The sequence below is a fragment of the Ambystoma mexicanum genome, chromosome 12 (assembly GCF_040938575.1).
Source record: "Ambystoma mexicanum isolate Mex_15411 chromosome 12, UKY_AmexF1_1, whole genome shotgun sequence".
NCBI classification, from domain to species: domain Eukaryota; kingdom Metazoa; phylum Chordata; class Amphibia; order Caudata; family Ambystomatidae; genus Ambystoma; species Ambystoma mexicanum.
In genome coordinates this window covers 878,946,489-880,099,921 of record NC_090936.1, presented here as the reverse complement: position 1 = coordinate 880,099,921, position 1,153,433 = coordinate 878,946,489, and the positions used below count along the sequence as shown (strand labels likewise).

The following is a 1,153,433-nucleotide window of genomic DNA, read 5'->3' as shown; positions in this document are numbered from 1 at the left end:
ATTGTGAAACTAAGTGAAGTGAACCCTGCATCATAAGAAGTGTTCAAAGAATTGAGTGATTGACATAGTTGGCAAGAGTGAACCCGAAGGAGGGATTCTGATGAAGAGGGGGTAAAGCCAAAGGTCCTGATAAATAGTGTTTTGACAAGAGTGAACCCGGCAGAGAGTTGTCCACAGTGAACGGTTTAAAAAGACATTAAGATTTGTGAATGTCACAGAGGAGATTGTGTTGAAAGCTGTAGTGAACCCGACGGAGGGAGGCTAACATTCGAGAAGGGTCTGAACCCGGAAGAGGGGGCTTCAGGGGTGAAAAGGCATCACGCAATGTACAAGCATAAAGGAACTTTTGTTTGTTGTTTGGAGCACATCAGGTCCTCCGAGGCAAGAGACATTTTATCTAAAAGAGACTTAACCACTGACGTGCTGGGAAAGCTCAAGCGTGTGCTGTGCTCAGGAGTCCCGCCTTGTCCCGTGCTCAAAATGTGGGGAAGGAAGACCCCGACTAACGCATCTTGACTTATCATTTGTGAACACTTCTTTCTTTCTTCTGAATCTTATCCCACACTCTTTTTAGTATTTAGTTGTAAGGATTGGCAATATTTTTCTTTAGTATAGGCCGTTTCATTTTGACAAGACGCTGCTAGGACTGCCTTATTTTGGTTTGTTGGTCGTAGCTTGCTCCCATCTTAGATTTAGGTTTAGATTAGGTGTGTTTCCACCCTACCTATACAGTTTAATAAACACCCTTGCACTGTGATCACTTGTGTATGTCTATTCTTGATTCCATGCCTTCCTTACATATGGTGTCAGAGGTGGAATGTGACTCAATTGAAACAAATTGGGGAACCCTACAATTTCAAAAGCTTAGAGAGCCTCTAACCCTTCCATTGCCACCATGGAATCATTAGGGTTTGATAGCCGCAGTAGTAGGGAAGCTATTATCCCTCCTGGGAAAAGAGGAATGATTGCTACAGCCTTGGTCCTGATACCCCCTGCAGGGTGTTACATACAATTGTCCCCAAAATCTGGCCTAGCGTGGAAGTTCGGGATAGACGTCTTAGCAGGCGTTATTGATCCCGATTTCTGTGGAGATGTGAAGGTCGCGTTTTGGATACTTCGGGGGGATCAAATTGCCTAGGGAATTTTGGAAAGAGCTCTATTTCCGCAATTTAAAGAAAGTGAACAAGATCAAACCGAAAGAGGTATCTTAGGCTTTGGGGCAGCCGATAAATCTCTGAACATCGAAGAAAGGAAGGGATAAGGACCCACCATCTATCCCGACCTAGCCTTTGCCGAGCGAAATGATCCAACTCTTGTTGAAGCTTTTCTACAAGCATTTCTGGAAGGAGAGGGCTTAGTGAAGGGAAGTCCTTTTTTCTTCTTAAGACAAGGATTGCTTTATAGAAGGGAGACATCTACAGAACACAGCTGGTAATACCCATAATGGATACGGGAGGGGGAGCCCAAACCAGACTCAGGACTAAGGGCCATTAACAAATGTGTACAAAAAGGGGGGTTGTCCTGACTGGAGAAGTCTAAGCTGGCTGCAGTTTATTCATTGCAGTGTAATTTTAAAGACAATCAGCTATCTAAGGGTGTCACAATTTATATAATTACCAAAGATAGCAGTACATGAAAAGAACTGTAATAAACCACATGTGCTAAATCATTAGTTTGTAAAGGACCAGCTTTTATTAAGTGACTGTCCTTATTTCTTTAAACATTTTGTGAAAGAATTGTAAGTATCATATATCAGGGTGCACATACTTCACCCAAATCACACAACAAAATACAAACAGGTATCGGTGCAAAGCATGAAACAAAAAGTAAAGTCAGTACATACAGGCACGTGCTGTGTGTTAACATTGATCCAAAACAAGATAATAGTATAAAGGCATCATGTTTGCCACTAATACATTCTGTTTTGCTGTTTTTCTAATTGTACAATGATTCTACCCAACAGATTTATAACAGGTTTACCCAATGCAACGTGTAACTGGTGTAACCTCAATAATCCTAAAAAGATGTAAAGACCTTGGATGGGTCTATCATAGCCAGGCTAAAGGGTGACCAAAAAGTAGTTGATCGACGTCACTTAAGTAAATCTCAACTAAGATTTTAAGGGGGATCCTGCCACACCACTAGGGTGAAGGAGTCCCCGAACGTTTCGGCTTTTGGTGGGTCACAGCCTTCTTCATGGAGCCAAGGAGTGGAGTTCCCTTTGGATGGTGCTGCAAAATAACCCCATTGTGGTTTGCTGCTGCTATGCAAGGTACGGGCTAGAAATGGCGTGCTGGAAGGAACCTAGCATGCTGGATCAGAAGGAAGCTGCAAGCGTCTGCCTGATACTGCCTGGAAACTCATATACCCATAAGTCACTAAAAGGCTGTACTGGAGATTGCACAGTCCCATCTCACTGGGGGGCATATAGGATAATGTAAAAGCCAAGTGCATATTAGTGGGCAGTTTTATTGAACCGGTATCCACGCTGATATAAAAACGTACACACAAACATGCGAAATATGCCAAAAGATCAGCACGCACATCCCATTACCGTCCCCTTTGAATCAGTTGCCGATCATACAAGTCCCCTTTTCAAGAATCAGTATGGACATAATCGGACCTCCTCTAAAAACATCCAGGTTAGGCAATAAATATGTCCTTGTGATTGAAGATTATGCAACCTGACATCCCGAGGTATTACAAATGCGAAATACCACACAGCAGATCCTTAAACACCTTCTAACGTACTTCTCCAGGGTCGGCTTTCCCAAGGAAATATTGACAGACCAGGGTTTGAATTTTATGAGTAAGCTTATGGCCGAAGTCAAAAAGCTACTCCACATTACCACCATGCAAACTTCTGTATACCATCCCCAAACCGATGGCTTGGTGGTGTAAGAAATTCATGTTGGCAACAAGTAAGACAGAAACAAGTGATCACAGTTCAAGGGCGTTTATTGCAGGGTGGAAAAACCCAGAATCTAAACCTAAATCTGAGATGGGAGCAAGCGCAGACCATCAAATGAAAAATAAAGCACTCATAGTAGCGTTGTGTCAAATAAAAGGACCTATACTAAAAATCGTATTGCCAAACCTTACAACTAATACAAAAGAAGTGTGGGATAGGGTTTCAATATAGAAAGAATTGTTCTGAAATAATAAGTCCGGATATGATTGCCAGGGGTCTCCCTTCCCCATGTTATCAGCACGGGACAAGGTGTGTCTCCTGAGAACCGCACTCTACTTTCCCAACACGAGTCGACAGTTCCGTTCCAGCTAGCACGATGCACGCTCTAGCTTTTTTAGCATGAGCCGACAGTTGCATTCCAGCTATCAGGTTCTTCAATGGTAAAGTCTTTTTGCATAACAAGTCTCTTGCCCTCGATGTCCAATTTATTCAACAAACAAACAAACACAAAGTTATATTCCACAGTTCACGTTGGGTGATGCTTTCACCCCTGGGTCCCCCTCTTCTGGGCGCTGACCCTTCACAGTTTTATTCCACAAATCAAATAGTTATTTTCTGACTTAACTTTGGGTGATAGCTTCACCCCTGTATCTCCCTCGGTCTGGCTCGGGCCTCTCTTGACTGCTAGTACTTGGGTGATGGCATCACTCCTGGATCTCCCTCGATCGGGCTTGGACCCTTCTCAAATGTAAATGGGCCTCATTACGACCTTGGCGCTAAGTGAAAAACGATGGCGGTAAATGGTTACCGCCATCGTTTTCCGCCAGGGACGATTATGACCCGTGACCATTAACTACGATGCCATTAGCGCCATCGTAGTTAACGCTGCCGCTAACTGCACCAACGGAGCGCGCACGCGACCTCCCACACCGTACTTAGATCCATGGCGGTAAGGTACGCGAATGCCGACCCGAGCGGACATGCACCTAACGCCATCACCCAGGCCGTTAAGTACCTTACCGCCATGGTGCTAATTACGCCATCGCGAACCAACCGTAAAGGGACATGTAAAGTGAATGCAGCTGCCACAGGTGCACAGAAACAGCACAGGTGAAGGCAATACAGACTCAGGAAGTACAAAAAGTGCACACCCCACCCCTTCCCACACCCAGTCACACTCCACAATGATACCAATACGACTAGCAATGTTGGGGCTGGAGGACCTGATAGCAATGCGAGTGCTACAACTGCAGCAACAACAACAACAACAACAACAACAACAGGCTGCACGGAGGAGACGCAGGAGGAGAAGGAGGGCAAGGCAGGGCCAGCTAGCCCCACCAGCACAGCCAGTGGCACCACGCAGGCAGCCCCCAATCCCACGCATCAGAGCCAGTCCATTCAACCTCACTGCAGAGCAGATCCATACCCTGTACCGTTTGGACCGGGACACCATTATCGCCATCGTAGACATGACACACAACGACATCGTCAGCATGATAGAAAGTCCAACCGCCATCCCACCCCTACTGAAGGTAGTGTCTGTACTCCACTTCCTGGCCACAGGCACCTATCAGCACACAGTGGGGCACTTGCATGGAATCTCACAACCATTATTCTCACGTACGCTCATCCAAGTGCTCGATGCCCTCCTCAAGCACACAGATGACCACATCTCATTACCACGGACTGCCCAGGAGATTGCAAACACCAAAGTGGGATTCCATGCACTTGCAGGCATACCTGGTTGCATTGGTGCCATCGACTGCACCCATGTGGAATTGGTTGTTCCACGTGCCATGGAGGTACCGTACCGCAACCGGAAACTGTACCACTCAATTAACGTGCAAATGGTCTGTGACTCCAACAAGATCATCACACATTGTTGTGCCCGATTCCCCGGATCAACCCATGACGCAATGGAACCGAGGAACTCCACAATACCACGCTACATGGAGCGACATGCAGGCCCAAGATCCTGGCTACTCGGTGAGTCCAATGTCATGACCATGGAAATGTGAAGTGGGTAGGTGAATGACGTACCGATGCATACTCTACCTGGCTGAAAGGGGGGGGGAATGATGCATACTCCACCTGGCTGAAAGGGGGGGGGAATGATGCATACTCCACCTGGCTGAAAGGGGGGGGGAATGATGCATACTCCACCTGGCTGTGAGTAGCAGAGAGAACGGAGATAGATGATACCCTAGAGCAACCCAGACTCCACCCAACGCCAGTAAAGCCAATACCCAATGTATGCAGCCCTCCCCTGTGAATGAGGTCGTGCACCAACCATGACACAACCATCTGCATGTGCATTTTACCAAATCAGACCCCATTGCCAACAATGAAGAACACCTAAATGCACCAAACACCATCAACCGACAGGCCTGTCCCCGACAACTGACCACGAAGGAGGCACATGACGGACAGAAACATCAACACACCATTACACAGACAGCAGGGCCCCCAAAATGGCCCTGTCCACATCACCATCGCTCACTGGGGCCATGATGAGGCGCACAGAAATGTTGCAATGATGTGCGCATTGCCATTACAGGACATGTGCCAGGCCAACTAACCAAACGGCATGAACGGACACAGTGGATGGGCACTCACAATGCACTCCACCCCACTGCATACATTGGGTGATGGCATGCAAGACAGGCCATGGGAGACATGAGCATATACTTGTTGCATTGTGTGAATTGATCAGTGCATGTAGGAGTGATCCAAAGTAACAGTTGGATACAAGCCATGGTGGCACATCATGTTTTTTGTCATACGTCATGACTGACACATACAATCTCGCCCAAATACAGGTGATGCAGGCTATCCCCTGAAGAGGTGGCTCCTTACACCAGTCCGGAACCCGCAGAACCAGCACGAGGAGGACTTCAACCGTGCACATACACGTACCCGTGTGGTCATAGAGCAAACATTTGGCCTATTGAAGGCACGGTTCCGATGCCTCAGCAGGTCTGGTGGTGCACTCCTGTACCGCCATGAGAAGGTGGCAAAGATCGTCATGTCATGTGTCATGCTACACAATATGTGCGTCAGACGGAATGTGCCCCTGCCCCCTGACGCAGAACTGCAACCGCCTGACGATGAGGATGAGGAGGGTGCAGATGGGGCGGCACCCTATGGAGGAGGCGATGCCCAGGAGGGGCGTGCAATGCGCCAAACTATCATCGACCACTGCTTCTAACACACACGGCTGGTGTGTACCACATGGAGACTGCACTTGGGCCACTGTGTGTTCCTGGGACATGCACACTGTGGACTGTACACCAATAAAGCACACATATGCAATGAAAATGTCGACACAATTCATTTTGGAGAAGCAAAAAGTGTATTTCGGAGATAACATGTCGTGGCACACCCCCTCCCCCCTCCCCCCTGAATACCCCAACACACCCACTCCCCCCTCCAACCTCCCCCCTGAATACCCCAACACACCCACCCCCCCTCCCCCCTCCCCCCTGAATACCCCAACACACCCACTCCCCCCTCCCTTTTCCCCCCTGAATACCCCAACACCCCCTGTGATCAAGTGGCTGATGTATTATTGCACCGGGCAGGCACTATTGGCAGCCCCCTCTCCCAGACCCCGGGGCACCCCTGCCTGTGCTCCGCAGGGTCCTGCCTGATCGGCGGACGGGGCTGCTCGGGGTGGAACTGGCAGCGGAGGATGTGCTTGGCTGCTCAGTTGGATGCATGTCCCGAATTGAGCGTGCAAGCTCAGACAGCACGCGCCGCATGGCAGCAAGTTCGGCACAAATGTCCTTTGTGGAGGACTGCATGTCAGCCCTCAGGGTCTCGGAGGTTTGCACCATCGCTGCCCTCAGGGTCTCGGTGCTTTGCACCATCGCTGCCCTCAGGGTCTCGGTGCAGTGTTCCATTGATGCCCTTGCACCCCCACATTCCGTGACATGCTCATTAAGGAGCGAGGAGAGTTGCTGCTGGCAAGTTATGGTCTCCTCCAGGCTCTGTCGTTCCCTCTGTGCCATGCCTATTGCCTGTGGTGTGTCCATGGGGCTGCTCCCCTCCTGCAGACTTACAACAGGGCTTGGGGGGGATGGCCAATCGTCATCATCGATTTGCACCTGTGTGGCATCCTCATGTGGGCTGCTTTGGGACAGGGTGGGGGATTGGAGGTGGGCAGTGGGGGGTCCCACATCAGTATCCTCTGCATCCCCTGCATCACTGTCTGAGCAAGCTGGTATGGCAGCAGTTACCCCCATAGTGCTGCTTCCTGCTGAACCTGTCCCCTCTGTGGGAACCATTTGGGGGATGTTTACTGCTTCTGCTGCAGCTACCTTGCTACCTGCTGGGGTGCCGGTCAGTGGCCTGTCCTGTTGTCTGGCACCGGCTTTTGGCTGCTGTGGTGTTTTTTTAGCTGCAGCAGAGGTGGAGGGTTGTAGTGTTGGCCCTGTGGTCCTGGCCCTCTTGACAGGTGTGGTGTCAGGTGTGTCCTCATCATCGGGTTCTGAGTTTGAGCCTGTGGTGGAGCAAAGGAGGAAGAGTGTTATTGATGGGTCTGCGTACATTGCGCGTGCATCGTGATGGATGACATCATTTGGGTTACTAGATGCGGCACATTTGAGGCAGGGGCATACAGGTTGTCTCACTTTTGCGTGGAAGTAGCATGGAGGTATGTGGGTGCCTGCAGTTAGGGTGTGCATACTGCATGCGTACTGGGTGGAGGTCAGATGTGGCTCTAGGCAGTGCCCTGCTGATGTGTTGCATTTACACTATAGGGTAACATTGGGCTTCACATGAATGGACTTCAGTGACTCTAGCATGGCTTCATTTGAGGCACCTACCTGCATCGCCTGATGCCGGTGCTCCTCGCTCCATCCCTCCTACCCCTTCAATGGACTCCATCCCGATTGTTGAGGCGCATATTTCTTCCCAGGGCTGTAGTTTGATTGGGGACTCAGATCCTCCCCCGGTCGCCATGCCCATGTTGCGGTTCGCCGAGAGGATGCTCCTGACGCGGAGCCGGAGATCGTCCCAGCGCTTCCGGCACTGCCTTGCGTTGCGGGGGACGGTCCCTACCGCACTAACCCGCTGGGCAACTAAGGCCCATATGGCCTTCTTCTTCACAATAGCCGGCCGGGTCATCTGTGTGGAAAAGACCACAGCGGAATTCTCCTGTAGGGTCTCAGCAAGTATGTTGAGCTCCTCCCTTGTGAACCGGTCTTGCCGCTGCCGGTCACAGGCTTTTCGGACAGATTTGGGCATTTTCGAGCAGGGAAATGGGTAGGTATTGGTTTTTGCAGGGTCTCAGGGTCAGATGTCGAGTGGTTGCGGAGGATGCCGATTGGATTGTGTTTTTCAAGATGGCCGCCGTGCTCTTTCCCGTTCCGGCGCGATGGCGCTACTTCCGGTTCCGCTTATTTACGGTGACCGTAAAGTACGCTGACCGCTAATTACGGTCACCGCTAAGTACGGTGACCGCTGAGATGGATGGCGGAAGTGTACCTAGCGCGGCGGACGACGCCGGTGAGTGCCGTTTTGGGGTCATTTCCGCCATCGCGTACTTTACATTACCGCCATGGCGTAATGCTCGTGCCCGATGGGTCGGAATGAGCCGCACTTTACGCCATCGGGCAGAGCCGTAAACGCTATTTACGCCATGGCGGTAATGTCCGATACTTACCGCCAAGGTCGTAATGAGGCCCAATGTCTTTTATAACAGTTCCAGTGGGCATCCCTCAGCCAGGTTCACTTTAGTCAAGACACTGTTTCTTGGGACTTTAGACTTGCCCCCTCTTCTTCAGCATCCTTCGGTTGGGTTCACTCGTGCTAAATTCACATTTGACTTTGAAGTGGTGCAGAATTAATTTCCCTTACTTTCTCTCAATGCTGGATTCACTTCCCTTGCTTGCTTTCTCTCAAATCAGGATTCACTTCCGTTACTTTCACACAGTTTGGTGATCAAAGTCTTTCCATTGTACGGGGATTTTACTAGACCTCCTGTATGACCACTTGGACCTCTTTTGGCGGCTCTCCTACGCCCTTCTGATACTTGTAATTTTCTCTCAGATGGGGATCGACCAGAGTCTCTCGTGCTAGCACCCACATGGTGCCGATTTCCCTCTGCAGCTGGTCTCCCCTTAACACTTTTCACAGTTCATTGAACTTGGTTCAAACTTGCCACTTTGTGATCTTCACTCAACACAGCCCGGATCTTATCAGATTCTCACCTCGACTCACCGGCTGTGATGAACCGCTTGGGTTTCGGCTTCCTTGGAGTCAAGGCTGCTACCACGGTTGCAAGAGCTTCCCTCGCTCCTGCTTATTGGTGTAGGATTGTCCTGTGTACCGTTGACATCTGCTGCAAGACACTTGCGCTATTGTTCGCGGTCTTATTTCCTCTTCCACAAAGGTTCTGCAGGCCTTGTACGAAAAGGGCAAGATCACTTCTCCCCTTGCCACCCTCTCAATTCCTGCTGCCTTACTCCTTCTCTTGAACTGCCATGCCTGGTTAGCTGTGCCGTTGTGCTTTCTGCCTTGCTCGTATTCCGCTCTCTTACTCTACCTTTTATCCCTGTGAGGAAAAGGAAGGACTGTCTGGTGTGTGTGATACAGGTTAATTGCCTGACTTTGCCTGACCCTTGTGTCAGGACATGACAGGTAAAAAGTTTTATTACAAGTCCATTGTTTTCTACATCAGGCAAAAGTGTTGTTGGGAGTTGTAGTCTTCAGATTTGGGAGGGGTTGGAATGTCAAAGTATCCTACACAACGGAATAGGGAAGGTTTGAGAAATGGACGAAAATGACCGGGATGGAGAACAGAACATAGGGGATTGTGGGAATAGTAGTGTTCTGTCCTAATAGATTGGGTGTTTGCAAGAAAATAGCTAGAGGAATGTGAAAGGGTATGCCTGGGGTTGTTTGGATAACATGCAAGTGGTCTAGAGATCTTAGAGGATGAGTTTTGTACAGTGGCTTTATTGGATCTGGTTAGGAGAGATTTCATGGGAGGGGGAGGCCCATGTATTGTAACATCTGAAGGCCTCAGGGATCTCATCCTCTTCCTCCTCGGTCCCGTACTGCGCCTCACCTTGAATATCCTCCCAAGTATAACCCTTGTCTCCCTCACCCAGGTGATCCTCTCCCACTGGTCCACCCCCAGGACTTGGATCCAACATCGATGGCCGTGTCGCGGCCTCCCAGATAAGGGATTCCTGTACTGGGCTCTACCTGAGAGAATACCTTCAGGTTTCTCATAGTGGAGAGATTCAATAAAACCCTGAAGCTAATTTTACAAAAATTGGTAGACACGGATGGGAAAGACTCGGACCGCATGATAGCTTGGGCACTATTTGCAGTGAGGATAACCCCCCAGGCTTCCACAGGTTGCTCTCCTTTCGGGCTGCTCTATGGTATAGAACCTAGAGATGTCCTGGACATTCTCTGGGAAACCTGGGAAGACCGAGAAAAGGCCCCCATTCCCATCTGGCAGACCGCCAGCAGAATGAGAGAACATATGAGATTGGTTTTATTGGGGAGGAGCCAGCGCCTTGGCTAGCGCATTCCTGCACCCCTCAAGCGCTTTACAATTAGGCAAATCTTCTAAGCACTAAAGCGCTGAGAAAGCTTTTTTCATGCAAATATAATCACATACAGGCGTGGCCAGCTACTAAATGAAAATAGTATAAAATATAAAGTGCAAATAACCATTTGTTGAAAACACTTGCAAATGTTATTCTGTGTAGTTTTAAAATCAAATCTCAAAGCAGGCTCTCTGCAGACGGAATGCAGCCTGTGCTAAAAGTAGACTACAGGCAGGCTGGCAGAGCACACAGTGGCTGAGCAGCTGTTTCTGTTCATCAAAAGCCCATGCAGACTAAGAATAGCAGAATGTACGTGCTCATCCACACAACGCAGCAATATGTAAACATAAGGTGTTTTTATAGAAATTACTGGACCAGATGAAATATAATTATGTTGAGTGAAGTGTTGAGCGAATGGCAGGAAGATATGTTTATGTATGAATGTTTATAACATAGCAAATGATGCTAAGTAAGAGCTACAATGTATTCCTGCATAGGCAGCATCCCTTTTAAGGAAGAACAGTTTTGGATGAGCTCTGCCGGTCTCCAGTAACCAAGTCAAGAGTATGTACGCTCCAGGCCCAGCACCAGTCTTCAGGACCTGGGAGCCAGCCAAGGAAGACATAATGCTGGTCAGAATGGCAGAGTCCTCTGTCTTTCCCACCAATCCTCATCTTTGTAAAGATTAAAGTTTGTTATCGGAGAGCTGTGAGGAGGTGCAGTCTGGCACCAAGCTCTGTTTCTTTTTTCCAGTGAGAAGCCCAGTCTTTCTTTGCCTTTCATTGAAGGCAGAGGGTTCAAAAACCCTTTTCGGCCGCGGAGCGGCCGCAGAGAGCTACGTGGAGGTGCCATCTGGCAGCAAGCTCTCTTTCTTTTTTCCTGTGAAAAGCCCAGTCTTTCTTTGCCTTTCTTTGAAGGCGGAGGGTTTAAAAACCCTTTTCGGCCGCAGAGAGCTGCGAGGAGGTGCAGTCTGGCAGTCCGGCAGCTGGGCAGGATGGCAGCCTTGACCGACAAGTTCAACTTCAAGGAGAGCATGACTGAATCGGGAGAGAAGGTCACCGTGAGAGAGAATAGGAACACGAAGAAGGGTTCTGCACTGGAAGACGCACCAGATACACTAAAGGATTTGGGTCGCCTCTTGAGAAGTGGCCGCTACACAACGAAGGACATCCCGGAATGACCAGATCGCAAAGCCCCCTACGTACAATATAACTCTTATTCACCTCCCCCCTCCTCGTCCCCTCAGAATCAAACCAGCGACAACAGAAAAAGATCCGACCATTCTGAACCACTTGTCATCAACTTTAAACAGAACAGCGACTCTCTGTGGGTCAAGTGCTCCCCTCCAATTCCCCCCCTGAGGTTACCTCACAAACACAACCTACCTCGAGGTGGCCGCTCGACTCGCGCCCCCGGAGGCTCGGTCTCCTCCGATGATGAACCGTGCTCGAAAGAGAGCAGTTCCCCAGCAACAGAGAGTGACCAATCGGAGGACTCAAAGATTGCCGTGGGGGCGGCTGTTAGCGCGGAAATGGGAGAGAGCGACAGTCCGCCCCCTGGAAGCCGACTCTGCAAGCCTTCATCGGAACATCCAGGCTCTACCCCCATGGAGGTGAAATGTCCGAGCACATCGAAGGGAGAGGACGATGGCCAACAGCGACCAGACCTCTCACCCCCCTACCACAGTAAACACTAAACACTAAAGTCACAGCAAAATCTCTTACCGAGCAGTGCACGAACATGCTGTCTGTCAACAAAGAGAAATTGTTTAACAACTTTCCAAACTTAAAGGAAACAACCGACGACAATGGAATGGAACAAGCATTATCCAATCCCTGTCCAACTCTAGAGAATGAAGTCCACCCAATAACAGCAAGGGGCGAATTATCGAGCCCACACCTCGACCTAACTGACTTTAAAGAAAACCATCTACTAAATGTAACTAAAATCAACTCAGATGACCATGATGACCCAGACATAGACAGTCTCAACATGCTAAGAGAACATAACCGGGTAAAAGTCCTGATCAACTCTGTCATAGACAAACCTGAAGGGGAGATCATTCCGGTAGGGCTTAACAGTACATCGAATCTCTTACCCCCTGGGCATAAAAGTGAAAGAACACTTATGAGTCAAAAATATACAAAACATTTGAAGTACTTAGTCCACAACGACACAGATTGACAAAAAACAACAAAAACTTCTCATTAACGCCACACCAGAGGGTTGTCATGAAAACCCAATTCAGAAAACCTACCTCAAACACGTCTTTTACAAACAATCCAATCAGCAAGTTTTTCAATAAAATGGGCAAAACTCCATCCATTAATCAATCTGAAGAATCAGACACAGAAATACTCGAAGGGATACCACCTTCACCGAGAGAGAAAACTTCCAGGAAAACAGATACGGAACTGACAACTGCAAGTGGGTTACTACCTACCCCAGTACGATGGCATTTCGGACAATCCAAGACATCAATTACCAAAAGTGAGAATTCTCACTCTCAAGCCCTGACTGAGACCCTGGGACAGAAGGGGGGTCACCCAAGAAACAAAATCAATAGATCTCCACAGCAATACGGCCACTAAGGATCACGACAACTGAATGGCCAATCAGGATTTTCAAAAACAAGATATCACACCAACAGCCAAATTTCCCCACATGGCGGGTCACAAAGAAGCCAAACCGGCAGAAGTCACTCCAAACAACAAAGAAGTGATAAGGTGAATTATCACCCCAACCTGACACTGCAACACTTTAGAGAAGATTCTCCTGTGGACATATCTCGATCCACACTTTCTACTCCAACAAAAGGGATATCAGAAAGAGACACCTCTAAGGTAATTGAAAAAAACTCGCTGGGCAATATTTGGACATCTTGTCGGCAGTGACCATAGTCCTGGCCCCCGTGGAAGCCTGGAAGTGGAACACAAGAGAACAAGGCACAATGACTGAGAAACCACAAACAGCCATCAATTTGCTGGATCAGCACAGACAAAAGGTTTTCCAGTTAAAAAATAATGTTACTACTGGAACTCAAACTGAACAAGTTCACAATTCAGAAAGAACCAAAGAGAAAGACCAAGTAGTGGAGATCAAGGATCCCAACATGCGAGACAGTCGAGTGAATCTCCAACATAGGAACTTGGAGACACTACAAGAGAAGAATACTTATAAAAAGAAGGAGAAAACATTGATAGAAGCAAAGAATACAGAAGGTACAACCAAAGAGGAGCAATCAGAACTTAATGCCTCAAAGGTACGACAAAGTAAGTCCTCTAACCTTAACCAAAAAATACGGTCACAAAGCCAATAGTCCGGATCAGAACAAACATAAATCTAAGCAGAATCAAGGACGTAATAGCAGAAACCCAAGTCCGTCATCAGGAGCAAAGCAGAAAGACAGTAATCCAACTGTACTGTCGCATTATAGAAAACAGACTCCAGCTCCAGTGACCAGTAACCCTAAACTGCCACATGGTAAGCACCAAATGGGGAACACTGTTAAGACAAATGAAACCCCAACAAAATGGGTAATCATTCTTGATAAAAAAAACTCTCAGAATCATGAGAATCTACTGTCCCTAAGGTGCGACAGAAAAGAGCCCTACGAAGAACTCGGAGACAACACGATCGACTTATCCAAAATCAGTGTCTACTCCATAGAAAACTCGGAATCAGAAATTCCCCTTCCAGCAGTGAAAAAGAGGAAGGTGTCATTTTTGGACGATGAACCTCCTCCGCTAGCTCGAAGGAAGAATCGATCAGGAGATCACACAGCATCACTAAAAGTGCCCCACAAAAAAAACAATGACATAATCCATGAAAGAAACCGGATCAGTCCAGAAAGGAGAATGCTCCACCGACTGTCGGGCTTGAAGTCAAACAAAGGCATGTCTAACAGGCAAAGAAAACAGAGTGAATATCATCCTGTGAGTCCAAGAAGAGGAACAACCCGTCGATCAGGCGGCTCAAAGCCTAAAAAAGAAACGCCTAGCAGCGAAAGAAAACACAGAGAAAACTACTCCACTAGCAAGAAAAACAGAGAGAAACTTAACTGCTCTTATGACCAGAGAAACACCACTCACACCAATGGCACCTGAAGTCTGGGGACAAAACCTTTTGATAAAAGAAATCGACAAAACCAAAGAAACCCACGTCCTCCTTCACACTCAGCCTCCAACCAAACACGAGCTTCAGCTCTGTTCACACATAACAGCCAATCAACAAGAACTTTAAAGCTAGAAAGCCGCTCAAACACAGGAGAAACAATTATCTTAAACAGAAGAGCAACGTTGAGGCTGCTTGACAGAATCATGAACGAAGGCCGGATCCGAAGTGAAGACATAAAGGTTGTAGAATTTGCCCATAAACGGCGCACTGACAGTATTTTTCTACACATTACATCTCAAACAATAAAGAAACTTTTTCTCCTGACTGCCCGTGAACTTCATAAGATGGGATACCATCTCTGTGAAATAACATCGGAAGAGAGAGGACCCAACTCACAAAGCACAAAGCAAGATGTGAGAAATCGGCTTTACGAGTCCAGGGGAGATGGTGGGAAAGATCTTATTAACTCAACATCGATCGCCAAAAACCAACCACGCCAAAAATCAACAAGTAACTTAACATCGGGCAAGGGAGATCAAATTAGAGACACAGAGTGAAATCCAAACCGAAAACCGGCAGGTCCGAGTCGCATGTCTAACAGCAACGAAAAAAACAGGGAAAATTCAACCTCAGCCCTTACAACAACAGGGCAACAAAAGAACACTGACAAAGACTCAAAAAGGTGGGCATGGATTCCTGCAGCATTGGCTCGTTACACCAGGAAATAGCAACCATCAACAATCTCCATCAGTTCCAATAGAGGACCATCCAATGGAAAAACCATACAACAAAGACTTACCATTGGATCATGGAACACCAGAGGCCATACTCACCTCACGCAGGTTGGTGAGATCAATATAGGCCAATTCATCCTCTTAAGCCTACAAGAAACCTAGCTTCAGCTTCCTCCAAGTATAAATGGCTTTGAGACCCTACTCTCCCTGGCACACAAAGAAACGAAAGGTCGCCCGACATCAGGCCTCCAAATAGCAGTCCGCATAGGAGGGAGTTTGCGAATCGAACGCAGCTTGGTTTCGACCTTCGCCATCCAAGCCATTCTCTTGGAATGGAAAAAAAATCAGAAGTCACATACAAGCATAAAGTTTGAACTTATCTTACTACTAAACATCTACTGGAATTTGACGGTACATTCCACTACAGAATTTCTAAACGACGTAGAAACAATACAAACGGAAGCAACAGCCATATACAACGTGGACCACATACTGAAATGTGGTGATCTAAATGCTACCTGCCAGAAACTGGAGGGGAAAACAAAGCAACTTCAATCAAAACTCATCAGAGTGCACAAGCGATGATAAGAGGCCGAGCATGGACTGACCTCATGGATTCTCGAGATTTGCACAATCTAAATTCACTAGACAAATCCTCACCACCTGTCCCGACCTGGGAAAGCAAAGGTCACAAGAGCACCATTGACTACATTTTTGCCTCCAAGGAATTACATTCACTCATCGAGTCATACGAGGTGATCAAAACTACCCTAAGTGACCATAATCTCCTAACAGCAACGTGGACATCATTTAAAGACACACCTACAGCAATGCTGTATCAGGTCGAAGCTAACTCACAAGGGACCCGGCTAAAGCTGACAAAAGAAGCAATCCGCTTCATCACGACTGCCTATAATCAAAAGAACGAGTCAGATGCCGAAGACTAGAGAACAATAAATTTGGATTACCGCCCGCTTCTCGTTCCTTACTTACATCACAGGCCAATAAGAAGCGGTCCTGGAAACACACATCTTCATAAACACAATGAGGAATTAAGGACGAGGAAAGCAAACTCGAGAAAAGCCTCAAGACGTGCTCAAACATATCCTAATCGAGAGAACGTAGCCCTCGTTACAAATCTTGGTTAAAGACTTCTCAATGGAAATTGTATCAACACGACGCAGAGACAATGCTACGAGCAGTTTGTAGCAGGAACTCCAAAGACTTTTGGTCCATAATCAAAAACACAACAGCATCCACAGATACAGCCATACTAAATAGTGTCAGCGAGGAAAAGTGGTTGATGCGCTATACTAACCTGTTCAAACAGCCAACAGCCAGTGAACCCGAAGTGGTAAACCACGTCTCTTGTGACTGGACCATAACATACAACAAATCAATCATTCTGAAAAAGATAACGATGCTGAAAAACTCCAGAGCACCGGGCCCTGACGGAATCTCTAACATTCATCTAAAGGAGGACCCGGAAGATTGGACAGTACTGATCCTAGAGATCTTCAACAGATGTCTCGCCACAAGAAACATCCCTGGATCCTGGAAAACGGCTAACATAGTTCCAATTTACAAGAAGGGACCAAAGAACGACCCTAAAAACTGAGACAAATAGCTTTACTTGATGTTATAGGTAAGCTATTTGGGGCCTTGATCCCAGACGAATTCAAGGATTGGCAGAAGGAGGCAAAAACAGCCGACCCGTACCAATCAGGCTTTGAAAAGAACCTCGGCACATCTATTCACATCATGCTGATCAGCATTCTAAAGGCGAGAGTGACGGAAGGTCACCCAAAAATATTCATAGCCTCTATAGACCTGGACAGGCATTCGACCGTGTGAACAGAGAAAAACTTTGTGATAAATTGGAAAAATCAAGATGTCCACTTTCCATCTTGGCACCAATCAAAGCACTTTATAGTGACACCTCAATGAGAGTGCGACTAAACGCAGCAGTCAGACCCAATAAAGACAGCTAGAGGGGTTAAGTAGGGCTGCCCTTTGGCTCCGGTGCTGTATAAAGCTTACGTGGCCGACATCGTGGACACTGAAAATGATACTCAATCCTTCCCTCCCACAATAGGGGAGTCCAAGATTACAAGACTCCTCTACGCAGACGACATAATTCTCTTGGACCAAAACTACCTTGATCTTAACACAAACAAAGCTAAGATCATGATCATCTAAAAATCAAAAAAACTGACAAGAAGACCAATACTGGTTCATAAACTCAGAGAAACTGGAAATGGTGGAAAGTTTCACCTACCTGGGGGTCAAGATTTCCCGAAGTAGCACTGAAATCACCATGCAGGAGCACCTTTTCGCAAGGACAAAATCACTTGCAGCCCAAGCTTCGACTTTGGATAGAAAGTTTTGTAAATGTTCACTCTTACCAGTAATAAACTTCTTCAAAGCAAAAGCAACACCAGCAATAACATATGGCGCAGAGGCAATGCCTCAACTTCCGCCCATACTTTGGGTAAAACTTGAAGGACTATTTTGGCGCTATGTCCTGAAACTCCCAACCTCGACTCCCGCGGCAGTAATCAGATGGAAGCTGTGTCTGTCATCAATGAAATCTGTGGTCGAGAGGAACAGCATGCTTTTCCCGGGGAAAATCCTAAGAAAGCCTCGGCCAATAATTCTTGACATCATCCATAAAGAAATGACAAGTGGGAAAAGCCAGATTATGGCTGCATGGTCAAAAAGCCAATTTGACCTGGTGGAAAAAATCGGAAGCTTGCAATGGGACCTTGAACGCATCCCTGATAAAGTTAAAGAAAAACTGAAACTCTGGGACTGGATTGAGACATTAGAAAAAGCAAGGGAGTACAAATCATTGGCACACCTGACACTCAAAACGCAAAAGGTGGACTTGAAGAAGTTTCCAGATAAATTACTCCGCACAACTTTCTTGAGAGCCCGTCTAAACGTTCTGAATACGAACAAAGTCCTATTTTTCTGGGAAAAAAATCTAAGGACAAAACACGCTGCTACTGTATGATCACGAATAACATCAAGACAGTGCAACACCTTCTCTTACTATGCCCAGGGACAGCAAAACTCAGGTTCCATACATCCGACCACACAGACTCAAACATCTCACATTAAATGAAGAAAACTGGTGGAACTGGATGATGAGCAGAGACTCCACATACTTGACTATAGCAACAGCCATATTCCTCCAGAGTTTGGATCTAGAAGGAAAGGGTACATCCTTAGCTCCACAGGAAGAAAACACAGAAGACTGATCGAAGAGGCACAATTATGACACACACTGTCGTTTCATTTGTAATAATTGTCTAACCACAATTAAACAAAAAAAAATAGTTTGTTATCTCTTGCAAGATAGACTCATGGCCTTATTTCCCTAGAGGGGTGTATTTACGCTGGTTTGAGCGTGATCAGGGGGTACCCCTATGTATTTAAGGGGTATAATTTAAGGGGTGCAAGTATGGCCTACCGTTCAGTAGGGACGATCCAACGTGTTACTTGGTTTTTTGCCCCTGTACTTTGTGAATCCCCAGGCCAACCAGCCACACCCATCTGTAGTGACCAGATTCCTAAATCAAAAAACCCATGTATTCTGAGCGACTTTAGTAGAAGCCATTTTGAAAGAAATCCTTTCTGCTCACTGAAGCAGGGCGTGGCTCCAGAATTACAGGCCAGCATGGAACTTTGTAAATGGAGGAAAAACTCAAGTGAACAACGCCCACGTGAGTATACTCTTGCAAGTGATAACAAAATGAGAACATGTATGTATGATATGGTGATGTGAACTAAATATTTGGTGATGTGAATGATGCATGAGGTCAATGGAATAGATGGAATAGGACTTGGTGATGTATTATGGCAGAGGACTTTTGGTGATGTAGTATTGGTGATGCAGTATAAAATAGGACCTTTGGTGATAAGGGATATGATTGGATGGGATAGATTGGACTGGATTGGATTTCAAGTGATGCGTAAAGGAGTAGATTGGATAAAAAGTGTGTCATGTATTGAAATTGTCATGTATTTCTGTTTTTCTACTTTTTATAATGGAAAGGGAACCTCAGCATATATAAAAGACTGAGATGAAAGGGATCCCCAGCTTATAAGGACTGAGAGGTAAGGGATCCTGATCCATAACAGGTTGAGAAGGTAGTACCACACATTATTCTTCTTATGACGATAAAAGCAGTAAGTGGTATTACAAAAGTAGTGGCTCGGTATAAAGGAATGGGCCTGGATTTTAGTCCATAATTTTTTGTATATTTCCTCTTGCTGTCTTTTGTGGTAAAAAAGGAAGGAAGGTGGATGAGTCGGGGTGTGTGTGTGTGTGGGTGAAATCAAAGTGAGAAAAAGTAAGGGGGTGCGTGAAAAAGTGGGTTGGTCTGTATTTTTGAAGCACGTGCAGCATAGCAGTAGGGTTTAAGTGAAGCATTAGGGAGGTGTGCAACATTATGGAGAATGAAACACCAATAAAATACATGCATAGGGTTCTGGCACTGTATTGTGACAGAATAAATAAACAATTGATAGTGGAGGGCGTCTTCTCCTGCCAGAGCAGGGCTCCCATAAAAGAAACATGCTAGAATAAATGTCCTTCTTTGTAGCACCAAAATATGAAGGGAACAAGTACCAAAAAAGAGAAGAGATTCTAGATCTCTGTCAATTAGTTGAGGATATGGAAGATCAGGAAGGTGAAAAAGAGATCCAATGTAAGGGGATATACCCCGTAACGCCTAAATCTGCAGTAGAGTATAAAAACCCAGTCTATAAGCCTCCAGAGGTAGAGAGTGTGTCAACAGGATTATCAGGATTAGCAACTAGGGGGGTACTCGAGCTTTTGCACCTCCATATAACCCATCCATGAGCTCTAATATGCCTGTAGCATTGCATTGGTGTACCCAGAGGGTCCACAAGTAGACATAGACAGCGAGTTAAGAGCATTACAGGAAAGGTTGGTCAGGTTACAAGAACCCAAAGAAGTATCACCAGAAATAAGGGTACCAGTGCAGAAAACGGGATTGAAAGTCATGAGATTTTTTGTTTAGGTTTAACCTTGGGGCAGTAAGAAATGTTTGTGTTGAAAAAGATGATGGGCAGAGGGTATGGACGGTCCTGGGGCAAGAAGTAGAACAAGCAAGGGAAAATGGAGGGGAAGATCAAGGTAGTAGAAATAATGAAGAGGCAGGGCAAGAAGGAGATCAAGGAGAGGAGGCAGTGAAAAACCCATCCCTGCCACAAGAGGCAGTGGGGAGGGACAGACCAAGAAATAGACCAGATTTAATCATGGTAGTTCAAGATCAGAATAATACTAAAGGGGTAAAAAACAAAATAGATATGCAGATGCCTCTGATACATAAAGAAGTAGGGATAATGTGCCTTGGCCTCAAATGGACAAAAATAATTTCAGTAAAGCTCTCCCCCAGCTTATAGCCGGAGCTAGTAAATGGATCTATGAATTTGAAAAACAAACAGCAAGGGTAGCCTTAGCACTAGGAGATTTTAAGAGTTTACTGTTCACCATAGCTGGGGACCAGGCTGGGGACATATGGGCAAGGGCTGGGGTAAGTCTTGCAGATAATGAACATGATGGAGCAGCCTTTGATGAGTTTAGGGCAAGGGTATGGGCTGCCCTACGAAGGATGTACCCAGATAACCCTGACTTACATTTTTTAATGCAGTGCACAATGGGTGATGATGAGGACTCAGTTTGGGTTATTCTTAAGTTACAGGAAATGTGGAGAGCTGAGACAGTACCATTTTTCGATTTTATTGTAAAGAGGGGGACTACCAAAAGAGGTCCAGAAGGCACTAGATAAAATTGTGGGAATTGAAGCCAAATTGTGGCAGAGATACAAAGTATAATAGTCTGCAATTGTAAGAGAATCAAGGAGCGGGCCAGGGAGCCAGCCCAGAAGCGGTAAACTGATGAGGCAAAACTAGTGGGAAAGAAACTAATTAAGGTTGGCATTCAAGCACCAGTGAAGGCACTGGCTCAGTGGGAAAGGACAAGAGATACTCAACAAATTGGGAATGCTACAACTGCGGCACTATGGGGTAAAGGAGGACAGGGACAATGGGGTGGGGGGCCAGTGCCCCAACCCACAGTGGCAGTATGAAGGAGCACCAAGGGGAAAAGGAGGATTTCGAGGAGCAAGAGCAAGAGGCTTTGGGGGGAAAGGGCCCCCAGGGAGGAGGATTGGAAACATTGCAGTGCTGGTATTGCGGGAAATGGGGGCTTTTCTCAAGGGAATGCGGGAACAGACCTGGGATGAGATTTAATTATGGGCCATCACCTCCAGGGCAGGGATTCCAAGGGCCTCAAGGAAGGAGACAACAGCAATTTGGTGAGGCAGTCAAAATCAGTTCCCTTATGGGGCTGGCAGGTAAGGGCAACAACTACAGCAGGGTGAGGAAACACAGTTTAACAATGGCAGGCGGAACGGGCGCCCCATTCCAAGGAGTTACAATGACGGGGGTGGCCCTTTTTCATTCCCCGGGACAAATACATATTCTGATTAGGACCGCCCACAGAAAGCACTCGCATGTCCAATCCTATTGATAACTGCACACCCTGAAGAGGAGCCCTTGGTGGAGGAGGAAATAGGAAAACGGGCAATTTATATTTTAAATTTAGGTGCAACTAAATCATGCATCATGTAGTGGAACTTTCCATTATCAGGTAAAACTTTGCGTGCAGGGATTCAGAGAGTTCCCCTGTGAATGTGTTGGGTAGGGATCTGCTCAGTACAATAAATATAACTGTATTATTCACAGATCAAGGGGTAGTGTGTTCCACTCCATGGATGTGTTTAATTCAAGCAATGGTAATAATCAATGCAATAGTAAGGGAGTCAGTAGTACATGGGGTTCCTGTGGTCCCAGATATATTTTTTGTTATTGTATTAAGGTATTAGTAAATGCAGCGCCTCAAATTGTGACAAAATGTTGGCAAGTACCTACAGATTTAATTTTCCGACCCATGGTGCCACCTGAGATGGTGGCAGGGACAATATTGTCATTAGATTTCCAAGGACTAGTAGTATCAGACAAAGAGTAGTCCTGATTGGAACAGACCAAGACGGGTGCGAGTGGCGCACAATATTATGTATAGACCCGACAGTACAATTAAAAGGAAATGACCAATAAGTAGTTATTCGAGGACAGTGAGCAAAATGTGGAGATTATTTTGGGAATCTGCATCCCCTGTGATATCATGGTGCAGTATAGGGAGGTACAGTGCCCTCTGATGGCAGTGGTAACTTAGATGTTTTTATTTTTTTAGGAGGACATGCGATATGTGCCAGCACAATTATGGACTGTTAGTCCACATGATGTTGAGTTACTGAGAGCTGTGACCCCTGTACAGATTACATTGAAGTACGGTGCTTAGCACAAATCATCCAGTATGTGAATGATCGGTTGGGATGTAGTGAAAATTAACATCAGTACAGGAGGGATTCTGTTGCATTATTGTAATTACTGGCTCACAAAGGGTACAAGGCAGATAAAAATAAGCTATAATACTGCCAACAAGAGGGACTATACTTGGGCCAACTCATTTTTGTATTGGGGAAAAAAATTATCAGATAGGGTGGCGGCGGTACGCACCACCCTAGGCTCAGTACTGTGAAGGGAATGTAGCAGTGTTTTGGGCTTATGTAATTATTGTAGGGCATGGATCCTAGATTTCACAGTCTACACAAGGCCACTGTTACAAAGTTTCAGGGGAGGAAAGAGGACTTAAAAGTACATTTGAATGGATTGACAAAATGACTAGTCAATATGAGGACTTAAACTATTTGCACGGCCCCTGTTTTAGCAACTCCAGATTATATATAGGAGTTTTATTTATTTTCCCACTGATGAACGGCTCACTTATTGACAGAAGGAGACATATTACATGTTGATGGTCGTAAATAATTGACATGGGGATGGAACGGAAGCACACAGGGGCGGGAGTGGGACACGGTAAAGGGGGGAGAAATAGTGACCACCCCTGTAGAAAGCAAGACCATAGTTCCATACACAGCATTGCCCATATTATAACTGGACCATTCTAATCTGGGGAACTGATCAGCCCCAGGTTGAAAGGTCCATATGAGGTGGTGTTCTGTACTCCTCTCGCCGTCCGTATGAAGGAGTCAGATATTGGGTGCATCTCTCGGATGTCCAAAGACCACCTGAGACAAGGCAAAGTTTAGTAAGGGCATAGCCAAAGAAGAGACATTTTTGAGGATCCATGCCAGGGTGGTGTGCAGTGGCACACACCTGTTTTTTTTTTTTGGTTTTCTCTTTCTTTTTTTCATTTTTTTGATGTTTTTTCTTTTGTCAATTTTTATTTTTATTTTTCAATTATTTATTTTGGGAAGGTCCAGCACCCGGTCGGCCCTGGTGGAAAAAGGGTCTCCCTCTTTGCCTCTCTCTCTCTCTTCCTCTCTCTCTCTCTCCCTCTCCCTCTCCCTCTCCCTCTCCCTCTCTCTCTCTCTCTCTCTCTCTCTCTGTCTCTTTTTCTCTCTTATGTTGTTTTGTATGACACTGGTTGTGGTTGTTGGGGTGGATGAAGTTATGTTTGTTATATGGGGTGGCCATAGAAAGAAGGGGATGGACAGTTGGAAAATAATGTTTTTATAAATATATCTATGAAACAAAAACACAATCACAAAATGTCTCACTTTTTGCCGGCCACGCCTACAAGTTTTCTTAGACGAATGAAACAGGAAGCATGAATGACGTATGATTTACATCAGGGGTTGGGCTTTGACAGTATTTCTGACGTCCAGAATGTAGATGTCACAACCTAGGTATTGGTATCCCAGTTGTCGCAGATATAACTCTTCCGGTTATGGAAAAGTAACTTTCTGTCTTCAAACACGAACGTCTTTAACGTGATATGCCAAAGACTTCCCCCCCAAGAGCTCAGCCTACAATGAATCTATCCCACCTGTCAGGCTGAGGGCTTGAGTGAAAAGGCAGGAGCAGACTCGGCAGAGCTAAAGGAGGAAAATAAAAACAGAGCAGACGTTCAGTATACAGCCAGGTATTACCGTATTAACAGCAAATGACACCCCCCAAGTACCCACTCTTACCTGGTCCGTAGCAAATATATACCAGTAGCCTACTAGTAGTGGACACAGAGAGGAACTCAATTATCAGGGGTGATGGAGGGGTATACCAGTGCTATAGGATCTCAGTGCAGCGAAGCGTCCCAGAAAATATCCACAGTGTCCAAAGTAAATTGCAGCAAAGCGTCCAAGAAAATATCCACAGTGTCCAAAGTAAATTGCAGCAAAGCGTCCAAGAAAAATATCCACAGTGTTCCAAAGTAAATTCAGCAAAGCGTCCCAGATAACATCCAGGAATAAATGATGGTAATAATAAACAGGGAAAAAGAAGTTAGCGTTACTTCACGCTGGTTCCCTTAAATAACGTACTTGAATACCAAAAGCGTCACAGCCAAAGGACTTATAGAAGAGGAGGTCGAGATGCAAACCAAGTTCAAGGATTCCGGGAAATCAGTCGAAGAACAGGACGGGAAGGGCAGGGGCGAAGGCTCGGAATTAGCACAGGGGAAACAGGAGTCAGTAACAAAGCTCGAAACGAACACAGTTTAGGAGCGCCGAGCAATCAAACAGGCAGTACTATATACGGATTTCAGAAGACACGGCAACGTGGTACGTGCGTGTCACGTGACTAATATATCAGGAAATTTGGGAAATGTAGTTTTCAGTGGGTTCTGCGTGTTGAAGAGCGCTCATGTAAAGGCCATGGCAATTTCCAACCATAACGGGATGTGACAGTACCCCTCCACAAAGAGCGATTTCTCCTGTGCCCGCGCAAGCGATGCAACCAGAAAGTACGCAACAAACGGGGCGCATTTAGATTAGAGGCTGGTTCCCAGGACCGGTCCTCTGGGCCATAACCTACCCAATCGATCAAATAGGACCGAACTCCACGGCATAGGCGGGTGTCTAAAATGGCACGTACTTCGTATTCGTCCTCGCCATGAACGGTAAGTGGAGCTGGGACGGGAGGCAATCGGGTGCCGGGTACAAAAGGCCGAAGCAAGGAGACATGAAAGACCGGGTGCACTCTCCAATGTGCTGGTATGTCCAAACGGACAGCAACAGGGTTGAGACACCTCAGTATCGTGTAAGGACCCACAAAACATGGTAAAAGCTTTCGTTTACCCCGGATGGCCAGGTGCTTTGTTGAGAGCCATACGCGGTCCCCACAGGAATAAGGAGGAGCCGGAGTACGCCGTTTATCCGCCTGTATCTTGGTGCGATGTTGTGCAGCTTGTAGATGTGCCAATACGGACTTACGGATGGCAATTAATGAATCCCCAACTGCATTGACTGCAGGGACGTGCCGTAGGGAAGGCAAAACAGGTGGAAGGGTCCTTGGATGCAACCCATATAATGCATAGAACGGGGAACAGCCTACCGATGAGTGTAATGAGTTGTTATAGGCGAATTCCGCGGCACCTAAGACTGACAACCAATTAGATTGATGTTGTAGGCACAGACATCGAAGAAACTGTTCCATAGTGCCATTGGTACGTTCGGTCTGGCCATCCGTTTGGGGGTGATAGGCCGAAGACAAGCGGGCATCAATACCCAATGAGGAAGTGAGAGTGCGCCAAAACCGCGAGGTAAACTGAGACCCCCGGTCGGAAATCAGTATTGTAGGTAGACCAAAAAAGCGTACCACATGGTCAAAGAACAAATTTGCTAACGTGGGAGCGTTGGGCACCCCCGAACATGGTATAAACCGAGCCATCTTAGTAAAAACATCCACTACCACAAGAACTGTGGACAAACCCCCGATACAGGGGAGTTCTACCACGAAATCCAGGGTCACCGTGTGCCAGGGGTGCGGTGGTAAAGGCATACACATTAGAAGACCCACGGGTTTACCCGGTTGTCTTTTACACTGTGTACATACAGCACACCTACGGATGTATTGTTCGGTATCTTTCTTCATTCCAGGCCACCAGCACCAACGGTGTAAAAGATCGTAAGTTTTTGCCTGGCCAGGATGGGCTGCTAACGGAAGGTCATGGGACCATTCAAGAGCCTTTCGTCTGGTTTGGTTGTCAGGTAGGTATAGTAAACCTTTAACGTAGGGAAGTCCGGAAATTAGCACAGCATCCATTTTCTTCAGGACAGAAACATGATCCCTGGCCCATCTCCGTAAACTGACTACTATTGACGGAGAGACTGAACAAACACATATAACAGCCCCTGATGGTAATACTGGTGTGGATTGTTTGACAGTTTCCGTGTCAGTACCAATGCGAGATAAGGCATCTGCCTTTCCATGTAAAGGACCAGGGCGATACGTCACCGTGAAATCAAACATGGTAAAAAACAAATGCCAACGTATCTGTCTGGCGTTGGTGCATTTCGCGTGTGACAAGGCCTGAAGGTTTCGATGGTCTGTATACACAGTTATCGGGTGTCTTGCGCCCAAAAGATGATGCCTCCATTCCTTGAACGCCACTTTGATTGCAAGGAGTTCCCTTTCCATAATAGTATAGTTTCGTTCTGCTGGAGTAAGTTTTCGAGAGTGGAAAGCCACTGGATGTAGGCGTTGAGTAGCAAGGCAAACCTGCGAAAGGATAGCCCCTACTGCAATAGCAGAGGCATCTGCTTCCACGATGAATGGGAGGGCAGGATTGGGGTGTTGCAACACAGGAGCGGTGGTAAAAGCATCCTTCAGGTTCTGGAAAGCTAATTGCGCTTCGTCATCCCACAAAAAAGGAACATTAGGACTAGTTAATCGGGTTAACGGGGCCACTATTTCAGAGAATGAGGCGATGAAACGCCTATAAAAATTGGCAAAACCCAGGAAGGATTGAAGTGCTTTCACTGAGCTCGGAACGGGCCAATCCAAAACTGCCCGAACCTTGGAAGTACACATGAGAACTCCTTTTTGGGAGATCTGAAACCCCAAAAATTCTACAGATGATACATGGAATACACACTTTTCTAATTTTGCAAAGAGAGAGTATTCCCTGAGACGAAGTAGAACAGAACGCACGTGCTGTACATGTTGGGGCAGAGCGTCTGAATATATCAAAATGTCATCTAAATAGATGACAACATAGCAATCCAGCATATCCCTGAAGATGTCATTTACAAAATGTTGAAATGTCGCCGGGGCATTACAAAGCCCAAAGGGCATCACACAATATTCATACAGCCCATATTTCGACTTAAAGGCTGTTTTCCACTCATCTCCCTTTCTCATCCTTACCAAATTGTACGCTCCCCGCAAGTCCAACTTGGTGAAGATAGTGGAGGAGGTCATTTTGTCGAGGAGCTCAGTAATAAGTGGCAACGGATACTGGTTTTTCACCGTGATTTTGTTAAGGGCGCGGTAGTCCACGCAGGGGCGCAAATCCCCTTCTTTCTTTGGCACAAAAAATATTGGGGAGGCCGCTGGTGAACGGGACGGACGTATGTGTCCAAGACGTAAGGCGTTGTCGATATAGTTCCGTAAATACTCTTCTTCCTTCTGTGTAAGGGAGTAAATCCGACCATGGGGGATGACTGCCCCAGGTATCAAATCGATGGGGCAGTCATAGCATCTGTGTGCGGGCAGTTTTTCTGATAGCCCTTTATTAAACACATCAGAAAATTCACGGTATTCCAACGGGAGTACCGAAACGGGGTTAGTTGACGTGGCGTTGATAGAAGGAAGGCAGTCTACCATCGCCAAACAAGGGGATAATACCGCTACAGTACGGGAAGTAAAGCACCTCTGCATACAAAAAGAGGAGGAAAACCGTACGGTTTGTTCAACCCAGTCAACTACAGGATTGTGTCTTTGCAACCAAGAAAGCCCTAGAATTATGCCAAATTGAGGGGCCGTGATAAGGTCGAAAGTGATGGATTCCGAATGTCCTTGTAATGTGGACATTTGTAGTGGACCTGTTTGATCCGTTACATGTCCAGACACTAAATGTGAACCATCTACCGCATGTATCTCCTCGGGTCTTGCTTTGGGAACTATAGTTAGCCCATAACGTTTAGCCAAATTAAGGTCCATATAATTCCCACTAGCCCCTGAGTCGATCATTACCGGATTCGAAAAGGTAGTGACGCCGGGGGCCGTAAAGGACATAGCAAGGTACACATGCGAAGACGGAAAATACTCATACTCACCCGGGCCTGGGATCATTTGACTCGTCCGGAAGGCCCGGTTTAAGGGCGAGTCCTGGCGTTTCCCGACGACTTAACAGGTCTTTTAGGACACAAACGGATGTAATGGCCTGACTGTCCGCAATAGAAACAGAGATTATTCACCATCCGTCTTTCTCGTTCGGTCTTGGACAAAGGACCCCTAATTGCCCCGATTTGCATAGGTTCGACTTCTCCCTGTGAAACAGATGTATTTCCATCTGATCGAGGGGTGTTGCGAATATCGGGATAGCGACGTTCGCCACGTCTTTGTGGAAGTCGAGCATCGACTTGTAAGACTAGGTCTAGTAGTTCGGGAAAGCCAGATGGAAGAGCAGGTACCACTGATAAGGCATCTTTCAGGTCGTCCGACAACCCTTTATAAAACACAGCCGATTTTTTCTGTTCTGGCCATGTGGTTTCCGCTGCTAATTGATTAAAGCGGGCAAGATATGTCAGGAGATCCGACTTGCCTTGACTAATAGCCAAAAATTCCAGATCCGAGGATTGTGCTTTATATCTCATGTCAAAAACACTGTTCATGGCTTGGATTAGTCTATCGAAGTCATACAGAGCCGGATCATCTGCTTCCAGCAATGGATTTGCCCATGCTGCAGCAGTACCACCCAAATGGGAAAGAACAAATGCCGCCTTTGTAGTAGCATCTGGAAATGCTAAGGGACGACAAAGAAAATGAAGGCGACATTGGTTCACAAAGGTCCGATACATTTTGGGATCACCCAAAAACCGTTCAGGCGGGGCCAAAGGGAATGGCCCAGGGAGGACTACTGGAGCTGGGGCCGGAGGTGGTACTGGAGGAGGCGCGGCAGCCGCAGCGTCACCAAATTCCTCGTCATGGGGTAGAGGCTGCACAAAGCTCTGTAGAACATCCATGCGTTGATGTAATGTCGCATGTGCTGATGCCATATCGGTACGAAGAGCAGAAAAAGCCTGCATGAGGGCTGCTAACGGATCTGCTGCAGCCTCCATAACCGAGAGACGGTTAGGCTCCTAAATCTGTCACAACCTAGGTATTGGTATCCCAGTTGTCGCAGATATAACTCTTCCGGTTATGGAAAAGTAACTTTCTGTCTTCAAACACGAACGTCTTTAACGTGATATGCCAAAGACTTCCCCCCCAAGAGCTCAGCCTACAATGAATCTATCCCACCTGTCAGGCTGAGGGCTTGAGTGAAAAGGCAGGAGCAGACTCGGCAGAGCTAAAGGAGGAAAATAAAAACAGAGCAGACGTTCAGTATACAGCCAGGTATTACCGTATTAACAGCAAATGACACCCCCCAAGTACCCACTCTTACCTGGTCCGTAGCAAATATATACCAGTAGCCTACTAGTAGTGGACACAGAGAGGAACTCAATTATCAGGGGTGATGGAGGGGTATACCAGTGCTATAGGATCTCAGTGCAGCGAAGCGTCCCAGAAAATATCCACAGTGTCCAAAGTAAATTGCAGCAAAGCGTCCAAGAAAATATCCACAGTGTCCAAAGTAAATTGCAGCAAAGCGTCCAAGAAAAATATCCACAGTGTTCCAAAGTAAATTCAGCAAAGCGTCCCAGATAACATCCAGGAATAAATGATGGTAATAATAAACAGGGAAAAAGAAGTTAGCGTTACTTCACGCTGGTTCCCTTAAATAACGTACTTGAATACCAAAAGCGTCACAGCCAAAGGACTTATAGAAGAGGAGGTCGAGATGCAAACCAAGTTCAAGGATTCCGGGAAATCAGTCGAAGAACAGGACGGGAAGGGCAGGGGCGAAGGCTCGGAATTAGCACAGGGGAAACAGGAGTCAGGAACAAAGCTCGAAACGAACACAGTTTAGGAGCGCCGAGCAATCAAACAGGCAGTACTATATACGGATTTCAGAAGACACGGCAACGTGGTACGTGCGTGTCACGTGACTAATATAGCAGGAAATTTGGGAAATGTAGTTTTCAGTGGGTTCTGCGTGTTGAAGAGCGCTCATGTAAACGCCATGGCAATTTCCAACCATAACGGGATGTGACAGTAGAAACATCGAATAGCTGGTACTCTGATATGCGCATTACAGAAAGGAATATAATCAATGAAAGATGTTACCTGTGTGCACTTATCCCGCACACATCAGGGGCTCCTAAGGTTTTTAGTTCCACATCCAGTCCCAATTACAGAGGGACAATGCTTGGTTTATCTTGCACTATACGGGATAAAGGGCACATTCCAGGCACATAGTGTGCAGTTGAGGAGCATTGATCTAGACCCAGCGTTATGCAATGGCAACACAAAATACCGCAAGTGTCTAGAAGGACCGTATTTTTCCTTGGGAGTTTACTCAAGTGACAATGACAAAATGGCAGGGCACCACAGTGATGTGCCTGGCAGATGGGCTGATCGAGTACAGCGGAGAAGCAATATCCCAAATAGAGACTATGTGTGCGCAAATACGTTCTCAACACATCACAAGGCTGACACGGATTGCAACAATGAAGAAGCCAGTGCAAGTACATAGAGCCATAGACTCAATGAAGGAACAGTTCCTGGTGGCGCACAGTGCAACGACACGCTTGTGATCCCTGGTTCGATGAAAGGTACAGCAGCGGTGATGGATTACTACTGGGTTTGTGGCCGACAAGCCTACCTGCAACTCCTACCATCTTGGAGAGGCAACTGTTCACTGGACACCCTGCACTCAGTGCTACTAGTAATCCTGGAAGAACACCTGAAGGGAGAAGAAATGCCTATCGAGGTGCCAATAGCCACTGTAGCACCTAAAGAAGCAGAAAGATATGCTGCCATAACTGCTCAGCGGAATACCTGATGAGTATCAGCTTTGTAGATCATCAGAGACTTTCTTTTTCATCTTTTATGGCTCCTGGGGTACAAGCAGCTGCTGCACTTTTATAGCCCTGGAGGATGCTGAGAATGGGTCACTACCCCACATCATCAAGGTGGTGCACAATCTAGGTGTTCAAATGAAGAAAGAAGATGGAGTTCAGAACACAGATTGGCTATCGCTTGCCTTTGATTGGGTCTCGTCATGGTTGCAGGTAGCAGTAAATATATGTTTCTGTGATCGTGTTCTTCTTGGTTCTCTTCTGCACATGCCAATGGGGTCTCTGATGATGTGTTCCTATAGTCCCTAATAGTGCAAAAATGATGGTATCAATTGGGGGATCTAAAACACCTTGCCATACAATAAACAGCAAAACTCAAAAACAAATATTTCTGGGGTCGTAGATATGTGGGGTGGGGATGAGTTTGTTACTGTAGACGTAACGAAAGGGGGTAATGTTGGGGAGGAGCTAGCGCCTTGGCTAGTACTTTCCTACACCCCTCAAGCGTTTTACAATTAGGAAAGACTTCTAGCACTATAGCGCTGAGAAAGCTTCTTTCATGCAAATATAATCACATACTGGCGTGGCCAGCCACTAAATGAAAATAATATTAAATATAAGGTGCAAATAATCATTAGTTGAAAACACTTGCAAATGTTATTCTGTGTAGTTTTAAAATCAAATCTCAAAGCAGGCTCTCTGCAGAAGGAATGCAGCCTGTGCTCAAAGTAGACTACAGGCAGGCTGGCAGAGCACACAGTGGATGAGGAGCTGTTTCTGTTCATCCAAAGCCCATGCGGACTAAGAATAGCAGAATGTACATGCTCATGCACACAATGCAACAATATGTAAAAATAAGGGATTTTGTAGAAATTACTGGACCAGATCAAATATAATTATGTTGAGTGAAGTGTTGAGAGAATGGCGGGAAGATGTGTTTATGTATGAATGTTTATAATATAGCAAATTATGCTTAGTAAGAGCTACAATGTATTCCTGCATAGGCAGCATAATGTTATGTAGCTTGTTCCAAATGGAACCCAGCCATGCCAGAAGGAAGAACTGCACCATCCCTTTTAAGGAAGAAGAACAGTTTTGGATAAGCTCTGCGGGTATCCAGTAACCAAGTCAAGAGTATGTAAGCTCTAGGCCCAGCACCAGTGTTCAGGACCTGGGAGCCAGCCAAGGAAGACAAAATGCTGGTCAGAACGGTAGAGTCCTCTGCCATTCCCCCCAATCCTCATCTTTGTAAAGATTAAAGTTTGTTATCTCTTGTAAGATAGACTCATGGCCTTAATTCCCTCGAGGGGTGCATTTACTCTGGTTTAAAGGTGATCAGGGGGTACCCCAATGTATTTAAGGGGTCCAAGAATGGCCTACCATTCAGTTTGAGACTTAGTTTGTATGCATATAAAAAAGGTCCAGAGCCAACAAAAATCTGCTTGTGATAAAAAGATACATTTAAGATCATTTTCCATAGGACAAAAAGTACTGGTCTTCTTATTCACCTCGGAAAACAGACTTGTCTCCAAATGGTACAGGCCTTATGAGATAGTAGAATGAGTGGGAACCTGCACTTATAAAGTAACCCAACCAGACAGAAGACAAAAGATATATTTATAACACATAAATCTCTTGCAAGAGTGGAAAGAGAACCTGTCAGCCACATGCCAAAGTACTAACCTGTCTAGGTCCCGAAGAGATAGATAACTTTGAATTCATCCCTCCCGGGCTATCTATCCAACAACAAGAAGATTTAAAAGACTTAGTGGTCTCATTTGCCGATGTATTCTCAGAAAAACCAGGAAGACGAACAGTTACCTACCACTATATTAATACACCTAAAGGGAAAGTGGTTCATTTAAAACCGTATCGACTCTCAGAATCCCGTAAACAGATAGTGATCGAGTAAGTCAACGAAATGTTGAAAGCCAATATTATTGAAGCATCTTCAAGCCCATGGTCTTCTCCTATCGTGTTGCTCACTAAACCTAACAGTTCCAGAGATTCTGCATAGACTTCTGTCAAGTTAATGTCATCTCGGACTTCGATGCATATCCCATGCCTCGCATCGATGACCTAATTGATGAACTCGGAGTAGCCACCTTTCTATCTACCCTAGATTTAACCAAAGGGTACTGGCAAGGCCCCGCATACGGCCAGATAAGGAAACAAAGTGGTTTCATCAGCTCTAGGACTATTTCAATTTAAAGTCCGGCCGTTTGGCTTACAGAGGGCACCAGCCACTTTCCATCGCCTCATGGATCACATTTTACAACCCTACTCTGATTTCTGTGGAGCTTACATTGACGATATTGTCATTTATAGTAAAACCTAGGAGGACCATCTCTTCCATCTTTATATCTTCATGAAAGTCCTCAGAAAAGCTGGCCTTACTGCAAATCCAGCTAAGTGCAGTTTGGCCCAGTCAGTCGTAAAATACCTAGGCACCTTCGTAGGGAATGGGAATGTACAGCCCCAACATGAGAAGGTAAAAGCTGTCTTAGATACACCAACCCCCAAAACCAAAAGAGATTTTATAGCTTTTCTCTGGTTAATAGGATATCGCAGTAGGTTTAGCTCCAACTTTCTGGATAAAACAGCCTGGATAACAGATAAACGTAAGAATGCCGAACCACAGAAACTTCATTGGAATGACAAGGAAAAGATATGCTATAACACCTTGAAACAGACTCTGTGCCAGAACCTGATCCTAAAGGTAGTCAGCTTCTCTAAAGAATTTGTCTTACAAACGGATGCCTCCTTTATAGGGTTAGGAGTAATCCTGTCCCATGTTAACGATGGATTGGAACACCCCATATTATTTACCAACCGCAAATTGTTCCCACGTGAAAAAAATGACTCTGTATTGGAACTAGAGGCCCTGTCCATCAAGTGGGCCATAATCCATCTAGATACTACCTATTAGGACTAAAGTTCACACTTGTCACAGACCACTCACCCCTAGTTTGGATTAGCCAACGCAAAGACTCCAACCCTCGCATCATGCAATGGTTTCAAGACCTTCAACCCTATTGTTTCACTGCCGAATACCCGAAAAGGAAAAGACCAGGGAAATGTAGATTTCCTTTCCCGGTTCCCCTGTGAAACAAATGTGGCTACATCGCATGGAGGAAGGGTATGTGAGAAACCTGAAGGTGTCTCCCTGACTAGTCTATGGGGTCTGTCATTCAGGTGGCCAGGACAATGCCATCGCAATTGGATCCAGTTCCTGGGGGTAGACCAGTGAGAGAGGATCACCTAGGGTCTTCGGGGAGTGTAAGTGGGATACCGATGGGTGAGACGTGGTATCCCCCTTTTTGTAACACCTTTCCCCCAACCTACCATGTAAGATACTCAAACACTCTAGTCCCCGCCCCTTTTCCAACACGAACACTTTCGCACACTACAAAAGACGACGGACAGGCACAAAAGCCGTTTACCTGACATGTCCCAACACAAGGGTAAGGCAGAGACAGGTAATTGAGCAGGATCACACACTCTTTTCCCTTACTCTTGGAGCATGAGAGCAGAATAAGAGCAAGGTAACCGCACAGCGAGAGAGCTAACTCATCAAGGCAGTTCAAGAGGAGGATAAAGACGGCGCAAACCGAGAGGGTGAAAGGAGAGAAGCGACCTTGCCCTTTCCGACCAAGGACTGTGAAACCTCCAAGGAAGGAATCGTAAAACCGCGAACAATAGGCAGCGTGTTTTGCAGCAGATGTCAACGGTACACAGGGCCCTCCTCCACTTATAACCAAGCTGAGGAGAAATGCTTGCCACTGTGGTACCGGCCTTGACTCCAGAGACAAAGATAGCCAAGTGGTTCATCACAGCCGATGAGTCGAGGGGAGAGCCGATAAGAAACCGAACTGTGTTGAACGAAAGTAGCAAATGACTGATTACAGAAAGTGCAGAGAACTGTTAATCTGAAAGGGGAAACCCAGCTACAGAGGAGTCAGGCACCACATGGCTGTTCACTCAGGAAACTCTAGGCGATTACCCTATTGTTGAAACTACTGTTACCAGAAGGACTTGGGAAAGGCAAGAGGAGGGTCAAAGTGGTCATACGGGGGGGTCTAGTAATATCCTCTGTACAGTCGAAAGTCTTTGACGGCAGATAATCGTGAAAGTAACGGAAGTGAATCCTGCATCATAAGAACTGTTCAAGGAATTGAGTGATTGACAAAGTTGGCAAGAGTGAACCCGACTGAGGGATGCTGATGAAGAGGGGGCAAAGCCAAAAGTCCTGATAAATAGTGTGTTGACAAGAGTGAACCCGGCAGAGGGTTGTGCACAGTGAACTGTTTAAAAATACATTAAGATTCATGAATGCCACAGAGAAGATTGTGTTGAAAGCCGCAGTGAACCTGACGGAGGGAGGCTAACATTCGAGAAGGGTCTGAACCCGGAAGAGGGGGATCCAGGGGTGAAAAGGCATCACCCAACATACAAGCATAAAGAAACATTTGTTTATTGTTTGGAACACATGAGGTCCTCAGAGCCAAGATACTTTTTATAGAAAAGAGACTTAACCACCACCGGCCCTGATACCTAAAGCGAAACTGTTGTCGTGTGCTGGGAATGGTCGAGTCCCGCCTTGTCCTGTGCTCAAAACGTGAGGAAGGGAGACACCGACAAACGCATCCTGACTTATGATTTGTGAACACTTATTTCTTTCTTGTGAATCCTATCCCACACTCTATTTGGTATTTAGTTGTAAGGATTGGCAATAGTTTGTTTTAGTATAGGCCCTCTTATTTTGACAAGACGCCAGTAGGACTGCCTTATTTTGATTTGATGGTCGAAGCCTGCTCCCATTTTAGATTTAGGTTTAGATTAGGTGTTTTTCCACCCTACCTATACAGTTTAATAAACACCCTTGAACTGTGATCACTTTTGTCTGTCTATTCTTAATACCATGCCTTCCTTACACTACGCAAACGTCATCAGCAATGAGATTATCATCTCTAAACCCCATATTCATGTGTTTAGGTGTAAGACAGTGAATCCTGCCACCTTTTTAGCAGAAATGCCTACTACAGAGGACCTGATGGGGCACAATTGTGCCACATATGAGGGGGAGGAGGATGATACTCCCAACGCAAGGGACTGTGTACTGAAAGAGGGTGAGATATTTTTCATTGACGAGTCATCAATAATTGATCAGGAGCAAGGACAGCGACAGACTGGGGCAGCAGTGGTAGGACTTGAGAGAGGGGAGTACAAGACGGTCATGAAAAGGTTGCCTACACACTATTCTGCACAAGCGGCAGAACTTGTGGTACTCATCGAAGCGCTGAGAGTGTCACATGGGTGCCATGTCACAATATACTCTTACTCAGCGTACGTCACAACAACGTACATGCCGGTCTCTCCCGTTAGAAGAGGAGGGGGTTTTGGTGGGCGGATGGATCATCAGTGCAGCATGCAGTGTTGTTAGAAATGCTGATAGAAGCGTTATCGCAGCTGTCTGTTGTGGCCGTCATCAAATGCTCCGCCCATACTCGGGGGACAGATGAAATATTGAGGGGGAACGCAGCCATTGACATGGCAGCCAACATGGCGGCGTACTTGCCAAATGAAGTTGTAACTGTCCCACCGGAAAACAAACATCCAGTGCCTTACACAGCATTGCCCATCTCCCAGATTATTGAACTACAAGGAAGGGCACCTGAGAGGGAGAAGGAGTTGTGGTTAGGGAGAGGGTGTAAGCAATCTCTGACAGATTTGTAATGGAGGCAAGAGAACTCTGGGAAGACAATGATGCCCCAGGAACTGCTAGCAGTAGCATTTGAACAATTGCTCTACCCGTCTCACAGTTCAAAACAACACATAGCTGCAGACATACAGGAGGACTAGTTCAAACCAAACATCCACGAAAGCATTACAGATATGGTCATGCATTGCACCACATGTCAAGGTTTTAGTACAGTGATGACACTACGAATGCTACAGGGCCCCTTGCCCCGCCCTACTGGGCTGTTTTGTGAATTACACATAGACTACGCTAATATGGGTGAGCGTTGTAATGGATCCAGGTGATCTGTCCTTGCTCAAGGTGGATGGAGGCAGGGCCATGTGGGCACCCGGATGGCAAGTGTGCTGCGAGGTTTCTAGTGCGGGAGGTTTTCCCGCGCTGGGGTGTGTGCAAGGTTTAAAGGTCAGACAATGGCACACACTTCTTCAATGCGTTATTTCAACACGTTACAGCGCTTCTTGGCGTGAAACATCAGATGTGCTCAATTTATCCCCACAGGCCAATGGTGTTGTGGAGAGAATAAATTGCCTCCTCAAGAGTAAGTTATCCAAGTTGTGCACCACCTTGAAGAAAAACAGGGTGCACTGATTGCCCCTGGCCCTTTTCAGTTTACACACGCAGCCAAGAAAAAATCATCATCTGTCACCACACTTGGTGGTCACTAGCTAGCATATGCATACCCCCATATCGCCTGAGAGATTGCACCTCCCAGGATTGTGACTACGGAGACGCCCGATGCTGCACAGATAATGGGGACAGATCCTGAGCATATAATAACTTGACCACTGCGGCTGGGGGGACTATATCTACATTCGCAATTTTTGCACAGGTAGAACAATCCTCGTTCCAAGGACCGTACAAGGTGGTGTTTTATACTCTGCTAGCTTTGAAAATGAAGGAATTACGCTATTAGGTTCACCTCTTTAACGTTCATAGGGCACCTCCAAAGAGCACACTGGTGCATCAGTTATCTTAATCACAAGGGGTAACAGTATGTGTACCCTGATTACCTCACCAGCCTGTCAAGGGGCAATACGGGTGTGGTAACATGTCTAAGTGGCAGGCTAAAACTTAGCTGCTATCTCTGCATTTTTGTTTTTCTGGGAGCACTTTTTTCTCCCTTTTCTTTTCTCTCTCTCTTTCTCGCTGGTGTTCATTTCTGTTAAAAATCATTGACATGGCACTTACCTTCAAATACAGACTTACCTAGAGACTAATAATCTTCAGGGGCTCCGGCAGTCTGGCTTTAAACCTAAACATGGCACAGAAACTGCCTTGATCGATCTGAAAATCCAAATGCATGTGTTAAAGGACAAAGGGAAACTGGCTCTCCTCCTTCTACTAGACCTCTCTGCCGCTTTTGATTTAATGGACCATAAAGTGCTCTTCAAATATGTGTTCACAGCTGCCCACTTCTCCCCTGAAGCGACGGCCTAGATTCAATCCTTTCTGGACAATAGCTCCCTCTGCATCAGCGGAGCCAGCACCTATAACTTGTGGAGTACCACATGGTTCGTGCGTATCGCCCACGATGTACAATATTATCACTAAGCCTCTGTTCGATGACCTAGATAATCTGGGTGTCACCTACACTAACTATGCAGATGACATCCAGATACTCATACTTATGTATGGCGATTATGGCACTGACTCAGCCCTTTTGAATAAAATGTATCTCATCATTCAGACATGGATGGCCTATCACGGCCTCTGTCTGAATGTTGAAAAGACTGAGCTCCTGCTCATTGGTGCACCAGCCAGACTCAACAAACATAAGTTACCAGTTTCAATCATTTAACATTGACGGCATAGATATTAAAGTCGCCAAGGAGATAAAGATCTTGGGCTTCCACCTAGATTCAGCCTTGAACTTACACAGGCAAGTCAATGCCACTGCCTCAGTGACTGCATATGCATGCAAGTTAATCCATGCCTGCAAACCATTCCTCTCTACAGCCAGTTGCATTAGCTAGAGCACTAGTTCTCTCAAAATTAGACTATTGTAATGCACTCTATCTTGGATCAAGCAAACAAAATATTAATAAACTACACATTTTACAAAATAATGCTCTAAGAACTGCGTTAAGCATTCCAAGAACGCAACACATCTCGGAGACTAGACGTAACACTAATTGGCTCTCAGTTAAGGTTAGAATACTATTCAAAGCATTAACCCTTACCCACAAATGCCTAGCCAATTCGGCCCCCAAATACCTAGTGGATACATTTGCCAAAAAAATGTCTGCACGTCCTACCAGGACCCAGCATTCATATTGTCTTAAGGTTGAATCAAAATGGATTTAATGACTCTAATATGCAGAGTATGTCTGTGAAGCTAGCAGAGAATAGGTTGTTTACAAGAAGTAGGGGATTGTCTACCACTATGAAACGGTATAATGTTATTTCTGACAGTACTGCTAAATCGTCCATTCTTGAGAATGTGTATAGAAGGGTGAAAAGAGAAGTACGACAAAAGTATGACACGTATCAAGGGCTGGGTTTTGATGTGATTGAAGATATTTATCACCCCAAGTTCACTAACTCATGGTACTCTGATATGAGTGGTGGGGGGGAGAAACGCTGTGAATGGGGCTGTTATGTGTGTTCACTCATTCCACACGCCTCAGGGGCTCGCAGGGTGTTGGGACCACAATCAGTCCCAATTATAGAGGAACAATTCCTGGTTCATCTTGCGCTATGCAGAATATAAGGAACTTTCCAGGCACACAGTGTGCAACTTCAAATGGTGGGCCCAGATTTTGCAAAATGTTCCGAAGACCCAAAAAATATCAAGGGAGTAAAGTTACTCTATCTGATGGTGAAGGGGCGGAAAAATGTCAATAACAACTGGCATGAAAAAAGACCTTGGCCGTGTGGCCAGCGGTGCGGGCTGCACACCCTTATTCCACTACTCAGTGGCGTAGTTCAAAAATAATCGTACAAAAAATTCTTGAATTGATTCCTTTTTTCAAAGAGAAATTTTTAATAAATCAAACTTCATTCGCTTCCTTTAAATCAAAGATAAATTATAATGGCAGAATTCATCACATCTGCGGCCTATGCATTTCAGGTCGAAAAACCCTTCTTCAGGGCCTGTGATTACACCTTTTCTTATAATACTCGGTCTCAACTGTCTTCACATAATTCCATATTGCGAACAAATCAACATTGCATTAAACAATCAAACACAAATATCAAAATTCACCAACATCAATAAAACATTTGCATATCAACATATCAGGTGCATATGTCAAAGAAGAAAAAACACAGTAGCAATAGTACATTACCCCATTTTCATTCGGATGATGCAAATCCCATGAACCATGTCAAGGTCGGAAAATGTTGAAAATAAAAAATAATAACAGAAAATGAAAATAATGTAAAATCATAATAAAGAAAAAAAGAAAGTAATCATCAGTGCGGTGTCCACAGTATACCTCAATGTATCCATAACAATATTTAACTCTCAATACGTCTGCCAAAACGGTATCAGTAACCTTCAAAACGTCAGAGCTCAAAGAAAAACCAGCACGTCCACCCGTGCGGAAAGAATATCTGATCAGCAGTCGTCTCTGTAACGAGAACGGCCGCGTGTTAGTTAATACATTCCGGCTACAAATTCAAAACAATACAATGTCTTCAAGTGCACCAGTTACTTACATATTTCGTTAACCAACTACATTCTTCAGGACCTGGTTGGTCCGACTGTATGCTTGCCACTTTCCCATGCGGTCATGTCTGCAGGAGCCTCTTTCTGGGCTCTCAATTTCTTCATGTTTCTGTTTTGGCTTTTGGTGGGTATAACTTCCAGAACTGCAAACTTGAGTTGAGCGACAGTGTGTCCACTGTCATGAAAATGTCTTGCTACTGATGATGCTCTGTTGTTAAGTCTGATACATGATTTATGTTCATTAATGCGAACCCGTACTTTGCGTGCGGTTTCTCCTACATAATACTGGGCACAAGGGCACTTGATGGCATATATAACGTTCTCTGACAGGCATGTTGCATGATATTTCAGCTTAATCTGCTCTCCTGTTCGAGGGTGGGATATGAGTGGTCCTTTCATTATGTTATTGCAGTTTCCACAGCTCATACACTGGTATGTACCCGGATGCTTATCTTGCATTCTCTGTTTGTCTTTTTGCTTCCCATGCGTATCAACTAGTAAATTCCTTAGATTGTTACTCTTTTGGTAGGCAAAAACAGGTGGGTTCTCAAACAACTCTTTGGTTCTGTTGTCATTCTGCAAACACTCCATCTTTTCAGGATACTGTCCTTGATTTGTCGGCTCTGTATCGAGTACTTAGTGACAAATACCAAGTCTGGACTCTCTTTCTTACGTTTGGTAATTAACAATTGTGCACAATCTCGTGTGTCTGTTTTTTCTCTTGCTTTTTGAAGATCTTCGTCTGGATACCCTCTTTCCTTAAGTTTTTCATGTAACTTATTAAGTTCCATATCACACTCCCCTGGGTCACTTACAGTTCTCTTAATGCGCAGCATTTGCCCTAACGGTAAGTTTCGCAGAATGCTTGGCGGGTGAAAACTCATCCTGTGAAGCAAATTATTTCTGTCTTTAGGCTTGGTGTATACCGTTGTGGAGATCTTCAAATCCGTGACAATGATCTGTACATCCAGATAATGGACGCTAGGATTGCCTATTTCCATTGTAAACTGCAAACGACAGTCAATGCTGTTTACGAAGATTAGAAAGTTATCTAACTCATCTCTGCTCCCCGTCCAGATTCCAAAGACGTTGTCTATGTATAGGACCCACTTCTTAAGTTGTTTACTCCATTGTGGATTATTAATGATATGAGTGGTTTCGAAGTCAAACATGAAGCTATTAGCATATACTGGTGCCATTGTCGCTCCCATGGCCGAGCCTGAGAACTGATTGTAATATACTCCATTGTATTCAAAATATGAATGTGTGGAGATGAAATCCAACATTAGGAATTCTTTGTTCGCTCTTATTGGTTCAGTTTGTCACAACAACTTTTCAACCGACCTTTGCCCTAGGTCATGTGGAATACTCGTGTAGAGGCTTGTCACATCTATAGTGAAAAGAATATCTTCAGGTGTCAGCGTGACTTGATCAAAAATGTGTAGAAGGTGCGAAGTGTCCTTTACATAGGTAGATGTTTGTTGTATTAGTGGCTGTAGAAAGTAGTCTATGTATGTCCCTAGGGGTTGTAGCATGCGCCCAGTGGCCGCTACGATAGGTCTCCCAGGCGGATTGTCAAGTCGCTTATGTATTTTCGGCAGAGTGTACAGATGCGGCATTTTGGGATACGGTGTCCATAGATAATCTTTGGTCTTGAGACTGATCCATTCATTTTCAACAGCTGTGTCCAATAGTTTTTCCAGGTCTTCCTTCATGCTTTTTGTTGGATCTTGCATTATCTCTCGGTATGTAGTCTGATCAGCTCATTGTCTAAGACATTCTTGTTGATATTGTTCAGTATCCTGTATAACCAGGGCTCCCCCTTTATCGGCCGGTCTAATGGTTATTCTTTCATCCGAAAAAAGGGTTTTGATAAGAGACAGTTCTCCTCTACTTAGATTGTATCTCCTTGGTTGCCGAAACTGTATCTTTTTAAGATCTTTGAGCACCATACTGTGAAAGATATCAATTGATGGAACATTAATTGGTGGACAAAATGTACTTTTTGATTTAAATTCCTCATACTCTTTTTCCGGTAATGTCTCCATTTCACCTTTGCCTGTCTCAGCAAAGAAAGTCTTCAATTTTAATTTCCGCATCAGTTTGTACAACTCAATTTTGGTGTTGAAGATACCGCTGCTGTATGTCGGAACAAATTTAAGGATTTTCTCGAGTGTTCTCACCTCTTTTATTGATAGAGTTCTCGAAGATAAATTAACCACTAACTTCGATTCATCTGCAGCCTCGTTTTCATTCCTGGCTCTTTTCTTCTTTCCTCTCCTAGTCCTCTTCCTCTTTGGTCTAAAAAATCTCTCCTTTGTGCGTTTCCTGGTTGTTTAGGTCTTGCACTGCTTGATGATGTGCGTCCTCAAACGACCTGACTTGCTTGTTTTTGTACATGTTTCCAAGTCTGGTGCAGCCTGCCTGCTTCCATGATGAAAATGCCTTCGGGTCCATCCCCGGCGGGAAATCGGGGTTGTGGAATAGTGGCGTAAACGGAGAGGGATGTGTTGTTAGATTTCCTCTCAATACTGCCGAATCCCATGCGTTAAGGGGGGCGCCCACTATTTCGCTTATTCGCATATTCGGGTGCCTATGCTTCTTACGGGACCACAAGAGGTTCGAAAGTGGGCCCCCAGCCACCGCTATGTCTTGAGCTGCCCATTTAGTCTGCGGATACTCTGCCACCCATTCTTTTATGACATGCAGTTGAGCTGCTTTGTAGTAGCGTTTAAAGTGCGGGAAGGCCAAACCTCCCTCCCGAATCACTGCTGTCAATGTGGTCATTGCTACCCTCGGTCTTCTGCGCCGCCAAATATATGCTGATGTCATTCTATTTAGCGAACGGAAGAAAGACTTAGGAAGCCTTATTGGGAGAGCCCGGAAGCAGTACAGGACTTTTGGGAGGATAGTCATTTTCACCGCCGCAATGCGCCCCAACCATGATGTAGAAAGAGGTGTCCACCTTGACAGCAGCTGTTGGAGGTGGAGGAGTAGGTCGGGGTAGTTCGCAGCGTATAGTTCACTTATCTTGGAGGTGAGCTTCACTCCCAGGTAAGTAATTTTGTCTCTTGCCACCTGAACACTCTGCTCCTTGGCTATCTTGGAAATAGTCTCGGGATCGGCAGAGAGATTCAGGATCTCCGATTTCGTTTTGTTAATTTTGAGGCATGCCACCAGCATGTCGTCAGCGAAGGCCATCGTTTTGGGCTCGAACATTCCCATCCGCACCCCCTTGATGAAGGGATGTTGTCGAATCCTGGCTAAAAGAGGTTCCAAGAACAGGGCGTACAGGAGGGGGGACAGGGGACACCCTTGCTTTGTGCCCCTCGTCTGCGCGACCGCTCCCGACAGGAAGCTATTAACTGCGATTCTTAGTGATGGGTTTCTGTAGTTCGCTTTCAACATCCCCAAGTAGGATGCCCCAAAACCCATATGTGTCATTGTTCGATAAAGCTGTGACCACTCGACTCGGTCGAACGCTTTTTCAGCGCCTAGGGTGATTAGAACCGCCTCCAGATCTGTACGTTCAGCTTTTTCTATTATATGGCATACCCTCCTTGTATTGTCGGCCGCTTGTCTCGCTGGAACGAAGCCAGATTGATCTGCATCAATCAGAGAGGACAGATGCAGTGATGGCCTGTTCGCCAGAATCTTCGTAAAAAGCTTTGCATCTAAGTTGATGAGAGCTATCGGTCTGTACGATCCTGGAAGGGTAGGGTCCTTTCCCGGCTTCAGAAACAGTACCAACTTTGCTTCATTTATCTATGCTGTAATGTTGCCCTTGGATTTAAATGTGTTATAGAGGTTTGTGAGTCTTGGGGCTAAAATGGAGCAAAATCATTTGTAGAAAGTTTCAGTGTATCCGTCTGGGCCCGGAGCTTTGTTGTTTGGAAGTTGCTTAATGGCTTGGAGTACCTCCTCCTGGGATATGTCCCGGTCCAATGCCTCTCGGGCCTCTTCAGACAGTTGCGGAAGGGATATCCACCGAAGGTACCGCTCTTGATCATCCTCCGATGGGCCACTAGTCGTATAAAGATTCTGGTAAAAGGATCTCATTGTCTCGCCCATCTGGTCATTAGATGTTTTCCCGGCTCCAGAAGAATTGACAAGCGCAAGGATAGATCTTTCTCTGGTCGTTTCCCTGAGTTGCCTGGCCAGCAGAGTATCCGCCTTGTTAGCAAGGAGGTAGTATCTTTGCCTCGCTTTCATGAGCGCTTGACCCACTTTTCGGGTGTGCAGGAGTTCCAACTGACCTTGGATGTGATGCATAGCCCGTTTTTTAGCCCTGGTCAGATTCGCTGCGGTTTCTCTCTGGGCATCCAGCAATTGCCTCTCCAGATCCCTCTCCCATTGCCCCAGTTGCTTCTCTTTCTTGGCCTTCATTGCTATTAATTCACCTCGTATGACTGCCTTGAAGGCATCCCACAACACATCTTGGGGGGTCTCCCCCGTTTTGTTTTCGATGAAATATATGTCAATCTAGTTTTGGAGATCTTCCACCAAAACCGGGTCTTGTAGGAGCTCTGAGGGGGAAACGCCAGGTCCACACCCTTGACTCTCTTGTCTTCAGTATTAGGGACAGGATTAGTGGAGCATGATCTGAAAGAACAATAGGGCCCATCTCAACGTCTCTGATCAAGCCCAGAAGGGGCATGGAGACCCATATATAATCTGTCCTCAATAGTGAGTTGTGGACGTAGGAATAATGCGTAAAACCCTGCCGGTCTCTGAACTTTGCACGCCAGGCATCGGCCAGGGAGAGGGAATCGAATGCCTTCTTCAGCGCCTCGGATGGGGCCTTTGAACCCCCGCTGGCCCTGCTTGACCTATCCAGCGAGGGATCCCAGGCTAGGTTCAAATCCCCACCCAGGATAATTTACCCTGTCGCAAATTGCTCCAGTGTACCCAACACAGTCTTAAGGAACGTATCTTGGCTCACATTAGGGGCGTAGACCGATGCAAGGGTAAGTTTCTTTCCCTCGACTGTAATGTTCACGAAAACATACCTCCCCTCTCCATCATATTTGTGATCGTGGATCTGGGCCCTCAAGGTATCCCTTATTGCCACCAGGACCCCGGCTCTCTTCCCCTCCGCATTGGATTGGAAAACATGCTTCGCCCCTCTTATTTTCGTGCGAAATTTGTCGCTCTTCTTAATATGCGTTTCCTGGTAGAGTAGAACATTTGCCTTCTGTTTCCATACCTGTCTAGCCAGTTTAGCTCTTTTTGCGGGAGTGTTCATACCTCTTACATTCTGGGACAACACCGTCACCGGGACCTTATATGTCGTGTTCATTGTGGGTCTGGTGGTACGACTTGATTCAACTGCCTCTCATGCCAGCCATACATAGTGTCCTGCTCACATGTTGTCCCAACGCCTTTAACCAAGAAAAAACTCCCATTTCCCCTCCCTCCTAACCATTCCCTTGAGGTCAGGGCCGGGTTACTACCTGCCCTTAGACGAAGTGTCCAGAGCTCCCGGCTCATGCCGTCCCTCTTAAACAAATCGTGGGGAATCCTAAACCCCACTAGCGATTCCATCTAGATTTCTTTTGTTCCTCCTCGGGCCTTCTAAAAAGCCCTCGGACATATCAACCGCGTTGCTTTGTGTCCATTGCCACCTCGTCAGCGGGGTGCCGTTCATTCAGGACTTGGAGTGGTCTTGGCTTGCCCCCTTGCGTGCCTGGGCTTCCTCACTCTCCCTTTCTTGTGGGCCGTTTCCCAGGTATCCTGTCGAGCTGGTCCTCTAAGTCTCCCCCGGGTGTCCTGACGCGCTCCTTCCTCTCCACTTGATATGCCTAGTATTTTTTCTCCCTCATCTCAGGACGTGATCCTGTGTTGGATCCCTTCCCATGTGAAAAGGAGACCAAATGGGAACGTCCATCTATATTTAACCTGGGCTGCTGAGAGATGTCGGACCACCGGGCCCATCAACCGTCGTTTTACCAGGGTGGATTGAGCCAAGTCCTGGTACAGTTGTACCTCCTGACCATTCACTCTCATCTGGGGTGTGTGCCTGGCCTTTAGCAGGATCTGTTCCCTCTGGGCATAGGAAGCCATGGCCACCAGCACATCCCTGGGTCTAAGACCCGGCTCAGCCCCTCTTGTGGGACCGATTCTGTGGATACGGTCAATCCCAATCGCAGGATCCCCATCGTCGGCTAGAATCTCTGTGAACTAGTGCGTGACTAGATCTCAGATCCGAGTCCCCCACGGATTCGGGCACATTTTTAATCTTGACGTTGGACCTCCTTGACCTATTTTCGAGGTCTTCACATTGCTGCTCAAGGAACAGGGTGGTCTGGGCTACCTTGTCCATCATCTCTGCCGACTTGTGGGAGTCCTCTTCTACTTGTTGGAGTTTTCGCTCTAGGGTATCGGTCCTCTCCCCCAGCTTAACCACGGCTTGTCTTATTTCTTGGATGGATTGCACCAGCTCCCCCCGCAGAAGTGAGAACTGCTCTTGGACAGAGGCGAGTAATTGCGACTGCAGGTCCTTAAAACACGCCTGCATGTCCATTTTATTCACAGTAGACTCCTCCATGCTGCCTCTGGTCGAGATAGGGCCCAGCGGAGGGAAGTCTTCAGCTGTGGGTGTGGATCCAACCAAGAGGTGTTTCAGGTTCTTGCTTTGGGATCTGGGTGGGGAGGGCCACGCGGAGGAGCCCGCCCGCGTCTTAGACATTGACGCTCTCTATAACAGGGATGCTTGAGATATGTCTCTTGTGGTCCGCCTCCCCCGGCCCTAAAAACACTGCGGCGTGTGGACTCCGAGGGAGGTCCGCTGGGACTGCCACCAGCCGCTCCCGGACCAGGTCCAGTCCCAGGTATCGGTTATCTTGCCCCGCTAAGTCCTTGCTTCCTGTACGCCCCTGGGTGTCGGGGGCGCACTCGTAGATCGCTGGTGGGAGCAGGAGTATTACCCAGATGTCGCCCAGAGCGGACCCGTCAGGGTGTCCCTATGCAGGCGTCCCCCCTTACTACTCTCCTCTTCATTGTGACGAGATGACAACCAGTGGAGCAGTTGAACATAACGGTATTTCTCTGTCCTCCCTACTCCGATTTCCTGCACGCAGTCCTCAAACGACCTGACTTGCTTGTTTTTGTACATGTTTCCAAGTCTGGTGCAGCCTGCCTGCTTCCATGATGAAAATGCCTTCGGGTCCATCCCCGGCGGGAAATCGGGGTTGTGGAATAGTGGCGTAAACGGAGAGGGATGTGTTGTTAGATTTCCTCTCAATACTGCCGAATCCCATGCGTTAAGGGGGGCGCCCACTATTTCGCTTATTCGCATATTCGGGTGCCTATGCTTCTTACGGGACCACAAGAGGTTCGAAAGTGGGCCCCCAGCCACCGCTATGTCTTGAGCTGCCCATTTAGTCTGCGGATACTCTGCCACCCATTCTTTTATGACACGCAGTTGAGCTGCTTTGTAGTAGCGTTTAAAGTGCGGGAAGGCCAAACCTCCCTCCCGAATCACTGCTGTCAATGTGGTCATTGCTACCCTCGGTCTTCTGCGCCGCCAAATATATGCTGATGTCATTCTATTTAGCGAACGGAAGAAAGACTTAGGAAGCCTTATTGGGAGAGCCCGGAAGCAGTACAGGACTTTTGGGAGGATAGTCATTTTCACCGCCGCAATGCGCCCCAACCATGATGTAGAAAGAGGTGTCCACCTTGACAGCAGCTGTTGGAGGTGGAGGAGTAGGTCGGGGTAGTTCGCAGCGTATAGTTCACTTATCTTGGAGGTGAGCTTCACTCCCAGGTAAGTAATTTTGTCTCTTGCCACCTGAACACTCTGCTCCTTGGCTATCTTGGAAATAGTCTCGGGATCGGCAGAGAGATTCAGGATCTCCGATTTCGTTTTGTTAATTTTGAGGCATGCCACCAGCATGTCGTCAGCGAAGGCCATCGTTTTGGGCTCGAACATTCCCATCCGCACCCCCTTGATGAAGGGATGTTGTCGAATCCTGGCTAAAAGAGGTTCCAAGAACAGGGCGTACAGGAGGGGGGACAGGGGACACCCTTGCTTTGTGCCCCTCGTCTGCGCGACCGCTCCCGACAGGAAGCTATTAACTGCGATTCTTAGTGATGGGTTTCTGTAGTTCGCTTTCAACATCCCCAAGTAGGATGCCCCAAAACCCATATGTGTCATTGTTCGATAAAGCTGTGACCACTCGACTCGGTCGAACGCTTTTTCAGCGCCTAGGGTGATTAGAACCGCCTCCAGATCTGTACGTTCAGCTTTTTCTATTATATGGCATACCCTCCTTGTATTGTCGGCCGCTTGTCTCGCTGGAACGAAGCCAGATTGATCTGCATCAATCAGAGAGGACAGATGCAGTGATGGCCTGTTCGCCAGAATCTTCGTAAAAAGCTTTGCATCTAAGTTGATGAGAGCTATCGGTCTGTACGATCCTGGAAGGGTAGGGTCCTTTCCCGGCTTCAGAAACAGTACCAACTTTGCTTCATTTATCTATGCTGTAATGTTGCCCTTGGATTTAAATGTGTTATAGAGGTTTGTGAGTCTTGGGGCTAAAATGGAGCAAAATCATTTGTAGAAAGTTTCAGTGTATCCGTCTGGGCCCGGAGCTTTGTTGTTTGGAAGTTGCTTAATGGCTTGGAGTACCTCCTCCTGGGATATGTCCCGGTCCAATGCCTCTCGGGCCTCTTCAGACAGTTGCGGAAGGGATATCCACCGAAGGTACCGCTCTTGATCATCCTCCGATGGGCCACTAGTCGTATAAAGATTCTGGTAAAAGGATCTCATTGTCTCGCCCATCTGGTCATTAGATGTTTTCCCGGCTCCAGAAGAATTGACAAGCGCAAGGATAGATCTTTCTCTGGTCGTTTCCCTGAGTTGCCTGGCCAGCAGAGTATCCGCCTTGTTAGCAAGGAGGTAGTATCTTTGCCTCGCTTTCATGAGCGCTTGACCCACTTTTCGGGTGTGCAGGAGTTCCAACTGACCTTGGATGTGATGCATAGCCCGTTTTTTAGCCCTGGTCAGATTCGCTGCGGTTTCTCTCTGGGCATCCAGCAATTGCCTCTCCAGATCCCTCTCCCATTGCCCCAGTTGCTTCTCTTTCTTGGCCTTCATTGCTATTAATTCACCTCGTATGACTGCCTTGAAGGCATCCCACAACACATCTTGGGGGGTCTCCCCCGTTTTGTTTTCGATGAAATATATGTCAATCTAGTTTTGGAGATCTTCCACCAAAACCGGGTCTTGTAGGAGCTCTGAGGGGGAAACGCCAGGTCCACACCCTTGACTCTCTTGTCTTCAGTATTAGGGACAGGATTAGTGGAGCATGATCTGAAAGAACAATAGGGCCCATCTCAACGTCTCTGATCAAGCCCAGAAGGGGCATGGAGACCCATATATAATCTGTCCTCAATAGTGAGTTGTGGACGTAGGAATAATGCGTAAAACCCTGCCGGTCTCTGAACTTTGCACGCCAGGCATCGGCCAGGGAGAGGGAATCGAATGCCTTCTTCAGCGCCTCGGATGGGGCCTTTGAACCCCCGCTGGCCCTGCTTGACCTATCCAGCGAGGGATCCCAGGCTAGGTTCAAATCCCCACCCAGGATAATTTACCCTGTCGCAAATTGCTCCAGTGTACCCAACACAGTCTTAAGGAACGTATCTTGGCTCACATTAGGGGCGTAGACCGATGCAAGGGTAAGTTTCTTTCCCTCGACTGTAATGTTCACGAAAACATACCTCCCCTCTCCATCATATTTGTGATCGTGGATCTGGGCCCTCAAGGTATCCCTTATTGCCACCAGGACCCCGGCTCTCTTCCCCTCCGCATTGGATTGGAAAACATGCTTCGCCCCTCTTATTTTCGTGCGAAATTTGTCGCTCTTCTTAATATGCGTTTCCTGGTAGAGTAGAACATTTGCCTTCTGTTTCCATACCTGTCTAGCCAGTTTAGCTCTTTTTGCGGGAGTGTTCATACCTCTTACATTCTGGGACAACACCGTCACCGGGACCTTATATGTCGTGTTCATTGTGGGTCTGGTGGTACGACTTGATTCAACTGCCTCTCATGCCAGCCATACATAGTGTCCTGCTCACATGTTGTCCCAACGCCTTTAACCAAGAAAAAACTCCCATTTCCCCTCCCTCCTAACCATTCCCTTGAGGTCAGGGCCGGGTTACTACCTGCCCTTAGACGAAGTGTCCAGAGCTCCCGGCTCATGCCGTCCCTCTTAAACAAATCGTGGGGAATCCTAAACCCCACTAGCGATTCCATCTAGATTTCTTTTGTTCCTCCTCGGGCCTTCTAAAAAGCCCTCGGACATATCAACCGCGTTGCTTTGTGTCCATTGCCACCTCGTCAGCGGGGTGCCGTTCATTCAGGACTTGGAGTGGTCTTGGCTTGCCCCCTTGCGTGCCTGGGCTTCCTCACTCTCCCTTTCTTGTGGGCCGTTTCCCAGGTATCCTGTCGAGCTGGTCCTCTAAGTCTCCCCCGGGTGTCCTGACGCGCTCCTTCCTCTCCACTTGATATGCCTAGTATTTTTTCTCCCTCATCTCAGGACGTGATCCTGTGTTGGATCCCTTCCCATGTGAAAAGGAGACCAAATGGGAACGTCCATCTATATTTAACCTGGGCTGCTGAGAGATGTCGGACCACCGGGCCCATCAACCGTCGTTTTACCAGGGTGGATTGAGCCAAGTCCTGGTACAGTTGTACCTCCTGACCATTCACTCTCATCTGGGGTGTGTGCCTGGCCTTTAGCAGGATCTGTTCCCTCTGGGCATAGGAAGCCATGGCCACCAGCACATCCCTGGGTCTAAGACCCGGCTCAGCCCCTCTTGTGGGACCGATTCTGTGGATACGGTCAATCCCAATCGCAGGATCCCCATCGTCGGCTAGAATCTCTGTGAACTAGTGCGTGACTAGATCTCAGATCCGAGTCCCCCACGGATTCGGGCACATTTTTAATCTTGACGTTGGACCTCCTTGACCTATTTTCGAGGTCTTCACATTGCTGCTCAAGGAACAGGGTGGTCTGGGCTACCTTGTCCATCATCTCTGCCGACTTGTGGGAGTCCTCTTCTACTTGTTGGAGTTTTCGCTCTAGGGTATCGGTCCTCTCCCCCAGCTTAACCACGGCTTGTCTTATTTCTTGGATGGATTGCACCAGCTCCCCCCGCAGAAGTGAGAACTGCTCTTGGACAGAGGCGAGTAATTGCGACTGCAGGTCCTTAAAACACGCCTGCATGTCCATTTTATTCACAGTAGACTCCTCCATGCTGCCTCTGGTCGAGATAGGGCCCAGCGGAGGGAAGTCTTCAGCTGTGGGTGTGGATCCAACCAAGAGGTGTTTCAGGTTCTTGCTTTGAGATCTGGGTGGGGAGGGCCACGCGGAGGAGCCCGCCCGCGTCTTAGACATTGACGCTCTCTATAACAGGGATGCTTGAGATATGTCTCTTGTGGTCCGCCTCCCCCGGCCCTAAAAACACTGCGGCGTGTGGACTCCGAGGGAGGTCCGCTGGGACTGCCACCAGCCGCTCCCGGACCAGGTCCAGTCCCAGGTATCGGTTATCTTGCCCCGCTAAGTCCTTGCTTCCTGTACGCCCCTGGGTGTCGGGGGCGCACTCGTAGATCGCTGGTGGGAGCAGGAGTATTACCCAGATGTCGCCCAGAGCGGACCCGTCAGGGTGTCCCTATGCAGGCGTCCCCCCTTACTACTCTCCTCTTCATTGTGACGAGATGACAACCAGTGGAGCAGTTGAACATAACGGTATTTCTCTGTCCTCCCTACTCCGATTTCCTGCACGCAGTCCTCAAACGACCTGACTTGCTTGTTTTTGTACATGTTTCCAAGTCTGGTGCAGCCTGCCTGCTTCCATGATGAAAATGCCTTCGGGTCCATCCCCGGCGGGAAATCGGGGTTGTGGAATAGTGGCGTAAACGGAGAGGGATGTGTTGTTAGATTTCCTCTCAATACTGCCGAATCCCATGCGTTAAGGGGGGCGCCCACTATTTCGCTTATTCGCATATTCGGGTGCCTATGCTTCTTACGGGACCACAAGAGGTTCGAAAGTGGGCCCCCAGCCACCGCTATGTCTTGAGCTGCCCATTTAGTCTGCGGATACTCTGCCACCCATTCTTTTATGACACGCAGTTGAGCTGCTTTGTAGTAGCGTTTAAAGTGCGGGAAGGCCAAACCTCCCTCCCGAATCACTGCTGTCAATGTGGTCATTGCTACCCTCGGTCTTCTGCGCCGCCAAATATATGCTGATGTCATTCTATTTAGCGAACGGAAGAAAGACTTAGGAAGCCTTATTGGGAGAGCCCGGAAGCAGTACAGGACTTTTGGGAGGATAGTCATTTTCACCGCCGCAATGCGCCCCAACCATGATGTAGAAAGAGGTGTCCACCTTGACAGCAGCTGTTGGAGGTGGAGGAGTAGGTCGGGGTAGTTCGCAGCGTATAGTTCACTTATCTTGGAGGTGAGCTTCACTCCCAGGTAAGTAATTTTGTCTCTTGCCACCTGAACACTCTGCTCCTCGGCTATCTTGGAAATAGTCTCGGGATCGGCAGAGAGATTCAGGATCTCCGATTTCGTTTTGTTAATTTTGAGGCATGCCACCAGCATGTCGTCAGCGAAGGCCATCGTTTTGGGCTCGAACATTCCCATCCGCACCCCCTTGATGAAGGGATGTTGTCGAATCCTGGCTAAAAGAGGTTCCAAGAACAGGGCGTACAGGAGGGGGGACAGGGGACACCCTTGCTTTGTGCCCCTCGTCTGCGCGACCGCTCCCGACAGGAAGCTATTAACTGCGATTCTTAGTGATGGGTTTCTGTAGTTCGCTTTCAACATCCCCAAGTAGGATGCCCCAAAACCCATATGTGTCATTGTTCGATAAAGCTGTGACCACTCGACTCGGTCGAACGCTTTTTCAGCGCCTAGGGTGATTAGAACCGCCTCCAGATCTGTACGTTCAGCTTTTTCTATTATATGGCATACCCTCCTTGTATTGTCGGCCGCTTGTCTCGCTGGAACGAAGCCAGATTGATCTGCATCAATCAGAGAGGACAGATGCAGTGATGGCCTGTTCGCCAGAATCTTCGTAAAAAGCTTTGCATCTAAGTTGATGAGAGCTATCGGTCTGTACGATCCTGGAAGGGTAGGGTCCTTTCCCGGCTTCAGAAACAGTACCAACTTTGCTTCATTTATCTATGCTGTAATGTTGCCCTTGGATTTAAATGTGTTATAGAGGTTTGTGAGTCTTGGGGCTAAAATGGAGCAAAATCATTTGTAGAAAGTTTCAGTGTATCCGTCTGGGCCCGGAGCTTTGTTGTTTGGAAGTTGCTTAATGGCTTGGAGTACCTCCTCCTGGGATATGTCCCGGTCCAATGCCTCTCGGGCCTCTTCAGACAGTTGCGGAAGGGATATCCACCGAAGGTACCGCTCTTGATCATCCTCCGATGGGCCACTAGTCGTATAAAGATTCTGGTAAAAGGATCTCATTGTCTCGCCCATCTCGTCATTAGATGTTTTCCCGGCTCCAGAAGAATTGACAAGCGCAAGGATAGATCTTTCTCTGGTCGTTTCCCTGAGTTGCCTGGCCAGCAGAGTATCCGCCTTGTTAGCAAGGAGGTAGTATCTTTGCCTCGCTTTCATGAGCGCTTGACCCACTTTTCGGGTGTGCAGGAGTTCCAACTGACCTTGGATGTGATGCATAGCCCGTTTTTTAGCCCTGGTCAGATTCGCTGCGGTTTCTCTCTGGGCATCCAGCAATTGCCTCTCCAGATCCCTCTCCCATTGCCCCAGTTGCTTCTCTTTCTTGGCCTTCATTGCTATTAATTCACCTCGTATGACTGCCTTGAAGGCATCCCACAACACATCTTGGGGGGTCTCCCCCGTTTTGTTTTCGATGAAATATATGTCAATCTAGTTTTGGAGATCTTCCACCAAAACCGGGTCTTGTAGGAGCTCTGAGGGGGAAACGCCAGGTCCACACCCTTGACTCTCTTGTCTTCAGTATTAGGGACAGGATTAGTGGAGCATGATCTGAAAGAACAATAGGGCCCATCTCAACGTCTCTGATCAAGCCCAGAAGGGGCATGGAGACCCATATATAATCTGTCCTCAATAGTGAGTTGTGGACGTAGGAATAATGCGTAAAACCCTGCCGGTCTCTGAACTTTGCACGCCAGGCATCGGCCAGGGAGAGGGAATCGAATGCCTTCTTCAGCGCCTCGGATGGGGCCTTTGAACCCCCGCTGGCCCTGCTTGACCTATCCAGCGAGGGATCCCAGGCTAGGTTCAAATCCCCACCCAGGATAATTTACCCTGTCGCAAATTGCTCCAGTGTACCCAACACAGTCTTAAGGAACGTATCTTGGCTCACATTAGGGGCGTAGACCGATGCAAGGGTAAGTTTCTTTCCCTCGACTGTAATGTTCACGAAAACATACCTCCCCTCTCCATCATATTTGTGATCGTGGATCTGGGCCCTCAAGGTATCCCTTATTGCCACCAGGACCCCGGCTCTCTTCCCCTCCGCATTGGATTGGAAAACATGCTTCGCCCCTCTTATTTTCGTGCGAAATTTGTCGCTCTTCTTAATATGCGTTTCCTGGTAGAGTAGAACATTTGCCTTCTGTTTCCATACCTGTCTGTCCAGTTTAGCTCTTTTTGCGGGAGTGTTCATACCTCTTACATTCTGGGACAACACCGTCACCGGGACCTTATATGTCGTGTTCATTGTGGGTCTGGTGGTACGACTTGATTCAACTGCCTCTCATGCCAGCCATACATAGTGTCCTGCTCACATGTTGTCCCAACGCCTTTAACCAAGAAAAAACTCCCACTTCCCCTCCCTCCTAACCATTCCCTTGAGGTCAGGGCCGGGTTACTACCTGCCCTTAGACGAAGTGTCCAGAGCTCCCGGCTCATGCCGTCTCTCTTAAACAAATCGTGGGGAATCCTAAACCCCACTAGCGATTCCATCTAGATTTCTTTTGTTCCTCCTCGGGCCTTCTAAAAAGCCCTCGGACATATCAACCGCGTTGCTTTGTGTCCATTGCCACCTCGTCAGCGGGGTGCCGTTCATTCAGGACTTGGAGTGGTCTTGGCTTGCCCCCTTGCGTGCCTGGGCTTCCTCACTCTCCCTTTCTTGTGGGCCGTTTCCCAGGTATCCTGTCGAGCTGGTCCTCTAAGTCTCCCCCGGGTGTCCTGACGCGCTCCTTCCTCTCCACTTGATATGCCTAGTATTTTTTCTCCCTCATCTCAGGACGTGATCCTGTGTTGGATCCCTTCCCATGTGAAAAGGAGACCAAATGGGAACGTCCATCTATATTTAACCTGGGCTGCTGAGAGATGTCGGACCACCGGGCCCATCAACCGTCGTTTTACCAGGGTGGATTGAGCCAAGTCCTGGTACAGTTGTACCTCCTGACCATTCACTCTCATCTGGGGTGTGTGCCTGGCCTTTAGCAGGATCTGTTCCCTCTGGGCATAGGAAGCCATGGCCACCAGCACATCCCTGGGTCTAAGACCCGGCTCAGCCCCTCTTGTGGGACCGATTCTGTGGATACGGTCAATCCCAATCGCAGGATCCCCATCGTCGGCTAGAATCTCTGTGAACTAGTGCGTGACTAGATCTCAGATCCGAGTCCCCCACGGATTCGGGCACATTTTTAATCTTGACGTTGGACCTCCTTGACCTATTTTCGAGGTCTTCACATTGCTGCTCAAGGAACAGGGTGGTCTGGGCTACCTTGTCCATCATCTCTGCCGACTTGTGGGAGTCCTCTTCTACTTGTTGGAGTTTTCGCTCTAGGGTATCGGTCCTCTCCCCCAGCTTAACCACGGCTTGTCTTATTTCTTGGATGGATTGCACCAGCTCCCCCCGCAGAAGTGAGAACTGCTCTTGGACAGAGGCGAGTAATTGCGACTGCAGGTCCTTAAAACACGCCTGCATGTCCATTTTATTCACAGTAGACTCCTCCATGCTGCCTCTGGTCGAGATAGGGCCCAGCGGAGGGAAGTCTTCAGCTGTGGGTGTGGATCCAACCAAGAGGTGTTTCAGGTTCTTGCTTTGGGATCTGGGTGGGGAGGGCCACGCGGAGGAGCCCGCCCGCGTCTTAGACATTGACGCTCTCTATAACAGGGATGCTTGAGATATGTCTCTTGTGATCCGCCTCCCCCGGCCCTAAAAACACTGCGGCGTGTGGACTCCGAGGGAGGTCCGCTGGGACTGCCACCAGCCGCTCCCGGACCAGGTCCAGTCCCAGGTATCGGTTATCTTGCCCCGCTAAGTCCTTGCTTCCTGTACGCCCCTGGGTGTCGGGGTCGCACTCGTAGATCGCTGGTGGGAGCAGGAGTATTACCCAGATGTCGCCCAGAGCGGACCCGTCAGGGTGTCCCTATGCAGGCGTCCCCCCTTACTACTCTCCTCTTCATTGTGACGAGATGACAACCAGTGGAGCAGTTGAACATAACGGTATTTCTCTGTCCTCCCTACTCCGATTTCCTGCACGCAGTCCTCAAACGACCTGACTTGCTTGTTTTTGTACATGTTTCCAAGTCTGGTGCAGCCTGCCTGCTTCCATGATGAAAATGCCTTCGGGTCCATCCCCGGCGGGAAATCGGGGTTGTGGAATAGTGGCGTAAACGGAGAGGGATGTGTTGTTAGATTTCCTCTCAATACTGCCGAATCCCATGCGTTAAGGGGGGCGCCCACTATTTCGCTTATTCTCATATTCGGGTGCCTATGCTTCTTACGGGACCACAAGAGGTTCGAAAGTGGGCCCCCAGCCACTGCTATGTCTTGAGCTGCCCATTTAGTCTGCGGATACTCTGCCACCCATTCTTTTATGACACACAGTTGAGCTGCTTTGTAGTAGCGTTTAAAGTGCGGGAAGGCCAAACCTCCCTCCCGAATCACTGCTGTCAATGTGGTCATTGCTACCCTCGGTCTTCTGCGCCGCCAAATATATGCTGATGTCATTCTAATTAGCGAGCGGAAGAAAGACTTAGGAAGCCTTATTGGGAGAGCCCGGAAGCAGTACAGGACTTTAGGGAAGATAGTCATTTTCACCGCCGCAATGCGCCCCAACCATGATGTAGAAAGAGGTGTCCACCTTGACAGCAGCTGTTGGAGGTGGAGGAGTAGGTCGGGGTAGTTTGCAGCGTATAGTTGACTTATCTTGGAGGTGAGCTTCACTCCCAGGTAAGTAATTTTGTCTCTTGCCACCTGAACACTCTGCTCCTGGGCTATCTTGGAAATAGTCTCGGGATCGGCAGAGAGATTCAGGATCTCCGATTTCGTTTTGTTAATTTTGAGGCATGCCACCAGCATGTCGTCAGCGAAGGCCATCGTTTTGGGCTCGAACATTCCCATCCGCACCCCCTTGATGAGGGGATGTTGTCGAATCTTGGCTAAAAGAGGTTCCAAGAACAGGGCGTACAGGAGGGGGGACAGGGGACACCCTTGCTTTGTGCCCCTCGTCTGCGCGACCGCTCCCGACAGGAAGCTAGTGTTAGGGAGAATTCTCTGTTTAGGCTGAATTTCCCTACCTAGTGAGTCCCCCAGCAGCTTTGCTGGATTTCTGGGGTTTATTTTTTTCTCCTGCCAGGAGTGAGACCCTTTTACCCTCACTCTTGGGCATGTTGAAGTGTGTTTTCTTGGTGAAACCTTGTGTTGAATGGGCTATGGGGTCTTTTACTCCATAGGGCCTCATGTATTTTTCGGATGTGGGTTACACAGCACCCTCTGTGCCGTAACCCAGGGGTGTCCTAGGGACTCCCCAACATAGACTCCATACCCTGGGACTGACTACTGTCTCCCAGGGCATGTAAAGTCACCAAAGACTTTACTAGTCTTAAATCCTGAACAGAACCAGTACAAACCATCATATTGTGGACGTACTGGCTGGGGCAATTCGATTGCCCCAGGGTCTGTTAGTCGAGGGGGCACGTCTCCGTCCCCCCTGATCGAGTTTTGGCTGGTGGCAGTGGAAACTACTTTTTATATTCGACCGCAAATATTTTCCTATGGGATTTCCCATTGTTTTAGGCTAACACCTTTAATTATTTATTTACAGTAGCCTTAAACATACCGCCGGTTTATATATTTATTATTATAACTCCGGTTGGGATTTTTTGCCAAAACTTGATACTAAAATGGCGTTGGCGTTCGCCTCTGTAACTCTAACCCAAAGTGGAGCCCTTTGTCCCACTTTTGGCGGGCTTCTCCACAGAAGCCCTCCAAAGTGGTGCCACTCTCTCTGGGGTACTTAGGAGGGGTGGAGGGGGATTTAGGCACCCTGGACTGAGTTACCTAGGTAACTCAAGTCGCACTCCGTCCTGATTGGCCCAAGTGGTGAGCCGGCCGGCTCACCACTTAGTATGGTTGAGTGACAGCTAGGCTGGGTGAATGGGGGTTTGCTGCATAAAAGCAGGGCTTTGGGGACTGGAACTTCAGAAGTCGCCACAGGACCTAAGAATCCAACGAGGGACGAGCTGAGCTGATCTGCTACGACGACACCGCCGGTGGAGCCCTGCTGAACCATCTCACCACTTTTCCCGACGACCGAGGAGAACTCTTAACGGAGTGGCTCCTTCCCTTGACTGGTGGGGACAACCAGTTTTCACCTTCTTTCCGTGCTTCGAGGTATCCCGTGGCCGCCTTGCCAGTGCCAAGCACCCCGGCAACCGGAACCCCACCACTTTTACCCCAACCGCGAAAGTCGGTACAACCCTTTAACCGGAGGACTCCGCGGCTGGTTTCTTCCCGGGCAGTGCAACGACCTTCTTCTTCTGCTCTTCAGCGAGATCTTCTTCTCCCCTGACCGACGTCGAGCCTTGCTGCCACTGCCTGGAACAACTGCCCCCGCTGGAGGATCCTTTCCGTTAAGGTACCGTGTTCCGCCTGGCTTCCCTTGCCACCGACTGTACGAGGTAGTTTTAGCCCTCGGCTTTCGATCCTGGGATTGCCTGGGACACTTTGGCTAAACTTTCTGAGCCTCTCTAACTCTTTTCCGAACTCTTTTGCAAGACTCTGAATCCCTAACAACTGTGTGATCTTGGGCACGTTTTCGCTCTGTCTGCTCTAAGAGTGGGCCCTGCTTAGTGACTTTTGCTCACCTGTGACTTTGTGCTTCTTTGAGCTTACCAAAAGTGTTCTTGACCTTAGAGTGGTGTGTTTATCCTAATTCTGCTCTTTTTCCCTCCCTTCTTTAACCTACTAGAGTGTCATCTAACGTTAAGCGCTCACCTCTGTTTTAATTATGTGGTGTTAACCTAGAGTTGTCTAGATAGGAATAAGGATTGGGACTGCTTTCCATATAACTGTGTTTGGAGTGTTTTATTATATTTTGCTAGAGTTTTTTCAATTTGTGTGTTCTTAAAAATAAATAACTATATACTTTTGAAACCAAGCTCTGGTCAGTGTTTGCTTGTGCTATTGTGCCTGAGTACATATTGTGTATACTTTGCATACTGCCTAACTCTTCTTGAGGGAAGTCTGACTGCTCAGCCACAGCTACCAGGTAAATCTGGGTGGTGCAGACTGCTACCAAGTGGGTTTACTGCTATACCTGTAGTCTTAAATCTTTTGCAGTGTTCCCCAAGGGAACTGCACAGGTTTCTGCCTAACAGCTATTAACTGCGATTCTTAGTGATGGGTTTCTGTAGATCGCTTTCAACATCCCCAAGTAGGATGCCCCAAAACCCATATGTGTCATTGTTCGATAAAGCTGTGACCACTCGACTCGGTCAAACGCTTTTTCAGCGTCTAGGGTGATTAGAACCGCCTCCAGATCTGTACGTTCAGCTTTTTCTATTATATGGCATACCCTCCTTGTATTGTCGGCTGCTTGTCTCGCTGGGACGAAGCCAGATTGATCCGCATCAATCAGAGAGGACAGATGCAGTGATTGCCTGTTCGCCAGGATCTTCGTAAAGAGCTTTGCATATAAGTTGATGAGAGCTATCGGTCTGTACGATCCTGGAAGGGTAGGGTCCTTTCCCGGCTTCAAAAACAGTACCAACTTTGCTTCATTTATCTATGCTGTAATGTTGCCCTTGGATTTAAATGTGTTATAGAGGTTTGTGAGTCTTGGGGCTAAGATGGAGCAAAATCTTTTCTAGAAAGTTTCAGTGTATCCGTCTGGGCCCGGAGCTTTGTTGTTTGGAAGTTGCTTAATGGCTTGGAGTACCTCCTCCTGGGATATGTCCCGGTCCAATGCCTCTCGGGCCTCTTCAGACAGTTGCGGAAGGGATATCCACCGAAGGTACCGCTCTTGATCATCCTCCGATGGGCCACTAGTCGTATAAAGATTCTGGTAAAAGGATCTCATTGTCTCGCCCATCTCGTCTTTAGATGTTTTCCCGGCTCCAGAAGAATTGACAAGCGCAAGGATAGATCTTTCTCTGGTCGTTTCCCTGAGTTGCCTGGCCAGCAGAGTATCCGCCTTGTTAGCAAGGAGGTAGTATCTTTGCCTCGCTTTCATGAGCGCTTGACCCACTTTTCGGGTGTGCAGGAGTTCCAACTGACCTTGGATGTGATGCATAGCCCGTTTTTTAGCCCTGGTCGGATTCGCTGCGGTTTCTCTCTGGGCATTCAGCAATTGCCTCTCCAGATCCCTCTCCCATTGCCCCAGTTGCTTCTCTTTCTTGGCCTTCATCGCTATTAATTCACCTCGTATGACTGCCTTGAAGGCATCCCACAACACATCTTGGGGGGTCTCCCCCGTTTTGTTTTCGATGAAATATATGTCAATCTAGTTTTGGAGATCTTCCGCCAAAACCGGGTCTTGTAGGAGCTCTGAGGGGGAAACGCCAGGTCCACACCCTTGACTCTCTTGTCTTCAGTATTAGGGACATGATTAGTGGAGCATGATCTGAAAGAACAATAGGGCCCATCTCAACGTCTCTGATCAAGCCCAGAAGGGGCGTGGAGACCCATATATAATCTATCCTCAATAGTGAGTTGTGGACGTAGGAATAATGCGTAAAACCCTGCCGGTCTCCGAACTTTGCACGCCAGGCATCGGCCAGGGAGAGGAAATCGAATGCCTTCTTCAGCGCCTCGGATGGGGCCTTTGACCCCCCGCTGGCCCTGTTTGACCTATCCAGCGAGGGATCCCAGGCTAGGTTCAAATCCCCACCCAGGATAATTTCCCCTGTCGCAAATTGCTCCAGTGTACCCAACACAGTCTTAAGGAACGTATCTTGGCTCACATTAGGGGCGTAGACCGATGCAAGGGTAAGTTTCTTTCCCTCGACTGTAATGTTCACGAAAACATACCTCCCCTCTCCATCATATTTGTGATCGTGGATCTGGGCCCTCAAGGTATCCCTTATTGCCACCAGGACCCCGGCTCTCTTCCCCTCCGCATTGGATTGGAAAACATGCTTCGCCCCTCTTATTTTCGTGCGGAATTTGTCGCTCTTCTTAATATGCGTTTCCTGGTAGAGTAGAACATTCGCCTTCTGTTTCCATACCTGTCTGTCCAGTTTAGCTCTTTTTGCGGGAGTGTTCATACCTCTTACATTCTGGGACAACACCGTCACCGGGACCATATATATCGTGTTCATTGTGGGTCTGGTGGTACGACTTGATTCAACTGCCTCTCATGCCAGCCATACATAGTGTCCTGCTCACATGTTGTCCCAACGCCTTTAACCAAGAAAAAACTCCCATTTCCCCTCCCTCCTAACTATTCCCTTGAGGTCAGGGCCGGGTTACTACCTGCCCTTAGACGAAGTGTCCAGAGCTCCCGGCTCATGCCGTCCCTCTTAAACAAATCGTGGGGAATCCTAAACCCCACTAGCGATTCCATCTAGATTTCTTTTGTTCCTCCTCGGGCCTTCTAAAAAGCCCTCGGACATATCAACCACGTTGCTTTGTGTCCATTGCCACCTCGTCAGCGGGGTGCCGTTCATTCAGGACTTGGAGTGGTCTTGGCTTGCCCCCTTGCGTGCCTGGGCTTCCTCACTCTCCCTTTCTTGTGGGCCGTTTCCCAGGTATCCTGTCGAGCTGGTCCTCTAAGTCTCCCCCGGGGGTCCTGACGCGCTCCTTCCTCTCCACTTGATATGCCCAGTATTTTTTCTCCCTCATCTCAGGACGTGATCCTGTGTTGGATCCCTTCCCATGTGAAAAGGAGACCAAATGGGAACGTCCATCTATATTTAACCTGGGCTGCTGAGAGATGTCGGACCACCGGGCCCATCAACCGTCGTTTTACCAGGGTGGATTGAGCCAAGTCCTGGTACAGTTGTACCTCCTGACCATTCACTCTCATCTGGGGTGTGTGCCTGGCCTTTAGCAGGATCTGTTCCCTCTGGGCATAGCAAGCCATGGCCACCAGCACATCCCTGGGTCTAAGACCCGGCTCAGCCCCTCTTGTGGGACCGATTCTGTGGATACGGTCAATCCCAATCGCAGGATCCCCTTCGTCGGCTAGAATCTCTGTGAACTAGTGCGTGACTAGATCTCAGATCCGAGTCCCCCACGGATTCGGGCACATTTTTAATCTTGACGTTGGACCTCCTTGACCTATTTTCGAGGTCTTCACATTGCTGCTCAAGGAACAGGGTGGTCTGGGCTACCTTGTCCATCATCTCTTCCGACTTGTGGGAGTCCTCTTCTACTTGTTGGAGTTTTCGCTCTAGGGTATCGGTCCTCTCCCCCAGCTTAACCAAGTCTTGTCTTATTTCTTGGATGGATTGCACCAGCTCCCCCCGCAGAAGTGAGAACTGCTCTTGGACAGAGGCGAGTAATTGCGACTGCAGGTCCTTAAAACACGCCTGCATGTCCATTTTATTCACAGTAGACTCCTCCATGCTGCCTCTGGTCGAGATAGGGCCCAGCGGAGGGAAGTCTTCAGCTGTGGGTGTGGATCCAACCAAGAGGTGTTTCAGGTTCTTGCTTTGGGATCTGGGTGGGGAGGGCCACGCGGAGGAGCCCGCCCGCGTCTTAGACATTGACGCTCTCTATAACGGGGATGCTTGAGATATGTCTCTTGTGGTCCGCCTCCCCCGGCCCTAAAAACACTGCGGCGTGTAGACTCCGAGGGAGGTCCGCTGGGACTGCCACCAGCCGCTCCCGGAACAGGTCCAGTCCCAGGTATCGGTTATCTTGCCCCGCTAAGTCCTTGCTTCCTGTACGCCCCTGGGTGTCGGGGGCGCACTCGTAGATCGCTGGTGGGAGCAGGAGTATTACCCAGATGTCGCCCAGAGCGGACCCGTCAGGGTGTCCCTATGCAGGCGTCCCCCCTTACTACTCTCCTCTTTTGCGCCACTCCCTTCTCCTTAAGGATATGGGGGAAGTCCTGGACTCTGGGGGCTAAGCTTCTGCCGCTGCGGCCGCAACCTTTTCCTGGGGGGCCCCGTTTCCAACCGGCCCTTGAATGCCAGAAGCAAGACTAAATGTTCAACGCTGGGGGGGGCGTCCCCTCCGTTGCCCTCCTCTCTCTCGCTGGGTCAGTGAGCTCCGCTCCTCCTCAGGGAAGCCGGGCCCCCGCGTCACCCCGAACAGGGGCTCCTCCTTGCCTGCTCTCGCTCTGGTCCTGCTAACAATGCGACTCTCGGGGCCACCATCCGCTCCAGCCCTCACCCGCGCTCTAGCTGGACCGCGTGGGGAGAGCGGCTCGCCTCGATCTCATTCCTGAGGAGGCCCGGCTTCGACCGCACCGGCCGCCCGCGCTGCTCTGTCCTCCGCTTGGGCGATGACCACTTGACTGGTCCCCGCTCACAGCCTCCCGGGATACAGCACTCCCGGCGTAGGCACACCTGTGTCCACCTTGCGGGCGCTGCCGACGGGCTGACGGTCTCTGCCTCACCGCGCACTGGTCCACGTCTCGGGCCGGCACCTCCCCCGGCCACCGCTTCCGACCTGGGTGCCGCACAGGGCGCTGAGCTTCACCCGCTTCGTGCCGTTTTCCGTTCTGAGAGGGGGCCGCCCTCAGAACGAGCCCCGCTGGTGCTTCAACGGACGCGGGATTGTCCTTTAGGCTCTATTGAATTGCTGCGTTTTGCGGCCCACGGAGGAGAGACGTTTATACGCGTCCTCTCACGCCAGCCGCCATCTTGGAATCCACCCCTAGACACTTTAAAGTGATGCAAGATGCATTTGAGGCACTGTGATGAGCCAGGGGGTCAACGAGAGGGGCGCCTTTGCATCCAACAGGACCCCATGGTAGTATAACCAATTATAGTTTAACTACATGGTGTGGCCCAAGACGCGGGCAATCTCCAGTCATGCCCGAGCTCCCATGAGGATAGTTTGCACCCCCACCGTTCCCGTTTGCTGCTTGATATTTGTTTTGCATTTTCTGGTCCAACTCCTGCCCCCCTCTCCGATTGGTTGCCTTGGCTCAATGGCTGCAACCGGGAGGCGGGAGCCGGCCACAGCATCTAAGGCCCACAACAAAGGCCCTGTCCACCCCGATACGCTGCCACACTGCCCACCACCCCATGTGACAGGTTGTGTGCCCCCCCAACCCCTGTGATGGATTGTGTGCCTCTTAACCCCCATGATGGATTGTGTGTCCCCCAGCCCCCGTGATGCATTGTGTGTCCCGCCAGCCTCTGTGATGGATTGTGTGTCCCCCAGCCCCCGTGATGGATTGTGTGCCTCCCAGCCCCCGTGATGAATTTTGTGTCCCCCCAGCCCCGTGTGATGGACTGTGTGTCCCCCATGCCCCTGGTGATGGATTGTGTGCCTCCCCATCCCCCTGTGATGGATTGTGTGTCCTGTCCTCCCAGTCCCCGGGATGGAATGTGTGTCCCCCGTGATGGATTGTGTGTCCCCCTAGCCCCCGTGATGGATTGTGTTCCCCCCAACCCCTGTGATGGATTGTATGCCTCCCCCACCCTCACTCTTTATCCTTCTTCTCCTCCTATTGTTTAATTCCGCCACTACCTCAATTGCCTTCAGGCATAGTAATTGTAGCTGCCTGTTCTTTCTCTTCCCCCATAAAGGTTGTACCTATATAGGGTCCATCCAATCAGCCGTGCAGGTTTTTTACTGTATGTATTATGTCATTTGTGACAATGTTGTGCTTTATAAGATTCTGCTTGTACTACTTTTCGGCAGAACATTCTTACCAGCAGAGTTCTTTGCTGTTGCTCTCATCTGTGTGTGAGATTAAACTTGTTATCCTTACAAAATTGATTGGGCCTTTCTTCCCTAGCGGGCTGTATTCTGTCTGGTCTGAGTGTTCACAAACTCGCCTTCTCCACAGCAGCAGGAGGAGTTAATGCCGGTCCTGAGAGGGTGAGAGGTGCTCAAGATTTCCTCTGCAGAGGTCACGCAGCGGAAAGTGCACCTGTTTGTAACTTTCCCTGTTGTAAAGCTTTCACTGGTGGCAGGCGAGCACCAGAACATTGGGAGAGCCTTGAAGGCTCTGGCTGCAGAGGTCGCGCATCAGAATGCACACCAATCTTTCCCATGGTAAAGAGTTTGCTGGTGGCATGTGAGCACCAAAACGCTGGCAAAGCTTTGAGAGTGCTGGAAAGCAGAGCCGCAAACCGCAGGAATCCGAACAGGGAGGTTCCCGGGCCGCGCAGAAATCACAAAGCAGAAGTGCTGGAGGCAGCGAGTAAAACAGACACGCACGCCTGATTCGGTGAGTTCACTGTTATATTGTGACCCCGGAGCGCTCAGTGATTGCCCGATAGCCCTATCCAGCCCAATTTTTGAATGAAATTATATAAAAGAAATGACCAATTGTGACGCATACCAAGCTGATTTTAATCAAAGTAGTCGCATATTGGGAACTTAAATATCCAAACTGAAGGCTGACTATAGTATATCGGGTTACAGTAGAAGTCCAGCACAAAAAGGAGCAATACAGCAAAAAAGGAACGCAAACCAATATTGCCAATGCCAACATAGACTCATACTAAGGCAATTGATAAATAACCAGTGTTACCCAAGCCAAAAGAAGATCATTGCGAAGTGTGAAGGAGGAAAAGAGTTCTTATCGGCATTTGGTTAATAATACAGTGGTGGAACAAGAGGGCTGCCCTTCTGACAAAAGAGGTTCAGGAGGAGGAGACCATTGCCTGCCTTGCATGTGGCAAACACATAAGTGTAGTGAACAGCACCAGTGTGATTCTTGTTTCCCTTTCAGAAGTCCTTCAACATCCTTGTGTGAAGCAGAAGACATTGCTTATACTTTTGAAGTTGACCCTTACCACAAAAGTACTTAGAAGCAGTTGTTTGGTCTGGTAAAGGAGTATACTAGACCATAGAGCTTTGTGCAAATTGGTTTGTTCGGGCAGGAGAGTATATCTGAACAGAGAACCGCATTAGTTTGTCTTGACTGGCAAGACAGAATACAAGGTCAAGAACTTTTGTAAAATTGGTTTTGTTCTGGCATGGGAGTAAACCAGGTGAATGTTGTTGAAGTACTGTGGTGCGAAAAACTCATGAAGAAGCACTTGAAGTGTCACTGAAGTGTTGTGGTGAAGTAATACTGAAATTAACAGTGGTGCCAAATTATCATGACAAAGACGTGTTTTAAGAAACTAATGAAGCTTTGATATAGACACTGTGGAGGACAAGAAGCTGTTTCAAGACATTGAATACACATGGAAAGAAGAAAGATTTATTTAAAAATTGTGACTCACCTTTGAATCCAAGTTGGAACTTTGTGTTATCAAGTTTTTTTTAAGTTTCTTGTTCTTTATTGTGCATTTGGCGATAAAACAAGCCTTTATTGTGCATTTGGCTATACAACAAGCCTTAAGCTATTTTTCAAATAGAATCTTAATCATCAGTAAAATACAATATTTAAATACATCGCAAATTGATTTTTAGCATGGATAAATTAAAAGAAGATTAAACATTTTGTATTTCATATTGTTAAGACAATATCTAATTCACTAAATATAAAACTCTACTGGTTAATGTATTAACATCATTACATAAAAATGAATTAAGAAATTGTACGAACCACTGACAAAGTGTCAAATAATGTTAGGGCTTCCTTCCAGATGTTATAAGCAGCCGCAGTAATTACAATAGAGTGGGCACCAAAAAGTGTGCACCAAAATTGATCCGTTTAGATCTGTTCGATTTCGTTGACAATTTTACAATAGCCCCTAACATATTGGCCCTCATTACGACCCTGGCGTTGGACCATGGTGCTATTAGCACCATGGTCCATGCCGGTCTCCGCCATGGTGGATGGTGGAATTACCGCCCCCATCACAAGGTTGGCGGGGCGGTAATTCCCCATTCACCATTTGCCCTTCCCCATTCACCATTTTGCCCCATAGGGCATAATGGGAATGGGGAAGGCGATAATTACGGCACCGCTAATAGCGGTTGCTGTAATTATCGCCAAGGTCCCTTTGCGGCACCCACTTTAATGGCTGGTCTACACCAGCCGTTAAGTACGGGTCCCGCAAAGGGACCTTGTAATCAGGCGGTAATGGTATAACGGCGCCGCCGTCTTTTACGGCGCCGTTAAACCATTAACGCCTGGGTCGTAATGAGGGCCATTGAATGTTTAGTGAACTGCAGGCTCATAATATGTGGCAACTTGTTTCTATTTTATTCCTACAGAGATTACATACTCGCTCTTCTTTTTTTGTTGTAAATTTGTCTTTATTTGGTTTACAAACATGAGTCACGGTACGAAAACTATTTAAAGCATGGAGTTGCAAGACAAATCAGAGGGATTCAGTATATTTACCCTTTGTATTTTCAAAGTCATTGCCCCTGATTAGGTCTTGTCGAGTACCTGACTTCCCCCCACTTATTGTCTTCTCCCCCCCCTCACTCCCTTAACCCCATTTGGTCGAGCAATTCTTATCTCAATCGGAGCAGAGCTTTTCAGATAAAAATCACAGTCTCTGTGTGTTGTAGGGATCACTTCTGTGGTGGAAACACTCCAGTGCAATACCATGGCTTATGTTTAGATTTTGGTCAGGCCTTCACGAGTCGTAGCATTGGTTGAGCCATGGAAGAGCCCACCGGGGAGATATTTATTCTTGTAGTCCATCCATAGGGCCTCAGTTTGTGCTGACCTTCCGTGCAGTGATGCTGTTATGTGCTCCATTACACATATATTGGTGGCGACATTAGTCCTTTCGTTTTTAGAGGGTACTGAGGCGGATTTCCATTTCATAACGAGTACAACCCGAGCTGCCAACAGCAATTGTGGGGCTAAGTCTCTTACTCTTGATCCATTCATCTTCGTTTTTCTCAAGGCCAAATAATATGAGGTAAGGATCAGGTGATCTAGTAATGCCATCGATCTCTTTTATCCAGCCTAAGACTTCATTCCAGAAAACTTTTATTCGGCTGCAACCCCACCACATGTGCCAGTGATCAGCGTTCTCTGCGCATCCTCTCCAGCATTTTGGTCTAGTTGTTTGGAACATTTTGGATAGTCTGGCGGGGTCGTATTGCCATCTGTGGAGCAATTTAATTGCATGGAGTTTGTATTGGTTCGAGATGGAGATTTGTGTTGCCGCTTTACAAATGATATCCCATAGATCAGGGGTGATCTGTTCACCAAAATCCTTTCCCCATCTGTCTCTCAGTGAGTCTGTGGTCCCCCCCCCCCCCCGCCTCCTATCAATTTTTTATACATTGCCGAGATCAGGCCCTTCATGTCCGTCCTTGAGTCTAATATCTTTTCAAAGGGCGTGAGATCTCTCATTAGGTGAGGCTTCCACATTGGTCTCGTCAAAATGCCTTTTATTTGTATATATTAAAAAGTGGATAGGGGGCTGATTCCAAGGGCATCCGTTAGTTCTGGGAGAGATATGAAGGAGTCCTTTTTTTGTAGTTGCCCAACCCTCTCTAGGCCGGCTTCGTACCATGCTTGAAACCTCCCTACGTTCGGGATTTGATCATTAATTCCAGGTGACCATCGATGGCTTAGGGGTGATGGCCATGTGCTGATGTTTTGCATGTTCTTGCCCCTTGTCCAAACGTCCCATATAGTGCTTAGTATCGGGTGATCTTTAAGTTTTCTACAGATCCTTCTCTTGGGAGACCAGAGCCATTCAGATACCGTGGCCGGTGAGAAGTAATGATTGTCCATGTTGACCCATTGAGTGTTTGTAAGGTTGCGTAAATGGGGAATCAGGACCCTAAGTTGGGAAGCTTCGTAGTATTTTTTAGGTTAGGGAGGCCTACCCCACCCCTCTCTTTAGGGAGCATCAAAGTCTTGTACGGAATCCTCGCTTTTTTCCCTTGCCAGAGAAATTTGAGGATAGCCCTTTTGGTTTCAGCAAAAAAACTGTTTGGGATTTTAATGGGTAACATTTGGAAGGGGTATAGGAATCGGGGGAGGGATACCATCTTGATCGCGTTGATTCGTCCCAACCAGGATATTGTGAGTTTTTCCCATCTCGCCAGGTCAGCTCAGAGCTGTTGTAGTAGGGGGGGAGTTAGCTTCATAGAGTTCATTTAATTTGTATAGTAATCTGTATCCCTAAGTACTGTAGTTTTACGTGTTAAATTTTAAGGCCCAGTGTGGAAAATTTAGCAGTGTTCATCTCCTCCTGTCCTTGTAAGGGGAAGAGTGTGGACTTCTGTTTGTTCACTTTAAACCCTGAAAGTTTACCATATTCGTCTAATAGAAGGAGAGCACGGGGGATCAAGGTCGTAGGATTGGTAATGTGGAGGAGAATATTGTCTGCGTAAAGGACTACTTTATACTCAGTTGTTCCCACTTGGATACCCTCCACTATAGGGTCAGCTCTCATTGATATTGCTAAGGCCTCTAGGGAGAGAGCGAAAAGGATAGCGGAGAGGGGGCACCCCTGGCGGGTTCCTCGTTCTAAGTTGAACCATCTAGACTATTTGCCGTTCACGAATATTGATGCTTTGGGGTTTGTGTATACTGCATGTATTGCCTTTCTAAACCTTGGGCCCATCCCCACTTTGTGCAGTACCGCCCTCAGGAATCCCCACTCGACCCTATCGAAGGCTTTCTCTGTGTCTATGGATAGGAGAAGTGGGTGTTGGTCATGGTTTGGGATGCGTGGATTAGGTGCAGGGTCTTACGCATTATATCGGCCCCCTGCCTCCCCAGTATAAACCCGACTTGATCAGAATGTATAAGTTGTGGCATTAGTGTTTCCAACTTAGCGGCCAAGACCCTTGTGCAGATTTTCGGGCCAAGGTTAGCTAAGGAAATGGGGCGATATGATCCGCATTTCGTGGGGTCTCTCCCGTCTTTAGGGATAACCGTGATCAACGCCTTCGTGAAGGAGTCGGGGGGTATCCCAGTATCTATTATTTCATTAAAGAGTTCCGTTAGGAAGGGAGTAAGTAAGGTGGTAAAGTTTTTATAGAATGCTGCTGTGTAGCCATCCTCCCCTGGAGATTTACCTATGGTGAGTCTCTTTATCGCAACTTGGACTTACAGTTCTGTTATGAGGGATTCTAACAATTCGATATCTAAGGGCGGTATACGGGGCATGCTTATTGAGGACAGATAGGATTCTATTTGTGGTTGGTCGGGATTCGTTTGAGAGGAATATAAGGCTTTGTAAAAGTTGGCAAAGCTCTCTGGTATAGTGGGGTGAGCGTGTGAGTTGGTGGGAGTATCATCGATTATTTGTAGAACTCTCCGTTCGGCTCTTTGTTCTCGGAGCCTAGCGGTAAGGAGTGCGTCCGCCTTATCTCCCTTCTCGTAGAATTTCTGTTTCAAGAATCTCAGTTTGCGCACTATTTGCTCATGTTCTATCAGCTTCAATTCATTTCTCTTCTTTATGGCTTAATCCAATTTTGCTTGGTCACTCTCTGTGTCTCCTCTGTTATTGCCCTCTAATTGTGAGATTTCAGTTCGTAACCTGTGTTCAATAATATTTTTCTCCCTTTTCTTTGATGCACCTTCTCTTAATGGGATCCCTCTCCAGGTGGCTTTCCCCGCCTCCCAGACCATTTGCTTGGATACTTCGCCATTATTGGTTATTTCGAGGAATTGGGAGATTTCAGTGTCCATTTCGGCTTTAAAGGCTGCGTCTGTACAGACCATGTCGTGGTCGGACCAGGTGATCGGGATTATTTCTGAGCGTGATGCTGTCTCAGCAAGTTCTCCGGATAAGTATATGTAGTCAATTTGGGTGTACGTATTGTGGGGGATTGAGTAGAAAGTATAGCCCTGTGCGTCAGGATGGCAATCTCTCCACACATCTCTCATATTATACATTTCCATCATGCTGGCCAGTTCGGTTTGGTCGGTTCTGTTGCTGAGGTTCACATTTGGGTTGCCGGGTTTACGGTCTTTGATGGGATCTGCCCATTGGTTGAAGTCGCCACCCAAGATAATGTGGCCCAATGCCTCAAATAGTATTTCCGGAATCGTTTTTGCGAGGAATCTGGCCTGACCCGTATTTGCAGAGTAAAGGGTCGCGATTGTTACATCTACCTTCCCTATGTGGCCATTCACTAGAAGCGCTCTGCCTTCAATATCTGACCATGTCTTGGTGGGTGTGAATTCGATGCCTCTTCTGATGAGAATCCCCACCCCCCCCCTTTTCTCAGTGGGCCGGAGCCCCAGAATTCTGTTCCAACCCGTTTCGGTAGGATTTGTCGCTCTTCCCCCTTTATGTATTTCGTTTCTTGTAAGAGCAGAATGACAATTTTGGCCCTGCGGAATTCCCTGGCCACCAGTGACCGTTTCGTTGGGGAATTAAGCCCTTTAACGTTGAGTGTCCCTACTCTCAAAAGGGCAGCTCGCCCTGCATCAGTATTTGTAGCCATTGGTCATTTTCACAGAAAGGTATCTCTTACTGGCTGTTTGTTGTTGCTTGTGCGCCCTAAATCGTGCACTGCATCGATTGTCTCGCATGAAAGTATTTGTTGCTCTTACCATTCCCAAGTTCTTAAAACCTCCCTTGTGCATCCCATTTCCCCCTCCCATTCCCAGTTGGTGGCGTTCGATCAAACCCGGTTGACTGCACCGAGTTAGTGACGAATCACCTTTGGAGGCCGTTACATCACACCCCTTGTCCAATTGTACCATCTCTGTTTAAGTTGAGCCCTTCCGTGGTCGCCCCCTAATTTTCTTCATTAGAGTAGCGGAATTGTGTCTATGCTAATGTCTCTTTGAATGTACCACATAATTAACTGTTTTGGTTTGGTCTTACCGGTATTGTAGAGTTTCAGTTATCCCCCTCCGGGGAGATGTTACCTCTTCGGAATTTTCACGATCCCTTCACTTTCTTTCTCCGAGCACCCTGGACATGCCATTCTCGATCTTCTCTTTGTTTCGTGTCTCGATTGGCGTCCTCATATGGGGGGCCAAGAAGATCACATATGCAAGTCTTTGTTCTTTTTCAGATCTTAGTCTGTATCTGGTTCCTTCATATTGGAATGTCAGTGAGAAGGGGTAGCCCCACCTGCATCGGACATTTTTCTCCTTGAGATTCGACCACACATCCTCCTGAGGGCTAGCGTCAAAGAAGATAGGTCCTGATATATTGAAATTTGGGCTCCTCCCAGTGTGATCATATCACTCCTTCTTGCCTTTTCAAGAATTTGAGCTTTATCTCGGAAGCGATAAAATCAGGCAAGGACTGATCGTGGTCCACCTGAGGGGCCTCCGGCTCTGTGAATTCGTTCTGTTATTGGTTCGTCCACAGCATCGTCCGCCGTCAGGAGCTTGATAATATTGTGGAGTGTTTCCTTCAGATCGGCTTCCGTTTCTCCCTCTCTTTCCGGAATTCCGAAAATGCGGATGTTATTCCGTCGCTCTCGTTCTCTAAATCATCGAGCATAAGTTTAAACTCTTCTTCTCAGTGTTCCAATTCTGTCATTCTCTGGTCCAGTTGTGCCTCAAGTGTGTCGATGGAGGCCTGATTGTTCTTGACTCCTTCAAGTCTATCCTCCATGTTATCAAGCCTTTGGGTGATCCTGTCTATTTTGCCTCCTATGTTGGTGCCCAGGTTCTTGATTTCCCCCAAAAGTGCTGCAATGTCTCCTTTTGTTGCCGCTGTGAGGTCATTTCCCATGGTGTTGCTGTCCGCCATCGTAGGTTCGGTAAATGCGGGAGGAGCAGGGGTGTAGGCAAAGTGTGACAGCTTTTGTTTGGTGTTCATATGGTCCTTTGGCGGTGATATTGGGTGGGCGGTAGACGGGATGGGAAGCCCGGTACCGTTCTCTGTCGCAGGTTCGCTGGTAATAATTTCAGGGTACGTGTTCAGCCGTAGGGTTCCGTTGAAATCTCTTGCAAGGTTGCATTCAGTGCATGCTGGACGTCTAGAATCTGTGGAGGTATCCTTGTCAATGTACGGGTGTTTTCACTTGAGGTATGTAGGGTGACGTAAACTGGCGTGAGATCGCTGCGTGAGAGGGTGTACTTCTGCGCGTGCTGAAGGGAGGACCCAGGGCGCCACACCTTAATTTTGGTCCGGTTGCGTGGGGTTTTCACCTGTATCAATTAGTCCACAGTACCACAGGAAGGAGAAGTCACAAAGCCCCAAATACTGGCGTGGCAGTAAATGGGAGGTGTGCAAGGGTGCAGGTAGTTATTTCACGGAGTGAGTGGGCCCTCTTACCTTCTTACTTGAACGGGGTGGAGACTATACAAACGTGATGGAGTCTCTTAATGTTGTTAAAGGTTTCTGGAAGGCTGGTTTCTCCGCCACTGGATTGCGTGGTGCTTGGAGAGTTCCCCGTCCGTATCACTGTTCTGCCCTTTGGGATGGGCGATGGGTGTGGGCTTCAGAGGTGTTTCGCCTTCCCTAGCGGCCCATCGCAATATGAGGGCGCCGTGGGCCTCCAATATTAGATCCTGCAGGTTCGGGGAAGTTCAGGGTAGAGGAATCGCTGAGAGCTGTGTATGTGTTCCTCTGCTCTATGCGTTCCTCTGCAGGCGTGAGTGTTGCGGCATCCGCCGGGACCGGTAAACTATACAGCGGAGGGAGGGCCTCAGGGGGATCAATGTCGTACCTGGAGACTGTGGTTAATGTTCCGGTAAATGGGGAGGCGTCCAGCCGAGGGGAAGTCGCTATATGTCGGCAAGGCAGTCTGAGTGTCAAGTGTTGTGGTTGCCAAGCAAGTTGCATGCGGTGGGGGACCTGCTGTGTTGGGCGGGCTGGCAGAGCTTTGGCGCGGCTCTGTTCGGGGCCTCTGCCTCTTACTACCGGGGGTGCGGGACTTCCCTCCTTTCCCCCTGTGATCAGGGGGTCGGCTGGTGTTCGGTTCCCTGGATGAGCGGTAGCTGTGCCGCGTAGTCTAATTTCAGGCCCTCGAAGCTCGAGTGTCTCCCTGCGTGCGAGTGTGACGGGAGTCCAACGCCGGGTTCCGTCAGTGCCGCAGGGCCTTTGCTTGTCTTCTCAATTTCCGGGGTTGCGGTGGTCCGATTTTCTTCAGGATTTTTCCCTGGACCGGGGGGGGGGGGGGGGGGTGTTTCAAAAGCAGAATCCCGTTGCACTTTCACGGGGGGTGCCGGAAAGAGGGGACTCAAACCATCTTCCGGGGTGATGTGGACGGTGCTCAAGTAGAGAGCCTGTTCATCTCTGCGCCCCCCGGTGGCCGATCCATACTCGCTCTTCTAAAGGAACTTTTTTTGGCCAAGCCACAATATACTCCATTGAGGGAAGAATATTTAAGCGCAAAGATAAAATAAAGCGCTTTAAATCCATGAAGCAAAGTTTAGTTAAGCATGTTTGGGGAAGAGGGGTGTGGCCAGCGGGGATGTGAGGTGGACGTGTTTTCTCTGTGCTCCCTGAAGATCCTAAATTGATGAGCTATCCTGTGTTGATTTACTCTGCAAATCCCCCTGAGGGGTGGTGTGAAGCTGCAGGGTGATCCATGGCACTTCAAAACATGGGTCAATCACGAGAGATGGCCGCACGGTCCAGGGGGAGAGAAGCGATCGGCCTGGCTGCATCCAAAGTGGTGGGCGTGGCCAGGAAATCCTGATGGCAGACACAGAGACCAGCGGAGACGAAAGAGCAGCGACCTAGCTCCGGGGGCAGAAAGTTGCAGCGCTCTCACAGTAGAGCCAGGGAGACAGCAAATGAGCAGCCAAAAGTGTGCAGCTCCAGGGCGGGCTGGCTGGGCTACGAAACGACAGTGCGGGGACGGAACATACCGCAGTGAAAGGAGATGGAGACCTGGCTGATTCAAAGAGAGACAGGGAGCCCACGCCAACAGCAGCGCAGCAGCGTTAAGCAGAGGGAGCACAGGACCAAAATTGGAAGAAATTACTGGTAGCTCATGTAAGAGACCCCCAGTGACAGGCAGATCTCAGGCTGGGGCGGCCTGGAGAAACCCTCCTCCTGGAATTTGGTAATCAAGGCAGGATTTGAGGGGGCAGGCGGCCCGTCTCTGTCGGAACTGAGCTAGTACACCAAGCTATATCAAAACAGGGCACTGAATAGCACTCTTTATTTATTTATTTTTGTAAAGCCCTGCATACCCTCGGATCTCAGAGCGCACAAAGAAAAACAGACAAAGACCACAAGCAATCAGGCAGGGGGAGTTCAGTTAGGGAAATAACCCGACAGCTGAATTAAAGAAGAAGTTTTCTTGAATATGTACAGAGAGATGGAGGATTTGGTGGAAGGGGGTAGAGGGTTCCATTCTTCAGAAGCCCGGACTTCAAAGCTTGTGCCTCCAAACCTCTCTAGACAAAAGCAAGGGTGGATCAATGAGTTGGAGTTGTTAAAGCGCAAGGTTCTGGTAGGATGTAAGCAAGAGATTCTTCTTTCCAGGGATTGGTGCACAGCAGTATTTTGGCATTTATATGTCAAACATAGAATCTTGTGTCCGACTCTCTCTCTTTAACAGGCAGCCACTTGAGTCTCTTCCTAAGATCCCAGACATGATCACCCTTGGCTAGTCCAAAGATTGCCCTAACTGCACCATTCTGTGTGGTCTGCAAGCGCTTAAGATTGGCTTTAGAGGTGCCTATAAGTAGGCTGTTACAGTAGTCCAATCGCAAGTTCATTAACACAGTGGCAAGGATTTTTATTTGTAAGCTAGGGCCTGATCTGGTGGCGGAGTTTAGTAATGTATCCAAAGAGTGGCAGACATTAGAAACATGCTATTTCATAGCTAGTTCAGAGTCCAGTGTTACGCCTAAGGTTTTCACTGATTTGCTGACGGGTATCCGATCACCCATGATAAAAAAGTGGGAGTCCTTGACGTCGATTTTCCTGAGGCGAGGGCCTGATTAAAAAAATAATGAACTCGGTTTTGTTGTTATTCAAGGCAAGAGAGTTATAGGCCATCCAATTCTGGATTTCTTTGTAGATGTTATTCACAGTTTTGGAGTCAGTGGCGTGGATACCAGTCAGTTCAAAGAGGACCTGGGTATCGTCAGCATAGTTGGCTTATTGGACACCCAATCGGGAAAAGAGTCGGCTGACCCCATACCAGTTCCCATTGGTGTTCCCCAAGGGTCTTGCCTATCGCCCACCCTCTATAATGCCTACACTAAGCTTTTATTTGCAGCACTGGATGCCATGGGTGTCATCTACACCAACTTCGCAGATGACACCCAGATCCTCATCCCGTTATCTGGCAACTATGAGCAGGATACCCTGCTCATCAATCAAATCTATGCACTAATTCAAAACTGGATGGCCCACAATAGTCTCTGTCTTAATGACGAAAAACAGAACTGCTCATAATAGGGTCCAGAACCAAAATCAGCACGTTAATACAGCCTGATTATGCAATTTTCAATATTGATGGTACCACAATACCAGTACTCAACCAGGTTAAAACCCTTGGTGTCTACTTGGACGCTAAACTAACAATGACAAAACAAGTAAATGCCCTATCATCAGCAACATCTTACATGGCTAAATGTATTGCCCTAAGCCGTCAATTCCTCATGCCTACAAATTGCATCACCCTAGCAAGAGCCTTAATACTATACAGGTTGGACTACAGCAACATACTCTTTCTAGGCACTTCCAACACCAACCTTGCTAAACTAAAAGTCATGCAGTACAAAGCACTATGTGCTGGGCAAGAATTAAAAAGGTCTGACCATATCTCACACATTAGGAGAGAAACCCATTGGCTACCTATAAAGCCAAGAATTATTTTCAAAACCTTATGCATTACGCATAAATGTATTGCCAATAAAGCCCCAAAATACATCAATAACTCAGTAAAAAAAAATCCTCAGCTAGAACCCTTAGATCTAGCAAAAACTCACTCCCTGAAATCCCACGTTACAAAAGCTCCAGAGCTGGAGGCAGCAGTTTCAAAGTCCTGGCACATAAACACTGGAACACACTCCCGACTAACGTTAAGAATGAAGAATCCTTTCAGCGCTTTAAGAAATCACTATGAACTTTGTTATTTAACCAATTTTAATAGACCAAGCCCATCCTGACCTCTCACCTACCCTTGCTTGACTACCACGATACCTTCTCTGCTTATGTAATGACTGTGTACCTCTGATTTGATGAAACTATTACTGTACTACTGATTGACCTACGGATTGCTTAATTTTAAGAATCTAATTGTCTGTAACTACGCCGTGATACCTCAGAGTCTGGGCGTATAATAAATGTAATAAATAAAATAAAATAAATAATACATTCGTCAAGGAGATCAAGAAGTGGTCTTGTGCAAATGTTAAATAGAGTCAGGGATAGGTAAGAGCCCTGTGACACACCGCATGATGAGAAGAAGGGGGAGGCTTCAGCTTTCTCAACAGCCACCCAAGATGTTCTAGGGCCCACAAAGGAAGTACTCCAGTTGGCTGCCTTCTCTGAGCAATTTGCGATGTTCAACAGTCATTCACGTAGTAAATCGTGATCAATTAGGTCAAATGCTGCAGAGTGGTCCAATAACATAGAGTAGAGCAGAGTGACCTAGTTCTACGATACCTGAGATGTTAGATTTAAGGTTCATTAAAGCAGTCTCAGTCCTGTGTTGTGCTCTGAAGCCTGACTGGTGAATGCCCAAACGTGTTTCTTCTCTACAAAACATTGTAGTTGCAATTAGGCAACTTCATCAATGATTTTCATTAGATAAGGTACATTCGTAATAGACCGATAGTTTTTGGCTACAGCAGGATCCAAGGTGTTCTTTTTAAGCTAGTGGGTTATCCAGGCATTCTTTAAAGAAGCTGGTACCATGCTGTGAGAAACCAGAAGGTGTCTCACCCACTAGTCCATGGGGATCTGTCATCCAGGTGACCAGGCCACGGCCATTACTTTTGGATCCAGTTCCTGGGGGTGGACCAGTGCGGGAAGATCACCTGGGTGACAGGTCTTCGGGGAGTGGGAGTGGGACAGCGGATGGCGAGATGCAGTATCCCCTTCCCTATAACACCTTTACCACATCCTACCAGGTAAGATATTTAAGAACCCCCCCCCTTTTCAACACAAATACTTTCTCACAGACAGCCTGCTATGAAAGAAAACTCGAGCCGTATACCTGACGTGTCCCAATACAATTTTCAGGACAGGTCAGGCAATTACTGACCATCACACACACCTGACTTCCACTAAGCTTCCCCACACGGATAAAAGAGAGCACATTCTGAGTGAGGCAAAGCACATGAGGAAACAGCAGTTTTGAGACGGCAGCTAAATGATAGAAGACAGACGGCAAAACCAAAGAGGATCACAAGCAGCGAAGTTCCCTTGAACTTTTCAACAAGGAACCATTATTTTCAGGAAACCTCGAGAATAGAAAGCATAAGACCAGGAAACCAGGCTGAAGGATCTTGCATTGTGTGTTGGAGATACCCGGGACCCTCCTGCATCAATAATCAAGTCGGGGACAAGCATGAGCCACCATGGTACCGACTTTGGCTCCAAGAAAAAAAGCGGCATCGGTGACATCAACAAAGCCGGTGAGTTGGGGAGACTGATACAAGACTGGTCTGTGTTGAAGCCAAGATTGCAAGCAGCAACATTGTTACACCATATCTATGCTGGTCATTTCTGCAAAATAAGAGGTTGTGTGGAGCTTTACTACGAGAGGCATGCAAGATAGCCGGGGATCTCGATTACGAGAGTCGCAGCAGTCTAGTTGTTTCACGCTCTCAACAGACGCGATCAGCGGGTCACGTGACTTCATTTAAAGATCGAAGAATCTGTGTTCGAAGCGTTGCTACTGCGTTGTGTGACGCTCCGTAAGTTCGTGTCTAGGGCTTATCTATTGCCTTTGATGTGTTGTTGTTTTCTGTCCTAACCCCTCTCGTCCGACTGTTCCCCTTCTTAGCAATCCTCCGGAGCGCCCCTTTCCCGCTGTGCTCCCGACTCAATTCTCTCTGGCTTACCTCTTACTCTTCGATCCTTACCCATCATTCGAGGTACCTACAAATAGTGGGAATCCCGTCCTTCGAGAGAAAGTGAGTTCCTGTTCTGCATTCGACACCTAGTTTCCTTTCTCTTTCCAGTTGTTTACTCTCTCTCGCCTCCTAGGAACCTCCCACTTTCCCTCTGCCAAGAATACGGACCTGTTAGCTGAACCAAGCTGACCCTGTCGACTTACTTATCGCCCAACCCGTTTAAGATTTAACAGTAAGTGTGAATCCATTCCCTTGTCCTTCTGCTTTAGACTTACTGTTCGTTCTCCTACACTTACCTGTCCTTTTTCTTACTCTGTAGACCTTGTGCCAACGTCCTCCTTTGATCCTGCTCCCGGAGGGCTTCCATCCATTTCAGAAGTCGTTTTTTGACATCACCCAGGGTTTTTTCCCCCAGAGGGTTTCCCTGGGGTTCGTGCTTCTCCCTCACTGGTAGGTTTGTCCTGGTGAAGGGGGAAGGCAGGATCCTCCGGGAGATTCTTGCATTTTGCGGTTGCTGCTTCCATGCTTGCTGTCGGACCAGGTTAGTGACTACTACTTGGTATATAATTCTGTGTAAGAGTTGCTAGTTACAGTTGGTAATTGAATTATCTATAACAGTTAGCAACGCCCTATATATATAATATCCTGATTTGACAGCATTAATATGGAGCAGCAAATGCAGCAACTGATGGCAGCAATGCAATCCATGTCTTAGGAGATGCAGACTCTTAAACAAGATAACGCACAGTTAAGGCAACAGGTGGCCTGTGCATACTCTGAGACCTCCGCAGTAGCCTTAAACACGGGCAAGTTTGATGGGGATCCCCATAAATTAAAAGAATTCCTGGATAGTTGTACAGACCAATTTACCTTTAAGTCCCGGTTCTTCCCTACGGATAAGGACAAGGTGGGCTTTCTAATTTCACACTTATCAGGCCCAGCCGTTGCGTGGGCTACTCCATTAGTCACCTCGGCAATGCCATTTTAGAGTCTTACCCAGCATTTACCAATAGCTTGAGAAACATGTTTAGTCGGCAAGAGATTTCTGTGACCTCACAGGAGAGACTACTGGACCTTAGACAAGGTAATAAGGACCTCATGGCATATATTACCCAATTCAAGCAATTGTCTTCTGAAACACGATGGCCAGATGATGGATTGCTGACTCTATTCCGATGGGGTCTCTCGGAGGAACTTAAGGATGAGGTTTCTAAGGTTCCACGGCCGGCTAATTTGGCAGAGATGATCACCCTCACCATGCAAATAGACTACCGTCTCCAAGAAAGTACTCACGAGAAAAAGAAGTATAAAGGGCTCCGTTCGCATGTCGACCCTCCTCCAATCACAAGTAAACCTACCTCAGTCGAGAAACCCATGCAGATTGGTTCAGTAAGGGGACCCATTTGAGCCGCAGAAAGAGAACAAAGGAAGTCCGTAGGGCTGTGTATGTACTGTGGATCGTCCTCATACATTTTACGCGATTGCCCGATTGTTCCTCCTCGCCGATCTCGAACTCTAGTATTGGGAAACGCCAAATCCCTGCTGTAGGGGGAACCATGGCAGGTGTTCTTAGTAAGTGTTCCCCTCACCGGCTCCGATTATCACTTGAACCGTCCACTATCAATCACTCCATGATAGTCCTTTCCTTAACCATCATTTTACCTGATCATGTGTTGCAGGGAATTCCTGCATTACTTGATTGCGGAGCTGCTGGGAATTTTTTGGATGATCAATGGGCAGCTACAAATGGGATCGCTAGAATTTCCAAGTCTTGTGCCACTCCTATTCGAGTTGATGGGAGTCCCTTAGTCTCTGGGCTCATTCGGGAACAGACCAAACCTGTGACATGCATGATTGCCTCTCATAAGGAAATTTTGGTCTTTGATTTGATAAAGGCTGCTCATTTCCCTGTTATTTTGGGTCTTCCATGGTTACATACTCATAATCCCTTTATAAATTGGAAGGCAGGAACTCTCTTTTTAGGCTCTGAATATTGCATATCTCACTGCCCATCTCAAAATGCTGTAAGTGTTCAGATTCCTTCTGAGACAACCGACACTCCCGAAGTGCCCTCCATTGGTCAGCTAAGAATGATCCCAGAATGTCACCAACAGGGTCTTCTCAAAACCCATATTTCTCCAGCATGGGGTCTGGCATGGATTCACATGCTCATGAATATTCCCCGTCGTCAGGCTGGGAATCCTCGGTACAGAAAAAATCAGTATCAGTTTCGTTTCTGATCTGTCTTTCCTAGTAGTAACCAATCACTGATCTCTGGGTCATACTGCCCACAGCCAATGACTGCCCTCTCCCTAAGCCCCGCCCCTGGCAGCCATCCTCAGATTTTTACTGCACGTTCAAGTGTTGGGAGTCCTCGTGCTATAGCTCTCGAGCTTTTGCTGCGTTTTCGCGCTTTTTCAAAGAGAAATTCTAATTTTTCGGTTAAATCGAGCCTCAAGCTCCACCGTTTCTACATCCGATCAACGGGGACCCCTTTCGGAAGTTTCTACGCCCCTCAAGGGTGAAGATTTCGTCAAGCGACGCTTTTGGAGGATCCCAGAAGTTTCTGAGGCCTACCCCGGAAATGGCCCAGGAGAAAGAGAGCTCGACGCCCGGGAAGCTGTTCATGGCCTGCCCTGGATGCCAGCTGCAGAACGTGTTCAAGGAAGACGAGCATTCCTTATGCCTCTACTGTCTTCACAAAGACAAAAAGCATGTGGAAAAGGACTGTGCGTTTTGCGGGAACATGTCGGAGCGGACCATGAGGGATCGCCATCTTCGTCTCGCCAACTGGCTAGAGGGAAAAAGCCCGTCAGGTGAGAAGAAAAAGAAGAAATCCGAGCTGTCTTCTAAGTCCTGTGAGGGCGCCCCGGCGACGGGGGCCCAACAGAAGGCTAAGCACCGCGAGTCCGCGGGCACCGGGAGCGCCAAACGGTCGGGCTCCTCGGCTGCCAGGCAGGGCGCATCCTCCCCGGCGCCATCGACCACGAGCCAACGCTCTGGCTCGGGTAAGAGGAAATCCGAGAACCCAGCCAAGCTTCTAGAGAGGCCCTGGTCGATCTCGAACATTTCGGCAGAGGGGGAGCGAGGCGAGGAGCCCTCCCCCAAGGTGAAGGCCTCAAGCACACAGTCGGCAACGAAGGCCTTGATTCACCCAGCCAAGGACTCTATCGAGAAAGTCGCGGCAATCCTGGCGCAGCCTGTGGGGGTTCCACCAGTGGTAGCGATCTCGAGGCCCAGAGTTTCCCTGCCACCTCAGAGGGAGGCATCTTTCAAGCCCATCGAAAGAACCCCCACGAAGCCCCCGGCAGAGAAAGAAGGGGGGGCCAGTGGCCGTCGTGGATACAGACACAGCCTCCGAGGAGGAGCTGGTCGAAGTCCTTGAGAGCCACGACGCGGGCATGGAGGAGGACCAGCCCGTAGAGAGGCATCCCGACGACGGGGATGATGAAAGCGACGGCGGCGCCGACGGGACCCAAGATCAACCGTCGCGCCTGTCGCAGCCAGTGCCGCAGGACAACCCGGCGGCCATTTTGATGGCCATTCAATCCTTATGCACTGAAATAAGGACGAGATTGCCTCTACCCCCGACGGAGGAGCCGGAACCAGGCCCGACGGAGGAGCCAGGGGCAGGCCCGTCGGGAAGTCCACCACCGAAGAGGAGAAGGACACATCCTCCTATGCCCTTCCAGCACCCGATGGCCTGCTCAGCCGTCACCATCGTCCATGGTCCACGGGGATGACACGGGCACGGACACGGCCACGACGGGAACGGACGACGACAGCGGCGACGACCGGGTGGACCTCCTGTCGTCCCCCCTGCCCCGGGCTCCCCCCCCCGATGAGATTGGATTCTTCCATGCAATGATCTGCAGGGCATCCAAGCTTTTCCAGCTCTGCCCCGAAGAGAAGAAGAAGAGGGGGTTCCTCTAGCAACGTCGCGAGGCCAAGAGGAAGACGGTCCTCGCGTTACCTCTACTGGATGACATCTGGGACGAGGGACTCTCCCTCCTCAAGAACCTGTCCACGACGCCGGCAAAAAGGCACCGATACAAAAAGAAGTACCGGGTCCCCAACGCGGCTCCTCTATGCCTTAGAGCACAGCCGACCCCAGATTCAGTCGTCTCTGCAGCGGCCAGGAAGAAGGCGGGGGGGGCATCAGCCTCAACATCGACTTCCCCACCGGACGGCGAGGGAAAGAAGCTGGACGCGATGGGACGACGATTAAGGCGGCCAACGCCTTGGCTATTGTTGCCCGATACGACAGGGAACTATGGTATAAAATCGCTCCCTTGTTGGACTTCCTGCCGGACGACAAGAGGGCAGAAGCCCTGGAAATCTTGCAAGAGGTAGCTTTGGACCACGCCATAACGGTGGCGACGGACATCGCTGACACCGGTTTCCGCCAGTTGGGAAACAGCGTTTGCCTCAGACGGCGCGGATGGCTTAAGGCGACGGATTTCCGCCAGGACGTACAAGCCAAAGTGTTGGACATGCCCTTCGATGGGAACAACCTGTTTGGGAAAACAGTCGATGAGTCCCTGCAAGCCATCAAAACGGACACGGAGACAGCCCGGGCCCTCGGAGTACTCCAGCAACGACGGCCGTCCTTTCGGAACACCGGAGGCAAGCAAGGGGACTCCAAAGGTTCCGGCAGCGGCTCCTCTACCTTCCATCAAGCGGCCCGTTCCCCGTCACAGGAAGCCTATAGAGGACGTGGCAAGTTGGGAGGTTCCCGCCGCCGTCTCCAGGGAGGTCAAGGTGGCAAGACGGCCTCGAAGCAGGACTGAACCGACCGTGGCGTCGGGCCCCCACCGAAGCACCTCGGTGGAAGGCCGGCTGGCGAAGTTCGTCAGCGTGTGGGAGTCCATCTCCACCGACCGTTGGGTGCTGGAAACCCTGGCCCAGGAGCACGCCCTCGAATTTCTAAAGAAGCACCCTTGCGTGCCACCCGTGGCCAGGAAGGAAAACCACGTAACCCAGCTGCTGCTGGAGGTAAGGGCGATGCTCAAGAAAGGTGCCATTGAGCTCGTCCCAAAGAGGCTCCGGGGCTCCAGAGTCTACTCAAGATACTTCCTCGTAAAGAAGAAGACAGGAGGATGGCGTCCCATCCTGGACCTGCGGCGACTGAACAAGTACATCAAGGCTCAGAAGTTCCGGATGGTCACCCTCCAGCACGTGCTGAGACAGCTGGAGGAGGACGATTTCCTGTCGTCGTTGGACTTGGAGGATGCCTACTTCCACATCCCCATTCCAAAAGGACACAGAAAGTTCCTCAGGTTCGTGGTCCAAGGGCGGCACTACCAGTTCAAGGCCCTCCCGTTCAGATTAAAGTCGGCACCCAGGGTGTTCACCAAGTGCCTAGCACCAGTGGTGGCGTGGCTGCGCCTGCAAGGGATCCACATCTATCCCTACCTGGACGACTGGCTCATCCGAGCAAGGAAAAGGGAGCTCGCCGTAGAACACACAGCGAAGACAATCCAACTACTCATGGAGTAGTTGGATTCTCCATCAGGACCTGGGGTTCTCCATCAACTTCCCCAAATCCCACCTGGTCCCTTCGCAGGTCGCTCTGTTTCTGGGAACCAAGCTCGACACAGTGGCACGGCTGGCCTCGCCGTCGGACGAAAGGACGAAGGCCATCCTGGGCAAGGTGCAACGCCTGCTAGCCACGGATGTAGCCAGGGTAAGATCCATCAAATCCCTTCTTGGGATGATGTCCTCCTGCATCTATTGGTACGCCTGTGCAGGCTTCGAATGCGCCCACTGCAAGAGTTCCTCGACGCACGCTGGATCCAGGCGACGGGCAGCTTCGAGGATAGGATACCTCTCAACGAGACCTTCCGACAAGCGATCCGGTGGTGGGGCACCTGCACTCATCTGGCGGGCGGGCGCAGACTTTCAGACCCCAGATCACCAGGTAACGGTAACAACGGATGCCTCCCTGGAAGGGTGGGGAGCGCATACCAGAGATCTTCACGCGAGAGGCCTTTGGCTCCCGGAGGAAAAACAGCTCCATATCAACATTCTGGAGCTCCGCGCAGTGTTTTGGGCCCTCAGGACATTTCTTCCATCCCTCAGGGGCAAGGTGGTGAGGATCTTCACCGACAACACCACCACAATGTTCTACATCAAGAAGCAGGGCAGAACCAGATCCCCAGCCCTATCCAAGGAAGCCCAGGATCTGTGGCACTGGGCCATCGACCAGGGATGTTTCTGGTACCCTTTCATCTGGCAGGGATAAAAAACACCATCGTCAACTCACTCAGCAGGGAGCTGCGCTCGTGCCACGAGTGGGAACTACGCCAGGATCAAGTGGATCGACTCTTCCGGCTGTGGGGCAGACCCCAGGTCGATCTCTTTGTGACGGAAACAAACTCCAAGTGCCAGAGGTTCGCCAGCAGGTTCCCCCAACTGAGGGGCATGGGCGATGCTTTCTCGTTCCCCTGGGACAACCTGTTCCTTTATGCTTTCCCGCCGTTGCCACTGCTACTCCGGCTCGTCAACCAGCTCAAGAGGTTCCAGTGCAGGATGATCCTCGTCGCACCGGCGTGGCCGAGACCGATCTGGTTCCCGGACCTTCTGGACTTATCGGCGTCCCCGCCAGTCAAACCGCCCGCGGACGTGGACCCGAAGTCACTAAACTTGCAGGCTTGGCTCCTGCAGCACTAGAGTTTGGAGGATACGATATACCGGCCGACTGCAGAGAGGTTCTTGCAAAGGCAAGGGCGTCCTCAACTCTCAAGTGTTACAGACACAAATGGAAGAGGTTCTCTGTCTGGTGCCGTGCACAGAAGATTATCCCTCTACGGATTACGGCCCCTCAAGTACTGCCGTACCTGCTGTCGTTGGCCAAGTCTGGACTAGTTCATGCCTCCATCAAGATACATCTGGTTGCCATCTCCAGATACATCAGGACAACTGGACGGACATCCTTGTGGTCTCATCGCCTGGTGAAGGAATTTATGAAGGGACTATTCCGCTCCTTCCCGCCGGTGAAGGCTCCAGCCCCGGCGTGGGAGCTCAGCGTGGTGCTGTCTAGACTCATGGGGGCCCCATTCGAGCCTATGCATATGGCACTGTTGAAGTTCCTGTCGTGGAAAACAGCTTTTCTTGTGGCCATTACATCCGCACGGCGCGTGGGAGAGATTCAGGCCCTATCTTGCAAGCCTCTATACTTGACTTTTCACGATACGAGGGTAGTGCTCAGGATGCATCCCTCCTTCATGCCCAAGGTGCTGTCGGACTTCCACCTCAACGAACCCTTGGTGTTACCAGTTTTCTTCCCGTCGCCTTTGTCGCCGGCCGAGAGGACTTTGCACTCGCTGGATGTAGCTAGAGCGCTGAAGTTCTACTGGACCCCACGAAGAGTTTTCGGAAGACATCACAGCTTTTTGTGAACTTTGGACCTGTGAATCAAGGGAAGGCTCTCTAGAAGGCTTCCATTTCCAGATGGCTCTCCGGCTGTATCATGTACTGTCACCGGTTGGCAAACCGACCGCTGCCCGGATGTCCGAGAGCCCATTCGACTAGAGTGATCGCTGCTACCACAACATTCTTGTCTGGTGTGCCCCTGCTGGACATCTGCAGGGCTGCTACGTGGAGGTTGACGCACACCTTCACGAGATTCTACTGGGTCGACTGGGATTCCAGGGAGGAGTCCAGGGTCGGCCAAGCAGTGCTGCGCAACCTGTCCGCCTGAAGGTGGGCCTGGTGAGGAGGTAAGAGTTGCTTAATGTTGTGTTTATGTGTTGCTTAATGTTGAGCCTTTTGCCACCTCCCGTGGTTGTGCATGTGTTGTACTGCTGTTTATTCTTATATTCATGAGCATGTGAATCCATGCCAGACCACATGCTGGAGAAGGAACAAGTTACTTACCTGTAACTGTTGTTCTCCAGCATGGGTCTGGCATGGATTCACTTGCGAACCCTCCCTCCTACCCCTCTGTGGCTCTTCATTTGGTCATACTGCCACTTTACGTGCTACCAAATCTGAGGATGGCTGCCAGGGGCGGCGCTTAGGGAGAGGGCAGTCATTGGCTGTGGGCAGTATGACCCAGAGATCAGTGATTGGTTACTACTAGGAAAGACAGATCAGAAACAAAACTGATACTGATTTTTTCTGTACCGAGGATTCCCAGCCTGACGACAGGGAATATTCATGAGCATGTGAATCCATGCCAGACCCATGCTGGAGAACAACAGTTACAGGTAAGTAACTTGTTCCTTCATACTGTCTTGGCCTTATTCCCACTACGGGAGAGTCCCTTATTGTCTCTCATTGCGGGGAGGATCGTGCTGAATTGGGGGCGCTTCCTTTCAGTGGTGACCCCGATAGCGTGATATCTCCAAACTATTTTTCCTAACTCCCTCTTAACGACCCCCTTGTGGCACGAGAATCTCCGGTCGAGAAGGGATACGCACGGTGAGCCGTCTCCGGGAGGCCGCCCGCCAACGGCGACCGGCACAATAAGAAGTGCGCACTCAATGAGAAAGGGTACGGGATCCCGATTGGAAAAAAATCCCCTTTGAGTGCCGCTCGCCGGAGCCGGGGGCTGACCGTTGAGTTACTGGTGACGCCGCCTGGACGGACCCAGTTTCGGAGAGTATCGGTTCAAGACGGGCACGTGAGTACCGAGTGCGAGTGATCGTCAAGGGGAAAAGGAGGGGAATTGGGAATAAAAGAACGGGGAAAGGTAGAGGAGGAGAATTGCGGAGGTCTACTAAAGACGGGTCTTGAAACTTTCTTTATTCTTTCTTTGCATATGGCCATTAGGAGTAAGAAATAAGTGACGTGGTAGAAGTGACGGAAACCTAGCTCCGAAAGGGGGTGGAAGGCGGCGCCGCATAGTGCTATCTAGACTAGTACTGGGAATATATGAAGAAGTGAGAAATAAGTTATTGGTGTCTAGCAAAAGGAGACACCGGGAATATTTTTTAGTGATTGTGCTCTCTCTCTATTTCTTTTTTCCATTTCCACGGGGTAGGGGGTGAAAATGAGAAGGGTATAAAGTAGTTAGACTTGTAGGGAAAAAAAAAAAAAAAAAAAAAAAAAAAAAAGAACATCTTAAAAAGTGGGGACTCAGTAGTGGCACGTACAGACGTGAACGCAGTAACCTTAGCAGGAAAACAGGGACAGCTGGCTAGGGAGGAAAGGGAGGAAAAAAGACAAAAGTGTGAGTGGAAAGCATTGTGAAGGGTGCGCGCACCGTACGAGTGTTGGAGACGAACGGGTGGCCGTGAGGTGGTGCCAGAGAGTGTGGCCATAACCAGTACTTGATCAATTGCAAGTGAGATCACATAAGAGTGCCTGGGAATGGGAAGGAGATGAGATATGGTGAGTGAGAAGGGATTTGCACAGTGAATAACAGTGGGTGATAATTTTGAGAGGTCCGCTCTTGTCTGTGCCATAAAGGTATACATACGCATATCTACACCTAACCAAAAGTAACGAAGGCGAACGCGGTAGCGCTAGCGATTTAGAGGATGGGGGCTGAAACTCCCTTGTCACACATTTGTAAGAGCTTGCCGGGATATGCTGAACGCATAAATAAATATCATGATCAATGGTTAACAGAATTGAAAGGGGAGGGGTTGCCCCAGATTTGGCCAGAAGGAGGGTCTTTTGACAAAAGCGTTCTTGATATGGTATGTACATGTATTCGCCTCAAGTATAAGGGGAAACAATGGCAGAATAGGAAGGAGATATTAGATCTCTGGAGATTGTTTGAGGAAGTACCCCCACCCAAAGCTCCAGCACCAAATATTGATTTACCTTCCACCACAGATAATCCACTAATGATCCCGCGAGAGGAAAAGGAACAGCTAAGTACAGAACAACCTGCGGAGGTGATTATGTTGTACCCAATATTACCTAAACCAGCCCCTGCAGCAGGATATAGCGACCCGATTTATGTGCCTCCCCCTTCGACCAGCACACCACAAAGACCAACTGCACCCCCACCATACGAAAACACCAGAGAGCGCGCCCAGGGAGGCACACAGAGGGTGGATATAGAGAAGTTAACGAGTGACTTAGAGTCGAGGCTTACAGTGGCAAGGGATGAACTCTCAAGAATAAAAGACATATGTGAACGCACAGCATGCGCCCCTACACAATCTGGACGCACGTCTAGAGCGTCGAGCGAAAATAGACAAATTGAGGAGGGATGGAAAAAGGGGGAAATACTGTTCAGAATTGAGGAAGAACCGACAAGAATAATAGAAGTGGGGACAGCAGAAGGAAGCATTGGTGATGTCTCACGAGAGAGAGGGATCAGAGAGGATTTGTTATGTGATGTCAGAGGAGGGGTGGATGAGAGTGATAGATTGAGCATGGCAGTAGGAGGAGAAGGCGAGGAGCTAGATGGTGCATGTTCACTGGGGACTATAGAAGATGAATGGATGGGACGACTAAGAAATAGGGTGGGGAAGATGGCGTCATTGGAGTCAGCAGTGACTAAGGAAAAGGAAGCTGCAACGGCAAAAGGGAAATTACAACTCCCATTACTCCACAGAGGGGGCGGGAGGCCAAACTATATACCGTGGGCTCAGATGGATAAGGCTAATTTAATGAAATTACTACCTCAGCTGTCAGGAGGGGCAAGCAAGTGGATATATGCATTTGAGAAAAATACCGCTGGTATACCGCTGGCAGTAGGCGATGTGAAGAGCCTACTAGTGTCCGCAGTAGGGGATCAGGCAGACAGAGTATGGGCTAAAGCGGGTTTTCCAGCTGTAACTTTAGAGTGTGATCGCCATGATGGGGCTTCTTTTAACACCGTGCGAGCAAGGGTGTGGGACGCACTGCGGGAAACCTTCCCAGATACCCCTGATTTGCAGTCAGTAATGCAATGTACCATGAATGACGGGGAGGACGCTATGGATTACATTCTCCGGGTGCAGGAGATGTGGAGAGCGGAAACGGGTACGCCCTGGCACCAATCCACATCTCTATTTTATTTCATCATTAAGAGAGGGCTCCCAAAGGAAGTGCAAAAGGCACTAGATAAAATAGCAGGCGTTGAGGCAAAAGGCTGGCCAGAGATCCAAAGCATAATAGTACACCATTGTAAACGGATCAAAGAAAGAGAGAGGGAAGTAGCACAGAAAAGGTTGGCGGACGAGGCAAAGCTGGTGCAATCAAAATTGGTGAAGGTCGCAGCAGCGGTAGCGGGACTCCCACTCATGAGGGAGGGAGAGGAAGGAGAGGAGGGGCAAATAGCAATACAAGGAAGAATAGCAGCGAATTGGGCAGGACAAGGGCAACGACAGTGGACAGAGCAGGAGCAGAACGGAGGTCCAACGTGGCAAGAGTGGGCCCCAAGAGGGGGAAGAGGTGGGTACAGGGGTCGAAGGGGAGGACAAGGGTATGGAGGAATGGGAGGAAATGGGTGGCAGGGTCCCAGAGGTCCACAGGGGAGCTGTTGGAATTGTGGGAGATGGGGGCACTACTCAAGAGAATGCAGGAGCAGACAAAACAACGGTTTCCAAGAGACAGAACAGTACAGACACCCCCATCCAGGAAGCCCCTACGGCCTCCCCATGGGACAATACCAGCAACCAGACAATATAGTACAAAGGAGTAACGCACAACTACACGGACATCAGTACCGAACACAAAACAGCCCACAGAATAGTGACAATGTGCACTACACGCCTGGTAACACTTTCGCCACAGTAGCTAATGGGGCACCCGCCCCCGCACCTTACAGTGGAGTGTCAGTAGTTTCGGGGAACATTTTCGATCAGGGGGGGGCAATGAGACACCCCGCATAGGACAGCCCACAGAGAGCACTTGCGTGTCTAGTACTATCTACGACCCACAATGCATCAGAGGAACCATTGATAGGAGCGCAGATAGGAGACAAGCAATTCATATTCATGGTGGATTCGGGAGCGGAGAAATCATGCATTAGAGAGGGCCGGTTCCCGTTATCTAATAGAACGTTAGAGACGCAGGGGTTCTCTGGGGCTGTAATTGAAGTTCCTTACACAGAGGTATTGGATGTGACAGTAGGGGGTAAAACAGTGAAAGCACCCTTACTGTACTATGAAAACTCTCCCATCAACTTACTAGGGAGAGATCTCCTAAGCAAACTAAATATGACAATATCGTTCACAGGGAGCGGCATCGTATGTTCGACGCCAGGCATATGCCCCCTCCGCATATTAGCAGTAATACACGGCCACACAATCATGAAAGAGATCAGAGGGGTACCAAGAAATGAGGAGATGTTTGTTGAAGGTATGAGAACATTGGCTCTCATAGTACCAGAACTAAAAAGGGTGGAGTGGAGGATCCCAGCAGAATTCCTTTTTCGTCCCATAGCAAGCCCTGACACTGCTCTTGGGTCAGTACTATCGTTGGATTTGCATGCAGTACATGTATCAACAAACAGAATATGTGTGATTGGTATTGACATGGAAGGATGCGAGTGGCGGACAGTATTGTGTACAAATGCAAATATCCCGCTGAGAGAGCTCCCGGACGAGGAGCTATTTTCTGACACTGAGGGAGATGGTGAAATAGTGATGGAACTAGCAATGCCCTGCGACATTGTAGTTACAGCCAGAAAAACTAAAGTTGAATTAATGGCGGTAGTAGGAGCACCGCACACATTTTTTGATGAGGACATGAGTTCAGTACCCACTAACTTATGGACTAATGGCCCCCACGATGTAGGGTTGCTGCATGAAGTTCAGCCTGTGGTGATAAAATTAAAACAGGGAGCAATACTACCCCGGGTGAAACAATATCCACTGTCGCGAGAAGCAGAAGAAGGGATCAGAGAGACAATAGATGCACTGCTAGCACAGGGTATAATAGTGCCCTCAAACTCCCCATGCAACACATGCATTTACCCAATCAAAAAGGCGAAGGGGGGTTCATGGAGGATGATACAAGATTTACGCCCACTGAACGATGTGGTAATGAAGGAGTTCCCTTTAGTCCCGAACCCGGCGACAATACTGTGCAACATCCCAAAAGTAGCATCACACTTCACAGTAATTGACTTAAAAAATGCATTTTTCTCGATTCCCTTAGCAGAAGAGAGCAGGTACTTGACAGCATTTACATTGGGAGGAAGGAGGTTCGAACACTGCAGACTACCACAAGGATATTGCGAGAGCCCAAGCATATTTAACAGGGTACTACATGAAGATCTGGGGAATTTGTCTGTAGGAAGCACAGTGATTCAGTACGTTGATGATTTATTGGTTTGTGCACAGGCTGAGGAAGAGTGCAGAAAGGACTCGATAACACTCCTGACATTATTGGCCAATAAAGGGTACAAGGTGGACAAGGGGAAGTTACAATACTGTCTGACAGAGGTCCTATACTTGGGTCAGCTGATATCAAAGGATGGCAAGCGAATTATACCAGACAGGGCACAGGCGATTAGAACAATTGGGGAGCCCAAAACAGTAAAAGAGATGCAGAAATTTCTGGGTATGTGTAACTATTGCCGAGCATGGATATTGGACTATGCGGCGTACACAAGGCCCTTGTTACAGGCACTGAAAGAAGCACAACAAGAACACAAACACATAGAATGGACAGAGGAGATGAACACAGCATTTAACTCACTAAAAGAGCTGATATCAAGCGCTCCAGTACTAGCAAATCCAGATTATGGGCGCGAATTCTTCTTATTTTCACACTGCAAAGGAACACTGATGACAGCAGTACTGACACAGAAAACATCTTTAGGGCACAAACCACTTGCTTACTATAGCGGCACCCTAGACGCAGTAATGCAAGGTCATTTCGCGTGCGAGCAATCCCTAGCTGCTGCCGCGTTCGCAATTGAAAAAAGTGCCACGATAGTGATGGGCTGCCCGGTGACACTGTTCGTGGAACACTCACTTTTTGCAATATTAGAGCGAACAAAGAGCACATTGACAACACAACGCGCCACAGCATATGAGATAATATTGTCCAGCGCTAACATCCATATAGTAAGATGTAAAAGAGTGAACCCAGCCACATTCATCACAGAGGCATGCACCGTAGAGGACATGCAAAACCACAACTGCGCCACGTACACAGGTGACGAAAGTAAGGATCAAGTGATTTTTGAAAATGCCCTGACCGAGGGTGAGGTGTATTTTGTGGACGGGTCAGCATCAATAGACATGGAGACAGGAGAAAAGCATGTGGGTATGGCAGTGGTACGATTAGAGGAAGATGAATATGAGATATTAGTACAACACCGCCGCCCATCACACTATTCAGCGCAAGCAGCAGAACTAATAGCGCTAATAGAAGCATTGCATGCCGCCAAGGGGTGCGCAGTGACCATATATACAGACTCAGCATACATGACAACAACAGTTCACGGTGGGTTGGCCCGGTGGGGGCGGAGAGGGTTTCGGCGAGCAGACGGAACGCCAGTCCAGCATGCAGAATTATTGAAAGAACTGATTGAGGCCCTGCAAGACCCCACGGCAGTGGCCATCGTAAAATGTCAAGCTCATACCACAAATACAGATTTTATATCTTTGGGGAACGCGGCAGCAGACGCCGCTGCCAAAGCAGCTTCATATTTACAAAAAGGTGAAATAGGAGAGTACATGTTGCACCACACAGCAAGCCAAGAGGTCCCCACAGGATACAACATGATGTCCACACAGGAGATAATAGAGCTGCAAGAGGGAGCTAGTGCAGAGGAAAAATTGCTATGGACTAAAAGAGGATGCAGCAAATCACCGACTGATTTATTGTGGCGACAAGAGAGTTCAGGAAAAGTGGTAATGCCAATCACGCTGTTAGAAATAGCATTTCAACAACTACACTTTCCCGCACACAACACAAAGAAACACATAATGGCGGAGATACAAGAAGATTGGTTTGCACCTTGCCTCCAGGAACACGTCACAAGGTTAGCTCTAGAATGCACGACATGTCAAATTTACAACTCAGGTATGACATTGCGCACACTAAGGGGTACGATACCAAAACCAAGTGGCCCATTCAGAGAGCTCCACATTGATTATGTAGACATGGGAGAAAGGTGTAACGGGGCTCGATACATGATTGTGGTTGTATGTCCATTTTCGAGGTGGGTGGAGGCAGGCCCATGTGCCCGCCCTGACGCGAAGGGCGCCGCGAAGTTCCTAGTGCGGGAAGTGTTTCCGCGCTGGGGAATTTGCGACGTTATTCGCTCAGATAACGGGACGCATTTTGTTAATGAACTATTTAAAGAAGTGACTACATTATTGGGAATAAAGCACAAATTATGCTCGATTTATCATCCTCAAAGTAATGGCGTCGTGGAAAAGATAAATGGGCTGTTAAAAAGCAGATTATCAAAACTTTGTTTTTCCCTTAAAAAGACTTGGATGTACTGCCTGCCTTTGGCCTTGTTTGAACTGCGAAACCAGCCAAGTAAGGACCACCATTTGTCCCCGCACGAGATCGTCACGGGAAGAAGAATGCACACAGCGCATTCGCCTCTCCGTGAGCGTTCTGATGCACACAGAAGCGCAGCTATATTGGGGGAGGAGTTCACAGAATACCTGCGAAAACTGACACGGGCAGCGCGCGTAATTGCAAAGCAACTAGCCCCCCCCTCTACAAGAGAGGAGGGGAACGCGACTGAAGCAGACAGGTTGCCTGAAAAACCACTACAGCTAATGCCTGGTGACCTTATATATGTCAGAAGTTTTGTGCGGAGGTGGAATGCACCACGTTTCCATGGCCCCTATGAGGTAGTGTTTTGCACGCCCACAGCAGTAAAGGTGAAGGGCCTGCGATATTGGGTGCATTTGACAGACGTACGTAAAGCTTACAGCGCTGCGGAGAGTGAGGTGCAGGACGAGGCACAGGCAACAGCGGACGATGAAGTTGTGCGGAATGAATGATTGGAATTTTGTGTGCATTATGAGATGAACAGTGAACACAATTGGCGCGCAACAAATATCCTGGACTAAACATGTACATATGTATATGCAAATTTTCTTTTTTTTATTACAATTTTTGAAAGTTTTACGTGGGGTTTTTCTCCTGTGCTCTTTAAGATGTTTTTTTTTTATTGTTGTTGTTTTTAAACTGTCATTTTTTCTTATTATTTATATATATATATATTAAGTAAGGTACGAATAATGATGATTGAAAGGCTACCTTGTCTGTCAACACACCCCCTCCCTCACCCAATCCTATAGTTTATCACCGAAACGTTACAACGTGGAAATGTTTACATGCTTGTACTTAATGAACTCTTGTGTCTCAAACAGGATTTATCATGGCATCGAATGGGCAGCCTGCAACTAATAGATATGTTAGATTTAGAGAAATGTTAGTGGCTAGATTGACATATTCATTTGAATGTGGTTTATCAATGTGTGCTATTGTGTTCTTCATCTCAATGTTTTGTCTAGTATTACACTGGGTTATAGCGTTCATCTCTACCGAGATGAACGAGGGGGGAGGGGGGAACAACACCACCCTTGCTCCTGGAACAAAAACAATTCCGACTGTAGGTATCAAAGAAGGTGATTTCTTGATCTGGGATGGATCACACTTTGTGTGGGGATACTATACTACACCACCCACTGCTGTCCTGTCACAATCGAGAACCAAAAATGTAAATAATGACACAATGTCCCAACCTGGAACATACAACAACCGCACGATCCCTCCCGCCCCAATTTCAAACAACGATCTCTTGTTTATTAAGGAGGATGGAAAAGTGATTATGATGACAGAACACAAGTCCCTATATGAAGAATTAGAAAAGGGGGGTGGGAAGGAGGAAGGGGGGCCTGGTTCTTCACCTACTATAACGAAAAAGTACAGAAGAAGGGAGAAAAGTAGGCGGAGAAGAGAGACTGGTGGACAGGGGTATGATGAGTATTATGGGCTAGGGTTAGACAAAATGGAAGACCCACGACACCCTCACCAAGCAAATAAATGGTATGCAGATATGAGCACAACAGCAAAACAGACAACCAATGAGAGCTGCTATGTCTGCTCGCTTATCCCCCATGCATCAGGCACACCTAAAGTGTTGTTGCCACGAGAATTGCCCATTGTGGATGCCCAATGTCTCCTTCATCTCACGCTGTGCAGAATAAAGAACACTTTTCAAGCACACGATGTCTCTTTCAGAATGCTACAGAACAACAAAACGTGCTATTCACAAGCGTCTGGAGTGATCTGTCTTAAAGAACCTTTCTTTGCAATACAAGGGACACTGTTTTCCGAAAACAAATGGAAAGACGAAGAAGTACTGTGTAAGGCAGAAGCACTGAAAGGTGTCCAACCGGACAAGTTGCGGTGGATGGAAAGAACGTGCTTGCCAATATGGAAAGAACACATCCCTAAACTAACATGGGTAACAGCGATGGAGAAACCCTTCAAGCTACAAAGTGAAATACAAAACGAACTATGTTTCAAGGGAGAAGGAAAAATGGCAATGGGAACGAATAAGAACTGTAACAAAACTCTCACCATCCCAGATATGAAAAAAGGAACAGCAGCACTAATGGACACATACTGGGTATGCGGAAACAAGGCGTACTTGCACCTTCCCCAATCATGGAGTGGTAGCTGCTCAATGGCCACTTTGCATTCAACACTAATGGTGATTCCAGAAAGCCACATTGACAGAAGTAACATGATGAAAGGAGGCTTGAACCAGGATGTAGCTTCTCCAACTACACAAGCGCACCTTTATGTCCTGTCCTCCGGAGGGAAAGGAGAAGAGTTCTCACGGAACAAGCGAGCCTCGAACTACATATCGCAAGCATCATCTGATTTATTGGCACAGATCCCAGACAGGTATCGCCTGTTCAGCTCCGTGGAAACATTCTTTGCCTCGTTAGTATCAAGTGTCCAAGCAAGAGCAAATGCAAAATGGCTCCAGATCACACGGTGGGAACTGATCCAGTTGGCCAATGACACTGAAGAAGGGTTCAACATAATAAAGGTGGAACTACGAGCTCTGCGACTAATGACCATGCAGAACAGGTATGTTCTAGACCTGTTAACAGCGATCGATGGAGGTGTTTGCCGAAAAATAGGAAGTGCGTGCTGCACGTTCGTACCTTCCGAAGACGCAGAAAATGGGTCCCTGTCCCACGTTATTGAAGCAGTACATAACCTGGGCGAGAAGATGAAAATGGAAGGTGGAGCTGAGGATAGCTCATGGTTCGACAATATCTTCTCTTGGGTTCCCTCATGGCTTGGAGTGACAATGAAGTTCCTGATACCAATAGTGGTGATCGTCCTTGTGATGTTCTGCCTGTGCCAGGTGGGCCTCCGATGTTGTGCTAACGCAGTTCCTAACGGTGCAATGATGATGGTGACAATGGGCAACTCTGGTGGTACAATTAAGGCAACACAAGAAGTACATGTGCAGACAGGAACAGATAACACCCCCAGGTACCAGTTAGTGCCTATGTGCCGTGATAAGTTCATAGTAGATAAACTATGGCACACCACTATCAAAGAACCGCGAGACGTAGAACTGGAATGGTATGAGGAGGTCTGGGTAGATCTGGAAGAAACTGGCGACTGTATATATTTAACATGTACACCAGACGAGTATGCTAGGAGAGGTGAGAGTTTAAGGGGGGTGTGCAGAGCATGGATGCCTATAAAAGGAACCCCTGCATGGGATGACGCAGTGATAGAGGAACAAGAATGTAGAAGATTGGAAGAGCTAAAGAATTCGTTACTTTAGTAACGAAAGGGGGGAAATGTAGGGGAGGAATGGCCGCGAGGCCCTCCTCACCTACAGCTTTCTCCCCAGGTGAGGACCATGACTCGGTGGGCGCCCCCTCATGCCACCCGGGCCCAGGTGGAGGAGGATTCACCCGCCGACGACATTGCCCACACGTATCCTTTCCTTGCATTTACCAAAATTTAGTTAGGCCTAGACGCCATCTTGTCTAGCAAACATGGCGTGAGTTCAGCACACTGTAACGAGGCCCCCACCTTTGGAGGGCCTTTCATGCATCTCTGCCGCCTCAGCAGCCCTGGCAGATCCGCTGCGAGCGCGTTCCCATGAGAAAGTCGGAGATGAGCTAAACCCGAGATGCCAACACGGCAACATTCTATCAGTCACAATGTAATATTGCACCCCGTATGACCCAGACCGCAAGGCCGGGGTGACGGGGAAAAAGCTGAAGCATCACTATCTGAAGAAGGTAGAAAACGATTCAAGTATTGGTATTAATGAACTACCTCTGTTTAAAATGTGAATAAACTATAAAAATGTAACGTTATATGATATCCCTCCAGGTCTGGACTAGTGCTGCTATAACCACGGAGAAAGATGTTGACCAAACGTGTAACCTCTATCTGTAAAAGTGTTTTTCAATAGTATGTAGAAACTTGAACTCATATATGTTTTCTGAATCACCCAAAACGGCGAGCATCAATCTCTGTAGGCCATAACCTAGATATCCCTCGTATAACGTCCAATGTACATACAATACGCACACAATGTAGTGAATATAATGTTAGGTAATGAAAAGGTACTGGAATGAAATTGAAATATATATGTGTGTCTAAATAACGTCAAAATAAGGCGGAACAGTATAAAACTTCTGCATTCACTGATCAGCAACGCACGAGGAAAATACCTTTGTGGATATATGCAAGGCCATTCCCTCTCCCACCCCACCAAGCCTGCCAGATAAAAAAGCTAAGACTTGTGCCGCGCTCCCTCACCTCCCCCAACCAAGCTGGCGTTACTTCAGAGAGTCAGAGGCCCCGGCGCCGCAACCAAGGCCACAGCCCGCCACCTGTGTTATTTACAGCACGGTAATAAACCCACGGTTGAACCCACTGATCTACCAGCACCCTCTCATAAATCCCACGAACCTCCCAAGAATCCTGACCCCGCGCAAGGACGATCCCCATCATTGGGACAAGACACAGAGACCCATCTATATAATAACTTCTAACGTAGCAGACAGACATGTATCATTCGGCCCAGGCCCCAGAGCCCCGTCCCGCGACCTAAAATACCGGTCAATAGGACACAGGTAAATCTCACCCCAACCGACAACCACCAGACTTCTCACGAGGTGCATTCCTCATGTGTTGCGTTTATTTTATAAGATAAGCTGCTGAAGCGATTTATTAATGAACTTAAAAGTCGTTTTCTGAATAACTGCAGTGTGCATGGCCTAGGGCAAATGAGACAGGAAAGGTATTCGTCATTGTCACAGGCTGCCCCAGCATACCAACACCGCGCGGATGACCTCAAGCCGGCCTGCCAGGCCCAACCCAACCCACGAGGCTGACCAGTGACGTCGTCACGCCAAGACCAACCCCGCTGCAGCAACACCTATAGTTAGTCGACGCCACCCAATCCCAATTAACTTGTGCCCCCTATAGTGTTTAGGTGTTGATGACGTTTTTTGTATTAGAAATACGCCTGTCTTTGCTATTGTCAGACAGAGCGCTCTCGTAGGTTGCAGAGTTCTTTGCATGCCTTATTTTTGGATAAACTCCCACTTACGCTCACCCGCACTCTGTCTTGGCCTTATTCCCACTACGGGAGAGTCCCTTATTGTCTCTCATTGCGGGGAGGATCGTGCTGAATTGGGGGCGCTTCCTTTCACAATCCTATCTATCACTAGACTATTAAAGAAAGGGGTAACATTCTCCTGGGATTCGCAAGCCTTTGAGACGTTGAAAGGATTGTTTACCTGTGCATCGATTTTAATCACTCCCGGTCAGTCCCGACCATTTATCATCGAAACCGACGCTTCTCACCATGCGTTAGGGTCAGTCCTCCTGCAAAGGTCGAATCAAGGGGATGAAAGACCCGTTGCCTATCTGTCAAACACGTTTACTTCCTCAGAAGAACATTATTCTGTACTAGAAAAAGAACTATTGACTATAAAAAGGGCCTTCGAAGAATGGAGGCATCTTTTGTTAGGCTCATCCTTTCCGGTGGAGGTCCGCACGGACCATCAGAACCTCAAGGTCTTACAGCAAGCTCAAACTACTAACAGCAGACAGGCACAGTGGGCTCATTTTTTTTTACCGTACAGGATCGAATTCACATTCCTGCCAGGAAATCAAAATTTACGAGCAGATGCTCTGTCTCGCAAGAATCCGCAAACTACCAAATTCTGCTCGGAGAAGATGTTCCCTAAGGCCAAGTTTGTTGCAGTAATCTCCGACTTTCTTCAAATCCTCAAACAAGAAACTTCTCAACAACAACAGCTGTGCGAAGATCTGGCTTTAACTTACCACCTAACTAAGAATCAAGAATTGTACTTCCATGCCGAACAAGTGCTGGTTCCTACCCCTTCTCTCCAAACGGAAGTGCTCCGGATGTGTCATGACTCCCTGGCTGCTGGTCATCGAGGCATTCAAACAACCCTCGATTTTGTCAAACGCCATTTCTGGTGGCCCACTCTCCAACCTGATGTTAGTGACTATGTTGGAGCGTGTAGTACGTGTATTCAATGCAAAACTGTAGGAGCTCCCCCTTATGGTCTACTTGCCCGCATGCCAATTCCAGAAAGACCACGGCAAGTAATTTCTACTGATTTTATAGTGGATCTTCCGCCTTCTTCGCAGTATACCACCATTATGGTCACTATAGACTATTTCACGAAATTAGCCCACTTTACCCCTTTATTCAAGATCCCAGGTGCTGCTCAGATGTCCAAAGTATTCATTTCCGAAGTATTTTCACAACACGGTCTTCCCGACACTATTGTATCAGACAGAGGGCCTCAATACACGTCTCAATATTGGAAGAGGATATGCCACATTCTGGGAATCAAGAGGGCTCTTAGTTCAGGATATCATCCCCAGACCAACGGGCAGACTGAACGCCTCAATCAGACACTGGAAGGCTACTTACGTTGCTTTGTATCTGCCGCACAAGACAATTGGGTGGATCTTTTGCCATTGGCAGAATATGCATACAACAACGCCAGGCATTCGGCTCTTAAAACTAGTCCTTTCCTTTGTTCCTATGGCTATCATCCTTCTTTTATCCCTACTGTGTCCTCATCCTCCTCCAGGTTTCCCGGCGTAGACAGTCTTGTAGCTAACATCCAGACTGGACACCGGATTGCTCGCTTGGCACTGCAAGCGGCACAGAACCGAACCAAACAGTATGCTGATAAACATCGTCGAGAGATGCCAGCCTTGAACAAGGGAGACAGTGTTTGGCTAGCATCACGATTTTTCCCGAGACACCTGGTTCCTTCCAAATTATCCCCCTATGTTTTTTGGTCCCTTCAAGGTGGTATCTCGAGTAGGATCTACCGCCATTCGCTTGGCTTTACATCCTTCCTGGTCTCGCATCCACCCTGTTTTTCATCTATCCCAGATCAAGTTATCGGTTAATGATCGTTTTCAACGGTCTACTAAAGCTTTACCTCCTCCGGTAGTGACCGATTCTGGAACTGAGTTTGAAGTGGCTAACATTTGTGACTCACGATATCACAGGGGTCGCCTCCAATTCCTCATTGATTGGAAGGGTTACTCACCAGCAGAAAGAACCTGGGAACCAGCCTATGGGGTTCACACGCCCCGTCTGGTACGCTGATTTTTTCGTCTCGATCCCAGGGAAGGCGGGGTCGCCACCTATAAGGAGGGGGCATACTGTTACACCATATCTACGCTGGTCATTTCTGCAAAATAAGAGGTTGTGTGGAGCTTTACTACGAGAGGCATGCAAGATGGCCGCGGATCTCGATTACGAGAGTCGCAGCAGTCTACTTGTTTCACGCTCTCAACAGACGCGATCAGCGGGTCATGTGACTTCATTTAAAGATCGAAGAATCTCTCTTCGAAGCGTCGCTACTGCGTTGTGTGACGCTCCGTAAATTCATGTCTAGGTCTTGTCTATTGCCTTTGATGTGTTGTTTTCTGTCCTAACCCCTCTCTTCCGACTGTTCCTCTTCTTAGCAATCCTCCGCAGCGCCCCTTTCCCGCTGTGCTCCCGACTCAATTCTCTCCGGCATACCTCTTACTCTTCGATCCTTACCCATCATTCCAGGTACCTACAAATAGTGGGAATCCCTTCCTTTGAGAGAAAGTGAGTTCCTTTTCTGCATTCGACACCTAGTTTACTCTCTCTCACCTCCTAGGAACCTCCCACTTTCCCTCTGCCAAGAATACAGACCTGTTACCTGAACCAAGCTCACCCTGTCGACTTAATTATCTCCCAACCCATTTAAGAGTTAACAGTAAGTGCGAATCCACTCCCTTGTCCTTCTGCTTCAGACTTACCGTTCGTTCTCCTACACTTACCTGTCCTTTTTCCTACTTTTTAGACCTGGTGCCAACATCCTCCTTTGAACCTGCTCACAGAGGGCTTCCATCGATTTCTGAAATCGTTTTTCAACATCACCCAGGGTTTTTTCCCCCAGAGGGTTTCCCTGGGGTTCGTGCTTTTCCCTCACTGGTAGGTTTTTCCCGGTGAAGGGGGAAAGCAGGATCCTCCGGGAGATACTTGCATTTTACAGTTGCTGCTTCCATGCTTGCTGTGGGACCAGGTTAGTGACTACTACTTGGTATATAATTCTGTGTAACAGTTGCTAGTTACAGTTGGTAATTGAATTATCTATAACAAACATTGTATGGCGAGTGCTGGAACGAACATTGTTAAAACGTGTGTGATAAAAGACGCAAGTAAAGTTGAACCGTTGATGAGTAATTGAACTTTCAAAGCAAGATACAATACCATTGACAGAGTGGTCCGGCACCGCGTGGGTGCTCATTCGAAGGTCTCTGTAAGGTATTCAGCTGAGAAGTGACAAAAGTGAAAGTGAGAAAGAGGTTATATCGAGAAGAGGGCGAGTAATTGTGAATCAAAGTGGTCCTGCGACGGGTTGAGCAAAATCCTGCGCCCAGTTGAAAGTCTTCGATTTTTGAAGTAAAGAAAGCTTAGCACAATAGATAAAGTTGGTCTGAGCCCTGCAGAGGGAGATCAATTGAAAGCTTTGTGTTAAAATGGGTCTGAGCCTGGCGGTGGGGGACCCAGGTTGAACAGAAAATCCCCGAGAATTTGAACATGTGAAATCCTAAGAAGAAAGAAACTTTGATATCTGTCGTATTGCATCAGGCCCTGGAGGCGGGATCCAACGGCTTAAATATCCTGACATATCCTTTCTTGAACACTTTTCTTTTGCATAACATTGTTTCCCACACTATCTGTATTTAGAAGTAAGGATTGGCAATAGGTTGATTAGTATAGGCCTTTTTATTTTGACAGACTCAACTAGGACTGTGTTATTATTATTTGATGGTCGCAGCTTGGTCCCATCTTTAGATTTAGGATTAGATAGGTTGTTTTTCAAACCCAATTGAAGTTCAATAAACACCCTTGAACTGTGATCACTTGTGTCTGTCTTACTGTTTGATACCATGCCTTCCTTGCAATGCCCTGCAGAAAAGACATATTGATAATCGTAGTGATCCACGGGATAAGAGTGTCCAAGGAGTCTTTCTGGATGTTAGTAGGGCAGGGATCACCTGCGCATGTGGTGGATTTAAGGACCCTGATAATGTTGTAAACCTCGGTTTCAGTGCAGCATTGAAACTCAAATTTGGGTGTAGGTGGCATAGGGAAGTCTTTTATAGAGATGTTAGGTAAAGATACTTCATTGCTCGCAGCTAGTTGATTACTTTGATTAGCGATGTTGAACTGATGGCTGGAGGTCTTTGCCTGAAATGTATCTTGAATGCTCTGACACCAAGTTGTGTCTTTAGTAACCGGTGGAAAAAGTGAGGTGTTATTTTCAAATTCTTTAAGAATTTTAAAAAGTTCATTGGATCATGATTTGGCTTTGTCAAATTGAAGGTTCTAGGGTTTTGCCATGGCTTCAATAATGGCATTGTTATATGCCTGGGTGTCTGCTTTGAATTTGCTGAGGGTGGTTGAATGAGGTTTTTTTGCCATTCACGTTCCAAGGCTCTTTTTATTTTTCTAGATTGAATGATGTTATCACAAAACCAGGATTTCTTTATGGTTTCCGTTTTAACTGTCTTAGTTTTTTCAGGAGCCAGGGTGTCAATGGTGACCTTGATGGCTCTGGAAAGATGGTCTACCAAGTCAGTAGTGTTATCAAAATATTCTCTAGTGTCTAATTTGGTGGACACAAGCACAGAGAAGTAGTCGTGGACACGATGTTTTTCAGATCCTGACATTTTATTTTGATCCGCTGTTTGCTATCCAGTCCAAGTGGAGCAGTAGGTAATGTGGACTCCAGTTTGACTAGAAAATGGTCGGACCAAGGACAAGGTTGAGAATAGGTATTGGTGTTATGTACATTTTGGGTCTGGATCCAATCAAGGGTCCGACCACCTTTATGGGTTGGAGTTTTGACCAATTGAGAGAGGCCAAGGGTTTTCAACGCTGATAGTAAGGATACTGCTTTACTATCACTAGGGTCAATAGCCCATAGATTTAAATTGCACAGTAGGACAACTGGTGCATTACATTTTTTAATACTATTCAACAGGGTAAGAAGTTGTTTCTCAAAGAGAGGTAGAATTTGATGAGGTCTGTACAAAAGGAGCATGATAACAGAAACATTATCGTTAACTATCAATTTGAGAGCTATATTTTCACATCCCTCAGGGTAAGGGACCTGTACAAGGGGGCAATTGAGGTAGTCCTTCACAAGAAATGCCACTCCACCTTCCCTTTTTTCAGCGCAGTCTGCTCTATACAATTTATAGCCTTCTGCGGTGGAGTTATCAGCAGACGCCTGGGCTGCTTCATGCAGCCATGTTTCAGAAAACTGCAAAGAAATCTGCTTTATGCATAGCAATGTAGTCAGCAATTTCAGTGCCATGTAGACAGGCGGAGTTGGTGTTGAGAAGGTATATAGAGAGCAACTCTTGAGGGGGAGTTATGTCAAAGTTTTCCCTGGGTTTGAGAATAGGCTCAGTTAGTGTTGTCGTGGTGGATGAAGGAGCAACGTTCTTCATGTGAGGCTCATGTGACAGGCTAGATAGTTGCACATTTATCTCTTTGACAGAGGCAATGGGAGACACAGGTTGGGTACCTTCCTGCAGTATGCACTGGCTGGGAGATGATGAAGCTTGTGTAATATGTGTGTTAGTAATGTTAGTGATTGAATTTTCGTGGGGAGGATCCCCATGAATGTCAGCATTTGTGGGATTAGGGTTAAGTCCTAATGCGAGGTATTTTGCCAAGATAGCGGCCCGTTTTGATTGGTAGCGGGTTGTTATGGGTGCGGGCAGCAAACTTACCAAGGCTAGGGACTTTCGACCGTCAATAATCCTGCAGCAGGATTCCTGACTTTTCCAGTCAAGAGCCTGCAACAGAACCAGTGCACAGTGCATAAAAAGCGACCGCAGGCCGACTGGCGCAGGAAGGACCCAGAGGAGTGGAAGGGCCATAGGAGACAAGTCCCTTAAAAAAACGTACCTGTGTCGGGGGCAACATTCTCCAGGAGCATCGGAAGCAGACTGGTGCTGACAAGGAGGACACAACCTGAGGCTCACAGTCACAGGAGCTGCGAACGGGCAAGCACTTATTCTAGAGGGGACTGTGGTACGCTCCCCACGAACACATGTCGGAAAGAAGGGGTTGGGGGGAAACCCCAGCAAAGCCACGGCAGACAAATATGGAAGCATTTGCAAAAAATGGGGAACAAAAGCAGGACCATGCATACGCTGAGACACAGCAAAAGGTGGAAAGTCAAGGGCATGCAGTGGGCGGAACTGACGCTAGGGTATTTGAGGCATTAGCAGCCCTAAGGGCGTCAGTGGAATCTCGCATTGATGAAATAAAATGGGACATTGGCCTTCTCAGACAGGATGTATGAAATTTAGCAGGCAGAGTGGGGGAGACCGAAGGAAAGGTGGAGGAGATGTCTGTCAACACAGAAGAGCTGCAGGAGAGGGTCCGGGACCTGACAACGAAAGTGTGGATACTACAAGACTGGGCCAAAGATGCAGAAGGAAGGGTGAGAAGAAGCAACATTCGGATCCTAGGTCTGCCGGTAGACGAGGAATTTAGAGACCCCACCACATATGTAGAGAACATGTTGCTCCAAGAGATTGGCCCAGGGTCGTTGCCGCAAGGATTTACTGTTGAGAGGGCCCAGAGGTCGCTGGTGAAGAAACCTCCCCTCCCCAGAGCACCTCCCCAACCAATTATTGGCAAGATTCTAAACTTCAAGGATAAAGAAAGGATGCTGGCATTCTCCGGAGAAATCTGTCGAAGGTCAGCCACGTTAGCAATTTTCCCTGACTATACATTGTAATTTCCGAGGCGGAGAGGCCAGTTCGTTCCCACAAAAGAAAGACTGAGGCGACAGGGCATAAAATATATGCTCTTAGGGGGGCGTGGCTTGGACGCCATGTGAAAGGACGTGCCTGAACGGGAGCTCCCGCTGATCCGAACATTATCCGGCTGAATCCGCGCAACGGCCGCTACGATGTGGCATAGACGGTGATGACTGTAAATGCGAGGCTTGGCTGCACATGTGGGTGCATTCTCATACGGGATTGTGCAGCGCTTGTGTACTCAGGAGCCGCGTGAAGTTTTGGGGCCGGAGCTTCGCCGGCAGACAAAATGGCTGCCGTCGCTTGATGTTGGGACAAAATATCGGGGACCGGGATTCTGGAGGCGATTCCCTCAGTTCACGTTCAGCGCGATCCAGCGAGAGCAAGCTTGACTGGAGGTAGCCGAAACTGTGTGGCGACGGGGGGACATAGTGCCCCCACGCCTGGGGCCTAAGCGAGATCGAAGGGACGCTCCTGATCGAAGATATGTCGAGCAAGCTCCTGAGGGCGAAGAATAAACAGCCCACGCTCGACGAATTTGCCAAGACATCGCCTGGCACCGAGGGGACCAGGAGCAAAGAGAAGGCCCAGTCCAAGGAGATGGCCGCAGGAGGAACGAACCAGGAGGTCCTGGCAGCGATCGCTGATCTGAAGGCGACATGGGAGACCAAACTCCAACTTGCGGTGGCCGAACTGAAAACTGCGATGGAACTTCAAGTCGGGGCGGTACAGGAGGATGTGAACCTCCTGAGGCAAGATGTGCGAACCCTGGCCGAGCGCACAGAGTCCCTGGAGAAGGAGATGGGCCCGACTGTGGCGGAATGCACCGCGCACAAACGAGAGATCCATGCCCTGGTGCAGAGGGTAGGCAACCTGGAAAGCAGGGCTGAAGAGGCAGAAGGTCGGGCCCGCAGAAACAACATCCGGATTGTGGGCCTACCGGAGGGAGCTGAGGGCCAGAATCCCACAGATTTTATTGAGACTTTGCTGCTGCAGGAGATCACCGGAGGTGCCCTAACGCAGGGATTTGCAGTGGAGAGGGCACATAGGGCCCTGATCAGAAGGCCACCGCCGGGTAATCCGCCCAGGCCCGTGATCGCCAAGATCCTCAACTACAAAGACCGGGAGAAGATTCTGGAACATTTTCGTAAAGGGGGCACCATACGGCGAGGGGAGGCAACCATCACTGCTTACCCCGACTACACTCTACAAGTGCAGCGCAGTCGGATGAACTTTGGGGCGGTCAAAAGGCGCTTGCGGACGGCCGGTTTCAAGTATATGTTACTCTACCCAGCCAAACTTAAGGTCTTCTTCAAGGCTAAGACGCTGTTTTTCGACACCCCTGAGGAGGCCATGGAATGGCTCGATGCGCAGAACTGCCCTCAAGAGCCTGATGAGCAGATGGCGGACGGAGCAGGGAGAGTTAAGTGAAACAGTGGGCCCGGCGGACTTTGAACATTTGGACTGGAATATAGTCTTTGCCACTTTGTGATGGGGATGCACTTTTTAACTGTTTCGAACATGGTCCGCGAGCGCGGATATAAATGTGTAGGGGGCATCCGAGGGCCGTTTTATTCGTACCCCAGTGTGTGGTTAGGTTAGTCACTGTGTGGGGTGTGACACCCTGTCGGGTTCTCTACACGGGCTTCCGGAGAGAACCGAACACGGGGATGCCTGAGATCCAGGGATGGAGCTGGGCAGTTGGTTGGGTTAGGGGGGTGGGGGGTGTTAGTTGTTATGTGAGCCTGGGGAAGAAACTGAGAAGGGATGTAGTCGGGACTGGGGGGAGGCGATCAGACCAGAGGGGGAAGTGGGAGCTACGGATAAATCATGGGAGACCTTAAGGTATTGACATGGAATGTTAGAGGGTTGAATAGCTACCTGAAGCGTAATAAGGTCATGTTGTATTTGAAGAGGCAGAGGATAGACGTGGCCTTGTTACAGGAGACGCATTTGACACGGGATAAACTTGAAATGGTGCGGAGAAAATGGAGGGGGACAGTGGTTGGATCCACATTCTCTGCGTATGCCAGGGGTGTGCTGGTTTGGGTTGCACCACATGTCCCGTTCAAGCTCTTGGGGGAGGTTGTGGAGTCGGACGGGCGGCTGGCCATGGTTCGGGGGCTTGTGGAAGGTAGAGTTGTCTGTATCATAAACACTTATGCGCCCAACCAGGACACAGCGACTTACTTTAAGACACTGTGCGCGAGACTCGGTGAAGGGATGGGGAGCACAGTAATCTGGGGTGGAGACTTTAATTGTGTGCTTAACCCCAGGGAGGACAGGTCGGATGACAAAATGGTTAGGCCCAGCCCAGCGGCCAAGGTGTTGCAGTCGCTGCTAACGGATCTAGGCCTGGTAGACGTGTGGAGAGCGAGACACCCGGGTGGGAGGCAGTATTCGCACTATTCGGCTCCGCACCAACTGCACACGAGGCTCGACTACTTTTTTGCCACTCCAGACATTCTTACGGAGTGTGAACAGATTGACTACAGGGCGAGGGTCCTCTCGGACCACTCGCCCCTAATCATGCATTGGCGGCTGCGCCCCCCACGTGCACGGATTCCAACATGGCGCCTTCGGGCGGAAGCGCTACGGGATCCGGTATTCAAGGAGGACATGAGGGAGGAGATAGTCGCGTACTTTGAGTCGAACACAGGGAGTGTCAAGTCGGCTGGTACTTTGTGGGAGGCTTTTAAGGTGGTGATGAGGGGAGTTGCTATCGCGAAGTCCAAGGGATTAATGGGCGGAATCCTGACCGACCTGCGAGAGGCCGAGATCGAGCTGGAAAAAGAATTGGAGAAGGGTGGGACCGATATGGAAGTAGTTACTGAGCTGCAGCAGCGGTGCTCTGGGCATTGGGACAGACTTTGTAACCTGAATTATACGAAGTACATTGAGAGGTTGCATGCGGGTGGGGACAAGACAGGCAGGCTCCTCGCTTGGCTATATAAGAGCGAAACCCCTAGGGCTCCGATCCGATCGGTCATCACCGAAGGGGGTGCGGAGATCGATACGCAAGAAGGGGTAAATGGGGCATTCGCAGAATACTACCAAACATTGTATGAAGATCGGGAAGGGGGGAGCCGAGAGGAGATAGATGAAGTACTCGGGGATATAGGCCTGCCCAGAATCAGCGATGAAGAGCGAGAGGAGATGGATGCTCCGATCACTCTGGAAGAGCTCAGAGAGATAGTGCGACAGCTGCCCACTTGCAAGGCCCCGGGGGCGGACGGGTTCCCCAGCGAGTTTTATAAGGCGTATGGGGAGGAGGTACTCCCACCCATGCTGGACATGTTTAATGAAGCGTTTGAGCTGGGACAGCTACCAGAATCACTCAGGGAAGCGGTCATAGTGCCACTCCCCAAGCACAATACACCGGGACACGGTTGCGGCTCCTATCGACCCTTGTCGATGCTGAACCAGGACAGCAAGATCCTAACAGCTGTCTTGGCGGCTAGAATGAGGAGAGTGATAGGCAAGCTGATTCACCCTGACCAGACGGGCTATGTCCCGGACAGGAACATTACCCACAACCATAGACGCCTACACAGAGTGGTCGAATGGGGATGTAGCAAAGACGGCGAAATGGCGATAGTGGCGCTGGATGCGGTCAAGGCGTTCGACTCTGTTCGTTGGCCGTGGCTGTTGGCGGCACTGGATCACTTCGGAATGGGGCCAGGGTACAGGAGGTGGGCCGAATTATTATATAGCGCGCCTCTAGCCAGCGTTCGTACGGGGGCAGTAGTGTCGGATAGGTGGCAGTTAGGTAGAGGCACCAGGCAGGGATGTCCTTGGTCCCCAATGTTGTACATCCTGGCCCTTGAGCCCTTGGCAATTTACCTCCGGCAACAGTATGACCCGGTGGGCATAGAGGTGGGGGGGGAGAGCCATCTGATATCCCTGTATGCCGACGATATGCTGTTGTACCTCCAATACCCTGAAGAGAACTTGCAATATGTCTTGGAGGTGATGGAGAGGTTTGCTTGGCTTTCTGGCATAGCGGTCAACCCTCGGAAATCCACTCTGTTCCCGCTGGGCGGCTATGTGGGGATACCGACTGAGAGGTTGCCAGTATTGCGAATCCCATGGGCGACAAGCACCTTTCGGTACCTTGGCATAGACGTATACCACACGACCGGGGAGGAACACAGGCACAATACTGAATTGGCAGTGGGGAGGATCGAGAAGTGCATGAGGTTTTGGGAGAAACTACCCTTAGCGATGATGGGCCGGGGCGCTATGCTTAAGATGGTCGTGCTACCTAGGCTGCTGCATTATTTCAATAACATTCCATACATGATACCCAAGGGGTTTTTTGCTAGACTACATAGGGTATGTAGAGATTTCTTATGGCAGGGCACGCGTAACAGGGTCGCATTGTGGAAATTGCAGAAGGCTTATGAGAAAGGCGGCGTGAGGCTGCCGAATTTTGAGGCCTACTACGTGGCAGCGCAGCTGCAGTACGTGGCCAAGTGGCTTTCGGACGACGAAACCCCGGAACATAGACTGTTGGGAAAGGACTGCTCCCCCTTCTACCTGCGAGAGATTATTTGGGTATCCAGCACATGGATGAGGGGGCGTCCTAAGATGCTAGCGTTGGGCAGGAACATGTGGCGAAGAGCCTGCCGGATGATGGGGGATCCCCTGCCGTGCATGCCGCAGCTGCCGCTGGTGGCCTTGGCAAGGGAAGACGGGCAGTTTAGGGCCATCCTGCGAACATACTGGGAGTCAGTGGGGCTGGTCACTTTGGGTGACATTTGGCAGGATGGGGCCTTGGCGGAGTTCGCAGATCTAGAGGCGGGGGCGGGGCTGCATGCGGGGCAATACATGACGTTCCACAGAGTGGTCAGGGAGGTCCGGAGCACTTGGCCCGAGACCATATTGGCTGACGAGCCGGATGCGACGCTGGAGATTATGTATGACGCATCCGAGGGCGGGCATGAGGTCTCCAGGCTGTACGATATGCTGATGGCAAAGGTTGGGAAGGATTTGGGGTACCTGAGGTTGGAATGGGAAACAGAGATGGGGGCCCCGATGGCAGAGGGGCAGTGGGAGCGCGCCCTGGGGTACCACAAAAAAGTATCGAGGAATGCCAGGTTTAAACAGATACAACTATATATCACGCATAGGGCATACATGACCCCCCTGAGAATTTCCAGATTTCGAGACGCTGGGCGCCAGGCGTGTCCCAAGTGTAACACAGAGAACGCTGATATGATTCACATGTTCTGGGCCTGCCCTGTGATTGCAACCTACTGGAGTGAAGTGGCGCAGAAGCTGGCAGGGAGGGGCATTGTACTTAAGACAGATTCGGCCTGGGCCTGTTTGCTTGGAGGGTACCCCAGGGCGCCAAGCTTCGGCACGTGGAGAAGCTTAAAGATTTGGCTTATGTACTTGCCAAACGCAGAATAGCCATGGGATGGAAGAATTGTCAGAGGCCGCGGGTGGAGGTATGGTGGCGTGACCTCCAGAAATGGGCTGCCGCCGAGACGACAGCATGGTGGGAGGCCAGCAGGGCGGGAGGGGAGGAAGAGGTGAGCTCCCTCACGGCATGGAAGGTGCTATTGGCTGAACTGTTTAGTACGGGGTCGACCTCGGCTGGATCTGAGAGCGACGGAACCCCACCACACGGAACGGACAATGATGGTGGACACCCTACAGGCTCATAGGGGTGAGGGAAGGGGATTGTTAAGTTAATTCTGTTCTGCTTTTTCTTTCTTTTCTTTCTCATATCTGTTGTTTGGCCTTTGTTGTGGCTTGATGTGTTCTATTTATGTTCTGTTGCACTGTGTGGTCGTTATAAAATAAAATACATTTTTTAAAAAAAAAATATATGCTCTTATATCCGGCGAAGCTGAAAGTGCTTCACAAAGGGAAGACCCTGCTCTTTGATGCCCCGGAGGATGTGAACATCTGGATGGATGCAAACCGGGTGGCACCCATGAAGGACAAGAGAGATGACACCTGATATGTCACCATGGGGGGATGGACTGTGAACAAGGGGATACACCGAATGCACAGAGATTGCCTTGCAGGGGAACTGCATTGAACTGCACGTTTGGTTGAATTATTAATTCTTTTTGCTTTAGGATTGAGCAGTTTGGAAAGGCTGGAGATAGCCAGTCTACACGACTCGTCCCTTAGCCTCTAGGTAGGGATCTAGGTACTGGGCGGTATCCAACCGTCAGGCTCCAAAAGTGAGGGTGGGACAAATGGCAGTGGCACCTCTACAAACAAGTTCTGATGGGTGGTTAGTTAAATTTCAATACAGTTTGTTAGGGTTACAACACAGCTTGGCATTATATGACTGGGGGAGCTGGGGAGTCAACGGGGAAGGAAGAGAGACAGCAATGGGGAGCCCCTTGGGTTCAGGCGATAGGAAAGGGGGGAGGGTTGGGATAGGACTAAATGGCTGAGTTGCTCAAAGTGTCTTTCTGGAATGTCAGGGGACTGAACAATTATGTGAAGCGAGTTAGAGTTGCCTCATACCTCCGCCGGATGGGGATTGGGGTGGCGATGTTACAGGAGATGCATTTTAACGTGGAAAGAAAGGCCCGGGTTCTCTGGAAATGGGGAGGTGCGTGATTTGGGTCAGGCTTCTCCACTTACACAATGGAGGGTACTCATTTTGGTGGCTGCAAGGGTCCCTTTCCAGGTGGAGGAAGTTTGTACAGACAATGAGTGAGAATGGTCTTTGTCCACAGGTTTTTGGACAGGAAGGAAGCGTGCCTCATAAACACCTAAGCTCCCAACCACGATGCATCTACTTTCTTCTGCTCCTTGTACGCCAGGTTAGCCCCCTTCCGATGGATGGCATGGATCTGGGGCAGAGATTTTAACTGTACCTTAAACCCAGCATTGGACCGGTCAGATGGCAGACGTAGTACACCATCCCTACAAGCAAAGCTCCTGGAGAATTTACTGCAGGAATTACAGCTGCGGGAGGTGGGGACCAAGAGGGAATGTTTATACTACTAAGGTGTACATAAGGTTTATACGCGTATTGACTACTGTTTGGCAGGGGTGGAACAGCTTGGAGAATTTGTAAGTGCCTTGTACGAAGGCAGGATGCTTTCTGATCACTCCCCCTTAGTTGTGGAATGGGTAATGAGTAGTCAACCTGCCCCGGTGCCAACATGGAGGCTGTGAGTAGAGGCTTTACTAGATGGGCCATTCCGAGATCACATGGCGGAGCAGATAGAAAATTACTTCGAGGACAATGAAGGGAGTGTCAGTACCCCAGGTACCTCATGGGATGCTTTCAAGGTGGTAGTGTGAGAAGCGGCTATTGCCAAAACAGGGGGGATTCAGAGAGAGATAGAACGGGCGCTGGGGAAAGCAGAGGAAACAATTGAGTAAGAGGAGGGAACATACCCCAAAAAGGGAGACTGTGAGGGGAACCTTTTTAAACTCAGGCAAGAATGCCTGGAACACTGGGAGCGGCTGGGAAGACATAGCTCTGCTAAATACACAGAGAAATTGCATGGGCAGGGAGATAAACCCGATAATTATTAGTGTGGCTTTGTTGGGAGGGAGGGAACCGAGAAGGGATCACCGGTATAGAGGATGATTGTGGGGAGTTGTGGAGGTTGCAGAAAGAAATCAATTAAGCCTTTAGGGAATTCCTCGGGAGGCTCGGGAGGATAGCTCAGCAGCAACGTGCTCGCCTTGGAAGATCGACACAGAGAAACACAGGTTTGATCCCCAGGTCCGCGCTTAGAAATCTCGGGGTATTAGGCGCGTTATAAATAACCTATCATATCATATCATTGTACCAAGCTGAGACGTTGGGTGCACCACTCACGATAGAGGAACTGAGGGCGGTGATTGGGGCATTGCCCACGGGCAAGACACCGGAGGGGGGTTGCCTACCGGCTGAGTTCTACAAATAATTTGTGTATAAGACAGCCCAGAGGCTGCTGCAGACTCTGGAAAAGGCATAGGAGGTGGGCTGCCTACCCCCAGTATGGATGAGGCCCTTATTGACCCGATACTAAAACCCGGGAAAGCGGGGTGATATTGTGAATCGTACAGACCAATGTCATTGATTAACCAAGATAGTAAAATCCTCACAGCAGTTCTAGCGGGAAGATTAAAGTGAGTGATCGGGACATTGATCCACTCGGATCAAACTGGTTATATCCCATGCAGTCATAGATAGAACGCTAACGTGGTGAAAGAGTTGCGCATTAGTGGCGTTGGACGCAATTAAGGAATTTGACTCTGTGGGATGGGAGTGGTTGCATGCCTCCTTAGAAAGATTCAGGATGGGTGAGGGATTCATGAGATGGATCCGGATATTATACTCCACGCCAGTCACAAGGGTACGGACAGGCAGATATGTGTCTGAGTGGTTCTGTATACGAAGAGGCACGAAGCAGGAATTCCCGCTCTCCCCTATGCTGTATGCATTGACCCTGGGACCCCTTGCAGTGATTCTGAGGAAGGAATTCAAGGACACAGGGCTCCTGGTGGATGGGACACACCATGTGGTTATGTTATACGCTGATGACATGCTATTGTACATGTATAGCCTGGAAGACACCTTAGCGCAATACCTAGAGGTGTTGGATAACTTTGTGGCACTGTCTGGTATATCGATTAGCAAAGCGAAGTTGTGTATCTTCCCACTGGTGGGATGAGTAGGGGTTGAGGAATCACGCCTCCCAGACTTGGGGTTACAGTGGAGAACCCAGACGTTTAGATATTTGGGGGTTAACATATACCATGATATCAAGTTGACCCACAAAGAGAACACAGTGAGGGCTAAGATAGGCGTGGAGCGCTCTATTCAGTTCTGGAGGAAATTACCCCTGTTGGTGATGGGCAGAGTCGCGGTAGTGAAGCTGGTTGCCTTCCCCCGCTTGTTGTATCACTTCTTAAACATTCCATACCTGATACTGAAGCCCTTCTTCAAGGATTTACGCTCAGTAATAGGGGGCTTTGTATGGGGTCAGGTAGAAGTAGGATGGCCCTAGGCACGCTAAGCAGGGACTATGAAGAAGGAGGAATGTGGATCCCACACTTCAAACTATACTATTTAGCAGTACAAATGCAGCACGTAGTGGGGTGGCTTTCAGAAACGGTGACGCTGGAACACGCTTTGTTGCAGACGATGACCGCTCCTCGTTTGTTGAAGGAGGGGTTGTGGTTAGAGAAGGGTAGAATTCAAGACCCCCCACCCCCACCTCTTGTGGCTGGAAAGGAAGGTTTGGGCCAGATCCAAGGCGTTGTTGAAGTTGAGAGACCCATACTCTCCTCATATATTGCTGGCAGCAGTTTACATCGATGATGCTCAGGACCTGACACAGGCGAGGTCCCAATGGGAGGAAAAAGGGTTGGCGGCGATAGGGGATTTAATCTCCCCCGGACGGCTGTTAGAGTTCCGCCTGATTGAAGAAAGGTTTGGGGTGTGGACAGGACAGTTTCTGATATATAGCAGATTGGTGCACAAGACATGGCAGAGATGAGGATAACACACGTGGGCTACTGTACGATGTATCATGCAGGGTCCAGGCTATGCTAGTGACTACTTGCAGCATGGTCAGAAGATATTACTACTTTTAGGCGCAAGTGGGAATCAGACATAGGCATGGAGTTTACGGAATCGGAGTGGTCCAGAGTGAAACTATATTTCAAAAATGTTTCAAGGAATGCAAGGTTTGAACTGATTCAATTGTATGTGCTTCACAGAGCCTCTATGACTCCACATGTTGTTTCACGGTTCTTGCACCTGACAGTGGGAGAGTGTCCCAGGTGTAGAGAGAGGGGGCTGATATGATGCACCTGTTCTGGGTGTGCACATTAGTCCATAGGTTTTGGAAAGAAATGGAACTGAGGCTCAGAAAAGGGGGCTTAACTAAGTATACTTGATCACCGGAGGCTTGTTTGCTCAGTGTCTTCCCACGTCCAAAGAGTGCTAAGCCAGTGAACAGGCTGTTGATCCTAGCTTGGGTGTTAGCGAAGAGAAGGATCGCTATAGTATGGAAGTCACGAGAAGGTCCAAGTATAGAAGGGTGGTGGATTGACCTGCAGCGCTGGTCTATAGCCGAAACTGCAGTGAGTGGTATAGTGCTATGCAGGGAGAATCAGAGAAAGCTTGGAGAATATAACAGCCTGGAATGGCCTGGTCCACACACTGTTCAGCTGATCGGATGACAAACCCCCCTGAACCTTGACTGGGAGCGGGATTGGGATGATGAGTTGAGGGAGGGAGGAGAAGAGAAGACAGAGGACTGATTGAGGTAGACCCAAGGAAGAGGGTGGGAGTTTCCCAGATGAAGCTCCTGTAGGTTGCAAACCGTGAGATATTACTTGTTTTGTTAAAGTTATGGGGGGGGTTTATGGAGGGGGAGAGTTTTTTTTCTGATGACTATATGTTGACATTAAGCAATTGATTGCTAACTGCACAGTGATAAAATAAAATGCAAATAAAAAAGTTTTTTTAAAAGTATGTCTGGGGAATATTTAGTGTAAAACTCTGGTGCGAGTTTTCGTTATACTCTTTTTCAGAGATCATTTTTCAATGTTGTTTACTACATCCAGTTTCTTCGACTTGCTCTTCGGGATTGCTTGTATATTTGGAGTAATTAGTGCAGTTTTGCGCAGTATTTCTAAAAGTGTTAAATACTGAATTGTACTCTGTAGAAATCGGAAATGTAAGAATGTTTATCACCAATCAGAGGTTTCTTACCTATTGTAGTCAACAATTTGTTTGAAGGTTCTTTTGACAATACTAACTTGAGTTAAAGCAGTGTTTGTTGCAATTACCACATTGAGATAAGTGAGTAAAGCCAGAATTCCATTCTAAGAGCTTCAACAGGAACAAAACAGGGAAGGTTTATTAATAATCATAGAATTCTCCCTTCAGTCTTATCAAGCCAACCTACATGTCTGTGTGATAGTACAGCTAGACCATACATTATACTTGGTATGATGCCGACACGGTTGATTTCCAGCAATTCCTCATTGTTTTGACCCCCTCTATTATCTATGAAACGCTTTACAACCATCCTTTTTTCCCAATCTTTGGAAAAATGAATGCACCATGAAAGCGTGTAGAAGGATTTAATTTAATTGGAAAACCCAAATATGTTTAGTCTTCTACAACTGTTAATTTACTATTGTTCAGTTTCCAAATGAATAGATGTTTTTTGGGAATATTTCCTCTAAGGTACATTATTTTAGTTTTTGAGATGTTAATTACCATGGAGTTTTTTGTTGCGTATTTAGCAAGAGCGTCAAGAGAGCGTTGTAGTCCGATCAGCGTTAAATCAAATAAGATGGTGTCATCAGCGTAAGCCAGCCTCACCATTGATTTTCGGAGGGAAGTTATTTGCAGTATTGATGGTGTCAGCAATGTCAGCTACATACACGTTGAACATTAAAAGTGCTAATACACTAAATAAAGTATTCTGCAAAGTCACCAAGTTCTAACTAGCTTGCTAGTTGACTCAAACGAACAGTAACTGCTGTGTTCGTGTATAATGTTTTGGTAAAGAACAAGAGGTGGGGGTTGATTCCCCATAAAGCTAGCTTTTCCCATAAAAGTGGTCATAAAACTAAATCAAAGGCCTTGCTATAATCTACATAGCAACAAAATAAATTGTTGCTAGGGCTGAGAGGGCCTCTGCCATTAGGTACTGGATAGCACCAATATTATTTAACGTACCATGTTGCTTTCTGAATCCTGTCTGGAAAGGTTTTAACAAATCTCTGTCTTGTACCCATTTGGTGAGGTTTTTTAACAGCATGGTTGCAAATATTTTTTGACTAGAATTGAGCATTACCAAAAGGAGATAATTAGTCAGATCGAATCTGTCTCCTTTTTTAAAGACGAGTATTAAAATGTAATGTTTCCACTAAGCTTGATTCTAGTGAAAATATTTAACAACACTCTACCCCAAAAATAAGGGTTAGCCTTAAAGAGAATGTTAGGAATTCCATTCTGGTCCGGGAACCTGCGAGGCCTTAAGATTCTTAATGATGGTAGTCACATCATCCAAATCAAACCCAAGTGATAGAACTTTTGAACTATTAAAATGAGGAGCAATGTCATAGCTTTCTCCTTCTGGGTCAATATAGAGCTCTGTAATATGGGAACCTCATGAAATTACTGAGACAGGATTTAATTCCGGAAAGAAAGGAGCTGCCTGAAATTAATTAAAGTAAAACCGAATTTATGATTATCGTTTGACTTTAGCAGACCGGCCATCAATTTCCAATTTGCATTATGCAAATAATATGTATGCTGACGTAGCCAATTCTTGTAATGAGTTGCCAGGTTTATTAAATTAGTCTCTTTTCCATTACTAATCAAATCAAGTCGCCCTCTAATCTTAGCACTAGCGTTACGATAGGATAGTTTTTGTTGGTGAATTAAAATATCAAAAGGGGCCAGATGCCCACTACAAATTTTGCCAAAAGTGTTTAGGTTACTATAATCTCATACCAAAGTATGATTGTATCACCTATTAACTTTTGAATACTTTTTGAATGCAAACCATTAGGGGGGTCATAGACATTGATTATCAAGATTGTGGTTGCTGAATTTTGGGAAGGTGAAAACATAGCTGACAGAAAGAAGGGAGGCCCTATAGTGCCCGGAAAATGTTCTAGCTAGATTTTTGACTTTGTCCCAATCGCCAACCCCCCACTGGCTCATCCCTGAATGGACAGCATCGCTGGATTGTGTAATATAACATATCCATCAAATTCAAAGCACTTAGTAATCCACGTTTCCTGTAAAATAAATAATTCAGAGGCCACTAACAAGGAAAAGCCGATTGGATGAATCAGAAAGGACCTGTAGCCCTTTGTTTCCATGATAATCAATTTAAAGATAATTGAGTGAAGAATTGTCAATTTGCCCCTTCAGTAACCCGTTCTGGAACCCACTGTTCAATTCCTCTGCAGTTTTCCGCTGTTTGTCCATTATATAATTGGGAAGTTCACAGGATGGTTCGCTCAGAGTGGACAATCTGTGGCCTGGATGTTTGCTGTGGTAGATTGAGAGGTTTCTACAGATGGTAGTTGTTTCATTTTACGACAGATGGTCAATGAGAAACGTGTTGTTTCCAGAGCTTGAGCATTGATTTTAACAATGACACCATCAACGGGGAGGTAAATTCAATGAGCACCCAGTTAGAAGCACTACCCATTATTGGCAACTCAATCTGGATTATATCAGTGGAACAAATCACACTTAGACATCTGATTTTACTAAATAGTTCCAGTATGTGAGTGCGATTTGAAAAGGGCCTATAATTAGTGGGGTTACATTCCAGAATTACCCATTTCCCCATCCAGCACATATCATGTTCACTCATGTGATTATTTCCCAGAGTGGATATCACAGGTCTCCTTCCAGATGACATTACCGTTGCAGGCTCATTTTGTTTTTAGCAACGGTTTTGCTTGATTTTAAGTTACTATAGGGGAGGGATGGTATCACAAGTATGACACGGACACAATAGGTACAATTTGTAAAACCTTTATAGAAGTTTAGGGGGTTGAGAAAACTTCTATAACTAAAATGCGAGTAGTCTCGACCATCAAATGATAAACAAAGCAGTCCTATTGGAGTCCGTCAAATCAAAATGGCCTATGCTAACAAAACCTAATGCCTGTCCTATCTCGTGTACCAAAAAGTGTATAAAGTAGAAATGTATGCAAAGGAAAAATCATAAAGGTGGCTGAATCAGCTCTCCTCCCCATGTTAGACCATGCAGAGTAAGGCTGTCCCTGTAGGCAGGATGACACACATTGGCTTGGGTTTTTAGCTTTTCTACTTCCAAATAATGTTTCAACAAAATGTTCACTTAGGTCCCCCTGTGTCGGGCTTAGACATCTTCAAAACACAGTTCATGTGGGTCCCCCTCTGTCAGGCTCAGACCTTTCAGCACAAAGTTCACATAGGTCCCCTCTGTCAGGCTCAGACCTCTTCAGAACAAAGTTCAACAAAACTTGCAAGGGGGCTCCCTTCCCCAAGCTTATTCAATTTCGGGTCTCCCTCAGTCAGGCTCAGACCTCTTTCGGATGTTGAAGACTTTCGAATGTTCCATGGCTTTCTTTACAGACCTCTGCAGAACCACTCTGACTAAAAGTTCAAGGTTCAACATTCCCTCTCCCCTTCTCTAGGAGTTAATTTGGCTTACTTCACTTTTTCAGTTCATTCGCTTTATCGTTACAAACAATGTACTTTTCACAGAGACTTTTGATTGGGCTACTTCCTTTTGTCAGACCACTCTGTTACTCTGTATCACCGATTTCACAGCTGTTGTTACTTCAAAGTTCATTCACAGGTCTGCCTTTCTTCACCTCTCATCCACTCCCATGCAGCCTGTACTTGCGATATAATGTTGCCACTTCAAACTTTCTTTAACACACCAGTCTCTCAGGTTGCTTACAACTCATCGGCTGTGTGCGTTTCTTTCTTGGTTTTACAATTTCCCATTGATGAGTCAAGGTTAGTACCACAGGCTTGGCCTCACCTCCCCAACACTACTGTTCACCTGGGAGGGTCGCTGGCGCACTTGAAACACATTGCAGCCTTCTGTTGTGGGATCTGGCCTTCTCCATGTGTCTTTTGCGGCCTGTCGGAGGCAACAACCTCCAGTAGGAAACTGTTGGGGTTTTTGACCAGCTGCTCTCGTCCCTTCGTCCGTCGCTCTGCTTCAGTAGATTTGCCTTCGCCCTGGAAGTTCTGCTCGCACTCGTGTTCAGCCTTGCTCAGAGTGTGTCTCTAGATTCTGCCTTTTATCCGTGTGAGGAGAGCTCACTGGTATCAGGTGTATGCACTTAAAGTTAAGTGCCTGACTTTGCCTGACCCGATTAGCTGGACATGTCCAGTACAATGTATGAAAGTTAGTCTTGTTACTCTGTCACCCTCTTCCATGGCCCAGTGTTTGTGTAAAAAGTTGGGGGGAGTTGGGCCTTCGGAGAATCCTAAAAAATAGGATGGGTTAGATGAACAGAAAAGGGGGGAATACCGCATATCGTCATCGGCTGCCTCACCCCCACTCCCCGAAGATCCCTCACCCAGATGATCCTCCCACAATGGTCCACCCCCAGGGTCTGGATCCAAAGGTGATGGCTGTGCCCTGGCCACCTGAGAAAGAGATCCCCGGGTGAGACACCCTCTGGTTATTCACATTACTATGTTCTTGTAAAGGACCTGAAGTAAGTGGAACAATAAGCTGTAATGGAGCTCGTACTGATGCAGTACTTGGGTTAAAAGAAACGTAGGTGTGCGTCTGATAATGAGCATCCGAAGGAGTAATGGAAGGAAGATGTAACCATCGGTCTATAGGGCCTTTAAGGCCAACTTGCCTAATTGTTTCATCCAACAGCGTGCTAGTTACCAATGTTTCAGAGTTTTGGTTACGAGTTTTAATAATGGATCCATACTCTGTAAGACCTGTTACTGGCTTGTTAGCCTCAAGCTGAGTTTTGGCAATTTTTTCATCTTATTTTTCTACTTGGCCTTTGTGGCAAGTGCCATTTTTGCAGGCTTTGGGCTCTCAAATATTCTTATAACAACTTTAGAAGGAGGAATATGAATCTCTTCATAGTCCCATTCAGAGGGAATAGGAGACTGTGAATGCACTACCGTAGTTTTATTTTCTGTAGGACAGTGGGGTTCGTTCCTCATCTTTGCCTTAGCTAAACTGGCAAAATGGATAGCAGGCTTTGGGTTTGTTGTCAAAGGTTGGTCTGGAGAAAAGAACAAACATGGTGGCTGAATTGTAGGAAGCTGTTGCCGATCTAGAACTGGCTCAATGGAATTTGCCAAGATAACATCAACAACTTTCGCCAAAACGGATTTAATGGCTAACTGTTCTTTTGCAATAGTTGCGGTAGGGCAAGGAGAGCATTGCAACTGTGTTTGACGCGGTAGCATAAGAAAGCTCCTGTGCCGCAAAACAGGTTCGGAGTGATAGGAAAATTCGTCCTCACTATCAATATCTGAACATGAATAGTCTGAATAATCAGAAGATGATAACAAAGTTGTTAGGTCCGGGGTAGCTGAAAGATTTGTTCTGATTATGTTGTTGGTGCCATTAATATGAGGAAGAGACTGTCCCCCATCTAAAGAAGCTTGCAGTAAGCCTATGATCATATTTAAAAGAGAGTTGTTGTCGATAATTGGAGAGAGACTCTGTGACATATTTTCAATGTTAGGATTGGGAGGCAATGAGTCGTGGTGTGGAGCAATCACAGACAGTGGTGGAATAGCATCAAAAGATCCTGTAATGACGAGCTGCGTTCCATTTAAATTTTTAAGCCTGCCCTTTTTGGTACAAGAAACATCTTCCCTGAATGTATGATCAGTGGCTGAACTCCTGGGTCTTTTGCCTGCACGGGCCGCTGCGCTGCCTAGCCTGTATTTACGGGTTAAAGAAGGTTTCATGACAGTAGTTTTAAACAGTGGAGGGGGCTTACCTGTCAGTAAAAGCCTTATGGTCTCTCACCCTCGCACCTCTCATCACGAGATACCAGACACGCTGCCTCAAACAGTCAGGTTATGAAGAGGGTCTTCCAGGCAGTAGGTGGAGCTCCGGCTCACTGAGCAAGGTAGGCTCAATTCAACAACCCCAGAGAGGATGAGCAGTTTGAAACTCAACAAAATGTAGCAGAGTCCATTTCCTATGGCACCAGTAACACCAGACACTCTTCCTCACTCAGCCCCAATGACGGGCACACTGACGTGCAAACAGGCAGGTTATGAAGAGGGTCTTCCAGGCAGTAGGTAGATGTCTGGTTCACCAAGCAAGGTAGGCTCAATTCAACAATCCGAGAGGATAAACAGTTTGAAACTCCAGAATGTAGCAGAGTCCATTTCCAATGGCACCACCAGTAACACCAGACACTCTGCCTCACTCTGCACCCACTACACGCGCGCTGATGCCCGAACAGGCAGGTTATCAAGAGGGTCTTCCTGGCAGTAGATGAAGCTCCAGCTCACCGAGCGAGGCAGAATCAATTCAACAATCCCAGGAAAGATGAGCAGTTTGAACCTCCACAGAATATAGCTGAGTCAATTTCCAATGGCACTAGACTTTCTGCCTCACTCAGCCCCCACGACACGTGTTATAAATTGGATTAAAAGAGAACTGAATTGGAACTATGCGTTTGTGAGACAGGATTTCCTTATCCATTTTGAAAAGTTAAACAAAAGCCTGTTTGAATCTGGGGAAGGGAAGTTCGCCCAGGTCATAAGAAGAAGCAGCTATTGTGATGTGAGTCATATTGTTGTTGTTGATTTGCCATATATTTCCTTATTGATTTGGTGTGTATACAGTCCTCCAGATAAGATTTTGAAGAGGAAGTATTTTACTCCCTATTTTTGAAAGTTGGGAGTAAAATAATTTTTAGAGAGTCAAAAATATGAGTTCCGCCCCAATGAGATTATTTTATAAACAAGTAAAAATATGTTCAACTGTAAAACAGAAATATATCATGCACATTAAAAGATACATTTGACCTCTTCCATTTAGTTGTTTCTTCCTGTGATACTACACAAACCACTGGTCCAAACAGATCCATGGATCTGTTTGGGTGAAAGCAGAGGCCAAAGCTCCTATGTGTCTATTTCCCATTTTTTTATTGGGAGTATGTTTACTCCTTATTATTATTTTTGGGGAGTATTTGCCTATTTTTAGGGAGTAAAAGTGGCTGATAGACGCCTTATCTGTATGGATGTGACTATATACGTGTGAGGGACAGAAACCTTTTGTTAGAGTGTTTCCTTTAGTTTATGTTGGGCAGCGAAATCCTCATCAGGGTAGGGATAGTGAGGCGTTTATTCAACCTTTGGAGTTCATAAAATGGCATCTTTTGAAAAACCTTCAAAAGGTTGTCTGCTTCACATTTCTGACCCCTCACAATATCCCCTCCATTTCTCATGCCGTTAGGCATACTGTGACAATCTCCTTCTGCCACCCTTGAAGCCTACTGATGACATCTTTCAGTATTCTATGAATAGAATGCCAAGGACCACCTATCATTCCCATGTACATAGAAACACTGGGACGAGGGGGCTGAATGGAGCAATGAGGATCGGTAAAGCCTGGAAGGCCAGGAAGCGCTCTAGTGGTTGCGAGCATATGATAGGTGCCGGGACATTTTAATACCCTGACCAAGGGATTGCTGAGCTGCAGAGAAGAATGTGGAGCCTGGAGGCTCAGGGAGAAAGTGGAAGGAGAAGAACTGCTGGAGCGGGTTTGCTGTGCTGGGACTGTAGCAGGAAGAAAGGGAAAGTCTTCCTGCCGGACACTCGAACTGAGAAGCAGTACCAGCGCGCCCGAAAACAGAGACAGGCTGAGCAGCAGAGCAGGAGCTGCAAAGGACGTGGAAGCTGCCAGGTGAAACCGGTAAGCCTGTAAAGTGGAGACGGGACACAGAGCGGTGCATCACGGTTACCGTGGGAGGACTGCAGTACACCACAAAAAGCCAGTGAGTCCTGACAAGGGAAGCAGGGACAATGGGTTGCTTCGGCAACGCTCTCAGGGAAAGACAACAGCCAGTGAAGTGAATGAAAGGGATTTGAAACCTGATGTTTTAAAAAGGAATAATAACAGAAGTCAAGTTTGCAAGTTTATAAAGTGAACTCTATGAGAAAGTCCTGGCAGGAGAGTATACCAAGCAAAGTCAGATTTGCAAGTGTGTAAAGTGAATCACAGGAGAAAGGCCTGGAAGGAAAGTACACCAGGCAAAGACAAGCGTATGAGCCAAATTGCAATGAATGTGGATAGGAACCTGGCAGGGGAGTATACCAGGTGTGTGCACACGTGTGTGTATAGGCGCTATGCAAATAAACTATCAATATCAATATAAAGAACTTAGATTGTCTTGTTGATCTTTTGTATTGGTGAAGTGAAACCTGGGGAAGGGAGCCATTCCCTGGAACTTTCAACAATTTCCTTTGGGAACTTTTGTATTGGACTTAGACCTTTCTTTTGAACTTGAACATTTGTGCACTTTCAAGGCCAAAACCATTACCCTTTGCACCTCAGAGTTACTTTCAGAATGTAAAGGTGTCACTCGCAGTCGCGGCCATCGCCGTGACTGGCGATTTCTTCCACGTTGGAGTTTGAGGAGACGCAGAGGAACGGTACTTTAGTCCCTTTTCTGTGTTCGCTGCCGCCGCTCCAAACGCGGGACGCAACGCTGCCGGGAGTATTTAAATCCCCGCCTCCCGGCAGGTCGTTGCGTTGCAACCCCCTCTGTTGTTTACCTTTCGACTCTGGGTCCTTCGCTCTTCCTCTGCACCCCGCTTTGGAATTACTGAGGAGTTTTCTCCGTGGTTACTTTCTCCGGTGTTCCTGTTCCCGGAACACCGCACTTTCGTTTTCCGTTTCTCTCCGCTGCCTTCCCTGGGTGGCGCTAGCTGTGCCTTTTTCTCCGGCGGTCGGTTTCTCTCTCTCTCTCTCTCTCTCTCTCTCTCTCCTCTCTCTCTCTCTCTCTCTCTCTCTCTCTCTCTCTTTCTTTCCCTTGCTCTTTTGGGTCCAGACAGCGTGGGGTTTTCTCCCGTGCTTCCCCGCAGTGCTTTCTTGGAAGATTTGCTACCTCCGCCTCAGCCGTCAGTTTCTACCTTCTCCGCCTGCTCTTATGGCCTAGTACTACCATTGGACTTGGACGTTTTGAGGGCCACTACCTCAGTGTTGGAGATCCTCCGCTTCCTTCTTCATCTGTGAACAACTGGCCTTCTGAGACAAGTCTTGGCACCTCTTATCAGGGTTTTTTTTCCCTTGCGGGTTTTTCCCTGTATTTTCTGGCTTGATTCCGGAAAGGAGGTCACTGTGCCGCTGTTCTCACCCAGCGGCCACAGTGGCTTTTCTCCGTGACAAGCCCACGCACCAGAAAAAGGAGAGAGACTACCTGGAACGCCGAGGCCTGCAAGATACCATCGACTCGGAAAGCTCAGGTGAGGAGAGCGTGTGCACAGGGGGGACTCAGCCAAGGGTACCGTTCAAGTCACAAAAGGTTAGGATAGGATTTCGGACACAGGTCATCATGACACAAGACAGATCCTTAGTTTTGGTAGAGGTAGGGAAATACCTCTGAAAGTAGGGACAGCATTTTCCAACCCCTTTTATTATTTTGAATGAAGATTTGTAACCGCAATCATGAGTCCTCTGTATCTGTGTCTCATTCCTGGCTCCTCACATATGGTGTCTGTAGTGGGATCGGGCTGAGTTGATACAAACTGGGGAACCCTCAGATTTGTAAAACTTAGCAACTGAGCCTCCAATCCATCAGTAGCTAATCAATTGGGTTTGATCTATGTATTAGCAGGGAAGAAATGGTGCAACCTGGAGACAGAATGCTAATACCCACTGATCTGGCCCTAGTACCCCCTACCCCAGGCTTTTACATTAGGTTAGCCTCTATGTCTGCCCTCGCTTGGCGGTATGGCCTAGAAATCCTAGCAGGTGTTATAGACCCGACTATACAGGTGATGTGAATATCTCAATTCAAAACATTGGAAAGAACTCATATCATATAAAGGTGGAAGAGAAAATAGCTCTGGGGATCCCGAAGAGAGCACTGTTCCCAAAAATGGAAGATATTAAGAAAGCCAGTAAAACCGAGAGAGGGGGAAAACGCTTTCGGGGGGCGGGGGTCAGATGAAGAGCCATCAATTACATCTGAGGTGGTAAAACCAAAGCCTGTTAGCGAGGAAGCTGAGATTGTTCCTGATTTAGAATTTGCTCAGCGGAAGGATCCTTTGCCAGCAGAGGCTTTCCTACATGTATTATTAATAGAAGAAGGAAGTGTGAAAGTGTGACCATTCTTCTTTTTAAGGCAAGGATTGGTCTACAGAGGAGACAGTGACCCCAATGGGACTCCTAGATCCCAGATTATGGTGCCAAAAAGCCATATCAAGATGGTGCTAGAGATTGCTCATTCCCACTTGACAAGGGGTCACCTGGGCAGGGTTAGAAATTGAGATTCGATGAGCAGGAGCTAAAACCAGCTCCTGGGTGTCAGGCATCACTCTGTAGGCAGGAGCTACCGCAGGGGAACCAGGAGATACCTTAGATGCTCCTTTAACCTTTTGTCCATATTGTATGACTCATTATGTTTAAATGTGTATTAGATGTTTTCTTATTCTTCTTTATTAACATTGGGAAATACTGAAAGTTAATGTCACACTTACATATTTGGAAGTTGCAAGTTGGCCCTAGGAGCCAAAAGTGTAGCTCCTAGTAGCTGTTGGTTTCAGGGTAACCAGGCTCTACTATTCTGGAAGCAGGAGCTAACTAGCTCCGAGCTCCCCTCAATTTCGAACCCTGCTTGGGAACAGCTAAGACACAGGGGCCGTAATAAATCAATTTTATTGGCATGGAATCTATGCAGATGTTAAAAATGTTGTACTTACCTGTGCTTTGTGTCAAAAGACTAGCTCCCAAATACCTCCTCCAGCTCCGCTCCAAGCCTTACCTATCATTGATGTGCCTTTTTCTCGCATTGTCATGGACGTGGTTGGGCCCTTTGAACCATCTAGGTTGGAGAATTGTTACATCTTGGTAAAAGTACACTATGCTTCATGATACCCCAAGGCTTTCCCATTACATAATAATATGTCCCTAACAAATTTTGAAACATCTTATTCCATTTTTGTCACAAGTTGGTTTCCCGAAGGAAATCCTAACCGATCAAGGGACTACCTTCATGAGTCGGTTGATGGCAGAGGTGAAGGAGATCTTACATATTAAAACTCTTAAGACCTCTGTCTACCAGGGAGGAAGGATAGCTCACTGGCAATGCTTTTGTCTCGGAAGCAAGACAATGCAGCACAACACAGGTTCGAATCCTGATCCTTCGCTTAGAAAACACTTGTTGGTATTAAGCATTATAAATGAACAATTATAAATTAACTATACCACCCCCAAACGGACAGATTAGTGGAGCGTTTCAATAAGACTCTTAAGAAAGTCATGCAGAAATGGTTGAGGTTGACGCAAAATCTGGGCTGTTAGGATACCTTGAGCCCATTTTGCCGTTTGGAAAACACCACAGTCCTCCACTGGGTTTTCCCAATTTGAGTTACTGAATGGTGTGAGAAACCTGAGGGTAATCTTTCGTCTACTCCCCAGTGTGAGAACCTTATGGTGACAACAAGTAAGACAGACACATGTGATCACAGTTCAAGGGTGTTTATTGAACAACGAATGCTGTATGCAGGTTGGAAAAACGCCTAGTCTAAACCTATATCTAAGATAGGAGCAAGTGTCGACCATCAAATGAAAAATAAGGCAGTCCTACGTGTGTTGTGTCAAAATAAAAAGGACCTATACTAAGAAACCTATTGCCAAACCTCACAACTAATACAAAAAGGGGTGTGGGATAATTCTCAAGAAAAGAAAGATGTGTTCTCAAATAATATGTCCGGATGTGGTAGCCTGGGTCTCCCTTCCCACGTTTTGGACACAGGGTAAGATGGGAGCCTGAAGCACACTATAGTCTCAGGCTTCTCCAGCACGAGACGACAGCTCCAATGGCAGTTCTCAGGATCGTCGATGGCTAAGTTTTGGTATCTTGAAAGTCTCTTGCCTTGGAGGACCTGACTTATTCAACTAACAAAACAAATACACAGTCTCTTCTCCGTGGGCTTTCGGTGACGACTTTGACCCATGGATTCTCCTCTTCTGGGTACCAATCTCTAGAAAGTTCTTTACTGATATCAAGACCCTGGATAGCTATGTTTCAAATTTTTTTAGGGCCTCTCCGCTACCAAAGCAAAGTTATTTTACCAAATGAGTTTGTTTTCAATGTTTACTGGGTGATGAGTTCACCCATGGGTCCCCCTCTTCTGGGTGCTGACCCCTCTCATTTGTTTACCAGTTTCAGGTGGGAGGATCGCTTCACCTCTGCGTCCCCCTCTTCTGGGTGCTGACCCTTCTTTCATAAATCTTAATGTCTTTTCAAACAGTTCTAATGACATCCCTCTGCCAGGTTCACTCCTGTCAACACAGTTTCTTGGAACTTTAGACTTGCCCCCCTTTTTATTAGCATCCCTCCACCGCGTTCACTCTTGATATGATATGATATAATATGGCATTTATAAGGACCTATACACAAGTGTTTCAAGGCGCGACGCAGCAAGGGAGGGGGAACAGAGGGAAGACCGACAACAATCCTACTAGGCCAGGTGTCATTCAGATCGCGCAAGTGAATGGGAAAGGGGAGGGGGAAAGTGCAGTACATGGGATAAAGAATAATAAACAATAAGTAACATACGGCCAGCTGGAGGCAAGTGCAAGGGTAGTGCAGACATCAGGTGTCAAGTGCTGGTGGTGGAACAGTAGGGATACAGAAACTGTTGCTGTTTCTTAACTTTTGTTTTCACTTCGCGGGGTGACAACTTTCACCCTTGGATCCCCCTCTGCCGGGGTCCGACCCCTCTCGATTCTTAGCCTCCCTTCTTTGGGTTCCCTTGTGGCTCTCGATCAGGGTGGTAGTGGCTAACCCCTGGGTTCCCCTCGTCTGGCCGCTGACCCATTTTTACTTTCACAGTCCTAGAGATATACAGTTCATGGTTTGCAGGATTCACTTTCCTTGCTTTCACACTGCTTGTAAATCAAAGTCTTACGATTGTAGAGGGATTTTTTTACTTGACCCTCAGTATGACCACTTTGACCTATTCCGCTGGCTGATCTATGAGCTTTTGGTATCTGTAGTTTCTCTCATATGGGGCTTGACCAGAGTCTCTTGAGTTAGCACCCACGTGGTGCCAATTTTCATCGGCGGCTGGTCTCCCCTTCAATACTTGTTACAGTTTCTCAATACAGTTAATTAATCTTGGTTCAAACTTGCCATTTTACGATTCTCTCACTCAACAGAGCCCGATTCGTACCGTTTCTTCCCTCGACTCACCGGCTGTGATGAATGGCTTTTGTCTTTCCCGGAGTCAAGGCCGGTACCGCAGGAGCTTCCCTCTATCCTGCTTATCGACATAAACTTGCCCCGTGTACCGTTGGCATCTGTTACACGACCCTTGTGTTATTATCAGCAGTTTTTGGCTTTCTTCCTCAAAGGTTCTGCGGGTCTGGGATGAAAAGGGCAAGGACACTTCTCTCCTTGCCACTTTCTACATTTCTGCAGCCTTTCTCTTTCGTTTGAACTGCTAAGCCTGCTTAGCCATCCCGACGTGCTGTCTGCCGTGTTCACCTTGCTCGTACTGTGCTCTCTTGCTCCACCTTTTATCCATGTGGGCAAAAGGAAGCGCTGTCATGTGTGTGTGGTTTGAGTCAATTGCTTGACTTTCCCTAACCCTCGGGTTGGGACAAATCAGGTACACAGTTTTATTCAACCATTGTTTGTGGTGTGCGCAAGTGTTTATGTTGGAAAAGGGGAAAGTTTGAATGTCAGAGTATCCTACAGAATCGGAAGGGAGAAAGGTGTTGTAGGGGTTCATATCCTTCATATTTGGGTTTGAGGTGCTCTCGGAAGGGTAGGTTTTGGAGGGTGTGTTAAATGGACGAGAATGACTGGGATGGAGAACAGAACAGAGGGTTTGGGGGAACGGTAGTGTTCTGTCCTAATGGATTGGGTATTCGGAAAATGACATTCGGAGGGACGGGATTGGTAGGGTTTGCTGGTGATTGTAGTATTCTATCTGAACAGGTTGGGAGTGCGGAAGAAAGCAGTCAGAGGGGCGAGAAGAAGAACAATTGGGACTATAAAGATAGGGGACAGAAAAGCGAGGATTCTGAGAAAGGCGTTTTTTTAATCCTGATAGGGTTCGTGCTCCTAGGCTGTGTATCGGATGTGAATGGGTTGTTGGTTTTATCTTTGGGTAAGGGATATTCAATAAGGGATATTCAATGGGTGGAAGAGATGATGAGTGGGAATAGCTTATAAAACAGCGATGGTCTCCATCTATCTTTGTCTCTGTTCCATTTCACGCAGCTGCTGCAATTACCATGCCCAATGTGGCGGTGGTCTGCGTTAGTGAGGGGATGCGTTGTCGTGGCGTGCTGGCAATAGGGGAGCCAAAGGAGGGGGTGTCTGTGTCTGGATCGGGGGTGTGCATGTCCCAGCAGCGTGGTGGGGTCTGGGGGCCCTGGCTGTGCTGTCAGCCACGTGGCTGCCTCTCCGTTGTGTAGGAGGATTGAGTGCGCAGACTGCGCCCTGGTGTTGCTGGCACTGCAGCATGGTCGGAGTCACTGCTGCTGTCAGCCAGTTCCTCCACTGTTACGTTGACTGGTGCAACTGGCGTGCTCCTGGTGGGCTGGACCGGGGGTGTAGGCCTACTCCTGCAATGGGGTGTGGTTGACTGTGTCTGGTGCCTATGGGTTGCATGTCTGCCCATTTGTGGGGTGGTGCTGGCTGAGTCACAGAACTGTGCACTCCCAGACAGGCCAGCTGTCTCTTCCTCCTCCGACGCCTCTGGCGTTGCCTGTGTGCCTGTAGGGGATATAGGTGATGCCGTTATGGTCACATTAGCCCACATGTTTTTGCATGCATGGCCTTGTATAGATGTTGATGAGTGGTGGCCTGGGGTATTGATCCAAAGGCCAGGCCTGGTCTAGGGCATTTGCAGGTCGATTGACAATGATGGCAGCCGGTGCAGAGGGGGGGGCATCGAGTTTTTGCATTTGAACAGTGTGGGAATGGCAAGATTTTGTTGCTGGGCCAGTTATTATTAGGCTTGCATGCCTTTGATACCCAGGCACCCACCTTGCCAACACAGGTGATATTCGAGGAGTGGCAGGGTACTTGCAGTTCCCTCTGGGACACTGCTGTGCTGCTGCCATGGCTGTGTGGTGCATGGCACTTGGATGTGTCCCTTGGCTGCCCTTGCCACTGCTCTGACTCCCAGGGGTGACCTTGGTGCACTGGCACATGGAGGCTGCGGTAGGTGCCTGAACTGGTGCCCACTCACTGCACCCAGTTGCAATGAGCGGCTCATGGGTCTGTCCACTGGGGCATGCTGTGCTAGGCTGTCATTGTTGCATGCACATGATTGGGGGAGGTTGAATCACCTTCTGCCTCCTGGCTGCCTGCACCCACCTCTGCACCTCCAATGTCCTTGATGCCTTCCATGCCCAGCACCAAGCTGCTCTTTTCCTCCCATGATGATAGTGCAAGTGCTGCACTGTCCCTCCACATGTAGCCATGCTCTCCTGCCTGTGCTGGATCAGCAGTCACCGGACCTGCACCTGCAGGTCGTTCCAACTTTTCCTGCAGTCTTCGCCATCCCCGGGAACACAGGCAACTGCAATGACCTTCTGGCTCACTGTCTGCTAGAAGCTGTGCGACACTGGGCAGAGGTTTTAGGCTGCCTCGCACCATACAGCTCCTCATGGTGTGTCCCAACCTCATCCACAAGCATCACCAGCTTCCCCTCTGTAAATTACAGCTTTCTGAGGCGATCTTGTGCAGCCTTGCCCCTGACTCTCTCCTGAGACCTTCTGGATGTTTTGCTGGTGTGGATGGCTGCAGGACGTGGAGATTTGGAATGGATTGTGCTTGCCAAAATGGCTGCCGCTAGGCTTTTCGTTCCGGTGGTGATGCAATTTCCACCGATGCTATTAGCGTTGCATCTCCAACGCCGGTTTTCCAGCGGTAGCCCTTATTTGGGTGCAGTAACCGCTGGGCGCTAATACCGTTTACGTCGGAGTCTTGGTGGTTGTGTACGCCAGGTTGTGATGCAACGCAGATACCGCTGCATAACTCGGCAGTAATGCTATTTGCGCCCGGTGGTAATTGTGCTGAGTTTCCGCCAAACTCGTGATGAGGCCCTTAGACTTTCTTTAGTCTTCTTTAGGATATAAAAATCCACACATTATTTATAGGGCAAGTTAGGCCTTACACAATCCTGACATTCTAATAAAGATTGTCAAAACCTAAGTTCTGTTGTCTGTGTCGTGGCGTCACTCTTGATACCATGCCTATCTCACAATGGTAGGGAGTCCCGGATTTCCTTGACATGTTAAGGGAGACTTGGGAGGAAAGGGAGGAAGCCCTCTTACCACTCTCACAATCTGCCCATTGTTTGAGAGAACATATGGCTAATGTGAGAGCGATAGTTCAAGCACACCTGGCTAAAGCCCAAGAGGCCCAAAAGACCTCTCATGATAAAAAGTCTCTACTTTCTATTGGACAAAATGTTCTGGTTCACTGTTGTCTAAATGGCATGGTATGAAGTGATTGAACAAACAGGACCTTATAACTCCTGAGTCTCCCAACCCGATCAAGACCCATAACTATGGTGGTTTATGCAGGGTCCTTTCTTCATTCCTTAAGGAGGTTTATATGATAGATATGTCCCATATATATATCATATAACAGGAATGGAGAGAGGACCCCTTAGAAACCACCATAGTGGTACTGACTAGTTTCTTAACAGAGGAGTTTGATAAAAAAAACACCTTGATTCCTTCACACTTATTACTGACCCAGAGACAAGACCTACAAGATTTATTGGACGAGTTTCCAGATGTCTTCAGAAATTAACCAAGGAGGGTAAAAGGGGTCTTTCACTACATCTGGACACCCCCAGAAAACGTTGTCCATTTAAAACTGTATCAAATCCCTGAAGTAAGAAAAGAAATACTCATGCAGGAAGTGGAGAAGATGTTGCACTCTGATATTATTGAACCATCCTAGAGTCCTTGGTCCGCCCCAATCATACTCGTTGCCAAGCCAGATCAGTCTTGGAGGTTCTGTATTGATTTCAGGAAGGTGAACGCGGTATCCCAATTCGACAGTACTCGTACGTCCCGTCCCCTTTCCTCCATACTTGTGGGACATCTCTCCGTCCTGTGGGACGGGACCGGAGCACTTTGTAAAAAGCATCCAAACAAAATGTTTTCAAAAATGTGTCCTTCCTCTCTTTCTACGCGGGGCCCGGCACGCGGCCGTAACCCCGCCCACCTTGGGTCCACCCCGCGCATCGCCCATCAGTCCTTTTCTCTGCTCGATCGGGGCCGGACGCACTTGCATCCTCGGAAGGTTTTCTTCCCTTTTTTCCTCTCTGGCTCTCGCTGGCGTTCGTTTACTAGTGTGTCTATGTCTTTCAAATTAGACTTTCCAGATTGTTCATCGTGTCACCGTCGCTTCGCGAGGGCGGATCCCCATCCTCTTTGTTTAGAGTGTTTGGGTCCGGAACACCGTTGGGACTCCTGTTTTTACTGTGACTCTCTTTCAGTCTGGGCACTTCAACGTCAGTTGGAACGGTGGGAACTCCTCCTTCGCATTTTCAGGCGTTCATCGACGAGAAGAAAAAAACGCTCAGTAATTTCTTTACTTTTCAGAGCACCCCGGCCGGGGGATACCTTTCCGTGTTCCTCTCGGTCCAGGAGGGGCGTTGTTTGCTCTGTCAACGGGGTTAGCCCTGAGGTGCCCGTTGGGCCTAATAATTCTACCAGAGTTTTCTCCGAGGGTCTCCCTAAGGGGCCTGTGAACACCGGAGTACGCTCCGATGCCCCTTCTGTGGGGGCTGTTTGTAGACCCAGTTCTACTGAGTCGTGGGGTACCGGAGTTCGCTCTGAGGCCTCTCTGTCGACTTCCCTCAAAAACAAAACCGGGGTGCGCCCCGAGGCCTCGGCTGGGCTTGCAGTTACCGAACGGATGTTCGAAGCCCGCCCAGAAAAGGCTGTTACCGGGCCTGGGTCCGAGGTCCCTCGTACAGAGGCTAAAGCTACCAACAGTTCTGAGAAGCCAGTCAAGGCTTTGTCGGTGAAAGCGCACCGTTCCCTCTCTTGTGGTGACACTGTCATGATGCCTACCCCCAGGGACCCAGACCAGGGCCAGCAACCCCGGAAGCAGGCATCAAGTTATTTTGAGCAAGCCCAAAAACCCCTGCTAGGGGCTGTTTGGGTGCGGTCCTGGCGCCTATGGCGCCAGGCTCAGATGGAGAGTCAGTCCTGGCGCCTATGGCGCCAGGCTCATAGAGTAGAACTTACCTGATGCAGACCATGCTGCAAACTTACCTGATGCAGACCATGCTGCAAGAGCTGCAAGCCAAATGAGGCTTGAAAGGGACAGTTTTAACTTGGGACTATTTTTTACTCGGGTGGGGCTGGGGAGGAATACTTACCTGGGACTACTTTGGAGGCTATTTAAACCACGCCCGAAGAGCAGCACATGCTTCGCGTTATTCTGCATCCAGCAGCGTAATGCTCACCGTGTCTGCAAGCCTACATCCAGTCTTCTGCCACGCCCGCCTCGAGTCTGCAGCTCCTAGAAAAAGGGGGAAAACAGAAGGAGAAAAGGTTAGAACAAGAGCAATACCTTCGATCCTTACCTGAATTCCGGATCCACCGCGCCTCCGAGCTGGAAGAAAGAAGTATTTCACGCGCGCCGCCTCGCCTGCTGTAGCGCCGCGCTGCACTCACCGGCCTTCGCAGCATTCTCACGATCCTTCTGCACGTTCCCACCGCACTCTGGCACCTAAGGGGAATACAAGAACAGCAAAGGTGAGCCAAGGGAATAAACAGAGGCAATAGTAACTACCCCCATAGACTTACCTGATTTACCGCCGGGGGTACTATTCCTCTTCACGGGTCGGCGCAGTCTCCATAGCATCCTCGCCGTACCCCGGCCTCTAAGGGGAACAAAAGGACAACAAGGTGAGACAAAGGGACAAACAAGGGGAATCCTTCTCACCACAATAGACTTACCTAATTTTACCGCCGGAGGCATTATTCCCCGAACTTCATATTTTCTCTCCGCACCTGAATAAGGGAGAAAGCAACAGGTTACATTGAACTGTGTTGGATAAGACAAATCCTTACCTGAACTTCATCAGCTACCACGAGGAACTCTTCGCTGGGGTCAAGCTGCAAACTGCAAGGAACCGGACAAGAGTGAAAGTCAGACATTTAAATTCTTACAAACTACAATGTTCTGAAACTCACCAATTTCTTCTAACCAGTGAAGTAACTGGTTATCGACGCGCCCCTGCGCTCGATGCAGGATGGAGTGCTCATCCTTCCAAACCATCAGGTGAGACTTTAAGAAGGGACATTAGAGGCGATCCGTGGGGAGAACAGCAGGGGAGGTGGGGGTTAACTCGCAACTCCACGGGTGGTTAATTCCCTTTCTCCATTTACAGAAGAATACTCCTACGGGCCAAGCAAACCAAGCTGGGTGAGCCAGTCCAGTCTGTCATCTCGGCACTACACGTCACATGGGTGGAGACCGCAGCTGTCCAGTTCGGATCGACGCCCCTGTGGGAGCCAGGTGAGCGTAATAGAACGTGAAGCCTACCCACAAATTCCCACCGGGGCGTTATGGAAACTTCAGAAACTGATCAATTGGCCCCACTACTAGGGTAACTGAGGGCAGAAGTGCATTCCGCCCGTCAAGAGACCAATGCTCTTAGGAGAGAGCTGATTTTGTCAAAGGAGCGAACTGATGATCTTGCTAGGCAATTACTGCAAAGCCAGGCTGGACCAACGCCCCTACCAGGACTCGGGGGGAATCCAGCTCCTGTTTCCTCGAGTAACCCTGTGCAAATAAACCTACCAGGAACTATTCCATTAGCTCCGCCCGAACGCTTTGCCGGGGACCCTAAAAGGTTTGCTGTGTTCATCAACCAATGCTGCTTACACTTTTTATGCAGACCTGGAGCCTTCCCAAACGATCAAGCCAAGGTAGCCTTTGTATTGTCATATCTCAGTGGCAGTGCAGCTGAATGGTCAATTCCACTAGTTACTCAGGATGACCCAATTCTTCGAGATTTTCAGGGCTTTCAAACGAGCATGGAAAGACTGTTTGCCTGGCACTCCCAAGGACAGGCCCTGGATAACGAACTTTTGTCCCTACTACAGGGTAACCAGGACCTTCTATCCTACATCGCGACCTTTAATAGGTTGATAGTGGAAACTGGATGGCCTGAGGTAAAACGAATCATGTTATTTCATCGAGGGCTTCGAGGAGAACTCAAGGATGTCTTGGCTCAAGTCGTGAACCCACCTCAAGACTGCGCTGAATATATAGACTTACTGGTCCAGTTAGATCACAGACTTCAAAACAGAAAGGCTGATCGAGCCAAGTTTGAGAATCGGGTGTTGGTTAAAACCCACGCTAACTCCAAAGGAGCAGATGCTTCAGAACCCATGCAAATCGGAGGGGTTAAAGGACCCTTAACCCAGAAGGAAAGAGAAAGGAGACGGCAAATGCAATTGTGTCTATATTGTGGAACTTCTGGGCATTTTCTACGGGATTGCCCTGTGAAACCACCCAAGAAGGTGGTAGGAGCTGCTGATAAAAGCCATATGGAGTCAGACTCGGGAAACGACCACGTCCGACAAGCGTAGAGGTCCGCTTGCCAAGCTTGAAGAAGGATACTCAGACCTCGCATTTCATCATACCAATGGTCCTCGTAGATCCAGGGCAGCCATTGCGTATGCACGCAGTAAGGGCATACATTGAAAGCGGGGCCATAGGAAACTATGTGGACTACGAATTGGCTTCCAGGATGAATCTACCTCTCTGCCGAAAAACCACCTCAGATGTCATCACCACAGTCGATGGAACTGAAATCGCCTCTGGGCCTGTGACTCATTCCACCGCAGAGATGACACTATTGGGTCAGGATGGGCATCGAGAGACTATTGTGTTTGATCTAATCAAAGCCCCACAGTTCCAAATAATACTGGGGATACCTTGGTTGGAAACACATAATCCTTGTATTGATTGGCGAGAGAAGAGAATAACCTTCCTGGATTGTGCACAAACTTGTTACCCAAAGAAAAATCTGAACGCAGGCCTGGCCACAGTAACCACAGGAGTCATGCAACTACCTCCAGAATACCAAGAATTCCAGGATGTCTTCCAAAAGGAACAGGCAAACACCTTACCTCCTGACAGATCGTACGATTGTCAAATTGATCTTATACCCGGTGCACAACCCCCTTGTAGCAGGATCTATGCCCTTACGGAACCTGAGAACCTTCACTTACGACAATACTTAGACCAGTACCTTGCCAATGGCTTTATTCACCCATCCAAATCCCCTGCATCTTCAGCTTTGTTCTTCGTGACCAAAAAGGAAGGTGACCTCAGAACATGCACAGACTACCGAGCATTGAACCAGATAACTGTTAAGAACCGATACCCATTGCCTCTGATCCCTGAACTACTGGACCAAGTGAAGGACGCTTGCATATACACTAAATTAGATCTCCGGGGGGCATATCATCTGGTACGTGTAAAAGAGGGCGACGAATGGAAGACTGCTGTGACCAAAAAGGAAGGTGACCTCAGAACATGCACAGACTACCGAGCATTGAACCAGATAACTGTTAAGAACCGATACCCATTGCCTCTGATCCCTCAACTACTGGACCAAGTGAAGGACGCTTGCATATACACTAAATTAGATCTCCAGGGGGCATATCATCTGGTACGTGTAAAAGAGGGCGACGAATGGAAGACTGCTTTCCGCACTAAGTATGGGTTATTCGAATACCAGGTGATGCCTTTCGGGTTGTGCAATGCACCAGCAGCCTTCCAATACTTCACGAACAATGTCCTTTGTGAACTCATTGATGTTTGTGTTGTCGTATATATCGATGATATTCTAGTATACTCCTCTTCAGAATCTGACCATGTGAAGCACGTCCGAGCAGTCCTTGAGAAATTGCGCCAGCACAAACTATATGTAAAACTGGAAAAACGTGTTTTTCATGCCACAGAAGTTGAATTCCTTGGGTTTATCCTGACCCCAAAGGGAGTCCAAATAGACTCACGAAAGGTGGACGCAATCCTTAAGTGGCCATCACCAAGTTCAGTTAAAGGAGTACAAAGCATGCTCGGCTTTGCCAATTTCTACCACAGATTCATCCCAGATTTTTCACATGTCGTACATCCCATCACAGCACTCTTGTGAAAAAATAGATGCTTTATGTAGACTGAAGAAGCTGAAAATGCCTTCCAAGAGCTGAAAGCGAAATTCACGTCTGCACCTGTATTAAAGCACCCGCGCCCTGAACTTCCATACATAGTGGAAACTGATGCATCCAGTCTAGCCATGGGAGCTGTACTGTCTCAAAAGGACCCTGAAACTGGCCAGCTTCACCGAGTAGCATTTTGGTCCAGAAAGTTCTCGGCACCCGAGTTAAACTATGCGGTTACTGACAAGGAGTTATTAGCCATTAAATCTGCCTTCAAGGCTTGGCGGCCCTATCTTCTCGGTGCCAGGCATACCATTACTGTGATCACCGATCACCAGAACTTACAGTATTTAAAAACAGCCAAGGCCCAATCGTCACGTCAACTCCGATGGGTATTGTTCTTTGCCGAGTTCGATTTCGTGATAACCTATCGACCAGGTTGTAAGAATGGTAAAGCAGACGCCTTATCCCGAATAGGGATGGGAGAGGCAGAAGTGAACCCAGGACCAGTACCTATAATTTACGAACAAAGGATTCTTGGCATGACTACTCTACAGACACTAGAGGACATTCAGGTAAAGATCCAGCAACTCTTTGATCCTACAGCCCTGCAGGACTGGGTAAAGAAAGGCCCAGACTACTCTGTCACCCATGATCTGCCTTATTACCAAGGGCGGCTACTTCTGCCACACAAGGAACTACAAGAGCTAGTCATTTTCCGTTATCATGATACCCTAATGGAGGGGCACCCAGGCATTGCAAAAACTGAAGCTAAAATTAAAAGACAATTCTGGTGGCCCACCTGGCGAAAGGATATTAAATCATTTGTGATGTCTTGTGGCATTTGCACCCAAAACAAAAGTCAAAAGGAAAAACCAGCTGGACTCTTACAACCTTTAGACATTCCGCCTGCACCATGGCACACCTTATCGTTAGACTTTATTACTGATCTACCTCCTTGTAATGGATTTAACACCATTCTAGTTATTGTAGATCTTTTTTCCAAGATGGTCCACTTTATTCCTTTAAAAGGATTACCTTCAGCCTCAATCCTGGCCAAAGAATTCCTCAAACATTGGTCGCATACATGGATTTCCGTCCGTGTTGGTCTCTGACCGGGGCAATCAATTAATTTCCCATTTTTGGAAGAAATGTTGTCAATTGACGCAGATCGATGTGAGATTATCGACCAGTCACCACCCCCAGACCGATGGTCAAACGGAGAGGACCAACCAGACTCTTGAACAATACCTGCGTTGTATGTTACATCAGACTGAGAGTAATTGGAAGGACATTCTTTGGATTGCCGAATATGCATACAATAATTCAGTACATTCTGGAACTGGACAAAGCCCCTTTTATACCCTAAATGGGCACCATCCTCGAACCTCAGACCTTGACTCACCCCATCACTTAGAAATGCCTGCAGTGGACCATCTACACGCTACGATTACACAAGCCTTTAAGGAGGCAACTGCACATTTAAATCAAGCGAAGGAGAAATATAAGAAAGATGCTGATCGGCATAGAAGTGATACTCCCCAGTACCAGATAGGGGATCAAGTATGGTTGGCCACAAAACACATACCTCTCAAGGGAACGCGGACCTTTAACCCTAGATATTTGGGACCTTACTCTATTAAGGCCATTATCAACCCGGTGGCCGTCAAGTTTGACTTACCTGCTAATATGCAAATTCACCCCGTCTTTCATGTGTCACTTTTGAAGCCAGTGCAACCAGGGACAAGACTAACCAAGCCACCAGACCCCATCCTTATAGACGGGGAACCCGATTTTGAGGTTATGAACATCCTGGACTCCAAGATGGTGAAGTTAAAACTTTTTTATTTAATCGACTGGAAAGGTTACGGACCACAGGAAAGGTCTTGGGAACCAGGTGACCACGTGCATGCACCTCGATTGGTGAAAAGTTTCCACCGAAATTTCCCAGACAAACCAAAACCACGGGGAAGAACGACTTTAGGAGGGGCCTTGGGGGGGAGTGCTGTCATGATGCCTACCCCCGGGGACCCAACCAGGTCCAGCAACCCCGGAAGCAGGCATCAAGTTATTTTGAGCAAGCCCAAAAACCCCTGCTAGGGGCTGTTTGGGTGCAGTGCTGGCGCCTATGGCGCCAGGCTCATATGGAGAGTCAGTCCATGCGCCATAGGCGCCAGGCTCATAGAGTAGAACTTACCTGATGCAGACCATGCTGCAAACTTACCTGATGCAGACCATGCTGCAAGAGCTCCAAGCCAAATGAGGCTTGGAAGGGACTATTTTACCTTGGGACTATTTTTTTTACTCGGGTGGGGCTGGGGAGGAATACTTACCTGGGACTACTTTGGAGGCTATTTAAACCACTCCCGAAGAGCAGCACATGCTTTGCGTTATTCTGCATCCAGCAGCGTAACGCTCACTGTGTCTGCAAGCCTGCATCCAGTCTTCTGCCACGCCCACCTCGAGTCTGCAGCTCCTAGAAAAAGGGGGAAAATAGAAGGAGAAAAGGTTAGAACAAGAGCAATACCTTCGATCCTTACCTGAATTCCGGATCCACCGCGCCTTCGAGCTGGAAGAAATAAGTATTTCACGCGCGCCGCCTCGCCTGCTGCAGCGCCGCGCTGAACTCACAGGCCTTCGCAGCATTCTCACGATCCACCGCATCCTTCTGCACGTTCCCGCCGCACTCCGGCACCTAAGGGGAACACAAGAACAGCAAAGGTGAGCCAAGGGAATAAACAGAGGCAATAGTAACTACCCCCATAGACTTACCTGATTTACCGCCCGGGGTACTATTCCTCTTCACGGGTCGGCGCAGTCTCCATAGCATCCTCGCCGTACCCCGGCCCCTAAGGGGACCGCACCTGAATAAGGGAGAAAGCAACAGGTTACATTGAACTGTGTTGGATAAGACAAATCCTTACCTGAACTTCGTCAGCTACCACGAGGAACTCTTCGCTGGGGTCAAGCCGCAAACTGCAAGGAATCGGACAAGAGTGAAAGTCAGACATTTGAACTCTTACAAACTACAATGTTCTGAAACTCACCAATTTCTTCTAACCAGTGAAGCAACTGGTTATCTACGTGCCCCTGCGCTCGATGCAGGATGGAGAGCTATCCTTCCAAACCATCAGGTGAGACTTTAAGAAAGGACGTTAGAGGCGATCAGTGGGGAGAACAGCAGGGTGAGGTGGGGGTTAACTCTCAACTCCACGGGTGGTTAATTCCCTTTCTCCATTTACAGAAGAATACTCATACGGGCCAAGCAAACCAAGCTGGGTGGGCCAGTCCAGTCTGTCATCTCGGCACTACACGTCACATGGGTGGAGACCGCAGCTGTCCAGTTCGGATCGACGCCCCTGTGGGAGCCAGGTGAGCGTAACAGACACCAGATCTTTTGAGGGGGCAAAGAAGCAAAGTTCTTCTTTTACCGGCAGTGCCGAGGTCCTTCCTTCGAAGGCTCAGTTGGCGGTTGGTATGTCACAAAAACATTCCAGGCTTCATAGTACCGGCTCGGCCGAGGTTCCTTATGTTAAGGCTAAGATTAAGACCCCTGATCCATCGACAGGGACCCCTGCCTCACTTCCTCACGTGCCGCAGTTCCCCTCAGATGATGGCAAAATGGCGCCATTTTGGGTGCTACCCCTACAACTACGCCATCGGCCTCAGGTGTAGGGCTTGGCCCCTTGGGTGAACATAGAGTCCCTTGTGCGCATCCTTATCGGCCAGTTTATGACTGGAACGCTCGGATGCCTCTTCCGCACAATGTTTCGTTGCCCGCGGGGGCGGCTCCTTTGATTTATGTGGATATGTCGGTGGAGGGGCTGGTGTGGCACCCCTCCCGGTTACGTCCCTGGATTTGTACTCCTCATGAGAGGCCTCCTCAGATCCCGAAACAATCTCCTGAGGAGGCCTTTTTCGGTAAATTTCAAGCGCTTATGCGCACCTACCCCATGAGGGAATATTTCAAAGGGCTTTTCAAGGAGTTATGTCCACCGGCGCCGCCGGCTCCACCTGTTCCTCCGGTGGTTCTGCCGGTGCCTCCCTTGCCCGTGGTGCCCCCCCCCTGCTCTCGCGCCTTTGCCTCCATTGTCCCCAGTGGACAAGGCAGTGCCTGACACGGCTCAGCAGGATCCTGACCTGTCAGAAAACCCTCAAGGCGATCAGGACAACAAGGACCTTCCCCGCTCTATCAGAGCCTTTCATGACCGGGTACTCGACATGATGAGTTTCTTAGATGTTCCGGTGCCCGAGGCACCCGCTCCGCAGGAGGGCGTGCTTTCTGGGGCATTCACCCTGTCTCCCTTGGAGCGTACCGGCCTGTTCCTGCAGAAGGACGTTCTGGCCGAGGTCTGAAGAGTCTGGGAAAAGCCACACTCGGGACTTTTCGTCAATAAAAAGATTGACGCGAGGTACAGGCTCATTCTTCGGAAGAGGTGGCTCTGTCGTCTTGTCCGCCTCCCTCCTCCACAGTGGTGGCTGCGGCCACTTTGCAGTCCAGGCCTGCAGCATCCTCTTCCACAACGGCTACTCAGGTTCTGGGAAAGGAGGACAAGCTCCTCGACTCCCTTCGGGAGGAAAATCTTCGCCAACTCGGCCTTGCAGCTCAGGCAGGCCAACGCCGAATTGATATTGGCGGGAGCTAACATGCGGATGTGGAAAGGTCTGTCGGAGTTTGAGGAGCACATCCTGGTCGAGAAGTTGGAAGACTTCAAAGGAGGCCTTTCCGATGCCAGGGTCTTGGCCCAGGATCTCCTGGAGGCTGCGGCTCACCACGTAGACACCTCGGCTCGGGGCCTGATGCTTGGGGTTGACACCTCATGGCAGGCGTGGCTGCACGCTACTAAATTTTCTAAGGAAGTACAAGACAAGGTGTTGGACCTTCCATTCGATGGTAAGGAGCTTTTTCATTCTACTACTGATGTAGAGCTCACCAAGACAAAGGATAGCACTCAGACGGCTAAATCATTGTCTGTTCTGGTCAAACCTCCTTTCAAATCCCAGAGACCGTTGTCGCAAAGTCCACCCTCCTCTGGTTTTAGGGGCTTCCTCGACCGCAAATCCCGCAGAGTGGATACTCCTGCGGGGAATAACCGCCGTAGACAACAACGCACACGGTTTCTCTCCCGCTCCTCAGCCTCCTCATCAGGTTCAGGTGGCACCGCCACCGATAAGCCTGCCAAATGAGTGTTTTCCGTGCTCGCACGAGACCCCGGTGGGAGGACGCATTGCGTCTCATAGGGAGGCGTGGCAGACCATCACAGAGGACAGATGGGTCTTGTCAGTCGCTCGAGTGGGCTTCCGCTTGCCTTTACCCCCACCCCACAACCCTCCTTTTCAGCTGTCGGGCTCACCCTCCCTCAAGGCTGAAGTTCAGAAACTTCTGGACCTCAGAGCTGTGGAACCCACTCCCCTTGGGGAGCGAGGGGAGGGCTTCTACTCCCGGCTGTTTACGGTTCCCAAACCCAACCAGGCTGGCCTGCGCACCATCCTAGACCTTTCCCAGTTCAATCTTTTCTTACCCCAAGAGAAATTCAAGATGATCACGCCCAGCAAGATAGGCTCCTCTTTGCAGAAGGGCGATTGGCTCAGCGTGGTGGATCTTCAGGATGCGTACATGCATATCCTGATTTGGAATCCACACAGGAGATACCTTCGCTTCTCTTTGGGAGAGGAGCACTACCAGTTTCGGGTGCTTCCTTTTGGCCTCAGCTTGGCACCGCGTGTCTTCATGAAGATGTCGGTGATTGCGGCCTATCTTCGTCTTCAGGGTATCCATATGTATCCTTATTTGGACGACTGGCTCTTGCGCAGCCCTTGTCCGTTGGCAGCAGCGGGCAACCTCCAGTCTCACCTTCAGCTCCTGTTCCGTCTTGGGCTGTCGGTGAACTGGCAGAAATCCTCCATGACGGTCTCACAGGACCTGATCTTCCTGGGTTTTCGTTGGAACACGATCAACTGCAGAGTGTATCTGACAAGGGACAGAATGCCGGATCTGTAAGCCACGTGTCAGATGTTTGTGCAGTCGGAGAGCATGTCGGCCTGGTGGTTCCAGAGGCTTCTGGGCCTCATGGCCTCGTGTGTACTGGCTCTTCCTCTTGCTCGTCTCAAGATGAGACGGACCCAGACGGTTCTTCGGAGTTCCTGGCGTCAGGCTGTGGACTTGGATTCCAAGCGGATAATGATTCCGGATTCCATGAGAGTGGACCTGGACTGGTGGTCATCTCTCAGAAACCTGTCGGTGGGCGCAGGGTTTCAGGACCCGGCTCCCATGGTGACGATCACGACGGACTCCTCCCTTTTGGGGTGGGGTGCGACGTTAGATCTTCTTCAGGTCTCGGACCTCTGGTCGCCTCAGGACAAGCTGCTGTACATAAATCATTTGGAGCTTCTTGCGATCTTTCTGGCGCTCAAGGCGTTCAGACCGCTCATTGTCAACAAGGTGGTCCGCATAAGAACGGACAACGTGGTATCAATGTATTACATAAACAAGCAAGGGGGAACAAAGTCTCCCCCCCTCGTGGACCTGTCCATCCAGATTTGGGAGTGGGCCGCGCTTCATGGTGTCTGGCTGATTACAGTGCACATCCCGGGCCAGCTGAATGTCACAGCGGATGCCCTCAGCCGGCGGACAGTGGTCAGCTATGAGTGGGAGTTGAAGGCGGAGGTCCTATCATGGATTTTCTCGCGTTGGGGCACACCGGAGGTGGACCTCTTCGCCACGGCGGTGAACAAGAAACTTCCTCAGTACGCCTCCCTCTCTGGGGGATGCTCTCGAGATTCCATGGCACAACCTGAGAGCTTACGCCTTCCCGCCTCTGCCTCTAGTTCACCGTGCAATTTGGAAGTTGAAGAACTCTGTGAACTGTTCTCTTCTACTGATAGCCCCGTGGTGGCCGGCCAGGTTTTGGTTCTCAGAACTTCAACACCTGTCGGTGTATCCGCCGATCAGGTTACCAGTAACTCCCGATCTTCTTCACCAGGGGGAACAACAGATGTGGCACCCCTCCCCACAATCGCTCAGCTTGGCGGCATGGTGCCTGAGTTCAAGTCTTTCGAGCATCTGAGTTTGTCAGTGGATAACATGCGCATTATCCAGGCAGCCAGGAAACCCTCGACCAGATCCCAATAAAGTAGTAAATGGCTCAGGTTCTGTCATTGGTGTTTGGAGAAGAAGTTGGATCCGAGGGTGGCCACGATTGACACGGTACTGTCCTTCATGTCCTCCCTAGCAGAGTCAGGGGTTCATGTTCTGTCATGCAGGACTTACCTCTCAGCGGTTTCCGCGTACCTTTCTACAGACCTTTGTTCTTATTCTCTAACTAACCCAGTGGTGAAGAGGCATTTTGCTGGCCTGACACGCCTCTACCCTCCGGTTCGTAATCCGCACCCGCCATGGGACCTAAATGTGGTCCTGACGGCGCTGTGCCATAAACCCCTTGAACCAATGGCTACGGTAGACCTCAAGTACTTGTCTTGGAAAGTGGCCTTTCTGGTCGCCGTTACGTCAGCGTGGAGAGTGAGTGAGCTCCAGGCATTGTCGGTGGAGCATCCTTTCTTGGTCTTTCACAAGGACAAGGTAGTCCTTCAGACAAATCCGGCTTTTCTACTGAAGGTGGTGACCGAATTCCATCTGAATCAGTCGATCTCCCTTCCGGTCTTTTTTCCGAACCCTGCCTCAGAGGCTGAAAGGGTTCTACACTTTCTTGATGTCCGAAGAGCTCTTAAGTTCTACCTGGATAGGACTTCCGAGCTTAGGAGTTCTTCTCAACTTTTTGTGACCTTCGGTAACCCCCAGGGCAAGCCGGCATCTAAGGCAACTATTTCTAGGTGGATTGCCGCCTGCATCACAGAGTTTTTCACCGTCCAAGGGCTGAAACCTCCTAAGGGTATCCATGCACACCTGGTGTGGGGCAAGGCAGCCACGGTTGCTTTTCAGAAATATGTCCCCTGGGAGTCCATCGCTAGGGCAGCTACTTGGGCCTCCCCATCTGCTTTTTGTAAGCATTACTGTCTCGACATGAGCTCAAGAGCTGACGCTCAGTTTGGTCAGGCTGTGCTGAAGAACCTGTTTCACTAAGGGGTATTTCCATCCACCCGTAGTTCCTCTAAGGAGTGCTTGGGAATCTCTCACAAGTATGGAGGAAAGGGGACGGGACGTAGGAGTATTACCAGGTTACTCACCGTAGTGACCACCTTACTCCTAGTCCATAGTCCCCTCTCCTCCATACGCCTGCCCGCCGTTCCCTCTAATAAGGTTCCTCTGTTATTGCTAATGGGTCTTTGACCTGGCGATAGAAAAGGACTGATGGGCGCGGGGCGGAGCCAAGGTGGGCGGGGTTACGGCCGCTTGCCGGGCCCCGCACAGAAAGAGAGGAAGGACACATTTTTGAAAAAAAATTGTTTGGATGCTTTTTACAAAGTGCTCCGGTCCCGTCCCACAGGACAGAGAGATGTCCCACAAGTATGGAGGAAAGGGGACTATGGACTAGGAGTAAGGTGGTCACTACGGTGAGTAACCTGTAATTATCCTATGCCAAGGATAAACTGCCTGAATGATCAATTGGGAGCTGCTGTATTCCTCTCCATGATTGATCTGACAAAAGGTTACTGGCAAGTACCTGTTTATCCGGAGGACAAGGAGAAAACAGCCTTCTCCACCCCTATTGGACTATTCCAATTTAAGGTATTACCCTTTCGACTTCACGGGGCACCAGACACATTTCAAAGGTTAATGGATAAGGTCCTTCAGCCATACTCCTTCTGCAGAGCTTAGATCGATCAAATAATCATCCATAGTAGAACATGGGAAGAACACATGCACCATCTCTATTTAGTGCTCAGAGACTTGAGGAAGGCCGGCCTTACCGCAAACCCAAACAAATGTCACTTGGCACAGTCAGCAGTCAAGTATCACAAGTTGTTTGTGCAAAATTGGCTTGTTCAACCCCAAGGTGAAAAAGGTCAAAGCTGTGCAAGAGACTCCAGTACCCAAAGCCAAGAAAGATCTGAGAGCACGTTTGGGGTTAGTTGGGTATTATAGACGATTCATCCCCAATTATTCTTCCATTACCTCTTACCTCACTGATAAGCTTAAAAACGCGGTACCACAAAAGAGAAAGTGGAGTGCAGAAGATCAGAGCTGTTTTGATGAACGTAAACGCATCCTTTGCAGTGAGGAGGTAGTGAAAGTATCTAATTTTAACAAAGGATTTATCTTATAAACAGATGCCTCCCATGTTGGGTTAGGGGCAGTTCTTTCCTATGATCATGATAGCATCGAACATCTGATTCTTTATATCAGTCAGAGGTTATATCCCAGGGAAAGGGACTATGCCACAATTGAGCTTGAGGCCATAGCCATGAAGTGGGCCGTCTCATACTTAAAACACTGTCTCACTGGCGGAAGGTTTAGACTGATCACTGATCATACTGCATTAACATGGATGAGCCTCTGCAAAGATACCAATGCATGAGTCATGCGCTAGTTAATAGATATGTAGCCCTATTGTTTCACGGTAGAATACTGAAAAGGAAGAGATCAGCGAAATGTAGACTTCCTTTGCTGTTTCGCAATAGATGCTGAGAGAACCTGATGCATTAGGGGCAGGGTATGTGATGAATCTGATGATGTCATCACTCCTTTCCCAGAGGTAGCCTCTTCACATGTGGCCAGGGGACGGCAGCCGCTATATGATCTTGACCCTGGGTGCGGCTATATGAGGGAGGACCACATGAAGGGAGGCGAGCCTCGGAATGACCCAGCATCATTGGATGAAAACACATATCACCCTTTGAAGTCTACTAGTGACATCTTTCAATATTCTGTGAATAGAATGACAAGGACTACCTATCATTCCCATGTATATAGAAACTCTGGGATGATCGGGCTGAATGGAGCCATTAGGATCAGTGAAGCTGAGAAGCTCAGGACGTGCTCTAGTGGTTGCAAGTGTATGACAGGTGCTGGATCATTTGAAAACCCTGACCAGCATGGAAGAGGGATACGCTGTCTGGAGAATCTTTGTCCTCTCGATGCTGACCAAGGGACAGCAGAGCCGCAGAGAGGACTGTGTAGCCTGGAGGCTCAGCGAGACGGAGGAAGGAGGAGGACTGCTAGAGCGGGTTCGCCATGCTGGGACTGTAGCAGGAAGAAAGTTTAAGTCTTCCTGGCGGCCACAGGAACTGAGAAGCAGTACCAGTGCCGCCCGAACACGGAGAAGGGCTCAGCCGAAGAGCAGAAGCCGCAAAGGACGTGGAAGCCACTAGGCGAGACCGTTGAGCCCGTAAAGTGTAGACGGGACGCAGGAGCGTGGCTTCATGTTTAACGTGAGAAGACCAGGGAACACCACAAAAAGCTGGTGAGTCCTGAGAAGGGTGGCTGGGACACTGGGTTGCTTTTGCAATGCTATCAAGAACAGAAAAGAGCAATTGAAGTGAATGAAAGGGATTTGAAACCTGATATGTTAAAAAGGAATAATAACAGAAGTCAAGTTTGCAAGTTCATAAAGTGTACTGTACAAGAAGTTTCTGGCAAGAGATTATATCACGCAAAGTCAATTTTGCAAGTTTATAAAGTGAACTATACCAGAAAGTCCTGTCAGGACAGTATACCAGGGAAAGCCAAGTTTGCAAGTGTGTAAAGTGAATCACATGAGAAAGGTCTGGCAAGAAAGTACACCAGGCAAAGACAAGCTTGTGAGTCAAATTGCATTGAATGTGGCAGGGGAGTATACCAGGTATCGTGCAAGGCTGGGACCTGCATCCAAGTTGTTTTGCATCAAAGTATTTTGTTGAGCAAAGAATCCCAAGGAAGACTCATGCCTTTAGGATTCTGAATTGTTTGAACAGACCTGGGCAAGGGAAACTTTTCCCTAGGAGTGGAGTGCAATGTCAAGAGGAGGGAGTTACCCCCTTGGGCTATGAATAACTTTCTTTGTCTTGTTGGTCTGTTGTGTTGGTGAACAGAAACCGGAGGAAGGGAGCCATTCCCTGAAGCTGTGAACAGTATCCATTAGGGACTTTGTGATGGAGTTGCACCTTTCTTTTGAACTTGAACATGTGTGCACCGTCAGGGCCAAAGACATTATCCATAGCACCTTATAGTTTCTTTTAGAATGTGAGGGCTAGGATAGGATTTCGGACACAGGACAGACCCTTCGTTTTGGATGAGGTAGAGCAATACCTCCTAGAGTAGGGACCGCAAGGTATTTTCCAACCCCTTTATTTTTTTTAAATAAAGGTTTGTAACCACAATCATGAGTCTTCTGTGTCTCATTCCTTGTTCATCATAGTGAACACATGATATCACATTGGGCTTGGAAACCAACATAAATGCTAAAGTGCAAGGTTGGCACAGATTTGCAATATGTTTGTGAATCAGCACCATCATCATTCTCAACACTGATCATGTAAGGCAGGCTGCCTTTAAATCATGCTGCTGGGTCACACATAGTGGTGGAGGTTCTTCTTCGGCTATTTTATTTTATTTTTCTTTTATTGTTTAAAGTGCTGACCTAGCTCGAGAGCATCGAGCGCTCTACAGAGTGTGGATAGCCAGCAATTGGGCTGGCTTCTTTTAATAATAGCACTGTACTTCGAGGCCTGTTAGTCTATTGGATTTAGTCCTTTGGTCAGGTGTTTTTGAAATATCCATGTTTTGCGAGATTTGCGAAATTGGAGAATTGTGGGGGCATGCCGAGCCGACACCAGGATTGAGTTCCAGAGGCTGGGTGCATGACAAGAGAAGGATTGTTTGCGGGTCCTATCTTTGTGAGCGAGGTGTGATTCAAGCCGGTTGGTCGATTTGCTGCACGAGACGCTTGTGTCTCCTGATATGTGGAGATTAGTTAGTGAAACCTGACGGTGTCTCCCTGACTAGTCCGCAGGGGTCTGTCATCCAGGTGGCCATGACACGACCATTGCTATTAGAACCAGTTCTTGTGGGTGGACCAGTGAGGGAGGATAACCTGATTGGGGGGTCCTCAGGGAGTGTAAGTGGGACACCGACGGGTGAGATGCGGTTATCACCCTTCCTGTAACACCTTTTCCCCATCCTACCCTGTAGGATATACAAACACCTCACCCCACCCCCTTTTCCAACTCTAGTACTTTTGCACATCACGAAAGACGACGGACAAACGCCAGAGCCATTTACCTGACTGATTGCAAAGCGTACAAATAACTGTTATTGTGAAAGGGGAAAGCCAGCTGCAGATGAGCCAGCCACCATGTGGGTGCTCACTTGAGAACCTCTGGACGACTACCTTATTGTTGAAACTACTAGTACCAGAAGGCCTTGGGAAAGGCGAGAAGAGAAGTGAATTCCATATCACAAGAAAGTAGAAGGAACTGTGAGATTGGCAAGAGTGAACCCGAAGTAGGGATGCTGATGGAAAGGGGCAAAGTCTAAAGTCCCAAAGAACAGTGTGTTGGCAAGAGTGAACCCGGCAGAGGGTTGTCCACCTTGAACTGTTTAAAAAGACATTAAGATTTGTGAATGTCACAGAGGGGGATCCAGGGGTGAAAATGCATCACTCAACATAAAAGCAGAAAGGAACTTTTGTTATTATTTTGAATACATCTGCCCCTCGACGGCAAGAGACTTTGGGCCTCATTAGGACCCAGGCGGTAAGGGGTTTACGGCGGCGTAAACAGCGCCGACCCTTACCGCCTGATTCCGAGGTCCCTTAGCGCCATGGAGGTTTTAACACCTGCTTTTAGCAGGTGTTAAAATCCATGGCGCTAAGGGACCTTGTTGTTAATTATGCCACCGTAATTTACGGTGGCGTAATTAACGCCTTCCCCACTCCCATTATGCCCTATGGGGCAAAAATGGGAATGGGGAAGGGTAAATGGGTTAATGGGGACTTACCGCCCCACTCACCTCGGAATGGGGCGGTAAGTCCGCCAACTACCATGGCGTAAACATAGTTTACGCCATGGTGGTAAAGGTACGACCCAGGCGGTAACCGCCTGGGTCGTAATGAGGCCCTTTGTACAGAACAAGAGACTTGGCCATCGAATATCTTGATAGCTGAAAACAGAACTGTCGTCTCGTGCTGGGAAAGCTAAAGCGTGTGCTGTGCTCCAGAGTCCTGCCTTGGCCCGTGCTCAAAACGTGGGGAATGGAGACCACGATTACCGCATCCTGACTTATTATTTGTGAACACTTCTTTATTTCTTGTGAGCCCTATCCCAAAATCTTTTGTATTTAGCGTAAGGATTGGCAATAGGTTCTTTTTCTTACTATAGGCCCTTTTATTTGACAAGACACCACTATGACTGCCTTATTTTGATTTGATGGTCGTAGCTTGCTCCCGTCTTAGATTTAGGTTTAGACTAGGTGTTTTTCCACCCTACCTATACCGTTTAATAAACACCCTTGAACTGTGATCACTTGTGTCTGTCTATTCTTGATACCATGCCTTCCTTACATTAGCCACCAGGAATGTTGGTGTGCTACTCTTTACTGCTTTGTAGATGATACATGCAGTCTTGAACAGTATCCTGGCTTAGAGTGGAAGCAATTGTAGTTTGCGTAGGATGGGGCTAATTCGGTCAAGTTTCCATGCTCCCATAATAAGACATGCTGCAGCGTGGTGGAATGCTTTTAGGGGAGCCAAGTGCGCAGCTGGGAGCCCTGTCAGGAGAACATTTCCCCCAATCGATGTGGAACACCACAAGAGCCTTCACTATGGTCTGGAAGTCCTGCGGTAGGATCAAGGGTTTGATTTTTGAAAGTGTAGAGATTCTGAGCCAGGCTATTTGGGCCTTCTTGGCTATGTGTTTCTGGAATGACTGATTACTGTCAATGGTGAAGCATAAGGATTTTGCTGAGTCTCAGAGTTGTGGATCAAATCCTTCTAGGCATATATCTTTGAGCCATTGTTGGACAAGTTATTTTAGCGGGTGGACCGATGAGGACAAATTCAGTCTTGGATGGGTTTAGTTTGAGGTAGGCAGTCGACATCCAGGATTGAATGATGGCTAGGTAATCTTGGAGACAAATGATGTCCACCATGCTGTTTACTCTCATGTAGAATTGAGTATTGTTTACATATCGGTGGATAGCTATATTGAGATCTTTGTGTAGAGTGTCCAGAGGCTCCATGTAAAGGTTACAAGGGATTGGTGAGAGGATGGGGCCTTGGACTCTGCGGGGGACCTGTAGTTGGTTAGTACGCAACAAGTTCATCTGGACAGCCTGGTGTATACCTGAAAGGTAGTAGGTAAACCAATTCAGACAGTGCCAGAGAAGCTCATCCTGTCAGCAAGGAGGGAGAGAAGGATGTTGACAGTGTTGAATGCAGCTGAGAGGTCAAGGAGGATGAGGAGGCATGAGTTGCCCTTCTCCATGATTTGGAGAGCATCATCTACCACCTGGATGGTGGCTGTCTCAATGCTACACTTTGAGCGGAGCGCTGATTAATAGTCATTTAGGAGGTGTAGTTGTTCGATACTGGCAAGTAGTTGTGTAGCAACTACTTTGTCTAAGATTTTGCCAATAAACAGTAGGTTCTTAATGGGCCTGTAGTTGGCCAGGTTGTCTGGATCTAGGGTTGGTTTTTTCAAAAGAGGTCGTATGAGATCAGTCTTGAGGGTATCCGGGAATTATCCTTTTGCGAGGGAGACATTGATGATGCTGATGAGTGCATTGATCCCTGGGCCTGTCAATTGTCTCATGATGGAGGTGAACCTATGTTTTTTTTAGTATTGTGCATGCAATGGATGAGGTTCGCAGAATAACGAGTCCAAATAATCAAACCAACTCAGGAGGATGGCAAATGTTGCTGTTTTATTAACAATTATCCAAAACAGGGGGCGCTGTTGCGCACGAGAGGACATGGTCGCTCCCGTGTGAGCTCCGGCGTGGACCAATGCTATAATGCTGACATAAGCGCTTCTGAAGACCGGTGCTGTCATGATGCCTACCCCCGGGCATCCCGATCGAGTCCATCAGCCCTGGGAGCAGGCATCCAGATACTCATTAAAACCCCAACAGCCCCGGCTGGGGGCTGTTTGGGTTCAGTCCTGGCGCCTTAGGCGCCAGGCTCATAATAGAAATCAGTCCTGGCGCCATAGGCATTACTTACCTCATGCAGACCATGCTGCAACTGAATCCAAGCCAATGTGGGGAAAAGGATGGGACTATTTGATCAAAACTACAAATTCCCACAAACCAGCTTCCTATCCTCTTTGCTAAGAGTGAGTATTCACAGATTCAAACGCATAATGTCATGTTCACCCCCTACTCAAAAAAGGAGCAATTAACTGTGTGATTTATCAAAAATATACATATTTTAATTTTTCAAAAAACATTACACTTAACAATCATATTTTAAAAAATGTTTAACAAAGACACCATACAGAATTCATTCCTATGCTTGTATGTGTATTATCTACCTGGAACACCAGTTCTTATACCAGACCCCTTCTATACCACACTGTGGGGTATATATCTTAACCCTCAGTGATGTGATTGATGCCCCTCCTGATTTCTACGGGCAACGAGGCTGTGCCAACACTCTAAACATGTGTTTCTAGAACCAGCATTAATCTCCATTTCAACACAAACATATACATGAATTCATCCCTAGTATATATTCTGCTGGTTCTGTCTTCAGGGCACTTAAATCTTTCTTGTATTCTTCCAGTTGTCACACATAACGTTACGTGCTACCAGCCATAGTTCCAATATCTCTAAAAAAATAAAACATAGACAGTCTAAAACACATGGTTGTGTAATTTATAACATAACATTTCATACATTTATAGCATAACATTTCATGCATTGAACCTGTACCAACTTCATCTCTATTCTCTAATGTCAGCAGAGGGATATATTGCATCGTGATTTCTTTGTACACCACTAGATTTTCATTTCTTAACATACAATTTTACAATACTTAGCACCTCCCAGTCTTCCTCTGGGTGCCATTGTCTATATTTGTTATCCAGTATTTTTATCACAACAACATTTCACCAACAAATTTTTCACGGAAATATACTCTCTTCCCTAACCCCCCTGTCACCAGATACTTTGTGTAGGGGGTGTATACAGCCCGAAATCGTTTATGGCCTGAAATAAGTCCAGGTACTTCAACGAAGTTTACCTAAATTTGTCTTGTTCTACCAAAACGATAGGTGGCTTGTGTGTTGAGTCCGCCATCAGCGGAAAAGCGTTTTCTCCCACTCTATCCAACACGACTGTTCCTACTGCCTATTTATTGTCTCCAGCCGTGTGATTTCTAAAAGGAGAAAAAACAAAAACAAAAAAATGTTTCCCTGAGTTTTGTTACTACCTCATGGTAAAACTTCAAAGTTACACCCTGTCTTATTGCCGGCTTACCGGTTCAGGAGATTCCAAAGTTTGTCTTATTGGGAGGGTCATGCACTGGGAACTTCACTTCCCGGCTTAATTTTAAGCCTTCACTGTCTCGATCTACCGGTGGTCACGATGACCTACTGGAGCGAAGGAGATAGGACAAATCGGGTATGTGGATCGCGGGAGATTTACGCATTCACTGACCTCTCTATCGCTATTCTTACCTTTTGCCGGCTCGGTGTGCTCGCGGTGTGTAATCCGTATTCAAGCTGTCATTGGTCGTCTTAGTGCAACCTGGCTCCCGAGTGCTGATGTCGGGTGGGTTTAAATGCGCCAACTTGCACTTGACGTATGCGTACGTGTACGTGCAGTCTCACGTGATCTACAACCCTCTTTCTGACCTGCGCCTCCGCCATCTTGGAACGGGAGGTTGTACCTTAGGTGTATTCGTCTCGCTTCACAGATACCAAATCCTCCCTTGGTCTACACGGGCTTTCATATTGTCAAATATGGGACCAGGCCCAATTCTAAGGTTCGTATGTGGTAACAAACACAAAGGCTCAGAAAGGATACAAGTGGCGCAGAGAAACCCTATCTCAGCACAGTTCGTCCAATTGGCCGCTATGATCACCCAAAATGGATAACTGTTCTCCCCTTTTGTATACCACGTTAAATGCGGGCCTCTTGTTTATTTCTTGATTTCTTATTTTTTATGATGGATAAATAGAGCCCATTCGATAGAGACATTCAAACCATTTTTGACAGTGTCTAATGAATAAATCCATTTCTGTTCGGATTGTCTGAGTCTAAGGTCTCTGTCACCTCCTCTCGGTTGTGGAAGTATAATTTCGATGATAAACCAAAACATATCGTCCGCATTGTGGTGGGCACCTTTAAAATGTGCCACCAGAGGTTTTTCAGGGACCTGATTCTTAACACAGGACCTGTGTTCACAGATCCTTTGTCTGATCGGCCTCTTGGTTTTACCGATGTATAACAACCCACAAGGGCACTTTATTTCATATACCACCCACTTGGAATTGCAGTTGGTAAAGTTTCTTAACTCCCATTTCCTCCCTTTAAGGTCTACCTCCTTCATGTTAGATGTAAGTTTGCATACTGAGCATCTTCCACAGGCATAATGGCCCACTACTGGTGGAAGTTGCCACAATGTAGACTGGGTCACTAGCCCAGTTTCTTTAGATGTCTTGTAAGTGTGAACCAGCTTATCTCGCAGGTTGGGCATTCTACGGAACGCGAATCGAGGTTTGTTAATAGAGAAATCGTCAGTGTTGATAATACTCCAATGCTTGAGTATACACCGTCGTAGATCATTGCTAATAGGGGAGTATGTTGAGACACATGTTATCTTATTTTCAGCTACACGCACCTGTGGGACCAGACAATCCTGTCTTTGGGTATTTTTAGCTCTCTTCATCGACCTACGTCCAATGAAAGGTGGATAACCTCTTGCATGTAATCTGGCTGATAGATCTTTGCTATTGGTATCAAAATCTTCCCTATGGGTACAGTTTCTTCGAATCCGAAGGAACTGTCCGAATGATAGGTTCTGTCGTAAAGACTGGGGATGGAAACTCTCAAATAACAGAAGTGTGTTCTTATCTGTAATTTTTCTGAACAGGGTCGTACTGAATGTATTGTTTATATCTTTAAAGATCTCAAGATCTAGAAACGGGATCTTACTTGTATCTGAGTTCATGGTGAATTTAATGCACTGGTCCTGTTGATTGACCCAAATGAGAAAGGATTCAAGCTCTAGTGCAGTGCCTCCCCATAACAAACACATCATCGATGTAACAGACCCATAACTTCATGAGATGTTTAAACTGATTATTTACTGAATAGACTGAAAGCATTTCCAGATTGTCCATGAAGAGATTCGCCAGATCTGGTGCAAAGGTCGAACCCATACTCGTACCATGTTGTTGTAAATAAAAAGTGTTCTGTTCAAGGAAAAAGTTATTAGTGAGGGCCAACCTAATGCATTCTAGAATAAATGCCGATGGAACTGTTTTGTCCTCTCTTTGTTCTAAATATTTACCCATGATATTCACACACTTCATTTGAGGCATATTTGTGTATAACGCTTCGACATCAAGGGTAACTAGGATGTCGTTGGTTCCCACATTTATGGTATCTGGTACCCTGATCATTTGTGTGGTGTCCTGAATGTACGAGCGCATGGTTTTCACGAACGGTCTTAAGAAAAAATCAGAATATACTGAAAGTGGTTCTAAAATTGAACCAATTCCTGCCACAATGGGACGGCCCGGGGGATTTTCGATGTGCTTGTGAATTTTAGGGAGACAATAAAATGCGGGTATGATAGGATGTTGTTGTATCAAAAAAACATTCTCGTCTGCATCTATCCACCCTTCACCTTCAGCATGGGTCATTAAACTCTTGATCTCCTCCTGGATTCTAGGAGTGGGATCATTAGGTAGTGGTTTGTAGAAAAGCACTCTGTTTAGTTGTTCCTTAACTTCTGCGCGGTATTTCTCTATACCCCACAGGACTACACCTCCACCCTTATCTGCTGGTTTTATCACAAAGTTGTTATCAGCTAGACTTTTCATCGCTAATCTCTCTTCTTTCGATAAGTTATCTTTGTGTATGTTCTTAGTCTTCACCAGTGTTTTCATTTCTCTAATAATCTTGTTTTCAAAACTTATGATCTCAGGTGAGACTAGGGATGAATTCATGTATATGTTTGTGTTGAAATTGAGATTAATGTTGGTTCTAGAAACACATGTTTAGAGTGTTGGCACAGCCTTGTTGCCCGTAGAAATCAGGAGGGGCATCAATCACATCACTGAGGGTTAAGATATATACCCCACAGTGTGGTATAGAAGGGGTCTGGTATAAGAACTGGTGTTCCAGGTAGATAATACACATACAAGCATAGGAATGAATTCTGTATGGTGTCTTTGTTAAACATTTTTTAGAATATGATTGTTAAGTGTAATGTTTTTTGAAAAATTAAAATATGTATATTTTTGATAAATCACATGGTTAATTGCTCCTTTTTTGAGTAGGGGGTGAACATGACATTGGGCCTCATTACGACCCAGGCGGTAAGTTACCGCCTGGGCCGTGACTTTACCACCATGGCGTAAACTACGTTTACGCCATGGTGGTTGGCGGACTTACCGCCCCATTCCGAGGTTGGCGGGGGCGGTAAGTCCCCAATCCCCATTTACCCTTCCCCATTCCCATTTTTGCCCCATAGGGCATAATGGGAGTGGGGAAGGCGTTAATTACGCCACCGTAAATTACGGTGGCGTAATTAACTCCATGGTCCCTTATTGCCATGGATTTTAACACCTGCTAAAAGCAGGTGTTAAAAGCGCCATGGCGCTAAGGGACCTCGTAATTGGCGGTAAGGGGTCGGCGCAGCTAACGCTGGCGTAAACCCCTTACCGCCAGGGTCGTAATGAGGCCCATTATGCGTTTGAATCTGTGAATACTCACTCTTAGCAAAGAGGATAGGAAGCTGGTTTGTGGGAATTTGTAGTTTTGGTGTCTAACCGTCCTCACCCACCCAGTCCCTAAAAAGAGGACTTTGTGTAGCTCACAAGTACGGATGGGACTATTTTATTACAGGGACTATTTTTTACTCGGGTGTGGTTCTGGGGAACTTCTTACCTGGAACTACTTTGGAGGCTATTTAAACCACGCCCGATCAGCAGCACAGACTTCGCTTTATTCTGCATTCTGCAGCATAACGCCCACCGTGCCTACAAGCCTGCATCCAGTCTTCTGCCACGCCCTCCTCGAACCCGGAGCTCCTAGAAAAAGGGTAAAAGAAGGAGGAAAGGTTAGATTACGAACATCATTTCTATTCCTTGCCTGATTCCGGATCCAGCACGTCTCCGAGCCTGGAAAGGACATTATTGTAACACGCGCCGCATCGCCAACAGCAGCGCCGCGTTATACTGACCAGTCCACAGCATCTTTCGAGTCGGCGCTGCCTCCATCTTTTTCTTCGTCGAACTCCAGCATCTGGGAAAAACAAAAGAAACAGCAAGGTGAGCCGGGAAGCCGACAAATACCATCTCTACCATGGACTTAACTGATTTACCACCGGAGGCATTACCCTTTGACTCGCCACATCTTCATATGCCGCACCTATAAAGGGAGAGAAAACAACAAGTTAAACACATGCAACTTTTACCGGACAGTGTTGGGAAATACAGACTCTTACCTGAACGCCATCAGCTACCTCCAGGCAATATTCTTTCGGACCCAGCTGCAATTCAAAAAAGGGAAATGGAACAACAGTGAACATCGGACATATTGAACACTTTTGAACTTTATAAGCCCCGGAGTCAATAGCCGGAACTCTTCCAGTACCTTCAAGCCAGTGAAGTAACTGGTATCTACGCGCCCCTGCGTGCCACGTAGGATGGAGAGCTCATCATTTAAGAACATAAGGTGAGCTTACTAAAAGGCAATATCAGAGGTGACTAGTGGGGAGATCGAGAGCGGTGGGGGGCCCTCACTAAAATCCACGGGTGGCTAAATCCCTTTCTCCACTTGCAGGAGAATGCTTCTTTGGGTCAAGCAGACGAGACTAGGCGGGCCAGTCCAAACTGACACCTCTGCACTACGCTTCACGTTGGTGGAGATCGCCGCTGTCCGGGTCCGACCGACGCCCCTGTGGGAACCAGGTGAGCATAACAGAACGCGAAGCCTATCTACAAATCCCCACCCGGGCGTAATGGAAACTTCAGAAACCGACCAACTAGCCCAATTGTTAGGGGAACTTAGGGCAGAAGTGCATTCCGCGCGCCAAGAAACTAATGCCCTCAGGAGAGAACTGATAGTCTCTGATGATCTGGCTAGACAACTGCTGCAAAACCAAGCTGGGCAAACACCACTACCTGGACTCAGGGGGAATCCAACCCCCGTTTCATCGAGCAATCCTGTGCAAGTGGTTCTACCAGGGAGAATTCCTCTAGCTCCACCCGAACGCTTTGCTGGGGACCCGAAAAGGTTCGCCGTGTTCATGAACCAATGCCGCTTGCACTTTTTATGCAGACCTGGAGCCTTTCCAAACGACCAAGCCAAAGTAGCCTTTGTCCTATCATACCTTAGCGGCAGCGCCGCGGATTGGTCAATTCCATTAGTTAATCAGGATGACCCTCTTCTTCGGGATTTTCAGGGTTTTCAATTAAGCATGGAAAGACTATTTGCCAGACACTCACAGGGACAGGCCCTGGATAACAAACTTTTATCCCTACGACAGGGTAACCAGGATCTGCTAACCTATATCGCAACCTTCAATAGGTTGGTGGTGGAAACCGGATGGCCTGAGGCAAAACGAATTACATTATTTCATCGTGGACTTTGGGGTGAACTCAAAGATGTTTTGGCCCAAGTTGTGAACCCACCTCAGGATTGCGCAGAATATATAGACTTAGTGGTCCAAATATACCACCGACTTCAGACTAGAAACGCTGATCGAGCTAAGTTCGAGAATCGGGTATTGGTTAAACCCAACGTTACCCCAAAAGGAACAGATGCATCAGAAGCTATGCAGATCAGGGGGGTTAAGGCACCCTTAACTCAAAAGGGAAGGGAAAGGAGACAGCAGACGCAACTGTGTCTGTACTGTGGGGCCTCAGGACATTTTCTACGGGATTGCCCTATAAAACCATCCAAGAAAATAGTCGGAGTTGCTGACAGAAACCAAACAGAGCCTGATTCGGGAAACGACCACGCCCGACAAGCGTAGAGGTCCGCTTGCCGAGCTTAACGAAGGACACTCAGACCTCGCACCTAACCATACCAATGGTCCTTATTGATCCAAGGCAGCCATCACGTATGCACGCAGTAAGGGCATACATTGATAGCGGGGCCGTAGGAAACTATATGGACCACAAATTGGCTTCTAGGATGAATCTACCTCTTTGCAAAAAGACCACTTCGGATGTCATCACCACAGTCGATGGAACTGAAATCGCCTCCGGGCCTGTAACTCATTCCACTTCAGAGATGACACTGGTGGGTCAAGTTGGCATCGAGAGACTATTATGTTTGATTTAATCAAAGCCCCGCAGTTCCAAATAATACTGGGGATACCTTGGTTGGAAACACATAATCCTAGTATTGATTGGCGAGAGAAGAGAATAACCTTCCCGGATTGTGCACACACCTGTTACCCGAAAAAGACCTTGAACAAAGGCCTGGCCACAGTCACTAGCCCAGCTGTGCAGTTATCTCAGGAATATCAAGAATTCCAGGATGTTTTCCAAAAAGAACAGGCAAACACCTTACCACCTCACAGATCATACGATTGTCAAATCGATCTTATACCCGGTGCACAACCTCCATGCAGTAGAATCTATGCCCTTACGAAACCTGAAAACCTTCACCTACGACAATACCTGGACCAATACCTTGCTAATGGCTTCATTCGTCCATCCAAGTCCCCTGCATCCTCAGCTTTATTCTTCGTGCCTAAAAAGGAAGGTGACCTCAGAACGTGCATAGACTACCGCGCATTAAATCAGATTACGGTGAAGAACCGATACCCATTGCCTCTGATCACCGAGTTACTAGACCAAGTAAAGGATGCTTGCATCTACACTAAATTGGATCTCCGAGGGGCATATCATCTGGTACGTGTAAAAAAAGGCGATGAATGGAAGACTGCCTTTCGCACCAAGTACGGATTATTCGAATATCAGGTGATGCCCTTCGGGTTGTGCAATGCACCAGCAGCCTTCCAGTATTTTATGAACGATGTCCTTCGTGAACTCATTGACGTCTGTGTTGTCATATACATAGACGATATTGTGGTGTACTCCTCCTCAGAATCAGACCATGTTAAGCATGTTTGTGCAGTCCTCGAGAAACTACGCCAGCATAAGTTATATGCAAAATTGGAAAAATGTGATTTTCATGCTACAGAAGTTGAATTCCTTGGATTCATCCTCACTCCAAAAGGAGTCCGAATGGACTCTTGAAAGGTGGACGCAATTCTAAAGTGGCCATCACCCAGTTCAGTTAAAGGGGTACAGAGCATGCTTGGATTTGCTCATTTCTACCGCAGATTTATTCCGGACTTCTCACACGTTGTACACCCCATCACAGCACTTTTGCGGAAAAACAAACGCTTTTTGTGGACCGAAGAGGCTGAAAAAGCCTTCCAAGAGCTAAAATTGAAATTCACGTTGGCACCTGTCTTAAAGCATCCACGCCAGAGCTTTAATACATAGTTGAAACCGATGCATCCAGTTTAGCCATGGGGGCTGTCCTGTCCCAGAAGGATCCCGAAACCGGTCAACTTCATCCAGTAGCATTTTGGTCCAGAAAGTTCTCGGCACCTGAGTTAAACTATGCGGTTACCGATAAAGAGCTGTTAGCCATCAAATCCGCCTTCAAGGCTTGGCGGCATTACCTTCTCGGTGCCAGGCACACCATCACTGTAATCACCGATCACAGGAATTTGCAATATTTGAAGACAGCCAAGGCCCAATCATCATGTCAACTTAGGTGGGCATTATTCTTTGCAGAATTCGATTTCATGATCACTTATCGACCAGGTTGTAAAAATGGCAAGGCAGATGCCTTATCCCGAATAGGAATGGGAGAAGCATACTCGAACCCAGAACCAGTACCTATAATTTCAGAAGAAAGAATTCTTGGCATAACTACTCTACAGACTCTAGAAGATATTCATTTGAAAATTCAACAACTTTTCAATTCAGCAGCCCTGCAGGACTGGGTTAAAAAGGGCCCAAATTATTCAGTCATCAATGACCTACCTTACTATCAAGGGCGTCTATTCTTACCACACAAGGAACTACAAGAACTAGTCATCTCCAATTACCATGATGCTCTGATGGAAGGGCACCCAGGTATCGCAAAAACGGAAGCTAAAATTAAAAGACAATTCTGGTGGCCCACCTGGCGAAAAGACGTAAAGTCATTTGCACTGTCTTGTGGCATCTGCGCCCAACATCTGCGCCCAAAATAAAAGTCAGAAGAAAAAACCAGCTGGTCTTTTACAACCTTTAGACTCTCCACCCACACCATGGCACACGTTGTCTTTAGACTTCATTACAGATCTACCTCCATGCAATGGATTCAACACCATTCTAGTTATTGTGGATCTTTTTTCCAAGATGGCCCACTTTATTCCTTTAAAAGGATTGCCTTCCGCTTCAATTTTGGCCAAGGAATTTCTCGAAAACATTGTTCGAATAAATGGATTTCCTTCCGTATTGATCTCTGACCGAGGTGGTCAGTTCATTTCGCAATTTTGGAAGAAATGTTGTCAATTGGCGCAAATCGACGTAAGGATATCAACAAATCACCATCCCCAAACCGATGGTCAGACGGAGAGGACCAACCAGATTCTTGAACAATATCTACGTTGTATGCTTCACCAAACCGAAAGTAATTGGAAGGATATTTTATGGATTTCTGGTTACGCATACAACAACTCAGTACATTCAGGAACCGGACAAAGCCCCTTTTATACCATATATGGACACCATCCTCGAACCTCAGAACTCGATTCGCCCCAGCACCTAGAAATGCCGGTAGTGACTCATCTGCACTCAACTCAAGGAGGCAACAGAACATTTGAAACAAGCGAAAGAGAAATACAAGAAGAACGCTGATCAACATAGAAGTGAGACTCCACCATACCAGATTGGGGATCAGGTTTGGCTGGCTACAAAACACATTCCTCTGAAAGGAACTCAGACTTTTAATCCCAGATATTTGGGACCTTATACCATTAAGGCCATTATCAACCCGGTGGGCGTCAAATCAGAATTACCCTCTAATATGCGGATTCATCCTGTCTTTCATGTTTCACTTCTAAAACCAGTTCAACCCGGGACAAGATTAACCAAACCACCTGACCCCATCCTAATAGATGGAGAACCTGAATTCGAGCTAAAAAACATCCTGGACTCTAAGATGGTTAAATCTAGACTTTTTTATTTAATCGACTGGAAGGGTTATGGACCACAAGAAAGGTCATGGGAACCTAGTGACCACGTTCATGCTCCTCGGTTGGTGAAAAAAATCCATCGGAACTTCCCGGATAAACCAGGGCCAAGGGGAAGAACAACTTTAGGAGGGGCTTTGGGGGGGAGTGCTGTCATGATGCCTACCCCCGGGCATCCGGATCGAGTCCATCAGCCCCCGGAGCAGGCATCCAGATACTCATTAAAACCCCAACAGCCCCGGCTGGGGGCTGTTTGGGTTCAGTCCTGGCGCTTTAGGCGCCAGGCTCATAATAGAAATCAGTCCTGGCGCCATTGGCGCCAGGCTCATAGACATTACTTACCTCATGCAGACCATGCTGCAACTGAATCCAAGCCAACGTGAGGCCTGGATGGGACTATTTTATTACAGGGACTATTTTTTACTCGGGTGTGGTTCTGAGGAACTTCTTACCTGGAACAACTTTGGAGGCTATTTAAACCACGCCCGATCAGCAGCACACACTTCGCGTTATTCTGCATTCTGCAGCGTAACGCCCACCGTGCCTACAAGCCTGCATCCAGTCTTCTGCCACGCCCGCCTCGAACCCGGAGCTCCTAGAAAAAGGGGAAAAGAAGGAGGAAAGGTTAGATTACGAACATCATTTCTATTCCTTACCTGATTCCGGATCCAGCATGTCTCCGAACCTGGAAAGGACATTATTGTAACACGCGCCGCATAGCCAGCAGCAGCGCCGCGTTATACTCACCAGTCCACGGCATCTTTCGACTCGGCGCTGCCTCCATCTTTTTCTTCGTCAAACTCCAGCATCTGGGGAAAACAAAAGAAACAGCAAGGTGAGCCGGGAAGCCGACAAATACCATCTCTACCATAGACTTACCTGATTTACCACTGGAGGCATTACCCTTTAACTCGCCACATCTTCATATGCCGCACCTATAAAGGGAGAGAAAACAACAAGTTAAACACATGTAACTTTTACTGGACAGTGTTGGGAAATACAGACTCTTACCTGAACGCCATCAGCTACCTCCAGGCAATATTCTTTCGGACCCTGCTGCAATTCAAAAAAGGGAAATGGAACAAGAGTGAACATCTGACATATTGAACTCTTTTGAACTTTATAAGCCCCGGAGTCAATAGCCGGAACTCTTCCAGTACCTTCAAGCCAGTGAAGTAACTGGTATCTACGCGCCCCTGCGTGCCACGCAGGATGGAGAGCTCATCATTTAAGAACATAAGGTGAGCTTACTAAACGGCAATATCAGAGGTGACTAGTGGGGAGATCGAGAGCGGTGGGGGGCCCTCACTAAAATCCACGGGTGGCTAAATCCCTTTCTCCACTTGCAGGAGAATATTTCTTCGGGTCAAGCAGACAAGACTAGGCAGGCCAGTCCAAACTGTCACCTCTGCACTACACATCACGTTGGTGGAGACCGTCGCTGTCCGGGTCCGACCGACGCCCCTGTGGGAACCAAGTGAGCGTAACAGGTTTGTGACAAAAACGTTATAAAATTTGTGGCAACATCGGCGGAACAATCAGGGAAAGTTTGGAATCTTGACAATGAAAGATCCCTGAGATAAAGCACCATCCGAAGCCTACGTGCAACGCGAAGCTGTGCCTGAAGACACGCCGAGGATTGGGTGGAGGAGCCTGGCATGCAACTACACTGATACCCACTGAACAACGGATTGGCGCAGCAACCAGTTTAGAAAGGCAGCGGGCGCTCCGCTCCTCGTTGAGTGCCTGCGAGCGATCCTCTACACCCCCTGCCTTCCCCGCTCTCCCCCACCCCAGCGCGGACACTCTGCGATCACTGTGCAGCCAGTAACCGCTATCCCAGGCAGGCCCTGTGCACGGATCGCGCATGAGAAGGGTGGTGCGCGGGACCATGCAGCCTGCAGAGACCCGGAGAACGCGAGTCTGGAATTCAGGCAGTCCTGGCACAGGTAAGTGGGGCGGCCATAACGGGGGGAGGTATAGTGGGAGATGTGATCCCCGGTGTGGATAAAGTTATATGTGCACTCCATGAGCGAGGAGGAAAGACCCCTCCCTTCCCCCCCTACGGGGATTAGACACTTCCCAACAACCGGTTCACCCTCTGCTGTCCCCGAGGAAGATTGTACTCTGTACCTGGACACTAGCGAACTATGTGTGCCTAACCACACGGTGCTGAGACCTAATCTGGGGGGTGCATACAGCTGGGGGTAGGGTGCCAAGGAACTCTCATGCGGTGTGTTTAACCCTCTACAGACCCGCCCCAACACCTGCTAAAGCAAGCTATCGCGCAGAGATCTCTCGGCATAGTGGAGGGTGACAAGGACGCCGCACAGGGAGAAAGGCCGGGCACAAACGCTCAAACCCAGTTGTCTAAAGGCGGCTGGCGGTTGCGACATTCACGGCGTGATTGTACCGAAATACCTAGTGCAGACATTAAATTATTGCCAATCAGTGTCTTAGCAACGGAGAATCATGCTGACAACGAAGACTGGTGTTGAGATCCGATAATACCCTCGTGAGAAGTACAGATCAGATGGGAGCCTGTGCAGGTTTTTCGGAGACAACAGCATCCCGGGTACTGCATAATAACAGCAACGACACCCTGTAAGCACGAAACTCGACAGAGGGACACAAGCCAGGCCTGTTGGTACATGGTCCTGAGGCCTGTGACTTCTTCACATCTACAGGAGGGCAGGTGGGATCCCTCACCTGGCGCGCTCCATTGTAGTACGGAGGTAAATCAGTAAATCGCACTGCGGATGTGAGGTGTATGAAAGGGCGTACTGCATTTCATCACTCAGAAGGGCTCATTCCGAGGAAACAATGCCAAAGGGCTTTGGCCCCAAAAAGAGTAAATGATCCATTGATAAGTTCACGGCACCTCTACAGAAAATACCTGACGTAATAATGGCGGAGACCACGCCCTTGCACGAACAACAGACCTCCACAGCCACGATGATGGAGCCCCAGGCGGTCTTCCTCGCCATGCACCAGGGCTTTTCAGCCCTTAATGACAAGCTAGATGGGATCATTGCGAATGTGGCGTCAATCAAAACGTAACTGGACAAAACGACCTCGCGCATGACCGAAGCAGAAACAAGAATATCGGGCACGGAAGATGCCCTTGAAACCCTGAAGACCACGGTCTCAAAGATGGCGATTGACTGGGGGACTGTGAAATCAAAATGTGAGGATTTAGGGGCGAGGTCGAGACGCAATAACATTTGCATAGTTGGCGCTACGGAGGAAGCAATGAAAGGTTCCATGGAGAAGGCAGTGGAAGATCTCTTGCAAACCCTTCTAGATGACCCAGGGTGGTCACCGATGTTCATTATTGGGCGGGCTCATAGATCCCTTGCCCCGAGACCGAAACCAGGAGCCTATCCTAGACCTATAATAGCTCAAGTGATGAACTACAGAGATAGAGATTTAATTTTGAGGGCTGCAAGAGAAAAGCAAGAGTTACGATGGGAAGCCAATATTATACACTATACTATTATACATTTTTCCGGACTTTACTCTTGCGTTACAATAGGAGAGGAAGCTCTTTACAGAGGTCAAAAAGCTGCTACGGGAACGACAGATTCAGTATGCTATGCTGTACCCGGCGAGACTCAAAATCCATTATCAGAACAAAACACATTTTTTCACGTTCCCAGAGGAAGCTGCAAACTTTGTGGAAACGCACATGCCTGCTTTGGCTGGTCTCCCCAGGATAGAGGAGACTTAATGGCAATTGTAGTTATGAAATGAGCGGGCAAGTTTCTGCTATGTAACGGAAACATTTCGAAGCAATGGCCACCCCCCCCAGGGGTGGCCCTCATAGGGGGCATATATGATTGCATTTACAGGTATTGTTAAATTGTGTGACCCCCACAGGTTCGATATAGGTAAGAGCAACAGAGTTGAACCGGTCTATCATTCACCAGTTTCAAGATGGCATGGGCATTAGGACATGCCACAGCCCCCCCCCCCCCCCCATGTAGCAAGTGCTTACCCAGTGATGGGAAGGGAGGGTTGGGATCCTAAGAGCACAGTTGAAGTTGGGGGAACTGTGAGGGTGGGGGGAGGGGACAGGTTGGGACTGTTGGGTTTGGGTTATGTTAAGGTTGGTAGTAAACTAAAAAGCACACAGTAGTAAACTAAAAAGCACACAGGTAATGAACATGATGACTATCACGCCCCTAATAGAGACATTCTTTTTTGCACATATTGATAGTTGCTTCATAGAAGATGGCTGAAAACATCGCCGATGATATAAAAATATTAAGTTGGAATGTCCGAGGCCTGGGGTCCAAGGTTAAGAAGAGGAAAATCTTAGCATACATTAACAGGCAGGGCCCAAAGATAATCTTTCTGCAGCAAACTCATGTGGGACCCCTCCAGGGGGAACAGCTAGTCCCAAATAGGGGAACACATCAGTATTTCACAACATACTCTAAACGGGCAAGGGGGACGGCAATTCTGGCACATAAAACTCTGCAGTTTAAATGCATAAATGTGGAATGCGACTCTGAGGGGAGATATGTCCTACTCCATGGTGTACTCTGCAACAAAGAGATAGTCCTTCTGAACCTATATGGGCCAAATGTAGATGACCCAGAATTTTTCTCCAAAATATTCGGGAAGCTGGCTGCTTACCCCACGGCACATTTGATATGAGGTGGAGATTTTAACACCATCTTAGATGTCCATACAGACCGCACCTCAACACACACTAGGGCAAAAACCAGAGCAGCACAGACTATAAGCACACATATGGTAGACTTAGGTTTGAAAGACGCCTGGAAAACATTAAACCCCTCCAAGAGGCAATATACTTATTATTCTACGGTGCACGATATGCACTCCAGGATAGATTTGTGGCTTGTGGATTATGTAGTCCTGTCCTGGGTCATAACCACACAGCTTTACCCTAGAACATATTCTGACCATTCACCGATCCAGTTAACATTACAAATCCCCGGCATTGTAGCAACGCGACCAATGTGGAGATTTAAACCTGCACCATTGCGTGATCTGGTCTACAAGAACGCAATGGACCAACAAATACAAGAATATTTTGATATCAATGAAAATTCGGTGCCTAGTCAAGCAATAGTGTGGCAGGCATTTAAGGCTTATATAAGGTGAAGCTCTATATCGACTGAAAATGGAATTCTTAAAGACATCAGGGGCAGATTGAATAGATTGGAATCGCAAATAGCATTACTTCAATCTCACTATACACAAACTCCATCAGCTCACCTTGGTTCTGAAATAAAGGTAAAACTAGATGAATATAAAGAGACAGCAGATCAAGAAATCCGATATTTTGATAAACCGGTTGCAGCGCGCCGATATGGGGAGGGTGAGCGCCCTGGGAGGTTGCTGGCTAGGACAGTGAGGGGGGAGAAGGGACCAACGACCATACCGTGCATACAAAGGCCGGATGGTTCAGTTACCACTGACCAAGGCAAGATTGAAGAAACATTCCACACATTCTACAAAAGTCTTTACTCTGCACAATCCGACGTCACAGATGCGGAAGTTGAACAATATCTGGCACAAATACCGACGACACTGTTGTCCGTCGATACTAGGGAATCATTGGAGATGCCGATAACCGAGGCCGAAATGTTTGAGGCAATAAAGGCATTCCCTAACGGGAAAGCCCCAGGCACTGATGGCCTGGGGGCTGAGTTTTATAAGGAATTTGGTACCCAGATTAATGGCAGTGTGGAGTGAGGCCCTACAGAAGGGAGAACTCCCCGATACCACTAGGGAAGCAGTAATCACGCTATTTCTCAAGACGGGGAAGCCCCCAGAGGAGTGTGGGTCATATAGACCATTGTCATTGATAAATACCGACGCAAAGATCCTAGCCAAAATACTGGCAACTAGACTAACACTGTTGATGCCGTATATGGTCCATGAAGACAAAGCATGCTTTATTAAGGGAAGGTCCACTGCAACCAACATCAGAAGATGCCATAAAATTCTAGCTACGACGCCCCCCGAGGTCCAGGCCATAGCCGTCTCCTTAGATATGCATAAAGCTTTTGACACAGTCTCGTGGCCCTTTCTCTTTGGGGTGTTATGTAATTACGGGTTTGGTCCTAATTTTCTGAAATGGATAACAATACTATACACATGTCCACATGCAAAAATAAGAATCAATGGGTGCCTAACAGATAAACTGGAACTGAACGGGGGAACTTGTCAAGGATGCCCATTATCACCATTATTGTTCGCATTAGTAATTGAACCCTTGGCAGATATCCTTAGGGCACGGTACAGCACAGCAGGACTAAAGTTAGATGGTAAACTACACATCATAATTCTATATGCGGATGATATTTTGTTATATCTAAAGAATCCAGATCGATCCTTGGGCAAGGTACTGGCGGAGGTTAAGCGATTTGGGGAATACTCAGGTTTACGTGTTAACTCCAGCAAATCAGAGATATTCCCAGTCACAGAAAATACATCGCAACCTCAAGACCTATATGGTCTTGTTTGGATCCCAACCCATATTCTTTATCTGGGCGCACACATTGCCAGAACAGCACAGCTCTCCCGTGCCTTGAACTGCAGTGTATTAGCTGGTGCTCTATGCGCAAAAAATTAAACGGTGGAGCGCCCTCCCCATATCTCTGATGGGTAGGGTAGCACTAATCAAAATGATCATATTACCAAAGCTTTTTTATTTATTCAGCACAATTCCAGTCTGGCCGGGCTTCTCTTTATTCACCATACTGACTGGTGCATGCACCTCGTTTGTATGGGGAGGACACCCTAGAGTGAGCTGGAAGGTGTTAACGGATACATACCCTAGGGGAGGAATGATGGCACCTGATTTGGAATTATATTATCTAGCTGCGCAAGCACACCACGTTTCCCAATGGGCTACACAATTCCTCAACCCTGAGACGCCAATACCCGGGACTAAAGAACGCGAAGCGGTAATGGCACTCTACAAAATGAGTAAACCAAGCCCCAAACACTATAACACTATAGAACCAGCGAAGGTGACAATCACTGTTTGGGCCCAAATAGCCGACATGTTCAATACTGACAGGTTATACCATCCGAGTATGCCGCTCTGGGGAGATCCCTAAACACCTTCCAGCACAGAGGGTGAGATTGCGATTCATTGGACCTCGAAGGGTATCACCCAGTGGGGACAACTGTTCCTGGGGCAGACCTGTATTCAGATGGCGGATATTAAAGAGGTTGTAGGAAACACTAATAGATATAAACTGCAATACACCCGAGTGCGAACGGCAATACAGAGAGCATGCCCCACCTTCCCCTTAAATATGGGTCTGGGTTACATGTTCACAGGGGGGTCTCAAAAGATCTCGGCAGCAGCATTGTATAGGCTCCTACTCCAGACGCGCCCTGTGAAGAATAGCAAAGCTAAGAGTAAATGGGAACAGGACTTGGGACAACAGCTAGATGAGCAGGAGTGGTCACAGATTTGCTTACTCACCAAGCAGATATCGTGAAACTCCAGGTATAAGTTAATTCACTACAAAATAGTGCATAGAATGCATTATACCCCTGCAAAACTCAAAAGACTATATCCCATCATGTTGGGAACCTGTCCTAGATGTCAGGCAGAGGATGCTAATATTTACCATATGTTATGGGCATGTTTGAAGCTACGGGGCTACTGGGAGGAAGTCTGCGCTGCACTAGATGAGATGGCAGACCAACCAGTGGACTGGTCACCTAGGATATGCTTGCTGGGGGTAGTGGGGAAAATGAATCCGACCTGGCGTAAACTATTGAACTTGAGCCTGCTAATAGCTAAGAGGGTGATTCTGATGAAGTGGAAAAGTGCATATCCTCCAACTAATGCGGATTGGGACAAGGACATGTTATGGACTAATGATACAGAGGAACTTTACATAGACTCGGTGCTACCTCAATCCAGACCAAGGAATATATGGGATAGATTCAAGCAATATCTGATTGATAAGACCGTGCGTGAGGACTCCGGATCAGAAACGAATTGAAATTGAAAACTGTAATGAAGCGATGTGCAATATATGTATGCATTTATGTTACCTGTGTGCAAGAAAAATAAAGTTAAAAAAATATATATCCAAAACAGGAAGGTTACAATGGACATCAACAGACGTTTGTTCAGTTCTCAACACATTTCACATAAAAACATCCTTATATGCAAAGAATTCATCAGCAGTGATGTTAGACTACGTGGCAAATTAGAAAAACCTACGAGGGATTGTGATACGTTCAAGGCGAACATCTAAGTATACTTTCTTTTAGGGCGGGATTGTGATTGGCTGTCTACTCTCAGGTGGACTACTTAAGCCTACCTCTAAAACATGTCATCTTCAACACTATTAGGGACACAGTATATCATTGGCTCTCAAAATATAAGGCCCTTCGTTATACAGCCTTCTACAATTGGTTGGCATGCTCGTGCCATGTCTGGAACATTCCGTTCACTTATCAGCACGCAAGCCAGGTGGTGGACTTGACTTTACCTCCCCACCCAATCAGCCCAACATCTCTCATCACCCATGCCTTCTGCCATGCAGATTGTCTTTGAACTTGGCCTTGCAAAGTATCATTGTCTGTAGGAATATATGGGAGCACAGGCTTTCACTATTGTTGTTCTAGGAGTCCAAGCTCAACTCTATTTACCGTTACAGCTCCCGTGACAAGAGACCATAATTCTGGTCTATTTTGCAGCATTTAAATGTCTTAATTGAATAAGACTTGGCACTCTTGGTGTTCTTTCTTTTCCCCTCGATAAGTGATGATTCATCCTTCTAACCTTTATTGCTTTCGAGAATAGACAACCCATCTTAGCTACTTTTGTTTTGATGGCAGGCCAGGCAGCCCTGCCAGGCTCTTCCAGGATTTCAGCTTATTCGTGCTGCGACACAATTCTCGGCCTTTCGTCTTCATGGGTTTCACCTTACTAAAATTCATGACACCGATGTCCAACTTCTATGCAATAACGAATTTGCCTGCAGTCTATTCACTACGTATAGGCAGCTTTTATGATTACTTAGTCTACTTGCATTTCAGCGTTTGTACAATCATTGAACGGTTGCATTTCTATAGCACTTCGCATGCATGCAATCTTCTTTTGTGCATATTAAAGTTTACTCGATTCTTAACTTCGTCATCAGTTTCCGCAAGATCTATACATTCTCTTCAATCAGTATTCTCAGTGCGTCACACTCGTCTCCTTTGACGTCAGCAGCTTCTCTTTCACTCTTTTTCATATTCCTTCAGGGAGTTCCTCCCTCAGATTGTTGTCTCTCCAGGGATACATTCAATAGGGTTTTCTCGGGATACCTTTTCTCAAACACTTGCTGCAGAATTGGCACAACTGCTAGTGTCAAACATGGTGCAGTCTCTGACTTCCAACATATAGGAGGCAGGGGGCCAGGATTCCCTGCAGAGGCATGCAGCAGCTCCTCTACTTTCCACCCTCTTGTTGAGTCATCAACCACCTCTTCAATGGTTTCCACATCTTGATATTTTCTTTTGAAGGAATGCTTCTTCAGAGTCCAGATCTTCATCACCCCCCTCAGGGTGCCGGCTGATTTAACATGTTCATCCATACTCCAGGTCATGCAGTTGCACTGTCCATTTGGATTACAATAGACCCATCATCTCACATACTACTTGTGATTTTTGTGATACAGGCACTTTGTTCCCTCGGGTGCTGCAATGCTAGCCTCTATGTATTTTCTGACGTCTTTATCTGTCAATTCCTTGGGTCCAAACTCTGATTCGATATCGATCATGATCTTCATTCCTACTGCCTTCTTTGCTTTCTTCTAACATTGTGAAATTATCCTGATAACACAGAATCCAAACGTCACCATGACCAATAGGATCTTAAATATGTTTGCTAACCACTGCGGAATACCATGAGAATATGGAGGCAAATCAACTGTCATCCATGTAGTCTCGTCTTCCATCTTGTTATGCATGTTTGTTAACAACGTTATGGCCTCTGTCAAGGTCCTATTCTCGTCATCATGAGAAGGTATGAATGTGCAACATCAAGGCCCGATTTTGGCACAAACTTCTCCTTCTATCTCTGTGATCATATCAAGAACATATCTGTTCTGCAGGGTCATAGTCATATGGCCCTTATCTCTTCTTTGATAGCATTGAATCCCTTTATGGTGGTATTGATCGTCTGCAGGAGCTCCCATCTTGTTATCTGCAACCACTTAGCGTTGGCCATCCTTTGGATCGCAGGCATGAAGATAGTCGTGAAGATTGAAGCAGTCTTATAAGGAATGGCATCAAATGCTTCTATTGATTTGGCTGAGAAGTCATTCTCTCTGTTGGTTCGATTGAGAAATTCAAGTGATCCTCTTTTTCTCAAATGGGCATCTACATTTGGAAATTCTCCAATGTTCAGGTCACTCTGAGGAATCACTAATGCTGGAACATGGATAAGCACCAAGGAGCATATTCCACCCCAATCCTTGGGCAACTTCATATAGGCCCTAACCCACAAGCCCAATATCGATCCATGAGGACAGCTATCCCTTCTTCTATCCTGGAAAAGTCAACTGTAGTTTTGCAGCCTTTATCTCCCACACGATTCTTTCCATGTCTTAGGAAACACAATGTCGCATTCGCCAATGGAATCACTACCATTGGACGTGATTCATCTTCTACCCATGTCAGTAGTTTGGCATGTTTAGCCCATGACTTCAAATATCCATTGTTCACTCCCTGCACCTCTTGTACATATTATGACTTCAGTAGATGAGTTGCACAGGACATCAGTCCTCCTTCCCATCCCTTCTTGTACTTCACTCGTCCATAGACTAAGACTTTAGTTTGTTCTCAACATCCAGGCGATCCAGCTATTTCTGTTTGATCAGGGCAATCCATTCTGTTCATGTCTTCAATGACTACCTCTTCCTGTCCTGCTGCAGGATACACAAACATTGTGCTCTCCTATACAGGTTCCCTTTCCATCTATGTAGTCTTGATATAATCATCCTGGAATGAAAACAACCATTTTGATCTCCATCGTAAAGTGTCCCAACTTCCCTGAAATTTTCCTCTGGTCATGCATGCTGCAAGATGAATGAGGCACCTGGCATCGTGTTCTGGGACTTCTCTGGAGATGAAAGTTCATACTGTATTCATGGCATAGGGTATGAGAGAGCAGACGTAGCAACTCTCTTTAGATGTTCTATCTCCCACCTTTCTCATATGCTGATACCAAATGTTATTCCCCAAATGTGCTGCATTATCTATATTTATCCCCTCACTATCTTCCTCTTCATTTCTCCTGTGTTTCCCAAATGTTGTGTAATACTCACAAAGCAAATCAAAAGTAGATCTCATAGTGAGGAGAGCCTTAGGGACCTCTTGCTCAGCAGAAGTACAAACATGATAGAGAGTGTGGAAGAGGAGGACGAGAAAGACAAAGAGAACAATCATGCAACCATATATTATGCATAAGAACATTGGCATCCATCTTTCGTGCCATCTTACTACTCGTTGCACTTGTTCTTCATCTTGAACCGTGCCGCTTTCCTCTTTAATCATTTTTAATACAATTTCATCCAGATTCTTTTATACTTGTAACTGTAAAATCTGCTAAATTATTGCGATGAGAAACCTTCTTATCACTGGGTCATTTTTAGGATCCTGTAAAAAAAAGTGTGAATATCGACGTTTCTTCTCACGAGTGCTGGATAAACTTGGAGTATAAACACAAAGACAGCAAGCAAAAGTCGATGAACGTCACTATCGGTAAGCACCATATGATTAACTGCTTAGAACAGGTAATCTGCACGAAATGAATCTGGATACTGATCTCTTTTCCAATTTCTGATCAAGAACTGACGTTTAGGCATAACTATAATGCTTCAATGTGTATTTGTAAAGTTAATTTTCAGCCTACTGAAATTCTCTGCAGGTCTTTTCAATCACTGCTAAAATATCTATAAGGAGTGTCCTTTTGAATTTCAGTCCAAGATAAATCTGTATTATCCACTGGTAGTTGCTTTATCATCCTTCTTCGTCATTGATCAGGTCTGCACATGCTGAAATTCTTCTTTTTGTCTTGCTTCTGAATCGGCAATGGTGGGAGGGCTGGTCTCACCTTTGTAGGCCTTTACATCCCCTAAGTGAAGCCAAGCTCATCTCCCTTGGACTTTCACAGCTGAAAGAGTTATATTCTCAATGCAAAAGCGGCCATTAAAACGTGGCTCATGCCACCTTCTAGTAACATTCTTGATTAGGACTAGGTCTCCAACATATAATTTAGGTGCCGATAATAAATGACTTGGGTTGGTTGTTGAATTGTTTTCTTCTGTGTTCTGAGATCAACCCTCCTTGCGCTTGACTCGATATGAAATGAGAGAGAATCTAGAGGTCATACATTTCAAATGATCATGCATTTCATCACCTAATGTTTACCTACACTCTGGGCATCACTTCTACTCCTAGATGGAGGTGTAAGGGGCATTCCCATATGCCACCCTGTCACTAGTTCATGAGGGGTGAGGTGATGGTCTGATCCTGGCTGATTCCGAAGGGCATACAAGGCTAAAGGTAGGCAATATAGCCATCCCTTCTTCAAAGTAATTTTAATCTTGGCAATCTTTTCTTTAAGGAGGCTGTTGAGTCTCTCGCATATCCAGTTTGCTTGCTGGTGATAAGCAGAAGAAAACGTATGTTTAATGTTCAATAGAAGCCCTATCTGTTCAAATAGCTCATTTACAAAATGTGGCCCATTGTCGGATCTCAGAACTTCACACACGCCCCATCTTGGGAAGACTTTACACACTAAAAACTTTGCTGCGCAAGTGGCATCACGGTGTGTGCACGGACCTGCCTCGATCCACATGGAAAAGAGATACACCACCACTAACAGATATCCATTACACACCTGCAGCATATCGACATAATCGATATGTAAATGCTGAAACTGACCATTCGGTCGAGGTATCACCCCTCTAATCGTCCTCAGTGTATGCCCAGCAGTAAACTTTTGACACATGATGCAGTTCACCATAAATAATGCGATGTGTTCCAACAAATTCGGAATTAACCAGTCTTCCGCAATCGTAGCAGCAAGACTTTCCCTAGTTACATACGCAGGGAAATGCAGCTGTTCAAGCATGACCTTCAATAACGCTACTGATATCACTGGCTTTCCAGTGCTATCTTGTCACCATAATGCTTCTGTGGGGGATAAAGAACAACCCCTTCGCTTCCATAATTCCTGCTCTTCCTGCGTTGCACTTCCTTTAATATCCATTAGTTGGGTCATCGATAATTCATTAAACCCCTCTTGCACAACATGGTTGTACCTACTTTTTCTTTAATATTCCCAGTATCAAAACTCGACATATCTGGGGAATATGCAATACTCTTGGCTTCTTCATCTGCGGCTTTGTTCCCGCAAGAGATCAAATCTGTTTGCTTAATGTTCGCTGCGCAATTTAACGACTGCTATGGCTACTGGGAGTTGTAGTGCCTTCAAAATCCTATCCAATAAGGATACATGCTGCACTGGAGTGCCGTCTGCCCAGAGGTAACCCTCTGTTTTCTAATGTGCTAACCATGCGTGTACGGTTGAAGTCACGTAGGCGGAGTCACTGTACACTGTCACTTAGTGTTTCTTGAGCACAACAATGAGCGCTACCAATTCTGCAACTTGCGCTGAAAAGTGAGACTGTAGCCTTGCACTTGCTACAACTTCAAATTCTCCATTTAATCTATGTCCACTACTGCTGCGCCTGAATGCCTTTCCCTACTAGTCTGATCAATTTTTGAAGAACCGTCAATAAAGAGAATCTCCCCTCCTACTAAAGCATTCTCCTTGAACGCAGGGTGTATCTTCATAAAATTCAACATAATTAGGTCAGTCATGCACATGATCACCTTCTTCTATTGGTTCAGCTATAAACATGGCAGGATTCACTATTTTACATCTTACAATTTTAATCATTGGTTTCGAAATCATTACCTCATATGCTGATGCTCTTTGGGATGTCAATGTACCCTTGTGTTTCTCTAAAATGGCAAACAGAGCATGCTCCACAAAGAGAGTCATAGGGCAGCCCATAACAATACTTGTAGACTTCTCAATCGCGAATGCGGAAGCTGCCAGTGACTGTCCACAAGAGAAGTGTCCTTTCATAACTGGGTCTAAAATCCCACTGTAATATGCAAAAGGTTTGTACCCCAATGTATTTCTCTGTGTAAGCACTGCTGTCATGACTGTCCCATTTGTGTGCGAAAACAAATAAACTTCCTCAGCATAATTGGGAATTCCCAAAACAGGGGCTGTACAAATTGCTTTTTTCAGTTCCTCAAAGTCTTCCTCCATTTCTTCAGTCGATTCTATTTTTACTTTTTCAACCTGTGCTTTCTTTAAAGCTTTCAGAAGTGGTCTTGTATACGTACTATAATCAAACACCCAGGCTCTGAGAGGGGCATGGCCAACGGGAGAGCAATGCGGACGTGAGTCCCTGAAGCTCTCACGGCTGCCTAAAATAAGAATGTGAAATTGGAGGAAATGCTCTTGATTGAGCAATAAGCTGCGGACGGCAGCCCATGCAGGTGAGGAAAGACGTGCAACTCAGGCTGGCAGGGATAGGAAGCAGGCTCAGGGAACAGGGTAACAAGGCTAGCTGGAATGGCAGCAGACCCAGGGAACAGGGTAGCAAAGCACGCTGGAAAGGCAGCAAGGCTTGGGAACAGAAAACAAGGCAGGCTGTTTGGAAGCTGGCCCAGGGGAACAAGGGAACAGGGCTGGCAGGAAGAAGGAAGCCCCAGGGAACAGGAAAGGCAACCCAGTCAGAGCGAAAACACGATCCAAAACATACCGCGTTGAGATGCGATTAGAATCCGGTCTCCGCCCCCTTTATAGGGCCACCAGCACCTGAGAGGCTTGAAACGCAAGCTGCCTCGTTCCCAGGTGCTGGTGAGCCCGAAACGAGGCTTGGAGAGCAAGCCTTCAAAGCGGTGAGAAAGCGAGTATGCGGTCGCCCGTGCATGCGCAGAGGAATGTCAACACGGACCCCGGGAGCCCTCCGAAGTACGGAACCCCCAGAGCGAAAGCGAGGGTAGATCCACCAAGAGGGTGCAGGACGGGAAAGAATGGAAAACAACAGTCTCCAGGTAAGTGGCGTGACACGATGACCCCTCCCAGAAAGGCCCGGGGCCCAAGCCTTCCAGGGAAACTGACGATAGAATTCACGAAGAAGACGGGGAGCGTGCACATTCCTGTGAGGTCCCCTGGTGCGATCACAAGCTGGGTACCCCTTCCAATCCACCAAAAAGTGAAGCACCCCCCGACGTATGCGAGAATCGCATATTTCCTGGACCTCAAATTCGGGAACACCCCGCACCTGGACAGAAACCGGACGAGGGCAGGAACGATCAAAACTGTCATCCACATAAGGCTTCAAAAGGGAGACATGAAAAACAGGGTGTACCCGCCAAGAAGGGGGCAACTGGAGGCGAAAGGCCACAGGAGACAAACGTTCGATGACCCTAAATGGACCAAAATAGCGGGGAGCCAATTTAACAGGCAGATTATGGATTGGCAGGTTTTTAGATGATAACCAAACCCGGTCTCCCACTCGGAAATCAGGTTCCGTAATCCGACCCCTGTCCGCCTGTCTCTTCATGCGCTCCTGTGCCTCTGCCAAGGCCCTATGTGCCAACTCATGTTGTCTCTGTATGTTAATAACCAATTGATCAGCAGAAGGAACCGCACTGGGTAACACAGGGCCAAAAGGCATCATCTTGGGATGTTGTCCGGTAGAACAGTAGAACAGGCTGACTCCTGTGGAGGTGTGAACGGTGTTGTTGTAGGAAGCCTCGGCAAGATCTAGATGAGCTTTCCAATTGGATTGAGTGGCGTTAGCATAGCATCGAAGATAGTTCTCCAAAGTCTGATTTGTTATCTCACTTTGGCTATTGGATTGCGGATGGTAACCAGAACTCAATGCCCTACGAATGACGAGATGACCACGCAATTTACTCCAAAAGGACGAGAGGAACTGAGAACCTCAATCCGAAATGATATTTTCTGGCATCCCATGTAGCCGATACACCTCGTGCAAAAAGGCGAAAGCCATCTGAGAAGCAGTGGGTATCTTGGCAAAAGGAATGAAATGGGCATATTTAGTGAAACAATCCACCACCACCATTATGCAGGTATTCCCTTCAGAAGGAGGTAATTGGACAATGAAGTCGATGGCGATGGTGTGCCAAGGGTAAGGTGCTAACTCAGTAGGCCGTACCAATCCCAAAGGCCGCCTCCTGCGAGCCTTGGACTGAGCACAAACTGGGCAGCTTTCCACGTAGATCTTGCTTTCTTCAGCCCAACCAGGCCCACCAAAACTGTCTGGATACCAGTTCTCCAGCATTGGATCTTTCATGAATTCACATGCTTAGAATATTCCCCGTCGTCAGACTGGGAACCCTTGGTACACATATAAAGCCGTTTTCCATAGGAAAAAACTTTGACACTTTTGTGTCCTATCTATGTCGTTTCGGGCTGCTTATGCATGCCCCAATAGGACGGAGCGGTATAAATGCCCCGCCCCCGCGGCTCCCTTCAGATTTCAACCGTTTTCCAAAGTAGTGGGATCACCTTGCGTCTTCTACTATTTTCACTAGGTTGTTTCGTTGTGTTTTTTCCTAATATCTGGAAAAGCTCTTTTCTGCCTGTGCGCTACATGCGGGCTAAAGAAAGTGTATGAGGGAGATGGCCATATGGACTGTATATATTGTCTGCACCCTCACCATTCTGCAGACAAGTGTGACATCTGTAAGGGCTTCTCCCAGAAGACTCTTAAAGACTGAAGTCGGCGGTTGGTGGCCTGGTTAAACGACGGAGCGGGTGCGTACCTGCATTCGGAGGTAGGCTCCACGCATAGCTTGGCCTCGACAACAAAATCCTTGGGGGCCCCACCGCCGTTCAGCATCGGCTGAACCCCCGGTGAAGAAAGCATGCCCTGCGGCGAAAGGGTCTTTGGAAAAGCATTCCGCAAGAGAAGCTTCACTGAAGAAAACCTCATCGTCGTCCTCATCGAAAAAGGAGAGGAAAGAGAAGTCGAGATCCTCCTCAGGTGATAATCATAGATAATCCTCGAGTCGAGAGTCTGAGAAACACAGGTCAAGTTCAAAAAAGGCGGGAACGCCTGCAGGAGCTGCGCAGATACCACCGTCGTCGACTCCCTCACTACCAATGACGCAGTTGGTTTCATCTGGTGCTCTGCCGCAGGTGGCGGCTACGACGACTACGATGACGATGGCTGGCCAAAATTTAGCATTGTCGACGGAGATTCCACAGGAGGCCTGGCTGCCGGAAGTATACGACCCGGTTTTGCCGGAATCCTTGCTGCAGCAGGAATGGCCTTGTCCATATCCTCTGTGGACGACGAGTGTGAGCAGGTAGCTGGACCTGCAGAGCTGGGGTTACAAGGGGTTAGCAAGCTGACTCTTTCGAGCGGGACAAGTATCCCGGTTACATCCCTGTTGCTTAACCTTCAGACTGTTCTATCTCTGGAGGTTCTGTCTACATTGCAGACCTTATTAAGGAAATTGGATGAGAAGTTACCTCAGGTGGCAGCTCCGACGATACCGGACATCGACGAGCCCGGTCCTTCCCATCGACCAGCTCTGACGGTGTTGACGGCAATACCGGCCCGTGAGTGCCTCCCATGTACACGCCGGAGGAAGGAGAGCTGCTGGACTCAGAATCAGATAGGAGGTCCATATCGGATATTTTGTTATTCCCTTCTAGGGATCCAACCTGGGAGTCGGAAGCAGAGTTCGAAGCTCCAAGGAGCCCATCTCAGCCGTCGCCCCCGGACGACATTGTGTCTTTCCATGCCATGATGAGTAAGGCTTGTACTGAATTCGGATTGGCCCATGAGGAGGGGAAAAAAAGACTGTTTTCTGTTCGACCATATGGGGAAGAGCAGGAGGTCAGTGTTCTCAGTCCCCATCCTAGATCATGTGTGGCAGGAGAGTCTACAGACGATGCATCATCCCTTCTCGGAGCCCGCAATAAAAGGTAGACCGGATAAGAAATTTAAGGCTCCAGAATCCACTCCCAAATGTTTATCCTCCCAACCAACCCCAGAGTTGGTGGTGTCAGCGGCTGCGGCGAGAAAAGCAAGGTCCCAGCACAAATGCACGACTCCTCTGGAGAACGAGGCCAGGAGACAAGATGCCTTTGGCAAGAAGGTGTTGTCGGTGGGTGCAACGACGGTGAACTAGGCCAACTCTCTGGCTATAATGGCCAGGTATGATAGATGTGGCACTGGTTGACCCCCATACTAGAACATCTCCCAGAAGAACACAGGAAGGCGGCGATGTGACTTGTCCGAGAGGGGGAAGAGGCCTCTAATCATTCTATAAATATCGCTGTGGACCTCGCAGAATTGGGGTTTAAACAAGTCAACAACGGGGTGGTTCTATGGAGACAGACCTGGCGTAAATGCACCAACTTTAGACCCGAGGTGCAATACAAGGTGCTGGATATGCCTTTTGAGGGAGACCTTCTTTTCGGTGAAAAGGTGGACGAGGCCTTAAAGGGCATGAAGGAGGACTCTGACATGGCACGTTCTCTGGTTGCCCTCCAGAGTGGAAGAAATGTTCGTTCATTTCGCCCCTTTAGAGGAGCATCAGGAAACTCCTGATTCTCAACATCAAGGGACCGGGCTTTCAATAGGCCAGTGTACTCCTCGCAGGGCTACAGGCAGGCTCCTCAGACCACGAAAAGACGCCGACACTATCAGGCCTCTAGGAAGAGGACGGGCTACTCCTCGTCGTCGAAAGATAAACAAGCCAAAGACCAGCAATGACGGGCGTCAGAACGTCCTGGGAGGCAGGGTATCTCATTGTGTCGACGAATGGGAACAAATAACCACTGTAAAGTTTGGGCATTCCCTGCAATTCACAAGCAACCCCCCACATGTTCCACCAGCGTTTTCGGCTCAACCCCACCTGAGCGTGTCGAAACATGAGGTACTGCTTATGCTACAAAAAGGGGCTATAGAATTGGTACCTGCGTCGCAGAGGGGTCAAGGTGTGTATTCCCGATACTTTGTAGTGAAAAAGCCCAACGGAAAATGGCGTCCCATTCTCGACCTTCGAGACCTCAACAAAACGTTGAAAAACCTAAAATTCAAGATGCTCACACTTCAGGAAGTGATCCGATCTATTCAAGAAGGGGACTTTCTGGCATCGCTGGACCTTCAAGACGCGTACTTCCACATACAAATGCGCCGACGACACAGAAAGTTCCTAAGATTTGTGGTCGGGCGGTCTCACTACCAGTTCACAGTGCTTCCTTTTGGACTAAAATCCTCCCCCAGGACGTTCACGAAATGTTTAGCTCCAGTTGCAGCATGGTTGAGAAAGCAAGGGCATCACGTTTACCTGTATCTCGACGACTGGTTGGTGAGGGGATCGTCCCCTATGGCAACTCAAGCAAGTTTACAGGCCACCATGCAGCTTTTACGACGACTAGGATTTGCAGTAAACTTCGAGAAGTCCTCGTTGACTCTGTCGAGAAGCTTAGTGTTCTTGGGTGCACAGTTCGAAACCCAGTCAGGGTTGGTAAGACCATCCGTCGACAGAATCCACAGACTCAATCAGCTGGCAAAACAGTGGAGGGTCAATACCAAAGTATCGGTGAGGAGATATATGTCAATACTGGGCGCTATGGCGTCGTGCATCCCTTTGGTGAACAACTGCCGCCTTTTCATGAGGCCAATTCAAGAGTTCCTGGCGGACTGATGGACCCAGACCCAGGGACTGTGGTCGGACAAGCTGATCGTCGACGACGAGCTCCTGCGAGCTCTTCGATGGTGGCAAGGCTTCCAGAACCTATCCAGGGGGTTACCCCTGCAAGAACCGGAATTCCGCGTGACCATAGTGACGGACGCGTCGCTGACTGGTTGGGGAGCACATATGGGCACTCTCCAAATGCAAGATCGGTGGTCGCCGAGGGAATCGCTCCTGCATATCAACATACTGGAGTTGAGGGCAGTGCGTTGGGCCCTGAAAGCTTTTCTACCGCAAATAAAGGGCTTGGTAGTGAGAATATTGACAGACAACACGACAACAATGTTTTACTTGAGAAAACAGGGAGGTACTCGTTCCAAAACCCTTTCCACCGTGGCTCAGAAAGTATGGCAGTGGGCTCTGAAACACAACGTAACCATCGTAGCTCACCATCTCCCCGGAGTAAGGACCGATCAAGCAGATTCCCTCAGCAGGGAAATGGACCAAATACACGAATGGGAGCTGGACAATCTTCAGTTGTCAAAGATCTTCAGAAAGTGGGGGCAGCCTCCTCTGGATCTCTTTGCAACAAGGGAGAACAAAAAATGGGAACTGTACGCCAGCAGGTGGCCGCAGATAGGCTCGCTGGGGAAGCGTTCTCCTTCCTGTGGACAGACAAGTTTCTGTACGCCTTTCCTCCGTTTCCTCTCATACGGAGGACCCTGCAATGGATTCACAGATACAGGTGTCGAGTGATCCTAGTGGCTCCTTTTTGGCCGAGACAAGTGTGGTTCTCCGACCTGCTACAACTGTCAATAGCACGGCCGATAACATTTCGGAAAGTCCCGAACCTCCTGTCCCGGGACAAGGGAACAGTGTGGCACCACGACCCGGCTCCTGACTTCTCGGAGTTTGGTACCCTGAGTATTGCGTCGGATTGCCGGCAAATCCTGCAGGCCGCGCGGGCTCCGTCCACGAACACTTCGTTTGCATGCAAGTGGAGGAGATTCTGCGCGTGGTGTCAAAATCAGCCAGGATTACAGCCCCTGAATATAACTCCGGAACAGCTTCTACCATATTTGCTGCATTTGGCCAAGAGTGGGTTATCCATTTCGTCGATAAGGGTACACCTAGCAGCCATTTCTAGATTCACGCGGAGAAGACAGTCGTCTCCCTTGTTTAGTGATAGGCTGATAAAGCACTTCATGAAGGGTTTATTCTGTACATTTCCACCGATTAAACGCTTTCCACCGACCTGGAGTCTTAACTTGGTGTTAGCGGGGCTAATGAAAGCTCCCTTTGAACCGATGGCCTCCTCGTCTATGAAGTTCTTATCGTGAAAGTTGGCTTTTCTAATAGCTATCACGTCAGCACGACGGCTCTCAGAGATACAAGCATTGGTCATAGATCCGCTGTACTTGAGGTTCCTTAAGGACAAAGTAGTGCTGGCGACTAATCCTCATTTTATTCTGAAAGTTCCTACTATTTATCATAAACATTTGTCAATTGTTCTACCTACCTTTTTCGCGACTCCATCGGCTGCGGAAAAAGGGTGAATCGTGAAAGCCGATGGGTGAATCGTGAAAGCCTTGTAGTATGCAATACTTTGGACGTGAAGAGAGCTCTAAAATGTTATCTTCATCGGACTCAGCAATTCAGGACTATGCAACAACTGTTCGTGGTTTATGGTCTGTCGACGAGAGGAAAGGCAATCTCAAAACAAGGACTAGCTCGATGGGTCTCGTCGATGATTGCTTTTTGTTACTCCAAGGCGGGGAAACCGCTAGGACGTCCGAGAGCTCATTCCCCTAGATCAACTTCGTCTTCGGCGGCGCTGTGGAGAGGGATTCCGCTGACAGACATTTGCCAAGCGGTGTCCTGGTCGGTGCCACACACATTTACCCGCCATTATTGCCTCGAACTGCAACATGCGGACAATGTGCAGATGGGACGAGCAGTCTTGCACCATCTGTTAAGGGGGAGAAATATATGCTTATTATGATGTTGGATTGCATTCAAACAGCCATATCAGGGTTACTGCTATACAATCTATTCTAAGCATGTGAATCCATGAAAGATCCAATGCTGGAGAAGGGAATAGTTTCTTACCTGTAACTCCATTTCTCCAGCATTGGTATCTTTCATGGATTCACATGCGCCCGCTGGCCTCCCCTGAATGCAATGTACATGTTTGTATTCCCACCATGCTACTTTGGAGGGGTTACAATCTGAAGGGAGCCGCGGGGGCGGGGCATTTATACCGCTACGTCCTATTGGGGCATGCGTAAGCAGCCCGAAACGACGTAGATCGGACACAAAAGTGTTGATGTTTTTCCTATGGAAAACGACTTTATAAGTGTACTGAGGGTTCCCAGTCTGACGACGGGGAATATTCCAAGCATGTGAATCCATGAAAGATACCGATGCTGGAGAAATGGAGTTACAGGTAAGAAACTATTCCCTTCTTGTGTAGCTCTGATGCCACAATGCCCTCCGATGGGTGAATCGTGAAAGCCTTGTAGTATGCAATGACGAATGACACCTTTGGGAATGTAAAGTCTCCTCTGAAAGAAAAGAAGTCCATCACGCTCTGTAACTAATGTTCGTCTTAGGAGAGCGGCCCGTCTAGGATCAGTCTGAGTCTCATTCAAAATGGTCTGAAGATGAGGCGACAGCGTCAACAGGAAATGTTTTGGCGAGATCAAAGGCAAGTCCCGATTGAGGACATCCTCCTTCTTTTCCAGAGAACGAGACAAGGCATCCACTTTCAGGTTAGAAGTACTTGGAATGTAAGTTATGTGGAACACATAAGAGGAGAAAAAGAAGGCCCGCCGGGCCTGACGAGGCGTGCGACATTGCAAGGAAGGTGGAAACTGCAAATTACGATGGTCTGTACGTACTTCCACTGGAAAGTGACCCCCAAGTAAATGATGTCTCCATTCTTCGAATGCAGACTTTATGGCCAACAATTCCCTCTCAATTACTGCGTAATTTCTTTCGTTGGAAGTGAGTTTGCGTGAGAAGTAGGCCACTGGATGTTAAACGGAAGTATCGGGGTCCTTCTGCAGAAGAACGGCCCCCTACAGCAAAATCCGAAGCATCAGCCTCAACAATATAAGGCAACTTATCTTGTGGATGACGCAAAATGGGTGCTGTACTGAAAGAGATTTTCAAGGAATCGAAATCTTGAGTGGTGTGTGAATCCCACTGATACGCAATCTTGTTGCTGGTCAATCTTGTGAGAGGAGCTGTAACATGAGAGAAGTGTGGGATAAAACGCCTATAAAAATTGGCAAATCCCAAAAACCGTTGTAGAGCCTTTACATCATGAGGTGATTTCCATTCTTGAATCACTTGGATCTTTCTGGGGTCCATCTGTATGCCAGTGCTGTTGATGACATAACCTAGAAATTCCATACTGTCTTGATGAAAGGAACACTTCTCAGCCTTGGCAAACAACTGATTCTGTGATAGACGATGAAGAACCTCACGTACATGTCTTACATGCTCCTCCAATGAACAAGAGAAAAAAACAAAATATCGTCCAAATAGACCCAAACCGAGATGCCAATCAGATCGCCGAAGATGTTATCCATGAGATGCTGGAATACGGCTGGGGCATTGCACAGGCCAAAGGGAATAACCCTATACTCATAATGCCCAAAAGGAGTTTTGAATGCTGTCTTCCATTCGTCCCCATCTTTAATACGGACCAGGTGATAGGCTCCACGAAGATCAAGTCTGGTAAAAATCTGGGCTGAATGTAGAGTCTCCAAATTGCTGCGGATCAAAGGCAACGGGTACCGATCCTTCAAGGTAATGTCGTTCAATTGCCGATAGTCTATGCAGGGACGTAACGTTCCTTTCTTTTTCTTGACAAAGAACAAGGGATTTCCTGCGGGTTCCCATGAGGAATCTCGGTTCCAGGAATCAGGTCAATAGCACAGTCAAAAGACCAATGAGGTGGCAGAGGAATGTCCCCAGGCTCAGAGAATACATGTTCAAAGTCAGCATATGCTTGTGGAATTTGAGATATGGAGTAAAGACCAGACATATTGCCACTGGATTCCAAAGTGGTTGATGTAGCTCGAGACAGTGCTGGCAAACTACAATACTGAGAACAATAGGCAGAAGAAAATAACAAGGTATGAGTCTCCCAATTGATCACTGGATTGTGACGTTGAAGCCAAGGTAATCCCAAAACCACTTTATATATGGGAGACTTGATCACATCTAAAGCAATGCGTTCCTTGTGTTCAGCAACCTGAAGTGATAGTCCCACAGTGTGGGAACGGATGGGCCCAGAGGACAAAGGAGTTCCATCGATGACCTCTACCGGTAGAACTGTGTGTCTTGCAAAAAGCGGTATCTTATTAATGGCAGCGAATGCTTCATTGATATAATTTCCAGAAGCACCACAATCCAACAACCCATAGACTTCCAGCGATCTGTCAAGCCATTGTAAATGAATCTTTAAGGTCATTAAGATGGCTGGTTGCATTGGATAGAGCACTGAACAAGAGTGGGAAGGGTCTGAAAGCAGAGTAGGACCTGTCGTTGCCCCTCCATTACACAACAGGTCCTCTAGTTTCGCACCTTCTTTTGAGGACGCAAAGGACACGTACCCAAGTAATGACCAGCAGCCCCACAGTAATGGCATAAACGTAGGCTTCTTCTTCGTCTCTTTTCTTCTTCCCATAAAGGACCCCTTATGGCACCTAATTGCATAGGTTCAGTTCCAGGATCCATTGATCCAAACGTACCAGCAGGAACACTGGGCATTCTAAGACTTGATCTCTCGAACCGACGTCTCTCTGCTTTCCGTTCGGCTAATTTTTGGTCAATCCGAAGTACCTGTTCAATGAGACGTTGAAAGGTCTCTGGCTCAGGAATGTGCAGCAACTCATCTTTATACTCCTCTCTTAGTCCCCGGCGAAACTTTCTGGGTGATTTCTGGCCATTGCGAATCAGTTGCTAATTGACGGAAATGACTTATGTAGGATATTATGTCCGCGTTTCCCTGTTTGATGTCCATCAATTGGTTTTGTGCTGCCGAGGCCAAATTGGGAGTCTGAAAAGCCTCCAGAAATGCCTTTTCAAAGGCTACAAAATCATTCAAAATGGGGCTATTTGTGGCAACTAGAGGTGTTGCCCAAACAAGAGCATTACCTGCTAAATTGCCCAGGATATATCCAATCTTCGCCTTGTCGTTGTTAAAATGAGTTGATCTAAAGAGGAAATGTATCCGACAATGATTGCAAAACTCAGCCACGCATCGAGGATCCCCATCAAAATTGATCGGTGCTGTATGGGCTAGTGTACTTTCACCTTGAGAAGCTCCCACTGCTCTCTGCGTTACCATTTGGCGTAATGTTTGGTTTTCCTGATGTAGCGCAGACATTTCTGCTCTGAGAGCTAGTAACTCATTTCGTAATTCCTGGTCTTCCTCCATCTCAGAATCTGAAGGCAGGCGTCTCAATCTGTTAAGGTAAATATCACGAGAATGCTCAATACCTGCTTGTTTAGCCGAGGATCTTGACGTAGCTGCCAGACTGTCTGCTGTATCCAGACGTTTGTATGTCGCAGGGAACTGGCCCAACCCCAACCCAAGATAGGTACTGGGCGGGAGGTGAACCAACTCCCAACGTCACGATACACTCTCCCCTGATTTCCGTGATTTCAGGACAGTGCAAGCACTGGCAGGGGAGTGTTATGTATTGCTGTCCTCCGATAGGCATGGTCGAAACAGGTGAAGATTAGGTCTGGCACACCGGAGAACAGATGATAGCAAGATGTTGATGGTTGGCGAGGAGGTGGACCAGAGAGAGGCGCAAAAGCAAGAAGTCCAGAGAGGTTCAGGAAGGAACAGGAAGTAGGCAACTCAGGCTGGCAGGGATAGGAAGCAGGCTCAGGGAACAGGGTAACAAGGCTAGCTGGAATGGCAGCAGACACAGGGAACAGGGTAGCAAAGCAGGCTGGAAAGGCAGCAGGGCTTGGGAACAGAAAACAAGGCAGGATGGTTGGAAGCTGGCCCAGGGGAACAAGGGAACAGGGCAGGCAGGAAGAAGGGAGACCCAGGGAACAGGAAAGGCAACCCGGGCAGAGCGAAAACACGGTCCAAAACAAACCGCGTTGAGACGCGATTAGAATCCGGTCTCTGCCCCCTTTATAGGGCCACCAGCACCTGAGAGGCTTGAAACACAAGCTGCCTCGTTCCCAGGTGCTGGTGAGCCGGAAACAGGGCTTGAAGAGCAAACCTTCAAAGCGGTGAGAGCCCAACCTACTGCGCATGCGCGGAGGAATGTCAACACGAACCCCGGGAGCCCTCCGAAGTACGGAACCCCCAGCATAAAAGCGCGGGTAGATCCGCCAAGAGGGTGCAGGACGGGAAAGAGTGGAAAACCCCGGTCTCCAGGTAAGTGGCGTGACAGTGCCCAAAATGGCTGTGATCTCAGTGCTGTAGACCGAGACCGAAAAATCAACCGCGTTGCGCAAAACAGTGGTAGCAGGTCTTGACCTGTGAAAGCAAATCCAGTGCTGGCTACCGACTGGCGCTGGCTGCGCGTCAGTGATGGGGATCCAAAGTACTGACCACTGGCTGCTGCGGTGCAGCGTTCACCTGCGACACAGCGCTACCCTGCATGATATCGACGGGCCACCGGTGAGGCGCAGCAGACTGTGGGAAGGGGCTGTGCCGCCCTGGTGTGGAGAAGATGCGACACTGGAGAGCTACCTGTCCGGTGGGACCCAGCGGGAACGAAAGTCTGATCTGGCCTCTCAAGCCCAGATAAAGAGGTGTTGATCCCTGGCTGCCCCCTGGCACGGGGACCCTGGAGTGCCCTTGATGACCAGTGGGGGATTTCGGGAGCCTGGATCAGTGTCACGCTGTCCCAGCCTCAAGGGCTGCTGCGGGTTATTCGTGGACACGCAAAGCGGACCGGATGCAACAGGGATGCAGTGCTGTGTTATAACCCTTTGACTGCTGAACTGCGTGGCCCCTAAGCCCGACCTGGAGAGGCGACTAAGACATGGCAGCAGTCTACACCAGCTGGACCTGCTGCATTGCAGGGCTGGTCCGGTAAAGTGAAAGGGCACCTACAACCGCTGCGCCGGCCTCCCTGAGGATTACTGATCCTTTTGATCGCCGGGACCCCCGATCTGCTCGCCCTGCGCACCGTCCCAGTGGTGAAAGCTCAGTTAGCAGACACCAGCGAATGACCGCCGGCCCGCCCTGGTTTGAACCACCAGAACTCCCACTCAATGCGACGAGGGGCGTGACCAACCGGACTGAACCATGCTTTGCAATGGATGTGCCTCGACAGCTGGGGCAGCAGTGGCACCGCAGTGATATGGGCGGCGGTGAAGCTGGTGAGTGCACCATGCGCCCTGTTGACACCCTGACACTAGGGCCTGAGAACTAACCCTGAGAGCCACCTACCCCCACCCCTTTTTTGTTGGATTGGGATTTCTTACCGGTTGGTAGTGTGACCCAAAGACCCTGGTGAAGTGAGGGCCCTGAGCTCTGCAAAGACCCTGGTGAAGTGAGGGCCCTGAGCTCTGCACCGGCTGGAACTGAACCTGGTACTGCAATGTGGTGCCGTGCGTGTACTGTCATACATTAGAACCCTCAGGCGCACACCACGGAGACGCTGCATAGGTACGCGAGTTGGCTGTCCCCTGAGACAGCCGCACAGTGTAAGGGCAGCGACCAACCAGGATCCCCAGGGTCACCACCCGCAGAGAGAATATTGGCGATGTACCCCTGCAGACCGACGCTACGACTCAGACTATCCTATCACTGTGAATGCAGGCTGTATGACTGAGCTCCTGACGTGGTCAAATGAGGAGGCAATAGGGCTGGAACTCTGGTCCGACAACACTGGGACCTTGTTCATCGGTCCTGACACAATGTCTGCCCCCTGAGACTGGGGGGACGATGTGTGGAGAGGAGCTGGGCCGGATAGGTCAGGTGTCAGGACCCTCGCACAAAACCCCCTCTGGCAAACCCATTGGCCAGGTGGAGTCAGGATTCGGGCCTCTAGAGCCTGGCATCCTCTTCAAAAGCCCTCATGTGGCCAGTTCTGGCGCCTATGGCGCCAGGCTCATACACCATGAACAACAATGTGCTTAGGAACTACTTTATTGTATTGTCAGCCAACATGGAGGCATCCACATAGCTTGGTTCCTAAGAACCAAGCTATGCGGTCTAATGTTTTGGGTGTGGCAGGCCTGGAACTACTTTCCCTGGTACTACTTACCTGTGCTATATAAACCACACCCTGACTGCAGAACCTGCTTCGTGTTACTTTGCAGCTTGCAACGTGACGCTCACCGTGTCCAGCTATTCCCTCGAACCTCGGAGAAGCAGAACCTGCAAGGAGACAAAAGGAACATCATTAGCAGCAGCATCTTATCTGCAGTCTTCATCTTTAAACACTTGCAGCTACTGAGAACAGCTTACGCGAATCTGCACGCCTCCCGGACAGAATGACCTGAAAGAGAAAGATAGAGGCAAGAGACATTTACAAATTACGAATTGCTCAAAAGGCTTACCTGGCTGGTCGCCTCTCGGCTGGCACCACTCCAGACATTCCACTTGCGCTGAAGAACACTGCGACCTACAAGGAAGGAAAACACAGGTTAGCAAAGGCAAGACTTTGCAGAGCTGCGCATAGCGCTTACTTACCGCATCATAGCGCTCTTAATGCGCCATCATTTACCAGCAGGGCTCAACCAAGCCAGTTCGTCGCGCTGAAGCTCTGCATACCTAAGGGAGGAAAAAGAGACATTTTAAACAAAGAAAGGCATGCAGGATAGCAACAAAACTAAAGAACAGCAATAACACCTACCTGAACAATATCAAACAGGCCGGTGTCAGTGAAGTAACTGGGCCGCACTCGCCCATGAAAGACAACACGCCCCTGCAAAGAAGGCAGGACGGAGAGCACGCCTAATTCTACCACAAGGTGAGGAGAGGGTGCCAGAGGGACTGAAAGCATACGGGGGTGGAGGGAGGATACTTACCCCAGTCGGTCAGTCTTGAACACAGTCCTGTATTTTCAGGCAGAACCTTCCCCGCAGACCACATCAGGGCAAAGCTGAGAAGCATACCAGCGAGTAACCCAGCTGGGTGGCGTCCCTGTGGATACCAGGTGAGCGTAACAGAACACGAAGCCTACCATAACAAATCCACCTGGGAGCCATGGAGACATCAGAAATGGACCAATTGGCCCAATTACTAGGAGAGCTTCGTGCTGAGGTTCATTCTGCCCGACAAGAGACTAATGCCCTTCGGAGAGACCTAATAGTGACCAAAGAACGCACTGAAGAGATTAGCAGGCAATACTTGCAATCACAGGCAGGACAGACGCCTCTACCTGGAAGCAGTCTAACGATGCAAAACCCCGCCATACCACCCACTCCGGTACATATCACGTTACCTGGAACACTGCCCCTGGCACCACCAGAAAGGTTCTCGGGCGACCCACGGAAGTATGCAGCATTAGTCAGTCAGTGCCGCCTTCATTTTCTTTGTAGGCCTGGAGCATTTCCAAACGACCAAGCTCGGGTAGCTTTTGTCTTATCATACCTGAGTGGTGGTGCAGCAGATTGGTCGGTGCCGTTGGTAACCCATGACGATACTCTATTACATGACTTTGGGGGGTTTCAGAGAGAAATGGAAAAACGTTTTGCTCGCCATACCCAGGAACAAGCAGTAGACAATGAACTCTTGTCCCTCTGACAGGGGAATCAGGACTTGTTAACGTACATTGCTACCTTCAACAGACTGGTTGCCGAAGCTAGTTGGCCAGAAAACAAAAGAACCACGTTATTCCATGGAGGCTTACGAGGCAAATTAAAGGACGTCTTAGCCCAGGTGGTTGATCCACCCAGAGACTGTGCAGAATTCATAAATCTGGTCGTGCAGCTAGACCACCGGTTGCAGGACCGAAAGGCAGAACGTTCTAAGACGGACCCTCGGACCGTGTATGTTCGACCAAGGGAAAACACACCCTGTGTACCTGAAAATGCTGTAGAACCCATGCAGATTGGAGGGATACAGCCTCCATTAACAAAACAAGAGCAGGACAAAAGACAACAACAGCTTTGTTTGTATTGTGGGAAACCAGGACATTTCCTGAAGGACTGTCCAGTAAAACCCCCAAGAAGAACAGTCGGGGCCACAGAGAAGGATGAAGCTAAGGAATCGGGAAACTACCAAGCTCGACAAACGTAGAGGTCAGTTTGTCGAGTGAGAAGAAAGCTGCTGGCCTCGCACTTTGCAATACCAGTGATCTTAATTAACCACAACCAGTCGTCAAGAATGCATGCCGTTGAAGCATACATCGATAGCGGAGCAGTTGGAAATTATATTGATCAAGAACTGGCAGCAGAGATGGGGCTTCCTTTGTGTTCTAAGCCAACTATGGACAAGGTAACCACCGTGGATCAGACAGAAATCGCTTCTGGACCAGTAACCCAGTGCACAGCCAGGGTAACCTTGCTGTGTTAGGACGGACATCAGGAGTCTATTTCATTCGATCTCATCAAGGCACCTTAGTTCAGGCTCACCTAGGGATGCCATGGTTGGTTGCTCACAACCCTTTGATAGACTGGCGGGCACGAAAATTAACCTTTCCCGGTGACTGCTCCCCTGCCTGCTATTACCAAGAGGAGAAACCCGACGTCTGTATCCCCATGACTCCCGGAGCGACAGTATCAACCCTGGGAGCAACTAATACCTTGCCAAGTGAATACCATGATTTCCAGGATGTTTTCCGAAAGGACCAAGCCAATACATTGCCGCCGCACAGGCCCTATGACTGTCAAATCGACCTTGTTCCTGGTGCACAAATCCCTTGTGGCAGGATCTACGCTCTCACAGAACCAGAAAACCTTCATTTGAAATCCTTTTTAGACCAGTACCTTGCAAACGGATTTATCCATCCTTCGAAGTCCCCCGCAGCCAGTCCTTTGTTCTTCGTACCGAAAAAGGAAGGAGACTTGAGAACCTGTATTGACTACCGCGCATTGAACCAGATCACCGTGAAGAACCGCTACCCCTTGCCACTTATCCCTGAGATGCTAGACCAAGTTAAAGATGCCCAGATTTATACCAAATTTGACCTTCGAGGAGCGTACCACCTGGTCCGAGTCAGAAAAGGAGATGAATGGAAAACCGCCTTCCGTACTAAGTACGGCTTGTTTGAATATCAAGTCATGCACTTCGGGTTATGCAACCTCTCCTGCGGCATTCCAATATTTCATGAATGACGTCTTAAGGGAGTTAATTGATGTGTGCGCCTTAGTGTACATAGACGACATCTTAGTATACTCAGCATCGGAACAAGATCATGTCAGGCACGTTCGTTCAGTCCTCGCCAAGCTCCGTCAACATCGTTTGTTTGCAAAGCTTGAAAAATGCTTTTTTCATGTCACCGAAGTAGAATTTCTTAGTTTTATGCTTAGTCCAGGAGGCATCAGAATGGACGTGCACAAGGTAGATGCCATTCTGAAATGGCCTTCACCGACGTCTATGAAAGGGGTACAAAGCATGCTCGGCTTTGCAAACTTCTACCGCTGGTTCATCCCAGACTTCTCTCAGGTTGCGCACCCAATCCCAGTTATACGAAAAAACAATAAAAAGTTTGCTTGGACCGAAGAAGCAGAAGAAGCCTTTCAGGAACTTAAACGAAGGTTTACCTCCGCTCCAATCCTGCGACATCCTCGTCCAGACCTCCCTTATGTCGTTGAAACTGATGCGTCCAGTCTCGCAATGGGGACTGTGCTTTCACAGATAGACCCGGAAACCGGCCAGCTACATCATGTGACCTTCAGGTTGAAAAAGTTCTCGCCTCCATGGATTAATTATGCCATCACGGACAAGGAACTCCTGGCTATCAAATCCGCCTTTAAAGCCTGGAGGCACTACCTTCTGGCGGCCAGACACACCATTACAGTCATTACAAACCACTGAAACCTGCAATATCTCAAAACAGCTAAGGCCCAGTCCTCGCGCCAATTACGGTGGGCCCTTTTCTTCGCCGAATATGATTATGTAATCACATTTCGACCAGGAGTCAGAAACGGAAAGGCGGATGCCTTATCTCGCATGGGCATAGATGAAATAGTATATACAACTCCAGACCCAGTACCTATTATACCTGAAGACAAACGCTTGGGTATCACAACAGCCTTAACACAAGCAGAACTAGGAAAAGAAATCCAATGGACAATGAATCCTGATGCCTACCTCGCATGGCAAAGTCAAGGAGAACAATATACCATCAAGGACCACCTACCCTTTTTTAGGGATCGCCTATATGTACCCAAGAAGGAATTACAACAGCATATTATTTCAAACTATCACGATTCACAGATCGAAGGGCATCCTGGGATCGCCAAATCCCTAGGTAAGGTGAAAGAGAACTTTTGGTGGCCTACCTGGCGTAAGGACATCATTCAGTATATTCAGTCCTGCGGTGTCTGCGCACAAAATAAATCAGAGAAACAAAAACCATCTGGTCTCTTACAACCATTGGACATTCCTCCAGTTCCATGGCACACTCTTTCCCTTGACTTCATCACTGATCTACCTCCAAGCCAAGGGTTCAACACCATTCTTATAGTTGTGGACTTATCCTCGAAGATGGCCCATTTTATTCCTCTCAAAGGCCTCCCAGATGCAGCCACTTTAGCAAAAGTGTTCCTGGAGGGCGTGGTTAAGCTACATGGCTTCCCTTCGGTTCTGGTCTCTGACCGAAGCAGCCAGTTTGTTTCAAACTTCTGGAAAAAATGCTGTGCAATGGCGCAGATCGACGTTCGGCTATCTACCAGTCACCATCCCCAAACGAACAGCCAAACCGAGAGAACCAATCAGACACTCAAGCAATATTTACGGTGCATGCTGCACCACGAACAAAGGAATTGGAAAGACCTACTATGGATGGCCGAATATGCATATAACAATTCTTTGCATTAAAGCACGGGACAAACGCCCTTCTATACCCTTCATGGCAGACATCCACGTACCTCTGAACTAGACCTTCCAGCCAGCTTGGAAATGCCAGCGGTAAAGACTCTACACACAACCATTACTCAGGCTTTCAAAAGGGCAAAGGAACACCTTATTCATGCCAAAGAAAAACAAAAGAGATTCGCTGACCAACACCGGAAAAAGGCCCCTGATTATCAAGTAGGAGACAAAGTTTGGTTAGCCGCTAAATTCGTACCCATCAAGGGAAACCGGACCTTTCATCCCAGATTCTTAGGACCCTATACGATTAAGGCAATTATCAACCCAGCAGCCGTGAAACTGGATTTACCACCTAATCTACACATCCACCCGGTATTCCATGTGTCCCTCCTGAAACCAATGCAACCCGGCACACAGATTGGGACACCACCTAAGCCCATACTTGTTGACGGAGAACCAGAATTCGAAGTCAAAGATATCTTGGACTCTAAATACTCTAGGACCAAGCTATATTATCTCCTCGATTGGAAAGGATTTGGTCCACAAGATAGATCCTGGGAGCCCAGTGAGAATATCCACGTACCACGTCTAATCAGGAAATTCCATCGGAACTTCCCAACCAAACCTGGGCCAGACAGAAGGAACACCATGGGAGGGGCCTTAGGGGGGAGTGCTGTCACGACCCTCGCCCAAAACCCCCTCTGGCAAACCCATTGGCCAGGTGGAGTCAGGACTCGGGCCTCTAGAGCCTGGCATCCTCTTCAAAAGCCCTCATGGGGCCAGTCCTGGCGCCTATGGTGCCAGGCTCATACACCATGAACAACAATGTGCTTGGGAACTACTTTATTGTATTGTCAGTCAACATGGAGGCATCCACATAGCTTGGTTCCTAAGAACCAAGCTATGCGGTCTAGTGTTTTGGGTGTGGCAGGCCTGGAACTACTTTCCCTGGTACTACTTTACCTGGGCTATATAAACCACACCCTGACTGCAGAACATGCTTCGTGTTACTTTGCAGCTTGCAACGTGACGCTCACCGTGTCCAGCTATTCCCTCGAACCTCGGAGAAGCAGAACCTGCAAGGAGACAAAAGGAACATCATTAGCAGCAGCATCTTACCTGCAGTCTTCATCTTTAAACACTCGCAGCTACTGAGAACAGCTTACTCGAATCTGCACGCTTCCCGGACAGAATGACCTGAAAGAGGAAGATAGAGGCAAGAGACATTTACAAATTACGAACTGCTCAAAAGGCTTAGCTGGCTGGTCGCCTGTCGGCTGGCACCAATCCGGACATTCCACTCGCGTTGAAGAACACTGCGACCTACAAGGAAGGAAAACACAGGTTAGCAAAGGCAAGACTTCGCAGTGTTGCGCATAGCGCTTACTTACCGCATCATAGCGCTCTTAATGCACCCTCATTTACCAGCGGGGCTCAACCAAGCCAGTTCGCCGCGCTGGAGCTCTGCATACCTAAGGGAGGAAAAAGAGACATTTTAAACAAAGAAAGGCATGCAGGGAGACCACCAGGGGGCGCAGACGCGATGGTCGCTTGAGCCACCGTCTCCCTCTTCAACCCGATAAAATCACCTTTTCGAGCAGTGCAGGGGAAACTAAAGCTCAGAAAAACCAGCAGACGAAGCAGATAAGGCGTCCTGGCACCCACGCAGCCATAACCCAGGTGACGAGGCTGCGAGGAAAGGCAGAAATCAGCCTCCGATCGGGAGCCCCCGGGCAGCACAGAAGGCCCGTACTCAGAAAAGCGAGGAGAGGGGAGAAAAAAATGGCCGCCGTCATCTGAGATACGCGCCGCGCGCGTAAGAAGAAACTTGACAAGGATTGGAACAGCCCGCCAACAGCATCCTGCGCCCAGCGAACGGGAGAACTCCAGCCCTACAACGAGGTGCGGCAGCTACGAGAACAGCCACAGCGGTCCGGCTTGCCGGAGGAGGTCGGGCGACCGGCCAGGCAGGCGGCAACCTGAGTGAGCGGCCCGGTGCGGGTAAGCAGTGCCTCAAGCGGGCCTTTCCGCTTGGGTGCCAGCCCCCCCCCCTCTCCATCGGGGCCAACTCCTAGGACCCGGCAGTCACACTCTACGGCGCGAACCGCAAGCGAGGGTCCTATCCCTCTACCCACGCCTCACCTCAACACACGCGAGCACACTCGAGCCACGCCGCACCTCCGCCCAGCAACCCTCGCGGGCCCAGGCATACAGCGGCTGGACGTTCTCCCCACCCTTCTCCTAGGGGGCCGTACACGGCAGTCGGCCATGGACACCAAGCCGCCCGCGGAAGGAGGCCCGTGTTTCCTTCGCCCAACCGAGGCTCCCCCCTCCTCACCAAGCAACAAGAGAGCAGAGCGGCCATTCCCGCAATCCCAAACACAGAGTGACCACAGAGCCTACCCCAACAGCTCCGACCCGCCGCTCCCACACCGCGGACCCCCACGAGTACCAAACCCTGTGGTAGCTCGTCACCACTAGCGGAGCCTCGCAGCCAACCTAAGGACCATCAAGGGCCCTCCACGCACCTTGCAAGGCGCGGAGACAGCCGTGCTGCGGGGCACTCGACTCACTCGAGCAGTGCTTTGGGGGGTGGGGGCGATACTGAGTCCGCACCGGAGTTACTTAGGGCAAAAACGCTGGCAACGTGCCACGAAGTCCGGGGCAGCCCACCACGGAGCTGAGAGAGTCTCCACCCGAAGATCCAACCAACCACAGAAACACGATCGTGGGTAACAGCACACCCCGGCACGGCAGTCCTTGCCCACTGCAACAATAGCCTGGAGCCTCCATAGGTAACAAAGCTGGATCCACAAACCTTGGCAACCCTGAGAAAGTTTAGACGTAACAACGCAACCATGGAAGCGGAAGAAGCCCAAAGCACGTCAGACATTCCAGGCAATGACGGCGACAGCGCAACAAAGTCGGACATCCGTCTGCTGCTTGGGGAGATTAGATCAATGAAAAATAACCTAACTGAAATAGTATCAGACCTACAAACGAAAGTGGCCAAAGTTGAGGACCGCCTGGAAGCGGTTGAAAATAACCAACAATCAGGAGACATCGCCACCATGCAATACGAGGCTAGACTCCTAGACCTCGAGCAGAAGGAAAGGGACATGGAATCAAAAGTGGACGACCTTGAAAATCGGGAGCGACGCTCCAACATTCGCATAATCGGTCTGGAAGAAGAGCGAGGAGAGACACAGTCAAGCCTGGAGAGCACGGTGAAATCCCTAATCTTGTCTCTCTATGATGAAACCGTCCCCCCGACCCTCGAGTTCGACAGGGTGCACAGGGCAGGGGGCTCAGCGAGAGGCCCTCGATCGGTCCTAATCAAATGTCATTACTACACGCAAAGGCAGGACATTCTACAAAAAGCAAGAATAAAGGACACGATCAATTTCCGTGGCTCAACAGTCAAGATATACCAGGACCTCTCAGCGATGACCCTCGCAAAAAGAAGAGGGTGTCGTCCCCTCACGATCTGGCTCCGAGAGAAAGGCGTGAAGTACCGATGGGGCCACCCATTTTCCCTCACATTCGAGTTCAACAGCGAAGAATACAGGCTTACCTCGGTGGAAGAGGCGGAACGAGCTCGTCGCCACCTACAAGGTCCAGCAAGAGACTCGGACGCAGAGGGCCGAAGAGAACCAAAGGGCCCGCGCCGAGATCCAACTGAAAAGCCCTCGAGAAGAGGCCGTGCGCAACAGAAATGGAAATTTAAACGTTTGAACACTCCTTGAACTGCCTACACTGCACCTTGTGTCTGTACACTATTTAGGTGCTCTAACTCTGGCCGAAATGGTCGCCATGGAGCTCCATTGAAGTTTTTTCTCTTTAAAGTTTGTTTGCCTAGATGGGGTTAGGGGCTTGGAGACCCTCTAGGTCTTTGTCCACCATTACGGTCTCCTATGCATTCCGTCCCTGCACAAAGAACAAAGTTACAACTAGGGCTTGAAGAGGGGTTCTCCTAAAGTGGCCCTCTTTGGACGAGGGCGTCTCCTTTCTTTTTTCTTTACTCTTTTCCCTTTCCGTGTGGTGAGGATGTCCCGTATAGCATTCCACACTAGGGAAGGGGCAGAGGGGACGGGGGGGATTCAATTAGCCACTCGACAAAGCAAGCTCGTGAAGCACAAAGACCCAACTCAAAAGTACCACAACACAAGGCAGTTTTTCACTAACTCTAATATGGAACAAAGGGGTCAAGCAAGCCACAATACAAAAAATGCTATCCAAACCCTAGAATATGGCTAACTCACAGGGCATAGTCTTCGGCTCCCTCAATGTCAAGGGCTTAAATTCCCCGCAAAAGAGATCAATGCTAGCGAGACAGTTCGCGCAATCCAAACTAGATGTTCTCTTCATACAGGAAACAAAATACATCAAGGGTGGAGAAAGAAAGATCCTAGGGAGAGACATAGGGGAAGCATTCTGGGCATCTGGACCGGAGAAGAAGGGGGGCGTGGGAATTTTGCTGCGTAGGTCCCTGGGAATGCAGGTTCTTCATATACACAGAGACACGCACGGGAGATACGTCGCTCTCAAGGGGACACTGAGAACACGTACCATCACACTGTGCGCAATCTACGCCCCCAACCAGGGGCAATCGAGCTTCACTGACCCCCTGTTCGATTTCATTGAGGAATGGAGGGAGGGTTCACTAATTTGTGGGGGTGACTTTAACGTAGCTATAGATCGTGAATGCGATTGGCACTCAGCTCGACCAAATTCCCTACCCCCAAGCACGCTTCAGGGCGACAGGTTCGCAAGCCAGCTCAGGGAACATCACTTAATAGATACCTGGCGTGTAACTCATCCAGGGGAAAAAGCCTTCACTTTTTACTCTCCACCACACCACTCCTTCTCCAGGATTGATTACCTACTACTGGGGGCGGAAAACGAGGGTGACATCCTAAGTACATCCATCCAAATAGTAGCCTGGCCAGACCACGACCTGTCCGCCCTGGACCGCCGGTGGCGATGTAACGACCGTTATGCAGAGACCCAATTTTCAAGGACTTCCTTTCGGAAGTCATCACAGAATACTTTGACATCAACGACACTGACGGTATGTCACTGAACACAGTGTGGGAAGCAGGTAAAGCCACATTAAGGGGCATTCTTATATCTGAGGGGGCCGCCAAAAAAAGACTCCGGCTACTCAAGGAGAAAAAACTTAAGGAAGAGATCACTCGACTGGAACGCTCCCTTAGGGAGCTCCCTACTAGCGATATTGATACAGAAACGAGAATTAGGAAAATGAGAGAGGAACTAAAAGATATATGGAAAGGCAAAGCCCTCACTCAGATTAAATACCTCAAACAGAAGTTCTTTGAAAAGGGGGATAAAGCGCACACCATGCTAGCGAACAGACTCCGCAAACAGAGGGCAGATAGAGCAGTCCACAAAGTAAACAATGAACAAGGCATCCCACTCACAAATCCCCAAGACATAGTGTCTCGCTTCTCCAATTTTTATGCAGACCTATACGCTGCTGAGACTGATGGCACCTCTCCCGACATCAAAGAATACCTAACCAATATGTCACGCCCACCCATCACGGAAGAACACCTAGAAATGCTAAATGCCCCAATCTCGGCAACAGAGGTGCAGGGAGCGATCTCAGCCCTCAAGGTAGGCTCAGCCCCGGGACAGGATGGCTTCACGCCAGCCTTTTATAAGAGAAACGCCGGCACACTTGCGCCATTCCTCGCCAAACTATTTACTTCCATCTTAGAATCGGGTCGAGCTCCCGACTCCTTCACTGAATCTATTATCATCGTAATCCCCAAAGAAGGTAAAGACCCCATAGAGTGTACATCATACCGGCCAATTTCCCTCATAAATGTAGACGCAAAAATTTACTCTAGCATATTGGCCGCCCGCCTCGCCCGGATTCTCCCGCAACAAAACCACACTGACCAGGTAGGGTACGTAAGAGGCCGGCAAGGGGCAGATAACGTAAGAAAAACCCTGGACCTCATGGCAACTCTCCGAGAGGCCGGCGAGGACCCCCTCTTGTTATCAGTAGACGCCGAAAAGGCTTTCGATCGAGTAGAGTGGTCCTTCTTGGGAGCTGTTCTAGAGTGGGCAGGGTTGGGACCCGCATGGACACAAGGAGCGAAAGCACTATACCGATCTGCCAGGGCCAAAGTATCAATCAATGGTATCTCATCGCGATCCTTCAACCTTACTCGAGGTACAAGACAAGGCTGTCCGCTCTCCCCTCTCATTTATGCCCTGGTCATTGAACCCTTCGCCCAAGCCATCAGGTCCAACCCGAGCATCAGAGGAATCCCGCGAGGCGGCAGGGAGTACAAACTGGCGATGTTTGCCGACGATATCCTTTTATACCTGACCGAACCCTATACTTCTATCCCCGCTTTTTTCCAAGAGTTGTCGAGATACGGACCCCTATCAGGCTTCCGGGTCAACCTACAAAAAACTATAGCTGTCCCCTTGAAAGACAACACTGACCTAGCGCAACGTTTAGAGACAGATTGGAATTTCAAGGTGCAAACCGACTTAGTCCGCTACCTAGGGGTTAATATAACGGTCTCCCTGTCTGACCTTTTCGAAGCCAACTACACACCACTGTGGGTAGCCATCCAAAATGACATCTCCAGATGGCGCAAACTCTCCATGTCATGGGCGGCGCGTTTTACTGCCATCAAAATGAACATTCTCCCACGATTCCTATTTTTATTTCAGTCCCTCCCAGTCATTGTTCCCGATTCCTTCTTATTAGAGGTAAAGCGCATACTATTAAGATTTCTATGGGCTGACAAACGAGCAAGGATCCCATATTCCACACTGATCCAACCTAAGGAGGTGGGGGGCATGAGCTTTCCAGACCTGGGAGAATATTATAGAGCGTCACAACTCCGCATACTCCCGGATCATCTGTGGGAGAACCCAGAGAAACAGTGGGTGGCAATAGAGAACGACATCTTCAATCCGGTCACCCTGGGAGAGTGGTTGTGGGTCCCGAGATCAGCCATGACACAAAGGATTAAACAGCACCCCATTCTGAAGGTATTATGGTCTCTCTGGCGTCCATCCCGGGCCATGCAGGGTATCACAACATGGCCCTCTCCTTTGAGTTGTATCTGGTCCCCACCTATTCAAAACTCACTGAGAGCAGTCCAGCAATCACAGTCATGGTACGAGGCGGGTTTAAGTCGGGCGGGACAGCTTTGGAAAAATGAGGTGTTTACAACCCGGGAGGAATTACAGGCTGACTTGCAGGGCACGAGTGTCTCCCCCTTGTCCTTCCTCCAGTTGCGAAGTGCCATGCACGACCCAAGGTGGGGCAACTCGTTAAAACGCCCTTTGACACCATTCGAGCAAATCTTAAGCTCCCCCCAAGCATCGAGAGGCCTCATTTCAAAGTTGTATAGAGCACTAATCACGAGGGGTCACAGTCCACGCCCACCTTCAGAAGTGAAATGGGAAACCGACCTATCCATAGAAACCCAAGGGGAGGTATGGAAAGGAATATATAGAGCGGTATGGTCATCATCGGTCTCCATGCAATACAAAATGCACAATGTGCGATTACTGATGAGATGGCACTACACACCCCTTTGCCTATCCAAAATGTTCCCCGGGACATCACCCTATTGCTGGAGGGGTTGCGGAGAGCAATGTGACTACTGGCACCAATGGTGGGGTTGTGACAGAGTCCAGGTGTACTGGCGGGAAGTGCTGGGCTGGATTCGAGACATAGATGGGGTCCTCAGAAACCCAACGCCCACACTAGTTTTGTTTGAAGTTGAGTCGGAGGATGATGAAACATACGAATCTCTAATGTACCTACCACGCAATCTTCTATTAGCAGCCCGAGTGTGCCTAACCATAAAATGGAAATCGATGGCCTTAGCATCAAAGAGAGAATGGTTAATAAAGGCCCACGCAATATACGAAATGGAAAGCCTAACGGCAGCGGTAAATGAATCACGCAGAACGTCGAAATGATTTGGTTGCCCTTTCTAGAATATTATACGACATATTGGGAGCCCACAGACTAAGAACACTTGTTTACCATCTTAGCCAATCAAAGGAATCAGGGCAATGCCCTATGCCACCGGACGATTGCTTACCCCAAGCCCTGTAGGGGCTTCTTCCTTTCTTTCAGTAGCAACTTGCAGAGCACACGCAATGCTGTAATGCCTATAGTGGTTTTGAACTTTTATTCAGAGTTGTGTACAAAGCGAACGAGTCGAGTGGAGAGGGGGTGGGGGGAGGCTGGGGAGGGGGAGGGAGGGGAATCAGAAACACAAGACAAGAGTTCATCATTGCTTTGCACTTCTCCCCTCTCTATGTTTCTTATATAAATGTTACATGAAAATAATACAAGGGAACTTTGTTGTTGCAACCAATATTGCAATTGTCTTGCTGTTGAAAATGCAAATAAAAACATATTTAAAAAAAAAGAAAGGCATGCAGGATAGCAACAAAACTAAAGAACAGCAATAAGACCTACCTGAACAATATCAAACAGGCCGGTGTCAGTGAAGTAACTGGACCGCACTCGCCCATGAAAGACAACGCGCCCCTGCAAAGAAGGCAGGACGGAGAGCACGCCTAATTCTACCACAAGGTGAGGAGAGGGTGCCAGAGGGACTGAAAGCATACGGGGGTGGGGGGAGGGTACTTACCCCAGTCGGTCAGTCTTGAACACAGTCCTCCTGTATTTTCAGGCAGAACCTTCCCCGCAGACCACATCAGGGCAAAGCTGAGGAGCATACCAGTGAGTAACCCAGCTGGGTGGCGTCCCTGTGGATACCAGGTGAGCGTAACATCAGGGCTGCGTGGGCAGAGACCGGGTAGTAACAACTGGGACACCACGCTTCCCACGAGAAACCACTAGAGATGCCCGACCTGAAACAAAGAGCTTCCCCCACTCCCTCCCCTCACTGGGAACCCAAGAGCTACTGGAGGAAAGGAAACGGGTCAGGGGTTTGACCTGCCCGGCTACAGCTACAACCTGCAGGGTTTGACAGGCCCCTCCTCGAGTTCAGCTACAAGTGCATCATTCTGGGGTCTAGCCACAAAGATCCGGGTGAACCTTGACGCCAGGGCCACGCATCACATGTCACACTCTGACTCGTGTCTCACCTGTTTGTCCTTTGATGTCTTCTTTCTTGGGTTTGGAGGTCTCTCTTTTTTCCTGGTCGTTCGAGACTTGTACAAGAACGGACGAGTCTCCTCTGTCGCCAGTATGCAGGTGTATATATGCAGTCCGGATACCTGCCCTGATAAGATGGTAAGGTAAGACGTTCAGTGTTCCTGGAAGGGTCAGGTGAGTATTGGGCAAATGTCCAGGAAGGGTCCAGGAGCCAGGAAGGAGCAGGGAACTCGCACAGTTCCATGAGACTGAAATGCGAGGAAAGGTTTCAGATCAGAGCTCAGGTCCGGGAAGAGTAGGAGACTTGCACGATTCCATAAGCGGAGTGTGCGAGGAGCGGTACCGACTGGATACCGGGAAGGAAGAATACGGTACAGCTGGAACCAAAGGGAAGAAGGAAGCAGGTGTGGAGGAAAAACAGGGTAACGTACTTGATGGTAACACGGAAAGTTAGCGTTGAGACGCGCAGAGCCGCTGGGGCGTGTCTGTTTTCTAGGAAGTGGCAGACATAGCTGAAACACTAGACAGCGGTCTGCTTAACAGTGCCGGCCATTTTGTTAGTATACTGAACATTATATTACGGTGCTTGATAGACCACATATTCCAGAAGGGGCGGAAACGGTGAATCATTACAGCATGCCCCCTCTTAAACTTCGATCCACCAGGTTTACCTGGATAAATCCAGTGGAACCTCAGCATCAAACGGGGGGCGTTCATGTTGGACACAGGTTCCCATGTTTGTTCGCTGGGAGGGTACCCTTTCCATTCCACCAGGTTTTGAAGATGACCTCTCCTATATCTTGAATCACATATCCTGGAAACCTCAAATTCTACCTGATCGTTGATGAGAACAGGGGGATGTTGAGGAGCCGTCCTGGTTGACTGAGAGTAGGGTTTGAGTAAGGAAGTGTGAAAAACGGGATTAATTCTCTTCCAAGACTCTGGTAATTGAAGTTGAAATGCTGCAGGGTTAATTTTTTTTTTTTTTTTTTTATTTTTATTTGGTTCAACTGTTTTCACAGTTTTTACAAATGGTGCAACCCGAAGAATTTCTGATCCCGAAGAATTCTGTTCTGTTTTGTTTTGTTTCATTGCGCTTCTGTGCTTAGACAGTTAAAAATGTACTTTCCCAATTGCTGTCAGATTGGATCTTCTTTTTTCAGGTTTATATTCTGAAAGAACTGGCCGACTGCGATTACTGATTTTATGTTTCCACCTGACATCAGGATGTTCCACCAATATTCTTCCTCCCCGCATCTGCTGTTTTTCGATAAGTGGCCCATATGTATCATTCTTTTAGCCGCTAGTTCCGGGCATGACAGCAGGAGATGCCTCAAGGTTTCAATTGTTTTGGGTTTATTGCAGAATCTACAGAGGTTGTTAGCAGCAGAGCCTCTGATGAATAGGATTTCTTTCGTGTGTAGGAGATTCAGCCTGGCCCTTAGAAATGTGTTTCTAATTTGCTTACTCGGTCCTTGTAGTAAATAGCTCATGGGTTCATTTTGTTTTTGATAATTGACTGGTAGGTCCGCAGCCAGTTTGTATTTAGCGGCCTCTTCCAGCGTTTTAATCCAGTCCATTTGTTTGAATTTTTTTACTGTTTTAGCGGGGTTGTTTTCCAATTCTTCCCATGAACTTCCAATTTCCTCGAGGGTTTCCCTGTTTCTTTGCTCCCAAGAGGCTAGGGTGCTGTTCTCTCCTGTTTTAAGTTCTTCCTTTATAACCTTGAAGATCTTCTCAGGGGATAGCCTAATTTTCCGATTCAGCATTAAGATGTTTAACTTGACTCTTCCTTTTAGGGAGATGACGTTGATTTCTCTACGAATAGATGCCATCGGAGTGGAGTTTGGGAGCATTAGAATTTTCCTCCAAAATAAGCCTTCCAGCTTCTGCCAGGTCCGCTCTGGGATCATGGGCATCGCTTCTGCACCATAAGTAATGGCGGGTACCGCTTTCGCTGTGTAGAAGTTCAGCACTGGTTTCAGTGAGAATTTTCCGTATTTTTTGTCCATGAGTCGAGCTTGTGTTATCATAATTTTCGTCTTGGCAATCAAGGATTCCTGCATGGGGGTTTCAAAGCGATTTGCGCTTATCGTCACTCCCAGGTATCGGAATGATTTTACTTTCTCTAGTTTCTCTCCGGCCAAGAACCATTTAGATTTTTCTTTTTGTGTTGTGGGTTTTTCCAAAGTCATTATTTTTGTTTTTGATGAGTTTAGAATCAGATCGTTGGCCTCAAGATATTCTGCGAGCGAAGTAAGTTTGCGTTGTAACCCTATGGCAGTTTGATCCAGTAGTAAGATATCGTCGGCATAGAGTAGTCTGCCAACTGTTTCCTCTCCAATTCTAGGCGGAAATGTTCTGATAGTGGGGTCCCAGTTTTGATAATCTCCGATGAACGCATTGTACAGGGCAGGGGCCAGTGGGCAGCCTTGTTTTACGCCTCTGTGAGTGGTGATCTCCTCTGAGAGTTGGCCTTTTCCATTGAGTCTGACCCTCATGGATGTTCCGGAGTACAGCTCCATGATTGGGTTCAGAATTGCTGTCGGGCAGTTCCCTTTCCTCAGTTTTGTCCATAGACACTCTCTATTGACCGTGTCAAATGCATGAGAGAGGTCTATGAATGCCAGGTGTATCTTTGGACGTCCCTCTAGCACCTTGGCTTTCAGTACACTGATTAGCATTATGTTAGCCAGTGTTCCGATATTTTTTACAAATCCTGTCTGAAAGTCATCGTGTAATTCGGAAGTGGCAGCCCAGTTCTTAAATTTGTCTAGAAGAAACGCTCCGAACAATTTCCCAATGGTGTCCAATAAGGCTATTGGGCGGTAGTTTGCTGGGTTGCCTTTATCGCCTTTCTTGAAGATTGGCACCACGTTTGCTGATTTCCAAGATTTCGGGATGGATTGGGTGTCCGCGCATTTTTGGAATATTCGGGATATGAGAGCGCCCCATACTTAGGTGTTCATTTTGAGATCCACGTTGGAGATTCCATCTGGTCCAGGTGCCCGGGAGTTGTTCAATTTCCTTATTTTTTCACAGATTTCCTTTTCATCTATTCCAATGTCCCATCGATTTTTTTGGGGCCGTATTGATTCTTGGGTGTTACCCTTTGGTGGGGCGAACATGTCCGAGAAAAAGGATCTCCAGTGATTCTCTCCAATTGAGTTTGCTAAGGCCTCGTTTGAGTTAGTTCCTTTCGGGTTGATCAAGGCCCAGAAAGTTTTAGATTGTTTCCCACTTAGAGTCTTTAGCATGGTCTCAGAGTCTTCCTGGTACAAAATGGCACGGTGAGACTTAAGCCAATTTTTGTAAGACTTTTTCGCAGATACTGCAGCCTCCTCTGTTTGTTTTGAGGGGCAAGATTTCGCTTTACGTAAGATTCTTCTCATTTCCCTTCTTTTCTCCACCAATGGTTTATTATGTGTATGATTTGTCTTTTTGACTGAAGATTGAGCTTTCCTTTGATGTTGGTAGGGGATCAACAGGGGATAATAGTCAGGTGTGTTTGCTTCCCCTGGCACAGCTATTGTTCTTTCGTAGGTCCTTGTAATAGTTCTTATTGCTTCATCAGAGAGTCTTAGTCTGGTCCCTGCATCATTAGTAAGAATTGAGGTGATCATTTCCTGTCGGCTTGCCTCCGAATTCCGTTCTGGAGCTGACCATGAGGCCATCAGGAGGTTGTGATCACTGTTTTGAGTTCTTATGACTTCGTATGCAGCTATCATTGCGAGCAGATTTCTGGATACATATATGTGATCCAGAGAGGCCTTGCGGGAGCCTTGTTCCCAAGTTGGAATGTAGTTTGGTGTAGGAGAGGTCAAATAATGGAGGTTATGGAGGTCTAGTGCGTCCATGAGCGATTCCCATCCTTTACCTCTCAAGTCTGATTCTCGAGTTGTCGAGTAGACAGTGGGTGCCAATGCGGATTGTAAATCGCGATTCGATGTAGTTGGGCCAATGTTAGGTAATGTCAAGTTTAAGTCTCCGCATACTATGATGTGATCTATTGTCATCGTGTTAAGGCATGTTTCTATCGTTTGGCCGATGATTTCAAGAAGGGCTGTTGCTTTCACGACTTTTGGGTTCCAGTATGTGTTTATCACTAGGTACGATACTGGTTTTTTCCTGTTCTCCCACTCTCCTGGCTTCTGCTCTGATACCAAGGACGCCAGAATTGACATGTTAGCTGTAATTGTTTGTTTAAGTTGTAGGCCACTGCCAATTCTGACTGCTGTTAAGAGGCCTGAGGAGGGCCTACCCAACGCTCCTTGTGTGGCTGGGGAGAAGTCGATTTCGAAGCCGTCTATTGTTGGCTTCCTGAGGAGCCACGTCTCCTGTAAACAAAGAAGGTCGAAGGTCCCCAGTTGTACATCTGAGTTGAGTGTCAAGTGAGCGAATCCTCTTGTGTTCCACGACCCCATTTTAAGTTTGCTTGCAGTCTGGTGAGGATTACCGGTATCTTCCTTGACTCCCGTCGTGGACGCTTGTGGCTATCTTCTTGTTTCTGTGAAGAGTCTTTCCGGCGTCCAGGACCTTCTTTTTTTTTCCAGATCTTGCCGATAGAGTCGTGAATGGGTGTGTAAATCGCTTGACCGGTTTCTGGGGTGAGCTAGGTCCTTTGATGACTTCCAGTTCTCAGAGGAGCTCTTCTGGGCTCGATCTGAGCCCGTGTTACTCTGTTTTTCGTTGTGTTTGCTCCTGGTGCTACTCAGAGCGCTTTTGTGCCATTGTTGGATATTAGTTGGAGTACGCTGTGATTCCCAGCTATCTCTGGAGATGCGGGTTCTTCTCGTCTTGGGTGCCCTTCCTTGCTGTTTACTGAGTGGGCTCAGTTCTTCGTGGCCCCCTGTTCTGGTTTCCTCGAGGGTATTATAAGGTCTATAATGTGAGACCCGATGTCGTGTGGGTTCGTCTTGATTAGCATCAGATGTCTTCCTTTCGCTCCAGACTGAAGTTTTTGTTCCTGAGTGGAAATTGGGAGAAGCACGACGTGAGGCTCGGTCTCTTGGAGGAGAGACTATCTTGTATCGAAACATACGGTCTCTGGTGATTGTAAGGTCTCTGTCCTTTAGTCCTCTCTGTGTATTGCTGAGGCTCTCCCTGTCGCTGTGTAATTCTTCCATGTAGTAGCCTAGTTCTTTAAGGGCTCTGGCCTCTTCCTTAAGTTTGAGTCTCGTGCTAGCAGAAGATATGTGGATGTACACGCTGTCTATGCTGTGGGGGCTCGAGAATTCGATGACGTCTAGACAGTCTGATGTTACTGATCTAAGAGCCGGGACTTGATGAAATAAGTCCAGTATAGCGGTTCTGTTTAGAACCTGGTTATGCTTAGCTTTACAATTCGGCTGCAGGAAGAAGGAGCGAGTTGCCGTTGTTCTGTTATTTCTCATTAAGCTGGAGCGTTTCCATTCTCTTTCGCGGGTTTTCCGTGGGGTCCACTTAGGGCTTTCCCTTTCTTGGCTGCGTTCTCTGTAGTCTCTTTTTTGTTTCAAGTGCACTCTAGTTTTCCACCTATTGGGAGTGGGCTTATGTTTCCCGGTGGAGTCTTCCTCCCATTTTTTGCGGCTTAATGGATGTTTTTGTTTGATCTCTGCCGAAGACACGTCTTCCACCCTGTGTGGTGCTGAGGGTTTAGGCTCCCACTGTCTGATTTTCTTTGGAGGTGTGTCTTTATCCTGGCTTCGTTTAAAAGACACCATTTTTCTTTTGGCTCCCCGATTGTTGTCTAGGTTTGGATCTTTGTCCCGCCATTGCGACGCAAGTTCCAAAGCGTCTTCCATTAGATCGCTTTCAGTGGAGGTGGGAGATCTGTTGATTTTTTGACTGTCACTATTTTGCTGGCTGGATTTTGAGGTCAGTGGTTTGGTGCAAATTTTGATATATTTTCTATCTGACGCTGGTGAGGATTTTTTCGAGGTCTGAGATTTGGCCGTGGCCGATTTAGGAAGGGTAGGTGGACCGCTTTTAACTTTCTTTGTTGGAGCCAGAAGCGTGGATGGGTCTTCCGGGAGGGCTCTAAGGTCTTGTTCTTTCTCGTTGACGATGCAACCATTAGTTTTTTTTGTTATGCTCTTGCTCGATTGAAGTTTGGAAAATTTAAGAGTGCTTTGGTTTCCGTTGCTGTGGCCTTCCTGTGGTTTCTTTGTAGGCTCGAGGTTGAGACTTAGGAGGGGTGTTTTTATGCTCCATTTGCCCGGGGCCGTCACCACTGCTGGGGTGTTGACGTGATCCTCCGAACTAGAGTTGGCCATCTTTTCGCCAGTGCCTGCTTTAAAGTAGAATGTTTTCTCCGACAAGGAGTCCGTCTGAGACTGAGCTGCTTTCGTTTCTCGGTGATGTTGGTCCTTTGTTTGAGTGCAGGCATGTTTTCCAGTCTTCCTGTTTTCAATTTTTGAAGTGATGAATCCCTCTAGAAACGTGAGTTTAGTCTGTGTTAAAGCCGCCAGTGATGCTTGGTCCTTTACAGAATCATTCAATGATTCATATAGTTTTGTAAATGGGGCTAGAGCTATAGTGATAGCTGACATTATCGTCATTAAGTCTGGCTTTTTGTTTGGTGTATCTTTTGTTGAGTTTCCCACAGTGTCGCTTTGTCTCCTATTCTTTGGCTGTGGGCTGGACATGCATGGTTTAAAGGTTTGAGTTTCCGATTGTCGCCTGATCGTAGGCGTTTTGAGCGTTATCGAGTGCTCAGAATGAGCTATAGCTTGTGTTTGCTTACATGGCAAGGGTTGCATTGTAGGTCTCGTTAGGTTAGAGTTTGTTGGGTCTGAGTTCCTGGGTGGCGAACTGAGACTGTCTGATTTGGCTACTAAGGGTGTGGCATCTGCCACCCCCCCGTGTAAAGGGTTTTCTTTGGGTAAATTTACCTTGTTGGAGTTGTATAATGGGACAGAAGACTGTACGGGAGTCTCTGTTGATGTAAGTTCCATAGGCTTCGCTGGTGGTTTCCCAAAGTGCCATCTTTTGTTGATGCACTGCTGAGGACTCGAGGTATTGGGGTTCGGGTGGTGTGCGTTGAAAGTAAGTCTCATTGGGATAGCGGGAGAGTTGAGGTGAAGTGATTCTTCTAGGGAACCCTCCAGGAGGTCTGCGTCTGAGATCTCACTTTTCTCAATCTGATTTCTTTTTCCTTGTTTACTGAAGAATTTGTCCAGGGTGCCCACTAGGGGCTTCGTGACATCTTTGCTCCGCTTAGTGGTAGCTAACTGCTGGTAATTCTTAATTGTCTTAGGTAAAAAGGGGTTTGTTTTGTTTGTGTTTCCTGAGGTAAGTCTGTCTTCCTTTTCCAGCGCTTGTTTGTTCTCCTTTGGAATTGGGTCTTTGAGCGGCTTTTTGTCGATAATAAGTGAAGGGACCTTCTCGGGGAACTCCATTGGCACTGTCTTTGAGGTATCTGGTAAAAGCACTGAGTTTTGGTTTAACATAGGGTCGTTTTCTGAGTCCTCTATTAATGAGCAGGAACAGTCGTCCGACCAGACTGTTTCCAAGTTTCCCAAGCTGGAGGGAGGGCTAACTAAGTCCTCTCTTGCTATTATAGGGTGGATCTCCAGTTCGATTTTGATTTTGTTGGATCCGTCGTGGGGTGCATTTTTGTTAAGCACGTTTTTGGGGTCAGATCTCTTGACAGTCTCGGGTGTAATGGGGTGCTCACAGGTCTTGGATGAATCTAATGGTGCCGCTAGAACTGACGCAGCGCGTCCTCCCTCGTATCTGGGGCTCTGCGTTCTCAAGCCCGCTCCTATGGAGCCGGACCGCGCCGGGGGGCTCACGCCCGCTGCCCCTTCGCTGGCGTCTCCTGAATCTGGGTGACCGCCTATTGAACTGTTCGCCCCAACCGGAGAGGCTTCGCCATCTACCGCTGTCTCCTTGGAGAGTGCATCGCCTCCGGGGCTTTCCTGCAGCGGGGAAGTCTGTTCACATCTCGCCGGTAGAGCCAACGTGTCCGCCCCTCCAGAGATCGATGAAGGTCGATCCGGCGTGTCCGAGCCATTGGAAAGATGCAGGTCGGACTTTCTAGGTGGGCGATCCACTCTATCTTCCCTTTTGCCAGGCGCTGCAGTTGGCGGTCGAGCCGACGCTCCCAAACCGTCCTTCGTTATTGTGGCGTCTTGGTGCGGCTGGGTTGTTTCCGCGGTTTCCTTGCCCTGCTCGTTATCTTCTGTAGGTCAGGCAGGGCCCGCATCCAGGCCGTCCCAGGACGGGCTGTGTACTGGTGCTGTGGAGTTCGCGCCCTCCACGACTCTGTTTTGAACCTCCGTGCTTAGCGCTCGAGTCGCTAATTCCTGGCCCATCGAGGCTTGTGGGAGGGCTGTGCGAGAATTGAGAGCAGCATCCTGTGACCCCCCCTGTTCCTCCAGACCTGGCGGACGAGCGGACACTCCCAGACCCCCCTGGAGTTGGGGGGCGGCCCAGGACTGCCTGTCATTCTCCGTCTGGGCGTCCCCCTGCAGCGCCGTCGCTGTGTAATGAGCCGGTCTTTCCGAGTGGAACTCTGCTGCTTGCAGGTGCGCCTGTGGAGTGGCAGGCAAGCTAAAGGCCTCCAGTGGCCCTCGAAACCCTTGACTTTGTAGGTTTGTCGAGGGTTCAGGCTTCTGTTGGGGCGGGATTGGCGGCCGCGCGTCTTGTGTTTTCTTGCTTCTTGGGAAGTGTTTATGAGGGCTACGGTGCTCAAGCCCGCTATCTTCACTACGGGTTCTCTGGCTTCTTAGCCAGTGTGTTTCAAATTCTGAAACGTGTGCCGCTCGATTCATCTTGTCCGAGTGTAAGAGCCGCCCCTGGCGGTCCTGGCTCGGACTGCCACGGACTGCCTTGACTCTGCAGCCTCGACTCCGCGGCCCGCTCCGCGGTAGGGTTGATGTCTTGTAGACACGCCTTGCTGTAGCAGCAACTGTAGAGAGACTGCCACGGACTGCCTTGACTCTGCAGCCTCGACTCCGCGGCCCGCTCCGCGGTAGGGTTCATGTCTTGTAGACACGCCTTGCTGTAGCAGCAACTGTAGAGAGACTGCCACGGACTGCCTTGACTCTGCAGCCTCGACTCCGCGGCCCGCTCCGCGGTAGGGTTGATGTCTTGTAGACACGCCTTGCTGTAGCAGCAACTGTAGAGAGACTGCCACGGACTGCCTTGACTCTGCAGCCTCGACTCCGCGGCCCGCTCCGCGGTAGGGTTGATGTCTTGTAGACACGCCTTGCTGTAGCAGCAACTGTAGAGAGACTGCCACGGACTGCCTTGACTCTGCAGCCTCGACTCCGCGGCCCGCTCCGCGGTAGGGTTGATGTCTTGTAGACACGCCTTGCTGTAGCAGCAACTGTAGAGAGACTGCCACGGACTGCCTTGACTCTGCAGCCTCGACTCCGCGGCCCGCTCCGCGGTAGGGTTGATGTCTTGTAGACACGCCTTGCTGTAGCAGCAACTGTAGAGAGACTGCCACGGACTGCCTTGACTCTGCAGCCTCTTCCTTCACTGAAAAAAAAGCTGTAGAATCGAGGGGCCAGTTTATTGGGCCATAGCTGTCGAGGCAAAAGTCTAGAAGAAAGCCAGACCTTGTTGCGATGGCATAGATAGGAGCAGGTCTCCTCCTGGTATCAGCATGTCTTTTAACGGCCATACTGGCTCTTTCTAGATGTCTTTTTAGGTCCTTATGTACAGTGTCTAAATACTCTATCCAGGAGTCAACCGAGGGAACCGGGGTGGAGTGAGGCAGGAGAGTAGGCAGAACAGACGATGGAAACCTTGACTGCCAAATAAATGGCTTGTTTTGATTGCGGAGTGGTCAGAATTATTGTATGCAAATTCAGCTACTGGGATTAGAACCAACCAATCGTCCTGGACTTTGGAAGCAAAGCATTGCAAGTATTGTTCAAGGGTCTGGTTTACTCGTTCGGTGATTCCATTAGACTGAGGATGATATCCTGAAGATAAGGCACGTTGAATACCCAACATTTGACACAGGTGCTTCCAGAATCGGAAATGTATTGGGGCCCGCGGTCTGAGATGATTTTAGAAGGAAGACCATGCAGTCTAAAGATGTGGTTCAGAAAAATTCCAGCCATTTCTTGTGCCAAAGGTAACTTGTTCAGGGGAGTGAAATGGGCCATATGAGAAAATAGGTCGATGGTAACCATGATAGTGGTAAAACCCGTGGAAGGAGGTAGGTCCACGATGAAATTGGTGGCAATTACCTCCCACGGGCGGGTTGATGGAGTAATCCAGCTGGTCTTCTATTGTCGCATTTGTTCTGACTGCAGACTGCACAGGCTTGGATATATGCCTTTATATCATCGATCATTTTAGGCCACCAAACATTTCTCTGGATGAGCCGAAGGGTAGACTTAATGCCCCGATGCCCTGAGTGGAAGGTATCATGACAGAGGTTTGTTATCTTGGTTCTTCGGATCTGTGCAGGTATAACCAATCTCTTGTCCTTAAAAAGGTAACCATCCTTAGCAATTAGGGACCATTGATTGGTCATGGAGTAATCCTTCCAGAGATCAGAAAGTGGAGTCTCTGTCCATACGTTGTCCAATAGTGAGTTGGCCTGGGTTTTGAATACACTGTAGGGAAACATCTTGGGGAAGGCACAGTCTTCATCCGGTTCGTAATCAAGGCTTCTGGATAATGCATCAGCTATTATATTGGTTGTCCCAGGTACGTGTTGAATGCGAAACTGATATTGGGCAAAGAAAAGGCCCAACAGGCTTGATGACTATTTCTGCATTCCAGTCATTGTAGGACCTGTACGTTCCAATGATCAGTTTGTACTTGTACAGGGAACTTGGCACCCAAAAGTAGATGACACCACTCTGTAAAAGCCTGGCGGATGGCAAGTCATTCTTTCTCCAGGACTGAGTAATGTGTCTCACTAGGATTCAATGTTCGAGATAGGTATGCAATGGGATGTTCTTCTTTATCCTCGGATTCTTGCTTTAGCACAGCCCAATAGCATATTCTGAGGCATATGTTTCTACCAGGAGGGGTTTAGTAATGTCGGGTTGAGCCAGGATGGGTCCGTGAGTAAACCTTTGTTTTAGTTCTTGGAAGGCGGTTTCCTGATCAACCGACCAATTGAAGGGTGTGTCTTACTTTAGCAATGAAACTATAGGTTGAACTATAGCAGAGAATGTAGGAATAAACTTCCTATAAAAATGTGCAAGTCCCAGGAAATATTTTATTTGTTTAACTGATATGGGAGCAGGCCATGAAAGAATAGATTCAACCTTGGCGAGATACATTGCTACTCCTTGGGGACTTAAAACAAATCCCAGGTAATGGACTGTAGGGACATGAAAAATGCACTTCTCTGGTCTGGCCAGCAGCTTATTCTCCAGTAGGCATTTTAAGACCAAGGTAACGCGTTCCTGATGTAAGATGCGGCCGTTGGAATATATCAATATGTCATCCAGGTAGACAATAACAAAAAGGAATAACATATCTGAGAAGACTCTATCCATAAAGCACTGGAATACCACTGGGGCATTGGCAAGACCAAATAGCATAACCAGATATTCAAAGTATCTGAAGGGTGTTCTGAAGGCAGTCTTCCACTCATCGCCCTCCTTTATGCTGATTAAATGATAAGCACCCCGCAAGTCGAGTTTGGTAAAGATTACAGCGCCATGTAAGGCTTCTAAGATGTCAGAGATGAGAGTAATGGATAACGGTCCTTGAGAGTACACTGATTGAGACCCTGATAGTCCAGGCATGGTCGGAGCTCCTTGGTATCCTTTTTGGGCACAAAAAACAAGGAAGCCCCAGCAGGAGACTTGAAAGGACGAATGGTTCCATTGGTGAGATTGGTGTCCAGGTATTCTCGTAGGGCTCTTTTTTCAGGTTCTGAAAGAATAAACATCCTTCCAAATGGTATAACTGCAGAATCTTCGGTATCAATAGCACAGTCCTCCGGTCAATGGGGAGGTAGTGCCTGAACAATAGCTGTTGAGAATACATCTGAAAATTGATGATAGTTCTCAGGTACCTGAGTAATGTTGGAAACACAGATAGGTTGTTGTTCTGGGATCTGGGTTTCCGTGGATATGGTTTGCAACGCATTCTGGGACAGGCAATGTGAAAGACAAAATTCCGATCCTAAAAATAAGGACCCGGCAGCCCAGTTGATGTATGGATTATGTCTTTGTAGCCAGGGCATGCCCAGAACCATTGGGTAATGAGCTGCCTTTATTATGTCAAAACGTAACATCTCCTGGTGGTTGTTTATAGAAAGCAGTAATTCTGATGTTTGCTGAGTTATGGGTCCTGGAGACAACGGCTTCCCATCTATTCCTTCGACCGCCTGGATGACTTCTTTGGACACTCTGGGAATATTGTGCTTTAAGGCCCACTCGTGGTCTAGGAAGATGCCCATTGCACCACAATATACTAGGGCCAGGATGGAATGGTTCTCTTTATTGGCAGTCGACAGAGATAACTGGAGTACCACCAAAGTGTTCTTATGATGAGAGTTGAAGGAACGAGAAGAATCGGAGCAAGTTCCTTTCTCCCGAAGCTGGGCTCCGTTCAAGATCGGTAGCCGGTGTTTCCCGAATGCCGAGGTGGGTCTTTTGGGCAGTTTCTTACCAGATGGCACAATACATACAAAGTCCAGTGTTGATCCAACGAGACCTTTCCTGTGAAGAGATAGGTCCCCGCAAGGAGCCGAGTTGCATAGGCTCTGGATCCGAGGGGTTAGGTGTGGCTGATTCTTTAGGACTAGGATAGTCCAAGGAGGCTTTCTGTGGTAGTGTCCGTGTCTTCCTCTTCTCTGCTTTTCTCTTTTCAATACGGAAGTCAATTTGTAAGGACAAGTCTAAAAGACCCTGAAAGGAACCTGGATGGGCCACTCTAGCTAACTCGTCCTTGATTTGTTTGTTTAACCCACGACAAAACAAGGTAAAGCATGCCTCAGGGGTCCAATCTGCTTCCTTAGCCAATTACTTAAAACAGGTTACACAGGACAACATGTCTTGGTTTCCTTGTTGGAATTCCAATAGCTTCTCTTGGGACCTGTACACTTGTTCAGGACGGTCAAACATGGTCTTGAAGGCGTCCACGAATCCTTCATAGTTGTCCAGGAGCGGGTCTCCTGCATTCACCAAGGGAGTTGCCCAGGCTAAAGCATTTCCAGAAAGATGGGAAATTATAAAACCCACCTTAGCCCTGGGAGTAGAAAAATAGTAAGGTTTGAACGTGAAATGCACCAGACATGAATCAAGCAAAGAACGCAGTGTCTTGGAGGTGCCATCGTATTTGTCCACTATTCCCCCTACCAGGGCACTTTCCTGAAATGCTGAGTCCCTAGATAACACAAGTTGTTTTAGTGCTGCGTTTTTGGCTTTGAGGTTCTGAACTCCTGTCGATAATTCTTGCATCCCTCTCATGGGATCCTGTACAGCTGCCTCCATGTTAGTTTCAATATCAGGTTTTGGGCGTCTCAAACGGTCACACTCTGTCGCTTGACTGTCACACTCTGACTCTTGTCCTACCTGTTTGTCCTTTGATGTCTTCTTTCTTGGGTTTGGAGGTCTCTCTTTTTTCCTGGTCGTTCGAGACTTGTACAAGAACGGACGAGTCTCCTCTGTCGCCAGTATGCAGGTTTATATATGTGTTGCGAAGACACTCACGGACACATGTAAGTCTTCAAGATCTAAGTATTTATTGAGATAACAGGCAAAGAGACCCCGAGCAACAGCAGAGGCCCCCTTACTAATCATAGGGCAACTTCAACTGACACTACATAGAACACTGCAAGCAAAACAAGTAAACATATTCTATGACCTCACTAGAACTTGAGGTAGTCAACGCTCTGTAGTTTCCAGCATCACTATACATAACAGAGTCTCCATGTAAACAACATCATAACACATCTTCCTCTTTTTCACAAATCTCCTTCACAATAAGTCCTGCTCTTCACACCTGACATCTTTTTACTGTAGCCACTCTATCTTTATTCCAAACCTGACCGCCGGCCACACGCACCGCACCCTTCAGATCAGCAATCACTCTGACCGGATCTGAATATAGTGATTCTCCCTTCTTCTTTACCACGCCTTTCTTTATTCTCACCCAGTCTCCACACTCCACATGTAACTCGTTTCTGCCTCTCCTTTTGTTTTCTCGCATGACCCATTCACTTTTCTTCTTTTTGAGTACATTTCTCACCTCATCAATAACAACATCCGACTCTCTACTCCTCCCTACCCATGGAGGACATGCCATCGAGAAAGGTTTCTGATCCCTCATGAGTTTGAATGGACACAGGCCAGTGGTCGCATGAGGTGCCATGCGTAACGCCCACATCCTATTTTGAATCGTAGCCAATTTATCAAATCCACATTCTTCCCCCATGCAAATGCTTTCCATCACGCATCTGTTCAACCTTTCAACTATCCCGTTGGTTTTGGGATGATAAAGGGCTGCCCTTTTGTGTCTCACACCACACTTTTTCAAATATGTAGGAAAATATCCTCCGGTGAACTGAGTACCATTGTCAGTGAGGACACTTTCTGGAAGTCCCTCACTCGCAAAAATCTCCTGCAATACATTTACCATACTTTCTCCCGAGATTACCCGCACAATTTTGAAATCTACCCACCTGGAAAATAAATCGACCACCAAAACGACAAACCTTCCCCGACCATACCCTAGATCAACAGGTCCCAAAATGTCCATGGCTATGTTGCTCCAAATTTTAGACGGAACACCAACATCAACTAGAGGCTGCTTTCTAGCTTCAACACCCTTTCCACTCCTTATGCATATCTGGCACTCACCCAACCGATTCTCAACCTTTTTGTCGAACACCGGCCACCAATAGTCTGATCTTAATACCCCTTTGGTTTTGGTAATGCCAATATGGCCACTATGTGCCACGTCAATAATTCTGTTGCAAATACCCACTGGTGCTACTGCTCTCTCCCTCCTGAACAGTATGTCATCCGCAACTGAAAGTTCATCTTTCACCTCCCAATAAGGTCTCTCCCCCTCTGCCAGCTCTGATTTATTGGGCCAAACCGAGGTTACCACATACGTGATCACCTTGTTAATTATCTAATCTTTTCTCATTTTCTCCAGCCACTCCTGTTTGGACACAATTCCTTCCGTGTTCACAAATACCATTTCCATATCCTCATCTTCCAACCCTTCCTGACATGCAACTCTTACCCTTGACAAATTATCAGCAAGCAAATTTTTCTTCCCAGGTATTACCTCGATTGTAAACTTACGAGTTTGCATCCTAGTGACCCAGCCGGCAACTCTGTGCGATACCTTGTCTAAGCCTTTAGTTTCAAAGATAACCTTCAAAGGTTTGTGATCCATCCGGAGCACAAACTCTACACCCCACACAACATTTCTAAATCGCTCAACAGCCCAATAACATGCCAGGGCTTCTTTCTCAAGGACCGAATATCGTAGCTCTGCACCCTTCAGGCCACTTGATGCATGTGCTATCACCTCTTCCGATCCATCTTCTTGTTTCTGTGAAGGAACGGCACCCAGACCACCCTCACTGGCATCAACAGTAATGATAGAGAGTTGTCATGCTGCCGGCGTCTAGTCGCCGGTGGGGGCTATGGAACACCTGCCGTTGGCGGCGCCGTTAGGTCGTCCATTGTTTTCCTGTCCATTTCCGGGTTTTCCCGCTCTAGTCTTTCTCTGTCTCCCTGGTTTCGCTACTTAAGCACCGCCCACTTCCGGGTTCGGTGCGTTGCAACTTTGTTTCTTTCCCTTGTTGCTTGCTCCGTGTGCTTTTTCCTCCGTGCTTACCTTGCTTACCCTTGGGCCTCCAGTCGGTGTCTTTTCGCCGTTCTTTCTCTCATTTTTTCTCGCCCGCGGCGCTCCTTCTCCTTTCTGGTTCTCCTGTCTTTCTTTCCTTTTCTCTCTTTGCCACTTGCCCTCTCTGGCTGATTTTCCACATCCTCCTCTCCTGGAAACTTCTAAGGACTTACCTCGCCTTCCGACACCTGCCCAGGATCCTTGCTTCAGTCGTCCTTCTTCTGACATCGGATCTGCAGATTTTCATCACTTCACTCTCCGGACCTGCTGGACTGTTATCTTGTTCACCGAGGTTTTTTTTTAAGCATCCGCTTTTTTCCCTCGTCTATTCGGTCCCTGCGGGAAGGAAGCCTCTTGCTTCCCTTGGCAGGGAATCAGGGTGGCTTCCCACCGCGGACGGCCCTACCTCTTCTCAAAGAAGAAGAAGATCGGAAAGAAGGCTAACCGCCGCGAAACTTCTCCAGAGGACTCAGGTGAGGAGGAAGGGTAGGAGGTAGTGGATATAACTGATACGCCTTCTAAAGCTGCGGAGGTTGACAGTTTGCAACGCCCACAGTTAAGAACCATGGCCTCTCCTGAGCAGGTGCAAGAACTGCTAACAGCTGTCCATAATCTCACTCAAGAGTTACAGATAGTAAAGACGGAAAACACCACCCTTAGACAAAGGTTGGATCGCTTCGAGCAGTCCCGCAGTGACCTTCCTCCTATGCCATTATCCTGCGGCAAATACGACGGATCACCTAACAAATTTAAGGAATTCATGGAGGCTTGCGTGATTTATTTCACATTTAGACCTCAGTCTTACGCTACAGACCAAGCCCGAATAGGGTTCCTCATCTCTAATTTGACCGGAAATGCCCTGTCTTGGGCAGCCCCTTTGGTAACCAGTGCCAGTCCTCTCCTTCAGGATTATGCTGGGTTCACCGCCCAGTTCAAACTGGCATTTGAACAACAAGAGACTACATTAGTAGCCAGTGAACAGCTACTAGATATCCGTCAGGGAAGCATGGACCTTTTGTCCTATATCCCCCGCTTTAAAAGGGTGGCCGCTGATGCGGGTTGGCAAGAGAACGCTCAGTACACTATTTTTCGTCGAGGTCTGAGAGAAGACCTTAAGGATGAACTTGCTAGGGTTAGCCGCCCTTCCACACTCTCGGGGCTCTGGGCTACTGCCTCCAGCTCGATTTTCGGTTATCCGAAAGACGGTCTGAGCGGCGGAGACAACGTGGGTTCCCCATTTCTGCTAACCCAGCTCCATCCTGCTCCGTTCCCTCGGGCTCAGCTAAAGACGAGCCCATGCAGATTGGAACCACCAGGGGACCTCTTACCCCCGAAGAACGGAAGCGGCGCAGAGACCTCAATCTATGCATGTACTGCGGTTCCAACACCCATGTCTTAAGGGACTGTCCAGACGTACCTCCCCGCAGGTCGGGAAACGCCATACCTCGGAACTAGTAGGGACCAGTTACCGAGGGGGCTATTCCGGTCCCTACGTCTCTCTGTCTATCACACCTACCATCAACCCCTCTGAAGACAATCGCCTCATGGTTATTGCAGTCCAGTTGAACCACTTACATCAGACATTCGAAGTCCTAGCGCTACTGGACTGCGGGGCAGCTGGATGCTTTATGGACGTCGTCTGGGCTGACAAGACCGGCATCAGTCGTCTGGAGAAGGAGGAAGACCAAAAGGTTGAGGGCGTTGATGGTACACCCCTAAGCTCTGGTCTCATCACTCATGCTACCTCTCCCATGATCATGAAGGTTCTCCATCATACTGAGACCATCCAATTCGACTTGATCCGAGCAGCTCATTTTCCCGTCATCCTGGGGGTTTCCTGGCTCCGGAAGCATAACCCTACTATTGATTGGACCAAGAATCAACTGTCTTTTTCTTCTAGTTTTTGCAAGAAGTTCTGCTCGATACAACCCTTGGCTGCAACGATCCATACCCTTCCGGATCCTCCTACCCTGACGGATGTTCTATCCGTGAACAATATTCCTAAGGAGTGTCTTCGTTATCAGGACGTTTTTCAGGGTGAAGGTCCTCAAGAACTACCTCCACATCGGCCTGAGGATTGCCATATCACCCTGGTGCCCAATGCGGTGGTACCGTTTGGCCGTATGTTTTCTCTTCTCCTCACTTTGCAAGAGGCCCATAAGACTGCCATCGATAGTCTACGGGCTAGTAGCCAGCGCTATTGTAATCAGACTAACCCCAAGCACTTGCCCTCCCCCGCTTGGCAGAAGGGGACTAAGGTATGGTTATCCACCAAACACCTCCCGCGTTGGCTTCACCCCTCTAAGTTGTCTCCCAGATTCCTGGGACCTTTTCCCATACTGCGCAGGATCAACCCTGTTGCCTATCGGCTTTCTTTGCCCAAACACATGCACCGCTTGCACCCTGTTTTTCATTCCTCTCTTTTGAGGGAGTTTAGGCCAGATCCCTATCACCGCTCCATTCTGGCTGTGCCGCCCGAAGTTGGTTTGCCCCCGGAGGAGTATGAGGTGGCCTCCGTTTTGGACTCCCGCTTGCGGGGTGGTCGTCTGGAATATCTCATCCATTGGAAGGGGTACCCCCACTCTGAGGACTCCTGGGAACCTGTCTCCCATGTCCATGCCCCGTCTTTGGTTCAGCGGTTTCATCGTCTCTTTCCGGGCAAGCCGGGGGGGGTTCTCCATTGGAAGGGGGCATACTGTCATGCCGCCGGCGTCTAGTCGCCGGTGGGGACTATGGAACGCCTGGCGTTGGCGGCGCTGTTAGGTCGTCCATTGTTTTCCTGTCCATTTCTGGGTTTTTCCGCTGTAGTCTTTCTCTGTCTCCCTGGTTTCGCTACTTAAGCACCGCCCACTTCCGGGTTCGGTGCGTTGCAACTTTGTTTCTTTCCCTTGTTGCTTGCTCCGTGTGCTTTTTCCTCTGTGCTTACCTTGCTTACCCTTGGGCCTCCAGTCGGCGTCTTTTCGCCGTTCTTTCTCTCTTTTTTTCTCACCCGCGGCGCTCCTTCGCCGTTCTGGTTCTCCTGTCTTTCTTTCCTTTTCTCTCTTTGCCACTTGCCCTCTCCGGCTGATTTTCAACGTCCTCCTCTCCTGTAAACTTCTAAGGACTTACCTCGCCTTCCGACACCTGCCCAGGATCCTTGCTTCAGTCGTCCTTCTTCTGACATCAGATCTGCAGATTTTCATCACTTCACTCTCCGGACCTGCTGGACTGTTATCTTGTTCACCGAGGTTTTTTTTTAAGCATCCGCTTTTTTCCCTCGTCTATTCGGTCCCTGCGGGAAGGAAGCCTCTTGCTTCCCTGCTTGGCAGGGAATCAGGGTGGCTTCCCACCGCTGACGGCCCTACCTCTTCTCAAAGAAGAAGAAGATCGGAAAGAAGGCTAACCGCCGTGAAACTTCTCCAGAGGACTCAGGTGAGGAGGAAGGGGAGGAGGTAGTGGATATAACTGATACGCCTTCTAAAGCTGCAGAGGTTGACAAGAGTTTTCTTTTGTCAAAACATCCTAGTGGTCTAGCCATATCTATCTCTTCCTTGTGAACTCTAAATAACACTCATGATTCCATATAAAATCTGCACCTTTCCTTAAATTTTTTTCTCATTTCCAGCACTTTAGTGGCATAATTCACTACGAATTTTTGATAAAATTCGGTCATACCCAAGAATGAACGTAGTTCACTCTTGTTAGTTGGTCTCTCAATTTCCTTAATGGAATTTACAATACTCTCCTTGGGTTTCACCCTCTCGGATGACACCTCATGACCTAGATAGTCCACCTTGGATACAGCAAACTTACACTTCTCTTGCCTTAACGTAATACCCCTTTCTTCAAAAATCTTCAACACTCTATTCAAAATTCTGTCATGTTCTTCTAGCGTTTCACCACAGATCAACACATCATCTTGGAAACAAAAGACTCCTTTCACACACCTGAGTAAACGTTCCATGATCTTTTGAAACACTGATGAGGCTGACGCCAATCCAAAAGGCATTCTTCTGAATTGAAACACACCCTCATGAGTTATGAAGGCTGTAACTTTTCTGCACTCCTCTTCCATTTCAACTTGGTGATAGGCAGACGCCATGTCGAGTTTCGAGAACACCTTGCCTCGTCCGACCATGGTCAACATATCACACATGTTTGGCAATGGATGCATATCGACCATCACGCACTTATTGAGTTCGCGCATGTCTATGCACAATCTCAGATCACCAGAACTCTTTCCAACCACTACAACCGGGGATACCCACTCAACTCCTCCTGCTCTCAATGACGCCCTTTTACAACAATTTCTTTAGCTCACTTTTGACACCCTCTCTTAAAGAGAAAAGCACAGGCCTAAGTTTTGCAACGACCGGTGAACTATTTTCTTTTAGGATGATTTGGTGTTGGAAGCCCTTTACTCTCCCCAAGCTTTTATCAAACACCCTACCATGCTCAGCTACATACTTGTTGGTACTTGTGCATGGTAATGACACCTGGAGAACTTGTTCTGCTTGATTGGGATCTAAACGGACGGTTAGGTTTTTCTGCTCCCTCCATCCGAGTAAGGATTGACCCTTCTTAGTAATGAATACCTTACCATCACATTTCCGACCCTTAAATTCGAGTTTGCCCCAAGCATAACCCAGCAATTCAATTCTATCCTGATTGTACCCACCTGTGTTTATATCAGTTTCTAACAAGTCAGAAACTACACCTTTCATCTCCTTCTCAAACACACTTCTGGATACCAAAGTAATCTTCGAACCAGAGTCAGCCATCATGGAAACTTTGACCATTCACATTCAACACCGCATACGGACGCTCACAGTTATCCACACTTTCACCATTCATAACAACATTGATGGTATTAACAATGACATTCTGCGTTGGGAGTGTCATTTCCTCCTCTGACGATCTCCCATCTTCTTCCTCATTCACGTAGAGAACCTTCTTTTGACCAAATTTTCCAAATTGGTAGTTCTTATAACAGTTCGCGAAATGTCCTTTCCTTTTGCACTTTGCACACGTGGCTCTGCGACCTGGACATACAATGGAAGAAGCAAAATGCGTACTACTTGCGCATCGAAAACAAAGTCTCTCATCCCTTCTTTCTGTCCTTTGTGGCGGGTCATGGTTTCTTTTCTCCTCCACCGCAACTCTATTTGACTGCTTGTTCTTCCCTCTTCTCTTGTTTTTCCCATGCACCACATTTAGGATTTCGGTCTTGCCTTCCTTTGGCTCACTGACTTCGTTCTTTGATAATTTGGCGACACATGCTAACAAATGTTCCACACGTTTTGCAATGTCTAACACTTCATCCAAATTGGGGTCATACCTTAACCATAGTTCTTCGCGTATCTTATTGGAGCTATGTGTGTCATGAATTGGTCGCGGATGTGTTCGTCAAACGACTCCTGAAATTTGCATGTCAATGCTAAGTGTCGCAGTGCCGTTACGTACTCCTCCACCGATTCACCGTGAGCTTGCATCCGCATGCGGAAATTATACTTTTCTAATATTGTGCTAGTTTTAGGGTTAAAATGCTTGTCCTGCTTCATCAGCGCCAAATCAAATTTATTAGCATCATCACCGCTGCCGTCTCCCACAGGTTGGGGAAGGGTTTCATAAATTCTCTGACCTTCATAACCTAGAAAATGTAATAGCAATGCCAATTTCCTTTCGCTAGAGTATGATGTCCAACCGGCCGCCTTCATGTAATGTAAAAATCCCTTGCGCCATTGAGCCCACAGACTTTTTGCTGGGCCTGGCACTGGCATAAATATTGGTGGACCAGCTATTCCAGGTAGACCCGCCATGCACCTGTGGTTGTGATGCCTTCTCTTCTCTCTCTCGCTCAGTTACAAAGAAAACACCTTGCAAGAAGAACAGGTCGTATATACTGGGGTTTTATAGATCTGCAGAAATGCGGGTTTATTTTCTTGTAAAAATCCCTTCTTCACGAAACTGTAGCCTGAACCTCAACTTCTTGATATAATTTCTCTTCAGGAATTTCTGCACGCGAAGTAAAACTGAGACTTTTAACCTTTTAACCCTTGTGGCCTTAGGGTTTAGTACTTGTTGCTTCTGGGCCTCTGCTTCCCCCTCTTTCTATGCTCTTTAGTGCTCGTTTATGCCGGCTTAGTCTTATGTATTTCTTATTTCCCTGCAGCTTCGGTCCAAACAGATGACAGCAACTGCTTTCTGGCACGCAGGATTACATACAGATTTCCCCCTGTTTCTGGTGTGCTTCAATTACTGAGTATACGGTAATCTTCTTCCAAGCTTCACTAAGCCCTCCCCTTCAGGAACACCACGTCGGATCCCAATAGTCGTACAGAGGAGGCAGAGTGGCGTTGCTCCGAAACCGTAGCCTCGGGGCTGCTGCGGTCCTTCCAGTGACGCCCCGCCGTTTTATGTGAGGGCGACTGGGACACTGCAGTGCGCAGCAGAGCTTACGGGGTTGCAAGTAGGGCGGCGCAGCACTTACTTGTCGTCTGATGCAGCCAAGCTTCGTTAGCTGACCGCTGCAATGCCGGAGGCAGCAGAGCAGTCTACCTGTCGCAAGGAGGAGCACAACCCGTCACATAGTCTTTTTCCCTCGGCTGCCGCTGCTACGCTTGGGGAAAGCGTAGCGGCTTGGCTGGGATCACTGCTGGGAGTCTTCTCTTCTGGCCTTCTGTTATCATCCCATCCTCGTCGCCATTGTTGCGAATACACTCACAGACACATGTAAGACTTCAAGATCTAAGTATTTATTGAGATAACAGGCAAAGAGACCCCCAGCAATAGCAGAGGCCCCCTTAGTAATCATAGGGCAACCTCAACTGACACTACATACAACACTGCAAGCAAAACAAGTAAACACATTCTATGACCTCACTAGAACTTGAGGTAGTCAACACTGTAGTTTCCAGCATCACTATACATAACAGAGTCTCCATGTAAACAACATCATAACAATATGCAGTCCGGATTCAGAGTATTACCCCGTTATGGCTTTCCCCACCACCTCATCCAACTAATCAGGCTTCTGTACATGCGGCCTACAGCTGCCGTGATCACATATGGCATGGCCTCTCCCGTATTTGAACTACAATTGAGCACACGCCAAGGGTACCCATTGTCGCCACTATTATACGCCCTCTCCATTGAGCCAATCGCAATCAAGCTCCAGACCGATAGGAGCTGGTCGGGCATTGTTCGGGGAGGTGAGGAGCACTGTGTGTCCTTATACGCTGATGACATGCTTCTTTACATCAGCGATGGTCCCAAATCCCTCCCATACATTTGCATACTCCTTAGGCAAATAGGCCCGATGGCAGGTTAGAAAAATTAACTTTAGCAAATCGGAGGTTATTCCGCTGCGGCCAGACATCCCTTGGGACCCTGGTGGGGTAGCCCCCTTCGTATTACAGACACATCACATAAAATACCTTTGTATCCAGATCAGTGCCTCTTTAGGGGACCTCAGTGACCTAAACTATCCTCAGAAAATATCGGGGGTCTGCCAGGACTTGAAAAGATGGGATACTTTGAACCTCTCTCTGACAGGGCGGACTAACGCGCTAAAATGAACTCTTTCCCCAAGCTCACATACATTGCAATGATGATCCCGGTCTGCCCATCAACCGCATCCCTTAAAGAACCGAATAAGGCAATATCTAAATGTATCTGGCATGGGAAGAAAGCGAGAATTCGCCTCCAAACCCTCCAAGCCACCAAGCTGAACGGCGGACTGGCAGTCCCCTCCCTCAAGGCGTATCATCAGGCTGCCCAGGTGTGCTGGGTGAAACGCTGGCTTGATACATCAGATAATTCTAGCTGGAGGTCTATGGAGATCGCATTGATGAAACCTCTAAACCCGATCGAAATTATGGCCATTCCCCCTGGGAAACTGTCACCCGCAATACGGGCACACCCCATAATCGGGCCCACGCTCACCCAATGGTACAAACTTAGGACCGCACAAGGGATTCAAATTAATCTGGCACCTCCATGGTCTAGTATTAGGACGGTCTTATCCTACGGGCATGGAGGCATACTGCACCCCAAACAAGGCCAGGATTTGGCTGACGTTAGGATAATAGACATACAGGAGGGGGCGGCGTTGCAGGAGTTCCAGGACGCTCGCGCTAAATTGGGCCTGGGGCAGGGCGATTGGCTTATATACCACAGTATCTGCACCATTCTGAGGCGCCACACTGCACTCTCCCAGGACCACGGGACCCTGGCCCCCTGTGAGGCAGAAATGGAGCGCTTCGTGGACGCCTTCCCGCGCATACGCACATTTTATCAAATGGCAATTCCGAATAATCAGGGGTGGATTTCCACACTTGCACACATGTGGTCGGAGGACCTAGGGGCCCAAATTGAGGCGGCGGATATCCTAGGGTACTTTGCCACTATACTTCTAATCTCTGCCATCATTCGGAATCGAGAGATCCAGTTTAAAATAGTGCAGCGGCTGTACCTCACTCCCTCCACTCTTTTTAGGATGGGGATCTCAAACATGTACAAATGCTGGAGAGGTTGTGATGCCTTGGGTACTTTGGGTCACGATCTTCGGCAGAGCCCTAGGATTACTAGTTACTGGAATGAAGTGCGCAACCAGATAAGCAAAATGAATGGGGCATCTTCCTTGTTCACGCCCGAGATGGTGCTCCTTGGGGCGACGCCGATGTTTGGCATTCAGAGGATCTCATGCGCAAATTGATAGGGTTAATACTCTTGACGGCTAAAAATTACTTATTACCAATGGAAAGCCATTGACCCACCAACCACCGCCGCGCATCGCGCACTCCTAGCGAAAACCTGTAGGCTGGAGTATGCGGCTATCTTGCATCAGCATCCGAAAAGCCCTCAAAGTGCTGTGAGGGCGCTATAATTCAGAACACTGACTGATTCATATACCTAGTCGCAGAATCGGTGGGGAGCCCCCAGTCTAGTCTAGAATTCATCAACACCTTACCTACCTCAGCATGAGCAAATGGCTCGCACTGCCGTGAAAAGGGCATCCATTGCATCAGAGAGCCGATCTACTATCTGTTTGGACACTGGACCTTGATTTGCATCGGAAGAGCTTCACATTGTTGGGGGAGGGAAGGGGGGTATTGTTGATGTTCTTATTGATGTTTATTTAATTCATTTTGGCTAACTGATGACACACGTTTACCCTCTACACTATGGTTTTTCGACAACGGGTTGTGTTAAGTTTTATGGAGCATTTGGCACTCCTGACATACCCTTTCGTTACTGCTCGCACATTGTACTTAATTGTGAAATGCCAATAAATAAAATGTTAAAAAAGAAAAGTGAGGATTCTCGGACCTCACCCTGTCAAGATGTAACAGCACAGTGCTATTACTGATTTTTGCCAGCAAACCTTGAAAAACCTCAAGACTGCCTATAATTCTGCAAGGCTCTCAGTCAAATCTTGGAAAAAAACATTTTTATCAGGTCTAAAATTAACTGTTTATGGGAAGGTTTCCTGCTAAATAAGTTTACCAGGTGGCCTTAACTTTTTGGAGCCTTCCCCTATTGACTGGTCTGTTCCCTGATTTGAAAGTCATTAGATGATTAAGTTAAGTCCTGTCCAGGGACAAACTGCAATATTAAATCAACCCATGCACTAAAAAAATATAAATAAAATAAAATGCCAACGTGTTTCGGGAATAAATCCTTCTTCAGGGCTGATACTGCTGTGCTTTGTTTACAATTCAAACTGTAGATGTGTCTTTAGATAACACATAGATACGGTATTTGTCAGTATGTCATATAACATATCAAGAAATACTCAACGACTCAAAAGAGATATCAGGAGTAGTGGGTAAAAACCCAAGAACAACAAACCTTCTGTCTCCTTGACAGAACATAAACTTGTTTAATCCGCTGAGGGCAGTGATTCAAGGAGTAGTGGATGACTGTGAGGGCTGTATGTAGCATGGCTGTGAGTTATTTGACTCTCAGCTTCCCAGGGGTAGCCTGCTCATCTGGTTGGAGAATAGCGAGCTAAAGAAAAAGTAAAGAGTAGGTGTCACTGCGTGTCACTGCTGCATATGTCTGTGCAGTGCTGTATGTTAAAAATATTCAATCTAGAACCCAGCGATCAATATTCTGTCTAACCTTGTGTCTAAAAATATCTTGCATAGCGTGCCTATCATCATCACTGTAATGTAACTCCACAAGCGCCCCTATAATTCGTATAAGAATGGACCAGATACGCATCGTACGACCTTGCAGTATCAGCTCGCATCTTGTCTAGAAGTACTCTGTTATGTTATAAATACAATTCCTGATGTAGCGATATCTACACTACAAACAGGTAACCATCATCAAGGATCCACGTATATGTCATTCCTAGCGATGAATGAATAAAAAGAGAACTTACAAGAGCGGAGGTTTGTCCGCCGTGTGTGCGACTGCTCGCTAAGCCGAACTGGAATGAGACGCTGGTTGATAAAGGTGGCATGAATACAGTCGCGCATGCGTACCGTGTCGCATGCGCGCCATATTGGTGTAGGCAAAGACTATTTGCATCAGAAACGTAATGAAGTTACCAGTCTAACCCATTACTGAGGTTTATGAGTCCTCGGTGTGTAACACGCAGCCCTCTCAGACAATCATGGTCGCTCTCATTAATAAACAGCTGGTTACAGCACTGCAGGAGACTTTAAAGATATTATGAAGTCAGCGTCACCTTCAGGAACTCGAAGACGGAGCCGCTGCTACGCTCGGGCATGAACGGAGCAGCTCCGTTGGACGGAATTGAATCACAACCGTCCAGCTCTTGGTGCTGCAAGTTGTCTCCCTCCTCTTATGTATATTTAATCTAAGTTTATGGTTATAATAAACATATCTATTTACATTACATTGCCTTGCCCAATTTACTTATCACTCTTATTGCGGTCCACTTCAAATGGCGAGAGGATGGCTCAGTGATGTCAACGGAGCTGCTCCGTTCATGCCCGAGCGTAGCAGCGGCTCCGTCTTCGAGTTCCTGAAGGTGACGCTGACTTCATAATATCTTTAAAGTCTCCTGCAGTGCTGTAACCAGCTGTTTATTAATGAGAGCAACCATGATTGTGTGAGAGGGCTGCGTGTTACACACCGAGGACTCATAAATCTCAGCGATTCTCGCGCATGCGTGAAGGCAGCGAAGGGAGAAGGAACCCTTAAAGGAGCAGTACATCTATTTCTCTAGTGCAAGTTTCTGTTTCTTTTACGTATTGAAATTGCTGAAACTTTGTTGAAATAAGGCAAGGAATATCACAACTGGAGAATTATCCTCTGAAATATGTTGAGGATCCATTCCTTTATGGGATGCAAATAAAAAAAGGGGTATTTGGCTGATTACCCTATTAAAAGTAAACACATACGTATTTACAAGGATCCTGTAGGAAATTCCGGTGCATCGCACCTGCATGGACATCGCAATACTCAAGCTAAATTCGGATTTGCACAATTATGCATTGTATGGAGTCTTAATTGAATCATATATACAATATTAAATAAACATAACTGATCATGGCATTTAGCAGTGTGCCTCCACCTGCTTTCTTTATGCCTAGCACTGATGAACCTGCGTTGCCCTGGAAGAGGTGGATAAAGTCCTTTAAACACTATGCAGGAGTAATTTGTGGTCCTAATTGTAGTGCAGAGAAGAGGAAGTCACTACTCTTGCACTGTTTAGGTCCTGTAGGACAAGAAAAATATGAAACACTTCCAGAATTAACAGATGAGGAGAGTGTTGATCTAAATGATTATCAGAGAGCTGTGAAAAAAATAGACAAACATTTTGAAAAGAAAGTGAGCATAATTTTGGAACGTTATAAGTTTGGCAAACGCACACAAGAGGAGGGAGAAAGTGTGGAGAAGTTTGTCACTGCATTAAGGAAATTGTCGAAGTCATGCAATTTCAATGAGCAGCTGGATGAGAGACTCAGAGACCAATTTATGCTAGAGTGTCGCAGTAGCAAAGTGAGGGAAAGGTTGTGGTCGGAAAGTGATCCTTCTCTCGACACTGTTCTCCGAGTGGCAAAAGAAGTAGAACACACGGAAGAGTGTGTCAAAGAATTGGAGAACAAGATGAAACAAGTAAAAATAGGAAGCGGCATTAGTAAAATGCATGATACACCTGATGAGGAATCAATTGCTATGATCAAGGATAATACCTTTAAGAAGAGATATGTCACCAAACAACAATGCAATATGTTGAGAACAGATAAAAAATTAAACAAATATGATCAAAAAAGTTTATCATATGAAGCCTCTAAAAAAAGACAGTTCAGAGAATCCATTAAGGAAACTGGGAAAAAACGCCCAGGAAGGTGTTACAGGTGCGGCAACGTGAATCATTGGGCTGATGATCCAGATTGTCCAGCATTAAAAATCATTTGCAGTAAGTGCAAAGGGAAGGGTCACTTCTCTAAATGTTGCAGATCACGTGATGACGCCATGAATTGGATAGGAGATAATTCTGATAATGATAGCAGTGAGAAGGAAAGTCAAGAGGATTGCGTGTGTACCATTACCGATGATGATGATGAAGAAGTGTTGGAAAGTCCCAGAGCTATGGTGTCCATTGATGGTAATGAAGTATGCATGATGATTGATACCGGTGCGAAATATACACTCTTACCGAGGCAATTGTGGAACAAGAATAAACATGAATATTTACATGAAACGGATATCAATCCTAGAGCTTATGGAGGTGTGAAGATTAATGTTATCGGTTGGCATTGGGGAAAATTGAAATTTAAGAACAGGATTGCCAAAGGCAAGATATATATCACTGGTGAAGGGAAAACGGCTCTACTCAGCTGGACTCACCAGAGCAAATTACGAGTGAAAGTGGATTCCACCAGCGAGGAAACTGTTTTGTCTATAAGCAGTGCTAATTCTGAATTGATCAATGACAATGATGTTATACGCAAGGCTGGTTTGATACAGGTCTTCCGAGACAAGATAGGATGTCTCCAAGGATATACCTATCAGATATTACTCAAACCAGACAAGAAACCTGTAGCCCAAAGATTAAGAAGCATTCCTTTAGCTGTAATAGAAGAAGTCAGTAAGGAGATAAGGAAGATGGAAGAAGATGGAATCATAGAAAGTATTGATGCCAGTGAATGGGTTTCCCCACTAGTCATTATAAAAAAGAAATCAGGAAAACTTAGAATTTGTGTTGACTTGCGTGAGTTGAACAAATGCGTCATACCTGATCGCCATCCTTTACCAAATATACAGGAAATTGTTTCTACAATTGGACCTTCTAAAATATTTTCAACGTTAGATCTATCCTCCGCTTACCATCAGATTAAACTACACAGAAGTTCAAGGAAACTTACTGCTTTCATAACACCTGACGGGTTGTATCAGTTTAAAAGAATGCCCTTTGGATTGGTGTCGGCAGCGTCAGTCTTCCAAAAGGTCATGTATAGCATGTTCAAGAATACTAAAGGAGTGATTTGTTTTCAAGACGATATATTGATTCATGCCGATACTCAACAACTACATGACAAGAGGTTACTACATGTATGTAAAAAATTATGCGATGCAGGAATGACATTAAGCAAAGAGAAATGTAAGATAAATTGCACAGAAATTGAATATTTGGGACATAAAATTACAGCAGAAGGGATTTTTCCAAAACCGCAATTGGTCAATACTATTTTGGGGATGCCGAGTCCGAATAACAAAGATGAGATTCGCACATTCATTGGCATGGCTGAGTATTACTCAAAATTTGTCAAGGATTTTGCCATCCACACTGTCCCTTTACGAGAAGCACTTAAGAGGAAAATGTTTGAATGGAACATGGAATGTGAAAGTGAATTCAATTTTATAAAAAGTGCAATAAATTCTGCTCCGGCATTGAAGAATTTTTGTATCAATGACAAGATCATCATCACTACAGATGCCAGTAACATAGGCTTGGGGGCTGTATTGTCTCAAGAGAAGGATGGCCAAGAAGCAATAATCGCTTTTGCTTCAAGATTACTTAAGGGAGCAGAGACTTCATATGCCACTATAGAGAAGGAAGCTTTAGCTATTAAGTGGGCAGCTGACAAGTTTAGAAGCTTCATATGGGGAAACCAAGTTGAGTTTCGAACTGATCATAAGCCTTTAACTCAAGTATTCATGTCAAAAGGTCTTAATAAAGTATCCAACAGGATGAGGAGATGGGTGATGATGCTGCAAGAGTTCAACTACACCGTGATATATGTTCCAGGAATAAAAAATGTGTCTGCCGATTGCTTATCTCGATTGACTAACATTTCTGAGATTGTAGATGAAGACGAAGATAATGAAGTTGTCTTTTGTGTAGAATCTTCCTCCATCTCTAAGGATGTTTGGGATCACGCTGAATCTAACGATGATGACATCAAGAAATTGAAAGAATTAATTTTAAGCCAAGGTTTTATGAAGAAATCAAAATTTGAAGAGGTTGGATTAAGCGTTTTTTGGCCTGTTGCAGATGAACTACATGTTCAGGGTGATTTAGTAATGAGGTGAGATAAAGTCATCCCTCCGACGGATCTGCGTTTGAAGATTATAGAGCTTGGTCACGAAGGTCATCAAGGAGTGATAAAGACCAAACAAAGAATTAGGAACGACTATTGGTGGCCTGGTTGTGACCTGCAGATCGAGCGATTTATTAGGGAATGTATCCTTTGTTGCAATGATGAAAAGAGATGTGTGGGTTCTAGGCAACCAATGGTTATTACTGATATTCCCAGTAGTGTTTGGAAGGATATAAGCATGGATATTTTAGGTCCCATATGTTGCAAGGGTGTACAAAAATATTGTCTGGTAGTCATAGATCTACTCACCAGGTGGGCAGAGATTTTAATTGCCCCTAGTATCACAGGTAAAACTGTAGTTGAATTTTTATCAAATTTATGTGAGAGAGAGGGATATCCGGGAAGTATTCTTTCCGATAATGGTACCCAATTTAAATCTAAAGAAGTGGCAGAATTCTGTAAAAAATTTACTATTGAGCACAAGACTAGTTCTATTTATCATCCCCAGACGAATGGATTAGTGGAACGATTTAATAAAATCTTGAAAGAAACCATCAGAATGGCTTGGGCCAATGGGATAGATTGGGAGGATGCAGTCAAGGAGAAAATAATTGCCCATCGCTTTACCCCACACACCAGTACAGGTCTATCTCCCTTTGAGTATAGTAGAGGAAGAAAAGCAAACACTAAGTTAGCTCCCATTTGGCTCGTAAAGGAGAATAAGGAAATAGAAAGGAATTTAGCCCATGCAAAAGACAAAATTAGGGAAACACAAAAGAGAAACAAAGTAAACTATGATAAGAAAGTACGTAGCAACAAGTATGAGATGTCTACAGCTGTGGGTAAGTTGGTCAAGGTGTTACTTCCTCCTGCTCTAAGAAATGGACCATGCAAATGGTCCAACCCTATTAGAGTTATAGAGGCTTTTCGCCATGCTGTCAGGACAGAGGACAAAAGGATATGGAATGTAGAAAGAATTTGGATGTGTGAAAGTAATGAGTGTAACAAGAAGAATAAGGAAAATGTAGATCAGGATTTAGTCAGAGATGATAAAGTTTCTAGAAATTTAAACAGTAGTGTGAAGAAATGTGGTAGTGCTGTTGAGAAGAAGTGTAATAACAAATCTGAGCAACTTCAATTTTCCTTGCCAACCATCTCCAGACATGGTGGATGCATGTCTAGATCTGGCAGAGCATATCGTTTGCCGAAAAAGATGGAGGACTATGTGGAGTTTACATGAACCAGATGAGAACTAGGTTCCAGGAGTTTCTTGTATATAGTTTGTGAGCAATATAAAGAAGATGGAGGACTATGTGGAGTTTACATGAGCCAGATGAGAACTTTGTTCCATGAGTTTCTTGTATACAGTTATTGTTTATAGTTGGTGAACAATATAAAGGAAAGGAGATGTGTAGTATCTACAATACCAATGGTTGCTGCCTGATCTCTACGGGACATGCCTGACTATATCATGGCATGGAGAGATCAGAATACTAGTAAGCAAGTCACTGGAGTTCGAGAACGAAGGACGGAATTGAATCACAACCGTCCAGCTCTTGGTGCTGCAAGTTGTCTCCCTCCTCTTATGTATATTTAATCTAAGTTTATGGTTATAATAAACATATCTATTTACATTACATTGCCTTGCCCAATTTACTTATCACTCTTATTGCGGTCCACTTCACATGCGCGCCATATTGGTGTAGGCAAAGACTATTTGCATGAGAAACGTAATGAAGTTACCAGTCTAACCCATTACCACCGGGTTTCAAGAGAGATCGCTGGATGTAAATAGTTTTGTTTACAGAGTACTGCGCTAGCAGTGGGATTACGCCTCGCTGTCACAATTAATACGATTACAGTCAAATTGGTGACTGAAGTAGTCTAGTGTAAGCGCAGAAGCGCACGCCCAGCTCAGTTGTCTATGGCATTACAGTCAACCTGGTGCCTGAAGTGTTCTAGTGTGAACGCATCAGCGCATGTCCACCTCAGAAGTTTACAAACGAGGTAATCTGAATGTCATCTGTCAGAATATAAAGTATAACACTTCGGATAGCTGCAGACCGCAACGCCGATGTAATTGGTAATCATACCCCACGTATCAGAGTTCCATCAACGAAGTGGGAGACTAATGCAAGTTCTGAAAGGAGATACGGTCGGGCGGGCGAAGGGAAACCTTGCCACAATAAGTAGACGCAGCGCGCCTCCAACAGGTACAGGCCGACAAGAACATGTGGGTGAGTAAGAGTATCCCACCCCCTATCCAATGTCGGAGAAGAATTCCTCAATGTTGTGAGCCATTCTTAGGACCGTACCACAACTATTCTAAGATGATTGTCTCAGTGAACATTAAATAGTGTGTTTGTGAAGTGACCACAAATCAATAATCTAGATCATGATGGACCCTTAGATCACCGTTATAGTACACGTGTCATAGAACCTACAATTGCTCATAATATACATCAAATACAATGCTTCCAACATTTCAAATACAGATGGTAACTAATACATTCAATGTGTAAAGCAGAGTATGGAATACAAATGTACCTGAGATAAATGTACACGTAATCAAACAGTCGAGTAAGAACTATCCAATGCTTTTTTTAAAACAGGTATCAAAAGGGCTTTGCTAACAGTTTATATCATCAATAAACAAGTGGCCATCTCACACAAAACACATCAAATCAGTTTCACAATTCATGCCCCTTGGTTGCATAGAGTCTAACAGGTCAATCCACCACACCTCTCTCTGTTGTAATTTTCTGGTGATGTCTTCCTCTCTATTTGCTAGAGTAACCTGTTCCAAAATGACACATTTAAGTTGTGCTATTGTATGTCTGGCTTCAAGAAAATGTGATGTCACTGCAGATTTCAAAAAATTGCGTGTCCTTATACTTGACTTATGCTCTGTCCAGCGGAGCTTTGCTTTTCTTGTAGTGATCCCCACATAATACAATCCACATGGACATTTCAACGCCTACACCACATTTTTGTAATCACACGTGCAAGAATGCTTAAGAGAGATTGTTTTGCCCGTGTGTGTGGGTGTTTGATAGTGTTGCCTTTCATAATGTTGCCACAATGCTGACAATTGTGGCATGGCGTGGTGCCTTTATAATTATTGTTAATGGAATTGGAAGTGGGTATTTCAGCTTTAATCAGGCTCTTCCGTAGCTATTTGCTATTTCTATAGGCAAACATGGCTAATTCTCTAAATAGCAGTTGAAGTGTTGGGTCCATCTGTAACATGGGCCAGTTCTTTTTGATTATGCCCTTAATCTTCCCACTTTGTAGTGAATGGGTTGTTACATATACAAGTAATTGTTCATCTTTAGGTGGTTTGGGCGTGAGTAAGGTCTCTCTGTCAGTGGATTCAACTTTTCTTACAATCTCTGTGATCAAAGTTTGATTATAGCCACGTTCTTGAAATTTTGTGCTCAGTGTCTGTGATTGTAACTTGTACTTGTCAGGTTCTGAAATATTCTGTGTGTAACGTAGAAATTGGCTAAGGGGCACGCTCTAAATTGTTCGCTGGTTGCCAGTAATAGGTTATTGCGATCAGTGTTTTTTGTGTAGATCTTTGTAGCTAGTTTGTTGCGGTAAATTTCCACATCCAGATAGTGAATCCGAGTTCTGCTTGTCATGTTTGTACATTTAATTCTCTGATGCATGTTATTGATGGTTTCAAACAATTCTTGTAGTTCATCTTCGGGTCCCGACCAGATACCAAACACATCATCAATGTATCTCACAAAAACGGGTAAATGTTGTGTCCATCTTGGTGATGACAAGATATGTTCATGTTCAAGATAGAACATATAAATATTGGAGAATGCAGGTGCCATCGCCGCCCCCATGCTAGTTCCTGATAGCTGCAGGTAGTATTTTGCGCCAAATCTGAAAAGGTTATTCATTAGGACTTGTTTCAAAAGAGTAAGTACAAACAAAAGATCCCCTTGGCAATCCGGAGAGCGTAGTAGAAGCCATTCTACCGCCTTTATGCCTGCCTTATGTGCAACATTTGTATATAATGAGGTAACGTCCATCGTAAAGAGTATATCTCTGTCCTCAACGAAGTTCACATCTTTTATCATGCTAAGAAAAAGTATGGTATCCTTGACATAGGTATCTGTCTTTTGTACTAACGGTTGAAGGATCTTGTCCAGGTATTTCGCTATAGGTTCCAGTAAGCTATCGGTTGCCGCAATGATTGGACGTCCAGGTGGTTTTTCTAATCTTTTGTGAATTTTGGGAAGGATATATATCACTGGTGTGATTGGATGTTTGTTCTCGAGGTATGTTTGTGTCTTCTCTGTAATCACTTCCCTGTCAATTGCTTCATCTAGTACTTTGAAATCAGTGTTCTGATGTGGTCAGTAGGGTTAAATTGGATTTCTTTTTAAGTATCTAGATCTGCCAGTTGTCGTTCAGTCTTTTCAATGTAGTCTCTTATTTATTAGTACTAGAGCGCCACCCTTGTCTGTAGGTTTGAAAATAATATCTTGATTGTTCAATAGGTTCCCTAGTGCTTGTCTCTCTTTGTGAAGTTGCCAACTTTCTTTGTACGGAATGACAATTGTTTAAAGTCTTCTAGTACTGATTTTTCAAAGACAGATAAGATATGGTTTTGGACAGGAGGATTAAATGTACTCTTTGGAAACATCTCTAGATACTCCAATGGTTCCTCTCCTTCTCTTGAGTCTTGTTCTAAAGAATTAAAGAACACTTTTAATTCCAACTTTCTCATCAATTTGAAATAGTCAATTTTTTCTTTGAGAAGGTTGCTGCTGTATTGTGGAACAAACGATAGTCCTTTTCTTAAAATCGATAGTTCCAATGGAGTAAGTGTATACCACGAGATATTAACAACTAAGTCTTTTTGTTGTTCTGTTTCTTTCTTTGCAGGTTTTTTCTTTTTCCCCTTCCTGTGGGGCCTTTTCTAAAAAATCTCCTGTGGCAGCCTCTACTTCTATGTCCTGATTCGACCTTGGGGTACTTCCAGTAGTAACCTCTACAACCCAATCTAGCTCAGTACTGGAGGCTTCAGAGGACGCAGTTTCAGGGTTAGATAGTCTTATTTTCTTCGGTCTTGATGTTGCCGGTCTGTTTGTCCTTTGACCATAATATTCTTGCCATGTATAGACAATTTCCAATTTATAATCTGGAGTATCTCTCCTAAATTTTCTAATTTTCTGTTTCCAATTCCTGTTGGTAGCATGCTAATTTGTTGTTGGTATACTCCAATATTTGTTTCAATTGATGCTCCCGATGTCTTCTTCCAAGATCGTCAAATTGTTAGCCAGTTCTTCAGTTGTTAGGAGAATTAAATCCAAACTGCATTTGTTAAAGATTTGTCACCATTTTTTAACAAGGATCGGGTTCTCCTTGCAGAGTGTTGGTTCTAAGATAACTCTAAGTCCCCGAGGGATACGCTGGGCTTTGTGGTATTGAGCAAGAGTTGTTGCATGTAATTTCAGGTTGATCGTTCTACGGATTTTACCCTCAATTTGTTTTATTAAGGATTCCGGATTGTCAGTGGTCTGTAGTTCCTCCCCAGTGAGTTTAATCAGATTCAAGATACGTTTGGCTTCCTCGTCGCTGAATCCTAGCGTTTCAGCCCTGTTTTTGGTGGTTTGTTCGATTTGTGAGAATGACAGTTCCTTCTGGATACTGTGTTTATTAAATATATGTATAATTTGCTGTGTGCGTGCTCCCTCTGGGTGTGGTCAAACACAGAAATACAAGATACAGCAGAGGAGCAGAGGGGCACTACTATGTAAGTCTATGGCACTCAATAATTTAAGAAAGTGTGCAGTTACGACTGTTCAACACGTTCCTGTGTTCAAATAGTATAGTTTACAACTATTTTAGGTGCAGAGGGACTAGAATATCAGGCCGATTCATGGAATAATTGTGCCCCGAAATCGGTGGCGCAAGCGAGAAAAATCCAGCGAACGCGTGCGAATCGCACGCAAGCGATTCATGGAAATCTGTGCACGTGTTTTTCCAGTGAGCTGCGCTGAATGCGCGCGTGGTGCACAACGGCATCCACGTCACTGTGACATCCCGAACGGCGTGCGCGACGCGCACAGTGAAAACGCACAACATGTAGCGCACACACCAAAAAGGGGGTGGAACACGCGGAATGGGGAACAGCGCGTGAAAATTAGGGCGCAACTGGGGAAGTACTGCTGGGAAATACATGGAACGCCCACATGCATGCAAACAACACGTATTCATAGAATCGAATAGGGGAAACCCACACACACCAAAAGACACACACAGGCGTAAACACGTCCGCCACACGAAGGCAGGCGGAAGCGGCCCCGCGTAGTATAAAAGTACGCGCATCAACGAACACGTATATACAGCTACGATGAATGTCCCATTTCTCGCAGAAGTGATCGTGGGAAACTGCAGGAGGAGGAGAATAGCCAAGCCCTGCATTTCTTTGCCCAGGACCAGCCTTTTTGGGATGCCTGATGACGAGGTCTATGGCAGGTATAGGTTTCCACCTCATATCATCCTAGACCTGGTCACTGAGTGGGAGGATGAGCTCACATCACCCACTTTGTGCTCCCAAGCACTGAGCTCCTTGGAAAAGGTGCTCAATGTCCTGCATTCTTTGGCCACTGGGTCATTTCAGCGGACAACTGCCATAGTTGGGGGTGTCTCACAGCCCACGCTGCCTACACCAGGTGTTGGCAATCATGACTGCGCGCCCCTCAATCCACAGGCACATATACATGACCAGAACACCCGCAGAAAGGCAGGCCGTGGTCCAGCACTTTTACAGGGTGGCACACTTCCCTAAAGTGCTTTGTGCCATACATTGCACCCATGTGGCCCTACGTCCACCTAGGGCCACTGAGAACATCTACTGCAACCACAAGCACTGACATTCCATCAACATACAGGTTGTATGCGATGCCCATGGAATTATTACCTCTGTCTATGCAAACTATCCCGGGTCTACCCATGACAGTTTCATATACAGAATGTTCGCCCTGAGCGGGGACCTGGAAGCTGGGAAGCATGGCGACACATGGCTCATTGGTGAGTACAAATGTCTGTGCACATGCATGCATGTCACACACAGACAAATACACAAACCCAACTAATGACAACCATCATCACCTCCCTAGGGGACAGTGCCTACCCTCTGAGCACCCACATGATAATGCCAATACGGAACCCCACCACACCACCCCAGGTAAGATGCAACGCAGCCCATATTGCAACCAGGGGCAGAGTGGAGCGCACATTCGGAGTGCTCAAGTCACGCTTCCGTTCCCTTGACCGCTCTGGCGGGCAGCTACTATATGCACCCCCAGAAGCGTGCAGGATCATTGTGGCAGCATGTGTCCTGCACAATTTTTGCAACACGGCGGGGCGTACCAGTGGACATGGTGGTGCCCTCACATCGCCAACCACACGCACAGGTGATGCTCATGGGAGGGGAAAGGGCACTTGGCGAGGCAGCCCGGACCCAGCTTGTGGCCACATTTTTCACCTAAACTCCCACCCCTGCGGTGTGCACACAGGCCTGGCACCTACCAGGTGACAATCGATGACAAAGAGACAGTCAACTGTCACAACCTTACCACCCTGAGAATGTTTCCACAGAAGTGCTAAATTGTGTGCATCCCTAGCTACTTAAACATAACCAATCCGGTGTGACCAAAGGAACACATGCAAGGTGCGTATCACACCACCCCCTGCAAAACAGGCCATGAAAATCACTGGTATGTCACCCAAACCCTCCCAACCCCCATCACCCTCGTCGGCCACACCATGACATGGCATACAACAGCTAAATAGCAAACCAAATGCACAACACATGACAAATTAGTTACGAAGTGCCACATGATAAATGTAAAAAGGCCTGAGACAATCACACCTGACATGGAATCAGATGAAATGACTGACCAACAACCTCCCACAAATACAAAGTCATACACAAATGCATGCCACCAGTGGTACCGTCAACAAAAGACAGCATGCCTGTTGGCATGCACATTTGCCAATCCAAATCGTCAAATCCCAAAACCTTGTGCTGTGTGTGTCACCTGCAACACACCGCACAGCACACAGCACAGTAAGCGGCCATTGTGTTGGGGATACACCTTGAGCATCATATAAAAAAGGACAAGCAACTAAAATTACCCAGTGACGCGTATACATGATCCGAAAATGGTAAGTGATCATGCGCTGCAGGGACACAGCATGGCAGAGAAGGCAATCTGTGTGCATGTGTGGGCATGGATGGGTGGTTGTATGTGGGTGGTGCATTGTGTAAGTGTGTGTGTCAGTAGGGACATGCACTCAATACATGCATGGGAAATGAAGTGACCCTCAGTGTCCTGTACACATCACATGTGAACAGTGCCCATGTGGACACCCCAGTGTGTCAAACCACACCAATCCCCTCACACCTGAAAAGTAAACCCAACACAGGAACATCCATTGACCAGCAGAACACATCATGTACACAATACCCCACATTGACAATGTCAAACAGTGACCAGTCACTGTAGCCCAAGCGTACTGTCCGACAACGAAAGTACCTCCCTCATTTTCTCATCACCTTGACCTTCACAAGAACTGTCTCTGGGGTCCGTTGGCTTCTTCCTTCTAGTCTACCTGGCTTCAGGACCCCCCTTCCCCTTGGTTTCCTTGTTCTTCCTTTCGTGTAAATAGGTTCTAACCCCCTCAGAGGCCACCTTGACCGGTAAAAATACCAAATCGCAGAGAACTCCAAGGAGCCAGACCCCCAAACCAGGGAAAAAGCCTCTAGGCACCAAAAAACCCTAGAAGAGTCTCCAGTAGATGACTTGAAGTTGTAGAATATGGCCAAGTACATGTCCAAGCTGAATGATAGAATAACTTCTAAGGTTGCACAGTTGTACAATGGTTCAACAGGATGGGTAGGAATTTGAGTAGACAATAATCAATGAGGATGCCACAACTGATGGGTAGAGCTGAAACTTGAGTAGAAAATAACCAAGGAGGCTGGCACAACTGGATGGTTGAGCTGAAACCCAATCAATCCTTGATAGCGTGAACGGAAAAGGCAGAGACAGCACAAGTCTGGAAAGGCAGAGTGAATGTGAGATAGTCGGAAACCGCTGACAGCAAGTTAAGAGCCAGAACAGTTGAATAGCTTTGGTAAAAGGCCAAAGTCAACATAAAGGTATAGATGGAATAGAGGAAAGATAGGAGGAGCGAGAGAGAGAGATGCTGTGGTACAGAAGTATATCGAGGCAAACCGAGGCAGCGTACGAGTACGTGGAAATAACTGCCCGATAGACAGGCCGACAGATCTGCAACAAGGACAGTGGTAGGAAGAAAAACAGGTACTAAAGGCACCAGAGTGTGAAAAACGAGTGAAAGAGCTGTAGTTCAGTAGGAAATCTGCGCCGTCATGCAGCAGCCAAGTCCAAGAGGGGAGACAGATACAACGTGCTGTCCAAACGGAACGGAGCGGAGAAGTAGTCTAGGCGGACATCTCAGGTGAGGACTGGACCGTGAGTTGTGGTTCTTGGGTGACATTCCTACAGCTTCCACCTTTGCCACAATCCCCAGGGGCTGAACCTAACACGTACCAACTTGACATTGTGTTAGGCTCACCTGGCTCCCACAGGGGCGTCGATCGGAACTGGACAGCTGCGGTCTCCACCCACGTGACGTGTAGTGCAGAGATGACAGACTGGACCGGCCCACCTAATTACGTCTGCTTGACCCGTATAAGTATTCTCCTGAAAGTGGAGAAAGGGAATTAGCCACCCGTGGATTTGAGTGATAACACCCCACTGTTCCCCCCACTAATCACCTCCGGTGTCTCCTTTTATAGTCTCACCTTATGTTTTTAAAAGATGAGCTCTCCATCCTGTGTGGAATGCAGGGGCGCGTGGATAACCAGTTACTTCACTGGTCCGAAGGATTTGAGGAGTTCCAGAACAATATTGACTCTGAGGTTCCTGGCGAGGAGCCGTAAGTATATAGTTCGTAAGAGTTCAAAATGTCTGACTTTCACTCTTGTCCGATTCCTTGCATCTTGCAGTTTGACCCAAGAGAAGATTGCCTTGTGGCAGCTGGTAACGTTCAGGTAAGAGTCTGTATTACCCAACACTGTCAGGTAAATGATACCTGTATGTAATCTGTTGCTTTCTCCCTTATTACAGGTGCAGAGTGAGAAATTATGACGTCTTGAGGAATAATGCCTCCGGTGGTAAAATCAGGTAAGTCTATTATAGTGAAGGAGATTCCCTTTGTTTGTCCTTTCGGCTCACCTTGCCGTCCTTTTGTTCCCTTTAGGTGCCGGAGTTCGGCGAAGATGAGATGGAGGCTGCGCCGGCCCGTGGAGATGAATAATGCCTTCGGCGGTAAAATTGGTTAAGTCTATGGTGGTAACTAATATTGCCTTGTTTATTCTCTCGGCTCACCTTGCTGTTCTTCTTGTCCCCCATAGGTGCCGGAGTTCGGCGAAGAAGTGATGAAGACAGAGGTGGATCGTGGAGGTGCTGCGAAGGCTGGTGAGTATAGCGCGGCGCTGCAGCAGGCGATGCGACGCGCATCAAATAACGTCTTTCTTCCTGTTCGAAGGTGCGATGGATCCAGAATCAGGTGAGGAATAAAAGTATTGTTCTTGTTCTAACCTTTTCTCCTTCTTTCCCCTTTTTTCTAGGAGCTCCAGACTCGAGGTGGGCGTGGCAGAAGACTGGATGCTGACTTGCAGGCACGGTGAGCGTTACGCTGCAAGATGCAGAATATCGCGAAGCGTGAGCTGCTCTTCGGGCGTGGTTTAAATAGCCTTCAAAGTAGTCCCAGGTAAGAAGTTCCCAAGACCACACCCGAGTAAGAAAATAATCCCTGAAGTAAAGTAGTCCCCCTTCAGACTTCACATTGGCTTGAATGCTGAGCAGCATGGTCTGCATGAGGTAAGTGAAAGCAAATGAGCCTGGCGCCTATGGCCCCAGGACTGACCCCTTCTATGAGCCTGGCGCCTATGGCGCCAGTACTGTACCCAGATAGCCCCTAGCCGGGGCTGCTGGGCTTTTTCTAAGTATCTGGATGCCTGCTCCCGGGACTGATGGACATGGTCCGGATGCCCGGGGGTAGGCATCATGACACATTGTCACCACCCGGCCCCCTCCCATCATCAGTGTGGCTTTCACAGCTAAAGGGTGCAGGCTACCGTCTACAGCATGAAGTGCATCAAGCACGTATACAGGCAAGAAATGAAAAACATCACAGTCAACTTCAATAAATGCAAAGTTCAAAAATGTACTCACAAAAATTGATTGCAGACATGCCGTGGAGAAAACATCCATAATCTCCACTAGGGGTGTAAACACAAGTAGTACAGCAGACTGGCCACAGATATGACGAAAGTCCAATGCCCTTGTGTAAATTGCTGTCACACCTAACCATCCTTGCAAGCCCATGGAAAGGGGAAGCAGGAGTTGCCTATGTGTCTGGACCCCAAGCCACAAACACATACACTAGACAAGCTTGTATGGGCCCAGCTGGAACACACAGTGGATGCTTTCAGAGCCACAAAGCACCACACTGTCACATGAATGCACAATAGACAAACAATATTATTTAAAAAAAATAAATGGCCACATACGACCCGAGGGGGGAGGTGCATCAAGGAGGGGGGAGGTGCAGGGTGCCCGTGGACTGCACTGCCTGCTGCAGGAGCTCCACCTGCCTAGCAGGGGAGCACGGATTGGGCCACACGTTCCATGCCTTGAGTGATCTTATCAATAGCTGCCCCCTGTTGCTGTGAACTGGCATACATGGATTGCTCCCACTCAGTATTCCCCGGTGGCGCACGGCCACCGCGTTGCCGGGCATGACACCGGCGGGACCCAAGGAGCCGTGGTCCTTGTTGGATTGTCACTGCCCACGACTGCAGGACTACATCCCTCTGTTTACATGATGCCCCAGGCACATCAGCAACTGGTGTGGAGTGTGACCGTGCTTCCAGAACTACCACAGGCGGACGTTCCAACACTGTCTGGCCCCTCAGTGCAGGTGTTGCGGACAGAAGATCGTCCACATCAGGATCACTCACCGTCGACAAATGAACATGAGGCGCATCCAACTCAACATTGTGCTCAGAGTGATCATCAGAGCTTGACTGATTGCCAGCCCTGGACACGATGGTCAGGAGCACAAGTGGGTTCTCATGGCCTACCACCCCACAACCCCCACTTGTGCCGGATTGCTGATGTAATAGCAACCCCGTGTCTGGAATGACATCATCATCCTCTGGTTCCATTGCTTCATTGCCTGTAATGTGAAAAAAACAAACATGAGTACACATGTCAGAAGCACATAACCCCCACACACATAGACATCACATTGACAGCCAACACATGAAGCAGACATGTCACACACAACTCAAATTCCGGCATGCATCCAGTGGCATTGATATACAATGGCATCCCGAAAGCAAAAATGGATGCGTGTAAATTGCGAAGCCTACACATGTACTGAATGTAGTATATCACCCCCATCACACACCACCTCTGGCAGTCGCATATCACAGGCAGAAATGACAGATGGCACCAGAGAGATGGCACGTAGCATAAGCATGTCTGAACAGCCAAATGGCCACAGCTGCAAGTGAATCAAAACACACCATGACACACGTAAAATGCATGTACACATGCATCACTAAATCATCATCACCAATATAGCTTCATCCATCTGCAGATCGGCCCGTACGGGGCGTCATGGGCCCTGAAGACATAGTGAATGTCCCAAGCAAAGCGAGGGCCTACAACGAGGCATGAGGGACCATAACGCCCAGTACGGTCCGAGCTGCCGGTCCATGAAGCCCCCAGAACACCCCTCAGGGCCTGATTCAGCACTTTGTGCATTGAATGTGCCAAAAAACATTATTCAGTGTGTCAAGTCACCACGCCCAGGCTCCACCAGATTTGCTAAGTGGGCCTGGGCGTACACGTACTGCACGACAGTGCACCTTCAGGATTGTGCCAGTTGAACATAATGGGTGCAATGCTGAAATCTCAGCAGCATTTACGTAAAATAACGAAATTAGTCATTCAACAAAAAAGCTGCAGAGAACACATGTTTAAATAAACACTTTCACACACACCTAAATAAATAGCTGCAATGTTGCACTACACAACGGTGAAGCTGCTTACATATGTATATGTGAAAGTGTTCAAATACACCCGTGTTCATATACACTAGTATGGTGTATATGAACAGCATTCTATACAGCAAAGCAAACAGCTAAAACGCTGCTTGCGTTGATGTATGTGAAAGTGTACACATACACATGGGCAGGCAGCTCCACCGTCATTACAACCCGATTGGCAGCCTATAATTAATCTGCGGCCTATACCAGTGAGTGTAGCCCGCAGATTGACCAATCAACTTTGCTAAACACCCGCTAGGGTGTTCCAATACAGAGTATATATATCACAGGATGCACCTGTGCCCGTGCGTTTCATAACAGTGAAGGGATGACAATCGGAACATACATGCCAGGTCACTTTGACATTGCAGCAGTGAGTAGGCATGTAGAACGATGTAACATGGCTCAGAAGTGCGTGCGTGGGTGCGGTGCAGAACATGTGTACGTTACCAACTATCGACATCAACAAGTACGTTATGATGTCAATCACTAAACATGAAGGCAGTGTAAGGGCAAGTTCAGCCATCATGTGCAATGTGCATGCACTGGGTTGCATGGCTACAGGTAACCCCCCCCCTTAGTGAAAATGCAGAGAGGCATTGCATAGCCATGAAAGGTTGACCAGAGAACTGTGTATTGGCAGACAGTGTTGGCTAGCGTCAATTGCATCATCTCAGTCAACTGATACCACAGCAGATGAGAATGGGACAGTAAGCAGGACACATGATGAACCCTCAGTAGTACACCCATTCGTGCAGAAGGCACTAAACCAGCTGAACAGAGTCAGGGGGCCTGCAACAGGGGGAGGCCTGTGCCCCACACAGACAATGACACCCTAAACATGTGTGTGATGCAGGACTGAGCCAGAGTGAGCATGGAATGGATGACCAAATGCCATGATACTGATGTAATCCTGGACATCTACTACAATGATCATCCAGCCAAGGACACATAGAGGCATGCATGAAATGCACATGGAGCATGAATGGGCACTCATGTACCCGGGGAGCATCTGCCATCTGCACAGTCCGAGTGAGACACCCTGCATCAAGGACAAAAGGTGTACCCCACAGTATGTGTCTGGCAGGTTCGCAGGGGGAAGTGTGCATGTGCACAGAAGCGTGGAACAGGCCATTGCAGTAGTCCAACATGTTACCCACCAATGCCATGGTGAAATTGAGGTGCAGGGGGGTGGAGGGGCAAGGAAGCATGCCCGCGTGTAGGACCCACATGCAGGCTGAACACACATGCACGTCACTCATGCGATGACATAGTCCGAGTGCTGAGTGGAAAGACATCCCAGGCTACATGCAGACTGGTCAGTGAGCTGGAACATGGACCGGAGGGGCAGCCGGGTGACTAGCATGTGAGTAGGGTGCATGTGTGGTGATGAGGACAATCCCCGTCTGCTTGACATGTCCAGCATGCATCACAACAGGCACGCATTAGTGAACCATTGCATGACTTGCACATGAGAACCATGTACACATAGCATGTAGTGGCAGTCAAGCACAACACATCACACAAGCAAACCACACATGGGCTGGACAAACATGCAACAACACTCACCGGGCGGGGCATCATAATCCTGCATCTCTCCCACTCCTTCGTCCAATTCTGCCGGGATGAACTCGGCACGCAGCGATCACCTCGTGCAGAGTGAGTTCTTCCTCGTCAGGTGCTGGCCCACTGCCAGTCACCCAAGTCATGGCATTAATTGGAGGCACGCTTTTGCTTAGCACAGCGTCAGAGATCATCCCAATGTTTTTTGCAGTCCTGAGCTGTGCGCACCTCATATCCGAATGCACTAACACCATCCGCAACTGCCGCCATGATCAGTAGGGGCAGTGGCGTTGGTGGACTAGACCAAGGGAGTGGCAGTTGGAACTAGGACAGGAGCCCTGACTTGCGTCAGTGGCTTCTGGGTGCTCTTGACAGGACCCAGCGCAGCAACAGCCGCTGTGCCAAGGTCTGCGACGGAGACTGTCCTGGCTGGCAGACTCACAGCCGGGGTGGTGTTGGCTGCATCTGCCCATGCAGTTGCCAACACCCAGCTGCTCGGGGCAGCAGATGACAACACTGCCCCAGGGACATGTGCTCCGGTCAGAGCATCCCTGTGCGCACATTGCTTGTGCCTCCTGACCACCTGATTTGGAGTACACAGACTTTGCTCCACTTTTTGTATGTAGTTGTGTTTTACATAGGTGTAACGCTCACCTGATTCCCACGGAGGCGCTGGTCTAGGCAGGAAGGTGTCTGCGACTTGAAAGGTGATGTGCAGGACTCGGTTGGCTTCTGGGGCTGAGCCTCTTCGCACTGTGTGTCGAACTCGGAGGGTGAGATTTCTGCAGGTGAGAGAATATGGGGGTTAATGATCTGGGCAGTTGAGTGTCTCTCTCTCTCTATTCCCAGCTTCCCCGTAGAATCCCCCAGGTCAACGTGCTCACCTTAGATAGGTGAATGCTGGGCTCTCCATCTGTGTCTGGTGCAGGGTGCCGTTGCCAGTTCCTTCACTGGGTAAAACGTAGGCCTCTTAACATCAGAGGATCGCTACCGCCGTTAACTGCACGAGCGGTGAGTTTCCGGACACCTTTTGTCCTTAAAGTCTTTAGGTGCGAGGGCACTTTTATGTAGATCAGGGTTTGGTATAATGCTTTCTCCTATTTGTTTTGCAGGGCTCTGGATACAGAAGATGGTGTGAAGGGAGCCGAAGCTGGAGCCAGAGCCTTGGAATGAGAATGAAGCGCTTGGAAATGCGTGAGTAAATCCAAGCGCTCTAACTGTTTCTTTTCTCTTGCAGCTGCGGGTTCGTGCTGAAGAGATGCTGGAAAACGCCGGAGTATTTGCAGGCGTCCTATTATGGCGAGCGCGATGGGCGTAAGTAAATACCTGTCTAATGTCTCTCCTTTTGTCTTTCAGGTCCGGATTGCAGCGTTGGAGACCCAGAGTGCCAGTAAGAAATAACTATGCCTTTGTTTTCACAGGCGGAGATGCAGCGTGATGAAATGATCGCTGCCGATGGATCAGGTGAGTAATGCGCTTCGTATGAAGGTTGCCGTGCTAACCTGTAGTTTCTTATTTTGCAGGTGCTGCTGAAGACTGGATGCGGGGATGGTAAGTGTTGTTCTTGCAGGTTCTGCTAAAGACTGGATGCAGGAATGGTAAGTATTGTTCTTGCAGGTTCGGGCCCGGATAGAAGAAAAGCTGGAACAGACTCGGTGAGCGTTCTGCTGCAGATGCAGAATAACGCGAAGCACGTTTCATCAATCGGGTGTGGTTTAAATAGCCTTGGAGTGCTGAGGCGTCTTCCTCCACGGCCCCGCCTAGGTAAGAAAAGAGTTCCTGTTCCAGAAGAGTTCCAGTGTTGTATCCAGGGAGTGGAGCTTGCCCCACCCAGGTAAGAAAGTAGTTCCGGCTTACTGAGGATTCCTATGCAGCTGGTAAGTAAGCAGCATGGTCTGCTGCAGGTAAGTCCACCCAAGCATCTTCATATAGATTATGAGCCCGGCGCTTCCAGTGCCGGGACCGATGGCATTGATGAGCCTGGCGCCACCGGCGCCAGGACAAGGTCCAAAAGGTCCCAGTGGGGACCGGCTGGTGCCTAGGATTAAGGTTAGGGGCCTGCTTCCAAGGACGTTGGGCTGGTCCTGACTCCTTGGAAGCAGTGATCATGACAGTACCCCCCCTCAAGGCCCCTCCCAAGCATGTCTTCTCCGGGGGTTTTGGCTTGTCGGGGTGATTCAGATGGAATTTCTTGACCAGACGAGGTGCATGGACATATTCTGAGGGTTCCCAAGACCTTTCCTGGGGGCCGTATCCTTTCCAATCAACCAGATAATATAATTTAGATTTGGAGATTTTGGAATCTAGGATGTTCTTTACTTCGAATTCGAGTTCTCCATCTACTAAAACAGGTTCTGGGAGTTCGGTCAATCGGGTTTCTGGTTGTACTGGTTTTAGTAAGGAGACATGGATTACTGGATGTATTTTCATATGCGAAGGTAATTCCAATTTGACAGCTACCGGATTAATTATAGCAGAGATGAGATAGGGTCCAAGGTATCTTGGAATTAAGGTGCGGGGTCCTTTTAGAGGCAGGTGCTTAGTGGATAACCAGACCTGATCTCCTACTGCGTAGTGAGGGGCCTCTTTACGGTGTTGATCTGCTCCTTTCTTGAATTGAGCTTTAGCTCTTTGCAGATGGGCAGTGGCTTCCTTAAAAGCACGAGTGATCTCAGAGTGCAAGTGATCCACAGCAGGTGCTTCGAATTCTTGGGGAGGATCCAGGTTCGAGGTCGTAGGATGGTGTCCATATAATAGGAAGAAGGGAGTCTTCCCGGTTCCCGAATGAGTCGAATTGTTATAAGCGTACTCCGCGATCCAAAGAATGTCCTTCCAAGGGTTTTCAGTTTGTTGGAGCATGCAACGTAGATATTGCTCTAGAGTTTGATTTGTCCTCTCGGTTTGTCCGTCAGTTTGGGGATGGTGACTGGTTGAAAGTCTCACATGAATTTGGGCTAAACGACAGCAACTTCGCCAAAAGTGGGAGATGAATTGACTTCCCCTATCGGAGACCAAAACCGAGGGAAAACCGTGTAGCCGAACGATGTTTTCTAAGAATTCTCGGGCCAATACTGAAGCTGTAGGTAGGCCTTTCAGGGGAATGAAGTGAGCCATCTTGGAGAATAGATCCACGACTACTAAAATGGTATTATACCCTGAGCATGGAGGTAAGTCCGTGATGAAATCCATGGACAGGGTATGCCATGGACAGGGAGGGATGTCTAGTGGATGTAAGAGGCCGGCTGGTTTCTTCTTCTGACTTTTATTTTGGGCACATACGCCGCAGGAGATTACGAAGTCTCTAATATCCTTCTTCCATGATGGCCACCAGAAATGTCTTTTGACCTTTTCCATGGTTTTGGTAATGCCAGGGTGACCCTCCATTAGTGAGTCGTGATAACAGGAGATCACTTGTTCTTGTATTTTCTCACTGGGCAAGTACAATCGTCCTCGGAAATATGGAAGGTCTTGATCCACAGAGAATTCTTTTCCCTTTAATTGCCAGTCCTGTAATTCGGCGGGAGTTAGGATTGATTTGACTGTAGTCTTGATGTCTTCAAAGGATTGAGCGCTGACCAAGCCCACAATCCTTTGTTCTGGGATTATGGGTATTGGTTCTGGATTGGTCAAGTGTTCATCTATTCCCATCCGGGAGAGGGCATCTGCTTTTCCGTTTTTACTGCCTGGTCGATAAGTAATTATAAAGTCAAACTCAGCCAAAAACAGAGCCCAGCGAAGTTGCCTGGAAGACTGAGCCTTGGCCGTCTTTAGATATTGTAAGTTGCGGTGATCTGTCATTACGGTGACTGTGTGTCTGGCTCCCAAAAGATAATGCTGCCAGGCTTTAAAGGCCGATCTGATAGCTAAAAGTTCCTTGTCTGTAATTGAATAGTTGATCTCGGGAGCCGAGAATTTGCGAGACCAAAAGGCTACAGGATGTAATTGGTGTGTGACCGGATCTCTTTGTGATAAAACTGCCCCCATAGCTAGACTAGAAGCATCCGTTTCCACGATGTAGAGGAGTTCTGGACGAGGATGTTTTAGAACAGGTGCAGAAATGAATTTAACTTTTAAGTCCTGAAAGGCTTGTTCTGCCTCGGTAGACCACTCAAAACGTTTGTTCTTCTTTAACAGAGCGGTGATGGGTTGGACAATTCGAGAGAATTCAGGAATGAATCTACGGTAAAAGTTAGCGAAACCTAACATGCTTTGAACTCCTTTTACAGAGGTTGGTGAAGGCCACTTGATGATCGCATCGACTTTTTTCAAATCCATATGGACTCCGTTAGGTGACAATATGAATCCCAGGAACTCAACTTCAGTTACGTTGAAAACGCATTTTTCAAGCTTAGCAAAAAGGTTATGTTGACGTAATCTCTCGAGGACTTCTTTAACATGTTTCTGATGTTCCTCTTCAGATGATGAATAGACGAGGATGTCATCAATGTAGACAACACACACATCGATGAGTTCTCTAAGGACATCGTTCATAAAATACTGGAAGGCGGCCGGAGCGTTACAAAGTCCAAAGGGCATAACTTGATACTCAAATAGCCCATACTTGGTGCGGAAGGCCGTCTTCCATTCATCGCCCTCCTTTATCCGTACCAAATGGTAGGCTCCTCTGAGATCCAACTTTGTATATATACATGCGTCTTTGACTTGGTCCAGGAGTTCAGGGATCAAAGGTAACGGGTATCTGTTTTTAACGGTGATCTGATTCAGGGCGCGGTAATCTATACAAGTCCTAAGGTCTCCTTCCTTTTTCGGAACGAAGAACAAAGCCGAGGAAGCTGGAGATTTTGAAGGACGAATAAACCTGTTAGCTAGATATTGGTCCAGATATTGTCTGAGGTGAAGATTCTCTGGCTCGGTGAGGGCATAAATCCTACTGCAAGGAGGAGTTGTTCCGGGTATCAGATCTATTTGACAGTCGTAAGACTTATGAGGAGGCAGGGTGTTAGCTTGGTCCTTCCGAAAGACGTCTTGGAATTCCTGGTATTCGGGAGGTAATTTGGGAACCTCAGAAGAGATTGCCGCCAATGAGACATCAGGCCGAGAATAACAAGTGGTCAAACATTCTGGAAACTGAACCGTCTTTGCTCGCCAATCGATCCGAGGATTGTGCTTCTCTAACCAAGGAATTCCCAGAATGATTTGGAACTGAGGGGCCTTGATCACATCGAACACGATTTTCTCCCGGTGTCCATCTTTGCTCACTAACGTCACTTCTTGGGTGGCGTGCGTTACTGGTCCGGAGGCTATCTCTGTGCCATCCACTGTAGTAATGACGTCTTTTACTGCCTTAGGGACAAGAGGTAGATTCATCCTTGATGCCATTTCACGATCCACATAATTACTGATTGCTCCGCTGTCGATGTAAGCTTCAATTGCATGCAAACGATCCGGACGTTCAGGGCTAATGAGGACCATAGGCACCACGAAATGCGAGGTCACGGGACAGATTTTAACGCTCGGCAAGAGGACCTCTACACTTGTCGGGCTAGGTCGTTTCCCTGTTCAGAATTTGTGGCACTGGTATCTGCGGCTCCTACAGCCTTCTTAGCTGGTTTCACTGGACAGTCTCGAAGAAAGTGCCCCAAGTTTCCACAATAGAGGCATAATTGCAGCTGTCTTCTTCTTTCCCGCTCCTTTTGGGTTAAAGGTCCTTTCATGCCCCCTATTTGCATGGGTTCCACGGTGTCAGCTCCCCTAGTAGAGGTCTGTGGTTTAGAAAACACTCGGGTGTCAAATTTGGAACGATCAGCCTTCCTGTTCTGTAATCTGTGGTCTAATTGAACAACTAAGTCAATATAGTTTGAGCATTCTTGTGGAGGATTCACAACTTGAGCTAACACATCCTTGAGCTCTCCACGCAGGCCTCTGTAGAAAAGCGTTATTTTTTTATCCTCAGGCCATTGGGTTTCCACTATAAGTCTGTTGAATGAAGCAATATAAGTCAAGAGTTCTTGATTACCCTGCCGTAATGAAAGGAGTTCATTGTCCAAGGCCTGCCCTTGTGCATGTCTTGCGAACAGTTTCTCCATGCTGGACTGGAAGGCCTGGAAATCATGAAGAACCGGATCATCCTGAGTGACTAAAGGGATCGACCAATCTGCGGCACTGCCACTGAGATAAGAAAGTACGAAAGCCACCTTGGTCTGATCTGTTGGGAAGGCAGCTGGTCGACATAAAAAGTGTAGGCGGCACTGGTTAATAAACACTGCAAACTTCTTTGGGTCACCGGAAAAGCGTTCGGGCGGAGCCAAGGGCACATTACCAGGTAGATTGATTTGCACAGGATTTGAGGATGCTGAAGGATAACTTTCTCCTGGAGCGGGCAAAGGTGTCTGTCCTGCCTGCGTTTGTAGCAATTGCCTAGCGAGATCCTCTGTTCGCTCCTTGGATATTATCAGCTCTCTTCTTAGTGAGTTTGTTTCCTGACGAGCTGCATGTACTTCTGCTCTTAATTCCCCAAGCAATTGGGCCAAATGGTCAGTGTCCAAGGTTTGCATTGCGCCTGGGTAGGAGTTTTGCGGTGGGCTTCGCGTTCTGTAACGCTCACCTGATTCCCACGGAGGCGCTGGTCTAGGCAGGAAGGTGTCTGCGACTCGAAAGGTGATGTGCAGGACTCGGTTGGCTTCTGGGGCTGAGCCTCTTCGCACTGTGTGTCGAACTCGGAGGGTGAGATTTCTGCAGGTGAGAGAATATGGGGGTTAATGATCTGGGCAGTTGAGTGTCTCTCTCTCTCTATTCCCAGCTTCCCCGTAGAATCCCCCAGGTCAACGTGCTCACCTTAGATAGGTGAATGCTGGGCTCTCCATCTGTGTCTGGTGCAGGGTGCCGTTGCCAGTTCCTTCACTGGGTAAAACGTAGGCCTCTTAACATCAGAGGATCGCTACCGCCGTTAACTGCACGAGCGGTGAGTTTCCGGACACCTTTTGTCCTTAAAGTCTTTAGGTGCGAGGGCACTTTTATGTAGATCAGGGTTTGGTATAATGCTTTCTCCTATTTGTTTTGCAGGGCTCTGGATACAGAAGATGGTGTGAAGGGAGCCGAAGCTGGAGCCAGAGCCTTGGAATGAGAATGAAGCGCTTGGAAATGCGTGAGTAAATCCAAGCGCTCTAACTGTTTCTTTTCTCTTGCAGCTGCGGGTTCGTGCTGAAGAGATGCTGGAAAACGCCGGAGTATTTGCAGGCGTCCTATTATGGCGAGCGCGATGGGCGTAAGTAAATACCTGTCTAATGTCTCTCCTTTTGTCTTTCAGGTTCGGATTGCAGCGTTGGAGACCCAGAGTGCCAGTAAGAAATAACTATGCCTTTGTTTTCACAGGCGGAGATGCAGCGTGATGAAATGATCGCTGCCGATGGATCAGGTGAGTAATGCGCTTCGTATGAAGGTTGCCGTGCTAACCTGTAGTTTCTTATTTTGCAGGTGCTGCTGAAGACTGGATGTGGGGATGGTAAGTATTGTTCTTGCAGGTTCTGCTGAAGACTGGATGCAGGAATGGTAAGTATTGTTCTTGCAGGTTCGGGCCCGGATAGAAGAAAAGCTGGAACACACTCGGTGAGCGTTCTGCTGCAGATGCAGAATAACGCGAAGCACGTTTCATCAATCGGGTGTGGTTTAAATAGCCTTGGAGTGCTGAGGCGTCTTCCTCCACGGCCCCGCCTAGGTAAGAAAAGAGTTCCTGTTCCAGAAGAGTTCCAGTGTTGTATCCAGGGAGTGGAGCTTGCCCCACCCAGGTAAGAAAGTAGTTCCGGCTTACTGAGGATTCCTATGCAGCTGGTAAGTAAGCAGCATGGTCTGCTGCAGGTAAGTCCACCCAAGCATCTTCATATAGATTATGAGCCCGGCGCTTCCAGTGCCGGGACCGATGGCATTGATGAGCCTGGCGCCACCGGCGCCAGGACAAGGTCCAAAAGGTCCCAGTGGGGACAGGTTGGTGCCTAGGATTAAGGCTAGGGGCCTGCTTCCAAGGACGTTGGGCTGGTCCTGACTCCTTGGAAGCAGTGATCATGACAATATGGTTTTCTGTAGGTTTCATTTTGTTTTGGGATCATGGACCCTTGAGCTTTCATTGTAAATAGTTCTGGACATGTAAATACTTTCTTTTTTACGTCATCCCATGGAGTAATGGTTTTATATGCTTTTCAATTTTGAATTTATTTCTATGGACTTTGGCGAAGGACCACTTCTCAGTTTTCACGTCTTGGATTTTTATTTTTCCTGGGATTTTACTTTCTTTTTTGTGTTGCATTCATGATTTCTTCATTTGCAAATCAGTACTAGAAGACTTTAAACAATTGTCATTCCGTATAAAGAAAGTTGGCAACTTCACAAAGAAAGAGAGACAAGTCCTAGGTAACCTATTGAACAATCAAGATATTATTTTCAAACCTGCAGACAAGGGCGGCGCTCTAGTACTAATGAATAAGACAGACTACATTGAAGAGATTGAACGACAACTGGCAGATCTAGATACTTAAAAAGAAATCCAGTTTAACCCTATTGACCACATCAGAACACTGATTTTTCAGAAGTACTAGATGAAGCAATTGACAGGGAAGTGATTACAGAGAAGACGCGAACATACCTTGAGAACAAACATCCAATCACACCAGTGAAATATATCCTTGCCAAAATTCACAAAAGATTAGAAAAACCACCTGGATGTCCGATCATTGCGGCAACCGATAGCTTACTAGAACCTATAGCGAAATACCTGGACAAGATCCTTCAAACGTTAGTACAAAAGACAGATACCTATGTCAAGGATACCATGCATTTTCTTAGCATGATAAATGATGTGAACTTCGTCAAGGACAGAGATATACTCTTTACGAGGGATATTACCTCATTATATACGAACATTGCACATGAGGCAGGCATAGAGATGGTAGAATGGCTTCTACTACGCTCTCCGGATTGCCAAGGGTATCGTTTGTTTGTACTTACTCTTTTGAAACTCGTCCTAATGATAACTTTTGCAGATTTGGTGCAAAATACTACCTGCAGCTATCAGGAACAAGCATTGGGGCGGCGATGGCACCCGCATACGCCAATATCTATATGTTCTATCTTGAACATGAACATATCTTGTCATCACCAAGATGGACACAACATTTACCCATTTCTGTGAGATACATTGATGATGTGTTTGGTATCTGGTCGGGACCCGAAGATGAACTACAAGAATTGTTTGACACCATGAATAACATGCATCTGAGAATTAAATTAACAAACATGACAAGCAGAACTCGGATTCACTATCTGGATGTGGAAATGTATGTTAAGAACAACAAACCAGCTACAAGGATCTACACAAAAACCACTGATCACAATAATCTATTACTGGCAACAAGTTTCCATCCGAAGCGGACAATAGAGAGCGTGCCGCTTAGCCAATTTCTATGTTACAGATGGAACATTTCAGAACCTGACGAGTACAAGTAACAATCACAGACACTGAGCATGAAATTTCAAGAAAGTGGCTATAACCAAACTTTGATCACAGAGATTGCAAGTAAAGTTGAATCCACGGACCGAGAGACCTTACTCACACCCAAACCACCTAAAGACGAACAATCACTTGTATATGTAACAACCCATTCGCTACAAAGTCGGAAGAATAAGGGCATAATCAAAAAGAACTGGCCCATGTTACAGATGGACCCAACACTTCAACTGCTATTTAGAGAATTGCCCATGTTTGCCTATAGAAATAGCAAATATCTACGGAAGAGCCTGATTAAAGCTGAAATACCCACCTCCAATTCCATGAACATGAATTATATAGGCACCACGCCATGCTACAATTGTCAGCATTGTGGCAACATTATGAAAGGCAACACTATCACGCAACCACACAAGGACAAAACAATCTCTCTTAAGCATTCTTGTACGTGTGATTCCAAAAATGTGGTGTATGCGTTGAAATGTCCATGTGGATTGTATTATGTGGGGATCACTACAAGAAAAGCAAAGCTCCGCTGGACAGAGCATAAGTCAAATATACAGACACGCAATTTGAAATCTCCAGTGACATCACATTTTCTTGAAGCCAGACATACAATAGCACAACTTAAATGTGTCATTTTGGAACAAGTTACTCTAGGAAATAGAGGGGGAGACATCACCAGAACATTACAGCAGAGAGAGGTGTGGTGGATTGACCTGTTAGACTCTATGCAACCAAGGGGCATGAATTGTGAAACTGATTTGATGTGTTTTGTGTGAGATGGCCACTTGCTTATTGATGATATCATAAACTGTTAGCAAAGACCCTTTGATACCTGTTTTAAAAAAGCATTGGATAGTTCTTACTCGACTGTTTGATTACTTGTACATTTATCTCAGGTACATTTGTATTCCATACTCTCTGCTTTACACATTGAATGGATTAGTTACCATCTGTATTTGAAATGTTGGAAGCATTGTATTCAATGTATTCGATGCATATTATGAGCAATTGTAGGTTCTATGACACGTGTACTATAAGGGTGATATAAGGGTCCATTAGGATCTAGATTATTGATTTGTGGTGACTTCACATACACACTATTTAATCTTCACTGAGACAATCCTCTTAGAATAGTTGTGGTAAGGTCCTAAGAATGACACAACATTGAGGAATTCTTCTCCGACATTGGATAGTGGGTGGGATACTCTTACTCACCCACTTATTCTTGTCGGCCTGTACCTGGGGCGGTTGGAGGGGCACTGCGTCTACTTATTGTGGCAAGATGTCCCTTCGCCCACCCGACAGTATCTCCTTTCAGAACTTGCATTAGTCTCCCACTTCTGTGGTGAAACTCTGATACGTGGGGTATGATTACCAATAACATCGGCATTGCGGTCTGCAGCTATCCGGAAGTGTTATACTTTATATTCTGACAGATGACATTCAGATTACCTCGTTTGCAAACTTCTGAGCTGGGCATGCGCTGATGCATTCACACTAGAACACTTCAGGCACCGGTTGACTGTAATGCCATAGACAACTGAGCTGGGCATGCGCTTCTGCGCTTACACTAGACTACTTCAGTCACCGATTTGACTGTAATCTTATTAATTGTGACAGCGAGCCATAATCCCACTGCTAGCCCAGGACTCTGAAAACAAAACTATTTACATCCAGCGATCTATCTTGAAACCCGGTTATGACGGGTTAGCCTAGTAACTTCATCACGTTTCCCAGGCAACGTGTCTTTGCCTTCACCAATATGGCACTCATGCGACACAGTACGCATGCGCGACCGTAGTCATGCCAACTTTATCAACCAGCGTCTCATTCCATTCGGCTTGGCGATCAGTCGAACGCACAGCGGACAAACCTCTGCGCTTGCAAGTTCTCTTTTTATTCATTCATCGCTAGGAACGACATATCATGTCGATCCTTGATGATGGTTACCTGTTTGTAGTGGAGATATCGCTACATCAGGAAATGTATTTATAACCTAACAGAGTACTTCTAGACAAGCTGCAAGCTGATACTGCTAGGTCGTACGATGCGTAACTGGTCCACTCTTATACAAATTATAGGGGTCTTGTGGAGTTACATTACACTGATGATGATAGGCATGCTATGCAAGATATTTTTAGACACAAAGTTATACAGAATATTGATCGCTCGGTTCTAGATTGAATATTTTTAACACAGCGCTGCACAGACATATGCGGCAGTGACACGCAGTGACACATACTCTTTACTTTTTCTTTAGCTCGTTATTCTCCAACCCGATGAGCAGGCTACCCCTGGGAAGCTGAGAGTCAAATAACTCACAGCCATGCTATAGCCCTCACAGTCATCCACTCCTCCTTGAATCACCGCCCTCAGCGGATTAAGCAAGTTTATGTTCTGTCAAGGAAACAGAAGGTTTGTTGTTCTTGGGTTTTTCCCCACTACTCCTGATATCTCTTTTGAGTCGTTGAGTATTTCTTCATATGTTATATGACACACTGACACATACCGTATCTATGTGTTATCTACAGATACACATCTGGAGTTTGAATTGTAAACATAGCACTGCAGTATCAGCCCTGAAGAAGGATTTATTCCGAAAAGTGTTGGCATTTTTATATAACATCTTGGACACTCCCTACACCATTAGATATTTTGGAGACAGCAATACAGGACACATAACATTGTGAAAGATATCATAATACTCTTTGAAGGCAGATTCAGAACTATCGCACTGGAATTGATTGAGGAATTAGATACAACCCTGTATGAACTATCTGTCTCAATTTTATCTAACTTTTAATTTTTACGACTTTTATTTTGCCATTGTGTTCCTTTTAATTTGATGAACATGTCATAAAAATTCAATTACGAGATTCCTTGAATTTATTTGAAAATACCTGTTTGGTTATATACAAAAGATGGTCTATCATCAATACAAAAAATTGTCTTTTATGAATACCATCATTGGGAATTAATTTGCTTTGAATACCCGTATCATAAAGTATGTCTTTAGGAAATAACTATCTGATTCTTGATGGTTCTTATCGATATGTCTTGAAAGTTTAACAGGCCGATTCATGGAATAATTTGCGCCGCGCAAGTGGGCAAAAACGTGCGATTCGCAGTGGAATAGCGAAAATCGCAGTGCAAGTGCGAAAATCGCACGAAAAGCAGCGCACATCGATTCATGGAAGTCCGTGCGCGAGAAAACCAGCGGATGTGCGATAAAAAAGTGCGCGGCGCACGTTGGCGCACAGGCCATCAAACAGCGTGCGCCAGGTCACAGCGAAAATCGCACAGGCCAGAGCGAAAATCGCACATAGCGCGGCGCACGCAACAAAAGTAGGAGGAACACGGGGCGTACCACTCGGAATGGGGAACAACTTGCCAAAATGTGGGCGTCACGGGGGAAGCACAGGGTACAAGTGCGCGGAACGCCCACACGCTCGCCTACAACACGTATTCATGGAATAGAATAGGGCAAAAAAGCGCACGCTCAAACCAGCGCACAGGCACAAACACGACCGCCACAAGAAAGCAGGCGGTAGCGTCTCTGCGCCTGTAAGAAATGTGCGCCAAAAGGTGCGCCAACAAATAGCACCTATATACAGCCATGATGAATGCCCAATACTGTGGCCCTCCAGGACAAATGACGTGCAAAGGGGTACCCACAAACACAGACACGCGCTGACAGAAAAAAAACGTGTGCGTGTATACCGGGGTGCGCGGGAAGTCTCACACGCGAATTGGCCGGGTACGTGGATTACAGGGGTGCGTGGGAAGTACCACACGCGATTTGTCAGGGTACGTGGATTTCAGGGGTGCGCGGGAAGTTCCACACGCGATTAGGCAGGGTACGTGGATTTCAGGGGTGCGCGGGAAGTTCCACACGCGATTTGGCCGGGTACATGGATTTCAGGGGTGCGCGGGAAGTTCCACACGCGATTTGGCCGGGTACATGGATTTCAGGGGTGCGCGGGAAGTTCCACACACGATTAGGCAGGGTACGTGGATTTCAGGGGTGCGCGGGAAGTTCCACACGCGATTTGGCCGGGTACGTGGATTTCAGGGGTGCGCGGGAAGTTCCACACGCGATTAGTCAGGGTACATGGATTGCAGGGGTGCGCGGGAAGTTCCACACGCGATTTGGCCGTGTACGTGGATTTCAGGGGTGCGCGGGAAGTACCACACGCGATTTGTCAGGGTACGTGGATTTCAGGGGTGCGCAAGAAGTTACACACGCGATTTTGCCGGGTACGTGGATTTCAGGGGTGCGCGGGAAGTTCCACACGCGATTTGGCCGGGTACGTGGATTTCAGGGGTGCGCGGGAAGTTCCACACGCGATTAGTCAGGGTACTTGGATTGCAGGGGTGCGCGGGAAGTTCCACACGCGATTTGGCCGTGTACGTGGATTTCAGGGGTGCGCGGGAAGTACCACACGCGATTTGTCAGGGTACGTGGATTTCAGGGGTGCGCGGGAAGTTCCACACGCGATTTGGCTGGGTACGTGGATTTCAGGGGTGCGCGGAAAGTTCCACACGCGATTAGTCAGGGTACGTGGATTGCAGGGGTGCGCGGGAAGTTCCACACGCGATTTGGCCGTGTACGTGGATTTCAGGGGTGCGCGGGAAGTACCACACGCGATTTGTCAGGGTACGTGAATTTCAGGGGTGCGCGGGAAGTTACACACGCGATTTGGCCGGGTACGTGGATTTCAGGGGTGCGCGGGAAGTCCCACACGCGATTTGGCCGGGTACGTGGATTTCAGGGGTGCGCGGGAAGTTCCACACGCGATTTGGCTGTGTGCTCCCAGGTATTACCTGTACACCCTCCACGGCCCCTGCAGGCAGCACACACCACAGGGGACTACCCTGCACACCTGCTCATGTCACCCACCACCCCCACCCCCCAGCCACCAGGGGCACCCTCCACCAGGCCCCCACCCATGTCACCCCCACCCCCCAGCCACCAGGGGCACCCTCCACCAGGCCCCCACCCATGTCTCCCACCACCCCCACCCCCCAGCACTGTGGGGCACCTGCCAGCAGGCCCCCACCCATGTCACCCACCACCCCCTCCCCCCAGCAGTGCAGGGGCATCCTCCACCAGGCCCCCACCCATGTCTCCCACCCCCCAGCACTGTGGGCCACCTGCCAGCAGGCCCCCACCCATGTCCAACCCATGTCTCCCACCACCACCACCCCCCAGCCACCAGGGGCACCCTCCACCAGGCCCCCACCCATGTCTCCCACCACCCCCACCCCCCAGCACTGTGGGGCACCTGCCAGCAGGCCCCCACCCATGTCCAACCCATGTCTCCCACCACCCCCACCCCCCAGCCACCAGGGGCACCCTCCACCAGGCCCCCACCCATGTCTCCCACCACCCCCACCCCCCAGCAGTGCAGGGGCATCCTTCACCAGGCCCCCACCCATGTTTCCCACCACCCCCACCCCCCAGCACTGTGGGGCACCTGCCAGCAGGCCCCCACCCATGTCCAACCCATGTCTCCCACCACCCCCACCCCCCAGCAGTGCAGGGGCATCCTCCACCAGGCCCCCACCCATGTCTCCCACCACCCCCACCCCCCAGCCACCAGGGGCACCCTCCACCAGGCCCCCACCCATGTCCAACCCATGTCTCCCACCACCCCCACCCCCCAGCAGTGCAGGGGCATCCTCCACCAGGCCCCCACCCATGTCTCCCACCACCCCCACCCCCCAGCCACCAGGGGCACCCTCCACCAGGCCCCCACCCATGTCACCCACCACCCCCACCCCCCAGCAGTGCAGGGGCACCCTCCACCAGGCCCCCACCCATGTCTCCCACCACCCCCACCCCCCAGCACTGTGGGGCACCCTCCACCAGGCCCCCACCCATGTCACCCACCACCCCCACCCCCCAGCACTGTGGGGCACCTGCCAGCAGGCCCTCACCCATGTCCAACCCATGTCTCCCACCACCCCCACCCCCCAGCCACCAGGGGCACCCTCCACCAGGCCCCCACCCATGTCACCCACCACCCCCACCCCCCAGCCACCAGGGGCACCCTCCACCAGGCCCCCATCCATGTCTCCCACCACCCCCACCCCCCAGCAGTGCAGGGGCATCCTCCACCAGGCCCCCACCCATGTCTCCCACCACCCCCACCCCCAGCAGTGCAGGGGCAGCCTCCACCAGGCCCCCACTCATGTCTCCCACCACCCCCACCCCCCAGCAGTGCAGGGGCAGCCTCCACCAGGCCCCCACCCATGTCCCCTATCACCCCCACTCCCCCGCCACCAGGGGCAGCCTCCACCAGGCCCCCACCCATGTCTCCCACCACCCCCAACACCCAGCAGTGCAGGGGCAGCCTCCACCAGGCCCCCACCCATGTCCCCTATCACCCCCACTCCCCCGCCACCAGGGGCAGCCTCCACCAGGCCCCCATCCATGTCTCCCACCACCCCCACCCCCCAGCCACCAGGGGCACCCTCCACCAGGCCCCCACCCATGTCTCCCACCACCCCCACCCCCCAGCACTGTGGGGCACCTGCCAGCAGGCCCCCACCCATGTCCAACCCATGTCTCCCACCACCCCCACCCCCCAGCCACCAGGGGCACCCTCCACCAGGCCCCCACCCATGTCTCCCACCACCCCCACCCCCCAGCACTGTGGGGCACCCTCCACCAGGCCCCCACCCATGTCTCCCACCACCCCCAACACCCAGCAGTGCAGGGGCAGCCTCCACCAGGCCCCCACTCATGTCTCCCACCACCCCCACCCCCCAGCCACCAGGGGCAGCCTCCACCAGGCCCCCACTCATGTCTCCCACCACCCCCACCCCCCAGCAGTGCAGGGGCAGCCTCCACCAGGCCCCCACCCATGTCCCCTATCACCCCCACCCCCCAGCAGTGCAGGGGCAGCCTCCACCAGGCCCCCACTCATGTCCCCTATCACCCCCACTCCCCAGCACTGTGGGGCACCCTCCACCAGGCCCCCACCCATGTCACCCACCACCCCCACCCCCCAGCCACCAGGGGCACCCTCGACCAGGCCCCCACCCATGTCTCCCACCACCCCCACCCCCCAGCACTGTGGGGCACCCTCCACCAGGCCCCCACCCATGTCTCCCACCACCCCCACCCCCCAGCAGTGCAGGGGCAGCCTCCACCAGGCCCCCACCCATGTCTCCCACCACCCCCACCCCCCAGCAGTGCAGGGGCAGCCGCCACCAGGCACCCACACATGTCTCCCACCACCCCCACCCCCCAGCAGTGCAGGGGCAGCCTCCACCAGGCCCCCACTCATGTCCCCTATCACCCCCACTCCCCAGCACTGTGGGGCACCCTCCACCAGGCCCCCACCCATGTCACCCACCACCCCCACCCCCCAGCCACCAGGGGCACCCTCGACCAGGCCCCCACCCATGTCTCCCACCACTCCCACCCCCCAGCACTGTGGGGCACCCTCCACCAGGCCCCCACCCATGTCTCCCACCACCCCCACCCCCCAGCAGTGCAGGGGCAGCCTCCACCAGGCCCCCACCCATGTCCCCTATCACCCCCACTCCCCCGCCACCAGGGGCACCCTCCACCAGGCCCCCACCCATGTCTCCCACCACCCCCACCCCCCAGCAGTGCAGGGGCAGCCTCCACCAGGCACCCACACATGTCTCCCACCACCCCCACCCCCCAGCAGTGCAGGGGCACCCTCCACCAGGCCCCCACCCATGTCTCCCACCACCCCCACCCCCCAGCACTGTGGGGCACCTGCCAGCAGGCCCCCACCCATGTCCAACCCATGTCTCCCACCACCCCCACCCCCCAGCAGTGCAGGGGCATCCTCCACCAGGCCCCCACCCATCTCTCCCACCACCCCCACCCCCCAGCAGTGCAGGGGCATCCTCCACCAGGCCCCCACCCATGTCTCCCACCACCCCCAGCCACCAGGGGCACCCTCCACCAGGCCCCCACCCATGTCACCCACCACCCCCACCCCCCAGCACTGTGGGGCACCTGCCAGCAGGCCTCCACCCATGTCCAACCCATGTCTCCCACCACCCCCACCACCCAGCCACCAGGGGCACCCTCCACCAGGCCCCCACCCATGTCACCCACCACCCCCACCCCCCAGCAGTGCAGGGGCACCCTCCACCAGGCCCCCACCCATGTCTCCCACCACCCCCACCCCCCAGCACTGTGGGGCACCCTCCACCAGGCCCCCACCCATGTCACCCACCACCCCCACCCCCCAGCACTGTGGGGCACCTGCCAGCAGGCCCCCACCCATGTCCAACCCATGTCTCCCACCACCCCCACCCCCCAGCAGTGCAGGGGCATCCTCCACCAGGCCCCCACCCATGTCACCCACCACCCCCACCCCCCAGCCACCAGGGGCACCCTCCACCAGGCCCCCACCCATGTCACCCACCACCCCCACCCCCCAGCCACCAGGGGCACCCTCCACCAGGCCCCCACCCATGTCTCCCACCACCCCCACCCCCCAGCAGTGCAGGGGCATCCTCCACCAGGCCCCCACCCATGTCTCCCACCACCCCCACCCCCCAGCAGTGCAGGGGCAGCCTCCACCAGGCCCCCACTCATGTCTCCCACCACCCCCACCCCCCAGCAGTGCAGGGGCAGCCTCCACCAGGCCCCCACCCATGTCCCCTATCACCCCCACTCCCCGCCACCAGGGGCAGCCTCCACCAGGCCCCCACCCATGTCTCCCACCACCCCCAACACCCAGCAGTGCAGGTGCAGCTTCCACCAGGCCCCCACCCATGTCCCCTATCACCCCCACTCCCCCGCCACCAGGGGCAGCCTCCACCAGGCCCCCACCCATGTCTCCCACCACCCCCACCCCCCAGCCACCAGGGGCACCCTCCACCAGGCCCCCACCCATGTCACCCACCACCCCCCAGCCACCAGGGGCACCCTCCACCAGGCCCCCACCCATGTCTCCCACCACCCCCACCCCCCAGCAGTGCAGGGGCATCCTCCACCAGGCCCCCACCCATGTCTCCCACCACCCCCACCCCCAGCAGTGCAGGGGCAGCCTCCACCAGGCCCCCACTCATTTCTCCCACCACCCCCACCCCCCAGCAGTGGAGGGGCAGCCTCCACCAGGCCCCCACCCATGTCCCCTATCACCCCCACTCCCCCGCCACCAGGGGCAGCCTCCACCAGGCCCCCACCCATGTCTCCCACCACCCCCAACACCCAGCAGTGCAGGGGCAGCCTCCACCAGGCCCCCACTCATGTCCCCTATCACCCCCACTCCCCCGCCACCAGGGGCAGCCTCCACCAGGCCCCCACCCATGTCTCCCACCACCCCCAGCCACCAGGGGCACCCTCCACCAGGCCCCCACCCATGTCTCCCACCACCCCCACCCCCCAGCACTGTGGGGCACCTGCCAGCAGGCCCCCACCCATGTCCAAACCATGTCTCCCATCACCCCCACCCCCAGCCACCAGGGGCACCCTCCACCAGGCCCCCACCCATGTCTCCCACCACCCCCACCCCCCAGCACTGTGGGGCACCCTCCACCAGGCCCCCACCCATGTCTCCCACCACCCCCAACACCCAGCAGTGCAGGGGCAGCCTCCACCAGGCCCCCACTCATGTCTCCCACCACCCCCACCCCCCCAGCCACCAGGGGCAGCCTCCACCAGGCCCCCACTCATGTCTCCCACCACCCCCACCCCCCAGCAGTGCAGGGGCAGCCTCCACCAGGCCCCCACCCATGTCCCCTATCACGCCCACCCCCCAGCAGTGCAGGGGCAGCCTCCACCAGGCCCCCACTCATGTCCCCTATCACCCCCACTCCCCAGCACTGTGGGGCACCCTCCACCAGGCCCCCACCCATGTCACCCCCCACCCCCCAGCCACCAGGGGCACCCTCCACCAAGCCCCCACCCATGTCTCCCACCACCCCCACCCCCCAGCACTGTGGGGAACCCTCCACCAGGCCCCCACCCATGTCTCCCACCACCCCCACCCCCCAGCAGTGCAGGGGCATCCTCCACCAGGCCCCCACCCATGTCTCCCACCACCCCCACCCCCCAGCAGTGCATTGGCAGCCTCCACCAGGCCCCCACCCATGTCCCCTATCACCCCCACTCCCCCGCCACCAGGGGCACCCTCCACCAGGCCCCCACCCATGTCTCCCACCACCCCCACCCCCCAGCAGTGCAGGGGCAGCCTCCACCAGGCACCCACACATGTCTCCCACCACCCCCACCCCCCAGCAGTGCAGGGGCACCCTCCACCAGGCCCCCACCCATGTCTCCCACCACCCCCACCCCCCAGCACTGGTGGGCACCTGCCAGCAGGCCCCCACCCATGTCCAACCCATGTCTCCCACCACCCCCACCCCCCAGCAGTGCAGGGGCATCCTCCACCAGGCCCCCACCCATGTCTCCCACCACCCCCACCCCCCAGCAGTGCAGGGGCACCCTCCACCAGGCCCCCACCCATGTCTCCCACCACCCCCACCCCCCAGCACTGTGGGGCACCCTCCACCAGGCCCCCACCCATGTCACCCACCACCCCCACCCCCCAGCACTGTGGGGCACCTGCCAGCAGGCCCCCACCCATGTCCAACCCATGTCTCCCACCACCCCCACCCCCAGCAGTGCAGGGGCATCCTCCACCAGGCCCCCACCCATGTCTCCCACCACCCCCCAGCCACCAGGGGCACCCTCCACCAGGCCCCCACCCATGTCACCCACCACCCCCACCCCCCAGCACTGTGGGGCACCTGCCAGCAGGCCCCCACCCATGTCCAACCCATGTCTCCGACCACCCCCACCCCCCAGCCACCAGGGGCACCCTCCACCAGGCCCCCACCCATGTCACCCACCACCCCCACCCCCCAGCAGTGCAGGGGAACCCTCCACCAGGCCCCCACCCATGTCTCCCACCACCCCCACCCCCCAGCACTGTGGGGCACCCTCCACCAGGCCACCACCCCCACCCCCCAGCACTGTGGGGCACCTGCCAGCAGGCCCCCACCCATGTCCAACCCATGTCTCCCACCACCCCCACCCCCCAGCAGTGCAGGGGCATCCTCCACCAGGCCCCCACCCATGTCTCCCACCACCCCCACCCACCAGCCACCAGGGGCACCCTCCACCAGGCCCCCACCCATGTCACCCACCACCCCCACCCCCCAGCCACCAGGGGCACCCTCCACCAGGCCCCCACCCATGTCTCCCACCACCCCCACCCCCCAGCAGTGCAGGGGCATCCTCCACCAGGCCCCCACCCATGTCTCCCACCACCCCCACCCCCCAGCAGTGCAGGGGCAGCCTCCACCAGGCCCCCACTCATGTCTCCCACCACCCCCATCCCCCAGCAGTGCAGGGGCAGCCTCCACCAGGCCCCCACCCATGTCCCCTATCACCCCCACTCCCCCGCCACCAGGGGCAGCCTCCACCAGGCCCCCACCCATGTCTCCCACCACCCCCAACACCCAGCAGTTCAGGGGCAGCCTCCACCAGGCCCCCACTCATGTCCCCTATCACCCCCACTCCCCCGCCACCAGGGGCAGCCTCCACCAGGCCCCCACCCATGTCTCCCACCACCCCCACCCCCCAGCCACCAGGGGCACCCTCCACCAGGCCCCCACCCATGTCTCCCACCACCCCCACCCCCCAGCACTGTGGGGCACCTGCCAGCAGGCCCCCACCCATGTCCAAACCATGTCTCCCACCCCCCAGCCACCAGGGGCACCCTCCACCAGGCCCCCACCCATGTCTCCCACCACCCCCACCCCCCAGCACTGTGGGGCACCCTCCACCAGGCCCCCACCCATTTCTCCCACCCCCCCCAACACCCAGCAGTGCAGGGGCAGCCTCCACCAGGCCCCCACCCATGTCCCCTATCACCCCCACTCACCCGCCACCAGGGGCAGCCTCCACCAGGCCCCCACCCATGTCTCCCACCACCCCCACTCCCCCGCCACCAGGGGCAGCCTCCACCAGGCCCCCACTCATGTCTCCCACCACCCCCACCCCCCAGCCACCAGGGGCAGCCTCCACCAGGCCCCCACTCATGTCTCCCACCACCCCCACCCCCCAGCACTGTGGGGCACCCTCCACCAGGCCCCCACCCATGTCTCCCACCACCCCCACCCCCCAGCAGTGCAGGGGCACCCTCCACCAGGCCCCCACCCATGTCTCCCACCACCCCCACCCCCCAGCACTGTGGGGCACCCTCCACCAGGCCCCCACCCATGTCACCCACCACCCCTAGCACTGTGGGGCACCTGCCAGCAGGCCCCCACCCATGTCCAACCCATGTCTCCCACCACCCCCCAGCAGTGCAGGGGCATCCTCCACCAGGCCCCCACCCATGTCTCCCACCACCCCCCAGCCACCAGGGGCACCCTCCACCAGGCCCCCACCCATGTCACCCACCCCCCCCACCCCCCAGCACTGTGGGGCACCTGCCAGCAGGCCCCCACCCATGTCCAACCCATGTCTCCGACCACCCCCACCCCCCAGCCACCAGGGGCACCCTCCACCAGGCCCCCACCCATGTCACCCACCACCCCCACCCCCCAGCAGTGCAGGGGCACCCTCCACCAGGCCCCCACCCATGTCTCCCACCACCCCCACCCCCCAGCACTGTGGGGCACCCTCCACCAGGCCCCCACCCATGTCACCCACCACCCCCACCCCCCAGCACTGTGGGGCACCTGCCAGCAGGCCCCCACCCATGTCCAACCCATGTCTCCCACCACCCCCACCCCCCAGCAGTGCAGGGGCATCCTCCACCAGGCCCCCACCCATGTCTCCCACCACCCCCACCCCTCAGCCACCAGGGGCACCCTCCACCAGGCCCCCACCCATGTCACCCACCACCCCCAGCCACCAGGGGCACCCTCCACCAGGCCCCCACCCATGTCTCCCACCACCCCCACTCCCCAGCAGTGCAGGGGCATCCTCCACCAGGCCCCCACCCATGTCTCCCACCACCCCCACCCCCCAGCAGTGCAGGGGCAGCCTCCACCAGGCCCCCACTCATGTCTCCCACCACCCCCACCCCCCAGCAGTGCAGGGGCAGCCTCCACCAGGCCCCCACCCATGTCCCCTATCACCCCCACTCCCCCGCCACCAGGGGCAGCCTCCTCCAGGCCCCCACCCATGTCTCCCACCACACCCAGCAGTGCAGGGGCAGCCTCCACCAGGCCCCCACTCATGTCCCCTATCACCCCCACTCCCCCGCCACCAGGGGCAGCCTCCACCAGGCCCCCACCCATGTCTCCCACCACCCCCACCCCCCAGCCACCAGGGGCACCCTCCACCAGGCCCCCACCCATGTCTCCCACCACCCCCACCCCCCAGCACTGTGGGGCACCTGCCAGCAGGCCCCCACCCATGTCCAACCCATGTCTCCCACCCCCCAGCCACCAGGGGCACCCTCCACCAGGCCCCCACCCATGTCTCCCACCACCCCCACCCCCCAGCACTGTGGGGCACCCTCCACCAGGCCCCCACCCATTTCTCCCACCACCCCCAACACCCAGCAGTGCAGGGGCAGCCTCCACCAGGCCCCCACCCATGTCCCCTATCACCCCCACTCCCCCGCCACCAGGGGCAGCCTCCACCAGGCCCCCACCCATGTCTCCCACCACCCCCACCCCCCCGCCACCAGGGGCAGCCTCCACCAGGCCCCCACTCATGTCTCCCACCACCCCCAGCCACCAGGGGCAGCCTCCACCAGGCCCCCACTCATGTCTCCCACCACCCCCACCCCCCAGCACTGTGGGGCACCCTCCACCAGGCCCCCACCCATGTCTCCCACCACCCCCACCCCCCAGCAGTGCAGGGGCATCCTCCACCAGGCCCCCACCCATGTCTCCCACCACCCCCACCCCCCAGCAGTGCAGGGGCAGCCTCCACCAGGCCCCCACCCATGTCCCCTATCACCCCCACTCCCCCGCCACCAGGGGCACCCTCCACCAGGCCCCCACCCATGTCTCCCACCACCCCCACCCCCCAGCAGTGCAGGGGCAGCCTCCACCAGGCACCCACACATGTCCCCCTGCCCCCAGGTCCTGACGATACTCAATCATGGCAGTAATGGGCAGCATACCCAGCACAAACACCCAGGCAAGGATTGCATCCACCCACATAGTGAATGCAATTACATGATACAACCCCAATGGCAAGTATGTAAATGAACACATGTCCGTCACACACACATACACAATGGGTGCAAGTGAATGTCAAAACCCATATCATGACATGTATGAAACCAATGAGAAAATACCACAAGTGAAAGTTAAAAAAACATGTATTAAAGATGAAAAATAAGTAAACAAATCAAACATACAACAATGGGGATAACAAAATAAATGGTCCATGTCCGAGAACAAATGTTAAAATAAAAAAAACAAAGTAATCCAAAAACAAATGTTGTCCAAAGCAATATCATGTGGAAGGAAAATAATGAAAAACCATTTCCTCATGGTGAACACAATAATTAATAAAAAAAAAATTTCTTCAAAAAGCAAACTATATACACGAATATTCCAGGGTCCATGAGCCCAACACCATAAATGAAACCTACTACTACCTAATGAAAAAAATATATACAAAAAAGTGGCCATTGTCCGAGCGGTCCAAAAAAATAAAAATTAATAAAGGAAACCTAACACTAACTAACTAAATAACTATATACAAAGGCAGCGGGCAAGTCCTGCGGCTCACTCAGTGATGTTGCTGGCCAGGGCATCATCGAACTCCATGTCGATGTCCTGGAGGCGGGACTCTGTCCTGGCCCCGAGGTCTCGCAGGGATAACCCCATGTCCAGCTCAAACTCCCTGCGAGCTTCCTCGAGGCACTCAGCCCGCCTCAACGCCCGACGCATGGAGAACTCCGCCCTGACCATGGTGAGCCGCTCCTCTTCCGCCCGCTGCCGCTCCGCACCTATCCGCTGGACCAACTGCTCCCACACGGAAGACACCACCATCCCAGGGTTGCCCTGCCCTCCGGCCGATGCCTACCCCTCTGATCTTGATGGCCCCGAGCCATGATGCCTCCCACGTCGGGCCCGCTGCTGCCTCCGACGCCACTGCCTCTGCCAGCACGACGGCATCCAGGCTGATGGAAACCACCGACGCCGTCGTGCACGTGCCCTGCCCGATGATGCTGTCACATCTCCCATCTGCTGGGGTCCTGTTGCTGTGTTGTCCACCCCTGCTGGACCTCCGACTCCCAACTGTGGCAGGGATGGGATCCCCACCGAGCTGGCTGCATTGGTCGGGGCAGGTCCACAGGGGGACCTGGTGGCATCTGGGCCGGAAGACGGCAAGGAGAACGACTGGTGTATAGCCTGCACAGAGGAGGAGAGGGCCGCCAGATTGGCCAACACATGCAGGAAACCCCCGAACATGGCCGATCCCAATTGGGCCACGTCGGCACGATGCACTTCGTGATGACGTGCGTGCTCCTCCCGGGAAGCACGCACGGCATCACGAATCACATCCGTGCGCATCGCGACCCCAATCAGGACCTTCTCCACACGGCCAGGGGTTCCCACGTCCGCAGGTGGAGGGGAGTCAGGTGACATGGACATCCCCTCTACCTGCGGACGGGCCTGGGACGGGGCATCCCTGCTAGTGCATGGTGGTGCACTCACAGGGTCAGGGACAGCGACATGCACAGGCCCCTCCACGGTGACCTGTGCTGCCTCCTGCCCCTGGCCCTGGACTGCACCACTTGCACCAGCAGGGATGCCCCCACCAGGCCCCATGTGTGCCCCAGTGGCGGCCTCCTCTGTGCAAACCACCAACCTGGATGGCTCCTCACCGTCTCCCACCGTAGCAGGCCCCTGTGGGGGCTCACCCACCCCTTCCGCTGCAGCCATGGGGGCATCCCCGCCGCCTTGCTCCACAGCGCCGTCTCCGCCCTCTTCTTCACTAGCCGCTGCGTAGAGGGAGACAAAGAACACAAGCATCAGGGCACTGTACAATGGTCCCCTAGACAGGAAGCAATAGCAGATGAGCACCACTGTCAAAGTACACTTCCATCATGTCCCTCCACAACACATGGGTCAGTCCAGGCAAAACACACACAGTAACAGGCATGGTGCATGCCATGGACATTTCCATGCATGTCCAATGGACTCTTGAAACATTCAATGATATGTAACTCACATGCATCATGGCTCATGCCTATCACATGCACACACTTCACCTCAGTCACATCCATCTGGCCCCAAACACACCAAACACAGCGGATACAAGGGTAATTTGGCTGCTTCACTGAATCTGTGCATTGTCACACACATGTGTCATGCATCCATGGCATGCACAAGTCACAGACACGCAGGTCAGGCACACAGACATGGCTACCATATATGTACCTGGCATCAGCACCCATCCCTCACCCCCACCCATGTCCAGGTACAGAGACTGGCATGCTCTCATGTTCAAAATCTGCATAGGGCTCCCCATGCGGCATTTGAACACATGCAACAACCATGTGGGTCACACATCACTGGTCGCACATGCATTACCATGATGTCCCTGCACACATACATGCATACATGGCCTATGGCACACATACAGGCAAGTATCATAGAACCAGCACACCGCAACATGCCCTGTCTCACACAGTAATGCTTGGACACTTACCGCTCAACTCCAGACGGGCCTCCCTCTGAAGGATCTGGGCGTGGAGCGCTGGGCGTACGCGTTCCAGGACCCTCATCTGGATGGAACTCATGCGGCCCCGGCCCCCCTCCACGAGGCGCCGGGCCTTCACAAGGGTCCTGGACCTCAAGTCCTCCCAGCGCTTCTTGATCTTCTGGATGTTGCGGGTTGCCACCCCCTCCGCGTTGATGGCAACCACACAGTCGGCCCAGATCCTCTCCCGTCCTTCCTTGCTGGCGCGGGACGATCCAAAGAGGGCATCATACTGCCCCAGGACATGCTCCACCAGGACACCAACTTCGGTGGCAGTGAAGCTGGTGCCCCTCTGCCCCTCTGGCCTGGGGTTGCCACTGGTGCCAGATGTGGAAGTGCCCGACATGGCAACCCCAGAGGCAGGTGTGGGTGGGCAACTGGGTCCTGGGGCTGGGCTGTGGAGCGATGTAATCCCAGTCGGGAGTCTTCAGTTCCAGCAGGGGTGGACACAGCAACTGGACCCCTGCAGATGGCTGATGTGCAGGCACCAAATGGCAGGGCACGGTGGCAGCAGGCAGGCAGGCAGGCAGGCAGCAGCAGATGGCACGTGGGAGGCTGCTCGGGGCACTGGGGTGCAGTAACTCGGCCTTCTGGGCAGGAGCGTGGTCTTCCGTGTGTTTTCGCGTGGCCAGCTTGATACGGAGTGATTTGGCACGTGAAAATCCGGCACGTCAGCGTGAAATCCGAGGAAAGGCCCTTAGCGCGTAAGCGCGTCAGCACGCATACGCGATTCTATTGGTCCAGAGTCCCTCAGCGCGTAAGCGCGTATGTGACGTGACCCGCACGGGTGTTCCCCACTCAGCACGTGATGACGGAGCACACGTGTAAATACTGCACGTCAGAGTGTCATCGCGTGTAATTGGGCAAAAGTGCGCGTACACGCGATTGGCCTATGTACGTGTATTTCAGGGGTGCGCGGGCACTTACACACGCAAGTACGTCAGCGCACCTGTATCCCGTGGTGCGTGGGAATTTCACACGCTATTGGACTGGGAACCAGGTGTGCGCGGGTCACACGCTCGCCTAGAACACGCGCAAAGCATGAATTTGCGCACTTTAACAATAACAAGCTCAGACGCCAGGATGAACATACCGTTCCTAGCAGCAGTGGCAGTGGGCTACCAAAGGAGGAGGAGGAGGATAGTCAGGGCCAGAATATTCACACCCAGAACCAGCCTTTTCGGGATGCCTGATGACCAGGTGTATGGAAGGTACAGGTTTCCACCACACATAATACTGGACCTGGTGAGTGAGTGGGAGGATGACCTCACATCACCCACCCTGTGCTCCCAAGCACTCAGCCCCCTGGAGAAGGTCCTCAATGTACTGCACTTCTTAGCCACTGGATCATTTCAGCGGACAAGTGCCATAGTGGGTGGGGTGTCACAGGCCACCCAGTCACGCTGCCTACACCAGGTCTTGAACATCATCACTGCACGCCCATCAGTCCGCAGGCACATATACCTGCCCAGAACACCTGCAGAAAGGCATGCTGCCGCCCTGGATTTTTACGGTGTGGCACGATTCCCCAAAGTGCTAGGTGCCATCGACTTCACCCATGTGGCTCTACGTCCCCCCAGGGCATCTGAGCACATCTATAGGAACCGCAAGCACTGGCATTCCATCAATGTGTAGGTAGTATGTAATGCCAAGGGAATCATCACCTCAGTATATGCCAACTATCCCGGGTCCACCCACGACAGCTTCATTTACCGAATGTCCACCCTATGCCGGGACCTAGAAGCTGGGCGGCATGGCGATACATGGCTGCTTGGTGAGTATGTATGCCACTGCACATGCATGCATGTTGGATACTGAGCAAGGTCACAACCCCACCAATGATACCAATCACCACCTCCACAGGGGACAGTGCCTACCCTCTCAGCCCCCACATGATGACGCCAATTCGGAACCCCACCACGCCACCCGAGGTAAGATATAACACAGCCCACATTACAACCCGGGGCATAGTGGAGGGCACATTCGGAGTGCTAAAGTCACGCTTTCGCTCCCTTGACCGTTCTGGCGGGCAGCTGTTATACGCTCCCCCAATAGTGTGCAGGATCATAGTGGCAGCATGTGTCCTGCACAACGTTGCAACACGCCGGGGCCTGGCCGTGGACATTGTGGTGGCCCCACATCCCCAACCACATGAACAGCCGCTGCGCATGGGAGGGGAAAGGGCACGGGGGGAGGCAGCCCGTACACAGCTAGTGGCTAATTACTTCACATAGTAATCACACCCCTGTGGACTGCACACTGGCCTGGCACATTCCATCTGACAATCAATGATGACTCAACCTGACACTGATCCTGAATGTCTGGAGATTCAACCGTGAAAAGCATATCAGCCTGAGATTGTTCACCTGGAAGTGTTACAATGTGTGCATCCCTACCCACACACACCACCAATGCAGTTTTGTGAAGAAACACATTCAAGCAGCTAAAATGAATACCCACTTGCTAAATGCAACAAGAGGACAGTGCCATGTCACCCAACCCATCCCCAGCACCGCCACACAACACACCGTGCCATGTCATGCTATGTGCAGGTAAACAAAGTAATCCCCACAACATGACAAGTGTCGCGATGTACAGTGTCCCCAATTGAAACTTGCTACACCTGAAATGCTCACTGTAATGCAGGACCAACAACAAACTTGAGCAGGTACTACCATTGACATGACTTCACTAATGTAATAAATCAGTAGTCTCACCACCTGGAAATGCCTGCACTCCCACCACTTCCAACTGTACAGTGTTGGCGCCATGTAGAGTTGTAGGTGCACTGCTGCCAACAAGGACCCCATCTCCAGACTAGAGGGCCTTGTGTAGACATGAGGAAGGGACCTGCAAATTGGGAGGCAGACACAGATGATGAGTTACACATCAATGCAACATGCAGTGTACAACACAACAGCAATATGCACTAGGAATGTATAGACAGTATTGACTAGACTACCCACACATGTAGTGGGAGTCCAATGTCACCATGTACTTCAATGTCACTTGGGCACACCCTTTGCAAGCCCATGGAAACGGGAAGCAGGAGGGGTGTGTGTGACTCAAACCCAGGCATCTGAACCTAATACATGACAAGCCTGCATGTGCCCAGCCACAATGCAGCGTATGCCCACAGGAACCACGGAAGCCAACAAATTGTCCCAAAAAAATTGGGAAAAATATAAAAATAAAAATAAAAATAAAAATAAAAAAAAATCAAAAATGGCCATTAATGGGCCCGGGGGGGTTGGGGAGGCCACCCAGGAGGTCCGAGGACAAGGTGCACACCAAAACCCACCTGTGTGGATCCTGGGAAAAAAAAACACCTCCATGGGCTCATGGCCCACACGGCTACCCTATTGTGGGAGTATCACTGCTGTCGCTATTATCACCCTGTGCAGCTGCATCCGGAGGTGGTTGCACTATGGGAGGCAGCCCACGCAAGGCCCTACTCTGTTCCTCCATGGCTGCAAGCATGCGGGTGTGGTAGGTCTCGTTCTGGAGGATGAGGGTGCGGAGGTCCCCATGCAACAACTCACGGGATGCCCGGACCTCCGCCCTCGTTGCTTGCATCTCAGCTGAGAGCGTACGGGTGAGACGCTCCAGCTGCTGTTCTGTCCTTTGGTGTGTTGAAGCCTCAAGCTCAACAAGAGTCGTCCTGAGTTGATGTAGCTCCTGCCTCAGGGCTTCCCTGTGGCCCTGGGACTCTATGGAGATGGCCTCCTGCAGAGTCGCCAGTGCCGCCCGCCTGTCCCTGTTGGACGCCAACATGTCCTCCCTGTGTGACTGGCAGATGGAGTCGGTTGCCTGCTCTAGTCGCTCCATCAGCCTTTCAGGGGGGACAATGGAAGTGGCCACCCTATCCATGGCCTGAGCCATCATCTCGGATGATGCTGCCTGTTGGGTAGCCATACCGTAAATGGATTGCTCCCATGCGGTATTGCCAGGTGGCGTACGGCCACCACGTCGGCGGGCACCACACCTGTCTGGGGCAAGGCGGACTGCGCCTTGCTGTGCCGGCACTGCCTGAGGCTGCAGGACTGCATTCCCCCTCTGATCTGCTGGCCCAGGAACAGGATCAGATGTCGCGGAGTGTGACCCTGCATCCGTAACCACCAAAGGCCTAGCTGCCAACACTGACATCCCCATTGAGGGTACTGACCCTGGTGCAGGTGGGTGGGACAGAACAGAATCCCTCCCTGGAACACTCACCTGCGACGGCACGTAGGTCTCATCATCCGAATCAACAGCTGAGTACAGCTCGGGGGAGGTGCAGCCAGAGACACCCCTTGAGAGCACGACCTGCAGCACTTGTGGGTTCTCACCCACCAGCACACCACGTCCCTCACTGGTGGATGGTCGGCCCTCTGACCCCTCCTGGCTCTGCACCATCTCCACAACCCCAGCAGTATCAGGTGCGTCTTCCCCTGCAAAGACATAATAACAAAGAAATGGAAACAGCCATTAGCACCATGGCACACAATGAAGGCTGAGAAGCAAGAGAACCAGTACTTGATTGACACATGTCCCACATGACTAAGACCCTCCCATGCATGCACCCTCACTGCGTATGAAGGGCAGGCAAATGGCACACACTGATGACACAAAGATGGAAGAAGAACACATTTTCTGCATGCTGCCTGGCAGTGGCATCACACATTGGCCTGTGATTGCCAGGTGACACACACATGCCATCACACAGATGTCATGTACCATTGCTATTGAGTGAAGATGGAGAGGAGGGCAGCACTTATTCATTCAGTCCAGTTCCCGCATGCAATAGCTTTTCTAATTCAAACAGGTCTGATTTTTCACCTGGAGCTGCCAGTCCAATATGGTCCAATTGCACAGGGACATGTGTGAACATATGATATCCAGGTAACAAAGTCACTCCACTTTACCATAGCCATGCCAGACATGTGACTAGAGGACTGAGGAATGCCTAGTATAAGTGGTGGAATGCAAACAATCTGTCTGAATGAACATAGAAAAATAAGCAACAATTTTGTGGCAAGGTGACACTTCAAGGGCAACTGGGGTGCTGTTGGGCTAGATGTCTACTGTTGGCAGAAGGGATACTGCAATGGCCATATTCAGCTGCGCAGGATGTATTGCATGAAGCACATGGCTGACCCATACGACTCAGGCGCACACACTCTCACCTGGCACACAAACAGATGCCCTCACACACACACCATGCACATGGATGACACACACATGCATGTGCACTCACCGGACAATGCCTCGTAATCAGGTAGATCTCCCACGCCTTGGATCTGTTCCTCCGTGACGTAGGTCCCAGCGACTGACTCATGTGGAGTGAGTTCCATGTCTAATACTGGAGACCCACCTCCAGTCACTAGAGTTGCGGCATGACTTGAGGCCAGCTTCTTCTTTGCCCTGCGCTTTAGGTCATTCCAGCGCTTATAGCAATCATTGGCTGTGCGCCTCACGATTCCAAGGGCACTTATGATGTCCGCAACGGTCTGCCAGTGTGCCTGGCGTTGTGCAGGTGTGGTCTTGGATCCTGCAACAATGACCATCTCGTTATCATGTCCGGACACATACTCGACAAGTGCATTCAGTTCGTCATCCGTGAAGCTGGGCTTCCTCGACGGGCCGGACTGTGTAGCCGTGTCTGGGGCATCAGCCTGTGCCGGACGAGCACTCTTCCTCTTCCGCTTGGAAGGTGGTGGTGATCCTGAGTGTCCTGCGCCGCTCTGGACACTAGGAGCAGGAGCCCTGGTGGGCTCTGTATCAGGTGTGTGGGATTGCACACTCAGCATGGGAGTTGGTGCAGGCATTGGCTCAAGTGTAATGGTGTCAGGGGGAATGTCAGCAGGATGGACTAGGACCGACACTGTCCTGGCTGGGTGTGTGAGAGCTGGGGTGGATGGAGCCGCAGCTGCCCCTGCAGCCTCTCCGCCCTGCCTACTTGGGGCAGCAGATGACCTTGCTGCCCCAGATCCACGTGGCATGATGGCATCAACGTGCACCAGCGCACGTGTCGTAGCCCTGCTGACCTGGAAGTCAGCCATGGAGTCAGCCAGGTCTGGTGCCACAATGGGCTGGTCCAACAAGGGCTGAGCATGGATGGTGTCAGCCACATCAGCCTCAACGGGAGGGGGGGAGGGGGGGATTATGGGTGCCCTTGACTGGTCCTCCACACATGGGGGGACAGGCTCACCCTGCAAGTTACGACCACGTCCCCTACCGGATCCACCACGGCCACCACTTGTGGCTCTTCCACCTTTGCCACCCTTACGGAATCCTCGCCTCCCAGCCATGGGACTGATATTAATGTGCGTATGGGAGTGGCTGTAGACTATTGTCCTGGGCAATTGGGGGTCAAAGGGGTTGGGTACCAGATGGTAATTGTACCCTAGTGCTCTAGCAAGGCTGAATGTAACCCCTGGGGAAAGATGACGGGTCACGCAACGCACAGGAGGCCCAAAAAAGGGAGATGACGTGCACGCAACCCCTCCTAGACCACGTGTGCAGAAAGAAAAACCTGCACTACGCTGTGGCACCCAGTAACACAAGAATGAACGTATGCGTGTCACACGCAGCCTAGAATGACCTCTGAAGGGGTAGGCTACACACGGGGCAAGCACAGATGTTAGATACGTGCGTGACTCACCGTCTGCCAGGTAAAAGAGCGTGAAAAATGAGCGTGTTTGGTTGGCAACACCCCCGCCAAAAGAAGATATGTACGCTGTCTGAGGAGACAGGACAACAGTAGAAGGGAACACTGTTTGAGGGAACAGGCCCAGGTAAACCAGTACAAGAGAAAAAAGAGAAAAAGCTGTCAGAGGTAACAGGGAGTACGAACTGGAAACGCCGTGAAGTAAATCGCGTGTGAAACGACAAGAAGTACAGAATTCACCCACTCGCTCTCCACGAAAAGCACGTACAAGGAATTGGTGTTCGACACGTACCTTATATGCAGGCCCACACGTACAGCGTCACTTACGCGGCGTGTACGTGCTAGGCCCATTCCCACCAATTACACGCTTTGACACTTCTGCGTGTAGGTCCATTTTCACCAATTACACGCTTTGACACTTCTGCGTGTAGGTCCATTTTCACCAATTACACGCTTTGACACTTCTGCGTGTAGGTCCATTTTCACCAATTACACGCTTTGTAACTTCTGCGTGTAGGGCTATTTCCACCAATAACACGCTTTGAGACTCGGACGTGTCACGCAACTTATTCCTACGCGTGCACGTGACTTCATAGACGCGCATACGCTGGTGACGCGCTAAGGGCCTTTCATCGATTTACACGCAGACGTGTGGGATTTTCACGTGCAAAATCACTCCGTATCAAGCTCTCCACGCGTACACACACGAAAGACCACGCTCCTGCCCAGGAGGCCAAATTACTGCCCCCCAGAGCCCTGAGCACGCTCCCACCTGCCATCTGCTGCTGCCTGACTGCCTGCTGCCCACGTGCCCTGCCATTTGCTGCCTGCACATCAGCCAGGGGTGCTGTTGCTGTGACCACCCCTGCTGGAACCAAAGGCTCCCGACTGCTTTTCCGTCGCCCCACAGCCCAGCCCCAGGACCCAGTTGCCCACCCACTCCTGCCTCTGGGGCTGCCATGTCGGGCACTACAACATCTGGCACCAGTGGCAACCCCCGGCCAAGGAGGCAGAGGGGCACCAGCTTCAGTGCCAGGGAAGTTGGTGTCCTGGTGGAGCATGTCCTGGGGCAGTATGATGCCCTCTTCGGAAGGTTGCGCGCCGACAAGGAAGGACGGACTCGGATCTGGATGGACATCGTGACTGCCATCAACGCGGAGGAGGTGGCAGTCCGCGACTACGAACGTGTCAGGAAGCGCTGGGAGGACTTCAGGTCCAGGACCCTCAACAAGGCCCGGCGCCTCATGATGGCAGCAGATGCTAAGGGGCGGGCGAGGCCACTTGTCGGAAGATCAGATGAGTGTCCTGGAACGCATATCCCCAGCGCTCCACATCCAGGTCCTTGAGAAGCAGACTCGTGTGGAGTCGAGCGGTAAGTGTACATGCATTCTGATTGTAAGCTGTGCGTGTGGTGGTGTGCCTGGAGTGTGCAGGTTGAACATGTATTTTTATGTGGCCAAGTAGGGGGTGTGTACAGGGCTGTGAGGGTGACACATGCGAGGGGTCTCATGTGTGACACATGGATGGAGCTTGTGTGTGTGGCCTTGCATGGCACAGGATGTGGAGGTATGATTGTCAGGTGTGACATGGATGTCAATCGAGACACTGCGACAGTTGGCGGAGGTGTACACATGCATGCAGGTTTGGTGTTGTGTGTGCATGTGTAGTGTACTCCCTATGTTGCATGTGATGTGTGGATGACCTTTGGCTGCCCCTGCTGTTGTATGTGAATGGATGGTGCTGGCTGTTGCATTATGGCTGTGGTATGGCTCATGTGTGCAAGTTGAAATGACATGTGTGTTGCGGATTGTGATGCCATGTGTGAGGTTTACCAATGCCACTCATGTATAACTGTCATGTGTGTATGAGTCCATTTTACAGTGCCCTGATGCCTGTGTTTTCTTTCTCCCTGTCTGCAGCGTCAACTGATGAAGAGGGCGGAGAAGGTGCTGTGGAGCACAGCGGCAGGGGTCGCACCACCAGCCGGAGACGCAAGGCCCGGATCCCCTCCCAAGTTGTGATCTCGTCGGGGAGTGAGGAGTCTGGTGCTACCTCCCAGGCCGCAGCTGGCGAGGGGAGGTCCAAGAGGCGGAGGTCGGAGATGGACTCCTCGGCAGCAGAAGGGGCAGCTGGGACCCCACAGGGCCCAACGGGGGAAGATGGCACGGAGTCATCCAGGTTGGTGGGGGCCTGGTGGAGGGTGCCCCTGCACTGCTGGGGGGTGGGGGTGATAGGGGACATGGGTGGGGGCCTGGTGGAGGCTGCCCCTGGTGGCGGGGGAGTGGGGGTGATAGGGGACATGGGTGGGGGCCTGGTGGAGGCTGCCCCTGCACTGCTGGGGGGTGGGGGTGATAGGGGACATGGGTGGGGGCCTGGTGGAGGCTGCCCCTGCACTGCTGGGGGGTGGGGGTGATAGGGGACATGGGTGGGGGCCTGGTGGAGGCTGCCCCTGCACTGCTGGGGGGTGGGGGTGATAGGGGACATGGGTGGGGGCCTGGTGGAGGCTGCCCCTGGTAGCGGGGGAGTGGGGGTGGTGGGAGACATGAGTGGGGGCCTGGTGGAGGCTGCCCCTGCACTGCTGGGGGGTGGGGGTGATAGGGGACATGGGTGGGGGCCTGGTGGAGGCTGCCCCTGCACTGCTGGGGGGTGGGGGTGATAGGGGACATGGGTGGGGGCCTGGTGGAGGCTGCCCCTGGTGGCGGGGGAGTGGGGGTGATAGGGGACATTAGTGGGGGCCTGGTGGAGGCTGCCCCTGCACTGCTGGGGGGTGGGGGTGATAGGGGACATGGGTGGGGGCCTGGTGGAGGCTGCCCCTGCACTGCTGGGGGGTGGGGGTGATAGGGGACATGGGTGGGGGCCTGGTGGAGGCTGCCCCTGCACTGCTGGGGGGTGGGGGTGATAGGGGACATGGGTGGGGGCCTGGTGGAGGCTGCCCCTGATGGCGGGGGAGTGGGGGTGGTGGGAGACATGAGTGGGGGCCTGGTGGAGGCTGCCCCTGCACTGCTGGGGGGTGGGGGTGATAGGGGACATGGGTGGGGGCCTGGTGGAGGCTGCCCCTGCACTGCTGGGGGGTGGGGGTGATAGGGGACATGGGTGGGGGCCTGGTGGAGGCTGCCCCTGGTGGCGGGGGAGTGGGGGTGATAGGGGACATGAGTGGGGGCCTGGTGGAGGCTGCCCCTGCACTGCTGGGGGGTGGGGGTGGTGGGAGACATGAGTGGGGGCCTGGTGGAGGCTGCCCCTGCACTTCCTCGACGGGCCGGACTGTGTAGCCGTGTCTGGGGCATCAGCCTGTGCCGGACGAGCACTCTTCCTCTTCCGCTTGGAAGGTGGTGGTGATCCTGAGTGTCCTGCGCCGCTCTGGACACTAGGGGCAGGAGCCCTGGTGGGCTCTGTATCAGGTGTGTGGGATTGCACACTCAGCATGGGAGTTGGTGCAGGCATTGGCTCAAGTGTAATGGTGTCAGGGGGAATGTCAGCAGGATGGACTAGGACCGACACTGTCCTGGCTGGGTGTGTGAGAGCTGGGGTGGATGGAGCCGCAGCTGCCCCTGCAGCCTCTCCGCCCTGCCTACTTGGGGCAGCAGATGACCTTGCTGCCCCAGATCCACGTGGCATGATGGTATCAACGTGCACCAGCGCACGTGTCGTAGCCCTGCTGACCTGGAAGTCAGCCATGGAGTCAGCCAGGTCTGGTGCCACAATGGGCTGGTCCAACAAGGGCTGAGCATGGATGGTGTCAGCCACATCAGCCTCAACGGGAGGGGGGGGAGGGAGGGATTATGGGTGCCCTTGACTGGTCCTCCACACATGGGGGGACAGGCTCACCCTGCAAGTTACGACCACGTCCCCTACCGGATCCACCACGGCCACCACTTGTGGCTCTTCCACCTTTGCCACCCTTACGGAATCCTCGCCTCCCAGCCATGGCACTGATATTAATGTGCGTATGGGAGTGGCTGTAGACTATTGTCCTGGGCAATTGGGGGTCAAAGGGGTTGGGTACCAGATGGTAATTGTACCCTAGTGCTCTAGCAAGGCTGAATGTAACCCCTGGGGAAAGATGACGGGTCACGCAACGCACAGGAGGCCCAAAAAAGGGAGATGACGTGCACGCAACCCCTCCTAGACCACGTGTGCAGAAAGAAAAACCTGCACTACGCTGTGGCACCCAGTAACACAAGAATGAACGTATGCGTGTCACACGCAGCCTAGAATGACCTCTGAAGGGGTAGGCTACACACGGGGCAAGCACAGATGTTAGATACGTGCGTGACTCACCGTCTGCCAGGTAAAAGAGCGTGAAAAATGAGCGCGTTTGGTTGGCAACACCCCCGCCAAAAGAAGATATGTACGCTGTCTGAGGAGACAGGACAACAGTAGAAGGGAACACTGTTTGAGGGAACAGGCCCAGGTAAACCAGTACAAGAGAAAAAAGAAAAAGCTGTCAGAGGTAACAGGGAGTACGAACTGTAAACGCCGTGAAGTAAATCGCGTGTGAAACGACAAGAAGTACAGAATTCACCCACTCGCTCTCCACGAAAAGCACGTACAAGGAATTGGTGTTCGACACGTACCTTATATGCAGGCCCACACGTACAGCGTCACTTACGCGGCGTGTACGTGCTAGGCCCATTCCCACCAATTACACGCTTTGACACTTCTGCGTGTAGGTCCATTTTCACCAATTACACGCTTTGACACTTCTGCGTGTAGGTCCATTTTCACCAATTACACGCTTTGACACTTCTGCGTGTAGGTCCATTTTCACCAATTACACGCTTTGTAACTTCTGCGTGTAGGGCTATTTCCACCAATAACACGCTTTGAGACTCGGACGTGTCACGCAACTTATTCCTACGCGTGCACGTGACTTCATAGACGCGCATACGCTGGTGACGCGTTTACGCGCTAAGGGCCTTTCATCGATTTACACGCAGACGTGTGGGATTTTCACGTGCAAAATCACTCCGTATCAAGCTCTCCACGCGTACACACACGAAAGACCACGCTCCTGCCCAGGAGGCCAAATTACTGCCCCCCAGAGCCCTGAGCACGCTCCCACCTGCCATCTGCTGCTGCCTGACTGCCTGCTGCCCACGTGCCCTGCCATTTGCTGCCTGCACATCAGCCAGGGGTGCTGTTGCTGTGACCACCCCTGCTGGAACCAAAGGCTCCCGACTGCTTTTCCGTCGCCCCACAGCCCAGCCCCAGGACCCAGTTGCCCACCCACTCCTGCCTCTGGGGCTGCCATGTCGGGCACTACAACATCTGGCACCAGTGGCAACCCCCGGCCAAGGAGGCAGAGGGGCACCAGCTTCAGTGCCAGGGAAGTTGGTGTCCTGGTGGAGCATGTCCTGGGGCAGTATGATGCCCTCTTCGGAAGGTTGCGCGCCGACAAGGAAGGACGGACTCGGATCTGGATGGACATCGTGACTGCCATCAACGCGGAGGAGGTGGCAGTCCGCGACTACGAACGTGTCAGGAAGCGCTGGGAGGACTTCAGGTCCAGGACCCTCAACAAGGCCCGGCGCCTCATGATGGCAGCAGATGCTAAGGGGCGGGCGGGGCCACTTGTCGGAAGATCAGATGAGTGTCCTGGAACGCATATCCCCAGCGCTCCACATCCAGGTCCTTGAGAAGCAGACTCGTGTGGAGTCGAGCGGTAAGTGTACATGCATTCTGATTGTAAGCTGTGCGTGTGGTGGTGTGCCAGGAGTGTGCAGGTTGAACATGTATTTTTATGTGGCCAAGTAGGGGGTGTGTACAGGGCTGTGAGGGTGACACATGCGAGGGGTCTCATGTGTGACACATGGATGGTGCTTGTGTGTGTGGCCTTGCATGGCACAGGATGTGGAGGTATGATTGTCAGGTGTGACATGGATGTCAATCGAGACACTGCGACAGTTGGCGGAGGTGTACACATGCATGCAGGTTTGGTGTTGTGTGTGCATGTGTAGTGTACTCCCTATGTTGCATGTGATGTGTGGATGACCTTTGGCTGCCCATGCTGTTGTATGTGAATGGATGGTGCTGGCTGTTGCATTATGGCTGTGGTATGGCTCATGTGTGCAAGTTGAAATGACATGTGTGTTGCGGATTGTGATGCCATGTGTGAGGTTTACCAATGCCACTCATGTATAACTGTCATGTGTGTATGAGTCCATTTTACAGTGCCCTGATGCCTGTGTTTTCTTTCTCCCTGTCTGCAGCGTCAACTGATGAAGAGGGCGGAGAAGGTGCTGTGGAGCACAGCGGCAGGGGTCGCACCACCAGCCGGAGACGCAAGGCCCGGATCCCCTCCCAAGTTGTGATCTCGTCGGGGAGTGAGGAGTCTGGTGCCACCTCCCAGGCTGCAGCTGGCGAGGGGAGGTCCAAGAGGCGGAGGTCGGAGTTGGACTCCTCGGCAGCAGAAGGGGCAGCTGGGACCCCACAGGGCCCAACGGGGGAAGATGGCACGGAGTCATCCAGGTTGGTGGGGGCCTGGTGGAGGGTGCCCCTGCACTGCTGGGGGGTGGGGGTGATAGGGGACATGGGTGGGGGCCTGGTGGAGGCTGCCCCTGGTGGCGGGGGAGTGGGGGTGATAGGGGACATGGGTGGGGGCCTGGTGGAGGCTGCCCCTGCACTGCTGGGGGGTGGGGGTGGTGGGAGACATGTGTGGGGGCCTGGTGGAGGCTGCCCCTGCACTGCTGGGGGGTGGGGGTGATAGGGGACATGGGTGGGGGCCTGGTGGAGGCTGCCCCTGCACTGCTGGGGGGTGGGGGTGATAGGGGACATTAGTGGGGGCCTGGTTGAGGCTGCCCCAGGTGGCTGGGGGGTGGGGGTGGTGGGAGACATGAGTGGGGGCCTGGTGGAGGCTGCCCCTGCACTGCTGGGGGGTGGGGGTGATAGGGGACATGGGTGGGGGCCTGGTGGAGGCTGCCCCTGCACTGCTGGGGGGTGGGGGTGATAGGGGACATGAGCGGGGGCCTGGTGGAGGCTGCCCCTGCACTGCTGGGGGGTGGGGGTGATAGGGGACATGAGTGGGGGCCTGGTGGAGGCTGCCCCTGCACTGCTGGGGGGTGGGGGTGATAGGGGACATGGGTGGGGGCCTGGTGGAGGCTGCCCCTGCACTGCTGGGGGGTGGGGGTGATAGGGGACATGGGTGGGGGCCTGGTGGAGGCTGCCCCTGCACTGCTGGGGGGTGGGGGTGATAGGGGACATGAGCGGGGGCCTGGTGGAGGCTGCCCCTGCACTGCTGGGGGGTGGGGGTGATAGGGGACATGAGTGGGGGCCTGGTGGAGGCTGCCCCTGCACTGCTGGGGGGTGGGGGTGATAGGGGACATGAGTGGGGGCCTGGTGGAGGCTGCCCCTGCACTGCTGGGGGGTGGGGGTGATAGGGGACATGGGTGGGGGCCTGGTGGAGGCTGCCCCTGCACTGCTGGGGTGTGGGGGTGATAGTGGACATGGGTGGGGGCCTGGTGGAGGCTGCCCCTGCACTGCTGGGGGGTGGGGGTGATAGGGGACATGGGTGGGGGCCTGGTGGAGGCTGCCCCTGGTGGCGGGGGAGTGGGGGTGGTGGGAGACATGAGTGGGGGCCTGGTGGAGGCTGCCCCTGCACTGCTGGGGGGTGGGGGTGATAGGGGACATGGGTGGGGGCCTGGTGGAGGCTGCCCCTGGTGGCGGGGGAGTGGGGGTGATAGGGGACATGGGTGGGGGCCTGGTGGAGGCTTGCCCTGCACTGCTGGGGGGTGGGGGTGATAGGGGACATGGGTGGGGGCCTGGTGGAGGCTGCCCCTGCACTGCTGGGGGGTGGGGGTGATAGGGGACATGGGTGGGGGCCTGGTGGAGGCTGCCCCTGGTGGCGGGGGAGTGGGGGTGGTGGGAGACATGAGTGGGGGCCTGGTGGAGGCTGCCCCTGCACTGCTGGGGGTGGGGGTGATAGGAGACATGGGTGGGGGCCTGGTGGAGGCTGCCCCTGCACTGTTGGGGGGTGGGGGTGATAGGGGACATGGGTGGGGGCCTGGTGGAGGCTGCCCCTGGTGGCGGGGGAGTGGGGGTGATAGGGGACATTAGTGGGGGCCTGGTGGAGGCTGCCCCTGGTGGCTGGGGGGTGGGGGTGGTGGGAGACATGAGTGGGGGCCTGGTGGAGGCTGCCCCTGCACTGCTGGGGGGTGGGGGTGGTGGGAGACATGAGTGGGGGCCTGGTGGAGGCTGCCCCTGCATGGCTGGGGGGTGGGGGTGATAGGGGACATGGGTGGGGGCCTGGTGGAGGCTGCCCCTGGTGGCGGGGGAGTGGGGGTGATAGGGGACATGAGTGGGGGCCTGGTGGAGGCTGCCCCTGCACTGCTGGGGGGTGGGGGTGGTGGGAGACATGAGTGGGGGCCTGGTGGAGGCTGCCCCTGCACTGCTGGGAGTGGGGGTGATAGGGGACATGAGTGGGGGCCTGGTGGAGGCTGCCCCTGCACTGCTGGGGGGTGGGGGTGGTGGGAGACATGAGTGGGTGCCTGGTGGAGGCTGCCCCTGCACTGCTGGGGGGGGTGATAGGGGACATGGGTGGGGGCCTGGTGGAGGCTGCCCCTGCACTGCTGGGGGGTGGGGGTGATAGGGGACATGGGTGGGGGCCTGGTGGAGGCTGCCCCTGGTGGCGGGGGGTGGGGGTGGTGGGAGACATGGGTGGGGGCCTGGTGGAGGCTGCCCCTGGTGGCGGGGGAGTGGGGGTGATAGGGGACATGAGTGGGGGCCTGGTGGAGGCTGCCCCTGCACTGCTGGGGGGTGGGGGTGGTGGGAGACATGAGTGGGGGCCTGGTGGAGGCTGCCCCTGCACTGCTTGGGGGTGGGGGTGATAGGGGACATGGGTGGGGGCCTGGTGGAGGCTGCCCCTGCACTGCTGGGGGGTGGGGGTGGTGGGAGACATGGGTGGGGGCCTGGTGGAGGCTGCCCCTGGTGGCGGGGGAGTGGGGGTGATAGGGGACATGGGTGGGGGCCTGGTGGAGGCTGCCCCTGCACTGCTGGGGGGTGGGGGTGATAGGGGACATGAGTGGGGGCCTGGTGGAGGCTGCCCCTGCACTGCTGGGGGGTGGGGGTGATAGGGGACATGGGTGGGGGCCTGGTGGAGGCTGCCCCTGCACTGCTGGGGGGTGGGGGTGGTGGGAGACATGTGTGGGGGCCTGGTGGAGGCTGCCCCTGCACTGCTGGGGGGTGGGGGTGATAGGGGACATGGGTGGGGGCCTGGTGGAGGCTGCCCCTGCACTGCTGGGGGGTGGGGGTGATAGGGGACATTAGTGGGGGCCTGGTTGAGGCTGCCCGAGGTGGCTGGGGGGTGGGGGTGGTGGGAGACATGAGTGGGGGCTTGGTGGAGGCTGCCCCTGCACTGCTGGGGGGTGGGGGTGATAGGGGACATGGGTGGGGGCCTGGTGGAGGCTGCCCCTGCACTGCTGGGGGGTGGGGGTGATAGGGGACATGAGTGGGGGCCTGGTGGAGGCTGCCCCTGCACTGCTGGGGGGTGGGGGTGATAGGGGACATGAGTGGGGGCCTGGTGGAGGCTGCCCCTGCACTGCTGGGGGGTGGGGGTGATAGGGGACATGAGTGGGGGCCTGGTGGAGGCTGCCCCTGCACTGCTGGGGGGTGGGGGTGATAGGGGACATGGGTGGGGGCCTGGTGGAGGCTGCCCCTGCACTGCTGGGGGGTGGGGGTGATAGGGGACATGGGTGGGGGCCTGGTGGAGGCTGCCCCTGGTGGCGGGGGAGTGGGGGTGATAGGGGACATGGGTGGGGGCCTGGTGGAGGCTGCCCCTGCACTGCTGGGGGGTGGGGGTGATAGTGGACATGGGTGGGGGCCTGGTGGAGGCTGCCCCTGCACTGCTGGGGGGTGGGGGTGATAGGGGACATGGGTGGGGGCCTGGTGGAGGCTGCCCCTGGTGGCGGGGGAGTGGGGGTGGTGGGAGACATGAGTGGGGGCCTGGTGGAGGCTGCCCCTGCACTGCTGGGGGGTGGGGGTGATAGGGGACATGGGTGGGGGCCTGGTGGAGGCTGCCCCTGGTGGCGGGGGAGTGGGGGTGATAGGGGACATGGGTGGGGGCCTGGTGGAGGCTGCCCCTGCACTGCTGGGGGGTGGGGGTGATAGGGGACATGGGTGGGGGCCTGGTGGAGGCTGCCCCTGCACTGCTGGGGGGTGGGGGTGATAGGGGACATGGGTGGGGGCCTGGTGGAGGCTGCCCCTGGTGGCGGGGGAGTGGGGGTGGTGGGAGACATGAGTGGGGGCCTGGTGGAGGCTGCCCCTGCACTGCTGGGGGGTGGGGGTGATAGGGGACATGGGTGGGGGCCTGGTGGAGGCTGCCCCTGCACTGCTGGGGGGTGGGGGTGATAGGGGACATGGGTGGGGGCCTGGTGGAGGCTGCCCCTGGTGGCGGGGGAGTGGGGGTGGTGGGAGACATGAGTGGAGGCCTGGTGGAGGCTGCCCCTGCACTGCTGGGGGGTGGGGGTGATAGGGGACATGGGTGGGGGCCTGGTGGAGGCTGCCCCTGCACTGCTGGGGGGTGGGGGTGATAGGGGACATGGGTGGGGGCCTGGTGGAGGCTGCCCCTGGTGGCGGGGGAGTGGGGGTGGTGGGAGACATGAGTGGAGGCCTGGTGGAGGCTGCCCCTGCACTGCTGGGGGGTGGGGGTGATAGGGGACATGGGTGGGGGCCTGGTGGAGGCTGCCCCTGCACTTCTGGGGGGTGGGGTGATAGGGGACATGGGTGGGGGCCTGGTGGAGGCTGCCCCTGGTGGCGGGGGAGTGGGGGTGATAGGGGACATTAGTGGGGGCCTGGTGGAGGCTGCCCCTGGTGGCTGGGGGGTGGGGGTGGTGGGAGACATGAGTGGGGGCCTGGTGGAGGCTGCCCCTGCACTGCTGGGGGGTGGGGGTGGTGGGAGACATGAGTGGGGGCCTGGTGGAGGCTGCCCCTGCACTGCTGGGGGGTGGGGGTGATAGGGGACATGGGTGGGGGCCTGGTGGAGGCTGCCCCTGGTGGCGGGGGAGTGGGGGTGATAGGGGACATGAGTGGGGGCCTGGTGGAGGCTGCCCCTGCACTGCTGGGGGGTGGGGGTGGTGGGAGACATGAGTGGGGGCCTGGTGGAGGCTGCCCCTGCACTGCTGGGGGGTGGGGGTGATAGGGGACATGGGTGGGGGCCTGGTGGAGGCTGCCCCTGCACTGCTGGGGGGTGGGGGTGATAGGGGACATGGGTGGAGGCTGCCCCTGGTGGCGGGGGAGTGGGGGTGATAGGGGACATTAGTGGGGGCCTGGTGGAGGCTGCCCCTGGTGGCTGGGGGGTGGGGGTGGTGGGAGACATGAGTGGGGGCCTGGTGGAGGCTGCCCCTGCACTGCTGGGGGGTGGGGGTGGTGGGAGACATGAGTGGGGGCCTGGTGGAGGCTGCCCCTGCACTGCTGGGGGGTGGGGGTGATAGGGGACATGGGTGGGGGCCTGGTGGAGGCTGCCCCTGGTGGCGGGGGAGTGGGGGTGATAGGGGACATGAGTGGGGGCCTGGAAGGGGGCGTGGCCAGCGCGCATGTAGAGAAGGCGGCTTTCCGTGAAGCTCCTGCCCATGATCCTGCAGCACAAGAAATATCGGCGAAAATAATGAAGCTTCAGGGCTGAAAATCAACCGAGCCATAACAGATCCTTCCGGGAACACCAGATCAAAAAACCGGAGAGAATCGGCACAGGCAAAGCGGTTAACGAACCGTCCGAAATCTCTCCCCCTGCGACATCCAAGATGGCGGCCCGCAGCGGAGAGACCCACTAGACGTGACGGGACGGAGACGGGATTACAAGCCTCCGTGGAACAACACAACTTCCCACCTCCCCCCGGGCATCCGCGGTGCCATCACAAGGCAAGCGGAAACGGGGACGCCCGAGGCGACCCAGGACGGACAACAGACGGCGATACCCGGAAGGCCCCCGGAAGAGGGAACTAGGGAACTAGGTAAGGCCCGCCGTCCCCACCACCTGAAGGGAACACTCCCAAAGGAGATTTGCCCCCACGAGTTCGGGAGCCCAGCGGAGCAGAAATCACACGGGACTGACCCGGTTGACTCCCACCACCACAACCCGAAAAACCCTAACGGAGGCCCGTGGGTGGCGGAAAGAGGCCAAACCCTGTAGTGGAACGAACACCTTAGGGGCACAAGCAAGAGAATCCTGGCAATAGCAGTGGAACCACTCGATCCGGAAGTGGCTGCCCCATTTAAGGCCTCACCACCCTCCTAGCACAGGTCACGGACGGCACTCTATACTAACCTTTGCTTACCCACTGCATCGGGACACCGAGGGACTTGAATCGGCTCGATCCCATATTAGTAGTCCACCGACTGAAGCTGCCGAGGCAACACGACGCCCCGCGAGGAGAGATGTCTCCCCCCAAAAACAAGTCCAGAGCCGTAACGATGGACTCGTTCACCACAGCCCGTCCGAAAGCACAGACGCCACAAGCAGCGGACACCGCGACCGAGCCACCAACCCCGCCGGAGGACTCCCACGACTCCCAGATCCTCCAGGCGATAGCAGCATTGAAAACAACAGTCGAAGATATGAGAGGAGAAATAAAAACAGAACTACAACTAATAAGGCAAGATGCTCGCAACTTGGCCGAAAGAGTCACTGCCACGGAAGCCACCCTACAGGACAATACGGAGACCACACAAGAACTAAAAGCGAAAGTTAGTGAATTGGAATCAACAGTGGCCCGTTTGGAAGCACGGTCAGAAGATGCGGAAGGTCGGGCTCGCCGAAATAATGTCCGAATCCTAGGAGTTCCAGAAGACATGGAGGGCTCAAACCCCACAGGGTTCATAGAAACACTACTGTTGCAGGAAGTAGGCGCGGGCAATCTCACCCAAGGGTTCTCAGTAGAGCGGGCCCACAGGTCTCTCCAGAAGCGACCACCTCCCGGGTCTTATCCTAGACCAATGATTGCGAAAATATTGAACTTCAGAGACCGAGAGACCATACTGAGGTTCTCGAGGGAGGGAGGGGAGATCAAAAGAAGCAACGCATCAATAGTCATGTACCCAGACTATACCCCTACGGTGCAACGGACAAGGAACTCTTTCATTCCCATAAAGGCCAGATTGCGAAAATTGAACCTCAAATATATGCTGCTATACCCGGCAAGACTCAAAATACTATACAAGGGAAAGGCCATTTTCTTAGAGACTCCAGCAGCAGCAAACCTTTGGCTCGAACACAATAACCTCGCAGACGACACTGAAGAAATCCTAGAACACAACAAAAGATGAAACCATACGAAGGCCCCATGTACACCTAAATATTACGACCAAATTCGCCGCCGCACCAAGGAAATACCAAGATTGGGCAGGAAACCGGAGGCCCACTCGCAGAAACGCTGATGACCCCCCCAACCTGGGAAGGTGTGGGCAAAAAACCCACACGCTGCCTGAGCCGAAAGACCTGGATAGGCCTGGAAGGCCCAGGAGCCCCCGAGCGTCGTCAGTTCGAAACGACTGCTGGGAGCAGTTTCTTGTTGTTGTTTTTCCTAGTTAATCCATTCCACAGAATGGCAGTTAAAACAGTTACTACGTCTCCACACAACAAAATGCAATCAGCGAACTGGCGGACTGAAAAGGCGGTCGTGAAGGATTGGAACCTGCGGGTAGGCGAAGCCCTTGACGAGCCCATAAGCACCCCAAAAGAAGCAAACGCCTCCCGAACCCCCCGACGATACCAAGATGGCAGAGCACATTAAAATATTAACCTGGAATGTGAGGGGCCTGGGCACCTATCTTCGCAGAAACCGGATAAAATCCTACTTACAAAGAAAAAGAGTGGACATTGCCCTACTACAGGAAACACACTGTACCGTGGAAACCAATGCAAAGCTGCAGGAACACTGGGGAGGACAGGGCTTCGGAGCACCTTACTCCAAATATGCCAGAGGGGTTTACACCTGGATCAACCCTCAAGTACCATTCCAACTGACTGGTAAGGAAAAAGACCCAGAGGGCAGATACCTGATAGTTTGGGGCATTCTCGAGCAAAGGGAGATCTGCATAGTGTAGGGGAGGACTGGCCGCGAGGCCCTCCTCACCTACAGCTTTCTCCCCAGGTGAGGACCATGACTCGGTGGACGCCCCCTCATGCCACCCGGGCCCAGGTGGAGGAGGATTCGCCCGCCGACGACATTGCCCACACGCACCTCGTCTTTGCATTTACCAAAAATCGAGTCAGGCCTAGATGCCATCTTGTCTAGCAAACACGGCGTGAGTTTAGCACACTGTAACGAGGCCCCCACCTTTGGAGGGCCTTTCATGCATCTCTGTCGCCTCAGCAGCACTGGCAGATCCGCTGCGAGCGCGTTCCCATGAGAAAGTCGGAGATGAGCTAAACCCGAGATGCCAACACGGCAACATTATATTAGTAACAATGTGATATTGCACCCCGTATGACCCGGACCGCAAGGCCGGGGTAGCGAGGAAAAAAGCTGAAGCATCACTATCTGAAGAAGGTAGAAAACAATTCAAGTATTGGTACTAATGAACTACCTCTGTTTTAAAATGTGAATAAGCCATAAAAATGTAACGTTATATGATATCCCTCCAGGTCTGGACTAATGCTGCTATAACCACGGAGAAAGATGTTGACCAAACGTATAACCTCTATCTGTAAAAGTGTTTTTTCCATAGTATGTAGAAACTGGAACTCATATATGTTTACTGAACCACCCAAAGTGGCAAGCATCAATCTCTGTAGGCCATAACCTAGATATCCCTCGTATAACGTCTAAATGTACATACAATACGCACACAATGTAATGAATGTAATGTTAGGCAATGAAAAGGTACTGGAATCGACTGTCTTAAAGAAATGTGTAATGAAATTGAAATATATATGTGTGTCTAAATAACGTCAAAATAAGGCAGAACAGTATAAAACTTCTGCATTTACTGATCAGCAACGCACGAGGAAAATACCTTTGTGGATATGCAAGGCCATTCCCTCTCCCACCCTACCAAGCCTGCAAGATAAAAAAGCTAAGACTTGTGCCGCGCTCCCTCACCTCCCCCAACCAAGCTGGCGTTACTTCAGAGGCCCCGGCGCCGCAACCAAGGCCATAGCCTGCCACCTGTGTTATTTACAGCACGGTAATAAACCCACAGATGAACCCACTGATCTACCAGCACCCTTTCATAAATCCCACGAACCCCCCAAGAATCCTAACCCCGTGTAAGGACGACCCCCATCATTGAGACAAGACACAGAGACCCATCTATATAATCACTTCTAACGCAGCAGACAGACATGTATCATTCGGCCCAGGCCCCAGAGCCCCGTCCTACGACCTAAAGTACCGGTCAATAGGACACAGGTAAATCTTACCCCAACCGATAACCACCAGACCTCTCACGAGGTGCATTCCTCATGTGTTGCGTTTATTTTATAAGATAAGCTACGGAACAATTTATTAGTGAACGTAAATGTCATTTTCTGAATAACTGCAGTGTGCATGGCCTAGGGCAACTAAGACAGGAAAGGTATTCATCATTGTCACAGGCTGCCCCAGCGCACCAACACCGCACGGATGACCTCAAGCCGGCCTGCCAGGCCCAACCCAACCCACGAGGCTGACCAGTGACGTCGTCTTGCCAAGACCAACCATGCTGCAGCAACACCTATAGTTAGTCGACGATACCCAATCCCAATTAACTTGTGCCCCCTATAGTGTTTAGGTGTTGATGACGTTTTCTGTATTAGAAATACGCCTGTCTTTGCTATTGTCAGACAGAGCGCTCTCGTAGGTTGCAGAGTTCTTTGCATGCCTTATCCTTGGATAAACTCCCACTTACGCTCACCCGCACTCTGTCTTGGTCTTATTCCCACTACGGGAGAGTCCCTTATTGTCTCTCATTGCGGGGAGGATCGTGCTGAATTGGGGGCGCTTCCCTTCAGTGGTGACCCCGATAGCGTGATATCTCCAAACTATTTTTCCTAACTCCTTCTTAAACGACCCCCTTGTGGCACGAGAATCTCCGGTCGAGAAGGGATACGCACGGTGAGCCGTCTCCGGGAGGCCGCCCGCCAACGGCGACCGGCACAATAAGAAGTGCGCACTCAATGAGAAAGGGTACGGGATCCCGATTGGAAAAAAATCCCCTTTGAGTGCCGCTCGCCGGAGCCAGGGGCTGACCGTTGAGTTACCGGTAACGCCGCCTGGACGGACCCAGTTTCGGAGAGTATCGGTTCAAGACGGGCACGTGAGTACCGAGTGCGAGTGATCGACAAGGGGAGAAGAAGGGGAAGTGGGAATAGAGGAACGGGGAAAGGTAGAGAAGGAGAATTGCGGGGGTCTACTAAAGACGGGTCTTGAAACTTTCTTTATTCTTTCTTTCGCATATGGCCATTAGGAGTAAGAAATAAGTGACGTGGTAGAAGTGACGGAAACCTAGCTCCGAAAGGGGGTGGAAGGCGGCGCCGCATAGTACTATCTAAATTAGTACTGGGAATATATGAAGAAGTGAGAAATAAGTTATTGGTGTCTAGCAAAAGGAGACACCGGGAATATTTTTTAGTGATTGTGCTCTCTCTCTCTCTATTTCTTTTTTTCCATTTCCACGGGGTAGGGGGTGAAAATGAGAAGGGTATGAAGTAGTTAGAACATCTTAAAAAGTGGGGACTCAGTAGTGGCACGTACAGACGTGAACATAGTAACCTTAGTAGGGAAACAGGGACAGCTGGCTAGGGAGGAAAGGGAGGAAAAAGACAAAAGTGTGAGTGGGAAGTATTGTGAAGGGTGCGCGCACCGTACGAGTGTTAGAGACGAACAGGTGGCCGTGAGGTGGTGCCAAAGAGTGTGGACATAACCAGTACTAGATCGATTGCCAGTGAGATCACATAAGTGTGCCTGAGAATGAGAAAGAGATGAGATATGGTGAGTGAGAAGAGATTTGTGCACTGAATTACAGTGGGTGACAATTTTGAGAGGTCCGCTCTTGTCTGTGCCATAAAGGTATACGTACGCATATTTACACCTATTTAAAAGTTACGAAGGCGAACGCGGTAGCGCTGACGATTTAGAGGATGGGGGCTGAAACTCCCTTGTCACACATTTGTAAGAGCTTGCCGGGATATGCTGAACGCATAAATAAATATCATGATCAATGGTTAACAGAATTGAAAGGGGAGGGGTTGCCCCAGATTTGGCCAGAAGGAGGGTCTTTTGACAAAAGCGTTCTCGATATGGTATGTACCTGTATTCGCCTCAAGTATAAGGGGAAAAAATGGCAGACTAGGAAGGAGATATTAGATCTCTGGAGATTGTTTGAGGAAGTACCCCCACCCAAAGCCCCAGCACCAAATATTGATTTACCCTCCACCACAGACAATCCACTAATGATTCCACGAGAGGAAAAGGAACAGGTAAGCATAGAACAACCTGCGGAGGTGGTTATGTTGTACCCAATGCTACCCAAACCAGCCCCTGCAACAGGATATAGCGACCCTATTTATGTGCCTCCCCCGTCGACCAGCACACCACAGAGACCAACTGCACCCCCACCATACGAAAACACCAGAGAGCGCGCCCAGGGAGGCCCACAGAGAGTGGATATAGAGAAGTTAACGAGTGACTTAGAGTCGAGGCTTACAGTGGCAAGAGATGAACTCTCAAGAATAAAAGACATATGTGAACGCACAGCATGCGCCCCTACACAATCTGGACGCACGTCTAGAGCGTCAAGCGAAACTAGACAAATTGAGGAGGGATGGAAAAAGGGGGAAATACTGTTCAGAATTGAGGAAGAACCGACAAGAATAATAGAAGTGGGGACAGCAGAAGGAAGCATTGGAGATGTATCACGAGAAAGAGGGATCAGAGAGGAGTTGTTATGTGATGTCAGAGGAGGGGTGGATGAGAGCGATAGATTGAGCATGGCAATAGGAGGAGAAGGCGAGGAGCTAGATGGTGCCTGTTCACTGGAAACTATAGAAGATGAATGGATGGGACGACTAAGAAATAGAGTGAGGAAGATGGCGTCATTAGAGTCAGCAGTGACTAAGGAAAAGGAAGCTGCAACGGCAAAAGGGAAATTACAACTCCCATTACTGCACAGAGGAGGTGGGAGGCCAAACTATATACCGTGGGCTCAGATGGACAAGGCTAATTTAATGAAATTACTACCACAGCTGTCGGGAGGGGCAAGCAAGTGGATATATGCATTTGAGAAACATACCGCTGGTATACCGCTGGCAGTAGGTGATGTGAAAAGCCTACTAGTGTCCGCAGTAGGGGATCAGGCAGACAGAGTATGGGCTAAGGCGGGTTTTCCAGCTGTAACTTTAGAGTGTGATCGCCATGATGGGGCTTCTTTTAACACTGTGCGAGCAAGGGTGTGGGACGCACTACGGGAAACCTTCCCGGATACCCCTGATTTGCAGTCAGTAATGCAATGTACCATGAATGACGGGGAGGACGCTATGGATTACATTCTCCGGGTGCAGGAGATGTGGAGAGCGGAAACGGGTACGCCCTGGCACCAATCCACATCTCTATTCTATTTCATCATTAAGAGAGGGCTCCCAAAGGAAGTGCAAAAGGCACTAGATAAAATAGCAGGAGTTGAGGCAAAAGGCTGGCCAGAGATCCAAAGCATAATAGTACACCATTGTAAACGGATCAAAGAAAGAGAGAGGGAAGTAGCACAGAAAAGGTTGGCGGACGAGGCGAAGTTGGTGCAATCAAAATTGGTGAAGGTCGCAGCCGCGGTAGCGGGACTCCCACTCACACGGGAGGGAGAGGAAGGAGAGGAGGGGCAAATAGCAATACAAGGAAGAATAGCAGCGAATTGGGCAGGACAAGGGCAACGACAGTGGACAGAGCAGGAGCAGAACGGAGGTCCAACGTGGCAAGAGTGGGCCCCAAGAGGAGGAAGAGGTGGGTACAGGGGGCGAAGAGGAGGACAAGGGTATGGAGGAATGGGAGGAAATGGGTGGCAGGGTCCCAGAGGTCCACAGGGGAGCTGTTGGAATTGTGGGAGATGGGGGCATTACTCAAGGGAATGTAGGAGCAGACAAAACAACGGTTTCCAAGAGATAGAACAGTACGGACACCCCCATCCAGGAAGCCCCTACGGCCTCCCCATGGGACAATACCAGCAACCAGACAATGTAGCACAAAGGAGTAACGCACAACTGCATGGACATCAGTACCGAACACAAACCAGCCCACAGAATAATGACAATGTGCACTACACGCCTGGTAACACTTTCGCAACAGTAGCTAATGGAGCACCCGCCCCCGCACCTTACAGTGGAGCGTCAGTGTTTTCGGGGAACATTTTCGATCAAGGGGGGGCAATGAGACACCCCGCATAGGACAGCCCACAGAGAGCACTTGCGTGTCCAGTACTGTCTACGACCCACAATGCATCAGAGGAACCATTGATAGGAGCGCAGATAGGAGACAAGCAATTCATTTTCATGGTGGATTCGGGAGCGGAGAAATCATGCATTAGAGAGGGCCGGTTCCCGTTATCTAATAGAACGTTAGAGACGCAGGGGTTCTCTGGGGCTGTAATTGAAGTTCCTTACACAGAGGTATTGGATGTGACAGTGGGGGGTAAAACAGTGAAAGCACCCTTACTGTACTATGAAAACTCTCCCATCAACTTACTGGGGAGAGATCTCTTGAGCAAACTAAACATGACAATATCATTCACAGGGAGCGGTATCGTATGCTCAACGCCAGGCATATGCCCCCTCCGCATATTAGCAGTAATACACGGCCACACAATCATGAAAGAGATCAGAGGGGTACCAAGAAATGAGGAGATGTTTGTCGAAGGCATGAGAACATTGGCTCTCATAGTACCAGAACTAAAAAGGGTGGAGTGGAGGATCCCAGCAGAATTCCTTTTTCGCCCCATAGCAAGCCCCGACACTGCTCTCGGGTCAGTAATATCGTTGGATTTGCATGCAATACATGTATCAACAAACAGAATATGTGTGATTGGTATGGACATGGAAGGGTGTGAGTGGCGGACAGTATTGTGTACAAATGCAAATATCCCGCTGAGAGAGCTCTCTGACGAGGAGCTATTTTCTGACACTGAGGGAGATGGTGAAATAGTGATGGAACTGGCAATGCCCTGCGACATTGTAGTTACAGCCAGACAAACTAAGGTTGAACTAATGGCGGTAATAGGAGCACCGCACACATTTTTTGATGAGGACATGAGTTCAGTACCCACTGACTTATGGACTAATGGCCCCCACGATGTAGGGTTGCTGCATGAAGTTCAGCCTGTGGTGATAAAAGTAAAACAGGGAGCAATACTACCCCGGGTGAAACAATACCCACTGTCGCGAGAAGCAGAAGAAGGGATCAGAGAGACAATAGAAGCACTGCTAGCACAGGGTATAATCGTGCCCTCAAACTCCCCATGCAACACATGCATTTACCCAATCAAAAAAGCAAAGGGGGGTTCATGGAGGATGATACAAGATTTACGCCCACTAAACGATGTGGTAATGAAGGAGTTCCCTCTAGTCCCGAACCCGGCGACAATACTGTGCAACATTCCAAAAGTAGCATCACACTTCACAGTAATTGACTTAAAAAATGCATTTTTCTCGATTCCCTTAGCAGAAGAGAGCAGGTACTTGACAGCATTCACATTGGGAGGAAGGAGGTTCGAACATTGCAGATTACCACAAGGATATTGCGAGAGCCCAAGCATATTTAACAGGGTACTACATGAAGATCTGGGGAATTTGTCTGTAGGAAGCACAGTGATTCAGTACGTTGATGATTTATTGGTTTGTGCACAGGCTGAGGAAGAGTGCAGAAAGGACTCAATAACACTCCTGACATTATTGGCCAACAAGGGGTACAAGGTGGACAAAGGGAAGTTACAGTACTGTCTGACAGAGGTCCTATACTTGGGTCAGTTGATATCAAAGGATGGCAAGCGAATTATACCAGACAGGGCACAGGCGATTAGAACAATTGGAGAGCCCAAAACAGTAAAAGAGATGCAGAAATTTCTGGGTATGTGTAACTATTGCCGAGCATGGATCTTGGACTATGCGGCGTACACAAGGCCCTTGTTACAGGCACTGAAAGAAGCACAACAAGAACACAAACACATAGAATGGACAGAGGAGATGAACACGGCATTTAACTCACTAAAAGAGCTGATATCAAGCGCTCCAGTACTAGCAAATCCAGATTATGGGCGCGAATTTTTCTTATTTTCACATTGCAAAGGAACACTGATGACAGCAGTATTGACGCAGAAAACATCTTTAGGGCACAAACCACTCGCTTACTATAGCGGCACCCTAGATGCAGTAATGCAAGGTCACTTCGCGTGCGAGCAATCCCTAGCTGCAGCCGCGTTCGCAATTGAAAAAAGTGCCACGATAGTGATGGGCTGCCCGGTGACACTGTTTGTGGAACACTCACTTTTTGCAATATTAGAGCGAACAAAGAGCACATTGACAACACAACGCGCCACAGCATATGAGATAATACTGTCCAGCGCTAACATCCATATAGTGAGATGTAAAACAGTGAACCCAGCCACATTCATCACAGAGGCATGCACTGTAGAGGACATGCAAAACCATAACTGCGCCACGTACACAGGTGACGAAGGTAAGGATGCAGTGATTTTTGAAAATGCCCTGACCGAGGGTGAGGTGTATTTTGTGGACGGGTCAGCATCAATAGACATGGAGACAGGAGAAAAGCATGTGGGTATGGCAGTGGTACGATTAGAGGAAGATGAATATGAGATACTAGTACAACACCGCCTCCCATCGCACTATTCAGCGCAAGCAGCAGAACTAATAGCGCTAATAGAAGCATTGCATGCCGCCAAGGGGTGCGCAGTGACCATATACACAGACTCAGCATACATGACGACAACAGTTCACGGTGGGTTGGCCCGGTGGGGGCGGAGAGGGTTCCGACGAGCAGACGGAACACCAGTCCAGCATGCAGAACTATTGAAAGAACTGATTGAGGCCCTGCAAGACCCCACGGCAGTGGCCATCGTAAAATGTCAAGCTCATACCACCAATACAGATCTTGTATCTTTGGGGAACGCGGCAGCAGACGCCGCTGCCAAAGCAGCTTCATATCTACAAAAAGGTGAAATAGGAGAGTACATGTTGCACCACACAGCAAGCCAAGAGGTCCCCACAGGATACAACATGATGTCCACACAGGAGATAATAGAGCTGCAAGAGGGAGCTAGTGCAGAGGAAAAATTGCGGTGGACTAAGAGAGGTTGCAGCAAATCATCGACTGATTTATTGTGGCGACAAGAGAGTTCAGGAAAAGTGGTAATGCCAATTACGCTGTTAGAAATAGCATTTCAACAACTACACTTTCCTGCACACAACACAAAGAAACACATAATGGCAGAGATACAAGAAGATTGGTTTACACCTTGCCTCCAGGAACACGTCACAAGGTTAGCTCTAGAATGCACGACATGTCAAATTTACAACTCAGGTATGACATTGCGTACACTAAGGGGTACGATACCAAAACCAAGTGGCCCATTCAGAGAGCTCCACATTGATTATGTAGACATGGGAGAAAGGTGTAACGGGGCTCGATACATGATTGTGGTTGTATGTCCATTTTCGAGGTGGGTGGAGGCAGGCCCTTGTGCCCGCCCTGACGCGAAGGGCGCCGCGAAGTTCCTAGTGCGGGAAGTGTTTCCGCGCTGGGGAATTTGCGACGTTATTCGCTCAGATAACGGGACGCATTTTGTTAATGAACTCTTTAAAGAAGTGACTACATTATTGGGAATAAAGCACAAATTATGTTCGATTTATCATCCTCAAAGTAATGGCGTCGTAGAAAAGATAAACGGCCTGTTAAAAAGCAGATTATCAAAACTTTGTTTTTCCCTTAAAAAGACTTGGATGTACTGCCTGCCTTTGGCCTTGTTTGAGCTACGAAACCAGCCAAGTAAGGATCACCATTTGTCCCCGCACGAGATCGTCACGGGAAGAAGAATGCACACAGCGCATTCGCCTCTCCGTGAGCGTTCTGATGCACACAGAAGCGCAGCCATATTGGGGGAGGAGTTCACAGAATACCTGCGAAAATTGACACGGGCAGCGCGCGTAATTTCAAAGCAACTAGCCCCCCCCTCGACAAGAGAGGAGGGGAACGCGACTGAACCAAACGGTTTGCCTGAAAAACCACTACAGCTAATGCCTGGGGACCTTATATATGTTAGAAGTTTTGTGCGGAGGTGGAATGCACCACGTTTCCATGGCCCTTATGAGGTAGTGTTTTGCACACCTACAGCAGTAAAGGTGAAGGGCCTGCGATATTGGGTGCATTTGACAGACGTACGTAAAGCTTACAGCGCTGCGGAAAGTGAGGTGCAAGACGAGGCACAGGCAACAGCGGACGATGAAGTTGTGCGGAACGAATGATTGGAATTTTTGTGCTTTATGAGATGAACGGTGAGCACAATTAGCGCGCGACAAATGTCCTGGACTAAAACATGTACATATGTATGTGTAAAATTTCTTTTTATTACAGTTTTTGAAAATTTTGCGTGGGGTTCTTTTTTTTTTCCCCCACGGTGCTCTCTAAGATGTTTTTATTATTTTTGTTCTTATAATGTCATGTTTCTTATTATTTATATATATATATATAAAGGTACGAATAATGATGATTGAAAAGCTACCTTGTCTGTCAACACACCCCCTCCCTCACCCAACCCTATATTTTATCATCGAAACGTTACAACGTGGAAATGCTTACATGTTTGTATTTAATGAACCTTTGTGTCTCAAACAGGATTTATCATGGCATCGAATGGGCAGCCTGCAACTAATAGATATGTTAGATTTAGAGAAATGTTTGTGGCTAAATTAACGTATTCATTTGAATGTGGTTTGTCAATGTGTGCTATCGTGTTCTTCATCTCAATGTTTTGTCTGGTATTACACTGGATTATAGCGTTCATCTCTACCGAGATGAACGAGGGGGGAGGGGGGAACAACACCACCCTTGCCCCTGGAACGAAAACAAGTCCGACTGTAGGTATCAAAGAAGGTGATTTCTTGATCTGGGATGGATCACACTTTGTGTGGGGATACTATACTACACCACCCACTGCTGTCCTCTCACAATTGAGAACCAAAAATGTAAATAATGACACAATGTCCCGACCTGGAACATACAACAACCACACAATCCCTCCCGCCCCAATTTCAAACAACGATCTCTTGTTTATCAAGGAGGATGGAAAAGTGATTATGATGACAGAACACAAGTCCCTATATGAAGAATTAGAAAAGGGGGGTGGGGGGGAGGAAGAGGGGCCTGGTTCTTCACCTACTATAACGAGAAGGTACAGAAGAAGGGAGAAAAGTAGGCGGAAAAGAGAGACTGGTGGAAAAGGGTATGATGAGTATTATGGACTAGGGCTAGACAAAATGGAAGACCCACGACACCCACACCAAGCAAATAAATGGTATGCAGATATGAGCACAACAGCCAAACAAACAACCAATGAGAGCTGTTATGTCTGCTCACTTATCCCCCATGCATCAGGCACACCTAAAGTATTGTTGCCACGAGAATTGCCCATTGTGGATGCCCAATGTCTCCTTCATCTTACGCTGTGTAGAATAAAGAACACTTTCCAAGCACACGATGTCTCTTTCAGAATGCTACAGAACAACAAAACGTGCTATTCGCAGGCGTCTGGAGTGATCTGTCTTAAAGAACCTTTCTTTGCAATACAAGGGACACTGTTTTCCGAAAACAAATGGAAAGACGAAGAAGTGCTGTGCAAGGCAGAAGCGCTGAAAGGTGTCCAACCGGACAAGTTGCGGTGGATGGAAAGAACGTGCTTGCCAATATGGAAAGAACACATCCCTAAACTAACATGGGTAACAGCGATGGAGAAACCCTTCAAGCTACAAAGTGAAATACAAAACGAACTATGTTTCAAGGGAGAAGGAAAAATGGCAATGGGAACGAACACGAACTGTAACAAAACTCTCACCATCCCAGATATGAAAAAAGGGACAGCAGCATTAATGGACACCTACTGGGTATGCGGAAACCAGGCGTACCTGCACCTTCCCCAATCATGGAGTGGTAGCTGCTCAATGGCCACCTTGCACTCGACACTAATGGTGATTCCAGAAAGCCATATTGACAGAAGTAACATGATGAAAGGAGGCTTGAACCAGAATGCAGCTTCTCCAACTACACAAGCGCACCTTTATGTCCTGTCCTCCGGGGGGAAGGAAGAAGAGCTCTCAAGAAACAAGCGAGTCTCGAACTACATATCACAAGCATCATCTGACTTATTGGCACAGATTCCAGACAAGTATCGCCTGTTCAGCTCCGTGGAAACATTCTTTGCTTCGCTAGTGTCCAGTGTCCAAGCAAGAGCAAATGCAAAATGGCTCCAGATCACACGGTGGGAACTGATCCAGTTGGCCAATGACACTGAAGAAGGGTTCAACATAATAAAGGTGGAACTACGAGCTCTGCGACTAATGACCATGCAGAACAGGTATGTTCTAGACCTGTTAACAGCTATCGATGGAGGTGTTTGCCGAAAAATAGGAAGTGCGTGCTGCACGTTCGTACCTTCTGAAGACGCAGAAAATGGGTCCCTGTCCCACGTTATTGAAGCAGTACATAACCTGGGCGAGAAGATGAAAATGGAAGGTGGAGCTGAAGATAGCTCGTGGTTCGACAATATCTTCTCGTGGGTTCCCTCATGGCTTGGAGTGACAATAAAGTTCCTGATACCAATAGTGGTGATCATCCTTGTGATATTTTGCCTGTGCCAGGTGGGCCTCCGATGTTGTGCTAATGCAGTTCCTAACGGTGCAATGATGATGGTGACAATGGGCAACTCTGGTGGTACAATTAAAACAACACAAGAAGTACATGTGCAGACAGGAGCAGACAACACCCCCAAGTACCAGTTAGTGCCTATGTGCCGTGATAAGTACATAGTAGATAAACTATGGCACACCACTATCAAAGAACCACGAGACGTAGAACTGGAATGGTATGAGGAGGTCTGGGTAGATCTGGAAGAAACTGGCGACTGTATATATTTAACATGTACACCAGATGAGTATGGTAGGAGAGGTGAGAGTTTAAGGGGGGTGTGCAGAGCATGGATGCCTATAAAAGGAACCCCTGCATGGGATGGTGCAGTGTTAGAGGAACAAGAATGTAGGAGATTGGAAGAGCTAAAGAAATTCGTTACTTTAAGTAACGAAAGGGGGGAAATGTAGGGGAGGACTGGCCGCGAGGCCCTCCTCACCTACAGCTTTCTCCCCAGGTGAGGACCATGACTCGGTGGACGCCCCCTCATGCCACCCGGGCCCAGGTGGAGGAGGATTCGCCCGCCGACGACATTGCCCACACGCACCTCGTCTTTGCATTTACCAAAAATCGAGTCAGGCCTAGATGCCATCTTGTCTAGCAAACACGGCGTGAGTTTAGCACACTGTAACGAGGCCCCCACCTTTGGAGGGCCTTTCATGCATCTCTGTCGCCTCAGCAGCACTGGCAGATCCGCTGCGAGCGCGTTCCCATGAGAAAGTCGGAGATGAGCTAAACCCGAGATGCCAACACGGCAACATTATATTAGTAACAATGTGATATTGCACCCCGTATGACCCGGACCGCAAGGCCGGGGTAGCGAGGAAAAAAGCTGAAGCATCACTATCTGAAGAAGGTAGAAAACAATTCAAGTATTGGTACTAATGAACTACCTCTGTTTTAAAATGTGAATAAGCCATAAAAATGTAACGTTATATGATATCCCTCCAGGTCTGGACTAATGCTGCTATAACCACGGAGAAAGATGTTGACCAAACGTATAACCTCTATCTGTAAAAGTGTTTTTTCCATAGTATGTAGAAACTGGAACTCATATATGTTTACTGAACCACCCAAAGTGGCAAGCATCAATCTCTGTAGGCCATAACCTAGATATCCCTCGTATAACGTCTAAATGTACATACAATACGCACACAATGTAATGAATGTAATGTTAGGCAATGAAAAGGTACTGGAATCGACTGTCTTAAAGAAATGTGTAATGAAATTGAAATATATATGTGTGTCTAAATAACGTCAAAATAAGGCAGAACAGTATAAAACTTCTGCATTTACTGATCAGCAACGCACGAGGAAAATACCTTTGTGGATATGCAAGGCCATTCCCTCTCCCACCCTACCAAGCCTGCAAGATAAAAAAGCTAAGACTTGTGCCGCGCTCCCTCACCTCCCCCAACCAAGCTGGCGTTACTTCAGAGGCCCCGGCGCCGCAACCAAGGCCATAGCCTGCCACCTGTGTTATTTACAGCACGGTAATAAACCCACAGATGAACCCACTGATCTACCAGCACCCTTTCATAAATCCCACGAACCCCCCAAGAATCCTAACCCCGTGTAAGGACGACCCCCATCATTGAGACAAGACACAGAGACCCATCTATATAATCACTTCTAACGCAGCAGACAGACATGTATCATTCGGCCCAGGCCCCAGAGCCCCGTCCTACGACCTAAAGTACCGGTCAATAGGACACAGGTAAATCTTACCCCAACCGATAACCACCAGACCTCTCACGAGGTGCATTCCTCATGTGTTGCGTTTATTTTATAAGATAAGCTACGGAACAATTTATTAGTGAACGTAAATGTCATTTTCTGAATAACTGCAGTGTGCATGGCCTAGGGCAACTAAGACAGGAAAGGTATTCATCATTGTCACAGGCTGCCCCAGCGCACCAACACCGCACGGATGACCTCAAGCCGGCCTGCCAGGCCCAACCCAACCCACGAGGCTGACCAGTGACGTCGTCTTGCCAAGACCAACCATGCTGCAGCAACACCTATAGTTAGTCGACGATACCCAATCCCAATTAACTTGTGCCCCCTATAGTGTTTAGGTGTTGATGACGTTTTCTGTATTAGAAATACGCCTGTCTTTGCTATTGTCAGACAGAGCGCTCTCGTAGGTTGCAGAGTTCTTTGCATGCCTTATCCTTGGATAAACTCCCACTTACGCTCACCCGCACTCTGTCTTGGTCTTATTCCCACTACGGGAGAGTCCCTTATTGTCTCTCATTGCGGGGAGGATCGTGCTGAATTGGGGGCGCTTCCCTTCAATAGTAAACTCGTATTTCCCCAACAACAACATCCCTGCACACTTGAAAACACTGAACGCTAAGATGGTACAACTTAGAGAGGGTTTCTTCTTGTGGGGAGGCGACTTCAATTGTGTCCACGATTCCGTGCTAGACAGGTCTTGGCCTCCAGTGAAGGGTCCCTCCACAGCCACCATGTCCCTAGCCACCCTGGTCAAGGAATTAGACCTGACAGATGCATGGCGAGAATTGCACCCAGACGAGAGAGCCTACTCTTACTATTCCTCCCCCCACAAACTCCACACCAGGCTAGACTACCTCTTCATAAGTAGAGATCACCTGCCACAAGTAGGGGGCATGCAGTATTTAGGTAGAACTATCTCGGACCATTCCCCACTCCTGATGGACTGGCATCACAACAGTCCCAGGCCACCCATCCCCATGTGGAGGATGCCTATTAACGCCCTGAAGGACCCAGCCTTCAGGGAGGAGCTGCAAGAATCCATAGAAAATTGCATAACAGAAAACACAGGAAGTGTAGAACATATCGGCGTGGTTTGGGAAGCCTTAAAAGTAGTAATCCGAGGGGAAGTTATAGCGAAAGCGGGAGGTATCAGAAAAGCATTAAGAACTGAACTCGAACAGAAGGAAGGCGAGATCCAGAAATTAGAAGCCACCCCAATAGAAACCCCCGGAAGGGAAGATGACCTCAGAACCCTTAGAGATGCCTGCTCTGGCGCGTGGAATAGACTGGAAAAATTTGATTTTAGCGCCAGGACCAACAGAACACACGCGGAAGCAGACAAACCGGGCCGGTTATTGGCCTGGCTGTGTAAACGTGAACACCCCAAACAGATAACCACGACATTAAGGGACGAGCATGGCATAGAACACAAGACCCAACAGAGTATCAATGATACTTTTAAACATTACTACACAAATTTATATTCCCACGTGGACAAGATCCCACCGGAACAAATCGCAGATACACTAGAGGAAATAGGCTTACCTAAGCTATCACCAGCACAATCCGATACCCTGAGCTCTGACATCACACTAGAAGACATAGCAGACGCTATACAATCCCTAGCCACATGCAAAACCCCAGGAAGCGATGGACTGCCCTCTGAGTTTTATAAAACATTCGAACCCTCCCTAACGCCACTACTATACCAGGTCTTCTCAGAAACATATGAGAGAGGCGTTCTCCCAGACAGTATGACAGAGACCCTAGTGATCCCAATGCTCAAACCTGACAAACCCCCTGACAAATGTGACTCTTACCGCCCACTTGCTATGCTCAATTGCGACGTTAAAATATTAACAACGATCCTAGCAAAACGACTATCCAAAGTGATAGGGGAAATAGTACACCCGGACCAAAACGGCTTCATACCCGGCCGCAATACATCTCTAAATTTGCGCAGGCTCCAACACATCATAGCCCAGACCAACACTTGCGACGAAAACCTAGCACTACTATCCTTAGACGCCATTAAGGCGTTCGACTCCATATACTGGGAATGGCTAATAGCAGTTCTGGAGGGATTCGGAGTCGGCCAAGGATTTATCAGATGGGTCAAGATCCTGTATAGCAAACCTAAGGCCAGGCTGAAATCTGGGAAATACGTGTCTGAAAAATGGGATATTCAGCGGGGTACTAGACAGGGCTGCCCGCTCTCCCCCATGCTCTACGTCTTAGGATTGGAACCTATAGCAATTTATTTCAGACAGCAATTCTTTGATGCGGGGATCAGGCTAGCAGGAATAGACCATATCATCTCATTATATGCGGATGACGTCCTGTTGTATGTTAACAATCCCCACCTAAATGTGCCGACAATATTAGAGGTGCTCGACAATTTCACCAGATATTCAGGTATCAAGTTTAGCAAAACTAAATCCTGCTTGTTCCCTCTGGCAGGACTGAAAAACAGAAACAGCGATGATCTCCCCAAAGTGGGTATCGAATGGCAGACTGCCTCCTTCCGTTATCTAGGGATCCAAATAATGCATACCCCAGAATTAATGCACATACACAATACACAGGCCAAAGTACCAGCACTACGCAAATCCATAAGGTTCTGGGCGAAGCTCCCATTGTCCATGCTAGGGAGGGCCTCGATAGCCAAGATGATTATTCTACCCAGATTTCTGTACGGATTCCAGAATGTCCACTTTTACATCAAAAACCCCTTCTTCCAGCTTCTCAATAAAATAATCAAGGAATTCCTCTGGGGAAAGGGCAGACATCGGGTAGCCTTATCCACGCTAGTCCTACCGTACGACCAAGGTGGCATACAACTACCAAATCTAGAAAAGTACTATCTGGCGGCCCAACTGAGCCATGTATCCAAATGGCTAGCGGACGAAGCCACGTCTGAGACACCCCTGCTACAGGCCATGATAGCCCCGATCCGCTTGAAAGAATGGCTTTGGGCCCCACAGAAACTGACACATAGACCACCACTATTGGCGACCCTAGGCAAGAAGATATGGCACAGAGCCATGATGGTCCTGCGCCTGAAACACCCATACTCCCGAGAAGTGCCAATCATCTCAGGGCTCGACAAGACAGACACCAACCCATACAATATCAGGCTCTGGGAAAAGAAAGGGATATACACTTGGGGCGACCTATACACCGATGGCATATTTAGAGAATTCACTGAGCTGCAGGCGGCAGAAGATATCCAGGTCGGCCAATTCCTATGGTATCAAAAGCTCCGCAACATAGCCCGCACAAGATGGTCCACCTGGCCGGAAGAACCCGAAGAAGACCCCTTCTTGACACTGTTGTATAACTTGAGCGAAGGGGGAAAACCGATATCTCAAATATACAGTCTTCTGAGAAACAACCCTAATCCTCGCAGTGCTGCATTAAAGACCCGCTGGGAAACAGACATGGGACAGGAAATGACAGATAGCGAATGGCTCAGAGCATTGACCTTCCCAAAAGAGGTCTCCAGGAACCAAAGATTTAGATTAATTCAAATCAACGTATTATACCGTACCTACTTGACCCCGAGCAGGGTGGCAAAGTTCAAAAGGACCACTGAGATGCACTGCACCTGGTGCGGGACGGATGAGGCTGACTTGATCCACATGCTATGGAACTGCACCAAGGCACAGAACCTCTGGTCGAAAGTGCAGCAAACCTGTGAGGCAGCAGAAGTCACAAGATACAAATGGACCCCAGCTGAGTGCCTCCTAGGCAGCTACTCTAGGCCAGCCAAACTGAAACACGCTGTAAAGGTAATGGACCTGCTATGCATAACGGCCAAAAGAACCATCGCCATGGCCTGGAAAAAGCCCACAGGACCAAGCCACAAAGCATGGCGCAGAGAACTGGAAAGGTGGGCGAATGCCGAAACCAGAGCCTGGGAGGACAGTGTAACTAGATCTACCGAAGACTCGAGCATGGCACTGGAGGCATGGAAAGACACCTTAACCAAACTGTTCAGATCCCCCGATGACAAACCTCCCTGAATGTCGCAGGTATCCATCCCACTGCTAATCACGAAATCAAGGAACACTCGAAACCACACCCCCCAACCCCCGGACTACACCGAGAAGAACTCCCCCCGCTCCCCTGTGGACACTAAACCCACCCTCCCCGACAATGCCTACCGCCAAACACCCATTCGCAAGGAGACTGTTAATGTTAAGTTTGTTTATGTATGTTGTTATTCTGTTTTATGAACAAGGCATGACTGTAATAAGTCGGTCAGGTGCCCTGAATTAAGGCCCAGACCAGTAAAAATGTAAAGCGCTCTTAACCACAAATGCCAATAAATAAATTTTAAAATAAAAAAAAAAAAAAAAAAAAAAAAAATGAGTGGGGGCCTGGTGGAGGCTGCCCCTGCACTGCTGGGGGGTGGGGGTGGTGGGAGACATGAGTGGGGGCCTGGTGGAGGCTGCCCCTGCACTGCTGGGGGGTGGGGGTGATAGGGGACATGGGTGGGGGCCTGGTGGAGGCTGCCCCTGCACTGCTGGGGGGTGGGGGTGATAGGGGACATGGGTGGGGGCCTGGTGGAGGCTGCCCCTGCACTGCTGGGGGGTGGGGGTGGTGGGAGACATGGGTGGGGGCCTGGTGGAGGCTGCCCCTGGTGGCGGGGGGGTGGGGGTGGTGGGAGACATGGGTGGGGGCCTGGTGGAGGCTGCCCCTGGTGGCGGGGGAGTGGGGGTGATAGGGGACATGAGTGGGGGCCTGGTGGAGGCTGCCCCTGCACTGCTGGGGGGTGGGTGTGGTGGGAGACATGAGTGGGGGCCTGGTGGAGGCTGCCCCTGCACTGCTGGGGGGTGGGGGTGATAGGGGACATGGGTGGGGGCCTGGTGGAGGCTGCCCCTGCACTGCTGGGGGGTTGGGTGGTGGGAGACATGGGTGGGGGCCTGGTGGAGGCTGCCCCTGCACTGCTGGGGGGTGGGGGTGATAGGGGACATGAGTGGGGGCCTGGTGGAGGCTGCCCCTGCACTGCTGGGGGGTGGGGGTGATAGGGGACATGGGTGGGGGCCTGGTGGAGGCTGCCCCTGCACTGCTGGGGGGTGGGGGTGGTGGGAGACATGTGTGGGGGCCTGGTGGAGGCTGCCCCTGCACTGCTGGGGGGTGGGGGTGATAGGGGACATGGGTGAAGGCCTGGTGGAGGCTGCCCCTGCACTGCTGGGGGGTGGGGGTGATAGGGGACATTAGTGGGGGCCTGGTGGAGGCTGCCCCTGGTGGCTGGGGGGTGGGGGTGGTGGGAGACATGAGTGGGGGCCTGGTGGAGGCTGCCCCTGCACTGCTGGGGGGTGGGGGTGATAGGGGACATGGGTGGGGGCCTGGTGGAGGCTGCCCCTGCACTGCTGGGGGGTGGGGTGATAGGGGACATGAGTGGGGGCCTGGTGGAGGCTGCCCCTGCACTGCTGGGGGGTGGGGGTGATAGGGGACATGAGTGGGGGCCTGGTGGAGGCTGCCCCTGCACTGCTGGGGGGTGGGGGTGATAGGGGACATGGGTGGAGGCCTGGTGGAGGCTGCCCCTGCACTGCTGGGGGGTGGGGGTGATAGGGGACATGGGTGGGGGCCTGGTGGAGGCTGCCCCTGGTGGCGGGGGAGTGGGGGTGATAGGGGACATGGGTGGGGGCCTGGTGGAGGCTGCCCCTGCACTGCTGGGGGGTGGGGGTGATAGGGGACATGGGTGGGGGCCTGGTGGAGGCTGCCCCTGCACTGCTGGGGGATGGGGGTGGTGGGAGACATGAGTGGGGGCCTGGTGGAGGCTGCCCCTGCACTGCTGGGGGGTGGGGGTGGTGGGAGACATGAGTGGGGGCCTGGCGGAGGCTGCCCCTGGTGGCTGGGGGGTGGGGGTGATAGGGGACATGGGTGGGGGCCTGGTGGAGGCTGCCCCTGCACTGCTGGGGGGTGGGGGTGATAGGGGACATGGGTGGGGGCCTGGTGGAGGCTGCCCCTGGTGGCGGGGGAGTGGGGGTGGTGGGAGACATGAGTGGGGGCCTGGTGGAGGCTGCCCCTGCACTGCTGGGGGTGGGGGTGATAGGGGACATGGGTGGGGGCCTGGTGGAGGCTGCCCCTGCACTGCTGGGGGGTGGGGGTGATAGGGGACATGGGTGGGGGCCTGGTGGAGGCTGCCCCTGGTGGCGGGGGAGTGGGGGTGATAGGGGACATTAGTGGGGGCCTGGTGGAGGCTGCCCCTGGTGGCTGGGGGGTGGGGGTGGTGGGAGACATGAGTGGGGGCCTGGTGGAGGCTGCCCCTGCACTGCTGGGGGGTGGGGGTGGTGGGAGACATGAGTGGGGGCCTGGTGGAGGCTGCCCCTGCATGGCTGGGGGGTGGGGGTGATAGGGGACATGGGTGGGGGCCTGGTGGAGGCTGCCCCTGGTGGCGGGGGAGTGGGGGTGATAGGGGACATGAGTGGGGGCCTGGTGGAGGCTGCCCCTGCACTGCTGGGGGGTGGGGGTGGTGGGAGACATGAGTGGGGGCCTGGTGGAGGCTGCCCCTGCACTGCTGGGAGTGGGGGTGATAGGGGACATGAGTGGGGGCCTGGTGGAGGCTGCCCCTGCACTGCTGGGGGGTGGGGGTGGTGGGAGACATGAGTGGGTGCCTGGTGGAGGCTGCCCCTGCACTGCTGGGGGGGGTGATAGGGGACATGGGTGGGGGCCTGGTGGAGGCTGCCCCTGCACTGCTGGGGGGTGGGGGTGATAGGGGACATGGGTGGGGGCCTGGTGGAGGCTGCCCCTGGTGGCGGGGGGTGGGGGTGGTGGGAGACATGGGTGGGGGCCTGGTGGAGGCTGCCCCTGGTGGCGGGGGAGTGGGGGTGATAGGGGACATGAGTGGGGGCCTGGTGGAGGCTGCCCCTGCACTGCTGGGGGGTGGGGGTGGTGGGAGACATGAGTGGGGGCCTGGTGGAGGCTGCCCCTGCACTGCTTGGGGGTGGGGGTGATAGGGGACATGGGTGGGGGCCTGGTGGAGGCTGCCCCTGCACTGCTGGGGGGTGGGGGTGGTGGGAGACATGGGTGGGGGCCTGGTGGAGGCTGCCCCTGCACTGCTGGGGGGTGGGGGTGATAGGGGACATTAGTGGGGGCCTGGTTGAGGCTGCCCGAGGTGGCTGGGGGGTGGGGGTGGTGGGAGACATGAGTGGGGGCCTGGTGGAGGCTGCCCCTGCACTGCTGGGGGGTGGGGGTGATAGGGGACATGGGTGGGGGCCTGGTGGAGGCTGCCCCTGCACTGCTGGGGGGTGGGGGTGATAGGGGACATGGGTGGGGGCCTGGTGGAGGCTGCCCCTGCACTGCTGGGGGGTGGGGGTGATAGGGGACATTAGTGGGGGCCTGGTTGAGGCTGCCCGAGGTGGCTGGGGGGTGGGGGTGGTGGGAGACATGAGTGGGGGCCTGGTGGAGGCTGCCCCTGCACTGCTGGGGGGTGGGGGTGATAGGGGACATGGGTGGGGGCCTGGTGGAGGCTGCCCCTGCACTGCTGGGGGGTGGGGGTGATAGGGGACATGAGTGGGGGCCTGGTGGAGGCTGCCCCTGCACTGCTGGGGGGTGGGGGTGATAGGGGACATGAGTGGGGGCCTGGTGGAGGCTGCCCCTGCACTGCTGGGGGGTGGGGGTGATAGGGGACATGAGTGGGGGCCTGGTGGAGGCTGCCCCTGCACTGCTGGGGGGTGGGGGTGATAGGGGACATGGGTGGGGGCCTGGTGGAGGCTGCCCCTGCACTGCTGGGGGGTGGGGGTGATAGGGGACATGGGTGGGGGCCTGGTGGAGGCTGCCCCTGGTGGCGGGGGAGTGGGGGTGATAGGGGACATGGGTGGGGGCCTGGTGGAGGCTGCCCCTGCACTGCTGGGGGGTGGGGGTGATAGTGGACATGGGTGGGGGCCTGGTGGAGGCTGCCCCTGCACTGCTGGGGGGTGGGGGTGATAGAGGACATGGGTGGGGGCCTGGTGGAGGCTGCCCCTGGTGGCGGGGGAGTGGGGGTGGTGGGAGACATGAGTGGGGGCCTGGTGGAGGCTGCCCCTGCACTGCTGGGGGGTGGGGGTGATAGGGGACATGGGTGGGGGCCTGGTGGAGGCTGCCCCTGGTGGCGGGGGAGTGGGGGTGATAGGGGACATGGGTGGGGGCCTGGTGGAGGCTGCCCCTGCACTGCTGGGGGGTGGGGGTGATAGGGGACATGGGTGGGGGCCTGGTGGAGGCTGCCCCTGCACTGCTGGGGGGTGGGGGTGATAGGGGACATGGGTGGGGGCCTGGTGGAGGCTGCCCCTGGTGGCGGGGGAGTGGGGGTGGTGGGAGACATGAGTGGGGGCCTGGTGGAGGCTGCCCCTGCACTGCTGGGGGGTGGGGGTGATAGGGGACATGGGTGGGGGCCTGGTGGAGGCTGCCCCTGCACTGCTGGGGGGTGGGGGTGATAGGGGACATGGGTGGGGGCCTGGTGGAGGCTGCCCCTGGTGGCGGGGGAGTGGGGGTGGTGGGAGACATGAGTGGAGGCCTGGTGGAGGCTGCCCCTGCACTGCTGGGGGGTGGGGGTGATAGGGGACATGGGTGGGGGCCTGGTGGAGGCTGCCCCTGCACTGCTGGGGGGTGGGGGTGATAGGGGACATGGGTGGGGGCCTGGTGGAGGCTGCCCCTGGTGGCGGGGGAGTGGGGGTGGTGGGAGACATGAGTGGAGGCCTGGTGGAGGCTGCCCCTGCACTGCTGGGGGGTGGGGGTGATAGGGGACATGGGTGGGGGCCTGGTGGAGGCTGCCCCTGCACTTCTGGGGGGTGGGGGTGATAGGGGACATGGGTGGGGGCCTGGTGGAGGCTGCCCCTGGTGGCGGGGGAGTGGGGGTGATAGGGGACATTAGTGGGGGCCTGGTGGAGGCTGCCCCTGGTGGCTGGGGGGTGGGGGTGGTGGGAGACATGAGTGGGGGCCTGGTGGAGGCTGCCCCTGCACTGCTGGGGGGTGGGGGTGGTGGGAGACATGAGTGGGGGCCTGGTGGAGGCTGCCCCTGCACTGCTGGGGGGTGGGGGTGATAGGGGACATGGGTGGGGGCCTGGTGGAGGCTGCCCCTGGTGGCGGGGGATTGGGGGTGATAGGGGACATGAGTGGGGGCCTGGTGGAGGCTGCCCCTGCACTGCTGGGGGGTGGGGGTGGTGGGAGACATGAGTGGGGGCCTGGTGGAGGCTGCCCCTGCACTGCTGGGGGGTGGGGGTGATAGGGGACATGGGTGGGGGCCTGGTGGAGGCTGCCCCTGCACTGCTGGGGGGTGGGGGTGATAGGGGACATGGGTGGAGGCTGCCCCTGGTGGCGGGGGAGTGGGGGTGATAGGGGACATTAGTGGGGGCCTGGTGGAGGCTGCCCCTGGTGGCTGGGGGGTGGGGGTGGTGGGAGACATGAGTGGGGGCCTGGTGGAGGCTGCCCCTGCACTGCTGGGGGGTGGGGGTGGTGGGAGACATGAGTGGGGGCCTGGTGGAGGCTGCCCCTGCACTGCTGGGGGGTGGGGGTGATAGGGGACATGGGTGGGGGCCTGGTGGAGGCTGCCCCTGGTGGCGGGGGAGTGGGGGTGATAGGGGACATGAGTGGGGGCCTGGTGGAGGCTGCCCCTGCACTGCTGGGGGGTGGGGGTGGTGGGAGACATGAGTGGGGGCCTGGTGGAGGCTGCCCCTGCACTGCTGGGGGGTGGGGGTGATAGGGGACATGGGTGGGGGCCTGGTGGAGGCTGCCCCTGGTGGCGGGGGAGTGGGGGTGATAGGGGACATGAGTGGGGGCCTGGTGGAGGCTGCCCCTGCACTGCTGGGGGGTGGGGGTGGTGGGAGACATGGGTGGGGGCCTGGTGGAGGCTGCCCCTGGTGGCGGGGGGGTGGGGGTGGTGGGAGACATGGGTGGGGGCCTGGTGGAGGCTGCCCCTGGTGGCGGGGGAGTGGGGGTGATAGGGGACATGAGTGGGGGCCTGGTGGAGGCTGCCCCTGCACTGCTGGGGGGTGGGTGTGGTGGGAGACATGAGTGGGGGCCTGGTGGAGGCTGCCCCTGCACTGCTGGGGGGTGGGGGTGATAGGGGACATGGGTGGGGGCCTGGTGGAGGCTGCCCCTGCACTGCTGGGGGGTTGGGTGGTGGGAGACATGGGTGGGGGCCTGGTGGAGGCTGCCCCTGGTGGCGGGGGAGTGGGGGTGATAGGGGACATGGGTGGGGGCCTGGTGGAGGCTGCCCCTGCACTGCTGGGGGGTGGGGGTGATAGGGGACATGAGTGGGGGCCTGGTGGAGGCTGCCCCTGCACTGCTGGGGGGTGGGGGTGATAGGGGACATGGGTGGGGGCCTGGTGGAGGCTGCCCCTGCACTGCTGGGGGGTGGGGGTGGTGGGAGACATGTGTGGGGGCCTGGTGGAGGCTGCCCCTGCACTGCTGGGGGGTGGGGGTGATAGGGGACATGGGTGAAGGCCTGGTGGAGGCTGCCCCTGCACTGCTGGGGGGTGGGGGTGATAGGGGACATTAGTGGGGGCCTGGTGGAGGCTGCCCCTGGTGGCTGGGGGGTGGGGGTGGTGGGAGACATGAGTGGGGGCCTGGTGGAGGCTGCCCCTGCACTGCTGGGGGGTGGGGGTGATAGGGGACATGGGTGGGGGCCTGGTGGAGGCTGCCCCTGCACTGCTGGGGGGTGGGGTGATAGGGGACATGAGTGGGGGCCTGGTGGAGGCTGCCCCTGCACTGCTGGGGGGTGGGGGTGATAGGGGACATGAGTGGGGGCCTGGTGGAGGCTGCCCCTGCACTGCTGGGGGGTGGGGGTGATAGGGGACATGGGTGGAGGCCTGGTGGAGGCTGCCCCTGCACTGCTGGGGGGTGGGGGTGATAGGGGACATGGGTGGGGGCCTGGTGGAGGCTGCCCCTGGTGGCGGGGGAGTGGGGGTGATAGGGGACATGGGTGGGGGCCTGGTGGAGGCTGCCCCTACACTGCTGGGGGGTGGGGGTGATAGGGGACATGGGTGGGGGCCTGGTGGAGGCTGCCCCTGCACTGCTGGGGGATGGGGGTGGTGGGAGACATGAGTGGGGGCCTGGTGGAGGCTGCCCCTGCACTGCTGGGGGGTGGGGGTGGTGGGAGACATGAGTGGGGGCCTGGTGGAGGCTGCCCCTGGTGGCTGGGGGGTGGGGGTGATAGGGGACATGGGTGGGGGCCTGGTGGAGGCTGCCCCTGGTGGCTGGGGGTGGGGGTGGTGGGAGACATGAGTGTGGGCCTGGTGGAGGCTGCCCCTGGTGGCTGGGGGGTGGGAGTGGTGGGAGACATGGGTGGGGGCCTGGTGGAGGCTGCCCCTGGTGGCGGAGGGGTGGGGGTGGTGGGAGACATGGGTGGGGGCCTGGTGGAGGCTGCCCCTGGTGGCTGGGGGGTGGGGGTGGTGGGAGACATGAGTGTGGGCCTGGTGGAGGGTGCCCCTGGTGGCGGGGGGGTGGGGGTGGTGGGAGACATGGGTGGGGGCCTGGTGGAGGCTGCCCCTGCACTGCTGGGGGGTGGGGGTGCAGGGGGACATGAGCAGGTGTGCAGGGTAGTCCCCTGTTTTGTGGGCTGCCTGCAGGGGCCGTGGAGGGTGTACAGGGAACACCTGTGAGGAGCCACCCAGGCTAATCGCGTGTGTGACTTCCCACGCACCCCTGTAATACACGTACCCAGCCAAATCGCGTGTGATAATTCCCGCGCACCCCTGTAATACACGTACCTGGCCAAATCGCATGTGAGAATTCCCGCGCACCCCTGTAATACACGTACCCAGCCGAATCGCATGTGAAACTTCCTGTGTACCCCTGTAATACACGTACCCAGCCAAATCGTGTGTGATAATTCCGCGTACCCCTGTGATACACGTGCCCTGCCTAATCGCGTGTAGAACCTCACGCGTACCCCTGTAATACACGTACCCTGGCCAATCGCGTGTTAAACTTCCCGCGTACCCCTGTAATACACGTACCCTGGCTAATCGCGTGTATAACTTCACGCGTACCGCTGATATGCACGTTACCCGCTTTGCGTTCCTTGTTTGCCAGCCCTGTAAACTGGTCCAGGGTTAGCGCAGCCCTTTGCGATGATTTAGCGATTTTGATGGCTTTTCCTTGCGCGAGGGCGTTCTTGGGGGCGTTACTGGCGCTGCTGCAGGGTCGCTGCGATACTCTGCGCCACGGCTGGTTTGGGAGCCTAAAATCCATGAATACGCTGTGCGCGGAAATCGGTTTTAGCGCACGTGCCTGGCGCAGAGAATCGCACGCGGACACTCTGCGCCAGCCGCTTGCGACACTTTTCTGCGAAATTCTATGAATTACCCTGTATGTGTTTCAGATCATTCATGCTTGAGTTGAACGGAATTAATTTTTGAATTTGTATATTTGAATTTAAGGGATGTATAGCCCCTAGGAGTGCACTCAGGGACCACCTCTCAGCAAATGACTGGTTTTGTATTTTGGTTCAAGTTCACTTCTGGAAATATTGTCCCTTTGTGTGGTTGGCCTTTAGGATAACCCACTATGCAACAGTTACCTTCTTCAGATGGCATCTTGGCAATCTCTTTATGCCAACTACTTTGGTTTCTATCCGCTTGGTATACGTTATAATCATCAACTTGTTTTACATCAGTTCAGTATTCAAAAGGAAAACTGGATTAAAGCAACGGGCAGCCGTGGAGCGATCCGGGGTCACAATAGCATAGTGAACTCACTGGGTCTGCCGTGCGCATCTATTTGCCTCGCTGCTTCCAGCTCGTTTGCTTTAGCTCTCCTATGTGGCTTCCTGCGCTAGCTGCTTTCAGAGCCCTCGTGGTTCCCCCAGTGATCTGGGGCTCGCCTGCCACCTCTGACCGTTTCACAGTGGGGAAAGTCACAAGGTACGCATCCCGCTACGTGACCTCTGCATTTGAAATCTTGAGCCCACTCAACCCTCTCCTGACCAGCATCAGTTTCTCTTGCTAATCTGGTCCCGGTGACCTGGCTCTTACATGATTTTTTCTTCCTCTGCTTCGTGGAGACTCCAATACTCCTCCGCACACTGCTAATACTACTGCTTCCCTGCTGCTTCTGCTTCGGCTGCCTTGCCTTCCTCCACCTTGGTATAATGGCATGCACCTCAGGGGGCCTTTTATGCCTCTCAGCCATCCTCGGGTGTGGGTCATTAATCTTAATGGGCTGCACTCAGCAGCCTTGTGACTCTGCAGCCCTCTTCTTCGACCCAGTACTCTGAGAATTATGGGACTTGAGGTCCCTTACTCAAAGGTCAGTTTTCTCAATAATAATTTCCCCACCAAGTTCCTTTTTCTCCTTAAGCATATTCTTTAAAGGAGTATCACAAAGATAAAAAGATATGCTTGGTTTCACAGAGGATTGAGGTTTTTCCAGTTTCAGATTGGTCGTGTTTAAAGACCTCTCTGAATGCTTTTACTGAGAACCATAGGAATTCCTATTTCTGGGAGTGTTATAATTTTTGAAAGAGTTCTCTCACCCTTAATACATGACCGGTTATAATTGTCTTCACTCACATTGTTACAATTAACTTCGGGGAGTAACTGTTCTCTTTGACAACATGCCATTACATGTACTGGCATTAGTGATATTCCCTTTCTGGAGGTAGACAAGTACTGTGTCTCATCCCATGAAGTCATCCTAGTTACCTGGGGCCCTTCTCCTCCCAGGTGATCCTCCCAGCTAACAACACCCCCAGGGTCAGGACCAGGAAGCATCTGCCTTTTTGTGGCCACCTGAGAAGAGACTTTAGGTAGGGTTTTCTTGAGAACTCCATAGGATTAATCACAAGAGGGCCAAAAAGAGCATCCAGGTGTGACACAGATATGACGTAGAAAGCTAGTGAGTTGGCCTAAAGCAAGAGGTAACCTCGGGGCACTCCGCGGCACACTCCAAGGCGAACAACTAATGATAAAAGACAATTTTGAATACCGGACAAATAGAATAAAAGGGCAAGCCAGGGGCAATTCTCCTTTTAAACTTGGGGAAATCTGTAACCCACATTGCCAAGAGCCAGAAATATTAAAGAAGGAATAAAAGGGCAGAACAGGTGCAATTCTCCTTTTGCGAGACATCGGTTTGGGGAAACTTGCAACTGTGAGAACCCTGAAGGTGTCTCCCTGCCTAGTCCCCGGGGATCTGTCATCCAGGTGGCCAGGACACGTCCATCGCTATTGGATCCAGTTCTTGGGGGTCAACCAGTGGGGGAGGATCACCTGGATGGGGGTCCTCTGGGAGTGGAAGCAGGACACCGACGGGTGAGAAACAGTATCCCACTTCTAATACCTTTTCCCCATCCTACCCTGTAGGATATTCAAACACTCTAGCCCCCCCCACCTTTTTCTGACATGGACACTTTCACACATCACGAAAGACGAACAAACACCAAAGCCTTTTACCTGACATGTCCCAACGCCAGGGAAGACAAAGTCAGGCAATTGACCAGAATCACACACACCTGACAGCCCTTTCCCTTCCCCACAGGGATAAAAGGTGGAGCAAGAGAGCCCAACACGAGTAAGGCAGACCGCACAATGAGAGAGCTAACTCAGCACAGCAGTTCAAGAGGAGTAGAAAGACAGCACGAACCGAGAGGGTGACAGGGAAAGATGTGACTTGACCTTTTCCGAGCCAGGCCCATGAAACCTCCACAGAAGGAATCGCAAGACAGTGAACAACAGCCAGCGTGTGTTGCAGCAGATGTCAACAGTACACAATGCCCTCCTCCGCTGATAACCAAGCTGAGGGGAGACGCTTGCCACCATACTACCAGCCTTGACTCCAGAGATAAGAAAAAGCCAAGCGGTTCATCACAGCCAGTGAGTCGAGGGGAGAGCCGATAAGAAACCGAACTGTGTTTGAAACAAAAGTAGCCATACGGCTAATTGAAGAAAGTACAAAGAACTGTTTGTTAAATACGAGAGGGGAAATGTGGCTGCAGAGGAGTCAGACACCACAAGGGTGTTGCCTTCAGAAACTCCGAGCGATTAACCTAAGGTTGAAACTACCGTTACCAGAAGGCCTTGGGAACGGCGCAAGAAGAGGGTCAAAGTGGTCATACGGGGGTCTAGTAATATCCACCGTACAGTTGAAAGTCTTTGACCTACAAAGGAAGGTACAGCTAGGGGAAGTAAATCCTGCATCATAAGAACTGTGTGAATTATTTCACTTTGGGTCTCCCTCTGACGTGCTCGGAGCACTTTCGGATGTCGAAAGCTTTCGAATGTGCGTGGCTTTCAATACAGACCACTGCAGGACCACCTCGACTCAAAGTTTACATTCAACGTTCACTCTCCCCTTCTCTAGGAGTTAAACTTCTTTATTTCACTTTTGCTGTTCAATTGTTTTTTTGCTTCAAACAATATACTTTTCAAAGAGACTTTTGAGCAGGCTACTTCCTTTTGCCGGACATACCATTACTTAGTATCGCTGATTTCGCAGCTGTCATTTACTTCAAAGTTAATTCACAGGTCTGCCTTTCCTTGTGTCTCATTCACACTTGTGCAGCCTTCACTTGCAAAAAATGTTTGCTACTTCAAACTTTAACACACACTGGTCTTTCAGGTCGCTTGCCAACTCACAGCCTTTGGCCTCAGACAGCCTTGTGTATGATACAGAGGGATTTGAATTTAATCTGTCATGCAACGGCGAGCTACTGAAGACCTTTTCTGGCAGGAGAGATGCAGGTCCTGGGCTTGAGGCCAAGGATAAGTCTTGCTGCCGTATTCTGGATTAGCTGGAGGAGTTGCAGGGTGGACGAAGGTAAATTCCAGAGGTGGATGGTGATGGATTCCTTGTGCGATAGAGGGAACCGGCAGGTAAGTGATTCAAATGAGCTTGTTCTGGAAGAGGGGATGATGGAGCATGGCCAATCGCTCCTGTTGAGGATTGCCACTCCGCCTCCTGCCCTTCCTGGCCACTAGGTATGTTAGATGCAGTAGCCTTGGGGTAGGAGGATGTTGAAAACATGTGGGGAGGGTGGAGTAAACAATGTTTCAGTGGTGAACAGGGCATCAAGGTTGTTGTACGAGATGAGGTCTGCGATCTCTGCAGTGTGAGCGACTGCAGAGGGAGTACTGATCAACATGAGAGAGCATGCAATTGTGGTCCGTGGGTTTTGGGTGGGGCAAGGGCAATATTGATGAGGTTCACTATTGTAGTTTACCGGGGCTGCCCAGGGCACTTGGCTATTCGAACCCTAGTGAGAGTGGGGATGGGCTGTGGAGGGAGGAGACACATGGTGGTGTCTTTTAGTGAGTAGCACTAGATGCGATTACTTTGTACGTGAAATGCAGGTCCGCAAGACAATGCAGAGCAACACCGGTTTGAAACCCGATCCTGCGCTTAGAAACCTCTCGCTGGTATTAAGCACGTTATGAAAGAACAATTATTATTAGCTGGTGAAAAAATCATTCTAAGGTTGACCTTGAAAATGGAAGATCTGATTGATAATCCATCAAAGGTCAAAACATCTTTATATGATAAAGATTGGATTGACACAGCAGAGAAATTCCATAGCTATCCGTCAATGAGTCATCTCTCCAACGAACATAAGAAAAGAGGTTCATTGTTAACATACTTGATAAGATTCCCTAATATTGTGCACAGGAGAATCTTTCTTAGATTCCGTTGGAATGTTTAACCAACCAATGAAATCTCTTTGAGGAGAGGTCTTATTTTGTCAGCTGAATCTGGTTGTAGATTCTGTAAGAACACAGACATAAAAGAAACCACCCGTCATCTAATTCTAAACTGTCCAGCATTGAATGAGAAAAGGAAGTGTTATCTGGGAAATTGGTTTTTATCTGCTAATTGGTGCACATAGGAACATCTCTTGGAGAGAAGCTTGTATGGGGATAATGTTTATGACACAATAGCAGTAGCAGTCTTCTTTAAATCTATTTGTTTGAAATCAATTGTCAACTCTTTTGAAATGTTCGTCTGTTGAGATGCATGATCCCAGAATATTTTATTGATGATATGTAATAACCATTTTTCTACAGTGTAATAATTGTTTTAATACTTCTTTTGGTTTGCCTGTACTATTTACCAATTTCTTTGTTGTTTTTGAATTAATTTTAATGTTCTAATTATAAAATCTTGTTAGGTTGTTTTATTAAGAAGATTTGTAATGTAATGTGTAAACTGTTTTACTTGATGTTTTTTAAAGGTTTCTTTTAACCATAAACAAATAATTAAAAAAAACAATTATAACAATCTCCTGCTTAGCCAATCTTAATTTCGAGCTCTGCACCCTTGTTTATGGTATTGAAGGGAGTGGATGAAAGTACGAGTTAGTAAAGTGTAAGGGGTTATGTGCCCTAATCAGAACTTGCACAACACCTAGTGTAGCAACCTGGGAGAAACAGCAGAAATGATATAGGCACACCCCTTACCCCACACTAGTGCAAATACCAGAGTCCAGGGGCACCAGATGTGACCAGGAACCCTAGCCTGGGTCCTAGTGCTGTGTGGACTAATTTCCACCAATCGTGTGTTGCTATGGCCGTGCCAACACTGCATGAAATAACGGCACCACTCATGAATTTGTGAGCATGGAACAAACTTTCATACATTAGGCATCAGTGAATAAATCATTCAATACATGTATTGCATAACTCCAACAATAATTACTGGGTGGCATTATTGTCCTAGACATCAATTCATAACTATAACAGTACATTGCATGCCTGTGGAACCCAGGCCGATTGGCTATGGTGATAACAAGGAACGAATCGATAAACAAGTACATGAATAGCATCAATGCTGAACACTGATGGATGGGCTGCGGTGTTAGCCAGACAGGAATTAATAAATACATAAATAAATAGCATCAATGCTGAACACTGGCTGATTGGCTGCTGTGTTAGCCAGACAGGAATAAATAAATAAATAAATAGCATCAATGCTGAACACTGGTTGATTGTCATGATCTCTGCTTCCAAAAGGTCAGGGTTTTCCCAACTCCCTTGGAAGCAGATCCATAACCCAGGTTCCGAGTGCCAACCAGTCCCAATTGGGACCTTTTGGACCCAGTCCTGGCGCCAGTGGCACCAGGCTCATAAATATGCCCAGTCCCAGCGCTGGAAGCGCCGGGCTCATAATGCTTGGGTGGACTTACCTGCAGCAGTAACAACAAACAGGGTTACGTTGTTGAGAAGAGAGCAAAAAAAAAAAGACCACGGACAAGCCGTTGGTATCCTTTTAACCGTTAAAAAGGGTTGGACGTGGTAGCACAAAAGCAACGGTTTTATAGGAAAAAGTATTTTATTACTCGAAATATCTGAGGTAAAAATAAAAGTTCATATCCTCGAGCTTAAGTGCAAGGTGAGACAGGAAAGCGGCAAATCCAACAGGGTAGGTACATCGCTGTCCAGAACTGGAAATTAAATTCTGTAGCTGTATGATGGTAGTTCAACCTGGGAAAGGTTAGCTGTTCGTATTCTGTGTCCTGTGTTATTATTTTAATGGTTCCCGTAGGTCACAGGAAGGTAGAGAAACTTCAGCAGTTGGAAATGCACAAATGAAAATGGCCAAGGGGCCAAAGTAGTGAGGTGAAGCTCTTGTAAAAATAGCACACTCTTTTCATCTGGGTGCGCGTAGGAGTCCAGGTTATTCCTCTACAACGGGGTGTGTTGGAGGAGGTCTGTCTGTCGTAGGCTGGCTGGTGGCTCTGTGTCTTCCGTGGAGGCGTCTGTCTCACTCGGTGCAGCCGCTCGAAATGCGCTCCTCCAACACACCCCGTTGTAGAGGAATAACCTGGCCCCGTTTCAGACACACTTTGAAACTTTCGGATTTATCCTCCCTCTTTTGAATCACGGTCCTGGACCCCACAGGCCATGAGGGCTCTCATGACCTACACCAAATATCTGTATGAAAAGGGATAAGATATTGCCACGTAATAACCACTCCTACGCGCACCCAGATGAAAAGAGTGTGCTATTTTTACAAGAGCTTCACCTCACTACTTTGGCCCCTTGGCCATTTTCATTTGTGCATTTCCAACTGCTGAAGTTTCTCTACCTTCCTGTGACCTACGGGAACCATTAAAATAATAACACAGGACACAGAATACGAACAGCTAACCTTTCCCAGGTTGAACTACCATCATACAGCTACAGAATTTAATCTCCAGTTCTGGACAGCGATGTACCTACCCTGTTGGATTTGCCGCTTTCCTGTCTCACCTTGCACTTAAGCTCGAGGATATGAACTTTTATTTTTACCTCAGATATTTCGAGTAATAAAATACTTTTTCCTATAAAACCGTTGCTTTTGTGCTACCCCTTACCTGCAGCAGACCATGCTGCTTACTTGCCTGCCAGTTGAGCCTCTGATCCTCTTCTGTTTGGAACTACTTTTCCTGTTGGGTGGGGCAGGAGCCACTCCCTAGATTCAGAACACTGGAACTCTTCTGGAAAGCAGGAACTCTTTTCTTACCTAGGCGTGGCTGTGGAAGGAGACACCTAAGCACTACAGGAGGCTATTTAAACCACACCCGATGGATGAATCTTGCTTTGCGTTATTCTGCATCCTCTGCAGCAGAACGCTCATCGTGTCTTCTGCATCTGATCCTGGGCCTAAGGAAAAAGGCTTACCATCCTGAATCCAGTCTTCAGCAACACCTATAAAGACAAGAAAGAACAGGTTAGCATTACGGTCTTCAGTGACAGCTCTTCACTTACCTGGTCCATCGGCTGTCACCAACGCCTCGCGCTGCATTCCGGCATCTGAAAGACAAAGGCTTACCTACTCTTTGTGCGCTCCGGAGGTCTTCACACTGCATTCCGGCATCTGAAAGACAAAAGCTTACCAACTCTTTGCACGCTCCGGAGGCCTTCGGCGCTGCATCCCGCATCTGAAAGACAAAACAAGGTGCGTTTAAAGACATTGGGGAACTTTAATACTCACGTGCCATTACTCCTTTCCACATCTAACCCAGTGGGTATTCCGGCACCCTGCAGCCGCTCCGAACTTGTACCTGCAAAATAAAAAGACAGTTAGAGCGCATCGTGAAGCAGGCAACAAGCGCTTACTTACGTGCTTCCAGGCGCTTCTATTCATCACACGGGCTCCATCTTCAACTCACTTCAGCCCGTCATCCGCCATCGCCGGAACCCTGCAAAACAAGAAACATCATTACTAAAGACTTTAAAGACATTAGAATTACTCGAAACCTACCGTTCGTGCAGTAAACGACGGACAGCAGTCCTCTGAAGTCAAGAGGCCTGCTCCCCTTATCCAGTGAAGAAACTGGTTACAGCACCCTGCCCCGAGGCAGATGGAGAGCACGGCGTTCACTTACCTAAGGTGAGAGCGTTAACCTTTGGGGTTCTACAGGAAAAGAGAAAGGGAAGAAGAGAGAGACATTCAATAACCCAGTTCCTTAATCCCATATTTTCTATCTGCAGACATCTTACCCTTCGAGTCAGTTATACAGTGCACAGAGGTCCAGCCCAAAGAGCCAGCCGTGTGTTACACATCACCTTTGAAGATACGGTATACGCCCAGTCAAGACCGGCGCCTCTACGGGAATCAGGTGAGCGTTACAGAACGCAAAGCCTACCACAAAACTCCTGTCCAGGCGCTATGGAAACCTCGGATACCGACCAGCTAGCCCAGTTACTTGGGGAACTAAGGGCAGAAGTGCATGCAGCCCGTCAGGAAACGAACGCTCTAAGAAGGGAACTGATTATTTCCAAGGAGCGAACAGATGATCTCGCTAGACAATTGCTACAGTCACAAGCCGGACAGACCCCGTTACCCGCATCTGGGGGAAATCTTCCTTCTACATCCTCTATGAATACAGTGCAGATCAACCTACCTGGGAATGTACCTCTGGCTCCGCCCGAACGATTTTCTGGTGACCCAAAGAGGTTTGCAGTATTTATCAATCGGTGCCGGTTGCATTTCTTATGCCGGCCAGCAGCCTTTTCAACTGATCAAGCTAAAGTAGCTTTCGTGCTTTCGTACCTTAGTGGCAATGCGGCAGACTGGTCGATCCCTCTAGTAAATCAAGATGATCCGGTCCTCCATGATTTTCAAGCTTTTCAGCTCAGTATGGAAAAACTGTTCGCAAGACATTCACAGGGGCAGGCCTTGGACAATGAGCTTCTTTCGTTGCGACAAGGTAATCAAGACCTTTTGGCTTATATTGCGTCTTTCAACAGACTGATAGTGGAAACTCAATGGCCTGAGGACAAAAGGATTACGCTGTTTTATAGAGGTCTACGTGGAGAGCTCAAAGATGTGTTAGCCCAAGTAGTGAATCCCCCACAAGATTGTTCGGACTATATAGACTTAGTCGTTCAAATAGATCACAGACTGCAGAACAGGAAGGCCGATCGTTCCAAGTTTGATGCTCGAGTATTTTCCAAACCGCCAACTCCTTCTAAAGGAGTAGACTCCGGGGAACCCATGCAAATAGGGGGTCTGAAAGGTCCTCTAACACAAAAGGAGCGGGAAAAGAGAAAACATTTGCAATTATGCCTCTATTGCGGAAACTCAGGGCACTTTCTTCGAGACTGTCCGGTGAAACCTGCCAAGAAGGCAGTAGGAGCTGCAGTTACCAAAGTTACAAACTCTGAGCAGGGAAACGACCTTGCCCGACAAGAATAGAGGTCCTCTTGCCGAGCGTGAAAACCAGTTCCGTGACCTCGCATTTCGTGATACCTATGGTCCTCATTAGCCCTGATAATCCGGATCGATTACATGCAATTGAAGCTTACGTCGACAGCGGTGCCATCGGCAATTATGTGGATCATGAAATGGTTTTGAGGATGAATCTAACTCTTTGTCCCAAGGCTGTAAAGGACGTCATTACTACGGTGGATGGTACGGAGATAGCCTCCGGGCCAGTAACGCATACCACTCAAGAGGTGACGCTAGTAAGTCAAGATGGACACCATGAGAAGATCGTGTTCGATGTGATCAAGGCCCCTCAGTTTCAGATTATTCTTGGAATACCTTGGTTAGAGAAACACAATCCTCTGATCGATTGGCGAGCAAGAACGGTCCAGTTTCCAGAATGTGTCTCTACTTGTCACCCTCCACCTGGTGTTGCACTGGCAGCAATTTCTTCAGAGACTCCCCAGTTACCTCCCGAATACTTAGAATACCAAGATGTTTTCCGGAAGGATCAGGCTAACTCTCTACCTCCTCATAGGTCTTATGACTGCCAGATAGACCTGATACCTGGATCTACTCCTCCTTGTAGTAGAATTTATGCCCTCACTGAGCCTGAGAACCTTCACCTTCGACAATACCTGGATCAATACCTGGCAAATGGGTTTATTCGTCCTTCCAAGTCCCCTGCTTCTTCAGCTTTGTTCTACGTTCCAAAAAAGGAAGGAGACCTTAGAACTTGTATAGATTATCGCTCCCTGAACCAGATCACCGTTAAGAATAGATATCCGTTACCTTTGATCCCTGAACTCCTGGACCAAGTCAGAAAAGCATGCATATATACAAAGCTGGATCTTAGAGGAGCTTACCACTTGGTAAGAGTAAAAGAGGGCGATGAATGGAAGACGGCCTTCCGCACCAAGTATGGGCTATTTGAATATCAGGTCATGCCCTTCGGACTTTGCAATGCCCCGGCCGCCTTTCAATATTTTATGAACGATGTCCTCAGAGAGCTCATAGATGTGTGTGTTGTTGTTTACATTGACGACATCCTCGTTTATTCTTCATCGGAATCTGAACATCGGAAACACGTGAAAATGGTCCTCGAAAGATTGCGTCAACACAAACTTTTCGCTAAGTTGGAAAAATGTGTTTTCAACGTGACTGAAGTTGAATTCTTGGGATTCATATTATCACCTGGCGGAGTGCGTATGGATTCAAAGAAGGTCGATGCAGTTCTCAAATGGCCATCGCCATCCTCCGTAAAAGGTGTGCAAAGCATGTTAGGCTTCGCTAACTTTTACCGCAGGTTTATCCCCGAATTCTCTCGAATAGTCCAGCCCATCACTGCCTTGTTAAAGAAAAACAAACGTTTTGAATGGTCTACCGAGGCGGAACAAGCTTTCCAGGATTTGAAGACTAAATTTATCTCTGCACCAATCTTAAAACACCCTTGCCCCGAACTCCCCTACATCGTGGAAACTGATGCTTCAAGCCTTGCCATGGGGGCAGTTCTATCACAAAAGGACCCGGTAACCAATCAGTTGCATCCCGTGGCATTTTGGTCCCGCAAATTCTCGCCTCCTGAAATCAATTACACGATTACTGACAAGGAACTTCTGGCTATCAAGTCTGCCTTTAAGGCTTGGCGGCATTATCTGCTGGGGGCCCGACACACCGTTACTGTGATTACAGATCACCGAAACCTGCAATATTTGAAAACCGCAAAAGCCCAATCCTCTAGACAACTCCGTTGGGCATTATTCTTTGCCGAGTTTGACTTCATAATTACCTATCGACCTGGTACAAAGAACGGTAAAGCTGATGCCCTTTCTCGGATGGGAGTGGAAGAACACTTGATCAACCCTAAACCTGTACCAATCATTCCCGAACAAAGAATTCCGGGTGTAATCGCCACAGAATCCATAGAGGAAGTTAAGGATAAAGCCAGGCAACTTGTAACTCCAGCAGACATACAAAATTGGCATCTGCAGGGAAAGGACTTTGCAGTAAAGGACAACTTATTGTATTTCCAAGAACGATTATACCTACCCAGCACAGATTTACAGAAAAAAGTAATCTCTTGTTATCACGATTCTTTAATGGAAGGACATCCCGGTATAGCCAAGACCTCAGAAAAGATCAAGCGCTACTTCTGGTGGCCGTCTTGGAAAAAAGATATCAGAGACTTTATAATGTCCTGTGGAGTATGCGCCCAAAACAAGAGTCAAAAGGAAAGACCAGCAGGCCTCTTACGCCCTATTGACATCCCACCTCGCCCTTGGCATACGCTTTCTATGGACTTCATCACCGATCTACCTCCATGCTCCGGATACAATACGATTCTAGTAATCGTGGACTTATTCTCCAAGATGGCGCATTTCATTCCGCTCAAAGGCTTGCCAACAGCAGCAACTCTGGCCCGAGAATTTCTCGAAAACATCGTCCGACTGCACGGTTTTCCTTCGGTTCTAATTTCGGATCGAGGTAGTCAATTTATTTCTCATTTTTGGCGAAGTTGCTGTCGGTCGGCTCAAATTGATGTGAGACTATCGACCAGTCACCACCCTCAGACCGACGGACAAACCGAGAGGACCAATCAAACTCTGGAACAGTATTTACGCTGCATGCTGCAACAAACTGAAAAAACTTGGAAAGACATCCTTTGGATAGCCGAATATGCCTACAATAACTCTGTCCATTCGGGAACTGGGAAAACCCCGTTTTTTCTTTTGTACGGCAGTCACCCTCGAACCTCGGAGTTGGATCCCCTCCAAGATCTTGAAACACCAGCAGTAGACTACCTGCATTCTACAATCACCCAAGCCTTTAAGGAAGCTGTTTCTCACCTTCAAAGGGCTAAAGAACAATACAAGAAAGGAGCAGATCAACATCGGAAGGAAGCCCCTCAATATCAAGTAGGGGATCAAGTCTGGTTATCCACCAAATATCTACCTCTAAAAGGGCCACGCACATTCAACCCAAGATACCTTGGTCCCTATTCCATCACTACCATAGTAAACCCAGTAGCGGTCAAGTTGGACTTGCCCCCGCACATGAAGATACATCCGGTCTTCCATGTCTCTCTATTAAAACCCGTGCAACCTCAAACCCGACTAACTAAATCTCCAAAACCTATCCTAGTTGATGGAGAACTCGAGTTTGAAGTCAAAAGCATTCTGGACTCCAAGATCTCCAAATCTAAACTATTTTACCTAATTGACTGGAAAGGCTACGGCCCCCAAGAGAGATCCTGGGAACCTGCTGAATATGTCCACGCTCCTCGCCTAATCAAAAGATTTCACCGAACATTTCCTGACAAGCCAAAACCCCCGGAGAAGCCCGGTTTGGGAGGGGCCTGGAGGGGGGGTACTGTCATGATCTCTGCTTCCAAAAGGTCAGGGTTTTCCCAACTCCCTTGGAAGCAGATCCATAACCCAGGTTCCGAGTGCCAACCAGTCCCAATTGGGACCTTTTGGACCCAGTCCTGGCGCCAGTGGCACCAGGCTCATAAATATGCCCAGTCCCAGCGCTGGAAGCGCCGGGCTCATAATGCTTTGGTGGACTTACCTGCAGCAGACCATGCTGCTTACTTGCCTGCCAGTTGAGCCTCTGATCCTCTTCTGTTTGGAACTACTTTTCCTGTTGGGTGGGGCAGGAGCCACTCCGTAGATTCAGAACACTGGAACTCTTCTGGAAAGCAGGAACTCTTTTCTTACCTAGGCGTGGCTGTGGCAGGAGACACCTAAGCACTACAGGAGGCTATTTAAACCACACTCGATGGATGAATCTTGCTTTGCGTTATTCTGCATCCTCTGCAGCAGAACGCTCATCGTGTCTTCTGCATCTGATCCTGGGCCTAAGGAAAAAGGCTTACCATCCTGAATCCAGTCTTCAGCAACACCTATAAAGACAAGAAAGAACAGGTTAGCATTACGGTCTTCAGTGACAGCTCTTCACTTACCTGGTCCATCGGCTGTCACCAACGCCTCGCGCTGCATTCCGGCATCTGAAAGACAAAGGCTTACCTACTCTTCGTGCGCTCCGGAGGTCTTCACACTGCATTCCGGCATCTGAAAGACAAAAGCTTACCAACTCTTCGCACGCTCCGGAGGCCTTCGGCGCTGCATCCCGCATCTGAAAGACAAAACAAGGTGCGTTTAAAGACATTGGAGAACTTTAATACTCACGTGCCATTACTCCTTTCCACATCTAACCCAGTGGGTATTCCGGCACCCTGCAGCCGCTCCGAACTTGTACCTGCAAAATAAAAAGACAGTTAGAGCGCATCGTGAAGCAGGCAACAAGCGCTTACTTACGTGCTTCCAGGCGCTTCTATTCATCACACGGGCTCCATCTTCAACTCACTTCAGCCCGTCATCCGCCATCGCCGGAACCCTGCAAAACAAGAAACATCATTACTAAAGACTTTAAAGATATTAGAATTACTCGAAACTTACCGTTCGTGCAGTAAACGACGGACAGCAGTCCTCTGAAGTCAAGAGGCCTGCTCCCCTTATCCAGTGAAGAAACTGGTTACAGCACCCTGCCCCGAGGCAGATGGAGAGCACAGCGTTCACTTACCTAAGGTGAGAGCGTTAACCTTTGGGGTTCTACAGGAGAAGAGAAAGGGAAGAAGAGAGAGACATTCAATAACCCAGTTCCTTAATCCCATATTTTCTATCTGCAGACATCTTACCCTTCGAGTCAGACATACAGTGCACAGAGGTCCAGCCCAAAGAGCCAGCCGTGTGTTACACATCACCTTTGAAGATACGGTATACGCCCAGTCAAGACCGGCGCCTCTACGGGAATCAGGTGAGCGTTACATTGATTGGCTGCTCTGTTACCCAGCCAGGAATGAATAAATAAATAGCATCAATGCTGACCACTGGTTGATTGGCTGCTGTGTTACCCAGACAAGAATTAATTAATAAATAGCATCAATGCGGAACACTGGTTGAGTGGCTGCTGTGTTACCCAGACAGGAATTAATTAATAAATACATAAATAGCATCAATGCTGAACACTGTAAGTGATTTCAACCCAGCACTTCACCTAAGTCAATGCCTAGCGTGTGATGCACAGCTGAAACCCTTAAGTAATTATTTGTGTCTATAAGTTCTTTTATTTCTGAACGATGTACCACTTATATCATGCCCCCACTTTGAATCCCCCCCACTCACACTGAACCAGAAATCAGGCTGCTTTGCAAAGTTAAAAATATTTATTTATGTATTGCACAAGATATAGATCACACTGTTTTTAATGGTTATACAATAATCACCAATGGGGTGATGTCACACTACACAATCTCTTTAATCAGAAGGAGGAATAATGAGCAAAAATAATGCAGCACAGAAATAATACTTTTGTGGGTTTGTTCAGTCAAATGGCACTGTGGTTAATATTTCCCCCTGCAGACCCCTCAATCCCCCCAATATGCAATATCAAGAGATAGAAAGAGAGAGAACAGGTTTCAGGAATGCAGAAATCAATACCATATATCAATCCCAATTTCCCCAGCAAACACAGAGAGAGAAACAGGACTGATTGCAAACTTGTCAAAATGGTTTTAAAGTTGGCTTGAATGAATGGGTAAAAACACTGAAAATGGTTTTAATTCACTCGAATGGTTGAAATACTAATGGGAGCCACTTTGTATGGTATCAGACAAACACTAGCAATGATTATAGAGTAACAAGCAAGTAGAAAACTTAATTTTGAGGTCGGGTGCAATGAAAAGCTATTTCACACGTTATAGATTTGAGCCAAATGAAATATTTGCGGCAAACTATTCCGCACGCGGTAAGCGCGATTCCAGAAAAACTATGAGTTCATTGGAAAGCTTAGGATGTTAGCTTCAAGTAGACAATTACATTTCGTTTCTAGCATAAAGTATGAAGAAGTTATGGAGGTTTTTGTGGAGGTCGTTTTTTCAGAAAGAGGCAAAATTGTAAAACAAGGATACGTTTTTAAAAGTACAAACAAGGTTTCTTTACACTAGGGGTAGACTATGAAGCAACAAACTACACGACAGCACAGCCACCAGCCCAGGATATCTCTGTATGGTTTTCCCTGCTGAGACGCTTGCCTTCTTCAGAAAATATATCAGTGCAAAGATGATTTTAACACTACTAGTACAGAAGATAATAGGGATGAGATGGAGAGTTCAGGCAAGACAAAAAGGATTTTTAACAAAACAGTTCTGGATATAATATAAGATGGATTTGGGATTTGGATAGGGATGACTATGGGCAATACATATTCTAGTGACAGTCCTATGCTAAGAATACTCACTACATGGGTTTTGAACAGAACTGTCAGGGATTCAGTTCAGTCAAGATTTCTGGACAGGAATTCTGCCGGGCACACCGGACTGGACAGCAAGGCTCTCTGGTCTGGAATCAGCAAGGTGCTCTGGTCACTGCACAGTGGGACTGGACTGGATCTGCTCGTGTTCTGGTTCACATCTATCTGGTCACAGCACGGCTCTACTGGGTTGGATCTTTGGATTCTGGCAATAATTCTTAGCAGGAAAGCAGCTACAGCACAACCAGGCTGTTCTTTGGTTCCCCTTAGAGGTCTGGGGTAAAATCTGGTTTCTGGATTTTTAAAGGCCAAGCTGAGAAGGGATCAGCTCTGGAAATGGGCCTTTCTGCTTTCAAAGTTTCTGGAGTCTGGAGTATGGAATATGAATGGATCTCTTGCAAAATTGTCCGCCAGCAATCGGTTGGTGGGTGAATGTGTGTGTCTCTGTGAGCCCTCAGCTGTCTCTATTTATACATTTACTAAAGGGATGGATATGCTTAATTATAGTAAGCGCATCCCCTAGGTATTCGATTGGCTAGAGTCTTTCCTCTCCCTTGATTGGAGAAGAAAACAGGGTGTCATCATGATGAGGTGGTTTACGAGGTAGGAAAAACCTCCCCTTTGTTTTTGCACATGAAATCTACTTTTCATATAATACATATTTACAATTTTACAAACTTGATAGCAATAGCCTATCTAGATCACATATTTTGTGGAGCAAGTATTCATCCAAGCCCCGTCTCTGTAGGATCTTGGGTCTGGATTTGACAAATTTTCACACTTTTTGTCCGGGATACAATATCTATTTTGTCCAAACCTGGTGCACATGTACGCATTGCATAGGGGCATAAGTGTGTGAAGTTTCATATTTCTGACATCAATGCATTTGCTATAAAACCACAATTTCTACAGTTATGTCCCAGAACATAGTACAGAGTTCTGGCACCTCTTAAAATGTGCACCCAAAATTTAGATTCAGAAGTCCGGGGTTTCTATATTTTTAACAATTGTCCACAATAAATTATCAGTCTTATTAGAAATCTGCTTTTTGTCCATTTGTGAATCAACAAAACTGTCTATCTCCGCCTCCTTGGCTCTCTTACAGCTCCAGCAGCAATCTCCGCCTACTTCCTTCTGGCAGAGAGCACTGTTGACACTTTAATCTGCATATCTTTTCAGCCCAGGAAGGTCCTTTTTGTCTCCCAGGAGCAGCCCAAAATCTCCTCCCCTGATTTAATCAACACCTGAATGTAAGTTCCTGGCCTTTTGGTGGGAAGCAGAAGGGAGGTGCCATTTGTTTGGGGGAAGCTTGTTTGTAGTTTTGCTCAATCCGGCTTACTTTAAAGTCAATTGTTACATTTTTCTTTGTTGGAAATAAACTTAATTATTAAAACCAACATCTAGAACACTGATTCTAGGCTCTAAACCATGAAGTTTGAATAGTGACAACCTAGTTTGCTCTTGATAACAAGTCACTTAGATTTGAGACATTAGATCTTAGTGGTACAACGTTTACAGTTTTAAAACAGGCTTTTGAAACAGTCACAGGCGGCCGCTGGTACTGCGCCCAGATTTTGACAGCTTTCCCAGGCAGGCAAAACTGGCTGTGGATGTTTTTGTGATCAATTCAACTTTCCTGGATTTTGCAAATGCACAATAATTCCTTGTATTCCATAGCATGGGACACCCAACAAGAAGATTGGATGTTTGCGGGTGTTTGGGACCAGCATTCTGTATTTTTTAGCAACCAAGAAAAGATTTACAGGGTAATTCATAGAAATTCGCACAAAAGTGGCGCACGCGACTGGCGCACAGCGTGCCCGTGCGAATGTCTGCGCCAGCCGTGTGCGCTAAAATCGATTTCCGCGCACAGCGTATTCATGGATTTTCGCATCCAAAACCAGCCGTGGCGCAGCGTGGCGCAGCGACCCTGCAGCTGCGCCAGTTACGCCCCCAAGAACGCCCTCGCGCAAGGAAAAGCCTTCAAAATCCCCAAATAATCGCAAAGGGCTGCCCTAACCCTGGACCAGTTCACAGGGCTGGCAAACAGCAAACGCCAAGCGGGGAACGTGTATTTCAGTGGTTCGCGGGAAGTTCCACACGCGATTGTCCTGTGTACGTGTGCATCAGGGGTGCGCAGGAAGTATCACACGCAAAATCAGCAGGGTACGTGTATTTCAGGGGTGCGCGGGGAGTATCACACGCGATTCCAGCAGGGTATGTGTTTTTCAGGGGTGCGCGGGAAGTATCACACGCGATTCCAGCAGGGTACGTGTATTACAGGGGTGCGCATGAAGTTCCACATGCGATTTCAGCAGGGTACGTGTATTTCAGGGGTGCGCGGGAATTTCCACACGCGATTGGCCCCGTGCGAGCAGGGTACGTGTATTTCAGGGGTGCGCGGGAAGTTCCACACGCGATTGGCCCTGTGCGAGCAGGGTATGTGTATTCCAGGGGTGCGCGGGAAGTTCCACACGCGATTTCAGCAGGGTACGTGTATTGCAGCGGTGCGCGGGAAGTTCCACACGCGATTGGCCCCGTGCAAGCAGGGTACGTGTATTTCAGGGGTGCGCGGGAAGTTCCACACGCGATTTCAGCAGGGTACGTGTATTTCAGGGGTGCGTGGGAAGTTCCACATGCGATTTCAGCAGGGTATGTGTATTTCAGGGGTGCGCAGGAAGTTCCACACGCGATTCCATCAGGGTACGTGTATTTCAGGGGTGCGCGGGAAGTTCCACACGCGATTGGCCCCATGCGAGCAAGGTACGTGTATTCCAGGGGTACACAGGAAGTTCCACACGTGATTTCAGCAGGGTACGTGTATTTCAGGGGTGCGCGGGAAGTTCCACACGCGATTTCAGCAGGGTATGTGTATTTCAGGGGTGTGCGGGAAGTTCCACACGCGATTGGCCCCGTGCGAGCAGGGTATGTGTATTTCAGGGGTGCGCGGGAAGTTCCACATGCGATTGGCCCCGTGCGAGCAGGGTACGTGTATTCCAGGGGTGCGCGGGAAGTTCCACACGCGATTTCAGCAGGGTACGTGTATTGCACGGGTGCGCGGGAAGTTCCACACACGATTTCAGCAGGGTACGTGTATTTCAGGGGTGCGCGGGAAGTTCCACACGCGATTCCATCAGGGTACATGTATTTCAGGGGTGCGCGGGAAGTTCCACACGCAATTTCAGCAGGGTACGTGTATTTCAGGGGTGCGCGGGAAGTTCCACACGCGATTTCAGCAGGGTACGTGTATTTCAGGGGTGCCGGGGAGTACTACACGTGAATTGGCCATGTGGGTCCTCCCAGGTGTTCGCTCTACAACCTCCACGGCCCCTGCAGGCAGCCCACACCACGGGGGACTACCCTGCACCCCTGCTCATGTCCCGCAGGCAGCCCATCCACCATGGGCATGCCCCCCAGCCAACCCACATGTCACCTTGCACTACTGATCAACAATGCATGTCTCCCAACACCCCCACCCCCCAGCAGTCAGGGGCACCCTCCACCAGGCCCCCACTCCTGTCTCCCAACACCCCCACCCCCCAGCCACCACCAGGCCCCCACTCCTGTCTCCCTGCACCCCCACCCCCCAGAAGTCAGGGGCACCCTCCACCAGGCCCCCACTCATGTCCAACTCATGTCTCCCACCACCCCCACCCCCCAGCCACCAGGGGCAGCCTCCACCAGGCCCCCACCCATGTCTCCCACCACCCCCACCCCCCAGCAGTGCAGGGGCAGCCTCCACCAGGCCCCCACTCCTGTCTCCCTGCACCCCCACCCCCCAGCAGTGCAGGGGCAATCTCCACCAGGGCCCCACCCATGTCTACCACCACCCCCACCCCCCAGCAGTGCAGGGGCAGCCTCCACCAGGCCCCCACTCATGTCTCCCAGCACCCCCACCCCCCAGCCACCAGGGGCAGCCTCCACCAGGCCCCCACTCATATCCAACTCATGTCTCCCACCACCCCCACCCCCCAGCCACCAGGGGCAGCCTCCACCAGGCCCCACTCATGTCTCCCATCACCCCCACCCCCCAGCAGTGCAGGGGCAGCCTCCGCCAGGCCCCCACTCCTGTCTCCCAGCACCCCCACCCCCAGCCACCAGGGGCAGCCTCCACCAGGCCCCCACTCATGTCCCCTATTACCCCCACCCCCCAGCAGTGCAGGGGCAGCCTCCACCAGGCCCCCACTCATGTCCAACTCATGTCTCCCACCACCCCCACCCCCCAGCCACCAGGGGCAGCCTCCACCAGGCCCCCACTCATGTCCCCTATTACCCCCATCCCCCTGCAGTGCAGGGGCAGCCTCCACCAGGCCCCCACCCATGTCTCCCACCACCCCCACCCCCCAACCACCAGGGGCAGCCTCCACCAGGCCCCCACTCATGTCCCCTATTACCCCCACCCCCCTGCAGTGCATGGGCAGCCTCCACCAGGCCCCACCCATGTCTCCCACCACCCCCAGCCACCAGGGGCAGCCTCCACCAGGCCCCCACTCATGTCCAACTCATGTCTCCCACCACCCCCACCCCCCAGCCACCAGGGGCAGCCTCCACCAGGCCCCCACTCATGTCTCCCATCACCCCATCCCCCAGCAGTGCAGGGGCACCCTCCACCAGGCCCCCACTCCTGTCTCCCTGCACCCCCTACCCTCCAGCAGTCAGGGGCACCCTCCACCAGGCTCCCACTCCTGTCTCCCAGCACCCCCACCCCCCAGCCACCAGGGGCAGCCTCCACCACGACCCCACTCATGTCTCCCATCACCCCCACACCCTTGCAGTGCAGGGGCACCCTCCACCAGGCCCCCACTCCTGTCTCCCTGCACCCCCTACCCCCAGCAGTCAGGGGCACCCTCCACCAGGCTCCCACTCCTGTCTCCCAGCACCCCCACCCCCCAGCCACCAGGGGCTGCCTCCACCAGGCCCCCACTCATGTCCCCTATTACCCCCATCCCCCTGCAGTGCAGGGGCAGCCTCCACCAGGCCCCCACCCATGTCTCCCAACACCCCCACCCCCCAACCACCAGGGGCAGCCTCCACCAGGCCCCCACTCATGTCCCCTATTACCCCCACCCCCCTGCAGTGCAGGGGCAGCCTCCACCAGGCCCCCACCCATGTCTCCCACCACCCCCAGCCACCAGGGGCAGCCTCCACCAGGCCCCCACTCATGTCCAACTCATGTCTCCCACCACCCCCACCCCCCAGCCACCAGGGGCAGCCTCCACCAGGCCCCCACTCATGTCTCCCATCACCCCATCCCCCAGCAGTGCAGGGGCACCCTCCACCAGGCCCCCACTCCTGTCTCCCTGCACCCCCTACCCTCCAGCAGTCAGGGGCACCCTCCACCAGGCTCCCACTCCTGTCTCCCAGCACCCCCACCCCCCAGCCACCAGGGGCAGCCTCCACCAGGACCCCACTCATGTCTCCCATCACCCCCACACCCTTGCAGTGCAGGGGCACCCTCCACCAGGCCCCCACTCCTGTCTCCCTGCACCCCCTACCCCCAGCAGTCAGGGGCACCCTCCACCAGGCTCCCACTCCTGTCTCCCAGCACCCCCACCCCCCAGCCACCAGGGGCTGCCTCCACCAGGGCCCCACTCCTGTCTCCCTGCACCCCCACCCCCCAACAGTCAGGTGCACCCTCCACCAGGCCCCCACTCATGTCCAACTCATGTCTCCCACCACCCCCACCCCCAGCCACCAGGGGCAGCCTCCACCAGGCCCCCACTCCTGTCTCCCAGCACCCCCACCCCCCAGCCACCAGGGGCAGCCTCCACCAGGCCCCCACTCATGTCCCCTATTACCCCTACCCCCCAGCAGTGCAGGGGCAGCCTCCACCAGGCCCCCACTCATGTCCAACTCATGTCTCCCACCACCCCCAGCCACCAGGGGCAGCCTCCACCAGGCCCCCACTCATGTCCCCTATTACCCCCACCCCCCAGCAGTGCAGGGGCAGCCTCCACCAGGCCCCCACCCATGTCTCCCACCACCCCCACCCCCCAGCCACCAGGGGCAGCCTCCACCAGGCCCCCACTCATGTCCCCTATTACCCCCACCCCCAGCAGTGCAGGGGCAGCCTCCACCAAGCCCCCACTCCTGTCTCGTCGGACCCCCCACCACCCAGCAGTCAGGGGCACCCTCCACCAGGCTCCCACTCCTGTCTCCCAGCACCCCCACCCCCCAGCCACCAGGGGCAGCCTCCACCAGGCCCCCACTCATGTCCAACTCATGTCTCCCACCAAACCCACCACCCAGCACTGTGGGGCACCTGCCAGCAGGCCCCCACTCATGTCCAACTCATGTTCCCCTGCACCCCCACCCCCCAGCACTGTGGGGCACCTGGCAGCAGGCCCCCACTCATGTCCAACTCATGTTCCCCTGCACCCCCACCCCCCAGCACTGTGGGGCACCTGGCAGCAGGCCCCCACTCATGTCCAACTCATGTTCCCCTGCACCCCCACCCCCCAGCACTGTGGGGCACCTGCCAGCAGGCCCCCACTCATGTCCAACTCATGTTCCCCAGCCAACATGTCATCACAATCTAGATCCCTGGTCCCTATGGTCAACCTCCAAATGCAAAACACCCACCCGAGTATTGCATCCACCCACTCAGAAATGGCAATAACATGATAGAACAGCAATTGCAAGTTTGGAAACTAACACATGTCCCTCACATACACCCAATGGGTGTCAGTGAATCTGAAAACCCATATCATGATATGCATGAAACCAATGAGATGATACTACACATTGAAGTTTGATCAAAAAATATGTATTAAAGAAAACATGAATTGAATCAAAAATAAACTAACAGAAATGGGAATGTAAAAAAGTAAAAAGAAGCATGTCCATGAAAAAATGCAAAACCAAAAATCAGAATCCAAAGGAATAGTGTCCAAAGTCACAGTCCAGAAAAGAAAATCCAATGGGAAATTATAATTGAAAGCCATTGCTCCATGGGTAAATTGTAAAAAGAAAAGAAAATCCAACAGTGAACTATGTACAGGTGAACAAGCCAGGGTCCATGATCCCAACAAAAGAAATGAAACCTATCTAACAACACTACCTAATAAAAAATAACTATATACAAAAATGTGGCCATTGTCCAAAAGGTCCAAAGAAAATGCAAAAACAATGGAAACCTAACACTAACTACATAACTATTTACATGGGCAGCGGGCTAGTCCAACGGCTCACTAGATGTTGTCATGGGCCAGGGCATCATCGAACTCCTGTTCAATGGCTTGGAGGCGGGCATGTTCCCTGGCCCCGAGGTCTCGCAGGGATAAAGCAGTGTCCAGCTCCAACTCCCTGCGAAGACCCTCGAGGCACTCAGCCCGCCTCAGCGCCCTCCGCATGGAGTTCTCCACCCTGACCATTGTGAGCCGTTCCTCCTCTGCCCGCTGCCGCTCCGCACCTATCTGCTGGCCCAACCGCTCCCACACGGAAGCCACTTCCATTCCAGGGTTCTCCTGCCCTCCGGCCGATGCCTGCACCCCTGATGTTGATGGCCCCGAGCCATGATGCCTCCCACGTCGAGCCTGCCGCTGCCTCCGACGGAACTGCCTGTGCCAGCACGACGGCATCCAGGCTGATGGTATCCACCGACGCCGTCGTGCACGTGCCCTGCCCGATAATGCCGTCACATCCTCCATCTGCTGGGGTCCAGTTGCTGGTGTGTCCACCCCTGCTGGACATCCGACTCCCGACTGTGGCAGGGATGGGATCCCCACCGAGACGGCTGCATTGGTCGGGGCAGGTCCACAGGGGGCCCTGGTGGCATCTGGGCCGGAAGACGGCATGGAGAACGACTGGTGCATAGTCTCCACAGAGGAGGAGAGGGTCGCCAGATTGGCCGACACATGTAGGAAACCCCCGACCATGGCCGTTCCCAACTGGGCCACGTCGGCACGGTGCTCTCCGTGATGACGTGCATGCTCCTCCCGGGAAGCACGCACCTCATCACAAATTGCACCTGTGCGCAACGCGACACCAATCAGGACCTTCTCCATACGGCCAGGGGTCCCCTCGTCCGCAGGTGGAGGGGAGTCAGATGACATGGACATCCCCCCTACCTGGGGACGGGCCTGGGATGGGGCATCCCTGCTGGTGAATGGTGGTGCAGTCACAGTGTCAGGGACAGTGACATGCACAGGCCCCTCCACGGCGACCTGTGCTGCCTCCTGCCCCTGCCCCTGGACTGCAACACTTGCACCAGCAGGGATGCCCCCACCAGGCCCCATGTGCGCCTCAGTAGGGGCCTCCTCCTCCTCTGTGGAAACCACCAACCTGATGGCTCCACCCCGTCTTCCGCCGTTGCAAGCCCCTGTGGGGGCTCACCCACCCCTTCCGCTGCAGCCGTGGGGGCATCCCCGCCGCTTTGCTCCACAGAGCCATCTCCGCCCTCTTCTTCACGTGGCGCTGGGTAGAGGGAGACATAGAACACAAGCATCAGGGTACTGTACAATGGTCCCCTAGACAGAGAGCAATAGCAGATGAGTGGCACTGTCAAAGATCACTTCCATCATGTCCCTCCACAACACACGGCTCAGTGCAGGTAAAACACATGCGGTAACAGGCATGGCGCATGCTATGGACATTAGCATACATGTCCAAGTGATTCTTGAAACATACACTGTTGTTTTGGAACTCACATGCATCATGGGCCATGCCTATCACATGCACACACTTCACCCTAGTTTCATCCATCTGGCCTCGTACACCACAGACACAGTGGATACAAGGATGACTAGGCTGCATTAGTGAACCTGAACATTGTCACAGACATGTGTCATGCATCCCTGGCATTCACAAGTCACAGAAACGCAGGTCAGACACACAGACATGGACAGCATACATGTACATGGCATCAGCACCCATCCCTCACCCATGTCCAGGAACAGAGACTGGCATGCTTTCATGTGGCCATTCCGCATAGGGCAACCCATGTTGCATTTGAACGCATGCACCAACCGTGTGGTTCACACATTACTGGTCTCACATGCATGACGTCCCTGCACACACACATGCATACATGGCCTATGTCACACATACAGGCAAGTATCAGACAACCAGCACACTGCGACATGCCCTGTCTCACACAGCAATGCTTGGCCACTTACCTCTCAACTCCAGACGGGTCTGCCTCTCAAGGATCTGGGCGTGGAGCGCTGGGCCTACGCGTTCCAGGACCCTCATCTGGATGGTACTCATGCGGCCCCGGCCCCCCTCCACGAGGCGCCGGGCCTTCAAGAGGGTCCTGGACCTGCAGTCATCCCAGCGCTTCTTGACATGTTGGTAGTCGCGGACTGCCACCCCCTCCGCGTTGATGGCAGTCACGATGTCCGTCCAGATCCGAGTCCGTCCTTCCTTGTTGGCGCGCTTACTTCCGAAGCGGGCATCATACTGCCCCAGGACTTGCTCCACCAGGACACCAACTTCGGTGGCAGTGAAGCTGGTGCCCCTCTGCCTCTCTGGCCGGGGGTTGCCAGTGGTGCCAGATGTTGCAGTGCCGGATATGGAAACCCCAGAGGCAGGAGTGGGTGGGCAACTGGGTCCTGGGGCTGGGCTGTGGAGCGATGGTATCCCAGTCGGGAGTCTTCTGTTCCAGCAGGGGTGGACACAGCAAATGGACCCCTGCAGATGGCTGATGTGCAGGCACCAAATGGCAGGGCACGGTGGCAGCAGGCAGGCAGGCAGGCAGCAGCAAATGGCTCGTGGGAGGCTGCTCGGGGCTCTGGGGGGCAGTAATTCGGCCTTTTGGGCAGGAGCGTGGTCTTCCGTGTGCTTACGTGTGGCCAGCTTGATACAGAGTGATTTGGCATGTGAAAATCCTGCACGTCTGCGTGTAAATCGAGGAAAGGCCCTTAGCGCGTATGCACGTCAGCACGCATATGCGATTTCATTGGACCAAAGGCCCTTAGCGCGTGAGCGCGTCTGTGACGTGAGGCACGCGGGTGTTTCCCTCATTACACGTGATGACAGAGCACACGTGGATTTCCACCAATCGCGTGTGGAACTTCCTGCGCACCCCAGAAATACATGTACCCAGGCCAATCGCGTCTACGCTCACTTCCCTCCGATTACACACGATGACACTCGGACGTGCAGTTTTACCACGTGTGCTCGCATATGCGATTTCATTGGCCCAAAGGCCACCATGCGCAGCTGTGACGTCACGCGCATGGCCGTAGAGAATGGCGCGTGTAAAAATTAAGAGATACACGTCCGAGTGTCAAAGCGCATAATTGGTGGAAATGGCCTCATCGCGTATGCGCGTCTGTGACGTGTGTATAAAAGGTACGTGTAGAACGCCATTTCCTTGTACCTGCTTTTCGTGGAGAGCGAGTGGGTGAAATCTGTACTTCTTGTCGGTTCACACGCGATTTACTTCACGGCGTTTCCAGTTCGTACTCCCTGTTACCTCTGACAGCTTTTTCTCTTTTCCTCTTTTTCCTGGGCCTGTTTCCTCAAACAGCGTTCCCTACTACTGTTGTCCTGTCTCCTCAGACAGCGTACAATTCTTCTTTTGGCGGGGGTGTTGCCAACGCGCACACGCGCATATTTTTCACGCTTTTGTTCCTGGCAGACGGTGAGTTGCGCACGTATTTAACATCTGTGCTTGCCCCGTGTGTCGCGTACCCCTTCAGAGGTCATTCTAGGCTGCGTGTGACATGCATACGTTCATTCTTGTGTTCCTGGGTGCCACAGCGTAGTGCAGGTTTATTTTTCCACGCACGTGGTCTAGGAGGGGTTGCGTGCACCTTACTTCGCTTTTTTGGGGTGCCTGTGCATTGCGTGACCCGTCATCTTTCCCCAGGGGTGACATACAGCCTTGCTAGAGCACTAGGGTACAATTACCATCTGGTACCCAACCCCTTTGACCCCCAATTGCCCAGGACAATAGTTCACATCGACTCCCATACGCACAATAACATCAGTGCCATGGCTGGGAGGCGAACAAGCCGTAAGGGTGGCAAAGGTGGCCGAGCCCCAAGTGGTGGCCGTGGTGGATCCAGTAGGGGACGTGGCCGTGACTTGCAGGGTGCCCCTAGCCCCCCATGTGTGGAGGAGCATTCAGGGACACCCATGCCCCCCCCCCTGGTTGAGGTTACTGTGGCTGATACCATCCATGCTCAGTCCTTGTTGGACCAGCCCACTGTGGAACCAGACCTGGCACAGGGTGACTCCATGGCTGACTTCCAGGTCAGCAGGTCTAGGCCACGTGCGCCGATGAACGTTGGTGTCATCAGGCCACGTGGATCAGGGGCAGCTAGGTCATCTGCTGCCCCGCGTAGGCACGCTGGGGAGGCTGCAGGGTGAGCTGCGGCTCCATCCACCCCACCTCTCACACACCCATCCAGGACAGTGTCGGTCCAAGTCCATCATGCTGACATTCCCCCTGACACCATCACACTTGAGATAATGCCTGCACCAACTCCCATGCTGAGTGTGCAATCCCATGCTCCTGCCCCTAGTGTCCAGAGCGGCGTAGGACACTCAGGATCCCCACCACCTTCCAAGCGGAAGAGGAAGAGTACTCGTCCAGTAGAGGCTGATGCCCCAGACACGGCTACACAGTCCGGCCCGTCAAGGAAGCCCAGCTTCAATGAGGCCGAACTGAATGCACTTGTAGAGTATGTGTCCGCACATGACCGCGAAATGGTGATTGTTGCAGGATCCAAGACCACACCTGCACCTGAGTGGTTCGGCTCACCCATGTGCCTCTTCCTATACATTCTTGGCAACAGCATTTGGGTATAGCAGCATCCCTTCGGCCAACATTAGACATCCAGCCCAAAACCACGCCAGTTGCCCTTGGAGTGTCATCTTGCCACAACAATGTTGCTTATTTACCTCTGTTTATTCAGGCAGATTGTTTGCATACCACCACTTTTACTCGGGATTTCTCAGTCCTATTGTCACATATCTGACATGGCTATGGTACAGTGGACTGGCTCAGTTTCGTGGACATGATTAGTTTGGACATGTCCCTGTGCTATAGGACCATTTTTGACTGGCAGCTGCAGGTTAAACATTTGAACCATTACAATGAAAATAATCAATTATATGAACAAACTGGACTGAATGAACAATTGGTGATCTCCTCTCCCTCTTCACTTCATGGCTAGGGTACATGCCATCTGTGTGATGGCATGTGTATTTGACCTGCCAATCACTGGCCAATGTGTGATGCCACTGCTAGGCAGCATGCAGCAAATGTGTTCATCTTCCATCTTGGTGTCATCAATGTGTGCCATCTGCCTCCCCATCACACGCAATGACGGTGCATGCATGGGAGTGTTTTAGTCATGTGGGACATGTGTCAATCAAGTACTGTTTCTGTAGCCTCTCAGCCCTAATTGTGTGCCATAGTGCTAATGCCTGTTTCCATTTGTTTTCTTTTATGTCTTTGCAGGGGAAGACGCACTTGATACTGCTGGGGTTGTGGAGATGGTGCAGACCCAGGAGGGGTCTGAGGGCCGACCGACCACCAGTGAGGGACGTGGTGTGGTGGTGGGTGAGAACCCACAGCTGCTGCAGGTCGTGCTCTCAAGGGGTGTCTCTGGCTGCACCTCCGCCGAGCTGTACTCAGGTGTCGATTCGGATGATGAGACCTACGTGCCGTCGCAGGTGAGTGTTCCTGGGAGGGATTCTGTTCTGTCCGACCCACCTGCACCAGGGTTAGAACCCTCAATGGGGATGTCAGTGTTGGCAGTTACGCCTTTGGTGGTTACGGATGCAGGGTCACACTCCGCGACATCTGATCCTGTTCCTGGGCCAGCAGATCAGAGGGGGAATGCAGTCCTGCAGCCTCAGGCAGTGCCAGCACAGCAAGGCGCAGTTCGCCTTGCCCCAGACAGGTGTGGTGCCGGCCGACGTGGTGGCCGTACGCCACCTGGCAATACCGCATGGGAGCAATCCATTTACGGTATGGCAACCCAACAGGCAGCATCATCAGAGATGATGGCTCAGGCCATGGATAGGGTGGCCACTTCCATTGTCCCCCCGAAAGGCTGATGGAGCGACTACAGCAGGCAACCGACTCCATCTGCCAGTCACACAGGGAGGACATGTTGGCGTCCGACAGGGACAGGCGGGCGGCACTGGCGACTCTGCAGGAAGCCATCTCCATAGAGTCCCAGGGCCACAGGGAAGCCCTGAGGCTGGAACTCCTTCACCTCAGGACGACTCTTGTTGAGCTTGAGGCTTCAACAAACCGAAGGACAGAACAGCAGCTGGAGCGTCTCACCCGTACGCTCTCAGCTGAGATGCAGGCAACTAGGGCGGAGGTCCGGGCATCCCGTGAGTTGTTGCATGGGGACCTCCGCACACTTATCCTTCAGAACGAGACCTACCACACCCGCATGCTTGCAGCCTTGGAGGAACAGACTAGGGCTTTGCGTGGGCTGCCTCCCATAGTGCCACCACCTCCTGATGCAGCTGCAGAGGGTGAGGATAGCGACAGCAGTGATACTCCCACAATAGGGTAGCCGTGTAGGCCATGAGCCCATGGAGGTGTTTTTTTTCGCAAGATCCACACAGGTGGGTTTTGGTGTGCACCCTGTCCTCGGACCTCCTGGGTGGCCTCCCCAACCCCCCCCCCCCCCCCCCCCGGGCCCATTAATGGCCATTTTTTTTTTTTTTTGGGGACAGTGTGTTGCCTTGTGTGGCTCCCGTGGGCATACGCTGCATTGTGGCTGGGCACATGCAGGCTTGTCATGGATTTGGTTCAGATGCTTGGGTTTTTGTCACACACACCCCTCCTGCTTCCCGTTTCCATGGGCTTGCAAAGGGTGTGCCCAAGTGACATTGACGTACATGGTGACATTGGACTCCCATGAGCTGTGTGGGCAGTCTGTGGTCAATACTGTGTATACATTCATAGTGCATATTGTTGTTGTATTGTACACTGCGTGGTGTATTGATATGTGCCTCTGCATCCATCTCATCCTCCATATTTGCAGGTCCATTCCTCATGTCTTCACAATGCGGTCCACCTTGGAACTGGAGTCCATGTTGTAAGCAGTGCACCTACACTCTTGCGTGGCGCTAACACTGTATACTTGGAAGTGTTCGGAGGGCTGTCATCATCAGGTGGTGAGGCTAGCTCATTTTTAAGTCTGTAATGTCATGTTTAAGGTAGGTTGGAGGTTGTGTAGGTGATTGGTATTCTTGGTAAGTATTTGGTAATGTGGGTTGTAGGTCCTGCATTACTGTGAGCATTTCATGTGTGGACATGTTTCCATTAGGGACACTGAAGCTGCTGACACTTGGGGCATGTTGTGGGGATTAATTTCTTTCCTCTCACATTGCATGACATGCCATGGTGTGTTGTGTGGCCGTGCCGGGGAGGGGGTGGGTGACATGGCACTGTTTTCATGTAGTATTTTGCAAGTGGGTATTCATTTCTGCAGCATGGAAGTGTCTTTTCATGACACTGCATTGGTGGTGTTTGTGTAGGTAGGGATGCACACATTGTGACACTTCCATATGAACAATCTCAGGCTGGATCTGGCTATGGTTCTGACAGTTCACAGTCCCTTTGTTCGTCTTAATTGTCAGCTCGAGTCATCATTGCTTATCAGATGGTATGTGCCAAGCCTGTGTGCACTCCACTGGGGTGTGATTTCTATGTGAAGTAATTAGCCACCAGCTGCGTACGGGCTGCCTCACCCCGTGCCCTCTCCCCTCCCATGCGCAATGGGCGTGCATGTGGTTGGGGATGTGGGGGCACCACCATGTCCACGGCCAGGCCCCGGCGTGTTGCAACATTGTGCAGGACACACGCTGCCACTATGATCCTGCACACTACTGGGGGCGCATATAACAGCTGCCCGCCAGAACGGTCAAGGGAGCGAAAGCGTGACTTGAGCACTCCGAATGTGCGCTCCACTATGCCCCGGGTTGCAATATGGGCTGTGTTGTATCTTACCTCTGGAGGCGTGATGGGGTTCCGAATTGGCGTCATCATGTGGGTGCTCAGAGGGTAGGCACTGTCCCCTGGTGAGGAGGTGATGGGTATCATTAGTGGGGTAGTGACATAACTCTGCATCTGACATGCATGCATGTGCAGTGGCATTCATACTCACCAAGCAGCCATGTATCGCCATGCTGCCCAGCTTCTAGGTCCCGGCTTAGGGTAGACATTCGGTAAATGAAGCTGTCGTGGGTGGACCCTGGATAGTTGGCATATACTGAGGTGATGATTCCCTTAGCATTACATACAACCTGCACGTTGATGGAATGCCAGTGCTTGCGGTTCCTATAGATGTGCTCAGATGCCCTGGGGAGACGTAGTGCCACATGGGTGCAGTCAATGGCACCTAGCACTTTTGGGAATTGTGCCACACCGTAGAAATCGAGGGTGGCAGCCTGCCTTTCTGCAGGTGTCCTGGGCAGGTATATGTGCCTACGGACTGATGGGCGTGCAGTGATGATGTTCAAGACCTGGTGTAGGCAGCGTGACTGCGTGGCCTGTGCCACCCCACCCACTATGGCACTTGTCCGCTGAAATGATCCTGTGGCCAAGAAGTAGGACATTGAGGACCTTCTCCAGGGGGCTGAGTGCTTGGGAGCACAGGGTGGGTGATGTGAGGTCATCCTCCCACTCACTGACCAGGTCCAGTATTATGTGTGGGGGAAACCTGTACCTCCCATACACCTGGTCATCAGGCATCCCAAAAAGGCTGGTTCTGGGAGTGAAAATTCGGGCCCTCACTATCCTCCTCCTCCTCCTTTGGTAACCCACGGCCACTGCTGCTAGGAATGGTATATTCATCCTGGCGTATGAGCTTGTTTGTTGTTTGCGCGCACTTTTATGCTGCGCGGGTCGACGTACGCCTGCTTCATGCTGGCGTACGTGTCTCAGGATTGGACCATTTATTTTTCGGCACGTCGTAGGCGAACGTGTGAATCTTCCCGCCCACCCCAGGAATACACGTAGCACGCTCTCACAGGCACAGTCGCGGGTAAATATTCCCGCCCACCTCTGGAATACATGTACCCCACTCTCACAGGCCCAATCGCGTGTGGAAGCTCACGCGCACCTCGAAGTACACGTACCCAGGCCAATCGCGTGTGGGACTTCCCGCGCACCCCGAAGTACACATACCCAGGCTAATCGCGTGTGGAAGTTCACGCGCACCCCGAAGTACACGTACCCAGGCCAATCGCGTGTGGAACTTCCCGCGCACCCCGAAGTACACGTACCCAGGCAAATCGCGTGTGGAAGTTCACGCGCACCCCGAAGTACACGTACCCAGGCCAATCGCGTGTGGGACTTCCCGCGCACCCCGAAGTACACGTACCCAGGCTAATCACGTGTGGAACTTCCCGCGCACCCCGAGGTTCACATACCCAGGCCAATCGCGTGTGGAACTTCCCGCGCACCCCGAAGTACACGTACCCAGGCAAATCGCACGGCTGGGGGGTGGGGGTGCAGGGGGACATGAGTGGGGGCCTGGTGGAGGCTGCCCCTGCACTGCTGGGGGGTGGGGGTAATAGGGGACATGGGTGGGGGCCTGGTGGAGGCTGCCCCTGGTGGCTGGGGGGTGGGGGTGGTGGTAGACATGAGTGGGGGCCTGGTGGAGGCTGCCCCTGCACTGGTGGGGGGTGGGGGTAATAGGGGACATGAGTGGGGGCCTGGTGGAGGCTGCCCCTGCACTGCTGGGGGGTGGGGGTAATAGGGCACATGAGTGGAGGCCTGGTGGAGGCTGCCCCTGCACTGCTGGGGGAGGGGGGTGGTGGGAGACATGAGTGGGGGCCTGGTGGAGGCTGCCCCTGCACTGCTGGGGGGTGGGGGTAATAGGGGACATGAGTGGGGGCCTGGTGGAGGCTGCCCCTGGTGGCTGGGGGTGGGGGTGGTGGGAGACATGAGTTGGACATGAGTGGGGGCCTGGTGGAGGCTGCCCCTGGTGGCTGGGGGGTGGGGTGGTGGAAGACATGAGTGGGGGCCTGGTGGAGGCTGCCCCTGGTGGCTTGCGGGTTGGGGTGGTGGTAGACATGGGTGGGGGCCTGATGGAGGCTGCCCCTGGTGGCTGGGGGGTGGGGGTGGTGGGAGACATGAGTGGGGGCCTGGTGGAGGCTGCCCCTGCACTGCTGGGGGGTGGGGGTAATAGGAGACATGAGTGGGGGCCTGGTGGAGGCTGCCCCTGGTGGCTGGGGGGTGGGGGTGCTGGGAGACAGGAGTGGGAGCCTGGTGGAGGGTGCCCCTGACTGCTAGGGGGTAGAGGGTGGTGGGAGACATGAGCGGGGGCCTGGTGGAGGCTGCCCCTGCACTGCTGGGGGGTGGGGGTAATAGGGGACATGAGTGGGGGCCTGGTGGAGGCTGCCCCTGCACTGCTGGGGGCTGGGGGTAATAGGGGACATGAGTGGGGGCCTGGTGGAGGCTGCCCCTGCACTGCTGGGGGGTGTGGATAATAGGGGACATGAGTGGGGACCTGGTGGAGGCTGCCCCTGCACTGCTGGGGGGTGGGGGTAATAGGGGACATGAGTGGGGGCCTGGTGGAGGCTGCCCCTGGTGGCTGGGGGGTGGGGGTGGTGGTAGACATGAGTGGGGGCCTGGTGGAGGCTGCCCCTGCACTGCTGGGGGGTGGGGGTAATAGGGGACATGAGTGGGGGCCTGGTGGAGGCTGCCCCTGCACTGCTGGGGGGTGGGGGTAATAGGGGACATGAGTGGGGGCCTGGTGGAGGCTGCCCCTGCACTGCTGGGGGGTGGGGGTGGTGGTAGACATGAGTGGGGGCCTGGTGGAGGCTGCCCCTGCACTGCTGGGGGGTGGGGGTAATAGGGGACATGAGTGGGGGCCTGGTGGAGGCTGCCCCTGCACTGCTGGGGGGTGGGGGTGGTGGTAGACATGAGTGGGGGCCTGGTGGAGGCTGCCCCTGCACTACTGGGGGGTAGGGGTGGTGGGAGACATGAGTGGGGGCCTGGTGGAGGCTGCCCCTGGTGGCTGGGGGTGGTGGGAGACATGAGTGGGGGCCTGGTGGAGGCTGCCCCTGGTGGCTGGGGGGTGGGGGTGGTGGTAGACATGGGTGGGGGCCTGGTAGAGGCTGCCCCTGGTGGCTGGGGGGTGGGGGTGGTGGGAGACATGAGTGGGGGCCTGGTGGAGGCTGCCCCTGCACTGCTGGGGGTGGGGGTAATAGGAGACATGAGTGGGGGCCTGGTGGAGGCTGCCCCTGGTGGCTTGGGGGTGGGGGTGCTGGGAGACAGGAGTGGGAGCCTGGTGGAGTGTGCCCCTGACTGCTGGGGGTAGGGGGTGGTGGGAGACATGAGTAGGGGCCTGGTGGAGGCTGCCCCTGCACTGCTGGGGGGTGGGGGGGTGGGATACATGAGTGGGGGCCTGGCGGAGCCTGCCCCTGGTGGCTGCGGGGTGGGGGTGGTGGTAGGCATAAGTGGGGGCCTGGTGGAGGCTGCCCCTGCACTGCTGGGGGGTGGGGGTAATAGGGGACATGAGTGGGGGCCTGGTGGAGGCTGCCCCTGGTGGCTGGGGGGTGGGGGTGGTGGTAGACATGGGTGGGGGCCTGGTGGAGGCTGCCCCTGCACTGCTGGGGGGTGGGGGTGGTGGGAGACATGAGTGGGGGCCTGGTGGAGGCTGCCCTTGCACTGCTGTGGGGTGGGGGTAATAGGGGACATGAGTGGGGGCCTGGTGGAGGCTGCCCCTGCACTTCTGGGGGGTGGGGGTGGTGGGAGACATGGGTGGGGGCCTGGTGGAGGCTGCCCCTGCACTGCTGGGGGGTGGGGGTGGTGGTAGACATGAGTGGGGGCCTGGTGGAGGCTGCCCCTGCACTGCTGCGGGGTGGGGGTGGTGGTAGACATGAGTGGGGGCCTGGTGGAGGCTGCCCCTGCACTGCTGGGGGGTGGGGGTAATAGGGGACATGAGTGGGGGCCTGGTGGAGGCTGCCCCTGCACTGCTGGGGGGTGGGGGTGGTGGTAGACATGAGTGGGGGCCTGGTGGAGGCTGCCCCTGCACTGCTGGGGGGTGGGGGTGGTGGGAGACATGAGTGGGGGCCTGGTGGAGGCTGCCCCTGGTGGCTGGGGGGTGGGGGTGGTGGGAGACATGAGTGGGGGCCTGGTGGAGGCTGCCCCTGGGGGGTGGGGGTGGTGGTAGACATGGGTGGGGGCCTGGTGGAGGCTGCCCCTGGTGGCTGGGGGGGTGGGGGTGGTGGGAGACATGAGTGGGGGCCTGGTGGAGGCTGCCCCTGCACTGCTGGGGGGTGGGGGTAATAGGAGACATGAGTGGGGGCCTGGTGGAGGCTGCCCCTGCACTGCTGGGGGGTGGGGGTAATAGGGGACATGAGTAGGGGCCTGGTGGAGGCTGCCCCTGGTGGCTGGGGGGTGGGGGTGGTGGTAGACATGGGTGGGGGCCTGGTGGAGGCTGCCCCTGCACTGCTGGGGGGTGGGGGTGGTGGGAGACATGAGTGGGGGCCTGGTGGAGGCTGCCCCTGCACTGCTGGGGGGTGGGGGTAATAGGGGACATGAGTGGGGGCCTGGTGGAGGCTGCCCCTGCACTGCTGGGGGGTGGGGGTAATAGGAGACATGAGTGGGGGCCTGGTGGAGGCTGCCCCTGGTGGCTGGGGGGTGGGGGTGCTGGGAGACAGGAGTGGGAGCCTGGTGGAGGCTGCCCCTGCACTGCTGGGGGGTGGGGGTGGTGGGAGACTTGAGTGGGGGCCTGGTGGAGGCTGCCCCTGGTGGCTGGGGGTGGTGGTAGACATGTGTTGGTGATCAGTAGTGCAAGATGACATGTGGGTTGGCTGGTGGGCATGGCCATGGTGGATGGGTTGCCTGTGGGACATGAGCAGGGGTGCAGGGTAGTACCCTGTGGTGTGGGCTGCCTGCAGGGGCCGTGGAGGGTGCAGAGGGAACACCTGGGGGGACCCACATGGCCAAATCACGTGTAGCATTCCCCGGCACCACCGAAATACACGTACCCTGCAGAAATCGAGTGTGAATCTTCCGCGCACATCGGAATACACGTACCCAGGCGAATCGTGTGTGGAACTTCCCGCGCACCCCGAAGTACACGTACCTAGGCCAATCGCGTGTGGAACTTCCCGCGCACCCCCACCTACCCAGGCCAATCGCGTGTGGAACTTCCCGCGCACCCCGTAGTACACGTACCCAGGCTAATCGCGTGTGGAACTTCCCGCGCACCTCGAAGTACACGTACCCAGGCTAATCACGTGTGGAACTTCCCGCGCACCCAGGAACACACGCACACGCTATTTTGCACACAGCGGGTGTCCTTGTTTGACGGTGCCACTTTGCACCTCATTTGTCCTAGAGGGCCACTGTATGGGCCATTCATCATGGCTGTATATGGGTGCTCTTTGTTAGCGCACATTTTGGCGCACATTTTTTTCAGTCGCAGGGGCGCTACCGCCTGCTTTCTTGTGGCGTACTTGTTTGGCCCTGTGCGCGTCTTTGACCGTGCGCTGGTTTGCCCTATTCTATTCCATGAATACGGGTTGTAGACGAGCGTGTGGGCGTTCCGCGCACTTGCCTCCTGTACTTCCCCCGTGACGCCCATATTTTCACGCGTTGTTCCCCATTCCGAGTGTTACCCCGTGTTCCGCCTACTTTTGTGATGTGCGCCGCGCTATGTGCGATTTCGCAGTGGCCGTGGCGCACGCTGTTGGATGACCTGTGCGCCGGCGTGCGCGGCGCACATTTTTAGCGCACATCCAATGTTTTTCTTGCGCACGGACGTCCATGAATCGTTGTGCGCTGGTTTTCCTGCGATTTTCGCACTTGCACTGCGATTTTCGCACTTTTCCTGCGATTAGCACGTTTTGGCACCTCCGTGCAGGAATTTTCGGCGCACATTAATTCCATGAATCGACCCCTTAAAAGCAGATTTCAGATTTCTTTCAACAAGCACTGCTTTTCATCTGTGCTCCATTTTTACATGTTGGACGGCCCAATGACATGTTTCAGAGTGCGGTCTCCATTCCACCACTGACAACATGCATGGTAGATTTGGCAGCCATCTTTTTGTGCTTGGTAGAGCGCAATTTCCTTAGGTTTTGGTGCGCATGGGATTTTCGCGGCCATTTTGCTGATGCTGGTGCCACCAGCACACAGTGATGTCGCAGGGTAGAGCCTAGTGGGTCAATGCATCCCACTAGGCCCCCCTCTTGATTTGACCTTTGAACGCTCGTCAAGGGTAAGTCGCGAGATTGGGATGTTCAGTTTTCTTTTCGGTCCAAGTGGAAAAACTTTTGCTGCTTCTCCCATCAGTGGTGGATCCATGGTTTCAGTCCTATGATGACAAAACAGTGCATATTTGTAGACATTTCCCCACCACTATTCATGTAGTGGGGCAGACACATACATTTGACATATCAGGGCAATCTTTTCTATTTGCCATTAATTCCTCATTTTCAACAGGCGGGATAGTTTTATAGTTGAAATTCTAGGGGTCTGGAATGTCCCCCTCTGGGTTTCCAGATGAATTCTCTAGTTGCGGCAGAGTGTGCCTAGGATGCCAACACTTCAGTTGGTTGATGTGGACCCACTTATCTTCCCCTTCTGCCAAACTGCCTTTGGGGATCCGGATTTTGTAGGCGACTGGTGATATTTTGTCTACAATTTCAAAAGGACCCCTCCAGCTAGGCAAACATTTTCGCTGTTTGGCCTTGTTCCTTTGGAAATTGTATAAGTAGACCCGGTCTCCTACTTGGTATCCTTTTCTAGTAGTCTTTAGGTCATAGTGGGTATTCATACTGTCTGCCGATCTTTCTAGATTTCACTGAGCATAGGCAAAATCATGTTGAAGGTGTTTTCTCAGATTTTCAACATACTCATGAGTTGTGGAGACATTTATCCAAGTCTGCTCTTGGGTTCTGTAAAGCAGATGCTGGGGAAGCACCATCCTTCGTCTAGTCATCAGCTCAAACGGTGACATTTTTGTTGCAGATGAAGGGTAGATCTGATGGCCATCAGGACGAGAGGTAGTCGATGTCCCAACTTGGCCCAAAATCTGCCACAAACTTTTTTAATATGCTCACAATTGTCTTGTTGCATCTTTCCACTGCACCACTAGAGGCTAGCCGGTAGGCAATGTGTAGTTTCCTTTTGACCCACAGTATCTCCCACATTTTGTCATTAATTTGCTAGTGAAGTGGCTACCTCTGTCTGACTAAATCCTTTGGGGTAGTCCAAAATGCGAGAAGATGTGGTTGATCATCAGGACAGCTACTGTTTCTGCCTTGCAATTTGGGGCCGGGAGACATTCCACCCATTTAGTGAACAAGCATGTCACGGTCAACATGTATTTGTTCCCCCTAGAGGAGCGAATCACAGGCCCTATAATATCGACTTGTAAATCTGACCAAGGCAGTCTCATCTCCCTCTTTTGGAGAGGTGCGCGGTGTGTGAGGGATGTTGGCTGAAATTGTGCACACACAAGAAACCCCTTCAAGTATTGGTCGAGGTTCTGCCCCATGTGTGGCCAGTATGCAACCTCTCTCAAGATTTCAAGTGTATGAAACCCCCTATGACCGACTGTGGCCACATCATCGGCGTGACTTAGCATCAGGCTTTGGAATGAGGTGAGGACTACCCACTGATCATGGCCAGCTAGGGATCTCCTCACCAACAAACCGTCTTGGATTCGGAACATTTTTGGACATTTCATCAACACTCTGAGGTCTTCTTTCCCTATGTAATCGGTATTCGTCAGGAGAAAGTTCTCAGGGTTCTCAATGTGTTGATAAAATACCAATTATCGGATCCCCTTTTTGAGCCGTAATCAAATCAGCATCTGGGGTCTCCTTACTCCATTGTGCAGTTGAGAGTTCATTGTGAGCATTTGTCTGGGACCTGTAACGCTCACCTGGTATCCACAGGAATGTCACTCAGCCTGTTCTGTCCTTTTACGACCTCAAACCCTTCCATGGAGGCTATTCGACTGGAGACTGGGCCTGAAACACAGGATTGGTAGAGTTTAACTCCCTATTGTCTCTGTGTGCTTGAACCCCTTCTTCCCCGGGGTCCAACCCTTCCCTTTGATCCACAGCTCACCTTGTTTTCTTGGATAGTGTGCTCTCCGTCCTGCCTTCAGCGCAGGGACGCGTTGATTGATGCAGGCTCGTCGCTGCCTAGTTACTTCACTGGCAAGAGTCTGACAGGTAAGTATAATGCTCTTTTGAACAGTTCTCTAGCTTCGTTCCTTTCCTTCCTTAGATGATGGCCTGCGTCCGGGGATGGCGGCGTGCTGCTGCGATGAGTAGCGCTGAAGGTGAGTGAGAGCGCAATGCGCGATGCACCCCTTTCGTATTTGCATTGAACTGAGTTGTTTTTCTGTGTCTTTTAGGTGCCGCGATGTTTTCAGCGTGGATGCCGGTTATGAAGAACAAATGCGGTGGGTAAGCGCGGTATGCGGCACCTCTAGATGTTTCCACGCTAGCCTGGAGTGTCTTTTCCCTCTTGTGATGGATGAGAAGTTCCGGAGACAGAGTTCCCCCAGAGTGGCTGGGATTCAGGTAAGCGTTTGAAGCTCATACAGTATTTAAAAATAAGCGAAGATTTGCAGAATGCTTACTAATGCCTATTTTCTGTTCTTTTCCCTTTTCCTTAGGAAGCGGCGTGCTGGGATGGGAATGACACGGCCAAAGATGCCCGCAGAACAGAAGGAACGATGACTGATGGGCAGAAGCGCCACAAGGTAAGGCTGTTCCTAACGGTGTTCTTGTTCTTGCAGGAGCTGAGCGCAGAAGAAAGATGCAGGCCTACTGGAGACCGATCCGAACACCGTGAGTGTCACCCTGCAGGTGCAGAAAACGCAAAGCATGTTTCTCAGGCTGGGTGTGGCTTAAATACACTCTGGGTATCCCAGGTGCCTCTGAGCTGAACCACACCCAAAAGACTAGACCGCACATGCAGTTTTGGGAACCGAAATATGTGGGGGCATCCATCTTATCCCCATCAATGCACTACAAGTCCAATCCCCAATGTTATCCTATGGGAGTTAGTGAGTCTGGTGCCACAAGCGCCAAGTCTGACTCCAAGTTGGTCTTTGGAGGGATGGAGAGGCCCTTGAGGGCCATGAAGGTGATAGTGGCCAGACTCCAGCCTGACATCTTGGAGGGCTGGGGACATGAGGGGCAGGAATCATGACAGGACCTAGTGATAGCAGTGACCTGGATTTCCTCCCACAGGGACTCGATCTCAAGTAGATCCCCTTGGATGGCTCCGGTTTTGGCCAGTTGATCAGCTAGGTCATTTCCAGTTTTGTCTGGTCCCTCTACTTTAGAATGACCCTTGATCTTTTTCCAGTAGATGGTCATCCCATTTGAGGTGACCAGACCATCAATATTCTGTATTAATTTTGCATGTTTCAATGGTTTGTTATTGGCACATAGCATGCCTCTGGTTTTCCAGTTAACCAGGTGCTCCATGAACCCGTTCCGTACATAATCCGAATCAGTGATTATGACCAGTTCATGGAGTTGGTGTTGGACAGCAGCGAGGATGGCTTGATGCACAGCCATCAACTCTGCCACTTGACTACTTCGAGGACCGATTTTGTACCCAGCGGAGGGTTCTGGGGCATCATTCACCCATGCATTCCCTACACCGGCCACAAGTTCTTTTTCCCCGTTGTTGTCAACATGGTAAGAGCATCCATCCACATAGACAGTGGGCATTCCCTCACACTGGTCTTCTTCAAAGACTTTGTGTGGGGAATTAAGGGATGCTTCCATGTTGTCCTTGATTTTAAGACTTTCGTCCTCGAGACCGTTTTCTCTGGCACAATCATGCAAGTCAGCCAGACTTTGCGCAAGGGGACTCTTCTTGTTTTGGCCATACCTGACCTCCACAGGAAAGCCTTGCATTGACAGAATCCAGGAAGTAATTCGGGAATTACATTTCCGGCCCAGATTCTGTCACTTTGGAGATATTGCAGAGGCTGGTGTGGAGTCTCCACTATGATGTGTTCCCCCTGGATAAACGGGCGGTAATTCTTCAATGCCCACACCGTTTCCAGGAGTGCCTTCTCACAATGGTTGAATTTTTCCTCCACAGAGGATAAAGTTTTACTCGCATAGGAGATTACTTTATTGACCTTGTCATGCTTTTGATATAATACTGCAGTCAAGCATGTATTTGAGAACCCTGTCTCCAAAAAGAACTCCTTGTTTTTGACAGGGACTCCATTGATGCGAGAGGCAAGCGATATTGCTTCACAAACACTGGAGTCATGCCAGGGTCCGTGGGAATTGTTGTTGTGTGGATGTCGGTGCGACCACAGTCATATGAGTCTATCGCAAAGAGATCTTAAAAATCTAAGAAAACTTGCTTCAATTGTTGCTTTTACTCCAGAGTCTCACAGGCATCAGCTAGGTTGACTCTCTCTTCAACCATCTGCCTGAAGCCTGGAAAGACTTCTGGTTTTGCTATCTCAGCGGCCTCCTCCAGCTGGGTGGAGAAGTCCCTGATTAAAGTGCTGATTTGAACTGGTGGCTTCAGGTGGGGAAGGCAGTCCTCGTGGACTTGGAATATCACTTCATCCCTCTTGAAGTCACAGGTCACATCTTCCTTACCATAAGGGCAAGAAGTGTACACCAGGAAATTCCCCCCATGCCGGGTGAAGATCCTGTCTGGTGTTGCGTCATCGTCGCTATCACTGTCAAAACAGTTCTTGGGGATTGGTCCTAATAGTTAATTACCTAAATCTATGGAAAAATGTCGGTCATCAACCGTCATTCCAATAATGGTTCCTGCGGCTAGAATGATACTCTTTAAGTCGCTGTTATCCACCTCTATTGGAATGGTGTCATGTTCTGTGTTGACTAGTGGTGTTGGGTTTACCCCCAACCCTTGCTGTTGGAAGTAAGCATTATGATGAATATAGGCGTCAGGGTTTTTCAGTTTCTGTCCTCTTTTAACTTTCACTTCCAGTGAGAATTGTTGGGTCCGTTCTGGGATGGTGACTTCCTCTCCAACCGGAATTTCAACTGCATAAGGGTGCAGTTGAGCTGACCTAAATGCTTTCTCTGGGTCATCAAAGCCCATGGGATTACCCGCTAATCGGGACCAAACTTTGAAGTTTATTAGGTCCAAACTAATGGCAAAGCGATTGAGAATGTCACTGCCTAAGTAAAATGCTTCAGGGACATCTCACACGACCCAACAATTATGGACTATGCTCTTGTTGCCTATGGAAATTCTGAGCAAACACCTGCTAGGCAGGAGATGTTTGGAATTGGGTGTTTCCAAGTCCATTTCCCATTTGTCTATCAGTTTAAATGTGGGAATGGCTGGATCTTTTGGGAGTTTGCGGAACATGGCCTCGCTGATGAAGCTCTTACCTTTGTTCACACACACTCGGGCGATAACAGAGTCCTTCCCTTCACTTAACTGAATAGGGATGAACAACTGCTCTCCAATTTTCTGAATATCAGCCAGGCTTTGAGCTGATTTTTCATCTTTCTGGACTATAGGAGTGGGAATTTCTGAGTGTGAATTTGTAAAGAATTTCAGAGTGTTTCCTTCCAGTGTGGAATGCCACCTTAGACTGGAAGGAAGGTTGATTTTCAGAAATAGAGAGGACCCCCCATCACCAGTTTGTTGTCCTACTGCTATTACTGTCATGTCTCGGATTGGGTTATTCTGGAAGTGAAATTCTATTTGGTCAGGTTTTTGTTCAGTCATGTGGCATGTGCCGTTTAAACTAACATGCCTGACACTCTGTTTCTCCAGCATGGGGTCTGGCATGGATTCACATGCTCATGAATGTTCCCCGTCGTCAGGCTGGGAATCCTCGGTACAGAAAAAATCAGTATCAGTTTCGTTTCTGATCTGTCTTTCCTAGTAGTAACCAATCACTGATCTCTGGGTCATACTGCCCACAGCCAATGACTGCCCTCGCCCTAAGCTCCGCCCCTGGCAGCCATCCTCAGATTTTTACCGCACGTTCAAGTGTTGGGAGTCCTCGTGCTATAGCTCTCGAGCTTTTGCTGCGTTTTCGCGCTTTTTCAAAGAGTATTTCTCATTTTTCGGTTAAATCAAGCCTCAAGCTCCACCGTTTCTACATCCGATCAACGGGGACCCGTTTCGGAAGTTTCTACGCCCCTCAAGGGTGAAGATTTTGTCGAGCAACGCTTTTGGAGGATTCCAGAAGTTTCTGAGGCCTACCCCAGACATGGCCCAGGAGAAAGGGAGCTCGACGCCCGGGAAGCTGTTCAGGGCCTGCCCTTGATGCCAGCTGCAGAACGTGTTCAAGGAAGACGAGCATTCCTTATGCCTCTACTGTCTTCACGAAGACAAAACGCACGTGGAGAAGGACTGTGCGTTTTGCAGGAACATGTCGGAGCGGAACATGAGGGATCGCCATCTTCGTCTCGCCAACTGGCTAGAGGGAAAAAGCCTGTCAGTTGAGAAGAAAAAGAAGAAATCCGAGCGGTCTTCTAAGTCCTGTGAGGGCGCCACGGCGACGGGGGCCCAACAGAAGGCTAAGCACCGCGAGTCCGCGGGCACCGGGAGCGCCGAACGGTCGGGCTCCTCGGCTGCCAGGCAGGGCGCATCCTCCCCGGCGCCATCGACCACGAGCCAACGCTCGGGCTCGGGTAAGAGGAAATCCGAGAACCCGGCCAAGCTTCTGGAGAGGCCCCGGTCGATCTCGAAGATTTCGGCAGCGGGGGAGCGAGGCGAGGAGCCCTCCCCCAAGGTGAAGGCCTCAAGCACGCAGTCGGCGACAAAGGCCTTGATTCACCCAGCCAAGGCCTCTATCGAGAAAGTCGCGGCAAACCTGGCGCAGCCTGTGGGGGTTACACCAGTGGTAGCGACCTCGGGGCCCAGAGTCTCCCTGCCACCTCGGAGGGAGGCATCTTTCAAGCCCATCGAAAGAACCCCCACGAAGCCCCCGGCGGAGAAAGAAGGGGGGGCCAGTGGCCGTCATGGATACAGACACAGCCTCTGAGGAGGAGCTGGTCGAAGTCCTTGAGAGCCACGACGCGGGCATGGAGGAGGACCAGCCCGTAGAGAGGCAGCCCGACGACGGGGACGACGAAAGCGACGGCGGCGCCGACGGGACCCAAGATCAACCGTCGCGCCCGTCGCAGCTAGTGCTGCAGGACAACTCGGTGGCCATTTTGATGGCAATTCAATCCTTATGCACTGAAATAAGAACGAGATTGCCTGTACCCCCGACGGAGGAGCTGGAACCAGCCCCCACGGAGGACCCAGGGGCCGGCCCGCCGCGAAGTCCACCACCGAAGAGGAGAAGGACACTTCCTCCTACACCCTTCCAGCCCTCGAGACCTGCTCAGCCCTCACACCCGTCCACGGTCCACGGGGATGACACAGGCACGGACACGGCCACGACGGGCATGGACGATGACGGCGGCGACGACGGGGTGAACCTCCCGTCGTCCTCCCTCCCCCGGGCTTCCCCACCCAATGAGATTGGATCCTTCCATGCAATGATCTCCAGGGAATCTGAGCTTTTCCAGCTCTGCCTTGAAGAGAAGAAGAAGGAGGGGTTCCTCTATCAACGTTGCAAGGCCAAGAGGAAGACGGTCCTCGCTGTACCTCTACTGGATGACATCTGGGACGAGGGACTCTCCCTCCTCAAGAACCTGTCCACGACGCCGGCAAAAGGGGACCGATACGAAAAGAAGTACCGGGTCCCCGACGCAGCCCCTCTATGCCTTAGAGCACAGCCGACCTCGGATTCAGTCGTCTCTGCGGCGGCCAGAAAGAAGGCGGGGTGGGCATCTGCCTCAACATCGACATCCCAGCCGGACGGCGAGGGAAAGAAGCTCGACGTGAAGGGACGACGAGTCATCACGTCGGCGGCGACGACGATTAAGGCGGCCAACGCCTTGGCTATTGTTACCCGATACGACAGGGAACTATGGTATAAAAACGTTCCCTTGTTGGACTTCCTTCCGGACGACAAGAGGGCAGAAGCCCTGGAAATCTTGCAAGAAGGCGAGATCGCTTCGGACCACGCCATAACGGTGGTGACGGACATCGCTGACACCGGTTTCTGCCAGTTGGGCAACGGCATTTGCCTCAGACGGCGCAGATGGCTTAAGGCGACGGATTTCCGCCAGGACGTACAAGCCAAAGTGTTGGACATGCCCTTCGACGGGAACAACCTGTTTGGGAAAACAGTCGATGAGTCCCTGCAAGCCATCAAAACGGACACGGAGACAGCCCGGGCCCTGGGAGTTCTCCAGCAACGACGGCCGTCCTTTCGGAACACCGGAGGCAAGCAAGGGGCCTCCAAAGGTTCCGGCAGCGGCTCCTCTACCTACCGTCAAGCGGCCCGTTCCTCGACGCAGGAAGCCTATAGAGGGCAGGGGAAAGTCAGGAGGTTCCCGCCGTCGTCGCCAGGGAGGTCAAGGCGGTAAGGCAGCCTCGAAGCAGGACTGAACCGGCCGTGGCGTCGGGACCCCACCGAAGCACCCCGGTGGGAGGCCGGCTGGCGAAGTTCGTCAGCTTGTGGGAGTCCATCTCCACCGACCGTTGGGTGCTGGAAACCCTGGCCCAGGGGTACGCCCTCGAATTTCTAAAGAAGTGCCCTCACGTGCCACCCTTGGCCAGGAAGGAAAACCACGTACCCCAGCTGCTGCTGGAGGTAAGGGCGATGCTCAAGAAAGGTGCCATCGAGCTCGTCCCAAAGAGGCTCCGGGGCTCCGGAGTCTACTCAAGGTACTTCCTCTTAAAGAAGAAGACAGGAGGATGGCGTCCCATCCTAGACCTGCGGCGACTGAACAAGTACATCAAGGCTCAGACGTTCTGGATGGTCACCCTCCAGCACGTGCTGGGACAGCTGGAGGAGGACGATTTCCTGTCGTCGTTGGACTTGGAGGATGCCTACTTCCACATCCCCATTCTAAAAGGACACCGAAAGTTCCTCAGGTTCGTGGTCCAAGGACGGCACTACCAGTTCAAGGCCCTCCCATTCGGATTAAAGTCGGCACCCAGGGTGTTCACCAAGTGCCTAGCACTTTTGGCGGCGTGGCTGCGCCTTCAAGGGATCCACGTCTATCCCTTCCTGGATGACTGGCTCATCCGAGCAAGGACAAGGGAGCTCGCCGTAGAGCACACAGCGAAGACCGTCCAACTACTCACAGACCCGGGGTTCTCCATCAACTTCCCCAAATCCCACCTGGTCCCTTCGCAGGTCGCCCTGTTTCTGGGAGCCAAGCTCGACACAATGGCACGGCTGACCTCGCCGTCGGACGAAAGGACGAAGGCCATCCTGGGCAAGGTGCAACGCCTGCTAGCCACGGACGTAGCCTGGGTAAGATCCATCAAATCCCTTCTCGGGATGATGTCTTCCTGCATCTATCTGGTACGCCTGTGCAGGCTTCGAATGCACCCACTGAAAGAGTTCCTCGACGCACGCTGGATCCTGGCGACGGGCAGCTTCGAGGACAGGATACCGCTCAACGAGACCTTCCGACAAGCGATCCGGTGGTGGGGCACCCGCACTCATCTGGTGGCGGGCGCGGAATTTCAGACCCCAGATCACCAGGTAACGATGGCGACGGATGCCTCGCTGGAAGGGTGGGAAGCGCATACCGGAGATCTTCACGCGAGAGGCCTTTGGCTCCCGAAGGAAAAACAGCTCCATATCAACATTCTGGAGCTCTGCGCAGTGTTTTGGGTCCTCAGGTCCTTTCTTCCGTCCCTCAGGGGCAAGGTGGTGAGGATCTTCACCGACAACACCACCACGATGTTCTACATCTGGTAACCTTTCATCTGGCAGGGATAAAGAACACCATCGCCGACTCACTCAGCAGGGAGCTGCGCTCGTGCCACGATTGGGAACTATGCCAGGATAAAGTGGATCGACTCTTCCGGCTGTGGGGCAGACCCCAGTTCGATCTCTTTGCGACAGAAACGAACTCCAAGTGCCAGAAGTTCGCCAGCAGGTTCCCCCAACCGAGGAGCATGGGCGATGCTTTCTCATTCCCCTGGGACAATGTGTTCCTCTAAGCTTTCCCGCCGTTGCCACTGCTACTCCGGCTCGTCAACCAGCTCAAGAGGTCCCGGTGCAGGATGATCCTCGTCGAACCGGCGTGGCCGAGACAGATCTGGTTCCCGGAACCTTCTGGACTTATCAGCGTTCCCGGCCAGTCAAACTGCCCGCGGACGCGGGTCTTCTCTCCAGGGAAGGAGGCGCCATTCTTCATCACAACCCGAAGTCGCTGAACTTGCAGGCCTGGCTCCTGCAGCACTAGAGTTTGGAGGATACAATATACCGGCCGACTGCAGAGAGGTTCTTGCAAAGGCCAGGGCGTCCTCAACTCTGAAGTGTTACGGACACAAATGGAAGAGGTTCTCTGTCTGGTGCCGTGCACAGAAGATTAACTCTCTACGGATTACGGCCCCTCAAGTACTGCCGTACCTACTGTCGTTGGCCAAGGCTGGACTAGCTCATGCCTCCATCAAGATACATCTGGCTGCCATCTCCAGATACACCAGGACAAGGGGACGGGCGTCCTTGTGGTCTCATCGCCTGGTGAAGGAATTTATGAAGGGACTATTCCGCTCGTTCCCGCTGGTGAAGGCCCCAGCCCCGGCATGGGAGCTCAACGTGGTGCTGACTAGACTCATGGGGGCCCCATTCGAGCCTATGCATACGGCACCATTGAAGTTCCTGTCGGGGAAAACAGCTTTTCTTGTGGCCATCACATCCGCACGGCACGTGGGAGAGATTCAGGCCCTATCTTGCAAGCCTCCATACTTGACTTTTCACGATACGAGGGTGGTGCTCAGGACGTATCCCTCCTTCATGCCTAAGGTGCCGTCTGACTTCCACCTCAATGAACCCTTGGTGTTACCAGTTTTCTTCCCGTCGCCTTCGTCGCCAGCCGAGAGGACTTTGCACTCGCTGGATGTACCTAGAGTGCTGAAGTCCTTTCTTCCGTCCCTCAGGGGCAAGATGGTGAGGATCTTCACTGACAACACCACCACGATGTTCTACATCTGGTACCCTTTCATCTGGCAGGGATAAAGAACACCATCGCCGACTCACTCAGCAGGGAGCTGCGCTCGTGCCACGATTGGGAACTACGCCAGGATCAAGTGGATCGACTCTTCCGGCTGTGGGGCAGACCCCAGGTCGATCTCTTTGCGACGGAAACAAACTCCAAGTGCCAGAGGTTCGCCAGCAGGTTCCCCCAACCGAGGAGCATGGCCGATGCTTTCTCATTCCCCTGGGAAAATGTGTTCCTCTAAGCTTTCCTGCCGTTGCCACTGCTACTCTGGCTCGTCAACCAGCTGAAGAGGTCCCGGTGCAGGATGATCCTCGTCGAACCGGCGTGGCCGAGACAGATCTGGTTCCCGGAACCTTCTGGACTTATCAGCGTCCCCGCCAGTCAAACTGCCCGCGGACGCGAATCTTCTCTCCAGGGAAGGAGGCGCCATTCTTCATCACAACCCGAAGTCGCTGAACTTGCAGGCCTGGCTCCTGCAGCACTAGAGTTTGGAGGATACGATATACCGGCCGACTGCAGAGAGGTTCTTGCAAAGGCCAGGGTGTCCTCAACTCTCAAGTGTTACGGACACAAATGGAATAGGTTCTCTGTCTGGTGCCGTGCACAGAAGATTAACTCTCTACGGATTACGGCCCCTCAAGTACTGCCGTACCTACTGTCGTTGGCCAAGGCTGGACTAGCTCATGCCTCCATCAAGATACATCTGGCTGCCATCTCCAGATACACCAGGACAACGGGACGGGCGTCCTTGTGGTCTCATCGCCTGGTGAAGGAATTTATGAAGGGACTATTCCGCTCGTTCCAGCCGGTGAAGGCCCCAGCCCCGGCGTGGGAGCTCAACGTGGTGCTGACTAGACTCATGGGGGCCCCATTCGAGCCTGTGCATACGGCACCGTTGAGGTTCCTGTCGGGGAAAACAGCTTTTCTTGTGGCCATCACATCCGCACGGCACGTGGGAGAGATTCAGGCCCTATCTTGCAAGCCTCCATACTTGACTTTTCACGATACGAGGGTGGTGCTCAGGACGCATCCCTCCTTCATGCCCAAGGTGCCGTCGGACTTCCACTTCAATGAACCCTTGGTGTTACCAGTTTTCTTCCCGTCGCCTTCGTCGCCGGCCGAGAGGACTTTGCACTCGCTGGATGTAGCTAGAGTGCTGAAGTTCTACGTGGACCGCACTAAGAGTTTTCGGAAGACGTCACAGATTTTTGTGAACTTTGGACCGGTGAATCAAGGGAAGGCTCTCTCGAAGGCTTCCATTTCCAGATGGCTCTCCGGCTGTATCATGTACTGTCACTGGTTGGCAAACCGACCGCTGCCCGGACGTCCGAGAGCCCATTCGACCAGAGCGATCGCTGCTACCACGGCGTTCTTGTCTGGTGTGCCCCTGCTGGACATCTGCAGGGCTGCTACGTGGAGGTCGACGCACACCTTCACGAGATTCTACTGCGTCGACCGGGATTCCAGGGAGGAGTCCAGGGTCGGCCAAGCAGTGCTGCGCAACCTGTTCGCCTGAAGGTGGGCCTGGTGAGGAGGTAAGAGTTGCTTAATGTTGAGTTTATGTGTTGCTTAATGTTGAGCCTTTTGCCACCTCCCATGGTTGTGCATGTGTTGTACTGCTATGTATTCTTATATTCATGAGCATGTGAATCCATGCCAGACCCCATGCTGGAGAAGGAACAAGTTACTTACCTGTAACTGTTGTTCTCCAGCATGGGTCTGGCATGGATTCACATGCGAAGCCTCCCTCCTACCCCTCTGCGGCTCTTCACTTGGTCATACTGCCACTTTATGTGCTATCAAATCTGAGGATGGCTGCCAGGGGCGGGGCTTAGGGCAGTCATTGGCTGTGGGCAGTATGTCCCAGAGATCAGTGATTGGTTACTACTAGGAAAGACAGATCAGAAAAGAAACTGATACTGATTTTTTCTGTACCGAGGATTCCCAGCCTGACGACGGGGAATATTCATGAGCATGTGAATCCATGCCAGACCCATGCTGGAGAACAACAGTTACAGGTAAGTAAATTGTTCCTTCAATTTTATTGGTTGGTTAGTCGGGGTCCAGAGGACCTTGTTTACACAATCTATTAGGGGTGACAATCTTCTCAGGATGTCATTCCATAGTAAACAAGGAGTGCCCTCTGGAGTCACAATTATGACCGGGTGCTTCACCTTGTGTCGCCCAATTTTGATGTGCAAATCCGCAGTCCTCTCAACGGGAATTTCCTTCCTGTCGAAGTTCTGAAGTTGTCCAGGAAGAGGGGTGAGAGGAATTTGGTATTTCTCCCCCCCTTCCCGAATTCAGTTGATCAAAGGCCCTTTTTGACAGAAGGGTAGCTTGTGATCCAGTGTCCACCAGTGCCAAAATTGTATACTGCCCCTGTATTTGTACCGGGGCATAGAATCTTCCCTCCTTCTCCTCAAGGGGGCACAGATAATGTACATTTTTGGACAACTGGTGGGTTAGTTTCTTGGTTTTGGACACTGACAGGAAGGTGATTTGGGCGGGATTCTGTATGGTGTTCTGGGAATCTGAAAGAAAAAGGTAAGAGCTAGATATGGGGGAAGTTTTGGGTTCCCCTGGTTCTGATTCTGGGCCGCCCCCCCCTTTTTGGAGGCAGTCACCAGGATGGGTTTGGATTTTCATGCTGATGATTCTGGGATTGATGATGGGCAGTGCTAACTCAGTCCCCACATCTACCCATTCTGGATTTGGATCCTTTGGGACCCATTTTTCTTTGGGAGGAGTTCCCCATCTCTGAAGGAGAAGATCCTTTTCCCAGGATCGTCTGAGGATCCCTCTCCTTCAAACTGGAAGACTTGTACCTCCTCCACAAAATGGATCTTTTTGGGCTCTTTATTTCTCCTAGCCCCCCTCTGCTCCTTGGGTTGCAGACTTTCAGGGGCAGGAGATTTTGGTTCCGGTTCCTGGGTTTCCTGGGGCTTTTTACAAGTGGAGAAGGAAGCTTCCTCCAAGGCTTTACACCCCCCTTCCCCTTGTGCCTCCTCCCTGGGAACAGGTGGGTTGTCAGGGTTCTTTCCCCGTCATTGCTCTGGAGCACCAGGTCCTGGATTTGAGGCATTCTGTGCTGCCATGCTCATCTTAGGGTTCTGTTGAGCCCTCAGCAGGCGACCCAGATCCTGGGCCATGTTTTGGGCATGGCGCTCTAGTTGTGACACCCGCTCTGGCTGGTACGGGGCCCTCATGTCTCCCCTGGGTTGATCCCAGGAAGAGTAGCTATCCCTTCTCCCAAAATACCCCGGGTTAGAAAAATGTGGGTACCCCTCCACCCTTGGCATCCCCTCTCCCGGATTGGGCTGTCTGGGCTCAGGAAAGTGGGGAAAGAAGGATGGATTGTTTTGTGGGTTAAAGTTGGGCGGGTACCTTGGGAAGAAAGCCTGTCCAGTATTTGGGGGATTACTGCCCTCCTGGAGGAAGTGAAGAGGGGATTTCCCTGGGTTAGCTGCTGTCTGGTTGGATCACCCCCCCCCCATGGGCTGGAGGAGTCCACACATAACCCAGGATGGGTCTATTGCCCTTGTAGCGTGGGCTGATGTAGTCAGGGGAGTTAGGGGTCCCATTTGTGGGATTACCTCCCTGGCTCCCTGTTTGTGATTGGCCCGAGGGCCTTCTGGGTTTGGGGTTGCTTTGATTTTGTGATTTTGTGCAGGCAGGTTTTTAGGCCTCCCCATCTCTAAATCTAAAATGGGGGCAACCTTCACCTCCGCCACTTTAGCAGCAGGAGGGGTGTTGGTTGTTTTGGGGCTTTTTGGATTATTTTTGTTTTCCACAGGCTTTTGCACCTCATAAATGCGTGTGGCTTGTTCAATGACCCAGCCTAGTGATCTTTTCTCGTGAAAGTCTCTCACTAGCTGGGTCATGATGTACTTGGGAGAGCATGGAAGAAAGTATTTACAAACTCTTTGCTGTCAGTGCGCACCCTTCTAGTGGTCTGCGCAAAGACACGCTTTAATTCTTGAACAAATTCTTGTGGGGCCTGATCTTCCCCACATTGCAAGTTCTCCAGCATGGGGTCTGGCATGGATTCACATGCTCATGAATATTCCACGTCGGCAGGCTGGGAATCCTCAGTAAAGAAAAAAACCGTTTCAGTTTCGTTTCTGAACTGTGTTTCTCCTAATAACCAATCACTGGTCTCTGGGTCATACTGCCCCCAGCCAATGACTGCCCTCAACCTAAGCCCCTCCCCTGGCAGCCATCCTCAGATTTTTACCGCACTTTCAAGTGTTGGGAGTCCTCGTGCTATAGCTCTCGAGCTTTTACTGGATTTTGCGATTTTTCAAAGAGTTTAATCTCATTTTTTCGGTCAATCGAGCCTCAAGCTCCACCGTTTCTACTTCTGATCATCGGGGACCCGTTTTGGAATTTTTCTACGCCTCTCAAGGGTGAAGTTTTCGTCGAGTTCCGCTTCTTGTAGGATTCCAGAAGATCTTTGAGGCCTACCCTGCATGGACATGGCCCAGGACAAAGGAAACACGACGCCCGGATTCAAGCTGTTCAGGAGCTGCCCTGGATGCGGATTGCAGAATGTCTTCAAGGAGGACGAGCATTCTAGATGCCTTTACTGCCTTCGTGAAGGCAAAACGCACGTGGAGAAGGACTGTGCGTTTTGCAAGAACTTGTCGGAGCGGACTACGAAGGATCGGCGTACCCGCCTCATCAACTGGCTGGAAGGGAAGAGTCCAACGGTAGGTGAGAAGAAGAAGAAGTCCGAGCGGTCTTCTAAGACCTTTGAGGGCGCTCCGGCAATGGGTGCCCAACAAAAGGCAAAGCACCGCGAGTCCGCGGGCACCGGGAGCGCTGATCGGTCAGGTTCCTCGGCTGCCAAGCAGGGCGCACTTTCACCGACGCCATCAACCACGAGCCAACACTCTGGCTCGGGGAAGAGGAAATCGGAGAACCCGCGTAAGCTTCGGGAGAAGTCCTGGTCGATTCCGACGGAGACAACCAAGGGGGAGCGAGGCGGTGACCCTCCCCCCAAGGTAAAGGCCTCTAGTGGTGGCCCTGGCGAAGCCTGTGGAGGCTACCCCAGTGGAGATGACCTCGGGGCCCAGAGTTTCCCTGCCACCGCAGAGGGAATCCTCTTTTCAACCCATTGATAAGACCCCCCTGAAAACCCCAGTGGAAAAAGAGAGGGGGCCCAGTGGCCATCACGGACACGGATACAGCCTCTGAAGAGGAGCTGGCTGGAATCGTGAAGATCCTGAACAAGAAGTTCGAGGAGGTCCGGTCACACGGGAGGGATCCCGACGAGGTGGATGAAGAAAGCGACGGTGGTGCCGACGAGGATCCCGTGGAGGCAGAGGATTCCACTCCCCAAACGTCATGTCTGTCGCAACCGGTACCTGGGCCACAGGACAACTCGGGAGCAATCTTGATGGCGATCCAGGCCTTGTGTACGGAGATAAGGACAAGGTTGCCCTTACCCCCTACGGACGATCCAGCAGGGCCTGGACCATCAGGAAGCCCTCCTAGCAAGCGGAGGAGAGTTCCTCCCCCCCGCCCTTCCAGCCTTCGCAGCCCTCACAGCCTTCATCTCCTTCCCCTGATCCGAGGAATGATACGGGAACAGAGACGGCCATGACGGGGACGGATGACGACAGTGGTGACGACGAGATGGGCCTTCCGTCACCGCTTCCTCGGGCCTCCCCGCCCGACGAAATTGGCTCCTTCCACGCCATGATCGCCAGGGCATCCGAGCTCTTCCAGCTCTGCCCTGAAGAACAGAAGAAGGAAGGTTTCCTCTATCAACGGCTTGAGGCCAAGAGGAAGACGATCCTCTCGGTCCCGTTACTGGATGATATCTGGGACGAGGGGCTGTCGCTCCTGAAGAACCCGTCCACGACTCCTGCCAAGAGAGACCGGTACAAGAAGAAGTACCGGGTCCCAGATTCCGCCCCATGTGCCTGAGGGCGCAGCAGACCCCGGATTCGGCCTTTTCGGCGGCGGCCAAGAAGAAAACGGCGGGGCGACGGCTTCAACTTCGACCTCCCCGCCGGACGGCGAGGGGAAGAAACTGGATGCTATGGGACGACGGGCCATCTCGTCTGCGGCGACGACGATTAAAGCGGCCAACGCCCTCCCGATTGTGGCCTGCTACGACAGGGAGCTTTGGTTTAAGATCGCTCCTCTGCTGGACTTCCCCCCGTACGACAAGAGGGCTGAGGCCCTGGAGATCCTGCAGGAAGGCGAGGTGGTGTCGGACCACGCCATAACAGTGGCTACGGGCATTGCTGACACTGGTTTCCGCCAGATGGGCAACAGTGTTTGCCATCACCGGCGTGGTTGGCTCAAGGCAACCGATTTCCGCCAGGACGTGCAAACCAGATTTTTGGACATGCCTTTCGACGGGAGCAACCTGTTTGGCAAGACAGTGGACGAGTTACTGCAGGCCATCAAGGCTAACACGGAGACGGCTTGGGCCTTGGGAGTTTTGCAGCTACAACGGATGCCCTTTTGGAACTCCGGAGGCAAGCAAGGTGCCTCCAAAGGATTTGGCGGCGGCTCCTCGACGTACTGCCAGGCGGCCTGCTCGTCGTCGCAGGAGGCCTACAGGAGGATCACGTCGTCATTGCCATGGAGGCCAAGACGGCAAAGGCGCTGCCAAGCAGGACTGAACCGGCCGTAGTGTCGGGCCCCCACCTGAGCACCCCGGTGGGAGGCCGGCTGGCGAAGTTCGTCAGCGTGTGGGAGTCCATCTCCACCGACCGATGGGTGCTGGATGCCCTGGCCCGCGGTCACACTCTCGAGTTTCTAAAGAAGTGCCCCCGCATTCCACTCGTGGCCAGGAAGGAAAACCACATCCCTCAACTGCTGCTGGAAGTAAGGGCGATGCTGAAGAAAGGAGCCATCGAGCTCGTCCCAAAGAGGCTCCGGAGTGTACTCACGATACTTCCTCGTAAGAAAGAAGACCGGCGGCTGGCGACCCATCCTGGACCTTCGTGGTCACCCTCCAGCACGTGCTGGGGCAGCGGGAGGAAGGAGACTTCCTATCGTCGCTGGACTTGGAGGATGCCTACTTCCACATCCCCCTTCTAAAAGGACATCGAAAGTTTCTCAGATTCGTAGTCCAAGGGCGGCACTACCAGTTCAAAGCCTTTCCTTTCGGATTGAAGTTGGCACCCGGGGTATTCACCAAGTGCCTAGCACTGGTGGCGGCAGGGCTGCGCCTGCAGGGCACCCACGTCTACCCCTGCCTGGATGATTGGCTCATCCAAGCAAAGACAAGAGAACTTGCCGCCGGGTGCACAGTGAAGACCGTTCAACTGCTCACGGATCTGGGATTTTCCATCAACTTCACGAAATCCCACTTGGTTCCGTCGCAAGTCGCACTGTTCCTGTGAGCCAGGCTCGACACAGTAGCGTGATAGGCCTCTCCGTCAGAGGAAAGGACGAAGGCCATCCTGGGAAAGGTGCAACGGCTGTCGACCATGGACGTGGCCAGGATGAGGTCCATCAAGTCCCTGCTCGGCATGATGTCCTCGTGCATCTACCTCATGCGCCTGTGCAGGCTGCGGATGCGTCTACTGCAAGAGTTCCTCGATGCCCGTTGGATGCAAGCAGCGGGCAGCTTCAAAGACAGGATCTTGCTCAACGAGACCTTCCACCAAGCGATCCGGTGGTGGGGCACCCGCGCGCATCTGGCGGCGGGTGTGGATTTCCAGATCCTGGCACACCAGGAGACGGTGACGACGGACGCCTCCTGGAGGGATGGGGAGCGCACATCGGAGATCTCCACGCAAGAGGCCTTTGGCTCCCGGAGGAGAGGTCACTACACATCAACGTGCTGGAGCTTCGAGGCGTGTTCTGGGCCCTCAGGTCGTTCCTACCGTCCCTCAAGGGCAAGGTGGTGAGGATATTCACCGACAACACCACCACGATGTTCTACATCCGGAAGCAGGGAGGCACCAGATCCCCAGCCCTATCCAAGGAGGCCCAGGATCTGTGGCACTCGGCCATCGGCCAAGTGATGTTTCTGGTACTCGTCCACCTGGCAAGAATAAAGAACACCATCGCCGACTCACTCAGCAGGGAGCTACGCTCATGCCCCGAGTGGGAACTGCGGCAGGATCAAGTGGATATGCTATTCCAATGATGGGGCAATCTCCAGATCGACCTATTCGCGATGGCGACGAACACCAAGTGCTGGAGGTTCGCCGGCAGGTTTCCCCAGTCGGGGAACATGGGCGATGCCTTCTCATTCCCCTGGGATGGCCTATACCTGTATGCGTTCCCACCGTTGCTGCTGTGACTCATCAACCAACTCAGACGGTCCCGGTGCAGGATGATCCTCGTCGCACCAGCGTGGCCGAGACAGATCTGGTGACCTTCTGGACATGTCAGCGTCCCCCCCCAGTCAAACTGCCGATGGACATGGATCTCCTCGCCAGAGAAGGAGGCACCATCCTCCACCACGACCCGGGGTTGCTGAACTTGCAGGCCTGGCTCCTGCAGCACCAGAGTTTGGAGGGTATGATATCCCGGCAGACTGCAAGGAAGTGCTTGCAAAGGCCAGGGCGTCCTCAACTCTCAGGTGCTATGGACACAAATGGAAGAGGTTTTCTGTCTGGTGCCGGGCACAGAAGATTAACCCTCTGCGGATTACGGCTCCTCAAGTGCTGCCGTATTTATTATCGCTGGCCAAAGCGGGGCTGGCCCATGCCTCCATCAAGCTCCATCTGGCGGCTATCTCCCGCTATACCAGAACTCCGGGGCGCTCATCCCTGTGGTCCCATCGCCTGGTGAAGGAGTTCATGAAGGGTCTGTTCCGATTGTTCCCGCCAGTGAAGGCTCCAGCCCCGGCGTGGAAGCTGACCAGGCTCATGGGGCCGCCATTCGAGCCGCTGCATTCGGCACCACTGAAGTTCCTATCGTGGAAAGCAGTGTTTCTTGTGGCGATCACCTCCGCACGACGAGTGGGAGAGATCCAGGCCCTCTCCTGCAAGCTTCCATACCTGATTTTCCACGAGATGAGGGTGGTGCTGAGGACGCACCACTTCTTCATGCCCAAGGTGCCGTTGGAATTCCAGCTCAACGAGCCCTTGGTGTTGCCTGTTTTCTTCCCGTCGTCTTTGTCGCCGGCTTAGAGGACTTTGCACTCGCTGGATGTAGCTAGAGGGCTGAAGTTCTACGTGGACCGCACAAAGAGTTTTCGGAAGACATCACAGCTGTTTGTGAACTTTGGACCTGTAAACCAAGGGAAGGCCCACTCGAAGGCTTCCATTTCCAGATGGCTCTCCGGCTGCATCATTCATTGTCACCGGTTGGAAAACCGACCGTTGCCCGGCCGTCCGAGAGCACATTTGACCAGAGCGATCGCTGCTACCACGGCATTCCTATCTGGTGTGCCCCTGCTTGACATCTGCAGGGCTGCTACGTGGAGGTCGACGCACACCTTCACGAGATTCTACTGCGTCGACCGGGATTCCAGGGAGGAGTCCAGAGTCGGCCAGGCAGTGCTGCGCAACCTGTTCGCCTGAAGGTGGGCCTGGTGAGGAGGTAAGGGATGCTTAATGTTTAGTTGATGAAATGCTTAATGTTGAGCCTTGCCACATCCCGTGGTTGTGCATGTGTTACTGCTATGTATTCTTGTATTCATGAGCATGTGAATCCATGCCAGACCCCATGCTGGAGAAGGAATGAGTTACTTACCTGTAACTGTTGTTCTCCAGCATGGGTCTGGCATGGATTCACATGCAAACCCTCCCTCCTACCCCTCTGCGGCTCTTCACTTGGTCCTACTGCCACTTTACGTGCTACCAAATCTGAGGATGGCTGCCAGGGGAGGGGCTTAGGTAGAGGGCAGTCATTGGCTGGGGGCAGTATGACCCAGAGACCAGTGATTGGTTAGTAGGAGAAAGACAGTTCAGAAACAAAACTGGAACTGATTTTTTCTTTACCGAGGATTCCCAGCCTGCCGACGTGGAATATTAATGAGCATGTGAATCCATGCCAGACCGATGCTGGAGAACAACAGTTACAGGTAAGTAACTTGTTCCTTATAGGCTGCCTTGCGAGCCTCCTGAGGATTCCTGTACACAGAAAAATGTTTCAAGATGGCCGCCCTATAGGTGGACCATCTGGAATGATTCTGGTCCTCCAGCCCCGCAAAGAAGCTGGAGTACTCGGGAGAGAAGGTCCATTTCACATACTGAATACAGCTTTGGCTGTCCTTCAAATGGAAAGTTTCCATCATTTGTTCAAAGAGCTCAAGGTGTTCCCAAACTGAATATTTTGCGTTCTTATGATAGGGCGTGATGACGCTCCTAATGGCCTTTATTTGTTTTAGGGGATCCTTGAGCAAGGCCCTCTTGACCTTGTTGGCTTTTTTGGTTCGGGTGACCCTGGTCCACTCATCCTCTGACTCAGAGACACTGCTACCAGAGGTGCCTGTCTGGTCTTCTAGGCTCTCCCGGATTCTGCGAGCTTGGGAATGGCTGGCAGAATGTGGGGGCCTAGTTTTTTGAGTCCTGTGGCGCTCAGAGGAGTATTCTGATTCCTCCTTGCTCCCAGGATTTGCTGAGTTCTCCCCCCCCACCACTGTCCTAGCTGGGCTGAGGTTTTCAGGATGCCCTTAGTGTGCCTACTCTCATGGAGTTCCCCACGAAAATTTTACCACCTGGTCTCTAGGTAAATGGTTTTTTTGAGGATCCATTTCTCTGACCCTCCCCTCATTGGAGTCTCCCTGATCAGAGAATATGGCCCTAGTACTTGGGAACCCATTCCCAGATGCCTGCCCATCCATTCCTGGGAGGTGCTAATCTATCAGCCCCATATTCCTCATTGGATTGAAGTCTGCCATCCTTGTGGCCCTTGGCTCATGTGCGCCAGTGGACATGGGGGTGGCAGAGTCCATGGATTGGAAGAGATGAAGGCCTCTGGTACTGGGGTTCCTGAGGTTATGCTCAGGTGTTTCCCTTTCCCAGCGGACCTCATCTCTCTCAGCCCCTGCTCCCTGTTTCCATGCAAGAACCTGACCTTTCAGTTCCTCTATCAAGGCCTTGCTAGTCTCTATCAGTTGTTCTTGCATAGCTACCTGTCTGTGGAGCCTATCATTTTTCTCACAGAGAGCCTCATTGTCTGTGTAACCTTTGAATATTGGGCCAACTTTTGCTGCAGGAGGGTTACCTCCTAAGTCCTGTCCTTACTGGCCTGGTCACTTTTTGCCAGAGCATCTTCCATCCTCCTGGAGTGCTCTAACAGTTTTGTGTAATAATTTTTGAGCTCACCTAGTCCCTGGAGGGCCAGGTGATTTTCTTCCATCTTATCTTTTAAATAACTGACCTCCTGGCCTAAGGTGTCCCTTTCCTGAATGAGAGTGTGCCTCTGTGCAGCCAGGTCGTCCCTCTGTATTTGGAGCGCACCAGCTTTCTGGCGCTCTCCATCAAATTCTGTCTGGGTGTCAAGGTCTTTCAGGATTAATTTATTATTCTCTTCTTTTTCTTGGTCTAGGCGATTTTGCAGGGTGACTACCTGCTCTGCGCATGCTCTATTAAAATGTATTTGCTGTTCCAGCTTTTTCTGGCTCTGCAGTAGAGAGTCCAAACTTTATTGGCACTCCTTCTGCAGGGCTAGTACTTTGGTATCCTGCTCTACCTTCTCCTGCTGCAGGATATCCATAACTTCTTTTATTTTTATCAGGTACTGCCTGGTTTAATTTTCTGATTCATGGCTCCTTTGTAGCCTTTGCTCTGCAGAGTCCAGATCAGTTTGGGCTTTTTCTAGTGATTGTAGTTGCTTGTTTGCCAGATCTAGGTTTTCTGCATATTTATCCTGTACTGCTCCCATGTGGAGGTACAGATATGCCACTATTTTGTCAATCTTACTTTGCTCTTCTTTTACCTTAGGGGCCATATACAGTTCACTCAATGCCATATGTAATGGACCCTGATCTTGCCATATGTCTACTCCTGTTGCGGTGGTCTGTTCTTTGATTGCCTGCAACCAAACATTCTGATCCTGCTCTGTCCATGCACCCCTGACGAATAATTTGTGCAGTAGGTGTTCTTTTGCCGTATTGATTTCTACCAAGGTCGCCATTCCGGAAATATTAATTTCCTTTCTGACTTACAGGAGTTTATTTTATTTTTGCAAAACAGACCAAAATTCCTTAGAGCGTTCCTATTGAAGGGTGCTTTTCACAGTATAACACAGTGTGGTAGCCCAACAGGGTTTATGTACTTTTGTGGGTTTGTTCAATCAAATGGCAATGTGGTTAATATTTCCCCCTGCAGACCCCTCAATCCCCCCAATATGCAATATCAAGAGATAGAAAGAGAGAGAACAGGTTTCAGGAATGCAGAAATCAATACGATATATCAATCCCAATTTCCCCCAGCAAACACAGAGAGAGAAACAGGACTGAAAGCAAACTTGTCAAAATGGTTTTAAAGTTGGCTTGAATTAATGGGTAAAAACACTGAAAATGGTTTTAGTTCACTGAAATGGTTGAAATACTAATGGGAGCCACTTTGTATGGTATCAGACAAACACTAGCAATGATTATAGAGTAACAAGCAAGTAGAAAACTTAATTTTGAGGTCGGGTGCAATGAAAAGCTATTTCACACGTTATAGATATGAGACAAACGAAAAATTTGTGGCAAACTTTTCCGCACGCGGTAAGCGCGATTGCGGAAATACTAGTTGAGATGCGGTTTTGGGTTCATTCATTCCTAGCATAAAGCATGAAGAAGTTATGGAGGTGTTTGTGAAGGTTGTTTTTTTCAGAAAGTGGCAAAATTGTAAAACAAGGATGCGCTTTTAAAAGTACAAACAAGGTTTCTTTACACTAGGGGTAGACTATGAAGAAACAAACTACACGACAGCACAGCCACCAGCCCAGGATATCTCTGGATGGTTTTGCCTGCCGAGACGCTTGCCTTCTTCAGAAAATATATCAGCGCAAAGATGATTTTAACACTACTAGTACAGAAGATAATAGGGATGAGATGGAGAGTTCAGGCAAGACAAAAAGGATTTTTAACAATACAGTTCTGGATATAATATGAGATGGATTTGGATAGGGATGACTATGGACAATACATATTCTAGTGACTGTCCTATGCTAAGGATACTCACTACATGAGTTTTGAACAGAACCGTCAAGGATTCAGGTCAGTCAAGATTTCTGGACAGGAATTCTGCTGGGCACACCGGACTGGAAAGCAAGGCGCTCTGGTCTGCAATCAGCAAGGCGCTCTGGTCACCTCACGGTGGGAGAGGTCTGGATCTGCTCGGGTTCTGGTTTACAGCTACCTGGTCACAGCAAGGCTCTACTTGGTTGGATCTTTGGATTCTGGCAATAATTCTTAGCAGGAAAGCAGCTACAGCACAGCCAGGCTGTTCTTTGGTTCCCCTTAAAGGTCTGGGGTAAAATCTGGTTTCTGGATTTTTAAAGGCCAAGCTGAGAAGGGTTCAGCTCTGGAAATGGGCCTTTCTACTTTCAAAGTTTCCGGAGTCTGGAGTCTGGAATATGGATGGATCTCTTGCAAAATGCACCGCAAGCAATCAGTTGGTGGGTGAATGTGTGTGTCTCTGTGAGCCCTCAGCTGTCTCTATTTATACATTTACTAAAGGGGTGGGTATGCTGAATTATCCTAAGTGCACCCCCTAGGTATTCGATTGGCTAGGGTCTTTCCTCTCCCTTGATTGGAGAAGAAAACAGAGTGTCATAATGATGAGGTGGTTTACGAGGCAGGAAAAACCTCCCCTTTGTTTTTGCACATGAAATCTACTTTTCATATAATACATATTTACAATTTTACAAACTTGATAGCAATAGCATATCTAGATCACATATTTTGTGGAGCAAGTATTCATCCAAGCCCCGTCTCTCTGTAGGATCTTGGGTCTGGATTTGACACATTTTCACACTTTTTGTCCGGGATACAATATCTATTTTGTCCAAACTTGGTACACATGTGCGCATTGCATAGGGGCATAAGTGTGTGACGTTTCATATTTCTGACATCAATGCATTTGCTATAAAACCACAATTTCTACAGTTATGTCCCAGAACATAGCACAGAGTTCTGGCACCTCTTAAAATGTGCACCCAAAATGTAGATTCAGAAGTCCGGGGTTTCTATATTTTTAAAAATTGTCCACAATAAATTATCAGTCTTAATAGAAATCTCCTTTTTGTCCATGTGAATCAACAGAACTGTCTATCTCCGCCTCCTTGGCTCTCTTACAGCTCCAGCAGCAATTTCTGCCTACTTCCTTCTGGCAGAGAGCACTGTTGACACTTTAATCTGCATATCCTTTCAGCCCAGGAAGGTCCTTTGTCTCTCCCAGGAGCAGCCCAAAATCTCCTCCACTGATTTAATCAACACCTGAATGTAAGTTCCTGGCCTTTTGGTGGGAAGCAGAAGGGAGGTGCCTTTTGTTGGGGGAAGCTTGTTTTTAGTTTTGCTGAATCCGGCTTACTTTAAAGTCAATTGTTACATTTTTCTTTGTTGAAAATAAACTTACCATTTTTAAAACCAACATCTAGAACACTGATTTTAGGCTTTAAACCATGAAGTTTAAATAGTGGCAACCTAGTTTGCTCTTGATAACAAGTCCCTTAGATTTGAGACATTAGATCTTAGTGGTACAACGTTTACAGTTTTAAAACAGGCTTTTGAAACAGTCACAGGCGGCCGCTGGTGACAGCTTTCCCAGGCAGGCAAAACTGGCTGTGGATGTTTTTGTGACAAATTCAACTTTCTTGGATATTGCAAATGCACAATAATTCCTTGTATTCCATAGCACGGGACACCCAACAAGAAGATTGGATGTTTGCAGGTGTTTGGGACCAGCATTCTGTATTTTTTAGCAACTAAGAAAAGATTTAAAAGCAGATTTCAGATTTCTTTCAGCAAGCACTGCTTTTCATCTGTGCTCCATTTTTATATTTTGGACAGCCCAATGACATGGTTCAGAGTGCAGTCTCCATTCCACCACTGACAGCATGCATAGTAGATTTGGCAGCCATCTTTTTTGTGCGCGGTAGAGCGCAATTTCCTTAGGTTTTGGCGCGCATGGGATTTTCGCGCCCCTTTTGCTGATTCTGGTGCCACCAGCACACAGTGATGTCGCAGGGCAGAGCCTAGTGGGTCAATACATCCCACACCACTGGTTTATTGGCTGCTGTGTTACCCAGACAGGAATTAATAAATAAATAAAATCAATGCTGAACACTGGTTGAGTGGCTGCTGTGTTACCCAGACAGCAATTAATAAATAAATACATAAATAAAAAAAACACACCACTTTGGCAGTGCTGTGTACATGGTAGGAATTAATAATACACTCTGCGGGGCGTGGCCAACAGCCGAGCGATGAGGACGTGAGATCGCTTCGCTCCCGGGCCGCTAGCCGTATCCTGAAACAATCCTGCTTCCTACACAAACAAAAAGCGTCTATTCGACGTGGGAACCTCTGCTGAATGTCCCGACCGGTTCCTGGAGGAAATCGGTGTCGCGGAACCCACTTAATAAGATATTTCTGAAAGCGAGCGGACGCGCCGCGGAGCTCGCAAGATGGCCGCCGCGAACCGCGGATGAACAAAGAGCGCCGTGGTCACCAACAAGCGCTACTGAACTTTGCCTGAACACCGGCCGACGGGGTCGAGGCCGGGCTGGACCGCACAGCAAACGAAGGACCCTAACTTCGAGGATAAATCGGGAAACGGAAGGGATTCCCCCCTGGACACGGCGCCGACAGTCAGTGATAGTAGGCACACGGCCTCGCACCAATACTCCCGCGGCCTGCAGATGCCACCGGAGCGACCACTGAACTCCTGAGGGGACCCCTGCCCGTCACCGGACGACTACCACCTCTATCCTGCGGTACGGAGAGGGGGATAAAGGGAAAGCGGGAACCCGCCATCTTGGGGCACAGGGACCCCGTGGGACCGATCTACATCCTCGCCCATTCCCGCTGCCCGAGAACCGTCGACAACGGAATACGAGGTGAAACTACCTCACGGCACACCTACTCACGGCGAGACACCGATGATTGGTGGCCGCGGCTTTGGACACCGTACAGACTCAACTGCGTATTAAACCCTACCACAGTGCCCAGCGGACCGCACCCGTACGACACTGCCCAACGAAACATCTGCCCCGGTCGGCACCGTTTAAACGCCACAAACCATGCCGGCCACTACGGGGAAGGACAAAACAAGAAGAGGGACCAGCCAAAGTAGGATAGATCAATTCACCACGGCCGCAGCAAACGCACAAACGGACCACGAACAGTCGAACCCCATGCTAGAAACAGAACAAGCCATATCCCTAAAGGACATCATGGCGGCGATAACTAACTCCAGAACCTCTATGGAACAAAAGATGGACAGCATCAGCACAGATGTCTCGCTTCTCCGTCATGATCTCCAGAAATTGTCCTCCCGCACGGGAGAAGCGGAACAGCGGATCTCTGGGAATGAAGATGGGCTGCGTACCATGGAACAGAGGATGGCCGGAGTGGTGGCGCGTTTGAAAACACTGGAGGAGAAGGCCGAGGACAGTGAAGGCCGATCGAGACGAAACAATGTGCGCATCCTGGGCGTACCGGAGAAAACGGAGGGCCCTTCCATGGAACTGTTCCTAGAACAATGGATCACCGACATGTTTTAGCCCCAGACATTCTCGAAGTTCTTTTCAATCGAACGAGCGCATCGTGTCCCCTCTGGAAAACCGATACCTGGCGCCCCACCACGCACCATAGTCGCAAGACTGCTGAACTACAGAGATAGAGATGCGCTACTCCAGACGGCGCGAGCCAAAGGCACACTGACCTTCAATGGATCCAGAGTGACATTCTTCCCTGACTACACAAGGGAGGTCCAGAGAGCCAGGCAATCTTTTGATCAGCTCAAAAGGCAACTCCAATCCTTACACGTTAAATACGGCCTGCTCTATCCGGCCCAGCTCAAAATTTACCACGGTGGGACAACAATACATTTCTCAGACCCGAAAGAAGCATGGAATTGGGCAAAGCAGCACATTGCAGGCGACTGGACACTCGCAAACAACAGAGGCAGAAACAGAAACCGCCGCCCACCACCGGACAGAGGACACCCAGCTCCACAACCCCCGGTGCAGGAACCACCACAACAAGAGGAAATGGACTGAAACATTGATACTGATGAGGCATTTTGTTCGACCACGACACACCTAACGAACTATTAGATCACACCGTGCTATGTAAGGCACGCGGCCTGGGAAGCACGGGGGCACTCACTGCATCGGCCAAAGCCACGCCCTCAGATCGAGACTTGTGACCTGGAACACCAGACTTGCACAAGAACAGTAAGTCGGGAGAAAGGTGTAAACAGCTCACATTAAGTTGAATCTGGCGATATAGTTGTTTGTAGCCAGTAGAGTTAGGGCGACAGATACTTCATGTTGGGGAGGAGTATAGGGAGGGGGGATGGGGATTTGTTTCAAGTTAGTTATGTTCCGAGATACCACGCCACCTGTAATGCCAAAGACTACACCACCCTTAACGCACCAATTGACAATCCGTACTTGCTAGCACTCTACACATCACAAATGGAATCACGCCCGATAAAACACCAGCCTGGTTTCAACCCTGACCGTCCCCATTATAACATGAAACGCCACAGTGCTATCGGAGGAATGGTGCACCCTGTTATCGCTGAAACACATGACGAACAGCTGGAATCACTAACGTGACCAGAAATAGAACAATCCGAGTGTTGACTTGGAACGTCAATGGGCTCGGCAATTGCATTAAAAGACGCCTAGTGCTGCAAACGCTGAACAGACACTCCCCGGATGTAGTATTCCTGACGGAAACACACCTAGCCGGTACCAACTGCTTATTCTTTAGACGCACCAACTACAGGCTAGCATTCCACGCCGGTTTCACCATGGGGTCACGAGGGGTACTGATCCTCATACATAAAAGATTTCCCTTTGTCCCCAAATCCACCACGCAAGACACGGGAGGGAGGTTTGTACTCACGACAGGCACGATTGGAGAGCGTTCAGTGACCATGATGGCGGTGTATGCACCTCCTAACCTGTTGACCCCCCTGACTAACGATATTACGCCTCTAATTATGAACAACCTTGCAGACCTTACGTTGATCGGGGGAGACTTTAATGAAGTAATGGACGTGGACCTTGACAGAACACACAGAAGATCTAGAAATCCGAATGCACGCACAAAACTCGCCACATTTGTGGGCGCACTGGGACTACAGGATGTGTGGAGAACGCTACACCCCGCCACAAGGGAATACTCATACCATTCCGGTGCACATGCCTCGATGTCTAGGTTAGACTATCTCCTGTTGCCACTGAACAACATGCACGAGGTCCGTGAGGCACACTTTCTCCCCAGAGGCATATCAGACCACTCCCCACTTGTGACAACACTTAATACCAACAATTCGATCCCACCACCCAGCTGGCGACTGAACAGTTACTATTTAGGCTTCCCAGAGCTGGTTGAACACATCCAAAAGACCACTGAAGAATACTTTGAAAGGAACACCAACTCAGTGGATAGCCCGGTAATCTTGTGGGAGGCGTTCAAGACAGTACTTAGAGGGGAAATAATAGCCTGGACCACAGCCCATAAAAAGAAACAAACAGAGGCAATACACCATGCCGAAGCAAATGTGCAGAAAGCAGAGACCGAACACCTAGCCCATGACAACTTGGAAACGCACCGTGCACTACAACTGGCGCAGGCGCAACTCCAACACATAGCGTTAGATAACGCAAAGCAGGCGCATACCGCAATGCGCGCAAAGATATACGAAACGGGGGATAAAGCCGGGAAGATGCTGGCATGGCTGGAACGCAAAGACCTGGGATCCAGCCAGGTCAGGCAACTAGCAACAGGAGAATCAGACCCATTGGTGAAGGACGCAGACATAGCGGAGGGTTTCGCAAAATACTATGCTGAGCTATATAGGGCACCAACCTCACCACCCGTGATGAATGTCCTAGAGGAGATTGCCCTCCCCACCTTAAGTGCAGAACAGTCTACCCTGTTAGAACAGACAATCACTGAAGGCGAACTGACCCAAGCCATGTCAGAAATCCAATCAGGTAAAACCCCGGGCCCGAATGGCTTCCCCATTGAAACATGGAAAAAAATAGGTGCACACATAATTTCCCCACACTTACTTCGCGCACTACAGCACTCTCACTCACAGGGCTGTCTCCCCCCTGATCTAAGGAAAGCCACAATTGTGGTCCTGCCCAAAGCAGACAAGCCACCCGACAAATGCAGCTCCTACAGGCCCATCTCTCTCATAAACTGCGAAGCCAAGGTGCTGGCCAAGGTGCTAGCCAACCGCCTCCAACAGGTCATACACACACTCATACATCCCGACCAGTGTGGATTCATGCCACAGCGGTCTACCAGACAAAACATATACAGGCTGCATACTGCACTGGAGAGAACACCTGAGATTCAGGATCCTTTGGCTTTACTCGCTGTAGACTTCGAGAAGGCATTCGACTCAGTCTATTGGGAGGCAATATGGGCGATCATGCAACGCATGGGCTTTGGACCATACTTCATGAGCTGGGTCAAATTACTTTACAACCGTCCCGAAGCAGCCACAAAAGTGAATGGACACGTCTCCAACCCCTTCTATTTAGGCAGAGGCACGAGACAAGGGTGTCCCCTGTCTTCCCTAATCTTTGCAATAGCAATTGAGCCCCTAGCAATTCTACTGCGATCTACGCAAACATGGAGTGGCTTTAGGTGGGCAGACAACTGGGAGGACAGGGTATCCCTCTATGCAGATGATCTGTTAGTATACCTGAAAGACCCACGTACATCCTGCCCCATAGTGACGCGATTATTAATTAAATACGGCGCATTCAGCGGTCTTCGCGTCAACTGGAATAAATCCATATTGTTTCCACTGCAACACATAGACAATGCGGTACCGGATGACTGTCCATATTATGTGGAGAAGGAGAAATTCAGATACCTAGGCATACAAGTCACGAACGACCTGACAGACTATGTGCCCAATAACCTGTATCCAATAATGACGAGATTCAAAGAAGACGTCCAGCACTGGATGTCCCTGCCACTGACACTACTAGGCAGAGCCGCACTGTTTAAGATGCTGGCACTCCCCCGCTTCCTTTACATACTTCAAAATGCACCGCTACCCATAGCTCCTAACGAATTTCGGAAAATAGACCAGTCGCTACGCAAACTGTTATGGAAGGGAGGTCATCCGCGCTTAGCACTAACCACGCTACAAAGATCTGTATGGGAAGGTGGGATTGGATTGCCCCGAGTGCAAACTTATTACTGGGCCAGTCAAATGGCAATAGTGAACGACAAACTCCACGCAGACATGACACTACCACACAACAGAGAACCAGACCCTACCCAAAAAGAACGGCCCATACTTCGATACCTCTATCGACGAAAAGATCGAGCCACTACCCCATCCATGCTTTCACACCTATCTCTAACATGGTCGAACGTCCACAGATACCTAGGTTGGGATAATAAGCTGACCCCAGCTCAACCTTTATGGAATAATAAACTGCTTCCGGAAGTGAACAAACTTCCAAAATGGCACTCCTGGACCCAAGCGGGTATCACCAAAATTGGCGATGTAATACAAGGTAACGAAGTGGTACCTCTTGCGAATCTAATCGCCAACTCCGGTCTGACAACTAAAGAGCAGTATCGTTACACACAACTCAAACACGCCATACAAACTCATCTTCCTGAGATGTTTGATATGCCGGAATACACCCCTTTGGAACGTAACCTATTCCCAGACATGATTAAAAGTAAAGTCACATCTACCATGTATGGTGTCATAACGTCATTTGCCACCGAGGAACTGACGAACCTGAAAACGAAATGGGAGGGGGACATAGGTAGTATGCTCCCTGAGGATTGGGTAACTGCCCTGATGTTCCCTAGAGAAATAGCGATCTCCTCCAGATTGAGATTGGTACAACTAAAGATACTGCATAGAATATATTATCCGAGGGTTGCCCTTTTCAAATGGGGTAGGGCTTCCTCTTCCACGTGTTTGAGATGCAAACGAGATGAGGGCACCTTCTTTCACATTCTATGGGACTGCACCATAATTCGACACTATTGGCAGCAGTGCTGCGACGATCTTTCAAGGGTTTTGGGCAAAAAGGTTCACAGAAATGCAAAACTGCTATTATTGGGGATAGATGATGAGATTGAACTGTCACGGTACGAAAAAGTGCTATTGTTCACGGCCAGTGCATTAATCAAAAGAAACATAGCGCAACTCTGGGGCTCTGAATCAGCACCAAAATATGAACAATGGATCACGGACGTGAGCATTTGTGTCGCAATGGAGAAAAGAATCTACACGGCCAGGGGATGCCCTGAAAAAGGCCCGAAAATTTGGCAAAAGTGGGAAGACTTACACTGAAAGATGCCCCCTGCTCGGCAGGGAGGTAGCACCCAAGGACATGAACGGATATTACAGAGTTACACGCTACTGGCACGACAAAGGCAGTTGACAACGCTTAGGAACATTATAGTAATGGATAGGTGAAAAGTGTTTGTTGGTGGGTGGGGGAGGAACGTAACTGTTTTCTCGCTGTGCGAGACGTGTGTTTTCTTTGTGTGAAAAAACAATAAAAATTGTTGTATTAAAAAAAAAATAATACACTCTGCATAAATAATTCTGACATAAGAAGCCTCCTAATTCATACAGTGCTTCATGACCATAGAAAATGACTGTGGAGCGGCAATACATATAGAACAATAGCATCGCCCCCTTACAAGATCAGCTGGGCTCCTGTTAACAGATGCAGTCAGGAAACAAAATAGGAAAGAGCGTTCATCCGATTCCAATATTGTTCCATGAATAGCCCCGATCCCTGGGCCAGACCCTAGCCAACAACTGTGAATAACTTTTCTAATCCTTTACATAAAAGTAACTGGCAGTGATTCTACCTCTCAGTTGAATGTACAGGTGTTCTGGAGTGTATAACCAAGCAATGTATTATTCCAGACCTTGCAAATGGGCCATTATCACTCCTTAGATTCCCAGGAATGATTCACACATGAGGTGGAAACTAACTCCACCATTTTCCTAGGGGCAGCTGCAGTCTGCCACACACCCACACAGACAGACAGATAAATATATAACCCCCAGTGAAATGTGTGCTGAGATACCCAACACACAGCATTACTTCTCAGGTGCTGGGAGGGTTTAGCAGACAAACTTTAGCCACACACTTTAACCGACCTGGCTACTCAACGGTTAAACCGGTGCCAGTCAGGTATTACCCAAGAAAGATATACTACCCCAATGCCTTGCACGTAGAAAACATGTGAGTACCCAAAGCTAGGGGTGTCCCAGGGACGTCATTTAGGGGTCGCACTTGCAACCCCTGAGGTCTCCCTTGCTACCCTTAAAACAAATTGTTTAAAAGTATTTTTTTTTTTTTACAAATTGAAGCTCCTGGACTCTGGCCAATGCCACGTGGCTCTTTGTTTCTAGAGTGGCTGGCTTTCTTGTTCATGCTTCTTACAAACAACACGGGGTTCCACAAGTGTAACACTTAGAATACGAATAACAAATAATGTGTCTTTCTGGGATTCTATACAATAATTGCTAGACTCATTAAAGGTTTATTTGAGGCACACTTCAGGGGATGAGTCACTGATTTTGTCTATTCTTAAACACCTCAAAATCACAATGCAGACAAAATCCTCCAAAAAGCATTTAGAGTAGAATAAGCATCCATTTCGGACTATGTATTTTGCTTTTTGCAAGCATGTTTTTTTCTGCCGATACATATGGTGATTCATTCTTGTATGAAATGTATATCATGTTACAATAATATTGTAATCATATTTTTCATAGTGTACTTAGAAACAATGCTATGTGATGCCACTTCCTGTTTTGTCAAGGGGTAAAAGGTTGTGTTGCATCGATTCCCGTGTTCTCACTTCGGGTGGGGTCAAATGACATCACATCCGGTGATGTCATCAGTGGTCAAGGGTCATGTGATGTCACTTCCGCTACCCCTGGCATTTTGGTGAAATGACGTCCCTGGGGTGTCCTAGCTGAATCACACGGTGGGGTGGCTATGCCTGTTAACACACAGCAACAACAGCGACTTATACGTCACCATGAATCCGGCACTTGGCTGTTGTACGCAGTATAACCACACACGGGTAGAGGAGAAAGAAGAACCTAACAAGGTATACCCCGAGCTCTACGGGTGTGAATTTCAAAAAAGGATACTATACTAAAAGGCTAGTTGATCACAGGCTGTCACTTCAGCGCAAGCACGCTCAGCCACTAATAAAGGCAACAGCAATAGTATCTCGGACTGGAAAAGTTTAAACAACTGCTTACCTTGACTGGGGGTATAGCGCAATCCCCCTCCCCCAACCGGGCTTACCACCTTGTGTAGGACGCACAGGCCAGCGAGGGAGTAAGAAGCTGTCATCAGCTCCCTGCCTCTCAGCGGATATTGTGTAACCCGACTGGGCGGCCACCCTATCAGCTTGACAAGGAAAAAACGGGCCGCTAACACTCAGCGTGCACCGATACTAAACCACAAGTCAGAAAGGCAGGCTAGACTCCTCAAGCCCTGCGGGCGTCACAGAAGCGCTACCTCCCCAGAGGGGGTGTCGCAGAGGTGACATCCCCTAAGACAGAGGCTTACAGTGAACCAGGGCCCTAGCCGGAAACTCAGTGCGACCTGAAGGAGAACTAGCCTAAGACACCGAAAATGTGTCTGCTCTCCTTTCCCTCACCCGTTCTCTCCCCCACACCATTCCCTCCGCTATTTTTTTTTCACCGGACTTGTCCACTTCACCGCCCGGAGGGGTGTCATGTCCGCATGTGAGAGGAAATCACCTCAGAGGCTCACCTGCAACCCGTCAGCGAGCAAGACCATTGTCCACCATTTTGCTTCTTCTTAATTATCGGAGGCGTGGGCGGACCCACGCAGGCGCTTCCCCATCCTATAGGATGATGTGCACCGTACCCACTAATTATTATTTAGCTCCATTTAAACTCACAACTCCTCCCACCTCCCCGTCTACCTCACAAAATCCAACATCACAGTACTCCTCCTCCTGCCTCTCTCCCCAACGCCTCCCAGCAAAGCCCTCCCGCTCAGCTCAGCCACACCCAACGCAGTCAACCGAACCCTCATCAATTCTCTCTCTGCAACATGTCTCTCACACCTATTCAAAAAATGTCCCACCGTTTCAGGCACCCCACACACCGCACAGTCCCTTGATTCACGCTTCCCTATTCGAAATAGACAGTCATTCAGCCCCACATGACCTATCCTCAACCGATTCAGCATCACCTCCTCCCCCTCCTCCATTCTGAACTCCCTGCATCCACCTTCACCGACACTTTCCCACGAACACCGAACATCCACCTGCCGTTCACCCCACTCACCCACCTCTCCTGCCACTCATCCAGGACCCGTCTCACCATCACAGCCTTCACCTCATCTACACTCAAAGGCAACCTCACATCAACCGCTCCCCTCCTCATACCCTCACCCACCGCCAGATCCACCAACTCATTTCCCAAAATGCCACTGTGACTGGGAACCCACGCCAACTCCAAATCCATTCCCCCGCGCACACACTGATCAATCTTCATCCTAATGTCCAAAATCACATCCTTCCTATCACCATCCCCTGCCACAATCGCCTGCAACCCACTCAATGAATCCGAGAACACCACCACTTTCTCATACCCCAACTCACACACCCTATCAATTGCCAATGCAATCGCCACCAACTCAGCCGTACAAATAGACACATCATTCGTCAGTCGTCCTACTTTATACTCCCCAATGCTTTCTAGATAATACGCCATTCCCACTCTCCTAGACACAGGATCCTTTGAACCATCCGTAAACACCTTGTAACCTTCCTTTCCTGCCACATACTCCTGACCCAAAGCTTTGATCTCACCCCGCATACCTCTCTTCTTCGACACCACATTCGCCAACTCCAAACACACCTTTGGAGATCTCATCATCCACCTCTGCCTTCTCTCCAAATCCGTATCTGTCACAATCATCAAATCATCCACACCCCACTGCACTCCCTTCTCCCACATGTGAAACCCAAAAGTGCCCCCCTTCCTCCTCCACCGATCCCTGTAATAGTCAAACCTCCAATTATACTTCAAACATTCACGCACCGAATGAGCCACACTCTTCGCTCTGCACTTCACCCACCATCTCATATTTAACGCATCCCTCCTCAACCCCAATGGCATCTCCCCCACAATCACCTGAACCGCATTCACTGGAGAGGACCTCATCACACCCGAACACACCCTCAATGCCCTCGCCTGTACCCTATCCAACCGCAACTTCTGACTCGACATATAACCCACTGACACCTGACATCCAAAATCCATCACACTCAAAATCAACCCCTTATACAACATTCGTAAACACTTCTGTTGTGCACCCCATTCTTTCCCAGTCACCGCCCGCAACAAATTCAGCCTGCGTTTACACTTATCCACCACACCATCCACTTGCACATTCCAATTCAACTTTCTATCCAGAATCACCCCCAAGTACCGAAACTCTTCCACGCTCTTCACCCTCACACCTTTCAAAACCAAATTCAACTCCTGCTGCACTCTTCTCCTTGAGAACACCATACTCACACTTTTATCCACAGACACTGAGAAGCCCCATTTCCCACACCACTCCTCCATGCGTACTATCGCAGCTTGTAACTGTCTCTGCACCAACAACAAACTCCGCCCTCTTACCCAGACCACACCATCATCCGTGAAGAAATCCACCTGACACCCAATTCCCACCAAAGCCCGAATCAACCCATCCACCATCGCATTAAACAGCATTGCACTAATCACACTTCCCTGCGGCGTCCCATTCTCCATCTTCCAAACTTCAGATAGCACCCCCCTCACTCTCACCTGAAAGGTCCTATCTGCCAAAAATGCCTTGATCCACCGAATCATTCTCCCCTTCACACCCATCTCCAACAGTCTCACTAACAACCCTCTCTTCCACACCATATCATACGCCTTCTCCAAATCCAAACAGAACGCTCCCACCAACTCTCCATCACATAATGCCTCCTCCACCAAAGTCACTAATCTCACTAATGGATCAGCCACCGACCGATTCCTCCTGAACCCACTCTGAAAGTCACTCAAACACCCATTTGACTCCAAATAAAACCCCAATCGCTCAACCACCATCCGTTCCATAACCTTACACAGCACAACAGTCAACGCAATCGGCCTATACGGCTTACACTCTCTAGGAACCATGCCACCCTTCAAAATCGCCACTACAATCGCTCTTTTCCTCAACTTCGGCAAAACTCCACTCTTCCAGATCTCATTGAACAGCGCTAATACCTCTAACTTACATTCCTCAGGCAACTTCTCCAAAAATACATACATAACTCCATCCACCCCAGGGCTAGACCACTTCCCCTTCCGAATCGCTCCATCCAACTCCACCATCGAAAACAAAACCTCATATTGCTCCTCCCAAGGCCCAACATTCGCCACCACCTCTCGCGTCTCCTACTCTACCACACCCATTCGTATCCTCACCTCTTCTGGGAAGTTCCTCGAACTGTGAACCCCCGCAAAATACTCCCCCAACAAATTCACCTTATCCCCATCCTCACTAATCACCTCTTCTCCTTTCAACAACACAGACATACCACCCTGCAGCCTCATTAATCCAGACATCCGCTTGAACTGTTTCCAAACCTCACTCACACCAGAATCACTCCCCAGGGTCCCACAATAGCCCCTACAATATCCTCGCTTTCTTTCCCTAATCACCCTCTGCGCCACCGCCTTAGCCTTCTTATATGCCACCAGATCCACCAACATTCCCGTTCTCACCGCTCTTGCTCTAGCCTTCTTTCGTGCCGCCACTGCTCTTGAACATTCCACCGACCACCAAGGAACCTCGATCTTCCCACCCTTCTCCTTCTCAATCTCCGGAATTGCTGCCACAGACGCTGCTCTCATTCCCTGCACCAGATGCTCATTTCATTCATCCACCCACCCCTCTCTTCCCCTTGGAACAATCAAATCCCGACACACTCCCTTATACACCTCCCAATCAGCCTTCCTAAAATTCAACCGACTCCCAGTCATACGTGACCTGGTCCCTACCTCACCTCTCACAGTCACCAAAATAGCAGAATGATCGCTCCCCATGTCCCCATCCTCACGCACCTCCCAATCCCACTTCACCACCTCACACGGATTATAATAATTCAGCACCAATACTTCCGATCCTCCTACCCGAATCCCCGCCCCAATCGCCTCTACTGCTCCATCCACCACAATCTCCCTTGCAATCAACCCCTTTCGAACTGCTAGAGCCACACCTCCCCCCCTCTCCCCTCCAACCTATCCTTACGAAACAACTCAAAACCTGGTATCACAAATCTCAAATCACCCATCAACCTCCACCATTTTGCAGTCTGCCACAAGGAGTCTGCACAAAATGGGGGATGAGTGCTCTATTTCGCAAACAGACAGGACACAACATGCGGACAACATGGAAACAAACATGCATACATTCCCAATATGTTATCCACTGTATATTTGTAGTATAGGCCTCTGCAGAGATCGTTTTTAACTTTCATTTTATTTAGGTTTTATCCCGGATGAAATCAGGGTTTCACTGACCCCCTTCTCCTTTAAAACCATTGTCCTTTAGGGTTTATTCTACCCAGACAGGTAACACACATGCGTTAGTGGCCCATACTAAACGGATATTCCACCAGGGCTGCCTGTTAGAGTTTGAACTTGCACAGAGAGAGACCGCTAAAGGAACTTTCGTTCTAATAATTTAATATGTTTCCCTATTTACATCATAGCTCAGTATTATGACAGGTTTGACTTCCCGGTGAGATCTCCGGGGTTCACAGTTTTTCTCTGCTTGATGTTCGTGTGCTGATTCGGTGTCTTCCTCTGTGGTTGAAAATCTGTCAGCAGTTCCAGAACCTGCACTCTGCCTATGGTTCTATGGTTGTGGCCAGAAAGGTTCCTTGGTAGGGGGAACCACCACTTTGGCTCCAGTGTGATCCAGCTCAACATCATGTCCTATAGGCAGGAGGTGATTACGGTGGAGAATTTTGGCTTAACATGGATTTCTCAAATGAGCACTCGGTCACCAGTTTGCAGATTCTGGAAGCGGACTTTGACATCATATTGTCTCTTGTTCGCCTCGCATTGGTATTCCGCCGCAGCTTGTGCTTGTTGAAAAGCTTGGCCCAGCTGATCTTGAAGGTCTCTGACATACTTGTGGTAATTCTCCTCACTGGTACAATCCGAAGACACCCCAAAACTCAAGTCTATGGGCAACCTCACATTTCTTCCAAACATCAGTTGGTAGGGGGCAAATCCAGTGCTGTCATTTTTTTACAATTGTAAGCATGTACCAAGGTCGACACATGTTGACTACATTTAGTTTTTTCTTGGGCAGTTATTCCCCAGCACACTCAGCAATGTGCAATTAAAACATTCTGCATGTGCATCATCTTTGGGTGATAGGGGGAGGTCCTTGTTTTACATACCCACCCCAATCAAGGGCATATGTTCCATAATCAGCTTGGATTCAAAGTCTGGCCCTTGATGTGAATGCAGACGTGCTGGCCAACTATAATGAACAAAGAATTTGTCCCACAGTACCTTGGCTATCGTGGTGGCCTTTTGTTGGGTATGCTTGGGCATACCGGGTAAAATGATCAGTCTACTAGGAGGTTTTGGATCCCGCTGCTGTCTAGTTCAAGGCTCAGGAAGTCAATGCAGACAGAATCCATCGGCCCAGATCTCTGTAGATGTTGAAGTGCTGCTCACGGACTAATTGGTGTCTTCCTGACGATGCACCGTGCACATGTTGAGCAGTATTCTTCCACCTCCGGACCCAAACTTGGCCAGTAGAAACGACTTTGGATGAACTCCAGGGTGAGTTTGCTTCCCAGATGCCCGTGTTGATCATGAAGGGCTTGCAGTGCTACTGAACGGAGCGAGCGAGGAAGCAAAAGCCTGTGGATAAATCGCCCTTGGATCTGGCTCTTTGTACAACACCCCGCCTTTCACCTGCAGAGTTCTCCATTCTTTCCTGTAGTCTGCTTGCCCTTTCGGGTGATATTGATGGATGGTTTTTTTGGGTCCATTTTCTTTTGCTTTGAGTACTTCACATAGTTTGAGATCCTTCAGCTGTGCTTGTCTTAACTCATTCCTGGTCATGTGTGGCAGTTCGGGGGCCATCAGACTGGTGGCATCACAATAGCTCCATGGAACCCCATGGTATGGTATGGTAAGGTTTATTTATATAGCGCCTACACAAAGGCAAGTGATTCAAAGCGCTCAAGGAAGGAAGGAACACAGGGAAAAACAACAGTCGCTGAGAGCCCTTGAATTTCTGAGACGATAACGGTCTGCACAGGCATATTAAGTGAATATGATACATTTAACAGTTTAGATACAGCAAATAGGCCTACTGGCGATTCTGACGTTTTTTCAAGTGCACATTAAGGGGTTGTTAAGGAGAATTCTCATTCTATGGCTAATTTCCCTTTACCTATAGAGTCCCCCAGCAGCTTTGCTGGATTTGAAGGGTTTGTTTCTTTTTACCTGCTAAGAGTGAGACTCTTTTTCCCACTCGTAGGCATTTCTGCTATGTGTGTTCTAGGCTATTTGTTGTGTTTAATGTCTATGGGAATTTCTCAACCCCATAGGAACCATCTTTATTCACATGTGTTACACAGCACCCTCCATGCAGTGACACAGGGGTGTTGTAGCGACCCCCAAACATAGACTCCATACCCTGGGACTGACTACTGTCTACCAGGGCATGTAAAGTCCCCATTGACTGTACTAGTCAATCTCTCTGAACAAAACCAGTACACCCCATCTTAATATGGAGGTACTGGAAGGGGTTAATAGTTTTTCCCCTATGTTCATTTTCGAGAGGGTACCGTACAGCCTCTCTTTCAAAAGCTTCTGGCTGGTGACAGTGGCTACTACCATAAATATTTGCCGCAAATATTTCCCTATGGGATTTTCCCATTGTTCGAGGCTACCACTTTTTCTGACAGCCTCTAACATACCGCCGGTGCATTTTAATATTAACTTTACTCCAGGAAGTTTTATTTGCCAGAACTTTAATATAACTTCTTTCTCGTGTCTTTCTCTACAATCCTAACCTAGGTCGGAGATCCTTTGTACGTTTGGCGGGCTTCTGCCCAGAAGCCCTCCTTCCGGCGCCACTGAGTCTGGGGTGGGTCCGTTGTGTGGGAGGGAGAGTAGGACCCCTGGACAGGGTTGTCTCAGCAAGTGTAAAACGTTGCCACTGGAACTAAGAAGCCGAAGAGGAGAGAAGCCAAAGACATCTGCAACGACTGAACCACCGGTGAAGCCCTGCTGCAGCGTCTCACCACTTTTCTCCACACGACGAGAGAAGATCTTCATCTGCAAGAGCCTTCTTCCCTTGAGCTGGTGGGGACAACCAGTTTGCCAATCGCATTCCCCGACCTGCCCTGGTCGAATCTCCCGTACCCTGTACTCGGAGGCTGGATAGCCAGGCACCAGTCCACCCGGACCGCGATTTAAAGGAGCGTACCTTTTATTCGTCAGGCAGCACCTCGGCTGGTTTCATCCCTGGGTAGTGCAGTAACTCGAACCTTCCTCCACGACGAGAGCCTCTCTTCCTCTGCTGGATCACCCGAACTACCAGGAACAACCGCCACCGCAGGAGCCACTTCTTCGTTTAAAGGTACATTGTTCCGCCAGGCCGCCCTTTCTTCGCGGTAGCCCTAAAGGTGTTTTAAATCCTTTACCTACCTGTTGGGTCGGCCGCCCCTCTCTCTTAACATTGTCTTTCGCCCCCTGCATCCACCTTTTCAATATCGTTAACCAAAGACTTGACTGCAGCTACAAGAACATTTTGCTCCTGGGCCCTTGCTCTGTAACACTGACTCTGGCACAGGCCTACTGACTCTGGCTACATTTGTTAGATCTGCCTTCTCGAGATTGATTCTCCCTTCGGAACTGTGTGGTGCAACCCTTTCTTATAACTACTCTTTCCTTCCCACTGCATAACCTTGTGAAATGCCATTTTGCTCAGTTTTCATTTAAGTATTGCTTATACTGATGCACTTTCTTGCTCTAACTGGGTCACAAGCTCATGGGAAGTGTTGCTAGGTTGTATAAGGAGCTATTTCTGAATAACTTATGTTTTCCCTCCCTTGTGAGAAATTGTTCGAACCTTCCTGGTGTGTAGTTTTCACTGTGCCGTTTTGCTCAGTTATCACTCTCGTTCACTTGGTCTACAATTTATATAGGGAGTGTGTATATTATTCCTTAACTTGATTTTAACTTGCTTGATGACTGTGATACATATGTTTTATTAGAAGTGTAGAAAATAAATATAACTACTTTTTAATACAAAGCTTTGGTCAGTGTTTCCTTGTTCCACAGTACTCTAGGCCTAATGTGTAAACCCTGAATACTGCTCATCTCCCTCTTGAGATAAGTCTGACTGCTCAGCCAAAGCTACCAACTAAATCTTTGTGGTAGAGACTGATACCAAGAGGGGATATATTGCTCTCACCTGTAGTCCTAATCTTGTGTAGTGGAACTGCACAGGATACTGCCTAACAGGGGTCAAGACAATGGAGAACAGACAGAACGATCTTTAGGCAGGGCTGTACACAGATCATGCAAGTGCGGGAGGACAAGGGAGGGGCAGGGGACCAAGTGCGCCCAGTCAGTAGAGACTGGTGAAGAGCGGAGAGAAGCTCTCAAGGTTTTATTACAAGTGCAGAAGAACTGGCAGGGGTGCTTGGGACCTGTGAGACTCTGAGTTACACCAGGCAGCCAGTCAATAAGCTGAGTGAAGGAGGGAGAGAAGGAAGAGCATAGGGCTAGGTTAGCAGGGTAGAGTGAGAGAGAAGGAAGAGAAGAAGAGTCTTGAGGAGTTTCCGGAACTTGAGAATTTCAGGCTCAAGACGGAGGGTGGCAGGGAGGCTGTTCCAGAGGGAGGCACCTGCAGAGGAAAGGGATCTCCCTCCAAATCTCTGCTTGGAGAACCGGCTCACTCGCAGAAGGTTGGAGGTAGATGAGCGGAGGGCTTGAGAGGGACAGTATTTAGGAAGGTAACATTGAAGGTAAGTAGGTCTGAGGCCCCAGAAAGCCTTGTGGACAATGCAGAGGGTCTTGAATTTGAGCCTTGCAGCCACGGGGAGCCAGTGAAGGGATTTCAGTGCCGGAGTGATGTGGTCCCTGGGCTTGAGGCCAAGGATAAGTCTTGCGGTTCTGTTTTGGATGTGTTCTGGATGATTTGCGGTCCAACGAAGGCAGTCGATGAGCCTGGCAGTTTCAGCCGATCAGAGGGTTCCATTCATGCAGATAGCCTTCACAGTGGCTACGGATGCCCTCTATGAGAGTATAGGTCACTCTCCCTCTCTGGGGGTTGGTCTTCGGGATAGAGCATCTACGTCAATACTGTTAGTCCCAGGGCGGTACTCTAATTGGAAGAGGTAGGCTGACAAAGCTGTCAACCAGCAGTGCCCTGTGGCATCCAACTTTGCAGATAAGGGGATATATGTCAGTGGATTGTTGTCATTCTTTACTGCAAAGGGTGCCCCATAGAGGTAGTTATGTAGCTTTTCGGTCACTGCCCACTTGATGGCCAGAAATTCCAATTTATGAGTTGGGTAGTGGATCTCTGAGGAGCTAAGTCGGTGGCTGGCGAAGGGTGCTGGTCATACACTGCCCTGCTGCTCCTGATATAGCACTGCATCCTGATCTTCATAGCTGGCATCTACATACAGAATATAAAGCAGTTGTGGGTCTGCGTAAGCTAGAACTGGTGCTTCTGATAGGGTTTTCTTCAGCCTGTCAAATGCGCGGTGGCACTCGTCACTCCATCTCAGTCTGACATTTTCTCTAGGGTGTTATAAAGGTTTGCAATGGGTTCCACCACTTGTCATTGACTTCTGTGGCGCTGGATAACGATTGGTCAGTTATGTGCTATTTTAGCGAAAACTGGCACAAATCTTCTATAATAATTGCAAAATCCCATGAAACTCCTCATCTCCCGAAAATTCTGATGTCTGGGCCGTGTCCTGAGTGCTTCCATCTTGGCGGGGTCCACACTTACCTCCTCGGCTGATACCACGTGACCGATATACTTCACACTGGTAGGGCAGAATTGACACTTTTCTATGGACACCTTCAGACCTTGTTGCTGGAGTTGATTTAGGACCTTCAGCAATCTTTGGTGATGCTCTTCCATTGTCTTTCCAAAAACAATCACATCATCGAGGTAGACCAGAACCTCTAATAAATTCATATTGTCCACAGTTCTTTCCATCAGCCACTGAAAAGTGGCTGGAGCACCTGAAATCCCTTGCGGCATTCAAGTAAACTGATAAAACCCCAAGGGACAGATGAAAGCAGTCTTCTCCTTATCTTCTGCCAGCATCGGAATTTAGTAATATCCACTCCATAGATCCAGAATGGAAAACCACTTGCTTCCAACCAGACAATCAAGCGCTTCGTCCGCCAGTGGCGTGGTATATTGGTCAGGAACTGTTTGGTTGTTCAGGCGCCGGTAATCAATACACAGCCTCACATCATTGTTCTTCCTCCTGACTACTACTATAGACGAGGCGTAGGGGCTTCTAGACTCCTGGATGATGCCCGCATTCAACAATCCTCAAGATATTGCTGAACATCCTCCAAATCGGCCGGTGTGAGTCTCTGTGACCTCTCTCTAAATGAAGTGTTGTCGTTTAGCTGGATGTGATGTTGGACGCCTCGAGCTTCCCCCTAATTGCAATCGCTGGTGGAGAAATCATCTGCCCACATGGACAACAGGGTTCGTAAATGATCTTTTTCATGCCCTGACAAAGGCGAGTCCACAAAGTTTATCTTCTGGACGCCCAAGGGAGGATAGATGTGTTGTACCACATTAGTCTGGGCCACTGAGTCGGCTAGGTAGAACTGTGCGATCTTCAAGCCTCCAGGTAGATGTCTCATTTTATCGCTAATGTTGGTTATAGGAACTCTGGTGTCTTTTAGCCTATTGCAGCTGTCACTTATTAGCGTGCATTGTACAGCAGACTTCCAGGCATCTCATCACCCTCGGGAGCCTTCATCACCAACCTTCGGTAGCTGTTATGCTTGCTGAGTCTTACGCAGCCAAGCACCATCACTGTCTTGCCAGGTAGTATGTGAGTGCGACCGTGATTGGTGGTGGTCACGTCACCCATTGTCCTTCTGGGCGATCATGCTTCTCCATGCTTTTCTTGAGGTAGGCCTGTTGGCAAGCGGTGTGCATCTTCAGGGTTCGGTCAAAATGGGGGCCATCTCTGTGCACAGCCGGGCTAACATACCAAACAGTGCAGAGTTGGTACCCATGACCAGTGGTACCTCAGGATTCTGGTTCTTTGTGTGCACACCAATGCCAAGGTGGTCAAGGTGGTGCTCACTCTAGCCCCTTCTTGATTTAGATGTATTCTCACACGGACATATCCAAGGTACCAGCTTGTAGAATCTACGACTCCCATCAGATTCAGCCCTTCCAGAGGCTCCAAGGTTAGGTGTGACATATGCTGGCGATAGTAGGGCTCATACAGGATGGTGACCTGTGAGCCGCTGTCCAACAAGACTGTGGTTTTTCGCCCCTCAAGGTCGACTGAGACCGTCATGGAGTGGCCAATGAGGCCATTAGGGATGCCACAGGGAACATGTACTTGTGTCCTTAGCTTGGAACAGTTTGCTGGTGACTTAACCTTGTTGGTACAGAGCTCATGAACCTGACGGAGAGGGTCAGCCGTTGGGCCGACCTGAGCATTAAATTTCTGTTTCACAAGATTAAATCCAGCCGTCACCATCCCTATAGGGTGGTCCAGTTTAGCAGTAGTGGAACTCATTCCTGTTGACAAGGTTCTAGCTGCTCCTCCCCGAGAGCCTCCTGAGCGTTTCCTGACAATGCCCTTGCAGGAGTGGGTTTAAGTGCAGCAAAGCGGGCAGCTACTCTGGCATAATTTGGGTCCCTGTCACACAGGCGAGTGGAATGATCGTCAGCTCCACATTGATGACAGAATCTCCAGGGTGGTAAAGGTGCAGAAGAGGGTGAGGAAAAGTCTCTGGGCTCTTGGGCCCGCCGGTACGCCCGATTTTCTCGTTCTCGGGAAGGTGGATATGTGCCTCTCCCTCGGTCCGGGATAGTCAATGGGTTGTCTCTGACGGCCGGTTGTATTTGCAGCGTCAGAACCAGTTGCTGTAGCTCTTCTACCTGCCTCTGCTCAGAGGTGGGGGGATTTGGTGTTGAGATCCGGCCTTGTATGGGATGACTCTGCACAAGAATGTCACCAGTTTCATCTTCGAGGGCCCTGATGGACCGTAACAGTTCTTCGTTGGAGGGTGGTTGCTCTAGCTTCTCTTGCAGTCGGAACTGTAGTAATAGTATAGCTGCTTCCTTAGCCCCTATAATTAGCTTTCTGATGCTTGTTAATCTGCTTAGAATCACATGCTGAGCATATGGTCCGACATCCAGTGGTAACCGCAGAGTATTGCATCTTATCTTTCGGGGACCGAAAGGGGACATCGGCATAGGCGTGTCTGTAACACTATCTCTATTGTGACGTGTAGTGTACCCAAAATCCCTCACGCTCCGAGGTCCCTCAGATTGTTTTTTTCCACCCAGATAACTGGTCGCCCTAGAGCAGAGCTCTTACAGAAGAGACATTGTTTATCTTATACCGACTTGTCGGTTATTCCCTGTTAAGTCACTTCGGTCTCAAGAACATCTTCAACGAAGACTGCGGGGGATTAGTCTACGGCGGTGGGATTCGGTGCCTAAGATCTGGCAGCTGGACTTTCCACGTAGTCGGACCCTCTGGCCGACCTCTACAGTAGGGAGAGTGGGGTCGGGGTGGCCATATTTTCGGTATGTCTTTCCTCCTTTCCCCTCTTTACCCTTTTGGTCTGGTCATCTTTCCCTTTGGCTATGGAAAGGACTCCTTTTAGGTTCTGCCCTAAGTGTAGGGTCAGATATCCTTGGAAGGACGAACACAGGACGTGCAACGCCTGTCTCCCTGTAGATCACGACGAAAAGCGGTGCGAGGCCTGCAAACTCCTTCGGCCTAAGACCCTTAAGGAGCACTGTGTAAAGCGGTGGGCCACGTACGGTATGTAGCAGTGGATCCCCCGTCCTCCACCGCCACACCCGCTGAGAGTGACGGGGGAACCTCAGATGACCAAACATCCGTTGCGGATGTGATAGACCTCGAGGCGGACACTTCTAGGTCCGCCACGCCCGTCCCCGACCCTTTAAGGCCTGACTCTGGTCTCGCTTCAGGGACAACACCCGGTGACAGGGGCCTACAAACGCATCTCACTAAGCATACAACCCCTACACCGGTTTTGACATCGTCGTCGAAAAAGGTGAGAGCGCCAAAAGGGCCGCCGAAAATTTTGACGGTTTCCTCGGATTGCGCAGATCCAAAGCCTTCCCCGCATCCGCAGCAGCGTCTTGCGACTGCGCAATCAAGAAAAAGTAGGAGCGCTACTCAGAAAACTTCAGACGTCGAAGCGCGGAAATCCGATGCTGCGATGGTCCCGAAGGCCGCGGTAGGCCCGAAAGCTACGACTAGGCCTCTAGTCGAAATACCGACCGCTAGTGCCTCTAATGCCGCGGAAGGTAATACACCTGTTGATAGACCTACTGATAGACCATCGGAGAAATTATCTCACACAGATTCTGCAGTTATCGAAGACAGCATCGAGAGGATTACGGCAGCGGTGGGGCTTATCCTGGTTCCGCCTGAAATCATGGGGCAAGCCGCGGAAAAATCTTCGGATGCGGTTTGGGGCCCCGATTCTCACGATACTTATGAAGATAGCCAAGAGCCTCTTTCCGACACCCTAAGAGACTCTTTTCGGCGCCATGGGGCGGCAACGTTTTTCCGCCCGTCTGGGTCTTCCAAATGGACTAGAGAGAAATTCGAAGGGTGTATGAATCGGCTAAAGAGAATTATCAGTTTTTCTGATCATCCATCCCCGAAAAGGTCTTGTGGAGAGCCTAACCCTCAATTTTCTTCTCACTATCAAGAAGAGCAGCCTTCCGTCTGATTCCAGCATGAAGACATTGTCCACATGGACACCTATAGGGACGTTTACAATGAAGATGAAGAGGCTTCATTTCTACAGAATTATGAAGAGGAACAGCAGGGTGCCACAGACAATTGGGAAGAAACCCAGCAAGAGGGAACAGACCCATGGACACTGCCACATCAAGATCAGGACACTGATGTTTTGTGTCTGGATTCCCCTCTGTCCACCCCGGCTCGTCAGGCCTCACCTGTAGATGACGAGATGCCCTTCAACTCTATGTTGAAGAAGGCAGCTGAACATTTTCAGATTTCTACTCAAGAGGCTGTGCCGGAGCAGGATTTTGTAGAGGACATCCTTTTTTTAAAAATATTTTTATTTTTGAACAGGGCAGGAAAGCATTACATGCACTTGTGATCAGCATTTGCTATGCAATTATTACATGAGGATGTTACTTTCTCCCCCCTCCCCGCGTTCAATCCGCATTCAAGTCTCCCCCTTCTTGTTCCTGTCCCTGTGGGGCGGGCCTGCTCTCCAGGACTCTTCTGGCCAACTGAGGTTTATATGTTAGTGCTGGGAAGTCTCAGTCATATTCGAGGACCGGGTTCCAAATGTTCTGGAAGCGGTGGAGAGTAGCTGCTCTGGCCGCGGTCACCTTCTCTGCGATGAGCACGTCCCACAGTTTCACCCACCACAGGGGCAGATGTGGGCCCTCTGCTAGTTTCCAGGTGCGGGCTACCACTATTCTTGCCGCTAGTAGGCAGTGTGACAACAGTTTCGCTTTGGGGCCTGTGCGTGGGTAGACCCCCCGGACCGGGGCTCCCAATAGAATGGGTTCAGGCTCTAGTGGGAGCGTCGTGTGTGTGAGTTCTGCAATGACCGCCAGGCATTCTTTCCAAAAGGTCTGGACTTTAGGGCAGGTCCACCACATGTGGAAGAAGGATCCCACCTGGCCGCATCGTCTCCAGCAGGTCGGATCCACTGCATGGTTCATATGGTGCAATCTTAAAGGGGGGTAGTACCAGCCCAGTAATATTTTGTGGGCGCATTTTCTATTTGTGACACAGGTGGATGCTGATTGGGTGCGGGTCCAGATGTCCACCCAGGTTTGGTCCTCTATAGGGTGTCCCAGGTCTGGCTCCCACTGTGCCATGGCCCGGGATTTAGCAGTGAGAAAATCTTTTTGGAGAGGCCTATATAACGTTGAGATCTTACCTCGAAGTGGAAGGTCTTTGAGGGTGAGTTCTATGGGTGTGGGAAGGTGGGTTGCCGCTCGGCGTGTCTGTGGGTGGGAGCACCAGTGCCGCAGCTGGAGGTATGTGAATCTGTCCGATTCTTGAAGGTGGAACCTTTCTTTACATTGTTCATAAGAGAGTGGTTGTCCTCCCTCAAAGAGTTGCCCTATTGCTTCTAGTCCACTCGCAATCCAATTTTTGAAGTTTTTGGGGGCTGTCCCCGGGGTGAAAGCCGGGTTCAAAAAGACCGGAGATGAAGGGTTAAGTCCCCTTGGGATCTTCTTCAGTTTCAGAGTTCTATCCCATAATGTGACCGTGTGTCTGGTGGACAGTAATAGCTCCTGCCATGGTCGTCTGGTTGACGGAGGGATGTGGGGAAGAAAGCATAGGGGAAGCGCTAGGCGCGATTGTTCCATGTCCACCCATCTAGGATGGTTGTTAATTGTTTGCCATGCTTGGGTGCACGCTAGTTGGGCTGCTATCTGGTACTTCTCGAGGTCTGGGACCCCCAGGCCGCCAAGCTTTGCATTCCCCATCATCGAGTCTCTTGGTATTCTGGCTTTTTCCCCCTCCAGATAAATTGCAGCATTTTCCATTCTAAATTCCGAAGTGCAGGGGTCGGGATCATCACCGGGAGGGCCGCACATACATACAAAAGTCTTGGGAGCAGGTTCATCTTGCATGCCATGATCCTGCCCATCAGGGAGATTTCCTGGGATGCCCAACGTTTCAGGTCGGTCTCTAGCTCTTGAAAGAGCGGAGGGATGTTCCTGCGGTAGACATCTGTCGGTTTGGCCGGAATCTGGACCCCCAGGTAGTTGATAGCCTTAGTTTTCCACTGGATCGGACACATTGGGATGAGGTCTTCTCGTTCTCTCAGTGATATCTTTATTCCCAGCGCTGCCGATTTGTTAAAGTTGATAGAGAAGCCCGTAACCTTACCATAGTCGCTTAGTTCGGTCAGTGCATGTGTTAATGAGCTGCGGGGGTCCGTGATAGTCAGAAGGACATCGTCTGCGTAGAGGGCCAGCTTATGTTGGGTGGGGCCTACTTGGAGCCCCTTAATTAGGTGGTTTAATCTGATCCTTTAAGCAAAGAGTTCCATGATTAGGGCAAACAGGAGAGGAGATAATGGACATCCCTGTCTCGTTCCGCTGGTCAGCGTAATGGGAGCAGAGAGATTGCCATTGATTCTGAGTAGGGTTTTGGGCGCTTTATAGTTAGCTAGGATCATCTTGCAGAATTCTGGCCCAAATCCAAACGCCTCCAGGGTAAACCCCATTAATGTCCAATCTACCTTGTCAAACGCCTTGGTCACGTCCAGTGCCATGAGCACCATCCCTTCTTCTCCACGCGTAGCTAGCTCCACCAAGTTCAAAGCTCTGCGGATATTGTCCGCCGTGGATCGGTTCTTCAGAAACCCGCATTGGTCAGGCTGGATGATGTCTAGGAGGACGTGAGCTAGCCGAGTCGCCAAAATCTTGGAGTAGATATTGGCGTCGATGTTGAGGAGAGCTATTGGTCTGTAGGAGGTCAGACATCTCGGGTCGCCACCCGGTTTGGGGAGTAAGATGGTGATCGACTCTTGCATGGAGGGGGTTCTCACGCCGGTTTCTCTGAAGGAATTAAACAGCTGGGCCAATGGGGCATATTGGATTCGACCATGTGTGTCCCGGAGCCCGATAATCGTGTTGTTTCGTTTTGTTTTAGCTAGTTTGGCCACCAGTAATTTATTTGCTTTATTGTTTTTTGGCATAATAAAATTGTTTGGCTTTTGCCATTTGGTGTGCTGTATGTTCAGCGTAATGGGCCTCAATCTTCTTCTGTGCCGTGCGAATGGCTCGTTGGGTTCTTGGGGACCATCCTTTTTCTTTGTGAGTTTGTTCCGCTTTCCGGAGGTCGTCTTCGAGGGCCAAGCGGGCTTGACGTCTGGCTTTGTGGAAGGCAACCCCCTTTGCTATGAGTTCCCCTCTTACGACCGCTTTCATGGCGTACCAGGTGGTGGCGGGCGATGTGTCTGTTACAGGGTTTTCCAGAAAGAAATTCTGGATTGTGGAGGCGGTCGAGTCCCTGAGGGGCATCTCGTTGAGGATTGGGTCATAGAGTGTCCATCTTCGTTGGGTTGGGTGAGGGGGGACTTGGGTTCGAATTTCCAAGGACACTGGGCCATGGTCTGACAGAATCCTTGGGCCTATGGAGGCCTCGTTGGTGAATAAGAGAGTTCGAGGAGAGACCAGCAGAAGATCAATCCTAGAGAATGTTCTGTGGATGTGGGAGTAGAAAGAGAAATCTTTTTCGGTGGGATGAAGAACCCTCCATGCATCTACTACTTCCAGGGTCCTGAAGAGTCGAAGGAGCGCTAAAGCTAAGGTGAAGTCCCCGGGTGACGGGGGGGGTGGGATTTGTCGATTGTGGGGTCCGGTACTCCATTAAAGTCGCCGCCAATGATAACTTGGCCTTCTAGGAAGGAGGGAAGAGTGGTGCATAGGGCATCGTAGAAGGCGGCTTGAGCCGCGTTGGGTGCATATATTGACACAAAGGAGTATAGTTCCCCTAGTAATAAGCATTTTACAGCAACATATCGGCCGTCCGGGCAGAGCTTTGTGTTGAGGATCTGGGGAGTCACCCCTTTCCCAAATAGGATGGCCGTGCCCCCTTTTTTGGAGTTTCCAGATGCGATGAATTGTTTCGGGAAGAGACGAGAGCGCAAGCGTCCAAAATCTGCTGGAAGTAAGTGAGTTTCCTGCAACATGGCTACCGCAGCCCCTTCGTTATGAAGTTTTTGCATTATTGACTTCTGTTTGGTGGGAGAGTTGAAGCCTCGAACATTCAGTGAGACAAAGTTCAGGGTGGAATGGTCTGGGGTGTTGGGCGTGGATGCCGCTATGTCTGGTGGGGGTGGGGGGGACGAGAAGGCCTCAGCCGGCATCTCGTGGGTTTTGTGGCTGTGTGCTTCCCTGCCATTGAGGTTTTTGCTCCGGCCTCCAACAGGGAGGCAGCCCCCTATGGCCAACATGGCCATGTAACTGTTCCTAGCCAACATGTCTAAACTTATTGGTATCACATTCCAAGGACTTAGGTGGGTTGATCCTCGGAAGCGGGCATGAACCGTGAGATGGTGCCCCGAATGCCGGGACATCATTCGTTTCTTAAGGCCGGTGAGGTTTATTTGGGTCTGTTTATTTCTTTCTTCTGAACCTTAGGACTCGGGACCAGGAGTCTGCTTTAGTGATGGGTGATTTTGGGAGGTCGGAGTCCGAGGCTCTCTCGGAGTTCCTGGGGGACCGCGCCTCGGAGGGTGTCGGGTTCATGATCTGTTCGGCGTCTTCGAGGTGGCTGATTCTTCGTAGCGTGCCCTTGAAGGTGAACTGCAGAGCCGCGGGGAAGAGTCAACGGTAACGGATTTGTTGGTCTTACAAGAAAAGAGCCAGAGGGCGAAGGGCCCGTCTTTTCTGAAGGGTGAGGATGGAAAGATCTTGGTAGATTTGAATGGGGGAGCCCTGAAAAGTTATTTTATGACGGGAGCGACTGATTGCTGAGATGGCCTCCTTTGTCGTGAAGAAGTGTACTCTGGTAATGACATCTGGTGGGGGGTCTGTTTCCATCCCCCGGCGAGGGCGCATCCTGTGGGTGCGGTCCAGGAGGAGTTGTGATTTATCTAGATCTGGTAGGAGCGCTTGGAATAGGTCCCCTATGTATTCCGCCAGGTTTTTGTCAAGGACTGAGGTTGGGACCCCTCGGATGCGCAGGTTGTTGCGTCGGGCCCTCTTTTCTTAGTCTTCTTGTTTGTATTCTAGGATTTCACATTTATCTTGGAGGAATTTGACTGAGCGCTGAACCTCCGCCAGGGCAGATGCTTGATCCTGTGTTCGATCCTCCACCTCTCCCAGCCTCTGCTCAGCATCTGTTACCCTCTGGTCGGTGTTTTCCAGTTTGGTGGACAGTTCCTGCATGCAGGCTCTGAATTCAGATTTTATGTCTGCCATGAAGGCCTTGATGTCATCTTTCGTGGCGAGGGTGCCTTTGTCCTCTGAGGCTTGGGGTTCTTGTTTTTTCGCTTTCTCCGATGACAACAGCATGGTCGCAATGTCCGTGGCTTTGCCGGATTTGGTTTGTTTAGCCATTGCGTTCCCCAGTCACAGTGGGGATCCTGAGTTGAAAGATGGAGTATTGTGATAGTACTGTAATATTAGGGGCCAGAGAGACACAGTGGGTGGATAGGGAGTAGCTGGAGGTGGGCCGGGGCACCCCAGGAAGCCGGAAGATCTCTTCTTGTGGGAAGTGGATAGGGGGGGGGAGGTAGTTTCGTCTGATTATCCTTTTTGCTTGCTGATGGGGGCTCCCCCAGGCCCGCCCAGGGCCCGTTTGTGCGATTCCTGGCTTGTTTCCAATGCCGCAGCTTGCCCCTCTGGGGGGCTGATCGGAGCTGCAGCAGGGGGGGGCCTCCGGCAGGGGCACCCGGCAGATTGGATGGGCCTGGAGCGAGCGGGGAGGTTCCTCTCGAGGCCCCTCACCCCCGGTGCTGTGATGCTTTCTCCCTGCTGGGGGACTCCGGTTCTCCCCGTGAAAATCACCTGTTTGGCTGGTGCATCTGGTGTCAAGTGCCAGGAGTGGTGCCCAAGCTTTTCCGTGGGGCGGATTGGAAGTGGGGGGCCCCTACCTCGTTGGTGCTCGCTCCCGCCGGTGTTTTGATCCTGTGCGGGGCCTGGCAGGGCCTCCCGCGGTTGTGGGCACTATGAAGCCCGAGCGGGAGCTGAGGCCGGATCCTCCGCCGAGGGCCCCTCCCCCTCTCCGGGTCGTTGAGCGATGCCTGGCTGCCCGGTCCGGGGACGCCTGACAGCAGACTGCTCCTCTGCGCTCCAGCGCGCTCCCCTCGTGGAGCTTTCGGTCAGTTCGGGGAAGAGGGAGGGACGGAGAGAGCCATTCGCCCCCTGTCTCCTGTATCTGCTGGGGTCCGGAACCTGAAGCGGAGCCCGGCGGGAACCCCCACCGCGGCTGCGGCTGATGTGTGCTCCGGGTGGGTACCGGAGCGGGGCTGCTTGATGCCGACTGGTCCGGTGGTGTTGGAACGGCGTTAGATGGCGGTCCGCTCCTCCTCCCCGGACTCCTCAGCGTCCGCCCTCCCGGGCCCCGATACGGCCGCCATCTTGCTTCTCTCGGCTGGCGCTAGGTGCCAGCTTCAGCAGCCGATTTCGGACCCAACGCTCCTGCTTTAGACGGTCATTTTTGGGCTGGACCTGCTGTAGCTGTTCCGATTGCCTTGGCTGGGATCGGTGGCCTGTTAGGTTCCACGGAACCGCATAATTTTGACGGCGGTGGCGGGCATCACACGGGCGGCTTCAGGGGAGCGACCACATAGATGGCGCTCCAAGCCACGCCCCCCTGTAGAGGACATCCTTAAGGAAAAACCTTCATCTAGCCAAGCCATTCCACTCCTTAATTCCATCAAGAGAAGGCTGGCTCCTTCCATGGTATCACCAGCTCAAACCCGGGCAGTGAACCCAAGAGTGGAAAAATTGTTTCAGCCGTCTCCTTCCGACCCTCTATACATTAGAGGGCACGCCATCCCCGACTCTCTGGTAGTGACTACCACCCGAAAAAGGGCAGGAGTTCCCCTTGCCATGGGGGAGGCACCTCCAGACAAGGAATCCAAGACGCTGTATGCTCTAGGCAAACGAGTTACCTCGGCTGCCACATACACTACGCGGATAGCAAATAATACCACGCTATTGGCAAGTTATGCTGACGCTCAGTGGAAACTGCTTCAGGAAGGCCTCCAAGAGGTTCCAGAACCCGTCAAATCCAAACTTCTCTCTATTGTAGTCAAGGGAAGACAAGTGAACCAGAATGTGATTAAAAACACCCTGGACACGGCTGAAACAGCAGGCAGGTCTCTGGCCCAAGGGACCCTACTAAAAAGACACGCTTGGCTGCGTACTTCAGGGTTTAAACCCGAAACGCAAGCCTCTCTCATCAATAAGCCTATTGAGAAGGCTAACCTCTTCGGGAAAGCGGTTGATGAGGCCTTGGAAACAGCCAAGAAAGAGCATGAGACTTAAGTCTCTGCAACAGATCACACAAAGACCTTCCCCCTAGAGAGGTAATAACTCTCGTCGGTCCTTTCGAGGGCAGTCCCGTGCATGTCAAAACAACTATGGCACAGGGAATTTCAACAAAGGCCAAACTTCAGGAAGCCCCGCATACTACCGTTCAAGGGGTCAGCGATGCAGCAAAGGCAGAGGTAGAGGCCCCAATCCTAGAGGAGATGAAGCCTCTGCTCAAAAATGACCACCAAATCCAGGTTCTGTCCCATTTCACCCCGGTCGGGGGGCGATTAACATCTTTCCTCACGGCATGGGAGGGGATAACTTCAGACCAGTGTGTCATAAAGACGGTCGCCCATGGGTACTGCGTGGAATTCGCCTGACGTCCACAATTCAGACCGCCGCGCTCACGGCGCTTTTCCCCAGACCATCTGGAGATCCCGAATCAAGAGGTGGAAGCGGTCAAAAGGACGCCATAGAAGCCGTCCCTATTCTTCAGGTAAACAAGGGTATTTATTCATTGTACTTCATTGTACCCAAAAAGGACCTCACCATGTGCCTTGTTCTAGACCTGCGCCCAGCGAACAAGTTTATAAAACCCCAGAGGTTTTGCATGGTAACACTACAAGAAGTGATCCCACTGCTGAAAAAGGGGGGCTACATGGCAACATTGGACATGAAAGATGCATACTTTCATATTTCAATGTTGCCAGCGCACAGGAAATATCTAAGGTTCATGATAAAGGACAGGCATTACCAATTCAAGGTACTCCCTTTTGACATCGCCTCAGCGCCAATGGTGTTTACCAAGGTCCTGGCAGTGGCTGCAGCACACCTGCGCAGACTATCCATCCCAGTTTACCCTTACCTCGACGACTGGCTCATCACAGAGGACTCATACAACACATGTTTTTCGAACACCCAAAAAAACGTAGATCTTCTCTTCAGTCTGGGTTTCTCAATCAACGAGAAGAAATACAGTCTAGTCCCCAGTCAAACAAAACAATTTCTGGGACCTCTAATTCAGACGGAAGATGGTCACGTCTTCCACTCCAACGAGAGGGTTCAGAACATACCTTTTCAGATTCCTCAATATGTAGCCAGTCGGGAGGGGACGGTGCGCAAGGCCATGCGCTTGCTAGGAATGATGGCATCGTGCATATACTTGGCTCCCCACGTGCAGCTGCGCATGCGTCCCATGCAAGAGTGGCTCAACAGCCAGTGGTGTCAGGCCAGTGGACAATGGCAAGATCTGGTATTTGTCTCTCAAGCCCTTGCTCTCTCTCTGCAGTGGTGGTCAAGAGAAAACCTCTTGAAAGGGAAAACCTTCACCACCCCTGCAGTGGAAGCCACTCTCATGACAGACGCATCCCTCAAGGGGTGAGGGGCTCACCTGCTTCAGCAGACAGCGCACGGAGTGTGGTCCCCTCAACTAGCATCCAACCATATAAATTTACTGGAGCTGTTAGCGGTGTTCAAGGCATTGAAAGCCTTTCAGATGCAACTACAAGGGAAGACAGTGCTGATTCTAACAGTCAGCACTACAGCCATGTTTTACCTGAACAAACAGGGGGGCACTCACTCTCCAGGGCTAACCAAGCTGTCCCAAAACATTTGGATATGGGCTCTCAGACACAAGATGTTTCTGTTGTCCCAACATGTTCCAGTGGAACTCAATCTTCTGGCAGACGTGTTCAGGAGAGATTTTCCTCTGCCCGAAGAATACGAATGGCGTCTGCACAAAGACATTGTGTCCAACGTCTTCACAGAATGAGGCTTCCCAGAGATTGACCTGTTCGCAACTCAGGAGAACGCCCAATGCCAAGACTACGCCTTCAAGTACCCCCAGAAACGCTCCCAGGGGAACGGTCTCTGGATAACATGGTCAAGGAAATTTGCCTACGCTTTTCCCCCGACTCCCCTTCTCAACAAGATAGTGCACAAGATGCACTATGTGGGCCCGCCAACCCTGGTTCACTCATCTGATGGAAATGTCCCTCTCCCCACCAGTGAAGAATCCCTGTCCGTACAACATGTTCTCTCAGGACAGGGGGAGACCCTACACCCATGCCCACAAACTCTGAATTTAGCAGCCTGGCTCCTGAGGTCATAGAGTTTGGACATCTACAGCTCCCTCAGAGGTGCATGGACATACTCAGGGAAGCTAGGAAACTGAACACACGTCATTGCTATGCCAGCAAATGGAAACGTTTTGTCATTTGGTGTCATTCCAAGGGTGTCGATCTCATCGATTGCTCACCCACACACATTATGCTGTACCTAACCCATCTATTGGACACTGGGTTAGTCTTCAATTCCCTAAAGGTTCATCTACCTGCTCTGTCAGCCTACACCACATCACAACAAAAGGTGTGGTGGTGGAAGATACCGGTGATTAAGGCCTTTATGGAAGTGGTTAAGAGGATTTATCCTCCCATTTCTCACCCAGCTCCTGGGTGGGACCTAAATGTGCTTTTGACCAGGCTCATGGGAGCTCCCTTTGAGCCTATGCATAAAGCAAGTCTAAAAGACCTGACTTATAAAATGGCCTTCCTAGTGGCTACTATCAGAAGGGTTAGCGAACTACAGGCACTTTCTGTTTTAGACCCCTTTGTTACAGTCCAAAGGGATAAGGTAGTGCTGCGCACGCACCCCAGATTTGCGCCTAAATTAATCTCGAAGTTCCATGTGAACCAGTCGATTGAACTACCTACTTTTTTCCAGAATCCTACTAGCATGGCCGAAAGAAGCCTACACACACTAGATGTGCGCAGGGCAGTCATGTTTTACCTGGAAAGAACGAAACTGCTGCGGAAAACGAACCAATTTTTAGTTTCAGTGGCAGCTGGTAGAGAAGGGGATCTTGTCTCTAAATCAGCTATCTCAAGGTGGATTGTCAAATGCATTACACTGTGTTACACTCTTGCTAAGAGAGAACTGCCCTTCAAGCCCAGAGCACACTCTACTCGAGGCACTGGGGCATCCATAGCATTCATTGCAAATGTTCCCCTTGAGTCCATTTGCAAAGCAGCAACTTGGAGTTCTGTACACACCTTTACAAAACACTATTGCCTAGACACTCATTCTAGGTCTGATTCTCAGGTGGGACAAGCAGTACTAAGACATCTTTTCTCTACTGTTCCAAGCTCACAACCCACCTCCAACTCCGGGTACTGCGCCCTAGTCTATGCACAGCATGTGATTCTAAGCAGATTAACAAGCATCAGAATACATGCATTACTTACCGTAATAGCATTTCTGATGATTGTATCTGCTTAGATTCACATGCGCCCACCCTTCCACCCGCTCGGGGTGGAAGGAACATAGACTTCTTACTACTTTCTCTCTTTATGTACTCACTCACTATAGCCTTGGGCTCCCTCTAGCAGAAAAAATACAATCAGAGGGACCTCGGCACGTGAGGGATTTTGGGTACACTACACGTCACGATAGGGATAGTGTTACAGACACGCCTATGCTGACGTCCCCTTTCGGTCCACGAAAGATAAGAGGCAATACTCTGTGGTTACCACTGGATGTCGGACCATATGCACAGCATGTGAATCTAAGCAGATACATTCATCAGAAATTCTATTACGGTAAGTAATTCATGTCGTTTCACTCGACAATGGTTCAATGTGGAAGTCTCCACCCCTCCTCTTTGGAGGGCCAGGCGTGTTCCAAAATGTATTCCATCCTGACTAAATAATCAGACAGCTTCCCTTCTGACTTCAAAGTGGTAGCATGAAACCTCATCATTAGATCCACCAGGGGTAAATGGTTCCAAAAGCTCCTTCCAGCACGCCCATCACTTGCTGGGGAGTAGGGTCGGGGCACAATGCTCGAAGGGACTGTACCGTCTGCAGGGCGGGTTCTCTAAGGGCCTCCACTATCCTCTACCTCTTTCGCTGTTCTGACACTTTTAAATCTTGTAACATCAGTTGAGTGAGGTCCGACCAGAGTTCATAGGCCTCCTCTCCCTTAGGCACTGGCCTCTCTCCTGAAAATGGACGTAGTTGGGTGTAGGTTCCATGATCCGTTACAAAGGACGATGCGGGTTGTCATTCTTTTGCCATTCTAACAGCCTCAGCCACAGCGGCTGCAATGACCACAGCCTCTTTGGTTGATGTAGGGGCTTCAGGTCTCTGAGGTATTCCTAGCCAAGTGTCTAATGTCCACACTGGGCAAGTAATCAAAGGTTCCCCACCTCTAAAATCAGAGGGCAAGGTTTTATCTGTAAGGGAACTAAAACCATAGCACAGCCAGCATGTAACATTTTATATCTTGACCGGGTTTTCGCCCCACACTCTTCACTTTCCCAGTGACAGGCTCCAAAGACCCAATCATGGCCCACACTTCATTGATGGTGAGATGTACAGGGACTTCTCCCACTATAAAACAGACCTTGGGGACTGAGACCTTCGGCATGTACCCAATGCAACACATATTCATGCGCCATTTTGACTAAGGGTAGAACCCACCAATATATGATGCAATGCTCCTAGTTAGTAAACCAGAGCGCTTCCTAATTCTGGAGAATGCCCCCTGATTTCAGCAGTGCCTCCAATATCATTGGGGTGATGTGCCCTAAACAGAACTTGCAGAGCACCTAGAGTAGCAACCCGGGAGAAACAGGAGAAATTATATAGGCACACCCCTTACCACACACTAGTGTGAATACCAGAGTCCAGGGGCACCAGATGTGACCAGGAACCCTAGCCTGGGTCCTCGTGCTTTGTGGACTAATTCCCACCAATCATGTGTTGTTATGGCCGGGCCAACTCTGCATGAAATAACTGCACCACGCATGAGTTTGTGAGCATGGAACAGACTTTTATACATTAGGCATCAGTGAATTCCATCAATAATTATTGGGTGACATTATTGTCCTAGACATCAATTCATAACTATAACAATAAATCGCATGCCTGGGGAACCCAGGCTGATTGGCTATGGTGATACCCAGGCACGAATTGATAAACAAGTACATGAATAGCATCAATGCTGAACACTGACGGATGGGCTGCGGTATTATCCAGACAGGAATTAATACATAAATAAATAGCATCAATGCTGAAGACTGGTTGAGTGACTGCTGTGTTACCCAGACAGGAATTAATAAATAAATAAATAGCATCGATGCTGAACACTGGTTGAGTGGCTGCTGTGTTACCCGGACAGGAATTCATAATTAAATGCATAAATAAATAAACAAAACACACCACTTTGGCAGGGCTGTGTACCTGGTAGGAATTAATAATACACTCTGCATAAATCATCCTGACATAAGAAGCCTCCTAATTCATACAGTGATTCATGGCCATAGAAAATTACTGTGGAGCGGTAATACATATAAAACGCCCCCTTACAAAATTAGCTGGGCCCCGTTAATAGATGCCGTCAGGAAATAAAATAGGTTAGTGCGTTTATCCCTTTCCAATACTGTTCCATGAATGGCCCCGATCCCTGGGCCTGATCCAACCAAGAACAGTCAATAACTTTTCTTATCCCTTACATATAGGTAACTGGCAGTGATGCTACCTCTCAGTTGACTATACGGGGGTTCGGGAGTGTATAATCAAACAATGTATTATTCCAGACCTTGCAATGGGCCAGTATCACTCCCTAGGTTCCCAGGAATGATTCAATCATGAGGTGGAAACGAACTCCACCATTTTCAAGGGGCTGCTGCAGTCTCTCACACACCCACACAGACAGATAAATATATAACCCCCAGTGAAATGTGTGCTGAGACACCCAATACACAGTATTACTTCTCAGGTGCTGGGAGGGTTAAGCAGACAAACTTTAGCCACGCACTTTAACCGACCTGGCTACTCGACGGCTAAACCGGTGCCAGTCGGGTATTACTCAAGAAAGATATAATACCCCAATGCCATGCATGTAGAAAACATGTCAGAACCCAAAGCTAGGGGAGTCCTAGCTGAATCACACGGTGGCTATGCCCGTTAACACACAGCAACAACGGCGACGTATGCGTCACCATGACTCCCGTGCTTGCCTCGTGTACGTGGTACAACCACATGCCGGGTAGGGGAGAAAGAAGAGCCTAACAAGGTGTACCCCAGGCTCTACGGGTGTGAATCTCAAAAAGGGATACTATACGAATGGGCCAGTTGATCAACTAGTGCGGCATGAAGGAGGACTCTCCAAAGACACTGAAAAGATGTCTGCTCTCGTTTCCCTCACGCGGTCTCTCCCCGGAACCATTACCTGCGCTTTTCTTTTTTCACCGACCTTGTCCCCTACACCGCCCGCAGGGGTGTCGTGTCTGTGTGTGAGAGGAAATTACCTCAGAGGCTCACCTGCAACCCCTGTCAGCGGGCTAGTCCATTGTCCACCCTTTCGTAAGTCTGCCACAAGGAGTCAGCACGAAATGGGGGATGAGTGCTCTATTTGACAGACAGGACACAACAAGTGGATAACATGGAAACAAACAAGCATACCTTCCCAACGAGTTATTGTGGTAATTAAGGATGATTGATCACACTGTAGTCTTCATGTATTCTCATACGCCTTTATTACCAAGTCTTGTAAGCTTTGTGCAAGGAACACTGGTGTCCCATCCAGCCAGTATGGATCTCTCTCACTCACTAACGGCTCTTCCCGAACCCTCATCATCAGTCCACGCTCTCAACATTCCAACAGCTCTCACCCACGAGGACAAGTATACCTCTCCCACCGTAAGAACCACAAAAAGAGCATCCCCCAATAGATACCTCACAAACCTATGGGACAAATAGATAACAAGTAGATACGTCACAAACCTATAGGACAAATAGATAACAAGTAGATACGTCATAACATACCTATCATACCTCATAACCCTCCTCCCCCCGTTAGGCAATTCTAAAACACTCCGGGCCTCATTACGACCCTGGCGGAAATCGAAAAACGATGGCGGAAATGCAATACCGCCATCGAATAGCGCTCGGTGCGATCATGACCCGTCACCGCAAAGTACGATGCCATTAGCGACACCGTAGTGAACGCCAACGCTAACTGCACCAAGTACGCGCGCGCGCGCCATGCCAAACCGTAATTAGCACCATGGCGCAACGGTACGCGAATTCCGACCCTAGCGGACATGCACCTAACGCCATCAAGCATGGCGGAAAGTACCATTCCGCCATGGTGAGAAGTACGGCATCGCGAACCAACCGTAAACGGCCCTACTGAGTGCTTGTACACCGCTCCCTGGCCACATTGTACAACCCCCCGTAGGTGCAATGAAGTCACACAATGCAACCAGTGAAATGTACTAGTCATCCATGCCTGCCAACGAACAAATGAATCTCAAGAGGGCCCAATGGGAGCTGCAGGGCACAGATGGCACGAATACAGAAGCCATACAAATGGACATGACCTCAGTCTCCCACCAAGAAACGCACGCAAACACAGGCACCTGTGACCAGCAATATTCCGATAATCACATCATTCCACCTATCCAACTGGCTGACCGGCATCTGTTACACAAAAGCTAATCCCCCGCCCCTGAGCATGACATCATCAAAACAGTCATAATGGCAGCCCTCATCCCTGACCTCACTGGGCTCCGTAGGCAAACGCGCCCAGCACAGTACCACGCAACTATACCCCGAAGCTGGAACCCAATGCAGATCTCCTCACAATACATCGCTCCCCAAATAGTAATATGCCACATCACTTGCAAAGAAGAACGCTACACGGTTCATATCAGAATAGAAATTTAATGCACAACAAATTCTCCAAGCCCATACAGCCATTAGGCCATGAACTCCAAAATATATTTCATTATTGTGGGCTGCATCCGCAATAAATGACCAGCTACTTCTTGTGTGACGCCCTGTTCCTTCATGGTACACAGGGGCTACATTCCCGTACGAAAAGGCAACATGGAAGCGCCTAGAACCGCAGGGCCGTCCCAATAGGGAGGCACTAGTCCAGCTGAAAGGCCGAAATGTTTCTCCTAGCCACTAGTACTGCGTAAGGGCATGTGGCCCATTGGCGATCGTCCCATAAGATCGTAATGCTGCTCCACTGATTAACACGAAGCAGCAGGTGTCGGGAGTAAAATCCATCTGCAGGAGTGGCATACAGATGGCAGTGGCAAAAGGGGAGGAGATACCTGTCAACCAAATGAAATGAAAAAGAATAGTATGGCCATCAGAACTACATTTGATTTACTCACTTCAATGATCACACCAAATCCACAGCCATATGCATGCTAGCCCACTCCAAAGGATCATCACCACCCAAAAATCACTTGCGAATCATAACTATCTATATCGAGGTGAAAACACTATCACAAACGAGTGTACCTGTGCATGCGTCTGTTAAAACAGAATCCATCTGATGGGATTGGTAACGTGCATAGACACAAGTGTCTGAAGGCGCGTCGAGACAGGGAGGGCTCAACAAGGCCAGATAGACGATGGTCCCACTATGGCAGCCCTGCATCACATAGCGCAGGGGAGGCGGATAGATTCCAAGAAGCCCTGTACATGGCAAACTCTGTATCAAATCATCTGTCCATGCATCCATACATCATTCCCTCATCCCGTAATGAAAACGCCTGTCTCCATACTCACATAACATGTGAAATTTCCATTGAGTCTGTGCGTTATGCAGCCTGCAAAATCCACTGTGCCCCAGCCCGTAATTCCAGTGTTGTGAAGTAACATGTATTTGGGAACGTCCGGCCTCATCGCCCACGTCGCTATTGCGCATCCCAAACTATTCATATCAATCATTGCATCCTCGCCATGGCCCCTGTCCCAAGGACATTGAACAATAGAACGTTATATTTGCAGTCAGACCTGTGGGCATCTCCTCGCCGCTAGCTGAAAACCGAAAGCGCCGCCCTTCGAATTCCTCATTTGCAACATCACGTCGAAAAGGCAACTGTGGCCGCTTGAAATCACAAATTAATCCATCTAGTGCGGCTGTGTGTGAAAATGGCAACTGCCTTCACTCACAAATGGGACGCCCCGCCCGTCGGTGAAGCTCGGTACAGTGTTGCATGAGGGTCCACCGTTACTCGAGTACTCCGTTCCACTGACCCTTCACAAGTCTGTTCGCGACTGCAAAGATAGTATGTGAAACAATGGGACCATAGCCGAATGAACATATCAACCAATGTTACACTGCCATCGGGTACAAATACATGATTGCAATAGCAAGATGCCATTCGTCGAATTGCAGCGTTGTGTGCGGAACGTGCTCGCCCAAAGGGGAGTGCAGCTTGCACAGGTGGAATGAATCACCACAGGTGGAGGCCATACAGCCTGAAAACACATAAATTGCACACCCAGTCTCCTCCCACAACCACACCCACTCCGAAATGCTACCGGCAGGACTAGCTATGTTGGCCCTGGGGGACCTGATAGCACTGCAAGTACTCCAACTTCAAGAAGAAGACGAACACCAACTACAACCGGCCGCACGGCGGAGATGCAGGAGGAGGAGGAGGGCAAGGCAGGGCCAGCAAGGGCCGCCAGCACAGCCACTACCACCACGCAGGCAGCCCGCAATCCCACGCCCCCGAGCACATCCGTTCAACCTCACTGATGAGCAGATCCACACCCTCTACCGTTTGGACCGGGACACCATAACCGCCATTGTGGACATGACACAGGCTGACCTTGTCAGCATGATAGATAGCCCAACCGCCATCCCACCCCTACTGAAGGTGGTGTCTGTACTCCACTTCCTGGCCACAGGCACCTACCAGCACACAGTCGGACAGTTGCATGGCATATCACAGCCACTGTTCTCACGGACACTATTGCAAGTGCTCGATGCCCTCCTGAAGCACGCAGACGACTACATCTCTCTACCACGCTCGGAGCAGGAAATTACCAACACAAAAGTGGGATTCCATGCACTTGCCGGCATACCGGGTTGCATTGGTGCCATCGACTGCACCCATGTGGAATTGGTCGTCCCACATGCCATGGAGGCCCAGTACCGCAACCGAAAACAATTTCATTCTCTGAATGTACAAATGGTGTGTGACTCCAACAGGATCATTACACATTGTTGTGCCCCATTTCCTGGATCAACCCATGATTCTATGGTCTTGAGGAACTCTACTATACCACGCTACATGGAGCGACACGCAGGGAACAGATCCTGGCTACTCGGTGAGTCTCATTTCATGCATGATGATGTGGGGTATGTGATGCGGCAATGACCTGGCAGGAAGGGGGGGGGGGTGCGTACGTAGCAATGGCATTCCTCAAAATTCCTTACTTGTCCACATACAGGTGATGCCGGGTATCCACTGAAGAGATGGCTCCTCACACCAGTCCGGAACCCACGGGACCAGCATGAGGAGGACTACAACCATGCCCACTCACGTACCCGTGTAGTCATAGAACAGGCATTCGGCCTACTGAAGACTCGTTTCCGCTGCCTCAGCAGGTCTGGCGGGGCACTCCTGTACCGCCATGTGAAGGTTGCAAAGATGGTCATGGCATGTGTCAAGCTCCACAACATGTGCGTACGTAGAAATGTGCCCATGCCCCCTGACGCAGAACTGCAAGCACCTGATGATGGTCATGATGAGGGTGGGGATGTGGCAGCACCTCAAGGAGTCTGCGAGGCACAGGAGGGCCGTGACATTCGTCAGCATCTCATAGATGCATGCTTCTAGCACTCACGCCTGGTGGCTGATACATGGACATGGGACTCGTGGCACTGTGTGTGTCTGGAACATGCACAATATGGACTGTACGCCTATAATGGCCTCGTACACAAAGATCAATGTCCACACATCTCATTGCATGATCGTGCATTGTTTATGGCATATGTGATATCATGTTAAACACCCTATCGACCCGCCACCCAAGTGAGCCCAACACACCCCCTCCACCCTCCTACCTCCCCCCCGAACACCAGTGTCCAAAGATGCTCATTGTCAGTGGGCTGTCGCTATTGCAAGCCCCCTCTGCGGGTATCAGGGGCACCCCTGCCTGTGGAGCGCAGGTTCCTCCCAGATCTACGTTGGGGGCTGCCCTGGACGGAACTTGCAACGGATGATGTCTCTGCCTGCTCACGTCCATGCATGTCCCTAAGGGTTTGTGAGAGCTCAGTGAGCACACGGCGCACTGCGGCAAGTTCGGCACATACGTCTTTGGACGTCGCATGCAGTTCCCCCCTCAGGCTCTCGGTGCTTCTCTCCATTTGTACTCTCAGGCTCTCGGTGCTTCTCTCCATTTGTACTCTCAGGCTCTCGGTGCTACTCTCCATTTGTGCCCTTAGTGTCTCTGTACTTCTCTCCATTTCTGCCCTAAGTGTCTCAGTTGATGTTTCTATGTCTGCCTTAGTGCCCCCACATTCATCGGCATGGTCCTTGAGGAGCGTGGCCAGTTGCTGCTGTTGCACGATTACCTGGTCGAGGGACTGTTGCCTCTGCTGGGCCATGGCCATTTGCGGTGGTGTCACAGAGGGGCTGATCACCTCATGTTGCCTTGCCACAGGGCTTGTGGGGGATGGCCAGTCGTCGTCTTGTGGGTGCCCCTGCGTGGTATCCTCATGGTGTACGGGATGGAACAGACAGGGGGATTGAGACAGGTCATGGATGGATCTTACTTCGACATCCCCGTTTTCTGTGTCGGAGCATTCTGCCATTAATGCAGTATCACCTATGGTGCTGCTGCCACCAGAAGCAGTGCCTACTGTGGCATCCATTGGGTGGACCTGTGGTGGTGGTGTTGTGGGCATGCTGGCTGCTGGGGTGCCTGTTGGAGTTCCCTCCTGTGTGCTGTCACTTGATTTGTGCTGCTGCCGTGTCTTGATGCGTGCAGCTGAGGTGGAGGGTCTTTGGCCGTTGGTCTTGGCCCTCTTTGCAGGTGTGCTGGTAGGGGTGTCCTGGAGCTCGTCGTTTGGATCGGACCCTGTGGTGGAGTAAAGGAGGGCGAGCGTTATTAATGGGTCTGTGGGAATTGGAATGGCAATGTATCACATGCATTGGGGTGGTACCTGAGGGTGATTTGGGTCGGGGCCTTGGAGGTGGTTTCATTTGTGTGTGGAGTGTGGGTGCAGTTGTTTGGCAGCCTGCAGTTAGGGTGTGCCTGCTGCACGTGTAGAGGGTGTTTTTAGGATTTTTAATTATTTATGTATTTGATGTGAGTTTTAAAGTGTGCTATCAGGCCTATGTATGTGGACGTTCTCCTGGACATGTGTTCCTGTTGCACTATGTGGGCACGTGGTACTTCACATGATTGGACGTTGTGGTTTTGGCATTGTTTTATTTGGGAAACCTACCTGAATCTTCGGATGTCTGCACTCCTTTCTCCATCCCTCCGACTCCCTCTATGCTCTCCATTCCAATGGTGGAGGCACAGATTTCTTCCCAGGGGGTCAATTTGATGGGTGATTCCGATCCTCCCCCGGTAGCTGTGGCAATGTTGCGGTTGGCAGAAAGTATGCTACGGACGCGTATCCGCAGGTCGTCCCATCGCTTTCTGCATTGCTGTGGGTTGCGGGGTGCGGTCCCCACCGCACTTACCCGCTGTGCCACCAGGGCCCATATGGCCTTCTTGTTCGCAAGTGCCGTCCTGGTCATTTGCGTGGAGAAGACGGCGGCAGCATTCTCCTGGAGGGTCTCCGTGAGCACGGTGAGTTCCTCACGGGAGAAGTGGACCTGCCGCTTGCGGTCGCACGCTTTCTTCGCTACTTTTCCCATTTTTCTTGGTTTCACTAGGGTGGATGACGGGTTGGGATGTGTCTCAGGGTAGTATTTTTAATGGTTGTGTGGAATTTGTGGTTTTATAGGTGTACGGCGGGATGTTTCCCGTTCCGGGACCATGCTTTTACTTCCGTTTCCGTATATTTACGGTCACCGTACTTTCCGGTTGGCGCTCACTGCGGTGTCCGCTGAGATGGGTGGCGGTATTGCACCTAGGGCGCCGTACGGCGGCGGTGTGGGCCGTTTTGGGGTCATTTCCGCCATCGCGGACTTTGCACTTCCGCCATGGCGTGGTGCTCGTGCCCGATGGGTCGGAATGAGCCGCACTTTGCTCCATCGTGCAATGGCGGAAACGCTATTTACGCTATGGCGGTCCGGTCGGTTGATTTCCGCAAGGGTCGTAATGAGGGCCTCCATCAGTAACAGCACAACAAAAGGGAACATCTACAACCCAAACTGGAAAAAAACACTTTCACAACCACCGCACCTGCCCACAACGTGTGGCCACCACGCAATCAACATGTACGCCCACAACACCTACCACAAATAACCGACACCCTAAAGGCAACAGAGCTACTCCACCACAAGGCAACCTAACCAGAATCACTCCAATTCAATGGTGAATGAACAGAAACCACCCCAAGTAACCAAGTCAGGGACAAATAGCAAGTACCCAAAAACATCCTGCTAAACCTTAGTACCAAAATACCCACTAAACAGCTCCCAAAAGCGACGAAAACAGAACCAACCAGGCACCAACCAATCGAGAACAATAACACAATAAAAGAAATATACACCGGTCCTGACCTGCCCCTCAGGACTAGGCCTGCCACGCCCACTATCCAGTCAAATGACAACATTTACTAACTCCCTAAACCAACAGTGCACCAACATCCTTCCGCCCTGGGCTGCCACCCAGGACCTCGAGCCTGCCATGCCCAAGCACCGACCAACCCTGACCAGGGCAACAACAAGCACAACAACCCAATATGACACCCTGTTCAACCACACCCTGGGAAACTAAAAGGCCCACAAAAAAAATGCCTCACATAACAACCCAACCAAACCCAAACTACCACAGTATAGTAAACGACCAATACCCTTACACTAATGCTACAGCAGACCGCATAATCTGTATCCCTTGAACATTACCACAACCACCACAGACACACGTGATGTCATGATGCCTACCCCCGGGGACCAAGTCCAGCAACCCCGGAAGCAGGCATCAAGTTATTCTAAGCAAGCCCAACAACACCTACTAGGGGCTATTTGGGTGCAGTCCTGGCGTCTATGGCGCCAGGCTCATATGGAGAGTCAGTCCTGGCGCCATAGGCGCCAGGCTCATAGATTAAAACTTACCTGATGCAGACCATGCTGCAAAAGCTCCAAGCCAAAAGAGGCTTGCGAGGGACTACTTTACCTAGGGACTATTTTTTACTCGGGTGGGGCTGGGGAGGAATACTTACCTGGGACTACTTTGGAGGCTATTTAAACCACGCCCGAAAAGCAGCACACGCTTTGCGTTATTCTGCATCCAGCAGCGTAACGCTCACCGTGCCTGCAAGTCAGCATCCAGTCTTCTGCCACGCCCGCCACAAATACGGAGCTCCTAGGAAAGGGGGGAAAGAAGGAGAAAAGGTTGGAACAAGAGCAATACCTTTGATCCTTACCTGAGTTCCCAATCCACCTCGCCTTCAAGCTGGAAGAAAGAAATTATTTTATGCACGTCGCCTCGCCTGCTGCAGCGTCGCGCTAAACTCACCGGCCTTCGCTGAATCTTCACTGTCCATTGCATCCTGCATGTTCCGCCGCACTCCGGCACCGAAGGGGAACACAAGAACAGCAAGGTGAGCCAAGGGAATAAACAGAGGCAATATTAGTACCCCCCATAGACTTTCCTGATTTTACCACCGGGGGTACTATTCCTCTTCACGGGTCGGCGCAGCCTCCATCGCATCCTCGCCGAACCCCAGCACCTAAGGGGAAACAAAAGGACAACAAGGTGAAACCAAGGGACAAAAAAGGGGACTCCTTCTCACCACAATAGACTTACCTAATTTTACCACCGGAGGCATCATTCCCTGAGACTTCATAATTACTCTCAGCACCTGAATAAGGGAGAAAGCAACAGGTTATTTATTGACATTATTTTATCGAACTGTGTTGGATAATACCAATCCTTATTTGAATATTACCGGCTGCCACGAGGAACTCTTCGCTAGGGTCAAGCCTCAACCTGCAAGGAATTGGACAAGAGTGAAAGTCAGACATTTGAACTCTTACGAACTATACACTTACGGCGTCTCGTCGGAAAACTCAGAGTCAATATAGTTCTGGAACTCACCAATTCCTTCGAACCAGTGAAGCAACTGGATATCTACGCGTCGCTGCGCTCAATGCAGGATGGAGAGCTCATCTTTCCAAACCATCAGGTGAGACTATAAGAGGGGACATTAAAGGTGATCAGCGGGGAGAACAGCAGAGGGTGGGGTGTCGGGGGGAAATTCTCCCGGGGTCGGCTGGGCCGTCCGCGGACCTCCGGGCAGGGAGGCCCCAACTCCTCCCGTATATCCCAAAAGAGATAGAGTATGAGACACACGCAAGAAGCAAGGTGATTCTGCTGTTTATTAAACAAAACGGCAGGGGTGGGTCAAGGATCGTACGCGTCCGTCCTGACACTCTCTCAACGTCGTGGGGCTTGCAGGCCCTTTTTACCTTAGTATGACGCGCTACTTGCGTCACCTGAGTAAAATTAGCAAAAAACCTATCGCCACTCTGGATTGGTTCCCCGAGTGGTAGGGTTAGGATAGCATATGTATAGAGAACGTTGTTATTGGTTAAGGGTTCGTCAGGTGGTATACTTGGGTTGTCCCTTCAGTTTGATACATAAAAATTGTTACATGAAGACCCCTGAGGATTGGTTAATGTTAATGGCGTCAGTGATAAGGGCCCCATGTTCTGATTGGTTCACCCGCGAGCCCCCCAGTCTGGGACCATCGCTGTTCCCAGCTCGCGGTGCACCTGTCACTTGCAACAATGTTTCACTATGGGTATGTGCAGACAATGTGAGGATTTATTCATAAGCAGGAAGGCCGACTACTCCCACCGCCGCAGATGTCCATTGAGTCGCTTAATTGTATCTGCCTGTGTCTTGAGACGGGGGATCCAGGCGCCTTCTTCCTCCTGGGCTTGGCATCCTATCAGGTTCAGTTTGGTCACGTGAGGTGGGACCGTGGTTGAGGCAGAATTCTGCACAATTAATATTGCATTTCTCACTGTGTGCCTGGCTTATCTTGCAGGTGCGACCTTGGCGTCGGCTGGCGGTATGAGAGTTTGCAACGTTGTGCCCTTGACTGTCTGCTTTCGCTGGGCTCATTCTGCAGGATCAGCAACCAAACTCTTGCTCATTCAATGTTCATGGAAGCTTTTGCTTGCGGCCTACTTGGGCCTGGTGCATAGGTGGGACCGTTTGGTACAGAGCGCTTTAGGTTATGGTATCATATTGCTCTATCCCCAGTATCGTGTCTTCGTTATATTTCTCATTATGGTCCATGGGTTTAGAAGAAGCGTGAGCAAGCCTTTTTAGATGAGTTCATTATGCGTCTTGCGTTTCTGCATTTTGAAAAGCCTATGTGGAAAATAATAAAGATGCACGTCCGTGGGTGTGTCCGTCACCTACGTCATAGCACTGAGTATGTTCTTCGTGTGGATTGGTGTGGGAGTGTCCGGTGTGTATGTTTGCACGAGTGTGCTGACCGTTAGCTAGGTGGTCATGGCATCTCTAACGATGTGTTGATTTGGTGCTGGATGGTTTAGTCGAGTCCATCCATGCCGCAGGTGTCGGCATGTGCAGGGCAGGCTGGTGGGCAGGCGGGTGGGCACGCGAGTGGGCACATCCGTATGTTCTTGTACCAGGGTATTTGGTCGTCTGGGAGATGGGAAAACTCCTCTCGTGGCAGGTGTCTGGGCCATGATCCTCTAGGCCAGGGTTGAGAGGGGATTGGTGGGAGCCTTTTGTTCACTTTTCCCACTTCAGTCCCCCCTCTGGTCGACTTGTCGACCACAAACATATCCTTTTCCTTATCTCCTCTCACTCTCCATATTTTAGTTACTCCTCCCAAATGTCCATAGTGGTTGACATGGTCTTCAAATGACCAGTACATATATACACAGGTTCCTCCAGCTGTGCAGTATACCCATTTCCCTATGTAGCTCCTTGGGTTTCTTGGGTTTTCGAGCTTCACAGATGGTGGGTCCAGGTGGTTAGTGATGATCTGGTTGCGCAACCTCTCTCTCTCTTTTATTATTGTGCCTGTGTGTTGGCCGTCATCTGCTGGCATCAAGGGGTGCATACCGACCATTTCGATCATCTCGTCTGTGGTGCGTGCCTTCCAAAATCTTATTATGATAAGTGCAGCTCCAGCCAAAATAATGCATCCAACTATAATCTTCAGCCCATCTGACAGCCAAGATCGCATCCAGGACCATAGCGCCGAAAACCAGCTCTCATCCTTTTTCACACCTTTACTTTCATCCATCATTTTGGAGTGCATCTGGGCCAATTGTGATACTGCTTCTGTCAGTGTACCATTGTCAGCATCGTTAGCAGGAATGAATGTGCAGCATGACTGTCCTATCTTTGCGCAAACTCCTCCTTCCATTGCTGTGAGGAGGTCCAGTACATATCTGTTCTGTAGTGCCACCATCCTCACTGCTCGCAGTTCCTCTTTTATTGCGTTGAATCCATTTACTGTAGAGTTAATTGTCATCATTAGTTCCCATCTAGTTATCTGGAGCCATTTTGCGTTTGCGTAAGCCTGTAGTCCCGGATGTATTATTGAGGAGAAGAACATTGCTGCTCTGCTGAATAGTCTGTGTTCTGGCGGAATTGAAGTGAGTGCTGTTTCTGACCTTCCCCACAGGTAATTTCCTGTCAGAGGTTCTCCTGGTCTTTTCTTTCTATTCAGGACAGTGCTGTTGCCGTTGTTTCGGTGCTCTGGCCCCTTCTGAAGCTGTGCAGATCTCTTCTTCCTCTTGTTTCCTTCATCCATTTTGGGGAGGTTCGCCACATTCACATGTTTCTGGGGCACCACTAGTGATGGTACATTAACGTGTACTATTGTGCATACACCATTCCACAGAGGGGGCAGTGTGTGGTATGCCTTGTCTCCACAGGCCCAGTAATGGTCCATTACTACTGCTGTTCCTGCTCCCCTCTCAGGTAGCTCGCACGCTTGCACAGTTGGTGTTGTATCCTACGTCCACCTTTCCTTTGTGTTGGTAGCATACCTTGGGTGCAGTCATCGGCAGTATTGTTATTGGGTCTTCATCCTTCTCTATCCACGTTAGCATGGGTACGTACTTGACCCAGGTCATCCAACATCTGTTGTTGTGTTCAGCAATAGTTGTAGTATCTTCTGTCATTACCATGTTGCTGCCAACCACTCCTGTGTCCCATTTGTCACCCAGGTACACCTTCCCTGTTATTATTATCAGTGGTCTTTCCCAACATCCTTGTTTACCAGGAACTTCAGTGGCGTACCAATCACATGGTAGGTACTGTAGTGTAACTTTCTTTGTTTCTCCTTTTTCAGGGCCACTTGTTATGTATCTGAATGCTTCAGCATGTAAACTGGCCTTGTGGTAACTCAAATAACTCTTAAGGAAGTTATTTTCGTACGGGTATGTGTCTCGTGATTTCCATACCAGGTGCACCGTGTTCCCTTGAAATCTCCCTTTCGTTTGGAACAGTGCCAGGTATATTATACACCATGCTGTTTTTTCATCTATTTCCGTGGCAACGAAAGTTCTGGAAGCACTCATGGCGTATGGGATCAATGAGCAGACGTAGCAGCTGTCTTCTGTTGTTTGTTTACCTATTTGAGTCATGTGTTGGTACCACATGTTGTTTGAGACGTGTGCTGAATTTTGTATGTAGTTGTCAATATCTTTATTGTCTGAGTATGTGCTGCGTTTAACTCTATTTCCCTTGTGTGGAATTTTGCTAGTACCACCTGACGTAACACCTGTTGCAGCTGGGGGTGGGGGTATATTAGGTTTGGGTACAGCAAAAATATTTATAGCATAACTGTTCCGCCATACAGAGGCAGCCACAAACCCGGTGATCATCAAAATCCCTATCATCTTTATTACAGAGGCTAGTCTCACCGGCATTTTGCTCTTACCTTGCTGCAGTCCGGCAGCTAATTCTTGCGACGTTAAAGTTGCCCGCCTGAAAATTCTCAATATGCTTGTTATTAGTGTTAGTTGTTGTTTTCAACCTCTCCCTATCAAGTAGTCGTTCAGTGCCCAGGCGAAGAGCTGTTCCCACGCCAATCTAAGAGATCTATCTCTTAGGACAGGCAAGTATGGGTGGAGGTGGGGCATTGATTGTTCTATGGCCAAGAGAAGTGCTGTGTAGTAGACACGTACCCTCCTCCTTTTCAGGTACTTTGGCCTTTTTATGTAATAGACAAATTGGTGCGATAATTCTTCAGGGTAGTTATTGTCTGAGGGTATCATCTACTCCTGGGCAGTGAACTTTGTTAGTTATCTGTTTTCTTAGCAGTACAATAATACACCGTACCTGCATGTGCGAGAGAACAAAAAAAAAAGAGAACATTCAAGTGTTTACATGTGTATGTGCAAAACAATGTCCTTCAGTTGGGTTATTACTGCAGTGGGTAGGGGTCAATGGGCAGAGGGTTTGGGGCTCAACTGGTAGAGGTTTCTTTACTCTTTGATCGTGTGACCATGGGGTGGGCGGTATGGTAATTACCCCTCTCTATTTCAGTAGTTGTCTCTGGGGAATCAGGGGGGTGGCAGGGTGTGGGGACACTTTGGCCGTTAGTTGCGGTAGAAGTCCCTTCCTCCGTTGGCGACGCTGTTGCTGCTCTTCCAATGGCCCTGTCGGTGACGCTAGGGCGAGTCTGGAGTTTGCAGATCTTTACGTCATGTAGGTGATTCCAAGCACGTTTGTCCTGTAGCTTTACTGCTCTCGTTGATACTTCCTCTACCAGGTGGGGGCCAGTGAAGCGTGGGCTATTCCACTTTCTGTTGAAATTGCGGAGTAGTACGTGGTCACCTTTGGCAATTTTGCACAGTTTTCCCTTTTCCAATTCTTCATCCGCGTCTTCTTGTTGATCACTCTTAGACCCGCCCCGCGTGCGCTCGAGCTGTTGAGACACAAACACTACACTAGTAATCAAAGAAGACACATATTGGTACATTTCATCACCAAGGACACTTGCAGTACTCTCATGGTCGGTGAATGCTCTTGATGTTGGCGTCAGAGGAAGGCGCATTTGGCGTCCGGTCACCACCTCGTGAGGAGTGAGGTGGTGGTCGGAGCCTGGTCTATTCCTTAGCTCAAATAGGGCTAGCGGAAGGCAATACAGCCAACTCTTCTTTGTTGTTTGCTGTATTTTTGCAATTGCCTCTTTTAATAGGCCATTCAGGCGTTCGCATATACCGTTGACCTGCGGGTGATATGCACATGCAAATTTATGCTTGATGTTCAGTAAGGATGTGATATGCTGGAACATTTCATTGGCGAAATGCGGCCCATTGTCTGACCGCAGTATTTCGCACACTCCCCACCTGGGGAAGACCTCCCTCACTAGGAATTTAGCTGGTCGGAATGCATCTGGGTGTGAGCAGGGCCCTGCCTCAATCCACCTCGAGAATGGGCACACAACTACAATCATATACCTATTTCCTTGACATACGTTGATCATATCAACATAGTCAATATGGATGTGTCGGAAGGGTCCCTCTGGCCGGGGTATAGTACCTTTTATCACCTTCAGCGTGTGACCGGCCGTGAACTGCTGACATGTGAGACAATTGCTGACAAAATTAGACACATGGGAATTTAACTCGGGGCAGAACCAATCTTCCCTAATTCGTGCTGCGATTACTTCCTTGCCTGTGTGGGCTGGGTGGTGTAGTTGGCTCAGGGCGATGTTCAATAGTGCCAGTGGCATTACCATCTTTCCAGTGCTACCCTGGCGCCATAGTGCGTCAGTTGGCAACATTGTACATCCTCTTTTTACCCATATTTCTTTTTCTGCCATTGGTGCAGCCGCTTGTAGTTCCATTATCTGTGTGGCTGGGAGATGGGTGTACCCTTCTCTTATTAACATCTCCTTAGCTATTCCCCTCCCTCTCCCTCTCTCTGACTCTGGGGGGTTCCATATCTCGCCAAAATATGCAGCATACTTCGCGTGTGCGTCTGCTGCTGCATTCCCTTTTGAAATATGGTCTTCTCCATTAGTGTGTGCGGTGCATTTGACCAAGGCTAATTCTTGGGGGTCATTTATTACTTCAATTAGTTCAGCCAATAAGAGGGCATGTTGCACTGGGGTGCCATCAGCTCTCCTAAACCCTCTTCTCCTCCACTTGGACAACCCTGAGTGGATAGTAGATGTGACATATGCACTGTCGGAATATATGGTCACTCGCTTGTCAAAGCTTTCCTTCAACGCCAAGATCAGTGCGACCAATTCCGCTGCTTGGGCAGAGTAATGCTGTGGTAATTGTACGCATTTCATCGCCACACACACCGGTACCTCTGTCATTTTTACCACTGCTGCACCAGTTCTCCTAATCCCGTCACTTTGGTCAATTGTTGATGACCCATCAATGAACAAGAGATCCCCTCCGTCTAGTGCATTCTCTTCAACCCTTCTAGTGCATGAATACATTTCAATAGTCTTTGTACAATCGTGTGCATAGTCTCCTTCCTCAATTGCTTCTGCTATAAACCTTGCAGGGTTGACTGTGCTGCATCTAACAATTGATAGTTCAGCTCTAGATAATATTATCTCGTAACCTGACGCCCTCTGCGTTGTTAGTGTGGACTTAGGCTTGTTCAATATTGCAAATAGTGCATGTTCCACAAATAGTGTGGTTGGGCACCCCATGGTGATTGCTGATGCTTTCTCTACCGCAAAGGCAGCTGCGGCGAGACCTTGTTCACAAGGGAAATGACCTAGCATCACAGGATCTAAGTGGCCGCTGTAAAACGCTACTGGTTTGTAGCCCATGCTTGTTTTTTGAGCCAACACTGCTTTCATTACTGTTGAGTCGCAATGCGAAAATATAAAAAATTGTCGTTCATAATCTGGGGTGGCCAGTACCGGAGCGGTTGATATTGCATCTTTCAGTTCATCAAAAGCCTCTTTCATTTCCATTGTCCACCCCAACTTTTTCTCCCCTTTGTTAGCTTCTTTTAACCCCTCAAGTAGGGGTCCTATGTATGAGCTGTAATCAAATACCCATGCTCTGCAGTAGTTGCACAGGCCCAGGAACTGCTGTAATTCTCTCACTGTTTGTGGCAATGGCATTTTTAAAATTGCCTGTGCTCTTTGTGGTGCAATCTGTCTTCCATATTGGGATATGAGCTGTCCAATGTAAAGTACTTGTTCCTGACAGTATTTTCCTTGTCTACCTTGTAACCTTTTTCAGCCAATATTGTCAGCATCTTTAATGAGTCCTCTCTGCATCTTTTTTCGTTTGTGCTGCAAATGATTGTGTCGTCAACATACTGTAACACTGTGCTTTCTACTTCAATGTTACCCAAATCCATCTGTATTACTCTGTTAAATATTGAGGGTGACTCGCAGTACCCTTGTGGCAGTCTGGTGTGTTTCCACTTTGTGTTTCTGTAAGTGAAGCTTGTCAGATCTTGTGAGTCTGGGTGCAGTGGTATTGAGAAAAAGGCATTTTTAAGGTCGATCACTGTAAACCGTGATGCCTCTGCTGGAATGCCGCACAATATTGTGGCCGGGTTTGCTGCTATGGGGTATTCTGCTTCCACTTTGTTGTTCAAAGGCCTGAGGTCCTGTATGAAGCGCCAAGATCCACCTTTAGCCTTGCGCACTGGGTATACAGCTGTGTTGCATGGAGATCCTGATGGGACCAATATGCCATTATTTATAAGGGCCGTTATTGTTTCACATATGCCCTCATCTGCCTCTTTTGATAGTGGGTACTGTTTCACTCTGGGGAGTATTGCACCCTTTTTCAATTTTATTCTTACCCCCCTATGCTTTTTATGCACCCCACGTCATAGGGGCTAGTAGTCCATAATGATGTGGGTACTTTTGCCATATCCTCCTCAAAAAAGGGAACTGGGGTGGACGTGGGTGCCTCAAGTGCCATTGCAATTTTCTGTGCCACCTGTTTGTACGTCACCCTTAGCCATATTTCCACACTCATCATAAATACCATTTCACCTTCTTCCTTTTCTCCTCAGAAGAGCTCCTCATCTGACACCTGGGTGAGTCTACATCCCTCTGCTAGTGCTATCACTGCCCTCCATGCTCTTCCTTCTCTGTCTTGGGCATGCACTGCAATGTAATCAGCGGTTGCTATAATGCTCTCTATGTCCACTGAAATCACCTTTCCTTCTTGTTCGTTGGCTGGTGTTTCTGGTCTAAACAAGTAGGCTGCTAGCCTCCTCCAGATCTTTCCCTCTATCCCTGGCATCCATGCAAACGCCATGTCGTCCCGTACTGGAACAGTTCACCATCTACTGGCTCAGCCCTAATCACTGTCTGTCCACAGTATGCCTGCATAATCTGTCGTGCAGTGAGCATGTTAATTCCTGGAGTGGAGCAAATTATGCGGTCCTCCGTAAAGGAGATCGTCATATTCAACCTGCTCATTATGTCTCTCCCCATTATATTTACTGGTGAGGCCCTAGAATATAAAAGTGGGACTGACATGTCATAATCCCCTATTGATAAGGGAATGTTATCAGTAAAGGGAACCAACCCCCTAGCCCCAGAGAATCCTTGGGTATTCATGGCTTCACCTGACATCTTAAATTTACCTTCCCTTATGCAAGACCGGGTCGCCCCGGTGTCAACAAGGAATGATAATTTTTTGTCACCTATCGTTACCTCTATGCGTGGTTCCTCCGCACTATTAGGTGTTACCGACAGGATGGGACACACCAAGGTCGTCTGTGGGCTGTCCTATTGGGGGTATAATGATTGACCACTTCCCGTGTAAGGGTTGCGTCCCAGGACTGTCACCCTACCCAGTTGTGTTTGCTGTAGTTGGTTATTGGTTGAGGTTATGTTATGGTCTTGGACTTGTGCAGGTGGCTGTACTTGCTGTGCTTGGGGTTGTTGTGTAATCGCTACCTGTTGTTGAGGCGGTGGATATGTCTGTGGCTGTTGTTGTGTTACTAGTTGTTGCTGTCCATTTCCCTGTTGCAATGTCTGCTGTTGCTGGATGCCCTGCTGTTCCTGTGTGAGCTCTTGTTGTCCCTGTTCACTCCACAACGGTGTGCCTGGTCTCACTCTACACATACGTGACATGTGGCCTACCAATCCACAAATCCAACACACCAGTGGTTCCCTGTTCTGCCATGGAAAGCTTCCTGTGTTGTCCTGGTATACTGGGTGCCCGGTGGGGTAGGTATTTCTAAGTCCCCCCACGTGTTGTTGTGTGTTAAATCCGTATCCTCTCCCTCTCATTATTCCTCCCCTTCCCCGGTTGTAATTATAATACCCAGCCCCTGGCGTTGAGTATCCTCCTCCCATGTTAATCGTGTATGGTTGGTGTGGCGGCATCTGTTGTGTTACAGTCTGCGATGATTGTATTTGGGAGGGGTCTTGTGCAGCCACTACTTGTGTGGGGCTTTGAGTTAGTGTGGCAGGTGTAGTTATTAGTGCGCCTTCCATCGTGTATTTAGTGAGTTTCTTCTGTACTAGTTTAGCCTCTTCCGTTTTCCTATCCTCTTCCTTTTTTTTCATTTTTTCTTGCCATGTCCTGCAATGATGTACTATAGTCAGTTGTATTTCTGGCCATGCTTTTGATTCCATCCCCACTACTTTCTTCAGTTGTTTCTGGACTGCTTCTGGGAGCCCCTGTACTAGTATATGATAGAATATTGCTGGTGTTTTGTCCCATTGTTCTCTAGTTTCCATACGCCACTTCTCTTGAATTTCCTGGATATAATCAACAGGATCTTCGTTCTCACGCATCTTGCGCGAGGTAATTGCTCCTATGTCTGATGTGTCTGGATACTGTACCCTCAGTGCCTGCCATAATGCATGTCTGCAGTTTGCGAATGGTGCCCCATCGTGAGATGTGTTTGTTATTGTTACCCCGGGGAAGCCCGCTCTCTTCCAGATGTCATCCGCAGCATCCCCTAATATTGATATGAGAAGGCCCTTTACATCTCCCACTGCCAATTTCTGTCCTGCGGTGTGTTTTTCCATTTCATATATCCATTTACCCGCACCTCCACTTAATGATGGGAGTCTGCACTTTATATTTTCCTTGTCTGCATGCTTCCAAGGGACGTATTGTGGTCTAACCCCTCCCCTCTCTAGAAGAGGCATTAAGTTGTGTCCCGTTTTACCCCCTGGGTTCCACAAAATCGAGTCCTCACACCCCTCCTCTTCTTCCGTCTCTTCTACATCGTCAGTTTCGTCCATATTTCTCCTGATCTTTACTCTTTCTCCTCCACCACTTCCCCTTCTTTCATCATTTCCTTTATTTATTGTGGGCGTGTGTATTCGTTCTCCCTGTCTCCGTCCAGGGAGGTCTCTAAGCCTTCCTGCATAGGGCGTCAGTTCGCTTGTGAAGGGCGCGAGTTTAGATGGGCATGTTGCACGTAATGAGCGTGAGGTGGTGGAGCATGTATGACGGGACGGTGACGGCGTGGCTTCACGTGTCTGCCTTTCCGCCATTCCATGCTCCTCCTCCCCACTTCTCTGCAGTTCTTCCTTTCTCCTGCAGATCCATGGTGAGTCTTTATTTGTCCGGGTGGTGTATAGTTTATCTAGGCTTTCCCTTTCACTATTTCTTCCTTCCTTCTCCATTCCTTCTTCTTCCTCACTACAAAAGTCATTCATGAATGGCAACCCCCAAACCGTCTTTTTCCCCCCAATCGTTACTGTTCTTAATTCTATTAGGTCCGTTCCTCTCTTTTCTTCTTTACTAATCGCTCCCCTTTGTGCCGATGTTGTTGCTACTTCTGTGCCTCTATATACATGCCTCCTTACTTCACTCTCCCCCCTCCTATCTTCTCTTTCCCCTTCATTTCTCTCCGCTATTTCTCTACCAATTTCCTCTCTTTTCTTTTTTAATTCTTCCATTACTTCACAACTCATTTTTCCAATATCTTTTCATCTTCTTTCTTCCTTTCCCATCTCTCCCTCTCCCTTTCTAATATACTCTCTATCATCCTCCCTTCTTCGTATTTCCTTGTCGTTTCTGACAGTAATCTCTTCTTCCATATTGCCATTTCTTTTTCTTTCTCCTCTTCCTCTTTTTTCCTGTCGCGCAGTGCTGCTCTTGATACCCTTTCTGCTGCTGCCTTTAACCTCTCGGCTTCTCTCCTTTGCTCCTCAGTTTGTTCTCTCATTTTTTCCAACTCATTCTTACCTTCTTTCCTTTCCCGTGCTCTCTCTCTTTCCCCCTCTCGAGCTGCCTGATCAGTGCATTCTGCTCATCCCTTAATTCTGCTAATCGTTCCTCCAAAGTCTCTTCCTTTCGTCTTAACAGCTCTTCCCCCTTTCCTTTCCCCTCTTCCCCTTCCATTTCACTCTCCCTGGTATTATCCTCGTCCATTTTCCTTACCACCTCCTTCTCTTCTCCTGTTAATGAACCTCGTAATTTTAATAGTATCTGCGCAGCTACCCACTCATCATTTCCTACGTCCGTAGTCTGCTCTTCTTCAGTCCTCCCCTCCCCTGCTAGCATCTTCCTATGAGCTGATCCCGTTGTACTAGTCCGCTCCCCTTTCGGGTGGCCACCTGTAGCTGTATATGGAGGTGGGCTGTATGCCGGGTTCGAGTACCCCTCAGCCGCCCTTAATTGTTCTCTTGCTATTTCTCCTAGTTCTCTTAAAGGATACAACCCCCCTCCCTCTGTTTTCACTACCTTCGCTAGAGGTGTATCGTCGCTCTGTTCCTTTTTTATTTCATTTTCGGTTGAGTTGTCACTCTTTTCTCCTCCCTCTTGTCCTTTCCCCGTGTTCTGTGTACCTTCACTCTCCTTTTCCCCATTCTCTCCCTCCTCCTTAATCTCCTTATCTCCCTTTTTTCCCCTACAATGAACATTCCGTTTGGTCCTGGTCGGGACCCTTGGAACATCCTCCATAAGTTGAACACCTCCACGTGGTGCGTCAACTTCTTCCCCTTGTATGTATTGTGCAGATGGTTTAATAGTGAGTGTTGGGTATATGGATCGAAGCTACCATTAGGCGGCCATGGTGTCGTCATTTTGTTGTCCGTCCCCTGTGTCCATTCTATGCTGTACTTGATCAATTTCTCCCTATGGGGTGATAGTGTTTTACATATGTGTTGCAGCGGGGTAGTGAGGGTGTTCCCCCACCCCCGATCCTGTCCCGTATGACATAGTAGCGCTCCACTTGTTACCCTTCCCCTATTTGGTAGCGGTTACCTCACTAGCAGTTTACAATATACAGCCTTATATCTTTACCTGGCCCCGTAAGTTTGGGGACTTGCGATAGTCCGCTAAGGAGAAATTAGTAAAATATAGTATTTACATTTGTATATTCTTTTCTTTCGTTTCTTCCTTTATACAACACCCTTACGGCCCCCTGCGGCCGAGGCGCACGTAGCACCCTGCGGCTGCGTGCCCCTTGTGACGATCTTATACTGCCGTCCTACTTTCACTTGCTCCTCCTCCCTCTTCTACACTTGCCGTGGCCGGCGTTCTCCGTGCGCAGCCACGTCCCCCTTTTCGCCTTCCCCCGATCAACTCATTACCGTGTACCTCCGTTTCCCCGCCTTTAACACAGCTCTCCTCCCCACCACTCAAAAATAAAGATGCCTGGTTCTCGAGATGTCCTATGTAAGCCCTGCTGGTGACGTCACCGATCTCTTCGAACTACTGGTAAGTTCTTCATATATTCTTTAAGTCCAAAATACACTTGCAATCTACCCCCGTTAACCCCACAGCTGTCTTCCTGTCACTCCTGGAACAAGGTAATCAATAATATAATCGGACTGCGCACGCTGCGTCGCCTCGCGTGTGATACGCCCCTCGACAGGAAGGCTTAACCAGCCAACTATCTTCCGTATTGGGCAACTAGCTAGCTACCGCCTACAGGGAAACGTCATCTATCTATCGAGTTTACTGCTCGAACAATAGGGATCCTCATCTACTCATTGATCAATAATTGCCAAATCGTAGGAAACCACGCACACACACACACCCTTACACATGGTCGCGACCTAGGCCAATCAGTGTCTATGAGCGGCCGCACGTAATGTTTTCGTGCTCCGCCCCCTTCTCTCCCGTAACGTAGCGGACTGCTCTCGCACTCGTCCGGCTACCATTCATTTCATTGCCAACACTAAATTATCAAACCTTCGCCGCGCACCTGTGCAATACCTCCCGTATTCAATTCCTCCCCCCTCCCTCACAATTTCACATTGCTTGTTGTGTGTGGCATACTCACCAAGTTCTCTTGATGCGGGGCCGCTCGACTGCGTGCACCCCTCCAAGCGGCTCGCCACCTCCCCTCGTCTGGACTACGTCTGGAAACTCGCCAACCGCGGGCGGGATACTTCTCAACCGGCTCCCGAGGGCCAATATCCGTATTGCGCTGTCCGGTCTTCTCGCAGTTCCGCGATGGTCCTGTAGTCCTCAAAAGGGGGCAGTGGCAGAGGGGGCCGCGCCGCCGGGCCTCCTCGCAACGTGAATACTTGGAAAAACAAAAATAAAAGCGGACCTTAAACAGATCTCAGCAGTGCCTCCAACTTGTCGGGGGGAAATTCTCCCGGGGTCGGCTGGGCCAACTCCTCCCGTATATCCCAAAAGAGAGAGAGTATGAGACACACGCAAGAAGCAAGGTGATTCTGCTGTTTATTAAACAAAACGGCAGGGATGGGTCAAGGATCGTACGCGTCCGTCCTGACACTCTCTCAACGTTGTGGGGCTTGCAGGCCCTTTTTACCTTAGTATGACGCGCTACTTGCGTCACCTGAGAAAAATTAGCAAAAAACCTATCGCCACTCTGGATTGGTTCCCCGAGTGGTAGGGTTAGTATAGCATACGTATAGAGAACGTTGTTATTGGTTAAGGGTTCGTCAGGTGGTATACTTGGGTTGTCCCTTCAGTTTGATACATAAAAATTGTTACATGAAGACCCCTGAGGATTGGTTAATGTTAATGGCGTCAGTGATAAGGGCCCCATGTTCTGATTGGTTCACCCGCGAGCCCCCCAGTCTGGGACCATCGCTGTTCCCAGCTCGCGGTGCACCTGTCACTTGCAACAATGTTTCACTATGGGTATGTGCAGACAATGTGAGGATTTATTCATAAGCAGGAAGGCCGACTACTCCCACCGCCGCAGATGTCCATTGAGTCGCTTAATTGTATCTGCCTGTGTCTTGAGACGGGGGATCCAGGCGCCTTCTTCCTCCTGGGCTTGGCATCCTATCAGGTTCAGCTTGGTCACGTGAGGTGGGACCGTGGTTGAGGCAGAATTCTGCACAATTAATATTGCATTTCTCACTGTGTGCCTGGCTTATCTTGCAGGTGCGACCTTGGCGTCGGCTGGCGGTATGAGAGTTTGCAACGTTGTGCCCTTGACTGTCTGCTTTCGCTGGGCTCATTCTGCAGGATCAGCAACCGAACTCTTGCTCATTCAATGTTCATGGAAGCTTTTGCTTGCGGCCTACTTGGGCCTGGTGCATAGGTGGGACCGTTTGGTACAGAGCGCTTTAGGTTATTGTATCATATTGCTCTATCCCCAGTATCGTGTCTTCGTTATATTTCTCATTATGGTCCATGGGTTTAGAAGAAGCGTGAGCAAGCCTTTTTAGATGAGTTCATTATGCGTCTTGCGTTTCTGCATTTTGAAAAGCCTATGTGGAAAATAATAAAGATGCACGTCTGTGGGTGTGTCCGTCGCCTACGTCATAGCACTGAGTATGTTCTTCGTGTGGATTGGTGTGGGAGTGTCCGGTGTGTATGTTTGCACGAGTGTGCTGACCGTTAGCTAGGTGGTCATGGCATCTCTAACGATGTGTTGATTTGGTGCTGGATGGTTTAGTCGAGTCCATCCATGCCGCAGGTGTCGGCATGTGCAGGGCAGGCTGGTGGGCAGGCGGGTGGGCACGCGAGTGGGCACATCCGTATGTTCTTGTACCAGGGTATTTGGTCGTCTGGGAGATGGGCAAACTCCTCTCGTGACGGGTGTCTGGGCCGTGATCCTCTAGGCCAGGGTTGAGAGGGGATTGGTGGGAGCCTTTTGTTCACTTTTCCCACTTCAGGGGGTTGACACTCAACTTTACGGGTGGTTAATTCCCTTTCTCAATTTGCAGAAGAATACTCCTACGGGCCAAACAAACGAAGTTAGGTGGGTCAGTCCAGTCGGTCATCTCGGCTCTACGCGTCACATTGGTGGAGACCGCAGCAGTCCAGTTCAGATCGACGCCCCTGTGGGAGCCAGGTGAGCGTAACAGAACGCGAAGCCTACCCACAAATTCCCACCCGGGCGTTATGGATACCTCAGAAACCGACCAATTGGCCCAATTACTAGGGGAGCTGAGGGCTGAAGTGCATTCCACCCGTCAAGAAACCAATGCTCTTAGGAGAGAACTGATTTTGTCAAAGGAGAGAACTGATGACCTTGCCAGGCAACTACTGCAAAGCCAGGCTGGACAAACACCCCTACCAGAACTCGGGGGGAATCCAGCTCCTGTGTCGTCAAGTAACCCTGTGCAAATAAACCTACCAGGCTCTATTCCATTAGCTCCGCCCGAACGCTTTGCCGGGGACCCCAAAAGGTTTGCCGTGTTTATAAACCAATGCCGCTTGCACTTTCTATGCAGACCTGGAGCCTTCCCAAACGATCAAGCCAAGGTAGCCTTTGTATTGTCATATATCAGCGGCAGTGCAGCGGATTGGTCAATTCCACTAGTTAATAAGGATGACCCAATTCTTCTGGATTTTCAGGGCTTTCAAAGGAGCATGGAAAGACTATTTGTCCGGCACTCCCAAGGACAGGCCCTGGATAACAAACTTTTGTCCCTACGACAGGGTAACCAGGACCTTCTATCCTACATCGCAACCTTTAATAGGTTGATAGTGGAAACTGGATGGCCAGAGGTAAAACGAATCACATCATTTCATTGTGGGCTTCGAGGAGAACTCAAGGACGTCTTGGCTCAAGTTGTGAACCCACCTCAAGACTGCGCTGAATAATAGACTTAGTGGTCCAGTTATATCACAGACTTCAGAACAGGAAGGCTGATCGAGCCAAGTTTGAGAATGGGGTGTTGGTCAAGAACCACACTAACCCCAAAGGAGCAGATGCTCCAGAACCCATGCAAATCGGAGGGGTTAAAGGACCCTTAACTCAGAAGGAGAGAGAAAGGAGACGGCAAATGCAGTTGTGTTTGTATTGCGGAACTTCTGGGCATTTTCTACGGGATTGCCCTGTAAAACCACCCAAGAAGGTGGTAGGAGCTGCTGATAAAAGCCTTATGGAGTCAGACTCGGGAAACGACCACGCCCGACAAGCGTAGAGGTCCGCTTGCCGAGCTTGAAGAAGGATACTCAGACCTCGCATTTCATCATACCAATGGTCCTCGTAGATCCAAGGCAGCCATCACGTATGCATGTGGTAAGGGCATACATTGATAGCGGGGCCATAGGAAACTATGTGGACTACGAATTGGCTTCCAGGATGAATCTACCTCTCTGCCGAAAGACCACCTCAGATGTCATCACCACAGTCGATGGAACTGAAATTGTAACTCATTCCACCGCAGAGATGACACTATTGGGGCAGGATGGGCATCGAGAGACTATTGTGTTTGATCTAATTAAAGCCCCACAGTTTCAAATACTACTGGGGATACCTTGGTTGGAAACACATAATCCTTGTATTGATTGGGGAGAGAAGAGAATAACCTCCCCGGATTGTGCACAAACCTGTTACCCAAAGAAAAACTTGAACGCATGCCTGGCCACAGTCACCACATCAGTCGTGCAATTACCTCCAGAATATCAAGAATTCCAGGATGTCTTCCAAAAAGAACAGGCAAACACCTTACCACCTCACAGATCGTACGATTGTCAAATCGATCTCATACCCGGTGCACAACCCCTGTGTAGCAGGATCTATGCCCTTACGGAACCTGAGAACCTTCACCTATGACAATACCTAGACCAGTACCTTGCTAATGGCTTCATTCGCCCATCCAAGTCCCCTGCATCTTCAGCTCCGTTCTTCATGCCCAAAAAGGAAGGTGACCTCAGAACGTGCATAGACTACCGCGCATTGAACCAGATAACTGTTAAGAACCGATACCCATTGCCTCTGATCCCTGAACTACTAGACCAAGTGAAGGACGCTTGCATATACACTAAGTTAGATCTCCGGGGGGCATACCATCTGGTACGTGTATAAGAGGGTGACGAATGGAAGACTGCTTTTCGCACTAAGTATGGGCTATTTGAATACCAGGTGATGCCCTTCGGGTTGTGCAATGCACCAGCAGCCTTCCAATACTTTATGAACGATGTCCTTCGTGAACTCATTGACGTTTGTGTTGTCGTATATATCAATGATATTCTGGTATACTCCTCTTCAGAATCTGACCATGTGAAGCACGTCCGAGCAGTCCTTGAGAAATTGCGCCAGCACAAACTATATGCAAAACTGGAAAAATGCGTTTTTCATGCCACAGAAGTTGAATTCCTTGGGTTTATCCTGACTCCAAGAGGAGTCCGAATGGACTCACGAAAGGTGGACGCAATCCTTAAGTGGCCATCACCAAGTTCAGTTAAAGGTGTACAAAACATGCTCGGATTTGCCAATTTCTACCGCAGATTCATCCCGGATTTTTCACACGTTGTACATCCCATCATAGCACTCTTGCGAAAAAATAAACGCTTTATGTGGACTGAAGAAGCTGAAAATGCCTTCCAAGAGCTGAAAGCAAAATTCACATCTGCACCTGTATTAAAGCACCCGCGCCCTGACCTTCCGTACATAGTGGAAACTGATGCATCCAGTTTAGCCATGGGAGCTGTCCTGTCCCAAAAGGACCCTGAAACTGGCCAGCTTCACCCAGTAGCATTTTGGTCCAGAAAGTTATCAGCACCCGAGTTAAACTATGCGGTTACCGACAAGGAGTTATTAGCCATTAAATCAGCCTTCAAGGCTTGGCGGCACTATCTTCTCGGTGCCAGGCATACCATTATTGTGATCACCGATCACCGGAACTTGCAGTATTTTAAGACAGCCAAGGCCCAATCGTCACGCCAACTCCGATGGGCATTGTTCTTTGCCGAGTTCGATTTCGTGATAACCTATCGACCAGGTTGTAAGAATGGTAAAGCAGATGCCTTATCCCGAATAGGGATGGGAGACCGAAGTGAACCCAGAACCAGTACCTATAATTTCTGAACAAAGGATTCTTGGCATCACTACTCTACAGACACTAGAGGACATTCAGGTAAAGATCCAGTAACTCTTTGATTCTACAGCCCTGCAGGACTGGGTAAAGAAAGGCCCGGACTACTCTGTCACCAATGACCTGCCTTATTACCAAGGGCGGCTATTTCTGCCACACAAGGAACTACAAGAGCTAGTCATTTCCCATTATCATGACACCCTAATGGAGGGGCACCCAGGTATCGCAAAAACTGAAGCTAAAATTAAGAGACAATTCTGGTGGCCCACCTGGCGAAAGGATATTAAAGCATTTGTAATGTCTTGTGGCATTTGCACCCAGAACAAAAGTCAGAAGAAAAAAACAGCTGGACTCTTACAACCTTTAGAGATTCCGCCTACACCATGGCACACCTTATCGTTAGACTTTATTACTGATCTACCTCCATGCAATGGATTTAACACCATTCTACTTATTGTGGATCTTTTTTCCAAGATGGCCCACTTTATTCCTTTGAAGGGATTACCTTCAGCTTCAATCCTGGCCAAGGAGTTCCTCGAAAACATTGTTCGCATACACGGATTTCCGTCCGTATTGGTCTCTGATCGGGGCAGTCAATTCATTTCACATTTTTGGAAAAAATGTTGTCAATTGGCACAAATCGATGTGAGGTTATCGACCAGTCACCACCCCCAGGCCGATGGTCAAACGGAGAGGACCAACCAGACTCTAGAACAATACCTGCGTTGTATGTTACATCAGACTGAGAGTAATTGGAAAGACATTCTTTGGATCGCCGAATATGCATACAATAACTCAGTACATTCTGGAACTGGACAAAGCCCCTTTTATACCTTATATGGGCATCAGCCTCGAACCTCAGAGCTTGACTCACCTCAACACTTAGAAATGCCCGCAGTGGACCATCTGCACGCTACGATTACACAAGCCTTTAAGGAAGCAACTGCACATTTAAAACAAGCGAAAGCAAAATACAAGAAAGATGCCGATCAGCATAGAAGTGCTACTCCACAATACCAGAAAGGGGACCAAGTACGGTTGGCCACAAAACACATACCTCTAAAGGGAACACGGATCTTTAACCCCAGATATTTGGGACCTTACTCTATTAAGGCCATTATCAACCCAGTGGCTGTCAAGTTGGACTTACCTGCTAATATGCAAATTCACCCCGTCTTTCATGTGTCACTTTTGAAGTCAGTGCAACCAGGGACAAGACTAATCAAGCCACCAGACCCCATCCTTGTAGATGGGGAACCCGAATTTGAGGTTAAGAACATCCTGGACTCCAAGCTGATAAAGTCAAAACTTTTTGATTTAATCGACTGGAAAGGTTACGGACCACAGGAAAGGTCATGGGAACCTAGTGACCACGTTCATGCACCCCGATTGGTGAAAAAATTCCACCGAAATTTCCCAGACAAACCAAAACCACGGGGAAGAACGACTTTAGGAGGGGCCTTGGTGGGGAGTGCTGTCATGATGCCTACCCCCGGGGACCCAGACCAAGTCCAGCAACCCCGGAAGCAGGCATCAAGTTATTCTAAAGCAAGCCCAACAACCCCTACTAGGGGCTATTTGGGTGCAGTCCTGGCGTCTATGGCGCCAGGCTCATATGGAGAGTCAGTCCTGGCGCCAAAGGCGCCAAGCTCATAGATTAAAACTTACCTGATGCAGACCATGCTGCAAATGCTCCAAACCAAAAGAGGCTTGGGAGGGACTACTTTACCTAGGGACTATTTTTTACTCAGGTGGGGCTGGGGCCGTGATCCTCTAGGCCAGGGTTGAGAGGGGATTGGTGGGAGCCTTTTGTTCACTTTTCCCACTTCAGGGGGTTGACACTCAACTTTACGGGTGGTTAATTCCCTTTCTCAATTTGCAGAAGAATACTCCTACGGGCCAAACAAACGAAGTTAGGTGGGTCAGTCCAGTCGGTCATCTCGGCTCTACGCGTCACATTGGTGGAGACCGCAGCAGTCCAGTTCAGATCGACGCCCCTGTGGGAGCCAGGTGAGCGTAACAGAACGCGAAGCCTACCCACAAATTCCCACCCGGGCGTTATGGATACCTCAGAAACCGACCAATTGGCCCAATTACTAGGGGAGCTGAGGGCTGAAGTGCATTCCACCCGTCAAGAAACCAATGCTCTTAGGAGAGAACTGATTTTGTCAAAGGAGAGAACTGATGACCTTGCCAGGCAACTACTGCAAAGCCAGGCTGGACAAACACCCCTACCAGAACTCGGGGGGAATCCAGCTCCTGTGTCGTCAAGTAACCCTGTGCAAATAAACCTACCAGGCTCTATTCCATTAGCTCCGCCCGAACGCTTTGCCGGGGACCCCAAAAGGTTTGCCGTGTTTATAAACCAATGCCGCTTGCACTTTCTATGCAGACCTGGAGCCTTCCCAAACGATCAAGCCAAGGTAGCCTTTGTATTGTCATATATCAGCGGCAGTGCAGCGGATTGGTCAATTCCACTAGTTAATAAGGATGACCCAATTCTTCTGGATTTTCAGGGCTTTCAAAGGAGCATGGAAAGACTATTTGTCCGGCACTCCCAAGGACAGGCCCTGGATAACAAACTTTTGTCCCTACGACAGGGTAACCAGGACCTTCTATCCTACATCGCAACCTTTAATAGGTTGATAGTGGAAACTGGATGGCCAGAGGTAAAACGAATCACATTATTTCATTGTGGGCTTCGAGGAGAACTCAAGGACGTCTTGGCTCAAGTTGTGAACCCACCTCAAGACTGCGCTGAATAATAGACTTAGTGGTCCAGTTATATCACAGACTTCAGAACAGGAAGGCTGATCGAGCCAAGTTTGAGAATGGGGTGTTGGTCAAGAACCACACTAACCCCAAAGGAGCAGATGCTCCAGAACCCATGCAAATCGGAGGGGTTAAAGGACCCTTAACTCAGAAGGAGAGAGAAAGGAGACGGCAAATGCAGTTGTGTTTGTATTGCGGAACTTCTGGGCATTTTCTACGGGATTGCCCTGTAAAACCACCCAAGAAGGTGGTAGGAGCTGCTGATAAAAGCCTTATGGAGTCAGACTCGGGAAACGACCACGCCCGACAAGCGTAGAGGTCCGCTTGCCGAGCTTGAAGAAGGATACTCAGACCTCGCATTTCATCATACCAATGGTCCTCGTAGATCCAAGGCAGCCATCACGTATGCATGTGGTAAGGGCATACATTGATAGCGGGGCCATAGGAAACTATGTGGACTACGAATTGGCTTCCAGGATGAATCTACCTCTCTGCCGAAAGACCACCTCAGATGTCATCACCACAGTCGATGGAACTGAAATTGTAACTCATTCCACCGCAGAGATGACACTATTGGGGCAGGATGGGCATCGAGAGACTATTGTGTTTGATCTAATCAAAGCCCCACAGTTTCAAATACTACTGGGGATACCTTGGTTGGAAACACATAATCCTTGTATTGATTGGGGAGAGAAGAGAATAACCTCCCCGGATTGTGCACAAACCTGTTACCCAAAGAAAAACTTGAACGCATGCCTGGCCACAGTCACCACATCAGTCGTGCAATTACCTCCAGAATATCAAGAATTCCAGGATGTCTTCCAAAAAGAACAGGCAAACACCTTACCACCTCACAGATCGTACGATTGTCAAATCGATCTCATACCCGGTGCACAACCCCTGTGTAGCAGGATCTATGCCCTTACGGAACCTGAGAACCTTCACCTATGACAATACCTAGACCAGTACCTTGCTAATGGCTTCATTCGCCCATCCAAGTCCCCTGCATCTTCAGCTCCGTTCTTCATGCCCAAAAAGGAAGGTGACCTCAGAACGTGCATAGACTACCGCGCATTGAACCAGATAACTGTTAAGAACCGATACCCATTGCCTCTGATCCCTGAACTACTAGACCAAGTGAAGGACGCTTGCATATACACTAAGTTAGATCTCCGGGGGGCATACCATCTGGTACGTGTATAAGAGGGTGACGAATGGAAGACTGCTTTTCGCACTAAGTATGGGCTATTTGAATACCAGGTGATGCCCTTCGGGTTGTGCAATGCACCAGCAGCCTTCCAATACTTTATGAACGATGTCCTTCGTGAACTCATTGACGTTTGTGTTGTCGTATATATCAATGATATTCTGGTATACTCCTCTTCAGAATCTGACCATGTGAAGCACGTCCGAGCAGTCCTTGAGAAATTGCGCCAGCACAAACTATATGCAAAACTGGAAAAATGCGTTTTTCATGCCACAGAAGTTGAATTCCTTGGGTTTATCCTGACTCCAAGAGGAGTCCGAATGGACTCACGAAAGGTGGACGCAATCCTTAAGTGGCCATCACCAAGTTCAGTTAAAGGTGTACAAAACATGCTCGGATTTGCCAATTTCTACCGCAGATTCATCCCGGATTTTTCACACGTTGTACATCCCATCATAGCACTCTTGCGAAAAAATAAACGCTTTATGTGGACTGAAGAAGCTGAAAATGCCTTCCAAGAGCTGAAAGCAAAATTCACATCTGCACCTGTATTAAAGCACCCGCGCCCTGACCTTCCGTACATAGTGGAAACTGATGCATCCAGTTTAGCCATGGGAGCTGTCCTGTCCCAAAAGGACCCTGAAACTGGCCAGCTTCACCCAGTAGCATTTTGGTCCAGAAAGTTATCAGCACCCGAGTTAAACTATGCGGTTACCGACAAGGAGTTATTAGCCATTAAATCAGCCTTCAAGGCTTGGCGGCACTATCTTCTCGGTGCCAGGCATACCATTATTGTGATCACCGATCACCGGAACTTGCAGTATTTTAAGACAGCCAAGGCCCAATCGTCACGCCAACTCCGATGGGCATTGTTCTTTGCCGAGTTCGATTTCGTGATAACCTATCGACCAGGTTGTAAGAATGGTAAAGCAGATGCCTTATCCCGAATAGGGATGGGAGACCGAAGTGAACCCAGAACCAGTACCTATAATTTCTGAACAAAGGATTCTTGGCATCACTACTCTACAGACACTAGAGGACATTCAGGTAAAGATCCAGTAACTCTTTGATTCTACAGCCCTGCAGGACTGGGTAAAGAAAGGCCCGGACTACTCTGTCACCAATGACCTGCCTTATTACCAAGGGCGGCTATTTCTGCCACACAAGGAACTACAAGAGCTAGTCATTTCCCATTATCATGACACCCTAATGGAGGGGCACCCAGGTATCGCAAAAACTGAAGCTAAAATTAAGAGACAATTCTGGTGGCCCACCTGGCGAAAGGATATTAAAGCATTTGTAATGTCTTGTGGCATTTGCACCCAGAACAAAAGTCAGAAGAAAAAAACAGCTGGACTCTTACAACCTTTAGAGATTCCGCCTACACCATGGCACACCTTATCGTTAGACTTTATTACTGATCTACCTCCATGCAATGGATTTAACACCATTCTACTTATTGTGGATCTTTTTTCCAAGATGGCCCACTTTATTCCTTTGAAGGGATTACCTTCAGCTTCAATCCTGGCCAAGGAGTTCCTCGAAAACATTGTTCGCATACACGGATTTCCGTCCGTATTGGTCTCTGATCGGGGCAGTCAATTCATTTCACATTTTTGGAAAAAATGTTGTCAATTGGCACAAATCGATGTGAGGTTATCGACCAGTCACCACCCCCAGGCCGATGGTCAAACGGAGAGGACCAACCAGACTCTAGAACAATACCTGCGTTGTATGTTACATCAGACTGAGAGTAATTGGAAAGACATTCTTTGGATCGCCGAATATGCATACAATAACTCAGTACATTCTGGAACTGGACAAAGCCCCTTTTATACCTTATATGGGCATCAGCCTCGAACCTCAGAGCTTGACTCACCTCAACACTTAGAAATGCCCGCAGTGGACCATCTGCACGCTACGATTACACAAGCCTTTAAGGAAGCAACTGCACATTTAAAACAAGCGAAAGCAAAATACAAGAAAGATGCCGATCAGCATAGAAGTGCTACTCCACAATACCAGAAAGGGGACCAAGTACGGTTGGCCACAAAACACATACCTCTAAAGGGAACACGGATCTTTAACCCCAGATATTTGGGACCTTACTCTATTAAGGCCATTATCAACCCAGTGGCTGTCAAGTTGGACTTACCTGCTAATATGCAAATTCACCCCGTCTTTCATGTGTCACTTTTGAAGTCAGTGCAACCAGGGACAAGACTAATCAAGCCACCAGACCCCATCCTTGTAGATGGGGAACCCGAATTTGAGGTTAAGAACATCCTGGACTCCAAGCTGATAAAGTCAAAACTTTTTGATTTAATCGACTGGAAAGGTTACGGACCACAGGAAAGGTCATGGGAACCTAGTGACCACGTTCATGCACCCCGATTGGTGAAAAAATTCCACCGAAATTTCCCAGACAAACCAAAACCACGGGGAAGAACGACTTTAGGAGGGGCCTTGGTGGGGAGTGCTGTCATGATGCCTACCCCCGGGGACCCAGACCAAGTCCAGCAACCCCGGAAGCAGGCATCAAGTTATTCTAAAGCAAGCCCAACAACCCCTACTAGGGGCTATTTGGGTGCAGTCCTGGCGTCTATGGCGCCAGGCTCATATGGAGAGTCAGTCCTGGCGCCAAAGGCGCCAAGCTCATAGATTAAAACTTACCTGATGCAGACCATGCTGCAAATGCTCCAAACCAAAAGAGGCTTGGGAGGGACTACTTTACCTAGGGACTATTTTTTACTCAGGTGGGGCTGGGGAGGAATACTTACCTGGGACTACTTTGGGGGCTATTTAAACCACGCCCGAAGAGCAGCACACGCTTCGCGTTATTCTGCATCCAGCAGCGTAATGTTCACCGTGCCTGCAAGTCAGCATCCAGTCTTCTGCCACGCCCGCCACGAATCCGGAGCTCCTAGGAAACGGGGGAAAGAAGGAGAAAAGGTTAGAACAGGAGCAATACCTTTGATCCTTACCTGATTTCCCAATCCACCGCGCCTTCAAGCTGGAAGAAAGAAGTTATTTTATGCGCATTGCCTCGCCTGCTGCAGCGCCGCGCTGAACTCACCGGCCTTCGCTGAATCTTCACTGTCCACCGCATCCTGCATGTTCCCGCCGCACTCCGGCACCTAAGGGGAACACAAGAACAGCAAGGTGAGCCAAGGGAATAAACAGAGGCAATATTAGTACCCCCCCATAGACTTGTCTGATTTTACCGCCAGGGGTACTATTCCTCTTCACGGGTCGGCGCAGCCGCCATCGCATCCTCGCCGAACCCTGGCCCCTAAGGGGAAACAAAAGGACAACAAGGTGAAACCAAGGGACAAACAAGGGGAATCCTTCTCACCACAATAGACTTACCTAATTTTACCGCTGGAGGCATCATTCCCCGAGACTTCATAATTACTCTCGGCACCTGAATAAGGGAGAAAGCAACAGGTTATTTATTGACATTATTTTATCGAACTGTGTTGGATAATACCAATCCTTATTTGAATATTACCGGCTGCCACAAGGAACTCTTCGCTACGATCAAGCCTCAACCTGGAAGGAATTGGACAAGAGTGAAAGTCAGACATTTGAACTCTTACGAACTATACACTTACAGCGTCTCGCCGGAAATCTCGGAGTCAATGTAGTTCTGGAACTCACCAATTCCTTTGAACCAGTGAAGCAGCTGGATATCTACTCGCCCCTGCGCTCAATGCAGGATGGAGAGCTCATCTTTCCAAACCATCAGGTGAGACTATAAGAGGGGACATTAAAGGTGATCAATGGGGAGAACAGCGGAGGGTGGGGGTTGACACTCAACTTCACTGGTGGTTAATTCCCTTTCTCCATTTGCAGAAGAATACTCCTACGGGCCAAACAAACGAAGTTAGGTGGGCCAGTCCAGTCGGTCATCTCTGCCCTATGCGTCACATTGGTGGAGACCGCAGCAAACCAGTTCAGATCGACGCCCCTGTGGGAGCCAGGTGAGCGTAACACGTGACCCCTAGTCACAGCCACCACAACCACATGTGACCCCTAATCATATTAACAGAGTATGACCCCTAGACACAGCTACCACAACTACCACAAACATACATGACCCCTAGTCACAGCAACCACAAACACATGTGACCCCTAGTCACAGCCACCATAACCACACGTGACCCCTAGTCACAGCCACCACAAACACATGTAACCCCTAGTCACAGCCACCACAACCACACGTGACCCCTAGTCACAGCCACACAAACACACGTGACCCCAAGTCACAGCCACACAAACACACGTGACCCCTAGTCACAGCCACACGTGACCCTCATAGTCACAACCTCAACCTCGAGGCCAACACCCCGCACAGAACAACAAGAGGACCCAGCTGGAACCCTGGTGCACATCCGGGCGAAACAAACCACTCACTCTCACACCACACCAACGAGTGAGCTCATAACAACGTTCCACCTTACGTAGAACAACACACTCAAAGTGCACACACAAAAAACTACAATAACAATTGCCCCGAAACTCTCAAACCAGGACACATGACGTTTTGAACACAGAACTACAAGACATTGTAAGCAACGGCATAATGTCCCGAACCAATGAGGTCTCTTCCACCCTCATGTCCGCCGCAGATGAACCCATAAACAGATGAGGAATCTTCACTCTCGTATCCACCCGCAGGGCAACGGTCACCAAATGAGGAACCTCACCCAATGAGGAACCCCCCTCATGTCCGCCCAAAAGGGGAAATTTTATAAACACCATACGGAACGAGGGTCACATCCACCCTCCAGTCCGTGCCCAAGTACATCACAACAATTTCAATCACCTTTAAAAAACACAGTTAGCATATTGATAACACATTAAAGTAAACAAATTACAATGTTGGGAAACAGTTGTCATTCCCACTCACGCACACGGGCCACAACATGCACATTCACACACACACATACCAGAGGGCCCAACACCACACATACCAGAAGGCCACAACAGACAGCAACACTGCATACACACTGGCCTCACCCGACATTAGAAAGGTCAGTCCTCCGACAAAACCAGATCGTTGATCCTGATATAAAAATCCCAAAGTTCAGGATCGAACCCCTTCAGGGCACTCAAAAGATCACTGCAGCGCTGGCAGAACGTCTTATCCCAGCTGATTTCATCCTCGCAGACAACACACGATCGCAGACATGGCCTCTTCCCAAAGATCTGCGAGTGGCTCTCTGGCATCTTCCTCTTAGAGACTTTCCTGCTATCAGATACACAGGTACATGTCCCACACTGACTCCCTGAAGATTGCGCACCACTTCTTGGTGCGTCCGCAACGGAACCAAACATCAGTGACTTGACTCCGACTTCCGCTTCACACATTCTAGGTGCGTCCCCAATACCATCCGCAACGGAACCAAACATCAGTGACTTGACTCCGACTTCCGCTTCACACATTCTAGTTGCGTCCCCAATACCATCCGCAACGGAACCAAACATCAGTGACTTGACTCTGACTTCCACGTTGCGTTCCATGGCATCGCGTTCCATGCTGCACGCCACACTGCGTTCCATTAAACGCTTCCTGCATTCCCCTCTTCACTGCAGTCGACGTCATCATTGGAGTCGTGGGCTGTGAGAGGGCAGCAAGCCGGTCACCGACCCAACTGTCGGTGTATTCCACCTGCAGATGCCGCCGTTCTTAGTCCCCCATGGCAGAATGTGCGGCAGGTACACAGTCTGCACTCCAAGTCTGCACCAGAATTGTCAGCCGATTATGCACAAAATGTTTACTTCTGGTCGCACAGCACGACCACACTGTGCTATAACACCGGCAACGTGAGCTGCACTGTTATCCGTGCTCGAGGCACAACGTTCGTCCAGCACACCAAAACCCCTTCCGACACTGGCCCCAGGGAGAAAATCCAGCCTGCTTTAGTGTCCAGTATTTAGGTGAATCACCTTACTGTGGCGTACGACAATTCCCTCCTACAGGTAGGGTTCTCGGCACTACCCGTTGGTCGTCCGCTCCTGACACCGGCCCCAGACCCAATGAGGGCCCGCTACAGCGTCTCCATACTCGACTCCTGCAACACCAACCCCCTTCGTCCGGGCCAAGCAGCGGCGTCCGACTGGTGCATAGCACGGCTAGCCACTTCAACTGAGGAGCCTGCACTAGCACCTTAATACTGCCGGATGGTACGGTACTCTGGGAGGGTGATGTCCTCACACGTTCCGCAGCCCCCTCCACAGCGGCAATCTCATCCTCATCGCCAGTGTGGTAATTAAGGATGATTGATCACACTGTAGTCTTCATGTATGCTCATACGCCTTTATTACCAAGTCTTGTAAGCGTCCCATCCAGCCAGTATGGATCTCTCTCTCTCTCTCACTAATGGTTCTTCCCAAATCCTCATCATCAGTCCACGCTCTCAACACTCCAACAGCTCTCAGCCACGAGGACAAGTATACATTTCAACAGTTATCCATTGTCTATTTGTAATATAGGCCTCTGCAGAATTCATTTTTAACTTTCATTTTATTTCGGTCTTATCCCGGATCAAATCATGGTTACAAAAGCTATCAACTTTAGTTGTGGCAGTATTACTGGGAATACAAAAGTATGGGGGCTAAGTTCTAAATAAGTATTATAAAAATGTTATTCATGCAAATTGTATGTTATTTAGAATTTAAGAAAAGGAGTGGTGTTGCATCGTGTCTTGTGATGCTGCTTCTCTATCATGAGAGTTGCTCGAAGAGTCACAAGTCAAGGACTGTTGGAGAGAGTCAAGAAGCCTCAGACATTTCTCTTGTTAGTAAACTACCTAAACTTTACCTGCTTCTCCTGTTTTCCGTGATCTGTTTGAAAGCTGGCTTATAACGCTACCTGGCTTTTTTGGACAGGATTCCTGCATTTGCTTGGATTATAGCCAACACAGCACATATATGCCAACATTTTAGCCCACGGAAACTGGGAGAATTGAATTCACCCACTGAATCGCATTGGAATGAGGTAAAATTTGAATAGCGAATTAAAAATCAAGAAAGGTAAGCATCATGTGTGTCCCAAAAACATGTTGGCTCAGCCTCCTAGCCAGGAAGGGTTGGCACTTATGCTAGCATATAACGTGTTGAATGGCGCTCCCTTGTCTGGGTGTTAACATGGCATATAGTGAAATATTTTGAATGTGTTCCCTCCCAGAACAGAAGTGTACACCGTTTGAACAAATTATTTAAAACAGATTTCGCTAATATTTGGTCTCTCGGGCTGCGGTCGGCCAAATCGAGGTAAAAACGTTTACTGGCCAGTTAAAAAAAATCACCACTGTAACACTGCTACGTTGGCGACTGATGGGAAACATTTATGAGTTTCAATGCAAGTCAATCTTTTGACATTGATACAGTAGGCCTGTGGTTCTCCAGCATGGGGTCTGGCATGGATTCACATGCTCATGAATATTCCCCGTCATCAGGCCGGGAATCCTCGGTATAGAAAAAAAAATCAGTATCAGTTTCGTTTCTGATCTGTCTTTCTTAGTAGTAACCAATCACTGGTCTCTGGGTCATACGGCCCCCAGCCAATGACTGCCCTCTCCCTAAGTCCCGCCTCCGGCAGCCATCCTCAGATTTTTACCGCACGTTCAAGTGTTGGGAGTCCTCGTGCTGTAGCTCTCGAGCTTTTGCTGCGTTTTTGCGCTTTTTGAGGAGATTTTTCTCATTTTTCGGTTAAATAGAGCCTCAAGCTCCACCGTTTCTACATCCGATCAACAGGGATCAGTTTCAGAGTTTTCTACGCCCCTCAAGGGTGAAGATTTCGTCGAGTTACGCTTTTGGAGGATTCCAGAAGTTCCAAGGCCTACCCCGGACATGGCCTAGGAGAAAGGAAGCTCGACGCCCGGGAAGCTGTTCAGGACCTGCCCTGGATGCCAGCTTCAGAATGTTTTCAAGGAGGACGAGCATTCGTTATGCTTCTACTGTCTCCATGAGGACAAGACGCACAAGGAGAAGAACTGTGCGTTTTGTGGGAACATGTCGGAGCGGACTATGAAGGATCGCCACCTCCGTCTTGCCAACTGGCTGGAAGGGAAGAGCCCGTCAGGCGAGAAGAAGAAAAAGAAGTCTGAGCGGTCTTATAAGTCCTGTGAGGGCGCCCCGGCGACAGGGGCCCAACAAAAGGCTAAACACCGCTAGTCCGCGGGCACCGGGAGCGCCGAAAGGTCGGGCTCCTTAGCTGCCAGGCAGGGCGCATCCTCCCCGGCGCCATTAACCACGAGCCAATGCTCTGGCTCGGGTAAGAGGAAGTCCGAGAACCCGGCAAAGCTTCTGGAGAGGCCCCGGTCGATCTCGAAGATTCTGGCAGAGGGGGAGCGAGGCTCGGACCCTCCCCCCAAGGTGAAGGCCCCAGGCATCCAGAAGGTGACGATGGCCTTAATTCACCCTGCTAAGACCTCGATTGAGGATGTCGCCGCGGCCCTGGCTCAGCCTGTGGAGGCTACACCAGTGGAGGTGCCCTCAGGACCCAGAGTCTCCCTGCCACCAGAGTCTCCCTGCCACCGCGGTGGGAGTTGTCTTTCAGGCCCATTTAGAAGACCCCCACGAAGTCCTCGTTGGAAAAGTTGGGGGAGGGGCTGGTGGCCATCATGGATACGGACACGACCTCTGAAGAAGAGCTCATCGAAGTCGTGGAAGAGGCCCAGCCCATCGGGAGGGATCCCGATGAGGGCGACGACGAAAGCGACGGTGTCGCCGACAAGGCTCCTCAAGAGCCCTCGCGCCCGTCGTTTCTGGCGCCGCAGGACACCTCAGCGGCCATTTTGTCAGCGATTCAGTCCTTATGCTCGGAGATAAGAACAAGGTTGCCCCTTCCCCCGACGGAGGTACCTGAGCCAGACCCGACGGGGGAACCGGAGCCAGGACCTTCGGAGAGTCCACCGCATAAGAGGAGGAGGACGCATCTTACGCCACCTCTCCCACCTCTGCGCCCGACGAGATTGGATCCTTTCATGCTATGATTTCCAGGGCATCCGAGCTTTTTCAGCTCTGCCCAGAAGAAAAGAAGAAAGAAGGGTTCCTTTACCAACGGCACGAGGCTAAAAGGAAGACAGTCCTCGCTGTACCGCTTCTTGATGACATCTGGGATGAGGGGCTCGCCCTCCTCAAGAACCCTGCCACGGCGCCGGCAAAGAGGGACCGGTACGAGAAGAAGTACCGGGTCCCCGACGCTGCCCCCTTGTGCCTTCGGGCACAACCTACCCCGGATTCGGTCGTCTCAGCGGCGGCAAAGAAGAAAGCTGGGGGGCATCGGCCTCGACATCAACTTCCCCGCCAGACGGCGAGGGCAGTAAGTTGGACACGATGGGACGACAGATCATCTCATCCGCAGCGACGACTATTAAGGCGGCCAACGCCCTGGCTATCGTAGCCCGCTACGACAGGGAGTTGAGGTTCAAAATCGCCCCTCTGTTAGACTTCCTTCTGGACGCCAAAAGGGCTGAGGCCCTTGAAATCCTACAGGATGGGGAGATTGCTTCGGACCACGCCATCACGGTGGCAACGGACATCGCCGACACCGGTTTCCGTCAGTTGGGCAACAGCGTTTGCTTGAGACGATGAGGATGGCTGAAAGCCATGGATTTCCGCCAGGACGTACAAACCAAGGTTTTGGACATGCCCTTCGACGAGAACAACCTGTTTGGGAGGGCGGTTGATGAGTCCCTTCAGGCCATCAAGACAGACACAGAGACTGCCCTGGCACTGGGAGTGCGCCAACAACGACGGCCGTCCTTTCGGAGCTCCGGAGGCAGACAAGGTGCCTCCAAGGGATCCGGCAGTGGCTCCTCCACTTACCGCCAAGCGGCAAGATCTTCGTCCCAGGAAGCCTACAGGGGACGCAGCAAGTCAGGTGGTGCCCGTCGTCGTCGACAAGGAGGTCAAGGAGGCAAGGCAGCCTCCAAACAAGATTGAACCCACCGTGGGGTCGGGCCCCCACCGAAGCACCCCGGTGGGAGGCCGGCTGGCGAGATTCGTCAACGTGTGGGAGTCCATCTCCACCGACCGTTGGGTGCTGGACGCCCTGGCCCTAGGGCACGCCCTAGAGTTTCAGAAGAAGTGCCCTCGCGTTCCACCCGTGGCCAGGAAGGAAAATCATGTCCCTCAACTACTGTTGGAAGTAAGGGCGATGCCCAAGAAGGGTGCCATCAAGCTCGTCCCAAAGAGGCTTCGGGGCTCCGGAGTTTACTCAAGTTACTTCCTCGTAAAAAAGAAGACAGGAGGATGGCGCCCCATCCTGGACCTACGACGACTGAACAAGTACATCAAGGCACAGAAGTTCCGTATGGTCACCCTCCAGCATGTGCTGGGACAGCTGGAGGAGGGCGATTTCCTGTCGTCGTTGGAGTTGGAGGATGCCTACTTCCACATCCCCATTCTAAAAACACAACGAAAGTTCCTCAGGTTCGTGGTCCAAGGGCGGCACTACCAGTTCAAGGCCCTCCCGTTCGGATTGAAGTCGGCACCCAGGGTGTTCACCAAGTGCCTCGCACCGGTGGCGGCGTGGCTGCGCCTACAGGGGATCCACGTCTACCCCTACCTGGATGACTGGCTCATCCGGGCAAGGACAAGGGAGCTCGCCGTGGAGCACACTGCGAAGACCGTCCAGCTGCTCACGGACCTGGGATTCTCCATCAACTTTCCAAAATCCCACCTGGTTCCGTCGCAAGTCGTCCTGTTTCTGGGAGCCAAGCGCGACACAGTGGCGCGGCTGGCCTCGCCGTCGGAGGAAAGGACCAGGACCATTCTGGGCAAGGTGCAGCGTCTGCTGGCCACGGACATGGCCAGGGTAAGATCTATCAAGTCCCTCCGCGGGATGATGTCCTCCTGCATTTATCTGGTGCACCTTTGCAGGCTTCGGATGAGACCCTTACAGGAGTTCCTCGACGCCCGCTGATCCAGTCGACGGGCAGCTTCGAGGACAGGATCCCTCTCAACGAGACGTTTCATCAGGCGATCCGGTGGTGGGGTACCTGCTCCCATCTGTCGGCGGGCACGGACTTTCAGACCCCAGCTCACCAGGTGACGGTGATGACGGACGCCTCCCTGGAAGGTTGGGGAGCACACTCCGGAGATCTTCACGCGAGAGGCCTTTGGCCCCCGGAGGAGAAGTCTCTCCACATCAACATCTTGGACCTGCGCGCAGTGTTCTGGGCCCTCAGGTTTTTTCTTCCGTCCCTCAAGGGCAAGGTGGTGAGGATCTTCACCGACAACACCACCACGATGTTCTACATCCGGAAGAAGGGCGGAACCAGGTCCCCGGCCCTATCCAAGGAAGCCCAAGATCTGTGGCATTGGACCGTCGCCCAAGGGATGTTTCTGGTGCCTCTTCATCTGGCAGGAATAAAAAACACGATCGCCGACTCACTCAGCAGGGAGCTGCGCTCGTGCCACGACTGGGAACTATGCCAGGATCAAGTGGATCGACTCTTCCGACGATGGGGCGAACTCCAAATCGATCTCTTCGCGACGGCGACAAATTCCAAGTGCCGGAGGTTCGCCAGCATGTTCCCCCAGCCGAGGAGCATGGGCGATGCTTTCTCGTTCCCCTGGGACGGCCTATTTCTTTATGCGTTCCTTCCGCTGCCGTTGCTGCTCCGGCTCATCAAACAGCTCAAGAGGTCCCGGTGCAGGATGATCCTCGTCGCACTGGCGTGGCCGAGACAAATCTGGTTCCCGGACCTTCTGGACTTGTCAACGTCCCCACCAGTCAAGCTGCTGACGGACGCAGACCTTCTCTCCAGAGAAGGAGGCGCCATTCTTCATCACAACCCGGAGTCGCTGAACTTGCAGGCCTGGCTCCTGCAGCACTAGAGTTTGGAGGGTACGACATCCCGGCCGACTGCAGAGAGGTTCTTGCATAAGCCAGGGCGTCCTCAACTCTCAATTGCTACAGACATAAATGGGAGAGGTTCTCTGTCTGGTGCCGTGCACAGAAGATTAACCCTCTGCGGATTACGGCCCCTCAAGTACTGCCGTACCTACTGTTGCTGGCCAAAGCTGGACTGGCTCACGCCTCCTTCAAAATACATCTGGCTGCAATCTCCCGATATACCAGGACGACGGGACGGGCGTCCTTGTGGTCTCATCGCCTGGTGAAAGAATTCATGAAGGGACTATTCCGATCATTCCCGCCGGTGAAGGCTCCTGCCCCGGCGTGGGAGCTTAATGTGGTGCTGACCAAGCTCATGGGGGCCCCATTCGAGCCTATGCATTCGGCGCCTTTGAAGTTCCTGTCATGGAAGCCAGCTTTCCTCGTGGCCATCACCTCCGCACGACGAGTGGGAGAGATCCAGGCCCTATCTTGCAAGCCTCCATACTTGACTTTTCATGACACGAGGGTGGTGCTGAGGACACACCCATCCTTTATGCCCAAGGTGCCGTCGGACTTCCACCTCAATGAGCCCTTGGTGTTACCAGTTTTCTTCCCGTCGCCTTTGTCGCCGGCCGAGAGGACTTTGCACTCGCTGGATGTAGCTAGAGCGCTAAAGTTCTACGTGGACCGCACAGAGTTTTCGGAAGACGTCACAGCTGTTTGTGAACTTTGGGACTGTGAATCAAGGGAAGGCTCTCTCAAAGACTTCCATTTCCAGATGGCTCTCTGGCTGCATCATGCACTGTCACCGGTTGGCAAACCGACAGCTGCCCGGCCGTCCGAGAGCCCATTCGACCAGAGCGATCGCTGCTACCACGGCGTCCCTGTCTGGTGTGCCCCTGCTGGACATCTGCAGGGCTGCAATGTGGAGGTCGACGCACACCTTCACAAGATTCTACTGCGTCGATCGGGACTCCAGGGAGGAGTCCAGGGTCTGCCAAGCAGTGCTGCGCAACCTGTTCGCCTAAGGTGAGCCTGGTGAGGAGGTAAGAGTTGCTTAATGTTGAGTTGTTGTATTGCTTAATGTTGAGCCTGTTGCCACCTCCCGTGGTTGTGCATGTGTGTACTGCTATGTATTCTCTTATTCATGAGCATGTGAATCCATGCCAGACCCCATGCTGGAGAAGGAACAAGTTACTTACCTGTAACTGTTGTTCTCCAGCATGGGTCTGGCATGAATTCACATGCGAACCCTCCCGCCTACCCCTCTGCGGCTCTTCACTTGGTCATACTGCCACTTTACGTGTTACCAAATCTGAGGATGGCTGCCGGAGGCGGGGCTCAGGGAGAGGGCAGTCATTGGCTGGGGTCAGTATGACCCACAGACGAGTGATTGGTTACTACTACGAAAGACAGATCAGAAACGAAACTGATACTGATTTTTTTTTCTATACCGAGGATTCCCGGCCTGACGACGGGGAATATTCATGAGCATGTGAATCCATGCCAGACCCATGCTGGAGAACAACAGTTACAGGTAAGTAACTTGTTCCTTGTCCGAAGAAGTGCCCTTAACGGATGTCACGCGCTACTAACCCACGGACAGGGCCTGTGGTTATTGTTGTATCTGCCCTGCGTCACCGCGTTGCGGGACGCAGGGCATCTGAATAAAAGCCCTGCTCCCGCGAGATGGAGGCAGTTCCGGACATTGTAACCTCATCTGTGTGTGTGCCTCTCATTAGCTCCTGCTGGAGATGCGCAACAAAGGCCCACCTCCGCGGCCTTCAACGTTCTATCCTGGGCCTCGCGGGGCCGCAGATAGAACACAACACTGGCGACGAGGGACGAGAGACCCGAGACACGGGCACACCACACAACCAGCTGATCGCCGCAGCAGCGATTTGAGAATTTTCGGAAACCCGGTGAGGGGGACACACAAACCCCCCCCCCCAAAAAAAAAATGTTTCTCTCTCCTTCATCACACACTCGATTTCCACAACGAAGGTGCCAAATCTAATTCTTCTAGGCCTGAAACAACTGCCACCATGGACACCTGACACCTGGGAGTCAGGAGGCACACGCACCACGACGCAGGAAGGCCCCACAAACATCTGGCGTGGATGATTGCAGCAGACAATCATGATCAGTCATTTAGGAGAAGGAAGCAGACCCGTCCATGCCCAGCACGGCTAAATTCCAACAAAAGGAGACTACAGACCCCTACAGCCACGCACTAAGGTGAGGCAGAGAACCCTGTCAGACGAACGTCTTAGCCCTGCCATGGCGACCGGCACATCCACCCCCAGGCCCGGCACGCCGTCTAGACTTGCTGCAAATCTATCAATGTCCACGCCGCAAGCCCGCCCACAAGGTGGATCCTCTGTCATGATACAGCCATTTGACCCATTTACTGATCCATCATCAGTTGGCCCCCGGTGGCAACTATGGATCCAAAAGTTTGAAATGGCGATGGAATGTAAGGACATCACTACCGCCAGGAAAATGAGATCGCATTTGTTGCAGAATGTGGGGGATGAAGTGCTTCGTATTTTCAACTCACTAACCATCGATGATGGCCAGGACGTTTACCAGCAGGCGAGGGACGCTTTGACGGCCCACTTCCTCCCACAACTCAATCCTGATTACAAAAGTTTTATATTCTGCACTACTATTCAAGCAGAGGAGGAGACTTTAGATGCCTACCACACCCGACTCAGAAAACTGGCGATATCCTGCGGGTTCACGGACGGCGAGAGAGGAATTCAGAGACAACTCATCAACGGCATCCAATCAGAAAAACTGAGGAGGATGGTACTGAGTGAAAGAGGGATCTCGCTAACACGCATTCTTGAACTGGGTCGCCAGAGAGAGCTGGCACACGCCAGAGCAGCCCACATGGGCACTACACTCCAAAAATTGCAGCCCGCCCTCACGACGGCCATAGTAGCCCAAGTCACCAATCGACAATCAACGAGGGATGAGTCTGGCGCAAATTACACAAATACCAGATGGCAGCCACGAATCCCCGGGCCCATGGAGTGCGGGTGGTGTGGTGGACCGCGACGTGGGCGAAGGAACTGCCCGGCACAAGGGACAACATGTGGCGCATGTGGCAGGAAAGATCACTATGCCAAAGTGTGCCGGTCATCAACCGCCCAACAACCCACACCACAGAATGCCCAAGAGAAGAGTGGGGGCAAGAAGAAGAAGCAGGGTAGTGCCCGACGAGTGGAGACAGCAAGCTCCTCGACTGAGGAAGAAGGGGATGACACGACCGGAGCCCACCAGGAGCCTGTCAAGGTACAGTGGAAAAAGGGGAGAAAAGTATATCTGGTGTCAGCCCTTAATCATAGACATGCCATGCTTAGGAAAGGATTTAGGAGGCGCAAGTGCCAGGTCAAGATCCAAAACCAGCAGATTTGGATGACCATCGACACGGGAGCATCCGTGAATGTCATGCCCATGAGCACCTTTCGGATGCTACAGCCAAAACCGAACCTGAAGGACACAGACACTCTGCTGTTCGCATATGGGTACAAGAATCCATTACCCCTGGTTGGCAGATTCCGCACGACCCTCAGCCATGGTGAGACCGTACTACCATCCAAGATCTATGTGGTAGATGCGGGAATCGAATGTCTCCTGAGTGGCGACGCGGCGGAAGACCTGGGCCTACTCACCTTCATCTGCAAAATAAAGGACTCACAAGAAGTGGAGAGGCTCCTAGCAAGATATCCCAACCTGCAGAGAGGCATAGGATGCTTGAAAGGCAAGTCGATCAGACTCCACATTGACGAGTTGGTCCAGCCAAAAGCCGTAAGACATAGAAGGACACCATTCCATATGAGGGAACAAGTGGAACAAGAACTCAGAGCGCTGGAGAAAGCAGGAATAATAGAAGAAGTAACAGGACCCACGCCATGGGTTTCCCCGATGGTTGTCACAAAGAAACAAAAACAGCCTAGCAAGGTCCGAATCTGCATAAGCATGCGTCTACCAAATGCCGCCATCAAGCGAGAGCGCCACATCACACCTACACTTGACGAAATTGTGGCCGACCTAACGGGGCCAAAGATCTTCTCTAAGGTCGATCTAAAAGCAGGGTACCATCAGCTGAAATTGCACAGAGAATCCCGATACATAACAACTTTTTCAACCCACATTGGCTTGCGAAGGTACAAGCGCCTAAGTTTTGGGATCTCGTCAGCGGCCGAGGTTTTTCAGCAGACGATTCAAGAGGTCATCAGGGGCATACCAGGTGTCCTGAATGTGAGTGACGATATTTTGATTCACGCCAACGACAGAGAAGAGCATTTGAGGAGGTTGCACATGATCCTTGGCAGGCTGGAAGGAGCGGGCCTAACCATTCACAAGGAGAAATGTGAATTCCTCAAGACCGAAATATCTTTTTTTGGCTACACGTTCAGCAGTACCGGCATCTCACCAGACCCCCAGAAGGTCGCAGATATCCAAGCTGCAAGTCCAACCACCACGCCGACTGAGGTGCGCAGTTTTCTGGGGATGGCCACGTACTGTGGGAGGTTCATTCGGAACTTGGCCACACTGTCAGAACCTCTTCCGGAACTTACCAAGGTCAACGCAAAGTGGGAATGGGAGCAAGTGTGCCAGGACGTTTTTGAGAACATCAAAGAGTCACTATCAACAGACACCAAAATGGCGTACTATGACACCACGCTCCCAACTGAGCTGTATGTGGACGCCAGCCCGGAGGGTTTGGGAGCCATCCTCACACATGTGACGAAGGAAGGTGAGCAAAGACCTATTGTATATGCGTCCAGAGCTCTCACGATGACAGAACAACAGTATTCCCACATTGAGAAGGAGGCGATAGCCGTATTATGGGGGTGTCGCCACTTCCATCTCTACCTGTATGGCAGAAGGTTCACAACGTATACAGACCACAAACCTCTACTCCCCATCTTCATGGGCACATCCTCCCACCCGCCGGCCCGAATTCCAAAATGGCTACTGCACCTCCAGCAATACAACTTTGAACTGGCCTATCAGCCGGGAAGTGGGAACCCAGCAGACTTTCTTTCTAGGCACCCTCGGGCGGTGACTCCGCAGGACGTACAGGTAGCAGAGGAGACAGAGGAACATCTCTGTCAGGTGGTGCACGCCATGAGACCTAAGGCCGTCAGTATCGACGACATCGCAGAAGAAACGCAGAAGGACCCGTGCTGCAACCTGATTAAGGACACTATTATATCAGGGGAATGGAGATCCTTTATGAAGAACACCCACAACAGGACAACGGAAGCAAAGGCGTTCCTCACAGGGATGTTCACCATACGGCAGGACCTGTCAATCACAGAACAGGGACTGATACTGAGGGGAAATCGAATCCACATCCCACCAAGGCTCCAGGACAGAATAGTGGCATTGGCTCATGAGGGCCACCAGGGAATTGCACGGACAAAAGCTTGCATCCGGCATCGAGTGTGGTTCCCACAGATAGATGAGAAAGTTGAGGAGCTGATAAACACCTGTCTAACAAGCCAGATCACCGGTGCTCCCCCGGACCCAGAGCCAATTCAGTAAGCGGTGCGAGGACTTGGTAGGTGGGATGCGATAAGCATCGACTTTTGCAAACTCTGAGAAGGCCTCTACCTCCGAGTGGCCATTGATGACCACTCACGATACCCCGAGGTTGAGGTGGTGAACTCCACGGCAGCGGAGGTGGTCATCGCTGCAATGGAGAAGATGTTTGCGACACATGGACTGCCTACAAGAATCAAGAGTGACAATGGCCCACCCTTCCAAGGGGAGGAGTTCAAGCAATACCTGCAAGAACTGAACATACGTTACCACCACGTCATGCCACGGTGGCCACAGGCTAATGGGGACGTTGAACGTTTCATGAGGACACTCAACAAGGTCCTGTGGCTATCAAGAGCAAATGCTAGCCCGTGGCAAGTCGACCTGTATCGATTCTTGCGTAACTATAGGGTCACCCCCCACAGCACGACCGGCGTACCCCCGGCAGACCTGATGTTTGGCACAGTCATAAGATCATCCATACCACACCACCCCAGCAGAAGCCCGGACACGATCGACAACGAACGAACTGAAGAGAAGAGGAAAGGAGCCAATGCGCACGAGTGCCAAGAGAAGGGTGAAACAATCTGACCACCGGGTGGGGGACCAAGTAGTCATGCTACGGAACCCGACGAAATCCAAATTGGACTCTCGCTATGAGGCTGTCCCATGGACTGTTAGCAAGAGACAAGGATCCATGATAACCGTACAAAGAGGACACCGACAAGTGACACGAAATGCGTCATGGTATAAGGCCGTGCCAAGAAAACTATGGACTGATGGGGAATGCCCCCCAAGAAGACGCCGAACACCTGTCGAACAATGAAGAACCAGAGAACCCGCAAGGCGGAGAAGGAGCAGATGACCGAACGTGGGAGCTGTGGAATGAACCAGAGATGGGTGAGCCAGACACGCCCAATGAGACTGTGGGTCCCAGTTCCAGGGGTGGGGGATATGGCTTGAGAAGTGCCACCAGGCCGCCAGCTCGGCTCAGAGACTATGTGTGGTGAAACCCCCCCTGGAGAACTCTAATGAGGGGAGCCCCCCCCCAGTTGATGTAGAACATTGAAAATGCATGTGGCATCTGTTTTGGTTAAAGTTAAGTTAAGTTAAAATAAAGGAGGAATGTTGTATCCGCCCTGCGTCCCGCAACGCGGTGACGCATGACGTCTGAATAAAAGCCCCCCCCCCGCGAGAGGGAGGCAGTTCCGGGCATCGTAACCTCATCTGTGTGTGTGTGTGTCTCATTAGCTCCTGCCGGAGCTGCGCAACAAAGGCCCACCTCCGCGGCCTTCAACGTTCTATCCCGGGACTCGCGGGCCGTGGATAGAACACAACAGTTACTAGGGTATCTGATTAAGCTGCTATCAAGCCACAGGATTGATCCACAATAGAAGGAGGATAATATTTAAGTGTAGTTTATAGGTATGGTCATAACAGCAATTATGATTACATACTTGCCAACATTCTGTGACCAAAAGATGTAGGATTTTTCAAGTTTCAAAAATAATAATTTGCATAACAATGCCATCACAGGAAAATAGAAAACATAGATTGTTGCCACCACTGGAGCATTCTAAAATACACAACCCATCAAACAGCACAACATGGAAAGATGTTCAAATGTTTAATATGTATCATTGTGAATGGTAGGTTAACACAAATTCAATTACCTAACTTCACAGAAGGTAATCATACAGAGCTGGTAGGCAACGTTTGCCACAACGTTTGCCACTGCTCTATAGCAGCCTGGGCAATACATATGTATTCCTGCAGTGCAAGATGAATAACTGATCGACATGGAGATTGATACCCTCCTCAGTCTGATATGCAGATGCTATGTGATGGTGGTAAGGTCTGCCACTTGCCTTCACTGGTGGTCCACCTACGGCCTGTCCCGGCCGGAGTGCAGGGCAGAGTCATGTAGCTGTCAGGTCACTGATTGGTCTGAATCCATCACTCAAAGTAATCAATTACCCCCACCCCCTACACAGACAGATTAATGTGTTGCATGATTTTCTTGGGCCGGTCTCCAGCAGCCTGCCTTAGAGTCACATAAATGACCTGCCCCTGACCTGCCCTGTAAAAAGCAGTAGGATCTGTCACCCAAATCTGTAGGCGGTAGGACTGCTTAAAAAGCAGTAGCCTACTGCCTAAATCAGTAGGGTTGGCAAGTATGTGATTAGTTTTCGGCTCTTTTTACTACACGTTGATAATCCGTGGGTTCATCGCTATAGTCTGCAACCACGGGTGAATTCGTCTACTCGTAGTGACAGCGAATTGAAAGCGTTACCGTTCCAAAATGGCGACCGCCATTGCGAGAATGTAAAAAAAAAGAGTAGCTAGACTGTAACGTTCTCTTCTGTGTATCTTGCGGCCGGAAGTGACGTAGTCCAACCATACCTCCGTACCTCTGTTTGCTCTGCTCTCTCTGTGTCGGGCGGGCGCCCGCTCAAGCGAAAGCCACTGATCGGCGCAAAATGGCTGACGGAGTAGACCATATAGATATCTATGCAGACGTGGGCGAGGAATTTGATCAGGTAGGGAATCAGCAGCGCGCGCGCCCGTTGCAGGCACGGGAGATCACGGACCGGGCCTTCTCCACAGTCAAGCTCGTTCCTGGCTGGGGCCTCTTTTCATTTTGTGGTGTCCTCAGAGTATCTGCTACTGTTCGCGCACAGTAGCGCGACCTCTTTACGGATCAGGTCTAAGCTTGCAATCTTGGCGGGTGATGTGATCGGTCTGTGTTAATTCACCTAGTTCTTCTCAGACCCGATTCTGTCAGGCGCTTACCATCCTACTTCTAAGTTGTGCTTTCCTTTCTACCGGATTCCTAGTGCTTTTGCCCCTTTCGATCCACTGTCCTAATACGACACTGCGGCACACTCTCTTATTCCCTTGACGCTCGCTTTGGGTGTCTGCATTGTACTCCTTGACACCGTGGGTGCTGCATGGATCCGCACGCACGCCCCACTGAACTTTCAAGATCTCTTCACGTTGTATTGTCCCAGTCACTAGTGCCAATACCAGAGTCCACGGGCACCAGATGTGACCAGGAACCCTAGCCTGGGTCCTAGTGCTGTGCGGACTGATTCCCACAATCGTGTGTTGCTATGGCCCGGCCAACTCGTGAATAACCCACCACTTATGAATTTGTAAACATGGAACCGACTTTTATACGTTAGGCATCAGTGAATGCATCATTCATTACACGTAATGCTTATCTCCATCAGTAATCAATACCATATCCCTGCATTGCCCTCAATGCATCTGTGTTCTGTATTCAGTGCACCATATAAGATTTTGAGGTAGGGATATTTTACTCCCTATTTTTAAACTTTGAAAGTAAATCTGAGATCAAGAGAGTAAAAGGAGTTGGAGTTTACTCCTTCTCGAGAGTAAAAAAGATGTGACATCCAGCTAATACATGCAAAAAGTTTAAATGTATGGAAATCATTGTGTGGCAGTAGTCCACATCATGACAGACAAGTAGGTCCCACACAGTTAATCTGTAAAGCACAGTAAAACAAACAACCTCTCACAAATGGAACAGATGAGCACGCCTCCGCATCCCCAGCATGCAAAGAACAGGTACAACAGCATTATACAGTGTTTGATGCGTCACTCACACATTCAACTTGAATAGGCGCTGTTGATGATTTCCTCAAACGGCGAATCCGGCCAACAGCAATACAAGCTTTCATCATGAACAGGTGGAGTGGATCAGTGCACGTTAAAGCAAGGGTAGAAGATACCCACACAGAAAATGGATAAGGAATGGGACTCCACAGTAGAAGCTCCCTTCACCTAGAAAATGAGCAACATAGGCTCAATTCAGCAGTGCACCCTCCACTCCTAATATAGAAAAGGTGGGCCGTCAACCTTTCCTCATGTTGCAGGTGTCAATAGTACAATATTACCATAGAAAAGTCATTGGTCACAGCAGTGTGAGTTACACTTTCATAGTGGAGGGACTTAATGGGATGCAGTGGAGCCTGGCTATATGCACCACAAGAAATATCTTTGGGCTTAAAGGTGAAATATATATCAATGTTGTGTGTCGGTTAAATGCTCAGTTGTAACCCACCAACTTCATGCAAGATGTGACCAACACCTTTTATGTGTAAGACATTGATGAAAATAAAGCGCAGATGTAGGGTTCCTTTATTTTGAGAATACACACAGTGGTGTAAATATCCAACTGTAAATGCTAGATTTTAGTATATGTAATGTGTGCAAATATCTGTGTTCACGATATTGTCTCATCCTAGATCGATATATATATATATTTTTGTGTGGAAATATACTGTTTTGGAGATATGTGCATATAGAGCTCCAGGCCTAGGATCGAGCAGTGCAAGATACCACATACCGAACGGGTGAATGAATGGTCCACAGAAATGCGAGCTCAACTCACTTAAAACGGGAACAACATAGGCCTCAGCAGTCTGATTTTTCCATCGCAACGAATTTACCCAGGGCAGGTTAAGTGATCCAAGCACATCTCACACGGAATATGAAGAGCATAACGCAGTGTGAGTACCAACACATAGAAAAAGAACCGTTAATTGCCCCTGCATTGCAAGCGCATCACAAATTGAGCTAGTCGCTATCATTACTATTTTAGTTCTAATATAAAAGCTCACTGCTTCCGGCATCAGAAAAACTCCACATAATGGCAGTTTAATAAACTGTAAATAGAAGGAATTCAACCATAGAACAAATGTGTGTGCCATTTCCGAGCCACTCTAGAGCTGATTCACTTCCTTAAGCATGTTGTAGAAGGTAAGGGATATTACTAATGCAGGATAAGTCAATCCGTACTCCTTTCATGTTTCCTCTACACAGGTCTTCACATTTGATCTCTTGTGTATATTTTAATGTTAAGTCCCAAACAAACGTTGGCCGGCCCGAGTTAGCCTTACATCGACTGAGCTAATAATAATCACAGTGCTTAGAAGTGGGAGAAATCATGCATTAAGGTCAAAAGTGGAAGCGCCTGTGTGGCTGCTCTTTTTCTGTGCTGGCACCCAGCTTGTGGACTGCTCTTCCACTGGACCGAAGATCCTTGGTTGATCATTTTCCCTTTCGGAAAGCTCTGAAGACATGTGTTTAATCTTTCTCTTACACTTTGCTAAAACACTGGTTTGAGTATTTGGGCCTGCCACTCTGTCCTTTGGCAGCGCCTAGACGCCCTGTTGGGCCTTAGTAGCGCTTTATACATTTTAAATATAACCTTTCAAGTTGCAAGCTTGGCCGGCAGGATAGCTCAGGGGCAACACGTTCGTCTTGTAAGCAAGACGATGCATAGCAACACAGGTTGAATCCCGGGCTTGTGCTTAGAAACTGTTCCCCTGTATTAAGCGTGTTATAAAAGCACACCATTTCTTACTTACCAAGGATTAAACATCACTATCCATTGGCGAATGAAAATTTTGCACAGTGTTGTGTTTTAAATGCCTGTCTGGGTTACCACTGCAGGGACATGGTTTGGTTTTTTTCTTCTCCGTTTGATTGTTTTGTAACCGCGTTTGTGCCTGGCGAGTCAGGTTTTGAATGTTTTAAGTGTGATCTTTAAAATGTGAAAGCATTATTGGTGTAATGACAATCACTCACTGTTGAACGAAGGCCCTGCTGCCACTAGCCTTTGACATTCACATTTACCACATTGGCTTCAAGTTAAGGTTTAATGGACGTAAACTAGACATTATATACCCGTCGAGGCACCAGATAAGGTTTTGAGGTGTGATCATTTTACACACACCGTTTTAATAATTAGTCTGTAAATTAAATTGTAACAGTAAAGATAATTTGCCTCAGCGAGAGTGTAACCAAAGCGTATGTAGCAAAGATGTCTGCCTTTTAAACAAGTTTGTTATATTTGTGGAAAAAGTTCTCCTGCACATGTGTATGAACACACCACATAGACACAGCTTCATGGTAAATGCACACAACACAGGAATTCCGAAAATTACTTTTGTGCAATGCAAGCATTCGCTGAAAGGGGATAATTTGTTAAAAGGACACTTCCCAACCGTAGCTACTTTTTCCACCTTATTACTGCAGCGATCTTAAAATGCTTGGGGAAATAAATATGAATGCTTAATACTCCCCTCCATGAGCATAAACGGAAACAAAACACAGCAGAAGTTGAATAGAAAAATTATTCCTCATCTGTGTGTGCTGTTTGATATACTGAGTGCACAGAGCTCAGAGAATGTCTAGCTCCTTCATGGACTACAGTTTCCTCCATGCAGAAAAGAATCAAAAGATGTGTTCTGGTTTCTGACTCGAGTCGCCCCCCCCCCGTCCCTCTGCTCTCAGTTGGTGCATAACTGTAAGCATGGAAAGATAAAAGGTGCCATGTTTAGAAAACTTGAATGCGTAAAAAGTCTTGGTCAGTCACTTATCTGGGGGCCTGTCTAGTTATCGGGGTCACTGTGGGTTGTGCTCCTTATCTTTATACCAAGTTGGTATTCTGGCAAACTTTGGGTCTAGACCATTCTGTGCTATAAGTTTAACCTCCACATGTCGGTGTGGTTTGGCAAAGAATTCTCCTTCGTTCCTCTAGACTGAAGGTGTTTTTTATTTTTTTATTTTGTTTTCTTTTAGCGTTTAATTACAACAAACACGAGGCCTATCACCAGTCCTCTAGATAACGATGGACTTAGGAGAAGCAATATCTTTACCATGTGCATAAAGACTATTGTTTGTAAATCGATTTTCTTTCTGGATAATGCCCTGCCTACTTGTTTTGCACGTTTTTGCCCACTGAGACTAATCTCTGGCTCAATGGATTCACATTCAGTCCAGAAGTATATCATCCATAAAAGATGAACAAGGAGACAGTGTGCCCTTAACGTTTTCATGAATGGTTTGACGTAGAGTTTGAGAAGTAGCTATGAGGAAGAACGTTTGTTGACTCCCCAGGGTACCCTGCTGATGTAAGTGATGGAAGTTGTCTAGTCTTGGAAACTTTCTATCCTGGTGGAGGGATACAAACCACTTTCTGGTGATGATGAGAGATCCTGTAACTGATCAAAGTCTCTGCTGTAGGTTAGGGTGGTCAATACAGTGTTAAATGCTGCAGGGAGATGGATTCTGGTCAGCATGGACATGCTTCCAGAATTGGCCAGATCGTTTTATCACCTGTAGCGGGTTAGTACGCAGACACTAACATTTCCAGTACGATATATTCAATAATAATGCCCATCTCTTACTATTGCTATGGGGTATTCCCTGCCTATATAAATAACGAAGGTGCTTGTTAGTCATCATGAAATGTCTAAGCAATAGAGTCCACTATCTCAAATCTAATCCTAACTGGTTCTATCACTATTCAAACTAACTATGGTCAGCAGAATGACTCCCTTCTCCCGAGGAGGCAGTGCTCTGCTTTTAGTTTAGAGGTTTCTCTTATTATACTATTTTGAGATCTCTGATCACCTTCTATATCAAGGCTTGTACTTCTTTTTTACACTGTCTTTGGGTGTTCCCTTTTCTTTATGGATTGCTCTATAGGTGTCTTTTCGTGAAGTCCGTTTGATCCTGGCTGTTAAGCTTTGTATATTCTTGTGCGGTAGCTTTTCCTGGATGTAGTACTCTGGGTGATTACTGTTCCCTCTTTTTAGCATTCGCTTATCCTGGTCGTATCTTATCTTGTCAGCTTCTCTTGATTGTACTTTCTCTCCCATCTGTGCTTCTTGGACATCAGATATTTCTTCCCCCTTCATGGGGTATAATTAACTGAGTTTTAATGATACCTTTCTTGGGATGTTCTTTCTTCGTTTAGAGCACTTCAAATTCCCCAATTTTTTATGATATCTTTGACTGGGACTAGTCCCCTTTAGTTCACGTTTTTCCCTTTTGTATCTCTTGAATAATGGACTGCTATCCCCTCTTCCCAGGGTCGTCCTTCCCACTTCTTAGTAGTATCTTTCTCTGGTGTAATTATGTTTGTTTCAGTATTGTTAATAGTGCATGTTCATTAACATTACGTTTCGGATTTCGTCAATTTCACTGGGATGAGTTCCTCAAATTACATAAAAGGCATACATTAGTTTTCAAAATTGATTAGCAGAGTTTGCTAATTAAAATGTTCTTGATTATCAAACGAACCCATTGAGTATCAATGGTTTACTAATATTTTTAATGTCACCAGAAGTGCTTTGTACCCAAGACATAAAACAAGCAACAATGCAGCAGTTTTGTGTGCCGCTTAAGTAAGACATTAGTGAAAAAGTGTCAGGCCTTGAAAATTCTGCTAGACCTGCAGGTCTAGAAACCTAGTTTACCTACTCCGCCTAAGAGAAATGCACTCAACCCTTGGCAATAGACGACACAAAATATAACTGCTTTTTGTAAAATGGTGCGTATCACCAAAAACCCACTTTATATTCGGCACGCTGCTGCCACCCAGAGTCCAGCCTTGCACAGTGAAACATTTACTGCAAACAGAGTAAATATTAAATAAAAGTTCGACTTTGCGCGTCCTGCATGAGTGTCTGTAAAAGGTTATCTCCATGAATGGAAACATAGATAATTTAAAAGGCTCTGAAAACAGCTTGGCCACCTCTCCTGTTTGTGCCGTTCTGCAAGGCAATCAAGCGCAGATGTACAGACTGGATGGAACTATTGATCACTACTTTGTGTATATGGGTAGTTAGTTTTGTGTATTCCTTATGTAAGAGGAAGGAAAGTAAGAGACTAAGCAGAGTGGATGTCGGGGAACTGGACAAACTAGGTGGAAAATTGTAGTTTGTGCCATCTTATTTTCGGGTAGCTGGTATAAGGCAACAGGGTGATAAGATAGAATGTACAGGAGTATGGGTTCAGCTCATGGGCGAAGCCACCAGTTGCAGATGTATGCAACCAGTAGGTCACCGAATTAGGTTTGTTATCAAAAGTATTTGGCTGCTTAATCATGTACATTTTCAAATGTGTTCACTAGTCTATGTGATGCATCTTCCCCAATAAAATGAAATCTAGTTAGTATATCTAAATCTCAGTGCAAACACATTTTACTGTAAAGCATCGAGACACTGCAGTGTTTTACAGTTGCAATACTGCAATGCATTATGTAAGGAATGGAATTGCATGACCGTCTTTTAGAAAAATATAAAGTTAACACAAACTGGTCTTTGCCAGACAGGATATAGTTGGCTTAATAGTTTCATCCTGATTACTTCTGCCTTACAATTATTTGAAGCGAATCAAATCTGACTAACACACCCACAAAGGCCTTAGGCTCTCGAGTGGAGGAGATGATTACTGCAGGGAGGCCTACGGGTAAGAGGGGAATGCAGGGTGAACTGTGCATTTGTTGACCACATCATCTTAAATTGCTATTTTTGCTACATACGTGTCAATTTATTTAGCACATCTACAGAATTGCATTACAAAATGCTATACGACACTGCTTATTTTATGCTTTGACATAACTAGTCTCGTTCAGCCTCCTGTTATCATTAGGGAATGTCTTTGGGCTGTAGTTGCTCGGGGCAACCTCTTACTTGGCTTCTTGGTTGGTTCGTTCTCACCGGTGTCTCTCGCTCTTTTAGTAAGGCGTTGTCCCTTTTGAGTAACCGGTGCAGTGGCTGATACCTCAGTGGATTGGTGTCTGCGTAGTTAGTTGGGCATCCTGCCCACCACAACGTCTTTGTGGTCACACCACTAATGGTTTTTGTACTTTTGGTTTGTCAACGACTCTGCGCGCTGCCCCTCCATGGTCCGCTGTTCTCGTCCGCTCTGCCTCTCACCTGTGTTCCACAATCGGGGATCTTCACCTGCTGGCACTATGCATCTCCCTCTTGGCTTGGAGTGTCCTCACTCTTAATCCTCCTTGTCAAAGTGAATTGGAGGTTTGTCCTTAGAGACACCCCCTGTTCCTTGATCATCATCATGGTATGTTGATCGGTTCCTGGATTTATTGCTGTTGGGCATCTCAGCCCATGTATGCCATCGTTGGGAACTGCTTATGGAGTTCCTTAGAAGAACTGAAGTCCTTGTCCCCAAAGGGCAGAGTCTCATCAAGTTAGTTCCCACTTACCCAGACCCCTAAGGAGGGTCTTGCAGAGCATGCTCAGCTTCCTAGCCTCAAAGGAGGAGGCTCCCTCTTGTGGAGGGGGTGGCAATTTTCTTCGTCACTCACCCCAAGCCGATTTGTTGCGGTAGCTGGTGTTGGGTGTATCTTCACTGGAGGTGGCCACGGAGTGACTTGCATCAGACATGTTCATGGAGCTGGGCTGCATCTAATTTTTATAGCTTTTGGCTAACCAAGGGAGGCCATTGATCTGAAGTTTCTGATCTCTATATCCAGTCTCACAACTAGACATTGGCTACTGACGATTGATTCTTGTTAAGTAAGAAATGGTGAGCTGTCTGGAGAATTCAGGGAGCAAGTGACTATTTATGCTTGGCTAGTAATGTGCAACTTGAAATGTATACTTTGCTCTTTCGGATGATCTCCTTTTTTTTTCTTTCTTCAAATTGTCTTACTTTGTGAATGGTAATACAATAATGTCTTCATAGCTACAATCCAACATATGCTTAATGCCCTTTTTTCATCCATTTCCACAATACGCCAGGCCCACAATATCCATACAAGGGAGGTGTTGGCTTTTTAAAAATGATTCCCTGGGTGTTTCATTTATATGCAGAACACTGTTTTGATTGCGTGTTTGTGTGAGTGCACAAGTGGTTGAGTTTAATGTTGATGTCAGACACCTGTTCAAAAGTGAGTGTCTACGTTATTGGGCGCAAAATTGGTAGTTGACATGTTTCTATGTGTATAGTCTCTAATTGTAAAATGTTTTTGCCATGGAGATTATTGGACAAGACAATTGAATTTTCTGTTGTTCACTGTGTGAACGTGGGATGGGAAGGACGTTTCCAAGTTCTCTTGATGTCTTCAAATGAAGAACCCCCAAATATTTTAATAACGAATTCTCATGTATTTTGCATGGCACAACAACACAATGACAAAGTACTTGTATGTTGTTATACTGAATAACAAATGACACCCTGTAAAATAATTAAAGGAAAACGTATACATGATGCAACCGCCTTCTGGGGGAGATGGGTATATGCCGTGGTAACAAATCAACTTATTAGAAAAAAATAATAGTACAAAGGAAGGCAACACGTTAACAACATTGCCATTACACATTGCGGATCGAAAAATGTAAGAGAAACCAAACGTTTACTCCTTCTCACCCTACATATGATTGATAGGGGAAACATTACAATTTAGGTCCCTGGAGTGCCATAAATAAAGACATGGACTTATTTGAGGGGGTGGGGAGGGGTGCTGAAATGTTATAACCAGTGGCCAGCCCTACAGATAAGATGTGTATCGGCCACTTGTACTCCTAAAAATAGGCAAATACTCCCAAAAAATAAAAATAGGGAGTAAAAATACTCCCAACGAAAAATGGGAAACATACACATATGACCATGTGCCCCTGCATTCACTCACACAGCTCCATGGGTATGTTTGGACCTGCAGCGCACATAGTACCATAGGAAGACATTGCTATTATTACTGCCCGATTGGAAGAAGTAAACATGTATGTTTTACGTTTCCCAGTTCAAACCTATTTTTACTTGCTTATGAAATACTCCCATTGGGAATTTGACATTTTTACTCCCTAAAAAAACAATCATTTTACTCCCAACTTAAAAAAATGGGGAGTAAAATACTCCCACTTCAAATCTGGAGCACTGCCAGGGGCATTTAAAATATAGAGGCATTGACAAACACACAGATTTCCAACAGGCCAGGGGGTGGCGATCAACATTTTACTTGCTTTAACATAGTTGAAACCGGATGGCTGCCTATTGAACAAACGTAATTTGGAGGGATGAGTGAATAATTGGACCTTGCCCAAAGCTGCAACTGGCAAAGTTTGATGAGAAGGAACTAAAACCAGCTCCGTGGTGTCGACATCGCCCAGTAAGCCGGAGCTACACCTGGGAAACAAGAATTGAGTGCACAGCTCATGTTAAACATACATGTTGGTAAGGCACTGATTTTACTGGCAAGTTTAAAGTTGCTCCTGGTAGCTTTTTAGTTTCAAGCTAACCAGGTTCTACTTCTACCCTATATGTTGAATTTAGGTCCGTATTTGAGTATAGCCACTAGACTGAATTTTAGGTGAATTTGTTTTTATAGCCCGTGTTGAATTTGGGTACATTTTGAGATTTTCAGTATAATAGCCGATGTCTACTGCATCCTGCCGACCAACCCTACTGAAAAATCTCTAATACTCTGCATGCCCACCCTCCAAAAAGGAACATACCAGAAAAATACCCCTGCCTCAAAAAAACACTTGAAACTACAGTCACTCTGATACTCCAACGTCCAACAGAACACTAGGTCAAGTGCATATAAACCACCCACTGCTCCAGATAAGATTTTGAGGTGGGAGTATTTTACTCCCAATTTTTAAACTTTGAGAGTAAATGTGATTTTTTTTTTTTTGAGCGTAAAAATTACTTTTTTCCTTTGCAAGAGAGTACAATGTATGTGACATCCAGCCAACATGTGCAAAAACTGTATGGAAATCATTACTATGCAGCAGCTTTTTGCGTTGTGACAGAATACACCGTTTCATTATTTCTCTACGGTCTGGCCATTTGATATCTCCTGTATACATTTAAATGTTAATCACAAAAACCAGCCAATTACATAGTAAAGGAAACATGAATTGTATTGTGTGTTTTTGAGGTTCGATAGCAGAATGGTCTTTTGATGTTTGATAAAGGTCCCCATTTCCTGGAGCTATTACTACCTAATGGTATGCCAATATTATGATAAAACAGTGCAGAGAGGCAAGGACACCATGTTAATGGGCAAATGGTTAATTATATAGTGCTTTGCCAAAAGCACTGTACATAGAACATATTTATCACAATTATCACCAAACCCAAGTTGATACTCCTTTATCGACCTCGAAAGGCTGAGTTGGCCTTGCCAGGATTCAAACTTCAATCCTGCAACCTACTGATCACGCACAGATTGCAGCAACGAGTGCTCAACCAGCTGAGCTACCTTATTGGCTAACATCCTTCAGAGGTCGGTTAACTAACTATCGACTGAAGTATAATAATCGCAGTACCTAGATGTTGGATGAACCATTCATGAAACGCTACATAAAGTTAAATACCTATCTGGATTATCACAGGGACAGGTTTTGCTGCGTTTCTATTTCAATTTCCCAAAAAACTTTTGTTTGTTTTTTAACTGAGCTTGCACTTCTTAGAGTCATGTTTTGGATGTTTTAATTGTGGTGTTAAAGGTTTGAGAGACCAGAACACCTGTGATTGGTGTACTGACAATCACTCACCGTTGAGCAAAGACACAAATGCCGCTGACGACTTATAGTATTGTACCCAACTGACTACAAGGTTGAATGGATGTAAACTAGACTGTGCATAGTCATCATTTAACACACTGTTTTTATAATGTGGGTGTAAAAATGATGTGCCTCAGTATGATTATGCACACCGTACCGGAACTCTGGTAAATACAATTGTGCAATACTAGTTTGCTTTCACTGGAAAAAAGCAGAACTTGTTACAAAATATGAATTCTCAATTGAAACTTAGTTTTCCATCTCATTAATTTATGCAATCCTAAAAATCTAGGAAAATTAAATATGCACAGTGCTTCTGTTTGCTCCATGAGCATCAACACAGCAGAAGCTGAATGGAAAGAAACCATTCCTTTTATCACAGTGTGCCGTTTCTTTATTTGAAAGGCTTCAGAGAAATGCATTCTGTTTCAGATGTGGCTTGCAATTACATCAATGTAGATAAAAATCAAAAGAAACCTTCTGGTTTCTGTCAAGTAACCTGAACTTTCCACTGCCCTCTGCTCTAAACCTGTGTGTAAATGTACACAGGACAATAATAAATCAGTCGTATTTACAAGCAGTGCTCCAGATAAGATTTTGAGGTGGTGGGAGTATTTTACGCATGATTTTTCAAATTAGAGAGTAAATGCAATTTCAAGAGTAAAAATGATTTTCCTCTACAAGAGAGTAAAACATATCAAAAACATACACCCAAGTCAGACGTAAAATCGGACCAGAAGAGTTGTCGATTAAAGTTGTCTGGCTTACCTTTAACCATTTTATTACCCTTGTGGAAAATATTCTGCCATTAAATAACTTGTAAATACATGCTATATACACAGCTTCATTTTCAAAATTCTGGGGCCTAGATTACTATAAATTGAGACTAATGTATTGATTGAGACTAATGTATTGCTCGCAGAGGGAGTGTGAGTAAGCAAGTGTTAGGCATGTGTCCATGGGAAAGGCACTTGCCAGGCACAGCCTAGTGGTATTAACTGGCCGCTGATAGTAGCAGGTGCAAAATGGGCCGAGTGCCTGGCAAAAGCTTAATACTTAGGGCCTCATCACAAGTTGGGCGGTATCTCGGCAGTAATACCGCTGGGATACTGCCCAATGCTAATAGTGCTACCGCAACTTGGTCCGGTGCAATATGCGCCAGATTACGAGTTGCTGGGGGCAGTAAATCCCTTATTGGGTCCTGGAGCGCTATTACCGCTGGCGGTAATTGCGCTGGCAGTAATATGACTGAAATCCACCCGAAAATTTTCATTTTTACCTCCAACTCATGATTTGGGCAGCCGTTAAATGCGGCAGTAATACCGTTAACGCTGCATTTAAGGGCTCAGGCCAACATCGTGATGAGGCCCTTAGACACAAGCCAAACCTATTGGCTTTCCCAGTGCTTGTTTTTAACAGCACTTCATTGAAGGACATAGAGTGTTTAGAAACTTAGTGACTGAAGTCAAGCCTGGTAAGACATTTTCATTACAAGAGTAGCATGTTTCCAACTCCAATTAAGCCATTAACTCTCAGAAGACTGCTTTGAAAAAAAAAGAAAGCGAAGAACTCAATTCCTTCTGATCAAGATGTGATTACTGGGTTCTTTCCTCTGAATCCAGTACCAGAAATCAACTCCTCAATCATGGAGGGAACCATAGTTGCAGGTCCTGGTGGTAGTGGATTAATGAGTTCAACTACTTAGATGACATTGACAACAACTCACTACTGGAATTGTGCTTGAACATACAGAGGGAGATGACACCACAAATGCATGCGATGGAGGGAAGTAGTGGTGTGATGCAATCCCACGAATACTCAGGCGAAAGTCCCGCGAATACCCCCGCCCCCCCCTGGATTATCAGATCTTGCTGGGGGTATGGGTAGATTATCAGCCTCCCTAAATTTAGCAATGGCCTCAATGGAGGATGTTCCTGATACGGAGGTAGAGAACTCAATTTGTCCCTACCCTGGTGCAATTGAAATAGCTGATATACAATCATCAGTGGCATCCTTACAATTTGCACTTAAGAGTCTATTGCAAATGTCTGGGTGCATATTGGCCAACACTAACACTTGCAATGGTTCAGGAGCAGGAGGGAAAAGTTTGAGGAGGCAGAAGCTAACTTGTCTAGCTATTCACATTGCTGAAGAAATTGAAGATCAACAAGATAAAGGGACTAATTTGTTGAACTTGGATCAAAGCCTCGAAATATTCTTCTCACAGAAGCAGTATAGAATGGCGAGGAAGGTGCAAAAGAGCAAGAAACCAGGTGTTTCGGTCTCGCAAGTGGGCGAAACGGTGACACCCGGCTCACGCTCTGAGAGCCAAGAAAAGAGCGGCTAGAGCTAAGAAAAAGAACGCCACAGCTGATGGTCGCCTGACTAGCTGGTTGTTTTCGGAACAAGAGAAGGTGAAGGAGTCGGTGGAGGATGTGGAATTATTAGAGGTGGAGGACCAGGGGAACGAGGAAAGGACAGTATGTGTAGAGCAGAAAGATCTGTTAGGCAATCGTATTTGCCTGATTAAGAATTGCCTGATTAAGAATTGATATCAAAGTGGTGAACATAGATGGTTGTCACAATCCGAATTTCTGACCAGACTATACTCAGTCCCACAATTGCGAGTATTGAAATCGGATGACTTCCAATTTGTGGAGCCACTAAGGACCCAACCCAAATGTTTCTGCCTTACATTGCTAATTCCTATCAACAGCACAGATGATCAGAAAGTTCAAAGAAGAATTGATGGCAGTCGATGTCGAGATCGATGTTGATCTGGATGAAGTTGACCCCAGCTGCTTGTATGAGGAGACAGTTGCACCATTAAAGGATCTAGAATGTCCTAGTATATCCAAAGGAAAGAAGGTGAAGTCTCTGATGTACAGCAGGTCTTAAAATGGTTGGCGGTGTCACTGCCTGAGGTGATGGCAAAACATTGAGATCTCACTATTAGGCTTTGCCCATCTGTTGACCTCTGAGGGGTCAGTTGACCTCATTGCACAATAAAGTTGTGTCTGCCTACAAGAGACATGGGCCATGGACCCTTTGATACTTAATGGTTATGTTATTTACCAGTCCTTTGCTAAGGGGGGAGAAGGAGGTAGACCCTATGGTGGTCTAATTGTGGGATGGTAAATACTTTGTTCTCTAGGCGGATTAATATGGGTGTGTGGGAAGTCTTGAAAGAATTCTCCTTGTAAGTCTCTATAATACCCCTGGGGCTTTATTAAGGGAGCAAATACAAGATGCCTTGCATGAACTATTGGCATTTTGCCTGACAAAGCCAGGAAATGCAGCTACAATAGTGGTTGGTAACTTCAACTGCCACATGACAGGGGGGGGGGCACCCAGAACCCTAAGCTAAAGGAAACATGTGTAATGGTCCAAATTAAGAATGATGTGGAGTGGTTGGGATGGGTCCAACTGTTTGATTACTGGGATTTAGAAATGATCAATGGCCGAGCATTTCGTGATTACCCTGGTAAGTTCTGGGCCTGTTTGTTAGTTATCTTGTTCAAGAAGATCTTGGCTCGAGGCAAAATACATTACTTTTGGCAAACAGCGGTCTTGATTCCCGTTTTTAAAAAAGGGAATAGTCTGGACCCAAACAACTATAGATTATTGTCAATGTTGGATGCAACAGGAAAATTGTTTGCCTCATTACTGCTCAAAGAGTTGGAGACTTGGGTTGATGAAGCAAACATCTTATGTAAATTCCAAAGTTGGTTCCGACGGGTTTATTCCACCACTCACAATCTCATGGTTATGGATATCCTACGTACCAGGGCGTGTAATGGGGGCCAGTATGTATGTATGTATGAATGTATTGTACATAAACTTTAAAGCTGCGTTCGACTCAATTCCCAGAGGTCGATTATGGATAAAACTGGAAGCTATGGGCTGCCCTGGTGGGCTTTTGTACTATCTTGGATTATTACATCAAAATACCTCAGTCAGATTCCAATTGGACCACGAAGGGCACATGACAGAAAAGGTTCAGCAGAACAGGGGGGTAAAGCGGGGATGTGTCACTGCTCCACTTGTATATAATCTTTGTGTATGATATACCAGTGGCAACAGCTGCAGCTAAAAACTGTGCCCCAAAAATTGGTGAGGCCTCCTGTTCTGTGTTAGCCTATGCAGATGACCTGGTCATTTTTGATAATACCATCAGTGGGCTACGACGATCTGCTATGGCATTATGGGAATATGCTGATAGTAATATCCCAACTATTCATTTGTAGAAGACTAAGGTTTTGAGATATACTAATAAAAGAGCAACTTGTGTCAGCCTCATGGTAGGCAAAGCGAATATCCTATATGCTCCTCAATATCGCTATCTGGGAATTGATTTCGAGCCCAGGGGTGACTGTTACATGCAAACAAACACATACAATTAGAGCAGCACAAGTGCCTGCCCTGTTTTCTAGTTTTACTATTAAGCCGGGTGGTTTTTACATTATGGGGCACGTGCCAACTGTATATGCAAGTGTTTATTCAGATGACACATGGCCTAGAAACCCTATTGCATATGGATTTGAAATGGCTTCAGGTTATCGAAGGGACATTTTGGCGACAGATGCTTGGCTTACCTCCCTGCGTACCTATGGCCCTCATAAGGCTAGAGTTAGTCACTAAAAGCTATAATCTTGAAAAAGAGGGCAGGGTTCTACTAGATGATTAGTGGAACGAAAAATCCACTCATAATAGCAGTTCACCAAGAATTACTCAAAAAGCACACCACTTGTTCACTACATGGTTATATGACATTTCTTGTGGAAATATGCTGGACTTGCAGATGAGTTAGTTATTCAGAGGAAGTACAGAATGCTTTAATGAAACATGTTGAGATGTGGGATTGGTTGGAGAACTACGCCCACCTCAATACGCTAGAAAGTTATATTGTCCAGTTCCAATTGTACTCCTTTGTGAAGCCACATGCTTACCTGAACCTATGTCCATCTAAAAGGCTTAGACGCTTCTTCCTTTTATTTATAATGGAACAGCTGCCAACTATGATTGTCATGGGGCGCAGAGAGAAGATCCCTATTAAACAACAAGTCGGTAATTTATGCAAGGAACCATAAATATTGGAGACAGCCAAACACTTGCTGACCGAATGTCATACTATGGCAAATCTAATTCAGTATTATATTGGTATGTATGTACACAATCTGGAAGCGATTGGGGAACTATCCTTTTGGTATTACTGCACTAATAGTATGCGTTTATTAATTGCCTTTTATAATATACGGCTAAAGATCAAAGCCAAGTTGGGCTTAATGATATAAGAAATAGGAAATTATTTGATAATACGCTATATGCTCTGCAGATGGTGGCTTGCTCTGGGAAGTACAAGTGTAAATGTACCCCGCATTGTCCCATATATTTAGATGTCTTTTTTCCAAAATTGAATGGAAAGTAATACTCCTATGCCTAACCTTATTTAATTTGAATACATCTCAGTGTTACTATGAGGAATAAAGGTCAAATGGTTTTCCGATTATTACTGTTTATGATTTTATATTTTTGGCAGATATATTACTTTTGTATTTGTAGATCATGTGTAAAGTTTGTTATGTAAACTAAATTGCATTAAATAAAACATTTAATAAATCACAATGAATCATTAGCTAATTATTGAATGAGATGGGTTTGTAACTTTTCCCTACACTGTGGCAAAGAATTGATTACATGAAAGTCAGCTGGTAGCGTATTCCAGACTCCTAGGCCAAAGCTAGAAAAGCATCTTATCGCCTCGTATGAGGGGGATCATGAAAACATTTTCGTCCCACTGACCCAAGCATACAGTTTGGTTGGTAAACTGAAATTTTAGCTGAAAAATGAGGAGGAGCCAGACCATGAAGACATTTGGAAACCGGACATAGGGTTTTTAAAGGGACCCTTTGCTGTACTGGAAGCCAGTGAAGACCCTTACACAACTGGGAGATCGGGTCACCGTAGGGAGGGTAAAGAGACGTCCAGCATTCTGGGAAACTTGAAGGCGCTGCATTTGTTTGGAATGCCCATAAGAAGGGTATTGCCGTAAACTAATTTAGAGCTTGCTGGCACCCCTACAACAACAGCAGCACGATCTGGAGAGATCTTAGACCGAAGAGGCTTCAGCAATCCTAGTTGGAAATAAATGAATTTAACAAAATTCTCGTGAAGTTGGACATTACAGTTAAGGTTTGCCTTCCAGACAGGGCTGAAGTTTTTTACTTTGGTGGCGTAGACAGTTGCAACATCAGAAAGCACTAGGCTGGTGGCACGAGCACGTTTTTGCGAGCTGTTTGAGATCCGAAGACCTTCTCCGTTTTAGAAGGGTTTATTTGGAACATCCAGTTTTGAATCTTGCATGCACAGGCTAACACTCGATCTATGGCTTTCATGTTTAAAAAAGAAAATGGTATCTAACAAACAGCTTGAGTATCATCACCATAAGATTGATAACCCAGGTCAAACAAAGAAAAGATTGAATTGGGGTTGAGTGTACATATAAAACCGTGGGGAAAGGGGGGACACTTGTAGCACACCACATCAAACTGGTAAAGAATTATAGTAGTAGGGTCCCATTTTAACCTGCTGTGTACGATCTGGCAAAAAGGAAGCAACCCATTTCAATTAGTCTTTAGAATCGTGCTACGTGATTATCAATGTAAATGGGGGGGGGGGCGCCCTGAGACAAGGTGTGAAGATGCATAGGGACTGTGTATACAGCAAAGGTAGATAATGAGTGGTGGAAACTAGATCAACAATCAACAAAAATGGCAGTTGAGTGTGGCAAAGTGGTATCCATATAAGTAAGAAAACATCTTGAAAATGCAAAACTTTCGAAATGGATGCCTCCTGTAACCAACCACTATAACCCACCCGTTTTTAAAAACCCTTTTCCCTTTAGGTTTTCCAGGATCTTTTACTGAAGTTCTCCTGTCAATGTAGCCTTTTCATGTGCTGGCCTGTGGTAGCCCACATGGCTTCTAGGACAGAGGTGCTATCACCCTACATTTGTGGAGTATGCTGATGCTACTGTAATTTTTGTTTTGGCTTCATCAGGGTGGTTCGTTTTTGCTGTGTTAGTAGCCCCATTATATCAGCTTGGTGGACAATTGGTTACTAATGCATTTTTATTTAGTGCCTACTCTTGGCTATTTTGTTTTGGGCAGTCTCGTTCTATGTGGGTACAATAAGGCTGACACAAAATACCTGTTGTGCTGACGTGGGCTCACTCTGTCCAGCCCTGTATCCTCTAGAGTGCTGTTATCTGGCCTACATTACTTTCCTGACCGGGACTAACCAACACACTTTGTAGTTGGCCATGAGTTTTTGCTTGTATATCTGATTGGATGCCTGAAAAAACCTTTGTCTGCCTGTTTGCTTGGAAGGAGGGCTTAGTCCAGCAACTTACAGAATGCATATTTAGGGGAGGCCCTGTACACTTCAAATTCTTACCTGCATAGCTGGAGGTTTAGCATTTATATGGGCTGCTGCTTTTGAGGACCTGGCTTGGCAATACTGGTTGATGTTTTTTTGTCTTTGCTCCAGATTTCTTCTTTGGCTACTTGAATGCCTTGCTGGACTGTTAATTGTCCTGTGCTGAGAGTTTTTGGGTCATTGTTTTTACCTCCCAGTGAAATATTCTTGGAGCAAGTGCCTTGAGTTAATGAGCCTCCCATGCTTAGGTTGGTTGCCATTACTCCGTCAGCTCCGTCTTGGGCAGGTCTGTAGTTTACCCAATACACTGCTCTTGTTGACGGGCAGGTCTTTAGCTGCCTATCCCAACCCTCTTGATACGGTCGCTCAGTCTTCCTGGTGCCTTCTCCATAGCTGCTTCGGACGGGTGGGTTGCCCTCCTGGGAGCACAGAGGTGTGTGGTTTTGTCTCTTGTGCTCACACGCCCCTGGTCCTTGTTGCAAAACCGTGAAAGAAACTCTGTAGTTTCTAGGTTTTCACTGTCTCTAAACAATCTCAGTGACTGTCTCCGTAAGTACTCGTCCTGGGGTTTTGGTAAATTGTTTGTAATAGTCTTTGGGTGTGGGGCTAGTTATGTTTTGCAGTCAGTCCCCATTCCGTTTCTCCATATACTTCAATTGGCCCAAATCCTGCTTGACTGTTCATATATTGATATGTGGATTCTGAACAGGAGTAATGTATATTGCTTGAATTTAAAGATGTATTACCCCCACCCCTACCACATACAACTAAAATATTCTCGGTTTACTACTCGGTGCGGACTACATGTCATACAGTTTACGAGCTTTATAGAATAAGGAAGTGTCAGTCCAGGCCCTTCAGTGCTTTGTGTGCATGTATATATTAAATTTCTGATGCTTGTTAATCTGCTTAGAATCACATGCTGTGCATAGGTCCGACATCCAGTGGTCACTGCGGAGTATTGCATTTTGTTTTTCGTAGTCGAAAAGGGACGTCGACAAGGCGTGTCTGAAATACTATCCCTATAGTGACGTGTGTTGTACCCACAATCCCTCACGCGTCGAGGTCCCTCAGATTGTTTTTTTCCGCCCAGCTACTGGTCGCCTTTACGCGGAGCTCCTCGAGAGACATTGCAGATTCCATCTCCTCGACCTTTGGTCGTTTTTTCCTGTTTAAAGATTTAATATATCGATCCCTCCCTCGACGCAGTTGTGAAGCTGTCTCCGTCGAGCAAGATCTTCGACGGAGGGGACGAGCGGAGGAGATCCTTCGGCGTTGCCGAACACGTGGCCTGGCCTTGCAGGCCAAATACAGTAGGGAGAGTGGGGTCGTGGGACATCTCTGATTCTTTTTCTGAGAATGCCTTTCCTTTTCCCCTTCCTTTCACTTGGGGTAGTTATCACGGTTTATTGCCTCGGCTATGGAGAGGACACCCTTTAGGTTTTGCCCACTTTGTAATGGCAAGTTTACTTGGAAGGACAAGCATTCACGGTGTAACCGCTGCTTGCCCCTCGATCACGTAGAGGAGGGTTGCTCGGCTTGTCGGCTTCTAAAGCCAAAGACTCTAAAAGACCGTAGGGTCAAGAGGTGGGCGGCCTACGCTATGTCGAAGGCCGGGTCTTCACCCGCCGCTGCTACCACCGACAGTGACGAGGAATGTGATAACACGACCTCCGCTACGGAAGTCGTACACCCCTCTAAAGAGCGCTCGCGCTCTTCGTCGTCTGTCCCCGGCCCCGACGGGCTCGGCTCACGCCCTGCTTATGGGGATGAACACCCCGGCGACACTGACGCACACGATACAACACATAAACACACAACCCATAGCTCTTCTTCGACGAAGAAAGCATCAGCGCCCAAGGAGACGCAGGTTATACCGGCGGCCTCCTCGGACCGTTCGGGTTCGAAGCCCCTCTCGCAGCCGCGACCAGCGACTGGGCTTTCGGCAAACAAGGGCGCCGCCCCCAAACCATCGGCCGGCGCGCACCAGCAGAGAGCGCACGCCGCCGTAGAACGTTCGACACCCGTAACGTCGAAACCACAGCCCTCCGCTGACAAACGAGTCACAGAGAGCTTGGCGAGGATCGTTGTGGCCGACGCCCAGAAGCATACGCTGAAAGACACGTCGAGCGCTACGCAAAGGTCGAAAGACACGCCGAAAAAGCCCGAAGAAAAACAGGGACTACCCCCTTCAGTCGGGGGGACCCCCAGCATACCGGAAGGCTTTTCGGAGGGCGACGGGACACTTTCCTCGACGTTGTGGGAGAGGTTGAGCCGTTTTCAGCAAGATACCACTAATTTTCCCCCGCTAGACCGCTCAAGGGTACCCCATGAAACCATGGAAAGGCTCCATCTCTGCATGGAGAAAATGGAGAGGTTTATGAACACCCAGAACCCTCCCACTCCCAAGAGAACAAGAGAAGGGCCTCAGGAGGACCCCAGGGCCAAATACCCGAGGCAGGACACACCCTTAGACTTCCATAATGTGTATGACCTCACTGGTGAGGAACAATACTTAGAAGAGGAGGATGATTTTGTGGACAATGAAGGACCGAACCAAGAGGAAGGTCTGGAAGACAGCCCAGACATGGTAGAAGAAGGCTTAGGAGAAAATCCAAAAGAAGGACCTTCTCATCCCTGGCAATCCCCATCAGTATATTCGGACACTGATGTCCTGAACCTAAATCCTCCTGACAATTCACCTGTTAGAAACATGTCTCCCATTGATGATCAGCCCACATTCAAAGCCCTGTTGCGCAGAGCAGCAGCGCATTTCGAACTGGACACTGGGGAGATCTCTCCGGAAATAGACTTTGTGGAAAGAGTAATTAAGGAGAAACCCCCAGTCAGCCAGACCATTCCCCTCCTCGCTTCAGTGAAGAGAAGAATCATCCCTTCGCTATCCACACCCGCACTAATCAGAGGAGTCAATCCAAGGATTGAAAAACTTTTCACTCCTTCACCCTCAGACCCGCTGTACATCTGGGGACATTCCATTCCGGATTCCCTTGTAGTAACTAATACAAGGAAGAGGGCAGGGGTGCCGCTGTCCACCAGTGAGGCACCACCTGACAAGGAGGGCAAGAGGTTATATGCCCTTGCTAAAAGAGTCACATCCTCGGCTGCCTTTTCGGCAAGAATTGCCAACAACAATTCTGATAGCTAGCTACGCGGACGCGCAGTGGGCCAAACTGCGCAAGGACGCCGAAGAAGTGCCGGAACCATTACGTACACGCCGCTTTCAACTATTGGCAAAGGAACCCAGGTCAACCAGAGTATTGTAAAGAACTCTCTGGATGCTGCTGAGACAGCGGGACGTTCCCTGGTTTAGGGAATACTCCTAAAACGCCATGTATGGCTGCGCAACTCGGGGTTCAAACCGGAGACACAGGCGTCTTTAATAAATAAACCCGTTGAAGACTCAAACCTCTTCGGGAAGGCGGTGGATGAGGCTCTGGAAATGGCTAAAAAAGAGTTCGATACTATCAAGACTCTTGACCAGATCTCTAAGCCCACTACCAGACGCGGCTATGGCAACAAACGCTTTTTTCGTGGCCAACAGCAGAATCAGCAGCAGCAGTACCCTGCCACCAGTTACCAGACCAACAGTGGGCAGTACAGCCAAAGAGGACAGCGCAGGGGCAAAGGGAGAGGGCGGGGGTCCACCCCCAGAGGCTCCCAAGCCCCCAACAACACCAAGTGACGCAAAGATTTGCATCCCCTCCCATGCAACACCGGTCGGGGGCCGGATAACATCCTTTCTTCCAGCATGGGAGGGAATAACGTCAGACCGCTGGGTACTTTCCACCGTAGCCCACGGATACTGCATCGAATTCAACAGTTCCCCAACATACAGACCCCCGAGGGGACGACGCATGACACCGGAACACCTTGCCATCCTTCTCCAAGAAGTACAACAACTGCTGGAAAAAGGAGCCATAGAGGTCGTGCCTCTATCTCAGGTAACGGAAGGTATTTATTCAGTGTACTTCCTTGTACCCAAAAAGGATCTAACCATGCGCCCTGTATTAGATCTGCGCCCAGCGAACAAGTTTATCAAACCCCAGAAGTTTCGTATGGTGACCTTACAGGAAGTGATCCCACTGCTATCACAGGGAGATTACATGACAACATTGGACATGAAAGATGCATACTTTCATATTTTAATGTTGCCAGCGCACAGAAGATACCTCAGGTTTATGATAGAGGGCAAACACTATCAGTTCAGAGTGCTACCCTACGGCATAGCATCAGCACCAAGGGTATTCACGAAGGTACTGGCAGTGGCAGCGGCCCACCTGCGCAGGTTGTCCATCCCAGTTTACCCTTACCTCGACGACTGGCTCATAACAGGGGATTCTTACGAAACATGCTTCTCCAATACCCAAGACTGTAGACCTTTTGTTCCAGTTGGGCTTCTCCATCAACGAAAAGAAGTCCAGCCTAAACCCCAGCCAAATCAAACAATTCCTAGGGGCTCTAATTCAAACAAAGGACGGCCTCGTCTTCCCCTCCAACGAGAGGGTCCAAAACATGCTGTTTCAGATCCCTCAATATGTGACCGGTCGAGAGGTGACGGTACGCAAAGCAATGCGCTTGCTAGACATGATGGCGTTGTGTATTTATTTGGTACCTCACGCGCGCCTGCGCATGCGCCCTATGCAAGAGTGGCTCAACAGCCAGTGGTGTCAGGCCAGCGGATTATGGGACGATCCAGTGGCGGTCTCGCAGGCCTTGGTTCTCTCGCTACGATGGTGGACAAAGGAAAACCTGGAAAAAGGGAAACCCTTTGCCACACCCGCGGCGGAAGCCACTCTAACCACAGACGCATCCCTAACAGGATGGGGGGCTCACCTATCCCATCAGACTGCTCACGGAGTGTGGACTCCGAAAGTAGCATCCAAACGCATAAATCTACTGGAGCTACTAGCTGTGTTCAAGGCGCTAAAAGCCTTCCAGGAACACCTACAAGGCAAAACTGTGTTGGTCCTTACAGACGGCACCACAGCCATGCACTACATCAACAAGCAGGGGGGCACCCACTCTCCAGGACTGTCCAAACTGGCCCAAAATATATGGAAGTGGGCTCTCAAACAAAACATGTTCCTACTGTCACAACATCTACCAGGGGAACTCAATCTGCTGGCAGACAAACTCAGCAGAGATTTGCCCCTGCCCGAAGAGTACAAATGGCGACTGCACGAAGACATCGTCTTCAACGTCTTCACACAATGGGGATTCCCAGAAATAGACCTGTTCGCAACCCTGGAGAACTCACAATGCCCAAGTTACGCCTCCAGGTATCCCCAGAACCAATCCAAGGGGAACGGTCTGTCGATGCAATGGTCAGGGAAATTTGTTTACACTTTTCCCCCCGACTCCCCTTCTCAACAAGGTGGTGCACAAGATGCACCAGGAACAAGTAACCATGATACTGGTGGCCCCAATGTGGGCCCGACAGCCATGGTTCGCTCACTTGATGGAGATGTCTCTATCTCCCCCAGTGAAACTCCCCTGCCCGTACAACATGCTGTCACAAGACAAGGGCAGGACTCTGCATCCATGCCCCCAGAACATGAACTTAGCAGCTTGGCTCCTGAGATCATAGAATTCGGACATCTACAGCTCCTGCAGAGATGCATGGACATCCTCAGGGAAGCCAGAAAACCTAACACTCGCCACTGCTACTCTAGCAAGTGGAGGAGATTTGTCATCTGGTGCAGAGGAAAAAGCATCAACCCGATTGACTGCTCTCCCACACATATTGTTTTATACCTGACCCACTTGTTGGATTCAGGTCTAGTGTTCAATTCCATTAAAGTCCACCTAGCGGCACTTTCTGCATACACCACTTCCCAACTCAAGGTGTCGTGGTGGAAGATCCCTGTTATAAAGGCCTTCATGGAGGGAATAAAGAGAATACACCCCCCGATAGCTGACCCAGCTCCCGGATGGGACCTTAACGTGGTACTTACCAGACTCATGGGCTCACCTTTCTAACCCATGCACAAAGCATCTCTTAAAGACCTCACTCTTAAGACTGCTTTTTTAATAGCTATCACCTCCATCAGGAGGGTAAGTGAACTACAGGCTCTTTCTGTTCTAGACCCCTTCGTTACAGTTCAGAGATAAGGTGGTTCTACGCACGCACTCAAGGTTTGCTCCGAAGTTCATATCGAAATTCCACGTAAAACAGTCTATAGAACTGCCAACGTTCTTTCAAAATCCTTCCAACTCGGGAGAAAAAACTCTACACACACTAGATGTGCGCAGAGCGGTCATGTTCTACATGGAAAGAACGAGACCACTGAGGAAGACTAATCAGTTCTTCGTCTCGGTGGCAGCAGGAAGAGAAGGGGATGCAGTTTCAAAGTCCACTATTTCTAGATGGATTGTTCAATGCATCACTCTCTGCTATACTCTTGCTAAGAGAGAACTGCCCTTTAAGCCTAGAGCACACTCTACTCGAGGCACAGGGCCGTCCATAGCATTCATTGCAAATGTTACCCTTGAGTCCATCTGCAAAGCGGCTACCTGGAGTTCTGTGCACACCTTTACAAAACACTACTGTCTAGATGCACACTCGAGATCTGACTCCCAGGTGGGTCAGGCAGTATTAAGACATCTTTTCTCTACTGTTCCTTCTCATAACCCACCGCCATCTCCGGGTACTGCTCGCTAGTCTATGCACAGCATGTGATTCTAAGCAGATTAACAAGCATCAGAAGACAATGCATTACTTACCGTAAAAGCATTTCTGATGGTTGTATCTGCTTAGATTCACATGCGCCCACCCTTCCTCCCCGCTCGGATGGAAGGAACATAGACTTCCTTTTATATCTCTCTTTTCTGTACTCACTCACGTCTAGAAGGCTCCCTCAGGGCAGAAAAAATACAAACAGAGGGACCTCGACGCGTGAGGGATTGTGGGTACAACACACGTCACTATAGGGATAGTATTTCAGACACGCCTTGTCGACGTCCCTTTTCGACTACGAAAAACAAAATGCAATACTCCGCAGTGACCACTGGATGTCGGACCTATGCACAGCATGTGAATCTAAGCAGATACAACCATCAGAAATGCTTTTACGGTAAGTAATGCATTGTCATTCAAGTTGCAGGCTAGAAGTGTCTTCTTTTGCTTTACCTTTTGAAACGAACTGTCCGGGGCCAGCCTTCTCCCCTCCCTTGAGCGAACCCTGAAAGATGTTGGTGTATCTTATGTTTGGAACCATGTCTTACCCTTGGATAGATCGTTATACACCCTTCATCAGAGGGCTGTGAAAAATCCCCCAAACAATATGTGAGGAGTCAAATAAAAAAAATTGCAAACGTATTCTTGAATGAAAACCTGCGTTGGCCCGTGCAGCCATGGTTATGTAATTCTTTTGGTGTACTGCACTGACTGTTGTGTTCTTGGCAGTAATGGTGCTACCCGTGTTGTGTCTTTTGGCTTTTAGAGCATCAAAAGCTCATGTTGGGTGCAATTTGTATGGATGTCGGTGTGTTTTTAGAAGCCTTTTGAATGGTGGATAATCTCGGACAACACTCTGCTCTAGGGGGCGGGTGGGGTGTCTTTCAATAGACTGACTCAATGCCAGGTCCAAAAAAATGCATGTCTGTCCATTATAACTCTTTTGACTGTGGGCAAATGTATTGTTCTGAATTGAACAAGTTCTCTTGGTGCAGAAGTTCGGAAATCAACCAATTTTGTCAATCGCCACTGTATTTGGTTCTTCACGGCAAACTGAGTAAGGAAGCAGTGTAGTGCTGTACATATGTACCATGTATATGTTTTACAGTAGGTTCTTAAATGTGTTAATAAAACAAAGTATATTCCTTCTATTTGTCTGTATATATAAACGTATACCCATGCAATAACTTTGCCCAATGACTTCAAGCAGCATGGCTTTTTCTGCAGTAATGTCTATGCCACCCTACAATGTTACCACTGATTTCTAAGGACAGCCTCCACTCCACAGTAGTATCTATCAGTATTAAAACAAATGCAACCAATTTCTCTGGATTCATGCGTCTTTGCTATGCATGTTTTAGTTCACAAAGCCATAGCACTCCAACTGTAACCCTTTGCACGATCTGTGTTTTACATAGACTCTGCCCTCTTGTCCAAAATACACATTGCCAACAGGACCAAGGCAGCATGGTATCAGTATGCACTCTCCTTTGGAGTGACCGATACCACCATGTCCCCGATAGACGTCCAGCATGCTTCAGTACACATAAGAAAATGCAACCACTTTTCCACCATCCTCAAGGTGATGCAATGGCTACCTCATTTTCAAAACAGCCTGCGTTATTTAAAAAGCATTCACAACCAAGACCCCAATCTCCCTGGCCAAAGAACTCCCCCCATCTAGAATGCTGGTGCGTTGTCCTACTGATAACGGCTGCAAAAGAGGGACCGTTTTCCAGCTCTCGTGAATAAGTTACCAAGTTGGATAAGACTAGCCCAGGCGGGACCTAAAGACCCCTTCAAAGAGCGCCTCTCCAATCGCTCAGTTTATCTAAAACTCAAATTTTCTCCATCTGGAACACCCTTGTGCCCCCCATTTATTCTCGTTTATTGTCTACCCTTGCTTTGTAACCACTTGCATGTATTCCCTCTGTACAGCGCTACATTGCTTCTCAGCTAAGTTTGCACTTTATAAATTCCATACATTCATACCCATATGTTAAGTAGCTATGGGTACCCTTTTGTTCTTGCAGCACTAGCTTCGGATTGCTCAGTGCCCTGTTTTTCAGTATTCTACCAGTTGAAGCTGTTACTATAACCTTTTGAGTGTGGCAATTTGCATGCTGTTATTCTAGGCAGAATAGTAAGTTTGGCATGCATGTCCACTCGTTCTTTTGTTGGAATACTAACATAGATGTAAATTGGCGATTTCTGTACAGTTCTAGTACCCTCCTTCCGTTTCCCTAGCTGCTCTTTGCGGATTACTTGAAAATCTTCTCATTCCCTAGTCTGATTCTGTCCTCTCTGTATGCATTACTGCTAGCCTGTGTTCTCTTCCATTGGATTGCACTTAGATGTCTGATGGAATTCTTCCCAGTTTTAAGTAATGTACCTCATCTTTTCCCCTCACATCCTTCCCCCCCCCTTGCATTCTTTCTCTCTCCTAAGTGTGAGAATCCTAGGGGTATTCTCCCATTTGGACCCATAGAATCCTCTTTTTGGGTGGCCAGGGGAGGGCCGTCGCTTTTGGATCCCAACCCTGGGGGAGGACGAGCGTGGGAGGGTCTCCTGTGTAGGGGAGCCCAAGGTCATTCTCATGGGAATACCCTAGGTGAGACACAATATCCCCCTTTTACCTATCCACAATTGCACACATCCTCTGTCTTTTTGGGGTATTTTCAAACACACATCCACCCCCTCATCCCCGTTTTCGCATACAACTGGGAAGGCGAGACAACGAAGAGAAGCAAAGATTACCTGTATGAAACAGAGCGAAGACTACAACCAACTGCCCCCATGTTGTCCCACTACATTTACAAAGAAATGATGCCAGGAGAGCACGTATAAACTGTGATAAGTGTGAGAGTCAAAGTGGTCATGCTGAGGTACATATCAAACCCTTGCACATTCGAAAGTCTTCTGGAAAGTAAAAAAACAATCTGAAGTGAAGTTTAGAACATTACAGTACGGAGAGGTCCCGACTCGGGTGAGGGAAACCCGAGGGATCTGTTGGGAAATTGTGTTGTCACGAACTTGAAAGACCAAAGAGAAACCTAGACATACACCAAGAGAAGACTGGTGGGTCTAGTTTGAAAGATTGATGATTTTCTTTTTTTGAGCTTGGAAGCAAGACGAGGGACGCCTATAAAGAAACTGTCTCTTTGAAATGAAGGCAAGGAAAGCCTGACAAGATTCGGGTGTGGAAATATTTATGTCAAGGAAAAAACTAACCTTGTGGATTGTACCAAATGGTTTGAAGTGTGCGATTCCCGTTTGAGCCAGCCACCTGGCAAGATCTCTTTTAACCCCTTTAGTGCCAAGGGCAAGGTATATTGTCCTTGGCACTTAAGGCGTTAATGAAACAGAAAACGTTAGAAGGCATTGAATGGCGAAATACCAAAATCACCAAAAAGGGCCTTGGCACTGGGGGGCGGGAGGGGGGAACCCATGGCAGTTGAGGTTAAAACCTCCCGTGATTTAAACGTGGGGAAGAGTTACCCATGCCTAACTTGGACATCCTGAAATTTCTTTTGAACACTTTCTTTTTTTTTTTCTTTTGAACTACACGCCCCCTTTTCACATATTTTTGTTTTGACAGGCATTCGTTATTTTTTTTACTGTAGGCCAATTTTTTTATTAGGACTGTTTTCTTTTATGTTGATGTGTTGAGAACACTCCCAACCTAGTTATAGGGCTAGATAGGAGTTCTGTCACCCATACGAATATTTAATAACAGTATTGAAACTGTTCTCTTGTGTGTCAGTGTCCTACTTGTGATACCATGCCTACCTTACATAAGGTGTCCATCCGTATGCTTTTTTTGACAGCAACCACATATTCACTAGTAGTTCTACTGTGAATAGGATGAAGATGCGTACCGTTGGGAAATAATTTCTCCTCGCCTACCACTCTTATCGAACACCTTATACAAACTGCCACCGGTCTTCTTAGACTGTGCCAGTCTTCTCCCTTGCCCCCTATATTTCTTCACTCTACTGGCGAATATACTGAACTTAATCACCCGCACCCTATACATTCTTCATAGCGCCTCTCGTTTCAATGTTGGCTGGATCGCTATGTGCAACCGAGCCATATTGACGTTCCTTAAGTTCCTTAAATTCCTTACATTGGCTTACCCTTCCCTACATGGATGACGCTATCGTCCGCAATGCACCCTCATACCTTGCACTCTCACCAATTGCATTGGCCCCATACCAGAGTGGGAATCATTCTGCTTCTTCCCCTTACTAACCTCAAATGCTTTAGCATGTCTCCCAAGCGAAAACGCACACTTAACGTGCCCGTTACCTTCACCAGCAGCTAGTGTTTCTTAGATATGTGACTATTGCGGGAAGTCATAAGTGGCTCCTGGTAGCTGGTTGTTATGCTAACCTGCTTTGCCTCGGTTTTAAACAGTAGGTGTTGTACCAGCCACTTTTATTTCCTAAAAGTAGGTAAATATTCCAACAAAGAAACGGGGAGTAAAAGTAAACCGATCAAAAAATAGGGGGAAAAAAACATGGGTGGCCTGTCCGCTGATTCACCTACACAGCTCAACGGACCTGGTCTGATTTTTTTGAAGTACATGTAGAACTAAAAGAAGCTCTACCAATATTACTGTCTGATTTGAAGAGGTGAATATGCATCTTGTAATGTGCATGGAAACATTTATTTAAAACAAATTCTGCTGTAGAGTTAAAACTTATTTTTACTTGCTTATAAAAAAAGCCTGATAATTTAGGACATATCTTGGACAACAATATCCACACATTTTAATTCATTGTCTTCTATGCTAAAGTTTTTGTCGTAAATTGGACATACATGTATGTACCCATAAGTAGGGTGCAATGAGTTTATATGAACACAATTTTGATAAGTAAAACCATGTTTTATTTCTTGCGCACAACATTACTTGCAAAAAATACTCTAATCTGTGCACCTCCAGTGAGGTTAGTTTGTAGAATTTGCCATTCTTTTATGTGAGAAGGCAGCCACAGATAGCTGTTGACCAATATGCCTCCCAGATGGTGGAAGGAGTGATTTCTGCTGCTGCCAATCCCGGCAGGATATTGGTATGACTGTCGGGGCTGTCCAGAAACCTGACACCTGAGCTATATGCAACTACCAACAGTAATACCAGGCGAAGAGAATGTCAAACGCGCCATGTTCAATAATAACACTGAGTTTTCTCCAGATAAGCCTTCCGAGGCTCACGGAAAACTAGAATGTTAAAACAAAACTACTGTGGTACACGTGGTCAGATAGAACACAGAGGAAGAACTGCGGGGAATCCAGCATGATGCTGCACCACATCTATAAAGCAGCAGAAAGGGGCCATCCAATAATTGACCAAAGCAGAGGCTTATTTTTATGACTGTAAAGATCCATTGAGCGAAATTAAACCAAGGACCCAAACCAAAATTCACAGACCACCCCTGAATGGACCAGACTAATTTCAACACAATTAGTGCAGCCCTTTAAGCACAAAAGAGGCTGGGTGAACCCAGCGAGAGAGCAGCCAGAGTTGATTTGACATCCAAATCACACTGGGAGCAGGATGATGGGTTCCTTGGCACTCTTTGCCCGTAACAGGGACAGTCACTTAGAACAACGTCGGCCAGGGGGTGTTGTCAAGATGTACATCATAATCTGCATGCCAGAGTCTAACCTCCACTCGAAAGGCAGATTAAATGCCCATTTGGGGCAGTTTTGCACCAGAGAATAGCTCTGGACCCGAAGCAAGGCCCTGTATCTATGCTGTAGTGCAAGAGAAACTACTATCCCATAATACTTAAAAGGCTTCCTATTGGATAGCAATATTGCTGTGTTTTTACATCTCGATTATGTGTACCAATACTTATTACCCTTGTGTATAATAAACTTTAGATGCTATGAATCTTTCCTGCAGTTTTATCATTAAACCAACTATTTTCCCTTGTAATATAGTGTCCATTCATAGTCTTCAAAGAAATGTATCCAGAATGCACTCACTCAGGGGCGATGGAGGGGATTACGTGTTTCATCTATAAGTATCTAGGTGGGCATTCTTCCATTGATTTCATGTATTGGAGGCTGTGTGATAGGATTAAAGGGTTCTTGCTTTCTTCTCCCAGGAGCCCAACACATGCCCCCCACCCACTTAAATGATTAGGAAGCTGGGTGGTTAGTTTCAATGCTATATTGCAAGGTTGAGGGGTGGTGTGGAGAGCTGTTGGTAGGGCAATGCCTCCAGGATCAGTGTGCTTTTTTAGGCAGCCAAACTAAATCAATCTTCCTAAACTACAAGTTGAAACCAATTCATTTTTAGATTTGTACACCCGGTGTATTTAACACCTAGGTGCCCCAGCAGGATCTTCAAGAGGTTTGGCCAGCTGTGCTGTTGTTTTTTTAAATTTTTATATTTTATTGTTTTACCAGTAACAAATGGACATGCATATCAAATGATGAATATAGTACGGAGAGAGCAGACATTATTAGTCTGCTTAGTAATGTCCTATTCCCACTCCCCCCCCCCCCACCCTCTAGCAACAAAGAAAACCTGTGCACTATTCATACCCCCCCACCCTCTAGCAACAAAGAGAACGTGTGCACTATTCATACCACTCAAAAATGATGATGTTAGACAGGGCCATTTGTGTGTGGTTGTATACCACTTTGCTCACTGGGCGTTTGTTCCAGCGCTTCCTGAGAGGTCTGGGCTTGTGTGGTAGTGAACGCTACCTGCAGTAGGGCCCTCCAAGCTTCAAGGTCCACGCTTCCCCCTCCTTGACCCTGGTGGGGCGCTGTGGTCCATCTCTGTAGGTCCTGCCACCATAGTCCTACGTTAAAGCTTTTGTGCGTTTCCAACCCATTGCTATCCTGCATTTGGCTTTCGCGAATGCCAGGTCTTTGTTTGCAAATGTCTAGTTGCTTTGGGGCGTGGAAATATACCTAGCAAACAAGCAGCAGGGGATTGTATTTGTAGGGTTATGGCTGCATTGGACAACTTCAAGGCTATCTCTTCCCAGTATTGCTGGATCCTAGGGCAGGCCCAGAACATGTGTAGCATATCTGCATTTTCTAGATTGCATTTGGGGCAAAGATTTTTGTTTAAACGATTGAACTTCGACATTTTCTGAGGCATGAAGTATGCCCTGTGTCAACTACCGCTGTAGGAGCTGCAGTCTAACATTGCGTGACATGTGTTCGGGATATGAGATCGCCCGTTGCCATTGTCGGTCTGTGAATTGTGCTTGCAGGTCTTTCTCCCACATTAGGCGGGTGTGTAGTGTGACATCCACCTGTTGGGCCAGAAAGTGTTCGTACAGCCTGGATACTGCGTGACCGCCCTCTGATATGTCGATAGTGTTGCCACTGCTGTCATGGCTTCAACTGGTGTCCTGTTGTGGGCCATATCTGCTTCAGTGATTGTAGTAGTGTGGCGTGTGTAATGTGTACTGCCCTTATGTAATCCAGTGTCGGCCACAAGGGATGAGGTCAGTCGCCCTCCTGTCTTGTAACAAGTCGCCCACTGTTGCTACTTCTTTGGACTCCCAGTGCTTTCTGATGATAGCGCTGTGCTGGTGGTTGTTCTCCACCAATGGGATCTGGGGGGAGTAGGGCAACATGTTTCCTATTAGTTTACAAGTTCTGTACCACAGGGCCTTAGCTAATGTCAGCAGGTGTGTGGGGGTGTTGCAAGTGGTTGCTGTGCATTCATGTCCCTAGTTTCAGGAAGAGCGGGCTGCAGGCTGGCTGCAGCAAGTAAGTGTCTAGGGTTGGTTTGTCGGACAGCCAGCCCATGCCAAATTGCATCTGACTCATGAAATACAATTCGAAACTGGGAGCTCTGATGCCTCCTTGTTCATGCGGTGTCTGCAGCTTGTGCAGTGCTAGTCTGCACCTACGATTGTGCCAGAGAAACATTCTACATGCTGTATCCAGTTTCGTGAAAAAGCTTTTGGGAATGTTATATGGGAAATTTGTGAAGTGTTGTAAGCTGCACTATATGTTGTCTTTCAGGATACAGGGTTTCTTTAAGGGTGGGAGTACCCAGCAATATGGGAGGTTCCCCAACCGCCCCAAACGTGATTGGGAGCCAAGTTGTGCACTGCGGTGGATGGGTAACCTCAATAATGGTGTTGAAAGATTCTAGGGCTTGGGGGATGGCCCGTCATGAAACGCTGCGTAGCTAGGGCATGGATGAAAGGTTCTACGCTGTCTGCTCAGGGTTGGCTGAAAGACATGGCAGCATGCTTTGATCTGGAGGTCGAATTCTGAAAGTTAATGCATGTATTCAGTACGCCCAAAGATATCTGGGGCCCAGAGAAGATGTTTTTTTCTGTATGGAGGAGTGCATGGACGGTCTTCATAGTCCTTGAATGTTTGTAGGTGAGTTTTTGAGGGGGGCCTCCTCCCTGTTGCCAGCAACCGTTATTTTCTGGAGGAATGTGCCACCTGAAGGCAAAGCTACTCTTTTATATACCAAGGACCATGGAAAGTCTGGCTTGCTCTGGGACTGAGATCATGCAAGTTGTGCTTCAGTTTTGACATTTTTTGTGAAATATGCCTTTGCTGCTTTTATGTTCTTATCTCAGACTATTAGTACCAGGAAACATTTTGTTTCCCTTTTTGAGTTCTTGTACTTTTTAACAGTAAACACAGCACTTTACAGTGCAGCGCAATGGTGATACATTTGTCACCATAGATGCATGGACAAACTTCGAGAAGCAAGAAAGCCTAACACCAGACATTGCTACTCCAATAAATGGAAACGCTTCGTCATCAATCCCATTGACTGCTCCCTTACTCCCATTGTACTATACCTAATTCACCTACTAAACTATGGTCTAGTTTTTAATTCCTTGGAGGTCCACTTAGCTGCACTTTCAGCCAATACAGGTCCCAGCAAAAGATGATCCCAGTAATTCAAGCTTTCATGGAAGGGGTTAAAATAATTCATCCCCCTAGTTCTAACCCGGCTCCCGGATGGGATCTAATGAGGGTCTCCCTTTGAACCCATGCACAAGGCAAGTCTCGAGGCACTCGCTTACAAAACGGCCTTCCTAGTGGCAGTCACTTCTATAAGGAGAGTCGGTGAACTACAGGCCTTTTCAATACTAGACCCTTTTGTCACAATTCAGAGATAAGGTGGTTCTGCGCACTCACCCACGGTTTGCACCCAAATTAATTTCTAAGTTCCATGTCAACCAGTCAACAGAACCCCACTAACGTGGTGGAAAGAAGCCTGCACACACTGGATGTGTGCAGTGCAGTCCTGTACTATCTGGAAAAAACTAAACCACTAAGGAAAACAAACCAGTTTTTCGTTTCAGTGGCTGCTGGTAGAGAGGGGGACCCTGTCTCCAAATCAGCCATCTCAAGGCAGATTGTCATTTGCATCACACTCTGGCCAAGTGAGAACTGCCCTTCAGGCCTAGACCACACTCTACTCGAGGCACTAGGGCTTCCATAGCATTCATTGCACATGTTCCCCTCGAGTCCATTTGCAAGGCAGCAACCTGGAGTTCTGTACACACCTTTTAAAAAACACTATTGCCTAGACACTCATTCTATGTCTGATTCTCGGGTGGGAAAAGCAGTACTACGACCTCATTTCACTACTGTTCCTTCTCACATCCCACCTCCAACTCCGGGTACTGCTCGCTAGTCTATGCACAGCATGTGATTCTAAGCAGATTCACAAGCATTGGAAGACATGCATTACTTACCGTAATAGCATTTCTGATGATTGTATCTGCTTGGATACAAATGCGCCCACCCTTCCTCCCCGCTCTATGGAAAAAACATAGACTTCTTACTACTCTTATCTGTACTCACGATAGTCAGAAGTCTCCCTCGCGGCAGAAAAAATACAATCTGAGGGACCGCAACGCGTGAGGGATTTTGGGTACACTACATGTCGCGTTAGGGGTAGTGTTATACAGGCACTCGCATGTCGACGTCCCCTTTCGATCCTTACTCCACGGTTACCAGTATATGTCGGACTAAATGCACAGGCTGTGAATCTAAGCAGGCACAATCAGAAGAAATGCTACTATGGGAAGTAATCCATGTCTTACGTGAGTGATGTACTTTGCTGATATTTTCTTTTTATGTTTGTTTTTGTTTGCAGACTCTCTGCGTGGTGTTTGTGGATGTGTGTGGAGTCCATTTGGGAGTGTCCGGGGAAATGCCTGTAACAGACATGATGACGCCATGTTACAGTTGAATGCCACGATGTGGATGATGACTGACTGCTCTGGTGTGACCGCGTTTCCAGGCGCCGATTCGCCTACGCGGCATTGTGGCTTCTTGAGAAACAATGTGAGCATGGGCGTGATGTTTTGCCCCCCTTCTACGGTTTCCATGTCTTTTGTGCAGCATGGCTATGCTGTAATCATCGTTGAACAACCTGAGAAGATATGGGTCTTTTTGGTCCGTCGTGTGCTAAGCATCTCGCACTTTTGCTTGGCTGATGTTCATGACTCTGTGAATTTGATTTCGATGTGCCTCGTGGCTGTGCCGAAGCCGGTCCCTGTATTACGGCGCGTGTTTGGAGTAATACACAATTATTCTCTCATGGAGGATTCCGATGTCAGAGGATCTTTTTCTATCTAGGAGTACTGCCAGTTCTGTGCTGATACTGACCGTAAATGGAGAAATATTACACTTAATCACCTACAATATTGCTCCTGCTGGCATTTTGTTATATAATGACTTGTGATCCCAAATTAATTGGCAAATGCTTGCAACTGGACTTGAATAATAGTGACAGCACGGATTTTGAGAAACCATTGTGTACGCGATCCACAAATGTTTGTGCTGATGTCTCTAATACAATGTTCTGTAATTTTACTGTTTTGACTGCCAGCCATTTGAGCCATGTGAAACTTCCTATGGGTTGGTTCTTCTCCTGTGGGAACTTTACCTATTCATATATTCCTGATAATATTTCTAGTGGCCCTTGTGCATTTACACTTAATGATGTTTCCTTTGCAACCTGCTGTTCATCGGTTAACATGTGCTGTTCATCATATTGATTTATCCCATGACTGCGGTTCTAATGTGCGTTTGTTATCTGAAACTAAGGTGTTGGCCCTTGCGATTTTTTTTTTTTTTTTTTTTTTTTTTTTTTGTGGGGGTGAGGGGTTTGGTTTAGCAGCTGGGGGTTATACATCCTTAATTAAGCTGGCTTGTGTGGTAGTGAAGGGACTCAATGAGACCTCTAGAGCTTTGACTGAGCTGTTAGATAACAAAAATTCTAGAAAAGCTATTTTGCAGAATATAACTGCTATTGATTACTTGTCTTCTAAAGCATAATTTAGGTTGCACTGCTCTGGAAGGGATGTGTTTTGATTTGGAAGACCGTTCCTGTTATCTTGAGAAACATATTGGCGGGTTGAAGGACCTAATTTCTCAAGTCACTCAAAATTTGGACGGGAGCTTGTGGGAATCGGGGATTCCAGGGGCATTGCATTGTTTGGATTTTTGCTGCGTTCATTGTTTTTATTTGTTGTTGTATCTCATGCATCCCAAATGTATGGGGGATGTTTTGTCTTCTAGAGAACCGCCTTTTTGTTCATTTGGTTATGGCAGTTGATTGTCCAAAGGGTGGAGTGTAAAGCATATGTGAAGTTGAGATGAAAAACATGTCGCTGGTGTGCAGCCATTTTGGACAATTGCTTCCAAAACCGGAATGAAAGTCTGTTTTTGTGAGCTCAGTTAGAAAGCAGACAGGAGTTCTGCCTTGACTGAGGTATTATATTTTGAAGCAGATGAGCTCACTGCGCAGGATAGCTAATGTATCGTTTACTCAAGGACGAGCCAAGAAGGGAGTTGGAGATGTGCAGGTGCATTGATAAGGGGTGCTGGGAGCGAGCGTGCGGGAGGGAAACTGGATTTTTCCACTCCATGCCTCCCATGCTTGCTGTCTGTCCTTGGGCCGGGGATGGTTGGCAAATTTAGGCGGTGTGGGGGATGTCTCCTCCCATAAGAGGAGAGGTATCCAGGGGGTAGACAGAGAATTGGAAACCCTGGATGAGGAAGTCTCGGTGAGAGGGAGGACCCTCCGCTCCAGACCCCGTTAGCGCGTATGCTCTCTCTGCCTACCTGCCTTGGGACTGGGTAGTGTCGTAGTGGCTGAGATGAAGCTGTCTCCTTCAGCTGCACTAACGGTGGTGTAATCTTTGTATCTGTCCCTGTATATGTTTTTCCATGTATAACCACTTATTGTTTTTATCCGAAGACTCATTTGTATGTTTATGCTTTGTATGAATAAAAGGGCCAGTAAAGAGCCCATTATATTCCAATTGTTGGTCTAAGTGTGTATTATTGCTTCAGTGAGTCTAAGAACTTTTGGTCCTGTGTGGTCCAAGTGTCATTTCATTCCATTACAAGAAAAATGGCTCTCTTAAAATAAATGTGCCTTTCTGGAAGAATACGAGTTAGATTTTCACTACATAAATAATACGTCTATTTCAAGTTTTTACCTAGAACCCTCCTTGTAACGAATTGATTTTCATGTTAAATGAAGGCTGGTGGGGAAGCAACGATGAGCCATGTTAGAGTGCTGCCTTTATCTAGTATTCTCATGAAAACGATGTAAAGGGTGTGTCCCCAATATACATTATTCGCCTTCAGCTTTAATAATTTAATTCCTGTTTATCCTAGGAGGCAGAGTATGTTGGACATGACCAGTTAGATTTGTACGAAGATGTCATCTCCCCAGCAAACAATGGCGATGCTCCCGAGGACCGTGATTACATGGACACCCTTCCACAGTCTGGGGATGATGTAGGTAAAGGGTCCTCGCCAAATGTTGTATACACCTACACAGGAAAGCGAATTGCTTTGTACATTGGAAATCTTACTTGGGTAAGTTTATTTTTTATTTATTTTTTTTAAATTTTTTTTTTCCTGAGGGGGTGGGGGAGTTGTTTAATGTTTGTGGTGAATGCTAGCTGTTTAAAGTGAAGGAAAGAAGTTTACATGATGTTCTTAAGAAAATTTAAATAATTTTCACAGCCACGTAGGAGCAGTGCCATTGGGCGACTGTAGCTTTGAACAAGAAATTGTCATTTGGGTGGCTAGAACCCCGCCCATTGAGCTTTTTCTTGTAAAACCATTCTTTTACAAAGCAATACATTTCAGGCTTCTCGGTGGTTATTCCGAGCACTGCAATTAAAGTGAAGTGTTTAACTTTTAAAAAGCACAACTGCTCTTATTTTATCCCCTGTAACAAATTGTCCTGGTAGTTTTTTTGTGACCACTCAATCACAGTTCTACAATTCTTGATAACTTGATTAAGGGGGTTACAATTTCTCCAATGATGCATTACCTTCTGCAAACCTGATGCCATTATTGTGTAGAGCATTGCCATTTCTTTTATAAACTAGGCTGCCACCGGTGATGCAATTTTATTTAACAGGTACAAGAAGCTTTACCTCGCAATGGCCTTATCTTGCTTGGTTCCTGGTTTCCCAGTTGAACGCTGTGTTGCGGTGAACAGTTTTCTAAATCCATTTTCTCAAAGAGATTTGGAAATTTGTTTTCTGCTTGAGACATGCTTATCACATTAAACTAGTCAAACCTGGGTACTATATTGTCTTGAAATATACCTACAGTCAACAAATTACGTCCACAATTTCAGATACTTGACACACTTTGTAAGTAGTCATGGTGCCCAAACTACTGGGTTTAATGGCACTTTTTTTTTTTGCTGTGCACTGTTCCTCTCACAGCAAAGGACTTTCATACACGTGCAAAAAATACATTTTACTCTAATTTACCACTATAACCTTAAAAATAAGATTTTAAAGAAGAGTGTCCTGGTTACCTTGCAAAGTAAGTATTTGGACCCTTGTTTATAGAAGGATCTTGCGCGTTATTGATGTGGTTTTAAACCTGAGAGTTCTTTATTTACATTGAAAATAAAGCTTCTACATATTTGTTAAGTGAATGTCAGCCGACACATGTTTCAACCCCTGAGGGTCTTTCTCAAGGCAATTTAGGTAAGGTTCTTGAGGGCAAAATCCCTGTGGTTCATAAAGCCATTGGCTGGTAGTAAAATGGATTGGTTTTGATAGTTGTTAGGCTGCTGCCTGTGTGCTGCTCACTACATCAGTCGTAAATTGACAATTATTTTGGTAGTAGCCGTCAATTAAGCATGTGCCTCAGCTGTGGCATGGATGATCAAGAAAACCAGGTTGTCTGCATCTTCCCTCCTAAGCATATGGACCCAATGAAGCTAGATCAGTGACTTTTATTTTGTCTATCTTCAACTGCCTGGCAAACCTGACATCCAGCTGCTTACAGATTGTCTTTAAGGGGTATAATTAATCTAGCTGTACTATTTGTTTGATTGGGAGATCTGTTGGGCGGTAGAAGTAGAAACATGAACATTGTCTTGAAACCGTACAGAAGTCGCACATCTTCATTCATATACCCTCCAACGTGATGCAGCAGTTTCATTAGTGGTTCGCGACATTCGTAACAAATTTCTGGCATATTTGTTGGAAGGTTGCTGGATGGAGCCACACAACTTTTTACACGGAAGTGAGGTCTTCAGCTTCACTCTGCTGGCCTTTTGCTCATTTTGTTATGGGGAAACTGATCAGTCCTTCAGACTATCTGGACTCTGAAATGGTTTCCTTTTTGTCTTTACCTTTTTGTTTACTTCTTTTAAGTACACACAGCAGCTTACAATGCAGTGTAGTGGGGATACGTTTGTACAACCCTAGCTATTTCCACTTGGGTTCTATTTGCCTAAAGACAAGCTGGTGGCAGCAGATACCTTTTTACAATGGTTGCATTATTTGTAGTGTGCACATTCGTGCTTACTGTGTATGACTACTAAATGTAGCTAGTGAGGATTGGGGTAGTGCTTGTGGGAGTAGGGTGAGGAGCGGGGTGGGGTTGAGGGTGGCTACAGTGGGGTTGAGGGTGGCTACAGTGGGTGGGTAAAGGTAGAGCGTGGGTGGGAGTGGATAGATTGGGGTAGAGTGGGTGGGGGTGTATGGAGAGATGGGGTTAGGGTTGGTGGGTGTATTGAGGGTAGGGTGGGTGGCGGTCAAAAGCGTGAGTGAAGAAAAGGGGTAGAGAGGGTGGAGGTAGGTTGGGTGGACATAGGGATTCGTGGGGGAAGACTGATAGAATGGTGGTACGGTGGGGGTAGTCTGGATGGGGCAGAGTGGGGCTACAATGGGTGGGTGAAGGTAGAATGGTGGGGTGGGAGAGAATGAGACACGGGAGCCCCCACACAATCACCAGGACTAAAGTTTTATATTTTGCGCACACTTGTTAGCTAAATACAAACCGATATGATTCCGCTCCGAGGTTTAATTTCCCCAAATGCACAGGATGTCTAGATTCACATGCTAAAACAACGCTGTTGCAATATAGCGGTCAGTAAGTCACTAAAAGATGGATCGCGTCAAAGCACACAAGCTAGTGTTCGAACTTCTGCATAAGGATTGCTGAACTTTAATTTAAAAAAAAAAGAAAAGCTACACTTTACAGAAAAAGACGAAATGGAGAAGTGCAAAACACAACGCAGGGAATATAGTTGCCTCCAATAAACCAATGCTATAAATTCCTGCGTTCAAATTATGAGAAACGCAGTGCTCAGAAACCCCAGTTCCAGCAGCTATAAGGCACTTCATTTGGTTGAATTTAGATTTGTGCCTAATATCCTCTGTGTAAAGCTTAATTCAGAAGTGTGCCCAATAGCGTGCCCTGGTTGAATTTAGAACTGTGCCTAATATCCTCCCTGTGTAAAGTTGAACTTAGAATTGTGCCTAATAGCGTGCCCTGGCCGAATTTAGATTTGTGCCTTATATCCTCTGTGTAAAGCTTAATTCAGAAATGTGCCCAAAAGCGTGCCCTGGTTGAATTTAGAACTGTGCCTAATATCCTCTCTGTGTAAAGTTAAACCTAGACCTGTGCCTAATAGCGTGCCCTAGTTGAACTGACAGGTGTCCCTAATAGCCTCTCTATGCAAAGTTTAATTCAGAAGTGTCCCTAATAGCGTGCCCTGGTTGAACTTAGACGTGTGCCTAAATATCCCCTCTGTGCAAAATCAAATTTAGAAGTGTGCCTAATAGCTCTGTGTAAAGCTGAATTTAGAATTGTGCCTAAATATCCCTCCTGTGCAAAGTTGAATTTAGAAGTGTGCCTAATAGCGTGCCCGGGTTGTATTTAGACGTGTGCCAATAGCGTGCCCTGGTTGAATTTAGAACTTTGTCTAATAAATATCGCCTCTGTGCAAAGTTGCATTTAGATTTACGCCTTATATCCTCTCTGGGTAAAGTTGAATCTAGAATTATGCCTAATATCCTCTCTGTATAACGCTTAATTTAGATGTGCGCCGAATAGCGTGCCCTGGTTGAATTTAAATGTGTGACTAATATCCTCTCTGTGTAAAGGTGAATTTAGAATTGTGCCCAATAGCGTACCCTAGTTGAAATTAAGAAGTGTGCCCACTAGTGGGCCCTGACTGAATCTAGAAGTGTGCCCAACAGTGCGCCTTGCTTGTATCTAGAAGTGTGCCCAATAGCGTGCCCTGGTTGAATTTAGGACTGTGCCTAACATCCTCCATGTGTAAAGTTGAACTTAGAATTATGCCTAATAGTATGTCCTAGTTGAACTGACAGGTGTCCCTAATAGCCTCTCTATGCAAAGTTTCATTCAGAAGTGTCCCTAATAGCGTGCCCTGGTTGAACCTAGAAATGTGCCTAAATATCCCCTCTCTGCAAAATCGAATTTAGAAGTGTGCCTAATATCTCTGTGTAAAGCTGAATTTAGAAGTGTGCCTAAATATCCCTTCTGCGCGAAGTTGAATTTAGAAGTGTGCCTAATAGCGTGCCCGGGTTGTATCTAGAAATGTGCCTAATATCCTCTGTGTAAAGTTGAATTAAGAACTGTGCCTAACAACCTCTCTGTGCAAAACTTGAATTTAGAAGTGTGCCCAAATATCCCCTCTGTGCAATGTTGAATGTAGAAGTCTCCCTAATATCCTATCTTTGCAAAGCTAAATTTAGAAGTGGACCTAATAGCACACATGCCCTGAATTTAAGTGTGCCTAATAACATGTCCTGGTTGAATTCAGAAGTGTCCCTAATAGCCTCTCTGTAAATTTGAACTTGGAAGTATGCCTAATTCCGCTCTGTGTGCATAATATCCCTCTGTGCAAAGCGTGCCTGATAACCTGGAGTTATTAGTGGAATATAGAAGCGTCCCTAATATCCTCTGTACAAAACTCAGATCTAGAAGTGTGCCTAACAGCGCCCCCTTGCTTGAATCTAGAAGTGCCTAATAAGCGCCCTGATTGAATTTAGTACTGCAATTTGAAAGTCCCCCTAAATTGCACTTAAAATTCCACCTAAAAGCATACCTGTGGCGTTGTTACATTAATAAAAAAATAAAAAAAGTCTCCCTAACAGCTTACCTATATTCCAGCTTGCTAGAAGAAAGTCTACCCAACAGCGTAACTGTGCAGTAGTTGCAACTAAATAGGCCGCCTAACAGCATATCCTAGTTACAATTAGTACATTAAAACCTAGAATAAGTGAATAATAGCACCCTGCTTGGTGGAACCCAGAAACAAAGAATAACCTCACCCAGCGATATAGCCAAACTAATAAAGTCCAACTATAAAGTGTCATTTGCATCTGAACGTATACCTAATAGCAGATACTAACCATGAGTACACCCAATCCACCAAGGTCTGCCGGAAACGACCACCGTGGACCGCCTCCGCCCAGCCCTGCCTCCCAGCCCACCTTCCCCAAATCATCCCATAACCATCCCCTTTCCAAACACAAAGCCAGAGGAGCACGATGGCGAGCCAACCACCCTAAGAACACTGCTCCTCCCAACCCCCCCACCGGTCAACCTACTTTGATCATACCCACCCCCCCTCACTAACATACTGATCACAACCTGCCCTGCAATCATGCACCCACCGCTTTTACCTCTAACCCCCACCATCATCCCCCCTTGACCACACCGCTTCCCCTCCCTAAAAACCGCACGCCTGGCCCTAGCAAGAACAGAAGCCTCATCCCTCTATCCCCCCCCCACCCTCTCGCACACACCAATCGCAACAAGGACACTAAAGAGGAAACGTACCTGGTCCCACTCATTCACTCAGCACTCATCGCCTCCCCTGTCTCGACCCACCCACCACCTCATTCCCCCAATCACCACCATCCCCCCCTTGCCTCACCCTTCCTGAAACCCCTCTCCCTTGATTGCTCACCAACTGCAACTCCTAACCCCCCACACCCCACTGTCAAATCCCCTGTGCCAAACCCAATCACCCGAACGCGCGCATCCACATCCACTCCCACCCGAAACCGGACAACTTTTCTGCTCGCCCACTTTTCCCATCGATCATCAACCACCCCACCCCTCTCGCTCTCCAGTTTCCACCCCCAGCCCCCCGATTCCCCCCCCCCCCCCCCCATCGCTGCATCTGACACCATCCTCACTTACCGAAATCAATTGCATCCTATTCGATGCCCGGTCTGTAGCAAAAAATGGACACAGCATCTTTGACCTCCTCGCCTCGGACAAACCAGACATGGTTTTCATCACCGAAACTTGGTTCTCTGACAACTTCGCCCCTATCGCCAATGAAGCCTGCCCCCACCTCCCCCGTCTACTCCCTCATCCCACTGAGCATTCATCTACAAGTCTCACTTCCACGCCTCAATCATCGACAACCAACCTTCCATTCCTTCCTGCAAATCTCTCCTCGTTAAACTATCCCTTTCCCCGTCGTCCTCACACAGCTTCCTAATAGTCTACAGACCCCCTGGCTATGATAGACAGTTCTCAAACAACCTCTGCGACCCTATTGCCACCCTTCAGCTAAACCATCCCAACCTCACCCTTCTAGGAGACTTCAACATATGGCTCGACATCTCCACCAACCCTATGACACACTCTCTGGTTGACGGTCTAGACGCGATTAACCTCCAACCACACATAAACGGCCCATCCCACTATAAAGGACACACTCTTGATGCCATCTTCAGCTCCCACAACCGGATACATCTAACCCCCTCCCCCCATCCCTATCATCTGGTTCGATCACTTCATTGTTTCTTTCGCCATTTGCTCACCCATCCTGCTTCCCGAACCTGAACCTCTGAATCTACGCAAATGCTGGGAAAAACTAATAATCCTTCCTGACCTATCCGACACACTCCTCCAGTCTCCTCCACCGACCTGCCCACCCAATAAACAACTAACCCCTAGGCCTTTGACTCATGGCTCAACACCTCACTAATGCGGCTCACACCCTCTTGCAAACCATCAGCCCGCCGTGGCCTGTTCCCTAGATGGTTCACACCTGATTTGAAGACCACTAAATAACTATATAAATACCTCGAACGCAAATGGCGGAAAGACAAAAACCCGAGAGCAGAGCCACCTTGGCCCGGCACCTTCATCAGTACAAGGCCGAAATCCGGAAAGCAAAAGAAGCCCACTACAACTCCAGAATCCGAAACTGCAAAAACCCCAGCAAAGAACTTCACAAAATCATCACCAAATTCACCAAACATCATGCTCTGCCACCGTCCCGACCCCCTCAATCACTGTGCGACTCACTCTCTCTCCACTTTTATGCCACAGCTCTTTAAAGAACAAACGCTCTAACAACCAAGCTGGCTCTCTTACATCCACCAGTCAACCCTCCCACCATACCGGCCGACCCGCCGCCCGCGACCACTACGCAACCAACATTTGACTCCTTTAGTCCAATATCACCCGACCAATTTCTCAAACTCTCTGCCCGCAAACCATCCAGCTCTCCGCTTGACCCTTGCCCAGCCACAACCCTCAAAGAAATTTTCGCCTCTACCTGCGCAGGAGAACACGCAAGATCCATCATAAATGCCTCCCTCTCCTCTGGTATTTTTCCTGACATATTCAAAACGGTTCATGTCAAACCTCTAATTAAAAACACCTTCCCTCGACCCTCTCAAGCCCAAAAACTGCCGCCCCATCTCAAACACCAGGTTCCTTGCCAAACTCGTTGACCGAACCGCCTACTCCCAACTAAATGCCTTTGTCGAAGCTAACAATCTCCTAGACCCCGGACAATCAGGTTTCAGAGCCCGACACAGAACTGAAACCACCCTAACTTCAATCTGGGGTGACCTTAAAATCACGGCAGACTCCGCGGGTTGCGCCGCATTAATCCTTCTCAACCTATCCGCCGCATTCGACACAATCACTCAATCCTCCTTGACTGCCTCCACTCCCTAGGAATTTGTGGAACTGCTCTAAAATGGATAGCTTTGTTCCTCAAAGATAGGTACCAAAAAACGCAACTCTCCACATATTCCTCCCAATCCCGACCGGTCGACACAGGAGTTCCACAAGGAGCATGCCTATCTGCCCTCCTGTTCAGTCTCCACTTAATCACCCTCCCACCGATAATTCGTTCACACAACATCCTATGTTACAACTACGCTGATGACACTCAACTAATTCTAAAACTCCTGAACTCAAAACCCAACTCCCAACATGACCTCGCTTCCTGCCGCCTCGACATAGAGCTCTGGATGACCAGAAACCACCTCTTGCTAAACCCCTCCAAAACCGAAATCATGGTATGTGGCAACTGCGAACTTCTTCCACACCCACCACCCTGGCCATCTGCCATGGGCACCTCACCGACTCCCTCTAATTCAGTAAAAAACCTTGGATGCACCCTTGACTCTAACCTAACACTCTTGCGCCAAGTCAACGTCTCAAAGTCCTGCCACTACCACCTTAAAACTCTTAGGCGCATCTTTCCACACCTCTCCTTTCCCAACAGACTCTCCGCGGTCCAGTCAATTGTTATATCAAGACTGGACTACGCTAAACCCCCCCCCCCCCTCTTCTCTACCTCGGAGTCCACGCGTACCAACTGAATAAACTACAAAGAGCACAAAATGCTGCAGCCAAACTGCTACTAGCGCACGGCCCGAGAGACCACATCCCCCCATCCCTCAAAACCCTGCACTGGCTCCCAGTGGCCCAAAGGGTGACCTTCAAAACCTTATGCATTTCTCACCGAGCACTGCATAAACCGGACCTCAATATCTTCAAGACAAGCTGAAACTCTAACAACCCCCGCGTACTCTAAGGTCAAGCTTAGCCGGCCTCCTAGTAATACCTAAAACAAACTCAGTCAGGTTAGGCGGATCATCATTCTCAGCCTTAGCCCCCACGCTGTGGAATGCACTCCCACCCCACATCTGCCTAACTGAAGATCTAATGTCTTTCCGCAAATTACTGAAAACTTGGCTTTTCCCCTGAAATCAACCCCGTACTCAAACTGAATAACATTATCTCAATGACAGCAAACTGCTAGATCTTGAAAAACAATAAGACGAATAACAATACAACACCCAGATCCAAGCAAGAAATCGACAACTAATAATCCGCTAATGTAAACTAAAAGGACAAACAAAATAAAATGAGTAAAGTAGATCAAACCAGTAAAGTGGATAAAAAGAAAAAAAATCTAACAAACAGTAATGCAGCCTAAATTAATGAAATGAATGTAATGATTGCAATGGTCAAAATGGACGAAATAAATAAAGAGAAGAGGATGGAAAGATGAATACAGGAGACTGATGAGTACACAGACAGATGGCATGAATGAGTGCATAGCATAAATGGAAAGTACAGAATAGACAATTAAGGTACATGAGACGGATGCAGAGCGTGTAACAGATGGAGAGCACAGAACCGATCCAGTATGTATGCCAAGTGACATGGCCTGAACCGATAATGCATGACAAATGAACGGAGCAGATGAAATCGGTAGAATGGATGAATCGCGTGGAACGGATGAGTGCGCTGAGCGGATGAATGCATGGAGCATATGACTGCATTGAGCGGATGTGTGTAGAGCAGATGAGTGCACAGAGCGAAGGACTGTGTAGAACAGATCAGTACGTGGAGCAGACGAGTGCGTGGAGCGCAGGAGTGCACAGAGCAGATGAATGTGTAGAACGGATGAGTGTATAAAGCGAAGGACTGGAGCGGACGGGTGCGTAAGAGCGGGTGAGGGCGTGAAAAGAGAGTGCATGGAACGGGTGAAATATATGGATGGAACGGATGAAGCATGTGGAAGGTACGGGTGATGTGGATGGGGTGCATAAAACAACTTAGAATTCACGGAAATGATCAGAGTACACGGAACAGATCTGAGTGTATGGAACGGATTGGAGTGCATGAAACGGTTCGAAATGTGTGGAGCAGAATGGAGTGCGTGGAGCGGACTGGAGTGCATGTAACTGACTGGAGCGGATAAAAGTGTGCAACATACATGGAATGGTTTGGAGTGATTGTAACGTTTCAAAGAGCATGTAAACATCATATCACATCACCATGCTTACTCTTCTTTACACCACCATTCAACTAGAACACAGATACTATGACACCATTCGATATAGCTGTTCTCATACCAACATCTGCAGCATACTCCACATCACTCTAAATAAACACTGCTGGTTAGACACCTTCCAGCCAGGCGTTCGTTCTCCTCGGGCCTAACGCAGCCAGAACCGGTCTGGATAAAACCTGCCAGAACGAACACATACTCTTGATCTCTCAAACACCACACCTACCACTATGAAGCAGCTAATACACGAATGCCACACCAGCTGCACACATACCCGGTGCTCACACGCACCTTTGACTCTCTCTACTGACTTGAACTTCGGTTCCCGAGGGCGTTCAACCTACCAACGCCTTGAGACCATACCAATGGTACATAAGGCGCTATATAAATGCAAAGTAACATAACAACCTGAGGGGGCATTTAAGTAACGCACAGGCCAGACTGATCAGAGGCATCGATTGAGAATAAGTTCTCTTGTTTAACTAGCAAAAATGATCTTGTCGTAGAAGTAATTCATACCCTCTCTATTAAACAAGTCCAGAGAGCGCAGTATGCGTTTCTAGCAACATAACTGATAATGTCACATCGCCCACGTTCCTTCCTTGTTCTTGATACAAAACCAAAGAGCAACTTCTGTAAAAAAAAAAAATATTTAAAGCTTAATACAAGTGAGCCCTGCAAGTTGCCTTAAATTATCCACTGGACGAAACATCCTTTGTTACAGATGGCGGCCTCTACTAAATTCAAACATATTTCGACCTTCACATAATTCTTCTCGGGTGTGCTAAAGTTAATCTAGCCTGCCCGAAGGTGTAGAAACATCCTAGGAATGCCCAATGTTTTTTCCGGGCTTCATGTTTGATGAGCCTTAAGTTTAACAATGTGGTATCTCACGAGAATGTATTAATGCCTTGGTTCTAGACCAAAACATAAAGCTTTATTGCAGTACTGCGACATTGCCAAGCGGTGAAACCAACAATCCTTGGCCATCACTTTACAATAGTATTCTTGGCACCATGTATGTATGTTAGTGAGAATTCTCCAAAATGGCTAATTTCCCTTACCTACTGAGTCCCTCAGCAGCTTTGCTGGATTTCTAAGCTTTATTTTTTCACCTGGTAAGTGTGTGAAGCCAGTTGTTCAAAATGTGCACCAATCTGAGCTTTTATCCAGAACCGCGCACGCACCGCTCGTCTTACTTAAAAGAATTTTGCTCTTCGGGACACTTAAAGCAGAAACAGCCCAATCCCACATCTGGATCTGTTTTACAATAAACACAGGGGCTAATTAATCCTTTTCTTGTACCTGCATCCAGAGCCCCACACGCCATTGCTCTTCTTACTCAAACTAAGTGGCCATCCAGAATACTCTCAAAACACTCACACATAGCTTGCATCCCAGCCCTTAACCACAGCATGCAGCTCCACTTGTAACTGCTTCTGTGTCCTGTGAGGTGTCCAGAAGAGATCCGCATCAGTGAATCTTGCTTGCCTTCTTCACCAGGGGTTGCATCCTGCACCAGAAGCCGATTGGAAAAGGAGTCAGCTGGGGGAAAGTAATTGCAACGCATTCACCTCCCCTTGTTCTCCTTTCAATAATCCTTAGAATAGACGATTCCATTCCATCGTGTTTTGATTGTCTGATGTAAAAGCTTGTATCTGAAAGAGGAATATCATTTTACCTACCTCTAATGTTGTTGACTATCTTCTGGAACATTTAATTCTCCTAAGAAGATGCTTTGTGGCTTTTGGGCACAAGACCCCATGCATCATAGGGATTGGGCTTCGAGGCCCCTCGGATGTTTTTTTTTTTCCGCCATCCTAGTCAGATGCATGTTGCAGAGTTCCTTCTCCTAGCTAACGCCATTCCTTATACAAAGTTTAAAGTTAGACTTTTTTTTCTGTACTTTCGACGATCGTACACGCACGACCTCCGGGGGCGGCTTCAGAGGACAAGACCTTTCGTCAAAGATGACTCCAGTCTCAACTAACTTGGTCTGCGGCCAACCTAGGCCCCAAGGGCCTCAGCCCTGCACAGTAGGGAGAGTGGTGGGAGGTCATAATTCATCTCACTTGAAGAATGCCTATTTCCTTATACTTTTTATTTCGCCAGGCTGCCAGCTTTCCAGACTATGCAAAACACATGCATTTAAATCCTGTCCTTGCTATAACAGGAGGTTTCCCTGGAAGGATTCACACTGAGCGTGTAACCTTTGCCTCCCTAGGGATCACTCAGAAAAACAATGCAAGTCCTGCAGAATGTTTCAGCAAAATATTTTATAGGACCAGAAAACTAAATGCTGGGCCCGCCATGCAAGCAGAGGCTGCCAAGGGAGCCTCCAGTGTTGGCAGCATCAGTGTCCTAAGTGATGCCGAGGGCAATCGGGATTAGATGGTTTCCCACATGGGAGCCCCATACTAGGCCAATTGGTTCTGCTATGGAGACGACACCCGGTGGCTCAGGCACTCTCATTGCACGCCACACTAACGACCCCCCCGACCAACAGTCGGATGTGTCGTCTACTGATACGCCACACGTGGTGTTGAAGGGAAGGTCTGAAACATCCCTGTCCTCTGGGCCATCAACAGCAAAATCAGTTTCTGGCACCGCAAGCAAATCCGGAAAGTCCTCGGGTTCCGGTGACAATACGTGGAAAGACGTGTCGACGGTCTCAGCTACTAATTCAGAATCATTAACAAAAAAAAAAATACTCCTCCGCCCTCCCCAAAGTTAAAACATTGGAAAACAAAAAATCTTCGACGCCCCTACTTTTAAGCAAGATTGTATGCAGTACCCTTTTGGGTGCACTACAACAAGCCTGACCTACAGGCAGTAGGAACCCAAGCTTTGGTATATGCTTGTGCTACACAGGTTGGTAGCGTGTTGAGCAGCCAGGCTTATCTCAAGAGGGGTCAATGTGAGCTGTAGGGGAGTTACAGAGAGTCACAGTGACAAGTATTCAAATAAACATTTACACACAGGTTTTCTTGAATAAACAATTATTAATTTATTTATCAGTCAGTTAGAATAAGCTTTCTTCAAAAGGGAGCAATATAAAAGCAACAAACAAAAACAAACTGTACACTCTTAGTTTCTAAATCAGAAAAGACCCTTTTGGTATGGCCCACAGACACAACCTACACCCTCGGGTGACTTCAATAGCTAGGTACATTAATATCTTACTGTTTGCATTTAGAATACTCTTAGGAGTTGGTCAAAGAAAAGGATATTAGAACACACACAAGATCACAGATATTCTTAAGCCGGCAAATACTTTTGGATCCCCTAAGCAGAGTCATTCAGTGCTACAGGCAAAGTCAAAGGGCAAAAGTCTTCTATAGGCTGAAGCACTTCTGGTAGGTACATAGAAAAGTCTTTGCACAATGTTTTAAAAGTCTTTGAAGAAAAGAAGAATCAAATGTAAGGCCACGTGGTGTTTAGACTTGTGAGTAGTACAAGATGCAAGCAACTCTACAATGAGAGGTGAGTTCGCTCAGACTTCACAGCACCTTTTGTATTGAAGAAAAAGTGCAGCAGATGACTCTGGTTCCTGTGCAGCTCTGCAGATCTCACTGTTCCTGGGCCTCAGGACTTCTGGCTGTCATTGCTTGCAACCGGCAATCTTTCCAACAAGTGGCACTTCAGTGTTTCAGCTCTTCGGGACTACCGCAAATAGTAACACAGCGGTTTCTGGCTGTTGAGTTGGACTTTCTTTGCTTCTGGGGTCCCGCACTCTGAGGGGGCTCCAGCTCGTTTTGTCCTGCTTCCTGGGATTCCAGAGAATCTTCCTGGAGTTCTTGGCCCACTTAAAAGGAACGCACACAATCTGGTGTTTTCTCTCCCTGGCGTTTCGGTTTCCAGCAACAACTCTGTGGAAATGCAACCAGCTCCGAGATAATGTCCAGGTGGCATACTGGTCCCACCAACTCAAGGGGAGAAGTCCTCCTTGCAGGGGCTTCTCTGTCGATACGAATTTCAGCAGGGTCTCACAGGGCAAACCAGTGGTACAGCAGTTGCAGCAGGCGTTCTTTTCAAGTTGTTCTTCGGTTCCTTCGTCCAGTGGTCGACTCTGCCTTCCAAGCCAAAAACCTCGCCTTTTATTCAGTTCTCTCCCATTAATTCCAGCCTAGCTGTCACCCAGCATGGTGGTTGTCCTTGCCGGACAGTCAGCCGGCCAATCTCCACAGAGTGCATTTGGGGCTCGCACGGGGAGTTTCGGGCATCTCCCTCACTTCCTGCCCACCCACCCCAGACACCCTGGAGCCAGAGGCGGGCTTTACTCGTGAATCCTGCCAAAGGCAAAGCGAACAAAGGGACCAAATTGGTTTTGGCGCGCAGAGTAAATCTCAAGAAGGACCTTTCCATAAGGAAATGGCGAAAAAAGACTGGCCATTTTAACAAAAAGGGCACCCTTGGGTGCTTTACTGCAGCTGCCAACGCAGCCCGCGGTAAATGCACACCACGGTAGTTAAAAGTAAACCACTGCCACCAGCCATTCAGTGAGAAAAGGGTAACATAAAAATGTTACATGAGAAGCTAGACAAAGAGGATACTAAGTAACCCCTCCAGCACCCCATTGTAAGATGGGGTGTGCTGGGTCTAGAAAGTTACAAATGCAAGTTGTCAATTTCACTTCACTGCTCTTGGAAACAGTAGTTTAGCCAAGAGAAGGTATTTAAACCTTTGGGACATCTGAAAGACTTCCCTGTGTCACTGCACTTAAGGTGCAGTGTGACACAATGTAAAAGATGATGCCTATGGAGTTTGTAAGACTCCACAACCAAAAGAAACCCAGTTAAAAAATCACATTTACACGAGAGAGTGGGGAAAAGGGTCTCGCTCTCTCCAAGTCCTTCAAATCCAGCAAAGTTGCTGGGGGGGTCTCAAAGGTGGAGGGAATTCACACATTTCTGAGATTTCTCCCGAACACGTACCCACAAAGTCACAGGGTTCAAAGGAAAAGAATACTCTGCCCCTAGGGACACCCTTTCAGGAGCAATGCACCAGAAACAGCTGCCTGCTCCAGAGCCTTTGCTTGCACCTGTTCCCACAAGGTTACCAAGCTCCTCCCAATGGACTTCAGAACAGTTTGATGGGGTTATGATGAGGATGTCTAGTTTTGTTGATTTCTTAGATCAACACCGAGAGCAACTTGCCAACCTCCAAGAGCCCCCTCGGGGCAAAGGAGCTACCAAGCAGCCAGACGCCAAAAGCCCGCCTGGTCCTAACACAACCCAGTACATTTACCTACCAGAATGCATCTGATGACCTATGACGCTCAAGGTTCCCTAGAACATGGCTCATTTGCAGACTAAGGGGACGTGGAATATACAGATCAATACTATGACGACGATGTATAAATCATCCAATCACCATACCATACTTACCCGCCAGTGGCTGATTCCCCTGTGGGCAGCATCTGTGTACAATGATCTACTTTTGAAGGCTGCAGAGCACTTCAAAATAGATACCCAGGAGGCGCAAGTCGATAAGGATTTCGTAGAAGACATCCTCTGGGAGGAGAGCTCTGCAGCACAGTTCATTCCACTGCTCCAATCTATCCAAAGGCGCATTCAGCCATCTCTACATACCGCCCAATCTGACAAAGGCAGGCAACCCTCGCATTGAGAAAATGTTTAGATCGGACCCATTCTTAGGGAGAAGCTAAACCCTGACTCTCTCGTAGTGACCACCACAAGGAAGGCGGGGCACATCTTTAGCCTCTGCCGAAGCCCCTCCTGACAACGAGAGCAAAAAGATTTACACCCTAGGCAGGAAAGTAGCTTCCTCAGCTGTTTACCAAGTGAGGATAGCAAATAATACTACGCTACTGTCAAGTTTAAATTGCCACGAGGGACGAGATCTCACAGCAAATACTCGGCCCAAGAGCTGCTAAGAACACCGCTCTTACAGACAGTAGCTGAAGGTAGACAGATAGCAAGCTGCATCCTAAAAAAATGATCTAGACGCAGCAGACAATGCTGGGTGTATTGTTGATGAGGGTATCCTCATCAAACGCCATGCATGGCTACTTCAATCAGGTGTCAAGCTAAAGACAAGCCACTCTTCTGAATGTGTCTATCAAGCCCAACACATTATTTGGTACACTGAAAGTGCTAAAGAGTAATGACGCCCTCACATCTGCGAGACAACTCGCAAACCTTCTGTGCAGAGCGGGGGCTCTAATACATGCTGTAGAAGACCGAACTCCCAACGAACTTCCAATGGGAACCAGGGCGGTCAACATTCAGCCTGGGGTTCCTCACATGGGCAATCCTCCCAACAAAATGTTGAAAGGGGCCACAGAATGTCCAGACGTAGAGGTAGATCCTCCTCCTCAAGAGGATGCTCCACCCCACCAAAGCATTGACCACCATTTCCAGGTCCCCTCCCATGCCTCTCCAGTAGGTCGCATTTCTCATTTTAATCACGCATGGGAGGGGATCACGTCAGACAAGTGGGTACTTTCCACCGTGGCGGGAGGCTATTGCATAGAGCTCATACAAACACCACCCGCCAAGACAAAAGATGCAGGAGGAGCAGCGCATCCTGCTAGATGTCAAAGCACGGCTACTAAAGGACGCCATAGAAATAGTCCCGGCAAACCAGGTAAACAAGACTAGCTATTCAATGTACTTCCTTGTGCCAAAAAAAGACCTAACCATGCACCCCTACCTGCGCCCTGTGAACACGTATGTCCTGCCTCAAAAATTCTGCATGACAATGTAATCCCCCTGCTGAAACAGGGGGACTACATGGCAACGGTGGACATGAAAGATGCATACTTTCATATTTCAATGTTCCCAGCGCACAGAACATTCCTGCTCTTCAAAATGGCGAATCAACACTACCAGTTCCAGGTGCTACTATTCAGCATAACATCTGCTCCAAGGGTATTCACCGAGGTACTAGCGATTGTGGCTCTACACCTACGCAGAGAATCAATCCCAGTGTAACCTTATCTGGACAACTTGCTGATAACAGGGGAATCCCCTCAAATTTACAAGCAAAATACCCAAAGACCAATCAATCTTCTGTTCCAACTGGGATTCTCAAATCAGCAAGGAAAAAATAGTGTCGTTTCAAGCACAACCAAACAGTTCTTAGGAGCCATCATAAACACAGGAGAGCGGCTAGTCTTCCTGTCAAACGAAAGAGTACAAAACATGCTGCTGCAAATACCTCCGTATCTAGCCGGTCTCCAAATAACCGTACTCAAAGCAATGCACTTGCTCGGGATGATGGCTTCATGCATTTACCAGGTCCCAAGCACCCAGTTATGCATGCGCCCAATGCAAGAGTGGTTAGCTAAACAGTGGTTTCAGGCAAGCGGTCAGTGGGACGGTCTAGTGGTGGTTTCCTTAACCCTAGTTCAAGTGCTACGCTTATGGACAAATTAAACTGTTAAAGGGAAAACCATTTCACAATCCTACAGTGCAAGCGATTGTTATAACGGACTCCTCACTCTCCCGATGGGCAACCCATTACCTTCTCACACGGGGCATGGCCTGTGGACACAGATCACAGCCCAGAATCACATACACCTCTTGGAGCTGCTAGCAGTGCTCAAAGCCCTGCAATCCTTTCAAGTGCATCTAACGGGTCAAACCGTACAGGTCCTCACCGACAGCAGCACTGCCATGTTTTACATAAACAAGCAGGGGGCGCACACTCTGTCTGTCCAGGCTAGCCCAAACGTTATGGAAGTGGGCACTCAATCGGAACATGTTCCCAGTGTCTCAACACATTCCAGGGGAACTCAATTCTTTAGCAGACTCGCTAAGCAGAGATCCCCTCCTTGAAGAGCACGAGTGGCAGCTCAGCAGAAAAATTGTAGACTATATTTTTTCCCTCGGGGGGCTATCCTCCTTAAGACTTGTTCCCCACAAGCCTAAACGCACATTGCCCGGACTTCGCATCCAGGTTTCCCGAACCCAGATCCAAGCGGAATGCCCTGTGGATGATCTGGTCTGGGGAATTTGCTTAAACTTTTCCCCCTAAACACTGCTTCTGAGCAGGATAGTGCACAAGATGCCCAGGAACAAGCGACCCTAATCCTGGATAATCTAATGTGGGCGACACAACCTTGGTTTCCACATCTGCGCAAACTGGCGATGTGCAATACAATCAAGCACCCGTACCCCTTCAACATGCTCACCCAACACAGGGGGACAACATTGCATCCACATCCTCTTGGCTTCCGAATATATCAAAAAGGGCACCTGGCTAGGCCCTGATTTACACAGGTGGGCATATACTTGTAAATTCACAAAATAATCAGGGTGCGGGGTCACACACAATTCCATAACTGTACTCCTACGGAGCGAAAGATTTCTAGGTTTTTTTGAGGGTCAAAAAGTATTTTTTTTTTCAACCTCGAGATTTTTAATATACATTTGTTTGTCATAGTAAAAGAGCAACAACCAAGGACACTCGTCAATTTACAAGTTTGTACATAATACAAATGAGTACAGTCCAGTCAAATAGACTGTATATGAGAACATGTTTCTTCTTTTTGATCGGAATTCAATATACAAGCACAAATGTGAGCACAAATACAAAGTTACAGTGAACCAATATCAGTGTTGTTAATAGACACTGAGAGGGTGGAAAAATCCTCCACACTATTGTGTTTCGGCCAAAAGAATAAAGCTAGGAAGCTGTGCACTTCGTTCCTTATTCGTGCCGAATGTATGGGCACTGGTAGGATCCAACAGCATACCGGGGTCTAATTCCGAAGTTGGAGGACCAGTGTTGGCGCATTGCTATGGAACACTGTTTCAGGTTGCTTCGATCTGTCATTCCCGGCAGCGTCCAGGACCCGACATCCCTTTTCCAGTTTCGAAAACAAAAAATGTAATATTCACGGTTACCACTAGATGTGGGCCTTTGCATGGCATGTGAATTTAAAAAGATACAACCATCGGAAATACGATTGCGGTGAGTAATGTATCCCATATCTATATACATTTGTGGATCTGCTTAGATCACATGTTCTGCATAGTCCAACATCTAGTGGTAGTCGCAAAGTATTACCCAATTTGTTTTCAAACTCAAACATACAGCGACCGGGCGTGTTGGCAATACTATCTACTGTAGTATTACTACATTACTAGTATTACATGTAATACTACATGTACTGTACCCATGGTCCTACACGCGTCAAGGTCCCTCAGATTGTTTCCGCCATCATAGTTTGTCCTAAGTTGCAGAGTTCTTTTCCAGGCTGACGCCTTTTAAGTTGAAAGTTTACTAGTAGACTCTTCTTTCTTTGCTTATTGTTTGTTTTTGCTGCATGGCCAACAGACTGCTCGGCGGCTTTCGACCGACAGCCTCATTGTTGACGACCAGACGCGGCCTCTTCAGGCTTCGGACCTTATAGTAGGGAGAGAGGGGGGAGGTTCTTCATACTGACCTCTTAAGAGAATGCAAATTCTGCCATCCCTTTTTTCTTGCCAATCTGCCCTTGTAATAAATAATGGACAAAACGCCCTTTAAATTTTGCCCTACCTGCCACTGAAAATTACTGTGGAAGGACATGCACTGAGTGTGCAATTACTGTCTCCTGAGTAATCACCTCAAAAAAGTTTGCAAAAACATTTTCGACCTATAACTCTGAAGCATTGACGCACCAAACGCTACGCTGCTCACGCAATGCAGGCCCGAGGCTGCCATCGACGTGACTGAAGACTCCAGCGAGGGCAGTATCGGGGTCCTTAGTGATGCCGAAGGTGAGCAGGGTTCTTCGGAGCCCCATGTGCGGGCCCCTGACTCCACCAAAGCAGGCCGGTGGCTCTGTGATGGAGAAGACACCCGGCGACCAGAGCACACACGCCCAAGAACACTAAACACATACCCCACAGCCGACTATCGATGATAACATAGAGCGGCAAAGTCCACACTGTCTCCACAGAAAAAGGCCCCCGAAATGGGACCCCAAGGTCGGTTCGGACACCACAGGCCCTCCTTTCATGTGCCGTAAAACAGACAGTGAAAGGCGCATCTGCGTCCCCCCAAGAAAATGCCAAAAATGTAGGAGTTAATCAAGAAATGTGTCAATTCTACCATGTCAAATATTTCGACGCCTTTGTCCTCAAAAAAACAGTCTGTAAATCCCTCCCATATCCCCACCCCCGGTAGACGCTCTCAGGGGGCTATGCGCTACAAAAACCAAACTCCCTCCCAGGCCACCGCCATCATGTCCGGCTTCCCACCTTCATGTGATTCTACTCCTGAACAGTTTAAGTGGATGTCAATTGTTGTGGACTTTATGGACATGCACTTGGAGCAAATAACATCCCTTATAGATGCCTCACAGCTAGGGGCCATAACACACCAAAACACCTGGTCTTGAGCCACAGCCTAACACCTCTGCTCTAGGCACACCGGCCTCGACCTACCAAAACCCCCTCTCAGGACATGTACTATAAAGATAGCTCAGGGTCACAAGACCTGTGTTCTCAAGAGGACCTTTATAGTCGGGACCAATTCTATAACGATGGCGACAATATCTCTGTAATCCAGCTGCCAGACCACCAGGACCAGCCAGTACCAGATTCTCACGTTGATAACCAACTACAATACAATGAACTGCGTCCAAAGAATGCACAACACTTCAACATCTACGCTCAAGAGGCACAAGTCGACAAAGACTTTGTGGAAGATATTTTGGGAGACAAAAGGTCTGCCACCCAGTTTATTCTGTTCCTGCAGTCTGTACAAAGACGCATCCAGCCCTCCCTACTTGTGCCTAGTATCACAAGGGCAGTTAACCCCAGAATAGAAAAACCGCTTCAGTCCAGCACCCTCTGTAAGGGGTCAGTTTAAACCTGATTCCCTAATGGTTACCACTACCAGAAAGAGGGCAGTCACTCCCCTGCCATCGGCCGAGGCCGCCTCCAGACAAGGAAAGAAAATGTATACCTTCGGTAGAAAGGTTGCCTCCTCAGCGGCATACCAAGCCAGAATCGCCAACACCACTACACTGCTAGCTAGTTACGGCTGCCACAAATGGGGTGACCTGGAACGCGTGAAGTCTCAATTGCTAAATACTATTGCAGAGGGCAAGCGGGTATCAAACTGCATCCTCAAAAATAATCTTGATGCTGCAGACTATGCATGACGCATCATCGCAGAGGGCACGCTCATCAATCGCCACGCCTGGCTTAGACAATAAGGGTTTAAGTTAGAAACTAAACATACCGGTGGAGCCTAATATACATTTTCGGGAAGGCCGTTGAAGATGCTTTTAAGAGTGCTAAGGAGGAATATTACACTCGAACCCCTTGGCCAGTTAAACCCTATGTATAACCGGGCTAATAAAACTCTAGACGGTTTTGGGGTCCAGGTGCTGAACGTTCCTCAGGCGATACTCTGGGCAGACAGTTTTCAGCTTGGGGCCCATCGCAAGGACAAAATTCCTCTTCCAGCTTTCAAAGAGTAAATATAAGGGCCAGAGGAAGAGGCAGAACCTCACCTGGGAGAGGTTCCACGTGTCCCAAACAATGACTCACAGCTACTGGTCCCCTCACATACGACTCCAGTAGGAGGCCGAATTTCACACTTGACCCACGCATGGGGGAGATGTCATCGGACAAGTGGGTGTTTTCCACCGTGGCACGCGGTTATTGTATTGAGCTGTTAAAAAAACCACCACAGAAGAAAATGTCAACGGAAGAAAAACACATTGTTTGAAGAAGTAAAATCACTGCTGGAAAAGGACGCCATAGAGATTGTCCCAGTAAATCGGGTAAACAAGGGTATTTATTCAACGTACTTTCTTTTGCCTAGACCTTTCCATGCGCCCAGTACTAGATCTGTGCCCATATGTCAAACCTCAAATGTTTTGCATGACCACGCTCCAAGTAGTAATCCCACTCCTAAAACGGGTGGACTACATGGCAACATTGGAGATGAAAGATGCATATTTTAGTATTTCAAGGCTCCCTGCGCACAGAAAATATGTGCGTTTCAAGATAGCTGTTGGGGAGAATTCTCAAAATGTGCAAATTCCTCCAACCTTAGAACCCTCCAGCTCTTTTGCTAAACTTTGGGACTTTGAACTTTTCAATCGAATGTATTTTCTGTGTTTCTTTTTGAATTATGGAGTCTGACCAACTCCGTAGGCATAATCGTTTCATTTGTGTCACACAGCACCCTCAGTGCAGTGGCACAAACTTTTCAGGCTTTCCCAGGGTTAAAATGCCTTCTCTGGGAATAGTGTTTCCCAGAGAAAGTAAAGTGAAATTGACTTTACTAGTCCGTTCTTTTTTTTTTTTTTTTTTTTTTTTTTAAATTCCTAGACCCAGCACACCCTATCTTACAATAGAGTGCTGGAGGGGTTACTTAGTATCCCCTGTGTCTAGATACTCGGGTAGCTTTCCTCTCGTAATGGCTGGTAGAAGTGGTTTTACAGCAAACTACCATGATTTTTCCCGACTGCGAACACTGGTAGCGTTAAATCGCGGGAACCATGTTTTTCAAGATGGCGTCTGAGCCCCTCTGTAAAAAAAGGTCCCGGTCTTCTTTTTTCGCCATTTCTTTGTGGAATGGTCCTTCTAGAGTTTTGCTCTGCGCGCTAAACCAGGTTTGGTTCCTTTGTTCATTTGCCTTTGGCGCGCTTCAGTAGTGAAGACCGCCTCTGGCGCCCGAGTGTCTGGATGGGCAGGAAGTGAGGGAGGTGCCCGAAACTCCCTGTGCTTAGTCTCCTAGGACACCCAAATGTAATCTGTGGTGATTGGCTGGCTGACTGTCCGGCAAGGACAGCCACTCTACTGGGTGAGTGACAGCTAGGCTAGAATGAATGGGAGAGAACTGAATAAAAGGCGAGTCTCTTGGCTTGGCCGGCAGAGTCGACCACTGGAACAAAAGAACCGAAGACCAGCTTGAAAAGGACGGCTGCTGCTACTCCTGGACCGTTGGTTTGCCTGGTGAAGCCCTGCCGCAGGTCCGAATCGCTAAATTCATCTCGACAGAGAAGCCCTGCATGGTCGACTTCTCCTTTTTGTGTTGCCTCGACCAATCAACTAAACACTAAACCACCTGGATACCATTCTCGGAGCTGGTTGTATTTTCCTCAGAGTGCTGCAGGAAACTGAAAAACCAGGGAGAGGGACGCTACCAGAATTGAAGATTTGCCAGTTGCCAGCTTTTTGACCAGTCCCAGTGCAGTGCAGGAGTCCCCCCCGACATCCTCCCACTTGTCCCCACGACTGAGGCCCGGGAACAGCGAGATATGCAGGAACTGCCAGGAACAGAGGTCACCGGCTGCATCCTTTTTCTTCATTTGTAAAAGTACTGTAAAACCAGACTGAGTACTTATCTCTCACAGTGAAAGTGCTTGTAACTTTCCCAACTCACAGGCCTAATCAGCTTGTGACCCAACATATGATTCTTCTTTTTACAAACTATTCCTGAGAACTTTGGCAGAGACTTTTTATCCTATCCAAGACTTCAGCCCATTGACTTTGGCCTAGGCTATTGAATTAAAATCGCTCTTCTGGTGAACTCAAAATAGCTGCACTGCCTAGGAAATAACTGTATTCTTTGTATGTTCTAATAACCTATGCCCTTTTGCTCCTCCTTCGAAGTATTCTGAATGCCTCAAACTTAGAATGTACAGTGCTGAAGTATATTTGTGTGATTATATTGCCGCCTCCTTATGAATGTTTTATAACTGACAGTTAAATTAAGTATTTAACAAAGAAGCCTTGAGTATAAGAGTTTATTTCAATACCTGTGATTGTAGACCTCTGTGTGACATCATTACAGATCGCATTCCCTCTTGAGATAAGCCTGGCTGCTCAGCTCCGCTACCAAAAACTGTGTAGTATAGACTTGTACAAAAGGTTGGTTTTGCTTACACCTGTAGTCCTAGTTGTGTATAGTGGTCCCGAAGGGTACTGCATACAAACTTTGCCTAACACTCCCCTTCGGCATCGCCTCAGTACCAAGAGTATTCACAAAGGTACTCACAGTAGTGGCAGCACACCTGTGCGGAAAGTCCATCCCAGTATAACCATATCTGGACGACTGGCTAATTACTGGGGAATCGCCTCAAATTTGCAAACAAAATACTCAAGACCGTAGACCTTCTCAATGTGGGCTTCTCCATCAAGGAAAAGAAATCCAGCCTAGTCCCCAGCCAAATAAAACTATTTTTAGGGGCTATTCTAAAGACAAAGGAGGAGCTGGCTTTCCTCTCAAACGAGAGAGTAGAATACATACTGCTGTAAGTACCTCAATGCAAGGTCAATTGACAGATAACTGTATGGCCTCATGCATTCACTTGGTTCCACACGCGTGCTTGTGCATGCGCCCAATGCAGGAATGGTTGGCAAAACAATGGTCTCGGGTAAGCGGGACGATCTAGCGAACACTGGTACAGGCTCTTCGCTGTTGGCCCAGGGACAACCTGCTGAGAGGAAAACCCTTCTGCGTTCCACCAGCACATTTGATCCTAACTAGATGCCTCACTTGCTGGGTTTTTGGGGGGGGGATCACTTCCTTTACCACACAGCCAACAGCCAGACACATGCTACTGCCCAAAGACCGCAACTTCTTCGAACACACTGTAGTTCTCAAGGCTCTTCAGGCCTTTCAGCAACCTCTTACATGTTAAACAGTGCAGGTCCTCACAGACGGCGCCAATGCCATGTTCTACCTAAACAAGCAAGGAGGCACACTCAATCAATCTGTCTGAGCTATCCCAAAAAATATGGACGTGGGCATTTGAGCCGAACGGGAACATGTTCCTAACCTCTCAACATGTTCCAGGGTGTTCAATTCTCTGGCACACTTAAGCAGATACCCTCTAACAGAAGAATACGAGTGGTGACTCAACAGATATCCTAGACAACATATTCTCACAATGGGGTCACACCCAATTAGAGTTGTTCCCCACAAACCTAAACGCACAATGCCCAGACTTCACGTCCAGGTTTCCCCAACCAGGGTCCAAGGAGAATGCCCTGTGGATGAACTGGTCAGGGAAATTTACTTACGCTTTTCCCCTGGCACCACTCCCGAGTAAAATAGTGTACAAGAGGCACCAGGTAAGCTAATACTGGTTGCTCCTATGTGGCTGAGACGAGTTTGATTTCCACATCTGCTCAAACTGGCGATGTGCGACCCAATCAAGCTCCCGTGCAACATGCTGAAACAATACAAAGCAGCATCTCTTCATCCGCGCCCTCAATCTATGAATTTGGCAGCTTGGCTCCTGAAGTCCTAGAATTTAGCCACTTGAATCTTCCAAAAAGCTGTAATTTATGAAGGTTAGCAAGTGAAATGGTGACTATTGACCTGCATCGCATCTATATATGATTGTGAAGGTTAGCATGTGCCACACTTTAATGGAATTGTGAATATTAGCATGTTAAATGTTATATAACCCACTAACAAAAGAGCTCAGACTTTCTGCATACTTGACTCACTCAAAAACTCACACAACGATCTCTCGCACAAAAAGCCGCCCTTACCTCACCACACCGCAACACATAAGCAGCACCAACAGCACACGAGGACTGACATCGATACGATACTCGCACCAAAGCTCAGCGCACCGTGTATACCGAGATGAAGCTGCCAACAGAACACCACTCCTCACTTTCTTAAACCTTCATTCTACTAACCCATCCCGCCTTCTCGTTTACAGAACCACCAAGAGTGCCTGGGGACCAACTCCGTTGGTGACGGTGCACGGTACAAATACCTTTAACATTTAACAAACGTGTACGGATATCCTAAAAGGAACGAAAATACAACATCAGACACTGCTATTTCAATAAGTGGAAGAGATTTGTTATATGGTGCACGTTTTACCTACTAGATTCCGGCCTAGTATTCAACTCCATCAAAGTGCATCTGGCGTCCATGTCAGCTTACACCACGTCGCAAAACAGTGTCCTGGTGTAAAGTTCCTGTCATTTAAGCATTCATGGAAGGGCTTCATCTACTCTTATCTGCTTTATTACATCTATACTCGCGCTACACTTCATGAAACCTCATGTCAGAAACAGAAGGACCTTGACGCGTGAAGGACCATGGGTACAGTACACGTCACACTAGGGATAGTATTACTAACACGCTCTGTCGACGTCCGTTTTTCGAGTTTCGAAAACAAATCTTATAATACTCGGACTACCACTGGATGTCAGACTATGCAGCGCGTGTAAATCTTAAGCAGATAAAAGCACCAGAAGTACCATTACGGTGAGTAATGTATCCCTTGCGTATGACCTACACTGTGTGTATCCATTAGGGGAACCATAGGGTTCATTTAGTTCTTTAACCCTTGGGGCAGGACAGTACAACAACCTTTGCACAAACTGCCTCCCGTTGGTTGTAGGTTTTACTGTGGCTCCGAGGTAGTGCTCATGGCATGCAGTTGGTTTGAGACTCGGGCTATTCAATACATCCACACTAGCGCATAGCAAGGATGCTGCCAAGGGGATACAAATCGGATCAGGACCCAGTTAGACCGACTGTCCCATTTGGGAAGTTCAAGTTGTAAAATGTCTGCCGAAGAAATCCTTGACAGCTGGGGATCGTAGCCCACATACAAAGCGGGGATGATTGATTTTAAGAAGGGACTGGTTGAGTTTTCTAGATCTCTTCAATTTTCACTAAGACCCCCAGCGTCTGGGCTCCGGTGTCAGTCACTTAGAGAGGGATTGTAATCTCCTCGCCCATTATGCCACTTGTCTTGGGGAAATGGGTGAACAAGTTTTCTCTCCTGTCATTATACTTGGTTGACAACAAAATGGTAGGCTCTTGCCTGTTAGACGTCCTCTCACTGGCATTGGGTTATTCACCAGATTTGTATCAATGGGCTGACTTTTATTCATGTACAGAACCCAACAACAGAATCTTTTTCCTGGACCCATCGAGAGAAACCCATCTCCGGTCCAGCCTGGACTTTTACTGTTGATTGCTTTGGAACTACGTGAGCCCATTCGTTCAGTGGCCCACTCAAGTTTACTTTCCTCTTTGTGCCATTGTCCTGTACTCTGGTAATCGTTGTGGGTTCCAGAGGATACACTCTGCTGGCTAACCGTTGGGTTTGGGGTAGCTGGCTGGTGTTACTCAGGAAACAAACTTGCTTTGGGGTTTTGCGGGCAATGTCAGGTTTTTCTTGTAAGTGATGTATGAGTGCTTAACATCCGTGGCTGCCTCAATGTCAACTGGAGGGGATTTTTCCATCATTGATATTTCATTACATAATGCTTCCAGGGCATCCTCTTCATTGCATGCAGCAATGTTAACTGAATCTTAGAGCAGTATTGAGGCTGGTGAGCCTAGGGATGCTGACCGGACAGCTGTCCCAATGCTCACATTGGTCCTTTAGGCATTTCTCCATGGGTAGGTGGGGGTCCTGGGTCCCGACGGAAGGTTTAGGTCCCCTCCCTGGTTTATCTATTCCCTTATTTTCTGGTTTTTGGTACAGGTATGAAGTATTAACTAAGATACATTCTGATGCTTGTTAATCTGCTGAGAATCACATGCTGTGCATGTAGTCTGGTTTCCACATCGAGTGGAAACCGCAAGGTATTGCATCTTTTCTTTCGAGGATCGAAAGGGGACGTCGACATGGGCGTGCCTGTAACACTATCCCTAACCTGACGTGTAGTGTACCCAAAATCCATCACACATCGAGGTCCCTCAGATTATTTTTTTCCTGCCCATCTAGCTGGTCGCCTTACGCGGAGTGCTTCCAAAATTGCAATGTTGTTATATTCCCGGCCTCTGGTTGTTTTTTCTATCACCTCTCCCCTTCGACGGTTGCTTCAATATACCACCGCCGAAGACTGCTGAGGACTGAATTTCGACAGCTGGGACTTTGGTCGGTGCTGCCGACCAAGTGGATGGACCTTCTGGCTGGCCTAGACAGTAGGGAAAGTGGGGACTGGAGGGTTATAGTCTTTCGAGAATGTCTTTCCTTCTCCCTTCTTTCCTTGGTTTTGTCATCAAATTTCAGATCCTGAGCTATGGACAGGAAACCATTTAGATTTTGTCCTTCCTGTAAGGCGAAATTCCCATGGAAAGACTAGCACTGGCGGTGCAATAACGGTCTTCCCCTCAATCACAACGAGACGTCCTGTGAGGCCTGTAAACTCCTGCGTCTCAAGACTATAAAGGAGCGTTGCTTAAAGCGGTGGGCGGCCTACAGAATGTTGTGGGCCGAGACTAACTCCCCTGCTGCCACAGCCGCCGAGTGTGACGAGGACGTTAGTTACGACCAAGGCGCGTCGGGAGTCCTGCAATCAGGAATATGCATCCCGGCGACAAGGACGCGCATGATTCCCACATTACGGACACAACTCCTGGTTTGTCAGCCAGTTCGGTGGTACCTCCGGTTCTCGTATTTGGCAGCCCTCCCCGCAACTGCATCAGCGGCATGCGTCCGGGCAGTCCAAAAGGAAGGACGCCAACACCAAAAACCATGTAGCCGTTGAAACGCCTCAGAAGAGTATGCCGGCGCCACTCAAGGGACCAGTTGCACAAAAATCTACTGCGCAACCGTCTACACAGCCTTTACACCTCCCTGTGACGCCGAGCATTACCGATAGCATCACAGATTGTTTCGGTGGTGAAACAAAAGGAACAGGCTGAAGACTCATCGAAACACTCAAAGTCGAAAAGATTACACTGAGAGACCTGTGTCTTTGTCTACGGCTCTAGGTGATGAATCTCGATGTTCCAGAGAAGAAACTCAGCCAGAAGAAGAGCCCCTTCCTCATATAGCCCTCCAGGGTTCCTCTTCCTGGACAAGTGAGACATTTGAGGGGATTTATGAACAGACTAGAAAGATTTGTCGAACTTGAGAGGTTTGCTCCAAAAAGGAGGAGAGCCCTTATATGCATGTGACTAAAATTCAAAGAACCTTTGATCCACATGAGGAGGACATTCTGGACATCACTGATGACGAATTCCATGTGGATACATATACACAGGAGGATGCCCCTTTTGATGATCCTACTGATGACCTTTCGGATCCCAATCGGGGTTGTGAGGACGACCCTCCAGTTGATGATCGCCCTTGGGCGTCCCCTACTCGGGATCCTGACACCTTGTGTATGGACTCTCCTCCCTCCCCACCAGTCTGCCAGGCGTCACCTGTTGACGACCAGATGGCGTTTAACGTTATCTTGAAGAAGGCAGCTGAGCATTTCCAAATTGCTACACAGGAGGCTGTGCCAGATTCAGACTTTGTTGAGGACATTCTTAAAGAAAAGCCTCTGGCCAGCCAGGCCATCACTTAGTTCTATAAAGAGGAGCCTTGCTCCTTCCCTGTTAACGTCTGCTCAGACTAGGGCTGTTAATCCATGTATGGAGAAGCTGTTTCGTCCTCCCCCCCCCACCCCCCCTCTACATTAGGGGGCATGCCACTCCGGATTCGCTGGTGGTTACCACTACGAGGAAAAGAGCAGGCGTCACCTTGTCTACAGCTCAGGCACCACCTGATAAAGATTGTAAAAAGCTTTACGCACTGGGGAAGGGAATTGCCACTGCTGCAGCACACTCCACACGAATAGCAAACAATACCACACTGTTTGCAAGCTACTCAGACGTTCAGTGGAATTTACTGCTGGAGGGCTTTCAAGAGGTCACGGAACCTGTGCAGGCTAAATTGCTTGCGATTGTATCAGAAGGCAAGCGGGTAAATCACAATATTCCAAAGAATACTTTGGACGCTGCAGAAACTGCGGGCAGGTCCTTAGCCCAGGCCACCCTATTAAAATGGTATGCCTGGCTAAAAAATTACGGGTTCAAGCCAGATACCGAGGCTTCTTTAATCAATAAACCAGTGTAGGAGGCTAATATCTTCGGCAAGGCTGTTGAAGAGGAACTGGAGACGGCAAAGAAGGAGCATAAGACTCTGAAAAGCTTAAACCAAATTACTCCAAAGCCTTTTCAGCAGAGAGGTGGAGATTCTCGTTCCTTTCGTGGGCAATCCTACTCTCGCTGCCCTCACAACCAGTACTGGAAACAATTGGTCCTCAGGTCAGGGATCTACCTCCACCACTATGTATGCACCTAGAGGACAGCGGCGTGGAAAAGGAAGGGGGCGTGACTCCACTCCCAGAGGCTCCCCAGGCTCCAGTCAAAAATGACCTCCAGGCCCCCTCACACGCCTTTCCGGTCAGGGGACGTTTAACATCTTTCCTGCAAGCATGGGAGGGGATTACATCAGACCGGTGTGTGCTCAAAACCGTTGCCCACGTGTACTGCATCTAGTTCAGCTGCCCCCGCCCTCTCGATTCAGACCGAGATCAAGACGCCTGACATCAGAACACCCAAGGATCCTGCTGCTAGAGGTCGAGATCCTGCAGGAAAAGGGCTCAAAGTCGTCCCTCTTCTACAGGGAAACGAGGGTATTTATTCAGTGTACTTGATTGTACCCAAAAAGGATCTCACCATGTGCCCTTTGCTAGACCTGCCCCCAGCGAACACATTTGCCAAACCTCAAAAGTTTCGTATGGTCACACTGCAAAAGGTAATTCCTCTGCTAACACAGGGGGATTAAATGGCAACATTGGACATGAACGATGCATACTTCTTCATATTTCAATGTTGCCGGCACACAGAAAATACCTAAGGTTCATGATAGAGATCAAGCACTATCAATTCAAAGTACTTCCCTTTGACATTGCCTCAGTACCAAGGGTATTTACAAAGGTGTACTGGCAGTTGCGGCACCACCTCTGCGCAGGCAAGCCGGCCCAGTTTATCCTTACCTCGAAGACTGGCTCATAACAGGGGACTCCTACGGAACATGCCTGTCAAATACTCAAAGGACGATTGTTACACTCGCCTGGTATCCACGGGGACGCCACCCAGCCCTGGTTGGATGATTCACTCTCGAACCCTCTCCCGGTCCCTTGGTAAGGTCTCTGGTTAAAGATGGGTCTGCAATATAGGAGAGCTGGATTCAATACCAGATTGTCTTTGTTTTGCCACCTCCCTTGGCCTCAACTCCTTCCTCCCCCTTGGGCCTTCTCCTCACCTCAATATTGTAAAAGGTGGATTCTCAGTCCTGCTCCTTGTGGCAGGGGTGCATAGATGTGGGGGGCGAGCAGCGATCAAGTTACTTCACTGGTGCAAGCCCCCTTTGGGAATCCAGGCCTACTGCGACTCTGTAGGTTTGCTGCTTTACAGTCTTTAATGTGCAGTTCTTATGTTCCTCTTAGTTCGAATAATAATGTCTTGCTTCTTTCCTTTTAGGTATGGAAAGGTATTTTGGTGTTGTCATGCAGTTTGAAGATGAGCATGGGCCGGTAGGCGAACGCGCGGTGTGCGCGCGATGCTGTCCGGTGAGTAATACGCGATGCGTGGCGCCGTTTCGCCCTTTATATTGCTAACCTGTGTCTTTTCTCTCCTTGCAGGTTGCGATGTTCCTCGCCGAGCGCCGTAATGTTCCAGCAATGATACTGACCAGGAGATGACTACCCAGGTAAGAATTGTGTGGCTTTGTTCATTCGGGAGGAAACGTGAGTAAACGCTTACTAATGCTGTCTTTCTTTCTCCTCTTTCCAGGTTATGGTATTCCAGGATGCATGCGGTGCCAGATGATGGAGTTCGTACCTTCAGATGAGTGGAACCGAAGTCGGCGATGGCGCGCACCGTGGGAAGTACAGAGGAAGTACTGTTTACTGGCGTGCCGTGCTCTGTGGAAATTGCCTGGGATTAACATCAAGCATTTGTTTTGCCTGCACGGACGTTCGTGAATTGCCTTGCTCGACAGCAGGAGGAAGTCTTTTTCCCGAACACCTTGGACTGCCTGATCTAGTGGCACTGGAAGAAGAACTACTTTGGCTGGGCTCCGCCCTTGTGATGCCAACACGGCTTGGAAGCCTCCTACATTTACCCAGCAGGCAGGGAAGTACAGAGGAAGTACCGTTTACTGTTCACTGTGCGGTGTGCTGGCTGCTGGGGGGGGGGGTAAGGTAGGTTGACTGCAATAATTGTAAAACCAAGGCGCTCTTTTGATTATTTGAGTACTGGGTAATCGGCTCCTTCTACTCGAGTTAATATGGTGAATGGTCTCCGTCGTGGGCGACAAATCCATAGTAAGACGAGCAATGATATGGTTGATACTATGTTAATACATGCAGATAATGAGGCAATGGTAGACTTTGAGAGTGAGGAGAACAACTCATCTAACAAGGTGGGAACGTCGGCATGTGTAGAAACCCTTGGCGACTTGACTGGTAAAATAACACAGCCTGACATCTTAGTGGAAACCATGCCCGACAATAAGTCTGATACCGCACTAATGACCTATAACCTCAAAGCAATGAATCATGACTCCGATAATGGCGTTCTGAGTGAAACCTCAGGAGATTATCCGAAGGGTGATTTATTAACAAAGATGGGTATTTCCACCACTAAACCTCGATTCTCTGATGTTTCAATTATTGCACCTGCAATTGAGGCATTGTTGGACAGAAGGATGCGGTTCTCTAGAGGGCCCTCCACCCCAATTAAAGCCAATAAGTACTGTTTGGAGGATGTACATGTCCATATTGATGCTGATCTAGAACCGAGCTCGAAGGACCAGATGCATACCTTTTTTGACGACCAAATTGGTAACAATGAGGGGAATAAGGAACTTAAAAAGTTAGGGACCAGTTAAAATCCCCTCTGAAGGGACTCCTAGGATGTCAGAATTTCTTCCGGCTTTGGTACCCTCCCCTGTTGAACCACAAATTACCTTGTCGGCTCTAGAAGCCGAGGCAGAACGTAACTTAATTGAGTCCTCTGATATTGGAGCTGAGTTTCCGGTATTGTCTAGAATCCTGAATCTTCTAGATAAAGGACATGATCAGACATATGTCCAACTTGGATATTCACACAGTTTAACTGACCTTATTACAAAGGTCAACAGAATAGAGGGGTTATTGTTCACGTGTGATATGGTAGCGGCTCTCTCTAAAGGGAAACAGAGTGAGCTCCTCACTGAACAATAAAGCCTCCCAAACACCCGCTGACCCACGATTGGGATTCATGGCGACAACTACTTTTGCTGCGGTGACGGCTGTTGATACTACCAAAAATGATTTGCCTGTAGCAGCAGAAATATAACATCTAACTGAGCTGGTATCGGCCAATGCAGAGGTCATACAACAAATAGCCAGTATAACAAGGGGCGATCGTAGTGAACAACTTTTGGACGTTCCAATGATTAATGATGATGTGATTGCTGTTCCGATTCCTTCAACACCTAACTTACCAAAAGAGGAACCTTTAGATAGTCCCTCAACTCTAACCAATTTGATTGATTTAGAAGATGAGGCTAAGTTAGGTCAGCAGGAATTGAGAACGCCGACGATTGAGGCACAGGTATATGAACCTGTCCTGTCAAGGAAACAGAAAAAAATGCTCCTGAGAGCTACAAAACGTAAAATAAATCGAGCAAAAAACCTAAAAACTAAGAACCAGAAAATGACTCTTAAAGTTACTCTGGATTCATTGAAGGTCGATCCAAAGAACTTGTCGCATGATGAAGAGAGGATTGATTTATCGCAACTGAATAAAGAGTCACGGGCAGTATTGAGCATTGACACTACACATAGTCCTGGCGATCCACAGCAATTGCCAAATAAACACAACCCAGGAAGAGATTTGGGGGAGACGGCTGCGGGAGAGCAGGGTTGTTCGCCCAAACAAAAACAAACGGACTTGACAAAGTTCTTTCCTGCCTTATATATAAAGAAGGCCTCCAATAAAATCAAGGTTGCAGCTGTGAATAAAAGCACGAAAATAACAGTTGCGAATAAACTTACTATAAATAAATCTAAGATAAATAGTAAAGGACAGGCTGATTTGGATCGGCCAGTGATGAATCAACCCCCCCACCCTACAGCAGGACCTTCGTAAAGTGCTAACAAAGCTCCTGTATTTAGGACAGCAACTGATGAGGGGGACGAACTTGAAGAGTTGGGTGCTTTGCAAGGAAAGCACAGTATAAACGGGGACCTCAAAAGGTCAAAATTAGAATCATTGATTCAGAGTGATGAGGTCTACGCTGAATCCTACTCTAACGATCAAGTGGCAGCAAAAGACGGAATGTTTCTAACCCCTGAGATGCCTTCTATTATGGGATGGGAAAGCAAACAAATAAACTCTTCCAAAATGAGCTTAAATCGCTCGGCGTTGCTTAAAGCCTTTCAAGAAATCCCAGCACTACGTACGATTAGAAGTAATGATATAGATTGGGTTTGTTTGGCTCACAATAATCCCACGCGGATGATATGTGGCTATCAGTCACACATCATCTTAAAACTGATTTGGGCTCAGCGTGAAGACCTGGGATTACATCCTTGTCTCTTTATTACCAGTGAACTTGCTGAAATTTTCATTACGACTGTTCCGGATTCCCCGCAAATAGCTAATGCAGTGGGCTCCCTACCACTGATCAATGAGGAGGTGCTTAAACAATTTATGAACCTTGCAGCATCCCTTACGGGTATGATGAGTATGGGGGCCTTGACTGCACCTGCCCCGCATCCTAAATTAGGAAGCAAATAGGATGAAAATTTGGGGATTGGGATTTTCTCGTGGAACTCATGCGGAAGTGCTAATTTAAGGTCATGGAATGAGACCTTAGATAGTGACAGTCGCCCTGGGATTTGTCTGATACAGGAAACTATGTGCATGGGTAACTTGGTCCTAGAAGGATTCGATGCTTATCTACAGCCTGCTAGAAGAGGTGATCAAGGCCGTCCTGCTGGAGGCCTTGCTATATTGATTGATAAGCAGTTAAAACTAGAATCCTCTATTGTGTGGGCTGATGAAGCTTTACTGGTGGTGGGAATTGTATACAAAGATATCGTGGGTCAAGAGATTCTGATTGTTGACTTATATTGGAATGAGGTCGCAGTTTCTTTTGAAACAATCACTAATCGACTGAACCATATTTTCGAACAGGCTGTGACTCAGAACCAAACCTTGAATGTAATCATTGGAGGCGACTTCAATTCCACCTGTGTAGTCACAGATAAGAATGGGAAAGAGGCTATACATGATGTAAAAAAAAAATCCCAGGCTAATGGTTTAAGGTGGTTGGAATTCTTTCTCCAATGGGACATTCAATGTGTCCCGTTCCTACCGGGGAGTGCCCATTATACCTGGGCAAAAGGTACCTGTGCGTCACTTATTGATTATATTTTTGTGTCTACTAGGCTCTTAGAATTAATGGACCCTATATCGATTTGTAATCTTGAGAAGGGAGATCATTTATCCTTTAACTTTTTGATAATATTCCCATGCTTACTGCAATTGAATTTGATCGTGCAGGAGCCACAATTAAGTGGACTTCTAGCACGTGTAATGAAGTTACCGCCAAAATTGAAAATGATATCTTGATCAACAGGAGTTGTCTCTGGTGGTATTTCGGGGGTCATTGTTGAGATCCAGAATTCCATTAGAGTTGCATTTCATATAGCTTGTTTGAAGAAATATAAGGCTACTAAGCCGATAATTACGCACCATCATCACTATAATTTAAAAGTAGTCGCTCTAAGGAAAGAGAAACGTACACTGCTAGACAGCTTACTAAATCTAATGTTCCAAACAATGTTTTAAATGAAAGCAAAGCCCAAATTAACACGACCTACAAAAGACACCTAAAATTAATGAGGTATGAATTGAGAAATAAGGATAATCAACATCTAATTACTTTATTATTAAGAACAACACTCGACAGGTGTGGGCTACCATGCGATCCCCGTTTTCCAATACTGAGTCAATTGGAGAAGCGGCAATATCGGCAGTTGTCTGGATGGCGTATATTAAGGCTACATTTACTAAACCTTCGGCTTTCTGCGGCTATACGGATATTTTAATCTTTAGGCCTACCCGGTGTGGCTGCCCATGGTCGATGGAAGACATAACCACAATCATTAAGAAAACAAAAGGGTCTAGAGCCCCAGGTCTGGATGGGATTTCTCTGTGTCTTATTAAACTTAACCCGGACTTGTGGGCAAGAATGCTCAAAATAAAATTTGATGCGATTTACTGTTTGGGCTACATTCCTAAGTCGTGGTGTATGGCTAATATCATACCTATCTACAAAAAGGGCCAATTGAATGATCCGGCCAATTATAGGCCGATAGCTTTGATGGATGCTGCAGCAAATATCTTTACTAGTCTGCTACTAATCAGCATATCATAAAGTTCAATCTTCTCTCGAAATATCAGACTGGCTTCCGACGCCAAATGGGTTGTCAACTTAACTCGACACTCATTGCTCATGTATACCAACAAACTAGATCTTATAAGGCAGGACCGGTATACATGGCGTCACTGGACCTCACTGCTGCATTTGATTCGGTAATTAGACACACTTTGTGGACAAAATTGACCAAATTTGGATTTCCTGAGCAGCTGGTGTCTATCATTGCTGCCCTTCATAAACAAACCACTTATCGAATTCGGTTGACTAGCAATGGGGCATTCACCGATATAATTCCCACTGAGATCGGACTGAAACAGGGATGTAACCTTGCTGCAGTCCTTTTTAATTTATATCTATTAGACTTGGACGAGCAATGGAGGGATGCCATCATTTTTCCAGTGAAACTGGGGGCAACTGTGCTAAATTGGTTGAGTTTTGCAGATTTGTTATTTTTTGATAGGGCCCCCTTTGGGTTACAGACAAAATTGGCCCTGTTTCATTCCTTTGCTAGCAAACATAATCTTGAGATCAATCTTAAAAAATCCTTCATAATAACGTTTATTGAAGGTCGGAAAAAAATTGTTAAATTTGAATGGTGACTGAATGGTATTGCTATTCCTAAATCCACGGCCATCCGCTATTGAGGCTACCAACTTGCTAGTTCGTACTCTTTGGAAGGATGGAAGATATTTCTGGCCGATAAGGCAAAAATGTTAACTATACAGATGAAAATGATTCATCATCGTCTGGGGAAATACTCTATGATCCCTATAATGAAATTTTACAATCAAAAGATTGAAACAATACTATTGTATGCTCTAGATATGTTTGCTTGATGTGGAACCAATTCTTGACGTGATCCAAGGTAAAATGTGGAAAACTGTTTTGGGTCTGGCTCATTCGATCCCAAATGTTATTGTGTGTCATGAGATGGGCTTACTACCATTATCAGTGAAATGGCACTGGCGACTGCTCAGGCACTATGATAAAATGCTAGTGCCCCCCAAAGATTCACTCTATGAAGAGCTCGAATCTATGATAAAGAAAGGACACCCTCCATCATTTCTAAAATATAAGAACAAGATGGAGGAGTTGCTATTTAGTGCCATGATCTCTCGGGATGAGTTGATACTGTGCTTGCCTTCATGCAAACTTAAATACTTCAGATATCATTGGTGTTTATTGATTGATAAAATTAATGAATCACACTTTTGGTAAATACGCAAAATTTACATGGCAGTGGGGACATCGGCCTATGTATCAGGCTATCTTTCCTTGCGAATGGGCCAGGAAGACGTATTTGAGATTTCGCTTGAATCAGTTACTTACAAACGAGCGACTGATGTCATGGAAATCCTATAATAATTCACCTAATAATGGTCAATGTAGATTCTGCAATGATAATACCATGTTGGAAACATTGAAACATCTGACAGTTTACTGTGTGCATTTTGAATCTATTAGAACCCACATACTTGGTAAATATCTTTACACAGTATCTACCCTAAGCAGAGAGGCCCTCTGGCAAAGATGCATGGTAGGGATAAATCAAAGCCTCTTATTGGTTTAACACATTTTTTAACAATTATTGAAAAAAAAATTGTCAGAAAAGCTACCAACTGAAAGTGATGAACCATGAACAACTTATCAAGATGGCTGCACTAGAGGAAAATTGTGTTTGTACTAATTTTTGTACCAGCTTGGGTAGTGCTTTTCAAAGTTGTAGCCCTATGTATATGTTTTGTGTGCAATTGGGATATGAAATGAAATGAGTGTTTTTTACCTCTGTCAAGATTCAAGTAGTGAACCCTGGACTTTTAATATGTGATGTTGATGTCTAAACCGGTCTAGTAATACTAGCGGTGGTCTGCTATGTTGATGTATAATCAATAGTTTTAGAGTCTTAGTAATAATCTATGTAGAGATGTTGTCTGGGTTTGGATGTAAAGCAGGGTGCTTGTTATGATGTATGTGAATTATGAGATACTATTGTCTTGTTTGTTATGTTCTTAAAAGAATTTTGCAAAGGTTTGTAAAACAAAACATAAACAATAAAAAAAAAAAGTCGGCGATGGATTGAAGACGGGATACTGTTCCAGGTAAGTTTCGTAGTGTTCTTTCTCTCTCTGCAGGTCCTTGGTTCCAGGTAAACTGGCATCAAAGAACTGGACACGGTGAGCGTTATGCTGCCCACAGCAGAATAACAAAAAGCATGTTCTGCTGTTTGGATGTGGTTTAAATAGTCTCTGTTAAAGTAGTCCAGGTAAAATAGTCCCAGGCCTGCCACACCCAAAAGACTAGACCGCATAGCTCAGTTCCTTGTAACTGAGCTATGTGTGTGCCTCCATGTTGGCTGAACCCACCCCCGCTGCTTCAAGTTAAATAGTCGCAAGTAAATAGTCCCATTCTAATGTTGGTCTCCATGATGGTTATGAGCCTGATGCCAAAGGCGCCAGGCCAGGACCGTCTCCAAGAGAGTCTTGGATGAGGTTTTAAGGCCTTTGACCTGGCCCTAACTGGAAGGCTGACTTGCCAGTGAGGGCAAGGGTCATGACAATGATCAACCCCTTATTCAGTTTGGGATTCTCTAAACGAGAGGCCATCCAGCCTGGACCACAGTCAAATCAAACAGTTTCTGGGAACTCTGATTTGGACAGAAGACTGCCTCGTCTTCCCCTCCAATGAGAGGGTTCAAAACATGCTGTTTCAGATCCCTCAGTATGTAGCCAGTCGGGAGGTGACGGTACGCAAGGCCATGCGACTGTTGGGTATGGTGGCGTCCTGCATTTACTTAGCACCTCACGCGCGTCTGCGCCCCATGCAGGAGTGGCTCAGCAGCAAGTGGTCAGTCCAGCGGGCAATGGGACGATTTTATTTATTGTATTGGTTAATACGCCCAAACCCTCGGGTATCAGGGCGTAGGTTACAGTAAGAAGGCTTAACATGCTGGTTACATAGAGATAATACATAGAACACATGGGTTATCACAAGTAAAATACAGTTATATACAAGGTATGAGAGTACATTAGGTCTCAATATATACATGATAATCATATTTTTAGTAAAAAACATTTAATCAGGCGAAAATATCTAGCAGACTCTTGTTGAAGTCATTATGGGTGGGATGCTGTCCAAAATAGGGTGATTAAAATTTATTAAATAGCCATGTTTTTAGAAGTTTCTTGAATTGGGTATGTGAAATCTCACTACGGATGCTTATAGGGAGCAAGTTCCATAACCTGGGGGCAGCAACAGAAAAACAGTAGTCTCTGGTTCTAGAGGTCTTAAATCGCGGGACACATAGCAGTGAATCATTGTTTGATCTAAGGAGCCTACCAGGAGTTGTATGCTTTAAGCAGGAGTTTAGGTAGGTTGGGGCATTTTGTGAGCTACATTTATGCGTGGTAGTAAGAGTTTTGAATAGAATTCTAGCTTGTATGGTGAGCCAGTGATAGTCTCTCCTGTTTAGAGAGATGTGCTCAGTTTTTTTTTTTATTCCTAGGGCTGCTCTAAGGGCCTTATTTTGTAACAATTGTGACTTGGTCAGATTTTTCTTAGTTGATCCTAATAGGAGGATGTTACAATAAAGTTCAGACAAAATAAGGGCTCTGGCAAGCGTGATGCAGTTTGGGTTAGAAAGAACTTGTCGGCTAAGGGACATAAGCTTGGCTGTGGAAGATGCGAGGTAGTTGATGTGTCTGGGCTTAGTGGGACTTGAGTATAAATAGACCCCTAAAGTTTTGACTTGGTTAGAAATTGCATGGGTGTGTCATCAATAATGATAGAGGTGTAATCTTGGGGAAGTTTATTCAGTTGGGCTGGTGAGCCTACGATAAGTATCTCAGTTTTTTCGCCATTGAGGCAAAGGCTGTTAGTGGCCATCCAGTTTTGGATAAGGGAATAGATGTTTATGGTGGTGGTGTCTAGGTCTAGTGGCCGTGGTTGTCTCGGCAGCCCTCATTCTCTGTCTGCAGTGGTGGTCGATGGAAAACGTCTTGAAGGGGTAAACCTTCACCACCCCTGCAGTGGAAGCCACTCTTGCGATGGACGCATCTCTCACAGGGTGACGGGCTCACCTGCTTCAAAAAACAGCGCTCAGACTCTGATCACCAGAGGTATCGTCCAACCAAATAAATCTGTTGGAGCTCCTACCTGTATTGAAGGCACTGAAAGCTTTTTAAACCCAGTTGCATGTACTACCTGAACAAACAAGGGGTCACTCGCTCTCCAGGGCTATCCAGACTGTCCCAGAACATTTGGAAGTGGGCTCTCGGACACAAGATGTTCCTGTTGTCCCAACACGTTCCAGGGGAACTCCATCTTCTGTCGGACAAACTCAGCAGAGACTTCTCGCTGCCCTTAGAGTACGAATGGCGATTTCACAAAGACCTCGTCTGACGTTTTCGCAGAATGGGGCTTCCCAGAGATCGACCTGTTCGCAACTCTGGAGAATGTACAATGCCAAGATTACACCTCCAGGTACCCACAGAACCGATCCAAGGGGAACGGTCACTGGATAACATGGTCAGGGAAATTTGTTTACGCTGCCCCAAAGACCCCCGACTCCCCTACTCAACAACATCGTGCACTAGATGCACCAGGAACCAGTCATTATGATTTTGGTGGCCTCGATGTGTTCTCGCACCTGATGGAGATTTTTCAAGGCCTACAAAAAACTGCCCTGCTAAGCCTTGCAACATGTTATCTTGGGACAAAGGACAAACACTTCATCCATGCCCGCAAACTCTGAACTTAGCGGCTTGGCACCTGAGGTCATAGTTCGGGCACCTCCAACTTCCTCAGAGTTGCATGGACATACTTAGGGAGGCAAGAAAACCTAATTCACGATCTTGCTACTCCAGTAAATGGAAGTGTTTTGTTATTTGCTGTAATTCCAAGAGCATCAATCCAATTGACTGCTCGCCTGCACATATTGTGTTGTGCCTGACTCACTTATTAGACTCTGGCCTGGTTTTTAATTCACTAAAAGTTAACTTAGCGGCACTCTCAGCGTACACTACATCACAAAAAAAGGTGGTGTGGTGGAAGTGATCTAGGCTTTCAGGTAAGGGGGTTATAATAATTCAGAGTCAGTGAACTGCAGGCCCTTTCAGTTCTAGACCCTTTTGTTACAGTTCACAGAGATAAGATAGTTCTGCGCACTCGCCCTAGATTTGCGCCCAAGTTTATTTCCAAGTTCCATGTGAACCAGTCTATAGAACTGCCTACTTTCTTCCAGAACCCCACTTACGTGGCAGAGAAAAGCCTACACACACTAGATGTGCGCAGGGCAGTCATTTACTATCTGGAGAAGACTAAACCACTAAGAACAAACCAGTTTTTCGTGTCGGTGGCAGCTGGTAGAGAAGGGGACCCTGTCTCTAAATCAGCAATCTCAAGGTGGATTGTCAATTGCATCACACTTTCTCTCTTGCTAAGAGAACTACCCTTGAAGCCTAGAGCACACTCTACTCAAGGCACTGGGCATTCCATAGCATTCATTGCAAATGTTCCCCTTGAATCTATTTGCAAAGCGGCAACCTGGAGTTCTGTACACACCTTTACAGTACACTATTGCCTAGACCTCATTCTTGGTCAGATTTCAGGTGGGACAAGCATTACTAAGTCATCTTATCACTACTGTTCCTTCTCGCACCCCACCTCCAACTCCGGGTACTGCTCTCTAGTCTATGCACAGCATGTGATTCTAAGCAGATTAACAAGCATCAAAAGACATGCATTACTTACCGTAATAGCAGATGATTGTATCTGCTTAGATTCACATGCGCCCACCCTTCCTCCCGCTCGGATGGAAGGAATATAGACATCTTACTACTTTTCTGTTTTTTCTGTACTCACTCACGATAGTCATAAGGCTCCCTCACGGCAGAAAAAAATACAATCTGAGACTTCGACGCGTGAGGGATTTTGGGTACACTACACGTCACGTTGGGGGTGGTGTTACAGGCATGCCGATGTCCCCTTTCGATCCCCGAAAGAAAAGATGCAGTACTCGCGGTTTCCACTAGATGTCATCCACTACCTTTGCTGTTAGTCTTTAGATCATGTTGTTCAGCAGCCAGTTTATACGAAGAACCAGTAAGGTTTCAATTTTGGACAGAATGGTGTTAAGCTGATATTTCAGTGGTACCACGTCGGACACAAAGGCTTCACCCTTTGTGCAATTATTGGAGGGTTCTCCTTAACTTACATCTCCTGATGTTTCTAAGTGTCAGCTAATGCTTCAATGTTTGGGGTACTGGACGGATTTCCTCAATGATGATTTCGTGGGATTTTATGGGGGACCCAAAGAGTTGTGTTTCAGGTTCCTACATAGTTGTAGCAAGGAGCCAATGTTGTCCACAGACTGCGGCGAGTTCGGCACTTGATTGTCGAATTTGTCTGCTGTATCTGCAATGATGTTGGTTGCAGCAATGGGGTTTTTCTTTGCCTCTCGCAGATTATCCCCCTCTGGCTTGTGAGGGACTGTCTCTCACTTGTGTGGCTGAGGGGCACAACATGCAAAATAATGCACCAGGTTGGCTAATCGACTGAAAGTACCCGGTAATACGCATCTGGTCATTAGGAACTGGTTTTACCCCCCATTACCTCCATCGTTTCTACCCTTCTTTGTGGAGGATGCCTCTGGATTGCCTTTATGAGCGTTATGTGGGCTCCATCCCCGTTTTTAGGGATTCTCTGTGCAGGCTGGACCTACTAGGTAATTTGTTATTCATGGTTGGAGGGAGAGTGGGAGAGAAAGAAGAGCGATGGCGGCAAAGGTTGTGGCCCATGTCAGGGTGGAGTAAGTAGCTGATCGAGCCTTATACAGAGGTTGGCTATGTGAGGCTATGGGACACAATTTAATCCATGTGGTGCACACACTCCAACCATTTATTCAGTTTGAAATTAGACTTACATGGGTCTCCGAATGAGTTGTTTAGCCTTTGCACGTACGCTGTTCAATGCTAGTCACGTGGACCACCCGTCAGTGATTACTGCGCTGGTTACTGTCCACTCCTGCTCAGCACGCTAGTCTGTGCTGTAGGGGTGGGTGGGCTATATCCCAGTTCCACCGCATACTCCTGTCAACTACCAGAGACTGCCAGACTGCAGCCAACTCAACAACCAACTCTGACTCCAACTATTCTTATTTAGAACACCTGGACATGCTTTAGTTGCCCCCAACGCCCCCCCAACCCCCCATTGGAGCTGTAATATATATATTTTTTTTTTTATATACTTGAAATGGTTCTGAAAAGGACATGTACGATCTTACTTTCCTTAAACTCTTCTGCCATTCTGAAAAGTATATGTCTGGTTAAGTTACTCACCTGTGAATTGGTTGTGCCTCTTCCTCAAAGGTAATGCTGTTGGTTCCACTTAACTATAATTCCCGTTAGGATAAATGTACGAATATCCCCAATTAGGTCTTGCTTCCCCTGACTTGCTGTTAGCCTGTCCAGAATAAGTCTGCCTTAGGTTATACTTGCCTCTGAAGTTGCTGATGGCTCCTTTTAAAAGAATATAGGTTTTACTTCCTTCTATTGGCCGTGTGCCATTATTGCTTACCTCAATCTGCGTTGCACTGATTGGAAAAGCCACTGTAATAGTATATTACATCATTAGGTTTTACCTGCCTAGTGTAGCTGTGTGGCATTCTTGAAAAGTGTTCCTTTCGGTGTAGCTGACTTTGGTCTGGCTGGTGCATCCAATATTTGTGTGAAGAGTTCTTGCTTATCCTGGACTGATTACACCAGACAGGTCTTACCTAGTATAACTGTGTGTTATCAAAGGAAGTAGAGGTATATACTGTTCCTTGAATCTGTGTTCCACTATTACGAAAAGTATATTTGCAAGTTGGGTTATTATGCGATTTCTTGAATGTCACTGCATAAGTGACAGGGTCTACTACCCTTGAGGTACTGTAAATTAATCTGAAAGTTATTTATGGTTTTACTCCTCATGAATAGGTGTGGCCTATACTGAATATGTATGATGAGGTTTAACTTACCTAGAATAATGTTAGCTTTCTAAATAAGTGTGCTTTGGTCTGTGTACTTTAAAGCATAGTGTTGTGTTTTTATAATGTGTTGCAGATGTGTAAACTGCTCATTCATGTATTGTTTTACTGTCTATCTACGGCTTAAGTACATGCAATTGATTGGGTTTGTTTTTAATTGATTTTTAGTAAGATGTTCGTAATTCATCCACAGATTTTATTTGAACTGTAATTGTTTTGTTTGCGTTTGGTGAATTGAATTTATGTAACTATGATGATTTGAAATTTTGTTAAAGGGTCATTTATAACCATGTAACAATAAATAAAAGATTTGTTTATATGATCTGTTATGGCACCTATTTCCCCTCAATATTTATCTGGGCCTACTTTTATTTAAATAAACTATTTTACAATGCATAGTATTTCAGTGTTTCTTTGGACCGTATATGTACTACAATTTCTTTGTTCTGAGTCTACAGCCCTCTCCCTCCTAAGATGAGCCTGGCTGCTCTGTCTACGCTACCCTGAACTCAGGTGGTACAGCCTCATACTAAGAATGGAGTCTTGTACTGTGTCAGTTGAATGGTTTTGCTAAGCCCTTAGTTGGACTTCAGAAAAACTGTCTTAACAGCTACAGCAGTTTTCTCTTCGTCATCGGATCTTGTTCCAGAGGTTGACTTGTCCTTCAGCTCCAAGATCCAGGCCAGATATACAGGAACCCACATGCAACCTCTGCAAACTCTCAGCAGTTTACAGAAAGGGGTCGTGGCTGTCCAATCGGACACAGCCCCCCCAGTGGGAACTGGTTTCTCTCAGGCACACCAGAAGACAAAGGTGAGCAGAGTTTCCGACTCCTCCCACACTTCCTGCCGAAGACAAAAGAACAACCAGGACCTCTCTCATCCAGGATGGCAGAAGGACCAAGAAAGGACAAGCACACTAAAAGTTGGTGAAAAACGAAAGGCCACCAATCTAGCAGAATGGTGACCTTTGTTAGGGGGGTTGCCTAAGGTCCACTTCAGTTAAGACTTCATAAAACTATCCCAATGGTATACAGGTCCCCAACTCTTAGTAGCAGTCTGTACTGCTCATGGAACCTTGGTAGAGTGGCAGAGCAGTCATGCTTATAAGAGGAAGATGTGAGCTTTAGTTCAGTATACTGAACCTAGTTAGTAAAGCAGGTCAAAGAAACAAACCAATACATTTATATAAAATATATATTATATATACGCTAGTAATGTCTTAAAATACTCTGATCATTAAACCAATACACATGGGATTACTTGTACTTTTCAAGGGCCACTGCTTAGTTTGTAGTTGCTTGTGGTTGCAATAGTTTGACACTAATGACAGTTCTACCATATTATCGGTACTACCACGCTATCGCATTGAGACAGAAGAAATATGGTAATCGCATTTACTTAGGAAAACCTCATAACATAGTCTTTTAGGAAGCAAAACAGTTGGTTAGTGAAACAATAGCAGAACTTAAGGTTCTAGAGGCAGTTTTACAGCAAACTAAGGCTTTTAAAGTCCAGTCCCTAACTCTATGTAAAAGTCATTTCAGAGAGGGCTTAAAGTCTTACGAAGCAGCAGAACAGCAAGGGTTCTTGTGTATACTTTCAGTCTCTAGAAAAGGTTACAATAAGATTAACAACGATGGAGACCATGTTGCAGGACTCGAAAAAGGGACACAAACCGGCAGCTTGGGTCAAAAGTGTATGGGTGGACACCTCTTTGTGCACTGCAATGCTCTGGAGTGACTTCTCGGTTTAAGGTAGGCAATACCTTTTCACCCCACAGTACCTTGGGTTAGAAGACATTTTCGTTGCTGGATTCTCCTATGTGCAGCAGCAATCGATAAGGTCTGCATGTTCCTTGGTCTGGTGATGAAAGGCAGAACAATGAACGGGATGTCTCAGCAGCAGTCTCAAGAGGACGTCTGGCATGGATTTCTTAAACTCTTCTGGTCAGTCTGTGGTTTTGATGCCTTTGCTGCAGCACCAACAAAGGACACAATTCACCTGTTCAATCTTAGATCCCTAAACTCTGGTGAGGGGGATTGTGTCTGGAGATTCACCTGGAGCTAAGCAAAGACTTGGACGTATTTGGGCGCGGGTCTGGTATCCACGGTCTGCAGCTCTGAGAAAAGGCACAGCACCTCCGGATATAGCTCAGATTTTATTTTTGTCTCCAGGCTGGTTAGTGCTACCAGCCAATGGTAAGGAGTAGTCCTCTTCTGAAGCTCCTTTGTTGCATAGAAAACGGGGTCAGGACTGCAGTGCATCTCTGGTTGTCTTCTTCGGTCACTTCAGTTTCCTGTGGTCGACTTGCCTTTTGCCTCAAACGTCACCTTTTTTCAGTTTCAGCACGCTCCTCTACAATCTCTCTTGTTTTACTGAATGGGCGGGTGGCTGTCCAACCAGGACAGCTAGACGAGAGCTGGTTCCATTCTAGCAGAGCACTGGAACCTAGACAGGGACACCCAAGGGTTCCTGCCAAAGGCAAAATGCGCAAACAGGCCCCCCCGCACTCCCCCTAGAACGGTAGACAATGGACTAACCACGGACATCTGCATTAGAAATGGCTAAAAAGGGAAGTAGCCACCATCTTGGAACATAGATGTCCCTATTGTGCACAACCGAGACTGTGACAACAGTCTGAAATTGAAAATAGCACACAAGTTGGTAGAACACGTCCACTGCCACCAGCCATAACTAGAAGGTGGTCTGTGACTAAAAAGTCACAGAAGCAGAGAAAAGTGGGATACTAGGTATCTCTTTAGCACTCACATAAGATGTTGTGTGCTAAACTCTTGTATGTTTTAGGAGGGATACAAAGGGTTCCCAGCAACACTGCGCATAAGGAGCTGTGTGCTGCAAACGTTACACAGATGATTTAAGAGATATGGAGGAAAGTAGACTCCATAGTGGAGGGAGATTTAGCATGGAAATGAAAATCTAACCCAACACCCATGGTTCACACCATTAATTTCCAGATTCCATACCAACCAAACTGTTGAACTGCAAGTGATTTTTCAAGGCCTACAAAAAAACTGCTGAAAGACCTATATATACACTGGATGTTAGAAGAGCTGTCATGTACTATCTCAATACTAAACCAATTGGAAAGACAGACCAGTTTTGGCTTCCTAAGCTGCTGTGAGGGAAGGGAATCCTGTCTCCAAAGCAGCTATTTCTAAATGGATTGTAGAAATGTATACAGCAATGTTACAGGTTATCCAACAATGAACTGCCATTTACACCTAGAACTCACTACACATAGTACTGGGGTGGGGGGTGGGGGGTGGGGGGGGGGGGGACACTAGCCTTCATTTCAAATGTTCCCTTCGAGGCAATCTCAAAACTACATGGAGCTCAGTTGTCCCATCATTACTGTGTGGACACACAAGCTAGAAGTGACTCTCAAAGGACAGACCGTGCTAAGACAGTAGTTTGCTTCTGTTCCTTCTGATAGCCCACCACCTCCTCCTGGTACTATTCGCTAGTCTATGCAAAGCTTGTGATTTTAAGCAGATCCACAAGCCTCAGAAGACCAACATTACATACCTGTAATTGTCTTTCTGATGCTTGTATCTGCTTAGATTTACATGCGCCTCACCTCGTTAGGTGCAGAAGTTACTGTGGTAGGTCAGCAGGAGAGAGACCAGTTTTTGTTATTCTTGAAACTCATTTATTAAAATAAGTGGAAAAGACCTCACGATCTCTAGTATGTGGATTTCCCTGCCTAACCAAATTAAGGTGCTCGTCTGTCCTCTGTCTAAAGTTAAGCTGCTCTGTCCCTACCCCTAAGACAAAAATCACAAAATACCAGGAGAATAACTCCTCCTCCTGGATAGGCTTCCTCAGCTTTAGTAGACCATTTTGATTCACTATGCATCGTTCCTTCTCCCCAAGGGGGGGGGGCCTTTTCTATGCGGCTGTGGAGGTGCAGCCGCTTCCCATTATTCCCCCTAGGAGCGAGGATCTCATGGGGGGGGGGGGGACTCATCTCTCAGGGGATAAGGACGATCACCTAGGGTACAGTCCATTGACTAACCTCACACTCCCACCGTCTCTCCCCCCTTCTGTTGGTTTACTCTTTAGTTGTAGTGTAGGGGATAGAAGTAGGTTATGACACAGGACGGTTAATTTTTGACAGACATTCTGACAAATCAGGGAAACCCGCTTAGAAGATGGTGCTAGTGAGGGGTTCTTACTTTTTGATTAGTAAAGGTTTTTACCAACAAAACTGTCACCCTTGGGTCAGCATCCTTCTTCGACATCCTTACACTCTCTTGGACTAATTTGGTTAGTTCTTCTAAGGGACATTTCCAAGGCTTTGGCTCCCCTATTCGTTCTCTTTGTAGCCTTCTCACCGTTGTGGGCTTTGGAGATTCTTGTACAGTGTCTGTGTTTTTTTTTTTGTTTTTTTAATGTTTTTATTGTTGTATTTGATTAACATAACTTTTTACAATCATACAAACCTAAATAGAAATACACTACAAAAATATGCTTCAGGAGTATAATACAGAAGAGGAAAAAGAAAGCAAAAAATTAAACTTTAAAAAATAAAAAATAAAGTAAAAAAATAGCTGTATATACACTGAAACAGATCTAGGTCTCACTGTACTACTCCATTAGCACAAAAGAGCAAAACCAAATGTTTACCTATCTACACATCCAAACAATCATAGTTCTCAATATACTTTGCATTTAAAGTCTAAAAGCAGAGTGCATCCCTGTCAGATTTCATTTTCCTCTTCAATTTTTACATGTAGTCTTGACCAACGGGAAATGGCAGGGTTGCTACCGTTACCATCCATATAGTTCATGTTCACTGCCATTCAAAGCACCATTTTACATCTTTATAGCATTTGGATAACTGCTGTTATCATGCCCTTTGTGTAACCATCAATCGGCCTCTCCCAGAATTGTTCTGGCATATAATATGGTGATTTGAAGCCAATACTCCCAAAGAGGAGGGCTCTTACTTGCCTTGTGCCTTCACAGTCCAATAATAGATGTTTGGTGGACTGCGCGACTGGGTTTTTATAGACCTGGCACAGACTGATGGCATTGTCATCCAAACCTTTTTTCCGCAAGAACTTCTCCTGTATGGATGACATTCAGCTGTAGTCTCAGGAATTTTTGCCTGATTCTCCAGTCCGGGAACTTCACTAGATATTTACTTAGATAACCCAGTTTCCGATCGACTTTCTTGCATGGGTTTGGATTGGCCCCTGAGCGCACTTTGTCAATTGTTTGAATCCAATCAATTTCATCCCATCTCTTTTTTGCGTTCAAAGGATTCTCCAGTAATGGTTTCAGCTCTGTCTGCTTTGTGTAGGCGAGCTACCACTTGAGTACATAAGTTTGATAGAATTTTTGATTTCTTGTTTTCCATGTGGACTCTTATGTCTTCATATTGTGTCTTTTCCTGGGCTGTTATCTGTCGAAATAGTGATATTATTTTCCACCCTGCTAGTGCTTTCGGTGATTTTAGGCCCAGTTCAAACCTAATATTGGACATCGAAAGACACATTGGTAAACCAAGAGCATGTTTCCACAAGAGTCCCTCCAATTTTTGTCACGATATATACCATAACTGGGGTTTTGCTTCCACCCAATAAAGTATGACAGGAATTACTTTGGCTTGATAGAATTTTAGTACTGGGATGATTGAAAATCTACCATACCTCCATGAGTATTTTCTTCATTTAAGCAGAAAATTATTTTCATCAAACTATCCTGTTCTACTTTACATAGTGCCGGGAGAGCATACATTTTGTATCCCAGGTAGACCAACACTTCCACCCTTGGTATCTTCTCACCCCCCATTGACCATTGTTGGAATGCCACTTTTTTATTCGTCTGTCTGAAAACCAATATTTTTGATTTATTTGGATTCAGGGGCCAGCTCGTTTTCTTCTGCATATCGATGCAATCCATTCCATTTAGGAGACGTTTTAGTCCAATAGCTGTCCTATCCATGACTACATCGTCTACGTAAGCAAGCCAGTGTAACTTTACCCCATTCAACACAGGACTTGCTAATGCCGACGGGGCCAAATAATCTCCCAAATCTGCTATGTATAAATTGAAGAATGGTTCTCCCAGGCACCCCTGACGGACTCCCCATTCCACTCTCACTGGCTCAGACAGGTGACCCTCATCTAGGCGCACTCAGACTGTTATTTTTATGAAACTCTGAGCATCCCTAGAATTCCTTCTGGGATCTCAGTTTCTGCCAAAGCCTCCCTCTGTCCACCTGATCAAAGGCTTTGGAGAAGTCGACCCACATACCAAATAGCTGGACGCCTCCACTATTTCCTGAGTTTTCACTCATTTAACACCATGCCATTTAATGCAGTGGACAGACCCCTCCTAAAGCCTGTTTGACACTTTGATAGTATCTTCACTTTTCTTTCCCAACTCTCTAGCTCTCCCAGTAGTATCTTCATGAAGATCTTACTGTCTATGTCCAGGAGGGCGATAGGTCGGCAATTGGCAGCCACCGCCTTATTTCAGAGTTCTTGTTTGTTATATTGTATCAGGGTTTTTTGTGGTTTCCCAAAGACCAATCCTAAATGGCTAATCCAGTCTTTTTCAGAAACTAGGTTACACTGCCGGCTTTCTAGATTACCCTCCAATTTGTGCAACACAGACCAATACTCTCTAGTGTCTTTTTTCCCAATTAATCTGCATGTGTTCCCCATCCTTCTGAAGCCTCCCTATTTTCTTTGATAGTGACCAGATTTTGTACTTCTTGATGAGACGTCTTTCCTCTATTTTCATTGCCTCACTATTTGCTTTTCTTTTTTTAATGTCTCTTAGGTTCTTATTCAGATCTCTTTTCCTCTTCATGGTTTCTTCATCGAATGAATGTCGATGAGTCTGTTTTGGACCCCCTCCACTCCTACTCGGTGGATAGGTGGACCAGACAAACTTTATGAAACCATCAGGGACACAATGTTCCAATTGTATATGCTCCGGCATACCCATTAACCTATCATTGAGGTTTTTTTTTTCCTTCGAGTTTATATTTGAGGAGACATACTCTACCTTTCCTACATTCAAGTACTTGTTTGTCCCTCTCTTGCGGATCCATCAAAATATCTGGCAACAATAGTTCAAGATGTAAATGGTCACTGCCTCCCCCCGCCCCCTCTCTAATATTTCGAGTGACCCTTTGCTCAAACAGGGGAATTGACGAGAAAAGGTAATCCAGGGTGGATACAGCTGTTCCTTGAACTCTAGTTGCTTTAGCTGGGATGTCCCCTGCTAGGTTCCCAGTTGCCATCTTTAACCCCCATTCATTTAGAAACTCCACCCACAGTTACCATTTTCTGTGATTCTACACGCTCATTTTGTTTGTTCAAGTCTCCTCCCAATATTATTCCAGCCCCCGCAAACATAACTCTCATTTTCCCTAATGGAGTGCTAGGATCTCGAGAAAGTGTTGCAAACCTGAACACACGTTCCAATAGATGTTATAGAATATTACCGCTGAGCCTTGTGTTTTTTGAAAGTCTCTTCTCTGAGATTACTAGGGATACCAAATCCCTCTTTCTCTGTGGTTCTTATTCTCTGGGTTTTTGTAGTCTTTCCCCGCCTGCACCCCCACCCCCACACCCCCAGCTCCTTATGAATAAGACATTTGACATCATGATCACCCTCCTCTGATTCACTGTCTTTCTCCTTGAGATAATTATAGTAGACCCAATAGTTAATCTTATTCTCTTGTCCAGTTCTTATATTACTGAGATGAGTAAAAAGTTCAGTAGTGGTTCTCCTTAATTTCCGGCCACCCACTGGAATGAGTAGGCAGAGGGTACTCTTTACAGCAGTGTTCCCTCTCTAGTCTCCCTCCGTCCATGTCACCTTGCTTTCAACTTGATCCCGGGCCTGTTCGCCGGTTAGAAACTTACTTTGAAGTTGGGACATATTCATTTCTCTCTCCTGCTCCTTCTGTTTCTTCTCCGCTGCACCAGTGATCCAGCAGTCTTGAGGTTGTTTCCGGACTTAACAGCGCTTCTCTCCTGAGTCACGCCACCGCCCTCAACTGGTTCTCGCTCCAGGGGTTTTCTACCCCAGACCCCCAAATCCCCTGGATGTCCCAGTCTTCCTCAGCACTCTCAACTCGGCTGATTTTTAAGACTCCTGTGTTTTTCCCTTCTCACATGAGTCCATCTTCCCTTTTTATGATGGGTTGGTGGATCCTATCCAGCGGAGGATTATAGTCAGTTTTCTCTATTAGTTGAGCACTCTGCATTATTTGTTCATTTTTCTTCATCACATTAGTGTTCCTAACCATTGAGTTATTGACACTACTCGCTCAGCATTCTTCACAGTAGTTTTACTAAATTATTCCTTCGTTTTGATATTGGGTCTTATAACAAACTGTTACTTGATTTGAAGGATATCTGAGGTTCTGATGTTACTGTTGCTCCAAACGAGAGGGCTCTATGGAGTACCTCTGCAGAACGGTAGTCCTTGTCCCCCGTAGGGGAGTCTCTTCTCCACCATGTGAAATTTGGGAGGTGAAGGGTGCGGGGGGCTAGGGACGATGTTTAAAACACAAAGCGCATCAGTTTTCCTTGACTTTTCACTGTGTCCTCATTTGAGGGCCCCTTACTGCAGGGTTGTCGAACTAGAGGGCAGGATCCATGCCCGGTTTTCCGGATACCCCTCATTAATTCCTACTGAATTCCTACAAAAGAAAATAACAATTTACAAGCCAACAAGACCCCTCGGGTCAAGCAACGAAATCCGCCTGGAACCTAAACCGTACCTCAAGAAGTAACTGGGAGGCACCTCATTCTACCACTTAACCGCAAAAACCTGGAACAACTCCCCAAAAGACATAACACCAAAAATCACCTAAAATTTAGGAAATTACTTAAAAACTGGCTCTTCAACACCACAGACTCAAACTGAGAACCGAAACCGAAACAGAAAGGAAAGGGATGAATAAACTGGACACTGACAACCCCCAGTACAGACTGTGGACATCTCCCTATGTGAAGAAGCTCCCACGGCACCTGGGCGCAGGACACCAGTTAGAGGGGAACACAGACGACAACCAAACTGAGATGGAATCGACATCCCACTCAACTGCACTTGTCCGTAAATTGCCACCGGGTACCATAGTATAGTGGAATTATCAGGATATTAGCAATCACCACACATTATGAGCTGTGGACATGGGCAGGTGCGCTAGCCGTATGAGTGGGGAGGGAAGACTGGGGCTAGATTTGAATGGGACCTTGCAGGCCGGACAGACCCAGACCCAGACAAGGACAGAGGCGTGCTCCCGAACCCCACCTGGGGATATTACAGAAGCCCAGCGCCTCAATTCAGGATAGATGCCAACTAACCAATTGCACTAACCATTTCCCTCTCTGCATACACCTCTCAAACTCCAAACCTACAGCACAACAAACCGCAAAAACTTCACTACATTGCAACAACAAAACACACACAAAGACTTGCACAACAGTACACGACGACTACCGGACGCAAAACACTCCAGGCTCAGCCAACGGACACACCAGGCTGAGGCCGCCAACAGCACATCACTGCTCTCTTGCACTTTTCCAGCTACTTCCCACTAACCACCCCTCCCTTCCTCTTTCAGAGCCGCCGGAGCGCCAGGGGACCACTCCGGTGGTTATAGTGCGCGGTACAAATGTCCTTTAACGTTAACATAAATATTCATGAGAGAAATTTGCATACAATGATTCTAAATGTATGCACATTGTTCCTCATGAATGTTAATGACGGATATCCTGAAAACCAATCAGGATTCCTTCCCTCGAGGCACAGAACTAGGACAAACTGCTTTACAGGCTCACCACCTTTTGAGACTTTGCCTTGACCACTCGTCTTGCTACCTGAACTGGTTTGCCTACAGCTCCCAGAGTTGTCCCCGTCACTAAACTAGATTGGCCTTGTATACATCTGTCCAACAGGCCAAAGTATAGAAAATCAGTCCTAACTCGCTCTACCAAGAGAATTTAGTTTGTGTAACTGTCCACTCCTCTAAAGTTGGCTTCTCGAACCCCACACCATTGGTGGTTCTGTGAAAACAAACCCAAACTGGCGTTTACAAAACTCCCCGGAGACCTTTATGTAGTTATGGCACTTTAACAACTACTGATTAACTAACTGTTGTTCAGTGGAAAACCTTGTGCCGTCCTCCCCACTCATTATTCTTTTACAGTTCTTTCACTCCTATTTATTCACTTTCTGAACTAAACTGAGCGGGTGCCTGTATAAATTACATTCCATGACATCACATTTAATAGAGATGTAATGAAGTGTTCTTCTGGTGAAATATGACCCCAATTGTCAGTTGATACATTTATTCAATATAAAATAGCTAGCAGTCAACCAGGTGACTATTTTGTTTGTATTTGTGTACCTTGATTCCACACACTGGAAACCCAGAGGTGGCATTTAATAACTAACTCCATTGGCAGTTAATTATAATTAATCTTGTTTTTCAGTGGACGACCGATGAAGATTTAACAGACTCTGTGCATTGTCTGGGAATAAACGATGTTTTGGAGATAAAATTCTTTGAAAACCGTGCAAACGGTCAGTCAAAAGGGTAAGTAAACATTTTAATTATCTACATTTTTTGTTGTTTGTGGGTTCTTATTCAACACGATGTGTCAACACTGTGACTCTATTTGCTTCCTTATGCGGAAGGCGTAACGTCTTTAGATGGTAGTTTCATTGGATAAAAGGTAACCATTTGTAAGAATTATTTTCACCAATGTATTCTTATTGCATTTTCAGCTCTTTGCTTAATACCAGAATTGTTTTATTATATTATTTCTATTTTGCTAAGGATGGTCTGAATTTTCAACACCTTCAACCTTGTTCAACGTCTTAACTATATTCTTGCTTCTAAGAGCAAAGTACAGTAACTGTGGCCATACCCCTGCTTAGGTTATTTTGTTCGGGTGCAGCAGATCAGGCTGTTGAATGCAAAGACATTCCACACCTTTGGTAATCACATGTTCATGTCTTACTTGCTCCACAGATCAGCTATGTTAATAAGCTTGTATCAGCACCAAGTGTTCTTATAGCAATAATGATTGTAGTTATTATGTTTATATACCGCTTTACGCCAAATCGCTTTACATTATAATAGAATACATAGAAGATGACAGTAGAAGCAAATTACAACACATGAATCAAACCAATAAAACAGTACGTAGAACAATTTGCCTATGAAGATAAATGAGAAAAGGAGGGGGTGGAGAGGGGAAGGAGGAGGGAGACAGGATGGGGAATAGAATGAAGATGCAAGAGGAGGGGAGGAAGTGTAAGAGGAAAAGGAGCAGGTAGTGAGACGTAAGTAGGGGAAGAGAGATATCTCGATCAGTGTAGGAGGGCAAGGAGCTGAAAGTATTGCAAACGAGAAGATGCACACAGGGATGGGGGAACAGTGAGTAGGAAGAGATTGGCAATGGGTGTAGAATGAAAGGAGAGGAGAGATAAGGGGGAGCGAGATCGTGAAGAGATTTAAAGACAAGACAGAGGAAGTGAAATTTAAGTTGGAAGTGAAAGGGAAGCCAGCCAAGGTAAGAAAGCGAAGAGGAAACAGTCGTGAGGAGCAAGAAGACAGAGGGTACGGATGGCGGTGGTAGAGGGATTTGAGGGGGGCGAGCTGAGAAGCAGGGAGTCCAAAGAGGAGATAAGAACAATAGAAAAGATGAGAGAAGATGAGGGAGGATATGCAAAGTTTAGTGGGCTGAAAGGTGAGAGAGGAGCAGACTTTACAAATATTGAACAGGTGGTAGCGACAGGCGTGAGAGGTAAGACAAATATGGTGGGTAAAGGAGAGAGAGGAGTCAAAGTGAATGCTTAGATTGCAAGCATGGGAAGATTAGAGGGGGGAAAGTGAATAAAGGGGGGTAGAGGGAGGGGGAAGCGTGTTGGAGGGCAAGCATAAGACTTCAGTCTTATCAGTGTTGAGAGAGAGAGAAAGTGGGATGACATCCAGTTTTTAATGGCAGTAAGACAGGAAGAGAGAGGTGGAGGTCGGGAGAGAAGGAAAGGAAGAGCTGGGTCTCGGCATAGAAATGGTGAGAAATTCCAAAGGAAGAGATGATGGGGGAGAGAAGGGAGGTGTAAAGAGAATAGAAAAGGGCCGAGAACAGAGCCTTGGGGTACACCGTAGTCCAAGGGGAGAGTAGAGGAGGTACGACCGCCCCAAGAGACAGCAAAAGAGCTGGAGGAGGGGTAAGAGGAGAGCCAGTTGTGAACAGAGCGGTTGAAACCAGAGGAGGAAAGAGTATTGAGAAGTAAGGGGTGATCAACGGTATCAAAGGCCGCAGAGAGGTCAAGGATGATGAGGACTGAGGATTGTTTAGAGTAGCGAGCGGTGAGGAGGGAGTTGATAACATAAGTGAGAGCAGTCCGAGCGGAGTCTTGAGGGTGGAAACCAGATTGAGAGGGGGGGGGTAGGAGAGAAAGGTTAGTGACAAAAGCTGAGAATAAACTAAGGGTTGAAATATTTATAGAGAGGAATGGACGAAGCGAGATTGGATGCAAGAAGGGGATTAGCAGAAGGTTTTATTCAGAATAGGGATGATAGTAGCGTGCTTGAAGGCGGAGGGGAAGGTAGCAGAGGAGAGACAAATATTGAAGGAGGTTAAAGGAATGGTGCGCTCAGAAATATTATTGGCAAAAAAGATGGCCAATAATTAAAAACAAATCTAAAAAATATATATTTAAGTCCCTATGTAAAGTATTGAGCAAATGAAGCTCAAACTTTAAAATGGGAAGCACTACGAGGCATCCGTTTTGTGAAATGGATGCCGCCTGTGCTTGCCTTTGCGGCACTAATGAAACAAAAGCCAGCCAGCTGTAGTAAACAAAAGCTACCACTGGGTGGCTTTTGCTTCATTGGTGCCGGAGGACGGAGACCAGAGACTGCAGGCAGGAAAGCTGCAGCTGCATCTTGGTAAGTGCTAATTTCTTTTTTTTTTTTTTTTTTAATAAGCACTAGCTGCATTTAGTTTTCCGGGCTGGAGGAGCCCGGAAAATGTAGAAATAAAACTGCAGCTTTTAAAACGTATTTGTTTGCGGTAGCTTCAGCTTGGAGCTCCATGGGCTCCAAGCTGAAGCTACCGCAAACATAAATACGTTGTTGTATTTTAAAACGCTGCAGGTTTCTTTCAAAGTTTCTCGCGCTCCTCCGAGCCGGAGGAGCCTGAGAAACTTAGAAAGAAAAACCTCATCGTTTTTGAAACACAACTGTGTTTTTCAGCCTGCAGTGGCTATCACTTTGGGTCTCCGGGGCTCCCCTCCCGGAGAACCAAAGTGAAAGCCGCTGCAGGCCAAAACACAACGCGGTTTTGTGTTTCTATGCCGCAGTGTTTCTGGCTGCAGCGTATTTCACTTTGGGGCTCTCGGGCTCACAACGTGGGTGTTTTGAAATGCTGCAGTGCTTCTCAATGCGGCAGCTTTCGCGTGGAGTCTCCTGGGCTCCCCCAACGATGAGGGAGTCCAGGAGACTCACGCGAAAGCTGCCGCAGTGAGAAATACAACGTTGTTGTATTTTTAAATGCCGCAGTATTTGCAAATCCAACAAAGTTGTTGTTCTGAATGTGGCAGCTTTCACTTGGAGTCTTCTGGACTCCCTCAGGGTTGAGGGAGCCCAGGAGACTCCACGCGAAAGCTGCCGCTGTCAGAATAACAACATTGTTGTATTTATGATTTCCCTGGTTTTCCAACCACGGCAATTGTATTTTTAATTAACATGCCTCCGCTTTTTGCCTTCATTTTACGTTTTCTGTGCTTCCCTGGGCTTGGGGAGCACCGAAAACCTAAAATGAAAGTGAAGGCAGCCTCCTCAGCTCTGCTCTGGCTGCAGTAAGCAAAAGCTCCCAGTAGGGGGCTTTTGCTGCTTGTTTAGTGCCTCAAGGGCAGAGCTGAGGAGGCTACCTGAAATCACAAAATGGATGCTCCCATGTAAACACTTTGAGCCTCGTTTGCTCAAAGTGTTTACATAGGAACTTTAATTCAAAATATGGCTAAACTATGTTTTAGACTATTGGCCATCATTTTAGCAGTTCATATTTCTGAGCGCACTATCCCTTTTAAGTAGGGGATGAGAAGGAGGTAAATCTTTGGAATAAGGAGGGTGGGGAGAGGATCGGAAGGGGCTGCAGTAGGATGGGATTTGGACAGGAGGGAATCTTCGGAAGGAGTGACAGTAGAGAAGTCAGACATGCAAGCTGAAGGGGAGTGGAGGGGAGGAGGGGAATAGGAAGGGGAGCAATTAATGTTTGGCGAAGAGAGAATTTTGGAAGAGAAGAAGCCAGTGAAGTCGGAAGGAGAGAGGGAAGACGTAGCTGAGGGGTCAGGAGTGGGCGGGGAGAGAAGACTAGAAAGGGTTTGAAAGATACAGCGAGGATGAGAGGCCGGGAGTGGAGAAGGTTACAATAGTAGGAATGTTTAGCTGAGGCAGGAGTCATATAGTGGTAAGAGAAATAGGAGGTTTGATGAGATAGAGAGGGGAATTTGAGCCAGCGTCACTCGATGCGTCGCAAGAGACTGCGCATGGACAGAAGGTGAGGGGAGAGCCAGGGTTGAGAAGCTTTGCCAGTAGGACGGAAGGGAGAAAGGGGGTAAAGTTGATTGAGAGTGGAAGAGATAGAGGACAGAGCAGAGAGCTTAATTAGCTGAGAGAAAAGAGAAGTCGGGAGGGGGGGGGGAGAGGAAGAGCAAGTATTGAAAAAGAGAGAAGGGCTAAAGTTACGGAGATCTCGTCGAGAGAAGGAAATGGGGGAGGGAAAAGGAGTGGATGGAGGGAGAGGGGGAGTGAGGCAGAAGGAGAGTAAGGCATAATCAGAGAGATAGTTGGGTACAGTAGAGACTGGGAAGGAGGAGTAGGTTGAATTAAAGATAAGATCAAGAGTGGAGCCAGAAGAGTGAGTAGGAGAGGAGGTAGGAGCCAAGGATGGAAAGAAGGGGGGGAGGTTGGGGGGGGGGGGGGGGAGTAGGGAGGTGAAGGTTGAAGTCGCTGAGTACAGTGAGGGGGGAGGGGGAGGGAGAGAGAGGGGGGAGGTGGTCAAGGTCATCGTAAAAGGAGGGGAGAGGGGAGGTCTGTAGATAATTAGAAAGGAAATGGGGTGAGGGGGAAGTAAAGGATTCGTGCAGGTATTCGAAGGAAGGGAAGGTGGGAAGAGGCAATGAGAAGGTAAAAGAAAGGTATTTAGGGTGGAAGAGAAGACCACTGCCATGACAAGAAAAACGAGATACATGGGAAGAGGAAGAACCTGCCCAAGACAGCTGCGGTCTTATTGCAGAGGGATCTAGCATTCCAGAGTGCAATGTTGATGAGACTGGAGGGTTGGACAATAGTGGGGGTAGATGAGGTTAGGACGATGAGGGAGGGTTGGAAGGGGATAGGGTGAACGGGGGAGGGGGTTGAGAAAGGGAATGGACATGAGGAGAAGGAGGGGGGAAGAGCGTGAAGAGAAAGGACGAGGAGAGCAGAGTTGGCAATGTGCATGACGTAGGGGAGAAGTGTTGTGATGAAGAGTGTGTGAAGGGGAGGAAAACGGCGGCAGAAGGCTAGCGCTAGACCCAGCCACGTGCCCTAAACTGGTAGGACTATGTTGATGATGAGGCAGGCTGTAGGAGGTGGGCGGACAATGACCTGCGATGAGGAAGAAACAAACCGCAGAAGGTAAGCAGACAAACGAGAGGGGCTGTATAGGATCAGTGGTAGCAGTGAGATAGAGTGCAGTAGGTCCAGGTTCCAGGGGCAGGCAATGGAGGAGGAGGAGAAGAATAGTACGTAGGATGTAGAGCAGGGCGGAGAGGGCTTGAACAGGTCCGGGTCCCAGAAGCAGGCAGAGGATAAGAAAAACTGTTTGGAGGAGGTGACACCTAATTAGGAGAAAGCAGGACTTATGGGTGAGGAACCCTGGGGAGAGGGCTAGAGGTGGTCCAGATCCCAGTAGCAAGCAGTGTGGGAGTAGAGCAGTTTGTATGAGGCGGTGCAGGGTGGAGAAGGTCTGCGGAGCCCTGAGGAGTCCGGAGGAGAGGGCCTAAGTAGGTCCGGGACCCAGGAGGTAGCTATCCGACCAAAGAGATCGCAGCCGGGTGCCGGTGCAGGGCAGGGGGCACAGGTGGTTGCAGGCAGTCAGCCGCCCGGAAGGTGGAGTATTGTGCCATCTCCATTGGTAACTGTACTAGTTTGTTGGAGGAACAGGGGTGGGGGGGAGGGAAAAAGGAGAGGAATGGATGATAGCAAAGTACCAATTGAAAAAAATCAAGGGGGTTTAGGGATTGGTAGTGAGATTGCAATAATAAGGATCGGGGAGATGAGGGGTGTGCAACCATCTAACCAAAAGCTCAAACCAGGGTTCTAACCAAATTGTACATCAAAGCTCTCCATAATGGTAGTTTGAGTAGTTGGGCTTCCCTAAAGGGAAGGAGGAAGGCTGGTAGTGAAGTAGTTATTCCACAAATTTGCACTGAGTGAACACACAACACTGCTATACTGAACAATAAATGCTTTTATTGAATCCTTATAATAGCATTGTGGGTTAATTGCAAGAGCTATTAAAATTGTGTATTAATAAAAGCCCATTACCTGGTGGTAGACACTACACATAAAGGCTAATTGGTGGTGAGAAAGGGGCCCATAGACAACCATTAACTAACGCTTATGGAGTCATGACAGTCCCAGCATGCCATACATCTCTGGGGCCACTAACACAGCTGAATTGTTCAAAATCTGCAAGCAACTCGCCAATCCCACTGCAGTCTCCACTTCTCCTCTGCCATCCCTGACCCTTTGCACTGTCCTCTCACTTCTTAACCAAAACTCAGGACATCCTGTCCTTACTCCTCTCTACATCCTTCCCTTCTCCCTCACCCACTCTCAGACTTCCCTTCCGTTCTCATCCTTTTTGACCTTTTCTCTTCCTTTTACAGTCAATCATGCCACCCTTTTAAATTGTTTCTGTGATGCCCTTGGCATCACTGACCTGGCACTGCACTGGTTGACCTCCTTCCTCTGTGACTGACCTTCCCAGGTTCATTTAGGCCCTTTTCTCTCCTCCGTCACACTCTCCACTTGCAGCGTCCCTCGGGACGCTATCCTCTCTGTGGCTCTTCAATATCTACCTTGCCCTTCGAGCCTATTTTGATCTCCGTCTTCTCTCTTCACTTCCAGTGTTTTGCAGGTGACATGCAGCTCTCTTTCAAGCTTCCCTCCACTGCCTCTTCTTACTCTCTCATTTCTGACTGCTATACAGTCATGGTGTTCTGCTAATGATCTCTTCCTTAATGCCAGTAACACTGAGATCCTGCTCGTTGGGAACTCAACTCCCTCCTTACCTCCTACTCTGGCTGCTGTAAGGAAAGCATGGTATCAACAGTAAGACAGACACAAGTGACCACACTTCAAGGGTGTTTATTGAACTTCAAAAAGGGTTTGAGAAACGCTTATCTAATCCTAAATCTTAAAGATGGGGAGCAAGCTACGAGCATCAAATAATAAGGCAGTCCTAGTGGTGTCTTGTCAAAATAAAAGGTCCTTTACTAATAAACTTATTGCCAATCCTTACTTCAAAATACAAATAGTGTGGGCAATAATGTTATTCATAAGAAAAGTGTTAAAGAAAGGATGTCGGGATATTCAGGCCGTTGGCCTCCCTTCCCCACATTTAATGCACAGTTCAAGGCAGCACACTCTAGCTTGGCATAGTCTCTGGCACAAGGGTGAAGTTCAAACATTAGCATCAGGGCCTTTGGTGAGCAAGTCTCTTTGCCTTTCAAAGTCTCTTCTTTCAGAGGGCCTGATGCGACAAACAAGAAGTGCCGTTCCTCTTAGAATTTCACACATACTCAATTTCTCCGGTTATTCACTATTCACCTCGGACCCTCCTCAGCCAGTTGTCAGATCCCCTTTAATGCAATGATCATAGGATTTTAATGTATCCAACGTATGTATCCAATTTCTCGGGTGATTGACGGTTCACCCCAGATCCTCCTCAGCCGGGCACAATGTTCAATCAGTCTCCCTCCGCTGGGCTTGGGCCAATTTTTATTTGCTTGAACACAAACTTGCTTTAACCAAAAGCTCTTGGCTGATCTCCCTCGTTCGGGCTCGGACCAACTTCATCTACTTTGTCATCAACTCTATAAACATTGAAGAATTTTGTTTGTGCACAGGATTTTGCTTGACCCTTTGCAGGACCACTTCGATTCACAATCCTTTGTCACTCTCCACTTTTGCCACCTCTCTGTTGGATACCTTACAGAGACGTTTCAATGAGCATGCACGCGGTGCCGGACCACTCCAAGGCATCATATCTTGGGACAACGGATGAATCATTGATCTTTGAAACCATTTTGCTCGCCATGGTTATCGCCTGCACTTCATACACTGTTCACTTCAGCGTTCACCATACTATGTTGCCACTTGCAACCTTGGCTTCAACACAGACCAGTCTGGTATCGGCCTCACCAACTCACCGGCTGTGTTGATTTCACCTCCACTGCTTTGTTGTAGGAGCCAAGGACAGTACCACAGCAGCAGGCGATTCTACCTGCCTGGATTTTTAACATTGAAGAGCCCCGGGTACCTGTGATACAAAATGCATGATTCTTCAGCCTGTTTTCCTGGTCTTACGCTTTCTATTCTCTACGTTTCGCTAAAATAACAGTTCCTCGTCAAAAACATCTAGGGCACTTACTCCATGCGATCCCCTTATGTTTTGCCGTCTTTAGCCTCGCATTAAACTACCATCTTGGAACTGCGGTTTCCTTGTGTTCTTTGCCTTGCTCAAAGTGTGCTCTCATGCTCCGCCTTTTATCCTTGTGGGGAAATGGAATGGAAGTCAGGTGTGTGTGATGGCCAGTAATTGCCTGACCCTGTCTGACTATCTTGGGACATGGCGGGTATAGGGCTCAGGTGTTAGTCCGTTTTCTCTCATAGCGAGCTGTCTGTGAGAAAGTGTTCATGTTGTGAAGGGGGGTGTGGGGGTTTGAGTTCCTGGTGTGCTAGATGGTAGGATGGGATAAAGGTGTTACAGGGAAGGGGATACTGAGTCCTGCCTTCTGGTGTCCCACTCCCCGAAGACCTCTCACTCAGGTGATCCTTCCGCACTGGTCCACCCCCTGGAACTGGATCCCAAAGCGATGGCAGTTTCCTGGCCACCTGGATGACAGATCCTGGGACTAGCGGGTGAGACGCCTTCAGGTTTCTCATAACACCCTCCATGGGCCCTTCCCCCTCCTGTGAGGCAAAAAAACCTTGGTGTCATTTTCGACTTCCCTCTCTCCTTCTCTCCACACATCACAGACCTTTCCAAGAAGGCCCACTTTCAGCTGCACCTCTTCTGAGGCATTCATTCTTCGCCTTCCCCTAGAAGCTAAATGTCCCCAGAGCTCTGGTCCTCTCCATGCTGGACTCCTGCAACAGCCTCTTTCTCATAATGCCTAAATACTTCCTTCGCCTTCTTCAAATAATCCAGAATAGGACTGCAAGATTTACCCTTGACCCCAAGCCCAGGGATGCATCTCTCCAGCCCTAACATCTCTCCACTGGCTCCCTGTTGCTGCAAGGATCAAGTACATGACCATCCATCATCCACAAGGCTTTCTGGGGCCTGCAACCTAGCTACTTCTAATTCTCTCCCTAAATGCCCCCCTGCTACAACCCTTCTGTCTTCTAGCTCCAACTCTCTGTAGGCAAGACTCTTTTCTAAGCAGGGAGTTGGTGGTAAATCTCTTCCGCAAGTGCCTCCCCCTGGAATGCCCTCCCTGCCCCTTTCAGTCTTGAGCCAGAGCTCTAGCTTCTCAAGACCCTCCTTTTCTCTTCCTCCTTCTCTCTCCCCCCCACTAACGTCCCACCTCTGCCTATTTTGACTGGCTGCCTGGTTCCTTGAGATTCATTCAAATATGGCACCATGCCTTCCACGACCAGTCAACCCCTGCACTTGGTCACCTGTGACCCCCCCCCACGCCCCTTAATAGCACTTGCCCTACCGGCCTCCTTCCCCCTGCACTAGCCTGGCTGGGCCTGCACCCTTGAGCCCTTCCAGCCTGTTCCTCGCACTTAGCTCATGGACCTGCTTTCCCCTGCACTCTCTGCAGTCCCCTGGCACTTTCCCATCTGCCCCCCCTCTAACATGTACCCATGGCCCTTGTGTCCCCTCCGCCTTCTATTGCACGCTCGCCCATTCCCACCTGCCCTTCTTTCCTTCCTTGGCATTAGCGCATTCCGCTCTGACCGCCCCAATCCTCTCCCCACACTTCTTGTTACAGCACTTGAACGATCCCAATGACACCAGGCCTAGTGGAACCTTTTTTCTTTTTGTATTGTTTCCCTACTGTTACCCCCTCCCTCATGTCTTGTTGCGCCTTGAAACAGCATTTGCTGTATATGCGCATTATAAATACCCGATAAAGAAAATAAATACATGTTAGTTAAAATATTACTATTCTGGGGAAAATGTCAAGTTGAAAGCTTTGTTAATACTCGCACAAACTGGAAAATCCAAAAAACTCTTCAGGGAAGCACAGATCAGTTATAGTTTCCCTATGAAATACCACCCTGTCTGGGCTAAAAAGATAGACGGGATAGTGGTTCAGCTGGAAGAGCAAAATACCACCAGGTATTCACCAGTCTGAAAAGAAGGGGGGGAGGCAGATTTAGTACAGGAGCTGGATAGCGAAAAGAAAATTCAATTAGGTTACTAGAGACTAACCTGAGTATGCAGTGAATCAACTTTAAATGGAAAGGCAGAGTAGATGACAGGAAGTCTTTTAGTTAATGTTGGGAAAGGGTAGGGAGGAAGGGAAGGGTAGTTAATATGGTAAGTAGGAAATGATGGCGATAAGAGCTGGGAGCTGAAGCTGACGCACCTTTTGCCAGGCATAAATGCTAACTCACCCCTCGGTTCTCCCTCCACACCACTCTGATCTCGATCTGGGATGATCTCAAGGTCACGGCAGGCTGAGGCTGCGCATCGCTGATTCTCCTCGATCTCTCTTGCGCCTTTGACACCGTTAACCATTCAATCCTCCTTGCCCACCTCCACTCCCTAGGGAGAACGTGGCTCTGCACTCAAATGGATTGCCTCATTCCTCAGCAACAGGAAACAAACTGCATTCCTCTCCCCTTTTGTCTCAACTGCTCGCGCTGTGAACACTAGAATACCCTAATGCTCTCCTTTTCAACCTCTATCTGATCACTCTAACAGGAATCATCCCTACGCTCAACCTCTCCTGTTACAACTAGACGATACCCAAATTATCCGAAGAATTCCATAGCCTAGCACCAACCCACGTCCTGACCTTTGAAGCTTGTTTCGTGATATTGACAGATGGACGACAAGTAACCACCTACTTTTGAACCCTGATGAAACTGAAATCCTGGTGTGCAGCAGTACTGCCCTTTTCCCACAACCGCTCGCATGCCCCTTTGCCCCCTCCAATATAGTTAAAAACCTAGGCTGCACTATGGACTCGGGCTTAACCCTCTCCTGTGAGATCAGTAATGTTTAAAAATGCTGTCACTACCACCTCATCCTATAAAACTAATTTTTCTTACCTCTCCTACCGCTACAGACTCGCTGACGTTATGTCTATTTTCTCCAGCATGGGGTCTGGCATGGATTCACATGCTCATGAATATTCCCCGTCGTCCGGCTGGGAATCCTCGGTAAAGAAAAAACCAGTATCAGTTTCGTTTCTGATCTGTCTTTCGTAGTAATAACCAATCACTGATCTCTGCGTCATATTGACCACAGCCAATGACTGCCCTCTACCTAAGCCCCGCCTCTGGCAGCCATCTTCAGATTTTTACCGCACGTTCATGTGTTGGGATCCTCGTGCTATTGCTCTCGAGCGTTAGTGCTATTTTTTTCACGTTTTTTCTCAAAAACTTCGTTTTTTCGGTCAAAAGAGCCTCAATCTCCACCGACTCTCCATCCGATCAACGGGGACCCGTGTCGGATTCGTCTGCGCCCCTCAAGGGTGAAGATTACGTCGAGCTGCGCTTTTGGAGGACTCCAGAAGTTTCTCAGGCCCGGTCATGGCCCAGGAGAAGGGAAGCTCGACGCCCGGAAAGCTGTTCAGGGTCTGCCCTGGATGCCAGCTGCAGAACGTCTTCAAGGAGGACGAACACTCTTTTTGTCTTTACTGCCTACATGAGGACAAGACTCACGTGGAGAAGGACTGTGCGTTTTGCGGCAACATGTCGGAGCGGCCCATGAAGGACCGCCATCAACGTCTCGCCAACTGGCTGGAAGGGAAGAGCCTGTCCGGCGAGAAGAAGAGGAAGAAATCCGAGCGGTCTTCTAAGACCTTTGAGGACGCCCCGGCGACGGGGGTCCAACATAAGGCCAAGCACCGCGAGTCCGCTGGCACCGGGAGCGCCGAACGGTCGGGCTCTACGGGCGCCAGGCAGGGCGCACCCTCCCAAGCACCATCAACCACGAGCCAACGCTCTGGGTCGGGTAAGAGGAAGGCCGAGCACCCGGCGAAGCTCCTGGAGAGGCCCCGGTCGAGCTCTAAGGCGGAGGGGGAGCGAGGCAGTGTCCCCCCCCCTCAAGGATAAGGCGGTGAGCGCACCTAAGGTGGTGAAGGCCTTAATCCATCCGGCCAAGCCCTCTATCGAAACTGTCGCGGCGGCCCTGGCTCAGCCTGTGGAGGCTACACCAGTGGTGGAGACCTCGGGGCTCAGAGTCTCCCTGCCACCTCGGAGGGAGTCCTCTTTTGTGCCCATCGATAGGACCCCCGTGAAATCCCCCGTGGGGAAGAAAAAGGGGGGGCAGGGCGTCGTAGATTCGGCCTCAACCTTGGAGGAGGAGCTGGTCGAGGTCTTAAGCCACAGCCTCGGCGTGGAAGAAGACCGGCCCGTCGGGATGGATCCCGACGCAGGTGACGACGACATCGTCGAGGGTACCGACGGGGCCCCTGATCGCCCGTCGGATTCCCCTCTGCCAGCGCCGCGAGACAACTCGGCGGCCATTTTGTTGGCTATACAGTCCTTATGCTCAGAGATAAGGACGAGACTACCGTTGCCGACGGAACCGCTCCCGTCGGGGGACCCAGAACCGGGACCTTCTGGTGTTCCCCCTACCAAGAAAAGAAGGATCCACCCTCCGCCTCCTTTTCAGCCGTCGCGCCCCTTCCAGCCCTCCTCCCCGTCCACCCGAGGGGATGATACGGGGACTGACGCGGCAGCGACGGGTACGGACGACGAGGTATACGACGAGGATGTACCGTCGTCGCCTCCCACCAGGGCTTCTCCGCCCGACGAGATTGGATCGTTCCACTCCATGATCACCAGGGCATCCGAGCTTTTCCAACTCTGCCCTGAGGAGAAGAAGGAAGGTTTCCTTTATCAGCGGCGCGAGGCCAAGAGGAAGACGGTCCTCGCAGTGCCTCTATTGGACGACATTTGGGATGAGTGCCTCACCCTCCTCAAGAACCCTTCCACGACGCCAGCTAGAAGAGACCGGTACGAGAAGAAGTACCGGGTCCCGGACACGGCCCCCCTGTGCCTCCGGGCGCAGCCTACCCCGGACTCCGTCGTCTCCGCGGCGGCCAGGAAAAAAGCGGGGGGGGGTGCGGCCTCCACATCGACTTCCCCACCGGACGGCGAGGGAAAGAAATTGGACGCTATGGGACGCAGTCATCTCGTCTGCAGCGACGACGATTAAAGCGGCCAACGCCTTGGCTATCGTGGCCCGCTACGACAGGGAGCTCTGGTACAAACTGGCTCCCCTGCTGGACTTCTTGCCGGACGACAAGAGGGCAGAGGCCCTGGAGATCCTGCAGGAAGGTGAGGTGGCTTCGGACCACGCCATTACCGTTGCGACGGACATCGCCGACACTGGGTTCCGCCAGTTGGGCAACGGCGTTTGCCTTAGGCGGCGTGGATGGCTCAAGGCTACGGACTTCCGTCAAGACGTTCAGACCAGAGTCCTGGACATGCCCTTCGCTGGGAACAACCTGTTTGGGAAAACAGTGGACGATTCCCTTCAGGCCATTAAAGCGGACACCGAGACGGCCCGGGCCCTTGGAGTTCTGCAACAACGACGGATGCCCTTTCGGAGCAGCGGAGGCAAGGGCGCCTCCAAAGGTTCCGGCGGCGGTTTCTCCACCTACCGTCAAGCGGCCCGCTCGTCGTCTCAGGAGGCCTACAGAGGACGAGGCAAGTCTGGCGGACCCTGCCGTCGTCGCCAAGGAGGTCAAGGCGGCAAAGCCTCGTCGAAGCAGGATTGAACCGGCCGTGGGGTCGGGCCCCCACCGAAGCACCCCGGTGGGAGGCCGGCTGGCGAGCTTCGTCAGCGTGTGGGAGTCCATCTCCACCGACCGTTGGGTGCTGGACGCCTTGGCCCGGGGTCACGCGCTCGAGTTTCAAAGAAGGTGTCCGCGCGTCCCCCCCCCGTGGCCAGGAAAGAACTTCACGTCCCTCAACTTCTCCTGGAGGTAAAGGCGATGCTCAGGAAGGGCGCCATCGAACTCGTCCCAAAGAGGCTTCGGGGCTCCGGAGTTTACTCGAGATACTTCCTCGTGAAGAAGATGGGGGGATGGCGCCCCATCCTGGACCTGCGACGTTTGAACAAGTTCATCAAGGCGCAAAAGTTCCGGATGGTCACCCTCCAGCACGTCCTGGGTCAGCTGGAGGAAGGAGACTTCCTGTCGTCGTTGGATTTGGAGGATGCCTACTTCCATATTCCCATCCTAAAGGGGCACCGAAAATTCCTCAGGTTTGTGGTCCAAGGGCGTCATTACCAGTTCAAAGCCCTCCCCTTCGGACTACGGTCGGCACCCAGGGTGTTCACCAAGTGCCTCGCACCGGTGGCGGCGCAGCTGCGCCGCGAGGGGATCCACGTCTACCCCTACCTGGACGACTGGCTCATCCGAGCCAAGACGAGGGAGCTCGCCGTGGTTCACACGGCAAGGACCGTCCAACTTCTCACGGACCTGGGATTCTCCGTGAACTACGCCAAATCCCACCTGGTACCCGCGCAAGACGCTCTGTTTCTGGGAGCGAGGCTCAACAGTGTCCCTTCTGGCCTCCCCGTCGGAGGAGAGGACCATCCTGGGCAAGGTGCAGCGGATGTTGGTGGCCGACGCGGCCAAGGTGAGGTCCATCAAGTCCCTCCTCGGAATGATGTCTTCCTGCATCTACCTCATTCCCATGTGCAGGCTCCGGATGCGCCCGTTGCAGGAGTTCCTGGACGCGCGCTGGATCCAAACGACGGGCAGCTTCGAGGAAAGGATCACACTCGACGAGAGTTTCCGACGAGCGATCCGGTGGTGGGGCACCCGCGCGCATCTGACGGCGGGCATGGACTTCCAGACCCCAGCCCACCAGGAGACAGTGACCACAGATGCCTCCCTGGAAGGGTGGGGAGCGCACACCGAAAATCTGCACGCAAGAGGCCTTTGGCTCCCGACGGAGAAATCCCTACATATCCACGTCCTGGAGCTCCGTGCAGTGTTTTGGGCCCTCAGGTCCTTCCTTCCGTCCCTCAAGGGCAAGGTGGTGAGGATCTTCACCGACAACACCACCACCATGTTTTACATCAGGAAACAGGGCGGAACCAGGTCCCCAGCACTGTCCAAGGAGGCGCAGGACCTGTGGCATTGGGCCGTCGCCCAAAGGATGTTTCTGGTGCCGTTTCATCTGGCAGGGATAAAAAACACCATCGCCGACTCACTCAGCAGGGAGCTGCGCTCGTGCCACGAGTGGGAGCTACGGCAGGATCTAGTGGATCGCCTCTTCCGACGGTGGGGCACACCCCAGATCGACCTGTTCGCGACGGCGACGAACTCCAAGTGCCTGAGGTTCGCCAGCAGGTTTCCCCAGGCGAGGAGCATGGGCGATGCTTTCTCGTTCCCCTGGGAGGGCCTGTTCCTCTACGCGTTCCCTCCTTTGCCACTGCTAATCCAGCTCGTCAACCAGCTCAAGAGGTCACGGTGCAGGATGATCCTCGTCGCACCTGCGTGGCCGAGGCAGATATGGTTCCCGGACCTTCTGGACTTGTCAGCGTCCCCGCCAATGAAGCTGCCGGTGGACGCGGATCTACTCTCCAGGGAAGGAGGCGCCATCCTCCACCACGACCAGAAATCGCTGAACTTGCAGGCCTGGCTCCTGCAGCGCTAGAGTTTGGAGGATACGACATACCGGCCGACTGCAGAGAGGTTCTTGCAAAGGCCAGGGCGTCCTCGACTCTTGAATGCTACGGACACAAATGGAAGAGGTTCTCTGTCTGGTGCCGCGCACAGAAGATTAACCCTCTACGGATTACGGCTCCCCAAGTACTGCCGTACCTGCTGACGCTGGCCAAAGCTGGACTGGCACACGCGTCCATCAAGATTCATCTTGCTGCGATCTCCCTATACACCAGAACCACGGGGCGGACGTCCTTGTGGTCTCATCGTCTGGTGAAAGAGTTCATGAAGGGACTGTTCAGATCGTTCCCGCCGGTGAAGGCTCCGGCCCCGGCGTGGGAGCTCAACGTGGTGCTGACCAAGTTCATGGGACCTCCGTTCGAGCCTCTGCACTCGGCTCCGTTGAAATTTCTGTCGTGGAAAACAGCGTTTCTTGTGGCCATCACCTCCGCACAACGAGTGGGAGAGATCCAGGCCCTTTCCTGCAAGGCCCCGTACTTGACTTTTCACGACACGAGGGTAGTGCTCAGGACGCACCCCTCCTTCATGCCCAAGGTACCGTCGGACTTCCATCTCAACGAACCCTTGGTGTTGCCTGTGTTCTTCCCGTCGCCTTCGTCGCCGGCTGAGAGGACTTTGCACTCGCTGGATGTGGCTAGAGCGCTGAAGTTCTACGTGGACCGCACGAAGTGTTTTCGGAAGACGTCACAACTCTTTGTGAACTTTGGACCTGTCAATCAGGGGAAGGCTCTCTCGAAGGCTTCCATTTCCAGATGGCTCTCCGGCTGTATCATGTACTGTCACCGGTTGGCAAACCGACCGCTGCCTGGCCGTCCGAGAGCCCATTCCACCAGAGCGATCGCAGCTACCACGGCGTTCCTATCTGGTGTGCCCCTGCTGGACATATGCAGGGCTGCTACGTGGAGGTCGACGCACACCTTCACGAAATTCTACTGCGTCGACCGGGATTCCAGGGAGGAGTCCTGGGTCGGCCAAGCAGTGCTGCTCAACCTGTTCGCCTGAGGTGAGCCTGGTGAGGAGGTAAGATGCTTAATGTTGAGTTTGATGTAATGCTTAATGTTGAGCCTTTGCCACCTCCCGTGGTTGTGCATGTGTGTACTGCTATGTATTCTTTATTCATGAGCATGTGAATCCATGCCAGACCCCATGCTGGAGAAGGAACAAGTTACTTACCTGTAACTGTTGTTCTCCAGCATGGGTCTGGCATGGATTCACATGCGAACCCTCCCGCCTACCCCTCTGCGGCTCTTCACTTGGTCATACTGCCACTTCACGTGCTTCCAAATCTGAAGATGGCTGCCAGAGGCGGGGCTTAGGTAGAGGGCAGTCATTGGCTGTGGTCAGTATGACGCAGAGATCAGTGATTGGTTATTACTACGAAAGACAGATCAGAAACGAAACTGATACTGGTTTTTTCTTTACCGAGGATTCCCAGCCTGACGACGGGGAATATTCATGAGCATGTGAATCCATGCCAGACCCATGCTGGAGAACAACAGTTACAGGTAAGTCACTTGTTCCTTGTGTTGAGATTGGGCTATGCCAACTCCTTCTACATTGGAGCACCGGCATACTAGCTCAACAAACTCCAAAGAGCCCAAAACGCCCTGGGACACAGACCACATCTCACCCGCTCTCCGCACCCTCCACTCGCTCCCAGTCGGACGAAGGGACATCTTCAAGACCCTATGCATAACCCACTGAGCAGTGCCAAGACTGGCCCAATGTACCTACAAGAGAAGATGAAACCCTACCTCCCATCTCGCATCCGCCTTCTCAACCTTTGCCCTAACCATGATGAACTCACTCCCCACGACCTTCCGCAAAGCTCTAAAAACCTGGCTCTTTCCATAATGCTGAATAAGACCCTCTAAGGCTGCTGAGAGCTTGCAAGCTGCTGACAAATGTTCAAAGAGATCCCGAGCAATGACTCCACTGAATGCGACTTAAGTCACTAATACGTTTTTACTGTGAAGGCAGCAATCGCAAACGCACAATTGAAATCCGGAATAGTGCTCTTGTTAGATCAAAGCCTCCACCCAGACAATCGCCTCTCATGTCACCATGCTCACTCTCTACTCTACACAACACACAATAGAGCGCAGCTACACCCCTCGATCAACTTCGGCCTAGCTGCTCACATACGAGCAATACTTCATGAACACCAACATTCTGATAAAACGATCGGTGTGCAGTCAAAATATAAAAAAAAATGTTGAAAGCCAAAAAGGTAGAAAAAAAAAGTTGAATAATTTGTTTTTATTTATTTTTTGGCTCTCATATGTAAAAAAAAAAAGGTAAAAATAAAAAAATGGGAGGGTTGGGGGGGAACCCCCATTTCGAATAAAAAAGTTATAAAAAAAAATTCAATTTTTTTTAACCTTTTTTTTCGATATTTTGACTTCCGACCTTTTTTTTTCTTCGATGTTTTCACTATGAATCAAAACGATCGACTTAGCTGCACACATGCGTCCTACAGTCCTAACGCAGCCAGAACCCAGTCTTGATGACCAACCTCCAGACTGCACACATTCAAATGATATCCAATATCACCACACCTTATGCTAGGATGCAGCTACCATCAGGCAATCGCACAAGCTGCGCCCATAATCGGTGCACCCAAGCACCATATGACCCTTTACTCTTTCAACTGACCTGGACTACAGCCCCCGAGAGCGTTCAACCCAACACTTTGAGGTCATACCAATGATAGAGTGCTATATAAATGCCAAATAACCTAATACCAGATCTTAATTGTCAAGAGCCGATTATCACTAGAGTGCAAATTACGAGACATGTCTATATATCTGGTACATAGTAACATAATTGATGAATCACATACATTTGAATAAATTATACAATTGTAATTTAATTATTTTTTTATATCGCACTTGATACTGGAGACGGATTCTAAGCGCGAGCCTGTGATTCAAACCTGTATTGCTATTTGTTTTCTTGCTTCCAAGACAAACTTGTTGCCCCAAGCTATCCTCCCGGCCTAATGCAGTATCCAGAGCAGGGGTCTGCAACCTGTGGCTCTCCGGATTTTTTTGGAAAACTGCATCCATTATTCCTCACTGTTGATCATGCTTGCTAGTGTTCATGGGAGTTGCATCCCAAAATATCTGGAGAGCCACAGGTTTTACACTCCTGACGTAGAGGGAGAAAAGGGGTTTAACATTTAACAGCCAAGTGTTGGGTAAGAATTTGTGCGGTCACATTGTGTGAGATTACACAATACTTATCTGCTTGGTATTAGGTAACCCACCTTTTGGTATAGGTCTGTACTACACAATTTGGTAGTGTGACTGATCAAGAGGGGTAAATGTGAGCTGTACAAATGAAATCCGTAAATACAAGTAGCCAAGTAACACTTACACTCAAGGTTTCAGTTTATAAATAGTTATTTAAAAATTGATGTTAATTACACAAATAAGCATTGTAACAATATAAATATACTTTAAAATTACTTTTCAGAATCAAAAACAGGTTAGTGGATAATCTTTGTGATATGCTTCTTCTACAGTTCTGACACCCTGAGGTGACTTAAAGCATAAGGACCGGATTGGCATTTATATATCACACTAGTAAACTTTGCAGATTCCGAGCTTGTAGAAAGGATAGGGAAGGGAAAATTAGTTTCTCGGTATGTGTGGGCAACTAAATCTTCCAATGAAATCTAGATAAGCCTTTCCCAGCAGTAATATTATACAACAAGCTACCACCTATGAGGGACAAACAGCATCTAAGTCAGTGGAGTAGAAGAGTCTCCAGGGAACTAGGACAGCCAAAGTTATTTGGGACACGGTTGATGAATCTGATGAACTTCTTAGATCAAAGTATTGCACAAGGTTTGAGCGTGGTAGAAAATCACTTGTAGGGTCAGAAGCTGTTAAGCCTGTGAGCATAGAGTTGAAATCAACTCCAAAAGAAGGTAAGCCAATGCAGTTCCCAAGTGGGAAGAGTGCGGCTACAGGCAGTGGGGTAAGTATCCTAAGCCTAAACACCTCCTAATATGATAAGTTATTTGTAACGCGCTTAATACACAGAGGTTTCTAAGAGCGGATCCGGGGATCGAACCTGTGGTGCTCTGTGTCGTCTTGCTTCCAAGGCGAGCACGTTGCCCCTGAGCTTTCCTCATGGTTAGAAGAGTGATCCAGCTGGATTCTGTCTTGCTACAGCGATGCAGAACCTTGTTCCTGAGCCTCAGTCGTGGGGACAAGAGGGAGGATGTCTGGAGAGTTTATGCTACGATACTTGGGAGGGCGTTGCCAACTACAGGCTCTTTTCGGTTCAACGGCACTTTGCGGTTTCAGCGCTTAGCAAACAGCACTGATGCGGATCACGGACACCGGTTGGGCTTCCTTCGGTCCTGCACTCTGGTGAGGGGACTCTGGGTCCGGAGAGCCTGCTTCAGGATGGTCCTTAAGAGTCTCCTGGAGATTCTGGTCGGATTTGTTCTGCGGCAGACTTTGCACTTTACTATGGACACTCAACCCCTGGCATTGGGCTTCCGAAGTACGGAGAGGCGCAGCAAGTCAGGGATATCATATCTGATGTCTCTAAGAAGTCACACTACCAGCTGCACCTCCTCAGAGGTATTCTTCCCTTCCTCTCCTTCCCCCAGAAGCTCACTTTCTCCCGAGCCCTGGTTCTCTCGAAGCTGGACTACTGTAACAGCCTCTATCTTAATCTGCCTGCCTCCACTCTCCGCCCTCTGCAACTCATCCAGAACAGAACTGCGAGACTTGTCCTTGGCCTCAAGCCCAGGGACCGTATCTCTCCAGGACTGAAATCTCTACACTGGCTCCCAGTGGCTGCGAGGATTAAGTTCAAAACCCTCTGCATTATCCACAAGGCCTTCTGGGGCCAAAATACCTTCAACTCTCTCTCCCTAAATATCTTCCTTCCCGAGCCCTTCGCTCATCCATCTCCAACTCCCTCAGGGTCAGCCGCTTCTCAAAGCAACGAGCTGGGGGTAGATCTCTCTCCGTGGCAGGGGCCTCCCTCTGGAACAGCCTTCCTGCCTCCCTGAAACGTGAGGAGAACCATCTCCGGTTCCGGAAGCACCTCAAAACCTTCCTCTTTGCCTCTGCCTTCTCTGTCCCTCTCCCCTGCTAAATTCTACACTGAAATTGCACTGAATCTGCAACTGGGCCACTCTCGCCGACCTCGGTCCTGGGCCCAGCCACTCTCCACTTGCACTGCCTCCCTGGCATCGTATCCCCTGCACTGCGGGACTGTCTCTGTATCCCTACAGCCCGCCCTTCCCAGCACTTGCCTGCACTTGCCTTGCACTTGCCACCAGCTGGCCCTATTTATTTATTTTTATTCTACTTACTTGTACTGCACTTCCCTCTCCCCTTCCCCTTGCACTTTTCCCTTCCTCTACCCCTGCACTTGCGCGGTCTGAATGATACCTGGCCTAGTAGGATCGTTGTCTGTCTTCCCCTTGTTCTCCCCCCCCCCCCCCCCCGCCTCGTCGCGCCTTGAAACACTTGTGTATAGGCGCGTTACAAATGCCATATCATATCTCATATCATAGTGGTCCAGTGGAGTTCTTCTCTGGGTTAGTTGGTCCCACTAATCCTAGAGGAGAAGTTGTTCCGCCCAGAGCTGCTCTGTCGAGGTGAAAAATGAGTTTCAGCACTGCAGCAGGGCTTTAGCAGGAAATTCAAAGGTCCAGGAGGTTGCAGCAAGCTTCGTTCACGGTTTCTTTCTCTGGTGTTTCTCCCAGTGTCGACTCGGCCTGTAGTCCTAAAACCCTCTTTAAGCAGGTTTCTCCCATTCATGCACGCCTAGGCTGTCAATCACACAGCAGGGTAGTGCCAGGACAGCCAGTCGGCCAATCAGGACTAGTTGCATTCAGGCATTCCTAGAGACAGAGTTTCGGGACCCTCCCTCACATCTTGTCCTTCCAGACAAACTGGAGCCAGGGGCCGGCTTCAGGACTGAAGCCCGCCAAAGGCAGGACAAACCAAGGACTCATATCTGTCTCAATGCACATAGTAAAACCCAAGAAAGCCCTCACACATAGAAAATTACAAAGAAGGCTGGGGCCATTTTGATAAAATTGTCACCCATGAGTGTTGTACTGTAGCTGAGGGTTAAGCCGGCGGTTGAAAAGCACAACGGAAGGAAATCGTAAACCACTGCCACCTGCCATTTAAAGTAGCAAGGGTAACGTAAAAAGGCTACATGAGAATGTAGGCTAAGGGGCTACTATGTAACTACCCATCACTCCACATAAGATGGTGTGTGTTGGACCTACAAAAGAGACAATGTAAGTAAAGTCAATTTCACTTTACTGTTGTGTTGTGTGGAAACTGTAGTTGCACAAGAAAAGGTATTTAAACCTTATGAGAAATTTAAAGGATTTCTCATTGACTCTGCACTGAAGGTGCTGTGTGTCGCCATACAAAAAGCAGATGCCTATGGATTTGTCGGACTCCAAAAACGGTGAAACCACAAAGTCCAAACCGGTCGAAACACATGAGAGAGAGAAAAAGGTCTTGGGTTAAAAATGAAAAAGTCCCAAGTCCAGCAAGAGCTGGGGGTCTCTAAGGTTGAAGGGAATTGGCACATAAATGAGAATTCTTCACACCACCAAGCCATTGGGTCCATCAAAGATTAGGTCACAATTGGACTTGGTGCGCCAGACCCCTAAGGTCTCATTACACCATTAGACAATAGATTATGTAATACCGAACAGCTATTAAATGTAACTTTGAAAGCTTTCTCGGTAGACGGGTGTGTAGCACCAGACATTTATTGCAGTAAATATTATAGGTTATATCGGATAAGTCTGGTAAGCCTATGTTCTACCCCACATGTGTGGAGAAGACAGCAACTGACCCCAGTGGACACCAGAGAGGAACATGTTTAAGAGATTTTACAAGGTGTGAGCCCCAGGGCTAAAAGCAAAGCTTTACTGCTTTGGTGCCCAGCCATGGTAGAAGGGAGTTTGCAGTTCCCACGACCACAGGTCAATGGGACCTGCTGAGGTTAATTTTCAAGAGTAACCCACCAGTCCAGGGTTTAGAGGAGAAGTACTTGGGACAGCAGCTCTTGTAAACATGGCTCAGAAACAATTAGTTGAGAAACTATCTTCTCTTGCATGTCGCATTACAATATCCAGTCACTCAGGGATTCTAACCACAGACCGATGACGACCCAAAAGAATTATAATCTGCCTTCCCAATGGGGGAAGCCCACCCGCAGCAGTAAAATGGCAGCAAAGGCAGCCTGAAGGTGTAGGATCTTGACCATCGGCATCTGACTAGCTCAGAGGGGAAGCTGCCTCAGCCAGCCAGCGTAAAAGTCCTTTGAAGAAAATGAGGGTGGATACTGGACAGCACAGGCGGAAAAAACAGCAATGGTGTATTGGTGTACCATCACCCTTTTGAACAACTACAGCTTCCCAACTCAAGAGGCACAAACAGGAGGATAAAATTGAAGGTGGCAGTAAAACGGTCCAGAAACCAGCAAGTAGGACCAGGTGGAGGAAGAGGACAGCCAAATGCAGTCTTATCCTCAAATCCTGTCTAAATTAGAGGTTAACTGCCACTAGACCGCTAGTGGTCACTACTGCTAGAAAGAGGGCTAACGCTCCTCTGTCAACTAATTACGCTTCCAATAAGGTGAGAAGAAAAAAGTATGGGTTTGGACTAGCTTTAGAAGCTTTTAATGTATGTAATGGCTAATGGCCCAGCTCTTGTGGCTCGTTACAACAGATCTCGGTGTGGCAACATGGAAGCCCTTGGTAAAGAAGTACCACCAGAACTACAGGCAGCTTTTCCTAAAATCCTTCAAGACGTTACACCTAATGCTGTCATCAAAAATGCTCTGGGCATAGCCGAGATATCAGGGCGCCAAATGATGGCATGGGCAGCAGTTAAGCGTCACGCCTCGCTTAGAGGCACTGGGTTTAAGCTGGAAACACAAGCTACCCCCTAGACAAACCCTTTGAGGATTCCTTCCTTTTTGGATAGACATTTATGCCAGACGCTACCAACACTAGTGGTGCAAAGAATTTGGCACTGGTACACCACATGGAATAGCTCACTTAAAGCTCAGCATGTGCCAGGGAATCGCACATGTCTCTCAGACTTTGTCCTCGTTCAAGATCATGAGAGGGAAATGGACACAAACTCGTCAGATTTTTGGTGGATGGGGCCTTCATCAGTGGATCTGTTTGCAGCTGCCCAGAATGCAAAATGCCCTAACTTTGCATCCAGGCACACAGAAGGGGGCACTAGTTAACACCATGGACATTTCCTTCTGACTCCCTTACTCCACGAGATTGTGCACTGTTAGGAAAGATTCCTATTTACTGCACCTTTACTTAAATTTCTATACCCCCGTCCCCCACCCCCCAAAGTTTTGCCTTTATTTTTGTATCTGACCTGTGCAGTGAAGCCTTAAGCTTCACTACACTGGCTTTTGCTAATCTGTTATGGGGAAACTGACATGTCATTCAGGCTGTTGGTACTGGGAAACTCTGTGTCCCTTAGTCTAGTTACTTTGTTACTACTTTAAGTACCTTACTTGTGGTAATTTATCATTGTACAATGCATCATACAATGGGGCACACTTTGTTTTTGCCTAGACTAACACTCTGAGGATTTTTTCGTTACTCTAGGTGTGCTAAATGGACGAGCTGGTGGCAGCAGTTCCTTTTTGCTCGTTTTTGGAGTATTTCGTTTTAGCCTTAATGCTTTTCCCGCGTTTGGCTACTAACTGTGGCTAGTGGTCAAACATGGTCATGCCAAAAGGTTTTTCCTTTGCCCTTTGGTCATCTTGTGTTTTACCCTTCTTGGATTGTGAGGCCAGGAAAATGCTTATATGGACTACCATTGCCTGGGAAAGCAGAGGCTTTTTGGTGGGCTACTGGAGGGGCTATTTGCGTTTGCTGCCAGGAAGTGGGTTGGGACTGTCTGATCCCAATCCAAACTGGTGTCGTCGTGTCTGAGTGATATGTATGAGTTTTGCAGCCAGTGGTCCTGATTGACCACTGCTTGGGTGTGTGTGTGCTAGATCTGTCATTGGCCATTGGGAGTTTCAGCTCTTAACCTGGCTTTTGGGATGAGAGGACCCCTGCACCCACTCTGGAGAGATCCTGGAAGAAACCGAAGAAGGCCTGGTGACCAATTTATGCTGCTTTCCTGGTAGAGCCCCTGTCCTGTGCGACCCTTGGAGTGGAGGGAACATCCATTCTCGACATCAACTCTGAGTCCTTTGAAGAAAAGCTTTGGAAGTACCTGTGGAACCCTGCAGTGACTGACCAGCTCTGAGTTTGGGCTACCGTGCTGTAGACGTCGCCGTTCCGAGTTCAGGCCTGGAAACTGGGGGATCTTCAGCTTGTCCTATAAGACTTACTGCAAAATGCCATGGTCCTAGCACCGAGAGGACGGCGATAGGAGGCGAAGTCTGACTGCGGCAAGTGAACCCTTTGCGTTGCCGTGCATTTGTTGCCATCACCCGAAACTGCTTACCCGTGTCCAGTCCTGTCCTAAGAGGGGCTCTGCATCGAGTTTTTGCATTTTTCATCTGGAAGATCTTGCACCAGCATTTGCCACCAACGGGAGAAGTGCTCGAACTTGCAACCCCTGGGGATCAAGGGCTGAGGTTGACAGCGGGAAAAGTGACCTTGGACCATCTTCAGCAGACCTGTCAAGTCTTGTGAAGAATTGGAGTGAAGAATTAGAGTACAGGGGGGACGGAGTGAGTTGTAGTGATACTTACCTGTACCCGTAACTCCCCTTTAAAAGTTTTCATAACTTTTATAAACTTTTGTACTGCTTTGGCTTTTCCCTTGCTTGTTCACACAAGCACTCCGAAAGTTGGGAACACGTTTGTTAGATTAACTTGTCCCTTAACACTAATGTTCAGTGGACCCCAGCGACCTTACCTTCATTTTTTCCAGCTTCCCAGAACTGTATGGAACTTTGCTGAACCTTTGGGCACAGGAACCCATACATTTTAGGGGATGGACTTATGAAGTTAGGATTTAATCTCTGTGGACCAGTAGTGCTTCTACTAATCTGTACCTTCCTTTTCAGGGGTTTGCTTTGTATTTTGCCCTACTCCACTGATTGTGTGTGTGTGTAGCTATTATTAGTGTTGTGTGATAGTATTACCGATTTGTAGTCATTTTTCAAAGTGGTATTTGGCCATAAGTAAAGACTTATTTGTATACCTGTTTGTCCAAGTGTGTTCCTTGACTGCTCCACTCTGTGTGCTCACTGTGGACCCCTTGCAAGCTCACCACCTCTTGAGACTTAGCCTAGACCACTCACCTTGCTAAATGAAACTGATTTGGATACAGCTCCCAGGGATGTCCCTGTCACAATACTAGGTTGGCCTTCTATACATATGTCCTCGGGTAAGAGTGTAGAAAATCAACACATGGCTATCTGAAGATGCATGAAAACGTAACACCAGGCACTGCTACTACAATAAATTGAAGTGGTTTGTTATCTGGTGTTAAACGTCGGTCAATCCAATTGACTGCACTCCAGCACTTATAGTCAAATGTTTGCTTTACTTACTGGACTCTGGATTTCTAATTGCCTTAAAGTCCACCTTGCAACATACACTACTTCCCACATAGTTGGACAGTGAAATTTACTTTTGTTAAAAGCTTTTATGGAGGAGGCAACGTGCTAGACCGTCCCCTGCCTGACTGGGATCTTAATACAGTTGCAAGGGCTCGAGGTCTTCTTTCGACCAACGATTGAAGCATCTCTGGAAGGCCTCACTTATGCAGTAGCTTTTTAAATAGCGATTGTCTAGCAGAAGAATCCATTAAATGAAGGCTTTATCAGTTACAGAGTAAGCTTGTCTAGGTGGTCCTGAGCACACCTCCACGGTTATCACCAAAGTACATTTTGTTAACCAATCAAATGATACACTTGATGTGAGAATAGCAGTCATTTTCTACCTTGGGAAAACCGACATCTGTAAGCAAGTTAATTATTTTTCTTCCTACAGGTCAGGAAAGGGATCCAGTCACTAAAAACAACCATCTCAAGGTGGATTAAGTGCACTCAAGCTTGCTACATGTTGGCACATAAAACACTCCAACTCATTTCAAGAGCTCATTCCACTCGCATTGGGTGCAACGCTAGTTTTCATTGCCAATGCACCATTACATGACTTTTTGTAAATCTGCAACATGGAGCTCTGACACTTTGGCCTGTTTAACTACACAATAATACAGTGTCAAACCTGATTCACAAGTGGGAAAATGCAATGCTTAAACATAGATTTGCACCGAAGCCGGTCACAAAGGCAGAGTTCTCTTCCAGGCTGATGCCTTTAATTAGTTAAAAAATAACGTGTAGACTCTTCCCTTATTGTTTGCTTTTCCGCACGGCCAACAGACTGCTTGACAGCTTTCGATGAACATCCTCATTGTCGTCAATGACTTCACTGATAGACGACCAGATGCAGCCTACACGGGCCTCTTTGGGCTTCAGCCCTTAGAGTAGTGAGGGGGGGGGGGGTTTGTCATACTGACCTCTTTAAAGAATGCATATTCTGTCACCCCCCCCTTCCCCTTTTCTCACCAATCTGGACAAAACAGCCTTTACATTTTGCCTTACCTACCTGCGGAAGGACACGCACCAAATGTGCAATTACTGTCTCCCGAGGAATCGCCCAGAAAAAGTTTGCAAATCTTGTAAACTTTCAACATAAAACTCTAAAGGATCAGCACACCAAACGCTGGGCCGCTCACGCAATGCAGGCCGAGGCCTCCATCGACGTGATGGAAGACTCCAATGAGGGCAGTATCGGGGTCATGAGTGACGCTGAAGGCGAGTGGGGTTCGTCGGACTCCAGTAAGCAGGCCGGCGGCTCTGTGATGGATAAGACACCCCCGGCGGCCAGAGCACACAATCCCAAGAACACTAAACCTACGGCTGACTTTTGACGGTAGCGTTGAAGCCCACACAGTGTCCACAGAGAGAGCCTCCCTCAGGTTCTTCACTGTCCTCTGGGCCATCACATACGCTTTAATCTCATTACAGGCCTCCGAAACTGGACCCTAAGGTCGGTTCGGACACCGCACACAAAAAGGCCCCTCCTTTCGTGTGCCGAAAAACGGGCAGCAAAAGCGTTTCTGCGTCCCCCAAGAAACACAGAAAATGCAGGGAATAGTCAGTGCTTCTCTGCTTAAAGCGAGGTCGCCGAGTTACAAATCTCGACGCCTTTGTCCTCGAAGCACAGAGGCTGTAGACCCGCCCCCCCTTTACACCCCTCCTCACCCCAACCCCCTGTAGACACACTCTCAGGGGCTATGCACCGCACAGATCAAACTCCCTCCCAAACCACCCCCATCATGTCGGGCCTCCCACCTTCATGTGACTATACACTACACCTGAACAGTTCATTTTTTTTTTTTTCTTTTTTCTTTCTCTTTTTTTTAGGATAGTTTTGTGGATTTTGGATGGACACCCAGATCAGCTGTAATCAGTTAGATACCTCACAGCCAGGAGCCTCGGCACAGCAGCCCCCTGCCAAAAAGTCTTGTCTTGATCCACAGGCTAGCACTCCTGCTCTAGGCACCCTGGCCTCGACCTACCAAGACCCTTTTCAGGACATGTACTATGATGACCCCCTCGGGTTCATAAGACACAGGATCTCAAGGGGACCTTTATAGCCGAGACCAATTCTATGACGACGATGACTGACATTTACGTAATCCAGTCGCCAGAACATCAGGCAATTAACTGCTACTAAAGATTGCACAACACTTTAACATCGACGCTCAGGAAGCACACGTCGACAAAGACTTCGTGGAAAACATTCTGGGGGACAAAAGGTCTGCCACCCAGTTTATTCCACTCCTGCAGTCTGTTCAAAGATGCATCCAGCCACCCCCAGTGGGACCAAAGCTGGTCTTGGTTCAAAAATAAGATGACTTTATTTTCAGACTTTGTTAATGCACTCTCTGGATCTTGTTTTTAGAAAATACCTTGTACTTATTATACCCTTTTCATGCTGTATGCTTGTATAAAGTGATACTACATCTAAGGTGACGAAGCGTAAATTTGGTTCCCAGGGTGTGGAGTGTTACTGCTGCATGATATGGTTAGTGTCTTTGACAAAGGAAGCCAGTCCAGATGCAAGTGGTTGGAGATGAATGTCCATATATTGGGAAGTTTTTTCTGTTAGAGATCCAATTCAGTTTTTTATCGGTCGAAATTATGGATAGTTAGTATATTTCTCGTGAATTTTTGTCTTTACTATGCATGTAACAAAATTCTGTTAGCAGAGCCCCTGCCAGACAAGCAAAGAAAACCAATCTGTACTTTTGGGACTCAGCGGCATACCAAACCAGAATCGCCAATAACACTACGCTTCTAGCTAGTCTGCCACAAATGGGATGACCTGGAACGCCAAATCGAAGCAGTCCCGAAACCCCCAAAGGCTCAATTGTTAAACTATTACAGATGTCAAGCAGATATCAAACTTCATCCTGAAAAATAACCTTCATGCAGCAGATAATGCAGGACGCGTCCTAGCAGAGGGCACGCACAGAAAGTGCCACGCTTGGCTCAGACAATCTGTGTTTGAGTTAGAGGCAACCCTCCTAAACATGCCGGTGGAGCCTAACGTATTGTTCGGGAAGGCGGTTGAAGGCGCCCTTGAGAGTGCTGAGGAGGAATATGACACTCTCAGATCCATTGGCCAGCTAGCTAACAAACGAGCCCTATGTTCAACGGGGCTCCTCAAATTCTAGAAGGTTTCAGGGTCAGGGTGCTCAACGTGCTAAACTCGGAGCAGATAGTCCTCATCTGGGGTCCAATTGCAAGGACAGACTTCCTCTTCCCCTTTTCAAAGAAGAAATAACAGGGGCAGAGGAAGTCGCAGAACCTTGCTTGGGAGAGGCTCCACCCCTCCCAAACAATGATGCACCACTTCAGGTCCTCTCCCACGCCATTCCAGTAGGAAGCCGAATTTCACACTTCACCAACGCATGGGAGTGGATAACATCGGACAAGTGGGTGTTGTCCACTGTGGCAAGTGGGTATTGTATCGAGTTGTTACAAAAAACACTCTACCACCCGCCAAGACAGGAAAATGTCAACCGAAGCAAAACACATATTGTTGGAAGAAGTAAAGGCACTGCTGGAGAACTACGCCATAGAGATCGTCCCATCATATCAGGTAAACAAGGACATTTATTCAACATACTTCCTTGTGCCAAAGAAACACCTTTCCATGCGCCCAGTGCTAGATCTGCACCCTGCGAACTAATGTCAAACCTCAAAAGTTTTGCATGCCCGCACTCCAAAAAGTAATACCACTCCTAAAAGGGGGGGGGGGAACTACATGGCATCCTTGGATATGAAAGATGCATACTTTCATGTTTCAATGCTCCCTGCACACAGAAAATATCTGGGTTTCAAGATATTGGGAGTCCATTACCAGTTCAAGGTACTCCACTTAGTCTATTCAGGCCTTTCAGCAACAATTTACTGGTCAAACAGTGCAGGTCCTCACAGACAGCACCACTGCCATGTTCTACATAAACACACTCTCAAAGTCTGTCCAAGCTATCCCAAAAAAATATGTAAGTGGGCACTCAAGCGGAACATGTTCCGTCTCAACATGTTCCAGGAGAACTCGATTCTCCGACAGGCACTCTAAGCAGATACCCTCTACCAGACGAACCCGAGTGGCAACTCGACAGATATCCTAGACAAAATATTCTCACAATGGGGTCACCCCCGATTAGAGTTGTTCCCCACAAGCCTAAACGCACAATGCCCAGACTTTGCGTCCAGGTTTCCCCAACCAGGGTCCAAGGGAAACGCCCTGTGGATGAACTGGTCAGGGAAATGTGCTTACGCTGCCCCCCTCCCTTTCCAGCCCCCCAACACCACTCCTCAGCAAAATAGTGTACAAGATGCACCAGGAACAAGTAACTCTATTCTTGGTTGCTCCTATGTGGGAAAGAACACCTTGCTTTCCACATCTGCTCAAACTGGCTATGTGCAACCCAATCAAGCTCCCATGCCCATACAACATGCTAACACAACACAAGGGAGCATCGCTCCACCCGTGCCCTCAGTGTATGAACTTAGCAGTCTGGCTCCTGAAGTCGTAGAATTTGGCCACCTGAATCTTCCACAAAGGTAAATGGATATCCTAAAAGGGGCACAAAAACCCAACACCAGACACTGATATTTCAATAAGTGGAAGATATTTGTGATAGGTGCACGTCGCAAACACTGTACACAACAATGTTCCCCAGCTAACATTCTACACTACATGCTTTTCCTACTAGACTCCGGCCTAGTATTCCACTCCTCCAAGTACATCTGACGGCCCTGTCAGCTTACACCACTTCACAGAACAAAGGTGCCTGGTGGAAAGTTCCTGTCATTAAGGCATTCATGGAAGGGGTAAAGAGGCTATACCCCGACCCACAATTTCCAACCCTTGAAAACCTACCCTTGATCCCACACTCCCTAACTACCGCCCCATTACTAGCATCCCCTATTTACTCAAAATATTAGACCGCACTGCATACGCCCATCTCTAAGCATAACTTGAGTCCAACTACCAATTGGGCACCCACCAATCCGGCTTCAGACCTAGGCACAGTACGGAGGCTGCCCCCTTCGACCGTACAAATCAATCTCGACTGCATCCGCGATGCTCGCCAACTTGCCATCCTCCTCGACCTCTCTGCAGCTTTCGATTTTGTCAATCACGACAATCTCTGCCAACACCTCGCCACCAAATGTAATTACTCCAGAGAAGCTTCCAGCTGGATCAAAGGTTTTCTCTACCAGTGAACCTCAAGGGTCTTCGCAGGCTTGAAAGCTGCCAACCCATTACCTGTGCCCTATGGTGTCCATCATGGCTCCTGCATTTCACCCACTTTGTACAACATGTACACTATGCCCCTCTTTGACCACCTTCACAACCTTGGGATCCTATACACTAACTTTGCAGATACCCAAATTCTACTAAAACTTACTAATAGCCACGCTACTGTCAACGCAAACATCAATCAAGTCTACAGTGTCATTCAGGCATGGATGGCTGAACACCATATCTGCCTAAATGACAAAACCGAACTTGTCATAGTAGGTTCCCCGTAACATCTTAAACGGCTAGACCTTGCCTTTGCAGCCTTCTGCAGTGACGGACACCCCACCAGTGTCTCGAGCCATGTGAAAATACTGGGTGTTCACCTAGATGCAGAACTATATGCACAAACACATCAAGGCCTTCGCCTCCTCAGCGGCCTACACCACTAGACTCATTAACCTCGCAGAAAATGACTATGCACTGACAGTTGCCTCACCCTTGCCAGAGCAATCCAAAGCAGCAAACGAGATTACTGCAACGCCGTCCTTGCAGGCACCAACTCAAAAAAATGTGATTAAACTTCAACTGATCCAAAACTATGCCCTCCGGGCTGTCTGGGGCCTCGAGTGCTCTGACCACATCGCTTAGGCCAGACGTGACGCTCATTGGCTGCCAATCAAAGCACGTATTGAACTCAAGATTCTCTCCATAACACATAGATGCATCCACAATACGACACCCTCCTTCCTCACCCAACGCATTGCCAAAAGAGCCAAACTCTCCTGCTTTCGGTCCTCATCCATCCCATCTTTAGCCATCCCCAGATTTTCTAGAAAAAGAGCTGGAGGCAGATGCATCAGTCATTGCTCCCACCATGTAGAATGCCCTACCTTGCCACATCCAAGAGCAGCCATCCAACCTCACCTTCAGAAAATAACAACCTGGCTATTTGACAAATACAACTAACCTAAAACTGGGGTACCCCCACTACCTGACTCTCTGCAACAATTACTATCATGCTTATGTAGTGTATTGCTTCTGTCTTGTTCACTAATGTATCCGCGCTGTGATACTTATGGGTTTGGGTGCTGGCAACAAGTACAATAAATGGTGTGCTCTCTAAGCTCGTGGGTCCACCCTTTGAGCCTATGCACAAGGCCAGCCTAAACATCTGACTTACAAAACTGCATTCCTAGTAGCTATCACCTCCTATAAAACGAGTCAGTGGGCTACAGGCTTTGTCCTTTCAAGATCCTTTCTTCACAATACACAAGGGCAAAGTTGTCCTCGGAACGCATCGTAGGTTCTCACCTAAGTTCATTTCAAAGTTCCATGTTAATCAATCCATAGAACTTCCTTCTTTCAAAATCAATAACTCTGCTGAAAGAAGCCTTCATACACTTGATGTACGGAGGGCGGTCTTGTACTATGTGAACAAAACTAAACCTGTAAGGAAAACAGACCAACTCTTTGTTTCCATTGCACCTGGAAGAGAAGGCGATTGCATATCAAAGAACGCAATCTCAAGATGGATAGTCAAGTGCATACAACTCTGCTATTCCCTGTCCAAGAAAGTATTACCTTTCACCCCCAGGGCTCACTCTACCAGAGGGACAGGAGCTACCTTAGCTTTCATCACATACGTCTATCTTGATGCCATTTGCAAAGCTGCTACATGGAGTTCCATCTATACATTCACACAGCATTATTTCATTGATATACTCTAAAGCAGATTCACAGGCGGGACAAGTGGTCATAAAACATCTCTTTGCCGCTGAACCTTCTCACTTTACCGCCTCCTTTTCCATATATTGCTCGGTAATCTATGCAGAGTATGTGATCTAAGTAGATCCACAAGCTCCAGAAAGGATGTATTACTCATCATAATCATATTTCTGGTACTTTTATCTGCTTAGATTCACATGCCACCCACCCTTCCTCCCCTACTGGAGCAGAAGGCGCATAGATGTTTACTGGGTTATCGCTGTTTCTGCTTTATCACATCTGTACTCACTCTACACTTCATGCAGCCTCATGTCAGAATCTGAGGGACCTTGATGTGTGAATGGCCATGGGTACAGCACACGTCACACTAGGGATAGTATTTCTAACATGCTCCGTCTATGTCCGTTTTCGAGTTTTGAAAACAAAAAAATGAGGCTTGTGGATCTGCTTAGAACACATGCTATGCATAAGCGGACATATAGTGGTAGTCGCTGAGTATTACATTATTTAATATATTTATACATAGTATAAATATTTATGTATGCACAAGGATAATTAGACCATCTTTAAAATAGTAAAATTAATCGCAAAGCTAGGATTCAATTTCAACAAGAGCAATAAAGCAGGTGAGTGAACTTTTCATGTTATACATATTCCAGCACACTGAGTGATGTCATTTGGGGTCAGTAATAACTTATTTGTGATCACCATTGCAATATTGAGTTGTAAGGAGGGAAAAGTTTTCGTTGGATCAGAACATACTTTGTACAGTTAGATTCTGCCAGAGGGATGTAGGCAATCTTTTATCCCAGAAATGTGTTTAACAATTAAAACCTGTAAGGGAATAAGCACTGCCAAAGCCAATCAGTTCAGAAGGGGGCCACAAGGGAGCAAGGACAGCCCAAGTCAATCGGCCAGTTCAAAGTTCTGATGTGCTCAGAATTTGTTTTAAAAAGGTAATACTTCAAATAGAAAATCACAGAAGCTCCAGAGGAGCCACCTTGAAGAAGCACAAGCTGGAAGGCCAGTGCAAGTGAGTTGAAGTAAACTCAAGAGGGTAACCTAGCACTCCCCAAGCTAGGAAGTACCACAGTTGTCAAAAGGTAGATGTACCCCAAGTCCCACAGTACCTGAACTGAAGAATTGCTTCCAGCTGGATGCCTTCCTGTTGCAGTGGAGTGGACCCTTGGTTCCTGGTCCTTGGTCGTGGTGATGAAAGGGAGGACGTCTGGCGGGCTTCTGCGGTAGCACTCAAGAGAGGGGGCTCTGCGGCAATGGATTCTCCTTGATTCGGTGGCTCTTTGTGGTTTTTGCGCCTTTTTCTCAGCACCAAAAAATGAACAGCTCCTGTTAGGAGTTACTTGATCCCTCTGTCTTTGTCTCTGGTGAGGGGACTCTGGGTGAAGATTTCCTGCTTCTGTAGGGTTCTCTGGATGCCCGAATCCGGCCAAAACTTTTTGCACTTCTGAAGACCATGTACTCTGATGGTCAGGAAGTCTTCCCGTAGGGTCTTCCCAGTCGAAACAAAAACGGGTCAGCACAGCTGCAGCGTTTCCCTGGGCACTTCACGGTCCAGGAGTGTTCTGCTGGCATTTCTTCACGTCTTTATTTGTCGGATGTTTTCCTCCAGTGGTCGACTCTGCCTCTAGTGCAAAAACTCTCACCTTTTTAAGCAAGTTCCCATTCATTCACAGCAGGGTGCTTGTCGTCCTGGACAAGCCAGCCGGCCAATCAGAACTGCTTACACTCAGGCACACCTAGAGACAAAGGACGATGTAGTTTCGGGACCCTCCCTAACTGCCTTTTCAGACACACTGGAGCCTGGGCGGGCTTCAGGGCTGAAATCCGCCAAAGGCAAAATGCACAAAGGACTCAAACCTGATTCAAACTGAGTAAAAGCCCAGAAGAGGAACTGACAAATGGCAGAAAGACGGGGCCAATTTTGTGCAAATGGTAAGCCTTGGGTGCTGTACTGCAGCTGAGTAATCAGCCTGCAGATATATGGCGCAAGGTAGTAAAAAAGAAACCGCTTCCACCAGCCATTCAAGTTAGTGTAACAGAATGTTACATGAGAAGTGGGATGCAGAGTTACTATGTAAACCCCCCCCCCCCAAACCCCAGCACTCTGCATAGGGTGGTGTGTGCTTGATGTACAAAACAAAAGGTTAGTAAGATGGGAGTCATCTTACAGTTCTTGGGAACAGTAGTTCACACATGAAAATGTAGTTACACATTAAGAGAAGTCCAAGGGACCTCTCACTCGCACTGCACAAAAGGTGCTGTGTGTCACAATGCAAAAAGCAGATAGCTATGGAGTTTACCAGACTCCATTAAACAGTAAGAAACACATCCTGGTCTTAAACACATGAGTGAGGAAAAAGCCCCACTCAGGAGTCCCAAGTCCAGCAAAAGATCTGGGGGTCTCCAAGGTTAAAGGGAATTGGCACAGAAATGAAAACCCCTTTTCAAGCTCACCAGCAATTGAGACTTAGCCTAGACCACTCCTCCACCTACCTTGAACCGGTTTGGCTACAGCTCCCAGAGTTGTCACTGTCACTATACTAGGTTGGCCTTCTATACATCAGTCCACCAGGCCAGAGTATAGAAAATCGGTGCTAACTGAGGGAGGGAGGGTGGGACAGAGGCGAGAGGGTCTCTCTCGCTCTCTTGCTCTCTCGCTTCCCCCCCCACCTTTCTCCCCCAGTTAGAGGTGCTGTTGCTGCAGGAGACAGAATGGATGAGGTGCAAGGTAGGAATCATTTGAGACCAGGGCTTGATTGCTAATCCCAAGAAGAAAGAGTATAGGGATATCCGTGACCAACAAGGCAGCAGACTGGTCAAGCAGAATTAGGATAAAGGATACTGTTGGAGTGCTTAGCAGAAGCGATGAAGTTGGACACATTCAAGAGCAGTTTCTGGAAATCTGCTTAAAGGGGGTTCTCGAACGCTGAGGCCATCTAAGAAATTAGCAAGACTGTTCAACACAACCCTTTTGAGCACTTTAGAGTAGTGCGGAAGGGCATAAATTAGCCGGTAGGTCCGGGTCAGCCCCTTGCGTTTTTTTTGGGATGGGACGCCCGTTTCCGTTTTTGAAAACTGAGGGAAAGGCGGAGTCTAAAGACAGGTTGAAGAGTTCAGCGAGGGGAGAGGCCACTAAAGGGGCAATAGGCTTGACTAGCTGAGGGTCTGATGGGGCACAAGATGGGTTAGTCTTAATCAGTAGAGATAGCACTTTGTCCGTATTAGTGTGACTAAAGTAGGAGATGGAAGCAGAGGATGATGGTAGAGTAGGCAGAGTGTAAAATGTAGGAGGGAGTGTGGGGAAGGTCAGGAGAGAGTCTAATTTTTGACATTTTTTCAGCGAAGTATTCAGTAAGCTCATTAGCTGTGAGAGTGGAGATGATAGTCAGACTTGGGAGGAGCGAGTTTAGGGTGGCCCGCGAGGATCGGTGAAGCGAGTCAATGAGGGTTAGGAAGAGTTCCCTTTCTACTCTATCAAGAGTAGACTTAAGAGAGTTCAGGGTGGGTATGCCTTCATTTGTGCAACAGCTGATCCATGTATGTGTAGAGAGAGCATATGATGCTGTGACCCATGGCTCAGGATGCTGAGAGTTAAGGTTGAAAGTGAGCATGAATTTGCATGCAAACCCCACTCCTACCCCTCTGCGTTTTTTCTTGGTCATATTGCCACTTAACATGCTTACCAAATCTGAAGATGGCTGCCAGAGGCGGAGCTTAGGGATAGGGCAGTCGTTGGCTGAGGGCAGGGAGTACAGCGATTGGTTTAGAGGAGAAATACAGTTTGAAAGTGAAATGTTTTCTTTTAACAAGGGTTTCCGGCCTCACCGAATATTCATGAGCATGTGAATCCATTCCAGACCTATGCTGGTGAACACAAGGCATAAATTAGTTTTGCTAAATTGATTAGCAGAAATTGATACGAAAAAATATTTGATTAGCAATCCAACCTAAATGATTAGCAATTTTAATATATCTATTTGCAAAGGGATGAGCAGTTAATTAAGGCTGCAATTGCCTAAATAAGGTGCAGTTGCGGCTAACCAGTAAATGTTTAGCAACAGTAATTGCAGGGCCTTTTTAACCCTGCAGCGCAGGCACCATGCGTTTATCATGTGGGCATTCAAACATGTAGAAGGCCTCATGCCTATAGGTTATTGGTGCGGGCCAACTGCAAATGGCGGGGAATAATAGATCTCCTGCCAACCAGGGGCTGGAGATATAACATTCCCAGACACTTGATAGCACACACATAGCATGCAGGCAAATGTCTCCTAAATGCTCTTGGAAGCGCAGGACAGCAGCAAATTCCATCAGTCCAAGGGCGGCGTCCAGGCCTTTCAACCTTTTCAGTTGAAAGGGGACTGAACCACAGGTGCCCCCCCCCCCCGCAACGGCCCTATGGTGGCAGCCAGGAATCTTATGCCACAGCAACATACTCATTTATTCCGTACTTTAAATGCGCACTTTGCATCGCACACATTACAAGCTGCATTTGCTGTAGACCGTCACCTTCCCTGGGCCTCGGCAGTATCTAGAAGTGTGAACACCTCTTTGTCTCTAAAATAGACCATTGCTAATAAAGAAGGATTAATAGTTTTTCGGTGGAAGTTTAGTGATTCAGTTAACGGTTGCATGGCAGTCTCGTGACAATCTGCAGCTATTAACCTCCTGGCTGTTTTTCTTGGTCGTCATTAGATTGTATGCACCACCGCGTGCTTCAGACTTTATCCCAGCTCCAGGCAGAGAGGCCACCAAACATGTTGAAATGGGCTTGCACAAGCTGTGACACATCCGCAGCACGGCCTGCTACAGTGCATCACTTTAAAAACGTAAAAGGCCTGAAGCCTGCAGGTTGTGTTATCAGTGCAGGGCTGACTGCTAACAAACAGCTGGGAATAACATCTTCTGCAAATCATCGGGCAGGAGAAAGATTATTCAGACACTTGGATAGCATAAAACCCACACTGATACCACAGCCTGTAGGCACCCCTGCCTAACTTCCAGGATAGTCTCAGAGCCTCTGTGTTTTCATGCTTTTCTCTGGGTCTCTGAGAAAGAGCATGAAGCCTCTGATTTTCAAGGCCTGCAATAAAAGCAGTGCACGTCTTCCCTCAGCAGTGATCAGAGGATGCCCAAAGGAGAAAGGGTACACAATGATGCTCAATCAGCAAATGCCAGTGCCCCCACTGTAAGAATGAATAACTTTAATATAATAGTCACTGATCCGAACTGAGTAGGCATTGGCTATTTTGTATCAAAGCGCAAATAAAGCACCAATTGAGTACCCAAGTCTGTCTCATTTACAAGAGAAAAAAATTAAAACCGTCTCATTTTCATGATGTGCTTTTATTTAGTACACAAAAAGGGGATTGAATTCATGCCGAAATTACCGTTTTCTCCATACTGCATCTAAATAAGCAGATTGCATGGGATCAATAAGCAGATCATTTTTTGTCATGATAATGATGTGTTTATTTACATAGCGCTTTGATCCAAAACGCTTTACAGAGCACATATTTACATATCACCCAACTGAAATTGGTACTCATTTATCAATCTTGGAAGGATGAAAGGCTGAGTTGGTCTTGCTAGGATTCGAAACCTGCCACCTGCAGATCTGCTCTGATCGCAGCAGTAAGCGCTCAACCTGCTGAGCTATCTCATGTGGCTTTAAGTATTGGGTGTACTACTAGCAAACCTTAAAGATTATTGTTTTGAAGCATTGAATCGAGGACAGAGTTTATAGTAATTATAGTTCTGATGTTTGTTAATCTGCTTAGAATCACATGCTGTGCATAGGTCCGACATCCAGTGGTCACTGCAGAGTATTGCATTTTGTTTTTCGTAGTCGAAAAGGGGACGTCGACAAGGTGTGTCTGTAACACTATCCCTATAGTGACGTGTGTTGTACCCACAATCCCTCACGCGTCGAGGTCCCTCAGATTGTTTTTTTCCGCCCAGCTACTGGTCGCCTTTACGCGGAGCTCCTCGAGAGACATTGCAGATTTCATCTCCTCGACCTTTGGTCGTTTTCCTATATTAATATAGAACATATCGATCCCCCCCCCTGGACGCTGTTGTGAAGCTGTCTCCGCCGAGCAAGATCTTCGACGGAGGGGACGAGCGGAGGAGATCCTTCGGCGTTGCCGAATACGTGGCCTGGCCTCGCAGGCCAAATACAGTAGGGAGAGTGGGGGTCGTGGGACATCTCTAATTCTTTTCTGAGAATGCCTTTCCTTTTCCCCTTCCTTTCCCTTGGGGTGGTTATCACGTTTTATTGCCTCGGCTATGGAGAGGACACCCTTTAGGTTTTGCCCGCTTTGCAAGGGCAAGTTTACTTGGCCCTCGATCACAAGGAGGAAGGTTGCACGGCTTGTCGGCTTCTTAAGCCGAAGACTCTAAAAGACCGTAGGGTCAAGAGGTGGGCGGCCTACGCTATGTCGAAGGCCGACGCTCCACCCACCGTCGCTACCTCCGACAGTGACGAGGAACGTGATACCACGACCTCCGCTACGGAAGTCGAAAACCCCCCTAGAGAGCGCACACGCGCTTCGTCTGTCCCCGGCCCCGACGGGCTCGGCTCACGCCCTGCTTATGGGGATGAACACCCCGGCGACATTAACGCACACAAGACCACACATAAGCACACAACCCATGGCTCTTCTTTGCCGAAGGCAAAGAGAGCATCAGCGCCCAAGGAGATGCAGGTTTCACCGGCGGCCTCCACGGACCGTTCGGGTTCGAAGCCCCTCTCGCAACCGCAGCCGCGACCAGCGACTGGGCTTTCGGCAAATAAGGGCGCCGCCCCAAATCATCGGCCGGAGCGCATCAGCAGAAAGCGCATGCCGCCGTAGAGCGTTCGACACCCATAACGTCGAAACCACAGCTCTCCGCTGACAAACGAGTCGCTGAGAGCTTGGCGAGGATCGTGGTAGCCGACGCCCACAAGCGTACGCCGAAAGACACGCCGAGCGCTACGCAAAGGTCGAAAGACACGCCGAAAACACAGGGACGATCTCCTTCAGTCGAAGGGATTTCCAGCACACCTGAAGGCTTTTCGGAGGGCGACGGGACACTTTCCTCGACGTTGTGGGAGAGGTCGAGCCGTTTTCAGCTACAAGACACCAATTATCCCCCGCTAGACCGCTCAGGGGGTACCCCATGAAACCATGGAAAGGCTCCATCTCTGCATGGAAAGAATGGAGAGGTTTATGAATGCCCAAAACCCTCCCACTCCAAAGAGAATAAGAGAAGGGCCTCAGGAGGACCCCAGGGCCAAAATTCCAAGATTAGTCAATCCCCACCAGGACACAGCCTCAGACTTCCATAGTGTGTATGACCTCACTGGGGAAGAACATTATTTTGAGGAAGAGGATGATTTTATGGACGAGGAAGAGGGACGGAACCAGGAGGAAGGTCTGGAAGACAGCCCAGACTTGGTAGGAGAAGGCTTCGGAGAAAATCCAGAAGAAGGACCTTCTCACCCCTGGCAATCCCCATCAATATATTCCGACACTGATGTCCTGAACCTAAATCCTCCTGACAATTCACCTGTTAGAAATACGTCTCCCATTAACGATCAACCCACATTTAATGCCCTGTTGCGCAGAGCAGCAGCACACTTCGAACTGGACACTGGGGAGCTCTCCCCTGAATTAGACTTTGTAGAAAGGGTAATTAAGGAGAAACCCCCGGTCAGTCAGACAATTCCCCTCCTCGCTTCGGTGAAGAGAAGAATCATCCCTTCGCTGTCCACACCCGCACTAATCAGAGGGGTCAATCCTAGAATTGAAAAACTTTTCACTCCTTCACCCTCAGACCCGCTGTACATCAGGGGACATTCCATTCCGGATTCCCTGGTAGTAACCAACACAAGAAAGAGGGCAGGGGTACCACTTTCCACCAGTGAGGCACCACCTGACAAGGAGGGCAAGCGGTTATATGCCCTTGCAAAAAGAGTTACATCCTCGGCCGCCTTTTCGGCAAGAATTGCCAACAATTCTTTGCTCGCTAGCTATGCGGACGCGCAGTGGGCCAAACTGCGCAAAGACGCCGAAGAAGCGCCGGAACCATTACGTACACGCCTGCTTTCAACTATTGGCGAAGGAACCCAGGTCAACCAGAGTATTGTAAAGAGCTCTCTGGATGCGGCAGAAACTGCGGGACGTTCCCTAGTTCAGGGACAAACCTCTTCGGGAAAGCGGTGGATGAGGCTCTGGAGATGGCTAAAAAAGAGTTCGATACTATCAAAACTCTTGACCAAATCTCTAAGCCCTCTACCAGGCGCGGCTATGGCAACAAACGCTTTTTTCGTGGCCAACGCCAACAACAAAACCAGCAGCAACAGTACCCTGCCACCAATTTCCAGACCAATAGTGGCCAGTACAGCCAAAGAGGACAGCGCCGGGGAAGAGGGCGAGGGTCCACCCCCAGAGGTTCCCAAGCCCCTAACAACACCAAGTGACGCGAAGATTCGCGTCCCCTCCCATGCAACACCGGTCGGGGGCCGGATAACATCCTTTCTTCCAGCATGGGAGGGTATAACGTCAGACCGCTGGGTACTTTCCACTGTAGCCCACGGATACTGCATCGAATTCAACAGTTCCCCAACATACAGACCCCCGAGGGGACGACGCATGACATCGGAACATCTTGCCATCCTTCTACAAGAAGTACAACAACTGCTAGAAAAAGGAGCCATAGAGGTCGTGCCTCTATCTCAGGTAACGGAAGGTATTTATTCAGTGTACTTCCTTGTACCCAAAAAGGATCTAACCATGCGCCCTGTATTAGATCTGCGCCCAGCGAACAAGTTCATCAAACCCCAAAAGTTTCGTATGGTGACCCTACAGGAAGTGATCCCACTGCTATCACAGGGAGATTACATGACAACATTGGACATGAAAGATGCATACTTTCATATTTTCATGTTGCCAGCGCACAGAAAATACCTCCGGTTCATGATAGAGGGCAAACACTACCAGTTCAGAGTGCTACCCTTCGGCATAGCATCAGCACCGAGGGTATTCACGAAGGTACTGGCAGAGGCAGCGGCCCACCTGCGCAGGTTGTCCATCCCAGTTTACCCTTACCTCGACGACTGGCTCATAACAGGGGATTCTTACGAAACATGCTTCTCCAATACCCAAAAGACCGTAGACCTTTTGTTCCAGTTGGGCTTCTCCATCAACGAAAAGAAGTCCAGCCTAGACCCCAGCCAAATCAAACAATTCCTAGGGGCTCTAATTCAAACAAAGGACGGCCTCGTCTTCCCCTCCAAAGAGAGGGTCCAAAACATGTTTCAGATCCCTCAATATGTGACCGGTCGAGAGGTGACGGTACGCAAAGCAATGCGCTTGCTAGGCATGATGGCGTCGTGTATTTATTTGGTACCTCACGCGCGCCTGCGCATGCGCCCAATGCAGGAGTGGCTCAACAGCCAGTGGTGTCAGGCCAGCGGACTATGGGACGACCTAGTGGTGGTCTCGCAGGCCTTAGTTCTCTCGCTACGGTGGTGGACAAAAGAAAACCTAGAAAAAGGGAAACCCTTTGTCACACCCGCGGCGGAAGCCACTCTAACCACAGACGCATCCCTCACAGGATTGGGGGGCTCACCTATCCCATCAAACTGCTCACGGAGAGTGGACTCCGAACGTAGCATCCAAACACATCAATCTTCTGGAGCTACTAGCGGTGTTCAAGGCGCTAAAAGCCTTCAAGGAACACCTACAAGGCAGGACAGTGATGGTCCTTACAGACAGCACCACAGCCATGTATTACATCAACAAACAGGGGGGGACCCACTCTCCAGGACTGTCCAAACTGGCCCAAAACATATGGAAGTGGGCTCTCAAACAGAATATGTTCCTTCTGTCTCAACATGTACCAGGGGAACTCAATCTGCTGGCAGACAAACTCAGCAGAGATTTCCCCCTGCCCGAAGAGTACGAATGGCGACTGCACGAAGACATCGTCTTCGACGTCTTCACGCAATGGGGTTCCCAGAAATAGACCTGTTCGCAACCCTGGAGAACTCACAATGCCAAAGTTACGCCTCCAGGTACCCCCAGAACCAATCCAAGGGAACGGTCTGTCGATTCAATGGTCAGGGAGATTTGTTTACGCTTTTCCCCCGACTCCCCTTCTCAACAAGGTAGTGCACAAGATGCACCAGGAACAAGTAACCATGATACTGGTGGCTCCAATGTGGGCCCGACAGCCATGGTTCGCTCACTTGATGGAGATGTCTCTATCTCCCCCAGTGAAACTCCCCTGCCCGTACAACATGCTGTCACAAGACAGGGGCAGGACTCTGCATCCATGCCCCCAGAACATGAACTTAGCAGGCTGGCTCCTGAGATCATAGAATTTGGACATCTACAGCTCCCGCAGAGATGCATGGACATCCTCAGGGAAGCCAGAAAACCTAACACTCGCCACTGCTATTCTAGCAAATGGAAGAGATTTGTCATTTGGTGCAGAGGAAAGAGCATCAACCCAATTGACTGCTCTCCCACACATATTATTCTATACCTGACCCATTTATTGGATTCAGGTCTAGTGTTCAATTCCATTAAAGTCCACCTAGCGTCACTTTCTGCATACACCACTTCCCAACTCAAGGTGTCGTGGTGGAAGATCCCTGTTATAAAGGCCTTCATGGAGGGAGTAAAGAGAATACACCCCCCGATTAGCTGACCCAGCTCCCGGATGGGACCTTAACGTGGTACTTACCAAACTCATGGGCTCACCATTTGAACCCATGCACAAAGCATCTCTTAAAGACCTCACTCTTAAGACTGCTTTTCTAATAGCTATCACCTCCATCAGGAGAGTAAGTGAACTACAGGCTCTTTCTGTTCTAGACCCCTTTGTTACAGTTCACAAAGATAAAGTGGTTCTACGCACTCACCCAAGGTTTGCTCCAAAATTCCACGTAAACCAGTCTATAGAACTACCAGCGTTCTTTCAAAATCCTTCCAACTTGGGAGAAAGGACTCTGCACACACTAGATGTCCGCAGGGCGGTCATGTTCTACATGGAAAGAACCAGACCACTGAGGAAGACTAATCAGTTCTTCGTCTCGGTGGCAGCAGGAAGAGAAGGGGATGCAGTTTCAAAGTCAACTATTTCTAGATGGATTGTTCAATGCATCACTCTCTGCTATACTCTTGCTAAGAGAGAACTGCCCTTTAGGCCAAGAGCACATTCTACTCGAGGCACGGGGGCGTCCATAGCATTCATTGCAAATGTTCCCCTTGAGTCCATCTGCAAAGCGGCTACCTGGAGTTCTGTGCACACCTTTACAAAACACTACTGTCTAGATGCACACTCTAGATCTGACTCCCAGGTGGGACAGGCAGTATTAAGACATCTTTTCTCTACTGTTCCTTCTCATAACCCACCGCCAACTCCGGGTACTGCTCGCTAGTCTATGCACAGCATGTGATTCTAAGCAGATTAACAAACATCAGAAGACAATGCATTACTTACCGTAAAAGCATTTCTGATGGTTGTATCTGCTTAGATTCACATGCGCCCACCCTTCCTCCCCGCTTGGATGGAAGGAACATAGACCTCTTTCTATATTTCTCTCTTTTCTGTACTCACTCACGTCTAGAAGGCTCCCTCAGGGCAGAAAAATACAAACAGAGGGACCTCGACGCGTGAGGGATTGTGGGTACAACACACGTCACTATAGGGATAGTGTTACAGACACGCCTTGTCGACGTCCCCTTTTCGACTATGAAAAACAAAATGCAATACTCCGCAGTGACCACTGGATGTCGGACCTATGCACAGCATGTGAATCTAAGCAGATACAACCATCAGAAATGCTTTTACGGTAAGTAATGCATTGTCATACTGTGAGCCGCACAAAACTCAAGGTTTTGGATTTTTAAATGTAGGCAGGATTTCCTGCACGCCTAAGACATTCTGAATGTTGTTTGAAGTGCTGTCTGGCAGCAGATCACAACAGTCCTGCTCTTCAACGAACATTAGAATGCAATATGGATGCATGCTGTGTTATCAGTGCTGGGCTGTGTCCCGTACTAATAACAAACCATGCAGGCCCAAGGCTTTTCTAAACGTTTTTTGAAGCGCAGGATGCCAGTACATCAAAGGCCTTAAGAAGGCACAACATGGAGCCTACCAACGAGTTGTGACCTCGGCCTCGTCACCGGGCAAGAAGCTGTACTATTAACCTGACGATTCACATGCATAGCTCAGTAGCAGGTGCGCTAGCCCACTGAGCTACTTTAACAATCTTGTTAGCTGCTTCTCACGTCAGCACTTGTCTAATGTAGGGCACAAACCCCTTGAAGGACGTGTCCTTGTCTGCCCCCCACCCCCCCCTCCTCCGCAGTCCCCGCCTGTATTCACTGTCTGCCTCAGGGGAAACAGCTGGTCTCTAAATCTGCGCCGGGGGCCGGCAGAGGCCCCACAAATACATGCTGTGCTGCATCCCCCCCCCTACACATGGACGACGTGGGTGCAGGGGTTCTGTTGTGAAATGTAGACGATGTCGTGGTCATTGGGGGACTGTAATTGGAGATGCCTTTACCTCGTTCTCCATGCACTGGTGCTGCTGGGAGGAGGGACATTGCCTGGGCACACATATTGATAAAATGTATCAGCGCAGCCTGGGAGCCTGGCCCTCTGCCTCGCCTGCACTTACGATCTTTGCTCTGTAAATCATGTTGCAGTTAGTGCGACATGATTATTGAAATATAAAGCATATAAACGCTATTGTATCGCAAACTGCGATGCGATACCACTTATTTTATTCCTTGGAACAATAGTTACAGGTAAGGGACGTTTTCCTTGTCTTGCTTCTTTGATAATGCAGAGAAAGAATGTTCTCTCGGCACAAAAATACCAGGGGGGAATTACTCCCCTCCCGGCTTGCGGGTTTCAGCTAGTCTTTACAGTCATGACCAGGAGGAGGACTCCCTTCTCCTGGTATGGATCTGTAAAGCTTCCAGTAAAACCAGGGGGAATGGCTTCCTTTCCGTGGGGTCTCCTTGTTCTGGACCAAGAAAATACCTCCATTCTCTTCGTAGGAATTTGCAGAGTTCACAACAAGGCCAGGTGAATGACTCCCTTCCCTTGGCATCTTTCATAATGCACCCAATACTGAAGCATAAAATGAGCCAGTGACCAATTTACTATTTTAATATCCAAAAAAAGTACTTAAAAGAAAACAAAACCTACAATAGTCCAAACAGTAAAGCAAGGAAATGCCAGCCTTTAGATTGTAACATTAATGTCAGCATGTACTTATATTCTGATGTCGAAGGTGTTTACATTTACAGCGTTAACAGCTACTGCGTCTGCCTACAGCCTGAGGCTGGTTTGTAATTATTTGATAAAGGGCAACAGGGAAATGTTTCTTCTGAAGTGAATCAAAAACCAAGATTCTCCAGCATGAGGTCTGGCATGGATTCACATGCTCATTCCCTGTCATCAGGCTGGGAATCCTCTGTAAAAGAAAAATCAGTTTAGTTTCTGAACTGTCTTTCTCCAATAAACCAATCCCTGATCGTTGGGTCATACTGCCCTCTACCTAAGCCCCTCTTCTGGCAGCCATCTTGAGATTTTTACAGCACATTCAAGTGTTGGGAGTCCTTGTGCTTCGCTCTTTGAGCTTTTGCTGTGTTTTTTGCTTTTTTGAGAGTTAAACTCTATTTTTCGGTCAATCGAGCCTGTGTGCTCCATCGATCATCCTTCTGACTAACGAGGACCTGTTTTTTGGATTTTTCAGCGCCCCCTCTGGTGCACCAGGTGAGATAGTCACCCTCCCTTGAGGTGATGGTGTCGCTTTTGAAGACCATAGGGGCGGACCCGCAGGGTGCCCAGACGACGGCCAGGGTGTCTCTTCCTCACAGGAGGGAGGCTTCGAGCGTACCAGAGAAGACCTCGGAGAAGAGGATGCCAGACCTCAGCCCGAGTCCGACCTCGCTGGACTCGAAGAAAGAGGGTGAGAGGGTTAGGCAGAGTTGCATGCAGTACCCTCTGAGACCACAACACATAATTGGGACTACAGCTGTTAGCCAAACCAACCATTGGTATAAGTCTGTACCACACAGTTTTTGGTAGCGAGCTGAGCAGCCAGGCTTATCTCAAGAGTGAATGTGAGCAGTACTAGTACACAGAGGACTTTCAGTCACAGTGGTTCAAGTAAACACTTATAATCAAGGTTTCTTGGTAAAACACTTAATTTATTACACAATCATTTAGAAAACATTTCACTAGAAGGAGACAACTTAACTCTCCCCTGAAATAGGAGACAAATGGCAGTTTAGTTACTTAGAAGTCAGCAAAAGGGACAAGGTAAGTAGAATAGATCACTTCTGATGTTTGTTAATCTGCTTAGAATCACATGCTGTGCATAGTCCGACATCCAGTGGTCACTGCGGAGTATTGCATTTTGTTTTCGTAGTCGAAAAGGGGACGTCGACAGGGCGTGTCTGTAACACTATCCCTATAGTGACGTGCAGTGTACCTTCTCCAGCATGGGGTCTGGCATGGATTCACATGCTCATGAATATTCCCCGTCGTCAGGCTGGGAATCCTCGGTAAAGAAAAAATCAGTATCAGTTTCGTTTCTGATCTGTCTTTCTTAGTAGTAACCAATCACTGGTCTCTGGGTCATACTGCCAATGACTGCCCTCTCCCTAAGCCCCGCCCCTGGCGGCCAATATTTTTATCGCACGTTCAAGTGTTGGGAGTCCTCGTGCTATAGCTCTCGAGCTTTTACTGCGTTTGCGCTTTTTCTAAGAGATTTCTCATTTTTCGTTTCAATTGAGCCTCAAGCTCCACCGTTTCTACTTCCGATCAACGGGGACCCGTTTCGGATTTTTCTACGCCCCTCAAGGGTTAAATTTTTGCCAAGCTACGCTTCTTGGAGGATTCCAGAAGTTTCTGAGGCCTACCTCGCAGACGAGAGGAACATGGCCCAGGAGAAGGGAAGCTCGACTCCCGGAAAACTATTCAGGATCTACCCTGGATGCAATCTTCAAAATGTGTTCAAGGAGGACGAGCATTCGAAATGCCTTTTACTGCCTCCATGAGGACAAAACGCACGTGGAGAAGGACTGTGCGTTTTGCATGAACATGTCGGATCGGACCATGAGGGATCGCCGGACCCGTCTCTCCATCTGGCTGGAAAGCAAGAGCCCAGCAGTGAGAGGAAGAAGTCCGAGCGGTCTTCTAAATTCTGTGAGGGCTCCCTGGCGATGGGGGCCCAACAGAAGGCAAAGCACCGCGAGTCAACGGGCACTGGGAGCGCCGAATTGTCGGGCTCCTCGGCTGCCAGGCAGGGCACACCTTCACCAACGCCATCAACCACGAGCCAACGCTCTGGCTCGGGGAAGAGAAAATCCGAGAACCCGGCTAAGCTTCTGGAGAGGCCCCGGTCGATCTCGAAGGAACCGGCCAAAGGGGAGCGAGGCGGTGCCCCTCCCCTTAAGGTGAAGGCCTCAAGCGCGCCCAAGGTGGTGAAGGCCTTGATTCACCCGGCCAAGGCCTCTATTGAGGGAGTCGCCGCGGCCCTGGTGAAGCCTGTGGAGGCTACCCCAGTGGAGGTGACCTCAGGGCCCAGAGTTTCCCTGCCTCCACGGAGGGAATCCTCTTTTAAGCCCATCGAAGACCCCGGTGGAAAAAGAGGGGGGGGGGCGGTGGCCATTAAGTTCACGGACACAACCTCAGAGGAGGAGCTGGCCGAGAATTTAAAAGGGGCCCGGTCCCACGGGAGGAATCCTGACGAAGGGGACGACGAGAGTGAGGATGGCGACGAGGTTCCCGTGGAGGAGGAACAACCGTCGCGGCCCGAGCCGCAGGACAACTCAGCAGCCATTTTGACGGCAATCCAAACCTTATGCACGGAGATGAAGACGAGATTGCCCCTACCCCCGACGGACGACCCGGTTGAACCGGGTCTGTCGGGAAGCCTTCCAAGCAAGAGGAGGAGAATTCATCCAGTGCCCCTTCAGCCCACACGGCCTTCTCAGCCTTTATCGCCTTCCGCGGTCCCGAGGGACGACACAGGAACTGACACGGCCACGACGGGGACGGATGATGACGGCGGTGAAGACGAGACTGACCTCCCGTCGCCGATTCCTTGGTCGTCCCCGCCCGACGAGATTGGCTCCTTCCACGCCATGATTGCCAGGGCATCTGAGCTTTTCCAGCTCTGCCCCGAAGAGAAGGAAGGCTTCCTCTAACCAACGGCGCAAGGCCAAGAGGAAGACGGTCCTCGTGGTGCCGTTGCTGGATGACATCTGGGACGAGGGACTTGCCCTCCTCAAGAACCCGCCCACGACACCTGCCATGAGGGACCGGTGCCTTAGGGCACAGCCGACCCCGGATTCGGTCGTCTCAGCAGCGGCCAAGAAGAAGACAGGGGGCATCGGCTTCATCTTCAACTTCCCCCACCGGAGGGCGAGGGAAAGAAGCTGGACACCATGGGACGACGAGTCATCTCGTCGGCGACGACGATTAAGGCGACCAGCGCCCTAGCGATTGTGGCCCGCTACGATGGGGAATTGTGGTACAAGATCGCCCCCCTGTTGGACTTCCTCGCGGAAGACAATGGGGCAGAGGCCCTGGCGATCCTAGAGGAAGGTGAGGTGGCGTTGGACCACGCCATAACTGTGGCCACGGACATTGCCCACACCGGTTTCCGCCAGTTGGGCAACAGCGTTTGCCTTCGACGGTGGGGGTGGCTCAGGGCGACAGATTTCCGCCAGGACTTGCAAACCAAGGTTTTGGACATGCCCTTCGATGGGAACAATCTGTTTGGTAAGACAGTGGATGAGTCACTGCAGGCCATCAAGACCGACACAGAGACGGCTCAGGCCTTGGGAGTTCTGCAGCAACGGCGGCCGCCCTTTCGGAACTCCAGAGGCAAGGAAGGTGCCTCTAAAGGATTCGGCAGCGGCTCCTCGACCTACCGTCAGGCGCGCTCTCGTCTCAAGAAACCTACAGGGGACGAAGCAAGTCGGGTGGATCCCGCCATCGTAGCCAGGGAGGCCAAAGAAGCAAGGCTGCTTCCAAACAAAACTGAACCGGCCGTTGCGTCGGGCCCCCACCGAAGCACCCCGGTGGGAGGCCGGCTGGCTAAATTCGTCAGCGTGTGAGAGTCCATCTCCACTGACTGTTGGGTGCTGGATGCCCTGGCCCACGGGCACACTCTGGAATTTCTAAGGAAGTGCCCCTGAATTCCCCCAGTGGCCAGGAAGGAAAGCCACGTCTCAACTGCTGTTATAAGAAGGGTGATGCTCAAAGGAGCCATCAAGCTCATCCTAAAGAAGCTCCGGGGCTCCGGAGTATAATCGAGATACTTCCTTGTCAGGAAGAAGACAGGATGTTGGCGTCCCATCCTGGACTTGCGTCGGCTAAACAAATACATCAAGGCACAGAAGTTCCGGATGGTTACCCTCCAGCACGTGCTGGGCCAGCTGGAAGAAGGCGACTTCCTATCGTCGTTGGATTTTGAGGATTCGTACTTTCACATCCCCATTCTAAAGAGACACCGAAGGTTTCTCAGGTTCGTAGTACAAGGTCGGCACTACCAGTTCAAGGCCTTCCCGTTCGGATTGAAGTCGGCGCCCAGGGTGTTCACCAAGTGCCTAGCACCAGTGGCGGCGTGGCTGCGCCTGCAGGGGATCCACGTCTACCCGTACCTGGAGGACTGGCTCATCCGAGCAAGGACAAGGGAACTCTCCATCGAACACACAGAAAAGACCGTCCGGCTGCTCACGGACCTGGGATTCTCCATCAACTTTCCCAAATCCCACCTGGTTCCGTCGCAAGTCGCGCTGTTTCTGGGAGCCAAGCTCAAGAGAGTGGAGCGATAGGCCTCGTCGTCGGAGGAAAGAACGCGGGCCATCCTGGGCAAGGCACGGCGTCTGCTGGCCATGGACGTGGCCAGAGTGAGGTCCATCAAGTCCCTTCTCGGCATGATGTCCTCTTGCATCTATCTAGTGCGCCTGTGCAGGCTCCAGATGCGCCCCAGCAGGAGTTCCTCGACGCCCGTTGGATGCAAGCGACAAACAGCTTCGAGGACACGATCTTGCTCAAAGTATTTCGCCAAGCAATTCGATGGTGGGGCACCCGCGCGCATCTCGTGGCGGGCACAGACTTTCAGACCCCAGCATACCAGGTGACTGTTACCTCCCTGGAGGGGTGGGGAGTGCACACCGAAGATCTTCACGCGAGAGGCCTCTGGCTCCCGGAGGAGAGGCCACTCCACATCAACCTACTGGAGCTCTGAGCAGTGTTCTGGGCCCTCAAGTCGTTCCTCCCATCCCTGAAGGGCAAGGTGGTGAGGATCTTCACCGACAACACCACCACAATGTTCTACATCCGGAAGCAGGGATGAACCAGATCCCCAGCCCTGTCCAAGAAAGTCCAGGATCTGTGGCACTGGGCCGTTGCCCAGGGGATGTTTCTGGTGTCCTTTCATCTAGCAGGGATAAAAAACACCATCGCCGACTCACTCAGCAGGGAGCTGCACTCGTGCCACGAGTGGGAACTACGCCAGGATCAAGTGGATCAACTCTTCCGGCGATGGAGCAAACCCCAAATTGACCTGTTTGCGACGGCGACGAACTCCAAGTGCCAGAGGTTCGCCAGCAGGTTCCCCCAGCCGAGGAGCATGGGCGATGCTTTCTCATTCCCTTGGGACGGCCTGTTCCTGTATGCGTTCCCCCCGTTGCAATTGCTGCTCAGGCTCATCGACCAACTTAAGAGGTCCCGGTGCAGGATGATCCTCATCGCACCAAGGTGGCCGAAACAGATATTATTCCCGGACCTTCTGGACTTGTCAGCGTCCCCACCAGTCAGGCTGTCGACGGACTCAGATCTTCTCTCCAGAGAAGGAGGCAACATTCTTCATCACGACTCGGAGTCGCTGAACTTGCAGGCCTGGCTCCTGCAGCACTAGAGTTTGGAGGGCACGATATCCCGGGTGACGGTTACCAGTCATTTTGTCAAACATATGGTCGAATAACAAATTGATCGAATGAAAATGGTCGAAAAACAAATGGTCGACATCTAATATACACAATGTAAACCGGTCAATACATTGAATCCAACTGGTCGAAAGTCAAATGGTCGACAAACCAATGAACCCGACAAAGGGAAATATGAGATTAAAATATGGAATTGCTACACATCAGTAATTAAAAAATGCCCAAGAACAAACAATGTACAGGAAGGTTGGCACAGCAAGATAAACAAAGAATTCAATTCAAATAACCCAACCTTATGGCACTTCCTCAAAAGTCTGAAAAATGAGCAAAATAGACAAGAAATAAAACTGTCACTCGAAAACCGACCAATAGCGAAAAAAAAAATAGACCATGAAGAAAGAATAGCAAGCATAGTGCACAATTTTTAAAATACGGAGCCAATACAGTACCTTGAAGCAATAGCCTACAATTTGAAATGGTAAGAATAAATAAAAATGACTCAGCTCCAGGCACGAAATCCATTCCCCAAGTACAGGAAACCGACTCCAAATGGGGGCTGCGTCCACAATCCATCCATGATTGGAAAAAAACATGATCCACTTAAAAGGCAAACTCCAAGAAAAAAACATTAAAAAAAAAAGAAAATGCATCCAGAGAGTGGAAATCCAATGTAAAATCCGCCAAGTCCATTGAAGCATCCATCCACGAAACGATTCAGCAGAAAATACATCCAGAAAGTGGAAATACAATGTAAAATCCAAAGAAACGCAGATCCTCGCATTACAAAAAAAAGCCATCCGGTGCGGTGAAAAAATCAGATCCATTAAAAAAAAAAATTCCAAGATACGACCCAGCGCAAAAAAACCCATCCATAGGAAGAAAAAACCATTGCAAACTCCATCGGAAAATCCCCTAAAAAAAATCCATAAGCGGTCCGGAGCGCGAGCAACAGGTATCCAACCGGGAAGAAGGAACTTCTAAAATGGCGTCTACGTAGCGAACGTACGATGTCATGCGTAACAAACTTTGTACAAGTTCAATTTACTATAGTATTGAAAAATGGTCAAATAGCACCACCTAGCGTTAGAAAATAAATGCACACTTATAACTTTTTTGGATTAATTAAACGTTTGCAATATTTAATTATTTTACAGGTTTAACTATACAATGTTGAAAATAATTAAAATATTAAAAATATACAGTATATTTAACTGCATTAATGTATCTAAAGAGAAATCTATACCAAGTATATGCTTGCATTTCTTGTATTCGACCAAAAATAATATATTCAACCAAAATGTATTTCTCCAGCATGGGGTCTGGCATGGATTCACATGCTCATGAATATTCCCCGTCAGGCTGGGAATCCCCGGTAAAGAAAAAATCAGTATCAGTTTCGTTTCTGATCTGTCTTTCGTAGTAGCAACCAATCGCTGATCTCTACGTCATACTGACCACAGCCAATGACTGCCCTCTACCTAAGCCCCGCCTCTGGCAGCCATGTTCAGATTTTTACCGCACGTTCAAGTGTTGGGAGTCCTCGTGCTTAGCTCTCGAGCTTTTACTGCGCGTTTTGCGCTTTTTCAGGTGATTTTTCACTTTTTTTTCGGTTAATCGAGCCTCAAGCTCCACCGTTTCTACTCCCGTTAACGGCTACCCGTTGCGGGATTTTCCTACGCCCCTCAAGGGTGAAGATTTCGTCGAATCAACTTCTTGGAGGATTCCAGAAGATTTGCGGCCTACTTCGAGATGGCCCAGGATGCGAGTTCGTCGCCCGGACCCAAGCTTTTTTGCAGCTGCCCTGGATGCGGGCTGCAGAATGTGTTTAAGGAAGACGAACATTCGCGATGCCTCTACTGTCTTCATGGGGACAAGACTCATGTAGAGAAGGACTGCCAGTTCTGTAAGAACTTGTCGGAGCGGACCATGAGGGACCGTCGATCCCGTCTCGCAAGCTGGTTGGAGAAGGGCTCGACGGGTGACCAGAAGAAGAAAGGGTCCAAGCGGGCTTCTAAGTCCTGTGCGGGCGCCCCGACGACGGGGGCCCAACACCAGGCCAAGCGCCGCGAGTCCGCTGGCTCTGGGAGCGCCGAAAGGTCGGGCTCTTCAGTCGCCAGGCAGGGCGCACCTTCCCCGGCACAGTCAACCACGAGCCAACGTTCCGGTTCGGGGAAGAGAAAGTCCGAGACCCCGGGTAAGCTTCGGGAGAAGCCCCGTCTGATCTCGGAAGAGGGGGAGCGAGGCGTCACCCCTCCCCCGAAGGAGAAGGCCCGGGACGCACCTAAGGCCCCTACCCAGCAGACGAAGGCCTCTATCGAGGCTATCGCTGCGACTCTGGCCAAGCCGGCAGAGACACCGCCAGCGGAGACTGCCTCTGGGACTAGAGTTTCCCTGCTGCCAGGGAGGGAATCCTCTTTTCAGCCCATCGTCGTGGCCGCCATGATGGAAGAAGCGAGGGGCGGCACGCACGGTGCCCTCCTCGAGCTCGGAGTCAGCCTCGGAGGAGGAACTGACCGAAGCCGTGAGGAACCTCGAAGTCCAATTCGAGAAGGTTCAATCCCGTCAGGAAGATCCTCGGGAGATAACCGAGGAAGACGACGATGGTGAGGAAGAGCGGCCTTCCCTTCCGGCGCGGCCGGATCCTAGGCCTCAGGATGGCTCGGCGGCCATTTTGTCTGCCATCCAGTCCTTATGCTCTGAGATAATGACGAGATTCCCACAGCCCTGGCCGGAGGACCCGCAACCTGGCCCGTCGGGAAGTCCTCAGAACAAACGATGGAGGACCCAACCCTCTCCTCCGCTCGCCCCCGTGAGGCCTACAGTTCCCTCCTCATCCTCCCACGAGTCGGGAGATGACGGTGCGTGGCCCGTTACGACAGGGAGCTCTGGTTTAAGCTGGCCCCCATATTGGGCTTCCTGCCGGACGACAAGAGGTCCGAGGCCCTGGAAATACTGCAAGAGGGCGAGGTGGCGTCGGACCACGCCATAACGGTGGCAACCGATATTGCCGACACCGGGTTCTGCCAGCTGGGCAACGGTGTTTGCCTACGATGACGGGGTTGGCTTCGGGCGAACGACTTCCGTCAGGACGTCCAGACCAGGGTGTTGGACATGCCGTTCGACGGCAGCAACTTGTTCGGGAAGGCGGTGGACGAATCCCTCCAAGCCATAAAAATGGACACCGAGACGGCCCGCGCCCTACGAGCCCTTCAGCAATGACGGCCCTTTCGGAGCTCTGGAGGCAGACAGGATGCCTCTAAGGGATCCAGCGGTGGCTCGTCATCCTACCGCCAGGCGGCATGCTCCTCGTCTCAGGAGGCCTACTGGGGTCGCGGCAAGCAGGGAGCGCCTCGCCGCTGTCAGCAAGGTGGCCAGGGCGGCAAGGCCACCACCTCCAAGCAGGACTGAACCGGCCGTGGTCTCGGGCCCCCACCGAAGCACCCCTGTGGGAGGGCGGCTGGCGAATTTCGTCGGCGTGTGGAAGTCCATCTCCACCGACCGTTGGGTGCTGGATACCCTGGCAAGAGGACACTCTATCGAATTCCTGAAGAAGTGCCCTCATGTTCCACCTGTGGCCAGGATGGAAAATCACGTCCCGCAACTGCTGTTGGAAGTACGGGCGATGCTCAGGAAAGGCGCCATCGAGCTTGTCCCGAAGAGTCTCCGGGGCTCCGGGGTGTACTCAAGGTACTTCCTCGTCAGGAAGAAGACGGGATGCTGGCGCCCCATCCTGGACCTTCGTCGTTTGAACAAATACATCAGATCACAAAAGTTCAGGATGGTCACCCTCCAGCACGTACTGGGACAGCTGGAGGAAAGCGACTTTCTATCGTCGTTGGACCTGGAGGATGCATACTTCCACGTTCCCATCCTCAAAGTCACCGAAAGTTCCTCAGGTTCGTCGTCCAGGGACGCCATTACCAATTCAGAGCACTGCCGTTCGGATTGAAGTCGGCCCCCAGGGTCTTTACCAAGTGCCTAGCACCAGTGGCGGCACGGCTGCGCCTGCAGGGGATTCACGTCTACCCCTACCTGGACGACTGGCTCATCCGCTCAAGGACGAGGGAACTCGCCGTCGAACACACTGCGAGGACCGTCCAGCTACTCACAGACCTGGAATTCGCCATAAACTACCCAAAGTCCCACCTGGTGCCGTCGCAGGTGGCCCTGTTTCTGGGAGCAAAGCTCGATACAGTGAGGCGCCTGGCGGCCCCGTCGGAAGAATGGATGAAGACCATTCTAGGCAAAGTGCAGCACCTGCTAGCCACGGACGTGGCCAGGGTGAGGTCCATCAAGTCGCTCCTGGGGATGATGTCCTCTTGCATCTACCTGGTGCGCCTCTGCAGACTACGGATGCGCCCTCTTCAAGAATTTCTCGACGCCCGTTGGATGCAGGCGACGGGCACCTTCGAAGACAGGGTCTCCCTCAATCGGGTGTTCCGGCGGGCGGTCCAGTGGTGGGGCGTTCGAGCGCACCTCACGGCGGGCAAGGACTTTCAGATGCCGGCGTACCAGGAGACGGTGACGACGGACTCCTCCCTGGAAGGTTGGGGCGCCCACACCGGAGATCTCCACGCAAGAGGCCTCTGGCTCCCGGAGGAGAGGCTTCTGCACATCAACGTCCTGGAACTCCGTGCTGTGTTCTGGGCTCTCAAATCGTTCCTCCCGTCGCTCAAGGGCAAGGTGGTGCGGATCTTCACGGACAAAACCACGACAATGTTTTACATACGGAAGCAGGGAGGCACCAGATCCCCAGCCCTATCGAAGGAGGCACAGGATCTGTGGCACTGGGCGGTCGCCCAGGGGATGTTCCTGGTTCCCTTCCACCTGGCAGGAGAAAGCAACACCATCGCCGACTCGCTCAGCAGGGAGTTGCGCGCGTGTCACGAGTGGGAACTGCGCCAGGATCAGGTGGATCAACTCTTCCGATGATGGGGCAAACCCCAAATCGACCTGTTCTCAACAGCGACGAACTCGAAGTGCAAGAGGTTCGCCAGCAGGTTTCCCCAGCCGAGAAGCATGGGCGATGCGTTCTCGTTCCCCTGGGACGGCCTATACCTGTATGCGTTCCCTCCGTTGCCGTTGCTGCTTCGACTCATCAGCCAGCTCAAGAGGTCCCGGTGCAGGATGATCCTCGTCGCACCGGCGTGGCCGAGGCAGATCTGGTTCCCGGACCTTCTGGACTTGTCAACGTCCCCTCCCATCAAGCTGTCGGCGGACGCCGACCTTCTCTCCAGAGAAGAAGGCGCCATCTTCCACCACGACCCGGCGTCGCTGAACCTGCAGGCTTGGCTCCTGCAGCGCTAGAGTTTGGAGGCTACGATATACCGGCCGAATGCAGAGAGGTTCTTGCAAAGGCCAGGGCGTCCTCGACTCTCAAATGCTACGGTCATAAGTGGAAGAGGTTCTCTATCTGGTGCCGAGCACAGAAGATCAACCCCCTTCGGATTACGGCCCCTCAAGTGCTGCTGTACCTGCTCTCGCTGGCAAAGGCTGGGCTAGCCCATGCCTCCATTAAGATTCATCTGGCGGCGATCTCCAGATATACCAGAACCACAGGACGGACGTCCCTGTGGTCCCATCGACTGGTAAAAGAGTTTATGAAAGGACTGTTCTGGTCGTTCCCGCCGGTGAAGGCCCCGGCCCCGGCGTGGGAACTTAACGTGGTGCTGACCAGGCTCATGGGGCCCCCATTCGAGCCGATGCACTCCGCACCGATGAAGTTTGTGTCGTGGATTCCTGGTGGCCATTACCTCCGCACGACGAGTGGGAGAGATCCAGGCCCTATCCTGCAAAGCACCGTACTTGACTTTCCATGCCTCGAGGGTGGTGCTTAGGACGCACTCCTCCTTTATGCCCAAGGTGCCGTCGGACTTCCATCTTAACGAGCCCTTGGTGTTACCGATTTTCTTCCCGTCGCCTTCGTCGCCGGCTGAAAGGACTTTGCACTCGCTGGATGTAGCTAGAGCGCTGAAGTTCTACGTGGACCGAACGAAGAGTTTTCGGAAGACATCACAGCTGGTTGTGAACTTTGGACCTGTGAACCAAGGCAAGGCTCTCTCGAAGGCTTCCATTTCCAGATGGCTCTCCGGCTCTATCATGTACTGTCACCGGTTGGCAAACCGACCGTTGCCCGGTCGTCCGAGAGCCCATCCGACCAGAGCGATCCCTGCTACCACGGCGTTCTTGTCTGGTGTACCCCTGCTGGACATCTGCAGGGCTGCTACGTGGAGGTCGACGCACACCTTCAGGAGATTCGACTGCGTCGACCGGGATTCCAGGGAGGAGTCCAGAGTCGGCCAGTCAGTGCTGTGCAACCTGTTCGCTTAAGGTGAGCCTTGTGAGGAGGTAAGAGATGCTTAATGTTGAGTTGTTGTATTGCATAATGTTGAGCCTTGCCACCTCCAGTGGTTGTGCATGTGTACTGCTATGTATTCTTATATTCATGAGCATGTGAATCCATGCCAGACCCCATGCTGGAGAAGGAACAACTTACTTACCTGTAACTGTTCTCCAGCATGGGTCTGGCATGGATTCACATGCGAACCCTCCCTACTACCCCTCTGCGGCTCTTCACTTGGTCATACTGCCACTTTAACGTGCTACCAAACCTGAAGATTGCTGCCAGGGGTGGGGCTTAGGGAGAGGGCAGTCATTGGCTGGGGGCAGTATGACCCAGAGACCAGTGATTGGTTACTACTAAGAAAGACAGATCAGAAATGAAACTGATTTTTTTCTTTACCGAGGATTCCCAGCCTGACGACGGGGAATATTCATGAACATGTGAATCCATGTCAGACCCATGCTGGAGAACAGTTACAGGTAAGTAACTTGTTCCATATACTTGTTGTTCAGTGCAAATAGTTTCAGCTCACCAGAAGAGTTCAATTCAAGTCAGTAGGCCAGGCCAAAGTCAATGGGCTAGTGTTCTGGATAGGAAAGAGCAGTTCTTGTATCAAACGGTAAAGTCTTTGCAAAAGTTCTCAGTAGTAGTTTAGGCGAAAAAGAATCATTTGTTTGGTCACAAGCTGATTAGGCCTTCAAGTTGGGAACGTTTCACGAACTCTCACTGCGAGAGTGGTGTTCTCTCTAAAGGGGTGGCACAGTACCTTTAGTATGAAGAACAAAAGGCAGCTGAAGACGTTGGTTCCTGCAGATCTCACTGTTCCTGAGCCTCAGTCATGGTGACAAGCGGGAGGACGTCTGGGGACTCCTGCACTGCACGGGATCGGTGAAAAAGCAAACAAGATGGAGTCACTTCAGTTCCAGTAGCTGTAGCTTCAAGTGCACAAGCTGGTATCCCTCTCCCTGATTAATCCTAACTAGCCTTGAGAATGGTATCCAGCTGGCTTACGAGTTGATTGGTACCACCAACTCAAAGGAAGAAATTGTCCTTGAAGGGGCTTCTCTGTCGAGATGAACTTGGCAAATCAGACCTGCAGCAGGGCTTCACCGGGCAAAGCAGGCATCCAGGAGTTGCAGCTGCCGTCCTCTTCCAGCTCTTCATTCGGTTCCTTCGTTCCACTGGTCAACTCCAGTCCAAGAGACTCGCCTTTTAAACCGTTCTCTCCCTTTCATTCCAGCCTAGCTGTCACTCACCCAGCAGGGTTGCTGTCCTTGCCGGACAGTCAGCCAGCCAATCACGCCAGAGAGCATTTGGTTCTCCTGGGAGACTAAGCACAGAGTTTCGGGCACCTCCCTCACTTCCTGCCCATCCCAGACACTCTGGCGCCAAGGGCGGACTTCAATCCTGAAGCCTGTCAAAGGCACAAGACCAAAGAAACCAAACCTGGTTTGGCTCGCAGAGACAAACACTAGAAGGACATTTCCAAAAAGAAACGGCGATGAAAGAAAACCAGGACCTGTTTAAACAAAGCGGCTTAAGGCGCCACCTTGAAAAACATGGCTCCCGTGACTTTTACTTACCGGTGTTCGTGGTCGGGAAAAATCATGGTAGTTGTAAAACCACTGCCACCAGCCTTTTCAATAGGAAAGGGTAGCATTTGACTGCTACATGAGTATTTATGTCGCCAGGGCCTTTGCCCTCTTGTCTTCCGGGAGGAAGTCCAACAGGGGGGCGATCTTGTACCATACTATGGAACCCCTCCAGCACTCCAATGGAACGCCTCCAGCACTCCAATGGAACCCCTCCAGCACTCCATTGTAAGATGGTGTGTTCTGGGTCTATGAATTTGGAAAGGCTAAAGTCAATTTCACTTTACATACTCTGGGAAACAGTAGTTTATCCCAGAGAAGGTATTTAAACCTTTGGGAAGTCTAAAAGACATCCCTGTGTCACTGCACTGAGGGTGCTGTTAACACACATGAAAATATGATGCCTATGGAGTTCTCTAAAAACTCCATAATCAAAGAACACAAGTGTAAAAAACGCATCAAAATACGAGAGTGGGGGGCGGGGAGGCTTGCTCTTTCCAGGTAGAAAAATCAAGTCCTCAAAATCCAGCAAAGTTTCTCGGGGTCTCTAAGGTGAAGGGAATTAGCACATTTATGAGAATTCTCCCTAACACTAGGAGCCAAGCTCAACACAGTGTTGTGCTTGGCGTCACCGTCGGAGGAAAGGATATCGGCCATCTTGGGAAAGATGCAATGGCTGCTGGCACTTAGGATCACCACGGTGAGGACCATAAAGTCCCTGCTCGGCATGATGTTGTGCATATACCTGGTTCGGCTCTGCAGGTTGCGGATCTGGCCCCTGCGGGAGTTCCTACGCCCGGTGGGTCCAGGCGTCCTGAGGCTTCAAAGACTGGATTGCGCTTGATTAGGCGTTCCGACAAGCGATCAGATGGGGGGGTGTGCGCTCAATATCGCTGGGGCACGGATTTCCAGAACCTCCCGTACCAGGAGACGGTCACGACGGATGCATCCTTGGAAGGATGGGGAACACACACTGGACGTCTTCATGCCAGAGGCCTGTTTGTTTTATTATTTGTAACGTGCAAGCATACCCTCAGGTAACAGCAAAAATATATACATACACACAGTAAAAGTAATATCGGGATTATATACATATATGCAAATAAGCAGTAGGTAGTACACTATGTACAGATGGCTAGAGTATGAAAGACTAGGATCCTGGATATGTTTGGAGGCCTACGTTTTCAACCATAAAACAACCTTAGATCGGAAGTTCTGATGGGGCAAGTCCATTCTGAGATTTGGTGGTTTACAGTTTAGCTGCTTTCACTGGGAAGCTGTTTCTCCCTATAGTGGAGCGTTTGAAGTTGGGGACAGAAAGGCAGTCTTTATAGGCAGTTCTTCTGGGTCTCAGTGAGGTCTGTCTGAAATCTGCCGATCAAATAGATAGGGGCAGCGTTGTTGAGGGATTTGTAAGTGAGTGAGGCAGTTTTTAAGAGAATGTTGCCTTTGATAGGGAGCCAATTATTCTGTTGGGAGTATGCTGTAATATGCTCTCTTCTGGAAATACCCAGTGCCGCTTTAAGTGCGTTATTCTGGAGAGTTTGAAGTTTGCTGGTGGTGGCTTTAGATGACCCACGATAGAGAGTTACAGTAGTCGAGGCGGGACAGTATAAGGGCTCTAGCAAGGGTCAAACAGCTAGTGGCGGACAGAAAGGGTTTGGCTGCACGGATCAGTTTACACGTGTAAGCCGTGGAGGAGGCTAAGTAGTTCAACTGTCTGTTGAAGGAGAAGATGGAGTCCAAGTAAAACCCAGTGTTTTAATCTTGTGTCCTACCTTGATGCCAATGCCATCGATCATGAAGGAACAATAGGCAGGTCCTAATTTCTTTAAACTAGAGGTAGTACCAAGGATGAAAAGTTCAGTTTTATCATCATTCAGGCATAGTCCATGTGTGGCCATCCATGCCTGGATGATGTACACTCTATTTACCAAGGCCAAATCCTTCCCATAATCTCCAGAAAGAGGAAGGAGGATCTGGTTATCATCTGCATAGTTTGTGTAGGTGATACCGAGATGGTCCAAATAATCGAAAAGGGGCTTGGTAAATATATTGTACAGTGTGGGGGAGACACAAAAGCCCTGTGGCACACCGCAGGTGATGGGTATCGGGTCTGCTGCAGCTGCAGGTGAAAAGACCCTCATGGTTCTGCCGTTAAGGGATGATCTAATCCATGTAATGGTCTCAACAGAAAAGTGAGCTGATGTGTGTAGGTGCGTACATAGGACAGAGTGATCGGCCAGGTCGAATGCTGCTGAAAGGTCTAGGAGGAGGAGTAAGGCGGCTTGGGCGTTGTCTCTAAGCTTGTCAATTTGTGCTTTAAGGTCAATGAGAGCAGTCTCGGTCCCATGTTGGGGACGGAAGCCTGATTGTCTAGCTCCTAGTAAGTGATGTTCTTCCAAATACTTCTGCATTTGTACGTATGCAACCTAACCCAGTATTTTTAGAAGGAATGGTACAGTCATTATGGGTCTATAGTTTGTAGACGTGTCTGGGTCGAGTGTAGGTTTTTTTAGTAGTGGAATTACCCAGGATTGTTTTAAGTTGGTGGGGATAGAGCCAGTGGAGAAGGAGGCATTGATTAATTTTGTGATGAAAGGGGAGAGGTCGCGGGCAGCATCTTTAATGAGCTGTGCAGGGCATAGATCGCCCTGACAGTTGGAAGGTTTCAGTGATAGGATAATTTTTTCTACTTCAAGTCTGGTGACTTAAGCAGGTAATTTCCCTTAAAATAGGCTTCTCAGGCAGTTTGGAAGGGATAGGGTCATTCAGGGAAACTTTGGTTCGGGAGATTTTGTTTTGTAGAGTGGCAATCTTGTTAGCTAAGGAATTTTGGATTTCTGAGCACCAATTTTTATCTTTGGTACAAGTATCTGGTGGTGCTATAGGGGTTTCTACTTCTGTGAGGATGGAGAATAGTTCCTTTTATATTTGATTTTGCTTGGGATATACGAGAGTCGAAGGAGGTTCGTTTTGCAAGGTAGATTTCTTTTTTATAGAGGGCAACTAGTCTAGTAAGTTAGCTGCAGAAGGGTGTTTTTTCCAAGTGGCTTCGCAGTGTTTTTGCTGTCTTAAATTTTTAAGGAATGGCATGTACCATTTGTTGCGTTTTGGGCTTGCTTGGTCTGAGTTTGAGGGGGGCGATTAGATCCAATGAGGTGGACATGATTTTATTGTATTCTTCAACCAGAGTCTCTGAATTCAGGTTGTCAGGCAGTGTTTTAAGTGTGGGGAGTACATTTGGGATAAGTCTCGCCACAGTGATACTCTTATTTCTTGTGAGTGTGGGTGGGGCCCTGCTGATCGGCCTGTGGCTGCGGGAATAGAAGATGCTGCACATAAACGTACTGGAACTACTGGCAGTGTTCTGGGCCCTCAAGTCATTTCTGCTGCCCCTCAAGGGCAAGGTGGTGAGGGTCTTCACGGACAATGCCACCACAATGTTTTACATCCGGAAGCAGGGGGGGGGGGCACCACATCCCGGCACTCTCCAGGGAGGCGCAGGACTTGTGGTACTGGGCCATCACCCAGGGGATGTTCCTCATTCCGTTCCAATTGGCAGGAGTACAGAACAGTCACCGATTCTCTCAGCAGTGAGCTTCGCTCCTGCCACGAGTGGGAATTTCGGCAGGACCAAGTGGACAACCTGTCCGGCAAATTGGGCAATCGACCGATCTGTTTGCGATGGCGACGAACACCAAGTGCCGGAGGTTCGCCAGCAGGTTCCCCCGGCCAGGGAGCATGAGGTACGCATTCTCATTCTCCTGGGATGGCCTGTTTCTGTATGCTTTCCCTCCATTGCTGTTGCTTCTTCGAGTCATAAATCAACTTGAACGGTACTGGTGCAGGATGATCCTCGTCACACCAGCATGGCCGAGGCAGATCTGGTACCCGGACCTTCTCAACATATCGGTGTCCCCTCCAGTCAAGCTTCCAGTGGTTGCAGATCTTCTCGGCAGGGAACGGGCACAATACTGCACCATGAGCCAGGATGGATGAACCTGAAGGCCTGGCTCCTGCAGCACTAGTGTTTGGGGGTTACGTTCTTCCTGTGTAATGCAAGGATGTGCTTGCCAACGCCCGGGCGGCGTCTATTCTAAAATGCTACGGACACAAATGGAAGAGATTTGTAATGTATTGCCGTTCACAGAAGATCGACCCTCTGAAGGTCACGACCCCTCGAGTACTTCCATATTTACTGTTGTAGGCTAATGCGGGGGTGGCTCGCGCCTCTCCCGCTACACCAGATCTCTGGGGCAGTCCTCATTGTGGTCGCACAGTCTGGTAAAGGAATGAATCAAGGGACTGTTCCGTTAGTTACCACTGGTGAAGGCTTCAGCCCCGGCTTAGGAACTCGGTGTGGTACTTTCTAGGCTCATGGGAGCTCTGTTTGAGCCTATGCATTCTGTTCCGCTCAAGTTTCTTTCTGTCATGGAAGACTGCTTTTCTCATGGCCATTACCTCTGCACAACGAGTCGATGAGATCCAGGCCCTGTCCTCTAAGTCACCTTACTTAACTTTCCACGAGACGAGGGTGGTGCTGCGGACGCACCCCTCCTTCATGCCCAAGGTGCTATCGGACTTTCATCTAAACAAGCCCTTGGTGTTACTTGCGTTTTTTCCGACGCATTTGTAGCCGGCTGTAAGGACTTTGCACTCGCTGGATGTGGCTAGAGGACTGACAGTTAGAACCAAAGTCAATGGGTTATAAGAGTCTACAGGGAGCCGGGACATCCAAAGTCAATTTGAGCAATGTCTATGGAGCTTAGGCACTTCTTTCGATTGGACAAAGTTAGTTCGTAGAAAATCACTGTTGGTAGACAAACTGTGTAAGGTGTAGAGCTGAGATCGGCTCTGCAAAAAGCAGCTACTGCAAGTTTTCAAGTGAGCTGATGCAAGCTACAGACAAGCGGTAAGTACCCCTTAGTCAACATAGTACCTTAGGTTTGATGAAAAGGATCCAGCCGGCTTCTGTTCTGGGTGCAGTCTTATAGTTCCTGGGCCTCAGTCGTGGGGACAAGTGGGAGGACGTCTGGAGGACTCCTGCACTGCAGTTCTAAGGTCGGTGGCGGCTACGGGCTCAATTCAGCTGAACTTCGCGGTTTCACCTACCGGTCAATATCACTACCGCTGATCTTGTACACTTGGACTTCCTTCACTCCTTGAGTCCAGCACTCTGGTGAGCTGACTCTAGTTTGGGTTGTCCTGCTTCGGGAAGATCCTCCGGATCTTCCTGGAGTGCTGTTGCGGCTTAGACGATGGACTAGACTACAGATATCAACCCCTGGCACTCGGTTGCAGCAGCAGCAAAGAAGTGCAGCCAGTTGGGTGAGGTATGCCAGCAAAGTTCGTCTTTGGGTTAGTTTTTCCCACCAACCCAAGGGAAGAAGTCCTCCGTTCCGGGGCTTCTCTAGTTGATTCGGAATTGGAGCTTCAGCACTGCAGTAGGGCATCACCGGGCAGTTCAGCGGTCCAGGAGGATGCAGCAAGCTTCTCTTCACGATTCCTTCGTTGGATGTTTCGTCCAGTTGTCGACTCTGCCTTCAGTCCAAGAAATATCACCTTTTATGCAGGTTTCTCCCATTCATGCACAGCTTGGCTGTCACTCGCGCAGCAGGGTGGCTGTCCTGCAAGGGCAGCCAGCCAGCCAATCGGGACTGGGTGCATTCAGGTAACCAAGGAGACTAAGGACAGCAAGCTTCGGGAACCTCCCTCAGTTTCTGCCCTGCCAAACACTGGAGCCAGAGGCGGGTTTCAGTTTTGAAGCCCCCCGAAGGCAAAACGAACAAAAGGGTTAAACCTGTTTTGGCGCGCAGAGTAAACCCCAAGAAAGACCTCACAAACCCGAAATGGCGATAAATGACCAGGCCGTTTTGACAAAATGGTCACCCATGGGTGCTATACTGCAGCTGAGGATTCAGCCTGCGGTAAAAATGCTTAATCGTAGGAAAATTAAACCAATGCCACCACCCATGTAGTGAGGGTAACATAATAAAAAATGTTACATGAGTAAGTAGGAAAAGGGGATACTAAGTAACCCCCCAGCACTTCACATAAAATGGGTTGTGCTGGACCTACAAAATAAAAAGGTAAGTAAAGTCAATTTCACTTTACTATTCTTGGGAACAGTAGTTCACCCAAGAGAAGGTATTTAAATCTTTTGAGAAATCGAAAGGACTTCTGTGTGACACTGCACTGAAGGTGCTGTGCGTCACCATACAAAAAGATGCCTATGGAGTTTCAGACTCCAAGAACAAAGAAAACGCAGAGTCCAAATCAGATCAAAAATACATGAGTGAGAAAAAGGTCTCGCTCACTCCAGGGTAGTAATTAAAAGTCCTTAAGTCCAGCAAAAGAGCTGGCAGTCTCTAAGTTTGAAGGGCATTAGCACAGAAATTAGAATTCTCCCTAACACTTCCGCGGTACAGCTATGGTTTCCGCCCGGGTAGCCCACGAGGGAGATAGTCCACTGGGACACTTCAGAAAGCTCAGGACATCTGGATCTTCGAAGGCTTTGAGACTCGTTCCCACCAGTCCACGGGCGGAAAGACTGCTCGGGGTCTTCTGAGATCAGGTACAGGTAATTAACGGGGCTTCACCGGGTGAGATGCAGGACAGGATGGCAGGCTTCTTCAGGAATAGTCTTCTGATCTTCAGTTGGCTGCTCTTCTACGATGGATTTTTGGCTCCAACACTAGTTTGACGAAATGGCTGTAGACTCCTTTTCCAAAATCCAGGTTGGAAGCAAGTCCAAGCCCACCATTGGTGAGCCTTGGAACCATTCAAACAGCCAGTAGTTGTCCAATCTAGGATAACTGCTGGTTTCACGCTTGCCACACACCCATTCTCTGGCACCACAGATGTGGAGTGGGACTAGACAGCCCCATGCCCTTCCTGGGCCACACAAAGACATCACTAGCCAGCTTTTCGGCCAGGTGCATGACCGTATTTCTGAATTCCTTGCACGATAGGAAGAAGGCCAAACAAAAAGAGAAAATCTCTTGTTATGCCTCTCCGTCCCAGTGGCCCTCCTTCACCGCACATTCTTTCGTTGCTCAGCAATTCAAGTTTCATGATACCCCCTTTTAATAATTGCCTCTTTTAGCAGAGGTAATTTAACATCCTATATCTGCATTCACATGTCAAACAATGTTGAAAATGTTTGAGATCCAATGGTTCATTCAAAACTGAGAACCTCACAAGTGGAGAAGGCTAGAAAAAAACATTCACTTGCTCATGGAGGAATTTTGTCAACCAAGTGTTATTCTAGCAGCTTTAAATGTATTAGACATGTAAGAGGAATTGGCACAAGTCTAGTAGCTAGATAGTTTGAAATTGTGCATTTGAAATATTTATTTGTATTTATAAAGCGCACAAGCGGCCCTGAGGCATCGTGGCGCTGTTACAGTTGGCTTACTTGGTTACATGAGCAATGCAGAGTAGGGTACATTCACATTCATATCAAGGAAATTGTACATGGAACATTTGCTTTGTGACCTAGGCCACAGTGGTTCAGGGGGGTTACAGGAGAACCAGGCCATATTGCTAGGCTGATGGTACATAGCAGTAGCAAACAGCATCAACGTGAAGAACATTCACAACAAACAAATACAATGAACGTATTAAGATGTGAGGCTAGAGGGTTCCTTGGTTACAGTGGACCCTAATTGAAGAGTTTAGTCTTGAACGCTTTGTGGAAGGCAGAATATGATGTTTCATTGCTGAGAGTAGTGGGCAGCGCATTCCAGTTTTTGGGCGCTAGGTATTGGAAGGTGGCACCCATCGCCATGGCTCTTTTGAACGAGGGGACAGATGAGGTTGGTATGTAGGGAACAAGTAGGTCTAGAGAAGAAAGTAGGTAATGTTTTTTCAGATGGGTATCTAGGGGCTGCTAGGGAGAGACACGCGTGTGTGTGTGTGTGTGATGCCCATGGTCTTGAAGAGCCAGTGTGCATCCCTTCTCGCCTGCGAGAGGTGTTCTCTTTTGGGGATACTTAGAGCAGCTCTGAGAGCATTGTTAATATAAAACATGTATTTGAAAAGGGTAAAAACCAAGAAAGTTGTAATCTCTGCGTTCTAGTTTTAACTTGTTAGTTAAGATTTTCATAGTAATGGTAAATCTTCCTGACCTGTGTCGACCCCAGAACTTTTTTGCTTTACTGGTGGATTATTTTTCCCTATACCTCAGTGAGTGGGAACTTTTTTCCACGCATAGAATCTTTTACTCTTTTTATGGGTGTCATTTTTTAGACTCTCCAGTGTCTTTTTAAAGTTATCCTCTTTGACAACTTTTTGGCAATAAGTGCCTTCTGTTGCTGGGTAGCGCTAGGGGCTCCACTTAACTTTCTTTGCCTAAACTTGAGAGAACTACAGTTCCCAAGGGTAGAAACCTTTGGATCCATTTTACAGTTTATTTGGTGAAACCAGCACACTCCACCAATGTATCCCCTTTCACTGTAACAATTCTTTTACAGAGACAAGCGTACCTTCAATGGCTGGTGGCAGCAATACCTTTTACTAATTTGGTGCACCTTTACCACGTGCTGTGTTCACAGCTGCAGTAAAGGAACCCAACGGTGCTCATTTTACCAAAATGGCCCCCATCTTGTTTTTTTCGGCATTTTAGTGTTTCTTGTCCTTCCTTGCCCCGACATCAAGGACGGGAAATGCCTTTGTGTGATTTTTATCTTCAGGAGGAGTCCCCTATCCTACCCGCCAAGGCTCCAGTCTGTCTCTGAAGGCAGCAAGTGAGGGAAGAGTCCAAAACTCCACAGCCCTTTGTCTTCCTACTTGCCTGAATGGGGACAAATCCCAGTGGGGGGGGGGGGCTGGCTGTCCTGATTGGACAACCAGACCGCCCCTTGTTGTAAAATGCAAGGAGGGAATACAGAAGTTGTGCTGTAGTTACTGTTAAATACTCCGAACTTGGAAGCTGAAGACAAGTCGACCACTGTAACCAAAACCGAAGAGGATGATGAAGGAAACGCGTCAGAGACGATTTCTAGAGACAGCAGAGCCTGCTGTGTAAGCTGAGCCTGCTGTGACCCTTCCTTTCATTCAACCAGGGGACTCCGAAAACGACAGCCCAGAGCCTGGCGAGACCAATTAAACTCAAGAAGACCTGCATTTTGAGCCTTCTTTTCAGAAAAGTATATGCAACGTCTCTTTCCTTAAACTGTTTTGCCATTCTAACAGAAAGTAGATGCAAGGGTATATTACTCACTTGTGATTTGGTTGTGCCTCTTCCCAAAAGTAATGTTTGTTTCACTTCACTATCCCTTTTAGGATAATTGTATGAGCGTCTCCAACTGGGTCTTGCTTCCCCTGACTTGCTGTTAGCCTGTCTAGAATAGGTCTGCATTAGGTTTTACTTACCTAGAATATGAGTCATTCATAAAGTGTAACATTGGGGTTTGCTTTCCCTGGTCTGTGTTAGACCGACACAAGAAGAGTCTTAGGGTTATATCTGCCCAAGTTGCTGATAGCGCCTTTAAAAAGTATATGGGTTTTACTTGGCTTGAGTTAGCTGTGTGCCATCCTAAAATAAGTTAAAGGAGTTGCTGCTTATCTCAATCTGTGTTTCACTGATATCAAAAGCACCTGTGATTGAATATTACATCCTTAGGTTTTACTCACCGAGCATAACTGTTATCACAAAAGTACTGTACCTAGAATTAGTGTTACGCTATTCACAAAGCATATATTGTCCATTTGACTGATTATGTGATTTTGTTACCGAGTGTCACCTTACAACTGGTTAGGTATACTACCCTTGAATTACTGAAAGTAATATGAAAGTAGAAATTGGTTTTTACTCTACAAGAATAGGTGTGACCTATACTGAATGTGTCTGAAAAGATTTGACTTCCATAGAACTACTGTTAAGTGTTCCAAATAAGGTTCTGTGCTTTGGTCTGTGTACCCTCAAGCATAGTGTTTTTATAATTGTGGTTGTATATAAAGTGATAGTACTTATCCAGCATGGGGTCTGACATGCTCATGAATATTCCCCGTCGTCAGGCTGGGAATCCTCGGTAAAGAAAAAATCAGTTTGTTTTGTTTCTGAACTGTCTTTCTACTAATAACCAATCACTGGTCTCTGGGTCATTCTGCCCCCAGCCAATGACTGCCCTCTACCTAAGTCCCTCCTCTGGCAGCCATCTTCAGATTTTTACCGCACATTCAAATGTTGGGAGTCCTCATGCTATAGCTCTCGAGCTTTTTCTGCGTTTTGCCTTTTTCCAAAGAGTTTTCTTATTTTTCGGTCAATTCGTGCCTCAAGCTCCGCCGATTCTTCTTCCCATCAACGGGGACCCGTTTCGGAATTTTTCTATGGCCCTCAAGGGCGAATTTTTGTCGAGTTTCTCTTCTTGGAGCATTCCGGAAGATCTTTGAGGCCTACTTCGCATGGACATGGTCCAGGACAAAGGAGACACAGCGCCTACTGGATCCAAGCTGTTTAGGAACTGCCCTGGATGTGGATTACAGAATGTTTTTAAGGAGGATGAGCACTGCCGGTGCCTCTACTGCCTTCACGACGAGACGTCTCAAGTTGAGGAGGACTGCGCGTACTGTAAGAACATGTCCGCCCGGACATTGAAAGACCGTCCGACTCTTTAACTGGCTGGGAGGGAAGAGCCCAGCAGCAGGTGAGAAGAAGTCCGAGGAGTCTTGTAAGACTTTTGAGGGCGCTCTGGTGACCCAACAAAAGGCAAAGCACTGCAAGTCCACGGACACCGGAATTGCTCCTCGGCTGCCAGGCAGGGTGCAATGTCCCCGACGCCATCAACCACGAGCCAATGCTCTGGCTCGGGGGGGGGGGAAAGGAAGTCTGAGAACCCGGGTAAGCTTCAGGAGAAGACCCGGTCGATCCTGACAGAGAAAGCCAAGGGAGGGCAAGGCAGTGACCACCCCCCTCCCAAGGTGAAGGCCTCAGACGTGCCCATGGTCGTGAAGGCCATGATTCACCCGGCGAAGGCCTCGATTGAAGAAGTTGCGGCAGCCCTGGTGAAGCCAGTGGAGGCTACCCCAGCGGCGTCGACGTCTGGGCCTAGAGTTTCCCTGCCACCCCGGAGGGAAACATCTTTTCAACCTATTGAGAAGACCCCCGTGACGAGAAAGGGGGGGGGGCACGGTAGCCATGACGGACACAGATACCACCTCCGAAGATGAGCTGGCTAGCGTCAAAAAGATCCTGGACAAAGTTTGAGGAAATCCGGTCCTACGGGAGAGATCCCAACGAGGCGGACGTAGAGAGCAACGATGGAGTCATGGGCCGTGGAAGAGACAGAGGACCACATGCCCCAGCCGTCGCAACCGATGCCTATGCCACAGGACAACTCGGGAGCAATCTTGATGGCTATCCAGACCCTGTGTACGGAGATGAGGACGAGGTTGCCCTTACCCCCCAACGGACGATCCAGCTGCGCCTGGACCGTCTGGGAGCCCACCGAATAAGCGGAGGCGAATCCATCCTCCCCCTCCTTTCCAGCCTTCACCTCCTTACCCTCCACCGAGGGATGGAACGGAGACGGCAACGGCGGGGATGGACGACGACGGTGGTGACGACTGGACAGATCTCCCATCACCCCCTGCACGGGCCTCCCCTCCCGATGAAATTGGCTCCTTTCACGCCATGATCGCCAGGGCATCGGAACTTTTCCAGATTTGTCCTGAAGAGAAGGAAGGTTTCCTCTACCAACAACAGGAGGCCAAGAGGAAGACGGCGGCGACTACCATCAAAGCGGCCAACACCCTTGCGATCGTGGCATGCTAAAACAGGGATCTGTGGTTCAAGATCGCTCCCCTCCTGGATTTCCTGCCAGACAAGTGTCATGACCCTTGCCCCTGGCCCTCACTGGCAAGTCAGCCTTCCAGTAAGGGCCAGGTCAAAGGCCTTAAAACCTTATCCAAGACTCTCTTGGAGTCAGACCTGGCGCCTTTGGCGCCAGGCTCATAACCATCATTAGAATGAGTCGATTTACTTGGGACTGTTTAACTTGGGGGGAGGGGGGTTTGGGTGGGGGTTCAGCCAACATGGAGGCGCACACATAGCTCAGTTAAATGGAACTGAGCTATGCGGTCTAGTCTTTTGGGTGTGGCAGGCGTGGGACTATTTTATCTGTACTACTTTACCTGAGACTATTTAAACCGCACCCGAACAGCAGAACATCCTTTGCGTTATTCTGCTGTGGGCAGTGTAACGCTCCCCGTGTCCAGTTCTTTGATGCCAGCTTACCTGAAACCAAGGACCTGCAGAGAGAAAGAACACTACGAAACTTACCTGGAACAGTATCCTGTCTTCAATCCATCGCTGACTTCAGTTCCACTCACCTGAAATTACGAACTCCATCATCCGGCACCACATGCATCCTGGAATACCATAACCTGAAAAGAGGAGAAAGAAAGACACCATTAGTAAGCATTTACTCACCTTTCTCCAGCATGGGGTCTGGCATGGATTCACATGCTCATGAATATTCCCCGTCGTCAGGCCGGGAATCCTCGGTATAGAAAAAAATCAGTATCAGTATCGGTTTCGTTTCTGATCTGTCTTTCTTAGTAACCAATCACTGGTCTCTGGGTCATACTGCCCCCAGCCAATGACTGCCCTCTCCCTAAGCCCCGCCTCTGGCAGCCATCCTCAGATTTTTACCGCACGTTCAAGTGTTGGGAGTCCTCGTGCTGTATCTCTCGAGCTTTTGCTGCATTTTCGCGCTTTTTCAGGAGATTTTTCGGTTAAATAGAGCCTCAAGATCCACCGTTTCTACATCCGATCAACGGGGATCAGTTTCAGAGTTTTCTACGCCCCTCTAGGGTGAAGATTTCGTCGAGTTATGCTTTTGGAGGATTCCAGAAGTTCCGAGGCCTACCCCAGACATGGCCCAGGAGAAAGGAAGCTCGACGCCGGGGAAGCTGTTCAGGACCTGCCCTGGATGCCAGCTTCAGAATGTTTTAAAGGAGGACGAGCATTCGTTATGCCTCTACTGTCTCCATGAGGACAAGACGCACAAGGAGAAGGACTGTGCGTTTTGTGGGAACATGTCGGAGTGGACCATGAAGGATCGCTACCTCCATCTCGCCAACTGGCTGGAAGGGAAGAGCCCATCGGGCGAGAAGAAAAAGAAGTCAGAGTGGTCTTCTAAGTCCTGTGAGGGCGCCCCGGCGATAGGGGCCCAACAAAAGGCTAAGCACCGCAAGTTCACGGGCACCTGGAGCGCCGAACGGTCGGGCTCCTTGGCTGCCAGGCAGGGCGCATCCTCCCCGGCACCATCAACCACGAGCCAACGCTCTGGCTCGGGTAAGAGGAAGTCCGAGAACCCGGCGAAGCTTCTGGAGAGGCCCCGGTCGATCTCGAAGATTCCGGCAGAAGATTCCCCACGGTGAAGGCCCCAGGCGTCCAGAAGGTGACGATGGCCTTAATTCACCCTGCTAAGAACTCGATTGAGGATGTCGCCGCGGCCCTGGCTCAGCCTGTGGAGGCCACACCAGTGGAGGCGCCCTCAGGACCCAGAGTCTCCCTGCCACCGCAGAGGGAGTCGTCTTTCAGGCCCATTGAGAAGACCCCCACGAAGTCCTCGTTGGAAAAGGTGGGGGAGGGGCTGGTGGCCATCATGGATACGGACACGACCTCTGAAGAAGAGCTCATCGAAGTCGTGGAAGAGGCCCAGCCCATCGGGAGGGATCCCGACGAGGGCGACGACGAAAGCGACGGTGTCGCCGACAAGGCTCCTCAAGAGCCCTCGCGCCAGTCGTTTCTGGCGCCGCAGGACACCTCGGTGGCCATTTTGTCAGCGATTCAGTCCTTATGCTCGGAGATGAGGACAAGGTTTCCCCTTCCCTCGACGAAGGTACCTGAGCCAGACCTGACGGGGGAACCGGAGCCAGGACCTTCAGAGAGTCCACCGCATAAGAGGAGGACGACTCATCCTACGCCACCTCTCCCACCTCTGCGGCCTGCTCTGCCTTCCCCCCGGTCTACTACCCACGGGGATGATACAGGCACGGACACGGCTACGACAGGTACAGATGACGGAGGTGACGACGGGACGTGTCCCCCGTCGCCCCCTGCTCGGGCATCCCCGCCCGACGAGATTGGATCCTTTCATGCCATGATTTCCAGGGCATCCGAGCTTTTTCAGCTCTGCCCAGAAGAAAAGAAGAAAGAAGGGTTCCTTTACCAACTGCGCGAGGCTAAAAGGAAGACTGTCCTCGCCGTACCGCTTCTTGATGACATCTGGGATGAGGGGCTCACCCTCCTCAAGAACCCTGCCACGGCGCCGGCAAAGAGGGACCGGTACGAGAAGAAGTACCGGGTCCCCGACGCTGCCCCCTTGTGCCTTCGGGCACAACCTACCCCGGATTCGGTGGTCTCGGCGGCGGCAAAGAAGAAAGCTGGGGGGGGGGGGCATCGGCCTCGACATCAACTTCCCCGCCGGACGGCGAGGGCAGGAAGTTGGACACAATGGGACGACGGATCATCTCATCCGCAGCAACGACTATTAAGGCGGCCAACGCCCTGGCTATCGTAGCCCGCTACGACAGGGAGTTGTGGTTCAAAATCGCCCCTCTGTTAGACTTCCTTCTGGACGCCAAAAGGGCTGAGGCCCTTGAAATCCTACAGGAGGGGGAGATTGCTTCGGACCATGCCATCACGGTGGCAACGGACATCGCCGACACCTGTTTCCGTCAGTTGGGCAACGGCGCTTGCTTGAGACGATGAGGATGGCTCAAGGCCACGGATTTCCGCCAGGACGTACAAACCAAGGTTTTGGACATGCCCTTCGACGAGAACAACCTGTTTGGGAAGGCGGTTGATGAGTCCCTTCAGGCTATCAAGACAGACACCGACTGCCTGGGCACTGGGAGTGCTCCAACAACGACGGCCGTCCTTTCGGAGCTCCGGAGGCAGACAAGGTGCCTCCAAGGGATCCGGCAGTGGCTCCTCCACTTACCGCCAAGCGGCAAGATCTTCGTCCCAGGAGGCCTACAGGGGACGCGGCAAGTCAGGTGGTGCCTGTCGTCGACAAGGAGGTCAAGGAGGCAAGGCGGCCTCCAAACAAGATTGAACCGACCCTGGGGTCGGGCCCCCGCCGAAGCACCCCGGTGGGAGGCCGGGTGGCGAGATTTGTCAGCGTGTGGGAGTCCATCTCCACCGACCGTTGGGTGCTGGACGCCCTGGCCCAAGGGCACGCCCTCGAGTTTCAGAAGTGCCCTTGCGTTCCACCCGTGGCCAGGAAGGAAAATCACGTCCCTCAACTACTGTTGGAAGTAAGAGTGATGCTCAAGAAGGGTGCCATCGAGCTCGTCCCAGAGAGGCTTCGGGGCTCCGGAGTTCACTCAAGGTACTTCCTTGTAAAAAAGACCGGAGGATGGCGCCCCATCCTGGACCTACGACGACTGAACAGGTACATCAAGGCACAGAAGTTCTGTATGGTCACCCTCCAGCATGTGCTGGGACAGCTGGAGGAGGGCGATTTCCTGTCGTCCTTGGACTTGGAGGATGCCTACTTCCACATCCCCATTCTGAAAAGACACCGAAAGTTCCTCAGGTTCGTGGTGCAAAGGCGGCACTACCAGTTCAAGGCCCTCCCGTTCGGATTGAAGTCGGCACCCAGGGTGTTCACCAAGTGCCTCGCACCGGTGGCGGCACGGCTGCGCCTACAGGGGATCCACGTCTACCCCTACCTGGACGACTGGCTCATCCGGGCAAGGACAAGGGAGCTCGCCGTGGACCACACTGCGAAGACCGTCCAGCTGCTCACGGACCTGGGATTCTCCATCAACTTTCCAAAATCCCACCTGGTTCCGTCGCAAGTCTCCCTGTTTCTGGGAGCCAAGCTCGACACAGTGGCACGGCTGGCCTCGCCGTCGGAGGAAAGGACCAGGACCATTCTGGGCAAGGTGCAGCGTCTGCTGGCCACGGACATGGCCAGGGTAAGATCTATCAAGTCCCTCCTCGGGATGATGTCGTCCTGCATTTATCTGGTGCGCCTTTGCAGGCTTCGGATGAGACCCTTAAAGGAGTTCCTCGACGCCCGCTGGATCCAGTCGACGGGCAGCTTCGAGGACAGGATCCCTCTCCGAGACGTTCCGTCAGGCGATCCGGTGGTGGGGTACCCGCTCCCATCTGTCGGCGGGCACGGACTTTCAGACCCCAGCTCACCAGGTGACGACGGACGCCTCCCTGGAAGGTTGGGGAGCACACTCCGGAGATCTTCACGTGAGAGGCCTTTGGCTCCCGGAGGAGAAGTCTCTCCACATCAACATCTTGGAGCTCCGCGCGGTGTTCTGGGCCCTCAGGTCTTTTCCTCCGTCCCTCAAGGGCAAGGTGGCGAGGATCTTCACCGACAACACCATCACAATGTTCTACATCCGGAAGCAGGGCGGAACCAGGTCCCCGGCCCTATCCAAGGAAGCCCAAGATCTTTGGCATTGGGCCGTCGCCCAAGGGATGTTTCTGGTGCCTCTTTATCTGGTAGGAATAACAAACACGATCACCGACTCACTTAGCAGGGAGCTGCGCTCGTGCCACGAGTGGGAACTACGCCAGGATCAAGTGGATCGACTCTTCCGACGATGGGGCGAACCCCAAATCGATCTCTTCGCGAAGGCGACGAATTCCAAGAGCCGGAGGTTTGCCAGCAGGTTCCCCAGCCGAGGAGCATGGGTGATGCTTTCTCGTTCCCCTGGGACGGCCTGTTTCTTTATGCGTTCCCTCCGCTGCCGTTGAGGTTACCCAGCCGAGGAGCATGGGTGATGCTTTCTCGTTCCCCTGGGACGGCCTGTTTCTTTATGCGTTCCCTCCGCTGCCGTTGCTGCTCCGGCTCATCAACCAGCTCAAGAGGTCCCGGTGCAGGATGATCCTCGTCGCACCGGCGTGGACGAGACAGATCTGGTTCCCGGACCTTCTGGACTTGTCTACGTCCCCACCAGTCAAGCTGCCAACGGACGCAGACCTTCTCTCCAGAGAAGGAGGCGCCATTCTTCACCACAACCCGGAGTCGCTGAACTTGCAGGCCTGGCTCCTGCAGCACTAGAGTTTGGAGGGTACGACATCCCGGCCGACTGCAGAGAGGTTCTTGCAAAGGCCAGGGCGTCCTCAACTCTCAAGTGCTACGGACATAAATGGAAGAGGTTCTCTGTCTGGTGCCGTGCACAGAAGATTAACCCTCTGCAGATTACGGCCCCTCAAGTACTGCCGTACCTACTGTCGCTGGCCAAAGCTGGACTGGCTCACGCCTCATCAAAATACATCTGGATGCAATCTCCCGATATACCATTACGACGGGACGGGCGTCCTTGTGGTCTCATCGCCTGGTGAAAGAATTCATGAAATGACTATTCCGATCATTCCCGCCGGTGAAGGCTCCTGCCCCGGCGTGGGAGCTTAATGTGGTGCTGACCAAGCTCATGGGGGGGCCCCATTCGAGCCTATGTATACGGTGCCTTTGAAGTTCCTGTCATGGAAGACAGCTTTCCTCGTGGCCATCACCTCCGCACGACGAGTGGGAGAGATCCAGGCCCTATCTTGCAAGCCTCCATACTTGACTTTTCATGACGCAAGGGTGGTGCTGAGGACACACTCATCCTTTATGCCCAAGGTGCCGTCGGACTTCCACCTCAACGAGCCCTTGGTGTTGCCAGTTTTCTTCCCGTCGCCGGCCGAGAGGACTTTGCACTCGCTGGATGTAGCTAGAGCGCTGAAGTTCTACGTGTACCGCACAAAGAGTTTTCGGAAGACGTCACAGCTGTTTGTGAACTTTGGGACGGTGAATCAAGGGAAGGCTCTCTCGAAGACTTCCATTTCCAGATGGCTCTCCGGCTGCATCATGCACCGCCACCGGTTGGCAAACCGACAGCTGCCCGGCCGTCCAAGAGCCCATTCGACCAGAGCGATCGCTGCTACCACAGCGTTCCTGTCTGGTGTGCCCCTCCTGGACATCTGCAGGGCTGCGACGTGGAGGTCGATGCACACCTTCAAAAGATTCTACTGCGTCGATCGGGACTCCAGGGAGGAGTCCAGGGTCGGCCAAGCAGTGCTGCGCAACCTGTTCGCCTAAGGTGATCCTGGTGAGGAGGTAAGAGTTGCTTAATGTTGAGTTGTTGTATTGCTTAATGTTGAGCCTGTTGCCACCTCCCGTGGTTGTGCATGTGTGTACTGCTATGTATTCTCTTATTCATGAGCATCTGAATCCATGCCAGACCCCATGCCGGAGAAGGAACAAGTTACTTACCTGTAACTGTTGTTCTCCAGCATGGGTCTGGCATGGATTCACATGCGAACCCTTCCGCCTACCCCTCTGCGGCTCTTCACTTGGTCATACTGCCACTTTACGTGCTACCAAATCTTAGGATGGCTGCCGCAGGCGGGGCTTAGGGAGAGGGCAGTCATTGGCTGGGGGCAGTATGACCCAGAAACCAGTGATTGGTTACTAAGAAAGACAGATCAGAAACGAAACTGATACTGATTTTTTTCTAGACCGAGGATTCCCGGCCGGACGACGGGGAACATTCATGAGCATGTGAATACATGCCAGACCCATGCTGGAGAACAGTTACAGGTAAGTAACTTCCTTCCTCCCGAATGAAGAAAGCCACACAATTCTTACCTGGGTAGTCATCTCCTGGTCAGTATAATTGCTGGAACATTGCGCTAATTCGCAACCTGCAAGGAGAGAAAAGACGCAGGTTAGCAATATAAAAGGCGAAACAGCGCTGCGCATCGCGAATTACTCACCAGACAGCATCGCATACACCGCGCTTTTGCTTACCGGCCCATGCTCATCTTCAAACTGCATGACCACTCCAAAATACCTTTCCATACCTAAAAGGAAAGAAGCAAGACATTATTATTTGAACTAAAAGGAACATAAGAACTGCATATAAAGACTGTAAAGCAGCAAACCTACGGAGTCGCAGCAGGCCTGGATTCCCACCGGGGGCTTGCACCAGTGAAGTAACTTGGTCGCTGCTCGCCCCCCACATCTACGCGCCCCTGCCACGAGGAGCAGGACGAAGAATCCACCTTTTACAATATTAAGGTGAGGAGCAATCCCAAGGGGAGGAAGGAGTTGAGGTCAAGGAAGGTGGGAAAACATATTCAATCTGGTATTGAATCCAGCTCTCCTATATTGCAGACCCATCTTTAACCAGAGGCCTTACTAAGGGACCGGGAGAGGGTTCGAGAGTGAAATCATCCAACCAGGGCTGGGTGGCGTCACCGTGGATACCAGGTGAGCGTAACAAGAGGGCAGAGGCCCTTAAAATCCTACAGGAAGCTGAAGTGGCGTCGGACCACGCCATCACGGTGGCCACTGACATGACCGACACAGGTTTTCACCAGACGTACAACAGCGTTTGCTCAAGGCCACCGACTTCAGTCAGGACGTTCAGACCAGGGTACGGGACATGCCCTTCGACAGGAACAACCTGTTTGGCAAGGCAGTGGACGAGTCAATGCAGGCCATTAAGGCGGACACCGGGATGGCCTGGGCCTTGTGTTCTCTCAAACCGCGGCCGTCCTTTCAGACCCCTAGAGGCAAGTCTCAAGACGCATCCAAAGATTCAGCAGCAGTTCCGCATTGCACCGCCAAGCGGCCCGCTCATCTTCGCAGGAGGCCTACGGAGGCCGCAGCAAGGCCGGAGGACATCGTCGCCGCCAATGTGGCAAGATTGAACCGGCCGTGATGTCAGGCCCCTACCCGAGCACCCCGGTGGGAGGCTGGCTGGTGAAATTCGTTGGTGTGTGGGCGTCCATGTCCACCGACCATTTGGTGCTGGACGCCCTGGCCAACGGGCACTCCCTGGAGTTCCAAAGAAAGTGTCCCTGTTTCCCACCTGTGGCCAGGAAAGAAAACCACGTACCACAGCTGCTACTGGAGGTATGAGCAATGCTGATAAAGGGTGCGATAGAACTCGTCCCAAAGAGGCTCTGGGGCTCCGGAGTATACTTGCGGTACTTCCTTGTCCGAAAGAAGACCCATCCTAGACCATCGCTGCCTCAACAAATACATCAAGTCCCAGAAGTTCCGGATGGTCACCCTTCAGCACGTGCTGGGACCATTGGAGGAAGGTGACTTCCTGCCGTCGCTGGCCTTGGAGGACGTTTACTTCCACATCCCCATACGAAGGACATCGAAAGTTCCTACGGTTCGTAGTCCAAGGGCGACACTACCAGTTCAAGGCCCTGCCCTTCGGATTGAAGTCGGCGCCAAGGGTCTTCACCAAGTGCCTGGCACTGGTGGCGGCGCGACTGCGCCTGCAGGGTATCCATGTATACCCCTACCTGGACGATTGGCTCCTCTGAGCAAAGTCAAGAGAACTCGCCGTCGATCACACGGCGAAGACCGTCCGACTGCTCACGGATCTGGGATTCTCGATCAACTTCGCGAAATCCCACTTGGTACCGTCGCAAGAAGCCTTGTTCCTGGGAGCCAGACTCGACAGATTGGCGCGATTGGCTTCACCGTCGGAGGAAAGGATGAAGGCCATCCTGGGCAAGGTACAACGGCTGTTGACCATGAACATGGCCAGGGTGAGGTCCATCAAGTCCCTACTCTGCATGTCATCGTGCATCTACCTCGTGCGCTTATGCAGGTTGTGGATGCGACCACTGCAGGAGTTCCTCGACCCCCGTTGGATGCCAGCAGCGGGCATTTTCGAAGACAAGATCTCCCTCAACGAGACGTTCCGCCAAGCGATCCGGTAGTGGGGCAACCGCACGCATCTAGCGGCGGGTATAAACTTCCAGACTCCGACACATGAAGAAACTGTGACGACGGACGCCTCCATGGAAGGGTGGGGAGCGCACACCGGAGATCTCCACACAAGAGGCCGTTGGCTCCCGGAGGAGAAGTCACTACACATCAGCGTCCTGGAGCTCCGAGCCGTGTTCTGGACCCTAGGGTCGTTCCTCCTGTCCCTCAAGGGCAAGGTGGTGAGGATCTTCACCGACAACACCACCACAATGTTCTACATCCAAAGCAAGGGGGCACCAGATCCCCAGCCCTATCCAAGAAAGCGCAGGATCTGTGGCACTGAGCCGTTGCCCACGGGATGTTCTGGTACCCGATTTGCTATTCCGATGATGGGGCAATCGCCATATAGATCTATTTGCGACGAACACCAAGTGCCGGAGGTTTCCCAGCCGGGGAGCATGGGCAATGCATTCTCCTTCCCCTGGGACGGCCTGTTCGTGTATGCGTTCCCACCGTTGCCGTTGCTTCTGCGACTCAGTCGACTCAGATGGTCCCGGTGCAGGATGATCCTCGTTGCACCGGCATGGCTCTGGCAGATATGGTTCCCGAACCTTCTGGACTTGTCAGCGTCCCGCAGTCAAACTACCGACGGACGCGGATCTTCTCGCCAGGGAAAGAGGCGCCATCCTACATCACGACTCGGGATCACTGAACCTGCAGGCCTGGCTCTTGCAGCACTAGAGTTCGGAGGCTACGATATCCCGGCGGACTGCAAGGAGGTCCTTGCCAACGCCAGGGCCTTGTCGACTCTTGGGTGCTATGGACATAAATGGAAGATGTTCTCTGTCTGGTGCTGTGCACAGAAGATCAACCCTCTACGGATTACGGCCCCTCAAGTGCTGCCGTACTTGCTGTCGCTGGCCAAGGCGGGGCTGGCAAATGCCTCCATCAAGATCCATCTGGTGGCTATCTCCCGCTACACCAGAACTCTGGGGCAGTTGTCGCTGTGGTCTCACCGCCTATTGAAGGAGTTCATGAAAGGACTGTGCCGCTCGTTCCTGCCGGTGAAGGCCCCAGCGTGGGAGATCAACGTGGTGCTGATCAGACTCATGGGTCCGCCATTCCAGCCTCTGCATTCGGCACCGTTGAAGTTCCTATTGTGGAAAACAGCATTTGTGGCTATCACCTCTGCACGACGAGTGGGAGAGAGCCAGGCCCTCTCCTATAAACCTCCATACCTGACATTCCACGAGAAGAGGGTAGTGCTGAGGACGCATCCCTCCTTCATGCCCAAGGTGCCCTCGGAATTCCATCTCAACAAGCCCTTGGTGTTACCTATTTTCTTCCCATCGCCTTTGTCGCCGGCTGAGAGGACTTTACATTTGCTGGATGTGGCTAGAGCGCTGAAGTTCTACGTGGACGCACGAATAGTTTTCGGAAGATATCACAGCTGTTTGTGAATTTTGGCCCTGTGAACCAAGGGAAGGCCCTCTCGAAGGCTTCCATTTCCAGATGGCTCTCCGGCTGCATCATGCACTGTCACCGGTTGGCAAACCGACTGTTGCCCGGCCGTCTGAGAGCCCATTCGACCAGAGCGATTGATGCTACTACGGCGTTCCGGTCTGGTGTGCCCCTGCTGGTCATCTGCAGAGCTGCTACATGGAGGTCGACGCACACCTTTATGAGATTATACTGCGTCGACCGGGATTCTAGAGAGGAGTCCAGAGTCGGCCAGGCAGTGCTGCGCAACCTGTTCGCTTGAAGGTGAGCCTGGTGAGGAGGTAAGAGATGCTTAATGTTGAGTTGTTGAAATGCTTAATGTTGAGCCTTGCCACCTCCGTGGTTGTGCATGTGTGTACAGCTATGTATTTTTGTGTTCATGAGCATGTGAATCCATGCCAGACCACATGCTGGAGAAGGAACAAGTTACTTACCTGTAACTGTAGTTCTCCAGCATGGGTCTGGCATGGATTCACATGCGAACCCTCCCTCTCAACCTCTGTGGTTCTTCTCTTGGTCCTACTGCCACTTTACGTGCTACCAAATCTGAAGATGGCTGCCAGAGGAGGGGCTTAGGTAGAGGGCAGTCATTGGCTGGGGGCAGTATGACCCAGAGACCAGTGATAAGAAATGAAACTGATTTTTTCCTTTACTGAGGATCCCAAGCCTGACGGGGAATATTCATGAGCATGTGAATCCATGCCAGACCCATGCTGGAGAACAGGTACATGTAAGTAACGTGTTCCTTATTTCCCTCAAGATTTATCTGGGCCTACTTTAAATAAACCATTTATTATTTACTGTACATATATATTTCAGTGTTTCTTTGGACCATTTGTATTACAATTCCATTTGTACTGATTCTACAGCCATCTCCCTCCTAAGATAAGCCTGGCTGCTCTATCTACGCTACAATGAACTCAGGTGATACAGAGTTATACTAAGAGTGGAGTCTTCTACTGCCTCAGTTGAATGGTTTTACTAAGCCTTTAGTTGGACTTCTTAAAAACTGTCCCACCGCGCCCCCCGCCCCTGTCACCCCAGGGTCACTTTACCTCCCCCAGGACCTCCCAGAAATAGTTGGGTGAATAGATTGTGATTGTTTTTCCAACATTTTAATAATAGCTTGCTGGTTCAGTGACCTGTCTTTTCTCTCCTTAGGTTTGCTCTCATCTCTGTTGCGTCGGAGTTATCATCTAAAAAATTAATGGATTTATTTCCTAAAAAAGAGTTGCATGGACAAAATCCTGTTGTGACACCGTGCACTAAACAGTTTCTCACTCAATTTGAAATGCAGTCGAGAAAATGTAAGTATTCTTAGTAGCTTGCTTCCTTTGTCGTGACATATTTCATCAGCTTTATTTTTTTTTAATACATTTGAGATTAAAATGGTATTGCAGAGAGGGGGAGGAGTGCGTACAGAGTGTTTGCAGTTTGAGGTTACTGTACATATTTGAGCACACATTAGTTATGGTCTGTCGATATGTAATTGCCCATTTGATTTGGTCACAATCACAGTAGATGAATGCAGTTATTCAAGGCACAATTAAACGCATCCAGTACTTTAAAGTTCCTTTTATAGGGGTCCAAATGTTTGTTCAGCCAACTTAACTAATTCAAATTGTATACAGTGCCACTTTTATCAGTGATCTGCCGTAAGCCTTATACCCAACGGCGTCAGCAGACATTTGAGTTGGTCAGGTGAAAAACTACCAGTTTGTCGGTCAGGTGAAAAACTACCAGTTTGTTGGATGTCACATGAACCAGGCACCAAATTGAGATGAAAGCTTCTGAGCTGTACACCATTTTCTCAAACAAGGTTGTGATGCGCAGTCACCCTAAATTCTTGCAGAACGTAGCGTCTTTCTCCCACATCAATCAGGAGATTGCCCTTGTTTTGTTTCCACCCCAAACCCTCACGGAGGTGGAACATGTTTTTCCACTGCCTTAATGTACATAGAACATTGAAATTCTTCCTAGATGGAAAGAAGTCAATCGAGTAGGAGGGTAAATATCTTGTAGCCTTCGAGCGCTCTCAGCTAGGCATGAAGTATTCAAAAGCTTTTATGGCACGGTGGATAGTGGTGTGCATTTCAGGCAAGTTCTGTGGGAGGTCTTGGCGAGGATCACCACGTAGTCCTCGGGCTTTCTTTTTCAAACACTTCTGCATGAACAGCAGATCAGACTCTAGGTTTGGTCAGACTGCTTTGCAGAACTTGTTTGCTTTGGATGGTTCTTTGCACCCAGTGTGTGTGATGCCGGGGCTTTCTCCCAAAAGTATGGAGAAAGGTGGACTGGGCGTAGATGTAAAAGTTACTCCCTGTAGTGAATGCTGTACTCCTAATCGATCGTCGCCTTTCTGCCATACACTCTCTTCCATCCCTATATAATATTAGACTGCCTGTCTCATGCGGGGGAAATGAGTCTGGCAGCCATGGTCTACATGTGCTGTGACCAAGTCCTATACATGCACCGGCTCCACCCCCAAAATGTATCTTTTTGTAGAAATTTGTGCAAATGTATTAATTTTCTGCACCTCTCCTTGCTCATTGATGTGGATGCAGGGAAGAGGCTAGGGTGAACTAGAGATCAGAAAGTTGTAAGGATAGAGAGGAGGTGCGGGATGGCAAAGCATATGAACCCATCTGAATTCAAACAGTAGTGCACATCTAACTGGTGAAAGCAATGAATTAAAATATGAAACCTGTAAAACCAAAAAGACTCTTCCCTTACGTAGATCTTTCCCTCTGTTATAGTCCACCAATCTGCAGAGAACTTGACCACGGCCTTTGTAGTCTGGGCAATCTGCGAAAAGGCATGCTTTACCAAAACCTGGACAAATTTTCATGAACACGGCTTAAAATGCCTACATCCTCAAGGTGTAACGGGTGTGAAGGAAACAAATATTGCCCCCTCCTCCCCAGGAGACGTGTCTTGGGTCTGGAGCTATAGCCCCTCCCCAATGTGAGGCTAAGAGGGCCTAGTAAACTGGTCATGCAGCCACATAAACCAAGAATGCTCTTAACTTTCGCCACGCTCTAACTCTCCTTTGGGTGATTAAATCTCTAAGCTGTAACTCTTTGATTGGGAAGGCTACTCGTGAATAAAGGAGAATCAACGAACATGCCACAATTGGACCCCGATTCACAGCACCCTCATGTTGATCCGACTGAAAAATGTTCCCTCCAAAAGCTGTCGGCCTAAAGACTTCCCTGCAGCAAACTGCCTTGAATGTCTCACCCCCATCGTGAGCCCTAGTATGACCAATCAAAATCAATGTGAGTGCTCAGGGAATTTGTGCCAAACCCCCACCCCATGTGGTAAACACTGCGTGGGCGCATTGGGGATAACACCTAGGCATGTCATACTTGGAATTAGGCCGAGAGCCTCCACATTGACTCCAAATCCCCCTGTCCTTTTTCCTCCAATAGTTCTGAGAGTGTCACAACCAGAGTCCCAGGGAACTAGCAGACTTTCACAATCGGCCTGCCAGAGCGAGGAACATGGTACTCTACTGGCCAACCAATGGAGCAAAAGGCAAAGAAATGCCACCAGGTGCTCTCCGTAGCTGAGAAGGAAAAACAAAGTATCCGTAACAAAACAGGAAATACCCAAACCTCTCTTCCACAAGTACCTGTGGAGTCCAGATGGTGCGGGATGGGATGAGTAACAGTGTGTACAGGGGCAAGGAACTGCTGTGACTAACAAACGGCATACCAAAACCACTGAAGCCCTAGGCATAGAGGGGAAGGACCTAACCCGGGTGGCTCAAGAACTTGATTGCTGAGATAAAGGGTGACTAGGACAATCCCCTGGGAGTCAGGCTTTTAGAAGTTCCAAAAGCAACATCCAGGTTCAAGCGGAAATCCAAATCTGGAAATAGCCAAGTCCGTAATCCATACACATCAGTCAAAACTAAAATCAAAGTTTCACCAAACCCAAAAGGAGTGTTCCAGAAACAAAAGTTCATAAAGTAGTCATGGTAGAAAATACAACATATCCATGAAACTGTTGGAATCACTGCTCACACGAAACAGCTGAGAAGCGCCAGAGCCAGGAAGACGCTGAGTTTAGTCTGTCAGCATCATGGCACGTCTGTAGCATTTGTGTGTGCTGCAGTGTGCCACATGACCAGTAGCTCGCATGCCGGGTGTTGGTCTCTCCCTACGTGTTCTATCCGTGATGCGCCACGGTAGCCGCTAGGGACATGCAACTGTCCCGGTACGCCACAAGTGTTCTCATATTGCAGTGCCTGAATGGGGGCGTGATATGTCTGGAGGGCATTACAGATCCCCATTCCCAATGCCCATGGACCACGCAGGCCATCTGGATGAAGTCTGTGAAACTGAGCCACCAATCGAGGAGCATGAACTTTATCTGAGGGTTCCCGGGTCCTCTCTTCTGGCCCATACCTCTGCCAGTCGATAAGTGCAGGTGACCTTGTCGAATGCAAGAGTCTAGAATAGCCTAACCTCATATTCTGAGTTGGCAGAACCAGCTGGAGCAGCGGGACGCGCCGGAAGATTGTCCGGTTTGTACTGTTTCAAGGTAAGTGTGGAACACTGGATGGATAGTCTAAGAGCATGGCAACGCAAGATTATACTTCACAGGTTTTATGACCCATTTTATAGGGGCCGAAAAAAACGGGGAACCAGTTTGTGTGAACCAGGAATGTTCAAATGTTGTGTGGGCAACCAAACCGTGTCACCAGCTTGCTAGCCAGGAGCTTGCTAGCGGTGTTGCTAAGCACAAGAACGTAACAGTTTTGGGTGATTTCTAGGTTTTTGTGTTTGCGCATGGCTCCTTTTTTGAAGTTGCTTGAAACCTGTGTCTGCTGGTGGTACTGAGGTCATGGGAGGGTCAAGCAACGGCAGGGTGCGGGGATGTTGTTCGTACAATACGTAGAATAGAGAAAACAGAGTGTGGGCCGTCGTAATTGTCATTTATATAGCTCCCTTTTCCCATTTATAGGGCCTCAATGTGGTTTGTTGAAGGAACGCCCTTTGAGACTGAAGCCCATGTATGGGAGAATCTAAGAGTTAAGTTTAAGATGTGTTTGTACTTTCTGCCAGGTTAGGACTTAGGAGGGTTGGCCGGGCCCCGGTAAGCAACCCCGAGGTCAGGCACATGGGTGGGTGCTGTTGGCAGATTAGGATAGAGTGCTTTGTAGGTTATCGCTGTATACTAATGGCAGAGGTGTTGAGGTACATCAGGGGGTTTTGTGAACGGCAATGTGAGCTGTTAGACCGGATTTGCATCGCCATAGCTATTTCCCATCTTGGCATCAGGTGAGCGTGTGCATGCAACCCCCCCTGGGCCCCTTTAGGAGCACCATGACTATTTTGTAAAACTCGGGACCCTCGCGGGCTCCCCAGCCGTGGTTGTGCTTCCTCCTCCATTGCCCCGCCTCCCACTCCCTCCCCCTGGCCCTGATTGGCCGTCTCCTTCCTCATCCTGGGCAGCCCTCTGCCCGGCAGCCTCTGCGGCTAAGGGCCCCAAGGCAAAGGGCGGCTCCAACAGAGGCGGCTCCAGATCGTGTCTGCAGGTGTCAGCAGGGGAAGCCAATGAAGCCACCAGACACCGACAAAACTGTGTGCTGGCATGGGTGGAGGGGTAGAGCAATTACTCTACTCCAGAAAGCTCCTGCCACTCTAACTTACCTTTCAATGGCCTAGACTGCCACAGACCAGCACCATGCAGTACTAGAGAGATATGTGACCACCAGCCAAAACCTATACATGTCTGGACAGCAAACACTGCCTGCAGTATAATGTGAACTAGTACCTTACCCCGAGAGAACCACAAAGATTAGTCTGTGCCAGATCTAGACAGAAATGTGATTGTGAGCATATGCCACACCTAGATGGAATTCTCAATCTTAGCCCGCGTTGCATCTAGATAGAAATGTGATTGTTAGCATATGCCACACTTCGATGGAATTTCTCAAGCTTAGTCTGCGCCAGATCTAGACAGAAATGTGACTGTTAGCATACGCCACTCTTAGATGGAATTTCTCAAGTTTAGTATGCGTTGCATCAAGATAGAAATATTATTGTTAGCATATGCCACACTTAGATGGAATTTCTCAAATTTAATCTGTGCCAGATCTAGACAGAAATGTGATTAACATATGCCACACTTAGACGGAATTCTCAAATTTAGTATGCGTCGCATCTAGACAGAAATGTGACTGTTAGCATACGCCACACTTAGCTGGAATTTCTTCAAGCTTAACCCGCGTTGCATCTAGATAGAAATATTGTTAGCATATGCCACACCCTTATCGCACTTCAGAAATGTGACTGTTAGCATATATGATTCTCAGTATGCACCACACTTAGAATTCTGAACCTCGCTTACCTCGCATCTAGATAGAGATGGGACTGTTAGCATGTGCAACACTAGTATGGAATTCTGAACTTTGGCTGGCGTCGCATGTAGACAGAAATATGATTCTTAGCATGCACCACACTTAGAATTGTGAACCTAGCTTGCGTCGAATCTAGATAGAAATGTGACTGTCAACATGTGCCGCACCTAGATGGAATCCCACAATTGCAAGGACAGCAATGCCAACTAACCAACCAACAATTCCATCCCTCTGCATACACCTCTCAAACTATAACCAAACACAAACCTAAAACGCAGCAACCCGCACAAACTTCACAACAATGCAACAACGAAACAAACCACAAATAGACTTGCGCAACAGCACACGACGACTACGGACCACAAACACCCCAAGCCCAGCCAACTGACCCACCGTGCTGAGGCTGTCAACAGCACATCATTGCTCTCTTGCACTTTTCCTGCTTATTCCCACTAACCCACCCCCTCTCCTCCCCTTTTTTCAGAGCCGCCAGGGGACCACTTCGGTGGTGATAGTGCGCGGTACGAATGTCCTTTAACATTAACATTGCTGCATTCTAGAGTGCATGGATAGGGAGCTGTACCTGTGGTATGTGTCCACAGACGTGGTGCGAGTTATACATGGCTTCCTCTTGGACAGATTTTTCTGTGTTTTCTTAGGTCTCTCAAGATGATAGATTGCTTGTTCAAGTGCATCTTTGGTTGTGTTGGCATGCTACCTTTGTGGAAGACCTGGCTGGTGTCTGTCTTTGAGTGCAATAGGAAAAAAATAAAATTAAATAGATCTTGCCACGTGTGGCCGAGACCAATAGTATTGTTTACGTCCCCAACAAAAAGAACAGTCCCAAGTGCTTCTTGGTGTATCTCTGTTAAAATGTGTTCCGTCCCCCAAAGCCCCCGGTTGAACTAGCGCATTTCTTCACTACCCCCAGTGCGAACTGTGGGTTTAGCGTTGTGTGCTTGGCTACGCCCTTTGATAATTAGGTAGGGACCTCCAGCTGAGTGCGAACCATAGCTGTCCACTCTTCAAACTGATCCTGCTACAGTTGCTATCAATAGTGGTCTGTCTATTTGAGGATTCTGTCCCTGCATCTTTAAGTTGCCACATCCAAGGTGCCCAGATTTACCAGCGCTGTTTAGTGTCCAGATTGCACCGGTTTTAGAGTTGATGGTTTGGGCAGGGGTGGGGAGCAGGGCTTGAAGGGACGGGTGCAGTATGATCTGTTGCGAGGGGAAGAGTGCAAATATCTCACGGGGTGGTGCTACTAACGCTGCCACCATCTGCATTGGATTGGGAGCATAGGTGTTAAGTTGGGTCTGTGTTAGTATTTGTGTGAATGGGACAGGAAGAGTGCAAGTTTCTCACGGTGTGCCACTGCGAACGCTGCCAGCATCCGCTGTGGTTCGGAAAGTGAGCGTTTCATTTGGTCTCGTCCTGTACTTGTGTGTTTGGGCAATCACAGTATAAAGTGGGAGAGTTTAAAGAGGAGGAAGGAAAAAGCCATGTTTTGAGTGCCTTTCTGAATGCGGGATGATTGTCAATGCTGCAGATGTGTAGGGGCATAGAATTCCAGATGGTAGGAGCTTGGACGGAGCAGGAGGATCCGCCCCGTCTGGTGTAGGCTTATTGGGGATACTATATGTGAATTCAGGGTAGCATAATACAGAGCCAAGTCTCCTGGTATTGCAAACAGACACCGTGGGAATTGTTTTAGGGTCTGGTTGACACATCCAGTTTGCCCATTGGCATCTGGACGATATGCAGATGAGAACGTGTGTGGATGCCTATGAGGGCAGGTAAAGGCTTGCCAAAATCGGGAGCTGAACTGGGATCCCCGGTCCGAAATGATTGAGGGAAGACCGATAAGGCAGAATATGTGCCTGAAGTATCAATCTGTGAACACAGGAGCCGAAGGGAGATGGTTACATTTTGTAAAGCTGTCCACCACCACTAGTATGGTGTACTTGTGCCCATTTATCTTGGCATCGACACAATTCCATGCCCTGTTGTCTGGTATCTTGAGTAGGAAGGTGTTGATACCCTTGGATATAAGGCCAGATGTTGTGGCATTCCACAATTCATTAATTTAGATCAATGGCATAGGAGGACAGCCATTCCTTAGTATTGGTCATGGCTGTTGGCGGGGTGCAGAGACATGACCTGTTCAGATGGTACAGCGGTATCTGGTAACAATCCTCTGGCCGACTTAAGAGACAAGAAGTCAGCCGTGCCATGTTTTACAGCGGGCGATGTTTGATCATGAAATCAAAGGCTGAAGAAAATAAATGTCACCGTATTTACTTTTTACACACTGCAGAGGTGCCAGATGCTGAATATTCCAGTAGTCTGTGTAGTAGTGATAGTGTCCCCAACCTCTGAAGGCATCGTCTATTGCCAACAATTCCTTCTCCATCACCGTGGGTTTGGTTTGGGTGTGAGTTATAGAAATTAAATAACACAGCATGTAGTACCTTCATGGAGGGGCATTCTTGGGACTGGTTGGCCTCCACTGCAAAGGATGAGACATTGGTTTCTACAAAGTATGGTGAATGAGGGTTGGGGTGTTGCAGACCCAGGGCTGAATCAATAGCATCTTGCGCCTGTTTGGACCAGCCTAAATGCTCAGATGGGCTAGTGATCCCGGTCAAAGGGTAGGCTCTAGTAGAAAGAGAACCCCCATAAAGGTCTAAAAGGCCGTCACTGACACACTAATGGGCCATTGCAAAATGGCTTTCATTTTAGCAGTTCTCATGGAGAGACCATCAGCTGAGAGCAAACCTTTTTGTTGGCTTTTGCATACTGTGAGTGCTGGCAAAGTCTAATGCTTTGGGAACATGTTGGACATACTTTGGTATGTGAGAGTAACTCAAAATGTCCTTAAGATGCACAATACCGATATCCAGGACGTTGTGGAATGTCACTCATGAATTTCTGAAAGGTTGTGGGAGCACTGCAGACCAAACATTACTATGCATTTGAATAGGCAGAACATGGTGCCCTTTTATACCGGCCTCTGTGACTCATTTGGACCAATCCGATTGTAGGGCCCTTTTGGGTCCGGTTCTGTAAAGATATCTGCCTGTTCCAGCTAGTCTGATACTCCGATTAAGTGGAATCGGGTATCTGTTTTTAATAGTGATCTGGTTCATCCTTCTATAATCTATACAGGGCCTGAGGTCCCCTTCTTGGGCACAAAGAAGATAGGATTGGCAGATGGAGAACACAAGATGTGATGTCTATTCTGCAGAGATTTGTCACTGTATTCTTTTAGCACCACATCTTCGTTTTGTTCTCAGAGTAAACCCTTCCAGATGGAATGGCTGCTCCGGGCATGAGATCTATCAGGAAATCGTAGGAACGATGTAGAAGTAGATGTTTCTACCTGATGTTTGTCAAATACTTAGTCTTAGTACTCCTAGGTATCCCAGGGGCCGAGGCCCCTCTGAGGTGCCCAATGGCACAAAGACCTAGCAAGGAGTCTGGAGTGAGGGGAATCCTGCACAGCAGTGTTGCTGACAAAAGGGGGACCTAAAGTGGAGTTGTTTTGGCCCAATCTGTGTGTGGTATAATGCAACCGTAACCAAGGGATCCCCAAAATGATTATGAATGGTGGCGAGGCTAGGTCAAATGCAATCTATTTGCCATGATTGGGCTCTTTGCTCGGGGTCCACTTGGTAGTATGTTGTCTAATAAAACCTGAAATAAGAGCCGCTGCATCAAATGTTCACATTAGTTCGGGCTCGCCTTTCGCTTGTCTGTTGAGATGGATGACTAGAATCTGGTCTGGTGGACAGTTTTTAGGATGCCACCCTAGTATAGTAAACTGGGAACTTTGCAGTGTTAGCCAAAACCCAATCAAGGTAAATTTGCAGGGCAGTCAAGGCTATTTTCAGGAGAGTGAGAGTGGGGATAGGTGTCCACAATGAAGCATACAATAATTCAATTTAGACATGAATACATAAAAATAGAAATTTATTTTAAGCCAACACTAAAAAAAACTAGCAGGTGACATGATCACACAATATTGAATAATAAACTTTCTGATGTGGAAATCAGAAAGTATTGTATCTTTTTTTTTTTTTAAGATCAAAAGGGGACGGCAACATGGGCGTGACTAACACTATCCCCAACGTGAGGTGTAGTGTACCCACACGTCGAGGTCCCACCAGATTGTTTTTTTCCGCCTATCTAGTCTGTCGCACATCATGCAGAGCTTAAGAGTTTCATATTGCTGTTTCCTATTTCTTTGGTGGGTCGCTTGCCTTTGACAACTAGATTGCTGTTCGCCTGATCTCGTCTGCTGACGATCCATCCAGTGACTGCTCGGCCACTGTTTTCCATGTGGCCTTGACCTCCCACCTTTTTACAGTAGGGAGAGTGGAGCCCTGTTAGTACTGTCTTTTCTTGAGAATGCCTTTTCTTCACCCCTTCTCTCTGCTTTATTTGGTTTGACTGAAGTTTCCTTCTGCTATGCAGAGGACGGCTTTTAAATTTTGCCCATCTAGCAATGGCAAATTCCCTCAACGGACACCCATCGCCAATGCAATCAGTGTCTCCCTCATGATCACGACACATGCAACTTTAAAGCCTGTAAGATCCTTGGGTCCAAGACTCTGAAAGACAGGCATACAAAATGGTGGTTGGCTTATGCTATGCAGGCCGAGAGTCACTCTCCCGCCAACGCTGTCATCTCAGTCTGGGAGTCTGTTGGCAGCCTTGGCTCCGATTTGGAGGCCACCGACATTACCGTGGAGCCTTCACGCTCCCCTGGGTCCGTCCCCAGCCCTGACAAGAATTCCAGTGGCAGTGCCATAGGGAAGCCACATCCCGGCGACAGACACACCACCTGCTCCAAAGCACACGACCACTAGCCTTCCTTCGGCTGAGCTATTAAGGGATTCTGCGCCCGCAGGCCTGTCTAAGTCCTCAGCAGGCCTTTCAAACCTCACAGTTCGACACTTTCGGTGGACACTCCTTTCGCAGTTTACGCATGGTGGTGAGTACTCTTCAGTAGCGGGTGTGCGCATTAAAGTTATGTCTTCTGCAGTGTTGTTGAAAGCCGCACCAGTCCACTTGTCCAACACTTCCAAAACTTTGGAGAGAAGCTTTCCAAAGCGGTTCTGCACATTTTGCACACCAAGAAAGCCTCCCCTTCGTCTGAAGACTATTCTTCTTTCTGAAGCCTTGCACCAGGACAGTCCCTCCTGCATGACCCTTACCCCCCTCCTGATCCTTCAGGCTATTCTGAATGGACCAGGGACACGTTTGAGGCTTGTATGAATAGGATGGCAGAGTTCATTAATTTCTCAGGCCAATTCAATGATATTTTGAAGACACAGAGGGATGTTGACCGCTGTCCTGACCCTCCCTCCTAAATCAGAGGCACCACTACCCAGGTGCTCAATTCTAATACCTGGTTGAATCCCATTAGGACCCCCAGGTGGATGCGTTTCTAGATGACCCATGTGACCCTAGTCGAGACATATATTTTATGCCCAAGACAAACAAGATCCTACTAATCGGGACCCCGATTTGGAACCCTGTAGATGACCATGGCACGTGGCCTACCACTTCCCCTCATGACTCTGACCCAGTAAATATTTTTTTGTATGCTCCTCCTCAGGCCAGAAACTGGCCTATTGGCAACCAGATTTTGAAAAAACCTTCTAAAGAAGGCTGCAGACCATTTTCAAATTACCACACAAGAAGCCTTTCCCGATTCGGACATCGTGGAAAATATCCTTAAGGAAAAGACCCTGATCAGCCAAGCCATCTCTTTGTTGAACTCATTGTCTGCCCCCATCATTGCTCACACGTGCGGTTAATCCCTGTGTGCAGGAAATGTTCCGCCCCGGTTCCTTTGGACTAGCTGTACATCAGGGGCCATGCCATCTGTGACACCCTAGTCGTCACTACTGCATGGAAAAGGGCTGGGGTACCACTGTCTTCGCCAGAATCCCCTTCCGGCAAGAACTGCAAGAAACTGTATGCCCTTGGCAAGCTTGTTGCCACCTTCTCCACCAGAATAGCCAATAATACCATGCTTCTAGTGAGCTATAGCCTCCAAGAAGTCCCAGAATCCGCTCACAACCCGCCTTTTGGCCGTGGTTGTGGAAGGACAAGTCACCCCGAAAATTCTTAAAAGTACCTTTAAACTCTGCTGAAACTGCAGGGTGTGTCCCTACTCGGGGGACCTTCTCAAACGCCACGCCTGGCTCAAAAATGTAAGCTTTAAAACGGAGACTCCTGATCAACAAGCCAGTGGAGGAAGCCAACCTTTTTTGGAAAGTGGTCGATGAGGCTCTGGAGACTGCCAAGAGAGAGCACAAGACTTTAAAATCGCTCCGTCAATCTCAGCTAAGCCCTTGATCCAGCGGACACATTTTAACACCCGCTGCCCTTTTGCGGGCAGTCCTTCTCCAGCTTTCCCAGGGACAGTATGGTTCAGGAGGCTCCAACTGGACCTCTGGACTGGGCTCCAGTCCTCTCAGCAAAGAGGGTTTTGTCAGGGAAAAGCAAGAGGCAGAAATACTGCCTCCAGAGCTCCCTAGCCTCCGCCTCCAAGTTACTCAGCACTCCAGGTCCCTTCCCACACTTCACTGGTCAGGGGACGTCTAACCAATTTTACCCACGTGTGGGAGGGGGGGTGGGATCACATCAGATAAGTGGGTACTCAAGGCCGTTGCCCACAGGTACTGCATCAAATTCCTGCATTCACCCGGGAGCAGACTGTCATTGACCATCTGCGCATCCTTTTGGATGCGGTCCTGCTAGAAAAGGGTGCCATCTAAGTTGTCCCTCATCTCCAGGTAAACAAGGGTATTTGTGAAATATACTTCCTTGTAACCAAAAAGGATCTAACCATACACCCTGTTTTAGATCTGTATCCTGCAAACAAGTATGTCAAACCTCAACATTTCAGGATGACAACTCTTCAGGAAGTAATCCCGTTGCTGTGTCAGGGGGTTTACATGGCCACCTTAGACATGAAAGATGCATACTTTCATATTTCAATGTTGCCAGCGCACAGAAAGTACCTCTGGTTCAAGATAGAGGACACTCTAACAGTTCAAGGTATTCCCCTTCTGCATTGCCTCAGCCCTGAGGGTGTTTACAAAGGTACTAGTGTTAGCGACGGCTCAACTGCGCAGGCAGCCCATCTGGCTCAAAACCAGAGACTTGTACGGAACATGCCTGGGGAAAATGCCTGGGGAAATACCCAGAAGATATTAGATCTTCTATTCAATCTAGGATTTTCTATCAATGAGAAGTCTGTCTAGTCCCCAGCCAAGTCGAACAGTTAATGGGGGGCCCTGATTCGGACAGAAGACTGGCTTGTCTTCCCTCCGAGAGGGTTCAAAACATGCTGTTCTATATCCCTCATTATGTAGTCAGTCACTGGGTAACTGTTTGCAAGGCAATGTGGCTGCTGGGGATGATGACTTTCTGCATCTTCCTAGTTCCTCATGCGCCCCAAGTGGGACGATATAGTGGTTGTCGCGACAGCCTTCGTTCAGTCTCTACACTGGTGGCCAAAGGAAAATCTTCACCATCCCTGCTCTAGAGGCCACTTTCACCACGGACGCATATGTCAGGGTGGGGAGCTCACCTCCTTCAAAAGACAGCACATGGCGTATGGTCCCAATCGGTAGCATCCGATCCCATCAATCTGTTGGAACTGCTTGCAGTGTTCAAAGCACTGAAAGCCTTCCAGTCTCACCTTCAGGGGAATCCGTTCTTGTCCTTACAGACCGCACCACTGCCATGTAGTACCTGAACAAACGGGGGCACTCGTTCTCTAGGGCAAACCAAGCTATCCCTGAACATCTGGAAATCGTAACTCAAACACATGTTCCTCTAGCACGTTATGTTCCAGGGGAATAGTCTTCTGGCAGATGTGCTCAGCCGAGATTCGACCTACCCGTAAAGCATGAGTGGCGCTAGCAAAAGCACATTCTACTCGACGTCTTTGCAGAGTGGGGTTTTCCAGACATTGGGACTCTGGTGAATGCCCAGATTACGCATCCAGGTACCCACAGAAGCGCTTAAAAGGGAATGGTCTCTGGATAACATGGTCTGGGAGATTTGTCTACACTTACTCTTAAGTCCCGTCCCCCTTCCTCCATACTGCATGGGCATCCCTTCCAAGGGACGGGAGACGGAACCTTTTTCACCAGAAAAAACCTTCTTCTCCAGCATGGGGTCTGGCATGGATTCACATGCTCATGAATATTCCCCGTCGTCAGGCTGGGAATCCTCGGTAAAGAAAAAACCAGTATCAGTTTCGTTTCTGATCTGTCTTTCGTAGTAGTAACCAATCACTGGTCTCTGCGTCATACTGACCACAGCCAATGACTGCCCTCTACCTAAGCACCGCCTCTGGCAGCCATCTTCAGATTTTTACCGCACGTTCATGTGTTGGGATCCTCGTGCTATTGCTCTCGAGCGTTAGTGCTATTTTTTTCACGTTTTTTCTCAAAAACTTCGTTTTTTCGGTCAAAAGAGCCTCAAGCTCCACCGACTCTCCATCCGATCAACGGGGACCCGTGTCGGATTCGTCTGCGCCCCTCAAGGGTGAAGATTTCGTCGAGCTACGCTTTTGGAGGACTCCAGAAGTTTCTCAGGCCCGGACATGGCCCAGGAGAAGGGAAGCTCGACGCCCGGAAAGCTGTTCAGGATCTGCCCTGGATGCCAGCTCCAGAACGTCTTTAAGGAGGACGAACACTCCTTTTGTCTCTACTGCTTACATGAGGACAAGACGCACGTGGAGAAGGACTGTGCGTTTTGCGGCAACATGTCGGAGCGGACCATGAAGGACCGCCATCAACGTCTCGCCAACTGGCTGGAAGGGAAGAGCCCGTCCGGCGAGAAGAAGAGGAAGAAATCCGAGCGGTCTTCTAAGACCTTTGAGGACGCCCCGGCGACGGGGGTCCAACATAAGGCCAAGCACCGCGAGTCCGCTGGCACCGGGAGCGCCGAACGGTCGTGCTCTACGGGCGCCAGGCTGGGCGTACCCTCCCCGGCACCATCAACCACGAGCCAACGCTCTGGGTCGGGTAAGAGGAAGGCCGAGCACCCGGCGAGGCTCCTGGAGAGGCCCCGGTCGAGCTCGAAGGCGGAGGGGGAGCGAGGCACTGTCCCCCCCCCCTCAAGGATAAGGCGGTGAGCGCACCTAAGGTGGTGAAGGCCTTAATCCATCCGGCCAAGCCCTCTATCGAGTCTGTCGCTGCGGCCCTGGCTCAGCCTGTGGAGGCTACGCCAGTGGTGGCGACCTCGGGGCTCAGTCTCCCTGCCACCTCGGAGGGAGTCCTCTTTTGTGCCCATCGATAGGACCCCCGTGAAATCCCCCGTGGGGAAGAAAAAGGGGGGGCAGGGCGTCGTCGTAGATTCGGCCTCAACCTCGGAGGAGGAGCTGGTCGAAGTCTTAAGCCACGGCCTCGGCGTGGAAGAAGACCGGCCCGTCGGGATGGATCCCGACGCAGGGGACGACGACGACATCGTCGAGGGTACCGACGGGGCCCCTGATCGCCCGTCGGATTCCCCTCTGCCAGCGCCGCGAGACAGCTCGGCGGCCATTTTGTTGGCTCTACAGTCCTTATACTCGGAGATAAGGACGAGACTACCGTTGCCGACGGAACCTCTCCCGTCGGGGGACCCAGAACCGGGACCTTCTGGGGTTCCCCCTACCAAGAAAAGGAGGATCCACCCTCCTCCTCCTTTTCAGCCGTCGCGCCCCTTCCAGCCCTCCTCCCCGTCCACCCGAGGGGATGATACGGGGACTGACATGGCAGCGACGGGTACGGACGACGAGGTATACGACGAGGATGTACCCTTGTCGCCTCCCACCAGGGCTTCTCCGCCCGACGAGATTGGATCGTTCCACTCCATGATCGCCAGGGCATCCGAGCTTTTCCAACTCTGCCCTGAGGAGAAGAAGAAGGAAGGTTTCCTTTATCAGCGGCGCGAGGCCAAGAGGAAGACGGTCCTCGCGGTGCCTCTATTGGACGACATTTGGGATGAGGGCCTCACCCTCCTCAAGAACCCTTCCACGACGCCAGCTAGAAGAGACCGGTACGAGAAAAAGTACCGGGTCCCGGACACGGCCCCCCTGTGCCTCCGGGCGCAGCCTACCCCGGACTCCGTCGTCTCCGCGGCGGCCAGGAAAAAAGGGGGGGGGTGCGGCCTCCACTTCGACTTCCCCACCGGATGGCGAGGGAAAGAAATTGGACGCTATGGGACGCAGTCTCATCTCGTCTGCAGCGACGACGATTAAAGCTGCCAACGCCTTGGCTATCGTGGCCCGATACGACAGGGAGCTCTGGTACAAACTGGCTCCCCTGCTGGACTTCTTGCCGGACGACAAGAGGGCAGAGGCCCTGGAGATCCTGCAGGAAGGTGAGGTGGCTTCGGACCACGCCATTACCGTCGCGACGGACATCGCCGACACTGGGTTCCGCCAGGTGGGCAACGGCGTTTGCCTTAGGCGGCGTGGATGGCTCAAGGCTACGGACTTCCGTCAAGACGTTCAGACCAGAGTCCTGGACAATGCCCTTCGACGGGAACAACCTGTTTGGGAAGACAGTGGACGATTCCCTTCAGGCCATTAAAGCGGACACCGAGACGGCCCGGGCCCTTGGAGTTCTGCAACAATGACGGACGCCCTTTCGGAGCAGCGGAGGCAAGGGCGCCTCCAAAGGTTCCGGCGGCGGTTTCTCCTCCTACCGTCAAGCGGCCCGCTCGTCGTCTCAGGAGGCCTACAGAGGACGAGGCAAGTCTGGCGGACCCCGCCGTCGTCGCCAAGGACAAGGCGGCAAGGCCTCGTCGAAGCAGGATTGTCAGCGTGTGGGAGTCCATCTCCACCGACCGTTGGGTGCTGGACGCCTTGGCCCGGGGCCACGCGCTCGAGTTTCAGAGAAAGTGTCCGCGCGTCCCCCCCGTGGCCAGGAAAGAACTTCACGTCCCTCAACTTCTCCTGGAGGTAAAGGCGATGCTCAGGAAGGGCGCCATCGAACTCGTCCCAAAGAGGCTTCGGGGCTCCGGAGTTTACTCGAGATACTTCCTCAAGAGGAAGAAGACGGGGGGATGGCGCCCCATCCTGGACCTGCGACGTCTGAACAAGTTCATCAAGGCGCAAAAGTTCCGGATGGTCACCCTCCAGCACGTCCTGGGTCAGCTGGAGGAAGGAGACTTCCTGTCGTCGTTGGATTTGGAGGATGCCTACTTCCATATTCCCATCCTGAAGGGGCACCGAAAATTCCTCAGGTTTGTGGTCCAAGGGCGTCATTACCAGTTCAAAGCCCTCCCCTTCGGACTACGGTCGGCACCCAGGGTGTTCACCAAGTGCCTCGCACCGGTGGCGGCGCAGCTGCGCCGCGAAGGGATCCACGTCTACCCCTACCTGGACGACTGGCTCATCCGAGCCAAGACAAGGGAGCTCGCTGTGGTTCACACGGCAAGGACCGTCCAACTTCTCACGGACCTGGGATTCTCCGTGAACTACGCCAAAGGACCATCCTGGGCAAGGTGCAGCGGATGTTGGTGGCCGACGCGGCCAAGGTGAGGTCCATCAAGTCCCTCCTCGGAATGATGTCTTCCTGCATCTACCTCATTCCCATGTGCAGGCTCCGGATGCGCCCGTTGCAGGAGTTCCTGGAGTTCCTGGACGCGCGCTGGATCCAAACGACGGGCAGCTTCGAGGAAAGGATCACACTCGACGAGAGTTTCCGACGAGCGATCCGGTGGTGGGGCACCCGCGCGCATCTGACGGCGGGCATGGACTTCCAGACCCCAGCCCACCAGGAGACAGTGACCACGGATGCCTCCCTGGAAGGGTGGGGAGCGCACACCGAAAATCTGCACGCAAGAGGCCTTTGGCTCCCGACGGAGAAATCCTTACATATCAACGTCCTGGAGCTCCGTGCAGTGTTTTGGGCCCTCAGGTCCTTCCTTCCGTCCCTCAAGGGCAAGGTGGTGAGGATCTTCACCGACAACACCACCACCATGTTTTACATCAGGAAACAGGGCGGAACCAGGTCCCCAGCACTGTCCAAGGAGGCGCAGGACCTGTGGCATTGGGCAGTCGCCCAAGGGATGTTTCTGGTGCCGTTTCATCTGGCAGGGATAAAGAACACCATCGCCGACTCACTCAGCAGGGAGCTGCGCTCGTGCCACGAGTGGGAACTACGGCAGGATCTGGTGGATCGCCTCTTCCGACGGTGGGGCACACCCCAGATCGACCTGTTCGCGACGGCGACGAACTCCAAGTGCCGGAGGTTCGCCAGCAGGTTTCCCCAGGCGAGGAGCATGGGCGATGCTTTCTCGTTCCCCTGGGAGGGCCTGTTCCTCTACGCGTTCCCTCCTTTGCCACTGCTAATCCGGCTCGTCAACCAGCTCAAGAGGTCACGGTGCAGGATGATCCTCGTCGCACCTGCGTGGCCGAGGCAGATATGGTTCCCGGACCTTCTGGACTTGTCAGCGTCCCCGCCAATCAAGCTGCCGGTGGACGCGGATCTGCTCTCCAGGGAAGGAGGCGCCATCCTCCACCACGACCCGAAATCGCTGAACTTGCAGGCCTGGCTCCTGCAGCGCTAGAGTTTGGAGGATACGACATACCGGCCGACTGCAGAGAGGTTCTTGCAAAGGCCAGGGCGTCCTCGACTCTTAAATGCTACGGACACAAATGGAAGAGGTTCTCTGTCTGGTGCCACGCACAGAAGATTAACCCTCTACGGATTACGGCTCCCCAAGTACTGCCGTACCTGCTGACGCTGGCCAAAGCTGGACTGGCACATGCGTCCATCAAGATTCATCTTGCTGCGATCTCCCGATACACCAGAACCACGGGGCGGACGTCCTTGTGGTCTCATCGTCTGGTGAAAGAGTTCATGAAGGGACTGTTCAGATCGTTCCCGCCGGTGAAGGCTACAGCCCCGGCGTGGGAGCTCAACGTGGTGCTGACCAAGCTCATGGGACCTCCGTTCGAGCCTCTGCACTCGGCCCCGTTGAAGTTTTTGTCGTGGAAAACAGCGTTTCTTGTGGCCATCACCTCCGCACGACGGGTGGGAGAGATCCAGGCCCTTTCCTGCAAGGCCCCGTACTTGACTTTTCACGACACCAGGGTAGTGCTCAGGACGCACCCCTCCTTCATGCCCAAGGTACCGTCGGACTTCCACCTCAACGAACCCTTGGTGTTGCCTGTATTCTTCCCGTCGCCTTCGTCGCCGGCTGAGAGAACTTTGCACTCGCTGGATGTGGCTAGAGCGCTGAAGTTCTACGTGGACCGCACGAAGTGTTTTCGGAAGACGTCGCAACTCTTTGTGAACTTTGGACCTGTCAATCAGGGGAAGGCTCTCTCGAAGGCTTCCATTTCCAGATGGCTCTCCGGCTGTATCATGTACTGTCATCGGTTGGCAAACCGACCGCTGCCTGGCCGTCCGAGAGCCCATTCCACCAGAGCGAGCGCAGCTACCACGGCGTTCCTTTCTGGTGTGCCCCTGCTGGACATATGCAGGGCTGCTACGTGGAGGTCGACGCATACCTTCACGAAATTCTACTGCGTCGATCGGGATTCCAGGGAGGAGTCCAGGGTCGGCCAAGCAGTGCTGCGCAACCTGTTCGCCTGAGGTGAGCCTGGTGAGGAGGTAAGATGCTTAATGTTGAGTTTGATGTAATGCTTAATGTTGAGCCTTTGCCACCTCCCGTGGTTGTGCATGTGTGTACTGCTATGTATTCTTTATTCATGAGCATGTGAATCCATGCCAGACCCCATGCTGGAGAAGGAACAAGTTACTTACCTGTAACTGTTGTTCTCCAGCATGGGTCTGGCATGGATTCACATGCGAACCCTCCCGCCTACCCCTCTGCGGCTCTTCACTTGGTCATACTGCCACTTCACGTGCTTCCAAATCTGAAGATGGCTGCCAGAGGCGGTGCTTAGGTAGAGGGCAGTCATTGGCTGTGGTCAGTATGACGCAGAGACCAGTGATGGTTACTACTACGAAAGACAGATCAGAAACGAAACTGATACTGGTTTTTTCTTTACCGAGGATTCCCAGCCTGACGACGGGGAATATTCATGAGCATGTGAATCCATGCCAGACCCATGCTGGAGAACAACAGTTACAGGTAAGTAACTTGTTCCTTCCCCTTAAAATGTAGAGGCGTGCGGGTGTGCGGTCCTGGGAGCATGCGCTGCCCTGACTCCGTCCTCAGGTGCCACACCCCTTTTCCGCGTCGACAGTACCGGGCCGAATTAACTAGCGCTCCTGGGTTTGGCTTCGGCCATGTAATTACACGCGCGGATACTTCTTCTCTTCTGTCTTTTTTGTATTTTTATCATTCAGGCGTCACGCTCCACCCCGGCACATGTCGACTTCTACAGGGTCAGCAGGTGTCCATCCTGTGACAGGCTCTTTCCCACTAAAGACCCCCATGCCCTCTGCCTACGTTGCCTTGGCCCAGAGCATGGCTGGCAAGCTTGTACCGAGTGCAGCGCACTCTCCTTGAGGTCTCTGAAGAACATACCAGCCAGATGGAGGGAGCTGCTCCAGAGATCGCCTCCAAAGGACCTAAATGACTTGGTCTATCATCAATCCAAGCCCAAGGTAGGGCCACTCTTTTCCAGCGCACCCCACAAGGAATCTTCCTTCTCAAGGATTCGCCCGCGTGGGTGGGACCGCTCTGGTCCACATACCAGCATGAGTACTGAGGCAAAACCAGCTACCGGCCGGCAGGCTGAGGGGGTCTATGGATCCTCCTGGTGACAGTGCTGAGGGACCGGAAGGTTCTTTTACCGGGTCTTCACCCGAGGGGCTACGCCATAGTACTGGCAACATGTCCGAGGGGGCGCCTACACGCAGTTCTACCAGCAGATCCGTTGAGGGCGAAACGCCTACCAGGCCTCGGCCTGAGGAATAGGGTAGGCCCCATGATTGGCGGGCCCAGTGAGCCGAGCAACACCACGCAGGCACGTGAGGGCAGCTCGATAAATTGGCTGCCGTGCCAGACAATTCAGACATCCAGCCGACGCTGCTCCAAGACAGGGAGTAGGTGAAGAAATGTGTGTCAAGGTGTTACTGGTGTCATCCAGGTATGTAGCCTACCACCTACCCTTCCTTCATGCAAGGCAGGTACCCGCTGCATCTGTATGGGCAGGGCAAGCAACGGCTCCAGCAGCTGCCCGCAACCCTGTCAATATCGCCTACCACCACTCCAGCATGTGAGGACAGATTCTTTGTAAGGTTCCTCGGGCTCATGAAATCTCCTTGGATGGGGGTCATCCTCAGGGACGCCATCAGGGACGTGCTCCTGCCAATGGCTGACGCCGCAGGCCCCAGTACAGGCGCCCCTGTTCAGCCTCAGCAGCCCGCTCCAGCCCCCCAACCGTGCAGGCGGTTCTGCACCAGCCTCCGCTGTAGCCTCCGGCTCCTGTCACCACAACTCAGCCCTCGGCTCGCAGCACCCCCTCCTCCGGTGCTGGACCAACCAGACCCTCAGGTGGACACAAATGAGGAGGACCCTGACACACCATCTTCAGCCAAGTTCTTCCGCGAACGTCTTGCAGGGCTGCCAGAGTACTTGGGCCTTCCTCAACCCGAGGTCGAACAACCAGCAGAGAGGGTCCTCGCAGAAGTCCTCAAGCTACGTCCCATTGCCAGAACAGGGATCACGCTGCTGAAGGATTTAGTTGCCCCGGCCAATAAGGGTTGGCTCAAGCCTTACTCGGTACAGCTGGTGAATAAACACCTGGATGGCAAGTACAGGCAGTTGGAGGGGGATAAACTCTTGCTATCGGCCCATCCTCAGCCACACTCCTCAGTGATCGCTGCAGCATCACTATACTCCAAGCCTCCGTCGCCTCCTCTGCGGCTCTGCTAGGCAAGGAGGAGAAGATCTTGGAGGCGTACGGGAAGAAGCTGTATTACAACGCGTCCCTTCACCTTCGTCAAGCCAACGCAGATGCCATGCTGGCTGCCGTTAACCAGAGGCTCTGGCGGGAAAATGCGGATTTCCTCCCAGAGCTTTGGGCACAGAGCCAATCACGATTGAAGGCGGGATTAACAGAGGCCAAGATGGTGGCGCAGGACATAATGGAGTCCTCCGCGGCACACATTGACACCTCTGGCTGTGCCATCTGCATTGCCACGGACATGAGAAGAACAGCCTGGCTCTGTTAGGAAATTCAACCCGGATGTCCAAAAACACCTCTTAGATCTTCCGTTCGAAGGCGGTGACCTCTTCCAAGAGCGGAGGTCCAGGCAGCGTGACGTCTGCCGACTCAACATCAGCGCAAACAAAAAGTGTGGGGTGGAAGCAATGGCATTTTCCAGTCCCCCTCCCCCCACCCCCCCTCTGCGCCCCCCAGCAACAGCCTCAGAGGGAAAGAAGGCATGACGCGCCCCTCCGGGTCCACGTGTTTCCAGGGGGGCAGGCTTGCTCTCCATGCAAATTTGTGGCGCCAGAATTTTGTGGTCCCCTGGATCCTCTCTAGTCTCCACAGGGTACCACCTCCCTATCCCAGCCTCTCCTCCCCTTCAGGTTGGGACAGCAACTCTTTTTTGACTGATATCGGGTCGCTCGTCGAGAGCCAGGCAGCGGAGGAAGTCCCAGCCTCCCAGCGAGGCTTGAGCTTTACTCCAGGATTTTCGCCGTTCGAAAAAGAACCAGGCGGGCCTGAGAGTTGTGCTGGACCTTTCCACCCTCAAACTCTCCCCAACTCTACACAAATTCAAGATGGTTATGCCAGCTTTGATAGCAGAGACATTTTGCAAGGGAGGCTGGATGTGATCCCTGGATCTGAAGGACTCGTATCTGGCAGCCTCATTGTTATTTTCTATTATTCAGGATCATAAGCAACAATTTCCAATACAAGGTGCTCCCTTTCGGTCTCAACTCGGCCCCCAGGGTCTTAACCAGGCTGATGAACACAGTGGTGGCCCTCCTCAGGTCGCAGGGCCACCACATCTACCCGTAACTCGATGACTGGCACGTCAGGGTGACCTCCCCGAAAGCAGTGCGCACACTGCACGAGCTGGGTTTTTCACTCAACCTCAAGTCGCAGCTGCAGCCCACACAGAGACCGACCTTCTTGGGTCTCATTTGGGACACGTGAACCGAGAGAGTTTTTCCCTCGGAGGACAAGATCATGGCCCTCAAGAGGGCAACCGCACACTTCCTCAGCAGAGAAGTGACCTCGGCCTGGTGGTGCCAACATTTTCTGGGACTGTTGGCAGCAGTCTTGGCCGTCCCCCACACAAGACTTGGGATGAGGAGGATACAGCTGCACTTGGCAGCCTCTTGGAACCAGGAGTGAGGCTCTCGGTCAGCGATCAACGTTCCTCCATCACTTCACCCGGACCTCACATGGTGGTCCAGGGACTGCAACCCGTGGCTGGGCAAGCCCTTCCGGCAACCTACCCTGCAGGACACCATCACCAGACTCCTCTCACAAGGTTTGGGGGCCCACCCTGGACAATCACTGCGTCCTTGGGCACCTAAACCCGGCAAGAGTACCACATCATTTGGCTGGAACTGAAGGTGATCTGGCTAGCGCTCAGAGCCTTCCTTCTGGTTATCGAGGGCAAAGTCGTCCTCATTCAGACTGACAACTCGACCATCATGTTCTACGTCAACAAGCAGGCAGGTACCAGATGCCCCCCTCCACTGTGCAGACTGGCAGTCAGCATGTGTAGAAAGGGCCCTGGAGAACATCTACCTCGCGGCTGTCTACCTGTCGGGGGAATCCAACCTGGAGGCAGACGGGCTCAGATTGGGGGCAGACAACTGCAAGTGCCAGTTGAACAACCTAGTACTGCAGGAAATCTTCTACAAATGGGGACACCCCCTGGTGGACCTCTTTGCCTCCTGGGACAACAGGAAGTGCCAACTATTCGCTTCCTGGCATTGTCAGGGTCCGGGCTCCCTGGGCGATGCATTCCAGATTCAGTGGGACGGAATGACGGCATACGCCTTACTGCCCACACCACTGATGCACAGGGATATGCAAGCTAAAGGAATCTCGCAACCTCAGCATCATTCTAATAGCACTGTGGTAGGCCGGCCAGGCCATGGTTCTCTGAGCTGTTCAGCCCCTTGCAGAAGCCGCCCATTTGCCTTCCGACGGGCCCAGCACATCTCCTGGCACAGCAGGGGGGCAGGGTCATCCATCCCGCACCACAAACTAGCCCTCACAGTGTGGTTCCTGAACAGGTCACATTAGCTCACCTCAGCCTTTCCCAGACTAACTTCGATCATACAGGGCGCCAGGAGCAAATCTACCAGGGCCCAGTATAAGAGCAAGTGCACCAGGTTCTGCCACTGGGCAGACTCTAAGGGTTTCAACCCCCTCGCATGCACCCTGGATGACGTGTTCTCCTTCTCAGCGCACTTCGCCCACTCAGGTTTGCTTGTGGACACTTGCCTCACTTACTTGGCAGCCATTGGGGCTTACAGAAACACTGAGATTTTTTCCTCCTCCAATCTGATTGTCAAACAGTTGACGGGTCTCGCCAGACTCTACCCGCCCATCAAGAGGCCACACCCTGTGTGGGACCTCAACATAGTTCTGGGTGCCCTGGCGCACACACCATTTGAACCAATGGGGTCAGCGGACATCAGGTTGGTTACCATTAAGGCGACCTTGCTAGTCTCCTCACCTCGGCTTGCAGAATCGGCGAAATCCAGGCGCTGGTCACCTCAGAGCCATATACTACGTTTCACAAGGATAAAGTAGTCCTGCGGGACACCCATCCTTCTTGCCCAAGGTGCCTGCCACATTCCATCTAAGCGAAGAGATAGTGCTGCCTACGTTTTTTGCTGAGCCCAAAGACGAGGCACACAGTTCTGCACTGCCTTGACGTCAGGTGTGCCCTGAAATTCTGTTTGGACAGGACCAAGTGCTTCCGCAGGTCGGATGCATTTTTCATCACCTTCGGCGAATCAAGACTGGGGTATCGGGCCCCTAAGGCCTCCAAAGCCTGTTAGATGGTCTCGGCCATCAAAGAAGCTTACGAGGGATAGCACAAGCCACTCCCGGCCAACATGCACGCCTACGCTGTCAGAGCCAAAGCAACGGCCATCGCTTTCAGCGGCATGTCCCCTGGCAAGTCATAAGCAGGGTGGCCACATGGGCCACCCATTCGGCTTTCTGCAAGCACTACTGTTTGGATGCCGGTTCTAGATTCAATGCTGCTTTCGGACAGGCAGTTGTTAGAAACCGGTTTGTTTAAGGAGGGTCTTCTCGCCACCCTGGGGCTACACATTTGTAATCGCCCATGCATTATGGAGGAAAGGGGACGGGACGTAAAAGTAAATCTAAGTTACTCACCGTAGTGACTAACATACACTTAGTCCCCTTTCCTCCATATGTCCCACCAGCCTCCCCCTATTAAAACAGGTGTCATTAGGCAATGTTAATCTATTGTCGACGCATCTATGGGGACTGATGTGGCGCCGGCGGGTGGAGTCAGGGCAGCGCATGCTCCCAGGGCAAGACCCCAGCGCCTCTAAATTTAAAGGGAAGGTTTTTTGTGGTGAAAAAGGTTCCGTCCGCCGTCCCTTGGAAGGGACGGCCATGCAGTATGCAGGAAAAGGGACTAGGAGTACGTTGGGTGATACTTTCACCCAACAATTCTGCTTAGACACACACTATTCAGTCTGAGTCTCAGGTGGGACAAGTGGTACTGAGACATCCCTTTGCTACTGTTCCTTCACACATCCCACCACCATCTCCAGGTATTGCTCGCTAGTCTGTGCACAGCATGTGATCTAAGCAGATTCACAAACCTCAGACATACATTACTCACCGTAATCATATTTCTGATGGTTGTATCTGCTTAGATTCACATGCCCCACCGACCCTGCCTCCCGACTTGTAGTAGAAGGAACAGACCTCTTCTGATGCTTGTTAATCTGCTTAGAATCACATGCTGTGCATATGGTCCGACATCCAGTGGTAACCGCAGAGTATTGCCTCTTGCCCTTCGGGGACCAAAAGGGGACGTCGGCATTGGTGTGTCTGTAACACTATCCCTATCGTGACGTGTAGTGTACCCAAAATCCCTCCCGCGCTGAGGTCCCTCAGATTGTTTTTTTTCCGCCCAGATAACTGGTCGCCCTATAGCGGTGCTCTTACAAGAGACGTTGTTTATCTTACTGACTTGTCGGTTATTCCCTGTTAAGTCATTTCGCTCACCAAGAACATCTTTGATGAAGACTACGGCGGATTTGTCTACGGCGGTGGATTTCGGCGCCTAAAATCCAGTGGTCGGATTTCCCACGTGGTCGGGCCCTCTGGCCGGCCTATACAGTAGGGAGAGTGGGGTCGGGGTGGCCATATTGTCGGTATGTCTTTCCTCCTTTCCCCTCTTTTCCCTTTAGGTCTGGTCATCCTTCCCTTTAGCAATGGAAAGGGCTCCTTTTTAGATTCTGCCCTAAGTGTAGGGTCAGATATCCTTGAAAGACCGAACCCAGGACGTGTAATGCCTGTCTCCCCCTAGAGTACGACGTGAAGCTGTGTGCGGCCTGCAAACTCCTTCAGCCCAAGACCCTTAAGGAGCGCTGTGTAAAGCAGTGGGCTGCTTACGGTATGTCGTGGGTGGAACCCCCTTCCCCCAACCCCACACCCGCTGAGTGGCGGGGGTACTTCGGATGACCAAACATCCGTTGCGGATGTTATAGACCTTGAGGTGGATACTTCTAGGTCCGCCACGCGCTTGACCTTTTTAAGGCCTGACTCTGGTCTGGCTACAGGGGCGTACAAGCGCATCGCACTAAGAAAACAACCCCTACACCGCTTTCGACGTCTTCGACGAAAAAGGTAATAGCGCCAACAGGGCCGCCGAAAACTTCGCCGGTTCCCTCGGATCGTTCAGATCCAGAGCCTTCCCCGCATCCGCAGTAGCGTCTTGCGACTGGGCAATCTAAATCAAGTAAGGGTGCTGCTCTAAAAACTTTACATGTTGAAGTGCGGAAATCCGACGCCTCTACGGTCCTGAATAACCGACCGCTAGACCCTCTAGCGCCGCAGAAGGTACTACGCCTACCGACAAACCATCAGAACCTCTCTCATGCTGATTTGGCGACTATCGAAAGCCGCATCGAAAGAATTATTGCGGCTGTGGGTTTTACCCCGGTCCTGCCTATGGGACAAGCCGCGGAAGAAGTTTCGACGGATTGGGAACCCGATTCTTACCATGAGTACGCTCATAGTCAAGAGTCTCTTTCCGACACCCTAAGGAGCACTTTTCGGCTAAATGGACTACACAGAAGTTCGAAGGATGCATGGATCGGCTGGAGAAAATTATCAGTTTTACTGATCATCCTCCCCCGAAAAGGGCTCGGGTAGACCCTAACCTCCAAATTCAAGAATATCAGTCTTCTACTTTTCAGCAGGAAGACGTTGTCCAAATGGACTCCTACAGGGAAATTTATAATGAAGAAGCTTCATTCCTACAAAGTTATGAGGAAGAACAACAGAATACTACGGAGAACTGGGAAGACACCCAGCAGGAAGGTTAAGACCCATGGACACGCCAAGATCAAGACACTGTTTTGTGCCTGGAGTCTCCTCCGTCCACCCCGGCTCGCCAGGCCTCTCCTGTAGATGACCAAATGGCATTTAACTCCATGTTGAAAAATGCAGCTGCATACTTAAAAATGTCCACTCTAGGCTGTACCTGAGCAGGATTTTGAAGAGGGTATCCTTAAGGAGAAGCCTCCGTCTAGCCAGGCCATCCCCCTCTATCAAGAGAAGGGGGGGCCCCCCCCTCATTGGTGTCACCAGCTCAAACTCGGGCGGTGATCCCAAGAGTCGAAAAATTATTCCGCCCCTCCCGATCTTTTATACATCAGACGACACGCCGTCCCAGATTCATTGGTAGTGACTACCACTCGGAAAAGGGCAGGGGGTACCCCTTGCCACAGGGGAATCACCGCCGGACAAGGAATCCAAGCGACTACATGCCCTTGGCAAACGTGTCACATTGGCGGCCGCCTATACTACGCGGATTGCTAATACTACACTATTGGCAAGCTATGCCGACGCCCAATGGAACTTGCTCCAGGAAGGCCTCCTAGAGGTCCCTGAACCTGCCAAGTCAAAACCTCTCTCCATTGTAATGGAGGGAAGACAGTTGACCAGCATTTCATCAAAAACACTCTAGACACTGCGGGCAGGTCCCTGGCCCAAGGGACCCTACTGAAAATACATGCTTGGCTGCGTACATCAGGGTTTAAACCTGAAACTCGGGCCTCCCTCATTAATAAACCCATTGAGGAGTCTAACCACTTCGGGAAAGCTGTGGATGGGGCTTTGGAAACAGCCAAAAAAAAGCATGAGACTCTAAAGTCTCTGCAGCAAATTACACAGAAACCCTCCTCCCAGAGGGGTAATAACTCTCAGCGGTCCTTTCGAGGGCAAGCCCGTGCTGGTCAATACAACTACTGCACGGGTAGCTTCAACACAGGACAAACATCTGGAAGCCCCACTTACTACCCTTCAAGGGGTCAGACGCGGCAGAGGTAGAGGCCCCAATCCCAGAGGAGCCACAGCCTCTGGTCAGAAATGACCACCAAGTCCAGGTCCCCCTCCCATGTCACCCCGGTCGGGGGGCAATTAACATTTTTCCTCATGGCATGGGAGGGGATAACTTCAGACCAGTGGGTCTTAAAGACGGTCGCCCACGATTACTGTGTGGAATTCGCCCGACCTCCACAATTCAGACCGCCATGTTCCCGGCGCCTTTCACCGGACCATCTGGAGATCCTGAATCAAGAGGTTGAAGCACTGCTGGGAAAGGACGTCATAGAAGCCATCCCTATTCTTCAGGTAAACAAGGGTATTTATTCAGTGTACTTCCTTGTACCCAGGAAGGACCTCACCATGCGCCCTGTTCTAGACCTGCGCCCAGCGAACACGTTTATAAAACCCCAGAAGTTTTGCATGGTAACACTGCAGGAGGTAATCCCACTGTTGAAACAAGGGGACTACATGGCAACATTGGACATGAAAGATGCATACTTTCATATTTCAATGTTGCGAGCGCACAGGAAATACCTAAGGTTATTGGTCCAGGACAGGCATTAGCAATTCAAGGGGCTCCCCTTCGGCATCGCCTGAGCGCCGAGGGTGTTTACCAAAGTCCTGGCAGTGGCAGCAGCACACCTGCGCAAACCATCAGTCCCAGTTTATCCTTACCTCGTCGACTGGCTCATTACGGGGGACTCGTTCGACGCATGTTTTTCGAACACCGAAAAAACAATAGATCTCCTTCAGTCTGGGTTTCTCAATCAACGAAAAGAAATCTAGTTTAGTCCCCAGTCAAACAAAACAATTTCTAGGAGCTCTAATTCGGACAAAGGATGGCCTCGTCTTTCCCTCCAACGAGAGGGTTCAGAACATGCTTTTTCAGATCCCTCAATATGTAACCAGTCGGGAGGTGATGGTGCGCAAGACCATGTGCTTGCTAGGAATGATGGCGTCATGCATATACTTGGTTCCCCACGCGCGCTGTGCATGCGTCCCATGCAGGAGTGACTCAACAGCCAGTGGTGTCATGCCAGCGGACAATGGGAAGATCTGGTAGTTGTCTCGCCAGCCCTCGTTCTCTGCAGTGGCGGTCAAGAGAAAACCTCTTGAAGGGGATGACCTTCACCACCCCTGGAGCGGAAGCCACACTCGCTACAAACGCATCTCTCACAGGGTGGGGAGCTCATCTGCTTCAGCAGACGGCACACAGTTTGGTCTCCTCAAGTAGCGTCCAACCATATAAACCTCCTGGAGTTATTAGCGGTTTTCAAGGCTTTGAAAGCCTTTCAGGTTCAACTGCAAGGGAAGACCGTGCTGATTCTAACACAGCACTACAGCTATGTACTACCTAAACAAACAGTGGGGCACTCACTCTCCAGGGCTATCCAAGCTGTCCCAAAACATTTGGATATGGGCTCTCAAACACAAGATGTTTCTGTTGTCCCAACATGTTTCAGGGGAACTCAATCTTCTGGCAGACGTACTCAGCAGAGATTTTCCTCTGCCCGAAGAATACGAATGGCAGCTGCACGAAGACTTTGTGCCCAATGTCTTTGCAGAATGGTGCTTCCAAGAGATCGACCTGTTCGCAACTCAGGAGAACGCCCAATGCCGAGACTACGCCTCCAGGTACCCCCAGAACCGATCCAAGGGGAAGTCTCTGGATAACATGGTCGGGGAAATTTGTCTACGCTTCCCCCCCGACTCCCCTTCTCAACAAGATAGTGCACAAGATGCACCAGGAACCAGTTACCATGATACTGGTGGCCCCCATGTGGGCCTGCCAACCCTGGTTAGCTCACCTGATGGAAATGTCCCTCTCCCCACCAGTGAAACTACCCTGCCCCTACAACATGTTGTCTCAGGGCAGGGGGTGACCCTACACCCATGCACACAAACTCTGAACTTAGCAGCTTGGCTCCTGAGGTCATAGAGTTTGGACACCTGCAACTCCCTCAGAGGTGCATGGACACACTCGGGGAAGCGAGAAAACCTAATACACGTTATTGCTATGCCAGTAAATGGAAACATTTTGTCATCTGCCCAACTCCAAGGGCGTCAATCCCATTGATTGCTTACCCACACACATTATGCTTTATCTAACCAATCTGTTGGACACTGGGTTAGTCTTCAGTTCCCTAAAAGTTCATCTGGCTGCTCTGTCAGCTTACACCACATCACAGCAAAAGGTGTTGTGGTGGAGTTAAGAGGATTTATCCTCCCATTTCTTCCGGCAGCCGCTGGATGGGATCTGAATGTGGTTTTGACCATGCTCATGGGAGCCCCCTTTGAGCCTATGCATAAAGCAAGTCTGAAGGACCTGACCTATAAAACAGGCTTCCTGGTGGCTATCACTTCTATCAGAAGGGTTGGCGAACTACAGGCTCTTTCTGTTCTAGACCCCTTTGTTACAGTCCACAAAGATAAGATAGTTCTGCGCACACATCCCAGGTTTGCGCCTAAATTTATCTCAAAGTTCCATGTGAAAGAATCAATCGAACTACCCACTTTCTTCCAGAACCCTACTAACATGGCCGAAAGAATCCTACACACACTAGATGTGCGCAGGGCAGTCATGTTCTACCTGGAAAGAACTAAACCACTGATGAAGACAAAACTATTCTTCGTTTCAGTGGCAGCTGGTAGAGAAGGGGATCCTGTCTCTAAATCTGCTATCTCAAGGTGGATTGTCAAATGCATCACACTGTTAGCAAGAGTGTAAGAGAGAACTGCCCTTCAAGCCTAGAGCACATTCTACTCGAGGCACTGGGGCATCCATAGCATTAATTGCAAATGTTCTCCCTGGAGTCCATTGCAAAGCTGCAACCTGGAGTCGGTCTGTACACACCTTTACAAAACACTATTGCCTAGACACTCATTCTAGGTCTGATTCTCAGGTGGGACAAGCAGTATTAAGACATCTTTTCTCTACTGTTCCTTCTCACAACCCACCTCCAACTCCAGGTACTGCTCGCTAGTCTATGCACAGCATGTGATTCTAAGCAGATTAACAAGCATCAGAAGACATGCATTACTTACCGTAATAGCATTTCTGATGATTGTATTTGCTTAGATTCACATGCGCCCTCCCTACCTCCCCGCTCGGGATGGAAGAACATAGAACATTCTCTCTTTATGTACTCACTCACTATAGCCTTGGGCTCCCTCATGGCAGAAAAAATACAATCGGAGGGACCTCGGCGCATGAGGGATTTTGGGTACACTCCACGTCACGATAGGGATAGTGTTACGGACACGCCTATGCCGACGTCCCCTTTCGGTCCCCGAAAGACCAGATGCAATACTCCACGGTTACCACTGGATGTCGGACCATATGCACAGCATGTGAATCTAAGCAGATACAATCATCAGAAATGCTATTACGGTAAGTAATGCATGTCTTATCCACTTTCTTCTGTACTCACTCACGCCTCTGTAAGGCTCTCACGGCAGAATAGACAACCGGTCGTACCTCGTAGCATGAATGATTTTCTGTGCACTACACATCAAGCTAGGGATAGTGTTCGTCACGCTCATGTTGACATCCCTATTTTGGTCTTCGATGAAAAAAAGATGCAATACTCCTTGATTTCCAATAGATGTCGGACTATATGCACATCATGTCAATCTAAGCAGATACAACCATCAGAAATACGATTACGGTGAGTAATGTCCTACACGTTCACCACAGGTCCTTTAAAATAAATGTGTTCAGTTGACTTACACTTCAAGAGTTAAGTAAAGTAATACAATAAAGATGGAACCAAATCTCAAGTGGGTTTCTCTAACTTATGCAGTCAAATCCCTAAGAAGAATGGGCCCGTGAGCCGGAATGCTTCTCCCCAGGTAAGTTGCTTGTGTTGGTGAATATTCAAAAGAAGAGGCAACAAAGTTACTAGGTATGTCAATTGTGTTATCGTTCAGGTGGTACTACCCAGGTTCGACGACTGTTGAGGAGAATTCTGTCTCATTGCTGTGCTGATTCCCTTCAATCTTAGAAACCCCCAGCTCTTTTGCTGGACATTAGGACTTTTTGATTTTAACCCTGGAGTTAAAAGCAGGAGAAGGGGTCCAAGTCGGCCAGGAAGGACGAGGCCAAACCAGACAGAGGATCCAGCTTTTCCGTGAAGGCCCAAGTGTACCAGGCGAGGTTGTCCCCATTCCTCGAGGTTGTGAAGACTGTAGGGGCATACCCACAGGGCGCCCCGGTGACAGCCAGGGTGCCTCTTCCTCCCAGGAGGGAGGCTTCGAGCATGCCTGTTGAGAAGACACCAGAGAAGAGAATGCCAGACATCAGCCCGAGGCCGACCCATCTGGACCCAGGAAAGGGGGTGGGGGGATTTGAAGGCCTGCAGGGCAGACATCTTGTTGCGATCATCTCCGTCCGCACCGTCCAGGAGGGCGGTGATGAGGGTAACGCGGGAGACTCTCCCCACGATGACGGGGTGGGGGGTGCGACAACAGCAAGGGCGACTACCAGGTGCCCCAGGACGACTAGGTTCCACCTTGTGTTCCTAGGCCCCAGATACCGCCTAGAGATCTTTCACAGGATATTCTCTCCACGCTTTGCTGTTGGTGATGCAGAGCAGGATCCCAACGACCCCGACACCCGCTCCTCGCGTGGCACCAGTTCTGGCCACCCCATTGCCATCGGGGGAACCAGACGCGGTGGGCTCTTTCCATGCAATGATTGCCCGGGCATCTGAGCTGTTCCAGCTCACAGGGCTTCTTGTACCAGCGCTGGGAGGTGAAGAGAAAGACCATCCTTTCTGTCCTGCTCCTGGACGATGTGTGGGATGATGGAATGACCTTACTGAAGAACCCCACTACGGCCCCAGCGAAGAGGGACCGGCTGGAGAACAAGTACAGGGTGCCGGACTCTGCACCTAATTGCTTGCAGGACTCTTCACCCAAGTGCTTGCAGGCACAACCTTCTCCAGACTTCTGTGGCCGCCAGGAAGAAGTAATCGGGCTTGGCTTCTTCTTCCTCCACCCCTCAGGATTCCTGAGGGAAAGAAGCTGGATTCGATGAGTAGAAAGGTGATCAACTCAGCGGCGATGACGATCAAGGCTGCCAAAACCCTCTCGATCGTGGCCAGGTACGACCGTGAGCTGTGGTTTAAGCTGGCTCTTCTCCTGGATTTCCTCCCCAAGGACAAGCGGGCAGAGGCGTTGGAGATTCTCCAAGAAGGCGAGGTGGCATCCGACCACGCCCTCACGGTTGCCCTAGATATCGCGGATACAGGATTCCATCAGATGGGAAATGGGGTCTTGTCTTTGTCCTCGTGGTTGGCTCAAGGCCACCAATTTCAGGTAAGGGATCCAGGCAAGGGTTTTGGACATGCCCTTCGAGGACAACCTGTTTGGGAATGCTGTGGATGAGTCTCTCCAGGCCATCAAGGCGGACACAGAAACGGCGTGGGCCCTAGGTACCCTACAGCAACGGGGGACTTCCTTTCGTTCCTCGAGAGGGAAGACTTTCAGGTCATCGAAATGTTTTCGGCAGGGGCTCATCCTCTTACTGCCATCCCTCCCATTCCTCGGCCCAGGAAGCCAACAGGGGTAGATCCAAGGCCTTCGGAGGCAGATGTTGCTGTCTACCTCAAAACAGGAATGAACTGGCTGGGACGTCAGACACCCTCCCCTTCCCCAACCCCCCCGTCCCCCCTGTCCCACCCCCACCGTGCACCCTGGGGGAACATCGGCGTGTGGGAGACCATCTCGAACCGACAGATGGATGCTGGACGCTCTTGCCAACGGACACACCCTGGAGTTTCAGCGAAGTGCCCGGGAATACCTCCAGTGGCCCGACAGGAAAACCACATCCCTCAGCTGGTGCGGGAGGTTCAGGCGATGTTACAAAAAGGGGCGATAGAGTATACTCCGGAGCCCCAAAGTCGCAGAGTAACAAGCTCTAAGTGCTTCCTCGTAAGAAAGAAGACCGGGGGCTGGAGGCCCATCCGAACAACGACGGCTCAACAAATACTTAAGTTCCAGAAATTCTGGATGCTCATGCTACAACACATGCTCGGCCAGCTGTATGAGGGGGATTTTCGGTCATCGTTTGATTTGGAGGACGTGTACTTCCACGTCCCCATTCACAAAGGACACGGCAGGTTTCTGCGCTTCGTCCTTCAGGGGAAGCATTATCAGTTAAAGGCGCTGCTCAGCCTCTTCAAGTGCTTAGCGCTGGGAAGGTGGCACAATATTACACCACGAACCAGGATCGCTGAGCCTGAAGGCCTGGCTCCTGCAGCATTAGAGTTTGTGGGTTACGATCTCCCAGCGGACTGCAAGGAGGTGCTTGCGAAGGCCAGGGCTTTGTCTACTTTAAAATGCTATTGACACAAATGGAAGAGATTCGCAATTTGGTGCTGTTCACAGAAGATCAACCCTCTGAGGGTCACTGCTCTGCAGGTGCTGCCATATTTCCTGTCGTTGGCCAAAGCGGGGCTAGCTCATGTCTCCATCAAGGTTCTTCTGGTGGGTATCTCCCGCTACACAAGATCTCCGGGGTGGTCTGCATTGTGGTTGCACCGTCTGGTTAAGGAATTCATCAAGGGACTGTTCCGTTTGTTTCCGCCGGTGAAGGCTCCGGCCCCAGCGTGGGAACTCAATGTGGTATTCTCTAGAATCATGGGAGCTCAGCTTGAGCCTATGCATTCTGTTCCACTCAAGTTCCTGTCATGGAAGACGGCTTTTCTCGTTGCCATTACCTCTGCACGACAATTGTGTGAGATCCAGGCCCTGACCTGTAAGCCACTTTACTTAACATTCCAAGAGACAAGGGTGGCGCTGCGGACGCACCCCATCTTCATGCCTAAGGTGCCGTCGGACTTTCATCTTAACGAACCGTTGGTGTTATCTGTGTTTTTTCTGCCGCCTTCGCCGCCGGCTGATAGGACTTTGCACTCGCTGGATGTGGCTAGAGTGCGGAAGTTTTATGTGGATCGCACAAAGAACTTTGGTCCTGTGAACCATGGGAAGGCCCTGTCCAAGGCTTCCATTTCCAGGTGGCTCCCCGGCTGCATCATTGGCAACGGTTGGTTTGCCAACCGTTGCCTGGCCGTCCGAGAGACCACTCTAACAGAGCGATTGCTGCCACAACAGCGTTCTTGTCTGGGGTGCCTCTGCTGGACATCTGCAGGGCTGCTACATGGAGGTTGATGCACACCTTCACAAAATTCTACTGCGTCAACAGGGATTCCAGGGAGGAGTCCAGAGTCGGCCAGGCAGTGCTGGTCAACCTGTTCGCTTGAAGGTGAGGAGGTAAGAAAATTGCTTCTGTTGAGCCTTGCCACCTCCCTTGGCTGTGCATGTGTGTACTGCTGTGTATTCTTTATTCATGAGCATGTGAATCCATGCCAGACCCCATGCTGGAGAAGCAACAAATTACTTACCTGTAACTGTTGTTCTCCAGCATGGGTCTGGCATGGATTCACATGCGAACCCTCCCACTCCACTCTGCGGCTCTTCAGAGGCGGGGCTTAGGGAGAGGGCAGTCATTGGCTTGGGGGGCAATATGAGCCAGAGCTCAGTGATTGGTTTATAGGAGAAAGACAGTTCAGAAACGAAACTGATTTTTACCGTGGATTCCCAGTGTGACGACGAGGAATATTCATGAGCATGTGAATCCATGCCAGACCCATGCTGGAGAACAGTTACAGGTAAGTAACTTTTTCCTTCATTACCTTTCTCCTGAAGTGAAGGACCTGAATTACCTTAATCTGGTTCAAGAGGATGTATTGTAAGAACCATGGACTATTGCTTAAAGCTATGGAAAAGTAGCTTTTGGAAAACGGAAGGCACTGCATTCTGGGGGGTAGTTTAGGACTTTAAAAGATGTATATACTTTCTGTTCTATTTTCATTGTTGTAGCTACACAGGCTGGGCAAATGGCCGGTGAAGGTAAAGCGGGACCTCCCGGAATCAATTCCCGTGCACCTTTTCCGCCGGTTGGCAGAGGGCGAGGCCGCTTCCCACCTGGCCCTGGTGGTGACAGATTTCCTGGGCCTGGAGGACCGCCACCACCCTTTTCAGGTAATCAGATTTTTAAGGCTTTTTATATTTGTTTTCTGAGCAAAGCTTTAAAGGACTGTCATGCTTTACAAACCTGCAAGGAATTGTTTTGTTTAAACCAGTCTATCTTATTGTAAGATGCTGACTAATTTGCTATGGTAGTAAACCCTAGTGTGTGCACTAGTCCCATTGACCTTTATCTCCTCTGCATTAACTTCAAGCTGCACCTGGTCAGTCAGGTTTAATTGGTTTTGTAACCACATTGCTGTGCCTCTGCATAGCAGGAGCTCTGCAAGCAACCATGAAGTACCTTCAAACTAGGCTTTTTCAAGGTCAAAATACTGGGATAAGGCATTTGAACAAAAGTTGTTCACAGGAAAAGGTGCCCTTTTTTTAGAAAATGTAAATTGATGCTCATCACAGGTCACTTCTTGACTTGTGCCATATTTAAAGAGCCTTGGTCACTGGCATCACTTTTATAAAACAATTTGTAACCTTTGCTGTAATGTAGCACGGCCCACTCTAAGTGGGGTGCTGCCCAGTACACGTGCATTTTTCTGTAAGGTTACTTTGGATAACCTTTATGATGTGCTCTGACCAGGCTGGTGACTATAAACCTATGTTTTTCTCTTGTATTGTTCCCTACTGTGCACCATTGTCATTACCGCAATGCCTTTTGGTTAGGTAAGATTTTCATAGAAATGGTAAATCTTCCTGACTTGTCAACCCCAGAACCTTTTGCTTTACTGGTGGATTATTTTTCCTTATACGGCTGTGAGTGGGAACCCTTTTCCACACCCACAGGATCATATACTCTTTTTATGGGTGTCATTTTTTTTAGACTCTCCATAGTCTCTTTTTAAAGTTTTCCTCTTCAACAACTTTTTGGCAATAAGTGCCTGTTGTTGATTGGTTGCCCTAGGGACTCCCCTTTTAACTTTCGAATGGATTGTGTCCTCCAACGTATTCATCATCTTGGATATTCCCGTCCAGCTTCAGCTGCTTCGGAAAACTTTTCTCGGCAGAAGGCGCTGTGCGTCGATGGCGTTGAGTCGAGGTCCCCCGAAGGCCTCCGTCGAGGGTGATGTCATCAGGTATACAAGTAGCACACGCGGCGTCCGTTGGCTTAAGTTCGTTTTTCCGCAGTATGTGTTATCAGACTCGGTGTGCCTCGGTAATTTCTGTGGCGCAGAATAATTTTTCAAAGAATTAAATCGAAGATGTCCTCTTCATCGACCCGACTACCCTGCGTTCGGGGTTCAAGAAGTGCAAAGATTGCAGTTAAAAAAATGTGGTCACTGACCCACATCGATCGTCTTGTGCCTTGGGAAAGATCACGACACGGAAGCCTGCACGAAGTGTTAGGCGATGGCCGGTAAGGCCTTGCGAGAGTGGAAAGGAAAACTGCAGGTGAGTCGACAAACAAAATCCAACCGAAAATCCTGGAACGTCGAGTCAAGAACACACAAAGAATCTCCTCGACGCGATAGGACACATAGGTCGAGATCCCGAAGTGGCTCCCACCACTCATTGGCTTCGACGAAAAGGTTGAAGAGATTACACCGGTCCCCATCCACTTTGTCAGATGACTCTCCCAAAAGAATGAAATGCCCCACAAAACACTTATTCCGAAGAGTGGGAAGCTTTCAGGGTGAAAATGATGGAGGTATTTGAGAGGGCTAAGCCTCTGACCGCGCCTTCCTCTGAAGCCGGCCGGGAGTGTTCCCGTACCGACACTTGAGCGCCCTCGAGCCCGGTTGATCGAAGAAGAGCTGATCGGGAACCCTTGAGGACCCCGAGCAAAAAATACCGCTCGAGATCAACGCTGTCCAAGGTCCAGCATAGCTCGAAGGACAAAGCTCAAAGGGCGCCTCAACACCTTCAAGACCGTTTCTGTCGAAGGCTCCTATTTCATCAACGCCGAAAATTTCTAAGGCTCCAGTTCAGTCATCTGAACAGGCTGCAGCAAGAGAGAACGCTGCAAAGCCTACACCCTCTTTAAAAACATTTCCTACAGTGAAGACTTTTTCACTCCTCTGCCCAGGAAAGAATGCTTTAAATCCCTATCCTTGATATTTGAAGAGCAGGAAAAGTCTGAGGATGAGGAGGTCCCATTTGGCTTGGAATGTCACCCCCAATGTTCCAGAATGCCTCATCTCTGAAGAGAGTAAAATGAGAGCTCTCAAAGAGACATTACACAACGCTAGTGGTGTGGATACATCACCTTGGGCAGAATTTGGACAGCCAGAGCCAGGAGACCATGCCAGTTCCTCATTCCGTCAACTAATGATGAAGCTGGTTGATTATTTAGGATGGTCTGGACCACAGACCCAGTTTGTCCAGCATGATCTGACAGACATTCTAGATCAAGGCCCAGCCACTGATCCAGTTCTATCTGTTCATGTGGCTTTGCAAAATAGGGTGGCCAAGAATTGGGAGAACCGGACTCTATTCCACCTGTGAATAAGACCCTTACATCAAAATACCGCCCTTACAGTAGCGACCCCGGCTATCTGTCAAAACACCCTTCTCCGAGAGTCTGGTGGTCCTGGCAGCCACTGCTACATCAAAGTGACGTACCCTACTATCCCTCCAGATGGGGACGCCAAGCGTGTGGATGGATGGGCACGCAAGGTATTGTCAGCAGGGAGTATGGCCTTAAAATCGGCCAACTCCATATGTGCCTTGGCAAAATTCTTTTACACTCTCTGGGAGTGCATCTCCATGGCGGCGGAGCATATTCCAGAAGGGGAGGAAAGGGAATGATCCCTGGCTATTGTTACAGATAGAAAGGAAGCCATGCAGGAATCCCTTCAATCAGGTTTGGACTCTGCAGATAGCGTCGTCAGGTCCATGGCTACTAGCAGTTATGCGCTGGTTTGCGTGATTACGGAAGCCGGATTTTGCACCAGATTTGCAATCCTGTCTTCTGAACATGCCCTTTGACGGGTCTCACCTTTTTGGCAGCAAGGCTGATGAGAGCCTTCAGAGGTTGCAGACCTTATAAGTGGCTGCCAAGTCTTCGGGAGCCGCTATGAGGCAACCCCTGCCGTTTCGTTCATCAGGGCATTCTTGGAAGAGACGATCCTATCGTTAATACTCATTTGGAAAGGTGAGAGGAATGGGCCGTCAAAGAGGCCAAAGAAAGATCCCAGTGGTGGACGAGGTAAAAGTGCTAAACCGGCTGCAGCGTCCTTGCCATCAGCAGCCGCAGCTTCCGCCCTAAAACCGCTTTGAGAGCTTGCATCATGTAACACCGGTGGGTGGCAGACTCTCAGCATCTGCAAGAATGGCGAGTCATTACTTCAGATGTTGGGCTCTGGAAACAATAGCCCAAGGTTACTGCCTTCCATTCTTAACGCAGCCTCAAAACAATCCACCAGGGAGACGCTCTTTGAAGTTTCTAGATCCGCTCCTACAGCAGGAGATTTTAACCCTGCTAGAGAAAGGCGCTATAGAACCAGTGCCTGTAGCGGAGAGGAACAAGGGTTAGTACTCCCCATGTTTTTTTATTCCCAAAAAGGACAGAGGACTGAGACCCATCTTGTACTTGAGCTACTGGAACAAGTTCCTGAGGAAGGACAAATTCAAGATGGTCACTCTTTCTCAGATCCTTCAGGCCCTCCAACTTCTTGGTTGGTGTCATTTGACCTTCTGGATGCTTATTTTCATGTGTAAATGCATCCCAAGCACAGAAAATACCTGAGGTTCACCGTTGGCGGCTCACACTATCAGTTTCGAGTCCTACCATTAGGGTTGACCTGCGCCCCAAGGGTTTTCACCAAACTGATGGCTGTAGAGGCAGCGTATCTCAGGAGAGAGGATCCATGTCTAACCCTACCTGGACGATTGGTTGATCAGGGCGCATTCTCCTGAGCAAACCCTGGATCCATCTAGAAGTCACCTGCCACTCCCTTCACAGACTGGACTTCTCCCTCATTTTCAAGAAGTCACAGGTGACACCTTTTCAGCAGCTCCAGTACCTTGGAGCAGAATTGGATGGTTGCCAGTCAAAGGATCGACACCAAAGGGTTGACAGGTCAAAGGATTGAATTTTTCTTCCACATATTTCTTTTTGGGGAGGAGGGGTTTGGGGGATCCCCAACCCCCCTTTTTTTGCTAAAACACTTTTTTTCCCTAAACGAAAACCTAAAAGAATATATATAATTTTAAAAAAAAATCGATCCTTTGACCTGTCGACCCTTTGGTGTCGACCCTTTAGATTCGATCCTTTGACTAGACACTGTATTGGATACATCCTTGGGAAAGAGCTCTCCTCCCAAGACGAGGGCTCAAGACATTTTTTAGATGGTCTCCAAATGTCAGAGTGCCCTAAATCTTCCGGCCTACGACTTCTTGAGGTTGCTAGGCCTCATGGCATCCTGCATCTTCCAAGTGCAAGAGGCTCGCCTGAGAATCGGATCCCTTCAATGGGCTCTAAAGACTCAATGGTCCCAGTTCTCAGGAAAGATGACAGATCTACTTCAGGTTTCGAGCAGGGTTCAACAAGACCTTCTGTCGTGGACCCGCAAGAACAATATTCTGAAAAGAGAACATTTTTGGCTACCATGGACGGAGATCACAGTAGTGACGGACGCCTCACTTATGGGGTGTGGATCCCACGCCAACGATCTGACAGTCAGCGGTCATTGGTCTCCATCGGAGTCCAAACTACACCTCAACCTTTTAGAGCTGAGGGCAATCAGACTAGCGCTGAAGGCTTTTTTGCCCTCGGTCAGGGGGACTAACGTCCTGATAATGACGGACAACACTGTGGCCATGCATTACTTCAACAAAAGAGGGGGTGTAGGATCACTACCTCTGTGCAGAGAGGCAGTGCGGCTCTGGTTCTGGGTAATTCAAGAAGGGATCTCCTTATCGGCAGTTCATCTAGTCGGGGGGGAAAAAAACACAACACTGGACGCTCGGAGCAGGCAGGGTACAGTCTCCCACAAGTGGGAGCTAGCTTAGGAAGTCCAATAGATCTTCGCCCTTTGGGGAACACCTCAAGTAGACCTGTTTGCGACCAGAGTCAACCGTAAGTGCGAAAGGTATTGCTCAAGGGAATTTCCTGCGAGAGGAGCTCTAGGAGACACTTTCGTGGTGGACTGGGATTTCTCACTACTTTACGTGTTTCCACCGATTTCCCCGTCATTTCTCAAGTAATCAGCAGGCTGAGACGGTTCGGAAGCCGCATGATCCTAATTGGCCTGGATTGGGCATGGACAATGTGGTACCCGACCTTCTAAACATGTCCATCTGTCCTCAAATTCGTCTTCCTCAGAGAGAAGCTTCTCTCACAAAGGGAGGCTTGGGTTCTCTATCCAGATGTCAGCACTCTCAACCGTCATGCTTGGTATTTGAAAGGCTGAGATACAGGGATTGGGACCTCCTGGATGACGTCATGGAGGTGTTGCTTTCGGCAAGAAGGCCAGCAACAAATTCTCTGTGCCGTTGGAAGAAGTTTTGCAACTGATGCAGGGAAAAGAATGTTGATCCTTTTTTATGTTCAATCCCAGAGGTGTTGTCTTTCCTCTTATCACTGGCACATAAGGGTCTCAATGCTGGGACCATTAAAGGTTATTTGGCATTGCTTTCCATTTTTAAGCGCTCTTCGGAAGAGGGATCCTATTTTAAAATTCCTTTGGTAATCCAATTACAAAAAGGGCTCACAAATGTGTTCCCACCTTCATTCCAAGTCCCAGTTTGGGACCTTAATCTGGTTCTAAAGTTTTTAATATGTGCCCCATTTGAACCCTTGCCCACATGCCCTTTAAGGTTAACCTTCAAGACCATTTTATTGGTCGCATTAACATCTGCACGAAGAGTGAGAGAGTTGCAGGCACCATCTTCCAGGCCACCCTATACTGTGTTCCACAAAGACTGTTGTTTTAAGGGTTACACCCTCCTTTTTGCCTAAAGTTGTTTCAGATTTTCATCTGATTCAGAAAATCATTCTACCTGCTTTCTATCCGCCCCTCCCCCCCTCCCCCCTGTCCCCACCCATCCTGCTAAGGAGGAGGAAAGACTCCACACGCTGGAACCTAGAAGGGCGTTAAGCTTTTATATTTCTAGGCTCTCCGAGCTCGGGGTTGATTATCAACTTTTTATTGGCTACACTGGAAGAAAATTGGGTCAAGCAGTGTCTAAACAGTTCTTGTCTAGATGGATTGTACTTTGCATTACTGAAGGCTACAGATTGGCTGGTAAGATCCCGCTGGAAGGCTTGAGGGCCCACTCAACCATAGGTATAGCCTCTTCGACAACTCTTCAAAGGGGTGTCCCGTTAAGTCGATTTCTGATGCAGCGACTTGGTCCTCAATGCATACTTTCACAAAGTTTTACAGTTTAGGCGCTTCCTACTCCAAAGAACTTGCCTTTGATAAGGCAGTACTAATATTCAGTACTGTTAAAAAAAGAGAAATTCTACTCCCTCTTCCTCCAAATTCTTACACTGCTTAAGGAATCTATCTAAGATGAGGAATACGTTGGAGGACACAATCCATTCGAAGAACAAGTTACTTATCCAACTGGTAACGTTCTTTCGACTTGATGTTCCTCCAACGTATTCCTCATCGCCCTCCCATCCTACCCCTCTGTAGAACTTCTAAGGTTTTCACTACTTCAACTCTCGCAAGGCCGAACCCTGTCGACCTACACTGGCTCAACACGAGCAAGAGGGAAAAAACAGAACTGAGGCCAACTGGCGCTGCGTGTGATACTTGCATACCTGATGACGTCGCCCTCGACGGAGGCCTTTGAGGGACCTCGACTCTATGCACGCCGCCCTCTGCCGGGAGAATTTTTCCGAAGCAGCTGAAGCTAAACGGGAATATCTAAGATGAGGAATACGTTGGCGGAACATGTAGTCGAGAGAACGTTACCAGTTGGTAAGTAACTTGTTCTTCTATGGCTCACTATGACAGAACTACAGTTCCCAAGGGTAGAAAGGATCTTTCGATGCATTTTTTTTTTTATTTGTTGAAACTAGCACACCCCACCTTATGTGGAGTACTGGGGAGGGGAGATGCAATATATTCCAATTCGCACTAAAAACTAACAATTCTGTTACAGGTACAAGCTTACCTTTTAATTTGGTGCACCTTTACTGCGGGCTGTGTTCACAGCTGCAGGAAAGACACCTAAGGATGCTCATTTTACCAAAATGGCCTCAGTCTTCTTTTTTAGTCATTTTAGTGTTTCTTCGGCCATCTTCCTTCCCCTGACATCCAGGGTGGGAAATTCCTTTGTGATTTCATTTTATTTGTTTTATTTTTAAAAAAGATTTTTTTAAAAAATCTTCAGTAGGAGTCCCTGGGACTCCCCGCCCAGGATCCAGTCTCTCTGAAGGCATGAAGCGAGGGAGGAGACCAACGCACAGCCCTTTGTCTTCCTCCTTGCCTGTATGTGGACAAATCCCAGTGGGGGGGCTGGCTGTCCTGATTGCACAAGCAGACCGCCCCTTGTAAAATGCCGGGAGAAAATGCAGAGGTTATGATGTAGTTCCTGTTAAGTTCTCTGAACCTGAAGACAAGTGACCACTGGAACCAAAACCGAAGAGGATGATGAAGGAAAAGTGGCTGAGACGATTTTCAGCAACTGGACAGCCTGCTTTGTAACCTGAGCCTGCTGTAACCCTTCCTTCCAATCAACCTGGGGACTGCGAAAATGATGACCCAGAGCCTGGTGAGAACCACTAGATTCAAGAAGACCTGCATTTTGAGACATCCTACGCCATGCTGCGACCTTGCGGGGCTGCAATACCCCAATACCCTGGGATCTCACGCCATTGTGCGGTGCACAGTCTTCGGAATCTCACTGAAACTTCGTGGGCATCCTGGTGCTTCTCCAGAGAGACAAATAGTCCGTAATGTCCCCTCAATAGAGTGCTGGTCCTTTTGTAACAAGAATCCGACCAGCGATATTCTGTCTTCTTCTGTGCTCCTGTAAAAGGCGCCATATCCACAGAACCACATCCAGCCGCGAGGAAAACCTTGCCTAGAGCCTTCTCCATTGATCCCCGCTGTAAAGCCCCTTCCAAGGTCCTTTTTTCAGTCACCATGACAAGGAATCCACTCACCTGGTTTTGGGCTGCAGATCCTGAAGTCGTCCTGCTGCAAAAATCTTAAATACTGAGGTACTGTATTGGCTTGGATATGTACTTGCCTTAAGTCTCTTGTGATTCCTGTGAAGTGTGGGGTGTTTTCTGTGATTAGGAGGCCTCTCGTCCAGTTCACCCAGTTCCACTGCTGGAATCCTCCTAGTGCATCTTCTGTGAAGCCCCTGGATCCTCAACTAACTCTAAAGTAAAATACTCATATGTTTGCCCAGTCTTCCTGAGGAACTCTGACTTTTGCTACTTAAGACGACTACTGTTGGACAGTAGACCCTAGTGACAACCCCCCCTTTCTGCCACTGAGAACACTCCAGCTCCAAGAATAAGAGAAACACTTTTAAGGGATTGGGCCTTTTACCTAGAAAAGAGAATGTGTTTAAAAGTTACTTACTTGTAAAAGAGTTTGTTGGTAACTGTAACTCTGAGAGTGAACAGTTACAAAAAGTTCTTACTTTCCTTGGATGTGTGATGCATTATTCTCAAAAGTATGGATAACATCTTTCTTTCCTTAGAAACCGTTTTGCCATTCTAACATAAAGTAGATGTAAGGGTGTATTACTCACCTGTGATTTGGTTGTGCCATTTCCCAAAAGTAATGCTGCCGTTTTCACTTATTTATTCCTGTTAGGATCATGGTGTGAGTGTTCCCCAACTGGGTCTTCCTTCCCCTGACTTGCTGTTAGCCTGTCCAGAATAAGTCTGCATTAGATGTTACCTACCTAGAATAACTGAGTCATTCATAAAGTGTAACATTGTGTGTTGGTTTCCCTGTGCTATCTGAAGAAGTGCATCAGCTCCATGGAGATTGTTTAAATGGACTTTGGTTGTCCTGGCTCCCTGCAGACTTGTCTAACACATTGACATTGGTTCTTACTGCCCCATATAGGTCGTACATAAGTGTTGGGTAAGATTTTCACAGAACTGGTAAATCCTCCTGACCTGGGCAACCCCAGAACATTTTGCATTACTAATGGGATTTTTTTCCTTAATACCTCAGTGAGTGGGAACCTTTTTCCACACTCACATAATCTTTAACTCTTTCTATGGGTGTCATTTTTTTGACTCTCCATAGTGTCTTTTTAAAGTTACCATCTTTAGCAACTTATTGGCAATATGTGCCTGTTGTTGCTGGGTTGCCCTAGGGGCTCCCCTTTTTAACTTTCTTTTGCTAACCTTGGGTGAACTACAGTTCCCTAGGGTAGAAAGGATCTCTGGATCCCTTTTACATTTTATTCTGTGAAGCCAGCACACCCTACCTTATGCGGAGTGGTTGGGAGATGCAATGTTATCCCCTCTCACACTAAAACTGTAACAATTCTGTTCCAGGGACAAGCTTGCCTTTAATGGGAGGTGGCAGTGATACCTTGTATTAATTTGGTGCACCTTTGCCGGGGGCTATGTTCACAGCTGCAGTAAAGGCACCCAAGGGTGCTCATTTTTCCAAAAAGGCCCCTTTCCTTTTTTCGCCATATTAGTGTTTCTTGCTCCTTCCCCTGACATCGAAGGGCAGGAAATTCCTTTGTGTGGTTTTTATCTTCGGCAGGAGTCCCTGGGACTCCCCACCCAGGCTCCAGTCTGTTTGTGAAGGCAGGAAGCGAGGGAGGAGACCAATACTCCACAGCCCTTTGTATTCCTCCTTGTCTGAATGGGGACAAATACCAGTTGGGGGCTGGCTGTCCTGATTGCACAACCAGACCTCCCCTTGTTCTAAAATGTGGGGAGAGAATGCAGAGGTTGTGCTGTAGTTCCTGATAAATACTCCGACCCTAGGAGCTGAAGAAAAGTCGACCACTGGAACCGAAATCGAAGAAGATGATGAAGGAAAAGCGGCTGAAACTTTTTCCAGCGACCAGAGAGCCTGCTGTGTAACAAGAGCCTGCTATAGCCCTTCCTTCCAATCGACCGCGGGACTCCGAAAATGACGATCCCGAGCCTGGTAAGACCCACTAGATTCAAGGAGACCTGCATTTTGAGCCATCCCACGCGTTGCTGTGACCTTGCGTTGTTGCAATACCCTGGGACCTCGAGTCACTGTGCGGTACAGTCTTCCGAAATACTGAATTTCGCTTCAACTTCCTGGGCATCCTGGTGGATCTCCAGAGATACAAATGGAGTCTGAAAAGTCCCCTCAACAGAGTGCTGGACCTTTGTAACGATGAGAATTCAACCGAAAAGGCGCCAAAATCTGCCGAACTGCATTCAGCCGTGAGGGAAACCTTGCCTAGAGCCTTCATCGATCCCTGCTGCAAAGTCCCGTCTGAGGTCTTGTATTCAGTCACCACGACAAGGAATCCACTGACCGGGTGTTTGGCTGCAGACCCTGAAGTCCTCCTGCTGCAAAATCTTCAATGCTGAGGTACTGTTGGCTTGGGTATATACTTAACTTAAATCTCTTGGGATTTCTGTGTAGCTGTGGGGCGTTTTCTGTGATTGGGGGGTCTCTCGTCCAGTGCAACGAGTCCCACTGCTAGAATCCTGCTGGGGTGTCTTCTGAAAAGCCCTATCCTCTTCTAACCCTAGAAGTAAAGTACTCGCCTGTTTGGCCAGTTTTCCTAAGGAACTCTGACTTTTGCTGCTAAAACTACTCTGACATTGCCTGTTGTTCACTAGTCTTAGTGACCCCACTTCTGCCACTGAGAACACTCATGCTCCAAGAACCAGGGAAAGACTTTGAAAGGATTGGTTCTTTTGCTTGGAAATGAAAATGTGTTTAAAAGTTACTTACTTGTAGAGAGTTGGTTGGTAACTGTAATTCTAAGAGTGAACAGTTACAAAAGTTCTTATTTATCTTGAATGTGTGATGCACTATTCTCAAAAGTATGGTTAACATCTTTTCTTCCTTAAACTGTTTTGCCATTCTAATAGAGAGTAGATGTGAAGGTATTTTACTCTCCTGTGATTAGGTTGTGCCTCTTCCCAAAAGTAAAGTGTTGGTTTCATGAGATTAGTCCTGTTAGGATAATTGTATGAGTGTCCCCCAACTGGGTCTTGCTTCCCCTGACTTGCTGTTAGCCTGTCCAGAATAAGTCTGTATTAGGTTGTTGCCCACCCAGAATAACTTTGTCATTCAGTAAAGTGTAACATTGGGTTTTACTTTCCCCTTCATTGTGAGGTTAAACAAATTATGTGGGTTTTTACTTAACATGAGTTAGCTGTGTGTCTTCCCAAAAATAATTTAGATGAGTTACTGCTTACCTCCAATCTGGGGTTCCCTGATTTCAAAAGCACCTGTAATTGTATATTACACCCTTAGGTTTTACTCACCTAGTATAACTGTGTGTTATCACAAAAGTAGTTATAGGTTTTTACTGTACCTAGAATAAGTGTCTACACATTGAGTGTTTATTAAGTGATTAGCTCAAGAGAAGCTTTTTCCGTTTTCTGTTTTGTCTGTTAATATATAAGATAACACAAAGGACAAAGTACCCCAGAATTGAGGTAGCAATCCATAGATTTCCCAGTTTTGTTTATAGCCTAGAATAAGTGTTCCACTATTCACCAAAAGTATGTCCATGTGACTGATTATGTGATTTGTATCAAGAGTCACTACAATTGGAAGGGTTTACTGCCCTTGCATTACTGAATGGAGTTGTGAAAGTAACTGTTGGTTTTTACTCCCCAAGAATAGTTGTAACCTATACTGAATGTGTATGGAAAGGTTTTGACTTCCCTAGAACTACTGTCTGGGGTTACAAAGTATAGTGTTTGTTTTTATATTGTGATTTCATATAATCTGTTAGTGCTTACTTGTCCCTAGATTTATCTGGGCCTACCCGTTTTTAAATAAATCCTTTATTTTTACAGTACAAAGTATTTCAGTGTTTCTTTGGACCATTTGTATTACAATTTAATTTGTACTGATTCTACAGCCCTCTCTCCCTCCTAAAATAAGCCTGGCTGCTCTGTCTGCGCTACCATGTACTCGGGATGTACAGCCGTATACTAAGAGTGGAGTCTTGTACTGCCTCAGTTGAATGGTTTTACTAAGCAATTAGTTGGACTTCAGAAAAACTTTCCTAACACAGAAGTTGAAATTGTATTGCTGGGAAAGATCTAACTTAGACTTAATTGTGAGATTAAAAAAGTATACAGGTTTTACTTGGCTTGAATTACCTGTTTGCTAGCCAAAAATAAGTGACAAGAGTTGCTGCTTATCTCAAACTGTGTTTCACTGATCTCAAAAGCACCTGTAATTGAATATTATATGATATTGATATTTTATTTCTATAGCGCTCGTACACAAGTGATTAAGAGCGCGACAAGGGAGGGGAACAGGGGAGAACAAAACAACGATCTTACTAGGCCCAGGGACGTTGAGAACGCGCAAGTGTATGAGGGAGGGGGAAAGTACATGGAAGGGGGGAGAAGTGGAAAGTGCAGAGCAAAGGAGAAACAGATAAATATTTATAAATAATAAAGGCAACAAAGTGGTTGTGCAGCCAGCAAGTGGCGGGTTTAAGGCAGCAGACAGGGTAGGCCTGATAAGTGCAGGAAGAAAAAGGGGGGGCTGTATGGGTACAGATACAGACCCCAGGGCAAGGGGTGGCCCAGAGGCAGTGCGGGAGGTTGCAGGGTGAGCAGGTGCACGGTGCCAAGAGAACAGATCAGCAGGGGATAGAGGGGGAGCAAAGGTTTTGGCTTTACTCACCTAGTATAACTTTTATCACAAAAGTAGTTGGAGGTTTCTACTGTACCTAGAATAAGTGTTCCACTGTTAAGGGAGTATTCTCATGTCTGTGCTAATTCCCCTCTACCTTGGAGACCCCCTGCTTTTTTGCTGGACCCTTCAATTTTTATCTTTGAGTGAGACCTTTTTCTCAATCTCTCGTTTTTTTTTTATCTGATTTTGACTCGTGTTTCTTCGGTATTTTATTTGGTTATTTCACCAGCATGGGGTCTGGCATGGATTCATATGCTCATGAATATTCCCCGTCGTCAGGCAGGGAATCCTCCGTAAAGAAAAAAATTGGTTTGTTTCACTTCTGAACTGTCTTTGTCCTAACTAATCACTGGTTTCTGGATCATACTGCCCCCCGCCAATGACTGCCATCTACCTAAGCCCCTCCTATGGTAGCCATCTTCAGCTTTTTACTGCACGTTTGAGAGGTGGGAGTCCTCGTGATTAGCTCTCGGGCTTTTTGCTGGGTTTTGATCTTTTTCTTAGAATTTACTAAATGTTTCCAGTCAATTGAGCCTCAAGCTCCAATGATCCATCATCCGAATAATGGGGACCTGTTTTTGGACTTTCAACGCTCCTCATGGGCGAGATTTCATCTAGTTCGCTTCTTGGAGGATTCCAGAAGTTTCTTTGAGGCCTACACGGTGTGGTCATCGCAGAGGAGAAGGAAGACACCGCGGAGAAGGAAGACACCGCTTCTATTCAAGGTTTGCCCAGGATGCGGTCTACGGAACATCTACTCAGACGATAGGCACTCTGTGCCTCTACTGCCTGCATTCGGACCAAACGCACGTGGAGGATGACTGTGCTCTTTGCAAGGAGATGGTCCCCTGCACCATGGAGGATCGGCGCATATGTCTCACTGAGAGGCTCCAAGCCAAGGCCCCCACTAAGAGTGAATCCCGGCAGCATGCCTCCCCCAGCCACAAGAAGAAACCAGAGTGGTCTTCTAAGACCTTTCAGGGCGCTCCGATGATGGGGGGCCCAACATAAGGCTATGCACCGCGTGTCAGCGGTCACTGGGAACGCTATTGCGACGGGCTCCCCGGCGGCCAGGGCGAGCCCAATGTCTCCAGCGCCTTCGACCACGAGCCAACGGTTCGGCGAAGAGGAAGTCGGACCACCCGGGTAAGCTTCTGGAAAAGCAGAAGGAGAAGACCAATGAGGAGCGGGGCGCTGACCAACCCCCCCCTAAGGTGAAGGCCTCTAGCTCGACCAAGGTAGTGCAGGCCCAGTTACACCCGGCAAAGCCTTCCATTGAAGGAGTGGTGGCGTCCCTAGCGAAGGCCGCGGATATGGGTTCGCAGGGTACGGCCCCCAAGGAGAGAGTTTCCCTGCCTGCCAGGAGGGAATCCTCTTTTCAGCCCATAGAGAAGACACCCGGGAAGGTGATGCCCAGCTCCCTGAAACCGTCTGCTTTGGTCGCATAGAGGGTGTTAGGGGGAGGGCACGGTAGTCCTGCAGGGCACACGCATCTCCTCTGAGGAGGAGCTTTCTACTCTCCAGACCATTTTGGAGAAGTTCGTTGAGGCCAAGTCCTATGGGAGGGACTCGGATGAGGGAGACGTTGAGAGTGGCGACGAGGAGGTGCAGGGTGTGGAGGATTTGGAGGGCCCTACACTACTGCTGCCGTCGCTCCCACCTCTGCAATCACCTCAACCCCCAGCCGGCATTTCAGTGGACATTCTCCAGGCACTGCACACCTTGTGCTCGGAGATCCGGACGAGGATGTCCCTTCTGCCGGCGGCAGACCCCACAGCGCCCGGGCCATCAGGCGAGCCCCTGCCAAGAAGAGTTCACACTCCACCGCCTTGTCACCCTTCGCCTCCCTCCCCTCCACGAGGGAGGATATGGACCCGGAAACTGCGGCGGGCATGGACGACAACGGTGGATTAGGAGATCTCCAGTCTCTGCCGCCCAGAGACGCAACGCCCGACGAGATAGGCTCGTTCCATGCCATGATCTCTAGGGCCTCGGAACTGTTTTGGCAGACCTCAGAGGAAAAGAGGGTTTCCCGTACCAGCGCCGCAAGGCTAAGATTAACGTACTTGCTATTGGACGACATTTGGGACGAGGGAGTGTCCCTTATGAAGAATCATTCCTCGGCGAAGGTTGACCGTTATGAGGAAAAGTGCACGACGCCGGACTCTGCACCCAAGTGTTTCAGGTCCCAGCCTTCCCCGGATTCGGTGGTCTCGGCGGTGTCGAAGACATCTTCTGGCTCTTCTGTGTCAACGAGCCCCCCTGCCCCCCCAAAACCCCCCTCCACAGCGAGGGGAAGAATTTAGACGCCATGGGACGACTAGTCATCACATTGGCAGCGCCGACCAAGGCGGCCAACGCCCTCGCCATTATGGCGCGCTACAACAGGGAGCCCTGGTTTAAGATCGCTCCCCTCCTGGACTTCCTTCCCGATGACAAGACAGTGGAAGTGTTTGAGTTTCTGCAGGAGGGCGAGGTGGCATCGGACCATGCCATTACATTAGTGACCATGGTCATTGCTGACGGGGGATTCCGCCAAATGGGCAACAGCGTTTGCCTCCGTCGGCGGGGACGGTTAAGGGCCACAAACTTTCGCCAGGATGTGCAGTCGAGGGTGTTGGACATACCCTTTGACGGGGACAATTTGATTGGGAAGACCTTGGACGAGTTCTTTCAGGCCATCAAGGCGGGCACCAAGACGGCTCGTGGCTTGGGTCCGCTTCAGCAGCGACGGTCGTCCTTTCAGACCTCCGGAGGTAAATCCCAAGGCTCCTCCAAAGGCTTCGGGGGGAGCCCTTCATCCTACCGTCAACCATCCCGCTCTTTGGCCCAGGAGGCCTACAGGGGCTGCAACAAGTCGGGAGAAGGTTGCAGTTATCGCCAAGGTCCCCAAGACGGCGCCTCCATGGCGAAGCAAGATTGAACCGGCTGTGACGTCGGGCCCCCACCCGCGCACCCTTGTGGGAGGCTGGCTGACGAACTTCGTCAGCATGTGGAAGTCCATCTCCACCAACGGTTGGGTGCTGGACGTTCTGGCCCACGGACACACCCTGGAATTCCAAAGTTGGTGTCCTCGCATACCTCCAGTGGCCAGGCAAGCTTCTGCTGGAGGTGCGGGCCATGCTGAAGGGTGCGATAGAGCTCGTCCCAAAGAGGCTCCGGAGTGTACTCTCGGTACTTCCTCTTCAAGAAGAAGACGGGCATTTGGAGGCCCATCCTAGACCAAAGCCGGCTGAAGAAGTACATCAAATCCCAGAATTTTCAGATGGTCACCCTTCAGCACCCGCTAGGACAGCTGGAAGTAGGGGATTTTCTATCGTCGCTCGACTTCGAGGATACCTATTTCCACATCCCCATTCGCAAGGGACACCGCAAGTTTCTGCGCTTCGTGGTTCAAGGGCAACATTACCAGTTCAAGGCCGTCCCCTTCGGATTGAAGTCAGAGTCAAGGGTTTTCACCAAGTGCCTGGCAGTAGTGGCGCAATGGCTGCGTCTACGAGGGATCCACATTTACCCCTACCTGGACGCTGGCTCATCCAAGCGAAATCGCCGTCGAACACATGGCACAGACCATCCAGCTGCTGATTGAGCTGGGGTTCTCGGTGAACTATGGGTAGTCCTGGTTGGTGCCATTTCAAGGTATGCTGTTTGTGGTGTCTCGGCGCAACACAGTGTTGTGCCTGGCTTCTCCGGAGGAGAGGATAGCGGCCATCCTTGGCAAGGTACAATGGCTGTTGCCCTTGAAGATTGCAAGGGTGAGGTCCATCAGGTCCCTTCTCGGCATGATGGCATCATGCATATACCTCATTCGGCTATGCAGGCTATGGATTCAGGTAGAGGGAAAGCTGCGAGGAAAAGATCACTCTCGGAAGTTTCCATCGAGCGATACGGTGGTGGGGAGTCCGCATCTGTTGGCGGGCGCAGACTTCCAGACCCCACCGCATCAGGAGATGGTCGCGACAGACGGCTCCCTGGAAGGACGGGGGGTGCACACCAGAAGTCCCCACGCAAGAGGCCTGTGGTTGCATATCAACGTACTGGAGCTGTGGGCAGTGTTTTGGGCCCTCAAGTCTTTCCTTCCGTCTCTCGGGCAAGGTGGTACGGGTCTTCACGGACAACACCAACACGATGGTCTACATCCGGAAGCAGGGGGGGGCACCAGGTCCGCAACATTCTCCAGATGGGCGCAGGACCTATGGCGGTCCAGGGGATGTTCCTAGTCCTGTTTCATCTGGAGTGAAGAACGCAGTTGCCGACTACCTCAGCAGGGAGCTGCGCTCTTGCAACGAGTGGTAGCTTTGGCAGGACCAAGTGGATCTTCTGTTCTGACGATGGGGCAATCCCCAGATCGATCTGTTTGCAATGGAGACGACCACCAAGTGCCAGAGGTTCGCCATCAGGTTTCCCCAGCCGGGGAGCATGGGGGACGCATTCTCATGCCCCTAGGACGGCCTGTTCTAGTATGCGTTCCCTCCATCGCTTCTTCGACTACTCTATCAACTCAGACGGTCCCGGTGCAGGATCATCCTCGTCGCACAGGCTTGGCCGAGACAGATATGGTACCTGAACCTTCTGGGCTTGTCAGCGTCCCCTTCAGTCAAGCTTCCGGTGGCCCCAGGTCTTCTCGCCAGGGAAGGAGTCGCGATTCTGCACCACGATCCAGGGTCGCTGAACTTGCAGGCCTTGCTCTTGCAGCGCTAGAGTTTGGGGGATACGATATCCCGGCGGACTGCAAGGAGGTGCTTGCCAAGGCCAGAGCTTCGTCTACACTGAAATGCTACGGACATAAGTGGAAGAGGTTCGCTGGCTGGTGTCATGCACAGAAGATCTACCCTCTACGAATTACGGCTCCGCAGATGCTCCTGTAGTTGCTGTCGCTGGCCAAAGCAGGTCTGGCTCATGCTTCCATCAAAGTTCATCTGACGGCTATCTCCAACTACACCAGAGCTCTGGGACGGTCGCCGTTATGGTCACACAGTCTGGTCAAGGAGTTAATCAAAGGACTTTTCCGTTTGTTCCCTCTGAAGGCCCCGGCATGGGAGCTCAATGTGGTTCTGACTAGGCTCATGAGTCCTCCTTTCGAGCCTATGCACTCAGCACCGCTGAAGTTTTTGTTGTGGAAGACTCTGTTCCTCGTGGCCATCACCTCTGCACAACGAGCGGGAGAGATTCAGGCCCTGTCCTGTAAGCCACCTTACTTGACTTTTCACGACACGAGGGTTGTGCTGCGGACGCACCCCCTCTTCATGCCCAAGGTGCCGTCGGACTTTCATCTAAACGAGCCCTTGGCGTTACCTGTGTTTTTTCTGATGCCTTCGTCGCAGGCTGAAAGTACTTTGCACTTGCTGGATGTGGCTATAGCGCTGAAGTTCTATGTGGACCGCACAAAGTTTCCGGAAGACGTCGCAACATTTTGTGATTTTTGGCCCTGTGAATACTGGGAAGGCCCTCTCCAAGGCTTCCATTTCCAGGTGGCTCTCCGGCTGCATCACTCATTGTCACCGGTTAGTAAACTGACCATTGCCTGGCCATCTGAGAGCCCATTCAACCAGAGCGATTTCTGCTACTACAATGTTCCTGTCTGGTGTGCCCCTGCTGGAAATCTGCAGGGCTGCTACTTGGAAGTCGATGCACACCTTCATGAGATTCTACTGCGTCGACAGGGATTCCAGGGAGGAGTCCAGAGTTGGCCAAGCAGTGCTGCTCAACCTGTTCGCTTGAAGGTGAGCCTGTTGAAGAGGTAAGAGATGCTTAATATTGAGTCTTGCCACCTCGCGTGCTTGTGCATGTGTGTACTGCTATATATTCTTGTATTCATGATGATGTGAATCCATGCCAGACCGCATGCTGGAGAAGGAACAAGTTACTTACCTGTAACTTGTTCTCCACCATGGGTCTGGCATGGATTCACATACGAACCCTCCCGCCTACCCCTCTGCGGCTCTTCTCCTGGTCCTACTGCCACTTTACGTGCTACGAAATCTGAAGATGGCTGCCAGAGTAGAGGCTTAGCTAGAGGGCAGTCATTGGCTGGGGGCAGTATGACCCAGAGACCAGTGATTGGTTGATAGGAGAAAGACCCAGGCTGATGGGGAATATTCATGAGCATGTGAATCCATGCCAGATCCATGCTGGAGAACAACAGTTACAGGTAAGTAACTTGTTCCTTATACAGCGTTCTTTCACCACTTGTGTGGCCTCAATGCGCTTTTTCCTTGGTTGAACACCCTTGGTGACGGTAGTCGATGTGGTTGGAAATTCTAGGGAATTTAGCTTATGAGATGCATGTGTGCATGGTGCCCTTCTAGGACTTGGGTGGCTGGCATGGCTCGACTAAGCAACCCAAGAGGTCTGACACATGGGTGGGGTGTATTAGGCAAAGTTTGTATGCAGTACCCTTTGGGACCACTACACACAACTTGGACTACAGGTGTAAGCAAACCAACCTTTGGTGTAAGTCTGTACTATACAGTTTTGGTAGCGGAGCTGAGCAGCCAGGCTCATCTACAGAGGGGAATGTGAGCAGTAATGATATTACGCCGAGGTCTACAATCACAAAGGTTCAAGTAACCTCTTACACTCGGTTTATTTGATAAATACTGATTTATTTGTAAGTTATAAAACATTCAGTAGAAGAAGGCAATATAATCACACACAAATATACTTCAATACTATTTCAGAATACTTTTCAAGATGAGTAAAAGGCAAAGATTAGAACACAAAAGGTTAGAATTATTCTTAGACGGTGCATATATTTTGAGTTCACCAGAAGAGTCAATTGAATAGGCTAGGCCAAAGTCAATGGGCTAAAGTCTTGGATAGGATAAAGCGGTTCTGGTAAGTCAACGGTAAAGTTTCTGCACACGTTCTTGGCAGTAGTTTGTAAAAAGAAGAATCATATGTTGGGTCACAAGCTGATTAGGCCTGCCAGTTGCAAAAGTTTCAAGCACTTTCGCAGTGAGAGGTAAGTTCTCTCGTCTGGTTTTCATAGTACCTTACAATGAAGAAAAAGATGCAGCTGATGACTTCTGTTTCTGGTAGTTCCTGCAGATCTCGCTGTTACTGTGCTTCAGTCGTGGGGACAAGAGGTGGACCTCGGGGGACTCCAGCACTGGGACTGGTCAAAAAGCTGGCCTTTGGCAAACTTCAATTTCGGTGGCTGTAAGTAACACAGACAAACTGGTGTCACTCTCCCTGGTTATACGGTTTCCTGCAGCACTCTGAGGAAGATGCAACCAGCTCCGAGATAGGTATCCAGGTGGCTTACTGTTGAGTTGATTGGTCCCACCAACTCAAAGGGAGAAGCCGTCCTTGCAGGGCTTCTCTGTCGATGTGAACGTGGCGATTCGGACCTGCAGCAGGGCTTCCCCCGGGCCAACCAATAGTCCAGGAGTTGCAGCAGCCATCCTCTTCAAGCTCTTATTCGGTTCCTTCGTTCCAGTGGTCGACTCTGCCTTCCAAGCCAAGAGATTTACCTTTTATTCAGTGCTCTCCTATTCATTCCAGCCTAGCTGTCACTCCCCCAGCACGGTGGCTGTCCTTGCCGGGCAGTCAGCCAACCAATCGCCACAGAGTGCATATGGGTCTCCTAGGAGACTAAGCAAAGGGAGTTTCTGGCACCTCCCTCACTTCCTGCTCACCCCAGACACTCAGGCGCCAGAGGCGGTCTTCACTCCTGAAGCCCGCCAAAGGCGAACAAACAAAGACCAAACCTGGTTTGGCGCGCAGAGCAAAACTCTAGAAGGACCTTTCCTCAAAGAAATGGCGAAAAAAGACTGGTACCTGTTTTTACGGCCTCGGCTCAGACGCCATCTTGGAGAAACATGGCTCCTGCGATTTAATGCTACCGGTGCTCGTGATAGGGAAAAATCATGGTAGTTTGTTGTAAAACCACTGCCACCAGCCATTCTGAGAGTAAAGGTTAGCATTTGACTGCTACTTGAGTATCTAGACACTGGATACTAAGTAACCCCTCCAGCACTCTATTGTAAAATGGGGTGTGCTGGGTCTAGGAATTTAAGACTTGTAAAGTCAATTTCACTTTACTTACCCTGGGAAACAGTAGTTTATCCCAGAGAATGTATTTAAACCTTGGAAAGCCTGACAGGCTTCCCTGTGCCACTGCACTGAGGGTGCTGTGTGACACAAATGAAAAGATGATGCCTATGGAGTTGGTTAGACTCCATAACCAAAAGAAACACAAGAGTAAAACGCATGAGTGTGTGGAAAAGGGGTCACTCTCTCCAGGTAAAAATATCAAGTCCTCAAAATCCTGCAACGTTGATGGGTGTCTCTAAGGTGAAGGAAATTAGCACATTTTGGAGAATTCCCCCTAACCGGGTGCTGTTGAGGGTTAGAGATGGATTGCGAGTGTTTGAGAGTCTGTGAGGCCAGCTATACCGGAGTCCTTTCGGGCGGTGGTCGCTGTATGCTAGTGGCAGAGGTGTTGAGGTACGTCAGGTGTTTGTCTGGATGGCTTTGTGTGCACTAGAACGGATGTGCTTGGCGGTAGCCATATTCTTTTGTGCATGGGTGCTTGGCCTTGCCTGCGGTCTGTGTCCACGCTAGTGGTGCAAAGATATAGGTACTGTAGGCTCCGAGATTGCTCGGCTTGGGCAAAGTATGTCCAGGTCTAGAATTGAGCGCTATACCAATGGGCCTAGTTTCATACTGTAGCAGGTATCTTCATATATTAGACGGAGATGGGGGCTACACCTAGATTTGAAGACAGTCGACCACTGGAACGAAAGAACCAAAGAGGAGCTGGAAGAGGACGGCAGCTGCAACTCCTGGACTGTTGGTTTGCCCGGTGAAGCCCTGCTGCAGGTCCGAATCGCCAAGCTCCTCTCGACAGAGAAGCCCTTCAAGGACGACTACTCCCTTTGAGTTGGTGGGACCAATCAACGCTACACCAAGACACCTGGATATCAATCTCAGAGCTGGTTGCATCTTCCTCGGAGTGCTGCAGGAAACCAAATAACTTGTCTACAGCTACCGGAATTGAAGATTTGCCTTTGCCAGCTTTTTGACAAGTCCCAGTGCAGTGCAGGAGTCCCTACCCCCCATTGAGCCCCCCCCGACGTCCTCTCTTGTCCCCACGACTGAGGCTCAGGAACAGCAAGATCTGCAGGAACTGCCAGGAACAGACTACTTCAGCTGCATCTTTTTCTTCATTGTAAGGTACTGTGAAAACCCGACCGAGTGAACTTACCTCTCACTGCGAAAGTGCTTGAAACTTTGGCAACTTGCAGGCCTAGTCAGCTTGGGACCTGACATATGAATCTTTCTTTTACAAACTACTTGTGAGAACTTTGGCAAAGATTTTTCCGTTTAACTTCCGGAACTGCTTTGTCCTATACAAGACTTTAGCCCATTGCATTGGATCAACTCCTCTGGTAAACCCAAACTATTTGCACTGTTTTAGAGTAACTGTAATATTTGTTTTATTAACTTATGCCTTTTTGCTCCTACTTCAAATGCTCTGAATACCATTTTGCTCCTCCTTCAAAATAGTTTAAATGTCTCAGAACCTGATCTTGTGAAGTACTGACGTATATTTCGAAGGGATTGTGTCCTCCGACGTATTCCTTATCTTAGATATAAATCCTTCAGCTTTGCTGGCCTCGGAAAATTTTTTCGCCAGAGGGCGCTGCGCGTCGATGATCGCCGAGTCGATGACCCTCGACGGCCTCCGTGCCGACGTCGACGTCATCCTGCCTATAAAGGCCGCGCGCAGCGTCCGTTGCTCAGTTCCGTTTTTCCGCGCTTCGTTGTGCCTCGGAACACCGTTGCTCAGTTCTCGTCAAGATAACGTATATAATAACTACTATTTACCTCGATATCGATGGCATCCTCCTCCGACCCGACGACCCCTCGGTCCGGTTTCAAAAAGTGCCGAGACTGCGGGAAGAAAATGTCGTTGACGGACCCTCACAGGGTCTGTTTGTGGTGTCTGGGAATCACGCACCAGAGTTCGGAGTGTGAGGAATGCCTTTCCATGACGGCGAAAGCCTTGAAGGAGCGTAGGGGGAAGCTCGAGAGAGGTAGGTCAACTTTAACTTCCTCGAAAGCTTCTTCGGTAGAGTCGAGACGTTCGTCTCCTCACCATAAAAAACACTCTCGATCTAGATCACGAAGTGGCTCCCACCACTCGTCGACATCGAGACACTCGAAGAAGAGACGTAGGAGATCCCCTTCGTCATCTTCGTCGAGTTCTCCTGAGAGAGTTCATTGCCCCACAAAACGCAGCTCGCAAGCTGAGTGGGAGGAATTCAGGAAAAAGATGCTAAGCGTCTTCGAGAAAGCGGCCTCGTCCCCCTCGAAGACAGCTGAGGGTGATACCCCGGGTAAAAAACCCAAAAAATCTAAACGCCGCGAGTCGCAGTACCCGGCGGAAAAGTCAACCCGAAAGCGCCTCGAGCCATCGGGAGATAAAGCATCATCGACGCCATCGTCGAAAACTCCTTCGAAACAGAGGTCGGCGCCATCGACGCCGTTGTCGAAGGATTCATCGGCGCATCAGTCGATCGAGTCGACGCCGACGTCGACGCCGATATCGACGCCGGTGAAGGAAAGAACCACGGCTACTCCACAGCCAACGGTTAGACAAAAGACCTCCGACTCGACGCCGAGAACGTCGACGTCGTTCTCGAGCAGGACTCCGATCCTTTCGAGTTCTTCGAGGCCTAGTACACATTTCTCGACGCTTTTCACGGCGCCTTCGAGTACTTTCACGTCGGTGTCGACGACATCGACGTTTTCAAGGCCTGTGATGATGGCTCCTTCTGCATTGGAAATGGGGTTTATACCATTCCAAAAACCAATGTATCCCCCTTTAACCTCGATTTTTGAGGAAAGGGAGGATTCAGACCAAGATATTGATTTACAGAGGACCACATCACCAGAGCCAGAGACTTTCGCCTCTGAGGAAGGAAGATTAAAAAATCTTCAGGATGCACTTCAGGAAGCTAGTGGCTTGGACACTTCTCCTGAAGCAGAATTTATCAAACCAGACCCAGGAGAACATGCGGAGACTCCATATAGAGCTCTGATGTCTAGAATCATAGAATTTATGGGTTGGTCTGCACCTTCTCCTGCCTTTCAGCAGGATGACCTCACTGACATACTGGACAAGGGCCCACAGGAGGATCCTGTGGTTCCATTTCACTCTGCTCTACAGAGAAGGATTTTGACAAACTGGGAAACGCCAGAAATTATCCCGGCAGTAAATAAAAAACTGTCAACAAAATACAGGGTGGCTAGTTCTGACCCTGAATATTTGTCAAAACACCCTACTCCTGAGAGCTTGGTTGTACAGGCTGCAACCTCATCAGGCAGCACATCTGCATACCCCACTGCTCCGCAGGATAGGGATGACAAAAAGTATGATGCCATGGCTAAGAAGGTTTTTTCTGCCTGTAGCATGGCGTTAAAGTCTATTAACGCGACCTGTACGCTCGCTAGGTTCAGCCACACCCTTTGGGAGTGCGCTTCATCAGCGGCTGACTGCCTCCAAGAAGGAGAGGAAAGGGACGCATTTTTAAACATCATCAGGGATGGTAAAGATGCGATGTGCGAGACCCTACAAACTGGCCTAGATTCTGCTGACAGTATCAGCAGGGCCATGGCGGCAAGTACCACAATCCGCAGGCATGCGTGGTTGAGGAAGTCTGGTTTTGCCTCTGACGTGCAGACCAGGCTTTTGAATATGCCCTTTGACGGTTCTACCCTCTTTGGAAAGAAGGCGGATGACAGTTTGGAGAAACTGCAAACGTCCAAGGCAGCAGCCAAGTCATTGGGAGCTGCTATCCGTCAGAATACCTTTCGTCCTTCGGGATCATCGTGGAGAGGACGGTCCTTTCGTTACTATTCCTCATATGGAAGGGGCAGGGGACGACCGGCTCAAAGAGGCCAAGGAAGATTTACCCGTGGTGGACGGGGTAGGGGAAAGAAAGCCGCACCCGCAGGAGCAGGAGCCACTTTACCTTCGGCAACTGCATCAGCCGCTTCAAAACCACTCTGAGGTCTCCCCTCACAGAACACCAGTAGGGGGCAGGTTAACTCACCATCTGACGGAATGGCAGGCTATTACGTCAGATGCTTGGGCTCTGGAGACAGTGGCCCAAGGTTACTGCCTGCCCTTCCTACATATCCCTCAGAGTCATCCACCGGGGAACAACCCTTTGAAGCTTCCAGATCCGCTCCTCTTGCAGGAGGTTTTAGACCTGCTAGAGAAAGGTGCCATAGAACTGGTACCTGTAGCGGAAAGGAACAAGGGTTGGTACTCCCCCTACTTCATAATACCGAAGAAGGACGGAGGACTGAGACCCATCTTAGACTTACGGGAATTGAACAAATTCCTCCGAAAGGACAAGTTCAAGATGGTGACTCTCTCTCAGATCCTTCAGGCCCTCCAGCTTCAGGACTGGTTGGTATCTCTAGACCTCCAGGACGCTTATTTCCATGTGCCGATCCATCCCAGGCACAGGAGATACCTGAGGTTCGCAATTGGCAGCTCTCATTATCAATTTCGAGTTCTGCCATTTGGGCTAACCTCCGCCCCGAGGGTCTTTACCAAGCTAATGTCGGTTGTGGCTGCAAGTCTAAGGAGGGAAGGGATTCATGTCTACCCTTACCTAGACGATTGGTTGATCAGAGCTGTATCTTCGGAACAGGCTCAGAGACAACTGGATTATGTTTGCCACTTCCTTCACAAGCTGGGCTTCTCCCTCAATTTAAAGAAGTCACAGATGATACCATCACAGAGACTCCAATTCATTGGAGCAGTCCTGGACACTTCCCTGGGAAAAGCCTTGCCACCAGAGGTGAGGGCTCGAGATATTCTGCAGATGGTCATCAGATTTCAGAATGCCCAATATCTCCCAGCCTACGACTTTCTGAGGTTGCTAGGCCTCATGGCATCCTGCATATTCCTCGTGCCGGAGGCTCGCCTGAGAATGAGATCCCTCCAGTGGGCACTGAGAACTCAGTGGTCACAGTTCTCAGGAAGGATGACAGATCTCCTTCGGATCCCGGTCAAAGTAGCCCGAGACCTTCAGTGGTGGGCCTGTCGGGAGAACATCCTGAAAGGAGAAATGTTTTGGCAACCATGGCCGGAGATAACAGTAGTCACGGATGCCTCACTCACGGGGTGGGGAGCTCACGCCAACGACTTGACCATCAGCGGTCGTTGGTCTCCATCGGAGTCCAGACTACATATCAACCTGTTGGAGCTGAGAGCCATCAGACTAGCGCTGAAGGCTTTTCTGCCGTCTGTACGGGGAAGAAACGTCCTAATAATGACGGACAATACAGTGGCCATGCACTACCTCAACAAAAGAGGAGGCGTAGGCTCACTACCACTGTGCAGAGAGGCGATGCAGCTCTGGTTTTGGGCAATTCAGGAAGGAATCTCTCTATCGGCAATTCACCTAGCCGGAGAGAAGAACTTGACAGCGGACGCTCTGAGCAGGCAGAGCACAGTCTCTCACGAGTGGGAGATAGCTCAGGAAGTCCTTCAAGAGATCTTCGCCCTTTGGGGAACCCCTCAAGTGGATCTGTTCGCCACCAGTATCAACAGGAAGTGCGACAGATTTTGCTCAAGGGAATTTCCCCCGAGAGGAGCTCTAGGAGATGCGTTCGTAGTGGACTGGGAGTTCCCACTTCTGTACGCGTTCCCTCCGGTCCCTGTCATTCCTCAAATGATCAGGAGGTTGAGAAGGTTTCGGAAGACCATGATCCTAATTGCCCCGGATTGGGCCAGGAGAACGTGGTACCCGGACCTTCTAGACATGTCCATCTGCCCTCCAATTCGACTGCCATACAGAGAGGATCTTCTCTCGCAGAAGGAAGGTCAGGTTCTCCATCCAGCCATCAAGACCCTCAACCTTCACGCTTGGTGTCTGAAAGGTTGAGGTACAAGGATTGGGACCTTCCGGATGATGTTATGGAGGTGTTGCTTTCGGCCAGAAGGCCGGCAACTAAAACTCTATACCGCTGCCGTTGGAACAAATTTTGCAGCTGGTGCAGAGAAAAGAATATTGAACCCTTTTCTTGTGGTACACCTATGGTGTTGTCATTCTTACTTTACCTGGCTAATTCAGGCCTACAGGTTGGCACAATTAAGGGCTATCTCGCAGCGCTATCAATCTTTAAGCGCACTGCAGAGGAGCCTTCATACTTCAAAATTCCATTGGTAATACAATACCTAAAAGGATTAACTAATGTTTATCCCCCGAAACCTTTTCAAGTTCCCTTATGGGATTTAAACCTAATTTTAAACTTCCTAAAGGGTGCCCCTTTTGAACCACTACACTCTTGTTCATTGAAGCTTCTCACCCTCAAAACTGTTTTGCTAATAGCATTGACATCTGCTAGAAGGGTTAGCGAGTTGCAAGCCTTATCGTGTAAACCTCCACATACAATCTTTTACAAGGACAAAGTTGTTCTTCAGGTGAAGCCTAACTTCCTCCCGAAGGTAGTCTCGGAGTTTCACATCACTCAGAAGATTATATTACCTTCTTTCTACCCTCCTCCTCATCCGGGGAAGGAGGAAGAGAGACTGCACAGGCTGGACCCTAAGCGAGCCTTGAGCTTCTATATCAGCAGATTGGCTAAGATCAGACAAGCAGACCAACTCTTTGTAGGTTATGCAGGACATAAGTTGGGCCTTCCAATAACAAAACAAACCATCTCCAGATGGATTATTTTAGCCATTCTGGAGTGCTACAAATTGGCAGGAAAGGAGCCTCCTCAAAATCTAAGGGCTCATTCTACCAGGGGTATCGCAACATCCTCAGCCCTTCAAAGAGGGGTGCCAATTCGAGATATATGTGCGGCTGCCACATGGTCGTCCGCACATACATTTACCAAATTCTATAGCCTGGATTCCTCCTCTAGTCAAGAAACTAGATTCGGCAAGGCTGTGTTACACTCTGTCCATTCTGGAAGGGTAACATAACTTTTATTACTCCCGCCTCCAGTCACAATACCACTGCTATGGGAGTCTATCTAAGATAAGGAATACGTCGGAGGACACAATCCCTTCGAAGAACTAGTTACTCTTACCTTGTAACGTTCTTTCGATGGGATGTTCCTCCGACGTATTCCTTATCGACCCTCCCATCCATCCCCGCAGTATGACTTCCTGTGGGTTTGCAGCCTATGCTCCTTCAAGGTGATTAGTCTAATCCAAAAACATTACTGGGGACTACAAAACGGAACTGAGCAACGGACGCTGCGCGCGGCCTTTATAGGCAGGATGACGTCGACGTCGGCACGGAGGCCGTCGAGGGTCATCGACTCGGCGATCATCGACGCGCAGCGCCCTCTGGCGAAAAAATTTTCCGAGGCCAGCAAAGCTGAAGGATTTATATCTAAGATAAGGAATACGTCGGAGGAACATCCCATCGAAAGAACGTTACAAGGTAAGAGTAACTAGTTCTTTTGTGTGATATAGATTGCCTCCTTCTAGTGAATGTTTCATAAATGACTGTGAAATAAATTAATAAGTGTTTTACCAAGAAACCTTGAGTATAAGTCTATTTGAATACTTGTAATCCTAGACCTCTGTGTAACACCCTTACAGCTCACATTCCCTCTTGAGATAAACCTGAATGCTCAGCAGCGCTACCACAACACTATGTAGTACAGACTTATACCAAAGGTTGGTTTTGCTTACACCTGTAGTCCTAGTTGTGTGTAGTGGTCCCAAAGGGTACTGCACACAAACTTTGCCTATTGAGAGATTGCAAAGTATTCGCATGCTCTGAGAATCTGTTAATCTTTTTCCTTCCCTAACCTTTTCCTTTCCACAAACTCAGAATTGTATTAAGTACCAAAAGTTATATGAATGACAAACATTTCCCTAGCAATTGAAGTCACCTCAGGGTTTGGGGGGCGGGTGTGTGTGTATATCTACTTGCTTATCTGAGAAAGTGTTTGAAGCATTATTTTTATTGTTGCATATTGCCCTTTCTAAAGAAGGCTTATTTGAAATTGACCGTTAAATAATTATCTTACTTGAAAACCTGGAGTATAGAAGTGTTATTTGGATACTTGTAATTGTGAATTTAAGTGTTCAATCTCTACAGCTCACATGTACCCCTCTTGAGATAAGTCTGGCTGCTCAGTCTACCAACTTGTGTAGTACAGACCTAAACCGATAGGCAGGTTACATGTTATCAAGAGGACAAGGCTGGTGTGGTCTCCCACAGGGTTACTGCATCTAATCTTGCCTACCATCCACTATTTACAAAATGTATATTGTCCAGATGACTGTATGTGATTTGTTACTGAGTGTCACGGTACAACTGGTAGAGTCTACTGCCCTTGGATTACTGAACGTAATCTGAAAGTAACCATTGGTTTTTACTCCCCAAGTATAGGTGTGACCTGTACTGAATCTGTATGAACTAGTTTGACTTACTTAGAACTACCTTTAGGTGTTCCAAATAGAGTTTATGCTTTCGTCTGTGCAACTTCAAGAATAGTGTTGTGATTCTATAATTGTGGTTACTATAATGTGATAGTACTTATTTCCCCTTAGATTTATCTGGGCCTACTTGTATTTTAAAAACATAATTTTCTTTTACAATACATAGTGTTTTAATGTTTCTTTGGACCATTTGTATTACAATTTCATTTGTACTGATTCTACAGCCATCTCTCCCTCTCAAGATAAGCCTGGCTGCTCTGTCTATGCTACCTTGAACTCAGGTGGGTACAGCCTTATACTAAGAGTGGAGTCTTGTACTGCCTCAGTTGAATGGGTTTACAAAGCCCCTAGTTGGACTTTCTAAAAACTGTCCTAACACTTTGAGTACCAGCTACTCAAAATGGCTTCTCATTAAGTTAAATGCTCTGTTCTTTGCATGCACCTTTTTGGCCATCTTGCTGCCATTTCAGGCTTGAAATGGTTGTTTATCACCTGCTTGTTTACATATTTACTGTGTGTTTAAGGCCTAGAATGAATACTGTATTCTTATACATTTTTGTCTTAATTGAATTTTTGTGTGCTTCACTGTGTGGACTCCCTGACCGCACTCATTCTCTTCTTTTGAATAGCCTTGACTGCTCTCCACGTTTACCTTAATTGGGTGTTGGCTAACCTAACAGTTGCTCTGTTCACTATAACTAGGGTGGCCGACTAAAATCTGTCCACCAGACCAAATTCTAGAAAACCAATAAATATATTCAATGACCATAGGTTCAAATATACATTGGATAACTTTAGCAAAGCAGGTAAGCAAGTTAAATGCAGTAAATGATGGGAACCAATCGCAAGCAGTATCCTAGCTTGAGAAGTCCAAACCCTAAGCTGAATAAGGCCTTGTATTATTTTATGCATTTGTATAGCGCCTTATATATACCATTGGTATGATCTCAAAGCGCTTTGGGTTGAGTGCCCTCATGGACCATAGTCCAGGTCAGTGGAGAGAGTAGGGTAGTTTATAGTGCTTGTGTGCACCCAGTATTTGTGCAGCCAGTGCGGTGTGTAGCTGCAGTCCAATGGTAGGTGTAGTGCAGTGGCTGTGAGAGGTCGGTAGAATGTGTGCAGCAAGGCAGAAGACCTCGGGGTCTGTTGGAGGTGGCGCTTGTGTCTTAGATTGTGTGCAGCTAGGCCGATTGTTTTTGTGTATGTAAGCAGGTAGGCCGGATTGATCAAGAGGTATAGCCGCATTCCATTTGTTGGTGTTGAGGCGAGCGTGAGCATACTTGTATGCGGGAGTGTCTGAGCGGATTGTTTGGAGACCGCTGTTCCCGATTTCTTGAGCCGACATATCTATTATAGAGGAGCATTGTTTCTCTTGAGAGAAATTCTCTGTTGGATTCCTCACCTGCTTCAGAGCATCTTCTCATTAGCTGGGACGGATTCAGTCGGTTTCAGAAGCTTGGTTAAAAGTGCTAGTGGTCCCCTTTTCCAGGTCCTGGGGTAATAGTTTCTGGTGGTTGGATGGGTATTCCTGTCATAGTTTATGGTTTGAATTGTGGAAGTGTATGACATTATTGCCCCTTCTGAGAGCTGAACGTGCTAGAGAGATCCTCGGATCGGAGGGCGTTGTGAATATCTGCAGGAGACTAGAGCATTTGTATCCAAACATAGTTGATACTGCGCCACGTATCACTGAGTTCATTGCATCAGTTCGTAGGCATATCATGGTAACCTGGCTTGATCAAAGACCACCTTTTATACATGGATGACCTGATCTTGCCCAGTCGTAATGTTTGAACATAAGGGGTGGTAGGCTCTTTTATTTCTGTTTGTTAATTCCCAGGTTAACAAGAGGAGGTACAATCGTGTTGCTTAAAACATAAGTGCAATTACGCTCTGGCTTTGTAATTCTGTGCATTGATTCACAGTAAGATTAACCGAGGTTGGCATTTCCTGGACTTATACGCAGTGCATACTTTGAGGAAGATAATAATCAAGCTCAGTCCAGGCGAAGAATGTAAGTGCTGTCAGGACTCTGGTTTGGAGGTGGGGTAGTAGTTTCCAGATAGATTGGTAGGTTAGGCTGGTTTTAGAGCATGGTGCATGTATGGTAGAGGACACTGAGCGGGCCAGTCATAGCGTAAGATCATAAGAGTTATGTCTCGGGTTTGGTGTAGTGGGCATTACGATTGTAGCAGGGTTAGGGGTGGCACGGTCAGCATTATTCTAGCTTTGAAATAGATTGGTCATTGGAGCCAGCTTTTGAGCCCGACTGTTCATATCTACCCATTGTGAGACTGGCATGTTATCGAGAGATGATGCAGACCAATATATCGATTTTCTACAACCTTGATTTCGGTGGTCAGGATGGAAAATAACTAACTTGCCCAACTCTAAGGTGGGATTGTTTAACGAAAAGGTAAACTAAGGGAAGTCTAAGTCTCAGTCAAAAGTAAAGTTGTCTTCGTCAAAACCTACGCTTGTCCTCACTTTTACAGAATAACTGTGTATTGGATTTGGCCAACTCAATAGTGTTCAAACTTAGTGTAAGAATAGAGATATTCTGCAGCTCCCTTCCACAAGTTCAAGGCACTCAGGTTTTGAAAGTTCCACAGGGTCTCAGGATTCCCTTGTCAACTCAGTAGACTTGACAAAAACTTCACAATACCTTCTTTGGGTGAGGTACTCCTCTGCAACGGGTCCTTCAGGCTTCCCTTGACCGGAGCTAGACCCTCTGGACTGTTTACAAATACTCAATTGTTTCGAGGTTGCCTCTTGGTAAATACAAAAGTTTAATTCACAGTCTTATTGGCAAAATGTGTTAGGCAGAATTGCATGCAGTACCCTCTGGTTTTACAAAGGTAGCGGGCGCCCCTCTCTCGCAAGAACAGACATGATAACCTGTTCAGTGGTTATTAACCACTTGAGAGTTCGCAGCCACTGCTTTTACTCACTGTGCCTTTCACAGATGGGAAATATCCATTTGCATATCAGTCTTTGTCCTGCCCAGGGGCAGTCCAGCACCGAAATACAATGGCAATTCCAATCTGAACGAGAGTACCACCAGCAACCCCATACACGTGTTTCACCCTTGTTGGGGATCATCAGTGAGGTGAAGCTGATGCCTCTCTAAGCACAGTGAGAGGGAGACCACGTCTGGTTGCCCCCAGGAGACCTAGGGTTACCAATCCCAGGTTCCTTAACAAATAGTTTTACAAAGGTAGCGGGCGCCCCTCTCTCGCAAGAACAGACATGATAACCTGTTCAGTGGTTATTAACCACTTGAGAGTTCGCAGCCACTGCTTTTACTCACTGTGCCTTTCACAGATGGGAAATATCCATTTGCATATCAGTCTTTGTCCTGCCCAGGGGCAGTCCAGCTCCGAAATACAATGGCAATTCCAATCTGAACGAGAGTACCACCAGCAACCCCATACACGTGTTTCACCCTTGTTGGGGATCATCAGTGAGGTGAAGCTGATGCCTCTCTAAGCACAGTGAGAGGGAGACCACGTCTGGTTGCCCCAGGAGACCTAGGGTTACCAATCCCAGGTTCCTTAACAAATAGTTTTACAAAGGTAGCGGGCGCCCCTCTCTCGCAAGAACAGACATGATAACCTGTTCAGTGGTTATTAACCACTTGAGAGTTCGCAGCCACTGCTTTTACTCACTGTGCCTTTCACAGATGGGAAATATCCATTTGCATATCAGTCTTTGTCCTGCCCAGGGGCAGTCCAGCACCGAAATACAATGGCAATTCCAATCTGAACGAGAGTACCACCAGCAACCCCATACACGTGTTTCACCCTTGTTGGGGATCATCAGTGAGGTGAAGCTGATGCCTCTCTAAGCACAGTGACCACCACATACAATTAGGACTACAGGTGTAAGCAAAAACCAACCTTTGGTATAAGTCTGTACTACACAGTTTGTGGTAGCAGCTGAGCAGCCAGGCTTATCTCAAGAGGGAATGTGAGCAGTACAAGAGGCTACACAGAGGTCTTACCATCACAGTGCTTCAAGTAGACACTTAATCAAGGTTTCTTGGTAAAACACTTATTATTTTATTACACAATCATTTAGAAAACAGTCACAAGAACGAGGTAACTTAATATTATACACAAACACACTTCAATAGCAAACCAATAAGTTTCTGAACAAATTGGGCTCCCCTGAAATGGGAGCAAAATGGCATTTCAGTTACTTTTAATGGGAGTAAAAAGGCACAAGTTAGCAGACAAGATCATAAATACTTTCTTAGGCAGTGCAAATAGTTTTAGTTCACTAGAGGACTCGATTCACTTCAATAGGCCTAGGCCAAAGTCAATAGACTAGTGTCTTGGATAGGAAAGAGCAGTTCTTGAAGTAAACGGTAAAGTCTTTGCCAAAGTTCTCAGAAGTAGTTTGTATGAAAAAGAATTGTATGCTGGGGTCACAAGCTGATTAGGCCTGTAAATTGGGAACGTTCCACAAATGTTCACCTCAAGAGTGGCGTTCACTCAATCGGGTTGGCACAGTACTTTAATATGAAGCAAAAGATGCAGATGAAGGTGTTGGTTCCTGGCAGTTCCTGCAGATCTCGCTGTTCCTGAGCCTCAGTCGTGGGGACAAGAGGGAAGACGTCGGGGGACTCCTGCACTGCACGGGATCGTCGGAAAACACTGACAAAATGGAGTAACCTCAGTTCGCGTAGCTGTAATTCAATCACACAAGCTGGTGTCCTTTCCCAATACCCCCCTCCCCCCCACCACCACCACCCCCCCGGTTAATCCTAACCAGCTCCGAGAATGGTATCCAGGTGGCATACGAGTTGATTGGTCCCACTAACTCAAAGGAAGAAGTCGTCCTTGAAGGGGCTTCTCTGTCGATGAACTTGGCAACTCAGACCTGCAGCAGGGCTTCACCGGGCAAACCAGCGGTCCAGGAGTTGCAGCAGCAGTCCTCTTCGGTTCTTTCGTTCCAGTGGTCGACTCTATCGCCTTTTAAACAGTTTTCTCCCAAGCATTCCACCCTAGCTGCCACTCACCCAGCAGGGTGGCTGTCCTTTCTGGATAGTCGGCCAGCCAATCACGCCAGAGTGCATTTGGGAGTTTCGGGCACCCCAGACACTTAGACGTCAGAGGCAGTCTTCAGTCCGGAAGCCCGCAAAAGGCATAGAAACAAAGGGACCAAGCCTGGTTTGGCGCGCAGAGACAAACACTAGAAGGACCTTTCCAAAAAGAAATGGCGAAAAAAGACCAGGACCTGTTTAAACAAAGAGGCTTAAGGTGCCATCCTGAACAACATGGCTCCTGCAATTTTTAGCTACCGGTGTTCGGTGTCGGGAAAAATCATGGTAGTTGGTTGTAAAACCACTGCCACCAGCCATTTTGATAGAAAAGCGTAGCATTTGACTGCTACATGAGTTTCTAGACACATGGGATACTAGGTAACCCCTCCAGCACTCTATAGGAAGATGGGGTGTGCTGGGTCTAGGAATTTAAAAACACTAGGAAAGTCAATTTAAACTTAGATTCTCTGGGAAACAGTAGTTTATCCCAGGGAAGTTATTTAAATCTTTGGGAAGTCTAAAAAGACATCCCTGTGTCACTGCACTGAGGGTGCTGTGCAACACAAATGAACAGGTGCCTATGGAGTTAGCTTAAAACTCCATAATCAAAGTATAGAAGAGTAAAACATGCATCAAAATACATAAGTGGGGGGAAAAGCTCACACTTTACAGGTAAAAAAAAAATCGAGTGCTCAAAATCCAGCAAAGTTGCTGGGGGTCTCTGAGGTGAAGGGAATTAGACATTTCGTTAGGGAGAATTCTCAAAAATGTGTTCTCTCCCCTTGGTTCCGGGTGTGTCTCCCTTCCCTACTCTGAAGCAAGTCCTTTTTGGGTTTGCCACCTTTGTACTTCCTGCAGCTTTTTCACAGCGAAGACTCCCCTGGAAGTGACCGCTCGGTCCACCCTCTACATGTCGTGCAACCAGGTGCGTTACTTAGCGTTTCTTCTGTTCTCTTGGTGGGGTCTCTACGGCCCTTCTCGATCCGTTTCTTGCCTGAAGGCCCACCCCCAATGCTTCTCAATACTTATTTTTATGGAACGTCTCTTTTCCTTTACTTCCGGGAGTTTGCTCCCACTTCAGTTTTCGCAGCTCCCCATTTACAGATATCTATTTTGCTAGATTTTCCGCACTGCGCACAGTTTCTCTTTTCTCACAGGAGCTTCCACTTTAAGTATTTCGATAGCATATACTCCTGCACGCTACCACTCTTACTTTGTTTCCCACTTCCATTGTCCAGCTTTTCATTCGTTCTCTGATCTTCAACTATGAGCTTTTCCATTAGCGTGCCGCCTTGATACATTGTAATGTCAGCAACCGTCTCCAGCATGGGGTCTGGCATGCATTCTCATGCTCGTGAATATTCCCCGATGTCAAGCTGGGAATATTCATGAGCATGTGAATCCATGCCAGACCCATGCTGGAGAACAGTTACAGGTAAGTAACTTGTTCCATACCCAACACGTTACCGGAACTGGAGTTTATCAAGAACTCTGTTAAGGGGAATTCTTAGAAATGTGCCAACGCCCTTCTATCTTAGAGACCCCGAGCTCTTTTGCTGGACTTTAGGACATTTAATGTTTGTCCTGAAGAGAGAGACCTTTTTCCCCACTCTCATGAATTTTTATTTAATTTGAACACTGTTTCTTTTGGTTTTGGAGTCTGACAAACTCCATAGGCATCATCGTTTTACATTGACATACAGCACCCTCAGTGCAGTGTCACAAAGGTCATTTGGATTTCTACTAAGGTTTAAATACCTTCTCTTGGAAGTGTATTAAAGTGAAATTGACTGTGCTTACAATTGTATCTTCCTAGACTCAGCACACACTATCTTACAATAGGGTGCTGTAGGGGGTTACATAGTATCCCTTTTGTCTATCGTCTCATGTAACAATTTTATGTTACCCTTTCTACAATTAATTGCTGCTGGCAGTGGTTTACTTTTGTCTACCATTGTGTTTTTACTGTGGGCTGCATTCGCAGCTGCAGAACAGCACCCATGTGTGCCCATTTTGTCAAAATGACCAGTCTTCTTTTTTCGCCATTTCTTGTTGGAACAGTCCTTCTTGATTTACTCTGCACGCTAAACCAGGTCCCTTTTTGTTTGTTTTGTGTTTGGTGGGATTCACTGTTTTAGCCCGCCCCTGGCTCCAGCGTGTCTGGCAGGGCAGGAATCAAGGGAGGTTCCTCAAACTCCCTGTGCTTAGTCTCATTGGTTACAGGAAGGCACCCAAAGGTGATTGTCCGGCTGGCTGTCCTTGGAGGATAGCCACCCTGCTGTGTGAGTGACAGCTAGGCTGCAAATGAATGGGAACAACTTGCATAAAAGGCAAAGTCTTTTCCAAGGAATGCAGTCGACCACTGGCCAAAGGAGAACTTGGAAAATAAGCTTGCTGCAACTCGTGGACCATTGTTTTGCCCGGTGTGAAGCCCTGCTGCAGTGCAGAAGCTCTGAATTTGTCTCGTCTAGAGAAGCCCTGCAAAGGATGACTTCTCCCCTCGGGTTGGTGGGACCAGTCGACCCAAAGATGAACTCCATTGGACCCCCTCTCCCTGCTGGCTGTATTTCCATTGCTGCTGCAGGAACCGAGTGCCTGGGGACAGGAACACCAGAATAGAGTCATTTTTAAGCAGGACGCAAGCTCCAGGAAGATCTTCCAGACTCCCTCAAAGCAGAACTGACCAAGCCTGAGCCACCTCAAGAGTGCTGGACCCCAGAAGGAAGGAAAGTCCACAAGGTGTTTGGGGACCGCGGTGGTGCTATTGTCAAGTAGCTGAAACTGCGAAGTGCTGCTGATGTGAATTTTGCCCATTGGGAGTCCCCAGACGTCCTCCCTCTTGTCCCCAAGACTGAGGCCCAGGAACAAAGGATCTGCAGGACCTATAACAGGAACAGAAGCCACCTGGAAGCATTTGTTCAGACCGAAGGTACTGTGAACGAAGGAGTATGCTGTGTAGCTTGGGTGCTCTTAGTTGAGACTTGCATTGGCTGGCCTTTGCAGAGTTGATTGCATCTTTGCCCTCCACAAGCCTCCCAGCCTGTGGCCCAACAGTGATTTATTTTTCAACAAAACTGTCTAACATTGAGACTTTTGCTTGCCCTTTATTTACCTTCAAGAAGTGCCTCAGCTCCCCTAGACTTTGCTCAAGTGACATTGGCTGTCCTCGGCTCCCTGAAAACTCTTCTAACGTCTGACTTTTTGTTTTAACTATCCCTCCAAAACGTCATACATACCTTACTTGTATAGCTGCAAAACTGTTAATTTACCTTGTATTGGGGGGTACGGGGGAGGGGTTCCAAAGTGCTAACCTGTTTGAGAAACATGTTAAGCATGGTTTCCTTCCCTAACTTTTTCCTTTTGACCACCACTTCAGTATTTAGTGAAAGGCTAAAAAGGGATAAATTAATGTCCACAGTGTCCTAGTTGTTGAAGCCACCTGAGGGTGTAGGACATTCTGTGTGCCATCCCAAAAGGGTATCTACTTACTTAATTGAACTGAAGGAGTATGTTTATAAAGTGTATTTTTACTGTTGCCAATTGCTCCCTTCTAAATAAGGCTTATTTTAAAACTGACGGTTAATCAAGAAACCTTGAGTATAAGTGTTATTTGGATACATGTCACTGTGAAACTCTGTTGCAACCCTACAGCTCACATTTACTCCTCTTGAGATACGTCTGGCTGGCTGCTCAGTCACTCTGCCAACTTGTGTAGTACAGACTTGTACCAAAGGTTGGGTTACCTATTGCCAATAGGACAAGGCTGGGGTAGTCTCCCACAGGGTTACTACATACAATCTAGCCTAACAAACTCCAAGAAGTTTTGGACTAAATAGGTCCTGTCAATGATGGGGAGGGCGGCCATGCTGAAGATGGTGGTATTGCGCATGTGTTCGGTAAGATTTTCATAGAAATGGTAAATATTCCTGACCTGTCAACCCCTCAACATTTTGCTTTACTGATGGGGTATTTTTCCTTATACCTTCACAGAATCTTTCACTCTTTTAATGGGTGTCATTTTAGACCCTCCATAGTGTATTTATAAAGTGATCCTTTTGAACAAAATGTTGGCAAGAGGTGTCTGTTGTTGCTGGGTTGCCCCAGGGTCTCCCCTTTTAACTTTCTCTGGCTAACCTTGAGAGAACTACAGTTGCCAAGGGTAGAAAGGATCTTTGGATCCCTTTTACATTTTATTTGGTGAAACCAGCAACACTCTACCTTATGTGGAATGCTGGGGAGATGCAATGTATCCACTTTCAGACTGAAACAGTAACAATTCTGTTACAGGGACAAGCTTAAGTTTAATGGCTGGTGGCAGTGATACCTTTTTACTAATTCGGTGCACCTTTATCCCCAGTTGTGTTCACAGCTGCAGTACAGGCATAAAGTGTGCTCATTTTACCAAAATGGCCCCTGTCTTCTAGTGTTTCTTGCCCTTCTTCCTTCCCCTCACATCAAGGGCGGGAAAGTTCTTTGTGATTTTTATCTTTGGCGGGACTGTCCTGGACTCCCTGCCCAGGCTTCCGTTTGTGAAGGAAGTAAGCGAGGGAGTAGTCCAAAACTCCACAGCCCTTTGTCTTGTCTTCCTCCTTGCCTTAATGGGGACAAATCCCAGTGGGTGGCTGGCTGTCTTGATTGCACAACCAGACCGTCCCTTGTTGTAAAATGCACCGAGAGAATGCAGAAGCTGTGCTGTAGTTCCTGTTAAATACTCCGAACCGGTAAGCTTGAAGACAAGTCGACCACTGGAACCAAAACCGACTAGGATGATAAAGGAAAAGCGGCTGAGATAATTTCCAGCGACCGGAGAGACTGCTGTGTAACCTGAGCCTGCTGTAGCCCTTCCTTCCAATCGACCTGGGGACACAGAAAACGACGACCCAGAGCCTGGTGAGACCCACTAGACTCAAGAAGACCTGCATTTTGAACCATCCCTTGCCGTGCTGCCAATACCCTGGGACCTTGAGCCATTGTGCGGTGCACGCTCTTCCAAATTCCGAATCGCGTTGAAACTTCGTGGGCATCCTGGTGTATCTCCGGAGACGCGAATACAGTCCGAAAAGTCCCTGCACCAGAGTGCTTTCTTCTTCTGTGCTTCTGTAAAAGGCGCCAAATCCACAGAACTGCATTCAGCCACAAGTAAAACTTTGCATATAGCCTTCTCCATTGATCTAGCTGCAAAGTCCCTTCCAAGGTCCTGTTTTCAGTCACTGACTGGTTTTTTGGACTGCTGATCCTGATGTCCTGCTGCAAAATCTTCTGTGCTGAGGTACTGTGCTGGCTTGGGTATGTACTTACCGTAAGTCTCTTGATTACTGTGTAGTTGTGGGCTGTTTTCTGTGATTGGGAGGCCTCTCGTCCAGTTCACCCAGTCCCACTGCTGGAATCCTCCTAGGGTGTCTTCCGGGAAGCCCCTGGACCCTAAACTAAGTACAGTACTCACCCGTTCGAACAATGTTCCTTAGGTACTCTGACTTTTGCTATGTAAGAACCCATCCTGACGCTGTCTGTTAGACACTAGACCCTAGTGACGACCCTCTTCTGCCACTGAGAACACTCATGTTCCAAGAATAAGGGAAAGACTTAAGGGATTGCGCCTTTTGCCTAGAAAAGAGAATAAATGTTTAAAAGTTACTTGTAAAAGAGTTGGTTGGTAACTGTGACTGAGACTGAGCAGTTACAAAACGTAGGTTTCCTTCAATGTGTGTTGCACTATTCTGAAAAGTATGTAACATCTTTCTTTCCTTAAACTGTTTTGCCATACGAACAGAAAATCGTTGTAAGGGGTATATTACTCACCTGTGATTTGGTTGTGCCTCTTCCCAAAAATAATGCTGTTGGTTTCACTTGATTATTCCTGTTAGGATAATTGTACGAGTTTTCCCCAACTGGTTCTTGCTTCCCTGACTTGCTGTTAGCCTGTCCAGAATAAGCCTGCATTAGGTTTTACCTACCTAGAATGATTGAGTCATTTTTATTGTTTAACATTGGGTTTTGCTTTCCCTGGTCTCTTTTAGACAGACCCAAAATGAGTCTTTGGTTTATACCTGCCCCAAGTTGCTGATAGCTCCTTGAAAAAGTATATGGGTTTTACTTAACTTGAGTTAGCTGTGTGCAATCCAAAAATAAGTTACCAGAATTATTGCTTATCTCAATCTGTGTTTCACTGATCTCAAAATTGATTGAATATTGCATCCTTAAGTTTTACTCACCTAGTAGAACTGTGTGGTATCACAAAAGTAGTTATAGGTTTTTACTGTACCTGGAATAATTGTTCCACTATTCACAAAACGTATACTGTCCAGTTGACCATGTAATTTGTTGCTGTGCGTCACGGTACAACTGGTAGGGTCTACTACTACCCTTGAATTACTGAATGTAATTGTGAAAGTAACCATTGGTTTTTACTTTGTGACCTATACTGAATGTGTATGACGAGGTTTGACTTCCCTAGAACTACTGTTAGGTGTTCCAAATAAGATTTATGCTTTGGTCTGTGTACCTTCAAGCATAGTGTTGTGTGTTAGAATTGTGATTACATATAATGTGATGGCACTTATTTTCCCCAAGATTTATCTGGGCCTACTTGTATTTAAATAAACCATTTATTTTTTTATAATACGTAGTGTTTCAGTGTTTCTTTGGAACATTTGTATTACAATTTCATTTGTACTTATTCTACAGCCCCCCCCCCCCTCCTAAAATGAGCCTGGCTGCTCTGTCTACGCTACCCTGAACTCGGGTGGTACAGCCTTATACGAAGAGTGGAGACTTGCACTACCTTGGTTGAATGGTTTTACTAAGCCCTTAGTTGGACTGCCCTAACACTATATATAAAATCATTGTTTTATGATACGTCGGTGTATAAGTGTTTATATGTATGCTGCAAGTTATTTGTACCGAACTGTAGTCCTCTATCCCTCCTAAGATAAGCCTGGCTGCTCTATCAATGCTACCATGATATCGGGTGATATAGCCTTAAAGTAAGAGTTGGAGTTTCTGTATTGCCCAAGGTTTAGTTTTCTAATGTTCCTTTGGGTGGACTTTAGAAAAAATGTCTTAACCGCAGTCTGGTCTTTTGAGTTTGAAGGTTTGTGATTCTTTCAGATTCTGACAATTTACATTTTTGACTCATTCCCTCAAATTTGAATTTGTATGTTATGAGTTTCCGGCATCAGTAAAGTGTCTGGCACCACTTGCCTTCAGTGCCTGTCCTTATTAACAGCTACATTTGCTGTATCTGTTTTCAAACAGTGCCAGCTGGCCTTGGATCTGGAAGAGAACGGGTCTCATATCCTCAATCTGGACACCATGTCCTCCCTAGGGACCGCAGAATGCCTGACGGACCTCCTCTACGTGGGGGCAGAAGTTCGCGAGGCCGAGATGACCGCCAATCCCGAGGTAAGCTAACCAATCTAATTGAATTATTGCAAACTATACATTTAGGAAGCCTTGATCCCTTATTTGCAATGCTATTGGACAATGATGTGTTCAATCCCACTTCCCCCATCTAAGCATGATTCTCCTTTAGGAAAGAAAGTTAATTGGATTGAAGCAAATGGGGTTGCCTGTAAAATCTAGGCCAACCTGTGAAATGGAGAATTGGTTCTAGTTTAATTATTTGGGTGTTGGAATCAATTGTCCATCCCGTTTGTCAAAGCTTTGCCCAATGCAGATCATGTTTGACCGTCTAGGTATGTTCATGTTTATACTGGTTGCCCTTGGGCAGACAGTTACTGTTGCAGGTTTGGTCAGACCGCTGGGCGTAGCTATCGGGTGAGAGATTATGCTAGCTTTCTTTGGCGAAAGCTGCCATAAATCGTTTAGAAAAGAAAATTTGTCACTGGGATTTCTGAAGTACTTTCAAAACTGAAATGCATGACAACTAGCTTTTTGACATCAAGCCTATTCTGGCTACAAGTTCAACATTTTCCGTATAGGGGTTTCTTTCAAAGTTGTGATGGTGGTCTGTAATTATGGTTGGGAGTGAGCTATAAATGAGTATCCAGGATGTGTATGTATGTAATCTATGGTTAAGTGGAATTTCGCTCTGGGTCAATTTTAGTCCCTTGTGTTGTATGCTGAATCTATGTATATAAAATATTTGAACAAAAGTTAAAACGTGTGAACTGGAGAATTCTTTATTTGATTCAGCTTGCTATCAATTTCTTGGTGCCAACCATTTATTCTGCATGAGGTGCATATTGAGGCTTTAGAAAAGCTAATAAAGGACAACATATCAGAGAACCAAACTGCTCCTTAACAATATCGGGCACAAGCTTTCAATGATGAAAAATGTTGTTTCATACGAGGTTTTGTTTTTTGCCTCTTAAGGTTTTCGCGATATAAATCTCCACTGTTATTTGCTGGAATGTGAATTGTAAAACGCCTGGCAATTATGGAAATAGCCTTTGTTGGTCCAGATTGTGCATATATTTTAACAAAATATGCTTGTGCAGTTAGTACACTGCTGGAAAGGTATTTCTATGCATAGTGCACCTAGGTTGCAGAGCTTCTCCATCAATAATGGAGCACCCTTGGTTTGAAAGTTGCAGAGCAATTTACGCTCAAGGGTGCAAAGTGGTATGAAACATTGTAACATCCAATGAGAGATTTTCCTTACTATATATTGGTTCAAGTATATTCTTATATAGTATTTATGCAGGAAAGAAGATGCTAAGTATTAGTGGGAGGTAGCTTCAGACCTATGCTATTTGAAAAAAGCAGAATTCCATTTTGGGGGCGTCTGCAGTAGAAATGTATGGGACCCTACTTTTTGTTTTCCTGTTTTCTGGGGTTTTTTCTTTTTTCTTTTGGTGGTCGGGGACTTCTGCAGGAGTCCCCCTGCCACTATGTTTTTTGCTTAAGGTATATGGTATTCAACCATAAAGTTCCCAATCCCAGGTGGTACCTCTGTGGGTAATCTTATCAGCCTACATTGGTTTTATGTGGTAGTCGCTTGGCAGCTACTATATAGTGTTTTGAACAGGGCTGCGAGTCAACTTAGTGCACTAGTAGCCAAACGGTACAATTATAGCAGCCATTGGGGCTTAAATGCTTTTTTTTTTATTTTTTAAATGTGCCTATTGGCATTTCCATTATCGCCAACAATAAAAAAAATAACTTATGATGCTTGTTAATCTGCTTAGAATCACATGCTGCGCATTTGGTCTGACATCCAGTGCTAACCACGGTATTGCATCTTTTCTTTCGGGGACCGAAAGGGGACGTCTGCATAGGCGAGTCTGTAACAATATATCCCTATCGTGACGTGTAGTGTACCCAAAATCCCTCACGCGCCTAGGTCCCTCAGATTGTTTTTTTTTTTCGCCCAGATAACTGGGCGCCCTATTGCAGAGCTCTTTCATAAGAGACTTTTTATACCATGTTTATCGACTTTGTCGATTATCCCCTGGTAGTGACTTTGACGGTGCTTCTTGCGCTACACCGAAGACGAGGTATTTCAACGCTGAAGACTACGCTGGACTTCAACGCCTAAACTCCGGCGGTGGAGCCGTCCACGTGGCCAGGCCCTCTGACCGGCCTACACATTAGGGAGAGCGGGGTCGGGTGGTATATCTTTTTAGCCATGTCTCTCCTCTTTCCCCCTCCTTGGCCTCTAGGTCTGGTCCTCGTCTTTATTACCTTTCTCTATGAAAAAGGACACCATTTAGGTTTTGCCCCTCTTGGAGGGCCAGATACACTTGGAAGGACGAGCACGATAAGTGCAATAATTGTCTACCCCTTGACCACGACGAAGCACGGTGTGCGGCCTGTAGACTGCTTCGACCTAAATCGCTTAAGGAGCGCCGCGTTAAGCGGTGGGCCGCCTCCGGCATGTCACAGGCTGGATCTTGTTCCCCCACCGCTGCACCCACTGAAATTGACGGGGGCACGAGTAATGACCAGGCATCCATGTCGGATGGCATCGACCTCAAGACGGACGCCTCTAGGTCCGCCACGCCTGTCCCTGACCCCGCTAGGCCTGACGCGAGTCACCCTATGGGGAAAACATCAGGCAACAAGGGCGTACAAGATCGCAAACACACTTAAGACACAACCCCTGCCCCGTTCGACGGTACCGTTGAAACGGGCGATAGCGCGGACCGGACCGCCGAAAATTTTGACTGAATCCTCTGATCCTCAAGATGAACAGCTCCCCCCCCCCCCCATCCGCAGCAGCGTCTTGCGACTGGGCCTTCAAAAAAGTAAGGGCGCTCACTCCAAACCACATTCGGCCGTCAAAGCGCAGTCTGCCACTCTGCCCTGTAAGGCCCCAGTAGGGGAAAAATTTACTGCTAGGCCCCTAGTTGCCCGGTAGTGGAAAAATCGACCGCTAGGCCTCCTAGTCATACGGCACGCCCCACTTTGCCGAACAACGCCGAAAGAATTGCTAGGATTGCTTCAGCAGTGGTACTGAAGCCTAAAGAAACAACAAAGCACAAGGATAAGGTCGCGGACACGTCGAAAGACTTGCCGCAACTCCCCGATGCTCAAGAAGATTACGAGGAGAGTCGGGAGCCTTTGGCTAGCTCTATGGGAAACAAATTTCGTCGCCATAGGGAGGAAAATTAACATTTTCCACCCGTTGACCCTTCTGGTTCATCTAAATGGACCAAAGAAAAATTTGAATGGTGCATGGACTGTTTGGAAAAGTGTTTCACTTTCAGAGCAGCCCACCCCCAAGAGACCTCGGGAGGACCCTCCTTTTTGTGCCGGTTTTGAAATTTCCTAGAAATTTGGGCCTTCTCAAGAACCGTTCACTTTGAGGGGGGGATTGTGTCCTCCGACGTATTCCACATCTTTGACAGTAATTACCACAGCTGTGCTGCTTCTGAGAACTTATTCAGCGTAGGTGTCCTGCCTCGATGACATTGATACGCTGTCCCTTGAGGGCCTCCGTCGACGCCACCGGATGTCATATCTAGGACGCACGACGCCCGTAGCCACAGTTCAGTTTTTTCCACGAACATGTTCGCTTCGGAATCTCGGCACGCTCAATTCTTCTACTTCGATTGCGAAAGTTTGACAAAATGTCTTTGTCTTCTTCTACCCCGAAGTCGGGCTTCAAAAAGTGTCGGGACTGGGGTTCCAAAATGTCCATCACGGACCCGCACGACGTCTGCCTCTGGTGCCTTGGCGAAAGCCACGCCACCGACGACTGCAATGACTGCCAGTCCCTTACTTCAAAGGCCTTGCGGGAGCGGAAGAAGTTGTTAACGGTAGGTAGTATATCTAAAACCTGTAAATCGAAATTTGCTTGACTTTCGACTGACGACTCGAGGGGTGAGTCTCCGCGTTAGCGTAAGTCCAGGGGGTCTCGGAGTGGGTCCCGCCATTCCTCTGCCTCTTCTAGGCACTCTTGGAAGCGCAGTCACTGGTCGCCTTCCCCGTCGGAGGACTCCGCCAGACGGCGGGTGACGTGTCCCACCAAGTCTTAATCGCCAGCCGAATGGGACGCATTCCGCCAAGTCTTAATCGCCAGCAAATGATGGGGATTTTCAAATCGGAGGTCACCTTTCCGTCCGCGCCTTCAAGAGAAGCCGGGAAGGAACGAGCTAGAGCCACCGCTTGCACACCTTTGGGCTCGGGCTGTCGGCGCGATCATCGGGAGCCGTCTAGGTCCCCATTGGACAAGGTTGATCGCCATAGCCGTGCCAGGTCCAGGTCCTAGATGCCCTCGAGACTGTCGGAACCTGTGAGGCCTTGGCGCCGTGCCCGTCAAGGGACTCTCTCGAAGCTGCGGCTCCGAAGAAGTCGTTGACGCCATCGGCACCGAGCCTGTCGAAGGACACGCTCAGGGCTCTGGCCTCGAATCGGTTGTCGAAGTCGTCGGCGCCTCAGTCGACGTCGACACCAATTCCATCGGCGCCCTCGACACCTTTTGGGGAGGATTTACCGGAGGTGCCCTGAAAGGGCTGTGGAAACTCTGAGGAAGGCTCTCAGTAAGTCAGTGAGGCCTCTTTTTGAGCCCTTATCTAGCCATCCACCCAGGATGGATTTATTCCAGCCTTTGGATTATATTTCAGAGGTGGAAGAAGGGTCGGATGAGGAGGGGGTTGTGCCTCCTGAGGTTCCTGATGACCTATTGTCTGGTCACAGTGAAATGGAAGACCTGCGTCAGTCCTTACATGACTGTTACGCTCACCTGGTATCCACAGGGACGCCACCCAGCTGGGTTACTCGCTGGTATGCTTCTCAGCTTTGCCCTGATGTGGTCTGCGGGGAAGGTTCTGCCTTGTGATAGAATTAGGCGTGCTCTCCGTCCTGCCTTCTTTGCAGGGGCGCGTTGTCTTACATGGGCGGGTGCGGTCCAGTTACTTCACTGACGCCGGCCCGATTGATATTGTTCAGGGAGGTCTTATTGCTGTTCTTTAGTTTTGTTGCTATCCTGCATGCCTTTCTTTGTTTAAAATGTCTCTTTTTTCTCCCTTAGGTATGCAGAGCTTCAGCGCGGCGAGCTGGCTTGCCCCGCTGGTAAATGATGGCGCATTAAGAGCGCTATGATGCGATAAGTAAGCGCTATGCGCAGCAAAGTCTTGCCTGTGCTTTTCTTCCTTGTAGGTCGCAGTGTTCTTCAGCGCGAGTGGAATGTCCGGAGTGGTGCTAGCCGAGAGCCGACCAGCCAGGTAAGCCTTTTGAGCAGTTCGTAATTTGTAAATGTCTCTTGCTTCCATCTTCCTCTTTCAGGTCGTTCTGTCCGGGAGGCGTGCAGATTCGAGGAAGCTGTTCTCAGTTGCTGCGAGTGTTTAAAGATGAAGACTGCAGGTAAGATGATGCTGCTGCTAATGATGTTCCTTTTGTCTACTTGCAGATTCTGCTTCTCCGAGGGAATAGCTGGACACGGTGAGTGTCACGTTGCAAGCTGCAAAGTAACACGAAGCATGTTCTGCAGTCAGGGTGTGGTTTATATAGTCGAGGTAAAGTAGTACCAGGGAAAGTAGTTCCAGGCCTGCCACACCCAAAAGACTCGACCGCATAGCTTGGTTCTTAGGACCCAAGCTATGTGGATGCCTCCATGTTGGCTGACAATACAATAAAGTAGTTCCCATGCACATTGTTGTTCATGGTGTATGAGCCTGGCGCCATAGGCGCCAGGACTGGCCCCACGAGGGCTTTTGAAGAGGATGCTAGGCTCTAGAGGCCCGTGTCCTGACTCCACCTGGCCAATGGGTTTGCCAGAGGGGGTTTTGGGCGAGGGTCGTGACAATGACGCCAGTGGTCTTGACACCTCTCCGGAGGTTGAGTTTGGCAGGCCTGAGCCTGGTGCATATGCCGAATCCTCGTATCGGCGTCTCATGTCGAGGGTGACTGAGTACTTGGGGTGGTCTGCTCCACCTGTTGATTTTCTGCAGGATGACCCGACAGATATACTGGACCAAGGTCCACCCACTGACCCGGTGTTGTCATTTCATATGGCGTTGCAAAGAAGGGTGGCCGCGGCTTGGACTGCTCCGGAGAGTCTCCCGGCAGTGAATAAGTTGCTTCTGAAAAAATACCGTCCACCCAGTGGTGACCCCTGCTACTGGTCTACGCACCCCACTCCGGAGAGTTTTTTTGGTGCAGGCGGCTACGGCCCCAGCGAAGCAGGCTGCATACCCTACCATCCCTCCTGATGGGGACGACAAGCGCTTTGATGTTTGGGCGAAGAAGGTATTTTCTTCTGGGGGGGGATGGCTTTAAAGGCAGCCAACTCTGTTTGTGCCTTGGCAAGATACACTCACACTCTGTGGAATTGTGTGGCTTTGGCGGCTGAACATATTCCCGAAGGGGAGGAACGTGATGGTTTTCTAGCCCTCGTCCAAGATGGCAAGGTTGCCATGTGTGAGTCCGTTCAGTCGTGTCTGGACGTGGCAGACGGTCAGCCGGTCCATGGCGGCGAGCACCGTGATGCGCAGGTTTGCGTGGTTGCAGAAGTCGGGGTTTGCTACTGATGTTCAATCCCGGCTTCTCAGCATGCCCTTTGATGGTGTTCATCTTTTTGGCAGCAAGGCTGACGAGAGCCTTGAGAGGTTGAAGACCTCCAAAGCTGCAGCTAAGTCTTTGAGCGCTGCAGTACGCCAACCTCTGCCTTTTCGTCGTAGGCGACAGCAATGGAGGGGAGGTTCCTTTCGGGACTACTCTTCCTTTGGTAGATCGAGAGGAGCAGCCATTCAAAGGGGCCAACCTAGGAGTACCAGAGGTGGAAAGCAAGGTACTCGATGTGCCAAAGCTGCTCGGGCAGTTGCCTCTTTTCCCTCAGGCACTGCCGCATCAGCGCAGTCATGAGGCCATGTCCCATGGTTCACCGGTTGGGGGGAAGACTGGCGCAGCATCTTGTAGAATGACGTGCCATTACTTTAGATGTGTGGGTTCTGGAGATCATAGCCCACGGCTACTGTCTTCCTTTCCGGCAGAAGCCTCACGACAATCCACAGGGGAAACTCTTTGAAGCGTCTAGATCCACTTCTTGCGCAGGAAATCCTGTCCCTGCTGGAGAAAGGTGCCATAGAACTGGTGCCTGTAGCAGAGCGAAACAAGGGATGGTAATCCCCATAATGTTTGATCCCGAAAAAAGACGTCGGCTTGAGACCCATCATGGACTTGCGTGGTTTGAACAAGCTCCTCAGGAAGGACAAGTTGTTCAAGATGGTTACTCTTTCTCCAGGCCCTTCAACTTCTGGATTGGTTGGTGTCCCTCAACCTCAAGGATGCTTACTTTCATGTGCTGATTCATCCCAAGCACAGGAAGTACCTTAGATTCGCCAACCTCATTTTCCGTTTCGGGTCCTCCCGTTCAGATTGACCTCCGCCCAAGGGTCTTCACCAAGGTGATGGTGGTGGTGGCAATGTATCTCAGGAAAGGGGGGATTCACGTCTACCCCTACCTGGACGATTGGTTGATCAGGGTGCGCTCTCCCGAGCAAGTCATGGATCGTCTGTACATCACCTGCCACTCCCTTCACAAGCTGGGCTTCTCCCTCAATTTAAAGAAGTCTCATTTGACACCTACCCAACGGCTCCAGTACATCGGAGCAGTGCTCGATACATCCCTGGGGCTGTGTTCGCCTCCCCAGGTGAGGGCTCATCACATTCTGCAGATGGTATACAAGTTTAAACGTGCTCAGTCTCCCAGCGTTCGAGTTCTTGAGGTTGCTTGGCCTCATGGTATCTTGCATTTTCCTGGTGCCAGAGGCCAGGCTGCGGATGAGATCTCTGCGGTGGGCTCTCAAGTTGCAGTGGTCGCAGTTCTCCGCCAGGATGTCAGATCCCGTTCAGATTCCGCCCTCGGTCGCCCAGGACCTTCTGTGGTGGGCCATCGAAGGAAATCTGTTGAAGGGGGCTCCGTTTTGGCAACCGTTCCCGGAGGTGACTATCGTGATGGCCACATCCCTCACGGGGTGGGGAGGTCATGCCAACGAGTTGACGGCCAGCGGCCATTGGTCTCTGTTGGAGTCCAGACTCCACATCAATCTGTTAGAGCTGTGGGCCATCTGGCTAGCCCTGAAGGCTTTTCTGCCGTCTGTGCGGGGGAAGAATGTCCTGATTATGACGGACAATACAGTGGCCATGCACTACCTCAACAAAAAGGGGGGGGGGGGGGGCAGGGTCACTCCCATTGTGCAGGGAGGCGATGCCGCTCTGGTTCTGGGCTATGCATCAGGACATTTCGATCTCGGCAGTTCATCTGGAGACGAAAACGCAAACCCCGCAAGTGGATCTCTTCGCCACCAGTGTCATCCGGAAGTGCGAAAGATTCTGCTCACGGGAATTTCCTCCAAGAGGAGCCTTAGGGGACACGTTCGTAGTGGAGTGGTCCTTCCCACTGTTGTACGCGTTCCCTCCAGTCCCCGCCATTTTGCAAGTGTTGCAGAAGTTACGGAGGTTCGGTTCCCGGATGATCCTCATTGCTCCGGCATGGGCCAGGAGTGCGTGGTACCCGGACCTTCTAGACATGTCCATCTGCCCACCACGTCGTCTCTCTACCGAGACAATCTGCTCTCACGGAATGGGGGGGGTCGAGTTCTCCATCCAGAGGTCAAGTCTCTCAGCCTTCATGCTTGTTATCTGAAAGGCTGAGGTGTAAGGATTGGGACCTCCCTGAAGACGTGATGGAGGTTTTGCTTTCGGCCAGAAGGCCTGCAACGAAATCTCTGTACCGTTGCCATTGGAGGAAGTTCTGCGCCTGGTGCAGGGTACATAATGTGGATCCTTTCCAATGTTGCATTCCTTTGGTTTTGTCTTTTTTGCTTTCTTTAGCCCACAAGGGCCTGCAAGTAGGTACCATTAAGGGGTACCTGGCGGCGCTGCCCATATTTAAGTGCTCGTCTGAGGAATGTTCTTATTTTAAGATCCCTTTTGATTTCTCAGTTTCTAAAAGGGCTAACTAATGTGTTTCAACCGTCACCTTTCCAGGTGCCGGGATGGGATTTGAATTTGGTTTTAAAGTTCACAATGGGAGCTCCGTTTGAGCCCTTACATTCTTGCCCGCTGAGACTGTTGTCCTTTAAAACTGTATTTTTACTTGCGGTTACTTCCGCAAGCAGAGTGAGTGAGTTACAGGCACTTTCCACCAAGCCACTTTTCACGGTGTTCCATAAGGACAGGGTTGTCCTTGGGGTTCGTCGAAAGGTTTTCTTCTGAAGGTTGTGTCGGAATTTCATTTAAGCCAGAAGGTGATTCTTCCGGTCTTCTATTTGCCTCTGCATCCTGGTAAGGAAGAGGAGAGCCTCCATAGGTTGGATCTTAGTAGAGCTTTGAGTTTCTATCTCTCATGGATGTCCCGGGTCAGAGTGAACAATCATCTCTTTGTTGGTTACGCTGGAAGGCTTTTAGGTGAGGCTGTTTCCAAACACACCTTGTCCAGATGCATAATTTTGGCGATCTCTGAATGTTACCGGTTGGCGGGTAAGGAACCTCCAGTAGGCTTACGGGCTCACTCTACTAGGGGTGTGGCTGCCTCTACGGCTCTACAGAGGGGGGTTCCGATTTGCAGTATTTGCGAAGCAGCCACGTGGGCTTCTGTCCATATCTTTGTGACACACTATTCCCTGAACTCTCCATGGGCAAGATTTGGCCTTTGGTAAGGCATTCCTATATTCAGCAATTTGATTGAGCATTCTAAAATTGATGAAATTGTAAATTCTTTTCCCACCTCCATATGTTGGTACCGCTTTGGGAGTCTGTTAAAGATGTGGAATACGTTGGAGGACACAATTTCCCTTGAAGAACAAGTTACTTATCTTACCTGATAACGTTCTTTCGATGGGATGTTCCTCCGACGTATTCCACATCGTACCCTCCCAGCCTGCCCCTCTACAGAATTTCTTATGCGATTGCAGCTTACGTTTCCGCAAGGCTTTCTGCAGTCATACTGGCAGGTGATTGGTGCCACACTTTCTGGGAAAAAACTACAACTGAGGCTACGGGTGTCGTGCGTCCTAGATAAAACATCCGGTGACGTCGACTGTCGATGGAGGCCCTCGAGGGACAGTGTATGGACGCAGGACACCTACGTTGAAAAGGTTTTCGGAAGCAGCACAGCTGTTGAAATTACTGTCAAAGATGTGGAATACGTTGACGGAACATCCCATCGAAAGAACGTTAACCAGGTAAGATAAATAACTTGTTCTTCTATCCACCCAGAAGATGAGATCCAGATGGACACTTATCAGGACTTTTACGATGAGGAAGAGTAGAATACCTTCCTACACGACTATACTATGGATGACCAGGTGGATCACACAGAAGGCTGGGAGGACACTCACCAGGTTGAGACTGAACCATGGACACTCCCTACGCATGACCAGGACACTGATGTCCTATGTTTGGACTCCCCTCCCTACCCCCAGCCCGTCCAGCTTCCCCAGTGGATGATCAAATGGCATTCAATGCCATCTTAAAGGCAACACTTTATTTTAAAATTGTCACCCAGGAGGCCCTACCTGAACAAGATTTCGTGGAGGACACTATTAAAGAAGGAAAAAAAACTCCAGCCAAGCCATACCTCTCCTGAATTCCATCAAAAGGAGACTGGCTCCTTCCCTGGTTACACCATCCCAAACTAGGGCAGTAAATCCAAGAGTGAAGAAATTATTTCGGCCATCACCTACTGACCCTACATATATTAAAGGCCATGCCACCCCCGACTCCCTAGTGGTTACCACCACCCGGAAACTGGCGGCAGTACCCCTTGCTACGGGAGAGGCACCTCCCGATAAGGAGTCAAAAAGATGGTATGCCTTGGGCAAGCGAATTACCTCGGCAGCTGCTTTTAGCACACGCATAGCAAACACTACTTTGCTTGCCAGTTATGTAGATGCACAGTGGAACCTTATGCAAGAAGGTCTCCAGGCAGTGCCTGAACCCGCAACAACCAAATTACTCACCATCGTGGCTGAGGGCAGGCAGGTCAACCAAAATGTATTAAACACTCTGTATACTGCAGAGACAGCAGGAAGGTCCCTAGCTCAGGGCACCCTGGTCAAACGGCACGCTTGGCTCCGGCACTCAGGCTTCAAGCCGCAGACCCAAGCAGCTCTTATTAACATACCTATCGAGGAGTCCAATCTCTTCGGTAAAGCAGTCGACGATGCTCTAGAGACTGCCAAAAAAGAGCATGAGACTCAAGTCCCTACAACAAATCACACACAAAAAAAAACCTCCCCCCAAAGGGGAAGCGGGTCCCGCCGGTCCTTTCGAGGCCAATCCCGTTCTGCACAAAACATGTACAATATGGGAAACAACTGGAGCTCAGGACAAGCATCCAACACCCCCGCCAACTATCCACCTAGGGGTCAGCGGTGCAGCAAAGATGGAGGCCCCAACTCCAGGGGGACACAGCCTCCGGTCAGAAATGACCCACGGATCCAGGTCCCCTCCCATGTCACCACCTCGGGGGGCGCTTAACTTCTTTCCTTTTGGCATGGGAGTGGATTACATCAGACCAGTGGGGTATAAAAATGGTCACCCATGGGTACTGTGTGGCATTCGCCCGACCCCCACAGTTCAGACCACCCAAAGCCTGACGCCAGACCGCCTGTGAATCTTAATACAAGTAGCTGCACTTCTGGGAAAGGACGCCATAGAAGCTGTCCCTTTTCTGCATGTAAACAAGGGTATTTATTTAGTGTACTTCCTTGTACCCAAAAAGGATCTCACCATGCGCCCTGTATTAGACTTGCGCCCAGGGAACTAATTTGTCAAACCTCAAAAGTTTCATATGGTAATCCTGCAGGAAGTAATCCCACTGTTGAAACGGGGGAAATTACATGGCAACATTGGACTTGAAAGATGCTTATTTGCATATCTCAATGTTGCCAGCACACAGAAAATATCTTTAAGGTTCATGATAGAGGACAGGCACTATCAATTCAAGGTACTCCCCTTCGGCATTACCTCAGCGCCAAGGGTGTTTACGAAGGTCCTGGCAGTAACAGCAGCGCACCTGCGCATACCATCCGTCCCCGTTTACCCTTACCTCGACGATTGGCTCATAACAGGGGACTCTTACGAAACCTGCTTAGTAAATACTCGAAGACAAAAGACCTCCTGTTCAGTCTGGGATTCCTCATCAACAAAAAGAAATCCAGCCTAGACCCCAGCCAATCGAGCAATTTCTAGGGGCTCTAATTCGGACAAAGGGCGGCCTCGTCTTCCCCTCCGAGAGGGTTCAGAACGTGCTTTCTCAGATCCCTAAATATGTAGCCAGTCGGGAAGTGACGGTGCTCACGGCCATATGCTTGCTAGGTATGATGGCGTCATGCATTTATTTATTTCCCACGCGCGGCTGCGCATCCGTCCCATGCAAGAGTGGCTCAACAGCCAGTGGTGTCAGGCCAGCGAACAATGGGAAGATCTGGTAGTTGTCTCGCCAGCCCTCGTTCTCCCTCTGCAGTGGTGGTCGAGGGAAAACCTCTTGAAGGGAAAGGCCTTTACCACTCCAGCAGTGGAAGCCACTCTCTGAAGAAGGGGAGCCCCCCTCCATCCCGTGAGAGACGCATCTCTCACGGGATGGGGGGGGGGGGCTCCCCTTCTTCAGACAGCGCTTGGAGTGTGGTCCCCACAAGTAGCGTCCAACCATATAAATCTGTTAGAGCTTCTAGCGGTATTCAAAGCACTGAAGGCCTTTCAGACACAGCTACAAGGGAAGACAGTCCTGGTCCTGACGGATAGCACCACAGCCATGTATTAACTAAACAAACAAGGGGGCACACTCTCCAGTGCTATCCAAGCTGTCCCAGAACATTTGGATGGGGGCTATCGGACACAAGATTTTCCTACTGTCACACTTTCCAGGAGAACTCAATCTTCTAGCGGACATGCTCAGCAGAGATTTCCCACTGCCCGTATAATACGAATGGCGTCTGCACGGAGACATAGTCTCCAACGTCTTAGCAAAATGGGGCTTCCCAGAGATCGACCTGTTTTCAACTCAGAACGCCCAATGCCAAGACTACGCCTCCAGGTACCCCCAGAGCCGCTCCAAGGGGAGCTGACTCTGGATAACATGGTCAGGGAAATTTGTCTACGCTTATACCCCCCCACCCCCCCGACTCCCCTACTCAAGATAGTGCACAAGATGCACCACGAACCAGTTACCATGATCTTGGTGGCCCCCATGTGGGTCAACCAACACTGGTTCGCTCATCTGATGGAAATGTCCCTCTCCCAACCCCCTCCCCGTTGAAACTACCCTGCCCGTACAAAATGTCTCAGGACAGAGGGGAGACACTACACCCATGCCCGCGAACTCTGAACTTAGAGGCCTGGCTCCTGAGGTCATAGAGTTTGGACACCTTCAACTACCTCAGATGCATGGACATACTAGGGGAGGCTAGAAAACCTAACACTCGTTATTGCTATTCCAGTAAGTGGAAACACTTTGTCATCTGGTGTAAAACCAAGGGGGGTCAATCCCATTGACTGCTCGCCTACCCACAGTGTGTTGTACCTAACTCATTTGTTAGATTCTGGTTTGGGTTTTGATTCCCTAAAGGTTCATCTAGCTGCTCTATCAGCCTACACTACGTCACAACAGAAAGTGTTGTGGTGGAAAGTACTTGTTATTAAGGCTTTTATGGAAGGGGTTAAAAGAATTCACCCTCAGCCCCCCATTTCTAACCCAGCTCCCGGGTGGGATCTAAATGTGGTTTTAACCAGACTTATGGGGTCTCCCTTTGAGCCAATGCATAAAGCAAGTCTAAAAGACCTTAAGTACAAAACAGCCTTCCTAGTGGCTATTACTTCTATTAGAAGGGTTAGCGAACTACAGGCCCTTTCAGTTCTAGACCCTTTTGTTAGTCCACAAGGATAAGGTGCTCCTGCGCACTCATCCCAGATTTGCGCCTAAATTCATTTCGAAGTTCCATGTGAACCAATCAATTGAACTACCCACTTTCTTCCAGAATCCCACTAGCATGGACGAAAGAAGCCTACACACACTAGATGTGCGCAGGGCAGTCCTGTTTTCCATGGAAAGAACAAAACCACTGAGGAAGACAAACCAGTTTTTCGTTTCAATGGCAGCTGGAAGAGAAGGGGATCCTGTCTCTAAATCAGCTATCTCAAGGTGGATTGTCAAATGCATCACTTTTATGCTCTTGCTAAGAGAGAGCCGCCCTTCAAGCCTAGAGCACACTCTACTTTGGGCACTGGGGCTGCCATAGCATTCATTGTAAATGTTCCCCTTCAGTCCATTTGCAAAGCGGCAACCTGGAGTTCTGTACACACCTTTACAAAACACTGTTGCCTAGACACTCATTCTAAATCTGATTCTCAGGTGGGACAAGCAGTATTAAGACCTCTTTTCCTCTGCTGTTCCTTCTCATAACCCACCTCCAACTCCGGGTACTGCTCGCTAGTCTATGCACAGCATGTGATTCTAAGCCGATTAACAAGCATCAGAAGAGACATGCATTACTCACCGTAATAGCATTTCTGATGATTGTATCTGCTTAGATTCACATGCGCCCACCCTGCCTCCCCGCTCGAGTGGAAGCAACATAGACGTCTTACTACTTTCTCTCTTTATGTACTCACTCACAATAGCCTTGGGCTCCCTCTAGCAGAAAAAATACAATCGGAGGGACCTCGGCGCGTGAGGGATTTTGGGTACACTACCACGATAGGGATAGTGTTAGACACGCCTATGCAGACGTCCCCTTTCGGTCCCTGAAGGACAAGATGCAATACTCTGCGGTTACCACTGGATGTTGGACCATATGCACAGCATGTGAATCTAAGCAGATACAATCATCAGAAATGTTATTACGGGGAGTAATGCATGTCATTCTGTGCTACCCCATTTCAAATCCCCCACTTGATTGTCATGACGCTCGTTTTATAAATTTGTCCAAGCTATCTTAACTTTGGGGCTTGGGAACATAGCTCAGGGGCAACACCCTCACCTTGCAAGCAATCGGATGCGGAGCAACACAGGTTCGATCCCTGGGTCAGTGCTTAGAAATCTCTTGGTATGAAGCGCATTTTAAATAACCAATTTTAGATCTTCATGTAGTTCTCAATGCTGTCGTCCTCTCTCCGATTTTTGTTTTGGGGACTTCCTTTGTTCTGGGGAAATCGCAAGGCAGACCTTAAAATGGATGTTCCGCCCATGTGGGTTTTTTGTATCCCCAAAATGGCAGGTCCCATAGTGGTTTACATTGAAGTAGACTAGTTCATGGCCAGGCCTCTACAATTCTTGTGGAGGGGATGGCCTTGCTGTTTGTTGGTTTTTTAGGCCTACCCGATGGAATTCCTGCTAAAACCTTAGTTTTAAATCCCCTAATGAAATTGGTGGAGGGCTAACTCCTCCCCACCCCCTTGAATGGATATCTAGGGGAAACCCTGTTCTTGAGCTCAGTGCTGCTGCTATTTAGAAGGTGAGCAGATATGTATAGGTTTTTAGCAGTTTCCCACTGTTGCTCCATTTTTAGGGCCTCTTCTGGTCATACTGGCTGGATCAAATTGTCTGGGCATATGAGGATTGCGTCTTTGGCTACTGGATGGGTCCTCCTTTTGTTTGCTCGTCCTGCTACAATCCTCTCTTTCTGCTGGGGCCAGGCCTTTCATCTTGGGTCCATTTTCCAGGCATTTTTACTGCTGTTTTGTGCCAGGGTGTACCACTTTATTTTTTGTAAGTGGCCGTCTGGAAATTTGGTGCCCCAACAATCTGCCAAATCTGCTTGACTGGGCTGTCTTTGGCCGCCACCATTGTTATCCTATTGCATTGGCTGGTTTTGTTGTTGTCCCATACACGTTTGCCTGCTGAGCCCCAGAGAGCTGCAGTGTTCAGGTTCTTCCATCGTCCTGGAGCCCTCTGTATTTGATTACTATTCTGGATGGTGGGTCGTCTACTCTGAAGAATAATTATTCTTGATTTTTCCCATTGGCGTCTTCATTTGCTCAGGATGGCAAGACCCTTGGCAGTTTGTCTCTCCATCAGGGAACAGACTTTGGAATGGAATTTGTCCTCCCATGTATTCCTCATCTTATGATATTTCCATATCTAGCTTCAGCTGCTATGGAATTTTCTCCAGCAGAGGGCTCTGAGTGTCGATGTCAGTTGACTCTGTCGCTCGGAGACCTCCTTATCGATGTCGACGTCATCCATGGTATAAAGCACGCGCAGCGACTGTTGGCTTCAGTTCTGTTTTTCCGCAAAGGTTATCTCTTCGGATACAGTTGTTAGGGAGAATTCTCTGTTAAGGCTAATTTCCCAAACCTAGTGAGTCCCCCAGCAGCTTTGCTGGATTTTTGGGGCTTATTTTTTTCTCCTGCTAAGAGTGAGACTTTTTCTCCCACTCTTAGACATGATTTGAGATATCCTTTGACTTTGTAATGTGTTTTATGGGCTATGGGGTCTTTTACCCCCTAGGGCTTCATGTGTTTTTGGTATGTGTGTTACACTGCACCCTCAGTGCAGTAACACAGGGGTGTCATAGTGACCCCCAAACGGACTCCATACCCTGGGACTGACTACTGTCTCCCAGGGCATGTAAAGTCTCCATTGACTTTACTAGTCTTAAATTGTTAACAGAACCAGTACAAACCATTGAATTGTGGAAGTACTGGTAGGGGTAACACGATTGCCCCTGGGTCTGTTTTTCAAGGGGGCACTGTCCAGTCCCCCCTTGTCGAGTTTCTGGCTGGTGGCAGTGGATACCACGCAAAATATTCCACCGGAATATTTCCTATGGGATTTTCCCATTGATTTTAAACGCACCACTTTTTGGTGCAATGTTAAAGATACCGCCGGGTTATTTATTTAATATTAATTCCCCGGTTGGGTCTTTTTGCCAGAACTCGGTTCTAAAATGGCGTTTGTGTCCGTCTCTGTGACTCCAACAAAGGTTGAGCCCTTTGTTCCACTATTTTGGCAGGCTTCTCCACAGAAGCCCTCCAAGTGGTGCCACTCTGTCTGGGTTCCTTAGGAGGGCTGGAAGGGGGGGGGGGGGATTAGGCACCCTGGACTGCATTGCCTCGGCAACCCAAGTCGCACTCTCTTCTGATTGGCCCAGTGGTGAGCCGCCCGGCTCACCACTTAGCATGTGTGATTGACAGCTAGGCTGATGAATGGGGGTTTTGCTGCATAGAAGCAGGGCCTTTGGGACTGGAACTTCAGAAGTCGCCACAGGACCTAAGAATCCGACGAGGAAGAAGCTGAGCCATCTGCAACACGACACCACCGGTGAAGCCCTGCTGCATGAACTCACCACTTTCCAACGACAGGGAAGATCTTCATCTTGAGTCTGTCCCCCTTTGAGCTGGTAGGAACAACCAGTTTTGCCGCCTTTTTGCTCCCAGAAGGGTTCCTTGGTCGAATCGCCCGTGCCAAGCACATCGGCGGCCGGATAGCCAAGCTCACCACTTTTGACCGCGAATAAAAGGACTGCACCTTTTAATCAGGAACTCCGCGGCTGGTTTCAGCCTTGGGCAGTGCATCGACTCCAAACTTCCTCTACAATGAGATCCTCTCTTCCTCTGACTGGAACACCGAGCTGCAACCACTGCCAGGAACAACTGCCCCCGCTGGAGCTTCCTTCCCATTTAAGGTACTGTATCCTGCCTGGCCTCCCTTTCTACAGAGTGCTCAAGATGTCGCCTAAATCCTTGTTCTCTATACTGGGTTGGCCCCAGACCTGCTAACTTTGCTTTTCTGAACTATTCCTACTCCTTTTGTGACTTTTCTGCAAAGACTCTAAGTGCATTTCCACTGTTTGATCTTGGGCACATTCTGCCTTGGTCTCCAAGAGTGGGCCTGGCCTATGAACTTTTTGCTCTACAGTAGCCCCTGCCTTTCTTGACTTGCTGTGGTTTCTTAAAAGTGTTGGTATTGTGAGATTTCCATACTCTGCCTTTTCTCTCCCTTTTTAACTGAATTATTGGAGTGCCATCTAACGTTACGCGCTCACCTCTGTTTTGCAAATAAGTGGTGTCTTAACTTAAGACTTGTCGAATAATTTAATTAGGGAGGTGTATATACTTCTAGTGACTGTGTTTGAACTTGCTTGACATATTAGTGCCAGTGTATTTTTTACAAGTGTGTTTTTAAATAAATAATGATATACTTTTATACCAAAGCTCTGGTCAGTGTTTGCTTGTGCTACTGTCTTTTAGTACCTAATGTGTATACTCTATATACTGCTTAACTACTCTTGAGAGAAGTCTGACTGCTCAGCCACAGCTACCAGGTAAATCTGGGTGGTGCAAACTACTACCAATTGGGTTTACTGCCAACACCTGTAGTCTTAATCTTTTTGCAGTGTTCCCTAAGGGAACTGCACAGGATTCTGCCTAACAGTACGCTTTGTTTCTCTATCGAGAATATGCAAGTATATTATTGAGAAATGGCATAATCATCAGCGTCTTCGACTCTGAGAACAGAGTTTAAGAACTGTCAAGATTGTGGGCCAGAGATCTCCCTTACGGACCCCCATCTGGTGTCTGTGGTGCCTCGGTTCCTCTCACGGTGCCTGCAACTGTAAGGCGAGCCTATTGATGACGGCGAACAACCTGAAAGCGCGAAGAGGAAAATTAGCGGCAGGTAGGTCAAAATCCCTTTCGGCCCCGTCAAAAAGTGTCTTCAGATGAGTCGAGAGTTCGCTCGGTCGGTTCTCACCACTCATCTTGACGACAGTGGAGGAAACTGCTCTATAGGTTGCTGTCGTAGAGTTCAGAACAAAAATGGATGTTTGTTTTGCGAATGCGCCCTTGTGTGATGCTGGAAATGCATTGTAGGGGACAGGGCCTCCACATCCCTGTCCTGTATCCCTTTATCATGTGTGTTCTGTGATGTTTTCTACACAGGAGTCGTGTGTGGACACCTGGCAGTGCGGCTCTGCCTCTTTTTGGTTTGGTGACTAGACCCTTGTATACCCTTATGGCACCCATGAATGGGGGTACAACCCTGTGCCCCTAGTGTATTTTTGTTCACCTGTGGGTGGCCCACAGAGCAGGGTATGGGCTGATGGCAGCTCAATGCTGAATTTGACGGGTGCGCTGAGTGTCCTCCATTTTGGGGATACCCAGGCCCTGCCATAGGAAGCAGTGGATTCCTGATTGGAGACAAGATGGCCCCCGTGGCCTCTTGCTTTCCATCGCCTGTTAACTTGTTTTCCTGAAATCTCGGGAATCCCTGACTCTGTCCCTTCCGCTGACTGGCTGTTGGGTGGAAGTTCCATATATGGTGTTGCGGGGGAAGTCCAGGCCAGACTGGTTGGAGCCTTCCCAGTGACTGTATGTTGTGGGTACGCCTGTGGGGTGGGACCTGGGTGAATGGAGTGTTGACAAATGCGCATTTCATGTTATGGGTGTCTGGTATCGGTGTGAGTGACACAAAGACTGAGACAGCCCTGCCCAAAACTGGTATGAGTGCAGAGTGGAGTGCTGAAAGGATGGGTGCTTGTCCGAATCCACATTCCGTGGTGAGTGTCTGGCTAGAGAAGAATGGCCTGAATGCCCTGTGAGCTTGATTGGCTGCCTGCCTGAATGCCCATCTGAGTGATTGGTTGCCTGAGTGAATGAGATACCTACAGTATATCTGGGGACTTCTCACTGATGGAAATCGTTCAGAAACTGAAGTTGAAACTTGAAGCTGCTTATCCTTGAAGGCTGCTGGAAGAATTGCTGCTGCTTTCCTTCGCCAATCTGAAAGCTGTGTGTCTGTCAAGGAACTGATCCAAGAGAGGACCTGTCTAGGAGACCTCTCCCTGAGCTACGAGGGACCATTATGCACCAGCTAATCTTCACCAGGGCTCCCTGGAAGTCAGTCATCGAAAGGCTGCCGACCGGAGACTGGGACTGCTGAGGAATCTGAAGAGAAGCGCTAGGACGCTGAGGCCATCGACCACCGCCATCGACCGAGGTTCGGAAGACCTCTGTAATCTCATCCACCAGAGCTGCAACAAACGCTCCATTGCCTAAGACCATTTGAATTAAGGACTCCCTTGCTCATCACAGTCAACCGCTCTGTCCCATCGGAGAAAGTCCAGGTCATTGACGACCGAGGATTCCTCAAAGACGCCAACGAAGATCCGGAAGCCAGCGTGGTAGAGTCCTGATCGCCAACGCCATTGCTGGTCCTACAGATCTTCATTGTCTTCCCTTTGCGGCAACAAACACTTGTCATCGAGGTGTCTCACCGTTGCAGGACGTTTACGACTGATCGTCAACGAGCACTGCAAGAACTGAAGCTGCTGCCTTGACAACATTGTTCACCTCTTCAAGGAATCTCGATGCGTGGCTCCTGAAGAAGGATCTGTCGACGACTCGTAGAAGAACTCTACAAAACTCTGGTATATTGGGGTTGTAGAACTTTATTGAGGAAACAACTTGTTAAACATTTATGGACTGGGCTTGCGAATACATTTGTTTACAGGTTGCCTACGTGGTGGGATCCTCACACAGAACTGTCTAGTGGTAGGGACCCAGTATTCTGCCATTGTTTAACCAACCCTTGTCTTTTGTCCCATGTCCTATGCGATACGCATTTGAATCGTGTTCCATTTCAACTTTCCGCAGTTGATGCATTTTAAAGCAATCAACTAAGTGTGGTACCACATGCACATTGTGTATATTTACCGTTGGAATTTCTGGAGTACAAAGTGTGGACATTTCCTTTGTCGGGGCTACACTGTACTTAAACCAGCCTGCATCACCTCCTCAGTGCTTAAGCCTCGATTGCTCGTCCACGTTCACCATATGGAGAATCTTGGCTGGTGTCCTCTGTGCTTCTACTCTGCCATATAGAGGGCAGGCTTACAGAACCGTCCCCCCCCCCCCCTTCCAGTCTTTACACCTTGACCCCCTCAAACTCATGAAAGCCATGCCCAGGTCGGAAAACTCAAGAAGAAAAAGGATAGGAAGGCAAAGAAACCTCTCCTTAAGTGCAGTCGAAGGATCCCTTGAGTCGAGAGAGATCTTCCTCGAGGAAGGAGTCATCAACGCCATTGGCGCCAAAGACTCCCCATCGGACCATGACAGGTCATTGATTCCTAAAGTGTCAAAGCCCTTGACGTAGACTGTGTCGATTTCGGCACTGCCATCAAGGATCACAGAAAAGGTGTATGTATACACCATTACCAATAAAGACATAGTCACTTTCTTCGATTCTTGAGGGTGCAGAACGTTCTTCGGATGATTCACAACCTTTTGGTCTTCAATATGGAACAGCTGGTGTCCCTGAGCCTTTGATCTCGGAGGAATCGAGACAAAAAAAAAATGTACAGCAGTCCTTGCAGAATTCAAGTCGACTAGATAATATCAGAATTGGGAGTTTGGAGGCCAGACCCTACTGACCATACTGAAGGGTCTTATGGACAGTTAATGTGCAGGGTGGTAGAGTATATGGGGTGGAAAGGACCAACAGCAATAGTCAAACAGGATGATCTAACTGACATCCTAGATAAGTGAGCCCAGGAGGACCATATTCTTCCTTTTCATGTGGCATTGCAAAGGTTAGCGTGTTCAAATTGGGAGACGCCAGAATTGATTCCGGCAGTGAGTAAAAAATGGACATCTAAATACAGGGCGTCCAGTAGTTACCCCAGTTACTTGACAAAGCATCCCACGCCTGAGTTTAGTGGTACGAGCTGCCACATCAACATCTAAACAGAACACACACCCAACTATCCCCCAGACAGATGACAAGTATTGCAACGCTTGGGCCAAGAAGGTTTTCTCTGAGGGGAAGTATGGCCCTAAAGTCAGCAAATGCTACTTACACGTTGGCCAGATTCACTCACACTATTGGGGAATGTGTAGCAATGGTGGCTGATCGTATCCCCGATGGGAGGAAAGGGACAGATTTTTAAATCTAGTCAAGGATGGGAAAGATGCAATGTGCGAATCCCTCCAGACAGGTCTCAGCAGGTCCATGGCGGCTAGTACAGTTGGGCACAGATTTGCCTGGTTAAAGTCTGGTTTTGCTCCAGATGTGCAGCCCAGATTGCTTAACATGCCCTTTGATGGTACACATTTACTTGGTAGCAAGGCTGACGCGAGCCTAGAAAAGTGACAGACCTCTAAAGCGGCAGCGAAGTCACTTGGTGCTGCTATTCGACAGCCACAAAACCACCCCACCAGCACACCTTGGAGGGGGTAGGTCCTTTCACTTTTACTCAGTTGGAAAGGGGAGAGGACTGTCCAATCAAAGAGGTCAGAAAAGATTTCCCTGTGGTGGACAGGGAAGAGGTACTAGAACTGCCCCGGCAACGGCTGCTTCACAATCGCCCACTGCTCCAGCTGCCTCTAAACGTCTGAGGTCTTGGTTCACAAGACCACAGGAGTAAGGCATTACTTCAGATACATGCGCATTGGAACCAGTTGCCCTGGGTTAATGCCTTCCCTTTCTAAAGTCTGTCATCCACCGGGGAACAGCTCTTTCAAAATTTCAGATCCGCTCCTTATGCTGGAAATATTAACCCTGCTAGAGAAAGGTGCTATAGAACCAGTACCTTTTGCAGAGAGGAACAAGGGTTGGTACTCCCAGTACTTTTTAATTCCAAAAAATGACTGAGGATTGAGACCCATCTTGGACTTAAGACTTTAACAAGTTCCTCACGAAGGACAAGTTCAAGATGGTTACCCTTTCACGGATACTTCATGCCCTCCAGGACTGGCTGGTATCATTGGACCTTGCATGTGCCATTCCATCACAAGCACAGAAGGTACCCGAGGTCCGCAGTTAGCGGTTCTCATCAGTTTCGAGTTCTGCCATTTGGGCTGACCTACGCCTGAGGGTTTTCACCAAGTTAATGGTAGTGGTGGCGGCGAGTCTCAGGAGAGGGGGAGGGGGGGGATTCTCGTCTACCCCTACCTGGAAGATTGGCTGATCAGGACACGTTCCCTCGAACAGGCGCTGGAACATCTCCGCTCCACCTGTCACTCCCTTGACACACTCTGCTTCTCCCTCAACTTCAAGAAGTCTCACATGATACCATCTCAAAAGCTCCTATTCATTGGAGCATTCCTAGATGTATCCCTGGGAAAAGTCTGGTCACCAGAGGTGAGGGCTTAAGGCATTCTGCAGATGGTCTCCAAATTCCAAAGTTCCCAGCATCTCCCGGCCTTTGACTTTGAGGTTGCTCGGCCTCATGGCATCCTGCATTTTTCTGGTGCCAGAGGCGTGCCTGAGAATGAGATCTCCAGTGAGCTCTCAGGACTCGATCTCAATTCTCAGGCAGGATGTCTGATCTCGTTCAGGTCCCAGAGTCGCTCAGGATCTCCTGTGAGGACAACATTTTTGAGGGAGAACTTTTTTGGCAACCATGGCTGTATCTAAAGGTAGTAACGGACGCCTCACTCACAGTGGGGAGCGCATACCAATGGCCTGACAATTGGCAGTCGATGGTCTCCATCTGAGTCCAAACTACATATCACCTGATAGAGCTGAGGGCAGTCTGACTAGCGCTGAAGGCATTTCTGCCCTCTGTGCGGGGGAAGAATGTCCTGATAATGACCAACAACACGGTGGCTATGTACTACATCGACGAGATGAGGTGTAGGGCCACTGTTGGGAGGGCGGGGGGGGAGAAGGGGTTCTTACTTCTCTGTTAATTCCCTTCTACCTTAGAGACCCCGAGCTCTTCGTTTTATTTTAATCATGGGGTGAGTGAGACCTTTTTCTCACTCTCTCAAGCATTTTTATCCGATTTGGACTGTTTCTTTTGGTTTTTGAGTCTGACAAACTCCATAGGCATCACCTTTTGTATTGACACACAACACCCTCCTGCAGTGTCACAGAGAAGTCCTTTGGATTTCTCTTGGTTTAAATACCTTCTCTTGGGTAAACTACTGTTCCCAAGAGTAGTAAAGTGAAATTGACTACCTTTTTCTCTTTGTAGACTCCGCACACCCCATGTTATGTGGAGCGCTGAGGGGTTACTTAGTATCCCTGTTGTCTACTTTCTCCTGTAAACTTTTTCTGTTACACTCACTGCTGTTAATGGCTGGTGGCAGTGTTTTAATGTTACTACCATTGTGCGTTTTTACCGCAGGCTGAATCCTCAGCTGCAGTATTGCACCCATGGGTGCGCATTTTATTAAAATGTCCCCGGTCTTCTTTTTTTGCTATTTCTTGCTTGTGAGGTCTTTCTTGGTTTTTACTCTGCGCCAAACCAGGTTTGGTTGCATTGTTTGTTTTGTCTTTGGTGGGATTCACGGCTGAAGTCTGCCTCTGGATCCAGCGTGTCTGGCCGGGTAGGAAGCAGGGGAGGTTCCTGAAAATTGCTGTGCTTAGTCTCCTTGGTTACAGAAATGCACTTAAAGGTGATTGGCTGGCTGTCCTTGGAGGACAGCCACCCTGCTTTGAGTGACAGTGGGCGAAACTTGCACAAAAAAGGTGAGGTCTCTTGGAGAGCAGGCAGAGTCGACCACTGGACCAAGGACCCGAAGAAAGAAACAAAGAGAAGCTTGCTGCACCTCCTGGACCGTTGGTTTGCCCGGTGAATCGCTGCTCCAGTGCTGAAGCTCCAATTTTCATATCCATTAGAGAAGCCCGGAACGGATTACTTCTTCCCTTGGGTTGGTGGGACCAACTGACTGGAACTCCTCTCCCTGCTGGCTGTACTTCTTCGTGCTGCTGGAACAGAGTGCCAGGGGACAGGAACACCAGGAACGAGGGCATCGTCTTTAAGCCGGACACGAGCTCCAGGAAGATCCTGAGGACCCTCCCGAAGCAGGGTGACCCAAGCCTGAGCCACCTCAACAGAGTGCTGGATCCCAGAAGGAAGGGGAGCCCACAAGTTTTCCAAGAACCGCAGTGGTGCTATTGACCGGTAGCTGAAACCGCAAAGTGCCGCTGATCTGGAGTGAGTCCATTGCTGCCGCTGACTGCCTTTAAACTGCAGTGCTGGAGTCCTGTAGACGTCCTCTTCTCCACACAACTGAGCCCAAGGAACTGCAGGACTGCAACCAGAAGAGAAGCCAGCTGGATCCTTTTTCTTCAGAATTAAGATACTGTCTAACTTGGTGTGCTTAACTTTTGTGTGTAGCTTGCTTGTTCTCACTGGAGACGTGCAGCAGCTGCCTTTTGCAGAGTTCCTTGCATCTTTGCTTTTCACAAGCCTCCCAGCTTGTGGCCCTAGAGTGATTCTATTCTACAAACTGTCTATATGACATTGCGTAAGACTTTTGTGCTACTCTCAAGAAGTGCCTCAGCTCCCCTAGACTTTGTTCAATTGACATTGGCTGTCCTGGCTCCCTGCAGACTGCTCTGGCCCTTTGACTTTGTGTTTCTGTCTCTCAAAAAGTCATCCATAAGTAACTTGTATTCCTGGGAAAGGGATCAGGGATTGAAAAGTACTTAACTGTTCATAGAAATGTGTTAACCTTTATTTCCTTCCCCAACCTTTCCCTTTTTTTCCACAACCTCAGTATTGCATTTAAGTGTTGACGTGATATATTAATGTCCTGTGTCCTAGCTATTGAAGTCACCTCCGGGTGTAGAAAGTGTGTGTGTGACATCCCAAAAGGGTATCTACTTGCTTAACTGAAACTGAAGGAGTGTATTTTTGAAGTGTATTCTATTGTTGCACATTTCCCTTTCTAAAGAAGGCTTATTTTAAAACTGACTGTTAAATTAATTATTTTAATAAGAAAGCTTGAGTATAAGTCCTATATCACTGTGAATCTGTGGTGCACCTCTACAGCTCACATTGACCCCTTTTGAGATAAGCCTGGCTGCTCAGTCACTTTACCAACTTGTGTAGTATGATATAATAGTTTATTTATATAGCGCCTATATACAATATTTCAATGCGCTTCAAGGCAAGGGAGGGAACATGGGAAAATACAATTACATTCTTACAGGCAATGAACAGTAAGGATGTGAAATTAACTATCGTATATTATATCCTATCCTTATACGCTGATGATGTTCTCCTTTACGTTAAACACCCCACCAAAACTTACCCACTTTAATGCGAGAAGTGACCAGGTTCGGGGACCTATCGGGGCTCAGGATAAACTGGGAGAAATGTGAGGTCCTCCCACTAACCCCTGCAGTACAAAGAGTTGATGTGGGAAATGCTACGCCACCTGGGTATTATGGTGTCTACTGACTGGGATAAGGTATATAAAGATAATTGTTACGTTAGAAAGCCTGGAATTGAAAGTAGAGGCGTGGATAAGGCTCCCTGTCTCCCAGGCCGCTCATATCGCACTTGCAAAAATGGTATTACTTCCTAAACTCCTGTACATATATAATAATGTCCCGATATGGCCCCCTGTTGGGTACTGGACCCGCATTAGGAAGTTGATGACGAGACTGGTATGGGCCGGCAAACAAACCAGGATCGCATATGACACTCTTGCGTGACCATATGAAATGGGAGGCCGGAGTATCCCCACATGTATCTCTATTACCTAGCAGCCCCAGCGCAATACATATCTGGATGGAACTTTCCCAACCCAGAGTCCCCGCACGCCCTGCTAGCTAAAGCCATTATTTACCTGAATACTCTAATGGGTATGCTGTGGGGTGAGAGAGACACTGTCCCGAAGGGCGAGATTCAACCAGTGGAGATAACGTGTAGAGCCTGGGAAATAATAAACCAAGCACTGCAGACCACCCCCTACTTTATACCGGAGCTGCCAGTGTTTAATGTGGTAGGCCGCCCACTCGCACACGAGGTCTTTCAGAGAGCGGTTTTGAATGCTGGGAATACAAACCCTGGGGGATCTGGTGCAGGAGGGTCGGCTTGCGCATTGGGATGAACTAGGTACCAGGGGTGAGACTGATGCAGTTACACTATTTCATTATTACAGACTGCAGAGTATACTAAGGGCCAAATGGCCTGACTTTCCACAAGCTCTGCCCTTCCAACCGGCTCAGTGCTACATAGTTTGTCCCACATCCACTGGAAAGCTGGTTTCCACCATCTATAAACTTGTGAGGAGCGGGCGAGTAGTACAGAAGCAAACGTACAGGACTGCATGGGAGGCATCTCTGGAGAAAACACTAAGTGAAGAACAATGTAAGGCCATCTGTCTTCAAACCCGATATATCTCCCTGAACTGTCGGCACAGGCTGCTTCACTATAAATATATCCATCAGGTCTACTACACTCCGCTCACTCTCAGCAGGTTCTTCCCTGGCAGGCCATCTACATGTAAAAGATGTGGTACTGTTAAGCTCACCTGACTCCCACAGAGGCGCCGATCTGGTCTGGACTGCTGCGGCCTCCTCCAGTGTAATGCGTAGGACTGAGCTGACAGACTGGACTGGCCCTCCTAGTTTCGTTTGTCTCGCCCGCAGGAGTATTCTTCTGCGAATGGAGAATTTCTCCAGCATGGGGTCTGGCATGGATTCACATGCTCATGAATATTCCCCGTCGTCAGGCTGGGAATCCTCGGTAAAGAAAAAACCAGTATCAGTTTCGTTTCTGATCTGTCTTTCGTAGTAATAACCAATCACTGGTCTCTGCGTCATACTGACCACAGCCAATGACTGCCCTCTACCTAAGCACCGCCTCTGGCAGCCATCTTCAGATTTTTACCGCACGTTCATGTGTTGGGATCCTCGTGCTATTGCTCTCGAGCGTTAGTGCTATTTTTTCGCGCTTTTTTCACAAAAACTTCGATTCTTTCGGTCAAAAGAGCCTCAAGCTCCACCGATCCTACATCCGATCAACGGGGACCCGTGTCGGATTCATCTGTGCCCCTCAAGGGTGAAGATTCGTCGAGCTACACTTCGGAGGACTCCAGAAGCTTCTCAGGCCCGGTCTCGGAGATGGCCCAGGAGAAGGGAAGCTCGACGCCCGGAAAGCTGTTCAGGGCCTGCCCTGGATGCCAGCTGCAGAACGTCTTCAAGGAGGACGAACACTCTTTCTGCCTTTACTGCCTTCATGGGGACAAGACGCACGTGGAGAAGGACTGTGCGTTTTGCGGCAACATGTCGGAACGGACCATGAAGGACCGCCATCAACGTCTCGCCAGCTGGCTGGAGGGTAAGAGCCCGTCTGGCGAGAAGAAGAAGAAATCTGAGCGGTCTTCTAAGACCTTTGAGGGCGCCCCGGCGACGGGGGCCCAACATAAGGCCAAGCACCGCGAGTCCGCTGGCACCGGGAGCGCCGAACGGTCGGGCTCTACGGGCGCCAGGCAGGGCGCACCCTCCCCGGCACCATCAACCACGAGCCAACGCTCTGGGTCGGGTAAGAGGAAGGCCGAGCACCCGGCGAAGCTCCTGGAGAGGCCCCGGTCGAGCTCTAAGGCAGAGGAGGAGCGTGGCAGTGCCCCCTCCCTCAAGGATAAGGCGGTGAGCGCACCTAAGGTGGTGAAGGCCTTGATCCATTCGACCAAGCCCTCTATCGAAACGGTCGCGGCGGCCCTGGCCCAGCCTGTGGAGGCTGCACCAGTGGTGGCGGCCTCGGGGCCTAGAATCTCCCTGCCTCCTCGGAGGGAGTCTTCTTTTGTGCCCATCGATAGGACCCCCGTGAAACCCTCCGTGGGGAAGAAGAAGGGGGGGCAGGGCGTCGTCGTAGATTCGGCCTCAACCTCAGAAGAGGAGCTGATCGAGGTCTTAAGCCACGGCCTAGGCGTGGAACAAGACCAGCCCGTCGGAATGGGCCCCGACGCAGGTGACGACGACGACATCGTCGAGGATACCGACGGGGCCCCTGCTCGCCCGTCGGATTCCCCTCTGCCAGCGCCGCAAGACAACTCAGCGGCCATTTTGTTGGCTATACAGTCCTTATGCTCCGAGATAAGGACGAGACTACCGTTACCGACGGAGGAACCTCTCCCGTCGGGGGATCCAGAACCGGGACCTTCTGGTGTTCCCCCTACCAAGAAAAGAAGGATCCATCCACCGCCTCCTTTTCAACCGTCGCGCCCGTCCAGCCCTCCTCCCCGTCCACCCGAGGGGATGATACGGGGACTGACACGGCAGCGACGGGTACGGACGACGAGGCATACGACGAGGATTTTCCGTCGTCGCCTCCCACCAGGGCTTCTCCTCCCGACGAGATTGGATCGTTCCACTCAATGATCGCCAGGGCATCCGAGCTTTTCCAACTCTGCCCTGAGGAGAAGAAAAAGGAAGGCTTCCTTTACCAACGGCGCGAGGCCAAGAGGAAGACGGTCCTCGCAGTGCCTCTGTTGGACGACATTTGGGATGAGGGCCTTTCCCTCCTCAAGAACCCTTCCACGACGCCAGCGAAAAGAGACCGGTACGAGAAAAAGTACCGGGTCCCGGACTCGGCCCCCCTATGCCTCCGGGCGCAGCCTACCCCGGACTCCGTCGTCTCCGCGGCAGCCAGGAAGAAAGCGGGGGGGGGGTGCGGCCTCCACGTCGACTTCCCCGCCGGACGGCGAGGGAAAGAAATTGGATGCCATGGGACGTAGAGTCATCTCGTCGGCGGCGACGACGATTAAAGCGGCCAACGCCTTGGCTATCGTGGCCCGCTACGACAGGGAACTCTGGTACAAGATAGCTCCCCTGCTGGATTTTCTGCCGGACGACAAGAGGGCGGAGGCCCTTGAGATCCTGCAGGAAGGTGAGGTGGCCTCGGACCACGCCATCACCGTGGCGACGGACATCGCCGACACTGGGTTCCGCCAGCTGGGCAACGGCGTTTGCCTTCGACGTCGTGGATGGCTCAAGGCTACGGACTTTCGGCAGGACGTCCAGACCAGGGTCCTGGACATGCCCTTCGACGGGAACAACCTGTTTGGGAAGACAGTGGACGATTCCCTTCAGGCCATCAAGGCGGATACTGAGACGGCCCGGGCCCTTGGAGTACTGCAGCAACGGCGGACGCCCTTTCGGAGCGGCGGAGGCAAGGGCGCCTCCAAAGGTTCCGGCGGCGGTTTCGCTTCCTACCGTCAAGCGGCCCGCTCGTCGTCGCAAGAGGCCTACAGAGGACGAGGCAAGTCTGGCGGACCCCGCCGTCGTCGCCAAGGAGGCCAAGGCGGCAAGGCCGCGTCCAAGCAGGATTGAACCGGCCGTGGGGTCGGGCCCCCACCGAAGCACCCCGGTGGGAGGCCGGCTGGCGGGCTTCGTCAGCGTGTGGGAGTCCATCTCCACCGACCGTTGGGTGCTGGACGCCCTGGCCCGGGGCCACGCGCTCGAGTTTCAAAGAAGGTGCCCGCGCGTCCCCCCCGTGGCCAGGAAAGAACTTCACGTCCCTCAACTTCTCCTGGAGGTAAAGGCGATGCTCAGAAAGGGCGCCATCGAACTCGTCCCAAAGAGGCTTCGGGGCTCCGGAGTCTACTCGCGATACTTCCTCGTGAAGAAGAAGACGGGAGGATGGCGCCCCATCCTGGACCTGCGACGCCTGAACAAGTTCATCAAGGCGCAGAAGTTCCGGATGGTCACCCTCCAGCACGTCCTGGGTCAGCTGGAGGAAGGAGACTTCCTATCGTCGTTGGACTTGGAGGATGCCTACTTCCACATTCCCATCCTAAAGGGGCACCGAAAATTCCTCAGATTCGTGGTCCAAGGGCGTCATTACCAGTTCAAAGCCCTTCCCTTCGGACTACGGTCGGCACCCAGGGTTTTCACCAAGTGCCTCGCACCGGTGGCGGCGCAGCTGCGCCGCGAGGGGATTCACGTCTACCCCTACCTGGACGACTGGCTCATCCGCGCCAAGACGAGGGAGCTCGCCGTGGTCCACACGGCAAGGACCGTCCAACTCCTCACGGACCTGGGATTCTCCGTGAACTACGCCAAATCCCACCTGGTGCCCGCGCAAGTCGCACTGTTTCTGGGAGCGAGGCTCGACACAGTGTCCCTTCTGGCCTCCCCGTCGGAGGAGAGGACCAGGACCATCTTGGGCAAGGTGCAACGGATGTTGGTGGCCGACGCGGCCAAGGTGAGGTCCATCAAGTCCCTCCTCGGGATGATGTCTTCCTGCATCTACCTCATTCCCATGTGCAGGCTCCGGATGCGCCCGTTGCAAGAATTCCTGGATGCGCGCTGGATCCAGACGACGGGCAGCTTCGAGGAAAGGATCAAGCTCGACGAGAGTTTCCGACGAGCGATACGGTGGTGGGGCACCCGCGCGCATCTGACGGCGGGCATGGACTTCCAGACCCCAGCCCACCAGGTGACTGTGACCACGGATGCCTCCCTAGAAGGGTGGGGAGCGCACACCGAAAATCTGCACGCAAGGGGACTCTGGCTCCCGACGGAGAAGTCCCTGCATATCAACGTCCTGGAGCTCCGTGCAGTGTTTTGGGCCCTCAGGTCCTTCCTTCCGTCCCTCAAGGGCAAGGTGGTGAGGATCTTCACCGACAACACCACCACCATGTTTTACATCAGGAAACAGGGCGGAACCAGGTCCCCAGCGCTGTCCAAGGAGGCGCAGGACCTGTGGCATTGGGCCGTCGCCCAAGGGATTCTTCTGGTGCCGTTTCATCTGGCAGGGATAAAAAACACCATCGCCGACTCACTCAGCAGGGAGCTGCGCTCGTGCCACGAGTGGGAACTACGGCAGGATCTGGTGGATCGCCTCTTCCGACGGTGGGGCACACCCCAGATCGACCTGTTCGCGACGGCGACGAACACCAAGTGCCGGAGGTTCGCCAGCAGGTTTCCCCAGACGAGGAGCATGGGCGATGCTTTCTCGTTCCCCTGGGAGGGCCTGTTCCTCTACGCGTTCCCTCCCTTGCCTCTGCTAATCCGGCTCGTCAACCAGCTCAAGAGGTCACGGTGCAGGATGATCCTCGTCGCACCGGCGTGGCCGAGGCAGATATGGTTCCCGGACCTTCTGGACTTGTCGGCGTCCCCGCCAATCAAGCTGCCGGCGGACGCGGATCTACTCTCCAGGGAAGGAGGCGCCATCCTCCACCACGACCCGAAGTCGCTGAACTTGCAGGCCTGGCTCCTGCAGCGCTAGAGTTTGGAGGATACGACATACCGGCCGATTGCAGAGAGGTTCTTGCAAAGGCCAGGGCGTCCTCGACTCTTAAATGCTACGGACACAAATGGAAGAGGTTCTCTGTCTGGTGCCACGCACAGAAGATTAACCCTCTACGGATTACGGCTCCCCAAGTACTGCCGTACCTGCTGACGCTGGCCAAAGCTGGTCTGGCACACGCGTCCATCAAGATTCATCTTGCTGCGATCTCCCGATACACCAGAACCATGGGCCGGACGTCCTTGTGGTCTCATCGTCTGGTGAAAGAGTTCATGAAGGGACTGTTCAGATCGTTCCCGCCGGTGAAGGCTCCGGCCCCGGCGTGGGAGCTCAACGTGGTGCTGACCAAGCTCATGGGACCTCCGTTCGAGCCTCTGCACTCGGCCCCGTTGAAGTTTCTATCGTGGAAAACAGCTTTTCTCGTGGCCATCACCTCCGCACGACGAGTGGGAGAGATCCAGGCCCTTTCCTGCAAGGCCCCGTACTTGACTTTCCACGACACGAGGGTAGTGCTCAGGACGCACCCCTCCTTCATGCCCAAGGTACCGTCGGACTTTCATCTCAACGAACCCTTGGTGTTACCTGTGTTCTTCCCGTCGCCGGCTGAGAGGACTTTGCACTCGCTGGATGTAGCTAGAGCGCTGAAGTTCTACGTGGACCGCACGAAAGGTTTTCGGAAGACGTCCCAACTCTTTGTGAACTTTGGACCTGTCAATCAGGGGAAGGCTCTCTCGAAGGCTTCCATCTCCAGATGGCTCTCCGGCTGTATCATGTACTGTCACCGGTTGGCAAACCGACCGCTGCCTGGCCGTCCGAGAGCCCATTCCACCAGAGCGATCGCAGCTACCACGGCGTTCCTATCTGGTGTGCCCCTGCTGGACATATGCAGGGCTGCTACGTGGAGGTCGACGCACACCTTCACGAAATTCTACTGCGTCGACCGGGATTCCAGGGAGGAGTCCAGGGTCGGCCAAGCAGTGCTGCGCAACCTGTTCGCCTGAGGTGAGCCTGGTGAGGAGGTAAGATGCTTAATGTTGAGTTGATGTGATGCTTAATGTTGAGCCTTTGCCACCTCCCGTGGTTGTGCATGTGTGTACTGCTATGTATTCTTTATTCATGAGCATGTGAATCCATGCCAGACCCCATGCTGGAGAAGGAACAAGTTACTTACCTGTAACTGTTGTTCTCCAGCATGGGTCTGGCATGGATTCACATGCGAACCCTCCCGCCTACCCCTCTGCGGCTCTTCACTTGGTCATACTGCCACTTCACGTGCTTCCAAATCTGAAGATGGCTGCCAGAGGCGGTGCTTAGGTAGAGGGCAGTCATTGGCTGTGGTCAGTATGACGCAGAGACCAGTGATTGGTTATTACTACGAAAGACAGATCAGAAACGAAACTGATACTGGTTTTTTCTTTACCGAGGATTCCCAGCCTGACGACGGGGAATATTCATGAGCATGTGAATCCATGCCAGACCCATGCTGGAGAACAACAGTTACAGGTAAGTAACTTGTTCCTAACCACCCGTGGAGTATAGCATTAATCCCCCCACCCCCCGTTGTTCTCACCACTGACCACCTCCAATGTCCCCTCTAAAGTCTCACCTTATGGTTTGAAAGGATGAGCTCTCCATCCTGCTTCGAGTGCAGGGGCGTGTGAGGGACCAGTTGCTTCACTGGTCGACGGAATTGGTGAGTTCCAGGGCTATTTTGACTCTCCCGGCAAGACGCCGTAAGTATGCAGTTCGTAAGAGTTCAAATGCCTGACCTTCACTCCTATCCGATTCCGTAATCTGTGGTCTTCTCCCTTATTTAGGTGCTGAGAGAAGACAAGAGTCGAGGAGTTATAACTCTGGCGGTAAAATCAGGTCAATCTATGGCGGGAGGTGGCTCCCCTTGATTGTCCTTTTGATTCACCCTGTTGTGCTTTTGTTTCCCCTTAGGGGCCGGGGTATGGCGATGGTGCAGTGGGAGCTGCGCCGATCTGAGAAGAGGAATAGTTCCCCCGGTAGTAAATCGGGTAAGTCTTTGGGTGGTAACCAGTATTCCTCTATATGTTCCCTTGGCTCACCTTGTCTTTATCTTCCCCCCCCAGGTGCTGGAGTGCGGCGGGAACATGCAGGAGGCTGCGGTGATCGTGGAGATACTGTGAGGAACGGTGAGTGTAGCGCGGCGCTGCTGCTGGCGATGCAACGCGTTTAAAAAGTCTTTCCTTTGGTTCGACGATGCGGTGGCTCCGGAATCAGGTAAGAAGCTGATAATGTTCTTGTTGTAACCTTTCTCCTTTCGCTTCTTTCTAGGTGCTCTGGGTTCGAGGCGGGCGTGGCTGAAGTCTGGATGCTGCTGCAGGCACGGTGAGCGTTACGCTGCTGGATGCAGACTAACGCGAAGCGTGTGCTGCTCTTCGAGCGTGGTTTAAATAGCCCCCAAAGTAGTTCCAGGCAAGTATTCCTCCACCGACACACCAGAGTGGCAAATAGTCCCTAAGGTAAAGTAGTCCCTTCTAGGCCCCATGAGGGCTTGGATCCCTTGCAGCATGGTCTGCATCAGGTAAGTTCAGGTAATCCCCCTTATGAGCCTGGCGCCTATGGCGCCAGTACTGATGTCTTGTATGAGCCTGGCGCCAAAGGCGCCAGGACTGTGTCCAGATGGTCCCTAACAGGGGTTGCTGGGCCTTCTCCTGGGAACGTGATGCCTGCTCCCTGGGCTGCCGGACCTGGTCTGGTTCCCCGGGGGTAGGCATCATGACAGCTACAGACCAAGTGGATTATCATGTGAGCTGGAGCTGCCCCAATATTGGAACCTTCTGGGGAGATATAGAGGAGGCCATGTCTGAGATGTTGCCGCCGGCGCACGCATATGCACTAGAACTGTGGCTGCTAGCTCTGATTGGAGTACCCGCACTGAAAAAAAGTTACTGGGCATGGCCTCCGTGATAGCAAGATACCTAGTGGCCAGAGCATTGGGGGGGGGGAGGCAAATCCTCCTACTTTTAATAAGTGGTTGGACTTCATGGCCTATGTGAGCGAAGGGAAGCTATGTATGCCTCAACACTCCCAAGTACAAACCGACCGTTTGATTATTGGCCTCCATTCAGACAGTATCAAATGGACAGGACACAAGTTGTGCAATCCCCTGAATCATCTCCTAAGTAGCTACGGTGGAATAGGACTGCATGAATACCTGCCCCTTATGTGGACGCTATGAAAGTCTGAAGTGGTAGCATATTTGTGAACTTGACAGCGAAAGCTATGATTCTAAAGTTGAGTCAATTATTGGGGAGGTGGGTTTGGGGGGAATGTGTTGGGAATTGTATACCCGGTTGGTTACTTATTTACCATGAAAATAATAAAGAAAGTTAAAAAAAAAAAAAGAAATTAACTATCCTACTCGGGCTGACGACATTTCATATAGTGCAAGAACGAAGACATAGATAAGGAATGGAGGGGTAGAGAGGTAAGGAAATGGAAACAGACAGGTGACTACCGTACTAGGCCTGACAACTTTTCTGGTAGAGCCGGAGAAAAACAAAGGTGAGGGAGAGGGGGTGCAGAAAGGGGGGCGGAGGAACAAAACAAGCGACTATCGTACTAGGCCTGACAAAGTTTCAGATGGTGCTGGAGGGAGTGGGTGGGGGGGGTGGGGACAATAAGGGGATAGGGGAGCGACGGACTAGGTTGCTATCATACTAGGTCCAGGGACAATTCTGATAAAGTGCATAGAAGAAAGGGGAGAGGGGAGGAGAGAACGGAGGATGCAGTCAAAAAGAGTGGAGAAGCAAGAAGGGAGAGCGAATAACTTCGGAAGTCAGTAGTAACACATAATGTTGCAAGCCAGGATACAAGATGAAGATGGGAACAGCATGAATCAGGGTCACCATGAGTACAAGATGCAAAGGAAGTCCGGCATGCGAGTTGAGAAAGGGTAACGCACTGTGAATAAATGAAGTACATAAAAGTAAAATCCAGCGTTGGCTGCCCTTTTTGTTGGCTGCCCTTTTTGTTGGCTGCCCTTTTTGTTGGCTGCCCTTTTTGTTGGCTGCCCTTTTTGTTGGCTGCGAGAGACGCCCTTGATCTAAGAGCAGGAAGGAAGAGGCAGGGCTAAGAAGGTGGGTGGTGCTTAGGCCAGGTGACCTAGATCCACTTACACCTGCTCCCCAGTTACAAAGGAAAAGAGGCTGGAGGGCTCCTTAAGTAGGGAAAAAGAGCGGCAACCAGGAAGGCACCAGATGGGCGGGGCTTAGGCCAGGTGACCTAGATCCACTTACACCTGCTCCCCAGCTACAGGCATATACCAAAGGTTGGGGTTGCCTATTGCCAAGAGCACAAGGTTGGGGGTGTTCTCCCACAGGTTTACTACCTACAATCTTGCCCAACAGTCACTACCATGTGCAGAGTGAGTCGCAGAGTGAGACACCCAGGAACTCTCAACCTTCACGCATGGTATCTGAGCGGTTGAGAGGATTGGGGCCTCACAGGAGACCTAATGGAGATTTTACTTTCGGCACGAAGGCCAGCAACAAAGTCCTTGTACCGCTGATGTGTAGGGATAAGAATGAAGATCTGGTTACATGTCGTACACCTACGTGTTATTACACCTGGCCAATTTAGGGCCCCAGGTTGGTACAAGGGTATTGTCATGATGCCTACCTCCAAGGAGCCAGGTCCGACCCAGCAACCCCAGAGGCAGGCATCATTTCCCCCAGGGGAGTGCCAGCGGGCCCAAGCTGGGGGCCTTTGGACGCAGTCCTGGCGCCTTAGGCGCCAGGCTCATGTTGGACCTCTGTCCTGGCGCCTTAGGCGCCAGGCTCATAAAGCTAGACATGTGTTGTCAAGTGTTTTAATGTGCACTTACCTGATGCAGACCATGCTGCCACATCCAGGCCCTCTTGAAGCCTGAATAGGAACTACTTTACCTGTGGGACTATTTTCCACCCAGATGTGGTCGGGGAAGGATACATACCTGATCGGAGGAAGGATACACACTTGGAACTTCTTCCAAAGCTATTTAAACCACACCCGATCAGCAACTCACGCTTCGCGTTGTTCTGCTCCTCGCAGCTGGACGCTCACCGTGTCCGCTCCTGCATCTGGACTTCAGCCATGCCTGTCAGCATCCTGGGTCACCTGCAAAGGGAGACAAGAGACCTACCAGCTAATCTGCACCACGGAGACATCACCGACGATCCTGAAAGGGAAGACATCATTTTTAAAAGCATTTCGTTACGATCGCTGCAGCGCTGCATTTCACTCACCTTTCCTGGGTTCCTCCATCTTCAGCAGCGATCATCCGGATACACAGCCACTTCCCAGAGCCTAGAGAGAAAGACAAGAATAAGAGGTGAGAGAAGGAAGGGAATAGGAAAAGCCCAGTTTCCTTCTAAGACTTACCTGTTGGGTCATTCCCATTTCATTTCGGGTCTTGCTGCTTCCAAGCAGGACCCCGGCCCCTATGGGGAAAAAAGACAAAGACATTAGATGAGCGAATGCAAAAACATCACCTGAGCGCTCATCTAGGACTTACCAGATCTTTACTGGAACTGCACGTTTCACTTCGGGTCGGCGCCATATTTCTGGCATTCCGAACCCCGGCCCCTATGGGAAAAGACATCTACATCAGCGCTTTGTTGCAAGAAGTCTCCAAAGGAATCTTCATTCATCACCTGAAAAAAGACAATGAACATTATTATTTAAAGCTTGAACTTTTGAACTTGCAACAGAACTTTTACAGCGCCTTACCAGTATAATCAAGCTTACCTGAACTCCCATCCAACCTCAATCCAGTGAAGTAACTGGGTTCAATGCGCCCCTGCGTCAGAAGCAGGATGGAGAGCTCGTCCTTTCAGACCCTAAGGTGAGACTTCACGGGGAATCGTGGAAGGGTATCGTGGAGGGTTGGAAGAAAGTGGGAGGCTTGAGCATAACTCAGTCAGTAGGTAATACTCCCTTTTCACGCACAGGGGAATATTCCTGCGAGCCGGAGAAGCCAGAGTAGAGGGCCCTTCCTGTCCATCTTCAGAGTCCTGCGCTTCACCATTGAAGAAGCATCAGCACTCGAAGCCAGACCTGCGCCTCCGTGGGAATCAGGTGAGCGTTACAGGTATCTTGCAGCGCTCTCCATTTTTAAGCGCACCTCTGAAGAGGTATCTTTCTTCAAGATTCCCCTTGTGATACTTAAAAGGACGCACAAATACATTACCCCCAGTCCCATTCCAAGTCCCAACTTGGGAACCTCAACCTAGTATTGAGATTCCTAATGTGTGCTCAATTTGAGCTTCTCCAGCATGGGGCCTGGCATGGATTCACATGCTCATGAATATTCCCCGTCGTCAGGTTGGGAATCCTCGGTAAAGAAAAAATCTGTTTCAGTTTTGTTTCTGAACTGTCTTTCTACTAATAACCAATCACTGCTCTCTGGGTCATGCTGCCCCCAGCCAAGAGCTGCCCTCTACCTAACCCCCTCCTCTAGCAGTCATCTTCAGATTTTTACCGCACGTTCAAGTGTTGGGAGTCCTCGTGCTTAGCTCTCGAGCTTTTACTACGTGTTGCGTTTTTTCAAAGAGTTTACTCTAATTTTTCAGTCAATTCGAGCCTCAAGCTCCACCGATCATCTTCCGATTAACGGGGGCCCGTTTCAGAAATGTCTACGCCCCTCAAGGGCGATATTTCGTTGAATTCCAGTCTTGGAGGATTACGGAAGATCTTTGAGGCCTACCCCGCGTGGTCATGGCTCAAGACAAAGGAGACTCGACGCCCGTTGGATCCAAGCTGTTCAGGAACGATAAGCACTCCCAGTGTCTCTACTGCCTGCACTCCGACAAGTCGCACGTGGAGGAGGACTGTGCGGTCTGCAAGAACATGTCTATCCGGACCATGAAGGGCCGTTGTAAACGACTCGCTGACTGGCTGGGGGGGAAGAGCCCGGTAGCAGGTGAGAAGAAGGCTGAGCGGTCTTCGAAGACCTTTGAGGGCGCTCCGGTGACGGGGGCCCAACAGAAGGCAAAGCATTGCGAGTGGTTCGGGCTCCTCTGCTGCCAGGCCAGGCGCAATGTCACGAACGCCATCAACCACGAGCCAACGCTCAGGCTCGGTGAAAAGGAAGTCTGAGAACCTGGGTAAGCTTTGGGAGAAGCCCCGACCGATCCTGACTGAGAAAGCCAAGGGGGTAGCGAGGCGGTGACCCTCCCCCCACGGTGAAGGCCTCCGACGCACCTAAGGTTGTGAAGGCCCAGATTCACCCGACTTAGGCCTCGATGAGGGAGTTGTGGTGTCCCTGGCGAAGCCCGCAGAGGCGACCCCAGTGGAGACGGCCTCCAGGCCTAGAGTTTCCCTGCCATCCCAGAGAGAATTGTCTTTCCGATCGAAAAGACCCCTGTGAAGCCCCGCCCCGGGCCGAGAAGGAGGGGGGGGCCGTAGTCCTAGCAGACTCGGATACCTCCTCAGAGGACGAACTGTCTTCAAGGCAGTCCTGGACAAGAGTCTCGACGAGGTCGGGGCCAGCGGGAAGGAAACCCGACGAGGCGGACGTGGAGGGCAAGGGTGGAACCGACAAAGAACGGCAGGTTGACTAGGAACCGGAGAAGACTCTGCCGACGCTCCCATCGCAACCAATGCCAACACTGTCAGACAGATGGAGGCCTCTTGCTGGCATCGCACACCATGTGCACAGAGATGAGGACGAGGTTACCCTTACTGCCGGCGGACGATCCAGCGGCGCCTGGACCGTCAGGGAGCCCTCCAGCCAAGCAGAGGCGAGTCCATCCACCCCTGCCTTTCCATCCTTCACCTCCATCCCTTCCGCCGAGGGATGAGATTGAGTCTAAGACAGCGAAGACTGGGACGGATGACAGCGCAGACGGAGCAGATCTCCCATCGCCCCCCCTCCCCGGGCATCCCCTCACGACGAAATTGGCTTGTTTCACACCATGATCGCCAGGGCCTCAGAGCTTTTCCAACTATGCCCCATAAGGTTCCAAAAATTCCGGATGGTCACCCTTCAGCACGTGCTGGGACAGCTGGAAGAAGGGGACTTCCCGTTGTCGCTGGACCTGGAGGATGCATACTTCCACATCCCCATACACAAAGGACATCGAAAATGTCTGCGCTTCATGGTCCAGGGGCGGCACTATCAGTTCACGGGACTGTCTTTAGATTTGAAGTCTGCACCAAAGGTCTTCACCAAGTGCCTGGCACCGGTGGCGGCGTGTCTGCGCCTGCAGGGGATCCACGTCTACCCCTATCTGGACGACTGGCTCATCCGAGGGTACTCTCAGTCGACCACACAGCGAGGACCGTCCGCCTGCTCATGGAACTGGGGTTCTCGATAAACTATGCAAAGTCCTGCTTGGTGACATCGTAGGACGCCCTATTCCTAAGGGCCAGGCTCAACACGGTGGCGCGGCTGGCTTCACCGTCGGAGGAGAGGATAAAAGCCATCCTGGGCAAGGTTTGACCATTGAAGCAGCCAGGGTGAGGTCCATCAAGTCCCTGCTCGGCACGATGTCATGCATCTACCTCGTGCGACTGCAGGTTGCAGATGCGGCCTCTGCAGGAGTTCCTCGGCGGCCGGTGGATACAAGTGGCGGGAAGCTTCAAAGACCAGATCTTCCTCAACGAGACTTTGTCAAGCGATCCGGTGGTGGGGCACCCGCGCGCATCTCGCGGCAGGCATGGACTTCCAGATCCCAACGTATCAGGAAACGGTGATGACGGACGCCTCCCTGGAGGGATGGGGCGCGCTACTTGGAGATCTCCACGCAAGAAGCCTTTGGCTCCTGTAGGAGAGGTCACTGCACATCAATGGCCTGGAGCTCCGGGCCGTGTTCTGGGCCCTAAGGGCCTTCCTTCTGTCCCTCAAGGGCAAGGTGGTACGGGTCTTCACCGACAACACCACCACGATGTTCTACATCCGGAAGCAAGGGGGCACCAGATCTCCAGCTCTATCCAAGGAAGCGCAGGATCTGGGGCGCCGCCAAGGGGATGTTCCTGGTACCCTTTCACCTGGCAGGAGTGAAGAACAGTCGCCGAATCACTCAGCAGGGAGCTGCGTTCTTGCCATGAGTGGGAGCTTCGGCAGGATCAAGTAGATCTCCTATTCCGACGATGGGGCAGTCCCTAGATCGATCTGTTCGCGGCGGCGACGAACACCAAGTGCCGGAGATTCGCCAGCAGGTTTCCCCAGTTTGGAAGCAGGGGGATGCATTCTCCTTCCCCTGTGACGGCCTGTTCCTCTATGCATTCCCACCGTTGCCGCTGTGATTCAGACGGTCCCGGTGCAGGATGATCCTCGTCGCACCTGCGTGGCCGAGGCAGATATGGTTCCAGGACCTTCTGGACATGTCAGTGTCCCCTCCAGTCAAGCTACTGACGTCCTCTAGGGAAGGAGGCACAACCCTGCTTCACGACCCAGGATCGCTGAACCTGCAGGCCTGGCTCCTGCAGCGCTAGAGTTTTGAGGCTATGATATCCCGTCCGACTGCAAGGAGGTACTTGCCAAGGCCAGGGCTTCTTCGACTATTTGGTGCTATGGACATAAATGGAAGAGGTGCTCTGTCTGGTGCCGTGCACAGAAGATCAACCCTCTACGGATTACGACCCCTCAAGTGCTGCTGTACTTGCTGTTGCTGGCCAAGGCGGGGCTGGCACATGCCTCCATCAAAATTGATCTGGTGGCTATCTCCCGCCACACCAGAACTCCGGGGCGGTCATCGCTGTGGTCTCACCACCTGTTGGAGTTCATGAAAGGACTGTTCCGCTCGTTGCCGCTGATGAAGGCTCCGGCCCCGACGTGGGAGCTCAACGTGGTGCTGACCAGGCTCATGGGTCCGCCATTCGAGCCTTTGCATTCGGCGCCTTCTAAATTCTTATTGTGGAAGACTGCGTTTCTTGTGGCCATCACCTCCGCACGACGAGTGGGAGAGATCCAGGCACTCTCCTGTAAACTGCCGTACCTGACATTCCACCAGACGACGGTAGTGCTGAGGAGGCACCCCTCCTTCATGCCCAAGGTGCTGTCAGACTTCCACCTCAACGAGCCCTTGGTGTTGCTTGTTTTCTTCCCGTCGCCTTCGTCACTGGCTGAGAGGACTTTGCACGTGCTGGATGTGGCTAGAGCGCTAAAGTTCTACGTGGACCGTACAAAGAGTTTTCGAAAGACATCACAGCTGTTTGTGAACTTTGGCCCTGTGAACCAAGGGAAGGCCCTCTTCAAGGCTGCCGTTTCCAGATGGCTCTCTGGCTGCATCACACACTGTCACCGGTTGGCAAACCGACAGTTGCCCAGCCGTCCAAGAGCCCATTCGACCAGAGCGACCCCTTCTACTACGGCGTTCCTGTCTGGTGTGTCCCTGCTGGACATCTGCAGGGCAACTACATGGAGGTCGACGCACACCTTCATGAAATTCTACTGTCCCGACTGGGATTCCAGGGCGGAGTCCAGAGTCGGCCAAGCAGTGCTGCGCAACCTGTTCACTTGAAGGTGAGCCTGATGAGGAGGTAAGAGATTCTTAATGTTGAGTTGTTGAAATGCTTAATGTTGAGCCTTGCCACCTCCCGTGGCTGTGCATGTGTGTACTGCTATGTATTCTTGTATTCATGATGATGTGACTCCATGCCAGACCCCATGCTGGAGAAGGAACAAGTTACTTATCTGTAACTGTTCTCCAGCATGGGTCTGGCATGGATTCACATACGAACCCTCCCTCCAACCCCTCTGCGGCTCTTCTTTAGGTCCTACTGCCACTTTGCGTGCTACCAAATCTGAAGATGGCTGCTAGAGGAGGGACTTAGGTAGAGGGCAGTCATTGGCTGGGGGCAGTATGACCCAGAGACCAGTGATTGGTTATTAGTAGACAGTTCAAAAACGTAACAAACTGATTTTTTCTTTACCAAGGATTCCCAGCCTGACGACAGGGAATATTCATGAGCATGTGAATCCATGCCAGACAACAACAGTTACAGGTAAGTAACTTGTTCCTTAATTGTTATTGCTGGGCAAAGGTTTTTATCTGGATCTTTCCTTTCCACAAACCTCAGAATCTGAAAAGTCTACAAGTGATATATAAATGCCATTACTGTTCTAGTTAGTGAAGTCACCTCAGGGTTAGAAAGTGTAAAGAATATTTACTAGCTTTGTGTTGATTCTGGGAAAGTATTTTAAAGTATGTTTGATTTTAACATATTGCCCTTTTTAAAGAATGCTCATTTAAAAACTGCTGTTAAATAATTATTTATTACAAAAACCTTGAGTGCAAGTGTTACTTGGCTGCTTGTATTGGTATATTTCATTGCTACAGCTGACATTTACCCCTCTTGAGATAAGCCTGGCTGCTCAGTCACACTACCAACTTGCGTAGTACAGGCCTATGCCGAATGGTGGGATTACCTAATACCAAGAGGACAAGGGTTGTGTAGTTTCCCACAGGGTTACTTCGTCAATTCTTGCCTAACATTGTGAAATTGAGTTGCAAAGTAACTAGCTGAGAGCTTTTGGGGGGTGGGGAGGAGTTGGTGCGCTCACTAGGAGACAAGTGTGCACGTTTAGGCCAGTGAAATGAGTGTCATGGAGCAGTGGTGTATGTCGACCCAGTGTTATTGGTATGGTCAAGGTGTTATGTCTAGGATGAATATTTTAATCAAACGCTATTTTATAGTCCAATTTTCAGCAATATAGCAACATTTCTGCTAGCTGTATTCAGTTTTATATGGATATTTGTCTTCTAATGTGGGTTAATGGAAGGCAGTATCATTTTGAAAGCATGTATAAAGTGTGTGGTACCTACACCTCCATTTGGGGGCACCATTCTGCACCAGCGCCCAATAATTGACAACCGAGTAACATTTGGATTCCATGTGTATAGGGGGCCTAAGCCTGACTCCTTTTTCTTTAGGGGAGGGGGGTTGGGGATCAAAACTTTTGAAAATCACTGTTTTAGACTTTAAAGTTACCCCCTTGCAGAGCTTCACCACTGAAAAGTTTGATATCCGTAAATAGTAAATTTTGGGTCTTTTGGAAGCTCTTTGTGAAAATATATATGTACTCTAAGCAGGGATACTGCAATAACTTTATTCATGCAGGGCTATTCATACTGTGACAAAGCCAATTGTTTCGAGTAGTTGAGTTTCTGCTATGATCTGGAAATGTATATTTAGATTTTTTTTTTTTTTTTTCTATCAACAGGAATGACTCCGCCTCGTCCGCCTCTATGTCCACCTGGTCCACCAGGTCCACCGGGGCCTCCTCCACCTGGGCAGCCCCTTCCTCCTCCAATGCCTGGACATCCGAACCGTGGTGAACGTCCTCCACCTCCAGTTATGTTTCCTGGACAGCCTTTTGGCCAACCTCCATTGGTTCCACTTCCTCCTGGCCCCCCTCCTCCTGTTTATGGCCTTCCTCCTGGCCCCCCTCCTCCACAGCAGGGACCTCCTCCACCTCCAGGCCCCTTCCCACCTCGGCCTCCTGGACCTCCATTAACAATTGCTCCACCTCCGCATCTTCCAGGGCCGCCTCCAGGTGGACCTCCACCAGCACCTCATGTAAATCCAAATTTCTTTCCACCAATGGGCAACAGTGGCATTCCTACATCAGACAGTCGTGGCCCACCTCCAGCAGATCCATATGGACGACCGCCACCATATGACAGAGGGGACTATGGACCACCTGGCAGGTAATGTTCCTTTTTTGTTTGGATTCATTGTTTTAGAAATGTTTACAAGAATCTATTCAATACAAACATCCAAAACAACTAAATAAAATATACAGAAAAATGTCCGTTGAAATTGTAATCTGAATTGAGAACTATTTTGTCAAGCATTGGCTCTTAATAGATTCTTCCGGCCATCATGTTGGGAATCCTTGGCATGAGGTTTTACATGACAGTTGAGCCCATCAATCCTATTTTCTGGCTATTTGACCTTTGGCCAATTAGGTGGGGGTGGGATGTGGGGCCAAAGATGGGTGGATTGCTCTTCCCACAGAAACCACCTTCAGATTCTTCTTTTTTAAACGCTTGTCATTCTTAAACTTAATTTGATTATCCTCTTTCTACTGCTTCCAAAGTGTTATAGCTGTTTGCTGAAAGAGTGTAGATAATTTTATTTCGAGGGGATTGGGTCCTCCGACGTATTCCATATCTATGACAGGTAATCACCACAGCTGTGCTGCTTCGGAAACTTTTTTCTGCGTCCTGCGTCGATGACGTCGATGCGCCGTCGTCGAGGACCTCCTCCGACATCATCCGATGTGATAAGTAGGGCGCACGACGCCCGTAGCCCCAGTTCCGTTTTTTCCGCGAACGTGTTGCTTCGTGAATCTCGGTTACGCCTCGACTCTTTCGAGTTCTGTTCTTCTCGGTTCTTCGAACTTGTTCGTTTTTGTGACAAAATCCTTCGTAAGAAGATGTCTTCTACTTAGTCTTCGACCCCGCGTCCGGGCTTCAAGAAGTGCGGGGAGTGTGGGTTCAAGATGTCGGTGACGGACTCGCACGACACCTGCCTCTGGTGCCTTGGGGAGGCCCACGACACGGATCACTGTATTGACTGCCAGTCGCTCACGTCCAAAGCCTTACGGGAACGTAAGAAGTTGTCGGTAGGTCGGCTGTCCAAGCCCCGGAAGTCGAAGTCTGTGGGGCTTTCGACGGACGATTCGAGAGGTGACTCTCCGCGTCGTCGGAAGTCTCGTGGGTCTCCATCTAGGAGTCGGTCTCGCCACTCCTCGGCCTCTTCGAGGAATTCTCGGAAGCACCGACAGCGGTCGTCTTCCAGGTCCTCTTCTGAGGACTCTGCCCGGCACGTCGCTTACCCCAACAGCTGTGCGACGCCGGAGGAATGGGCTTCCTTCGGGAAGAAAATGCTGGCGATTCTCGAGCCGCAGAGTACTAAGCTGTCCGCGCCCCCGAGTGGGGTCGGCCGTGAGGTCGAGAGACACCGCTCGCAAGAGTGGTCGGCACGAGTCACGGGAGAGGTCCCGTTCGGACAAGGGGACTCGTTCTCGACGTACCCGTTCCAGGTCCCGGTCCCGGTCCTCGACGCACCCGTTCCAGGTCCCGGTCCTCGACGCGTTCGAGACCGTGTGCACCTGTGATGTCTTCGAGTAAGACATCGACGCCTGAGGCGTCGAGGGCGTCGACAGGCTTTCTTGAGGCTCCGGCTCCGAGGAAGTCGTCGAAGCCGTCGACGCTCAGGTCGTCGAAGGACACGCTCGGAGCTCCGGCTTTGAGGACTGTGTCGATGCTGGCGGCGCTGCATCTGACGTCGATGCCGATTTACTCGACGCCGATCCTCTCGACGCCGATGCCGATTTACTTGGCGCCGATTTACTCGACGCCTTTCGAGGCCGGGGTGTCGGAGGTACCCTGTGGCACGGGGGGAACCCCCTAGAAAGGCTCTTGTTAAGAGCAAGCACTCTCGGGGTGCCTTCTTTTCACCACCTGGAATATATTTCGGAGGTGGATAAGGATTCTGATGCCCTGGTTCCTAGTCAGGTTCCAGATGAGATGGTCTCGGGCCATAGTCAATTTGACGATTTGAGGCAGTCACTGCATGATGCCAGTGGACTGGACACATCTCCGGAGGTGGAGTTTTGTAGGCCTGAGCCTGGCTCTCATGCCGATTCCTCGTACCGGCGCCTTATGGCTAGGGTCTCCGAGTACTTGGGATGGTCTGCTCCCCCAGGGGAGTTTGTGCAGGATGATCTCACTTGATGTTGGTCCCCCAACTGACCCAGTACTGCCGTTTCATATGGCTCTACAGAGAAGGGTGGCGGCGGCTTGGACTGTTCTGGAGAGTCTCCCGGCAGTGGGCAGGTCCTTGTAGCGAAAATACCGTCCAGCCAGTAGCGACGCCTGCTACTTGACCAGGCACCACACTCCGGAGAGTTTGGTGGTGCAGGCGGCCACGGCCCCGGCAAAGCAGGCGTCGTACCCTACCATCCCTCCTGATAGGGACGACAAACGTTTTGATGGCTGGGCGAAGAAAGTGTTTTCTTCGGGTGGTATGGCGCTTCAGGCGGCCAACTCCATATGTGCCTTGTCTCGTTTCACACACACTCTGTGGAACTGTTGCGTTGGCGGCTGAACATATTCCCGAAGGGGACGGTTTCCTTGCTATGGTCCAGGATGGTAATGATGCCATGTGAGTCCGTTCAGTCGGGTTTGGACATGGCTGAATGCGTCAGCAGGTCCATGGCGGCGAGCACCATGATACGCAGGTTTGCGAGGTTGCGGAATTCGGGGTTTGCTCCTGATGTGCCGTCCCGGCTCCTCAACATGCCCTTTGACGGTGAACACCTTTTTGGCAGCAAGGCTGACGAGAGCCTTGAGAGGTTGCAGACCTCCAAAGCTGCAGCGAAGTCGTTGGGCGCTGCAGTTCGCCAACCTCTGCCTTTTCATCCTAGGGGACAGCAATGGAGGGGTGGTTCCTTTCGCTATTACTCCTTCAGTAAAGTGAGAGGAGCCAGCAGTCAAAGAGGCCAACGCAGGGGTACCAGAGGTGGACGACAGGGTACCCGTGGTGCCAAGGCCGCTCGGGCAGTTGCCTCTTTGCCCTCAGGTAACGCTGCAGCCGCTACCACTCAGTCATGAGGCCATGTCCCATGGTTCGCCGGTTGGGGGAAGCCTGGCGCAGCATCTTGTAGAGTGGCGTGCCATTACTTCAGATGTGTGGGTTCTGGAGATCATAACCCACGGCTACTGTCTTCCCTTTCGGCAGAGGCCTCACGACAATCCACCAGGGAACCTCTCTTTGAAGAGTCTGGATCCGCTCCTTGCGCAGGAAATTCAAGCCCTGCTGGAGAAAGGCACCATAGAACTGGTGCATGTAGCGGAGAGGAACAAGGGATGGTATTCCCCTTATTTTTTGATTTCGAAGAAAGACTGGGGATTGAGACCCATCATGGACTTGCGCGGTTTGAACAAACTCCTCAGGAAGGACAAGTTCAAGATGGTTACTCTCTCTCAAGTCCTCCAGGCACTTCAGCTTCAGGACTGGTTGGTGTCCCTTGACCTCAAGGATGCTTACTTCCATGTCCCGATCCAGCCCAAGCACAAGAAAGTAGCTGAGGATCGCGGTTGGCAACTCGCACTTTCAGTTTCGGGTCCTGCCGTTCGGATTGACCTCCGCCCCGAGGGTTTTCACCAAGCTCATGGTGGTGGTGGCGGCGTATCTCAGGCAAGGGGGGGGATTCACGTCTACTCCTACCTGGACGATTGGTTGATCAGGGCGTACTCTCCCGAGCAGGTCCTGGATCATCTGTCAGTCACCTGCCACTCCCTTCACAGGCTGGGCTTCTCCCTCAATTTAAAGAAGTCCCATTTGACGCCAACACAGCGGCTCCAGTACATTGGAGCAGTGCTCGACACTTCCCTGGGGCAGTGTTTCCTCCCCAGGTGAGGGCTCTTCACATTCAGCAGATGGTGCACAAGTTTCAGCATGCCAAGACGCTCCCAGCGTTCGAGTTCTTGAGGTTGCTCGGCCTCATGGCATCCTGCATTCTTCTGGTGTCAGAGGCTCGCCTGGGGATGAGATCTTTGCAGTGGGCACTGAAGATGCAATGGTCGCAGTCCTCCGGCAGGATGTCGGACCCGGTTCAGGTGCCGCCCTCGGCCGCCCAGGACCTTCTGTGGTGGGCCGTCAAAGGCAACTTGATGAAGGGGGCTCCGTTTTGGCTTCCCTGGCCAGAGGTGACTATCGTGACGGATGCATCCCTCGCGGGATGGGTAGCTCATGCCAACGAGCTGACAGTCAGTGGTCGTTGGTCTCCGTCGGAGTCCAGACTCCATATCAATCTGTTGGAGCTGAGGGCTGTCTGGCAAGCCCTGAAGGCTTTTCTGCCGACTGTGCGAGGAAAGAGTGTCCTGATCCTGACGGACAACATAGTGGCCATGCACTACCTCAACAAAAAGGTGGGGGGCAGGGTCACTTCCTCTGTGCAGGGAGGTGATGCAGCTCGAGTTCTGGGCCATCCAGCAGGAAGTTTCGATCTCGGCAGTTCATTAGTCTGGAGACGAAAACGTGACGGCGGATGCTCTGAGCAGGCAGAGCACGATCTCTCACGAGTGGGAGTTTGCTCAGGAGATTCTCCTGGAGATCTTCGCCCTTTGGGGGACCCCGCAAGTGGATCTCTTCGCCTCCAGTGTCAACCGGAAGTGCGAGAGGTTCTGCTCGCGCGAATTTTCTCCAAAAGGAGGCTTAGGAGACGCGTTCGTGGTGGAGTGGTCATTCCCACTGCTGTACGCGTTTCCTCCAGTCCCCGTCATCCCACAAGTGCTGCGTAGGTTACAGAAGTTCGGTTCCCGGATGATCCTCATTGCTCCGGCGTGGGCTTGGAGGACGTGGTACCCGGACCTTCTCGACTTGTCCATCTGTCCTCCACGTCGTCTTCCCTACCGAGACGATCTGCTCTCACGGGAGGGGGGTCAGGTTCTCCATCCAGAGGTCAGATCCCTCAACCTTCACGCTTGGCTTCTGAAAGGTTGAGGTATAAGGATTGGGACCTCCCTGAAGACGTGATGGAGGTGTTGCTCTCGGCCCGACGGCCAGCAACAAAGTCTCTGTACCGTTGCCGTTGGCGTAAGTTCTGCGACTGGTGCGAGTTCAGAATGTGGATCCTTTTGCATGCGACATCCCCATGGTTCTGTCCTTTTTACTTTCTTTGGCCCACAGGGGCTTGCAAGTGGGTACCATTAAAGGTTACCTGGCGGTGCTGTCCATCTTTAAGCGCTCGCCTGAAGAGTGTTCATACTTTAAAATCCCTTTTATTTTTTCAATTTCTGAAAGGGCTCACTAATATGTTCCCTCCGTCACCTTTCCTGGTGCCCGGTTGGGATTTAAACCTTGTTCTCAGGTTTCTAACGGGTGCTCCCTTTGAGCCTTTGCACTCTTGTCCTTTGAGACTGTTTCTTAAAACTGTATTTTTAGTTGCGGTCACTTCCGCTCGCAGAGTGAGTGAGTTACAGGCACTTTCAGTTAAGCCTCCCTTCACTGTCTTCCATAAGGACAGGGTTGTCCTTAGAGTCCGTCCTCCTTTTCTTCCGAAGGTAGTGACGGAATTTCATTTGGCCCAGAGGTTGTTCTTCCGGCATTCTATCCTCCTCCGCATCCTGGTAAGGAAGAGCAGGGGCTCCATAGGCTTGATCCTAGGAGAGCTTGAAGCTTTTATGTTTCACGCATGTCCCGGGTCAGAGTGGACGATCAACTCTTTATGGGTTACGCTGGAAAGCTTTTTGGACAATCTGTGACGAAACAGACTTTGTCTCGCTGGATTATTTGGCCATCTCGGAGTGTTACCGCTTGGCGGGTAAGGACCCACCGGCTGGCTTGCCGGCCCATTCTACCAGGGGTATGGCTGCATCTACTGCCCTGCAGAGGGGTGTTCCTATCGCAACATCTGTGATGCAGCCACCTGGCTGGAATACGTCACTATTCCCTCGATTCCATCCGAGGACAGGATCTGGCCTTTGGCAAGGCGGTCCTTTGCTCTGCTATTTGATTGGCAATTCTAAATTTTGATTCTAAATTCTTTCCCTCCTCCTTGCTCTGGTACTGCTTTGGGAGTCTGTCCTAGATATGGAATACGTCCGAGGATCCAATCCCCTCGAAGAACAAGTTACTTTCTTACCTGGTAACGTTCTTTCAATGGGATGGTCCGACGACGTATTCCATATCGCTCCCTCCCTACCTTCGCCGCTGCAGAATTTCTTTTGCGATTGCAGCTTACGTTCCGCAAGGCTTTGTGTCTGACTGGCAGTAGACTAATGTCAAACGTTCTGGGGGGAAAAAACTACAACTGAGGCTACGGGCGTTGTGCGTCCTACTTATCACATCGGATGACGTCTGACGTCGGAGGAGGTCCTCGACGACTGCGCATCAACGTCATCGACGCAGACGCCAAAAAGTTTCCGAAGCAGCACAGCTGTGGTGATTACCTGTCATAGATATGGAATACGTCGTCGGACCATCCCATCGAAAGAACGTTACCAGGTAAGAAAGTAACTTGTTCTTCTAGTTGCATTTTAGTAGTTTGCTCCCACAGGTAGGCTCTTTTAGAGGATGAGATGGCCCTGTTGGGGCTAATTGCCCTTTTGAATGGAGGGGTTTGGGGTGGGGTTGTTCGCTGTGGGGAGTGATCTAGTTTGTAGCTTCTCCTTTCCCTCAAGTATGTCTGACCCAGTGGGCTCTTTGAAGCCCAAAAGAAACCCATTACAAGGATTGCTAGACATGTAGTTTGCATTTTCGAAGTTGCTGCGTGTATGGATCAGGATGATAAATCCACACCCTGGTGGCATTGTTTCTTGGTATATTATTGCCTGACGCCCAAGGGTTCAACTTTGCAGAGCAGTCAACGCTATACACTCAATGGGGTGTAGTAGGGTGGTTGAAAGTTACAGGGTATCCTTCTACAAGCTACAATAAGGGAATCTCCCCACAGCGTGTCAAAGTGCACTCCTCATACAACTTCAGCAGAAATGGTTATTGTTGGGGGAGATTATCTTTTGCTGGTTTTTTTAAGCGTTGCTTTGAGACCCTCAGTCGTTTTTGCTGACTTTGTGATTTTGATGTGTATTTTTGAGTTATTAAAGTTTTTTTTTTTTTAAACTTCACTCAATACTATAACTGATTTCCTTATAGGAAGCTTTGGCCGTCACTATTGCTACTGGGGTGGCAGGTAACTAGGGTCTTTATGAAACTATTACCATAGGCAGTTCAGTAAACTCCAACTCTTTGTATAGTCCGGCACTGCATAATATGGTAGTGTAGCTTATCTTGGGAGGTTGAGAGGGCTGTAGTCTGGTACAAAGAACCTGTTGCATACATATGTTCCTGTTAGGGGAATTCTCAGAAATTTGCTAATTCCCTTATTCCTTAGAGACCCCCAGCACTTTTGCTGGACTTTAGGACTTAAGTTTTCACCTGGAGAGAGTGCAACCTTTTTCCCACTCTCTCATATTTGTCTGTGATTTGGACACTGTTTCTTTTGCTTTTGGAGACTGACGAGCTCCATAGGCATCATCTTTTTACATTGTGGCACACAGCACCGTCAGAGCAGTGGCACGGGGGAAGTCCTTTAGATTTACCAAAGGTTTAAATACCTTCTCTTGGATAACTACTGTTTCCAAGAACAGTGAAGTGTGTTAGGCAAGATTGTACGCAGTACCCTTTGGGTGCACTACAACAACCCTGACCACCTGGCAATAGGAACCCAACCTTTGGTATAAGTCTGTACTACACAGGTTGGTAGTGTGTTGAGCAGCCACACTTCTCAAGTGGGGTCAATGTGTGCTGTAGGGGAGTTGCACAGAGATTCACAGTGAACAGTATTCAAATAAACTCTTAAACACAAGGTTTCTTGATTAAACAATTAATAATTTAACAGTCGTAGCAAGCCTTCTTCAGAAGGGGGCAATATAATAGTAACACACAAATACACTCCAAAATACACACTCCTAATCTTTCTAAATCCGTAAGTACCCTTTTGGGATGACACACAGACACTTCCAACACCCTCAGGTGACTTTAGTAACTAAGACACCGTGGACATTAATATACCACTGTTTGCATTTAGAATAGGCAAAAATCAAGGTGATCTGAAGCACTTCTTGCAGGTAAGTAAAAGTCTTGCATAATGTTTTAGAAGTCTTTGTATAAAAGAAGAAATCAAAGTGGGGCCACAAGCCGATTAGCCTTGTGAAGTAAAGAAGCTGTTAGCAACTCTACAGAGCAACCAAGACCATTATCGGCGGAAAACAAGTAAGGTTATAACAGGAGGTAAGTTTCTCTTAAACTGTACAGTACCTTTTGGTTACAAAAAAGGGCTTTGGCTGGCTTCAGTTCCTGTGCAGCCCTGCAGATCCCGTTTTCCTGGGCCTCAGTCGTGGGGACAAGAGGATGGACGTCTGGAGGACTCCTGCACTGCAACAGGACTATCAGCGACAGAAAAGGACCAACTTCTATTCAGTGGCACTTTGCGGTTTCAGCTTCTCGTGTCTAAGCAAATAGCAACACCGCGGCTCTTGGCTGTTGAAATGGGCTTTCCTTGCATTTGGGGTCCAGCACTCTGAGGTGGCCCAGGCTCGGTCAGTCCTGCTTCCTGGGAGTCCGGAGGATCTTCCTGGAGCTCTTGACCAACTTAAAAGCAACACACAAGCTGGTGTTCCTCTCCCTAGCTATTCAGTTCCAGCAGCAACTGCAGTGGAATTTCAGCCTGCTCCGAGAGGATGTCTAGGTGGCTTACTTTGGAGTCGATTGGTCCCACCAACTCAAGGGGAGAAGTCATCCTTGCAGGGCTTCTCTAGTGAAAACGAAGTTGAAGTTTCTGCAGAGCAGCAGGGCTTCACCGGGCAAACCAACCGTCCAGGAGTTGCAGCAGGCGTCCTCTTCAAGTTCTTTGGATTCCTTCATCCAGTGGTAGACTCTGCCTTCCGAGCCAAAAAAGCCTCACCTTTTTATGCAGGTTTCTCCCATTCATTCCAGCCTAGCTGTCAGTCACCCGGCAGGGTGGCTGTCGTGCCGGACAGCCGGCCAATCGCAGACTAGTGCATTCCTGTCTCCTATGATACTAAGCACAGGGAAGTTTGGGCACTTCCTTCGCTTCCTGCCCACGCCAGACACCATGGAGCCAGAGGCAGTCTTCACTCGTGAATCCCACCAAAGACAAAACGAACAAAGGGACCAAACCTGGTTTGGCACGCGGAGTAAATCTCAAGAAGGACCTTTCCAAAAAGAAAGACCGGGCCATTTTGACAAAAAATGGCACCCTTGGGTGCTTTACTGCAGCTGCGAACGCAGCCCGAAGTAAAAGTACACCACGGTAGTTAAAAGTAAACCACTGCCAGGAGCCATTCATCGAGGAAAGGGTATCATAAAAATGTTTAAAATGTTACATGAGAAGCTAGCAAAGGGGATAGTAAGCAAACCCTCCAGCACTGTATTGTAAGATGGTGTGTGCTGGGTCTAGAAAGTTACAAATGAAAGTAAAGTAAAGTCAATTTCAATTCACTGCTCTTGGAAACTAGTTATCCAAGAGAAAGGTATTTAATCCTTGGGAAATCTGAGAAGTAAAGTGAAGGTGCTGTGTGGTACAATGTAAAAAGATGAGGCGTATAGAGTTTGTCAGACTCCACAACCAAACGAAACAGAGTTCAAAATCACATTAAAATACATGAGAGAGTGGGGAAAAAAGGGCCTCACTCTCTCCAGGGGGTAGGCGGGGACACCCAAGGGTTTCCCGCCAAAGACAAAACACACAGACCTCCCCCCTCCAAGAATGGTTAAAGGTGCTAACAAAGCACAACAACGATAGAAATGGCAAAAAATGAAAGGTGCCACCATGTTAGAACATTGACCCTATTTGTTCCCAACCAGAACTGTGAATACAGTCTGTGGTAAAAGAATAGCACAATAGTTAGTAGAACACTGTTAGGTAAGAATTAGTGCTGTCCAACTGGTGTTGGAGTACACAAAACCAATCTACTGGTATTGGGTAACCCGCCTTTTAATATAGGCCTGTACTACACAAGTTGGTAGTGTGACTGAGCAGCCAGGCTTATTTTACAAGGGGTAATGTGAGCTGTAAAATGAAATCAGTGAATGCAAGTATCCAATTAAACGCTTGCACACTTAGTTATATAATGCATTATTTATACACAGAGATATTTAAAGCTTTCTTTAAAAGCAGTAATTAGCTTTAACATCCCGAGGTAGGATTCAATTCAAACGGTAAACAATAAAGCAGGTGAGTAATTCATTCATATGTTAAACATGTTCCAGCATGTAATTTAAGGCCAATATTGCATTTATATAGTATCACCTTTGCAGTATTAAGTTTTCAAGGAAGGAAAGGTTGGGGTTAGATAAGAACAGGCTGATAAGGTATAAGAACAGTTAGATTCTCCCAAAGGGACGCAGGCAGTATTTTCCCAGCATTAAAGTGTTCAGCATTAAAATCCGTGCGGCAACACACACTGCCAAAGACAATAGTTTTGGAAGGAGTGCTTTAGGGAGCATGGACAGCCAAAGTCATTGGGCAAAGTCAAAGTTCTGATGCTCTTCTTCATAGAAATATGTTCTTAAATAGCCTGTGTTCAAAAGAGAAATCGCAGCAACTCGAGGAGTCCCCTTTAGATAGCACTAGCTGTAAGTCCAATGCAGGTAAATTGAAGTCAACTTAGTGTAGGGTTAAATCGCACTCCCCAAGATTGGAAGCACCACAAATGGCAGAAGGATAAAGCACCCCAAGCCGCACAGTATCTTTGAAATGAAGTTGTTCCAGCTGGGTGCCTTCGCAATGCAGTAGACCCATGTTCCTGGTCCTTGGTCGTGGTGACGAAAGGGAGGATGTCTGGAGAGCTCCTGCGGCAGCACTCGAGAGAGGGACTCGGCAGCAATGGACTTCTGTCGATTCAGTGGCTCTGTGGTTTTGGTGCCTTTTTCTCAGCACCAATGAAGAAAGTAAAGCTCTGGTTAGGATTTCCTTGATCACTTGTTCCTGGACTCTGGTGAGGGGACTCTGGACGCAGTTGTCTTGCTTCTGTAGGGTCCTCTGGATGCCCACGAAGATCTGGCCAGGTTCAGACTTCGGAAGACAATGCACTCACAAGTGGTCGAGGTACCCCGGTTATTGGGCTTCTGCAGCTTTGGAAAGTCGCAGGAAGTCTGGGTTTGCGCCAAAATAGTTGGTCCCATCAACCTAAGGGAGGAAGTCGTCCTTTACGGGTCTTGCCTGTCGATTCGAAAACTGTGTCCGCGCAGCTGCAGGGGTTTCACCGGGCACTTTGCAGTCCAGGAAGGTGCTGCTGGCGTCTTCTCTACTCTTCTGCTTTGGGTGTTACCCTTCAGGGGTCGACTCTGCTCTTAGTCCCAAAAACCTTGCTTTTTATGCTAGTTCCCATACAGTCACAGCCCTAGGCTGTCAGACAGCGAGGTGGCTGTCCTCGAGGACAACCAGCCGGCCAATTGGAACTAGTTTCACTCTGGTGCAGCTAAAGACAAAGCATAGGGGCGTTTCGGGACCCTCCCTCACTTCCTGCCTTTCCGGACACACTAAAACCTGGGCATGTTTCAGGGCCGTAGCCCGCCAAAGGCAAAACACACAAGGGACTCAAACCTGATGCAAACAGAGTAAAAGCCCAGGAGAAACTAACAAAAAATGGTGAAAAAGGAGACTGAGGCCATTTTGGGAAAATGGTCACCCTTGGGTGTAGCACTGCAGCTGAGGTATCAACCTGCAGATACATGTCACTAGGTAGTAAAAAAGAAACCACTGCAACCAGCCATTCAAGTGAGTTAGTGCAACAAAATGTTACATGAGGAATGGGTTAAAAGGAATTACTATGTAACCCCCCCCCCCCCCAGCACTCCACATAGGGTGGTGTGTGCTGGACCCATAAAGTTAAAGGTAAGTAAGACGGGTCATCTTACTTTTCTTGGGAACAGTAGTTCACCCATGAAAATGTAGCTCAACATTAAGAGAGAGTGCACAAAAGGTTTTGTCACAATGCAAAACCAGATACCTATGGAGTTTACCAGACTCCATAAAACATTAAGGAACGTAGAAAATCAGTCAGAAAAACAAGAGTGAGAAAAAGGTCCCACTCACTCAGGTTTAAAAATTAAAAAGCCTAGAGTCCGAAACTGATCTGACTGTCTCTAAGGTTAAAGGGAATTGGCACAGAAATGAAAATTCTCCCTAACAAAAACGTCCACTGCTGCCAGCCATAACTATAAGGTTTGTCTGTGACTGAAAAGTCACAGGAGCAGAAACAAGGGGATACTAGGGTACCCCCATAGCACTACACTCCACATAAGGTGATGTGTGCTAATCTCTCATACTAGGTTTTCAGAAAGGATACAAAGTAGCCCTATATCCTTACGCACTGTGGTTACTTGAGAATAGTAGAAGAATCTCAAAGGAGAACCCAAAGGGTACCTTGCAACACTGCACATAATATGGAGGAAAGCAGACTCCATAAGAACGTTAAAACACGGAGAACAGAGTTCCAAAGGTCAGAGCAAATAAGGAGGTGAAAAAGGCTCCTCACTTTCAGGATAGAAAGAAAAAGGTCCAGCAGAAAGTGCTTCTGCTAAAACCACCTGCCTAGCCACCTGCTAAAACACATTACATGGCAACATTGGACATGAAAGATGCATACTTTCATATTTCAGTGTTGCCGCCGCACAAGAAATAGCAAAGATTCAAAGTATGGGACAAGCACTACTAATTCAAGGTGCTACCATTCGGCATAGCCTTAGCCCACAGAGTGTTTACAAAGGTCTTAGCAGTAGTGGCTGCCCATTTAGCAAGGCAGTCCATTCCAGTGTTCCCTTGCTAATAACAGGAGACACACCTCAGAGGTGCCTATAAAATACCCAACGGACAGTCGACCTGCTGTTCCTATTCGTCTTCTCCATAAACGAGAAAAAATCAAGTCTAGTACCCTGCCAAGTAAAACAATTCCTTGGGGCACTAATCAAAACAAACACACTAGTCTTCCCCTCCAACGAGAGGGTCCAAAACATGCTGTTCTAAACACCTACGTATGTGGCCGGTCGTCAAGTAACCGTGCGAAAGGTAATGCGCCTTCCGGGAATGATGTCCTGCATTTATCTAGTGCTACATGCCCGATTGTGCATGCATCCTATGCAAGAGTAGTTAGCGAAACAATGGTCTCAAGCAAGCGGTATGTGGGAAGATCTAATGGTGGTTTGGCAACCTCTAGTTCAATCGCTGCAGTGGTGGTCCACAGACAACCTGTTAAAGGGAAAGCCTTTCAGCACACCAGCAATCAAAGCCACACGTTCAAGTGTTGGGAGTCCTTGTGTTTTGCTCAAAGCTTTTCTGTTTTTTGTGCTTTTTTTACATCAAAAATTGTCAAATACAGCCCCTGTGCTCCTTCGTTCCTTTGACCGGGAAGCAGGGATCCGTTTGTCAGCGTCTCATTGCTCTAGGGCAAGAATCGTCGGGAGTTCATTGAAGATTCCAGAAGGCCATCAGGCCTACGCCGGACCATGTTGGAGGAGAAGGACAGAGGTTCCCTCTTCAAGCTCTGCTCCAGCTGTGGATTAAGGAATGTGTTTGTGGAGGACAAACACTCCCAGTGCCTCTGTCTTCATCCAGATCTCAAGGAAGCGGATTGCAAAATTTGCCTGGGATTCTCCAAATGCAAAAGGATCGGCACAGTAGATGGTGGCGTGCCTCAACGCCAAGGCCTCTACCCCGTGTTACAAGTGGGCATGCCTCACCCAGGACTGGCCGGTCTGAGGAGCGGGCTTCTAAGTCCTTTGAGGGCATTCCTCAGTGGGGGCCCAAGACCAGGCCAAGCACTGCAAGTCTGTTTCCGTTTGGGTCGCTGCGCAAGCGGGTCCTATGGTGGGCAGGGCACGCTCATCTTCGCCGCCTGCCTTTTGTCGCAAGCCATCGCTCCAGCTCCTCTTCGAAGAGGGTATCTGCTAACCCTGGGAAGCTGCGGGAGAAGCCAGAGAGCCAAGGCACAGGTTAAGGTGTCTGACCTACTGCTGAAGGCCCAGGTCGTCCAGGTGAAGTGGTCCTCGTCAATCGAACTGGCGGCGGCCGCCCTTTCGAAAGCGAAAGGGGCTGACCCGGTCCCGGGACCCCTATGACACACAGAGGGGCCCTTCCTCCCAGGTGGGAGACTTCGACCAAGCCAGTGGAGAAGACAACCAAGAAAAGGGGAGCGGGGGGCATCCACGGATATTTCTTCTTCAGACGAAGAGGACATGGTTTTCGTTCAGAAGAGAATTGCCTAGCATTTCGGTGCTGGACTTCCCCTGGGCAGGACAAAGATTGATATGATTGGGATATTTCTCCTCTATGAAAGTTAGTGAGCTAAAGAATCTGGCCAAAGCTCTCGCAACCAGGACTAATGTCTGACAGAGAGACTACCAGGAAACCCTTGGTTTTTGACATGGTTTCCGTTCACACGGTCCCGGAGGACCTGGGAACCGACGGCGGAAACATGTCTAGGACGTGTCGCTGGACATACTGTCAACTCGCCACATGCTGGTGTCGGAAATCCGAAGAAGGATGCAGACAGCACCCCCGGCGCTGGCCCTTGAAGTACCAGGCCCCCTGCTGGCGAGGAAGAGGAAACTGCACCCCACGCCTCCTCACCTGCCTCACATACCCTCCCCCTTAGGGATACAGTCACAGCGATGACTGACATGGATGATATCGTCTGCCCGCCGCGGAGAGCTTCTCCACTGGACAAAGTGGGATCATTCCACGCCATGGTCGAATGCGTGTCTGAGCTCTTCCAGCTGACGCCAGAAGGAGGGTTTCCTTTACCAGCGCTGGGAAGCGAAGACCATTCTAGCAGTGCCTCTCCTGGACGACGTTTGGGATGAGTGCCTAGCGCTCACGAGGAATACTGCCTCAGACTCGGTGAAAAGAGACAGACTGGAAAAGAAATACCGGGTGCCGGAGTCAGCACCCAAGTGTCTGCGGTTGCAGCCCACCCCGCGCTCTGTGGTCTAGGTGGCTGCGAGGAAGAAGCCCTCAAATCCATACTATTCGGCCTCCGTTGCCCCGGACAGCGAGGGGAAGAAGGTGGATGCCACGGGTAGAAAGGGCATCTACTCGGCAGCGACGGTCAAAGCAGCGAATGCTCTCGCAATCCTGGCCAGGTACGACAGGGAGCTCTGGTACAAGATGGCCCGCTGCTGAAATTTCTCAGACTACAAACTGGTGGAGGCACTGGAAATTCTACAGGAGGGCGAGGTGGCATTGGACAATGCCATCACTGTGGCCCTGGACAACACGAACACAGGGTTCCGTCAGATGGGGAACGGTGTCTGCCTCCATCGTAGTGGCTGGTTGAAAGCCACCAATTTTAGGCAGGAAGTTCAGATGAGCGTCTTGGACATGCCTTTTGACAGCGACAATCTCTTCGGGAAGGCAGTCGATGAGTCGTTGCAGGCTATCAAGACCAACACTGAGACAGCCCGGGCCCTAGTCACGCTTCAACAGCATCGGCCTTCATTTTGTGCTTTAGGAGGCAAATCGTTGAACGGTTTCGGCGGGAGATTCTCCCTGTACCGCCAACCCTCCCGTTCCATGACCCAAGAAGCTTACAGGGGTCGTTCCAAGGCATTCGTAGGTGGCTGCCGTCGCTCCCAAGGCGGCACGCAGGCCCCGAAGCAGGATTGCATCTGCCAGGACGCCGGGCCCCCACCCGTGCACCCCGATGGGAGACCAGCTGGCGGGCTTCGTCAGCGAGTGGGAAAAGATCTCCACCTACTGTGCACGACTCACTCTAGAGTTCCAGCTGAAGTGTCTGCGGATACCACCAGTGGCCCGGCAGGAGCAGCACATCCCTCAGCTCCTGCAGGAAGCATGGGCCATTTTAAGAAAAGAATAGAGCTGGTTCCAAAGCGTCTCTGGAGTCTAGTCCAGATAATTCTTAGTAACAAAGGACTTGGGGGGGGGGGGGGGGGGGGGGGGGGATTAGAATGGGGGGCTAGAGGCCCATGCTCAACCTGCGGCATCTCAACAAGTAGCTCAAGTCTCAAAAATTCAGGATTGTCACGTTGCAACACGTGCTTGGCCAACTGGAGGAAGGGGGTTTCCTGACATCGCTAGATCTTGAGGATGTTTACTTCCATGTCCCCATTCACAAGAAGCATCAGAAGTTCCTGCGCTTAGTCGTGCAAGGGAAGCACTACCAATTTAAGGCCCTCCCCGTCGGACTAAAGTCGGCGCCCAGGGTGTTTTCATAAAGTGCCTGGCATCAGTGGCGTCCCATCTACATCTGCAAGGGATACATGTGTACCCGTACCTCGACTGGCTCATCTGGTCCAAGTCTAGGGAGATCGCTGTCGAACACACGTACCGGACCATCCAGCTGCTGACGAATCTGGGATTCTCTGTGAACTATCCAAAGTCCTGCTTGATTCCATTGCAGAACGTGCTGTTCCTGGGGTCCAGGCTCAACACGGTCTCCTGCCTGGTGGCCCCCTCGGAGGAGAGAATAGCTGCCATTTTGGGCAAGGTGCGTTGGCACTGAAGATCGCCACGGTGTGGACCATCAAGTTGCTGCTCTGCAGGATGCAGTCCCTTCAGGAATTCCTGGACGTTCGGTGGTTCCAGGTGTCCGTAAACTTTGCAGACCGGATTGTTCTCGACGAGGAGTTCTATCGAGTGAAAAGGTGGTGTGGCGTGCGCTCTCACATTGCCGGGGGCACGGATTTCCAGAGTCCCTAATACCAGGAGATTGTCACCACGGATGCTTCCCTGGAGGGCCGGGGAGCCCACACCGTCTCGACGCCAGACGCTTGTGGCTACTGGAGTAGAGGGATCTCCACATCAATGTCCTGGAACTGCGAGCAGTGTTCTGGGCCCTCAAGTCATTCCTCCCGTCCCTCAAAGGCAAGGTGGTGAGGGTCTTCATGGACAATACCACCACGATGTTCTACATCAGGAAGCAGGGGGGCACCAGATCCCCAGCGCTCTCCAGAGGCGCAGGACTTGTGGCACTGGGCCGGCGCCCGGGGGATGTTTCTCATGCCTTTTCACCTGGCGTGGGTCAAGAACACCATTGCCGACTCCCTCAGCAGTTAGCTGCGCTCTTGCCATGAGTGGGAGCTTCGTCAGGATCAAGTGGACATCCTCTTCCTCAGGTGGGGCAGACACCAGATCGATGTGTTTGCGACAGTGACGAACTCCAAATACCAGAGATTGGCCAGCAGGTTCCACCAGCTGGGGAGCATGGGGGATGCGTTCTCCCTGTGGGAAGGGCCGTACCTGTACACGTTACCGCCATTGCCTCTCCTGCTGCAAGTCATCAATCAACTCACAGTGCGGATGCAGGATGATCCTCGTCGCCCCGGCGTGGCTGAGGCAGATTTGGTACCCTGACCTTCTCAGCCTTTCGACATCACCTCCAGTCTGCTCGCCAGAGGAGGTGACGAAATCCTCCAGCATGACCCAGGATCGCTGAACCTGAAGGCATGGTTCCTGCAGCCTTAGAGTTCGGTGGGTACAAGCTACCGGAGGAATGCAGGGAGGTCCTGGCCAGTGCATTGTCGACTCAAAGTGCTACAGGTACAAGTGGAAGCGTTTCGCAACTTGGTGCTGGGCGCAGAAGATCAACCCCCTGAACGTCATGGCCCCTCAGGTCCTTCCGTACTTGTCTTTGGCCAAGGCGGAGCTGGAGCATGCCTTTTATCAAAGTGCATCTGGCGGTTATCTCCCGCTACACCAGGTCTCTGGGCCGGTCTTCACTTTGGTCACACTGTCTAGTGAATCCCGCTGGTGAAGGCACACACTGCGGGTTGGGGACAACGTCTTACTGACAAGGCTCATGGGGGTGGGGGTTGTTCCCTTAAAAGTCTATGCATCAAGCTCCTCTCAAGTTCCTTTTATGGAAAATAGCTTTTCTTGTGGCCATCACTTCTGTCAGTAGGGTAGGTGCGATCTAGTCACTGTCCTGCAAGCGGCCTTATTGGACTTTCCACAAGACAAGGGTGGTGATACGGTTGCACCCCTCATTCATTCCAAAGTTTCAGTTCGGAATTCCACCACAATAAACCTCAAAAAACCGCTTTTCCCCACCAGGACGTCCCGTCAGTGTGCCAATACCTCACCTAAGGGAAAAGCTGTAACTCGGCCCAGCCAGAACTCTAGGCTGGTTGGAGGTGATGTCCCTGGCCTTGGACATCAGTTTACCATGTGGGTGTACCGTCCCCAAGCCCAGCAACAGTTTCAGGGAGTTCCGGCAGGGTCCCCAACCTTTCCTGGAGGGAGAAGCTGTAACAGAGGCCAAACAGAGCTCCAGGAAAGTTGGGGGTAATGTCCCTGGCCTTGGGCGGCTGTCTACCATGTGGGTTGACATCCCCAAGTGCAGCGGCAGTCCCAGGGAGCCTCGGCAGGGTCCCCATCCTGAGAAGCTGTAATGCAACCCAGCCAGAGCTCCAGGGTGGTGGTCATATCCCTGGCCTTGGGTGGCTGACTCTCGTGGGTTGAACGTCTCCAAGCCCAGCGGTGGTTCCAGGGAGGCCCCCGACATTCCCCGTCCTTTCCCCGGAGGGAGAAGCTGTAACGTGGGCCAGCCAGAAAACCGGGAACGTTGGGGGATCACGTACCTGGTCTTGGGGCACCCATCTTCCGTGGGGGTTGACCATCCCCAAGTGCAGCAGATGTCCAAGGGAGCCTCTGCAGGGTCCCCATGCTTTCCCAGAGGGGGGAAGCTGTAACACAACCCAGCCAGAGCTCTAGGGTGGTGTGGGGGGGGTGGTCATATCCCTGGCCTTGGGCACCTGTCTCCCATGTGGGTTGACCATCCCCACGTGCAGCGGCAGTCCCACAGAGCCCCGGCAGGATCCCCATTCATCCCCGGAGGTGAAATCTGTAACATTGCACAGCCAGAGGTGCAGTCTGGGCTTGCGGACCGTCAACCTACATGGGAGACTGACACTCCCAGGGAAACACCAATGTTCTGCTGGCCTGGGGGTCAATTTGTGGTCCCCCCTGCAATTGTCCCAGCCCACCAAAATATCTCCCCAGACGGCCCACTCCCGCCCACACCAACAATCCAGCCCCAATCTCACCCACCCCAGTGACAATGGGCCCTAACCATAGAATAATAAACAGTACTAGCATAACGTCGCACCTGTTGTGTAGAAAAAGCTGTTAACGAAACAAACGTTTGTTACCTACGGTCAACAAGCAAAAACAAATCACTACTACCCTCAGATCACGGCCCCTCTTTCAAGCCATCCCTGGTGGTCTACAGACCCTCACCCCCCAGTAAAAACACATTTGCCCCCTTCCTTGGTGCAGAAATCTGCCCCCAGGGAGGGCTGCATGAGATGCCCCCACTCTATTTTGGGTGGGGAGGGAGAGGGCCACCCCCTTTCCATTACAAAATTCCCTGGTGGGTTAGAATGTCCCTCGGCCCTCCCGAAAATGCATCCTACCATTTTCAAATCTTTTGTTTAGCCAACTTCCTTTGGGGCAGATGGGCACATTAGTGTGCCAATCCGCCCCCCGGGTGCCCAAATCCTACTGCCCCATCCATTGAGGGGCCTGTCCCACATTTTGTGGTGGCCCTCTCCCCCTACCCCAAATGGATGGGGGTCGGGGTGTATCTCATGCAGCCCTCCCTGGGGTCAGATGCCGTTCCTAGGAGCAGATATCTGATATAGATAGCAGATATACATGGTAAGCAGCCCCCTGCGTCACAAAGACATCCTTTGTGTTGCAGAGGCATTGCTGGCTGCGGATCGAGTGCTCTGTGCCCGATCCGCGACCAGCAATGCCTCAAACAAGGTGTCGGTGGAAAGGGGAGAGTCTGTATATCTGTTTCTGATGTTTGTTAATCTGCTTAGATTCACATGCTGTGCATAGGTCCGACATCCAGTGGTCACTGCGGAGTATTGCATTTTGTTTTTCGTAGTCGAAAAGGGGACGTCGACAAGGCGTGTCTGTAACACTATCCCTATAGTGACGTGCATTGTACCCACAATCCCTCACGCGTCGAGGTCCCTCAGATTGTTTTTTTCCGCCCAGTTTCTGGTCGCCTTTCGCGGAGCTCCTAGAGAGACATTGCTAATACTTGCCACGGACCTCGGTCCTTTGTTATACTTAATATATTATTAACGATCCCTCCCCTCGACGTTAGCTGTGTGAAGCTGTTTCTCCGCCGAACAGATTTTCGACGGAGAGGAAGAGCGGAGGAGATCCTTCGGCGCTGCCGAACACGTGGCCTGGCCTCGACGGCCAACATACAGTAGGGGAGAGTGGGGGTTCGAACTTTTATCTTCTCTTTGAGAATGTCTTTCTTTCTCCCCTTTCTTTCCCTTGGGGTTGTCATCGCCAGCTATTATTGCCTCAGCTATGGAGAGGACACCTTTTAAGTTCTGCCCACGCTGCAGGGGCAAATATACTTGGAAGGATAAGCACAAGCTCTGTAATCGTTGCTTGCCCCTCGATCACAAAGAGGACAGCTGCGCAGCCTGCAAGCTCTTGAAACCTAGAACCCTTAAAGAACGAAGGGTTAAAAGGTGGGCGGACTACGCGATGTCGAAGTCAGTTTCCTCACCCGCTGCCGCTGTTACTGAAAGTGACGAGGAGGGCGATAACTCGACGTCCGTTACGGAAGTCATGAACCCCCAGAAGGAGCGTTCCCGCTCCTCGACGTCCGTCCCCGGCCCCGACGGGCTCGGCTCACGCCCTGCTTATGGGGATGAACACCCCGGCGACAAGGACGCACATAAACCCCATAAGGCTAAACATACAACCCACGGCTCTTCTTCGTCGAGAACGAAGGATCCATCAGCGCCGAAGGGGACGAAGGGCACTCCGGCGTCTACCGCAGGCCGTAAAGGTCTCAAGCCCCACCCGCAAACGCAGCCGCGACCAGCGATTGGGCTTTCATCTAACACGGGCGCTACCCCAAAAACATCCGACGTAACGCTCCATAGAGCGGCCGTCGAGGTACAACGCGCAACGCACACAACGTCGACACCAGAGCCCTCGACTGACAAACTCGTTGTCGAGAGCCTAGCGAGAATTGTCTCCGAAGACAAACGTGCGCGGACGACGAAACAAACGTCGAATACCGCGACGAAAAAGCACAAAGGTAGCCAAGAACTGCCCCTTTCATCTAAGGACGCTTCTGAGCTACCGGAGGGCTTTTCAGAAGGAGACGGTAACCTCTCGTCGACGTTGTGGGAGCGTTCGAAGCGGTTCGAAGGTGAAAACACAGATTTCCCCCCTCTAGACTATTCAGGGGTACCCCATGAGACCCTTGAAAGACTCCATTCTTGCATGGAGAAAATGGAAAGGTTTCTAGGAAACCAAGACCCACCCACTCACAAAAGACAAAGAGAATGGCCCCAGGATGACCCTAGAGTCAAGATTCCTAGGCTGGTTCCCCCTTCCACAGATGTATATGACCTCACTGAGGAGGAGCAATACCTTCAGGAAGATGAGTGTTTGGGTGGGCAAGAAGAAGAACTTGAGGAAGAGGGGTTCGAAGAAGATCCTTACACTAATTTCGAAGAGGATACAGCTACATCGCAGCCCTGGCAATCCCCGTCAGTGCAGCCGTGGCAATCCCCATCAGTGCACTCAGACCCTGATGCCTTTCACCCTTCTCCTCTCAAGGATTCACATATTGGGAACTCCTCTCCCATAGATGACCAACCTTCCCTCAATGCACTATTGCGCAAGGCAGCAGCGCATTTTGAGCTTGACACAGGGGAAGCTCTTCCAGACATAGACTTTGTAGAAAGAGTTATTAAAGAAAAAGCCCCTGTTAGCCAGTCTATTCCACTCCTGGCTTCTATTAAGAGAAGAATTTCTCCTTCCCTTTCTAATCCAGCTTTAGTAAGAGGGGTCAACCCTAGAATAGAAAAGCTCTTCAGCCCTTCATCCTCTGACCCTTTATACATCAGAGGACACTCTATTCCGGACTCCCTTGTAGTTACCAACACAAGGAAAAGAGCAGGGGTACCACTATCCACTAGTGAAGCACCACCTGACAAAGAAGGCAAGAAGCTGTACGCACTTGGGAAGAGAATCACGACCTCCGCCGCCTTCTCTACTAGAATTGCTAATAACTCCCTATTAGCTAGCTACGCAGATGCACAGTGGAGCAAGCTGCGCAGCGAGGCAGAGGACGCACCTGAACCCCTGCGGTCACGTCTGCTAACTGTAATATCAGAAGGAACACTTGTAAACCAGGGCATCGTTAAGAACTCCCTAGAGGCCGCTGAGACTGCTGGCCGATCCCTGGTTCAGGGAATACTTCTCAAACGACACGTTTGGCTACGCAATTCAGGTTTTAAACCCGAAACCCAAGCCTCCCTCATAAATAAACCCATAGAACAGACGCATCTGTTTGGGAAGGCAGTTGATGAGGCACTAAAACATGCTAAGAAAGAGTTTGATACCATCAAGACTCTTGATCAAATATCTAGACCCCCTAACAGGCGAGGCTATGGTAATAGACGCTCCTTTCGTGGCCAATGACAGCAGCAAAACCAACAACAATGTTACTCTGCTACCAACTGGCCCTCTAACCAGGGTAACACCCAGTTCAGTCAAAGAGGCCAACGGCGTGGCAGAGGAAGAGGTCGTGGCTCCAGCCCCAGAGGTTCCACGCCCAATACCAGCAAATGACCCGAAGATTCGGGTCCCCTCCCATGCATCACCGGTCGGGGGCCGGCTAACATCGTTCCTATCAGCATGGGAGGGAATATCGTCAGACCGATGGGTATTATCAACCATAACCCACGGATACTGCATAGAATTCAATGGTTACCCGAAGTACAAACCCCCACGAAACCAACGCAGATCACCGGAGCACCTCACCATTCTTTTACAAGAAGTAAAAGAACTGCTGAAAAAAGAAGCAATAGAACCTGTCCCCCTATCTCAGGTAACAGAAGGTATTTATTCAGTGTACTTCCTTGTACCCAAAAAGGACTTAACCATGCGCCCTGTATTAGATCTGCGCCCAGCGAACAACTTTGTCAAACCACAGAAGTTCCGTATGGTAACCTTGCAGGAAGTAATCCCACTGTTATCACAGGGGGATTACATGACAACGCTAGACATGAAAGATGCATACTTTCATATTTTAATGTTGCCAGCACACAGAAAATACCTCAGGTTCAAGATAGAGAACAAACACTACCAATTCAGAGTACTACCCTTCGGGATAGCTTCTGCTCCAAGAGTATTCACAAAAGTACTGGCAGTAGCAGCGGCCCACCTGCGAAGGCTATCCATCCCAATATACCCTTACCTCGACGACTGGCTCATAACCGGGGATTCTTACGAAACATGCTTCTCCAATACCCAAAAGACCGTAAACCTTTTGTACCAACTGGGCTTCTCCATCAACGAAAAGAAGTCCAGCTTAGAACCCAGCCAAACCAAACAATTTTTAGGGGCTCTAATTCAAACAAAGGACGGCCTCGTCTTCCCCTCCAACGAGAGGGTCCAAAACATGCTGTTTCAGATCCCCCATTATGTAACAGGTCGGGAGGTGACGGTACGCAAAGCTATGCGCTTGCTAGGGATGATGGCGTCATGTATTTATTTGGTACCTCACGCGCGTCTGCGCATGCGCCCAATGCAGGAGTGGCTCAACAGCCAGTGGTGTCAGGCCAGCGGACAATGGGACGATCTAGTGGTGGTCTCGCAGGCCTTAGTACTTTCGCTGAGGTGGTGGACAAAAGAAAACCTGCTAATAGGGAAGACTTTTGCCACACCCGCCGGAGAAGCCACTCTAACCACAGACGCATCCCTCACAGGATGGGGGGGCTCACCTATGCCATCAGACTGCTCACGGAGCGTGGACTCCGAGCTTAGCATCCAAACATATAAACCTGCTGGAACTTCTAGCAGTGTTCAAGGCACTGAAAGCCTTTCAGAAACACCTGCAAGGAAAGACAGTGATGGTCCTCACAGACAGCACCACAGCCATGTACTACCTCAACAAACAAGGGGGCACTCACTCTCCAGGACTGTCCAAACTGTCCCAGAATATATGGAAGTGGGCTCTCAGACACAACATGTTTCTACTATCGCAACATGTACCAGGGGAACTCAATCTGCTAGCAGACAAGCTCAGCAGAGACTTCCCACTGCCCGAAGAGTACGAATGGCAATTGCACGAAAACATCGTCTTAGACGTCTTCACGCAATGGGGTTTTCCAGAAATAGACCTGTTCGCAACTATGGAAAACTCACAATGCCAAAGTTACGCCTCCCGGTACCCCCAGAACCAATCCAAGGGGAACGGTCTGTCGATTCAATGGTCAGGGAAATTTGTTTACGCCTTTCCCCCGACTCCCCTTCTCAACAAAGTGGTGCACAAGATGCACCAGGAGCAGGTTACCATGATACTAGTGGCCCCAATGTGGGCCCGGCAACCTTGGTTCGCTCACTTGATGGAGATGTCCCTATCTCCCCCAGTGAAACTTCCCTGCCCATACAACATGCTGTCACAAGACAAGGGCAAGACACTGCACCCATGCCCTCAGACCATGAACTTAGCAGCCTGGCTCCTGAGATCGTAGAATTTGGCCATTTACAACTCCCTCAGAGATGTATGGACATCCTCAGGGAAGCCAGAAAACCAAATACTCGCCACTGCTATGCTAGCAAATGGAAAAGATTTGTCATCTGGTGTACAAATAGGAGCATCAACCCAATTGACTGCTCTCCTACTGACATTGTCCTATACTTGACCCATTTACTGGATTCAGGTCTAGTGTTCAATTCTATTAAAGTCCACCTAGCGGCACTTTCTGCATACACCACTTCCCAACTTAAAGTGTCGTGGTGGAAGATACCAGTTATCAAAGCCTTCATGGAAGGGGTAAAAAGAATACACCCTCCAATAGCTAACCCAGCTCCCGGATGGGACTTAAATGTGGTACTTTCTAGACTCATGGGCCCCCCTTTCGAACCCATGCACAAAGCAACTCTTAAAGACCTCACTCTTAAGACTGCTTTCCTAATAGCTAGCACCTCCATTAGGAGAGTAAGTGAACTACAGGCTCTTTCTGTACTAGACCCCTTCGTAACAGTTCACAAAGATAAAGTGGTTCTACGCACACCCAAGGTTTGCACCAAAATTCATCTCAAAATTTCATGTAAACCAGTCTATAGAACTACCAACGTTCTTTCAAAACCCTTCCAGCTTGGGAGAAAAAAGTCTGCATACACTAGATGTACGCAGAGCAGTCATGTTCTACATGGAAAGAACCAGACCACTGAGAAAGACTAATCAGTTCTTTGTCTCTGTGGCAGCAGGAAGAGAAGGAGATGCAGTTTCAAAGTCCACTATATCTAGATGGATTGTTCTATGCATCACTCTCTGTTACACTCTTGCTAAGAGAGAACTACCCTTCAAGCCAAGAGCACATTCCACTCGAGGCACTGGGGCTTCCATAGCATTCATTGCAAATGTTCCCCTTGAGTCCATCTGCAAAGCGGCTACCTGGAGTTCTGTGCACACCTTTACAAAACACTACTGTCTAGATACACACTCTAGATCTGACTCCCAGGTGGGACAGGCAGTATTAAGACATCTTTTCTCTACTGTTCCTTCTCATAACCCACCGCCAACTCCGGGTACTGCTCGCTAGTCTATGCACAGCATGTGATTCTAAGCAGATTAACAAACATCAGAAGACAATGCATTACTTACCGTAAAAGCATTTCTGATGGTTGTATCTGCTTAGATTCACATGCGCCCACCCTTCCTCCCCGCTCGGATGGAAGGAACATAGACACCTTTTTTTATATATTCTCTCTTTTCTGTACTCACTCACGTCTAGAAGGCTCCCTCAGGGCAGAAAAATACAAACAGAGGGACCTCGACGCGTGAGGGATTGTGGGTACAATGCACGTCACTATAGGGATAGTGTTACAGACACGCCTTGTCGACGTCCCCTTTTCGACTACGAAAAACAAAATGCAATACTCCGCAGTGACCACTGGATGTCGGACCTATGCACAACATGTGAATCTAAGCAGATACAACCATCAGAAATGCTTTTACGGTAAGTAATGCATTGTCATATAGAAGTGTGTATATTTTCTATGACTGTGTTTTTGATTGCTTTTTATTGAGAGTGCTAGTGTATTGCCTAAAGTGTGTTTTAAATAAATTATATACTTTTTATACAAAGCTCTGGTCAGTGTTTGTTTGCTCTACTGTGTTTGGCCCTATTGTGTATACTCTACATACTGCCCTACTCTTCTTGAGAGAAGTCTGACTGCTCAGCCACAGCTACCAGGTAAATCTGGGTGGTGCAGGCTGCTACCAATTGGGTTTACTGCTTACTCATGTAGTCTTAATCTTTTTGCAGTGTTCCCCAAGGGAACTGCACAGGATTCTGCCTAACAGACTGAGGCTTGTTACACAAGGCTGGGGCCTTGGTTTCGCTTTGTTTGTGATTGCGCCCTGTTTTATCTTCCAGATTTGGAGGCACTTTTCTTGAGCGAGCCAGCGATTTCAGCGGACTCCGGCGCTCCAGGCCGCTGTCTTTGCTTCGGGTTCGCTGCCTTCTCAACCAGTGCCCTTTGTCACCGGTCTGTCAGGCAGTCATTTCTTCTAGTTGCGGACCGCAGAGCGGCTGCGGACTGCCGTAGACTGCGAGCACCTCAGCGAGCAACTCCGCGGCTTGAATGAGGTTTTGTAGAGTGAGTTGGTCACACCTCTGACCAGCAATGGAAATGGAGAGCAGACTGCCGTAGACTGCGAGCACCTCAGCGAGCAACTCCGCGGCTTGAATGAGGTTTTGTAGAGTGAGTTGGTCACGCCTCTGACCAGCAATGGAAATGGAGAGCAGAGTGCAGTAGACTGCGAGCACCTCCGTGTCCACGGTTGCTAAGGGTGCCACATTACCAAAAGTCATTGAGGCCCGGTCGTCAGAAGACTAATCCGACCTCTTCCCCCAAGTAGCACGCTCAAAGTCTACTTCTGTAGCACGTTCGACGTCTGCTTCCGAGATTCAATGCCCCTCTTCCAAGACTCCCGAATCTCTTAACACCACCTCCTAATCGTGACGTCAAGCGTCGAAACAGTCGGAGAACCCTAAAGGTTCAGGTAAACATTCCCCCAACTCTTTTGCTGGACTTAGTGATGTCATCAATCATATTTCTGATGTCAGATTTGATGTCATGGGTGTTATTCTTAGCAGTGCACGGTGTTGGAGTGAGTTATGGTTGTTTAGCTTACCATAACTGGCGAATTTCAGGTTTTTTTTCCATAATGTCCCTTTAACAAAAATGTTTTCATTGAATTTCATAGTTTTTTATTAGTGCAACTTAACCATAACGTCTACGAACATCTGACTTCATTGTGGACCTTCTGGACAGTGCCACATGACCATATGCTGGCGCGCGGCATGATGACGTGTCCGAGAACCCGTCTGCATTACACAATAAGATCTGTGCTTCGCGGACAGTTTGGAACTGCATTTTCTACTGATCTAGGAACTTTCAACTTCAAAATTTCCCTTGCACAGCTCCGACACCTATTCCTACTCATCCATTAACAATCTAGTACACAGTACATACTTTTAGCAAAACTGCTATTTATCTTAAAATGAAATCAGCTAATGCCATCCCTCCCCCCCAAGAGACACCACCACTACTGTAATCAAGGAGCATGCGAAACACTGCCCCCTACCTTAGAAATAACACACGCGCAACATTTTCCCCTGTCCACCTGCCCCTCCATATTAGTGTTTGGTGTCTCTTCACTCATTTCCCTCCCCACCTTTCGTTCTAAGCTGTCCTGCCAAAAAAAAAATGCATCCAAAAACGATAAAAGAAATGTTCCTTTAAGAACCACCTTTCACAGAAAGCTAGAACTAAAAAAAAACATATAGACTCCATCTACTTTATATTTCTCAGTATTTTGGGACCCCCCCCTCTAATTTTACCCCCCTCTTGACAGAATCCCACCAAACTTTGCAAACACATTCAGAATCAGGACGGGAATAGAATTGCAAAATTTCATGCGGTTTCATTGAGTGGTGCCAAAGTTATGTGCCATCCAAAAACTGCCCCCAAACATCTGAAGTGTCCCCGAACTCAGGACTGTTCGCGAACATCCGAACAGTTCGCTGACTTTTGTGGCAAAAACTACCCGTTTCTTGCTTCCTGAAGCCATATTCCATCCCATCCTCATCGCCCCTCACCTCCCCAGAGATTATTTGCTAAGTTTGATAAGTGCAATGTTGTGTTTTTAAATATGTTTTTACCGCGGACACCGGCCGCTGTCCGCGAATCCAAGATGGCGGGTGTTTCCAAAAATCTGACGCACCTCACGCTTCACACCAACCAATCAGTGGACACGTTGCGTGTCCGCGGACATGACGCAAGTCTATTAGCCAATCGGTGTCCTGTCCGTGGAGTGAACAGGGAATTTTGTCTGCGGAGTGGACATAGATATCACTAATTTATTTTGCCTTACGTTTTGATCGTTTAAAAGGATGGATTTACACCAAAATAACAAAAGCGTGCCGCTGCTCCTGCTGTAAATTTGGGCTGTAGGCATGAGCAACATTTTTCCCCCATTATGTCTATGGAAAAAACTTTGGGACCCCCTATAAAACACACACACACACACACACACACACACACTCGCTCACTCTCTCTCACTCTCACTCTCACTCTCTGGGTAGACAAACACAATACGTGTAACTTGTGTCTCCCACAGGACCATCCTGAGGCTAATTGTAGAGCTTGTAAGCTCTTCAAGGACCGCTCAACGAAGTGCTGGGCCCACTAGGCGGCTAGATGCCATGGATGCAGTGGGTTCCTTCAGCGATGCTGCCTTATCAGGCGGCGAGGGCACAGGGGTGTCGTCAGGCACCCACGCGCAAGCCTACGACTTCGCAGGACTGACTGGCGGTTCAGGTATGGGGACAAAACCCAGCGGCAAGAGTACAACACACACCTCTTCCACCAGGCACACTAACCCCAGCCGAGATTCGCCACGTATGTCGAACGATCGGCAAAAGAAGGCATCAAGAGAGCGGTCTGCCGAATCGGCGTCCTCTGGGCGTTCCAGGTCATGGTCGCCTCACGACACACAGCAACCGGCCACGGTTGCTAAGGGTGCCACATTACCAAAAGTCATTGAGGCCCGGTCGTCAGAAGACTAATCCGACCTCTTCCCCTAAGTAGCACGCTCAACGTATACTTCTGTAGCACGCTGGATGTCTGCTTCTGAGATTCAATGCCCCTCTTCCAAGACTCCTGAATCTCTTGACACCAGCTCCTAATCTTGACTTCAAGCGTCAAAACATTCAGAGAACCCTAAAGGTTCAGGTAAACATTCCTCCAGTCATGGGATAGAGGAAAACACGAGAGCCTCAGAACATCAGGTTCAGAAGGAAAAACACAAAGGAAAGTCCAAGGTCCCTGACCCTGTCACCAAGGAAAAGACTGTTCCTCCTACTCCTCAGAATATAGACCTGGATGAGGAACCACAACAGGAGAGGGTTATCCCGAGTTCCAAGCAATGGAACTCGGAGGACATTGATAGAGTAATGAGGATGATGTCCTTTTTTGTAGTTTTCTACGAAAAAGACCCAAATTACTTTCATAGCTATCATAGTACACCAGCTACTTCTGCCCCTTCGGGATCCAAAGACCCTCAACCTCCTAAGAGGCACAGTTCTGAGACTCCAGTTCAGGGTTTGATTTCAGACCCTTCTATAATTGAGCCTTACCAGCCATATGGTGAGGAGTCAGAAGTACAAATTCTGGAAGACCAGGCAGGGGTCGATACTATGGGGACGTTGAGGACCATGAAGAGGAAGACGAAGCGGAGGCCTATAGTCTTGACTCCCCTATTCCCAAAGATCCCCCTGTGAATGACTCACTGGTGGACAATCGGCCCTTACTTAATGAGGTATTAGCTAAGGCTGCAGCCCATTTTCAAATTGACACACAGGGTGTCCAAGAAGAGAGATTTTGCAGAAGAAATTCTAGGACAGGAAATCCATCGCCCAAACTATCCCCATTTTAAAATCAATTCAACGCAGAATTAATCCTTCTCTGGTATAACCCCTAACCTTACTCGGTTTGTTAACCCACAAGTAGAAAAGTTATTTAGGGCCGCCCCCTCCGATCCACTATACATAAGGGGTCAGTTAAAACCTGACTCATTGGTAGTTACAACCACCAGAAAGACGGCGGGAACACCATTAGCTTCTTCTGAAGTCCCCCCGGACAAAGAGAGCAAGAGAATATATGCTCTGGGGAGGAAGGTGGCATCCACGTCAGCATACCAAGCACGCATTGCCAACACCACCACTCTGTTAGCATGCTACAACTGCCACCAATGGGAACAGGTAGCTACCCTCATTGCCTCTGCACCCGAACCTCTAAAGAGCCATTTGGCCCAAATTGCATCAGACGGAAGATCGGTGTCTGGCTGCATTCTTAAGGCAAACTTCGATGCAGCAGATAATGCAGGGAGACTAATAGCAGAAACGGTTATTAAACGCCATGCTTGGCTAAGACAATCGGGGTTTAAGCCCGAGACCCAAGCCACCCTCATAGACATGCCGGTAGAACTGAACGTCCTATTTCGGAAAGCAGTGGAGGAAGCACTGAAGACAGCTAAGGATGAATACGAAACCTTGAAGTCCCTCGGCCAACTAACAAATAAGCCCCCAGGTCAAAGGGGAAATAACAATCATTTTTTGTCGCTTTTGCGGCCAAAACTCCCAGAGAGGGTCCAATTACTGTCAGAATCAGGGAACCTCATGGGGCGGCAATCAACAGGCTACCCAAGGTTTCACCAGAGGTCAAAAAAGGGGCCGCGGTTGGGGGAGAGGCAGCCCATGTAGAGGCACTATGCCACCCAATGAACAATGATGTTCCGCTCTGGGCCCCTTCCCATGCATCCGCAGTAAGGGGGTGCATTTCCATCTTCACCCACGCATGGGAAGGGATCACTTCGGACAGATGGGTGCTGTCCACAGTGTCCGCGGGATACTGTATAGAGCTACTAGAACGCCTCCGCAACTATCCTCCAAGACAGAAGATCCACTCCTTGGAGCACCAAAGAATCCTCCTCGAGGAGATTGTCGTTCTTCTTGCAAAGGATGCAATAGAACTTGTCCCGGGCAACCAGGTGAACAAGGGTATTTATTCAACCTACTTCCTTGTGCCAAAAAAGATCTAACGAGTCACCCAGTATTAGACTTGCGCCCTGCAAACAAGTATGTCAAGCCACAAAAATTCCGCATGACTACACTCCAGGAAGTGATACCCATACTAAAAAGAGGAGATTACATGGCAACATTGGATATGAAAGATGCCTATTTTCATATTTCCATTTTCCCAGGGCACAGAAGATTCTTGCGCTTGAAGGTAGACAGCCAGCACTACCAGTTCAAGGTGCTGCCCTTCGGAATAGCCTCTGCTCCAAGGGTATTCAGCAAAGTACTGGCGGTTGTGGCGGCGCACCTACGCATGGTGGCAATCCCGGTGTACCCTTACCTGGACGACTGGCTCATCACAGGGGAAACCCCTGTAATTTGCAGATCCAACATTCAAAGAACTATCGACCTCCTTTTCCAATTGGGCTTCTCAATCAACAAGAAAAGCCAAGCACCTCAAAACAGTTCCTAGGAGCTGTCCTAAACGCCCAAGAGGGGTTGGCCCTTTCCATCAGAGGAAAGAATTCGGAATCTGTTGCGGCAAATTCCTCTATCAGTCCGGTCGCCAGATAAGGGTGTTCAAAGCGATGTGTTTGCTAGGCATGATGGCGTTGTGTATTTACCTGGCCCCCCACGCGCGCCTGCACATGCTACCCATACAGGAATGGTTGGCGAAACAGTGGTCTCAGGCAAGTGGTCAGTGGGACGATCGAGTGGTTGTTTCGCCAACACTAGTACAGAGTCTTCGCTGGTGAACAAGAGAGAATCTTACAAAGGGGAAACCCTTTTACGACCCAGAGATACAATCCGTCGTCACAACAGATGCATCCCTGTCAGGGTGGGGAGCTCACCACCTTCACCACACAGCTCAGGTTCTCTGGTCTCACACAGTGGCTCAGAATCACATCAATCTGCTAGAACCTCCGGCAGTCTTCAGAGTGCTTCGGGCATTCAAACCCCTCCTATCCAACCTGTCAGTGCAGATCCTAACAGACAGCACAACAGCAATGTTTTACTTAAACAAAAAAGGGGACAATCGTTCGCCAAATCTGTCCAAGCTTACCCAGAAAATTTGGAAATGGGCACTCAGACGGAACATTTACTTGTCATCCCAACATGTTCCAGGGGACCTCCATTCACTAGCGGATGCTTTGAGCAGAGATCCCCTCCCAGAGGAAAACGAATGGCGACTACACAAAGTCATAGAAGATCTCTTCTCTCGGTGGGGTTTCCCCACTAAAGACCTGTTCGCCACAAGCGAAAACAGACAATGCCCAGACTTCACAGCCAGGCTCCAAGGGGAACGCTCTATGGATGAAGTGGTCAGGGATGTTTGCCTACGCTTTTCCACCAACCCCTCTGATAAGGAAGGTGGTCAACAGGATTCACAGGGGATCTATGACGCTCATCCTAGTTGCTCCTATGTGGGCGAGACAACCATGGTTTCCACACCTACGCAGACTGGCAGTGTGCGACCCCCATCAAGCTCCCGTGCTGGTACAATCTACTCTCACAGCACGAAGGACAAACAGTGCATCCTCAACCCAACTCGATGAACGTGGCAGCATTGCTCCCGAAGTCAGTGTTCTGCCATCTCAATTTATCCCAGAGTTGCATGGACATCTTAAGAGTCTAGAAAACGTAACACAAGACACTGCTACTTTGATGAGTGGAAAAGATTTGATATTTGGTGCCAGAATAAACAAATCAACCCAATTGATTGCACTACTTTCAATATTGTCACATATATGTTCCACCTACTGGATGCAGGGTTAGTATTTAACTCATTCAAGGTACACCTGGCGGCGCTATGAGCCTAGACCACCTCCCATAACAAGGTGTCATGGTGGAAAATGCCAGTAGTCAAAGCCTTTATGGAAGGGGTAAAGAGACACCACCCTCAAATTTCTAACCCTCCACCAGGTTGGTACCTTAATGTGGTGCTTGCTAAACTCATGCGACCTCCCTTCGAACCCATGCCTAAAGCTAGCCTCAAACACCTGGCTTATAAAACAGCCTTCTAAGTAGCCATTACATCCATAAGAAGGGTCAGTGAAATTCAGGCTCTGTCATTGCAGGATCCTTTCTTTACCGTTCATAAGGACAAACTGGTTTTACTCACTCACCCTAGATTTTCAGTTCATTTCAAAATTCCATGTTAATCAGTCCATTGAGCTACCGGCCTTCTCCCAAGAACCCAAAAGCTCTGCTGAGGTGAAACTCCACACCCTAGATGTGACGAGAGCGACCAGACCGCTAAGAAAGACAGATCAACTGTTCATCTCCATAGCTCTAGGCAGAGAAGGAGATGGCGTCTCTAAAGGTGCCATCTCTAAATGGATAGTCGGATGTATCCAACTGTGCTACCCCCTTTCAGATGAAACGCTGCCTTTTACGCCAAGGGCCCACTCTACAAGAGGTGCTGGGGCCACTCTGGCTTTCATTGCAAATGTACCCCTTGACACCATTTGCAAAGCAGCTACATGGAGCTCTATTCACACTTTTACTCAGCACTACTGCATTGACACTCATTCCAAGACACATACTCGAGTGGGACAAGCGGTTCTAAGACATTTTGTTCGCTCATGACCCTTCTCACATCCCACCTCCTTCTAACACTGCTCGCTAATCTATGCACAGCATGTGATCTAAGCAGATTCCACAAGCCTGAGAAGGGATAAATTGCTCACCGTAATCGTATTTCTGATGCTTGTATCTGCTTAGATTCACATGTGCCCCCCCTTCCTCCCATCTGAGAGAAGGCGCATGGATGCTTAGTCTTATCTATTTTATCTGCTTGGATACTCTGTACTCGCACTACTCCTCATGCTACATCATGTCAGAAAAAATACAATCTGAGGGTCCTACACGCGGGAGGGATCATGGGTACAGTGGACGTCACACTAGGGATAGTATTACTGGCACGCCCTGTTGACTTCCCTTTTTGAGTTTTTAAAACAACAATTGTGATACTCTGCAGCTTCCACTAGATGTCGGACTATGCACAGTATGTGAATCTAAGCAGATGCAAGCATCAGAAATAAGATTACGGTGTTTTTTTAAATATATATATTTCTGATGTTTGTTAATCTGCTTAGAGTCACATGCTATGCATAGGTCCGACATCCAGTGGGCACTGCGGAGTATTGCATTTTGTTTTTCGTAGTCGAAAAAGGACGTCGACAAGGCGTGTCTGAAATACTATCCCTATAGTGACGTGCGTTGTACCCACAATCCCTCACGCGTCGAGGTCCCTCAGATTGCTTTTTTTCTGCCCAGCTACTGGTCGCCTTTACGCGGAGCTCCTCGATAGACATTGCAGATTCCATCTCCTCGACCGTTGGTCGTTTTTCCTGTTTAATATATAACATATCGATCCCTCCCTCAACGCAGTTGTGAAGCTGTCTCCGCTGAGCAAGATCTTCGACGGAGGGGACGAGCGGAGGAGATCCTTCGGCGTTGCCGAACACGTGGCCTGGCCTCGCAGGCCAAATACAGTCGGGAGAGTGGGGTCGCGGGACATCTCTGCTTCTTTTCTGAGAATGCCTTTCCTTTTCCCCTTCCTTTCCCTTGGGGTCGTTATCACGATTTATTGCCTCGGCTATGGAGAGGACACCCTTTAGGTTTTGCCCACTTTGCAAGGGCAAGTTTACTTGGAAGGACAAGCATTCACGGTGTAACCGCTACTTACCCCTCGATCACAAAGAGGAGGGTTGCACGGCTTGTCGGCTTCTGAAGCCAAAGACTCTAAAAGACCGTAGGATCAAGAGGTGGGCGGCCTACGCTATGTCGAAGGCCGATTCTTCACCCGCCGCTGCTACCACCGACAGTGACGAGGAATGTGATAACACGACCTCCGCTACGGAAGTCGTACACCCCTCTAAAGAGCGCTCGCGCTCTTCGTTGTCTGTCCCCGGCCCCGACGGGCTCAGCTCACGCCCTGCTTGTGGGGATGAACACCCCGGCGACACTGACGCACACGATACCACACATAAGCACACAACCCATAGCTCTTCTTCGTCAAAGACGAAGAAAGCATCAGCGCCCAAGGAGACGCAGGTTCCACCAGCGGCCTCCTCGGACTGTTCAGGTTCAAAGCCCCTCTCGCAACCGCAGCCGCGACCAGCGATTGGGCTTTCGGCAAATAAGGACGCCGCCCCCAAACCATCGGCCGGCGCGCACCAGCAGAGAGCGCACGCCGCCGTAGAACGATCGACACCCGTAACGTCGAAACCACAGCCCTCCGCTGACAAACGAGTCGCAGAGAGCTTGTCGAGGATCGTTGTAGCCGACGCCCAGAAGCGTACGCCGAAAGACACGTCGAGCGCTACGCAGAGGTCGAAAGACACGCCGAAAAAGCCCGAAGAAAGGCAGGGACTACCCCCTTCAGTCGGGGGGACCCCCAGCACACCGGAAGGCTTTTCGGAAGGCGACGGGACACTTTCCTTGACGTTATGGGAGAGGTCGAGCCGTTTTCAGCTAGATGACACTAATTTTCCCCCGCTAGACCGCTCAGGGGTACCCCATGAAACCATGGAAAGGCTCCATCTCTGCACATGGAGAGAATGGAGAGGTTTATGAAGACCCAGAACCCTCCCACTCCCAAGAGAACAAGAGAAGGGCCTCAGGAGGACCCCAGGGCCAAATATCCGAGACTAGTCAATCCCCAGCAGGACACAGCCTCAAACTTCCATAATGTGTATGACCTCACTGGTGAGGAACAATACTTGGAGGAGGAGGAGGATGAATTTGTGGACGATGAAGAGGGACAGAACCAGGAGGAAGGTCTGGAAGACAGCCCAGACATGGTAGGAGAAGGCTTCGGAGAAAATCCAGAAGAAGGACCTTCTCATCCCTGGCAATCCCCATCAGTATATTCGGACACTGATGTCCTGAACCTAAATCCTCCTGACAATTCATCTGTTAGAAACACGTCTCCCATTGACGATCAGCCCACATTCAATGCCCTGTTGCGCAGAGCAGCAGCACATTTCGAACTGGACACTGGGGAGATCTCTCCTGAAATAGACTTTGTGGAAAGAGTAATTAAGGAGAAACCCCCAGTCAGCCAGACCATTCCCCTCCTCGCTTCAGTGAAGAGAAGAATCATCCCTTCGCTATCCACACCCGCACTAATCAGAGGAGTTAATCCAAGAATTGAAAAACTTTTCACTCCTTCACCCTCAGACCCGCTGTACATCGGGACATTCCATTCCGGATTCCCTTGTAGTAACTAATACAAGGAAGAGGGCAGGGGTGCCGCTGTCCACCAGCGAGGCACCACCTGACAAGGAGGGCAAGAGGTTATATGCCCTTGCAAAGAGAGTCACATCCTCGGCTGCCTTTTCGGCAAGAATTGCGAACAACAATTCTTTGCTAGCTAGCTACGCGGACGCGCAGTGGGCCAAACTGCGCAAAGACGCCGAAGAAGCGCCGGAACCACTACGTACACGCCTGCTATCAACTATTGGCGAAGGAACCCAGGTCAACCAGAGTATTGTAAAGAACTCTCTGGATGCTGCTGAGACAGCGGGATGTTCCCTGGTTCAGGGAATACTCCTAAAACGCCATGTATGGCTGCGCAACTCAGGGTTCAAACCGGAGACACAGGCGTCTTTAATAAATAAACCTGTTGAAGACTCAAACCTCTTCGGGAAAGCGGTGGATGAGGCTCTGGAGATGGCTAAAAAAGAGTTCAATTCTATCAAAACTCTTGACCAGATCTCTAAGCCCACTACCAGACGCGGCTATGGCAACAAACGCTTTTTTCGTGGCCAACAGCAGAATCAGCAGCAACAGTACCCTGCCACCAGTTACCAGACCAATACTGGGCAGTACAGCCAAAGAGGCCAGCACCGGGGCAAAGGGAGAGGTCGGGGGTCCACCCCCAGAGGCTCCCAAGCCCCCAACAACAACAAGTGACGTGAAGATTCGCGTCCCCTCCCATGCAACACCGGTCGGGGGCCGGATAACATCCTTTCTTCCAGCATGGGAGGGAATAACGTCAGACCGCTGGGTACTTTCCACCGTAGCCCACGGATACTGCATCGAATTCAACAGTTCCCCAACATACAGACCCCCGAGGGGACGACGCATGACATCGGAACACCTTGCCATCCTTCTCCAAGAAGTACAACTACTGCTGGAAAAAGGAGCCATAGAGGTCGTGCCTCTATCTCAGGTAACGGAAGGTATTTATTCAGTGTACTTCCTTGTACCCAAAAAGGATCTAACCATGCGCCCTGTATTAGATCTGCGCCCAGCGAACAAGTTTATCAAACTCCAGAAGTTTTGTATGGTGACCTTACAGGAAGTGATCCCACTGCTATCACAGGGAGATTACATGACAACATTGGACATGAAAGATGCATACTTTCACATTTTAATGTTGCCAGCGCACAGAAGATAACTCAGGTTCATGATAGAGGGCAAACACTACCAGTTCAGAGTGCTACCCTTCGGCATAGCATCAGCACCAAGGGTATTCACGAAGGTACTGGCAGCGGCCCACCTGCGCAGGTTGTCCATCCCAGTTTACCCTTACCTCGACGACTGGCTCATAACAGGGGATTCTTACGAAACATGCTTCTCCAATACCCAAAAGACTGTAGACCTTTTGTTCCAGTTGGGCTTCTCCATCAACGAAAAGAAGTCCAGCCTAGACCCCAGCCAAGTCAAACAATTCCTAGGGGCTCTAATTCAAACAAAGGACGGCCTCGTCTTCCCCTCCAACGAGAGGGTCCAAAACATGCTGTTCAGATCCCTCAATATGTGACCGGTCGAGAGGTGACGATACGCAAAGCAATGCGCTTGCTAGGCATGATGGCGTTGTGTATTTATTTGGTACCTCACGCGCGCCTGCGCATGCGCCCTATGCAAGAGTGGCTCAACAGCCAGTGGTGTCAGGCCAGCGGACTATGGGACGATCTAGTGGTGGTCTCGCAGGCCTTGGTTCTCTCGCTACGGTGGTGGACAAAGGAAAACCTGGAAAGAGTGAAACCCTTTGCCACACCCACGGCGGAAGCCACTCTAACCACAGACGCATCCCTCACAGGATGGGGGGGCTCACCTATCCCATCAGACTGCTCACGGAGTGTGGACTCCGAACGTAGCATCCAAACACATAAATCTACTAGAGGTACTAGCTGTGTTCAAGGCGCTAAAAGCCTTCCAGGAACACCTACAAGGCAAGACTGTGTTGGTCCTTACAGACAGCACCACAGCCATGTACTACATCAACAAGCAGGTGGGCACCCACTCTCCAGGACTGTCCAAACTGGCCCAAAATATATGGAAGTGGGCTCTCAAACAAAACATGTTCCTACTGTCACAACATGTACCAGGGGAACTCAATCTGCTGGCAGACAAACTCAGCAGAGATTTCCCCCTGCCCGAAGAGTACGAATGGCGACTGCACGAAGACATCGTCTTCGACGTCTTCACACAATGGGGATTCCCAGAAATAGACCTATTCGCAACCCTGGAGAACTCACAATGCCTAAGTTACGCCTCCAGGTACCCCCAGAACCAATCCAAGGGGAACGGTCTGTCGATGCAATGGTCAGGGAAATTTGTTTACGCTTTTCCCCCCCCGACTCCCCTTCTCAACAAGGTGGTGCACAAGATGCACCAGGAACAAGTGACCATGATACTGGTGGCCCCAATGTGGGCCCGACAGCCATGGTTCGCTCACTTGATGGAGATGTCTCTATCTCCCCCAGTGAAACTCCCCTGCCCGTACAACATGCTGTCACAAGACAAGGGCAGGACTCTGCATCCATGCCCCCAGAACATGAACTTAGCAGCTTGGCTCCTGAGATCATAGAATTCGGACATCTACAGCTCCCGCAGAGATGCATGGACATCCTCAGGGAAGCCAGAAAACCTAACACTCGCCACTGCTATTCTAGCAAGTGGAAGAGATTTGTCATCTGGTGCAGAGGAAAAAGCATCAACCCGATTGACTGCTCTCCCACACATATTGTTCTATACCTGACCCACTTATTAGATTCAGGTCTAGTGTTCAATTCCATTAAAGTCCACCTAGCGGCACTTTCTGCATACACCACTTCCCAACTCAAGGTGTCGTGGTGGAAGATCCCTGTTATAAAGGCCTTCATGGAGGGAGTGAAGAGAATACACCCCCCGGTAGCTGACCCAGCTCCCGGATGGGACCTTAACGTGGTACTTACCAGACTCATGGGCTCACCATTTGAACCCATGCACAAAGCATCTCTTAAAGACCTCACTCTAAAGACTGCTTTTTTAATAGCTATCACCTCCATCAGGAGAGTAAGTGAACTACAGGCTCTTTCTGTTCTAGACCCCTTCGTTACAGTTCACAGAGATAAGGTGGTTCTACGCACGCACCCAAGGTTTGCTCCGAAATTCATCTCGAAATTCCACGTAAACCAGTCTATAGAACTGCCAACGTTCTTTCAAAATCCTTCCAACTTGAAAGAAAAAACTCTGCACACACTAGATGTGGCAGAGCGGTCATGTTCTACATGGAAAGAACCAGACCACTGAGGAAGACTAATCAGTTCTTCGTCTCGGTGGCAGCAGGAAGAGAAAGGGATGCAGTTTCAAAGTCCACTATTTCTAGATGGATTGTTCAATGCATCACTCTCTGCTATACTCTTGCTAAGAGAGACCTGCCCTTTAATCCAAGAGCACACTCTACTCGAGGCACGGGGGCGTCCATAGCATTCATTGCAAATGTTCCCCTTGAGTCCATCTGCAAAGCGGCTACCTGGAGTTCTGTGCACACCTTTACAAAACACTACTGTCTAGATACACACTCGAGATCTGACTCCCAGGTGGGACAGGCAGTATTAAGACATCTTTTCTCTACTGTTCCTTCTCATAACCCACCGCCAACTCCGGGTACTGCTCGCTAGTCTATGCACAGCATGTGATGCTAAGCAGATTAACAAGCATCAGAAGACAATGCATTACTTACCGTAAAAGCATTTCTGATGGTTGTATCTGCTTAGATTCACATGCGCCCACCCTTCCTCCCCGCTCGGATGGAAGGAACATATAGACTTCCTTTTATATCTCTTTTCTGTACTCACTCACGTCTAGAAGGCTCCCTCAGGGCAGAAAAATACAAACAGAGGGACCTCGACGCGTGAGGGATTGTGGGTACAACGCACGTCACTATAGGGATAGTATTTCAGACACGCCTTGTCGACGTCCCTTTTCGACTACGAAAAACAAAATGCAATACTCCGCAGTGACCACTGGATGTTGGACCTATGCACAGCATGTGAATCTAAGCAGATACAACCATCAGAAATGCTTTTACGGTAAGTAATGCATTGTCATATAAATATTCAGTGAAAACACTTTGTTAAAGGGACGTTATGGTTCCGAGTAAAACTGAAAAACCCCTGAAATTCACCAATTATGGTAAGCTAAGATCTGATTGATGACATCACTGATGACATCACATGTGCATTTAATTTTCATAGGAAGTCCCTACAAGGGGTTGTGAATGTAATGTTGGCAAAAAAAGTGTCAGGGGTCATCTGGAGATGTGTGATGAAATACATACTTGATTATGCAATGCATTGCTCCAAAGAAGATTCCATTGCAGTGTTTCTAGAACAGGAACCTACACATATAGAAACAGGCATTGGCTGCAGCATACACCAAAGATATGTAATATTTCTAATTTTCCCATGTTGGATAGTAAAACGGTGAATGCTTCCGTTTCACACTTTTGCATACTGTGAAACATACTAAGTAGGTAATAATGCATCACTTACTACATGCTTGTACTACTACACACAACATTAAAAGACCACAATGTATACAAATATGGGGCTTATACAGGGAGAGTAAAGTAAGTAAACAAGAGGCAGTATCATGAGCCACTGTGTATAACCAACATGATTATCTTTATGCATAGAAATGATTGCTGCGTTTCAGGCCTGCTTATTCCCCTATGCATGTGCATCATAATATGCGATTGAATTCTAAGGCAAGTACTGTAAGAACATGTGAGAATAGCAACGTCTACAAATATAATACCTTTTGAATATTAAGTTTTTGACTGTCCGTGAATAAACTCACCTGGCCTAGATATGTCGGTGAACAAAAAAAGAAGGGCTAGAGATATGATGTCATCAATCATATCTGTGATGTCATCTTTGATGTCATGGGTGTTGGTCTTAGCAGTGCACGGTGGTGGCGCGAGTTATGGTTGCTTAGCTTACCGGCGAATTTCAGGGGTTTTTCAGTTTTACTCGGAACCATAACGTCCCTTTAACAAAGTTTTTTTCACTGAATTTCATAGCTTTTTAGTAGTGCAACTTAATCATAATGTCTACGAACATCTGACTTCATTGCAGACCTTCCGGAGAGTGCCATATTTCCATATGCTGGCACGTGGCATGATGCCATATCCGAGAACCCGTACGCACTTCACAATAAGATCTGTGCTTCGTGGACAGTTCGGAACTGCATTTTCTACTGATCCAGGAACTTTCAACTTCAAAACTTCCCTTGCACAGCTCCAACACCTATTCCTACTCATCCATTAACAATCTAGTACACAGTACATACTTTTAGCAAAACTGCTATTTGTCTTAAAATGGCATCAGCTAAGGCCATCCCTCCTCCCCAAGAGACACCACCACTGCTGTAATCAAGGAGCACGAGAAACACTGCCCCCTACCTTAGAAATAACACACTTGCAACATTTTCCCCAATCCACCTGCCCCTCCATATTAGTGTTTGGTGCCTCTTCTCTGATTTCCCTCCCCACCTTTCGTTCTAAGCTCTCCTGCCCAAAAAAAATACATCCAAAAACAACAAAAGAAATGTTCATTTAGGAACCACCTTTCACAGTTAAAAAATAGAACTTCAAAAAAACATAGACTCCATCTATTTTGTATTTCTCAGTAAAGTACACACTCAATAAGATTTTCCAACATTTCGATTTGCATTTTCTGTCATACTAATGGCAATATTGGGGCGTTCATCCTCTGTTACAGGGACTGGAATGGTGGATACCGGCCCAGCAGCCCAAGTTATCAGCCCAAGCGAAGCGAGGGTGGATAACGAGGTCTCTGGACCATTATCCCCCATTCTAGCAACTAAAATGGGGGATGAAGGCCATTAGCAGCCTAAGTTCCCAAAGCGGGAACCCATGGTACTAAAAAAGAGGATTTTTCGTCCTACACTGGGACGCCTGTGGCGTCACGGTTTAGGAAGGAAAATCCTTTTCCAAGATGGCCACCATGGAAAGGGAAGGCAGGGTTCCATAAAGGACCCCTCTTCACTTTCCATGACACCCTGCAGAAGGCAAAAAGAACACCCTATGACCATATTACGACAAGCACATTTTTCTTCCCTTTCAAATCTATCCTAATTTCAAATAACTTTACCACAAAGCCAGTCCCAGATGGACATGGCCCCTTTAATCCCATGTTTTGTCCCTTCTGGTCATGGCCAGTAGCCAGATTGTCCGGATCATGACCTTATTCCATGACCTGGACATTGTGGCCACAGGCTACCCCTCAGTCACTAAAGCTATACCGCTATTTTTTTGTTACTACATTATGACACTTGTCAAATAAGAAAACACTGCCACATTTGCAAAACCATGCTTGTAGATCCTTGCCAATGCGCCTTACGCAAGTTTGCTGGAAATCCACCCACGTTTTATTTTTTCAAAACTGTCAAATGCATGCACATACAATCGTCCTATAAGCTCTGCACAAAATCCCACCAAACATTGTAAACTCATTCGAAATCAGATCAGAAATATCCCATCCCATCCTCATCACCCCTCACCTCCCCAGAGATTATTTCATAAGTTTGACAAATGCAATACTCAAAAAATATTGTCCCGAGGGTTCGGCCATGTATTTTTATACATACGTTGATCTATCGCAAACATTTCCAATTCACCTTACCTCACTTTTCCTCTTTTGTAAACATGTGAAATCTGGCAGCAGGGCGCGTCCATCTTGTGCTATTCTTATCCATTGCTGCATCTGCCTAAGGTAAACTGCCCTGACATCACTAAATCATATGCCCCGTCCCTGACCCTCACATCACCAACCCTAGTGATATTCTACACCTTTCTCTGTGATGTTCCTCTTCAGCGTAGCCAAATGCGCCCAGTCATCACCTACGTGACGCAGAACCTGAAAATCAACACACATCCACTACCAACACAGCACGTCACAATTCGGAATATTAAATCGTACTTTAAAAGAAAGCAATAACACTGTACAATTTGTAAAGTACTTTTATTTCACAATAAACGCTCCGAGAACATCTGACTATTGCCATATTCAATCAAATTGCAAATTTCTTTCTTCGCTCGTGATCCAAAATGTTAATCGTGAGGCATACGTTGTTCTTTTTCCATACAGTGTACGTTTTCTATAAAAGAACTGATTGGGTTGCACAGTAAATTCCAGGGCTTCTGCATCAACTTGGGCCTAGACCACCATAAAGGATGTTATGTTACTCCCAATAGCTAGTACAGCGTACGGGCACATTGGCCCTGGGCGATCGCCCCAAAAAACAGTCACTGTGATCCACGCATTGGCAACTATGTGTAGCTGCCGATTTTAAAAAAAAAAAAAAAAAAAAAAAAAAAAAAAAAAGCGCTGTCAGTTGGCATCTCGAATCTGACAATCACAGAAAGGCAGGATGTAGCTATTTAGAAAACAGAAAATGTGCGTCAATACCCGAACTTTATTGCAATGTATCTATTGACTTTTTGATTCGGCATAGAGTTTAAACTAACGATTAGCACACACATCAAACAATCTCAACAAAGCGAAAACAACGTGGAAACGGATACACAATTCGATATGGTCATACATGACATTTAAAAAAAATATTAGCGTTGAACCTGGGTGAACCTAGTGATAGTCTACATGCACCTCGATCCTGCACTCCCCATAACACGTAAAAAAGACAACTACACAGAAAGATAGTACTTACGTTACATTGCAATAAGCAACACAGAACAAACAAATAGAATATAACCCAAAATTAATTCAGATAATAAGTTAATGCTCGTTCCGGTATACAATCGTCAAATCAAACTTACGTTATATTCACAATTTCCATTCTCTTGGCATAAGTCAGACCATAATGCTCACTGCGCTCGCACCAAAGATTCTTCATGAACTGAATTTACATGTTCCTTACACACTTTTGGAATGCCTAACCTTATCAAATGTTCATTATTACAAACCTCCTCTCATTGCATTCCTTACGGAATTGTCCTTATCTCTGAAGGTCAAAAAACAATTGAACCTTATACTTTGTATCCCATGCGTGGGCTTCCTTAGCTCGCAACCAAAAATTCAAAGCTGGTGACCTTCACTCAGAATCTAAATACATTCTCGCTTTGTAACAACATGGCTCACAGCATCCATGAGAACTGGTATTCTCACGCACGTAAATAGCCGCTCTCTGCATCAGACACTGCAGGTGGCTTCCTCAGATGCCAGACTCTAGGGGGCGGCAGTCTGATTATATTGTGGAACACCTCCAAATGTACCGTATGACTTTAGTGACAAAAAAAGTTTTTTGCTTCCTGCTGCCATATCCCATCTTCATCAACCCTCACCTCCCTAGACATTATTGGATAAGTTTAACAAGTGCAATGTTGTGTTTTTTTAATGTTTTTGCGGCGATGTCCGTGGACACCAAAACACGGATCCAAGATGTCGGGCGCATCGGAACAATCTGACGCACTTCACGCTCTTCACCATCCAATCAGCAAACGCGTCACATGTCCGCAGACATGACGCCACCGATTAGGCAATCGATGTCGTGCCAGCGGAGCGAACAGGTAAATGTCCACGGGGCGGACATAGATATCACTAATTTTTTTAGACCTAATTTTTATCGTTTTAAAAAAAACGAATGGACGGATTTTCAACAAATTTACAAAAGCACGCTTTCGGGACCAAGCCGCTGCTCCTGCCACAAATTTGGTGAAAATCCGTCCAGCAATTTGGGCTGTAGGCGTGCACACATTTTTTTCCCACATTCAGTCTATGGGAAAGGGAAAAAAATAAATTTCGGGACCCCTCCTATAACTTTCCCCCCCTGGACCAAACCTCACCAGACTTTGCAAAAGAATTCAGAGTGGGCCATATACTTTTTTTGCGAAGTTATATAAACCCAAAAAGTGCTCCTCCTATGGGATTAGCAACTTAACCATAACTACACAGCCACTAACGTGGCTGTGTAATAATTTTTTTCAACCAATTTGGTAAGCGACCTTCAACTCTGTAGGCTAAGCATGCCAACATTTATATGTTGATTGCTCCGATTTGAGCATTATGGTATTACCCAAGACAAAGATTGCAGTTAACCCACACCAATAATACCCTCAACGTGTTGGTTTTTGTTGTAGAGTGGTTTCTTCATATAAGAAGACACAAGGTACACATTCAAATAAATGCGTGTGGTTTGATGTGACACAATGCGTGTCAGGAGTACATTTAGGAATGTTAACTAATTTCTATTCTTGTTTTTGTTTATTTCTACACCTGGTCAAGGGATGTTGTGGTTCACTTTGAACATGAAATGGATTCTGCTTAATGTATCCTTTACTGTGTGTATTATTTTGGGATATAATGTTTGGACATGACAAATTATTGGCATATCTTCTGCTGCAACCTTGGTTTGTGGTATGGGTTTCGTTCTGTTTTTTACTTTGTATAGCTAAATGGTGTATTATGTTTTACAGTATTACAGCTTTTGAAAAGGTAGAGCTCGGAACATGTGTCGGGCTGTTTACAATGAAACTCAACTTGTGCAAACCGCATTAAAACAAGATTTTGGACTGTTTGGCAGTGTTGGGATCCTGAGCAGAGGCTCCATGATTGGATACTCTCACCCGCTGCTTTGTGTCCAGGAATTTGGGAGTTTTCGCAGTTGTTAGATAATCTTTGAGTGCAGCGCTTGGGTTACCAGTTCTTTTCTGCTTCTCGAATCCTTCAGTGCATCGGTCCACCAGGCCAGATTATAGAAAATCCGTCCCAACAACACCTGAGGGTAGACCAGAGACCACTCTGAAGGAGGCCTGGTGACCAACTTCTGCTGCTGTCCTGGAAGAGCCCGCTCTTGCAATTGATCTTCAGCAGTCCTGCGAGGGAGCTGTGACCCGTGGAATGGGCATCCATTCCTGATGTCTGTTCGGTACCCTGTGAAGATGAGCCTTCAGAACTGCCCAGTCACTGTCCTGTGGCTGCCCAGCTCTGAATTTGGGCTACTGTGCTGTCGCTGTTCCGCGTTGAGGCCTGGAACTTGGGGGATCCGCAGCCTGTCCTACAAGACTTACCTCAGCGTCTTTCAGACTCCTAGCATCAAAGGGACCTGAAATTGGAGGGAAAGTCTGACTGCGACAAGCAAGTCCCTTTGCGTTGCTGTGCTGCGGTGGCTGCCATCAGTAACAGCTTACCCGAGTCCTGTCCTCAGATGGGGGTCCTGCATTTAGTTTTTCTGCATTCTGTCACCGAGAGTACTTGCGCCAGCCAAAGACACAGACCGGAGATCTGGTCGAACCTGCGAATCAAGGACTGAGGACGACGGCGGGAAAAGTTACCTTGGACCTTTCTTCCATTGTGCTGCCAAGTTCTGTGAACTATCTGTGTATGGGGGGTGAGTTACAGTGGTTCTCACCTACCCCTAAACTCCCCTTCAGTGTTTTGCTAACTTTTCTAAAACGTTTACAATATTTTAACTCTGCTATTGCTTGCTCGCAAGCCTTTTGAAAGTTGGGGACACTTTTGTTAGAATACCTTGTCCTCTAACCCTTGGAATCGTTCACTGGACCCCAGAGACCCTACCTTCATTTTGTCCAGCGTTACAAACTGTCTGAACCTTTCCTGAACATTTGAGCATAAGGCCCCAGACAACTTGGGGAAGGACTTTTGAAGCTATGGCTAATTCTCTGTGTGCCTGCATTTCATAAACTAATTACACTTTCCTTTACAGGGGTTTGATCTATGCCCTACCCTAGTGACTGTATATATGTATTTTATTAGTGTTGTGTGATACTTCTACCTGTTAGTCATTTTTTCATAGTGTTTTGGCCATAAATTGGAATTTGGAGCAGAATTCCTACAAAAGAAAATAAGTCTACAAACCAACAAGACCCCTGCGATCAAGCAACGAAATCCGCCTGGAACTCAAACCATACCTTAAGAAAAAACTGGGCGGCACCTCCTTCTACCACTTAGCCACAAAAACCTGGAACTAACATCCCAAAAGAAATAAGAAACACTGAAGATCACCTAAAATTTAGGAAATCACTAAAAACCTGGCTCTTCAAGACCACAGACTAAATCTGGAAACCAAAACCGGAAAAAGGATGACTAAACCGGAAAGAACGCGGACATCCCCAACCCGAGAGGGTAGCTCCCACGGCACGTGGACGGGTGACACCGGACACGCACAGACTGAGTCAACTACCCCAGACAATCCCACGAGCACCACAGTAGTGTGGAATTGTCGAGGTATTGGCAATCGCCACACTACCTGAGAGGTTGAGATTGGCAGGTGCACTGGCCACAGGAGTATGAAGGGAGGATAAGGGGGGGCTATGAGAGAGCATGTTAGAGGTGGGGGCCAGAGGAGTAAGGAACCTTGTATACCAGTCGGACCCAGAGTAGGATAGAGCTGCATCAGGGGAGACTACGCAAGCCGAGCGCCTCAATTCAGGATGGAGACGCAAACTAACCAACCATACTAACAATTTCCCTTTCTGCATACACCTCTCAAACTCCAAACCAAACACAACCAAAACCTACAGCACAACAAGCCGCACAAACTTCACCACATTGCAACAACAAAACAAAAACACACATAGTCTTGCACAACAGTACACGACGACTACCGGCCGCAAACACCCCAGGCCCAGCCAACAGATCCACCGGGCTGAGGCCGCCAACAGCACATCACTGCTCTCTTGCACTTTTCCTGCTTCCTCCCACTAACTCAACCCCCCCTCCTCTTTCAGAGCCACCAGAGCGCCAGGGGACCACTCCGGTGGTGATAGTGCGCGGTACAAATGTCCTTTAACATTAACTATTTTTATACATACTGTCTGTATAATGTGACCCTTTACACCTCTTGAGACTTAGCCTAGACCTCTCATCACTGCTATCTTGAACTGGTTTGGGAACAGCTCCCAGCAGTGTCCTTGTCACAATATAGGTTGGCCACCTGTACATCTGTCCCCAAGGCCAAAATATAGCAAATCAGTCCTAACAATAAGGAACACAAAATCTTAGAGGGAAAAGGCATGAGTGGGTGGCAAAATGGCCGATAAAAATCAAAAAGTTACCAGATTCCAGCAAAGGGTTGGGTGTCTCTAAGGTTAAAGGGAATTGGCACAGACACTGACATTTCTCCCGAACAACACTCACCAGAGTGCTTTGAAAATAATCTCCCCAACCACCTCATTGTTGCAGAAGGTTTCCTGCACTGATGTGTTCTCTGTAATTGCTTCTTTGTAACGGGAGCCATGACCCCTTGTGTGGCTCTAGAAAAGATTGCTCCCTCGAGCCAAAGGGCAGGGTGTTTTTTTCTTTTTTGTTCATTTTCTCTAAAGTGCAGTAGGAACTTGAATGTTAACACTCTCTTTGGATGAGTACTGTATAAGAGGTTTATTGTTATTAACACTTGTTTGTTGTGACGAGCAGCAATTTTAATCTGGGCATCTATAATTAAAATGTCCAATATTTGCAGGGTTTTTGTCTTGTCTTTAGTTTCCATGTTAACCAAACATTCTGCGTTTTAGAGAAATGGATGTTATCCGAAATCCTTTAAGTGAAGCAGAGTTTGAAGAAATCATGAATCGAAATCGTGCTATCTCGAGCAGCGCTATTTCAAGAGCGGTTTCCGATGCCAGCGCAGGTCAGTTGATCAATTTGTTATTTCTCCATGTTCTAGATTTTCTTTTTTTAAATGTTCTTACAACAATTGGTTTAATATGAATTGCACACTTCAATGTCTTTTGACCATTTTCCATTGTTTATAATATACGTAAATCAAGAATCTGTTTCTATGTCTCTCTATTTCTCATGTTTATTTTTACAGTGTAGCACAAGCCATCTTCAGTGGCGTGGTACAGGGACACTTTGTCACTTTAACCAGGCCTCACAATTTGCACTTAACCACTAGCCATTGGCTAGTTATATTTGACTCTTGGCGAGCAACAAATGGTGTACTTTGTGAGTGTGGAGACCTGAGGGCTCAAGCAACTTTAGGCCTTGATAGTAGGTTCCAACCTAATTTGTTGCACTCTGCATTATATTTTCTCTTAAGTAATATCCCCATTAATTGTGTGATTTGTACTGAACAGCCTTGTGAAAGTGAATAATTGCACCCTTTTTGGTGATTGTTGGGGATATTTTTCCACAGCCCTCACCCAGAGTGAGGGCTGTAAAATGTTAGGGAAGAATTTTTTACTGCACCTTGCCTTCCATTTTTATGGGCACATTTTTCTTTTATTTTTGATCCTGGCCTGTACTTTTTACAGTGCAATGAAGCCTTAAGCTTCACTACACTGTCTTTTGCTCATCTGTAATGGAGAAACTGACATGTCCTACAAGCTGTAAGTATTGGGAAACAGTTTCCCTTGGTCCTGCGACTTTGTCACTACTTTTAGTAATTTATCACTTGTAACTTTATCATCTTACAATGCAGTACAATGGGGGTCACGTTTTGTTTTGCCCTAGACTAGCACTCAAAGGATTTTTTGGTTTCTCTAGTGGATAAGCTGGTGGCAGCAGTGACTTTTTACAATTTTATTTGTGGAGCTTTTGGTTTTAGCCTTACTGCGTTTACCTACAAACTGTGACTGCTGGAGGGAGTGTGTGTGGCTAGTCCTGCTATTGGCTAGTGGGAGTTTCGGCTCTTACCTGACTTTTAGGATAAGAGGACCGCTGCACCCATTCTTCAGAGATCCTGCAGCAACCTCAAGGATCCAAGACGCCTGTCCAGCTGTGAGACCTGTGAAGAGACGGGAGCGACTGAAGAAGGCCTTGGGTCCAACTTCTGCTGCTGTCCTGATGGAGCAATGTCTTGCTTGTGATCTTCAGCAGTCCTGCGAAGGAGCTGCAACCCTTGGAGTGAAGGGAACATCCATTCCTGACCTCTGCGGTACCCTGCGAAGAACAGCCTTTGGGAGTGTACCGGCTCTATCGTTTGGCTGATCAGTTCGGAGTTTGGGTTACCGTGCTGCCAATGTCACGTTCCGAGTTGTGGCCTGCGACTTGGGGGATCCTCAGCTTGTCCGAGTCTTACCCGAGTGAAATGTCGGAGTCCTTGCATCAAGGGGACCCGAGATAGGAGGGACAAGTGAGGCCCTTTGCGTCGCCGTGCTGCGGTGACCTCCGTCCGAAACAGCTTACCTGCCTCGAATCCAGTCCTGAAAGGGCTCCTGCATCGTGTTTTGCTGCATTCTTCATCAGTGTCCTGGCACCAGTGAAAGACACCACCCGTAGATCAGGTCGAACATGCAATCCCTGCAAATCAATGACTCCGGCTGACGGCTGGAAAAGCAACCTCGGATCTTCTTCAATTGACCTGCCAAGACCTGGGAAGAATCTCAGTAGAGGGGGGGTAAGTTACAGTGGTTCTTACCTGCCCCTAAACTCCCTTTAAAACCTTTATAGAACTTTTGCTTTGCCATTGCTTGCTGATGAAAGCCTTCCGAAAGTTGGGGACGTTTCTTTTAGTTAGAATACACTGTCCTCTAAACCTTGGAACTGTTCACTGAACCCCAGAGACCCTTCCTTCATTTTTTCCTGCATCACAAACTGTGTCGGAACATTCCTGAACTTTTGGGCATAAGGCCCCAGACAACTTTGGGAAGGACTTTTGAAGTTAAGGTAATGCCCAGAGCAGGACAGACGCATCAGGGGAGACTACGCAAGCCGAGCGCCTCAATTCAGGATAGAGGCGGAAACTAACTAACCCTGCTAACAATTTCCCTTTCTGCATACACCTCTCAAACTCCAAACCAAAAACAACCAAAACCTACAGCACAGAAAACCGCACAAACTTCACTGCATTGCAACAACAAAACAAAAACACGCATAGTCTTGCACAACCGTACATGACGACTACCGGCCGCAAACACCCTAGGCCCAGCCAACGGAACCACCGGGATGAGGCCGCCAACAGCATAACACTGCTCTCTTGCACTTTTCCTGCTTCCTCCCACTAACTCAACCCCCCCCCCCCCTCTCCTCTTTCAGAGCCGCCAGGGGACCACTCCGGTGGTGATAGTGTGCGGTACAAATGTCCTTTAACATTAACATGAATTCTCTGTGAACTTGTAGTACATACAACTAATCTGCACTTGCTTTATAGTGGTTTGATTTGAATTATATCCTATTCTGTGACTATATATGTAATCTATTAGTGTTGTGATACTTCTACCTATTAGTCATTTTTCATAGTGTTGTTGACCATAAATAAATAACTATTTGTATACATACCGTGTAATTTGTGATTCCCATTGTGTGTACTCATTGTGGACCCTTTACAAGCTCACCACCTCTTCAAACTTAGCCAAGGCCCTAATTGCTGCTACCTTGAACTGGTTTGGCTACAGCGACCCTGATTTGTCCCAGTCATAATATATGCTGGCCTTCTAGACATCTGTCCACCAGGCCATAGCATAGAAAATCAGTCCCAACATAAAACCATTTAACTTGAAAGCAAGGCAGGGAGTCCAAGCATAGGTTGGACCAAACACACTAAATAGCAGTGGCAGAGATGTCAGGCTTCACTCAATAGAGGAGGTAGGCCAGCAGTGACGTACAGTTAGTCTGAATAGTTACCCCCAGAGAATGCACAACACTAGTATAATACACACTTTAAAGGTAAAATCCCAGTTAGTAATTGGACCTCCAAGCCTTTTGCTTTTGGACTTCGTCCTGACATTTTGCAATGAAGTGAAGCCTTCAACTTCACCCCACTGGCCTTTTGCTCACTTGTTGTGGGGAAACGGACAGGTCCTTCAGACTGTCAGTACTGGAAAACGGCTTCCCTTAGTCGGTTGATAGCTGTTGGGTAAGATTTTCACAGAACTGGTAAATCTTCCTGACCTGGGTCAACCCCAGAAATTTTTACTTTACTAGTGGGATATTTTTCTTTAATACCTCAGTGAGTGGGAACCTTTTTCCACTCCCAGAATCTTTCTCTTTTTCTAGGTGTCATGTTTTTGACTCTCCGTAATGTCTTTTTAAAGTTATCCTCTTTAACAACTTATTGGCAATAAGTGCCTGTTGTTGCTGGGTTGCCCTAGGGGCTCCCCTTTTAACTTTCTTTTGGTAAATGTGAGAGAACTACCGTTGCCAAGCGCAGAGAGGATGTTTGGATCCCTTTTACATTTTATTTAGTGAAACGAGCAGACCCCATCTTATGTGTAGTGCTGGGGAGGTACGTATCCCCTTTCACACTAAAAACTAACAATTCTGTTATAGGCACAAGCTTACCTTCGATGGCTGGTGGCAGTGATGCCTTGTATTAATTTGGTGCACCTTTACCGTGGGCTGTGTTCACAGCTGCAGTAAAGGCACCTAAGGGTGCTCATTTTACGAAAATGGCCCCTGTCTTCTTTATTTCACCATTTTAGTGTTTCTTGTCCTTTCTTCTTGTTGCTTCCCCTGACATTCAGGGCGTGAAATTCCTTTGTGGATTTTTGATCTTCGGCAGGAGGCCCATGTGCCAAAAACCCAACCCCCCCCACCCCCCCCCCCCCCCCCCCGGCTCCAGTCTGTCTGTGAAGGCAGGAAGCGAGGGAGGAGACCAAAACTCCACAGCCCTTTGTCTTCCTCCTTGCCTGAATGGGGACAAATCCCAGTGTGGGGCTGGCTGTCCTGATTGGACAACCACACCACCCCTCATTGTAAAATGCAGGGAGAGAATGCAGAAGCTGTGCTGTAGTTCCTCATATGCAAAACTGGAAGCTGAAGACAAGTCGACCACTGCAACTGAAACCGAAGAGGATGATGGAAAAACGGCAGAGGCGATTTCCAGCGACCAGAGAGCTGGCTGTGTAACCTGAACCCTTCCTTCCAATGTACCTGGGGCCTCCGAAAACAAAGATCCTGACCCAGAGCATGGTGAGACCCACTAGACTCCTGAAGACCTGCATTTTGAGCCATCCCACACGCTGCTGCAAACTTGCGTTGCTTCAATACCCCAAAACCCTGGGACTTCGAGCCACTGTGCGGTGCACGGTTTTTCCGAATCTCCCTGAAACTTTGTGGGCCTCCTGGTGGATCTCCAAAGAAACGAATAGTGTCCGAAATGTCCCCTCACCAGACTGATGGACCTGTGTAACGACGAGAATTCAACCGCAATTTTCTTTCTTCTTCTGTGCTCCTTGAAAAGGCGCCAAATCCGTAGAAATGCATTCAGACGCTAGGAAAACCTTGCCTAGAGCCTTCTTCATTGATCCCTCGCGGCAAAGTTCCTTCCAAGATCCTGTTTTCAGTCACCGTGACAAGGAATCCCCTGACCGGGTTTTTGGCTGCAGATCCTGAAATCCTCCTGCTGCAAAATCTTCAATGCTGAGGTACTGTGTTCTCTTGGGTATGCACTTACCTTAAGTCTGTTAGGATTTCTTTGTAGCTGTGAGTGTTTTTTTCTGTGTGGGGAGGCCTCTCATCCAGTGCACCCAGTCCCACTGCTATAATACTGCTGGGGCGTCTTCTGCAAAGCCCCTGGACCCTCTTTTAACTCTAGAAGTAAAGTACTCGCCTGTTTTCACAGTCTTCCTACGGTACTCTGACGTTTGCTACTTTAGACCCTCTTCTGACACGGTCTGTTGGTCACTAGTGCCTAGTGACCCCCCTTCTGCCACTGAGAACACTCCTGCTCCAAGAACCAGGCAAAGGCGTTTAAAGGATTGGGGCGTTTGCCTAGAAAAGAAAATAAGTGTTTGCAAGCTACTTACTTGTAAAGAGTTGCTTGGTAACTAACTCTAAGAGTGAACAGTTAAAGTTATTACTTACCTTTCGAAATGTTGTGCCATTCTGAAAAGTATATGTAACCCCTTTCTTTCCTTAGAAACTGTTTCACCATTCTAACAAAGTGTGTATATGTAAGGGGTATATTGCTTGTATGGTTAACATCTTTCTTTTCTTAGAAACAGTTTTGCCATTTTATAGAAAGATGTGAAGGTATATTACTCACCTGTGATTAGGTTGTGCCTCTTCCCAAAAGTAATGTGTTGGTTTCACCAGATTATTCCTGCAGGATAATTGTATGAGTGTCCTCCAACTGTTGGTATCACCAGATTAGTCCTGCAGGATAATTGTATGAGTGTCCCCCAACTGGGTCTTGCTTCCCCAGACTTGCTGCTAGCCTTTCCAGAATAAGTCTGTATTAGGTTGTTGCCTGCCTAGAATAACTTTGAGCCATTCAGTAAAGTGTAACATTAGGGTTCGAACTGTCCCTTTTAAGTCATATGTACATTATTTGTATAGCTGGGAAAAATCTAACCTGGACTTCATTGTGGGATTAAAAAAAGGTATATGGGTTTTACTTAACTTGAGTTAGCTGTGTGCCATCCAAAAAGGAGTTACAAGATTCTAGGAAGAGTATCAACCTTTAACTAAGTTTTGGATCAGTTATACTAGGTTAATTGGACCCTTTTTGTGTAATATTCAATTACAGTTGCTTTTCAGTTCAGACTAAGGCAAGCAATAACTTATGGATGGCACACAGCTATACAAGATAAGTAAAACCTATATACTTTCGTAAGTAGCTACCAGCAACCTAAAAGAGAATTATGACCTTGGAGGACTTATTCTGTACAGGCTAACAAGAAGTCGGGGGAAGCAAGGCCCAACTGGGGACACTCCTACAATTATCCTAACAGGAATAAGTGCATAACCAATCCTTCAGTCTTTCAGTTAGAATGGCGAGACAGCTTCTAAGGAAAGAAAGACTTGGAGATTACTTATTTAAGAAGGCACACAGCTTTTTAGAGTTAGGTTTATCCTATAATTACTTTTCATCATGACTGAACATAGCTTAGGTAAGTAATAACATTTTGGAACTTTTCAGTTTAAAGTTACCAACTAACTCTGTTACAAGTAAGTACACTTTTAAACACTTGTTTCACTTTAAAATGCAGACCCCTTAAAATATCCAGCCCTTCCCAATTCAAGTACATAAGTTCTCTCTGAGGCAGAAGAGGAACACTAGTGGTCTAAGGGCCAGCAGTTGACCGGGTCAGATAAGGCTCAGTTCCAGTTTAAGTCAGAGTTCCAGAGGAAGACTAGGCAAACAAGTAAGAGTTCACTTTATACGTTAGTTGAGCGTCCAGGGGCTTTACAGAAGACACCCTAGGAGGATTCCAGCAGTTCGCCTGGGTGAACTGGATGGACACCCTCCCCAGCACAGCAGCACCGAAAGGATACACTAGAATCACTTGGGCGTAAGGCCAAGCCAGCACAGTACCTTATCAGCGAAGAAAAGTTCCAGCACAAAGACTTCAGGAGCTGCAGCCAGAAAAGTTTAAGTGGGATTCGGAATTCGGAAGACCGTGCGCCACCAGATCGTTCGAGGTCTCAGGCAGCCCAGCAAGTTCGCAGCACGACTTGGGATGTGTCGAAATGCAGTTCCTCTTAAGTCTAGTGGGTCTCACCAGGCTCCGACTCTGGGTCGTCCGTTTTGGGATCCCCAGGTCGATTGGAAGGAAGGGCTACAGCAGGCCCCGCTTGCACAGCAGGCTCTCTGGTCGCTGGAAATCTTCTCAGCTGCATTTTATCATCCTCTTTGGTTTTGGTTCCAGTGGTCAATTATTTTTTCACCTTCCAAGATCTGAGTTTTATGCAGGACCCCAGCCAATCAGCTATGCAACATTCAAACCATAGTGTGTTTTAATTATCCTCTTTGACAACTTTTGACAATAAGTGCCTAGTGTTGCTGGGTTGCCCTAGGGGCTCCCTTTTTAGACTTTCTCTCGCTAACCTTGTGAGCACTACAGTTCCCAATAGTAGAAAGGATCTTTGGAACTCTTACATTTTATTAGGTGAGACCAGCACACCCCACCTTATGTGGAGTACTGGGGAGATGCAATGTATGCCCATTCAGACTAAAACTGTAACAATGAACTTTCATGGCTGGTGGCAGCGATACCTTTTACTAATTCAGTGCACCTTTACCGTGGGCTGTGTTCATAGCTACAGTAAAGACCCCTAAGGGTTCTATTTTTACCAAAATGGCCCCTGTCTTTTTTTCCGCCACTTTAGGGTTTCTTCTTTCCTTCCCCCGACATCCAGAGCGGGAAATTCCTTTGTGTGATATCTTCGGCGGGAGTCCCCTGGACTCCCCGCCCAGGCTTCAGTCGGTCTGTGAAGGCAGGAAACGAGAGAGGAGTCAAACGCCACAGCCATTTGTTTTCCTCCTTGCCTGAATGGGGACAAATCCCAGTGGGGGGAGGAGGGGGGCTGGCTGTCCTGATTGGACAACCAGACCGCCCTTTGTTGTAAAATCAGGGAGAGAATTCAGAAGTTGTGCTGTAGTTCCTGTTAATTACTCTGAACCTGGAAGCTGAAGACAAGTCGACCACTGGAACCAAAACCGAAGAGGATGATCAAGGAACAGCAGCGGAGAGGATTTTTAGCGACCGAAGAGCCTGCTGTGTAACCTGAGCCTGCTGTGTAGTCCTTCCTTCCAATTGACGTGGGCGCTCCGACAACCCGACCCAGAGACTGGTGGGGCCCACTAGACTTGAGACCTGCATTTTGAGCCATCCCACACCGTGCTGCGACCTTGCAGGGCTGCAATACCCCATGTTGGGGAGGAGCTAGCGCCTTCCTGCACCCCTCAAGCGCTTTACAATTAGGCAAGACTTCTAAGCAATATAGCACTGAGCTTTTTTCATGCATATATAATCACATAGAGACATGGGTGGCCACTAAATGAAAATGGTGTTTAAATAGAAGGTGCAAATAACCATTAGCTGAAAACCCTTGCAAATGTTATTTTGTGTTTTTAAAATCTCAAAGCAGACTCTCTGCCAAAAATGAATGTGGCCTGCGCTAAAAATGGATCACAGAGCTCATGCGGTGTTGTGTCACTGAGGCGAAGGCTGGCAGAGAGCACGAGGTAACTCAGCAGCTGTGTCCTGTCCATCAAAGAACCCAGGCAGGCTGGGGCTCATACGTGCAATACTGAATTATGTTAAAACAGAGTTTTAAGGAGAATTACTGGTCCAGATAAAATTATAGGAATATTGAGTGAAGTGTTGAGTCTGGCGGGAAGGTGTTTTTATATATAACTGTTTATATATAACTGCTTATAATGTAGAAAATTATGCTAAACAAGAGCTATAATGTATTCCTGCAGAGGCAGCAGTATGTTAAGTAGGTTGTAACCTGTCCATGCAAGAAGGGTGACTACAGAATCCCTTGTATGGCAAGAACCGTTTTGGATGAGCTATGCCAGTATCCAGTGACCAAGTTGAAGAGTATATAAAGGCACCTGCGGAGTCTTCGGGCATCAACTCTACCGGTTTTCCTACTTGCATGTGGAGTGGTAGCCTTGTGGCCTGTCCTCTTTCAGTGGCCATTGACTCTTCAAAACCTCCTAATCTCTGCGGAGTGGCCCGCGGAGTCCGGATGCTGAGTCTTCGCACTTCCCGGGCTCCGAGGACGTGAACTTTGTAAGGTCGACGCGGCTAAGTTGAGACCCCTCAGAACTCAGCCTCTACTACTCGTCATTGAGTGAAGATGGCGAACATATTGGGATGAGAACCAGACTACGAGGGAAGGTCAGAGCGGCGCTGACTTGCACGGCATCGCCATCAGCGTCGCAACCAGGGCTTTAAGTGGGGTAAGAAATCGAGAGGGGGCCCTCATTTGGGGGCGTGGCTTCTGGGAGGGGCGTGGCCTAAAAAGCACGCAAATCGTAACCTCTGCACACAGATATATATACATGTTATATATCTGTGTGCGTACCTTACTATGGTTTGTGTACTTTGCAGGCCATCTTTTCTAAACATAGAAATATGTAACATATGTAACATATGTAACATATTTCTATGTTTAGAAAAGATGGCCTACAAAGTACACAAACCATAGTAAGGTACGCACACAGATATATAACATGTATATATATCTGTGTGCAGACCTTACGGTTTGCCTAGTTTTCAGGCCATGTTTTCGGGTTTATAAAAGATGGCTTTGAAAGTACACAATTCAAGCCATCTTTTATAAAGCTTTGACTACGGACAAAATTGCCCGTCGGCAAAGCTTTATAAAAGATGGCTTGAAATGTGTACTTTCAAAGCCATCTTTTATAAACCTCGAAATATGTCGAGGAATCCCCAGGTTCGCCAAGGGTTAAAGACGCCTCGGCGACCTGGGGAAACAAAGGAACAGTAACTGCCTCTGATGACCCCTCGCGCGAGGGGTCACCAGAGGCAGTTACTAGGACTGACAGGACTGACAGGACTGACAGGACTGACAGGACTGACAGGACCGACAGGACCGACAGGACCGACAGGACCGACAGGACCGACAGGACCGACAGGACCGACAGGACCGACAGGACCGACAGGACCGACAGGACCGACAGGACCGACAGGACCGACAGGACCGACAGGACCGACAGGACCGACAGGACCGACAGGACCGACAGGACCGACAGGACCGACAGGACCGACAGGACCGACAGGACCGACAGGACCGACAGGACCGACAGGACCGACAGGACCGACAGGACCGACAGGACCGACAGGACCGACAGGACCGACAGGACCGACAGGACCGACAGGACCGACAGGACCGACAGGACCGACAGCCAGGCACAGCATCGCTGTGGTTGGCTGCCACTTCTGTCAGCTAGCCTGACTTCATGGCAGGCGCATCTCCCGTCGCGGCTGCGGCCGCGACGGGATAATGCATCCCGCCAATGTTGCGTGCGGTGGGACTGGGGGCCCCGGCAGGGCCCCGGCTCAGCCCCACTTTTTGGAGACTGCCGGGGCCCGGCAGGCCCCGGCCCACTTAAAGCACTGGTCGCAACCAACGATCGAACAGACCTTGCTGAAACTTCAACATCGGAACAAAGAAGATTCTCTGACCCCTCATACTGATGATTTGAAGGTGAGTGACTCTGTCCCACCAGATACCCACGCAACTTCTGATCCTTCCGTGAGAAAAACAGTTGCTGAAGTACATACCACAATTACTGGCACTAGTTCGATCGATACAATGGAGAGAATTGCTCCCCTTTGATGTGCCGTCGCGCGAAGACGACAATGCATAATACCCACAATGAACTTCCTAACTCTGCCCAAGAGGTCGGTGGCGCCCCGGCGCTACATGGCCAGCCTGACCCGAGGTCTGATAGTCCTACCTCGCAAGGAAAGGAACACCCAAACCCAGACAGCTGGTTAGGGGGTGACGAGTTGGTAGTAGACGACAACTCGCTGCTCGTGCTAATACCCGTCCCCTTCTGCCAGATGGGAACACATGAACGGTCAGTTCAGATAGATGATCTGAATGCTGTGGGAGAGTGTACGGTGCCAATCCTGGGTTCAGATGACATAAGGGCGCAAACACAAGAAGATGTACTAACTGAGATGGGACCGCTGGATCAAGCTTGTGCCGGATGACGGCTGACACAGTCGGGGCACATCCCGGTCAACCTGTCTGAAAACAAGCAGGAAAAGACGTTGACGGTCTGCTAGACACCGTCTTCCTAAAGACATGGAAACTTCTCACAGTGCAGAAGTGGCCAGTGATCTACTTGCAGGTCCCCTATCCGGCAAGATAGCTAAAGAGGGGGCCGCGACAAGCCGTGAGAGCGAGACAACTATGGCTTCAATTACAAGAAAAGAAAACCAAAAAGGAAGGTCACATCTCCCAGATACAACTCTCCCATACTCTCCCATACTCACGCAGCCCGATTATCATCAGATATTACCGAAATGTAATCTTTGATGAGCAGTCAAGAAAAAAGGAGGGAAGTGTTTGGTGAAATGTGTGACAAAAAGAGAAAAGACCCCCATCTCACTTCGACACTGTTCAACAGAGAAACCGATGACAAGATTTTTTTTCCTTTCTTAACGGATTGGTGCTCAAACCTGACAAAGATTACGTGCCTGATTAACGGGAGGATGAACAACATACTGGCACAAAGTTAAATCAGAAAAGATCAATTGAACAGAATGAGAACAGATGTCAATGTGAACAGATTGATGCTCCTAATCGGGAGCATACTCCAACTACAATGCTTGATCTGCAAAATCTGCTGATGGCTACGACAACTCAATCACTAATTCCTTTTATAAAGGTGCAAGAAGCTAACGTAGACGCCATCAAAGACCAAGCCACCCTATTCACTCTAATGCATACTAAACAGATACATATTGAAAATGTTTTTATACACGCCCAGAACCGCCTGGAAACGGAAGCTGAGGCGAGCCAGATGTGGCAAACAAGGTTATTTGATATTGCCAGCACGAATCGAGCCGATAGAACACAAGTAACGGCTGCTATGATGACCCTGATGAAATGTACCCTACACAGTTGATGAACAATACAGCTAATAATAATTACCACATTGACCAGGACAAGAGACCACGGGCGTGCCAATTACGAATCCATCCCAGCATTGGAAAAGATTTACATAGCCCCCTTGATAGAGAACTGTCGAATACAAAAGAGGGCTATGGGCAATCCAGAAGTCATCTGCTCAGCATTGTAGGAGTCGCCGATATTTGAGATCTTCGCGCAAGCAAAGGAGCCCATAAGAACACCTAAAGACAAAGGGAAGAAACCAAATAAAAGACAAACAGGGATCACAAGCCTTTTTAAGGAATATATCATTTCGACAGGTACAATAATCACACTCAGCTGATAAGAGCTTACTAGACCGCAAGGAACTAAAGTGCAGACAGATCTAGCAAAGCCCAATGTGAAAGATGATTAGATACATACGCGACAAACGCAACACAATGAAGAAGCAGCACGACTAGCCGAGGTTATGGATCTCTCGACATATACGGATGAGCCAGCGACATCCAATTCTGACCTGGTGATAGATTTGAATGACTCTGCATTGATCATCCTAGATCAATACAACGATGATCTTTCATTGCAATCAACTGACATAGAACTCTCGTGTGAAGATATCTCGGACGGTGATTTAGCCTGCTATGCAATAAAACACTCAATGATCACTGAGCGACAATGAACAGGGACGCCCTGACTATCATCAAACTAGGCGATTCCAAAATCTGAGTGAGGCTAATCTGGCCAAAATAACCACCAAAGAAAGCGAAAAGATATCCGCACAATTGCAAAGCCCTGTATTTACGGATCCAAGAAGACCACAGGAGAAATATATCCTAACCATAGCCCAATATGAATCAAGAAAAGACTGGATGATCCTGAATAGAACAAACCTATTATGGTTGCTCCACGTGATACCTGAATTGAAAGGTATATGTGTTAGGGAGAATTAAAAAAAAATACGCAAATTCCCTCCACCTTAGAGACCCCCAGCAACTTTGCTGGATTTGGAGGATTTTTTTAACCTGGAGAAAGTGAGCCTTTTTCCCACTCTCGTATTTTTGTGTATATTTTACCTCTGTCTCTCTTTGGTTATGGAGTCTAACAAACACCATAGGCATCGTCCTTTTTCAATTGTCACACACCACCTTCAGTGACACAGGGAAGTCTTTTAGATTTCCCAAGGTTTAAATAGCTTTTCTGGGATCAATTACTGTTTCCCAGAACAGTGGAGTAAAATTGACTTCACTTAGTCCTGTAAAAGTCTAGACCCAGCACACCCTATCTTACCATAGAGTGCTGGAGGAGTTACTTAGTATTTCCTGTGTCTAGTTACTCATGTAGCAATAATGTTAGCCTTTCCTCGCAGAATGGCTGGTGGCAGTGGTTTTGCACCATGATTTACCCTGACCGCGAACTGTTCGCAGCTCTGGTAACGTTAAATCGCGGGATCCATGTTTTTCAAAATGGCGCTGAGCCTCCTTTGTTAAAATGGTCCCTGGTTGTCTTTTTTCGCCATTTCTTTGTGGAAAGGTCCTTCTCGAGTTTTTCTCTGCGCGCCTAACCAGGTTTGGTCTTTGTTCAATCGCCTTTGGCGGGCTCCAGGAGTGAAACCCGCCTCTGGCTCAGTGTCTGGGGTAGGCAGGAAGTGAGGGAGGTGTCCGAAACTCCCTGTGCTTGGTCTCCTAGGAGACCCAAATGCACTGTGACGATTGGCTGGCTGACTGTCCGGCAAGGACAGCCACCCTGCTGGGTGAGTGGCAGCTAGGCTAGAATGAATGGGAGAAAACTGAATAAAAGGTGAGCCTTTTTGGCTTGGAAGGCAGAGTAGACCACTGGATGAAGGAACCGAAGAAGAGCTTGAAGACGGCTGCTGCAACTCCTGGACCGTTGGTTTGCTCGGTGAAGCCCTGCTGCAGGTCCGAATCGCCAAGTTCGCATTGACAGAGAAGCCCTGCAAGGACTTCTCCCTTTGAGTTGGTGGGACCAATTGACTCCCAAGTAAGCCACCTGGACACCCATCTCAGAGCTGGTTGAATTTCCTCAGAGTTGCTGCAGGAAACAGTAGAGCCAGGGAGAGGGACACCAGATTGTGTGTGTTGCTTGTAAGCTGGCCTAAAGCTTCTGGAAAATCCTCCGGACTCCCATGAAGCAGGACTGACCAAGCCTGACCCCCCTCAGTTGAGTGCGGGACCACAGATGTGAGGAAAGTCCACCTTGACAGCCAGGAACCGCGTCTATAGCTATTTGCTGTACCGTAAGGAGCTGAAATGCGAAAACAGCCACTGAAAGTAAAGTTTGCCGGTTGCAGCTTTGAAAGTGCCAATACAGGGCAGGAGTCCCCAGACGTCCTCCCTCTTGTCCCCACGACAGAGGCCCAGGAACAGTGAGATCTGCAGAGCTGTACAGGAACAGAAGTCTCCAGCTGCATCTTTTTTTCTTTACTAAGGTACTGTAAAACTAGCCTAAGAGAACTTCCCTCTTACTGTGGAAGTGCATGTAACTTCTGCACCTCACAAGTCTAATCGGCTTGTGGCCCTACATTTCGTTCTTCTTTTTATCAAAGACTCCTAAGAACTTGTGCAAAGACTTTTCCATTTACTTACCTGAAGTACTGCAACCTATACAAAGACTTTTGCCCATTGACTGTCTTAGCCTATTGAATGACTCTTCTAAGTGCTATCTGAAAGTAATTGCCCTGCTTATGAATATCTGTAAATTCTTGTCTTCTAACAACCTTTGCCCGTTACAAACTATTGAGAGTATTCTGTATGTCAACAGTAAGGTATTAATGTCCCCAGCACTCTTGTTACTGAAGTCACCTGTGGGTGTATTTTGTGTCTGTGGGCCATCCCAAAAAGGCCTTGTCTATTGCTCCCTTCTGAAGAAAGCTTTATAACTGACTGATAAATTGTTTATGCAAGAAACCTGAGTGTAACAGTTTATTTGAATACCTGTAACTGTGAATCTTTGTGTATCTCCACTACAGCTCACATTTCCCCTATTGAGATAAGCCTGGTTGCTCAACATGCTACCAAAACTGTGTAGTACAAGCTTATACCAGAGGTTTGGTTGCCTATACCTGTAGTCATAATTGTTTGTAGTGTTCCCATGGGGTACTGCATACAAACTTCGCCTAACCATACGTTCACAAGATATTGAACTAGTGTCTTTCCTGGATGAAGTGATAATAAAGTAGACATCGAACTGCGCAACCAGAAAACAATGAATCTCATCACACAAATGGAGCAATATTTTAATTGCCTAGGTTTCCACTGTGTTGCAGTTTATAGGCATGCCTCATCAGAACAAGAGATCTTTCGATCCACTACACAAGACTTGCGTGTGGCGGATCCTAACAGAGCACTTAAATGTCACAATTCTTATAATTGCTTCATTAAGTCTTTTTGCTACTCTGAAGACCAACGAAATAACCAAAGCAGATTCAATCTTACCAGAACTAACTTCACAAAACATTACATATGTAGAGACATGAATGACTAATCGGAAAGAGGCAAGGAGCAGCAAAAGATACTCCTAACCATTAGTGTCACAGACCAGTAGCAACTGGCCGATCTGTTAATGGAATACCCAAGGTCACGAGCATCTATTTCATCAAGCAACATCTGAACTGGAGCACTGTCACAAAATATGCTTACAAGAAACATGGATTACAAAATGGCCATTATGTGATGGATTAATACTTCCTATGAGCCCAGTGATCCAACAGAGTAAAGGCAGACCATCGGGTATGATTCCAATGATACAATTAGACTCTGATTGGACAACAATGGCAACCACTAACCTGAATCCCTGGGCACAATGTACCATTCTACAGAGGTTAGATGACAACTTGGCTATCAAGATCAACCAAAAGAGAATGACCCCACTTAGTCTTTTGGGATTACTAAACCTGTATTGGAACCCTATAGTCATCAACGAGGCAATCTTTGACTGTCTTCTTGGTGATTGATACAGCCACAGACAAGTACAGTAAAATAGAATGTATCATCTGTGGTGATTTCAACATACATCTATATGATGAAAAGGCAGAATATTGGAGCAAACTTATTTGCTTAACAGAGCGCGAACATGGACTAAAGAAATGGCTGTAAGAAAGATGTCTCTCATAGGTAAAACTCAAGATGAAAATCGGCAAGTGATTCCAACATGGACTCGGGGAATTTCCAAAGCTATAATTGATGATATATACGTGTCCCCAGGTATCTTGGAAGTGATATATAAAACTGATAACATCAACACACACGAGTGACCATCACATATTGACAGTATCGTGGTCAGTAAGATGTCGGCCAAGGGAAAAAGAACTTCTTCCCCCACTGGAGCTAAATGTCGCCATGAAAAGACTACGATTAAAGACAAATCAGATTGAGAAACTCTCAGAAAACTATACACAAATTCCTAAGGAGGGGAGTGAAAAATATAACTATGAATGGCTCCTAGACCCATACCAACAAAAAACGAAGCCTAAAGAGAGGATGCCAATGATACACAAGCATCATTTCAACATGCAAATTATGTTAAAGAAAGACCTACAATACAACTGTGTGCTGCAGAAGTCGAAGACTGAAGAGAACCACAGACAGATGGAATGTGTAAAGCAGCGATACAATAACTGATATAGGTTACTTGTCATTTTTAGCCAAACAGATGCGGAAAAAATTCTCGAAACTCAAAAAACAGTAATACAAGAGAATTATGGAGCCTCCTGAATCCAAGTAGAAGGGGACAAGAGCATTTTTACAGAATGTAGTGGAATCTAAATGGATAGAACACTTTGCCACTCTATATCGTAAAAGGACAGGCGCAAGTACTGAAGTTATCTCGGGAAAATATCAAAATGGAAATGGAACCTAATTTGGAGCAAAGATGACATTCTGAAGATAATAAATAAGCTGAATATGTCACGTGCCCCTGGCCCAGATGGCCTATCTAATGCAATCATTAAGCAAGCACCAGAATTGTGGACAGACACTACCACACAAATCTTCTGCTTAATAGCAAAACATAATCAGATCCCGAACACATGGAAGACGGCAACTCTTATTCCTATCTACAAGCAGGGCGATGGAGAAGATCCAGTCGACTATAGACCTATTGCCCTGCTTGACCCGCTCTGGAAGATGTTTGCCACTTATCTCTTGACCAACCTCTGCATCTAGGCAAGAAATACGAAGATTGTTGCCACTTTTCTCTTGACCAACCTCTGCAGCTGGGCATGAAATACAAAAGGATTTGCAGTTGGACTTGTCCAGAAAGTGGGCACAAACATAAACCTCATTTTGTTAAACTTTATCAAACAAGAAGCCATTATGAACAAAACAGTTTGAGAAGCATTTGTCGACCTTAACCTAGCGTTTGATGAAGTTAATCGACAATTGCTTTGGAACAAACTAGCAAAATGGAAATGTCCATATGACATCATTGAACCCATAAAACTGTTATACACGAATACAAAGATCAGAGGCTTTCCAAAGAAGGAGTACAAACGCCTCTCATTGAGACCTGGAATGGTCTAAAGCAGGGCTGTCCTCTGGCGGCGTCCCTATTGAATTTGTACACAGCTGACTTTGAAGAGGAAATGATAACTTGTTTAAACCCGCCAAAAATCAATTCTACTGCGCTACCATTTATGATCTATGTGGATGATATCCTTTTATTGGAAAAAACAATCAGTGGACTACAACTGAGTTTTTAGAGATGATGGGCAACTGTATGAAAAAAAAGAACTAAAGGTCAATACTGCAAAACCAAAATGATGTCCCTCACGATGTTGCCCACCCAAAAAATCAAGGTGTCCAACAGTATTTCTAGTAGGGAACCCACTGGCAATAGTGTCAACGTTTAAATTAAAGAGAAATCTTTGCCATATTCAGAGAGCTTGAGACTCCCTCCTCCCCTCCGTCACCAATCGTGAAGGACGAAACTTGGTGCAACTTCATTTGGTCCACTATGCTAAATAAACTGGAAACCTTGCAGGCCAAAATCATTGCACACCAACGGGATCTCACCAAACTGGTTGCCGGCAGTCAAGGTAACCCAGCAACCAGCTCTGGTCATTTCCCCCCTGTTTGACTTTCAACACATGAGGGAGACGGAGGTCATCACACTCCTCCGCTCCATCAAACCTTCCAATTGTAAAGGCAATGCCTGCCCAGCACAAGTCATCAGGGACTGTCCCCCCTCCCTAGCCCCTATCGCAGCATTTATCAAAGCCTCCTTTTGGTCTGTCTACGTCCCTTTGGGATTAAAGGAAGCATGATTTTGTCCGCTCCTTAAAAAGCCCTCCCTTTACCCCTCCATACCAGGTAAATACAGACTCATCACCGCCGTCCCCTTCCTATTAAAAATTCTGGATAAAGCAGCCTACCTGCAAATACAGAAATTCCTAGAAGACAATCATCTCCTAGGACTTAAGACAATCAGGGTTCAGGCCACGTCATGGGACTGAAACGGCCCTCCTTGACCTAAAAAAAACAGATTGACCTCAGAGATGCAGGCAAACCTGCGCTCCTTCTGCTCCTGGACCTGTCTGTGTCCTTTGATCTGGTGGATCACAAAACTCTATGCGTTCATCACTCCTCAGTAGCCAACTTCTCTGCCAGTGCATGCAACTGTATCGCCTCCTTCTTGAAGGATAGAGCAATGAAGGTCTTCTCACACTTATTGTGCGGACCCAGCATCATCAAATGTGCGGTTCTGCAAGGCTCATGCAGTGCCCCCACCCTCTACAACCTCTTCACAAGGCCATTGTTTAAAATCTTGGACTCCATGTGTGCATCGTATACGAATTATGCTGATGGCACCCAGGTACTTATCCCCCTTTCGGGTGACTACCTGTCCGACCAGAATACACTGGACTCCATCTACACAACAATCCAATCCTGGATGGCAGAAAACTGGCTATGCCTCAACAGTGAGAAGACAGAGCTTCTGCTGGTTGGCTCCACCTCCACCTTGAGCAATTTGGACAACCAATACTGATCCTTCACCATTTACAGCATCCCCATCGCTGTTTGACCATCCATTAAAACCTTAGGCGTCTACCTGGAACCTGACCTGACCATGAAGAGGCAGGTTAACGCCATAGCCTCCACCTCAGCCTGCCACTCCAAACTCATCAACCCAGTAAGACCATTCCTGTCCCAACAAAACTGCCTCCCCATCGCCAGGGCTATAATCGGCGCCAGGCTTGACTACTGCAACGCTCTGTTCGTAGGCACATCAGTCAAGACTGTTGCCAAGCTTCAAATTGTACAAAACAATGCTGAGCTGCCCAGTGTAGTAACTTTGCTGAAAATGTTGGGGGGGGGGCATGACATCTGAAGAAAAGGTGCCACAGCCAAATGAATGGGGACAAAATGGTGTGCCTTGAAAGTTGGGGGGGGACAAACAATCCTGCCCCTCCCCCCCCTAAAATTACACCCATGGAGCCGCCCCTGGTCTCTCGCGTAGAGAACTCATTTCAGAGCTCAGAAGACAGGTCCACTGATTTCCAGTTAAGGAAAGGATCTTCTTTAAGGCTCTCGCCCTTACACAGAAGTGTCTCCATGGCCTTGCCCCCCCCCCCCCCCCCCCCCCCTTACCTTGCGCAAAGGGTCACCAAACCCACCACCCTCAGACCATCCAGAACTCCCTACTCCAACCTGTTATCCGTTCCCAGAACACGTAAAGCTTGTGCAGGTGGCTCCAGATTTCCTATGCTGGCCTCCACACTGTGGAACCTTACCCACCCACATCAGGCTAATTGAACCACACTCCGCCTTTCACAAGGCCATCAAAACAAGTCTTTGTATGATTGTATAACCTGTATTTCTGCTACTATGTAACCATTTACTCTGCATTGCAACAACTCTTTCTTTGGGTGGCTTCTTTGTAACCCTTAATCAAGCCTTCTTAAATCCTGATATATCGCATTGATGCCTGCGGGCTGTAGTGCGCTCTACAAAGCCAAATAAAATTAATATCGCAAGAGTTCTGATCAACCATTCAAAAAATGAAAATGAATGGGCGGACCACCTGTTAGCAAAGACCCAGTAGTTGGCACGACAAGGAAGGTTCCTTCATGGCAAATTGGGTACATTTTAGTTTAAACCCGTAGTTTTTTTATCGACAGTCATAGCTAGTCTAATTTATTGGGAGCGAAACTATGACTAAACTCCCCATGACTATGTAGCAAAGAATAGAAGCGTTTTTTCTGGGCAAAAATATTGATGGTACCGCCCTCATTTCCAATGTCCAGAATTAGGTATGAGGTTGCAACTCAATCACAGGCATCGATGGTACTTTGGTAAAAAGTAGATCTTTACCGCAAAGTGATGAATGAGAATGAGATTCCAGCAATTGAAATTCTATGGAATAACACGAATGCCATCTATACTAAAGCGCTAAATGCATGGAAAGCGGATATCGCAACAAAATTGATAAGTGAAGATATAACCCTCAAAATGTTGATAAACCGTCCGCAGTATGCCAAACGGAAGATACTGTGTAACGATTGGATCAACAGACTGAAATAAAATTCCAGGTATCACTCAAACCTACCTTGTGATTTAGACATCAGAGCAATAAATCAACTGCCTAAATACCTGGTAATGTTTCCGGACAAAATGATTAGAAACACTTACCTGACATTATGTCTAAACATCTTGCCTGCGAGACACAGGTTGGCAAAAATGAGACTACTACCGAATACGTTATAATACTGCAGGTTTTGCAACAACATTGATTGATTGTATAGTAACTATCCATCATATCATTATGGAATGCCCTGCACTGTTGGAAAAGAGAAACCTTTTCAGAGACTACTTCAAGATCTCTGCCAAACAGATGGATGCTGAAATGAGATGCGCACAGATCCTCCTAGTACAGGACAAGAAACTGATCTATACCATTGTTCAATATTGGAATAGTATTATGAAAAAGACTGTTGCGCAGACAGAATAGGTGTAGTCATGAGTCCGGATGTAAGATCCACAGAAATAATTCAGAACCTAAGATAAAGTTCTAGAAATGAAAAGTTTAACTTGTAAACTATATCATTTTAAATAAAAATAAAGAAATAAAAAAAAATAATAAAGGCGCCTGCTTGTCATCAGTGTGCAGGAGCCAGCCACAGAAGACATAATGCTGGTCGAGGGTGGTGTTGGGGGGGGGGGGGGGGGAGCAGAGTACTTTGCCCCCTGGCCACCTATCCTCATTTTCTGTAAAGATTAAAGTTTGTAATCCTTGCTAGATAGACTCTTGGCCTTAATTCCTTAGAGGGGTGCATTTACTAAGGTGTGAGCGTGATTAGGGGTATCTTTATTTAAGGGGATACCCCTGTAAATTGTGCTACTTTTCACCCAATACCCTGGTACCTCGAGCCATTGTGCGGTGTACAGTCTTCAGAATCTCGCTGAAACTTTGTGGGCATCCTGCTGGAATTCCAGGGGCACGATTCAAGTCTGAAAATTCTCCTCACCGAAGTGCTGGTAACGGTGAGAATCCGACTGGCGAAACTGTCTTCTGTGCTTCTGAAAACAGCACCAAATCCACAGAGCGGCATCCAGCCGCCAGGAAAACCTTGCCTGGAGCTTTCCCTGCTGCAAAATTCCTTCCAAGCTCCTGTTTTCAGTCACCACAACATGGAATCCACCGACCAGGTTTTTGGCTGCAGATCCTGATCTCTTGCTGCAAAATCTTCTGTGCTGAGGTACTGTACTTAAGTCTCTAGTGATTCTTGTGTAGTTGTGGGGTGTTTTCTGTGATTGTGAGTCCTCTATCCAGTCCAGCCAGTCTCACTGCTGGAATCCTCCTAGGGTGTCTTCTGTGAAGCCCCTGGACCCTCAACTAACTCTAAAGTAAAATAATCACCTGTTTGCAGCCCGACAGTTAAGGTGCGTAATGTCCCATTTTACGCACATAATGAAAGGAAATACGGATTCTTTATTTTTCTACTGCGTACCATGTACGCTGTATTTATTAATAAAAAAAAAAAATACTTTCGAAGGGATTGTGTCCTCCGACGTATTCCTTATCTTAGATATCTCTTTCCAGCTTTGCTGGCCTGGGAAGATTTTTCTCTAGAGGGCGCTGCGCGTCGATGTCCGCCGAGTCGATGTCCCTCGACAGCCGCCGTGTCGACGTCATCCTGCCTATAAAGGCCGCTCGCAGCGTCCGTTGCTAAGTTCAGTTTTTCCGCGCTTACTCAGTGCCTCGGAATATCGTTGCTCAGTTTCGTAGAGAATTTATCCTATTTCCTCGAGATATTCGATCCATACTCGATGGCTTCCTCGTCTGAACAGACGACCCCTCGGTCCGGCTTCAAAAAATGCCGAGACTGTGGGGAAAAAGATGTCGCTGACTGACCCTCAGATTTTGTCTGTGGTGTTTGGGAGCTGAACACCATTGTTCGGAGTGCGAGGACTATGTCCATGACAGCTAAGGCCCTGAAGGAGCGTAGGGAGAAGCTGGAAAAAGATAAGACTTCAAAAGCTTTTTCTTCCTCGACGAAGTCGAGACATTAGTCTCCTCGTCACCATTCGCGCTCCAGGTCTCGGAGTGGGTCCCATCACTCCTCGAGATCGAAGCACTCGAAGAGGAGACGTCGAAGATCCCCTTCTTCGTCCTCCTCTTCCTCTGTTTCTCCTAAGAGAATCCCTTGCCCCACGAAACATAGTTCCCGGGCTGAATAAGAGGAATTCCGCAAAAATATGATCGTCTTCGAGAAAGCGGCCTCGACCCCCTCGAAGACTGCCGAGAGCGATGCTCTGGTCGAAAGACCCGAAGGTCAAAAACGCTGCGAGTCGCAGTACCCAGCGAAGGAAGCTTCTCGAGCGCGTCACAAACCCTCGAGTAAAGCTATGACCTCGAAACCTTCTTCGAAGGTTCCGTCGACGCTGTCGACGAAGGTTCCGTCGACGCCGAGGTCGGTGTCTTCGACGCCGTTGTCGAAGGGACCTTCGACACGCGGGTCTGTCGACTCGACGCCATCTTCGACACCGGCATCGACGCCAAGGAAAGTCACGGTTGCGGCCCACCCAGTGGCTATCCCCAGTTCCTCGATGGCGTCGAGATTGTCGACTTCCTCGGGCAGAATCCCAATTCTATCGAGGTCCTTGCGGCCTCCGCCTTTGTTTTCGACGCCACGCTCGAAGCCTTCGACGTCTGCGTCGACGACATCGATGTTTTCGGAGGCCGTTTTCGGAGGCCGATTACAAGAAGTTTGGCACCCTCTGCCTTGGAAATGGGTTTCACACCCTTTGTGAGTTCAGACCAATTGAGAACTAGGTCCTCAATTATGGAAGAGGGAGAACTGTCTGACCAAGAAGAGACATTTGAGTTGCAGGGACCTGCAACCCCAGTTCAAGAGGAGTTATCCTCAGAAGAACGTAGATTAAAGGAACTCCGTGATTCCTTACATGAGGCAAGTGGGTTAGACACTTCCCCTGAGGTGGAGTTCGCTAGACCAGACCCGGGAGAGCATGCTGAAACCCCCTACAGAGCCTTAATGGCCAAGATCACAGAATTTATGGGGTGGTCAACACCTTCACAGGCTTTCCAACAAGATGACCTCACGGATATTCTTGATAAAGGTCCACAGGAGGATCCTGTAGTGCCTTTTCATAAATCTCTTCAAAGGAAAATCATGACGAACTGGGAAACCCCAGATGTCGTCCCGGCAGTAAATAAAAAACTGTCTACTAAATACAGGGTATCTTCTGCAGACCCGGAGTTTTTGTCCAAACACCCATCCCCAGAAAGTCTGGTGGTACAGGCAGCATCTTCTACTGACATCAAGACTGCTTACCCTACCGTCCCACAGGACAGGGACGATAAGCGATATGATGCTATGGCAAAGAAAGTTTTTTCGGCATGTAGCATGGCGTTAAAATCTATTAATGCTACTTGCACCCTTGCTAGATTCAGCCATACACTTTGGGAGTGTGCTTCTACAGCGGCTGACTGCATCCCGGAGGGAGAAGAAAGGGAGGCGTTCCTAAATATCATACAGGACGGTAAAGACGCTATTTGCGAATCCCTCCAGACGGGCATTGATTCGGCTGACAGTATCAGCAGAGCAATGGCGGCAAGTACAACAACCAGGAGGTTCGCTTGGTTGAGAAAGTCTGGTTTTGCCCCAGATGTGCAAGCCAGGCTCTTGAAAATGCCATTGATGGCTCTTCTTTGTTTGGGAAAAAGGCGGATGACAGTTTAGAAAAACTGCAAACATCAAAGGCAGCAGCAAAATCCCTAGGCGCTGCAATCCGTCAGACACCTTTTCGTTCCACAGGATCCTCTGCGAGAGGCAAATCCTTTCGCTTCTACTCCGCATTCGGAAGAGGTAGAGTACGACCGGCTCAAAGGGGACAAAGAAGAACTACCCGAGGTGGACTGGGTAGATATTCAAAAGCCGCAGCAACAGCAGGTGCCTCTTTACCATCTGCATCAGCCGCTCCAAAACCACTCTGAGGACTTCCCTCACAAGACACCTGTAGAAGGCAGGTTAACTCAACATCTGGCGGAATGGCAGGCTATCACGTCAGATGCTTGGGCATTGGAAACAGTTGCCCAAGGTTACTGCCTGCCTCTCCTACGCATACCTCAGTCATCCACCGAGGATCAGCTCTCAAAAAGCTCCAGATCCGCTCCTCTTGCAGGAAATTTTAGACCTGCTAGAGAAAGGTGCCATAGAACCGGTACCTGTAGCGGAGAGGAACAAGGGCTGGTACTCCCCTTACTTTCTCATTCCAAAGAAAGACGGAGGACTGAGACCCATCTTGGACTTGCGAGAATTGAACAAATTCCTCAGGAAAGACAAATTCAAGATGGTAACTTTCTCAGATCCTTCAGGCCCTTCAGTTCCAGGACTGGTTGGTATCTCTGGACCTTCAGGAGGCTTATTTCCATGTGCCTATCCATCTCAAACACAGAAAATACCTGAGGTTCGCAATTGGCAACACTCTATCAATTTCGAGTGCTGCCATTTGGGATGACCTCCGCCCCGAGGGTCTTCACCAAGTTAATGTTGGTAGTGGCTGCAAGTCTAAGTAGGGAAGGGATTCACGTCTACCCCTACCTGGACGATTAGTTGATCAGGGCTGTATCTTCGGAACAAGCTCAGATCCAGCTAAATCACGTTTGCCACTCCCTTCACAGACTGGGCTTCTCCCTCAATTTAAAGAAGTCACAAATGATACCATCGCAGAGACTCCAGTTCATCGGAGCGATCCTGGACACTTCCCTGGGAAAAGCCTCGCCACCAGAGGTGAGGGCTCAAGATATTCTACAGATGGTTACCAAGTTCCAAAATGCCAACGTCTCCCAGCCTTCGACTTTTTGAGGTTGCTAGGCCTCATGGCATCCTGCATTTTCCTAGTGCCAGAGGCTCGCCTGAGAATGAGATCCCTCCAGTGGGCACTGAGGACTCAGTGGTCACAATTCTCAGGGAGAATGACAGATCTTCTTTAGGTTCCCGACAGGGTGGCTCGAGACCTTCAGTGGTGGGCCTGTCAGGAGAACATTCTGAAAGGAGAGCAGTTTTGGCAACCCTGGCGGGAGATAACAGTAGTCACGGATGCCTCACTCACGGGGTGGGGAGCCCACGCCAACGACTTGACCATCAGCGGTCGTTGGTCTCCATCGGAGTCCAGACTACATATCAACCTGTTAGAGCTGAGGGCCATCAGACTTGCGCTGAAGGCGTTCCTGCCATCTGTACAAGGGAAGAATGTCCTGATAATGACGGACAACACAGTGGCCATGCATTACCTCAACAAAAGAGGAGGCGTAGGATCACTACCTCTGTGCAGAGAGGCGATGCAGCTCTGGTTTTGGGCAATCCAAGAAGGAATCTCTCTATCGGCAGTTCACCTAGCCGGAGAGAAGAACTTGACAGCGGACGCTCTGAGCAGGCAGAGCAGTCTCCCACAAGTGGGAACTAGCTCAGGAAGTCCTTCAAGAGATCTTCGCCATTTGGGGAACCCCTCAGGTGGATCTGTTTGCCACAAGTGTCAACAGGAAGTGCGATCTGTTCTGTTCAAGGGAATTTCCCCCGAGAGGAGCTCTGGGAGACGCGTTCATAGTGGACTGGGAGTTTCCACTTCTGTACGCGTTCCCACCGGTCCCTGTCATTCCTCAAATGATCAGGAGGTTGAGAAGATTCCGGAAAACCATGATCCTAATTGCCCCGGATTGGGCCAGGAGAACGTGGTACCCGGACCTTCTAGACTTGTCCATCTGCCCTCCAATTCGACTTCCACTCAGAGAGAATCTACTCTCACAGAAGGGAGGTCAGGTTCTCCATCCAGACATCAAAACCCTCAACCTTCACGCTTGGCTTCTGAAAGGCTGAGGTACAAGGATTGGGACCTCCCTGATGATGATATGGAGGTGTTGCTTTCGGCAAGGAGGCCAGCAACAAAGTCTTTATACCGCTGCTGTTGGGACAGATTTTGCAGCTGGTGTAGAGAAAAGAATATCGACCCCTTTTCATGTGGCACACCAATGGTTTTGTCCCTCCTACTCTATTTAGCGAATTCAGGCCTTCAAGTTGGCACCATTAAGGGCTATCTCGCAGCGCTATCCATCTTTAAGCGCACTTCGGAAGAACCATCCTATTTCCAATTACCCTTGGTAATACAGTTTCTAAAGGGGTTAACTAACGTTTATCCCCCAAGACCATTCCAGGTTCCCCTATGGGATTTAAACTTAGTCCTAACTTTCCTGATGGGCACACCTTTCGAACCACTCCATTCTTGTTCGTTAAGATTTATTACCCTTAAAACTGTTTTATTAATAGCACTTACATCTGCTAGAAGGGTGAGCGAGTTACAAGCTCTTTCTTGTAAATCCCCTCATACAATCTTTCACAAAGACAAAGTTGTTCTGCAAGTGAAGCCTAATTTCCTCCCAAAGGTGGTTTCTGAATTCCATATCACTCAGAAAATTACCCTCCCATCTTTCTATCCTCCTCCTCATCCAGGGAAAGAGGAAGAGAGGTTACACAGGCTGGACCCAAGAAGGGCTTTAAGTTTTTACATCAGTAGACTGGCTAGGATAAGACAAGCAGACCAGCTGTTTGTAGGCTACGCAGGTCACAAGCTGGGGTTACCGATAACTAAGCAGACCATTTCCAGATGGATCATTCTAGCCATTTTGGAATGTTATAAACTGGCAGCAAAAGAGCCCCCTCAAAATCTTAGGGCTCATTCGACCAGAGGTATCGCAGCTTCATCGGCCCTCTAGAGGAGTGCCGGTTAGAGACATAGGTGCGGCTGCCACATGGTCGTCCGTCCATACCTTTACACGGTTTTACAACTTGGATTCCTCCTCCAGTCAAGAGACTAGGTTTGGAAGGGCAGTATTGCACTCTATTCATCAATAAAAGGAAGCATGAAGTCAGTACTCCCACCTCCAATAACAGAATACTGCTATGGGAGCCTATCTAAGATAAGGAATAAGTCAGAGGACACAATCCCTTCGAAGAACAAGTTACTTCTTACCTTGTAATGTTCTTTCGATGGGATGTTCCTCCGACGTATTCCTTATCGACCCTCCCACCAATCCCTGCAGTAATACTTCCCTTGTTGTTGCAGCTTACGCTCCTTCAGGGTGTTTAGTCTAGTCCAGAAAGAATTATTGTGGGCTACAAAACGGAACTGAGCAACGGACGCTGCGCGCGGCCTTTATAGGCAGGATGACGTCGACGTCAATACGGCGGCTGTCGAGGGACATCGACTCGGCGGACATCGACGCGCAGCGCGCTCTAGAGAAATTTTCCGAGGCCAGCAAAGCTGGAAAGAGATATTGAAGATAAGGAATACGTCGGAGGAACATCCCATCGAAAGAACGTTACAAGGTAAGAAGTAACTTGTTCTTCTGCCACTAGATGGCACTGTAGTACGCAAGCTCCTGCCTTGAGGCAGGCAGACACTTCTCTTGACAGTCTCTCTCAGAAGAATGTATCCTAATCCAGGACTCAAACCACCCCCTCCTGGAAGACCTTTCCAGAAACACACGTGTCCTGCTGCATTTTTTTTATATGCAGAGTGAGCTGAGAGTGGAGGCTGCAAACGCGGTGACATCAGCCAGGTAAGCATCCCGAATGTTAAAGGAAGTTAAACTGTCTTTAAAAGGCCCACCTTCTTACCCCCACCCCCTGCTCATGCCCCGTGTCTCCCTTCTTCCCCCTCATGCCCCGTGTCTCCCTTCTTTATCCCCCACCCCCCGCTCATGCCCCGTGTCTCCCTTCTTTCCCCCACAACCCCCGTTCATGGCCCGTGTCTCCCTTCTTCCCCCCACCCCCGGCTCCTGCCCCGTGTCTCCCTTCTTACCCTTCATGCCCCGTGTCTCCCTTCTTTCCCATCCACCCCCCGCTCATGCCCCGTGTCTCCCTTCTTCCCCCCACCCCCCGCTCATGCCCCGTGTCTCCCTTCTTACCACCCGCTCATGCCTCGTGTCTCCATTCTTCCCCCCCACCCCCCGTTCATGGCCCGTGTCTCCCTCCTTTTCACCCCACCCCCCGCTCATTGCCTGTGTCTCTGTTCTTACCCCCCCACCCCCCGCTCATGCCCCATGTCTCTTCTTCCCCCCACCCCCGCTCATGACCCGTGTCTTCCTTCTTCCCCCCCACCCCCTGCTCATGCCCCGTGTCTCCCTTCTCCCCCCCACCCCATGCTCATGGCCCGTGTCTCCCTTCCCCCCACCCCCCGCTCCTGCCCCGTCTCCCTTCTTACCCCTCATGCCCCGTGTCTCCCTTCTTTCCCATCCACCCCCCGCTCATGCCCCGTGTCTCCCTCTTTCCCATCCACCCCCCGCTCATGGCCCGTGTCTCCCTTCTCCCCCCTAACCCCCTGCTCATGGCCCGTGTCTCCCTTCTTACCCCCCACCACCCGCTCATGCCCCGTGTCTCCATTCTTCCCCCCACCCCCGTTCATGGCCCGTGTCTCCCTCCTTTTCCCCCCACCCCCGTTCATGGCCCGTGTCTCCCTCCTTTTCCCCCCACCCCCGCTCATGGCCCGTGTCTCACTTCTTACCCCCCACCCCCCGCTCATGGCCCGTGTCTCCCTTCTTCCCCCCCACCCCCGCACCTGCCCCGTGTCTCCCTTCTTATCCCTCATGCCCCGTGTCTCCCCTCTTTCCCCCACCCCTCGCTAATGCCCCGTGTCTCCCTTCTTTCCCATCCACCCCCCGCTCATGCCCCGTGTCTCCCTTCTTACCCTTCATGCCCCGTGTCTCCCTTCTTTCCCATCCACCCCCCGCTCATGCCCAGTGTCTCCCTTCTTCCCCCCACCCCCCGCTCATGGCCCGTGTCTCCCTTCTTACCCCCCCACCACCCGCTCATGCCCTGTGTCTCCATTCTTCCCCCCCACCACCCGCTCATGCCCTGTCTCCATTCTTACCCCCCCACCCCCCGTTCATGGCCCGTGTCTCCCTCCTTTCCCCCCACCCCCTGTTCATGGCCCGTGTCTCCCTCCTTTTCCCCCACCCCCCGCTCATTGCCCGTGTCTCTGTTCTTACCCCCCCACCCCCCGCTCATGCCCCGTGTCTCCCTTCTTCCCCCCCACCCCCGCTCATGCCCCGTGTCTCCCTTCTTACCCCTCATGCCCCGTGTCTCCCTTCTTTCCCATCCCCCCCGCTCATGCCCGTGTCTCCCTTCTTACCCTTCATGCCCCGTGTCTCCCTTCTTTCCCATCCACCCCCCGGCTCATGCCCCGTGTCTCCCTTCTTCCCCCCACCCCCCGCTCATGGCCCATGTCTCCCTTCTTACCCCCCACCCCCCGTTCATGGCCCGTGTCTCCCTCCTTTTCCCCCCACCCCCCGCTCATGGCCCATGTCTCCCTTCTTTCCCCACACCCCTCGCTCCTGCCCCGTGTCTCCCTTCTTACCCCTCATGCCCGTGTCTCCCTTCTTTCCCCACACCCCTCGCTAATGCCCCGTGTCTCCCTTCTTACCCTTCATGCCCCGTGTCTCCCTTATTTCCCATCCACCCCCGCTCATGCCCCGTGTCTCCCTTCTTCCCCCCACCCCCCGCTCATGGCCCGTGTCTCCCTTCTTTCCCCCCCCACCCCCCCGCTCATGCCCCGTGTCTCCATTCTTTCCCCCCACCCCCGTTCATGGCCGTGTCTCCCTCCTTTCCCCCACCCCCCGCTCATGCCCCGTGTCTCCCTTCTTTATCCCCCACCCCCGCTCATGCCCCGTGTCTCCCTTCTTACCCCCACCCCCCGCTTATGCCCCGTGTCTCCCTTCTTTCTCCCCCACCCCCCGTTCATGGCCCGTGTCTCCCTCCTTTTCCCCCCACCCCCCGCTCATGGCCCATGTCTCCCTTCTTTCCCCACACCCCTCGCTCCTGCCCCGTGTCTCCCTTCTTACCCCTCATGCCCGTGTCTCCCTTCTTTCCCCACACCCCTCGCTAATGCCCCGTGTCTCCCTTCTTACCCTTCATGCCCCGTGTCTCCCTTCTTTCCCATCCATCCCCCGCTCATGCCCCGTGTCTCCCTTCTTCCCCCCACCCCCCGCTCATGGCCCGTGTCTCCCTTCTTTCCCCCCCACCCCCCCGCTCATGCCCCGTGTCTCCATTCTTTCCCCCCACCCCCCGTTCATGGCCGTGTCTCCCTCCTTTCCCCCACCCCCCGCTCATGCCCCGTGTCTCCCTTCTTTATCCCCCACCCCCGCTCATGCCCCGTGTCTCCCTTCTTACCCCCACCCCCCGCTCATGCCTCGTGTCTCCATTCTTCCCCCCCACCCCCCGTTCATGGCCCGTGTCTCCCTCCTTTTCACCCCACCCCCCGCTCATTGCCTGTGTCTCTGTTCTTACCCCCCACCCCTCGCTAATGCCCCGTGTCTCCCTTCTTTCCCATCCACCCCCCGCTCATGCCCCGTGTCTCCCTTCTTACCCTTCATGCCCCGTGTCTCCCTTCTTTCCCATCCACCCCCCGCTCATGCCCAGTGTCTCCCTTCTTCCCCCCACCCCCCGCTCATGGCCCGTGTCTCCCTTCTTACCCCCCCACCACCCGCTCATGCCCTGTGTCTCCATTCTTCCCCCCCACCACCCGCTCATGCCCTGTCTCCATTCTTACCCCCCCACCCCCCGTTCATGGCCCGTGTCTCCCTCCTTTCCCCCCACCCCCCGTTCATGGCCCGTGTCTCCCTCCTTTTCCCCCACCCCCCGCTCATGGCCCGTGTCTCTGTTCTTACCCCCCCCACCCCCTGCTCATGCCCCGTGTCTCCCTTCTTCCCCCCCACCCCCGCTCATGCCCCGTGTCTCCCTTCTTACCCCTCATGCCCCGTGTCTCCCTTCTTACCCCTCATGCCCCGTGTCTCCCTTCTTTCCCCCCACCCCTTGCTAATGCCCCGTGTCTCCCTTCTTTCCCATCCCCCCGCTCATGCCCGTGTCTCCCTTCTTACCCTTCATGCCCCGTGTCTCCCTTCTTTCCCATCCACCCCCCGGCTCATGCCCCGTGTCTCCCTTCTTCCCCCCACCCCCCGCTCATGGCCCATGTCTCCCTTCTTACCCCCCACCCCCCGTTCATGGCCCGTGTCTCCCTCCTTTTCCCCCCACCCCCCGCTCATGGCCCATGTCTCCCTTCTTTCCCCACACCCCTCGCTCCTGCCCCGTGTCTCCCTTCTTACCCCTCATGCCCGTGTCTCCCTTCTTTCCCCACACCCCTCGCTAATGCCCCGTGTCTCCCTTCTTACCCTTCATGCCCCGTGTCTCCCTTCTTTCCCATCCACCCCCCGCTCATGACCCGTGTCTCCCTTCTTCCCCCCACCCCCCGCTCATGGCCCGTGTCTCCCTTCATTCCCCCCCACCCCCCCCGCTCATGCCCCGTGTCTCCATTCTTTCCCCCCACCCCCCGTTCATGGCCGTGTCTCCCTCCTTTCCCCCACCCCCCGCTCATGCCCCGTGTCTCCCTTCTTTATCCCCCACCCCCGCTCATGCCCCGTGTCTCCCTTCTTTATCCCCCACCCCCGCTCATGCCCCGTGTCTCCCTTCTTACCCCCACCCCCCGCTTATGCCCCGTGTCTCCCTTCTTTCTCCCCCACCCCCCGCTCATGCCCTGTGTCTCCCTTCTTCCCCCCACCCCCCGCTCATGCCCTGTGTCTCTCCCCTGTTCCCCCCACCCCCGCTCATGCCCCGTGTCTGCCCTGTTCCCCCCACCCCCGGCTCATGCCCCATGTCTCCCTTGTGTACCTTTCCCTGTTTGGGACCGGTATACCCAGATGTGGAGCCCAGGTTGCTGTGCAGAAGGGATGTGACCTAGCAGTTCGGGCTGGACTGCCCTTTTGGGGATGGGGCCATGCCTGAATTGCATATGGTTTTTCCCCGTTCTATAATGACCTGGCAGGTGAAAAGCGATGGTCAGGAGGGGTGCACAGAGCAATGCCAGTGGTTTAATATCAATTCTAAGCCTTCCAGCCATCACCTCTTTGTTTTTGCTTACATTATATAGCGCCATTGGCACACATGTGATATCATGATGTGAGCTGTTTGATGTCATGACTTGCATTTCAAATGCACTCTTTGTCACATATTTTATTTTAAAGGTCACTTGTTTCTAAGCAAAGGAGCAGGTCGAGCATGGCGACTGTTAATAACGTTGAACTGAACTGGCGCTATTATTATCACTCGAGTTAGCAGCTAGAGCACGATTTCGTTGTGTGTACGTCTTGACACCCAAAACTTAAATATTTGTTCTAAGTAAAGCGTGGAAGAAAGTGGCCATGCGCAAATTCAAAGTGTGGGTTAAAATCCCTGCTTCGCTGTTTAGCGTAAGTGTGTGATCCTGGGCAAATATTGTAATCTCACCCTAATTTCAACTGAAAAAATTGGAGTGCTTATGAATGATTACACATACACGGTACACCCTTACAATAGGACAGTTTTAATAAGTGTAGTAGGGCCACATTGGTGTACGCAGGTGCTCCTATGCTAGTAGCTCCAATACTGCTGCATAGAAATGCAGTAGCCAGGAGTGTTAGTGGATGCAGATGTTTGCAACAATATATAAGATTGTCTTTTGAAATGTAGACTGATCCGTTTACCTCCATTCTCTAGGTGACAATCACACACACCTATAATCAGCTTGCTTTTTAAGTGTATCAGGCTGTTTTTTCATGTTTTAGTGTGTGATTGTGTAATGGGTGGCTCAGTTTACCTTGCTCCGAGCTACCATGTAAGCCAGTAAAAGTTGATTCTGGCTAGTGAGTAATGTGTGGAATACTTGGTGATCAAAACAGATTACCTTGGCGCTACGTAAGGGTAACACTTTTATTTGTGAAGCGTTGCATGTTATTTTCAGAATTTGTGAAGTCTGTTTTAAATTATAGGAAAGCAGACCACATGTAATCTTTCCAATGAGAACAACACACAGAACATGTTATAGAAATTGATTTTGTAGTTATATAGTTCCTAAACTCTAGCCTGGCACTGTTTTGTTGACTGCTTTCACTTCTTTCAAACTATGTAAGCAAGTTCTGTAATGTAACACTTGCTTACTCACGCTCCATCTGCAGGAAATGCATTAGTCTCATTCTATAGTTCTTAACAGAGTTTCTAGGCCCAGAATTTTGAAAATGAAGCTGCGTATGTAGCATGTACTCACAAGTTATTTTATGGCAGAATATTTTCCACAAGTGTAATAAAATGGTTAAAGGCAAGCCAGACAACTTTGATTTACAACTCTTTTTGTCTACGGGTCTGACTTTACGTATGCATTGGGTGTAGATGTTGGATACATTTTACTCTCTTGCAGAGGAGAAAACTCATTTTTACTCTCTTAAAATTGCATTTGCTCTCTAATTTCAAAAATCATGCGTAAAATACTCCCACCTCAAAATCCTATCTGGAGCACTGCCTGTTTGAACAGTCTTCCTCAGGAACTCTGACTTTGCTACTTAAGAACCTATCCTGACACTGCCTGTTGGACACTAGACCCTGGTGACACCCCCCCCCCCCCCCCAAGCCTCCTTGTGCCACTGAGAACACTCCTGCTCCAAGAATAAGGAAAATACTTTTAAAGATTTGGGCCTTTTGCCTAGAAGAGAGGACGTGTTTAAAAGTGATTTACTTGCAAAATGAGTTGGTTGATAACTGTAACTCTGAGAGTGAACAGTAAAAATAGTTATTACTTACCTTTCGAAATGTTGTGCCATTCTGAAAAGTATATGTAACCCCTTTCTTTCCTTAGAAACTGTTTCGCCATTCTAACAGTGTGTATATATAAGGGGTATATTGATCACCTGTGAATTGGTTGTGCCTCTTCCCCAAAAGTAATACTGTTGGTTTTTCACTTTATTAGTCCTGTTAGGACAATTGTTTAGTGTCCTCCAACTGGGTCTTGCTTCCCCTGACTTGCTGTGCTAGCCTGTCCAGGATAAGTCTGCTTTCGTTTTGATCTACCTAGAATAACTTTTAGTCATTAAGAGTAACACTGGGTTTTTAACAATCAGAAACAAGGCTTGGGGTACAGCTGGTCTGTTCAGCGACTTGTGATTCACCAATTATAATAAAAGTACTCTTGAGCATAGGAAAGTATAGTTGGATGGGGGAATAGGGATAAAAGACCCCTAAACCCACAAGTTTTTATTCCTGTATTGTCGCAGGCCAGTGGGTTGACGGTAAGCCAAAAGAAACCCGTCTTAAAGAGTAATGAAAAAAGGAAAAAGATCCAGGACTTTGCACTGAATTATGACTACATGATTTAAATATATTATCTTATGGTGCCCCTTGGTTAATAACACGTGTTTCGGCCCTTCTGGGCCTTTTTCAAATCAGGGCTATTGCGTTTTGCTGCAACTATGTATCAAAATCATTCTCCTATTGTACATTTTGAAAGTAAGATATACACAAAACCAAAAGATTCATAAAGCAACAATTTCAAACAATCCTAATGCCAAACATAAATCCATAAATAAGGTCAAGTAAAAATTAGAATGAAATTGCACATAAATGTGTCCATATCAATGAGCAAACCAATAATCAATTATGTGAAACAGACAGAAAATAGGGGTTGGCGTTGGGAAGGGATGCACTGGGTATGTGGAAAACAATTATACAATAAACAAGTCAACAAAAAGAAGGGACAATCAGACAGACAAGGAACAAGAAAAAGAGTGTCTCATTAGTCAGTTTTTCCAACCCCCAAAATTCTATTTGGCGCTGTATTGTCACTGTTGGTTGACTTACCCTCTCCGGGAATAACTTTTAATTCATATCCTTAGTGAGTTGAAGTGAGTTTGTGGGCTTAATCCCCATAGTCACCAACCTAGTACAATATTAGTTGAAAAATGCCATTAGTCCCTGTACTGTTATTACGGGGGTTTGTTATACTCACAAGCATTATAACGGAAATTGTTCTCCATTATTTAAGATTACCTATATTAGATAAATGATTAGTATTTACCCCTACTCTTGGGATCCCTCCTATCTTAGCCGCATCTACAAACTCATTAAATGAATGGGCATGAACAAAAACCCGTGTATGCAACTTACTTTACTGAGCACGAGTCATTCGTGTTGGCTTCTTTCCGATGTGAAAGTGGCCGGCACCATTTTGGGACTATTTGTTTAGGAGTTCCCATGGAAACGCGTTACTGCAATCGTTGATTTATGCCAGAGCATTCCGATTTCTGTCATTTAAACTAGCTGATATTGGTTTCCGTGTATCTAAGAATGTAATAATACAAAAGTGCAAAAATAAAAAGATGACAACCCACATTACGTCTCTTTGGGCTTAGCTATATGCATATTGACTAGTCGTCATGGCAACATTAGTAGAGGCACAGCTTTAAAGGCATACTCGCGCATTTCTTGCCAGAGAGTCTGCAAAAAGTGCAAAACACCAAAAGTGTGCTGGACTAATTTTGTTATAATACATGAGGATATGTTAATGATATGTGCTTCATTTGATGGATTAATGGCAACACAGGAAGGAAATTACTCTGATGCTATAGAATCGTTGCCAATCATGTATGAACGCGTTGGCACAGTGCCATATTGAGGCTTCCAGACGAGTTATAAGAACATCTCCCTAAAAGTCTTGACTATTGGCTGTCATTCAAACTGGTATTACAATGCATATTGCACACTTTCATTGTCCTGTGAGGATAGATCAGCGGCATCGTGATCGCCTTGGAAACAAGACGACACGAAGCAACACAGGTTCGATTCCCCGGGTCCGCGCTTAGAAACCGCTAGGTATTTAAGTGCGTTTTATAAATACGTGACTAAGACAACAAAAAAAAACAATTACGCACCTAAAAAAAGAGAAAAATTCCTGTAACAGTGCCTCGATGCCCGCGGGCGGCTGTATGAGCGCTTTAAAATTGCTAAAATAAAAAATCTAAAAAGCAACGAAAATCCGTCCCAAGCTAATCCAAATGCTAAACATAAAGAATTTTTTGAGTTGGTCATGATAGTCCTCATTCTAGTGGGATGTATGAATTATTACTAACGTTATGTAATACGAGATTGCTCATTATAAGTGCGACATCGCTACAATATTCATTGCCGGATTGCTATAAATTCTCAAGTGCCCATGTTCAAAACCATTTATATTAATATATAATACACAGATAGTCCACCTGAAACTGGAATACGTATGTTGCAAAATGCATATATACCCCTACAGGAACGCTGGGTTTTGCTTTCCCTGTTCTGTTTTAGACCGACACAAAAACAGTCTTGGGTTTATACCCACCCCAAGTTGCTGATAGCTCCTTGAAAAAGTATGTGGGTTTTATTTACCTTGAGTTAGCTGTGTGCCATCCTAAAATAAGTTACAAGAGTTACTGCTTATCTCAATCTGTGTTTCACTGATCTGAAAAGCACCTGTACTTTTACTCACCTACTATGACAGTTTATCACAAAAGTAGTTCAAGGTTTTTACTGTAGCTAAAATAAGTGTTCCACTATTCACAACATATATTGTCCAGTTGACGTATGTGGTTTCTTGCTGAGCATCATGGCACAACTGTTCGGGTCTACAACCCTTGTATTACTGGTTACAATCTGAAAGTAACCATTGCTTTTACTCCCCAAGAATAGGTGTGCCCTATACTGAAAGGTTTGACTTCCCTAGAACAACTGTTGGGTGTTCCAAATAAGGTTATGTGCTTTGGTCTGTGTACCCTCAAGCTGTTATTTTTTTTCTTTTTGTTTTTTGTTTTGTTCATGTCTTTGACCAATACTTTCCCCAAGACTTAATTTAGCCTAATTGTATTTAAAAGAAACCTTTATTTTTTAAAATAATACTTATGGTTGTCAGTGTTTCTATTGATTTGTTTGCGTGTGTACCCGTCTACAGCCCTCTCCCTCTTCTAAGATGAGCATGGCTGCTCTGTCTACAATACCACAAATTCAGGTGGTACAGCCATATTCTAAGAGTGGTGTTTTGCACTGTCTCAGTTGAATGGTTTTAATGAAGTTTGGTAGAACTTCAGAAAAACTGCTCTAACAACTGCCACTTTATGTGCGCTACCAATTCTGAAGATGACCACTAGGGGTGGAGCTTAGGAGGAAAATGTCATTGGCTGGGGCAGTATGACCCAAAGTGACACTAAAAGGCGATGGAAGCAGGTAACAGTTTTGTATCTTAAAGCTTTCATGAGGGTTCCCAGCCTGACAGTGCATATTCATGCAAGACCCATGCTGGACAACAAGAGTTACTGGTAAGTAGCTTGTTCCTTGCGTACACTAAAGTGTTCCAAGATCCTTCCAGTTAAGGTGTTCTCCTGATGTTGGTTGTCCTATGATGAACTGTGTAATGTAAACTTCTCTGTTTATTTTTTTTTAGCAGAAAGACATTTGACTGATCTTTTTTTTTCTCTAGGAGATTACGGAAGTGCTATTGAAACTTTGGTAACCGCCATTTCTTTAATTAAGCAATCCAAAGTTTCTGCTGATGATAGATGCAAAGTACTAATTAGCTCTCTACAAGACTGCCTTCATGGAATTGAATCCAAGTCCTATGGTTCTGGATCGAGGTAAACTAACTTTGTCTTGTTGCATCGGACCTTTAGAAATTACTTCTAAATATCAATACTTTTTCAGAGACACATTTTTTTTAATGAACTATTCTGAAATAGTTCTACAGCACATTATGTAGTTATTTTGAATCTGGCTTTTATTTGCATGTAATCTGTCCTACACTACTTACCTTGGCGATGAGCTATTCAACAGCACTTGAAGGTATGACTAGCGCAGTTTTTAGGCTAAACTTGTATGCATTTATTTTTAATAACTTGGGTAGCGTTAAGGCAGATTCTTCCAACCTTGTGTTCATGATATGCTATGGTAACCTTTCTAAGCCTAGGCAGACAAGCCTGACACTTGGCACACCTAGCTGTCGCTTTGATCTAACAGTCAATGTGAGTTTGGAAAAAGGGTATAGGATAGCAAAGAATACTTTGGTTCATTTGGTTTCTTCAGGAAGTGCCTTCCCCCTGTTGCAGGTCGGTCTGGTTTACTGCTATAAGGGTTATAAAAAGTACTAATAGTCTGATTATGGAACCCCTTGTAGGTGAACTACCCATTTCCCGGGTACCTACTTATCTAACTTGCGGTGCACCGCTTCTTCCTGTAAATGGGTGACTTTGTTTGGTTGCTCTAATTGATTAGATTTTACTGCCCTTGGTCTGCCTATGCTTTAAAATGTTTTTTTACCGTAGTGTTAGAATTAGTATTGTTTTTAAGCTCTTGCCTGTCATTTTCCCTCATTTCTATATAGCATTTGCATTTTGCACCAGTTTGAACTTGTACTCTATTCCACAGCCTCAACCACAGACAAAGGCCTCTAATACCTCACGTAAAACAGCCAACATTTATTTCCCACCAATTACACTTTCTGTATGTCTAGCAGCGCATCACCATCTGCCTGATCCAAAGGATTCACAGTTGTTTTATTCATCTACTTCAACACATCCATTTGAAGGCCTTAGAATTCAGTCAGCTTCAGAACCTTCAAGTTGCACCATCATGGCCTCGGAGGAGAAAGAAAAGACCATCACTTCCCAAAACATCTTGTTCACATCTAAAGCAACCCCAGCTCCGCGATGACAGCTAAACATTTGAATTATATTTCCAAACCTCTCCCTAACGAGACCCATGGCAAGCCACATAATCTGACGTGTGCACTATTAAATGTGTGATCACTTATCCAGCATGGGGTCTGGCATGGATTCACATGCTCATGAATATTACCCGTCGTCAGGCTGGGAATCTTCAGTAAAAGAAAAAAAGTTTCACTTTCGTTTATAAACTTTCTCCTATAAACCAATCACTGATCTCTGGGTCATACGGCCCCAAGCCAATGACTGCCCTCTCTAAGCCCCTCCTCAGCCAGCCATGTTCAGATTTTACTGCACGTTCAAGTGTTGCGAGTCCCTGTGTTTTGCTCATTAGAGCTTTCTGTGTTTTTCGCTCTTTTTTTGGCTAGGAAAACCCCTATTTTGTTCAATCGAGCCTGTGTGCGCCATAGTTTCTTCATCCAATTAACGGGGACCTGTTTTTCAGCATCTTTCATCGCCCCTCAAAGGCAGAATCGTCCAGAGTGGTGTTCTGGGAAGTTTCCAGAAGGACCCAAGGCATACACCGAGCCGAATCAAGGAGAAGGACGGCGCTTCTCTCTTCAAGCTCTGCACCAGCTGCGGCCTGCGGAATGTTTTCACGGATGACGAGCATTCCCAGTGCCTGTATTGTCTTCACCCGATGCACAAGGAGGAAGTTTGCGAGATCTGCCATGGCTTCACCAAGCGCACGAAGGATCGTCACGTCCGGCTGGTGAAGTGGGTCAAGGCCAGGGCCTTTGCGCCATGTGGTTCACAGGGGCATGCCTCATCCGCAACCAGCCAGCCAGATTTGAGGGCGCTCCATCCGCGGGGGCCCAAGTCAAGGCCAAGCACTGCAAGTCTGCTTCCGTCAGGGTCGCTGTGGTCCGGGCGCGTTCATAGTCACCATCCGGCTCCATCTCCAGCTCTTCGTCCAAGAGAAAATCAGCTACTGAGAGAGAAGCCGGGGAAGGACAGTCAGGACAAGGTGTCAAACCTGCCAGTTAAGGCCCAGGTGATCCAGGCCAAATTGTCCTTTTCTATCATACTGGCAGCTTCTGCCCTCGCAAAGGCAAAAGGGGCTGACCCGGTCAAGGGTACCCTGGTGGCGGTTAGGGTGGCTCTTGCTCCCAGGCACGGAAAGCTTTGGCCAAGCCAGTGGAGAAGACTCCGGAAAAGAGGTTGCCAGATCTCAGCCCGATGCCGACCCCCTCAGGACCCAAAGAAGTGATTGGGGGGGGGGGTGTCTTAGAACTCCAGGGCATGAATATTTCTTCGTTTTACGAGGAAGACCTAGTTTCCGTCCACACCATCCCAAAGGAGGGTGGTGACGATGACCATTGAGGAGGTACCCGCCACAGGCGGCGGCAACGACTGCATAGGTGCTGGGCCCAGCAACCCGGTTTCCCAAAGATCTGTCGCAGGATATTCTCTAGATTCTCCACACGCTGGGTTCTGAGATTCAGAAGAGGATGCCGTCCACTGTGCCAGCGACGACCCCGTTGACACCGGGGCCACCACTGCTGAAGATACAGGGACGGACACGGTGATAACACACAGATGACAGCGGAATCTCTCCGCAACCAAGGTCTTCTCCGCCGGATGAAGTGGGATCCTTCCACTCCATGATCGACTGCATCATAACTCTTCCAACTCGCCCCGGAAGAGAAGGTCTTCCTGTATCAGCGCCTGGAGGCGAAAAGGAAGACCATTCTGTCTGTGCCGCTCCTGGATGATGTCTGGGATGAGAGGCTGGCGCTACTGAAGAACCCCGCCTCACCCCCAGCGAAGAGGGACCAGCTAGAAAAGAGATACTGGGTGCTGGAATCCACCCCCAAATGTTTGCGTTCACAACAATCGCCGGACTCTGGTTTCAGCCGTGGCTAGGAAGAAGTCGTACAACCCGTCATCAGTCTGTGCCCCCGGACGGCGAGGGGAAGAAATTGGGCGCTGTGGAACCCAAGGTCATTTACTCGATGACGATGGCCAAGGCGGCCAACGCCCTAGGGATCCTGGCCAAGTACGACCAGGAGCTATGGTACAAGATGGCTCCGATCCTGGACTTCCTCCCAGAGGACAATCGGATTGAGGCAATGGAGATGTTTCAGGAAGGCGATGTGGCGTCGGACCACGCCATCACTGTGGCCCTGGACATTGCGGACGCGGGGTTCCGATATATGGGAAACGGGGTTTTCCTCTGTCGTCATGTCTGGTTTAAGGCCACCAACTTCAGACAAGAGTTCCAGACGAGGATCACGGACATGCCGTTCGACAGAGAACCTTTTTGGAAAGGCCATTGATGAATCTCTTCAGGCCTTCAAGACCGACACAGAGATGGCCAGTGCCCTGGGCACGCTACAACAGCACAGTCTGTCCTTTCGTCCCTCAGGAGGGAAGTCGGGGAGATCTTTGAAGAGTTTCGGTGGTGGATCATCCTCTTATCGCCAGCCTTCCCATTCCATGACCCAGCAAACCTACACTGGCCGTTCCAAGGCCTTCGAAGATGGCCACCGTAGTCCTCAAGACTCCCAGGGCGGCGCGGCAGCCTCCAAACAGGACTGAACCAACCAGGACGTTGGGCGCCCACCTCTGCACCCTGTTGGAAGGCTGGCTGGCAAACTTAGCATGTGGGAAAACCTCTCAATCGATCAATGGGTGCTGGACACTCTCGCCCGTGGACACTTTGGAGGTTCGGCGTGTGTCCACAGATACCGCTGGTGCCCCGGCAGGAACACATCCCTCAGCTACTGCTCTAGGTTCGGGCCATGTTAGGAAAAGGGGTGATAGAGCTGGTTTTGAAGCAACTCTGGGGCTCCGGAGTTTACTAGAGATACTTTCTAGTAAAAAAGACCACCTGGGGCGGGAGGACCATTCTTGACCTACGACAACTAAACAAGTACATCAAGTTATTGTTATTTTGCACTTATATAGCGCCTTATATACCATTGGTACGGTCTGAAGGCGCTGGTAGGTTGAACGCCCTTGGGAACCGAAGTTCAGATCAGTAGAGAGAGTAGGGGGAGTCAAAAAGGTGCGTGTGTGCACCGGATATGTGTGCAGCTCGTGCGGTACGCGTGTAATAGCTGATTCTTATCGGTAGGTGTGGTGGTTGAGAGATCAGGAGAATGTGTTCGTTCTGGCAGGATTAATCCGGAACGGATGTGGCTGCTTTAGGCCTGGGGAAAACGCCTGGCTGAGGGTGTGAGACCAGCAGTGTTTACATAGAATGATGTGGAGTAAGCGGCGGATGTTCGTATGAGAACAGTTATACCGAATGGTGTCATAGTATCTCTGTGTTCTAGTTGAGTGGTGATGTAAAGGATAGAGTAAGCGTGGGGTGTGGTATGACTGGTTATATGCTCTTTGAGTGTGCAAACTTCTAAATGCAACTTTCCCAGATAGGGTACTGGGCGAACTTCTAAGTTCTATTTTCCACAGAGAGGCAACTAGGCAAACTTCTAAGTACAATTTCCCATACAGAGGCTATAGGGAACATTTCTAAATTCACTTTTATCAACGAGGCTACTGGGCACACTTCTAAGTGTAATTCTCGCAGAAGTTATTGGGTACACTTCTAAATGCAATTTTCGCAGGGCGTCTACTGGGCACATTTCTAAATTCAATTTTCCAGAGAGGTTATTGGGCGAACTTCTAAATGCAACTTTCCAGAGTGTCTATTGGATACACTTCTATAATCAACTTTCACAGATGCTATTGGTAGCACTTCTAAATGCAGCTTTCACAGCGTGGCTAATGGGCACACTTCAAATGCGGCTTTCACAGAGGATATTGGGCCCATATCTAAATTCAGTTTTCCACAGAGGCTACTGGGCGCACTATTAAGATCCATTTTCAGCGAGGCTATTGGGAATACTTCTAAATTCAATTTTCCAGCGAGGCTATTGGGAACACTTCTAAATTCAATTTACCAGGCTATTGGGCACACTTCTAAATGTAACTCTTACAGAGGCTAATGGGTACACTTCTAAATTTCACAGAGGGTTATTGGGCACACTTCTAAATGCAACTTTCAGCGAGTGGTTATTGGGAACACTACTAAATTCATAGCGAGGTTATTGGGCACACTTCTAAATGCAACTTTCCAGAGTGTCTATTGGGTACATTTCAAATGCAACTTTCCAGAATGTCTATTGGGCACACTTCTAGTCCCAGAAATTCAGGATGGTCACGTTGCAGCACGTGCTCGGTCAACTGGAGGAGGGATATATGATATGATGGGTTATTTATAACACGCTTAATACCAAGAGGTTTCTAAGCGCGGACCCGGGGATCGAACCTGTGTTGCTCCATGTCGTCTTGCTTCCAAGGCGAGCACATTGCCCCTGAGCTATCCTCCCGAGGGAGACTTTCTGTTGTTGGATCTAGAGGATGTGTACTTCCCCATTCCCATAAAACATTGCAAGTTCCTGCGCTTCGTTGTACAAGGGAAGCACTACCAGTTCAAGGCTGTCCCCTTGGGACTGAAGTCGGCGCTGAGAGTCTTTACGAAGTGCCTGGCTCTGGCCCACCAGCGACTACAGGGAATTCATGTGTACCCATACCTAAACGATTGGCTCATCCGGGCCAAGTCAAAGGACATCGCCGTCGATCACATGGTGAGGACCATCCGGCTGTTGACGGATCTAGCGTTCTGTCAAATATGCAAAATCCTGCTTGACGCCATCGCAGAACGTGCTGTTCTTGGGATCTAGGCTCAACCCGGTAGCCTGCTTAGCGGCTCGGTCAGAGGAGAGCGGCCATTTTGGACAAGGTGCAACGGCTGTTAGCACTGAAGATAGCCAAGGTAAGGACCATCAAGACGCTGCTTGCATGATGTCTTCATGCATCTACCTGATCCGACTCTGTAGGTTGCGGCTGCGACCACTCCAGGAATTCCTGAACTCCAGTTGGATCCAGGTGTCCAGAAACTTCACGGACAGGATCGTGCTCGAAGAGGAGTTTCGTCCAGTGATAAAATGGGGGGGGCGTGCGCTCCAACATCGCCAGAGGCACAGACTTCGAGGCCCCGTACCAGGAGACGGCCACGGCGGATGCTTCCCTGGAGGGGTGGGGAGAACACACCGGACGGCTCCGCCCAAAAAGGCCTGTTTCTACCAGGGGAGAAGGCTCTACACATCAACGTCCTGGAGCTACGGGCTGTTTTGGGCCCTCAATTCATTTCTGCCATCTCTCGGGCAAAGTCGTGAGGGTCTTCACGGACAATACCACCATGATGTTTTGCATCCGGAAGCAGGGGGGGCACCAGATCCCCAGGCGCAGGAGTTGTGGTACTGGACCATCGCCCAGGGAATGTTCTTCATTCCTTTCCACCTGGCGGGAGTCAAAAACACTGTCGCCGACTCCCTCTTCAGGGAGCTGCACACTTGCCATGAATGGAAGCTTCGGCAGGATCAAGTGGACAACCTCTTCCTCAGGTGGGGCAGTCCTCAGATCGATCTGTTTGCGATGACAATGAACACCAAGTGCCGGAGGTTTGCCAGCAGGTTCCCCCAGCCAGGGAGCATGGGGGATGCATTCTCATTCCCTTGGGAAGGCCTGTTCCTGATTGCATTCCCTCCGTTGCCGCTGCTACGAGTCATCGCTCAACTCAGACTGTGCCGGTGCAGGATGTTCCTCATCGCGGTGGCGTGGCTGAGTCAAATCTGGTACCCGGACCTTCTCAGCATGTCAACGTCCCCTCCAGTCAAGCTACCAGTGGTCACGGATCTTCACACCAGGGAAGGAGGTGAAATCCTGCACCACGACCCGGGATCGCTGACCCTGAAGGCCTGGCTCCTGCAGCATTAGAGTTCACTGGGTACGAGCTGTCTGTGAACTGCAGTGAGGTCCTCACCACGGCGTCATCGACTCAATTTAAGGACACAAATGGAAGCGTTTTGTGACGTGGTGCCGGTCGCAGAAGATTAACCCTCTGAGGGCCACGGCACCCACAGGGCCTTCCGTACTAGTTGTCATTGGCTAAGTCGTGGCTGGCACACTCCTCCATCAATGTGCATCTGGCGGCTATCTCCTGCTACACCAGGTCTGTTCCGTTCGTTCCAGCCGGTGAAGGCGCCTGCCCCGGTGTGGGAACTCAACATAGTGCTGACTAGGCTCATGGGGGGGGGGGGGGCCGTTCGAGCCGATACATCAAGCTCTGCTTAAGTTCCTGTCTTTCCTCGTGGCCATCACCTCTGACAAGGAGGGTGTGTGAGATCCAGGCCCCGTCCTGCAAGCAGCCTTACTTGACTTTCCACGAGACGAGGGTGGTGCTGCAGATGCACCCCTCCTTCATGCCCAAGGTTCAGTTGGGATTTCATCTCAACAAGCCTGTGCTGTTACCAGTCTTTTTTCTGATGCCTTATTCACTGGCTGAAAGGACTTTGCACTTGCTGAATGTGGCTCGAGCGCTGATATTATATGTGGCCCGAAAGCAGAGTTTCAGGAAGACTTCTCAGCTTTTTGTGAACTTTGGTCCTGTGAACCTTTGGAAGGCCTCCATCTCCAGGTGGCTGTCCGGCTACATCACTCATTGTCACCGGTTGGCAATCCGACTGCAGCCTGGCTGTCCGGGAGCCCATTCTACCTGAGCTTTCGCTGCATCGACAGCGTTCTTGTCTGGTGTGTGCCCCTGCTGGACATCTGCAGTTCTGCTACTTGGAGGTCTACGTACACCTTCATGAAATCCTACTGCGTCGACAGGGATTCCAAGGAGGAGTTCAGAGTCGGCCAAGCAGTGCTACGCAACCTGTTCGCTTGAAGGTGAGCCTGCTGAGGAGGTAAGAAATGCTTAATGTTGAGATGCTTAATGTTGAGATGCTTAATGTTGAGCCTTGCCACCTCCCGTGGTTGTGCATGTGTCTACTGCTATGTATTCTTTATTCATGAGCATGTAAATAGATGCCAGACCCCAAGCTGGAGAAGGAACAAGTTACTTACCTGTAACTGTTGTTCTCCAGCATGGGTCTGGCATGGATTCACATGCGAACCCTCCTATTGCCACTTTACGTGCTACCAAATCTGAAGATAGCTGCCAGAGGAGGGGCTTAGGTAGAGGGCAGTCATTGGCTGGGGGCAGTATGACCCAGAGCTCAGTGATTGGTTTATAGGAGAAAGAAGGGTTTGAAAACCCAAGTGAAACTGTCTTTTCTTCTTTTACAGAGGATTCCTAGTCTGACAACAGGGAATATTCATGAGCATGTGAATCCATGCCAGACACCTGCTGGAGAACAGTTACAGGTAAGTAACTTGTTCTTTCCTGCACATTCTCTTGACATAGGAGACATCATTACCTTTCATAATTCTGACCTATTTGCCATCACTGACACATGGCTACAGGACCACTCTGGACCAGCCATCGTTTTAGTCATCCCAGGCAGGTTCACAATTGTTAGGGAGAATTCTCAGAAATGTGCTATTTCCCTTCTACTATAGAGACCCCCAGCTCTTTTGCTGGACTTAAGTACTTTTTAATTGTTATCCTGGAGAGAGTGAGACCTTTTTCCCCACTCTCTCGTGTATTTGTCTTTGATTTGAACTGTTTCTTTTGGTTTTGAAGTCTGACGAACTCAGTCAGCATCATCTTTTTACATTGTGACACACAGCACCTTCAGTGCAGTGGTGCAGAGCAGTCTTTTGGATTGCCCAAAGTTTTCAATTCCTTCTCTTGGATAAACTGCTGTTTCCAAGAGCAGTAAAGTGAAAATGACTTTACTTACGTTTGTAACTTTCTTCTAGACCCAGCACACACTATCTTACAATAGGGTGCTGGAGGGGTTACTTAGTATCCCCTTTGTCTAGTTTCTCATGTAACATTTGTTACCCTTTCTACAATAATTGGCTGGTGGCAGTAGTTTACTTTTTCCTACTATTGTGTGTTTTTACCGCGGGCTGTGTTCGCAGCTGCAGTATTGCACCCATGGGTGCCCATTTTGTCAAAATGGTCCTGGTCTTTTTTCGCCATTTCTTGTTGGAAAGGTCCTTCTTGAGATTTACTCTGCACGCCAAACCAGGTTTGCCCCCTTTTTTAGTTTGGTCTTTCGCAGGATTCACTGTTGAAGCACGCCTTTGTCTCCAGCGTGGCTGGCAGGGCAAGAAGCAAGGGCGGTTCCTGAAACTCCCTGTGCTTAGTCTTCTTGGTTACAGGAATGCACCTAAACGTGATTGGCCGGCTGGCTGTCCTTGGAGGACAGCCATCCTGCTGTGTGAGTGACAGCTAGGCAGCAAACGAATGGGAGAGACTTGCATAAAAGGCAAGGTCTTTTGCAAGGAAGGTATAGTCGACCACTGGACGAAGGAATCCGGAGAAGAACTTGCAGGAGAAGTGTTAGGGCAGTTTTTCTGAAGTGCTACCAACTTCCTCATAACCATTCAATTGAGGCAGTACAAGGCTCCACTCAGTATAAGGCTCTACCACCTGAGTACATGGTAGCGTAGACGGAGCAGCCAGGCTTATCTTAGAAGGGAGAGATGGCTGTAGAATCAGTACAAATGAAATTGTAATACAAATGGTCTAAAGAAACACTATGTATGTAAAAATAAAGGATTTATTTAAATACAGGTACCCCCAGATAAATCCAGGGGTAAATAAGCACTAACACATTATGACATCACAATTATAAAAAAACACACTATAGTTGAAGGTACACAGACCCAAGTATAAACCTTATTTGAAATGCCTAACAGTAGTTCTAGGGAAGTCCAAACCTTTTCATACACATTCAGTATAGGTCACACCTATTCTTGGGGAGTAAAAACCAATGGTTACTTTCACAATAACATTCAGTAATGCAAGGGCAGTAGACCCTAACACTTATTCAGTGACTCTCAGAACAAATCACATAATCGGTCAACTGGACAATATACTTTTTGTGAGTAGTTGAACACTTATTCCAGGTACAGTAAAAAGATATAACTACTTTTGTGATGAGTTATACTAGTTGAGCAAAACCTAAGGATGTAATATTCAATTGCAGGTGCTTTTGAGATCAGTGAACCACAGATGGAGATGAGCAATAACTCTGGGAAGGCAGACCACTAACTCAAGGTAAGTAAAACCCATATCATTTGTATTTCACTAGCAGTCCAGGTTGGATCTTTCCCAGCTATAAAGATAACTGTAGTATGACTTATCAGGGACAGTTAGAACCACAGAGACTAGGTTAGATAGCGCAGGGAAAGTAAAACCCAACACTTTACTGACTGACTCAGTTATTGTAGGCAGGCAACAACCTAATGCAGACTTATTCTGGACAGGCTAGCAGCAAGTCGGGGAGCAAGACGGGGGAGCAAGACCCAGTTCTGGGATACTCATACAGGAATAATCTGGTGAAACCAACACTTTACTTTTGGGAAGAGGCACAACCTAATCACCGGAGAATAATTTCTGATGTTTGTTAATCTGCTTAGAATCACATGCTGTGCATAGGTCCGACATCCAGTGGTCACTGCGGAGTATTGCATTTTGTTTTTCGTAGTCGAAAAGGGGACGTCGACAAGGCGTGTCTGAAGCACTATCCCTATAGTGACGTGTGTTGTACCCACAATCCCTCACGCGTCGAGGTCCCTCAGATTGTTTATTTCCGCCCAGCTTCTGGTCGCCTTCACGCGGAGCTCCTTGAGATAACATTGCAACCCTCGACCTTTGGTCGTTTCTTCTCATAAAATTTATACACACTCCCTCGACGCAGTTGTAGCTGTTCTCCGCCGAGAAAAATCGTCGACGGAGGGTCGAGCGGAGGAAATCTTCGGCGCTGCCGAACACGTGGCCTGGTCTCGCTGGCCATATACAGTAGGGAGAGTGGGGTCGTGGGACATCTCTGGGTCTTTCTGAGAATGCCTTTCCCTTTCCCCTTCCTTTCCCTTGGGGTGTTTATCGCAATTTATTGCCTCGGCTATGGAGAGGACACCGTTTAGGTTTTGCCCACTTTGTAAAGGCAAATTCACTTGGAAGGACAAGCACTCACGGTGTAACCGCTGCTTGCCCCTCGATCACAAGGAGGAAGGGTGCGCGGCTTGTCGGCTTCTTAAGCCTAAAACTCTAAAAGGCCGAAGGGTTAAAAGGTGGGCGGCCTACGCGATGTCGAAGGCCGAAGGTTCACCCGCCGCTGCTACCACCGACAGTGACGAGGAACGCGATAACACGACCTCCGCTACGGAAGTCGAAACCCCCTCTAAGGAGCGCTTACGCGCTTCGTCGTCTGTCCCCGGCCCCGACGGGCTCGGCTCACGCCCTGCTTATGGGGATGAACACCCCGGCGACACAGACGCACACAAAGATCCACATAAACACACAACCCACGGCTCTTCTTCGACGAAGTCGAAAAGAGCTTCGGCGCCCAAGGAGACGCAGGTTCCACCGGCGGCCTCCTCGGACCGTTCGGGTTCGAAGCCCCTCTCGCAACCGCAGCCGCGACCTGCGACTGGGCTTTCGGCAAACAAGGGCGCTGCCACCAAACCATCGGCCGATGCGCATCAACAGAAAGCGCAGACCGCCGTAGAGCGTTCGATACCCATAGCGTCGAAAACTCAAGCTTCCGCCGACAAACAAGTCGCCGACAAGCGAGTCGCCGATAGCTTAGCGAGGATCGCTGTAGCCGACGCCCAAAAGCGCACGCCGAAGATTACGTCGAGCGTTACGCATAAGTTAAAGGATACGCCGAAAAAGCCAGAAGGAAAGCAGGGACTACCCCCTTCAGTCAGGGAGTCACCCGACACACCTGAAGGTTTTTCGGAGGGCGACGGGACACTTTCCTCGACGCTTTGGGAGAGGTCGAGCCATTTCGAGTTAGATAACCCTATGTTTCCCCCGCCAGACCGCTCTGGGGTACCCCATGAAACAATGGAAAGACTCCACCTCTGTATGGAGAGGATGGAAAGGTTCATGAGCACCCAGGCCTCTCAAACTCACAAGAGGACTAGAGAAGGGCCTCAGGAGGACCCCAGGGCCAAAAATCCGAGGCTAGTCGATCCCCAGCAGGACACAGCCTCAGACTTCCAAGATGTATATGACCTCACTGGGGAGGAACAATACTTCGAGGAAGAAGATGATTTCATGGACAATGAAGGACAGAACCAGGAGGAATGTCTGGAAGACAGAACAGACATTATAGAAGAAGGCTTCGGGGTTAACCCAGAAGAGGGACCTTCACACCCCTGGCAATCACCATCAGTGTATTCCGACACTGATGTCCTAAACCTAACTCCTCCGGACAATTCTCCAGTTAGGAACACGTCTCCAATTGACGATCAGCCCACTTTCAATGCACTGTTGCGCAGAGCAGCAGCGCATTTCGAACTCGACACCGGGGAACTCTCTCCAGAATTGGACTTTGTAGAAAGAGTGATTAAAGAAAAACCCCCGGTCAGCCAGACCATTCCCCTCCTCGCTTCAGTGAAGAGAAGGATCATACCTTCGCTGTCCACTCCCGCAATGATCAGAGGGGTCAATCCACGGATTGAAAAACTTTTCACTCCTTCACCCTCAGACCCCCTCTACATTAGGGGACATTCCATTCCGGATTCCCTAGTGGTATCTAATACTAGAAAGAGGGCAGGGGTACCACTTTCCACCAGTGAGGCACCCCCTGACAAGGAGGGCAAGAGGCTATATGCCCTTGCAAAAAGAGTTACTTCCTCGGCTGCCTTCTCAGCAAGAATTGCCAACAACAATTCCTTGCTTGCAAGCTACGCAGACGCGCAGTGGGCCAAACTGCGAAAAGACGCCGAGGAAGCACCGGAGCCTTTACGTACGCGCCTACTGTCAACTATTGGCGAAGGAACCCAAGTGAACCAGAGCATTGTTAAAAACTCTCTGGACGCGGCAGAAACAGCAGGACGTTCCCTGGTACAAGGAATACTCCTAAAGCGCCATGTATGGCTGCGCAACTCAGGCTTTAAACCAGAGACACAGGCGTCTTTGATAAATAAACCTGTCGAGGACGCTAACCTCTTCGGAAAAGCGGTAGATGAAGCCCTAGAGATGGCTAAAAAAGAGTTCGACACTATCAAGACTCTTGACCAAATTTCTAAGCCCACTACCAGGCGCGGCTATGGCAACAAACGCTTTTTTCGTGGCCAACGCCAACACCAACAACAAAGTCAACATCAGCAATACCCTGCCACCAATTACCAAACCAATAGTGGGCAGTACAGCCAAAGAGGCCAACGCCGGGGCAAAGGGAGGGGTCGGGGATCCACCCCCAGAGGCTCCCAAGCCCCCAACAACTCCAAGTGACGCGAACATTCGCGTCCCCTCCCATGCAACACCGGTCGGGGGCCGGATAACATCCTTTCTTCCTGCATGGGAGGAGATAACGTCAGACCGTTGGGTACTTTCCACCGTAGCCCACGGTTACTGTATCGAATTCAACAGTTCCCCATCCTACAGACCCCCGAGGGGACGTCGCATGACGCCGGAACATCTTGCCATCCTTCTGCAAGAAGTACAACAACTTCTGGAAAAAGGAGCCATAGAGGTCGTGCCTCTATCTCAGGTAACGGAAGGTATTTATTCAGTGTACTTCCTTGTACCCAAAAAGGATCTAACCATGCGCCCTGTATTAGATCTGCGCCCAGCGAACAGATTTATCAAACCCCAAAAGTTTTGTATGGTAACCTTACAGGAAGTGATCCCACTGCTTTCCCAGGGAGATTACATGGCAACATTGGACATGAAAGATGCATACTTTCATATTTCAATGTTGCCAGCGCACAGAAAATACCTAAGGTTCATGATAGAGGGCAAACACTACCAGTTCAAAGTGCTACCCTTCGGTATAGCATCAGCACCAAGGGTATTCACGAAGGTGCTGGCAGTGGCAGCGGCCCACCTGCGCAGGTTGTCCATCCCAGTTTACCCTTACCTCGACGACTGGCTCATAACAGGGGATTCTTACGAAACATGTTTCGCAAATACCCAGAAGACGGTAGACCTTTTGTTCCAGCTAGGCTTCTCCATCAACGAAAAGAAGTCCAGTTTAAACCCCAGTCAAATCAAACAATTCCTAGGGGCTCTAATTCAAACAAGGGACGGCCTCGTCTTCCCCTCCAAAGAGAGGGTCCAAAACATGCTGTTTCAGATCCCCCAATATGTAAACTGCCAAGAGGTGACGGTACGCAAAGCAATGCGCTTGCTAGGAATGATGGCGTCGTGTAATTATTTGGTACCTCACGCGCGCCTGCGCCCAATGCAAGAGTGGCTCAACAGCCAGTGGTGTCAGGCCAGCGGACTATGGGAGGATCTAGTGGTGGTCTCGCAGGCCTTGGTTCCCCCGACTCCCCTTCTCAACAAGGTGGTGCACAAGATGCACCAGGAACAAGTGACCATGATACTAGTGGCCCCTATGTGGGCACGACAACCATGGTTCGCTCACTTGATGGAGATGTCTCTATCTCCCCCAGTAAAACTCCCCTGCCCGTACAACATGCTGTCTCAGGACAAGGGCAGGACCCTGCACCCATGCCCCCAGAACATGAACTTAGCAGCTTGGCTCCTGAGATCATAGAGTTCGGACATCTACAACTCCCGCAAAGATGCATGGACATCCTCAGGGAAGCCAGAAAACCGAACACTCGCCACTGCTATTCTAGCAAGTGGAAAAGATTTGTCATCTGGTGCAGGAGTAAAGGCATCAACCCTATTGACTGCTCTCCCACACATGTGGTACTATACCTAACCCACCTTTTGGATTCAGGTCTAGTATTCAACTCCATTAAAGTCCACCTAGCGGCACTTTCTGCATACACCACTTCCCAACTCAAAGTGTCGTGTTCCCTGTTATAAAGGCCTTCATGGAGGGAGTAAAAAGAATACACCCCCCGATAGCTGACCCAGCTCCCGGATGGGACCTTAATGTGGTACTTACAAGACTCATGGGCTCTCCATTCGAACCCATGCACAAAGCATCTCTTAAACACCTCACTCTTAAGACTGCTTTTTTAATAGCTATCACCTCCATCAGGAGAGTAAGTGAACTTCAGGCTCTTTCTATACTAGACCCCTTCGTTACAGTTCACAGAGATAAAGTGGTTCTACGCACTCACCCTAGGTTTGCTCAAATTTATTTCTAAATTCCACGTAAACCAATCTATAGAACTACCAACGTTCTTTCAAAATCCTTCCAATTTGGGAGAAAGGACTCTGCACACACTTGATGTACGCAGGGCGGTCATGTTCTACATGGAAAGAACCAAACCATTGAGGAAGACTAATCAGTTCTTCGTCTCGGTGGCAGCAGGAAGAGAAGGAGATGCGGTTTCAAAATCCACTATTTCTAGATGGATTGTTCAATGCATCACTCTCTGCTATACTCTTGCTAAGAGAGAACTGCCCTTTAAGCCAAGAGCACACTCTACTCGAGGCACGGGGGCATCCATAGCATTCATTGCAAATGTTCCCCTTGAGTCCATCTGCAAAGCGGCTACCTGGAGTTCTGTGCACACCTTTACAAAACACTACTGTCTAGATACACACTCTAGATCTGACTCCCAGGTGGGACAGGCAGTATTACGACACCTTTTCTCTACTGTTCCTTCTCATAACCCACCGCCAACTCCGGGTACTGCTCGCTAGTCTATGCACAGCATGTGATTCTAAGCAGATTAACAAACATCAGAAGAGAATGCATTACTTACCGTAAAAGCATTTCTGATGGTTGTATCTGCTTAGATTCACATGCGCCCACCCTTCCTCCCCGCTCGGATGGAAGGAACATAGACTTCCTTTATATATATATCTCTCTCTCTCTCTTTTCTGTACTCACTCACGTCTAGAAGGCTCCCTCAGGGCAGAAAAAATACAAACAGAGGGACCTCGACGCGTGAGGGATTGTGGGTACAACGCACGTCACTATAGGGATAGTGTTTCAGACACGCCTTGTCGACGTCCCCTTTTCGACTACGAAAAACAAAATGCAATACTCCGCAGTGACCACTGGATGTCGGACCTATGCACAGCATGTGAATCTAAGCAGATACAACCATCAGAAATGCTTTTACGGTAAGTAATGCATTCTCATACCTTCACATCTACTTTCTATTAGAATGGCAAAACAGTGTCTAAGGACAGAAGAGATGTTAATCATACTTTTTAAGAATAGTGCATCACACATCCAAGGTAAGTAAGAACTTTTGTAACCGTTCACTCTTGGTTACCAACCAACTCTTTACAAGTATGTAACTTTTAAACCCTTACTTTCTTTTCTAGGCAAAAGTCCCAATCCCTGAAGTCTTTCCCTTATTCTTGGAGCATGAGTGTTCTCAGTGGCAGAAAGTGGGTGGGGGGGTCACTAGGACTAGTGACCAACAGGCAGTGTCAGAATATAGGTTCTTCACTAGCAAAAGTCAGAGTTCCTTAGGAAGACTGTGCAAACAGGTGAGCACTTTACTTCTAGAGTTAGAAGAGGGTCCAGGTGCTTCGCAGAAGACACCCTACAGGATTCTAGCAGTGGGACTGGCTGCACTGGATGAGAGGCCTCCCCATCACAGAAAACACCCCACAGCTACACAGAAATCCTAACCGAATTAAGGTCTGCCCAAGTCAATACAGTACCTCAGCATTGAAGATTTTGCAGCAGGAGGACTTCCGGGTATAGGATTGCTTGTCGTGGTGATTGAAGACAAGACCTGGGAAGGAACTTTGCAGCAGGGATCAATGAAGGCTCTAAGCAAGGTTTTCCTTGCGGCTGAATGCGGTTCTGCGGATTTGGTGCCTTTTCAAGGAGCCCAGAAGAAGACAGAACATTGCGTTTGAATTCTTGTTGGTACAAAGGTCCAGCACTCTGAGTGGACTTTTTGGACTTGATTCGTGTCTCTGGAGATCCACCAGGTTGCCCACGAAGTTTCAGCAAGATTCGAAAGACTGTGCACTGCACACTGGCTCTAGGTCCCAGGGTATTGGAGTAATGCAGCAAAGCAAGGTCGCAGCAACATGTGGCATGGCTCAAAATGCAGGTCGTCTTGAGTCTAGTGGGTCTCATCAGGCTCTGAGTCTGGGTCTTTGTTTTTGGAGTCCCCAGGTCGATTGGAAGGAAGGACTACAGCAGGACTACAGCAGGCTCCGGTTACACAGCAGGCGCTCTGGTCGCTTTTAGGCAAAGTTTGAATGCAGTACCCTATGGGAACGCTACAAAGAACTATGACTACAGGTAATACACAGTTTTAGTAACGTGTTGAGCAGCCAGGCTTATCTCAAGAGGGGAAATGTGAGCAGTAGTGGGTTAAACAAAGATTCACAGTTACAGGTATTAAAATAAACTCTTACACTCAAGGTTTCTTGCAGAACTTGATTGGAGAAAACAAAACACCTTGCGAATAAGCTGAAATTCCTACAGCACAACCGCACATACAAAAAGGAAATACAAAAAGCGAAGAGGAAACACTAAGACAACCGAATCTTTGAAGCCCCAAACACCCAAAAAGAACTCTTCAAAATCATAAATGAAATTAAATATCCTCCGGGATGCAACAACACACCAACTCAGTCAACGAAACTATGCAATGACCTTGCAGACCACTTCAAAAACGAAATCGCCAACAAACCATACAAAGCAGACCACCCGATCTGACTACGACCCCCCCCCCCACTTACACACTTACACTCAGGAGGAACACCCAAACAAACTACGAAGCTTCCCAGAAATATCAGTGGAGACATTCGTCAAACTGGTGAATGAAAGCAATAACTTCGGGTTCTCCCGAAGACCCCTGCCCACCAGACATATACAAATAGATTCTTTAACAAGGAACGCACATGGAATATCATAGTAATGTCCTTGACCTTTCAATCACAACGGGTAAAGTGCCACAAGCCTTCCAATCTGCATACATCAGGCCACTATTCAAAGACACAGCAGGAACCGTAGAGGAGCTTTCCAACTGCAGACCCATCTCCAACATCCCTTTCACAGCCAAGCTGCTCGAAACGTACATCTCCAAAACGACCCAATAATTCATAGAAGAGCACGACCTACTAGACCAGGCACAAGTTGGCTTCAGACCAATGAGACGAACAGAATCAGCCCTTCTCTCAATATGGGACGACTTAAAAATGAACGCAGACTCGGACAACCACACATCTACCTATATATACTTATCCGAATCATCAAAAGTCACAGCCTCTCCTGCTACAACTACGCTGACGATACACAAATCTTCAAAATACAAGGCACCCTGGAAATAAACTCAACGCTAGGATACTGCCTCTGCGATGTATTCATCTGGATGAACTCCAATTGCCTCAAAATCAACCCAAGCAAAAGAAATAATGATTGTGTCAGAAAAAGGTGGAGAGAAGCACTTCATCCCTTGGCCAAGGGAACTCAGGACAACCCCAGCACCCTTGCAGATGGTAAAAAAAAAATCTAACGCTAGAGCCACAAGTAAACGCCCGTCTCAACAAATGCTTCCTCCTCCTGCGAGCGGCAAAGAGGATCCTACCGTTCCTGTCATTCGGCAATAAAGCAACCACCATCATCGCCCTCGTCATGTCCAGAGGAGACTCCGCCAACAGCCTATAAGGTATCCCTGAACGACTTTTTAAAAAAAAACTACAACGCATACAAAATGTGGCAGCCAGACGGCTTCTGAAACTACCCCGAAGAGAGCACACCACCCCAGCACTGAAAACACTACATTGGTGTCAATTTTATTTGTTGTTTTATTGGTAGCCAATCTGCATCACGCATAGAGCAGTACACAACCTAGGCACTGAGTTTCTGAGAGACAAACTTTGTCTACGTCAACCAACAAGAACGCTCAGATCAAGCATCAACATCCGCCTGGAACCGAAACCCTACAACAAAAAACTCGGAGGATCTTCCTTCTCTCACCAAGCGCTGAAAACCTGGAACACCCTTCCAAAGCACATACGTAATGCAAGAAACCACTTATTCAGGTAATTACTCAAAACCTGGCTCTCCACGTCATAACTAGAAAGAGCGGCCACAGGGGCACTCTCGCAACTATGACATTGATGAACGAAGAGACATATCCCGATCCACACCAAGCAATCTGCAGAAAAACCCTATGGAAAAAATCCCAGGACATACCAAACGACTGAGAGACAGCAGTATTAGGCCCAAAGACGGAATACATAACAAGACAAAGACCGAAACATCGGGGCAACTAGTCAATAAGACCCCTACCCTAAACTATTGCCATTCCCAACAGACCTAATCACAGCAGACAGCAAGGGAACAGAAAACCCCATACCATTAGCCCAATCCAGAGGGTGAGAAACAGAAAAAGCACCCACTCTACACAATGCTCATCAAGATACAGCGGTAAGCACAATGCACCGTTACACACCACAACTAAACAATAGCCCTAAGGAAGTCAGCCCACGAAAACCAAAGAACTAACTGAAAGATCGTCATGAGAGGAGGAAACTAACAATGGAATACACAGGCTGACCAAGACGGACGCACTAGGACGCCTCATGCACAGCATTCTGACTCTGAACCATTCAAAGCTTCAACTGACCATTGTCGCATTAGATGACAAGAGAATTGATAGTACCAACCCAGTTCCACAACCGAAGAAATGGTTCAGAGACACCCACCATCCCATACAAGACTCACTATGACACAGCTGGACATGCACAGCACCACCAAAGTGAGACGGCCCATAAGTAACCACAACATCGCCACCCACAGGGATACAGCTCAAACGGAACCAGAAGTACCTGAACCAGGATACAGACCCCACTAACCAAACACTTAATTTTCTGTGTACTCCACCCACACAACTCAAGCAACCATTTCTCTCCCAGCAATCCGCACGCACTTTACCACACTGCATCAACACATAGACAGCACCTACAGCACACAAGGCCTCGTCCGATACGATACTTGCACCAAAGCCTCCAGAGCACCTAGGACCAATTCTGTTGGTGACGGTGCGCTATAGAAGTACCTTTAACATAAACAATTAATAATTTCAGTCGGTTCTAAAGCCTTCAGAAGGGAGCAATAGAATAGTAGCACACAAATATACATCAATACTGTACACTGAGTTTCTGATTCAGACAAGACCCTTTTGGGATAGCCCACAGACGCAACCTACACCCACTGGTGACGTCAGTAACAAGGGTGCTGGGGACATTAATATCTTACTGTTGCCATTCAGAACACTCTTAAAAGTTGGTAAACGGCAAAGGTTAGTAGCACACAGGAAATTACAAATATTCATAAGTAGGGCAAATACTTTCAGATAGCACTTAGAAGAGTTATGCAATTCAAATACGCTAAGACAAAGTCTATGGGCAAAAGTATTTGTATAGGATGCAGCACTTCAGGTAAGCAAATGGAAAAGTCTTTGCACAAGTTCTTAGAAGTCTTCGATAATAAGAAGAATCACATGTAGGCCCACAACTGATTAGACTTGTGTGTTGTAGAAGTTACAAGCACTTCCACAGTAAGAGGTAAGTTGTCTTAGACTTGTTTTACAGTACATTGGTAAAGCAGAAAAGATGCATCTGAAGACTTAATGTTCCTGTGCAGATCTCACTGCTCCTGGGCCTCAGTCGTGTGGACAAGAGAGAAGATGTCGGAACTCCTGCACTACACCAGTTCTGTCAAAACTGGCACCCCGGCAAACTTTACTTTCAGTGGCTGTTTCGCGTTTCAGCTCCTTGCGGTACAGCAAATAGCAATAAGTGCAGTTCCTGGCTGTCAAGGTGGACTTTCCTCACATCTGAGGTCCCGCACTCGACTGAGAGGGGGGGGGGTCAGGCTTGGTCAGTCCTGCTTCATGGGAGTCCAGAGGATCTTCCAAAAGCTTTAGCCCAGTTTACAAGCAAAGCACACAATCGGGTGGCTCTAAGGTTTCCTGCAGCACCTCTGAGGAAATTCAACCATCTCAGAGGTTGATGTCCAGGTGGCTTACTTGGGAGTTGATTGGTCCCACCAACTCAAAGGGAGAAGTCGTCCTAGCAGGGCTTCTCTGTCGATGCAAACTTTGCAAGTAGTCATTGCAGCAGGGCTTCACCGGACAAACCAACGGTCCAGGAGTTGCAGCAGGTGCCCTCTTCAAGCTCTTATTCAGTTCCTTCGTCCAGTGGTCGACCCTGCCTTCTAAGCCAAAAGACTTGCCTTTTATTCAGTTCTCTCCCATTCATTCCAGCCTAGCTGTCACTCACCCAGCAGGGTGGCTGTCCTTGCCGGACAGTCAGCCAACCAATCACCATGGAGGGCATTTGGGTCTCCTAGGAGGCTAAGCACAGGGAGTTTTGGGCACCTCCCTCAATTCCTGCCCACCCCAGACACTCGGGCGCCAGAGGCGGTCTTCACTCCTGAAGCCCGCCAAAGCCGAATGAACAAAGAAACCAAACTAGGTTTGGCGCGCAGAGTCAAACTCAAGAAGGACCTTTCCACAAAGAAATGACGAAAAAAGAAGAGCGGGACCTGTTTTTGCTGCTTTAAATTTGACTCCCGCGATTTAACGTTACCCGAGCTACGAATAGTTTGCAGTCTGGAAAAATCATGGTAGTTCATTGTAAAACCACTGCCACCAGCCATTCTGAGAGGAAAGGGTAGCATTTGACTGCTACATGAGTATCTAGACACAGGGGATTCAAAGTAACCCCTCCAGCACTCTATTGTAAAATAGGGTGTGACGGGTCTAGGAATACCATTCACACTTTTACAAAATATTACTGTCTTGATTCAGCCTCTAGCCAGGCGGGAGGATTAGGGAAAGCAGTCTTATGCTTGATCCATGACAAATCTCGAAACTGAAAATTCTTACTCCCTCCTCCAAGACCTAACACTGCTTAAGATGAGGAATATGTGGGAGGACATAATCTATTCAAAGAAGTTATTTACCGCCATGGTAATGTTCCTTCCAGGTATTCCTCATTGGCCCTCCCAACCTACCCCGCTGTAGAATTTCCTGGGCATTACACTTTACGCTCTTTCAGAGTCTCGTGTTGTCTAGGATTCACTGATGCTGGTAATTATGCATGAGGAAGGTGTAAAAACAGAACTGAATCCAACTGGCGCTGCATGTGCTATATATACTGACGATGTCGACTTCGTGATGGAAGCCCTCAAGGGGCATCGAGTGACGCACAGCACCCTCTGCCGAAAATGTTTTCCGAAGCAGCAGAAGCTGTAAGAGATCATAAAATGAGGAATACGTTGGAGGAACATCCAGTCGAAAGAACGTTACCAGGGTTAAGTAACATGTTCTCTATACTTATGGCTAAAACACAGTGAAAAATGACTACAGTCATATTATCACACAACACTGAAAATATATACAGATTTCTGAGGCTTGTGGAATCTGCTTAGATCACATGCTGTGCATAGGCAGACATCTAGTGGAAGCTGTGGAGTATTAGTTGTTTTCAAAACTCAAAGGGACGTCGACAGGGCGTGCCAGTAATACTATCCCTAGTGTGACGTCCACTGTACCCATGAAGCCTCACACGTCGAGGTCCCTCGGATTGTTATTTTCCGTCATGCTAGACGGGCGTGTATAGCGGAGTTCCTTTCGGCGATAGCCATTGACTTTGTATAATCACGATAGTTTTTCTTTCTATCCTTTCATCGACTGCCGTAACACCACGCCGAGCAAAGAGACAGAATACTGCCCGTCGGACACCATCTCGACCGACCGTATGGCTTTGGAAGGCCGCCCCGGGCCTCGCTCTAGACCAGTGGTCTTCAAACTTTTTTGGCCAGGGCCCCCCTGAGCAAAATTTGGGCAGGTCGGGACCCCCCAGAAATGCCAAATGGACAGTATATATTGCGCGCCGTCACCTGCTCCCATCAAAGTCGCTGGGCTCCCTCATCCCACTCCTACCCAGTCGCTGGTCTCTCCCCACCCCATCACACACCCAGGGCTCTCCCCACTCTGCTCCCATCACTATCCCATGGTTCCCGCCCATTGTGCTCCCACCATAGTCCCTCGTTCCCCCATCCCGTTCCCAACACAGTTTGAGGGCCAGTGGCGGCTGGTGAATCTTTTTTAAGTGGAGGGGCATTAAGGGGAGGTTCGGGGGGGTTTCCCCCTGTGAATTTTTTTTTAAATAATAGGTTAAAATGTTGCATTGTAGAGCATACTTTTAACAAAAAATGGGTAAATAGCCAAACAGTTTGCAATTGTTGCTGGGAGTCCAGGGGGCAGGCATTGATATTTTATTTCTATCGCGCTCGTACACAAGTGTTTCAGAGCGTGACAAGGCAAGGGAGGGGAACAGAGGAGAATAAAACAGCGCTCTTACTAGGCCCAGTGACATTGAGAACGCGCAAGTGTGAGGGGAAAAGTGCATGGAAGGGGGGAGAAGTGGAAAGTGCGAAGCAGAGGAGAAACAGATAAATAACAATAAATAAATAATAAAGGCAACAAACAGTGGTAGTGCAGCCAGCAATTTGCAAGTGCTACGTTTAAGGCAGCAGACAGGGTAGGTCTGATAAGTGCAGGAAGAAAGATGGTTCTCCTCAAGTTTTAGAGTGGCAGGGCGCTGTTCCAGAGGGAGGCGAAGCAAAACGCCCCAGCACTTGCATGGCTCAGTGAGCATGTGCGGCTGGGGAACTAAACTGAACTGTCAAAGGGAAACAGTGTTTCCCTTTGACAGTTCAGCCAGCCCAGGAGCACTCCATTAGCTGGATAAAGCAGCTGAGGGAGTGCTCACTGTTTCACTGGGCTGGCTCCTTAGCTCCTCCATAATGGGTGAGGGGCCACTATGCAGTTAGTAATGTTGACCATTGTTGCTGAATATATCACAATTTACTTACATTTTAACACAAAGCACCCCTTTGGGTACTATTGAAACAGTGGGCTTCATAACTACTCTGGCGGTAGCTGTGCCGGTAAAACCGGCACGGCTGCCACTGGAGTTGCATCCGGGTCTGGCACCCGCGAATGGGCAATTACTAGGTCATGCCGAGTTAGGCGGACATGATAATTGCCCTTTCGAAGGTGCCGGTAGATCCCCATTCCCATTTGAGCCCCATATGGCTCAAATGGGAAGGGGGAGCTCGGATGCACCGGCACCGTTAATAACGGTGCTGGTGCATCCGACGAGCTGAGGTCAGACCTGGCGGGGGCTGTCAAGCACCCACGAGCACAACTCTTACTATGGCGGAACGGTAGCAACGGTGCCGGTAGCTTACCAGCACCGTTGTTACTGGTCCGCCATAGTAGTAATGAGGCCCAGTCTGTGACTAAAGGAATGAATATCCATTTACAACTGTGGGCCACTTTTTCATTGTTGCCTGAGACAGTTTCATGCTTCAGCCCGCCCATGTGGGCCACCCCTGCCCATTTCTTCCAATCTAAAAAAAAAATTAAAAAAAAAAAATCTTTTTTCATGCTGAGCTCTCAGGGCCCCCCTGGGATGCACCCGCGGACCCCTAGGGGGTCGCGACCCACAGTTTGAATACCACTGCTCTAGACAGTAGTGAGAGAGGGGGGAGGCCATTGTTAGGCCATTTTAGAATGCATATCCTCCCCTTTGCTCACCTGGCTGCCATCTCCTTAACCCAGAATTATGGAAAACACACCATTTAAGTTTTGCCCTAAGTGTAATCATAAATTCCCATTGGTAGACAAACATTTAGTTTGCAACGTGTCTCCTGAGAGACCACGTCAAAACGTATTGTCGAGCATGCAGCCTCTTCAAGCCTAAGACATTGAAGGACCGTTCCACTAAGCGCTGGGGCCACTACGCCAGGCAACTCGAGGCCATGGAGCTAGAGGAAGCCTTCAGCGATGGCAGTGATGCCGTACTTTTGGAAGGCGCGGGCACCGGACTAACGTCAGCTACTCAAGCGCAGGCCCACCAACCCCGTAGGACAGGCCGGCAGCCATTTTTTGGGGACTACACCCGGCGGCAGCACAGCTACAAAAGCTCACACCACAAAAGGCATAAATCCCAGTCGCCATTCGACAGATGAGTCGAATACTCGACAACGTTCGACACCCTGTGAACGGTCCACTGAGTCTCGGTCCTCTGGGCAATCTCGTTCAAGATCGCCACACGACCGGGCTAAGACGTTGAAAGGCGACAAGGATGTCGCACAAAAAACACCTTCCGTAGGTCGTTCGTCTGCAGACGAAACCTCGGCCCCCACTCTTAAGTTCGACGTTATTCATCTGGTAAGACCTCAGGCCCCAAAAAGTCTGTTACACACTCCTCTGGGCGCCAGGGTGCGGAAAAACACCATAAAAAATAATCCTCTAAGACCCCTCATAGGGACAAGAGTCCTACTAGGGACAGGTCTTCACAAAAGGGAATTTTGTCTAAGCCCATAGAGAAACCGAAGGACTCTAGGCATAAGCGTATACCTCCTACTAATGAAGATATGGGTATTCCCAACATTGTAATCTCAAATTCAAAGGAATGGTCTTCGGTGGATATCGATAGTAATGCAAAGAATGACCTTTATGGTGAATTTCTTTGAAAAAAATCCAGATTGCCGCCATAGTTTTCAATCCACTCATCCCACCTCCGCCCCTTCTGGCTCTCAACCCCTGCTAAGAGTGCTCGCTCTGATGTCCCCGCACAGGGCAGAATTATAGATCTTTATGACCCTGAAATAGATCCAGAAGACCAGGACGATCTTTCATTTGTGGAAACATCTGACCCTCAACTTATTGATGAGGACACAGACTAACTTTATTATGGGGACGATGAGGACCCAGACGCGGACCAGGAGGCGAACATGTATTCCATAGATTCTCCTATTAATCAGGACCCTCCAGTGGTAGATACCCCGGTAGACTATCAACCCCTCCTCAACGAAGTCTTGGCCAAAGCGGCGGAACACTTCCGTATGGACACACAGGAGGTACAGGAAGACAGACTTTGCTGAGCAATTATTGGGAGACAAAAAGACAGTAGGGCAGTTTATCCCACTGCAAAAATCTGTGCAATGTAGTATTCAACCTTCTTTGGAGGCACATAATCTCACATGGGCCGGTTAACCCGCGTGTGGAAACTGTTCAGACCTGTACCTTCAGACCCCTTATACATAAGAGGCCAGTTAAAACCAGACTCTTTGGTTGTTACCACCACAGAAAAGAGACCAGGCACACCCCTTGCTTCCTTCGAAGCTCCACAGGATAAGAAGAAGAGAAGAAGATATATGCAATGGGCAGAAAGGTCAACTCTTCTGCAGCCTACCAAGCAAGAATTGCTAACAATGCTACACTTCTGGCAAGTTACAACTGCCATAAGTGGGAGGAAGTTTCCGCATTCCTCTTATCCGCACTTGAGCCACTTAAATCTCAACTAGCTCAGGTGGTAGTAGACGGAAGAGCTGTATCTACTTGTCTCCTCAAGCCAAATTTTGACGCGGCTGACAATGCAGGGAGAGTCATTGCAGAGGGCACTATTATAAAGAGGCACACATGGCTTCGCCAGTCAGTCGTAAGGCCAGAAACCCAGGCCACCCTAATAAATATGCCAGTGGAACCTGATGTGCTCTTTGGCAAACTGTAGAAGACTCACTTAAGACAGCAAAGGATGAGTATGCCACTCTACAATTCTTAGGTCAGCTCACAAACTAGCCCCTGGGGCAAAGGGGTAAGTCATTTTCGCCGCTTTCGAGGGTAACCATTCTCAGAGGGGATCAGGATACAACCAAGGCCAAGGTTCCTATGGCAACAATCAAGGACAAGCCTTTCAAGGCTATCCACGAGGACAACGTAGAGGTTGTGGTAATCGGGGCAGGGGCCCAGCTTGAGGTGGCACCCCTCCTCAGAGCAAGTGACAGTCTGCTCCAGGTACCCTCCCATACAGCTCCAGTAGGACGCATTTCCAACTTCACCCATGCATGGGAGGGTATCCCCTCGGACAGATTGCTGCTGTCCACGGTAGCAGGGGGCTACTGCATACAACTACTTCAACGTCCTCGCGACCACCCCCGAGACAAATGTTCCACTCACAGGAACATCAGTGGATCCTTCTAGAAGAAATAACAGCGCTTCTATTAAAGGACGCTATAGAAGTGGTCATAGCCAACCAGGTAAACAGGGGTATTTATTCAAATTACTTCCTTGTGCCAAAAAAAAAACGACCTATGCGCCCAGTATGAGATTTGCGGCCTGCAAACACGGATGTCAAGATACAAAAGTTGTGCATGAATACGCTACAAGAGGTAATCCCGCTTCTAAAAAAGGGGATTACATGGCAATACTGGATATGAAAGATGCATATTTTCATATTTCAACGTTGCCAGTGCACAGAAGATTCTTGCGTTTCAAGATGGCGAACCAGCACTACCAATTCAAGGTGCTGCCCTTCGGAATAGCCTCTGCTCCAAGGGTATTCACAAAGGTACTGGCGGTGGTGGCAGCGCACCTGCGCAAGGAGGCAATCCCAGTGTACCCTTACTTGGACATTTGGCTCATAACTGGGGAATCACCTCTGATTTGCAGACAAGACATCCAAACAACTATCAACCTCCTCTTTCAAGTGGGCTTCTCAATCAACGAGAAAAAAATCCAGCCTGGTGACAAGCACTTCCAAACAATTCCTAGGAGCTATCCTAAACGCAGATGAAGGATTGGTCTTTCCCTCAGAGGAGAGAATACGAAATGTGTTACTGCAAATACCACATTATCAGGCCGGCCGCCAGATAATGGTGCGCAAAGCGTTGCGTTTAATAGGCATGATGGCATCTTGCAAATACCTAGTTCCTCACGCGTGCCTGCGCATGCGTCCCATACATGCGTGGTTGGCGAAACAGTCTCAGGCAAGCGGTCAGTGGGACGATCTAGTGGTAGTTTGGCCAACACTGGTACAAAATCTTCTCTGGTGGACGAGAGAAAATCTGACGAAGGTGAAACCCTTCTACGACCCATAGATGCAGGCAGTGGTCACAATGGACGCCTCACTGGTAGGGTGGGGGGCTCACTATCTCCACCACACAGCGCAGGGTCTGTGGTCTCACACTGCAGCTCAGAAACACATCAATGTGCTGGAACCTCTGGCAGTATTGAAAGCCTTTCAGCCGTTCGGACCCCATTTAACTAACATGTCAGTGCAGATCCTGACTGACAGCACCACAGCAATGTTTTATATCAACAGTGGGGGGGGGGGGGAGACACGCTCTCCAAATCTATCCAGACTTGCACAGAAAATCTGGAAATGGGCACTCAGATAGAAAATGTTCCCGTCATCACAAAATGTTCCATGGGAACTCAACGCCCTAGCAGACTCATTGAGCAGAGATCCCCTACCAGAGGAACACGAGTGGCGTCTACACGAAGAAGTCGTAGAACACATTCTCTCAATTGGGTCTCCCAACTATAGACTTATTTGCCACAAGCGAAAATCGTCAATGCCCATACTTCGCGTCCAGTTTCTCCCAGTCAGGCTCCAAGGTGAACACCCTATGGATGAACTTGTCAGGGAAGTTTGCTTAGGCTTTTCCCCCAACTCTTCTCATGAGGAAGGTGGTGAACAAGTTACAAAAGGAACAGATTACGCTGATCCCTGTTGCCCCTATGTTGGCAAGACAACCGTGGTATCCACATCTGCGCAGACTGGCGATGTGCGTTCCCATCAAACTCCTGTGCCAGTGCAACCTACTCACCCTGCACGGAGGACTAACAGTGCACTCACAGCCACACTATGAACTTGGCAGCGTGGCTCCTGAAGTCATAAAGTTCGGACATCTCAATCTACCACAGAAATGTATGGATATCTTGAAGGAATCAAGAAAACCAAACACTAGGCACTGTTACTATGATAAATGGAAACGATTTGTAATTTGGTGCCAGAATAAGCAAATTAACCCCATTGATTGTACTCCTTCAAACATCCTAACCTATATGCTCCACTTACTAGATGCAGGGTTAGTGTTTTAACTCTCTAAAAGTACACCTGGCGTCTGTCAGCCTACACCACTTCCCATAACCAAGGTCTCATGGTGGAAGGTACCAGTCATCAAAGCATTTATGGAAGGGGTAAAGAGACTCTCCACCCTCCAATCTGTAACCCACCGCCAGGTTGGGACCTAAACGTGGTACTTGCTAAGCTCATGGGACCCCCATTCGAGCCTATGCACAAGTCTAGTCTCAAACACCTGACTTATAAAACTGCCTTCATAGTAGGCATCACTTCCATAAGAAGGGTCAGTGAAATCCAAGCTCTGTCAGTGCAGGATCCTTTCTTTACTATACATAAGGAGAAACTGGTTTTACAGACTCACCCTAGGTTTTCACCTAAATTCATCTCATAAATTCCATGTAAACCAGTCTATTGAACTACCGGCTTTCTTCCAGGAACCCAAAAGCTCTGGTAAGGTTAAACTCCACACACTAGATGTGAGGAGAGCGGTCCTCTATTACGTAGACCAGACTAGACCGCTAAGAAAGACCAACTGTTTGTCTCCCTAGCGCCAGGCAGAGAAGAATGCCCTCTCTAGGTGGATAGTCGGATGTTTCCAACTGTGCTATTCCCTATCAAATAAGACATTGCCTTTTACGCCAAGAGCCCACTCCACTAGAGGTACTGGAGCCACTCTGGCTTTCATTGCAAATCTCCCCTTAGACATTATTTGCAAAGCAGCTACATGGCGCTCAATACATACTTTCACTCAGCACTACTGCATTGGCACTCATGCTAAGACAGATACACAAGCGGTTCTAAGACATTTATTCGCTCATGAGAACCTTCTCACGTCCCACCACCTTCTTCCACTGCTTGCTTATCTATGCACACCGTGTGATCCAAGCAGATTCCACAAGCCTCAGATGTGATACATTACATTACTGTAATCATATTTCTGAGGCTTGTATCTGCTTAGATTCACATGTGACCCACCCTTCCTCCCCTCGGAGAGAATGCCCATGGATGCTTATGAGTTTGTCTGATACGTAGCTGCTTGGATACAACTGTACTCGCACTACACCTCGTGCTATCAAATGTCAGAAAAATAATCTGAGGGACCTCGACGCATGAGGGATCAAGGGTACAGTGGATGTCACACTAGGGGTGGTATTAGTGGCAAGCCCTGTCGACGTCCCTTTTCAAATTTCGAAAAAACAACTTTAATACTCTGCAGCTTCCACGAGATGTCGGCCTATGCTCAGCATGTGAATCTAAGCAGGTACAAGCATCAGAAATAAGATTACGGTGAGTAATTTATCCCATATACAATCACTAGGGTATGCAAAATACATATCAAACTACTGTAAAGAAAGGTACAGATTAGTATTTGCACTACAGGTCCACAGAGAATAAATCCTAACTTCAGAAGTCCATCCCTAAAATGTATGGGGCTTCAGGCCCAAAAGTTCAGCAAAGTACCACACCGTTCATGAAGCTGGAAAAGAAATGACGGTAGGGTCTCTGGGGCCCAGCGAAAAGTTCCAACTGTCGGGGGACAAGTTAATCTAACTCCCAAACATGTTCCCAACTTTCGGAGTACTTGTCTGAACAAGCAATTGCAAAGCCAGAGTGTTGATAACGTTTTATAAAAGTTATCAAACTTTTAATGGGAGTTTAGAGGGCAAGTATTGCTATAACTCACCCCCGGTACTCAATATTCTTCATGCGACTTGGCATGTCGGTTTAAGGTCCCAGGCCGCTTTTCCCTCCGACAGCCTCAGCCCTTGATCCCCAGGGTTTGTAGGTTTGAGCAGGTCTCTGGTTGTGAGCGATGCTGGGGCAAGAACTCTTAGTTGAAGAATGCAGCAAAACTCGATGCAGGGCCCCTCTCAGGACAGGAATAGACGTAGGTAAGCAATTTCGGACGACTGCCACCGATGCATGGCGATACAAAGGGACTCACTTGCCACAGTCAGACTTTCCATCCTATATCGGGTCCCCCTTGATGCTAGGACCACGAAATATCAGAGGTGAGTTTTGTTGCACAAGCTGATGATCCCCCAAGTTCCAGGGCTCAATGCATATCAGTGACGTCTGCAGTGCGGTAGTCCACACTCAGAGCTGGTCAGCCACAGGGCGGTCCTGTGGCACTTCCGAGGGCTCTTCTTTGTAGGACTCCGAGCTAACCTTGAGAAGGGATGTTCCTTCCACTCCAAGGGTCTTGCCGCCTTTCGCATGACTGCTTGATCTTCCACATGAAAGGGCTCTACCAGGGCAGCAGCAGAAGCTGGTCGCCAAGCCGCCTTCCGACGGGTCCACGGTCTCCTCGCACGTCTTGTAGCTGGACAGGAGTCTTGTCTCCTTTTTTTCTTCTTCCAGGATCTCTCTAGAGAGGGTGCAGGGGTCCTCTTCTTATCCCAAAAGTCAGGTAAGGACAGCAGCCCCCACTAGCCAATGACAGATCTCGCGCCCCACCCCCCCTTCAAGCGGTGGTCCAATCATGACCACTGGCGGGAAAACTCATGCATACAACTCAGGCATACTGGCACCAGTTTGTGGATTGGGACCAGACAGTCCCAGCCCACTTCCTGGCAGCAAACACACACACAGCCCCCCAAAAGCTTCTGCTTTCCCGGCACGAAGTTCATATAAGGATTTTTCTGGCCTCTCAGGTCAGGAAGAAGGCTAAAGGACAAGATGGCCAAAAGACAAGTGGAAAAACCTTGCAGCATGGCCATGTTTGACCAGTAGCCGCAGTTAGTAGCCAAACGCGGTAAAGCTAAAGCTCTGCCACCAGCTGGTCCATTTAGCACACCCAGAGTAACCAAAAATCCTCTGTGTTAGTCTTGGGTAAAACAAAATGTGTACCCCATTGTACTGCATTGTAAGATGCGTTGTACAATGATAGATGTTGGGCAAGATTGTATGCAGCACCCTTTGCGAGACTACACCAACCTTGTCGTCCTGGCAATAGGAACCCAACCTTTGGTATAAGTCTGTACTACACAGGTTAGTAGTATGGCTGAGCAGCCAGGCTTATCCGAAGAGGTGTCAATGTGAGCTGTAGGGTTATAATATAGAGATCCACAGTGACAGTTGTCGAAAGAAACTTATATTCAAGGTTTCTTGATTAAACAATTATTTATTAATTTAAGCTAGTCTTTAGAAGGGAGCAATTATATTAACACTAAAATACACTTTAGAATGCACACAGTTTCAATAAATCAGTAGATGCCCATTGGGGATGGCACACAGATACTTCCTACACCCTCAGGTGACTTAAATAACTAGGACACTGTGGACATTGATATACACATTTAGAGCAAAACTGAGTTTGCTGTTAAAAGGTTTTAGGGAATAAAGGTTACCAAATATTCTTAAGCAGTTAAGTACTTTATGAACCCTCCAATGCAAAGTAAATTAACCCTTTCTGGGGGGGAAAGGTAAAGCACAAAGTCAGAGGTAAGAAGAGTCTTTCAGGGAGCCAGGACAGCCAATGTTTAGTTAATGTTAATGGACATTTGTACCGCGCACTAACACCACCGGAGTGGTCCCCTGGCGCTCTGGCGGCTCTGAAAGAGGGAGGGGAAGGTGAGTTAGTGGGAGGAGGCTGGAGAAGTGCAAGAGTGCAGTGATGTACTGTTGGCAGCCTCAGCCCGGTGGCTCCGTCGGCTGGGCCTGGGGTGTATGCGGCTGGTAGACGTCGTGTACTGATGTGCGAGTCTGTGTGTTTGTTTTGTTGTTGCAGTGTAGTGAAGTTGGTGCGGTTTGTTGTGCTGGAGGTTTGTGGTGGTTTGGTTTGGAGTTTGAGAGGTGTATGCAGAGGAGGAAATTGTTAGTGGTATTGGTTAGTTGGCATCTCTATCCTGAATTGACCAATTGGGCTTGCGTAATCTCACCCGATGGGGTGCTTGGGCACCTAGTGCCTCTGAAGGTCTGTGCCCGTTTTGCATTAGAGGCCCCTTGAACATCTCGCTGCCTCCTCCGCCCACAACCTTGCATGTTCCTCACCCCCACCCACATGGCTAGTATACCTGCCAGTGTCCATACCTCACTTAGTGTGGTGATTGGTGGTATCTCGTCAGTTCCACAACTCAGTGGTACCTAGTTGTAGCTAAATGGGCGGTTGGGGATGGTAAGGATTGGCTGGGGTTGTTGCCTCCGTCTCCATGGGTCTCGCATGTGAACCACTCTGTCCGGCATCACCCCTCCCGGTGCCCCGAGTGCTTCTCAGTCGGTTCTGGGAGCTTGTCAATGTCCTTTCCCGTTTAGTCATTTTGCCTTTCTGTTTCGCTTTTAGTCTCTGGTATTGAAGAGCCAGGTTTTTAGTAATTTCCTGAATTTAAGGTGATCTTTGGTGTTCCTTATTTCTTTTGGGATGTTCCAGGTTTTTGCGGCTAATTGGTAGAAGGCGGTTCCTCCGAGTTTTTTCTTGATGTAAGGTTTTAGTTCCAGGCGGATTTCATTGGTTGACCTGAGGGGTCTCGTTGGCTTGTAGATTATTTTCTTTTGTAGGAATTCTGCTCCTTGTCCGAAGATTGCCCTGTGCGTTATGTACATTGTTTTGAAGGTGATGGTGTTTTACTGGGATCCAGTTTAGTGTTTTTAGGGCAGGGGTGATGTGGTCTCTTCTGGATAGTTTGAGGAGTAGTCTGGCTGCTGTGTTTTGGATCCGTTTTAGCTTCTTCAGTAGGTATTCCGGTATTCCGAGGTAGAAGCTGTTTGCATATCGATTTTTGACATGAGGGTGACGATAGTCTTACGCTCACCTGGTATCCACAGGGATGCCACCCAGCTGGGTTACTCGCTGGTATGCTTCTCAGCTTTGCCCTGATGTGGTCTGCGGGGAAGGTTTCGCCTGAAAATACAGGAGGACTGTGTTCAAGACTGACCGACGGGGGTAAGTATCCTTCCTCCACCCCGTATGCTTTCAGTCCCTCTGGCGCCCTCTCCTCACTTTGTGGTAGAATTAGGCGTGCTCTCCGTCCTGCCTTCTTTGCAGGGGCGCGTTGTCTTTCATGGGCGAGTGCTGTCCAGTTACTTCACTGACGCCGGCCTGTTTGATATTGTTCAGGTAGGTCTTATTGCTGTTCTTCAGTTTTGCTGCTATCCTGCATGCCTTTCTTTGTTTAAAATGTCTTTTTTCTCCCTTAGGTATGCGGAGCTTCAGCGCGGCGAACTGGCTTGGTTGAGCCCTGCTGGTAAATGATGGCGCATTAAGAGCGCTATGATGGGGTAAGTAAGCGCTATGTGCAGCGCTGCAAAGTCTTGCCTTTGCTAACCTGTGTTTTCCTTCCTTGTAGGTCAGTGTTCTTCAGCGCGAGTGGAATGTCCGGAGTGGTGCCAGCCGAGAGGCGACCAGCCAGCTAAGCCTTTTGAGCAGCTGATAATTTGTAAATGTCTCTGCCTCTATCTTCCTCTTTCAGGTCGTTCTGTCCGGGAGGCGTGAAGATTCGAGGCAGCTGTTCTCAGTAGCTGCGAGTGTTTAAAGATGAAGACTGCAGGTAAGATGCTGCTGCAAATGATTTTCCTTTTGTCTCCTTGCAGGGTCTGCTTCTCCGAGGTTCGAGGGAATAGCTGGACACGGTGAGCGTCACGTTGCAAGCTGCAAAGTAACACGAAGCATGTTCTGCAGTCAGGGTGTGTTTTATATAGCCCAGGTAAAATAGTACCTGGGAAAGTAGTTCCAGGCCTGCTACACCCAAAAAACTAGACCGCATAGCTTGGTTCCTATGAACCAAGCTATGTGGATGCCTCCATGTTGGCTGACAATATAATAAAGTAGTTTCCAAATACATTGTTGTTCATGGTGTATGAGCCTGGCGCCATAAGGGCTTTTGAAGAGGATGCCAGGCTCTAGAGGCCAGAATCCTGACTCCACCTGGCCAATGGGTTTGCCAGAGGGGGTTTTGGGCGAGGGTCGTGACAGATAGTGTGTTGTGTGTGAAGGAGAGGAAAGGTAGTATTTTTCTTGCCGTGTGGAGGAGGAAGAAGCATTTCTTGACTGTTGCGTTTATTTGCGGTTCTAAGGTTAGGGTGTTGTCCGTCAGGAATCCCAGATTTTTTACTATCTTAGACGGTGATGGTGCGGTTCCCATTTCTTTTGGCCACGGGATGGTGGTTTCCTTCTCTTGGTCTTTGGATATCATTATGATTTCTGTTTTTCCTGGTTTGATTTTCAGGTTGTTGGCATTCATCCAGTTGAAGACTTCTTTTAGACAGTCGGTTAGCTTTGATTGATCTTGTCTTTGATTTTGTAGATGATTTGAGTATCGGCTGCGTAGTTGTAGCATGTGATGTTGTGTTTCTTGAAGATTCTGATTACTGGGGTTTGGTAGATGTTGATGTACAGTGGTGATAGTGAGAATCCTTGTGGCACTCCAGTCGTTAACTCATGGAGTGGATTTGAAGGGTTTAATCCAAACGGTTTCTGCTCTGTCTGCTAGGAATGATTTATTCAAGCATAGTGCTGTGTCTGTTAGGCCTATGTCTTCTAGTCTTTTGGTTAGGGCGTCATGGCTAACTGTGTCGAAGGCTGTGGAGAGGTCGAGCAGAATAAGGGCTGATGTTGTGTTGGAGTCTGCATTTGTTTTTATGTCATCCCAGATGGATAGTAGTGCTGTTTCTGTACCTCTTGTGGGTCTGAAGCCGACTTGAGCTTGGTCTAGCAGGTGGTGTTTTTCAACGTATTCTTGGGTTAGTTTGTATGCATAGGTTTCGAGGCGTTTTGCCGGGTAAGGGATGTTAGAGATTGGTCTGTAGTTGGAGCGGTCATCTATGTCGCCGCTTGGGTTTTTCAGAAGTGGTTTGATGTAAGCTGATTTGAAGATCCTTGGTATGGTTCCTGTTGCTAGTGATAGATTTAGAAGGTTTCTGTAGTATTTTGCTGGCGTTCCTTGTGCGAGGATTGATTTGTAGATGTCTGGGGGACAGGGATCCATCGGTGACCCCACTTTTTTGCTGTTTTACCAGCACTGCGAATGCCTCTGCTGATATTTCAGGAAAGTTATTGAGTTTGTGCTGCGGTTCTGAGATAGGTTTGTTTGGTTGTATGTTGCTGTTGGTTGGCCTCTGTTGGATGGTTTGTCGGATGTCATTGTTTTTTTTTTATTTATTATTTTTTTTTTTTTAAGTGGTCTGCAAGGTCATTGCAGAGTTTCTCCGAGGGGGGTCGGGGTGTTGTCACAGCATGGTGGGTTTCTCATCTCTTTAATGATGTGAAACATTTCTTTTTGTGTTGGTGGCCTTTGTGATTCTGTCATCATAGTGCCTTCTCTTTGCCTTTTGAATTTCCTTCTTGTATACACGGATTTGCTTCCGAAACAGTTTTTTTTTGTTGTCTTGGTTGTAATCTTTTCACCATTCAAGTTCCATCTTTTTGTTTCCTTTTTCATGGTGCTTAATAGTGGGGTAAACCATTTAGCCATTGCTCTCTTTTTTGATGAGGTAAATGGTTTTTCTGGATCTATCTTGCCAATTGTATCTGCAATCCATTTGTGTAATATCTCTGCTTTCTCCTCAAGATCAGCTAGCTCTAGTTCTGTTGTTGAGGGTTTGGTTAACTCCAGTTGTTCGAATAAGTTGCTTTCTTTGACGTCTTTCCAGTTTCTTTTTGTGGTGGTTGAGAGTTTAGGGGGTTGGATGCAAACTTGCGTAGGCAGAGTGATTACGAATGGGATGATGAGATGGTTGCTCCACAGTATTTGTATTAGTGGTGCGGTGGTGATGAGTTTTTCCTCGGCGAAAATTGCATCCAGAGTGTGTCCTGCCAAGTGTATTGCCCCTTTTACTAGTTGTCGTAGTTTCATGTTGGTGAGTTGTACAGTCAGTGAGTTTTGGGAGTTGGCGTGATTGTCTTCGAACCAGATGTTGAAGTCCCCCAGGATGATTAGGTGTTCATGGTTGATGGCTATGTTGGTGATGGCTTCTATGAAGTTGTCGACGAAGGATGCATCATAAGTTGGAGGTCTGTACACCAGGATGAATGTGATGTTGGTTTTTGGGCTCGCTGTTAGGTGTATGACCATGGATTCGCAGTTGAGGATGTTGAGTGGTTCGTCTGTTCTTATTTTTAGGTGTTCTTTGAATGCTATTGCGAGGCCTCCTCCTTGTTTGTTTTTTCCTGTTAATTTGAAGGGATTTGAAGTATGCTGGAAGGCAGCTTTGGAGTGTGATTTTGTAGTTGTAGTCCAGCCAAGTTTCTGTGATGACGAGGATGTCAATACCATTGTCATCAAGTAGGTCGAAGATCTCTGTAGAGTGTTTTGACATGGATCTTGCATTTATTAGATTGTAGTGGAGTTGGAGGTGTAGTTTAGTTTGGCTTTTCTTGTTAGGGTCGTCTTCTGATCTTGTTGAGGTGTAGGTTTCGGGTTGTCGGCGTCCTCGAATAGTTCTAGGTTTTGTCTTGGGTTTTTGTTTTCATCGGGTTCATCTCCCAGGGGTTGCGGTTGTCGATTGGAGGTTCTTCTAGCTTTGGTGAAGTAAGGTGTTATCGCTTTGGTCGTGTGTTTGTTGTTTCTGGTGGTGTTCATCCTTCTTCGTGATTTAGTTAGGTTGTTTAAGGTTGCTGCATCTGGCGTTTGTTCGGTCTGGTGAGCCGTTCTCAGGGAGGTATGGAGTTAGGTAGAGGGATTTGTCTCTTCTCTGAAAGTTGGTTTGATTTTTTGATCCTGTCTGTGGGGGTGTGTTCTGTTGTTGCGGTTCTTAGTTGCAGTTCCGGAGCGTTTGTTCGTTCTTCTCTTCTTTCCCTCGGGGTGGGTCGTTTGCGCGGCATTCTGCAATTCTGAGTTGTTTAGTCTTTAAATGAGTTGATTAAAATGTCCAGTTGGTTATGTTTTGGTCTGCTTGTCTTGTGGTGTAGTACTTGGTGTGGATGCTGTCCTCTACCGGTTTTTGTCTTTGTCTGTAGGTGGTATTTCCAGCTGATGTTGCCTATTCGTTCAGTCGCTGTCTTGGTGGGGGTAAGAGAGGTGGTTAAGGGTTGTATAGTTGGGTGTTAACGGTGACTCTCTTTAGTCTTTGTCTCCCCGAACGTGGTTCACTGTTGTGAGTTAGCCATTTGTGTTTAGGAGGGACATGCACTGTCTGTGGAGTGACTTTGAGGGGCGCAGCTAGTATTTACTACCATGATGTAGTCTGGGCATCGAAGCCTTGTTAGATTTGAGAGGCAGGTCTGTTAATGCAATCTGAGTATCATCCAGTGTAATTTGGAGACAGAACCCTACTAGACCTGAGAGACCTGTATAGTGGGAGAGAGGCCGATCAATGTAGTTTTGGTATCATACAGTTAGTTAGCAAAAGTCTAGGTCAGCTTAAGCACTTCTTGCAGGTAGGTAAAAAAGTCTTGCACACCGTTTTAGAAGTCTTTGTCGAAAATTAAATCACTGTAGAGCCAGAAGCCTGGAGGCTTGTGGGGTGCAAAGCTGCAAGCAACTCTGCAAAAGCAACCAAGTTCAGTCTCCACTGAGAACTAGAAAGGCTATACAACAAGAGGTAAGTCCCGTTAGTTTTACAGCACCTTTGGTAAGAAGAAAGTGGTTCCAGCTGGCTTCTGTTCCTGTGTAGGTCTGTTGTTCCTGGGCCTCAGTCAGTTGTGGGGACAAGAGGGAGGCCGTCTGGGGACTGCTGCGCTACGAATAGAAGGTCAACGGCTGTAATGGGCAAACTTCAATTCAGCGGCACTTTGCGGTTTCAGCGCCTACCGACACTCGCAAATAGCACCACTGCGTTTCTCGGATACCACTCTGGACTTTCCCTGCATCTAGGGTCCAGCACTCTGTTGAAGTGGCTCAGGCTTGGTCCGTCCTGCTTCATGGGAGTCTGGAGGAACTCCCTGGAGCTCGGTTCCGACTTAAAGACACTGACTCGATTCTGGTGTTCCTCTCCCTGGCAGTCGGTTCCTGCAGCAGCAATGGAAGTACAGCCAGCTGTGACAGGATTTCCAGATGAGCTTCTCTAGTCGAGGCGAATTCAGCGCTTCAGCACTTCAGCAGGGCTTCACCGGGCAAACCAACGGTCCACGAGTTGCAGCAGGCGTCCCTTCCAAGTTCTTTGGATTCCTTCATCCAGTGGTCGACTCTGCCTTCCAAGCCAAAAGCCTCACCTTTTTATGTAGGTTTCTCCCATTCATTTGCAGCCTGGCTGTCAATCGCACAGTACAGCAGGGTTGCTGTCCTCCAAGGACAGCCAGTTGGCCAATCACCTTTGGGTGCATACCTGTAACCAAAGGGGATTAAGCACAGAGCGTTTCGGGCACCTTCCTCACTTCCTGCCCCTGCCAGACACCAGTGAATCCCGCCAAAGACAAAACTAACAAAGGGACCAAACGTTTGGCGTGCAGAGTAAATCTCAAGAAGGACCTTTTGAAGAAGAAATGGTGAAAAAAGACGACCGGGGCCATTTTGACAAAATGGGCACCCATGAGGGCTTTACTGCAGCTGCGCACGCAGCCCGCGTTAAAAACACATGATGGTAGGAAAAATTCAATCACTGCCACAAGCCATTTATTGTAAAAAAGGTTAAAATAAATGTTAAATGAGAAACTAGACAAAGGGGATACGAAGTAATCCCTCCAGCACCCTATTGTAAGATAGTGTGTGCTGGGTCTAGAAAGTTAGAAATGTAAGTAAAGTCAATTTCACTGAACTTAACTGCTCTTGGAAACAGTAGTTCTCCAAGAGAAGGTATTTAAACCTTGGAGGAATCTGAAAGACTTCCCTGTGCCACTGCACTGAAGGTGCTGGGTGTCACAATGTAGAAAGATGATGCCTATGGAGTTTGTCAGACTCCAAAACCAAAAGAAACAGTTACATTCACAGAAAAATACCTGAGTGAGTGGGGAAAAAGGTCTCTCGCTCTCTCCAGGTTAAAGATTAAAAGTCCTAAAGTCAAGCAAAAGAGCTGGGGGTCTCTAAGGTAGCAGGGAAATAACACATTTCTAAGAATTCTCCATAACAACAGAAGTTACTTCATGATAAGCTACTAAAAGTAGTAACAAAGTAACATGACTGAGGGAAACGATGTTTCCCAGTACCGACAGCCTGAAGGACATGCCAGTTTCCCCATAACAGATGACCAAAAGGCAGTGCAGTGAAGCTTAAGGCTTCACTGCCAAAAGATCAGGTCACATACAAAAGGTTTGGCGGTCCATAGAAATGGGAGGAAGGGTGCAGTGAAGAGGAATCTTTACTAACAGACTGCAATCCTGCTGGGGACACATGTGGACAATGGTATGGCTCCCTTTACTTGAATATTACTCTGCTCAACATCTTTAGCACAGGCCTGTGGCATTAAGTCTTGCGTGACTTTCTGGAAGTTGGAGAGCTGAAGGTCCACCCATGAGGTGGCCGGAAATTGCATGGTGGGAACCCCTCGCACCGTCTTCTAGCTCTAGTTTGAGTAATTTCGTACGCGCAGCAGGCAGATAACTGCATTCGGGCGCAGATGTTCACTAAATGTTGAGTATTTTGCTGTGGAAGCCTATAATCGCCCTGAAAGCTTAGGTTTATTTAAATAGGAAGGTTTTTAGTTTCCTGAACCTTGCCAATGTGGTACATGAACGTATGCCAAAGGGCAGCTGGTTCCACAACTTAGGACCAAACACAGAGAACCTCCTGTCACCTTTGGAGGTGCGCTTGTCTGGGGGACATGTATCGGGAGTTTGTCTCCTAATCGGAGGTCTCTGGTTGGGTAGTACTGGTGGATTCTCGTATTCAGGTATCTGGGTGCAAGTTTGTGATGACACTTGTACAGCAGATATGCCACCTTAAATTTGATGCGATCCTCCCATCAGCCAGTGGAATGCTTTCCTGGATGTGGAAACAGGGTCTATTTTACCCAGATGGGCAGTAAGCCTAACTGCCACATTCTGGGCCCTCTGTAGTCTTGACATTTGTTTCCCAGGAATCTCTGTCATGAGACTGTTGCAGTAGTCGAGGTGGGAATTTACCAAAGCTCCCACAACCCCTGGATGATATTGAGGTATTAAGAAGGGGAGTACATTCCTAAACAGACGCAAGGAATAGTATGCTGCTTTTACTTTTGCCCTTACCTGGGCTTCACTGGCCAGATTTTCTTGCCAGATACACCCGAGATGTTTCACTCTTTGAAAACTGATTGCTCACACCCAGAATCTGTGGAGTTATATTTGTACCTTCATCTCTATTTTTCTTCTCTGATCTAAATAATATTACTTCTGTTTTGCCTGCATTAAGCTGTAGTTGGTTGCAGGCCATCAATGTTTTTATATCTTGCATACACCAGCCTACCTTCTGAAATGCCTCAGGCAGATTCTGTCTCCACATAAATCTGTGTATCGTCAGCATATGAATGGAATCGTAAACCGTGTTTCCTCAAGATGTCAAACAGCGGCCCAATATATAGGTTGAAGATCAGAGGTGAAAGCGCTGAACCCTGGGCGACTCCACATCTCAGTTGTATTAACTCTGAGAGGAATGCTCCCAGTATCACCTGCTGGGTTCTATCCTGTAGGAAGGAGTCAAACCAGTCCACCACTACTTTAGCTGCTCTGCCTATATTTCCAATCCGTTGAAGTATGATCTTGTGGTTGGTTGTCAAACGCCGCCGACAGGTCGAGTATCAACAGTATCGTATTGCTTCCCCGGTCTGCGGCTTCCAGTAAATCATCCTGGACTGCTAATAGGGCAGTCTCTGTCCCGTGGTTAGGGCGAAACCCTGATTGATGATCATCTAAGATGTCTTTGCTGTCAACAAACTGCTGAAATTGATAAGACCATTTTTTCCAGGATTTTAGTGGACCAGCATAAGTTAGCCACCGGGTGGTAGTTTTTAAGTACCATAGGGTCTAAATTGGGCTTTTTTAATAGAGGTTTTACCAACGCTCCCTTGAGTGAATGTGGGACATAACCCTCTGTGAGATTTATTCACAAAGGTTGTTACAAATGGGGTAAGATTGGCTGCCAGATGAATGGCAGTGCAAGCTGGCATAGGGAAGGCCAGGTCTTTTGTAGGTTTTAGTTGGAGTATTAGAGCTTGTATTGCTTCCTTCTCAATCGGTTGGAAGCTAAAATTCTCATGAATTTCCTGGTTTTCTACCCCTACTTCCTCTTGTCCAGAATCTAACCATTCTTCAACAATCATTACTTCATTAATACTCTTCTGGATGGCCACGATTTTTTGTTCAAAAAAATTATTGAACTTGTTAGCCTGTTCCTGTGACTTGGCGGTCGGTGCTGTCATACATTTAGGATTCCTGAACCTTGACACTACATCAAATAAATCTTTGGCCCGATTGCCTGCTAACTTAATTTCTTCTTGGGAATTTATTTTTTTTGCCACAAAGAGGGCATTTTTATATTCCTTTGGGCAGACTCTCACCTTCTCTGCGTCTTCATCTAATTTGGAAGACCTCCAAAGTTTGTTGGCCTGGTGAACCTGTTTGCGCATTAGGCTCAATGCAGGAATAAACCAGGATTTGGATTTTTTAGCTGTCTTAAGTCTAAGGGCTTCATTACACAGTAGGCGGTAAGGGTTTACCGGTACCGGTATTTTACCGGTAAATCCTTACCGCCTTACTACGAGGTCCCTTTGCGGGTTGGGGAATTTAACGCCTGCTTTTTGCAGGCGTTAAAAACCAACCCGCAAAGGGACCCAGGGAGCTAATTACGGTACCGCAATTTGCGGTGCCGTAATTAGCACCTTCCCTATTCCCATTATGCCCTATGGGGCAAAAATGGGAATGGGGAAGGGCATTGGTGGAAGGGGGAATTACCGCCCCGCCAACCTTGGAATGGGGCGGTAATTCCCCTTTCCACCAAGGCGGTGCCGGTATTTTACCGGCATGAACCATGGTGCTAATATCGCCATGGTTCTCCGCCTACCGTGTAATGAGGCCCTAAGTGGTGCATATTTATCACAGATTTCCTTTAACAAATCTGCCCCTTTACTGAAAAATTCTTCACATGTCAGATTAATATCCAGGCATGCCAATCGGTTTTCAACTTCCTCCCCAGGAATTTTTTCTAAATCTAGTGTTCTTTTGTCTCACTGTCCTGTTAACCTAATGCCATCTCCCGGAAAATAAATGCTTGGCCCTTGATCTTCCACCGTCCCAGTGAGGGGAAAGGGGGTGGGATTTTGTTCATTAATGTGTGGGGGCAGTATGCCATAGAAGTACAGGAAACAATGTTGGTGTTATGAAGTGCTTAGCTCCTGATGATGCAAGATTGGTATGTTTTCTGACTTTTAATTGATATTTTCAATAAAAACATATAAAAATAGTATATCATTTCAACTTTCATTCGACAGGCCTTGATGGACTCAGTTAAATAATGATGTTGTCTTTATGTAGCTTGTGATGCCGCAAAGTGAGTAACAGAGGATTCTGGGAGTACCTAAAAGATAACCAATTCTCTCACTATATGGGAAAGACTCAAGCCATGCCAGGTCTCCGAACAAGTCATCTTGGTTTTATAGGCCTGAGGATGTCGCTTGTGGGTGGATGGAAACCTACTTGCTAGCCTGCACCCAGTAACTCAATAAGCAGTGGAGCCGAAAAGCTTAATGCAAAGTTTCACATTTATTTTATGCAATCAAACAAAAAAAGAATTCTAATTGCAGTGCCTCAAATGTTACTTCTTAAAAAGGGGCAGTGCGGTCTTATTCGCCCACGCTCCATTGAGTGGGGGCTTCAAAAGCTCAGGCCAAAGTTCTAATTTGGAAAGCAATTTTTGTTTAATACAACAATTTAATGGACTTTTGTTCTTGACAAGTATGTTATTTGCACAAGTAATTTGTCTTTGATTCTATACCAATGTCTACAAATGCCAAGTTTTCAGCACCTAGTTTGATTATTTTTGTGAAAAAACAAATTAATTATTTATTTAGGCGGCGTGAACGGTCACGAGAAAGGGATCATAGCAGATCGAGAGAGAAGAGCAGACGTCACAAATCCAGAAGTCGAGATCGTCATGAAGACTATTACCGTGAAAGAAGTAGAGAACGAGAGCGCCACAGAGATCGCGAAAGGGATCGAGAGCGTGATAGAGAGCGAGAATATCGTCATCGTTAGAGAAGGTTGGTATAGCATTAGCTCTTAAAGTTGTTTGTCAGCTACACAAACTACTTTAGTTTTTTTCTGGTCCTGGAGATTGCTAAAAGTCCGAGTTTGGTACCATGGCCCCCTTCAAGAAATATATAACAGTAAGTAAGCTGTGTAATTTATTCTGTGCAGTGGAAACTGATTCCTTTGTTGGGAACCTATAGAGGCTTTTCCAAATTCCTGCATGTCCATGGTTGGTCTTAAAGACTAATCTGTAGTTTATGCATAGTGTGTCCACTAAGTTAGTCCAAAGAATTGTTTATTTTTTTTGTATATGCTTTTTTATTGACATTTTATATTCGCCAACACACTGTCAACGGTTCAGCATTGTTCACTCAACATTTACAACCCCACATCTCTCCAGCTTCGATGAACAAGCATAGCTGGAAATGTACCCTCCATGCCTGTCCCCCTCCCTCCCACTTCCCCCTCAAACCTTCACCTAACCCACCCTCTTACCCCACCTCCCCCAATGAGGTACCCTCCTATTGTTCCGCTCAGATACACCCACATGTAGTCCTCCATTGTCCTGCAATAAGAAATCATCGGACCCAGAGGGAAGCCTCACTCCTTCCAGCTGTGTCCCCAACATTGTTTTTTAATATTGGTATGCAGAAGATGTTAGGCAAGATTGTATGTAGTAACCCTGTGGGAGACTACACCAGCCTTGTCCTCTTGGCAATGGATAACCCAACTATTGGTATAGGTCTGTACTGCACAAGTTGGTAGAGTGATTGAGCAGCCTGACTTCTCATGAGGGTTAAATGTGAGCTGTAGAGCTAGAGATTCACAAATATAAGGATTCAAATAACACTTGTACTCAATGTTTTCTAGTAAAATAATTTAACAGTTTTTTTTAAATACACCTTCTTTAGAAAGGCGCAATATGTAACAATAAAGAGACCCTTCCTCAGATGTAAGTTAAGCAAGTTTTTGGGATGTCACACATAAACTTCTTACACCCAGAGGGGACTTCAATAGCTAGGACACTGTGGACATGGATGTATCACTTTTGACACACAATGCAATACTGAGGTTGTGGAAAAGGTTAGGGAAGTAAAAAGGTTAACAAGTACTCTGCAGATGTGAATACTTGACAATGTTCCCATTGCAGTGTAGATTAACCCTTTCCAAGCAATACAAGTAAATTATGCACCACCTATGATGACAGTTAAACACAGTTTCAATGGGTTAGAAGAGTGCAGGGATCCAGGACAGTCAGTCAATTTGAACAATGTCTAGGGAGCTGAGGCACTTCTTCAAATAGCACAAAAGTCTTGCATACTGTTGTTTAGAGTTTTTCGAGGAAAAAAAAATCATTGTAGGGCCACAAGCTGTAAGGCTTGTAAAGGCAAAGCTGCCACAAACTCTGCAGAAAAAGCAGCTACTGCAAGTCTTCAGTGAGACAAACAAGCTAAAGACCAAAATTGTGAGTACCCCAACAGTACCGTAGGTTGGAAGAAGAGGATCCAGCTTCCTTGTGTTCAGTTTGAAGTCCTGCAGTTCCTGGACTTCAGTCGTGGAGACAAGAGGGAGGACATCTGGAGAACTCCTGCACTGCAGTTTGAAGGTTGGCTGCGGCAATGAGCTCTTTCCAAATCAGCAGCACTTTGCGGTTCCAGCTACAGGTCAATAGCACCAGCGTGGTTCTTGGACACCTTGTGGGCTTCCCTTGCTTCTGCGGTGCAGTACTCTGTTGAGGTGGCTCAGGGTTGGGTTGTCCTGCTTCCTGGGAGTCCGGAATATCTTCTTGGAGTTCGGGTCCGACTTAAAAGCGATGCACTCAATCTGGTGTTCCTCTCCCTGGCACTTCTGTTCCAGCAGCAGTGGAAGTACAGCCAGCTTCGAGAGGATGTCCAGACAAGTTCACTTTGGGGTGATTGGTCCCACCAACCCAAGAGGAGAAGTCGTCCTTGCCTGGCTTCTGTAGTCGAGGACGAATTCAGAGCTTCAGCACAGCAGCAGGGCTTCACTGGGCAAACCAACGGTCGAGGAGTTGCAGCAGACGTCTCTTCCAAGTTCTTCTTCGGATTCCTTCGTCCAGTGGTGGACTCTGCCTTCCAAGCCAAAAAGCCTTGCCTCTTATGCAGGTTTCTCCCATTCATTCCAGCCTAGATGTCAATCACACAGCAACGTGGCTGTCTTTGCCGGACAGCCTGCTGGCCAATCACCTGTGAAATTGACTTTACTTACATTTGTAACTTTCTAGACCCTGCACACACTATCTTACAATATGGTGCTGGAGGGGTTACTTCGTATCCCCTTTGTCTAGTTTCTCATGTAGCATTTTTATGTTACCCTTTCTACAATTAATGGCTGGTGGCAGTGGTTTACTTTTAACTACCATTGTGTGTTTTTACCACGGTCGTCTTTTTTCACCATTTCTTTTTGGAAAGGTCCTTCTTGAGATTTACTCTGCGTGCCAAAACAGGTTTGGTCACTTTTTTCGTTTTGCCTTCGGCGGGATTCACTGGTGAAGCCCACCTCTGACTCCAGAGTGTCTGGCAGGGGCAGGAAATGAGGGAGGTGCCCAAAATGCCCTGTGCTTAATCCCCTTCGTTACAGGAATGCACCCAAAGGTGATTGGCCAGCTGGCCATCCTTGCAGGACAACCACCGTGCCGTGTGATTGACAGCTAAGGTACGAATGAATGGGAGAAACCTGCATAAAAGGCGAAGTCTTTTGCTTGGAAGGCAGAGTCTACCACTGGACGAAGGAATCCAAAGAAGAGCTTGGAAGAGAAGCCTGCTGCAACTCCTGGACCTTTGGTTTGTCTGGTGAATCCCTGCAGCAGGGCAGAAGCTCAGAATTCGCCTCGACTAGAGAAGCCTTGCAAAGGAATACTTATCCCCTTGGGTTGGTGGTACCAATCGAACCCAAGACGAGCACATCTAGACATCCTCCCGGAGCTGGCTGTACTTCCATTGTTGCTGCAGCAACCGATTGCCAGGGAGAGGAACACCAGAATCGATTGAGTGCCTTTAAGTCGGACCCGAGCTCCAGGAGGATCCTCCCGACTCCCATGAAGCAGGATTGACCAAGCCGGAGCCGCCTCAACGGAGTGCTGGATCCCAGATGCGAGGAAAGCCCATAGTGGTATGCGAGAACTAGGGTGGTTCTATTTGCTAGAGACGCGAGGAGTTGAAACCGCAAAGTGTTGCTGATCTGAAGTTTGCCGTTGCTGCCACTGACCTTCCATTCGTAGTGCCTCCCTTTTGTCCCCACGACTGAGACCCAGGAACAGGATCTGCAGACCTGCACCGGAACAGAAGCCAGCTGGAACCAATTTCTTCAAACCAAAGGTACTGTAAAACTAAGGAGACTTGCCTCTTGTTGTGTAGCTTTGCTAGCCCTCAGTTGAGACATGACGTGGTTGCTTTTGCAGGGTTTCTTGAAGCTTTGCCCCTCACAAGCCTCCCAGCTTGTGGCCCTACAGTGATTTCATTTTCTACTAAGACTTCTAAAACGTTTTGAAATACTTTTACCTACCTCCAAGAAGTGCTTCAGCTCACCTAGACTTCAGCTAACTTAACATTGGCTGTCCTGGCACCCTGAAAGACTCTTACCTACAACTTTGTGTGTTGCCTTTTCCACAGGAAATGGTTCAATTTACTGTGCATTGGAGGATTCAAAACATACCTGCTTAAGGATATTAACTTTTGTTTCATTCCCTAAAACCTTGACTTTGACACCAAATGCAGTATTGCTCTAAATGCACCAGTGATCTATCAATGCCCACAGTGTCCTAGTTATTTAAGCCACCTGAGGGTGTAGGAAGTGTCTGTGTGCCATCCCCAATGGGTATCTGATTTATTGAAGCTGAGTGTATTTTGAAGTGTATGTTTGTGTATGTAAGTGTAATGTACATATATTGCTCCCTTCCAAAGAAGGCTTATTCAACTGACTGTTAAATTAATAGTTAATTGTTTAATCAGGAAACCTTGTGTGTAAGAGTTTATTTGGATAATTGCCTCTGTAAATCTGTTACAACCCTACAGCTCATATTGACCTCTCTTGGAATAGGCCTGACTGCTCAGCCACACTATCAACCTGTATAGTACAGACTTATACCAAAGGTTGGGTTACCTATTGCCAGGAGGTCAAGGATGGTGCAGGCTCCCACAGGGTACTGCATACAATCTTGTCTAACACTGGTGGCAAGCGGTGAGGATCTATTGTAGAGTTGTTACATTGAATATTTGCTTTGCTTTTGTTCAAATAAAACTGTCACAAGGCTAAGCTCCACTAGAACAGCAGTTGTAACATGCCAAATATGGATAACTTCAGTCAGGAAGCCCTGATCATTTTAACAGTAGAACTGAAAGAAATGTGTAAGGTCAGGATTCTCCCTGTTAAAGGAAAGAAAAATGAATTGATTACAAGGTTGTTGAATCACCAAAGTTCGGGTAGAAAGCCTGTCGCACCTACTAACCATGGGAATGTGGAAATTGATCATGAGGATAATTGTAATGTCTTAGAGTCAGCGGAGGGAAAGGAGTCGCAGCAAGGGAGCCCCTCTTTGTGTCAGCAGGCCTTTTTGCCTCAACTTTTGTCCACTCGGACCCCACTAGATCCAACACCAAATCCAGAATATGTTTCGAGGGGATTGGGTCCTACGACGTATTCCATATCTTTGACAGTAATCACCACAGCTGTGCTGCTTCGGAAGATCTTTCTGCATCCTGCGTCGATGACGTCGATACGCTGTCCTCGAGGGCCTCCGTCGAGCCGACATCACCGGATGTTATAAGTAGGACGCACAACGCTCGTAGCCTCAATTCCGTTTTTTCCACGAACGTGTTCGCTTCGGAGATCTCGGCGCGCCTCGACTCTTCTGAGTTCTGTTCCTCAAACCTGTTTGTTTGTGAATATCCAAGAGATGTCTTCGTCTTCTACCCTGCGGCCGGGTTTTAAGAAGTGTCGGGACTGCGGGTCCAAGGTGTCGTTGACGGATTCGCACGCCGCTTGCCTCTGGTGCCTCGGTGAGGACCATGACACGGATGACTGTGTGGACTGCCAGTCGCTTACTTCAAAGACCGTGCGGGAGCGTAAGAAGCTTTCTGTAGGTAAGGTGGCAGAGCCCCGGAAGTCGAACTCCACCGGCCTTTCGACTGACGATTTGAGGGGCGACTCTCAGCATTGTCGTCGGTTCGGGGGGTCTCGGTCACGGAATGGGTCCCACCATTCCTCTGCCTCTCCGAGGCACTCATGGAACTGCTGTCGCTGTCACCGGTCGCCCTTCTCGTCAGAGGGTTCCGCCTGTCGGCGGGTTGCTTGTCCCAACAAGCATTCCACTCCTGCCGAATGGGATTAGTCTCGGCAGGAGATGATGGTGATTTTTCAGTCACAGTGCTCCGGTCCGTCCGCGCCGTCGAAAGATGCCGGCTGTGATGGTGCTAGAGATACCACTCGCACGCCTTCGAGCTCGAGCGGTCGTCATGATCACCGGGCGCCTTCGAGGTCCCAGTTGGCCAAGGATGGTCCCTCTAGACATGCCCGTTCCAGGTCCTGGTCGTTGAGGGACTCTCTCGAGGCTCCGCCTCAGAGGAAGCTGTCGACGCCATAGGCACCCAGGCTGTCCAAGGACACGCTTGGGGCTCTGCCCTCGACGACTGTCGATGCCGTCAAAGCTGTCGGCGCCACGCTCGACGTCGACGCTGATTCCGTCGACGCCTTTTCGAGGCTGCTTTGTCGGAGGTACCCCGGGGCACGGTGGAACCCCCTAGAAAGGCTCGGGCCAAGGCCAAAAATATCTTTGTCCCTTTTTCTGTGCCCTCATTCCAGCCTCTGGATTATATTTCTGAGGTGGATGAAGAGTCTGAGGAAGGTATGGTTCCTGCTGAGGTACCAGACGAGATTTTGTCTGGTCATAGCCAGTTTGAAGACCTGCGTCAGTCGTTGCACGACGCCAGTGGTCTAGACACCTCCGGAGGTGGAGTTCTGTAGGCCTGAGCCTGGCACCCACGCCAATTCCACATACCGGCGCCTTATGTCGAGGGTAACGGATTACTTGGGGTGGTCTGCGCCACCAGTGGATTTTCTGCAGGATGACCTAACGGATATCCTCGACCAACTGACCCCGTACTGCCATTCCATATGGCGTTGCAAAGAAGGGTGGCAGCGGCTTGGACTGCTCTGGAGAGTCTCCCGGCAGTGGGCAAGTCTTTGCTGCGAAAATACCGGCCAGCCAGTAGCGACCCCTGCTACTTAACCACGCACCCCACTCCAGAGAGATTGGTGGTGCAGGCGGCTATAGCCCCAGCAAAGCAGGCTTTGTACCCTACCATCCCTCCTGATAGGGACGACAAGCGTTTTTAATGGCTGGGCGAAGAAAGTGTTTTCTTCAAGGGGTATGGCTTTACAGGCAGCCAACTGTGTGTGTGTGCCTTGTCACGTTTCACGCACACTCTGTGGAACTGTATTTCGTTGGCAGCTGAACATATTCCCGACGGGGAGGAACGGGATGGTTTGCTTGCTTTTGTGCAGGATGGCAAGGACGCCATGTGAGAGTCCGTTCAGTTGGGTCTGGACATGGCAGATTGTATCAGCCGGTCCATGGCGGTGAGCACCGTAATACGCAGGTTTGCGTGGTTGCGGAAGTCGGGGTTTGCTCCTGATGTGCAAGTTCGGCTCCTCAACATGCCCTTTTGATGGTGAACATCTTTTTGGCAGCAAGGCTGACGAGAGCCTTGAGAGGTTGCAGACCTCCAAAGCTGCAGCGAAGTCGTTGAGCGCTGCAGTTTGCCAACCTCCGTCTTTTCGTCCTAGGGACAGCAATGGAGGGGAGGTTCCTTTAGATATTACTCCTCATTTAGTAAATCGAGAGGGGCTGCAAGTCAAAGGGGCCACCGTAGGAGTACCAGATGTGGAAAACAAGGTACTCGAGGTGCCAAGGCCGCTCGGGCAGTTGCCTCTTTACCCTCGGGCAATGCCGCAGCAACTCAGTCATGAGGCCATGTCCCATGGTTCGCCGGTTGGGGGGGGGGGGAGGGTGGGGCAGCATCTTGTAGAATGGCGTGCCATTACTTCAGATGTGTGGGTTCTGGAGATCATAGCCCACGGCTACTGTCTTCCTTTCCGGCAGAGGCCTCACGACAATCCACCAGGGAATCTCTCTTTGAAGAGTCCGGATCCGCTCCTTGCGCAGTAAATACAATCCCTGCTGGAGAAAGGCGGCATAGAACTGGTGCCTGTAGCGGAGAGGAACAAGGGATGGTATTCCCCTTATTTTTTGATTTTGAAGAAAGATGGCGGATTGAGACCCATCATGGACTTGCGTGGTTTGAACAAGCTCCTCAGGAAGGCCAGGTTCAAGATGGTTACTCTCTCTCAAGTCCTCCAGGCCCTTCAACTTCAGGTCTGGTTGGTGTCTCTCGACCTCAAGGACGCTTATTTTCATGTGCCAATCCATCCCAAGCACAAGAAGTACCTGAGGTTTGACGTTGGCGACTCGCACTTTCAGTTTCGGGTCCTGCCGTTCGGATTGACCTCCGCCCCAAGGGTTTTCACCAAGCTCGTGGTGGCAGCGTATCTCAGGAAAGGGGGGGATTCACGTCTACCCCTACCTGGATGATTGGTTGATCAGTTTGATCAGGGTGCTCTCCTGAGCAAGTCCTGGATCATCTGTCAGTCACCTGCCACTCTCTTCACAGGCTGGGCTTCTCTGTCAATTTAAAGAAGTCCCACTTGACACCAACTCTGCGGCTCCAGTACATCGGAGCAGTGCTCAACACATCTCTGGGGCAGTGTTTTCCTCCCCTGGTGAAGGCTCATCACATTCAGCAGATGGTGAACAAGTTTCAACATGCCCAGAGTCTCCCGGCGTTCGAGTTCTTCAGGTTGCTCGGCCTCATGGCATCCTGCATTCTTCTGGTGCCGGAGGCCAGGTTGCGGATGAGATCTCTGCAATGGGCTCTCAAGATGCAGTGGTCACATTCCTCCAGCAGGATGTCGGACCCTGTTCAGGTGCAGTCCTCAGTCACCCAGGACCTTCTGTGGTGGGCCGTCGAAGGCAATCTGATGAGGGGGGGCTCCATTTTGGCTGCCCTGGCCAGAGGTGACGATTGTGACAGACGCATCCCTCACGGGATGGGGAGCTCATGCCAACGAGTTGACAGTCAGCTGTCGTTGGTCTCTGTCGGAGTCCAGACTCCATATCAATCTGTTGGAGCTGAGTGCCATCAGGCTAGCCCTGAAGGCTTTTCTGCCGACTGTGCGCGGAAAGAATGTCCTGATACTGACGGACAACACAGTGGCCATACACTACCTCAACAAAAAGGGGGGGGGTTAGGGTCTCTTCCTCAGTGCAGGGAGGCGATGCAGCTCTGGTTCTGGGCCATCCAGCAGGAAATTTCGATCTTGGCAGTTCATCTGGCCGGAGACGAAAACGAGACAGCGGACGCTCTGAGCAGGCAGAGCACGATCTCTCACGAGTGGGAGCTGGCTCAGGAGGTTCTCCTGGAGATCTTCGCCCTTTGGGGGACCCCTCAAGTGGATTTCTTTGCCTCCAGTGTCACCTCCGGAAGTGCGAAAGTTTCTGCTCGCTGGAACTTCCTCCAAGAGGAGCCTTAGGAGATGTGTTTGTGGTGGAGTGGTCCTTCCCACTGCTGTACGCATTTCCTCCAGTCCCCGTCATCCCGCAAGTGCTGCAGAGGTTATGGAGGTTCGGTTCTCGGATGATCCTCATTGCTACGGTATGGGCCCGGAGGACGTGGTACCTGGACCTTCTCGACTTGTCCATCTGCCCTCCACGTCGTCTTCCTTACCGAGACGATCTGCTCTCATGGGAGGGGGAGTCAGGTTCTCCATCCAGAGGTCAGATCCCTCAACCTTCACGCTTGGCTTCTGGAAGGTTGGACCTCCCTGAAGACGTGATGGAGGTGTTGCTTTCGGCCATACGGCCGACAACGAAGTCCCTGTACCGTTGCCGTTGGAGAAAGTTCTGCGACTGGTGCAGGGTTAAGAATGTGGATCTTTTTTCATGTGACATTCCTGTGGTTCTGTCTTTTTTGCTTTCGTTAGCCCACAAGGGCCTGCAAGTGGGTACAATTAAAGATTACCTGGCGGCGCTGTCCATATTTAAGCGCTCGTCTGAGGGGTGTTCTTATTTCAAAATTTCTCAGTTTCTGAAAGAGCTCACTAATGTGTTCCCTCCATCACCTTTCCAGGTGCCCGGTTGGGATTTGAACCTTGTTCTGAAGTTTCTAATGGGTGCTCCATTTGAGCCTTTAGATTCTTGTCCTTTGAGACGGTTAACCCTTAAAACTGTGTATTTAGTTGCGGTCACTTCCGCTTGCAGAGTGAGTGAGTTGCAGGCACTTTCAGATAAGCCACCCTTCACTGTGTTTCATTAGGAAATGTGGTGTCGGAATTTCTTTTAAGCCAGAAGGTCATTCTTCCGGCATTTTATCCTCCTCCGCATCCTGTAAAGGAAAAGGAGAGGCTCCATAGGTTGGATCCTAGGAGAGCTTTAAGTTTCTACATTTCATGCATGTCCCGGGTCAGAGTGGATGATCAGCTCTTAATAGGTTACGCTGGAAGGCGTTTGGGACAAGCTGTTACTAAGCAGACTTTGTCTAGATGGATTATCTTGGCAATTTCTGAATGTTACCGCTTGGCGGGTAAGGACCCTCCGGTAGGCTTACGGGCCCATTCGAAGGGATTGTGTCTTCTGACGTATTCATTATCTTGATAGATTACTTCCAGCTTGCTGGCCTCGGAAATAATTTTCAGTAGAGGGCGCAGCGCGTCGACGTCCCTCGACTTGGTGCCCCTCAACAGCCTCTGTATCGGCGCCGACGTCATCGCGCGTATAAATAGAGTTGCGCAGCGTCCGTTGCTCAGTTCCGTTTTTCCACGCTTCATGGGCATCGGAATCGTGTTGCTCAGTTCTTTCTTCAAGTAGATTCTACTTATTCCTAGATATCATACTTTACTTGATGGCTTCCTCATCCGAACCGTCGACCCCACGGTCCGGCTTCAAAAAGTGTCGTGATTGTGGAAAGAAAATGTCGTTGACGGATCCTCACAGGATCTGTTTGTGGCGCCTGGGATCGGAGCACCAATTTTCAGAATGCGAGGACTGCATGTCCATGACTGCGAAAGCCTTGAAGGAGCGTAAGGGGAAGCTTGAAAGAGTTAAGACTCTTAAAACTTCTACACCTTCGAAAGGTTCTTCGGCAGAGTCGAGACATTCGTCTCCTCGCTGTCACAGGAAACATTCCCGTTCGAAGTCTCGAAACGGTTCCCATCAGTCTTCGAGATCCGAACACTCAAAGAGGCGTCGTAGATCACCCTCTTCTTCGTCTTCTGTTTCCCCCGGAAAGGGTCACCCGCCCCACGAAACATGGCTCTCAAGCTAAGTGGGAGGAATTCCGTAAAATGATGCTTAGCGTCTTCGAGAAAGCAGCCTCGACCCGCTCGGAGACGGCTGAAGACGATACCCTGGGTGAAAGACCCAAAAAATCGAAACGCCGCGAGTCGTTGCACCCGGCGAAAGAAACTGCCCGAGAGCGTCATGGTCCCTTGAGCAAAGGCAGTAATACCGCGTCATCGACGCCGTCGTTGAAAGTCCCTTCGACTCATAAATCTCATCAACGCCATTATCGAAGGGCCCATCGGCACACAGATCGGTTGAATCGATGCCTTCTTCGCTGCCGATGTCGACGCCGATAAAGGACAAACCTACTGCTGTCTCTACTTCTCAGTCAGTAGACCTACCGAGGGCTTCAACCATGACCTCGAATGTCGTCGATAACCTTGACGACTCCAAGTAGGATTCCAATCCTCTAGAGTTCTTCGAGGTCTCTTCATACCGTTTCGACGCCTTTTTCGGTTTCTTCGAAGCCTTTGACTTCCGCGTCGACACCTTTGACGTTTTCTCAACCGGTTACTACAAGCTTGGCCCCTTCTGCTCTAGAAATGGTTTTTAAGCCATTCCCATTATTTCAGAGCCTTGTCCTCTATTTATGAGGAAGGGGAGGATTCTGATCATGAAAGACCTTTTGGGTTGCAGAGGACTACAACACCTGTACCGGAGGAATTTCTTTGAAGAAAATAGGTTGAAGGACCTTCAAGAATCCTTGCATGATGCAAGTGGTTTAGGTACTTCCCCAGAAGTAGAATTTGCTAAACCAGACCCAGGGGAACATGCTGAGACCCCTTACAGAATTTTAATGGCCAGAATAATAGAATTCACGGGTTGGTCTACACCTTCACCTTCTTTTCAACAAGATGATCTTACATACATTTTAATTAAAGGCCCACAGGAAGAACCTGTGCTTCCCTTTCATACTGCATTGCAAAGGAAAATATCTGCCAACTGGGAAACTCCTGAGGTGATCCCGGCAGTTACCCTATATTTGGCAGATAGTTTTTTATCTGCTTCTGACCCTGAAAATGTGTCCAAACATCCAACTCCAGAGAGTCTGGTTGTACAAGCAGCAACTTCATGGAACAGTAGATCTGCATACCCTACTGTTCCACAAGACAGGGATGATGAGAGATTTGACGCTATGTCAAAAAAGGTCTTTTCTGCGTGTAGCATGGTGCTTAAATCCATTAATGCTACTTGTACGCTCGCAAGATTCAGCCATACCCTTTGGGAGTGTGCTTCATCAGCGGCTGACTGTCTCCCGGAATGAGAAGAAAGGGAAGCTTTTCTGAACATCATTAAAGATGGTAAAGACGCAATGTGCAAATCCCTTCAAGCTGGCTTTGATTCTGCTGACAGTATCAGCAGGGCCATGGCGGCAAGTACTACAATCCGCAGATTTGCGTGGTTGCGACAGTCTGGTTTTGCTCCAGATGTACAGGCCAGACTTTTGAATATGCCCTTTGACGGCTCTTCTTTATTTGGTAAGAAGGCTGATGACAGCCTAGAGAGGTTACAAACATCCAAGGCAGCAGCGAAATCCCTTGGAGCTGCAATCCGTCAAACTCCCTATCGCCCCTCAGGAACCTCTTGGAGAGGTAGGTCCTTTCGTTTTTATTCCGCATTCGGAAAAGGCAGAGGACACCGGCTCAAAGAGGCCAAAAACGATTCACCCGAGGTGGACGGGTTAAAAGTACAAAAGCCACAGCAGGTGCCTCTTTACCCTCGGTATCTGCGTCAGCCGCCTCTAAACCACTCTGAGGACTCTCCTCACAAGACACCAGTATGGGGAAGGTTAACTCAACATCTGACGGAATGGCAGGCTATTACGTCAGATTTTTGGGCATTGGAGACAGTTGCCCAACGTTACTGCCTGCCTTTTCCATGCACCCCTCAGTCATCCACTGGGGAACAACTCTTTGAAGTTTCCAGATCCGCTCCTTTTGCAGGAGATTCTAGACCTGCTAGAGAAAGGTGCCATAGAACCGGTACCTGTAGCGGAGAGGAACAAGGGTTGGTACTGCATCCTGCATCTTCCTTGTGCCAGAAGCTCGCCTGAGAATGAGATCTCTCCAGTGGGCACTAAAACTCGGTGGTCGCAATTCTCAGGTAGAATGACAGATCTCCTTCAGGTTCCGGACAAAGTGGCTCGAGACCTTCAGTGGTGGGCCTGTCGGGGGAACATTTTGAAAGGAGAACTGTTTTGGCAACCATGGACGGAGATAACAGTAGTCACGGATGCCTCACTCACGGAGTGGGGAGCCCATGCCAACGACTTGACCATCAGCGGTCGTTGGTCTCCATCGGAGTCCAGACTACATATCAACCTGTTGGAGCTGAGGGCTATCAGACTAGCGCTGAAGGCTTTTCTGCCACCTGTACAAGGGGAAAAATGTCCTAATAAAAGACAACACAGTGGCCATGCACTACCTCAACAAAAGAGGCGGCGTAGGATCACTGCCACTGTGCAGAGAGGGTATCGGGTAATATTATCCCCATATATATGGTCGTCGTATATAATTTCGCCAGGAAAATGTTGTGGCGATATTATATGGGTGACCATATATATGGGTTCAGGGGCAACGGGGGTGTCCCCCGCACCCCATTAAGAAAAAAAAAAGGGTTTGGGGGCTGCAGGGGTGTCCCCCCGCATGTTCCATGTAATAATGTCCCCACATAAAACAGACATTTTTCGGCGATTATTTTTTTTTTTCTTCTCATGCTGATATTTTTGCGGGGACATTACATGGAGCCGCAGAGAGGCGATGCAGCTGTGGTTTTGGGCAATTCAAGAAGGAATCTCTATCGGCAGTTCGGAGAGAAGAACTTGACAGCGGATGCTCTGAGCAGGCAGAGCAGTCTCTCACGAGTGGGAGATAGCTCAGGAAGTCCTTCAAGAGATCTTCGCCCTTTGGGGAACCCCTCAAGTGGATCTGTTTGCCACCAGTATCAACAGGAAGTGCGATCAGTTTTGTTCAAGGGAATTTCCCCCGAGAGGAGCTCTAAGGGACGCGTTTGTAGTAGACTGGGAGTTTCCACTTCTGTACGCGTTCCCTCCAGTCCCTTTCATTCCTCAGATGATCAGGAGGTTGAGAAGATTCCGGAAGACTATGATCCTAATTGCCCCACACTGGGCCAGGAGATCGTGATACCCGGACCTTCTGGACATGTCCATCTGCCCCCCGATTCGTCTTCCACACAGGGAGGATCTTCTCTCACAGAAGGGAGGTCAGGTTCTCCATCCAGACATCAGAACCCTCAACCTTCATGCTTGGTTTCTGAAAGGTTGAGATACAAGGATTGGGACCTCCCAGATGATGTCATGGAGATGTTGCTTTCGGCTAGAAGACCAGCAACAAAGACTTTATACCGCTGCCGTTGCAACATGTTTTACAGCTGGTGTAGAGAAAAGAATATCGAACCCTTTTCATGCGGTACACCAATGGTGTTCTTTTCTACTCTATTTGGCGAATTCAGGTCTTCAGGTTGGTACGATCAAGGGCTACCTCGCAGCGCTATCGATCTTCAAGCGCACTGCGGAGGAGCCATCATATTTAAAATTACCCCTAGTAAAACAATTTCTGAAGTGGTTAACTAATGTCTATCCCTCCACCCCCCCCCCCAAAGACTGTTCCAAGTTCCCTTGTGAGACTTAAATTTAGTCTTAAATTTCGTGATGGGCACTCCTTTTGTACCACTCCACTCTTGTTTGTTAAGATTTCTCACCTTTAAAACTGTCTTATTAGTGGCTTTGACATCTGCCAGGTGGGTGAGCGAATTACACGCTCTATCTTGTAAACCCCCTCATACAATTTTTCACAAATACAAAGTTGTCCTACAAGTGAAGCCTAATTTCCTCCCAAAGGTAGTCTCTGAATTCCACATCACTCAGAAGATAAGCTTACCTTCATTCTATCCTCCTCCCCATCCTGGGAAAGAGGAAGAGAGGCTACGTAGGCTGGATCCAAGGCGAGCCTTGAGTTTTTATATCAGCAGACTTGCTAGGATTAGGCAAGCAGATCAACTGTTCATAGGTTTCACAGGGCACAAATTAGGATTGCCAATCACAAAACAGACCATTTCCAGATGGATTATTTTAGCCATTCTAGAATGCTACAAATTGGCAGGGAAAGAGCCCCCTTAAAATCTTAGGGCTCATTCAACTAGGGGTATCACATCCTCTTTGGCCCTCCAAAGAGGGGTACCGATTCGAGACATATGTGCGGCTACCACATGGTCGTCCGCTCATACCTTTACAAAATTCTACAATCTGGATTCATCCTCTAGCCAAGAGACTAGATTTGGCAAAGCTGTGTTACACTCTGTTCATTCTTAAAGGGGAATATGGCAATTTTTGCTCCCACCTTCGTTTACACACCACTGCTATGGGAGTCTATCAAGATAAGGAATACGTCGGAGGACATAATCCCTTCGAAGAAAAAGTAGCTTCTTACCTTGTAACGTTCTTTCGATGGGATGTTCCTCCGACGTATTCCTTATCGCCCCTCCCATCCATCCCCTCAGTAAAACTTCCCTTGTGGTTGCAGCTCACGCTCCTTCAAGGTCAATAACAAAATCATGCACAGCTACTCCTAAGCTTCAAAACGGAACTGAGCAACGGACGCTGCGCAAGTCTATTTATACGCACGATGACGTCAGCGCCTATATGGAGGCTGTCGAGGGACACCAACTCGAAGGACGTCGACTCGCAGTGACCTACTAAAAGGTTTTTCCGAGGCCAACAAGCTGGAAGTAATCTATCAAGATAAGGAATGCGTCAGAGGAACATCCCATCGAAAGAACGTTACAAGGTAAGAAGTAACTTGTTCTTCTACTAGGGGTATGGCTGCCTCTACTGCCCTGCAGACGGGTGTTCCTATTCGTAACATCTGTGAAGCAGCCACTTGGGCTTTGGTCCATACTTTTGTACAACACTACTCCCTAGATTCTATCCATGGGCAGGATCTGGCCTTTGGTAAGGCGGTCCTTTACTCTACAATTTGATTGGGCATTCTAAATTTCTATAGTCTAAATTCCTTTCCCTCCTCCAAACGTTGGTACTGCTTTGGGAGTCTGTCATAGATATGTAATACGTCGGAGGACCCAATCCCCTCGAAGAACAAGTTACTCTTACCTGGTAACGTTCTTTCGATGGGATGGTCCGACGACGTATTCCATATCGCTCCCTCCCTGCCTACCCCGCTACAGAATTTCTTATGCGATTGCAGCTTCGTTTCCGCAAGGTTTTCTGTGGTCATACTGGCAGAAGATTGGTGCCACACGTTCTGGGGAAAAAACTACAACTGAGGCTACGGCCGTCGTGCGTCCTACTTATAACATCTGGTGACGTCGGTTCGACGGAGGCCCTCGAGGACAGCGTATCGACGCAGACGCTGAAAGATTTTCCGAAGCAGCACAGCTGTGGTGATTACTGTCATAGATATGGAATACGTCGTCGGACCATCCCATCGAAAGAACGTTACCAGGTAAGAGTAACGTGTTCGTCTCTTGAGAAAATGAGACTTGAATTGCAATTTAAATGGTTACAAGCTCAAGCCGAAGCCAACCATTAGGATATCATGCTCAGGGAATTGGAAATGCAACATGCTCTTGAAATTAAAATATTGTCTATTGAAAATGTTTACCTCCCAGAGTCCTCTAGGTCTTCCAGTCCAAAGAGGCCTTGCCTGCCCAAAGAAGCAGTGAGTATTTATGGTGTGAAACCTGATATTTTGGATTGGTTGGGTGCCTTTGAGTACAATCATGGGATTCAGGGTCTCACAGGGAATTGGCTGATTCCTTGGCTTTTGTCTAGGCTTCCCCCAAGTTGCAACTGATGCTGTAATGAAGGTGGGGGAACTTGAAAGACTGGCGTACGAGAATGTGAAACTGGCTTTGAAAGCCAGATTTGGGGAAACTCCTTCGCAGTACCTTAAGAGGTTTAGGACCCTCAAAAAGACTGATTGTGAATGTTTGAAAAACTTAAATGGATGGGTTAAGGGTTAGTGTGAACTCCTTTTGAAGGACTGAGGAATCGGTTTTTGATGCCTGTTCTCATGAGCTGAGACAGCAGTTGGCTGACTCAAGAGATTGATCCCAAAAAGTTTGCAAAGGCTGCTGGCTTGTGGGTTGCCAACAGGGCCACTCAAAAAAAGGATGCGGGGTAGCAGCACAAGAAAGATGACAAAGAGAATTCAAAATCTAACCAACCAAAAGAGGTTCACAAACATGAGGAGGGTAAACACCATGGCAAACCAGGTCAGTCTAGAGAAACCTCTGGTGCTACACCAGAGGGAGGTCAGCCGAAGCCCCCATTCAACAGAACATTTGGTAAATATTATGCTTGTGGGTCAACTGACCACGTGAAGGGGATCCCCAGTTAGGGTAAACCTTCAGGGGTCCACACTGCCTTCTTAGCCTTCATCCCTGAGAGAGAAGTTCATAAGGCAAGTGGAAACTCATCTATTGGCTGAATACCCCATTGGAGTCTCAGCCAGTGTTTCTTTAGTGTCCCTGGGTCTGTGGGAACAGCAGAATGTAGATGTGTATAACTCTATTCCAGATAACGCCAAAGAATATTACAAGGACAGTGTACTTGTGAATGGTCAGGAGACCCCTGCCATTGGAGACACCGGGGCCAGCATTACATTGGTGGATGAAACTTTTTTTCAAACCTGAGGGTGTTGCGAAGGCACCCAAAGGACCCACTAAGCTTGCTGGAGAACTCATCCAGATGGTTCCAATACTACCAGCTCTCATCCAGTGTAACAATGACTGACAGGCACCTCATTTTGTACACAGACCGGTATTCTTACAGAGTCCTGTTGGGGAATTACTTAAAAGCTCTTGGAGTTGTATCAAGCACCCCGAAGCCTCCCAGTAAAAGGAAGCCGGAGCAGACTGGACTGGCCGGAGAGGCAACTTTAGATGACTCTCAAATGGTAGTTCCAGAATTACCTATAACTCCCAGTCCATAGGAATGACACCCTTCTAATTCCAGGACAAGAAAAGAGATGAAGGGGAAACCCAAGGTCTTTGGAAAGTAGAAGGGTATTGCACCTGTTCATAGGACAAGGACATCCCCGAGAGGACAGTCCAAGGTCACCCCTATGACCCTTCCACCAGCTGAGGCTGAGTGGGAGGACCAACCAGAGGATGATGAAACAGCTACAGGTGAACCAGAGCTGGAAGAAGCCCTCCCTCCCCCCTGTTGGAGATCTGGATCCTAAAGACCATCCTTAGCTGCAGACTTGGCTTATAGAAGGTGGACCCTGTAGGGCAGAGGTCAAAGAGTGGCCTACTCTTGAAGGACTTCGCCAGCAGGCAGCTTCCCAGCTGGATGAGCAAGAGCCAGGGAAGACCATGCTGTACTGGGAGAGAGCCTATTGAGTCCACCCCAGGGGACTACAGAAGACCTGTAGTGCCTTAAGAGGTGAGACCTCAGTTGGCCCATGAGATTCCTTTAGCTGGTCACTTCAGCTTTAAGAAGACAAGGAAAGGATTTCTCTGTATTTCTACTGGCCCAATATGGGGTCTGTAGCAGCTGGCACACTTGACAGACTTCTGGCAAGAGTGGAGGCAAGAACGTGACACCCTTGGTGCCTCTCCCAGTGGTAAGAGGTCCATTTGAGAGGGTATGGATTGACATTGTTGGTCCCCTAGACCCTCCCACATCTTCAGGCAATCGATTTATATTGGTTGTGGTAGACCATGCTACCACGTATCCTGAAGCCATACCTATGAGGACTGTTACTCTCCCAGCAGTGGCTAAGGCCCTCCTTGGTATTTTTTACCAGGGTTGCTTTTCCTAAGGAGTTTATCTCAGAAAGGGGGACCAGTGTTATGTCCCACTACTGCAAGCCATGTGGAAAAACTGTGGAGTGACCTACAGGTTCTTAACAGCTTACCATCCCAAACCAATGGGTTGGTGGAGAGTTTTAATAGAACTATGATGAGCATGATTGGTCCTTTAGAGGAACCCCTTAGAAGAAAGTGGGACCTTCTACTGCCATGCTTTCTCTTTGCTTATAGAGCAGTCCCTCTGGAAGGGGTTGGGTTCAGCACCTTTGAGCTGCTCTACGGTCATCTGGTTGGAGGTCCATTGACCTTAATCAAGGAAGGGTTGGCGAGTGCTCCTTCCCTCATGCCAGTGAGAGTCACTGACTATGCGTTAGGTCTCCGAAGGAGAATGACGCACATGAGCACAGAAGCTTCAGATAACATGAAAGCAGGTCGGGCTCTGGTGAAAACATTGGCATGACCAGAAGGCCAACATGGTGGAGTTCATTCCAGACCAGCTAGTTCTTGTTATGGTACCTAAAAGGCAGATTGCCTTACAGGGAAAATAGATTTGACCCTTCAAGGTTGTGGGCAAACTTGGAGAGGTCATTTACTTGGTGCACTTGCGCAATGCATGGAGGCCCCCAGGGTGTCTCACGCCAACCACCTAAAGGCATATGTCTCTAGAACAGAACATGGAGCTTTGCTTTTAGCATCTGATCCAGAGGAGGAGAAGAGTGAGCCTCTACTTGACCGCCTCAGGGTTCTGCAACAGCAGGAGTGCAAAGTTGTGTTGAATCAGTTTGCCTGCCTGTTTTCACTGATACCAGGCTTGACCCCTTGCGGCCACCATGATATACTCACTGGTTACGGTCTCCCTGTTAAAAGCAGGGGTTACAAAATGTCAGACCATGTAAGAACCCACATAAAGCAAGAGGTCAAGAAGATGCTTGATTTGGTATAATGGAGCCATCTACAAGTATGGGATGGTCCAGTTGTGATAGTGCCAAAGGCAGGATCCAAGGAGTTGTGATTCTGTGTGGACTATAGAGCTCTTAATGCAGTTACCACGACTGATGCCCACCCTTTACCTAGGACAGATGAGCCGGTTGATAAACTTGGCTCAGCCAAGTTCCTCAGCACATTTGACCTAACATCAGGCTATTGGCAAATAGCTCTGACAGACCATGCCAAAGAGTAAACGGCATTTTCAACCCCAGAAGGCCTTTACCAGTTTAAGGTTATGCCTTTTTGACTAAATAATGGACCTGCTACATTCCAATGGATGGTGAATCATGTTCTGAATGGGATGGACTTCTGCATTGCATACTTGGATGACTTTGCAGTTTTCAGCCCCACTTGGGAAGAACATCTTGGCCACCTCAGATATGTTTTGCAGGCTCTTGAACAGGTCCATCTGACCATAAAGGCAAGCAAATGTCAAATTGGTCAGAGTAAAGTGGTCTACCTTGGACAGAAGGTAGGAGGGGGTGAAAAAAGGCCATTGCCTAGCAAAGTACAAGCTGTACAAGACTGGGCCACTCTTACTACTCAAACCCAGGTGAGAGCCTTCTTAGGTCTCGAAGGTTACTATATGTAACGCTCACCTGGTATCCGCGGGGACTTCACTCAGCCTGTCCTGGCCTCTTACGACCTCGAACCCTTCCCTGGAGGCTATTTGACTGGTGACTGGGCCTGAAACACAGGATTGATAAAGTTTAACCCCCTATTGTCTCTGTGTGCTTGAACCCCTTCTTCCCCGGGGTCCAACCCTTCCCTTTGGTCCACAGCTCACCTTGTTTTCTTGGATGGTGTGCTGTCCGTCCTGCTTTCAGCGCAGGGGCGCGTTGATTGATGCGGGCTCGTTGGTGCCTAGTTACTTCACTGGCAAGAGTCCGACTGGTAAGTATAATGAGTCTTTGAACAGTTCTCTGACTTTGTTCCTTTCCTTCTTTAGATGATGGCCGGTGTCTGGGGATGGCGGCGTGCTGCTGAGATGAGTGGCGCTGAAGGTGAGTGAGAGCGCGATGCACCCTTTTCGTATTTGTATTGAACTGAGTTATTTTTTGGTGTCTTTTAGGTGCCGCGACATTTTCAGCGTGGATGCCGTTTATGAGGAACAAATGCGGTGAGTAAGCGTGGTATGCGGTGCCTCTAGATGTTTCTGCTCTAACCTGGAGTGTATTTTCCCCCTTCGCAGATGGATGAGAAGTTCCGGAGACAAAGTTCCCCCAGAGCGGCTGGGATTCAGGTAAGCGTTTGAAGCTCGTACAGTATTTGAAAAAATAAGCGAAGATCTGTAGAATGCTTACTAATGCCTTTTTCTGTTCTTTTCACCTTCCTTGGGAAGCGGCGTGCCGGGATGGGAATGACGCCGCCGAAGATAACCGCAGAACAGAAGGAGCATTGAATGAAGGGCTGCAACGTAAGGCTGTTCCAAACGGTGTTCTTGTTCTTGCAGGAGCTGAGCGCAAAAGAAAGATGCAGGCCCATTGGAGACCGATCCGAACACGGTGAGGGTCGCGCTGCAGGTGCAGAAAACACAAAGCATGCTTCTCAGCCTGGGTGTGGTTTAAATAGTCACTGGATATCCCAGTTGTCTCAGGGCTGAACCACACCCAAAAGACTAGACTGCACATGCAGTTCTGGAACAAAAATATGTGGGGGCATCCATCTTGTTCCCATCAATGCGTTACAAGCCCAATGTTATCCTATGGGAGTGAGTGAGTCTGGTGCCACAAAACCGCCAAGTCTGACTCCAAGTGGGTCTGGGGGGATGGAGAGACCCTTGAGGGCCATGTAGGCGATTGTGGCCTGGCTCCAGCCTGACATCTTGGAGGGCTGGGGACATGAGGGGCAGGAATCATGACACTATAGGAACTTCATTGAGAGCTATGGGGACCATAGCTTCTCCCTTGAATGTCATCTCATCACCCAAATTCCCCAAGAAGGTCAGGTGGAATGAGGAGTGCACCAAGGCATTTGAAGGGCTTAAGAAAGCCCTTTGTGAAGCTCCAGTCTTGAGCGCTGTTGTGCAGAGTTTGAATGCAGTACCCTCTGGGAACACTACAAGCAACTACAACTACAGGTATAGGCAACCCAACTTTTGGTATAAAATTGTACTTCACAGTTTTGTTAGCGTGTTGAGGCAACCAGGCTTATCTCAAGAGGGTAAATGTGAGCTGTAGTGGAGTTACATAAAGATTCAGTTACAGGTATTCAAATAAACTTACACCCAAGGTTTCTTGCATAAACAATTAATTTATCAGTCGGTTATAAAGCCTTCGTTAGAAGCGAGCAATATACTAGTAACACACAAATACACTTCAATACCGTACATTCAGAGTTTCTGAATCAGACAAGAACCTTTTGGGATGGCTCAGACACCTACACCCACAGGTGACTTCAATAACAAGGGTGTGGGGACATTAATATCTTACTGTTGGCATTCAGAACAATTTCAAAAGTTGGTAAAAGCCAGAGGTTATTAGAACACAAGAGATCCACCCATATTCTTAATCGGGGCAAATACTTTCAGATCCTCTTATTCATACAATTCAATAGGCTAAGCCAAAGTCAATAGGCAAAAGTCTTTGTATAGGATGCAGCACTTCAGGTAGGTAAATGGAAAAGTCTTTACACAAGTTCTTAGGAGTCTTTCATAAAAAGAAGAATCAAATGTAGGGCCACAAGCTGATTAGACTTGCGAGTTGCAAGAGTTACAAGCACGTCCACAGTAAGAGGTAAGTTCTCTTAGACTTGTTTTACAGTACCTCGGTAAAGAAGAAAAGAGGCATCTGATAACTTCTGTTCCTGTGCAGCTCTGCAGATCTCACTGTTCCTGGGCCTCGGGCTTGGGGATATGAGGGAGGACGTCGGGGGACTCCTGCAATGCACTGGGACTGTCAAAACTTGCAACTGGCAAACTTCACTTTCAGTGGTTTTTTCGCATTTCTGCTTCTTGCAGTCACCGCAAATAGCAGCAACGCGGTTCCTGGCTGTCAAGGTGGGCTTTCCTTGCTTCTTGGGTCCCGCACTCTGTTGAAGGGGCTCAGGCCTGGTCAGTCCTGCTTCGTGGGAGTCCGGAGGATCTTCAAAAAGCTTTAGGCCAGCTTAAAAGCAACGCACACAATCAGGTGGTGTTCTCCCTGGCTATTCGGTTTCCTGCAGCAACTTTGAGGAAATTCAACAAGCTCTGAGATGGATGTCCAGTTGGCTTACTTTGGAGCTAATTGGTCCCACCATCTGTCGATATGAACTTGGCAAGTTGGCACTGCAGCAGGGCTTCACCTGGCAAACCAACGGTCCAGGAGTTGCGGCAGGCATCCTCTTCAAGCTCTTCTTTGGTTCCTTCGTCCAGTGGTCGACTCTGCCTTCCGAGCCAAAAGACTCCCCTTTTTATTCAGTTCTCTCCCATTCATTCCAGCCTAGCTGTCACCCACCCAGCAGGGTGGCTGTCCTTGCCGGACAGTCAGCCAGCCAAACACCACAGAATGCATTTGGGTCTCCTAGGAGACTAACCACAGAGTTTCAGGCACCTCCTTCACTTCCTGCCTAACCAAGACACTCTGGAGCCAGAGGCGGGTTTCACTCGGAACCCCGTCAAAGGCGAAATGAACAAAGAGACCAAACCTGGTTTGGCGCGCAGAGAAACTCTCTAGAAGGACCTTTCCACAAAGACATGGTGAAAATAGAAGACATGGGGCCGTTTTATCAAAGATGTCTCTGCGCCATTTTGAAAAAGATATCTCCTGCGGTTGCTTTACTGGAGCCGCGAACGATCGCGGTAAATGCAAACCACGGTAGTTCAAACCACTGCCACCAGTCATTCAGTGCGGAAAGGGTAACATAAAATGCTACATAAGAAGCTAGACAAAGGGGATACTAGGTAACCCCTCCAGCACTCTATTGTAAGATAGCGTGTGCTGGGTCTAGAAAGTTACAATGATAAGTAAAGTCAATTTCACTTTACTGCTCTGGGAAACAGTAGTTTATACCAGAGAAGGTATTTAAACCATGGGAAATCTGGAAGACTTCCTTGTGTCCCTGCACTGACGGTGCTTTGGGGCACAATTGTAAAAGATGATGCCTATGGAGTTTGTTGGACTCCATATCTAAAAGAAACCATATAGAAAATCACTTTAAAATACGTGAGAGATGTGGGAAAATGCTCTCACCAGGTTAAAAAAAAAAAAAATCAAGTCCTCAAAATCCAGCAAAGTTGCTGGGGATCGGAGGGAATTAGCACATTTCTGAGAATTCTCCCTAACAAGAGCTCCTGACTTCCACCAATCCTTTATTATGCAAACAAATTCTTCAAATACAGGAATAGGTGCAGTTCTGAGTCGGCTGAATGAGAAACGCAGGGAACACCCCATCTGCTTCATTAGTAGGAAACTGAAGGACCGTGAGACAAGGTGGGCAACTATTGAACATGAACAACTATTGAACGTGAATGTTTTGCCATTGTGTGGTGTTTGAAGAAGTTTAGACCATACTTGTATGGATCTACTTTTGTAATTCAAACAGACCACCAATCCTTGAGATAGTTAGTGCAGATGAAGAGGGAGAATCCTAAATTGTTCAGATGGTCTATCAGCCTTCAGGGGTTTGATTTTACCATAAAACACAGGTCAGGGTGTAATTATCAGCATTTTGGTGGTCTCTCCAGAAAGTATGACCGACTGGAGTATGGAGATTAACCCAAGAGTGGATTAAATCCTCCTGTCACTTAGTCTGGGGCTTGGGGGGTGGGGTGGAGACAAGTGTTGGGGAGAAAACTCAGAAATGTGCTAATTCCCTTCTACCTTGGAGACCCCAAGCACTTTTGCTAGACTTTAGGACTTTTTAATGTTTAACCTGGACAGAGTGAGACCTTTTTCCCACACTCGTATTTTTCTGCGATTGGAACTCTGTGTTTCTGACAAACTCCATAGACATCATCTTTTTACATTGTGTCTTTTAGATTTCTCAAAGTTTTACCTTCTCTTGGATAACGTCTGTATCCAAGAGCAGTGAAGTGAAATTGACTTTACTTATATTTGTAACTTTCTGGACCCAGCACACACTATCTTACAATAGGGTGCTGGAGGGGTTACCTGGTATCCCCTTTGTCTAGTTTCTCATGTAGCATTTTATGTAACCCTTTCTACAATTAATGATTGGTGGCAGTGGTTTACTTTTTCCTACCATTGTGTGTTTTTACCACAGGCTGTGTTCGCAGCTGCAGTAAGGTATCCATGGGTGCCCATTTTGTCGAAATGGCCCTCGTCTTCCTTTTTCGCCATTTCTTGTTGGAAAGGTCCTTCTTGAGATTTACTCTGCACACCAAACAAGGTTTGGTCCCTTTATTTGTTTTGTCTTTGGCAGGATTCACTGGTGAAGCTCGCCTCTGGCTCCAACTTGTCTGGCAGGGCAGGAAGCGAGGGAGGTACCTGAAACTCCCTATGCTCAGTCTCCTTGGTTACTGGAATGCACCCAAAGGTGATTGGCTGGCTGTCCTTGGAGGGCGGCCACTGTTGGCTAAGATTGTCACAGAACCAGTAAATCTTCCTGACCTGGGTCAACCCCAGAACCTTTTTGTTTTACTAGTGGGATATTTTTCCTTAACCTCTGTGGGGACCTTTTTCCACACTCACAGAATCTTTTACTCTTTTTTTTTGTTTGTCATTTTTTTGACTCTCAATAGTGTCATTTTATAGTTATCCTCTTTAACAAATTATTGGCAATAAGTGCCTTTTGTTGCTGGGTTGCCGGCCTAGGGGCTCCCCTTTCAACTTTCTTTTGCAAACCTTGAGAGAACAGTTACCAAGGGTAGAAAGGATCTTTGGTATCTCTTTTACATTTTGTTTGGTGAAACCAGCACACCTTAACTTATTTATTTGGATTTATCAAGCGCCCATCGCCCCTGAGGCATCGTGGCGCTGTTACAGGATATACAACTTGGTGCATGTTATTAACATTGGTTACATGAAAAACAGGTATAGTGCTGGGGAATGTATCCCCTTTCACATGAAAACTAACAATTCTGTTAGAGGGGCAAGCTTGCTTTCAATGGCCGGTGGCAGTGATACCTTGTATTCATTTGGTGCACCTACACCGCGCGCTGTGTTCATAGATGCAGCAAAGGCACCTAAGGGTGCTCATTTTACCAAAATGGCCCCGGTCTTTCTTTTTCGCCATTTTAGTGTTTGTTGTCCTTTCTTGTTGCTTCCCTTGACATCCAGGGCAGGAAATTCCTTTGTGTGATCTTTATCTTCGGCGGGAGTCCCTTGGACTCCCCGTCCAGGCTCCAGTCTGTCTGTGAAGGTAGGAAGTGAGGGAGGAGTCCAAAACTCCCAGCCTTTTGTCTTCCTCCTTGCCTGAATGGGGACAAATCCCAGTGGGGGGGTGGGGGGGGGGCTGGCTGTCCTGATTAGACACCCAGACCACCCCTTCTAAAATGCAGGGAGAGAATGCAGAAGTTGTGCTTTAGTTCCTGTTAAATACTGCGAACCTGGAAGCTGAGGACAAGTCGACCACTGGAACTGAAACCGAAGAGGAGGATGAAGGAAAAGCGGCTGAGATGATTTCCAGCGACCGCAGAGCGTGCTGTGTAACCTGACCATGCTGCAGCCCTTCCTTCCAATTGACCTGGGGACTCTGAAAACGACGACCCTGACCCAGAGCTTGGTGAGACCCACTAGACTAAAGAAGACATGCATTTTGAGCCAAACCCACGCATTGCTGCGATCTTGTGTTGCTGTAATACACTGGGACCTCAAGCCACTGTGCGGTGCACGGTCTTCTGAATCTTGCTGAAACTTCGTGTGCATCTTGGTGTATCTCCAGAGACACGAATCGAGACCGAAACGTCCCTCAACAGAGTGCTGGACCTTTGTAACGACGAGAATTCAACTAGGATTTTCTGTCGTCTTCTGTGCTCCTTGAAAAGGCGCCAAATCGCAGAACTGCATTCAGCCGCAAGGAAAACCTTTCCTAGAGCCTTCTTCATTGATTCCTGCTGCAAAGTCCCTTTCAAGGTCCTGTTTTCAGTCACCACGACAAGGAATACACTGACCAGGTTTTTGACTGCAGATCCTGAAGAAGTCCTGCTGCAAAATCCTCTTCAATGCGGAGGTACTGTGTTGACTTGGGTATGTACTTATCTTAAGTCTGTTAGGATTTCTGTGTAGCTGTGGGGTGTTTTCTGTGATGGGGAGGCCTCTCATCCAGTGGACCTAGTCCAACTGCTGGAATCCTGCTAGGGTGTCTTCTGTGAAGCCCCTGGACCCTCTTCTAACTCTAGAAGTAAAGTACTCGCGTGTTTGTCCAGTCTTCCTAAGGAACTCGGACATTTGCTACTTAAGAACCTATTCTGACACTGTCTGTTCATCACTAGTCCCTAGTGACCATTCCGCCACTGAGAACACTCATGCTCCAAGAACCAGGGAAAGACTTTGAAAGGATTGGGCCTTTTGCCTAGAAATGAAAATAAGTGTTAAAAAGTGACTTATTTGTAAAGAGCTGGTTGGTAACTGTAATTCTAAGAGTGGACAGTTAAAAAGGTTATTCCTTGGATGTGTGATGTACTATTCTCAAAGGTATGTACAACATCTTTCTTTCCTTAGAAACCATTTTGCCATTATAATAGAAAGTAGATTTGAAGGTATATTTCTCGCCTGTGATTATGTTGTGCATCATCCCAAAAGTAATGTGTTGGTTTCACCAGATTACACCTGCAGGATAATTGTAGGAGTGTCTTCCAACTGGGTCTTGCTTCCCCAGATTTGCTGCTAGCCTGTCCAGAATAAGTCTGTATTGTGTGGTTGCCTACCTAGAATAACTGAGTCACTCAGTAAAGTGTAAAATTGGGTTTTGCTTTCCCTGTGCTATTTAGACAGACACAAGAAGAGTATGTGGTTCTATCTGTCCCTTATAAGTCCTACATAAGTCCTACATATGTTCCTTGTATAGCTGGGAAAGATCTAACCTGGACTTCATTGTGAGATCAAAAAAATGTATATGGGTTTTACTTACCTTAAGTTAGCTGTGTGCCATCCAAAAATAAGTTACTAGAGTTACTGCTTATCTCAATCTGTGTTTCACTGATTTCAAAAGCACCTTTAATTGTATATTACATCCTTAGATATTACTCACCTAGTATAACTGTGTGTTATCACAAAAGTAGTTGGGGGTTTTTACTGTACCTGGAATACGTGTTCCACTATTCACAAAACGTATATTGTCCAGTTCACTGATTATGTGAGTTGTAGTGAGTCACTGTAACTGGTAGGGTCTACTGCCCTTACATTACTGAAAGTTATTGTGAAAAGAACCATTGGTTTAACTCACCAAGAATAGGTGCGACCTATACTGAAAGTATATGAAAAGGTTTTGTCTTGCCTAGAACTACTGTTAGGTGTGCCAAATAAGGTTTATACTTTGGTCTGTGTACTTTCAAGCATAGTGTTGTGACAACTGTGATTACATATAATGTGTGATAGTACTTATTTACCCCTAGATTTATCTGGGCCTACCTGTATTTATATAAATCATTTATTTTTACATGCAGGCCACTGGCCAGTGCAGGCCAGTGTTTCAGGGTTTCTTTGGACCATTTGTATTATAATTTAATTTGTACTAATTCTACATCCCTCTCATGCCCTAAGATAAGCCTGGCTGCTCTGTCTACGCTACCATGTACTCGGGTGGTACAGCCTTATACGAAGAGTGGAGTTTTGTACTGGCTCAGTTGAATCGTTTTGATGAAGTTGGGTAGCGCTTCAGAAAAACTGCCCTAACAGCCACCCTGCTGTATGACTGACAGCTAGGCTACAAATGAATGGGAGAAACCTGCATAAAAGGCGAGGTCTTTTGCTTGGAAGGCAGTCGACCGCTGGACTAAGGAATCCAAAGAAGAACTTGGAAGCTGCTGCAACTCCTGGACTGTTGCTTTGCCCGGTGAAGCCCTGCTGCAGTGCTGAACTTCTCCCTTTGGGTTGCTGCGACCACTCGACCACAAAGACAAACTCACCTGGACATCCTCTTGGAGATGGCTGTACTTCCATTGCTGCTGCAGAAACCGATTGCCAGGGAGAGGGACAACAAAATAGAGTGTGTTGTCTTTAAGTCGGACCCGAGCTCCTGGAAGAACCTCTGGACACCCAGGAAGCAGGACTCACCAAGCCTGAGCCACCTCAGCAGAGTGCTGGAACCCAAATGCGAGGAAAGTCCATAAGGTATCCGAGAACTGTGGTCGTGCTATTCGCAGGAAGCTGAAAACACAATGTGCCGCTGATCTGAAGTTTGCCCATTGCTGCCTCTGACCTTCAATTCGTAGTTCAGGAGTCCCCAGACATCCCCCCATTGTCCCCACGACTGAGGCCCAGGAACATAATCTGCCATACTACAACTGGAACAGAAACCAGCTACATCCAATTTATTCAGACCTAAGCTACTGTAAACTAAGGGGGACTTACCTCTTGTTGTATAGCCTTGCTAGCTCTCAGTTGAGACTTGTCTTGGTTGCTCTTGCAGAGTTGCTTGCAGCTTTGCCCCCCGCAAGCCTCCCAGCTTTTGGCCCAACAGTGATTTAATTTTCTAAGAAGACTTCTAAAACATTGTACAAGTATTTTTTACTTACCTTCAAGAAGTGCCTCAGCTCCCCTAGACTTTGCTCAATTGACATTGACTGCCCTGGCTCCCTGAAAGACTCCTCTATCCTCTGATTTTGTACTTTAACTATCTCTCACAAAGTCACAGATTCCAAAACTTGTGTAGCTGGGAAAGGGTTAATTTACTTTGCATTACGGCGTTCAAAAAGTACTTACCTGCTTAAGGATATTTGTTAACCATTGTTTTATCCTCCAACCATTCATTTTCTTTTGACACCAAACTGAGTATTGCTCTAAATGTACCAGTGATATATCAACGTCCAGTGTCCTAGTTATTTAAGTCACCTCAGGGCATAGGAAGTTTTTGTGTGCCATCCCCAATGGGTATCTACTGATTTATTGAAACTGAGTGTGTGCATTTTTGAAGTATATTTTTGTTACATATATTGCTCCCTTCTAAAGAAAGCTTATTCAACTGACTGTTAAATAATTGTTTAATCAAGGAACCTTGAGTGTAAGAGTTTATTTGGATACTTGTCACTGTTAAGCTCTGTTAACTTCATACTGCTCATATTGATCCCTCTTGAGATAAGCCTGGCTGCTTAGCCATACTACCAGCCTGTGTAGTACAGACTTATACCAAAGGTTGGATTCCTGTTGCTAGGAGGACAAGGCTTGTGCAGTCTCCCACAGGGTAATGCATACAATCTTGCCCAACAGGGAACAAGCAATGCCAATGCAATAGGTTCAAAAGGGGGCTTTAGGGAGCCAGAACAGCCGAAGTCAATGGGCTACTTCAAAGTTCTGATGCTCTCTTCCTAGAAAATGTTTTTAGCTAAGTCAGTAGTTCAAATAGAAAATCACAGCAACTTAAGTCACCTTGAAGAAGCACAAGCTGAAAGGCCCAGTGCAAGTGAGTTGACGTCAACTCTAAAGAAGGTAAAATAGCACTTCTTAAGGTAGAAAACACCACAAATGGCAAACGGTTGATGTACCCCAATCCCCACAGTACCTGTGAACTGAGGAATGTGTTCCAGCTGGATGCCTTCCTATTGCAGTGTAGCAGACCCTTGTTCCCGGTCATTGGTCGTGACGATGAAAGTGGGGGGGGGGGACTCTGGTGGGCCCCTGTAGCAGCACTCGAGAGAGGGACTCTGCAGCAATGGATTCTCCTTGATTCAGCAGCTCTTGTGGCTTTGGTGCCTTTTTTCTCAGCGCCAAAGAAGTACGAACAGCTCTGGTTAGAATTTACTTGATCCCTCGGTACTGGGCTCTGGTGAGTGGACTCTGGATGAAGATGTCCTTATTCTGTAGGGTCCTCTGGATGCCCACAATGTTTTGGCTGTATTTGTACTTCGGAATATAATGCACTCGATGGTTAGGGGTCCCTGGATATTGGGACTCTGCAGCCTTGGTAAGTCACTTCGAATCGCGGGTTGCGCCAAAATGAAGCTGGTCTTTAGGCTAGTTGGTCCCACCAGCTCAAGGGAGGAAGTTGTCCCATGCGGGTCTTCCCGGTTGGAACCAAAACGGGGTCAGCACAGCTGCAGGGCTTCACCAGGCACTTCGTGGTCCAGGAGGATGATGCTGGCATCTTCTTTGTCGGATGTTGTCCTCAAGTGGTCGACGCTGCCTCTAGCCCCAAAAACCTCACCCTGTAAACAAGTTCCCATTCATTCACAGCCCTAGGCTGTCAATCACCCAGCAGGGTGGCTGTCATACAGGACTGCCAGCTGGCCAATAAGAACTGGTTTCACTCGGGCACACCTAGAGACAAAGTACAGGGAAGTTTTGGGACCCTTCCTCACTTCATCCCTTTCCAGACACAATGAAGCCTGGTCGGGGTTCAGGGTTGAAACCCCGCCAAAGGCAAGATAAAAAAAGGACTTTAACCTAATTCAAACCGAATAAAAGCCCAGAAGAAGCTAATTGACAAGAAATGGCAAAAAAGACAGGGAGGCGGTGGCATTTTGGGATAATTGTCAACCTTGGGTGCTGTACTGCAGCTGAGGATTCAGCCTGCAGATACATGGCACAAGGTAGTATAAAAGAAACCGCTGCCACTAGCCGTTCAAGTGAGTTTGTGTAATAGAATGTTACATGAGGAGTGGTATAAAGGAGTTACTATGTAACCCCCAGCACTCCACGTAGGGTGGTGTGCGTCTTACTATTCTTGGGAATAGTATTTCACTCAAGAAAATGTAGTTCAACATTAAGAGACGTCCAGGGGACTATTCAGTGGCACTGCACAAAAGATGCGGTGTCAATGCAAAAAGGAGATGCCTATGCAGTTTACCAGACTCCATTGAACAGTAAGACGCACACAAATCCTACTCGGAAAACAAAACACGAGTGTGAGAAAGTCCCACTCACTCAGGAGTTGAAATTAAAAAGCCCAGATTCCAGCAAAAGAGCTGGGTGTTTCTAAGGTTAAAGGGAATTGGCATTGAAATGAAAATTCTCCCTAATAGATTGGAGTTTGAATACAATTGTGATTCAAATGGAGTGGATTGTCAATTTGTCTACTTTGTTGTGATGTAACTTATGGTTTGGTATGTAGAATGAGAAATCAGAATAACATACATTGGCCTATTTAAAATGAGTGACGTATGCTATCTGTACCATAATCACCTTCCTTGAGTTGTATGTTAATATTCTGATTTAGACCTATGAACACAAGGTGTTTCACCCAAGTATAGAAGTTGGGTTGATGATCCATCTATAATGCTACCCTAGGAATGTTTTACTATATTTCAAACCCTGACTGAGAACATGTGACCATCTAGTTTCAGCTAAATTGGCTGACTTCGTTGAGTACTTCTGGAGTGATCAATTGTTAGGAATGTATTTTCACTTTAACCATGCCGGTGACAATATGAAATATATATGTCTTGAAAACATTTTCTGAACACAATTTAATTTAAAAATAAAGGGGATTGATTGTTTAACTTGAGACATTGGTCCATCAACTTAGAATTGTGAATGTTTAGCAGAGCGATGCTATAAACATTACACTTCGTATATATATATTACAGTTCTTGCAGGATATGTTATCTTGGATGAACATTTCTTTCCTTTGTTCTTTCTACATTGAACGCGCTCTGCGATCAATGCTTTATTCAATGAGTCCTTTCTCTTTTTCGAGTTTAGGAGCTTTGGGCTCTGTGCTTTGACGTACAGCTGTAATCAGCTGTCTACATGGGCACGTTGGGGAACGTTATCACGTGACTGGATGTTGTACTACATGAGCCCCTTTGTAAAGTCTCCCGTGGGTACGCTTCCTGTGATTTGTATGTTGGAGATCTCGGATTGGTGCAGGGCTGATCTCTTCACTGCAGCATTTTCGGTGAGTACAGCCGTGGACTACGTTACATACACGCACTATCACTGTAATGGGCATGAATTACAATGAGGATTCTTTTGTAACAGATTGACGATCAACATTATACAAATGAGGTGTTTGACACCACTCAGTTCAATCGCAGGCAGTTTTTGGGTACTTTTTTTTTTCTTTTCTTTTGTGACATGGTGTCAATATACATCCTGTATGGGCGTCCCTTGCGAGGGACGGGAACAGAACAGCCCCCCCCCACCCCCTAAAAACAAGTTCTCTTCAAATTTGCGTGCGTGCAGGGGTGTGGCCACAGGAACATGGTTCCCTTAACCCTGCTATTGGGCAAGATTGTATGCAGTACCCTTTGGGTGCACTACAACAACCCTTACCTTCTGGCAATAGGAATCTAACCATCGGTATAAGTCTGTACTACACAGGTTGGTAGTGTGTTGAGCAGGCAGGCTTATCTCAAGGGGGGTCAGTGTGAGCTGTAGAGGAGTTACACAGATTCACAGTGACAGGTATTCAAATAAACTCTTGCACACAAGGTTTCTTGATTAAACAATTATTAATTTAACAGTCAGAGTAAGCCTTCTTCAGAAGGGGCAATATAATAGTTACACACAAATACACTTGTAAATACACAGTTAATATTTCGGAATCAATATATACCCTTTTGGGATGGCACACACGCACTTCCTACACCCTCGGGTGATTTTAGTAACTAGGACACTGTGGACATTAATATACTACTGTTGGCATTTAGAATCAGACTTAAGAGTTTGTCAAAGAGATAGGTTATTATGACACAACAAGAGATCTAACAAATATTCTTAAAGCAGGTAAGTACTGTAACCCCCCCCCCCCTCCCATGCAGTGTTAGTTAACCCCTTCCTGGAAGGGAGACAAAACACACTAACGGAGGGAAGAAGTCATTCAGGGAGCCAGGCTAGGCCAAGGTCAACTGGGTAAAAGTCTAGGTGAACTGAAGCACTTCTCAGAGGTAGGTAAAAGTCTTGCACAATGTTTTAGAAGTCTTTTGAAGAAAAGAAGAATTCAAAGTAGGGCCACAAGCTGTTTAGGCTTGTGAAGTAAAGAAGCTGTCGGCAATACTGCAGAGCAACCACAACGAGGATCACCAACAGAGAACAAGTGCAGTTACACAACAAGAGATAAGTTCTCTTAGACTGTACAGTACCCTTAGATTGAAGAAAGGTACAGCAGATGGCTTAGCTCTGCAGATCCTGGTGTTCCTGGGCCTCAGTCGTGGAGACAAGAGGGAGGATGTTTGGGGACTCCTGCACTGCAAAGTGACTGTCACCGACCTCAACCAGCAATCTTCAACCAAGTGGTACGTCAGTATTTCACCTCCTTGCATCTGCCGCAAATAGCAACACTTCGGCTCCTGGCTGTCGAGATGGACTTTGCTTGCATCTGGGGTCCAGCACTCTGTTGAGGTGGCTCAGGCTCTGTCAGTTCTTCCTGGGAGTCCGGAGTATCTTCCTGGAGCTCTTGGCCAGTTTATAAGCTGGTTTGGTGCACAGAGTAAATCTCAAGAAGGACCGTTCCACAATGAAATGGTGAAAATTGACAACCGGGGCCATTTTGACAAAAATGGCACCATTTGGTGCTTTACTGCAGCTGCGAACTCAGCCCGCGGTAAATGCACACTATGGTAGTTAAAAGTAAACCACTGCCACCAGTCATTCATCGAGGAAAGGGTAACATAAAAATGTTACTTGAGAAGCTAGACAAAGGGGATACTAAGTAACCCCTCTAGCACCCTATTGTAAAATAGTGTGTGCTGGGTCTTGAAAGTTACAATGCAAGTTAATTCATTTTCACTTTACTGCTCTTGGAAACAGTAGTTTATCCAAGAGAAGGTATTTAAACCTTTGGGAAATCTGAAAGATTTCCCTGTGTCACCGCACTGAAGGTGCTGTGGGAAACCATGTAAAAGATGGTGCCTATTGAGTATGTCAGACTCCACAACCAAAAGAAACAGAGTTCAAAATCACATTAAAATACAAGAGAGAGTGGGGAAAAAAGGGTCTCACTCTCTCCAGGTAAAAAAATCAAGTCCTCAAAATCCAGCAATGTTGCTGGGAGTCTCTAAGGTAGAAAGGAATTAGCCCATTTCTGAGAATTCTCCCTAACAGTGTCCAAGAACTGCGGCGGTGCTATTTGCGAGTAGTTGAAACCGCAAAGTGCAGATCTGTAGTGTGCTCATTGCTGCCGCCGACCTTCAAACCATAGTGCAGGAGTCCCCAGGCGTCCTCCCACTTGTCCCCATGACTGAGGCCCTTGAACAGCAGTATCTGCAGGACAACAGGAACAGAAGCCAGTTGGAACCTTTTTCTTTAGACTCCAGTTACTGTGTAACTAGGAGTACTTGCCTCTTGTGTATAGCTTGCTTGCTTGTGCATTGTCTGCCCTTTGCAGAGTTGCTTGCGTCTTTGCTTCTTCACAGGCCTCCCAGCTTGTGGCCCAACAGTGATTTCCTTTACAACAAAGCTACATTGTGCAAGACATTTGCCTATCTTCAAGAAGTGCCTCAGCTCCCCTAGACTTTGCTCAATTGACATTGGCTGCCCTGTCTCCCTGAAGACTCTTCTTACCCTATGACTCTGTGTTTAACTATCCCTCAACAAGTCATACACACCTTACTTGTATAGCTGGGAAAGGGTTAATCCATATTGCATTGGGGAATTCTAAAGTGCTTAGCTGTTTAACCATTTTTTCTTTGTTGCCATAACTTCAGTAATCACTTTTTAAGTCTAAAAAGTGATATGTTCACAGTGCCCTAACAATTGAAGTCACCTGAGGGTGTAGGCAGTGTGTGCGCACCATCCCAAAAGGGTATCTACTTGCTTAACTGATCTGAAGCAATGTATTTTTTAAGTGTATTTTATTGTTGCCAATTGCCCCTTCTAAAGAAGGCTTATTTTAAAACTGATGAATTAATAATTTAATCAAGAAACCTTGAGTAGAAGTGTTACTTAAATACTTGTCACTGTGAATCTCTGTTACAACCCTACCGCTCACATTGACCCCTGGCTGCTTAGTCACTCTACCAACTTGTGTAGTACAGGCCTATACCAAAGTTTGGGTTACCTATTGCCAAGAGGACAAGGCTGGTGTAGTCTCCCACAGGGTTACTACATACATTCTTGCCTAACGGATATGACGCAAGCTAATATGCGTAATTCTGTCTAGGTGTGACGCACGTTAATATTCACAATTCTACCATATCCATAACTTTACAAAATGTAAACTGGGGCCAACTAACCCAATTGGCTTGATGCAACGTATGGTAACCTTGCATATTGAGGCTAGAATCAGAAAGGCTACAGTTAGGCAAGATTGTATGCAGTACCCTTTGGGTGCACTACAACAACCTTGACCTCCTGGCTATAGGGACCCAGTCTTTGGTATAAGTCTGAACTACACAGGTTGGTAGTGTGGTCAAGCAGGCAGACTTATACAGTTATCCAAATAAACACTTATACTCGAGGTTTCCTGATGCAACAATTATTAATTTATTTCACAGTCAGTTATATAAGCCTTCTTCTGAAAGGGAGCAAAACATGTAACACTTAAATATACTTCAAACCACACTCATAGGTTCTCTAAATCAGATGATACCCATTGGGGATGGCACACAGACACTTCCTACACCCTTAAGCAACTTAAATAGCTAGGACACTGTGGACATTGATTTATCACTGGTACATTTAGAGCAATACTGAGTTTGGTGAAAAAGATAGACCAGAGGAATAAAAAAAGATTAACAAATAAGTCATAAACAGGTAAGTACTTTTTGAAACCTTAGAATGCAGAGTAAGTTAACCCTTTCCTGGGAGGAGAGGGGGCCAAAGCACAAAGTCAGAGGTAAAGAAGAGTCTCTCAGGGAGCCAGGACAGCCAATGTTAATTGCACAATGTCAAGGGGAACGGAACATCTTCATTTGCAGGTAGGTAACAAGTCTTGCACAATGCTTGTAGAAATGTTTGTTGAAAATAGAACACTTGCAGGGCCACCAGCTGAGAGGTTTGTGAGGAGCAAAGCATTAGCAACTCTGCGCGGTAACCAAGACGGGTCTCAACTGAGAGCAAGCAAGGCTACACAACAAGCGGCAAGTTCTTTGTCTTTTCAGTACCTCTGGTTTGAAGAAATGGTTCAGCTGGCTTCTGTTCCTATACAGCTCTGCGGATCCTGTTCCTGGGCCTCAGTCGTGGGGACAAGAGGGAGGACGTCTGGGGACTCCTGCTCTGCAATGGGACGGTCAGCGGCAGCAATAGGCAAACTTCAATTCAGCAGTCCTTCAGTGTTTCAGCTCCTCGCGCCTGACAGCAAATAGCAACATTGTGGTTCTCGGATGCCACTTCAGACTTTCCTTGATTCTGGGGCCCAGCACTCTCTTGAGGTGGCTCTAGCTTGGTCAGTCCTGCATCAGGGAAGTCCGGAGGATCTTCCTAGCGCTCGGGTCCGACTTTAAAAAAACACAAACAATCTGGTGTTCCTCTCCCTGGCTCTCCGAGAGGATGTCCAGACGGGCTTACTTTGGAGTTGATTGGTCCCACCAACTAAAACGGAGAAGTCGTCCTTGCAGGGCTTCTCTAGTCGAGGCTAATTCGGAGCTTCTGCACAGTAGCAGGGCTTCACTGGGAAAACCAACGGTCCAGGAGTTGCAGCCGGCGTCTCTTCCAAGTTCTTCTTCGGTTCCTTCGTCCAGTGGTCAACTCTGCCTTCCAAGCCAAAAGCCTCGCCTTTTATTCAGTTCTCTCCCATTCATTCCAGCCTAGCTGTCAATCACCCAGCAGGGTGGCTGTCCTTGCTGGACAGTCAGCTGACCAATCATCAGAGTGCATTTGGGTCTCCTAGGAGACTTAAGCACAGGGAGTTTCGGGCACCTCCCTCACTTCCTGCCCCCACCATACACCCTGGAGCCCGAGGCGGCCTTCAGTCCTGTAGCCTGCCAAAGGCGTAGGAACAAAGGGACCAAACCTGGTTTGGTGTTCAGAGACAAACTCTAGAAGGACCTTTCCAAAAAGAAATGGCAAAAAAAGAAGACCGGGACCTGTTGAAACAAAGGGGGCTCAGACGCCATCTTCAAAAACATGGCTTCCGTGATTTAACGCTACCAGTGTTCGCGGTCCGGAAAAATCATGGTGGTTCGTTGTAAAACCACTGACACCAGCCATTTCGAGAGGAAAGGGTAGCATTTGACTGCTGCATGAGTTTCTAGACATAGGGGATACTAGGTAACCCCTCCAGCACTCTATGGTAAAATAGTGTGTGCAGTTTCTATGAATTTGGAAAGACTGGTAAAGTCAATTTCACTTTACTTTCTCTGGGAAACAGTAGTTTATCCCAGAGAAGGTATTTAATCCTTGGTACAGCCTAAAAGGCTTCTGTGTGTCACTGCCCTGAGGGTGCTGTGTGACACATATGAAAAGAAGATTCCTATGGAGTTATCTAAAACTTCATAATCGGAGAAGACGCATGTAAAACACATCAAAATACTTGAGTGGGGGAAAAAAAGGCTCACACTCTCCAGGTAAAAAATAAAATCAAGTCCTCAAAATCCAGCAAAGTTGCTGGGGGTCTTCAAGGTGAAGGGAATTAGCACATTTATGAGAATTCTCTCTAACACGCGTAGTTGGTGAATTCAATACCATTTCTATCTAGGAGCTCATACAAGGGGATGGTAAAGATTTTATAAAGAGAGGGTGAAAGGCAGGCACCCTGTGGGACTCCGCACTTCAAGATATTCGGCGGGGCATCCGCTAGGTCACTGCTACTCAAGGAGGATTGTATCCATGCGGCAACAGTCTCTGAATAATTGGCTACCTCCTTCAACCTGGTAACCAGTAAATGGTGGTCCACCAGCTGAAAGGCGGCCGATGAACCCAACATAGTCAGGACTGAAGTTCCACCTCTATCCATGTTATGCAATGAATTAGTCTTAAGGTGCAGCAGGGCTGTCTCCGTCTTGTGACATTGTCTGAATCCAGATTGCCTGTCATGTAAAATTGTATGATTAAGAAATTCGAAAATCTGGATATACGCAATGGGATCCAAAGTTTCTAGTAAAAAGGGCATATTCGTAATGGGCCTATAATTATGGGCATTAAAGGACACAAGCCAGTCTTCAGTAGTGGCGAGATCCATGCAGTTTCTAGGTGATCAGGAACCTGGCTTTCCAGCAACGAAGTGTTGACACATTTTGTGAGGGATTCAATCATTATGGCGGAGCACTTTCTAAAAGTTTCAGCTGCACAAGAGTCACCCTTACAGTTAGTTGGCCTGAGATTGTCAATCATTTCTGCCATTTTAACTGCGTGACTGGATGGAAGTTAAAAGCAGGGCCTTCTATATTGTTCTGATGCGTCCTAGTGTATGATTGTGCAGGGACTGCTTTTTTTCTTTTTACCTCAATATTAAATAGCATCTACTTTGTTTAACATAGCTTTTTGAATGGATGAACACCAATCTGCGTCCTTGATTGGCAGGTTTTCTGGGGGTGCGCACAGTGTTTCCAGTTCTTTCAGAATTCTCTGGATTCAGGTTGTGCCCCATGAATTCTGTGGTCTAACATGTTTTTTTGTTGCAATTATCAAAGCTTTTTTGAAAGCTTGAGAAGCTTCCTGAAAGGCTAGCCTATCATTCTCCAATTTAGAGTGATTATTTTTCTTTGATTTGAGGCTTTGCAGTTCTTTTTTGAACTAGCTATTAGATTTTCTAATGGGGTAATAGTTTTATTCTGCTGGGTGCAAGGGTATCTACCGCTATTTGTAAAGTAAGTATTTCTTTACTCATGGTATTCACACTATCTGATCTTTCAATCTTTGGAATTAACGACAACCATTTTGAATGGATTGTGTCCTCCAACGTATTCCACATTTTTGACCTGTAATGTCCAGAGCTGTGCTACTTCGGAACTTTTTCGGCAGAGTGCGTCCTGTGTCGATGGCGTTGGGTCGTTGTCCCTCGAAGGCCTCTGTCGAGGGCGACATCACCGGATGTTATAAATAGAAAGCACGGCGCCTGTAGCCTCAGTTCCATTTTTTCCGCAAACTTTTTTGCTTCGAGAACTCGGCACGCCCCATGTATTCTTTGTGAATGTCTTCATCTACCCCTCCGACTCCGCGGTCTGGCTTTAAGACTTGCCGGGACAGTAAGTCTAAGATGTCTATTACGGACCCGCACCGCATTTGTTTGTGGTGTCTGGGCGAGAGTCATGTCACCGAGGACTGTTTGAAATGCCAGCCGCTGACTGCGAAGGCCTTGCGGGATCGTGAGGGGAAGTTACAGGTAGGTTGGGCTACTAAACCCAGTAAGTCCCGAAATTCTGCAAAAGGGATGTCCACCGATGATTCTAGGGGTGACTATCCTCATCGGAAGGAGTCCCGTGGATCTCGATCCCGGAGTGGGTCCTGCCACTCGTCGTCCTCGTCTAGCCACTCCCGGAAGTGGCGTCACCGGTCTCCTTCCCAGTCAGAAGAAGCCGGCAGGGAACAGTCTTGGTCGGATGCTCGCGCGCCTTCGGGCCCGGGTCCTTGACACAATACTCATTTGGAACCGTGGATGTCCCGTTCGGACAAGGTTCAGGTTGATCGACAGAGACGTGCTAGATCCAGGTCTCGGTCCCCAGCGAAACCGTAGAAATCTGACAAGGGCTCGAGTATCCGTCGAATACGGAGGTCGATGCTTTGCCTTCACACCAGCCCTCGGCGCCGTTGTCGATGCCGAAGCCGTCAGCGCCATTGACGCCTTTGGGCCTTTTGGCCGGAATTTGCGATGGAGGTCCCTGGTACTGTGGATCCTCCAAGGAAGGCTAAATCCAAGTCTGTGAATCCTGTTAAGGAATCCAGACCCACTTCTGTCCCTAGTCGGGAGTTCTTTCTTCCTCTGGATGATATGAGGATGAGGAGAGGTCAGATTTTGAATTTGACCCTGTTGAGCCTGATGTGACTCCTGTCTTTTCCGGGGACAGTCGGTTGGAAGAGTTAAGTCAGTCACTACATGATGCCAGTGGCTTAGACACATCTCCTGAGGTGGAGTTTGGCAGGCCTGAGCCTGGGGGTCATGCTGCGTCCTCTTATAGGAGACTGATGGCTAGGGTTACTGAGTATCTTGGTTGGTCTAGAAATCTGGATGCATTTGTTCAGGATGACTTGACTGATATTTTGGATCAAGGTCCGTCCACTGACCCAGTGTTGCCTTTTTATTCGACTTTGCAAAAAAGGGTGGCGGCTGCTTGCTAGACTCCGGAATCTCTTCCGGCGGTTAACAAGTCGTTAACTAAAAAATACTGCCCTTCCAGTAGCAACCCCAGCTACTATCCACTCACCCAACTCCTGAGAGTTTGGTGGTTCAGGCGGCTACGGCCACCTCGAGGCAGGCGGCGTACCCTACCATCCCTCCTGATAGGGACGACAAGCGCTTCGATGGTTGGGCACGCCAGGTGTTTTCTGCGCGAGTATGGCGCTGAAGTCCGCCAACTCCACTTGTGCCGTGGCAAGATTTTCACACACTGTGGAATTGCATCTCTCTAGCGGCTGAGCATATTCTCGAGGGGGAAGAAAGGGATGAGATGGGTGCCTTGCACTTGTGCAGGATGGCAAGGATGCCATGTGAGTCCCTTCAGTCTGGGTTGGACACGGCCGACAGTGTTAGCCGGTCCGTGGCTGCGATCACCGTTTTCCTCAACCACGCAAACCTGTGCATAACGGGTTTTGCTCCAGATGTACAGGCCTGTCTTCTGAGCATGCTCTTTCATGGCTCATTTGTTTGGCAGCAAGGCTGAAGAGAGCCTTGAGAGGTTGCAGACCTCAAAAGCTGCTGCTAAATCTTTGAGTGCAGCAGTGTCAACCTCTGCCTTTTCGTCCTAGGGGACAGCAGTCGAGGGGGGAAGTTCCTTTTGTTACTACTCTTTTGGTAGGACGAGAGGAGCTGGCAATGACAGGGGTCAGCAAAGAAGTACCCATGGTGGTCGGGGAAATACAGGTGCCAAAACCTGCTCAAGCAGCAGCCTCTTGGCCTTCAGACGCTGCAACAGGCCCACCTAAACAACTATGAGGTCATGTTCCATTGTTCGCCAGTTGGGGGCAGGCTGTCTCAGCATCTCGAAGAATGTTGAGCTATTACTTCGGATGCGTGGTTTCTGGAGACTATAGCCCACAGTTACTGCCTTCCCTTCCTAAAGCAGCCTCGTGACAATCCACTGGGGAGTCTCTTTGAAGCTTCCGAATCCGCTCCTTGTGCAGGAAATCTTGACCCTGCTGGAGAAAGGCGCTATAGAACTAGTACCTGTAGCTGAGCGGAACAAGGGATGATATTCCCCATATTTTTTTATTCCAAAGAAAGAGGGGACTGAGACCGATCTTGGACTTGTGTTGGTTGAACAAATTCCTCCGGAAGGACAAGTTCAAGATGGTCACTCTTTCTCAGGTCCTTCAGGCCCTTCGACTTCAAGATTGGTTGGTGTCTCTGGACCTGCAGGATGCTTATTTTCATGTGCTGATTCATCCAAAGCACAGAAAGTACCTGATGTGTGTGACTGGCAGCTCGCACTTGAGTTTCGGGTCCTGCCATTCGGATTGACCTCTGCCTGAGGGTCTTCACCAAGCTGATGCTGGCAGTGTATCTCAGGCGAGGGAGGGGGGGTGGGGGGGGTTCACGTCCACCCCTACCTGGATGACTTGCTGATCCGAGCAGGCTCTGGGTCATCTCCATCTCACCTGCCGTTCCCTCCACAAGCTGGGCTTCTCCCTCAATTTCAAGAAGTCGCACCTGACACCTCAACAGCTCCAGTACATCGGGCTGTGTTGGACACGTCCATGGGAAAATGTTCACCTCCCAAGGTGAGGGCGCATCACATTATACAGATGGTGGACAAATTTCAACATGCCGAGAGTCTTCCGACTTTTGTATTCTTAAGGTTGCTCGGCCTCATGGCATCCTGCATTTTTCTGGTGCCAGAGGCCAGACTGCGGATGAGAGCCCTGAAATGAGTCCTCAAGATGCAGTGGTCCCAATTCTCAGGCAAGATGTCGGATCCTGTTCAGGTTCCACTCTTGGTCTCGCAGGATCTTCTGTGGTGGGCCTACGAAGGGAATTTGATGAAGGGGGAACCATTTTGGCAACCTTGGCCACCTTGGCCTGTGGTTACGGATGCATCACTCACTGGATGGGGGGGGGGCTCATGCTGACGATCTGACTGCCAGCGGTCGGTCTCCATCAGAGTCCAAACTCCACATCAACCTGTTGGAGCTGAGAGCCATCAGGCTGGCCCTGAAGGCTTTTCTGCCGTCTGTGCGGGGGGAGTGTGTCCTGATCCTGACGACAACAGTGGCCATGCATTACCTCAACAAAAAAGGTGGAGGGGGTGGGGGTTAGGGACACTCCCGTTGTGCAGAGAAGCAATGCAGCTCTGGTTCTGGGCAATCCATCAAGGAATTTCTCTCAGCAGTTTATCTGGCCGTAGAGGAGAAGGCGGCCGCGGACGCTCTGAGCAGGGAGAGCACGATCTCTCACGAGTGGGAGTTGGCTCAGGAAGTCCTTCTGGAGATCTTTGCCCTTTGGGGAACCCAAAAGGTGCATCTGTTCACGACCAGTGCCATCCAGAAGTGCGAGAGATTCTGCTCAAGGGAATTTCTTCTGAGAGGAGCCTTAGGGGACGCATTCGTCGTGGATTGGTAATTCCGACTTCTGTACGCGTTTCCTCCGGTCCCCGTCATTCCTCAGGTGCTAAGGAGGTTGCAGAGGTTCGGATCCCACATAATCCTCATTGCTCCGGATTGTGCCAGGAGAGCGTGGCACCTGGACCTTCTAGAGATGTCAATCTGTCCCCCACGCCGTCTTCCCTACCACGAGGATCTTCTCTCTCTTGTGCACATGAAGGGGTGGGGGGTCGTGTTCTCCATCCAGAGGTCAAGACTCTCAACCTTCACGCTTGGTTTCTGAAAGGTTGAGATCTAAGGATTGGTGTTAGGGAGAATTATCATAAATATGCTAATTCCCTTCACCTTACAGACCCCCAGCATCTTTGCTGGATTTTGAGGACTTGTTTTTTTTACCTGGAAAGAGTGAGCCTTTTATTTCCCCACTCATGTATTTTGATGTGTTTTTACTTTTGTGTTCTTTGGTTATGGAGTTTTAAAACAACTCCATAGGCATCTTGTCATGTGTGTTACACAGCACCCTCTGTGCAGTGACACAGGGATGTCTTTTTAGATTTCCCAAAGGTTTAAATACCTTCTCTGGGATAAACTACTGTTCCCAGAGAATGTAAAGTTAAATTGACTTTACTAGTCTTTTTAAATTCCTAGACTCAGCACACACTATCTTCCTATAGAGTTCTGGAGGGCTAACCTAGTATCCCCTGTGTCTAGAAACTCATGTAGCAGTCAAATGCTACCCTTTTCTATTGAAATGGCTGGTGACAGTGGTTTTAGAACAAACTACCATGATTTTTCCCGACCGCGAACACCGGTAGCTAAAAATCGCGGGAGCCATGTTTTTCAAGATGGCGCCTTAAGCCCCTTTGTTTAAACGGGTCCCGGTCTTCTTTTTTCCCCATTTCTTTTTGGAAAAGTCCTTCTAGCATTTCTCTGTGCGCCAAACCAGGTATGGTCCCTTTGTTTCCATGCCTTTGGCGGGCTTCAGGACTACAGACCGCGTCTGGCGCCCGAGTGTCTGGGGTGGGCAGGAAGCGAGGGAGGTGCCCGAAACTCCCTGTGCCTAGTCTCCTAGGAGACCCAAATGCACTTTACTGTGATTGGCTGACTGTCCGGCAAGGACCGCCACCTTGCTGGGTGAGTGGCAGCGAGGCTGGAATGAATGGGAGAGAACTGAATAAAAGGCGAGTCACTTGGCTTGGAAGGCAGAGTCGACCACTGGAACGAAATAACCGAAGACGAGCTTGAAGAGGACGGCTGCTGCAACTCCTGGACAGTTGGTTTGCCCGGTGAAGCCCTGCTGCAGGTCCGAATTGCCAAGTTCACCTCGACAGAGAAGCCCCTACAAGGACGGCTTCTTCCTTTTGAGTTGGTGGGACCAATCAACTAGACACTAAGCCAACTGGATACCAATCTCGGAGCTGGTTGTATTTTCCTCAGAGTGCTGCAGGAAACCGAATAACCAGGGAGAGGGACACCAGCTTGTATGCTTGACTACTGCTACCGGAATTGAAGATTTGCCAGCTGTCAGCTTTTTGACGAGTGCAGTGCAGGAGTCCCCCAACGTCCTCCCTCTTGTCCCCACGACTGAGGCACAGGAACAGCAAGATCTGCAGGAACTGCCAGGAACAGAAGTCTTCAGCTGCATCTTTTTCTTCATTTGTAAGGTACTGTGAAATGAGACTGAGTACTTACCTGTCGTGGTGAAAGTGCTTGAAACTTTTGCAACTCGCAGGCCTAATCAGCTGGTGACCCAACATGATTCTTCTTGCTACAAACTATTCCTAAGAACTTTGGCAGAGACTTTTCTGTTTATCTAGCAGAACTGCTTTGTCCTATCCAAGACTTTAGCCCATTGATTTTGGCCTAGCCTATTGAATTGACTCTTCTGGTGAACTCAATCTGCACTGTCTAAGAAATAATTGTATTCTTTCTATGTTCTGATAATCTCTGCTTTTCTTTACTCCTCCTTCAAAGTATTCTCAATGCCTCAAACGTAAAGTGTACAGTACTGAAGTATATTTGTGTGTGATTATATCGCCTCCTCCTTATGAATGGTTTTATAAATGACAGTTCAATTAATAGGTATTTAACAAAGAAACCTTGATTGTAAGTTTATTTGAACACCTGGGATTGAAGACCTTTGTGTAACATCATTACAACTCACATTCCTCTTGAGATAAACCTGGCTGCTCAGCTCTGCTACCAAAATAGTACAGACTTATGCCAAAGGTTGGTTTTGCTTACACCTGTAGTCCTAGTTGTGTGTAGTGGTTCCAAAGGGTACTGCATACATAGTTTGCCTAACAGTCAAAACAGGCATTGTGTACGAGCAGGTCACACATTATGGAGGAAAAAACATAAACTCAGGCTACGGGCGCTCTGCGTCCTATTTATAACATCCGGTGACGTCCCCCTCGACGGAGGCCTTCGAGGGAAATCGACCTGACACCATTCACACTGGACGCTGTCTGGTGAAAAATTTCCGAAGTAGCACAGCTGTGGACATTGCATGTCAAAGATGTGGAATACGATGGAGGAACATCCAGTCGAAAGAACGTTACCATTTGGTAAGTAACTTGTTCTTCTGCATCACTTCTGGTGCACATTTTCTAGTATTACGTGTCAGTTTGCACTGTTTATTTGTACTTTTTTTTTAATCGGAGTTTGGCATATGATGTTCAAAAGAATAATGAAATGCTTGCTGGGCCAAGAGATCCAAGCTACTCCGCACTGATGAGGCCCAACAAGGCTGAAACATGTTTGGGGATGCTTGTGGTCTCGTGCAGAAGGATGTGACCAAGCAGTTCAGGCTGGACTGCCCCTTTTGGGGTGGGACCAAGCTTGATTTGCATATGGTCTTTCCCCTTTTGTAATGGCTTGGCAGGCGAAGAACAATGGTCTGGGGTGGGATTGCCCAGAGCAATGCCAGTGGTTCACATTAATTCAAAATCTTCCACCCATCACCTTGTTGTTTTGCTGTAGTCACTCCGAGTGGGACAGGTATGCCCAGACGTGGGTCTCGTACCTGCTGGGCCTAGAGAACCAAACTACTCCTCACTAATGAGATCAAACAAGGCTGAAACGTGTTTGGGGATGCTTGAGGTCTTGTGAAGAAGGGATGTGACCAAGCTATTTGTGCTGCACTGCCCCTTTTGTGGTGGGACTAAGCCTGATTTGCATGTTGTTGTGCATTTGTGTAGCGCCTTATATATCATTGGTATGATCTCAAAGCGCTTGTGGGTTGAATGCCCTTGGGACCGGAGTCCAGATCAGTGGAGGAAGTGTGGTAGTCTATAGTGCTCGGGTGCACTCTGCATGTGTGCAGCCAGTACAGATGGCGCGTTGGTGGCCGCATTCTAACGGAACGTGCCATGCAGTGGTTGTGAGAGATCAGTGGAATGTGAGCAGCAAGGTGGTTGCTCTGAGTCTGCATTCTGGTGTAGGTATGTATGCAGCTAGGCCGAAATTGGTCAAGGGGTATATCAGCGCTCTATTAGTTGTTGGAGAGTGAGCATATTGATATGTATGAGTGACTGTGCTTATTGGTAGGGGCCTAAGATTCCGATTACTTTCAGAGCCCAATGTGCATGCCGTGTCTGTCATGGTCGTTCACGGTAGAGGATCTCCCAGTCAGATTCTCCTGTTTGTACGGGTAGATGTTCGCTCAATCGGAGGGTCCTTGAAACTCGGGCTCTGTTTTAGGTGTCAGAGGGCCCACTTTCTGGTTCCTTCGTAGATGGTTTATGGCGTGTGGCTGGTAACATGACATGATGGTGGTAGATCTGAAATTATAGCGCAACAACATAGTCTTGTAGAGCCGGGGTGCAGGAGAACAGATTGGATGGAGGCCGTACAGCATAGTTTGTATTACCCCTCAGGTGGGCTAATTCATGGCCTTATTGCTTACCTGACTTGTGCATCTACCGCCTTGTATACCAGGTGTGGGTGGCAAGATAAGGCCTGTTCAAGATGTTTCAGGCTCTGCAGTAGTGGCTCCGAGGACGTACAGCATAGTTGGTATTCAGCATCAGGTGGGGTAATTCATAGCCTTATTGCTTGCCTGACTTGAGCATATACCACCTTGTATACCAGTTGTGAGTGGTATACGGCCAGCTCAAGATGTTTGAAGTATAGTGCTTTCAGGCTCTGCAGTAGTGGCTACCCACAGTGGCTCTGTGGGTAGATTCCTGGTAGCTAGAGCAAGTCATGCATTGACAGAAACCGGGCAGGATGACCGGGGAGGCCTGTAATGGTGGTTATGCGTATTAATATCCGGATGGATACATTTGGTAAGAGCAGGCCCAGTCGCATTTGCTGTTAGTGGGATAGTTGCGCTTGGGAGTGCGGAGGTCTGGAATATGCGGATTTGCCAATATGACAGTGTTTTGCATCTCCTAGCGGATAGTGCTGTTTAGTGATTCAGCTTAGTTATGAGTGCTGCTGAGCTATGCAGACCGAGATCTTCGGGTCTTAGATTCTGGGGTTTGTCAGGTCAGGTGGAGATGAGCATGCCTGGTCTAAGCATCAGATTAATAGTGGCCTATGTAGTCAGGAGACAAAGGTGGGGCGAGTCAGCAGCTGCATATCCTAGAGCCTGTTGGTCACTAAAGCTGGCTTTCGAGCCCTGACTATTCGTATTTCCATGAGGGTGCCTTATTGGCTGACTTCTGTGGCCAGCAGTTATTATTTTTAGATAATGCCTTTATAAGCCAAATCCTGGCTATTGGTGGAGGTCTTTGGTGGTCCTAGGCGGTCCCTTTAATTGTTGAGGGGAAAAAACAGATTTTCAATGCTTTACGTAAGGCCATGTAGTCCTGTTTGTGTCGAATGCGTTGGGGGACAGGGGGGTGCAGTGAGTTTGGCAGTGTTGGTGCAAAGGTAGAGAAGGCTGACTCTCCAATCCTGGCTGAATTGCAGACCGGAATTACTAGTAGGAGGGCTGTGCTCGATCTTGGGTGCGTGTTGGGAGGTAGAGCATAATCTTTTCTTGTAGTTATGTCGAGCTGGTCTTGTATACTGCTCGGTTGGTGATGCATAGGATTTTGAAAGCAGCCCTTCATTCAATAGGGAACCAGTGAGGGGTGCGGAGGGCAGGTGAGATGTCATCCCTTCTTCCAAGTGCAAGAAGGAGTATGGCGGCAGCGTTTGTGCTCTTTGAAGTTTGATAGGTTTGTAGGCATCCAGATAAATGGAGTTCGCATAGTCTAGTCTGGATATGACGAAGGACATAATAGCAGCCAGTCTGTTGGGGTAGGTTAGGTAGGGGAAGCTGCGTCTCACGATTCTGAGGTTGTAGCCACAAGATTTGGATAGAGTATTTATCTGGTGGGACATGGTTTGGCCCGAGTCCATTGTGTAGCCAAGGTTTTTGGCTATGTTGGAGGTAGGCAGGGGAGTGCTGAGGGAGTGGGCCATCGGAGTGATTTCGGGAGTAGAGCTACCTTGCTGCACACCATGATCTGTATTTCCAGGGTTCAGAAGGAGGCGATTTCTGGTCATTCATAGGTATATCTCTGAGGCAAGCTGGAAGGTCGGGTCGTAGATGGGAGCTTGCTTTGGGGATTCTCAGGATAATTTTGGTATTGTCAGCGTAGTTATAGCAGGTGAGGTTGTGTGCACAGATGATCCCTGGAAGGGGGGGGGGGACAAGTAGAGGTTGGGAAGGAGAGCTTAGAGGCAAGCTCCTTGGGGTACACCAGTGTTCACGGGGCGAGTGGTCGAGAGAAAAGGGGGGAAGATTGTGATTGTTTTTTGTTGTTGAGGAAAGAGGTAATCCAGTTGAGAGCTAAGTCTCGATTCCTAGGGAGTGGAGTTGGTGGAGGAGGATTGAGTGGTTAAAGGAGTCAAAAGCTGCTGAGAGATCCAGCTGGACCAATGCTGTGTGTGAAGAGCGGGTGTTCTTGTGGGTTTTGGCATGGGCCAAGGAGGAATGGGGGTCAGGTCTGGGTGGGTAGTTCCTGCTTGTAGGCGCAGATGCTGTTGTAGAGGCAGCGGGTATTGTGTTGTTTGGAGTGCCAGAGAGCTCCTCTGGCTTGAGAGTTGGATGATGCACTGTGTGGAATTCGGTTTGCCGGTCATTCTCAGTGGTTGTCTGGGGGGGGGGGGGCGTGAGGGGAGGCTGTGCTGAAGTGTAATGGAGCAGAGTAGGAGAGGGGAAATGTTTGGAGCGCCAGACAGTTCCTCTGATTTGAGAGTTGGAGGGGGTGAGGTGAGAGGAGGACATGCCAGAGTGTAGGAGGGTTTGAGTGCAGGGGATGGAGATGGATAAGTGATGTGGCATGCAAGGGGGATTCTTGAGTGGAGGATCAAGTATGAATGTTTTGGGCCGGGTGGTGTGCATTGTGATTTGCTGGAGGGTTCCATTTGTTTGTAAGTTAGGATGCTTGTGTTGAAAGGCTGTGTGCCGGAGGGGTACTCTGGGTGAGTGTGGTTTGCATTGGTTAGAGTTGTGGGGGCGGAGAGGTGGTCTCGGTTGTCGTGGAGTCCTTGTCTGGCTGGAATTGCCAGTCATGGTTGTGTGAGGGTGCAGTGCAGCAACTCGGATGTACAGTTCGCAATAGTTGTCGGTAGAGAGCGCTTAGGTCGGAAAGGTGCTTGGGCTGAGGCACCCAAGTCAAAATCACTCGTTCAAGCGAGATATGGGATACCTGAACTGAGGGAGCAACGATCAGACCTGATCTCACCGTAGTAAGCCGTCAGCAGCCTGGGCACAAACGTAAGTGCAATAACATTGAATACAATAACGACACCTAGATAAAAAGACCTATACAGGGGTGTTCGGCAAGAATTGATGTAGTAACTCTGTAGGAGACTACAACAGCCTTTTCCTCTTGGTATTATGTAACCCACCTTTTGGCATAGGTCTCTACTACACAAGTTGGTAGAGTGACTGAGCAGCAAGACGTGTACCAAGAAGGGTAAATGTGAGCGGCTTTAGCATCGAAATCCACCCATACAAGTATCCAAATAACACTTACACTCAAGGTTCTCTAGCAAAATAATTTTCTGATGCTTGTTAATCTGCTTAGAATCACATGCTATGCATATAGTCCGACATCTAGTGGTAACAGCGCAGTATTGCATCTTGGCTTTAGAGGATCGAAAGGGGACATCGACATGGGCGTGCCTGTAACACTATCTCTAACGTGACGTGTTGTGTACCCAAAATCCCTCATGCGTCAAGGTCCCTCAGATTGTTTTTCTCCGCCCAGCTAGCTGGTCGCCTTATGCAGAGTTCTTCCAAACAATTGCGATATTATTTTTTCCCGACCTCCGGTCATTTCTTTCTATCATCCTCATCCCTTTCGACAGCCGATTCCGGTACCACTGCCGAAGACCGCTGAGGACTGATTCGACGCTGGGGCTTCGGTTGGCGCTGCCGACCACGTGGCTGGGCCTTCTGGCTGGCCTAGACAGTAGGGAGAGTGGGGCCTGGGGGTGTTATATTCTTTCGAGAATGTCTTTCCTTCTCCCTTCTCTTTGTTCCTTTGGTTTTGTCATCACTTTTGCGATCCTGAACTATGGACAGGACACCCTTTAGATGTTGTCCTTCCTGTAAGGCAAACTTCCTGTGGAAATACCAGCACCACCGTTGTAATACTTGTCTTCCCCTCGATCACAACTAATCGTCCTGTGAGGCCTGTAAGCTCCTACGTCCTAAGACTTTAAAGGAGCGTTGTTTAAAGCGATGGGTGGTCTACACGATGTTGCGTGCCGTGAGTAACTCCCCTGCCGCCAGGTGTGACGAGGATACAAGTGACGACCAAGGCTCCACTTTGGATGCCATTGACCTTACGCAGGAGCGTTCTCGCGCCACGCCGTCCGTCGCCGATAGTGTGCGATGAGAGTCCCGCTATGGGGAATATACTTCCCGGCGACAGGGACGCACACGATCCCCACACAAAAGGCACAACCCCCTGTTCTGCTTCAACAGTTCAGTCGAAGCGCTAGAATGTGCCAACGGGTACGTCGGCCAGTTCGACAGTACCCGCCGGTTCCCATGATTGGCAGCCTTCCCTGCAACCGCGTCAGCAGCATGCCTCCGGGCAGTCCAAGAGTAAGGGCACCAGCAGCAAAAGCCATGCGGCCTTCGAAATGCCTCAGAAGAGTGAGTAGATGCCGCACAAGGGTCCAGTTGCGCCGAAATTCAAAGCTCGCTCTCTCTCTGCAGTGGTGGTCGAGGGAGAACCTCTTGAAGGGGAAGGCCTTCACCACCCCTGCAGTAGAAGCCACTCTCATGACAGACGCTTCTCTAACGGGGTGGGTGCCGGGGGGGGGCCTCACCTGATTCAGCAGACAGCGCAAAGGATTTGGTCACCAGAGGTAGCATCCAACCATATAAATCTGTTGGAGCGTGGGGGTGGGGGGGCCCACCTGCTTCAGCAGACAGCGCACAGGATTTGGTCACCAGAGGTAGCATCCAACCATATAAATCTGTTCGAGCTCTTAGTTGTGTTCAAAGCACTGAAAGCCTTTCAAATACAGTTGTAGGGGAGATGGTCCTGATCCTCACAGACAGCACCTCAGCCATGTACTACCTGAACAAGCAAGGGGGCACTCAGGCACTCACTCTCCAGGGCTATCCAAAATGTCCCAGAACATTTGGAAATGGGCTCTGAGATACAAGATGTTCCTGTGTCCCAACACGTTACAGGGGAACTCAATCTTCTAGCGGACGAACTCAGCAGAGACTTCCCACTGCCCTTAGAGTACGAATGGCGACTACACGAAGACCTCGTCTCCAACGTTTTTGCAGAATGGGGCTTCCCAGAGATCAACCTGTTCGCAACTCTGGAGAAGGCACAATGCCAAGATTACGCCTCCAGGTACCCACAGAACTGACCCAGAAACGCGCACCCCCCACCCGTCCCATCCCCCTTCCCCCCCCCTACCCTCCGCACAAGACTTCCCTAATCAACAAGATTGTGCACAAGAAGCACCAGGAACCAGTCACTATGATTCTGGTGGCCCTGATGTGGGCCCGCCAACCCTGGTTCTCATCTGATGGAGATGGCTTGATCTCCTCCAATGAAACTGCCTTGCCCTTACAACATGTTGTATCAGGACAAGACAAGAGAAAGGGGGGGGGGGGGGCACACACTTCATCCATGCCCACAAACTCTACTTGGTGGCCTGGCTCCTGAAGTCCTAGAGTTCGGGCGCCTCCAACTTCCTCAGAGATGCATGGACATACTTAGGGAGGCAAGAAAACCTAATGCCCGATATTGCTACTCCAGTAAATGGAAGCGGTTTGTTATCTGCTGTAATTCCAAGAGCATCAATCACATTGACTGCTCACCTGCACATATTGTTGTACGTGACCCATTTACTAGACTCAGACCTGGTTTTTAATTCACCGAAGGTTCACATAGCTGCACACTCAGCCTACACTATGTCGCAACAAAAAGTGTTGTGGTGGGAAATACCAGTTATTAAGGGTTTCATGGAAGGGGCTAAGAGGATTCATCCCCCCCCCCATTTCTAACCTGGCTCCCGGATGGGACCTAAATGTGGTATTGACTAGACTTAAGGAGTCTCCTTTTGGGCCTATGCATAAAGCAAGTCTCCAAGCTCTTACCTACAAGACTGCCTTCCTAATGTCAATACCTTCAATAAGACGTCAACGAACTACTGGCCCTCTCAATTCTAGACCCTTTTGTTACAGTTCAGAGATAAAGTGGTTCTGCACACTCACCCTCGATTTGCGCCCACATTTATTTCCAAGTTCCATGTGAACCAGTGTATAGAAGTGCCACCTTTCTTCCAGGACCCCACTAACGTGGCGGAAAGAAGCTTGCACACACCAGATGTGCGCAGGACAGTCGTATACTATCTTGAACAGACTAAACCACTAAGAAAGACAACACAGTTTTTCGTGTCATGGCGGCTGGTAGAGAAGGGGACCCTGTCTCTAAATCAGCCATCTCAAGGTGGATTGTCAATTGCATCACACTCTGTTTCTCTCTTGCTAAGAGAGAACTGCCCTTCAAGCCTAGAGCACTCTACTCGATGCACTGGGGCCTCCATAGCATTCATTGCAAATGTTCCCCTCGAATCTTTTTGCAAAGCGGCAATCTGGAGTTCTGTACACACCTTTACAAAACACTATTGCCTTAGACACTCATTCTAGGTCTGATTCTCAGGTGGGACAAGCAGTAGTAAGACATCTTTTCACTAATGTTCCTTCTCACACCCCACCTCCAGGTACTCTCGCTAGTCTATGCACAGTATGTGATTCTAAGCAGATTAACAAGCATCAGAAGACATGCATTACTTACCGTCAAAGCATTTCTGATTGTATCTGCTTAGATTCACATGTGCACACACTTCCTCCCCGCTCGAATGGAATGAAAATAGACCTCTTACTACTTTTTCTCTTTTCTGTACTCACTCACGATAGTCATAAGGCTCCCTCACAGCAGAAAAAATACAATTGGAGGGACCTCGACGCATGAGGGAGTTTGGGTACACTAAATGTCACGTAGAGATAGTGTTACAGATACTGCCATGTCGACGACCCCTTTCGATCCTCTGTTAGGCAAAGTTTGTATGCAGTACCCTTTGGACCACTAAACACAACTAGGACTACAGGTGTAAGCAAAACCAACCTTTGGTATAAGTCTGTACTACACAGTTTATAGTAGTAGAGCTGAGCAGCCAGGCTGATCTCAAGAGGGGAATGTGAGCTGTAATGATGTTACACAGAGGTCTACAATCACAGGTGTTCAAATAAACTCTTACACTCAAGGTTTCTTTGTTAAATACTTATTAATATGTTTAACTGTCAGATATAAAACATTCATAAGGAGGAGGCAATATAATCGCACTCAAACATACTTCAGTGCTATACACTAAGTTTCTGAGGCATTCAGAATACTTTGAAGGAGGAGCAAAAAGGCATAGGTTATCAGAACATAAGAATTCTCTCATCTCTTAGACAGTGCAGATATTTTGAGTTCACGAGAAGAGTCAATTCAAAAGGCTAGGCCAAAGTCAATGGGCTAAAGTCTTGGATCGGATAAAGAAGTTCTGTTAAGTAAACGGAAAAGTCTCTGCCCAAGTTCTTAGAAGTAGTTTCTAAAAAGAATCATCATATGTTGGGTCACAAGCTTATTAGGCCTGCGAGTTGCAAAAGTTTCAAACACTTTCACCGTGAGAGGTGAGTACAGCCCCCTTTCACAGTACCTTACAAATGAAGAAAAAGATGCAGCTCAAACTTCTGTTCCTGGCAGTTACTGCAGATCTCTGTTTTCCCAGGCCTCAGTCGTGGGGACAAGAGGGAGTACGTCGGGGTCTCCTGCACTGGGACTGGTCAAAATGCTGGCAACTGGCAAATCTTCAATTCCGGTAGCTGTAGTCAAGCACACAAGCTGGTGTCCCTCTCCCTGGTTATTCGGTTTCCTGCAGCACTCTGAGGAAAATCCAACCAGCTCCGAGATTGGTACCGAGGTGGCTTAGTGTCGAGTTGATTGGTCCCACCAACTCGAAGAAGTTGTCCTTGTAGGGGCTTCCCTGTCGAGGTGAACTTGGCGATTCGGACCTGCAGCAGGGCTTCACTGGGCAAATCAATGGTCCAGGAGTTGGAGCAGCCATCCTCTTCAAGCTCGTCTTTGGTTCTTTCGTTCCAGTGGTCGACTGCCTTCCAAGCCAAGGGACTCACCTTTTATTCAGTTCTCTCACATTCATTCCAGCCTGGCTGTACTTGCCAGAGAGTCAGCCAGCCAATCACCAAAGAGTGCATTTGGGTCTCCTAGGAGACTGAGCACAGGGAGTTTCAGGCCCCTCCCTCACTTCCTACCCAACCCAGACACTTGTGCGCAATAGGCGGGCTTCTCTCCTGAAGCCTGACAAAGGCGAATGAACAAAGGAACCAAACCTGGTTTGGCGCGCAGAGCAAACCTCTAGAAGAACCTTTCCACAAAGAAATTGCGAAAAAAGGAGACCGGGACCTGTTTTTACAGAGGGGTCTCAGACGCCCCCTTGAAAAACATGGCTCCCGCTATTTAACGCTACCGGTGTTCGCGGTTGGGAAAAATCATGATAGTTTGTTGTAAAACCACTGCCACCAGCCATTTTGAGAGGAAAGGGTAGCATTTGACTGCTACATAAGTATCTAGACACAGGGGATACTAAGTAACCCCTCCATTTCAAAACACATGAGAGTGTGGAAAAAAGGGTCACCCTCTCTCCAGGTAAAAACCAAGTCCTCAAAATCCATCAAAGTTGCTGGGGGTTTTGTTTGTTTTATTTGTAATGCACACCTCACCCAAGGGTAGCAGGGCGCAAGAGCAACAAGAGGAATGTATAGCTTAGGTTACATATGGCGAAATGGATGGAATCCAGATATGGTTACAGTACTGGACACATACGCAACATTGAGAACAGATACAATAAAACCTATTTACAGAAAGTATAATGTACAAGTTATAGCTACACATATAGGGAAATAGGTGAGAAAAGCAAGTACGTTAGTTGTCGTGTTCCTTGATCCAGTGGATAAGATTGGATCTAAATTGTATGTCATGAAGGTCTTCTCTTGGGGGTGGCGGTGAAGGGGAATTAGCACATTTTTGAGAATTCTCCCCAACATCCTCGAAAGACAAGCTGCAATACTTCGTGGTTACCACTAAATGTAAGTCTATATGCACAGCATGTGAATCTAAGTAGATACAATCAATGCTATTATGGTAAGTAAAGCATGTCATTTATTTAACTGTCAGTTTTAAATAAGCTTTCTGAGGTTGGCAAAGAGGAAATGGTAAATGTTAAAGGTATTTGTACCGCGCACCGTCACCAACGGAGTTGGTCCCCAGGCGCTCTGGCGGATCTGCAAATGAGAAGATGGGATGGGTTAGTAGGTGAAGCGGGAGTAGGATACTGAGAGGGTGGTGTTCTGTTGGCAGCTTCAACTCTGTATACACCGGGTGCTGAGCTTCGGTGCGAGTATTGGATCGATGTCAGTCCTCGTGTGCTATTGGTGTTGCTTATGTGGTGTTGTGTTGTGCGAGAGATGGTTGTTAGATTTTTGAGTGAGATAAGTCTGCAGAAATGCTGAGTGTTTTTGTTAGTCGGTTTGTATGATGGTTAATGGAAGGAAAAAGGTTAACAGGTTCTCGGAGCAAAATTTGGGGCACATTTCTGACATTGTATTGATTCTGACAATTTCATATTATATGATGTGTACCTGGCATCTGTAAGGGGGGTAGGGTGTATTTATGTGTTTGTAATTATGTTTCTGATGTTTGTTAATCTGCTTAGAATCACATACTGTGCATAGGTCCGACATCCAGTGGTCACTGCGGAGTATTGCATTTTGTTTTTCGTAGTCGAAAAAGGGGACGTCGACAAGGCGTGTCTGTAACACTATCCCTATAGTGACGTGCGTTGTACCCACAATCCCTCACGGGTCGAGGTCCCTCAGATTGTTTTTTTCCGCCCAGCTTCTGGTCGCCTTACGCGGAGCTCCTAGAGAGACATTGCAAATGCTTACTACGGACCTCGGTCCTTAATTATACTTATTTTATTGTTAAAGATCCCTCCCCTCGGCGTTAGCTGTGAAGCTGTTTCTCCGCCGAGCAAGTTTTCGACGGAGGGGAAGAGACGGAGGGGAAGAGACGGAGGAGATCCTTCGGCGCTGCCGAACACGTGGCCTGGCCTTGCCGGCCAACATACAGTAGGGAGAGTGGGGGTTCGAACTTTTATCTTCTCTTTGAGAATGTCTTTCTTTCTCCCCTATCTTTCCCTTGGGGTTGTTATCACCAGTTATTATTGCCTCAGCTATGGAGAGGACACCTTTTAAGTTTTACCCACGCTGTAGGGGCAAATACACTTGGAAGGACAAACACAAGCTCTGAAATCGTTGCTTGCACCTCGATCATAAGGAGGACAGCTGCGCGGCCTGTAAGCTCTTGAAACCAAGAACTCTTAAAGAACGAAAAGTTAAGAGGTGGGCGGACTACGCTATGTCAAAGTCAGTTTCCTCACCCGCCGCCGCTGTTACAGAAAGTGACGAGGAGGGTGAAAACTCGACGTCGTTTAAGGAAGTCATTAACCCCCAGAAGGAGCGCTCGCGCTCCTCGACGTCCGTCCCCGGCCCCGACGGGCTCGGCTCACGCCCTGCTTATGGGGATGAACACCCCGCGACAAGGACGCACATAGACCCCATACATAGGCCTAAGCACACAACCCACGGCTCTTCTTCGTCGAAGACGAAGGATCCATCAGCGCCGAAGGGGACGCAGGGCACTCCGGCGTCTACCTCAGACCGTAAGGGTCTCAAGCCCCACCTGCAAACGCAGCCGCGACCAGCGATTGGGCTTTCATCAAACACGGCGCTACCTCAAAATCATCCAACGTAACGCTCCATAGAGCGGCCGTCGAGGAACAACCCGTAACGCAGGCAACGTCGACACCAGAGCCCTCTACTGACAAACTCGTTGTCGAGAGCCTGGCGAGAATTGTTTCCGAAGACAAACGTAAGCGGACGACGAAACAAACGTCGAATACCGCACAAAAAGCTATGGAAACGCCGAAAAAGCGCAAGAGTAGCCAGGAACTGCCCCCTTATCTAAGGGCACTTCTGAACTACCGGAGGGCTTTTCAGAGGGCGACGGAAACCTTTCTTCGACGTTGTGGGAACGTTCTAAGCGTTTTGAAAGTGAAGACACTGATTTCCCCCCTCTAGACTATTCAGGGGTCCCCCATGAGACCCTTGAAAGACTCCATTCTTGTATGGAGAAAATGGAAAGGTTTTTGGGAAGCCAAAACCCAACCACACTCAAAAGACCAAGAGAATGGCCCCAGGATGACCCTAGGGTCAAGATTCCTAGGCTTTCCCCCTTCTACAGACGTATGTGACCTCACTGAAGAGGAGCAATACCTCCAGGAAGATGAGGTGTGTTTGGGTGGAGAGGAAGAACATGAAATCCCCATCAGTGCACTCAGACCCTGATGTCTTTCACCCTTCTCCCAAGGATTCACCTATTGGAAACACCTCTCCCATAGATGACCAACCTTCACTTAATGCACTATTGCGCAAGGCAGCAGCGCATTTTGAAATAGACACAGGGGAGACTCTTCCTGACATGGACTTTGTAGAGAAAGTTATTAAAGAAAAAGCCCCTGTTAGTCAGTCTATTCCGCTCCTGGCTTCTATAAAGAGAAGAATACCTCCTTCCCTTTCCAGTCCTCCCTTAGTCAGAGGGGTCAACCCTCGGATAGAAAAGCTCTTCAGCCCTTCGTCCTCTGACCCTTTGTACATCAGAGGACATTCTATTCCGGACTCCCTCGTAGTTACTAATACAAGAAAAAGAGCGGGGGTACCACTATCCACTAGTGAGGCACCACCTGACAAAGAGGGCAAGAAGCTCTATGCACTTGGGAAGAGAATCACGACCTCCGCCGCCTTCTCAACTAGGATTGCAAATAACCATTCCCTACTAGCTAGCTACGCAGATGCACAGTGGAGCAAGCTGCGCAGCGAAGCAGAGGACGCACCAGAACCCCTGCGTTCACGCCTGTTAGCTATAATCTCAGAGGGAACTCTTGTAAACCAGGGCATCGTAAAGAACTCCTTAGATGCCGCAGAGACGGCTGGCCGTTCCCTGGTTCAGGGAATACTTCTCAAACGCCATGTCTGGCTGCGCAATTCGGGATTTAAGCCGGAAACCCAGGCTTCCCTGATAAATAAGCCCATAGAACAAACACATCTGTTTGGGAAAGCAGTTGATGAGGCCCTAGAACATGCGAAGAAAGGGTTTGATACCATCAAGACTCCTGACCAAATTTCTAGGCCCCCTAACAGACGCAGCTATGGCAATAGACGCTCCTTTCGTGGCCAACGCCAGCAGCAAAACCAACAGCAATTTTACTCTGCTACCAACTGGCCCTCTAACCAGGGTAACAACACCCAGTTCAGTAAAAGAGGCCAATGCCGTTGCAAAGGAAGCGGTCGCGTATCCAGCCCCAAAGGTTCCACGCCCAATACCAACAAATGACCCGAAGATTCGGGTCCCCTCCCATGCATCACCGGTCGGGGGCCGGCTAACATCGTTCCTTTCAGCATGGGAGGGAATATCGTCCGACCGCTGGGTATTATCCACCATAGTCCACGGATACTGCATCGAATTCAACGGTTCCCCGAAGTACAGACCCCCACGGAACCGACGCATGACACCGGAACACCTCACCATTCTTCTTCAAGAAGTAGAAGAGCTACTGAAAAAAGAGGCTATAGAGGCTGTCCCCCTATCTCAGGTAACAGAAGGTATTTATTCAGTGTACTTCCTTGTACCCAAAAAGGACTTAACCATGCGCCCTGTATTAGATCTGCGCCCAGCGAACAAGTTTGTCAAACCCCAAAAGTTTCGTTTGGTGACCTTGCAGGAAGTAATCCCACTGTTATCACAAGGGGATTACATGACAACACTAGACATGAAAGATGCATACTTTCATATTTTAATGTTGCCACCGCACAGAAAATACCTCAGGTTCAAGATAGAGAACAAACACTACCAGTTCAGAGTACTACCCTTCGGATAGCATCTGCACCAAGGGTATTCACGAAAGTACTGGCAGTGGCAGCGGCCCACCTGCACAGGTTATCCATCCCGGTATACCCTTACCTCGACGACTGGCTCATAACAGGGGATTCTTATGAAACATGCTTCTCCAATACCCAAAAGACCGTAGACCTTTTGTCCCAACTGGGCTTCTCCATCAACGAAAAGAAGTCCAGCTTAGACCCCAGCCAAATCAAACAATTCCTAGGGGCTCTAATTCAAACAAAGGACGGCCTCGTCTTCCCCTCCAACGAGAGGGTCCAAAACATGCTGTTTCAGATCCCCCATTATGTGGCAGGTCGAGAGGTGACGGTACGGAAAGCAATGCGCTTGCTAGGGATGATGGCGTCATGTAGTTATTTGGTACCTCACGCGCGCCTGCGCATGCGCCCAATGCAAGAGTGGCTCTACAGCCAGTAGTGTCAGGCCAGCGGACAATGGGACGATCTAGTGGTGGTCTCGCAGGCCTTGGTTCTCTCGCTACGGTGGTGGACAAAAGAAAACCTGTTATTAGGGAAAACTTTTGCCACACCCGCAGTGGAAGCCACTCTAACCACAGACGCATCCCTTACAGGATGGGGGGGGGCTCACCTATCCCATCAGACTGCTCACGGAGCGTGGACTCCGAGCTTAGCATCCAAGCATATAAACCTGCTGGAACTACTAGCGGTGTTGAAAGCACTGAAAGCCTTTCAGGAACACCTACAAGGAAAGAAAGTGATGGTCCTCACAGACAGCACCACAGCCATGTACTACCTCAACAAGCAAGGGGGCACTCACTCTCCAGGACTGTCCAAGCTGTCCCAGAATATATGGAAGTGGGCTCTCAAACACAACATGTTCCTACTATCACAACATGTACCAGGGGAACTCAATCTGCTAGCAGACAAACTCAGCAGAGACTTCCCCCTGCCCGAAGAGTACGAATGGCAATTGCACGAAGACATCGTCTTAGACGTCTTCACGCAATGGGGGTTCCCGGAAATAGACCTGTTCACAACTCTGGAGAACTCACAATGCCAAAGTTACGCCTCCAGGTACCCCCAGAACCAGTCCAAGGGGAACGGTCTGTCGATTCAATGGTCAGGGAAATTTGTTTACGCCTTTTCCCCCCGACTCCCCTTCTCAACAAAGTGGTGCACAAGATGCACCAGGAGCAGGTTACCATGATACTAGTGGCCCCAATGTGGGCCCGGCAGCCATGGTTCGCTCACTTGATGGAGATGTCCCTATCTCCCCCAGTGAAACTTCCCTGCCCGTACAACATGCTGTCATAGGACAAGGGCAGGACACTGCATCCATGCCCTCAGACCATGAACTTAGCAGCCTGGCTCCTGAGATCATAGAATTTGGACATTTACAACTCCCGCAGAGATGTATGGACATCCTCAGGGAAGACCTAATATTCGCCACTGCTATTCTAGCAAGTGGAAAAGATTTGTCATCTGGTGTAGAGGTAAGAGCATCAACCCGGTTGACTGCTCTCCCACTAACATTGTTCTGTACTTGACCCATTTACTGGATTCCGGTCTAGTCTTCAATTCCATTAAAGTCCACCTAGCGGCACTTTCTGCATACACCACTTCCCAACTTAAAGTGTCGTGGTGGAAGATACCAGTTATCAAGGCCTTCATGGAGGGGGTAAAGAGAATACACCCTCCGATAGCTAACCCAGCTCCCGGATGGGACTTAAATGTGGTACTTTCTAGACTCATGGGCCCTCCTTTCGAACCCATGCACAAGGCAACTCTTAAATACCTCACTCTTAAGACTGCTTTCCTAATAGCTATCACCTCCATTAGGAGAGTAAGTGAACTACAGGCTCTTTCTGTACTAGACCCCTTCGTAACAGTTCACAAGAATAAGGTGGTTCTACGCACACACCCAAGGTTTGCACCAAAATTCATCTAGAAATTTCATGTAAACCAGTCAATAGAACTACCAACGTTCTTTCAAAACCCTTCCAGCTTGGGAGAAAAAAGTCTGCATACACTAGATGTACGCAGAGCTGTCATGTTCTACATGGAAAGAACCAGACGACTGAGAAAGGCTAATCAGTTCTTTGTCTCTGTGGCAGCAGGAAGAGAAGGAGATGCAGTTTCAAAGTCCACTATATCTAGATGGATTGTTCAATGCATCACTCTCTGTTACACTCTTGCTAAGAGAGAACTACCCTTCAAGCCAAGAGCACATTCCACTCGAGGCACTGGGGCTTCCATAGCGTTCATTGCAAATGTTCCCCTTCAGTCCATCTGCAAAGCGGCTACTTGGAGTTCTGTGCACACCTTTACAAAACACTACTGTCTAGATGCACACTCTAGATCTGACTCCCAGGTGGGACAGGCAGTATTAAGACATCTTTTCTCTACTATTCCTTCTCATAACCCACCGCCAACTCCGGGTACTGCTCGCTAGTCTATGCACAGCATGTGATTCTAAGCAGATTAACAAACATCAGAAGACAATGCATTATTTACCGTAAAAGCATTTCTGATGGTTGTATCTGCTTAGATTCACATGCGCCCACCCTTCCTCCCCGCTCGGATGGAAGGAACATAGACATCCTTTTTCTATATTTCTCTCTTTTCTGTACTCGCTCACGTCTAGAAGGCTCCCTCAGGGCAGAAAAATACAAGCATAGGGACCTCGACGCGTAAGGGATTGTGGGTACAACGCACGTCACTATAGGGATGGTGTTACAGACACGCCTTGTCGACGTCCCCTTTTTCGACAACGAAAAACGAAATGCAATACTCCGCAGTGACCACTGGATGTCGGACCTATGCACAGCATGTGAATCTAAGCAGATACAACCATCAGAAATGCTTTTACGGTAAGTAATGCATTGTCATAGTTTTTGCTACAAATTTCTTTATTTCATGTTTTGTCATAAGTAAAATGAAAATAAAACATGAAAAAAAAGGTTCTCCGAGCATTTTAAGTTCCCCAATGAAGTCCAGATTAAACCTTTCCCAGCAATACAAGTTAAAAACCAATGTACCACCTATGAGGTACAGTTGGAACCAAAGTCAATGGGTTAGATGAGTCTGCAGGGAGCCAGGACAGCCAAAGTACATTTGAACAATATCTATGGAGCTGAGGCACCTTTAGATAGCACAAATGTTGTGCACAGAGTTAGAGAGTTTGTAGAAAATCGCTGTTGGGCTACAAGCTGTTAGGGTTGTAAGGGGTAAAGCTAAGATCAGCTCTGCAAAAAGTAGCTACTGCAAGTCTCAAGTGAGATAATGCAAGCTACAGACAAAAGGTAGTCGGAACAGTACCTCCGGTTAGAAGAGGATCCAGCTGGCTTCTGTTCAGGTTGCAGTCTTGCAGATCCTGGGTTCCTGGTCCTCAGTTGTGGGGACAAGTGGGAGGACGTCTGGAGGACTCCTACACTGCAGTTTGGAGGTTGGCGGCAGCTACAGGCTCTCTTCAATTCAGCCACACTTCATGGTTTCAGCTACCGGCAAATAGCACCACCGCAGATCTTGGACGCTTGATGGTCTTCCTTCACTCCTTGAGTCAAGCGCTCTGGTGAGATGACTAGAGCTCGGGTCGTCCTGCTTCGGGAGGGGCCTCAGGATATACCTGTAGCTCTGGTCCAGCTTAAAGACTATGCACTCGGCTACAGATTTCTCAATCCCTGGCACTCGCTTCCAGCAGCAGCAAAGTACAGCTAGTTGGGGAAGGTCTTCAGCAAAGTTCGTCTTGGGGTTAGTTGGTCCCACCAACCCAGAATTGGGGTTTCTGCACTGCAGCAGGGCTTCACCAGGCAGTTCAATGGCCCAGGAGGATGCTGCAAGCTTATCCAAGCTTCCTTCGTCAGATGTTTCGTGCAGTGGTCGACTCTGCCTTCAGTCCAAGAAACCTCATCTTTTATGCAGGTTTCTCCCATTCATGCACAGCCTAGCTGTCGCTCACACAGCAGGGGGTGGCTGTCCTTCAAGGACAGCCAGCCTGCCAATCAGCACTGGGTGCATTCCGGTAACCAAGGAGACTTAAAGACAGGGAATTCCGGGCCCCTCCCTCCATCCCTCCCTCCCTCGCTTCCTGCCCTGCCAGACACACTTGAGCCAGAGGCGGGTGCCAAAGTCAAAACGAACAAAAGGGTTAAACCTGGTTTGGCGCGCAGAGTAAAACCCAAGAAAGACCTCACAAACAAAAAATGGCAGGAAAAAAAAACGGAGCCAGTTTGACACAATGGTCACCCATGGGTGCTATACTGTAGCTGAGGATTCAGCCTCCGTTAAAAAAGCACAATGGTAGGAAAATTAAACCACTGCAACCAGCCATTAAATGTAGTGAAGGTAACATAAGAAATATTACAAGCAAAAGTAAGAAAGGGGGCTACTAAGTAACCCCCCAGCACTCCACATACGATGGGGTGTGATGGACCTACAAAGAGAACAAGGTAAGGTCAATGTCAGTTTACTATTCTTGGGAACAGTAGTTTACCCAAGAAAAAGTTATTTAAACCTTTGGAGAAATCCAAAGGACTTCTCTGTGACACTGCAATGAGGGTGCTGCGTGTAACAATACACAAAGTAGATATGCGTTTGCCAGACTCCAAAAACAGTAAATATAAAACATCACCTAGTTTTGGGACATCTGGATAGAGGGAGTAAAAGGCCTAATATGGATGCACAACAGTAAATGCAGTAGCAGTAATTAAAAAGATAGCGGCTAGATTCGGGATACCTGGGCCTGGGGAAAAGGGTTAATATGGGGGCACAACAGTAAAAGCAGTAGCAGTAAACTCAAAGACAGCAGTTAGTTTTCGGACACCTGGGGAAAGGGATGAATATGGAGGCACAGCGGTAAATGTAAAACAGCACCAAGATTTGGGACACCTGGATAGAGGGAGAAAAATATTAACAGAGGGGTACCATTCTAGGCAGTGGACAGTTGTCCCATATGCACGTTCCGGTTCCCTAACCTACTATGGTAAATGCGAGATATGGCAGACTAAAGCAATATGGGATACTGTGGTGGTTGTGCCACTACATGGAATCAACACTTGCCTTGTCAGTAGCTTCTGGCTTCACAGGCTAGCATGGGCCTACATGGTCTGTGGCTGTACCTGCTGGAGTAGTCCTTCATCTCTGGTCCTTCACGACAGGGGCTGCATGGGCAAGGGGTTGCCCTGGATTGTTGCTCTAAGTGGTTTTTATATGTCCAATCGGGGTGGGGGTGCTGCGATGTGGGCGGAGGGGGTGGGGGAGACAAGACAATTTGTCATGGGAATGGAGCCAGGGCGCTGAGAGCGTGATAGGTGCAGGATCTTTTAAGTAACCTCCAAAGTAATGCAGGCAAGACCCAGGGGGGACTAAGGTCCCTGGAGGTCTACACACTCGTCTGCAGCGCTGGAGAAATATGCAAAGGTGTGCAGTAAAGGCCTACACCCTTGTGGTAGCAGCCTTGATCTTGCTCGCCAATCAGGGGAGAATGGAGGGTTGGGAGGAGGGCGTGGACTGGTAAACAGGAAGCAGCAGGGAATGGAGTCAAAAAATAGAAACAAACATGCTCAGAGCGCAAAATTATTTAAAATGCCCAAAGCGAGCGAAATTTGCAATTAACGAGGTTGGGCTCCCAGGAGGCCTTACCTTAGAAGAACACAGCGCCAAGTGGCTCAGAGGCATGCAGCAAAGGCCTTACACCCTTGTGGTAGCAGCCTTGATCTTGCTTGCCAATCAGGGGAGATGGGAGGACTGGGAGGAGGGAGTGGGCTGGTAAACAGGAAGCGGCTGGGAATGGAGTCCGAAAAATGGAAACACCCACTCGGAGCACAAAAGGTTTAAAATGCCCAAAGCGGGCGAAATTTGCAATGAACGAGGTCGGGGCACTGGGAGGCCTTAGTATGGTCTTTACCCTTTTGCTTGGCAGGTGAAGAACGATGGTCTGGAGGGTTGCTCAGAGAGCAATGCCAGAGGTTCAGATTAATTCAAAACTGTCCAGCCATCCCCTCTTTTTTTTGTTTTGCGATGATCTGACCATGGACACTGGCTAACAACTGGGTCAGTCGTGGATATGTTGTGTGGCAATCCAGTCAAGAACATTAAACTTAATGTATCGGCTCTTTAACACACTGTGAGAAACCAAGATTGCTTAGAGATTTTTCCAGGCTTTTGGCCACTTCATCTTTTTTGCATCCCAACCAAAGGTTCATATCTTCCGTTAACATAGCTTTAGTGTTAGATTTAAGAAATGATAGTAACCGGTTTATTGAGGTGTAGCAAAGTCTTTCATGGGATTGGGTGCTCTATATATTAAAATTATGTTAATGGTTTCTGAGTTGGTCCTAATTTTGAAATGGAGTGGACCAAAGAATTAAGGGTCCGCATAGGCTATAGGGCCTTCAGTTCAGTCACTAAGCCTGATGCACATCCATTGCCAAGGACAGATGAATAGGTGGATACATTTCGATCAGCTAAGTTTCTCAGTACATCTGGCTTGACATCTGGTTATTGGCAAGTAGCCATGACAGACCATGCCAAGGAAAAAACTGCCTTTTCTACTGCAGAAGGCCTGTATAAAAGAAAGGTCATGCCTTTTGGACTGAAAAGTGCACCTGCCACTTTGCAGAGAATGATAAATCATGTTCTGAATGGGCTAGAGAACATCTGCATGGCATACTTGGATGACCTTGCAGTATTCAACCCCACATGGAGAAAAACATTGCCATCTACAACAGGTGTTACAGGCTATCCAACAGGCCAATCTGAACATACAGGCAAGCAAATGTCAAGTTGGTTGGAGTAAAGTGGTCTACTGTTAGGGAGAATTCTCAGAAATGTGCTTCTACCTTAGAGACCGCCAGCTCTTTTGTTGGACTTTAGGACTTTTAATTTTTATTTTGGACAGAGTAAGACCTTTTTCCTCACTCTCTCATGCCATTTTATTTGATTTAAACACAGTCTCGTTTGGTTTTTGTAGTCTGACAAACTCCATAGGCATCATCTTATTACATTGAGACACACAACACTATTAGTGCGTGTCGCAGGGAAATCCTTTGGATTTCTGCTAAGGTTTAAAGGATAGTTCCGGGACTTTTTTTTATTGTTCCTATGGTTCTGCCATGTGTTTTTAAGCATAAATCGGTAGATCGTAGAAAACTTTCCTATGGACCTTACCCGACTTTTCGTCCATTAACGCACTCGAAATCAGCCGCCATTTTCTGATAATCCTATCATTTCCCCCCATCGCCCTGGCTCACCTGCTTTTGCGGCACTAAATCAAATCCCCCGCCCCTGAAACAGACTTTATCAAAACATTCATATTCCCCGCCTCTATCCGTGACGTGACTGTGCTGCGTAGGCAAACGCGCCCAGGCCTCTTCTACGCGACTCCACACAGAACCCGGAAACAAACACAGATCAGCTCACAACACAGCGCGCCACAATTCGGAATATGAAACTGTACTTTTAAATCAAACCGCAAGATTGTAAATTTGGTAAAGTACATTTATTTGACATCAAATGTTTAGAGAATATTCAGCGATTTGCATTTTTATTTGCTCACGTTCCAAAAAGTTCGTTTTGAGGCACGCGATGTTCCTTTGCTGTACACAGGGTCTTAGATCATCTCACAATACAGCGCCACAATTCGGAATCTGAAACTGTGGTTTAAAAGCAAACGGCAAGATTGTACATTTGGCAAAGTACATTTATTTGACATCAAATGTTTTGAGAATATTCAGCGATTTGCATTTTTCTTTGCTCTCGATCCAAAATAGTTCGTCTTGAGGCAAGCGATGTTCGTGTGCAGTACACAGGGTGTTGGTTTACGATAAAATAAGCTCTTCGGTCGCACTGATAATCGCATGGCTGTTCCAACAACGAGACACTAGGGCACCACAACGGTCTGTATGTTGCATCTAGCCGTTAGTACCGCGTAAGGGCATACTTGTACTTTGCGATCGTCCCATAAAATGGTCAGGGTGGTAACGTTGTTCACGCGGAGAAGCAACTGGCGGTTGAAAAACCCATCCGCCGGTGTCTGGTACTCGTGACACAGACAATAATGGATGATGTACCTGTTTGACAAACATAAAAAATGAAATTAGTCTCACCATCAGATCTTTATTAAAATTATTCATTTTATATATTAGGTCGGGAAATTATTTCATAGCTAGGACAGTGCAACTGGGTATTATACGTCAAGGGGGGGCTGTAGGATACTGAGACAGTCCCCCAGTGCAGGGGTTGACAGGGAGGCAGTGCAGGTGGAGAGTGGAAGGGCCCAGGACCGAGGTCGCAGACAGTGGACCAGTTGTAGCAGGGGAGAGGGAGAGAGAAAGCAGAAGCAAAGAGGAAGGTTTTGAGGTGCTTCCGTGAAAGGAGATGGTTCTCCTCAAGATAGTGCGCGGTACAAAACAATATGCCACATAGAACGAACAAGTACAACTTAACCCGTCTTTAAAGCTACTGTATAGTAATTAAATTGCGGTATAAACTCATATAAGGAGTTACTTACATTATATTTGCATTTTCCATTGTGTCTGTGCGTAGGGCAGCCCCGAAATACCACTCCTTCTATGCCGACGTTATTTCTTCTAATGAACGAACATGAAATGGCTTTCGTTTCTGAAATTATATTCATTATCGTTTCTTACGTTATTGCCCCACACCCCCAAAAAGAAGTCTTTCGGGATGGTCCCGGCCTGTCAAGGTCAAATAACAATAGAACCTTATACTGAGTTGTGGGCCATTCCGGCACCCGAGCAAAAAATCAAAGCAGCTGACCTTCACTTTGAACGAGCACACATTCCTAGTTAGCTACATTCAGTGTAAGGCCATCTCACAGGACTTGAAATTTACACTCCATCTTTGCATTTTGTCTGCGTGCTTTGCAGCCCCAGAGAACCATAAATACGGAGACATTCTATATTTTTTGAAAAATGATTTATATTACTGTTTGGTTGGATAGACACATTGCATGTACACTCAGCAATCACTTTTATTTACACATTACATAGATACACATATTCAATGGGCCTGCGAAATGAGGAGACTCGAGAGAACAGACAATCAAATTACAATCATTTAAACCGTGATGTGTATTTCTCAATGAGCTCTTCTTTAGGTGGACATGGAACAGAGGCAATGTTGGGTGGCAATGCAGTTGTCCCCTGCACAGGTTCGTTCACAACTCCATTTATGTGCCTATCTAGGACGTCAACAATAAGTCTCTCAATAAACTCATATTACATATCCTCAAACACTGGTTTGATCACCCATTGTTTACTTCTTTTAGTGAAGGCCTTATTGTAGCGAAGCGTCCCTAAAGTTCCGGTCGTCCTACTTTGTTGACGGCCAACATTATGGTTATGTGCCAAGACCGCTAGAAGAGTCCGATTTATCATGCCCTCCATGCCAAAATGCAATCGTTTTGGCCTGTACTTTAGGCACATATTGTGGAACACCTCCAAATCTCCTGTGTGGCAGAATTCCGTGAGTCCCCTCAAATCTCTTGTTATAGTTTTATCAAATACAATCTTTTCAATGGCTTTGTGAGTGGGTGATGAAGGAATCAACCACTTCTTCTTCCGTGCCTCCTCTGTGGACAAATGGCCATGTTCACAATTGTGGAAATGTTGGTTTGTGTTCCAACAGTGAACGTTGGTACAGTGTAACATTACTGACCGCCATTTTTCCAGTAGAATTTCCAACGACCCTCCACATGTTTTTGAGCTCCACCAAAGATGGTTGCTGATTGACTTGGACCACTGTGAAATACCTTGCATTTCTTTTTTTTTACCTGCAGCCGACATTTTTTTATTGATTGTTTTTGCAAGATGCCAAACGTCAAATTGGTGATTTATATTTTTGTACTCTTCTCTCATTGTCTTGGCAATTCAAACGTGTCTGTCCGTGGCTATCAGGTCGATCACCATTCCCGCGATTGTAGTTCTTGCAATGATGCTACAAAGCCAACTTTCTCCATGGCCACTGAGGATGTACTTTGTGACACCTGCACGACCACCGAACTCACAATTTTCTTACTTTCCATGTCCTGAAAGTGGTAGGTGCAGTACTTGGCTGAAAATCCTGGGCTGTCGCACTGTCCATCACCGGCTAGCCTGAACCGTTTGCCCGCGAATGTACTATCAATAGACATTTTTTCCATTCTCCAAGCTTCGCTAATGGCTGGAAATAGATAATCGGTTTGGTATTTGTAGAACTGAGTTTTCGCAATGAAATGGATTCCCACAAACTGAAAGAAAGACTCTAATTTTTTAAAACTTGAACCACTAAAAAGCGCAGCCGCTGCACAAAGTAGATTGCCTGCTGGCAGTTGTCCCAGCATGGGTTGTGCAGACCATGAGAAAGGATGATATTTTGTACATGTGGCATGTATTTTAAGGTTAGTGCCTCGAATTGCACGAGTCACATTAATCAATGGCTCCCCACATACTTCCCCACCTACCGAATGCCCACATTTCAACCGAATAATATCAATCAAACAACTATCGAATACAATGAATTTGGCCTCTTTCCTTATACTGTCACTCTGCATCCCAGCTGGTTCGGCCTGTAACGTTGAGGACATGTCACTCACATGAAAGGTAGAATCTCTGATATCGTCTTCCGCTATGTTCAGTGATATTGATGGTGTTTCATTGTAGTCCACTTCATTCGCTTCCATTGCAACATCTGTTCCTTCTCCGGCGATGGGTGAATAAGACAATTTCTTCAACTTTCTCGCGGTCTTAGTTTTTGCGGGTGTGGATTCTGTGAATTGATCTCGGACTGCATCCGAACTACCAGGAGGACATTCACTATCAATGGCTGGTGGTGGTATAGCTCCGTTGTCAATCACTTCATATTCTTCCCATTGGCACGATGCATCTCCAGTCTCAAGTCCCTGCCAAAAGGTTTGACAAGCAACATCTCTCGTTCGCTTCACTGTCTGTGTAGATCTAGTTCGTACACCCACTCGCAACTAGAGGACAGATTGGAAAAGGGATGTTCAGTTTAAACACAACTTACAGTATTGAACTATTAACAGTGAAAAACAACATAATATAGTGACCAGGACACTAACCTTCTTTTGCTTTCTTTTCTTTGAAACTTTCTTGCCTCAAACTTCAACATCAGGACGCTGTTGCTCCGACTCGTGTGTGCATGTCTCCACTTCCTCTTGCGCTGCAACGACTATATTTTCATGATAAGCACATCCATCACGCACTGACGCTCCATCGACTCCCTGAAACATAGAACTTTCATTAGTATGTATAATAATATCGAAAACACAAAATGTACTTGGGGACCAATACCCACGTACATCTCAATAGCAAAACACAAATGAACGCTTTGTGTAGAACATTCAAACGACAATTATTCACGCATAGTTGATCTAGTTGGATGGAACTGTCAAGATCCATACCTCGGGCTCCTCATAGACTTCCATTGATGATATTATTGAAGATGATGCTTCAGTGACTCCCTGAAACACAGTAATTGCATTAGTATTGTTTTCTATTTTGATAAAAAGAACAGAAACTTTGTGCAGGCGTCAACGGCTCATCTAAATAGACCTGCACAAATGATCAGTTGTCTAAAATAAATAATGGATATGTAAATATGATTCGATTTGCTCGATCGTTGGAAGTGTCACCACCCAGAGATCTGCTTCAACTACTAGGGGTGATGTTCTTGTAGAAGAAGGTCCGTCATCTCCCTGAAACATAGTACTTGCGTTAATAAAGAAGGAAGTATAGCGGATGTAATCACGTCATATAATTTCGCTTGATCGAACTGTCAGTATCCATACCTCGAAATGCATAAGAACATCAAGGGACGATGTAACTGCGGTGCACACTTCTGCAAGCTGTTGCGCCGACCCGTAACTGCATGCTCCCCCTTCTTCTTGGACTAATGCTCCATCGACTCCCTGAAACATAGGACTTTCATTAGTAATGAACACAATATTGAAAAAAGAAGACACATAGGAGGGCGACGACAGAAGGACATATCAATGGCTAAAAACGAAAGAAACATTGTGTGTAACAATCACGCTACAAGAATGCAAGATCTGATGATCTCCATCGATGGAACTGTCCGGAAACGTACCTCGAGCATCTGAGTGACATCAACGGTAGTCGTCAATACGTTGGACTCCTCAGCATCTCCCTGAAAGACAGTACTTGCATTATTTTGGATAACAATAATTATAACTGAAAACAAAGACTAGAGGATGAGTACAAGGGTGTACCATTAGGTAAAATAATTACACGATAAATTAAAACTATTGATTTACATGCCTAAAACAAGTCAGTGGCAGAATAGCCAAGTAAGATTACCCGATAGGCGCTCGAAGTGGCCGATGACTGCAATAACGACACGGATGGAGAATCTTCCGCCTTCATGTTGAGTGGATACATAAATGGGGAAATTATTGTTAGCTAATGCTACACACTACCGCAAGGCCGAGAGATAAATACGTAAACTTGACTCACCAGTGGAGGGATGTGGACGAATAGAGTGGGAATAGCGGTTGAGAGCAATTTTCGCCTCGCTCGCGGTGTGTTCTTCTTTATTAGCAATGATGTGGAGTACATGTCTGAGCTAAAGTGCCTGCTGCAGATGCGGTATCGATCACCCCTCTTGTCCGCAAAGACTTCTAGGACTCTACTTTCAAGCTCAGACGGTGGATATCCGCAATATCGGACCCATTCTCTTATCTGATCTATTGTCTTAGGGAAAACATGCATTATAGTACCTTCAGATTTATTATGGGTCTTCGAAGGGCAACCGCCAATGGAACAGGCAGGCATTGTGGAAAGTTCTGAAAAGTAAAGATCAACAATTCTCTATGAATACCAATGTAAACTCAGAACATGTGACTAGTTCCTTGCATGTACTGTCTTGAACGAAAAGAAATTGGACGCAAAATGATTATGGTACATGGCCTTACTTTGACGAACAAACAGTTAGATGCAGGGATCAGAGTAGTTTCTTGTCGTAGAACAGGGAGCAGTTCACAGGTTGCAAACTGAGGAGTTTCCTCGAAGTGTTCACGGAAGTTCACAGAGACGAAGAGCAGATAACCAGCACCTTCACGGGTTGACTAGCAAAGCGCAAAGAAGTGCTCATTAGAAATATGAAGTGGGTTATAAAGAATTCGAAACAGGGGTGTGTTTGTGAATGAATGACGTGTATATGTCGTGGCATTATGCGGTTTGCAGGGGGCCGTCCAGCGTGAGGGGGGATGCTTGGCAGGAGACACGGGGTCTGGAGGTAGACATGGGAACAACAAACCATGCTCTATAGACCACTTTGAAGTGTACATGGTCTTTGGCACCTCTTGGCCTTTATCGCTCCCTGACAGCTCCACTTGGCAGCACAAGTACCCCGGTGCGAACTGGCGAACTGCCTTTGATAGGGCGGGGGGTGGATTGGGGCGGTGGTCGTGCAGACAAGACACAGGAAGACTTGTGAATGGAGACACACTTATGTGGATTGCAGGGGGCCGTCCAGCGGGAGGGGGGGATGCTTGGCAGGAGACACGGGGTCTGGAGGTAGACATGGGAACAACAAACCATGCTCTATAGACCACTTTGAAGTGTACATGGTCTTTGGCACCTCTTGGCCTTTATCGCTCCCTGACAGCTCCACTTGGCAGCACAAGTACCCCGGTGCGAACTGGCGAACTGCCTTTGATAGGGCGGGGGGTGGATTGGGCGGTGGTCGTGCAGACAAGACACAGGAAGACTCGTGAATGGAGACACACTTATGTGGATTGCAGGGGGCCGTCCAGCGTGAGGAGGGATGCTTGGCAGGAGACACGGGGTCTGGAGGTAGACATGGGAACAACAAACCATGCTCTATAGAGCAAATAAAAATGCAAATCGCTGAATATTCTCTAAACATTTGATGTCAAATAAATGTTCTTTACCAAATTTACAATCTTGCGGTTTGATTTAAAAGTACAGTTTCATATTCCGAATTGTGGCGCGCTTTGTTGTGAGCTGATCTGTGTTTGTTTCCGGGTTCTGTGTGGAGTCGCGTAGAAGACGCCTGGGCGCGTTTGCCTACGCAGCACAGTCACGTCACGGATAGAGGCGGGGAATATGAATGTTTTGATAAAGTCTGTTTCAGGGGCGGGGGATTTGATTTAGTGCCGCAAAAGCAGGTGAGCCAGGGCGATGGGGGGAAATGATAGGATTATCAGAAAATGGCGGCTGATTTCGAGTGCGTTAATGGACGAAAAGTCGGGTAAGGTCCATAGGAAAGTTTTCTACGATCTACCGATTTATGCTTAAAAACACATGGCCGAACCATAGGAACAATAAAAAAAAAGTCCCGGAACTATCCTTTAAATACCTTCTCTTGGATAACTATTTCCAAGAGTAGTAAAGTGAAATTGACTTTGCTTACATTTGTATCTTTATAGACCCAGCACACACTATCTTACAATAGGGTGCTGGAGGGGGTACTTAGTATCCCTTTTGTTTATCTTCCCATTTAACCATTTTGTTACCCTTTCTACAATTAATGTCTAGTGGCAGTGGTTTACTTTTTCCAACAATTGTGTGTGTTTACCACGGGCTGCGTTCGCAGCTGCAGTATAGTACCCATGGGTGTTCATTTTGTCAAAATGGCCCAGTATTCTTTTTTCGCCATTTCTTGTTGGAAAGGTCCTTCTTGAGATGTATTCTGCACACCAAACCAGGTTTGGTCCCTTTGTTCCTTTTGTCATTGGCGGGATTCACTGGTGAAGCCCACTTCTGGCTCCAGCGAGTCTCGCAGGGCAGGAAGCCTGGGGGGATGCTAAAACTCCCTGTGCTTAGTCTCCTTGATTACAGGAATGCACCCAAAGGTGATTGATGTGTGAGGGACAGCTAGGCTGCGAAATGAATGGGAGCGACTTGCATAAAAGGCGAGGTATTTTGCAAGGAAGGCAGAGTCGACCACTTGATGAAGGAATTCGAAGAAGAACTTGAAGAGAAGCTTGCTGCAACTCCTCGACCGTAGGTTTGCCTGGTGAAGCCCTGCTGCAGTACTGAAGCTCCAAATTCACCTCGAATCGAGAAGCTCTGCAAAGGACGAGTTCTCCCCTTGGGTTGGTGGGACCAATCGACTCCAAGACGAACTGAACTGGAACCCCTGTCTCGGCTGGCTGTACTTCCATTGCTGCTGCAGGAACCGAGCGCCAGGGGACAGGAACACCAGAATAGGGTATTGTTTTTAAGGAGGTCCCGAGCTCCAGGAAGATCTTTCAGTTCGGACTCCCTCGAAGCAGGACTGACCAAGCCTGAGCCACCTCAACAGTGCTGGACCCCAGAAGCAAAGAAAGTCCACAAAGTGTCCGAGAACCACAGTGGGGCTATTGGCGAGTAGCTAAAACCGTGAAGTGCCGCTGATCTGAACTTTGACCATTGCTGCCACCGACTTTCGAACCGAAGTGCAGGAGAGTCCCCAGACGTCCTCCCTCTTCTCCCCATGACTGAGGCCCAGGAACACAGGATCTGCAGGATCAGAACAGAAGCCAGCTGGAAGCAGGTCTTCAGACCTAAGGTACTGTGAACTAACCTCTTGTCTGTGTAGCTTGCTTGCTCGCTCTCAGTTGAGACTTGCATTGGCTCCCCTTTGCAGAGTTGCTTGCATCTTTGATGGGCATAATTGCATGCAGTACCCTCTGGGACCACCACACACAATTAGGACTATAGGTGTAAGCAAGACCAACCTTTGGTATAAGTCTGTACCACACAGTTGGTTGGTAGCGAGCTGAGCAGCCAGGCTTATCTCAAGAGTGAATGTGAGCAGTACAAGTAGTTACAGAGAGGACTTTCAATCAGTGGTTAAAGTAGACACTTATACAGGTTTCTTGGTAAAAACACGTATTAATTTATTAGTCATTTAGAAAGCATTTCACTAGAAGACAACTTATTATATACCAATATACTTCAATGAAGGTTTTTGAGACAGTTTGCACTCTCCTGAAATAGGAGCAAAATGGCAGTTCAGTTACTTAGCAGTGAGCAAAAAGGACAAAGAAGTAGAATAGATAACATACTTTCTAGGCAGTGCAAATAGTTTCAGTTCACCAGAAGAGTTCAATTCAACTCAAGTCAATAGGCCAGGCCAAAGTCAATGGGCTAGTGTTCTGGATGAAGTCGTGGTTTCTGGCAGTTGATGTAGACCTCGCTGTTCCTGAGCCTCAGTCGTGGGGACAAGAGGGAGGATGTCAGGGGACTCCTGCACTGCACGGGATCGTTGAAGAAAGCAAACAAAATGGAGTCTCTTCAGTTCCAGTAGCTGTAGATTCAAGAACACAAGCTGGTATCCCTCTCCCTGGTTATTCTTAACCAGCCTTGAGAATGGTATCAAGGTGTTTTACGAGTTGATTGGTCCCACCAACTCGAAGGAAGAAGCCATCTTTGAAGGAGCTTCTCTGTCGAATGGAGTTTGGCAATTCGGACCTGCAGCAGGGCGTCACCGGGCAAACCAACGGTCCAGGAGTTGCAGCAGCCGTCCTGTGCCAGCTCATCTTCGGTTCTTTCTTTTCAGTGGTCGTCTCTGCCTTTCAGTCCACGAGACTCGCCTTTTATCCAGTTTCCTCCCATTTATTCCAGCCTAGCTGCCACTCACCCAGCAGGGTGGCTGTCCTTGCTGGACAGCCAGCCAATCACACCAGAGTGCATTTGGGTCTCCTAAGAGACTAAGCACAGGGTGTTTCGGGCAGCTTCCTCACTTCCTTCCAACCCTAGACACTCAGACGCCTGAAGCTCGCCAAAGGCACACGAATAAAGGGACCAAACCTGGTTTGGCGCGCAGACACAAACACTAGGACCTTCCGAAAAAGAAATGGCGAAAAAAGACCGGGACCAGTTTAAACAAAGGGGTTTAAGGCGCCATCTTGAAATACATGGCTGCCGTGATTTTTAGCTACCGGTGTTTGCGGTCGGGAAAAATCATGGTAGTTCGTTGTAAAACCATTGCCACCAGCCTTTTCAATATGAAAGGGTAGCATTTGACTGCTACATGAGTGTTTAGGCACAGGGGATACTATGTATACCCCCCCCCCCCCAAAGTGACACAGGGATGTCTAAAAGACATCCCTGTGTCACTGCACTGAGCCTGCATTGTAACACACATGAAAAGATGATGCCTATGGAGTTATCTAAAATACCATAATCAGAGAACACAAATGTAAAACACATATCAAAATGCATGAAAGAGTGGGAAACACAAGCTCACGTTCTTTCCAGGTAAAAAAAATCAAGCCTCGAAAGCCAGCTAATTTGCTGGGGGTATCTAAGGTGAAGGGAATTAGCACTTTTCTGAGAATTCTTCCTAACAATCTTTGCCTTTCACAAGCCTCCCTGCTTGTGGCCCAACAGTGATTTCTTTTTCAACACAACTCTCTAACATTGCAAGACTTTTTTCTTATCTTCAAGAATTGCATCAGCTCCCCTAGACTTTGCTCAAGTGACATTGGCTGTCCTGGTTCCCTGAAGACTCTTCTAACCTTTGACTTTGTGTTTTAACTATCCCCCCAAAAGTCACACATACCTTGCTTAGAATAGCTGGGAAAGGCTTAACTTACATTGGGGTTTCAGCAGTGCTTACCTGTTTGAGAAACTTGTTAACCATTGTTTTCTTTAACCTTTTCCTTTTGACCACCACTTCAGTATTTACAGTTAAAGGCTTGTAAGTGATGTATTAATGTCCTCAGTGTCCTAGCTGTTGAAGTCACCTGAGGGTGAGTAAATTCTGTGTGCCATCCCAAAAGGGTATTTACTTTATTGAACTGAAGGAGTGTTTTTATGAAGTGTATTTTTATTGTTGCCAATTGCTCCCTCCTAAAGCAGGCTTATTTTAAAACTGTTAAATTAATACATAATTATTTTACCAAGAAACCTTCAGTATGTGTTATTTGAATACCCATCACTGTATAACTCTGTTGCAACCCTGCAGCTCACATTGACCCCTCTTGAGATAAGCCTGGCTGCTCAGTCACTCTACCAACTTGTGTAGTACAGACTTGTACCAAAGGTTGGGTTACCTATTGCCAACAGGACAAGTGTGGTGTAGGCTCCCACAGGGTTAATACATACATTCTTGCCTAATATCTACCTTGGGTATGAGGTAGGAGGTGGTGAAATAAAGCTCTTACCCACCAAATTACAGGCTGTACAAGACTGGGCCACCCCTACAACTCACTCGGGCGAGAGCCTTCTTAGGCCTCAGACTACTAGAGGATTTTCATAGTGAACTAGGGGACCATAGCTTCTCATTTGAATACAATTTCTTCTCAAAAATACCTCAAAGATGGTGAAGTGGAATGAAGATTGAGAAGGCATTTCAGGGTCTGAAAGATGGCATCTATGCCCTCTCTAGAAACACTTGTGTACAGGCGCGTTATAAATGACACATCTTATCATTTAAAGCTCCAGTACTGAGAGTTCAGATAACACTCATGCTGCTGTAGACTGATGTATCCAAGCAAGTGGGATACTCTTGAGCCAAATGAATGAGAAGGGCAGGGAGCACCCCATCTGCTTTCAGTTGAAAATTAAAAGATGGGGAATTAAGGTGGGTAACAATTGAGCGCAAGTGAGTTGCCGTTGTGTGGGCATCAAATACGTTTACCATACTTGTATGGATCTGCTTTCAAAATTCAAAGCGACAACCAACCCTTGAGATAGTTAATACAGATGAAGGGGGAAATCCAAAATTGCTTGTGTTCCAGTAGCCTTCAGGGCTTTTACTTCACCATAGAGCAGTCATATTCAAACTGGTGCGCGGCAATTCTGGGGGGCTGAGAGGCCAGCATGAAATCTTTCTTAGATTGTAAGAAATGGCAGGGGCCGCTCACATGGTCGGGCAGAAGCATGAAACTGTCTTGACAGCAATGAAAAAGTGGCCTGCAGTTGTAAATTGATATTCATTCCTTTAGTCACAGACTGTTTGAATAGTACCCAAGGGGGTGCATTGTGTTAAAATGTAAGTAAATTGTGATATTTAAAGAATATTTATTCAGCAACAGTGGTTAAATTTACTAACTGCTCAATGGTCAAAATCGAACTGCATAGTGAAGTAACTCGTCAAACTGGCCCACATTGGCCAAAAAGGTGGCCCATTTTAAATGGCCCACACTAGCTAGCCTTTTGCATTTTTGATACATGCATTGCCCTATAGGCCAGTCCGAGTCTGGCGGCTCATCCATAATGGCGAGGGGGCGCCCACCTCCTCCATTATGGAGGAGTTAAGGAGCCAGCCCAGTGAAACAATGAGCACTCCCTCAGCTGCTTTTTCCAGCTGAGGGAGCGCTCCTGGGCTGGCTAAACTGTCAAAGGGAAACACTATTTCCCTTTGACAGTTCTGTTCAGTGCCCCAGCCGCACATGCTCACTGAGCCATTCAAGGCTGGGGCATTTTGCTTCGCCAGCATTGCATAGCTCATTGGAAATGCTGGCTGGGGCACTGCATGTCTGTATGTGCGAGGGGGAGCTCCTGCGCCTACTCGCACATATGGACAAAGCAGCCTGGAGTGGGGCGTTTCAGCACCCACGCGCAGGCCCCTGCAGAAGGTGTATGTTCATTTCTTTATATTTAAACAGGTGTATGGATGCGTGTATGCTTGTATGCTTGTGTTATGGGTGAGTGTAGGGTGATGGATGCTTGAGTGAATGAAAGTGTCTGTGTGTTAGTTTGTTTTGGTCTGTTGAGCTGATTTTGGCAAGTGGTGGATAGAGCGGGAAGGAGGGTTGATCAACAAAGGCATTTTAAAAATGCCTAAATGCCTTTGTTGCACAATCCCCCTACCCACCTGCCAAAATCAACTCTCCTTCTGAGGCGCTGTGGAGCCCAGGGAACAGGGATGGTATTTTTATACTGGATTTCAATCATAGATGTCCAGTCAAAAATATCATGCTTTACCCTTGGCACCCCAATGCCTTGCATACTCTCATAATCATGTTGCTTGCGTTAGGCCCAGTGGGGCCCAGGAGACGGGGATGGTATTTTTATACTGGATTTCTATCATAGATGTCCAGTCAAAAATATCATGCTTTACCCCTTGGCACCCCAATGCCTTGCATACACTCATAATCATGTTGCTTGCGTTAGGCCCAGTGGGGCCCAGGAGACGGCGATGGTATTTTTTTTTTACTGGACATCTATCATAGATGTCCAGTAAAAAAATGTCATAGCTGCCCCTGTGCCCTCCTGCACCAAATGCAAACTGTTTGACTATTTACCCATTTCTCTTTTTAAAGAATGCTCTACAGTGCAACATTTTAACCCATTATTTTAACCCCATTTATTGGTTCAGGCTCCCTCACTGCGCTCGGTCGCTTAGGCAGTTTTGGGGGAAATAGTGATGCCCCTCCACTTCAAAAATTCACCAGCAGCCACTGGCCCTCGGACTGTGTTGGGAACGAGATGGGGGGGAGCCCAGGGACTGTGGTGGGAGCAGGATGGGTGGGAACCATGGGATAGTGGTGGGAGCAGGGTGGGGAAAGCCCATGGTGTGTGATGGGGTGGGGAGAGCCCAGGGACTGGTAGGAGTGGGATGAGGGAACCCAGCGACTGTGATGGGAGCAGGTGGGGGAGCTCAGACTATACTGGGAGTAGGGTGTGGTGACGGCACGCAATAGTGGTGACAGCCCGGGCGGATAGCTCAGCGGCAACGTGCTCGCCTTGGAAGCAAGACCACATGAAGCAACACAGATTCAATCCCTGGGTCCGCGCTTACAAATCTCTGGGTAGTAAGCACTTTATAAATAACCTATCATATCAAACATAGTCCATTTGGCATTTTTGGGGTTCCCGGCCTGCCCAAATTTTGCTCTGGGGAGCCCCCGGCCAAAAAAGTTTGAAGGCCACTGCCATAGAGCATCGGTCGGGTGCCTAACATAAGAATGCTGGTCTCTCCAGAAGTATGACCGACTGGAACCCGAGATCCACCCAGGAGTGAATTTGATCCCCCTGTACCGTAGTCTGGGGGAACGAGTGCTAGGGAGATTTTAATTTTTTTATGCAAGATCCCTTCAACCTGTGAGATGCCCAGCACTTTTTGCTGGACTTCTGGGCCCTTTTCTTATGCTCCTGAACAGGGGTAGCCTTTTTCTCCTCATTCATTTTTTTGCGCTGACCATGGGAACCAAGTTCATTGTGTTTTTACTTTGCTTTATAGAGTCTTGCTTTTCTCCATACTTTTTAGAGGCATCTGTGTTTCACTTTTGCAGCACATGGTGCCCCTTTGTGCAGTGTTGCTGGGAGCCCCGTGGGATCTCCTTTTTATATTTTTATTTCTTTTAAGAACTACTGTTCTCAAGGTTAGGGGGATACTTTTGATCCTTCTTAGCTTTTCTTTTGTTTGATCAGCACACACCAGCCTATGTGGAGTTCTAAGGGGTTACCTTTTATCCCCTCTTTCACTGCTTCTGTAACTTTTGTTACTGAGACAAGCATACATTTATGGCAGTGTACTATTTCTAACGACTTTTTTGCAATTGTTGCTCGCAAACTGTCGCCACAGCTCGGGTTATGCACAGAAGGGTCACCATTGACCCAAAATATTGGCTTCCTTCTTTTCTTGCTTTCTTGTGTTCTTGTCCTCTCTTGGTCCTTATAACATTCATGGTGGGGTCATGCTTTGAGTTTTATCTTCGGCGGGAACCCTTTTTGTAGCCTGCTGAGGCTACAGTGTCTCAGAGGACAGGAAGCAGGATAGGATCCCGAAACTCTATCCTTTGTCTTTTGGTGTGCCTGAATGGAACCAGTTCCCACTGGTTGGCTGGCTGTCCTAATTGGACAGCCACCCACCCCTTTCTGTAAACTTCGGGGAGAGCTTTCAGAGGATGAGTGTGAATTCCTGATAACTGGCAAGGGTCTGGAGGCAAGGTCTACCACTGGAACAGAAGAAACGAAGAAGATGGACAAAGACGCTGGCAAGCCCTTTCCATTAAATGCGAACTGCTATCCTGACCCCGTTTTCAAATTGACAAAGGAGCTCCGAAGAGACAAACTAGTCATAAGATGACCTGCCGAATGAGCCATTCCCGACTTGCTGTGATCTTCCAGGGATGCAAACCACCAATACCAGGGGACCTCCGACCGAATTGCAGTGCATAGTCTTCCCATGAACGAATCCTCCCAGAATGTGGTGAGCTCCAGTTGGACCTCCAGAAACAAGATGCCCCTCCTCAAAGTCCTCTCACCAGAGTGCAGGCCTGCAGAATCGATGCGAATTGACTGGTCCGTTAACGGTTCACTGTTGGAGCTTGTAAAAAGGCGCTAAAACTGCTGACCGATGTGGGAGTCTGAAGAATTCCTTGCTGATGGTTCATTCTTGCGACTGCTACTGTGACATCTTTTCCAGAGTCCCTCCTTTCATCACCACGACCAAGGAACAGAAGACCGGGTCCACTGCTGCTGCATAGGAAAGAATCTGGCTGCCTCTTCAATACTCTAAGGTACTGTGGGGCTCAATGTAGTACTTAACTCAAGCCAAATTGTCGCTTTTGTGTTATTGGAGTGCTGTATCCAGTGTTTGGGTGTTCACCATACCCATTGCACAGGCCTAATGTGTGTGCACCTATCGGGAGTGTTTTCCAAAATCCATGATAACTTTTTATTTCACTAAAGCATCCTACTTGGCAGTAATTGGGGTATGTTGTTGAACTTTGCCTTTTCTGCCCCTGTACATGACTTTGCACCCCCCCTCAAATAACTCTGAAGAACTCTAAACCAGTTAGGGAAGGACTGCTAAAGTATTGGAATCATTTTAAAATATTACAAAATAGTATATTGCTGCTGCTAGTGCTGAATAACCCTTTTTCCTAAGACAATTGTCTGAGTAACTTTAAGAAGTGAATTAATAGATCATTGAACTGTGACTGGTGCATTGCACAATATATTTCCTTCATCCGTTACATGTAATTATTTGTTTTCTGTAAATGCAACTCAGATAGAAATGTGAACTGCTTGTTTCCCTGCCTCCAGGAGATTTTATGATCTTTTAGATAAGACCGCAATTCCAGACTTGTGCCTACTAATGCTTCAGCTAATGACGACATTTATTTTCAAAAGTTAAACACAGGCTGCCAAGGTGATTACATTTACTTGGATGGAGGGGTCTTGCATCATTCTACAACTGATGAAATGGCTGCTGAGTTTTTTTGATACGTTGCAAGATTTTCTAGTTGAAGTCTGCGCCAAACTGCTCCTTTGAGCAAGTTGCAATATTTTTTTTTCCCCCTATGTTTTTCAGGCTCACGCCACCAATTTCTAGAGATCCTAGTCATGCGTTTTTGGGTGCTTGCTTTGTTCTCAGTGCTGGTCTTTCATGCCCCTATTTATGCTGGCTTCTGTTCAGCCTCGCTGTGTGCCCCAGGTGTGTTCCTCTGCATTACCAGCTCGTTACCATGACCATTTCTATTGAAATAACAGGATTCTTTGTACAAGTTCCACTAAAAAGGTTAATAGGTTTGTTGGATTATAGAACGTTGCGGGTCCCATAAACACTTGCATGTGAAAACTAATTAAATATTGTCTTTCCAAAATGGGTACGCTCCTTCAATTTGACTAAGGGATTTGCCTTTGATCTAGCACTGTACTGATATTATCTAAACTTCATATACACTGCAATGATTCATTTTGTTACATTTAAGTGGTGAATTAATACTAGTGAATACCATCCCACATGCCATTAATTTACCAATCCAGTTCAAGCCATGCCCTTTGTAGTCTGTATTTGAGTTGGACTGGAGAGATCTGGCTCGAGACACAACGTATTATAAAAATGTCCAGCTCTGTGTATAGTGAGGATATAGTTTGTAATCTTGCAGTTCTTAGAGCATTGAATTAGCTTGTCACAGTTTTGGTGTTTGGCCTTCTTGGTGACCTAAAATATATGCAGCATGTATAATTCAGGGTACTTTGCATTCATATAGTAAGAAATCACTAATTCTAGTCTTTCATTGTTATTCTAAATGTATGTCCTACTTCTCCCTCAAGCAAAGTAAATGCTTATATTCTGAACTACTTGAGGATAATGCACAGATTGTTGCAAAACACTTTTAGAATCACATGCTTTGCATAGGCCGACATCTAGTGGTAGCCGCAGTGTATTGCACATGAAGTTTTTGAAGTTCGAAAAGGGACGTTGACTGGGCGTATTTGTAATTCTATCACTAGTGTGGCGTCGACTGTACCCAAGATCCCTCATGCATCGCGGTCTCTCAGAATATTTCTTTCCGCCATTGTTGTTTATTGCAGAGTCCTGTAGCTATGCTACTTTTGAATTCATATCTTTCATTGCTACTTTAATAGTTAATGCTCGCCACTACATCTCGACGGAAGGCCTCTCGAAGACCGAAACAGGCGATTGTTCCGGCAACGGGCTTCAGCCTACTCCTGGCTTCGGCCTAGCAATAGGGAGAGTGTGGGGAACTGATGTTTTTCATACAGAAAATGCCTACCTCCATTCCCTGCTTCTACTGCTCTCTTCTTACTGCCCTTAATTTCTCTTTCCACCATGAAGCGTACTCCATTTTAATTCTGTCCAAAATGTAACAGTTTCCGTGGAAGGAAGGCATGGTATCAACAGTAAGACAGACTCAAGTAACCACAGTTCAAGGGTGTTTTTTGAATCTCAACAAGAGTATGCTAAATGCCTAAATCTACAGATGGGAGCAAGCTACGACCATCAAATAATAATAATGCAGTCCTATTCCGCACCCACTCCTGCCCCATCAACTCCTGGGCCCCCCCTCGGCTGCCCTCACTATGCCCCCTCCTCTCATCCCTCTCCCCTTTCACACCCAAGGAGGTTTCTGGACCAGTCCAGTCGATGAAAGCCTCTTCCAAACAGGTGGAACCTTGCGTTGCCAAAACCATCGGGGACAACGCTGACTCTCTAGCTCCAGCCTTGGCAGACCTCCTGGAGGAGTTGGCCATCTCTCAGCTGACCCTCCACACTGAATCTGTTTGTAGTCTCCATGACCATCAGTCTGGATTTAGATCATCCAGAGGCACAGAAACTGCGCTTCTGAACACCCGTGAAGACCTGCTCTCACACCTTAACTCTGACTCTCCCTCTGTCCTCATTCTCCTTGACCTCTCCTCTGCTTTTGATACAGTAAACCCACAACATCCTGATCTCCCGTCTCCATGATTTCCTAGGCATCACAGATCAGGCCCTGGGGTTGCCTGCATCCTTTCTCTCTGACCATCCTTCCCGGGTGGAACTTGGGTCCTTTCTCTCGATCACTCTACTTGTGGTGTCCCCCGGGGATCTAATCTATCCCAGGTATTTCACTGTCTACATGGCCCTTTTGGCCCACAAGATCTCTGCCTTCATTTCCAACTTTCAGTGTTGTGGATGACGCACAGCTCTTTCAGGCTACCTTCGGCCTCTTCTTCCACCTCGCTCATTCCTGACTGTCCGCAATTCAGTCCTGGTATGCTGCTATGATCTCTGCCTTAATGTTGAGGTATTTATATAGCACACCGTCATCAACAGGGTTGGTCTCCAAGCGCTCAGGCCGATCTGTAAACAAAAGGTGGGGGGTGTGTTAGTGCGTGAAGAGGGCATAGGAAAGTGAGGTGGTGTACTGTTGGCAGCTTCAGTTCGGTTTTCACTGTGCGCTGAGCTTGGGTGTGCACATAGGATTGAAACAGGTCCACGCTTGGTGGTGTTCTGATGTGTGTTGATTGTTGCGGTGTGTTGAGGTCCGTGCGGTTTGCTGTGCGAGAGGTGGTTGTGTGGGTTTTTGTGTGAGTTCAGTATGTAGAAATTTGAGGTTTTGGTTGGTGGGTTGTCTCATAATCCCTGTAGCCTAGTTTATCTATCAGGTTGTCATATTGGGTTGGTATATTGTTTCTCTAGGTTTAGTGATTGTCTAGTTTTTGTGGTGATACTGTCTCTGGTTCCAGTAGATTAAATTGGCTTAGTACCCCAGGTTCATCGAGCATTATCCCCTAGTTCGATAGTGGTATTATAGGATCATTAACCAGCTCCTTTCTTTCTACCTACTGTTGGTAGTTCATTGGGTGGTTTAGGCTTCTCTTCCCTTTTTCCTGGGTGTCTAGTTTTAGGGCTGTGGGGTGAGGCTGGCCTCCAGCTAAGTTATTGACCCTAGTACACCCATGGGGTGAGTATAGTCCCTGCTTAGGTAGTGGAGTTATATTATCATTCCCTGCTCCTTCCTATCTATTACTGTTGGTGGTCCAATTGCTGCCTGCACCCTCGAGATGCTGTCATACCTTGCTCTCCCTTCCGATTGATCTGGGGTGTTCCTTGGAATGATTCGGTGTGGTTTGTTTTGATGGTGGATATGTTACAGATCTGAATATATCCTTGTTTTATAAGGGTTGATGTTTTAGGGACTCAGGGTAGGTTCTTCTTTCAGCCTAGTTCCTCTGTGTATATCCTTATTGGCATTTTTCTGGTTATGGGGTGAAGAGCCATGATTTGAGGAGCATCCTGAATTGTAGGTGATCTCTTGTGTTCCGTAGGTTCTTTGGCAGTCCGTTCCACGTTTCTGGGGCAAGGTGAGAAAAAGAGGATCCTCGGTTTTCTCATGTTGTATGATTTGGTTTCCAAACGGATGTCGCTGCTGGATCCGAGTGGCTTTGCAGTATGATGTACGTTTAGGTTTCTTCTGAGGAACTCTGCTCCTTGGTCGTGGATTGCTCGGTGGGTTATGCACATTGATTTGAACTTGATCTGCTATTTGATGGGTAGCCAGTGTAACGTATTCTGCGCTGGTGTGATGTGTTCTCTTCTAGTCGTTTGAGGAGCAGTCTGGCCGCCGCATTTTGTATGTGTTGGAGTTTATTTAGGAGTTGTTCAGGTAAGCCTAGAAATAGGCTGTTGGCGTAGTCTAGTCTCCACATGATGAGGGCGATGATGGCAGTTGTTTTGTTGGTGAATGAGAGGAATGGTGGGATCCTTTTAACCAATCACAGGAGAAAGATTTCTTGATTAGGGTGTTTGCTTGTGGCTCTAGAGTGAGTTTGTTGTCCATCAGCAGTTCTTTTACAGTTAATGATAGGGCTTAATGCCAGCAAGACTGATATAGGCTTCATTGGGACCCTGGCTCCCACTTTCCCACTCTGACCGGTCTCCATTGGTCCTGCGGCCCCACCCACCAGTGATGCAAACAATCTGGGGGGTCATCTTCGACTCTACACTCTTTCTCTTCTCACATCTCTGACACGTCCAAAAAGTCTCAATACCAGCTGCACCTCCTCAGAGGTATTCCACCTTTTCTCACCTTCCCCCAGAGACCGTCTCCAGAGCCCTGGTTCTCTCCAGACTGGTTGTTAGGGAGAGGTCTCAGAAATGTGCTAATTCCCTTATACCTTAGAGACCCCCTGTATTTTTTGCTGGACATTAGGACTTTTAATTTTTAACCTGGAGGTAGTGAGACCTTTTTCCCCACTTATGTATTTTTCTGTGATTTGAACGTTTTCTTTTGGTTTTGGAGTCTGACAAATTCCATAGGCATAACCTTTTTTCATTGTGACTCACTGCATCTTCAGTGCAGTGGCACAGAGAAGTCTTTGAGATTTGCCCAAGGTTTAAATACCTTCTCTTGGATAAACTACTGTTTCCAAGTGAAATTCACTTTACTTACATTTGTAACTTTCTAGACCCAGCACACACTATCTTACAATAGGGTGCTTGAGGGGTTACCTAGTATCCCCTTTGTCTAGCTTCTCGTGTAACATTTTTATGTTGCCCTTTTCTCACTGAATGGCTTGTGGCAGTGGTTTCGTTTTAACTACCGTGGTGTGACTTTACCTTGAGCTGCATTTGCAGCGACAGGAAAGCACCCAAGGGTGCCATTTTTGTCGAAATGGCCCGGTCGTCTTTTTTAGCCATTTCTTTGTGAAAGTTCCTGCTTGAGATTTACTCTGCACGCCATACCAGGTTTGGTCACATTGTTGCTTTGCCTTTGGCAGGATTCACAAGTGAAGCCTGCCTCTGGCTCCAGGGTGTCTGGGATGGGCAGGAAGGGAGGGAGGTGCCCGAAACTCCCTTTGCTTAGTCTCCTCGGAGACCCAAATGCACTCTGTGATGATTGGCCTGCCCACCCTGGTGGGTGACTGACAGCTAGGCTGGGATGAATGGGAGAGAACTGAATAAAAGGCGAGGCGTTTGGCTTGAAACGCACTCGATCACTGGACGAAAGACCGAAGAAGAACTGAAGAGGACGCCTACTGCAAATCCTGGACCGTTGGTTTGCCCGATGAAGACATGCTGCTGTGCTGTAACTCCAAATTCGTATCGACGGAGAAGCCCCTGCAAGGACGACTTCACCCCTTGAGTTGGTGGGACCAATAAACTCCAAAGTAAGCCATCTGGAAATTCTTTTGGAGCTGGTTCCATTTCCACAGAGTTGCTGCTGGAAACTGAAACGCCAGGGAGAGGAACACCAGATTATGTGCGTTGCTTTTAAGTTGGCCGAGAGCTCCAGGAAGATCCTCCGGACTCCCAATTAGCCTGACTGACTGAGCCTGAGCCCCCTCAACACAGTGCGGGACCCCAGAAGCAAAGAAAGTTCATCTCGACAGCCAGAAACCGCTGTGTTGCTAGTTGCAGTCGTCCAGAGGAGCTGAAACACTGAAGTGCCACTTGTTTGAAAGATTGCTGGTTGTGAGCGGGGACCGTCCCATTGCAGAGCAGGAGTCCCCAGAAGACCTCCCTCTTGTCCCCACGGCTCAGGCCCAGGAACAGTGAGATCTGCAGAGCTGCACAGGAACAGAAGTCCTCTGCTGCACTTTCTCTTCAATACAAAGGTACTGTAAAGTCTGAGAGAACTTGCCTCTCATTGCTTGCATCTTCTACTACTCACAGGTCTAAACCGCTTGTGACCCTGCATTTGATTCTTCTTTTCTTCAAAGACTTCTAAACCATTGTGCAAAGACTTTTATACTTACCTGCCAGTAGTGGTTCATCCTATATAAGACCTTTGCCCATTGACTTTGGCTTAGCCTGTTATACTGAATTACTCTGCTTAGGGGATCCAAAAGCATTTGCCTGCTTAAGAATATTTGTGGTCTCTTGTTCTAATAACCTTTCTGATGCTTGTTAATCTGCTTAGAATCACATGCTGCGCATATAGTCCGACATCCAGTGGTAACCGCAGAGTATTGCCTCTTGTCTTTCGGGGACCGAAAGTGGACGTTGGCATAGGCGTGTCTGTAACACTATCCCTATCGTGATGTATAGAGTACCCAAAATCCCTCACGCGCCGAGGTCCCTCAGATTGTTTTTTTTTGGCCCAGATAACTGGTCTCCCTATAGCAGAGCTCTTCATAAAAGACATTGTTTATCTTTATACCGACTGTCGGTTATTTCCCCATAAGTCACTTTGACAGCGATTCAAGCAACTTCGGCAAAGACTCCGGGAAGTTTCTACGGCAGTGGATTTTGGCACTTAAGATCTGGTGGCTGAGCCATCCACGCCTTGTGTAAAGCGGCATGTCGTGGACCCACACCCCTAGTCTGCCACACCCGCCGAAAATGACAGGGGCACTGATGATGACCAAACATCCGTGTCAGATATCATAGACCTTGAGGCAGACGCTTCTAGGGCCGCCACGTCCATCCCTGACCCCTCTAGGCCTGACATAAGTCTAGCTTTGGGGACAACACCCGGCGACAAGGGCGTACAGAAACCACACACTAAGCACACAACCCCATCACCGGTTTCGACAGTTCCGCCGAAACGGGTGAAAGCTCCAACAGGACCGCCAATAATTTTGATGGAATCCTCTGATCTGGTAGATCAGCAGACTTCCCCGCATCCGCAGCAGCGTCTTGCGACTGGGCACTCCAAAGTTAAGGGCGCTACCTCTAAATCGGGTTTGGACGCTGAAACGTGATCATCCGACGCTCTGTCGCCCTCTAAGCCCCCGGTATGCCCGAAACCTACTCCTAGGCCTCCTAGCCTTTCTGCATGCGAAAAATGTACCGCTAGGCCCTCTGGCGCCGCGGTGTGCAGTAAATCTTCTGCTAACCCGTTAACTCGCACCAATTCGGCGGAGATTGAGGAAAGTCTAGTGAGGATTACTTTGGCGGTTGGGCTGACGCCTAATAAACCGTCAACGCATAGAGCGTACCGGGAACAGGTCTAAAGACAAGCCATGGCACCCCAGTACTCGCGAAACCTACGAGCATAGTCAGGAGCCTCTGTCCAGCACCCTTGGGGACAAATTTCGATGCCAACGAGATGAAGGCAATGTTTTTCCACCTTTTGCCCCTTCTAGTTCGTCTAAGTGGACCAGGGAAAAGTTTGAAGGGTGCATGGACCGCCTAGAAAGGATTCTCGCGTTCAGAGCATCCTTCCCCCTAAGAGATCTCGTGAAGGCCCTCTTTTGGTGTCGGCTTCGCGTTTCCCTGGAAATCTTGACTCTCAAGACCCTTCTGCTTCTGTCCACCATGAAGATGTGGTCCAGATGGACACTTACGTCTATGATGAGGTAGAAGACCCTTCCTTCCTGCTAGACTACACTGATGACCAGGCGATGCCATGGGCAACTGGGAGGAGATCCAGCAATTGGAGACGGAGCCATGGCGCTCCCTATGCAAGATGAGGACACTGATGTCCTAGGCCTGGATTCCCCTCCTTCCACTCCGAGCCCGCAGTGAATCCAAGAGTGGAGAAACAATTTCGGCCATCTCCTACTGACCCTCAATGTATTAAAGGCCACGCCACCCCGACTCCTTGCTAGTCACTACCACCCGGAAACGGGCAGGGGTACCCCTTGCTACGGTGGAGGCACCTCCGGATAAGGAATCTAAAAAGTTGTACGCCTTAGGTAAACGTGTTATCTCTGCAGCTGCGTTCACCACACGCATAGCAAACACTACGTTGCTTGACAGTTATGCAAACGTACAATGGAACCTTGTACAAGAAGGTCTCCAAGAGGGTCCAGACTACTCATCATCGTGGCCGAGGGCAGGCAGGTAAATCAAAATATAATTAAAAACACTCTGGATACTGCGGAGACGGCAGGCAGGTCCCTGGCCCAGGGCACACTACTCAAGCGGCATGCTTGGCTCCGCAACTCTGGTTTCAAGCCTGAAACACAGGCCGCTCTTATTAACAAACCTATAGAAGAGACCAGTCTCTTTGGTAAAGCGGTCGACGATGCTCTGGAGACGGCCAAGAAAGAGCATGTGAGACTCTTAAGTCCTTACAACAAATAACACAGAAGCCTTCCCCCAGAGGGGAGGCGGTTCTCGTCAGTCCTTTCGGGGCCAATCCCGTGCAGGTCAAAACTCTACAATAAGGGAAACTAACTCTGGATAAGCACCCGGAAGCCCCGCCAACTACCCACCTAGGGGTCAATGACGCGGCAGAAGCCCCAACTCCAGAGCAGCCGCAGCCTCTGGTCAGAAATGACCAACGGATCCAGGTCCCCTCCCATGTCACCCCTGTCGGAGGGCTTTTAACATCTTTCCTTGCCGCGTGGGAGGGGATAACTTCAGACCAGTGGGTCATAAAGACGGTCGCCCATGGGTATTGCATGGAATTTGCCCGACCACCACAGTTCAGACCGCCACGATCACGACTGCTCACGCCGGACCATCTGCAGATCCTGATTCAAGAGGTGGAAGCGCTTCTGGGAACGGACACCATAGAAGCCATCCCGATTATTCAGGTAAACAAGGGTATTTTTCAGTGTACTTCCTTGTACCCAAAAAGGACCTCACCCTGCGCCCTGTGCTAGACTTGAGCCCAGCGAACAAATTTATAAAACCTCAAAAGTTTAGCATGGTAACGCTACAGGACGTGATCCCACTGTTGAAACAGGGGGACCATATGGCACCACTGGACATTAAAGATGCATACTTTCATATTTCAATGTTGCCGGCGCACAGGAAATAACAAAGGTTCATGATAGAGGACAGACACTACCAATTCAAGGAGCTCCCCTTTGGCATTGCCTCAGCGCCAAGGGTCTTTACAAATGTCCTGGCAGTAGTGGCAGCACACGTGCGCAGACTATCCGTCCCGGTTTAACGTTACCTTGACGACTGGCTCGTAACAGAGGACTCTTACGGTACATGCTTTTTGAACACCCAGAAGACTGTAGACCACCTACTCAGTCTGGGATTCTCCATCAACGAGAAGTTGTCCAGTCTAGTCCCCATTCAAGTAAAACAATTTCTGGGGACTCGTCTTCCCCTCCGACGACAGGGTTCAGAACTTGCTTTTTCAGATCCTTCAATATGTGGCCAGTCGAGAGGTGATGGTACGCAAGGCCATGCGGTTGCTAGGTATGATGGCGTCATGCATATACTTAGTTCCCTGCGCGTGCCTGCGCATGCGTCCCATGCAAGAGTGGCTCAACAGCCAGTGGTGTCAGGTCAGCGGACAATGGGAAGATCTGGTGGTCTCGCCATCCCTGGTTCTCTCGCTGCAGTGGTGGTCGGGGGAAGGGGGAGACCTCTTGATGGGTGAAGTCCTATACCACCCCCTCACTGGAAGCCACTCATGACACTCATCTCTCACGGGGTGGGGGGAATCACCTGCTTCAGCAGACAGCGCATGGAGTGTGGTCCCCACAAGTAGCATCCAACCATATAAACCTGTTAGAGCTATTGGCAGTATTCAATGCCCTGAAGACCTTTCAGACACAGCTACAGGGGAAAACTGTTCTGGTACTTGCAGACAGCACCACAGCCATGTACTTCCTAAAAAAGCGGGGGAGGGGGCACACACTCTCCAGTGCTATCCAAGCTGTCCCAGAACATTTGGATGTGGGCTCTCAAACACAAGATGTTCCTGCTGTCCCAGGAGAACTCAATCTTCTAAGCGTCGTGCCAAGCAGAGATTTCCCAATGCCTTTAGAGTACGAATGACGTCTACACGAAGAAAGTCTCCAACGTCTTCGCAGAATGGGGCTTCCCAGAGATCGACTTGTTCGAAACTCAGAACGCCCAATGCCAATACTACGCCTCCAGATACCCTCAGAACCGCTCCACGGGGAATGGACGCTGGATAACATAGTCAGTTAAATTTGTCTATGCTTCCCCCTCCGCCCCCCGACTCCCCTGCTCAACAAGATGCACCAGAAACCAGTTAGCATGATAATGGTGGACCCTATGTGGGTCTGCCAACCCTGGTTCTCCCATCTGATGGAAATGTCCCACTCCTCTCCTGTGAACTACCCTGTCTGTAAAACATGTCGCAAGGCGGAGGGGAGACGCTACACCCATGCCCCCAAACTCTGAACTTAGCGGCCTGGCTCCTGAGGTCATAGTTTGGACACCTTCAGCTCCCTTAGAGATGCATGGACATACTCTGGGAAGACAGAAAACCTAATACTCATTATTGCTACTCCAGCAAGTGGAAGCGATTTGTCATCTGGTGCAATAGTAAGAGTGTCGGTCCTATTGACTGCTCTCCTACCAACATTGTGTTGTACCTGACCCACTTGTTAGACTCAGGTCTGGTTTTTAATTCACTAAAGGTTCACTTGGCTGCCCTCTCAGCCTACACCACGTCACAACAGAAGGTGTCCTGGTGGAAAATACCTGTGGTTAAAGCCTTTATGGAAGGGGTTAAAAGAATTCACTTGCCCCCCACCCCCATTTCTAACCCAATCCAGGATGGGATCTGAATGTGGTTCTAACCAGACTCATGCGGTCATCTTTTGAACAAATGTATAAAGCAAGCCTAAAAGATCTTACTTATAAGACCGCCTTCCTAGTGTCTATCACTTCTTCTATCAGAAGAGTTGGCGAACTACAGGCCCTGTCAATCCTAGACCCTTTTGTTACAGTCCACAGAGATAAGGTGGTTCTGCGCACTCATCCCCGATTTGCGCCTAAGTTCATTTCGAAATTCCACGTGAATCAATCGATCAAACTACCTACCTTCTTCCAGAATCCCACTAGCATGGCCGAGAGAAGCCTGCACACACTGGATGTGCTCAGGGCAGTCATGTTTTACATGGAAAGGACGAAACCACTGATTAAAACAAACCAGTTTTTCGTTTCAGTGGCAGCTGGCAGAAAAGGGGATCCTGTCTCTAAGTCAGCTATCTCAAGGTGGATAGTTAAGTGCATCACACTATGTTATACTCTTGCTATGAGAGAACTGTCCTTCAAGCCTAGAGCACACACTTCTTGGGGCATTGGGGCTTCCATAGCATTCGTTGCAAATGTTCCTCTAGAATCCATTTGCAAGGCGGCAACTTGGAGTTCTGTACACACCTTTACAAAACATTATTGCCTAGACACTCATTCAAGAGCTGATTGTCAGGTGGGACAAGCAGTATTAAGACAACTTTTCACTACTGTTACCTCTCGCATCCCACCTCCAACTCCGGGTACTGCTCGCTAGTCTATGCACCGCATTTGATTCTAAGCAGATTAACAAGCATCAGAAGACATGCATTACTCCCCTTAATAGCATTTCTGATGATTGTATCTGCTTAGATTCACATGCACCCACCCTGCCTCCCCACTCGTGGTGGAAGGAACATGGACATCTTACTACTTTCTCTCTGTATGTACTAACTCACAATAGCCTTGGGCTCCCTCATGGCTGAAAAAATACAATCAGAGGGACCTCGGCGCGTGTCATTTTGCGTCATGATAGGTATAGTGTTACAGACACGCCTATGCCGACGTCTCCTTTCGGTCCCCGAAAGACGAGATGCAATACTCTGCGGTTACCACTGGATGTCAGACCATATGCACAGCATGTGAATCTAAGCAGATCCAATCGTCAGAAATGCTATTACGGTGAGTAATGCATGTCTTTCCTTCTACCAACATTCTAAATGCAAACAGTAAGATGTTAATGTCCCTAGCACCCTAGCTATTGAAGTCACCTGAGGGTGTAGGTTGTCTGTGGGCCATCCCAAAAGGGTCTTTACTGATTTCGAAACTGAGTGTGTACAGTATTGAAGTGTATTTGTGTGTTGCTTTTTATATTGCTCCCTTCTGAAGAAGGCTTTATCTGACTGATAAATTTAATAATTGTTTATTCAAGAAACCTTGTGTCTAAGTGTTTATTTGAATACTTGTTGCTGTGAATCTCTAACTCCCCTCCTTACAGCTCACATTGAACCCTTTTGAGATAAACCTGGCTGCTCAACACGCTACCAAACTGTGTAGTACAAGCTTATACCGAAGGTTGGGTTTCCTAGTACCTGTAGTCAGAGTTGTAGTGCACCTTAAGGGTACTGCACACAAACTTTGCTTACCACTGATGTACCAAAACAGTGATTTTCCTCTTACAAGTACTCAATTCAGGTGATTCATTCTTCACCCTGGATCCCCCGCTTCCAGGCTCAGAACCCCTATTAAAATGTTCATAAAATATTCTTTCTTGGGTGACTAACTTTTCACCCCGGATCCACCTCAGCTGTACTTGGATCCTTCCTCTTAGACAATTAGTCTCCCTCAGCTCGGTTCGGACCAATTTCAGTTGATATCAACTATCGAAGACTTTCAAATGTACACAGGGTTTAGCTTGACCCGTTACTTTGATTTCACAATTCCTTTTTACATTTGCCACCTCAGTTGCATACCTAACAGACCTTCGAATGAGCACCCACGTGGCACCGTACCACTATGTTTACAGTGTCTGTCTTGGCTTCAAAAGTTCAGTCACTCATCTGTTTAATTATTTGCGTCGCTAGTCACATACGCTTCACACACTGTTCACTTCAGATTTCTCTATACAAATTATTGATATTGCCACTTGCAACCTTGGCTCTAACACAGACCGGTCTAGTATCAGTCTCCCCGACTCACTGGCTGTGCTGACTTTACTGGTGCTGCTTTTTTGTACGTGTCAAGGACAGTACCACCTCAATAAATGCTCCTCCCTGCCAGCATGAGGATATCTTGGATGTCTCAAAGCAGGAGGATACCTACAAGGACTTAAAAATCCATTTGCTCAGGACACAGCTGACCAAGACCCAGACCGGGATCAGGATCAGTTGGGGGATCAGGGCCCTTGCTGTCACCAACACACACCCCTGACCCGGACATCATTTGTCTAGATCCCCCTTGTTCACCTTCACAAAGGGGAGTCACCTGTGGAGGACCAAATCTTATTCAATGCCATTTTGAAGAGAGCGGCCGATCATTTTGAGATCGCAACACAGGAGGCAGTCCCTGACTCGGACTTTGCTGAGGATATCCTCAAGGAGAAGCCTCCAACTAGTCGAGCCATCCCCTTACTCAATTCTAAAAAGCGCCTTGTTCCCTCTTTTTTGTCACTGTCCCTCACATGGGCAGTGAACCCTCGATTTGAAAAATTATGCCGCCCATCTCCTTCTGACCCACTATACATACAGAGTCATGCCACACCAGACTCCCTGGTGGTTACAACCACTAGGAAGAGGGCAGGGGTACCACTGGTGTACGGCGGAAGCCCCTCCGGGTAAGGATTGCAAGAAACGTTATGCCCTCGGAAAACAAATCACTGCTTCTGCGGCCAATTCAAATAGGATTGCAAATAATACAACTTTCCTGGCAAGCTGCAGTGATGTCCAATGGGGCATGGTCCAGGATGGCCTTCAAGAGGTCCCAAAGCACAACTGATTGCGCCTACTGGTGGTCGTGGCTGAGGGCAGACAGGTTACCCACAACATATGAAAAAATACTCTGGACACTGCTGGACGCACTCTAGCCCAGGGGACTTCAGAGACAAGCCTGCTTGAGGAACGCCCTGGAGACTGCCTAGAAGGAGCATGAAACACTGAAATCACTCGGCCAGATCACGGCCAAGCCATCCCACCAACTTGGAGGCTTTAACTCCCGCCGTTCCTTTCGAGGACCATCTTTTTCCCGGTCTCCCCATGGACAATATGACTCAGGAAGAACCCCATGTCCTCCGGCCAAGGCTCTTCCGGTAACAGTCAGTATCAACAGAGAGGTCCTCGTAGAGGCAAAGGTAGAGGCAGGAACTCAACTCCTAGAGGCTCCCCGGCCTCCACCTCAAAGTGACTTGCTGATTTGGGTCCCCTCCCATGCCTCCCCAGTCGGGGTTGCTTATTTATTCACACCTGGGAGGGGATCACATCAGACCAGTGGGTGTTAGACCGTTACCCACGGTTACTGCATAGCGTTTCACCAACCACCTCGATACCACCCACCAAAAAGCAGACACCTGTCACCAGAACAATGCACATCCTGCTAGAAGAGGTTCAAGTCCTTCTGGGAAAGGGCGCTGTAGAAGTAGTCGCCATTCACCAGGTAAACAAGGGTATTCATTCAGTGTACTTGATATCCGGAACAGTGGGCTTGTAAGAATAAAACCTCCACTCCAAACACTCACCTCTCCTATAGCTATGCTCACTCTACTCTACACCAACACACAATAGAACACAGCTATACCCCACGAAAAATCGGCCTAGTTGCACGCAGAAGCATCCTACATAGGCCTAACGCTGCCAGAATCCAGTCTCGGAGACCAACCTCCAGACTGCACACATTAATCTCAATACCACCACACCTAATGTTATGATGCAGCTACCATCAGGCAATCGCATCAGCTGCTCACATATTGAGTGCACCCTATGGTATCCTATTCTCTCGACTGACCTGGACGACGGTCCCTGAGGGCGTTCAACCAACAAGTGCTTTGAGGTCATACCAGTGATATATGGAGCGCTATAGCCAACTCCATTGCTGCCACCCACCTTCTCGGTCATCCGACCCATGAAGAGTGTGTCAGTTGAGGCTTTCGCCGCCACTTTCTCACTCCCCCTCCCCCTTTGGCTGACTCACACCTTGACACAGCCCTTTCCATGCTCCACGCTGCTATATCTGATATTCTTGATGTGCTTGCCCCTGTCATGAGGATCTGCCTGAAGCACAAAGCCAAGTGCAACTCCTGGTTTGACTCAGACCTCGTCACCCTTAAACACAAGTGCAGGGTGGCTGAGAGGAAATGGTGTGCTTCATGTAAGTCCTCTGACAAACTGGCCTGCCGCCTACTCCAAAGGCCATACCGGATTTCTGTCTGCACCAAGAAGAGAGCTCACATCCAAGCCAGCGTCTCTGAGGCATCTAACAACTCGGCTGAACTCTTTAAAATCTGCAAGGAACTGGCCAATCCTGCCGCAGTCTCTACCTCTCCTGTCCCTTCTCAGGCCCTCTCATTTTATCTCTAAAACTCAGGACATCCTGTCCTCTCTCCTACTCTCCCCTCCCTCTACTACCTGCTCTTCCTCTGGCCCTTTCTCAGCCACCTCTCCTCCCTCCTTCTCTGCCTTTCCTCTGTTCTCCCCAGACGAGGTTTCTAGACCAATCCGATCTATGAAAGTCTCGTCAAAACAGGTTCACCCCTGTTCCTCCAAAACCATCAAGGACCACATTGACTCCCTGGCTTCTACCATGGCCGACTTCTGCAACCACTCCTTCGCCACTGGAGTCTTCCCATCACCCCCTGAAGCACTCCCTTGTGCACACTCTTTTTAAGAAACCCTCTGCCGACCCATCCTGCCCGGCTAACTATCGCCCAATCTCCATCACTCCTTTCCTGGGCAAACTCTTGAAAGAGCTGGCCATCTCCCAGCTCAATCTTCACACTGAATCTGTTGGTTGTCTCCACGATCAGCAGTCTGGCTTCAGAGCTGCCAGAAGCATGGAAACTGCTCTCCTGAACATCCGTGAAGACCTGCTCCCCAACCTTGATTCCAACAACCCCTGCGTTTTCATCTTACTTGATCTCTCCTCTGCCTTTGACACGGTCAACCATGCCTTCCTGCTCAACCGTCTCCGTGACAACCTGGGATCATCGGTCAGGCCCTGGTGTGGCTGACTTCTTTCCTCTCTGATCGACCCTCCCAGGTTGAACTTGGGTCCTTCCTCTCTACCTCTACCTGTGGTGTTCCCCAGGGGTCTAACCTCTCTCGATGGCTGTTCAACCAATACCTGGCACTTCTTGCCTACTGCATTGCCGCGCTCTGCCTCAACTTCCAGTGCTATGCGGATGACACTCGGCTCATTTTCAGGCTACCCTCAGTCACCTCTTCTCCCCATCTCATCTGTCCGCCATCGAGGAGTGGTGTGCCGCCAATGATCTCTGCCTTAATGCCAGTAAGACCGAGATTCTCCTCATCGGCACACCTGCTCCCTCCTTTCCTGTCCCTCTCTGGCCAGCCTCTCTTGGCCCTCTTCCCGCTACCACCTGTGAGGCTAAAAACTTCAGGGTTATCTTCGACTACTCTCCTTATCTCCTCACATCTCTGACATCTCTAAGAAGTCTCTGATGTCTCCAAGTCGCACACCTCCTCAGAGGTAATCTTCCTTTGCTCTCCTTACCCCTGAAGCTCACTGTCTCTAGAGCTCTGGTACTCTCTAGACTGGACTACTGCTAAAGCCTCTTTCTAAATCTACCTGATTCTTCTCTCAGCCCTCTGCAACTCATCCAGAACAGGACTGCAAGACTTGTCTCCGGCCTCAAGCCCAGGAATCTTATCTCTCCTGGACTGAAATCTCTGCACTGGCTCCCAGTGGCTGCGAGGATCAAGTTCAAAACCCTCTGCATTGTCCATAAGGCCGCCTGGGGCCTCAATACCTTCAACTCTCTCTTCCTAAATATCTTCCTTCTCGTCTTCGCTCATCCGCCTCCAACTCCGTCAGGGTCAGTCGCTTCTCCAAGCAACGAGTTGGTGGTAGATCTTTCTTCGGCTGGGGCCTCCCTTTGGATCAGCCTCCCAGACTCGCTGAAACTTGAGGAGAATCATCTCCGGTTCCGGAAGCACCTCAAAACCTTTCTCTTTGCTTCTGCTTTTTCTCCTTCTCTCCCCTGCTGACTTCCTGGCTGATACTGAAATTGCACTGGTTACCTGGCCACCCTCTGATCTTGGGCCCAGGTCCCTTCCCCCGCCAGTCGCACTCCTGCACTGCCTTCCTGGCAACCCCTGCACTTTGAGGACTGTTTTCTGTATTCCTACAGTCCCACTACCAGCACTTGACACCTGCTGGCCGTACTTTTACTCTTGTTTAGTTTTTTTTATCCCATGTACTGCACTGTCCCCTCCCCCTTACCCCCACCGCACTTCCCTCCTCCCCCTTCCCATGCACTTGCGCAATCTGAATGTTACCTGGCCTAGTAGGTCTGTCTTCCCTCTGTTCCCCCTCCCTTGCCTCGTTGTGCCTTGAAACCCTTGTGTATAGGCGAGTTATAAATGCCATGCCATATATATATAAATTCCAAATTACATCCTTCCTTGTACCCAAAAAGGATCTCACCATGCACCCTGTGTTAGACCAGCCCCAGCGAACAAGTCTTGTCAAACCTCAAAAATTCATTATGACAACACTGCAGGAAGTAATCCCGGCGCTGCTGCAACATACTTGCATATTTCAATGTTGCCAGCGCACAAAGTACATCAGGTTAGGAGACGACACCCACTATCAGTTCAAGGTTCTCCCCTTCGGCATTGCCTCAGCTCCACGGGTGTTCACAAAGGCACTGGCGGTAGTAGCTGCTCACCTGCGCAGGCAGTCCATCCCAGTCTATCCTTACCTCGACTGGCTCATAACAGGTGTTTTGCACATGCCAAACAAATAGCCAAACAAATATCCAAAAGACTGTAAATCTCCTTCAACCTAGTCCAGTCTAAACCTCAGCCGAGTCAAAACAGTTTCTGGAGGCTCTAATTCGGACCAAAGATGGTCTTGTCTTTCCCTCAGAGGGTTCAAAACCTGCTGTTCCAAATCCCTTACTATGTAGCCAGTCACAAGTGACCGTACACAAGGCCATGCGACGGTTAGGGATTATTGCTCCTTCGTCTACGTAGTTCCACACACTCGCCTGCGCCCCATGCAAGAGTGGCTCCCCAGCCAATGGTGTCGTCAAGCCAGTGGCCAGGAGGATGATCTAGTGGTTGTCTAGGCAACCCTCGTTCAGTCTCTGCAGTGTTGGTCAAGGGAAAACCTTGTTCAGGGGAAAACCTTCACCACCCCCGCAGTAGAAGCCACTCACCACATATGCATCTGACAGGGGTGGGGGGCTCACCTCCTTCATCATACGGCGGATGGCGTGTGGTCCCCAGTGGTAGCATCCAATCACATAAAATTGTTGGAACTGCTAGCAGTGTTCAGGGCCCTAACGGCCTTCCTAACACACCACCAGGGGAAGACCGTTCTAGTCCTCACGGACAGTACTATGGCCATGTATTACCATGTATTACTTAAACAAGGGGGCACTCACTCTCTAGGGCTGTCCAAACTGTCCCAGAATATGGAAGTGTGTTCTCAAACACAAGATGTTCCTCCTGTCGCATGTTCTGGGGAACTCAATCTTGTAGCAGATGTACTCAGCAGAGACTTTCCTCTACCTGTAGAGCATGAGTGGCGACTACAGGAGGACATTGTACTCAACCTCTTCGCAAACTGGGGCTTCCCAGAGGTCGACTTGTTTGCCACTCTGGAGAATGCCCAATGCCCAGATTACGCCTCCAGGTACCCTCAGAACCGCTCCAAGGGGGACTGATCTCTGGATAGCATGGTCAGGGAAATTTGTCTACGCTTTCCCCCTGATCCCCCTGCTCAACAGAATAGTGCACGAGATGCACCAAGAGCCAGTCAGGATGACTCTGGTCGGCCCCTATGTGAAACCACCAGCCTTGGATCACCCATATCATGGCAATATCAGTATCCCCTCCCAGGAAGCTGTCATGCCCATACAACATGCTGTCTCAAGACCGGGGGTGGGGGGGCAGAACACTACATCCATGCCCTCAAATTGGCAGCCTGGCGCATGCGTATTAGGCAAGATTGGATGCAGTAACCCTGTGGGAGACTACACCAGCCTTGTCCTCTTGGTAATAGGTAACCCACCTATTGGTATAGGTCTGTACTACACAAGTTGGTAGAGTGACTTGAGCAGCAAGACTTATCTCAAGAGGTGTAAATGTGACCTGTAGGGAGGTATCACTGAGATTCACAATTTCAAGTTTTCAAATAACACTTACATTCAAGGTTTTCTAGTGAATCATTATTTACCAGTCAGTTTTAAATAAGCCTTCTTTAAAATGGGCAATATGCAACAACAAACACTTCATAACACTTCCTCAGATTTAAGATAAGCGAGTAGATACCCTTTTGGGATGCCTCGCACACACTTCATACACCCTGAGGTGACTTCAATTACTAGGACACGGTTTGGCATTAATATTTCACTTTTGGCACTTAATATAATTCTGAGGTGGAAAAGGTTAAGGTTAGGGAAGGAAAAAGGTTAACAGGTTCTCAGAGGATGTGGATACTTAGTCTAGGTTGGACCTTTCCCAGCAATACAAGTTAAACGTATGCACCACCTATGAGGGACAGTTAAAACGAAAGTCAATGGGTCTGCAGGGAGCCAGGACAGCCAAAGTCAATTTGAACAGGGTCTATGGAGCTGGGGCACTTCTTTAGATAGCACAAAAGTCTTGCACAATGTTATTAGAGAGTTTGTAGTAAAAAGAATCACTGTTGGGCCACAAGCTGTAAGGCTTGTGAAGGGCATAGCTGGAGTCAACTCTGCAAAAAGCAGCTTTGGCAAGTCTCCAGTGAGAACAATCAAGCTACAGAGAAAGGTACACCTTAGTGAAGACAGTAACTTAGGTTTGAAGAAGAGGATCCAGCTGGCTTCTGTTCTAGTTGCTGTCCTGCAGATCCTGGATCTCAGTCGTGGGGACAAGAGGGAGGATGTCTAGAGGACTCGTGCACTGCAGTTGGGTCATCGGCAGCTACAGGCTCTCTTCAGATCAGCGGCACTTTGCACTTTCAGCTACTGGTAAATGGCACCACTGCGGTTCATGGACACTTGATAGGCTTCCCTTGCTTCTGGGGGTCCAGCACTCTGTTGAGGTGGCTCAGACTTGGGCCATCCTGCTTTGGGGATGGTCCTCAGTATCTTCCTGCAGCTCAGGTCTGGTTTAAAGACGATGCACTAGATTACGGATTTCTCAACACAATGCCCCCCCCCCCCCCCCCCCCACACACACACACACACACACTCTGTTCCAGCATTCCAGCAGCAGCAAAGAAGTACAGCCAACAGGGAGGGTTTTCCAGCACAGTGCATTTTGGGGTCAGTTGGTCCCACCAACCCAAGTCTTCTGTTCCGGGCAGTTCAACGGTCCAGGAGGGTGCATCAAGCTTCTCTTCCAGTTTCCTTAGTCAGATATTTCATCCAGTGGTCGACTCTGCCTTCTGTTCAAGAGACCTCGCCTTTTATGCATATTTCTCCCATTCATGCACAGCCTAGCTGTCATTCACAGAGCAGGTGGCTGTCCTTTAAGGACAGCCAGCCATCTAATCAGCACTGGGTGCATTCAGGTAACCAAGGAGACTAGGCACAGGGAGTTTTGGCACCTCCCTCGCTTCCTGCCCTGCCAGACATACTGGAGCCATAGGCGGGTTTCAGCATTGAAATCTGCCAGAGGCGGGTTTCAGCATTGAAATCTGCCAGAGGCGGGTTTCAGCATTGAAATCTGCCAGAGGCGGGTTTCAGCATTGAAATCCGCCAGAGGCGGGTTTCAGCATTGAAATCCGCCAGAGGCGGGTTTCAGCATTGAAATCCGCCAGAGGCGGGTTTCAGCATTGAAATCCGCCAGAGGCGGGTTTCAGCATTGAAATCCGCCAGAGGCGGGTTTCAGCATTGAAATCCGCCAGAGGCGGGTTTCAGCATTGAAATCCGCCAGAGGCGGGTTTCAGCATTGAAATCCGCCAGAGGCGGGTTTCAGCATTGAAATCCGCCAGAGGCAAAACAAACAAAAGGGTTAAACCTGGCTTGGCACGCAGAGTAAAACCCAAGAAAGACCTCACAAGCAAGAAATGGCGAAATAATAAGACTGGGCCATTTTGACAAAGTGTGCACCCATGGGTGCATTACTGCAGCTGAGGATTCAGCCTGCGGTAAAAATGCACAATGGTAGGAAAATTTTAACCACTGCCACCAGCCATTAAAAGTAGTGAGGGTAGCATACATTTTTTTTTGCATGAGTAAGTAGGAAAAGGGGATACTAAGTAACCCCCCGGTACTTCCACATAAAATGGGGTGTACTGAACCTACATAGGACAAACAGGTAAATAAAGTCAATTTCACTTTACTTATCTTGGGAACAGTAGTTCACTCGAAGGTATTTGCACCTTATGAGAAATCCAAAGGACTTCTCTGTGACACTTCACTGAAGGTGCTGTGTGTCACAATACAAAAGGTGGATGCCTATGGAGTTTCGGACTCCAAAACCAAAGAAACAGTCCAAATCAGATCAAAAATACATGTGTGAAAAAAGGTCTTGCTCACTCCAGGATAAAAATAGAAGTCCGAAAGACCAGCAAAAGAGCTGGGGGTCCCTAAGGTTGAAGGGAATTAGCACAGAAATAAGAATTTTCCCTAACACTGAGGTCATAGCACCTCCAACTCCCTCAAAGGTGTATGGACATACTCAGAGAAGCACAGAAACCGAACACCAGGCATTGCTACTCCGACAAATGGAAGCGATTTGTCATCCGGTGTAATGGCAAGGGCATCAATCCTATTGGATGCACACCTAAACATATTGTCCTGTACCTTGCCCACCTGTTGGATTCAGGTCTGGTTTTCAATTCTCTAAACGTCCACCTGGCAGCGCTTTCGGCATACACCACGTCCCAAAGCAAGGCTTTGTGGTGAAAAAATCTGTTAATTAAAGCATTCATGGAAGGGATAAAGACGCTCCATCCCCCTATTTCCAACCCAGCTCCCGGGTGGGACCTGTCTGTTCTTACCAGACTAATGGGGCCTCCATTTGAACCAATGCACAACGCTAGCCTTAAAGCACTTACCTACAAGACCGCCTTTCTAGTGGCGATCTACTCTATAAGGAGAGTTAGTGAACTTCAGGCCCTTTCAATTCAGGACCCATTGGTCACGATTCACAAAGATAAGGTGGTTTTGCGCACACATCCACGGCTTTGCGCCTACATTTATTTCAAAGTTCCATGTTAACCAATCCATAGAACTACCCACCTTTTTCCAGAACCGCACTAACTTGGCGGAAAGACGCCTCCACACACTGGATGTGAGGAGAGCGGTTTTCTACTATCTGGAAAAAACAAAGCCTCTAAGGTAAACAAACCAGTTCTTCGTTTCAGTGGCAGCTCTAAATCAGCTATCTCAAAGTGTATCGTAAACTGCATCACACAGGGTTATACTTTTGCCAAGAGAGATCTACCCTTCACGCCTAGAGCATGCTCTACTCTGAGCACAGGGGCTACCATAGCATTCATTGCAAATGAATCTAATGCTCTTGAGTCCATTTGCAAAGCAGCAACCTGGAGTTCTTTACGCAGCACTACTGGCTAGATACTCACTCTAGGTCTGATTCTTAGGTGGGACAAGCGGTGCTAAAACATCTTTGCTACTGTTCCTCCACACATCTCACCTCCATCTCTGGGTACTGTTCGCTAGTCTATGCACAGCATGTGATTCTAAGCAGATTGACAAGCATCAGAAGACATGCATTGCTCACTGTAGTAGCATTTCTGATGTGTCTGCTTAGATAAACATGTGAACACCCTCCCTCCCCTCGTAGAGTAGAAGGAACATAGACCTCTTACGCCTTCTCTCTTCTGTACTTGTTCACGCTGATTAGGCTCCCTCATGGTAGAAAAACCGCAACCAGAGGGACCTCGACGTGTGAGGGAATTTGGGTACACTGCACATCGCGTTGGGGATAGTGTTAGTCGCGCCCATGTGGACGTCCCTTTCGATCTTCAAAAGAAAGATGCAATATTCTGCGATTACCACTAGATGTCGGACTATATGCACAGCATGTGATTCTAAGCAGATTCACAAGCATCAGAAATGCTATTACGGTGAGTAATGAATGTTATATATATATATATATATATATATATATATATATATACACTTTTGTCAGAATAGTTGTACATGTGTGTGCTGCCTCCTGTTTCTGCTCCTTTTCAGTCACCCATCTTCTTGAACACGGCACATCTAGAAATCAAAAACATTGCCACTGTCCAGGGATTTAAATTGGCTGTAAAGATGCCACCTCAAACCCTCATTAATATCAGCACCTGATTTACACTAACTCCACTCTGCTTCCTCTGTATATTGGTGTTAATATTGTACATTAATGAAAATTAATGCTCAACGTATCTGCTTGTTTGTCATTCCAATTATATGTTCCACTGCGCCTCCTCCCTCCCTGGGCCATCTTGCCTAACATTCACCCCTACCAATGTAAAGCATTTTTTTATGGGAATGCTCTGTTTGTAGGGTTACTACTGTAAATAGTTTTTGGTCAAAGCACTACTCCCCTGTACATACACAATACAAATGTGAAATGTAATTGTTTTTTCCTTCACTATTGCTTTTTAAATATCGGTTAAATTATTACTACAACTACTCGGCGGGGGTGAAACTGGGCTGGTGAAATTATAAAAATGTTTTTTCTCTAGCTGTAGATGGTTTTCCATTTGTGAATTCTATCTGATATGTTTGTAAAGGGTGTCCCCTTGGGATTGTCACTTTTACGATAGACAAGATCGCTGCTGTACAGATTTCGCATAACCAATGCCCTATATATATTCTCAGTGGCATGTTACCACCAGTTCTTGGTTGAGTGGTTAAGGAGATCTCCTACTAAAGACGTGGTATTTTTTTGCAATTCTGCCTTTTGAAAGAAGGCTCAAAGCACTTTTTCATAGAAAGACCCCTCAATAGGCTGATTTATGATATCTAGGCCTGTTCCTGTGGAACAGTTGAAGTTGTCACTTTATTGCATTTAGGAGTGTTCTTTGTAACAGTGCCACTGCTGCTTCCTTCTAAGAGTCTGTAATCCTTGTCAATGGTCTAAAAAAGACTTGTGAGCATAGGCCTCTACTAATTTGACACATTGTTTTTTTTTAAAAAAGTAAATTTTGCTGAGATTGTTGCCTTGGGTCACATTGTACAAAAGGTCCTGAAAATGCCACATCCATTTTATTTTATAACAGCATGTATTTTATATAATGCTTGTTATTTAAGCTGTAACAAACAGGTGCTACTGTAATACAACTCAATGATACCAGTTACATTTGGGATTAAAACCTGTGACGTGCGGGCTAGATACAAATCTCAAGTGCTCAATTAACGGAGTCATCTGTGGCTGTTTCTTTATGAAAAACTCTGTAATCCAGAGTATTCTTTTAGGTTGTAATAGGACATTTTGATATCTCGTGTATTTTTTCGTCATAGTAATGTGCTAGTTGAAAATTGTAAATCATGACCAGCGACTTTATTGTATATGTTTTAAGACCATAATATTTACATTTTTAACACATGGGGATGAGTACTTCAGATCTACCACTTTTGTCACTACCCATAAAATAAAATGTATCTATTGATTCAAGGGAACAGGGGTATGTGTTATCTTGATGGCAACATTTTTTGCTGCAATTTAAGTTATCTATACATGTTCTGTCAAACCTTTCTTTTAGTAACATTTTTGTACACTGTACAAGTCACGTAGTCGCATTGCATTTTTGCTTTTTGCCGTACTGATTCCTCCGCAAATGGGCCTTGTTATTGATTTGTTCAAAAGCAAATGCTGCCAAAAAATGTCTTTCATTGTGCAAAATATGTAGTAGTTGTGTTTTTGACGCCCCAAGCCCATAACTTCAGACACAAGGGATGTTACATCTTGTATGGGAGGTGATCACAGCACTTATGCACAGCGCAAAATAATTGTTTAATAACCCTGGTGCATGCATCCCCCCCATCATACCTGCTGAAGTCACCTGCCATATCTTTTCTCCTCAGTTTTGAGAATAGTGCACAGTTGTCACTGCACATGTAATCGTGCAAGTTCTTTGCTTGCACCTTTGGTTTCCTAGGCATTTTGCCTTGGTAGTAATGTTTGTTTCCTGCCTGTTTAACACTTTTCTCCTGGCCTTAAATGTAGGTCAGGGGGTTCATGTGTGTTTACTGTTTGTGGTAAGCGTTTTCCTCATAAATGCCCAAAACATAAATGTACACTTACGGGCAAGTGTCATTTGGAAACTTGCACATCTGGATTCTGCACTTTGTTAATAAAAAGTGGAATGTGACTAAATATTTCTCCATCCCATACCCCACCAATCCAATTTATCGCCTGTATAAATAGACCTGTGAGGCTAAGGACTGTTTGTTATAGGGCAGGTCTGTTATACAAACTTTACGTGGAGTGACCAAGTGTATTTGCGTTCTTATCACAAGGTCCATCTCAAGGTGCCCACAAAGCATACCATCAAAGCTTGTAATGTTCTCATGGCTCATTTGACTTTGATTTTATGGCTTCCTCATTTGGTAATCCTCTTGATCATACAGGAACAATCTACCTCATTGGGACTGAAGGGCTGGGTGTGACTCTTTGCCTACAAGGTTCTAGGACGTCCTCTAGAGCTGAATTTGCCACTCGTTTGCTGAGAAATTAGCTCTTGCCCGTGTAGCGCTTTCAAAGGTTAACGTCCCAGTTCTCTATGCACCTAGAAAGTGTCCTAAAAAGAAATGACGGCTTTGAGCAGAATTCACTCGCACAGTTTTCTGGCACAATGCAAATCCCCTTCGTTGAACATTGGACCGCACATTCTTTTTTCCTCATCTTTTATATAGTGTGGCATTCAGACATGAGATGTCAATTCCACTTGCCAGCTATTGGCACCTCCAGTTCTTCTTAAGATGAATGTTACTCTATAAAATGCTGTTTGGCATCCTTTTTTGGGGGCTCCCATTTGTAGACACTGTGAAGTTTCAAATTAAATGTCATTTTTATCTGTTCACTTAAATCAGCTATATGGTCCCATCACTCCAATGATGTTAAACTGGTAATGTCGAGACTGCATTTCTTGGCAGATATTGTTTGTACAATGTTCATGTTCTGAAGACCTGCCTTGTTGGTTATAGAGAGTAGATCTATAGCCGTCGTTTGTATCTTGCGTGATGGTATTGCTGCTGATGCAAACCAAACCCAAGGCAGTGTCTGCTTTTCCAGCAAATTTGTTCGTGGATATCATTTTGAAAGAATTGATGCGCTTTCTTTTCTTTTTTTAGTGTTAAGTGGCCATCCACTCTAGATGGGCAGTTTGTTCATCCTATTCCCTGGAATGTTTACTTATCGGGTGGAATGAAGTTAAATTAATTCTTTTTTAGTTACTAATTCCGATCAAAATAGAATTGTTCAATCCAAACCTATCCGTTTTTATTTCAATCTTGTTAAACATTTTTTTTAATCTGCTTTTTTTTTGTTTAAACTAAAAAAGTTGAAATATTACACAACACTTTCAGACAGATCAACGGGACACTTAAAAAAAAAAAAATGGCTTCTGCTGCTAATTCTTCACCTTTGGTGGCCTAGAAATTCTTAATCTGGAAAATAAAATCCAACATTCCTGATTTTCTTCAGGTCTCAAAGGATTTCTCAGTTTATAACAAATTAAACCAAAAGGAGACTTTCTTTCTACAGAGGTAGACAACATTTTAACTTTGTAATGAGATTATCACTTTACTGGTGTCTTATTTAAAACCTCAAATATTTATTTCTTGAATTGTTCACCCTTAGTCTTCTAGTTTAGCATTGGTGGTGTTATAGGGGATGATTGCTGGATGCCCACGCCATAACCAACTCCTCTTCAGCAATTGAGGCTTGATCCTACTAAAGAGCATTGAGAATATTTGCAAGAATAAAAGTTGGCCCGGCGCTTGTCAAACTTGTTTAATTGTAAACTGTTAGATTTTTTTTTCCTTAATGTTTAATAAAACAAATATTTTGTAACACTATGTATCGAACTTGTTATTGATACCTTCACCAGTGAGTTGCAAGATTCTTTTGAATCACCCCAAAAGTCTGGAGGAAAGTGGTCTGCTATGTCACAGCAATTATAAATGCCCCTGTAGCTAATGTTGTACCTTTAACATTTTATCTGCACTATTTACTGCTAATCCACCAGCTAACACAGCTGTTTCAGCATGCCTGATAAGGGTCTTAACAGAAATCCACCTGAAATATATTTTGTGGTGTCAGGGAAAGTTGTCAGGCTGGGGGCCATGCATGTGGTAGGACTTCCCTACTGTGCTGTGAAAGTGATCTGTCCCAGTATCAGGAGTGACTAACCCTAGGTCTGAAGGGATGGTGGGGGAGTACAAATGTCATGGGGTTGTAACATGCTAATTTAATCATACTTTGCTCTATGGGCCTTCATCCTTAGAGCCATTTCTTGTATGTACGCTTTAACCTTCACGGATTGTCAGGACTGAGTATCTGCTGTCCCCAATGTTGAAGACTGCCTCGTAGAGATACAAACTAGTTTGGTTCTAAGTTTGCTAGGATTGCATTGAGGTCATACCGATGTTTGATGTTTTACTCTTGGTATAGGTTAGTGCAATGGAAACCTTTTTGCCAATTTCTGTGTATATGTACGTTACTGTTTTACAATCACTGATATAGAGCTGGGCCAGTTCTGCCGTTCACTGTGATTTAATTGTACATTGTTGGTTTGTGAACCCACATATTGCATCAAAGCAAAGTTTGTAAGGGGCTCTTCCCTAAAAGGGTAAATATTGTAGGAAAGTGACAAAGGTTTTGTTAAAATATTTTCAAATGTTGGTTCTAACAAATGTTTTTGTACCCATACGTCATGTATGATAAACAAAATCATACAAGTGATGCTTGAATTAAATGTAAATGCACTGTCAAACCAACACAATTACCTATTAGTATTTTCTATATATTTTGCTGTGCTCTTTCCAAATGTATATGCATTCCTGTATTTTGTTTATATCAAGTTTGTGTGCCAGTAAATCTAGCAGTGATTAATTCAATGAGTAGGGGTTCATACTGTGGTATCATGAGTTTCACATTTTTCAAAACCCTGCATATTGAATTTCACTGTCCTTTCACTGTGTAACATTTCAGAGCTCATTATACTTTAAGCCTATTCCTAGACTGCAATTGCTGTTTTTATTTTAGACTTTATTAATGGCTGGACTATTGTGAAGTAAAAATGAAACGCTGTAGACTCACCAATTTGCACTGTGTTCAAAGTTCACAGAATTAGGAGCCAATTTCTCACAAACTCTTTGTAAAATTATTAAATCAGTAAAAGTGTGCATCTAGAAATGCAGGAAAAATGTGTTGGTTGCCTTGTGGATATTCTTTTCCACCACCCATTTGCAGGTGGATGAATAGCTACTCATTCTGTGATTGAATTTGACGATTTGCTGAAGGCGATTTATTTTTATATAGTTCAGCCAAATGTTGTTCTTATGGGGCCTAGCAAAATCTACATCATAAATTTTGACACCTTACAGTTTAAGGAAGAGGAGGAACACCTTGCAAGAAACACTTCACGGAGAATGATACTTGGCAAGCAGTTTGCTTCTTGTGATTGAACTGAAACTTCTAAGAATTCATGGATAACATGAACAGAAATAGATGTGAATAAAGCAAATCTGCAAACATGGTAACCAGTAGCTATACTTTTATTTTTTTATGTTGCTTAACTGTTTTATTTGAGAAAACCCTGTGATTTTCAAGTTCTAGCTTTTGCAACGTTATTACTGGTTAAACTACATTTGTAAATTATATTCTGCAAGCTATTGGAAGTCAAGTAACTCCTTGTTTTTATAGTAGTTATAATTCTCATGTTCTGATAATGTCTGTAAATGGCGCCACTTTGATTACAATAGATGTAGTGTTGTAATAAACTGTTCAATAAGACTGCTGTGTAAAGCTGTTCAAATTATTTGCTCTGTACACACACCCATCCCTTTGGGACAGTATGTTCAAGTTTTACAAAATTCAGTATTTTGTCCTAGACACACCCAGCTTTTTATTGGTATAGCATATGCATTGGTCTTGGTGAACAAAGTGTTTGAAATACTTGATTTTGATATGGAGTATAAAATTGCATTGAATGTTTTTCTACAAATATTTTTGAATATGTTAAACTGTAAACCTTGAATTAACTATCTTTTTGGGCAGAGCTGTTAAAGTAGCAAGGGATCAAATGTATTTTTACATGTTGCACATTTATAAGGTAATACCTCGTAGGTCAGTCTACATTCATTGTTAACTGTGACATTAAAATGGTTGGGGGATTTAGAGTGGCTGCCTTTTACAGTTTTACATTAATGGCTGTGTTTGTTGAATACATTGGGCACGTTTCCAGAACATATGTAACTGAAATGAGTGGATCTCAGAATCTGTACAATTAAACCAGCTGAGTTGGATTTCTGAAACGGTTCAAACAATGTACATCTGGATACTAACTCTGATCAGGTGTTTGAAAGTTGGCTTGAAACCAATTTACCCCTAATGTCTGCTTATTAGCAAACTGTAATAACAAGCAAAATCCTTCAACTTCTTTTATGATCACACAGAATTGGATCTGCCTTTTTAATGTTTAGGAGTTCTGTAGCCCTATCTGTATTTTAGTAGTTAATTTGTTTTCAGGTCATTTTCCAAAACATTTGAAGAGCACAAATTACAATTTAATGCTACAAGTCATTTGCATCACAATGTAATTTGTACATTAAATTAGTTGTACAATGTTTAAGCTTTCCCTTGTACTGCAAGAAAGGTTTTGTATTTGTGCTACTTAACCTTAGATATGTCCGTATGCTTAAAATGTTTTACTTTGGAATGATTGGTATTTTTCGAATGAAACTGTTAATCATACTGTAATGCAAATGTTTTTACGTTCTTGTTCCTGTAATGTGGAATTTAACATTTTGTTAAAAAAAAAATATTCTTATGAATGGGTTATTTATTTGCATTGTTTTAAAAATGTAAGTTCTTTAAAAAGCACTTAACTATAGGTAGGTTTTTGAATTAAAAATAAAATAACTTTACAAATAATTACTTACTTGGCGGGAAAGCAGTTTGCACAGTCTGTATTGTTTTGAACGTTCTGTGAGCATACAAACAAGGTTTCAGGTAAGTTTAAAATAAGCACTTGTTTACAAACAGATTACATTAAAGGGCTTTAATAAGTTTGGTTTGGATCCTTGCATGTTCTGCAGAGATTGAATCGTGTTGTGATCAAGGTAACCAAAATTGGACTCGATTGTTAATTAAATACCCCCCCCGCCCCGCCCACACCTGCCGTCCATTGTCTCCTAGATTTACATCCTAGGTTTTATTGACTAGGACTAAATGTAACAATCTGTTGCACATGAAGGATATCTAACGGAATGTGTATTTCTTTAAAGATGTTTGATAACTTCAAAGTATACCCATTGTTTTAAGTTCCTTTCCTTGCTGCTGTTTCTTTTTGCTGTAGCTGTTGTGGTGTTCATGTTTTCAGGCCAAAAGCAATTACAGTTCTAAACTTTCATGTTTGAATTGTATTGCAGCTAGTTATCCTTGCAGAATACTAAAGGCTCCTTTTTTCTGCCTATTAACTATCCTTGGATGGAATAACCATATGCCAATATCCATGTAACTAAGTATTTTGTTTTACAAGTACCTTAAAACAGTACTCAACACTATATCAGATTAGATTTCTGTTGAAGATTTAATCTGATATGCCAAAAACATCTGTTACAGAAGATATGCCATTAGTCAGAAAGTGTAGTAAATGATATAGCAATCTTAAATTGATCTTATGCTCCCTTTGAAAAAAGAGCTGAAAAGTGAATTTTCTGAATGGTGCTTATGTTTCTAACCATTTGACAGTTTTGGACTAAGCAACTGAATAAGGCACACAATTAATTTGTTCTAATTTTACTTTGCTGATTGAAACCACTTTGCACTGTCAACTATAAATACAGTTGGTACAGTTTCAATGTGGAAAAATGGTACTAGCTGCATACCAGATCTTTTGTAGGATTGCTTAATCTGGTCCTGACTTTTCCTTTCAGGCTTTCATATGCAAATATTGTAACTTAGAGTTATTCTTCAGGTTTCTTACTGGATTACATTTTTTCTGCTCCTTTATATAAACAAGTCAAATAAGTAACACATTTTCTTTCCTGCATACTGTTGCTGTTCTGTAAAATGAAGGTCTGTTTTTTCCTATATTTGTTAAAGACGTTCCGACTATTAAATTATTTTTTTTCTTCTTTTTTTGGTATGACTTCTTTCAATAATATTTTCTTCTGCTCTGACCAAACTCACAATATTCCCTCCCCATTTTAGCACAACTGTAATGTGATTCCAATGGAATATTTTCATTTGAAGACTCATACAAGTGTTTCCAGGCTAGACCTAACATTTGTTGCGACACAAATCATTTTTTCTAAGCAGGTTTCTTATGGCGCCAAGAGTGCTGTGTTGATGTGTTTGGTGATAATGCTATCATGCCTGCTTTTTACACTGCCTGACTGTTTTTTCTTGTGGACCAACTAAATTAATCTACTTTCAGTTGTGCAACAGAGTTCTGCTTCTGATCTTAAAGGAACATATTCAGCCACATGTTTGTCACAAGAGGAATTTGTTGTATGTCTAAATTATGTGTTGTAGTGATGAGATTAGAGCAAGGGTACATGTCTTTATATTAAGAAAAAGGGCATATCTGGATCCTTCAGTTTGCTTTAACATAGCTGGGATGGATTGTTTTACTGTACTCATTCCCATCCTCTTGCCTCTATTTTTGTGGGAACATTCTGTCTTTTTAGGATGGGCACAGAGTGCTATAGCTTTGAAGTTAATATGCCCCTCAAGGGTCCTTTGAGAGGTTGTGTTCATACAACAGCTTGCAAGAAAAGTTCAATGCCCAAGAAATAATTCTGAACAGTTAAGTATGAATCCAGCTTTCAAGCGTTCGGTCTTAGGTTCACATGATTGAATTATTCCCTGTAGTCTGGCTGGGAAACCCCAGTGTATATGTATAAATGCCAAAGCACTATATTATAAATGCCAAAGCAATATATTGCATTTCTGATGCTTGTGAATCTGCTTAGACTCACACGCTGTGCATATAGTCTGACATCTAGTGGTAATCGCAGGAGTATTACATCTTTCTTTTGAAGATCGAAAAGGGATGTCGTCATGGGCGTGACTGTAACACTATCCCTAATGTACCCAAAATCCTTCACACATCGAGGTCCCACCATATAGTTTTTTTCCCATCTTTGTGGTCCGTCACTTAATGCAGAGCTAGTCTATAGAGTTTATATTGCTACTTGTTGCTTTCTGGCATGTACACTGCCTGACCTATTCAGGGTCAAACCAACCACAATATACAATTTGCAACAGTTAAAACGCTCCCAGAGGTGGTTTTGTTACAAAGTCCACCCCCCCCCCATTATTGGTTAAACTGCTTCAGTTCACACACTTATTGGATACATTCACCTTAGCACCATCCTCTTTAACTTATAATTGCATGTTTCATATTTACACTACTCCTCTCTGGGGCCCTTCCATATTTGGTTATAGCCCCATCTCCTATTTACAGTTTACACAACTAACAACTATCACTGTTTCCATCTGGTTGGAAACATTTACCCCTACTTGTGATGCACAGGGCTATTCTATGGAAATTCCATTGGTGTGAAGAGGAGGGTGGGAACAAACACATTTCCTCTTGATCTATTGTTGCTGGTTTTATCGCCCAAATGTGTTGGTGTCCACATTTAATTCTAAACTTTGCACCTTACCACTCCAGCCCACATGGCCTCAACCCACACCTTGACAACTCAATTGAAAATCCATGATCTCCCTGCAAACAACCCTTGCATCAGGTTTGTCTGGCCCCAAAATCCCTCCATCAATAACAGACTCCCATATACTTAGAGATTGCATCTTCCCCTTTACAATGCACCAGGCCATAAAGAGACTTGCTGAAACTGTCCATCTGATATTCATCGCAACTGCTGCTGCCTTTCCCCAACCTTAAAACTAGTTTCTCAGTCACACACGGTTCAATTGCCCAACCCAGGTTTTCAGCCAGCACAATTCCTAACCTATCAGAGAACTCTGTGGCAAAAACAGATCTGCATATTCATACTGCCCAAAACCTATTTCCCTAGAAACCACAATGTATGTGTATCTATAAATGTATGTTCAGCACTACCACATTTCCCATTGCAAATCTCTTACCTCGCATGCGCCTGTGGAGCTCCTCGGTGTCCGATTGGTGTTGTGGCACGACACACCTATATTGCATTTATATGAAATACAATCAAAATAACACATCTCATTGCCATTAGCTACACTGTATTCATGTTAAATTGCAACATCATGTTAACATCACTGTCACCCCAGCCACAAATATGGTGTGCACAATTCAAACCTTTTACACTTCAAAGATTGGAGTAAAAGAGTAAAAAATTTTTTTTTAGGATGTAAAAATGTACATGCAACTCCCAATTAGACTATTTTTATAAGCCACTAAAAATGTTTTACCGAAAGTGTCATTATTTTTTTCCTTGCACCTGGTTTTCATGCACATTAAGATACAGGTTTACTTCTTCCAATCATGCAGTTAAAATAGTTTCTTCCTTCTTTTTCCTATTTTTTTGTTGGGAGCATTTTTACTCCCTAATTTTATTTGTTGGGAGTATTTGCCAATTTATAGGGAGTAAAAGTGGCCGATACACCCCTTATCTCTAGGGCTGCTCTCAATGGCTGATCCTGTTTGCTGACTCTACACCGCAGCTGACTTTATACCTCTGGCGACTCAACGGCTGCTGCTTCTTGGCCTTGGCCCTCCATGCCCACCCTTACAGTAGGGAGAGTGGGTACATGCTTCTACGTACTATTCTCTTGAGAATGCCACTACTCCTTCTCTGGCTGCTTTTTCCCACTCTATTAAGAAGTTAATTCCTTTTAAATTTTGCCTGTTGTATAACAGCAAATTCCCTTCGAAGACACTCCTACAGAGTGTAATCCGTGCCTCCCTCGTGACCACGGCGAACAGTGTTGCAAGGCCTGTAAGCTCTTTTGGCCTAAAACCCTTAAGGACCGGCGCATCAAGGGCCTGGGCGGCCTATGCCATGCAGGCGTAAACCTTACAGTGTAGTCTACTGATTCCTGCGTGTCTGTCCCTGCCCCCGATAAGCATGCCGCTGGCAGTGCAATGGGGAGTCTATATCCTGGCAACAAAGACACACACCGTTCCCATAAAACTAAGCACACATGTCCCTTGATGGGTTTGTTGAAAAAGCCAATGATGCCTGTAGGCCTGTATAAGGTTTTGTCGGGTCCTACTCAACCTTGCAGTTCAGGGTCTGTTACGCCGATGCGGCTGGTGCAAGGCCCTAAGGCTTCAGACTTACCAGGAGCTTCCAATAAAACTTCAGTACACGTTGCAGTGTTGTCAAACGACGTGCTGAAACGTTGTTCTATAGCTAGCTGAGAAGCTTTCCATGACCCATTCACATGGCTCTGTCCTCAAAAAAGGCTTCCCCTTTACCTGAGGGGTATTCTCTAGCTGTCATGATCCCTGCTTCCAAGGGGTCAGGACTTGCCCCACGACCTTGGAAGCAGGCCCATGACTCTGATCCCAGGAACCAGCCAGTCCCTATAGGGACCCTCTGGACCTTGTCCTGGCGCCAGTGGCGCCAGGCTCATGATGGTGACTGGTCCCGGCACAGGAAGCGCCGGGCTCATATTAGATAAGAGTGCTTGGTGGACCTACCTCTAGCAGACCATGCTGCTTACTTAGCAGCTAACTGGTCTCCTGATCTTTCTCTGCCTGGAACTACTTTTTCTATCTGGGTGGAGCAGGAGCCACTCCCTGGAAGCAGAACACAGGAACTCTTCTAGAAATCTGGAACTCTTTTCTTACCTGGGTGGGGCCGTGGAAGGAGACGCCTAAGCACTACAGAAGGCTATTTAAACCACACCCGATTGGTTTCACGTGCTTCGCGTTATTCTGCATCTGCAGCAGGACGCTCACCGTGTCAGCTCCAGGAAACCTCCAGCTCCAGATCCTGTGAACACGAAATAACCTGCTGGAATCCAATCTTCAGTCTTCTTCAGTCTTCTGCAGCTCCTGCAAAACAAAGGCACAGGTTAGGCTAAAGTAAAGGCAGTGAATCTACTTACCTAATCCAACGGCAGCATCCAAGGCGCCTTTCTCTGCCTTTCTCTTCCGGCATCCGACATCTGCAAAGAGAGAGAACATCGGTCAGTAATATTCAACTACAAGTTCTGCTTACCTGTGTTACGCCCGTTCCAACTCAGCTCGCGCTGCATTCCGGCACCTGCAAGGCAAGATACATAGGTTAGTAACGCTTAGTTACAAGACTGCTTACCTGTGTTATGTTCGCTTTCAATCTGTTCGCGCTGCACCTCAGCACCTGCAAAGACAAAAGAGACATTACGGAGCATTCTCCAGCGCTAGTGCAGTCTTTCTACTTACGTGCCATTAGAAGGATAATCTTCATCGTCACAGCATCTGAAAAGGGAAAGACATAGACTTTACAGACTTAAGACTTTTGAAAGAGAAGAGAACAATGCAAAAGGAACTTTAATACTTACAAGGCACGCTCGTGCATTAACGGCGTCTTCGCTCTCAGCAAATCCTCTGCTATCAAGAGGCAGAGCTCGCATCCAGTGAAGCAACTGGATCCAGCGCCCCTGCACAAGACGCAGGATGGAGAGCCCGGCATTTACCTATATAAGGTAAGCGCAATATCAACCCAGTTCCACGGGGAAAGAAAGGGCGAGAGGGGCTAGGAACTTTCCGAACCTTCCAAACACTAATACCTTGGTTTACCCTTGCAGACATCTCACTCTTCAGCTTAAACTGTCGGTGGGAAGGGGGCCCAGTCCGGGAGCAAAACGAACCCTGCGCCTAACACTGAAGACAGTATCCTCGCCAGATCAAGACCTGCGCCTCCGGGGGAACCAGGTGAGCGTTACACCAGCCTCTCCTCCCATGTCTCAGACCCTAGAACAGGACTGTGCTCCAACCAGTTACACCAGCCTCTCCTCCCATGTCTCAGACCCTAGAACAGGACTGTGCTCCAACCACTCCTTCTTCCCCCTCCCATTGATGAACCCTTTTCTGTGTGGGCCAGGGAAAGATTTGAAGCCTGCGTGGAGAACATGTCTGCCTGAAGCCAGTTTTCTGATAAATTTGATGATATTCTGAAAAGACCACTGCCTATGGATGACTGCCCTCGAGCTTCCAGGTCCCCATGGCACTATTCTCCTGGGGCTCAGTTTTCCTCTCCACCTAGTCATCGTCTACCTGAGAATCCTGTGGACAGCTTCAGGGTCTCGCAAGACCTGATTTCTCAAGATCCAGATACCTGGACCCTCGCTGATGACCAGGGTACTTGGCCCAATACCTCTGCACATGATCCTGACAATATATTCCTATATGCTCCTCCTGACTCAGCCCCGGGAGGCCTCGTTAATTGACCATCAAATGTTATTCAACACCCTCCTCAGAAAGGCTGCTGACCACTATAAGATCGTGGCATGGGAGATGGTACTTGACACGGATTTCACTGAGGATATCCTCAAAGAAATAGTCCCCATCAGTCAGGCCATCCCTCTTCTAAAGTCAGTTAAGAAGCACCTTGCCCCCTCCTTACAAACACTCTACCAGTGCTGTCAACCAAAGAGTAGAAAAAAAAGTTGTTCTGTGCCCTCCGTTTCTTCATTCGTTAGAGGACATGCCGTTCCGGAATTCTTGGTTGTAACAACCACTAGAAAACGTGCAGGAGTTCCACTATCCCTCCTTTGACAAGGACTGCAAGGAGCTTTATGCTCTTGGAAAATGTATTACCACCTGTGCTGTTTTCAGCATGCGTAAAGCTAATAACACCACTCTACTGGCTAGCTATAACAATGTACAGTGGGGCGGGGGATTGTGCAAGCTGGCCTGCAAATTGTTCCAGAGCCTTCTTGATTACAGCTTGAGGCAGTGGTGAATGAGGGGTGTCAGGTGACGCAGTACATACTAAAGAATACCCTTGATTCAGCAGAGAACGCAGGACGGTTACTAGCGGAAGGGACCCCATTAAAGTGCTATGCATGGCTCATAAACTCTGGCTTCAAGTTCGGAACACAGGCTTCTCATATTAATAAACCTGTGGAAGACCCTGCCCTCTTTGGAAAAGCAGTAGACAAGGCCCTCGAACCGCAAAGAAGGAACATGAAACGCTGAAGTCGCTGAACCAAATCTCGGCCAATCATTTTGTTTAATGCTGAGTCTTCAACACCCACTATTATTTTCCAGGGCAATCTTTTTCCTGCACCTCTCAAGGTGCCTATGGGATAGGCGCGTCTCTTTGGTATTCTGGAAAGGGCACTTACAGCTGTTTCCAAACTCCTCAAGAGCAGGGATTTTGGCGTGGCATGGGTAGGGAGAGAAACTCTGCAGCCTCCTGCACTTGCGCGATCTCAATGTCACCTGGCCTAGTAAAATCGTTTTTCCTCTTTCTTCCCTCTGTTCCCCCCTCCCTTGCCTCGTCGCGCCTTGAAACACTTGTGTATAGACGCGTTATAAATGCCATATCATATCCCCAGCCAGCAAATGACTCAGTGGTGCAGGTTCCCTCGGTAGGGGGATGATTAACTTCTTTCACCCTCACATGGGCGCGCATCACCTTGGATCAGTGGGTCCTCCAACCCATCACCATTGGCTGTTGCATAGAATTCATGCAACCACCCAACGAAGAGCAGACAGCTGTCGCTGGAACATCTACACATCCTGCTAGGAGCAGTCCAGACCTTGCTGCAAAAGGGAGTGATTGAGGTCATGCCAGATCTTCAGGTAAACAAGGGTATTTATTCAATTTACTTCCATGTACCCAAAAAGGTTCCAACCATGTGCCAAAAGTTCAGGATGACCACTCTACAGGAGGTAATCCTGCTGTTTCAACAGGGCGATTACATGGCCACCATGGATATGAAAAATGCATACTTTCATATTTCAATGTTGCCAGCGCACAAAGTACCTCAGTTTCAAGATGCTGAACACTATCAGTTGAAGGTACTCACCTTAGGCATTGCCTCAGCTCGAAGGGTGTTTACAAAAATGTTCTACCAGTGGCGGTAGCTCACCAGCGCAGGCGTTCAATCCCAGTGTGACCATAATCTCGATGACTGGCTCAGACCGTCACAGCAGCCGTGTCTTTAGAACAGAAGTCACAAGGGGGTGGCTAATAACCAAATGAACAGAGTTTGCCCTGACAACACACAAGGAGGGCTAACTCATCTGTACAGTAATGCATTGCAACATGCTTCACACGCATGATGGTGAAGAGGAGATAACGTAGAAGTCTGTACACTGAAAGAGACACCAGGATAGCGTGATTGTCTAGCTAAAACTGCCTGTGTGATGCTAATACTAGGCTCTGCTGGCTTACCGCTTATCTAACAGTGGACAGAATAAGAAAGGAAGAAATGTGTTTTCTTTACTAAATACTTGAAAAGGTACTCTTAGAATGGATTGTGTCCTCCCAACGTATTCCTCCTCTTTGACACGTTGGGTCCAGCTTCGGAAAAATGAATTCGGCAGAGGGCACCCTGCATCGATGGTGTCGAGTCGATGTCCATTGAAGGCCTCCGTCGAGGGTGATGTCATCGGATGGTATAAGTAGCATGCACGGCCTCCGTTCAATTTTTCCCCAAACATGTTTGCTTCGAGAAACTTGGCGTGCTTCATTGAAAATTGATTGCGTAGTTTCTAAATTGTGCAGTTTTCCTTCGGCAAGATGTCTTCATCGTCTACACCGAAAACCCCTTGTACCGGATTCAAGCGATCACGGATCTGCATCGTTCTTGTCTATGGTGCCTGAGTGAAGGCCATGACACAGATTCCTGCTGAAAATGTCAAGTGGAAAAGCCTTATGAGAACAAAAGGGGAAGTTGCAGGTAGGGAAGTTAACCAAACCTCGTAAGATCCGACCTGATCGCTCTTCAACTGCCGAGTCGAGAGACCCCTCTCCTTGACGAAAGATAAAAAACGATCATGGTCCCATAGTGGCTCATGCCATTCTTCGTCCTCAACGAAACGATCGTGGAGGAGGCCCCATCGGTCGCCTTCCTCTTCATCCTCGTCAGGCGAAACCCCTGAGAGGATAAGATGCCCCACCAAACAGTCGACACCCGCGGAGTGGGAAGCATTGCGCTTAGAAATGCTAAAGATATTTGAAAAACAGAGTAAGGCTCCGTCCACGCCTTCTATTTAAGCTGGCAGGGAACGGTCTCGACCCGACACTTGCGCGTCCTCGAGCCCAGGTGTTTGGTGTGATTCACATCGAGAGCACTCAAGGCCTCGAATGCGTAAAGGTCACTCGAGCCAAGGTGAGCGTTCGAGATCGACGCCTTTGAAGCCTGTAGAACCCTCAAAGCAAAACGGTTGAAGGGGCCCGTCGATTCGTCAACGTTATCTGCGCCATCAACGCCATTGTCGCCAAAAGTACCGGTTGTTTCAGTTCAGCCCCCAGAACCTGAGGAAACTCATAAAAAGGCTAAAACCAAAACGCCTTCAAATCCTGAGTGTCCCTGAAAAAACTTTCACTACTCTGCCAAAAAAGGATTTTTCAAATCCCTCTCTTCCGTCTTTGAGGATGAGGAAAAATCAGATGGGGAGGATGCCCCTTTTGGGCTCTAGTATGGAAGCCCCAATGTGCCGGAATGCCTCATATCAGAGGAGAGCAAGGTGGAAGATCTTTGTGATACCTTACATAATGCCAGTGGCATTGATACTTCTCCTGAATTGGATTTTGGCAGGCCAGAACCTGGGTCGCGCACAGACTCATACCGACAACTGATGTCTAGGGTGGTGGAGTATTTAGGCTGGGCTAGACCCCTGGTACAGTTCGTTCAGAGTGATCTGACTGATATTCTAGACCAAGGACCACCTACAGATCCTATATTACCATTTCATGTGGCTCTGCAAAAAAGGGTGACCAGACATTGGGAGACCCCAGACACCAATCTGGCGGTGGACAAATCCCTTACAAGGAAATACCGCCCTTCCAGTAGCAACCCCGGCTATCTGTCCAAACGCCCCACTCCGGAGAGTCTGGTGGTCCAGGCTGCCACGGCTACCTCAAACAAGGCAGCGTACCCTACCATCCCTCCTGATAGGGTCGACAAGCACGCAGATGTTTTGGCACAGAAGGTATTTTCAGGTAGTAGTATGGCCCTGAAGTTGGCCAACTCCACAAGTGCCTTAGCAAAATTCTCGTACACTCTGTGGAAGTGCCTACCCATGGTGGCGGAGCATATTCCAGAAGGGGATGAAAGGAACGGCTTCCTGGCTATTAAGGACGGCAAGGAAGCCATGTGAGAGTCCCTTCAGTCTGGATTGGACACTATGGATAGCCATGGCCACAAGCACAGTAATGCGCAGATGTGCGTCGTTGCGGAAATCCGGTTTTGCACCGGATGTGCAGGCTCGCCTTCTGAACGTGTCACTTGACTGGTCTCACCTTTTTGGTAGCAAGGCTGATGAGAGCCTTGAGAGGTTGCAGACCTCTAAGGCAGCTGCCAAATCTCTAGGGGCCGCTGTTGGGCAACCTCAGCCTTTTTGTCTGGCAGGACAGCCATGGAGTTGGCGATCTTTTCTCTACTATTCCTCATTTGGAAGGGCGAGAGGAATGGCCAGTTAGAGGTCTGAGGACGTACCCTCGTGGTGGACGAGGTAGAGGTACCAAGCCTGCTGCAGCTACCTTGCCATCAGCAGCTGCAGCAACCGCTTCAAAACCACTTTGATAGCTTGCGTCACGTGTCACTGGTGGGGGGTGTAGGGTCAGACTGTCCCAGCAGCTCGAAGAATGGCGAGCCATTACTTAAGATGCTTGGGCTCTGGAGACAATAGCCCAAAGTTACTGCCTCCCATTCAATACACAGCCTACACAATCCACCAGAGAAACGCTCTTTGAGGATTCCAGATCCGCTCCTTGTGCAGGAAATATTAACCCTGCTAAAGAAAGGTGCTATAGAACCAGTACCTGTAGCAGAGAGGAACAAGGGTTGGTATTCCCCATAATTTTTGATCCCCAAGAAAGACTGGGCACTAAGACCCAACTTGAACTTGAGATACTTGAATAAATTCCCCAGGAAGGACAAATTCAAGATGGTCTCACTTTCTCAGATCCTTCAGGCGCTCCAATTACAGTATTGGCTGTTGTCATTGGACCTTCAGGATGCTTATTTTCATGTGCCAATCCATCTCAAGCACAGAAAATACCTGAGGTTTGCCGTCGGTGGCTCGCACTATCCGTTTTGAGTCCTGCCATTCGGCTTGACCTCCGCCCTGAGGGTCACTAAGCTGATGGTGGTGGTGGCAGCGCATCTCTGGCGAGGGAGGATTCATGTCTACCCCTACCTAAATGATTGACAGATCACAGCGCGCTCTCCCGAGCAAGCCTTGGATCATCAGTCACCTGCCACTTCCACCACAGACTGGGCTTCTCCCTCAATTTCAAGATGTCACAGATGACACCTTACTAGCAGCTCCAGTACATCGGGGCTGTATTAGACACTTCCTTGGGAAAATATTTGCCACCCAAGGTGAGGGCTCAAGACATTCTTCAGATGGCTTCCAAATTTCAGAGTGCCCAGTATCTTCGGGCCTTTGATTTCTTGAGGTTGCTCATGGAATCCTGCATTTTTCTGGTGCCAGAGGGCCCGTCTGAGAATGAAATCCCTTCAATGGGCTCCAAGAACTCAATGGTCCCATTTCTCAGGAAAGATGTCGTACCTACTTCAGGTTCCAAGCAGGGTCACACAAGATCTTCTGTGGTGGACCTGCGAGGACAATTTTCTGAAGGGAGAACAATGTTGGCAACCATGGCCAGAGATTACAGTACTGATGGACTCCTCACTCATGGGGTGGGGAGCCCACGCCAACGATCTGACAGTCAGCGGTCGTTGGTCTCCATCGGAGTCCAAACTGCACATCAACCTTTTGGAACAGGGGGAAATCAAACTAGCACGGAAGGCCTTTCTGCCCTCTGTATTGGGAAATAATGTCCTGATTATGACGGACAACACAGTGGCCATGCATTACTGCAAAAAGAGTTGGTGTAGGGTCACTACCACTGTGCAGAGAAGCAATGCAGCTCTGGTACTGGCCAATTCAAGAAGGAATCTCCCTATCAGCAATTCACCTAGCCGGGGAGGAGAACATGACGGTGGGCGCTATGAGCAGGCAGAGCACAGTCTTCCACGACTGGGAACTAGCTCAGGAAGTCCTTCAAGAGATCTTCGCCCTTTGGGGAACCCCTCAAGTAGATCTGTTTGCGACCGCAAACAATCCGGAAGTGCGAAAAAAGTACTGCGCAAGGGAATTTCCTCTGAGAGGAGCTTTAGGAGACGCACTTGTGGTGGATTGGGATATTCCGCTTCTATATGCGTTCCCATAGATCCCCGTCATTCCTCAAGTAATCAGGTGATTGAGACGGTTCGGAAGCCACATGATCCTAATTGGCCCGGATTGGGCCAGGAGGACGTGCTACCCGGACCTTCTGGACATGTCCATCTGTCCTCCGATAACGTCTTCCGCAAATAGAGGATCTTCTCTTGCAAGGGGAGGGTCAGGTTCTCCATCCAGCGATCAGCACTCTTAACCTTCACGTGTGGTTTATGAAAGGTTGAGATACAGGGATTGGGACCTCCCGGATGACATGATGGAGGTGTTGCTCTCGGCAAGAAGGCCATTAACAAAATCTTTGTGCCGTTGAAATAAGTTTTGCGTCTGGTGCAGGGAAAAGTATGTTGATCCTTTTCTATGTACTACCCCGGATGTGCTATCATTTCTGCTTTCATTAGCACACAAAGGTCTTCACATTGGGACCATTAAGGGTTCTCTGGCAGCGCTTTCCATATTCGAGCGTTCTTCGGAAGAATGTTCCTACTTCAAAATACCTTTGATAATTCAATTTCTGAAAGGGCTCACAAATGTGTTCCCACCTACTTTTCAGGTTCCAGTTTGAGACCTTGGTTCTAAAAATCCTAATGTGTGCCCCTTTTGAACCCTTGCAAACATGTCCATTGAGATTAACCCTTAAAACCATACGATTGATTGCTCTAAAATCTGCACGTAGAGTGAGCGAGTTGCAGGCACTCTTCAAAGCCACCCTTTACTGTATTCCACAAGGACAGGGTTGTGTTGAGGGTTAAACCCTCCTTCCTGCCTAAAGTTATATCGGATTTCCATTTAAATCAAAAGTTTGTTCTGCTGTCGTTTTAACCTCCACTGCATTCCAGTAAAGAGGAAGAAAGGCTCCATAGATTGGACCCTAAAAGAGCTTTAAGCTTTTATATTTCGAAGATGTCCAAGTTGAGAGTGGACGACCAGCTGTTTCTAGGATATACTGAATGAAAATTAGGACAAACTGTTTCTAAACCGACTTTGTCAAGGTGGATTATCTTTGGGATTTCAGAATGTTAGATTGGCAGGCAAGGACCCACCAGAGGGTCTGCGGGCAAATTCTACTAGGGGCATGGCCTCTTCCGCAGCCCTGCAAAGGGGAGTACCCATTAAAAACATTTGTGATGCTGCAACATGGTCATCGTTGCACACGTTAACCAAGCATTATTGCTTGTATACTTCCCACACTCGGGATGTCGCTTTTGGTAAGGTGGTACTTTATTCTGCCCTGTGAAAATTGCCAATTCTAAATTCTCCATCCTCCTCCAGTCTGGTATACTGCTTTGGGAATCTGTCAAAGATGAGGAATACGTTGGAGGACACAATCCATTCGAAGAACAAGTTACTTAACTGGTAACGTTCTTTCGACTGGATGTTCCTCCAACATATTTCTCATTGCCCTCCCATCCTACCCCTCTGTAGAATTTCCCACACTGTTACAGCTTTCGTTGTAACAAGGCTTAGAACTGCCTGCCTGTACTAAAAGCTAACAAGTGTTGAGGAGGAAAACGGATTTGATGCCATCGGGCGACGTGCATGCTACTTATACCATCCAATGACATCACTCTGGGCGGAGGCCTTCAAGGGACATCGACTCGACGCAGGGCACCCTCTGTCGAATCTTTTTTTCCAAAGCTGGACCGAACGTGCCAAAGATGAGGAATACGTTGGAGGAGCATGCAGTTGAAAGAATGTTACCAGTTGGTAAGTAACTTGTTCTTCTAGTGATCTTATCCTCTTCTCCTCGTCAATCACTCCAGTAGTCCTACTTAAAAAAATAAAAATGGAAGACAAAACAATGCTAACGTGGTTCAACTGTCTATTTGTGGCATAATACAGTAACCTATAGGCAGTATGAACATCTCCCTAAAGTCTCTAAAAAAATGCTAAGATATAGTGTTTACTACAACGGTCACATTGTATATTTGCAAAGACAAAAAGGCATCTAATCTCTTCCTCTGACCTTTATGGCTTTTGTTGACCCCAATAGAGATTGGAACAAAACTGTATCATTGGGTACAAACCTCCTACCCCTATTGCAGTTTCCACTGTCTACTGGTTTCAGTGGTATATGGTTGCTAAACCCACTTACTTCAGGACAGTCTTCGATAAAAACAGTGATATACTCGCTGATATCTGGAGTGTAACAGACTAGCGCTGTCTATCTTAGCCTCTAGTCCTCAATTATGCGTGGAACAACAAGAATATGGCCCTGTTAAAAGATTGCATGGTCACACTTGTGTTTCAAGACTAATATTAGATAGGAACATAGATATGTAAAGTCTATTCCAGAAGAACACCACTTATTCACCTTCCCATGTTGGCCACTTAGATATATAGATCAAACACCTTGAGAAACAGGTGGTACTAGTTCACATCAGATTCAAATTCATTGTGCTGCCATGATATCCTTTTGGCAGCAACACAGATTATTAGACTGGCAAAAGGAGAGTAACTAGCTGGATAGCTGTCTGTATAGTCCTCCACTTGTCCAGTCGTATGGGCAATGTGGTCCAGCGTTGACTGACCACTGGGGCCTAGAGAGGTCTTAAACACCGTTACACAATTGGAGCTGTCTGTGGGACAAGAAGGCAGAGTATCACATCACAGCATGTTTAGCCACTCTGACTGGTTATTTACACATATTCATGCTATTGTGCATTAGGCCAACTTTCTTTTCCCCCATGCGTGCTGTTAAATCAGGCCAGCCGGAACCCATTTACTTCCCTCTGGGTTCCCCTTCATTCTTACTGTTGCCGATCTTGTAACATGGTCGCAGACGCCACTCATGCATTCGGCTCAGCTGTCTGCTAGGTCAGGCTGAATTGCTAGTTGCTTCTGCAATTCATCATAGGAATCTATTGTAAGAGTACATATGCGTGCATGCATGTGACAATGTTAACATGTGTATGGGAGGCTCAAGCAAGGTCGGGCATCACCCCGTGATGTTTCATCATCCGGCCGTACATTCATAATTCTCACAATGCTAAAATAATCATTGGGATGCACCGTTTCAAAGAATATTTTCATCTATATTGCACAGATTTGCAAGTAACTATGAACCGAGGGTATGAGGCTATGGTCCCTATCTAATTATGAGAGATGCGGCAAATGCTCACAGTGCCTATGTACTTGTGAATAATGTGCCACATGCTCACATACAGTTGGTTTTAAAACGGCATCTGTTCCAAGTTATTAAGGGGTGAATAGTTCACATTTTTGTCTTCTCAAATATACAACATGACTGTTGTAGTAAACGCTGTCATCGTTTAGCGTTTTTAGAGACTTTAGGCAGATGTTCATATTGCCTATAGGTTATTAAAATGGTATTATACCACAAATAGACAGTTGAACCACGTTAGACTTGTTTTCTCTTCCATTTAAGTACGACTGCTACAGAGTGATTGATGAGAATATCACTAAAAGGGTACCTTTTCAAGTATTTATTAAAGAAAATACCAATTTCTTCCTTTCTTATTCTGTCCACTGTTAGATAAGCGGCACACCAGTGGAGCCTAGTATTAGCATCACACTGGCATTTTTAGCTAGACAATCACGCTATCCTTGTGTCTGGAGAACACCCAAAAGACTGTAGATCTTATTTTCAACCTGGGGTTACCAATCGATGAGAAAGTCAAGTCAAACTATTTCTAGGAGCACTAATTAGAACAGAAGACAGACTAGTCTACCCCCCTCCACCGAGAGGGTTCATAACCGGCTTTGGATCCCTCAGTATGTAGCCAGTCAAGTGACTATACGTAAAACCATGCAGCTGTTGGGGATGATAGCATCCTGCATCTTCCTGGTTCCACCTGATCGTCTGTGCCCTATGCCAGAGTGGCTCACGAGCCAATGGTGTCAAGCAAGCGGTCACTGGGATGGTCTAGTGGTTGTCTCGACAGCCCCCGTTTAGTTTCCACAGTGGTGGTTGAAGGAAAACCTTCTGAAAGGGAAATCCTTCCCCACCCGTTCAGAAGAAGCCACTCTCAAACACAGGTGCATTACATAATGCCAGTGTTGTATTGGGAGCACACCTCCTAGACACAGTGTGCTTGGCATGTGGTCTCCATCATTGGAAACCAAACACATCAGTCTGCTGAAACTACTTGCAGTGTTCATAGCCCTAAAAGCTTTTCAAACACATTTACAGGGGAATACTGTTCTAGTCCTTACTGACGGCATCAATCGGGCACTCCCTCTTCAGGGCTGTCCAAGCCATCTGACAAGATTTGGAATTGGGCACTCTTCTCCAATATTGGATCTTTCATAGATGTACATGCTGTGAATATTTCCAGTCAGGCTGCAAATACTCAGTAACATAGAGCAGTTTAAACTTAAACGCAAAACTTTTAGTCACACTTGTGCTCTATCATAGTCATTTGAGGTCATACTGCTCACAGACAATAGGAACACCTCCCTTAGCTCCTCCCGTGTCAGCCATCTTCAGATATATTACTGCACATTAGTGTAGGGAGTCCTCAATAATCATCTCTTCAACATTTCTGTGATTAAAATTGTATTGAACATCTTTTCCACGACAAATATATATTTTTCGACTTCTACTCAATGACTGCCGTTGGCAGTGACGGTGCTAGCTTTGTGGACTGTTCCCGCCGCTGGTAGTCTTAGAAGTTTTGTCTGTGCAGTTGGGCCTACCTCATGCCGGAACCCATGAAGAAGAGCTTGTTCAAGGCCTGTGCCCGCTGTGGACTAAAGAATGTTTACGTAGAGGATCACCACGACTGCCTCTAGTGCCTTCATCTAAGACCGCGAAATCTGGCAGTCTTTTTCCAACAAGATGCTGAAGTATCATCACCAGCGTCTTGAGGACGCCAGCGGGGCGCTAGGCCTCGTTACGTCAGGCACGACGGCCCACCGAGCCACCTCTAGTGAGAGGTCTAGGTCGCATGAATTCCAACTCCAGGCCACCAACAAGAAAAGACATTAAGACCCCTCCAGCGACCAGCCCAAATCCTTGCACAAGGACCAGTCTTCACCAAAGGTCCATGACCAAGGGGTGGCAGCAGGGAGGAGAGCCATGGCCCTTTCCATCGCTCAGGGAGGTGATGTCTTTTAAGTCAAAATCTGGTGGCCACTCTTCGACTTCAAAAACGGGCTTTTTCGTTGTTGACCAAGTCTCTCTCCCAAGGCATAAAATAAGCGGTATTGCATTGCGATACGATACCGCTGGTTTGGGTTTTAATTTTGGAATCATGTTGCAGTTTCTGCAATATAATTTATGGCGCAGAGCTTAAAAGGCACAGTAATCTGTGCCTTTTTATTTAAACTCTGCGCTCGGTGCACTGACAGTGTGCAGGCAGCAGGCAGGAGCACCCGGGCTGGGCTAAAAATATTTTATCAATGTATGAGCCCATCCCGGGGGAAGTGTCGAAGTCACGCGGAGAAGACTTCAGCAGGAGCACCCCAGCTCCACTCTCAGACCCGGCTTCCCTCCCAGTTAAGGAGTCCTGCTGGGGTACTTAGGGGAGGGTGGAGGAGGGCGAACCCCTTGTCTGTGGGGCTGGGTGTTAGCAAGTGGCCACGGCTAGGAAGAAATATTTCACCTGCCCATTCGGGTGGGAGAAATATTAATTCCAGCCACTTGCTAGTACCCAGACCCACAGTAAAATGGCATGCTGGCAGATCGCGTTTCAAATATATTTGAAATGCCCTCTGCAAGCGGGCTATGTTATTACTGCAGGCCTGGGTGCTTAGAAAGTGGCGGTAAATATTTCTCCCGCCCGTATGGGCGGAAGATTTATTATTTACAGCTACTTTCCAAGCATCCATACCTGCAGTAATAATGTAGCCTGCTTGCAGGGGGCATTTAACATTTTCTTTCAGTCTCGTGATAAAGTTGCGACAAGCGCTTTAATCTTGAGACAAAGAAAATTAAAAATGCCCTCTGCAAGCAGGCTACATTATTACTGCAAGCAGGCTACATTATTACTGCAAGCCTGGCTGTTTAGAAAGTGGAAGTATACAATATCTCACCCGCCCAAATGGGGGGAGAAATGTTATTTACTGCCACTTACTCCTACGTCCCCTTTCTTCCATACTTATGGGACAGTCCTCTGGGACGGCACCAGAGCACTTTGTAAAAAGCATCCAAAAATGTAGCAAAAATGTGTCCCTCTTTCTTGCACGCGGCCGCAACCCCGCCCATCTCGGCTCCGCATCGCCCATCAGTCCTTTTCTCCGCTCGTTCGGGACTGGACGCACTTGCAGCCGCTGAAGATTTTATTCCCTTTTTTCCTCTCTGGCTCTCGCTAGAGATCGTGTACTAGTCTGTCTATGTCGTTCAAACTAGACTTTTCAGATTGTTCATCATGTCACCGACTCTTTGCGAGGGCGAGGCCCCCATCCTCTTTGTCTCGAGTGTTTAGGTCCGGATCACCGTTGGGACTCCTGTTTTTACTGTGATTCCTTTTGGTCTGGGAACTTCAATGTCGGTTGGAGCGGTGGGAGGAGGTGTTTCAACTGACTCCTCCTTCGCATTTTCAGGCGTTTATCGACGAAAAGAAGAAATGCCCGGTGAGTTTACTTTTCAGAGAACCCCGGTCGGGAGACACCTTCCCGGGTTCTTCCCGAGCCGGGAGGAGCGTTGATCGCTCTATCACTGGGGGTTGCCCCGAGGTGCCTTCTGGGCCTAATACTTGTACCAGAGTTTTCTCTGAGGGTCTCCGTAAGGGGCCTGTGGATACCGGAGTACACTCAGAGGCCCCTCCTGTGGTTCAACTGAGTCGGTGGGTTACCAGAGCTTGCTCTGAGGCCTCTATCGGCTTCCCTCAAAAATAAAACCGGGGTATGCCCCGAGGCCTTTGCTGGGCTTGGTGTTACCGAACGGATGTTCGAGGCCCGCGTTTGTAAGGCTGTTACCGGACCTGGGTCCGAGGTCCCTCGTACAGAGGCTAAGGTTACCGACAATTCTGAGAGGCCTGGCAAGGCCTCATCGGTGAAAGTCGTTTCTCACCGTTCCCGCTCTTGTGGCAATGCCAGAACTGTTGAGGGGGCAAAGAAGGGAAAGTTCTTCCTTTGCTGGCAGCGCCGAGGTCCTTCCTTGGAAGGCTGATTTTGCTATTGTTATGTCGCAGAAATATTCCAGGCCTCATAGTACCGGCTCTGCCGAGGTTCCTTATGTAAGGCCCCTGATCCATTGACGGGGACCCCTGCCTCACTTCCTCACGTGCCGCAGTTCCCCTCAGGTGATGACAAAATGGCAGCCGTTCCCGCCACAACCACGGCGGCCATTTTGGGTGCTACCCCTACAACTATGCCATTGGCCTCAGGTGTAGGGCTTGGTTCTGTGGGTGAACATAGGATTCCTTGTGCGAATCCTTTTCGTCCAGTTTACGACGAACGCTCGGATGCCCCTTCCGCACAATATTTCGTTGCCTGCGGGGTCGGCACCTTTAATTTTTGTCGCTACATCGGGAGATCGTCCTGTGTGGCAACCCTCCCTGTTGTGTCCTTGGAATTATCCTCCTCATGAGGCCTCCTCCGGTACCAAAACAGTCCCAGGAGGGCGCCTTCTTCGGTAAATTTCAGACGCTCATGCGTACCGACTCCGAGGGAATATTTCAATGGGCTTTTTAGGGAGATATGTCCACCCGCGCCTCGGGCTCCACCTGTTCCTCCGGTGGCTCAGCCGGTGCCGCCCTTGCCTACAGTGCCTACCCAGACCCTTCCGCCATTGTCCCCTGTGGACAAAGCAGTGCCTGACACGGTTCAGCAGGATCCTGACTTGTCAGATGAGGCGCAGGGAGATCAGGACAACTAGGACCTGCCCTGCTCTATTAGAGCTTTTCATGACCAGGTACTGGATATGATGTGCTTTTTAGATTTTCCGGTGCCTGAGTCACCTGCTCCGCAGGAGGGCGTGCTTTCTGGGGCGTTCACCCTGTCTCCTTTGGAGCGTACAGGCCTGTTCTTGCAGAAGGACGTTCTGGCCGAGGTCCATAAGGTCTGGGAAAAGCCACACTCTGGACTTTTCGTCAATAAGAAAATTGACGCGCGATACAGGCTGCATTCTTCGGAAGAGGTGGCCCTGTCGTCTTGTCCATCCCACCCCTCCTCCACAGTGGTGGCTGCGGCTACTTTACAGTCCAGGCCTGCAGCATCTTCTTCCACGATGGCTACTCAGGTTCTGGGGAAAGAGGACAAGCTCCTCGACCCCCTTGGGAGGAAGATTTTCGCTAACTCGGCCTTGCAGCTCCGGCAGTCCAATGCCGAACTAGTGTTAGCGGGGGCGAATAGGAGGATGTGGAAAGGTCTGTCGGAGTTTGAGGAGTTCATTCCGGTCGAGAAGCTGGAAGACTTTAAGGCGGGTTTATCCAATGCCAGGGTCTTGGCCCAGGATCTCCTGGAGGCTGCGGCTCACCAGGTAGACACTTCGGCTCAGGGCTTTATGTTGGGGGCTGATACCTCCCGACAGTTGTGGCTGCATGCCACCAAATTTTCAAAGGAAGTGCAGGACAAGGTGTTGGACCTTCCTTTTGACGGTAAGGAGCTGTTCCACTCTACAAGGGATGTGGAGCTGACCAAGACGAAGGACAGCACCCAGACAGCTAAGTCCTTGGCCTCTGGGTCTTAAAAGGAGTTTTAACCAGGACCGACATGATGGCAAAGTCGGCCCTCCTCTGGTTTCATGGGCTTTTCCTAGACTGGAAATCTCAGAGTTGATACCCCTTTGGGTAATAACCACCAGAGGCAGCAACGGTTCGGTTTTTCTCCTGCTCCTCAGCCTCCTCCTCAGGTGGCAATACCACTGAAAAGCCTACAAAATTAGGGTTCTCCGTGCTCGCACGAGACCCCTGTGGGAGAATGCATTGCCTCTCATTGGGAGGCGTGGCAGACCATCACCGAAGACAGGTGGGTCTTGTCAGTCGTTCGGGCGGGCTTCCGCTCACCTTTACCTCCTATCCCACCCTTCAACCCTCCTTTCCAACAGTCTGGGTTGTCCTCCCTAAAAGCCGAGATTCAGAAACTGCTGGACCTCAGAGCTGTGGAACCCGTTCCCCCTTGGGGAACGAAGGGAGGGCTTCTATTCCTAGCTGTTTACAGTGCCCAAACCCAACCAGGCTGACCTGCGCACCATTCTAGACCTTTCCCAGTTCAATCTTTTCCTACCCCTAGAGAAATTCAAGATGATCACGCCCGGCCAGATACGGTCCTCCTTGCAGATGGGCGATTGGCTCAGCATGGTGGACCTTCAGGATGCGTACATGCATAGTCTGATCTGGAATCCACACAGGAGGTATCTCTGTCTCTCTGTGGGAGGGGAGCACTTCCAGTTTCGAGTGCTTCCTTTTGGCCTCAGATCGGTGCTGCGTGTCTTTACGAAGATGTCGGTGATCGCGGCTTATCTTCGTCTGCAGGGTATCCATGTGTCTCCGTATTTGGACGACTGGCTTTTACGCAGCCCTTACCCGTTGAAAGCAGCGTGCAATCTTCAATCTCTCCTTCAGCTCCTGTTCCATCTTGGGCTGTCGGTAAACTGGCAGAAATCTTTCATGACGGTCTCGCATGACTTGAGTTTCCTGGGTTTTCGCTGGAACACGATCGACTGCAGAGTGTACCTAACCGGGGACAGAATGGCGGATCTGTTGGACACGTGTCAGATGTTTGCGCAGTCGGAGAGCATGTCGGCCTGATGGTTCCAGAGGCTTCTGGGCCTCATAGCCTTGTGCGTATTGGCTCTTCCTCTTGCTCGTCTCAAGATGAGGCGGACTCAGATGGCTCTTCAGAGTTCTTGGTGTCAGGCTGTGGATCCGGACTCCAAGCTGATAATGATTCCGGCTTCCATGAGAGTGTTGGTCGTCTCTCAGCAACCTGTCGGTGGGTGCGGGGTTTCAGGACCCAACCCCTACCGTGACGGTCACAACGGACTCCTCCCTTCTAGGGTGGGGTGCGACGTTGGATCTTCTTCAGGTCTCGGATCTCTGGTCGCGTCAGGACAAGCTCCTCCACATAAATCTGGAGCTTCTAGCAGTCTTCCTAGCGCTCAAGGCGTTCAGACCGATCATTGCCAACAAGATGGTCCGTATCCGCACGGACTATGTGGTGTCCATGTATTACATCAACAAGCAAGGGGGGACCAAGTCTCCTCCCCCCTCGTGGACCTGTCCATCCAGATTTGGCAGTGGGCTGTTCTTCATGGTGTCTGGCTGCTTGCAGTACACATCCCGGGCCAGCTGAATGTCACGGCAGATGCCCTCAGCCGGCGGCAATGGTCAGCTACGAGTGGGAATTGAAGGCGGAGGTCCTCTCATGGATTTCCCTGCGTTGGGGCACACCGGAAGTGGACCTCTTCGCTACACCGGCAAACAAGAAGCTTCCTCTGTATCCTTCCAGAAGAGGGCTGGGACCCTCCTCTCTGGGGGATGCTCTCGAGATTCCATGGCAGAACATGAGGGCTTATGCTTTCCTGCCTCTGCCTCTAGTTCACCGGACAACTTGCAAATTGAAGAACTCGGTGAACTGTTCTCTTCTACTCATAGCCCTGTGGTGGCTGGCCAGGTTTTGGTTCTCAGAACTTCAACACCTGTCGGTGTATCCGCCGATCAGGTTACCGGTGACCCCTGATCTTCTTCACCAGGGGAAACAGCAGCTGTGGCACCCTTCCCCACAATCGCTCAGCTTGGCGGCATGGTGCCTGAGATTTTCTTTAGAACATCTTAATTTTTCTGCTGATAACATGCGTATTATCCAGGCAGCCAGAAAACCTTTGACTAGGTCCCAGCACAGAAGCAAATGGCTCAGGTTCTGTCATTGGTGTTTAAGTAAGCAGTTGGACCCAAGGGGGGCTACAATTGAGACGGGACTGTCCTTTGTATCCTTAGCAGAATCGGGCGTCCACGTTCTGTCATGCAGAATTTATCTTTCAGCGGTTTCCGCTTACCTTTCTACGGACCAATGCTCTTACTCTGTGTAACCCAGTGGTTAAGAGGAATTTTGCAGGCTTGACGCGCCTTTATCCTCCGATTCGTAGTCCGCACCTGACGTGGGATCTAAATGTGGTCCTGACAGCGCTGTGCCATAAATCTTTCGAACCGATGGCCACGGTGGACCTCAAGCACCTGTTATGGAAGGGGTCTTTTTTGGTCGCTGTTACTTCCGCAAAGCAGGTGAGTGAGCTCCAGGCTTTGTCGGTGGCGCATCCCTTCTTGGTCTTTCTCAAGGATAATGTGGTCCTACGGACAAATCCTGCTTTCCTGCCGAAGGTGGTGTCTGAGTTCCATCTGAACCAATCGATCTCCTTTTTCCGAACCCTGCCTCAGAGGCAAAAATGGTTCTGCATTGTCTCGATGTTAGAAGGGCTCTAAAGTTCTATCTGGACAGAACATCTGAGCTTAGAAGTTCTTCTCAGCTGTTTGTGAGCTTTGGTAACCCGCAAGGTAAGCAGGCGCCTAAGGCGACTATTTCTCGGTGGATCGCCGCCAGCATTACGGAGTCTTACACCGTCCAACGGCTGAAGCCTCCTAAAGGTATTCATGCACACCTGGTGCGGGGCAAGGCATCCGCGGTTGCCTTTCAAAAATATGTCCCCTGGGAGACTATCGCGAAGGCGGCTACTTGGGCCTCCCCATCTGCTTTTTGTAAGCATTGTCTAGACATGAGCTCAAGATCTGATGCTCAGTTTGGTCAGGCTGTGCTGAAGAACCTTTTTCAGTAAGGGGTTTTTCCATCCACCCATAGTTCCTGTAAGGAGTGCTTTAGAATCTCCCATAAGTATGGAGGAAAGGGGACGGGACGTAGGCGTATAACCAGGTTACTCACCGTAGTGACCACCTTACTCCTAGTCCATAGTCCCCTTTCCTCCATACGCCTGCCCGCCGTCCCCTCTAATAAGGTTCCTCTGTTATTGCTAAGAGGTCTTGGACCTGGCGATAGAAAAGGACTGATGGGCGATGCGTGGGGCGGAGCTGAGATGGGCAGGGTTGCGGCCGCGTGCCGGGCCCCGCGCAAGAAAGAGAGGAAGGACACATTTTTGGTAAATTTTTGGATGCTTTTTACAAAGTGCTCCGGTCTCGTCCCACAGGACGGAGGAATGTCCCATAAGTATGGAGGCAAGGGGACTATGGACTAGGAGTAAGGTGGTCACTACGGTGAGTAACCTGGTTATTCTAGGCACTCAGGCTCGCACTAATGACATAGCCTGCTACAGAAGGCACTTTGCATTTTCTTTCAGTGGAGTGCTTAAATGTGCCACGAGCACTTTAATCACGAGACTGAAAGAATATTTAAAATGCTCTCTGCAAGCTGGCTATGTTTTTGGCCTACGGGGTGACCAGATGTCCCGGTTTTTCCAGGACTGTCCCCCTTTCTCAAGATTATGTTCCCACTGGAAAATGCAGTGGTCTGTTTTTTGTAGTAGGTCTTTATAGCTTGCAGGCAGGAATGCACAATCTTGCACAGAAGAAATGCTTTATTTTATAAATTAAGATAGTGCTAGTTTGTAATACATTTATTCTAATGTGTTTCTTCGAACAGCAGCACTTGAACCTCCTTCTCCTCCTAACGCTACTGAAGTGTAGTGCCTTGAAAGCCACTTTCAAGAATTGGTCCTACTTTTATGTTAGTTGCCATGTCCCAGTTTTTTTACTTTTTAAATTTGGTCACCCTATGGTGGCCTGATGGGCATTACAAAGACGTTCCATTACGGATCAGGGTGCACTGGAACCCTGGCTTTCAGTCTTGTGATTAAAGTGCTTGTGGTACCTTAATCACGAGACTGAAGGATTATCTAAAGGCCCTCTGTAGCACCATGCTGTTATTAGTGTGGGGCCTGGGTGCTTAGAAAGTGGGTGGAAATAATTGGCACTTTCTAAGCACCCAGGCTCTGCACTAATAACAGCATGGTGCTGCAGAGGGCCTTTAGATATTCCTTCAGTCTCGTGATTAGGGTGCCACGAGCAGTTAATCACGAGACTGAAAGCAAGGGTTCCAGTGACACCTGATCCATTTTGGAACATCTTCGTATGTCGGATAGCTGCAGTTTTAAAGCACACTGCTATCCATCTAGATAATCTAAGACTGTGACATGCCAACATTCTGGGACCAGTTTCAAAAATAGTAAGTAGCATATGATGACATCACAGTAGATGTCACATCAATTTTACCCAATGAAATGACAAAAATAATCTGGGGTCTTAACAGCCGCCGATTATCACTAAACGGCCAGGCAGCAGGAAGTTGAAACAATACCCACTGAAAAGTTATAAATCCTATATAAAGCCAATGTCAGCAAGTGCCTGCTGTGGAGGAACCCGTGTGAAAAGGCAACGAGGTGTATACCCCAAGGGAAATGACGGCCGGAAAGACTCCCGCAAATGCAGTTAAGGCATTAAGCCCCAGCACAAAAATATATGTAAATTGCTGTGTTATTGTATAGCACTGCGAACTGGCAACATGGGGAAGTTGCTGTGGACATCCCTGAGGCTCATGGCCCTTATCAAATGAAAAGGCTGAAAGGCCTGGATGCTGACCCTGATTGTTGTTAGCAAGTGGCTGACAGTAATATTTCTCCTACCCATTCCGGTGGGACAAATATTTCCAGCCACTTAAGCACATTGCTGTGGGTAATCAGTTGCTCTTTGTCTGTTGTGTAGACATTGCAATGTGTCTGTAGAGGACGATAACGGGAAAGCGTGAACCTTCACACTGACTTGACAACAAACGAAGAGTCACCAGAGAGGTAAGAAAAGCGTAGCCCATCTTTTTATGCTAAAAAAAAAAAGAAAACTCTTTTGTGTTGGTGCCATAGGCAGCGCCTTACAAGAATGGAACAATATTTAAAAGGCCTTTTGCAAGCAGGTTGTGTTATGGGGCTATCACTTGTAGTCTTATATTCAGGGTGGTGCAAATACTCCCCCAAAGGAGGTTGTTTTGAGTGATTTGTGTTCTTTGCAAATGCACAACCATATTGTGGTTCTTAAAACACAAAACAAATGTGTACTAATTAGGGCTTGGAAGGTATGTGGTAAGTTGCTGGCAAATTCTGGCTTCACTGCTTAACCAAACTGTGTGATCCTGGGCAAATCACTTGATCCAACCCAGCCACACCAGTGTGCTGGCAAGAACAGAAATGTGCATTATTTATCCTTGGGCAGTGTTGGTGGCCTGATGGGCATTACATTGCACAATTTGCTGCTGCAGTGAATCTTTACATTTTACACTCATTGCACAAATGTATTACTTCAGAGGTACATACAATTAGCAAGAATACAGCATTTCTATGTCTTGGGGTAAAACTAACTTCTGGTGACATTTAAAATAGGAGTACAAAATTGCTAATCAAATAGGTTTATTTGTTAATCAAAAATATTTTAATTAGCAAATTCTGCTAATCAATTTTTGAAAACGAATTTATGCCTTGCTCTCCGGGTCCTTTACCCCAAGGCCATCTATGCCGCCCAACGGCACCCTCTCAATGAAGCAGTTGATGGCCATGACCACTGCATCAACCGATGCCCATGACCAAGAGGATCTCGTTGACGGAATGTATGTCCACAGCTGTGATCCCCTCGTGGACGACCCAATTCATGACCTCGTCGACGGTTAAAGGTGGTTCCTTCCATACCATTGTTACCACTGCCATTGTCACTGGCGTCTCTTTAACACACACACCCACCAGCACAGTGTCTGCATTAAGGGCCCGTCCATGGGCATCATTCCCTAACCTTGGGGTGGCCTTGCTGCAGGGTGGTATTGTGGTGTCAGAGCCAAGTCTCCCATTCAGAGGATGTGGAGGAAGCTATCACGTCACCTCAGTCGTTGCCAGCATGCAGAACATTGCCTCCCAGAAATTCACTGCAGGGTGAGGCAAGCCTGAACAGGCTACCACCTTTACCCCCTCTGCATTCATCTCAAGCCATCAATCTACCAGACCCATTGCTGCCTCTGCAAAGAGACATGTCACTGGATGTTTTATCTACTCTAACCACCCTGGTAGCGACCCTGCAACAACGGCTGCAGGCACCAGCCCTGTTTACAGAGCCTGTCGGTTGACCTTGCACAGATGTCCCTGGGCCTTCCAAGGAAATGGATGACATCTTTTTTCCCCCCAGAAGGGGTAAGCACCAGTTGGTACCGCAGGGGCTCTTGGGTACTGGGACATACACAGATCCAGATGACAGGGTCTCAATACACACAACCCACACTGATGAGGCCTTGGGCATCATCCATGAAGGTGGGTTGGCATCAGACCATGCCATTTCGGTGTCTGTGGACATTGCTGATACTGGTTTGCGCCAACTTGGGAATGGAGCGGTTCTACATAGGCAGGGTTGGCTCCTGGCCAGATTTTCGACCCATTGCCCAGTCCAGGGTCGTGGATATGCACTTTGATGGATCTGCCCTCTTTGTGAAAATGGTGGATGAGGCCTTGCAGTCCATAAAAACAAACAAGGAAACTGCTCACTCCTTGGGCACGCTACAACAAAGGTGCCAGTTCTTTCGTTCAGGAAAAGGGTGCTAGGGCAGGACTTCACAGGATAACCGCACCCGTCTTCCTCCTCTTACAAGACCCTACTCATTGGGGGACCAGTACAGGAAAAAGTGCTAGTCCTGCAGGTGTTTGTAGCAACGCTGTGGCTCCTCCCAGTCTAGGGGTCAGTCCAGCATGACCAGCCCAGGGCCAGGTACTTCGACTTCAGCACCCCAGTGGGGAATTGACACCCATCACGACTGACAGATAGGTGCCCTTCCTTCTCCAGGAGGGCCACTCGCTGAAGTTTGTGGATTATTCACCGAACATTCATCCTGCAAGCAAACCAGAGAAGTTGAGACACCTTTTTCAGGAAGTGCAAGCTCTGCAGCAGAAAGGCACAGTGGAGAAGGTTCCCCAAGGACGAGCTGGGCAAAAGTCTACTACCACTATTTTCTAGTAAGGAAAAAGTCACTGCACAACAAGTCAAGTGAGTTGGAGGCCCATATTGGATCGCAGGGTGCTCAATAAGTTCCTAAAGACGCAAATGTTACGCATGGTCACGCTACAACAGGTGTTGTCCCAGCTACAACATGGGGATTTCCTGGTGTCCCTCGACCTCGAGGACACCTACTTTCACATCCCTATTTGCAAACCGGCACTACCTACGATTCGTGGTAGCAGGAGTACATCAATTCAAGGCCCTTTCATTCGGCCTGCGGTCTGCTCTGTGGTGTTTACCAAATGCCCTGTGCCAGTGGTGGTTCACCTGTGGCGGAGGGGGGTTCACGTCTACCCGTATCTAGATTTCGGATGCCTGTTAATCTGCTTAGAATCACATGCTGTGCATGTGGTCCGACATCCAGTGGTAACCACGGAGTATTGCATCTTGTCTTTTGGGGACCGAAGGGGAACGTCGGTATGGGTGTGTCTGTAACACTATCCATATCGTGACGTGTAGTGTACCCAAAATCCTTCACGCGCCATGGTCCCTCAGATTGTTTTTTTCCGCCAACATAACTGGCCGCCCTATAGCAGAGCTCTTCATAAGAGACATTTTTATCTTTTATACCGACTTTGTCGGTTATTTCCCCATAAGTCACGTAGGCGAAGACTGCGGGAAGTTTATACGCCGGTGGATTTTGGCACCTAAGATCCGGCGGCTGAGCGATCCACGTGGCCGGGACATCTGGCCAGCCTACACAGTAGGGAGAGTGGGGTTGCGGTGGCCATATCTTTCGTTATCTCTCCTCATTCCCCCTCTTTGCCCTTTAGGTCTGGTAATCATGGTCTATATCTTTCACTATGGAAAGGACACAATTTAGGTTCTGCCCTAAGTGTAGGGTCGGATAACTGTGGAAAGACTAGCACAGTACGTGTAATGCTCGTCTACCCCAAGATCACGAGAAGCGGTGTCCAGCCTGTCGACTTCTTCGACCTAAGACCCTTAAGGAGCGCTGTGTAAATCAATGGGCCGCGTACGGCATGTCGCGGGCGGAACCCTCTACCCCCACCGCCACACATGCCGAAAGAGACGGGCACAGATGACCAGATATCCGTGTCGGATGTCATCGACCTTGAGGCGGATGCTTGTAGGTCCGCCATGCCCGTCCCCGACCCCTCTAGGCCTGACGTAAGTCTTGCTTTGGGGACAACACCCGGCGACACGGGTGTACAGAAACCACACACTAAGCACACAACCCGATCACCGATTTAGATGGTTCTGCCGAAAAAGGTGAAAGCGCAAACGGGATTTCTGAAAATGTCGATAGAATCCTCTGATCTGGTAGATCAGCAGCCTTCCCCACATCTGCAGCAGCGTCTTGCGACTGGGCACTCCAAAGTTAAAGCGCTACCTCTAAATCGGGTTTGGACGCCGAAGCGCTATCATCTGATGCTCCGGCACCCCCTAAGGCCCTGGTAGGCCCGAAACCTACTCCTAGGCCTCTTAGCCTTTCCGCAGGCGAAAAAATCTACTGCTAGGCCCTCTGGCACCGCGGTAGGTGGTAAATCTACCGCTGACCCGTTGACTCATGCCGATTCGGTGGAGATTGAGGAAAGTCTTGCGAGGATTACTTTGGCGGTTGGGCTGACGCCAAAGAAACCATTGAAACGCATGGAGCGTACCACAGACAGGTCTAAAGACACGCCATGGCACCCCAGTACTCTCAAAACATACGAGGACAGTTGGGAGCATCTGTCCAACACCCTTGGGGACAAATTTCGACGTCAACGAGAGGAAGGTGAAGTTTTTCCACCTTTTTCCCCTTTCTGGTTCGTCTAAGTGGACCAGGGAAACATTCAGAAAAGGATTGTCTCGCGTTCAGAGCATCCTTCCCCTAAGATCTCGTGAAGACCCTCTTTTGGTGTCGGATTTACGTTTCCCTGAAAATCTTGACTCTCAAGACCCTTCTGCTTCTGTCCACCATGAAGATGTGGTCCAGATGGACACTTACCAAGACATCTATGATGAGGAAGAAAACCCTTCCTTCCTACAAGACTACACTGATGACCAGGCGGATGCCATGGACAAGTGGGAGGAGACCCAGCAAGTGGAGACGGAGCCGTGGCCGCTCCCTACGCAAGATCAGGACACTGATGTCCTATGCGTGGATTCCACTCCAGCCCACCAGGCCTCGCCTGTGGACGATCAAATGGCTTTCAATGCCATCTTAAGGAAGGCAGCAGAGCACTATAAGATCACCACCCAGGAGGTGGTACCCAAACAAGATTTTATGGAGGACATTCTCAAAGAGAAACCCCCCCTCAATCCAAGCCATTCCTCTCCTGAACTCTGTTTAAAAAAAAAAAAAAAGGTTGGCTCCCTCCCTGGTCACACTTCACAGACGCGGGCAGTGAATCCAAGAGTGGAGAAACTATTTCGGCCATCTCCTACCACCCCTCAATATATTAAAGGCCACGCCACCCCTGACTCCTTGGTAGTCGCTACCACCCGGAAACGGGCAGGGGTACCCCTTGCTACAGGGGAGGCGCCTCCAGATAAGGAATCTAGAAAGTTGTACGCCTTAGGTTAACGTGTCACCTCGGCAGTTGCGTTCACCACACGCATAGCAAATAACACCACGTTGCTTGCTAGTTATGCAGACGCACAATGGAACCTTGTACAAGAAGGTCCTCAGGAGGTTCCTGAACCTACTAGGTCCAGACTACTCACCATTGTGGCCGAGGGCAGGCAGGTAAATCAGAATATAATTAAAATCACTTTGGTTACTGTGGAGACGGCAGGCAGGTCCCTGGCCCAGGGCGCACTACTCAAGGGGCACGCTTGGCTTCGCAACTCTGGGTTCAAGCCTGAAGCACAGGCCGCTCTTATTAACAAACCCATAGAAGAGACCAATCTCTAAAGCGGTCGACAAGGCTCTGGAGACGGCCAAGAAAGAGCACAAGACTCTTAAATCCTTTCAACAAATAACACAGAAACCTTCCCCCACCCCCAAAGAGGAGGCAGTTCTCGTTGGTCCTTTCCAGGCCAATCCCGTGCAGGTCAAAACAACTACAATACGGGAAACTGGAACTCCGGACAAGCTTCCGTAAGCCCCGCCAACTACCCACCTAGGGGTCGTCTAATCGGCAGAGGCTGAGGCCCCAACCCCAGAGAAGCCGTAGACTCTGGTCACAAATGACCAACGGATCCAGGTCCCCTCCCATGTCACTCCGGTCAGGGGGTGCTTAACATCTTTCCTTGCGGCATGGGAGGGGATAACTTCAGACCAGTGGGTCATAAAGACCTGTGGGTCATAAAGGTCGCCCACGGGTACTGCATGGAATTCGCCCGACTACCACAATTCAGGCCGCCGCGATCACGACGCCTCACGCCGGACCATCTGCAGATCCTGATTCAAGAGGTGGAAGCGCTTCTGGCAAAGGACGTCATAGAAGCCGTCCCTATTCTTCAGGTAAACAAGGGAATTTATTCAGTGTACTTCCTTGTACCCAAAAGGGACCTCACCATGCGCCCTGTGCTAGACTTGTGCCCAGCAAACAAATTCATAAAACCTCAAGATTTGTATGGTAACGCTACAGGAAGTCATCCCACTGTTGAAACAGGGGGACCATATGGCAACACTGGACATGAAAGATGCATACTTTCATATTTCAATGTTGCCAGCACACAGGAAATATCTAAGGTTCATGATAGAGGACAGGCACTACCAATTCAAGGAGCTCCCCTATGGCATTGCCTCAGCGCCAAGGGTGTTTACAAAAGGTCCTGGCAGTAGTGGCAGCACACCTGCGCAAACTATCTGTCTCGGCTTACCCTTACCTCAACGACTGGCTCTTAACAGGGGACTCTTACTACACATGCTTTTTGAACACCCAGAAGACCGTAGACCTTCTGTTCAGTCTGGTATTCTCTATCAATGGGAAGAAGTCCAGTCTAGTCCCTAGTCAAGTAAAACATTTCTGGGGGCTCTAATTCGAACAAAGGACGGCCTTGTCTTCCCCTCCAACAAGAGGGTTCAGAACATGCTTTTATCAGATCCCTCAATATGTGGCCAGTCGAAAGGTGACTGTACGCAAGGCCATGCGGCTGCTAGGTATAATGGCATTATGCATATACTTGGTTCCCCACGCGTGCCTGCGTACCATGTAAGAGTGGCTCAACAGCGAGTGGTTTCAGGCCAGTGGACAATGGGAAGATCTGGTAGTTGTCTCGCCAGCCCTCGTTCTCTCTCTGCAGTGGTGGTCGAGGGAAAACCTCTTGAAGGGGAAGTCCTCCAGCACCCCCGCAGTGGAAGCCACTCTCACGACAGATGCATCTCTCACGGGGCGGAGGGGCGCACCGGCTTCAGCAGACAGCACATGGTGTGGTACCGACAAGTAGCATCCAACCATATAAATCTGCTAGAGCTATTGGCACTGTTCAAGGCACTAAAAGCCTTTCAGACTCAACTACGAGGGAAGACAGTTCTGGTCCTGATAGACAGCACCACAGCCATGTATTACCGAAACAAACAAGGGGCCACACGCTCTCCAGGGCTATCCAAGTGGTCCCTAATCATTTGGATGTGGGTTTTCAAACACAAGATCATTCTGTTGTCCCAACCCGTTCCAGGGGAACTCATCTTCTGGCAGACGTGCTCAGCAGAGAGTTCCCACTGCCCTTAGAATACAAATTCCGTCTACCCGAAGACATCGTCTTCAATGTCTTCGCAGACTGGGGCTTCCCAGAGATCGACCTGTTCGCAACTCAGAACGCTCAATGCCAAGACTATGCACCCAGGTATCCCCAGAACCGCTCCAAGGGGAACAGACTCTGGATAGCATGGTAAGGGAAATTTGTCTACGCTTTTCCCCCCGACTTTCCTTCTCAACAAGATAGTGCACAAGATGCACCAGGAACCAGTTACCATGATACTAGTGGCCCCCTTGCGTGCCCGCCAACCCTGGTTCGCTCATCTAATGGAAAGTCCCTCTCCCCACAAATAAAACTACCCTGCCCGTACAACATGTTGTCTCAGGACAGGAGGGAGACCCTACACCCATGCCCACAAACTCTGAACTTGGCAGCCTGGCTCCTGAGGTCGTAGAGTTTGGAGACCTACAGCTCCCTCAGAGATGCATGGACATATACTCAGGGAAGCTAGGAAACCTAACACGTGCTATTGCTATTCTAGTAAATGGAAACGCTTTGTCATCTGGTGTAATACCAAGGGTGTCAATCCCATCGATTGCTTGTCCACACACATTGTGCTGTACCTAACCCATTTGTTAGACTCAGGACTGGTCTTCAATTCCCTAAAGGTTCATCTTGCTGCTCTCTCAGCCTACACCACGTCACAACAAAGTGTCATGGTTGAAAATTCCGGTTATGAAAGCCTTTATGGAAGGGGTTAAGAGAATCCACCCCCCCCCATTTCTCACCCAGCTCCTAAATGGGATTTAAATGTGGTTTTAACCAGACTCATGGGATCTCCCTTTGAGTCAATGCATAAAGCAAGTCTAAAAGACCTTACTTACAAGACGGCCTTCCTAGTGGCTATCACTTCTATTAGAAGGGTTGACTAACTACAGGCCCTTTCTGTTCCAGACCCTTTTGTTACAGTCCACAGGGATAAGGTGGTTCTGCGCACTCATCCCATATTTGTGCCTAAATTAATCTCGAAGTTCCATGTGAACCAATCGATGGAACTACCCACTTTCTTCCAGAATCCCACTAGCATGGCCGAAAGAAGTCTACACACACTAGATGTGCGCAGGGTAGTCATGTTCTACCTGGAAAGAACAAAACCACTGAGGAAAACCAACCAGTTTTTCGTTTCAGTGGCGGTTGATGGAGAAGCGGATCCTGTCTCTAAATCAGCTATCTCAAGGTGGATTGTCAAATGCATCACACTGTGTTACACTCTTGCTAAGAGAGAACTGCCCTTCAAGCCTAGAGCACACTCTACTCTGGGCACTGGGGCTTCCATAGCATTCATTGCAAATGTTCCCCTCGAGTCCATTTGCAAAGCAGCAACCTGGAGTTCTGTACACACCTTTACAAAACACTATTGCCTAGACACTCATTCTTGATCTGACTCTCAGGTGGGACAAGCAGTATTAAGACATCTTTTCTCTACTGTTCCTTCTCGTGACCCACCTCCAACTCCGGGTACTGCTTGCTAGTCTGTGCACAGCATGTGATTGTAAGCAGATTAGCAAGCATCAGAAGACCTGCATTACTGTCATGATCTCTGCTTCCAAAAGATCAGGACTTGCCCGACTCCCTTGGAAGCAGACCCATAACCCCGGTTCCGAGTGCCAGCCAGTCCCAATTGGGACCTTTTGGACCCTGTCCTGGCGCCAGTGGCACCAGGCTCATAAAGATGCCCAGTCCCAGCGCTGGAAGCGAAGGGCTCATACTGCTTGGGTGGACTTACCTGCAGCAGACCATGCTGCTTACTTACCTGCCAGTTGAACCCCTGATCCTCTTCTGTTTGGGACTACTTTTCCTGTTGGGTGGGGCAGGAGCCACTCCCTAGGTTCAGAACACTGGAACTCTTCTGGAAAGCAGGAACTCTTTTCTTAGGCGTGGCTGTGGAAGGAGACACCTAAGCACTACAGGAGGCTATTTAAACCACACCCGATGGATGAATCTTGCTTTGCGTTATTCTGCATTCTCTGCAGCAGAACGCTCATCGTGTCTTCTGCTTCTGATCCTGGGCCTAAGGGAACAAAGGCTTACCATCCTGGAATCCAGTCTTCAGCAGCACCTGTAAAGACAAAGAAAGAACAGGTTAGCACTACGGTCTTCAGTGGCAGCGCATCTCTTACCTGGTCCATCGGCTGTCACCAACGCCTCGCGCTGCTTTCCGGCATCTGAAAGACAAAGGCTTACCTACTCTTCGCATGCTCCGGAGGTCTTCGCACTGCATTCCGGCATCTGAAAGACAAAAGCTTACCAGCTCTTCGCACGCTCCGGAGGCCTTCGGCGCTGCATCCCGCATCTGAAAGACAAAAGAAGGTGCGTTTAAAGACATTGGGCAACTTTATTACTCACGTGCCATTACTCCTTCCCACGCCGAATCCAGTGGGTATTCCAGCACCCTTCAGCTTCTCTAAAGCTCCGAACTTGTACCTGCAAGATAAAAGGGACAGTTAGTGCGCATCGTGAAGCAGGCTACAAGCGCTTACTTACGTGCTTCCAGGCACTTCTATTCCTCACGCGGGTTCGATCCTCAACTCTCATCAGCCCACCATCCGCCATCGCCGGAACCCTGCAAAACAAGAGATATCATTACAAAAGACTTTTAAGACATTTGAAGTGCCCAGAACTTACCGTTCGTGCAGTTAACGACGGACAGCAGTCCTCTGAGGTCAAGAGGCCTGCACCCTTATCCAGTGAAGAAACTGGTTACGGCACCCTGCCCCGAGGCAGATGGAGAGCTCGGCGTTCACTTACCTAAGGTGAGGGTGTTAACCTTTGGGGTTCTACAGGAGAAGAGAAAGGGAAGAGGAGAGAGGCACCCAATAACCCCAGTTCATTAATCCCATATTTTCTATCTGCAGACATCTTACTCTTCGAGTCAGACATACAGTGCACAGAGGTCCAGCCCAAAGAGCCAACCGTGTGTTACACATCACCTTTGAAGATACGGCATTCACCCAGTCAAGACCGGCGCCTCTGCGGGAATCAGGTGAGCGTTACAGAACGCAAAGCCTATCGCAAAACTCCCACCCAGGTGCTATGGAAACCTCGGATACCGACCAGCTAGCCCAGTTACTTGGGGAACTAAGAGCAGAAGTGCATGCAGCCCGTCAGGAAACGAATGCTCTAAGAAGGGAACTGATTATTTCCAAGGAGCGAACAGACGATCTCGCTAGACAATAGCTACAGTCACAAGCCGGACAAACTCTGTTACCCGCATCAGGGGCAAATCTTCCGTCAACATCCTCTACGAACCCAGTGCAGATCAACCTACCTGGGAATGTACCTCTGGCTCCGCCCGAACGATTTTCTGGTGACCCAAAGAGGTTTGCAGTATTTATTAATCAGTGCCGGTTGCACTTCTTATGCCGGCCAGCAGCCTTTCCAACTGATCAAGCTAAGGTAGCTTTCGTGCTTTCGTACCTTAGTGGCAATGCGGCAGACTGGTCGATCCCTCTAGTTAATCAAGATGATCCGGTTCTCCATGATTTTCGAGCTTTTCAGCTCAGTATGGAAAAACTGTTTGCAAGACATTCGCAGGGGCAGGCCTTGGACAATGAGCTCCTTTCATTGCGACAGGGTAATCAAGACCTTTTGGCTTATATTGCGTCTTTCAACAGACTGATAGTGGAAACTCGATGGCCTGAGGACAAAAGGATTACGCTGTTTTATAGAGGTCTACGTGGAGAGCTCAAAGATGTGTTAGCCCAAGTAGTGAATCCCCCGCAAGACTGTTCGGACTATATTGACTTAGTCATTCAAATTGACTGCAGAACAGGAAGGCCGATGGTCCCAAGTTTGATGCTCGAGTATTTTCCAAACCACCAACTCCTACCAAAGGAGTAGACTCCGGGGAACCCATGCAAATAGGGGGCCTGAAAGGACCACTAACACAAAAGGAGCGGGAAAGGAGAAAACAGCTGCAATTATGCCTCTATTGCGGAAACTCGGGGCACTTTCTTCGAGACTGTCCGGTGAAACCAGCCAAGAAGGCAGTAGGAGCTGCAGTTACCAGGGTCACAAACTCTGAGCAGGGAAACGACCTCGCCCGACAAGAATAGAGGTCCTCTTGCCGAGCGTTAAAACCAGTTCCGTGACCTCGCATTTCGTGATACCTATGGTCCTCATTAGCCCTGAACATCCGGATCGATTACATGCGATTGAAGCTTACGTCGACAGCGGTGCCATCGGCAATTATGTGGATCATGAAATGGTTTTGAGGATGAATCTGACTTTGTCCAAAGGCTGTAAAGGACGTCATTACTACGGTGGATGGTACGGAGATAGCCTCCGGACCAGTAACGCATACCACCCAAGAAGTGACGCTAGTAAGTCAAGATGGACACCATGAGAAGATCGTGTTCGATGTGATCAAGGCCCCCCAGTTCCAGATCATTCTAGGAATTCCTTGGTTAGAGAAGCACAATCCTCAGATCGATTGGCGAGCAAGAACGGTTCAGTTTCCAGAATGTGTCTCTACTTGTCACCCTCGACCTGGTGTTACACTGGCAGCAATTTCCTCGGAGGCTCCTCAGTTACCTCCTGAATACCTAGAATTCCAAGATGTTTTCCGGAAGGATCAGGCTAACTCTCTACCTCCTCATAGGTCTTATGACTGCCAGATAGACCTGATACCTGGATCTACTCCTCCTTGTAGTAGAATTTATGCCCTCACCGAGCCTGAGAATCTTGACCTCCGACAATACCTGGATCAATACCTAGCGAATGGGTTTATTCGTCCTTCCAAGTCCCCTGCTTCCTCCGCTTTGTTCTTCGTTCCAAAAAAAGAAGGGGACCTTAGAACTTGTATAGATTATCGCGCCCTGAACCAGATCACCGTTAAGAATAGATATCCGTTACCTTTGATCCCTGAACTCCTGGACCAAGTCAGAAAAGCATGCATATATACAAAGTGGGTCTTAGAGGAGCCTACCACTTGGTACGAGTAAAAGAGGGCGATGAATGGAAGACGGCCTTCCGCACCAAGTATGGGCTATTTGAATATCAGGTCATGCCCTTCGGACTTTGCAATGCCCCGGCCGCCTTTCAATATTTTATGAACGATGTCCTCAGAGAGCTCATAGATGTGTGTGTTGTTGTTTACATTGACGACATCCTCGTTTATTCTTCATCGGAAACTGAACATCGGAAACACGTGAAAATGGTCGTCGAGAGATTGCGTCAACACAAACTTTTCGCTAAGTTGGAAAAATGTGTTTTCAACGTGACTGAAGTTGAATTCTTGTGATTCATATTATCACCTAGCGGAGTGCGTATGGATTCAAAGAAGGTCGATGCAATTCTCAAATGGCCATCGCCATCCTCCGTAAAAGGTGTTCAAAGCATGTTAGGCTTCGCTAACTTTTACCGCAGGTTTATCCCCGAATTCTCTCGAATAGTCCAGCCCATCACCGCCTTGTTAAAGAAAAACAAACGTTTTGAATGGTCTACCGAGGCGGAACAAGCTTTCCAGAATTTGAAGACTAGATTTATCTCTGCACCGATCTTAAAACATCCTCGCCCAGAACTCCCCTACATCGTTGAAACTGATGCTTCGAGCCTTGCCATGGGGGCAGTTCTATCACAAAAGGACCCAGTAACCAATCAGTTGCATCCTGTGGCATTTTGGTCCCGCAAATTCTCGCCTCCTGAAATCAATTACACTATTACTGATAAGGAACTTCTAGCTATCAAGTCCGCCTTTAAGGCTTGGCGGCATTATCTTCTGGGGGCCCGACACACCGTTACTGTGATTACAGAGCACCGAAACCTGCAATATTTGAAAACCGCAAAAGCTCAATCCTCTAGGCAACTCCGTTGGGCACTATTCTTTGCCGAGTTTGACTTCATAATTACCTATCGACCTGGTACAAAAAACGGTAAAGCTGATGCCCTTTCTCGGATGGGAGTGGAAGAACATTTGATCAATCCTAAACCTGTACCTATCATTTCCGAACAAAGAATTCTAGGTGTAATCGCCACACAATCCATAGAGGAAGTTAAGGATAAAGCCAGGCTACTGGTAACTCCAGCAGACATACAGAATTGGCATCTGCAGGGAAAGGACTTTACGGTGAAGGACAACCTATTATATTTCCAAGAACGGTTATACCTGCCCAGCACAGATTTACAGAAAAAGGTAATCTCTTGTTATCACGATTCTTTAATGGAAGGACATCCCGGTATGACCAAGACCTCGGAAAAGATCAAGCGCTACTTCTGGTGGCCGTCTTGGAAAAAAGATATCAGAGACTTTATAATGTCCTGTGGAGTATGCGCCCAAAACAAGAGTCAAAAGGAAAAACCAGCCGGCCTCTTACGCCCTATTGACATCCCGCCTCGCCCTTGGCATACGCTTTCTATGGACTTCATCACCGATCTACCTCCATGCTCCGGATACAATACGATCCTAGTAATCGTGGACCTATTCTCCAAGATGGCGCATTTCATTCCACTCAAAGGCTTACCAACAGCAGCAACTCTGGCCCGAGAATTTCTCGAAAACATCGTCCGACTGCACGGTTTTCCTTCAGTTCTAATTTCGGATCGAGGTAGTCAATTTATTTCTCATTTTTGGCGAAGTTGCTGTCGGTCGGCTCAAATTGATGTGAGACTTTCGACCAGCCACCACCCTCAAACCGACGGACAAACCGAGAGGACCAATCAAACTCTGGAACAGTATTTGCGCTGCATGCTACAACAAACTGAAAAAACTTGGAAAGATATCCTTTGGATAGCCGAATATGCCTACAATAACTCTGTCCACTCGGGAACTGGGAAGACCCCGTTTTTTCTTTTATACGGTAGTCACCCTCGAACCTCGGAGTTGGATCCACTCCAAGATCTTGGAACACCAGCAGTAGACCACCTGCATTCTACAATCACCCAAGCCTTTAAGGAAGCCGTTTCTCACCTTCAAAGGGCTAAAGAACAATACAAGAAAGGAGCAGACCAACATCGGAAGGAAGCCCCCCAATATCAAGTAGGAGATCAAGTCTGGTTATCCACCAAATATCTACCTCTAAAAGGACCACGCACATTCAACCCAAGATACCTTGGTCCCTATTCCATCACTACCATAGTAAATCCAGTAGCGGTCAAGTTGGACTTGCCCCCTCACATGAAGATACATCCGGTCTTCCACGTCTCTCTATTAAAACCCGTGCAACCTCAAACCCGACTAACTACATCTCCAAAACCTATTCTAGTTGATGGAGAACTCGAGTTTGAAGTCAAAAGCATCCTGGATTCCAAGATCTCCAAATCTAAACTATTTTACCTGATTGACTGGAAAGGCTACGGTCCCCAAGAAAGATCCTGGGAACCTGCAGAATATGTCCACGCGCCTCGTCTAATCAAAAGATTTCATCGAACATTTCCTAACAAGCCCAAACCCCCGGAGAAGCCCGGTTTGGGAGGGGCCTTGAGGGGGGGTGCTGTCATGATCTCTGCTTCCAAAAGATCAGGACTTGCCCGACTCCCTTGGAAGCAGACCCATAACCCCGGTTCCGAGTGCCAGCCAGTCCCAATTGGGACCTTTTGGACCCTGTCCTGGCGCCAGTGGCACCAGGCTCATAAAGATGCCCAGTCCCAGCGCTGGAAGCGAAGGGCTCATACTGCTTGGGTGGACTTACCTGCAGCAGACCATGCTGCTTACTTACCTGCCAGTTGAACCCCTGATCCTCTTCTGTTTGGGACTACTTTTCCTGTTGGGTGGGGCAGGAGCCACTCCCTAGGTTCAGAACACTGGAACTCTTCTGGAAAGCAGGAACTCTTTTCTTAGGCGTGGCTGTGGAAGGAGACACCTAAGCACTACAGGAGGCTATTTAAACCACACCCGATGGATGAATCTTGCTTTGCGTTATTCTGCATTCTCTGCAGCAGAACGCTCATCGTGTCTTCTGCTTCTGATCCTGGGCCTAAGGGAACAAAGGCTTACCATCCTGGAATCCAGTCTTCAGCAGCACCTGTAAAGACAAAGAAAGAACAGGTTAGCACTACGGTCTTCAGTGGCAGCGCATCTCTTACCTGGTCCATCGGCTGTCACCAACGCCTCGCGCTGCATTCCGGCATCTGAAAGACAAAGGCTTACCTACTCTTCGCATGCTCCGGAGGTCTTCGCACTGCATTCCGGCATCTGAAAGACAAAAGCTTACCAGCTCTTCGCACGCTCCGGAGGCCTTCGGCGCTGCATCCCGCATCTGAAAGACAAAAGAAGGTGCGTTTAAAGACATTGGGCAACTTTATTACTCACGTGCCATTACTCCTTCCCACGCCGAATCCAGTGGGTATTCCAGCACCCTTCAGCTTCTCTAAAGCTCCGAACTTGTACCTGCAAGATAAAAGGGACAGTTAGTGCGCATCATGAAGCAGGCTACAAGCGCTTACTTACGTGCTTCCAGGCGCTTCTATTCCTCACGCGGGTTCGATCCTCAACTCTCATCAGCCCGCCATCGCCGGAACCCTGCAAAACAAGAGATATCATTACAAAAGACTTTTAAGACATTTGAAGTGCCCAGAACTTACCGTTCGTGCAGTTAACGACGGACAGCAGTCCTGAGGTCAAGAGGCCTGCACCCTTATCCAGTGAAGAAACTGGTTACGGCACCCTGCCCCGAGGCAGATGGAGAGCTCGGCGTTCACTTACCTAAGGTGAGGGTGTTAACCTTTGGGGTTCTACAGGAGAAGAGAAAGGGAAGAGGAGAGAGGCACCCAATAACCCCAGTTCATTAATCCCATATTTTCTATCTGCAGACATCTTACTCTTCGAGTCAGACATACAGTGCACAGAGGTCCAGCCCAAAGAGCCAACCGTGTGTTACACATCACCTTTGAAGATACGGCATTCACCCAGTCAAGACCGGCGCCTCTGCGGGAATCAGGTGAGCGTTACAATTACTCCCCTTAATAGCATTTCTGATTTAATCTGCTTGGATTCACTTTCTCTCTTCATGTACTCACTCACAATAGCCTGGGGCTCCCTCTTAGCAGACAAAATACAATCTGAGGGACCTCGGCGTGTGAGGGATTTTGGGTACACTACACATCACGATAGGGATAGTGTTACACGCCTATGCCGACGACCCCTTTCGGTCCCCGGAAGACAAGATGCAATACTCTGCGGTTACCACTGGATGTCGGACCATATGCACAGTACGTGAATCTAAGCAGATACAATCATCAGAAATGCTATTACGGTGAGTAATGCATGTCTGGTTAATAAGAGCCCCCTACTATACTCTGGCAGAAACCAACACCGCCACCACTATCCAGTGTCTACAGCAATGTGGTTTCTCCATCAACTTCCCAAAGTCGTGCCTGGTTCCATCCCAACGGGCACTTATCTCAGAGCAAGACTTGACACCCAAACCTGCACTTCCAGACCCTCAGACGAAAGGGTGGCAGCTCTTCTATACAAGGTGCACTTTCTCAACGGCACCCAGGTAACGCCAGTCCGCAACTACAAATCCCTGCTCGGGATGTTGTCATCATGCATCCTGTTGATCAACATGAGACCAGTACAAGAATTCCTGGATGCCTGCTGGATCCAAGCCTCGGGGTCCTGGGATAACACCGGTTTTCAATCTGAGCCTTCGCTGGCGGTCAGTGAGGGAATATCTAGTGCAGGGTGCCCCCTTCAGGTTGCCTGACCATCAGGCCACCGTCACAATGGATGCTTAACTCGAGGGCTGGGGCGCCCACTGTCAAGACCAACACACCAAGGGCTTTAGTCAGAGGAGGAAACGAGCCAGCACATCAACCTGCTGGCGATCCGAGCAATATTTTGGGCCTTGAAGTCTTTTCTTCCCCTCCTGAGGGGAAAGGTGGTACGGATTTACACCGACAGCATAACATTGAAGTTTTATGTCTGCAAGCAAGGAGGAACGAAGTCCTCACAGCTTTCCAGGGAGGCACAACCCCTTTTGCATGGGGCTCGACAGCAGGGTATGTTTCCCATCCTCCTTCATCTCGACCAGCTTCACTCGTTTCAAACATGGGGCACCCCAGAGAGTGACCTCTTTGCCAGCCACGAGCACACTCTCTGCAAGACCCTTGCTGGCTGCTTTCCCCCACCCAGAGAGCTTGGGGGACGCCTTTGCGTTTCCATGGGAAGGAAAGTTTCTTTATGCATTACACCCAGATTCCTCTGGTGCCTCGGTTCCTACAAACTTTCAGAATATCAGTGCAAACTGATATTAGTGGCCCCTGCGTGGCTGAGGCAGTTTTGGTACTACAACCTTCTTGTCCTCTCAGCTCCTATCAAGCTGTGCCCACACTATTCGCTCTTGTCCAGGAATCTGGGCGCGCTGCTGCACCACGACCCGGCCTCTCTCAATCTGAAGGCTTGTGTTCTTTGAGTTCGGGGCTCTGTCCCTTCCGCGAGATTGCGATACGTTCCTGGCCTGGCCAAGAGCTCCATCCACCTTAAAATGCTACAAAAGCAAGTGAAAACGTTTTCAGGTATGGTGCAAAAAAACGAATGCAACCTCAGACCATCCGACTGGAGGATCTGGTGCCATATCTGTTATCCCTGGCTGTCTGCTTTAATGCATTCTTCCATTAAGGTGCACCTAGCTGCGATTTCCAGGTACAAACGTGCTACAAGGGTGCCATTCCCTTTCCACCTGTCTGTCGCCCAACATCCGCATGGGAGCTCAATGTGCTACTCTCAAGACTCATGAAGCCAGCCTTTGAGCCCATGCACCAAACTGTGTTCTTGGTGGCCATAACTTAGGCAAGACGAGTGGGTGAAATCCAGGTGTTTTCTGTTAAACCGCCCTATTTGATGTTTCACAAGGACAAGACTGTTCTAAGTACTAACCCGACATTTGTGCCTAAAGTGCCATCTGCTTTCCATCTACATCAGTAGGTGTTTCTGCCTGTATCTGTATTCTTCCAAAGTCTCCAGTGGAGTGAACACTGTACACGCTGGATGTGGTGCACGCCCTCTAGTACTATGTTGCGCACACTAATTTGTTCCATACAACGGATCAACTGTTTCATTTGGACCTTCTGGGCCTGGGAAGGCTCTCTCAAAGGCCTCCATTGCAAGATTGCGGTCTGCATCTCATTCTGCCATCAGGAAGCCCGAAGACTGCTTTCCGGCAGGCCCCGAGCTCCACTGCTTTCCCCTCTGGAGTTCTGCTGCCCGACATCTGCCGTGCAGCCACCTGGAGATCAGTGCACATGTTCATCAGATTCTACTGTGTCAACAGACATTCCGCTGAAGAGTCTAGAGTAGGCCAGTCTGTTCTACAGAACCTTTTTGCATGAGGTGGGAAAGTCTCCAGTGGTAAATTATGCTGGGAGCTTGCCTCTGCCAATGGGTATTGTAATACTGCTTTGTAATCTATTCACAGCATATGACTCTATAAAAGATCCAATGCTGGAGAAGGAATGAGTTACTTACTTGTAACTCCTATTCTCCAGCATTGGTATCTTTTTCATATATTCACATGCGACCCTCCCACCTACCCCGCATGGCTCGTCGTTTGGCTCTTACTGCCACTCATGTGCACTACCAAATCTGACGATGGCCGACAGGGGGTTAGGTGGGGGGGCTAGTTCAGGGAGGTGTTCCTATTGGCTATGAGCAGTATGAAACAAAATTACTATGACAGAGACAACGTTTTCGGTTTGTTACTGAGGATTCTCAGCCTGACGACTGGGACTATTCACGGCATACCAATGCTGGAGAACAGGAGTTACAGATAAGTAACTTATTCCAAACGTGACATGTTCCTACCATCGTAGAGCACGAGTGGCGCTTGCAAGAATACATTCTACACAACGTCTTTACAGAATTGTGTCATCCAGACAATTTGCAATTCTGGAGAATGCTCAATGCCCAGATTACGCCTCCAGGTACCCTCAAACAGTCCAAGGGGAATGGTCTCTGGATACATGGTCCTTGATATTTGCCTACGGTCTAATCCCACCCACCCCCAACACCCCCCGATTTCCCTACACAATAGAATAGTTCACTAGATGCACCAGGAACAAGTCACTTTGAGCCTGGTTGCACCAATGTGGGATTGACAGACATGGATCTGATCTCATGTGAATGTGTCCCCACGAAGGTAACTGCATTGCCCCCACAACATGCTGTTGCAAGGACAAGGGAAGACGCTACACCCTTACCCTCAAATGCTGAACTTAGCAGCTTGGCTCCTGAAATCAGTTTGGGCACCTCCAACTACCTCAAAGATGTATGGACATTCTTTGAGAAGCACAGTAATCTAACACCAGGCATTGTTATTCCAATAAATGGAAATGTTTTGTCATCTGGTGCAATTCTAAGAACATCAACCCGATTGACTGTTCACCTAAAGATATAGTCCTTTATCTAACACATCTTAGATTTGGGGCTCGTTTTCCACTCTAAGGTCCACCTTGGTGCCCTCTCTGTGTACACCACATCTCAAAGCAAGATTTCCATGTGGAAAATTCCAGTAATTAAGGCATTCATGAAAGGGTCGAAAAGACTTCGCCCAAATCACTTTCCGGGCTGCTCACTCCCTGAATCGGACAAGACTTTCCTGCACATTTGGAACTTTAAAAGCAGAAAAAGCATCAAATGGTCACACCTATCTGGACCATTATCAGAGAAAGGTTGAAGGGAAGAAGCCCCCAGACCCAAACAATCTTTATTTAAATAACTATGCGATAACCATGGGAAGAAAAACATTTTTCTATGGAACCCACGGCATGAAAGCATTTACTGCCACCAACCCCATGTAAAAAAGAGGATTGTGTGATCTGCAAGGGGTTTTCTCTTAAGAATTTCCATAACTGGCACAATACTCTCCTCCTTTTTCTGGTAGACAAGTTGCCTCTTCAGGGGATTAATCTGCTCCCGCATCTAAATCTAAATGCCCTAAGGAACACCACTTAACTCAGCCACAGGGGTGAAAAATGCTAAAAGACGACCTATAAACCGCACACAGATTAAACTTTGTTGTATAGTCTAGTGTGCTTGTTTGCCAATGTTGATGGGGATCAGTCTTTGTTAGGTAGATTTTCATTTTTCTGCACAATCTCTTCTACATGTGTGTGCACCAGCACATTTTGCTGCACTATTGGATTGTTGGTCTGTTCCCCTGATGGAGTGAGAACCTTTTTCTGCACACATTCTTTTACCCTATCCCCGATACTTTTTTGTATTTCTTTTTATACCTTTTTCTTGCACTTATACTTTCCTCCAAGTTTTCTGCCATCTATATTTTGACTTGCAACTCATGTGCAGTGTTGCTGGGAGCACTTTTGGCTTCCCCTTTTACTTTCTGTTATAGGGGTATATTTGTACCCTTCCTATCTTTTTGGATTGTGAGATCAACGCACCCCACCTTTTATGGAGTTACACTGCATCCCCTTTCTCACTACTCCCGTAACCTTTTGGTTACAGTGATGAAGAAATCTGAATGGCTTGTGGCAGTGGTTTTATCCTACCAACTTGTGTGCAATTTGTACCCCAAGCCTGTACTTACAGCCACAGTAGAGCACAGAAGGGTCAACATTGACTCAAAATGGTGACCGTGTTCTTGCCAATTCAAGATGTCTTGTCCCTTCTTCTGCCGTGCAGGGCTCGGGAGGTCCTGGTTTGACTTTTGTCTCCGCCGGGATCCATTTGAGAAGCCCTCCAAATCTCTGCTGTTCATTGCCTTCTGTTGTGCCTGCCTGGAACCAGTTCCAACTGCGAGGCTAGCTGTCTTGAAAGGACACCCACCACCCAGAGTTTGAATGATGCATGGGTGCTGATTGGCTGGGCTCCTGCATAAAAGACATGGATATGGATCCTGATGCTGAACCCTGGAACAGAAGAATCGATGAGGAAGAAGAGTTGTCCGCAGCCACTTCCAGACGACCAGAGATGCCTTTGTGTAATCGCTGTCCGACCCCCACCCCCCGCCCCTTCTTTCAAGCATCAGGAGAACGACACTCTCCTTTAGACAGGTGGGACCAATCAGCCTTGAGATGACCTGCATTTTGAGCCAGCCCATGATGAGCTCTGACCTTCACGGGCTGTAAACTGCCAACACCCTGGTACCAGTAGCCACTGTGCAGTCCATCGCCTTCTGTCGAATTAAACTTTGGTGGACGCCTTCCGGACCTTCAGAGACCAGATGCCACTCCTTGGAAGGTCCCGCACCAGAATGTTGGACAGAATAAGATAGACGAATCTGCCAAGCGGTAATTGTACCCTTACGTCCCGTCCCCTTTCCTCCATAATGCAAACGGAACCTTTTTCACACAGAAAAACCACCTTCCCCTTTAAATTTAGAGGCGTGCAGGGCTGCGGCCCTGGGAGCATGAGCTCCCTGACTCTGCCCTCCGGTGCAATCCCTCGGTCCCCTTTTCTGGGTCGATGGGAACGTGCCGAATTCACCAGCGCTCCTGGGTTTGGCTTTGGCCATGTATTTCCACACGCAGATACTTCTCTTCTGTCTTCTTTGTTTTTTTTATCATTCAGGTACTCGTCACGCTTCTCCCCGGCACATGTCCACTTCTACAGGGTTCAGCAGGTGTCCATCCTGCGATGGGCTCTTCCTGACCCCCATGCCCTCTGCCTACGGTGCCGTGGCCCAGACCACGGCTGGCAAGTTTGTCTGTTCTTCCTCAAGGTCTCTGAAGAACAGACTAGCCAGGTGGAAGGAGCTCTTCCAGAGATCGCCTCCAAAGGACCTAAAGGACTTCGTCTATCATCGATCGAGGCCCAAGGTAGGACTGCTCTTTTCCAGTGCACCACGCAAGGGAGAATACTTCCAAAGGACTTACCGCACGGGAGGGACCACACAGGTCCTCGTACCAGCACAAATACCGAGGCTGAATCAGCTACTGGTCGACAGGCCGAGGGGTCAGTGGATCCTCCTAGTGACAGTGCTGAGCGACCGGAAGGTTCTTTTACCGGGTCTTCCCCTGAGGGGCTATGCCCTAGTACGGGCAACATGTCTGAGGGGGCGCATATATGCAGTTTTACTGGCAGATCCAGCAAGGGCATTTCTGCCGAGGGTGAAACGCCGTCCTGGACTGGGCAGGGCCCAGCGAGCTTACCAACACGATGCAGGAACGTGGAAGGCAGCTCGACAAAATGGCCGCTGTGCCAGAAGATCCAGACATCTGGCCGACGCCGCACCATGGAAGGCAGCAGGTGGAGGATCGTGTGTCAAGGTGGGACTGGTGTCAACCAGGTTTATGGCCTGCAGCTTACCCTTCCTTCACGCAATGCAGGTTCCCACTGTGTCCATATGTGCAGGTCATGCAACTGCTCCAGCAGCCACTCGCTACCCCGTCAATATTGCCTACCACCAACCCGGATGGGAAATCTCCTCGGATGGGGGGTGTCATCCTCAGGGACGCCATCAGGGACGTGCTACTGGGCCACAGGCTCTGGTACAGGCACCCCTTTGGCCCTGCTCAACCTCAACAGCCTGCTCCAGACCCCCAACAGATTGTGCAGGTGGTTCCGCCGTAGGCTCCGGTTTCCACACCTCAGCCCTCGGCTCCCAACACCTCCGTGCGACGAAATTCAACCCAGATGTCCAGGAACGCATCTTAGATCTTCCGTTCAAAGGGGGTGACCTCTTCTACTCCACAACGGACGAGGAGTTGGACAAAAAGAAAAACGGCTCACAAAGGGCCAAGCCTTTATCCATCTTGACAAAGACCACGCCCAAAACGTACACCCAGTCACAGCAGCGCTCGAACAAGGGGCTTACATCCGGAGGGTTCCGCTGCTTCCAAGAGCGGAGGTCCAGGCAGCCTGACAGTTCACTGACTCAACATCAGCGCAAATAATTAAGGGGGGGGGCTTTTTCCAGTCCACCTCCTCCGCAACAGCCTCAGAGGTAAAGAAGACATGACGCGCCCCTCTGAGTTTACGTGTCTCCAGTGGGGGGGCATGAGAAGCAAGTGTACGTTTTGACACAAGATGCGATTTATTGAGCAGCGAAGCAGCTTTTTGGGAGTGGTCGACAAGTCAGTGGAGACCACAGTGTGCATCTGTCAACATGCAATTTGTGGGTCGGGGAGCCCCTGAAGAAGGTTCCTCCAACAAAGTATAGGAACTGAAACATGACAGGCGTTTTGGACTAAAAACACAATTGGGCCCCTTTTGAATTTTGCCTGGGCATGTTTGTTTTGGAGACAATTATGATATGAGTTGTTTGTGAAAAAAATTCTTGTATTAATCCTTTTGTTGATGCTGCATGGTGATTTCCATATCTTTGTGTATTTTAATTCAGCATTTTAACCCTGTTAAATACTTTTTTAAAATAATAAAACAGTCATGTTTGTGTTTTTGAAATTGTATTTTCGTTTGTTTTTGAGGGTGGAACAGACATCACTAATTTGATATGTTATTTTTCTTTTTTGTGTACATTTACTTTGAGGTCACCCAGACAGAGTGTTGTGGCTTGTGTCACAGGGCTTCTGGGTTTTCAACCAATATATATAATATAAAAATTGTTGATTTGTACCATGCGCCATTACCACCCAGGGGCAGTCTCCAGGCACTTGTGTGGCTCTGCAAGAGAGAGGTGGGAGGTTAGTGGAGATAGGTTAGGTTCAGAACCAGGAGGAACAAGCGTCTGTGAGTGTTTTGCTTGTGGTAGTTTGTGCCAGAGGCCTCGTGCATTGTAACCGCATGGGTAAGATTCAGTGCCTCGGGTGTGTGGTAGTGTTTTGTGTTTGTGAGTTAGGGTGGGTTTGGTTGTGCGTACTCTGTACGACCGTGTCCTTAAGGGATCCAGAGTTGCAGGTGGCCGTAACTGTAGGGTAATCCGTTATCTTGATGTGTAGTTGTGGTGTTGAAGGTTTTATGGACTATGTAGGTGGTTCCTCTAGGTGTGCTTCGGCATCTCGAGATGCTGGGTGTGAACATATTGATTTTCTATTAGTTTGTGTAGTGTGGCTAGTCCAAGGTATGGTGTAGTGCCATCAGTTATGTTGGATGAGCAGGAAGGGGAAGATGGGTTATTAAGTCGGTCAGTTTGTTGGGGCCTCCGATGCAGGTCTTTGGTTGCAGCTTGACTGTGTTTAGCCAGGTTCTTGTTTGTGGTTCTTTGGCCCTTCTTGTTTCCTCTCCGGTTGTTTGTCAGTGGTGGTGTTGCTAGTGTCCCTTCGAGGTTGTCATTGCCTGCTGAATAGCCAGGCTTTGAGCAGTTTCCTGAAGGTGATGTGGTCCTAGTTTCTCTGGGCATGTTGATCCAGATGTTAGCAGTTAGACATGAGAATGCTGTTACGCTGAATTTCCTTTTTTCGCAGTGTTTTCCATCGTTTTGTAGATCGTTGCTGGGTCTTAGTTGCCTTAATGGGAAATACTGGCTAATCTTGTCTTGGAGGAATTCCGCTCCTTTGAATTTGATGCGTTTTTTTTTTTAAACTGGTAACCAGTGTAGGCTTTTCTGTGCCGGTAGGGATGTGGTCTCTTTTTGTTTAGTCTTAATAGGTTTCCTGTCTGCTGTATTTTGCACCCTTTGGAGTTTCTTGGTAAGTCTTTCCAGTTTTCCTAGGTAGAGGCTGTTTGCGTAGTCAATGCTGGTGAGTATCGGGGATGTGATTGTGAGGGTTCTGTTCAGGGAAGGAGAGGTAGAGGGAGTAATCCACTGAGCAGTCGTAGGAGGAAGAAAAGAAATATTCACAGTTATGTTGACCTGCGGTTGCATTCATAGTCTGTTGTCCATGAGTATTCCTAGCTTATTTACTACATCTGTAGCCTTTTATTGCGTTCCCAAAGCAGATCAGCCAGTGCAGTTGTGGGTTCCCTCTGTCAAATCCTGCGGGTGAGAGCATTATTTCAGTTTTTGCCAGATTCAGTTTAAGGTTGTTTGTTGTCATCCAGTTGTAGATGTCTGTGAGGCAGTTGTTGAGGCTGTTATCTTTTCCCTGGGTTCTGTTTGTTTGTTTTCATAATCAGTGTGTCGTCTGCAGATTTGTAGTGGGTGTGTCCGTGGGTTCGAATGATTTTCATCAGTGGGCACATATAGATGTTGAAAAGCAGAGGAAAGAGGCTGGATCCATGTGGCACTCCGCTGGCTATATTTTTGGTGTTTGAGGTGAATGGTGGTAGGTAGGTTCTTTCGGTTCAGTTTGTTAGAAATGAGGTAAGCCACTTTAGTGCGGGTTCCTGTATGCCACATTCCATCAATCGTTTCATTAGTGTTGCGTGGCTAATTGTATCAAAAACTACTGATATGTCCAATAGTATGAGGGCCGATTGGGCATTGTCATCTGTGTTTATTTTCAGGTCGTCCCATATCGATAGACATGCTGATTCTGTCCCCATTGGTCTGAAGCCAACTTGTGACCCGTTGAGTAGTCTGTTTCGATGCATTTAAGAAGCATTTTCTACACGTGGTTCTCCAGGATCTTTGCTGGGTTGTATATTGGTCTGTAATTGTTTGGGTCTTCTGCACTATGATTCCTTTTTTTATCAGTGGTTTAATTAATGTTGATTTGAAGGAGGATAGTACTTTTCCTCTTTTGAGTGATGGATTAGTTAGGTTCCAGAAGTGTGTCTGAGGTTTTGTGGTTGAGGATTCTTTTGAAGATGTCAGGCGGGCGGACAGGGGTCCTGTGGCGAAGGCTTTTTCTGTTATTGGTTCTATGCAGGTGAGTTTTGCTGTAATCTGTGTTTTGCCCAGTGTTTGTGGTCTGGCAGTCGTGATTGTATTTGCTCAGGCTAGGTTGATGGTCTCCTGAATTTTCTTTTTGCTCTCAGGTGGTTGGTAATGTTGTCACAAAGTGCTTGTGTCGGGGTGAGGAGTTCTTGCAAGAAGACTTTTTTTTTTATAGCCTTGACGATTTTGAAGAGTTTTTTTCATTGGATTGTTTGGCAATTGTATTCTTGTATCATAGTTGAACTTTTTTGCTTTAAGGACTGTTGAATGGTATAGTTTAATTTGTCTCTTGCATTTTATTTTGTCTCATCGGGTGTATTGTTCTCTTCATATCTTTTCCATTTTACATTTTTTTTTTTATTCTTTCAGTTCTTCTGTGAACCATTTTGCTGCCAGTTTTTTTTTTGTTGGTGTTGCTTTGCTGGTGCCAGTTGATCAAGGGCATTGTTGATACAGTTGTTGAGTGTCTCTTCTGCTGTGTCTATTGTTGATACGCTGGGTTCTGTTTCATTTGGGAGGGTTGAGTCTAGAACGTTTCTTAGGGCCTCTAGGTTCTTCCAGTTTCTTTTCTTGCTGGTTTGGAGCATTTCCTTCCTGGCTGTTATGCAGGTTTGGGTTGTGATGTAGAATGGTATTAAGTAGTGGTCGCTCCATGCCATTTGTGTAGGTGGTGCGGATGCGCATAGTCCTTCCCTGCAGAAAAATGCATACAGACCACCTTCTTACAACCCCAACTTTCCAATGAAACTAGCGGATGCTGGACAGTAGATAAGGAGGAATACTATGTTGGTTTGGTTGTTGAGGTCTATCTTGATGAGCAGGGATTCATAAGCTTCTGCGTTGGTTGTCATGAGTTTAGATGTTTGGGTTGTATTCTTTGTCTATGATTGCGTTTCTGCCTCCTCTTTGGTTTTCTCTGTTGAGTTATATTAATTTATAATTGTCCGGCATTGCTTTGTTCGCTATGGCTTTGGTTTCTGTGAGAAAGAGCACGTCTGTGCCGCCTTTGCTTAGAAGGTCATGGATTTCTATTGAGTGGTTTGCCATGGATCTAACGTTGAGAAGGCTGCAGTATAGTTTGTTTGATTTTCCTTTAAGGTTGTTGTTTGTATTGGTTGTTCGGCCTGGTGTGTAGTCGGTTGGGTTTCTGTTGCTGGTGGATTTTTCCTGGTTCAACCTGTTGGGTGGTGTGGTTCTTGGCTGATCTGTCTCTTTGTCGGGTAGACTGATGAGGTTTATGGTGGGGTTCCTGGTGGTAAATCGTGTAGGTAGCTGTCAGTTGGTCCAGCCTTTGGTGATGTAGAGTGTGTAGAGGGTGATGGAGTCCAACTTCTCCCAGATTCTGGTTGGGGTCTTGTCCATGGTGTAGAGTGGGTTGGGGTGGTTTGTTAGTTGTGTTGCGTTTGGTGTCCTGGTGGGGGTCTGTTTTACTAACGCTTGTTGTTGCGGGCCGGTTTTGCTTGCTACGCACACGTATGTGAAGAGGTAGCGATCGATGTAGTCTGTCTTTGCTATCTGTATGCCTAATCGGGCCGTCTGGGCTGTTTATTGTCTATTTCTTTTTAGTTGTGGGATCATGCTGGCTGGTACCTTACCGAGCGGTTTGGATTTTCTTGTTTCTGTTGTCTGTTCTGGCTTCTTTGTCTTTCTTGTGGCGAGGCATGATGCTTGGGTTGTATTTCCTTGAGTGGGCATTTTCTTTGGATTGGTGTTTCCTCGTCCTTGGGGGATATAGGCTTTGATGTTTGTGGTTAGTTTTTGCGTGTAGTTGATGAAGTTGTGAATATTAGGGACCTCGGTTGACAAAAACCTTTGTGGTTTGGTTTATGTATTGCTTTCTTTTCTGGCTTCTATGTTGTCTTGTTATTTATGTTGAGAGCGTGGTGGGGGAGTAATCCTTTGGTTATGGTTGTTGAACCAAGGGGTAGAAAACCCTCAGTTCTTTCATTTTCGTTGTCTTCTCTTTCTGGCTCTGATGTAGGAGCCTGTGGTGGGTGGGAATATCTGGTTGGAGAAATGGTGATTGCTCAAAGGGCACCTGTACTTCAGCTATCAGAGATGCGCGGTGTCCAACAATCAGTGTGGTAACATCTAGACTCGGGGTACCTAGATTGGGGGAAACGAGGGCTGTTGGGGTGGGGAGGTGGGGAACAGGCATTGCAGTCACTCCTAGGCTTGGGACACCTGGACAGAGGGAGAGCGCCTGTGGGGGGGTAGAATAGTCAATGCTGTAATGCTTGTACTTGGGACACCTGGAGAGGAGAGTGCCTAAATAGGGGCACAACAGTCAATGCAGTCACACCTAGAGTTGGGACACCTGGACAGGGGGAGAAGGCCCGAAGAGAACACAACAGTCAAAACAGCACTTTGGTCTGGGACACCTAGATAGAGGAAAGAAAAAAGCATAAAGCAGGCACAACAGTTAATGCACTATGATTTGGGACACCTGGGTAGAGGACCACAGCAGTAAATGTAGCAACCTAAGACTTGTGGCACCTGGATAGATGGGGATAGGCCTAATGAGGGGGCACAGCAGTCAATGGGATAACACTTTGAAATGATGTGTTACCAAAACAGTATACCTAAATGGGAGATATGGCTGGTTACCACAATCTGTCTGAATGTGGGGAATGCCTGGCTAACAGTTGGTTTAAGTCCGCCATGTCTCGCATTTACACAATCAGCCTAGTTTACACAATCAGGCTGAATGTTAGATGAGGCCAACTTACACAATCAGGCTAAGTCTGAGATATGGCTAATTTATACAATCGGGTTGAGTCTGAGATCTGGCTAATTTACACAGTCAAGCTAAATGCTATTAGAGTAAGGATAAGATAAGCTTGGGTGGGACAGTCTAATGGGGAGAATTGACTGTGGGTCCCTCTGTCCAGATCTTGCCTACCTTATCTGCGGTTTGTCAGCGACCGCCTCAACAGGCTAACATGTGCTGTCCCTTCTGGAGCTGTCCTTTGCCTCAGGGTCCTTTGTTGTGTTGGGCTGCATGGGCAGAGTGCTGTCCTGGAGGGCTTTGTGATAAGGACCTAAGGCCCAATCACATGTAAGGGGGCAGGCGGGAGCAGGGAGGGTTAACCCGGAAGAGGGCAGAGGGTACTGAGTGCACACTGCTGTCCTGGATGCCTAAGCAAACGTGGCAAAACTTACTTTTCAAAGGGGGTCGGGGGCCCAGATGCTACTGTCCTTGCGATACGAAATCTAAATGAGGCTCAGTGCAGGTCGCGTTCTGCAACTGGTGTAAATATGCACATTGAGAAGTGTAAACCTTCTCTAGCGGACCACTTACTTATTTGGGGACTGTTAGTAATGTGAGTGTAGTCTCCACAATGTGAAAATACTGTGGTGCCTCAACGTCCACGTTGCAGGCCCAGCAGAAAAGAAAGAAGGCTTTTTCTCGATGGGTAGACATGTCAACCCACTCCTATTGTCATTTGTGCTGTGTTCAGTCGTTATGTCGGGTCTCAATGAGATGCTATGCAATCGTTAGTTTAAGAGTTGATAGAGCGTTTGAAGGCTAAAGTCCAAATCACTATTATGAAGAGATGGCTGGTGTCAAATCCTGTTAAAAACAACCTTGTGGCAGAAATAGCAGGCAGATAATTGGCATGTGCAGATGTTCTAAAAAGATTCCTGGTTCAAGCATACAGAGTTAAAACCAGATACTCTGGCAAGTCTCATTAATTCACCAATAGCTTTGGAGCTGTTGGGTAAAGCTGTTGATAAAACAGGACCATGAGACCCAAAGACTTTAACTGCAGATGCTAGTGCATCACTCAGGGGCTATAGGAAGCAACAAGTGCCAAGCAACACCAGTCTATACTTGGGCTTTCAAAATACCCAAACCTTGTGTTCTCATACCAACAAACCCCACACAAAACCCAGAGTGTCGAAGTACATTTCAGAGTGGTCAGAAGAGCTGAAAGTCGTGCCAGAGTTGGTACCGCCGGAGGCGAACCTGCAGCAAAACTTTGGCCGCCACTATCCTATGCATTTCCATGTACTTCTGAAGGGTATAAAGGTTTCACCATGCATGGTGAAATATAATCACACTGTTAAGGAGTGTGAGATAGCGGAATTCGGTTACTGCATCAAACTGAAAACTGCGCCCTTCAACGTCCCTCCAAGAAGTGGGCGCACAAAAGCACAACATGTAATGCGTCTGCTGGACGGAAGAGTTGCAAAAAAGGTGGGGATTTAATTGGTTCCAGCAATTCTAGCCCACGTACTTCATCGTACCCCAAAAACCACAAGAAAATGCGTGTTGTGGTAAATCTACGAGCTAAAAGTTTGTCTAAGCACATACATTCAAAATGCCAAACAAGGTAATTGGACGTGAGTGATGCTGTACCCAAAGCATTGCACATATCTCAGATTGAAGGTAGCCAACAAGTGCTAGTAGTTCAAAGTGATTCCTTTTGGGTTAACAATTGACACCACCTGTATTTTACGAAGGTATTGTGTTGGCCCATTACGCAAATAGAGCATGCATGTGTATGCTTAGCTAGGTAACTGATTAATAACGGCGAAAAATGCCTAACGGTGTCTCGCGTTCAACACACATTTCACCCACCCGATTAATTGGCTTTCTCAATCAAGGTTCCCAGGTAATATAGTTGTTGGCTGGGTGAGGGAGAGGCAATAAGACACCTATGGTCCAAAGGAGGCATCCGCCATCACAATGAATTATCAAAGCTTTCCAAGCAGTGGCTTCCCTTCGCATAATACCTGAGAGGTTATGTGGTTGATGGGCATGCATTTACCCGATACCAAGCAAGGCTACACATGAGATTAGTACAAGAATGGCTTGGTGCACAATGGTCCCAGGCGATAGAGGGGTCTGGGAGGATCTAGTGGTAGTTTCACCCAAAGTTTTGGAAAAACTGCAGTGGTGAGTCCCTAAAAATGTTAAAGGATGATCTACAAGTCTCCCTGTGCAAACTAGATCACAATGGATCCGTTAATGCTTGCTTGTGGTGCTCATTTTCAGGAGTTCACAGTTCAAGGGAAATGTACAGCTCTGTAAACTAATTTACAAAACAGTGTTCTGTAACTCGTGGCAGTCCACACGTCACTATTAACTATCAAGTGTGCTGATAAAGCCTGACAACACAACAGCAATGTTTGTATCGAAACCGGCAGGGAAGTGCACATTCACTAACTTTCGCCAATGGTTCAACAGATTTGGCAATGGTTCATCCAGAAAACATTGATTCATTAAGCAAACCTGTCCCGGGAGCTGAAAATTGCCAGTGGGAAACTCCACAGGTAAGTCAAGCCGGAACAAAAGTTGGATCGCAGCAAAGAGGCACGCAAGCTAATATTCCATATGTTGGAAACTCAATCTAGACTTGTTTGCGACAAGTACAAACATCAAGTGCTGCACCTTTGCCTACAGATGCTGACTGCTAGGGTCTCTCTTGGGAAGGGGGGGGTGGCGGGGGGAGAATGCGGTTGGAGGTGCATTCTCCAGATTCAATTGTCAAGGATATTTGCTTATGCTTTCCCTCAACACCAGTACTGTACAAAGTGATGCAAAGGATGTTAAGGGGAAAAAAAACAATGCTACTTATTGCACCAACTTGCTCACAAAAGTAAGTGTGGCATGGGTGGGGAGTAGAGCAATTACTCTACTCCGGAAAACCCTGCCACTCAACATTATCTTAACTCAGGATTGTGAATGTTAGGAAATGCCACACTTAGAATTGTGAACATTAGCCTGCATCCCATCTAGACAGGATTGTGAATGTTAGCAATGCTGCACTTAGTTAGAATTGTGAACATTAGCATGTGCCAGACCCAGACAGCAATGTGAATGTTAAGCAGCCCAACGTTTAGAGAGAATTGTGAACATTAGCCTGCATCACATCTAGACAGGATTGTAATGTTAGCAGTGCCACACCTAGTTAGAATTGTGAACATAAGCCTGTGCCAGACCCAGACAGAATAACGAATGTTAAGCAGCCCAAGATGTAGAGACAATTGTGAACATTAGCCTGCGCTGGACCCAGACAGAATTATGAATGTTAGCAATACCACACCTAGTTAGAATTGCTAACATTAGCCTGCTTAACAACTAGATAGGATTGTAATATCAGCAATGCCACACATAGTCAGAATTGTGAACATCGTCCTGCACTGGACCTGGACAGAATTGTACATGATAACGAGTGCCACATTTGGTTAGAATTGTGAACATTAGCTTGGGTCGCACCCGGATTGGAATTGTGAATGTTGACAAGTGCCACACATGGTTAGAGTTGTGAACATTAGCCTGCATCACATCTAGATAGGATTGTAATGTTAGCAATGCCACACTTAGACAGAATTGTGAACATTAGCCTGCGCCAGACCCAGAAAGGAATGTGAATGTCAGCAATGCCGCGCCTGGTTAGAATTATGAACATTAGCCGGCGCCAGATAGGATCTAGATGCGACATGAATGTTAACAATTGGTTACGTTTCTCGAATATTAACAAATACCACATTTAGATAGAACTACGAACATTAGCCTGCGCTGGACCCAGATGGAATTGTTGATGTTAGCAAATGCCACACTTAGCTAGAGTTGTGAAAATTAGCCTGCATCACATCTAAACATGATAGTAAAATACTGGCAAGTGCCACAAAAAGAACTAATATTTTCAGTAATGTCAACCTAGAAATCGCTCTTGCTGCATTGGCTCATAATCCCATGCAAACATTCCCATCCCATATCATTACGCTTACTCTCTACTCTACACCATCAGAATGCAGCTATAACCCTGATCACATACGAACATTACCCCACGAACACTTCATCACTCTAATAGACCGCAACTATCCCATGACATTCCGGCCTAGCTGCTCACATAAGTGTCCTACAGACCTAACACAGCCAGAACCCAGTCTGGGTGTCCACCCACCAGACTGCACACATTCAACTGATACCTTCTCCACCTAATGCTAGGATGCAGCTACCGTCTGGCAATTACCTCAGCTGCACGCTTAACTGGTGCACCCACGCACCCTTCACTTTCTCTCTCTACTGACCTGGACTGCGGTCATCGAGGGTGTTCAACCTACCCGCGCTTTGAGATCATACCAATGATATATAGAGCGCTATATAAATGCAAAATAACATAACTTCAGACGTGGGGTCATACATTTTCACTTAAACATCAAGCGTGAAAAGTTGCCTTCCTCTCTCTCTTTCAATATTAAGAGAAGGTGAACTGCAGTCTTTGGGTCTAATTTACACAAATGTTTTAATAAGGTAAAGTCCCATTGAAAACAGGCCCTTTGTCGGTTGAAGAACCTTTCATGACTACATAAAGACTTGAGTGGTGTTCACAACACCCACGTTTCTCACCATAATACATTTCACGTACACCATATAGTTACCAGCAGTATTACAAAAACAGAAAGTTTGGCAGAAAAGTCGTTACGCTCACCTTCACTTTACAAAACAGTCATGTTCTATATGGACCGAAACAAAACACACACAGGGAAAATACATCATTTTTCACCCAACTTGCAGCAGACAGGAAGGCAGCCCTGCTTAACATAAGGATTGTGCATTGCATCAGCAAAGCCTTGCCAATAAAGCTCCAACACAGTCCAAAGGCTCACTCTACCAGGTGCACATGTGATTTTGTGAAATCCTTTTGCAATGTTGTCACCTGCCTCCGACATGTATTGGTACATAATGTATGCATACATGTGAATCTGAACAATTACACGCCCCACAAGACAAGTTACCCAGTATTAGCATGTCTGGCCCTTGTATCTGTTTAAAGTTGCATGCATGCCTGCTTACGTCCCTGCTGGGGGGAGGGGGGGCATGTTGAAGAATAATTACAAGTCTTGTGGATCTGCTTGGCTTCACATACTGAGCCTAGGTCGCCCTCTAGTGGTTGGTCTGAAGTATTAAAGGTTTCTTCGACAAGGGCATAGGCACTGGGCGTGCCTGTTGCACAATCTCCACCCTACATGTACAGATGCCCATGATCCCTCATGCAGCTAGGTCCCATCAGTTGCTCATATGCAAGTGAAGCAGAGATTAACCAGGACTTGATGCATTTAGACAGCTTTAGTCAACACTAAAAAAATCTCGTTCGAGAACGGGTCGTGACACCAATGCCGAATGACTGAGTTGCTGTACGCAGAAAGACGTATACAGTAAGGGCTGTGGGGAGGTATAAGAAACCAAATTATTCCTATGGCATTAGAATGCCTCTAATCCCGCACACTTACATTTCTGGCTCCCCTCGCCTTTCGGTTTACTCATAGAGAAGATGCCATTTAAATGTTGCACAGAGGACGCCCTACAATGCAAACATTGCATCGTTCCTAGTTATGGGGTTGAGAGTGAGGCTCCAAACATACAGCCTGCATTCACCTATTTCAGGAGCTGGCCAAAGTATATATATATATAAAAAAGAAGGATAAGCTAAGATCACCTTGAGGATCTTCTTGAGCTGGAACAAGAGTATGAAGGAGGAGGACATTGGGAATCCAGAGGATTGCTCCATGAAGCCCCCTGAGGACCTTGAACCCTTATAAAATACCCATTTCGAGTAAAGTGCTCTGCTCAAAAGAGCAGCAGGCAGTTGGGGGGCTAAGACTGACGAACATATAGATTTAATTTAAAGCCTGTTAGATGCAGACAAGCACGTGTCCCGTTGCATTTCCTTAATGCAATCTGTGAAAAGTGCTCATCACCTTCTATTAAGACCGCTGGTACAAAAGCAGTTCAGTCTTGCATAGAGAGAAATTGTAAGAGTTTGCCATTTGATCCACTTTTCAGTCAGTCTCTCTACACCAGATTCCCTAGTAGTCACAACTAGAAAAAGTAATGCACCACTCTGAACATCCTCCCGAAAAGGAGGACAAGAAAGTGGCAACGTATGGCGTGCTACAATAGACACCAGTGGGATAAACTCAGCCACTGAGTCTTTGTAACCAGCTTTTCAAAACAAGAAAGGAAATAGACTGCAAGCAGGGTTACAACAAATGCAGTTGACACAGCAGGGATTGCAGGATGTCCGGTGGCGGGAGCTGCCATTGTCTAGCATCTTGCATGGTTATGTGACACAGGCATTTAGCAGGAGATGCAAGCTAGCAAGCCTGGTGGATAAGCCGGTAGTGAATTTTATGTTGATTGGCAAGGCATAGTTAGGCACTCGAAAAAGCCAATAAAGACCATGCCACCCTTAAAAATGACAAATCACCAATACAATTTACCAGCACAGGGATTTGGAGTTTCCTTGAAAAGATTCACTTTTCAAAGTCACAGTTATAGACAGTCATCCACACAATACCGACAACCATCATTCACAGGATGGACTTGAGGGCACTTTTTCTCACAGTCGACACCACAAAGAACAGCGACGGGGCAGCGTAGAGGCGAACCCCCGTTAGGGGGTCCGTCTTCCTCAAAAGTTAAGTTCCCTTTCATATCCCCTCCCATGTTAATCCAGAAGGAGGAAGATTAACATTCATCCTGGCATGGAAGGGGAGAACCCAGACAAGTGTGTGGTATGCACAATAAAGGAGGGTTATGGCGCTCAACCTGTATTGTGCAAGAGGCAAATGCCAAAAGAATATCTTTGGCTTCAAAAAGACAACCGGTCATGTGCGTCTACAAAAGGTGGTAATTGAAGCAGTCGATCCCGAAATGCCTAGAAAACGGGTATCTCTTTTCTATTTCCTAGTACCAAAAAAAAGGCAAAAACCAAGAGATCTGTAAAACCACAAAAATTGGGAGTCACCAGATTGTAAACCGTAATTCGAATGGATTGTGTCCTTCCACGTATTCCTCATTTTATGATAACTCGTTATCTCCAGCTTCGCTGCTTCGGAAAAATGTTTTCTCTCTCGGCAGAGTGCGCTGTGCTCGACGTCGTGGCATTGATTGTCCCTCGATGGACTCCTTACTCTGTCGACGTCACCGATGGTATAAATAGCTCGAGCCGCGCCCGTTGCTTCAGTTCCGTTTTTCAGATCGCTTCGCTATCGAGAACGGCGCGCTTCAGATTTTCTGTGAAGAAAATGTCATCTTCGACTCCTTCGACACCCAAGACTGGGTTCAAGAAGTGCGTAGATTGTGGATCAAAAATGTCGATCACGGATCCTCACCGGGTTTGTCTCTGGTGTCTCGGTTCCAGTCACCGAACCGACGACTGTGGTTTCTGCCAATTCAAGACCGAGAAAGCTCTTCGTGAGAGGAGAGGTAAACTGTCGGTGTGGAGGGAAGCCTCTATGAAGGCTATGTCCAAAAAACATAAGAAAGCGACTGATTCGAAGGAATCGGATCGCCATAGGCACTCCAAGAGATCTCGATCTAGGAGTAGATCGAGACACTTCTTCATCGTCCAAAAAAATGAAGAGGAGACGTAGATCTCCCTCATCATCTTCAGAGTCGACGGAAGAAATTCGATGTCTGACAAAATCGGATTCTCCCAGAAAATAGGAATAATTTTGTAAAAAGATGATGGAGGTATTTGAGAATGCGGCCCAACCCTCTCGAATGAACCTCGGAAAAGCCATACCCCTAAAGTCGCTCCATTGGACGACAAAGGGAAGTCCAAGACTACCATGGTAAAAACCAGTAGTGTCGAGGATACTCGAAAAACTCAAGTCGACGCCAAGTTGTCGAGGACTCCTCGAGAGTCGAGCACCTCTCCGGTACCATACAAAAAACATAATTCGTCGAAGGCTTCAACGATTTCATCAACGCCATCGGCGTCGACCGTTTCGGCACCGAAACCAAAAACAACCTTGACGCCCGTATCAAAGTCATGTTCGAAGTCATCGAAGATTCCTTCAACTTCGAAGGATTTTTTAAGTCCATGTCCTCAATTTATGAGGAATCTGGCTTGGGGGAAGACGAAGTTACTCCTTTTGGAGTTTCATATGGCACAAAGCAAGTTCCTGAGGAACTCATTGATCAGGAATCTAAAATGAGAGACCTGAGTGACACTCTACATTCTGCCAGTCGAATTGACACCTCCCCAGAATTAGAGTTTGCCAGACCTGATCCTGCAGAGCATGCAGACGCTGGGTACAGGGGTCTTATGACCAGAGTAATTGAGTATATGGGTTGGGGTAACACTTCACCCGTTTTTTAACAGGATGACATGACGGATGTAATTGTCAGAGGTCCTCCGAAAGATCCAGTTCTCCCCTTTCACAGGGCTCTTCAGAGGACGGTGGAGAAAAACTGGGAAAAACCTGAGAGCAATGCTGCTACAGATAGTCATTTTCCCAAGAAATACAGACCAGCTGGAACGGATCCTGAATATTTAAATAAGCATCCGACTCCAGAAAGTCTGGTCATTCAGGCAGCATCCACATCAAGGCAAACTGCATATCCCACTATCCCTCCAGATAGAGAGGATAAAAACGTTGATGCATGGGCACGTAAAGTTTTTGCGTCAGGCAGTATGGCCCTTAAATCGTCAAATGTCACCTGTACCCCGGCCAGGTTTACCCATACCCTGTGGGGACTGTATTTCGGCGGCGGCTGAGCATATTCCGGAAGGCGAGGAAAGGGAAGGCTTCCTGAATATAGTCAAAGACGGGAAGGAGGCAATGGGGGAATGTCTCCAGTCTGGACTGGATACTGCTGATAGTATCAGCAGATCCATGGCTGCAAGCGTTGTGCTACGCAGTTTTGCGTGGTTGAGGAAGTCGGGGTTTCCACCAGACGTCCAAGCCAGACTCCTTAACATGCCCTTTGATGGCTCGAGACTGTTTGGCAGCAAGGCTGATGAAAGCCTAGAAAAACTTCAGACCTCGAAAGCGGCAGCTAAATCGCTTAGCGCCTCCATGGGCCAGCCTCTAAAACCCTATTCCGGCTCATCTTCCTGGAGGGGTCGTTCTTTTCGTTACTACTCCTCTTTTAGTAGAGGAAGAGGACAGGCTTCTCAAAGGGGCAAAAGAAACTTCCCTCGTGGAGCACTAGGAAGAGGTGCAAAATCAGCCTCAGGAGCGGCATCTGTACCCTCAGCCACTCCTGCAGCCGCCTCCAAATCCCTCTGAGACCTTGTTGCACAAATCACCAGTGGGAGGCAGGATCTCTCAGCATCTGAAGGAATGGCGGGGCATTACCTCAGATGCTTGGGCACTGGAAACAGTAGCCCAAGGTTACTGTCTCCCCTTCCTAAAAAGGCCTCAGAATCATCCACCGGGAGCCAACTCCATCAAAATTCCATATCCGCTCCTGTTGCCGGAAATTTTAACCCTGCTAGAGAAAGGTGCCATAGAACAGGTACCTGTAGCGGAGATGAACAGGGGTTGGTACTCCCCATATTCTCTCATTCCAAAAAAAGACAGAGGACTGAGACCCATCTTGGACTTGAGAAACTTAAACAAGTTCCTCAGGAAGGCAAGTTCAAGATGGTGACCCTTTCTCAGATCCTTCAGGCTCTACAACTCCAAGACTGGTTGGTATCATTGGACCTTCAGGATGCTTACTTTCATGTACCAATCCATCCCAAGCACAGAAAGTACCTGAGGTTCGCGATTTGCAACTCTCATTATCAGTTTCAAGTTCTGCCATTCGGGTTGACCTCCGCCCCGAGGGTTTTTACCAAACTGATGGCGGTAGTGGCAGCGAGTCTCAGGAGAGGGGGGATTCACGTCTACCCCTACCTGGATGACTGGTTGATCAGAGCATGTTCTCCTGAACAACCTCAAGAACATCTCTCGATCACCTGTCACTTTCTCCACAAATTGGGCTTTTCCCTCAATTTCAAGAAGTCCCATATGATACCATCCCAAAAGCTCCAGTTTATCGGAGCAGTCTTGGATACTTCCTCGGGAAAAGCCTCGCCTCCTGAAGTGAGAGCTCTCCAAATCCAGCAGATGGTAACAAAGTTCCAGAATGCCCAACGTCTACCGACCTTCGATTTTCTCAGGTTGCTCGGCCTCGTGGCATCCTGCATTTTCCTGGTACCAGAGGCCAGGTTGAGAATGAGATCCCTTCAATGGGCACTCAGAACTCGGTGGTCCCAGTTCTCAGGGAATATGTCGGATCTTCTGCAAGTCCTGAGCGCAGTTGCTCAGGATCTTCTATGGTGGGCTTGCAACGACAACATTCTCAGGGGAGAATCTTTTTGGCAACCATGGCCGGAGATAACGGCAGTGACGGACGCCTCACTGACGGGGTGGGGAGCACACACCAACGATCTGACAATCAACGGACGTTGGTCTCCATCGGAGTCCAAACTACACATCAACCTTTTGGAGCTGAGGGCAATCAGACTAGCGCTGAAGGCCTTTCTGCCCTCTGTACAGGGCAAGAATGTCCTTATAATGACGGACAACACAGTGGCCATGTACTATCTCAAGAGAGGAGGTGTAGGGTCACTACCACTGTGCAGAGAGGCAATGCAGCTCTGTTTCTGGGCAATACGAGAAGGAATCTCTCTATCGGAAATTCACCTAGCCGGAGAGAAGAACACGGCGGCAGACGCTCTGAGCAGGCAGAGCACATTCTCCCACGAGTGGGAACTAGCTCAGGAAGTCCTTCTGGAGATCTTCGTCCTTTGGGGAACCCCTCAAGTGGATCTGTTCGCCACTGAGGTTAACAGGAAGTGCGATCAGTACTGCTCAAGGGAATTTCCTTCAAGAGGAGCTCTGTGAGATGCATTTGAAGTGGAGTGGAAGTTTCCACTACTGTATGCGTTTCCCCCAGTCCCAGTGATTCCTCAAGTAATCAGGAGGTTGAGAAAGTTCAGGAAAACCATGATCCTAATTGCCCCGGATTGGGCCAGGAGGACGTGGTACCCGGACTTTCTAGACCTGTCCATCTGCCCTCCAATACGTCTTCCGCAAAGAGAGGATCTTCTCTCGCAAGAGGAAGGTCGAGTTCTCCATCCAGAGGTCAAGACACTCAACCTTCACGCATAGTTTCTGAGAGGTTGAGATACAAGGATTGGGATCTTCCAGATGATGTAATGGAAGACTTGCTTTCGGCCAGAAGGCCAGCAACAAAATCTTTGTACCGATGTCGCTGGAACAGGTTTAGTAACTGGTGCAAAGATAAGGATGTGGACCCTTTCCAATGTGGCACTCCAGTAGTGCTCTTTTTTCTATTACATCTAGCCAATCTGGGACTCCAGATAGGAACAATCAAAGGATGCCTTGCTGCGCTGTCCATTTTCAAGCGCACCTCGGAAGAGGTTTCATATTTCAAAATACCATTAATAATTCAATTCTTAAAAGGGCTTACTAATGTATACCCTCCAGTACCTTTTCATGTCCCAACTTGGGATTTAAATTTAGTACTACAACTTTTGACTTGTATACCTTTTGAGCCTCTGCACTCTTGTCCATTGAGGCTTCCAACACTAAAAACGGTCCTTCTTGTGGCCCTATCATCAGCCCGCAGGGTTAGTGAACTTGAGGCTCTCTCATGCAAACCACCATATACTATTTTTTATAAGGATAAGGTAGTCCTTAAAGTTAAACCTTCATTTTTGCCAAAGCTAGTTTCAGACTTCCATTTGTCACAGAAAATAGTACTACCAACTTTTTTTCCTCCTCCTCATTTGGGCAAGGAAGAGGAGAGACTGCATAGACTAGATCCCAAGAGGGCTCTTAGTTTTTACATCTCAAGGATGTCTAAATTACAACAAGATGACCAACTGTTTGTAGGATATACTGGTCATAAACTAGGCTTATCAGTAACAAAACAGACCATATCCCGCTGGATCATTTTGGCCATAATTGAATGTTACAGATTGGCGGGAAAAGACCCACCAGATGGGCTTCGAGCCCATTCTACAAGGGGAATGGCTACTTCTGCGGCTCTAAAGAGGGGAGTCCCGGCAGCAGATATTTGTGCAGCTGCAACTTGGAAAACAATGCATACTTTTATCAAGCATTACTGCTTGGATACTGCCTCCTCCAATGAGGGGTTATTTGCCAAGGCAGCTCTGCATTCTGTTCATGAAAACTGTAATTAGTACTCCCACCTCCGAAATTGCCACTGCTATATGGGTCTCTATCATAAGATGAGGAATACGTGGGAGGACACAATCCATTCGAAGAACAAGTTACTTACCAACTAACGTTCTTTCGACTGGATGTTCCTCCCACGTATTCCTCATCGACCCTCCCATCCTACCGCACAGTACAGTTTACGTTCTCTTACACTTTCCTCTCACGGAGTGCATCAGTCATGGGGCACGCCTGGTTGTTCCTCCTATATATTTCATCGAAAAAACAGAACTGAAGCAACAGGCGCTGCTCGAGCTATTTATACCATCGGTGACGTCGACAGAGTACGGAGTCCATCGAGGGACAATCGACGCCACGACCTCGAGCACAGCGCCCTCTGCCGAGAGAGACATTTATTTTCCAAAGAAGCAAAGCTGGAGATAACGAGTTATCATAAGATGAGGAATACGTGGGAAGAACATCCAGTCGAAAGAACGTTACAGTTGGTAAGTAATTTGTTCTGCTTTTCAAAAAACCACTAGATGGCAAGACAGGCATGAAAGATGTTCCCAAGTTGCTAAGATTCAAAGTGGACACTTGTAATTTTAAGTTCAAGTTGCTTGCTTTTGGGATTGCATTGGCACTTAATGTGTTCTCAAAGGAATGTGTGGTAGTGACAGCACATATGCGCTGTCCGAAAATCCCTGTGCACCCTTACCTAGACTATTAGCTAATAAATGGATAAAGGGCCACTGTGTGCTACAGAAAAGAAGAAACAAAATACAGCAGTCCTGGATACAATGAGAGCAATGTATTATCCCTCTAATGAAAGAGGGTATTAGCTCCTCGAGCTACACTCCTTTGTAATCTTGCCGATGGATCCTTAATGGTACAAAAGGTAATGAAACTACTTGGAATAACAGCATTGTGTGGTCATAATGTTTGTGGCCGCCAATGCGATCCTTGTCCAATGGTGGCTCATAAGACAGTGGTCACCAGCATCAGGTGACTGGGACAATCTAGTGGCAGTGTCTCAAGTGGCTAGAACACTGAATTCTTTTTAAAATTGTAATATTGGTTGTGTCAAACAACCTTATCACATACATCACACAGACAAAATACAATACAACACAGTTCACACTTTAAAACCTACACATCAAAAAAACATTCAGCTTTAAATGTTAAAGGGATTTGTACCGCACACTGTCACCAACAGCGATGGTCCCCAGGTGCTCTGGCGGATCTGCACGCAAGAAGGCAGGATGGGTTAGGGTGAAGAGGGAGGGAGGGAGTAGGATAGTGAGAGGAGTGGTGTTCTGTTGCAGCTTCACCTCGGTATACACTGTGCGCTGAGCTTTGGTGCGAGTATCGGAGCAATGTCAGTCCTCGTGTGCTGTTGGTGCGGTTTATGTGTTGTTGAGGTGTGGTGAAGTGAATGTGGCTTGCGATGCGAGAGGTGGTTGTGTTCGTTTTGTGAGTGAGTTAAGTGTGCAGAAACTTTGAGCTTTTTTGGTTAGTGGGTTATATGTTTGCAGCTAACCTTCACAGTGTGGCTGAATACCTAGATTTCGGGAGTCCTGCATGGCAAGAAAACAGCTAGATTTGAGAGTCCCGTACAGTGGGAGAGAGGCACAAGCCCAATAGAGCAATTGAGTATAATACCATATTTCACTGAATTTGAGAAACGGTTGAATAGTTCAGTGCAATCCTAAAACGCAGCTAGATTTAAAATCTAATACAATTTCAATTCAGCACAAATATTAATAGGATTACCACATCTAATTTAAAATGACATACAAATTAATCAAATATTATCAAATGCAATTCAAGTTTCAACACGTCAACATGTCTCTACTCAAAGAGCAATACAAAGTTACTGGTTTACCCAATAGCGCCCAATGATGATAAACTCTTACAATCCTAAAAATCATATTGTTCTGTCTTTGCCATCTTAATTGGATGAGTCCTACGGCATGAAGCAATTTAATTACTGAGCAAGTAATCCCAGTTTCCTCACCACCACTCAAATGGCTGTAGAATTCCCTCAAACTCGAATACCTGATGTTATGAACATATTTTGACCACAACTGCTCTCTTAGTGGCTGTAAGGCCTCACATTCCATCAGAATATGAAATCTTGTCTGGAGTATTGCAAGATCCACAATCTCCGGTGATTTTGTTAAGGCAAGTTCGTTTTTAACTTACTTCCCCAGTTTGTAATACATTTAAATGAAATCTTAGGTACTGCGACCGCCAATAGGCATATGGAACCTCTTTTAGGTATAGTGCTACAATGTCCCTTTTTCTATCGTTTACCACAGGATTTTTGTACAAGTTTAGGGCATTTGCTCTATTGTACACAAACAATGTTCTTTGTGTGTTAACTGGATTATCAACCAGGTCCACCTTCTGCATCATACTTTCTTTTAAAGATCACCTCCACTTCTCTCTTGAGATTTGTTAGTGCGCAGATGTAAAAGTGGACACCGCCAATGCTAAGTCCTCGTATAGCGAACCAGCCTGTGTCAGAAAAAGATTTTGATACAATGTTAACACCTTCCAATTCAGGTTACACTTCATTGACGTCAAAACTTAGTTAGCTGATTAAAAGACAGTATGGGAGCTTCCGTGATTTACTCCTATGGGAGCTTCCGTGATTAACTCCACACAGGCTTCAACTATAGCCCAATCCAAAGTTATTGAAATTGCATCTGTCTCCATCCCATATAGAAACATAGGTACTGCCTTCATATGATAAAAGTTGATTAACGGAATTAAGGAAGAATGGCTTTTTCATTTGAGCTGATAATTGATAATACTTTGTCCAATATACGGGCCAAAATACCTTTCCGCGTCGGAGTAGAACTAACAAACCGATCCAGATACATTATGCGAACCTCTGGGAAAATGTTTTCTCACACAACTGCCACCTGAACCCTACGTTTGTCCCTGCTTTCCTCACAAAGCATATAATCTTCGACTTTTTCTCATTAATGATAAGCTAATTTTGGATTGAATATTGTTGGAGGGAGATCAGTTGCCCTTGAAGCCCCACCAACAAGATATTTTAGGCTGCGCAAAACTAGTTTGTTCCAAATGATCACCCAAGTCGGCCAGGTACAGATTGAAGAGACACAGAGCTAGGACGCATCCCTGTCTTTGCCCCCCCCCCCCCGGACATGGATGCTATTAGTCAAGGCCATCTTACAACCAAACCGTTCAGGGATGTTGATAGACCCCTACCGAACCCCGTTTGATATTTTTGAAGGTGGCCTAAAGACCGCCCAAGCTTCCAACTCGCCCAACACAATGGAAGCAAAAATGTTGCTTTCCGAGTCCAATAGTGATATTGGCCTTGTCACCCTTTTTGTAAATAGGAATTGCTGTTGACTGATTCCATGAATTTGGCATGGGGTGCTGCGTGACCACCACTGCCGTAAAAAGAATAAACAATATTTTCATCAGCACATTGGACAGGCCATAGGGGCCAGCAGCACAGGAGTTTGAGCCTTTACTAATTGATCCTTCTCCAGCATGGGGTCTGGCATGGATTCACATGCTCATGAATATTCCCCGTCGTCAGGCTGGGAATCCTCGGTAAAGAAAAAACCAGTATCAGTTTCGTTTCTGATCTGTCTTTCGTAGTAATAACCAATCACTGGTCTCTGCGTCATACTGACCACAGCCAATGACTGCCCTCTACCTAAGCACCGCCTCTGGCAGCCATCTTCAGATTTTTACCGCACGTTCATGTGTTGGGATCCTCGTGCTATTGCTCTCGAGCGTTAGTGCTATTTTTCGCGCTTTTTTCACAAAAACTTCGATTCTTTCGGTCAAAAGAGCCTCAAGCTCCACCGATCCTACATCCGATCAACGGGGACCCGTGTCGGATTCGTCTGCGCCCCTCAAGGGTGAAGATTTCGTCGAGCTACACTTCGGAGGACTCCAGAAGCTTCTCAGGCCCGGTCTCGGAGATGGCCCAGGAGAAGGGAAGCTCGACGCCCGGAAAGCTGTTCAGGGTCTGCCCTGGATGCCAGCTGCAGAACGTCTTTAAGGAGGACGAACACTCTTTCTGCCTTTACTGCCTTCATGAGGACAAGACGCACTTGGAGAAGGACTGTGCGTTTTGCGGCAACATGTCGGAACGGACCATGAAGGACCGCCATCAACGTCTCGCCAACTGGCTGGAGGGTAAGAGCCCGTCTGGCGAGAAGAAGAAGAAATCCGAGCGGTCTTCTAAGACCTTTGAGGGCGCCCCGGCGACGGGGGCCCAACATAAGGCCAAGCACCGCGAGTCCGCTGGCACCGGGAGCGCCGAACGGTCGGGCTCTACGGGCGCCAGGCAGGGCGCACCCTCCCCGGCACCATCAACCACGAGCCAACGCTCTGGGTCGGGTAAGAGGAAGGCCGAGCACCCGGCGAAGCTCCTGGAGAGGCCCCGGTCGAGCTCTAAGGCAGAGGAGGAGCGTGGCAGTGCCCCCTCCCTCAAGGATAAGGCGGTGAGCGCACCTAAGGTGGTGAAGGCCTTGATCCATTCGACCAAGCCCTCTATCGAAACGGTCGCGGCGGCCCTGGCTCAGCCTGTGGAGGCTGCACCAGTGGTGGCGACCTCAGGGCCCAGAATCTCCCTGCCTCCTCGGAGGGAGTCTTCTTTTGTGCCCATCGATAGGACCCCCGTGAAACCCTCCGTGGGGAAGAAGAAGGGGGGGCAGGGCGTCGTCGTAGATTCGGCCTCAACCTCAGAAGAGGAGCTGATCGTCGGAATGGACCCCGACGCAGGCGACGACGACGACATCGTCGAGGATACCGACGGGGCCCCTGCTCGCCCGTCGGATTCCCCTCTGCCAGCGCCGCAAGACAACTCGGCGGCCATTTTGTTGGCCATACAGTCCTTATGCTCCGAGATAAGGACGAGGCTACCGTTACCGACGGAGGAACCTCTCCCGTCGGGGGATCCAGAACCAGGACCTTCTGGTGTTCCCCCTACCAAGAAAAGAAGGATCCATCCACCACCTCCTTTTCAACCGTCGCGCCCCGTCCAGCCCTCCTCCCCGTCCACCCGAGGGGATGATACGGGGACTGACACGGCAGCGACGGGTACGGACGACGAGGCATACGACGAGGATATTCCGTCGTCGCCTCCCACCAGGGCTTCTCCGCCCGACGAGATCGGATCTTTCCACTCCATGATCTCCAGGGCTTCCGAGCTTTTCCAACTCTGCCCTGAGGAGAAGAAAAAACAAGGCTTCCTTTATCAGCGGCGCGAGGCCAAGAGGAAGACGGTCCTCGCAGTGCCTCTGTTGGACGACATTTGGGATGAGGGCCTTTCCCTCCTCAAGAACCCTTCCACGACGCCAGCTAGAAGAGACCGGTACGAGAAAAAGTACCGGGTCCCGGACACGGCCCCCCTATGCCTCCGGGCGCAGCCTACCCCGGATTCCGTCGTCTCCGCGGCAGCCAGGAAGAAAGCGGGGGGGGGTGCGGCCTCCACATCGACTTCCCCGCCGAACGGCGAGGGAAAGAAATTGGATGCTATGGGACGTAGAGTCATCTCGTCGGCAGCGACGACGATTAAAGCGGCCAACGCCTTGGCTATCGTGGCTCGCTACGACAGGGAGCTGTGGTACAAGATAGCTCCCCTTTTGGATTTTCTGCCGGACGACAAGAGGGCGGAGGCCCTGGAGATCCTGCAGGAAGGTGAGGTGGCCTCGGACCACGCCATCACCATGGCGACGGACATCGCCGACACTGGGTTCCGCCAGCTGGGCAACAGCGTTTGCCTTCGACGTCGTGGATGGCTCAAAGCTACGGACTTCCGGCAGGACGTCCAGACCAGAGTCCTGGACATGCCCTTCGACGGGAACAACCTGTTTGGGAAGACAGTGGACGATTCCCTTCAGGCCATCAAGGCGGATACTGAGACGGCCCGGGCCCTTGGAGTTCTGCAGCAACGACGGACGCCCTTTCGGAGCGGCGGAGGCAAGGGCGCCTCCAAAGGTTCCGGCGGCGGTTTCGCTTCCTACCGTCAAGCGGCCCGCTCGTCGTCGCAAGAGGCCTACAGAGGACGAGGCAAGTCTAGCGGACCCCGCCGTCGTCGCCAAGGAGGTCAAGGCGGCAAGGCCGCGTCCAAGCAGGATTGAACCGGCCGTGGGGTCGGGCCCCCACCGAAGCACCCCGGTGGGAGGCCGGCTGGCGGGCTTCGTCAGCGTGTGGGAGTCCATCTCCACCGACCGTTGGGTGCTGGACGCCCTGGCCCGGGGCCACGCGCTCGAGTTTCAAAGAAGGTGCCCGCGCGTCCCCCCCGTGGCCAGGAAAGAACTTCACGTCCCTCAACTTCTCCTGGAGGTAAAGGCGATGCTCAGAAAGGGCGCCATCGAACTCGTCCCAAAGAGGCTTCGGGGCTCCGGAGTCTACTCGAGATACTTCCTCGTGAAGAAGAAGACGGGAGGATGGCGCCCCATCCTAGACCTGCGACGTCTGAACAAGTTCATCAAGGCGCAGAAGTTCCGGATGGTCACCCTCCAGCACGTCCTGGGTCAGCTGGAGGAAGGAGACTTCCTATCATCGTTGGATTTGGAGGATGCCTACTTCCACATTCCCATCCTAAAGGGGCACCGAAAATTCCTCAGGTTCGTGGTCCAGGGGCGTCATTACCAGTTCAAAGCCCTTCCCTTCGGACTACGGTCGGCACCCAGGGTATTCACCAAGTGCCTCGCACCGGTGGCGGCGCAGCTGCGCCGCGAGGGGATTCACGTCTACCCCTACCTGGACGACTGGCTCATCCGCGCCAAGACGAGGGAGCTCGCCGTGGTCCACACGGCAAGGACCGTCCAACTCCTCACGGACCTGGGATTCTCCGTGAACTACGCCAAATCCCACCTGGTGCCCGCGCAAGTCGCACTGTTTCTGGGAGCGAGGCTCGACACAGTGTCCCTTCTGGCCTCCCCGTCGGAGGAGAGGACCAGGACCATCTTGGGCAAGGTGCAACGGATGTTGGTGGCCGACGCGGCCAAAGTGAGGTCCATCAAGTCCCTCCTCGGGATGATGTCTTCCTGCATCTACCTCATTCCCATGTGCAGGCTCCGGATGCGCCCGTTGCAAGAATTCCTGGATGCGCGCTGGATCCAGACGACGGGCAGCTTCGAGGAAAGGATCAAGCTCGACGAGAGTTTCCGACGAGCGATACGGTGGTGGGGCACCCCCGCGCATCTGACGGCGGGCATGGACTTCCAGACCCCAGCCCACCAGGAGACTGTGACGACGGATGCCTCCCTGGAAGGGTGGGGAGCGCACACCGAAAATCTGCACGCAAGGGGACTCTGGCTCCCGACGGAGAAGTCCCTGCATATCAACGTCCTGGAGCTCCGTGCAGTGTTTTGGGCCCTCAGGTCCTTCCTTCCGTCCCTCAAGGGCAAGGTGGTGAGGATCTTCACCGACAACACCACCACCATGTTTTACATCAGGAAACAGGGCGGAACCAGGTCCCCAGCGCTGTCCAAGGAGGCGCAGGACCTGTGGCATTGGGCCGTCGCCCAAGGGATTTTTCTGGTGCCGTTTCATCTGGCAGGGATAAAAAACACCATCGCCGACTCACTCAGCAGGGAGCTGCGCTCGTGCCACGAGTGGGAACTACGACAGGATCTGGTGGATCGCCTCTTCCGACGGTGGGGCACACCCCAGATCGACCTGTTTGCGACGGCGACGAACACCAAGTGCCGGAGGTTCGCCAGCAGGTTTCCCCAGACGAGGAGCATGGGCGATGCTTTCTCGTTCCCCTGGGAGGGCCTGTTCCTCTACGCGTTCCCTCCCTTGCCTCTGCTAATCCGGCTCGTCAACCAGCTCAAGAGGTCACGGTGCAGGATGATCCTCGTCGCACCTGCGTGGCCGAGGCAGATATGGTTCCCGGACTTGCTGGACTTGTCAGCGTCCCCGCCGATCAAGCTGCCGGCGGACGCGGATCTACTCTCCAGGGAAGGAGGCGCCATCCTCCACCACGAACCGAAGTCGCTGAACTTGCAGGCCTGGCTCCTGCAGCGCTAGAGTTTGGAGGATACGACATACCGGCCGATTGCAGAGAGGTTCTTGCAAAGGCCAGGGCGTCCTCGACTCTTAAATGCTACGGACACAAATGGAAGAGGTTCTCTGTCTGGTGCCACGCACAGAAGATTAACCCTCTACGGATTACGGCTCCCCAAGTACTGCCGTACCTGCTGACGCTGGCCAAAGCTGGTCTGGCACACGCGTCCATCAAGATTCATCTTGCTGCGATCTCCCGATACACCAGAACCACGGGGCGGACGTCCTTGTGGTCTCATCGTCTGGTGAAAGAGTTCATGAAGGGACTGTTCAGATCGTTCCCGCCGGTGAAGGCTCCGGCCCCGGCGTGGGAGCTCAACGTGGTGCTGACCAAGCTCATGGGACCTCCGTTCGAGCCTCTGCACTCGACCCCGTTGAAGTTTCTATCGTGGAAAACAGCTTTTCTTGTGGCCATCACCTCCGCACGACGAGTGGGAGAGATCCAGGCCCTTTCCTGCAAGGCCCCGTACTTGACTTTCCACGACACGAGGGTAGTGCTCAGGACGCACCCCTCCTTCATGCCCAAGGTACCGTCGGACTTCCATCTCAACGAACCCTTGGTGTTGCCTGTGTTCTTCCCGTCGCCTTCGTCGCCGGCTGAGAGGACTTTGCACTTGCTGGATGTGGCTAGAGCGCTGAAGTTCTACGTGGACCGCACGAAGTGTTTTCGGAAGACGTCACAACTCTTTGTGAACTTTGAACCTGTCAATCAGGGGAAGGCTCTCTCGAAGGCTTCCATTTCCAGATGGCTCTCCGGCTGTATCATGTACTGTCATCGGTTGGCAAACCGACCGCTGCCTGGCCGTCCGAGAGCCCATTCCACCAGAGCGATCGCAGCTACCACGGCGTTCCTTTCTGGTGTGCCCCTGCTGGACATATGCAGGGCTGCTACGTGGAGGTCGACACACACCTTCACGAAATTCTACTGCGTCGACCGGGATTCCAGGGAGGAGTCCAGGGTCGGCCAAGCAGTGCTGCGCAACCTGTTCGCCTGAGGTGAGCCTGGTGAGGAGGTAAGATGCTTAATGTTGAGTTTGATGTAATGCTTAATGTTGAGCCTTTGCCACCTCCCGTGGTTGTGCATGTGTGTACTGCTATGTATTCTTTATTCATGAGCATGTGAATCCATGCCAGACCCCATGCTGGAGAAGGAACAAGTTACTTACCTGTAACTGTTGTTCTCCAGCATGGGTCTGGCATGGATTCACATGCGAACCCTCCCGCCTACCCCTCTGCGGCTCTTCACTTGGTCATACTGCCACTTTACGTGCTTCCAAATCTGAAGATGGCTGCCAGAGGCGGTGCTTAGGTAGAGGGCAGTCATTGGCTGTGGTCAGTATGACGCAGAGACCAGTGATTGGTTATTACTACGAAAGACAGATCAGAAACGAAACTGATACTGGTTTTTTCTTTACCGAGGATTCCCAGCCTGACGACAGGGAATATTCATGAGCATGTGAATCCATGCCAGACCCATGCTGGAGAACAACAGTTACAGGTAAGTAACTTGTTCCTTCTATAGAAGGAACTGAGACCTTAAGAGCCTGTGGTGAGTCAGGATAGGAGCGAGACAAGCATAGAATCTTAATACAAACCTTAAAGTGATCCTCCCAAGACCATTCGCAGATGGGATTTATTTGGGCTTCCTTTTGAGGCTTAAAGGTGTTCTTAACCAAGGCCCAAACAGTTCTTCAATCTTTCGCCAGTATAGTCTTAAACATCCTCACCTTCTCTGTAATTGGATACATTTATGACTTTTACATAAATGTTCATATGTTTGCTTCAGCCTTCACTCCTCCCCACAAATTCGGACCAGAACCACCCGTCTTACATAGTGACCTTAGTCTTAGATCCCTCTTCTTTAGCTGCAATTCAGGGTCGTACAATCCTCGGAACCGCTGAACCGATTTTGAATTGGTCAACGAAGGATTGGAAGTTTTCTGAGGATATAATGTCACACTTTTGGCCCAATGGCGTACTATAAAATGTGTGTATCCTTTCATTAAACTTATTAGGATATTGTATTCTCTTGGCCAAGTGATTCCCCCATTATTGACTACCATATTTTTACAAGATCTATTTTGCGTCCCCAACATCCCGTACTCAAATCTGGCGTCAACAAGATTATGGTCACTATACGTAGAATCTATAACCTTCATTTCTTGACATGATTCAAAAAGAACTAAAGACAGAATCGCATAATCCATGCATGAAAAGCTCCCTATGCCCTTCCATGTGAATTTTGGTGGAACATCACCTTTTGCAGTTCCGTTTATAAATTTCAAATTCCATGTTTCAAAAAATGCATTTAACACTGTAGTTTTATCTTTGTGTTGATTCCTGATTTTTTTCTCCCACTGGGAGTTTCCTGAGCAACAGCATGAAAATTAGCTTTTAAAATGCCAGTTAAAATCATGTGCTTGAGACCCACACATTCCAGTATATACAGACAATGAGAACTGGGCCCTCTACCTTCAAACCAATGAGCTGGACTTTTACAGCCAGTAAACCATACACATTATTGGAGAATACCTCCATCTTCTTTACTAAAGAATTCCTTATGGCTATAATCAGTGCCACCATTACTCGGTACCGCCAGTTGCTGAACCAGCATAAACCCATCAATTGTTACACTTGCAAGTTAACCAAACTTCCAGCCAACCTAACAGGTTATATGTCGTTATCTCCTTTAGCCGAGCAGGAAGCTATTACAATCTCTTGTGTTCCAACTTGCCAACGTCAATGCATGGCAATTATTGTTTGAGGCCTGTCTTCAAGCTTTCTGTAGTTACCAGCTAATGCTTCTAGCAGCCATCCCGTCTTTAGACCCGCTACAATCAGTGTCTTTTAATTAACAAATTCAACAAACCTTTTATTTTGGGCACCAACAGAGCAGGTCACCTTAAAGGGATAGAATGCTATGGAAATTTTTTTTTTAAATGTCTTTATTAATTTTACAACAAACTATACACATAAAATCAATGGTTAATCATTGCCACATGAGTACTTCAGAGGAACATAAAACAATTCCCCCCCTCCCTCCCCACCCGCCTCTCCCGAGACCACAGTTAGACCTTCAATCCTTGTTTTAGACCCTCGACGGCCCTGGACTGTCAGAGCCTTCCGAAGCGCTCTCTCGCGCTGCTGGGTGGAGCAGTGGCACAGTTAATGCCACCCACCGGATGCTATGGAAATTTTTAAATGGCTAAAAAGATGGCCCATAATAAAAAAAAAATATAACAAATATTTTTAAACAAAGTTCCTATGTAGAGTTTTGAGCAAATGAGGCTCAAACTCACAAACTTCAAGCACTAGGAGGCATCCATTTTATGAAATGGATGAGCCTCCTGTTCTTGTGTTAATTTCTGCCCTTGCAGCACTAATGAAGCAAAAGCCAGCAAGCTGCAATGCACAAAAGCTACCAGCAGGTGGCTTTTGCTTCATTATTGCCGGAGAACAGAGATTAACACAACCTGCTGCTGGTAAGTGCTTTACATTTAATTCTTTTTTTGAATGCATTGTAAAATAAATGCTGTGGTTTTCTATCTAACTTAGAAAGAAAACCACAGCATTTATAAAGTTGTATTTATGTTTGCTGTGGCTTCAGCTTTGAGTCTCCTGGGCATCCCCGACCGGGGAGCCCATGAGACTCAAAGCTGAAGCCACAGCAAACATAAATACAACGTTGTATTTAAATATGCTGCAGTTTTCTGTCCACGTTTCCCAGAGCCAGAGAAATGTAGAAAGAAGACTGCAGCATTTAGAAATACAACAAAGTTGTATTTCTAAATGCGGCACCTTCAGCTTTGAGTCTCGGAGCCCAGGAGACTCAAAGCTGAAGCCACAGCAAACCAAAATACAACGTTGTTGTATTTAAAAATGCTGCAGTTTTCTTTCTACATTTCCCGGAGCTCGAGAAACATAGAAAGTAAACTGCAGCATTTAGAAATACGTTAAATAATAACAAGGGCATGACTGTTGTGGTATCATCACTTCCTGCACGTCATTGGGCCCACCAATCAAGTAGCATCGTATACACATCCTACAAACACCTCAGCAGTAGATAACACACCCATATCCAAAGACTATTAACCTGGCAGCCTGGCTTAGATGTCATAGCGTTTGGTCACTTGCCTCATTGATGTATGTAAATACAATGAAAAGCGAGGAAACCAAACATAAGTCACTGCAATAAACTGGAGTGGTTTATGATCTGGTGGAAAAGCAGATCAAATCAAACGATTTTGAACTGCAGACCTGTAACTTACCTGCTTTATCTCCTTGACTCGGGCTTACTATATGTTCTGAAAGATTGTTCTACTTGGAATTGTCCTTTCATTGACATCCATGGAATCCTCAGCATTTGCAATGACTTGAACCCCTTACTTTTTCATTAGTAACATTTTTGTTACCTTTTAGATGTGCCTTTGCTGGTCTGGTGAAAACATGGCTGTATTGATTTTTGGATAATACCATTTTGAGTACCATATACTCAAGGTATCCTTGTCTGGACCGAATTTATAGTCCAGTCCGGAGATGTCTGTTGCTGGGCAGATGGTATTTGTGTCCGTCCCTAATTGGGTAGCCCTTACCTGTTTGAATTATCGAGATCCTCCAACATACCGTTGGAGCCAAGACCCTGTAGAAGAGTGGCTGACAGCCTGCATTGCCAATGCCAAGTGCTGGTGAAGGCCTGCCTCTCGCTGTGATACTAGGCATACTGGCATAGACAAAGTCCTAGTTTTCGTCTGCGGTTACTGCTACCACGGCAGCTACGGGTGCTGACCCTACGAGGTTGCTCCCGCGGCTCAGAAAGTGGCCTTACCCCCACGGCATGACACCACCGCAAAAGCCTTGGCAAAGACTAGATTCTTCAGGTGGGCTAACAGTGCTGGGCCAGCTCCCGGTTCAGAACCCGCAGGGAGGAAAAAGGGGAGGGGGCGAGGAGGATGCTAAACACTCCTTCCATGTTGCTGCTCAAACTCTCGAGATGTGGTCCACGGACGACAAAGATTAAGAGTCCATGTATATGGTCCACAAGGACGACTATGGCCGCCGCCGCACAGAGCCTTGTTGTCTTCTCTGCCGAGGGACATTTCATTGGCCATCCCATCAACTCCACATCTTGGTGTAGAAATCCAGCAAGGGATACCACCGGTACCTGTAGTGCCCCAAGACCCCGATCAGCCTCTGTCTAAAAAGAGGAAGCATCACCTGACTCCTCCATATCAACCACCTCCATCGAGTACAGAACCTACCCACCCCTCCCCCCCGGCGGGCCCATAGACTGGGACGGATACAACCATGAGCAAGGATGAGGACGAAGACCTTGTTGCAGCGGACAATGAGTCGCCACATTTGGACGCCCCTCACAGGGTTTCCCTACCAGATGAAATGGGGTTGTTCTGTTGCATGATCGACAGGGCCTCTGAGCTATTTCAGCTGGTGCCCAAGGAAACCAAGAAAGAGGGCTTCTTGTACCAAAGGCGATAGGCCAAAAGGAAGACTATCGTGGCTGTTCCTTTTCTGGACGCTATTTGCAAGGAAGACCTGGTCCTCATGGAAAACACTTGCACGGCACCAGCTAAGCGGGAAAGGCTTGAAGAAGTATAGGGTGCCGGATTCCACACCCAAGTGCCTGAGGTCACAATCATTGCCGGGCTCGGTAGTGTTGGTGGCTGCGAAGAAACGGTTGGCTAACCCGTCCTCATCATCGTCTGTCCCTCTGTACAGCGAGGGTAAAAGGATGGATGCAATGGGGGAAAAGGTGATTTACATGGCGGCAGTCACAATCAAGGCGGCCAATGCCCTGGTGATGCTAGCCAGGTACGACAGGTAATTGTGGTACAAGCTAGGACTGATCCTTGAGTTCCTCCCCGACAATAAGAATATGGAAGCCCTCGCCCTCTTCCAGGAAGGGGTAGTGGCATCGAACCATACCATCACAGTGGCAGTGGGTGTCTCTGACACAGGGTTCCAGCAGTGGGGAATGGTGTCTGCCTTTGTTAGCAGGGATGGATGAAAGCCACTAACTTCCGTCTGGCGTCCAATCGAAAGTACTGGACATGCCCTTTGATGGGGAAAATCTGTTTGGGAAGGCCATCAACGAGTGCCTCAAGGCCATCGAGACTGATACGGAGACGGGCCGTTCCCTCTGCATTCTCCAGCAGCACTGCTAGTCTTCTTTTAGCTTCTCCAGGGGAAAATTGAGCAGGTCATCAAAAGGCTTCTCCACATTTTACAGACAGCCTTCCCGGTCCTCAATGCAAGAAGCCTACAGAGGCCGCTCTCAGGGCTACGGTAGCAGAGGACAGTGTTGCCGTTGCCCGCAGGGCAGGATGTCTGTGCACAAGCAAGCCTGAAACGGCCAAGACATTGGGCCCCCACTCATGCACCCTGGAGGAAGGCTGGCTGACTAGGTTTGTCAGCGAGTGCAGGAAGATAAGATTTCTGTGCTTTGTGGAAGGCATTGGGGTCATTACGACCTTGGCAGTAGCCGTGCCGGTAAATATCGAGTCATGAATTTACCAGCACCCGGCTATGGGGACTTACTGGGGCATTATGGACCTGGTAAATCCCCATTGGCGGGTACTGGCAATTATTACTCCCCATTCCCATTTGAGTCCCATTGGACTCAATGTGAATGGGGAGGACGGATGCACAGGCACCATTCATGGCTGACAGGCACCCGCTTGCATAACTCATAGTTTGCCAGTCCGGTTGTAACGGTGCTGGTAGCTTACCGGCACTGTTGTTACCGGACCGGCAAACTTGTAATGAGGCCCATTGTTTCCAAGCTGCCTTCTCTCCTTGTGCAATGCATTTGGCTGCTTGTTCCTTTTTGTAGCCTATCGGGGACTGTCAGGCTTTAGCTGGCCCACCATGAAGGCCCCTGTGATGTCCCCCCACCCCCTCTGGTCCCCTGTGATGTCCCCCCACCCCCTCTGGTCCCCTGTGATGTCCCCCCACCCCCTCTGGTCCCCTGTGATGTCCCACTGACCCCCCTCTGGTCCCCTGTGATGTCCATGAGTCCCCCTGACCGCCCTCTGGTCTGCCATGATGTCTGTGAGTCCCCCCAGCCCCCTCTGGTCCCCCCATTCCCTCCTCTGGTCCCCTTTGATGTCTGTGAGTCCTCCCCACCGGACCCCTGTGATGTTTGTGAGTCCCCCCCACCCCCCCTTTGGTCCCCCCATGATGTTTGTGAGTCTCCCCCACACCCGTCTGGTCCTCTGATGTTTGAGTCCCCCCATCCCCCCTCTGGTCCCCCATGAGACCCCCACCCCTCTCTGTGCCCCCGTGATATTTGTGAGTCCCCCTCACACCCCCTCTGGTCCCCGGTGATGTTTGTGAGTCCCCCCACCCCTGTGATGTTTGTGAGTTCCCCCACACCCCTCTGGTCCCCCGTGATATTTGTGTGTCCCCCCAGACCCTCTCTGGTCCCCAGTGATGTGTGTGAGTCCCCCCACACCCCCGCTGGTCCCCAAGATGTTTGTGAGTCCCCCACCAGTCCCCTGTGATGTTCGTGCTCCCCCCAACCCCTTTGGTCCCTTGTGATTCTGGTGTTTGCCCCCACACCTCTGGTCGCCTGTGATGCTGGTGTGTGCCCCTCCCCCTTCTGGTCCCCCATGTTGTTGGTGTGTGCCCCCCAATTCCCCTTCCGGTCCCCCGTGATGCTTGTCTGTGTACCCCCCCACCCCTCCCCTGTCACCCTTGTTGTTTGCCCCCTTTTTTGGCCCCTCCTTTGTCCCCCCTTTTGCTTTCCAGCTCTCTCTTAAACCACCCCCCACCCGCGTTTTCTATTCACTGCTGGAGTTGTCCTGACTCACTATGGTTTTCACCATCTCCGACCTGTTGCCAACGCTTGGATTTGATTCATGAACACTTGGACCATGGGGCTTCACCTTCTCAACTTTCATGCTGGACCCCTCTGGATCTCGTATTCAGGTTGGCCCTGAATCATGCTGTGCCCATCATCTTGAATCCTTGCCTACATTCTTTGTTCCCTGCAACATCATGTGTTTTATTGACCTCTGCAACTATATTTCGCTCTCTCCTCTGCTTCTCTGCTCTTTTTTCAGTGATTACTCTCTGTTCTCTCCCTCTCTTACTTTTTTCGTTGCACTTACTCTATCAGAATTGTCCTTGGACCTAGTACGATAGCAACAATTGTTTCTCTCCCCCCCCCCCCATTCTTGTTCACCCCCATCCAGCAATATCTGTATTGCTGTCAGGCCTAGTACGATATTAATTTGTTTTGTTCCTCTCCTCTCTTCTCCCCTTCCCTCACCTCTTGTATTATTCCGGTTCTACCAGAAATGTTGTCAGGCCTAGTATGGTAGTCGCCTGTCTGTTTCCCATTTCCTTCCTATCTGTGTCTTAGCTCTTGCACTATCTGAAATGTCGCCGGACCGAGTATGATAGTTAATTTCACATTCTTGTTGTTCATGGACTGTAAGAATGTCATTGTATTTTCCCTTGATCCCTCCCTTGAAGTGCTTTGAAACACATTGTGTATAGGCGCTATATAAATAAACTATCATATCACCAGATGCATGCTGGATGCCCAGTGGCACACCTTGGAGTTCCAACGCAGATGTCCTTGTATTCTGCCGGTTCCCTGTCAGGAGCAGCACATTCCTCAACTTCTGGAAGAAGTACGAGCCTTGCTTCGGAAAAGGGCGATAGAGCTGGTTCCCCAACGGCTCTGGGGCCCCAGTCTATTCCAGATACTTTCTGGTCAGAAAGAAGACAGAGGTCTGGAGACCCATCCTGGATTTATGACGTCTGAACAAATACTTTAAGTCCCAGAAATTCAGGATGGTCCTGTTGCAGTACGTGCTCGGCCAACTGGAAAAAAGGGATTTCTTGATGTCATTGGACCTGGAGGATGCCAATTTCCACTTTTTCGTGGTGCAGGGCTGGCACTACCAGTTCAAGGCCCTACCGTTCAGCTTGAAGTCTGCCCCAAGAGTGTTCACAAAATGCCTGGCACCAGTGGCGGCCCATCTACGTCTGCAGGGCATACATGTATACCTGTACTTGGACGATTGGCTGATAAGCGCCCACTCAGGAGCTGGCTGACGAGCACACAAAGGTGACCTTCTGACTATTGATGGATCTGGGATTCTCCGTCAACTATCTGTAGTCTTGATTAACGCCATCTCAGAACCTGTTCCTCTGCGCCAGACTCCACACAGTGTCTTGCCTGGCGTCACCCTCAGAGGAGAGGCTAGCAGACATTCAAGGAAAGGTGCAGCGACTGTCACCGGCGAAGACGGCCACGGTGCGAGACATCAAGTCGTTACTGGGCATGAGGTCATCCTGCATCTACCTCGTCTGTCTCTGCAGATGCAACCCCTACAAGAATTCCTGGATGCCCGTTGGATACAAGTGTCCGGAAGCTTTGCAGACAAGATCCCTCTCAATGAGGAGTTCTGCGGGCGATAGAGTGGTGGGGGGTTCAAAACCCCCCATACCAGGAGACTGTCACCACAGACGCCTCCCTGGAAGGTTGAGGGGTGCACACCGGATGTCTGCATGCCAGAGGCCTGTGGCTGTCGGAGAAAGATCTGCACATCAACATCCTGGATATATGGGCAGTGTTCTGGACCCTCAAGTCATTCCTACCATCTCTGAAAGGTGACATGGTGAGGATCTTCACAGACACCACCACCATGTTCTACATCAGAAAATAGGATGGGCCCTCTATCCCCGGCGCTCTCCAAGGAAGCTCAGGACTTGTGGCACTGGACATCCGGACAGGGGATGTTCCTCATCCCTCTTCACCTGGCGGGAGTCAAGAACACAATCGCAGACTCCCTCAGCAGGGACCTGCGCTCCTGCCACAAGTGGGAGCTTTGTCAGGATCAGGTGGACCGCCTGTTCGGCCAATGGGGCATACCCCAGATCAGTATGTTTGCCACAGCAGCAAACTCCAAGTACCAGAAGTATGACAGCAGATTCCAGCAGCCGAGGAGTTTGGGGGGCGTGTTCTCCTTCCTCTGGGAAGTGCTGTTTCTGTACATGTTCCTTCCGTTCCCTCTCCTGCTAAAGTCATCAACACACTCAGATAAGATGGTGTCAATGCAAGATGATACTCATCACCCCGGCATGGCCGAGGCAGATTTGTTATCCAGACCTTCTCAGCCTATCAACGTTGCCTCCAGTCAAGTTGCTGGTGGTTCCGGATCTGCTCACCATAGAGGGAGGCGCAATCCTTCATCACAACACAGGATCGCTGAACCTGAAGGCTTGGCTCCTGCATCCTTAGAAATTGGAGGTTATGAGTTGCCAGCGCACTGCAGGGAGGTCGATGCCAATGCCAGGGCATCTGTTACGCTCACCTTGTCTCTGCAGGGCCGTCGAGCGCGGGCGTCGTCGGCTGGTCTGATCCTGCGTGGTTATGCCTCTGAGGCTGGCAGAGTCAGCTCCTGGTAGGGAATAGAATGAGTATGAGTGGACCGGCGTCTCTTGCCTGCGCACCCCCTTTCCCTGCACCCCAAGGTGTTGGTTCTCTTGTTACAAATTGTAGCAAATTGCTCATCTTAAGTATCTTGATGGTGTGCTCTCCTTCCTGCTCGCCTTAGCAGGGGCGCAATATTCTTCAGATCGAGTTGCCTCACTGATCCGGCAAAAATGGAGTAGCTGCCTATTCCTGCTGTGGCAGCGCTTCGTGTTGGTTGTGTGCAACTGGTGATTTTGCAATGTCTTTGTTGTCCTTTCATTCCACCTTTTGCTCAACAGAGTGGTCCGTTCTGTGTAGCTCTGTAGAATGGGTAAGTATTCCTTCTGTGTCCCCTGTAGGTTATATTCGTTTCCTCGTTCCTTGTTCCCTGGCGTATTATGTCAGTTTTCCGACAAGCTCCTATTATTGCCTGCGTCGGAAGAAGTGGATGCAGCGAGAGCGCATGTGAGAAATGCTGCCTGCGAAGTTCTGCGCTGGTCTCGGGTTCAGCTTGACTGACCTTTGTTTTTCTCTTTTCTTTCGTAGGCGCTGGCACAGCTGTGCTAATGGCTGAAGCCGTGGGATGCTGCAGACGATACCTGAGAGCTGAATCAGCTGTGGCATGCGGTGTGAGTAACGCGGGTCCGCTGCGTGTGCTGAGGATCACAGGGTAAGTATTCGGGTAAACTGGTGAATACAAGCATACGCGGGTTCCCTGGCGTATAATGTCCGTTTTCTGACAAGCTCCTATTATTGCCTGCGTCAGAAGAAGTGGATGCAGCGAGAGCGCAGGTGAGAAATGCTGCCTGTGAAGTTACGCGCTGGTCTCGGGTTTCAGCTTATTGCCGGCATTGGAAGATGTGTGTGCAGCGAGGTCACGCGTAAGAAGTGCTGCCTGCAACGTTTTGAGCTGGTCCCTGGTTCAGCTTGACTGACCTTTGTTTTCTCTTCTTTCCTAGGCGCGGACACAGCTGTGCTAATGGCTGAAGCCGTGGGATGCTGCAGACGATACCGGAGGGCTGAATGAGCTGTGGCACGCGATGTGAGTAACGCGGGTCCGTTGCGTGTGCTGAGGATCACAGGATAAGTATTCAGGTAAGATGGTGAATACAAGCACGCGCGGGTTGCAGGATTCCTTTCCGTGGGTCTGGATTCAGCGGAGCGCTTTCTGCTGCCTTAGGCAGATTAACGTGAAGCGCATTGCAAAGCCTGGGCGGGGCTTGTATAGCCAGGCCCTGCAACCCCTAGAGTCTTGTAGCACGTTCTGCCTGCCACACCTATGCATACCACACCTATTCCTAATATAGCAGTTAACGGTATTTGGGGCTGCTGGCAGCCTGTATTAGTTCTGTCTAGCAGGTTTCTGAGTCCATTACTGAGTCCATCATTATGAGCCCGGCGCCAGCCAGGACAGGATCCAGGTGGCCCTTCTTTGCTCGCCCTGGATCTTAATCCGGCTAGGGCTCCTCACATGTCTCAAAGCCCCTAGTAATGGGTTGAAGCAGAGGCGTTGATAGGAGGGGCTAAGGGGGCTATAGCCCCTGGTTTTTTGGTTGTAGCCCCGGATAGAGTCTCGGGAGCTACAACCAAAACGCTAGCTAGCCCCAAGTCTCGACAGTTCCGACAGTAGCGTAGCCCCGGGTCTTTTCCAGACCTAGCAACACCCCTGGGTTGAAGTGCCCGGGTCTGTGCTTCTCAGGAGTACTGGTCATGACAGCACTCCCCCTCAAGACCCCTCTCAAAGGCCTTCTCTCTGGTCCTGGTTTGGTTGGATTGTTGAGATGGAAGCGTCTGAGTAACCGTGGAGCATGGATATGTTCACTGGGTTCCCACGTCCTGTCCTGAGGCCAGTATCCCTTCCAGTCTACGAGCTAATACAGTTTATACCTAATCACTTTGGAATCCAAGATGTATTTGACCTCGAATTCGGGTTCATTTGTGATTACTGGAGCTGGTGATGCTGTGATCCTTGTTCCTAGCGACACTGGTTTCAGGAGGGAAACTTGGAACACCAGGTGGATGCGCATGTTTGCAGGCAGGGCTAACTTCATAGCAACAGGATTGATGATTGCTTTGATGGTGTACGGGCCGAGATACTGTGCACGGAATGTCTTGGGTCCCTTCACAGAAATATGCTTAGATGCTAACCACACTGCATCTCCGACCTGATAGGCTGGATCTTCCTTCCGATGCTGGTCAGCAAACCTTTTTTGTCCCTCCTTGGCCTTGGTGAGATGTTTTGTTGCCCTTTTGAGAACCTGGGTGATTGTGGAGTGCAAGGTGGTCACTGCTGGCATCTCCAGTTTGTCGGGAGGGTCAAGTGTAGAAGTTTTTGGGTGTCGTCCGTATACAGTGTAGAAGGGGGTCTGTCCCGTGCTGGTATGTACTGAATTGTTATAAGCGTACTCCGCTATCCACAACACATCCATCCAAGTGTCTTCAGACTGGTGTAACATACACCTCCGGTATTGCTCCAGGGTCTGGTTTGTTCGTTCGGTTTGACCATCGGTCTGAGGATTGTTAGGCAGAATCCTGTGCATTTCGCTTGGGGAACACTGCAAAAAGATTAAAACTACAGGTGCAAGCAGTAAACCCAATTGATAGCAGTCTGTACCACCCAGATTTACCTGGTAGCTGTGGCTGAGCAGTCAGACGTCTCTCGAGATGAGTAGGGCAGTATACAGAGCATACACAATAGGGCCAATAATACAGTGGAGCAAACAAACACTGACTAGAGCTTGGTATCAAAAGTATATCATTATTTATTTTAAAACACACTTTAGGAAATACACTAATCACTATAAATCAAAAGAAGTTCAAACACAATCAGAAAAAGTATACACACCTCCCTTAATTATTTAGACAAGTCTAGGTCAACACACCACAATTTGTAAAAACAGATGCGAGTGGTTAACTTAGATGGCACTCCAATAATTAAGTTAGAGGGAGGGAAAAAGACAGGTTATGGAAATAAAATAGGTCCCAACACTTTTCTAAGATCACAGCAAGCTAGTGAAGGCATAGTCTACTGTAGAGCCAAAGTTCATAGGCCAGGGCCACTTTAAATGGAGCAAGGCGAAATGTGCCCAAGATCACACAGTTTAAAAATGCACTCAAGTCTTTACTAAATTGTTCAGAAGAGGTTGGTTTGGCGTAAAAGATAAAGTTAGGAAGTTCTGGGGGCCAACCCAGTTGGAAAGCCAAGGATTTAAGGGTCATATTTAGCAATCCGATGAAAGGGAAGCCGGGCAGAACACAGTACCTTTTAAAAGTGAGGAAGCGCCAGCGGTGGCAGTTGTTCCTGGCAGCGGGTGCAGTTCGTGGTTTCGACCAGGGAAGGAGAAGATCTCGTCACGGAGGAAACTTGGAGTTGTTGCACTCCCCAGGGATGAAACCAACCGCCGAGTATGTTCAGTTAAAAGGTGCGTTCCTTTTATTCGCGGTCCTGCTGGACTGAAGCTTGGCTATCCGGCCGCCAAGTGCTTGGCACTGACGATTCGACCAAGGGACATCCTGGAAGGCGAAGGTCGAACTGGTTGATCCCACCAGCTCAGGGGGAGAAGACTCTTGCAGCAGAAGATCTTCTCTTGTCGTAGGGGAAGTAGTGAGGTCGTTGCAGCAGGGCTCCACCGGTGGTGTCGTCGTTGCAGGTGGCTCAGCTTCTCCACTCTTTGGATTTCTCAGGTCCAGTGGCGACTTCTGAAGTTCCAGTCCCAAAAGCCCTGCTTTTATGCAGAAAAACCCCCATTCAAACAGCCTAGCTGTCACTCATACATGCTAAGTGGTGAGCCGGGCGGCTCACCACTGGGCCAATCAGGACAAAGTGCGACTTGTAGTCCATGGTGCCAATTCCCCCACCCACACATCCTGTTAATCCCAGACAGAGTGGCACCAGTTGGAGGGCTTCTCTGGAGAAGCCCGCCAAAAAGTAGAACAAAGGGACCGACCTTGGTTGGAGTTACAGAGACGGACACGTACGCCATTTTGCGAAAGAGTTCTGGCGAAAAGACACAACCTGCGATTTTATATTAATTTAATAAACCAGCGGTATCTTTACAATGCACCAAAAAAGTGGTGCGTTTAAAATGAATGGGAAAATCCCATAGGAAATATTCTGATGGAATATTTTGCGTGGTAACCACTGCCACCAGCCAGAAACTCGACAAGGGGGGACTGGACAGTGCCCCCTTGGAAACAGACCCAGGGGTAATCTAATTAACCCCTTCCAGTACTTCCACAAAATGATGGTTTGTACTGGTTCTGTTCACAATTTTGGACCTTCTGGAATCCGTGTAGACGGACGACTTGTTCAAAGAATACCTTTGCTAGGGTGAAAGTTGTTGGGAGACCTTTCAGAGTAACAAAGTGGGCCATCTTGGAGAACAAGTCTACTACTACTAGGATGGTATTGTAGCCATTGTGGGGTGGTAGGTCTGTAATGAAGTCAAGCGACAGCATGTGCCAGGGTCTGGGGGATATTGCCAAAGGGTGGAGCAGACGTGCAGGTTTTTATTTCTGGTATTTATTCTGTGCGCAGACTCCACAGCTTAACACATAGCGAGCCACGTCACTACGCCAGGTCGGCCACCAGTAATGTCTCCTGATTTTGGCCGTTCTGGCGATTCCCAGATGTCCTTCAATGAGCGAGTCGTGATAATTGATGGTTACTTGGTCCTGCAGTTCTCTGCTGGGAAGACAGAGGTGTCCCTGGTAATAGGGCAGTCCTTTTATGATTGTGTTGTGCTGTACTTTTGTCGGCCAAGCCAGCAGTTCTTCTTTGCCCATGAGTTGTTGAACTTTGGCTAGTAATTCTTCCAGGGGTGAAGCTGCATCAAGTGTACCCAGGATTCTCTCTTCCGGGATAATAGCGATCCCGGCTATGGTGTAACATACGCGCTTTCTCCTTCGCCCATGCGAGATAGGGCGTCTGCTTTGCCGTTACACACTCCTGGTCTGTACTTGATCACATAATCATATTCGGCTAGGAAAAGAGCCCAACGTAGCTGCTGGGATGACTGGGCTTTGGCTGACCTCGGGTATTGCAGATTGCGATGGTCAGTGATTACTGTGATCTTTTGTCTGGCTCCTAGAAGGTAATGCCGCCAAGCCTTGAAGGCCGCCTTTATGGCTAAGAGATCTTTATCGGTGTTGGTATAGTACAGTTCTGGCTGAGAACTTGTGTGACCAAAATGCCACGGGATGCAGTTAACCCGTCATCCGGGTTCCTCTGAGAAAGAATTGCTCCCATAGCGACGCTAGAGGCATCAGTTTCTACCACATATGGGAGGTTAGGTCGCAGGTGTTGCAAGACTGGGGCTGAGGTGAATTTTTGCTTTAGCTCTTGGAAGGCTTCTTCCGCCTATGGGGACCAGCTGAACTGTCTGTCAACCCCATTACATCCCTGCTATGGAAAAACACTCTGAGATAACAGTGGTATGAACCGATGGTAGAAGTTCGCAAAACCAAGGACGCTCTGCACTCCTTTCACCGACGATGCCGATGGGCAGTTTAGAATGGCATCCACCTTACGTGTGTCCATCCGGATGCCGCACGGAGTGAGGATGAAGCCTAAGAACTCCACTTCCGTGACGTGGAACAAGCATTTCTCTAGCTCGGCATACAAGCGGTGCTGCCAGAGCTTTTGGAGGACGGCGCACACATGGAGGACATTAAATCAAGATGTCATCAATGTAGACCAATACACAAACATAGAGCAGCTCCCGGAGCACATCGTTCATGAAATATTGGAACACAGCCGGGGCATTGCAGAGCCCAAACGGCATACTTTGTATGGAAGGCGATCTTCCACTTGTCTCCCTTTTTGACCCGTACCAGGTGATAGGCCCCTCTAAGATCGAGTTTGGTGTAGATCTGCACGTCTTAGACCTGGGCGTCTTAGACCTAGTTCAACAGTTCTGGGATGAGTGGCAAGGGGTATCAGTTCTTCACCGTGATTTGGTTCAGTGATCTGTAATCTATGCAGGTCCTCAAGCCCCCTTCCTTTTTAGGCACAAAGAAGAGGGGAAGAGGCTGTGGGCGACTTTGACGGGTGGATGAACAAGTACTGGTTCAGATAGGTTTTTAGGTGGATGTTTTCTTGTTCCGTTAGAGCGTAGATCCTACTGCACGTAATTTGAGCCCCTGGTATCAGGTCGATTTGACAGTCGTAAGACCGGTGTGGAGGGAGCGTTTTCGAAGCTCTTTCTGAAATACATCTTGGTAGTCCACATATTCCGATGGCAATTACCCTATTAGGGCCAACGTAACCCCTTCCTGTGAGGTGGTTTCACTTTATCTTCCAAGAGGGCGCCGGCTCCATAACAAGTACCTGCGCAGTCACTGGAGAAGGTTAACACTCTTGCACGCCAGTCAATTCGAGGATTGTGGACCTCTAACCAGGGTTTCCCCAGGATCATCTGGAACTGAGGAACACTGATGAGGTCAAAGAAGATGTTCTCCCGGTGTCCATCCTGACAAAGAAAGGTCACTTCTTCTGTACAATGCGTCACAGGACCCGAGAATAGTTGGGTTCCGTCCACCGCTGTGACGTTGTCAACTTCTGACGGAGGGGTAGACCGATCTTCTTTGCTAAGTCCTGATCCATGTAATTGCCGACTGCGCCACTGTCCATGTACGCCTCTAGAGCGTGCATTCTGGACGGTTGGTCTTGGCTAATTAGAATGACCGGTATGACTAGGTGCAAGGTCTGTGAAGATTCTCTCTCCCTGCTCGACAAGCAGACCCCTACACTTGTCGGGCGTTGGAGTTTCCGGCATCGGGCTCCGTGTCTTCCTTGTTGGTGGCTCCTACTGTCTTCCTGGGTGGTTTCACTGGGCACTCACAAAGGAAATGTCCTGGTTTGCCACAGTACAGGCATAGCTGCTGTTGTCTTCTCTTCTCCCTTTCATCCTTGGTGAGAGGGCTCTGCAGCCCTCTGATCTGCATGAGCGCTGGGTGAATCCCGCTTTGCCGAACCTGGCTTTCTTTGGGCCGTACGTACACCGTACCGGGCTCGATCAGTCTTTCGATCCTGCAGTCTGTGATCGAGTTGCACGGCCAGGCCGATGTACTCCGCAAAAGCCTCGGGAGGATTCACCACCGGGGCAAGGACATCTTTCAGCTCTCCCTGTAAGCCTCGATAGAAGAGCGTTCTTTTCTCTTCAGGCCAATTGATCTCGGCTACAAGCCTGTTAAAGGTGGCTATATAAGACAACAGGTCCTGACTGCCCTGTCGAAGGGACAGCAGCTCATTATCCAGAGCCTGGTCTCTGGTATGGCGGGCAAACAGTTTCTCCTGCTCGCGTTGGAACCCAGTGAAGTCACGGAGCAATGGGTCATCTCGGTTAACCAAAGGGATTGACCAATCCGCTGCACTGCCTCCCAAGTATGAGAGCACAAACTCAACCCTCGACTGGTCATTAGGGAAGGCCCCTTGCCGGCATAAGAAGTGCAGACGGCACTGGTTCATGAAAATTGCGTATTTGTTGGGGTCACCTGAGAAGCGTTCGGGCGGGGCCAAGAGTACCGCTCCTGGGAGGACTACCTGCACTGGCGTGGGTTGTGGGACCGAGGAGGATGGGGTGAAGCCTGGCAGCGGTGCCCGGCGCGAATGCGTCTGCAGTAGCTGTCTAGCTAGGTCATCAGTGTGATCCCGGTTCACAATGAGTTCTCTTCTCAGGACATTGGTCTCTTGTCGCGTGGCGTGCACCTCGGCCCGCAACTCCCCCAACAGCTGGGCTAACTGTTCTGTGGTGTCTGAGGTCTTCATAGCCCCCGGGCGGAGGTTCGGGAGTGACTTTGTGTTCTGTAACGCTCACCTTGTCTCCGCAGGGGCATCGAGCGCGGGTGTTGTCGGCTGGTCTGATCCTGCGTGGTTATGCCTCTGAGGTTGGCCTAGAGTCCGCTCCTGGTAGGGAATAGAATGAGTATGAGTGGACCGGCGTCTCTTGCCTGCAGCCCCCCCTTCACCTGCACACCCAGGTGTGAGTTCTCTTGTTACCCCGTGGAGCGGATTGCTCACCTTAAGTATCTTGATGGTGTGCTCTCCTTCCTGCTCGCCTTGGCAGGGGCGCAATATTCTTCAGATCGAGTCGCTTCACTGAACCGGCACAAATGGAGTAGCTGCCCATTCCTGCTGTGGCAGTGCTTCGTGTTGCTTGTGTGCAAGTGGTAATTTTGCAATGTCTCTATTGTCCTTTCCTTCCACTTTTTGCTCAACAGAGTGGTCTGTTCTGTGTAGCTCTGTAGAATGGGTAAGTATTCCTTCCGTGTCCCCTGTAGGGTTATATTTGTTTCCTCGTTCCTTGTTCCCTGGCGTATTATGTCAGTTTTCTGACAAGCTCCTATTATTGCCTGCGTCGGAAGAAGTGGATGCAGCGAGAGCGCATGTGAGAAATGCTGCCTGCGAAGTTCTGCGCTGGTCTCGGGTTCAGCTTGACTGACCTTTGTTTTTCTCTTTTCTTTCGTAGGTGCTGGCACAGCTGTGCTAATGGCTGAAGCCGTGGGATGCTGCAGACGATACCGGAGAGCTGAATCAGCTGTGGCATGCGGTGTGAGTAACGCGGGTCCGCTGCGTGTGCTGAGGAATACAGGGTAAGTATTCGGGTAAACTGGTGAATACAAGCATACGCGGGTTGCAGGATTCCTTTCCGTGGGTCTGGATTCAGCAGCGAGCGTTCTGCTGCCTTAGGCAGATTAACACGAAGCGCATTGCAAAGCCTGGGCCGGGCTTATATAGCCAGGCTCTGCCACGCCCAGAGTCTTGTAGCACGTTCTTCCTGCCACACCTAATCCTGATATAGCAGTTAACGGTATTTGGGGCTTCTGGCAGCCTGTATTAGTTCTGTCTAGCAGGTTTCTGAGTCCATTACTGAGTCCATCATTATGAGCCTGGCGCCAGCGGCGCCAGGACAGGGTCCAGGTGGCCCTCCTTTGCTCGCCCCAGGTCTTAATCCGGCTACGGCTCCTCACATGTCTCAAAGCCTCCAGGGATGGGTTGAAGTGCCCGGGTCTGTGCTTCTCAGGAGTACTGGTCATGACTGCATTGTCGACTTTGAAGTGCTCCGACCATAAGTGGAAGCATTTTTCTATGTGGTGCCCGTCTCGGAAGAAACCTCCTCTGAGGGTCACCTCTCAGATCCTTCCGTTCTTGCTGTCCTTGGCAAAAGCTGTCCTGGCTCACATATTCATCAAGGTACATCTGGCAGCCATCTCCCGCTACACCAGGTCCCCGGGATGGTCCTCACTGTGGTCCCACAGACTCGTCAAGGAGTTTCTCAAAAGACTTTTCTGATCCTTCCCGCTGGTGAAGGCTCCTGCCCTGGCGTGGGAACTCAACGTGGTTCTGACAAGGCTCATGGGAGCCCCCTTCGAGCCTATGCATCGGGCCCCACTTAAATTTCTCTCGGGGAAGACGGCTTTCCGTGTGGCCAGCACCTCTGCCAGACATGTAGTTGAGATCCAGGCCCTATGCTTCGGACTGGGCCTTGCACTCGCTGGACGTTGCTCGAGCCTTGAAGTTCTCTGTGATGCGCACAAAGAGTTTTCGGGAGACTTCACAAAAGTTTCTGAACTTGGTCCTGTGAACCATGGGAAGGCCTTGGGCCTTGTCCAAGGCTTACATTTCAAGATGGCTCTCCGGCTGCACCATGCACTGCTATCAGTTGGTGAATTGACCGCTGCAGGGCCATCCAGGAGCCCACTCCACCATAGCGATCGCTGTGATGACTGTGTTCCTGTCTGGTGTGCCCCTGCTAGACATCTGCTTCACGAAGTTCTACTGCATCGACAGGGATTCCATGCAACCTATTCGCTTGAGGTGAGGCAAGAGTTAATTACATCTGTAGAGCCTTGCCTCCTCCTGTGGTTGTGTAATGTTGTACTGCTGTGTATTCATTATTCATGAGCATGTGAATCCATGCCAGACCCCATGCTGGGGAAGGTTTCAGTTACTTACCTGTAACTGTTGTTCTGCAGCATGGGTCTGGCATGGATTCACCTGCGAACCCTCCTTTAGCGCCTTAAAAAAAAGTGTGCATAGCCGCGTTATAAATGTCATATATCATATCATATCCCTCCGGCTGCTGTGCGGCTCTTCTTGGTCATATTGCCACTTTAAGTGCTTACCAGATCGGAAGATGGCTGCCAGAGACGTGGCTTGGGGAGAGGATTGTCATTGGATGGGGGCAGTGTGACCCAGAGGATAGTGATTGATTTAGAGGAGAAATACAGTTTTAAAGTGAAAGTGAAACTATTTGCATTTGTAAAGCGCACAACTGCCCTCGGGCATCGCAGCACTGTTAAGAAAGCTTGCTTGGTTACATAAGTGCATAAAGTCAGAATAGGTGGCATAAGACATGAGGGCCAACCCCATCTTGACGGCGGCAACAACAGTCCATGCATAAAGACCGTATAGGTGGCAGTGTATGAGGGCCAGCCCTTAGTTGTAGGCGTCAACAGCATATAATGCATAATGTCAGAAAAGAGGTGGCATTAACATGAGGGCCAACCCCATCTTGAGTTGCGGCAGCAGCATACAATGCAAAATGTTAAAATAGGTGGCATTAATATGAGGGCCAACCCCATCTTGAGGGGTGGCAGCAGCATACAATGCAAAATGTCAACACATTCATGGAGCCTCAACCCATGTTGCAGGGTGGCTACTACACAGAGATGCAAAAAGTCAAATGGGGCACATTCATGGCCTAAGGACAGGGAATACACATGGAGCATGTGAAACCATGCCAGACCCATGCTGGAGAACAATAGTTACAGGTAAGTAACTTAAACCTTACTTGTTATGGATGCTAGTGAGTTAAATACCTCCCCTAAGGTGGAATTTGAGCAATGTGATGCCCCTGCCCATTCTAATGTAGACTGTAGGAAATGATGGAAGAAGTCACAAATGCCTCAGTCTGGGGATCTCCTGCTAATGAAATAGTCGAATATTATCTGAAAGATATTCCTATCGGGTACACAAGTGGAACATGTCCTCTTATTTCACACTGGTATGAAAGATCACTTGTTGGAGCTGTGGAGAAAAACTGCGCTCTGCCAGCAGTGCACAGGCATCCTGCAAAGAACTGCAAACCAACATCCCTGTGACCCAGAATTCCTCACAAGGCATCCCACTCATGACAGCTTGGTGGTCCAATAAAAGCGAAAGCAAGATCTTATCCCTGGACATTGATGATAAGCGGTATGACGCTCTAGCAACGAAAGTCTTCGCCTCAGGCAGTATGGCACTAAACGCTGTAAATACTACATTTGCGCTTGCCAACTATACACACACTTTGTTGGCAGTGATATCGGAGGCAGCATAGCACATCCCAAAAGAGGAAATGGGGGATGGCTTTCTTAATATTTTGGGGGATGGCAAAGAAGCCACGTGCCAAGGCCTTCAGTCGGGTCTGGGTGCAGTGGACTGTGTTGGGAGAACAATAGCTACAAGCTCTGTTACACAGATCTTTGCTTGGCTAAGGAGGACAGGGTTTGCTCAAGATATCTAAGCTCCTAGTCATGCCCTTTGATGGATCCCACTTGTTTAGCCGTAAACAGCCTGGAAAAATTACAGGCCTCCAAGGCTGCAGTGACATCTTTGCAAGCTGCATCCTTCAATGGAAGTGAAAGCCTTTTTTGTTACTATAGTTACACCAGCCAAAGGGGCCAAACCATCATCTGCCTACAGGCTAGTAAAGATTTTCAAGACTATCAAGGTGAAGAGGATGGAAAAAATCCACTCCTGCTTCAGTCCCTTCCAGTGTGGCACCAGCCGCAAAACCACTTTTTTACATCCTACCCCAGCAGGGGAACTCTATTGCACCAATTCTCACGATGGTGCAATGTTACTACAGACCCCTGGGCATGGCTGGTAGTCTCCCAATGGTAGTGCCTTAATTTCCTACAGTGTCTGCCAGACTGCCCCCTCCCAGCCAGCCACCCTTTGTTCCAGACCTGAAGTTTCCTCTCTACTGGAGAAGTCTGCCATAGAACCTGTCCCGCAAGCGGAAAAGAGCAAAGGGTAGTACTCTTTCTTTTTTGGGTACCAGAGGAGGACAGAGTTCTGCGACCCATCTTGGACCAAAGGCGCTTGAACAAGTTTCTGAGGAAGGCCCAGTTCAAGATGGTAACACTTTTGCAGATCCTCCAAGCCCTGCAATTCCAGGATTGTTTTGTGTACCTCAACCTTCGGGCTGCTTACTTTCATCCGCCGATCCACCCAAACCACAAAGTACCGGAGGTTCATCATCAGCAATTTTCATTACCAGTTCTGGGTTTTGCCCTTCAGACTCTGCCCCGAGGTCTTCACCACGCTGTTGACAGTGGTAGAGGCCAGTCTCAGGAAAGGAGGAATTAATGTTTTTCACTACTTGGACGGTTGGCTGATCAGAGCTGGTTTACCAAGTCAAGCTGTGGAGCACCTAGACCGCACCCGTTACCTGTTCCACAGACTGGGCTTCTGACTCAACTTCAAGAAGTCTCAAGTGACACCCTCTCAAACGTTTTAGTTCATCAGAGCTGCTCAGAATTCTCCTTCGGTCATGGCTTCTCCTCTTGAGGGCAGGGCTCTGCACATCCAACAGATGGTCACCAGATTTCAAAATCTAATTGAGATTGCAGTCACTCGGATCTCAATGGCCACATTTCTCAGGCAGCATGACTAACTTATGTAAAGTCCCGGACAAAGTCGCCCAGGATCTCCGGTGGTGTACTGGCAGAGAACTTGATGGCAGGAGATCCTTTTTGGCAACTGTGGCCGGAAGCAACAGTAGTCATTTATAGGGTATTTATAATGCACCTATACACAATGTGTTTTGAGGCGCAAGTTACGGATGCAGATGTTGACAGTGAGTGGACTGTGGTCCCTGGCGGAGATCAAACTGCACATAAACCTGTTGGAGCTGAAGGCGATCAGACTAGCACTAATGGCCTTCTTGCCTTCCACACAGGGGAAAACTGTCTTTATCATGATGGACAACATGGTGCCTCTCTCTTGTTGCTGTAATGCTATGCTATACATCAACAAGAAAGATGGTGTGGGGTCACTCCCTTTGTGCAGAAAGCCGGTGTAGCTCTGATTCTGGTCTTTACAGAACATCTCCTTGTCATCAATTTATCTGGCCTGGATGGAGAACACGATGGAGGACGCCATGATCAGGCAGGGCTTGGTGTCCCATGAATGGTAGTTGTGACAGGAAGTGCTTCTGGTGATCGTCTCCCACTGGGGAACCCATTGGGTAGACCTGTTTGCGTCCAGTTCCAACAGGAAGCATGAACTTCTCTACTTATGGGAATTTGGCCAGATGGGGGCACTGGGAGTTGGATTCAACGTGGACTGGAATTTCCCATTCCTGTGTGTTTCCACAGATCCCAGTCACCCCCCCTAGTTGATTGCCCCGAAATGGGCAGGAGGACGTGGTACCTGGACCTCTTGGACTTGACCATCTGTCCTCCGCTATGTCTTCCCCAGACGACAGACCTACTATCCCAAGAAAGGGGCTTGGATTTCAAATGAGTGTGGGTATGCTCAACATGCGTGTCTGATTTAGATGTAGAAACTGCAACCTTCTGGAAGACGTAATGAAGGTGTTGCTCTCAGCCAGAAAGTCTGCAGCAAAGGCTTTTGATTGCTGTCATTGGAAGAAATTGTCATGACCCTTGCCCCTGGCCCTCACTGGCAAGTCAGCCTTCCAGTTAGGGCCAGGTCAAAGGCCTTAAAACCTCATCCAAGAATCTCTTGGAATCAGTCCTGGCGCCTTTTGCGCCAGGCTCATAACCATCATGAAGACCAACATTAGAATGGGACTATTTACTTTGGACTATTTAACTTGCGGGGGTTCAACCAACATGGAGGCACACACATAGCTCAGTTACAAGGAACTGAGCTATGTAGTCTAGTCTTTTGGGTGTGGCAGGCCTGGGACTACTTTACCTGGACCATTTTGGGTGTGGCAGGCCTGGGATTATTTTACCTGGACTACTTTATCTAAGACTATTTCAACCGCACCCAAACAGCAGAACATGCTTTACGTTATTCTGCTGTGGGCAGAGTAACGCTCACTGTGTCCAGTTCTTTGATGCCAGTTTACCTGAAACCAAGGACATGCAGAGAGAGAAAGAACACTACGAAACCTACCTGGAACAGTATCCTGTCTTCAATCCATCGCCAACTTCATTTCCACTCACCTGAAGGTATGAACTCCATCATCCGGCACTGCATGCATCCTGGAATACCATAACCTGGAAAGAGGAGAAAGAAAGACAACATTAGTAAGCGTTAACTCACATTTCCTCCTGAATGAAGAAAGCCACACAATTCTTACCTGGCTAGTCATCTCCTGGTCAGTATCATTGTTGGAACATTACGGCGCTCGGCGAGGAACATTGCAACCTGCAAGGAGAGAAAAGACACAGGTTAGCAATATAAAAGGCGAAACAGCGCCGCGCATCGCGCATTACTCACCGGACAGCATCGCGCACACCGCGCTTTCACCTACCGGCCCATGCTCTTCTTCAAACTGCCTGACAACACCAAAATACCTTTCCATACCTAAAAGGAAAGAAGGAAGACATTATTATTCGAACTAAGAGGAACATAAGAACTGCATATAAAGACTGTAAAGCAGCAAACCTACGGAGTCGCAGCAGACCTGGATTCCCACAGGGGGGCTTGCACCAGTGAAGTAACTTGGTCGCTGCTCGCCCCCCACATCTATGCGCCCCTGCCACGAGGAGCAGGATGGAGAATCCACCTTTTACACTATTAAGGTGAGGAGAGGGCCCAAGGGGGAGGAAGGAGTTGAGGCCAAGGGAGGTGGAAAAACATAAAGACAATCTGGTATTGAATCCAGCTCTCCTATATTGCAGACCCATCTTTAACCAGAGCCTTACCAATGGACCGGGAGAGGGTTCGAGAGTGCAAATCATCCAACCAGGGCTGGGTGGCGTCCCCGTGGATACCAGGTGAGCGTAACAGAAATGTTGCCCCTGGTGCAGAGCAAAAGTGACATTGATGCTTTTTTGTCCAACACCTCCAAAGTCTTGTTCCTTTTACACCTTGCTAGGGAAGGACTACAGTTTACGTCTGTCAAGGGCTATCTGTCAGCGCTATCCATCTTTAAGCAATCGCCCAAACAGGCGATTCCTATTTTTATACAATTCTAAAAGGACTGACAAACATTTTCGCCCTCCCAACAACCCTTTGGTGGTTCCGGCGTGGGACTTGCATGTAGTGGTATCATTACTAATGGCATCGCCCTTTAAGCTGATGCATTTGTGCCTCTTAAAACTTCTCACCTGGAAGACTGCCTTCTTCGTAGCAATTTCATCAGCATGTGGGGTCAGCGAGCTGCAGTCCTTGTCCTGTAAACCACCGTTCACAACCTTTTTGAAGAGCAAAGTGTTTCCCTGGGTGTGCCCTTCGTTTAAGATGGTGCCTGAGTTTCACCTGTCAGACAATTTGTTTACCAGCTTTTTACCCGTCCCCTCATCCCTGTAAGGAGGAAAGGCTAGATAGACTTGACCCCTGAGTTTTTAAATCGTGACAACTAACCCATTCAGGCTAGAAGACAGCTCTTTGTGTGCTATACCAGCTGAAAGACAGGTAAAGGAGTGATGAAAGCAAGCCATTTCCAGATGGATTGTGTTCTGTCTCTCTCTGAAGGCAATATCTCGCGAAGGCTTAAGAGCACATTCAACCAGGGGTGTGGTTGGTACATCGGCATGCCATGGAGGAGTCCCTATAAAGGATATTTGCCAGGCCGCAACATGTACTTCCATATACACGTTTACAAAACACTACTACCATACAGTGCATTAGAAGGACAAATGACTTGCCTCCGGTAATAATGTTCTTTCTGATTGATGTTCCTCCAATGGATTCCTCATCGCCCTCCCAGCCTACACCTCAATCAGGGAGGTTTCTCCTGTTGCCATCTCCTTCAATGCAGTAAGGCACCTCACATAATTCGTTATCCCCAACTTGGCTGAGCGCAAGCAAAAACAAGAAACTGAAGGCACAGGGTGGGCTATTTGTACCGACATCATGTCTGGACTCGATCATGACAGCACTGAGGATCCAGTCCTCACAGCGATCCCTGCTGTCAGGTTTCTGCGATCTGTTGCCACATGATGAATATATCTAAGAAGAGGAACCTGTGGTAGATACTTCCATCAGAAATAACATTACTAGGGAAGCAATCTGTTGTATCCTTTTACATTTGTTGCTTACATAGAATTGCAACTTCTATTCACCAGTTTCATTTTTAGCATTTCCCCCTAAGGCTGGTCTTGTCTGCCAATTTGCTACATCCATTTCCATTCTCATTTCTCCCCACTCCCTCACCCCCCCTCCCAATTCAACATATCCCAAACCATATTTAGCTTCCATCCTTGCTGAACCACTTCCAGCTCATCCCCGGTTTCACAGTAGATCATATTCAAAAACCTCAGAATTCTCTTCCCTTCAGAAGAATTGCTCCTTAAACTGTAATTTCCCATAATCTACACTAATCTATTCTGCATTTATCTAATATTCAAACCAACTTTGGTGAAAAATATCCATCTCCAGTATCGCAAACTGAACTCCTTTTTATTTTACCCTAGCACCTCATTTAAATTATTTTAATGTGTTACTCTTTTCCTTGCCCTTCTAGCTAGCCATCGTTCTATGAATGTTCAACACAATGATCAAATGCCTTTCCTTTGTGCATTTTTAGTTCATTTTATTGGGTCCCCTTTGGCCTGTGATGCCTTTTCCCGAATGATTCCCCCCTTTTCAGCCATTCAATGTTGATGGGGTCGGACTGTCTTCTGGCTCTATCATAGCTATTCTCTGAACTCTTTGCACCATCCTTCACAGTAAAAACTGTGACTGAAAAGCGTATGTCCATCTGTAGCTGATTACCCTTCTGGTTAGTTCCTCTGTTACTTGTTTCATCTTCTTTCGTTTGGCCAGTGTTGCTCGAGTAACATTTTAAAACATCTGTCTGGAGCTGGCCCTAAACTTGGTATTTGTTGCCTTTTTAGCTTCTTGTAGAATTGCTTCCTTGGTGCTGAAATCATATAGCTTTACCACCACGTTTCTTGGTTCATTTGGCCTTTTAATCCACACCTGATGTACTCTTATCAGTTGTGACCTTATGCATCAATTTATCTTTCTTAATTTGACCAAACAATTCTTCTACACACCCATGGATGCTGTCTGCTTCTGCCCCTTCTTTTAAACTGTTTATTCTGATATTCTCACATCTGCTCTAGAGCCTCACATTTATTCTGCAGTGTCTCAAAGTTGACTGCAAGGTCCTTGACTTCCTCAGTTAGTCGCAGCACTTAGCTTCTAACAAAGATGGTTATCTCATTCTGATTCACTGTTGCTCCCACTGTTTCAGTATCCCTCTAAATTTCTGCTTTAGAATACAATAGGTCTCATTTCAAGGTAGAGATTTCTTTTAAGGTCTTTGTAATGTCTTCTTTAAGGGCATGTAGTGATTGTATGAGAACTTCTTTTGTTAATGGTTGTGGGTCAATCTTTTCTCTGGCAATTCTCCTTGATCACTGGGTCGATGGGGACCCCTTCACTGGTGATTTGTATAGTTCCTTGTAAGAAAGTTTCCCATTTCTGCTTGCTTTTACTATTATACTATATTGAGCTACTCAGAATTATACACTTGTTTGTCTATCACTCTGTCATATCTTACTTATTCCTACCATTCGATTAGTTGAAACTGGTGGTGGTTATACAATCCTATGTCCATTCTTAATAGGCAGAGTCTTGCAAATTAAGGCCCTCTGGTCTGGTTGTTCTTCCTGCATGCAGTGTCTGTATTTCTATGAATTAACTATTGTGGTTTGCGTCGCTCAATGGAAGTAAGCACTTGATTCAATCTGTCCAGCTTTCTATAAGGCATATACAAGTATTTTCCTCAGTCTTTTACATCTTTTTCGCTTCTGTATCTCTGGAACCTTATTATGCTAAATATACAGTGTGCCTATACAATCTCGCAATTTGAGATCTGTTGAGGGGGTCTTGTTAGCTCTAGCAATCCAGCCAACCTATTTGCAAACAATCTGGGCTCTTTCAATCGATCGGATCTGGTTACAAGTTCTGACTTCATCCGGTCGCACTCGCTTTGCTCGCTGCTCATGCCGGTGTCGCAATAGTTTGAGTGTACTTTGGTTTTCCCAGCTGTGGGTCCGTTGCTTTCACAGGAATGTTACTGGAGTTCACCTCTCTCAGCTTTGTTTCACTGCACAGTCGCTCTGGCCAGACTATGCAATCAATGTCGACTGGACTGTTGCTGCTTTTGGCGCATGTGTTGCTGCACCTTCTTCATCCGCTGCTCTCAGCCTACACTGTCGCTGAACCTTCTTCTGGCCTCTAGACAGGTGTAAAGGTTGACATGTGTAAGCCTTACCGTTCATCTATTGGTCATTTAAATAGAGAAAACAAGCTTACCTTTAATGATGTGATTAAGAGTCACTTTAAAGGTTGCCTTTTGTTATACCTTCCCATTAGAGTGCTGCCATCTCAATGGGACCAAATGTGGTGTTTGCTGCTTTGCTGCACACACATTTTTTTTGTGTGTAATTTTTACATCTGCTAGGAGAATTGCTTAAAGGTGCAAATTGGAGTAAGGCTGTGAGCCCCTCTTCAAGGGTTTTTCCCACCTGTAATATAAACCAATTATGAGACACCTTCACAGAATAACATAGTCAGATAGATACATTTATTAGCATCAAACAAAGCACTCGAGCGGAGAGAGGTGACAGCATGTTTCGCTAGAGCTCTCTGACTTATAATTGTTTGCTCTTTAAATACAGTTTCTTTAACTGTGTTAGCATGACACATAAATAACACGGGATCCTTGGAAGATAAATCACTAGCGGGTGAAAAGAAAGCTCCATGAGTAATCGTAGTGAAGAACAAAGAAAGACATGCAGGGGGAGACTCAACATGTGTTCCTTCCTATACTTATCCTCAGGTCAGGGGAGAGGGGGTCACCAACATCTGGTGTTTGTGCATGCTATTTTAATCGTTAGCTGTTTCCTAGTTTGAGAGCAGTGCCTGCAACTTAACACGCACAGAGGTCGTTTTGGGATTTCGCTGTTTGTGGACCAAGGCAAAACTGTAATGTGACATTTTAACAGAGAAAGAGAACTTGTGTTCATTTAAAGTATATTTCCACAAGCAGCCCTTTGAACATCAGTTGTACTGTATGTGGTATTTTATAAGCACACGTTCTGATACAAGTTTGCTCCCATTGTACAGGACCCTCGATCCTACTATACAGGGTTTTCAAATCTAGGTGTATCCACCTTGTCTGTCTGTCTGTCAACATCGAAGCCTACGGTATGTATACTTCACACCGCGTCCGTGCACAGAGGCCGCAGGCACGGCCAAGCATCAATGTGCCGTAGAATGCAGCTATGGCTAGGCTTATCTGGTCTAGCAGCACATATAGCCGTCCACACTGAAACACCTGACGTACCTCCTCTGCGACTAGCATAAAGCGACTACCAACAAAAAGAAATTTGGTATAGCTGGCCACACATCAACTCTTTTCAACAATAGCACTCTATTGCAAATCACCAACAGCGCCCACCCACGTACCTGTCCTAATTGGGCTGCTTAGTTGAGCCTACCCAGCCACCTAAATCCTAGACCTGCAAAAATGCACACATGAGTCTCCTAATCTAAAACTCTTAGAACCTCCAGCACGGTGACTATGGTCACTGAGGGCGTTCCAACCACAAAGCGCATTGAGGCCATACAAATGGGGAAAGAGCGCTATATAAATAACCAAATACAATACAATATACAGGCTGGGAAGAGAAAGGAGACTTTGTACTAATGTCAATAGCCATTATTTCTTGTATTGCTACATCTTGCCTTATCAATGCACTGCTAACCAATAAAGATGAAATGGGAGGTGAAAGCAACCGGGCAAGTGGCAGCAAACAGGTGGACAATGTAGAACAAAAGAGGCCCCTAAGAAAAATGAGAAGACAATCATTAGGAAGGCACCCATTTTCCTGCCAAAAGAGCTGATGATGGACCAAAAGGAGCTGGTAAGATCACATGTGCCATTGGGTACATGGGATTGTTCATCAATACCATGCAGCTCCTTTATTGCTTCGCGAACAGAAGTGGAGATGTCAGGCACATAGACACAGCAATCTGCCCCTAGAATTTTGCATACTCTGCCCTTTTTTGCAAGTATATCTAAAACCAACCTATTTTACAGGGACACATAAGGCGTACCGCCTGAAATTCCACAGTGATATTAGTCAATATTTCACTAGTGTCATCAATGGTTACTTCGAACAATCTGGCCTGGTGGCAGATGTCTCTTGAGTTTATGGCAGGGCCATACCAGGGGATAATTGATTTAATGAGATCGCCAAATACCTTCGCTCCGGTATCGTCCTGTACGATAGTTCTACGATGTCTGGAAAGGTGATCAACAACAGGGGTTCTAATAGACACAGCTAGAAATATAAATCCTAGGTGTCAACGGCCACTCCAATGTGGACATAGCCGAGTGTAGGCGTTAAGCCCACAAATTAAATACACTGAGTTGCCAACATAAAAGGGAACATCGGTGCCGTCTCTGGGAATGGTGAATGTCATGTTGCAATTGGTGCTATATCCTAGGATCTTAGAACTCTTGTTCTCAATACAAATGGCTCCTATTATTTTGGAGGCCCGGAGATGCACGGAGGGGATGGAAAATTAATGAGGGTTATTATCCAACAACTGTATAGTTGGTAGAGCCGCGGCTGCCGCAGTCATTAGCGCAGCCCGGGAGGAAAAAGGAGTATACACAACTGACAAAGGAAAAGTAGCATTTGGGAGAATGACAAATTCATAGGCTCCATTGCACAGTACCTGCTGTTGTAACTGAGCATACAAAGAGGACGACGAAGAACGTGATGCATATCGGATATTACCTATTCCCTGGGCTGTTCCTTTAAAGATAGTTATAGTTTCTATATGTAATATAGCCACGTGTAAAGCATAACATGAAGCAAAGCACAGGAGGGGCAACTGTTGCAGCGGGAGCCTTTCTTCTACAAAGGCAGGAAACTGCAAGTAGACAGCAATTGCTGTGTTGAGCCATCTTGGGTGTATAATGCATAAGGGTAACAAACACATTTCTGCTCATTTATTCACAGTGATAATGCTGGTCACGGGATAAAGTTGCCATCGTAACATTAGGAAAGGGTACAGGTGTAGGTTTGATCAAAAGGTGCCAATATATATCACATAATACCAAAGCACCAAGTAGTACAAGCATGATCCAGAAACATCGAAACAGAAAGCACAATCTCGAGTGATAGCATTTTCTGTCCATGCGTAATACTTCATATTTGTAGGGCAATTGTCTTTTGTCATGAGAAAAACAATGGAGAGGCATGGTCAGTGTATATGTGGAAGCGGAAAATATATTTTTGGAGTGCCCAAAATACCTCCTCTCCATGTAGTCCTTTAAAGTTCTTGGTCTTAACCACCGGGCTAGCTGCTCTCTCCTGAAAGTTTTCCCAAGCAATCAATTTTTCATTGACAGCTTAATTGAAGTTTTCTTGGTCTCAGATTATAGCTTGGCTCCTCTGTTGGTCCTAAAACGTCTTTGGGGCATGCTGTAGCTGGTGAAAGCAGTCCATGTTTCCCGCTGACATCGCTGCAGAAGTAAAGACCAGTGGTACAGCAGGACAGCCGTCCTTGGGTTGCTTGGGCGACAGGAGGGACAGAGGTGCTTTCTTCAAATGGCTGGCATATACCCAGTGTTTATGTTCGTCACACTTAACTGCTGTCTGTGTTGCCAAAAGCACCTGCACCAGCCCTTTCCACCTGGGTTGCAGACCAGAGGTACGTTGAAAGTTCTTAGTAAAAATCCAGTATCCCGGCCCCTCCAGGGGCTGGGGCAGGCAGTCCTTGACCTGTTTATGAATAATGGACAATGCTTGTAAGCTCCTTACAATAGTCAATCAGCATAGGATAGGGCACGTCACACAGCTTCTTTTGGGTGAGGCAAGGCCCAAACATTGGCTGGGCAGCCTTTAATCTCATAGGAGGACAACCCCACTCCAGAATGCCCAACAGTTCTCAGAGAGTAAAGGTAAGGTGTCCACCCAGCTTAAGTTGCCACTTGCACTCATTTTGGAGTTTGTTTTTTAGTGTGACATTACAGCGTTCCACTAAACATGCCGCCTGTGGGTGATATATTGCATGAAACCTTTGCCTTATACCCAATGCCTAGCATCCCAGGCCACTCCTCAAGAGACCCCTTCTGACTGACATTATGTTTTTTATATTTCTCAAGCACCAGTCCAGATAACTCATGCACAATGATATTATTTGTCCATAGGGACCAAGTTTTCATGACTTTAGAGGCAAGGGCTGGTCCCTTCATTCCTGCGCTAATCAATTCTTCCAACCATGATTCAAAGCATGCCTGGAATTCTGGAAGTACAGAACCCTGAATAGAGGGTCCCTTGTCATCTTCGCCAATTTTGTCTTAGCATCAATATTATATGGAGTCAGAAGAGGTTGTTTAGTCAATAAATGTTCCAACAAGGGGTCTGCCTCTGAATACGCAGAGTGCAGAAGCCTCTTGTCTGTGGCCTATGGCCAGCATAAGCCTTTTTTTTTATTTTGCATGAGTACTTCTCTGTCATCCTGTTCCCAGTCCTCTTTTGATTATATACTCTAGCCTTATCTTTTTCTGACTGGCTTTTTTCTTTTTAGCTGTGCTTCCCTCATTTCTTTCTGCCTAGCGTAATCTTTCAATTTTTGATTAGTCTCCCACTGAAGTAATCTAATTTCCTTTAGTCCCTTTGCTGACAACCTTTCCCTGAGGTACCCTAATTTTTCAAAGTCAAAAGTCCAATGCTTTGTAATTTATAAATGGGGATTCTCGGCAATATATCGTTGCCATTCCTTCAAAAGTAATACCACCCAGTCCTTTTTTTAACCATTATTTCCCATGCCTTCGGGGGGAGTTGGAACATGCTGTTCAAGTTTATTTAAGCGTGCCACAACATTTGGTGCTTGCATTCCCATATTTCATGTGCAGCAATACACCTGCGATCACAAGGTTGCAATATGTCTAGGTTCACTTAAAACGGTGGTCCTCCCAGTGGGGTCGTGGCTTGGAGCCGTGGCGTGAGACATGGGTTCCTAGAAGGTCTTGTCCCATCCACCGACTACGAATATGCCAGCTAACTCATGGTGTAAACTTCAGCAGACTGAGTATGGAGAGATGTAGACAAGGTGCACAAGGAGGCAGAAGTTGAGGTCCCCGGACTGCCCCGTTCACAATGAATATTGGAAAACACCAAGCTCCGGGGAGGCCAGCGGTGTGTAAAAGAACGGCGACTGCTCTGGTCCTGTGTACTCCCTGGGCTCAGGAGGGAGGATACCAAGCATAGCCAAAACGCTCCTGGCACCCTGCAGCTTTCCGGAACAGCATGGAGGGGCTCTAAATTCTGCTAGAATCTCAGATACGCTGAGGTCTATGGGGCAGCAGCAGCGGGGGCATGAAGTTGAGGTCTGAGGGATCAACCGCCAAGCTGCCTGACATTGCATGGTAGGAGGCGAGCTATAAAATTCGGTGGCTCTAAAGCTCTGCCACTACATAGCTCACAGAGTGGCTGCACAGCCGACCTGGGACCCATGAATCTGAGCCTCAGCCCGGAAAACACCGTCAAGAGAAGCGCATCCATTCCAGTGGGCTAGAGCAGCGAAGGGGAGAAGGAAGCGAACCGGAGGGTGGGTCTTCCCCGTTCCCAGCACTGCGGTACGGCTGTCATGATGCCTACCCCCAGGCATCAGGACAAGCCCATCAGCTCCGGGAGCAGGCATCCAGATACTTATTAAAACCCCAACAGCCCCGGCTGGGGGCTGTTTGGGTTCAGTCCTGGTGCCGTAGGCGCCAGGCTCATCATAGAAATCAGTCCTGGCGCCATAGGCGCCAGGCTCATAGACTTTACTTACCTGATGCAGACCATGCTGCAAGTGAGTCCAAGCCAACGTGAGGCCTGGATGGGACTATTTTATTACAGGGACTATTTTTTACTCAGGCGTGGTTCTGGGGAACTTCTTACCTGGAACTACTTTGGAGGCTATTTAAACCACGCCCGAACAGCAGCACACGCTTCGCGTTATTCTGCATCCAGCAGCGTAACGCTCACCGTGCCTGCAGTCTGCATCCAGTCTTCTGCCACGCCGGCCTCGAATCTGGAGCTCCTAAAACAAAAAGGAAAGAAAAGGACAAGGTTAGAAGACAAACTATTTTCGAATTCCTCACCTGATTCCGGACCCATCTCGCCTCCGGACCTGGAAAGAACATCATTTCTGTACGCGTCGCATCTCCAGCTGCGGCACCGCGCCATACTCACCAGTCCTCGCAGCATCTTTCGATTCGGCGCTGCCTCCATCATTTCTTCGCCGAACTCCGGCACCTGGGGGACAAAAGAAAACAACAAGGTGAGCCGAGAAAACCAAAAAAAATATAACTCTGATCACCATAGACTACCTGATTTACCACCGGAGGCATTATTCTATAACTCTCCACATCTTCATGTGCCGCACCTGCAAAGAGAGAGAAAACAACACGTTAAAAAAGACGTGCAACATTTACCGGACAGCGTCGGGTAATACAGATTCTTACCTGAGCGCCACCAGCTGCCACGAGAGCATCTTCTCACGATCTCAGCTGCAAGACAAGGAAGGAAGAGGGGGACAAGAGTGAAACATCGGACATATTGAACTCTATGAACTTGATACTTACTGGTCCTTGCCAGGAACCTCAGAGTCAATACTCTCCAGAACTCTCCCACGCCTTCAAACCAGTGACGTAACTGGCATCAACGCGCCCCTGCAATCCATGCAGGATGGAGAGCTCATCTTTCAAGAATATAAGGTGAGATTGCTGAGAGGGCACTTCGGAGGTGATTAGTAGGGAGGACAGTGGGGGGGCCATCACTTGAGTCCACAGGTGGCTAAATCCATCTCTCCACTTGCAGGAGAATACTTCTACGGGTCAAGCAGACAAGATTAGGAGGGCCAGTCCAGTCCGTCATCTCTGCACTACGCATCACGTTGGTGGAGACCGCAGCCGTCCGGGTCCGACCGACGCCCCTGTGGGAGCCAGGTGAGCGTAACAGAACACGAAGACTTTCTATAAATCCCCACCCGGGCGTTATGGAAACCTCAGAAACCGACCAACTGGCCCAATTATTGGGGGAACTTAGGGCGGAAGTGCACTCCGTTCGCCAAGAGACTAATGCCCTCAGGAGAGAACTGATTGTCTCGAAGGAGCGCACTGATGATCAGGCTAGGCAACTGCTGCAAAACCAAGCAGGGCAAACACCTTTACCAGGACTTGGGGGGGGATCCAACTCCTGTTTCATCGAGCAATCGAACCAATGTCGCTTGCACTTTTTATACAGACCTGGAGCTTTTCCAAATGACCAAGCCAAAGTAGCTTTTGTATTATCATATTTGAGTGGCAGTGCAGCTAATTGGTCGATTCCACTAGTCAATCAGGATGACCCTCTTCTTCAGGACTTTCAGGGTTTTCAAATGAGCATGGAAAGACTATTCGCCAGACATTCCCAGGGACAGGCCCTGGATAACGAACTTTTATCCCTACGACAAGGTAACCAGGTTCTGTTAACCTATATCGCAACCTTTAATAGGTTGGTGGTGGAAACCGGATGGCCAGAGGTAAAACGAATTACTCTATTTCATCGTGGACTTTGGGGAGAACTTAAAGATGTTTTGGCCCAAGTTGTGAAACCACCCCAGGATTGCGCAGAATATATAGATTTAGTGGTCCAGTTAGACCACCGACTTCAGAATAGAAAGGCTGACCGAGCTAAGTTCGAGAATCGGGTATTAGTTAAACTCAACGTCACCCCCAAAGGAACAGATGCAGCAGAACCTATGCAGATCGGGGGGGTTAAGGGACCCTTAACTCAAAAGGAAAGAGAAAGGAGACAGCAGATGCAACTTATGTCTATACTGTGGGGCCTCAGGACACTTTCTACGGGATTGCCCTATAAAACCATCCAAGAAAGTAGTCGGAGTTGCTGATAGAAATCAAACAGAACCTGATTCGGGAAACGACCACGCCCGACAAGCGTAGAGGTCCGCTTGCCGAGCTTGAAGAAGGACACTCAGACCTCGCACCTAATCATACCAATGGTCCTTATTGATCCAAGGCAGCCATCACGTATGCACGCAGTAAGGGCATACATTGATAGCGGGGCTGTAGGAAACTATATGGACCACGAATTGGCTTCTAGGATGAATCTACCTTTCTGCAAAAAAACCTCTTCGGATGTCATCACCACAGTTGATGGAACTGAAATTCGCCTCTGGACCTGTAACTCATTCCACCACAGAGATGGCACTGTTGGGTCAAGATGGCCATCGATAGACTATTGTGTTTGATTTAATCAAAGCCCCGCATTTCCAAATAATACTGGGGATACCTTGGTTGGAAGCACATATTTCTAGTATTGATTAGCGAGAGAAGAGAATAACCTTTCCGGATTGTGCACGCACCTGTTACCCGGAAAAAATCTTGAACCAAGGCCTGGCCACAGTCGCTAATCCAGTCGTGCAGTTACCTCAGGAATATCAAGAGTTCCAGGATGTTTTTCAAAAAGAACAGGCAAACACCTTACCACCTCACAGATCATACGATTGTCAAATCAACCTCATACCCGGTGCACAACCTCCATGCAGTAGGATCTATGCCCTTACGGCCCTTACTTTTGCGAAAAAACAAAAGCTTCTTGTGGATCGAAGAGGCTGAAAAGGCCTTCCAAAAGCTGAAAGCGAAATTCACGTCTGCACCTGTCTGAAAGCATCCATGCCCTGAACTTCAATAAATAGTTGAAACTGATGCATCCAGTTTAGCCATGGGAGCTGTCCTGTCCCAGAAGGATCCTGAAACCAGTCAACTTCACCCGGTAGCATTTTGGTCCAGAAAGTTCTCGGCACCCGAGTTAAACTATGCGGTCACCGATAAAGTTATTAGCCATCAAATCTGCCTTCAAGGCTTGGCGGCATTATCTTCTCGGTGCCAGGCATACCATTACTGTAATCACCGATCACCGGAATTTGCAGTATTTAAAAACAGCCAAAGGCCAATCGTCGCGCCAACTACGATGGGCATTGTTCTTTGTCGAATTCGATTTCGTGATCACTTATCGACCAGGCTGTAAAAATGGCAAGGCAGATGCCTTATCCCGAATAGGGATGGGAGAAGTATATGCGAACCCGGAACCGGTAATTTCAGAACAAAGAATTCTTGGCATAACTACTCTACATACACTAGAGGATATTCATGTAAAAATCCAACAACTCTTCGATCCAACAGCCCTGCAGGACTGGGTAAAGAAAGGCCCGCACTACTCAGTCATCAATGACCTACCTTATTATCAAGGGCGACTATTTCTACCACACAAGGAACTACAAGAACTAGTCATCTCCAATTATCATCACACCCTGATGGAAGGGCACCCAGGTATCGCAAAAACTGAAGCTAAAATTAAGAGACAATTCTGGTGGCCCACCTGGCGAAAAGACGTAAAGTCATTTGTGATGTCTTGCGGCATTTGCGCCCAAAACAAAAGTCAGAAGAAAAAACCAGCTGGCCTTTTACAACCTTTAGATATTCCACCAACACCATGGCACACCTTATCGTTAGACTTTATTACAGATCTACCTCCATGTAATGGATTTAACACCATTCTAGTTATTGTGGATCTTTTTTCCAAGATGGCCCACTTTATTCCTTTAAAGGGATTACCTTCTGCTTCAATTCTGGCCAAGGAGTTCCTCGAAAACATTGTTCTAATACACGGATTTCCTTCCGTATTGGTCTCTGACCGAGGTAGTCAATTCATTTCACATTTTTGGAAGAAATGTTGTCAATTGGCGCAAATCGACATGAGGTTATCAACCAGTCACCATCCCCAGACCGATAGTCAGATGGAGAGGACCAACCAGACCCTTGAACAGTACCTACGTTGCATGCTACACCAGACCGAAAGTAATTGGAAAGATATTTTATGGATTTCCGAGTATACATACAATAACTCTGTACATTCAGGAACCGGACAAAGCCCCTTTTATACCATATATGGACATCACCCTCGAACCTCAGAACTAGATTCGCCTCAGCGCTTAGAAATGCCCGCAGTTAGTCATTTTCACTCAACTATTACACAAGCCTTTAAGGAGGCAACAGAACATTTGAAACAAGCAAAAGAGAAATATAAGAAAAATGCTGATCAACATAGAAGTGAAACTCCACAATACCAGATTGGGGATCAAGTTTGGCTGGCTACAAAACACATACCTCTGACGGGAACTCGGACTTTTAACCCTAGATATTTGGGACCTTACACTATTAAGGCCATTATCAACCCGGTGGCCGTCAAATTGGAATTACCCTCTAATATGCGGATTCATCCTGTCTTTCATGTTTCACTTTTAAAACCAGTTCAACCAGGAACAAGATTAACCAAACCACCCGACCCCATCTTGATAGATGGAGAACCTGAATTCGAGGTAAAAATTATCCTGGACTCCAAGATGGTTAAATCAAAACTTTTTTATTTAATCGATTGGAAAGGCTACGGACCACAAGAAAGGTCATGGGAGCCTAGTGACCACGTTCATGCACCTCGGTTGGTGAAGATATTCCATCAGGACTTCCCAGACAAACCAGGGCCAAGGGGAAGAACAACTTTAGGAGGGGCCTTGGAGGGGGGGGGGGAGTGCTGTCATGATGCCTACCTCCGATCATCAGGACCAAGCCCATCAGCTCCGGGAGCAGGCATCCAGATACTTATTAAAACCCCAACAGCCCCATCATAGAAATCAGTCCTGGTGCCATAGGCGCCAGGCTCATAGACTTTACTTACCTGATGCAGACCATGCTGCAAGTGAATACAAGCCAACGTGAGGCCTGGATGGGACTATTTTATTACAGGGACTATTTTTTACTCTGGCGTGGTTCTGGGGAACTTCTTACCTGGAACTACTTTGGAGGCTATTTACGCACGCCCGAACAGCAGCACACCCTTCGCGTTATTCTGCATCCAGCAGCGTAACGTTCACCATGCCTGCAGTCTGCATCCAGTCTTCTGCCACGCCCGCCTCGAATCTGGAGCTCCTAAAACAAAAAGAAAAGAAAAGGACAAGGTTAGAAAACGAACTATTTTCGAATTCCTCACCTGATTCCGGACCCATCTCGCCTCCGGACCTGGAAAGAACATCATTTCTGTACGCGTCGCATCTCCAGCTGCAGCGCCGCGCCATACTCACCAGTCCTCGCAGCATCTTTCGATTCGGCGCTGCCTCCATCATTTCCTCGCCAAACTCCGGCACCTGGGGGACAAAGGAAAACAACAAGGTGAGCCGAGAAAACCAACAAATATAACTCTTATCACCATAGACTACCTGATTTACCACCGGAGGCATTATTCTATAACTCTCCACATCTTCATGTGCCGCACCTGCAAAGAGAGAGAAAACAACACATTAAAAAAGACGTGCAACATTTACCGGACAGCGTCGGGTAATACAGACTCTTACCTGAGCGCCACCAGCTGCCACGAGAGCATCTTCTCATAATCCTAGCTGCAAGACAAGGAAGGAAGAGGGGGACAAGAGTGAAACATCGGACATATTGAACTCTATGAACTTGATACTTACTGGTCCTTGCCAGGAACCTCACAGTCAATACTCTCCGGAACTCTCCCACGCCTTCAAACCAGTGAAGTAACTGGCATCAATGCGCCCCTGCAATCCATGCAGGATGGAGAGCTCCTCTTTCAAGAATATAAGGTGAGATTGCTGAGAGGGCACTTCGGAGGTGATTAGTAGGGAGGACTGGGGGGGGGTGCCATCGCTTGAGTCCACGGGTGGCTAAATCCATCTCTCCACTTGCAGGAGAATACTTCTACGGGTCAAGCAGACAAGATTAGGAGGGCCAGTCCAGTCAGTCATCTCTGCACTACGCATCACGTTGGTGGAGACCGCAGCCGTCCGGGTCCAACCGACGCCCCTGTGGGAGCCAGGTGAGCGTAACAACGGCTCCCAGACGAGCTCCTCCTTAGAACATTAGATCTCCTTAGGAGATATAAGGAGCCTGCCGGAAAAGCAGCCGCACACTCCAGCACTGCGCTGCCTGAGGAGCAAAATATAATCTGCGTATTCACCCAGTCATTCACAGGCCTGATCCTGACCCATTCTTCCTACCGCAGATGAAGGGAGGAGAGACAGACTGAAAGTACTGCAACATGCTGGCCTCCGTGAAGCTCTGCTGGAGGCTGAGGTGTCATGAATCTCCCCCGTCTCACCTGAGATCGCTTCTTGCTGGCTTCCGCGGGAAGATTCTTCTTGCGGGCAGATCGGGTTTTGTATAGGCTTGCACGAGTCTCTTCCGACTCCAGCGTGCGTTCAGAGTTCCAGGATACTCGCGGGTGCAGGACGTCCAGGAAGGAAGAAGCGGTCGCTAGAGTACGAGGATTCCAGGAACAAGTTGGAAGGGAAGGGTGAAAGGAGTAAGAATAAGGGACCAGGAACTAAGAAAATAGAAAGATTCGCCGAGCTGCGAAGTACAAGTCTAGTCACTGCTTGTTGATAGCGTTGAGACGCGTGGGGGCGTGGCATATTTATGGAAAGTGCTGCGTCCGCCGTGAAGGCTAGTGCGAGGCGAGTCAAGTGACACGGCCATGTTGGGAGTAATAACGAATACAAGCCCCGCCGCGATAAGGAACGGGAAGTCCAGAAGGGGCGTGTTCTATGGGTCATGACAGCAAGCCTCTTCCGAAAACCTGTTCCACCAGGTTTACCCGGGTGTATGAGATGGAATCTTCTGAGCAATCGAGGGGTATTCAGGTTAGAAACGGGTTCCCAGGTTCTTTCACTAGGAGGATATCCTTTCCACTCAACCAGGTATTGAAGTTGACCCCGTTTATACCTGGAATCGCAAATTCTGGATACTTCATATTCCAGTTGGTTGTCCACAATCACGGGACTGGGTATGCAGGATTTCCAGGAGGATCGGATGTAGGGATTTAATAAAGAAGTGTGAAAAACTGGGTGAATTTTCTTCCAGGAGTCTGGTAGCTTGAGCCGGAATGAGACTGGGTTCATGATTTCCTTTATGGAAAATGGTCCATAGTACCGGGGGGCTAATATGTTTGGTCGTAAATGTCGTGGTAGTAGTTTCGAGGACAACCAGACTTGATCACCAACGGAATAAGAAAGCCCTGGTCTTCTCTTGGAATCCGCATAACGCTTAGTGCGTGTCTGGGCCTCTTGGCTTCCTTGTGTATGTTGATGAGAGTTTCGATCCAGGAGTCGACAGTAGGTATTGGTGTGGGATGTGGAAGAATAGAAGGTAAAACTGATGGGTGGAATCCTTGACTGCAATAGAAGGGGCTGGTCTTGACTGCTGAGTGATCGGAATTGTTGTAGGCAAATTCAGGCACGGGTATAAGGAGTGACCAATCATCCTGAACCTTGGTGGCGAAACAACGAAGGTATTGTTCCAGGGTCTGATTTACACGTTCCGTAGCTTAGTTGGTTTGTGGGTGATAACCTGATGAGAGAGCAAGTTGGATCCCTAGAATGCAACAGAGATGTTTCCAGAACTGTGAGACGTATTGGGGTCCTCGGTCTGATATGATCTTGGAAGGAAGTCCATGAATACGGAAAATGTGTTCCAGGAAGATTCCAGCGAGTTCTGATGAGGATGGTAGTTTATACAGGGGTGTAAAATGAGCCATGTGAGTGAACAAGTCAATGGTGACCATGATAGTCGTGTATCCCCTGGAAGGTGGTAACTCCACAATGAAGTCTGTAGCGATAATTTCCCATGGCCTTGCCGGTACTGTAGGTTGCAATAGGAGACCCGCCGGTCTCTTGTTATCGTGCTTGTTTAGACTGCAGATAGAACAGGCTTGAACGTACAGTTGTACGTCAGTCTTCATTTTAGGCCACCAAATTGTCTTTGTATAAGACGGAGGGTATTGGTGATACCACGATGTCCGGAGTGGAGGGTATCATGGCAGAGGTTTATTATCCTTTGTTGTAATTTCTGTGTGGGGATGACCAGGGCGTTATCCTTGAACAAATATCCGTCCTTGGTTCTCAGATTCCATTGATTTTTCTTGGAAATGTCCTTCCAGAGCTCGGAGGATTGGGTTTGTATCTGAACTTCTTCCAAAAGACTGACTGCTTGGGCTACAAAAATCTTGTGGGGAAACATTTTGGGATAGGCCCGATCTTCAGAAGTTTCGTAGTCACAACGTCGAGATAAGGCGTCAGCGATTATGTTTTGTGTTCCAGGAACATGACTGACCTGGAACTGGTACTGGGCAAAGAAGAAGGCCCAATGGGCTTGACGACTGTTCCTACACTCCAAGGATAATAGAACTTGCAGGTTTCGATGGTCCGTGCGAACCTGGACCGGATGTCTAGCTCCCAGGAGAAGATGTTGCCATTATGTGAAGGTATGGTGGATGGCTAATAGTTCCTTTTCGAAGACGGAATAATGTGTCTCACTGGGGGTCAGAGTTCGTGAAAGATGAGCGATGGGGTGTTCCAATTTGTCCTCAAATTCTTGCTTTAAGACTGCTCCAATGGCGTAGTTAGAGGCATCTGTCTCCACTAGGAACGGCCGGTTGATGTTGGGTTGAGCTAGGATGGGGGCTTGAGTAAACTCTGTCTTTAGGCGTTGGAATGCCTTGTCTTGAGGTGCAGACCAGAGAAAGGGAGTGTCTTTTTTCAAGAGAGCGATGATCGGTTGAACAATCTCAGAAAAGGTGAGTATGAGCTTCCGGTAAAAATTGGCAAGCCCCAGGAAAGATTGAACTTGTTTCACGGAAGTGGGAGCCGGCCAAGATAGTATGGCGTTACCTTCGAATGATCCATACCAATTCCTTCCGGGCTAAGGACAAATCCTAGGTAATGAACAGAAGTAACGTGAAAAAGGCATTTCACAGGTTTGGCCAGGAGTCTGTGTTCACGTAGTCATTGTAAGACTGCCTTTACATGTTCTTCATGCTTTAAAAGGTCCTTGAAGTAAATCAAGATATCGTCCAGGTAGACGATGACGAAGAGAAACAGCATGTCAGAGAACACCCTATCCATGAAATGTTGAAAGACTGCGGGGGCATTAGCAAGTCCAAAGGGCATGACCAGGTATTTGTAGTGTCCAAAGGGTGTTCTAAAGGCTGTTTTCCATTCGTCTCCTTCCTTGATACGAATTAGATGATAGGCACCCCTGAGATCCAGTTTCGTGAAGATTACAGCTCCTCTCACCGGTACTAGGATATCCGAGATCAAGGGTAAGGGGTAACGGTCCTTGAGGGTGCATTGATTTAATCCACGTAATCGAGACAAGGTCTAAGTTCCTTGGTGTCCTTCTTGGGAACAAAGAACAACGAGGCTCCAGCTGGGGATTTCGATGGTCTTATGGTGCCGTTTTCAAGGTTGGTATCCAAGTATTCTCTGAGGGCCTTTTTTCCGGTTTGGATAGGATGAACATCCTCCCAAAGGGAATCACTGCTGAAGGCTCTGTGTCTATGGCGCAGTCTTCAGGTCTGTGAGGGGGTAGAGCCTGAACTATGACATTTGAAAACACATCAGCATAATCCTGATAGGCCTTTGGGACCTGAATGATGTTGGAAACCATCAGTGCCTCTTGTTGATCTGTTGGAGTGCCTTTGGACGGTATCAAGGAGGAACCTGGGGATAAACAATGAGACAGACACTATTCTGAACCAAGAAATAAGGATCCTGCTGTCCAGTTGATGTATGGATTGTGCTTCTGCAACCAGGGCAGGCCTAGTACCATGGGGTAGTGGGCTGATTTGATGATATCAAACTTGATCAATTCCTGGTGATGGTTTATTGAAAGTTATATTTCCTTGGTCTGTAGGGCTATGGGTCCTGAGCGGAGGGGTCTTCCATCAATTGCCTCCACAGGTTGCATTATACCCTGGGCTTCATATGGAATACGGTACTTATACACCCAATCTTGATCAATGAATACTCCCATAGCCCCACAATCCACCAGGGACAGCATGGGGTAGGTCTCCTTCTTTGATAATGATAAGAAGGCGTGTAGAACCACTAGGTTGTTCTGTCCAGGAGAGTTCAAGGATGGAATAGATGTGGAGCAAACATCTCCCTCCCCACACCTCGCTCCATTTAGGAACGGGAGCTGGTGTTTCCCGAACGCCGTGGAGGGGCTAGAGGACATTCTCTAACCAGGTGTTTATCCGAGGCACAATACATGCACAAGCCTGTGTGGATCCTTCTCATCCTTTCTTGTGGGGAAATGGTTCCACGGAAGGCTCCTATTTGCATGGGTCTGTGTCAGGGGTTGGAGCAGGATCAATTTTTACTGACGCCTCAAGGGAATTCTTTTGGAAAAGCATCTTGGTCTTTTTTCTCTCTGCCTTTCTTTCCTGGATACTGAAGTCTATCTGCATGGCCAGATCCATAAGAGCCTGGAATGAGCTAGGAGGAGCCACTCTGGCTAATTCATCCTTTATATCCTCGTTTAGACCCCTACGGAAAAGAGTGAAACTTGCTTCTGAGGACCAATCTGCTTCCCTGGCCAATTGTTTGAATCTTGTAACATATGTTAGCATGTCCTGGCATCCTTGCCGAAAATCATTATAGACCTGTTCTCGGCAGTCAAACATGGTTTTGAGAGCTTGTATAAATCCATCATAATCATCCAGGAGGGCATCTCCAGAGTTGACTATGGGAGTAGCCCAAGTCAATGCATTCCCTGCGAGGTGCGAGATTATGAAGCCCACCTTGGCCCTGGAAGTTGAAAAATAATAGGGCTTAAAGGTAAAATGCACCAAACAGGAGTCCAGGAATCCACGAAGGGATTTTGCAGAGCCATCATACTTGTCTACGACACCACCCAGTAAAACACTCTCCTTATTAGCGGAGTCGCGAGACAAAACAAGTTGCTTTAATACGGCATTCTCCGCTTTTAAGTTTTGCACCTCAGTTGTTAGTTCTTGCATGCCACGCATGAGATCCTGGACGGCTTTCTCCATAACAGTATCAATGTCGGTCGTTCGGCATCTCAAACTGTCGTGAATCTCCCCCCGTCTCACCTGAGATCACTTCTTGCTGGGTTCCGCGGGAAGATTCTTCTTGCGGGCGGATCAGGTTTTGTATAGGCTCGCACAAGTCTCTTCCGACTCCAGCGTGCGTTCAGAGTTCCGGGATACTCGCGGGTGCAGGACGTCCAGGAAGGAAGAAGCGGTCGCTAGAGTACGAGGATTCCAGGAACAAGTTGGAAGGGAAGGGAAGGGAAGGGTGAAAGGAGTAAGAATAAGGGACCAGGAACTAGGAAAATAGAAAGATTCGCCGAGCTGCGAAGTACACGTCTAGTCACTGCTTGTTGATAGCGTTGAGAGCGCGGGGCCGCAGGGGCGTGGCATATTTATGGAACATGCTGCGTCCGCCGTGAATGCTAGTGCGAGGCGAGTCACGTGACACGGCCATGTTGGGAGTAATAACGAATACAAGCCCTGCCGCAATAAGGACCAGGAAGTCCAGAAGGGGCGCGTTCTATGGGTCATGACATGAGGTCTACCTTGGCTGGGCTGCAGTAACTACGGGATTTTGGAATCTAATACATCCCCATTAGGAGCCCAACAGCCCTTGAAGGTGCCTCAAGAAAAGGACGTAGGAACCCTCCCTTCAGCTCACACCAACCTAAACATACCTACATCTACCAACACCACATCGGGGTTCCGCCGTGCATCATCCTTCTCCTATCTGGAGTGGGGAATGGACAGCGGTGACCCGTGAAACCCTCTGAAGGCCCTGTGGTTCCCTATCACGCCAGTGCAGTCCGGAAAGCCAGCACAATAAAGGGAAGTGCGAGGAGTGGAAGGTGAGGAGCTTGAGTCAGGTCAATGTCAATAAAACCCCACCACTGAAAGGGAGGACACAGTCACCATCAGTCCTGGGAGTCCAGATCTCTAGCACACCAATGTACTGAGCTCACTGGAACCATTGGGTTCTCCAGGGGGACTATACAATGCAGTGGGTCCCATCGGCTCCCAGACTAAACTATGGTACCCATCCTACACCAGCACCGAAAGGAGTTGCACATACAGGCCTGCACTGCAGGTACTGGCCTCTATCAAGCTCCTGACCCAAAGCAGGAGCGTAGAGTATCTGAAACTTAAGACACTCTCTCTGTCGTATAATCTGTAGAGGAGGCCACACATAATAACACAATAGGAGCAACCTGAAGAGTTGAAGGGGCCGACAAACAAAGAGACGGCACAAATTTGCTCACCTACACAGAAACCTGCCTCATAATTTCTTCATCCGGGGAGTGACTCTGTGATCAATAGAATACAAGGGAACTCTCTTCGGACCAAAGCAGCCGACCACTCCAATGACAGATTGCACCTAAAGAAGCCCAATAACCAGTACAGTGGAATCTATCTCAAACTAAACACAGCGCCTAAGAATTCCCAGCATGCAGGATCAGCAAAGAGCACCACTAGAGCAGCACCGGGATAGCAAGGTACTTGACAAAAGAATGGCGAAAAGTGAGAAGAATGCTAAACAGACTGACATATCTACGCTACTAGGCCAGTCTAACCCTGATAAAGAAAAAAGGGGGACCACGCTGAAGTTCAACTAGCCGAAGGAGCAACGGCCCCTAGTAGCAACCCACTTACGCAGGCAGCGACTAAATCGGACCTACAGGACCTGCTGGCAGCAATGACTAGGGAATTCCAAAAGGGCACGGAGGAAGTCGTGAAAACGATATCTACCCTAGACAAACGGGTAGAAGAGGTGGAGAGCAGAATGGCAGAGATAGTGAACAACCTCTGTGACCAAGCATTCGAAATCGGAGAGGGAATGGACAGGATCACAGCCCTGGAGGCTCGATGCGAGTCCCTGGAATTAAAACAAGAAGACGCAGAGAACTGCTCTAAACGGAATAATATCTGCCTGCGGGGCATACCCAACTCACTCACAGATGCGGACATAGAGAATTTCACAAAGGACTTATTCCGTTTCATACTAACATTACCAGATAGCACCCCACTGGAAATTGACAGGGTACACCGAACCAGGCTTAACCAAGCTGCCTCTACTCCCCCAGACTTACTAGGAAGAGTACATTTCTATAAGGTAAAGGAAGAAATAATGCAGGAAGCCAGGACCTCTAAACATATCCAATTTAGGAATGCGACTATCCTACTCTACCAGGACCTGGCGAACAGCATGCTGTTGAAAAGGAAGGCCCTGAAGCATCTTACAGAATGGCTACGAGAAAGGAAGGTCCCATGTCGCTGGGGCTTTCCGACCTCACTGAATTTCACGTGGGAAGAGAAACAATGGCAAATACATAACCCAAAGGAGGCGGAAAAGCTTCTGAGCCGGAAGAGGAAAGTGGTGAATCAGAACGAGATACAGCATATCAGGAACCTACAGGTAGATCCACAGCAGCAACCTGGACGATTAGTTGACCGCAGGTGCATGATTCGGGGTCCCCCCTCTGAAAGTACAAGAACCCAGACAAAATATGAGCAGTGGGCTCTACCTGACAAGTCAGAGATCCTTTCAATAAACTGCAATATCAGAACCACAATGTGACCTGATGACCCCGTCCCAATAACGGTCTGTTCCACTCTACAAGGGCCAATCCCTTGGTTTAGCAGGTCCCTTTCCGGGGAGGAGCGAGCATTCTCCGGGTCGGGAACCAAGAGCCTTTGCAGCAGATATTGCGGGTAACTCCTAAGTATATTGAGAGAAGTTCATCTGTATATGCATTTCCATGTAATGTCGTTCATTGCACTAGGGGCCCAGTTGGCCTCCAAAAGAATCGGCGGTGGGTTAGAGCCGGAGTCCCCGTTGGTTGAGGGCTGCACTCAACTCTGATAGTTATGGGCAGGGGGGACATTCATGACTGTAAAGGCGAAGAAAGATAAAACTTCAACGTCACAAATAATCACTGACATACAAGGAGAGCAAAATATGCCTCCCCATATGGGAGGGGGATTACACAGGTCCAAATAAGAGTGGGAAACCTACGAGAGATCTGATAAAGAAAGGGAACTACGACTAATAACATGGAATGTTCAGGGACTTAACTTCCTAGGGAAGAGGAGGTGTGTAGAACGGAGGTTAGCCCAACTATCAGCAGACATTGTATGCCTACAGGAGACCCACCTCCTGCAGGCGGATGAGCAACACATTAAATTTACCAGATTCAAGAAGTGCTACTTCGCCACAGCTGGGGGAAAAAAGAGGGCTAGATTCGTATTGGTAAGGGGATTCTTCCTGGAACAACCACTCGCAATAGCATGAATCTACTGCCCGAACAATGCACAAGACCGGTTCCTTCGTTAGCTGATTCCAACCATCCTGACATTCACGGATGGGCACCTCCTGATAAGGGCTGACTTCATTCTGGTCCCAGACCCGCAAATTGATAAAACCCTACCCTCGACCAGAGTGGATTTTTCCCATTCATTAGGACTTGCTGAATTTCTCAGGGAAACAGAGACTGTAGACGTCTGGAGACTAGCTAATGTGGGTTCTAGAGATTTCACTTTCTATTCACATGTGCACAAGGGATTCTCCAGAATATATCTGATCCTAATGTCCAGTGTCCTATTCCCTTGTCTGGAAAGGGTATAAATTAACACAAGAGCCCTATCTGACCATTCTCCTGTCACAGCGGATTTGCATATTCATGGGTCCCTGAATCCCCCCATAGATATTGGAAATGGCAGGACTCCATTTTACTAGATTCTGTAATCGGGAAGGAAGTAGCAGAGACCCTCACCCACTACTTCAGAGAGAACACAACAGGGACTACCTCCATTCCACGGTCTGGGATGCTATGAAGCCAGTAGCACGTGGTGCATTAATTAGTGCTGCTGCAGGACAAAGGCGGAGCGCTCAGCTCCTGGAAACTAAACAGATTATGCTTCACAGCATATGCGCAGCTGGACTGGGAGTCTCAGATGTAGCTAGAAACTGCAGAGCCGCTCAGCTCTCTCATGCATTCACATGGGAGACAACTTTGAACCAGCCCCGTTGGAAGCAGCTGGAGGAAGCATGGAGTTTGTTCCCACTATCCTCCCTTCCACACTTCACTGCACCTCGAAACTCTCCAAATTCAGGCCCAATCTCAGCTACTAAAAACACAGTGCCAAATTGCAGAATCGCAGCACGCAAATGGGGTTGTACAGGCATTTTCGGACCCCTAACTCCAATTTGGAGCAATCTGGATTTCACCCCTGGTATACCCCCACAAAGCTTCGCTAGTTGGAAGGAGGGGGGCCTAATCAATGGTACCCCCCCCTAACATTCAAAGAGTGTAAAACAAAATTCAATATCCCGGAGGCAGAACAATTCCACTAATCGCAATTAAGACACTGGCTATCACATAGCGCCATGAGGGCCAATGGAGGGAGGGACCTTACGTCCCTAGAGCATACCCTGACAACAACACCACCCAAAGGTAAAGTCTCTACACTATACCGATTACTGGAGAAAACAGATTTGAATAGGAAGGAAAAGTACATGCTGTGCTGGGAAAGGGACCCGGGGCGCACATTAGAAATAGAAGACTGGCATAGAATATGGGCACGAATGCACAAAAGTGCTAAATGCATTACCAGCAAGGAAGGGGGGGGTACAAAGTGTGCTATAGGTGGTATTTAACCCCAAACTATTAAACAAAAGTAACCCAACAACCCCCCCTAACTACTGGAGAGGATGTTCTACCACTGGTTCCCTGTTCCATCTACTGTGGTCCTGCCCAAAGACCAGCAGATTCTGGCGAGAGGTTTTGGAGCGAATTCCTCTGATCACAGGTCTGTCAATTTCTTGGGATTCGGGGATAGTACTATTAGGGGACACGGGAGAAGGGGCCTTTCCACTAACGGGACACATAGCAAACCTGCGCACCCAATTACTTAAAGCGGCCAAAATCTCCATAGCTCACCTGTGGAAACACCCTGATGGCCCGCACTTCACATGTGGTGGGCAAAATGTTGGGACATAGTAGTATCAGAAAACATCACAGCCATGCGTCTGGAAAACATCAATAGATTCCATACACTTGGGCCCCCTCCTGGACTTTGCGGAAAAATTCCCAGAATAATACATCATCCTCCCATGACCCGATGGCTTAATTAATATCTAGACAAGAGAACAACCCCAGCTCACAGATTCCATAGAAACTCATAACTCTCAAAAACACGAACTCTCTCACGGATCGGACGAAGGTATTGGAAGCAGCACAGGAAACCCCCCAACACAAAATCTACAGTACCTACTACAGCATGATATAAGTAAATCCTGAAGGAGGGACCCGCAAAATGCATAGTTGCACCCATATATGTCGGATCCAAATGCAAATGTGTTTATGACCTATGTTGATGTATATCTCATGAAAATGACTAATAAAATGTTTTGTTGAAAAAAACAGTGGTCCCCAAATATTGCAATACTAAAGAAAAATATAGCTGGTATTCATACAGTTTTTTATGATCTGCACCAATCTCACATGTTATTCTGTAGTTCTGTTCCATTCACTCAATCCAGTCTGTGCCAGTGTCTCTAAAGCAAAATGATGTTCCAGGCGGGGACCTTAGTCAGGGTAAATCGATGTGTCAGGAAATTAGGTGAGGTCAGACTTAGACTGTGGCTGCAGGAAAAACCAGTCCACATTGTGCAGTGAGCTCCATGGTCGTCCGTCATCTATTGCCTTTTCTCAGCCGCGGTACACAGTCCGTCTGGATTTACCACAGACAAGGTCCCATCTGCAGGGTGCCATTTGCTAAAAGGTGCAAATTGGAGTAAGCCTGTGAACCCCTCCTCAAGTGTTTTTTCTGCCTGCAATATAAACCTATAATGAGACACCTTCACAGAATAACATAGTCACATAGATTTATTAGCATCAAATAAAGTGCTCGAGCGGAGAGAGGTGAAAGCATATGTTTCGTTAGTGCTCTCTGACTTATAATCTTTTGCTTTTTAAATAGTTTGTTTAGCTGTGTTAGCATACACGTAAATAACACAGGATCCTTGGAAGATAAATCACTGGTGGGGTGAACAGAAAGCTTGGTGAGTAATTATAATGATGAACAAATAAAGACATGCAGTGGGGAGACTCAACATGTGTTCTTTTCCATAGCTTGAGGCCAGGGGGGAGGGTTCACCACCATCTGGTATTTGTATGTGCTATTTTAACCACAAGATATTTCCTAGCTTGAGAGCAGTGCCTGCAACTTAACATACACAGAGGTTGTTTTGGAATTGCACAGTTTGTGGAGCACGGCAACAATGTTGTGTGACATTTTAAAGGAGGGAGAGAACTGGTGTTCATTTAATGTATATTTCCACAAAATCTGAGAACTTCAAGCCTTTTCCTTTAAGTTTCCCGTCTTGGTTTTTCCATAGAAATAACGTGGTTCTTCATAGGGTTCCATACTTTGTTCCAAAAGTAGCTTCTTATGTCCATCGTAATCTGGAGATTTTCCTTCCAGAGTTTCATTGTAAACCTTGCTGCTTTACAGCAGAAGAGATGTTACACAGTCTACATGTCTTTATAACTAGCTTAGACATTTTATTTGCAAGTCAAGTGAGAAGGCATGACCATTTGTAACTTAAGGTGCTGTTTGCCCTGGCTAAAAGCCACAATTGCTACATCAGTGATTTCCTCCATTTCAAAAGTGCATGACTTGCAAGGGATCAAGACTCCACCAAGATCTAATGCTCATTCTACAAGAGCCAAGGCAGCATTGGTGGTCTCTATAAGGAATGCCCCCATCTAGTGCTCATTCTACCAGAGACAAGGTAGCATCGGTCATCTTTATTAGGCATCTCTGCAATGTGTCTGGGTACAACTTGGGCTCCACCTCTGGTGTCTAAAGAATGCTTGTATCTTCCAGAAGGGATGTTTCCTTTGGGCAAGAGGTACTGCACAACCTGTTAACAGCAGGATGACAGAGACATGAAAGAATCACCCACTCAATCATCCTCAGTAAGGCATATAGTTCACTACAACCACCTTGGGTAAGCAAAAACCTAGTGCAACTTATCTGGTTTGGTGCAAGAGTAGATATTTCTTTTAAGTGACAGTTATCTTTTGCATTTGATTTTTCCCGAACGCCTGTGGGACGTAGGTGTCCTAAGTAGTTGTAAAGAAGGGAGAGCCAGGACCAAGAACCTGAAACACCACGAAGGTAATTTATTCATGTTTCTTAGGGTTGTGAATCTGTTTAAATCTCATGCATTGCATACAGCTCAATCTAGTCATAGAAAAGTCGTAGAAAGAATAGTTTACGTCCAAAGTAAACAGAAATTGTTGCTTCATACTTCAGATGCATGGCAAAACTTGCGCACACATTTCCTCGACTCTGAAATTGCAGTATTATAAAGATGCTATAATGTCGAAAAAGGGCAATATATTTTCAGCCCCACAGGCCAAGGAATTGCTTGAAATGTCATCAGAAGGAGCAGGAATAGCAAAAAGGTTACTCCCCTGATGAGGAAAATTCTTCCTTACAGAGTTCCCTTTCTGTCTACATCCACTTGTGAAAGTGACAACTTTGTCACTGCCATGCCCACAATTGCAGATTCCTTGCAATCTAGGCATGATAGGCTATTAAGAAAATCAATACCTTCCCTAGTTCCTGTTATCAACCCAGTCAAAGCCCCTGGGATAGATTTCATGCATCCTGATGACCATGGGGTAGAAGAGGATTTTGAACCATTTATAGAAGAAGTACATTTAGGTGACCCATTGTATTACCTCATGGACCCATCTGAAGACGTTGAGCCTCTTAACTAATTTCACACAGAGGGCCAATTTGGAGAAACGGCCCTTCAAAGAGAACGGGAGCTACATTTTTGATTAAGACGTTGGAGTCAGAAGAGGGATGCAATGTTATTGAAGATCCTCCAGAATAGCTTAAACCTTTTTACCATTGTTTTTCTTTACTCATTTCTACAAAGAAGCAAGTCACATGTTCTTCTGTTCTGTTAAAGCCAACTTTTAGTAGGGCAGTAACTTCGGGTTAGAAAAAGAAATACAAACCTGCTTCTTCAGATCCCGATCCTGGGTACATCCAAGGCCACCCTACCCCAGATTCACTGCCCCCACTCTTCTGAACGCCCTCCCGAAAAGGAAAGCAAAATGATGTATGTCTTTGACCGGAAGTGGGTTGCTTCAGCTACCTATAGCATTCAAATGGCTAACATCAAAGCGTTAATGGACTACTAAAATAGGATGCATTGGGATGACCTCCACACTCTCATCAAAGACAAATCTGATACCATGCAAGGAATAATACAGACCGTAGACTAGAATGGTCTGCGTTGTGGCAATGCCCCAACCAAAAACGTACTTGATGCAGTAGAGACTTCTGAGGAGTGCCCGTTTTTGTCAAAAAACACATGCTACCTTTATGGACAAGCAGCTAGAAGAATCTTTGCATTTTGAAAACTCAGTTTATGATGCACTAGCAAATGTTAGAACAGAACATGAGCCTTTAAAGACATGTGGGCCTACATACATTTCATGGACAAGGTTAAACTTTCAGTCTCAACTCATTGCACCTAGACAATACATGTAAGATGGGACACAGCACTACAGAAAGTCAGTAAGGCTGCTCGAATTTGCCAGGCAGGTCCCAATGTCACAGAAAGAGTCACATCTTCAAGAGTTGGTACCTCTGCCACAAAACATTGACTCTGGTGCAAGTCTCCTCCCATGCAACTCCTATAGTATGGATAGCATTATTTGCTGACACATGGAAGGGGATCACAACAGAAAAGGTACTGCATTGAGCTGTAATGAAAACTGTACAATCTACTGCCCACAAGACTTGTATCACATTAACGAGATCGACTTGCAGAAGTGGATGCAACAAGTGCCCAAGCATGTCCGTATTTAGTCAGTGTATTTCCTACTTGGAAAAATACCCAACACTACGGCCAGTGTTGGATTTACGGCCGACAAACCAGTCCGCCAAGTAGCAAAGGTTTAGGATGACCACTGTGAGAAACCTTAGGCATTTCTCCCAGGTTATTCCCGGGGATCCTTTGTTCAGGTGGCCAGGGGGGGACCATCGCTCTTGGATCCCAACCTCAGGGGTGGACGAGCGGGGTAGGATCACCTGGGCAGGGGGTCCTTGGAGACTGTGAGAGGAGCGCCCTTGGGCGAGACGCAGTCTCCCATTTGTTTTACAATGCACACCTACCCGATATCCCAGGAGTCGTCATGGGATGTTGTCACCAAAATCCCATTCCCCCAGCACTTTCCTTTATGGAAAAGATGGAGAAAAAAACATACCTCTAAAACCCAACACAAATGTTACCTCTCCACAACACTACAACTCCCATAATCCCATTCCCCTATTGAAACCAACAAGGACTGGGACGAGGAAGCGGCAGAGCGGAGTCCTGAGGATTACCCACAAGAATCAATGGGCAATTTTTTCCCCCAACTAAAAAAATCCAAATGGGAGAACTCCTTTCCCCCAGGGTGTCAGAATCCTCCAGGTCCCCTACAGAGGCAACCCTATTCCATCTTGGTTCACTGATAAGGCACCAGAACCGTACCTTGATGATACCCCGTCAGGGCTTACCTTATCCCACTATGCCATCTAAAAGGGATGACTTCATTTGTGACTCCATTCTGTCCCCTACACCATTGAATCTCTTTAGAGATGGGAAAGATTCCTTGGAGGAAGACGAGGAAGAATTTTTAAAGCAATACCTCCTAGAGCAGGAAGAGCATGGACCCTCCTAACGAGGGGTACCATACAAAAGCTCACTAGAAATAAAATCCTCCAGTGATGCAGAAGGGATAAATCTAAACCAGAGGATCCTTTTCCCTCTGAAATATCTTTCTAAGGGGAAGAAGAGCAAATAATTCTCCATCGGTTGAACTTCTCTTCACCCGAAATAGATCCATCAGATCAAAGGAAACCAGCACCAGTCAATCCGGAGTGTAGACCGTGTGCTTCCTGTAGAAAGGTCGCGCACAAGGCACGAGATTTCCCTTTTAATAAAATCCCTCGACAACCTTGCACTGATGTTCTTTGAGTAGAAAGCCAGTGTTATAGGCGAAGGGTATGTTATGAACCTGGGGTGTTTCTCCCAGGTTATTCCCAGGGATCCTTTGTTCAGGTGGCCAGGGGATGACCATTGCTCTTGGATCCCAAAGTTGGGGGTGGATGAGCGGGGGAGGATCACCTGGGCAGGGTGTCCTTTGAGACTGAGAGAGGAGCGCCCTTGGGCGAGACGCAGTGTCCCATTTTTTCCATTGCATCGCTACCCGATATCCCAGCAGTCTTTATGGGATGATATCACCAAAATCCCATCCCCCAGCACTTTCCTTTATGGAAAAGACCGAGAAAACGACAAAGGAACTCCAAATTACCTCTAAAACTCAACAAAAATTTTACCTCTCCACAACACTACAACTCCCATAATCCCATTCCCCTATTGAAATCCACAAGTACTGGGACGAGGAAGCGGCAGATGGGAGTCATGAGGATTACCCATAGGAATCCATGGGCAATGTATTCCTATGGGCAGTCTCCATGTTGTCCCGATAGCAAGGTCAGGCAGGGATGGACAACTATTCACTTCTGACTCCAATTAAGTAGCTGGAAGCATAAAAGCAGGAACTGCACTGTGAGCGAGTTGGGGATGCTGGAAGGTACCAGCGAGCAGGAGAGAGCTGGAAGACCTGGAGGAGGAGAAAACGTCCCAAACACTGGCCCTGCTACCAGAGAGGAGATTCCACTGTGGAGGAGAAAACTGTTCCTACAAAAGGCAAAACCAGGGGCAGCTGGGGTTGCCTGGCGGTACCAACAGTTAAACTCCTCCCCTGGGTCAGGCAGGTGAAGCCAGGTCTCTGAGGGGCAGATGGAGAGACCCTGACCTCCTACAGATATCCCCTTTTGGCTCCTGCAGCTGCCAAAGACAGAAAGTGCAATTTCGGGGAGCAACGAAGTGAAAGCAAAATCGTCCGATGCAATCTGGGACTAGAAGTCCCCAAACGCTTTTTTGTTAAAAATGTTTTGTAAAAGGGGTCCGAGCCTGGCATAGGGAGAACCTTGAAGAACTTCAAGAAGGTTCCAAGCCCGACAGAGGGAGTCCCAGTGGTGAAACTACAAGAGGCAAATAAAACCTTCAAGACCAGCTGCAAAGTGCTCTGGCGCCACGTTGGTGCTCGTGTGAAAGACTCTGGCTGATCCCCCTTTGTTTTGCATTGAAACTACAGCAACCAGAAGGCCGTGCAAGAGCCACAAGAAAAATGTCAAAGTGGTCCTACTGTGGGGTATATTTAAGGCCCTAAGCAGAAATCCGTTGAACCTAAAAACCGCATTTAAACAATGCCACAAAAATGGCTGTGCTTTTGTCTTCCTGACACATGTGTGGCGAGCATTGAACACTGCCAACCAAAGAATGGCTCTGCATTGGCTTTCCTTTCATTTGAATCATGAGAAAATGACCTGCATTCAGAACGGCTCTACATTTGCTGTTCTGTCATCTGAATACCAAAGTTGCGCACAGCATTCAAGACGGCCCTGCATTTTTTCTTTCTTTCATCTGAAATACCACGAAGTTATGCGCTGCATTGAAAAACAGCCCTGCGTGCTTCATTCCATCTGAATGCCAAAACGTTAGACAATACATCCCAAAAACAGCATTGGCTTACTGATAAATCACATGAGGGGCAAAGATTTCTATATTGCAACCTGACACGGCTTTTGTTCCCTTTGATGTGAACCACTGCGCTCAAAATATTGTAAATGAAAGAAACTGCATGGTTTTCCCTCTTTATTCTGTGTCCAAATCAAGAACACTGTGCAGGACCCCTCTGTGTCCATGAACCAACAGCACATGCAAACCCACTCAAAAACCGACAGATCTGTATCGGAACAGTAAATAAAATATTGCTTGCACACGTGTGAAGGGGAAATTAGGGAAAATTACTTTTAAAACTGATTTTGAAATGTTAATTTTGCTTGCACAGAAATGTCAGTGAATATGTGTGGGTGGGGGGTTTGGATACACATGTACATTATATTCCTCCCCATGGGACTTCAGCTATTTTGAGAACCAGTAAAACAAGTTTGACTCAGGCAGAAAAAACCTCAATTGGAAGTCCTGCAACCCCTGGAAGTCACGCTTATAAGTGAACTATTTAGCAATGGCATATGGGGTGGCCGACAGTGTGAGGATTCTCTGACCTGCTAGACTAGCAGGCAGTACTGGAAGAGGGAACAAAGAAAGCCAGTGTGGCTAGTGTGTGAACAAGAAGTGTGATTTCCTCCTGCACCCACTCTGAAGGATGAACTGTCAAACTTCAAAGGGCATCATAAAAGTCCTTTGTTGCAAGTTGAGCCAGGAGGAGACAGTTTGCTGTGGGGGGTTGCAGCACCGCCCCCACATGTGACTAATCCTCCACATTAAAATTAAAGGACTTCTTCATTTTAAGACATTTTTCCCAGCCCCCTGAATAAGTAATAATTTTGTATTATGTTAGTTTTCCATGTGATTTTTTGATGGATGTAAAGAGACCAAGTGCGTTTCTAGCATTTTGGAAACTGAAATGGCCAGGAAAAACACATTGCTGGCTGATTTATAAATTGAACAAATTTGAAACTAGTTGATAAAATGGGAAGTGATGTTATGAACATGTGTGATCAATGGCAAAAATGTAGCTGTTATGCATTTCAAGAAAAAGGCAAAAATGTGCCAAAGGGCTATGCTACCTAGCATGTAGTTGGCGGTCGGCTTGTCCAATTCCCTGCGACACACTGAAACTGCATATTCACTTCTTGTGGCGGTGGCTATGATAAGATTGGAGTTATGATCCATAACTCATGTTTGCTGAAAAGTGGACATAAAAAACAAAGAAGGGTCATAAATGCAAATAGACACATTATGCTCTCTTCCCTGAACCAATAGGCCCAGGGGGTGAGGGGGCAGAAAGAGGAATGACAGACTGTCCTATCCCAGGATAGGAGTAATTCCAGAGTACTTTCCCCAGATTGTAAAGTGAATGATGTCAGTTGGACTATATAAGGGGGACACAGAGAGACACAAGGGGATCCACAGCAAGATGGATTCATCCACAGCAAGATACACAGATTCCAGATCCAGACACACACAAGAATCCAGGGAGACCGGAGACGAGGCAGCTGATCCCATCCAAGAGAGTGCAGTGACCAGATCCTTGCCTAGCTGACCCCATGCAGCAGAGCGCAGTGACCAGATCATGGCCTAGCTGTCCAGAATCCCATCCAGGAGGGCACAGTGACCAGACCGGGGTCTAGCTGACATGAATCCCATCCAGGAAAGCGCCTTGACCAGATCCATTGCCTGAGCTGTCCAGAGTGACCAGAGACCTTGCTGGCTTTCCAGAATCCCAAACCCAAGCTTACATTGTAAGTAGCAAATAACCCCGTCCCAAATCGCATACCCCCTCTTTTGGATCATGCATCCCATTGAAAGTCCCAAATTTGCCAGTAGAATTCATTCACCTTTTCGTAGAAGAATCTGTATTAGCCTGTGTATGTTAGCGTATTACTTTGATAAATCTTTCAATAGTTTGTATAAATCATTAGCATTATTTTCAAGTAATTCAATTAATTCCCCCTATAAAGTGATTCACAATGCGAGTTGGTTGAAATTCGAAATTAACCACCTTGTGCTAAGTACCTTTCTTTAATAATTATAGCCATTAACATATAGCCTCAACAGAATTAGTCTTTGTGTAACAAAAAACGAATTTGCCCGTGTATTGTGCATTCCTACGAATTCCGATTTGCATTAGTGCCATAGAAAAACCCAAACCATATTCCCATTGAGAACAACCCCTTTCTGTTAGAATCCTATCTCTTATGTGCCTCTGTTCCTTGTCCTTAAAACCGATTTCCGATTTTGACTGCCAAACCCTTTCCGTTGCTGCCTGGCATCACAAGTCCCATGTAAAAACGAATTTCCATTCTGCCGTGTGTTTTTCTTTTGCATTTGTTTTCTGTCCCAAAATCGATTTTCCTACCTTGTGTTCACATTGCCCTGGAATGCTGAGTAGTAGTCTTTAGGCTTCCTTATCTTCTAAAGTGTAGCAACCCGAATTCTCTTCCCAGCTGTCCCACTACGGTTGTGAGCTGCTGTGCGAGTAATATGGAAATCCGATTCTGCTGTTTTGTTCATCAATCGGGTTTTCATTTTCTTTTCTGACTTCCGATCTTGGGGTGGTGGGTTATATTCTAAATTGGATTTTTCTCTCTTCATCTTTAATCCTTGCCACTGCCTTCCATCCAAAGGGAATTAAGTTAGCTGATATTTGGGGTGAGTGTTGCAGGGGGAGCGTTTAACTTTCATGCTATCAATTGCTCTAAATTTATTTTTCCTGTTTGCCATTAAAGATTCATGAGAATTGTGGGGATTTTGAACTAACTGTGTTGTGGGAATCTTTGCATTTGTATTGCCACAACATTGGTGGCTGCTGTCAACTGGTTTGATTTTGCTTTTATTTTCATTAAACCATAAAATTAATGAATACCTTATTGATACACACCGTCCTGGTTCCTAGTCCATTGTCACACAGGATGTTTGTGAAGGTGGGTGCGTGACGGGTTGGGGGCCTACTCAAATAAAAGAACCTGTGGCTCATTAAAGATAGAAAGTGTTTTTGTGGTGCGCACCATTCATTCTCAGGGGAAGGAGTCCCTGGCTGGAGTGTGCCGTGTTATAAAACCGTTACACTACTGAGGTTGAGCAACATCCGCTGTACAGTCGAATGTCTTTGACCGGCAAGTAATTAAAAACTAAAGGAAACAAATCCTGCATGGTGAAAGAGAAGATTGGCAAGAGTGAACCCGGCAGAGGGATGCCATTGAGAGGGGTCTGCGCCCAGAAGAGGGGGTACACAGGGGTGAAGAACCATCACCCTAAAATTGTTTGGAAAGCCATAGTGAACCTGGCAGAGTGAGGCTGACATCCGAGAGGGGTCTGCGCCCGGAAGAGCAGGCCCTAGGGGTGAAGAACCACACCCCGAACTTTTGCATAAAAGGGGCGGAGTCTGATACCTCAAGGAATAGTAGCGCTGACCAGAGTAAACCCAAGAAAGGAAGTCTCACCGTGAACTGGTCAAAAGAACATTAAAAATCGAGAATGTACCAGAGAAGATTGGTTACCAACCTATCTTGGAATACAAGCCAGAGTGAACCCAGCCAAGGAAGACTGACATCCAAGACAGATCTAAGCCCAGAAGGGGGAACCCAGGGGTGATAAAGTACCACCCCAAGTGTAATCGATTAAGGACTTTTTGTTTTGTTGTATCAGACCCTCGTAACCACAAGATACATAAACCTCGAAGGTCCTGATCCTGTTAGAAACACGTTGTGGGTTTACGCCCAGAAGAGGAGGACCCAGGGGTGAAGGCATCACCCACCGAAAATTTGAAATGAACTTTTGTTTGTTATTTTTAGAACCGATCCGGTGCCTGAAGGCAAGAGATTTACCCATGGAAGAACCTGATACTCACAAAGGAACTGTCAGCTCGTGCTGGGAAAGCTTGAGTGTGTGCTGTGCACAGGACTGCCACCTTATGTTGTGCTCAAAACATGGAGAAGGCAGACCCCTGGCTAAAGCCCATCCTGACATATTATTTGAGAACACTTCTTTCTTTATTGTAAACCCCATCCCACTCGCTTTCTATATTAGTTGTAAGGACTGGTAATCGTTTTTATTTTAGTATAGGCCCGTTTACTTTGACCAGACACCACAAGGAATGTCTTATTTTTCATTTGATGGTCGAAGCTTGCTCCCATCTTAGATTGAGGTTAGATTAGGCATTTTTCCAACCTGCATATTGTTTAAAAAAACAGCATTGAATTGTGATCACTTGTGTCTGTCTTTAGTGTTGCCACCATGAGTTCCTTACACAACACTTTGAGTGGTAAACTCTGATAAGAAATATGGAACTACATGAATACCCTAGACATGAGAAATGTATCCTTTTATAGTTCCATGTTCCCTCAAAAGTTTGACGATACTCATTTTCAGTTCAAAGACCTTCCTTTTGGTAGTACAATGGCACCTCATGTATTTACAAAGGTGTTACCTGCAGTCCCTAGGCGCTTGTGCCAGCAGTTATTCTAGTTTGCCTGCATCTAGACGATTGGTTCAGAACAGGAGGAAGCACAAAGAAATGCCCCTTAAACACCCAAACAACCTTCAATCTGCTTCATCAGATGGGGTTCCTTTAAAGGGCCCAAAAATCAATCCTAATCCAAACCAAAAAGTTCATCAGAGTAATTCTAGACACAAAAAAGGTAATGGCCTAACCGTCACAGCAAAGAGCACAGGCACGTCTGGCGCACATTTTTCTTTTATTAGGCCAAGCAGTTCATAACAGTTGCACAGTACTGAGCTATTGGGAGTGATGGGAACTTGTGTTTAGCTTATTCTGTTAGCATGTCTATGCATATGCCCTCTTCTGGAGTGGGTTACAAGTCAGTGGTCACAAGCTATGGGTGATGGGGACAATCTTTTGGTTGTTTAAAGTGGTAAAAGCACTAACGTGGTGGTCTTGTAAAAATGTTAAACAGGATGGTTTTCGTCAGTGCAGGTGACAATACATATGCATTGATGGTGGGATGGGAGAACTCACCCCCCACTCACAGCACAGGGTAGTTGAACACCTGAACAGGCATCCCTCCACATCAATGCGCTAGAACTGTTGGCGTTCATACAGGCTCTCAGATGTTTTCAAGCACCTCACCATAACAAAAGCCTCACACCTACTCCCCCTGGATCCTCTTCTCAGGTGGCCAAGGAAAGGCCATGGCTTTTGGATCCTAACCCTGGGGTGGAGATGCGGGGGAGGATCACCTGGGTATTGGGGAGAGGATGTCCGCAGGCGAGACACGGTATCCCCCTTTTCCTTGTGATAACCAACCTTATGTTACTTTTGTTAACTTTATTTCCTCCCAAATGGATCATAAAAGTCACATACAAAAATTACACCCTCATTGACATAACAGTGGTATAATGTGTTTCTATACAAAAGGAACAGTACAATTTAAAATGTGTTAAAACATTAAAATTTAAAAAGGCCCTATTAAGGGTCCATTACCAATGGATCTCTCACTGATAAAGCTAAAAATGCAGATCTCTTTTTCCAAGCTTGCAACAAAAAAGTCCCAGTACAATAATGTGATAGTTACTTTCTCCCACCAAACAAAGACACAAGGCCACTTTAACCGTTCTCACATGCAATTGTTTAAAAAGTGGTATCAGCCAGTTTCTCCTGATATTGGCATAGGCTGGACAGAACAGGATAAAGTGCACAATGCTCTCTTCTTCCTTAGGACAAAAGGGACAAACCACTGGATTACTTGGCTTCCAGGTGTAATTTAGACTAGCCAAGGGTAATGTACCTGTAGGTGTGGACCTTTAGCTCTGCCCCTTTACCCAAATTAGGCCCACCTCTAGAATTAGTAAGTGTGCCTTTTGTCTATAAAGCAAGTTTATTGTACAAGCGGCTGGGAGGGGGCTTAGATGACATCTAACAGTCACACTAACCCTGGTCTCCCGGAACCACACTAAGAACACATATTATATACAGTTTGCAACAGTTAATACACTCCCCAGATACCGTTACAAAGGCATCTTCCCAAACATGATTGGTTGCCCTGTACAGAGAAATCTAAAATCCACACAGTTCATTGGACACGGACATTATAACACAATCCCCTAAAAACCTATAATAACAAGGTTTACATTTTCAACACAGCCCTTCCCAAAATCCTCTCCATATTTTTTGGCAGCCTTGCCTCTTAGTTACACAATAATAGAATTCCTATTAATGACGCCCATAGACCTGCCCTAACAATACCTAAGCACATGAAGATGAGAAAAAGACATGTAGATTCCCTTTTGACCTATTCATGTTTGCTTACCACATTGCCCAAACCTGACTGGTGTCTGACAGAACACAATCGCTCTGCTGAAATGTATTACAACTGATCTCCATATGTGTCCTGGGAGAAGCCATCTGTTCAAACAACCCAGTGAGTTTCACAAATACCTATACCTTACAAAAATGAGCTCTCCTGTTTACCAGAGATCATATCTTCTCTTCGCCTTCCAGCACTTGAGCCATCTGCAAACGGACTGCAACCACCCCATTGATCAGCTTACGAAGCCTGTTCCCTGACTGCTGACGGGCCTTTGCCTTGATTGTGAAAACACCCTTCTAATTAATCCACAATGCAGAGACCCATGATATGTATGAGGCCTTCATTAACTTCCCCTGCAAAATATGCAGATAACTTTCAAAGCCAGAGGCAATTTTCCTGGATAGATACGGGGCCAAACTAGTTGAGCATATCCGTTTCGACCTGGACTCTCTCACCCATCTAACTACATTTAACCTTTTTGATGAACACTTTGAAATTATTTGGGTTTGGTTCGGGCTGCAACCATTAGCCTTCCATCCCCATTGCAACCAGCTCTTTTGTTATGGCTCGATCCCAGGCTAGATCATACCCTCATGGGTGAGTCAAAACATCCCTCACAGCCCTTCTATCGTGATCCAGATGACCATTTGACCATACTCTAGCCCATAGGGATACTGGCCTTGTTCGACAGATTTACCTTACCCTCCCCCTGACTTTATAGGCTTTTGCCAATCACTTCCCTTCATTTCCCCTCATTCATAGCATTATAGTTCTGGGACGAGGAAGAGGCGACTAGGAGTGGTACACACTGACATGTCATTTCACCACTCTGGTTGTGAAATAAAGGAAAGGCCTTAAGACTGTTGTGAGGGTAAGGCATGTGCAGAGAACAGCAATAACTATGGGCAGTCAACTGGACTTGAGGATTCTCACCTGCAACCTGTTAAATGGTTGCAGGTGCACAAAAAGTGGAGCCGACAATCAGCACAGAGAGTCCAGCAGGAGAGACGCCGGGCCGAGCGTGTCAGGCCT

General features: G+C 48.9%; 1 protein-coding gene across 4 annotated transcripts; it reads left to right on the top strand.

Annotated features, from left to right (window-relative positions):
• The first annotated feature begins 473,898 nt into the window (after nucleotides 1-473,898).
• Nucleotides 473,899-1,013,126, top strand: CPSF6 (cleavage and polyadenylation specific factor 6). 4 transcript variants are annotated; one of them, XM_069629366.1, is made up of 12 exons: nucleotides 473,899-474,082; nucleotides 511,683-511,886; nucleotides 566,113-566,216; nucleotides 649,653-649,798; nucleotides 685,265-685,426; nucleotides 714,841-714,897; nucleotides 726,918-727,064; nucleotides 771,183-771,669; nucleotides 820,455-820,570; nucleotides 858,039-858,192; nucleotides 901,907-902,095; nucleotides 1,012,718-1,013,126. In XM_069629366.1, exons 1-11 carry the CDS (start codon nucleotides 474,023-474,025, stop codon nucleotides 902,088-902,090), a joined length of 1,821 nt encoding a protein of 606 aa, XP_069485467.1. In that variant the 5' UTR covers nucleotides 473,899-474,022; the 3' UTR covers nucleotides 902,091-902,095; nucleotides 1,012,718-1,013,126. The 4 variants fall into 4 exon arrangements, with proteins under 4 accessions (XP_069485467.1, XP_069485466.1, XP_069485469.1 ...); XM_069629365.1 differs by having other exon boundaries at nucleotides 685,262-685,426; XM_069629368.1 differs by lacking the exon at nucleotides 714,841-714,897.
• The last annotated feature ends 140,307 nt before the right edge of the window (nucleotides 1,013,127-1,153,433 follow it).

Excerpts from the sequence above, each read along its gene's own strand:
- CPSF6 (XM_069629365.1), top strand. The coding sequence starts at position 474,023 with ATGGCTGACGGAGTAGACCATATAGATATCTATGCAGACGTGGGCGAG. Across the intron at positions 511,887-566,112 it reads ACATTGGAAATCTTACTTGG|TGGACGACCGATGAAGATTT; the intron begins GTAAGTTTATTT and ends CTTGTTTTTCAG. Across the intron at positions 714,898-726,917 it reads CTATGCTACCTTGAACTCAG|TGCCAGCTGGCCTTGGATCT; the intron begins GTGGGTACAGCC and ends GTTTTCAAACAG.